The sequence below is a fragment of the Nycticebus coucang genome, chromosome 16 (genome assembly GCF_027406575.1).
Source record: "Nycticebus coucang isolate mNycCou1 chromosome 16, mNycCou1.pri, whole genome shotgun sequence".
In the NCBI taxonomy this organism is placed as follows: Eukaryota; Metazoa; Chordata; class Mammalia; order Primates; family Lorisidae; genus Nycticebus; species Nycticebus coucang.
This window is the reverse complement of record NC_069795.1, coordinates 60,149,531-61,302,822: the sequence shown is the minus strand read 5'-3', so window position 1 is coordinate 61,302,822 and position 1,153,292 is coordinate 60,149,531. Positions and strand designations below refer to the sequence as shown.

General features: G+C 38.7%; 12 protein-coding genes, 1 non-coding gene and 3 pseudogenes across 45 annotated transcripts; 7 read left to right on the top strand and 9 right to left on the bottom strand.

The window, feature by feature from the left end:
* Positions 1-49,948: 49,948 nt before the first annotated feature.
* SLC9C1 (solute carrier family 9 member C1) lies at positions 49,949-164,566 on the top strand. Its single transcript, XM_053564629.1, has 25 exons — positions 49,949-50,108; positions 51,275-51,375; positions 53,390-53,518; positions 54,912-55,077; positions 59,304-59,432; positions 64,585-64,746; positions 69,987-70,086; positions 74,275-74,418; positions 75,706-75,880; positions 89,588-89,669; positions 90,957-91,123; positions 92,919-93,044; positions 104,473-104,570; positions 108,733-108,852; positions 116,331-116,526; positions 122,278-122,463; positions 124,323-124,472; positions 125,418-125,469; positions 126,651-126,799; positions 129,025-129,150; positions 130,263-130,361; positions 130,903-131,073; positions 159,892-160,023; positions 160,439-160,624; positions 164,411-164,566. The coding sequence occupies exons 1-25, from the start codon at positions 49,949-49,951 to the stop codon at positions 164,564-164,566; spliced, it is 3,462 nt and encodes a 1,153-aa protein (XP_053420604.1).
* LOC128567736 (uncharacterized) lies at positions 86,383-88,092 on the top strand. The gene is given in 2 exon segments (XM_053565199.1): positions 86,383-86,749; positions 86,751-88,092. Coding segments are annotated over 2 exon segments (1,401 nt in total). The 5' UTR covers positions 86,383-86,441; the 3' UTR covers positions 87,844-88,092.
* Positions 164,567-205,996: 41,430 nt separating the features above from the next.
* On the top strand, positions 205,997-217,366 carry GCSAM (germinal center associated signaling and motility). Of its 6 annotated transcripts, XM_053565234.1 has the most exons (7): positions 205,997-206,157; positions 208,807-208,881; positions 211,182-211,226; positions 212,221-212,267; positions 213,885-213,913; positions 214,791-215,115; positions 217,013-217,366. In XM_053565234.1, exons 1-6 carry the CDS (start codon positions 206,129-206,131, stop codon positions 215,106-215,108), a joined length of 543 nt encoding a protein of 180 aa, XP_053421209.1. In that variant the 5' UTR covers positions 205,997-206,128; the 3' UTR covers positions 215,109-215,115; positions 217,013-217,366. The 6 variants fall into 6 exon arrangements, with proteins under 6 accessions (XP_053421209.1, XP_053421212.1, XP_053421211.1 ...); XM_053565237.1 differs by having other exon boundaries at positions 208,813-208,881; positions 214,794-217,366; XM_053565236.1 differs by having other exon boundaries at positions 208,813-208,881; positions 214,791-217,366.
* Positions 217,367-219,607: 2,241 nt separating this feature from the next.
* Positions 219,608-255,554, bottom strand: C16H3orf52 (chromosome 16 C3orf52 homolog). Its single transcript, XM_053565701.1, has 6 exons — positions 255,278-255,554; positions 248,710-248,839; positions 239,474-239,601; positions 233,711-233,781; positions 230,358-230,539; positions 219,608-221,563 (listed from the first exon to the last, which is right to left on the bottom strand). Exons 1-6 carry the CDS (start codon positions 255,410-255,412, stop codon positions 221,559-221,561), a joined length of 651 nt encoding a protein of 216 aa, XP_053421676.1. The 5' UTR covers positions 255,413-255,554; the 3' UTR covers positions 219,608-221,558.
* LOC128568030 (caspase recruitment domain-containing protein 6-like) lies at positions 226,297-229,590 on the bottom strand (annotated as a pseudogene).
* Positions 255,555-258,975: 3,421 nt separating the features above from the next.
* On the bottom strand, positions 258,976-295,544 carry TMPRSS7 (transmembrane serine protease 7). 2 transcript variants are annotated; one of them, XM_053565699.1, is made up of 18 exons: positions 295,500-295,544; positions 293,589-293,841; positions 290,368-290,498; positions 288,191-288,258; positions 286,902-287,095; positions 285,845-285,883; positions 284,649-284,877; positions 282,690-282,820; positions 281,628-281,740; positions 276,114-276,220; positions 271,645-271,781; positions 269,936-270,043; positions 267,572-267,682; positions 266,693-266,809; positions 265,035-265,206; positions 263,388-263,656; positions 261,373-261,509; positions 258,976-259,265 (listed from the first exon to the last, which is right to left on the bottom strand). In XM_053565699.1, the coding sequence occupies exons 1-18, from the start codon at positions 295,542-295,544 to the stop codon at positions 259,095-259,097; spliced, it is 2,532 nt and encodes an 843-aa protein (XP_053421674.1). In that variant the 3' UTR covers positions 258,976-259,094. The 2 variants fall into 2 exon arrangements, with proteins under 2 accessions (XP_053421674.1, XP_053421675.1); XM_053565700.1 differs by lacking the exons at positions 285,845-285,883; positions 293,589-293,841; positions 295,500-295,544 and having other exon boundaries at positions 286,902-287,092; positions 290,368-290,460.
* A 32,760-nt stretch (positions 295,545-328,304) lies between these two features.
* TAGLN3 (transgelin 3) lies at positions 328,305-340,286 on the bottom strand. Its single transcript, XM_053565500.1, has 4 exons — positions 339,502-340,286; positions 338,143-338,317; positions 330,210-330,312; positions 328,305-328,785 (listed from the first exon to the last, which is right to left on the bottom strand). Exons 1-4 carry the CDS (start codon positions 339,679-339,681, stop codon positions 328,644-328,646), a joined length of 600 nt encoding a protein of 199 aa, XP_053421475.1. The 5' UTR covers positions 339,682-340,286; the 3' UTR covers positions 328,305-328,643.
* Positions 340,287-345,757: 5,471 nt separating this feature from the next.
* On the bottom strand, positions 345,758-361,605 carry ABHD10 (abhydrolase domain containing 10, depalmitoylase). 2 transcript variants are annotated; one of them, XM_053565849.1, is made up of 5 exons: positions 359,473-361,605; positions 357,172-357,355; positions 351,800-351,911; positions 350,970-351,107; positions 345,758-346,338 (listed from the first exon to the last, which is right to left on the bottom strand). In XM_053565849.1, the coding sequence occupies exons 1-5, from the start codon at positions 359,684-359,686 to the stop codon at positions 346,000-346,002; spliced, it is 987 nt and encodes a 328-aa protein (XP_053421824.1). In that variant the 5' UTR covers positions 359,687-361,605; the 3' UTR covers positions 345,758-345,999. The 2 variants fall into 2 exon arrangements, with proteins under 2 accessions (XP_053421824.1, XP_053421825.1); XM_053565850.1 differs by lacking the exon at positions 357,172-357,355.
* Positions 361,606-362,897: 1,292 nt separating this feature from the next.
* PHLDB2 (pleckstrin homology like domain family B member 2) lies at positions 362,898-597,885 on the bottom strand. 21 transcript variants are annotated; one of them, XM_053565833.1, is made up of 24 exons: positions 597,669-597,885; positions 593,548-593,616; positions 549,392-549,451; positions 504,969-505,071; positions 480,521-480,635; positions 445,372-446,726; positions 423,853-424,236; positions 416,153-416,296; positions 414,961-415,098; positions 404,521-404,649; positions 397,835-397,990; positions 396,685-396,795; positions 392,321-392,410; positions 388,757-388,900; positions 385,504-385,644; positions 384,051-384,150; positions 381,416-381,430; positions 380,394-380,414; positions 376,054-376,258; positions 371,493-371,583; positions 370,324-370,470; positions 368,278-368,497; positions 364,441-364,526; positions 362,898-363,817 (listed from the first exon to the last, which is right to left on the bottom strand). In XM_053565833.1, the coding sequence occupies exons 5-24, from the start codon at positions 480,627-480,629 to the stop codon at positions 363,677-363,679; spliced, it is 3,927 nt and encodes a 1,308-aa protein (XP_053421808.1). In that variant the 5' UTR covers positions 480,630-480,635; positions 504,969-505,071; positions 549,392-549,451; positions 593,548-593,616; positions 597,669-597,885; the 3' UTR covers positions 362,898-363,676. The 21 variants fall into 21 exon arrangements, with proteins under 21 accessions (XP_053421808.1, XP_053421810.1, XP_053421807.1 ...); XM_053565835.1 differs by lacking the exon at positions 549,392-549,451 and adding an exon at positions 489,837-490,060; XM_053565832.1 differs by lacking the exon at positions 549,392-549,451.
* Positions 476,070-476,202, top strand: LOC128568289 (small nucleolar RNA SNORA48). Its single transcript, XR_008375099.1, has one exon. It is a non-coding gene; the product is annotated as a small nucleolar RNA SNORA48 (small nucleolar RNA).
* Positions 597,886-601,470: 3,585 nt separating the features above from the next.
* PLCXD2 (phosphatidylinositol specific phospholipase C X domain containing 2) lies at positions 601,471-662,932 on the bottom strand. 2 transcript variants are annotated; one of them, XR_008374979.1, is made up of 5 exons: positions 662,201-662,879; positions 621,338-621,798; positions 614,664-614,905; positions 606,599-607,559; positions 606,493-606,508 (listed from the first exon to the last, which is right to left on the bottom strand). XR_008374979.1 is itself a non-coding variant. In XM_053565791.1 (4 exons), the coding sequence occupies exons 1-4, from the start codon at positions 662,361-662,363 to the stop codon at positions 607,400-607,402; spliced, it is 1,026 nt and encodes a 341-aa protein (XP_053421766.1). In that variant the 5' UTR covers positions 662,364-662,932; the 3' UTR covers positions 601,471-607,399. The 2 variants fall into 2 exon arrangements, 1 of the variants encoding a protein (XP_053421766.1); XM_053565791.1 differs by having other exon boundaries at positions 601,471-607,559; positions 662,201-662,932.
* Positions 662,933-679,843: 16,911 nt separating this feature from the next.
* On the bottom strand, positions 679,844-795,634 carry CD96 (CD96 molecule). Of its 2 annotated transcripts, none has more exons than XM_053565592.1 (14): positions 795,542-795,634; positions 792,715-793,071; positions 771,119-771,243; positions 759,125-759,332; positions 755,590-755,645; positions 744,621-744,711; positions 741,823-742,011; positions 730,885-730,977; positions 714,282-714,350; positions 713,715-713,786; positions 687,991-688,053; positions 686,559-686,669; positions 682,525-682,645; positions 679,844-680,243 (listed from the first exon to the last, which is right to left on the bottom strand). In XM_053565592.1, exons 1-14 carry the CDS (start codon positions 795,600-795,602, stop codon positions 680,135-680,137), a joined length of 1,725 nt encoding a protein of 574 aa, XP_053421567.1. In that variant the 5' UTR covers positions 795,603-795,634; the 3' UTR covers positions 679,844-680,134. The 2 variants fall into 2 exon arrangements, with proteins under 2 accessions (XP_053421567.1, XP_053421568.1); XM_053565593.1 differs by having other exon boundaries at positions 686,559-686,648.
* Positions 735,479-736,422, top strand: LOC128568062 (exostosin-like 2; annotated as a pseudogene).
* Positions 747,740-797,783, top strand: ZBED2 (zinc finger BED-type containing 2). 4 transcript variants are annotated; one of them, XR_008374964.1, is made up of 5 exons: positions 747,740-747,887; positions 752,993-753,063; positions 757,380-757,452; positions 795,465-795,581; positions 797,495-797,783. XR_008374964.1 is itself a non-coding variant. In XM_053565598.1 (4 exons), exons 1-4 carry the CDS (start codon positions 747,756-747,758, stop codon positions 758,923-758,925), a joined length of 279 nt encoding a protein of 92 aa, XP_053421573.1. In that variant the 5' UTR covers positions 747,740-747,755; the 3' UTR covers positions 758,926-759,062. The 4 variants fall into 4 exon arrangements, 3 of the variants coding, with proteins under 3 accessions (XP_053421573.1, XP_053421572.1, XP_053421571.1); XM_053565598.1 differs by lacking the exons at positions 795,465-795,581; positions 797,495-797,783 and adding an exon at positions 758,923-759,062; XM_053565597.1 differs by lacking the exons at positions 795,465-795,581; positions 797,495-797,783 and adding an exon at positions 758,102-758,869.
* Positions 797,784-994,302: 196,519 nt separating this feature from the next.
* LOC128567820 (60S ribosomal protein L23a-like) lies at positions 994,303-994,829 on the bottom strand. Its single transcript, XM_053565341.1, has one exon. It carries the CDS (start codon positions 994,827-994,829, stop codon positions 994,359-994,361), a length of 471 nt encoding a protein of 156 aa, XP_053421316.1. The 3' UTR covers positions 994,303-994,358.
* Positions 994,830-1,055,904: 61,075 nt separating this feature from the next.
* Positions 1,055,905-1,153,017, top strand: LOC128567445 (60S ribosomal protein L10a-like; annotated as a pseudogene).
* Positions 1,153,018-1,153,292: the final 275 nt, after the last annotated feature.

Here is a 1,153,292-nt window from a genome sequence, read left to right as displayed (position 1 = left end):
TACCCACATTTCCAGAAAGAAAAGAGAGAGAGAGAGAGAGAGAGAGAGAGAGAGAGAGAGAGAGAGAGAGAGAGAGAGAGAGAGAGAGAAAGAAAGAAAGAAAGAAAGAAAGAAAGAAAGAAAGAAAGAAAGAAAGAAAGAAAGAAAGAAAGAAAGAAAGAAAGAAAGAAAGAAAGAAAGAAAGACTGTACATAATCTGTCCACCAAAAACAGTCTTATCTACTTCCCTACCCACACTTCCAGAAAGAAGAGAGAGAGAGAGAGAGAGAGAGAGAGAGAGAGAGAGAGAGAGAGAGAGAGAGAAAGGAAGGAAGGAGTAATGAAAGACTGTATGATAATTTATACCATTTGGTTACAATTATACAAGGTATAAATTGTAACCAAAGTCTGATTTGTGTAGGAGGATAGATATAGCCAGAAGTCAATCAACCATTGTTCCCTAACTTCCTTATTACTGTTTTAATGGCACTATTCTCCCTGATACAAGATCTGTGACTTTCCCCAGTACTTCTGTAGATAATATTGCTACTGTAAAGTTCAAAGACTTGTGCTTTATAGATAACTCTGCTATTGTAAACTGTTAAGACTGATCCTTGAACTATTTTTAAGACTCCAGGGGGAGCTTTTGATGCCAACCATACCTAGGGATAACTACACCTGTGGGAATGGATCCAATGGGCTACAGACCACCTATCCAGGTTATCTTTCATGTGAGAAGAAATCTCCATGACTCATCCCCCACCAATAAACAGATCCAATTGCATAGCCCTTTGCCTGCTAAACTATCTTCATAAACCCTTTCTCCCAAATTTTCTGGGAGATGGAGTTTTTTGAGAAACTACTCCCATCTCCTTGACTGGCACCCTGCTAAATAAAACCTCCTCTGTAAAACCTGCTTCTCAGTATATTGGCCTTCACTGGGTAGTGGGCAAGGGACACAGCTGGATTGTAACAAAATCAGTAGCTATGACCCCTACGCTATGGTTCCAGATAGTAGAAATCTTCCTTTTCTTTCTTCCCTTAAGACAACCTTCTCTCCACCTAAATTCCAGTCTCTACACCCACCTTCTAAGCCTACTACCCAACAGAGAGCTATTTCCTAGATTAATAAGGCAAAACAAACTCAATTCCCAAAGGGAAAGGAAACCAGTGCTATTAATCTATCACCTCACCCTAAATAAGTATTAGGTGCCCATAGCTTTTGAGCCATCAATTATTTTTTTCTGACAACAATAGAATAAAATTACAAATCAATAACAAAAGGAAGTTTGAAAATTTTACCAATGTGTGGAAACTAAAACACTCTAAATCCACGGGGCATGAAGAAATCTCAAGGCAAATAAGGAAATTCAGAGAGATCAACATAAGCCAAAACACAACATACCAAGAGTTATGGGATCAAGTGAAATCAGTACTAACAACATGGGGATACGGCAGGAAAGGATGGTCAAAAGAGCACTGCAATTTTGACTGATCCCAGACTCTAACCAACCTAAACAAGGAAGTGCCAGGAAATTGCCACATGGCACCATCTAAGGATAGATGAATTACTAAGCCTTACAAATTGTTTGTGCTTACCTTTCTGTGACAGTAGTTTATATGACTAACCTTTATGGCCTAACCTGAAGACAATGCTGGTTACTTATGGCTGTTTCACAACAGGGTTTATAAACACACAAAAATGTTACTATTGGGCAAGGGATCACCCACCTACTTTGGAAAGGATCCCTACTCTGTGGAATAGGATCTTTTGTTTGTCTCTGCCTCAATAAAACTTTTCTATAGCCAGTTGGCTTACAACTTTTCTTAGTGAAGCCAAGAGCCCACTTGGTGAGTTCAGGGGGTCTTCATCCCTTTATTGGCACACCTCCTTCATCACTAAAGCTATAAGTTCCTACATTAAAAAGGAATGGGAGACACGGTGGAATGAAGGCTCCAGATTACCCCTCTTCCCACAGTCATACTGGGTAAACATCTAGACACAAACCACTTGGATCTGTCTGATACTTTCTCTCTAATTAACAGACACTTTATCTTAAGCATTCCTTCTCATTTACTCCTGGTCTTTTAACTCTTTCAGCTAATTGTTGGCTAAAGAATCTTTAAACTCATGAATAACCTGTAAGCTCCCACTTTCAGATTTTCCACCTTTTTGAGCCAAACCAATGGATGTTTTTCACATATTGTTTTATGACCTTACCTGTAATGCTTGTCTCTCTAAAATGTATAAAACCAATCTGTAACCCCACCACCTTGAGTCCACTTTCTCAAGGCTTCTTGGTGTGGCTCTGGGTCATGGTCCTAAAATTTGGCTCAAAATAAACCTCCTTAAATTATTTCACAGAGTATGGCTTCTTTTCCACCAATATTACATACTGGATACCTGAGAAAACATCCACATTAAGATGGGGGGTAAGAAAATTGGAGATATACTGGTGCACTAACCCTACCCTTAGCAAAGTGCTTTAAAATCAAGAAGAACCCCCCCCCCAACTCCTATCTTCCTTCTAAATGATAATATGCTTACATCACATATATAGTACCCAACTTTTATAATCTCTGCCAGGGGGGTTGGCTCTTAAATCACTGTGCTTGAGGACATCAAAGGATTTTCCACAAGCACAAAGCAAAAGGGAAGTTTTGAGCTGTGTGAACTTCCGCAGGAGCTGAACCCAGTGAAAGGATAAGGGGGTTTTCCCCTACTCTACCTAGGTGCCTTTAGTGATCAACCCAAAACAAAATGGAGTTACTGCCACCCCCATGAGCCCAGGTACAGTGGTTAAGGTAGGGATTGTGGGGCAAAAGGTGCCCTTTTCCATTGGTTGTTTCACTGAAGATCAACTCATACGGCAGATTAATAAGAGAAAAGTTTATTTCCAAATACCATGCCCGTGGGGCCAACCACAGGAATGATTACCCTAAGCCACAGGGATGGCCAGAGACTTATATAGATGCCTTTTGGAAGCAAAGGAGGAGAATGAGAAAAGTATAGGTGTAGCAAGTGGTTGCTAGTGGGGGTTGTGAGTACAACAGATTGATTTGTAGATTGACCTGAGAGACAGGTATCATACTTCACATGGCCTTGAGGTCAGGTCTATTAGCATGTAATAAGGAAGTCAGCAGCCCCTTTTTGATTCACAAATTACTCAGGTTTTATGTAGACAGAAAGGCCTCCTTCAGTGCTTCCTGATTATGAATGGCCTTTAATTGGAAATATTGTTTACACCAAGGACTCAAATTTGGGGGCAAAATTTCCTTAGCTCCTTCATTAAACAGGAAAACTGGGATGAACCAATGATCTCTAGAGTTTGGGCATCCAAAAGGTCACCCACAGGAGAAAGCATTTGGACTTCATTGCCCATGGCCTTGGGTGTGAGGTGAGATAAAGTTGTCTGGGCGTATACACACCACACCCTTACAGGTGGGATGAAATAGAAGGCTCCTTGTGCTTTTAGATAACCATAACTATGTACAATGATGATTATGTTGTATCTATTTGGCATATTGCCACTTCTGTCCCTGGGTGTACAGTGTACAGGAACTTCCCCTTGTGTGGATGGCAGGTGGCAGGACATAGATTGTGGATTTTCTCCTTGTAGCCTAGCTCCCTGGCTGCCAGAGCTGGATAAGGGGAGCCTCTGTGCTAGTCTCTCACCCACTTGAAGCTGAATAAAGAGTTTGTCATATATACCTTCCAGTGCCTCGTTTGTTCTTGGGTCTGTTCAAAGTGAACCATTTGCCTAACAGAGTATTGGCTTTCTTATACCTGGACACCTCTCATCCTCTACTCCTCCTCTATTCATGACATTAGCTCAGTATAGCTAGTAGCCAAAGCACATGAGCAGCTATTTCTCCAAGGTGAGCATGTGTTCCTGGCTGAACTTGCCATGGAGAGTGGGACTGCCATAACCCCATTGCTTGCTGCCAGCCAGCATTTCCCAGGATCACACCCTAGTGGCTTAGTCAGGCAGACTGGACCCAGTGCCCACAGATGCAAGAGTGATGCAGGGAGATGTAGTGGTTCTGCTCTTGAGTGGTGAAGAACCGCCTGTAGACATATCCAGCATGAGAGTATGGAGGGGTAATGAAAATGGGGATCTGTGGGCTTGTCCTCCAAAAATCCCTGCTGGAGAGCTGCCATACTAGAAAAGATGGTGGCACACAGAGTGAATTACCTGACAACTAAATGAACTCATCTCTCTGAATTAAGCTGAGGAACCTAACTCATTACACTTTATAGAAAAGGGGTAAAGACAGAAGGTCAAAGGTAACCTGAGAGCTTCATTAAATCTGCTAAAACTCCCCTTAGGCAACTCATGACCAACATTGCTCTCCCTGGAATTGATCCTTGGGGTCCCAGAGATAGGCCTTTAGGTCAGGCCAGCATCCCAAGGTCTCCATCTAGAGGCCAGATGAAAAGAATCAATGAAAGAACTTTAAACATGAAAAATCAGAGTGAAAGGACATCCCCAACAGAAAATAATAACTCTATATCAATGGAAACCAACAAAAACAAGACTATTAAAATGACTAATGAAGAATTTCAAATATGTATTATAAAAAAGCTCAGTGAAATACAAGAGAAAACAGAAACTCAACCCAAAGAAACCACAAAACAAATCAGGAAATGAATGAAAATTCACTAAAGAAATCAAATTACAAAAAAAAAAAAAAAAAAAGAAAAGAAAAAGAAAAGTCAACAAGCAGAACTTCTGGAAATGAAGAATTTATTCAAAGAAATACAAAACACAGCAGAAAGCCATAAGAATAGGCTAGATTAGGCAGAAGAAAGACTCTTAGAGGTAGACTTTTGGATTAAAGTCGGTCGAAGAGAAAGGACAGAAAATACGAGGAATGAGCAAAGCCCATAAGAAATAATGGGATTATGTAAAGAGGCCTAACATAAGAATTACAGGCATTCCTGAGAGTAAAGAAGAAAACACACAAGGGCAGGAAAACCTCTTTCAGGGAATACTTAAGGGAAATTTCTCATGGCTTGCTAGAAAGCTGGATATCTAGGTACCAGAAGTCCAATGGTCTCCTGGGAGATTCCTTGCCATGAAACAATCACTAGGACACTTAGTCATTATACTGGCAAAACTTAAAGGGAGAACTCCTACCAACCCATAAGGCAAACACACCAGGTGACTTACAAAGGAAAACCCATCAAACTAACTGCAGACTTCCCAAGCCTGAAGGTACTGGGGCCCCATTCTCAGTCCTCTGAAACAGAATATTGGCCCATCTAGAATTTTGTTTGTATCCTGCAAAAGTAAGTTTCTCACGTGAAGGAGAAATAAGGACTTTCTCAGACAAGCAAATGCTAAGGGAATTTTTAAAATCCATTTTTGTAAGTACTCAGACCTACATTATACACTCATCAGCACGAAGATATCCACCAGTGTAAAATCATCCAAATGTTAAAGTTCAGAGGCCAGACACCACAATGCCTCAAAAAGTAAAACAAAGCAGTAACGTTCTACTCTGTTCTATTTCTGTTCTACTGATGAACAGAAATCCACTCCACTTATCAATTCTTTTAATAAATGTGAATGGCTTGAACTCCCCTCTTAAAAAACATAGCCTGGGTGAATGGATAAAATACACACACAAGTCAAGTATCTGCTGTCTCCCGGAAACACGTTATCCCACAAAGACTCATTCAGACTCAAGGTGAAGGGATGGAAAACAATATTCCATACAAATGGAAACCAAAAGTAAGCTGGTGTGTAGCAATTTTCATGAGAGAGATATCATGGACATCAAGCACCAAAAGACAGAGATGGTCATTACTTTAATATAATGTTAAAGGAAATGATTCAACAAGAAGACATAGCAATCCTAAATATTTATACACCTAATAGTGGGGAATGGTACATTCAATCAAATAGTAGTAGAATATACGTTCTTTTCAAGTCCACATGGAACATTCTCCAGGATAAATATGTTAATGTTTTGTGAGACAGATTGAAATCCTGTCAATTATCTATGCCAACCACAAGAATTAAAATAGAAATCAATAGAAAGAAAAAAATTTAAAAAATCCCAAACATGTGGAAATTAAAAAACATAGTCTTGAACAAGCAATGGGTCAAAAAAGAACTCAAAGGAGAAATCAGAAAAATATGAGAGAAATGAAAATGGAAACACAAAATATCAAAACCTATGGGATGCAGAAAAAGTTCTAAGAGGTAAGTTCATAATGATAAATTACTACATTAATAAAGAAAAAGATCTCAACTAGAGTGGGTGGCACCTGTAGCTCAGTAGGTAGGGTGCAGGCCACATATACTGAAACTGGCAGGTTTGAACCCAGCCAGGTCAGCTAAAACACCAATTACAACTGCAACAACAACAAAAAAATAGCTGGGCATTGTGGCGGGTGCCTGTAGTCCCAGCTACTTGGGCAGCTGAGGCAAGAGAATCTCTTAAGTCCAAGAGTTTGAGGTTGGTGTGAGCTGTGATGCCATGGCACTCTACCAAGGGTGACATAATGAGACTTTGTGTCAAAAAAAAAAAAAAACTAGAAAAAGAAAAACAAAGTCCAAAGTTAACAGAATAAAGAAAAGAATGAAGATTGGTGCATAGGTATATGAAAAAGCGGCTAACAGACAATAGAGACCTAAAAAAATCCTAAGGGTAGTTTTTTCAAAAAGCTATAAACAGGGTGACACTGTGGCTCAAAGGAGTAGGGCGCTGGCCCCATATGCCAGAGGTGGTAGGTTCAAACCCAGCCCCTGCCAAAAACTGCAAAAAAGAAAAATATATACAACTGACAAAACCTTAACTCTAGGCTAACAAAAAAAAATAGAAGACTTAAATAAACTCAAGAATGAAAGAGGATGGAGGTGGAACAAGATGGCAGGTAAGAAGTATTATTCAGCTGAGCTCTCCTAGTATGACTGGGGGGTGGAGGGGAAGAAAACCCAGCCTCCTATCTAGCACAGGGATTTTACCTAGAGTCATAGTTCAGGGAGCATGACAAGGTGATGGAGTGCAGGATATAGTATGAGATCTGGAGCAGTGGAGATCTGACTCATTAGGTAAGTCATGAGGCAGGAATGGCTGGGTCCCCTACAGAGGTCCTGGGACAAGAGGAAACATTTCCACAGCTTTTGGTTTTGTGGGGAAGCCACAGATTTAGCAGAAAACTTAGAAGGGTGAGCGAACTTGAATAGTATACAGCAGCCATATTTGAGTACTGATTGGAGTGGATTTGACATTGGTTTGGTGGCTGGGGATGCAGCCTTACTGGGAAGGTCAGGGCTATGAGAGGGCCACCATTGTGGGAATGTCATGACAAGGTTGTGGGGATGGGCCTTTTATCAGGGACCTAAAACATGGCCATCTTAGTTCTGTCTGCCGGATCAGACCTTTACTCTCTGGACAGGCTGACTGACTCTATCTCAGAACTGTTATCAGGGGGCACTGTGAGATGTGCCTCAGAAGGATTCTGGAGAGCTTTAATATCCCAACCTGGTGGTGTCTGAATACTGATGAAACAATCAGATGATCACATAGGTCAACTAAGTTAGGAATACAAACCATAAATCACTTATGCAATAGCTAAGATATCCCTTCCTTCTTTGGCCTTTCTTCTTTCTGTCCTTTTTCCTCTTCCCTCTTTCTCTTTTATTTAATACAACTGTATTTTTAATTTCCTTTATCTCTTCTTATTTTATTATTACTTTTTTTTCTTCTTTTTTCTTCTTTCACTGAGAGGTGGGTGGCACAGCTTTGGTCTGGCAGGGAGGTTTCAGAAGTAGTCTGGCTCAAGAAGGCCAAGAGATTATGGTTAGGGAGTCCTTCTACCTTTGGCCCTGGGAGGACAGTATTGTCAAGTTCACATGGCAGAATTTTTCTATTTCTTTTTTTATTTTTTTCTTGAGACAGAGCCTCAAGCTGTTGCCCTGGGTAGAGTGCTGTGACATCGTAGCTCACAGCAACCTCCAACTCCTGGGCTCCAGCAATTCTCCTGCCTCTGCCTCCTAAGTAGCTGGGACTACAGGAACCTGCCACAATGCCCAGCTATTTTTTCTTGTTGTTGCAGCCACCATTGTTTGGCAATCCAGGGCTGGATTCGAATCCACCAGCTCAGGTATATGTGGCTGGTTCCTCAGCCCCTTAAGCCACAGGTGCCGAGCCTTTCTATTTCTTTTTCATTTATTTTTTACACTTTTTTGTTTTTTGCTCTTTTCTTTCTCTTCTTAGTTTTGGTAGAGGAAGAGTTTGGCTTTTCTCAGGCTGGTAAGGAGCTCCTAATTTCAAGGAACCTACCTAGTCCAGCCCCTCAAAATCCTTAAATTACAGGCCTGGCTTTAGCCTTATGCTGATTAATATCGTTTCTTTTATCACTCTCATTCTTTCCTCCTGTCCTCCTTCTCTCCTGTTCTTCAATTCTTTTCTTTTATCTCCTTCCCCTTTTTCTTTTCTTTTTCTCGTTCCTTCTTTTTTCTTGTTTCTTTCTTTTCCTCTTATTTCTCCCTGCTTGTTCTTTACCTTTATCTTCCTTTTGGCCTTAGACCAAAAGGCCACTTCAAGACCTAAACTGTGAGATAAGGTAATTTGAAGTAAAGGAGGAAGTGAGAAGGAAAACGAGGACAAGGAGGTGAACAGGAAGAAAAAACACCTGAGGAGGAACCAACAGAAAAATTCAGGCAACATGAAAAATCAAAACAGAATAACTCCCCCAAGGGACCACGAAGCAGCTACTACAGAAGACTCTAGATATAAAGAATTAATGGATTTGACAGAAATGAAATTTAAAATATGGAATGAAAGAGCAGATATCAACAAATGTTAGTAAAGAAATACAAAGAATCATAAAAATCTACTGAACAATTATATGCCAACAAATTATGTAGTATGGGAAAAATGCACAAAGTCTTAGAAACATGCAACCTATCAAAACTGAATTGTGAGGAAATGCAAAGTCTGAACAGACTAATAACAAGCAAGGAGATTGGCTCATTAAAGAAAAGCCCAGGAAAAAAGTGGTAAATTCTAACAATATTAAGATGAATTAATCACAGTTTTTCTCGGTCTCTTTCACAAAATCAAAGGGGAAGAAATCCTTCTAAATTCATTTTATGAGACCATTGGTAAAGAATAAAAGTGTTTTCCTTTTTAGAAAAGTTTGTAGTTCTTTTTAGAAAAAAGAAAACACTTTTCTTTTTTACAAAGGAACACTATAAGAAAAGAAAAGTATACACCAAGATCCCTGATTAACACACAACAAAAACCTCAACAAAATATTAGCAAACAAAATTCAGCAGGATATTAAAAGGATCATGAACTATGATCAATTGTGCTTTAACTCAGAGATGCAATGATAGCTGATTACATGCAAATAACTAAATATGATTACACCATCTTTTTTTATTTTATTTTATTTTATTTTATTTTATTTTATTTTATTTTATTTTATTGTCACCCTGGTAGAGTGCCATGGCGTCACAGTTCACAGCAACCTCAAACTCTTGGGCTTAAGTGATTCTCTTGCCTCAGTCTCCCAAGTGGCTGGGACTACAGGCACCTGCCACAATGCCCAGCTATTTTTTATTGCAGTTGTTATTGTTTAGCTGGCCAGACCAGGTTTGAACCTGCCAGCTTTGGGATTGCACCATCTTTAAAGAATGAAGACCAAAAAGCATGATCATTTCAATAGACAGATGTTAACAAAAAGACATTCAATGAAATTCACTATTTGTTCATGATAAAAACTAAACAAAATAGGTATAGAAGGGATGTTCCTCAACATAATAGAGGCCGTATCTGATAACATCATACTTAATGTTGAAAAGCTGAAAACTTTTCTTCTGTGATCAGGAACAAAACAAAGATGTCCACTCTCATTACTTCTATTCAGTATAGCACTGGAAATTTTAGCCTGAAGAATTAGACTAGAAAAAGAAATAAAAGGCATCCAAATTGGAAAGAAAGAAGTCAAATTGTCTCTGTTGGCAAATTACATGATGCTATATGTAGAAAACTCTCGAGACTTCAACAAAGTCTATTATAACCAATAAACTAATACAATAAATTTGCAGTATATGCAAACAACATTTAAAACTAAGTTCCATTAATATTGCTAAAATGTCCATATTTTCCAAAGCAACCTAAACATTCAACACAATCTCCTTCAAAATTCCAATGCCTTTTTTTTTTTTTTTTGAGACAGGGTCTCACTTTGTCGCCCATGGCTTATAGCAACCTCAAACTCTTAGGCTCAAGAGATTCTCTTGCCTCAGCCTCCTGAGTAGCTGGGATTAGAGGTAACAGTCTGACTACAGTCTGTTGTCAAGCAATCCACTTGCTTGGCCTTCGAGAATGTTAGGATTAAAGGCATGAGTCACCACATCTGGCCTCAAATGACTTTTTTTTACAGAAATAGTAATACTAAAGTTTGTATGGTACCATCAATGACCCTTAATAACCAAAACAAATTTGATCAAAAAGAATAAAGCTGGCATCATCACATTAACTGATTTCAAAATATACTACAAACGTATAGTAATAAAAACAATATGGTCCTGGCATAAAACCAGATACATAGACTTATGGAATAGAACAAAGTCAACACATAAATCCCCACATTTACAGTCAATTTATTTTTGACAAATATGCCATGAACAGGCAAGGGAGAATGGATAGTCTCTTTATCAAAGGTATTGTGAAAACTGTATAACCCCATCCAAAAAAGAATGAAATTGAACCTTCATTTCACACTGTACAGAAAATCAAGTCAAAATTGATTATAGGCTTAAATATAATTCCTGAAACTGTAAAATTCCTAGAATAAAATGGAGAAAAGCCCTATGACATTAGAATAGTTGATGATTCTTTAGATATGAACTCAAAATTAGAGGCAATAAAAACAAGAGTAAAAAATCTTCTGCATAGCAAAGGAAACAATCAACAGAGTGAAGAGACAACCTAAGAATGGTAGAAAGTGTTTGTAAATCATACATTTGCTAAAGGGTTAATATCTGAAATATATAAAGAACTCAAACAACTCAATATCAAGAGTAAAAATAACCAATTTACAAAATGAACAAAGGATCTAAAAAGATAATTCTTAAAAGGATGTAAACAAATAGCCAACAGGTGTATGAAACAGAGCTCAACATGACTAATCACTAGGGAATTGCAAATGAAAATCACAAAGAGATATTGCCACTTAGTCTATTGGAATGGCTATTATCAAAATGATGAAACATGACAAGTGTTGGCAAGGTTATGGAGAAAAAGAAACCGTTATATACCATAGATGATAATGTAAGTTTGAACAGTCATTATAAAAAATAATACAGTATTTCCTTAAAATTAAAAAAAAAATTAAAATTAAAAAATTCTTCAAAATTTCACTTGAAGAAATTGGCCTGGGCTAATATTTTATGAGGAGGGCCTCCTGGGCAATTGAAACAACACCAAAAGTATGTTACTGGGACCTATCAAACTAAAAAGCTGCTGCATAGCCAAGAACACAATAAGTAAAGCAAGCAGACAGCCCTCAGAATGGGAGAAAATATTTGCAGGTTATATCTCTGACAAAGGTTTAATAACCAGAATCCACAGAGAACTCAAACATGTTAGCAAGAAAAGAACAAGTGGAAGATGGTGGCCGAGTAACAGCTTCCTTGCATCTGGGCACCGTGAGTCCAGGGAGATAGGAATCCAGGCATCTCTGGCTGTTGGGATCTGCCTATCATCACCCCTGTGAGGATACAGAGAGTCAGCGAGAGACTTCTGGACCCCAAGAGGAGGACTAAAACAGTGGAAAACCAGCAAATGGTCGCGTGTGTTCAATAGGTCTAAAACCGCCCACAACTGTAAGTTCAGTAGCAGCGAGACTGCAAACCAGAAGGGCCTTACCTGTGAACTGTTTTGGTGTCTTTGGATTTGGCACTCAGGTGAACTGTATTGGGGAGAGCCTGAGTGGGAATGAGGAGAACTTTGGCTGATGTCTAGGGCCCCAGTCTGAGCCGCTGAGCCAGACGGAGCTAATACTGTTTGGTTGTGGGCCACAGGGAGCCATTGTGAGCAATCTGCCCTGGCAAGCTCTGCCCTCAGGGTCGCAGAGCTAGAATTGGGTGGGAGCTGGTAGCCCAGTGACTGAGTAGCCAAAGGGTGGGGTCTGAGCCACCTTGCAGCCCTAACCCTCAGGGGCAGAGTGAGACCGGTTTTGGCACACTGGGTAAGTGGATAGCCACTTCAGCAGTGATTCCAGCCACAAACACTTTCCTGGGAAAGCTTCTGCTCAGCAAGTTTACAAGTTCAAAGTGCCTTTTAAGTGGGCTAAAGAGAGATTTAGGGTGTCTACCTGCTGCAGTTTCAGAAATCAGCAGCCTCCAGTCGTATCAGAACTGTGATTAACATCTCATACCCCAGAAGACCACGTGTTGCCCAGACAATATTCAACAACATAAACATACTGCTTTGTTTTTGGTTGTGTTATTTTTTTTTTTTTTTTGGTTTGTTTGTTTGTTTGTTTATTTGGATGTTGTTGATGTTGTTTTGTTTTTTAATTGCAACCTTTTCCGTAAAGATCTTTCTTCTTTCTCAATTTTTCTAGTTTAATTATAATTTCCAATTGCTGCCTTCTTCAATAACTAGAACTTCATTTTTGCTAGTGTTTCTAACACTATTATTTGGTATTTCACACAATATTTTCCCATAAAGTTTTCTGTTTTCTTGTTTTGGTTTGATTTATAGCATTTTAGTCTTTCCTCTCTACTTGGTGGAGGTGGGGTACTGTGTCTGATCAGGTTAGGAAAAAGCTGCTGACCTCAAGGGAACCACCCAACTGGACACCCCCAGAAGGTGTTTTTTTAAGGTTGTGTCAAAGTACCCTACTATACACCTATATTGCTATGTGTCCCTCTTTCTGTGCCTCTCCTCTTTTTGTCAATATTCCTTTTACCCACCCCCTCTCCTTTCTCTATTTTTTTTTTCTTTTCACTCAGTCCTCCTTTCTTTCATCCCTTTCTGGCTCTTCAACCTTCTCACCCTTCTGGTCCTGTACCAAAAGCACTCATCAAAACCTTAGTCCACAGGCATGAGAACTTAAAGAGCAAGAGGAACTGAAAGGAAAATTAGGGCAAGGAAACAGACAAAAGAAATCACTCATGAGGAAGAATCAGCAGAAAACCCCAGGGAACATGAAGAACCAGTCCAGAACAACTCCGCCAAGGGACCATGAAGTAGCTACTTCACAAGATTCCACCTATAAAGAAATGTTAGGAATGACAAAAAGGAAATTTAGAATACATGTGATAAAAACAATGAAAGAAATGATGGAAACAATGAAGGAAACTGCTAATAAAGTGGAAAATAACCAAAAGGAAATCCAAAAACAGAATCAAATACGAGATGAACGATATGAAAAATATAAAAAGGATATAGCAGAGCTGAAGGAACTCAAGCAGTCAATTAGGGAACTTAAAGATGCAATGGAAAGTATCAGCAACAGGTTAGACCATGCAGAAGAAAGAATTTCAGAGGTAGAAGACAAAGTTCTTGAGATAACTCAGATAGTAAAAGAGGCAGAAAAGAAGAGAGAGAAAGCAGAACGTTCACTGTCAGAATTATGGGACTTTATGAAGCATTGCAACATACGAGTTATAGGAATCCCAGAAGGGGAAGAAGAATGCCCCAGAGGAATGGAAGCCATACTAGAGAATATTATAAAAGAAAATTTCCCAAATATCACCAAAGATTCTGACACACTGCTTTCAGAGGGATACTGGACCCCAGGTCACCTCAACTCTAACCAAGCTTCTCCAAGACACATTGTGATGAACCTGTCCAAATTCAAGACAAAAGAAAAGATTCTGCAAGCTGCCAGGAGTAAGCGTCAGTAGACCTACAGGGGCAAATCCATCAGAGTGACCGCAGACTTCTCTAATGAAACTTTCCAAGCAAGAAGACAATGGTCATCTACCTTTAATAAACTTAAACAGAACAATTTTCAGCCCAGAATTCTGTACCCTGCTAAGCTAAGCTTCAAAATTGACGGAGAAATCAAATCATTTACAGATATGCAAACATGGAGGAAATTCGCCACAACAAGACCAGCTCTACAGGAAATACTTCAACCTGTTCTGCACACTGACCACCACAATGGATCAGCAGCAAAGTAACAACTCAGAAATCAAAGGACAGAACCTAACCTCCACACTGATGCAAAAGATAAAACTAAGCAATGGATTCTCACAAAATAAGATGAATAGAATACTACCACACTTATCAATTATCTCAATAAATGATAATGGCTTGAATTCCCCACTGAAGAGACATAGATTGGCTGACTGGATTAAAAAACACAAGCCATCCATTTGCTGTCTGCAAGAAACACACCCGGCTTCAAAAGACAAATTAAAGCTCCGAGTCAAGGGTTGGAAGACAATTTTTCAGGCAAATGGAATTCAGAAGAGGAGTTGCAATCTTATTTTCAGATTCATGTGGATTTAAAGCAACTAAAGTCAAAAAAGACAAAGATGGTCACTTTATATTGGTCAAGGGAAAAATACAACAAGAAGATGTTTCAATTCTAAATATTTATGTACCCAATTTAAATGCTCCCAGATTCTTGAAACTGACCTTACTCAGTCTGAGCAATATGATATCTGATAATACCATCATAACAGGGGACTATAACACTCCTCTTACAGAGCTGGACAGATCCTCTAAACAGAAATTAAACAAAGATATCAGAGATTTAAATGAGACCCTAGAATAACTGTGCTTGATAGACGCATATAGAACACTCCATCCCAAAGATAAAGAATATACATTCTTCTCATCACCCCATGGAACATTCTCCAAAATTGATCATATCCTGGGACAAAAACCAAATATCAACAGAATCAAAAGAATTGAAATTTTACCTTGTATCTTCTCAGACCATAAGGCACTAAAGGTGGAACTCAACTCTAACAAAAACACTCGACCCCACCCAAAGGCATGGAAATTAAACAATCTTCTGTTGAATAACAGATGGGTGCAGGAAGAAATAAAATCAGAAATCATTAACTTCCTTGAGCATAACAACAATGAAGACACAAGCTACTAAAACCTATGGGATACTGCAAAAGCAGTTTTGAGAGGAAAATTCATCACTTTAGATTCCTACATTCAAAAAACAGAAAGAAAGTGCATCAACAGTCTCACAAGCCATCTTATGGAACTGGAAAAAGAAGAACAACCTAAGCCTAAACTCAGTAGAAGAAAAGAAATATCCAAAATCAAATCAGAGATCAATGAAATTGAAAACAAAAGAAACATTCAGAAAATTAATGAAACAAGGAGTTGGTTTTTTGAAAATATAAATAAAATAGATAAACCATTGGCCAGACTAATGAGGAATAGAAAAGTAAAATCTCTAGTAACCTCAATCAGAAATGATAAAGGGGAAATAACAACTGATCCCACAGATACAAGAGATCATCTCTGAATACTACCAGAAACTCTATGCCCAGAAACTTGACAATGTGAAGGAAACGGATAAATATTTGGAATCAAACCCTCTCCCTAGACTTACCCAGAAAGAAATAGAGCTCCTGAACAGACCAATTTCAAGCACTGAGATCAAAGAAACAATAAAAAAATCTTACAAACAAAAAATGCCCTTGTCCAGAAGGCTTCACACCAGAATTGTATCAAACCTTCAAGGAAGAGCTTATTCCTGTACTGCAGAAATTATTCCAAAAAATTGAGGAAAAAGGAATTTTCCCCAACACATTCTATGAAGGAAACATCACCCTGATACCAAAACCAGGAAAAGACCCAAACAAAAAGGAGAATTTCAGACCAATCTCACTCATGAATACAGATGCAAAAATTCTCAACAAAATCCTAGCCAATAGATTACAGCTTATCATCAAAAAAGTCATTCATCATGATCAAGTAGGCTTAATCCCAGGGATGCAAGGCTGGTTTAACATACGCAAGTCCATAACCATTATCCACCATATTAACAGAGGCAAAAATAAAGATCACATGATTCTCTCAATAGATGCAGAAAAAGCATTTGATAAAATCCAGCATCCTTTTCTAATTAGAATATCCTTTTCTAATTAGGCATAGGTGGCACATTTCTAAAACTGATTGAAGCTATCTATGACAAACCCATAGCTAATATTTTACTGAATGGAGTAAAACTGAAAGCTTTTCCTCTTAGAACTGGAACCAGACAAGGTTGTCCTCTGTCACCGTTACTGTTCAACATAGTGCTGGAAGTTCTAGCCAATACAATTAGGCAAGACAAGGAAATAAAGGGAATCCTAATGGGAGCAGAGGAGGTCAAACTCTCCCTCTTTGCTGACGACATAATCTTATACTTAGAGAACCCCAAAGACTCAACCACAAGACTCCTAGAAGTCATCAAAAAATATAGTAATGTTTCAGGATAGAAAATCAATGTCCACAAGTCAGTAGCCTTTGCATACACCAATAACAGTCAAGATGAGAAGCTAATTAAGGACAAAACTCCCTTTACCATAGTTTCAAAGAAAATGAAATACCTAGGAATATACCTAACGAAGGAGGTGAAGGACCTCTATAAAGAAAATTATCAAATCCTCAGAAAAGAAATAGCAGAGGATTTTTTTTTTTTTTTTTTTTTTTTGTAGAGACAGGGTCTCACTTTATGGCCCTTGGTAGAGTGCCGTGGCATCACACAGCTCACAGCAACCTCCAGCTCCTGGGCTTAAGCGATTCTCTTGCCTCAGCCTCCCGAGTAGCTGGGACTACAGGTGCCCGCCACAGCACCCGGCTATTTTTTTTTGTTGTTGCAGTTTGGCCGGGGCTGGGTTTGAACCCACCACCCTCGGCATATGGGGCCAGCGCCCTACTCACTGAGCCACTGGCGCCGGCCCAATAGCAGAGGATATTAACAAATGGAAGAACATACCATGCTGATGGACGGGAAGAATCAACATTGTTAAAATGTCTATACTTCCCAAAGCAATCTACCTATTCAATGCCATTCCTATCAAAATACCAACATCGTACTTTCAAGATCTGGAGAAAATGATTCTGCGTTTTGTGTGTAGCCGGAAAAAAACTCATATAGCTAAGGCAGTTCTTAGTAACAAATATAAAGCTGGGGGCATCATCATACCAGATTTTAGTCTGTACTACAAAGCCATAGTGCTCAAGACAGCATGGTACTGGCACAAAAACAGAGACATAGACACTTGGGATCAAAATGAAAACCAAGAAATGAAACTAACATCTTACAACCACCTAATCTTCGATAAACCAAACAAGAACATACCTGGGGGGAAAGACTCCCTATTCAATAAATGGTGTTGGGAGAATTGGATGTCTACATGTAAATGACTGAAACTGGACCCACACCTTTCTCCACTCACAAAAATTGATTCAAGATGGATAAAGGACTTAAATTTAAGGCGTGAAACAATAAAAATCCTCAAAGAAAGCATAGGAAAAACACTGGAAGATATTGGCCTGGGGAAAGACTTCATGAAGAAGACTGCCATGGCAATTGCAACAACAACAAAAATAAACAAATGGGACTTCATTAAACTGAAAAGCTTCTGTACAGCTAAGGAGACAATAACCAAAGCAAAGAGACAACCTACACAATGGGAAAGGATATTTGCATATTTTCAATCAGACAATAGCTTGATAACTAGGATCTATAGAGAACTCAAATTAATCCACATGAAAAAGCCAACAATCCCATATATCAATGGGCAAGAGACATGAATAGAACCTTCTCTAAAGATGACTAACAAACACATGAAAAAATGTTCATCATCTCTATATATTAGAGAAATGCAAATCAAAACAACCCTGAGATATCATCTAACCCCAGTGAGAATGGCCCACATCACAAAATCTCAAAACTGCAGATGCTGGCGTGGATGTGGAGAGAAGGGAACACTTTTACACTGCTGGTGGGACTGCAAACTAGTACAACCTTTCTGGAAGGAAGTATGGAGAAACCTCAAAGCACTCAAGCTAGACCTCCCATTTGATCCTGCAATCCCATTACTGGGCATCTACCCAGAAGGAAAAAATCCTTTTATCATAAGGACACTTGTACTAGACTGTTTATTGCAGCTCAATTTACAATCACCAAAATGTGGAAACAGCCTAAATGCCCATCAACCCAGGAATGGATTAACAAGCTGTGGTATATGTGTACCATGGAATACTATTTAGCTATTAAAAAAAATGGAGACTTTACATCCTTCGTATTAACCTGGATGGAAGTGGAAGACATTATTCTTAGTAAAGCATCACAAGAATGGAGAAGCATGAATCCTATGTACTCAATTTTGATATGAGGACAATTAATGACAATTATGGTTATGGGGGGGAAGCAGAAAGAGGGAAGGAGGGAGGGGGGTGGGGCCTTGGTGTGTGTCACACTTTCTGGGGGCAAGACATGATTGCAAGAGGGACTTTACCTAACAATTGCAATCAGTGTAACCTGGCTTATTGTACCCTTAATGAATCCCCAACAATAAAAAAAAAAAACAGAAAGAAAAGAAAAGAACAAGTGATTCCATCTCAAGGTGGGCAAGGACTTGTAGAGAAACTTCTCTGAAGAAGACAGGCACATGGCCTAAAGACATATGAAAAAATGCTCATCATCTTTAATCATCAGAGAAATGCAAATCAAAACTACTTGGAAATATCATCTAACTCCAGTAAGATTAGCCCACATCACAAAATCCCCAAACCAGAGATGTTGGCGTGGATGTGGAGAAAAGGGAACACTTCTACACTGCTGGTAGGAATGAAAACTAATACATTCCTTTTGGAAAGATGTTTGCAGAACACTTAGGGATCTAAAACTAGGTCTGCCATTCGATCCTACAATTCTTCTACTAGGTATATATCCAGAAGACCAAATATCACATTATAACAAAGATATTTGTACCAGAATTTTAAATACAGCCCAATTCATAATTGTTAAGTTATGGAAGAAGCCCAACTGCCCATCAACCCACAAATGGATTAATACATTGTGGTATATGTATACCATGGAATATTTTGCAGCCTTAAAGAAAGATGGAGACTTTACTTCTTTCATGTTTATATGGATGGAGCTGGAACATATTCTTCTTAGAAAAGTATCTCAAGAATGGAAGAAAGAGTATCCAATGTACTCAGCCCTACTATGAAACCAATTTTTAGCTTTCATATGAAAGCTATAACCCAATTATAGCCCAAGAATATGGGGAAAGGGGAGAGGGAAGAGAGGGGATGGGGGAGGATGGGTGGAGGGAGGGAGTTTGTGGGACCACACCTACTGTGCATCTTACAAGGGTACATGTGAAATTTACTAAATATAGAATATAAATGTCTTAACACAATAACTAAGAAAATGCCATGAAGGCTATGTTAACCAGTTTGATGAAAATATTTCAAATGGTATATAAAACATACACATTGTACCCCATAATTGCATTAATGTACACAGTTATGACTTAATAAAAAAATTAAAAATAGAACTACAGAACTGCCACATAATACAGCGATTCCACTTCTGGATATATATATAAAAAATCAGATGGCATCATCTTGGTTTTTGGCATTATGAGTGACTTTCACTTGATGTCTGGAAATTGTAGATATTGTAAAACTCTGGATTTTAGCAGGCCCATTCTCATGCTACTCTGGCAGCAATGTAGGCACCACTTGTTACTAGCAGGTTGAGATGGAAGTTCAAGTTCTGTGCTCACTCTTCATTGACACACAGTCAAGGAAGGGGTATTTTCTTCTTAGTGGTAGATAGGTGTGAAAGTTCAGACCACTAGGTCTCTGCTGATAACTCCCTGTATGGGAAAGAAAAAAGTTCCCTTCCGCATTATTGCTTCCTGCATGGCTTCCACTGATACCATGAGAGGCTTAATAAATCATTATTAGCAATGTAAGCGCATCACTTATGACTCTCCTTAAATACCCATATGTGCATCCACAGGAGGTGGCCTTTTCATAGCTGAATGGTGGTGAAAGCCTTGACTCTCCATTTGGCCTTCTGATACCACTCCAGTAAGGAAGGCAAGGGGAACATTGGTTGAGTGGGTGGGAGTGGAAATCCAGTCTTCCCGTATGGTTTTCAGTGCAGCATAGAACCATAAGGTGCTCCTTCATTGCTTGGTGGGTATAAAAGTCCCAGCTTGGGCTAAGGCTTTTCTGATACAACTCTGGTTGGGTTCTGGCATCCCGTTACAGCCTGGCATGGGTGAAATTCAGGTTTCCTACTCAGCCGTTGCTGCATGTGGGTGTGGGGGATGGGTGAAAATTTTTCTGTGATGTTTGGTTGAAGTAGAGCATTACTGGTAAATGTTTTCTTTCTTGCTAGGCTCATACCTTGGCTAAAGAGAACAGACTTTTCTTGGATCTTTAAAAAATATGTACTCATTGGCATTTCCAGGTCACCAGATTTTCTAATATCCAGGCTGGGGATATATGAGCAAAAAGAAAACCCAAAGAATTCATAACTATCTAATTTTCAAGTTTCAAGGTCCTTATCTGATCTTTATTCTCTTCATTTTTCAGTCTTCTAATCTTTACTTTGTATATAGTGTACAGGGCTTTTAGCTATACATGCTAGCAGGGATGGAGAAAGGTACATTGACTTCATTTTCCTAGAAATGGCAGCCCCACATTAATCTTAATGACTAATCTTAAAAATTAATCAATTTTTAAGACCGAGCAACTAACTTACATGCAATTCACAAATAAGACTATTCAAACAGCCATGAAACACATGAAAAAAAAGGTATTCAGCATTATCATTCATCAGTTTAATGGAAATTAAATTTATAAATACAATAATACCAAACATTCAACTGAATCAGTAAAATTTTAAAAAGATGATTAATACTGAATGTTGGCAAGATTGGTGAGAATTAAAATTGGCACAATCACTCTGGCAGACATTTAAGCGTATCTGTTCTAGCTGTGCTCTTGAGTGCTTGTAGGCCCATGAATCAGCTCTGATGTATGCACCTTAGAGAAATGAATAATATCTGTCCACCAAAAGACATGTACGTAATGTCAGAGAAGCTTTAACTGTGGTAGTCAAAATGAAAAACAACTCAACTGGCCATTAACTGTCAAACGAATAAATAAATTGTGGTCATAGTCATACAATTTAAAGCTATACACCAACAAAAAAAAAAAAAAAAGAAAGAAGAAAACTACTTCTTCGCATAATAATATGAATGAATCTCACAATAGTAATGTGTGAAAGAAGTCAGGCTTATAGAGTATATATTGTGCAGTCCCATTTATAAGAGCAGGCAAAATTATTTAATGATGATAGGAATCAAAATAATTGTTAATCCGGAGAAAGAAATATTGACAGTTGTGGTTTCATGGTGGGCATGGCTATAAATGCAAAAATTAATTAAACCTAATATTTGTACATTTCTATATACTTGTATACAAACATGTATTTTAAGTTATTTTATACACACACACACATACATATCTAAAACAATTTAAAAAACATTTTTAAAGATTTTCTTACATTTCTCTTTGGCAATATATTTAATGGCTCCATACTGGACCTCCTTATAATCCAGAGTCACTTTATTTTTAAAATCTTTATCTCTTTTTAAACTTTTTATTTACTTTCCAGCTTCTTTAAGATACACGATCTACCTGTTGGTCAGGACCAATAATTTTGCCCAATGCTCATTACAAGTGAACTACTTAGAATGTCCAGAGCACATCATAGTATTTGCAAAACCTTGTGTATACATAGCTTGGCTTGTCTGCCAAAATCTCCTAAAATATTATCTCTTTTATACCAATTTCCTATTACACCTCAGAAAAAGTGCATTATTTCCTGGCATAAATAATTAACAAAATTGATTTTATTATTGTACACACTTTACCATTGATAACTATTTGTTTATATACAAAGAAGCTAGTTGAGGAAAGAAATACCTTATTATTTACCCCCATATCCCTCAAGGCTTCCATTTATATAGAAATAATGAAGATAAAGTAATTTTTATTTTTTCCAGAGACCTTCATTTCTTCACTGGACACATACATTCAACCAATGACTGCCTATCTTCATAAGGCTCAATCTTGCTTCCTCTGGAGAGCCTCCTCCAACCATCTCAGCCAGAAGTGATCATGACCTTGCTGCTTCTGAAGGGTTATATGGATTATTTTATTCCATTCTCTTGGCATTTACTTTGCACCAAAATAATTCTGAAGGGATATAAATTAAACAGATTTGGTTTTTAAAAATCAATTATTAAAAAGTTGAAGTAAATGTGTTTTAATATTTATTAAACTTCTAGGGGCAGCGCCTGTGGCTCAGTGGGTAGGGTGCCAGCCCCATATACCGAAGGTGGCGGGTTCAAACCCAGCCCCGGCCAAACTGCAACAACAAAAAAAGTAGCCGGGCATTGTGGCAGGTGCCTGTAGTCCTAGCTACTCGGGAGGCTGAAACAAGAGAATCGCCTAAGCCCAGGAGTTGGAGGTTGCTGTGAGCTTTGATGCCACAGCACTCTACCAAGCTCAATAAAGTGAGACTCTGTTTCTACAAAAAAAAAAAAACAATAAATATTTATTAAACTTCTTAATCATAAAAAGAGGGCTTCACTTAAAAATGAAAGAAGAAATCACAAGCAAAAAGCATCAATAGGTTGAAGTATATAAAAAGTTTAAATTTAATGATGGCAAAATTTTAAAAACTGTAATCAAAATAAAAGACAAATAACAGATGAGAGTATACCAGTCTATCCTCTCATCCATAATTTCTACCTATATCAGTGAATATAACAGAATCAGACCATGACTATACATGTAACCCTTATATCTCCACCTAGATGATTTACTCTAAAACAATCTCAACTTGTATTTCATTATAGTGTGTACATTTCACTTTAAAAACGTTTTCCTGGTTTCCTTTAATGACTCTCCACACACACACAAAAAATTACATTGTTAACTTTGTAAAATAATTTCATTAATGCCTATTGCTTTGTGGCTATTATATAAAGGCTGTTAATGCTTCTCTGCCTGCCAGGAGGATGATTTAATAGTGGTCTTAAGCACTTCTCTTTTTGATGGGTTCCCCTTTCGCTTCCACACTCTTTAACTTCTCTGATTATCTAGATTTTGAAATCATTACAAAATTTTCTCCTGAATCCCAGCAGCAGCGGCAGCAACCAGCCCCATCACTGAGGATTGTAGTTCCCAGTTTGTGGGGAAACTAGGTAATGTGTGAAAAGATTGGTGAAATGTGGACTCCCGAACAGAATTAGGCGGCCAGAGTGGGGTGCCATCTGGTGTGACACCACTGTGGTTAGGCAGGGGGAGAGACACTCAGACAGGAAAGATCCTGGAGAGGAAGAGGGCATTGTTTTGGAATTTGGGAGATGGCGGTTGCCTCAGCACCTTTCCACAGCGAGCCAGGAGCAGCAATTTGAGTCTCACCCGCAGACAGTTGTCCTACACTCTGAACTGCCCCAGGATATCCTGCACTTCACAGGAACTGTTGCAGGGAGAATTTGAGAAACCTGCCTGTGAAGATTTTTTTGAGATTGGTGGAATCAGCAGTTCTGCAGGGTCTAGGCGTCAAGCTGGTAATCAGGAAACACCAAGAACAATTTAAGCCAGGGGACAGGTATAAGCCTGGGAACCACTCATGGCACCACCTGGTGTTCAGAAAGTATATTGCAACATAAATGTATTCCTACTAAAGTCATCCCTATGGCATGTATATAGTGGTATGTTCATATATACATATAAATAATTCTGTTGCTTTTTTTCTCTCTTTGCTCATTCTTTTTGCTTTTTTTCCTTTTTGCTTTTTTATAGGAGTTATTGTTAATTTTTTTTTTTTAAACAGAGCCTCACTATGTTGCCCTGGGTGGAGTGCTGTGATGTCACAGCTCACGGCAACCTCTAACTCTCTTGGGCTGAGCAGTTCTTTTGCCTCAGCCTCCAAGGTGACTGAGGCTTCAGGTGCTCTCCACAGTACCCGACTGTTTTTTGGTTGTAGTTGTCATTGTTATTTGGCAGGCCCTGGGCCAGATTGGGGCCCGCCAGCTCTGGTGTGTGTGGATGGTGCCCTGGCTGCTGGGGTATGGGGGCTGAGCCATCCCCTTCCTCTTATGGTTGCTGCATTGCCTACATCAGGCTATTCGAGTTTTTCTCTGTTTTTGTTTATGATTGTTTGTGCATCTATGTGTTTGTGTGTCAGATTGGTTTGTTTATTTGTTTTGTTTCAATGTGCCTTGTGTTCTTCTAAAACCTCAGGTTGGCTATTTTCTCTAACTCCAATTTTTACATTAAACAAGAGCAAAGGGGAGTGGGGAATGATAGCCAACTGAAGCCAGCTTTTAACAGAAGCTTCCATCCGGAGGGAGACATAATAGCCAGAAAGAAACCAACAAAGCTGAAGGATGGGAGCTGAGAGAAGAGACTGATAATTGCATGTTTTCTCTGTTGAGGCAAGCTCCACCTCCAAGGAAACAAATTTCAGGTACAGAACCCACCCCAAAGAGGACACATGTCCGCCCCCCACCAAGAGAGTTACTTGCTTGCTTGCTGTGAGATCTCTACTCGTGAGTGGTGAACTGACGTGCTCTTCTCTCACCCCATGGGAGGGAGTTGCTGGAAGCTGGGACTCCTTCTCAGAGAGTCCCTGCTGTGAGCTGGGCATTCTTGTCTGGCATGAAGGTTGAACAAATATTTTCCCTGGCACTTTGAACTCTTAGTCCACCCTTCCCCCTGGCCTGGTGGTCTAGAAGCTCTCAGCGTGCAGAGACCATAACGTTCACAGTTCTTTGTTAAGACTTGGCATTGCGTGGTCTGATGTAGCACAGCTATACTGTACCTGTGAATCTGGTAACAATGCAGAGAGGCACAGCAGGGAAGGTGGCTGGCTTGGCTCTGAGAAAAAGCAACTCAGCAGCAGGAGGCGGCTTGGGTCTCCATACGAAGGGTGGAGGCTCAGGAATCTCTGAGGCATGGGAAGCCAAGTGGAGACACCTTCCATCTAGCAGCAGCATTAATAGAGCAATCCCACTGGGGTCAAGTTTTGGAGAGACACCTCCCCAATTCTGTGGACTGCTGGAGGGAGCTAGATCTCACATAGCAGGCAGAGTGGCTGGGGCAGAGGCATGGTCTCTGAGGGCAAAAAACATTTCCTGCTTTCTTAATCTCTGGTTTGGAATGAGCTCAGGAGGAATACTCCCCAGTTTCCATTGAGCACCCAAGATAATCAGACTTCAACTTCACCAGCTGGCTGGTGGAAGAGTGTGGTTGCTTGGCTAATGAGGCATTGACTTCCCTCTGCAGGCCCACACCCCAGGCAAATTTGCTCACTGGAGGGAGCTGGGCCACAGCCCTGTGGGGCTACCAGTGCCTGGATGTGACAGAGGTGCAAGGTGGGGAAGGACACACCAGCCTCCCTGGACTATTTTGCTGGATGGGCCTTTCTGACTCCACAGAGCACTGGAGTGAGTTATACTTAAGCTGCCAGTGGACCCCTGCTGCATAGATGCTGATGACCTTTTGAACTCTCCCACCTTATTGGTGTTTGTGTTGACTGGGACAATTGGTTTGGAACTGTTGATCAGAGCCGATCACCTGGGGGCTCACCAAGGTTGTGCCCTGGTTGTGTTGTTGTGGGAGTGCAGGATTCTGCCCTTACAGTTGTTGCCTGGGGGGTGTGGTGTGGGGAGGGGTGTCTTAGTTGCTTATATATCTCCACAGCTGAGATTTCAGCCCAAAGCCACTGATTCACTAGGATTGGACAGAGACTAGCTGAACACAGGTCAGAGCCATCTAGCCCCAATGGCCCCCACACCAAGAAGGTCCCCAGAGTTGTAGTACTGAATGGGACCTTTGTAAAGCTCTAAGGGAAAAGCTGCAATCACCAGTCCAAGTTCTTTGATAAAGAACTAATTACAATTCCAGGAACCCTCAATTCAAGTTCACCTTTCCAGCTTCTCTAGCCAAACAGTGAAAAATAATCATGAGATGGAATCAGTGGAAAACCTCTGGCAACATGAATAATCAGAGTAGATCAACTCCCCCAAAGAATGACAAAGGAGACACAACAGAAGATCCCATTCATAAACAAATGGCTGAGATGTCGGAAATTGAATTCAGAATTTGGTTTGCAAATAAGATTAACAGAATGGAGGTAAAGAAAGAATTAGAAATTCAAGGAGTAATTCAAAAGTTGTCTCAAGAATTCAACGAATTCAAAGACAAAAATCACCAAAGATTTTGACACATTGAGGCAAGAACTTGCAGCCTTCAAAGATCTGAGAAATACAGTCGAATCTCTCAGTAACAGAATGGAGCAGGCAGAAGAAAGGATCTCTAACATTGAAGACAAAGCTTTTGAACACTCCAAAATGCTCAAAGAGGAAGAGAAGGGGAGAGAAAAAAGAATCATTCCCTTAGAGAATTGTGGGAACACTCCAAAAGAGCAAACATTCACCTCATAGGAATACCTGAAGGAGAAGAGGATGGTCCAAAAGGCACAGATACTCTACTCCAAGAGGTAATTGAGGAGAACTTCCCAAGCATGGCAAGAGATACTGAAATTCAAATAGCAGACAGTTTCAGAACCCCAGCATGACTCAACCCAGATAAAGCACCTTCCAGACACATTGTAATTAACTTCACCAAAGTTAATAGGAAGAAGAAAATCCTGCAAGCAGCCAGATGTAAGAAAATCATAACCTACAAGGGGAAGAATATTAGAATGACTGCTGATCTCTCTGCTGAAACTTTTCAAGTCAGAAGAGAATGGTCATCGACCTTCAATCTTCTAAAACAAAACAACTTCCAGCCCAGGATCATTTATCCAGCTAAATTGAGCTTCATTTATGATGGAGAAGTTAAATACTTAATGACATACACACATTGAAGAAATTTGCTATAACCAAACCAGCTCTTCAGGATATCCTCAGATCCATCCTCCAAAATGACCAGCACAATGCTCTACCACCAAAGTAAACTCACTGAAATTCTTGACCAAAATCAAATATTCACAGTGGTGAAAAGATTAAAAATGTTTGAAAAACTTGATACCAAAAATATTACCAGGCTTATCAATACTCTGAATTAATGTGAATGGCTTAAACTGTCCTCTTAAGAGGCACAGGTTGGCTAACTGGATACAAAAACTCAAGCCAGATATCTGCTGCATACCAGAATCTCATCTTACCTTAAAAGGATACATATAGACTCAGGGTGAACGGATAGACATCTACATTCCAGGCAAATGGAAGTCAGAAAAAAGCAGGGGTGGCAATTTTATTTGCAGATACACTAAGTTTTAAACCAATAAAAGTAAGGAAAGACAAGGATGGTAACTTCATATTTGTTAAGGGAAACACTCAACATGATGAGATGTCAATTATTAACATTTATGCACCCAACCAGAATGCACCTCAATTTATAAGGGAGACCTTAACAGACATGAGCAATTTAATATCTTCCAGCACCATAATAGTTGGAGATTTTAACACCCTTTTGGCAGTGTTGGATAGATCCTCCAAAAAGAAACTAAACAAGAAAATTTTGGACTCAAACATCACCATGCAACAATTGAATTTAATAGACATCTACAGAACATTTCATCCTAACAAAATTGAATACACATTCTTCTCATCAGCCCATGGAACATCCTCCAATATTGATCACCTCTTAGGTTACAAGTCTAACCTCAGCAAATTTAATTCTTTTTTTTTTTTTTAGAGACAGAGTGTCATTTTGTTGCCCTCAGTAGAGTGCAGTGGAGTCACAGCTCACAGCAACCTCCAGCTCTTGGGCTTACGCTCTTCTCTTGCCTCAGTCTCCCAAGTAGCTGGGACTACAGGCACCCACCACAATGCCTGACTATTTTTTTATTGCAGTTTGGCCGGGGCCGGGTTTGAACCCCCCACCCTCAGTATATGGGGCTGGTGCCCTCCTCACTGAGCAACAGGCACCACCCTAACTTCAGCAAATTTAAAACTATAGAAATTATTCCTTGGATTATCACACAATAAAAGTTGAACTCACCAATAACAGTATCTGCAAACTCATACAAAGACTTGGAAACTGAATAACCTTATGCTTAATGATAGCTGGGTTGTAGGTGAGATTAAGAAGGAAATTGCCAAATTTTTGGAACAAAATAATAATGAAGACACAAATTATCAGAACCTGTGGGATACTACAAAGGCAGTCCTAAGAGGGAAATTTATAGCGTTGCAAGCCTTCCTCAAGAAAACGGAAAGAGAGGAAGTCAATAACTTAATGGGACATCCCAAGCAACTGGAAAAGGAAGAACATTCCAACCCCAAACCAGGCAGAATAAAAGAAATAACTAAAATTAGAGCAGAATTAAATGAAATCAAAAACAAAAGAATTATTCAAAAGATCAATTAATCAAAAAGTTGGTTTTTTTGAAAAATTTAACAAAATTGATAAACCTTTGGCCAATCTAACAAAAAAATAGATAAAGTCCCTAATATCATCAAGAAATGACAAAGGTGAAATAACAGACACCTCAGAAACCCAAAGAATCCTTAGTGAATACTACAAAAAACTTTATCAAAATATGAAAATATGAAAGAAATTGACCAATACTTGGAAGCATGCCAATTTCCTAGATTTAATCAGAGAGAATTAGAAATGCTGAACAGACCTATATCAAACACTGAAATAGAATCAACTATACGAAATCTCCAAAAAAGGAAGAGCCTGTGACCAGATGGCTTCACATCAGAATTCTACCAAATCTTTACAGAGAAACTAGTACCTATATTACTTAACCTTTTCCAAAATGTCGAAAAAGAATGAATACTTCCCAACACATTCCATGAAGCAAATGTCACCCTGATCCCCAAACCAGGAAAAGACCCAACAAGAAAAGAAAACTATAGATCAATATCTTTAATGAACATAGATGCAACAATATCCAATAAGATCCTGGCAAACAATCCAGCAAAATGTCAAACTAATTATACACCCATGAGCAAGTTGGTTTTATCCCAGAGTCTCAAGGACAGTTCAATGCATGTAAATCTATACATATAATACATCACATAAACAAAATAAAAGAACAAAGACAATATGATTCTCTCAATAAACACAGAAAACCATCCTTTCATGATCAGAATACTTAAGAAATTATGTATAGAAGGGACTTTTCTTAAACTGACAGAGGCCATCTAGAGCAAACCCACAGCCAATATCATATTGAATAGAGTAAAATTGAAAACATTTCCACTCAGATCAGGAATCAGGCAAGGTTGCCAATTGTCTACACTGCTTTTTAACATTGCAATGGAAGTCTTAGCAATAGCAATTAGGCAAGAGAAGGTGACCATATAGGGTCAGAGGAGATCAAACTTTCATTCTTCACAGATGATATGATTTTATACCTGGAAAACCCTAGAGACTCAATCACAAATCTCTTAGAATTGATCAAGGAATACAGTAGCATCTCAGGATACAAAATCAATACTCGTAAATCAGTAGCTTTTATATATACCAATAATAGTCAAGCCAAAAAAACAGTCAAGTACTCTATTCCCTTTATAGTTGTGCCAAAGAAGATGAATTATTTGGGAATTTACCTAACAAAGGATATGAAAGATCTCTATAATGAGAACTATGAAACTCTAAAAAAAGAAATAGCTGAAGATGTTAACAAATGGAGAAACATACCATGCTCATGGCTAGGAAGGATCAACATTGTTAAAATGTCCATATTACCCAAAGCAATTTACAAATTTAATGCTATCAAAGCACCACCATCATACTTTAAAGATCTGGAAAAAATAATACTTCATTTTATATGGAACCAGAAAAAACTCAAATAGCCAAGACATAACTCAGAAATTAAAAAAAATAAAATCAGGAGGGATCACACTACCACACTTCAAACTATACTATAAATCTATAGTGATCAAAACAGCATGGTATTGGCACAAAAATAGAGAGGAAGATGTATGGAACAGAATTGAGAACCAAGAGATGAACCCAGACACTTATTGTCATTTAATTTTTGATAAGCCCATCAAAAATATCCATTGGGGGTGGGGGTTTCACAGACCCAGCAGGGGCTGGAAATCAGCCCTGTCTGCTGAACATAGTCCACACAAGCAACCACTCTCCTGCTGTAGGTGCCATCAGAGCTGGGGATTCTGCACCCTGTCCCACCAAACACAGCCCAAACCGATGGTCAACACCACTACTGGCTGAGCATAGGAACCTCTGCCAAGGGATACTACCAATCAGCCATCTTTCAAGGTGCTTCCTTTTGACAACTTCTAAGAAAGTACAGTAATAGATCAAGTTTTTCTGTAAAATAGGATGCATAATGCACAGAACTGTGTGTCTTGAAGTAGGAAGCTCGTGTGCTGCACCCGCAGATGATGGGGCGCTCCCAGGAGGGTGAGACTAGAGCAGAGCCGCCAGGTGCCAGACCTGAGGATACTGCCAAGTGCACTACTGAACTTCACTCTTGGATCGACACACTTCTGTCTCTATAACTTCTGAAATTCCTGAGATCTACTGGAAGAAAAACCACTCAACTCCTGTGAAGTGTGGGATATTCTGGGCCAGTTCTGAGAGTAGGACAACTGTCTGCAGGGTAAGAGCTGCGCCGAAAACACGATCAGCATCCGCCCAGACCTCTGAAAGAGCTGTGCCACCTGGACCTTCATAAGAGCTGTGCCGCGACACACGACCCATGACCGGTGCACGCCAGGCCTCCACATGCCCTGACCAGGAACTCTGGGAGCCATGCAACCCTGCATCGTCCCACCAGTACCCTCCCTTCCTCCACACCGGCCCATTCATCTGGCCAGAGACTCTGGTAGCCGTGTGCCCTCTGGAGCCCTGCCTGCTTCTGTGCAGAGCCCTTCTCCTGGCCAGAGACTGCTGGAGCCTTGACCCTCGGCAGCAAAGTCACTGGGTGCCAGGCACTTCCACAACCGTGAGCACCACCTCCCACCCAGTTGCTGGATCCGGGTGTGTCACACTCCAGAGCTGCTCCCACAACCAGAATTCCCCAGCTGGGGCAGCCCCAGAGGAACTACACAGGGTCACTCCCTACAAAGATTCAGCAACAATAGAGTGATCCTGCTGGGGTCTATTCTTGGAGAGACACCTCCACAACTCTGAGGACAGCCAGAGGCAATGCTGAAAAACAATCATGAGGCAAAATCAACAGAAAAACTCTGGCAATATGAATAATCAGAGTAGATCAACTACCCCCAAGGATCAATGGAGCAGACACAGCACAAGATCCCATGAACAAACAAATAGCTGAGATGTCAGAAATAGAATTCGGAATCTGGATAGCAAATAAGATCAAATTAGAATTCCAAGCAGTAACCCAAAAGTTATCTCAAGAATTCAACAAATTCAAACAACAAATGACCAAAGATTTTGACATATTGAAACAAGAAGTTGCAGCCCTCAAAGATCTGAGAAACACAGTAGAATCCTTCAGTAAAAGAATGGAGCAAGCAGAAGAAAGGATTTCTGACATTGAAGACAAAGCTTTTGAGAGCTCCCAAACTCTCAGAGAGGAAGAGAAATGGAGGGCAGAAACAGATCACTCCCTCAGAGAGCTCTGGGATAATTTGAAGAAAACCAATAGGGATCCCTGAAAGTGATGAAGTGGCTTCACAAGGCACAGAGTCTCTTCTCCATGAGATTATGAAAGAGAACTTTCCAGACATGCCAAGAGATTCTGAAATTCAGATAGCAGACAGTTTCAGAACTCCAGCAAAACTCAACCCGAATAAGACACCCCCCAGACACATCATAATCAATTTCACTAAAGTTAATATGAAGGAGAAAATTCTGAAAGCAGCCAGACAAAAAAAATCCATCACCTACAAGGGAAAGAATATTAGAATAACTGCATAACTCTCTGCTGAAACCTTTCAAGCTAGAAGAGGATGGTCATCGACTTTTAATCTCCTAAAACAAAATAACTTTCAACCTAGGATCCTGAACCCAGCTAAACTGAGTTGCATTTATGACAGAGAAATTAAATACTTTAATGAAATTCACATGTTGAAGAAATTTGCCATAACTAAACCAGCTCTCCAAGATATTGTCAGACCTATCCTCCATAAAAACCAGCGTAATCCTCCACCACAAAAGTAAACCCACCCAGAAAATTTTGATCAAATTCCAACTTCCACAGTTGCAAAAAGATTAAAAATGTCCACCGGAATCTTGAAAGGCTTATCAATATTCTCAATTAATGTGAATGGTTTAAATTGTCCTCTAAAGAGACACAGGTTGGCTGACTGGATACAAAAACTCAAGCCAGATATCTGCTGCATACACAAATCAGATCTTACATTAAAAGACAAATATAGACTCAAGGGGAAAGGATGGTCGTCTATACTCCAGGCAAATGGAAAGTAGAAAAAAGCAGGCATTGCATGCCTATTTGCAGATGCAATAGGCTTTAAACCAACTGAAATAAAGAAGGATAAGGATGGACACTTCATACCTGTTAAAGGTAATACTCAATATGATGAGTTTTCAATTATTAATATTTATGCACCCAACCAGAATGCACCTAAATTTATACGAGAAACTCTAACAGACATGAGCTACTTGATTTCCTCCAGTTCCATAAAAGTTGGAGATTTTAACACCCCCTTAGCAATGCTAGATAGATCCTCCAAAAAGAAGCTAAGCAAAGAAATTTTAGAATTATACTTAACCATTCAACATCAGGACTTAACAGAAATCTACAGAACATTTCATCCCAACAAAACTGAATACACATTCTTCTCATCAGCCCACGGAAAACACTCCAAAATTGACCACATCCTAGGCCACAAATCTAACCTCAGCAAATTTTAGAAAATAGAAATTATACCTTGCATCTTCTCAGACCATCATGGAATAAAAGTTGAACTCACTAACAGGAATCTGCATACCCATACAAAAACATGGAAGATAAACAACCTTATGCTGAAGGATAGATGGGTTATAGACGAGATTAAGAAGGAAATCACCAAATTTTTGGAACAAAACAACAATCAAGACACAAATTACCAGAACCTCTGGGATACTGCAAAGGCAGTCCTAAGAGGGAAATTTATAGTACCACAAGCCTCAAGAAAACAGAAAGAGAGGAAATTAATAACTTAATGGGACATCTCAAGCAACTGGAAAAGGAAGAACATTCCAACTCCAAACACAGCAGAAGAAAAGAAATAACCAAAATCAGAGCAGAATTAAATGAAATTGAAAACAAAAGAATACTACAACAGATCAGTAAATCCAAAAGTTGGTTTTTTGAAAAGATCAATAAAATAGATAAACCTTTGGCCAACCTAACCAGGAGAAAAAGAGTAAAATCTCTAATTTCATCAATCACAAATAGTAATGATGAAATAACAACAGACCCCTCAGAAATTTAAAAAAATCCTTAACGGGAATCCCGGAGGGCGGAGCAAGATGGCAGCCGAGCAACAGCTTCCTTGCATCTGGGCACTGTGAGTCTGGGGAGATAGGACTCCAGGCATCTCTGGCTGGTGGGATCTGCCTATCATCACCCCTGAGAGGATACAGGAAATCAGCGAGAGACTTCTGGACCCCAAGAGGAGGACTAAAACAGTGGAAAACCGGCAAGTGGTCGTGTGTGTTCAATCCGTCTAAACCCGCCCACAACTGTAAGTTCAGTAGCAGCAAGACTTCAAACCAGAAAAGCCTTCCTGTGAACTGTTTTGGTGTCTTTGGACATGGCACTCAGCTGAACTGCCTTACGGAGAGCCTGAGCGGGAGTGCGGAGAACTTTGGCCTTTGTCTAGGGCCCGAGTCTGAGCCGCTGAGCCAGACGGAGCTAATAGTGTTTGGCTCTGGGTCACAGGCAGCCATTGTGAGCGATCTGCCCCGGCAAGCTCCGCCCTCTGGGTCGCAGAGCTAGAATTCGGTGGGAGCTGGTAACCCAGTGACCAAGTAGCCTAAGGGCAGGGTCTGAGCCGCCTTTCAGCCCTAACCCTCAGGGGCAGAGGGAGACCAGTTTTGGCACACAGAGTAAGTGGATAGCTACATCAGCAGTGATTCCAGCGACAAGCACTTCCCTGGGAAAGCTTCTGCTCAGCAAGTGAACAAGTTCAAAGTGCCTTTTAAGTGGGCTGAAGAGAGATTTAGGGTGTCTACCTGCTGGGGTTTGAGAAACTAGCAGCCTCCAGTTGTATCAGGACTGTGATTAACATCTCATACCTCAGAAGACCATGTGTTGCCCAGACAATATTCAATAACATATACATACTGCTTTGTTTTTGGTTGTTTTGTTTTTTTTTTTTTTGGTGTTTTTTTTTTGTTTGTTTATTTTCATGTTGTTGATGTTGTTTTGTTTTTTAAGTTCAACCGTTTCCATACAGATCCTTTTTCTTTCTCAATTTTTCTAGTTTAATTATAATTTCCCATTGCTGCCTTTTTCAATAATTAGAACTTCATTTTTATTAGTGTTTCTACCGCTATATTTGGTTTTCCACCCAATTTTATCCCGTAAAGTTTTCTGTTTGCTTGTTTAGGTTTGATTTATAGCATTTTTGTCTTTCCTCTCTACTTGGTGGAGGTGGGGTACTGTGTCTGATCAGATTAGCAAAGAGCTCCTGACCTCAAGGAAACCACCCAACTGGGCACCCCCAGAAGGTGGTTTTTTTTTTAAGGTTGTATCAAAGTACACTACTGTACATCTATATTGCTCTGTCTCCCTCTTTCTGTGCCTCTCTTCCTTTTGTGAATATTCCTTTTACCTACCCCCTCTCATTTCTCTATTGTTCTTTTTTTTTCTTATCACTCGGTCTTCCTTTCTTTCATCCCTTTTTTGCTCTTCAACCTTCTCACGCTTCTGGTCCTGTAACCCTTAGTCCACAGGCACGAGAATTTAAAGAGCAAGAGGAAGTGAAAGGAAAATTAGGGCAAGGAAACAGATAAAAGAAATCACTCATGAGGAAGAATCAGCAGAAAACTCCAGGCAACATGAAGAACCAGTACAGAACAACCCCGCCAAGGGACCATGAGGTAGCTACTGCAGAGGATTCCACCTATAAAGAAATGTTAGGAATGACAGAAAGGGAATTTAGAATACACATGTTGAAAACAATGAAAGAAATAATGGAAACAATGAAGGAAACTGCTAATAAAGTGGAAAATAACCAAAAGGAAATTGAAAAACAGAATCAAATCAGAGATGAACGATATGAAGAATATAAAAAGGATATAGCAGAGCTGAAGGAACTGAAACAGTCAATCAGGGAACTTAAAGATGCAATGGAAAGTATCAGCAACAGTTTAGACCATGCAGAAGAAAGAATTTCAGAGGTAGAAGACAAAGTTCTTGAGATAACACAGATAGTAAAAGAGGCAGAAAAGAAGAGAGAGAAAGCAGAATGTTCCCTGTCAGAATTATGGGACTTTATGAAGCGTTCCAACATACGAGTTATAGGAATTCCAGAAGGGGAAGAATAATGCCCCCAGAGGAATGGAAGCCATACTAGAGAATATTATAAAAGAAAATTTCCCAAATATCACCAAAGATTCTGACATACTGCTTTCAGAGGGATATCGGACCCCAGGTCGCCTGAACTCTAACCAAGCTTCTCCAAAACACATTGTGATGAACCTGTCCAAAGTCAAGACAAAAGAAAAGATTCTGCAAGATACTAGGAGTAAGCGCCAGTTGACCTACGGGGCAAATCCATCAGAGTGACCGCAGACTTCTCTAATGAAACTTTCCAAGCAAGAAGACCATGGTCATCTAACTTTAATCTACTTAAACAGAACAATTTCCATCCCAGAATTCTGTACCCTGCTAAGCTAAGCTTCAAAATTGACGGAGAAATCAAATCATTTACGGATATACAAACAGTGAGGAAATTCGCCACAACAAGACCGGCTCTACAGGAAATACTTCAACCTGTTGTGCACACTGACCACCACAATGGATCAGCAGCAAAGTAAGAACTCAGAAATTAAAGGACAGAACCTAACCTCCACACTGATGCAAAAGATAAAACTAAGCAATGGACTCTCACAAAATAAGACAAATAGAATACTACCACACTTATCAATTATCTCAATAAATGTTAATGGCTTGAATTCCCCACTGAACAGACATAGATTGGTTGACTGGATTAAAAAATACAAGCCATCCATTTGCTGTCTGCAAGAAACACACCTGGCTTCAAAAGACAAATTAAAGCTCCGAGTCAAGGGTTGGAAGACAATTTTTCAGGCAAATGGAATTCAGAAGAAAAGAGGAGTTGCGATCTTATTTTCAGATACATGTGGATTTAAAGCAACTAAAGTCAAAAAAGACAAAGATGGTCACTTTATATTGGTCAAGGGAAAAATACAACAAGAAGACATTTCAATTCTAAATATCTATGCACCCAATTTAAATGCTCCCAGATTCTTGAAACAGACCTTACTCAGTCTGAGCAATATGATATCTGATAATACCATACTAACAGGGGACCTTAACACTCCTCTTACAGAGCTGGACAGATCCTCTAGACAGAAATTAAACAAGGATATAAGAGATTGAAATGAGACCCTAGAACACTGTGCTTGATAGACGCATATAGAACACTCCACCCCAAAGACAAAGAATATACATTCTTCTCATCACCCCATGGAACATTCTCCAAAATTGATCATATCCTGGGACACAAAACAAATATCAACAGAATCAAAAGAATTGAAATTTTACCTTGTATCTTCTCAGACCATAAGGCACTAAAGGTGGAACTCAACTCTAATAAAAATGCTCGACCCCACCCAAAGGCAGGGAAATTAAACAATCTTTTGTTGAATAACAGATGGAAGAAAGGAAGAAATAAAACAGGAAATCATTAACTACCTTGAGCATAACAACAATGAAGACACAAGCTACCAAAACCTGTGGGATACTGCAAAAGCAGTTTTGAGAGGAAAATTCATCGCTTTAGATGCCTACATTCGAAAAACAGAAAGAGAGCACATCAACAATCTCACAAGAGATCTTATGGAATTGGAAAAAGAAGAACAATCTAAGCCTAAACTCAGTAGAAGAAAAGAAATATCCAAAATCAAATCACAGATCAATGAAATTGAAAACAAAAGAATCATTCAGAAAATTAATGAAACAAGGAGTTGGTTTTTTGAAAAAATAAATAAAATAGATAAACCACTGGCCAGACTAACGAGGAATAGAAAAGTAAAATCTCTAGTAAGCTCAATCAGAAATAATAAAGGGGAAATAACAACTGATCCCACAGAGATACAAGAGATTATCTCTGAATACTACCAGAAACTCTATGCCCACAAATTTGACAATGTGAAAGAAATGGATCAATATTTGGAATCACACCCTTTCCCTAGACTCAGCCAGGAAGAAATAGAGCTCCTGAACAGACCAATTTCAAGCACTGAGATCAAAGAAACAATAAAAAATCTTCCAAACAAAAAAATGAGCTAGTCCAGATGGCTTCACTCCAGAATTCTATCAAACCTTCAAGGAAGTGCTTCTTCCTATACTGCAGAAATCATTCCAAAAAATTGAGGAAGAAGGAATCTTCCCCAACACATTCTATGAAGCAAACATCATCCTGATACCAAAACCAGGAAAAGACCCAAACAAAAAGGAGAATTTCAGACTAATCTCACTCATAAATATAGATGCAAAAATTCTCAACAAAATCCTAGCCAATAGATTACAGCTTATCATCAAAAAAGTCATTCATCATGATCAAGTAGGCTTTATCCCAGGGATGCAAGGCCGGTTTAACATATGCAAGTCTACAAACATTATCCACCATATTAACAGAGGCAAAAATAAAGATCACATGATCCTCTCAATAGATGCAGAAAAAGCATTTGATAAAATCCAGCATCCTTTTCTGATTAGAACACTGAAGAGTATAGGCATAGGTGGCACATTTCTAAAACTGATTGAAGCTATCTATGACAAACCCACAGCCAATATTTTACTGAATGGAGTAAAACTGAAAGCTTTTCCTCTTAGAACTGGAACCAGACAAGGTTGTCCTCTGTCACCTTTACTATTCAACATAGTGCTGGAAGTTCGAGCCAATACAATTAGGCAAGACAAGGAAATAAAGGGAATCCAAATGGGAGCAGAGGAGGTCAAACTCTCCCTCTTTGCTGACGACATGATCTTATACTTAGAGAACCCCAAAGACTCAACTCCTAGAAGTCATCAAAAAATACAGTAATGTTTCAGGATATAAAATCAATGTCCACAAGTCAGTAGCCTTTGTGTACACCAATAACAGTCAAGATGAGAAGCTAATTAAGGACACAACTCCCTTTACCATAGTCTCAAAAAAAATGAAATACCTAGGAATATACCTAATGAAGGAGGTGAAGGACCTCTATAAAGAAAACTATGAAATCCTCAGAAAGGAAATAGCAGAGGATATTAACAAATGGAAGAACATACTATGCTCATGGATGGGAAGAATCAACATTGTTAAAATGTCTATACTTCCCAAAGCAATCTACCTATTCAATGCCATTCCTATCAAAATATCAACATCGTACTTTCAAGATTTGGAAAAAACGATTCTGCGTTTTGTATGGAACCAGAAAAAAACCCGTATAGCTAAGGCAGTTCTCTGTAACAAAAATAAAGCTGGCGGCATCAGCATACCAGATTTTAGTCTGTACTACAAAGCCATAGTGCTCAAGACAGCATGGTGCTGGCACAAAAACAGAGACATAGACACTTGGAATCGAATTGAAAACCAAGAAATGAAACTAACATCTTAAAACCACCTAATCTTTGATAAACCAAACAAGAACATACCTTGGGGGAAAGACTCCCTATTCAATAAATGGTGTTGGGAGAACTGGATGTAAAAGACTGAAACTGGACCCACACCTTTCCCCACTCACAAAAATTGATTCAAGATGGATAAAGACTTAAATTTAAGGCATGAAACAATAAAAATCTTCCAAGAAAGCATAGGAAAAACACTGGAAGATATCGGCCTGGGGGAAGACTTCATGAAGAAGACTGCCATGGCAATTGCAACAACAACAAAAATAAACAAATGGACTTCATTAAACTGAAAAGCTTCTGTACAGCTAAGGAGACAATAACCAAAGCAAAGAGACAACCTACACAATGGGAAAGGATATTTGCATATTTTCAATCAGACAATAGCTTGATAACTAGGATCTATAGAGAACTCCAATTAATCCACATGAAAAAAGCCAACAATCCCATATATCAATGGGCAAGAGAAATGAATAGAACTTTCTCTAAAGACGACAGACGAATGGCTAACAAACACATGAAAAAATGTTCATTATCTCTATAAGTAGAGAAATGCAAATCAAAACAACCCTGAGATATCATCTAACCCCAGTGAGAATGGCCCACATCACAAAATCTCAAAACTGCAGATGCTGGCGTGGATGTGGAGAGAAGGGAACACTTTTACACTGCTGGTGGGACTGCAAACTAGTACAACCTTTCTGGAAGGAAGTATGGAGAAACCTCAAAGCACTCAAGCTAGACCTCCCATTTGATCCTGCAATCCCATTACTGGGCATCTACCCAGAAGGAAAAAAATCCTTTTATCATAAGGACACTTGTACTAGACTGTTTATTGCAGCTCAATTTACAATCGCCAAAATGTGGAAACAGCCTAAATGCCCACCAACCCAGGAATGGATTAACAAGCTGTGGTATATGTATACCATGGAATACTATTCAGCCATTAAAAAAAATGGAGACTTTATATCCTTCGTATTAACCTGGATGGAAGTGGAAGACATTATTCTTAGTAAAGCATCACAAGAATGGAGAAGCATGAATCCTATGTACTCAATTTTGATATGAGGACAATTAATGACAATTATGGTTATGAGGGGGAAGCAGAAAGAGGGAAGGAGGGAGCGGGGTGGGGCCTTGGTGTGTGTCACACTTTATGGGGTCAAGACATGATTGCAAGTGGGACTTTACCTAACAATTGCAATCAGTGTAACCTGGCTTATTGTGCCCTCAATAAATCCCCAACAATAAAAAAAAAAAAAAGAAAAAAAGAAAATGCCAGGAAGGCAATGTTAACCAATGTGATGAAAATGTGTCAAACATTATAAAACCAGTGTATGGTGCCCCATGATCACATTAATGTACACAGCTATGATTTAATATTAATAAAAAAAATCCTTAACGAATACTACAAAAAAACTCTACTCTCAGAAATATGAAAATCTGAAAGAAATCGACCAATACCTGGAAGTTAGCCACCTACCAAGACTTAGCCAGAATGAAGTGGAAATGTTGAACAGGCCTATATCAAGTTCTGAAATAGTATCAACTATACAAAATCTCCCTAAAAAGAAAAGCCCAGGACCAGATGGCTTTACATCAGAATTCTACTAAACCTTTAAAGAAGAACTAATACCTATATTACTAAACCTCTTCCAAAAATATAGAAAAAGAAGGAATATTACCCAACACATTCTACGAAGCAAACATCACCTTGATCCCCAAACCAGGGAAAGACCCAACAAGAAAAGAAAATTACAGACCAATATCACTAATGAATACTGATGCAAAAATACTCAGTAAGATCCTAACAAACAGAATCCAACAACACATCAAAAAAATTATACACCATGACCAAGTGGGATTTATCCCAGGGTCTCAAGGCTGGTTCAATATACGTAAATCTATAAATGTAATTCAGCACATAAACAAACTATAAAATAAAGACCATATAATTCTCTCAATTGATGCAGAAAAAGCTTTTGATAATATCCAGCATCCCTTCATGATCAGAACACTTAAGAAAATTGGTACAGAAGGGACATTTCTTAAACTAATAAAGGCCATCTAGAGCAAACCCACAGCCAATATTGTATTGAATGGAGTTAAACTGATATCATTTCCACTTAGATCAGGAACCAGGCAAGGTTGCCCATTGTCTACATTGCTCTTTAACTTTGTAATGGAAGTTTTACCCATTGTAATTAAGGAAGAAAAGGCAATCAAGGGTATCCACCTAGGGTCAGAAGAGGTCAAACTTTCACTCTTCACAGATGATATGATTGTATATCTGGAAAACACTAGGGATTCTACTACAAAACTTTTAGAATTGATGAAGGAATACAGCAATGTCTCAGGCTACAAAATCAACACCTATAAATCTGTAGCCTTTATATGTACTAACAATAACCAAGCCGAAAAAAACAGTCAAAGACTCTATTCCTTTCACAATAGTGCCAAAGAAGATGAAATATTTGGGAGTATACCTAACAAAGGATGTGAAAGATCTCTACAAAGAGAACTATGAAACTTTAAGAAAAGAAATAGCTGAAGATGTTAACAGATGGAAAAACATACCATGCTCATGGCTGGGAAGAATCAACATTGTTAAAATGTCTATACTACCCAAAGCAATATATAATTTTAATGCAATTCCTATTAAAGCTCCATTGTCATATTTTAAATATCTTTAAAAAATAATACTTCGTTTTATATGGAATCAGAAAAAACCTCAAATAGCAAAATATTACTCAGCAATAAAAACACAGCAGGAGGAATTACGCTACCAGACCTGAGACTGTACTATAAATCGATAGTGATCAAAACAACATGGTACTGGCAAAAAAACAGAGAATTAGATGTCTGGAACAGAATAGAGAACCAAAAGATGAATCCAGCTACTTACCGTTATTTGATCTTTGACAAGCCAATTAAAAATATTCAGTGGGGAAAAGATTCCCTATTTAACAAATGGTGCTGGGTGAACTGGCTGGCGACCTGTAAGAGATTGAAACTGGATGCACACCTTTCACCATTAACTAAGATAGACTCTCACTGGATAAAAGATTTAAACTTAAGACATGAAACTATAAAAATACTTGAAGAAAGTGCAGGGAAAACTCTTGAAGAAATCGACCTGGGTGAATATTTTATGAGGAGGACTCAGGCAATGAAGCAGTATCAAAAATACACTACTGGGACCTGATCAAACTAAAAAGCTTCTGCACAGCTTAGAACATAATAAGTAAAGCAAGCAGAAAGCCCTCAGTATGGGAGAAAATATTTGCAGGTTATACCTCTGATAAAGGTCTAATAACCAGAATCCACAGAGAACTTAAACATATTACCAAGAAAAGAACACATGATCCCATCTCAGGGTGGGCAAGGGACTTGAAGAGAAACTTCTCTAAAGAAGACAGATGCATGATCTACAAACACATAAAAAAAAAAGCTCATCATCCTTAATCATCAGAGAAGTGCAAATCAAAACTACTTTGAGATATCGCCTAACCCCAGTAAGAGTAGCCCACATAACAAAATCCCAAAACCAGAGATGTTGGCGTGGATATGGAGGAAAGGGCACACTTCTACACTGCTGGTGGGAATGCACACTAATACCTTCCTTCTGGAAGGATGTTTGGAGAATACTTAGAGACCTAAAAATAGACCTGCCATTCGATCCTATAATTCCTTTACTAGGTTTATACCCAGAAGACCAAAAATCACAATATAACAAAGACATCTGTACCAGAATGTTTATTGCAGCCCAATTCATAATTGCTAAGTCATGAAGCCCAGGTGCCCATCGACCCATGAATGGACTAGCAAATTGTGGTACATGTATATCATGGAATATTATGCAGCCTTAAAGAAAGATGGAGACTTTACCTCTTTCATGTTTACATGGATGGAGCTGGAACATATTCTTCTTAGCAAAGTATCTCAGGAATGGAAGAAAAAGTATCCAATATACTCAGCCCTACTATGAAGCTAAATTATAGCTTTCACATGAAGGCTATAACCCAACTATAGCACAAGACTATGAGGAAAGGGGCAAGGAAGGGGAAGGGAGTGGGGAGGTCAGGATGGAGGGAGGGTAATGGGAGGGGCCACACCTTTGGTGCATCTTGGAATGAGTACAGGCGAAACTCACTAAAGGCAGAATACAAATGTCTATGTACAATAACTAAGAAAATGCCATGAAGGCTACATTGAACAGTTTGATGAGAATATTTCAGATTGCATATGAAACCAGCACATTGTACCCCTTGATTGCACAAATGTACACAGCTATGATTTAACAATAAAAAATAAATAGACAAATAAAAAATAAAACACACACACCAAAAAAGGAAAAGAAAATGCCATAAAGTCTACATTGAACTATTTGATGAGAATATTTCAGATTGTATATGAAACCAGCATAAGGTACCCCTTGATTGCACTAATGTACATAGTTATGATTTAACTATAAAAAAAATTTTTTAAAATATCCATTGGGGAAGGATTCCCTATTTAACAAATGGTGCTGGGAGAATTGGCTGGCAACTTGTAGAAGACTGAAACTGGACCCCCACCACCACCACCACTTTCACCATTAGCTAAAATTGACTCTCACTGGATAAATGATTTAAACTTAAGACATGAAACTATAAAGATTCTTGGAAAGAGTTCAGGAGAAACACTTGAAGAAATTGGCCTGGGAGAATACTTTATGAGGAGGATCCCCCTGGGCAATTGGTGTGATCAAACTAAAAAGCTTCTGCACAGCCAAAACACAGTAAGTAAAGCAAGCAGACAGCCCTCAAATGGGAGAAGATATTTTCAGGTTATGCTTCTGACAAAGGTTTGATAACCAGAATCCACAGAGAACTCAAACTTATTAATAAGAAAAGAAAAGTAATCCCATTTCATTGTGGGCAACAGACTTGAACAGAAGCTTCTTAGAAGAAGTTAGGCACATGGCCTAAAGACACATGAAAAAATGCTCATCTTTGGGTGGCACCTGTGGCTCAGTGAGTAGGGCGCCGGCCCCATATGCCGAGGGTGGCGGGTTCAAACCCAGCCCCAGCCAAATTGCAACCAAAAAATAGCCGGGCGTTGTGGCGGGCGCCTGTAGTCCCAGCTGCTCGGGAGGCTGAGGCAAGAGAATCGCGTAAGCCCAAGAGTTAGAGGTTGCTGTGAGCCGTGTGACGCCACGGCACTCTACCCGAGGGCGGTACAGTGACACTCTGTCTCTACAAAAAAAAAAAAAAAAAAAAATGCTCATCTTTAATCATCAGAGAAATGCAAATCAAAATCACATTGAGATGTCACCTAACTCCAGTAAGACTGACTCACATAACAAAATCCCAAAACTACAGTTGTTGGCATGGATGTGGAGAAAAGGGAACACTTCTGCACTGCTGGTGGGAGTGCAAGCTATTACATGCCTTTTGGAAAGAAGTATGGAGATTACTCAGGGATCTAAAAATAGAACTGCTGTTTGACCCTGCAATTCTTCTACTAGGTGTATATCCAAAAAAGCAAAAATCACTTTATAACAAAGATATTTGCGCCAGATTATTCATAGCAGCTCAATCCATAATAGCCAAGTCATGGAAAAAGCCCAAGTGCACATAGATCCATGAATGGATTAATAAATTGTAGTATATGTATACCATGGAATATTATGCAGCCTTAAAAAAGATGGAGACTTTACCTCCTTTACATTTACATGGAGGGAACTGGAACATATCCTACTTAGTAAAGTATCTCAAGAATGGAAGAAAAAATATGCAATGTACTCAGCACTATTATGAAACCAATTTCATACAATCACTCACACTTTCTTATGAAGAATAGATCACAACTATGGCCCAAGATGAAGGAGGGAGGAGGGGGGTCAGAGGGGAAAGTGGAGGTCAGATTGAGAGAGGGTGAATGGTGGGATCACACCTATGGTGCATAAGGCAAGGGTATATGTCGAATCTATTAGTATAGAGCATAAACATTTTAACACAATAATTAAGTAAAAGAGATGAGATATATTAACCAGTGTAATGTAAGCATTCCTAATTCTATATGAAATCAGCACATTGTACCCCATAAATGCATTAATGTATACATGATCTATGTGTTTATGATTTAATAAAAAATAAAAAAATAAAATTTCCTCCCAAAATATTTTATGAGTAAGAACACACAAATTAGCTCTATAGTAACAATACTATGTAATTTCAACTAAAATATCCTTTACATATTATGTATATTATAAGAAAAAAAAACGAGTACGTCATTATTCCTAAAAATTTCCCCACATATGACCCAGAGGAAAGTCCATCTTGCCTGTCTGACTGGATTTCATTCTCCTACCTACCCAGAATCGTCATTCTTTTTTTTTTTTAATCCAACAACCTGTGTTCTCATGTTTTAAAATCACTGCCACGCTATCTTACCCAGCAAATTCCCTTTTACAAGAATTCTGGAGAAACAGGGTCCATCAGTTCTTTACCAGAAATTCACTGCTCCAAAGCTTTAAAAAAAAAAAAAAAAAGAAAGAAAGAAAGAAAAAGAAGAATACATTTTTTGGAAGGTTTTTTTTTTTTTTTTTTTGTCTCTTGCTTATTTATTTTTTAAAATAACTACATCTTTAAGCCCTCAAATGCCTTGAATGTGCAGAGGTAAAAATGCTGTCTTTCTCAGCCAATAATATCAGGTTTTATAAGCTCAGAACAATGGATGCAGACCAGGGGCGGGGCTTGGAGCAAGCAACTGTCAGTGAGACTGCAGTTGGGCTTTGCTATCCCGAGGTGAGCAAAACACAGCTGGCTTGCGCTTCCCACTTACATACCACAGAAAACTACTTCGGAAGCTCTGGACGGTGAGCTTTCCTCTAGTTTCCCTTTTTAGACGTTGATCTTTCCCATTGATGCTTTCGTTTTCAGCCTTTCCGCCCAAGAGAACAAATATTCCCTCAGTATTTCAGACACAGATTCAGTCACCCCTCTTGGAATTTACATCTTTCTCATGGCAGTCAAGGACTTACCCAAAAATCAACCAGACTTTGAGTTTATACCTTAGCCCCTACCCTTCCTCCATTATGCTTTTCATATCAACTCTTTAGGAAGTACTCACTGGCCTATGTTCCCTTTGTATTAATGAGGCACTGAAAAAATCCAGGAGCAGAGCGCAGTGATGCAAGCAATCTCCTCAAGTGTGTGGAGCTGATCCTGGGTACATTAGGAGAGAAGAGGCCTTAGGAGGACCATAATCTGCTAACCTTCAGTCAGTGAGTAAGATACCTGCTTTGTGTAGTAGGAAAGTTCACTTAGCAGACACTGTAATAAACCATTAAGCATGAGCTTTGCCGCCCTGAATATTACTGGGATCCCACAATGCCCTCTTCAGGATACTTTTGCCTCCTAATTCCTGCAAAATGTAGCAATTAAAAGGAAGAAAGCTTGTTCCCATTTTTAAGGACAGGGTGGATCAGTGTGCCCTTTACTCCATGAGGCAGAAAAGTTTTAAACACTGAGGTTTCACTTTGCCACCCAGGCTGGAGTGCACTGAGTGATCGTAGCTCTCTCCAGCCTTGAATGCCTGTGCTCCAGCCAACCTCCTGCCCCAGCCTCCCCATTGGGTACCTGGGACTACACATGTGTGTCATCATGTCCAGCTAATTTTTAAAAATTGATCTTTAGAGATGAGGGTTTCACCATGTTGCCCAGGCTGATTTTGTATTTCTGGCCTCAAGTCATCCTCCTGCCTCTGTATCCTGATTGTTGAGATTATAGGTCTGAGCCTCCATGTCCAACCCCATGCCAGTTTGAAATGACAGGCATTGATTACCTCTACACACAATGTGAATTGAGATATTGGCTAGTTTATTGATAAATTAATGCAGAGAACCCACGTGTTAAACTAGTGTTTTCCTTAATGAGACTTTGACTCATAAACTTATTCAAAGCCATCAAAAATTAATTTAAGCTGAAGAAGAATTCTTTGCTCATACTTTAAAATACTAAACTGGAGCAATACAAGAATTTTAGAAACAAGAAAAATGCTTATGGGAAAATGTATCCCTACTTATAATGTGGAAAACAAGAGACTCATTAACTATATTATTAAATTCCAAAAGCATGGAGGAATGCGTAACTATGATGTGAAAAACAGTTTTTCTTATTTGCTCAAGCTAGTATGATCTAGATTATTTAGTCTTGGTATAACACTATGCAAGTTAAATGGTGACAGTGAAAATATTTTCCTGAATGGTTTGATGTTAACTAAAAGCAACCATCAGCATCAAAATGGTCTTTCCTAATAGCAGGGACTTCTCCAGCACTGTTTCTAAGCCCCAGTTACTCTAAACCCCAGTGATTTAAATCACTGGGAAGCTTTTAAAATTTCTAATACCCAGACTGCACCCCAGACTAATTACATTAACCTCAGTGGGCAGCAACCAGGCATCAGTATTTTTTAAAACTCACCAAGTGAAGGTGGGTGGGAGGCCACAGTGTATGAAACACCTCTTCGGGGTGGGACACAATTATAAGAGGGACTTTACCTAACAAATGCAATCAGTTAACCTAATGCTTTGTACCCTCAATAAATGCCTTCCTCCACCCCCCCCCAAAAAAAAACTCACTGAGTGATTCCATGTGTAGCAAGGTTGAGAATCTCCGGCTTAAGAGGCATGGCTGAATTCACTCTGCTCTATGATTTGTTTTATTATTGAGATCTCCAGATCTACCTCCAGTTCTTGCTAAGTTAAGGTGAGCTTAGAGGGCAGCGCCTGTGGCTCAAAGGAGTAGGGCGCCCGTCACATAAGCCAGAGGTGGTGGGTTCAAACTCAGCCCTGGCCAAAAACCACAAAAAAAAAAAGGTGAGCTTAGAAACTTTAGAAATGTTTTGAGGAAAAAAACAAACAAACAATACAACCTAAAAGCATCCTCAAACCCAAGAACTGGTTTGATACTCACAGCTGGCCTGATGCTAATGACCAGGATGTGCCATTCTCCTTATGGACATAAACAATTCCACTAAACATCAACATCAGAAAAGGTGGACACTCACAGGGGTGTCCAACTTGTGGCCAGAGGGCCACATGCAGATTATGTGAGGACTTTTTGCTTGTCTGTGGTATCTGATATCATGAAAATTATGCACAGACCATGGACCTTTTTCTTTTCCTTTCTTTGCTCATCAGCAAAAAGTGTGTTACTGTGTGTTTATTTAATGTGTGGCCAAAGACAACTCTTATTCTTCCATTGTGGGATGGAATAAAAAAAGGTTGGACACACTTGAGAGACAAAAAGGTCTCTGTGTAATACATACACTAGTAAACATCAGCACTCTCAGCTACAATGAGTGACTGCTGTTGCTGTTCCCATCACAGCTTGTCTCTGCTCTAGTCTGCTCTCCCTATACGTGAGTTTTGAGATACACAATCAAAGAATTGTCCTCACCTTTTGACAGCTCCCAATCTAGAAAGAACCCTTAGTTCCTTAGACCCTCTCCCAAATTACTCACCCAAAACCCAGATGATAAAATAGGTTCTTCCTAAAAATTTTTTACTGAGAAGCCAATGGTTCCCTATGGTGGTAGTCAGTCTCCCTCGCTGCACAAATAATAAACAAAACTTGTCAGCTGCAGATGTGTTTCTCATGATTTTGGCTGATGGGCATTAAAAACCTTTCTTGCAAAACATGATCAATGATAACTGAAAAGAAGCTGGCTTTGAGTCTGAAAATTCAGATTGTTGCCTTTGAGTTGAGTGGATCACAGTGGTTACTAACGTTGGCTACAAATTAAAATCACCCAAGGAGCAACTCAGACTGAATGAAATTATCATCCCTGGGAACAGGACCCATGTACTAGTATCATTGTAGCTACCCAGGCAAATCCAAAGGTCATAAATACAGGGAAAGAAATTACACAGACAAGGACATTATAGAAATTTGAAACCTGAGGCCAATGGAATTGAAGTAAGTTGTTCAGAGTCTTTGAACCTACCAGCAGAAGCCCATCAAACTGATGCATGGAGGTAGTTTGACCACAGAGTCCACACTTTTACCTTGGTGCTAATGTGATGCAAACTTTCTAAATGTATATTCATCTATTTAATTTTCTCTCTCAAAATACTGTTTTTCTTATCACAAAGAACATTAGAAAACAAATTTATGGACACACACAAACACATACATCAGAAACTGAAAAATAAATTGCCAGATTATGAGAGGAATCATATTTGCTTAGTAAGGCACCCAGATGAAGCTAATAGCAGACACTGGAAAATGTTAAGCTATTATTATTAGAGATAGAACCGTAAGAATTCCCTGCACCAGTTTAAGGTCTTTGGTGTAAACTTCCCTTTCCATGGCTGTGGCTCTTAGAACTATGTTGCTTCAGACTCTTATCAAGGCCCTTGTTGTTCCTGTTCCAAGAAGTAACAATATGGTAGAACATGTAAAAGTTCACAGTTACCAGGGTCCTATCTGCTGAAAACTCCCTAGGCTTATGGGTGTTGCTGGCAGGGCTTCATTTGTTTCCATCTGGGTGGATTTTAACTTTCTTAATGATGTACATTTATAAACCTTAGAGAAAACCTGACGTGTTAGTGTCCCAAATAAGATAAAAGAAGGCTGTGGTTGCATATCACCATAATCTATTTATCTCTGGATAAAACAGTAAGAGGGAGCCAAATATTCCCCCATTCCACTTCACACTTTGGAATAACTGCCAGGACATGTTCCTGGGAGCTCGGATAAGCTCACCAATCCCTCAGTTGTCCATTCCCAGAACTAAGTAACCTGTACCAGCTTGTGGTCCCAGTGATCACATTGGTCAATGTAAATGATAAATGAAGAAATTTTCTTTCACACAGTCGGACAGATGCAGGGTGCATAATAACGGAGTAGTGCTTGGCATCATGAATGAACACAAGGTGACACTGGCTAGTTTCTATCCCTTGGGTTCTACCTTTTAAAGTTCATTTAAATTGAAAGTATCACAGAAAGGAGAGGCAGTCTAATTTTGGCAGACTATAAGATATCACTAGAAATAGTAATTTTTATTGTAAGCAAATTGTTTGAAGGCCACCAAGAAGGCAAATGTTATGTTTCTTTGAACCTGAGTTTTGCAGACAGAAATAGAATTGGATTCAGACGCAGGATGAACAATTTTGTCAAGCATGCCAAGCAGTTTTCTAACCTCACCTTTTATTACAAATCTTCTGATTCGTGGCTGCAATTACTCAGGAGTTTATTTCTGAGTACTCCTGAGAACCTGCCTGAAATGATTCTAATATTGTCTTTGATCTGCACCATCGGAGGTAAGTGTCTCTTTTTTTTTGTTTGTTTGTTTGTTTGTTTGAGCCAGAAGTCTCACTAAATTGCCAAAGATGATCTTGAATGCCAGGACTCAAGTGATCCTCCTGCCTTAGCCTCTTGAGTAGCTGGGATTATAGGTGTGAACCATCATGCTCAGCTAACTCTCTCTTTATCTAAGTTTAGTCTCAGGGAATAGCTTATAAATGTGCCATACAGAATTATGGAAAGAAGCAATAATAGGAAATAAGAAATATTCCACTAAATTTATACCTTTACCCAATATTTTAAGTCAAATGAATCCAGTAATAGTTTGCTTCTGAGAAGAAACCCTCTAACTCTTCATCTCTTTTGAGTTCAAAGTGTTCAGATCTTTGTACTTGATAGGTCAGGGTTAGCTTTAAACTATAGGGATAAATGAAGCAAATAAGCAGAAAATTAAGAGTTGGACTAGTATCCATGGAATCCCATGTTTTTTTTTTCCAAATTATACATTATACCTAGCTCTTTTAAGAAGAAAAGAACACTCTGGAAATAAAAAGAAAGCACAGATTTTTTTGTTTGTTTGTTTTTGTTTTTTCACTTTCTTTGGTCAGATTAGGATTGCATTACAAAGAGATAGAAAAAAATTAAATGGAAGGAAATCCTTTGATATTACTTAGTGCACTTTTGTAACAATGATAAAGTTAAAGTTCAATATTTATTATGGGCTTTTTAATGTGTAACAGGTAACTACCTTTTCTTAATAGATGAATTATAGCTAGCTCGTTATTGCTCTTTAACAAAGAGATTTCCTTAATGGTTATTTATTAACATTTTATTATAGGATTGCTAAAGAAACTAATCTATGATTTAATGTATAGAAAAACTTCTATAAATATTCCAGTAGTAACTCAAGGACCAATGATTGCTAGCAGTATTTACTAAAGGTGTTTTAAAAAATGAGAATGAGTTGTATCATAGGAAAGGTAAAAAAGGAACCCTGTGGATTAATAATTACACTGATCTGAGTTCACATATTTAGGTGTGAAAGAGGGTTTCAGTTACTGGAAAATAGAAAATGGTAAGTGGAATAGTATTTTGTTATCCTTAACATTAAGAAATCAAATCACATTAAAGTTCTATAAATGTGATGTTTCATTGCCTTTCATTAACAACTTATTTTTTGCAGCATTTTTGAACCTGCACTTGAAAGACTTTCCAATTCCTCTCCCTGTGATACTATTTTTAGTTGGATGCAGTCTTGAAATACTAAGTTTTACATCTTTCCAGGTGTGTATAGTGAGTGAGTATTTTGCCCTATATCTGAGAATCATATAAATTGCAAAGACAGCTTTAAAAATTTTTCAAAAATACTCATCTCCTCACTGCTCTGGCAGGTGATAGATGCTTATAGTGTAGATGACATCCATCAGATCAGATGTGTAGAAAAAAAGAGCCAGGCGTGAAAAGACTGAGGTCCAGCTAGGAGGCAGTTTGCAATGAGTACATGTGGAGCTACTGAGCACGTGAATGGCCAGTGAGTTTTATACAGAATTCAGAAGCTTAGACAAGAAATGGGCTAATGAAATAGGAGCTCAGGGAGACTTTGTGCTGCTGGTTCAGGACTCTAGTAGCAAAAAAAAAAAAATGTATATATCTAATATTGAGCCAATCAATTGCCTTCATTGAGAATGTTTTATAAGCTTCCATTAGAATGGGGTCAGTCTCTAAGTGCAGATGTGGTACAGGGACCATACAATGTCTGCTTTAGTAAATAAGAGTGGATATGAGAATATGTCTGAAAATGATTGACTTTCCCTACCAGATTTAGTCAGTGAATAAATATCACTGTCAATAAAAATATCATAGAAAACATATGTTTAATTTATAAGCATATAATTTTGACACAATGCAATTGTAAGTACTTCTATAAACTTCATTATTTGTCAGCAACTCCTTCGGAGAGAGAGAACTTATTGTCAAAAAACTGTGAAGGGGCCTTCAGAGCCTGTAGCTCAGTGGCTAGGGTGCCTGCCACATACACTGGAGCTGGTGGATTCGAATCCAACCTAGGCCTGCCAAACAACAATGACAACTACAACCAAAAAATAGCCGGGCATTGTGATGGGCACATGTAGTCCCAGCTACTTGGGAGGCTGAGGCAAGAGAATCGCTTAAGCCCAAGAGTTGGAGGCTGCTGTGAGCTGTGACGCCACGGGACTCTGGAGGGTGAAATAGATTCTGTCTCAAAAAAAAATTTTTTTTGTGAAGGATCTAAGATTTTCACTCTGCTTTCAAGCTCAAAATCTAGTCTTGGTAAAAAAAGACTTGGGACTCCTGGGACAGAAGCAAGGGACTTCATTAATTACAGCAATAGCAGGCTCCAGATTATGAACATTTTCTTATGCCTGTTTCCAGAACTCCAGTCCCACAGGGAGAAGCAAAGAGTCTGGGGGGAAATCTGCATATATAGTGGGTTGCATTACAGGAGAGGAAACCTGAGTTTAGAGAACCTGCGTCTTTTATAAGCTCATTTGCTCTTCCCTCAAGGGAGACTTTTTATTTATTACCCTGAACAGTAAAGCCAGCCTGCTGTTTGCTCTGGAGGATACTTGCTGTATCTTCCAAGACTGTAGCCATACAATCACTTATGAAAGAAGAGCTGGTAGAAAAGCAGTCACTGTCTCCACTCATGTGGAGAAACACAAGAGACCCACAGACAACTATCTCCCAAATGCAAAGTTACCACCCAATACAGAAGGTACTCAGTGTTTCCTTAATAAATGAATGTTAAATGGATGCGCGTAATAGGATTTACAAATTTCAACTAAGCTTATGGTAAACATTGTTGGTTATTTAGTACACAAGTCCCATTAACTTTCCAGTTCCTCCCTTCTATTTCTCCACACATATCTTTTGTAAAAGCCATGGCTAATTATGTGTAGTTTCTAGAATTTGATTTGATTTACTCCTTTGTGGATTTTGTTCATGACAATCCACATACCTGCAATCTCTTTCTCCCTCACTTATGCCTGAAAATCTGCTACATACTTTTTAGTACCCATGTCAATGAACTTTGTTTGCATATTCTTTTCAAAAAATAAAATAAAATGAGCATAGAGACATGCATTAACTTTTCTCTGTAACTGGTAATAATGATGGAAAACATTAGCACCTATTACACCGTGATGTTATCTTTTACTAATTGTCTTTCTCTGTTGCTAGAGATAGGAGTGCCCAGCATGTATTCTATGTTGATACAGGGATGGATAAATGAGACAATGACCTATTTTTATATTATTAGGTCCAAAGATATGCAGATGCCATACAAGAGATAAGTCCAAAATTATTTTTCGGTATATTTACACCAATAATTTTCTTTAATGTTGCATTTGACATGGATGTATACATACTCCAAAAGTTATTTTTTCAGGTAAGCAGCATTTTTCAGTAATATAATTTACTCATGAAGTGCATGCTATCTCTATTCAAATTTTTAAAAATTTTGCTCCAAAACAGCAAACAAAGAAGACCAAAAAAATAGGGGACCTGGGAATAAAAATTCAGCTTCATATTTTAGTGAATAAACTGTATCTTGGCAATTGTGTAGCATGTTGATGACCCCCCAAAAAAATCCTGGAGGAAAAAAGTAATTCTGAAAATTTGACTGAAAGAACTTTACACCAATAATAATTTTAACTTTGAAAGGAGTTCCATAAAGAGATCCATTATGAAGTACCTTAGCTCTGGCAAAAGGAAATCGTTGAGAAAAGTCATGTTTTAATATACCCACCTCCTAAAACTTTCTGCATTCATATGTAAAAGAACAAAAGCAGAGAAGAAAACTCACAGAGCAGCCACACCCCTAATACACAAACCATAGGGTGTCCCACACTTGCCGTACATAGGGAAAATGGGAAATTGTAGCTAAATGTACTTTTATTTACAAAATGTTTATGGCAAAATTTTACTAAGTGGTGGTCAACATGTGGAGAAGATTTGGTAAACCTTTTTCATAAATATTTTGTAAATAAGGTTTGGCACCCGTAGCACGGTAGTTACGGCGCCAGCCACATACACCAAGGTTGGTGGGTTGGAACCCAACCTGAGCCAGGTAAAACAATAATGACAACTGCAAAAAAAACATAGCCAGGCATTGTGGCAGGCACCTGTAATCCCAGCTACTTGGGAGGCTGAGGCAAAAGAATTGCTTAAGCCCAAGAGTTGGACGTTGCTGTGATCTATGACGCCACGGCACTCTATCCAGGGTGACATAGTGAGACTCTATCTCAAAAAAAAAAAAAATATGTATATATATTATATAAAAGGTACACTTAGCTATAATTTCCCATTTTCCCTATGTATGGCAACTTTCAGGACAACCTGTATAATGACTTTTAAAATCGTGTGACTAGGACTATGTCAGAGAAAGACCTTGAGAAGAAATACTCCAAATATAAGCACAGTGTATATTTCTTTCAAAATAATCAAAACAATTTTGTAACTATAAGGCCATTACCTTAATTGAATTGGAAGCAAAATCCTTAGAATAATTTACACTTACACCAAAAAAATCCTGACACATGGAATTCAGACAAATGACAAAAAAGATGAAATTGAAAAGAACAGAGATATTAAAGTGGTTTGAGATATTTCTGCCGAGCCATCTCCTGCATCTGTTCAAGTGGGTGTGCCAGCTGGAACAGGGCGAGCTAGCTGGCCCCACTCACAGTGGTGATTCTACTTCTCCAATAATCCTAACTATCTGCTTTTAAAATGGAATACAAAAGCGATCTGATTTTTCTATTTGTAAATTTTCTTTGCAGATACTTTTACTTACAATTCCTGGATTTTTTATTAATTATACTTTAATTCTTTGGTATCTGGCATCCGTGAATAAATTACTTTTGAAGCCTGCTCCATGGTTATTATTTTCAGCTATCCTTGTGAGTTCAGATCCCATGCTTACTGCAGCTGCTATAAGAGACCTTGGTAGGTAGATCAAATTTTGTTATTTCTCTTACTTTTAACATCTTTTGTTTGCAGCAGCTTTTCACTATGAAGTGAAGTAATGAGGGTTTGGGGGTTGAGGATTGAGCAGAGATTCTGGAGGGGATGCTTAAGATAGAAGGAAACGCCAATGATGTAGTTACTTAATGAAATGTAGTTAGTCAATGAAATAGAAGAAGAAAAAAATCAGTCAATGAAACCAAAACCTGACTCCTTAGAGAAATTAATAAAATTGAAAAAAATTCTATTTTGATAAGAAAAAAGATAAAAGACTCAAATCACCAGTATCAAGAATGAGAAAGAAAGAAAGAGAGAATGCATCAATATAGAATCTGCACATAGTAAAATAATAATAAAGGAATGTTATTAACAACTTTATGACAATGAATTTAACAATCTAGATGAAATGGACAAATTCCTTGAAACATTCAAATAAATACCAAAGCTCACTCAAGAAGAAACAGATGATCTGAATATTCTTATAACTATTACAGAAAATGAATTTGTGGTTAAAAACCTTCCCACAAAGAAATCTGCAGGCCCAGAAAAAGCATTATATCCAGTTGTGAAATAGGTCAGAAGATTAGTTAGAACCCTTGACCTCATACCTGCTTCTACCTTGAGTCAACAAAACAGTTCTGGGCTATTATAACATTGTGTATACATATGGTGACGTTTCTATTGACCAATATTTCTTTTCCTTTGAAAGCAGTCATTAGGATAATGGCATTTAAAAAATATTTTCTCTTTAGAGTCATTATCATTATTGAGACTGAAAGTCTAAAATAAAACAATAAAATAATTAATCATATAGTTATGTGTATACTATTTTAAGAGAAATAAATCTATATTTTAAAGTAAAATCTTCAATAAATTTAACTTAGAAAAGTGAAGAAGAACCACAAGAGCCTCAAACAACAACAACAAAAAACCAACCTAATTTTTCCCCTTGGTCATTTTTTAATAATAACTAGAAAAATTGCTTTAAAAAACAATATTAATATGGCACATCCATGCATGCAAATAGGATACTCTTAGCTGTAGATTTATATCACATAATTTTCCCTAACTTAAACTTTAGTCATGTTTTAAAACTCCCTTTAAGGAAATTTAATTGTATATAAACTGTAAGTTAAATCTAGATCAGCATAATTAGGTTCCAAATTAATTGTGGTCTATATATGTTTATGTAAGTGAGATAATTATCAATAACTAGAGCTCTCAGTCCTTGTTTCAAAGCATAGATGAAAACATGAAATTAATTATTTTTTAAAATTCAGTGATTTGACCTATATAAATATGTGCATCATAAATTAGATGTCTTTGAGGCAAGACAGAAAACTATGATCGGAGGATACAGTAAATTCATAGACCAAGGTTTTATAACATGATATCTAAATAGAGTAGTAGGCAATGTTCAGATAATCTAGCAAGAGTTAGAAATTACCCGGCTTTCCTATACAATACATTCCTTTCAGTGGCTTTAAAATCAACCTTCATGAATGGACAGCACTTTGATATTACCTACTTCCATCTTCATTTGTCTCTATGATAATGTTCTAAGTTTAGAGAGCAATCAGTTGTCCTTTTCTTCTGCCATAAAATGTACCAGTAGTGGCAAAATTATTATTTTGAGCATCTCTAAGTGATTTTCTATAGTCATATGAGGGAATGCTATTACATAATAAATGTCCTTTTTGTGAGCCAACCACTTTACATATAATCATGCATACGCCCCCATATTCATTTCAATTTTATTTTCACTTTATGGCCAGTTGAAGGAGAAAGAACTATCTGATAGAAGTAGAAATAAAGTAGGGGAGATACATCCAGTCTAAATACATAGATGGAGAAAAGCCAAGCCTTCAAGACAAGGAGATGAAGAGCGTGAAGTGAGACTTTAGGGGAAGGAATTGCCAGCTTCCTTCACCCTAGCCTCGGTTCTTGTCTTCCTCACAACACTCTCACTTTACATCCTCCTTCTTTATGGCTTTGTCAATGCCAACACTTTTTTTTTCTTTTTTTTTTTTGAGACAGAGTCTCACTCTGTTGCCCTCGGTAGAGTGCTGTGAGATCACAGCTCACAGCAACCTCAAACTCCTTTGGGCTTAAGCAATTCTCTTGCCTCAGTCTCCCAAGTAGCTGGGACTACAGGTGCCCACCACAATACCTGGCTATTTTTTTGTTATTGATGTTTAGCTGGCCTGGCTCGGTTTGAACCCACCACCCTTGGTGCTCGTGGTTGGCGCCATAACCACAGTCCTACATGCGCCACCCAGTGCCAATACCTTTCTCCTAAAAAGATTCGAAGGACTCCTATGACACCTGAGAGCTACTTTCATACTTCTCTTAACTTCATAATCTTGTAATCTAGTTTTCCACTGATTTTCTTGCCCACTGTTGTTGAACTTAAATAATCTATTTGGAATATCTTACAGGATTATTCTCATAAATGGCATCTTACCATTACTTTTGGAATTTTCTTTTTCTTTTCACTTTACATCTTTCAAAACTTATTTTTTTCCTTTTTTTATTGTTTGGGGTTCATCGAAAGTATAAAGAATTAGGTTATACTGATTGCATTGGTTAGGTAAAGTCCCCCTTTCAAAAAACTTTTTAAAGTATTTTTTTTTTGGCAGCATTTTTGTTGAATTTCCAAAGGAATATTTTTTAAAAGTATATTTATAAATATGTATAAATGTTCGCATGTATATAAATATACACACACATATATCCGTATACTCATGTGTATATGTATATAGATGTATGTATACACACATGTACGTATCTCCTCAAAACAATATGCCCAGGTCTATCATTGGGAATACATGAGTACAGTCACACTGCTTTGAGCTTTTTTGTTCTTTTGACTCCTTTATTCCCCTGTATCTGTTATTTATTTCTGAATATTCACACTTCATTATAGTTCTATTTTCTAAAATGGAATAATTATAAACAATATCAGTTAGGTTTTTCTGAGTGATAAACAAGTCTAAATGTAATGGTTTAAAATAATAGTTATTTACTATTTCTCATGAGTCTGGCAGTTCTGATGATATCAACTGGATTCTGCTAACCTTGAGTAGAGTCCCTCATGAATCTGTAGTTACCTGGCAGATCATCTGGAGGCTAAGCGATCCAGGATGACCTCAACTGGGAAGATCCACCTTTCCTTTGTGTGTCATTGATATTCCTCCACTGGGGTGGCCAGGGAATGCTGCCATGATGGTGGTAGGGGTTCAAGAGAGAGGAGGCAGAGCTCTTTGTGCTCTCATCCAGTCTTATAACCAAACAGATGAGATCACTGAAAAACACTGCAAAATGTTACAGAAATGGCATGCACCCAAAGAGAAGTGAAGAACAGGACCATGGAAGCAATCAAGCAGGAACAAACCGCCTTGTTTCTTTTCTTCTGTCAGCACACTGATTATAGTTAGGCTGATCACAGTTATAGAGTGTTTGGTCCACAAAAAGGACATTTATTATGTAATAACGTTTCCCTCAGACAGCTTTTAGAAAATCACTTAGAGATGCTCAAAGTTATAATTTTGCTATTACTGGCACTTTTTATGGCAGAAGAAAAGGACAACTGATTACTATCTAAACTTAGACCATTATCATAGAGACAAATGAAGATGGAAGTAGGTAATATCAGAGTGCTGTCCATTCATGAAGGTTGATTTCTAAAGCCATTGAAAGGAACATATTGTATGGGAAAGCCAGATAATTTCTAACTCTTGCTAGATTATCTGAACATTGCCTACTACTCTATTTAGATGTCATGTTATAAAACCTTGGTCTATGAATTTACTGTATCCTCCAATCATAGTTTTCTGTCTTGCCTCAAAGACATCTAATTTATGACATATATATTTGTATATGCCAAATTGCTGAATTTTAGAAAATAATCAATCTCATGCTTTTATCTATACTTTGAAACAAGGACTGAGAACTCTAGTTATTGATAATTATTTCACTTACATAAACATAAACAGGCCACAGTTAATTTGGCACCTACAATTTTTTTACAATTATATTTTCTTAAAAGGAGATTTAAAACATGACTAAAGTTTAAGTAGGTAGGGGGAAATTATGTGATATAAATCTATAGCTAAGAATGTCCTTCTACTTACTAATAAGATGTAATTGCTTGATATTTAGTATATAATGTTTTTAAAAAAATGTATTTTGCCTCTCAATATGTATAGGTCTTTCTAGAAGCCTCACCAGTTTAATTAATGGAGAAAGTCTGATGACCTCTGTGATGTCACTGATTGTGTTTGGGAGTGTTATGGATATTAGTAATAAAACACAAAGCAAGGTGAACCATACATTAGGTAAAGATATTTTTTTCTTAATTTAAAAAACAGAATCTTACATTTTCTGAAAGCTGACATGAATAATTTGTAATATCTCATCATAAGTTATACTTGTAGAAATGCTGTAGTGAGTGTTGCTATAGTGACTTGGCCTTCAAAAAGTACTATCACACATTCCTTATTTAAGGTTAGCTGTAGTTTTCTTGTGAGGTTGGGTTGAAACTCTTCATGAAAATGTATATGGAAACACCATTCCATAGGCCTGGGCTAAGCCAGAATGCTAGACGATCAGGATTAGAGATAATGATTTTTTTTTTAATGTGCTGAAAATAAGCTTAAGAAGATATAAGCCAAGATGTGCACCCATCAGTCGTGAGAGAAGGTAGCTTCTTTTCTCTTTACCCTGGGACTATCTCATGCAGGCAATATAGAAAGCTGTCAACTCTGGCAGGAGGTGTGGGTTATGTGGCCATCTACAGGGCCAGAGAGCAGTGCTTATGAGCAGAAAATTAAAAGGTACATGTGAGCTCTTTCATTTACCACTTTCAAATGGCACTGAGTCTTAAATATTTTTTTCCTTGTATGTGTACATAAAATAAATGAATACTATATGTACATTATAATAATTATTATAAAGTATAAAGCTATGTAGTTATCACTCAGGCAAGAAATTAATGTTGCCAGCACTCCTAGAAGCATCTCATGTGCTCCTCCCTGGTTAAAATTCCATTTCTTGCTCCTAGAAAAGTTGTTCCCAATTTGTAATAGGGGAATGGGGCCCACAAGACCCTTTCAGGGTGTCAATGAAATCGAAATGTTTTCATGACTTATATACAGGGTGTCCATAGACACCTATTTTAAGTTGCACATGAACTTTATGGACACCCTGTATATATTTACTATTTATATTGTGGCACAATTGCACTGGTTGGAGAAAGCAATGATTACAGTCTTGTTGAGAAACTGATGACATGCTGTTCCACTCACTGGCTGTCTCTGTTCTAGGCCTTCTGCAGCATTCTCTTGGTCTCCCCCCACCCTCATTCCCATACAAGAAGAGTGTTTAGGAGGTACCTTCAGACTATATTCTAGTCCACCAAGGCTTAGATATGATGCCAAATGATCCCAAGTGAGATTGTTCTATTACCTCCTCTCCCCAGCAATGAAGAATATCACAAATTATCTTTCTAGCCACTCAAAAGAAGATGCTTTCACTGTAATTGTTCTTCTTGTCCCTGGAGAGTGCTTTATCGTTGAGCAACCAGGAGCCCTGTTTTCCTTTGCTCTTACCTATTCCTACCTTATCCTAAGACTGTGAAGTGAATACTGTTCTTTCCCAGGAAGATCTAGCATACCACCACCCCTCTCACTTTTTCCTCAAAAGAGCTAGTCCAGATGGTGAACAGTTACCCTAGTTGAGTGTAAGAAGTAGTTGTTGTTAGCCTTTGGGACTTGGGAGAAGTGAACTGATGGAGCTCTGTAATCAGTGTTAGTTTCTTCAGGCCATGGAAGCTTGGAACACCTGTGGTGAACCTTGAACCCCAGCGTAGCACAGAAAGGTATATCATCAAGCGTCTGTTTTTTTGTTTGTTTTTGTTTTTTGAGACAGAGTGTCATTCTGTATCCCTGAGCAGAGTGCTATGGCATCGTAGCTCACAGCAAGCTCAAATTCTTGGGCTGCAGCGATCCTTTAGTCTCCACCTCCAAGGAGACTACAGGTTCTGCCACAACCCTCAGCTAGTTTTCCTATGTTTAGTAGAGACAAGGTCTCACTCTTGCTCAGGCTGGTGTCAAACTCTTGAGCTCAGGTGATCCACCTACCTAGGCCTCCCAGAATGCTAGAGTTACTGTGCCCTGCTGTCTTGTAGTATTTCAAATTTGCCATCCGTGAGGTGTGAGAAAGACAAATAATCACACACACAATTCTACCAAAATTCAGGGTAAAAAGGGAAGTGACCCGAAATGGCACACAAAGAGTTTTCACCACAAAACTTCCTGCAGGTATAACCTTCCTAAAGATAACTAAGGTGAGCAAGAAAGGAATATCTGCACTGAGAAGCATCCTAAAAAGTCAAAGGTCACCTTTGGGGGAACAGAAGCACCATCATGCCTGCCAGTCTGAAAGATCCATGTCCAGCGACCAAACCTTGTACAGGATTCTACCAGGCTTCATTTAAGATACTGTGTATTATATATGAACACAGAATTTCAGGAAAACATGTCAGAAATGACAACTCAAATCTAATCAAGAGGACTATCTTGATGCTGGGGGGAGGGGAGTGGAAAAGGTACTGATATGGAAGTTCATTAACTCATTGATTCAATTACTAATATGCACTGTCATAGTTCGTATTCTAGGACCTGGGTGTTCTGCCATAAACACAATAGATGAAGTTGTTTTGCTTTCATAGAGCTTGCCTTGTAATTTTCCTAATAATCAGTGGATGGGACTTTGTTATTTTTTAGGATTCAAAGGCATAAAAACTGTAAGTAATCACTGTTGAAATAATACAACTTCAATAATAGAAACTCTGCTGTAGGAGAAAGAGAACAATGAACTTACCTTCTTAGTCTTTAGGACTTTCTCTGAACTTTTAATAGCTGTGGAAGAAAATTATCCTTTAAGAAATAAAGATGCTTGATAAACTTTACTGCTCCTGAATTTATATTTCATTTATATCAACTGATACAACCATGAATCAATAATTTTCATAGTAATTATTGTTTTTATAACTTCTGTAATTTTTAAATAGTATTACTAAACTTTGATGTTAGCACTTATTTAATAATAGGGAAAAATTTAAGAAGAGTCATTGCCCTCAGATTCTTACCCTTTCCGATTTGATTGCTAAGAGTTTTAAAACAGTATAAAGAATAATGGATTTTCTTTGAGACGTTTTCTGGCTTAACAAATATAGTGAGCTAATCGTGTTACTTGCCAAGAGCTATTTTCCTTTCTTCAAGGAGAAAATAATTTTCAAACTGAGCTCTTTTAACTACAGATTCCTACATGCTTTTTAAAACCAGAGTTGGGCCCCTCCTATGTCTCAGGGGCAGGAGATGGTGCATTCTCAAAATTATTACCACAGCCAGCCCCATGTCTAGAACTCATGTGACTTAGAGGCATGTCTGGTTTCAGCTAGGAAACTTATCGTGGGCTCAGGCTCTCTGTTTTCTGGGGAAGAGCATCATAACATTGCTTTGTGGAAGACAATTAGGGAAAATATCAGCGATGAATAAAAAACTATCTTTTGATGCAGTAATTCCACTTTGGGGACCTAAGGAAGTAATCAGAAAAATACAAAAAAGCTTGTATACAGAAATACACTCTAGCATTGTTTATCAGGAGAAAAATTAGAATAAATGGCTGGCCCAATAATAGGGAAGCAGTAATTTGTCAGGTTAACAGAATGCAGGCGATTAACTCAGATGGGACCTGGAGTTATCCCTTTTTCTGTATTTCCTGTATGTATTATATTTGGTCTAGAGCAGGAGTCCTCAAACTTTTTAAACAGGGGGCCAATTCACTGTCCCTCAGACCATTGGAGGGCCAGACTATAGTTTTAAAAAAAAAAGAACTATGAACAAATTCCTATGCACACTGCACATATCTTATTTTGAAGTAAAAAAACAAAACAGGAACAAATACAATTCACACCGCTTCATTTGGCTCGCGGGCTGCAGTTTGAGGACACCTGGTCTAGAGTATAAGTTCTGTGAGTTTATGAACTTCATACTTCTTGTTCATTCATGTATCTCTAAAATTCACCACGTTTGACATGCAACAGACACCAAATAAATATTTATTAATTAATGGAGAATGAAAGAAGCTTTTAAACCAAACCAAATTTTACAAACTTTATCCAGGAGCACTGGTACATCCCTGTAGCCCCAGTTACCAGGCAGGCTGAAGCAGGAGGCCTGCTTGATCCCAGGAAGTTTAAAACTGTAGTGTTTTATTTTTATTTATTTATTTATTTTTGAGACAGAGTCTCACTTTGTTGCCCTTGGTAGAGTGCCATTGCATCACAGCTCAAGCAACCTCCAGCTTTTGGGCTTAGGTGATTCTCTTGCCTCAGCCTCCTGAGTAGCTGGGATTACTGTAATGTTTTATGTTTTTGCCTATGAATAGCACTGCGGCCTTGGCAAAAAGCAAGAGAAAAAAGCCAAAAAGAAACTCTTCCAACTTAAAAAGAATACTGTACATCTACCTTTATAATATTTTTAATTGACAAATAATAATAATGGTATACATTTATGGGATATAATGTGATGTTTTAATAGAAGAATACCATGTAAAATGACTAAATCAAGTTAATTAACATACCATCACTTCATTAAACTATATTTTTTTATAGTGAGACATTTGAAATTTATTCTGTTAATTGTTCTGAATTATCAAGACATTATTATTGACCACAGTCATTCTACTATGGAATAGATATCAAAGCTTATTTCTCCTGTCTGAAACTTTGTGCCTATTAGCCATCAATTCTCCATTCCCTCCCTCCCCACAGATCAACCTCTTATAATGATCATTCTACTCTTCATTTCTGCAAGTTAACTTTTTCAGATTCTAAATAAGTCAGATCATGCAGTATTATTCTTTGTTTGCCTGGATTATTTCAGTTAGCATAATGTCCCCTAGGTTTGTTAATGTTCTCACAAATCATTATTCATCCCTAATTTATATGGCTGAACAATGTTAAATTGTAGATATATAACCATGTTTTCTTTATCCATCCACTCACTGATGGACCCTTAGGTTGATTCCACATATTAGAAACAAATAACATATCACCTCACATCTGTTTAGAATGGATTTTACTAAATAGATAAAAGATAACAAGTGTTAGTAGGGATACAGATAAGAGGGTACCTTGCTGTTGGGAATGTAAACTAGTAGAGTCATTATTGAAAATGTTATGGAAGCTCCTCAGAAAAACTGAAAATAGAATTACTAGGTAACCAAGTGATCCCACTTTTGGGTATATATCCAAAGGAATTAAAATCAATTATGTCTAAGAGATAGCTGCATTCCTATGTTCACTGCAGCCATGAGCTAATGCTCAAGAAAATGAATAAAAGAAAAATTGACCCAGAGTGTCCTTTAAAATCAAAGGCAAGTGAGTTCTACTAACCATTTCTTATTTACTCTCCTTTCTTGTAGTCTATTCTGTCATACATGGATTTTGGTCATATTTTATGGCAAGTTTCCTGTTTGGAATTCTAAGTGCAAAACTGATCCAATTGTGGATGTCCACGGTGTTTGGTGATGATGTCAATCATATAAGTCTCATCCTTTCAGTTCTGTACCTCACCTTTTATATTTGTAAGTGCAGGGTGTCTTTCTAAAATTAAATGGCATAGAAAATTTCAGAATAAATGTATGGGAAAATAAAAATACATACATGGCCTAAGTCAGTAAAAACACTCAACTGACCTAGAAGGAATATTTTTGTTCAAATACTCTTTCAAAAGAGATAAAATACGAGTACCTACATGACAGAAAACAAGGTACACAGATATAAAACAAATACTATTGTTTTATATAGATGTATAAAGATTACCGGATTGGCTAACTAGTAGAAAGGAGAACTCTTTTCGTAATACTGGTTTGCAGGCCAGGAAGAGAAAGTCATCAACCTGGACCAAAAGTGCCCTATTGAGGAGGGGAAGGACAGGTAGAATTTTATGTCTCACATGACCAGTAGTATACACAGTCAGCAGGTTTGGGAGAAAAGTATGTAGGTGGAGAGCTGAGCACATAGAGATCAGCTAAAAATGTATGTAACATACATCCCATTCTCAGTTTGGGATCGTCTTTTAGCATTCAGATGAGGTGCAATTTGACTTTTTTCCATCAAAATGTTAACTATAGGACCCAAAGACATTGTGTGCAGCTTCTATAAGCTGGCTGAAACTGGCTTAAGGTCTGTAATAGCTTACATAAAACAATGTTTGAAAGTTCAGTTTTCTGTCTAGTTTGTAAATCAGCCTGAAAGCTCCCATTGTTAGCAAGGGGAGTTTAGCAAGGGTATGGTTTTTCTTATAGTCGTAGGAATTTAGAAATTTGCTCTGACAGCCAGCCTTGAACCCTTGCCCTGTATGTAACTTTGTTTCCTTATGCTTAGGGTCCTTAATATTTGAGAAGGAGGCATCTATTTTGGTCTTTTAGATCACACTTTTATAAAGGAAGAATTGACAAGACTGTAATTACAGGAACAGAAATGATGGTGCCTTTCTCAGATAATTTCATGATCGATTGGACAAAAATAATTATGACTACAAAAAGATTTCAGTAATTTATAAGCTTGGTTTATAAGATATATAGAGTTTTACCTCCCTAAACAGAATGCATATCCTTTACATATACCTGTGGATAATTTATAAAAATTAACTAGAATCGAAGAACATTGCAATAAGATTTCAAACATTGTTCAACCATGATCCTATTATATGAAATACTAATTATCAAAAGAGGATTTACATGTAACTACTTATACATTAGATATATTTTTCTTGGTAACTCAGACTAAAATGGAAATCATAAAAGAAGTAATAGATCAATTAAGGCTAAATATTAGAAAGTCTATCAATACTATTAATCCACTTACCTTAGTTTCCTCTTCATGAAATCATAGAAGATATTGGTAACACCCTGACACAGCCTCAGAATCAACCCAGCTCTTTAGCTAGCCCTACAAATAGTTGGATATTAGCATGTGAGCTAATACCTAGTTATCACACCTATACTATGTCTTTTAATTTCATTAAATTAAAATGTACCGTAATTCAAATCAAACAAGGACCAATTTGGGGGGATTTTAAGTATTATAAAAATTATTTTATATACCTGTTAAACTTTAGTGATAAGATAATGGTGCATATTCTCACATCTACTATTAAAAATAAGTTCCGGAAGCTCTGTAGGAGGGGGAAAAAGCAAGAAATTTATGGTTACTTTCAAAGAAAATGGTTACATTGCTTGCAACACTTTTTATATTATATAGAAAAACCAACAGAATTATAGGCAGCACCTGTGGCTCCGCGGGTAGGGCGCCGGGTTCAAACCCAGCGCCGGCCAAACTGCAAAATAGCCGGGCGTTGTGGCGGGCGCCTGTAGTCCCAGCTGCTCGGGAGGCTGAGGCAAGAGAATCGCTTAAGCCCAGGAGTTGGAGGTTGCTGTGAGCTGTGTGACGCCACGGCACTCTACCCGAGGGCGGTACAGTGAGACTCTGTCTCTACGGAAAAAAAAAAAGAAAAACCAACAGAATTAATTAATGAACTGTCAATAAGAAAATAAATTTACCCAAAATAATTGATAGTTTTTATAAACCAGTAGTAACTATATAGAAAATACAATAAAAATTTGATGCTCTTTACACTGGTAAATATAAAATATCAAGTAATTTATAAAATATCAAGTAATAAAATGTAACAAGAAGTTTGGACCTAAACATAGAAAATTACAATAGTTTACTGAGAAGTGTAAAATTTGAATAAATTGAGACCAAAAATAAAAACTTCAAAGCCTTGCAGTGGCTCATGCCTATAATCCTAGCACTTTGGGAGGCTGAGGCAGGTGGATTGTCTGAGCTCACAGGTTCGACACCAGCCTGAGCAAGATGGAGACCTCAATCTCTAAAAATAGCCAGATGTTGTGGTGGGCACCTGTAGTCCCAGCTACTAGGAAGGCTGAGACAAGAGAGTTGCTTGAGCCCAAGAGTTAGAGGTTGCTGTGAGCTATGACGCCATAGCACTCTACCAGGGTGACAAAGTGAGACTTTGTCTCAACAAAACAAAACAAAACAAACAAACTTCTCTTAAGAAATGTTAGAATAACAGGAGTCATTATTTTCATGTCTGAAAAGGGAAAGGCAGAACATGGGGTCTTGAGGGTTTCTAACTAATCACTGAATTAAAGCCAATTGTAATATAAGTAAGATTACAGAATCAAGTTAATTAATTAACAGACAGCGAGGGAACGGTCAATCAGTTCAGGTAGGTACCTCATACACCAGTATCTACATATATGCTTATATTTCTTTTTTTTTTTTTTTTTTTTTAATTTGGCCGGGGCTGGGTTTGAACCTGCCACCTCCGGCATATGGGACCGGCACCCTACCCGCTGAGCCACAGGCGCCGCCCATATGCTTATATTTCTATAAAATTATGTTCTAATGAATATCATTTCTTCTAACATCATTTAATTAGTAAGCATAGTCCCAAGATTAAGGGCTATACCCAAGGGAATAATTTCAAATTTTTAGAGTCAAGATGTCCCAATGGACATTTTAGGAAGAAAACTGCCAAGACCAAATTTCATGACAACAAAATACTGAGTAAATATAAATCTAACCTAATGTAAAAGGACTTTCACTCTGTCCTGAATTACTGTTCATATTATTAGCATCTTCAGGATTGTCATGGTAAATATTTTCCAGACTTCACCATCACCTAACAATTCACAACTAGTCCAGGACTAGGTCCATGAGTCCCTCTTCTTTCCTGATTAAAAAATGACTGATGGGCGGTGCCTGTGGCTCAGTTGGTAAGGTGCCGGCCCCATATACTGAGGGAGGCGGGTTCAAACCCGGCCCCGGCCAAACTGCAATAAAAAATGACTGAAGTGTTTGTTTCTTGCTTTGGTAACTTTTCTAGCCAGGACTAAAATAAACTATATAAAAATCTGTAATCTTTTTTATCTCTAGAAGGGAAAACTCAACACTGTGACATAAGATCAATTTCATTAAATTAAAATTTATCACAACTTAAATCAGAGAATGATAAATATTTTTGGTTTTAAAAGCTTTATAAAAACTAAAAGTTCATCTAGAAAAATTAATATGTGAGAATAGACAGTTTTTCAAAAGTAGAGAACTTTTCCTACCAGCTAAGTATTAAAACTTTTAATAGGCCTACAACAATTAAAATGCAATTGTTGTAACAGGAGTAAAAAGCAAATCAAAGAAACAGAAGGGGAACAGAACTGGTCCACATATGAATGTAATATAATATATAATGAAAGAATATTCACAGTGTTCTTCACTATTAAACAGAAATACTTTAATTTTTTTTTTTTTTTTTGTAGAGACAGAGTCTCACTGTACCGCCCTCGGGTAGAGTGCCGTGGTGTCACACGGCTCACAGCAACCTCTAACTCTTGGGCTTACGCGATTCTCTTGCCTCAGCCTCCCGAGCAGCTGGGACTACAGGCGCCCGCCACAACGCCCGGCTATTTTTTGGTTGCAGTTTGGCCAGGGCTGGGTTTGAACCCGCCACCCTCGGCATATGGGGCTGGCGCCCTACTCACTGAGCCACAGGCGCCGCCCGAAATACTTTAATTTTTGTTTATTAACTAGAACAATGTCTGGTAAACATTAAGGAGAAAAAAGAAAGCTTATTACAGAATTATATTGCTGTATGATTTTATTTTGGTTTTATACATGCATGACTTTCTTTTTATATATGCATATTAGATTTACACAATGGGGTAAATCACTGGGTACTCCACTCATCTCAGAGATCTTGACCTAAGTATCTTAAATTCCCAATTCTATAGATATTCTATGAAAACTCCAAAAGCTTGTACTTTCTAAAATTTCTGGGTTTTCCTTCCTCATGATCTCCCCACCCCTCCCTGAAAACGCTGGTTTCTGGTTTTTAGTAATTTTTACTGAAGATGGGGAAAAGTTAAATTATGCAGTTGATGGTTCTATGAGATCTGACAGCTACCTTTCTTTTCTCACGTTCCCATCTTTCCCACTTAATTTTCAAGACTTGTCTCCAATATAGAAATTCTACTAGCATCCGTTAATGTTTGAAGCTACCTCTTATATCTTTCTCTATTTTCAGAGAGTAGTTTATCAAATTGTTTCTTACAGGCTAATACTGTACTTTGTCTAATAGAAATTCAAGTCAAAATTTTCTTTAAAATTGTACCTAAAGTCTTGGCAGAGGAATTACGAGTGTTATCTTTTTCAAAAAATAGAATCTCTACACAGTACCCACATTATTTTTACTACTTTCATAAGCTCAAAAGAGAAACAACTTTAATAGAGCTACTTTTATGAAAAGTCCAAGAACAGTTGTTTATGCTTTTCAGTCCTCGAAGTAAACGCACCAACACAAAACTACACTGGGGAAGAAGATGCATACTGGGTCTCTGCTGTTCCGACCTCTTAGTCTAATCACAGGATCAAACCATTTCTATCTTCTACTTCTCCCAAGAAGAAGGCACATGTAGTGGGCTAGTCCATAAAGACCTTACCAGCTCATTTCCATTTCATCCTTCCAGAGCCTATCTGAAACAATGAGACCCATAGAAGGTGCTCTAACCTCACTAGGATACATGAAGTCTTGTAAGCTCCATAGTGTTGCCTGTGATCTGAAGCCAAAGCAGTGCAAAAATTTCCATTATAGATTCACTTTCCAGCTGGCAGGGAGTGGGGTAGCCTTTCGTATTAACACACCACACTATCAAGATATCTGACACTTTCATCTCTGATAAAATTCATGCTACTGTTGATGTTAAATTAATACTCCACATTTATTTCCTTTTAAAAATAGGTGAGCTCGTTGGAATGTCTGGGATATTGACCCTGGCCATTATGGGACTTTTGTTAAATTCTGCAAGTTTTAAACCAGGAGTGGAATCTCTTCTTCTTGAGTAAGTGGCTAACATATTTTCACTCTGTTTCATACATTGCAAAACCTCTCAACTAAAAACCCTTCTTGACAATTCTTTTCTATGTGCCTTGAAATACTCTGACTTAGAGCAAAATTTGTAACTTCACCTTGAGTTGATTCTATTTCCCCACTAATTCCTCAACTCTCTGATCATCTGCCAGAGGTGTCCATCTGCAGCCTACAGCTGGGGTTGAACACTTACCTAAGAGTTGTCTTGGGCCACACATTAAATTCACAAACACTAACAAAAGCTGAGGAGCAAAAAAAGTCTATGCATAATTTTCATGATATCCGCCACCACAGGTAAGCATTCATAGCCAGCCGCAGGCTGCAGTTGGATGCCCCTAAATCCTCTACACACTAGTGAGAAGGTGACAAAAAAAATGTAGGAGGTGAGAAATAATATTCTATTGCAATATTTTAAAAAATTGAACTTAATGCAAAAAAGAAATCTGAAGAACAATAGTTAAGGGTGATGAAGAGATACCACGTAAAGCAAATTAAAAGATAATTTAGGGAATTCGAAGAGAATTAACAGTATTATAAAAGAAAGTATGGTCAAACTAAGTGTAAACAAGACTATGAGTGGAAATTTGCAAACTGTGCTTTGCTCAAGTGCACCCAGCTGAGTAGCTGAGGGGTGAGTGTGGTCTGTGTCAACCTAAAAGGAAGGGCATTTTCTGTGGTGTTATAGTACTCAGGTTGGGAACTTGACCTACATCACACAATGGTGACACATGTACAACTCACTGTAAATAGTGATTTTTGTGGTTTGGGAGAATGTTACAGAATACAGAATAAATTTGTAAGCAAAAAGATATAGGATCTTATAAGATTCTGGAACATTTTACATAAAATTTCATGCCAATTATAGCAGAAGTCAATTGTACTTGAAGCCAGACACAGTTAAATGGGCCACGGTGTGGGAAGAATTAAAAATGTTAAGAAGTATTTAATTATATCTATGGGAAGTGATTCTGAAGGTTCCCACAATCTTCGTGCTGTCACTGTAAGCTAGATCTCCCTGGAAGATATTACTTCCCCTATATTCCTTGTAAGTTTTGATACCTTCCTCACCTGCATCTCTGGTACTGCTGAGTCTACAGTGCAAGTAGGTGATCTCCCTGCACCTCAAAGTCATTGTACCATCTGCTACCCTATTGGCTGTGGTTATCTCTAGAATTGAGTAGCACTCTCTACTTTGTGAAGATGTTGGCTTCTGTCTCACTGTGACTCTTTCCAACATTACCCTGTCACCATTCTTAGTGATATAAATATCCATACAGTTGATCCGTTACTCAGCTTTAAGTTTCTGGACCTTCTCTCCTTCTATAAGCATGTCCACCACCCTACTGTAGTCACTCACTTCTATGGTCATACAAATAACCATTTTACATCTCAATTTCAATAATCTTTTCTTTGGAGAGAAAGTCTCAGTTTGTCCCTGTAAGCTGGAGTACAGTGGCAAAATCATAGTTCACTGCAGCCTCTAATTCCTGGGCTTAAATGATTCTCTTGTTTCAGCTTTATGAGTAGCTAGGACTACAGGCAGACAACATCACGCCGCACTAATTTTTAAATTTATTTTGTAGAGATCTTGCTATATTATCCAGGCTGGTCCCAAACTCCTGGCCTCAAGTGATCCTCCTGCCTTGGTGTGCCAGAGTTCTGGGATTACAGACATGAGCCACTGTGACTAACCAATAATCTTACTGCTAAAAATAGGCATGTGCCAACGTCATTTTCCAAGATAGTAGGACTAAGATAACAGTAATAAATCCCTCTATCTCCCACAGCAACCTACATCAGGTCCATTCTACTCTCTGAGAAAGAAGGTGCACCGTCTCCTATCTTTTCACCTTATGTTCTCTAGTACTCCAATTCTAACAATTCTACATCCACAATGAGACTAAAATTCATTGATCCTGTTATCTTTTACTGACTCCCACCCATCTCGTATCCTCAATTCCTCTTGTGGTTAAAACCATTTAATAACTTTTCATTTTTTCAGCTATAAGTGGAAGCTGTTTTAATGGCAAAGTCCCCTGCTGTGTCCCACCTTCTAGCTCTGGTTCCTTTCTACTCTCACCCATACCTGCACTGCTCTAACCACACTGATCACCTTGCTATTTTTCAAATGTCAAGCATGTTCCCCTGTCTGGGTTTGTGCCCTTGTATTTCTGCTTTTGGAATGCACTTCCCCTATATACTGGCAGATCTATCTCATGTCTTTCACCTTTCCATTCATACATCACTTTATTAGAGAGAAATCGTCCAAATAGAAACTACCTCTTTGCCAGCTTATACATTTTTTCATTCCTGGAAAATCGATTTCTCCAAAATGTCCAATCCATTAGGTATCAACTCCTGTAGGCTATTGGCTGTGCAACATTGGAGCAATAAAATGATAAAGATACCTAGGTCTACTAGAATCAAAATCTTTGAGAGTATCGTCCAAGGAGTTATAATTTTTAAAAACTCTCTCCAGTTGATGCTCTGGACAGACAAGGTGGTGGCCCATTGGGACAACTCATAATCAAGTGAAGGAAAGGGATTTTGAAAAAAATTCACAAGTTTTTTTTCTGTGTGTCTGAATTATTGCGCATACACACACACACACACGGGTACATACACACATCTGTTAGATGGGTTTGGAGCTTGGTTATTGGCTCACATTCTCTGTGAATTTGATAGAGACTGATTCCTTAGAGAATCAAACAAAAATGAAATCAGAATCTCCAAAAGATAACTGCACTTTCATGCCTATTGCAGCATTATTCACAATAGCCAACCGAAATATTTATCAGTAACAAATAAGTGTGTGTGTGAGAGAGTGAGAGGTAGAGGTGTATGTGTACATATATATTCATACACATATACACCATACACACACAACTGAATACTATTCAGGCTTTAAAAAGGAAGAAAATCTTGCTATTTGCAACAACATGAATGAACCTAGAGGCCATTCTGTTAAGTGAAGTAAGCCAGACAAAAAGGCAAATATTTCATGACCTCACTTTATATGCGGATCTGAAATAGTCAATTTCATAGAAACACAGACTAGAAGGGTGGTTGTCAGGAGTGGAGGGTGGAGGAATTGCAGAACAAAGTTTTGGAGAGCCAGTGTATACTGTGGTGACTATAGTTAACAATAACTGTCACCGACCCTATGGCCCTGGTCTCGATTGCCGCAGGAAGGAACCAGGCCTGATGCAGATTAGAAGTACAAGCTTGCAGAAGGCGGGCTAACCTTGATTGCAGGATAGCCCCCAGCAACCTCTGCAGTAGCCTTTTATTGAGACAGCACAAGACAGGTGAGGGAAGTATTAGATAATGACTACGTGCCTAAGGATCGCCATGGGCTCCGGTTCGTTCTCCGCAAGGAGCACCTATGGATGAATAGCCCAATGGTCTGCCTCCCAGCTGTAAATCATCTTGCTCAGAGGTCGTCTGGCTTTTGGTGTCCTCTATAAATAATATTGTATTGTACTGTGAACTTGGAATTTGCTAAGACAATGGGTATTATGGGTTATCCTCGCCACCAACACTGTGCAACTATATGAAGTGATAGACATGTTAATTATAGTATTATTTCATGATGTTATGTATATGAAACCATTGCATTTTGTACCTTAAACTTAAATGTACATAATTTCTATTTGTCAATTATCCCCCCAATAAGGGTAGGAGGAAAAAGATTCTTTCACACTTTGTAATCACTAGCTGGATTTTGACAAAGTCTTAATTCTATCTCTGTAAATCAGACTAAAATTTTAACATTCTCTTAAAATATTAATAATTTTATCTCTTCCTAATGAAACAATGACAATCATTATTTTTAAGTTAGAGGTTTGAGTTCTATCAAGTATTATAGCATAGCTACAACGTAAACATTTCTTTCATATACAACAGAAAACGAAAGGCACTTATTTACACATGCTGTAAACTGCCTTAAATTACTTTAGAATTATTGGTTTATTTGCCTAACTGCTCTTTTCTTTCCAGTTAAATTTTAATCCCCTTGAGTGTTGGCAAACAAACACCTTACTCATCATTGTTTTCTTGATAATGAATAGCACAATGCTTCCTTAGATAAGCCTTGCAAAAAATATGTTAAGTTAATTAATTATAATTAACTATATTTAATTTTTTCTGAAAAATGCAGATTCTGGAATTGGCTATCATTTGTTGCTTTTCTTATGGTGTTTACTTTCACTGGACTTCTCATTCCTGCACATACCTATTTATATATAAACTTTTCTGATCTATATTATTCATTAAATATCTACTTTACACTGATTGTTTTAAGGTAAGAATAACATTTATATTTTTCTATTTATGGAAAATTGAATGCCTGAAGATTATTTTTTAAATAATAAAAAACATTTTATACTGTAGATTGAACAATTGAATTAAGTTTCCAAAGAAAGTTTGATTTAATGATTTCCAAGGAATCATTAAAAAATGAATGTTTAGTATGCTTCAATTTTATTTACTTATGTATTTATTTATTTATTTATTTTATTGTTGGGGATTCATTGAGGGTACAATAAACCAGATTACCCTGATTACATAGTATGCTTCAATTTTAATTTAAATTTCAAAGCAATGCAACACTGAAAATTTCTGAAAAGTAGAACAAGTGAAAACATCTTTCATAATCTTAATATACCTAAAGGCAACTACTCTACCATTCGGTATGTTTCATCCAGTTTTTTTTTTTTTCTATGCAATTTCATGAAGTTAAGCACAACCATAAATAAAAATCTTATCCTGTATTTTTGTTAGTATTATATAATAAAAAGTTTTCTATTAATTAAAACTTATGGTTGGCAATAGCTTTTCAAAAAAATCATAAGGAAGCCCTCTTTGTAAATGTATTTTTTGGCTCAAGTGATTTTTGTAGTTCCTTTCTCCACCTTAAGGAGGCAGAAAAGCATGTGTCCATGTGGCTGAAAAGGAGATGACGCAGAATAGGAAAACACACCATCATTAGAATTTCAAAGTTCTTTAATCTCCACCATGGAAATGGCTAACCTTCCACTTCCATTTAGTTGGATGATTGACAACAAGTCAGCTAGTGCCAAGTAAATGGAAATCAGTGCCAAATTATCAGATAAAATTAGGATAAAATGGAGGACTCATATGTGACTGAAAGAAGAAATAGAAAAAACTTGACCAATATTGGGCAGATTCTACAAGGTTTAAATCTGTAAAGAAAAAGAAAGGAATGGCATTTTCTTCTTACTTTTTATTCATTAGAATTATTTTCATTTCTTTTGGGGATCCAGAATTTATCTACAAAACATCTCTAAAGTTTTTTTTTCACCTAAAGAAGCACCACTCCAGGTGATGTGGAATTATCCTACTACTCATCTACTAGAAAGTACCACAGAGAATAATGCCATTCTCTCTGCAAGTCTCTGTGTGAAATGCATTCTGCCTTCCTGTGGTGCCAGGCCAACAGTGTGAAATACATGTCTTATCTGTTTGAGAGTGAGCAATTCCACAAGGAATAGATTAGAATAGAGTAGAAAGAAATAGAAAGAAGTTTCTATGACTAGAATAACTTTCTAAATGTTTTCTTGTCTTTTAGACTTCTAGTCTTTCTACTAATGAGCCCCGTTTTGTCTCGAGTTGGCCATGGGTTCAGCTGGCGCTGGGCATTCATAATGGTCTGGAGTGAAATGAAAGGGACACCTAATATAAACATGGCCCTGCTGCTTGCCTACTCTGACATTTCTCTTGGATCTGAGAGGGAAAAATCTCAGGTAAGGAAAGCTATATTTTCTTATTTTAATAGTTTACAAAACTGTTGCTGTGTACTTAAAATATGTTTTTTAGTGAAGTAGATCAACCCCACTTGAGCTTTAGGAGTGATATAGCTATAATGGCAACTTTGGAGAGGGAGGGAATAATTGGCAACTTTCCTCCTCCCTGTTGTAATTAAAATTTTTAAATTATTTCACTTTTTTAAAAATAGCATTACTATAAATATTAAGGGAATTAAAACTTATAACTTATTTAAAATAGTACCTAATACAAAGTATGCACTCAATAATGTTTTAATTTTTATTTACTCCTAATAATCAATCAAGAAGAGAAGAAACCAACTTAGCATTGGCTCTATTGCTTTCTATAAATATATAGGCCACAGGTAGTGGTGCTATTAGCCAAACATTTTAATTTTCAGATAATGTACTCTAAACAGTACCCCAAACTCTACCTGACATATTGGACCCAACCCTCTCTCTACCATGTCTCTGGGCAAGATAATAAAAAGAAGCTCTGTAAAAATTTCCTGTGCAGGTATCACAGAGCAAGCATGTGACACTTTCATCGTGTGTGTGTGTGTGTGCACATGCTTAACATAAATTCCAAGTGTAAAGGGAATAATGGGAGGTTGATTATCATGTGTCTAATTGAATAATAAATACTCAGTTCAAACATTAAAAAACTAAATTTTCAAACCACTTTTAAAACCAAAATAATCAAATATTGTATGACTTCTTTCTTCTTTTTAGTCTATTCCATGTGCCTAAGTAATCAAGATCATTGTTATCACCACACATCCTGATCAGTATAATGGTTAACCTTGCACATAGATCTGAGTTACTGAAATTTTCATTGTAGTTGCTATGTATTGTGTAGCCATCAGCAAGTTATTTAATTTCCATCTCAGCCTAAGTATCAGTTTCCTCATTCCAAACAGACTTAATAATAGTGCCAATGTTTCACTGGTAAATGTGTAACAGGTAACTTCTGTGTTGAAGGGAAGAAGAAGCCCTAATTTGTAGTTTTTGCCAATTACTGTTGTGTAATCATTTCCACCAAGAGAACTTCAGTCAACTCATGAACGTCCTAAAAATTTAATAATCAGCTCTTGTGAGCTAGTAAGAGCCAGATCTAATATACCACTTTCACCAAGGGTTATAGTGAGAAATAAAAAAATGTACATAAAATGCTCAGCACATTGTTTACCCTATTTTATCATAAATATACAATGAATAAAAGCTTGGCTGGGTATGGTGGCTCTCAACTACAATACTAGCACTTTGGTAAGCCAAAGCAGAAGTATCTCTTGAGGCCAGGAGTTTGAGACCAGAAACATACCAAAACCTTGTCTCCATAAAAAATAGAAAACTCAAGTGGGCCTGGTGGTATGTGCCAATAAGCCCAGCTCCTTGGGAGGCTAAGGCAGGAGGATAGCTTGAACCTAAGCCTGGGAGTTGAGGCTGCAGTGAACTATGCTGACACTACTGCATTCTAGCCTGGCAATAGAGGGAGACTCTATTCAAGAAAAAAAAAAAATACAGCCTATTGTGATGATGATCATAATAACACTATATCATGTAGTCCTGCTTTAAAATAAAAACATAGTACAAAGAAAATTAGTGAAATGTACTCACTAGTAACAACTATTTGAGAAGAAAGTAGCACTCCTTTCTTAACTTAATCTGACTGAACCTTACAGATAATTTATTAATACCTACAGAGAGGCATTACAGTGAAGGGTTAAAAATACTAATGTCAAAGACAATATTGCCTTTTTTAATTCTGTCTCTTACAACTCACCAGTTATGTGATGTGGGGTGGCAGTTCTCCAGTTTTGTTGCATCTATATAATTAGACAATATTAGTATTTACCTTGTGGAATTGTGATGATTAAATCAGGATGGTATATTGTCCTATATGTCTACTATATAAATGTTAGTTAGTCCTTACTACTTTTAAATCACTAAACTTATTTAGTGGTCCTTAACCTAAAATGCACTTTAGATTACTTCATTAACTTTCAGTAAAATACCAGTGTCTGTGGAATTATGGCCCTAGCCAATAATAGACATCACACTTACTTTCCATAGTAAACATCTACAAAAACAGACAAGATATATGAAGCAATTGTTTTGGGATATTATACATGGGACATTGCATGTATAGATTTCTCGAGAGAAAGGAAACACATGAGATGAGTTCACATTCACCCTGACCTTTCTTCAACCATGGCACAGAGAAGTGAATTCCAAACAAAGTTCAGTAATCTCACAGAGTGGAAAAAATAGAGGTCAGAGTTTAGAGCATTTAAATAGCTAAAATTTGTGGGGCAGGGTACCATGGAAAGAATTGTATAGAAAAGTAGCACCAGAAATCTACATGAGGGTCACTTTTAGATCACTAGTCCAATACTAAACGCACAAGCAGAGTTTTTGGAGGAGTATCAGCAGAAAGAGCTTTTAGGGAGCTTTGAGCTGAACAGACAGACTGGAGGCCATAACGTGCTGGCAGACACTAACTAGCCACAGTACATAAATCTCACTGAACAACACATGTTCAGTGAGACCATGTCTGAGAAATAAGAATTATGTATGCCCTACAGAAAAGTTTACTCCAGACCCATTCTAAGAAAGCCTAAAACCGTACCTTGGTAGGATAATGTGATCTGCTAGTAAATTAACTGCCAGACAAAATTCAAAACTCTTTACAAGAGGACAACATGATCAAGACTCTCAACAGTGCAGCATCGATAACACATAGCCTTAAATCAAATATTATTACTATGCATGTAATGGTAAAAAAGTAACCTATTTTTAAGAGAAAAAAATTATTCAATTTAAATAGAAACAGATGTTAAAGCTAAAAGAACTATTAAAATTATGTTCATGAATATAAAGAAATAAATGGACATCAGAAGTGAAGACATGGGATATTTTAGGGAAAAAATTGAAACTATAGGGTGCTGCCTATGGCTCAAAGGAGTAGGGCGCTGGCCCCATATACTGGAGGTGGCAGGTTCAAATCTGGCCCTGGCTGAAAAATGAAAAAAAAAAAAAATTGAAACTATAAAAAAAATTAAAAAATCTAGAACTGAGAAATACAATATCTGAAATGAAAATTTTTATGAGCTTAATGGCAGATTGGAGGGTACAGAAGAAAAAAAATTAAATTCCAAATGAATATGTTCTAAGTTAGAGTGAAAAAATATGTGAAGCAAAAAGTGATAAAACTAAAGGAATAAACAGACAAATTATAATTGGAGACATTAACACTCCTCCCTACGACTCATTCAGCAAAATATAGCACAACTAGACAGAAAATCAGCAAAGATGTGAAAGAACTGAACAACATCATCAGCCACAGGTTCTAATGGACATTTAAGGAAATATATTAATTGATACAGAAAAAGCATTTGAAAAAATTCATTATCCATCTATGACAAAAGCATAGAAATAGAAGAAAACTTCCTATGTTGATAAAAAAAATCTGCAAAAACTCTACAGATAACATCATAGTTAATAATGAGAGACTGCTCTCCCCCTAGACTGGGAGAGATACAAAAATGTCTAATTTCAACATTCACATTGGAATTGCAACGGAAATTCTAGCTAGAACCATAAGGCAAGAAAAGGAAAAATGCATATTAAAAAGTAAGGAAAAAGACTATCTATGTTTACTAATGGCATTATTATTCACAGTGAAAATCCCAAGGATCTTCAAAAAGAAAAGAAAAACAAAATCAGAGGAGATCAAACTTTTGCTCTTCACAGATGATATGATTTTATACCTGGAAAACCCCAGGAACTCAACCACAAAACTCTTAGAAGTGATCAAGGAATACAGTAGCATCTCAGAATACAAAATCAATACTCACAAATCAGTAGCTTTTATATATACCAATAACAGTCAAGCTGAAAAAACAGTCAAGGACTCTATTGCCTTTACAGTTATGCCAAAGAAGATGAAATATTTGGGAATTTACCTAACAAGGATGTGAAAGATCTCTATAAAGAAAATTACGATACTCTGAGAAAAGAAATAGCTGAAGATGTTAACAAATGGAAAAACATGCATGCTCATGGCTAGGAAGAATCAACATTGTTAAAATGTCCATAGTACCGAAAGCAATTTACAAATTTAATACAATCCCTATCAAAGCACCAGTGTCATACTTTAAAGATCTAGAAAAAATAGTACTTCATTTTATATGGAACCAGAAAAAACCTCCAATAGCTAAGACATTACTCAGAAATAAAAACAAACTAGGAGGAATCACACTACCAGACTTCACACTATACTATAAATCTATAGTGATCAAACAGCATGGTATTGGCACAAAAATAGAGAGGTAGATGTGTGGAACAGAATTGAGAACCAAGAGATGAACCCAGACACTTATCATCATTTGATCTTTGATAAGCCCATCAACAATAAAAATTGGGGGAAAGATTCCCTATTTAACAAATGGTGCTGGGAGAATTGGCTGGCGATTTGTAGAAGACTGAAACTGGACCCACACCTTTCACCATTAACAAAAATTGACTCTCACTGGATAAAAGATTTAAACATCAGACATGAAACTATAAAGATTCTTGGAGTGAATGCAGGAGAAACACTGGAAGAAATTGGCCTGGGAGAATACTTAATGAGGAGTATCCCCTGGGCAACTGAAGCAACACCAAAAATACATTACTGGGATGTGATGAAACTAAAAAGCTTCTGCACAGCCAAAACACAGTAGGTAAAGCAAGCAGACTTTATCCTCAGAATGGTGGAGGATATTTGCAGGTTATGCTTCTGACAAAGGTTTGATAACCAGATTCCAGAGAACTCAAATCTATTAATAAGAAAAGAACAAGAAATCCCATTTCATTGTGGGCAAGGGACTTGAACAGAAGCTTTTCTGAAGAAGATAGATGCATGGCCTACAGACACATAAAAAATGCTCATCATCCTTAATCATCAGAGAAATGCCATTCAAAACCACTTTGAGATATCATGTAACTCCAGTAAGATTAGCCCACATCACAAAATCCCAAAACCAGAGATGTTGGCATGGATGTGGAGAAAAGGGAACACTTCTGCACTGCTGGTGGGAATGCAAGCTAATATGTTCCTTTTGGAACGATGTTTGGAGATCATTTAGGGATCTAAAAATAGACCTGCCATACGATCCTGCAATTCCTCTACTAGGTATATATCCAGAAGACCAAAAATTACTTTATAACAAAGGTACTTGCACCAGAATGTTTATTGCAGCCCAATTCACAATTTCTATGTCATGGAAGAAGCCCAAATGCCCATTGACCCATGAATGGTGGTATATGTACACCATGGAATATTATGCAGCCTTTAAAAAAGACGGAAACTTTACTTCTTTTATGTTTACATGGATGGAGTTGGCACATATTCTTCTCAGTGAAGTATCTCAAGAATGGAAGACATAGTATCCAATGTACTCAGCCCTACTATGAAACCAATATATAATAACCCACACTTCCATATGAAAGCTATAACCCAACTACAGCCCAAGATGAATGGGAAAGAGGAGCAAGAGGGAAGGGAAGGGAAAGGGGGGGGGGAGAATGGATGGAGGGATAGTAATTGGTGGGACCACACCTATGGTGCATTTTACAAGGGTACATGTTAAATCTACTAAGTGTAGAATATAAATGTCTTAACACAATAACTAAGAAAATGTGGTGGAAGGCTATGTCAGTTTGACGAAAGTATCTCAAATTGTATATAAAACCAGCACATTGTACCCCATGATTGCATTAATGTACAGAGCTATAATTTAATAAAAAAAAAGTTTAAACTCAAAAAAAGAATGAGACAAAAAGGAGGAGGCTGAGAAAGAGACAGAAACAGATGAAAAGCAAAGAACAATGTCAGTAATACAAAAGGGAATCTGACTACAAATTATACAACTACGGAAACTATGCACTTTATGTCAGGAAATTCAACACTTTAGATGAAATGGTTAAACTCCTCAATAAAAAAGCACAACTTACCCAAATTGACACAAGAAGAAATAGAATATCTGAATATCCCTATGTAAAATAAAATGAATATTTAAACCAAAATGTTCTCACAAAGAGAATCAGAAGATAGCTTGACTAGTAAATTGTACCAAACATATAAGGAATGACTAATAGCAATTCTACACAAATTATTGCATAAAATAGTAAAGGATGAAATACTTCCTTATACATTTTATGTGGCCAGCCCACTCTAAAACCAACACCAGCAAAGACATCCTAAGAAAAATAAACTATTGATAAAGCATGATGTAAAAATGATGTAAAAAAATTTAGCCAATAAATTATAAGTATATATAGAAAGAATAATATATTATGGTCATGTAAGCTTTTATCTAAATATGTAATGTTGGTATAATATTAAATCAATATAGTTCATTACATTACCACAATAAAGGAGAAAAACCCATAAGATTAACAGATGCAAAGCATTTGACAAAATTTAATATACATTCATAAATGAAAAAAAGAGAAACTTTTTGTGAAATAGAGTTTAAAGAAAACTATATTATCTTAATCTGACAAAGAGTATTTATCAAAAAAAAAATAACTTTAAAGTGTAGGTGACACTTAATGATAAAATAGTGAATGTTCCTCTCTTAAGTTTGGGAGAAAGGCAAATATGTCTGCTTTCTACATTCTATAGAACATTATACTCAGTATCCCACCCAGAGTGATAGAGAGAAAAAAGGCAATTAGTTATTTGGTATGTATCAAATAACTACTGGAACTAATAGTGAATTTAGCAAGATCATGAGATGCATAATCCAGTATACAAAACTGGATTGTATTTCTACATACTAACAAGAAGCAGTCAGAAAAGTGAAATAAATAACAGTCATCAGGAACATGGTATTGGAATGAAAATAATGAAATATATATGTATCAGTTATTTATAGCCATAAAACAAATTATCCTAAAATTTAACTGCTTGAAATAAACATTTATCTCTATTTCAGTGGGTCCGCAATTGCGGACCCACTGAAGATTAGTTTGGTACCTCTGATTTAATTGCTCTCATAAAGTTTAAGCATAAATTGGGGGTGCAGCTATCCAAAGGCTCAACTGGGGTTGGAAGACTTACTTCTAAACTTACTTGCATGGTTGTTGACAAAATTTAGTTCTTTGCAGGCACTTGGACTAAGAGCCTTAATTTCTTGTTGGCTTATAGCCAGAAGCCATTCTCTGTCACTTGGGTCTCTCCTTAGGTCAACTCACAATATGGCAGCTGGCTTCTCTCAGAGACAGCAGGCAAGAGAGCTAGACAAAGGTCACAGTCTGTTTACAGCCTAATGTTAGATGTGACTTTCTGTTACTTCTGTATATTCTTCGGTTCATTAGAAGTGAGTCATTAAGTCTAGTCCACACTTAAGATAACTAACTATCAAGAGACACATACCTCTGGCAGCCAGCCAAGAGGCTCCTTTCCAAACCAGACAAGATATATGCACAGAAAAAAAAAAAAAACCATAAGACATTGTTAAGAGAAATTTTTTTTTTTTTGTAGAGACAGAGTCTCACTTTATGGCCCCCGGTAGAGTGCTGTGGCCTCACACAGCTCACAGAAACCTCCAACTCCTGGGCTTAAGCGATTCTCTTGCCTCAGCCTCCCGAGTAGCTGGGACTACAGGCGCCCGCCACAACGCCCGGCTATTTTTTGGTTGCAGTTTGGCTGGGGCTGGGTTTGAACCCACCACCCTCAGTATATGGGGCCGGCGCCTTGTTAAGAGAAATTTTTAAAAGACCTAAATAAATGAAGTTACGGTCATGGACTGGCAGACATAAGAACATTAGGATGTCACTATATTCAATGCAATTCCAATCCCACTAGATTTCTTTTAGAAATATATAAGCCAAATCTAAACGTAATATAGAAATACAAAAAAAAAAAAAACACCCTAACCAGAATAGCCATAACAATTTTGAAATAGAAGAAGAAAGTTGAAGGATTCATGCCACCTTATATCAGCACTTACTGTAAAGGTACAGTAGGTAAGTTTGTAGCATGCTGGTGTAAGGATAAAAATAGATCAATAGACTATAATAAAGAGTTTTAAAAAGACTGACATTTATATGGTGAATTGATTTTTAACAAAAGTACTAAAGGAGTTCAATGGAAGAAAATGTAATTTTTTTTTTTAACAAATGGTGCCTAACAACTGGATATTTATTTAGAGAAACATAAAATAAAATTTCTATTTTTTACCTCACATAATGCAGAAAACTGATTTGAGATGGATCATAGACTTAAAGTTTGGGGAGGAAAATATAAGAGAATACTTTTCTGAGATGAGAATGTAAAGCAGTTTCATAGGACAAAATACTTCAACATTAAAAGCTTTAGCTCATAAAATATTTATAATACATGTATATGACAATTTACTTTTACTGTGAAGGTATCTTTTAAATGTATACAATGTTATAATAAAAGAATAATCCAATTCTTAAAATGTACAAAAGAGTTGAACAGACACTTCAAAAAGAAAAATATATACATCAAGTGCACCCAGATAAAGTAGAATAATTTTGATGTATTTCTTCTTTTTCTATCGTCTATAAGATTTAGCATAATCTGCTTTTTGAAATTATCTTTTACTTTTATTTATAAATATTCGTTGTCTATTTTTTGATACTTAAAAAAATAATAAGTTAACTGATGACTCCATACTGAATCGCAGGTTCAAAGCATTACATAATAGACATACTCTTATTTGACAACGTGAATGTTACTTTCTTTGCATTATTATTATTATTATTGCTTAATATTTTGATGTAGCAATTGTCTGATTCCTTTTCTGAATGTATTTAGGTTTGGTCATTCTTTACAAGGTTTTTGTTTCTAATCCTTAAACATTGTTATTGTTATTAAATTTTAAGTCTTTTTAATTTTGTGAAGGCAAAAAAGAATGGAAACCTAATTAACACATGTATATGTAAAAATTAAAATTAAAAAAGAAAAATATGTACTAAAAGCAGGTTAAAAATACTCAGCGTCATTATTCTAGGGAAATGCAAATTAAAATCACCACATAATATCCAATTTAATTTCCATGAAAGTTTTAGAATCAGAAATTCTTATGTGCAGACATAGACATTGGAACAATAGTTGCCTCTCAGCATAGAGGATTGATAGAAGGGGGCACTAGAGAAATTCTGAAGAATATGAGAATATTCTGCACTCTAACCATAGGTTTAATGGTAATATGGTATCCAGTATCAAAACACTTCAAATCACACATTAGTACACTTCAATATATTCTTTCAATTTCCTAATTACCAATGTTTGAGCTGCCACCCTCATGAATATCCCAATAATCAATAGAGGCATCCTGGGCACCAGTATGACATATTGGGCACCAATATTTTAAAGTTTCCAAAGTGGTTTTTAATTTTTTTTTGTTTTTGAGACAGAGTCCTGCTCTATCACACCAGCTAGAGTCCAATGGTATCATCATACTTCACTGCAACCTCAAACTTCTGGACTCAAGCTATCCTCCTGTTTCAGCCTCCTGAGTAGCTGGGACTAGAGGTGGGCACCACAACAGCTAGTTGATTTTTCTAGTTTTTGTAGAGACAGGGTATGCTCTTGCTCAGATTGGTCTTGAACTCTTGGCCTCAAATGATCCTCTTGCCTTGGTCTCTCAGAGTACTAGGATTACAGTACTCTGTACAGTTCTACACCTGGCCACAAGTCATTCTAATGTGCAACTTTGAGAGTTTTTAGAGTAGTTTCATACTCTGTCTATAATTTCCATCTGTGGCCATAGAACAAAGAACGGGCTAGGGATTTGACAAAATTTTTGGAAACTAGAATTCCATAAATCACCAGAAGTGTGAAATCTCAGAATGAGAAGTGTTGGTCCACTCATTTATGGGGACTGACTTGCAATATAAGTGGAAGAAGAAATCAAGTGGCACTAAAGACATTAATTGCTCCTCATTCCTTACAAAGAAATATGCTGACAAGGCAAAGTTTGAAGTGAAGGAAACGTATCAAGGCCTGTGAGCTGTTCTCTTTTTCCAGACGATGAGAATTATTTAACACAGATGTGTTAATAAAATTGAACTGTGTGGCAAAAATGCATAGGCAGATGTGTGTAGTAGATAAGAATAGACTAAAAAGTATATTTGTAGTCTCAGGACCTAAGAAGTGCAACAATGGAATTTAAGAACAAATATCCTTTTCAAATATCTCTATGAGTATTTCTTTACTTGTCAAACCATGTGTCCTGATTTTAGTTTGGTTTCAAAACATGGATGAAATACACGCAGGAAGATGACAGAATCCCCCACATACTTTCATCATGTCTTATATGGACATCCAAATTCCTACCCTGGAAGCGGTTTTGCGTCTGTCGGCTGGTGGCGTCGGTGCTCACGCAGGGGCGGGTCGCGGTAGCGCCAGGCTGTGCAGGGCGGGAAGAGCAGTCGTGGCCGCGACGGCGGGAGGGACAACAGCGGCGGCGGCGGTGGCGGCGGGGACGGCGCTGGTGCTGTCAGTTAGGCCGTCGGAGCAATGGGAGACCCGGGGCCGGAGATAATAGAATCTGTCCCTCCAGCTGGGCCTGAGGCATCTGAATCAACAACGGATGAAAACGAAGATGACATTCAGTTTGTTAGTGAAGGACCATTAAGACCTGTTCTTGAATACATTGATCTGGTCAGCAGTGATGATGATGAGCCTAGCACCTCTCATAGTGATGAAACTCTGACCTCTTCTGAGGTCAAGGAGGATTTACCTGTAGAATCTTCTTCAGCTACACAGAATGGACAAGATGCCATCCTCTATCTCCAGACACAGGTAGCTGAGATGTCTCGAGTGATGTGATCTGCAGTCCAGGAGCTGTTTTAGATTTCATCATTCTAGGCCAAGTGAGAACTCCTCCGTTCCTTGGGACATCTCCACCTCTAAGGAAGAAAATTTATCCACAGTTGAAGAAGAAACAGATTGCAAATCTCCATCAGCTGATGACAAAGGGCAGCCAGCTGATCCCAGCCAATCTCGTTTCACAGGTCTTTTGAAGAGAATGGAACAAAGAGGTGTCATAAAGAGAGTAACACTACAATCTGAAACAGAATCATGTGAAGGGAAGCCTGAGTGTGTGACCTCTAAAAAACGATTAGTTCCTCCACTGCATCCTCTTCTGAGGATTGCCACCACTGAGGTTTTTAAAGATCCTGCTGATTGCCATCATTCTTCCTTCATGGGACACAGGGTATATCCTGTGGCCAAGGATACATCTCCTTTTCAACCAAATCCACCAGCTGAGGGCCCCATTGTAGAAGCGTTAGAGCACAGCAAAAGAGGAAATACAACATCACCTCTGGATGCTACCTCAAAAGAAATGGAAGTCATGGGTTGTAGGTTTTACCATGCTGCCTCCATTGCAGCTCGGGCTGCTAGCTACATGGCCTATATGACTCAATATCAGCGTAAACTCTGGGAAGACATGGAAGATCTGGTCCATGATCCAGAGTTTGATCGTGGAAAAGCAAGATGTATAACATCTGATGGTATGGATGCAGGCCTTTGGCAGCTTTGTACTACTAGGGACATAATGGACTCTGTAGTTAGAGTTATGGCCATGGCAGTAGACTACAGAAGGCAAGCCTGGCTCCGACTTACATCTCTCACTAAGAAACCCCAGGAGAAGATCTCTCATTTGCCCTTTGATGGTTCTTCCCTTTTTGGACAAGATGTAAAAGCTGTTATTGCAGAAGAAAACAGTATAAAAGAAAATGACTATAAAGATCACAATAAATATTATAACCAGCATCGTTATTTTTATAGTCATGACCAGAAAGCACATTATCATAATAGAGGATACTCCAGAGGGGATTGGTACAAACCTCGAAACCACCCTTATAGATACAGAAAGAAGGGAGAGTCTCCAGAACGCCATGGGTACAAGAATTGATAACCTGTTCAAGTTCAGCAGACTAGTCATCCAAGATCCTAACTATTTACTTGTTCATTCACAAACAGGATCTACAGGTAGGAAGTTACCTCAAAAACTAAATGCATGTCTGGAGTGACCACAGCTGACATTTGAATTCTAGACTTCTGGAATGAAGTATATGAATAATAGAGTTATTCTTTATTGGCCAAGTGGGCGGTGGAGACTTTCTTGTAAGGAAAGTTGGACAAAGGTTTGTTCATTATTTCTGGTCCGAATAAGTCCAGAGGAGGGCACTCAGGAATCTGAATCCTCTTGTGTTTAAAGAAAATTTGTTCCTCAGGAAAATCTCATTGGTAAACTGAGGAGTGACAGCTTATAGATCTAGAAATAACCTACTATTACATCTCTTTACTAAAACCAGAAGTAAATCCTTCATTTTAGGTCATCATTGCTTCCTTGTTTGGGCTTCAGCTTGACAGATCTTCACAAAATGACAAATCTTGAATGTTAATAATCTCTTTACATCAAGATATCAGTTCACAGGAGTTCACAGTACTCTCAAGCTCTGTAAGACTTCATAATTGGCCATGAAGCTTTGTGTCAATTGGACTTCAAATCAAATTTTGCCAAATACTGTTTGCTTCCACTTGGAATGGCTAGATGTCACAGGTCTATTGTGGACACCAGATGGAAAAAAACTTTCCTATGTTTCTGTAGAAATTTTCACAACAGCTATCTTCATCAAGACTCTGATGGGCCACATACCATCACCACTCATAAAGCTACATGTGAGAGAATACTTTATTGTAATCAATCCTAATAGTCTTTGATCTATCAAGCTCTCACCTCAACAAGCTAAGAGACCCAGTAATGGTTGTCTCACGCTATAACCTAGGCCTTTCACCAAGATGGCCTTCTTAAACCCACCTTCTTAAACAGTTGTTTTGAGCTTGATAATACATCACACTCTAAATATAAGAAAGGTATGCACATCAGTACCCTGGAAATAAAGGATGCTGTTCACATCATTCAGGCATGCAAATCTGAAGTAGCAAGAATTCCAAACATGCCTGACAATCTGGTCCCCTTAATTGTCATAAATAGGGTGCCATCATTCTAGATTTTATAGAGAAGTCCTTAAGGTTTAAAGCATATCTGTGGATGTGTTGAAGAGAACAAGCCACAAAGTCTGTTTCTGGATGTCTGTTTCAGTGATGAAATTAATAATTTTTGAAAGGCTGAAATCAAAACTTCTGTGACATGTTCCTGGTTAATTGGTCATTTAATCTAGTCAGACTCTTCACCATAAGAGACGGCTTTGGCTCCCACTTGGTCCCAGTAATAATTTTCCGCCATACTGGAACTGGCAGCAGATACCTCAGTCATACGTCCTACAGTATCTTCTCTTTAATCTCGAGGTAGTGGCTGTGTGGTGTATTAGCACTTAGATCCTCATCTTTATAGCATGACTTTAGGAATGGAGAAAATGTCAATTTGGAGGGGTCTGAATATAACACCTAGTATTTGCTTGGCAGCCAAAAAAATTGTTTTTTAATTGACATAATTCTGTAACTTCTGCCCTTTTTATCTGCTTGATTAAAGTGTTTTAGTACTCTGAAAAAAAAAAAAAAAAAACAAATTCCTCCCCTGCCTTGAGCATCTATTAACATAGTACAAGCTACTTTAATTTATATAAGTGAACATAGACTATATTAAATGGAATTGTCGTGAATATTTAAATTGTATTTTTGTTCAATTCTAGATATTATTTCATGGAGTGTCAGTGTGTTTAATTAACCTGATTGTCAATAGATTTATTTTGCCAATGGCAGTTACTAAACTAGGTAAGCTTTACTAATTTACCACTTTGAGTGAAGAGAAAAATATTCTATATGTGCTAAAGTAGTGATAATAATGGAGAAAGAATCTATATAGATCCAATTCATTGATACCTAATTGAAGAGGAAATTGAATCTCCGTGTAAAGATATATTCGATATTTAGGTCAATAAGCTTGTTTATTTAAAAAGATTATTTATTTACAGTATTCTAGTATAACTAAAGTAATTCTATAAGTTTATACAATTATTTAGAGTATTTTCATTAAGAGCCTATTCTAGGCCAGTCACTATTCTAATTGGTAGTCATGCATTATGAAGACAGACAAAATTTCTGAGTTAATGGATCTTATATTGGAGTGAAGAGAAGCAAACATGCCAGGTAAAATAATGTCGAAAAAGCCATACATGCATCAAAGTAAATAAACCACATACGAAATAAAATAGAGAACACAACAGGTACTAAATTCCTCAGGAAAGTGGAAACTTGGTATGTCCAAAAAAAAAAAAAAAAGATGGTTGGAGGGATTAGAACCTTAGAGAATAATGCAGATAATTCTTCACATGCATTTAAGTAGCTTGTGGAATTATGGAAATCCCACAGGTAAGAGTATGCAGTTCCAAGGTCTGAGAGCAAAAATAGTCCATAGTGTACGTTCCAGTCCAAGTCTGAAGGCAAAAACCAATGTCCCATCTCAAAGACCATCAGGCAGAGAGAACAAATTTTCTCTTGCTCACCCTTTTGTTCTTCTATTCAGGCCTCCAACAGACTGGATAAGGCTCACCCCCTCTGGGGAGGATAATCTGCTTTTCATTTAAATTGCATACACTAAGTACTTTCTAGCTGTCATCTAGAAACACCCTCACAGACACACCCAGAATAATGTTTAACTAAATATCTGGGCACCCTGTGACACTGAAAACTAACGATCATACCCTTTCCTCTGTTTCCTCATATCGCAGACTGGGAAAAAGAACTCACCTTAAAAGGTGGTCAGTACAGACAAAAGACCAAAAGACTGAATAATATATGCAAAATTTAGGGCATATTTTCCAAGCATATAGTAAACACTCAAAAAAATATTAACTATTACTATTATTATATATCTCAGCTTTTGTGAAAAGCAGTGTAAACATACAAAATTTGAATTGTTAGTAATCTTATTATTAAATAATTTATATTGAATCTTTATTTAAAGTTTTAAAAAATACTCAGTGACAGCAAGTTCAGAACAAAAGGAAACTTTATCAAAATTATGGTGTTACTATTTATAAAATATATTTTGTGTCCAAGGTCTTCGTGATGTCACATCAACCAAATATAAATCAGTTTATTATACATTTCAACACTTTCAAGAGCTAACCAAATCTTTAGCCTCCGCACTCAAATTTGATAAAGATCTTGCTAATGCTGATTGGAACATGGTTGAGAAAGCAATTATTCTTCAAAACCCATATGCAGTAAGCAAGTAATCCCTTTTGTTTATTCTTTTAAAATAGACACAGCTGCCATTGGGTGAGTAAAAATTATGCCATAAATACTAATTCACATTTTTTTAATATTTGTAATTGACAGAATTGTATTGACAACTCTTCATTTACCATAATAGTAAGGAGGAGATCTTAAGGAATTTTATGATCACTGTGGGTCAAAGTAGAAGTCACAAACCCTTTGAGAATATAGAAAACATTATGTTTTAAATTCAAAAGAGAGAAGTGTATTGGGCTTGCCCGTAAAAGATGTCGAAAAGAGAATACACCCTATAAAATGGCTAGTTTTTGACCAGATTAAGGGATAGGCAAGGGCCTTTGATTATTCATTTATTTAGAATTCATTATACATACTAAGTACTTTCTGTTATATATACTAAGTACTTTCTAGCTCTAATTTACGATTATTAGCATTTTTAATGTAAGATAGAATTCAAAGTAGTACCGTAAGTTGAGCTGCAGGCAAGATGTCACTTTCTGCTCCTGAGATGTGCTTTAGAATATCTGTGGTCAGACTTACTCATTTAAATATACTCAGCACACCAATCAATCATGTTTTCCATAAGGGGAAATAATAGTTGTCTGCAGATATTCTCGAAGCTGCTGCTGTTTTTCCATGTCCTACATCATGCTCAGTTTTCATTAGAATATTTTTTTGTATCACACCATATAAGGGGCCAACTTCTAGCAGTGCACAATTAAGACAATTAGTCTCTATGAAACAGCATTCTGAAAAATCCACTTCTTATCCATGAACCAGTGCTTGAAACTCCAGGTAAGGATTCAGAACCATACCCTGTGCCTAAAAAAGTACTGCTAGGATTTCTGGATGGGACAAGAACCATGTCAAATCCAAGAATTTCACTGGTAGATCCCAATATCTGATGGTGACCTTTTATTGATCTGTCTACATCAGTATCATCTGGAAAGTTCATGTAAAATATTGATCAAGTTCCTATTTACTACCCTGGAGATTCTATTGCAGGTGATCTGAGCAGGTCTCAGAAATACATATTTTTAATTCACTACCTAGATGATTCTAATACAGAGTCAGTGTTGGGGCCACTGTTTGGGTACTTGATCTACTTCAGAAGGTAGATGACCATCAGACAATCACATTCTCCTTTTTAGGATACAGACATGAGGCATGTTACAGTGTAACAGGTAAAACCCTTGTGTTGGACTCAGGAAGTCTGGGTTTATATCCTGGCTTTGCCACTTAATGAATAGCTTTCTGCTCTTGAGCACATCACTGATTTTCTCTAAGCTTCAGTTTTTCATATCAGTAAATTGTCCATATTCCCGTTTCCTTATCATGTATTCACTTCCTATTCTACCTTAAGTGGTTAGTTGAAAGCAGGGTAGGAACACAGATTGCTGCTCAGTCTTCCTGATTCTGATTCAATCGGTCTAGGGCGGGTTCTGAGAATGTGTATCTCTGGCAATTTCCAGGTGAGGCTGCTGCTACTTTAAGTGCTGCACACTTTAAGATCTGCTGGTTTAAAGTATGCTTATATGTGTGGTAGCATTTTAAACAGTTAATAATATCATGTAAAAATGAAGATATGATATAACCCCTTCCTCCCCACCCTGGCAAGTATTTTACCTTCCAAGCAAATGATGACATTTGAGCAAATAATAAGGATTTGAACATTTTCTATTATTTTTCAAATCAAACTGGCACAGGAATTGTTTGAGGTTTACATTAAACAAGATGTAAATATTTATGTATTGTTTTTTTGTCTTTTATTTGTGTTTTACTTAGTTGAACCAAGAAGAAACAACAGAGCATCAGAAGGTGACATGTCCAAACTGTAACAACGAGATAGATGAGACCCTTAACATTGAAGCCCTGGAGCTTGCCAACAGGCGTCTTTTGTCGGCACAAATAGTACTGTATCATACTTTAAAAAATTATTTGGGGGACCTAAAATTATATTGAAATCTTTCTACCTTGCTAAAGATGTCTTAGTGCAAGAGAAAAAAAGGAAACAAAAAAGAAAATAAAAAAGAAATCCACTTAAATTAGCTCAACTTAAATGTGTTTTATGATGACAAACTGGGAATTTCAAAAATCCCAGTGGGAGGAATTACAACGGGCCTCAACTCTGAGAGGTGTTAAGCACTGAATTCTGTAACACTGCTCACTTCTGGGTCCAAGTCAACTTTTTATAGAAGGATACTGCCAAAATTTCTAATAACTGCATTTAGAGGGTATTATGTTTTTATTAAAATCTTGAGTAAAGATTAGAGAAATTCTGTAGCACAGCAGCCTACAGGACTATGTTAGAAATTACTAATAGGCTAGTTTTCATATTCTGTCCAGGTCAGGATCTTGAACTATTTGGCATGGCTCATCTTCTCTAAATGCTTATGCTGGGCTTTCCTCCCTGTATATGGAGCTGTTGTCCATTTCCCAGCTATTACAACCGTATAGTACTGCAAGCATTCTACTTGCTCAGTCAGACTCAAGAAGCAGAAGGTCTGGAGGGCATGATTCTTCAGCAGGAAGTAGTTTGAGCAGACAAGTTGAGTGCCAAAACCTTTTTTTAAAAACCTAAATAATTTCTTTAAGCAATTGAGGTAGTGCCACGAAGGATAAAACTTTTGTCTTTGTGCTTTGTTCCACCAGGAAATTTTCTGCCTATACTTCACATTAGGTATTACTACCTACAGGGCAGAGATCCACTCTCACATAGCTCAGTTAACACAGGGTGGGGTTTGGGGAGGGATATCCCAGCCAGCTCTTCCATCTCTTCTAAACCTGATGCACCAAGAGCCAAGGTTCTGTGAGGTAGCTGATCCAGTTACCAGGGCATCCCTTGGGAACCACCTATGAACAGCTTCCAAAGGGAAGACAAAGGCAGGCTGTTTGAATATACCAAGCCATCAGGGAAGAAATCTATCAGTCAAAGGAAACAACAGAACAGGATAAAAAAACATCTAGACCAGGATTGTTAAGTAGAAGACCAAGAGTGGAGTAAGGCGAGTCTGGAGAAAACCATGAAAGAATCTGAACAGCCAAATGTGGCTTCTTAAAACTGCAACAATTACTCTCTTGAATTACAAAAGCAGAAAGGGAGATTTTGCAAAACTTTGTGTCAAAAATTTGGTATAACAACCCAAAGTACAAGCAATATGCTATATAATTTAGGAAACACAAATCAGATTTCCATTTTTTTCCTGCAAAAAGTCCCAAAATAAAAAAAAAATTCTATAAGAAAGAAAATAAAAACAAAAGAGAATGTAAACACCATATGGCAGAAATAGCAACCATCAGCTTGTTTACATACATTTTGACCTAGCTCATTGCTCATTTAACTTTTTACATAGTTTTGCTTCTCCATCCAAGTAGAATACTTGCTGGCCAATTTTTTAACAACCCTTCTACCTGGAACTGTGTCACTGGGATCTCCCATTGCCATCACCACAGTCCTATTCTCCACCCCACCCCTAGTACCACTAATACTTGTATGTACCTCCCCCTACACACACACACACACACACTTTCTTAGCCTTAAAAAATGCCAAAGCTTTATGTCATTTTTCTTACTGGTCTCTTTTGGTACATTGTCATTAAATTTTACTTTTTTTTGTTTTTACTAATATTTTCTTACAACATTTTTTTACTAATATTTTATTACATCAATTATAGCCTTTGATATATTTTATCTTCTTGATCACAGCCATTCCAACTAGGGAGAGAAAATATCTCATTATGGATTTAATTTGTATTTACCTGATGATTTGTGATGTTGAGCATTTTTTCATATACTTGTGGCTATTTCTGTGTCTTGTATATGAATTTAGGGTTGAGAAGATATTTTTGTTGTCATTTTTTGTTTTAATTGATGTATAATAATTGTACATGTTTGTGGGGAACAGTGTACTATTTTGATGTACGTATGCACCTGTAATGTCAAATCAGGGTACTAAGCATATTCATCATTTCTATGTTGAGAATATTGAAACTCCTCTTTGTAGCTTAAAAAATACCACAAACTGTTGTTTATTATTGTCATCGCTATAGTGCTTCTCAACACTAGAATTTATTCCTCCTATCCAGCTGTAACGTTGATCTGTTAGCCAACCTCTGCCTGCCCTTCTCAGCCTCTAGTAACTACTATTCTACTCTACTTCTATGAAATCAACTTTTTAGCTCCACATAAGAATGAGAACATGAAGTATGTATTTTTCCATGCTTGATTTATTTCACTTAAAAGAATATCTTACAGGGGCAGCGCCTGTGGCTCAAAGGAGTAGGGTGCTGGTCCCATTTACTGGAGGTGGTGGGTTCAAACCTGGCCCCGGCCAAAAAAACAAAGAAAAGAAAAGAAAAAGAAAAACAAAGAATGTCTTACAGGTTCATATATGTTGTTACATAGGACAGAATTTTGTTCTTTTGTACGGCTCAATTCTATTCTTTTGTGTATATATGCCACATTTTCTTTATCCATTCATCCATTGATGGACACTTAGGTTGATTCCATACCTTTGCTGCTGTGAATTCTGCTGCAATAAACATGGGAGTGCAGATATCTTTTCAATATGCTGACTTCATTTCTTTTGGATATATTTCCAGTAGTGGGATTGCTGGATGATATGGTAGTTGTAATGTAGCTTTTTAAGGAACCTTCATACTTTTCTCTACAATGGCTGCACAATGGCTAATTTGCATTCCCACCAACAGTGGCTGAGTTCCCTTTTCTCTGCACCCTTGCTAGCATTTGATCTTCTTGTAATAGCCATTTCAGCTGGGGAGAGAAAATATCTCATTATGGATTTAATTTGTATGTACCTAATGATTTGTGATGTTGAGCATTTTGTCATATACTTGTAGCTATTTGTATATCTTCTTTTAAGAAATATCTCTTCAGATCCTTTGCTAATTTTTTAATCAAATTATTGTTTTTGCAGTTGAGTAGTTTGAGTTCCTTGTATATTCTGGATATTAATTCTTATCAGATGAATAGTTTGTAAATATTTTCTCCTATTATACAGGCTCTTTACAAATTGCATCTTTACTCTACAGAGGCATTTTTATTTGATATAACCACATTTGTCTATTTTTGCTCTTGCTGCTTTTGTTTTTGTGATCTTACCCATGGTATCTTTGCCCAGATCAATTACCTGAAGTCTTTTCCCTATGTTTTCTTATAATTGTTTCACAGTATTAGGTTTTATATTTAAATCCTATTTGTGGAGGAGGAGAGATGGGATCTAGTTTTATTCTTCTGGATATGGATATCCTTTTTTTCTGGTTTTCCCAGTACCACATATTAAGGGGACTGTCTTCTCCCCAGTAAGTTTCTGGTAACTTTGTTGAAAAGCCATTGGGTATAAATAGGTGAATCTATGTCTGGGTCGCCTATTTCATTGGTCCATGTGTCTGTTTTTATGCTAGTACAATGTTGTGTTAATTACTATAGCTTTGTAGTGTATTTTGAGCTCAAGTAGTACAATGCCTCCAGCTTTGTTCTTTATGCTCAAAATTACTTTGACTATTTAAATCTTTTGGGGCTCCATGCAAACTTTAAGATTATTTTTTCCATTAATAATAGAAATTGGTGAAATAATAAATAAAATACAATAATAGAGATTACATTGAATTTATGGGATGCTTGAAGAATATTGTAATTTATTGTTAAATCATAGCTGTGTACATTAGTACAATCAAGGGGTACAATGTGCTGGTTTCATATACAATCTGAAATATTCTCATCGAACTGTTCAATGTAGCCTTCATGGCATTTTCTTATTTATTGTATGTAGACATTTGTATTCTGCATTTAGTAGGTTTCGCCCGTACGCATTCTAAGATGCACCCTAGGTGTTAACCTCCCCCCTCCTTTTCCCTCCCTTGGCCATTTCCCCATATTTTTGTGCTATAGTTGGGTTATAGCCTTCATATGAAAGCTATAAATTAGCTTCATAGTAGGGCTGAGTACATTGGATACTTTTTCTTCCATTCTTGAGATACTTTGCTAAGAAGAATACATTCCAGCTCCATCCATGTAAACATGAAAGAGTTTCATAAAGTTTCCATCTTTTTTTAAGGCTGCATAATATTCCATGGTATACATGTACCACAATTTGCTAGTCCATTCGTGGGTCGATGGGCACTTGGGCTTCTTCCATAACTTAGCAATTATGAATTGGGCAGCAATAAATATTCTGGTACAGATGTCTTTGTTATGTTCTGGTTTTTGGTCTTCTGGGTATATACCCAGTAAAGGAACTATAGGATTGAATGGCAGGTCTATTTTTAGGTCTCTAAGTATTCTCCAAACATCCTTCCAAAAGGAACATATTAGTGTGCATTCCCACCAGCAGTGTAGAAGTGTGCCCTTTTCTCCACATCCACGCCAACGTCTCTGGTTTTGGGATTTTGTTATGTGGGCTACTCTTACTGGGGTTAGGTGATATCTCAAAGTAGTTTTGATTTGCATTTCTCTGATGATTAAGGATGATGAGCTTTTTTTCATGTGTTTGTAGATCATGCATCTGTCTTCTTTACAGAAATTTCTCTTCAAGTCCTTTGCCCACCCTGAGATGGGATCATGTGTTCTTTTCTTGCTAATATGTTTGAGTTCACTGTGGATTATGGTTATTAAACCTTTATCGGAGGTATAACCTGCAAATATTTTCTCCCATTCTGAGGGCTGTCTGCTTGCTTTACTTACTATGTTCTTGGCTGTGCAGAAGCTCTTTAGTTTGATCAGGTCCCAGTAGTGTATTTTTGATACTGCTTCAATTGCCTGGGGAGTCCTCCTCATAAAATATTCACCCAGGCTGATTCCTTCAAGAGTTTTCCCTGCACTTTCTTCAAGTATTTTCATAGTTTCATGTCTTAAGTTTAAATCCTTTATCCAGTGAGAGTCTATCTTAGTTAACGGTGAAAGGTGTGGATCCAGTTTCAGTCTTCTACAGATTGCCAGCCAGTTCAACCCAGCATCATTTGTTAAATAGGGAATCTTTTCCCCACTGAATGTTTTTAATTGGCTTGTCAAAGATCAAATAATGGTAAGTAGCTGGATTCATCTCTTGGTTCTCTATTCTATTTCAGACATCTTCTCTGTTTTTGTGCCAGTACCATGCTGTTTTGATCACTATTGAGTTATAGTACAGTCTCAGGTCTGGTAGCATAATTTCTCCTGCTTTGTTTTTATTGCTGAGTAATGTTTTGGCTATTCAAGGTTTTTTCTGATTCCATATAAAACAAAGTATTATTTTTTTCAAGATCTTTAAAGTATGACAATGGAGCTTTAATAGGAATTGCATTAAAATTATATATTGCTTTGGGTAGGATAGACATTTTTAACAATGTTGATTCTTCCCAGCCATGAGCATGGTATGTTTTTCAATTTGTTAACATCTTCAGCTATTTCTTTTCTTAAAGTTTCATAGTTCTCTTTATAGCGATCTTTCACGTCCTTTGTTAGATAAACTGCCAAATATTTCATCTTCTTTGGCACTACTGTGAAAGGAATAGAGTCCTTGACTATTTTCTCGGCTTGGTTATTGTTGGCATATATAAAGGCTACAAATTTATGGGTGTTGATTTTGTAGCTTGAGACATTGCTGTATTCCTTGATCACTTCTAAAAATTTTGTAGTAGAATCCCTAGTGTTTTTCAGATATATGATCATGTCATCTGTGAAGAGTGAAAGTTTGATCTCTTCTGACCCTATGTGAATACCCTTGATCACCTTTTCTTCCCTAATTGCAATGGCTAAAACTTCCATTACAATGTTAAAGAGCAATGGAGACAATGGGAAACCTTGCCTGGTTCCTGATCTGAGTGGAAATGATTTCAATTTAACTCCATTCAATACGATTTTGGCTGTGGGTTTGCTGTAGATGGCATCTATCAGTTTAAGAAATGTCCCTTCTATACCAATTTTCTTAAGTGTTCTGATCATGAAGGGATGCTGGATATTGTTAAAAGCTTTATCTGCATCAATTGAGAGAATCATATGGTCTGTAGTTTTTAGTTTGTTTATGTGCTGAATTACATTTATAGATTTACGTATATTGAACCAGCCTTGAGACCCTGGGATAAATCCCACTTGGTCATGGTGTATAATATTTTTGATGTGTTGTTGGATTCTGTTTGTTAGAATCTTATTGAGTATTTTTGCATCAATATTCATTAGTGACATTGGTCTATAATTTTCTTTTCTTGTTGGGTCTTTCCCTGGTTTAGGGAATCAAGGTGATGTTTGCTTCATAGAATGTGTTGGGTAGCATTCCTTCTTTTTCTGTATTTTGGAAGAGGTTTAGTAATATAGGTACTAGTTCTTCTTTAAAGGTTTGGTAGAATTCTGACGTAAAGCCAGATTGATGGTTGTTTTGTTCCCAAAATTTGGTGATTTCCTTCTTAATCTCGTCTATAATCCATCTATCCTTCAGCATAAGGTTATTTAGCCTCCATGTTTTTGTATGGGTATGCAGATTCCTGTTGTTATTGAGTTAAACTTTTATTCCATGATGGTCTGAGAAGATGCAAGGAATAATTTCTATTTTTTAAATTTGCTTTTTGTGGCCTAGGATGGAGTCAATTTTGGAGTATGTTCCGTGGGCTGAAGAGAAGAATGTGTATTCAGTTTTGTTGGGATGAAATGTTCTGTAGATGTCTGTTAAGTCCAGATGTTGAATGATTAATTTTAAATCTAAAATTTCTTTGCTTAGCTTCTTTTTGGAGGATCTATCCAGCACTACTAAAGGGGTGTTAAAATCTCCAACTACTATGGAACTGGAGGAATCAAGTTGCTCAAGTCTGTTAGAGTTTCCCTTATAAATTGAGATGCATTCTGGTTGGGTGCGTAAATATTAATAATTGAAATGTCATCATATTGAGTATTACCTTTAACAAATATGAAGTGTCCATCCTTATCCTTCCTTATTTTGGTTGGTTTAAAGCCTATTGCATCTGCGAATAGAATTGCAACGCCTGCTTTTTTCTGCTTTCCATTTGCCTGGAGTATAGATGACCATCCCTTCATCTTGAGTCTATATTTGTCTTTTAATGTAAGGTGAAATTCTTGTATGCAGAAGATATCTGGCTTGAGTTTTTGTATCCAGTCAGCCAACCTGTGCCTCTTTAGAGGACAATTTAAACCATTCTCATTAATTGAGAATATTGATAAGCCTTTTGAGATTTGATGGACATTTTTAATCCTTTTGTGACTGTGGAAGTTGGAATTTGATCAAAATATTCTGGGTGGGTTTACTTTTTTGGTGGAGGATTATGCTGGTCTTTATGGAGGATAGGTCTGAGAATATCCTGGAGAGCTGGTTTAGTTATGGCAAATTTCTTCAACATGTGAATGTCATTGAAGTATTTAATTTCTCCATCATAAATGAAACTCAGTTTAGCTGGGTACAGGATCCTGGGTGGAAAGTTATTTTGTTTTAGGAGATTAAAAGTCAATGACCGTCCTCTTCTGGCTTGAAAGGTTTCAGCAGAGAGATCTGCAGTTATTCTAATATTCTTACCCTTGTAGGCAATGGTTTTCTTTCATCTGGCTGCTTTCACAATTTTCTCCTTCATATTAACTTTAGTGAAATTGATTATGATGTGTCTTGGGGATGTCTGGAATTCTGAAACTGTCTGCTATCTGAATTTCAGAATCTCTTGGCATGTCTGGAAAGTTCTCTTTCATAATCTCTTGGAGAAGAGACTCTGTGCCTTGTGAAGCCACTTCATCGCTTTCAGGGGTCCCTATAAGACGAATATTGGTTTTCTTCGAATTATCCCGGTGCTCTCTGAGAGAGTGATCTGTTTTTGCCCTCCATTTCTCTTCCTCTTTGACAGTTTGGGAGTGTTCAAAAGCTTTGTCTTCCATGTCAGAAATCCTTTCTTCTGCTTACTCCATTCTGTTACTGAGGGATTCTACTGTGTTTCTCAGATCTTTGAGGGCTGCCACTTCTTGTCTCAATGTGTGAAAATATTTGGTCATTTAGTCTTTGAATTCATTGAATTCTTGAGACATCTTTTGGGTTACTGTTTGGAATTCTAATTCAATCTTATTTGCTATCCAGATTCTGAATTCGATTTCTGACATCTCAGCTATTTGTTTGTGCATGGGATCTTGTGCTGTGTCTGCCCCTTTGTTCCTTGGGGGAGTTGATCTACTCTGATTATTCATATTGCCAGAGTATTTCCATTTATTTCGCCTCATGATTGTTTTTCACCATTGCCTCTGGCCATCCTCAGAATTGGGGAGGTGTCTCTCCAAGATTAGACTCCAGTGGGATCACTCTATTGTTGCTGGATCTTTGTAGGGAGTGACCCTGTCTAGCTCCTATGTGGCTGCCCCAGCCAGGGTGTTCTGGTTGTGGGAACAGCTCCGGAGTGTGGCACACCAGATCCAGCAAAAGGGCAGGGGGTAGTGCACATGGTTCTGGGAGTGTCTGGTGCCCAGTGACTTTGGCACAGAGGGCCCAAGGCTCCAGCAGTCTCTGGCCAAGAGAAGGGCTCCTCACAGAGGCAGGGAGGGCTCCAGAGTGCACGTGGCTACCATAGTCCCTGGCTGGACCAGCGGGCCAGTGTGGAGGCAGAGAGGGTACAGAAGGGAGGATGCGGTGTTGCACGGCTCACAGAGTTTCTGGTCAGGACGTGCGGAGGCCTGATGGACGTGGGTTGTGGGTCACGGCGCTCATACGAAAGTCCCGGCAGGCGCAGCTCTTACTGGGGTCCAGGCAGGTGCCGATCGCAGGTCACGGGTCGCTGCACAGCTCTTCCAAAGGTCCGATGGGTGCCAATCATGGGTCGTGGTGCACCTCTTACAGAGGTCTGGGCAGGCGGAGAATATTGTAATTTTAACCAAATGTATTCCTCAATGCATGAACAAAATATGTCTTGCCATTTTTGGGTATCCATTTATATTCTGTGTTCAGTCTTTTACAGTTTTCATTGTATTTTATTGATTTGCATATGTTGAAGCACCCTTGTATTTCTGGGAAAAATTCTACTTTATCACATTCTATAACGTACTGTTAGATTCAATTTACTAGTTGTGGATTTTTGCATCTACGTTCATCAGAAATATTGTCTATAGCACATCCACCCACCCTCTTTCCCTTCTTCCTTCCTTCCTTTCTGTTTTGTTTCCTTGTCTGCTTTTGGTATCAGGGTAATACTAACCTCATAGAATAAGTTTAGAAGAGGTCCCTCCCTTTTTAATTTTTTTAAATAGTGTGAGAAAAGTTGATACTAGATTCGTTTGTCTGTTTGATCTAGTCTTTTATGGAAACTCTCAATTGTATTTTTCTATTTTATTAATTGAGTTTTTTAGCTCCAGGATTTTGGTTTGGTTTATTTTTATGATTCTGTCACTTTGTTGAATTTTTTATTCATATCATAAATTGCTTTTTCTTTTTTCTTTCTTTCTTTTCTTTTCTTTTTTTTTTTTTTTTATAGACAGAGTCTCACTTTATTGCCCTCGGGAGAGTGCCTTGGCGTCACAGCTCAGAGCAACCTCCAACTCCTGGGCTCAGGCGATTCTCTTGCCTCAGCCTCCTGAGTAGCTGGGACTATAGGTGCCTCCAGAATGCCCAGCTATTTTTTTTTGTTGTTGCAGTTTGGCCAGGGCCTGGTTCGAACCCACCACCCACTGAGCCACAGGTGCTGCCCATGAATTGCTTTTCTGATTACACTGAATTGTCTGTCTGTGTTTTCTTGTATCTCATATTTATTATTTTGAATTATACTTTAGGCAATTCATAAACTTCTGTTTCTTTGGTATCAGTTACTGAAGCATTATTGTGTTTCTTTGGTGGTGACAGGTTACCCTGCTTCTTCATTTTTCTTATATGTTTGCGTTGATACTTGTGTATCTGATGAAAGAGTCACCTATTCTAATTTTATATAGTGGCTTTTAGACATGTCCTATGGTGTCAGTTGGGTAGACAGTGTTGGTTTTGTTTTGGGTGGGTACAGTAGTGTAGTCTCCCACTATAATCATCATCAGTGATACCTGCAAATGCCTAAGTGGCTTAATATAAAGAATTTTATGTGAATGGTCCATCTTCTTGAGCTCCACCCTACTGAGAACAAGGTCCCCTGACTAGTTCTTGCTCCATAGAAGCACAGATCTGGTGGGGAGGTAGCTTAAATTGGATGCTGCTCTTCTGGGTAGGGAACCAGGCTATTCTGTGCTCTGAGGGAAGTCTGCTCAGATGCTACTCCTCTGGAGGCAATGCTGGTCCATGCTCTGGGGTTAAGGAGGAAGCAGGGAGCTGGTCAGCCAGTGGGCCAGTTCATGTGCTGCTCCCATCTAAATTTTATTTGTAAATGTTGAACTATTTTAAATTGTACATGAACTTTATGGACACCCTGTATTTCAATCTTATATTGTTATATAACTATCTGAATGATGTTTGAGGAGGAAAATGCTGTTCTATTAAATTCTTGTCATTATAGAAAAATAGTTCTTTTATCTCACATCCTCAAATTTAGTTGCTATAATTTCCTAGTATCCCCCAAGAACAATACAGTGTTTTAATATATAAAAATGACTGTGCAAAGATAATGTATGCTATAGAACTCAAAAATCTTTGCTCAGATCCTGCATTTTGGTTAAGGGATTTGGTTTATGCAATCATATTCAGCACACTGAGGGCAAGACCAGTGTCAGATAGTGGTTTCCACATTGCCCTGTCACCAGACATAATGCCTGAAGCTTGGTAGGCTCTTGTATATGTATTGGATGAAGGAGTGACTATGTTCTACAAAATAGTAGCAATCCCTTATTATAATAACACTTATAATATTCCTTAAAATTATAAAGTTCCTTATAAGTAATTCTTTTTTTTTTTCTTCAGTCAGTCTTGCTTATAAGTAATTCTTATAAACTTCTTACAAACTGTAAATAGATGAGACAGCAGAGTTTTGTTGTGGAAACATTTGGTAAATGGAAATAAATGAAGATGTAAACTGTGATTTTTTTTTTTTTACTGTAGGATTTCTAAGAACCTTTAATAGTCTAGGATGCATTTAAAAGTTTTGATATGACTATATAGCTTGTCATAATTCCAAGATTTATTTCTAATGGAGTTTCACTTATTTTTGGAAACCTAACTAATATTTAGCAGGATCCCAGTTCTCTTTGGCACCAGTTTGGCTCTACCTAATGCCTGGACCTACTTTCTGCACTAATCTCATAGTCTGGATGCCATAAATGATTCTTTTTATAAAGATACTAGATTATTGAGTATTTTGACTTCTTTCTCACACATTATTTTTCCATAAAGGTGATAATAAATCATCATTGTTGTTCAGACTGTATAATGACTTAAATCAACATTTCTTTCAGGCAAGCTACCGGAGACAATACAGGAATGAGACTCTGTCCCAGGGTGCAGTCCAGGTGTTGGTAGGTGCAGCAGGAAGTTTTGGTGAGAAGAAGGGAGAGTAAGTATATTGTCAAGAGAGGGCTTCTACCCTAAGCCACTGCCTTTAGGAAATTACATAAGTGAGTTTTCTTGCTCTTGTCTCATAACTTGAGTTCATCTAATACTAAGTGTGCAAGCATGCCACACTCAGGCTAGATCATCTATTTTTAGTTTCCCAAATTGGCTGTGCTCCTTCACACCTTGTGTATTTGGACAAGCTGCTCCTTCTGATTGAAACACTCTTTTCTTGCCTTCCCCCCAAAGGTAAGCTGTGGTGACCAATTCCTCCTTTTAGTGTATTTGTATGCCTGAATAGGGGCAAACCTTTCCTTAATCCCTCCAGGCACGTTTTCCTAATGCATAATAAGTAGCAATTCATGCTCTCTAAATTCTTTGCATACACTGTAACCTTGTAGTGATTTTTTTTTTTTTTTATTTCAGTTTAGTACGAAGGTACAGATGATTAGGTCACATTTTTGCATTTGTTCAGTATAATCCAAGTTGTAGTTGTGCCTTTCATCCAGGAGGGGTGCTACATACCCCTACACTGTGCCCATTAGGTGGGAGCACACCCTGTCGTGATTTCTTTAGATGTAGGTTTCCATAGTAAGCAATAAATTCCTCAAAGTTGGTGCTTTGGGGAGTGCCCTAAGATCATCCCTGGTGGAAGAATGAAAGAACCATGGTTAGACAGAAGGAGGAGATAAACTGCAATACAGTTGCAGCACTGTCCCCCAAAGCCCGGACATATCTTCTAGGTCTAGAGCACAGTTCTAGTACCAAGAACACCAAAAATCCTTGTTCAAATTGTCCTAAATTCATTTTCTGAGTCTACTTGGCCGTCTCCTTTTTGTCCATCATCCCATAAGCAAACCCTGGCTTTTTATAAACCCCTAAACCTAAGGGACGTGCTAGCTTTGTGTCCACTTACATATATAAACTTGTGTTACACTGAAGAATAAAGTCGAGTGTGAGAAAGTAAGCAGCCAGAAATGAGGGCATGTTCTCATTGTATTTCAAGTACAGATACTCAGAGTCTAAGAATTTTCCTTTTTTTATTTTTTTATTATTATTTTTTAAATTTCAGATTAATATGCAGGTACAAATGATTAGTTCACATTTCTAAGGTAAAGTTCGAGTTGTAGTTGAACCCTTCACCCAGGGGTTATGCTGTATATCTTCACATTGTGCCCACTAGGTGAGAGCTCACCAATTCCCCTCCGTCCTCCTTCTTTTTTTCTCCTCCACCCCCACCCCACTTGAATTTAATTGTGTTTTTCTCTTGTGTGGATGTGTAGTTATTTTTCTGTTGGTTTCATATTAGTATCGAGTACATTGGATACTTGCTTTTCCATTCTTGTGATACTTACTAGGAAGAATATGCTTCAACCCCATCTAGGCAAGTGTTTTCATTTTAAACCTAGCCATGTAAATCATTATAATGTTATGTGTCCATGTTGTAAATAGGAAGATAAAATTATATCATATTTAAAATGTTGTTTTCTCAATATGTAACATTCAAATATCTCCTTCTATGGTACAAAAATCTCCATGTGTCCTCTTGATCCAGGCTCTTCCAATGCTTACAAAACCTGAGTAAAGTTGAGGGAGTTGAAAGAGGACTGGGCAAGTTGACCAGTATGAAACAATACAATGCATATTATCAAGAAGACAGATATACAATGTGTGGTGAAGTTTTTAAATGAATGACTAAATGACACATGTAACATCACTACATTGTCTGGGAGAGTACAAGCTGAGAGAGAGAGGCCAATATGAAAGCAAAATAACATAAAACAATTCAGCCTACTGCCTTGGTTTTTCCTCCTTAAATCCGCCACAAAGGCAGAGGCAACATAGGCCTATGAAGACCCAGAGCACATGGATACCAAGAGGATGCCAATGGTGGACAGGGAGTCAAAGTTCAAGGACCTTTTTGAGTAGATACTGTAGGCAAATTTTGGAATATTTTTATTTGTAAATGTCAGATAAGCTGCATTATTGAATGTCAACATGTGCAAAGATATATTCCAGGCACTGTGGGGGACATTAAGATCAGCAAACTCTTCCAATCCTAGAGAACTTTCTATTAATTATGTTCATATTCAGTTCTCGCTTCTTTACTGGTTTGCCTTGGGGTTGATTTTGCCAAGGAATTGATTACTCCTATCAGTAGCCCCATATGTTGGGCTGTCCTGTGGCCAGGAAAACATGCCTAAAAAGAGTAAAAGTGGAGGATTTAAACACGAGTACAAGGACGTATGTTGAATGCCTGTGCAATTGCCTAAAAAATAATGCTTTAAATACATAATTTATTTTTGTCAAGTGCTGTGGCAGGTAGTTTTAAACACTTTATATGCATCAACATACTTTTATCTTACAAAATTTTTATGACATAATTGCTCTTATTATGTTAATGATTCAGGTGAGGAAAGTGAAGCACAGAGAGGTTAAAGAATTTACCCAATGTCTTTTGAGTAGTAAATTACAGAGCTAATATTTGAAGCCAAGCTGCCTCACTCTCCAGTTAAAGAGACCGTGTTATTTTCCTAACACAGGTCTAAACAGTGACTGTGTTTATGTAAAATAGGAATTCAAGAGTCTGAGCTACTTAGCAATTTGAGGTGTAAAATATTACACACTTATGATGTCATGATAAAACTATAAAATGCTCCATGTTGTGGATTGAGTGCTTTATTGTTCATTATCTCTGGGGTACTACTTATATCACTTTACTGCAATTATTCTTTGTATATTTTATCCTACCAGTCTCCTGGAGCCTTGAGTTCAGAGATCAGTACTTCTTTATGGTTTATCCCTACCATTTAGCAAGCATAGTAGATGTTTAATACATATTTTTAAAATGATGAATGAATCAAGTCTTACATACATTCAAGATTTTTCATATAGCTATTATGAAAAATTGAATGATTTCAATTACACTAGTGTCCTTGTATCAAAGAAATTACACAAGTTTTAAAGTAAAAATATTATAATCAGTAGGAAGATAATAGCTGACCTCTGAACTTAGATTTCTAATACCTTTCCATTAAGCTGCATTACAAAATAGGGCCTCAGACCCAAGGGCAAAACTCTGCCCTTCTTCTGATGAAGAGAATGAAAATATCTCATTCAGCTAGGATGAATATCTTGTAAAATTGAGGAAATTGGTTAAATAAGACCAAATTATATACACTTATCTGAGCAGTCTCAATAAAAAGCCATCAGAAGTTCATGGACATCTAGGGACACTTGCTTCCAAAATGTCTTTTGGGGCCTTTATGGTCACTAACTTCTCCAACTTCCTATGTTAATTCTTTCGCAGTCATTTAAACCTTCCTAGTTGTCCTGAATGTGAAAGAACTGAGATGGGAATGTGTGTGAGATGGACTGGATGCTTTATATGTAATTTCTCATTTAATTATCTCAATCTGACATAGGTATTTTTTAACTCCTATTTTATAGATGAACAAACAGAATAATGAGGTAATTTGTACACTGGCACACTAGACAATAAGGGATCCAACAAGAAAACCCAGTTATATCTGAATCCCAAAAATTTGAATCATTGTATGCTTTCTCTTCTTGAACCTTAACCTTTCTACTATTTTTTTCTTTTCCTTTTTTTTCTTTTCTTTTCTTTCTTTTTTTTTGTGAGACACAGTCTTACTCTGTTGCCTTGGAGTTGAGTGCCGTGGCATCATCATAGCTCACAGCAACCTCAAACTCTTGGGCTTAACAGAGTCTCATGACTTAGCTTCCTGAGTAGCTGGGACTACAGGTGGGTGCCCCAATGCTTAGCTAATTTTTCTATTTTCAGTAGAGACCAAGTCTTGCTTTTGCTCAGCCTGGTCTCAAATTTCTGAGCTCAAGCAACCCACCCGCCTCAAGCTACCAGAGTGCTAAGATTACAAGTGTGAGCCATCTGGACTTTCCAGTATTTTAAATTATGTATCTCCAAATTTTAATACTTTCTGTGTAATGAGTGAACCCTGCTACCTAACTTCATGATTGTTTATCTACCAGTGTCTATAAGTTCATGACTTGGAACTGTTCCCATGAAAAAGTCTCATTTCTAGTCATCTTTGCATAAAAAATAGTCTTTCTGCTTTCTGGCAATACTGCATTGAACTGTTTTTAAAATGTTTAAAGCATGTTTAAAGATTTCTCTCTTTTATTAGATATGTAAGTCTTGAGACAATAAAGAAATATTCTGAAGGCAAAAAATTGCTTACCATTGTTAGAAAACTACTGCTTGATTGGGTATATAATACTAGAAAAGATAAAGGGATTCCATCAAAGTAAGTGCTTTTGAACCTTATAAGAAATTCAATTATATTCATTGGAAATTCCGTGTTTATTTCTTTTTAAATTGTATCCTATATACTTTGCAAAATATTTTGAAGTAGTTTACAACTAAATTACTTATATACATACAAAAAGTTACTTAAAGAAGAAAGTATAAAGTTCATTGACTTTGTAGCCTGTATCAATATTTTAATCCTTCTTACAGCTGAATAATGTTTCATTATATGGATATAGCACATTCTGTGTACCACTTCATCAATTGACAGGTGTTTGGGTTATGGCCACATTTTGGCTATTGTGAATAGTGCTGTTATGAATATTCATGTACAAGTATTTGTTTGAATATCTGCTTCTCATTCTTTTGAGTATACGCCGAGGCGAAAAAATTGCTGAGTCATGTGGTAATTCTATATTTGATTTCCTGAAGAACCACCAAATTGTTTCCCACTACTGCTAGACAATTTTGATATAAGAAAGTATGAGCCCTTCAACTTTTTTTTTCTTTTTCAGTGTTGTTCTAGCTATTTGAGATTTCAAAATTTCATATGAATTTTTGGATTATCTTATCTATTTCTATAAAACTGATCATTGAGATTTTCGTAGAAATTGCATGGAAGATTTAAGTATTGTCATCTTAGCCATATTAAACCTTCCAGTCTATAAACATGGAATATCGTTCCATTATTTAAAGCTTTAATTTCTTTCAGTAATGAATCATAGTTTTAAGCATATAAGTCTTAGGTTAAATTTAATCCCAAGTATTTTGTTCTTTTCCTGCTATTTTAATTAGAATTTTTAAATTCTAATTTTATTTTCAGATCATTCATGCCTAGTGTGTAGAAATGTAACTGATTTTTATGTATCAAACTTATATCCTAAAACTTGGCTGATTTTGAGTGGTGATGCTAGATGTTTTTTGTGGACTCTTTAAGATTTTCTGTATATAGGGTCATGTCATCTACAAATAGAGATACTTTACTTCTTCCTTTGCAATTTGGGCTCCTATTACTTCTTTTCTTAAATTCAGTGGGAAGAAATATAGACTCTCAATAGGAATATCAAAGAATGTTTTAGTTATCTTCAATCTTCCATATTCAAATAGCCAAAGTATATTTTTATAATTCCTTAAAAATCTTCAGTGCTGACTTAAGCTACAAATTTTCTGAGTACTGATTTCTGTTGATGTAAGAAAGGGAAATTTGAAAAACTATTACTGACAACAAGTGTCCTTTAGGATATCTTTAGAATATCATCATCCCAAAGTAAATAGAAGTCCAGATTCTGAACTCAGATGATTGGTTTAGAATCACAAGCTCCATTATTTATTAGCTGAAAGATCGTTTTAGGCTTCTGTTTCTTCTTTTGAAAAATAGGTATAGTAATATCTACATCATATTCTGTAAACTAACTCATTTATGTAAAATGGCAAAATAACTGACAAGTAGTCAGTACTAATATATGCTAATTAGGTTCTCCTTTTCCTACTTCATAGAATTGTCAAGATTACATAAACAGTACAGAAGCACTTAGTTCAGGGACGAGCACTAGGTTAACATTTAGCAAATGTTAGTATTTATTATTTAGTGCTGATTAGTGATCCACTTAAAAGTAAGTACCCTAGACAATAGATGAAGTCATTGTCAAAGATCAATGAACATGTAAGGAAACAAACAGGAATGCAAATCAGTAGAAACAATAACAGATGTATATCTTTAAGACTTCATTTATTAGAATTATTTAGAATCAACCATAAGGACTACTGAAATGTTAAAGTTAATAAATGATGGAATCACAAACATGGCAAGTTCAATCACCAGAAGATATTGAATATAAAAATGGAAAAATATATTTAATTACTGAAATTAAAAAGTCAACTTAAATATTCAAATTAAATAACAAAATAGATATAGTATATAATTTTGTAGGATGCAGCCAGAGCTCTGCAAATGAAAATCAATGCATCGCATTGACAAGACTCCTATATTGTCAACACGCAAAAGATTGAGATCATGAGGCCTAAAATGGAAACACTAGGGTAGATAAACCTGAAGGTCTTGAACTCTCGGATTCTCATGAACACTCTGGTCTGGCAGAAGCAACCCCATGCTCCCTACTAGAGGATAGTGGCCTCCTATCACCATCAGATGCTGCAAAGACATCACAAAATGAAACTTGTCCTTTTTCTCAAGATTAGTTGTTATCACCTTGATTGTTTCCAGAGAAATTACCTATGCAGGGCTCAACATAGCTGGAGAGGGAAATGTAGAGCTGTTTTGGTGTTAAAGTGCAGTGCTGTGCCAGATATGGTTTGGTGCCGGAAAAAATCAAGAAAAACAGTTTGGAGAGGTGGTGTCACCGTGAAGTTAACAAGGCCAGTGGTTCCTGTCTCACAGAGGCACGGCCTGAGGTCTTGCAGGCCCCTAGCATTGTGATTACATGATCGTACTTCTCTGTATTCATAATTTTATCTTATTTTTCTCAAATAGGATCCCAAATTGTAAAAGCTTCTAGCTTATTTCACAAATCTATGCCTGAGACTGGTAGAAAATGATCTAGTACTTAACTCAATCTTTAATCAGGAATTGATTAATCATATCATTGGTTTTAACAATAATAATGCATTATTACACTGCTTGATAGTGAAAAATATAAATTCAGTGGCAGGTACCTGTAGTCCCAGCTACTCTGGAAGCTGAGGCAGGAGGAACACTTGAGCCCAGGAGTTTGAGGTTGCTGTGAGCTATGTGTATCAAAAAAAAAAAAAAAAAGAATTCAATTTTTTTGTTAGAAGTTCTAGATCTTGTGCTCTCCTGCAGCTGCAGTTCTGCAGACCGGAGGTTGGATTCTGCATCCCTGTAGTGATGTTTCCATAATATTTGGTGTATTGCCAAGGATAACAAAAATGAATAAATCTTTGGAATGTCCTCTTCATGGAATGCACATTGCCAATCCATTTAGAAATAGTTCTGCTGGCAAAGATAAAATTTCAGAGTCTTCTACATAAGCAAAGGAAATGAATACATCTTGGGGTTCATCTGGTTAAGCCCTTTGCCACTGCCACCTGAACCTTGCTACTTTTAAGTTGTTTATGTTATACTGCAGTCTGTCGGGAATGTATCCAGCCATTGTTAATATAATGAAAATGTTTTGGGAGCTCTCAGGGTAATCTCTGGAATGTGCATGTCACTGTGCTCTTCACAGGAGCACCAAAAGCCCTTAAGTGAACTTCCATATTTTGTAACCATGGCATTAAAAATGACTGTGGCGAGCAAGACAAGGAAATAAAGGGAACCCAAATGGGAGCAGAGGAGGTCAAACTCTCCCTTTTTGCTGATGACATGATCTTATACTTAGAGAACCCGGAAGACTCAACCACAAGACTCCTAGAAGTCATCAAAAAATACAGTAATGTTTCAGGATATAAAATCAATGTCCACAAGTCAGTAGCCTTTGTGTACACCAATAACGGTCAAGATGAGAAGCTAATTAAGGACACAACTCCCTTCACCATAGCTTCAAAGAAAATGAAATACCTAGAAATATACCTAATGAAGGAGGTGAAGGACCTCTATAAAGAAAATTATGAAATCCTCAGAAAGGAAATAGCAGAGGACATTAACAAATGGAAAAACATACCATGCTCATGGATGGGAAGAATCAACATTGTTAAAATGTCTATACTTCCCAAAGCAATCTACCTATTCAATGCCATTCCTATCAAAATACCAACATCGTACTTTCAAGATTTGGAAAAAATGATTCTGCGTTTTGTACGGAACCAGAAAAAACCCCGTATAGCTAAAGCAGTTCTTAGTACATCAGCATACCAGAATTTAGTCTGTACTACAAAGCCATAGTGGTCAAGACAGCATGGTACTGGCACAAAAATAGAGACATAGACACTTGGAATCGAATTGACAACCAAGAAATCAAACTAACATCTTACAACCACCTAATCTTCAATAAACCAAACAAGAACATACCTTGGGGGAAAGACTCCCTATTCAATAAATGGTGTTGGGAGAACTGGATATCTACATGTAGGAGACTGAAATTGGACCCACACTTTTCCCCACTCACAAAAATTGATTAGAGATGGATAAAGGACTTAAATTTAAGGCATGAAACAATAAAAATCCTCCAAGAAAACATAGGAAAAACACTGGAAGATATTGGCCTGGGGAAAGACTTCATGAAGAAGACTGCCATGGCAATTGCAACAACAACAAAAATAAACAAATGGGACTTCATTAAACTGAAAAGCTTCTGTACAGCTAAGGAGACAACAACAAAAGCAAAGAGACAACCTACACAATGGGAAAGGATATTTGCATATTTTCAATCAGACAAAAGCTTGATAACTAGGATCTATAGAGAACTCCAATTAATCCACATGAAAAAAGCCAACAATCCCATATATCAATGGGCAAGAGACATGAATAGAACTTTCTCTAAAGATGACAGATGAATGGCTAACAAACACATGAAAAAATGTTCATCATCTCTATATATTAGAGAAATGCAACTCAAAACAACCCTGAGATATCATCTAACCCCAGTCAGAATGGCCCACATCACAAAATCTCAAAACTGCAGATGCTGGCGTGGATGTGGAGAGAAGGGAACACTTTTACACAGCTGGTGGGACTGCAAACTAGTACAACCTTTCTGGAAGGAAGTATGGAGAAACCTCAAAGCACTCAACCTAGATCTCCCATTTGATCCTGCAATCCCATTACTGGGCATCTACCCAGAAGGGAAAAAATCCTCTTATCATAAGGACACTTGTACTAGACTGTTTATTGCAGCTCAATTTACAATCGCCAAAATGTGGAAACAGCCTAAATGCCCACCAACCCAGGAATGGATTAACAAGCTGTGGTATATGTATACCAAGGAATACTATTCAGCCATTAAAAAAAATGGAGACTTTACATCCTTCGTATTAACCTGGATGGAAGTGGAAGACATTATTCTTGGTAAAGCATCACAAGAATGGAGAAGCATGAGTCCTATGTACTCAATTTTGATATGAGGACAATTAATGAAAATTAAGGGTATGGGTGGGGGAGGAAAAGCAGAAAGAGGGACAGAGGGAGGGGGTGGGGCTTTGGTGTGTGTCACACTTTATGGGGGCAAGACATGATTGCAAGAGGGACTTTGCCTAACAATTGCAATCAGTGTAACCTGGCTTATTGTACCCTCAGTGAATCCCCAACAATAAAAAAAAAATGACTGTGGCTCAGTGGGTAGGGCCCTGGCCCCATATACAGAGGGTTGTGGGTTCAAACCCGGCCCTGGCTAAACTGTAACAAAAAAATAGCTGGTCATTGTGGCGGGCACCTGTAGTCCCAGCTACTTGGGAGGCTGAGGCTAGAGAATCACCTAAGCCCAGGAATTGGAGGTTGCTGTGAACTGTGATGCCATGCATTCTACTGAGGGCGACATAGTGAGACTCTGTCTCAAAAAAGAAAAAAAAAAAAATTGCCTTATGCTTGGATGTTCCTCCACGGAAACTATTCAAATGGCTCCTAAGGCTTTGAGGGATGATGCAGTGAGTGTGGCGCATATGAAAGTGTGACACGAATGTTTCTGTTGAGTGTGATTCATGTTCTGGAAGGCCTGCACAAGCAGAATACCTGGGAATGGTGAGCGTGTCCTTGCTGCAATCAAGGAAGTTCAGCGACTGACAGCGCCAGAACTGGAAACTGAACTGGGAGTTCCAAAAACTACTGTCTGACATTTTGACTCAAGTTCTTGGTGTGAAACGTGTTGTGGCAAAATGTGTTCTGTGCCTTCTGCTACCAGAGGACGAGCATTGCTCTGTATTTGCTAAGGGCAGTGCATCACACGGCTAACCATGAACTGGATTCTCTGAAGGTTGTAACTGGGGAAGAATCATATTTATGGCTGTGATTATAAAGAAAGGCCCAGTCATCCCAGTGGAAGTTGCCTGGTTCTCTGTGTCCCAAGAAGGGGTGGCAAAGTCACAGCAAGATCAAGACCGTGTTATGAACCCTATTTTTGTGATTGGGAGGTGTTGTCCATCACTAGCATGCTCCTCCAGGGCAGACATTTGATAAGGAGTACTACCTCTTTGTTCTTCCTAGATTGGGAGAAGCAGTATGAGGAAAATGGCACATCTCCAGGCAACTAGTGAATGGCAGCTTCATCACTACGATGACCAGCGCAAGCACCAAGTCTTGGGCAGAGTTTTGGTGATAGATCAAATCACCCAGGGACTCAGTCCCTCTACAGTCCAGATTGAATGCTCTCTGACTTCTAGCTTTTCCCCAAACTGAAATCATCTTTGAAAGGGAAGAGATTTCAAACCATCACGAAATACAATGAGACAGTTGATGTTAATTCGAACACAAGAATTTGCAGACTGTTTTGAGCAGTGGAAGAATCTCTGGGAGAACTGTGTGATCTCCCAGCATGCCTACTTTGAAGTGGGCTGAGGGGTCCTTGTCCTAGGTACAATGTTTCTTTTATCATTTTCAATAAGTGCCTCCATTTTCCATAAGAAAATAAAAAATAGAATTACAAATTTAAAAAGTAAATCATCTCATCTATATTCCACTCTCTAGACTACTTAGAATAGAAAATATTTTTCAAAGCATATACCTTAATTTAATTTTTTTTTTTTTTTTTTTGAGACAGAGCCTCAAGCTGTCGTCCTGGTTAGAGTACCATGGCATCATAGCTCACAGCAACCTCAAACTCCTGGGCTTAAGCAAGTCTCCTGTGTCTGCCTCCCAAGTAGCTGGGACTACAGGCGCCCACCACAACGCCCGGCTATTTTTTGGTTGTTTGGCGGGCTCGGGCTGGATTCAAACCCGCCAGCTCAGGTGTATGTGGCTGGCGCCTTAGCCGCTTGAGCCACAGGCGCCGAGCCAATTTAAATTTTTTGATAAAATTTGGATCTATATGTTCCACTGCCACATATGTCTTGAAAAGGGAACATACTCATAATACATTGTTAAAAGGAAAAAGAAGCAAGTTACAGAAAAATAGTATAATTTAATTTCTTCTATGTTTATAGATAATGATCTTATAAACATAAAAAAGCTAGAACAATATTTAAATTGTTAATGGTAGCCATCCCTGAGCATTAGAATTACTGGGAGATGAGATTCTTTTTATTCTTTAAATATTTCCAGTTTGAATTATTCCTTCCACCAGACGTATTTCTTTAAAAGTAAGAGAAAAAGTGGATGAGAAGTAAGGAAATAGAAAGAAAGAGGGGAAACTGGACTCAAGACGTTTAGCAGAGGAAGACATTAAAAGGACAGTGTCTGGAGCAGAATACCAGCAAGTGTTAGCTAGTGGTGACTGCTTTTAGAATTAAGCTCTGAGGCTGTTATTAATAGCCTGAATATATATGAAGCATATATGAAGAACTTAGTATTTATGAAGATCATTTGGTGTAATTCTTTTGTCAGGTAAAACTGTCTTTTTTGTTTTACAGGCATTTCCTTTTTCGTGTATGCCACAAAATAGTATTTACAGATGAATTTGAATATGCTGGATACCTTATAATACTAATGAACACATTTCCTGTTGTAATCTCTTGGATACCCAACTTAAATGAAATCTATGAGGATGAATTAATAGATGCAAACTACTCTTTCCTTACATTTTATATTCTAGAGAGCATACTTAAGGTAGTCAAAAATTTGCATGTGTGAATGTGTTATATGTCTAACAAGGAGATTTCTGAACCTCATTTTTCAACATTAGCTACAGAGAGTTTTCTAAAGGAGTGTAGGAAATTTTCCTTTATTTCTCAAAACAACCTTTAATTATCAAAGGTGATTATTTAGGGTGAGTGAATAGAAAATATGCATACTCTAAGCATTGATTTTGTATTTTTAAAAATAAATTTTAAAATGGTGTGTGTTAAAGAAACACAGTGAGTTCCAAAGGGATTGACAATGGTCATAAACTGAGCAAGGCAGTGAGTATGTGAATATTTGTTTCTGTTGTTTTTATACTAAATATATAAATAGATGGGTAACTTTCTTGATATTCTCTTATACTTGAAATCATTCACAATTTACTTTTTAAATATAAAAATGTTAAATGATGGTGTTGTATGCCTATAAACTGATGGTATTATAGTGTTGTATCAGTTAACGAGAGGCAATATAAATTTTTTATCAGGAACATATAAATAGAGGAATTATATGTTATACATGCACAAAAAGACAAACCTCAGGTCTTTACTGGAAAACTTAAGTGCTACTCCTGAGCCACGTTATTGGGAAAAATTTCATTCAAATCCAATCATATTGTATGTAATAAATTCAAAGCTAGTTGAAAAGATGACAGAAGGTTTCATAGAACTAAAAGAAACTAAAGCAATTAGGATCAGAGTTAGTGATAACATAAGGGTGAAAGTGACGAGTTCCCTAAAATCATTTAACATGCACTGTAGTGGAAAGAGCACTGAGCTGGGATTCAGTAAATTTTGGCTCTAGTTTTGGTCTGGGATTCAATAGATTTTGGCCCTGGTTTTGGTCTGGGATTCAGCAGATTTTGGCCCTGGTTTTGGTCTTCTCTGACTAGCTGTAAGCTATTGACTTCGGTTACTGAACTTTTCCCAACCTCAACTTCCTGGGCTGGGTTGACCTAAATCAGAAGTCCCCAACCTTTTTGGCACCAGGGACTTGTTTGATGGAAAACAGTTTTTCTCCCGGGTTTTGTAGGGGTGTGTGGCAGGGTATGGGGGGTAGATTCTCCCAAGGAGAATGCACAACCTAAATCCCTCACATAGACAGTTTACAGTGGGGTTCACTGTATCTTTAGGAGAATCTAATTTTGCCGCTGCTCTGACAGGAGGTGGAACTCAGGCGGTGATGCCACTGTGGGGGACTGTCTGTAAATACAGATGAAGCTTCATTCCTCACCAGCTGCTCACCAGCTGCTCATCTCCTGCTTTGCAACTATTTCCTAATAGGCCACAGACAGGTATAGGTTTGCAGCCCAGGGATTAGGGAATGGCAGACAGATTGAGCTCCTCCTAGATCTTATAATAAATCTCCCTGTTATTCTTCATACTTTGCCAAGGTTAGGCTGCTCCCATAGCCACAGTGGGCTTCATAGAATCAGGGTCACTTAAGACACCAGAACTAGTGACAAAAATACTACTGCACTTTATAGCTGAGAAGACACTCCTAAGTTACAATCCTGTTGTCTCAACCTCCTACTTAAAGTTTCCCCTTACTGCCCAATATTTAACCTCACCTTTACTGATCATTTCCTTTACTCTCTTTCCTGTTTAGTTTAATTCTACCATTTTTATCTTGCCTTTTTAAGCCTCCATTATGTTAATAACAATAATAATAATTTTTTTGCCTACAAGATACCAGTTATTTTCAAATCCTTAAATTAACCTTGCTATCTTGGTTGCAACAGATCAGGAGCTGAGTGTCTCATATGTCACTTGTCTAATGTCAGATACATAGTAGCTAAGGAATAGTAGAGTTGGGATACAATCCGGCAAAGTTCATCTTCTTTCTAACACAAGTTGTTGCCTTAAATTCCCTTCCCTGTATTTTCGAACTTTTTCCAAAACGCCCCTCTCTCTAATGTTAGAGAAATGGGCCTTTTGAAACTTTATCAGGGGAATGTTGATCACTCTTCTGCATCTGAGATCCAGAGGGTGGTATTACCTGAGCTTCCAACCATTCTTTGACAGTCTTGCATTAAATAAATCCCTCCTCTGTTGAAGCCTACACTGTCCTTTTATACTGGACTTTCCCTTTCCTGTGGCCATATTCTTGTGCCCTCCAGATAATTCCTTCTGTTTTGAAATACTTGGTCTCTAGATAAAGTCTTATTCTTTAAAGCAGTTCTTTCAAGTTTCTAAGGTAATAATCCAACTAATTCTCTGTTTCAATAAGAAGAAAATGAAACATCCAGAGAGGCTAAATGATGACTTGAGCAGGACTTCACAAGGCCAGGATCTTATCCTTTGCTTCCGAGATTCAGATATTGAATTATCTCAGCATGGCCAAATGCAGCAGGCTTAAAAGAAATGACTCTCTATAACTAAACATACAGGTATCTGTTTACAAACAAGCATAGCAATTTCTTAATTTATAATGGATCATACTCTACCCGTTGGACATGACTACGCCTGTCTCCTATACTTTCTTAGAAACAGAGTGAAGTGAAAGTAAGGGCATCAGGCTAAGTAAGAGAGGACAAATTAATCAAAATTACAGATCAGTATCTTTGGTACAATAGAGAAATACACAGAATACTATGGGAATAAACGGAAGGAGTTTCTCACACAAAATAGTAGGGTCAGAGAAGGAATGTTTTCAATGGACAGAGATGCTTGGGCTAAATTTTAAATAATGTATAGGAATCAAAGAAGAAAATGAGTATATGAGTGCATAGCCCAAAGGATAATAAGAAAAAGAGAAAACTTAGAATCAAAACTGTGGCATACATGTATGTAAGGAATAGCATTTCCAATACAGAGCTCCAGGGCTGGCTTGGTCAGGATGAAGACTGAAGAGATAGATGTTAAACTAGTCTGAAGGATATAGAAAATGAGGCAAGAGACTTAGACGTCAATTAAACGATAAAGGACTTCAAAGACCTGCTGTCTTCTCTACTTTTCTGTTATCGACTATTATTCATAATCTAATGACTCCCATATTTTATCCAAAGCCTCAGATCATGTAGATAACTGCTGACGGGATCCCTCACTAAATACTGTACAAACATCCCAAGCAGCATATTCAAAAGAAATCTGTTTTCCAAACCTATTCTTCCTTCAGAATTCCACTGGAAACCCAATTCCCAAGCTGGAATTCACAGTCATCTTTGAAGCCTCCCATTCTCAGAGCTATAGCAAGTCTTCAAGAAATATTTTCTGAAATAAAGGACTAACAGAATGAACCATAAAAAAATAGCAGGTGTTTTGAATATTTTCTCCCCTGGAATAAATGCTTCAATATTTCAGTCATTGCACTCCAAACTAATGTTATAATTACCAGTATGAGAATATATTTTCATTTACCACATCTATATTCAAATAATTATATTTAAAAAGAAAGATGTTATGATATCAAACCACTATATCAGGTCACACTTGTGTATTATTTAAAAATTACTTGTACCAGTATTATAAGTTTACCAGCTCAACTGCTAGGTAATAGTTAAGTGAGGTAAAACACGTGGGTACAGATATAGAAATTTTTCACATATATTTCACTTTAACTTTCAAAAATGAGCCCCTTCCATAATATTCTTATTATACTAGAAATTGCATTTTTAACTGGAAACACACCTCAACTATATTCAGTTGGCATTCAGCTGGCCTTGGACAGAACTGTCAGAAAAAATTTCCACTACAGATTCAAGGCAATGAAATCTTCATTTCCAGAACTCAGATTAAGTTATAACATGAGTACCTTCAAATTAATATAGTCAACTCAAGAAAAGAGGACTATGTGTTCTAATCTGGTCTTATGCCCAGTAGTAGTGGATTTGTAAATGTTTCAGTTTTCCTATTTTCTTTGAATTACTTCTAAAAAGTCACCTTTTAAAAGTATTCATCCAAAAAAAAATGTCTGAATCAACAAATACTCTAGTTGGCTCTCTAGATTTGTGAAGGAAAAAACTTTCAAAGCTACGTAAGAAACTTTAATAAAAATGAGAGAAGCAATTTCTCATCGTGCAACTATCTTATTTAAAAGACTGCCATTCATGGATGTGGAGAAAAGGGAACACTTCTACACTGCTGGTGGGAATGCAAATTAATACATTCTTTTTGGAAAGATGTTTGGAGAACACTTAGAGATCTAAAAATAGATCTGCCATTCGATCCTATAATTCCTATATATACCCAGAAGACCAAAAATCACATTATAACCAAGATATTTGTACCAGAATGTTTATTGCAGCCCAATTCATAATTGCTAAGTCATGGAAAAAGCCCAAGTGCCCATTGATCCACAAATGGATTAATAAATTGTGGTATATGTACACTATGGAATATTATGCACCCTTAAAGAAAGATGGAGACTTTACCTCTTTCATGTTTACATGGATGGAGCTGGAACATATTCTTTTTAGTAAAGTATCTCAAGAATGGAAGAAAAAGTATCCAATGTACTCAGCCTGACTATGAAACTAATTTATGGCTTTCACATGAAAGCTATAACCCAGTTGTAACCTAAGAATAGGGGAAAGGGAAGAGGGAGGGTAGGGAGGGGGGAGGATGGGCAGAGGGAGGGTGATTGGTGGGATTACACCTGTGGTGCATCTTACAAGGGTACATGTGAAACTTAGTAAATGTAGAATATAAATGTCTTAACACAATAACTAAGAAAATGCCAGGAAGGCTATGTTAACCAGTGTGATGAAAAATGTGTCAAACGGTCTATAAAATCAGTATATGGTGCCTCGTGATTACATTAATGTACATAGCTATGATTTAATAATAAAAAAATAAAATAAAAGACTGCCATTATTCGGCCTATTGAAAAGCATTCTAATAAGCTATTTTTGCTCTAGTGTAGAAACACATGATTATGGAGTAAAACATACAGAAGTAGCTTCTGAAATGTGTTTATGTGCATGTACATGTGTTGATAAAGTGTTAGCTCTACAAATATGTTTACAGAGATAAAGAAAAAGATTGATACAATCACCAAGGTCATTTTGATGGAATGGTTACTTTTACAAAAGTTTTTAAAAAGTTAAAAATGAGTTTTATTATGCCAATTAAGTTTTAACAATCTCTAGAATATAAAGTTATAAAATCCCAGAATGAAACTACAGAAGTGAAGTTAGTGAAGAATCCACCTTTTAATAAATAAATCTTTAGATCTTGCTTTAATAAAAACCTTGCCCACATGCATCACAACAAACATAATCTAATTTTTTTCTTTTTTACTCAGAATCACCATTTTGGATAGCAATCGTAATACAAAAAAAATGGAACACAACACAGAAGAATATTGTGATATTTAGGCGTATTTGCTTTAAATTAAAAGACCCTGTGACACTATGTTTTTGTTTCAATTTCCTGCTTTTCCATTACTGCTATCTTTTAGAGTGTCATTATATAAATTTGTTTCTTTTTGTCTACAACTGAGCTTTATACCTAATCCTAAATCAGCAGTCCTTTGAGTGTTTCTTTACTACAAGATAGAATTGATGAACTTTTTTTGTTTGTTTGATTTTGGTTTCCTGGTAGTATTTCATACATGTAGAGTCTTAATATAAATGAGAGAAAAATGGTAGTATTTCATACATGTAGAGTCTTAATATAAATGAGAGAAAAAGCAAATTGGTAATCCTTAAGTTATGGTGGAAAATGTAAAAACCAAAAATATAATACAACATCACAAAATATAAAAAGTATAATAATTAATTTCTTTTTAAATCAACAGATGGCAGCAACAAGGAAGGAATATTTTTCACATACCTGGAACATATTTGAATTAGCAATTACATTAATTGGCATTGTAGATGTAATACTTACTGACACAAAGGTCATTAAGTATAATTTTGATATGGTTCAAGCAGTGGTCTTTATAAAAATTGTTCGACTTCTTCGTTTACTACGTATATTGAAGGTAAAAGACAAATCATGCAATTTCAAATTCCTGCGTATTTTTATGAAATGTAGACTAAAATTAGTTTCCTAATTTTATGGCTACCACATCATGTTGCACTAATATTTATGTTTCAAATTCTAGCTACCGTAGACAAGAATTTTGTAATATTATATGATGAATATCCAATTATATTAGAAATTCATTTAGCACATGAAGTATAGAAATACTTTTCACAGCCTTTTCTTTGAATAGAGAGCACATGAGAAATTCTACACTAATGTATACCAGGGAAGTACAAGTTAACCCCAAAGTAATGTTTATTTCTGTAGGTACCTAGGGAATAAAAGATGAAAATCAACAAAACAAAAAACCATGCAAACCATTCATAGGGACAAAACAAATAGCATACATTCATACAAATTAAGGGAAAAAATACACATTTCATATTATGTTCAGTTCACCCTATTATATAATCATGATATCAAAAATGACCTTTATCTAATATATGTTTCTATAACAAGTATGATGGGCATATTTTTCATATGATTCTTTTAGTGACATAAAACTCATTCCATCACAAGGCATGTAAGTATATAAATAAATACAGAGGATATTCTCTCTCTTCACCCAACTGCATCTTCTACCTTTTTCTCTATACATACAAAAATAAGGCGCACACACACACACACAAGCACTGCGGTAGATACAAAGCTAAATAAAACAAAGTTCATCTACAGATAAAGCTAACAGAATCTTTACATTTAGATCTTTCTTACATACATTTAAATATAATTTTGCTACTGAGAGGTATAAATCAACCAGGTATAAAAGTATATAAATAGTAGCTCCTTTATTTTTTAGTATTCTAGGGAACTGTAAGTAATGCTAGAGTGCAATTTGACCTGCAGAAGGTCATCTCACGTAGTGTAATGACTGATTAATTCTTGACAGGGAGATAGAGACAGCCTACCAATTAATTTAGATGAAGAAACTGATGAACTACCTAAGAAAAGTTTGTTTATGTAATCTTGAAACTCTGAACCCTTATCTTATGTCAAACGGTTGGCTCTTCAACTATGAAGACACATTTGATATAAGCTCTATCCCCAGGGGGCTTATTGTACAAGAAAAATGACAAATAATCTACATATTCTAATGTTATATGGTAGTGTAAGTACAAAACAGGAATATGTACAGAATGCTGGTTGGATAGAAAAGATTTCCTTTGTTAGGTGATACTTGGACTGAACCCCAAAGCTGAGTATAATCTCTTTGGGGATTAATGGCTCGTGGTTGGCGGGTAGAGTACGAAGGTTGTGCAATATAGATAGGAAACAAAGGGAACAGCAAATGACTAAAGCTAGGGGACTGCGCAGTGGTAACAAATAACCCATAGACTTCAATCCTTTACAAAGAACCAAGGAGACGGAGAAGAGAAGTTAATTTGGGGTTCTAACAAGCAGTATGGCTGTGGTGGATTCTTACCTATGGAACCATCTAATAAGAAATTTAGTAGGAGATTTGGCATATAAAAATGACAGTACTTTATATAGGTATTTTGTGACCTAAGCCCAAAAAATGTATCACATTTTTTCGAGAAATTTAGCTAGTTGAAAATAGCATCAAATTCTTTATAAGTAAAGAATAAAGTTTTAAACTTCATAAAGGTGCCCAGTATTATTAGTCATAGAGAAATAGCTATTGTCACAAAGTTATAAAGACATCATAAATAAAAGAAGTAAGAACATTGACAGGTTACAGTATTTACCATTGAGGGCAGTTACCTACTATTATATATGTTGGTTAAAGTAATCAGCATATAATTAAATAGTATTTGTACAGTTTATATGAAATTGTATTCCCGTTTTGTTTTTCAGCTCATTACACCAAAGTTGCTGCAAATAATAGATAAAAAGATGTGTCATCAGCTGTCCTTTAGGTATGCCATACTAAAAGGATATGTCCAAGGTGAATCAGATGTAATGACTATAATTGATCAGATTGCAAGTTCTAAACAGGCTAAACAGGTGAGGAAAACCTTAAATAATAAGGAAAGAGTTCAGTCCCCCTGCCGCTCACTTGCCCTCACCCATCGTGTTCTCTATTTATGTAGATATGATATTTGATTTCTGCTTTGCTAATTTGTATAATAACTTTAACTAGTCTACATTTAAATTACTCAAATACTTCTTCACTAAAATGTCTGTGCCATATCATCAAGTTGCAAGGCTCTTGGAAGACACCTTTCTGTCTTTGTGGGAACTATCAGGAAACCAATGTGCAATGATTTCCCAATGCAAGCTCCATGATCTGTCAGGCTACAGATGCTTTCCATGGGAAATATTTGAAGGTGAGAAGTGACAGCAGTATTGAGCACAGAGAGCTTCCTCATAATGCCCCAAAACTCCCTCTTTCTCTTTCCATCCTTGTTTTCCCCACAGTATACAGGAATGGAAATAAAAGCAACTAATTTGGCAAATACAAAGAAGAAAACAATAATCCAGAGGGAAACCTATACTCATTGCTTCATTATGCAGATGAGGAAAAAGAGAACTTAAATGATTCTGCCCAAAATCACATAGCTAGTAAACACTAAATGCTAGGTCCAAAATTCTAGGTGTTTTTTTTTTTCAATATTGAGACAAATTAATACAATATGTGCCCATAAGCCATCCTCATGTACCAATTTTGAGGCTCTCATAAAGTTGAAAGTACCTACCATGCCTGCTTTTTTCAGAATCAATAATATCCTAAAGTAAAATGTCTCGAAATCTGCCTAATGCTACTTGTTATCTTCATCACCCAGTCCTACTGAAAAAAAGAGTGCTGCAGCACAAAATTCAATTCCAATTGCTGGAAAGCCCTTCATTTCTTTAAATTTATTAATTTAGGTTAAAAATCCTTCAGTTGCAAATGACATCTTATAAAAGTCTGTTTTTCCAATGAAGAGTAACATTTCTTTTGGTCCTTAGATGTTATTAAAGCGGGTAACAAAGAATATAGAACATGCTATGAAAGAGCTAGGTAAGTGGCTGCCATCCTAAATATTTACCATGACCTTCTCTTATGATCACTACTTCAGAAAGGCAATGTTTTTTTTTTATAACTAGAGCTAATTTTTAGAGAAAACCTACTCAGTAATAATGATGAAAGGAATAACTTGAACAATGAATGTGATCTTATTTTCATCAGATGGAAAAATACAATATTTCTTATCCACACTTGTTCTCTCTGCCTTATACAACAATGAACGTTATTTCTGTTTATATGAATTAGCACGCCATGATCATGCATGTCATTATAGCCTTTATGAATTATTTCTTCCAAACCAGAAATACATTACCTTCTTGAGTGACACAAAGAAAGAAGTTATTTTTTACCTTCACTTGCCACAGAACTGCCATTTAAAGAGTTAGGTCTTGGCAATGAGTTGAAATCAAAAGAGAGTCTATTAGATCTGCTGGGAGGCCCAATGGCCAAACACGCCAACAACCTATTCTCTGAGTCATGCCAAGTCGTATTCCTGGTGCAGGACAAATTATGCAAGTAGAACAGACAGACCCCCTTAGTATAATGTTGATGTGTGAGGAGGAATAAAGGGTTTTGTACCGGATGGTGGGCTGCAAAAGGATATGGCAAGCATGGAAATGAGGTCAGGCTTGAGAGATCTTCAAATGGCAGATAGTTACCAAGCCAGATAAGAGGTCATGATTAAGGAGAAGCCCAAATGTAAAATCTAAGTGGATGAAATTTTCACAGGCATCAGGAATCCAGATGAGACAGGCAGAAGAGCATAGATGTGTGAGTCATCTCATCTAGATGCATTGGCAAGGTGAATGGACAATGACCCAGGATGAATGAGAGAAATAAATCATAAGCCATATCTAAGCACAGTCTGTACTTAAAAATCCTAATTCAAACAGAATTTGAAAGTAGGTCATGCACTCCAGGAAGCCTCCCACTCTCTACACAAGTATGACTGTTAATCCTAGGATATGGACTTAGCAGAAGTGTAAGTACTGCCGAGATAAGGGCAGGCAGAACTCTGGCACTACTAGGGAATAACTGATTGCAATGGCCCCTCCAGGAAGAGATATATTTCCCTGTGAGAAGGGGGGTACTCTTAGAGTTTTTAGATCAGAATATTGGCTTAAACATTTAAAACATTGTTCTTATTCCACCTAAAAATATTTTATGATTTTCAGGCTACTTAGAATATGATCACCCAGAAATCACTGTCACTATGAAAACAAAGGAAGAGAGTAATGTCATGCTAAATATGGCTAAAGAAATTATTAAGGTTTTCAGGTCAAAAGGAATTATTTATAAAATCGAAGGTACTGAAATTAATAAGGTAAGAGAGGATATTGTTAAAGCAAATATATTGACTTGATGTATAGTCATTCACATTCTTCAAGCCTACTTTTGACTCTTTCCATTTTGACCATTCCTAAGATATGAAAATCTCTCTTAAAATAATTATCAAAATACAAGCACCCATCATAGACAGTTTCCTTCCTGCAGTCCCAATGGTCAACTTCTTTTTTGATTTTTGCTACAATGAGGGACAACCTTTTTCTCTTATTTGCTCCCAAACCAAGCATTTGATGAATCTATTCTTTATCCTACATTATAGTGGGAATTACACTATGTTCTTGAGAATTATCTGTAACCCCGAAATAATGTTTTCTATATAAACCATAACTTACGAGAACATGCAATGGGATAAGGTTAGGATTGACTACATTTCCTTTTTATAAGTTATATAAATGATACCATTATATGTAAAAAGATAGAAAGGGATGCTAACCTATTCTGGAAGTACAAACTTAACATCAAAGGTGGAAATAAAAAATAATAAAGCTGTAAATAGATATACAAAACTTCTGAGTATAATAGTAGTGAACTGAATCGGGTAGTATTATCAAATGTGTAATATACTTTGTTTAAGTAGGTTTTATCTCCCAAAATAGCTAGGTGACTCACATAGAGATGAAAAAACCCACCTGATAAAATTCAGCCCTCATTCAGAATGTTCAAAACAACCTTGGAAAACTAATAAGAGAAGGAATGGCCTTAAAGTCAGCAGTAAACAACTATGTTAGCAAAATATATAATGAGTGCCCTTCCAACTAGTGAACACTCTGCTGGAGGTCTTAGCCAGTCAACAAAGAAAGATTGAAAAGAGGAAACAATTCCTAAGGAATTAACCTAAAAACAGTAGGACTAATAAAAGAATTTGATAAGGTATTCTGAAATAAAATCAATATACAACATTTTTCCCCAATAAAAAGTGTAGAAAGATAGTCTACTCACAATTGCAATTTAAAACTCTGAATTGTTAAGTAGAACCTAACAAAAGGTAGGTAACACTCATGTGGCAAGAACTAAAAAATTCTGCTGAATATGTGTGCTGCAAGGGGTTGACAAACATTTTCCATAAAAGGTAACAAATATTTTATATTATATGGGCCAAATGCCCCCTGCTACCATTATTAAATTATGCCATTGAAGTACCTAGACAACATACAATTAAATAGACATGGTTATGATCCAAAAATAATTTTACAAAAGCAGGTATCAAGCCGGTGTTGGCCCACAGGTAATAGTTGCAACTTGCGCCCTAGAGAATCAACTGTATAAATCTCAAAAACATAATATTGAGCAAAGGAAACCAAATAGAAACAAGGTTTTTTTATGCAGATAAAGCTATAAATCAGAAAAAGATAAACTATGATAAGAGAAGAATCATGGTTATCTTTGGTTAGAAGTAATTATTAGAAGAGACCTTAAGGAAAGACTCTGTGGTAGCAAATGTCTTATTTCTTGTTTCTAGAAACATTTGTAAAAAAATGTGTAAAACATTTTTTTAATTTTTTAAAAAAATTTAAAAAAAATTTTGTGTGTGGGGGTTAATGTGAGGGTACAACCAAGTCAAAATATTTGATTTTGTTAGGCAGAGTCCCTCTTGTGGTTATGTTCTACACTCAAAAGGTGTGCTAAACACCCACACCATGTACCCATTCAGTGGGAACATCCCCCACAACTTGAATTGAAATGAGTTTGTATCCTTGGTGAGCATACATTAAATTGCTTACTGGCTTCATATTAGTATTGAGTACATTGTATAATTGCTTTTCCATTCTTGTGATACTTTACTAAGAAGAATGTGTTTCAACTCCATCCAAGATGTGAAGTCACTAAAGATGTTTACACTTTGTGAATAATCTTTGAGGGAATGTTTATGATTTGTACACTTTTTTGCTCCAATAAAAAGGTTTACTTTTAAAAATTAAATCTAAGACTTCAAAATAATGATCACCCACAGATACAAGAAAATGCTATAAGGCAGCTGTTCTCAACCTGTGGGTCACGACCCCTTTGTAACAATGAAAAATACATCGCAGCATTAGGAAGGTTGAGAACCACTGCCAGGGAAAGGGCTTGGAGGTTTTCATAGTCTATAGAACAAAAATCTCAGGAGATCAAGAATAGGGAACAGTACAAAAACATAGTTGTTTTAAATGTTCTTCAAACAGCAGGTTGGTTCATCTTCTTTCTTAAATTTTGTGGTTTTAGTTAATCATGGCCAAAAAAAGACAAGTGCTTGATTTTCAACCTTTTATCAAGCCTCTTACTGTTGAAGAAGCTCTATATCATATTCCATGGCTAGATAAAGATCCAGACCATATAGATTTCATTCAGGTAGTATTTTTATTTCCTAGTAACTAACAATCATTTTTAAAATAAGGATTTAACTGTGATACTATCTAGTTTAAAATTTTCTAAATGTTCCTTATTGCTTACGGGATAAAATCAAAACCCTTGTAAATGATATGAGAAATCCTTCCCCAGTCTGTCTTTTGCATACCTCTCAAGCTTCACCTTCTGTTTCCCATTTGCCACATACTCCCTATGCTGTATTTGTACTGAACTATTTATGATGTCCCATATGCTTTACACTGTTTTCTAATTCCTTCATCTCTGTGTGTTATTTACTTTTCTTGAAATGCCCTTTCTTTTAATCTTATTACTCTGCTTATTACTCCTCTGGAAACATCCCCACCAGAGGCACTCAGAAAAGTGGGCATTGCAATCAAATGCCCCACCAGAAGACAATCACCTTGTGGTCCATCCTGAGTTTGGAGGACCAATGTTGCCACCATTGCATCCAGTATATGATATCTTCAGTATTGTGTTAGGTATATCCTATTACAATTATATGCACATCTCTCTCTCTCTCTCCTATTGTAATTTTTAGCTTGTCCATCTTTTCATACCCATGCCCTAGAATATGCGTGTGGAATGAACAAATAAGTGAATCTAAATCTAACTTGTTCTAACAATATTCTTCTTCTGTATCTATTTTTTTACCAAAAGAATAAATATATTTTCACCTGCTTAAGATATTTTGAATAAATGAATTCTTTATTTACTTTATCAACTATTTAGACTAGAGCATGAGGCTATATAAGACATTTATGTTACATTAGCCTACATCTGCTGTCATTACTTTTCATCCAGATGAAATATTTTCATCTTCTCATTACATTCATATTCCCAGATTATTTCTCTTCTAATCCATATATAAATACCTAAAATTACATGTATCCATGAATATAGATATCCATCTTCCTTTCTTTGCAGTCTGTAATTCCTATTTTCTCTTACAATTTTATTACTAACATGATGTCTCAGATCATATTGAATGAAATTTACTTTAAAAATGTAAAACTCTTTTCAAAATGTAAACTTTAATGCTACCTACCATTATTAAAATATTATTTATAGCTTATGTATTTGGTGATATTTTTTAGGAAAGAGCCAGGGTTGTAACATATGATTGTGGAAATGATATATTTAAAGAAGGTGATGAGCCCAAAGGAATTTATATAATTATATCAGGCATGGTGAAGGTAAGACAGAGTTATTAATAAATGCACTTATGAACATTAGCTTTTAAAAACTTTATAAAGCTGAAAAATTATAGCTTTTAAAAACTGTGTAGTTCCTTTTTTTAATGACTACAGCTGCCAACTAAATGACAATTTCCATGTCCAAACAATGGAAAACATTGCCATTACCAAACATTACCTTTTAAGCCATACTTTCTTATAGATAACAAGAAACCACCAAAAGAGTCACCTTTTAATATGAAAAATTGCAAATTGTTATTCACCTTATGTTTATATTAGTTGCATATTTTACCATTCTACAATGGGTGTAGGTTGGCTGAGTAGAAGGAATCAGAAAGATCGAAGTATGTAAAAATTCTTTGTGTCTAAATCATTGCTAATTTAATAAATTTATTGAAAAGGAATGAGCAATAAGTATTCTCAGGGTATATGTATAAATTAAAGTTGTCTAAAGCAAGGTGCAAAGACTCATAAATCAGATAATTTCAGTAACACAAGTTAACTGGCATGTGTATTTTTCTCCTTCTTTGTTTCTGAACAGCTTAAACGATCAAAGCCAGGTTTCGGGAATGAGCAAGTACCAGAGTCAGAGGAGAAAGATTATTCGATAATTTACACAGAGTATGTACTCAATGGAGAAATAATAGGAGAGATAAACTGCTTAACTAATGAACCTATGAAATATTCTGCCCTCTGCAAAACTGTAGTGGAGGTCAGTATACACTACCTATGAGTTACTATTGTATCCTGTTAAGTATTTAATATCAAATTTGTATTTAGTACAAAGGAACAAAACTTGCTCACCTAGTGTACTGTCCTGGCAGAATGGGTTGTGAAAGTTAACCTACCGTAATGAAAGGGGGATTTAACCAGAAAAACTGTTACATGAGCTCTTTCATAGACAAACTGGGAAAGATATGTTAACTATCAATACCACAATTTGAAGTATGAGGGAGAGAAAAATATCAGAGCTGGAACATATCAATAGAAAGTTGAACAAAATGGATGGGTTTTCCTGGACAACACTTTGGACATAATCTTCAAAGTATCAGCAGTTCCCAGTGGCGTACATTGGATCCAAAAAGAATAATGGTCGCAAACAGTTGAACCCCATAAATATGTAAAAAAATCCATAAGTTGATAATGAAACGAAATTTTGTTTATTTCCAGTAAGGTAGCTAGGATATCATTTCATTATTCTGAAAATGGGTTTTTTTGAGGGAAAGAATTAAACACTTGTCTTGTCTTTCCTATATGAACCCTTTTAAAGTAACAACAGCAACAACAACAACAAAAAAAGATTTTGAAAAATTCTGCTGTAGAGAATTCCAGCTAACAAATGCAAAAATAGAGAATCAGAAAATCACCATTTTTTTCACCTCTAGTAAAATAATGTGTTTAGGCAAGAACTACCAACCAATGCCAAAACCATGAAATGGAATGCTAGTAGGATACTTTATAATGAAGGGAATACCACCCAAGACACTGATCAACCTTAGCAGCAGGTTCAAATCCAGCCTGGGCCTGCCGAACAACAATGACAACTACAGTCACAAAATAGACAGGTGTTGTGGAGGGCACCTGTAGTCCCAGCTACTTGGGAGACTGAGGCAAGAGAATCACTTAAGCCCAAGAGTTTGAGGTTGTTGTGAGCGGGGACACCAGAGCACTCTACCGAGGGCAACATAATAAGACTGTGACTCAAAAAAAAAAAAAAATATGGTAAGAAGAGAAACAAATTAATTGAAACCAGTAAAGACTAATTTGCAAAATTTAGAAAGTGAGTGATTCTAAGGAACAAATAATATGATTTCTTCAATAAATCATTACCATAAAAAGAGTGTGGAAGGAGAAGAGAAGCAAGCAAAGGAAAATTATTTAAAATGGACTTGAGAGATACAGTAACCAAATATAATTGTTCTACTTGAAGAAACCAGAGATCTATTTGGGACAATTTAGGAAATTTTAACATACAGACTATTAGGTGATATTTTAATTTGTGTTAGATAATTACATGTTATGTCTTTAAAATGTCTCTATAATTCAGTGATGTATATTAAAATATTTTAAAGTTCAATTATATAATACCTAATATTTGCATAAAAATACTCTAGATTTCTGCTTCAGGAAGCCTCCAAATATTCAGTAATTTATATGCCTTTAAGCCACATTGTGGAGGAGAATTCCTTTTTTTAAAAATTTAATTCTTTACTAAATCATAACTGTACACATTTATGGGGTACAATGTAATGATTTGATATACAATGTGGAATGCTTAAATCAAATTGATTAACATAACTGTCACCTCACTTTTTATAAATTGAGGAGCTTTCAAGTATGGTGCATAAATGTTAATTATTACAATTTCTTCATATTGATTTTTGCCCTTGACAAATTATGTAGTGTCCATCCTTTTCTTTCCTTATGTTTGCTGGTTTAAATATAATTATATCTACAAATAAGATTGCAACCCCTGATTTTTTCTGATCTCCATTGCCTATATTACAGATGTTCATCTTCACTTTGAGTCTTTTTTTATCCTTTGAGGTAAGAAGAGTCTCTTGCAGGCAACAGATACCTGGCCTGAGTTTTTGTACATAGTCAGCCAGCCTGTGCCTCTTTTTTTTTTTTTTTTAATTGGGGATTCATTGAGGGTACAAAGAACCAGGTTACATTGATTGCTTTTGTTAGATAAGGACCCTCCTATAGTTGTGTCCCCAAAAGGTGTACCACACTCCTTGATCTCCCACCCCCTCCCTCCTTCCCTTTCTTTTTTTTTTTTTTTTTTATTGTTGGGGATTCATTGAGGGTACAATAAGCCAGGTTACACTGATTGCAATTGTTAGGTAAAGTCCCTCTTGCAATCATGTCTTGCCCCCATAAAGTGTGACATACACCAAGGCCCCACCCACCTCCCTCCTTCCCTCTTTCTGTTTCCCCCCCCATAACCATAATTGTCATTAATTGTCCTCATATCAAAATTGAGTACATAGGATTCATGCTTCTCCATTCTTGTGATGCTTTACTAAGAATAATATCTTCCACGTCCATCCAGGTTAATACGAAGGATGTAAAGTCTCCATTTTTTTTAATGGCTGAATAGTATTCCATGGTATACATATACCACAGCTTGTTAATCCATTCCTGGGTTGGTGGGCATTTAGGCTGTTTCCACATTTTGGCAACTGTAAATTGAGCTGCAATAAACAGTCTAGTACAAGTGTCCTTATGATAAAAGGATTTCTTTCCTTCTGGGTAGATGCCCAGTAATGGGATTGCAGGATCAAATGGGAGGTCTAGCTTGAGTGCTTTGAGGATTCTCCATACTTCCTTCCAGAAAGGTTGTACTAGCTTGCAGTCCCACCAGCAGTGTAAAAGTGTTCCCTTCTCTCCACATCCACGCCAGCATCTGCAGTTTTGAGATTTTGTGATGTGGGCCATTCTCACTGGGGTTAGATGATATCTCAGGGTTGTTTTGATTTGCATTTCTCTAATATATAGAGATGATGAACATTTTTTCATGTGTTTGTTAGCCATTCGTCTGTCGTCTTTAGAGAAAGTTCTATTCATGTCTCTTGCCCATTGATATAAGGGATTGTTGGCTTTTTTCATGTGGATTAATTTGAGTTCTCTATAGATCCTAGTTATCAAGCTTTTGTCTGATTGAAAATATGCAAATATCCTTTCCCATTGTGTAGGTTGTCTCTTTGCTTTGGTTATTATTGTCTCCTTAGCTGTACAGAAGCTTTTCAGTTTAATGAAGTCCCATTTGTTTATTTTTGTTGTTGTTGCAATTGCCATGGCAGTCTTCTTCATGAAGTCTTTCCCCAGGCCAATATCTTCCACTGTTTTTCCTATGCTTTCTTGGAGGGTTTTTATTGTTTCATGCCTTAAGTTTAAGTCCTTTATCCATCTTGAATCAATTTTTGTGAGTGAGGAAAGGTGTGGGTCCAGTTTCAGTCTTTTACATGTAGACATCCAGTTCTCCCAACACCATTTATTGAATAGGGAGTCTTTCCCCCAAGGTATGTTCTTGTTTCGTTTATCAAAGATTAGGTGGTTGTAAGATGTTAGTTTCATTTCTTGGTTTTCCATTCGATTCCAAGTGTCTATGTCTCTGTTTTTGTGCCAGTACCATGCTGTCTTGAGCACTATGGCTTTGTAGTACAGACTAAAATCTGGTATGCTGATGCCCCCAGCTTTATTTTTATTACAGAGAACTGCCTTAGCTATACGGGGTTTTTTCCAGTTCCATACAAAACGCAGAATCATTTTTTCCAAATCTTGAAAGTATGATGTTGATATTTTGATAGGAATGGCATTGAATAGGTAGATTGCTTTGGGAAGTATGGACATTTTAACAATGTTGATTCTTCCCATCCATGAGCATGGTATGTTCTTCCATTTGTTAATATCCTCTGCTATTTCCTTTCTGAGGATTTCATAGTTTTCTTTATACAGGTCTTTCACCTCCTTCGTTAGGTATATTCCTAGGTATTTGATTTTCTTTGAGACTATGGTGAAGGGAGTTGTGTCCTTAATTAGCTTCTCATCTTGACTGTTATTGGTGTACACAAAGGCTACTGACTTGTGGACATTGATTTTATATCCTGAAACATTACTGTATTTTTTGATGACTTCTAGGAGTCTTGTGGTTGAGTCTTTGGGGTTCTCTAAGTATAAGATCATGTCGTCAGCAAAGAGGGAGAGTTTGACCTCCTCTGCTCCCATTTGGATTCCCTTTATTTCCTTGTCTTGCCTAATTGTATTGGCTAGAACTTCGAGCACTATGTTGAATAGTAAAGGTGACAGAGGACAACCTTGTCTGGTTCCAGTTCTAAGAGGAAAAGCTTTCAGTTTTACTCCATTCAGTAAAATATTGGCTGTGGGTTTGTCATAGATAGCTTCAATCAGTTTTAGAAATGTGCCACCTATGCCTATACTCTTCAGAGTTCTAATTAGAAAAGGATGCTGGATTTTATCAAATGCTTTTTCTGCATCTATTGAGAGGATCATGTGATCTTTATTTTTGCCTCTGTTAATATGGTGGATAACGTTTATAGACTTGCGTATGTTAAACCAGCCTTGCATCCCTGGGATGAAGCCTACTTGATCATGATGAATGACTTTTTTGATGATAAGCTGTAATCCTCCTTCCCTTTCTTAAGGGATGTTTTGGCCATCTTGTTTTTCAAAGATCCAGTGTATATTTTTCATCCTTTCACCATTGTAGAAGTTAATTTCTGTTTGATAAATGCTGGGTGAGTTTACTTTGTGGTAGACCTTTGTGCTGGTCATTATGGAAAGTGGGTCTGAGTATTTCCTGCAGAGCTGGTTTAGTTATGGCAAATTTCCTCAACATGTGGATGCCAGTAAAATATTTGATTTCTCCATCACAAACAAAATTCAGTTTAGATGAATACAAGACCCTGGGCTGAAAGTTGTTTTGCTTTAGAAGGTTGGGCATCCTCTTCTGGATTGAAAAGTTTTAGCTGACAGATCTGCGGTCATCCTAACATTTTTCCCTTTGTGGGGAATGCTTTTCTTTGGTCTAGATGCTTGCAGGGTTTTCTTTTTCATATTAACTTTGGCAAAGTTAATTACAATGTGTCTGGGAGATGCTTTATTTGGGTTGAGTCATGCTAGGATTCTGAAACTATCTACTATCTGAATGTCTGTATCTCCTTCAATGCTTGGGAAATTCTCCTACATAATATTTTGGAGCAAAGGATCTGTGCTTTTAGGACCATCACCTTCTCCTTCAGGAATCCCTAAAATTTGGAAAATTCCATCCCTATAATTCAGATGTTTGATCTTTTGGAATGATCCCACAACTCTCTCAGGGAATGTTCTGTTCCTGTTTTCCATTTTTTCTGCCTATTTGAATGCTTGGGATCATTCAAATGCCTTGTCTTCAATTTCTGAGGTCCTTTCTTTTGCCTGCTCAACTCTATTGCTGAGGGACTAATTTTGAAACTACTCAAATAACTTTTTCACTTCCTTGAGCTCTGCATATCTTTTTTCATTATGTCCATTTCCTTGGTGACTTTGTCCTTGAATTCATTAATTTCTTGAGACAGCTTTTGAACTACTGTTTGTATTTCTATTTCCATCTTTTTCTCTATTCTATTAATCTTATTTGGCATCCATATTCTGAATTCTATTCCTCACAATTCAGCTATTTGTCTATGAATGGCATCTTCTGTTGTATCTTCTTTGTCATTCTTTTTTTTTTTTGCAGTTTTTTTGGTCGGGGCCGGGTTTGAACCCACCACCTCCGGTATATGGGGCTGGTGCCCTACTCCTTGAGCCACAGGCACTGCCCACTTCTTTGTCATTCTTTGAGGGCATCTGTGAAAACTCTGCAACTAACATTATACCTAGTGGTGATAAACTAAAATCCTAAGATTTGGAGCAAGGAAAAGATGCTTGCCTTATACTCCCATTCAGTATTACAATGGAATTCCCAATTAGTGTGATAAGGCAAGATAAAAGAAACCAACTGACATAAAAATTATAAAGAAAGCACTAAAATTATACCTGCAGGTGACATATCTGCATTTTCTTAATGCTCAAGAATCTACCAAAAATAGAATTTATAATGAACTTAGCAAAGTGGCAAGATACAAGTCTAAATTCTAAAAATTAATTGTACTTTTATATACTAGTAACAAACAGTTGAAAATGAAAATTAAAAAAAATTATAACAAATACAAAAACACAAAATGGACAGGAATAAAGTTAATGAAAGACATACAATGCCACTACAATGAAAACTATAAAATATTTTCTAGAGAACTTAAGGAAAATTTAAATAAATAGAGAAGTTTACCTTCTTTGCAGAATGGAAGCCATATTATTAAGATGTCCATCTGTTCCAAATTGATCCATAGGTTTAATGCAATTTCTATCAACATTTTAGAAGACTCTTTCTTTTGTACACATTTACAAATTGCTTGTAACATTTAAAGGAAATGCAGAGAACCTATAATACACAACACAAATTTGATAAAGAATTGTTAGATCATTTGTGCAATTTGATTTAAAAAATGTATCCATTGTAATTATAGTGCACCAGCTTTAGTGTATGATATATAAATCAATGGAATAAGAAATAGAATACAGAAATAGATCCACTCTTACATAGTCAATTGATTTTTGATAAAGGCTCCAATTATTTCAATAAAAATATAATAATATTTTCAACAAACGATCCTGGAAACACTGAATATTCATTTGGAATCAATGAACCTTGATCCCCATAAACCTGCAAAAAATTAATTTGAAATGATCATCAACCTAAACATAAAAGACAGATATAAATTCTAAAGAAAATATAGGCGGCCTTGAGATATGCAAAGATTTGAATGCGAGTATTTAAAAAATGTACTAACCATCAAAGGAAATATTGATGTCACCAAAATTATAATTGTCTGCTCTTTGGAAGACACCATGAAAAATTTGAAAAAGAAAAGCAAGGCTGGGGGAGTTTTTCAAAATACCTTTATCCAAAAAATGACTTGATAAAGGAATCTATAAAATCTCAAAAATAGGAAACAAACTTTTGAAATAAAAATTGAGAAAAGGATTTGGACAGACACTTCACAAAGAACATATAAATGATTAATAAGTACGTGAAAATGTTCAATATCATTACGTCAGAAAAATACAAATTAAACCCACAATGATATGTCTTACTACATACCAACTACATTGCCTAAAAATAAAAATACTGAATACTAAGTAGTGGCAATGATTTAGGGCAATTGAAATTCTCATACATGGCTGATGAGAGTGTAAAACATCAGAACCACTTCTGATAATAGTTTGACAGTTTCTTGCAAGGTTAAGTACACATTTATTATACTATCCAGCAATCACATATAAACACTTACCCTACACCCACCAAAAAAAGCCAATGTACAGAAAACCCATATGTGAATATTCATAGCAGCTTTCTTCTTAGTAAGCAATAGTCTGTTAATTCTTAACATAAGCGTTTTATTATTGTCTAAAAAGTTTACTCCTCTCAATATACTTTTAGAAGCACATCATTATTTTAAAAGGTAAATTATTTTTTTTTATTCTTAAATCATAGCTTTGTACATTAGTGCAATCAAGGGGTACAATGTGCTGTTTTCAAATACAATCTGAAATATTCTCATCAAACTATTCAACATAGCCTTCATTGCATTTTCTTAGATATTGTATGTAGACATTTGTATCCTGCATTTAGTAGGTTTCACCTGTACCCATTCTAACATGCACTATAGGTGTGCCCCACCTATTACCCACCCTCCACCCTAACCTTCCCCCACCTTTCCCCTCCCTTGGCCCTTTCCCCCCATTCTTGTGCTATAGTTGGGTTATACCCTTCATATGAAAGCTATAAATTAGCTTCATAGTAGGGCTGAGTACATTGGATACTTTTTCTTCCATTCTTGAGATACTTTGCTAAGAAGAATATGTTCCAGCTCTGTCCATGTAAACATGAAAGATGTAAAGTCTCCATCATTCTTTAAGGCTGCATAATATTCCATGATATACATGTACCACAATTTGCTAGTCCATTCGTGGGTCAATGGGCACTTGAGCTTCTTCCATGACTTAGCAATTATGAATTGGGCTACAATAAACATTCTGGTACAGATGTCTTTGTTATATTGTGATTTTTGGTCTTCTGGGTATATACCTAGTAAAGGAATTATAGGATCAAATGGCAGGTCTATTTTTACATCTCCAAGTATTCTCCAAACATCCTTCCAAAAGGAACGTATTAGTGTGCATTCCCACCATCAGTGTAGAAGTATGCCCTTTTCTCCACATCCACACCAACATCTCTGGTTTTGAAATTTTGTTATGTGGGCTACTCTTAGTGGGGTTAGGTGATATCTCAAAGTAGTTTTGATTTGCATTTCTCTGATGATTAAGGATGATGAGCTGTTTTTCATGTGTTTGTAGATCATGCATCTGTCTTCTTTAGAGAAGTTTCTCTTCAAGTCCTTTGCCCACCCTGAGATAGGATCACTTGTTCTTTTCTTGCTAATACATTTGAGTTCTCTGTGGATGATGGTTATTAAACCTTTATCGGAGGTATAACCTGCAAATATCTTCTCCCATTCCGAGGGCTGTCTGCTTGCTTTACTTACTATGTTCTTGGCTGTGCAGAAGCTTTTTAGTTTGATCAGGTCCCAGTAATGTATTTGTGATACTGTTTCAGTTGCCTGGGGAGTCCTCCTCATAAAATATTCACCCAGGCCAACTCCTTCAAGAGTTTTCCCTGCACTTTCTTCAAGTATTTTTTATAGTTTTATGTCTTAAGTTTAAATCTTTTATCCAGTGAGAGTCTATTTTAGTTAATGGCGAAAGGTGTGGGTCCAGTTTCAGACTTTTACAGGTCGCCAGCCAGTTCACCCAGCACCATTTGTTAAATAGGGAATCATTTCCCCATTGAATGTTTTTAATTGGCTTGTTAAAGATCAAATAACGGCAAGTAGCTGGATTCATCTCTTGGTTCTCTATTCTGTTCCAGACATCAAATTCTCTGTTTTTGTACCAGTACCATGCTTTGATCACTATCAAAGGTCTGGTAGCCTGATTCCTCCTGCTTTGTTTTTTGTTTTTTGGTTTTTTTTTTTTTTTTTTTGAAGAGACACAGTGTCACTTTACTGCCCTCAGTAGAGTGCCGTGGTGTCACACGGCTCACAGCAACCTCCAGCTCTTGGGCTTATGCAATTCTCTTGCCTCAACCTCCCAAGCAGCTGGAACTACAGGCGCCCGCCACAACACCCGGCTATTTTTTTTTTTTCTATTCTTGGGGATTCATTGAGGGTACAATAAGCCAGGTTACACTGATTGCAATTGTTAGGTAAAGTCCCTCTTGCAATCATGTCTTGCCCCCCATAAAGTGTGACACACACCAAGGCCCCACCCCCTCCCTCCGTCCCTCTTTCTGCTTTCCCCCCCATAAACTTAATTGTCATTAATTGTCCTCATATCAAAATTGAGTACATAGGATTCATGCTTCTCCAGTCTTGTGATGCTTTACTAAGAATAATGTCTTCCACTTCCATCCAAGTTAATACAAAGGATGTAAAGTCTCCATTTTTTTTAATGGCTGAATAGTATTCCATGGTATAAATATACCACAGCTTGTTAATCCATTCCTGGGTTGGTGGGCATTTAGGCTATTTCCACATTTTGGCGATTGTAAATTGAGCTGCAATAAACAGTCTAGTACAAGTGTCCTTATGATAAAAGGATTTTTTTCGTTCTGGGTAGATGCCCAGTAATGGGATTGCAGGATCAAATGGGAGGTCTAGGTTGAGTGCTTTGAGGTTTCTCCATACTTCCTTCCAAAAAGGTTGTACTAGTTTGCAGTCCCACCAGCAGTGTAAAAGTGTTCCCTTCTCTCCACATCCATGTCAGCACCTGCAGTTTTGAGATTTTGAGATGTGGGCCATTCTCACGGGGGTTAGATGAAATCTCAGGGTTGTTTTGATTTGCATTTCTCTAATATATAGAGATGATGAACATTTTTTCATGTGTTTGTTAGCCATTCATCTGTCATCTTTAGAGAAAGTTCTATTCATGTCTCTTGCCCATTGATATATGGGATTGTTGGCTTTTTTCATGTGGATTAATTGGAGTTCTCTATAGATCCTAGTTATCAAGCTTTTGTCTGATTGAAAATATGCAAATATCCTTTCCCATTGTGTAGGTTGTCTCTTTGCTTTGGTTATTGTCTCCTTAGCTGTACAGAAGCTTTTCAGTTTAATGAAGTCCCATTTGTTTATTTTTGTTGTTGTCGCAATTGCCATGGCAGTCCTCTTCATGAAGTCTTTCCCCAGGCCAATATCTTCCACTGTTTTCCCTATGCTTTCCTGGAGGATTTTTATTGTTTCATGCCTTAAATTTAAGTCCTTTATCCATCTTGAATCAATTTTTGTGAGTGGGGAAAGGTGTGGGTCCAGTTTCAGTCTTTTACATGTAGACATCCAGTTCTCCCAACACCATTTATTGAATAGGGAGTCTTTCACCCAAGGTATGTTCTTGTTTGGTTTATCAAACACTAGGTGGTTGTAAGATGTTAGTTTGATTTCTTGGTTTTCAATTCGATTCCAAGTGTCTATGTCTCTGGGTTTGTGCCAGTACCATGCTGTCTTGACCACTATGGCTTTGTAGTACAGACTAAAATCTGGTATGCTGATGCCCCCAGCTTTATTTTTATTACTAAGAACTGCCTTAGCTATACGGGGTTTTTTCCGGTTCCATACAAAACGCAGAATCATTTTTTCCAAATCTTGAAAGTACGATGTTGGTAGTTTGATAGGAATGGCATTGAATAGGTAGATTGCTTTAGGAAGTATAGACGTTTTAACAATGTTGATTCTTCCCATCCATGAGCATGGTATGTTCTTCCATTTGTTAATATCCTCTGCTATTTCCTTTCTGAGGATTTCATAGTTTTCTTTACAGAGGTCCTTCACCTCCTTCGTTAGGTATGTTCCTAGGTATTTCATTTTCTTTAAGACTATGATGAAGGGAGTTGTGTCTTAATTAGCTTATCATCTTGACTGTTATTGGTGTATACAAAGGCTACTGACTTGTGGACATTGATTTTCTATCCTGAAACATTACTGTATTTTTTGATGACTTCTAGGAGTCTTGTGGTTGAGTCTTTGGGGTTCTGTAAGTATAAGATCCTGTCGTCAGCAAAGAGGGAGAGTTTGACCTCCTCTGCTCCCATTTGGATTCCCTTTATTTCCTTGTCTTGCCTAATTGTACTGGCTAGAACTTCCAGCACTACGTTGAATAGTAAAGGTGACAGAGGACAACCTTGTCTGGTTCCAGTTCTAAGAGGAAAAGATTTGAGTTTTACTCCATTCAGTAAAATATTGGCGGTGGGTTTGTCATAGATAGTTTCAATCAGTTTTAGAAATGTGCTACCTATGCCTATACTCTTCAGTGTTCTAATTAGAAAAGGATGCTGGATTTTATCAAATGATTTTTCTGCATCTATTGAGAAGATCATGTGATCTTTATTTTTGCCTCTGTTAATATGGTGAATAACGTTTATGGACTTGTGTATGTTAAACCAGCATTGCATCCCTGGGATGAAGCCTACTTGATCATGATGAATGACTTTTTTGATGATAAGCTGTAATCTATTGGCTAGGATCTTGTTGAGGATTTTTGCATCTATATTCATGAGTGAGATTGGTCTGAAATTCTCCTTTTTGTTTGGGTCTTTTCCTGGTTTTGGTATCAGGGTGATGTTTGCTTCATAGAATGTGTTGGGGAAGATTCCTTCTTCCTCAATTTTTTGGAATAATTTCTGCAGTACAGGAATAAGCTCTTCCTTGAAGGTTTGATAGAATTCTGCTGTGAAGCCATCTGGACCAAGGCATTGTTTGGTTGGAAGATTTTTTATTGTTTCTTTGATCTCAGTGCTTGAAATTGGTCTGTTCAGGAGCTCTATTTCTTCCTGGCTGAGTCTAGGGAGAGGGTGTGATTCCAAATATTGATCCATTTCCTTCACATTGTCAAATTTCTGGGCATAGTGTTTCTGGTAGTATTCAGAGATGATCTCTTGCATCTCTGTGGGATCAGTTGTCATTTCCCCTTTATCATTTCTGATTGAGGTTACTAGAGATTTTAATTTTCTATTTCTCGTTAGTCTGGCCAATGGTTTATCTACTTTATATATTTTTTCAAAAAACCAACTCCTTGTTTCATTAATTTTCTGAATGATTCTTTTGTTTTCAATTTCATTGATCTCTGATTTGATTTTGGAGATTTCTTTTCTTCTACTGTTTAGGCTTAGATTGTTCTTCTTTTTCCAATTCCATAAGATCTCTTGTGAGATTGTTGATGTGCTCTCTTTCTGTTTTTCAAATGTAGGCATCTAAAGCGATGAATTTTCCTCTCAAAACTGCTTTTGCAGTATCCCACAGGTTTTGGTAGCTTGTGTCTTCATTGTTGTTATGGTCAAGGAAGTTAATGATTTCCTGTTTTATTTCTTCCTGCACCCATCTGTTATTCAACAGAAGATTGTTTAATTTCCATGCCTTTGGGTGGGGTCGAGCATTTTTGTTAGAGTTGAGTTCCACCTTTAGTGCCTTATGGTCTGAGAAGATACAAGGTAATATTTCAATTCTTTTGATTCTGTTGATATTTGTTTTGTGAACCAGGATATGATCAATTTTGGAGAATGTTCCATGGGGTGATGAGTAGAATGTATATACTTTATCTTTGGGGTGGCATGTTCTATATGCGTCTAACAAGCACAGTTGTTCTAGGGTCTCATTTAAATCTCTTATATCTTTGTTTAATTTCTGTTTAGAGGATCTGTCCAGCTCTGTAAGAGGAGTGTTAAACTCCCCTGTTATTATGGTATTATCAGATATCATATTACTCAGACTGAGTAAGGTCTGTTTGAAGAATCTGGGAGCATTTAAATTGGGTGCATAAATATTTAGAATTGAAACGTCTTCTTCTTGTATTTTTCCCTTGACCAATATAAAGTGACCATGTTTGTCTTTTTTGACTTTAGTTGCTTTAAATCCACATGTATCTGAAAATAAGATTGCAACTCCTCTTTTCTTCTGAATTCCATTTGCCTGAAAAATTGTCTTCCAACCCTTGACTCGGAGCTTTAATTTGTCTTTTGAAGCCAGGTGTGTTTCTTGCAGACAGCAAATAGATGGCTTGTGTTTTTTTAATCCAGTCAGCCAATCTATGTCTCTTCAGTGGGGAATTCAAGCCATTAACATTTATTGAGATAATTGATAAATTTGGTAGTATTCTGTTTGTCTTATTTGGTGAGAGTCCATTGCTTAGTTTTATCTTTTGCATCAGTATGGAGGTTAGGTTCTGTCCTTTAATTTCTGAGTTCCTACTTTGATGCTGATCCATTGTGGTGGTCAGTGTGCAGAACAGGTTGAAGTATTTCCTGTAGAGCTGGTCTTGTTCTGGCGAATTTCCTCACTGTTTGTATATCCGTAAATGATTTGATTTCTCTGTCAATTTTGAAGCTTAGCTTAGCAGGGTACAGAATTCTGGGCTGGAAATTGTTCTGTTTAAGTAGATTAAAGTTAGATGACCATTGTCTTCTTGCTTGGAAAGTTTCATTAGAGAAGTCTGCGGTCACTGTGATGGATTTGCCCCTGTAGGTCAACTGGCGCTTACTCCTCGCAGCTTGCAGAATCTTTTCTTTTGTCTTGACTTTGGACAGGTTCATCATAATGTGTCTTGGAGAAGCTCGGTTAGAGTTGAGGTGACCTGGTTTCCGATGTCCCTCTGAAAGCAGTTGTCAGAGTCTTTGGTGATATTTGGGAAATTTTCTTTTCGAATATTCTCTAGTATGGCTTTCATTCCTCTAGGGCATTCTTCTTCCCCTCTTGAATTCCTATAACTCGTATGTTGGAACGCTTCATAAAGTCCCATAATTCTGACAGTGAACGTTCTGCTTTCTCTCTCTTCTTTTCTGCCTCTTTTACTATCTGTGTTATCTCATGAACTTTGTCTTCTACCTCTGAAATTCTTTCTTCTGCATGGTCTAACCTGTTGCTGATACTTTCCATTGCATCTTTTAAGTTCCCTAATTGATTGTTTCAGTTCCTTCAGCTCTGCGATATCCTTTTTATATTCTTCATATCGTTCATCTCTGATTTGATTCTGTTTTTGGATTTCCTTTTGGTTATTTTCCACTTTATTAGCAGTTTCCTTCATTGTTTCCATCATTTCTTTCATTGCATTCAACATGTGTATTCTACATTCCCTTTCTGTCATTCCTAACATTTCTTCATAAGTGGAATCAGCTGCAGTATCTATCTCATGGTCCCTTGGTGGGTTGTTCTGGACTGGTTTTTCACGTTGCCTGGAGTTTTCTGCTGATTCTTCCTCATGAGTGGTTTCTTTTATCTGTTTCCTTGCCCTAATTTTCCTTTCACTTCCTCTTGCTCTTTAAGTTCTCATGCCTGTGGACTAAGGGTTACAGGACCAGAGGGGAGAGAACGTTGAAGAGCAAAAAAGGGATGAAAGAAAGGAGGACCGAGTGATAAGAAAAAAAAAGAAAAATAGAGAAAGGAGAGGGGGTGGGTAAAAGGAATATTGACAAAAAGAAGAGAGGCACAGAAAGAGGGAGACAGAGCAATATAGGTGTACAGTAGGATACTTTGACTCAACCTTAAAAAAAAAACCACCTTCTGGGGGCGCCCAGTTGGGTGGTTCCTTTGATGTCAGCAACTCTTTGCTAACCTGATCAAACACAGTACCCCACCTCCACCAAGTAGAAAGGAAAGACAAAAATGCTATAAATCAAACCAAAACAAGCAAACAGAAAACTTTACTGGTAAAATTGGGTGAAAAACCAAATAATAGCAGTAGAAAAACTAGCAAAAATGAAATTCCAATTATTGAAAAAGACAGCAATGCGAAATTATAATTAAACTAGAAAAATTGAGAAAGAAAAAGGATCTGTGTGGAAAAGGTTGAACTTATAAAACAAAACAATATCAACAACATCAAAGTAAACAGGAAAAAAACAACCAAACCAAAAAAAAAAAAAAAAAAACACAACCAAAAACAAAGCAGTATGTATATGTTATTGAATATTGTCTGGGCAACACGTGGTTCTGGGGTATGAGATGTTAATCACAGTTCTGATACGACTGGAGGGTGCTGATTTCTCAAACCCCAGCAGGTAGACATGCTAAATCTCTCTTCAGCCCACTTAAAAGGCACTTTGAACTTGCTCACTTGCTGAGCAGAAGCTTTCCCAGGAAAGTGCTTGTCGCTGGAATCACTGCTGAAGTGGCTATCCACTTACACTGTGTGCCAAAACTGGTCTCACTCTGCCCCTGAGGGTTAGGGCTGCAAGGCGGCTCAGACCCCGCCCTTAGGGTACTTGGTCGCTGGGTTACCAGCTCCCACCCAATTGTAGCTCTGTGACCCTGAGGGCGGAGCTTGCCGGGGCAGATCACTCACAATGGCTCTCTGTGACCCACCGCCAAACACCATTAGCTCCGTCTGGCTTAGCAGCTCAGACTGGGGCCCTAGACAACGGCCAAAGTTCTCCGCATTCCCGCTCAGGCTCTCCCCAAGGCAGTTCAACTGAGTACCAAGTCCAAAGACACCAAAACAGTTCACAGATAAGGCCTTTCTGGTTTGCAGTCTCACTGCTACTGAACTTACAGTTGTGGGCGGGTTTAGACGGATTGAACACATGCGACCACTTGCCGGTTTTCCACTGTTTTAGTCCTCCTCTTGGGGTCCAGAAGTCTCTCGCTGACTCCCTGTATCCGCGCAGGGGTGATGATAGGCAGATCCCACCAGCCAGAGATGCCTGGAGTTCTATCTCCCCAGAGTCACGGTGCCCAGATGGAAGAAAGCTGTTACTCGGCTGCCATCTTGCTCCACCTCAGCCCGGCTATTTTTTTGTTGCAGTTCGGATGGGGCTGGGTTTGAACCCAGCACCCTAAGTATATGGCGCTGGCACCCTACTCACTGAGCCAAAGTGGCCGCCCCTTCCTGCTTTGTTTTTATTTCTGAGTAATGTTTTGGCTATTCAAGGTTTTTTCTGATTCCATATAAAACGAAGTATTATTTTTTTCAATATCTTTAAAATATGACAATGAAGCTTTAATAGGAATTGCATTAAAATTTTATATTGCTTTGGGTAGTATAGACATTTTAACAATGTTGATTCTTTCCAGCCATGAGCATAGTATGTTTTTCCATCTGTTAACATCTTCAGCTATTTCTTTTCTTAATGTATCATAGTTCTCTTTATAGAGATCTTTCACGTCCTTTGTTAGATAAACTCCCAAATATTTCATCTTCTTTGGCATTGCAGTGAAAGGAATAGAGTCCTGGACTGTTTTTTCAGCTTGGCTATTGTTGGTATATATAAAGGATACAGATTTATGGATATTGATTTTGTAGCCTGAGACATTGCTGTATTCCTTGATCACTTCTAAAGGTTTTAGTATTAGAATCCCTAGTGTTTTCTAGATATACAATCATATTATCTGCAAAGAGTGAAAGTTTGATCTCTTCTGACCCTATGTGGATACCCTTGATCACCTTTTCTTCCCTAATTACAATGGCTAAAACTTCTATTACAATGTCAAAGAGCAATGGAGACAATGGGCAACCTTGCCTGGTTCCTGATCTAAGTGGAAATGATATCAGTTTAACTCCATTCAATACGATATTGGCTGTGGGTTTGCAGTAGATGGCCTCTATTACTTTAAGAAATGTCCCTTCTATACCAATTTTCTTAAGTGTTCTGATCATGAAGGGATGCTGGATATTATCAAAAGCTTTTTCTGCATCAATTGAGAGAATCATATGGTCTTTATTTTTTAATTTGTTTTTGTGCTGAATTACATTTATAGATTTATGTATATTGAACCAGCCTTTGAGACCCTGGGATAAATCCCACTTGGTCATGGTGCATAATTTTTTTGATGTGTTGTTGGATTCTGTTTATTAGGATCTTATTGAGTATTTTTGCATCAATATTCATTAGTGATATTGGTCTATAATTTTCTTTTCTTGCTGGGTCTTTCCCTGATTTAGGGATCAAGGTGATGTTTGCTTTGCAGAATGTGTTGTAGTATTCCTTCTTTTTCTATATTTTGGAAGAGGTTTAGTAATATAGGTACTAGTTCCTCTTTAAAGGTTTGGTAGAATTCTGACATAAAGCCATCTGGTCCTGGGATTTTCTTTTTAGGGAGATTTTGTATAGTTGATGCTATTTCAGAACTTGATATAGTCCTGTTCAACATCCCCAGTTCATTCTGGCTAAGTCTTGGTAGGTGGCGTAATTCCAAATATTGGTCGATTTCTTTCAGATTTTCATATTTCTGACAGTAAAGTGTATTGTAATATTCATTAAGGATTTTTTGAATTTCTGAGGGGTCTGTTGTTATTTCATCGTTACCATTTCTGATTGATGAAATTAGAGATTTTACTCTTTTTTTCCTGGTTAGGTTGGCCAAAGGTTTATCTATTTTATTGATCTTTTCAAAAAACCAACTTTTGGATTTATTGATCTGTTGTATAATTCTTTTGTTTTCAATTTCATTTAATTCTGCTCTGATTTTGGTTATTTCTTTTCTTCTGCTAGGCTGGGGTTGGAGTGTTCTTCCGTCTCCGGTTGCTTGAGATGTCCCTTTAAGTTATCAACTTTCTCTCTTTCCGTTTTCTTGAGGAAGGCTTGCAGTGCTATAAATTTCCCTCTTAGGACTGCCTTTGCAGTATCCCAGAGGTTCTGATAATTCATGTCTTCATTGTTGTTTTGTTTCAAAAATTTGGCGATTTCCTTCTTAATCTCATCTATAATCCATCTATCCTTCAGCATAAGGTTATTTAGCTTCCATGTTTTTGTAGGAGTATGCAGATTCCTGTTGTTATTGACTTCACCTTTTATTCTATGATGGTCTGAGAAGATGCAAGGAATAATTTTTTTTTTTTAATTTGCTGAGGTTAGATTTGTGGCCTAGGATGTGTTCAATTTTGAAGTATGTTCCATGGGCTGATGAGAAGAGTGTGTATTCAGTTTTGTTGGGATGAAATGTTCTGTAGATGTTTGTTAAGTCCAGATGTTGAATGGTTACATTTAAATCTAAGATTTCTTTGGTTAGCTTCTTTTTGGAGGATCTATCCAGCACTGCTAAAGGGGTGTTAAAATCTCCAACTACTATGGACCTGGAGGAAATCAAGATGCTCATGTCTGTCAGAGTTTCTCTTATAAATTGAGGTGCATTCTGGTTGGGTGCATAAATATTAATAATTGAAATCTCCTCATATTTATTATTACCTTTAACAAATATGAAGTGTCCATCCTTATCCTTCCTTGTTTTGGTTGGTTTAAAGCCTATTGCGTCTGCGAATAGGATTGCAACACTTGCTTTTTTCTGCTTTCCATTTGCCTGGAGTATAGATGACCATCCCTTCACCTTGAGTCTATATTTGTCTTTTAATGTAAGATGAGATTCTTGTATGCAGCAGATATCTGGCTTGAGTTTTTGTATCCAGTCATTCAACCTGTGCTCTTTAGAGAACAATTTAAACCATTTACATTAATTGAGAATATTGATAAGCCTTTCGAGAGCCTGGTGGACATTTTTAATCATTTGTGACTGTGGAAGTTGGAATTTGATCAACATTTTCTGGGTGCGTTTACTTTTTTGGTGTAGGACTATGCTGGTCTTTGTAGAAGATAGGTCTGAGAATATCCTGGAGAGCTAGTTTAGTTATGGCAAATTTCTTCAACATGTGAATGTCATTGATGTATTTAATTTCTTTGTCATAAATGAAACTCAATTTAGCTGAGTACAGGATGCTGGGTTGAAAGTTATTTTGTTTTAGGAGATTAAAAGTCTATGACCATCCTCTTCTAGCTTGGAAGGTTTCAGCAGAGAGATTTGCAGTTATTCTAATATTCTTCCCCTTTTAGGTAATGGTTTTCTTTCATCTGGCTGCTTTCAGAATTTTCTCCTTCATATTAAACTTTAGTGAAATTGATTATGATGTGTCTTGGGGATGTCTTATTTGGGTTGAGTCATGCTGGAGTTCTGAAACTGTCTGCTATCTGAATTTCAGAATCTCATGGCATATCTGGAAAGTTCTCTTTCATAATATCATGGAGAAGAGACTCTGTGCCTTGTGAAGGCACTTCATTGCTTTCGGGGATCCCTATAAGATGAATACTGGTTTTCTTCAAATTGTCCCAGAGCTCTATGAGAGAGTGATCTGTTTTTAACCTCCATTTCTCTTCCTCTTTGAGAGTTTGGGAGCGTTTCAAAGCTTTGTCTTCGATGTCAGAAATCCTTTCTTCTGTTTGTTCCATTCTCTTACTGAGGGAGTCTACTGTATTTCTCAGATCTTTGAGGGCTGCAACTTCTTGTCTCACTGTGTTAAAATCTTTGGTCATTTGGTCTTTGAATTCATTGAATTCTTGGGACATCTTTTGGGTTACTGCTTGGAATTCTAATTCAATCTTATTTGCTATCCAGATTCTGAATTCGATTTCTGACATCTCAGCTATTTGTTTGTGCATGGGATCTTGTGCTGTGTCTTCCCCCTTGTTCGTTGGGGGAGTTGATCTACTCTGATTATTCATATTGCCAGGGTATTTCCATTTATTTCACCTCATGATTGTTTTTCGATTTTGCATCTGGCCATCCTGAGAGTCGGAGAGGAGTCTCTCCAAGATTAGACCCCAGCAGGATCACTCTATTGTTGCTGGATCTTTGTAGGGAGTGACCCTGTGTAGCTCCTCTGGGGCTGCTCCAGGCAGGGAGTTCTAGTTGTGGGAGCAGCTCTGGAGTGTGACACACTTCAATCCAGCAACAGGGCAGTGGGCTGTGCACCCAGTTCTGAGAGGGCCTGGAGCCCAGTGACTTTTGCACAGAGGGCCCAAGGCTCCAACAGTCTCTGGCCAGGAGAAGGGCTCTGGGAAGAGGCAGGGATGGCTCTGGAGCACATGCAGCTACCAGACTCCCTTGCCAGATGATCGGACCAGTGTGGAGGCAAGGGAGGGTACAGGAGGAAGGACACAGGGTTGCGGGGCTCCTGGAGTCTCTGGTCAGGGTGTGCAGAGGCCCAGCAGGTGTGGGTCATGGGCCATGACACTGCTGGTATGGAAGTTCAGACAGGCATGGGTCGCGAGGGGCAGCTCTTACTGGGGTCCAGGCAGGTGCCGATAATGTCATGGGTTGCGGCACAGCTCTTCCAGAGGTCAGGGCGGGTGCACATGTCAGTCATGGGTCATGCCACAGCTCTTACGGAGGTCCTGGCAAGCGCCAATCATGTGTCACAGCGCAGGTCTTATGGAGGTCCAATGAGCTCTGATCTTGTGTTGTGGTGCACCTCTTATGGAGGTCCAGGCTGGCTCCAGTCACGTTTCCAAAAGTATAACATTCTGTAGCAAAGCATTAAGGAAGCTGAGGACAGGAGGCAGAGCAAGATGGCGGCTGAGGAACAGCTTCCTTGCATCTGGGCACCATGAGTCTGGGGAGATAGGACTCCAGGCATCTCTGGCTGGTGGGATCTGCCAATCATCGCCCCTGTGAGTATACAGGGAGTCAGCGAGAGACTTCTGGACCCCAAGAGGAGGACTAAAACAGTGGAAAAATGGCAAGTGGTCATGTGTGTTCAATCCTTCTAAACCCGCCCGCAACTATAAGTTCAGTTGCAGCGAGACTGCAAACCAGAAAGGCCTTACCTGTGAACTGTTTTGGTGTCTTTGGACTTCACACTCAATTGAACTGCCTTGAGGAGAGCCTGAGTGGGAGTGTGGAGAACTTTGCCCTTTGTCTAGGGCCCCAGTCTGAGCCGCTGAGCCAGACGGAGCTTATAGTATTTGGCTGTGAGTCACAAGGAGCCATTGTGAGTGATCTGCCCCGGCAAGCTCCGCCCTCAGGGTCGCAGAGCTAGAATTGGGTGGGAGCTGGCAACCCAGCGACCAAGTAGCCTAAGGGCGGGGTCTGAGTCACCTTGCAGCCCTAACCCTCAGAGGCAGAGTGAGACAGGTTTTGGCACACAGTGTAAGTGGATAGCCACTTCAGCAGTGATTCCAGCGACAAGCACGTTCCTGGGAAAGCTTCTGCTCAGCAAGTTTACAAATTCAAAGTGCCTTTTAAGTGAGCTGAAGAGAGATTTAGCATGTCTACCTGCTGAGGTTTGAGAAATCAGCAGCCTCCAGTCGTATCAGAACTGTGATTAACATCTCATACCCCAGAACCACGTGTTGCCCAGACAATATTCAATAACATATATATATTGCTTGGTTTTTGGTTGCTTTTTTTTGTTTTTGTTTTTTGGTTTGGTTTGGTAGTTTTTTTTTTTGTTTGTTTGTTTGTTTTGATGTTTATGATGTTGTCTTGTTTTTAATTTCAACCTTTTCCATACAGATCCTTTTTCTTTCTCAATTTTTCTAGTTTAATTATAATTTCCCATTGCTGCCTTTTTCAATTACTAGAACTTCATTTTTGCTAGTGTTTCTACTCCTATTATTTGGTTTTTCACCCAATTTTATCCCATAGAGTTTTCTGTTTACTTGCTTTGGTTTGATTTATAGCATTTTTGTCTTTCCTTTCTACTTGGTGGAGGTGGGGTACTGTGTCTGATCAGGTTAGCAAAGAGCTGCTGACCTCAAGGGAACCACCCAACTGGGCACCCCTAGAAGGTGGGGATTTTTTAAGGTTGTGACAAAGTACCCTACTGTACAACTATATTGCTCTGTCTCCCTCTTTCTGTGCCTCTCTTCTTTTTGTCAATATTCCTTTAACCCACCCCATCTCCTTTCTCTATTTTTCTTTTTTTTTCTTATCACTCGGTCCTCCTTTCTTTCATCCCTTTTTTGCTCTTCAACCTTCTCACCCTTCTGGTCCTGTAACTCTTAGTCCACAGGCACGAGAATTTAAAGAGCAAGAGGAAGTGAAAGGAAAATTAGGGCAAGGAAACAGATAAAAGAAACCACTCATGAGGAAGAACCAGCAGAAAACTCCAGGCAACGTGAAGAACCAGTCCAGAACAACCCCGCCAAGGGACCATGAGGTATATACTGAAGAGGATTCCACCTATAAAGAAATGTTAGGAATGACAGAAAGGGAATTTAGAATACACATGTTGAAAACAATGAAAGAAACGATGGAAACAATGAAGGAAACTGCTAATAATGTGGAAAATAACCAAAAGGAAATCCAAAAACAGAATCAAATCAGAGATGAACGATATGAAGAATATAAAAAGGATATAGCAGAGCTGAAGGAACTGAAACAGTCAATTAGGAAACTTAAAGATGCAATGGAAAGTATCAGCAACAGGTTAGACCATGCAGAAGAAAGAATTTCAGAGGTAGAAGACAAAGTTCTTGAGATAACTCAGATAGTAAAAGAAAAGGAAAAGAAGAGAGAGAAAGCAGAACCTTCACTGTCAGAATTATGGGACTTTATGAAGCGTTTCAATATACGAGTTATAGGAATTCCAGAAGGGGAAGAAGAATGCCCCAGAGGAATGGAAGCCATACTAGAGAATATTCGAAAAGAAAATTTCCCAAATATCACCAAAGATTCTCACAACCTGCTTTCAGAGGGCTATCGGACCCCAGGTCACCTCAACTCTAACCGAGCTTCTCCAAGACACATTATGATGAACCTGCCCAAAGTCAAGACAAAAGAAAAGATTCTGCAAGCTGCCAGGAGTAAGTGCCAGTTGACCTACAGGGGCAAATCCATCAGAGTGACCGAAGACTTCTCTAATGAAACTTTCCAAGTAAGAAGACAATGGTCATCTACCTTTAATCTACTTAAACAGAACAATTTTCAGCCCAGAATTCTGTACTCTGCTAAGCTAAGCTTCAAAATTGACGGAGAAATCAAATCATTTACGGAAATACAAACATTGAGGAAATTCGCCACAACAAGACCAGCTCTACAGGAAATACTTCAACCTGTTCTGCACATTGACCCCCACAATGGATCAGCAGCAAAGTAAGAACTCAGAAATTAAAGGACGGAACCTATCCTCCACACTGATGCAAAAGATAAAACTAAGCCATGGACTCTCATAAAATAAGACGAATAGAATACTACCACACTTATCAATTATCTCAATAAATGTTAATGGCTTAAATTCCCCACTGAAGAGACATAGATTGGCTGACTGGATTAAAAAACACAAGCCATCCATTTGCTGTCTGCAAGAAACACACCTGGCTTCAAAAGACAAATTAAAGCTCCGAGTCAAGGGTTGGAAGACAATTTTTCAGGCAAATGGAATTCAGAAGAAAAGAGGAGTTGCAATCTTATTTTCAGATACATGTGGATTTAAAGCAACTAAAGTCAAAAAAGACAAAGATGGTCACTTTATATTGGTCAAGGGAAAACTACAACAAGAAGACATTTCAATTCCAAATATTTATGCACCCAATTTAAATGCTCCCAGATTCTTCAAACAGACCTTACTCAGTCTGAGTAATATGATATCTGATAATACCATAATAACAGGGGAGTTTAACACTCCTCTTACAGAGCTGGACAGATCCTCTAAACAGAAATTAAACAAAGATATAAGAGATTTAAATGAGACCCTAGAACAACTGTGCTTGATAGACGCATATAGAACACTCCATCCCAAAGATAAAGAATATACATTCTACTCATCACCCCATGGAACATTCTCCAAAATTGATCATATCCTGGGACACAAAACAAATATCAACAGAATCAAAAGAATTGAAATTTTACCTTGTATCTTCTCAGACCATAATGCACTAAAAGTGGAACTCACTCTAACAAAAATGCTCGACCCCACCCAAAGGCATGGAAATTGCACAATCTTCTGTTGAATAACAGATGGGTGCAGGAAGAAATAAAACAGGAAATCATTAACTTCCTTGAGCATAACAACAATGAAGACACAAGCTACCAAAACCTGTGGGATACTGCAAAAGCAGTTTTGAGAGGAAAATTCATCGCTTTAGATGCCTACATTCGAAAAACAGAAAGAGAGCACATCAACAATCTCACAAGAGATCTTATGGAATTGGAAAAAGAAGAACAATCTAAGCCTAAACTCAGTAGAAGAAAAGAAATCTCCAAAATCAAGTCAGAGATTAATGAAATTGAAAACAAAAGAATCATTCAGAAAATTAATGAAACAAGGAGTTGGTTTTTTGAAAAAATAAATAAAATTGATAAACCATTGGCCAGACTAATGAGGAATAGAAAAGTAAAATCTCTAGTAACCTCAATCAGAAATGATAAAGGGGAAATAACAACTGATCCACAGAGATACAAGAGATCATCTCTGAATACGACCAGAAACTATATGCCCAGAAATTTGACAATGTGAAGGAAATGGATCAATATTTGGAATCACACCCTCTCCCTAGACTCAGCCAGGAAGAAATAGAGCTCCTGAACAGACCAATTTCAAGCACTGAGATCAAAGAAACAATAAAGAATCTTCCAACCAAAAAATGCCCTGGTCCAGATGGCTTCACTCCAGAATTCTATCAAACCTTCAAGGAAGAGCTTATTCCTGTACTGCAGAAATTCTTCCAAAAAATTGAGGAAGAAGGAATCTTCCCCAACACATTCTATGAAGCAAACATCACCCTGATACCAAAACCAGGAAAAGACCCAAACAAAAAGGAGAATTTCAGACCAATCTCACTCATGAACATAGACGCAAAAATTCTCAACAAAATCCTAGCCAATGGATTACAGCTTATCATCAAAAAAGTCATTCATCATGATCAAGTAGGCTTCATCCCAGGGATGCAAGGCTGGTTTAACATACGCAAGTCCATAAACGTTATTCACCATATTAACAGAGGCAAAAATAAAGATCACATGATCCTCTCAATAGATGCAGAAAAAGCATTTGATAAAATCCAGCATCCTTTTCTAATTAGAACACTGAAGAGTATAGGCATAGGTGGTACATTTCTAAAACTGATTGAAGCTGTCTATGACAAACCCACAGCCAATATTTTACTGAATGGAGTAAAACTCAAAGCTTTTCCTCTTAGAACTGGAACCAGACAAGGTTGTCCTCTGTCACCTTTACTATTCAACGTAGTGCTGGATGTTCTAGCCAATACAATAGGCAAGACAAGGAAATAAAGGGAATCCAAATGGGAGCAGAGGAGGTCAAACTCTCCCTCTTTGCTGACGACATAATCTTATACTTACAGAACCCTAAAGACTCAACCACAAGACTCCTAGAAGTCATCAAAAAGTACAGTAATGTTTCAGGACAGAAAAATCAATGTCCACAAGTCAGTAGCCTTTGTATACACCAATGACAGTCAAGATGAGAAGCTAATTAAGGACACAACTCCCTTCACCATAGTTTCAAAGAAAATGAAATACCTAGGAATATACCTAATGAAGGAGGTGAAGGACCTCTATAAAGAAAACTATGAAATCCTCAGAAAGGAAATAGCAGAGGATATTAACAAATGGAAGAACATACCATGCTCATGGATGGGAAGAATCAACATTGTTAAAATGTCTACACTTCCCAAAGCAATCTACCTATTCAATGCCATTCCTATCAAAATACCAACATCGTACTTTCAAGATTTGGAAAAAATGATTCTTCATTTTGTATGGAACTGGAAAAAAACCCGTATAGCTAAGGCAGTTCTTATTAATAAAAATAAAGCTGGGGGCATCAGCATACCAGATTTTAGTCTGTACTACAAAGCCATAGTGCTCAAGACAGCATGGTACTGGCACAAACCCAGAGACATAGACACTTGGAATCGAATTGAAAACCAAGAAATCAAACTAACATCTTACAACCACCTAGTGTTTGATAAACCAAACAAGAACATACCTTGGGTGAAAGACTCCCTATTCAATAAATGGTGTTGGGAGAACTGGATGTCTACATGTAAAAGACTGAAACTGGACCCACACCTTTCCCCACTCACAAAAATTGATTCAGTATGGATAAAGGACTTAAATTTAAGGCATGAAACAATAAAAATCCTCCAAGAAAGCATTGGAAAAACACTGGAAGATATTGGCCTGGGGAAAGACTTCATGAAGAAGACTGCCATGGCAATTGCAACAACAACAAAAATAAACAAATGGGACTTCATTAAACTGAAAAGCTTCTGTACAGCTAAGGAGACAATAACCAAAGCAAAGAGACAACCTACACAATGGGAAAGGATATTTGCATATTTTCAATCAGACAAAAGCTTGATAACTAGGATCTATAGAGAACTCCAATTAATCCACATGAAAAAAGCCAACAATCCCATATATCAATGGGCAAGAGACATGAATAGAACTTTCTCTAAAGATGACAGACGAATGGCTAACAAACACATGAAAAAATGTTCATCATCTCTATATATTAGAGAAATGCAAATCAAAACAACCCTGAGATATCATCTAACCCCAGTGAGAATGGCCCACATCACAAAATCTCAAAACTGCAGATGCTGGCGTGGATGTGGAGAGAAGGGAACACTTTTACACTGCTGGTGGGACTGCAAACTAGTACAACCTTTCTGGAAGGAAGTATGGAGAAACTTCAAAGCACTCAAGCTAGACCTCCCATTTGATCCTGCAATCCCATTACTGGGCATCTACCCAGAAGGAAAAAATCCTTTTATCATAAGGACACTTGTACTAGACTGTTTATTGCAGCTCAATTTACAATCGCCAAAATGTGGAAACAGCCTAAATGCACATCAACCCAGGAATGGATTAACAAGCTGTGGTATATGCGTAACATGGAATACTATTCAGCCATTAAAAAAATGGAGACTTTACATCCTTCGTATTAACCTGGATGGAAGTGGAAGACATTATTCTTAGTAAAGCATCACAAGAATGGAGAAGCATGAGTCCTATGTACTCAATTTTGATATGAGGACAATTAATGACAATTATGGTTATGGGAGGGGGAAGCAGAAAGAGGGACGGAGGGAGGGTGGTGGGGCCTTGGTATGTGTCACACTTTATGGGGGCAAGACATGATTGCAAGAGGGACTTTACCTAACAATTGCAATCAGTGTAACCTGGCTTATTGTACCCTCAATGAATCCCCAACAATAAAAAAAAAAAAAAAAAAGGAAGCTGAGTACAACATCCAGGAGTTGTACCATTCTCCTGGTAAGCATGGTCACCCTCAGGAAGACAGCAGGCTGGCAGGAGGCACCTCCAGTCCAAGGCATATAGAGCCCAGGTGTCTGCCACAGGGCACGCTGGGAGCCAAGGTAAAATATTTTTTAGTAGTTTGTTGTCTATTTTTTCAGAATCTGTAACATAATAATAATATATCTGCAATCATCATCTGAGAAGGGTTTAATTTCCAAATTTCTAAAATATTTAAGAAATTCAAACTACTCAATAGCAAGCAAAGAAATAATACAGTTTAAAAATGACAAAACACCTGAATAGACATTTCTCAAAAGAAGAAAAACAAATGGCCAACAGGTATATAAAAAAAAGTTTGACTTCACTAATCATTAGAAAAATGTAAAATTAAAACTACAATGAGGTGTCAGTTTACACTCGTTAGAATGTTTGTTTTGAGACGGAGTCTCACTTTGTTGCCCTTGGTAGACTGCTCTGGCATCATAGCTCACAGCAACTTCAAACTCTTGGGCTGAAGTGATTCTTTTGCCTCAGCCTCCCGAGTAGATGGAACTACAGGCACTCGCTGCAATTCCTGGTTAATTTTAGAGACAAAATCTTGCTCTTGTTCAGGCTGGTCTCGAACTCATGAGATCAGGCAATCCACTCACCTCAGACTCCCAGAGTTCTATGATTATGGGCATGAGCTACTGCTTCCGGACCTATAAGAATGTTTTTTTATCAAAAAGACACAAGATAACAAGCATCAGCAAGGATGAGGAGAAAAGATAAGACTATTGGCAGAAAAGTAAATTTGTACTGCCATTATGAAAAATGGTATGGAGGTTTCTCAAAATATTTGAACTAGAACTATGGTTTTATCCAACAATCCCAGTTCTGGGCATCTTTCCAAAGGAAATGAAATCAGTATGTTGAAAAGGTATCTGCACTCCCATGTTCTTTGCAGCATTATTTACAAGCCAAGATATGAAATCTACATTAAGAGTTCATTAAATGGATGAATGGATAACGAAAATGTGGTGTATGTACACAATAGAATACTATTCAATGTTAAAAACAGAAGGAAATCCTGTCATTTGCAATGCAATGCCACAGCAAGAATGAACTTGAAGGACATTAAGCCCAGTGAAATAAGCCATAGAAAGAAAATAGAGGAAGATCTCACTTGCATATGGAAATCTAAAAATGTCATTCTCATAGAGAATAGAAAGATAGTTACCAGAGACTGGAGGTGAGGGCAAGAGAGTGAGAGAGATGGAGAAAGGAGAAATGTTGATCAAAGGGTACAACATTTCAGTTAGATTGAATAAATAAGTTTTAGTGATTCGTTGCACTGCATAGTAACCACAGTTGTTAATAATATATTTTGATATATGTGTATTTCAAAATTGCTAAAAGAATAGATTTTAATGTTCTTATCACAACAAAATTGATAGGTTGGTGAGGTGATGGATACGTTAATTAGCTTAACTGACTCTTTCTACAAAGTATACATATATCAAATCTTCACATTGTACCCTATAAACATACGTAATAATTATTAGTCAATTTAAAAAGATATAAGTATTTGGGTAATGAACATGTTAATGAGTTTGATTGAATCTTTCCACAATGTGTATATCCACATTAAAATATTACACTACACCTCATAAGTATATATAATTTTTTAAAAGAAATAATGAAGAACCTCTCATTGGATTATATGTCCTTTTAAAATTTAGTATATGACAAGATCATAAAAATATTTAGTGATAGACATTTTATTGTTTCCAGGCCATAACATGAATCTTACATGATTAAATTCTTAGCTTTAATGTTATATGTAAACAAGACAACCCTATACTTTATGCACAGAATAAAATATCAAATTTATATTCTTCTTTTCCCAGACATGTTTTATTCCTAAAGATCACTTATATGAAGCTTTTGAGCGTTTCTGTCCTATCATTGAACATAAAATGTGGCTAAAACTTGGACTTTGTATTACTGCCAGAAAAATCAGGCAACACTTGTCTTACGAGGTAATAGCTCTCTGTATAAACTTTTCTTTCTCTCTGAATAGAACTGCATAAAAATATTATTAGAAAATGACTATTGGGCGGCGCCTGTGGCTCAGTGAGTAGGGCGCCGGCCCCATATGCCGAGGGTGGCGGGTTCAAACCCAGCCCCGGCCAAACTGCAACAAAAAAAAAAAAAATAGCTGGGCGTTGTGGTGGGCGCCTGTAGTCCCAGCTACTCCGGAGGCTGAGGCAAGAGAATCGCTTAAGCCCAGGAGTTGGAAGTTGCTGTGAGCCGTGTGACGCCACGGCACTCTACCAAGGGCGGTACAGTGAGACTCTGTCTCTACAAAAAAAAAAAATTAGAAAATGACTATTTATGACTTTAAATTCAACTTTATAAAGAAATAATAGACTATGCAATGGTATTTTGTTATAGGACTGGAACTACAAGATGCAACTGAAGCTCTCTAATGTTTTTGTAAGAGATATACCAAAGGGCACCAAAACTAGTATCTATGATGAAACTGTAACCTATGTTATCCTTATACATGGAGCTGTAGAAGATTGTCAATTACGAAAAATTTATAAGGCACCCTTCTTAATTCCTATAACGTGCCATCAGGTAAAGAAATATTGATTCCTGTCTTCAGGTCAATATGCTATATATCCAACAGTGTGTTAACAACAAAAGAAATTATCACTATCATCTTAAGCTTTCCACCTTTCAATCCTCCTCCTTTCTTTTTTTTTTATTAAATCATAGCTGTGTACATTGATAATTCATGGGGCATCATTCACTAGCTTCACAGACCGTTTACCAAGTTTCACATATACCCTTGTAAGATGCACCGCTGGTGTAATCCCACCAATCCCCTTCCCTCTACCCACCTCCCCCCTCCCTCCTCTCCCTTTCCCCCTTCCCCCTATTCTTAGGTTGTAACTGGGTTATAGCTTTCATGTGAAAACCCTAAATTAGTTTCATAGTAGGGCTGAGTACATTGGGTACTTTTTCTTCCATTCTTGAGATACTTTACTAAGAAGAATATGTTCCAGCTCCATCCATGTAAACATGAAAGAGGTAAAGTCTCCATCTTTCTTTAAGGCTGCATAATATTTCATGGTGTACATATACCACAATTTATTAATCCATTCGTGGATCAATGGGCACTTGGGCTTCTTCCATGACTTAGCAATTATGAATTGGGCTGCAATAAACATTCTGGTACAAATATCTTTGTTATGATGTGATTTTTGGTCTTCTGGGTATATGCCCAGTAGAGGGATTACAGGTCAATCCTCCCCCTTTCTTGATCACTTTTGTAAAAACTCATCCATTTCCACACCATACACATTTCACCAACCTCACTGATTGCTTTGGCCCTCAGTACCCTAAGCACAATCTATTCCCATACAATGACTTTGAAGCAGGCCAATTTATACATTTTTTTTTTTGCCAGTTATACATAGTAAAAGAGAACCTATTAATTTATTTTACACATTGCAGAAGGGCTGTACTCTAGAAAGGTCCTGCCAGACCCATGACGAATTGAGTAACATAGTGTTTCCACAGTTGCTTTAAAAGTTAATGTAAAAGTGGAGATATTTCCATACTGTTAATTAAATTCCCCTACAAATCAAAAGGAGAACCAGCACTATGTAAATAAGAAGAAAGACTGTATATATGTATGTGTGTGTGAGTGTTATGGGTGTGCATTTGCATGAGTTTTGGGCGAGAATAAGAGAGACACATAGAAAAAAAAAATCAGGCTCGGTGCCAGTAGCACAGTAGTTACAGTGCCAGCCACATACACCGGAGCTGGTGAGTTTGAACCCAGCCTGGGCCAACTAAACAACTGCAATGGAAAAACAGCTGGGCATTGTGGTGGACACCTGTAATCCCAGCTACTTGGGAGGCTGAGGCAAGAGAATCGTTTGAGCCCAAGAGTTTGAGGTTGTTCTTAGCTGTGATGCCATGGCACTCTCTCTACTGAGAGCAACATGGTGAGACTGTGTCTCAAAAAAAAAAAAAGCATCAAGAGACATGTCAAATATAGCTATGGAAAATAAATTGGAAAGAGACCAAGAGTCGATTAAATTAGGTTTAAATGTTTTTATATATTTTAAGCAATTAATATATGATGGAAACAATGCTAGATGCTGAAGTGATAAAGACAAATGAGATTTACAAGTTACCCTCAAGAGATCTCTCAACCAAGTGGAAAGAAATGGATATATATGCACACACACACATATATACATATATAAATTCTATTAATTTATTTGGCTTTTGATCAACAATTTTTTTACAGTTTTTAAATTTTCATATTAATATGAGTATACAAATGTTTAGGTTAAATTATTGTCATTTCTGAGGTAAAGTTCAAGTTGTAGTTGAGCTCTTCACCCAGGGGGCATGCTGAAAACCCTCAATGTTGTGCACATTAGGTGAGAATCTGATAATAACCCTCCATTCTCTCCTTTCCCCCCCTCTCTTCTTCCCTCCCCCTGCTAGACTATATATACTTGTGGTTTTATTTCTTGTGGGCATGTAGGTGTTTATATATTAGTTTCGTAATAGAATTGAGTACATTGGATACTTGTTTCTCCATTCTTCTGGTACTTTATTAAGAAGAATGTGTTTCAACTCCATCCAGGTAAATACAAAAGATGTAAAGTTTCTATCTTTTCTTATGGTTGAATAGTACTCCGTGGTGTACATATACCAGAGTCTGTTGATCCATTCATGGGTTGCTGAACACTTGAATGGCTTCCATATCTTGGCAATTGTGAATTGAGCTGTGATGAACATTCTAGCGCAAATGTCCTTGTGGTAAAATGGTATTTTTTCTTCTGGGTATATACCAAGTAATGAAATTACAGGGTCAAATGAAACGTCAACTTTTAGTTCTTTGAGAATTCTCCACACTTCTTTCCATACAAGTTGTATTAGTTTGCAATCCCACCAGCAGTGCAAAAATGTTTCCTTCTCTCCATATCCATGCCACCATCCCCAGTTTCAAGATTTTGTGATATGGGCTATTCTCACTGGAGTCAGGCGATAATCTAAGAGTGACTCTGATTTGCATTTTGATGATTAGGGATGATGAGATTTTTTCCTGTTGATACAGAAGGGCTACAGAAATTTCTCTTGAAGTCTCTTGCTCACTTATAAATGGGGTCGTTTGCTCTTGTCCTGTTGATTAATTGAGTTCACTGGAGATTCTAGTGATAGGCCCTTTGTCAAATGCATAGCATGCAAATATCTTCTTCCATTCTGCCTATTTGCTTTCGTTGTTGCACCCTTAGTCGTGCAGAAGCTTTTTAACTTGACCTGTCCCATTGATATATTTTTGGTGTTGCGCAATTGCCAAGGGGCAATTATGTATTCTTCATAAAATCATTCCCCAAGTCAATTTGTCAAGAGTTTTTTTCACATTTTCTTCTAGGATTTTTATTCTTTTGTCTTAAGTTTAAATCTTTTATCCAGTGAGAGTCAATTTTTGTCAGCAATGAGAGGTATTGACTGTTCAATTTCAGTCTTCTACAAGAGGCTAACCAATTATCACAGCACCATTTATTAAATAGGGATTACTTTCCCCAGTGCATAGTTTTGTTTGGTTTATCAAAGATCAGATGATGTATGTGGCTGTGTTCATCTCTAGGTTCCATAGATCTACAGCTATGTAAATACATTAATGAAATGTTGACTGCTATGTTGAAAGACTTAAGAGGTAGATATGGGACACAAGGAAAAATTGAGGTGGGCTTGGGAAGGAACCCAAGGTGAAAAATGGTCACAAGAAAATTTTCTAAGTGGACATTATCAGCACTGGGAAGATGACCTATGAAAAGAAGTAAAACATTTTTAACTGCGGAGTTCTTGACCTCTGTTTTGAACATATAATAGAGCTTTGATGTAGGTTCTGGTTGAGAATTCAACCAAGCAAGAGTTTCTCAAGGCAGATTGAAGCCTGCCCAACTTTGTCTATACCTATGGACATAGGGTCCTGCTTATTGTGGATATGGGTACAAATGTGATTCAAAGCATAGCAAAAACAATACAAAATGGAATGATTTCTGGAAATCCATTGTTTCTTAAACTTTATTCCATATAGAAAAATTCCCTGGGTGTTTTTAAAGGACCACTGATAATTAATTCAATCATCTCATTTGGGGTAGAGATAACGAAATATTTAAAAATTAATGAAAGTATATGGAATATTGACTTCCACAAAACCAATGTATCCAAGTATTTTAAAATATCTATCTTATTCATGTTGACTTATTGATATTTTCGATTTTTTCCCAGATGGTTACAGAGGGCTTGAAATATTAGCTAGCTTACCAGAGAAAATTTTAATCATATGATATCTTCTCAGAAATTAACTTGCATTCTGTCAACTTTTAGATACAAGGCACTGAAAATTTCACGAAAGTAATGATTGTTCAAACTGCAGTTAACATGGAAAAATTCAGATGGAGTGCTAGAAAGTATACACGTGCATCTGAAATTCATCATTCACCAAGATCAAGAAGTGAGTTGGATTCCTTTGAGCAATTGTGAGAATTTACTTTCCTTTCATAAAATAACCCTGCATGTATTTGGAAACTGTTGTATTGAGGAATCCTTTTAATTCCCATATTTGATATTTAATGTATGAAACCATACTGATGATATTGAAATTATGCTTTAAAATTATTATATATTTCATTTATAAGAATAAGCATGCATAATTATCAAAACGATATGAAAAAAGATTAATGAGGAAATGAATAGCTCTTCTCTCAAATTAAAATATTTTATACAACAGCAATAATTAAAAAGTGTACTTATCTAAATAGTAGACATAAATCACTAGAACTAGATAGACAGCCTTGAAATAAAGCCTATTCTTCATACAAATTTTACATAATAGAAATTTAATCATAATATAAATGATTACTTAATAGCTACTAGCAAGCCGTTGATTTAAATTTGGAAAGTAAATTTGAAATATGTTTAAAAATTGAATGGTAAAGAATTAAATTATAAAATAAATAACAATAATAGAGTTTAATATTTGTCATTTCGCTAAAGGGGAAATAATGTCTAAATTTAGAAATATAAAAGTTAATTTTAAAGTGCCGAGTATCAATAAAAATATTACCAATCAATAGACAAGCAAGGGGCAATTCACAGACAAAAACTTACATTGGGCCAGGCATAGTGGCCCATGTACATAATCCTAGGAGTTCAAGACCATCTAGAGCAAGAACAAGACCACATATCTGCAAAAAATAGAAAAAATTAGCCAGATGTGGTGATATACACCTCTAGTCCCACCTACTCAGGAGGCTGAGGCAGAAGGATGGCTTGAGCATAGGAGTTGGGGGTTGCAATGTCCTATCCCAGACAACAGAGCAAGACTATGTCTCAAAAGAAAACAAACAATAACAAAAGCCTTAAATTGAAAAAAAAAAAAACATGAAAAACACTGTTAATAAAGGAGTAAAATTGTTGGTATATATATATATAGTGAGTTTTTATTTTTATTTTTATTTTTTTAGCATCATTTTTTTTTTTTTATTGTTGGGGATTCATTGAGGGTACAATAAGCCAGGTTACACTGATTGCAATTGTTAGGTAAAGTCCCTCTTGCAATCATGTCTTGCCCCCATAAAGTGTGACACACATGAGTTTTTAAAGAATTTTAATACCTATTGATCAAAAAAAAGTAGTGAATCTAATATATATTCTTACATTGTTGACACCAGTATAATTTAATAAAGTAAATTTGTCAAGAAATTTCAAAAGCCACAAACGTGTATATCCTTTGATTAAATAATATATATCTAAACAGTTATCCTAAAGGTATAAAACAAACAAAAAGTGAATATGATAATTGAGCATAATTTATAAAAAAAAAATCAGAAGTAATCAAAATGGATAATGACAAATGGTTAAATAAACATGTCAGTCAACACAATTGAATATTGTATAAGCATTCAAAATTAGTTTTTCATAAGTTCCAAAGACTAATCACATATGATAAGTAAAAATACCAATGATGTAATAGTATGTTGCTAATTTTAAATAAATTTTATCTTTATTATGCCACAATTATATAATTTTGAAACTATATGTATACAAACACTGTCATTGCATGGGTAGCCACCAAGTTTAAGGTTAAACATTGGTAGGTTCTACTTCAAGATCATTGATTGCCGGAGAAATCTGTGTCCCCACAAATATCTGCCCCCACTGAGAATGCCCCGCCATCCCTGGTAGCAAGTCCAGTTGCAGCATGTCAGCATTGGGGAGCCCAGCCCCTACAGATTTAAACAGCCACTGCCATTATTGATGATCAGCATCAGTCACTGAGCCAGGAAAGGGAATCTGGGCCCTTTTGTGCACTGCAAGGACAGAGACAGCTGTTGCTGCTAAAGGATGGGAGGATATGAGTGAACTGTGTACCCCTGCCTTCCTCCACTAAGAGGGCCCTTCCTAGTGAAAGGCCTAAAGTATAATTGTTCTGCCCCTGGGTTAATATTCCATCTGCAGCTGCAGATAGGTAGCACTAGGTAATCTCTAGAATTCTGAATCCTGGGTGCCCAATACTGCATTCTGCAAACCTCACTAATGCATGTCTCTGCTAATCTTACTGAGAGGGGCCTGCTTTCCTCCGTAACAGGCCCATAGCAAATCCACCATACCCCTCCTTGAGCATTCTGCAGGCAACTAGGGTATCAGCCCACCTCACCCTATCACAGAAAGCCTCTGAGCACAGAAGGGCTGATCTGGTCCCTTGGGAATTATCTAACTTAGTTCACTACTACTGGCACTTAAACACTCCCCATAGGTTCTGAGTTAAGGCTGACTCAAATTGGCAGCAACATCACAGTGGGTACCCATGGGAACATTCCAAAAGGCTAGGCCCCTCACTTTTTTTACAGAAGGCAGCAGATTTCCTAGAAAGGAGATTTCCTTGAGTTCCTGCCTTAGTTCCTAGAAGGCATTTTTGGGTCCATCTAGGGACAGAAGCCAATCCTGGCAGGATTCACCACCTGCTGATTGAAGAGCCCTGGGGCTTTAAATAAACATCAGAAGTAGCCAGGCAATAGTCACCATTGATTTCAAGTGAGACTGGGCTGGCTTCAAGTGTGACCTAGTGTTTGTGTCCACAAGGGAGTACCCACATGACTGCTCTCCCAACTTTAACAGCTCAGCACAGAGAATGAGGTAAGAGAGTGGGAAACATTTCCTAGTAAGTCAGGGAATTCTCCCATATCTTACCCAAGTCTACCAACATGGTGCTTTCAAGATCTGTAAGAGTCACAGCATTCCTGGTCTTAGGGTACCACCAGTGCTGATATGGCTGCAGTGACTAACGACATACATTAGAACACTCAATTCCCTTTGAAAACTTGGAAAACCTTCTCAAGAAGGATGGGTTCAAACAAGTTCAGACTATGATGATTAAGATAAATATCTAACTTTTCAATACCTAAAAACTAACACCCACCTATAAACATTAAGAACACACAGAAAAACATGACCTCACCGAATGAGTTAAATAAGGTACCATTGACCGACCCTGAAGCAATGGAGATATGTGAGCTTTCAGACAAATAATTCAAAATAGACATCCTGAAGAAGCTCTAGGAACTTCTAGACACCACAGAGAAGGAATTCAGAAGCCTATCAGAGAAACCAAACAAAGGGATCAAAATAATTTTAAAAAGCAGAAATTTTGAGTGTAAGAATTTAGAACAAACTGAGAAATGCATCAGAGTCTCTCAACAGCAGAACTGATGAAATGGAAAAATTAGTGAGCTTGAAGGCAAGCTATTGAAAATATACAGTCAAAAAAGAAAAAAGAATAAGAAAAATGAAGCATGCCTATAGGATCTAGAAAAGGGAAAATCTAAGAACCATTGGACTTAAATAGGAGGTAGAGAAATGAATTGAAATAGAAAGTTTTTTGGAGGGTGGAGCAAGATGGCAGCCGAGTAACAGCTTCCTTGCATCTGGGCACCGTGAGTCTGGGGATATAGGACTCCAGGCATCTCTGGCTGGTGGGATCTGCCTATCATCACCCCTGAGAGGATACAGGGAGTCAGCGAGAGACTTCTGGACCCCAAGAGGAGGACTAAAACAGTGCAAAACCGGCAAGTGGTCGCGTGTGTTCAATCCGCCTAAACCCGCCCGCAACTGTAAGTTCAGTAGCAGCGAGACTGCAAACCAGAAAGGCCTTACCTGTGAACTGTTTTGGTGTCTTTGGACTTGGCACTCAGCTGAACTGCCTTGGGGAGAGCCTGAGCGGGAGAGCGGAGAACTTTGGCCTTTGTCTAGGGCCCCAGTCTGAGCCGCTGAGCCAGACGGAGCTAATAGAGTTTAGCTCTGGGTCACAGGCAGACATTGTGAGCGATCTGCCCTGGCAAGCTCCGCCCTCAGGGTCGCAGAGCTGGAATTGGGTGGGAGCTGGTAACCCAGCGACCAAGTAGCCTAAGGGCGGGGTCTGAGCTGCCTTGCAGCCCTAACCCTCGGGGGCAGAGGGAGACCAGTTTTGACACACAGGGTAAGTGGATGGCCACTTCAGCAGTGATTCCAGCAACAAGCACTTCCCTGAGAAAGCTTCTGCTCAGTAAGTGAACAAGTTCAAAGTGCCTTTCAAGTGGGCTGAAGAGAGATTTAGGGTGTCTACCTGCTGGGGTTCGAGAAACTAGCAGCCTCCAGTCGTATCAGAACTGTGATTAACATCTCATACCCCAGAAGACCACGTGTTGCCCAGACAATATTCAATTCCATATACACAATGCTTTGTTTTTGGTTGCGTGTATGTTTTTTTTTTGTTTGTTTGTTTGGTTTTTTTTTTGGTTTGGTTGTTTTTTTTGTTTATTTTGACGTTCTAGATTGTTGTTTTGTTTTTTAAGTTCAACCTTTTCCATACACATCCTTTTTCTTTCTCAATTTTTCTAGTTTAATTATAATTTCCCATTGCTGCCTATTTCAATAATCAGAACTTCATTTTTGTTAGTGTTTCTACCACTATTATTTGGTTTTTCCAGCCAATTTTATCCCGTAAAGTTTTCTGTTTGCTTGTTTTGGTTTGATTTATAGCATTTTTGTCTTTCCTCTCTACTTGGTGGAGGTGGGGTACTGTGTCTGATCAGGTTAGCAAAGAGCTGCTGACCTCAAGGGAACCACCCCACTGGGCACCCCCAGAAGGTGTTTTTTTTTTTTAAGGTTGTATCAAAGTACCCTACTGTACACCTATATTGCTCTGTCTCCCTCTTTCTGTGCCTCTCTTCTTTTTGTCAATATTCCTTTCACCCAACCACTCTCCTTTCTCTATTTTTCTTTTTTTCATTTTTTTTTTTCTTATCACTTGGTCCTCATTTCTTTCATCACTTTTTTGCTCTTAAACCTTCTCACCCTTCTGGTCCTGTAACCCTTAGTCCACAGGCACAAGAACTTAAAGAGCAAGAGGAAGTGAAAGGAAAATTAGGGCAAGTAAACAGATAAAAGAAATCACCCATGAGGAAGAATCAGCAGAAAACTCCAGGCAACATGAAGAACCAGTCCAGAACTACCCCGCCAAGGGACCATGAGGTAGCTACTGCAGAGGATTCCACCTATACAGAAATGTTAGGAATGACAGAAAGGGAATTTAGACTACACATGTTGAAAACAATGAAGGAAATGATGGAAACAATGAAGGAAACTGTTAATAAAGTGGAAAATAACCAAAAGGAAATTCAAAAACAGAATCAAATAAGAGATGAACGATATGAAGAATATAAAAAGGATATAGCAGAGCTGAAGGAAATGAAACAGTCAATCAGGGAACTTAAAGATGCAATGGAAAGTATCAGCAACAGGTTAGACCATGCAGAAGAAAGAATTTCAGAGGTAGAAGACAAAGTTTTTGAGATAACTCAGATAGTAAAAGAGGCAGAAAAGAAGAGAGAGAAAGCAGAACGTTCACTGTCAGAATTATGGGACTTTATGAAGCGTTCCAACATACGAGTTATAGGAATTCCAGAAGGGGAAGAAGAATGCCCCAGAGGAATGGAAGCCATACTAGAGAATATTATAAAAGAAAATTTCCCAAATATCACCAAAGATTCTGACACACTGCTTTCAGAGGGATATCGGACCCCAGGTCGCCTCAACTCTAACCGAGCTTCTCCAAGACACATTGTGATGAACCTGTCCAAAGTCAAGACCAAAGAAAAGATTCTGCAAGCTGCCAGGAGTAAGCGCCAGTTGACCTACAGGGGCAAATCCATCAGATTGACCGAAGACTTCTCTAATGAAACTTTCCAAGTAAGAAGACAATGGTCATCTACCTTTAATCTACTTAAACAGAACAATTTTCAGCCCAGAATTCTGTACCCTGCTAAGCTAAGCTTCAAAATTGACGGAGAAATCAAATCATTTACGGATATACAAACATTGAGGAAATTCGCCACAACAAGACCAGCTCTACAGGAAATACTTCAACCTGTTCTGCACACTGACCACCACAATGGATCAGCAGCAAAGTAAGAACTCAGAAATTAAAGGACAGAACCTAACCTCCACACTGATGCAAAAGATAAAACTAAGCAATGGACTCTCACAAAGTAAGATGAATAGAATACTACCACACTTGTCAATTATCTCAATAAATGTTAATGGCTTGAATTCCCCACTGAAGAGACATAGATTGGTTGACTGGATTAAAAAACACAAGCCATCCATTTGCTGTCTGCAAGAAACACACCTGGCTTCAAAAGACAAATTAAAGCTCCGAGTCAAGGGTTGGAAGACAATTTTTCAGGCAAATGGAATTCAGAAGAAAAGAGGAGTTGCAATCTTATTTTCAGACACATGTGGATTTAAAGCAACTAAAGTCAAAAAAGACAAAGATGGTCACTTTATATTGGTCAAGGGAAAAATACAACAAGAAGACATTTCAATTCTAAATATCTATGCACCCAATTTAAATGCTCCCAGATTCTTGAAGCAGACCTTACTCAGTCTGAGCAATATGATATCTGATAATACCATCATAACAGGGGACTTTAACACTCCTCTTACAGAGCTGGACAGATCCTCTAAACAGAAATTAAACAAGGATATAAGAGACTTAAATGAGACTCTAGAACAACTGTGCTTGATAGACGCATATAGAACACTCCATCCCAAAGATAAAGAATATACATTCTTCTCATCACCCCATGGAACATTCTCCAAAATTGATCATATCCTGGGACACAAAACAAATATCAACAGAATCAAAAGAATTGAAATTTTACCTTGTATCTTCTCAGACCATAAGGCACTAAAGGTGGAACTCAACTCTAACAAAAATGCTCGACCCCACCCAAAGGCATGGAAACTAAACAATCTTCTGTTGAATAACAGATGGGTGAAGGAAGAAATAAAACAGGAAATCATTAACTTCCTTGAGCATAACAACAATGAAGACACAAGCTACCAAAACCTGTGGGATACTGCAAAAGCAGTTTTGAGAGGAAAATTCATCGCTTTAGATGCCTACATTCGAAAAACTGAAAGAGAGCACATCAACAATCTCACAAGAGATCTTATGGAATTGGAAAAAGAAGAACAATCTAAGCCTAAACTCAGTAGAAGAAAAGAAATATCCAAAATCAAATCAGAGATCAATGAAATTGAAAACAAAAGAATCATTCAGAAAATTAATGAAACAAGGAGTTGGTTTTTTGAAAAAATAAATAAAATAGATAAACCATTGGCCAGACTAACGAGGAATAGAAAAGTAAAATCTCTAGTAACCTCAATCAGAAATGATAAAGGGGAAATAACAACTGATCCCACAGAGATACAAGAGATCATCTCTGAATACTACCAGAAACTCTATGCCCAGAAATTTGACAATGTGAAGGAAATGGATCAATATTTGGAATCACACCCTCTCGCTAGACTCAGCCAGGAAGAAATAGAGCTCCTGAACAGACCAATTTCAAGCACTGAGATCAAAGAAACAATAAAAAAGCTTCCAACCAAAAAATGCCCTGGTCCAGATGGCTTCACTCCAGAATTCTATCAAACCTTCAAGGAAGAGCTTATTCCTGTACTGCAGAAATTATTCCAAAAAATTGAGGAAGAAGGAATCTTCCCCAACACATTCTATGAAGCAAACATCACCCTGATACCAAAAACAGGAAAAGACCCAAACAAAAAGGAGAATTTCAGACCAATCTCACTCATGAACATAGACGCAAAAATTCTCAACAAAATCCTAGCCAATAGATTACAGCTTATCATCAAAAAAGTCATTCATCATGATCAAGTAGGCTTCATCCCAGGCATGCAAGGCTGGTTTAACATACGCAAGTCTATAAACGTTATCCACCATATTAACAGAGGCAAAAATAAAGATCACATGATCCTCTCAATAGATGCAGAAAAAGCATTTGATAAAATCCAGCATCCTTTTCTAATTAGAACACTGAAGAGTATAGGCATAGGTGGCACATTTCTAAAACTGATTGAAGCTATCTATGACAAACCCACAGCCAATATTTTACTGAATGGAGTAAAACTGAAAGCTTTTCCTCTTAGAACTGGAACCAGACAAGGTTGTCCTCTGTCACCTTTACTATTCAACATAGTGCTGGAAGTTCTAGCCAATACAATTAGGCAAGACAAGGAAATAAAGGGAATCCAAATGGGAGCAGAGGAGGTCAAACTCTCCCTCTTTGCTGACGACATGATCTTATACTTAGAGAACCCCAAAGACTCAACCACAAGACTCGTAGAAGTCATCAAAAAATACAGTAATGTTTCAGGATATAAAATCAATGTCCACAAGTCAGTAGCCTTTGTGTACACCAATAACAGTCAAGATGAGAAGCTAATTAAGGACACAACTCCCTTCACCATAGTCTCAAAGAAAATGAAATACCTAGGAATATACCTAACGAAGGAGGTGAAGGACCTGTATAAAGAAAACTATGAAATCCTCAGAAAGGAAATAGCAGAGGATATTAACAAATGGAAGAACATACCATGCTCATGGATGGGAAGAATCAACATTGTTAAAATGTCCATACTTCCCAAAGCAATCTACCTATTCAATGCCATTCCTATCAAAATACCAACATCATACTTTCAAGATTTGGAAAAAATGATTCTGCGTTTTGTATGGAACTGGAAAAAACCCCGTATAGCTAAGGCAGTTCTCTGTAATAAAAATAAAGCTGGGGGCATCAGCATACCAGATTTTAGTCTATACTACAAAGCCATAGTGCTCAAGACAGCATGGTACTGGCACAAAAACAGAGACATAGACACTTGGAATCGAATGGAAAACCAAGAAATGAAACTAACATCTTACAACCACCTAATCTTTGATAAACCTAACAAGAACATACCTTGGGGGAAAGACTCCCTATTCAATAAATGGTGTTGGGAGAACTGGATGTCTACATGTAAAAGACTGAAACTGGACCCACACCTTTCCCCACTCACAAAAATTGATTCAAGATGGATAAAGGACTTAAACTTAAGGCATGAAACAATAAAAATCCTCCAAGAAAGCATAGGAAAAACACTGGAAGATATTGGCCTGGGGAAAGACTTCATGAAGAAGACTGCCATGGCAATTGCAACAACAACAAAAATAAACAAATGGGACTTCATTAAACTGAAAAGCTTCTGTACAGCTAAGGAGACAATAACCAAAGCAAAGAGACAACCTACACAATGGGAAAGGATATTTGCATATTTTCAATCAGACAAAAGCTTGATAACTAGGATCTATAGAGAACTCAAATTAATCCACATGAAAAAAGCCAACAATCCCTTATATCAATGGGCAAGAGACATGAATAGAACTTTCTCTAGAGACGACAGACAAATGGCTAACAAACACATGAAAAAATGTTCATCATCTCTATATATTAGAGAAATGCAAATCAAAACAACCCTGAGATATCATCTAACCCCAGTGAGAATGGCCCACATCACAAAATCTCAAAACTGCAGATGCTGGCGTGGATGTGGAGAGAAGGGAACACTTTTACACTGCTGGTGGGACTGCAAACTAGTACAACCTTTCTGGAAGGAAGTATGGAGAATCCTCAAAGCACTCAAGCTAGACCTCCCATTTGATCCTGCAATCCCATTACTGGGCATCTACCCAGAAGGAAAGAAATCCTTTTATCATAAGGACACTTGTACTAGACTGTTTATTGCAGCTCAATTTACAGTTGCCAAAATGTGGAAACAGCCTAAATGCCCACCAACCCAGGAATGGATTAACAAGCTGTGGTATATGTATACCATGGAATACTATTCAGCCATTAAAAAAAATGGAGACTTTACATCCTTCGTATTAACCTGGATGGACGTGGAAGATATTATTCTTAATAAAGCATCACAAGAATGGAGAAGCATGAATCCTATGTACTCAATTTTGATATGAGGACAATTAATGACAATTATGGTTATGGGGGGGGAAACAGAAAGAGGGAAGGAGGGAGGTGGGTGGGGCCTTGGTGTGTGTCACACTTTATGGGGGCAAGACATGATTGCAAGAGGGACTTTACCTAACAATTGCAATCAGTGTAACCTGGCTTATTGTACCCTCAATGAATCCCCAACAATAAAAAAAATAAATAAATAAATAAAAATAAATAAAAAAAAAAAAAAAAAGAAAGTTTTTTGAAGAAATCATATCAGAGAACGTTCCAAACCTATACAAAGACATCAGTATTTAGACACAAGAAGTTTATAGAACACCAAGTAGATTTAACCAAAACAAGACTACCTCAAGGCATTTAATAATCAAGTTCACAAAGTTCACAAATAAATGAAAGTTCCTAAGGGAAGAAAGTAAAAAGAAAATAATACAATATTAAGGAGCTCCAATATATCTGGCAGCAGACTTCTCGATGGAAAACTTACAGGCCAGGCGATAGGGCATGACATATTCAAAGTACTAAAGGAAAAATTCTTAACCACAGAATATCATATTATGCAAAAATATCCTTCAAACATGAAAGAGAAATACTTTCCCAGGCAAACAAAAGCTGATTTTATAACACCAAACCTGTCCTGTAAGAAATACTAAAAGGAGTTATTTGATCTAAAAGAAAAGGACTCTAATAAACAATAAGAAATCATCTAAAGGTATATGACTCACTGGTAACATTTAGTACACAAATACAAAATACTCTATTGCTGTAATTACAGTGCATGAACCACTTATATCTTGAGTATGAAGACTAAAAGATAAACCTACCAAAAATAACTACAACTTTTTGAAAGATAGAATTAAAAGATATGGTGTAAACAATAAAAAGTTAAAAAAAAATGAGGAGGATGGCATTAAAGAGTAGGTTTCTGCTAGGTTTCTCTTTGCTTACTTATTTATTTATAAGCAGAATTGTCATGTGTTTAAAATAATTGGTTATAAAATGTTTTTTCCAAGTCTCATGGTACCTGAAATAAAAAATCTACACAGGTACACAAAAAATAAAAATCAAGAAATTAAAATGCACTCAGAGAAAAATTGCTTTTTAATAAAGGAAGAAAGGAAGGAAGAAAAACAAGAGAGGACCACAAAACAACCAGAAATAAAATAAAATAATACCGTGACAGTATTAAGTCCTTACCTATCAATAATAACACAGAATGTGTATAGGAAACTCTTCAATCAAAAATGGCTGAATGCATAAAAAAAACAAAAATCCACCAGAAGTTAACTGGAAGAAACACACATAGATTGCAAATAAACTGATGGAAAAAGATATGCCATGTAAATGGAAACCCATAAAGAAGAGTAGTAGCTATACTTCTATCAAATAAAATAGATTTCAAGACTAAAACTATAAAAAAACACAAAATCATTATACAATAATGAAGGAGTCAAAAGGATATAACAATTCTAAATATATATGCACCCAACTTTGGAGCATCTACAATTATAAAGCACACATTATTGACACTAAAGAGATTAACCCGAATACAGTAATAACTGGAGCTGGAGCCTCAACACTCCATTTTCACCATTGGACAAAAAATCAATAAAGAACCATTAGCCTTAAGCTACACTGTAGACCAAATGGTCCTAATACAGATTTATGAAATGTTTCATTCAACGGATGCAGAATTTATGTTCTTCTCCTCAGCACAAGGTTAGATTATATGATAGCCCAGAAAATAAGCCTTAAGAAATTAAAAATATTTAAAATCATACTATTTTCTCTGACCACAACAGAATAAAACTATAAATCAGTAGCAAGCAGAACATGGAAATTGCACAATATGGGATACAGTAATAAAAGGAAAGTTTACGGCAATAAGTGTCTACTTCCAAAATGTAGAAAAGCTTTAAAGAAACAACCTGATGGTGCATCTCAAAGAGCTAGAAAAACAAAAGCAATTTAAACTCCCAAATTAGTAGAAGTAATAAATACATAAAATTTAAACCTCCAAAATACAAAACATTGACAAAATAAAGAGTTTTGTTGAAAAGATAAAATTGACATACCTTTAGTAAAACTAAGAAAAAAATGAGAATATCCAAATAAATAAAATCAGAGATGGAAAAGAAAATATAATGATATCATAGAAATACAAGAAATACAAATCATCATAGACAACTATGAGCAACCATAAACCAATAAATTGAAAAATGTAGAAGAAATGGGTAAATTCTTGCTAAATACAACTTACGAAGATTGAGCCATGAAGTAATAGAAAATTTGAACAGAACAATAGTGAATAATGAGATTGAAAGAGTAATAAGTTTTCATTAAATAAAAGTCCAAGACCTGATGGATTTACTAAGGAATTCTAACAAACATTTTAATAAAAACTAACCCTAGTTCTATTCAAACTATTTCAAAACACCAAGGAGGAAGAAATACTTCCAAACTCATTCTACAAGGCCAGCATCATCATGTTATCAAAACCAGACAAGGACACGACAACAAAAGAAAACCTTTAGTTCTTTAAGGACCTGATGAACTTCTTTCTATAAAGGCTATACTAGTTTGCAGTTCCACAAATAGTGCCAGGAATATTCTCTTCTCTCTACATCCATGACAGCATTTGTTTGTTTGGGGATCTTATGATATGGTCATTCTCACTGAGGTTAGGTCATATCTCAAAATGGTTTTGATTTCATTTCTCTAATAGAGATGATGAGCATTTTTTCATAAGTTTGTTGGTGTTTAGTCTGTCCTCATGAGAAAAGATTCTGTTCATGTCTCTTGTCCAGATTTTAATGCAGTTGTTTGCTTTTTTGTTGTTGATTTGCTTGAGTTCTTTGTAGATTCTACTTGTTAGCCCTTCAAATTTGTATCATGCAAATATTTTCTTCTATTCTGCAAGTTGCCTCTTTGCTTTGTTGATTGTGTTCTTAGCTATTCAGAAACTTTTTAACTTGATTGGGTCCCATTTATTTATTTTTGTTGTTGCTGTGATTGTGTTTGGGTTGTTTTTCATAAATTATTCCCAAGACCTAAGTTGTTAAGTCTTTCCTTCACTTTCTTACTGATTTATTATAGTTTTGTGTCCATTGTGAACTCACTTTTTAAGTGGCTAACCAGTTCTGCTTGTGCCATTTTTTAAGTAAGAATTATTTTCCCAAATGTGTGTTTTTGTTTGCTTTATCAAAGATAAGATGGTGCTATGGGACTAGTTTCATCTCTAGGTTCTCTGTTCTATTTCACAGATCTATGCCTCTGTTTTTATGATAATACCAACCTGCTTTTATCACATAATTTGAAGTCTGATAATGTGATGCCTCCAGATTTGTTTTTATTTCATACAATTGTGTTGGCTATTTGTGGGGTTTTTTTTCTGGTTCCATGAAGAATGTAGAACTATTTTTTGAAGATTTTCAAGGTATCACATTGGTATTTTAGTGGGGATAGTATTAAATCTGTAGATTACTTTGTGTAATATAGACATCTTAACAATTTTAAGTCTTCTTAGCCATGAGTATGGTATATTCTTCCATCTGTTAATATCCTCTGCTATTTCTCTTCTCAGTGTTTTGTGGTTTTATCTGTAGGATCCTTCAATCCTTTAAGTAAATTAGAAAGTATTTCATTTTCTTTGGTGCTATTGTGAAAGGCATTGTATCTTGATTTGGTTCTCACCTTGCCTGTTGTTGGCATATGTGAAGGCTACTGCTTTGTGAACATTGATGTTATATCCCCAGATATTGCTATATTTATTAATCTCTTCCCAGAGTTTCGTGGTTGAGTCTTTGAGAATTTCTAAGTATAAAATGATATTGTCAACAAAGAATGATAGTTCAACCTCCTCTTCCCCCTTGATTTCCTTCTCTTACCTGATTCCATTGGCTGGGAATTCTACCACTATGATGAATAGTAGTGGTGACAGTGGAAATTCTTGTCTGATTCCAGTTCTAAGAAGAAATGCTTTCAGTTTTTCTTCATTCAGTATGATATTGGCTGTGGGTTGTCATAGATGACTTCTATTAGTTTAAGAAATGTCCCATATATGCCTTTTTCCTTAAGTGTTCTTATCAAAAAAGGATACTGAATTTTATCAAAAGTTTTTTCTGCATCTATTGAGAGGATCATATAGTCTTTGATTTTACTTCTGTTTATATGGTGAGTTACAATTATGGTTTTATGTATGTTGAACAAGTCCTGAATCCCTGGGATGAAGCCCACCTGGTCAGATTGTATTATTTTTTTGATGTATAGCTGAATTTTATTTGCTAGGATTTTATTGAATATTTTTGAGTTAATAATCATTAATGATACTGATCTCTAATTTTCTTTTTTTGTTGCCTCTTTTCTTGTTTTGATATCAGGGTGATATTTGCTTTGTAGAAGGAGCAGCAGAGGTTTCCTTTGTTCTCAATGTTTTGGAATAGGTTCTGCAATATAAAAATATACCTTCTATTTTATCCTGCAATCCTATTATGAGATATCTACCCAAAAGATAAAAAGTCCTATTATCATAAGGACATATGCACTTGAATGTTCATAGCAACCCACTTTATAATTGCAAAGATGTGGAAACAACCTAAGTGTCCTTCAACATATGAATGGATTAGTAGACTGTGGTATATGTGGTATATGATGGAATACTATTCAGCCTTAAAAAGATGGAGATTTTGTATCTTTCATTACAACATGGATGGATTTGGAGAACACCCTCTTGAGTAAAGTATCACAAGAATGAAAAGACAGGTGAGGCGGAGCATGATGGCGGATGGGACAGACGTGTAGCCAACCTCTTCCAAGTCATCAGGTGAGAGGAAAGGGGGTCTAGACCTTTTCCCCGCATGGATTATTGGTGTGGACAGACAGCTGGAGATGTACAGAGAATTGGTGGATTGCTGTATATGAAGTGTAATTTAAAACCATGGACTCTGTTGTAGAGATTTTCCCTGTTTGGCCATGCTGGCCGGCAGGACTCTCCCTCATGGAGGACAGCAGCTTGCAATTCCTGGCAAAACTCAACTGATGAAAATTTATTCCTGAGCAGAGTTTGGCACCTGAAAGGGGAGCATCTCAGAATCACAAGGAACTAAGTAGCCCTATGGAAAATTGAAGGGAAGGGATACCGCCTGTGAAACAGACATTTTGAATTCTCCGAAATGGCAGGCACCTTCCCCCAAAACAACAGGAGTGATTAAATAGACCGGACCATTCCTGGTGGGGAATATTGGTGTGGGCTGGTAGTTCAGGCTGCGTGGTGAACTGGCGGGTGGCTGGACTCAAAACTCCAGAGCCACAAAAACTGAGTATAAGGTTTCCATGCGCTGCAGCCATGGCGGCAGCGAGACCCGGCGTCACCCATGGGACCTGGCAGCAGCGTCGGGAGCCAGCAGCAACCGTGGTAGCTGGCAGCAGCGAGACCCGGCTGCCAGCACCCTCCACCACAGCCGATTGCAGTTGCCAGTTTGCAGGAGAACACAGGAGCAGAGTAGAAAGATTTGTGAAGCATGGACTCCTGCACTGAGTTGGGAGGTTGGATAGGAGTGTTGTCTGGAACAGAGCAGCTGAGGTTGCACAACAATTAGGTAAAAACAATTTTACAGAACTCCAAAATGGCAATTGGCAAGGTAGGGTGGTTACCTTGGTAACAGTATAAACAGAGAATCAGGTATAAGCCTGGGAATGACTCACAGCACCATCTAGTGTTCAGAAAGCATATTACATTATAAATATATCCCTACAAAAGTTGATCCCTACATCATACATATTGATGTATATTTCTACACATATACAAGAATAATATTTTTGTGGTTGGTGCCTTTTTTTTTCTTTTCTCGTCATTTTCTTGGAGGAACTATTGTTAATTTTTATTATTTATATATATATATTTTTTCTTTTTATTTTTTCTTTCTTCTTTTTTAACTTTTTTATGAAGACCACTTTTTATTTTTCCCTTCTGTCTTTCTCTTCTTCCCTTCTCATGGTTTCTGAGAGTGCTGACATCAGATTTCTAGAGGGGTTTTTGTTTGTTTCTTCGTTTTGTTTGTAAGTTTTTTACTTTTTTTCTCAATTATTGTATGATTAACATTATTTTTATGGTAGTTGTTTTGTTGTTGTTGTTGTCTGTATGTCTATTCATTTCTGAGTGTTTGTGCATCTGTGGGCTTGTGTGTCTGGTAGCCTTTTTATCTGTTTATTTGCTCATTTGGTCTCAATGAGTTTGGTGTTTCGACCTGCAATTCTGAGCTCCCAGCGCTCCCCTCCACTCTCACTCTGAGGTCTAGAGACCTGTCCCTCAGGAGTCCAGATTCTTGGGTGATTTCTCGAGGGGTGTGGACAGGACCTGGACTGCAGCTGGTCAGTGCTGACTCTGCAGCACGGGAGTGAGGTGACAACAGTTGGCTGAGAGGGAACCACAATGGAGTGATAGTGCCCTGAGGTACAGAGCATCAGCCATTTTTGGCAACAATAGGGCCCACCACCGGATATTCCGAAGCCACAACCCCTGTCTCTGTGGGCAACCAGAGGAGGCCAAGCATCTTCTCAGATGACAACCACCGCGGAACAGATCTGGGACTGAAACACAGGCCCCCTGAGACTTCAACCCAGAGTAATTGTTTCACTAGGGTTGAACAGAAACCAGCTGAAAACAAGACAGAACCACTTAGCCCCACCACACCAAATAGGTCCCCAGTTTCTCAGGTCATATAGCACTGTAAGGGTCCTCAACATAGCTCCAGGGGAAAAGTCAAATGGTGTAAAATAATCATGGGGCGGAATCAGCGGAAAAACTCTGGTAACATGAATAACCAGAATAGATCAACCCCACCGAGGAAAGATATGTCAGGTGTAACTGAAGATCCCATTCATAAACAGCTGGCCAAAATGTCAGAAATCGAATTTAGAATTTGGATTGCAAACAAGATTAATGGAATGGAGGAAAATTTGGAATTAGAAATTTGAAGAGCAATTCAAAAGTCAGAACTAGAAATTCGAGCAGAAATTCAAAAGTTGTCTCAACAATTTAATGAATTTAAAGACAAAACCATCAAAGATTCTGATGCACTGAAGCAAGAATTTGCAGCCCTCAAAGATCTGAAAAATACAGTAGAATCCTTCAGTAACAGAGTGGAGCAAGCAGAAGAAAGGATTTCTGACATTGAAGATAAAGCTTTTGAACACTCCCAAATCTCAAAGAGGAAGACAAATGGAGAGCGAAAACAGATCATTCTCTCAGAGATCTGGGATAAATCGAAGAAGGCTAATATCCACCTCATTGGAATCCCTGAAAATGATGAAGTGGCCTCTCAAGGCACAGAGGCCCTTCTCCATGAAATTATGAAAGAGAATTTTCCAGACATGCCAAGAGATTCTGAAATTCAGATAGCAGACAATTTCAGAACCCCAGCATGACTCAATCCAAATAAGACATCACCCAGGCATATGATAATTAACTTCACTAGTGTTAATATGAAGGAGAAAACTCTGAAAACAGCAATATGTAACAAATCCATTACCTACAAAGAGGAGAATATTAGAATGACTGCAGAACTCTCTGCTGAAACTTTTCAAGCCAGAAGAGGATGGTCATCAAATTTTAATCTCCGAAAACAAAACAACTTTCAACCCTGGATCCTATATCCAGCTAAACTGAGTTTCATGAATGATGGAGAAATTAAACACTTTAATGACATTCATATGTTGAAGAAATTTGCCATAACCAAACTAGCTCTTCAGGATATTCTCAGACCTATCCTCCATAATGACCAGCCCAATCCTCTACCACAAAAATAAACTCACTTGGAAAATTTTGATGGTGAAAGGATTAAAAATGTCCACTGGACTTTAGAAAAACTCGATACCCAAAATTTTACCAGACTTATCAATATTCTCCATTAATGTGAATGGCTTAAACTGTCCTCTAAAGAGGCACAGATTAGCTGAATGGATACAAAAACTTAGGCCAGATATTTGCTGCATATAAGAGTCACATATTACCTTAAAAGATAAATACAGACCCAGGGTGAAAGGATGGTCGTCCATATTTCAGACAAATGGTAGCCAGAAAAAAGCAGGTGTTCCAATTCTATTTGCAGACACAATAGGCTTTAAACCAACAAAAGTAAGGAAGGATAAGAATGGTCACTTCATATTTGTTAAGGGTAATACTCAATATGATGAGATTTCAATTATGAATATTTATGCACCCAACCAGAATGCACCTCAGTTTATAAGAGAAACTCTTAACAGACATGAGCAACTTGATTTCCTCCAGCTCCATAATAGTTGGAGATTTCAACACTCCTTTGGCAGTGTTGGATCAATCCTCCAACAAGAAGCTGAGCAAATAAATCTTAGATTTAAACCTAACCATTCAACATTTGGATTTAGCAGACATCTACAGAACATTTCATCACAACAAAACTGAATACACATACTTCTCTTCAGCCCACAGAACATACTCCAAAATTGATCACATCTTAGGTCACAAGTCTAACCTCAGTAAATTTAAAGGAATAGAAATTATTCCTTGCATCCTCTTGGAACAGCATGGAATAAAAGTTGAACTCAGTAACAACAGGAACCTGCATACTCATACAAAAACATGGAAGTTAAATAACCTTATGCTGAATATAGCTGGGTCAGAGATGAGATCAAGAAGGAAATTGCCAAATTTTTGGAACAAAACAACAATGAAGACATGAATTATCAGAACCTCTGAGATACTGCAAAGGCAGTCCTAAGAGGGAAATTTATACCACTGCAAGGCTTCCTCAAGAGAATGGAAAGAGCAGAAGTTAACAACTTAATGGGACATCTCAAGCAACTGGAAAAGGAAGAACATTCTAACCCCAAACCCAGTAGAAAAAAAGAAATAACCAAAATTAGAGCAGAATTAAATGAAATTGAACACAAAAGAATTATACAACAGCTCAATAAATCAAAAAGTTGATTTTTTGAAAAGGTCAATAAAATAGAAAAACCTTTGGCTAACATAACCAGGAAAAAAAGAGTAAAATCTCTAATTTCATCAATAAGAAACAACAACAATGAAATAACAACAGACTCCTCAGAAATTAAAAAAATCCTTGATGAATATTACAAGAAACTTTAGTCTCAGAAATATGAAAATCTGAAGGAAAAAGACCAATACTTGGAAGCATGTCACCTTCCAAGACTTAGCCAGAATGAAGTGGAAATGTTGAACAGGCCAATATCAAGTTCTGAAATAGCATCAACCATACAAAATCTCCCTGAAAAGAAAAGCCCGGGACCAGGTGGCTTCACATCAGAATTCTACCAAACCTTTAAAGAGGAACTAGTTCCTATATTACTCAACCTGTTCCAAAATGTAGAAAAAGAAGGAAGACTACCCAACACGTTTTATGAAGCAAACATCACCCTGATCCCCAAACCAGGAAAAGACCCAACAAGAAAAGAAAATTATAGACCTATATCACTAATGAATATAGATGCAAAAATATTCAACAAGATCCTAACAAACAGAATCCAGCAACACATCAAACAAATTATACATCATGACCAAGTCGGTTTTATTATAAGGTCTCAAGGCTGGTTTAATATACATAAATCTATAAGTATAATTCAGCACATAAACAAATTAAAAAACAAAGACCATATGATTCTCTCAATTGATGCAGATTTTGACAATATCCAGCATCCCTTCATGATCAGAACACTTAAGAAAATTGGTATAGAAGGGACATTTCTTGAACTGATAGAGGCCATCTACAGCAAACCCACAGCCAATATCGTATTGAATGGAGTTAAATTGAAATCATTTCCACTCAGATCAGGAACCAGACAAGGCTGCCCATTGTCTCCACTGCTCTTTAACATTGTAATGGAAGTTTTAGCCATAGCAATTAGGGAAGAAAAGGTGATCAAGGGTATCCATATAGGGTCAAAAGAGATTAAGCTTTCACTCTTCGTAGATGATATGATTGCATATCTGGAAAATACCAGGAATTCTGCTACAAAACTTTTAGAAGTGATAAAGGAATACAGCAGCCTCTCAGGTTACAAAATTAACACTCATATATTGGTAGCCTTTATATATACCAACAATAGTCAAGCTGAAAAAACAGTTATGGACTCTATTCCATTCACAGTAGTGCCAAAGAAGATGAGATATTTGGGAGTTTATCTAACAAAGGATGTGACGGATCTCTATAAAGAGAACTATGAAACTCTAAGAAAAGAAATAGCTGAAAACATGGTCAAAATACCAAACTCATTGAGAACAAATGAGGAAATAAACAGATAAAAAGGCTACCAGACACACAAGCCCACAGTTGCACAAACAGTGAGAAACTTGCCCAGGCAATATTCGACAAGATATATATACTGCTTCATTTTTGTTTTTCCTTGTTGCTGTTGTTGTTGTTTTGTTTTGTTTTTTAATTTCAACCTTTTCCCTATAGATTTTTCTTTACTTTGTTTTCTTTCTTTTCCTTTCCCATTTTTCTAGTTTAAATATAATTTCCCATTGTTGCCCTTTTTAATAATTAGAACTCCATTTTTACTAGTGTTTCTACCCCTGTTATTTGGTTTTTCCCCTAATTTTATCCTGTAAAGTTTTCTGTTTGCTTGTTTTGGTTTGATTTACAGCATTTTTGTCTTTCCTCTCTACTTGGTGGAGGTGGGATACAGTGTTCGAACAGGCTAGCTAAGAGCTGCTGACCTGAAGGGAACCACCCAACCTGGCACACCCAGAGGTTGGGGTTTTTTTAAGATTGAGTCAAAGTACCCTACTGTACACCTATATTCCTCAGTCTCCCTCTCTTCTTTTGTCAATATTCCCTTTTACCCGCCCCCTCTCCTTTCTCTTTTTTCTTTTCTTTCTTTCTTTCTTTCTTTCTTTCTTTCTTTCTTTCTTTCTTTCTTTCTTTCTTTCTTTCTTTCTTTCTTTCTTTCTCTTTCTTTCTTTCTTTCTTTCTTTCTTTCTTCCTTCCTTCCTTCCTTCCTTCCTTCCTTCCTTCCTTCCTTTCTTCCTTTCTTCTTCTTTCTTTCTTTCTTTCTTTCTTTCTTTCTTTCTTTCTTTCTTTCTTTCTTTCTTTCTTTCTTTCTTTATCCCTTCTTGCTCTTCAACCTTCTTATCCTTCTGGTCCTGTACTAAAAGGACTCATGGAAACCCTAGTCGAGAGGCACGGCAACTTAAAGATCAAGAGGAAGTGAAAGGAAAATTAGGGCAAGGAAACAGATAAAAGAAATCACTCATGAGGAAGAATCATCACCCTGTGGAACATTCTCCAAAATTGATAATATTCTAGGACACAAAACAAACCTCAACAGAATCAAAAGAATTGAAAGTTTACTTTGTATCTTCTCAGACCACAAGGCACTAACAAAAATGTTCAACCCCACACAAAAGCATGGAAATTAAACAACCTTCTATTGAATGACAGTTGGGTGCAGGAAGAAATAAAACAGAAAATCATTAACTTCCTTGAGCATAACAACAATGATGATATAAGCTACCAAAACCTGTGGGATACTGCAAAAGCAGTTTGGGGAGGAAAATTTATCGCTTTAGATGCCTACATTTTAAAAACAGAAAGAGAGCACATCAACAAACTTACAAGCCATCTTATGGAATTGGAAAAAGAAGAACGATCTAAGCCTAAACCCAGTAGAAGAAAAGAAATATCCAAAATTAAAGCAGAGATCAATGAAATTGAAAACAAAAGAATCATTCAGAAAATTAATGAAAGGAGGAATTGTTTTTTTAAATAAAATAGATAAAGCTTTGGCCAGACCAGCTAGAAATAGAAAAGCAAAATCTCTAGTAACCTCAATCAGAAATGAAAAAGGAGAAGTAACAACTGATGCCATAGAGATACAAGAGATCATCTCTGAATGCTACTAGAAACTATGCCCAGAAATTTGACAATGTGAAGAAAATGGATCAATATTTGGAATTATACCCTCTCTCTAGACTTAGCCAGGAAGAAATAGAGCTCCTGAACAGACCAATTTCAAGCACTGAGATTAAAGAAACAATAAAAAAGCTTCCAAAAAAACATGCCCTGGTCCAGATGGCTTCACTCCAGAATTCTATCAAACCTTCAAGGAAGAGCTTATTCCTGTACTGTAGAAATATTTCCAAAAAATTGAGGGGGAAGGAATCTTCCCCAACATGTTCTATCAAGCAAACATCATCCTGATACCAAAACCAGGAAAAGACCCAACTAAAAAGGAGAATTTCAAACCAATTTCACTCATGAATATAGATGCAAAAAATACCTAGGAATATACCTATAAAGAAAATTATGAAATCCTCAGAAAGGAAATAGCAGAGGATACTAACAAATGGAAGAACATACCATGCTCATGGATGGGAAGAATCAACATTGTTAAAATGTCTATACTTCCCAAAGCAATCTACCAATTCAATGCTATCCCTATAAAAATACCAACATCATACTTTCAAGATTTGGGAAAGAACAATTCTGCATTTTTTATGAAACCAGAAAAAACCCCTGTATAGCTAAGACAGTTCTTAGCAATGAAAGAAAAGGTGAGGGCATCAGCATACCAGATTTTAGCTGTACTACAAGGCCATAGTGGTCAAGACAGCATAGTACTGGCACAAAAATAGAGACATAGACATTTGGAATAAAAAAGAAAACTAGGAAATGAAACCAATATCTTGCAACCACCTAATCTTTGATAAACCACACAAGAACATACCATGGGGGAAAGACTCCCTATTCAATAAATGGTGTTGGGAGAACTGGATGTCCACATGTAAAAGACTGAAACTGAACTCACATCTGTCTCCACTCACAAAAATTGATTCAAGATGGATAAAGGACTTAAATTTAAGGCATGAAACAATAAAAATCCTCAAAGAAAGCATAGGAAAAAACACTGGAAAATATTGGCCTGCGGAAAGACTTCATGAAGAAGACTGCCATGGCAATTGCAACAACAAAAATAAACAAATGGGACTTCATTAAACTGAAAAGCTTCTGTACAGCTAAGGAGACAACAACCAAAGCAAATAGATAATCTACACAATGGGAAAGGATATTTGCATATTTTGAATGAGACAAAACCTTGATAACTAGGATCTACAGAGAATTCAAATTTATCCACATGAAAAAAGCCAACAATCCCATATATCAATGGACAAGAGACATGAATTGAACCTTCTCTAAAGATGACAGACGAATGGCTAACAAACATATGAAAAAATGTTTATCATCCCTATCCATTAGAGAAATTCAAATCAAAACCACCCTGAGATATCATCTAACCTCAGTGAGAATGGCCCACATCACAAAATCTCAAAACTGCAGATGCTAGCATGGATGTGGAGAGAAGGGAACACTTTTACACTGCTGGTGGGACTGCAAACTAGGACAACCTTTCTGGAAGGAAGTATGGAGAAACCTCAAAGCACTCAACCTAGACCTCCCATTTGATCCTGCAATCCCATTACTGGGCATCTACCCAGAAGGAAAAAAATCCTTTTATCATAAAGATACTTTCACTAGACTGTTTATTACAGCTCAATTTACAATCGCCAAAATGTGGAAACAGCCTAAATGCCCACCAACCCAGGAATGGATTAACAAGCTGTGGTATATGTATACCATGGAATACTATTCAGCCATTTAAAAAAATGGACACTTTACAGCCTTTGTATTAACCTGGATGGAAGTGGAAGCCATTATTCTTAGTAAAGCATCACAAGAATGGAGAAGCATGAATCCTATGTACTCAATTTTGATATGAGGACAATTAATGACAATTAAGGACATTGTCCTTAATTGGGGGTGGGGGAAGTGCAGAGCAGAGGAGAAAGAATGAGGGAGGGGTGGGGAAAGGAAGAGCAGAGAGACGAAAGGAGAGATGCCGGTGGGGCCTTGGTGTGTGCAGCACCTTTGCGGGGCAAGACACAATTGCAAGAGGGATTTTGCCTAACAAATGCAATCAGTGTAACCTGGTTTCTTGTACCTCAATGAATCCCCAACAACAACAACAACAAAAAGATAAAATGAGAAAAAAAAAAAAGATGTTTGAAGTGATGAATATACTGATTACCCTGATTAGATTACATATTATATACAGATAGAAAAATATCATATGTACCTCCAAAAATATGTACAACTATCTTTATGAATAAAAATAGTTAAAAGGGCCAAAATATAAAATAAAATAAAACCTTGATTCTCTGTTTCAAATTAAAAAAAAGAAAAACATATATAGGGAATGGCATCAGGCCCTTTGCTACCTGCCCTTCACCAGCTATTTTCTCTTCTCACTCTCTAAAACCTGGGTGTACCAAACTACTAAATGTTTACTTGATGTGGGAGATCCGGTGGTTTCTCAGCCTCTACACATCCTCTTCCTTCTGTCTGGAACTCTCTAAACATCTACTTCCCCACATTCCTCTTTCTATGAAACTAACTCCTTACCCTTTAAGTCTTAGCTTTTTCTCCATAGTGCTATCATTGATACATCCCAAATCCATAAAACTGCACTACCTGAGTCTCCTGTGTGCTCCCATAGCCCAGTATGCACACAGTTTTATTTTTGCCATGTTATATTTCTTTGTTTGCATATTTATTGGTTGGTCTATTTGCTCCACTAACTAAAAAGTTGAGGAAGGCATGGATCCTGACTTCATTGCTTATGTATCTTCGTTGCTTACCAATGTGCCTGGCATTCTCAATACATATTAATATAAAAGTATTTGGGGATATAGGGACCATAGATGATTTGATTCTGTACCTTCCAAACTTTCTGTACATCTGTTATATAACCTTTGTAATAAAATAGCTTTAATCTTTTTTTTAAAAGTGATTCTTCTTCCCTCCAATTAAGATTACTACCAATTTCATATCACAGATCCTCAGTGTGAGTGATTTGAACTTGATCTAATTTAACGATTGGACTAATTGAAAGTTACTTGTTTCAGCAATTGAATTAACACATTCATTTCTTTGTCTTTCTTTTTCTTTTTTTTTTAACCAGCTGCAAGTAAAATGTCAAAAGACCCTGGGGAAGAAGAAAAAGAAAAATATACTAAAGAGGTATATTTAAAGCCTATTTTAAAATTTTATTTGTGTAATAGAGAGTCTGAAATTTATGGAAACCACCAATGTTTTTCTCTTTTTCTGAAAAGGTTCATCGGCTAATCATTTTGTAGGCCTTAGTATAAAAAGTGTCTCTTGGTACTGGGTATAGTGGAAATTATATATTTTTAAGTTAAATATTAGAGAAATGACAAAGGAAAAGAAACTTTAAGAATTATGAAAATACCTGTCTTGAATTACATTAGCAACCAGGCTCTATTTCTATCTGGGCTAAAACTTGTACTGTTCGGAGGACTTCTAGTACTACCTTGGTTGGGCATCTGGAATCTTCCAGCCTCATAGCAATTTGCCTCTGTGTTCACAATGCTTGGCACAAAGCAGAATAAATGCTCTAATATAATCTATTCTGACCTAATTAAGTAATTCAGGAGTTTCTCCAAAGTATTGATCAATTTCATGGTTAAATGTAAACCTGGATAGGTTACTTTGAATATTGTTGAACCTTCAAAAATCCTAGACCAACTTTGCAATAGGTTGCCAAGTTATGAAGCACTATAGCGCACTGGAATTAAAACTCAGCAGAGAGAAATACAGTGAAAATACCTCACTACATCTATATCAGCCTACCCTGTGTCTGGAACTTAGGGGGCTTCAGATGGGGCAGAGAATTCGTTTTTAATTTTAGTCTTTGCCAACTTGGTTATATTACTCTAGGAGAGGCTGATTATACCACGCAGAATCTGAGAAATGTCTGCTAAGAATACACAACTATAGCTAAGGCAGTTCTTAGTAATAAAAATGAAGCTGGGGGCATCAGCATACCAGATTTTAGTCTGTACTTCAAAGCCATAGTGGCAAGACAGCATGGTACTGGCACAAAAATAGAGACATAGACACTTGGAATCGAATTGAAAACCAAGAAATGAAACTAACATCCTACAACCACCTAATCTTTGACAAACCAAACAAGAACATACCTTGGGGGAAAGACTCCCTATTCAATAAATGGTGTTGGGAGAACTGGATGTCTACATGTAAAAGAATGAAACCGGACCCACACCTTTCCCCACTTACAAAAATTGATTCAAGATGAATAAAGGACTTAAATTTAAGGCATGAAACAATAAAAATCCTCAAAGAAAGCATAGGAAAAAACACTGGAAGATATTGGCCTGGGGAAAGACTTCATGGAGAAAACTGCCATGGCAATTGCAACAACAACAAAAATAAACAAATGGAACTTAAATAAACTGAAAACCTTCTGTACAGCTAAGGAGACAACAACCAAAGCAAAGAGACAACCTACACAATGGGAAAGGATATTTGCATATTTTCAATCAGACAAAAGCTTGATAACTAGGATCTATAGAGAACTCCAATTAATCCACATGAAAAAAGCCAACAATCCCATATATCAATGGGCAAGAGACATGAATAGAACCTTCTCTAAAGATGACAGATGAATGGCTAACAAACACATGAAAAAATGCTCATCATCTCTATATATTAGAGAAATGCAAATCAAAACAACCCTGAGATATCATCTAACCCCAGTGAGAATGGCCCACATCACAAAATCTCAAAACTGCAGATGCTGGCGTGGATGTGGAGAGAAGGGAACACTTTTACACTGCTGGTGGGACTGCAAACTAGTACAACCTTTCTGGAAGGAAGTATGGAGAAACCTCAAAGCACTCAAGCTAGACCTCCCATTTGATCCTGCAATCCCATTACTGGGCATCTACCCAGAAGGAAAAAAATCCTTTTATCATAAGGACACTTGTACTAGACTGTTTATTGAAGCTCAATTTACAATCACCAAAATGTGGAAACAGCCTAAATGCCCACCAACCCAGGAATGGATTAACAAGCTGTGGTATATGTATACCATGGAATACTATTCAGCCATTAAGGAAAATGGAGACTTTACATCCTTCGTATTAACCTGAATGGAAGTGGAACACATTATTCTTAGTAAAGCATCACAAGAATGGAGAAGCATGAATCCTATGTACTCAATTTTGATATGAGGACAATTAATGACAATTAAGGTTATCGGGGGGGGGGAAGCAGAAAGAGGGACGGAGGGAGGTGGGTGAGGCCTTGGTGTGTGTCACACTTTCTGGGGGCAAGACATGATTGCAAGAGGGACTTTACCTAACAATTGCAATCAGTGTAACCTGGCTTATTGTACCCTCAATGAATCGCCAACAATAAAGAAAAAAAAAATAAAAAGAATACACAACCGGAAAACTGTGTATTGTTTTAAAAAAGTTTTACATCAATTAAGTCTATTTGCTTTATTAGTACCAGATATAAACTTCTAAGAATACTCATGCCTTCTCCTTCTAACTCTCCTCACAAGAGTATATTAAAAGAAAGGTGATCACAGGCTCTGTGGGGAAGTGGAGGGTGTTTCTCCCATGTCCAACCAAGTGTCCTGGCCTTCAAGAGGACAATACTCTTCTTTAATACCTGAGTTCCCAGTCCACATGAAAGCAGGAAGTACTAAAGAAACTTCTTGGAGAAGCTTTACTGCTTGTTGTCTGCAATTTCTGCAGAATAGCATAATGTTTCTGGCATGAGACTCTGGATTTGACTCTGAGGGCAAGTTTCTTAACCCGCATAAGTGCTACTTTTCGCATCTATAAAAGAGGACTAATAGCAAAACTGTCTCTGCAGAGATCAAAGAAATGGTGAGTACACTGCATAGTGCTTGATATGTAACAAGCAGCCCCCATATAATACACAGGCACCATTGTTCTCTTCTTACCCCTTCTAAAGATTGTGAATGTCTTCTCCACACTTCTTTCGCTCTTGCCATATTAATTCTCTAAAAAACATGAGCTTACGTATTCTAATGCACCTAAACACAGTGCTTGATATGTAACAAGCAGCCCCCATATAATACACAGGCACCATTGTTCTCTTCTTACCCCTTCTAAAGATTGTGAATGGCTTCTCCACACTTCTTTCGCTCTTGCCATATTAATTCTCTAAAAAACATGAGCTTACGTATTCTAATGCACCTAAACACAGCCGTTCCTGAGCACTAGGGAATAACAAAGAGAAATTACAATTGAAAAATAAAAGATGAAGAGGACAGATAAGGTAAAATATTAGATGACTTCGAGAGCCCACTGACTAGGCCAACTTTTTCCTTAGTCCTGCCACCTGTCTAGCTGGTAAGATTCAGCTTATATTTGTAAGAGTTGAGGGAGGAGCCAGGTATATTAATGTTCTTCCTGTACCTGTTCTCAAAGAGCTGATTTTCCATCAGTTAAAAAAATATGATGGCTTGATGGTTGTTAGTAAAGCAGCAGAAGTGTTAAAGTAGGAGCCTGCTGAATGGCAGAAACATCAGCTAGCAAGATACAAAGAGAAAGTCATCAAATTGCATTATTTAGTAGATGTTTTTCTCCGATATTAGCTTCTAGCTGTATTTCTGGGTCAGCTCCCTTCCCACTACTCCTAAATTCTTTACTCACCACAACCACCCCGGTACTGGGGTGAAAAGCCCCCATCAAAGGCCTGCCCACATTAAGCAACTCCTTGCAAAGTGTTTTGGTCCCCAGGATGGAGCACACAGTGCTGCCACCGCCAGGAGTCCCAGTCCTTCCTCATGCTCTGTAGACTAGATTCTACCAGCCCTGCTTTATAAATCTGACCCTAATTAACAGTCACCGAATGTGACTCTTGTCTCCTATCTCAATTTCTAGACTCAGGAGCCTGCTGAATCACTCAATCGTTAACAAGCATCTAAAGAATCCTCCAGAATAAATCTGAAGGAAAGTCTGGTAAGCTGCCTCAGTTTCGTCAATGTGATCAGGAGCCCGCCTGTCCCTGGAGATACAGACAGAAGCCAGAGTTCATTTGCCCTTCATGTGACAGTGTAAATTACAGTTCTTTCCACTAGCCCGTTGATTCTTTGAACAACAGTGTTTCTAAATTCTGATTTGGAAAATTAACTTTAAAAATAAGATTCCTTTATCTAGATTTCCAAGCACTTTATAATCTCCTGGCTTCCTCTTTCAATTCTGCTACTTAATCTCATATGCAGTATCTCAGTTCAGTGGGTTATTTTTCAGGCTACTGTGTAACTGCTGAAAGATAGAAAAGATAGTATGTTATGACTGCGTTATGACCTCAGTTCTCTGGTGTTTATGTTAAGAAGACAAAATCCACCAGGAAGCAATTAAATAACAATATAAGGTACATTATGGATAGTTGCCAGCTATAGTTAAAGAAATTCAAAAGAGGGCGGCTCAAAGAAGTAGGGCACCAGCCCCATATGCCGGAGGTGGAGGGTTCAAACCCAGCCCCAGACAAAAACTGCAGAAAAAAAATAAAAAAGAAAGAAAGAAATTCAAAAGAGAAACAGATGACTTTGGAGAGTGAACAAAGTCTTTATGGAGAAAGGAAGAAAATATTCAGAATAAAGGATAGAAGAGAGCAAGACCTTTGGAGAACAATGAGTAAAATAATATACAGTTGTTTAAAATGTATCCATGGGGGAAATATTTGTGTGTGTGTGCTCTTTAAATGACTTTACGTTCATAAATCACATTGCTGAGTTAAAAAATAAGAACCATCAGCTAACTATGTTTATCTCCATTTTAAAAATGTAACTCATGCGTGCTATCTCCTATAACAAGGATGTTTAACAATAGATTTAAAGGCTAACAATACTCTATGGAAAAGAAATTGGTGTTGCAATAAGATCAATATCTTTACCTTGGAAAAATGATTAGGAGAAAACTATAATTGCAGAAGACAAACTTAAGAACAACTAATCTAAGATGATCCCTAACAATGGAGAAAATAAGATAATGCAAAATTCAACAACAATGAATTAACATTTGCTTCTTTAATACAATTTTTATTCAGTGGCAGCATCTATTTCCTTAGAAATAGATACAAATCAAGTCACACAGATATTCTCTTATTTTGTTGGTGGTACATGAATAAAAGCAATTTGTAACAGAAGTCGTAAGAATGCTCATGCCCTTTGACTCAGAGGTTCTGTGTCTGGGAACAAACCAGAAGAAGTGATCCTTAAAGTAAACGTATGAATAAGGCATCCAGGGCATGACTACTTCTGTGGTGAAAACAAGAGGCCCAGTGTTCACCCATGACCGTATATAATTTTACTACAGATCATCCATGCAAGGAAATACACCACCATTAAAAAGGCTGGTTGTGTGGTCCAACGTAAAATGTGAAGAAAAAGGCTAAATATGCAACATAGGATATGCACACCTTTTTAGCATGAAAAAATTCTAATTCTAGAAAAGATAAATCCAAATGATCAAATTAGGCATTAGAAGGGGGAAAGTAGGGGTGGCTTTGCTCACTTCTCTCATTTACATGATTCTGTTGCTCTTATAATGAGAAACATGATTATAAAACTATTAAGCATTACTAAAATGCAAGTTATTTGAAAGTTTTCTTTTCTTCCTGTCACCCTTTACATTCTGCGGTACTGGTGTTCTGGAAGGGAGTGGTAACAGCGTGACCTGACGCTCAGTGGGTGATAAAGGCTTAAGGGAATGTTCCTCACAATGAAAAAGCCTCCTCCCAATAGTCCATAAGCTGCCCCTGTCCAGTTCAGCAGGCTCCAGTGACTTCTCAGACTCCGAATCCCGGTTTAAATTGTGCTGCAGCCACTTTATGAATAACACACGATTCACACTCACAGGCTCAGCGTCTTTCCTTGACCACACAATGTTTCTCTGAGTAAAACCAACCCTCTAGTGTAGTGGTTCTCAACCTGTGGGTCACAACTCACAGGAACTGTGTTAAAGGCTCGCAGCATTAGGAAGGTTGAGAACCACCACTCTAGTACATTCCGTTCTGGGTTGTAAGTCAATGCTGAAAGATTCCAAAGCTCTCTACATTTGTTTTTTTCATTTATATTTCTGTTAGGAAGGATTGACCAGAATGATCTGAACACACACTGATGCTGCTGTTTTGAGAGTCCTTCCTGCTATTGAAACACACTTCTCTACGTCAAGAGATAGCAACTTCAAGTTTGATCCTGTGCAGATGACTTTGGTGTCAAGGAGAAAAGAAGTCTGGACCTTGCAACAAACTAGTTCAAAATATATATTTTTGCTAAATTTCTTTCATTTAAAATCTCTGTTATTTTAAATATACAAAGCATCTCAGAAAATCTTAGAGCCTAAAAGTAAGCTTATGCCACTCAGTTCCCATCTTGCTCTTAGAGATGATTCATTTATGAAAAATAAAATGCATTAAAATGTAGTTTAAATGTTGCTGTTGATCCAAGTATTGACTTTTTTTTTTTTACTCATTGTACTTTATATATCTTGAAAGCTCTCAGAGAGTGTAACAGTGAAAAATGGAAACTGATTCGGATTGAACCGTATAACTCAGCCCTAAATGAAATTTCCAGTAACTATTTTGTTCATGATTATATTCGCAACAATAAACACAATGTCTGGCTTACAACTTTAGAAAATAGGCTGCGCCTGTGGCTCAGTCGGTAAGGCGCTGGCCCCGTATACCGAGGGTGGAGGGTTCAAATCCGGCCCCGGCCAAACTGCAACCAAAAATAGCCGGGCGTTGTGGTGGGCGCCTGTAGTCCCAGCTACTCGGGAGGCTTAGGCAAGAGAATCGCTTAAGCCCAGGAGTTGGAGGTTGCTGTGAGCTGTGTGAGGCCATGGCACTCTACCAAGGGCCATAAAGTGAGATTCTGTCTCTACAAAAAAAAAAAAAAAGAAGAAGAAGAAAGAAAATAGACCTAAAAGTTAAGGGTTAGTGTGTGCAATCTGTATGCCAGTTGTGAAGTCATTTAATCTTTGTAACAACTATGTAAGGTAGGTATTGTTGTTGCCAATTTACAAATGAGTAATCTGAAAGAGTGACTTTGAATAATTGGCAGAAAATCTTACAGCTAGTAAAAAGCAGAATAGAAATTTAAAAACAAGTATTATACTGTATACTCCCCTAGTATGGTGAGACTTCAAGAGCAAGTTTCTACTCATTACTTTGGGAAATACGAATGCTATGCTAGACAACCACCAGTGTATGGCACATTTCAGGTGCCTAAGAGTGAAGACTTCAATCACAAAGGTGTCCTTGTGGACAGGACAACTTGGTTTGTTCCTATTGGGAAAGTCTAATCAAACTACCACCTCTTTTCTCCAACGATAACCTCAATTAGTCTTTTTTCCTGTGATAATTACATGACAGGTGTTGCAGTGTTTGAGGGATCCTATTAATGATCATTTCTCCTCTTCCAACTGCTGAACTAAATTAAGATGAAAATTAAGATGAAGGATTAAGGCAAGCAGAGATCTAAACACATACAAACTCACCATTGTTACTGGGTGAGTTGACATAAGAGAATATGGTGGCCTTCTTTTCCCTAGAATTGGAAAGACTGACTGCTGTAGGCATTCATCATTAAGGTTTTAATGCATAGCTGAGAATAATAGAAAGTATGAGATTTTAAGAGTAAATTCATTCCTGAAAAAATATTAGGATGAAGGGGTTTCACAGAGAGTGACCAGGTTCTCCTTCCAAGTTCATCAACCAGATAAGCCACTGTACCTCAATAGAATGAATGAAGAGAAGAGATGGAGTCAGGCTAGGACTGTAAAGGCCATGGAGAGCTCAGCCCTCAATCCAGAGCAAGTTTCTGAAGAGCTGTTGCTTAGGCAGAAATAGTTTAGTACACATTATACGCTATTCTGAGTGCTTTGTCCTCATTCTCTCATGCAGTCATCAAAGATAGTAATGGAGCTTACAGTGTGCAGATGAAGCTGCTCAGGATATTTCACCCCAAAATAGCCCCTGGGTATAATGAGTGTTTTAAATTAAAAGCCCTTAGGGCTCTCAGAGATCAACAAGCCTTGGGAGAGGCTTTTCTTCTTTCTTCATAAAAGACCAGACCCACCAAAAAGAACAGCTGACTTCTATTCCCCTCCCTGTTATCTCAATAAATTACAGGACAGAAGATCAAGAATGCAATGAGATCTGACCCAAACAATTTTACATATAATACCTGTCTCTTAGATTAATTCAATTTCCAAATAGAATTATTTATAAGTCAATCTATTTCCCCTTATTTATTCATTCCCCAAGGGTCTAGTCATCCTCCCTGGTAACCATTTATTGCCACTCAACAGAATTACCTATACCCATCTCCCCAAGTCCTCTAAAAGAAAGGTATGTAAAACTTCTGGACCCCACTGGGATATTGGGTTATCACTCTGTGATTCTCCTTATGTACATAAATAAATCCCTTTCCCTTATTAATCTGCCTTATTGTGAGTTGATGGTTTAGTGAACCTTCCAGGGCAAAAGGGAGACTTCCCCTTACCCTGACACAGATAAATTTTGCTATTTATCAAATGTGCCATTTTGATGTCACTGGGATTCAAATCCTCCAAACATGTTTAGTATACTGTAAAATGCTCTTTAGGTTGTCCAGATTTTATTTTGGAAATTTAAGCATTGGAGAAGTACTGTAAACACTCCACAATATTAGTGACTGTCAGAGTCTGACTAGGTTTACTGGATTGTAAACATCTCCATGTGGGGAAGACCCTACACTAGACATTAAAGTACAAAATAATCATAATGTGTATACCCAGCTTCATGGGCAGAACGGGGGGGCTTGTGTGCCCAGAGCTCAGCTTTTACCCAAAAGTTTGTAATATACATACTCTGCCCCAGGAAGGCACTTAGAGCTCATTCCATTCAACTCTTTAGAGGAAACCCACTTATTTGTTTAAAATGCCCAGAACATTCTCTGCTTTTAAATTTTTACATAAAAGAGTTTTCTTGATCCTCTTGATCAAGGGTTAAGAATTTTCTTGACCCTCAAATATTTTGATGAATTCTTTAACTTTAAACCTGGTTTGTACTTTTTTCCTGCAGATATTTAACTTGCCTTCTATATTCTATAGTAGTTATACTAATGAGAAATAGGAAACTTTGTGAGAGAAGAAACTTCCTCAGAGTGATTCATTCACAAGAAGATGCTGTTCTGCCCTCCTGCGGGTTACAACTATTAGAATATTCTGAATGAACTGGACAAGTTCTCGTGTTGTCTCCAGAGACTTCCCTCTATCATTGCTTCCAGCAAGTCAGTGCAACTATCTAATAAAATCTCTTTACCAGAAAGTAAAAGCCTAGCCCCAGAGCTCACCAGAGAGTTATAGAAACTCCTGTTCAAAACCAAATACTCCTTAAATGAGTAATTGCTTAATGAGTACTTAATAGTTATAATTTTCAAATACAAAACCCAATGACATTAGATATGACCCCTAATTAGCTCATATTCTATTCCATGAAGTATGTAAATAGAAAATTCAGGAAGACCCCTAAATATTATCCCATGATGTAACTTTTACCCTTTTCTAGAAGGAAGAAGAATAAGAAGTCTTAACTAAGCTATTAAACTCCTGGCTCTATTAGAAGTCTTAATAAACCAGTTGTTTTCCTATTGTAAAGTGCTCCAGAAGGATTCTCCTTGTGCATGGTTCTCCCAGTTCCCTTACCTCATTTTACAAAAAGAAAAAGTGACACTAGGCCTAGAACGATCCCATCCAGGCCTTTGAAACTGAAGGAGCAACTTAGAATCACTTTTATATCTCAAAGGTCTCTAATCTTCCTTAGCTGCTGAGTTTGAAAACCACCTAAGAAGTGGTAAGTGGTAACACTCCAAACATGCAAATACACTGCACCTGACTGCCACATTTGAGTGATATAGACAAGTTCCAATGTCATGCTTGGCTTTCAACAAGTACTTATTAAATAAAACAATGAATATACAGATGAAGTCAGTACCCTATTTGAATGTACGTCCTAGTTCTGTCGCTTACCACTGGGCTCCTCTTGAGCAAGTCATTGAGACTGCTGTCCTCATTTACAACAAAGAGGGAATGGTATTTATCTTGTAGAATTCTTACATGGATAAATGAGAGATTGTATTTATCTACATCATTTAGCAGAGCACTTGAATTATTAAAAATCGCTCAACAAATGACTATTTTGATTATATTATCCCATGCTCTTAGAAGTATAACAAAATAGTCGTTGCATTGGTCACTAATTCTCCGAAGTAATGCCAAAGGGTAGGAAAGTAAATTTAAAGATGTCAACCCAAATTTCATCTAATTTCTTTTTTTTTTTTTTTTTGGCCGGGGCTGGGTTTGAACCCACCACCTCCGGCATAAGGGACCGGTGCCCTACTCCTTGAGCCACAGGCGCGGCCCAATTTCATCTAATTTCACCATAATCTGCTTATAAATGTCCTGGCTTTTATTTCCAATTCATACCCTATAGTTTTTTTGTATGCCTTAAGCACTGTGTTTGATAAACACTGAGCAAAAGAGAGAGCCCATGATTCCAATGTGTTGTTTGGGCTTCTTTATGTGGGTGTGTGTTGCTGTACTTTCATTTGTGGAGAGAATTATTTATAGTCCAGAGTCGGTTTCACAGTAATAGATGTGTATATTATAAATGTCCTTTCTTTCCCGTTACCTTACCAATTATAAGAAATTGTCATGAATGGGGTAGCTCGACACATCCATAGCTCAGCTTCTCCATCTAGTGGCCAACGTAAAACTAAAGATCAAAATTTAGGGAGTAATGCCCAATCTTTTCTTAAATTACAATAGACAAATTGATTTTCTTTCTTTTTTTTGTGGTTTTTGGCTAGGGCTGGATTTGAACCCACCACCTCTGGCATATGGGACCGGCACCCTACTCCTTGAGCCACAGGCACCACCTGACAAATTGATTTTCAACTCTCACCTTGCAATGTTGAATCTCTGAACTCAAAGACGCCTTGAGGCAACATTGGCACCCCTGGGGGCAGCGTCCAAGCTGAGTCTGCTCAAGCTGCCCCACCCAGGGTCTGGGATATCTTAATTCATACTGGTGAGGAGTAAACAATAGCCCTACTCACTGGCTAAGCACCTTCCTTTATTTTTTTCTCTCTTCTACAATGCTGAGACACTCTAGCCTCCTGCTACTGGCCTTTAGATAGTACAAAAGGTGCTGAGCCCACAGACCAGGAGGGACTTCCCTGCTTCATCTGAGTCACTAACAAGGGGATTTTTCTGAATTTTAGTTATTCTCAAAATGAGAAAGTTTGCCACCCTTGAGCATCTTTTCATGTATTTGCCATCTGAATAGTTATCTTTACTAGAGTCAATACCCAAGGAATTAATGAAAAGTTTACTGGAGCTACTGTGAGGGAAATGAACAAAATTTCCTGCCTTTCCAGAAAAGCTCTCTACAACAGAAGAAGAGCAAAAAAGCACTTTTATTTTTGAAAAAAACATTAAACCAGAATGTAAGGTGCATCGCAGGCAATTCCCCAAAGAGATTACAAAGGCAGAAAGAAATCTTGCCCTTTTGTATAACCAACCAGATATAATTTGTTATACACATTTTCCTCAAGATAAACAAAGACTAGTCTTCAAGTAACAGTTGGTGGCAGCACCATTCATCACATATAGTTCATCCAAAATTGTTTTAGTGGTGTGTTTGCACCTTGTCTTTATTTTTAACTTTTAATTAAATCAAATTAATATGAGGATACAATTTTTAGGTTACATTGTTCTCACTTCCAGTTAAAGTTCTATATGTAGAAGAGCCCCTCACCCAGGGGCGTGTTATACACCCTCACAATGTGCACATTATACCCGCCTTATACCCTCCGTCCTTCTGTCAAACATCCTCCTCCCACCCCCAAACTGCACTATATTAGTGTTTTGTTGTTCTTATGAGCATGCAATTATTTATATATTGATTTCATATTAGCATGGAGTACATTGGATATTTATTTTTCCATTCTTGCGATACTTTACTAAGAAGAATGTATTTCGACTCTACCCAGGTAAATGTAAAAGGTGAAAAGTATCCATCTTTTTTAATGGCTGAATAATATTCTACATACATCATAAATATATACCACAGTTTGTTGATCCATTCATAGGTTGAGGGACACTTAGGTTGTTTCCACAACTTCGCAATTATGAATTGACCCACAATAAACATTCAAGTGCAAATGTCTTTGTGGTAAAATGATTTTTGTTCTTCTGGGTAGATACCTAGTAATGGGATTGCAGGGTCAAATGGAAAGTCTACTTTTAGATCTTTGAGGACTCTCTATACTTCTCTCCAAAAAGGCTGTCATAGTTCGTAATCCCACTAACAGTGTAGAAGTGTTCCCTTCTCTCCACATCTACACCAGCATCTGGTGTTCTGGGACTTTTTGATGTGGGCTAATTTTGTTGGGGTTAGGCGATATCTTAGACTAGGTTTGATTTGCATTTCTCTGATGATTAAAGATAAGCATTTTTTCATGTGTTTGTCAGTCTTTCATCTGTCATCTGTTTCTGTTCAAATCTCTTGCCCACTCATAGAGAGGGTTGTCCGCACTTTTCTTGTTTAATTTGAGTTCTCTGTAGATTCTAGTTATCAGGCTTTTGTCAGATTCATAACATGCAAAAATCTTCTCCCATTCTAAAGGCTGTCTGTTTGCTTTGTTTGTGGTACCCTTAGCTGTGCAAAAGCTTTTTTAGCTTGATCGAATCCCAGTTATTTGTTTTTGGTGTTGCTGCAATTACTAGGGGGGTATTCCTCATAAAGTTTTTTCCCAGGCCAATAGTTATTTGCCTTTAAAAGAAAAAATAAATTTCTCCTTTATTAAGCACTAGCTTCCTTAATGATTACATTTCAGGAAATATTCTTTCCTTGCATATTTTGCCCTTACAAAGATTTACATACATTTCAAAGAGGGAGAGAGAGAACTTAAATGTTTTCTAAAGTAAATTCTTTAAGTAAAAGGAGGGAGGAGGTATCTTCCTTTATTTTCAAAAATAATAATTATTAGGCCAGGCCTTAGAGTATTAAAATATTACTACACATAAATAATAATATATCGTATTTCCTTGCATCAAGTTTTCCTAGATTGGTAGTAGAAAAAGGCCTCCTTTTTCTGATAGGCCTTTTTCACTCAGAATGTTTTTCTGGGAAGTATTCCAGAATGCAATCCCTAGGCAAGGATTGGTCACTGCTCTACCATTTTAAATAAAGAATTCCTGGTAATCCCTCCCAGAGGCAGACTGAAATCTGTAGAGCAACTATAAAGACAAATATAGTTTGGGATGGACTAATGCTCTGCAGCCAGTACCCCAGTTACGCTAAAACTGTTTCATCTGAGCCCACTGCCCATCCTGCTTCTGTGTGTTTTGGGTGTGATTTGTTAAGGAGACAGCTAAAAACCCTGCCCTGCTAGGGGAAAAGGACAAGGGCAGGGTCCCCATGCCCCAACCTCACCTTAATCCTACCTGTGATTGCTCACACTTGGGGTGAAGGGACCACCCTACCAGTCTACAAGTCACAACTTACCATGCCAGCTGCTAAAAAATGTAGAAAACTGTCTAGACCCTGGGCCTGGCACAGGGCACAATAGAGTCTTGCAGGTGGCTTAAAATAGCTATAAAGCTAATTATCATGTCATTAGCTTGAATCTACACTGTGGTCCACATCCCGGCAGTGGGCTCTAAGAGGCTCATGGGAGGTCTGCATGTGCAGTAGGACTCTGGTTCCAAGGTGACCTTTGAATCACCGCTATAAAACAAAACTGAAGGCCATAATCCGTGACACTGCCTCTTTACCTCTTTGCCCTTTTGTTGCAAAAAGAGAGGCCCTTTTGATGTCTATGGTGAATGTATCTTGCTTTATAAACCTTCTTCCTCTGTAAACCTATCTTTCTCTTCCTCAGTAGGCTTTGTTTCGTGTTTGCCTTACTTTGGAGTATCTGGTCATTCTTTAGCTAAGAGCAGACCCAAGAAACAACGATGCAGACAGCTGCCTGAAACCCTGACATGTTAGGACACAGGTGGCTGTTTTGGAAACTGACATGACCTCTATATTATTAAGGATAAGCAGTAAAGTATTTCACACTTTGTTTTATTTTATTTCAAGAACTCTATGAGGGTATACCTGTGTCCACTTTGCTACCATTGAATCCTCAGTGCCCAACACGTAGAGGTGCTCGACATGTGAGGGCTGTCTGGGAGGTGTCCAGCCATTATTAGTAGTATTCCTTCCTTGAAGGAATACAATTGAGATTAAATTTACATATAGTAAAATGTACCCTCATCACTGTAAGTTCTTTGGATTATGAGACGTGCATACAGTCATGTAGCCATCACAATCAAGACAAAGATCGAAATCAAAAGTATTTTCTCTTGTTCTTTAAATGTCAGCACTCCCCCTCACCCCTTGTTCCTAGCAAAAACTACTAATGTGTTTTCAGTTCCTATGGTTTAACCTTGTTCTGAATGTCATAAAAGATAGGCTTAAATTCTAGTTTCTTCCACTTGGTGCGATGCATTTGAGATTGATCCCAACTGTCTCATGTATTAGTACTTCATTCCTTTTAATTATTGGGCATTATCTTATCACATGGATGTAATGATCTCTGAACACCCTCTAAATTGATATGCAACCAATAATATGGACTACAAAAATTACAGTAGATCCATGGTTATGAGTTTGACCTTGAGCTTTAGAACCAAACTAATCCAGATTAAATTCCTGGCTGCAATGACCTGTGTGACCTTCAGCCCCTTAATGAAGCCCTTGGAATATCAGTATATCAGTTTTTTTAAACTGTAGAGTGGGGGGAAATGGTCACTGCTTACTGTTTGTCTAAAATGAAACATTACAAATGAATCAATTTATATAATGTCTCATGTACCAATAGTGATTAAGTAGACACTTCATATTTTTAATCATTTCACCACACTAAACATAAAATCATTGTAAATGTAAAATTGTAGCAAAAGTAAATTAAATTTATCTTTTAGATACTTGACTTGAGGATAAAGAAAGCAAACATATTGATTTGTGAAATCAAAGGGAAATGTCTCAGGAAATGTACTTGGTGGATAGTTGAAAATATTTAGACAATATGGGTGGCACCTGTGGCTCAGTGGGTAGGGCGACCGCCCCATACATCAAGGTGGCAGGTTCGAACCTGGCCCCGGGTCAAACTGCAACAAAAAAGTAGCCAGGCATTCTGTAGTCCCACCTACTTGGGAGGCTGAGGCAAGAGAATGGCCTAAGCCCAGGAGTTGGAGGTTGCTGTGAGCTGTGACACCATGGCACTCTATCGAGGGTGATAAAGTGAGACTCTGTCTCAAAAAAAAGAAAAGAAAATATTTAGATAATAGAGAGGTCTAATATAGTTTCTCTCTATGGCTCAGGAACTATTCCCAGACTACACAAAGTAAATAAACTTCATTGCAGTTTGTACCAAATCACTTTAGGAAATAAAATGAGAAGCAACTTAAGGGTCTAGAACCACTTTAGAGGTCATTTTTACTCAAAATCCCCCATGTTTTTTACTCCATATATTCTCAAATTTGCATATAACGTGAGTTAGCAATGTATAAATTTTAATGCTAAAAGAACTATTTCTGAAAAACACGATGTAAAAGTATAGGGGTTTCCATTTATCAGTATTGATAATTGTGTTTTCATACTTCTTTGCGATTATTTTTTAAATAATCCAGAAAAAGTGAAAGAATCATAAAAATACAGCCTGGGAAATCACTGTCAACAGGTGCATACCAAAGGTGGGAAGGGAGGTTTCAGAGATCATTATAGTTTGTTTTACCATTTACTGGTGGAGATCATTTAGGCTATTTCCAAGATTTTTTGGCAAGGGGTCAATTTTAAGTAAAGCGGGTATGAAAATGTGCACACATGATTTTAGAGGACTTAAATTTCACTTGGGTAAATGCCTAAGAGCAAAATTGCTGGGATGTACTGTAAGTCCATGTCTAACTTTGAAACAAAAAACCTGCCCTTTCAGTTTCAAAAAAAGCTGCATCACTTTGCATTCTCATCCCCGACAGATTTCCAGTTGTTCTGCATCCCTTCCCAGGACTTGACACTGTCAGCTTTTCATTTTTGCTTTTGTTTGCAACGTTAGCCATTGTAGTGAGTGTATAAATGTGTTGCGTTGTGGTTTAATGACTATAATGTGGAGCATCTTTTCCCGTATTTGCCATCCATATTGTTTCTTTGGTAAAGTGTTCATTCAAATATTTTGCCCATTTTGTTTTTGGGTGTTTGTTTACTCTTAAATGAATTTTGAGAGGTTTTTATATTATATTTTCTACTAGTCTGCGGCTTGACTCTTTAACCTTTTCTTTTGTTTGTTTTTTTAAACAAAGTTTCCCCCTGACTAATTATTTAATAAATGTTAAGTATATGTAATGGAAAAACTCCCACATCCCACCTGCCCTTGCAGACCTGGGGTTCTGGGGAAGTTCAAAGCTTTCATTGACCTACAGCTTCTGGTTACGGCCAACAGTCTGATACATTTCGGCTCTGATATTTAAGGATGTTCTGCATGTGTGTGCCTGTAAGTCCCCTCCCCCAGACCTCTTCCTTCCCTCTGCAGAGATACCCTTCTCCTTTCAACTCTCTCTGTACAGGTGGCCAGAGCCACACAGCCAGCAGTTAAGTCAGGTCTGCCCTGTCAGAGCACAAGGCACGCCAGAAGGAAGTGGTAACGGGACAGAGAGGAAGGCGCTGAGCGGACTAAAAGGATGGGAAACTCTCTGCTGAGGGAGAACAGGTGAGTCCAGATTCCCTGCAGGGGAACAAGGGAGTTGGGATGGGATAATGCAGCCAGAAGGAGAAAAAGAGGCTGCTTTGGGGAATGAAGGAATTAAGTTATGAAAAGCATTCAGTGCCTACTATGCTAGAAACCACTTTAAATTTCTTGTAGGTTTTGCCTTCTCCCCAGAAACACAGAGAATAGCTGGTGGAGAACTGCTGAAAGGTGGAAAAACTTTACCAAGGGAGGTTTATAAAATAGGCAATCACCAAAGAAGTGCAACAACTTTCTGAGGTCCGGAAAGGGATGCTCTCCTGAGCTCTTCATGCTCCACTTGGAAGTCAAAAATGATATCACCACCCTTTCAGTCATTATTTTAAGGTAAAAACAGTGTCCCCATCAGGCTTCATTTGGTGTGCACTCCCTGCAAGTGGAGAAGCAGAGGTCATTTCAATAGGTAGAGAATTGGGCTGAAGTTTTCATGACTTCAGCTTCCTCATTTTAGTTGCGATAATAATACAATGCCTACTACAGAGTAGTGTAGATTCTAGTGTGTCTGGTGCTAGCATAGTGCCTGATACACAGTAGGATTCAATGATCAGATAATTTCTTTTATTTTATAATTATCTTTATTAACATCAAAGCAACCATTGTACAAATTAATAACACCTAAAACAAGGATATAAAGTAAGGCTATCTAGGGACAGTGAGTTGCCCAGGGAAGTCTTTATAGGATTATGTTTGGAGTTCCGGCTCTCAGTTCATGCGGCTGGAGAGTGGAACACAGGAAAAGGAGGTGACCCACTTTTGACCGCTTACCAAAAGGAGGCTTGGTGAGGCTATGGAAAGCCTCAAGTCCCTTCCTGAGAACCGTGTTATCTGAGATTTCTTCCCCCTGGGTCTCCAAAGCCCTTTGTTGATCCTCTATTCTAGCATTTTTCTATAAGAGCATAAATCACTATTTTTATATCTATTTGTGAACTCCTCAAATGTAGAAATTATTTCTCATTCGTCTTTGAATTCCTGGTTCCTGGCATTGTCTGGGGCATATAACGGCTCTTAATTAGTGTTTTTAGTGTTAGATCAATAAAAGAGATAGATACCCTGAAACAAACAAAATATAGAAATGATGTAAATAGTGATTAATGTCACATATGGACATTTGTGTCTTAGAACTGATATGAGTATGAAGGATTATGGCATTAATATGTACTCATTGTAAAAAAAATGAAAAATAAATAAAGCATAAACATAAAATAATAAAATGGTAATTGCATTTATAATTACAGATAACATCAAATTCAATTTTAATTGTTATATTCTTTGGTCATTTGTATTTCTTCATCTGTGAAGACCTAGTAATGTCTTTTGCTCATTTTTGTTTTAGATTTTGGTCTATTTTGTTTTAGTGATAGTAAAATCTTTTTTTACTTAGGAGAAATTGGTCCTTTTTCATAAATATTGCAAAAAAATATTTTTCAAGGCATATATTCTGACTTTTTATGGGTCTATGTTTATTATATTTTAAAGATAATGGAATTAAATCTAAAAAGCTTTTTAGTTTCTGCAGTTATATTATACCAAAATTCTTTCCCCCATTCGAGATAAGACAAATCCACACATACAATTTGTGGGGATTTAATTGTTTTATATTTGATGACACACATTTAATGTACAATGTCACATATAATATTTTTTTCCTAATAGTTGATAAATTGGTCCAGCATCTTTATTTCAGTGCTAATTAAAAATGTCTCCTTTAATATATTAAAAAGTCTCATATAGATTGGGATCTGACTTTTCAACTTCACCCATACTACCCAGTTATCATGCAATCGGCACACTCCCCACCACCAAATTTGTTACAAGATCTGGAGAAATTTCCCAAGCCTAGAACAGCAACTACCCCTCATGAGAGCAGCTTAGAGTCTCAGAGGAAGGAATCTGCCAGAACAAACCCAGCCTGGCCTCCTACTGGCTGTGGATTCTCAGATAAATTGCCTAACATTTTTTGCTTCAGTTTTCTCATTGGAAAAAAAAAGGACTGTGATATCTACCATAGGGGTTGATTCTAAAATGAAGCAAAATATAATGTATAAAATGACTACGATATAGAAAGTAGTGTTTAAGTGTTTGTTTTTTTATCATCTTACTCCCAGCTCCCAGAAAATGAAAAGTTAAATATGTAGAAATCCAACACAAGCAATGAACCAATTTATTTTCTTTAATCTTCCCCCCCCCCTTTTCCCCATGTTCTCTGTACCTGTGCTTTCCGTAAAAGATGGCCATTTACATGAGACAAGGCCAGCCCCTTCCTCATTGCTTGTATAGAGTTCTTAGAACTACATCAAACAGCTAATGATAGCTAAGGAGACCAGGGCTTGCTCTAGACAGATATTCTCACAGTCATGATGAGAATTCCTGGACATTTGGTGTCAGGTGGTTTAGGGTTAATTGTACATACAGTTGTCGGAGAAAATCAGTGGGCTGTTCTGTGGCAGTGGCGATAAGGTCGGATTGAAGGTAGGATGTGGCATACCCTTGAGGAGGGATTATTAACAAGTGTGAGGGAGAAGCTGATAACAGAAGTAAGGAAAGTTGGAAAAATTACGAAAAGAAATGAGAATCCTGGAGAAGAAATATTTAGCCCATTTCTGATGTGTTAAGTTTTAGGTGGCAGCAAGACCCTCAAGAGATGCCTCGGGATCTGAGACTTCAAACCCCCAAGCAGAGAACATCCAGGTGGGAGAAAACTCAACAGACTCCTCCTAGCCTTTGCCAGGGAGAATGAAGTGTATCAGGTCCTGGGCTTCACATCCGTGCCATGGAGGGCCCCTCCTAGACCCAGCATCAGTTGTAATGGTAGCAAGTGTGAAGACAGGATGAAGATGAAACGGCTTTGAAACTTTACATGGGAGATGCGCTACTTTGCTAGGAGCCTCATGGAATCCCTAGCGACAGAAAACAGACCCTGTTAGTCCTTGATAAGCCCTGTTATAAAATAAGGAGTTTTATTCTTGCTGCCTCTTTGTTTGCCAATCTGAAATACCTCAGTGCTCAAACTCCATCCTAATTATTTGAAGCTCTGATTTTTATATTTCTGAAGTGACCACATCCTCAATGTCATAACTGTTGTTGCAAGGTTTGTGGAGAGACGGGATGATTATCGTGATGCTATCCAATCAAGATGGCCCCATCAATCCTTTCTCACCAGCTCTTTTGAGTCCCTGACACTAAGAATTTTCAGGAAGAGAATCACTAAAATATAGACCTGGCATCCCAGGGTCCAAGAATCCCAAAGGGTGGCAATGCCTGTGGAGTTATCTAGACTTTTCAAATGGTTTTCAGAGGATATTTGGGAAAAGTTGCAACTAAAAAACAACCACTGTTGTTATATTTTTAACACTAAGACCCATGTTAGGCATTGGAGACCCAGCAGCTATGTCCCAACACCCAATAATGGGGTGCATTACTGTGCATATGTTAAAGCATGCATCCAAATGATGAAATAGACCAGAAGAACCGTGGGCATTATACCTAGGAAGGGATTGGGTAGACCAGGAAGTGGAGGAGGCTCTGTGAATGAGACAGAAACCTGGAATTATTGGTATGTAGCTTAAGGTTATAGAGATTGTCTGGCCTGCTTCATGGAAGTTGACTGAACCCATCTCAGACCCAAAATGTCCATATTATAAATGGAAGAAAAAGTTGAGTAAAGGAAAAAGCCAGTTTACAAATAGCTATTGTCTATATTTAATTTTATCTCTTCCTTACAACTCCATGAGTTGAACAGTATAGTGGCCTCATTTTTTAGATTAGGAAACTATGCCTCAAGGAATTCAGAGATATTGATCTATTAACTCAAAACCACCCTTTCCTTTCATCTCATTCTAGTATCTCCTCAGTGAATCTGTTTCCTTGACATTGGTGGGATTTGGTAGTTTCCCTATGTTTCTTTAGTAACAAAGCAAGAGATGTAAGCAAATGGTTTAAAGAGCCCTGAAGGTAAAAGGCCTGAGGAAGAGGAAGAGCTGCAGTGGGGCCCTTGGCCCCAAAGGCTTTGATGATACCAAGCCTAAAGGCTGGTAGAATACTCAGCAAAGCTGCTGACTCTGCCAAGATCACCATGCAGTCAGCCTCTCCTCCACTGCCCCTTCTGGAAGAAATCCATGGGAAAGCTCACCAGGACAGACATTTTTGCATGGTGTTTTGCAAATGTTTTTACGTAATTGTTACATGTACCTTGTTTTCCTGGAGATAAAGGGCTTTCACATTCAAACATGTAGGTCGTTGACTGTGCCTTAAACTTAGAAAATATAATTTCAATATAGCATAAATTTGAGGAAATTCAGAGTGCAGTGAAATCTTATACAGGTATTTCCTAACTCATACCTGAAAAAAATAATTTCTTCCTTTTCTTTTCCTTTTTCTTTTTGAGATAAAGAGTCTTTCTCTCCTGTCTAGGCTAGCATGCAGCAGTGTCATCATACCTCACTGCAACCTCAGACTCCTGAGCTCAAGAGATCCTCCCCCTCAGCCTTTAGAGTAGATGGGACTGCAGGTGAATGCCATGATAGCCAGATAATTTTTTTTTTTTTTTACTTTTTATAGAGACAGGGGTCTCACTATATTGCCCAGGCAGGTCTCAGACTTGTGGCCTCTGGTGATCCTCCTGCCTCAACTTCCCCAAGTGCTCATTACAGATGCGAACCACTGTGATAAGCTGAAAAAAAAAAAAAAGATTTCTAAAATGTCCACATACTTGCTCCCTGCACCTTGATTTGCTGGAGATGTCTCTATGTGTTCTTCATCACACATAAATCCCTGTAATGAGTATAAGAAAATCTTTTCCCTTTGCTGAGAATACAATAGGAAGTTTTTTCCCTGATTAGGAATCAATAGTGTCATCTTCATCCTAGAAGGACAAAGGTCGTCTACCATGAGAGATATGTCCAGGTCACCTAGGATTAATATTTGCTTGGAAAAAAAAAAGCTACAGAAGCCATTCTTGTGATTTGCATCATTTCTTTTGGGTATTTTAGGTGCTTGGATTGCCACATCGCTGACGGGTGTTTCTGCCTACCATGGTGAGTGGAGAGCTGATTTTAGGTGTTATTTCCCCAAGTGTGGTTTCAATGTGGTATTTACTGCAAGTTACCTGTGAACTCCCTGCTGTCAGAGGCCATAGCAAAAGCCTGTCACTAGCCCATACACAATCAGAGTTGATGGGGGAAGCCATCCTTCAAGTTTGATGAAACAGGAACAGTACCTCACGCAGGGTTGAGGGTTGGGGCGGTGTCCTCTCCTCAAACAGAAATGAGGCAAGGATGAAACTGACAACTAACATAGAGAAAGAATCCTTTTTTATATTGCAAACCCCAGAGTCCCCATGGACAGAAGTACACATTTCTGCCTCTTGCCCAGGGAATTTACAGTCAGCGTCATCATATAATATACAATCCAAACTAGGATATCTTTGAGAATGAAAAGGTTGCTAAAAATAGTTAATGGTCACTAAGTGAATGGTAATAACATTAAGCAGACTGAACAAACAGGACATTTGGTCATCTTCCTTACAGTAGGTGTTGTCCTTGTTTCATACGATGGAAAATTGCATTTTCTAGGAGGTCTTTAATACTGTGTGGTCTGTGGAATTAGTGTGCTTGTTTGTTTGTTCATTTGTTTGTTTTTGGAGATCACAGATTAGAATCAGATTAGAAATAACCCTGGCTCCTTCACTGTTACGATACAAAAGAAGTTGATTCTTTGTTAGAAAATAATTCTCCAAAGTAAGTAACCTGTAATACCGCCATAGTTTTCTATATATAAATCAATTCTCTATCCAATTTAGAAAAGAGGGAGGGGAGAAGAGAGAGATGAGAGAGGCACAAAGGAATGTATTTCTGTTTGGCTTCATCATTCAGTTTTTCTTTTTTACCTAATTCCTTTTTGCTCAAGGAGGTATTATAAAAGTTGCATAACTTTAACAAATCAAAGAGTTAGAAAATAAATTTATAAGTTTATATAGTTTCCTTTGAGAGTTTCTGAATATTAAAATCACCAATTTCTCTTCTTTTGCAGGAAAAAAATACGCATTTTTAAAGAAAGACAAGATTCCAAGAAGGAAAGTAAGTCATCACTTTTTTATGATTTTCACTTTTGGTAGACTTACATTTCCAAACTACCTCTTCTCTATGCTCCCAAGTCCTTTGGGCATATTTCTAGTATGGTCAAAATATTTCCATATTTTGCTTCAATTTGTCCAGTTGCATATTCTCCCTAATAGACTGTGAGCTCACTCAAGCAGGGGCTGTCTCATTCATCTCCATATTCCTCAATTACTGCGTGAGGTCTGAAGGTTGAAGGCGTTAATGGGAGACAGTTAACGCAAGAGGTGGAGGCAAAGGCATCATACAGAGAGCACAGGGGAGTTGAGGGGTCCTGTGGCCAAGTTAAAGATTGCATCCTCTTCTTGAGAGCACAGGAGATTCTGAAGGGCTTTATGCAGGGGGCAGGTATGACCAGATTTGCATGAAAGAGATCTCTTCAGCTGCTCTGTGGAGAACAAATTATAACAAAGAATAAATGCCAGAAAGCCACTTAGGAGCTTGGTGCAATGGTCTATGGGGACAGAAGAGTGTTGAAGTTAAGCAGAGCACATTCAAAGAGAGGGTGTTAAAGGGTATTGCAAGAGAAAAAATAAGAAAACAGGACTGAGGAAAGGGCATTGGATTTTTGAAGAAGAAAAGCAGAGTTTTGACTTTGCCTTCATGACTTCAATGCTGAATTTTGAAAACTAGCCCTGTCAGGTGTGTAAATGACAAATACAGACCTACCACCCCAGCCATGTCACTCTGGGAAATGGTGGGTCCCAGGGAACCCCAATCTCTGTCAGAGCAAAATGTAGTAGAAATAAGACCAGATGTTAAAACTCACAGACCCTTTTCCTGTGATGATAATCAGCAAAGTCCTAGATGGCCACAGGCATTTACGGAGATGTGGGGATCTGGGAAGTCACTACTGGAGGAATGTCAGTCCCCACACCATACAGCACCTGTACTGCCGGCTTCCATGTGAGGGCACGGGTTTCCTCCTTGCACTGGCGTCTTCACAAGGAGGTAGCTGGTGTGTCCACTTCCCTCTTTGCTGAATGGCCAATGCCTGTTCATTTTAAGTAAGTTAACTTTTGAAAAATTGCCCTGTTCATGTTTGTATCTGCCAGCAGGTACAGGAATGGTAGTGTTCAGCCTAAGAGTTTTCTCTTCTGCAAAGCCTCCCTTGAATGTAGCCCCTACATCACCACCATCCCCTGTCACTCACTGTAGAAACAACAGCCTCCTCTCTGCATTCTAGGTCTCTCGCGACCCCTTGTCTGTCTCCTTTGCTAGCCTGTGAGCCCCTTGAGGACAGGGACTGTTTTCTGATTCTTATTTGTCTCCCCAGTATCTGGTACAGAGTCAGCATGCAGTGAATTTTGTGTAAAGAAGGATGGGGTGGAGGGAAGTAGGAAAGATTTCCTATCCAAAGGCCGAGCGAATGTGTCTCCCTCATCTCACCTCTCAGACTAAGCACAGCTCTGCTGTTCCTTGTCCCTTTTCAGGGATGGGCCACAGGTCATAATAACTCGATAAGGCCTACCCTAGCTGTGCCCCACTTCTCTGATTGCTTATAATCCTCTCCTCTCTCCCTCTCCCCTCAAATCTCCCAATAGCCTGAAACTCATTGAGTGTATTTTCTCTCTGCAGGCAAAGGAATGTCATCTGCCCCCATCCAGGTAATAAGAACAGTTCAAAGACATTTTCTGGGATGATGATAGAAGTGCAGACCCCCTACCCCAGGAAAAGGTGGCCTCCTGGACTTTTTCTGACCCCTCTATGAAAGAAACACTTTGGATGCCAGTACTTGTGAGACTAGGAAGCACACGCAGGGCCTGGGGTCAATGCAGCAGCCACATCTGTTGCACAATTATTGAAAGAAACTGACATTTACTGCCCACTTAGTTTATGACAGGCAACCTGCTGAGTGGTTTACGAGCCTTACCTTGTGTAACTGTCACAACCACCTCATAAGGTCGATGTTATTATTCCCTACGCCCACCATTTTACAGATGAGATGAGAAAACTAAGAGATTTAGCGATATTCCCCAAATCCAGACAGAAGACAAGATGGCAGAGCCAGGATTCAAAACTAAGTCTCACTTCAAAATCCACACTCTGTCTCCTGCACTTTACTGCTTTGCTTTTCATCTCCTGAGATTCTGTCATGAGTGAACCTTCCCTTGAGTTGTTTACCCGTTTACTAATGCAAATATCTCTGGACTGGGTGGTAAAATATCATACCCAAACACATGAAGGTGTCATCAAATTGTTCCCTTTTATAAAAGAATGGGCTGCCCCCAGAGCCCTGAGACTTTGCAAATTGTGCAGGTGGCCAGGGGCCGCTCTGGGACAGGAGGCAGAGGATACACCTGGGTAGGTGGTATACTCTGGGTGACTGGGGCACGCTGGCTGCCTGGCCTAGTGATTGGAGTGGGGGCAGGCATTTAGAAAAAATGGCTGAGAGCTGGAGAGGAGATGGTCATAGAAAACAAACTTGACCTAGGGTCAGGTCAGCATTGCCACTGAACTTGATGATGGCTGTCCTTTGACCAGCAGGACAGCTCGGACCAGACCTACATAGAGGAGCTATGCTACACCCTCATCAATCACAGTGTCCTTCCAAGACGGCCATCTGGGAACTCTGCTGAGGGCTACTATGAGAATGTTTCCTGCAAGGCCGAGAGTCCCAGAGAGTCCTCCAGAGGAACTGAGACTGAGTATTCACTTCTCCATGTGCAGTCCACCCCGAGACACCCACCTTCCCCAGAAGATGTGTATGAACTTCTCATGCCTCCCAGCATCTCCTCTCACTCTCTGCAGCAGCCACGTCTGCCTGTGGCCCCTCCTGAGAGTCGGTTTTCTCATTTATAATGCAGAGGTTAGAAGAGCATTTGTTTAACATCAGCAAATAAAAGCTGGCCGTGAGGGGCACTCTGGCTGAAACAAATGTGGGGTGCAAGGATCCCGCAGCTCACCTCCTACAACCACCCCTTACCCACAGAGCATGGTTTGCAAACCACAGGACTTCTCAGATCCTGTTCAAAAGCCAACATCCAAAGATCAATCAGTTACCCTAAAGACCACGATTTGAGAAAGGAGTGATCATCTTTGGTTCTAAGTGGTTCTGGGTAGGAGGTGAGAGGGGCTCCCTGGTTCTCCTACAGCTGTGCATACCACAAAGGGTTGTGCTTTTCTGCAGGGATCTTCTTCTAAAGTGTCTCCATGATTTTTCTCTTAAGTCCCAAGGAAGCTTTACTATTTATGTCATTATACTGTTATTGTATTCAGCAGGGAGTTCACTCACCATAGCAACCTTCCACTCAGCCCCACTCCCAGTGGAAGCCTATTGACCCTCCTCTCAGTCCGCATGTCTGGGCCATGTCCTCCACACAGTGTCCTTCAACTTGTGGGCCCATGTGGCCTCATTGGTTATGTGAGTTGAATCAGGAGTTCCAGGCCAGATTTTTATATAATTTTAACCTATAAGATTTTGTTTTTAACTTTGTATTTCTCCCTTGAAGTCTTAATAAGACAATCACAGCTTCAGAGAAAGATAGAGTAGAAAGACCCTGGGAGATTACTTAATCCCAATACCCTTTTTCTGGCTCAAAGAGGATAATTTGCCCAATGATACATTAAAGTTAGTGGCAAAACTTCATTAAGAGCCTCATTTTCTCCAAGCTTCCAATCAGTGTTCCTACAATATACTACATAGAAGACCCTCTACCATATTGTAAATGTATATATTCAGCAATGTATTGTATGAAATATGAATAAAATGTCCACACTCAAACATTCTCCAATGAACCCTACTGGATGACCTGGTTATTTACTTGGCCTCACCTTTTTAATGTTCCTAGAATTATGTCCATTCTCTAAACTAGGGTTCAGCAAACTATGGCATAGAGGGAAAATCTGGCCCACCACATGTTTTTGTAAATAAAGTTATTTTGGAACATAGCCACACTCATCTGTTTACACACCATCCATGGTTGCTCAACCATGGGAGAATTGAGTCATTGTGATATAGACCACAGGTTCCACAAAGCCAAAAAGCCAAAAATATTTCTACATGGGCCCTTTCTGGAAAAAGGTTTGCAGACTGCTGTAAGTGACCATAGTCTGAGACAAACTCAATGGAAATTTACTTGGTTATTGAGGTATAAAAACAGGTACTAATGTAAAAAATAATAAGCTGCAAATTGGATGAGTGAGAGCAAGACTGTTTCGCAAATTCATCTATTTCTATATTCACACCTGTGTTCTCGACTTGCTGTTTTACTTAACTCACAGCCACTGGCCTAGGTTTAGGGATGTTAAAATTGTAAGGGCTTTGTTGAGACAAGCAGTAGTTTACTGTCTTGTTCTCAAAGATAACCAAAACCAAGTAACTTTGCCATTGAAAATGTGCTAAGTGCCAAATGAGGATAAATCCAGTCACTTTACCTTGAGTGTGTCACAGGTTTGCTCGGACTTCAGCCAGTCAATGGTCTTCAGTTAGAGAGCCAAACCCACCTTGCTATCTTATCCTCTGCCACTTTCCACTTCTTTCAGCAAAAATTTTTTCCATGGACCCCTAACTTTGATCGTTGGCCAGGATTCACAAAGGTTCAAAAGGAAGCATAGCAGTGACTACAGTGCAAGACTTCACTGGGCTTAGGGGAGACAGTGTGGGCCCCAGAGACAGAATCAGCCATTCAAGTCCCAGTTCTATCTCTTCTTCCCTCTGGGACTGTGAACATGTTATTTACTCAGCTTTTTTATTCCATAAACAGGAGGATTACATCTAATGTATGCAAAAAATCTATCACAGACCCTGAATAGTCGATATTAAAGAGGAGAGAGAAACAAAAATCTTCTATGATGTATGGAGGAAAACATGCTTATCCATTTAGTGAGCCAAGGTCACCCAGCAGTCCTATACTGAGGCAGAAACGCCCAATCAATGGGTTTACGGTGGACTTATTTCATAGGGATACTGGACCATTGCACAGGTTGATTGGTTGGCATATTCTTGATGCAATAAACTATATTTGTTTGAACCTTATTCTGTGAAAGTATTACCTATTCCAAACAGTATATAACTTCCATCCGGAACATATTAAGCATAAATATTTAACCAAAGAAAGTTGTTCTTATAATAAAATTAGAGGGATTATGAAAGGGAATTGCTTTTGAGCTGAGCTACTTTGGAATATTTCAAAATACCCACTATAAGGTACACATATATTTGTCAATCAAAAAGAATATCAATAAAAAATAAGGGAAAAGATTCTATGAGACAACTTAATGAATTTAATGTGTAAAAATCTCAAATTTTTCTAGTAAATTTTAATGTAAAGAAATCCACTATGTCAGTGTATAATGCTGATCTTGTTTCCATAGATTTCAGGAATTCTGATGAAATCCGTGCATCCTCTTTGCAGAAAATGTAAATTCACACACACACACACACACGTGCACCACAGATTTGTATACAATTTGAAAGGATCATGGATGCACCCTCTCGGTATAAGAAATCCTTTTCTTGATAGACAAAGTGAAGCTGAGCATCTAAATTAGTCTTACAAATCACAATTATAACCAGAACATCCCCCTCCCCACTGCTTGTCTTGAAACTGTATATAGCCAAACTTCAGACGCATAATTTATGCAGCAACGGCAGTTTGTGGTTTCCGTTTTACGTGCATACTGGCAACTATAAATATTCCCTCATTCTGTGAATAAATTATCATTTAAAACAGAAGAGAAAAATAGGAAGAGGGCAGAGACAGGGCAGGAAAATCTACTGTTGACAACAAGTTCAAATGTTTTTAGGACAAACTTGGGTGAGAAGTGCTTCAGATATTCTGAGATAGAAGGTCATAGGCAGAACAGAAAAAAGGCTCACTAGGACTCCATGGGGTTCTGTAGTGAAAAGGAGATTCTGTTTACATTTATCTGACTCAGTTATTTTCTAGGCTGCCCTACATGTTCTCCAGCTCAGAAAGCCACTTGATTGGAGTGTGCTGGGCTCTGCCAACTGTGCAATAGATCAGTGTAAATCCTCCCCGCCTTCTCACAGAGGGTTCTTTCATAAGGCTTGGTGAAGCATTTAGAGCCCATTATCATTAGAAAAAGTCTTCTGCCGTCTGCTGGCCATCCCTCTCCATTCGTCCTTCCCCCCAAACACCTGTGCTCCTCATGAACTTTCAAATGCCAACCACGCCTGGACTGCATGACCCTGGGGCTCCTACCAGGGCAGGAGGCCATTCAGCACGTGTGGTGATGGACTTGGCCCCCAACAAACTATGCAACTCTGGCCTGGTCCCTCCAGCTCAGGCCTTGGTTTCCCACCTATAAAATGAGAGGGCTTCCTGAGGCTAAGTCTATGATGTCTACTCCTATAGGACACATTGAAGGATGTCTGTGGATAAAGCTGCCAGCAACGTAACAATCGTGTCAATTAACCTGTTTCAAAGCAACGAAACACTCATGGGAGAGAAGGGAGGAGTTTGAGAAATTTCTCCCATTTGTCTTAGCATTGACTAGACTCTGAACAGGATAGACATTGATGTCCAGAATTCACATCTAAAAGCAAAAGGATAGGCAGAACATGGTGGTTCATGCCGATAATCATAGCACTCTGGGGACTGAGGTGCGGGTATGGCTTAAGGACTGGAATTCAAGATCAGCCTGAGCAACATAGCAAGACCCCATTTCTACAAAAATACAAAAATTAGGCAGGGACGGTGGTGTGCACCTGTAGTCCCAGCTACTCAGGAGGCTGAGGCAGAAGGATCACTTGAGCCCAGGAGCTAGAGGCTGCAGTGAGCTTTGACCTCCACACTCCAGCCCAGCAAACACAAATGTAAAGGAAGGCAGATCTGCTTATTCAAATCCCGCCAGTGCTTCAGGGATCAGTTGGAATCCTATTTTCTATGTAAAACCTTCTCCCATTAAAATATATTGACCACTCTTTTCTCTGACCACCCACACCCCTACAGTTTGTCTTTATTGTTTTTAATACCTGGGTATTGTCTTCCTGCTATTTCCTGGTTCATCTGGGAAGCCTTGACTCTCTAATAACACCAGCAGCTTCTTTTCTTATTGTCATCATCTTCTCCATTAGTATCCCATACGTGCTTCCATAAAACACACCACTTAAAAATCTACAGAACTGAATTAAATTGAGAGGCAAAAGACAGACACATGGCTAGAATTTTGCCGAGACAGGAGTGGGTTCGTCTAATTTGGCTGTCTCTACCCACAACGAAGTGACTTCCAGAAAACAGCAATTTTTCTTCTCAAATCCTTTAATTATTTCACAGATATTTGTTGAAACCTTACTACGCACAAAGCATTATGCTTATCATTTAAGATATGTGATGACCAATAAGTTTCTCTCCCATAGCAGAACAGTGTATATATGTCAGGGCCATTGTTTTTTTTCAAACACCTCACAATGCTTTAATTATAAAGGTCAGTTCTTTCCACCCTACTCGGGCAAAAAAGCCAAACCTATGAAAAGTCCTCTTTATGACACACGAGTGGTCAAAACCCAAGCTGACGTACTTGCATCTTGGTGCTTTCTAAAGCAGAAGGGAAAAACAAAACTAAATCCTGTCTCCAAACTCAACGCAGGAGGCCCTTCTGTCCAGCCCCAGAGAGGGCTCTCAGAGGAAGAGGTGGGGAATGGAAGGCCTCGCCCTGCTCTCTCGGGGACAGAGTGGAGAACCCAGTCTGCCCCAGGCCTACCCAGCCAGATCTTCTTCTCTCAGAAGATCAAGCCACCTCAGGGAAATGAAAAAACTCTCTCCCAACACCACTTACCACACGAAAAGGCCAGCCCAAAGCACAGCCCTGGAGAGTCGACACCTTTTGAGACAAATGAGAATGCAACGATGCAGACGCAAAAATAATTTATTGTGCTTAGTTTAAATCCCTCTCCATTGAAATTTTTCATTATTTTCTAAAAAGTAAAAACACTAAGGCTCACATATGGCATGTAAAAAATAAAGAGGAAGAAGGAAAATCCACTAATGTCACCGGTTTAAGGAACTATCTTACAATGAGACAATAAGCTAGAGCACATGTACCTTCTAGTTAAATAAGAAAGTAAATTCACTTTATCCGGAGCCCTGTGTCATAAAGAGCATAAGTCAAATCCAGCCTGTGGATGGGCCTCCAGCCACAGATGATTTACCAGTAACAATGGCATTAAAGATCTCTTTACTGTATGACCACAAAACTCTTTCTCTCCATAAATTCCCAGCAAAGCAATTTTCCCAACAAAACAAATACTCTGTTCCCTGGTGATGGGAAATTCTATATTCACAGATGACCTGTACAGTCATTAACGTTCTCCAAGCAAACTCTCAAATGGTCTTGCACTAAGCTTCCAACAGTTTATCTCCAAAGGAAGGTGGTTCTTTTGGTGGTATTACAATCATCTGTATTAACATACACAATCAATACCTGGGAACACTGGGCAGTAAAGAGTTAGTGTGTAATATCCACAGCAGATGTGAAACAGTCCTCACGACTCTCTGCTGGAAGTTTACAAAAATATAAATGGGGTGACTATCAAAATGATAGTAATGTAGTCAAAACTCAAAGGGACTCCAAAACAGGTTTTCAGGAGTCCCAGGAATAATGAGGAGATACAAAATAATTAAGAAACATACATCTTCTTTCTGTAGCTATATACATATACACACATATAGCTATGTCACAGTTACATTAGGCCGATGTGCCTACAGCTGGTTTGCTGAGATATCCAGGCGTCTCAGACAGGTCACGGCAGCAGACACATAGCTACGCCACTCAGGTCCTATAAAGTGCTTGCCCTTTCTCTGCAACCTGTCTAGAGGTAGAGCCACCATAATGGTGGGAGGGAGGAGGGGATTTCAGTGACTAACTGGCTCAGTCTTCCTCACTTGGCTGCCTGCCTCTCCCTGCTCCAACAGCACATGCTAAGGGGACCTGCCTAAGAAGAGGTAGTGCACCACCCCTGTCCTAAAAAAAAAGTGTCTACGCGTGGGTGGAAGTAGCTGGTGCTTCCAGAATAGCAGCGACCTCATGTGCTATGGCAAGCTCGCTGACCTCTATCAAGACTGGAACCAGTGGGGTGTAGTGCTCAGGAGCGGTTTCACTTAATATTGAGTCAGACTTTGTGACTGTGCAGAATGGGGAAAGAAATGTCCAGTCTCCACCCCTCTGGTCATTGCCGGGTACTTCTATATGGATCCATAGGATTTTGTCAGCAAAACAGAATGAATTCTCTTCATCTCCCAAACTCAGCGAAGCACTGCTCTCAGACACAGACCAACCTCCACAACTTCATTCTGAAAAGAAAACACAGGTGGGCAAAAGTTGCTGATTTTTAAAATCATGATTATTTTTAATTTTTATGTTCTTATTTGATTTTGTTTGAATAAGTCTTATATAAAGTTAGAATGTTCGTAAATTCCTAACAGAGAAAGTTTACTCTTCAGTACACACACACACACCCTCTAAATACTTTTCAAAGGCCAAATATTTATCATGTGTTATAAATATTCATGGTAAACATTTTGGCTGGGGCCAGGTTTGTACCCGCCACCTCCGGAATATGGGGCCGGCACCCTACTCCTTGAGCCATAGGCACCGCCCCATGGTAAACATTTTGATGTGGCTTTTGGATCCTGAAAACATTTTGACATTCAGTCCCTTTTCATAATCTAACCATAAAAATACCTCAGAAGTTTTGTTTTTTAAAATCTATACAATATCCCATGAGAGATTCTGAGGCAGGAAATGGCGCAGAGCCAGCTGATGGCAGAGGTGCCCAGGCAACACCCTCACTCGGTGACACTTTGCAGAGTGAGCCCCGTCTCTTCCGCAGGCTTCTCAGCCTTGGCACGACTGATATCTGGAGCTGTATAATTCTTGATTATAGACAGCTGGGCTGTGCACTCTGTGGGGAGTCTGCAGTGGGTAGAGGAGTCCCTGGCTTATAGTCACTAGATGCCACTCTCTCACATACACGTTCAGGTGTGACAACTAAAAAGGTCTCCATATATTGCCAAATACCCCCGGGAGAACTAGTGCTCCACAGTTCAACCTTCCATGGATTCCTGGAGAATCCCTCAACTACAGAAATGTTTCTCCTGGTACCATAAGGAGCTTTGCCAAGCACAGAACACACACGCTGCTGGGTGGGGCACCCCCAGCCTGATGATTTCAAAATTTTTCTTTTTTAAGCACCAAAGGAGTCAAGAAAAGCTTCATCTTTCTCTGCTTCACCCTTTTTAATAAAAGGATTTGTTCTGTTCTGTAAAATTTGGTATCAGTAAAAAAAAAAAAAAAAAAAAATTTGGTATCAGTTCAAATGCCACATGTAAGGACCTAGAAAGCTGCAAGTGGCTGTAAGGCCTCATTTTCTCCAGCCCTAGCTGGAGCTTTTTCCTCTTCCCTCACACAGAAATCCTGTTTTTGTTTTTCTCCCTTTCCCTCCAGGCTACTAGCTGACTCCTTCCCATGTAAGGAAACAGTGCTAAGGAACTAATCTGTGTCGGAAATACCTCCTGCGGCTGCTTACTCTTTGACAGCAGTAAAACGACTTCCCCAGGCCGCGCCCATCCACAAGGTGAAAATGACCAAAGACAAGGAAGGAGGTGGGGCAAGGAGTTTTAAAAATTCCTTTCTTAAGTACATACGAAACTAACTTTTTATTTTTATAACAAATTAAAATATGCCTGCAGCCAGGTAAAAATAATTACTATATTTCCAAATTAGAGAACGAGAAGTGTACACACACAAAACCACTCAGGAATCCAAATTATTATCTAATTTAGGGTTCTGCCTCTAAAGGGGAATCCTCGGAATCTTGGAAATCATTTGTACAATTTTGTGTAGGGAGGAGGGGTGTGTGCACTTAATTTTCTGGAGGGAAGAAACATAGCTGTCTTTGAATCTCTAAGAGACATACAGATCAAACAATGTTAAGAATCTTTCCTCTTAGGTGAGTAAGAAAATTATCCACCAAGCCCACACTCACGTGAACATGGAAAATGGTCGGAAACCCACTTGGCCTGGCTCAGTCTCTCCCTGACACTGCTCTTCCCTCTCCTTAGTTGGCCTCTAGGCTCATCCTTCCTTTTGCTTCCCCGCCATGGATTTCTCTTCTTTCCTTGCCTCCCTACTGGTCACTGTCTACCCTTCCATGCGAGAGGGGGCCGAAACTCAAATTCCTGAAAATATAAAATGGCTCAAATACAATAGACCTCTATAAGGTGATCACCCAAGGGACTGTAACAAACCTGTCAACCTATGGAGATGGTCAACATAAGGAACCAGGCCTACTATACTGATACTATGAAAATTAGGTCAACTTACAGAGCTGGTGGTCACCGTAGGAGTTTGGTCAACCACAGCAGTTTCAACATACTGCATGTTCATGCTCTGGGAAGTGGGATGTGGGTCACAGAAAGGCCCCCAGAAGAAATATCTGAGAGAAAGAGGACAGTCTGCAGAAGAGCAGGGACTGCATGGGTCACAGGGTGCTCAGGGACCGGCATCCCCAGTGTGATACAGCCCCAGGCCCTGAGGAAATTGCTCTGAGGCCATCTGGCGGAGCTCGGGTCTTCTCAGAGACCTCCTCCGGTCTCACAAGCAGAGCTCTCTATCCTGCTCTGCATGGACTTCTCAGCCTCATAACCCTCTTAAACTCTTCCTCACCTTCCTTGCCTCCTTGTAGAAGGAGCTAGCGCTGCCATTTTATGGAGGGGGCCTCAGAAAAACAAGACCAGTCACACCACAGCAGAAACTTCCACCAGCCTTACACACCTCAGTGCACAGTTGGGGACTGGAGGCTTGCGGTTTTTCCCTTTCTTTTTAAAATTTCTGTAACTGGGGTATAATCTCTTCACCCCACACACATGGCTGTCTCCCTGGCCCACAGACACACTATACTGATTGAGAATGCTCTGTGAGGAAACCGTTCACTTATGAGAATTTTCTAGTGAGCTAAAATTTGTCCTTCTGAATGTCATTCCTTTTATCCATTTGGGAAAAGAAAGCTTTAATAAGTGCTGCCCATAACTCTCTGTCTTCTTAGGCTGAGATTACTTTTGCTTCCGTCATCAAGAAATGTCATAACAGACCACTCCAGTACCTAGTGATGTGTGGAAAGCGTTTCTCATGGACCGTGGATGAGAAAACAGCCATGATTGTTGGCATCATGAGCTAAAGAAGAGCCAACGGGCCTCCAAATGAGGAATCCGGAGTGAGAAATGAGAGGAGATCATGGGCAGAAGCCAAAGCTCCTGTCCAGATGCAATGGAAGAATGTTTCTAAGATGTGAAGCTATTTTGCCTTCCAACCTTACTTTTTGTCAGGTTTTATGCAAAGGGTTAAAAATTCTCAGACTCTAAGGCCAGGTGTAGTGGCTCGTGCCTGTAATCCTAGCACTTTGTGAGGCTGAGACAGAAGGATTGCATGAGGCTAGAGTTCAAGACCCCATCTCTACAAAAACTAGAAAAATGAATAAGGCATGGTGGCAGGTGCCTACAGCCCCAACTACTCAGGAGGCTAAGGCAGGAGAATTGCTTGATCCCAGGAGTGTGAGATTGCAGTGAGCTACAATGATGCCACTGCACCCTAGCCCGATCAAAAAAAAAAAAAATAAATAAATAAAAAGTTCTCAGAATCTGACAAGTAGGATGTTGGCCATGTTAATTAAATAACATGTTAATTTTCTTATTCTGTTATCCAGTTTAAATGTACATGAGTAAATTTATTTTAATTTTCTTTTTTTGAAATATTCAACATTGATTGTTTAATATATAAACAAGTGAAAGATACCTATTGTAACATAACAATGTTGTCAATGATTATTTCTTTTCAAAGATCAGTTCTCATTCATTCCTTTGTCAATATGGGTTTTGGGGTTTTTTTGTTTTTTTTTTTTAGTGTTCATAAAGGCATTTTTTAAACACGGATTTCCTACTTGGGAGCTATTTTAGCGTTTTTAGTTAATATTAATTTTTTTTTATTGTTGGGGATTCATTGAGAGTACAATATATTAATTTTATTAAAGTTACACATTCAAAAACTGGGGCTTTTATGTTCAATTTACAAATCCTAGATTTATTCTTAATCTAGTGGATTTTAGCACCTACTTTTAAAGTGGCCTTTTATTCATATTTAGTGTAATTTGCTTAATGTTTCTAACAAGAAGGATTTACCCAAGTGTTTAAAACACTATGAATCTAATAAAATTATAAATTCTGCGAATCTTAACATTCTCTGAAACATTTTGTTGGTTTTTATAAACTTTGTAAATTTATCTTAATCTTTCCAACTTAAAAAATTGCAACTCTAAATAAAAATGCAATGTTACATTTTTAATTGGAATCACAAGGATAATATATCAGATCCTCTAATAAGCCAAAATTTTAAACTATTATGTTACAAACATTTAAAATGGGAAACAGATTATTCCTAAGGTTAATCCAAAGTAATTTTATTGGCTGTTAGTTCATTATTTCTATCTGTAATAGAAATAAATTCTTTAATAAATTCTCTCTTTCATGTGAGAGAATTTATCATGTGATAAACCAACAAATTAGGGCTATTATCACAAACAAGTTGATTTAATCACCCCAAATAAGCAGGGTTATCTGCTCAGTGGCTAATACTGAATTAGAAAGTTTGATCAAGCCACCTCTGGAGCAGCTAACATCTAGGGCAATTTTGCTTGCACCACAGAAGCAAGAAAAATGGTCACTTTGCAATTAATGACTCTATTATTCTCCAAGTAGAATTGTCTCACGGATCTCCATTCCTTGAAGGCAAATTATACATTACCTAATACTCAAGGTTGGATTCTTAATTATTTTCATATTTTTCCTCTTGGTTAGGGATAAAACTCGTACAGATATTTTAATGATACCCATTTAGGCTGTGCATATCTTTTTGTGTTTATCATGTTAATGACAGTAGTCTTTTACCTTCATGGCAACTCCTCTTCAGGTTACTATATGATAAGGATGGCCTGGATGAAAAATACGCTTTACCTATCTCTGGAACAAACTCTTTAATGCTTTGCTCCCCTTTTGGGCCCCACTTTTGGGTGATATGCTTTGGCCTGGGAAGGATTGGTCCGGGATGAATTAGGTTGAGAGGGTCTGGGCTGAGAAGGCTTGGATTGAGTAGATCTGGATGAAGAAGGTTTAGCTTGGGAGGGTTGGGGCTGAGGGGCTTTTGTCAGAGAGGGTTTACATTGAGAGGGCTCAGGGTGGGAGGGTTTAGAGTGGAAGGGTTTGGCTTGGGATGGCTTGGATTGATTGGATTTGAACTGAGCACTCTTGGACATGGGATGGGTCCCTGTTTGGGAAGCTGGGTTTGAAGGTCTACCCTGTGTCTTTTCCTGGACTCCTTGCTGAGAAGCAGGTCCTACCAGTTTTTTAATAGCTCCTGCTGGTTGAAAGGATTAAGGGTGAGGATCTTCCATATGGGATGTTGCTCTCATAAATTTTCCAGGTGTTTTGGGGAGCTGTGCTCCTCGGATGCAGGCTTGCCTTGGCTGTGGCCTCCCTACTACTCCTGTGGGCTGTGAACCCAGGGAATGGGAGTGACCTCCCTGGGAAACCCCAGACCTTTTAAGAGTTCCCATTGCTTGTGATCTCTCAGGACAGGCATGCACATGCTGAAAAATGGGTCTTGGTCGTCTCCCAAATATTCTATTCAAAGGGTGTCCCTGAGCAGGTCTTGTAAATTTCATAAATCTTGCACCTGAATAGAACCTCTGGGGTCAAAAAGATGGAATACCAAAACTTCTGCCTTGGCTCTGGGGCCTTACATTCTGAAAGGGCAAAGGACAGAACCACCTAAACCTCTGCTCTGACCCAAAGCCCATGAACCAGGGGGCTTTGAAGCTCTGGTAGCGGCCAAGAGCTTTCCAGATGAGGCCTGAATACTGGAGTATGATGGAAATTCTGAAGGTTCCAGCCAACCTCACAACTAACCCCAGGCTCTCTTATAGGCATCTGAACGTGGCTTCTAGATGAGCTTCCTGGCTGATTATGTCTTTGTTGTCCCTCCCCATCAGCTATTCCAGCCATGTTATCATTAGGGAAAACGTCAACTCCTTGAGTGTGCTCAAAGTCTTGATCTACCTGAATCCACAGCTCCCTGGCCAGGGAAGCCATGTCCTCCATGGACACATATCTGAGTGAGGAGGAAGACATAACTTCCTGGAGGGCAGCTAGGAGGCCTTCCATATTCTTTCTGGCATCCTCAGTTTCCTCCCTCTCCCAAATAAGTAACTGTGGTGGCTTCAATTTTAGGATCCTCTGGAAAATCTGAGTCTCTTCACTTTTGCTAGCTTGGGAACTAAGGATGAAGTAGCATCTTGTAATGGCAGCTTCTTCTAAAAATACTAGCAAGTCCCATTCCTTCTCACCTAAGCAGCTGGTAAAAAAATCACAGTTGAAGAAACTTCCATCAAAAAACCAAACTGGGTCCAAAAGCTTTCTAGGTCTCCACAAAGGTTGGTTATAGCAATAGGCTTTTGGAAAACGCTAGGGTTTTCCTTTAAATCATCACTATCAGGAAAACACCACGTTATCTCAACCAGGCCATCAGAGATTTGCCAGGGAAGCACCAGAGCAGGTGAATCTTGATGAAGAAAGATTCTATGAGATTTCTGTTGGGCAGGGCTGAACAGTCTGTTGAGGATTCTAGACTTAGAGAAGCTACAGTGTCCTAAACACACAAAAGAGATGACAGGCATCTTCATGCAGGTCAGAAACTTCTCTGTATCCTCTATGGGTTCTCCAGAAGACCGTGTTGATGGCTTTTTCACAACATCCTTCATGGCCCCCAGCATTAAAATGCTTTTGGTGTTTTCTGCATCTGGCAGTAGCAAGGGATGAGCAAACTGGCACTGATACATGTTTGACATGATTTCCTGTTGGAAAGTGCTGTCTGAACATAGCGTGGAGGCACAAAGGACATCGACAGGATTGATGTATTGTGTGTCTTGAATTTACAAATTCTCCGATCCAGTCAGCAATTCCCCTTTGTTATCTTCATCCAGAACCTTGTGCCTGAGAATTGGGTCTTTAGCTGTCACATCCAGGGCTTGAACTTTCATCAGGAAATTCCAGACTAAGTCTCCTGGAGTCTCAGGCATCCACTCACATCCTTTTTCTAAAGAGAATTTTTTAACACAATCTGGAAGAAGCTTTCTGCTTCTATCCATGTTCAAACATGACAGGACGTCTTTAAACACCTTTCTTCTTTCTTCCATACTTTTCTCTTCCTCCTCCACCTCCTCCTCCAATGAAATGCCTGTTTCCAAGTCTTCATAATTCTCTTCTTCATCAGAGAACCCTGTGGTTTCTGAATAGTCAGAGTCTTCTTCACCCTCGTATACAATGTATTCTGGGGCATTCATAATCCTCCTCTTCCACAGTGGTTTCTGTTTCTTCAGAGTAGGTAACAGATTCTAGATAGTCATCTCCTAAGTATAAAGAGTCATCTGGCTCCTCATATCTCTGTCCATCCCTTAAATATGTAATAGTTGCTGGAACTTCTTTTTTTTTTTTTGTAGAGACAGAGTCTCACTTTATCACCCTCGGTAGAGTGCCATGGCATCACACAGCTCACAGCAACCTCCAACTCCTGGGCTGAAGCGATTCTCTTGCCTCAGCCTCCCAAATAGCTGGGACTACAGGCGCTCACCACAACGCCCAGCTATTTTTTGGTTTGCAGTTCAGCCAGGGCCGGGTTTGAACCCACCACCCTCAGTATATGGGGCCGGCGCCTTCCGACTGAGCCACAGGCGCCACCCTGGAACTTCGTATTCAATATTCTCAAATGAATAGGGCAGTGCGTCTGTTGGTGTGTCACATCCCTACTCCTTCTCCAGGGAGGACAAAGAAGTTTCCCTAAAGTTTTCCAAAGCCAAGTGCTCTTTCTCTTTGAAAGACACTGTGATTTCAGGATTCTCAGGCTGTTTCTTCTCAGAAGAAAAAGCACCTTCTGAATTCTTGCTTACCCCAATAGATTGAGGAGGTGGGACATTCTCGTGTTTTAACATTTCATGCCTTAAGCCCCAAATGGAAGTTGACTCTGGAAAAGTACTAAATAACCACTTGAAAAAATGCTGACAGGTCACCTCTCCTTTTCTTTGTATCAAAATTATCAACTTCTGACTTTTCTTCAGGGGGTCTGTAACATGTTCCAGAGTCTCAAATTCTTCTTCAGAAATCAGCCTCCAAGAGGTTAAAGTGTCTAATACAGAATCAGGATCTTGTTGGAGGATTTCAAGCAACGTTTTTTGTTCTCTTTCTATGATCTCTGAGGGAACACTCTTGGCAGCCATAGTTTCTGTTTCCTCAGACCAGGAAATGGATTATGAAACCATCCTTATAAGTAAATAAGAAGAGTAAAAAAAAAAAAAAAAACACCCTCCAGTTTACTTTGTCAGAAAAACCCTCAGCAATTCTATTTGGTCAAGATTATTATTTTTTATTTCAAATTAATATGAGGGTACAAATTTTTAGGTTACCAAGTAAGTTATCACTTCCAAGGTAAACTTCAAGTTGTAGAAGAGTCCTCCCCGAAAGGCAAATTTTCTATAGAAAAAAATTATTTTTTTTTATGCCTATTAATTTCTTAATGGATTCAGTGGCCTTCAATAGAAAAGCAAGAAGAGTCCCCATATGGAGATACTCTTTCAACAACTTAGCTAGACCCTTTATTTAAAATTCCCCAATACTCACCTCTCTTGTGAAACCACAGTGTTATCATAAAGGTTGCTAATGATGTTATAAAGCAGAACACGGGGCTTAGAAGGTAGGTGAACTGAAACAAGGAAACATTTACCAATCTTCATCTTTGTAGTTCAATTATCTTTTCCATGACTTTTTTTTCTAACTACAGCATCTTCTTACAGAGGGCAGGAACTAGGTATCCTCCACAGAGTGTGGGACAGAAGCAACACAGGCTGAGTGATGAGTCCATGGATGAATGATTTGACACCATACCCAGTCACCAAAGTTGTCAAACCAAAGCCAATCATCTCTCTCCAATCTGGTCCACTCATTCATTCACCCTCACAACTCTGATTTCTGTACCTGCTCTACTTACCATACAGCAAAAGGGATGATGGATCGAGCCCCAGACTCTCACAACCAGGGATGTTCTGATCATGGAAATCTTGTAGCAAAATGCCCAGCACCAACTCCTCACTCATCATATACTTCATAAAATTTTCATTATCCGATGGGACCCCGAATTGCAGGTGGTAGATCACTGTGGAATTTTCACCACTAAAAGGCAAACCACAGACATTAAAACAGAAACAGAATCACATTCCAACTCAAAAAATCAGTAACATTTTTTTAGTGCTGCGTGTTCTTCCGGTACAAAACAGCAAAAGGCATTCCATCCTAGCAGAATGTGCTGTCCTAGAAGAATCCTCTTCAGAGGTCTGTTACAAAAGGTTGAGGCGCTCCAGACCTCTTCCTTCCATCTAATGATTGCCTAGGAATCCACTGGGAGATGCTGTCTAGGGAGAGGCACCACCCAGCTATGGCCAAGGACGACAACAGGGCTGACAAATTGTCCCAACGGCATCCTTTATCCTCGGGGGGTGTCCGACCTATAGCCTATGGGCCTCAAGTGGATTTGTTGAGACCTGTTTTGCTTATCTGTGGTGTCAGATATCACAAAAGTTATGCTCAGATCTTTTCTTTGCTCATCAGCTTTCATTAGTATTTGTGTATTTAATGTGTGGCCCAGGACAACTCTTCTTCTTCCAATGTGTGGAAAAAAAAAAAAAAGTCAAGCCCAGGAAGCCTGCCCTTTTCATGCTTTCCCTTCTCCATGTTCTTAACGCTGCCCCCATGACTCCCTGCCAGAGCTATTGAGTTTAACCAGCTCTTTATTCAACCTGTAAAAATGTTTAAGGAAGGCCCCAAAGCTCCCTCCCATTGTCTGGGTCCAGAACTTCTGAACTCTCATAGAGACTGCTGTGTCCATGCAAAGAATCATACTTCCCCTGTGTGTCCCTAAAGTGAGAAACTTTTCTGTCCCATTTCCTGTTCCAGAGACTCCTAAGACAGGAGGACCAAGCTTTTTAACTCTCAGTAATGGGATCTCGGGAAAAGAAGTTTCATCTTCCTAGAACATATTTTTCCCATTTTCAAAATAAAAACAAACATAGAGCTATCCTCAGTTAATTAGTAGCTTATGCTCTTCTTTAAATGCTATTTCAACCCTTGTAATTTTCACAGTTATTCTATTACTTTTATTCAAGGTAGTCTAGATTAAAATAACTAACAGGAGATCACATCCCAGATCATAGCCCCAGTGAAGTTTCACAGGTGCCTGAATGAGGCCGCTGCTCTTGCTAAGAACAGGCAGAGCTCCCTCTTGTGGCCAGAGATCGCATAGGCCAATACTCTTGCGTCTTAGAAGGCGGCTGACAATTCAGTTTATAAACTCTATGGCCAAGTAGTGTGACAAAGCCTGTGGATCAAATGAACAATACAGTCAGGCCTCCACAGAAACTCACAATTTCAAGGCTGCCACTATAGGCAGGCTGGACAATGCATTTTCAAATTCCAATTGAGCTACCCTAGTTTGCACGTATCATTACTTATTCTCGGAGCTCTGCCCTCTAATTATGGCTAAGGAGGGTTAAAACCAGGACAAGCAGCTACCCTGCATTCCAATGGGCAAGGATGTGGCCTGGCTAATAGAAAGGGCCTGAGGCTGATGTTCAGAAGACCAAGTCAGAAAACAAATTAGAAGCTGTAGCCCACTGTGGCCTGGCTAGTCTGTTCACTGCTAGACTTTTCAGGGCAGCAGTGAACCCTGTGGCCTTCACTCCAGCTGCCCATCACTGGAGTGAGTCCAGCAGCCTGGAACAAAGGGAACTGTTTCAGTCTCCTCTTGGACCAGTCCAGGACTGAGATCAGGATGCCCCTGGTGACACAAGCACATATGCCAGGGCTGTGGCTGTCTCCTACCAGTACGGCATCCTTTAGGAAGCAATAGCTATTGTTACTCGATTCACCATGGTAGAAACATTTTAGAAATCCTAGCACAGACCACCCAGCACTCTAAACAAAACAAGAATATTTTCCAGAGAGAATTTCTTTACCCAAAATACGAAAGTTCCTGGGTTTTTTTAAAAACAACTTTTAAAAATAGATTCTCTAACATTAAGTGTTGGCCAGGTTTCTAGCCATGTTTTTCTGATGGGTTTTTCCCCATATCCACCTCTACCCCTATTATACAATCCCAGCTCCTCTGGACCCATACCATAGGTCTGGACCTGGGAAAGGCCACAGAGGCTTTTACGGCCCTTCCTCTTTCAACTCCACCTCCAGTCTTTGAATTGCAAGTTGAGGCAAGGACATGAAGGAAGATGTGTTGGGTCTGATTATCATTTCTCCCTCCTCATGGTTTGTGATTAAAATGAGCAATGTCAAAGATGTCATGATCAGGTAACATGGATGCAGGGGGCCTATAAAAATGGAGGATAGAGGCAGCCAGCCACCCTACGTGCCTGAAGACCGCAGGTCCATTTGGTCCCGCCCCATGGTGCTACTCCGTGCTTTCCACGCTTCCCCTCCCAGGTTTGCTAAGATTATCGTTTGAGAGGGGAATCTTAATAGAATAATCTTTTTGGTGGTCACATTTCAGGGACATCTTAGGAAGAGTGGGTAATAAAGCTTTCATATAAATCAGTTCCAATAGTCCTAACCATACAAAAGGATAATAAACTGACTCCTCCACTAACACCCTGATGTCTACAGTCCAAGAATATTAAAGATCAGAAGGAAATTTTAAACATAAAAAACACATATATGTGTACACACTATGCATGTATAGCACATATGGTAAATACATGTACAGAAGAAATCACACCAAACTGTTGACAGCTGGTAACTTTTGTGGCAGGGAATGGAATTAGCTAATGGTGCCGGTGGGGGAGAAGCAAGGAAGCTGAAGGTAGACTATTCCTGTAGGATGTATCTTTATGTTTTTAATGTTAAGCACAGAGAATATACCCCTAGATTATTTGTGTTCCTCAAAAGCAAAAGCCAGGACATAGATTACATCATTTATATCACAGCGTTATCTGAGATCTATTTCTCTTTCTACCCGTAGCTTATCTGAGCATCCAAAATTAAACAGGAATGGTTCACCAGGAACTGGCTTTTCCTCTCCACTCTGTAGCTTTGGTTGAATCATATAATTAATCTGTGCTTCCTTTTTCTCATTTGTAAACTAAGAAAGTTGAGCCAGGTGATTTCCAAAGACACTCGCTCCCAATGTCTTTGAAAGAATCACACTCTGTGATTCTAAGATTGGTTCCCTTCATGCTCTGAGGCTCAGGGAAACCCTCCCCAGGTAAATGGTGATGGGGTGGGTGTGGGGGAGGATCTCCCCCCAGAGAAAGACCAAAGTGGAATGCTCCACAGTCTTACCTGAAGTCCACTATTTCAACAGAAGTGAAATAACGCCTCAGAGCCGGAGATGTACTGTACACATCTGTGAGCTAAAACAAACAAACCACCACACACATGACTGACATCATATTGCACATCACCTGAGAAAGCAGAGATCCTCCTAGACAGAGATTCCACTCCCGCCAGGAATTTACTTACCTAGAAGCTCTGAACCAAAAATAGGAAGGTTTGAGACTATTATAAGCCTAAAGTCAACTTAATGCTAATTCAAAAGACCCATGTTGATCAGGACAAAATGATTTGGCTGGGAATTTTCAACTTCTCCTGTAAGTCACACTAATACCTGTGGCCTTTGTGGTGTGAAGTGGCAAGGGAGACACCAGCACAGACCACCCAGCACCTGGGCCACTAAGGGCCCAAGGCTCCTTTCTTCCTTCTCCAGGATGAAAAGCCATGCTGAACCACAGGCCAGCACTTCCCCTGGATGAAGGAACAACATGGGGAATTGCAAAGATATGGAGGTTTTATTTCATGCATGAACTACTGCAAACATCCTAAAAAAAAGACGCCTATGTTCCCATTGCCTATGCTTCATGCTTTCACATTTTGCTATGTTGAGTTCAGTCATTTTCAAGAAATGAAATAAAGCTAAAGTGACTCCTATGCACACTGTTCAGTTTGACCTCCCCGATCCCTCGTGCTAGCTGTCACCCTGAAACCAGCACGCAACCTTTCCTTGCATAATATTATAAATTACTATTTCCTTATGTAGTCACATAATTTAATTTGCATTTTAATTCAAGTAAAAGTTACCATATTTCGCATAATCTTCTATGTCTTTTTTTTTTCTCAAAGTTACATTTGAGATTTACCCGTAAGGCATATCAGGATGCAGGGTATCCATCTAACTCCTGTGCAGACTCCATTTGATGGTTAGACAGACTTCCCCATCCCCCACCAGTGAGCATGTGCGCTGTGTCCAATTTTCCCCTAACACTTATGCCAAAGTGGTCATCTGTCAATATCTTTGGACATCTCTTCTTATACATGTAAGAGTTGTGGTACATCTTACAAGGGTACATGTGAAATTTACTAAATGTAGAATATAAATGTCTTAACAAAATAACTAAGAAAATGCCATGAAGGCTAAGTTAACCAGTTTGATGAAAATATTTCAAATTGTATATAAAACCAGCACACTATATCCCATGATTGCATTAATGTACACAGCTTTGATTTAATATGAAAAAAAGTTTCCAGGAAATGGAAGTGCTGGGCCCAAGGGGCAGGTACATTTCCAACTTAACAAAATTGTTCTCCCTTTTCCTCTCCTCTTGGAAATGGATACATATTTAATTTCCCATGTTCTTGCCAGCATTTGGGGTGACCAGACTTAAATTTTCGCCAGTCTGAGGAGTGTAAAATAGTGTAAGTCTCAAGAACATGTGGCTGGATGTGTTTCTACTGCATTTCTTTTAAATTTGTTTTAAGGTTGTACACGTTGATTTTTAGCAGACTGGTTCTAGCATAAAAAAAGAGGATGGCCCTGGGATCTGGTTATACTTCCCAGCATGGACCCAGCTCTGAGGCTGGATGACCATGGCCAGGCATCTGAGAGCACAGCCAGACCTATCCCTGGCCAGCCCAAAGTCTCAGCCCTGATACTGTTCTGGAATCTCCCCAGCATCCAATGGCTCCCTGGTGCTTAGCTAAGCATGCCCAGCGACTGCCTTTATGGTTTTGTTAGTGCCCCATTACTTTGCCCCACACAAACAGCGGGGCATACAAAGAACAGCAGAGCCCTCCCTGTAAGGAGCTCATTTGTCTCCCCCTCAATTCCAAATGGAATCTCAAGGAGGGTGCCCTTCCACAACACGCTGCCACTTAATTCAACAGATGCCACTCAACCTCTCAAAGGCATAGTGGAAATAATTAGAGCATCTGCTATTTTTGCTCCTCTAATCTTGTCATTATTTTTGTGATCTTCTAAAGAACTCAATAAAACAGGCATTAATATAACCCCCCTTTCTGCTGGTAACGAAAACAGCACTCCATTCCAAGAGGTCAAGAAACCTATGTAAGATCACTCTGCTAATAAATGGCGAAGCTAAAATTCAATCCTAGTATGATAGACACTAAAATCCAGCTTATTCCCATTACCAGACTCTCCATCAGATCCCTAGGGCCTCAACTGAATCCAAACTTCACAGAACAAATCCCTTTTATTAAAAAGATACATTTTGTAAAATGTAGATCAGTCAAAAGGCCACACTCAAGAATCCAAAAGACCACAGATTCCCCACCCCTTAGGAACAAAAGGTTGCCCGGAGGCCAGTAGTCATTTAGAAAACTCAAGAACTAGAAAAACAGCTTTTATAGAGCTGCTCAGAATGACAGGGAGGAGGCTGGAGGTGATACAGGGGATTATTTTTAAGCACTTAAAAAAATTGTAACAAGTAACAATAATGCCTCCCTCTTCCTTTTGGATTGAGCTTCCTATGTCTGCTCTTCCTTCCAATCTTCTGTTCCCCCCCCCTCCCTTCTTTCCTTTACTGATCTTTAGGGCCTAGCACTGTGCTTTGCACATAGTAGGCTCTCAATAAAGTTTTTAAGGTATGGAATGGAAGACGAGATCACTTTTAATGATCTAAGATTCTTTCTGGTGGCCTGGCCCCCTGCTGTATCTAGGACACATTTGCATTTGGAAGCTGTTAGTTGCACTGTCCACTTTGGGCCCACAGGAGTGAAACAGGGGCTCCTCACCCCTTGCTCTAGTGTCACCTTCACTGTGCCTAAAAGACTGGGTGCAAACTGAGCAAGGAGCCCAGGTAGCCGTAGCAGAGTGTGACGCAGTGGCTGATGAGAAACCAGCTTCCAGAAGTTTGGGGCTGTTGTTCACTCCTAAACCAGGCACAAGGCACAGTGACGTACCATGTAAGCAGAGTAATGGCTTCAGAGAAGAAAACTCTGGCCGAGATATGGCAGGGGCTATGAAAACTGTTTAGAAAAGCAGGAGAAAGGGCATAAGGTTCCAATACTGTGACATACTAAAACTATACACAATTCAGCCTCCGCCTGAGGTCCTGGCACAGAACAGAGCTCCTAAAACCCTTGTTTCCTGAGTGATAGGAGTGCTGGGTGTTATCTTGTATTCTAACATTTGGCGTTTGATTTCAGCTCTTGACGTAGAGCTGCTCTTAAATCCTGTGGAATTCACTGAGTGGCAGGGGTGTCTTTTGTTCTAAGGAGGTGACTCTTGGTGTTTCCTGGATGGGAGATGGTCACCAGAAAGATCAAGCCGTGAGTAGCAGCTTGGAACTTTCAGCCCCCGCCATTGGGAGGGGACAGGACAGAGAATGAGTTAATAATCCTTCACATCTACAGGATGAAACCTCCGTAAAAAATCTCTAGAAGGCAGTCTGGAGAGCTTCCGGGTGAGCTGCTGACCGCCGTCTATGTGCTGGGAAGGGGGTGCACCTGGAGAGGCATGGACGCTCCCAGTCCTTCTGACATGCTGCCCTTTCACCTCTCACCTGGCTGCTCCTCTGTGTCTTCTGTGACGTTCTTTATAATAAACCAGTAAGGGGAGTGTTTCCCTAGGTTCCATAAGGGACCATTCTCGCAAGCCGTCAAACCCAGGGAGGCAGTTGTGGAAACCTCCAGTGAATAGCTGGTTGGTCAGAAGCACAGATGACAACCCAGACGTGTGATCAGTGTCTCAAGTGAGGCTGCGGTGTGGGGCTGAGCCCTTAGTCTGTGGGGTCTGCACTACTCTGGGTGGATGACGTCAGAGATAAACTGGATCACAAGACAGCTAGCTGGTGTCAGAAAACTGGCTGGTGTGGGAGATAAAACCCACACATTTGGTCACAGAAAGGTTTAACACCGAGGGTGAGTATAGACAAAAGCAGCTTTTCCTATACAAATATACACTCCCATTTACCATCTGTATCCAGAAACTTCTGGAAGTTGTTTGGAAGAAAGGAGTTGTTAACCTGACAGTAAGACTATAAATTAAGTTGCTAACATTTGTTCCTGAGCATTATTTGTTTGGGAAATGAGGGACGGGAGTCTTGTACCTCCTTGTGCCTTACTTTTATCATCTGTTCATCCGGTAATTCTCAAAAACAAAGAAGTCTTTCAAATTTCTTTGTGCGCAATCTTATTTGAACCTGTGAGGTATACAGAAAAAGCATTGTGATTGTCACTTATCAGAGAGGGAACTGGCTCAGAGCCATCTGACCTGTGTACTTGCCCCAGGCGTCACTCTCAGGCCCTTGTCAATGCACAGTGAAGAGATAAAACCACCTGGAGAATTTGCTCATGTCTAGCTCTGTGCAAAAGATATGGATCTAAGGTGAAAAATCAACGTCCATTTCCCTTTGGCACAGAGAGTCTGTAACTGGTGACACGTGGATGCTGACTCATTTCATCTTTGCTCAGCAACTGCAAAACCTCTCCGTTAAAAAAGCCACCAAGAGGAAAGTGGCAAGAAGCTTCTTACTCAGCAACTTGCTCTGGGAAGTGGGTGGAAGGAAAGGAGAAAAGGGAACTGCAGGTAAGATATAAATAAGGAAAGGAGAAAGAGACGCTTGGAGTAATCGTCACAGGATACAAATTCCTGTGATGAAGGGAGCAATCAAATCTCCTGCCTCTGGGCACCTGGCAACTGATCTAACATGACTGGAGTGGACTCGCCTCCCTCAGTAGCTTTTCTTAGGAATCAAATGGAAGCCAGATGAGGAGGGCTCACTCATTAAAACTCGCCACCCCAGAGCAGTCCGATGGATGGCTGGTTGCTCTTGCTCAGATTTTCTCATAAAAGAACCTCCTGGGTCTGGCAGTGAACCACGCTGCCATTGACAGGATGACCAGGTCGACCCAACCACCCTCCTGCTCTGGCTGCAGAGCCCCTGTATGGCACAGGGGACTCACTCTCCTGCATTCCCCATTCCACAAATGATCATCCATCTGCCTGGTCACCCAACCAGAAGCCTGGAGACAGGCTCTCCCTCACCAGTCACTGAGTCCTGTTGAGTGAGAATACCTCTTAAATCTCACTGGAGCCCTTAATCTGAACCTGATGCTGCCTCGGTTCAAGTTTCCCTCATTTCTCACCTGCACCTTCTAACTAGTCTCTTCCTCCAGTCTTTTTCCACCATCACCCAGAAAGGCTAACATGAAAACCCGACCATGTCAATCTGCTGATTAAAACCTTTCAGGGACTAACCAAAGAGTGAGAGAACCACACAACATACCAAGGCCACCGCACACTACTCTGCAGATCCCCGATGCCCCAGGCTCTTTTATCCAGAAAATACCTCTGAAAATTGCCTCCAACCCCACCTCAGATGCCCCCTGACTAAAACACTCCTATATATTTCAGTAACCAAAACACCACATTCTTTTGTAACTACCTATATAATTACTGCCTGTGCTTGGCGTGTGAGCCTACGGAGGACACAGCCTATGTGGCCCTGACACTTGGCATGTTGTCTAGAATGTCGTAGACACCCTCCATGAATAATGTAGGTTAAATCAATGTAAAGACCAGAGTGAGTAAACAGAACACCGTCCTCTAAGATGTACACAGCCAGAGGCCAGGGCTCTCCCCTCTGGCTTTGCACTACAGAAAAGGTTTCCAACCATCATTTTCTATTAAAATCCAGATAAAGAATCTGAGATCAAAGCCACTTACTCTATAGCTCTATGCCAATTATTCTAGCAAAACTCATGTGCTACTGTTAAGAACTCAGTAAACTATGTGTTAGACATAGTTACCCTCTTAGTGAGCAGGTGAGGCAACTCCTCTTCAGTAACACACTCCTCTGGAATCTTTAGCATGACCAAGAATGTTTTGTTTGATGATAACTCAAGTATTTCATTTTCATCTTCATCGACATAAGTTACTGAAGAGAGCAAGGGGAGATAAAAGTAAAACAACAGTAAATACCTACATAAAGTAATAAATTATTTCACTGACTGCTATGTTTAAACATGACAATGAACGCTTATCAAGGACAAAAGCTGGGCACAGTAAGCAAGTATAAGCAGAAATGCTTTCTCTGCTTAAGTAAAACAGGGGCTGTCAAAAAAAAAGGCAGGGTCTTGTCTCCATTATCATGAAAGTTTTGTTGGTTTGATGCTGAATGACTCTCAGATTCCACTGAATACAAATTGGGGAAAGGTTGGAAAGAGTGAAGAACATGAACTTCATTGTTAAAGTGAACCTGCAGCTTAGCTGAGTTCACGGGTGTCAAGGCAGGTGTTGGGAGAAGATACTTGGGATCAACCAGGAGTAGGAGGGATGGGGAGCGAACAAGCAATTTCTTTGCATCACCTTCCAGTTCTGTGCTATCAAAGACTATGAAGAGAAAGTGACTTCATCACGGAACAGAGGAGGGATTTGAAAATGAGCAAGTGAGCCCTCACCTTGAAGTCACCCCAGGAAGGCAGGGAATGGGCATGAAATCAGAGCTCCATCTCCCACAGCAGAGGCATGTTGACGCATTCTGTTTGCAGAAGGGAAGCCAAACTGCATCCAAAGCCTCCGGGCACCCAGGAATCCGGTTTCTGAGACAATGAATTCTGTGTTCTAATGACTGCTAGCTAATTGATTTTTAAGTAGTTAGAGTGAAAGGAAAACCCACACAAAGCTGGGAGCCAGAAGCCAGAAGCTGGCACCGGTGTGCTAATTATGATCCCTGGCTCCACGCAGGAGACCACCTCGCTGGTCCTGGGAAAGGCTGGCTGGGAACAGGCAGGTAGTCATGTTACCAGAGACTTTCCTCTCAAATCCCATGCTTTCAGAGTAACAAACGTAACCAGCCTCTTTCACTGGACTTTGAAAAGGCCACAGTGAAATAAAGTCAGCATTTGTGATGGAAGGGCAGGAAAAACATAGTAAGAATCCTGGTACTACTCCCTGAGGATAGGTGGACGTGTGAAGCATTAGGGGTAGGACTGCACAGGGAGGAGTTGAGACAGCAGGCCTGAGACTGCTAGCATTAGAAAGGCCTGCTCAAGGTTGGCCCCTGCTAGCATCTGGGAACCTGGACTGGGGAAGGTTCCCACCATTCCCTGACAAGAGTGACTCACTGTGCCTCAACTGTTTGTACAAACATCTTCTTCCCTTCTCAGAGTGTGGATTTTGGGTATAGCTAGGAAGAGGCTGTGTAAATGACCAACCATGGGCACTGAATCTCTAATGAGATCACAGTAGACATGTGTTATCACAGCTAATTGCTCAAGGAATTAAATGTGCCTTGTGCAATGGCAGTGGGGGAGGATTCTTAAGAGTTTGCTCCAAGTTGCCTCTGGATTCTGCTGTCATCAGTCCTTTTATGTAAGGTGTCATTTTGCTATAATAAATCATAGTCTTCAGTACAGCAAGATGTGGAGTCCTGTAAGGCCACCTAGCAAGTCATTGAATCCAAAAGCCATCCTGGGGACCCCAAACACAGGGAATTATCCCTGCATCCTGATTTTCTGTAAGTCATTACATTTGTTTGCCTGTTAATAAAAGTCATGTCCTCATAGCAGAAAACTTGCAGAGCACAGAAAATTGAAGCAAAGAAAAATATACTAATAAACCTTTAATCAAGAGGTCCCCCCATATTTTATATTCTATATCTGCAGTCTTAATGAGTAGATAACTTACATCCTGCCTTTTGTTGCTTGTTGCCATCGTTGCTTATTTGTCTTGATTTTTTTGTTGCTGTTAACTTATCAAAAGCTATTCTCGATGTGCTTGAAATTCTTTTCAAAGATTATTTTAATGGCTTGATAATATTCATAATAGATTCACTTATTTTCTTAAATATTACATTTAGCATTTTCAGCTTTTCACTGCTATAAATAATGTTGCAATGGATATCATTGAGCTCTACCCCTACCACGTAGATCTCCATAGTAGGTATCAATGCCTCTGAAAGGACTAGCTAATGCCAAAGTATAACACAGGATTCAAATAACTGCTCAACCGGAGGTGCTGAGAAGAGATTCCAAGTTTGAAAGAAGCTCTCCAATAACAGCTCCAATGTGCCACCAAAAAAATGAATATGTACTAAGACCTAGATAAATAGTTGTGTTTGTCATAATAATAACAATAGCAGCAGGCTTACCCAGTCAGGAGAGTTTTTATGTCACTATTAAGACAATCTGAGCAGCATTTCCCATGTAGAGAAAATGTGTTTTTCTTTCCTTTCTTTTCTTTTTCCTTTTCTTCTTTTCTTTTCTTTTTTTTTTTTTTTTGAGACAGAGTCCCACTTTGTCACCTCAGTAGACTGTCATGACGTCATAGCTCACAGCAACCTCAAAATCCTGAGCTCAAGCAATCCTCTTGTCTCAACCTCCCAAATAGTTGGGACCCCTGGAGCCCACCATGACACACAGCTATTTTCAGAAATAGGGTCTATCTCTTGTTTGGGCTGGTCTCAAACTTCTCAGCTCAGGCAATCCACCTGCCTCAGCCTCCCAGATTGCTAGGATTAGAGGCATGAGCCAGCATGCCTGGCCAAAAATGTGTTTTTTCCAAAAAAATTTACAAAAACATATACAGTATGCTGAAGGAAAATGAAAACAACTCTTTAGGTAGAATATAAGACATGGAGCTGGAGAGGGAGTCCTTAAATGCCAGATACTTTCAGGAGGTAAAGGAAAGAGTGAAGTATGTTCCATGAAGAAAGTAGAGGTCGGCATTTGTTGGGAGATCAATCCAGTGGTCGCAGATGGTATGACATGGAACCCAGAGAGAAAGAAGGCAGAGAGATCACAGGCACAAGATTGAGACAGACTGATTTTGACTAACAGCAGTGGGAACAGGAGGGAAAAAAATGAATGGAAAAGTTCAGAATAGTGGAAACAGAACTTGCTTTAAAGCTAGCCAGACTCGGTTTGAACCCTTGTCTGGATATTTATAAGTCAGGTGATTTTGAGCAAGTCACTTAAATCTCTGAAGCTGTTTCTTCAACTGAAGTATCAATACCCACACTGCAGGTGATAGTAAAGAAGAGAACCAACACCCAGAAAGTATCCAGCATGGTGTCTTATAGTAAGTGGGAAAGTTGCTGTCAAAAACCATAGTAAGAAATGACTGGCAAGAGTTGGTCTTATGTAGACAAGGGAGAAAAGAAATCAAAAATGGTTCTAAGATATCAAGGTTGGGTAATAGAAAAAATAATAGCTACAATGTTAAGCATTATGTGCAAACACTCTGCCATGCACTCACCTGATGTAATCCTTAAATCAACCCAGTGAGTTAAGTATTATTGTGTGTGTTTTAAAATAAAGACATGGAGGCTTAGAAAAAATGCTTCATTTGTTCAGGTCAATGAGCTAGAGCAAATCAAGGTAAAGGTTCATTTAGACTCAGATTCAGAAATCATTTATACTTTGCAAATGTGAAAACAGGCCCAGAGGGTTGAAAAATTTGCCTGAAGTTAGACAAATAGATAGTAGGAGAACTGAAATAGACCTGGTCTCCTATACATAGTGAATGAATTAGGGAAAGAGTGAGCAAATTGGGAAAGGGACGTGCTATGTTCTGAATGTTTGTGCGCCTCCTCCCCAAAAAATTAGTATGTTGAAACCCAATCACTAATGTGATGGTTCCAGGAGGTGGGGTATTTGGAAGTGTGCAGCCCTCACTCCTAAAAGCCCCAGAGGCATCAAAGTGCTGTCCTTCTCCTTTCACCACATGAGGACACAGGTGGAAGGTGACACCTATGAACAAGTACCTGGGCCCTCTCAAGACACCAACTCCGTAGACACCTACGAGCAATAAATGTTTGTGGTTTTTATGCCACCCAGATTATGGTATTTTGTTATATCAGGCTGAGTAGATTAAGACAGGATGCAAATGAAGAGCAGTTTCATACGGATAATGATTGAAATGATAGTTATTTCTAAAGATTAAAGCTCGGGAAACTTGTACAGACCAACATCTAGGAATCACCTCTAGAGGGCGTGGCTGCTCCCTTGGCAGTGAATGTGCTCTCTGGGGCAAAGAATGAAGACTGTGAAAAGTAAGAAAGCTGAAGACAATGAGTTAAATATGTACCCACAAGGCAGAGGCCGAAAGCAAAAACAGCAACAGATTAACCTAGATGGAGTTGAAGAACATTCTACTTAGTAAAGTATCACAAAATGGAAAAGCAAGTATCCAACGTACTCAATTCTAATGTCAAACCAGTAGACAAACAAATACACACTCACACAAGAGAAAAACATAATTAAACTCAAGTCAGGGGGTGAGTGAGGAGGATGGAGGGAGGAGGGGGAGGAGGGAGAGGGATTGGTGTGCTCTCAACTAACAGGCAAAATGTGGAGGTATACGCTCACCTACAACTTGGACTTCACCTAACAATGCAATCAATGTAACCTAATCGCTGGTATTCTCATATTATTAGGAAATTTAAAAATATAAAAAGCAAGATATCTAAAGTCCAGCAGTTCTGTAGACTCAGAAAGGTGCAGTGCAGTTGTCAGTACTGAGGGCTGCAAACATAGGGCAGGAGATGGCAGAAGGGCAAGATTTCACTAACAGGTAATTGCCAGTAACCATAACAACAACAATTTGTGGCCAGTGGATAGAAAAGGTTTAGGAGTAATCTGGAGGCAAGACCCAAATGTAGATCTTTCTTTCTGGAAGTCTGCCAGTGAAAGAAGAGAGAGAAAAAAAAATCTAAAAGAAGTAGGAGGAATCCTAATGGAAGAGAGATGATGCTAACGCATTTGAAGAGTTGAGAAGGACCTGAGAGTTCTTCAGATCAGAAGAAGCTGCAGGGTTTTCTATGGGGAGCACAATTTAGGAGTCCGTCTTGGAAAGCTGAGAAAACATCTGAGATGAGAAGGAAAGACAAAAAAGTGAAAATGCAAGGAAATTTCAAGGAACTGGATCTAGAGTGGCTATTTTGTTCCTGCCCACAAGCAGCTTGGTAGCTTCCAGCTTATTAATGCTATCCGCCCAGGATTTCCCATGAGTCACCCTCCACCAGGGAGTGTTCCCCTGTGAAAACTGTCCTCTGCCAGGATCAAGTGACATCCTAAGAGGCAGCTCTTATTCACAAATGAAAGGCAAAACAAATCCATTCAATACAGCGCCACTGAGGAAGTCCCTGCTTACCTCTCAGTACAGCAGCCCTCCTACTGAAGAGAGGTCCTATAAATTATAAAAGGGTCCAGGAATCTGGGAAATGCACTGCTGGGCAATATCACATAAGAGTCCCCAGAGTGTCACAACTTTAAGTCATATTTCAAACCATTCACCTACTTCTCACTCTTTGGGTTTTGGAACATTTTTAAACAGAATATTTTACCCAAACCAAAGAAGAGTTTCATCTGCAAAGTGTTACGCAGGTCTCTCTCCTCGCTGCGTGGAGTGAATTAGTGAAGAAAGGAGAACACATCAGGGTTCACAACTGGTTCTCCAAATTATTTAGAAAGAAAACGATTTTGAGAAAAAGAGGAAGGCTTTTTTTTTTTTCCTTACCCTTCACACCAAGGAATTTAGGTTCCTTAAGGAGCAGAAGAAAATCCATTAATACCTTTTTCCTAAAGAGCTGGGACAAAACCAGGCCTCCAGACAGCAGGACTCCCTGGGCGCTGGACATAAAATTGGACATTTAAAAAATATTTCGCTGTTGGGTGTGAGTCTAATGGAGTGCCGGCCTCTACACACAAAAGCCCCTACCAATGTGGAAAGTTGAACCATGATCCTGAACTTGCCATTACCTCAAAGGCATAATAACAAAGGCAGAGTAGTGGGAAAGCCTGCCCCAGGTACAGAGAATAAGGAGAGTGCAACCTAGGAAGTCAGCAAAAATAATAAAGCCCATCACAGGTCAGTCTGTTTCACTATCACCGTACGCTGGTAATTCTTAACAATGTCAAAATATACCTCCCGGTCAGGCATGGTAACTCACACCTGCACTCCTAGCCCTCTGGAAGGCAGGTGGATTGCCTGAGCTCATGACTTCGAGACCAGCCTAAGCAATAGGGAGACCCTGTCTCTAAAAAATAGTTGAGCATTATGGTGGGTGCCTGTTGTCCCAGCTACTTGGGAGGCTGAGGCAAGAGAATCACTCGAGCCCAAGAGTTTAAGGTTGCTATAAGCTGATGTCGTGGCACTGTACTCTGGGTGACAAAGTGAGACTCTTCTCAAAAAAAAAAAAAAAATTACTTCCCCACTGGGCACTCTGCCTTGGGGACTCTGCGGTTTTTTGTTTGTTTGTTTGTTTGTTTGTTAGTGACAGAGTCTCGTTATGTTGCCCTAGGTAGAAATGCCATGGCATCACAGCTCACAGCAACCTCAAACTCTTGAGCTCAAGTGATCCTCCTGCCTCAGTCTCCTGAGTAACTGGGACTACAGGTACCCACCACAATGCCCAGCTAATTTTTCTACTTTTTAGAAGAGGTGGGGTATCACTCTTGCTCAGGCTGGTCGCAAACTGCTGAGCTCAAGCAATACACCCGCCTCAGCCTTCCAGAGTGGTAGGATTACAGGGATGAGCCACCACGCCCAGCTGAAACTGTTGTCCCCTCCTGAATTAACTTCCCTTTCTGTTTTGAGATGCATTTACTGTCCAGTTTTGTGTCCACCCCAATTACACTAGTTTCTCCTCCAAGGCTCAGTACAGAGGCTACAGCCTTGAGACAGGAGACTGAGGAATTTAGAGGAGGGAAAGCAGGCAGCAAATAGCAAATGCAGTTCCCAAGGAACTTAGTCTCACAATGAATCCAGATAGCCACAGAAATAGCCCTTGACTCTCCCAGCAGCCCTTTCCAAGATAACAACATTTTTCACATAGTACCTGAAGGTTCTACAAATATTTGACTCATATCAACAGGCTTGGTAGGCAGTAGCTTACTATTTCAGATTGTCCTCCCAAAAGTGCCTACAGGTCTGCTCTGCCCCACCCGTTTTGACTTAATACATCTCCCTACCCCCACATCTACCATGATTTTCCCTGAAGGCCCAAACACCCAAGGGCTGAGATGCCAAGTAAAATAAAAGTATTTCCTTAATTAATAAAAAAAGTTTGAAAAATTTGTCTTCCAGCATTAATATATGTCAAAACACAAATTTATAATCACATTAAAAATGAAGTTTGCACTACTAAGTGTTAAAAAAATGCTTTCTTGAATATTACCCTATAGCCCCCACATATCCAGAAAAACTGTTGATAGAAATGGAATGCCTTCCTCTGCAGATAGCTCTTTATGAGTTGAAAAGGTCAGATGAATGTTTAAGAATGAAAGACAGATCCTGAATATTAAACCATCTAAGTCTGTTGCATCACCCTTTGTGATAGGCCCCGGATACCACAAACAAATCAGTCAACTTTCAGGAGAGCCCCAACTACCTGTGATAGGACAAGAGCATGAACCTCAACCTCGGTTTCAACATCCACATGCTGGAGTTGGTGAGAAGAGGAAGCATGACTGCTCACACCAAAACTAGGGTCCCTTGACCCACAGAGAAACTCCCAAGCTGGAGGCTAGTTGATGCCATCCAAGTTTTTCTATTTCTCAGGGACTACAAATACCTAACCCAGAAGATTAAGGCACTGGGAGAAGGAGAGACAGGAGGTGAACAGAACACGTACTTCCTGAGGAAAATTCCTAAGACTCCCTCTGGAGAGACTCAAGAGATCCCCCTCCTGATCCTCATTCTATGACTGAGTTTGTCCCTGACAGCCTCACGGAGGCTAGACAGAGCTCAGGAGTAACCTAGCTCCAAATAAGCTCTCTACCAATACTCCCAGATACAAATAAAAACAAATGTAAGCTTTCTATTTTGAAACTGAAATGATTGCTCCCTGGAGGGTGCTGTATTTATCCATTTTAGAAACTTAAAAAATACTGATAATCATTAAAAATTGCTAACTACCTAAAAGGCGTTAAAATGATGTAGAAGGCTACATCATACAATCATTAGACAAAAATGATATTCACAAAGAATTTTTAATGACTTGGCAAAATAATATCAATATAACATTAAAGATGTTTAGGTAGACCACAGACTATAAAAAGTCTGATCTCAAATTATTTTTAAAATATAAGAAAAAAGCTAGAAGAAAATATAACAAGAGATTTGTATTCTGAAAGGTTTTATATATAACTGAACATGTATTTTTTCAAATTAAAAATAAACAACAAAATGGGATAATATATGCAAAATAGATAGTATGTAGTTAGTGTCATGTAAGTTTTTTTATACAACATAAAACACAAATGTAAAACAGTTATTTCTAAAGTTGAAATAATGGCAGCTTATAGGTAAATCCTTCTATACAGTCCTTTTTTTAAAATTAAATCATAGCTGTGTACATTAATGCAATCATGGGCTACAATGTGGTGGTTTTATATACAATTTGAAATATTTTCATTGAACTGGTTAACACAGCCTTCATGGCATTTTCTTAGTTATTGTGTTAAGACATTTATATTCTACATTTAGTAAGTTTCACATGTACCCTTGTAAGATGCACCGTAGGTGTGGTCCCGCCAATTGCCCTCCCTCCACCCATCCTCCCGCCCCCCCCTTTCCCTTTCCCCATATTCTTGAGCTATAATATACAGTTCTTTTTTAAACTCTTGTGCATACATTACTGATTACTTTAAGATAATATACCAGATATTATCCTAGATGAAGTACAATAATTGTTTTTACTAAACAAAGAAGAAAATGAATTTCAAATAAGTAAATATTGAGATGTAATAAAATAGAAATTAGTGTTTAAGTAAGTTAAAAATGTTAAAAGTTCTTCCAGATCCACTGAGTAAATCATAAAGTAAAATAGTACATACCTTTTCTGGATCTTATGAAACAAACAAAATACAATAAGTACAAAAAGCAAATCATATATATCTTCCTCCTATACAACATATTCCAAGCCAGTTTTAAATGAATGTTCTAAATAATGAAACAGCAGTGAATGTATCTTCCACCTCAAGTCAAAGCTTTAAGCAAGTTCTTAGTATTTGTCAACTTCATCCCATTTAAGTCCTCTTACCTTCACTGAGGCATAAGCCTATGATGATCACTATAATAAGAACTATAAAAATGAAGGTGATGACCATCCACAGTTTACACTTTCCAAACACATTCTTATTACAGGAGCTCCAGGGGCTTTCCTTGTTAGCCTAGAAGGCAGAGGAAGATTGTAAGGCAGTCATCTGGGTTCCACAGACATTTCTAGATACCTATAAGAGGCCAACAAGACAGACACAAAGGCCACAGGATCCTGACCTCAGGTGGCTACACCCTACTGCACTGAGTTGACAAAAAGATACATGGGGGCAGAATGGAAGCTGGGGGCTCTGAGGTGGGAACAATAGGTGGGATTTTGAAAGATGGATTGTAGAAGGCATTCCAAACTCAGGAAAGAGCATCATGGTGTTGATGCCTAATGAACTGGCCAACAGACTAGCCTAATGATCATAATGTGGGTGTCACAGGCAAGTAAGGAAAGTTGAGATTAGAGAAGGAAAAAGGTTGGAGGATTTAGATTGCTCCAGAACAGTTTGGACTTAATCCGGTGCACACTTACGACCTACTGAAGGTTTCGGAACATAAGAGAAGAGTTGAAAATTATGAGAAAAATGATGTGTAATTTGGATTGGACACACCAAGAAATAGCTACAAGGCTACTGCCACGGCCCAGTTCTGTGTAAAAAAGGCCCAAGAACAGAAATGAAGGAACAGATGCAAAAGACAGTAGGAAATAAATACACTGCAAAGGGTGGAGTGAGGCAGAGAGAGGGGTTGAAAAAAATAATTACAACTGCTATGGTTTACTGAGTACCAACATCATTTTACTTAATCCCAACAACCCTTGAACGTATGCATTAGCCCATTTCAAAGACACAGCTCAGGGAGGGGAGATTAGCCAGGACTAATCCCTGCTGTGTGTCACTGCAAAACTCTGGAACTCTCCCTTTTGTCCACAGCCTCCCGGCACCACTGTGTGGAGCTCCCCGTTATGAGTGTGCCAGGAGGAGCCCCATGCTCAGGGCTTGCACCTGCCCCTAAATCCTGGCACTCTAATTCTACTTCCCCTCCACATAGGAATTATCTACACGGAGACCACGGGAAATAATGGAATATGTTGGTAGGGGTACAGGTGTCTTTGTATCTGGCATACCTCGATTCCAAGCTGAGTTATATACCACTTAAAGGCAGGGTGACTTTATGCAAGACTCACGGGCTCCAATGTCCTCACTTTTAAAATATATAAACACTAAATCTAGCTCTAGGGCTGTTGCAAAAACTAGACATAATGGACACAAAGCATCTTGTAAACAAAGAACAGGGGCTCAACTCAGGGGAGCAATCACTCCTCAGTGTCCACAAAGCTGCTGCAGGCACTTGAGGAGACAAGTCTGAACTGTCACATGACTTTGGTCACTTTCTCTCCCATTCCTATTTTGCTGGTGGCCATCAGAAAGAAAACTGTTAGTACACATTTGGGATACTTGCCTATCCGCATGTTAGAACTTGGGGAGGATTGAAACTGACATATACCGAGGCCCCACCTTACCTTGTGAACCACATCATATAGAGGAAGTGGGTACAAACCCTGGCTTGTAATTTCAACCCCACGAAGTGAATCAATTACTTACCAGGATTAAGACTTCTAGTCTGAAGCCTCCCACATTTTAGGAGCCAGGTCAAACTCCCCCTTTTCTGTAAGCCCCTCTCCCCCACGCTCAGTGAGAGCTCCCAGTTCATGGGCTGTCCATATCACTCAGCTCATCTGCTGCTGCTGACTGCCCTGCCTGGTTTCATGTTCAAATACAAACAGAGACTGGCCTTATCTTCCCAGGTAAATTGAAACCACATATAGGGAGGGGTGGTTCTTAAATTTCCTTGTTCTATATTCCACACTTTTTCCTCCTGCAGGTAATAGACATTTAATGTGTGTTGCTCAGTTGTAGAAGTCCCCCAAAATTTTTAAGAATGTACTCCAAGAAATCCTGGATGAAGGGCCAAACACTGGAGCTCCTAACTGCACTATACAAGGGCCCATCCTGCCATTTGAAGGGAGCAGTGAGGGCCCTGAGAGTTGGGTTTGAAGGGAGCAGTGAAGGGCCTGAGAGTTGGGAGTACAGGCATAGGGCCACCTCATGCCCCTAGGCAAAGACTGTACTACTGTTCCAAAGTCACCAATGCCAAGGGCTCAATAATCCACATGGGAAAGAGAAGTCCCAGGACAAGGAACCTTTAACTTCTCAGGGACAGAGACATAAGCCCCCACTCGCACTGATCAAAAGACACCTTGCTGTTTTCAATTTTTATACAAAAGGCAGCAGGGACCATAAAGATTAGCATAAAAGGAAATGGTCTGGAATCTCCAATGAGCCACAGAATGATTGGCAGTGCACCTCTTTGACCTCTTATGCCTTCACTCATGCTGTTACTTTGAGATCACTAATTAGAATTCTAGAGGTTTAAATTACTGTGTGACTTCCTGGAGGAACTTGGCTGAATTACACAGCCCTCATCTCCATGCCTCTTCCCACCCAGCCCAAAGCTGCCATCCTACAGACCAGTGCCTTTCACTGACCTGCTCTCAGCCCTAAGAGCAAGGCTGCTGGCCACTATCCTTTGAATAATTGTTCTTCACAGACTTTTAAGTCATAATAAAATGGTCTTTCATCCACTTCCAACTGAATAGAGTGTAGAGTACTTCTCACTGTCTTCACATTAGAATCAAATGAGAAATTAGTACCTTTCAGAGGTGCTCCCAAGAGACCCCGACGTGACCTGAGGGTGAAGAATCTCCTACAGTAGGTGGGTGCTACCTGTGCTATCCCAGCTTCCTTTCAGCACTGGACCATGAGGGCACACTTCCTCCTTCACTGGCTTCTTCATTCTCTCTTGCCAAATTCTAGGTCACGTGGGAAGACTACAGACAGGTCCTTCTACAAGGTGCCTTCCAGAGATATTTGGAAATTGAACATCCTATGATTGCATTATATGGCTCAAGAATCATCATGGCTTTCCTCTGAACATTCCCCCAGATGTTCACATCTCTCTTCTGATAAAAGTCTAAATATATCACACAGGATCCTGTAACAGTGGCAAGATGATCTCCCATTTAAGTACTAACCAGGCCAAACCCTGCTTAGCTTCCAAGATAGATAGGACCAAAAAGCTTTTCTTCTCTTTAGCTCAATCAAGAGCAGATATTATTCAGAACAGGGAAAATTTTCTTAGCACATAGATAAATCTGTTCTTTGTAACCGTCACTGTGGGATTTAACCCACCTGTTGCTTGATCCAAAGAGCCAGTTGATTCTTGTCCTAGACTGAACAATATATAGCAATGAGCTAATTTTTAGCTAGCCCATTCAAATAAGTCTCACCTGCCTCAAGACTAGCAATTTACTGGTATATTATTATTTTATGATGCTGCCATCACTTAATATGTCTCCAGGACTTCTGTTTGAAAACTGGGTCAAAGCCATAAAGAAAACCATTTCAGAAAACCAGAAATTATCATCATCATCCATAATTTCTTTTTCACTTTTGACCCAATGATATTGCCATGTTTACAGGATGACAGGCGAAGTAGAGTTCAGTGGTTTACATTCCTTTCTCCTATCCCCAGACTCAGATCAAGAAAAGAAAAGCAGTTCTTTCTACTGCCTTTGTTCACTCCTCTCGCCCAACTCTTCCAAATAGGAAAACACCCACGACATGAGATGTCTTCTTCCCATTGATCCCAGTCCCTCCTCCTCACCCATCCACCCATCCACCTGCAACTCCCACGTCATTCCAGATGGGACACTCAGCTTCTATTTCACTTAAATTACCTAATTATATATTACCTAATGTATAGAAATTAGTAATATATAATTTATAATTCAGGCAACCACAAATAAATGAACACAAATTATATGATGTATTTAAATTATCTGTTGATAGATAAAATAGATCAATAGAGACAACATAGGCTTGAGACCTAAAACCCGGAGTTTAAGCTTCAGAGGCACCACTGAATGAACCTGAGCATTTTAATAACTCCTGAGCCTCAGTTTCTTTATTTAGTTCCTCTGACAAATCAGAATACTGACACATTCCTTGTAAGTTTTTGGTGATACTCAAACATATTTATGTATCACAAGTATTTTTACATGACAGAAAACATAATGAAAACACATGGACTTACACTATTGGAAATCTTCACACATAGTTTAAGGAGACCTACATACAAAATTCTTAAGCATTTGAATCTGGCGTTTGTACTACCCAGTATTTTTAACGATCCTACTGAGGATTCAATTCTGACCTTTTTTCTCTTGCCCAGATTCCTTTATAAAAGGTCTAGTGATCAAACAATACAAACAATAAAATCTCATTAAATGAGTTTTTCTTAACCTAGTATAAGGTGGTTTATTTTCTGAACAGATTGCAGCACACAACAGATAGAAAACTCCCTACGGTAAATCAAGCATTCTAGCATTCCTTTCTACCAATTCCGGGTCTTTAGAGAAAGCTCAATTCTTTCAACCAACTGTCAACTAAAGAATCCCTAAAACTCACCCATGACTTGAAACTCCTTCTTTAGGAAGTCTCGACTTTTCAGGCCAAACCAATGTATACCTCCTATATATTGATTTATGGTTTTACCTGTAATTCCTGTCTCCATGAATGTCTAAAACCAAACTGTAACCCAACAGCCTCTGGAGACCATTGTGCACACATTTGGCTCAGAATAAACCTCTTTGAATTATTTTGTAGAGTTTGAGTTTTCCATACATTAATCAACTTTCCAAATTGAAATATACTTCACCTTATGCTATAGAACCAAAAAGAATGATTAACACATTAGGTGATGTTTTCTTCTCCTTTTTGAAACTTTTCCTGTTTAAGCATTTTGAATATGCCCTCCCAGTGCTCATGGAGCCCTTCACTGACACTCCTGTCACTGACCACAGCTTTCCTCCATGGTGACCTACATGGCTAATGTACAAGGAATTCTAGGATATCTGTGTATACTGAACAAGGAAGTCAGTAGAACATGAAAGAACCATCTCTACAGGACAGGTGTTAAACAATTATAAAATCCTCATTCCCTGCATGGACTTGACAGGGTTTCTTTGGGTTCTGTGCTTCAACCATTTTCAAGAAGGTATTTCCAGGCCTCAGAGAAACCCAGTCAGGCACATCACACTATCCCCATGGCCAGCCTCGCCCCTGGGATACACTTTTTAATGCAAAGCTGTGACCAGATCTCTGGATTCAGTCCCAAACCATGAAGTCTTTGGGTATGGATCTATCTAACGTGAGTCAAGTATTCTCAATTCCCATCCCTGTACGTTGCTCTCAAGTATCCACACAGCAAGTCCACAGTCACCACCACTTGCACTTGAGATCAAACTATCTTTGTTCAAACTCCCTTCTTCCGTGGTGTTCATGTTTCATCAAAGACAAGGTACCAAATTACTCTTCAGAGGACCTAAAACACACACTTTATAATATTTCTAGAAATCAACACGGAGCAAAAACAATGCTTTCAACATTTGAATTTACTGCTTATCCCTAAAAGTTACCAGTTAGTTGGGCAGCCAAAAAGTTGAGGGTGAAGGATTAAATTCTAGAAAGATCAGGTTGGAACTTTAGATACTGTGTCTGAGACACAGTGGTCTCAAGAGGCTGTTGGGTTACTTTAGATATAGTATGTCTGTACAGACATATGTTAGATATACATACATACGTACTAAATTTCCAACCTTATGTATGTGGGTAATTCTGTGTGCACAGTACACCTCAAGCCAGTCTTAGAGGTTAATCAGAAGGTAGATGACCTGGAATTCAAAGCTCTGATGTTTTACAAGCATTTGGTATGAGTGAATAATGTTCAATCAGAGAAGAGCTCAGCCTAAACACCATCAGGGACCTCCTTGGGAGTAAGAGGAGGCAAAAACAGAGGTGGCCGCATAGATAGTCCAGTCCTTTGGGCCAAGAACTTTGAAAGTATTTCCCTTCAACTGAGCAGGGCCTGTTCCCATCCCACCCCCGGCCACCCCCAGCCCCTCTTGTTCTTGCTGCTCTCTCTCCTCTCCCCTATCTCTTCCGGCAGAGAGAAGATGGGAAGGGTTTGTCTGGGGGATGGTAAGCCAGGATGGGGAAAAGGGAGGAGAAGGATGGTGGGTAGTGGGGGCTGGGGAGGGGGGAAGAGGAGCGGAAGCGGCAAGGCAGGGAAGGTAAGAGGGAGGCGTAAGAGTTTCTAAAGGAAAGGAAACTCAGTCTAACATTCTCCTTCTCTCTACTTGAAAAAGGAAAGACTGAATAGAAAGTGACATAATGTAAAGACGCCTCTAAGTCTGGGATTTTCTCTCTGAAGAGGGGAGCCGTCACACCTCATCACCAGAATTCCCGAAGCGCCACAGGGTCTGAGGGGTCGGAGGAGCCCTGGGGCTTGGGCGCGGGCAGGGGCGCGGCGTTTGACCCAAAGCCATCCCCTTCCCTCCGCTCCGCTCCATCCACAATTTTCCAGCACGCGCCACCCTCGCTTGGCTACTCCGTGCGCCCCGCCCCAGGCCTGACTGGAAACCCGAAACTGGCGGACCTTACCTGGGCTGGGCAGGGCCCGTCGGCCGCAGGGATGACCTGGACCGCTCCATTGAGAGGAGCCCCCTCTTCTGGCTGCCCTTCGAGCACGAAGAGCTCCAGGTCGTCTCCCGCCGGCGCGGGGCTGGCCCCTTCCATGAGCCGGCGGAGGAGCAGGAGCGGCTGGGCTGGGAGCTAGACGCAAGCACCTGCGGGTGCAGAGTCCGCGGCCGCCTCGCCGGCCGGCACCACACCCACCAGGCGGGGCGCGCCGTAGACCTCGGGCGGCGGGAGGGCGGGGAGGAGCCAGGCCGGCGAACGGCGGCTCCGGCAGAGCCACCGAGGCTGTGTGCTGCCGTGGGCTCCCGAGCCGGGGAGGGTTGTTTTTCTGGTTTGTTCAGGGCGCTGCCTCTCCCTGTTGTGCAGATGCGAAGCATCTCAGCGTGGGGCGGCGGTAAGGAAAGGGTGGGCCGGGCAGCTCGGTCCCGCGGCAGTCAGTCTGCTTTCTACCCCGAGGAGCTGCTGATTACCGCGGCTTGCTAGCAAAAACTGCCTAGCAAAGTTTTTCCACTGAATCAACAAATAACCAGGAAACATCTACTGCGTGCCAGGCATGTGCTAGGTTCTGGGTATATAAAGATGAATAATAAACGCTCACACTTCCTCTTACACGTCCAGAGTCAGGCACAGGGACAGTGCTGGGTGGTGTACGGAGACAGCTGGTTCCAGATCCAGAGCACTGGCTTTGCTTTGTAACTAATACCCCACCGCCAATCCTCAGCACTCAGCACTAACCCTGGATTCCACGTGTTTTCTTGCGGTATTGATATTGCTTGCTGTCCTGGCCTGTTTTCCTAATCACTGGCACTGGCTGGTATCTCCCAGCATTACCTGAACTCCTTAAACTAATGTGCGACACGCTCCTGTTTCTGCTGACTGCAAAGTTCTTTATCTCCAGACAGCTGATCTGGAATGCTCATGAGAGTCCCAACCACCACCTGAGGACATTTTTCATCCTGTCAGTTTGACCCCAAACTGAGAATTCAGAACCAATTAGAAAGAAGTGTTTCCCCCGGAGGTACAACCTGGTTTGGTTAAATAATTTTTGATGAAAATTAAACATTTGTGAAGGAGAAACCAAACTCTACCTAGATGTGCTTTTGCAATTGCTTCAGAATTTACTTCTCTATCTCTAAGGGTAGCTTTTTTTTTTATTTTTATTTTTTTATTTTTTTTGTAGAGACAGAGTCTCACTTTATGGCCCTCGGTAGAGTGCCGTGGCCTCACACAGCTCACAGCAACCTCCAACTCCTGGGCTTAAGCGATTCTCTTGCCTCAGCCTCCCAAGTAGCTGGGACTACAGGCGCCCGCCACAACGCCCGGCTATTTTTTGGTTGCAGTTTGGCCGGGGCCGGGTTTGAACCCGCCACCCTCGGTATATGGGGCCGGCGCCTTACCGACTGAGCCACAGGCGCCGCCCTCTAAGGGTAGCTTTTTAAAGTATACTGTTGTCTTATGAATAGTTAGTTAAGTTTAATTAAGTTTAAATTAAGTCTTTAAGTAAGTTTAAATTTAATATTGGCTTGATTGCTTTAGGCTGTTTAAAGAGTCAAATTTAAATATATTTGAAAATTAAAACATGCTTCTTGTCAAGGTTTGCTAACCAATGTCAAATTTTCAATTTTGCTTTTTGGTATTGGTATTGCTCTTCTTTCTTCGTGTCCTTTAGGAGAAAATAACTGCCCCAATGGTTATCATATAAACCAAAAAATAAAGTAACATCATCAAAGTGATATTATCAGTGTACTAAAGCATCTCATTGCCTTGAAATAGATCTGTGCCTCTGGAAAAGACAGCAGTTGGTACCGGTATGGTGTCAGATGGAAAGCAGTACTGTGAACCTCATCAATAGGCTGGTCAGACGGATGGACCAGAAAACAATTGGGAAATAGTTTGTTGGCTTGTGATGCAGTTTGCAAGGCAACGTGAAAGAGGTACTGAGTCCTTACAAATCCTACCCAATAATGTAGCAAGCAAAATGTTCCTGCCTTGGTTTATGGAGGCTCTTCCACTCAGCAAACAAAATCAGTGTTGAGATTTATCTCAACTCACATCTTCGTAAGAATGAAGTGGATATTCCCACATTACTCAGGTTGTACGGGCATCTTCAAATGAAATATCCAAGTTACGTTGATGTTTCTCAACCTTTTCCCCACTGCAGCACAGCTGAAGAACATGGTACACTCACATTAGTGTCAGCGTGGGGCTACTGTGATACACATATACTATGGTTTCAAGCCACCACCCCCTTCCAGACAAATCTGACAGATCAGGCTAGCCCTCTGTGAAAGTAATGGCTCATAACATTACTTTAGGTTCCTTCTATCTCTGATCACCTGATTGAGATCACAGAGTTATGCAAAGGTTTTTGTGTATTTTGTGAATAGCATTTCTACGTCTTAGAAATGATCATTAGGTAAAAAGTATAATTCACCTCGTGCATAGGTCACAGCCATAGCAGGCAAAATTAACCTAGTTTATAAGAACCACCAGCCTAATTTGCTCTTTATACAGTGAATTCCATGCCTTAGTCCCTCCTGTGAATTAAGTGGTGCATGTGACCCTCTAAATTGTACTATCCTGAAACCTTAGGGACATGGGCTGAGAGACATCATTAAGATGTTTAATTCTCAATCTGAGGGAAATGGTCTTTTAGCAAAACAAAATATGTTCTGTATACTAGAAAATATTCTTTGTCTCAGGAAAAATCAGACCCAAATTTCAGTCTTTTCATCTGGTGGAGGGGATGACACTTTTTGCTCTCTCTCCTTTTGCTGTTACATTAAATTTTTCTGAGGTTCTATACATTACTCTGGACTTTGTTCCAGAAAAAACAAATAATATCATTTTTCCTTGCTGTTTTCATAGGTTTTGCTCCTGTTAATGAAAAGATTATTCTGAGATTAAATATAAAATACTCTAAATCAAGGCAAAATAAATCAAGAACTAGGATGTATTGAGAGTGTGCTATATGTTTACAACTATGCAAGGTATTGTAAATCCTTGAACATAAAACAAAGTCTTGGCCGTTGGGAGTTTATAACAGAACCAAAAACGAAACGATAATAACACTTCTGAAAAACGTCCCTTTCACTACAATCATATAAAAATTCTCTTGCCTTTTCACTGCTAACTCAATTTCAAATGTCTGCTTTCAATCCAACTACCATGCTGCTTCATTCTACCATTTAGTAATTGTTGGTAACTGTCAGTTTTGTTGGCTGGTTGATTGATTTCTCTGTATACAGCACTACCGTGCACCATTATGATATGTGTAGACAAAATTGGATTGAAAAGCAACGATATAGGTACTTCCTCTGTCCACAGATGAGTTTTGCTTTATTTGCAGTTGTGAAGGAGATATTTTTATGTATTTATTATCCCTAGAATGCTAAAGGTCAAGTATGGATTTTAGTAGAACTTTTTTTTTATGTCAATAGGTCAAATTTGCCTAAATCCTTATAAGCATCAGCACTTTAAACAACAACATAAAATAAGGACTTTTCTCATATTTCTTATTTTATTTTAGAGGCTTGGTTCATGACATTAATTTAGGTTTCTTCTATCTTGGATCAATGACCTCTCGACACCTACAAATAAATATATCCATATCTTTGAGGCAATTCTTATGGAATATACATTAATCTCTCTATCTTTCAATAAATACCAAATGTGTATTATCTGACATTTCCAGTTAAATAATTAGGTAACTTACTTCATTGCATTGTTTATAAAGAATCTATTTTTAGCAAATCACAGTTTAAAAAAACAGGTGGTATAATTACAGAAGAGAAGGGACATATTTGTGAATCCAGGGAACAAAGTTTGACACCCTTGTGTAAACACCAGGAAAATTTGGTCTTCCACATCCATGGCCCCAGCTAACAATGCCAGTCAAAATCCATTTTCCATCACTTTTTCTTCGACAAGATAAAGGTCCACCCGAATCTCCCTACACAGAAAGATAATGTAAATATGAAGTACATTTGTCCCATGATCAATTTAATCATAAATGTTGTCTATTGGACTGCGTTCAAAAGTCCCATTCTGACATGTTTTTTATTTATTTATTTATTTTTATTATTAAATCATAGCTGTGTACATTAATGCAATCATGGGGCACCATACACTGCTTTTATAGACCGTTTGACATATTTTCATCACCCTGGTTAATATAGCCTTCTTGGCATTTTCTTAGTTATTGTGTTAAGACATTTACATTCTACATTTACTAAGTTTCACATGTACCCTTGTAAGATGCACCATAGGTGTGATCCCACCAATCACCCTCCCTCCACCCATCCTCCCCCCTCCCCTCTCCTCCCTTGGCTAATCTCTATGCAGTTTGAGAAGTGTCAAGAAATAATGTGAAACTTCTAATGTCATTTTAGAATTATTCTTTTTATAATCACAAATCTGAATTCAAGAAACTTGATTCTTTAGGCAAAAGATAACATTAGAAGATTCTTGCAGAAGAAAACAACTCTTAAATAGCCCTCAATAAAGAATAACCTTCAGTGGTGGCAGCGGTGCTATTAGTCGTGCTAGTACGGCTAACAGTAAGGGCTAATGCTGATTTAGTGTTAGATATGTCCTCAGTGCTGTTGGGGTGATTTAATCCTTACAACCACCTTACGAGGCATAATTTATCTTAGAAAGTTGACGTCTATCTCTGGGCTGTGTGACTTCAGTGGGTGACTCAAGGTCCCCAGGGAGAAAAGGAAAGGAGACCCTGTTTTGTTAGCCTGGCTCAAGGAAGCAACCCTAACGACCACTGGCCAGCAGCTGCTACAGACAAATCAGCCTCACTTGAGAGTCCCTTCTGATATCTCAACTTCACAAAGTGAAGGCTCAAATAATTCAAAGTTTAAACATAATTTCTATAGCTTCAATTCTTTAAATTATAATGTCTGGTTTTATTTTCTTAGTTTGGAGTGTAGGCAAAGTTGCAACTTACTCAATAACAAACATAGGAAAGCCGTCCAGATTTGTCCTTGTTTCCCACTTGCATAATTTTACAACTCATTAGGTAAATTCTGACTAGCATGTAAACAGGAGTCTTTTATGTAATTGCTACCATACCAACTCTAGTAACATTAAATCTAATTTAATGCATAGATCCTAATGGCCATGTGGAGCAAGGCTATGTAACCAATGAGCTGCGAGAAGCACGCAGAACATAGTAGCTACAGCATGAGAAGGCAAGGGTTCAAATCCCAGCTCAAACCTTTACAGTTTCTACTTGTAAGACCTTGGTTAATTTACTAACCCTCTCTGTGTCCAGTTTTCTTTTTTGTAAAACGAAGATAAAAGAATAATTTGAATGAATTTACCTAAAAGACCTACCACAATGTTTGCCACAAAATTAGGAGGTCACATGATGGATCAAATGAGTTTTATGGCATCGTGGCTAAGATGTGACAACAGCTCCGTCATCCTCCTCATTCTCTAAACCATCTGTTTACCCTTTGGCAATCATGTATTCCTATTCTCCATAGATAAGATTCTCAGGCTTAGAGAACTGTCCCCCAAAAGGTGACTGCCAACTTTACCACTGTCAGGGAACCTACCGGGAGGCCTGCATACACATACAGTCTACCACCTCTTCCATTCCACTTCCCCGCCGCCCCCACCCCCAGCCTGTGCTTCAAAGAGTAAGTAAATCAAACCCTTGTGCTTTCACAAGTTAAATGGTTGCTCCTAAGGAAATAGGTAACAACCCTGAAACATGGTGGACTTGTGTGTTTCTTTGTATTGCTTTGCTTTCTACTTTGGGGGTATAAGAAAGCAATGGCAGAATGAGAATGGAGGATGAATGCTGACCTCATTCTCTAAAATTTAGATAAAAATACCTCAGGGCTAGAAAACTGAATTCTATAGAACCAGTTCTTTGAACACTTCTCCTTGATCTTAGGCAACTGGATTGTAATTGGTATGAGAAACTCAGATGAGTTAGGGGAATACCTGCCCTAGTTACTTCCCTGTGTTACTCAGATTAAATGGCAAAGCATTGATGGAAAGCACAGGTTGTTGGGCGAGAGAAAGGAATGAGGACTTACCTTGCAGGCATCTCTCTTGCCTGATACTATGCCTGCACACAGCATCCGTGAAGTGATGATCCCATAGGTGGACACGCACAGGGTTTGATCGATGAGCTCCACCTCTGCTTGCTGCAGGACAGGGGAGCCTTTATTATCTGGAAAGGGCATCAGAAGGAGAAATACCGATAGTGTTAACATTCAGTCAGGGCTTCTTTTGAACAATTAACTCGCATTATCTCCTTTTATTCTCATAATAATTCTTTGAGGCAAATTCTACTATTATCCCCATTTTGCTGATGAACAAGTAGAGGCTTAGATTAAAATCTTGCCCAGGCACAGTGGATTGCACCTATAATCTCAGCACTCTGGGAGGCCCAGGCAGGTGAATTGCTCGAGTTGAGTTCAAGACCAGCCTGAGCAAGAGCAAAGTTTCTAAAAAAATTAGCCAGTCATTGTGACCAGTGTCTATAGTTGCAGCTCTCGGGAGGCTGAAGCAAGAAAATAGCTTGAGCCCAGGAGTTTGAGGTTGCTGTGAGCTGTGATGCCATGGCACTCTCCTGAGAGAGTGTGACAAAATAAGACTCCATCTCAAAAAAAGAAAGAAAGAAAAATCTAGCCCAATGGCACATAGTTAGCAAGTGACACCAGAATTCAAACCCACAGAATGACTCAATCACTTTAGCCTTGTCCTTCTGTCCTCTGGGAGGAGCCTGTCACACTCCTCACCATGTCCTTCTTGCTTTTTGCAGGGTGGTGAGTCAGCACCCTACAGCAATAGCTTCTACAGATATTTGCCACTCAGGAGGCTTCTTAAATGGAACCACATAACTGATATATGGGAGTCTCCAAGAAACCATAAAAACTTACCAGTTTGGATTATAGACTTTCACTTTCTTCCCAACATGCCTGTCTGAGATGATTCAGAAAAATAAACACACAAACACGCACACATTCATGCTTATAAAGAAAACCCCTCTGATGAGTTGGCTGGGTAGACACTTTCCTCTTGTGATTATCTGACAATTTAATTAAGGCCCTGAGCACAGCAACCTATTAAGGTTATAAGTGTTCAGACGGTAAGCTGCCTTCCCTCACTGGGACCCTGAGACCTCAGCGGGCCCAAACTGGAGATGAGTGCTATTACTTCAACAGCTAAATGACAGCAGCAAGCATTCACCCACAGTGCATCTCTAGAGAATAGCAAAGAGAGGCCACAGGTTAAGGTACATGAGTTACAGACACTGTATCTGTCCTAAACCCTTGAAAAGGACTGCAGAGGCATCTGAGGTGACTGGAAGAGCAAGAATAAATATTAGCACTAACCCTTGGGAAGATGTTGGCAAAACTTTGGATTTGTCCCCTCACTGTATATTCAGAATCATCCATGAATCCTGGACTGTGGAAAACCTTGGCAGGACAGATGTTGGGGTTCCCTACTATCCAGCCTATTGTGCATATTGAAAAAGATGTTCCCTCTGGGTGGAGAAATTGCTAAAAGGCATCCCCTTTGGGTGGACCAATTCTAGGCTAGTATAACCCTCAGGCCTGAATTTGTAGTCTAGGGAAGTAAGGGGAGCCTAGAATTCACTGCCTCTCCTATCCTGAGGCCAGCTGCCCTGGTGCAGGATGTACATACATGATCATACAGACAGTTGTCTATGAGCTGACACAGTGGGAGTGCATATGTGTGCCCTCTCTTTCATAAAAAAGAATCACCTTGGATAAAAGGGATAAATATAGTTTAAAATAAGGAGAAAAATTGTTCCTCTATAAGGGCAAACCTAGCAAATCCTTCAGAGTTGGAAAAAGGCCTGTATCATCTAGTTGGTCCTGCCTGGCTCATACATCCTCCTGGAGCAGCTACAGAGCATCGTCAAGCAGGAATAATAATACACTTGTCCAATCCAACCTTTCAGAACTGTCAGGAGGCCTGAAGAGATGACATACACAAACTCTGTCCAGGGAGCACTACGTCAACACAAGTTGGCATCGTCTGCGGTTAAGGGCGTAACTATTCGTTCCTGCACACACACCTGCTTCGTGCCTTTGCCCCCAGCCAGTGACCCAGCACTTCTCCCCACTGCGCACTTTCTGGCCGGCAGGAGGGATGCATATTGGCTGAATGAGCTGTTTCAGGGCCTCAGGCCAGGCAACACTGAGCTGCAGCAGAGCAATGTCATAGTCAAAGGTCTGACTGTTATAGTACTCGTGGACCACAATTCTTCTCACTGAGGAGACAAACTTGGCATTTCCCTGCACATGCATCCCGAGGTGGGCAGTCCATGGGGTGGGGTCTGACAGCCTGGTAGAAAAGGAATGAAGCAAAAAATTGGTAGCTTAAAGAATCACATGAGTTTTGGAAGCAAACACTCTAGTGAGAGTCGAAGGCCTGGCTTTCAATGCCTAGTCACAGCCACGGGCTCTGTTTAGAGATGTGGCAAGAAGCACAATTCTGAGCCTCCTGTCTCCTTAGTAAAAACAGAGATGAAATAGACTTTGATGGGGTGGTGAGGTGTAGCTATGTTCCAGAAAACTCCCTCAACAATATCCAAAGAAAATGCTTGAAAATGTTCTTGCTGTTGGTATTTCATGAACCACACCTAGGTTAAGAATGTTGGTAACCAGAATTAGTTACATTCTTTCTATTCATGTTGAAAATGTCATTTGATGGAGGCAGACAGGGCTAGGAAGGTGAGGATCTGGGGACCCTACTACTACTACTTGGTTTGAATACCAGGACAGATTAGAAATCAAAGTGTTACAAGAAAAAATTAATGAAACTCCTTGAGAACAACTAGAAGCTTTAAAGATCACTGCTCTAACTGCTCAAGTGTGACAATTCACAGGGCACCAATACACCCTCCCCTGTCAGAATCCTAATCTTGAACTTATGGCCTTGCTCAAGTCAGTCCTGCAGTCTCCATGTGAGGCTTCCATTTCCACTAGCATAGCAGGGGGGCTGAAGAGAATGTGGAAGCGCATGGAGTATTTTCTCTCATCTCCTTGGCTGATGTCTCACTAGTGGCACTGGAGACCCAAAAGGAATATTAAGGTTAACATATTATTCTTCATGGCATAAAAGAATAGTGATCAAACAGATGTGAGGCTATTTTATCAACTGATATAAATCATATAACTTCCAGAAGAAGCAAATACCAAAATTGTATAACTTTTATATACAATTTATATAAAATTTGTATAACTTTGTTGAAATACTACATTTGAAAAAATTCAGGAGAAATGAACAACATCTTTTACCTATGATCTAGTAGTCCCACATAGGCTTAAATTTCAAGTGAGTTTATTTTCTAAGCTTTCTTTGCACTCTTAGCTGGACGAGCATCCATCCCATTGGTAAAGACAGAAGAGCCCCTCCACAGCCGGTCCTAAAGAACCCCACCAGGATCTGTCTCCTAATTTAAAAAGGGCTCCCCATACTCCAGTTGTTTCCCAATGCCTGTTCTTCTCTGTATTCTCTGCGCATTCTCATAGGTTTGCTCCCTCTGACTTGACAGCTCTGTCTTATTTTTCTCTTAAAAGCCTATTCATTCTTACTATTTCCTTGGTGGTTTTTTTTCCCCTTACGTACATAATACCTAAAAAAAAGTTTGGCCAATTGACTTGATTGAACATCTCCAACAGGGAGATGCCTATTGAGAGTGAGGATTGGGATGTCCTACCTGTTTCCATGGAAACAATGGGCTGCAGAAAGAAGCCACTCCCTGGAGATGACCGAGGCTCCGCAGTAGGCAGATCCAACAAAGTGGAGGCTGACTTGCCACGGCCAAGCCCCCTCCAGGGTGTCTATGCCCCCTACGATGCGGTGGAGGCTAGAGGAACCCCTGCTGCAACCTTTAGTAGGGGAAAGCACGCATGATTTGAAGGCAGACGTGGAAGAAAAACTGGAAATTATGAATGGATTAATAAACTGTGGTGGTATATTATACCACGTAATACTATTCAGCCATAAAAAGATAAAGACTTTGCATCTTTTGTATTTACCTGGATGGAGTTGAAACACATTCTTCTTAGTACAGTATCACAAGAATGGAAATGCAAGTATCCAGTGTACTCAATACTAATATGAAACCAATAGAAAAACAACTACACACCCGTAAGAGAGAAAAATACAAGTATATTCAACTGGGGGCAGGAGGGAGAGAAACTGGTGACCTCTCACCTGAGAGGCACATTGTGAAGGTGTTCAGCACACCCCCTAGATGAAGGGCTCAACTACAACTTGAACTTTACCTTAGAAACACAAACAATGTAACCTAATCATTTGCACCCTCATATTAATCTGAATTTTTTTTTAAATTAAATTACAAAATAAAATAAAATAAGAAAAACTGGAAATTAAGTCAGGTTTTGTGCTGGCTGGGAACAGACTCATCATGTAAGCAGTCTGAAATTTTCCACTTATCTACAAGAGAAAGAATATGCGTGTCCATCTGAAACCAGGCCCTATAGACCACCTTCTCCTTCCCGAAGCGCCCCACTACAGAGCCTCTTCAAACAATAATCATGTGAGAGGAGGACGAGACTTGTAGTAACAGCGGGAATGATATAAACAGCAGCCTGTGGAATTAGTTGTTAGGTAGAGAGGAAACTCTATGTTCCATATATAACAGAATTGAGACGCTCTTTGAAGTTACGCTGATGTAAAAGAAAGAATTTGGGAGAGATTTTGTAAGTCTGAGACAAATAAAAACCTACTAAGAAAAACTAGTTATCAGAACAATTTTTTTCTGCAGTTTTTGGCCAGGGCTGGGTTTGAACCCGCCACCTCCAGCATATGGGGCCAGTGCCCTACTCCTTTGAGCCACAGGCACCACCCTATCAGAACAATTATTTTGAGTGTAAATAGCATTGGGAAAGAGGTCTGATTAACATGTTGCCACATGGCCAGTTAGAGGCCGTGTGACTCATAAGAATATTTGGCATATTAGTTATTGGTATTGGGACTTAGCTAAAGAAAGAACTGGCACTAGATACTGTTCGTAACATAAGGCATTGTTAAAAAGTCATCCACTGTGTTTGAACATCTATTTCTTTTCTCATGAGCTTTTTATTTAAGAGCTCCCTTGACCAGATTTATTAGCAAGTGAATGTTCCATTATAAAAATCTAGTGCATTGATGCTGTTATCAAGAAGATAAAATCCACTGGTGTAGAGTTTTTATTCCTGAGAAACAATTTCAGACTCATGCAACAGTGTTTACTATTCTCCCTTGAGCCTGTGGCAACCTCTGCCAGGGGAATTACACTAAGAAAGGAAGGAAAATGAAAAAACAGATAACACTGAACACAGGAATCAGAAGGAATGAATTTCTACTCACTGCAGCCTTCTTCATCACTTCCGTCTGGGCAATCCACTGTCCCATCACATTTTGCATTTTGTTTCCTAAAGCAAACATCATTGCCACACTTAAAAGTTCTATTGCTGCATGGAATACCTAAAATGAACAAAAGAAGGAATAGCTTTTCCTAGCCAGAGACAGAACTGGGTGAACGACAGAGAACCCTGCAAAGGATGATTTAACCACAGGAGTGGCTTTGATGCTCTGGGGAAAATGGCAGGGAGAAATGAAGCACCCACAGTGAACTGTTCCCTCGCTCAAACAGAACCATTTGAAGGCAGACAGGCACACGTGTTGAGAACAAATCCAAGCAGCTGAGCTGCAAAGGAGCTGGCCATGTCAGTGGCTTCAGGCTGTGGCCTTTTTGCTATCACCCTATCTTATTATCCGAAAAAGTTTGTGAGCAAAAATCACTTCGCACTCAGTCTTTTATTTGTGAATGATAGCACATTTGTTCACAACCAGTGGGACGTTTGTGTTTCTGTAGGGGTGAGAAAAGAACATGTCCATCACAATATCTGGCGAATTTCTTTATATCAGGTCCTGATGTATTGTATCCTACCATCTTGAGCAGCCTTAAAAGCACGTAAGCAATGAAAATCTTACAATGTCAGTATACACATTTGAACACACACACATACACACACACATACTTCATCCCATTTAGAATGACCAACTTTACCAATTTGTCTGGGATTAAAGGGGTTCCCAAGACAAGGGACTTTATGTATTAAAACTGTGAAGTTCCAGGAAGACTGGGACAAGTTGATTGATTGCCCCAACCCAGAAAAGGTGTTTTGATTCTGATGTAAAAGAATTTTATAGGAAGAACAGCAGAGTGCAGAGGAGCCTTCCTACTTTGAGTGCAGTTCTGCTCATCCCGGCCATTCTCGCAGTCCCTGAAGCCATCGCAAACCACAGAGCCATGCTGTCTGAAGGAGCTAGCGTTGCAGGCACGCTTTGGGCTCACTGGAATGAGAAAAGAAAGCCCATGAGCCTGAGAAAATAGCTGGGTTCTCTGATGATCAGAAGAGCCTGTTAAAGGTACAAATCATCCAGTTGACTTAAATAAAATAAAAGGCATATTCCTCGAAACTGGCATTTCCACTAGGAAAAGCAGATGTTTAAACTTTGGGGTAGTTCCTACCACTGGAGTTTGTCAGATATGATTTTTGCTTCTGTATAAATGTGTTAAATTCTAGTGGCTTATTTAATTACAATTAAATGTATTGTAAGTAATTCATTTTAAAGAAAATAAAAATAATAAGCTGTTATCTAAACCAAACTCATCAACCTTCCGAAACAAAGTGGGAGTCTCCTGAAACTGAGGATTTTGTCTTATTCATTTATGTACCTCAAGTCCCTGACCAAAATAGTAGATTATCAGTAAAGGCTTGTTGTATGAATTAACGAATGTGAGCTCTCAGAGGACAACAGACTTGTGGTTTGTGTGTAAAGAAAACTCTCTTTCTCTCTTTTTTTAAGAAGTAGATTTTATTTATTTTTTATTTATTTGTTGTTGTTATTGCAGTTTGGGGCCAGGGCCGAGTTTGAACCCACCACCTCTGGTATATGGGGCCAGCACCCTACTCCTTGAGCCAGAGGCACTGCCCAGAAAACTCTCTTAAAACTATTTTATCCTGAGAGATCCATTCCCTAAATTAGGACATACCAGTGTACACCTATCATGTTATTCTTCTCTGGACTATTTTCATGAATTGCCTTTAGATGAATGACAAGCATGGTATGCTAGTAACCACATTTAGAAGGTATGATTCCTTAGACATTTTGGACATTTCTGGGTTTGTGAAAAGTTATTAGTCTGTTGTCAACTCCTGTTTTGACCATGGTATCTGTTGTTAGGAGCAGAAGGTAGGAAAACTGGTGCCCTGGAATAGTTCATTAAACCCCTGAACATGCTTAGGTGACTCCCAAAGAATAGCTCAAAAAAAAACGACATGAGAAATGATTATAAAAAAATAGTTCTTATTCTAAAATAATACTAATTATTTTTGTTTGGAGCATCATAGCAGAGAATAATAATGTAAAAAAACAAAACTTCAGTCACTATATAATGGTCAGTATTTATTTTCTTAACAAATAGAAAATTCTATAGATGTAAATGGTCAATGAACCATAAGTTACAGGGGGACTTTTTGTTTTGTCTAGTCAATAAAAAAAAAGAAGGTACGGAGTCACAGGTTATTTTTCATGAGTATTTTTTTTTTACCATTAGTATGTTAACTGTTACTGTATGTTTATTGTAATATTTCTTCAAAGATATGGAAAAGATTAAAAAGTATCACCATTGTACTAGTGCTTGAATTAAATAAATACTCTGGACCTTTAGGAGAAAATATTGCCAGCAGTGTCACATGGTCCAGTGATTTGTCCTTCCCATATGGCTCCTAGAAACTGGAGAGAGATTCAGGAAGGTGGCTCAGATAGTTATGAAAAACCAAGGCAGAGATTTTCTACTCAAAGTCATTGCCGACGTGATGCCAGGCAAACCGTACAGGGTTATTTTCTGAGCAACAAAACTTTCTCTTTTATGTATTTACAGACAACAGTGGTGCTCCATAAATCAGCATACTGAAAGAGTTTATTTCTGAGCTTCTCTTTAGATGGAGGATAAGTGCTTTCAAAGACAATTATTGTGCTGAAGATTGGGGTAGATGAAGTTATTGGCCACAGGTCTGCACTCCCTGTGGCAGAATATGTACCCCACCCTTGCCAAGGCCCTAAGGTGAGCAAAATAAATGTCCCTGTCCATTGATTTTGCTGTGCAGCTTGCTTCGACCCGTGGAACGTGACACAGCTGGTGTGCCAGTTCCTAACACAGGCCCTAGGTAAGAGGAGTCACCTGGTTGCACTCACCCCTCCTTTAATTCTGCTGCTGCCTTGCCTAGCTCACTGGCTCAGTGAGGGGAGGAACCATGAAGGGGAGACCTAATCCCAACCTGAGATGACCAAGCCCAACAGGACCCAGTACTTGAAGCAGAGCCACCCATATTAGCACAGCCTACCTCAGCCATATCCCAGACAACCCACGGATGCATGATCCAGGATAAATGACTGTTGTAAGCCCCTGGGTTCTGGAGGCAGTGGATTAGGAGGTGATAGATGACAACTACAAAACCCAAGGAAGCACGTCAGCGGCGGCAATGGCCCTGAGAAGTTACTTATTCATAAGAACGTCATATGAAAAACTCAAATACCCACCACAGAAAAGTTCATCGCTCTCATCAAAGCAGTCATTTACGCCGTCACAGCGCAGGGCCTGAGGGACACACAAACCGGAGGAGCATCTGAAAGATCCAACAGGGCAGGCTACAGGCAATACAAAATAGAAAACCTTGGGTGGGCCCCTGAAAATCGCCAGACCACACTAGCAAAGAAATACAAAGTGTCAAGCGGAAGCCAGTGGAAAGGGTAGCAGTAGTGATACAGCAGTTCTCAACTTGTGGGTTGTAACCCACAGGAACTGTATTAAAGGGTCGTGGCATTAGGAAGATTGAGAACCACTGGATGACATCAAATCATGGCTGCTGGAATTGAAAGACAAAAATGCAGAAATAAGAAGAGGTAGTCCACCAGAAGCTCCAAGTGGACCTGCACCCAGGTCTTGTGCACTAGAGAACTTTCTCTAGCTTCACAGCCTTGACTCAGCTGGATGGCTTTATCACACACCTGAGGAATGTGAAAGTGGCAAGGTCCTGAAGAGAGTCCAACATTCCTAATGTGGAGTCATTAGACTCTCCCTGGAATTGTAAATGGATTTCTGGCATCTGAGTGCTCTGTGATCACATGCGTTATTCTGTATATCTTTAATTACATTTGTGAGTGGTTTCTGTCCCAGAAAAAATTGGTAACCACTGATCTTATCGCCTTGAACCTAGAGAGATTAGTGACTGGCCTAACAATCCCAGACTCCTGGCTAATACCTCCCTGCCCATCGTTCTTTCCACTTTAGCCAAGGTGCTCAACAGTGATCCATTCTCCTCCTGATCTTGAATCACTAATCTCGAGATTATTGATTGCTAAATAGTAGAGAAATCCTTTCTCTCTTTAGGCAAAAACAGTGCTGGAGAATGCAGTCAGGTCAAACTCTCATACGGTAGAATAGATGAGGCTCTGGAAAATAGGCAGGGTTCAGAAGAAAGTTAAAAATAAGATGGCTTACTTCCTTACCTGTGACTGCTGGAAACAAATATTCTGAAATTCGGGGTTAATATTCTGAATCCAGAAGAAGATGTTTTGGGGACTGGCAAAGAAGGACATGGTCTGAAGGAGCTCAAGTCATGTCCTCATGAATTCCTCAGTGGATAACCTTTACTTTGGTCATTTTAAAGTGGGTCGAGGATTTCCTGAGCAGGTCACTATCTACCTGTCCAGCTCTAACGACTTTCCTTAAACATTAGCTTTTCTGCTAGTCACTTCCTAGCCATTCTTCCAGCAGTTTTCCCTGTGAGCTTCTAGTTCAACATTCTGGGGCTGATATTTGAACTCTCTCCACCAACCAACTTACCCTATTCAGCACAGGCCACAGTGAGTCATAACTGTTGACCTCAGATCCACTGTAGGTGGGCATCATACTCACAGAGAATTATGGCAAGACCACAGCACACCAAAAAATGGGGCTCATCTTATATTTTAGGAATGATAAGAGAAATTATTTTTCAACTATAAATAAGTCATAGAAAAAAGTTATATTATTTCTCCTATAACTTAAAATGGAAAAAGGAATATGTAATTTTATACATTTGTTATCTTTATTTATTGTATATGCATGCACTATGTAAATTTATTATAAAATATATATAAATAAATAGCACAAATAAAACAGTGTTCACTTGTTAAATCTTCAAAGTTTAGAGTTTGAAAGGATTAGCCTCCATTTAACCATTTACTAAGATTTTTCTAAGGCTTACGTTGACTGATGTTGTAACTGCCATATTCTACCAAAAGTGGCTTGTCTGAAAGCCTTGAACTGCACTGGAGCTGAACGTGAACCAGAGGGCTGGGCACTCGGAAAATGGTCTGGTGATCCATGTAGGAACCGCAGTACCTGAGAAGACAAGAGTGTGAGAGGACATGCAGCTTGATATTATGTCAACTGCATTCCTATGGACAGTGAGCTCACTAAGAGTTTGTTCATTTGGGTTTCGTAGGCAGAGATGCTCCTGGTAGAACTAATGGTATTCTGTATGTGACTGTGATCAAGCAACTTTCGCCCCCTCAATTTTCTACTCTGCTAGATAGAACAGTAATAGTACTATCAACCTGTTGCTTGTCTCACCATCACTTACGAGCAGAAGAAACATGTATCAGATTCTCCCAATCCTCTCTCCTTTTCCAGTGTAAAAACTGTGTAACCCAGCTTGAACAACATAACAAGACCCTGTTTCTATAAAAAAGTAAAAAATTATCAGGGCGGGCAGTGCCTGTGGCTCAAGGAGTAGGGTGCCGGTCCCATATGCCGGAGGTGGCGGGTTCAAACCCAGCTCCGGCCCAAAAAAAAAAAAAAAATTATCAGGGCATCGTGGTGCCTGCCTGTAATCCCAGGTACTTGGGAGGCTGAGACCGGAAGGATTCCTTGAGCTTGGGAATTTGAGATCACAGTGCGCTAGGATTACACCACTGTTTCCACCCTGGGCAACAGAGTGTCATCCCCTCTCAAAAAACAGCAGAACCTATTTGACAACAAGAACTGCCTGCTTTTGTTCACAAACGTCTTTATGGACTCAAATCTATATCCATGAGCTTAGGTTGAAAATATGTAAGGAATTCCAGCAACTTTTAAAGCAAAAGAACATTTTTTCAAATTACATTGAAATCCGATGTGTACTTCAGGATTTGTCCTCGGAAAAGTCCAAAGAATTAATGTCTATCTATAATATTTTCCTATTTCAATTTTTTTCTTACCTCTCATTACTTAGTGTGCTCCAGGTTCCTAGTGCCCTTTTGAAAAAATATCACTCCTGTTACTCGTGTTAGTAATTATTACTATAAGGTTGGATGCAGAGGCTCACACCTATAATCCTAGCACAGGCCAAGGCAGGTAGATTGCTTCAGCCCATGAGTTTGAGAGCAGCCTGAACAAGAGAGAAACCCCATCTCTAAAAATAGCCAGGTATTGTAGCGGGTTCCTGTAGTCCTATCTACTTTGGAGGCTGAGGCAAGAGAATCACTTAGTTAGAGGTTGCTGTGAACTACTACGTTACAGCACTCTACTGAGGGCAACAAAGTGAGACTCTGTCTCAAAAAAAAAAAAGAAAGAAATTATTTCTACATTAGTACCATGGTTTGTAGAGCATGGAATATTATTATATTACAGGCCCTATGATAAGTTAGGCCACTGCTCTGTGTAGGCAAGGCTCTTCCCATGGTGAAATATGTAGGGTTTTGTTTTTCTAATTTTTTCTCAAACATAGATCTCACTATGTTGTCCAGGCTTGTCTCAAACTCTGAGACACTCTCCCCTAGGCCTCCCAAAGCACTAAGAATATAAGTGTGAGCCACTGCACTCAGCCCAAACCTACAAGGTCTTGATGGGAAGTAGAGCACAGATACAACATGTCAGGGTGACATTCACCATTGGAACCTGTTAACGCCAATCACTCTAAGCTCCTGAAGCACTTGAGAACCATCATGTTCCATGGATCAGGCGGGGGCATCTGGGAATACAGATAATCTATGATTTTAAGGCTTGGAGGAGAAAAATATTCATGTGTTATTCCGGAAGAGTCTTTCATAATTGGCTGACATTCAGGAACTGAGGAGCTAGAATCCAAGCAAGAGATAGCAGCTGTAAGTGGCTGCCTGGCCAAGCAGGAGCAGGGTGTGAGAGGGACCTGCTGAATTTCTGGAGCCAGAGTTTACTCTAGGTGGTTATCTTAAGCTAAGAATCCTGTGCTCTGAAAACATGATGGTTATGTTATCTCATGATATATTATGATTTTCTTTGTGTTCACCATAAACATTTTGTGGAGTTCTCTTGCATTTTAAGAGAGAATCAAGAGGAAAGAGATCTTAGCTTTCATGCTTGAGCTGGAGTTTAGATGGGGAGAGAATGCAACAAGACATGATGAGGGCTTATAGAGGGAACATTTAAAAAGTGAGAGATTGGAGAGATAGCAGGAGCCGACACAGACAAAAAGACTCCCAGGCACCAATTGGAAGAGAAAGTGGCTTTATTCACCAGCCGGGAGATTTGGCAGACTAGCATCCCAAAAACCAAGCCCACTTACTCAATTTCTGGCCTTCCTATTATACACTTTCAGGGGCTGGATGCACGTGAAAATGCTTCAGGGAAGCATGCTTCAGGGAAGGTCAGGCTGGCACATGCGCTTGGTGCATGGCCGCCCAGCCTCAGAGACAACAGAAGGCCAAGGAAGTTACAAGGTTACTACGTGGGTTCAACATGCATCCTCTGAAGGGCGTGTAGGTAACAAGAACATCGGCTGCAGTAGGGGTTGTAATTAGAGCTTCGTACTTATCACAGACTGCCTGGCTAATGAATGCCTACACGGAGTGCCGGGACAGAGTCTAGTTCTGCTTCACTCCCTTGCCACATAGACACTCAGTGCGAGGCCATTTATATGTACAGACATACTACAAGTAAGGAAACAGATATAAAGAAGAGAAGTAACTTTTTAAAGTTAAAATAGCAAGTAAGTAGAACCACTATCTGGACACCTGTTGGCCTGAATCTAAACTCTAGCGTACCAAAGGCCTTCCCCTCAGGAGCTTTGTAGGAAGGCCATCTATTTCTTCCGTGGTCATATACAACTTTCCTGCTGCCCTGAGCATGTGCACCCCTTCTCCAGACACTCAGAACTTCTAATGAGGAGACCATTAGTCTTCCTTCAGTCAGCATTACTTTTTCCTCCCTCCCTATTGCAGTCCCAATTCCCTTAGGCTAACCTCTCAATTAGCTCAATTAGAGTCTTTCCTTTTTAGATGAAAAAGCTTGATAATGGGAAGGACTGGCATTTTAAATCCTGAGGGTGCAACCAGCATCTGATAGGATTTCAGTCAGACCACAAGACTACTTGAAAAAATTGGCCCTTCAGGGAAAATATTTGGGTCAGGGAGCTTTCCTGGTATGAATTGGGTGGAGACCCTACTTTCACTTGGGGATTAAAGTAATACCTCGTTTCCAAAGCACACCTCTGTCACAGACTTACATTTTCAGAAGAGATTTATAAAGGTAGGTTTTCTGGATCTTTGTTTTAATTAAATACCAAAATCCAATATTGTTTAAACCTTAGAGCACATTCTATGATATTTATTCATTCAATGTTATTTTGATAATAATTTTATTATGCATATTAATAATAGCTAATTTAGGGATGTATAACTACATTATTTCATTGAGCACTTACCAAATAAACAAACCCTTTATTAAGTAGGAAATATTACCTCATTTCATAGACTGAACATCAAAGAAGTTAAATAATTTGTCCTAGTTAATATAGCTACTAAATGACAAGGCTGGAATTTGAACACAGCTCTTAGGATTCCAACATAATACACCCTCAATTCAATTTTACTCCCCAAAGTAGTATAATCTTAACATTTGAATAATGGGGCCAAAAACGCCTTTAAATCTGATTGGGCCTATTCCAATGAAGAGAGGATCAATTATTATTTTGCAAGTAGACTATAACTGAAAGAAGTTTGCTCAGGAAAAGCCCTTAGAAAGGGAAGATTTCACATACAGAATAACAATGAGCAAAGAAGTAGCAGGTAAATCCTTTAGCCTAACAGGATTCTTCTCTGAAAGGAGACTGAGAAGTTATTCTATTTGCTTCAAGACAGAGCATTCCACGTCTTTGAATACCTATTCAATACCTAGTACAGCTTTAGAAGCAAATAAACAACAACCAAAGGACAAATTAAGACTGAGAGTGAGGACCTCCTGGGTTGATTCAGGAAGTGCATACACTAGATTTCTCCGGGTTTCGTTCTGATCAACTTCAGCCCATTTCCCCATGTCAGGGATTAAGCCAAGCCAATCAGGACTGTCTTGAGGCCTCACAAAAATGGCAAATGGTCTCTACTTTTGTACCAGCAGAACCCCAACTTATTATTCCCCCTTCCCCCAGCTCTAAAATTTGATAATGTTATCTGTGATGTCACAGATACTATACTTTGGTGAAGTATAGAAAATACGCACTGGTAGGCCACAACATAGCACGGTAGAAGGGGGCAGGAGTCCTAAGACGTGGGGTTGAATCCTGCCTCAGTCTTTCATTGAGTGGTCTTCAGCAAATCACTTAACTCCTATATCCCTCCGTTTCCCTATCCATAAATGGCAAAGTGCAACCTTTTAGGGGACAAAGACCCTGTGGCTGTGAACCTTTTGTCAGATTCCTCACGTAGGGAAATCACTTACATGTGCTCATTAATCTCCCACCATCCATGCTCACAGCCTTTCTCGCTCTTCTTGGTTATTGAATAGTTATGGAATTTCAGTGCTATGCCAAGAGTTGATAGGGGAGTCTGTGAAAAGCAAATATTAAGTTTTAAAAAACGCTTCGATCAAAATGCATGTTTCAAGCTAAGACTTTCTCCTTGAGCACTCATTCCCTTGGCTTGTTTTAAGAGTATTCTACTCCTGGTGCCCTGTGGCCCTTGGTGGAGTAAGCCCGTTCCCTTGAGCAAAGCTGGCCAACAGAGAGAGCTTAACAGAGAAGCCAGCAGCAGGTACTCAGGGAGTAGCTGCTGGGCCCCAGGCAAAGCTGGGTGATGGACTGCACATCCTGGGTTTCAGTTTCTTTAGATGAACTTAACTTTGAAAACACCCACTGGTTAATGAGCAAGCATTTTCCTCTTTTGATGTAAATAATGACGCGGTTCATTTAAATCATCATTCAGATTCTTGAGATAAAGGAGAAGTGAATCAGCATCCTCTTCATGTTAAACCTGGGTATTTCTGAAGGCTGTTGTGAGTCACCCCCAGGTGTTGTCAGAAGCAGTCAAACAAGAAAGAGCTTCCTATGTATTTGACCAAACACGCACATGCACGTGCACCTGCATGCACACACATACACACAATGCAAGTGATCTCTTCATTGCATTATGTGATACGCAGTATATTCTGTCCAATATGTTAGAGTTTTCATTTTGATCTTCACTTTGACCCAAGAAATATTTAAAAGAGGGTTTTTATATTGAGAGAGTTGAATTTTGGTTCACCCATTTTCAAGTTTTCTAATTCTATCTTAGTTGAATAAAAATTATTGGTTGCACTTGCTTTTAAGTCTTGGAATTTATTGACAATTTCTTTGTGATTAAATTTATGAAATCTCCATAGTCATTTGAGAAAAAAAGGCATATTCTCTGCATTTATATGCTACCAAAGTCATTTGCATGGCTTAATATCCTACCTAGCCTTATTTATTGTACCCTACTGTCTCAATCATGAGGCAGAAGAATGGAATTAAAATCTCTTATTTGAGGCACAGTGGCTCATGGCTGTAATTCTAGCACTCTGGGAGGCTGAGGTGTGTGGATCCCTTGAGCTCAGGAGTTCAAAATCAGCCTAAGAGCAAGACCCCATCTCTACTAAAAACAGAAAAAAAATAGTTGGGAGTGGTGGCAGGCATCTATAGTCCCAACTACTTGGGAAGCTGAGGCAGGAGGATCACTTAAACCTTAGCTGTGAGCTGGGCTGACATCATAGCACTCTAGCTGGGGCAACAGAGTGAGACTCTGTCATAAATAAATAAATAAAATCTCTTATTTGACTACTAGGAAGGCTGAGGCAAGAGGATTACTTGAGTTCAGGAGTTCAAGGCCCACCTGGGAAACATAGAGTCCTATCTCAAAAAACAAACAAACAAAAACTTTTTATTTGAATATTGCCCACTTCTTTATATTGCTTATAACTTTTGATTTTTGAATATTAAGTAAGTATTAATGCTGTGTCCTAACTAGATCTTGTAGACCACCCTCTTTGTCACTATAGATGGCCATTCTCCTTTCACTTCCTGGTCAGCTGTGGCCCTGCTGTGGCCCTGCTTTCTGTTTTGCCTGGTATTGGGTTGTGAACTCTGCTTCCTTGTTGTTTATCCTGGCCACGGAGGATGCTGCTCATTCTCATTGTTCAGCTTTATTATTTTTTTTTTTTTTTGTAGAGACAGAGTCTCACTTTATGGCCCTCGGTAGAGGGTGGCCTCACACAGCTCACAGCAACCTCCAACTGCTGGGCTTAAGCAATTCTCTTGCCTCAGCCTCCCGAGTAGCTGGGACTACAGGCGCCCGCCACAACGCCCAGCTGTTTTTTGGTTACAGTTTGGCTGGGGCCAGGTTTGAACCCGCCACCCTCTGTATATGGGGCCGGCGCCTTACCGACTGAGCCACAGGCGCCGCCCTGTTCAGCTTTATTGAGTCACTTTCTAGTTCACTTTTATCTTTTGAAAATACCTTAAAGCTAAGTTTTAGGGATGCATTTTACCCACTGGCTTGTATTGCTCTGACACACATTTGGTCAAGGGGAACTACTTGTATTAACCTGCTTGACAAATAGAGTGATGAGGTGAAGTTTCACAATGTATTGCAAGCTATTTAGACAAAGGACCAAAAAAAAATAAGCATCGTACTTTCTTATATGTTCTATAGTCTCAGTTTCTGTTCCCCACCCTCTACCTTTGTGGTGAGAACTTTAACCAAGTAAAGGGAGGACTCCTCCTCACCTGCACCTGTAATATTTAAATATTTCTCTAGTCAGTGATGGCAACAGGATGCACAACAGACTTTATCTTTCAGTCACCTGTAATTTGCCTAAACTTGTGTACACACAACAGAGGAACCCACCTCAGATAAGCCCTGGAAGTTTCTGTGGCAAAGATGCTTGCATATGTCCCTCACAGAAGCAGGGACAGAGGGGCTCCCTTCTGGAGACTCATCTCTGTTTCTTAAGTAATATAAGGAGGGACCTGTGTGGCCCCTAGAACCCCCTGCTAATGTCTGCTGGACTCAAATTGTGTGGTGCTGGACTGATGACAGCTGTGATCATTCAAAGCACCGATCCATTTTCTTTTTCTAAGATTCTATAATAAAATGTATTAGAATACAAAATGAAGGAAAGGAGAGGGAGGTAAATGCTCAACTAAGTGCTTAAACAAAGGGAAGCTGAACATCTTTAGACCCAGAAAGGGAGGGAGCAAGAATTTAGGTATGTGAGGCCATGATTCCTTCTGATCCTACCTGGGTCACTGTTTCATTTGAATAATCTCTGGCGAATGATTTTACTCATCTCTGTTTCTTTGTCTATAAAAGGCAACAAGAATATCTCTTCTACATCAGAGGTGTATTTTGAAGGAAAAATAAAAATACAATGCCCAAAAGACTAACGTGCTAAACAAATGTGGACAGCATATTATAAGCTTAACACTCTGTTTTGGTTTTACATATTTATTACTTCTCCTATAAACTCCATGAGAACAAAGACTTCATCTTGCTACAAGGTGTCCCCATAAGGAGCCTGACATGTATCAGACTGTCAATAAGCACTTGTTGGTGGGCCAGAGAGCTTGGGAGAAGAATCAGACTGACTTTAAGCTGAAGCAGGAGTTAATCCTTCTCAGAGAAATAAGACCTTAAAACTCAGCTGAAAGTGAGTTTGCAAAGGGGGGATGATTGTCCTTCGGTAAATGGGACAGGACACTAAGAAGGGTTGAAGAGGACAGAAACCAACTTTTGTATGAAAAACTTTATCGTGACCTGAGTCAATATTTTTGTTCCTTAAGTCATCTCTTCACTATTTTTAATAAATTCAAAGCTATTTTACAGGTAAAAAGAAATTAGTATTTTTTACTCTGATTTCCATTCCAGTATACATGCTGTCATACTGCTAGAGACGGCTGTTTGAAGCCTTCTGATAAAGGAACAGCTTGATCTAAGCTCCAACTGAGGAGGACAGTTGGACACCACCAATTTGTCCCTGGGGTTTTCTGTCTCCCCTTCCTCCTTCCTCACGCCCCAGTGGGATGCCCTTGTCCTAATAAACCCTTCTTTTCCTTCAGCATTTCTAACCCTTGACCCCTAGCAAAACAGAAAATGATCCAACATTCTCATTTACACCCAACTTAAAGTAACAACAATGTTTAAGGATTTTCATTTTAAGTGTATGAGTTATTATGGAATCAAAATTTATTTGATCTCAAAGGAATTTCAAACATTTCAGAGAGCTGTTGAGAATGGCACCTTTCTTGTTGGGCTATTATACTAACCCAAGAAGATACATTGGCTTTTTGGAGAGATTGGAGGAAGAAAGATTTGATGTTTGTTCCTTCCCTAGCCTCTCCTTTCACCTTCTCTTTCCTCTTCCCTTCCCCAACTCTAGACTTGCTAGTCATCCCAGGCTCTTGAGCCTTGAGAATCTAGCAGTGAACAGGAGTCTAGAACTTTTATCTTTTAATTCTTTTGGAAATGTGGTAAAGATTTAAAAAAATAATTTAATGGTACATGCCATCAGAAAGTTGACACCAAGTACAGATTTGGGTACTGAAATCATTTTAACAGTTCGCTGTAATGACTATGCACAAATAATCACGTATGCATCCAGCCCCTCCTGCCTCAGGGTCCTTGCCTCAGGCTCCCTTTGCCTACCATGTTCTTATCCTGTATCCAGGTTAGTTCCTTCATCTCTCAGGTTTCTCTGCAACTGTCCCCTTGTCACTGTGACTCTCCTTGACCATCCTGTTTAAGATAATAAACCCCTGACTTGCCACCCTTCACACACCCCTACCTCCCACTCAAGCTATAGAGTTTTCTTCTTTGTTGTATTTTTCTCCATGGCATTATATCACTATGTGTCATATTACCTATATTTATCTCCTGTCTTCTCCTGCTGGAAGACAAGCTCCATAAAAGCAAAGCTTTTTTTTTTCCTATAATTTCATGGATTCTCAGTATCTAGACCAGTGCCTGAACGCCTGGCCCATATTAATCATTCAATAACATATTGAATAAGAGCAAACGACACACCACAGGACTCTTACATCTAATTGCTGTGCCATGAAATAATGATTTTATAAGTATATGCTAAATGAACAAAGTGACACTTTGCCCTATCTCTATATGATACTGTAGTTAGAGAAACAAAAATAGTTTACAGTCTAATATTTAAAAAAAATGCCCTATGTAGCACCAAGAAGATATATACATATTCCATATAAATTTGCACTTTGTTTACACAACTGAAATATGTACAGTTGTTCCTCAGTATCGACAGGAGATTGATTCCAGGATCCCCACGGACACCAAAACCTGAGGATGCTCAAGTCCCTGATATAAAATGGTATACTATTGTTTTTGCATATAACCTACACACATCCTCTCATATACTTTAAGTCAACTCTAGATCACCTATTATACCTAAAACAATGTAAATGCTATGTAAATATTTGTTATGATTTATTGGGTTTTATTTGTATTATTTTTGTTGTGGCTTTTCTTAAAAAAAGTCTTTGATCCATGATTGGTTGAATTGCAGACGTAAAACCTGTGGATACAGAGGGCTGACTGTGCTGCCTAATCCGATTTACTATTTCTTTGTTATTCCTATTATAATACTAATGATTAAGAATCAATAAATGTGCTCTGTCAAAGTAATTTTTTGATCCTCTTATAATGACTTTGCATTTTTTACTACAAACAAATAACATATACTGAAAAAATAAACCCCAGACTGCTAAAAGCAGTTTATTTGTGGTCAGAAGGTTGAAATAACGAGAAAATTTTATCTTCTTTCTAGATAACATATTTCAATAATGTTTAAATTTTGTAAAATTAAGTAATATCCATTCTTCAATTTAAAAAATAAAAGTAATGAATTAAGAACAAAATGCTACTAAAAATAGTACATTAATATTTTTCCAAGATACTGTTAAAATTAGGCTACCTGAAATTTCCAGGTACACTTGCATTTTGGAGGATAGTAACTTGGGTAATATGGACTTGAAATTTTCCCTTCAAAGCCAGTGGTTTCTTTGACCAATATTGTGTTTTCACACTCTGAAAAAGATACCCAGTAATACACAATGATTTACAGCTATAAGACTATGGAAAAATATACATTTCTTTAATTATAAATGTATACTTCCTTGAACAAGAAGCTTTAACATTTTTTGAACTTTGTTTTATTTTTTAAAAAAGGAAGATGGCTGGGCACAGTGGCTCACCCCCATAATCCTATCACTCTGGGAGGCGAAGCCAGGAGGATCCCTTAAGCTCTGGAATTCAAGACTAGCCTCAGCCAGAGTGAGACCCTGTCTCTAGTAAAAATAGAAAAATTACCCAGGTATTATAGCAGGCACCTGTAGTCCCAGCTACTCAGATGGCAGAGGCAGGAAGATCACTTGAGCCCAAGAGTTTGAGGTTGCTATGAGCTAGGCTGAGGCAACTAAGTGAGACACTGTCTCTAAATTAATTAATTGTTTAGCTAGTTAATTAATTAATTGAATTGAAAGAGCACCCAACAGATATGCAAGCTAAAATACTTGTTCTCAAATTACGTATTTGTTTTCAATTCATATACTTTGGCTGCAGATCTCTAAGACGTTACTGCTTTCTCAGAAAACAGTTCTGAACTCAGAGACAACAGCATTAGCTGAACAGCAGCTCCTCTCAGGGGTCTGAGTTTCATGTCACAGATCACCTCCTCCAATCTCTCCATTGTAATAATTCCAACCTCTTTCCCTTGTTCCCCCAGCCCTGCATGTGTTATACCCATGATATCTCACAGTTCTTCTCTTGTCCCAGTTGCTTTTGAGATAATTAACGCTAACAATTCTTCATTAAATTCACTTGGTTAAAATGATTAACTTGATCTCTTTCTTCTTCACTGGACCCCGATTCAGCATCCTCTTCTAATACAACTAGTATTAGCCTCCAGAAAGGTAAGTCTAGAGTGTCATAACGAATATTTCTAAAGGTGACTCCTATCTAATTGAAGACGACTTACTTTGTTCTGGAATAACCTCAAAATATGCCCGGATTCCTGAGAGCTTCCGTATACGAGGAGACTTCAATGTCACCAACATGAGATTATTTGTAGAAACAAATGATATTAATGTTCTTGTGGGTTCACAAATTCTGAAAGCAGATAACCAAAGTACATGAATAATAGGTTATTTGAGCAATGGACCTCCATTCAACACAAATTCCACACATTTCTTGGGCCATCCATTCAGTGCTTGTGAATCAGTCTCTGCCAGCTGTGTCTTCATCACTTGGTGACCACAGGGCGCTATAGATGGAGCAGAGCTGAAAAAGGTACAGAAATTTTTGTCCAGTAACTACTACCAAAAATTCTCTGGATGGATGTCCCTGGACCATTTTTGAGCACAAACAAGATGTAAAGACAGTGCATTTGATGGCTAAGGTCATGAGCCCTAATGAAAACTTGATTCAAAACTCAGTTGTGACCAGGTCCAGTGGTCAGACCTATAATCCCAGCACTTTGGGAAGCCAAGGCAAGAGGATCACTTGAAGTCAGGAGTTTGAGACCAGCCTGAGCAAGAGCAAGATTCCCCATCTCTACAAAAAGTAGAAAAAAATTAGTTTGGTGTGGTGGCATGTACCTGTAGTTTCAGCTACTTGGGAGGCTGAGGTAGGAGGATTGTTGAACCCAGGAGTTTGAGGTTGCAGTGAGCTATGATCATGCTACTTTGCCCTAGCCTGGGTGACAGAGCAAGACCCTGTTTCAAAATAAAGAGCAAGGAAAAAACTCAGCTACCTCACTTCACTGGGTGAAAGATACTGGGCTTAAATATTTGTAAATGCCAGTTTCCCTTCTCTGAAATTGTGGTGATAATAATAGTACACTCCTCAGAGCACTGTGGTGAGGATTAAATGAGGTAATAACCAAATATGTCTGGAAGGATGAAAAGAAACTGGTAATGACCGAGTAACAGGAGTCAGTGGCAAACTTATTATTCACTGCATCCTTACGTGGCGTTTAAATGTTTAATATGCACATTCATTGCCAACATATAAACACCTCATACGCTCATAAAATGCTCTTACATACGCATGTAGACAGTGTTAAGAATAATTTATGTACATTTTAGCACAGTAACAAATAGTAACTTCTTAAACTTTAACTCATTTATATGTTGTCTAATATTAAGCACCCATAAGCAGATGTCTGCTGTTAAGTAAAAAAATTAAGGTATCTGTAAAATATGTGTGTGTAATTAAATATACACAAATGAAAGGAGTTATGCTAAAATATGACAAAACTTTGCTCTGGATAATGAGATTGTGAGTTGATATTTGTTTCTCTGATTGACCTCATTTTCCACAATGAATATGTGTAAGAAAAACATTTAATTGTTTACTAATGCTATGCAATCCTCATAGAATTCTTACAATCTATTGAAATGGTAGAATTCATTGTGATTATAACAAATGTAAAATTACACAGAATACCTATTATATTTCAGGTATATTAGCTGAAATTCTTGCTATAATGACTTTGAGAGTCTTGTTTACTACTAGTAAAAACCAGGCGTTGAGTTTGGTGGGCTCTGACAAGGATACTAACATATAAGGCATACTAAATGGGGCACAGGTGTCAGTCTTTGATCCCATGAGTGCACATAAAGACGGTTTTTTTTTTTTTTAATCCAAGGGAAATATATACCATAAAACAGAGGCGTTGTAAAAAAAAAAAAAAAATCTTTTTGGCTTGGTGCCCATAGCACAGTGTTTATAGCACCAGCCACATACATTGAGAGTGGTGCGTTTGAACTCGGCCTGGGCCAGCTAAAACAACTGCAACAACAAAAAAATAAATAAATAAAAATCTTTGGCACCGGCCCCCTATGCCGGAGGTGGCGGGTTCAAGCCCAGCCCTGGCTAAAAACTGCAAAAAAAAAAAAAATCTTTTCACCCACCAACAAGAGTGCCTGTGTAGTACCTGTATAAGATGCTGCTTCTCATGGGCAAGAGGGAGTCATAAATTGTCAGGGAGTCGGTGACACAGTTGTCAGCTTCGATTTGGATGGACTCAATTGAGAGACGAATGAGATAGCCCACGATGGCCACCAGCTTGAAGTGACACATCAGCCTTCCTGAGGTTGCAGAAATCTCCAGAGGGTAGTGGAAGGTCAGATGATCTGCATAGATGTACTGAGAACAACCTTTGTCTGTGGAGACAGCATTTTTTTTTTCTTTTCCTTTTCTTTGTTTATTTTTTAGGAATGACTTTTATTGAAATCGTTATAGAAAAGTAAAGAGGAAAAAAGGTCCCGTGGAGAACGTCTGCCACCTTTGCTAACCTGGAGTTCACTGCACTCTCTTCTGGCAACAGCCCTAGGTTTTACTTTGAGAAACTATTCCTAGCTTGCCTATATAGTTTGGTTGGGGTTAACCCCACTCCTAGTCTCAGATTGGGACATATAACCCAACGTCGAAAAAGTTGGTGCAGGAGTGGGCATGTTGTCAGAAAAGCCAGACAATGAGAGTCAGCCCCAGGACTTCCTCCAGAAGAGTCAGGAAATACATGAGGGTGGTTTCTACCATGGTTGAAACACTGATAAATTATAAGTTTGGATCTTCCAGAAGCCATTTTATGGGAGTCATCCCCAGGACTTCTTCCAGAACAGTCAGGAAATACATAGGGGTGATTTCTACCATGGTTGAAACACTGATAAATTATAAGTTTGGATCTGCCGGCAGCCATTTTATGAGAGTCAGCCCAGCACTTCTTCCAGAATAGTCAAGAAATATGTGAGGGTGGTACATGGTTGAAAAACTGATAAATTGTAGTTTGGAATTATAAGTTTGGATCTGCCAGCAGCCATTTTATGCCACTACAATAGAAGAAACACTTGATAATGAAGCTTTAACAGAAGGAGGCAGAGCTGAAGAGTTCTGATGATATTTTATTTTAGAACCTGGACCCAACCATGCCTAAAGCTAGCACACTCTACATATGCCCCAGTTACATGAGCCATTCAAGTTGCTTTTATACTTAAGCCAGTTTGACTATATTCCTATCACTTGCTACTAAAAGAGCACTAACAAACACTATCATCAAAAAAGGGAAATTATAATCAAAAATGATACTAATGTGCATGTAGGGAGGTTGTGGAACCATATGACGGAATTTACCAGATCCTATGGTTGAAGAGTAATCCGACCGAAGTCCAGCTGCATTGAAAAACACACAGAAAAAGACACTGTTAATACCATAATTTTATTCTGTTAGAATTTTACTTAGTAAAACTTATTTTTAGTTATTTAAAACCAATCGAACACATCTGAGATTTGCTTTAAAATAATCTAGTGAAGGTGGAGGAGGTTGTTCAGGTATTTAGATATCACGTAGGGCAGCCTGTGAGTTGACAATTGTTTCTTACACCATTCTCTTTACTTTTGTGTACTTGAAATCACAGGTAAACTTTCAAGCATTTTCTAAAGTTAAAAAAGCAATTAGACAAATATGATAATAGTTAATCCTCTATCTGAAATAGTACATGTGGTACAAAATATTCCATGAGTTTTTTTATTCATTTAACAAATATTTATCTGTCACCCAACATACGCCTAGTGTGCAAGTCTTCGTATGTATATTATAGACAATTTCTATCCTATCTATGTAATACATAATATGTACTTATAAAATATATACATACATAGTTTAATATACATAGTTTAAATAAGAAAAGAAAGCTGCATAAATTTTGAGTTACACAATAATCAAACCATTTCACTGTGAAGACAATGAAATTTGCATTTTGATGGGGCTACTGAGCAACCCATTTTGGAGCACTGGGCAACACTACATTATAGGTGTAGTTCTGTCTGGACAAGGAAAGAGATAAAATGAACCTTAGCAAAAGTCTTCCTTCTCCAGGACTTTATTCTTTGGGAACTTAGTTTGAAGATGCATGAGCTGAATAAATGGACACTTTGGTAAGTTCAATTGCATATGTATTTTGTTCCCAAATCTATGGTTCTATCACTGTATTTAACATTTTGCATTTTCCTTTACTTACACACCTCCACTGTCTTCAGCTAATTCTATGCTATTATGATATTTGTTTGGTTGCTTTTTTAACACGGGGATTAGGGGAGAGAGTACTTCCTTACAAGGCTGACTGCAAGAATGACAAGTATCAGGAGTGCTGCAGGAAGGAACTCTACAGGACAATCACGCAGCAATCACCATTTAGTACCACAGAGTCCATGTCCACAGCCAGACCCTGCAAGTTCCCCACAGAGGTCCGGTTTATGATGCTTGTCTGGATGGAGTCCTTCAAGATGGCTGCCACACAGTCCTCACAGAAGATGTGGCCCTTGGCATGTGGCATGACAAACACAATCCAAAAGTGGACAAGGAGACCACCTTTGTTGTTGCTGCTATAATGAAAAAGAGAGATGTTCAGTGATACCTCTTAGAAAGCAGACCTCTTAGATAGACCCAACTGACAAATTCAAGGTAAGGCCAGTGAGCACATCCTGCAACTGATATGCTCCCTTCTTTGAGTAATTATTGACTTCCCCTATCATGGAGACCAGAAAGGGAAAGCATCATGTTACATGTATTCTGATCATTGTGTTGGATTTAAATTTAGAACTAATACTGTAGAGTTGCAGCTCCATGGAGAATATACTGCTTCTACAGCTATTGATCAGTAGTCCCTGCTATTAAAAATAAGTTATAACATTTGATACCTTACCATGTCCAGGCATTGTTCTAAATCTGCTTTAGCTCATTTGAATCCAATAAATAAGGTCTTATTATTATTCAGTTTTTAAAGATGGAGTAGTTGAGACCAAATATAACTCAAAATCACACAGCTAGTAAGCAGCAGACCCAGGAATCAAGCCCAATTTGGTTTTCAGTCTGATCCCAGAGACTTGACTTCCTAAATGCATAAATAGACCATGATCACGAAAGAAATATAAAATAGTTTTCTGTAGCAAATAACCTAGGACATGGGAGGTTAAGAAAAGTAATCAAGTGGCTTTAGTGCAAGACTTAGTCATGCCTTAATGTGCCGAAGCAAATTATGCATTTCTGAAGATACATTAGAGGTGAGGGAAAGTGGAATATAGTACATGGTGAACAATTTTTTCTAAAAATTATTTGACCATGAATTTTTTTCTCAGATATCTAGTAACCAGTTTTTCACTAGACATTGAGATATAGTGGCCCCTGCTTTATTTTTGTCTCCACCCTCCACCCAGTATGATAGCCACCTCCATGAGCATTTTGCCCAATGGCACTGAAATGGGACAGCTATGGGGAGAAAGCAGAATTGGCAGATAAAGAGCAAGAACACAAAGTAACAGCAAGGCAAAAGATAATGTCACCAGTTGTGCTAACGGGCTATTAACCCACTACTACCCCCCAAAAAGTTACTCGACAATGGAGGAATCTCACCCCTTCACAGCCTTAAGTGGAATTTATAGCGTGAACACAGAACTCCCCCCAAAAGGTACATACATTACCTGACATCTGCAACCACAGACTGTTTATAAAATTTGGAGAAGGCAGATGTTGTATAAACCAGGTTGACCTAAAAAAGAATTGAAGTGTCTTAGTCTTTCAAACGTGTCTTCCTTTCAAAGTGTCTTGCATATTGTAGGTCAAAGTTCTGACAAGAGAAGAGCAGGTCTAAACTAAAGCCCTTAACTCTAACTGTAGACATTATTTCTTGAATTCAAATAAATTCTTACTTCCTGAACCAATTCTTAGATTACTTACTTTCATTCTATCTGTGAAAAATGTTACCCTCTTGCACTGATTGCTCTCTTTAAAGACTCTAAACACTTCTGTGTTCTGCCCGTGACAAAGGGTAATTTTCTCTACAGTTATTTAAGCATATTTAAGCATATTTAAACTAACTTATTTAAGCATATTTTCATAGTACAGCATTTGACTCAACCCCTTCTCTATCAGTCCTGGGGTGCTGTTTACAGCCTTACCGACATACTCTCATATTAGCCACTAGGGGGCGAATGGTACCCACAGCCAGGTCCTCCAGCGCCCTTCAGAACTCAGTCTTCTAGTCATGACTCAGCCAAGGGCAGCAGGCTCTGGCCTTGAAGGCCGTAGGTTCCCTATGGCTCCGGAGAGGTATTTCAGTTTACTTGCCCTCATTTAGCGTGTCGAAAGCCAAATTCACTCTGTTCACCAAAGTTGTCTTCCCCTCCCTACATAATTGGAAAACCACTTACTTAATTGTCCAGGATTTTAAAAAGAAAACAACAAAAAAGAGAAAACAAAAACTTAGAAATTATAAAATAAGGTGGAAAAACATGAGGAGTTTAAATTCACTATGCAACACAGAACACGTTGCCTAAAACTGCTGAGTAAGAGGGTTACTAACGTACCTTGTACAAAAAAGGCCTTCAATAAAAGCCACTCTAACCACCATGACTTCAACTGCTGGCCTTCTCCCTCACAATCCTTCCTCTTTACACACAGCCACTTACTGTATCAAGGTCACCACTGTATTTCCATAGTGGAAATAAAATTAGCAGAAACTTTCTAGTTGGCAATATGTGCCAGGAGCCATAAATCGATATTTTTCTATTTGGACAAGTAATTATACTTTTTAGGAAATAACCTAAGGGAGTAATTTGAGATACACTCAATTCATGTGGCAGTTTTGCTGTTGCATTATTTATATTAATAGTAGCAAAAATTAGGAATAGCTTAAACATCCAATAAAAAGGGATTTGTTAACTTTGAGGGTATTCAGACTTATTTTTTTAAGAATATTTACTTCCATATAAATATGCATTATCATGTTAAGAGGGGAAAAATTAGATCGTAAAACTGAATATCTACTAATACTCTAGTATTGCACTAGACCTATGCAGTGTAGCATAAAAAGGAGCTTTATCTCTGGTGATAGCATCAAAGAAGATTTTAATGACTTTTAAAATAAATTTATAATTTTACTAATTTTTACAATAAATATTTATTAGTTCTATAATGACAAACTTTTTCTTTCTTTCTTTTTTTTTTTTTTTGACAGAGTCTTACTTTGTCACCCTGGGTAGAGTGCTGTTGGTCATAGCTCACCACAACCTCAAACCCTTGGGCTTAAGTGATCCTCTTGCCTCAGCTTCCCAAATAGCTGGGACTATAGGTGCCTGCCACGATGCCCGGCTAGTTTTTCTAGTTTTAGTAGAGATGGGGTTTCGAACTCCTGAGCTCAAGCAATACACCTGCCTTGGCTTCTCAGCATGCTAGGATTATAGGTATGAGCCACTACACTGGGCAAGAAAGTTATTTTTTAAAGTAAAGAGATTGCCAGGGCATCAAAGTTGAAATAAATGTGTATGATCACAAAATTAACCAGTATGAATGTAACTTTGAAACTGGAGGGCCTTTGAGAAAAACAAAAAGATCATTTGTTCCAATTTCTTTATTTTACAGATGAGAAAAACCGAAGCTGAGCAAGCCATTTCTTTTTATGTCAGGTGGGGGGCGGGGGAGAAACTCCATCTTACAGCCATGATTTCCACATTTCCCTCTGACAGCTTGTGTCATCCAGCCTGCCTTCTACTTCCCCACGCTGTGCTCATCAGTGACTCTGTCGTCCCTCCCCACCCACTCACCCCCTCTCAACTCCACCCTCCTCAGACTTTCAGCCAGGCTTTGCCCATTCCCTCACCACTTGCTGCACAGTCCGTGCCACTGAAAGAAATTCCCGGGACTCTTTTTGTCGATATTCAGGCAGAAACTCAATGTTGGTGATACGAAACATCCCAGCAAAGTAAAAAGCATCTTTGCTTTCTGTCTTAACTGTAAAATAGGAGAGAAGGTGATTAGGAGGCTTTCCCATCTGTGTGGCGGCACAGCACTGTCTGAGCTATGTCAGGCCCATTACTCTCCTAAAATGATCTTAGTTTAGGCAGCTAGCGATACATACCTAACTGGCTTATAGCCCATGAAGCTCTGAATATTGTTGACAACATCTCTTCCGTCAGCAGCAAATAATTACATCTCTTAGAACGCTCTGTTCCTTCTACCTCCTCTGGTGAGTATTTAAGAGCAAGGTTAGGAGGCGCATTTCTTTCCTATGGCACATAACCCACTGTCTCTCTTTTTGAGCTCTTTGAGGGAAGGAACAGTAACTTATTTTTTTTCTTCAGCCCCTACTGCAGTCAGTGCCTGGCTTAGCTTTGTAGCTCAATAAATGTTTGAGGGAAGGGAGGAAGAGAGGGAGGAAGTGGAGAGAGAGAGAGATGGAGAGAGAAATATTCCCTTTTTGCACAAGGCCCAGCACAAATGCTAAATAAGTGATATTCCCTTTTGTCATCCAGCCAAGGTCACCTTAGCTTCCAGCAGTGTAGTGAGGCTGTGGGGAAGAAAGGGTAGCCCAGGGTAAGGGGCAGGAGATCACCTGGTCTTACTAACCCTCCCATATAAAATGACCTTTGTTTTTGCTTTTGTTCTTTTGATTTTACTGGGGAAGAGCTTCCTGGGTTTTGTTGTTATTGTCATTGTTGTTGCAGACTCTAAAATTCGAGTGACAGCTATGACTCCTCTTTAGACACTCATTCTTTCGCACATCAGGAAGTACTCAGGATTAAGAAACAATAATGGGAGATCAATTCAGGCTTAAATTAGCTTACATTTACCTAACCCTTCAGTTCAGCCAATTGTGCAAGACCCTCCACAGTGTCCCTGATTAGTTGGCAGCCTCATTTCTCAAGGCCACCCTCTGTATCCAAATTTCATGTATCAAAACTCACCTGTTTCCTGTTCAACAATTATTAAATGTTCATAGCAATTTCTCTTTGTTCATACCAGTCTCTCCCCCACGAAATGCCTTTCTCTGATTCTTACACAGCCTACAAACTACTTCTGCACAAGGAAGTTCTAAAATTTTATACAAAAATTGAAGAGCAATGCAAATGTTTCAGCCAAGATACAGCAGAAAAATGATGGAAAATAAGTTAGTTTGTTCTGGTCTGGGAGTGGTGTGTGTTTGTGTTAATTGCCCATGGACTTGATTTCCCCCACAGTCTGTAAGCAACTTGAGGACAGAGATTATATCTTGCTTATCACTCTGTGCCCCATGCCTCTCACAGCACCTAACGCAAAGTGGGCATGCTCAATATGTGTCAAATAAATATTCAGGACCAGTTCATGAAGCGTGCTCTGCACTCTATCCCTGATCAAAAGAGAATCACTTAAGCAAAGAAATCAACTCATGCTCTCTCTCCAGCACTGAACTGTGATGCCTTCTAAAATCGAATAACCATCTCTGAGCTTTTTGAAGGTAGGAGATGCATCTTGGCATGCCTGATATCCTACCAAGAAAACAGTAGCTGATCAATTCGTATGTATATAAGTGACCTGAACTTTTTAAGATAAGATTCTTAATTCTTTCACTATAACTCATTTCTTCCAATCAGATTTTAATATCCTTGAGGATATATTTAGGGAAACTATTTCTCTATTCACAATACTTTCAACATCAAATGTGTAAGGTTTTTCTTTTCTTTCTTTCTTTTCTTTTTTTTTTTTTTTTTTTGTCCCTCACACCAAGAAATTTTTTCTGTCCTCTGCAGTACAACTGGGTGTCCAGTGATTCAACTCAGTTCTGACCTTACTTAACCCCAAGAGTGTCCCTTACTTCAGATGCCAGTCAGAAGTTGTGAATCTCGAGGCTACCCACACTGCTATCCAGCTTGGTTATAAACTGGGAGTTCCCATGACCTCCTCAGGTTCAATAATTTGCTATAATGGCTCACAGAACTCATGGAAACACTTCACTGACTGTTACAGGTTTATTATAAAAGGATACAAATGAACAGCCAGATGAGGAGGCACAGAGGGCAAGATCTAGAAGTGTTCCTGGCTTGGAGCTCTGGCCCTGTGGAGTTGGGGCAGCCCGGGCAGCCCGCCCTCCCAGCAATTGGATATTCTTCCCAACTTGGAAGCTTCCTGAGCCCTGTCAGTTAGGGGTGTTATAGAGGTTCCATTATGTAGGCATGACTGATTAAGTCACTGGCTATGGTTGATTGAGCTTAGTCTTCAGCCCCCTCCTGAAAGCTACAGCCCTTCAGTCACAGGGTTTGTTCCTTAGGCTATCTAGGGGATTTTACCTACCAGCCAGTTCATTAACATACAAAAATACACTCTTAGAAGCATTAGGACCCAGAGCTTAAGATCAAATATTAACAAAAAAGAATCATAACAAAAGATGCTTTTTATTTCCCCTATCACTCAGAAGTTACAATGTTAGAAGCTCTGTGTCAGAAATGAGAAGCAGGTATCAAATGTATAATTCATATTATGTCACAGGACATGTATTTTTTACAAATGTATTATAATATAACATGTACAGGATGAGAACTCCAATACAAATCAACAAATGCATGACTAAGTACTCTATAAGAAAGGGGTGAGTTATGACACCTGTCTAAAAGGACGGATCAGATCGACAAAAACATAATAACAGGGGAGAGAAAGACGCATGTATAAAATGGAGTTCAGGAAGCTAGAAATTTAAGGTTGCCTAGAGACAGGTGGTGGGTGGAATGAGGAAATGAAACAGCTTAACACTTTTTTTTAAGCTGTTACATTTCTGAATCAAAGTCTTCCCGAGCATCTTCCTCAGCTCTTCCCATCCTGCCCCCATCTCCTCTTTCTACTTTCCTATGGAAAGAGGGTGGTGGTGGTAAAAGAAGAAATGGAAAAGCTAATCCTTGTTTTTCTCTCTCCTTAAAAAACATCAAGACCAGTTTTAGAAACAGTATATGCATCTCAGAAAGAGGAAAATCCCATCAGAAACACCTAGGGGCAGGTCTGGCCTGCATTGCTGGTGCTGGACTCCCACCCACCACAAGCCCTCACCCCAAAGGAGCACAGATTTTAACTTACTGATATAGAGCCACAGAAGTGTCCAGGCTATGACTGCTACGATTAATAGAAATACTGTGAAGAGAATGATTTTATTTTGGACATTCCAGAAGGGAGCTTTCTTCTTGGATTGCTTCTTGGATTTGGGTTTGGCTTTGCCAAGGGGTTTTCGTGGTGGTCTCCCTGGCAACGGTGGTCGTCTCCCTGGTAATGGTGGTCGTCTGCCTGGCAACTTCCCTTGGGCACTGACCACCTGAACTGAGATATTGGATATCTTTTAAAAAATGAAGAAGAAGAAATATATTATCCATTAGAAGTAGTGTAGAGTTTAAATGGTACTACCTAGTCTGGGATATCCTTGATATTGAAAAGACTAAATGAATTAAATTTTGTATGTAAGATTAATAAGTTGGTTTGCATCAAATTTTGCAATTAAGGTGAGAAAAACTAGACAATACTGTATATGAACCCTTGTGAAATTGTTCCTATACCCTGTCCTCAACTCTTTGACGCTGCTGAACAGAAGGTTCAGAAGGTCTAAATGTCATGGAATAGAGTATCTGGGAGTCAGGAGGTTAAGGTTAAGATTTTGTGTGGGTAGATTCATGTGTATACACAGCTCTCTGTGTATGTTTCAAATGTTTGTGTTACATTGCTTTTCTCCCACAATCCATTCTTTCTGGGCTGAAGTAGGATTACAAACAAGAATACAAAAGAGCTCCCTACAGAACTGAACTGCATTTCAAATCTTTGGTTTCATGACTGGCAGGTAGGAAGAAAAAGTTAAGGTGTTGCAATGATTTGTGTAGGGTTGAAGGCTAAGAATCAAATGTGCTTGTTTTACAGTTGCTAGCCACTGAACAGAGACGTGACTCAGTTTCTCAGTCATAAGTGAAAGAATAATTTAAAAAGATATCAAAGAACAAAATAGAAGCCTCAGTGGAGTAAAAAATGTTTGGTTTCGGTGTGTCGATGTGCAATGTGTTATGTGTAGGAGGAAAAAGATACATTATTTAACTGTTTTCCTCTTGCTCTTTTATTTTCCCCTCCACCCTCTGCCATTCGATGCTGTGAATCCTTTAATAATGTATGTGAGAGTTTAGCTTCTTTGAAGGAGAGATTTATACATGTCAGGGTAACTAAACTCCAGTGATGAAATAACTTTTAACCACACATTCTTTTAAAGGCAGCAATATAGAATACCAGTTCCAGAGAAATAGTCTCTTTTGTGTGGTCCTTAAGAGTACTTTCATTCTCTCTCCATCTCCCTCTCTCTTCCCATCAAAATTCATGTCTTCCGGTCTTTAATCCTACCAATTACTGGGGTAATATGTGGCCAAGTACACTCTGAATTATTCATAGCTCCCTCATTCTTTTTGCCAAACACCCTTGTCAGCCCCTGGAGTGAAATATCGCTTGTATCCTTACTGGTGATCTAGACCAGACTTCTTTTAATGTGGTGGCTTGCAGGAGTGAGGATGGTGTTTCTAAAGAGAAAAACATTCCATTGTAGAAGGAGTGGAGTCCACTACGGTCTCAAGCTACTTTCAAGTACTCCCTCCGAAGACGTAAAGGAGAGAAACAGGCAGAAACACCAGTATGTGCAGAACTGACAAAGACAAAGAAGAATCTTTAAGTGCAGGAACACATTATAGGCAGTCTCAGTTAGCACTGATTAAATTTTAAAATGGAATTTGTGTAGAGATCAGTACAATTTCCCTGGAGTTTTAGAAAAACAGCTACGAATCAATTGCCAAGTACAGCACTTTAAAACAAGCTCATATTTGTAAAATCCATTAAGTACCATCGGAAGAGAAACTATTTCATTATTATTCCCTTTATTTTTATAAAGTCGCACAATCTCCTTTTACTAACAGGGTCAACAGTAAAGGGAAATCAAATAGGAAAGAGGGTTTCTCACACTGTACTTACTTTCAGTTCAGGTCTGGAAGAAGTGTCACCATTTTCTTTGTCCATTATTAAGTGGATGGTCATCCAGGGGGTGTCCCACAGCCCGTTTTTACCCCCTTACATGCTCTCTTGTGAAGAATTGAGAGAACGGTCACTGGATTCAAGCTAGCTCTCAGAGCAGTGGAATCAATTTACCTTCACCAGGTCCAGTTCAGAAACTGAAGCTGCCTCATTACTGTATTGTGACTGTTAAAGGGACCTAGCACTCAACTTTGTATCCCCAATGAAAGTTTTCTTAATGTAACTCTATTATGAGTCAGCATACAAAATGCAATCAAACAACGCCAAAATATTTTACAAGTCACTATAATTTTTGCCTGCATCTACTAAAGAATATGAAGAGGTCTAATGAATAGCCCTCAGTACCACATCTTTAAAAATCTTGGCACCCATTCTTCTTGCTTAATATTTCTTACATACTCCAGAAGATTCACTTGCTAGTCCTGCTCTCAACTCTGCAGCCACACTCTCAGGAAACCCCTACTCAAGAGGGTTCTTTCCGTTTATTTCCCCCTACTCCTGGAGTCAGTCCTCAGTACACCCAGGGCCCTTTCTGATATAATCCCCATTCCAATTCTCTCTTTCTTCCCAATGCCAGTCTGAATTAGATCCAAGGGTAGTAGGTATATTCCTGAGGGGGCAGTGTCAGAATTTTTCTTAGCAGACTGGGAAAAAAGGGTGGGTATCCCTGGAACATCATCACCCTGTGTACACTGACCATCAATGGAAAGCCCTTTAAAGCAGAAATAGTACTCTGCTAATCCAGACACAAGTTCAAGGACTGTACATAGAGAAGCTAGTCAGAAACTGCCTGCTAAAAGTGATGGGGAAAGATTTGTTGAGTTGCCTTATACTTGAAATTTAATCTAACTTGGAAAAAAGAGACAAAAATGACAAAAAAAAAAAGTCATTTTGTACAAATTCACTTACAAGGTTTTGCTATGTATTAGTGACATTGATGAAATGACTAATAATGTTTTAAGCTTTGTAATTATAAGAGGAGGAAATTTAAAAATAGAGTTTTTTTTTATGGCTCATGCTTTCTGTATTACCTTCCTACTTATTTCCAGTAGGAAATACAGGTATTTCACCAATATAAGTAAAATAAATGTACTTAGTAGCAGCCACTGACAAAGACTCCTTCCTTGACCAAAGTTTAGTGACGCTCCTCTGAGCTCTTTTTTTTTTTTAAATTTCAGCATATTTTTATTATATCTAATAAATTCTATCCCAACTTAAAGAAAAATAAGAATTCTCCATACTTCTTTCCAAAAAGGATATATCAGTTTGCAGTCCTACCGGTAGTGTGGAAGTGTTCCTTTCTTTCTACATCCACACCAGCATCTGCAGTTTTGGAATTGGCTAATCTTACTGGAGTTAGGTGATATCTCAAAGTGGTTTTTGATTTGCATTTCTCTGATGATTGAAGATGATGAGCATTTTTTCATGTGTTTGTAGGCCATGTGCCTGTCATCTTCAGAGAAGTTTCTGTTCAAGTCTCTTGCCCACAAAGAAATGGGGTTATTTGTTCTTTTGTTATTGATTAGTTTGAATTCTCTGTGGATTCTAGTTATCAGACCTTTGTTGGAAACATAACCTACAAAAATCTTCTCCCATTCTGAAGGCTGTCTGTTTGCTTTACTTACAGTGCCCTTAGCTGTGCAGAAGCTTTTTTTTTTTTTTTTTTTATTGTTGGGGATTCATTGAGGGTACAATAAGCCAGGTTACACTGATTGCAATTGTTAGGTCAAGTCCCTCTTTTTATCTAAACCTTGTTCATAGGCTCTGCCCTTGGACCCTCTCCTTGTCCCCATTGTAGCCAGAATTTTGTTATATCAGCTCAGTAGAAATCCTGCATCCTTGATATCTGTTCACCCTTGACTTTTTTTTCACTCAAGGGTGACCTTGAAATACCCTTGATACATGGTCAAGTTTTTTATACCCTACACTTGATGTATAAGTCCTTGGCTGACCTTCAGCAAGGATCCTGATCCTTAACCTTAGTAATTGTCGTTTCACTGACCCCTTCATTCTGCTCATTGGCCTCAAACCCCCGTTGTCCTTCCTGTATTTGGAGTTGAGATCAGATTCACATTGAAGTCTCTTTTCCCTGCTGCAATAGTACTGAATAAAATCTGTTTTTGCAGCATTCCAGTAGTGCTCTACCCTCTTTCTATGTGACACCAAGAAGGGAAAGTGTACCAAATTGAAAAATAATCATAAAACCAGCTGAAAGCTGCTTTATTATTATCATGCCAGCCATTCTCAACAATATCAGTGATTAAAAATGCTGCTCCTTGAACATCGTTGATTGGTATAACTTCCAAAAAATGACTCTCACTACAAATAAGTTTTAATAAAGTACATGTACGGGAGGTGCCTGTGGCTCAAGGAGTAGGGCGCTGGTCCCATATGCCGGAGGTGGCGGGTTCAAACCCAGCCCTGGCCAAAAATAAATAAATAAATAAATAAATAAATAAATAAATAAATAAAGTATGTGTACACTCCAGGTGAGCACATTCTTCTTACTCCTCTCTTAATAAATATGGGTGCCATATAGAAATTAATTTTTGAGAACTCCCATTGTGTAGTTGGTCTCAAACATAGAAGAATCTGTGACACATGTTGATTTCAGGAGTAAATTTCTAATGGTCTGGAATCATTTGAGCTTACTTAGGGCAGAGTCTTCATTTCCAACAATCCCTGTATGACTGTATATTTCTGCATTTAAACAGAAGATCTGAAGCAAGTAATAGCAGCACAATGATTATACAGATAAAAAAACAGAACTTCAATTATTTTTTTGGGGGGGGACCACTGACTTAATTTATATTTAAAATTTAAAATAGTCATACAATGCATGAACTGCCAGGTGTAATCTTTTATATGTAAAATTTTGTATGCAGTATTTATTTGAGTTTTAATTTTACTAACATAATAATATTTTAAAAGTATTTTCAATGTGTTGTTTATTATTGTATTATTATTATTCATTTTGTTTCATGATTTTTACTGAAAATAATTTTTTTGTATAGAGGAAGAGATGTTGAGAAATGAGTCACTCTAGGGAAATGCAACCCCTGAGATACCCGGCAGCTTCTGTTGGATCAGAGACATGAGCGACCTACCAGTGTCATCAGCATGCACAGTCCCCTAACAGTGGATCCACTGGTCACACTAACTGATCCTCAGCCTGTGCCCCAAGCATCTGCCAATCTTTCGTATGGTGCAAGTTATGTGGGGCTTCATCCACGGCTTCAAGCAGCCAAGAATCTCACAGCTAACTTTCTTGCACAAGTAGTATGTGATCTTCCAGCTGATGTATCCACTAGTATTTATTATGGTTGAGCCAGTAGTGGAAGTGGAGTTGTCCAGAAGATCTTGATAAGCACAGGATGGAATATGTACTACAAGAATATGAAAAAAGTCCGTGAAAACTCTTGTCATGCATACCGTCAGAGGACTTCCATGGGCAAATCCTCAGTGTTCCATGTCAGCTAACTCAGATCAGAAAGGAACTACAATTCTTTACAGTCACTTATATCAGCAATTCAAGATGATATTGAGGAAACTAAAAAACAAATAGATTTGCCAGAACATTGGAATATCAAATAGATATTTTCTTCCAGCTTCATTCCTAAAAACAAAATAATGGCTTGCTGCTGATTTAAAAATCATTTACCATTCACTGTTCTCTAGTATTTTGCTGTTTGCAACTATGCAGTTTTACCCTGATTATATTTTTAAAATCAACCATTTTCCCACAGTGGTGAATTAGTTTAAACAGTACAGTGTAGTTATTATATTGTGCTTCAGCTATTAAACCCAACCTATCACCTCACTAAAAACATTTACTTAAAAGTCAAGATTTTTCGGGCGGTGCCTGTGGCTCAGTCGGTAAGGGGCCGGTCCCATATACCGAGGGTGGTGGGTTCAAACCCGGCCCCAGCCAAACTGCAAAACCAAAAAATAGCTGGGCGTTATGGCGGGCACCTGTAGTCCCAGCTACTTGGGAGGCTGAGGCAAGAGAATCGCTTAAGCCCAGGAGTTGGAGGTTGCTGTCAGCTGTGTGAGGCCACAGCACTCTACCGAGGGCCATAAAGTAAAACTCGGTCTCTACAAAAAAAAAAAAAAAGTCAAGATTTTTCCTTTTATCATAAGGACACTTGTAGTAGACTGTTTATTGCAGCTCAATTTACAATCACCAAAATGTGGAAACAGCCTAAATGCCCACCAACCCAGGAATGGATTAACAAGCTGTGGTATATGTATACCATGGAATACTATTCAGCTATTAAAAAAATGGAGACTTTACATCCTTCGTATTAACCTGGATGGAAGTAGAAGACATTATTCTTAGTAAAGCATCTCAAGAATAGAGAAGCATGAATCCTATATACTCAATTTTGATATGAGGACACTTAATGACAATTAAGGTTATGGGGGGGGAGGAAAAGCAGAAAGAGGGATGGAGGGCGGGGGGTGGGGCCTTGGTATGTGTCACACTTTATGGGTGCAAGACATGATTGCAAGAGGGACTTTACCTAACAATTGCAATCAGTGTAACCTGGCTTATTGTACCCTCAAGAATCCCCAACAATAAAAAAAAAAAAAAAAAAAAAAAGAAAAAAAAAAATAGAAGAGATTTTAAATTCAAAAAAAAAAAAGTCAAGATTTTTTTTTATGTAATATGTTCATCAAAAATGTACCACTAGAAAGATATTGAGGGGGTGGAGCAAGACAGCAGACAGGAAGGAACATTCAGCTGAGCTTTCTGAGAATGACTGGGAAAAAGACAGAACCCAGACATACATGGCACAGGGACCTCAAAGCTCATGGAGCATAGTGAACAGGTGGTAAGCTGAATACAGCAAATGATCTTGAGAGGCTGAAATGTGATGAATTAGGCAAGTGATTGTGACTAGCTGAGATTGACTGCCCTCCCCACCCACCCCCAGTGTATCCCCAGAGATCCAGGAGCAGAGGAAGCCTTTCTGGAATATTTGGTTGTGGGGGGAAGTTGCCTATTGAGCAGAAAGCTTGGAAGAGTGGGCAAATTCAAACAGTATACAGGAACCAGATTTGAATGATGTTGTAGTAAATTTGCCATAGGTTTGGTGGTTGGAGAGGCAGCCATACTGAGAAGCCATTGGTGTCCAGGGAGCTGCCATTTGGGGAAGATCATGAGAAGGTCTTAGCAGGGGCCTAGAGCATGGCTATCTTAATTCCTTCTGCCAGGATCAGAACTTCACTCTTGGGACATGCTGAGGGACTCCCTCACCCCATAGGAACAGAGCCAGGGAGGACTGTGAAACCTGCCCCTAAAGGATTCTTGAAGATGGTGGCCGAGTAACAGCTTCCTTGCATCTGGGCACCGTGAGTCCGGGGAGATAGGACTCCAGGCATCTCTGGCTGATGGGATCTTCCTATCATCACCCTTGTGAGGATACAGAGAGTCAGCGAGAGACTTCTGGACCCCAAGAGGAGGACTAAAATAGTGGAAAACTGGCAAGTGGTCGCGTGTGTTCAATCGGTCTAAACCACCCGCAACTGTAACTTCAGTAGCAGCGAGACTGCAAACCAGAAAGGCCTTACCTGTGAACTGTTTTCGTGTCTTTGCACTTGGCGCTCAGTAGAACTGCCTTGGGGAGAGCATGAGCAGGAATGCGGAGAACTTTGGCTGTTGTCTAGGGCCCTAGTCTGAGCCGCTGAGCCAGACGGAGCTAATAGTGTTTGGCTGTGGGCCACAGGGAGCCATTGTGAGCAATCTGCCCCGGCAAGCTCTGCCCTCAGGGTCGCAGAGCTAGAATCGGGTGGGAGCTGGTAACCCAGCGACCAAGTAGCCTAAGGGTGGGGTCTGAGCTGCCTTGCAGCCCTAACCCTCAGGGGCAGAGTGAGACTGGTTTTGGCACACTGGGTAAGTGGATAGCCACTTCAGCAGTGATTCCAGCAACAAGCACTTTCCTGGGAAAGCTTCTGCTCAGCAAGTTTACAAGTTCAAAGTGCCTTTTAAGTGGGCTGAAGAGAGTTTTAGGGTGTCTACCTGCTGGGGTTTGAGAAATCAGCAGCCTCCAGTCGTATCAGAACTGTGATTAACATCTCATACCCCAGAAGACCACATGTTTCCCAGACAATATTCAACAACATATACATACAGCTTTGCTTTTGGTTGTGTGGTTTTTTTTTTTTTTTTTTTGGTTTGGTTGTTTTTTTGTTTATTTTGATGTTGTTGATGTTGTTTTGTTTTTTAATTTCAATCTTTTCTGTATACATCTTTTTTCTTTCTCAATTTTTCTACTTTAATTATAATTTCCCATTGCTGCCTTTTTTAATAACCAGAACCTCATTTTTGCTAGTGTTTCTACTGCTATTATTTGGTTTTTCACCCAATATTATCCCGTAACGTTTTCTGTTTGCTTGTTTTGGTTTGATTTATACCATTTTTGTCTTTCCTCTCTACTTGGTGGAGGTGGGATACTATGTCTGATCAGGTTAGCAAAGAGCTGCTGACCTCAAGGGACACGCCCAACTGGACACCCCCAGAAGGTGGTTTTTTTTTTAAGGTTGTGTCAAAGTACCATACTGCACACCTATATTGCTCTGTCTCCCTCTTTATGTGCCTCTATTCTTTTTGTCAATATTCATTTTACCCACCCCCTCTCCTTTCTCTGTTTTTTTTTCTTTTCACTCGGTCCTCCTTTCTTTCATCCCTTTCTTGCTCTTCAACCTTCTCCCCTTCTGGTCCTGTACAAAAAGGACTCATTGAACCCTTAGTCCACAGGCACAAGAAATTAAAGAGCAAGAGGAAGTGAAAGGAAAATTAGGGCAAGGAAACAGATAAAAGAAATCACTCATGAGGAAGAATCAGCAGAAAACCCCAGGCAACATGAAGAACCAGTCCAGAACAACCCCCCCAAGGGACCATGAGGTAGCTACTGCAGAGGATTCCACCTATAAACAAATGTTAGGAATGACAGAAAGGGAATTTAGAATACACATGATGAAAACAATGAAAGAAATGATGGAAACAATGAAGGAAACTGCCATTAAAGTGGAAAATAACCAAAAGAAAATCCAAAAACAGAATCAAATAAGAGATGAACGATATGAAGAATATAAACAGGATATAGCAGAGCTGAAGGAACTCAAACAGTCAATTAGGGAACTTAAAGATGCAATGGAAAGTATCAGCAACAGGTTAGACCATGCAGAAGAAAGAATTTCAGAGGTAGAAGACAAAGTTCTTGAGATAACTCAGATTATAAAAGAGGCAGAAAAGAACAGAGAGAAAGGGAGGCGGAGCAAGATGGCAGCCGAGTAACAGCTTCCTTGCATCTGGGCACCGTAAATCTGGGGAGATAGGAATCCAGGCATCTCTGGCTGGTGGGAACTGCCTAGCATCACTCCTATGAGGATACAGGGAGTCAGCGAGAGACTTCTGGACCCCATGAGGAGGACTAAAACAGTGGAAAACCGGCAAGTGGTCGCGAGTGTTCAATCCGTCTAAACCCGCCCACACCTGTAAGTTCAGTAGCAGCGAGACTGCAAACCAGAAAGGCCTTACCTGTGAACTGTTTTGATGTCCTTGGACTTGGCACTGAGTTGAACTGCCCTGGGGAAGGCCTGAGCGGGAGTGCGGAGAACTTTGGCCGTTGTCTAGGGCTCCAGTCTGAGCCGCTGAGCCAGACGGAGCTAATAGTGTTTGGCGGTGGGTCACACGGAACCATTGCCAGTGATCTGCCCCGGCAAGCTCCGCCCTCAGGGTCGCAGAGCTAGAAACGGGTGGGAGCTTGTAACCCAGCAACCAAGTAGCCTAAGGGTGGGGTCTGAGCCGCCTTGCAGCCCTAAGCCTCAGGGGCAGAGTGAGACCGGTTTTGGCACACTGGGTAAGTGGATAGCCACTTCAGCAGTGATTCCAGCGAGAAAGCTGGGAAAGCTTCTGCTCAGCAAGTTTACAAGTTCAAAGTGCCTTTTAAGTGGGCTGAAGAGAGATTTAGGGAGTCTACCAGTTGGGGTTTGAGAAATCAGCAGCCCCCAGTCGTGTCAGAACTGTGACTAACATCTCATACCCCAGAAGACCACGTGTTGCCCAGACAATATTCAATAACATATACAAACTGCATTGTTTTTGGTTGTGTATTTTTTTCTCTTTTTTTGTTTGTTTGGTTTTTTTTTTGTTTGTTTATTTTGACGTTGTTGATGTTCTTTTGTTTTTAATTTCAATCTTTTACATACAGATCCCTTTTTCTTTCTCAAATTTTCTAGTTCAATTATAATTTCCCATTGCTGCCTTTTTTAATAACTACAACTTCATTTTTGCTAGTGTTTCTACCCCTATCATTTGGTTTTTCACCCAACTGTATCCCCGTAAAGTTTTCTGTTTGCTTGTTTTGGTTTGATTTATAGCATTTTTGTCTTTCCTCTCTACTTGGTGAAGGTGGGGTACTGTGTCTGATCAGGTTAGCAAAGAGCTGCTGACCTCAAGGGAACCACCCAACTGGGCACCCCCAGAAGGTGGGGTTTTTTAAGGTTCTGTCAAAGTACCCTACTGTACACCTATATTGCCCTGTCTCCCTCTTTCTGTACCTCTCTTCTTTTTGTCAGTATTCCTTATACCCACCCCCTCTCCTTTCTCTATCTTTCTTTTTTTTCTTATCACTCGGTCCTCCTTTCTTTCATCCCTTTTTTGCTCCTCAACCTTCTCACCCTTCTGGTCCTGTAACCCTTAGTCCACAGGCACAAGAACTTAAAGAGCAAGAGGAAGTGAAAGGAAAATTAGGGCAAGGAAACAGATAAAAGAAATCACTCATGAGGAAGAATCAGCAGAAAACTCCAGGCAACATGAAGAACCAGTACAGAACAAACCCGCCAAGGGACCATGAGGTAGCTACTGCAGAGGATTCCATCTATACAGAAATGTTAGGAATGACAGAAAGGGAATTTAGAATACACATGTTGAAAACAATGAAAGAAATGATGGAAACAATGAAGGAAACTGCTAATAAAGTGGAAAATAAACAAAAGGAAATCCAAAAACAGAATCAAATCAGAGAAGAACAATATAAAGAATATAAAAAGGATATAGCAGAGCTGAAGGAAATGAAACAGTCAATCAGGGAACTTAAAGATGCAATGGAAAGTATCAGCAACAGGTTAGACCATGCAGAAGAAAGAATTTCAGAGGTAGAAGACAAAGTTTTTGAGATAACTCAGATAGTAAAAGCAGAAAAGAAGAGAGAGAAAGCAGAATGTTCACTGTCAGAATTATGGGACTTTATGAAGCATTCCAACATAGGAGTTATAGGAATTCCAGAAGGGGAAGAAGAATGCCCCAGAGGAATGGAAGCCATACTAGAGAATATTATAAAAGAAAATTTCCCAAACATCACCAAAGCTTCTGACACACTGCTTTCAGAGGGATATTGGACCCCAGGTCACCTCAACTCTAACCGAGCTTATCCAAGACACATTGTGATGAACCTGTCCAAAGTCAAGACAAAAGAAAAGATTCTGCAAGCTGCCAGGAATAAGCGCCAGTTGACCTACAGGGGCAAATCCATCAGAGTGACCGCAGACTTCTCTAATGAAACTTTCCAAGCAAGAAGACAATGGTCATCTAACTTTAATCTACTTAAACAGAACAATTTCCAGCCCAGAATTCTGTACCCTGATAAGCTAAGCTTAAAAATTGACGGAGAAATCAAATCATTTACGGATATACAAACATTGAGGAAATTCGCCACAACAAGACCAGCTCTACAGGAAATACTTCAACCTGTTCTGCACACTGACCACCACAATGGATCAGCAGCAAAGTATGAACTCAGAAATCAAAGGACAGAACCTAACCTCCACACTGATGCAAAAGATAAAACTAAGCAATGGACTCTCACCAAATAAGACGAATAGAATACTACCACACTTATCAATTATCTCAGTAAATGTTAATGGCTTGAATTCCCCACTGAAGAGACATAGATTGGCTGACTGGATTAAAAAACACAAGCCATCCATTTGCTGTCTACAAGAAACACACCTGGCTTCAAAAGACAAATTAAAGCTCCGAGTCAAGGGTTGGAAGACAATTTTTCAGGCAAATGGAATTCAGAAGAAAAGAGGAATTGCAATCATATTTTCAGATACATGTGGATTTAAAGCAACTAAATTCAAAAAAGACAAAGATGGTCACTTTATATTGGTCAAGGGAAAACTACAACAAGAAGACATTTCAATTCTAAATATTTATGCACCCAATTTAAATGCTCCCAGATTCTTGAAGCAGACCTTACTCAGTCTGAGTAATATGATATCTGATAATACCATAATAACAGGGGACTTTAACACACCTCTTACAGAGCTGGACAGATCCTCTAAACAGAAATTAAACAAAGATATAAGAGATTTAAATGAGACCCTAGAACAACTATGCTTGATAGACGCATATAGAACAATCCATCCCAAAGACAAAGAATATACATTCTTCTCATCACCCCATGGAACATTCTCCAAAATTGATCATATCCTGGGACACAAAACAAATATCAACAGAATCAAAAGAATTGAAATTTTACCTTGTATCTTCTCAGACCATAAGGCACTAAAGGTGGAACTCAACTCTAAAAAAATGCTCGACCCCACCCAAAGGCATGGAAATTAAACAATCTTCTGTTGAATAACAGATGGGTGCAGGAAGAAATAAAACAGGAAATCATTAACTTCCTTGAGCATAACAACAATGAAGACACAAGCTACCAAAACCTGTGGGATAGTGCAAAAGCAGTTTTGAGAGGAAAATTCATCGCTTTAGATGCCTACATTCGAAAAACAGAAAGAGAACACATCAACAATCTCACAAGAGATCTTATGGAATTGGAAAAAGAAGAACAATCTAAGCCTAAACTCAGTAGAAGAAAAGAAATATCCAAAATCAAATCAGAGATCAATGAAATTGAAAACAAAAGAATCATTCAGAAAATTAATGAAACAAGGAGTTGGTTTTTTGAAAAAATAAATAAAATAGATAAACCACTGGCCAGACTAACTATAAATAGAAAAGTAAAATCTCTACTAACCTCAATTAGAAACGATAAAGGGGAAATAACAACTGATCCCACAGAGATACAAGAGATCATCTCTGAATACTACCAGAAACTCTATGCCCAGAAATTTGACAATGTGAAGGAAATGGATCAATATTTGGAATCACACCCTCTCACTAGACTCAGAGAGGAAGAAATAGACCTCCTGAACAGACCAATTTCAAGCACTGAGATCAAAGAAACAATAAAAAAGCTTCCAACTAAAAAATGCCCTGGTCCAGATGGCTTCACACCAGAATTCTATCAAACCTTCAAGGAAGAGCTTATTCCTGTACTGCAGAAATTATTCCAAAAAACTGAGGAAGAAGGAATCTTCCCCAACACATTCTATGAAGCAAACATCACCCTGATACCAAAACCAGGAAAAGACCCAAACAAAAAGGAGAATTTCAGACCAATCTCACTCATGAATATAGATGGAAAAATTCTCAACAAAATCCTAGCCAATAGATTACAGCTTATCATCAAAAAAGTCATTCATCATGATCAAGTAGGTTTCATGCCAGGGATGCAAGGCTGGTTTAACATACGCAAGTCCATAAACGTTATCCACCATATTAACAGAGGCAAAAATAAAGATCACATGATCCTCTCAATAGATGCAGAAAAAGCATTTGATAAAATCAAGCATCCTTTTCCAATTAGAACACTGAAGAGTATAGGCATAGGTGGCACATTTCTAAAACTGATTGAAGCTATCTATGACAAACCCACAGCCAATATTTTACTGAATGGAGTAAAACTGAAAGCTTTTCCACTTAGAACTGGAACCAGACAAGGTTGTCCTCTGTCACCTTTACTATTCAACATAGTGCTGGAAGTTCTAGCCAATACAATTAGGCAAGACAAGGAAATAAAGGGAATCCAAATGGGAGCAGAGGAGGTCAAACTCTCCCTCTTTGCTGACGACATGATCTTATACTTAGAGAACCCCAAAGACTCAACCACAAGACTCCTAGAAGTCATCAAAAAATACAGTAATGTTTCAGGATATAAAATCAATGTCCACAAGTCAGTAGCCTTTGTATACACCAATAACAGTCAAGATGAGAAGCTAATTAAGGACACAACTCCCTTCACCATAGTTTCAAAGAAAATGAAATACCTAGGAATATACCTTACGAAGGAGGTGTAGGACCTCTATAAAGAAAACTATGAACTCCTCAGAAAGGAAATAGCAGAGGATATTAACAAATGGAAGAACATACCATGCTCAGGGATGGGAAGAATCAACAATGTTAAAATGTCTATACTTCCCAAAGCAATCTACCTATTCAATGCCATTCCTATCAAAGTACCTACATCGTACTTTCAAGATTTGGAAAAAACAATTCTGCGTTTTGTATGGAACCAGAAAAAACCCTGCATAGCTAAGGCAGTTCTTAGTAACAAAAATAAAGCTGGGGGCATCAGCATACCAGATTTTAGTCTGTACTACAAAGCCATAGTGCTCAAGGCAGCATGGTACTGGCACAAAAACAGAGACATAGACACTTGGAATCGAATTGAACACCAAGAAATGAAACTAACATCTTACAACTACCTAATCTTTGATAAACCAAACAAGAACTTACCTTGGGGGAAAGACTCCCTATTCAATAAATGGTGTTGGGAGAACTGGATGTCTACATGTAAAAGACTGAAACTGGACCCACACATTTCCCCACTCACAAAAATTGACTCAAGATGGATAAAGGACTTACATTTAAGGCATGAAACAATAAAAATCCTCAAAGAAAGCATAGGAAAAACACTGGAAGATATTGGCCTGGGGGAAGACTTCATGAAGAAGACCGCCATGGCAATTGCAACAACAACAAAAAATAAACAAATGGGACTTCATTAAACTGAAAAGCTTCTGTACAGCTAAGGAGACAATAACCAAAGCAAAGAGACAACCCACACAATGGGAAAGGATATTTGCATATTTTCAATCAGACAAAAGCTTGATAACCAGGATCTATACAGAACTCAAATTAATCCACATGAAAAAAGCCAACAATCCCTTATATCAATGGGCAAGAGACATGAATAGAACTTTCTCTAAAGATGACAGACAAATGGCTAACAAACACATGAAAAAATGTTCATCATCTCTATATATTAGAGAAATGCAAATCAAAACATCCCTGAGATATCATCTAACCCCAGTGAAAATGGCCCACATCACAAAATCTCAAAACTGCAGATGCTGGCGTGGATGTGGAGAGAAGGGAACACTTTTACACTGCTGGTGGGACTGCAAACTAGTAAAACCCTTATGGAAGGAAGTATGGAGAAACCTCAAAGCACTCAACCTAGACCTCCCATTTGATCCTGCAATCCCATTACTGGGCATCTACCCAGAAGGAAAAAAATCCTTTTATCATAAGGATACTTGTACTAGACTGTTTATTGCAGCTCAATTTACAATCGCCAAAATGTGGAAGGAGCCGAAATGCCCACCAACCCAGGAATGGATTAACAAGCTGTGGTATATGTGTACCATGGAATACTATTTAGCTATTAAAAAAAATGGAGACTTTACATCCTTCGTATTAACCTGGATGGAAGTGGAAGACATTATTCTTAGTAAAGCATCACAAGAATGGAGAAGCATGAATCCTATGTACTCAATCTTGATATGAGGACAATTAATGACAATTAAGGTTATGGGGGGGGAAGCAGAAAGAGGGATGGGGAGGGGGTGGGGCCTTAGTGTGTGTCACACTTTATGGGGGCAAGACATGATTGCAAGAGGGACTTTACCTAACAATTGTAATCAGTGTAACTGGCTTATTGTACCCTCAATGAATCCCCAACAATAAAAAAAAAAAAAAAAAAAAGAAGAGAGAGAAAGCAGAACGTTGACTGTCAAAACTATGGGACGTTATGAAGCGTTCCAACATACGAGTTATAGGAATTCCAGAAGGGGAAGAAGAATGCCCCGGAGGAATGCAAGCCATACTAGAGAATATTATAAAAGAAAATTTCCCAAATATCACCAAAGATTCTGACACACTGCTTTCACATAACAGACCCCAGGTTGCCCCAACTCTAACCGAGCTTCTCCAAGACACATTGTGATGAACCTGTCCAAAGTCAAGACAAAAGAAAAGATTCTGCAAGCTGCCAAGAGTAAGGACCAGTTAACCTACAGGGGCCAATCCATCAGAGTGACCGCAGACTTCTCTAGCGAAACATTCCAAGCAAGGAGACAATGGTCATCTAACTTTAATCTACTTAAACAGAACAATTTCCAGCCCAGAATTCTGTACCCTGATAAGCTAAGCTTAAAAATTGACGGAGAAATCAAATCATTTACGGATATACAAACATTGAGGAAATTCGCCACAACAAGACCAGCTCTACAGGAAATGCTTCAACCTGTTCTGCACACTGACCACCACAATGGATCAGCAGCAAAGTAAGAACTCAGAAATCAAAGGACAGAACCTAACCTCCACACTGATGCAAAAGATAAAACTAAGCAATGGACCCTCACAAAATAAGATGAATAGAATACTACCACACTTATCAATTATCTCAATAAATGTTAATGGCTTGAATTCCCCACTGAAGAGACATAGATTGGCTGACTGGATTAAAAAACACAAGCCATCCATTTGCTGCCTGCAAGAAACACACCTGGCTTCAAAAGACAAATTAAAGCTCCGAGTCAAGGGCGGCGCCTGTGGCTCAAGGAGTAGGGCGCCGGTCCCATATGCTGGAGGTGGTGGGTTCAAGCCCAGCCCTGGCCAAAAAAAAAAAAAAAAAAGTAAAAAAAAAAACCTCCGAGTCAAGGGTTGGAAGACAATTTTTCAGGCAAATGGAATTCAGAAGAAAAGAGGAGTTGCAATCTTATTTTCAGATTCATGTGTATTTAAAGCAACTAAAGTCAAAAAAGACAAAGATGGTCACTTTATATTGGTCAAGGGAAAAATACAACAAGAAGATGTTTCAATTCTAAATATTTATGCACCCAATTTAAATGCTCCCAGATTCTTGAAACTGACCTTACTCAGTCTGAGCAATATGATATCTGATAATACCATCATAACAGGGGACTTTAACACTCCTCTTACAGAGCTGGACAGATCCTCTAAACAGAAATTAAACAAAGATATAAGAGATTTAAATGAGACCCTAGAACAACTGTGCTTGATAGAACACTCCATCCCAAAGATAAACAATATACATTCTTCTCATCACCCCATGGAACATTCTCCAAAATTGATCATATCCTGGGACACAAAACAAATATCAACAGAATCAAAAGAATTGAAATTTTACCTTGTATCTTCTCAGACCATAAGGGACTAAAGGTGGAACTCAACTCTAACAAAAACGCTCAACCCCACACAAAGGCATGGAAATTAAACAATTTTCTGTTGAAGAACAGATGGGTGCAGGAAGAAATAAAGCAGGAAATGGGGGCGGCACCTGTGGCTCAGTCAGTAAGGCGCCGGCCCCACATACCGAGGGTGGCGGGTTCAAACCCGGCTCCGGCTGAACTGCAACCAAATTAGCTGGGCATGGTGGTGGGCTCCTGTCGTCCCAGCTACTCGGGAGGCTGAGGCAAGAGAATCGCTTAAGCCTAGGAGTTGGAAGTTGCTGTGAGCTGTGTGATGCCATGGCACTCTACCCGAAGGGCATAAAGTGACACTCTGTCTCTACAAAAAAATAAAATAAAATAAAAAAATAAAGCAGGAAATCATTATCTTCCTTGAGCATAACAACAATGAAGACACAAGCTACCAAAACCTGTGGGATAGTGCAAAAGCAGTTTTAAGAGGTAAATTCATCGCTTTAGATGCCTACATTCAAAAAACAGAAAGAGAGCGCATTAACAATCTCACAAGCCATCTTATGGAATTGGAAAAAGAAGAACAATCTAAGCCTAAACTCAGTAGAAGAAAAGAAATGTCCAAAATCAAATCAGAGATCAATGAAATTGAAAACAAGAGAATCATTCAGAAAATTAATGAAACAAGGAGTTGGTTTTTTGAAAAAATAAATAAAATAGATAAATCATTGGCCAGACTAACGAGAAATAGAAAAGTAAAATCTCTAGTAACCTCAATCAGAAATGATAAAGGGGAAATAACAACTGATCCCACAGAGATACAAGAGATCATCTCTGAATACCACCAGAAACTCTATGCCCAAAAATTTGACAATGTGAAGGAAATGGATCAATATTTGGAATCACACCCTCTCCTAGACTTACCCAGGAAGAAATAGAGCTCCTAAACAGACCAATTTCAAGCACCGAGATCAAAGAAACAATAAAAAAGCTTCCAACCAAAAAATGCCCTGGTCCAGATGGCTTCACACCAGAATTCTATCAAACCTTCAAGGAAGAGCTTATTCCTGTACTGCAGAAATTCTTCCAAAAAATTGAGGAAGAAGGAATCTTCCCCAACACATTCTATGGAGCAAACATCACCCTGATACCAAAACCAGGAAAAGACCCAAACAAAAAGGAGAATTTCAGACCAATCGCACTCATAAATATAGATGCAAAAATTCTCAACAAAATCCTAGCCAATAGATTACAGCTTATCATCAAAAAAGTCATTCATCATGATCAAGTAGGCTTCATACTAGGGATGCAAGTCTGGTTTAACATACGCAAGTCCATAAACGTTATCCACCATATTAACAGAGGCAAAAATAAAGATCACATGATCCTCTCAATAGATGCAGAAAAAGCATTTGATAAAATCCAGCATCCTTTTCTAATTAGAACACTGAAGAGTATAGGCATAGGTGGCACATTTCTAAAACTGATTGAAGCTATCTATGACAAACCCACAGCCAATATTTTACTGAATGGAGTAAAACTGAAAGCTTTCCTCTTAGAACTGGAACCAGACAAGGTTGTCCTCTGTCACCTTTACTATTCAACGTAGTGCTGGAAGTTCTAGCCAATACAATTAGGCAAGACAAGGAAATAAAGGGAATCCAAATGGGAGCAGAGGAGGTCAAACTCTCCCTCTTTGCTGACGACATGATCTTATACTTAGAGAACCCCAAAGACTCAACCACAAGACTCCTAGAAGTCATCAAAAAATACAGTAATGTTTCAGGATATAAAATCAATGTCCACAAGTCAGTAGCCTTTGTATACACCAATAAAGTCAAGATGAGAAGCTAATTAAGGACACAACTCTCTTCACCATAGTTTCAAAGAAAATGAAATACCTAGGAGTATACCTAACAAAGGAGGTGAAGGACCTCTATAAAGAAAATTATGAAATCCTCAGAAAGGAAATAGCAGAGGTTATTAACAAATTGAAGAACATACCATGCTCATGGATGGGAAGAATCAACATTGTTAAAATGTCTACACTTCCCAAAGCAATCTACCTATTCAATGCCATTCCTATCAAAATATCAACATCGTACTTTCAAGATTTGGAGAAAATGATTCTGCGTTTTGTATGGAACCGGAAAAAAACCCATATAGATAAGGCAGTTCTTAGTAATAAAAATAAAGCTGGGGGCATCAGCGTACCAGATTTTAGTCTGTGCTACAAAGCCATAGTGCTCAAGACAGCATGGTACTTGCACAAAAACAGAGACATAGACACTTGGAATTGAATTGAAAACCAAGAAATGAAACTAACATCTTACAACCACCTAATCTTCGATAAACCAAACAGAACATACCTTGGGGGAAAGACTCCCTATTCAATAAATGGTGTTGGGAGAACTGGATGTCTACATGTAAAAGACTGAAACTGGACCCACATCTTTCCCCACTCACAAAAATTGATTCAAGATAGATAAAGGACTTAAATTTAAAGCATGAAACAATAAAAATCCTCAAAGAAAGCATAGGAAAAACACTGGAAGATATTGGCCTGGGGAAAGACTTCATGAAGAAAACTGCCATGGTAATTGCAACAACAACGAAAATAAACAAATGGGACTTCATTAAACTGAAAGGCTTCTGTACAGCTAAGGAGACAATAACCAAAGCAAACAGACAACCTACACAATGGGAAAGGATATTTGCATATTTTCAATCAGACAAAAGCTTGATAACTAGGATCTGTAGAGTACTCAAATTAATCCACATGAAAAAAGCCATAATCTTTTTCCACTGTTTTAGTCCTCCTCTGGGGGTCCAGAAGTCTCTGGCTGACTCCCTGTATCCTCACAGGGGTGATGATAGGCAGATACCACCAGCCAGAGATGCCTGGGGTCCTATCTCCCCCGACTCATGGTGCCCAGATGCAAGGAAGCTGTTACTCGGCCGCCATCTGGCTCTGCCTCTCGCTTTTTAATTTCTTTCTAAAAATATTTGAAACATAATTTTTTATATTAGAAATCCTATACTTGAAAAAAAACATATTTATCAAAGGCTTTATGACATAAAGTTAAAAACAAACATGGAACATGTAAAAACATTTCTGTGTTTTGTCTAAATAACTTGCTACCAATTATTTTTTCTTTATCCTTATAGAAGTCCTTTCCTATTAGTGTCTCCTTTCATTTCTGTTAAAATGCCATTACTTTTGAAAATCAGATAATGTGTTGTTTAGGGATTAGTTAATTGTGCCAACATTTTTCAAAGTTTTATATGATTTAAATATTAAAAGAAATTATAGTAGTACTATTTTGATTAGTTTGAATGTTTTCAGGTCTTGAAATGAATCTTGAACTGATACAAAAAAAGAGGAAATAATCCATTCTAAATGGGCAGATATAAGATAAACCAAGAATAACAAAATGTTAATGATGGAATCTCGGTGTGTGTATATGTATTTACACTAAAAAGTTATTTTTCACTGTATGTTTGAAATTTTTATTGACCAAATGTTGCGTGAACCGAGACGCGAACGAGCAGCAGCTTTGCTGTAGGTGTAAACTCGCTCCTGTAATTATTAAGTCAAGAAACAGACTATACACCGTAGGATGGCATATAGCAAAGTTCTTTATTCCAAGTTTAAGTTTTATACTCTTCCAGTCACGTACACACCTAATCCATTATCTATTAGCTGAATTTTAACATGAAAGGAAATATTTATCATATCAATGTAACCACTTGTGTAGTAAATCTCTTCCTCTAAACAGTGACTAGTTTTCCAAGCAGGGCACAAAGACAAAAACAGCTATAGGGGAACAGAGTTAATAGAAGAATATCTTCAAGCATTCACTCAGTTTACTCAGTATGAAGTAAGGACTGTGACCTTCCTTCAGGGCAGAGCACCTATAGACCTCTGACAATATGTTGTTAACATATGTCAACCCTCTGGCCCGTATCTCTGAGGAAGGGCGGCATGCCCTTGGATCTCAGGCTTCACGGGGTGTACTGCGTCAGAGAAAAGGCCTAAGGAATTTTTACAATTCCAAAAAAGCCTAACTCTGTGAGTAACCCCGGGGGGTCCAAGCGTCTTAAGCCTCTGGAAGAAAAGCATGTCATTTTAAACTCACACTGAATTTACTTTGTGTGCTTGATGTAGGATAAGTTTATTTCTAAATATTATCCTACACCAAATGTTGGTGGGGGGAATGATCATCTCTGGGAGTCAAATACACTAGATAAGCCACTGGGTTTGAAAGTTGATGGCAATTAAAACTAGGGTATAAGCTAGACAAGCTTGTAAGAAGCTTGGTGAATGTGCATGGATTGGTCTTCTTGTTGCTTTTACTGGTATGGGCATTCTGGTATAAAGTCTCTTTAATCCCAGAACATACAGTCAAAGACCATCATAGTTGTCACATATATGTCGTGGTTTCCTATCATAAGCAGCTTGAAAAACAGGAGAGGAATTTCCCAGGAGCAAAGGCCTTCGTGCTGAGGTAAGCTGGCTCAGTGTCTGTGAGCTGGCCAGGGAGCAGATGGTGTGCAATGACCTGTATCAAAGGAGCAATATCTGTCCACTTTTAGCAGTGATCAGTGGAAGCACATACATAACTAACACCTGAATTCAACACACGGAAACACTGTGAATGTTTCACCCTTCTATGCCAGTGCTGAGACCAGTGCATCATGAAGACCTAGAGATAAGTCCAAGTTATCCATCTGATATGAACAAGGTTTTCCTAACATAGAAGCCACTTGGCAGTGGGAGGTGACGCCTTCATCTTTGCTTAATCAAAGGAAAAGCTAGCTGTTCAGCACCTGCTATGTGCATTTCTGCTACTTAGAGCCCACTTCTCTCTGTTATGATAGACAGCCACATGCAAAGTTTCCATCTGATCACTGCTCTCCACCGAGCTCTCTGCAGAGAAGGAGTAAATCCTGAGGAATCCCAAGGCTGCACAGATTGCTGGGCAGGCAGCCAGCCATTTAACACTGTCATGCTTAGGGCCCTATAATAAACTAGCATGACAGTGATCCTGGCTTCCGTTTCCCTGCTGACTCACAGGAGCACGATCCTAATCTTTTGGGTCTCAGCATATGGATCATTTTAAAAAGTGACATTGCAGCATGGACTGTTATAATATCCCCTTAACTCACTTTCCTCCTCTAGGATCTCCCCTCATACTAAACTGACTAATGAGCACATCGCTGCTAAATAAATCTTCCTAAAAAGACTCTGACATCATTATTTCCATCCTTGACAAATAGCAGCCTTTCTGCTCAGTCCCCCTACCCTGGCATTCAAGGTTTTTCTCAGTAAGGTAGCAGACTGCCTTCCTGACTGTGACCTCCTGGCACATACACTTACCCTGCATTGTCAAATTATACATTTTCGATCTTCAATCTTTAGTCCTCCATGTATCCATTCGTTCATTTACTCAACATTTATTAATGCCTACTACGTGACAGATGTGAAATATTTTTTTTAAATGAACAAAAACATTTCACTGCCCTTAGAAAGCTCTCAATGGAGGGGGAAGACATGAACACAGCTGATTAAAATATTATGCAATAAATACTACCACAGAGATGTAAACAAATGCCCTAGAACTAAAGAGGAAGCTGATATTAACAGTCCTCTCCTAGAATCTCACACCATTCAAATCCTCACCAACTTCTCACCCTGCTTATAGCTTTCCTGCATGCTTTTGCACCCCAGCCTGCAACACTCTCTTTTTCCTCCTTACTGCAAACCTTATGGTACAAAGTAATTCTTGAGACTCTAAAAAACATTAGGATAACTCACCAAGCACTGCTTCGTAGCATCTCTCACATTCTCTTCTTGGTTGTTTAGCTTGTCCTGTGTATATCCTAACCTCAACTAGACTCGAAGCTCTTTGAAGACAAGCTCCCTGTATTATCCCATTCAGTGTATCAAGAATAGCCTTGGACAGGGGTCCTGGAGTGATATAGCCCCTTTCAGGGATTAGTTGGGTCTGGGATTTGGTTTTATCTAATTTATAAGCTAACAGGTTAGTTTGTTACTATTTCATAAATCATAGCTGGAAACGTGATATCCATGGCCCAGCAAGCAGCATGAGTATCGATGGGTTCCCATTTGCACCTAAGTCTCCTGGTCCAGATGGGCGCCTCACATGCAGTGGGTATACATCACATTTGAAGAATGCCACTACTTTTACAGCAAACAATAAGTAAACCTCCTCATTGTCTGAGATGGAGATATCACCTCCTCCTTAAGGTTAATATCAGGAGATACTACACTGAAAAGCAGCCAAGATGGAGAGCACTCAGGTCCTCCAATTCTTGGCATATACCATGTTATTAGTTTCCATGGGCTGCCACAAACTGGGGGGATTTAAAACAGCAGAATTTTATTGTCTCACTGTTCTTGAGGCTAGAAGTCCAACAAGGTGTTGGCAGGAGCACAGGGCCCTGAAACCTGTGAGGTAGAATCTTTCCTTCCATCTTCCTAGCTCCTGGTGGTTGCCAGCAGTCCACGGTGCTCCCTGGCCTGCAGCTGCAGCACTCAGTCTCTGCCTCCATCACCACCCGCGTTTTCCCCTTGCAGGGCTCTGTGTCTTTTCTCTAATAAGGACGGCAGCCGTGTTGGATTAGGGACCACCTTACTCTAGCATGATATCATCTATACCAATTATATTTGGAAAGACTTCCATAGCAAAATAAGGACTTCAACATATCTTTTGTGGGAGACTAATTAAATCCATAACACCCAGGAAGGCCTTGTAGGGATCTGATAGACTGACAGACCCTTGAAGGATTGTCTCCCTCAACAGAATAAACTTGCTTCTAATAGGTTGCACTGAAAAAAATCCTAGACCCTGGTCATATTCTGGGATAGCTGCAGGTGGTACTTTTACGATTTTACCCACCTGTTACCCTGAAACCCCACCTATTCTTCTGACTCTCCTTGTGTGGAGGGGAGGAGGGAGGATGGCACAGTATGACTCAGCCATAGGCTGGGAGGATCCATTACTACATCATATACAGTCAGCCACATGAATCCCAAGGGGCGAATGCTCGGACAAGATTGTCCTGTTATTAAACTAGACTAGTAATAGGGAAATGAGGTAGAGATAGACAGCTAATGTGTCGTTTCTTTCTGGTTGAATGGGCCAATTAAAAAGATCTCTTTTCCCTTTTGAATTGCCTGGTGTAAGTGCTCAACGCAGTGTAAAAAAATGGCTGGGCTGGGGGGATGCTTGGGTGAGCTAGTCCAGAAGCCATTCTACTTCACATACCTACCTAGACAAGCCCTAAGAGGCCTAGATTGGCCCAAGGTGGAAAACAGCACTCTCACAGAAAGTTGTCATGGTACTGAGCCAGCATAGCATCTGGCTCACGGCAGGAGCTGAAACTGTTTTATGTTTGATGAAGGAATGAATCTGCTGTACTAAAAAATATTGACTTTGGAAATTATGCAAAGGTCACAAGATTAGAAAGGGATATATTTTTTAAAAGCAACTTTAAAAATCAGATTAATCAGAATGTCAGGATAAGATTGGGAAATGGTAGAACCATGGAAAATGAGAACAATTATGATAGAAACAAATAATTCAAAATGAACTTGGCAGCAAAAGGTATGGAGAAAAAATGAGGAATAAAAATAAGCAAAGGAAAAACAGGAACAGGAACAATGAAATAATTTAAAATGTGTGTGGTTTAAATTGGCCTAGAGATCATCTCATTTCTTAGCAGTTAACAGTCAATTCCTGCCCTGCCCAGCAGAGCTTCTCCACCAAATTCATCTCAGTTATTTGTTCAGTGTTCCTGGATTCTCTGATGTTTAGCACCTTGGTATACCAGCTCTTCCATAGACTAAGCGCAGAGTGTGGAATCTGAAATAACACTACTCAATTGTTTGCTCCCCCCAGTAAGAGGCACCAATGGCCTTGATATAATTCAATAGGGGCAAACAAGAGAAATGCCTAAGTATACGTTCTGGTAATTTCTATCAAAAGCTCAAGTGCTTGGCAGCATAACTAAAATCCAAATAAAAATAATAGTGATGTAATAAAATAGAAATCCTATCCTACCCCCACCAAACAATTATTTCAGAATTGAATTAGACCTTTCCTATTAAAAATGGTTTTGGCTTTTCAACATTTCCTATGCTAATGAGAAGTTATATAGTGCTAGAGAATTTGTGTTTGGTTTTTTTTTTCCAGTTTGCAACCATAGGTTCAGTTTTGTTCTAGCCAACATATACAATGTCTGTGTGTGGTTTGTGGAACATTAGCTACTAAATTTTTTTTTTTTTTTTTTTTAATTTCCACTGACCTCTCTATTTGATTGGGTTTACTGCAGGGCATCTGAGGTAGGTCTTTTTTTTTGCCAGAGGGTCTGTCACAATGTTACTAATCTCATTTGAGAATTCTAAAATATGGATGGTTAAGTGCCTGGGTCTACAAACAGAATTCAGGATCCTCCAGTGGAATTTTACAGCTTCTCCAGTGGGCTAAGTGCATCTGACTTCCTGAGGGTGTGTGCTAGCATCTTCTCACTTTCTCTTCAAGCATAAAGGTCATATGAGTGGATGTCTCTGCTAAGTCAATTTAGTCCAACGGAGCAGAAAGAGTTTTATCTTAAATGGTATTTTTGCACTTCTTTCATAAGTTAAATTTTACTAGAACTCCTTGATAGCATCTGTCCACAGTTAGTTACCTAGGCTGCCAAATTCCCTGATCAGAGATACAGGCTCTTCAGACTCACCAATAAAATGCCTTGGTGTTTTAGCAAACTAGTGGAGGATGGAATCTGTCCACAGGGCTCGGATCAGATTGTGAGAGCTGTTGTTCTCCACAGTAATTCAAAATTATGAGGCATGACAGTACAAGTAGGGGGCTTTGCTTTTTGACTCTTCTCATGATTAACCTACATTAGCCGAGAGAGTTCTTTATAATACTCTGACTTTACTTTATAACATATACTTTATAATACTCTCAGGGTATCATGGAGCCCAACATAGAGCAAGTGCCCTGTAAATCTTGGCTGATATATTAATTAAACATTAATTAGTAACATCTATGGATTGCTATGAATACAACATTGCCAGAGATGTAGTTTTACCATCCTTATTCCTTTCACTACAGAGGGCATTTGTTCTCAATATTAAATTTTGTGCCCCAGGGGAGTGCCTCACTCATCTTTACCCTAATTCTGGGCCTAATTAAAAGGTTTCAAAGAAAAAATATTGCATAACATCTGCATAGCTTTGTGAGAATAATTCCAATCAAGAATCTTATGTTAAACTTTCAAGTGGGCCAGGCCTGGTAGTTCATGCCTATAATCCTAGCACTCTAGGAGGCCAAGGCGGAAGGATCCCTTGAGCTCATTAGTTCAAGATCAGTCTGAGCAGGAGTAAGACCCTGTCTTTACTAAAAATAGAAAAAAATAGCTGGGTGTTGTGTCAGGCACCTGTAGTCTCAGCTACTCAGGACACTGTGGCAGGAGGATCACTTGAACCCAGGAACCTAAGGTTACTGTGAATTAGGCTGATGCCATGGCAATCTGGCCTGGCCATAGAATAAGACCCTGTCTTAAAAAACAAACAAAAGAAATTAACCAAACAAAAATACTTTCAAATATATTAATAAAGCTAGCTACCTTGAATATTGGTTATTTGTAAACACAAAGGTGCTCTGAACTCAGGAAAAAATAAAACACATTTTTTGAGCTAGGTCCAGAGTACACATACCTGTGCTTTCCTGAATTGCAGATAGGCGAGCTCTTCACTGTGCATTCCTAAGGGGAGAGATGAAACGCTAATTGCCTGTGTACCCCCCAGAGCCCACACTGTGTCTAGATGTAGAAGGCACCATTCCATAGTGGCTTTGACATCGTAGTGTTTAGATAGAGTTCAAATCTCAGTTTTCCTCTTACTGGGTGTGGGACTTTGGACAATCCTTTAACCTCTCTAATCCCCACTTCCCTTATCTGGAAACCAGTATACACGTAAGGAGAGTACTTATGTTTAATGTTATAAGCCTTAAAGGGAATGGATTATATAGAGTTCCTGACATTTAGTATGTGCTAAATAAATATCTATTACAGTTTGAACATACGTGTCCCTCTAAAATTCAGATGGTGAAACTTAAAGCCCAAGATGATGATATTAAGAGGTGCGATCTTTGGGAAGTGATTAAGCCATAAGGGTTCTCCTCATGAATGAGTTAATGCCCTTATAAAAGAAGCTGCAGAAAGCTGCCGAGAACTTCCATTTCTTCTTCCTCATGAGGACATAGTGTCAGATCATCCCCTCTGTAGGACACAGCAGCAAGGTGCCATCCTGGACACAGAGAACAAGACTTTGCCAGACACCACATCTGCTGCTGCCTTGCTCTTGGACTTTCTAGCCTCCAGAACTATGAGAAATAAACTTCTATTATTTATAAGATACCCAATCTATGGCATTTGTTATAGCAGCACAAATGGGCTAAGACAATATTCCTTCAGTGAAGTTCCCATGGGTCATTATTTTTCTTTTTAATTTGTTCTGAAATGGGATTTTTGTTCAGGCAGAGTTTTTCCTTTTGCAATCTATATGAGCTAAGCTCATCCCATCGTAAGACTGATGTAATGCTTTCCCAAATAATTATTGATCCAAAGATGTGGAACCAAATGGATCTTTAACTTTATCTCACAGAAGGCCATTCAATATCTGTTTCAATAAAATAAAGGTCAATAGGACAGTATTTGTGCTAAAATCATCTGAACCATAGTGAGATTTATCCTTGCCCTTCAAGATAGCTTTACCTTCTCAGCTCAGGGCTATAAAAGCCAACATATTTATTTTGAGAATATATTATAGGCTCACAGCCACATCAGATCTTTGATTTTTCTCAATGATGAATCAATTAATCATGTTTCACTTTAGCTTTTTTTACATAAGACATTTGAGGTGAATTCTGGAAACAATCATTTCTGTTCTAGTGCCATAATTTTCAATAATTTTTACAAGCTGACCTGTCTTTGGCAACCCTGTTTACTTCATAAAGTCATTAACAAGCATGAATTACTGAAAATTTTAATATGCTCTGCGGAAGAAATGAAAAATGCTGTGATTTATGGCAAGGTACCCCACCACACATCTGCAGCTGCCCGGGAAGGGCACCAAGTCCCACTCATGTCCTAATATGCAGATGGTGTCCTTCAAAATATCACATTAAAAAGATGATAATGTGAATGAGTGTTTAGGGAAAAAGCCACATACATATACTTTGCAGATGACTATAAATTGGTGGGTAGTGTGGATGGTAATTTGACAATATCAATAAAAAATGGTTATTTAGCATCTAGGAAATTATCCTAAGGCAATTATTGCAAAATCTTACAGCATTAATTTAATGACAAAATTCAACAATAAAGGATTAATGAAATAAAAGATGATACATCCATCCAATGGATTTTCAATGAAAAATTGTTTAGTCATTTTCTTGTAGAAGAGCTTGTCTGTAGAAATGACTAGCTTCCAATTCTGATCTTGTTGAACACTCCCATGAATCACATCCTCCTATTTCCTAAGAAGATATTTTCCCTCTTTTACAAAGCTTTAACAGTGGACAGATTATAGCTAAGAGAAAATAATTTACTACAAATGGATCATAAAGATGTACATATTCTAAACATGTAATGCTGATTAAATATGCATTTTAATATGCTAGGATAAAATGCACTAACTGTAGAGAGTGGTCAGTGGTTATCCTGGATGATGGAATTAAAGAGGTTTTTCACATTCCCTGAATTGTTTGAATATTTTATGAAGTTTTATCAAGGGAAAATGTCTATTTTGAAATTTTGAAAAGGAAAAACTATCCTGCTGGCCCATTGCACAAACACCTTGAAGATAGAGTGATAATAAATAAATTAAGCATGCTAAATATTAATTAAGATCTGTGTTATTAATGAAGCAGTAGCAAGGTAATAAAGCAGGTACAAACTAATATCTGGAATCACTGTGTCTTTCCAAGGAGCATTGACTCAGAGACCATAATTATGGATTATCTCACAGCTGCTCATCACAACACAAGGCAATTTTGACTCAGTCATATGTGGAAGAAAGGAGTAATATTTTAAAAGATGCAATTATCTTTCTTTTGTTTGTTGGGTCCACATGTTGGCAAAGAATTGTTATGATGTAAAATTCCCATTGCTCCAATTTATAGCACATTAACATTACATGGAGAAAAATTGGGCACCAGAGGCCCAGAAGATGCCTACTCAATTTGCCCCATACCCAGTGGCTTTAAGGGCACAGACAGTATAATGTTAAGGAGATTAAGGGTTGGCTATTTTCTTCCAAATTCTGAGTAATGGTTATTCGGAATTTATTCTCCTTCAATTCCCCCACCTGCAGTTAGAAAAAATGCATGGCCTGCTAAGTAGGTCTGTAATTTAAGAAAGAAAAAAGGTTATGCTAAAAAAAAAGTACGTTATATTTTGAATTCAACCAACCTATTAGATTCTTTTTATGCAGCTAAAATGTGTAAATAAACTGTTAAGAATTGGCAACCACCACTTGAAGTGATTTTTTTTCTGTTTTTTTCTTTTTCTTTTTTTTTTTTATTGTTGGGGATTCATTGAGGGTACAATAAGCCGGGTTACACTGATTGCATTTGTTAGGCGAAGTCCCTCTTGCAATCGTGTCTTGCCCCCAAAAGGTGTGGCACACACCAAGGCCCCACCCCCTCCCTCCTTCCCTTCCCCACCCCTCCCTCCTCCTTTCTCTCTCTGCTCGCCCCATCCCCCTCCCCCACCATGACCATAACTGTCACTAATTGTCCTCATACCAAAATTGAGGACTTTGGACTTGAAGTGATTTTTAAACAATGCTTAGGTGCAGAGACACTTACCTTCCTCATGGTCTTCAGCTTGTTCATTATATGCAGAGCTGAAGGGCATGACCATGTGAAGCCATGACCAAGCCCATGTGAAGGATGATCTGGGATCTAGGCCATTGAAGAAGTCAATCCTGGTCTGTTTAAATTTGGAAAACTTGCCTTCGAATTGTCCAAGGGAGCTAGGGTTACACAGTACTCACAAGAATGATGTGCTCATTTCTGCCAATTATGCTGCCATAATTCAACATTTTATCTTTGTACTTTATAATTCCCATAGCAGTGAAAGGTTCATAGACAGCAGAATTACTTCAATTTCAATAACTGATTAAATTATAAGTTTTGCTAATTTGAGGATATGGCAATTAAACTTACTATCAACAATAGTGCTGCAATCTACTATGCCATTAAAGCGTTCTGTAAATTGTAGCTAAATGGCAGAATGCTTGCAATACAAAACAAGACATTATGAAAAGTGCATTTTTTGTTTCCACTGCTATAAGCCTCAGCTACAATGACAGTTGTTGGTAGGAATGATGATGTGAAAAGTAGAGAACTCAGGCCTAATTTAATTGTATTTCTGTCTTTGGCTTATCAAAGAACAGAAATGGGGCATGCTTTCCTACTGCAGCCTGATGCAACCCTACAAATATCACTGACCATTAGCAAACCTTTGTTTCTGATCCAGAGTTAGACACATTATCCACTACACAACTGGTCTTGCTGTTATAGTCTGCAAGCCTTGATTTTGGCCCATGGGTTGAGGCAGTTAATGTGTGGATCTGCAGTGGACCTATACCCATCACCGTGGAAAGTTTTGTACATTCCACACCAACCTGGCCTCCAGCTAAGCCTTTGACAGAATTTGACCTTCAAAAAAATATTTGAAAACAAACAACTTTTTCTCCTTCATTTAAGGTCTTGACATTGAACCGTCCTTTCCAGAGGTCCAGGATGGAATAATAGCACATAAATGGCTTTTGCTAATTCCCAGGCACAGGAGTCACAGAAATTTTCATTCCCTGTGTTCTATGCCGATGCTTACCCAGAAAGGATTTGTGTTGACATCCAAGCACCTTCCTCATTGTTTTAACTGTATCTGGTCCAGGCAGGCTGAGCAAGTTGTAAAGCAATCGTGATTACACAAAGCAGAAGTTCCTGAGTCCAATCCCTTTCACTGAACATGCCCTGGGTATCCTACGCAGGATACCCTTTAGAACAGTGGTTCTCAACCTTCCTAATGCCTCAACCCTTTAATACAGTTCCTCATGTTGTGGTGACCCCCAACCATAAAATTATTTTTGTTACTACTTCATAACTGTAATTTTGCTACTGTTGTGAATCGTAATGCAAATATCTGATATGTGGGATGTATTTAGGTGACCCCTGTGAAACAGTCATTCGATCCCCAAAGGGTTCATGATCCACAGGTTGAGAACTGCTTTTTTAGAAGGTCCAGGTCAACATTGTTCTCATTTGGCCCTTAAACTTACAATTGGTGGCACACAAAACCCATCAGATATATTCCATTTACTCATCTGGACTATAAAGTTCATTCATCAAGAAGCACATCATATATTTCCTTGTATCTTATAGCTTATCACACAATTCCTTAAACACATTAGGGACTCAATAAATTCTTGTTGACTGATTTATTGACAGACCTGGTTTTCTGCCTGTCATTTTCGTACCTTCAGTATATAGATAGATTTTATAAATTACCAGGACAATTTTTGAAAAAATAAATCAACAGGACTATTTTTTATTGATAATGACTTACAATTAGTGAGAGAAAATTAACACAAAGTCTGGGTAATGGTAAAGGAATCAGTACTGCTCTTGAAGTCCAGAAAACTGGACTTAAATCTTTCTCTACAAATTAATTAGCTAAATGATGTTGGATAGGTCAGTTCACCAGAGGTTTCTTTTATTACCATAGATAAAATTCAGGGCTTGGAATGGGCAATCTCTCTGACTTAAGAAGAGAAAAAAGGCAAAGGATAGAACACAGGTTTTTATTCTCACTTTTCATATCAAATTGTTTCGTCCTGGTAATATACTTTTCTTACCTGGGTACTTAATCCAATGTCAATCTGATTCTTTTTCCTTATCTGTTACATGCTTTTACTCTTTACGAGCTTTGAGAGTTTCCTATTTATTTTTAATGTCCATACATTTTACTATAATGTTTCCCACTCAGGATTCTTATCATGTACTTTTTTGCACCTTATGAGTCTTTTAAAATTGAGTTCTTATGCCTTTTATTTTATATTTTTATTGTGGAAAAGTCTCAAAACTACTTCTTCAAATTTTTCCTTCACTACCTTGATTTTTTTTCTGTCCTTCTGTAATTCTAATTAGATGATTGTTGACTCATATTGCTTATATTTCTTTGTATTTACCATCTATTGGTGCATATTGTTTTTACAGAGTGCCTTGCCTTGATACTCCAATTTACTAATTGAAGTATCTTCTTTTTGTGTTCCTTATCTCTAGTTGATTTTGTTTTCCAATAGTTTCCTTTAACATTTTTAGTGTATTTGTTAGGCTAATTTTAAGTGATTATTCTATCTAGTTATAATGACAATGTTTATACTTTTCAGGGATCTTTCTTGAGTTGTTGCCTGTGAGCTCCCATTTCCCTGAAGTCATTTACTACCTTGACTGCAAATGCAAAGTGAGGAAAAAGAAAAGCAAAATCTCAGACTCAAGTTTGCATCACTCCTGGCAACTTTCAAGAGCTGAAAATATATTGTGGAATTATACACTGGGCACTCTCATTCTTTGTTATCTCCTACTCTACCCCTCAGCATTCAAAGTAAACCTCTGCCCCCTAGGGCCTCAAGTTGTCAAGAGCCTCATTTCTAGGTTGCAGTTTCAGACAGGGCTAGAGGGATGGGATCATGTGGGGCAGAGGAAGTGCCCAGGTGCTGGAAGCCTGCCAGTGTTCCAGTGCCTCACTGGAGGGGGCTCTAGCACTGCCCTAGATTTGGCAGGCTGCTTCCTGCTCACTTTGAGATGACTTTGCTGTCTTCCTGCCCTTCAGTGTCACTGGCACAGCCAGGGCAATGTGGGAGACAGGACAAGCCACAGCCTGAAAGTTCTCTAACCTTTCTTTCCCCTTCCTCTTGGAAACTATTTCCCAGGCTTGACTCCCAGTTCCAAGCAGAAGCCTAACCACCTTCCATCTCTCCAGGAATTTCCTCCCAGTTTTATTTCTCTTTTTAGGACCCATTACCTTCCTTTCTTACTTTCATGGCAACTCCAAGTCTGACTTAAGGAAGGAATTCAGCGGCCACGTTTGGGTGACATCTTTCCAGAAACAAACAATTCACTAGTAGCTTTCAAAATGTCACTAGGACCATTGAAAAGACATATTAATCAGTTTAGGGGTGCCATGGGCCGATTTTCTTTCCTCTTTTATTTTTACATTAAAAGTCTTTTTTAAATGTTATGTTTGAATGCTAATATGTAAATAGACAATATCAGAGCTGGTATGGTTGTAGCAGGAGTGAGAACCTAGGGACCTAGGGTTCTGCCTCTTCAGCAGCCCTGGGCCCATGGAGGTCCCACAGAAACTGCTGGGGAAGCCTAGAACTGCAGAGAGCAATCTGAACAATGACCATGCAAATGTGTAAAGTGTAGCAATGTCTGTAGTTTCATTTATTGTGCCTTTTCTTGTTAATTAATGTTTTATTATATGGATAAAATATCTTATTTCTTTTCTAACTAGACGTATTACTTTTTCCCTTATTTCTACTGGTAGGAAAGAATAAGATATATTAGTAGTCCCCAGGCTTATTTTTGTTCTTAATGTTTTCTATCCATGAGATAAAAAATCTTAAAAACCTATCTATCTTAGGTAGATGTCAATCTCAGGCCATATTCAAAAGTTTTAAGGCTTTAGATCCTTTATATGATTTTAGGAGAGAAAGCTTCATTGCCCATAGCTCTGGAATGAAGAAAAATACTGTATAAACCTCAGCATCAGACCTAGGGTCTGGCTTGCAGGAGGATTAATGCAGATATTCTACCATCTATCCACCCATCCATTCATCCAAAACATCCATCCACCCATGCATTCAACCAAACTATCCATCCACCCATCCATCTACTCATCAGCTACTTCCTGGGAACCTATACAAGAGTGCCTGAAGAAATGGTGCTTCCTCTTGCTCATTCCTATGCCTTTGACAAGTTTGCCATGATAAGCACAAAGTACATACTTAAAACATTTGGTCTCAAAGACCTTGTTCTTGAACTCATAGCTTTAGGCTCTCAGAATGGGCAAAACTATTTCTAGAATTTCTACTGCAATGTCAAGATAAATATAATACTGTATTTCTACTGCAATGTCAAGATAAATATAATCTTGTAAGTTTACCTATGTTTCTCACAGCTACAACTTAGGCTTCATTTCATCTTTCTGGCCTTTGAATGAAAGATAAATCAGCCTAGCCTGCAAAGTTCCTAAGACAAAGAATGAACTTTACACTTTAAGACACAAGACTAATCTGTTTATTAGGTGCATTCTATAAGTTGGGGTAGAGGAAGGTTGTTTGGCAAATAAATAAATAAATAAATAATCAAACAAATGGAAATTTTAGGGCTAAAGGAGCTCAGGAGGAGAAAAGCGGAGTCTTTGCATAGTTCTAAATGAACACAAGGTGGCAGCGTAGGCAACGTGGATTCTCAGCAGAAATGCAGCACTTGCAAAAACTGGGGACAGGAGGCTTTGAGAAAGAGAAGGTCAGTAGGTGACTAACTATTTCTTTTTCATAGAGACCATGGTGTGGAACACCTGTCCTGTCTTCCAGGAGTGGGATGCGGTGTCTTACATGATCTGCCTGGGCGTCCCATACCCAGTCATGCCTGCCTGGGAGGCACCCTTGTTGCTACCCATCTGCAGGCCTATCACGTTCTGTCCCTGGCGAAGCTGCTCCTCCGAAAATCCTCTCCGGTTCTGCTGGGCTTTCCTGAATGGGGGAGTGAAATGGAATGATGTTACTATGACAGTTTTCCAACCCTTCTGAAGATAAGCAATTAAGCTCTACTGGGGGTCGCCAAATAGACCAGCAGGTTCTACCTTGAGCCACAGCCCTACCATGATGCATCAACTCTCTATCCTTCTAGGAGCCCAGATGTTTACTTGTATTTCCGGCAAAGAGAACATATCAGTGGCTCTCTCTCTGGGGAACGCACTCTCAACTTTCCTTCTTTCCTCCTTTCTCCACTCTCCCTTCTTCCCCCACCACTTTAGGCCATCTCAGCCAGCTTCCTTATCACTTTTTCTCTTACAGTTACCTCAAGCCCTTGTGAGGTAAAAATAAAACAAAATCAACACTTCTTACAAAGCACACCATCAATCCCATTCAACCCTTCCCTGTATAGGGCCCAGGATTAATGTTCCATTTCAGAGCTGAGGGGTCTAGGAGTTAATGAGGGAACATTGCCTAGCCTAGATTAGAAGTCAGCAAAGAGCCATATAGAAAATAATTTTAGTTTTGCAGCCACATAGAACACAGTAGGTCACCAATAATGTTGGGATTAAAACCAGGGTTTCACCTGGCCTATATCTAGGAGGTTTTTAGACCAAATTCATTTAAAATGACACAAGCTGGTACCTTTTTGTAACTATCAAGGAAAAGAAAGGGGGATTAGGAAAAATGAATATTTAATTACCTGTTATAAGGCGCTCTTTTCTCTTCATCTTCCACTAAGCTATGCAGTTTAAACTTCCTGCCTCCCTCCCATACCATGCAAAAAAGAAATCACTTTAGGAAAAGGCCCTTTTTTGAGATAATCATAAAATTTATCATCCAGATCAGGACACTTTTGAGAGTGAAAGAGGATGCTATTCATAAACATACTGGGAAAATGGGTATTAGCCAGTACTGTGCCAGGCAACAGAACACATTTACTCTTCATTAAGTGCAGAGAAAGAGAGAGAGAGAAGAAGGAGGAGGAGGAGAAGAAAGGAGAGAAGAAAGCTAGGTAGGCAGGATTAGGGCCGCTTGAGTCAGAAGAAAACCAAGCTCAGACTTCAAGCCAACTGTTAGGCCATCCAGTCCTACTGAACCTTAGAAGAAACAGAACTTGGGCAGAGAAGGAGGATCCAGGGACCCAGTAGGAAAGGCCCAACCATTTCTGCCCTGGGTGGAATGTTGGCCTCAAGTGCAGGGTCAGCCTTGCCTTGGTTTGGGGGACTCAGTTGTGGGCCGAGGAATGCTTACTCCTAAGGCAGCGTATTAAAGGGTCGCGGCATTAGGAAGGTCAAGAACCTCTGTCCTAAGGGCTTTGTATATAAATAGTCTCTTTGTATATAAATAGCTCCAGGACTTCAAACCCTTCCTGTAATTAAAATCATCCTCTGGTCCAGGGGGAAGGACAAGGATTTTACCTGTGAAACCAGGATGGCTCTCCCCGATAGCAACCATCATCCTTGGTGACTGCAACACTGCCTAAAGCCATCAGGGTCCTCTGCACGGCTGCCATGTCCTTCCCTAGAAGCCAAAGAAGAGATTAAAGCCAAGCGTGTGTCAGAGGCAAGGAATTCTGGGAGGCCATGGCTGGACACCCAGGAGGGAAATTTGGATGGAAGGCTGGGGTGACCACATTCAATGTGGAGGTGCTATCAAACACTTCCCAAAGTAGCCCTAAGACAACCATCCCCAAACTTCTCAGAAAGTAACAAAAGATAACCTGGTTAATTTTTCTTTATGTGGTATGGTACATACCAGAGATACTCAGCTTCTAATCTACTCATAGCTGTGTATGAATAAAATATTCCAGGATAGAGGTAAGTCCCTGCCCTAAGTAGAGGACCTGGCCTTGGTGAGGCCTATCATCTGTGGGAAGCGGAGGTCGTGTGAGTGGGCTGGCACGATAGTCTGCAGAAGAGGACTTTCCTTAGAACTGAAAAGAGAAAAGGAAGCTTGAGAGAAGTTGGTGGGGTGGAATAATCTTGTGCCAAATCCCAGGTGGCTTCTCTTTTTTACTTTATCTGGGTTAAAAGGGTCTAGAATCATCCATGTGCATAACGTTTCCTATTCACTTGGCTCTTTGGGCCAGGGGCCTGGCAAAGGAAGAACAGCAAATCAGCACAGAAAGCACTCAGCGTGACACAAGTGACAGGCCCCTTTATTTTGTGCTGCTTGAAAGGAGCTAAATGGAGACAATAAATTAACCAGCTTATATGCAAAGAGACAGCAGAGCAAGGGGGAGAGAGAGGCCTGGAGTGACCACTGCACAGTGGGATGGGGGGCATTGTTACCTGAGAAACCCAGGGACCCTTAGTTCATGGAGAGGCACTTGGGCCCTGCAAGTCACTCCGCCCCTCCCAACCTTTTTTCTGTCCTCCCTTCCCGTTGTCCTGGACTGAGAAGGATGCCACAGGGAGGGTAGCGGGCAATGTCGAGCCAGATCAAAGGCATCCCAGTGTAGATTATAAAAGTTTAAAGGAACAGGGTTAAAAAGGAAGACAACATTCAGCCTGACAGGGAGCTGTGGAAGTTAAGAGCAAATATGAAAGGTTCTCTCTAGACCTGGTGAACCATCTGCAGTTTCTCTGACCCCGCTGCTGCAGCTCCATCACGGGGGAATACAGAATTACAGGGGAAAGGCAGATGGAAAGCGAGAATGGAGGAAGAACTGTAATCAAATAAACAATTAAGGCCCTCAGAGGAAGTCCAGTCCCAGATAGCCAATTATTCAAGAAAAAGAGAGAGGGCGTGAGCAGATTCCCCTTCTCTCACCTTTTCGCTCCCACCCAGCTCTGCGTTAACCACAGGGTGACTGCCTGGATCTGGAGGCCCTGGGGGAGTGGTCAATGGATACAGGGATGAAATGTCGTCAGTGAGGAATCCCCCAGACTCAAGGAACAGCTGGGGTGTTGAAGAATAGAGTATGTGGGCAGCAGATGGAAGGGGAGGGGACAAGGAATACTAAGAATTGAAAGAGGAAACACAGACATGGTTGTTAGAAGGGCTCCTGTCTTCCACAGATGAAAGTATCTCTGTAATTGTCACTGTTTAAAGGATTCCTTTTTAAAAAACAGAAATGTAGTAATTATACTCTGAAGGCTCATTCTGGAAAGAGAGAGGGAGAAGGTTTTCTCTTAAGCAGCGAGTCAAGAAAAAGAACCTAGAGCAGTGATTAAGCACAGAAAGGCTCAGGTCAGGGTGTATTCCTCAGCTCTACTCTGTACAAAGAGCACAGAGGAAGTCTGTTTCTTGTGGTTGGAAAGAACTGGTCTGATAGGTCCAGGATCCAGGGAAATGTGGAACCTGACACCCAGCAATTCAGCCACAGATACTACCTGGGAGCACTGAATGGGTGCAGAAGCAAGCTTTGTCACACCATAGAGCCAGCCTGCATTGCGCATATAAAGCTAATGCATATACATGGTACTGCCACCCAAACCCAGAAAGGACAGAGAAAACTAAGTTGCAGCAAGGGTAAGATATCCAGAGACCTGGAACTCTCATATCAATACAACCCTCCCCTCATTCCAGGAGAGTGGCAAAGGATGTGACTGCATAATTGAGGCAGAAGGCACTAGGGAAGGGAGCATGATTTGATAGGAACAAATTGGAAATCTTTTCCTTAGGACAGGTCCTAAAGCAAGAGATTTAATATAAATTATAGTTTAGACACTTTATTATATGTACTCTCAACCCCATAGAATTGAGATTGTTCCTCTCCATGCCTGCATGCAAAACCTCATTCAAGGAAGCTAATTAACATGTCTTGAGCCATCTAACTAGCTCAGGCCTGTCTTAATGCAAAATCCATGAAGAGTCCACTGAGCCACACTGCCATCTCTATGGGACCTTCCTGGAGGCTGGCTGGGGAAACATGTTCCTTGGCAGGAGCCAGGGCTTGGGCCTGATCTGAAGGAGTGGCAGTGGCTGCTTCATTGCCAGACCAGAGGGGATATACTGGGTGAATAAACCTGGGGCACAGGTTTAGGTTCCCATAGGCTCAAGGGCACCAACTCCAAATGGCCACATATCTTTGAGTGTTTTAGCTGGAATAATGTTTCTATATCTTCACTCAAATAAGATTAAAGCAAAGAGAAGCAGTTGGGGCTTCCCCATCAGTGTGCTGACAAAGTCAATTAATATCAAGATTCTAAATAATGCTGTGACCAGAACTCTATTATGTAACCAGTTCTTGCCTAGTTATCTTCCTAACAGAGGAAGCATGTCCGACATGCTTCCTAACAGAGGTTCCTTGTGAAGAACTCTAGTACTCTTGGGTAGATGACATAAGCAGAGAGCCTTTCCCCAGCCTTCCCTCTCAGGCTTTGCCAGGTCAGAAGCCAAGATCAAGTCCTGTCTGGTGGCAGGGGCATACAGGAGGAACTTGGGTTCAATATTTAAATGCATGAAGGAGCAGTGAGGTGAGTGCACCAGGTATAGTATAACAACAGCTAAACTGCTTGTATGTGTATCACAACCAAGTACAACACTTGCCTAGTGATGGAGTTTTTGAAATTGTGCAAGTATAAAAAACTGGCCATACATAGCCTGCTCCACAGCAGGGTTTCCAAAGCTTCTAGGATGATTTATGGGAGTTGAGTGTAGGACACCTCTTTTAAAATATGCATTTGGAGGGCATTCTCCCAAGAGACTGATTCAGCAAGTCCTGGGATTCTATATTTTTAACAATCTCCCTAAGTGATTTAGATCCTCAGACAAGTTAGAGAAACATGGGTTTCACCAGGTGACTTCCAAACAAAACAAACCGTCAGGATTACCTGAAACTCTTAAATATTCAGATTCTGGGCCAGTCTCTTGAGATGGTTCTAATATAGCCAGACAAATAGGCAAGCACTGCTCTTTGGTTTTCAATTTTTAAAAAATCCCAATGTCTGGCATGTGGTAAGTAATAAGGCTAAATAATATTTTTTTGTTAAGCAATAATTCCTACCTTTGGAGATACCTTCTACAAAGTAAAAAAAGTTAAGCTAATAGTTAAAAGGGCTCTGATCCAAGCTGAGAGTCAGCCTGAGAGTCCTGCAGCCTGGAATTGCTTTTCTCCCTGAAAGCCACTCATGGACCCTCGGGGCTGGTCAGCTTGAAAACCACTGCTCCAAGCTCTTCTTCTAAGAAAATGAAGAAGAATGTGATCCCCAAAGAAGGATTGACTAGGTGTTGGGAATTTTCTAGATGCAGGCATAGCAGAATTGAGACTGAGTCCCGGTGGGGATCTAAGAATGGACTGTTGACCACAGGAAGGAACGTGAAAGAGGAAGAGCTCAGTTTACACAAGCAGCTCAGAACTGCAATCGGACTACTTGGCCTCTTCTAACCCTTTCACATGAGAGGAAGCTAATATTAGACTTAAAGTTTTTTTAAAAAAGCTAGTGTAATCTGAAAATCGTACACACTGTAGGATCCCAACTTCACAACATTTTGAAAAAGACAAAACTATAAAGTAAAAAGATCAGTGGTTGCCAGGGGTTGAGAGTGGGGAGGATTTTTAGAGCAGTGAAACTACTCTGTAGGATACTATAATGACGGACACATGTCACACATTTGTTCAGACTCACAGAATGTACAACAATGGGTGAACCCTCACGTAAAGGATGGACTTTGGGTGATAATGATGTGCCGATGCAGTGCAGCTGTAACACATGTACCCCTCTGGTACAGCGTGTTACAATGGGGGAGGCTCTGCAAGTGTGGGGTCAGAGGACAGAGGGAAATCTCTGTACCTTCCCCTCAATTTTGCTGTGAATCTAAAACTGCTCAAAAAAGAAAAATAGTCTTAAAGAAAGAGGGGAATCGGTGGCATGTTAGCTCTCTCTGTCTTACCTGGCAAGTGAGAAATATCAGAGGGGAGGTTGGGTGTGCTATGTGGGTTTTAACAATTTTTATTGCTTTCCTTTCCAGCAGGGATCACAAAATAAAAGTCTACACAGCAGTGGTTCTCAGACTGGGGTCCCAGAACAGCAGAAGTGGCATGGCCTGTGAATTGATAAGAAATACGCCTGTGGCTCAGTCAGTAAGGCACCGGCCCCATATACCGAGGGTGGCGGGTTCAAACCCGGCCCCGGCTGAACTGCAACCAAAAAATAGCCGGGCGTTGTGGCAGGCGCCTGTAGTCCCAGCTACTCGGGAGGCTGAGGCAGGAGAATCACTTAAGCCCAGGAGTTGGAGGTTGCTGTGAGCTGCGTAAGGCCACAGCACTCTACCCAGGGCCATAAAAGTGAGACTCTGTCTCTACAAAAAAAAAAAAAAAAAAAAAAAAAAGAAATACATATTCTTGGGCTCCACTTCAGATTTAATGCCTCGGAAACTCTGGGTTCAGGGCTCAGCAATCTGTGTTTTAAGACTACCCGGTAATTCTGATGTGTGCGGAACTTGAAAGCCACAGCTGGAGGAAAAACCCACCAAATACAACCATCAGCAGCCACTTAGAGTAAATGAAGGCTGCTCTGATAGAGCCGCAGGCACCTTACAGCATCCTAAAATAACTCTCAAATTGGGTGAAATGTTTCTTAGCTCTTGCTGTTGAGGAATGACACATATAGTGACGTCCTCCCAGGGAATATATTTGCACTCCAGGCATCCTACCCCAAATGCAAACAGCACCTCCCTAACTCCAAGTCATCAGGAGAAGAGGACAGGCCTGGGCAAACCATGTGTCCAGCATCCTCATTAATGGGCTTACTGAGACGAGCAGTCAGATTGATTGATCTTTCAGCCTTGCCTACTCTAACATTCTAGAATTCTACATACTTAATACCTGTCAAGTGGGTTACATGATTCAAAACAGTCAGTTGCTGATGGCTTATTAGGAGGGGAAAAGAAGCCAACATTTACTAGGTGCCTAGGAGCTAGACACTGCATTAGCCCTTTTACACATTACATCCCTACTAGACTCCCACAAGGAGGCATTAAAACTGATTACCAAGAAGGGAAGAAGGGTTCTGAGAAGCTAAGCATCTTAAATGAGCCCACACGGCTCGTGTGTAGCTAAAGAAAGGTTTCTACCCATCTACCTGACTCCAAAACTCATGCTCTTCTCACCATACCAGAGTCTTCTGTGTCTGGAATTGGGAATGCAACATATTATAGGGAAAGATATCAAGAGGATAATGACCACAAAGTTGAAAATAAAGTGACCCCTAAAGCTGGCCCCCTCAGAGAGTGGCTGATGGGGTGAAGACTCCACAGCTGGCAGGAAAGGCACAGGCCATCCGGGCAACCTGTCACCTCCTGTGTGTGGCATCAAGTCCATTTGTCCCAAGAGAAATTTTGTACCTTTCCAGCCTTGCTCCTTCATCTCTCATTTTCTGTTAATTGTAGAAAGGACAAGCCATGATAATAAATTCCACATTGCCGACATTTATTTTATTTATTAGAGCCAGGCACTATGCTAAACACGAACCAACTATTTCATTTACTCTCCATATCAACCCTGAGAAAAGGTACTATTATCCCCATTTTATAGCTGAGAAAATTGAGGCTTAGAGAAGTTAATTGATAGGTGGTGTAACATAGTTTTGAAACAGGCAGTAGAACTTCTGACTCAGGAACTGGTCACCCCAGTTTCCCTTAGGGGGAACTTTGGCAGCTTTTTCTATAATGTCCCTGTGTTTAAGTTGTTTTCTTGGGGTTCCTTTTTGCAGCCCTGAATCTCATATTCTGTTTGCCCATAAGTCCATTCCAAACATTTAACCTAAAAGACTTTTAAGAACAGTAGGTACAAAAAAAAAAAAAAAGAATAGTAGGTACATCTGGAACCCCAACCTGTAGGAATAATTGAAGCCCAGACGAGAAGGCACCAGCTTTGCTGGTCTGTAGCATAAAGACAGCATAAGGGACACTGGGCAGCTCTGGGCCAGCAGAGCTGGGAGAAGATGCTGAGCAGGGAGATGAGGACTGAGAGTTGCTGGGCCTAAAACACCTGTAAAGGAGGAAGATAAGCCCCTAGGCAAGGAGGCCTGGAGCACAGCCACCACAACCACGGGGCAGGGCAGCTGGAATTAACGTGAGTAAGCTAACATGGGACAGCACTGAAGCCACAGTCAGGATGGAGAGTAGTGGAGAGAATGTGGGACCAAGTCAGCAAATGGCTTGTCCAATAGCTGTGAGCACAAACACACAGACTCTCACCTGCACGCAAACCCACAAACACACACCAATCCTGCCCTATTCCAGCTGACTCATCCAAAACACCTAGCCTCCTTGGCCAGTCCATGCTGTGGTACCACCAGCTCGCCCCTTCCCGTCACCATTTCTCTGCACGAGCACCCCACACTTCCAGCTCCTGATCTACTCTATGGTAACCAGCTCTGGCCTGAGCTTCAGACAGTGATCCTGGGGAATATCAAGTGTCCTCTTCAACTAAAAGGAGGCTCCCTGGACCCCAGTCCTCAGCTGCCATCGTAGAAGGGGTCACCAGGCCCCAAAGCCTTTAGAGGCGACTTGGAAACTCCTAAACATCTGCTTCCCTGTTGACAGCTCTCCTGCTCATCCCCACCTATGGCCAACTCCCTATACATCTTCCTGCTACCTGTCAGGCCCAGCACGGTAGGAGTGGGCCTTCTTCCTTGTTTTCTTTAAAGCCCCAGCCTTCCACCCAGGGGATGGGCTCTCAGTGTCTGTCTCGTTCCCTTTTCCAGGAGCATCATCCTACCCTGGAGCTGACCTGTCCTCTGTCCTTCTCAGGCTACTGTTACTCCATTCACATCATTTTGCCCTAGTAATGGTGAATATTAGATCTGTCCAGAAATGTGATTTGATGTTTATGCCTTTGTAAGATTCCCTCACCAAGTCAATTCACAAATGTGAAAGAAAAAAAAAATTGTTAGTCACGTTCTCGAAGCTGAACACGTATCTGGAAGATATAGCACTCAAGCTCCCAGATCGTTGTTTAATAAAAGGTTAGTGAGCTATTTATTTCTCCAATTGACTGACAAAATAGCACCAGACAGCGTTCTCTATAAGCCTTGCTGCAGGTGAGTCAGAAGCACACTCACCCCCTGCCTGCCTTCTCCTCCAGTAGCTATGATTTGTTACAGGAGGGGTAGCAGGAATAAAAGGCATCCCTAGAACCATTTTAGCTTCCTCTCAGTTGAAGCTTCTGTTTACATTAGTTTGCTGTGGTCCCTGTTGTATCCTCAGGGTGTGCCTTCCCTTAGAAGAGAACATGTTAACAGAACATCACAAAGAAGGAGGCTAACGGTGACCCCAGGATGACAGCTGCAGACATCCTCCACACAGGGCACAGGGAAGAACACTGGGAGCTGTTTTCCCCAAGAGCTGGGGCAGAGTGGAGGGGGAAAGGAGAACAGTCCTAAAGGCAGGAGAGCTGTTTACCTTCCCAGAGATCCACTGTCTGGAAAATATCAGTGGTCCTGACGCCATAGATCTCCGCAGCTTTCAGGAACTGGGAGATTTGCTCCATCTGCTTAAAAGCCATCTTTGTCTCTGAGATCTTGGGAATGGGCTCCTGTCCTGGTGGGTATAAACTGTTTATCAGCTTGCACAGGACCTGCAGGGGGTGAGGGGTACAGAATCAATATTTCCCTTTGTATGTACAGGTCACGAATGAGAAGAGAATCCTGCCCTAAACAGGCACAGGTCACAGGGTTTGGGCAGAAGCATGTTAAGGGTCAGGAAGGCATGGGCCCAGGACTGTGTGGCCAGGCGCTCATACTGAACCCCAAAGGTCAAGACAATCACATTCCCAGGGGATTCTCTCTGTGCTCCTGGCCACAGAGAGTCCTGCAGCCTGGGAGCCCCACTCCTTCCTCAGTCCTCCCTTCCTTTCTCTGGGTGAAGGAAAGAATGTTTACAGACAGGGAATGATGCAAGGTGTTGAGGAATGATTCTAGACTTTTCATGGAGGAATGAGTTAGTGGGGGCAGGTGGGAAGGAGAGCTTAAATGATAGAGCCTAATATTATGTTTTTTATCAAAAGGAGATCAGAATGAGACTTCAATAGTGTGCTATATATTATTGGGATACTGACGGGTTAATAAACGATGTGTAAAGGAAGTGAACTAGGCACCCTTTTTCCAGACACTTAGAACCCAGGTCCTGGGCAACCTGGCAGCAGTGTGGGATGGCAGTTATATAACAGTAAATCACGGGCTGTGGGAAGAGACAGGCTTGTTTGAATCAGCAGAGCTTGAGGATCAGTGGTCCTCAAACATTTGAACACGCAGGGACATCTGGTCCAAACGCAGTTATCAAATAAGGATTCCCTTGAGTTTCATGAGAACTCGTCTACTCAACAGACATTGAGCATCTCCAGGGTGCTAGGCTCTGAGAAGAACAGGAAGGTCCCCCCCTTTGTTTTACCGGGTAACCAGCCCCTTCCCCTGGGGAAAGAAATGGCCCAGAAGAGCTGCTTCTCCAAGAAGACTGTGGACAGACATCACAAGGAAATACTTATCGCTATTCTCACTGGAAAAATCAAAAGGGCCTAGAATTAGCAGACAACTCAAAAGGAAGCTACGATGCTTGGATGGGTGGAGATCCTCTCACTAGCTAGGGAACTGAGCAGGGAGTCCAAATCTTCCAACCACGAAGAGATAAAGGCATTCCCATCCCCTCCTGGTGAGACGCAGAGCTTGGCAAAAGCAGCTCCTCCAGCAACCTCACCATAAAAGCAAGGGCGCTGGGGGTGTCCCTGCCCACCACCCCAGCCACCGCGATCGCCGCAAGCCTTACCGTCCCGTCCATTAACCATTTCTGAAAATGGGCCTTGCCGGGGGGCGGGTGCTCTATGTCCTCAGCGCACTGCAGGACAATCCAGTCCACCAGCTTGTTCTCCAGGTCCGCATCGTACTTCTGCTCGATCTTCTCCTGCACCTCTCGGCTTAAGCCGTAGCTCGGGCCCCTGTTAGCCATCTCTGGGCGGAAGAGAGGACACGCGAGGCATCCACACAATAGCGGCAGCAGCAGCCCGGGGCTCCCTGCACGCGGGGCTGTGATGTGGCTGAGCGGCCCGGCCCCGCAGCAGCAAAGCGGGCAGAAAGCCGGGCGTGGTTTAAACCGAAGAGCCAAGGAAGCCAATGGGGTTTCACCTACAAATGGGAAAGAAACGCGCAGCCACGCACCAGCGACTCCAGAATAAAGCGCCGGCCGGTCCCGCCGGCTGGAACCCCCCTCTCGGTCCCGCCTATCAATGAGCCGAGAGGATGTGCACTGACTCACGATCCAGCCCGAACCCCCAGGCACCAAGGAGGGCGGGTGCTGGTCCTTTCCTCCTCCTCTCAGTGGCTCTTTCCAACGGTAGGGACCTGAGAGGCGACAGAGCAGGTAATTCACGGGCAGGAGGAAAGCTACCCTGGCGCCCAGAGTCAGCTGCTACGTGGGCCTGCACCAGTGCACACGAATTTGAGTCTCTCCCGGCTGGGGAGAGCCAAACCAAAGCCGTTGCTAAGAGCCCTCCAAAAAACCCTGCCTCCCTCCTGCCGGGAGCTGCTTTTTCAGCTGCACAATTCTTTCCCTCGGGGAGACAGCCGGGTTGTATACAAGGGCAGCAGCAGCTGCCCAAAGGGACGCAGGCCTGGGAGGGGGAGGGTCTCTTCTGAAAGCCGTCCATCTGTCAGGAGGAGCCACACCACTCCCCCCTGCCCTGAGGTACAACTGGGAGCTGCTGTGGTTGGTTTGTTCAGATGCCAGCCCAGCTTCATCTACAAACTTCCTTTCTGGTGGGAAAGGATTGTACCTCAGTTTGACTTATTAGAGGGCTATACCTTTTTAATGCTGTTTTAAACCAAAAGACATCAAGAAGCAAATTTTGTAAATTAAACAAAATCAACATGCTCAGAACTCTTAGATTTTGGTAAGACTGTAAAGATATTATGTGTTTATTTCAATTAAGGATCAGAAAACACAACTGGCACACTCTGGGTGGTAACTGACCACTTGGCATTAGCAAACAAGATCTCAGGAGAAATCATTAAATCTAAGTTGGCCTGAAATTTTTCTAACAGAAAAGGGGCTTGGATGTTTGTACCCCTAGAGTGGAAGCCACTTGGGGGTAAAGACTGAGTCTCTCGTTGGTGTTCTGTACTTTTCATAAGAAAAACACCCAAATACTTGTTTTTTGGTTAGTTTCTTCATTCAACAGATATTTATTAAGTGCTTAACAATGCCAAATACTGGACCAGAGAGAAATAAAATGTAACTCTTGCCTCTAGAACAGATTGATAAATTGACTCAAGGGCATTAGATATAGCAATTCTAGTACATGAGATGGTGATTTTTGTCCCTATGGGAAATAGATTAGAAGCTATGTGGGAAATGACTCTTCAAATAATACTTGTATTGAAAAAAAATCTCCTCCCAGCTGGGGCCTAGGCTAATGAAAATTTAATTACTTAGGAGATACGCGGGTGGTTTGCCTGAGAAAAGACTTTAATGGTCAGTAGTTGAAGGCCTAGGAGAGACAACTCTGTGAAAGAGAGAACCAGAACCTTTTAGGAGAGCTGTAGGTTTAGAGACAAATTAAGGGCTACTGAGACTTATTCCTTCCCAGCTTCATATTCAAAGACATTATGGTGGTAGTTTGAATTCAGCCATGACAGGAGAATTTATGCCATGAATACTGGCAAATGTTACAAATCGGGGCTTCCCCCTACCCACCAAAAGCCAGTTGTAAACATTTACTACCCTTGCACGGACTTGTGTATCACACAGAATTGTTTGAGCTTTCTCATGGGGAAAGAGAATCATCGATCTGATGTGGTGAAGGAAAAGGAGATGGTCAGAATGACTCACAAGTTTGGCATGTGAAAAAAAAAATCATTACTTCTATAATACATAGAAGTAATGATTGCAGGACTTATTGTAAGAAGACTCAAAGGTATAAAGACTCTATATTGTATAAAGACTCAAAGGGGAAAAGATAATAAGGTTTGGATTCATTGTATTTGGGAGACCAATGATAACACCTTAGTTTATTAGGCAGTTGGTTTTATGGGTCTGGAGTTCAAAGGAGAAATCAAAGGAGAAATCCACATGGTTAGGAATGTACTTGAATCGTCTGCATGAGGTGGTAGTTAAAACCATGAATATGGGTGATGTTGCTCGAGATGACTAAGTAAATAGAATGAGAAGCCTGCCAGAACCAGAACTCAAGGGAGTAACCTTTGCCTTTCTGGTCCTGGCAGGCTTCAGGTAATTAACAGGTAATTAACATTACCAGGTGGGCAAAGAGGTGAAGTCAAGGAAGGAGTTGATGTAGTATTGTCAGAGACGATATAAATGATGTCAAAACAAAGCCCATGACCTTAATGGATTTTGGGAGAGGGAAGCTGGCAAATACACTGAGAATTTCAAAACGGTGAAGTAAGTTCTATCAAAAAGGCACCGACAGGGTGCTGCTGTTCATGAGACAGCACAGAGGACCCAGCAACAAACTTCCTGGGAAAAAAGACATGGGGGTGAGTCAGGAAAGGCTTCACAGAGAAACCGAAATTTTGAGCTGCTTTTTCAGCAAAGGATGAAAGCCCAGGAAAAGGGGAAGACAAAATAGTAAGGGATATTTTCCCCAAAAGATACATTTGATTTTAAAAATTACCTGCACTTTTCTAGCATATTCTCTAAATCTACCAAAGCATTACATTTTTTCATCAAACCAAGTTACACATACTGCACAATTGTTTCTAAACTAAGTTACTTGAGGTCTGTATTTAAAGGGGAATCTTAAAAAGGTATATTTGAATTCCACCCACCTTCTCCTGTCGTCTAGAAAATAAGAGTTCTTCGGTTTTCTTCTTAACTGTTCCAAATGTAATGAACATTTGACATATTCACTTTGAGGGCTGTCCTGGGAATAGTTTTGTGACAAGTAATATTCTCTCAGCTCTCTCCATGTTTTATAAAGCTCAGCCTTGCCCAGAGCTCTGCTCTTCTCCACACACACCTTTCCACTAGCTGCTTGGAGAATGCGATACCATTTAGATTTGTGTCTGGAAATGCCTCTAATTTCAACAAATGCAGCAAAAGCAAAATATATTAATGCAGCCTCCCTTAGCCTTCCTTTCCATTGGTTATTTACCTCACCCCTTTATGTTGTACATGCTAAGATTGTTCAGAGGGGTCATGTCACTGTTAAAATAATGTAGGAGTTCCCGAGGATGAGGCACTCAGGGGCTGCTGGCTATTCAAGCATTTTCCATGTCACTGAATATAGAGCAGGGAGTGGTTTCAGGAAAAAAAAAACACAATAAAAAATTTAAAAAGAGCCTTGGGGAAAAATAGAAAAAACACTGAACTGCACTACAATACATTAAACCTCATGGATTCAAACTCAGTGGGAATTTGGGAGTTAATCTTTGGAAGGCTAGATTAAAATTTTAAAACAGCTTTTCCGATCTTTATTATTTTTTTAACTGTCGAACATTTGAAACACCACAACAAAACATTCCGATTTGGAATCTTGAGGGTGAAGTAAAATCCAGTTTGGCCTTAGAAGCCCTACCCACTTCCTGGCTGCTGCTTTCCTTGCTATTCCACCAGGGATTATGTCCATCAATCTCTCACTGGACAGTGCTCTGTGTATATAATTTTTTAAAAAGTAAAAAGGTAGTACCTCCTACGTCATTGTTCTAAATGTGCTTATTTAATCCTTATACCTTATTATCTGAGTTTATATCATTGTACAAATGAGGAAACTGAGGCTAAGGAAAATTAAATTGCTCAAAGTCACAGAGCAAGTTGGTAAATGATGAGCCAGGATTCAAACCCATGTTCCAGTTTCTGCCCTTAATTGTTATACTACACTGCCTTTACATGTTATGAATTTCTCATCACATTTGTTATATTTTATATTTAACCTCAGGAAATTCTCATAGGCAGGGGCCATTCCTCTTCATCTTCCTAACAAGCCTCGTGTCAAGCGACATCTGGGCAAAATAGGTCCTTGAATAGCTTGCGTTGTCTTCTTTCAACCCACTGCAGCACCAGGCACTACGGCACACAGATGACCATTTTGATTTGTGAGTGATCTTTGCCCAGTATAAAAAGTAACTCAAGGAACTCAAGGATTGTAGTTTAATTGCAATAGGACATTTAGCAGTTTTGTACCTTTCTCAGAGGCTTCCAACACCATCCTCAGGTGGGAAGATATGCCAGGAGGACTTTGTGGGAGTTGTTATGTAGGCTATGACTTATTATAATAAAAGAATACAAAGCAAAATTAGCAAAGGAAAAAGGCACACGGGGTGAAGCTTACTGAAAGTAAGCTTCCAAGCATCCTCCCCCAGCGGAGGGAGCCACAGGATGGCCTTAATTATCCCAGCAATGAGTTGTAACAGCACACATGAAATGTTGCTTGTTAGAGACCGAGTGCCTAGGGTTTTTACTGGGAGCTGGTCACATAAGCAGACAGCCTGGCACATAACAAAATTCCAGACTCGGAAAAAGAAAGCAGGTTTTTGGCACAAACCATACTGTTTGAACAGTTTAGGCTTAGGAGCTAATTGTTATCAATTCTCAGAATAGTGGAAACCCTCTAAAATCCAAAATCCAAGACATCAGCCAATGGCCAACCTTCTAAAGCAGGTCTAAGTAGGCAGGGCTGCTACACTTTTTCTGCAATTTCATCCCAAAATGTTTTCTTCAATACTTAAAAATACTGTTTGGTTGGGTTTTTTTTTTTTTTTTTGAGACAGAGCCTCAAGCTGTCACCCTGGGTAGAGTGCTGTGACATCACAGCTCACAGCAACCTCCAACTCCTGGGCTCAAGCGATTCTCCTGTCTCTGCTTCCCAAGTAGCTGGGACTACAGGCGCCCCCCTCAACGCCTGGCTATTTTTTGGTTGCAGCCGTCATTGTTTGGCAGGCCCAGACTGGATTCCAACCCTCCAGCTCAGGTGTATGTGGCTGGCGCCTTAGCCGCTTGAGCCACAGGCTTGGTTCCTTTGAACCAGGTTCACATCTGCTGGTTTCCTCATTAATGCTCACTTTATATACATACATATTGTATGTCATATGTTGTCAACAAAAATTCTACTTTGACAGACATAACCTAAGCAGGTTAAAGTCCAGCCAAAATTAATACCTAAAAAAACACCATCTCAATAATATTAAGGCCGATTATTGCACAAGCTCATTTTAGTTAAAAAAAAAAAACCTTGTACTCGCATTTAATATTTTCTTACTAACTCTCTACACCTTAGAAAGTCCTCTGATTTAGGTGGCAACCAATTGCTTAGTTGTACTTAGGACAGTATTAATTTTAAAAAGTTTCTCCATGTAGGCAGTAATATAAAGATTAATTTATATTAATTAAATTAAATATTAAATTAAATATTAATATAAAGATTAATTTCCTCTTTAGTTTCACCCATCAGAATATAAAAATGCTATTTCATTAAGATGAAATTCCCCATTTAAATATATGACATATGTGCCAAAAATATATCACTGTACAAGGTTTTTAGCCTTTCGGCACCCGTAGCACAGTGGTTAGGGCGCCAGCCACATGCACCGAGGGTGGTGGGTTCGAACCTGGGCCAGCTAAATGACGACAGTTGCAACAAAAAATAGCTGGGCGTTGTGGCAGGCACCTGTAGTCTCAGCTACTTGGGAGGCTGAGGCAAGAGAATTGCTTGAGCCAAAGAGTTGGAGGTTCTGTGAGCTGTGACACCACAGCACTCTACTGCGGGCAATAGGGTGAGACTGTCTCCAACAAATAAAAAAAAAAAAAAAAAAAAAAAAGTTTTGAGCCTTTAAAAAAGTAAAACCTTAAAATATAAAGTAATATCCTTAGTCTTTGAACTTTATTATGCTTCAGACATTTCTCCAATCATTTCAATATTTCTATAAGTATTTTCCTGCGTTTTAAAATCACAAGTAATTTTATAAATTTCCATCTATAACAAAAATTCAAGTTTTATTAATAATTCTAAGTAGAAGAGAATGCAAGTAAGAGCTGGCACAGCTAACATAAGCATAAGAAAGGTAAATAGCTCTTGAATAAAAAAATAGTAAATATTTTAATGAAAAAAGATCAAGGATTGAAGGAAAGAGAAAATTTTCAAATAGCAGCTGGTACTTTCATTACAATTTATACTACTTGTGTAAATACGTCATTAAATAAATACTCATATTTACAAAATAGAAAAGGGACCTAAACTATTAGGGTCTTTGATCTGTTATCCCTCTTCTAATCTGGACACATTAGTTTATGTACCAACTAAAAATGTGATACTAGTTAACTAGTTGAAAGCTTATCAATTAAGTCATCAATAGTATAAACAATAAGTTGAATGTCCGCTTTTTCTTTCATTCGGTGATCACTGTGTTTTCGGAGGATGACATCTACATCTTTGCTAACCACCCGGTCGGCAACCTGCATGGACGTATGCCAAGGCACGATGTCATCCTTCATGCCATGGAGCAATCTTACAGGGCAGTTCACAGGAATCGGGCTATGTAGCAAGCAGTGGTGTTCAGCTTCTTTAAGGAAACTGTACCGAATGTTATAAACTCCTTCTTCATGGTATTTTGATGGCATAGCCCACACGCCTTTCATCTCCACTTCCTTTTTTAGCTATTGAAAAAATTTAGGAAAAGTATTTAGGATTTTACGCCAATATTGACACATGTAATTGTTTCAAATAATCTAAGCAGTCCTTGAATAAGAGGATAAAGTGTAATGATAATTAACAATAATTAAATACATGCGAGGTACTGTGACAGTACTGTGTACATATTATCCCATAAGATCCAATAATATTGTTATATTAATTATGTGTTATTATTCCATTTTTATAAAAGAGAAATAAATATCATGTTCGAAATTTAGGGCTAGTTAACTATTATGGCTAGCATTCAAATTTATTTAACTTTATTACACATCTTAAATCAAATGTTGCTTCACCAACTGAAAAAGAAAATGAAGGGAGAAAAAAGTATAATAATGTCTTAGAATCAATTCTAGGTTATCATTCATATTTATATAAAACCAAATATTAGAATAAAAATTGTTTAGATTTCTAAATCATAAAACTAAAAGTATACATAAGAGAACTGGCTAAAATGAATATGAGATAAGGGAGAAAGGGGTAGAATCGAGCACAGAACTAAAAATTAAAAATAAGAGTGATTACTGTGCTGCAATCTTATACATGCTCAAGCAATTTTAGGCTGAATATTAAAAAATGTATAGTTTTTCCTGCCAGAGTTGCAGGAATGAGAAAAAGATCCTTTTTTTTGGGGGGGGGGGGGGTTGACAAATCTTCCACATACTTCCTGCAAAGTGAAAAATAATATCATTTCTACATTTATTCCCTTAAAATAAAACATTATATATCCTTTTATTGAGAATTTGTACTTTTTTAGTTACAATTTGTATTAATTTGTCTTTTTTTTTTGAGACAGAGTCTCACTTTGTCACCCTCTGTAAAGTGCTGTAGTGTCATAGCTCACAGCAACCTGTAACATTTGGGCTTAAGTGATTCTCTTTCCTCAGCCTCCCTAGTAGCTTGGACTACGGGCACCCGCCACAATACTCAGCTAGTTTTAGAGATGGGGGTCTCACTCTGGCCCAAGCTGGTCTCGAACCTGTGAGCTCAGGCAATCCACCTGCCTCGGCCTCCCATAGTGCTGGGATTACAGGTGAGCCACCACGCCCGGCCTTGTCTTAATTTTTCTAATTAAAAATTAGAATGTTTTATAATAAGTAATACATACTCATTATAAAAAACATAATAAGAAAAGCATATAAAGAAATAAATTATCCATATTACCACCTCATGGGTATAATAACCATTAACATTCTGGTTTATTTCCTTCCAGTATTGCTCTATGATGTTTGGTTTTATAAAAATATATACATGTATTTTTTGTAAAATACATATCTATTATACATTAATATAGTTTCCTTTGCTGCTTTATTTAGTACATGTATTTCTGAGCTTTTAAAAATTCTAAAAATTTTAAAGGTTTTAAATGCTACCTAATAGTTCATTATAATCAATTTAAGATCATTAGCTTAATCATTCACATGAGATACTTCCACGAACTTTTTTGAGCACAAAAGTTTTTTTATATATACTAAATTCTTTGGAAAGATTACCAGAATTTGAATTAAAAAAAAAAAAATCAAGCTGTGAACAGTTTTGGCTTTTACAATCATGTAATATGAAGAGTATTTCTGACTAGAAAAAAAAACATCTTACCAAAAATTCTTTTAAAGGAAAGTGACATATAACATATTTGAAGCTTAATGTTTCAATAAAAATACTATGATTTCCCCACATTTAAAATTGTTAATTTACTGCAAATATAAAAGGGAAAATAAGAATTAAAAAAATAAAATATCTGAAAGTTATACTTTTAGGTATCTGTCCCCAAGTGATTGAAAATTAATGAAATTCTAAAAAACCATAAAATGTATAAATCTATATTAATATCTTGGGGTTCTCTGTATTAAAATATGTGACCAAACAGTTAAAGCAAAAATGATAGTCATTTATCCTCAAGCTACTCAGAACTGTTCCTGAATTTGTATGTATTTCAGTAACTAGACCTTTTTTTATTGGTTGTTAGCTGAAGTGGAAGCTATGCTAATCACTGAGACACTGAATTAATAATAGTTCATTTTAAGCATCCCTGGCATTAACTAGCTCTGTTACCTGCCATTGAATTGAAGAACCAAGTTAGCTTTATAAAACATTTTATGTCTCAAAACCTCAAAAATTTCAGAAATAGAAAAAACAGCATTACTCATAATATGCGGTGTATAAACCATTCTATGCCAAGAAGAACCTGCACCAAAGTAATGTGGTTCAGAAGCTTAGATTCCAAATAGCTGTGCACCATTAGGCCCTCTAGTGTCCACAGGAGATAATAATGAGTTAAAAGGGAGGTCAAGTTCCTAGATAATTAGAAATGCTGAGTTTAACATTCTAAGCTTACAGAAGATGGTAACAATCTCCACTTCCCGTGATAGTGTTAAGGCTAGCTGTTTGTATGAAGAAGAGATAGTGGTCCTGTTCTTTCCTTATACTCGGTTTTAAATTGGCAGTGGCTTAACATATTTCTGTTAACTGCTTATCTGATTAAGGATTAGCAAAAATATGCCCTGATTTGCAGTCTATAAATCTTCTCAGTTACTTAGGGAGTATCTACCTTATCCTCACTCCGAGTGATGTGAATACACACATGAAAAAATAAATGTGCCTAGATTTTGTCATTTACTAGAAGCCAAAAATTATAATCAAAAAACCAAAAACAAAAAACCAACTCCCATTTAAACTGCCATGTCCTTGAGGTAATTTCCTACCTTGAGCAGCACTGTATTATTGAGTTAAGAGGATGAAGCCAGGGGTCCAAATTTTGATACACAAAAAGGCATCAAGAAAAGCCCGAGGATACTGAGCAATTATGTATGAGAAAGGACCAAGACAGTGAAAAAATTCAGAAATAGGACCAGTTTTGTAATTTCAAAATAATTTTGAAAATAATGAGGAATCCGTCTACCCAGACAATGCTATTTCTTATAGAGCTGAGAATAACAACATGAACTAATAATGAACTTAAAACAGATGATATACGGAATAGGTGTTAATGCATAACTTGAGGCAAAAGTCAGTAACATTCTACTATTCAACTATTTACAGTTTATTTTCCTTTTTAAACTTTTTTTGCTTCCTCCTTATTCTTTTCTTCCATTCTCTAGAGCAGTGGTTCTCAAACTTTATAGGGAGCTTATTCAAACACGATTGCTGGGCTGTAGCCCCAGTTTCTGATTAAGGGTAAAGTTCATTGTTTCCATTTCTAACAAGCTCTTAAGTCACTGGTTCTCAACCTTCCTAATGCCGCGCCCCTTTAATACAGTTCTTCATGTTGTGGTGACCCCAACCATAAAATTATTTTTGTTGCTACTTCATAATTGTAATTTTTCTACTGTTATGAATCATAATGTAAATATATGATATGCAGAATGGTCTTAGGCGACCCCTGTGAAAGGGTCGTTCAACTCCAAAAGGGGTCATGTCCCACAGGTTGGGAACCACTGTCTTAAGTGGTGCTGATGCTGCTGGCCTAGGGACCATTATTTTGTGAACTATTATTCTAGACTGTTTTTCTTTTCTTAATTTCTGTGTCTCAGATCTGCCAGGATCTTAGCCTCACAGGTGAAATTTAGACTCCTAAGGGAAAAAAGCCCAAAGAGACCTCAATAAACTGCAAAACATATAAAACATGCAAAAATAAACAGCTATTATTATTACTTTATCCTTATAGAATACTAAGTTGCTTATATGTTTAATAAACTAATTATCTTCTAAGTTACTTTAGAAACCTCGTTTCCACCACAATTTGCTGAAAAATATGCTAATAACAAAAAGCATTTTCTTTAAAAAAATAAATAAATGAGAATTAGGAGTAGAAAAAGAAGGGCAACTAAGTATGTTAAGCCAGGAATGGCAAACTACGTCTGTGTGCTAACTCTGATTGACTGATAATGTCTGCCTAGAAAGCACTGCTGAGAGGATCTGAGGCTACTTTCAGGCAAAAAAATATGGTCAGGCCTTCATATCTGTGGGTTTCACATCCGCAAATTCAATGAACCATAGACCAAAAATATTTGAGAAAAAAAAATTGACCATGTACAGAATTTGTTCCTTGTCATCACTCCCGAAACAATAGTTACAATTATTTATATAGCACTGATATTGAATTAAGTATTATAAGGTAATCTAGAGATGATTTAAATTATAGAGAAGGTTATACTCAAATACTATGCCATTTTATGTCAGGGACTTGAGCATCAGTGGATTTTGGTATCTGAAGGAGGTCCTGGAACAGGTCCCCCCTGCGTATACTGAGGAACAACTGTAATTGCACAACTGATTAGCCTAGTTTAACATGGTCAGAAGAATACAGTAACATCTTCCATATGGCAGAAAGTTAAGAAAAAGAGGTACAAAAAGAGATCACAACATATTATCCAAATAAGTAAATGTGAATTAAAAAAATGCTAAAAAAGGAAATTTCAAAGTGTGATTTCAAAGGAAAAGGAAATCTTAAACAAGAGGCCAAACAGTTAAAGGTGGGAAAGATATTGTGTACAAAAGGGCAGCTAAGACAAGAAATGGAGAAATATTCAGAGAAAGAGGAAATGGAAAAAAGATAGAAGATATATATGCTGTGATTGCAAAGCAACCCGTAACTTACCTCAACAGAAAGCTGATTAAACTGTGTCACTAAGCCATCTGCAGCTGTAGCTACACCAATAAGAGCCATGACCTTTTCTGGACGTGCAACTGCAGCATGAAGCATAAGCCATCCACCAAGGCTACTTCCAACTAGTATCTAAAAATAAAAATAGGTATAGTTTTAAAGACGATTTCCTATTTCTTATCTACAAAGGGAGTAGTTTAATAGAAATGTATGTACTTTTAAAAAATATGTAGCTCTCAGACTTTAAATATTTGGCACAAGTAGAATTCACTCATGACTAACTTTTGTTAAAGTATTAAGTCTATAATGCAGAATAAATTATGAATATAAAACAAAATTTGTACAGTAAAAAGCAAAATGCTACCTATATTTTATTAGAAAGTAAAAATAATAGAATTATTTATTTATTTTGAGACAGAGTCTCACTCTGTTGCCCCAGGCTAGAGTGCCGTGGCAGCATAACTAACAGCAACCTCAAACTCTTAGGCTCCAGAGAACCTCTTGGCTCAGCCTTCCCAGTAGCTGGCACTACAGGTGTATACCACCACATCCAGCTAAATTTTCTAGTTTTTAATAGAGACAGAGACTCACTGCTGCTCAAGCTGGTCTCAGATGCCTGAGCTCAAGCAATCCACCCACCTCAGCCCCCACAGTGCCAGGATTATAGGCGTAAGCCACTGTGCCTGGCCAATAGAACAATTTTAAATCAAATATCAAACTTGATTGTCAAACATTTAAATAATCAAATAAATTTTCATACCTAAGGAAACAGCTTAAATATCACAAGGTTATAGTCAATAATCATATTTAACAAAAACAGTTACCTGTGGTCCCTCAGCTAAATCATCAATTATAGAAAGAACATCTTTTCTCCATTTTCCCACTGTGCTTTCTTCTAAGTTACCATTTGAACTTCCAACTCCTGAATAATCAAATCTGGAACAAAAAAAGAGAAAGGTAGCACATTCCTCATTATTGCAATGCTAGTAAAACAGCACAGTCAATATATATTTTAGTAAATCCTATTATCTTGAACTTTACATATCTCCTCTTTGCACTTCTTCACCCCCTCCACTGCTACCACCCTACTCCAAGTCATTGTCATCTCGACTGAACTAATAAAAATTCACTTAATAAGTCTCTCCATCACCATTTTTCACCTTCACTACCTAGTCTCCACATAGGCAGACAGAGTGATCCTTTTAAAATAAAAACATGTCTTGCACAAACCCTCCACAGGCTTTCCATAATCCTTAATTAAATCCAAAGTCCTTCCAATGCTTTCGTGCCTGACTACTTAATCTCAATTTTCTACATTCTTCCCTGCCAACTGTATCCTCACCTTTCTTCTTGAAGTTAAAGGAATATACCACCCACATTCCTGTCTCATCGGTTTTTCCCGCTACATGAAATAGTCTACCTTCAGATATACATCAACATTGCTCTCGCCCCCTCATTTCATAAAGGCCTTTGGCTCAAATGTTACATGCACAGAAAAGGCTTCCCTGAGTTTTCAATCATTAAAATTGTACTTCTTGGCCAGGCATGGGCTCATGCCTGTAATACATAGGCTCACTCTGGGAGGCCCAGACAGGCGGATTGCTTGAGCTCATGAGTTCGAGACCAGCCTGAGCAAGAGCGAGACCTTGTCTCTAAAAATAGCTGGGCATTGTGGCGGGTGCCTGTAGTCCAGCTATTTGGGAGGCTGAGACAAGAGGATCACTTGAGCCCAAGAGTTTGAGGTTTCTGTGAGCTATGATGCTATAGCACTCTGTTGGGGGTGACAAAGTGAGACTCTGTCTCAAAAAAATAAAAAACTGTGTTTCTTTCGTCATTCTCTATTTCCTTCCTTACGTTATTTTTTTCATAGCACTGACATATAAAATACTGGATTATCTGTTGTGGTCTGTCTCCCACATCAAGTGAAAGCTCCACAGGGGCACAAACTTGGTTTTGTTCAATACTTTCCCAGTACCTAGATCAGTTCCTTCCAAATGGTAGGTACTTAGCATATATTTACAGAATTAATGGAAGGGAAGGAGACTAGAATCAAATTCATCATCACTAACCCACCCACTTCTCCTTCCAAATTCCTAATTATCTAGAGGTCTAAGTCTGATCTGTGAATTTTACTCCTCCTTAAAGGTCCTAATATACTAAAACATGAAGTATATACCATGCGTATATATTACCCTAAACCCTTGTCATACTGAACTATCCTCAATTCCCAAGTAAGCCCTTTCATAACTTTGAGCTTTCCTGCATGCTGTTCCATCACCTAGCATGGCCTCCATTATCACTCAAACTCCTGATCATTCTTTAAGTCACAACAACTCTTTTAGAACTATGCTTGACATATGCCCATTTTAGTACCTCTTTCTTTTGTATATACTCAACGCTCTTCAACAAGTGCAATCATGTTTTAAATACATGTTGGTCTCCCTCTGACTAGAATGTCAGTTCATTAAGGGCAGACTATATTATTCAAGTTTATTTTTCCAGTGAACAGAACACTGTCTTCCCTCTATCATCATCATTCAATCTCATTTCTTCTTATGTTCATCTTCTTTGCACTTTGGAAAAGACCAGTATCTTGGTGCAGGTTTTTGTTATCATAAAACTAGACTATACCAGTTGCCTCCCATAACTCTATAATATGACTCTCCTCTCCAAATGGATCCATTTTATACCTGTCAGGTTTTTTTCCTAAACATTATATTGATATGGCATTACCTTTAATAGCTCTCTGTCACATACAATATAAAACTTTAGTGCTTTGACTTGTTTCCGTAGATCATTATATTGTAATCATCTCAGACCAACCCTTTCTTACTTCATCAGAAGAAACTACTGCTTTAGCCAAATTGATTAATTTGCTATTTCTAAAATAGGCTCTATGTTTTCTGATCTGTTTTATACCTCATACTATTGTTTTCTTCATCTGGAATACCTTTTCCCACCACAGCTCACAGCAACCTCCAGCTCTTCCTCCCAAGTAGCTGGGACTACAGGAGCCTGCCACAACACCTGGCTATTTTTTGTTGCAGTTTGGCCAGGGCTGGGTTTGAACCCACCACCCTGGGTATATGGGGCCGGCACCCTACTCACTGAGCCACAGGTGCCACCCTCCACCACCTTTTTTTTTTTTTTTTTTACTAATATCCTCTCTCACAGCCTATTCCAAATGAAACTTGTAAAGGAAATGCTTCCCAGAAAGGATGAAAAAAAAAATCTCTCCCTTATGAAACTTACATAGGATTTACTTTAATGTGTCACAAGTGACTTATTACATCCTGGTCTCTAAGACTGTGTATATGAGATGGTTCATTCCTGTGAGAATGTAAAATCCTGATGTGTGTGTGTAGGGTAGGATACCACCAGCTTATTTTTGTCTGTGTATTCTTCACAGTGGCTAGGCATGGAAGCCTCACACCCTGAGAATAACAGTTACCAAATAAATAGAACTGGAAGATAAAAGTAGAAAGAAATACTAATTCAAATATTAAAGATTCCTTGTTTTTCTGATTCTTAAAATCAGGCAAAAACTAATAAATCCCTGAGTTTTTAAGGGATATGTACGAATATATATATATATATACACACACACACAATATATATAGCATACTCATATTCCTGTAGAGATAAGGGATTTATAAGTGAGGGAAGGAAGAAGAAATTAAATTTTTCTTTAGCTCTGAAGTGAAATGATCTTAGATCTGTGGGAAACAGAACAAGCCAGCTGCTGTGGTCTAAATCAATTGTTTCTCCCTCAATCCAGAGTATGAAGAAGATGGGGTTGGGTGTGGGACCAGTTAATTCTCCTTTTCCCCGCTTCTTGGGAAAGAACTGCTACAACTTTTATAGTGAGATGACTTCCAAATACATGGTAAGAATGAAAAATAAATGTAGAGCTCTGTCATGAAGGAAAATATAAATACTTAGTGATACCAACAGGTTACATACAAGGAAAAAAATATAGCTCACTTCTGCTCAACCCTGATCCACGGACAAAAATACTTCAAACACATCCAGCATCTTAAGACTTTTATAAACAGTAACACATCTCTGTCCTAGTAGCTTCAATGTTCCAGGTCCTAGTCCCACATTGAAAATTCCATTAGAAATAATTATGAGAGAATACTAGTCTTATAACCACGTGTCACATTCCTGAGATGTAACTTAATCTTATCTCAGACATGGTGGCAGGACCTTAACAAACCATTTTCATATATGTATATGTACTATTTCTTGTATAATAAATTATATAATCGTTCAAAATTTAAATTTTACAGTAAAAAAACACAAAAATTGAGAAATTGGAGAATATGAAAATAGAAAATAAACTCTTATAATAAACTAAAATGCAATCAATAGTTAATAGTGACTATGTTGCAATGAACTTTGATAAATGCAAATAAGGAATTTATGACATTAAAAAATTGTAGCAAAGTGATATACTTTATAAAAGGTATACTTATTAGCATCCAAAACGTAGAAGGCCCAGAGAGATAGGAAATAATTATATCTCTCACAGTCTCAAGTGAAATTAAAGAACCAATAAAACTGTAATTTCTTGATTCAAATTCTTTCAAGGGCATAAGAGAAAAACAATAGCCATACTTCTGCTCAGGGTAGACACCCTCCCTGGATAGCACTTTCCTTCTATTCAAATCCCAACTATTCTTCATCATTGTTCCTTTATACAGTCTTTTCTGTTCACTTCAATGTTATTTTCTTTCTCTCACCTTATGCAATTAAGTATAATGCTCTTTTGAAATTTAATCACATTCTGCTGTCATCTGCTTAATTTCTTGTATGTATTTTATCTAGGTTCTTCCACCCTGACTGTAAGATCCTTAAAGGTATAAGTACAATACTTTATAATTCTTTGTATATTATGCAGCACATAGCATAGTGCTAGAGTGTCTATTTACAAAAAAAAAAAAACAACACTAGAATCTTCAGAATAACATTTAAGTCATTACAAATTTTCAGAGTTCTGAGCATGAAAATAGAACAATTCAGTTAATTTCATAAAAGAAATAAGACGCGATCCATGATATAATTTCTGCTAATCCCTTCAACAGATTATCTAAAATTTATATATAGCTGTACTTTCTAGAATTATTGAATGTTAGTGAAACTACTCTTCTAAAAATTTAGACAAATAGACTTTTAGGCTGTTAAGAGCTAGAAAAGTACTCAAAGTATCTTTAGTCCAATCTCTCTCTCTCTTTTTTTTTTTTTTGTCACCCTAGGTAGAATGCTGTGGCGTCACAGCTTACAACCTCAAACGATAGCTGGGACTACAGGCTCCTGCCATAGTACCTGGCTATTTTCAGAGATAAGATCTTGCTCTGGCTCAGGCTGGTCTTGAACTTCTGAGCTCAGGCAATTCACCCACCTTGGCCTCCCAGAGTATTAGGATTACAGGTGTGAGCCACCCCGCCTGGCCACCTTATTTATTTTTTGATGGCAAAACTAGGTTCAGTGTTTATTAACCAACTTATCACAGATATTGGTAGAATCCCTATTTCTTAAATTCCAGGCCAATATTCTTTCCACTACATCCTACCATCTCTTCTGGAAAATTAGACACTACATAAATGACTTCAAGGTAAGCAAACCTAATAATAATGACAATGTAAACACATGATTTTACTAAAATAACTGTCAGTATGAAAAACTAGGAATTATAAAATCAAGCTTTAGTTAAATACCATCTATCCCTATATATGCTTATACATACTCAGACTACCAGAATTAGGGGAAAGATAAAACTCAAGCAGAAACAAATCATACAATACTAATTTTACAATGCTTTTAAATACATATTACTTTTAAATACATATTTTAGAACAGTAGTTAAACACAGCCTTAAGTTCCTAATAGAAAACCATAATAAAATTAAAAGAGATCACAAGAAAGCCAACTAGTACATTGTTTGTTGTCAGACAGATTATTGCATCTAAGTAGTTTATTTACCGCTGGTTTCCTTAAGATGTCCTTTCCGGCCAGCACTGTCAGTGCCACAAAGACCTTTATAAAAGGTCTTCTAAAGGCTGCCATTACAATGAAACAAAATAAATTGATCTATAAAAATACTGGCATTTACTTCAGTTGATTAGGGCAGAAGTAATTCTCCATTGCCATGCTAAATGGTAGCAATATTTTCTCTGAAATGTTTTGTTCCTACCTTATATAGGCGTGACCTAGAGATTTGCAAAACTCCTCAATCGCCAAAGCCTTTGTACCATTCATATTAGAAAGATAGCCAGGGATGAAGATTACTCCTGGACTTTTGCCTTTTAGCTTCTTATAAGCCAGGCTTGGAAGGTCTGGTCGATTAAGTAAAGAGAATGACGTCTTTTGTCTGCAAGCTGAACAAAGTACACAAAACATAAAGTACGGTTTGCAAATTCAGTTTTTAGAAAGCCACATATATTTTCAATCTTAACTTTTGTAACTCATTCATGTTAAACACCATTTTCATTTAATAGGAAAAACATAAACAGACTCAAAGTCTTAAATTAATGTCTGTGCATGAGATCTCTAGTTTTAAAATGGTGTCCAATCAGTACCTTCTTCAAAGTCCAAATCTTGATTCTTCCAAAATACACAATGAATTAGAAATTCCAAAGCAACAAAAATATGACTCATCAAAAAACATTTTTCCTGTGTTGCTGTATTGTCTATCCTAAACATGATCGGTCAACATTCAGATTGACTTACATTAGTTTTGCCTCTCTTGAGGGATTTTTGTCTTTTTTGTTTAAAGTTTGAAGAGTTTCACATGCTCCCTGTGGGGAGGATGAGAGGGAGAAACTGCCCTTGATAAACTGTTTGCAAGAGGAAGGTGCCATGCCTCTCATTTCCACCCACAAAATCATGGGCCATGGTTAACAGCTTCATCGTAATTTTTATCAGCTGAGGTGAGTTCAAGGCGTAGTTTCATTACAATGACCTTGAATTACCTTTAATAGCATCATTTGTGGAAAATTTCTCACAGGATTCTGCAATCTGTGTTTTATTTGTTAGTTTGGCTTTCTGTAAATGGTATACACAGATCTTAGCATAACAGTACAACTGTAACAGTACAACGAAGAACTTACTCCATTTCTTTATCAAATTTTCTCCTTACTATAAAATCAATATTTGCTCTTAAGACATTTTTAAAAAGCAAAGTCATTTTTAATCTTTCCTCCTCCCTACAAAGACATTAGGTTTATGTACTTCCTTATAGTCTTTATCTGAACTTTAATAGAATCTCTTTATTAAATGAAGCCTTCCCTCCACTATCTTGTGGCTGATGGAAACTAAGTCTCTTCGCTGTTTGTTGCTAAAGTTTTCCCCAGTTTTTAATAAAACTTAATTGAAGGCCTTAAGCTTATTTGAAAGTTTCAAAATAGAGAAAAATCTGCTAAAATTCAGACTTTTGGTAGAGGCCAGTTATGTTGGTTTACAGACTGTATCAGCAAAAAATGTTCATTTCCCATTTTCTTAGCAGAACACTCAAAAACTCCTTTCTATCCCCTTCAGGGGATAGATATTATGTCCCAACCAGTGATTTTCCCGAGGTAATTACAATTTAGTAATGTTAGTGAGTTGTAAGTGGACAGATTCTTAACAAAATAATCATAAATCATCTTTGCATCATAAAGATGAGCTCAAAGCCTGGTGCAAAAATGCTTACTGAATGTTTGCTAAACAGACAAAAGCCTATTATTCTCTGGTTAATGAACTGACATACTTGGCTAGGCGTACTTACATACAATACACCTTTTCGTTGTGTACAATTAAATGTAAGTTAAACTGATTATGTAAGTTTAAAAATTTAACTCAAAACAGAGAATCTCTGCCATGATATTAATTACCATTCCTCGTGGCAAGGGTGTGAACACCACACAAAGCCAAAAAAAAACCCTGTAATTCCGAGACAGACTAGTGTACAATGGAAAGGTTCTCTGATTTTTTGGTCCAAATTCTAGTTTCCTTTGCACGGTACCGATTACGGTTCTTTTACTGAGTAGGAGCCCCAACACAATACTGGAAATTAGGCTTGACAAGGGCGTCTACACTTTTAAAAAGAGCATGCCTCCTCTATTTTAAGTTCCCTCAGGTCAAGAAAGGGTGGCCTAAAGAGTTTGAGTTACAATCTCTAAACCCCAGAAGCAACTAATAATCAAAGGCATGAAACGCACATCTTCATCCTTCCTAGTGCTAGTGTTTAATGCAGGAAAACAGGCAGAGAGCAGGAGCTCCGTAAACTGCAGACCACCGAACGCCAGGAAGGCCCGGGCTGCCCCGAATGCCCTCGGGCCGCAGCCCAGCTTTCTCCGCAGCCTCCACCAGGGCTGTACAAAGCGCCTAGAACCGGGGTGATAATGCAGGGGCGTTTTTGAAGGGGGCGCCAAAAACGCACTGTACAGGTCCAGGAACTGACGCAACTCGAGGCGTTCGAAAGAACGCACGCTATTCCCGCCTTTCGGGCACTGACCTGGGAGCCATCGTGGCGCCCGCTGGGGCATCCGTGCAAGTAACGCGCTGAGGCCACGGTGGGGGCCGAAGAAGACGGCTGCCCAGCCCCAGCTCCGACCAGGTACCCAAGCCCCCACAGCGGCCAAGCCCACACCCGCCATCTTCCCAGCTGGCCCGCACCCCACAGGCTCCGACGGAGACCTGCGCTCCGCGTAGGAGGCCGGGCTGCGCATGCGCCGTCGGCTGCGGGGCGGAACTCGCTAAGAGCATCTTACGCCTGTCACTCCGCCAAGGGCGACGTGCGCAGATCGTCGTTGCGCTTGTCCTCGCGGTTCGGCCGCCGGTTTTGTTCTTAGGCGGTTTTGCCTGTGACAGTTTGTAATGTTAATTTTGAGTGTGGTTGGGAAGCTGCCTGCCTTTTCAGTGAGCTGATAGACATTCCAGGGCTGAAGCTCGGGGGAGCCTCGCTTCCTCGGCTGAGAATCTCATCCCGCAGCCGGGAGGGAGCGGAAGCCTGAGACGCGAGGCTCGGCTGCATCACAAATCCCTCCCGCCTCGTGACAGCTTTACCCCGTACCGGAAAAGCTTCTAGAATCCGACCTTAATCTGGCTGTATAAATACCTGCGTACAATCTGATGTTCGCCGCTCTCTCGCCGCTTTTCAATTCGTTGATTTTGTTGTTTCTGTATATGCCTGACCAGTGGATTACTGAGTTATACTGACCCCCGCCTCATGCTATCCGGTAGATAAATGATCTCAAAGGACGAATAAAATTGAAAGGATTAAATATAATTTAGGAGAATATGTATAGTTCGGGGATAGAAGGAACTTTCTAACAGTCAAGATTTCAAACCACAAAGTCCTAAAGGATATTTGTGTATGAACTTAAAACTTTTTTAAATAGCACAAAAACACGTGAAGTCTAATAACCTAGAAAAAGAGATTTTGCAGCAGATACGTCAATACTATTCAGCCTACTCCTAGAAATTCAGTAATACGTTAATTCCAATAAAATTGGCCAATGGCTATGAATAGACAGCTCATGTAAGCAAACATGATATATCCAATTTCACTAATTGACAAATGGGAATCAAAAACACCCCATTTATTAAATTGGCAAAAATTAAACACAGCAAGTATTGGCAAGAATGCTGAGAACTGGCATTTACGTGTGACGGGGGGGGGGCAGCGAATGTTAAACTGTGTTACCAAGTTACCCCGCCACCTCTATTACAATTTAAAAGTATGCATCATGTCCAATGCCTTTGACTCACTGGCCTCAGTTTGTAACTAGTTCATAAGAATGCACATTATCTACTGCAGCCCTGTTTTTAGAGGGAAAGAGAAAAAAACTGGAATGGCCCACGATAAACAGTTTAATAAATGGTACTACAAAGGTTTCTAGACTTCAGCTCTGACATCTGTTAAACTGATTTCCTGGGGGCCTCAAGCATCAACCAGTAAGGACTTAACTAGTTTTTTCCTACTTAAAAGTTGCTGTAGCTGGTATAATACTTTGAGTAAATCACTTTACTATCCTGGTTATAAACTCTGGAGCAGTGATTGGTGCCAGAGTTAGTGAAGTTTGTTTATAGCGAATGCAGCATATCTTTGGAATCTTGATAATTTGTACTGTTGGAACACGGTGAAAAAGACTGAATAATCTCTTTCTTGAGAGGTAATGACTCTCAAATAGGAAGGATGTATAGTAAGCATAGCCACTTGATTTCAGGATATGTTCCGTATATTGCCAGTTCTCTGTTAGTCTTGTTTTAGACTCCAAGGGACTGGAGTCATCTCACTATTCCTTATATCTTAACAACCTTTCTCTGTATAGATTTGGATAATTGCAAGTCTCCTTAATCATTTTTTCTCCTTTTCTCCTGCTTTATTTTTGGAAGTCATCTTGCATTTAATATGCAGCAAAATGAAAATTCTGACTCATCCTTATAGTGGGAAAAGCATTGCACAAAAAAGCAGGGAAGTCCATGGATTGTTTTCTTTATTCACCCTTATCAGCCTAACAAATTAGGAAAAAATGTGGTTAATGGCAAGGGCAGATGTTTTTAAGTGTAGCCTGAAGGAGACAAATTTGTTTTCACTGTGGGTACCTACTGCTAATGTTGCCTTTTTTAACATACAAAAAAGTACCAGGACAATATCCTTGACGGTAGTTTTTCTGTGAGAAATCTACTTTAGGTCAAGAAGACAAATGAGGTCCTCACCAAGTAAAGCTTCACATTACATTTACATGATTTTTCCCCACAAGATCAAAAGGTAAGTAAACCCAGTGCTTGCAATCTCTAGTAGTAACTGTATCTGTGTAAAGAGACAATAAAATGTCAGTTTTTTTCAGGGTTCATCTCATTTTGTAAGCAGTAAGAATATGACCAGTAATTCTAATTACTTCAGTTTCTAGATGACAAATCACAATTTTAGCACACAGCAAACTTCATATATTGTACATTATACAATTCTCTTTTGCTAATTAATTCATTTTCCATCATGTTACTGATAAGTAGCTTCCAAAGGAAAGAAAAGTCTATTTTTAATGTTGAAGTCAGCTCAACATTTTAATCCAAAACTCAACATATTTAACATACATATTTTAAAGGTTTACTACATCATGCAAGTTGATTAGAATACTTTTACAATCCTATGAAGACAGTACAGTACAGAAAAGTTGTCTTTATATTAACCAACAGAATTTTAGCAATTGTATTTCACTCTCTCTGATCATTACAGGGTTTAAGGGTGACCTGCAAAATCAGATTGTAAAAATGTCTTCGACACTCATGATTTTTGTCCTTCAATGTTCAAGTAAAATCTTGTGTCATCCAGTTGTAAAATCTTATTATTGGCAACATGTACACATGTATACAAACTGTACATTACAAATTAAAAACAAATTGTACCCAGTGAGGCCTGACAAAATTTTATAGAAAGATACTTTTAATCTAGTCATTTCACTAGGTACTAGTAAGTCCTATCATTTTCTACTTCTATTCATTTGCCATGTCTTAGAAGAGAGTACATTCATACTTACAAACATGCAGAACATCTTAAACTAGAATAAATGGCACTTGAAAAACCATAGTAAAAAAGACTTGCCTGAAGTCCTTGCATTCAACAAAAATTAACTTAATTCAGAAGAACAAAGGCTAATTGTAAAAAATATATAATGAAATAGTACATCACAGAGAATGTTAATTTCAATCTCATTTGCCTTTTTATGGAACTACACCATTTTTGTAAATAAGTATTTTTTGGTCTGTTCTTTGGTGAAAACAGAGATCTGATTTCATAGTCAAGTCATGTGAGGGTTCAGTTAGCAGGGGTATTCTACAACAAAGAGAAATCAGACAATCTAAAAGAAGTCAGCTACTAGATGGCTTTATTCTCTGCACCAGGAATGGAGAAATCTTCAGTGAAACAAGCTCCTCACACTGAACATTCTCTTTATTTAAAATTGTCCAATGTGATAGAATGCCTGTTGTCGAAGATGGCTTTTTTCTAAAACACACAGCTTTCTGCATTTTCTTCTTTTCTAGAAAAAGTGGTTTACTTTATATGCCATTAGTAACACTACAAAGTCAATTTCCTGGGCATTTGATGGCATTAAATTCCATTTTGAAATACAGGGTAACACAAAATGGAGTTCAGCAATTGCCATTACTACCATTAAACAGAAGTCATGTCAAGTCTTTGGCTTTGGTGCAGTACTTAAAAATTAAAGCACAACTTCTCATAAAACATATTCCCCTCCAAGCCCTTCTTTGCTTACATTTATAAAATAACCATCAGCAAAATACTACTTTAAAAAAAAAAGCCAGTTGATTATCAATAATGTCAACGTCAATGATTTGGGTGCTAAAATGCCTTATTTCCAAGTATATACAGACATTTTGTAAACTGTTTATTTCACCAAAATCAACAATTGGTGAAAAATAGTTTATAAGAAATGTTCCTGTAAGCGATACTATTTATTAAAATAGTGTTTTCTCATGGGAACTTAAATTCTTTTGCTTCTTATTATCAAACTCTGTATTAATACCCCTTCATTTGTTTTTACAAATGACTTCTTGTCAATATGAAAAGAGTCCTGAATGTACACAGTTCAAGGGATGGGTCTGTTGGGTGTTCCCATCTGGGATTGAATATGGCTTCTTTCTTGTAAGAGGTTATTGCAGTCTGCCCTGAAGTAGACTGTTGCCCCAGTTCACTACAACAAGAAGTGAGTGTAACCTTCTGCCCCAGTAACTATAACATCCATCCAGATCCGCATGGCTTCGGGTGATGGGGCCACCATATAATAGATTCTGTCATGCGTCTTGACGCTAAAGGTGAGTAATGGATTAGGACTCTAAAATTCAAAAAAGAAAACGTATGAAAAACAAACATCTTAAAATAGAATATTAAATAATACAGACATATGTGAAGGCTTCATCCTCTTTAAAAGCTCCAGTATATAAAATTCATGCATTACTTTTACTCTGCTTTAGTCCGCACATCTGACCCTGATGCCTTTCTCAGGACTGGACAACGTTTTGCCCTTTCTGTACAAGAAATTTCACCAGAGCTCACCAATTCTTATAGCAGTTAGTTTGTAAAGCTCTAGCACGGTAGCTAGCTGACAGCAGGAACTTAATAGACAGTAGCTATTATTCACAGCCCTTCTAAGATCTTGCTCATAATCCCCCTCGTATCTGCAGTCATAATCCCCACTCCTTTCTAGAACTCTGACAAAGTCACTTTGCAGTATCTTCAACACCAATATGTACAGAGTATTTCCTTGCTTTTCCATGTCTTTTTTCCTTAAAAAGACATTCTACTTACTTTTACTATTTTTCCAGCACCATTCTGACCATATCTGTTATGTCAGAACAACAAATCGAAATTATTTAGAGTCCAAAAATAAAAAAATATATATTGTTCCCAACTCATTTATGCATTCAAATTGTAGGAAGCTACAAAACTGATGTTTACCTTATTAGCATTCTTGAGGTGATCATAATATACTTCTTCAATGGCTTGAAAGTATATTATTCCTTTTAATTTAGTTTCATGCTTATCTGTAAAGATAGATGAGTATTAAAATAAATACTTCATCCCTACTGATAAATAGAAGTGATAATTGCATTATAATTGTCATTAAAATATTTATATAGTACTTAAGATTAATTCAGATAATCTGAGTTAGTGCATTAGTCCCTTTCTATATTGGAAAAAAAAAAAAAAAACCATGAAATTACCAGTCTTAAACCAAAGGGACTAAATGACTTTGCCCAGGGCTCTTTAGCAAATTAGCAGTCAAAAAATATCCCAGAACTACTGACTGGTTAGCACACAGAACACTAATGACACCGAGACAAATTATTTCCCCAAAGTCTCCAAGACTGTCTGTGTAATGTAAATATTAATATGCAGCTCTGTTGAAATATTTTAAAATAATTTAAAATATTTTACTTATAGTTCTTATCAGATTTCTTGCTCGCTATGATTTTTTTCCCCCATTTTCAACAGAGCTTCATTCCAATGATGTACTGTCTTTTCAATGCAATATTTTCTAAGCTGTTTCCAAAGATTTCCTCAGGTTTACCATAGAAACAAAACAAAACAACCAATCAAAACACTAATCAAACAAATAGCACCAATCTCTAATCTAATATGTTCTTCAAAAGATTTTGTAAGTGAAACTTTGCAAGGATCATAATGCATGTGAGCATATTTTAAAAGTATGGGTGAAGATGCAGGAAAAGAGGCTCTATCACACCAATAAGACAAATCCTTTTGGAAGCCATTTGGTAAAACAATGAAAAATGTAAAAAATCCTTTTACTCAGCAATTCCCCTTCTAAAACTTTATTGTATAAGATCTACTTATACATATGCAAATATACACAGATTTGTGTTTATTGTGGTACAAGGTTGAGCTTTTTAATAGGGGACTGACTCAATTACAGACCAGCCACACAATGGAGTCACCACAGCTACTAACAATAGAGGTATATCTCAAAAAGTAGATGCTTATATATAAAAAAAAAAAAAAAATCTTGAAATACTATTACAGTAGAACTTCTATAAATTGACCACCCTAAGGGACTGTTAACAAACTGGTCAACATGAGGAGGTGGTCTCCATAAGGAACTAGGCCTCTGTGCTGATACATATGCCGCATTCCAGTCTATGAAAATTAGGTCAACTTAAGGAGGTGGTCAATGTAGGTAGATGGTCAACTATGGTGGTTCTACTGTATATGAAATAGGGTATGAATAGAGTGAAGAATTTGGTCCCAATTATATAAAAGACAAAAAAAATACATAAGCATACTGACTGAACCACATATAAAAATGAATAGAGAAAATCTGAAAAGATATTTCAGGCTTAATAGAGGGAGGTCAGAGCTTCGGTGATAGGAACAAGATTTACTTTCATTATACAGAGTTTTATTGTATTCTGAATTTTTTACTAAGTGAATATCTCTTTTTTCCCAATAAGAACAACAAAAAGCTAGTTTAAAAAATAACAGCCCTGAAAGGTTCAGCTGAAAACCCACTTGATTGCATTTAATCCAGCATTTCCCTAATTTATTTGACCTGGACTATATTTTTATGTGTTTCTTTTTGGTTTTCCTTGGGAAATTCTGTTTAGTGAGTTTCAGCCAGTTTCTGTGAAAGAGAAAGTCAATGTATCTGTATCTCTCAAACGTTTGCTGGAAAGGATGTTGCAGGAATCCATGAGAATACAGTAACGCTTGGTTTCTGACAACAGAAGGAAAATAAAATCTGGAGAGCAAAACAAATATTATGAGTGTTTCAAATAGGCAGAATAAAACTTTTCTTTGAATGGCACTGTATAAGACAAAGAACTCTGAAAATATATAAGCCTTACAACCATATTGTGAATTAAAAGAATCCATAGTGCTACTGTAAATTGATGAGAAATGCTATCCATTCTGTCTCTCTCAATAGTATCATTCCATCAATTTACAGACATATTTTCTGTGCCTCAATGGAGACTCTCCTAAAATTCCCAGTTAAAATACAAGCGGCCCAGGATAGAAGTCAGCATCGTGAACGACATAGCCCCAGCTTCACCTTCTGGGGCAGTCACACTGCAGGTGCTTCACAGGGCCATTTACCTCACCGACAAGCTGAGGGTCAAGTCCAGCCTGAAGTGGATTCTGGACGACTGCCTGGGGTTGATCTATTCCTGTTGGTGTCTGGGAAATGGAGGGCGGGCAGGAGCAGAAGGACCTGATGTGTGACTGTACACAGAGCCAAATGGGCAGCATTTGGCCAACTAGTTCTCACTACTCAGATCTATGTAAATATTAAAAAGCTGAATGAAATATAATTTTTGTATTTTTTTGGTATTAGGGTTCTTGGGTAACCTTTCATGTATGAAAGAGGTTTTGCTATTAAAAAATTTAAAAACCAATCTCCCAAAGTTTCAATTTGGAAAAACATATTTACGTGGGTCAGAAGCTTAGCAGGTAGGTTTAGAGAAGCTGGCCAGGGTGCCCAGCCACTCATGTGGCTGATGGGTGAGAGAATAAAGTAAAGCTTCCAGAAAAAAGGAGCACAGAAGAATGAAGCTATTTTGTCTGAAGTTCTTTTAAAAATTTATTTTTAGGAAATTCCAGTGAGGTTTTCTGTAGAGACTAGCATACCACAAAGTTTTGTGTATACCTTCTGAAGACACCAAATTGTATTTCTTCTTATTAAATTGGTGTGTTTCCTTTTTTATTCATACTAATTAAAAAAAGCTGCTGTGGATTTTTGGAAAGCCCAAGGTCTGAAAGCCCTAGAGAGACAAAGCAAGGGACCTGGGATGGTAGGCTGTTTGCTTTAGACTACTGACTTTAGCTGTCGCTGGAGCCCCACTAAAGGGGCCCCTCCATGAAAGGCAGACATCCCCCTTCTTGCTCCCCGCAATCCTGGTTCCAAAGCCGGCCTTGCCTTTCTTCCACAGGTTTCTCACACCTTCCTCGTGGACATAACCTGACCTCATAACTGGACTGTTAATTACAATTAGTACATTGATTACATTTTATAATAATTCCTGATGATGTTAATGAATACTGACAGTCACCCAAGGCAATGTTTCCTCCTAAGATCTGGGACCACACCACTCTTTTCTAGTCACTGAAAAGACAGCAGAGCTGCACTTATGCAAATAATGGATCTATTTAATATAGGTCCAAAAATAAACAACAGGCTTCTTAATAAGCACGCCAGCAACACTAATATTCTTGTACTTATATAAGATTCAATAGTGTATGTTTCTTAAAATTTAGCATTTAAGAATCCAAAATTATTTTGGTTACTTGATACTGATACATTAATTTCCTGATAAGCTTTATTTTCTGCACTTAAAAGACTATTTTAGTTTACAAATTATAGTTGAATGAGTATCAGCTAGGGCTGCCTAACTGTGTGTGATTTAAATAGGACATCTGATGATCAATCAATCCATCAATCACAAAAACCCTTTTCTCTGGCCTTGTGGTTTAAAAGACAATATCCTGATCTAAAAACAAATTCCATTTAATATTGGGATTTGAGTTTATTTCAGAATAGACTAGACTAATTCATACTTTTAAAAGAAACATATAATATTTATTATTTCTAGAATGAATATTCATATATATAAATTCATATGTAGTCTAAATATATGATAATGTACATCTACAAAGCTACTGTTACACTCTTTATTTCCATTGTTTATCAACCTACCTATTTATACTGAACTTCAATTTCCTTTCTCCTTAACAGAGGGTTCCTGATTAGAGTATATCACTTAAATTTTTTTATTCACTCACCTGCATAATAAGAGAATGTTCGCTTGTTCCTATCGAAAACAAACCAACGTTTTTTCCAAGTTTTAATTTTTCCACCCATTTTGATAAGGAATCCTCGGCAGGTCTTCTCCGTGATTGATACATGATAACAAGTATCAATATTGTGGCCTGCAGTTTCCACATGGCTCCGCAAATCAAAATCTTCCTTCCGGACAGGCAAATAGCGTGTCAAAGGCCGAGCCTGGAGAAGGGCAAACCCCATTTCATCAATAGCTAATTATTTGGTTTGTTTTAGGTCACAGTTATTTAGAAGCAGGAATTAACTATAAAGCCTAAGGTTTAAAATGCCTATCTGATTATAAAAGCTAAGATGAACAAAGTACTTATCACTTGAAGTCTAAAACTATTTAGTATTTTGAGAAGGACACAACTATATGTGTATGGGTTGGGAGTGGATAAACTCAGTCCAATATATTCAATTCCTTAAGATGGGCAGATGAGAAAGTGGAAAAATGTCATTTATCTTAGCTTAAAAGAGGGAAAGGAAACGACGTTGTCCAGGCTGCACTCTGTGGATCTCAGCAAACACAGGGAAAGGAAGCATGACGTTGTCCAGGCTGCACTCTGTGGATGAGGCCTCCTCCACTGTAAAGTTTGCAGAATTTGTCCCTGCCACAGTCTACAACTGTTCTCCTTAAGTAATCTCAGACATGACATGATTGACTGAATGCTGTTCAGTACGTACACCCCCTGGAAGACCACATAAAGCTGATATTGGCTTGTATACACTCTGATAGAAATTGAAGGCAGAGATACATGTTTTGACAAATGAAGCTAAAATAGGAGGTGAAATCAAAGCTGGACCTAATGTTATTATTGTCCAAAAACAGATACCAGAGAGATGTATTTAGATATCTTTTATGTTATTAATACCCAGGGGAAGAGTAAATCTAATTTCAAAAGCATATATCACCATAGGTGATTATTTCTAAAATTGTGTTTTATTTTATCTTGTTAAATAACTCCATCCCTTTGCCTTGGAGAAATGCGTTACTTAGATACTTGGAGGCAAAACTTATAATCAGTATTAAAATAGAATTGTGCTTTTTGGTTTGGCTTTGGATATTAAAAGGCATAGAAGATCTCTGCTGCAAATCAGTATTTGGCAGAGGTTGGGCATAATGAAATAGAATGAACAAGTTTTATTGTCTATTTTTCCTTCAATATTTAACTTTTGATTGTGGCTCTTTGACTATAGACAGAGGCTTAATGATACCTCAAAGCACACAAAGTCTTAAAGATGTCACCAACTGCTGTGGTATTAAACTGCCAGAAGCTATAAAGAATAAGGGAAATTATACCCTTTGCCTTTGAGTCTAGTAAACCTCAATAAAACTGATTTGAGCTTTAAATTGCATGGTACTTAATAAAACTTTATTTTAGTTCTTCAGAAAACATACATTATGTAAGTGGCTATCATGACATGAACAGAGATTCAAACTCTATGATGACCAAGATAAGGAGCTAAACAAAATGACTTGTTTCTCCTAACATTTTTTTGAGCTCAAGAACCTTGTGCACAAGTGTTGAGGACAGGTGTAGCCAAGGAGACATATGTGGCAATATGATGGTTAGAAAAAAATAAAAAATCTACCACCACCACCAAGACACTGGGATGGCAAAAACCCTGTTCTGGAATGTTTGCTTCTAAAAATGGCTTAATAGACCCTCTACCCTTCTTCAACCAAAGGTTTTAGTTTGGGTGTTGTACGTCTTTTCAGCAACAAATCCAGCTACATTTTTTTGGAGCTGCTCAAAAAATATTACCCCTTTAAAATGTACTCCAAAGAATAGGCAAAAGAAAAGAATAAAGAACCTCCCTCAGAAAAATGTTCCACGAATGACTGGAGAAAAGTGTCATTTGGTTGGTAGTTTCCTAAGGATTTTGAAATAAACTCATATTTTATGCATACGAATGCACACCATTATTAACACAAAATGGTTGTCTTCTACAGAATTACCACCAGGGGGCCACCTACTCTTATCCATTCAGATCGACAGACCAACCTGAGCTCTTTGTTTCTCCCTTATTTTTACTTCCTTTTCTATTAACTTCTGCCTCTGGCTTGTTTCTTCCTGCAATCGTTTTTCCAGGATTTCTCGGCGTCGTTTTTCTTCTTCCAGGGCTCTTTTTTTGGCTTCCATTTCCCGTTCCTAAATATCGCATATAACAATGATTATTTTAAGGCACAATGGTTATTCTTGAATGGCTCCAATTAATACAGAAAAGAAGACTCTCACTAAACAATTCATGGTTTGTAGTCTAGAGTCTCTTGAAACCCTGACTAAAGCAACCCATAATCATCTCTGGTACAGCTTTTAAAATCATAATATGCAGAAATGCAACCACTGAGTTTAACTAAAAAATTAATTTTTTGTCCTCAGTGAAAATATTCCATTGCTTCATTTCGATGTCTACAACTCAACTGTCCCATTTCTTTAAAAAACCTCAGAAACTTTGACCTGACACTAGTCATGAGATTTAGCCTTTCTTTGACTGCCGTCTTCTGACTGCAGGCCATGGGTCCTTACAATTCCTGTTGTTGCTTGTAGCTTCCTGGCTGAAGGTTGCAGAGGAAGCACATGAGGAAGTTAGAAAGGAAAGGAGGTGCCTTTCAGTCAAGGCAGGATGCAAAGGCATTTGGGGGGATTCCTAAGGAAGTTCCGATTCTAGCTTGAACTACAGTCACAATAACATGGGATTGTAAATATTACAATAGTGCAGTTAGCACAGGCTAGGAAGGAGAAAAAAGTGCATAACGACATGACATTCCTCCTTTGTTCCTTGGCAGGAACACCACACAGCCATCAAAGAAGAAATACAATTGAAAGCATTCATTTTAGTCTATGTCAATATATATATATTTTTCAAGTTGTGAAAAATTGTAGTGCAGTCATGAGCCATGGAAATCATCTCTCTAAGCAGTGGTTCTCAACCTTCTTAATGCCGCCATGTATTTTCATTGTTACAAAGGGTTTGCAACCCACAGGTTGAGAACTGCTGCAAGACCTTTGCTTTTCAGATAAAACAAGGATGCTGAGAAAAGTTAAGTGATTATACCCCAAGATCACCCTGCTTACTAAGGCTCATTGAGGAGGAACATTGCCTGATGGCAAGTACAGGGCTCCCCACACTGGCATGTAACAGACCTCCAGCATGCAGATATTAAGCTTACCCTGGATTCAAGTAGTCTTGTCTTTTCTGCATGAGCCTGCTTCAAAAGTCTCTCCATTTCTTCTATTCTGGCAATATTTGAAGTGCTGGCACTGGATCAAACACAAAAGCCTTTTAAGAATATTTGTTCATACCTAACAATTGCAATCAGTGTAACCTGGCTTATTGTACCTTCAATGAATCCCCAACAATAAAAAAAAAACAGAATATTTGTTCAGGTTGATAAGTCTCTTTAATATGCGTACATGCACGTGCACACACACAGCATGAAGGGGATTGCACGACAAAATCCAAGCATATACAATTTAAAGGATGTTACTTTATCAGTCATTGGTCTGAAGAGGCAAATCAATTCAACTTTGAAAATTGCAGGTGACCCTGACACCTCGGTTTAGGAGCCAAAATATAGGTAAGCAAAATAACGCCAACATAAACTGCCTTACTCACAAATAAACCAAAACCCAAATATTACAAAGTGTCACTTCTAAGTGTTTCTTCCAAAATCTAAAAACAACTGACTGTGGGAGTCCTTCCCATTAGTTTAATGATTTAGAGATATTAGACCAACAAAACCATCACCAAAGTTCTATATAAATGACACCGAACATTTGAAGTCACTTTATTTGGTTGGGGAATAAGTATTTACCAACTGCTTTTTGTTGTGACTGTATACATCTGGACATTTTATTTCCTAAATGATCCAAGTTAAGAAATGACCTTTCTGGGCGGTGCCTGTGGCTTAGTCGGTAAGGCGCTGGCCCCATATACCGAGGGTGGCGGGTTCAAACCCGGCCCCGGCCAAACTGCAACCAAAAAATAGCCGGGCGTTGTGGCGGGCGCCTGTAGTCCCAGCTACTCGGGAGGCTGAGGCAAGAGAATCGCTTAAGCCCAGGAGTTGGAGGTTGCTGTGAGCCGTGTGAGGCCACGGCACTCTACCGAGGGCCATAAAGTGAGACTCTGTCTCTACAAAAAAAAAAAAAAAAAAAAAATGACCTTTCTATAGGTGCAATGGTGGTCTGTTTTGTAAGTAATGCTCACCCACCATACCAAAGAGGAAAACGTACAAAGGGAGTCAAGGGTGCAAGAAGAAATGATGGGAAAGACATCACAGGAGTGAAGGAAAAGACTAAAGGGAGCACAAGTTGCCAGAACAGTTAGGAAAACTAGAAGCGGAAGAGAAGAATGTGGAAATGTTTACTGCAAAGCTGAAGTGTTTATTTTTCACTTGCTTACATTTTGACTACTCTGAAAAAGAAGGACTGTGGCCTGGGTCAAAATTTATTTACTATGATGTTTCAGCCATGAGAGCCAACGTTGTTTCTTATGCAGGTGTGTAGTCATTTAAATACCAACCTTTTTTTTTTTCTTTTTGAGACAGAGTCTCACTCTGTCACCCTGGGTAGAGTGCAGTGGCATCATCACAGCTCACAGCAACCTCAAACTCTTGGCCTCAAGCAATCCTCTTGCCTTAGCCTCCCAAGTAGCTGGGACTACAGGTGCCTGTCACAATGCAGTTACCCAGTTACCCTGTTTTATTTCACTTAAAATAAAAGTGTCTTATTTTAAGGTGTGCTCCCAAAGATGTACTAGGTCTTATTTTCAGGAGATGTCTTATCTTTCCTGTAAGTAGGTCTTATTTTCGGAGGATGTCTTATTTTCGGGGAAACAGGGTAGTTTTTCTATTTTTAGTAGAGACAGGGGTCTCACTGTTGCTCAGGCTGGTCTCGAACTCCTGAGCTCAAGCAATCCACCTGTCTCAGCCTCTCTGAGTGTTAAGATTATAGGTGTGAGCCGCCACACCCCCCAATGCCTATCTTCTTTATCAGACTCTTAAGGACAGACAGGCTTTCATATATATGGGATTCATGTGTGTTAAGACATATTCAAATAAAAATCAATTCATGAAAAATCTATTAAAATTAAATAGAGCTCTATTGGTTATAGCTAATTATTAACATAGTATCCTCAAATTACATTTTTGATAAAATTTAAACCTGAAATAGTTCAAACCTATGGCTAACAGTTTTACTAAAGAGATAAATGACCACAGTATCAGGGCTTACATACAGTTTATCTTAAAATCAGTACTGCCAGCCCCAGTACAAAACATATCTATGGAAGAGAGCAATACTTAGGAATACTGGATCCTTACAAGCTTAGCAACTAGGCTGTACTTTCCAGGGTTACCTTGGGCCACATTTTAGCCAGGTGCTTTCTCCTGTGAAAGAGAATAACATGGCCATACCTTCTCCTTATTTCAATTAGCTGTCATGGGAACTACAAAAGGGTAAGTTTTGTTCTTTGCAGCTAGCAAGAGCTCAAGAAAAAAAAATCTTTAATTTTTGTGGAGGAACTCTTATTTCCCATGCATTGAGAATACCTGATTTCATGGACAGGAAAAGGAGAAACTTCACTGGCCCAACTCAGAAAGACAAAGACAAGAACATAGGCCGTGTGACAGCATAAAATTGTATTCTTATTCTCTGGTGTTGTTTGTGACATCAGATATATACATCTTATATCTCCAATTAATTTGGAAGTAATTTGAATTTCACTAAGTTTCACGTCTTAAAACTCATTAGTTAAGAAAAACTATCAATAGCATAACCCCCATTTATCCCTTTTTTTCATATAGTCGATGTTTATTTAGATTTCATTGCTTTATCATTTTCTTGGCTTACTTGTCTTCCCAGCTTTACTGAGTATACATATACTTGACAAATAAAAATGGTATATATTTACCATGTACAACATGTGTTGACATATGTGTACGTTGTACAATGATTACCACAATCAAGATAATTAACACATCCATTACCTCACACAGTTACCACTTGTGTATGTGAGCATTGTGGTGAGACACATTTACCCCTTAATTCTTTCTACAATAACATTATTGATCATTTCCCACAGTTGCTTCGCGTAGCACTGGCCCTATGGTGCTAAGCAGTCACAGATAACCAATCCCCATGGTCAGAAATTTCTGACTAATAGTATTTATTTCATTGTGCTATCAGCTCTCTGTATGTCAAAAAACTGAAGCCAAAGCAGAAAATGCCTATAAAAGATCAAGTGTAATAAAGGAGAGAAAAAACCAGGAATTTCTCTTCTGTGCCACCATTTACCTAAAAAAAATCATGAGACTCTAAGATATGCTTTTAGTTATTATTATGATGGAACATAATGTGATGAACAGTAGCATAGCAGTTAATAAGGATCTGATGTTTGGAATGTGTATTGTGACAAAGCGTCCTTAATTGGCAATTTCTTGAAGATTGGTAGAAGAAAGAATAAAGGACTAAAGAATTTGCTTTGCTTAAGATTTCTTTAAATTATGCATTAAAATACCCCAAATTATATGTCTATTAAAGAGGTAATTCTGTGCTGCAACTCTAGTGGTATAAACTTGGTCTCATGGTTTATTATGTCACAAAAAGCCATTTGTAGAATTATAAAATTACTCAGAGTTGTGGGTACATGTGCCCTTCACTTTTTGATAATATATCATTTTTGTGACTACTGGAAAGTAACATGAGTCAGATGTTTCTGCTTTGTCAGCATCATTATTTACACTGTAAACAAACATAATTCTCAGAAACTAGGACTTTGGGTCTTAGAAAACAGAGAGTCAATTCTGCATAAAATCTCCATTCTGCTAAAATTATTGAATCAGCTTACAGAATAGTAACATGAATACCATCTGCATCGGTACTTATTGTTACTATTGCCATTACTAATTGACTAAGCCCTGACTTTGTGCTCATTCATTGAAAAGGCATAAATATTGACAATTGATCATCCTCTTAGTCAATAAGCTGTGAGATGTATCAGGAGAAGAACATATAAGGAATTGGGCTGGATCTAGATGCCAGCTTCAGGGGTCTGACTTTATTAATAGGTAATGGGGCATCATCAAAGCTTTGAAAGAGGAGACATATTATGGCCAAAATTATATTTTAAATATGCCCTTGGCTCTAATTCCCTTTACTTGCCTCAAGGTAGGAATAGAAATGTGAATTATTAAATCCTTCAAAAAATTTTAATATGGGGTGGCGCCTGTGGCTTAAAGGGGTAGGGTACCAGCCCCATATGCTGGAGGTGGTGGGTTCAAACCCAGCCCAGGCCAAAAACTGGAAAAAAAAAAATATTTAATATGCTGAATAACAAAAGCCTTCCTTTTAATAAAACATGAGTAAGAACTCCTTCAAAGTTCTGACTCTGTTGAAAATTATTTATTTATTTAATCAAAAGCAATGTGAATGAATCTTACAGTCAACCAACAGAAGCAAATCAATTTTGACGCGCAGAACAAATGAGAGTTCAAGTGGAAAGAAACAGGGTAAAGGAAGGAAATGGACTATATCATGTCTGACTGTCCAAGTCATATAAGATACATAGAAACTAATTTCAAAGGTCATCACGATACCCAATCTTCTTCTGAGACTTTTATGTCTCAAAAATTTGGGTTTATGCATGTACACAGTTCCAAATTAATGGCTTTATTTTTTGGAACCAGCAGGCTCTTTTTCAAACCAGAAAACTTACCCATAAATAAATCCTACCTAGAGATATTGTCAGGTGAGCAAGCAGAGATGCTGGTCTCCATGCTGTCAGAGCTGTCTAGGCTCAAAGTATCAAAGGCCTGGTCCTTGTAGCTGTGATCTGGGTAATGGAAACTGTTCAAATAGACATTTGATTCAGATGCTGTGCGGTTGTAAAATTCAGATTTCTGCCTTTGTCCTTCACTCATCTGTTGGTGATTATAACCTAAAGAAAGAGCCATAAATATGTTAATACTCCTCACTTTTCAGTCTTAGAACCTTGTAAGTCTACAGACTCAAGCTGTCAGCCAGAAACATCTGCATATAAAACTCGGTCCTTGGTCAAATTTGTTTTAAAGCCAAGAAGATCAAAGAAACATCATGCTGAGAGCAAGCAAGAGTTTCAAAGAAGTGGTTTTCTGAGTGATCTTGTCAGTGGAAGCACTTGGCACCTTCCTATGCCATCCCTACATCTTAGCACACCTGAGAATAATACATTAACACACACACAAACACAAAAGAAACAGGCCCTGAAGCTTACAGCTGCGTCCAAGTAAAGTTGACTCCTAGTGACAAGCAACACCAGTGTTCTAGGGCAGTGACTTCTCAATCTGGTCACAAAACAGCAGGTGACTCTCTCATGTGTAGGATTTGAGAAACTTGTATCTCACACCACCACTAATGCTTTTGCTCTGGTTCGGATCAAATTATGCATTTTGTCTCATTCTCTCTCTCTTTTTTTTTTCCAGTTTTTTCTTATCTGCTGAACTTATTTTAAACATTCAGGGTCAAACAATCCTACCAGTGATTATACGCCTGATTATTTACTTATAGCTCTCTTTTCTTTTCTTTTCTCATCTGAACAATCAGCCTTCAGCTAGCTGGTGATAACCTCATCTGCAAACGCAGCCATCAGCAGGACCAAAAGCACCATAACTAAGAGGTTTCCTCCTCACCCTGGTGCTGGTCGGCTGGCACATTAGGCTGCTGGTATGTACCTTGTGTTATTGCTATGAGCTTGCTCTTTGATAGCTGATTTGGAGTATCACAAATAAATTTTTCTTCTTTTCGATTCCCTATTTATCATATACTCAAGAAGCAGTCATCATACTGATAAACAAATTCCATAATTCATTAAAAAACATTTCTCTAATCTGTACTATAGTTTGTAATCTCTTTCTCCTTAGTAAGAGAAATGTCTACCTGAATAGTTTCCATTACCCAAAGAGCTATTACCAGAGCTATTAGGAGTTTGCAACTGGGCCATGTGAATTTCTCCTCTTTTCTTGTGCTCTACCTACTTTTCAATGAAGCTTTTAATTATGAATGAAATGGTCAAAAAGTAGACAAGAAGGCCAAAGAAGGGAAGTATTTCTAACCAGCTTCCTTACCTATGGATTAAACATTTCCATTTAAGAACAGAAGACACATCCGTATGTTTTGACAAAGCACTATATGCCCAAAGTGTTTGTAAAATGATTTTAGTTTCATTTAGAGTTTTCATGCTGTAAGTATTTAGTTTTAGATCTCTAAGTGAAAATACATTACAGTAGAACCTCCATAGTTGACCACCTCCCTACATTAACCATCTCCTAAGTTGACCTAATTTTCATAGACTGGACATGCACCACATGTGCTGAGATCTAGTTCCTTATGTTGACCACCTCTATATGTTGACTAGTTTGTTATAGTCCCTTGGGTGGTCAATTTACAGAAGTTCTATTGTATTTCAGATTAAGGCATTTCCGGAAAAATAAGTTTTCTTAACATAATCTGCCATTATAAATTGTAAATACATATTTTTTTAAAGCCACATTATCACTTAGAGCTAAGAAAAGATGCAAAACATAAAAACACACTATGACTTGCCAGAATATTATTAATTGCAATGATTAATGTATTAATCATTAAATGAAGCTAGTGCATTCATATGTGCAAGTCTTTTTTTAAGAAAGATAAAAATAATTCATTACTCAAATCTTTACCTTTAATACTTGAACTTTTAGAATTACCAATTGCTCCTTTTAAGTGGTTTCCAATTATTCATTATGAAAGGGACAAAAAAAAAAAACACCAGAAATTATTTGCAAAGGTCACACATGTATATTCTCTTATGATTTCAAAAAAGTCTTGTGGCATAGAAAACTTTCCCACTGGCACAGACTACATGGAAGACCTTTCCTTATTTTAGCATGAAAACCAAATCCTTACAACGCAGCTATGTAATTTAAAACATACAAAAATTAGCTCCCTGGCAATGACGTGTGCCACAACCTCTTCCTCTCCTTGAGTTTTTCATGTTGAGGAAAAACCAAACTTTACAAGTTAACTAACACCCTCTCAGCAAAACAGAAAAGAGGGTGAGCATATTTCTCTTTTCAAAGCAACTGTATGCCTTGCTCCTCTGATTTTCTGCGTTTTGTTTTTGTTTCTGTTTTCAAAAATAAGAAACAGAGTAAGAAAAGAAACTTATGACCTTCAAGTGAGGGAGACAGTAAACTCACTCTAACTTCTCAGATGGCCAGGCAGGGACAGCTGCCTCGCAATGTGTACTGTGCTAGGGAGAGTAAACAACCAACTCACTGTGGAGGTTTGACACTATGCCTGAAAGAATCTTCCAGTCCTTCTGGTGGTGGGATAAACACTTTACATTTTCATGGCAGCTTAAATGAAAAAAGCCTGAAGCTAATGAACACATCTTTCCCCAAACCGGATCTTCATTTTCCATGGGCCCAAAGTGAGTGGGAGTGTTCACCTTGCAGAGCTGCTCACTTCTGCCAACTGGCAAGACTTCACTGATCACAATGAACCCAACTGTCACCCTGCTGAACAAATCCAAAGAAAATAAGTTACCCCTGCAATGATAAATAAGGGCATGGGCCTCTCTCCTGTGGCCATGGAACCGTACCAGTGTAATTCCAAAGAGCTGGTTCTGGGACTCAGGCTCTGGCCTGGCCCTCCAAAGGCACAGGTACTTTCGATAGAGGAAACACCCACAGAAGATCAAGGTGCTGATGGAGGATGACTTAGTAGGAGGCCCAAGAAAAATTCCTTGCACAGAGAATGAGCACCAGAGTAGCTGTAAACTGGTCTCAGCCTCCGATCAGGAAAGGAGACACAGACATCCTGTTCACCATAATTTATCTCAGATTTCTTTTCTTTCTTTTTTTTTCCCTTTCCTTTCCTTCCTTCCTGACAGAGTCTCACTTTCCATACTAGAATGGGAATATCAGCCTAACTTACAGCAACCTCAAACTCTTGATCTCAAGCAATCCTTCTGCCTCAGCCTTCCAAGTAGCTGGGACTACAGGCTCCCACCACAACACTGGCTAATTTTTCCATTTTTAGTAGGGGTAGGATCTTGCTTTTGCTCAGGCTAGTCTTGAACTCCTGAGTCAAGGGATCCTCTTGCCTTGGCCTTCCAGAGTGCTAGGATTATAGAAGTAAGCCATTGTGATGGGCTTTACCACAATTTATTTTTATCATTATTTATTTAGCATGTGGATGTCATGAAATTAAGAGTCATTGAGTTAATTCATTTTTTCATCTATAAGTTCCAACTATTTTAGTGGCTACATAAAGAAGTAGAATGCATCTATTGGGGGGGGGGGCAAAGAAACCAGATTGGGAAAAATGAGACTTTCTCAACCCTGAGACTATTTGGGTTTTGGTTTTGTATTTTAATTATGCAGCAAGAATAACATTCAGTAGTGGGAAAAGCACTAAAAAAGGAAAAATGATTTTGAGAATGCCATAAATCCTTTCTATCCAGATGGAAATAACTGAAGGGGCAGTTAAGGTTTATAAAGCAACACCTGATAATACCTAAGCCTTGTCACCAATCATTGCACATATCAGAAAACAAAAGCAAATCAGGTTTCTTCACTGTCTGGAAAGGCCCAAACACCAGATGAGCAAGGCCCATTTATTATTCCAGTCGAACCTCTATAGCTGACCACCTCCCTACCTTGGCTACCTCCTTAAGTTGACTTAATTTTCATAGACTGGGTACTATGGTCTAATTAGGCCACATGTACTAAAGGATAATTCCTTATATTGACCACCTTTCTACATTGACCAATTTGCTACAGTCCCCTGGGTGTTCATCTTATAGAGGTCCTACTATATTTTTAATGCTGATCTCCATAGACTCTGGCTAAGTCTATGAATTCTCTATGAATTCTGGAAAGTCCCTAGTAAGTTAACGATTGTGGGATATGCATAATCTTGTCATTAAATCCCCAATGTGTGTTATGGACCTTTAAATGATTATCTAGGTCTCAATATAGAAGATGAGATGACTTAAAATTATAACCTAGGTTTAACCAGTACTTCTGACAGTTCGGCCTATCATAGCTCACCTGCTGAGGAATTCATTCTTCCTAATGACAGTCCACAGCCGGAAGAAGGTGGTACAGGACAAGTCAGGAATGAAGGAGGAGAGTAACGGAGAAAAGGAAAAAAAATACAAGATCAAAAAGGATGACAAGGGGACAGAAAAAATATACAACACTTGAGACATGCAATCACTGATGGTGTTAGTAACAATACCAGATTAACAAGGTATGATGCTCACATTTTCAGATTAAATCTAAGTTTACAGAGGAAAACTCAAGAAGTTAAAAAAAATATGATACATGCATAATTAGTAAAAAAAAAAAAATCTGCTACAGGAAAAAGAAGAATCATTCACACATATTTGTCAACCAGAAAATAGGAAGGATAAAAAACAGATTCTGTCTATAAAACAATTCTTTTTCCAAACAGACAGTAGCAAATTGTTTTTAAAAGCTCAGGTTTGTAAAAGGCCATTCAATTATTTGAAGCACAGTCCATCAAACTATAACAAGTTCTCTAACATCCTACTCTCTACCACCTAGCCACAGTGTATTCTTCTTATTCAAGCCATTTAAACTGTTCTTATCAACTAGACCTAATGGAATAAGTAATAGGAGCTTCCTAAATCCTTCCTTCCTCCCACCGTAGCCTGCTTTATTTATAACTGGCCTCAATAAGGGAGAAACACCATGTTTTACACTTAGCTCATATACATCACAAAGCCCACTCTTCTCTTTATATAGCTCCTGAGTCTTACAAAACAATGCTTCCCTGGTGCTCATGTGTCCCGCAAGGTCTGACCTTGTCACAAAAAGCCCAAACAAAGAGGGTTATGCAGCTGCTTGTGAATGAACAGCAGCTGCAACAGGCATTGTGATTCTTGCAAATGTGTACCAATTTTTCTCTATTGTGCAGAGAGAACAATCAGTAGACTAAAAATCCACGACTGTACTGTTTTAAGTCTGATCATTTCTTAAAGATGACTTGACAATGACCTTTCAATATTTGCTGGAAACAAAAACACCACACAAGGAGGTTGTCATACCTTTCTTGGACTTTCCTGCATTTAACAGAAAACAAAAGGACAAAGATTTCATTCACTCTAGAGCTTACAAAGGAATAGGTCACAAGTTGTTCAAAAGCCAAAAACCATCGCAACTTCAGGAGTTGAGTTTCTTAGGTCTCTCCTTTAAACTGCTCCCAGAGTTCTTTGTTCCCATGACTCCCATTGTCATTTCTATTAAAACAGTGCTGATTGAGTAAGGCTCATACTTACACCATCATCCTTGATGTATCCATTAGGAATAGCAGCAAAAAAATGGTGTATTTAAGTTAATTGTGTAAGTTTAAAAAATTATAAAGCCTACTACATAAATTTGAGTTAATGTGTTAAGTACGCTTTTTTCATAAACCATAGAAATTTATTTCTATTTGCTATTTTAATGGCGCCAACAAGTGCTAGTGAAACAATTCTAAATGAAATTATGATCCAGCCCTCCTGGCCTTCGTGGACAATCTATAGGGGCTGTGTAGAAAATCCTGCCAAGTTTGCAGTCTGCTGTGGCTCTAAGAACCATAGTTCTCAACTACTCCTCAAAGAGCTCCCCTCACATGACACATCTCTTTGAATCAACACATGTATGGTGGTTCTCTATTTACTCAAAAGCTGCCTCTTCAGTGTCACATAAAACTCTTTGAGAGGTTCACCGTAGCAGAGAAAGACTGAAGTTGAAGTCTTCTTAGGTGTGTCAAAAGCAAGTCAGTGAAGAAAAGATAAATCAAAGACAAAAGATTTTGCAGAAGGCACATCTATAACGTGGCCTAAGGTTCAGTTTTCCTCTATGAAATTAGCATAGGTATTCCCATTAGTTGGGAGGAAACACATTAGAATAAAAATAATTAAACCCTCCTTCAGTTTCACCACATTCTCACAAGAATCCTCTTACACAATAATGTTCACAGATCTTGCTTTTTACAAATCTAACCTTTTAGTACAGGGTCTAGTTTTTCTTACTCTTTATTTTAAGAAGTACTTTCAACATAGGGTATAATAATTTGTGATCCCACCCTCTTTCCCAAAAGCTCTCCCTTCCTCTGAACCACTGTAATCCATGAAGCACATGAGTAAGCTGCATGCTCTTTCTTGGTGTTGTGGCCAAGCCAAGCGATGATGTCTTAAGCCAGTGGGAAAATACATTTGAAAAGTCTGTCAGTATTACAAAAAAATACTATAAGAGAAAATGGACTTCACCTACAAGCTAATGGTGATAAATGAGAGCCAAAAATAGAAAGACTGTTTTTTCTTTATTGTTTATAAATATTAAAAGGTATTTTAGCTTACTAAGAAATTACAGCAAATAAAATAGAGATGTTCAATCAAATGTACTTGATTCAAATATTATCAGTGTAAGCCTCTTACATATTGTAAATCTCATATGAACATCACAGCTATTAACTCTTAAATCCCTTCTAGTAAGGATCTGAAAACTTTATTCAGGGGATATATATCACATATATGCACATGATACACATCATGTGTATACATATATCTAAACCAATATATGTATATATGTGTGTATATATAATTATATATACGTATATATTATTTTTCCCCTGATGAGGAATCAGTGATTATCCCCTACCACCACTAGCAGAAAGGCCAAGCAATCAGAATTGAATTCCAACCTACTTAGCGGGCAGTGTTTCAATCCCATCAATGCATGAGTGTACTTGGAGGCCTACAGCCTGCCATCCCATTGGTATTTCCATTTATATCCTGGGTATATTGCCACATTGCACTTATCACATTTTATTGAAATCATCTGTTAAAACTCTTTCTTCCTCACTAGACTATAAACACTTCAAAGGTAAGGCTCATGGCCTTCATTTGCATTCTTGGTATGTAGCACCATGCCTGCTCCAGAGTTAGGGCCAGTAGGAATGGTTGATCTAAACTACTGTGTTAACTAACACAAGAAATCTAATCCTCTCATCAAGAAGCTTACCTTTGGAACTTTATAGTAATTTCTTCTAGCCTCGCAAAGACAATTTGAGAACAACATTTTAAATGCAAAATATTACAAAGAAAAAATGCCAGGTGTCAAAGTCTACCTGAAACCTAAAAAAACACATAGTATAACAGCTCAAATCTATGTTAAAAGGCCCATGAGACTTCTGCTCTGGGCCACTAATGCTATATTTACCATGTCAGCTCAAGGATTCTTTAGTACAAGTTTCTTTCAACCTACTGGCTCAGCCATGACCCAAGTCAGTGATCTTGGCTAAGTGCCCTGGATCTTGATGGTCTCTCTCTTTTTTTGTAATTAATCAAATGGGAAGGTTTGTAATTCTCTGGGCCTTTCTGGTTTGAAAATTCTATTGAATCTATAAATTACAACATGTACATTTAAAATGTACTAATTACATGCACAAATAGGGAAATCACTCCCATAACTTTTATTACAATAAGGATATATATGTATAGATATATATAGTATGTGTGTGTGTGTGTGCGCGCGCGCGCATGTATCCCTCTCTCTCCCCAAAGGGGCTACATTAACAGTAAAATTTAGGACTTTGGTTGATCCCCCTCTAACCAATCACACCTATTCTAATTCCTGCCCCCTGAGGAAGTCAATACTTAACAAAAGACCATGAGATTTGATTTGAAAGGCACGTACCTCTGAGCATCCTCCGAGACTCGGAGTCTTTGGTCATAGTTGCCAGTGAGTGAGGAAGCACACTGCCGCAGCTGTTGCTCTGTCCTAGGGGCAGGTGAGCCTGTGGGAACCAGGAGGGAATACTTTAGGCAAACTGCAGGCCAAATGGCACTTTAGAACATGGCCACATCCGTATTTCTAAAGCTCCTATCTAACTACCCTGTTTCCCCGAAAATAAGACATCCTCCGAAAATAAGACCTACTTACAGGAAAGATAAGGCATCCCCTGAAAATAAGACCTAGCGCATCTTTGGGAGCACACCTTAAAATAAGACACTGTCTTATTTTCGGGAAAACAGGGTACAAAGCGCAGGGGAGGTAGGTCTTTGCACTCCATTTATTGATACTAAATGGTAAATGCCAGTCACCGTCACTCCCAAGCTCCACAGCAGTTTCAACATCACAGTGCTTCCTTCAACAGCAGCAATTCTAGAAGTGAAGACAGTTGGGGAAGACACTGTCCAAAATGATCTCAGAGAATGACTGAAAGTTCTTCGTGCATAATGAGCAGAAGGCAGATGCCGGGTTAAGAATACATGCACACCATGCAAAAGGATGGGGAACATCTATGCTTGTTACAGATGCATCAATTTCCACCTACTCCCAGTTATCTACTAGGCTGAAAACTGGAGAAACCTATTGAAACCCTAGTGGGTTTAGCATTCTTTTAAACAGCAAAGTCCTTCATGTGAATGAAATATACTTGAAACACCAATGTATAAAATACATTAAAACAAAATTACTTTGATTAAGGGCAGAAAAGGGCTCAAAAGTCTGTTGCATTCAAAATCCCCTTCTCACGGGCCTCTTCCATTTTCTGCAATGACCTTTCAGGCACATCAGTAGCATGTGAGGGAGGGCTCAGGCATCTAACTACCTAGATTCACGTTCCAGCTCTACTATGTTCCGACTGAGGGCTCTTGCATTGTCACTCGGTTTCATTACCCCTCAGTTTATCCATACATCCAATTGGGATAATAATTAGTACCTCTATTCCATAGTGTGGCTGGGTTTTAAAATGAGCCAATCCACATAAAAAGCTAAGTCCAGTGTCAGGCACATAGAAATGACTGATAAATATTTCTTCCCAGTCATTCCTGGGACCCCGAGCCCATATCCCGCCTGATTTCCAGGTCTGGGATGCAGCCACAGGAGTCCATCGTGTCAGTGAATGGCACCACCACCTGTGCTCAGTGGCAGAAAAGGCTCCGGACCATGTTCTTCGGCCCCAGAGCATACAATTCCCAGTGTCCTCTGAATAGGATAGAAAATGAGATTTAGTTATGACGTCTGCCTAACAAGCAAATTTAACAGTTTATGTAGCATGTTTTTCTTTGAGGCCTTTGCGTGTTGGTCACTTTAATGATAAGAAGACTCACGGAATGTGAAGCCCGTGGTTCCTCCCGTGTCCTACCTTTGGGGCGGTGCTTCTCCCCATAGTAGCACTGCTGAAATGTGGGGAGATGGAAGGTGTGGTTTTCTTTCGAGGCAAAGTGTCACTCAGATAGAGGCCTTCTTTATGTTGTTTTTTCCTTTCTTCCAGACTTCTAAAGTGCTTTAAATGCAAATGTAAAGCAAAATAGCAAAACTTGACTAATCGAAACAGGTCACTGAAGAAATGAAGAATTAATGCATTTACAAAGAAGCTTTGGAATTTTAACCCAATATCAAAAGGAAAAATTATTCAACTTATTATACTGTGTTTACTAACGAATATGAGCTAGCATTTGATTGGATATTAGACACTAGAAGAATTTGTTATTGAACCTAGAAAAATTTGAGATCCACCTTTCACTTCTTTAGTGCCTGCTGCGTTGGGGCCTCAGGAAAACTTACAAATTATTACGATGGGTGCCATGTAGGTGGCAGAACAGTCAGTAGGCAAAGCAAGTAAGCAGTTTCTCCCCTTGTCTGTCTGGACAGTTTTGTGTGATGCTACAGCTCCCAGTATGACAAGTAAAAGAAGGAGGAGAAGGGAGAAGATGAAGAGAAAGAACAAGTAACAGGGAAATTGAAAGTTGCAATAATACTCCAGTCATACAAATATACTCCAAATCCACATAAAGTTTCCATATAAGGCATCTTCCTAGGTTACTTTATTTAAAAAGATCTCGGCCAAGGAGCCTTTACTGTAATCCTTCACATTTGAAAATCCTCTGCTTGACTATTTCATTTTTATGACAGATTTCTAAGGCAAGATTTTTTAACAATTGAAACTTAGTCAAGTTTTTCTTGGCCTTCCCCCAAATATGTCTTTACTAGTCAAGTGATTTCTTAAAGGGTCTTTGAGTTTGATCATTTTAATACTAAGGTGAGGCTTTTGTAATACATAAAAATGAATGCCAGTCTGAGTTATTAAATGTATAAACAGTCCTCTAACATGCCAATCATGAAAAATATCTGCCCTTTTAACTTTAAAATTATTTGTTTATACCAGCTAATATTTATTAAGAACTTTCTATGTGCTTGGTATAATGGTTTATATACATTATCTCATTAAATTCCTATATTAATGTTGTAAGGTGGGCACTATTATTATCCCTATATTACAGGTGAAGAATCTAGGGTGCGGGGAGGTTAAGTGAAGGTCACATTGCTAGAAAGTGGCAGGGCTAGAATTCACAGCCAGGTCACCCACACTATGATAAGAACACTTTGTAGTCTGGCTGACTAATGCTGCTTTTAGATAGAAAAGTGACACCAGGACACTCAATCTTGCTCCCACTGTGACCAAATGTTATAAATTCTGAAATTCAAAACTTGACAATATTCTATAATGCCAGCTTAATAAAACAGAAAAGAAATCCCACTGAAAACATAAGATATTTGGCAGAAAATAGCAGGTTTGAAAACTGATGGTTTTGCTGCTAGCAATGTCTTTAACCCTGACTGAAGTTGTTGAAGCATTAAACATAACATCACTTAGGTGATCCATATTTCACCAATTCCCTTTTATATCAGCCCAGGTAGCAGTAACCTGATAGTCATGGGGAGATATAGTTAATAAAAGGTTACAGATATTAAAGATACCTTCAAGAAACTTGAAGGCTGACCGTAAGGATGGCCAACACTGGGGGTCTAGTGACCATGACTCTTTAGGATCTTTTTGGTCAAATTCCTATAGGAATTATAGTTGAAAGGGAGTCTTGAAACAGGTTTCTTTTTTTTTTTCCTACTACCTCAGTAGTAATGTAAATTAAGTGCCTAAAGGTAGAGTGACATTTATAATAATAAATTATTTATTTAAAAATCTGGCCAATAAACAGTGGACCCAACGCACTACTTGAGGTTGAGCCTTGGACAAGCTACTTAACGACACAGTGCCTCAGTTCCATAAAATTCAATATGAAGGTAATTCTTATTTCACAGGAGTGTTAGAAGGATGAAAAGAGTTATCTGTAAAAAAATGTTTAGCAAAGTTAAACGGAGCATGTTGTCTATTACCAGGGTTTCAATAATGTACAATAAAAACATTTTTGTGTTGACCTCATAATTTTTGATGCTGCAGATTTTATGGCAATACTTATGAGTATTTTGAGAAATAGCTGAGATACGCTGCAATATTTTGGTTGAATGAGAACTGAAGCATGAGGAGTGAAACTCACTCACACGTATTGAAAGCCAGGGGAGGACAACAAAGGACTCAACATTTTGTAATAATCCTGACCCCTGAGAACATACTAAATGTCCTTTTGAAAAAAAACAAACGAAGGAGTATGCAACTTGCTTTTTTAGAAAAATGCCTTTGGAAAAGTAGAAGATTCCACATGAATAACTTTGTTGTTGAGATAAAATCCCCCAACTCTACACACAGCTTCCTAATTACCTGTTGGTCTTGCTGCTGCGGCTGCCTTCTGTGTTTCTTAGCCGGCAGAGGAGGAGGTGTGTCATTTAAAGGGAAAGGATCGAAAGATGCAGCCATGACTTCAGGCCATGGGTCTGACGTAGGTTGAGTGACAGGATGAGGAGAAAGGGTGGAAGGAAACATAAATCCAGAACAGACAGGTGATCTTTGCTTTATAGGAGAAAGAAAAGGTACACACATGTCCACATGAAATGAAAGAATAAGACAAAGAAGTGAAATTGATAGTCTGATGGTTCTGTTTTATTCTATTTTAATGAAGACATCACACATATGGGCCTCATCTTTCAACTTAGCCTCTCATTGAAATCCCACACTGCAAGCAACTTGGATCACTGGAAGGTATTCTAGTTTGCTATTACTGACCCCACCTCAGAATGATTTAAAAAGGCATTAACGTTTACATATATCCATATTGCAAAACAAAATGAAAAACAGAATTAAACTGAAAAGGCGATTCAAACTAACAATTTTACAAAGGCTTTTTAATTTCTAAGAAATGTAGATTAGACTACTAAGACTTAAAGAGTTTATTTCTTTAAACTTCCTTCTGATGTAGGTAGTACCACTATGTACCACAGATTTCCTGGTTACTAGAATTTTATCTGGTAGAGCAATACTTCCCCCAAACAGACCAGTCCTAAACTGGTACATTCCATAAACTCAGCATCACTCTGGCCCTCTGGTCAAACAGGTACATTATATTTGTCTCACACACCCTCATGTTCCTCATTTTCCGTTAACCGTGAGTGAATTTCTGACCTGAGGAAAAGCAGTGAATGAATGAAATGGCATGCCTACACACCTCTTTACTTTGTGGCTGGCTCACCAGCACAGCTGTGGCAGGCTCAGTGGCAACAGCATCAGCAGCAGCAGGGAACTGAGTGGAAGGGGATAGATTCGTGGAATTGCCACATGGCTCATTAATTTCATTTACACTGAGATAGCCCTAAAAGGAGGAATTCAGAAGTTAAACACAAAGAGAGCAAAAGCTGAGGCATGCGAGAGTATTAATGTACCCAGTACAATGGAGTTAGCTTAGAGCGGCACAGCCAGACATCCGTGGTATTATCAAATGTTTCATTAAGGGAATAATCAGCAATTAAAATGGATTTATGATGCTTAATCTTGAAAAAATGGCATTCCAAACATGAAGCATAATTTTTCAGATGAAATCAAGATAACCATATATTGTAAATAACTCAGCACTTTCAATTTTTTAAAAATCCAGAATTATCAGCATTCATTCTGTTTATGAAGTGATACTGTCACTCCACACACATTTAAAATAATTGCACGCCAAGAAAATCTGAGATATAAAATTGATAGCACAATCATTCACTCACTCCCAAATTCAAGAGCCTTTTCCACAAATCTTCATTCTTAGATTTTTTTCCTCCCTGTTCTTTTGTTTCCTGATGAATTAAAGTGTGAGGAAAAGTGAGCTAAAAGCTACTGGATTTCAGTCTAAAATATCTATGAAACAAGAATTTATTTGTAATGGAATCAAGCTTGTAGGCATCTCAACCATCTGATCTTTCTCTAGCAAGACCAATGCATGCATCCTCTCTCTCACACACACAGAGTCCTAAGGTACAGTTGCAACTGGAGTATGGTTTAATTCAAGCCAGTTCCTCCAACTCCCAACTCTACCCCAGGAAAGAGAATTTCTAATTACTTGTAAATTCAATAATTCAGTTCTGGCTTCAGTTTAGAGAAAATGCCCATAAATAAAAATATCTGAGATGCAAACACCCTAAATTTATTTTTGTGGAAAAGGCATTTGTAAATTATCAAGGCAAGTCATCATACAGACTCATTATGATTTTCAGGACACCAGTGAAAAGGTATAAAATAACATCTCTGTTTTAAAAGTGAAACTTAAGTTAAATTTGACATGTAGATTATTCTATGACCCCATCAGTCCTTTCAAAAAGTGAGTATAGGAAGGGCAAGATATTGTGATGCTGCTGCTGAAGCAAAATTTTCAAGCTGCAAACCAAAGTTCCTACTGATATCTTAAAATCACAACAAAGTGGAAAAATCCAGGCGTAACTGTTTCTCAATTGACTTTATGAAGTCTTGCATTTCATAAAGGGGCACAGATATTTTGTAAAGTTTTCTAAGGTTAAACTAAAGAAAGGAAGTAGTGAACTAGGTTGTCACACTTAATTTTATCTATGGTAACGAATCAGAAAAACCACAAAAAATTGAGCAAAAAACTATTCTTTTGCTTGGTAGTAGACTTGGTAGTAGCCTGGTAGTAGACTGCTTCAAAGCCAAGATTTGAGTTCTTATATGTCATAGATCCCACAACTTAATTAACTGCTTCAAAAATGTGGGCTGTTTCTCAAAAGCGGGAGTGCTTTATAGTAGTTAGGTTATAAGTTAATCACTCCTCAAAAGAATAGAATCAAAAAGAAGGGAGAGAGAAAGAGAGAAGAGAAAAAAAATGTGAAAAAACATCATGGGAGAAAAAACACCCCCAAGTCTGCTTGGTACCTGAAAGAGAATACACAGCTACTCAACAAGCACAAAGTTGCAGATACACAAAATAGTCAAAAAGCCAGATGTGCGTGGGATGCCACCAAGTCTGGAGGCAAAAAAGACCAACTCATTAATAGAAAAGGAAAAAATTCATTCTTCTATTAGGAGTTGAAAAGAGCTTGGAGCCCACCTAATCATTTGGATGCCACAAGTTCTTCAAACCCAGCATGACCAGAGTCAACTATTGACAGATAGTCAACTATCTGTCTTACTATTCTCTCCTCAGTCTGCCCTATCTCAGTAAAAGGTACTCACCACCCACCTCACTCTTCAAATTAGAATAATGGTATAGGATTCTTGACCTCTCCCTTTATTTACTTCATCCCCACATACAATCTACAGGGTGTCCCAAAAGTTGCCACTAAGGCCACCCTACAGAGGGAAACTGGAAAAATTTTACAAAATATTTGCACAATATTCTCTACATGTTGGCCACCTCTTTGTGAAATTTCATAATGAGTATTTGGTAAATAAGGGTACATTTAGCTACAGTGTCTCATTTTCCCTATGTATAGCCACTTTAGGTGCAACTTTTGGAATACCCTGCATTAGCAAAAACTGTCAACTCTACCTCCAAAGTATACCCTAATACAGCTCATTCCCTCTGCCTCTCTGCCATTACTCTATAATTTAAGCCACCAGCACGTCTAGCCTACACTACGCAATTATGGCCAGACAAGTTTCCCTGCATCTCTCTTTATACCTTATGATCCAATATTCACCCAGCAGCCCAATGTGATCTTTCACAAATTGTCTATCAAAGAATGTCAGCTCCCTGTTTAAAACCACTTGCCCTCCCATCACAAACAAAATAGACCACATTTCTTTACCATTCCCACACACAAGACCCATCTTGCTGACACTATCTTAAGCCACTACACTCCATTTACAACCTTCCAGTTCCATGTTCTGAATAATGGAGAGAAACTATGAAACTGAATAATCTAATAAAGTCCAAGGTACATAGTCACACTTACTATTGTGATGAGCATTTTACTTCAAATACACATAACAAAAATATTTTCTATATTCCTAACTCTACTGTCTTTTTATTAGCCACTTACAAATAAAAGGGTTTTGGGGTTTTGTTTTGTTTTTTTTTTTGGTTATGTAACTATTAATGTCTTGGAAGCAAGGTTTTTCCTTAGCTTTTTAGGAAACAAAATTAAATATGAAGAAAACTATTTTTCTTGTGAGTCAGGGTTATAATTTTCCAAAGTAAAGTTAAAATAGTCTCCTAGTGTTGCAGTGTAGTCCCTTAAGATAAGGGTAGTGATGGGAATGTGGGAAATGTTGATATTTGGAAATGGTATGTATAGTTTAATGTAAATAGGAGTTTCCAATTTAGGAAAAATTACAACAGAAGCAACATTGAGGGTAATAGGAAAAAGAAAGAAACTAGAGTATCTGCTCAAATGTTTGAGGGGCATATTCATGTTCTATCATACTCAGGAGAAAGAGAAAAGTAAGAGAGAAAGAAAGGAGACTGAAGGAAGGAGAGAGAATTTAAGTTTCATCTTGGACTGGATCCTAAATTTTCTGAAACTTCAAGTTGACCCACAGTATGTCACTGCCCAGCAAAGTGGACAAGCACACACGAGTGCACACACAAACACACACACACGTGTGTGTTAGACACAAAGATAATCCCTGAAATCCTCAAAACATCAATAATGAAAGGAGGAAAACCATCATCAAAGCATCAAATGTTTTCATAAGTCATTTGACTTCATGTTTTTACTATTCAGTTAAACACATAAAACTAGGATATGTCTTCTGATTTCTAGGGTGATGTGAGTGGATGTGTAAAATTACAGCTTACCTCTTTTAGGGTATTGGGGTTAACAGGAAACCCTTTCCCCCCAGAGAGGCTGGAGTATTTCTTTTCCAAATTACAAAGATTCTCCTTTTCCTGAAGGAACACAAAATCCATTAAGCTTCACGTCAACCTTGAGTACAACCAAGGAACACAGGTATTTTGCTATAAGGACAAAAATTCAGAACCTCACCTGCTTCATCCATTTCGAGCCCTTCTTCCTCACACCTGGTCAAAACTTCAAATATACAAATAAACATCTGGCCTTCTGCTAGCTGATATGACGCATGAGTTGTTTTTAAACATCTTTAGCTATATACCTCTTCATTCATAATAAATTTTAAAGAGTGACACAACGGTTTTTTTTTTTTGTTGTTGTTTGTTTTTGTAGAGACAGAGTCTCACTTTATGGCCCTCGGTAGAGTGCCGTGGCCTCACACAGCTCACAGCAACCTCCAACTCCTGGGCTCAAGTGATTCTCTTGCCTCAGCCTCCCGAGTAGCTGGGACTATAGGCGCCCGCCACAATGCTCAGCTATTTTTTGGTTGCAGTTTGGCCAGGACTGGGTTTGAACCCGCCACCCTCGGTATATGGGGCTGGCGCCCCACCGATTGAGCCACCCGCGCCGCCAGATACAACGTTTTTTTTTAAAAAAAAAGAGTGAGTTGCTCTGGTTGAAACCTTAAAGGAAGAAGGAGCCCTCAGAGTCCTTCTCAGCCTTTATCTTTTGTATATTTTCTAAAGTCTTTTTCTTTCTTTTTTTTCCACAGTTTCACTTTGTCACACTGGGTATGGTGCTGTAGCATCATAGCTCACAGCAACCTCAAACTCTTGGACTCAAGCCATCCTCTTGCCTCAGTCTCCAGAGTAGCTAGACTATAGGCACCTACCACGAGGCCTGGCTTAAAAGTCTTTTTTCAATCCTTCTAAGTAACATATAATTATGTGCCTTCTTATGATGTAATATCAAAATCCAGTGATATATTTTCTTTTGGAAACTGTGCAGTGGTAGCTTTTATGTTTGGGTCTATGATCTATCTTGAATTAATTCAGTGTTAAGCAACTTTTAGGAAAAATTTTTATGGGTCACATGTTTTATTTATTGTGGTATGATTTACATGCAGTGAAACAAATAGATCTTAAGTATATAATCTTAAGAATTTTAACAAGTAGAACAATATCCCAACCAAAAGCATTTCTGTCGCCCCAAGCATTTCCTCATATCCTCTACCTGTCAATCTCCACCCTCTGGGCAAGCACTATTCTTATTTCTATGGCCTTCCATTAGTTTTGCCTGTTCTTGAGCTTTATATGAATAGAATCATACAATACAAACTCTCTAGTGCTTGCCTGCCTTCACTTTATGATGTTACATACTTAAGTAATTCACTCTTTTCTTTTATTTTTGAGGAGTATTGCATTACATAAATGCACCTGACAATTTGCTTATCCATGTTCCTATTGACGGATATTTAGTTGGTTTCTAGATTTTTGGCTATTACAAAAAAAGCTACTTTAAACAATCATTTCTAGAAATGGAGTTGCTGGGTTGTAGGGTGGGTGCACACTTAACACTCTATGTTACACACACATCAACAATGCATGGCAATTCTAGCTGCTTCATGTCCTCATCAACATTTGAAATTTTACTTTTTGACTTTGGTCATTTTAGTTAGCATGAGATGGAATCACATTGCTGTTTTAATTTATATTTCCTTTGTGATGAATGGTGAGTATTTTTACGTGTGATTGGTCCTACATATATCTTTTTTTAAAAAAATTTATTAATGTTTAGGTATTGAGTTGTAGTCATTATAAACATATTCTGGATACAAATCCTTTGTCATTTCCTTCTAGAAATCTTTTCTTCCCAAAGCCATGAAGGTTTACTTGCACTTTCCACTGGAAGTTTTCTTCTCATTTTTGTATTTAGGTCTATGCTCCATCTTGCATTAATCTATACATACGGTATGAGGATGCTGAGGTCTATTTTTTCCATGTTTACGCAGTTGTTCCAGAACCATGTGTTGGAAAGACTTTCCTCTCCCTACTGAATTTCTTTAGTGTCTTTGTCAAAAATTAATAGCCAGTATCATTATATGAGACTATTTCTGGACTCTGGGCTCAGTTCTGTTGATCTATATGTCTCCCGTTTGCCAGCACCACACTGTCTTAAAAATTATAGCTTTATAGTAAACCTTGAAATTAGTACAAATCCTCCAATTTTGTTGTTCTTGTTTCAAGTTGTTTTGGCTGCTCTATGCACTTTACATTTTCAAATACATACAGATGATTACTGTTATATGTAGTAGTTATGTTCTATAATATTGCCACAAACACAGAATTTGTGAATACTGAATCATTGCTCCTAAAACAAATATAAAGTTGGATTCCCGTGAGCCTCTGGTTTTCATCAACTGATTACAGAACTTTATGTGGGTTTCTGTTTGAAGACACCTTTTTTTTTGGCTGGGGTTTGAACCCACCACCTCCAGCATATGGGACCGGCGCCCTACTCCTTGAGCCACAGGCGCTGCCCAGAAGACACCTTTTTTAACACATATCGTTGATTTGTTAAAACTAAACAGCCAGCCAGCGGCACTGTAACTCATGCCTGAATGAAGTTTATCTAACACCCCACTTGCTCCATAAGGCACATCACAGCTTTTTTGCTTTGGGGAACATTTTAATAGTACTTTAGCACTTTACTTGGGAGGTATTTTTAAACAGCAAAATCGCCAACAAAAAGCACAAAAAATATGAAAATATGGCAGTGAAAACCATCCACAAAAAGGATATATGTTTATAGTCTAAGAGATGAGACAAGAAGGCAGAGTGCTGTCCTGTTCAGCCTCAGATGGGAATGCACATGCTGGACAACTCAAAAAGTTCCCCCCTCTGAGCATTTCTGTGAATGCACAGCCTACAGAAGTGCCATGAGTATTGATTCTGGGGTCAGAAATACATTTTAGTGAGTAGGCAAAAAGGCAACTATGGCATTCTTGAATAATGAGAATCAACTGTAAATTTTCATCATCATCTTGTCACTGTCTACAAAAAAAGAGGTCTGTTGGGATTAATTGGGATTAAAATGTATCTATAAATCAATTCAAGAAAATAAAAAGCATAATACTTATGCACCACAATTTTTACAAGAAAATTATATTTTGTATACATATTAATGAAGAAATGTTACACTGTGATTGTGCTTGCCTCAAAAGCATCTGTCATTAAATTTTCTTTTGCTAAAACTTGAAAAACCACTTAAATATTATAGTCTACACTATCTAATTAAGTTGTGCCTTTGAATATCATGTGAAAAGGATAAAACAGCAACATGGAGGCTAACGGCAGCAGGGTTTATTCCCATGGCAGGCAGGGGACAGGGACCAGAGAAACAGCACCTTTCAGAGATTTCCAGGTGCTAAAAAGGCAGGAAGAAGGAAGCTGCCAGGGATCGGTGTGGACTGTAGAGGCACCTCAAGTGGACTCACAATTCCTATTTCATCTCTCTTCTTAACTTAAAAATAGCTAAAAAAGGAATACCCATTTTTACTAATTGGGGCCATGGTACAGCCCCATCCTTTCTTTAATCCTGCCTTCTGGATTAGTCTTTTTTTCACTCCATTCTGGGTCCGGCATATGTTTTTGTGATCCCAAGTGTGACATTTCTCAGGCAGTCGGCTAAATGCAGGACTTAGAGCTGAAACTAGCACCCTAAACTTTCACATCTGGTGTCTTATTCCTGAAGTTACTCCAGGGACCATGTCAGAAAGTTAGGCTATGACTTGCTTTTTACTGTCTTTGGGCAAAGGAATCCCTTGGCAGGGAGCCACCTCAGGTGATGAGGCAGATGAAGACACAGTCCTCTTGGTGAGGACAATCTTGCCAATCCTCTAACCATACAACCTAGAGTGTCTACTTACTGGATTGAGTCAAACTATCCCATATGACATTTGCTAAGAAGGCCTACAGATAATTTCAGTTCACAACATCAGAGCAGCTGAGTCAAAATATTTGACAGTAGCACACGGTATGAACAGAATTTTCCTTAAGCCTACCCTAAATTGGTAATAAAATATATTTTAACTATTCAATGGAAAATATAACTTTTTTTTTTTAAAAAAAGAAGAAGATCAAGAAAAGAATAAAATACAGATTTTCCATAGTTTAGACTTCTTCAATGTAGAAAAAGCATGAAGAGAACATTCTTGCTGTTTTCTGAATTGCATTTAATTATTCAGAGTTTTCAGGTCATTTATGTGGCGAGTTAAGGAAAAAACTATACAAAAGTCTTCTTCAAAATTAGAACTTCTCCAAAATTAGAACCTATGTTTTATTGCAGCCAGTGCTAAAAAGAAAATACTTACTCTTTGTAACATCAGTATTAAATTATTCTTTTCCTTCACAAAATGATCTTGTTCTCTCTGAGCCTGCTGAACAATATGATTGGCTTGCTTTTTCAATGCAGAAATTTTTTCCTGGAGGAAAAGAGATGATCATAGGAAGATATACATTAGACATTTCAAGGTTTGCCAGTCCGTCCTGAAGAAAGGAAAAAACCAGAATACTAATGACCACATTTTAGTTGATGGTGGGCAATAATTATAACTTAGAGACTGTGCATCATTTTCTTTGACCTACCAAGCTCAGCACTTTCTTTACTTAAGGTCAATATCATTCAAGTTTTAAAATCTGTTTTGAAGCAGCCGGAAACACAGGAAATCTTGTTTTTGACTATCAGCGAATTTTTAAAATCATCTTGAGAGATGCCTCATGAAAAAAAACAATGGAATTTCTTATTTAAACTGAGAGTTTGAGATGTCACCTTGTCTGTCTTTCCTTCCTCAATTTTATCAGTTTAATACAAAGCCCCAGGATGTTGAGTCTAAATTCAGGAACAAGAGCTTACTCCTGAGCAGCACATCTCAGGGCTCAGGGTTGGGTGGAGTCCGTAGTAATCCGCAGGGCTACTTCTAATGGTAATAAGCTGTCAGTTTTGAGAACTACTGAGTAACGAAAACAGAAAACTCTAAAATAGACTTTGTTCATGGAATTATTCTAAACCTAGTTACTATGACTGCAAAAGGAAGTGATTTAAAATGAATATCTGAATTCCTGATGTTGTATGCCTTGGTTTTCACATAAATGAAAAAAAAATGGTATTCATATAAATGCATTATGTAATAATGACTACATCTCAATTTATGTAGTTCAGAACACCACTTGCCACATATATGGCAGCCTCTGGGTTATGAATGAGATAGGTTCTATAAGTTTGTTCCTAAGTTGAATTTGTACATAAGTTGGAACAGGAACATTTTTCATAAGTGTGAGTCATGTTTGTAACTTAGGGACTGCCTATGTACAGCAGGCTCCATAATCTGCCAAAATTGATATTCAGATCCAAAGATATGTAGACAGACAGATACATACCATACCTATATGAATGATCATTACTATCTCATAGAGAGATGCATATTTTGATTTTCCACATTGCCCAACACCTGGCCAAAGTACCTTTCTAGCAACAATGTTCCGCTGATACTCAGCCACTTCACGCAGGAGCTGTTGGGTCAAGTTCTCCTTCTCCTCATCCAGACGGCTCTCGTGTTCAAGCTGCTGGAACTCCAGGTCTTCAAAGTGTTTGCTTTCAACATCCAATAGGTCAGCATCCTTCAGAGAAAAGGAATGAACACAAGACACACCAGGATGGCTACAGCCTTCTTAATGCGAAGGAACAAGTATTAAAAGTCCAGGAGTTGCTTTCCAGTTACAACAATAGAGTGAGACTATGACCATCCTCTCTTTGGAGTTAAACCCCAGTGCAATAACTTGTCAGATAAGAACTGAAGAGAGTGTAGTGGGGTGGGCAGCATTTATTTTACCATTAGTTTTAGACTCCTCTGTAGATGCAAGAATTCTAGCTTTAAACCACCTAGAGGGTTTTCAGATGGATACCGAAATATAAAAAGAATTCTGTAAATAACCTAAACATAATCTACAGCCCAAGGTGTGACATGGTGTCTTTGGAAAAATTTTCTTTCCCACAATTTTGCATATGAAATGAGATTTTAATACAGAAATTGAAGCAGTAAAAAACTGGCATCTGTACAGACTAGAGGTATCTAAGAAGGACACATGTATTCCAGATGGCACACAACACAGTCCACTGGGATGTGAGGAGAAAATATTAAACCTGCTTTACGCTTGATTGTAGATTTTTCTTTTCTTTCTTTTCTTCTCCATAAGTGTTTTCCCGTATATATACAGGTAGACTATGTACATAATTTTAAATGTATATATTTGGGCATGCATGCAATATACAGAAGAACCTCTGTAAGATGACTACCCAAGGAACTATAACAAACTGATCAACAGAGAGGTGGTCAACATAAGGAACTAGGCCTACTGTACTGCTACACACAAGTAGGGCATGTCCGGTCTATGAAATTCAGGTCAACTTAAGGAGGTGGTCAATGTAGGGGGTGGTCAATCATGGAGGTTCTACTATATATATTGTATTTATAATAATATGACTTACATATAATATATAGAGGGCATGCATGCTCAAATAATTTAATTGAAGGGATAAGCAATCAAAAACATTTGGGTATGGATTCTGGGTGATGATGATGTGTCAATGTAGGTTTAGCATTGTAACAAACATATCACTTTAGGGGGATGTTAAAAATGGGGGGGAAGAGGCTGTGCATGTGTGGGGTCAGAAGGAACATGGGCATCTCTTTATCTTCTGCTCAACTTTGCTATGAATCTAAAACTGCTCTAAAAAATAAGATCTATTACAAAAATTGGAGATTAAGGTTTTTAACCCAGCCTTCTGTGAACCCATCACAATTATATAATGTGTCTTTTTACTGGAAAGCCAAGATTACATCAGGCATTAAGGGTGACTCAAAAGGTTAAGCACCACTACTCTAAGAATAATCTTGAAGACATTTAAGGAAGATCAGAAATTGTGAAAATCAGATGGCCTGGAAAGACATTCTCCAACCTAGGAGAGACTTGAAGACAGAAATATATTCTTGCATCTACATGCACATTGTTTAGATAATTCTCCAATCTACTTTTAAAAACACACCCTCTTAACTTTGAAGCCTTTGAAACAATTATATTAAAAAATATAATTTACAGCTCAATTTACAATCGCCAAAATGTGGAAACAGCCTAAATGCCCACCAACCCAGGAATGGAATAACAAGTTGTGGTATATGTATACCAGGGAATACTATTCTGCTATTAAAAACAAATGGAGACTTTACGTCCTTCGTATTAACCTGGATGGAAGTGAAAGACATTATTCTTAGTAAAGCATCACAAGAATGGAGAAGCATGAATCCTATGTACTCAATTTTGATATGAGGACAATTAATGACAATTAAGGTTATGGGGGGGAGGAAAAGCAGAAAGAGGGATGGAGGGAGGGGGGTGGGGCCTTGGTGTGTGTTACACTTTATAGGGGCAAGACATGATTACAAGAGGGACTTTGCCTAACAATTGCAATCCGTGTAACCTGGCTTATTGTACCCTCAATGAATCCCCAACAATAAAAAAAAAAAAAATCCTCTAATACACAATAGCAATATTTTCTCCAAGTATGTGTCCTTCAGGAGACCTGTCCCTTGTCACCATTGTTTGAATAAATCTTGAAATTGACTATTAAAAAAAATATATATATATAATTTACAAATAATTTATGGCCAAAAGAGAGAGGCAGTTCGGCTATGTGTCTCACAGCTCTTCATAGCTAAAATAGCCAGGGCATTATTTAAATTGTTCAATCAAATCATTAAAGAGACCTGGATAAATAATTATATGATACATTATCTCTATATCACTATTTAGCCCCACTCCAATTCCGGTTTTTATATAAATGATAAAGTAAGCTTTTTGATAAAATAGAATGTATTTGTACCCTCTGCAATGAATTTTATTCTAGGGATGATTCATAGAAGGGCTATTAGCTACCATGTAATTATAACTGCTACAGCAATAAGACTATCACGTCCACACAGACTGTGTACTCTCAAAGCTTAAGAGCATGAAAAACACAACTTGAAAACCATATTTACCATTTAGCATTTCTTTATACATTTTGTTTGGCCAAAAAAGAATATAGTCTCAATTTTAAGTTTTTGGCTGATATTTACCAATCATTTCCAGTTTATAATTTCTAAAGGAATTAATGAATTAAAAGAACTAAAAGATAACTCAAGAGCTATGTCTATGTCTTAAAACAATATCTGCAGGGCTTTTTGGTGTTTTCTTTTTCTTTATTTTTTTTGAGACAGAGTGCCATGGACTCAGCTTACCTCAAAGCAACCTCAAACTCCCGGGTTCAAGCGATCCTCCTACCTCAGCCTCTCAAGTAGCTGGGCACCCACCATGATGCCTGGCTAATATTTCTGTTTTCAATAGAGACTGGGTCTCACTCTTATTCAGGGTGGTCTCAAACTCCTGAGCTCAAGTGATCCTCCTGCCTTGGCCTCCTAGAGTGCTAGGATGACAGGCATGAGCCAACATGCCCAGCCAATATCTGCAGTTGGAAATTACACATCAGCTATATATTTATTCATATTGCCACACACACTCAAGTTTTTAAGGTTTTCTAATTAAGCTTGTTTTGTGGCCAAAGATTACTGAGATGTAATCAGTAGACCCTTTTTGGCTTACAAGTACTCTTCATTCAAAGTGGGCATGTGGCTCACAGTACATATACTCACTGTGCTCCTCAGCTGCTTACCTCACATCTGGTTAATATGAAACATGTGCTATTTTAAGCCTACATGAAAGTCAGAGAGTCACTAATTTATTTGTAGTGAATATTTAAACCACTCCATGAAAACAACAGCACACTAGGTAGGAAAGTTAGAAATTTAGCTAAGCTCAGCACTCAGACTATGTTGATATAATCATCTAATTGAGTTATCTAAACCATTAAATTGTGTGTATATAAACTTACACTCTGAAAGAAAAACTATTTGGGAGGAAATTAAAACTTTTCAAAGATTTTAGATAAGAATAAGAATTCAGAGGATTGAATTTGGGGGCAGGAGTAGTTTAATTGAGCTCTGAATAATATATCCAGGAAGCCCAAGTCAACTTCATTATTAGTTGAATGAAAATTTTAACTACGTTTCTACTAGTTGGAAAGCTCTAAGTCCAGGCATGAAAGGAAATAATGCAGCTTCACTATAGAAAATTCTATACAATTCCTCTTTTCTTTCCAATAAGACAATTGAGAATTTATAGAGCAGAAGGTTCCATGCAGTTCTTATGTTTTCTGTTCCTAATGGAGAGACAGAAAGAAGACAGCAAACGTGGCATGGCCAGGAGGAACAGTGGTAATCACAGCTCAAAAGCAACTCTAGAAGCAAGAAATGGGGCCCAGGGTTTGCTACTTTTCACCATTTTATGCTCTGTAGAATATGGAATACATAAAAATAGAAATCACCTAGTTCAACCTCTTCATTTTATACATGAGGATACTGAGGCCCACAGAGGTTAAATAACTTGTCTCAGACTAATGGATAAACACATTGTAGAGTCAGTGATAGAAAAGGGGTATTTAGATATGGACGAAATGTTTTTTAAAAATCAAGAGGCCAAACTCAAATGTTTTCTTGAGTAAATGTCAAAAGCACAAGAAAACTGTCCTGGCCAGGTATCTGTCTCCTGCTCTTTAATGGTGGACTCTCATCTGGCAAATTAAAGTCAGCTTTGTTTTCCAAAATATTTGTATCCTCGGGACTGGGCCACGAAACCAACATCAGATGAAAACTAGGTTCTGACACTCACACAATGATTTAGATGTAAGAAGCCCAGCTGAAAGTTCATAATGCTCAAAATCATTCTACGGTCTCAGCTTACCTATTTGAGACAACATGCAGTTTAAGAAAATAATTTCCTCCTATTTATTTATTTATTTATTTTGTAGAGACAGAGTTTCACTTTATTGCCCTCGGTAGAGTGCCGTGGCGTCACACAGCTCACAGCAACCTCCAACTCCTGGGCTTAGGCGATTCTCCTGCCTCAGCCTCCCGAGTAGCTGGGACTACAGGCGCCCGCCACAAGCCCGGCTATTTTTTTGTTGCAGTTTGGCCGGGGCTGGGTTTGAACCCACCACCCTCCGTATATGGGGCCGGCACCCTGCTCACTGAGCCACAGGCACCGCCCTCCTCCTATTTATTTTTTATTTTACTTGCCACTTGATGAAGTTAGTTGCCATAAAATCAACATCATCAAGTCTAAACATTGGAGGGAAACTTTGTAATGAAGTGGTGTTTTGGTGTCTCAATTCTAAAGGGAAACGAGTTGTGATCAACAGGGAGTTGCTAGAATGAATGGACTTCTCGTGAAGTAAGTGAACGTCTTACTGATGAAGCCAAGGCACTGGTGAAGATTTATAGTGGTCTTCATCCCTAGAAAATAGAATCAGCAGACTTCTTAACATCAGGTGAACAGGAGCTACCACAAGCCAGTTATCTCTCCTGAGGAAAGGGGTTTTATGATAAGAATTTTACACTATGCTTGGACAGGAAAGGGAAGGAGTCTCTGCTTTCATTTAATGGAACAGACTGTCTACATCATTTCCTGTCTTCTTTTGTAGTCAAAATCCTTAGGACACATACATTTTTATGAGTTTTCTTAAAGAACTTGAGTCCATCTTAACCAACAGATCCTACTGGTTAATAAAATCTACCAATTTTTATTTGAGGCAATGTTTATAAAGAGAATCAACAATAAATGGATAACTAGCATAAGGGAAGAACAAAATACACAACCAGGCTGCCAACTGTAAATAAAGAGTTATGACGATCGTGTAAAATCTTTAGCAATAAGGATAGTTAACAAAGGGAAATACAAAGATCCGTTTCCCCATCTCTTCTATGAACCGCATAAACATAAATCACAAATTGAAATAATTTTAAATGCTAGTTTTTCTTCCACTCATTTCTTAATCACAAAATTTTCAGAGAACTGTGACTGAAAGATGGGAAGATTCAGCTTTCCACAATAAAGTAGAAAAAAGGGATGAAATATTATTAAAACTTTCTTTGACCCTACACTCTAAGAAAGAAATACTAAAACTGTCATACTGCAGTTCAACTTGTCTACTTTGGATATTCTGTATTAAGATGCCATACATTTAACTGTTATTTTTCATTGTCTGGTGATGCTCTCAGTGGCATCAAATATTTTTGTATTGTAGGGCATCTTAAACATTTTTAAGAGTGTGCCAATCTAATTGATCTTTCAACTTCCCATTCCCAAGAAGGTACAGACAGAATAAATGAATGGAGCTAGCCTTTCCTACTCAGGTAGAATCATAAATTACTGCTCACTTAGGACAAATGACTACTCTGTGACTCCTTTTGAGGTCCAAGACCATCAGTGACTGCTTCCCCAGGATCACAGTTTATTTGAGGAGCTGCTTAGAGGAAACAACCCAGTTGTCAAGAGGCTCTGAAATATTCACTGGCTGCTGGGCCAGTTGTGTGTGACACCATCCACATAGAAAGTCTCGCTTTCAGAAGAGAACCCGTTTGTGTTAAACCCCACCAACATTAAGGATCAGAAAACAATCTGATAAAGTTTAACTAGAAGGTCTACGCTATGTTGAGGCTTGTATGAGAAGTCACTGAGGGCATTAGCAATGCCCTGCATTTGAGTCTTGGTATTTAATTGTTGTGATGGTGCTAATGAGTTCAATATCATTAAGGAACAGGAAGAAAAAGAAAAGAAAACAATGGCTGGTGATGGAGAGGAATCAGAGAAAAGGATAATTTTTGGTCAAGAGTATAAAATAAAGCTAAAGTTGAAAAAAATCATGCAAGGGCAAATAGGACTCATGACACAGCAGGAAATGCAGGGGAAGATGTCAGTTGACTTAAATGCCACAATCGTGGTGTCTGTTAGGAATAGCTCGCTTTTGTTACTAAAAAATGACTCCAGAAATGATTTTGCATTATAAATTAGCAAAGGATTCTAATAAGCAATTCTTAACTGATTAGCATGAATAATATATACTTTCAGCATGCATGTTTCTATTTTAAAAGTATCTAATCACTAGAATTTATGCAAATTTATGCTATATGAAGTAGTAAATCATAGGTAAGTGGAACTTAATTGGTAAAAAGAAAAGAAAAAGAAAAAGAACTGGTGCATTCCTGTTTGCTACTGACCCTCTTCAGTTGTTGTTGTAACTGTTCCCTCATGGACTCAGGACAATTGTCCAGCTGGGTCTTCTGCTCGGAGTAAAGCTCCTGGAGCCTCTCTAGTTTTTCCCTTTCAGCATCAAGCTTTACCTTCTCCTGAGGTTCAGAAATCAGAAAATAGAAGAATAGAAATTACCTTCACACACAAGCAAGTGCTAGCCATCATTTCCCACGGATAACACAAACGCACACACAAATTCTAGACATTGTACGAATGTAGAAACATATCTGGTTAGTGCTAGGATAACAGGGTCTAAGCAGAAATTAAGACAAGGGGGCCCAGTTTGAGCAGCTCAAAACATGGTCCACTTCACTGGGCATTGGCAATGACTGCCCTCCTCCCCTCCCTCCTTCCTGCCACCATATCACAAAAGCAGGGGAAGCAACGGCAATATTGAGTATTGGTCAACAGCCAAAAAAGAACAAAAGAAATGCCAACCAAATTCATAATCTTACCAAGAGAACCAGACAAAGGCATTTACCTCAAGTACTGTCATAGTCCAATTGGCTCCACTGGCTAAGTAAGTTTCGGTAATAGTGAAATTTTGTTCTCAGGTCAGAGGGGACTCCAGGCACACTCCTTGATAGCCTGGGCATCTCAAACAGTTCTAAGCTATTTGGAAAACTTCAGAGCTTAAGCAATTAGAAAATGTTATTCCAGGGAGAACATCTGCGGGGCAGAGCGAGCTGGGAAAAATGCATGGCTGACAAAGCCGCAAGGGGGTTGCTTCGGGCAGTTCCTATACACCAAAATGCGACAGTGACGGGAGGTACAGACATCCCTGAAATGACAGACATAAAAGTCCATTGAAACACAGACTGTGGAAAGAAAGGAAAGGATGCTCTGGAGTCAGAGAGGAGAAGACAAAGAAGATAATACTAAATCCTTCCCAAGTCGCACATGCCAAAGTGACCCTGGGCATTCTTCAGGATGTAACAGGCACACACTCTAATGTGCTGATTCCATGGCCTTGCCATACCACCTCTTAAATCAAGAAACACATTTGAGACATGATTCTTTTTTTTTTCTAACATTCTCAGCCTAAATAAAAGTACTTTATGAAGCACTTCAACAATTTGACCCCGAGTAAGTAAAATGACCACCACCACTTTCCTTTCTTATGTTCTCTCTGTGCGAGCAGGCAGAGATAAGACTAGCTTCTATGCATACCACAGAAGAAGTTTTTTAAAGGACAAAGCTCTGAAATAGTCCTATGAAATTATCCTTACTATAATTATTTTATTTAAATGGCCACGATTTCCTTTGTAAATGTATATATGTAAATATATTTATACATATATATAAAGATGTTATTATTTAAATCTAAAACTATAGGACATCAATACCCAAGTTCATTTGAGTTTCCATTTTTTCTTAAATTTTAAAATGTAGTTTTAAACTACAAAGTTTTCTTAAAATAATTAAATCGAAAGACATAAACCTACAATTCCTACTTCCACCTATAATGATTCTACAACAACTATAACAGCCTACAAAGTAAGTTTCTTTAATCTTTAACTTAGGCACATCCATTATGCAAGAATTAGAGAAAGCAATGGTATTGTTAATAGAAAAAAGGATTCACACGTGTTAATCCATAATAAAACTGAATATACTCGTACTGGTTTGGATTTAGTCTTTAGTTTTCAGAATACTTTTTTTTTTTTTTAATTTAAAAAACCAGCAATACCTTGTCTTTTAGCCAAGAAATGTGTTCTTTGTGGGGGTCAAAGACTGCACTGTTAACAAAGCAAAATAATATTATCCCAAGAGAGTTCTAGTCTAACTATTATATCATCAGACTTTGTAGCCACTTTTGTTCTAAACCAGAAAGTCTTAAAAATATACTTCTTGTTATAATTAAATATCACATGTGTAGAGTCCTTACATTTAATGCTGTGTTTGACAGAAAATATTGACACAATATCTAATAAATATAAAAAGCCATTGGCTTAAAATACAGGTCTCAGATCTGAAGAAATAACCAAACTCTTCCTCTGATGATCTCGATTTTTTTTATTGTTAATAATACACTCAAATAGAGAACTAATAAAAAATACCTTATGTTTACATAGTGCCTTCCTTCTGAGGAGCTCAAAACGTTTCACAATTCCATACAAGGGGGCAGTGAGAAGAATTATGCAAGCAGGCACCATTAGGACTTTCTGCAGCAACTCTGTGTTTATCAGTAACGTTGTGATCAGTACCTGGGTCTCCCGGCAAAAGCTCAATGGGGCCGAAGTTAGGGCCAAGGAAGTAAAGGGAAAACATGAAAGACGGACTGGTGGCAGGTGGGCCTGGCCATATATCACAGAAGTGATGTCACTCCTGTGAGAGCCAGAAGTAGTCCAGCTTTGAGCCAGAAAGAAATTAATATTCCTCTCTTCTATTTATTGTTCAGGAAGTTTTCAAAGAAAAATTCGCTTTAGGCAAGCAGTTAATTAGAGCTGAAAGTATCACCTTCTATAGTGAAGGTAAAATAGATGGACAAATAACACAGCAGGTGAAGGTCCAGGGATTTCAAGGATTCTTGCTTTTTACATGTAAAGATTAAAATTGGGTGTTATTCCCATCCTCCAGATTTACGCTGGCAAACTCACCTCTTCTGACTACCGTAGGAGGGGTGATACTTTTCAAATATCCAATTGGCAGAGACTATGACTTTTTTTAAAAAATTCATAAATCTGTATTTTCAGGAAATAAAATGCATTTATAATAAATTTAACAGATTTATTTTGTTGAAAAACTAAGAGTACAAGGAATTGGAACACTCCAGGAAAATCTCCAGAGGCATTTATAAAACCAGAAGCCAAATGAGATTTTCAGAGAGACAATTGCTTCCGTCAGCACTGTTCACACTTTGATTTGTCTTTTCTAGATGCACTTGCAAAATCCAGCTGGGTCACAAATTGTTTGTCAGATTCTGCAATGACTGATGTTCCTACAGTTCCATACTCATATATGGCCAAAGGTGAGTTATTCATAGAAAAATTAAGGTAGAAATCAGGGCATAAAGTTGGGCCGCTATTTGCTCCCATAGTGAGCTGATTGCTCATTCATTCGATACAGATGAAAAGCGGGCTAGGGAAGAGGAAAGTGCAAACTTGATCACTGTCGTCATGTAGTGCATTAGAATAACCTGGGTGAGCTTTTAAATACAACACTTCCCAGGTCCCAATTCAGCCACAAATCCAGGGGCATAAGCCCCAGTAACAAGCATTTTGAAAGCCTCTCTAAGTTTTCTGCTATTCAGCCAGGTTAAGAACTACAGACTTAGCCATCCAGGATTATGTGAGAGTAAAAGGCAATTAAGTACAATTGATTTTCCTAATGAAGATACAGGACATTAATACAGGATCCACCAAAAAATGTTCTTAAAATACTTCTTAGTAAAAGTGCCTCTCTTACAAATAATGTCCCAACTGTAAAATTTTTACATTCAAATTAAATGCCTCAAGTAAATCAAACAAAACTATGATATATGTGAATAGCCAACATTCATTTCAAAAGGGATGATGCATTTCAAGTTCAGATGCAAAATGCCTATCTTCTCATCATACAAATAATCAAGAGCATTTACATATAATTTGAACTTGTACACAGGTTACCAATAATCTTGAACGATTTTAAAAATTCATAGCATATTATAGGACTACTTCTTTTATAGACCTGGTGGTTAGAACACTGTAATTTAAGTTTTCTCTCTTCTAAGTTGTATTCTGGACAGAAGAAACTGACATTTAACTTGCTGGCTCTATTTGAATTTCTATATTACATAGACAATTCTTGAATACTAATGAAAAAATCATTTTACCATATCTAAATGTACAATACTGAACAGACATATAGATAGTTCAAGGTTTTCCTTAAAAGATGCCTAATTTATTAGCTTGTAGGTCTGCCAGATAAACAGAGGACAGCCAGTTAACCTTCAGTTTCAGAAAAACAACAAACAATTTTTTAATATAAGACTCAAATACTGCATGGGACATAATTACACTTAAAAAATTATTCTTCCTGGCTACAAAATGTCACAATATATCTGTGTTAACATACAAAATAAATGTCCTAAAAAGGATGGTTTGAGCTTTAGGATGACAATCTGAAATTCAAATGTAACTGACCTTCCTTTAGATTTTTAGTTGCTAAATCTGGCAACCCTATGAGCTTAATAAAGGATGTTCTAGAAAGTAAAGATCCTTAGTGTGTGTCACACTTTATGGGGGCAAGACATGATTGCAAGAGGGACTTTACCTAACAATTGCAATCAGTGTAACTGGCTTATTGTACCCTCAACGAATCCCCAACAATAAAAAAAAAAAAAAAAAAAAAGAAAGTAAAGATCCATTTTTACAATTTCCAAACTGTTTAACACAGAACCCAGAACATTCCATTCTAGGCACTTGGATTACATTTCGTAAAGCAGTGGGTAAGGTCTGGAACTGATGCGGTGATGTGTTGAAGTTCACAATCCCTAAGCCATCATTTTATACACCCTGGGACTCCCTCTCTTTCCAGTTCCCAAACCCTGAGGTGTTGTTTGGTAGCTAGGCATTTTGATAGGTTCATAGATTAGGCAACGATTTTAGACCCATAAACATTTATGTGAAATTCTTTTTTCTTTTAACAGCTTTCCTGAACTATAATTGCTAATATAAAAAGAACTGTATATGTTTAAATGTTCATTTTGATGGGTGTGGATGTCTGCATACATCCATGATACTATTTAAGCCCAGAAATGTTTCCAATTTTAACGTATTCTGAATTTAATAGAGGTAACAGAGATAATATAACATATATTATATGGCATTTCCAGCAATGTCTGGGGCAATACTGTCTAATCAAACATGCTACACTTATGAATATTCAAGTTCAAAAAAGGACTTTCTTTCCCCCCACAAAACTTTTCAGATTTTGGAATTGCAGGAGAAAGATTATGGACCTGTGTCAACAAATGGTGATTGTTAAGAACCCATTCTTTGCCTCTAATGAGGAACATACTTATGTTTCTTTCTTAGAATTTTTGGGGGGAGGTCTTTGACATTTTAATTACAGAAATGATGGATGTTTATTGTAAAAAAAAAAAATTAGAAAATCAGAACACTAAGAACTTACATAATCAAACAACCACCAGAAAAAATAACCTCTATCTGGAATCCTATTGATTTAAATCCCCAAATCCCACTACATAGTTCCACTTCCTCTAACCAGGGAGCTAACTTTGAAATGTAAGAAAGAGGCACGGGAAGGGCTGGTCTCCTCTGAACACTGACTGTGACTTGGCAAATGCTCTGCACTCAGGAGGCATTAACACTTTGACCGAAGAATTTTGGGCCAGGCTCACTGTCTTCCCCTGGATCTGAAGGAAGGATGGGGAGGAAGTAACAGTACTTGTCAAGATAATAATGGGAGAAAAGGGTTAACCATTTAATATGTGATCACATAAGCTTACTGTAGAAAAATTAGGAAGTCAGGTAATCTAGATTTCACTCAGGAACATGTGGAATGACACAAAGTGATTTAAGCTTCAGTTCAAACCTTTTAAGCACAGTGTGCTTAAGTGTTTTTAACTGTGCAAGCTAAGATGGCTACAATATGTCATATATCTGTATGAATACACAAAATAATTGTCTGTAAAAGGATGGTTTGAGCTTTAGGATAACCATCTGGATAATGGAAAGATTCTTCAACAAGACTACAGGATCAGAACCTTTCCTTCACCACTTTACTTAATTTTGGTACAAATGACCTGATTTTTGTATGCCAGGAAGCACAGATGATAAATAATCCAAAAATACAGTTGAAAAACTATATTTAATTTTGAATCTTTAATGTGGTTAGAAGTAAGGACAAAAAGAAAATATGCACGTACACATCCACATTCTCTCAATCAGGCATGGTCTTGGAGTGGAGATGGGGAGTGAGAGGGAATGGAAGCCAGTGCCATAGCCAGGCCTGTGCCAAACTGGATTTCACCAAGCCTCTCCTTTCACTGGCTGCAAGAAAATATAATGGTCTCTTTGCTCACTGCTTCGCCAAATGAATATCCCCTCTGGTTTACCTTCAAATAAGCATCTAGCTCACAGTGACGTGGAAACAGGCTTATGGATGGATGTTCTCAACGTGGTTCCCCTAAGGGTAGGAAAAGCCCAGCCCAGGGAAACTTCTATAAAACTGTTTAATATATTATAATAAAAGAAATTATCTATATTTTGTGTATGTAATTATGTATATAGTGTATATATTTTCTATGGTAACATATACTAAATGGTAATCACGGATCTCGTATGCTAATTTATATTAAATATGTAAAATAAAATGATAGTTCCACAATTGGCTAAGAGAAGTAATATCAAAGACCTGGTACTAATATTCCAGATCCCAGAAAACAATGTCAATAATTTCATATCAATATTAGAATTTCAAAGTGTTATTAAACCCTCTCCTGTGGCTCTTGTCTCCAAAAGTCTAGGGCCAGGCTTACAGGATGTACTATCGACATCTGAATGGGAGCTTGCCCAACAGGGATATCTTTTCAGGTTTTGCTTTTCTCATTCCACAGTTTATATCTGACCACAGCAACAGGTGTATGGAAAAGGAAACGTGATCCAAAAGGCAAAAGCCACTTCCTCCTTCTGTCTTACGCGCTGGCTTGACTGGCAGTGTGATTTTAGGCCCAGTGGCATGTGCACTTGGGCAGTTGGGCCCAGCTGTCCTGAAACTTGGCTGCGTGTACCTCTTTAGCAGGTGCTTGGCTCAGTGTTCCACTAAGGCCGAGCCTGGAGTGGCTGTTAGCAGGAGAATCCAAGGACAATATTCCCAAAGCACACTAGCAGTACTTTGGCACCTACTATGGGTTGGATACACAATGGATCACAGTGCCTGCCTCTAGTTCACACGCTAGAGAGGAAAATAAATATCTAGGAAGCCCCAAACAAATATAAATTATAAATGCGAGATGTAAAGGACTAAAAGAACAACAGGGAAACCCTAATCAACAGGAAAGGTCTGGGAGGGCTTTTCTGAACAGCTGGCACTCAACTCAAGCCCTAAAAGACAGAACCAGCAAAACACAAAATATGGACAAGGGAATTCCAAGCAGGGGAAACAGTATCTGCCAAGGACAGCATGGGGGCATGGATCTTTTAATAAATAGGAAGGAAGGCCACCGTGAGAGTGCTGTGAAGAATGGGAGGACAGTGAGGGATCCCAGAAAGGAATTTAGACTTACAAAAATGCCGTGGGACACAACCAGAGCGATGTAGTTTTAATTTTTTTTAATTACATTGAATGCAGTGGAAGAGAATGAATAGAAAGGAAGCAAGTGGAAATGGAACTAAAGAAGAGATTTTGATAGTTTAGAAGAGAATGCAGAGATGTTGAAGTCATGGAGAAATAATTTGGTAATCAATCAGGTGTGGGGATGAGGGATAAGGAAGTGTCGAGATCAATTTCCAGGTTTCTGCTTAAACATATAGGAGATGCAATTTACTGGGTTAGGGAAGCTGGAGGATTGGGGGCAGGGGCGGTGGTGGAAGGCAAGTATAAGAATAAGATCTAGTATTCAGTTATGGGTGTGTTCAGTTGGAAATACCTGTGAAATATCTGAGTGAAGACGTCAGGTAGGCTCCGGGATATAAGTCAGAGTTCAGAAAAGGGCTGTGGGCTGGAGACAAACCTGTAATAGTCACCAGCATGTACAAGGTATTTAAAGTCATGGCTACAAAATAATGTGAGGATACAAGAGAACTGGCTTCAGATGAGAGGAAAAGAATCAAAGAGATATAAGGAACAGAGGGAAAACCAGAAGAGTGTGGTGCATGGAGACAGCCACAAGGGGAGGAGGGAGAAAGTGCGAAGGCAATGAGTTGTATCAAATGCTGCTCAGAAGGATAGAAAAGCCCCGGTGAGCTGGGCAGCAACTGTAACGGGAGCAAATGTGATGGAGCAGGGCAGGTCTAAGCCAACTGGAATAGGAAGAACGGTTAACCAAGAAATGAGGAAGAAGAGACACGCGTGCCTAGAAAATTGGAAAGTTTAGCTGTGATAAAGAGAAGAGTGAAGAGGTAGTAGCTTATGCTAAAATAAGAAAGTAGTAGTTTGTTTTTAAATAATAATGTGGGCTGCTGGCAGTATGGGCCCCGTAAAGAGGGAGAAATTGACAGGGGGAAGACAGTGCATGCAGGAAGATTGAAGACATTCAGAAGGTGGGATGGGATGACACGCTGAGCACATTCAAAGGGACTGGTCTTTGGGGAGCAGAAAGAACGCTTAGTCGTGTGAGGACAGGGTGCTTCTAATTTCTCAGCGGAGCAGGAGGTGACAGCATCTCTGACCCAGAGGGAGGAAAGTGGGCCAGATGGTTGAAAAGAGTGAAGGTATAAAAGAGCTGTGTCATAAAAGAGTAGGACAAGTTTATATTTGAGAAACACAATAATGCTTCCAAGCAGAGTCAAGTCACAATTTGACTTCAGTTGTTAAAAATACGCAGGTACATCATCTTGCCCAGTGTTCATTCCACTTCCCTCACCCTATTCTGGAGTTCCTCACCCAAAGCCAGTGTCTGACTGTTTTTTTATAAAAAGTGATGACAGATGATAATTCCACCTTCCAAGACCCAACTAATCCCCTGACAGCTGCATGGGCCGGTCCTATGCTGTAAGCCCCTCCAGTCCCCTCTCCTGTGCATAACTTCTGTCAAGCCACCAAAACAATAATAGGAAGGATGCAGATGGTTTCTGTGCCTGGCTCTGCCCATGTTCCTGGAGATCTGCTTCTGCCTTAGGTCCACAGAATACAACACAGCTTTCCCTGGAGAGTGACATCTAGCAGTGGCTCAATATGTTTCATTTTTGCACAGAATCTGATGCTATGAGAGATAGACAGATAGGATATGCAGTCCAAGCCATGTGTGAGCCACACAAAAATAAATAACTTCATGAGTGAGGAAAGCAGAAGGGCTTACAGGGAACATGATACCCCATTCCTGTGTCCCACAAGTTTTCCAATAACATGAAATAGTAATAAAATTACTATAGGATCACTTCACTTAATTAGTACTTACTTAACAGTAAAATACTCCTAAGTACCCAAACAAGACGTGTAATGTCTCCAACTACGGCTTCCTGTGTCAGTGCAGAATCTGTGACAAGCATATACCACTAGCTGAATGCTCCTCACTGCAGATGTAGTAAATTCTTTGACTGGTTTTTTTGAACTTCAAAAGAAAAATATACCCATGACTCAAATAGGTTCTTTACTATTTAAAAGTCTAGAGGTAGAATGAGCCTATGTAACACTTAAGATGAAAAAGCTGTGCCGTTTGATTTTAACATGGAGGCAGCCAAAAAAAATCAATGTGTAGCTTTTAATCTGACTTCCACTTCTGACATTATCATTTTGAGCTCATTCTCTGGCACCAAGATCAAATGCCCTTATTTATAGGTCTCACACAAATAAAAGCCTAAAAAGGAAGTCACATTCAGCAGAAATTCTTTCCACACATTATCCCTAGAACTTACCCAAACTAAAATTTTTTCTTTTCCTCGGCTTAGTGGAGAACATGATAAGTAGGGAAAAATACGTTCAAACGTATTAGCTTTTTTTCTCCCCCTAAGTCATAATTTAAATTTTAGTTTTAGGCTTAATTCAATGCAAGTTAGGATAGAAGAAAAATGCATAATATTTCCTGGAAGGAAAAAAAAACCCACATAAACAGACAAATCAAAAATCCAACTAACACCCTGAATTCTAAAATGTACAAGTAATTTTTTAATACTCTCCCTGGTAGATATTACCTAACATTCAGGTTGTGGCCTAAGCGGAACTGTGTTTCACAGATAGTTTTACTTGGCAGCGTGTGAGGACCCTTCAGAAACTTTAGCACACTTTTCAAAGAGCAGAGCACTTGCATTTGAAGATAGCAGCAAGGCAAGGCAGGTGAGACGAATGGTTTCCATTCATCTTTTTAATAAACAGAAAAATGACAAGAAACAAGGCAATCCTATTTAAATATGCTTAAGCCATCCCTACAGGGCACCAGTGGGAAGGGAGTTCAGCATACTAAAAACATTCTTTAAAAAGCAGTGGAATCAGAAGAACAGAAAGGCCAATGGAAAACAAAACAAAACAACTCACTCATCTCAAGTAGGATGAGGTGCTATGAATACCAGCTTGTAAATTAAATGGGCTCTGCTTTCTCAGCACCAACTGCCCTGTACCTGGCAGTTCTCAGCTGGTGACAATGTATACAATCTTCAGACTTTTCTCTAGTGCCACTATTTCCAGGAACATAACATACAAATCTAAAGCCACGGTAATTCCATGTAACATTTAAATTCAATCAACTGGGACCACCACCTACCACTTTGCCCCTAAAAATCGCATTCAAATATAATTTTCTTTACCTTGGTCTTTTCACCAACAATGTTCTTTTCCAGTTCTGCTATTTTCCGGTTTAGATGATCCAAAATCTCCTTCTCCTTCATAAGTTCAGTTGTTTCAGATTTCTGTTCTCCGTCCAAAAGAGCACATTCCATATCCAACTAAGGGCACAAAACAAAGCTCAGAGACATTCTCGACTGCCCACTTTAGAGATGCATTTGTAACAGCTACAAATTTCCCAAAGTACTACTGTATCAGCCAGAGTATGGGGCCTGGAGAACACGCAGGCCGCCCATGTGAGAGTCAGGATCCCTGTGTAAGAAAGCTAGCATATATTTGCAAAAAGAAAAAATTGCCAATAAAAACCTATTTATCATGTAACTTTCTACTATATCCCCTTGTCTGCTTACTTTTCAAGAATATTCTGCCTGTTTTCTTAGGTCCAGGCTCAAGCACAAACCAATTCAGGAGCAGCACGTCTTTCTATCTCTGTCCCTAGAGCATGAGAAGTGAAAGTTACCCCTGTGCAGCCAGTGAGTTCTACATTCCTAACGATGGCAGCAGGAGGGGCTTCAGGGTCTGCGCGCAAGACAGCAGGTGAGCCCCTTACCGGACTATCTGCACCATCTGTGAAGACAGATGTACAAATCTCCCCTAGACAGAATTATGGGCCCCTTCTTTGTCCTCAGCAATAATATAAAAATTGCCACTTTCTTCTGTTACAATTATAAAATATGTGTTTGTCTGGCTTGCAAACCTCTAGAAAGCTGAGTCTATGTTTGATTCATGTGTGGAGTCCCCCAGGGTGCCAACATGATATGCAACGGTAGGCATGCTCAGAAAACGTTTGCTAGATTTGGGCTTGAACACCTAAATACAAAGCTGACAGATCCCATGGCAGGTCAGAAAGCGCACACTAGTGAAAACAGCATCTGGCTATGCATAAAATACATTCAAGATAGCTCAATGTGTTTATCTCATCTGGTTTTAGAAAAAGAAAGGAAAAAGAATGTTCGAAAGGGGGATTTTACTGTACATGTGGAACCACTGGACAAATGTCTGCTCATGTTGACTTCCACGTATTTGACCTCCAAATCCTATGTAGCATTATTAATGGGCTTTTGAGCATTTAAATGCCTCAAAGGTAGCATTATTTTTCAGCTAAAAGAAATAAAGAAAAAAGGGACAGGGTAAAAGTGAACTCGTGGTTTATACCTCTCTGGAAGACTCATCCATCTGGTCATTTATATCTTTGATTTTTTGTTCAAGTTCCTCAAGGTTGTTGAGAATTACTATCCGGGTATCTTCCATTGCAGCCATCTCCTGAGCCCTCTGTTCTTCACTTATACCCTCGGGGGTCTGCAATTAATCAGAAATGGGTTATTCACACTTCAATTCTAGAATTTCTAAACTTGACTTATAAACCAGCCTCAAGTCTAGTGTTTCCCAGTCTCCATTTAGGGCAAGGGAATCTGTGGCCTTGGGGCTACATGTGGCCTTCTGGACCCTTAAGTGTGGGCTTTTGATGAATCCAAATTTTATCATACAAATCCATTTACTAAGGGGATTTGTTTGGTAAAGTTTGGATTTGGTTGAGGGGCTGCACTTGGGGATCTTGAAGGCCACGTGTGGCTTTGATTCCACAGGTTCCCGACAAGATCATGTCATCCTCAGCAGTTAGGTTCTTCAGTAAGCTCATATAAACCAACTTCAATTCACAAATTCATATCTTTTTGGAGCTAAAAGAATTAAGATGTTATGCAGATAAGGAAGCTGTGGCATTTAGAGATTGAAGTGACTTCTCCATGGTTAAAGGGAAAGTTCAGCACAGCAGAGAACTAGAACTGAAATGGGACTTCCGACATCTTCCTTGGTAATCTCCTGGGCATGCTGCTACCTTCCTTACAAGCCCCATGTTCTCTTCTATCTCCCACATGAGAACATCTACGAAAGTCTCTTTAATCTCCAGCCATACTACTGGGTCCCACTGCTAAAGTCATCTGCAAATAAGCACTCAGGTCTGTTTCCTTCCTGGCACACGGGGGAAAAGCAAGAGCACATCTCTTTGGAGCCCCACAGAATGATGTAAAACCAGACACTCAATAGTAAGTTAATTGACAATTCCCTTTTTGTGTGAGTGCACTATTTATTGTCTTTGTTCTATGGACCTTCCTCCTATAAAATGTTTAAGACACTACCTAAAATAGGACACTGGCCACCATTCATAAAACTATTTCATGGAAAAACTGAGTTCCTTGGCAAGGAATGAGAAAGTCAAGAAACAAATTGAGAGAGGGTTGCTTACACTCCTGAACAGAGTTGATGGCACATGCCCAGGGAAGGAAAGAACATTGTAGGTCATACACACAGCCGAATGTGATTGTCTATTGTTCAAGAAGAGAAGGTAGAAAATTGAAAATAGCCTCTTCTTGCAGAATTTCTGGTTAGTTATTTTGGTATCACCCGTTAGAGTCTTTCTGAAAGGCAGGGGATGCCAGTATGGCTATATTATTTATTTAATTTTTATCTCCCTTTGGAAAAGAAGTGATCTTTTGGGTCAGTAAGTCAATAATTGTACAATTTCACAATTAAAAATTAAAAACAGCCAACCAGTTGAGTAATTAGTGACAATTACTCATTAATTGTTGAAAATAATGTTCAAATTAACACCTCCAAATTTAAAATTTAGTATACCTCACTAGGTTCATTTAATATGTTTAACAATCCTCATAATAACTTTAAGAAGATATTGAATGTGATATATTCTGTATTCTTTATTCATATTCTTTCTTTCTTTCTTTATTTTTAAAAATTTTTTAGAGACAGAGTCTCGGTTTATTGCCCTTGTTAGAGTGCTGTGGCATCACAGCAACCTCCAACTCCTGGGCTTAGGTGATTCTCTTGCCCCAGCCTCCCTAATAGCTGGGACTATAGGTGCTCACCACAACATTTGGCTATTTTTTGTTGCATTTTGGCCAGAGCCGGGTTTGAACCCGCATCCTCAGTGTATGGGGCCAGTGCCCTACCCACTGAGCCACAGGCACTGCCCTCTTGCTTTATTTATTTATTAAAAGAAGTCATGACATGTTCACATAGTCTTTATTCTATAGCCTATTGGGCAGCTGCTTAATGAGATTGCTACTTAATTGGGAATTTAGCATCTCAAACTGGTTAGAACAAGGTACACAGGTCTTCCAAGCTCTGACATTTACTTTTTTCATTGTCATCTTAAATCCGATATCTTATCAACTAATGAAACAACTGCTAACCTTTTTAATCACAGACATTAAAGCTCATTGTCTAAATACTTAGGTGCCTCTTTTAGGCTGTGGGGAATGCCTGTGACACTGAATGGCATTCCAGAATCACCAAGAAGTAATCCTAGCAGGAAAGCCTCACGAAGGCCAGTATCCTGTTGGGTCAAGATAACATATTAGGTTTCTACACCCAAAGTGGTTTAAAAATATCTCCCTCACAGGTGGAAGCAAAGCATTAAAAACAAAACAACTGAACAACCTGCGTAACTGTGAGCAATAGGGAGTGAAAATTCTTAATAGAGGGAATTAAAAGTTTCAGTGTAAGTCAAGTTTTTAGAAAGTTTATCACAATATGCATATTTAATATAGACAACTTAAGAGGTGGTTTATAGAAATAAACGCCATCTAAGAAATGTTAGTACTTTAAAAAGAGTTATTTGTAAGAAGCAAAATCTTCCATTCTAAAATGGAATGTGTTGTGATAGAACGGAGAGAGGATATTGTAATCTCATTTATCGACCAAATAAACAAAAACGATAGCGAGCCATGATGTAGTAGTCACTAAATAGGAGAAATTTGCAACATATACCCTTTATTTTAATATCTCTGGGATTTTTTTTTATAGTAATGCAAAGGAATCCACTTTCAGGGTAACATGTTTTAATAAGCACTTTACACACCTATATGCATCCTCTACTATGCCATCTTTGAGGTGACCCCCACAGAAGACAGGAGAGAGGTGTTAAAATATGTCTGTCTTCAAAAAGTTATCAATGAAAAGCTCATTCCTTGGCACCTCTCATCCTCCTGTCTGCACTCTAGCTAAGCCGCTGTGTGGTAACCCAGGTGTTTGATGTTACCACATGGCTCCTGGTGTTTCCTGCCTCTATCCCTTACAACACCTCTTAGTGGTGCCCTGAGTTTTGGAGTTCTTCTATTCTCCCAAGAACATATCTGAGCAATTAACATGATCTGCCACAATCTGCTTGTTTACAAACCAATAGCTTTTCACAGCCCTCTCTAGTAGAGAACTCATTTCCCAAAAGACACTCTTTAGAGAGAGCGCACAGCTCAACATTGTTAACAAAAGATCGGCAGATCTTCATAAAGGAAGAAATGTGAAAAACTTTTTTTTTTTTATTAAATCATAGCTGTGTACACTGATATATTCATGGGGCATCATTCACTAGCTTCACAGACCATTTACCAAGTTTCACATATACCCTTGTAAGATGCACCGCTGGTGTAATCCCACCAATCCCCTTCCCTCTACCCACCTCCCCCCTCCCTCCCCTCCATTTCCCCCTTCCCCCTATTCTTAGGTTGTAACTCAGTTATAGCTTTCATGTGAAAACCCTAAATTAGTTTCATAGTAGGGCTGAGTACATTGGGTACTTTTTCTTCCATTCTTGAGATACTTTACTAAGAAGAATATGTTCCAGCTCCATCCATGTAAACATGAAAGAGGTAAAGTCTCCATCTTTCTTTAAGAAATGTGAAAAACTTTAAGATCAAAAGGAAGCCAAGGACTTCTAAAGAAGCACAATGGCTGATGACAATAGGTAAAATTTTCAAATGAGGGGCAATTTATTTTTTATTTTTTTTATTTTTGCAGTTTTGGGCCAGGGCTGGGTTTGAACCCACCACCTCCGGCATATGGGGCCGGCGCCCTACTCCTTGAGCCATAGGTCCCACCCTGCCTGAACAATTTTAACTGTTGATTGCTCCTGGCCTCCTTCTCCTTCCCATCCTAGTTTCTACCAAGTACAACTCTCTGGCCATAGAGATGGATGTTTTATTCGGAATTACTCTGTACTGAGAATTAGTAAGGTAAACATAGTCATCAGAACAAAGACAGGATTGATGTCCAAAATGTATTTAATAATCCAGAGTCCTGATGTACAACAGGAGAACTCAGCAGATATTTAAGGACTTCTGACCAGAAACATTTATTGTAAAAGTTTTGTTGCTGCCAAACAAGTAAAAAATAAAACAAAAACAAAAACAAAAAAATCCCTCCAAAACATGCAACATAAAAACTCCCTGACATATGCTGACTTTTCTTTTTTCTTTTTTCTTTCTTTTTTTGGATTTTTAAAAAATTAAATCAAATTAATATGAGGGTACAATTTTTAGGTGACATTGTTCTCATTTCCAGAGTAAAGTTCCACTTCCAGGGTAAAGCTCCTGTCCTCCTCTTACAGCAAAAGATTAACTAAAAAATCTCACAGTTGAACTTAAGGGCAAGAGTTAATTAATAAATTAATCTTACTTATTCCTAAATAAATAAATCTACCTTGTGATTATGGAACCTGAGTTTTCCTCCTATTTTTGGTGTTCTAATTCTAGTCCTAATTCAAATTTATATCTTTTATTATAAGCTCCTTCAAATCCTTGTTATAAAGATATGTGGGGACTGGGCAGGGTGGCTTATGTCTATAATCCTTGCAGTCTGGGAAGCTGAGGTAGGAAGATCCCTTGAGCTCAGAATTTGGAGACCAGCCTAACTAAAAGTGAGACTCTGTTTCTACTAAAAATAGAAAAAATAGCCAGGCATGGTCGTATACACCTGTAGTCCCAGTTACTCAGGAGGCTGAGGCTGAGGCAGGGAGATCTCTTGAGCCCAGGAGTTTGAGGCTGCAGCGATATCATCAGTCACCACGCTCTAGCCAGGCAACAAAGCAAGACTCTCTCAAAAAAAGAAAAAGAAGGAGGGGTGATGCCTGTGGCTCAAAGGAGTAGGGTGCCAGCCCCATATGCCAGAGGTGGCAGATTCAAGCCCAGCCCTGGCCAAAAACTGAAAAAATAAAATAAAAAATAAAAAAAAAGGAGAAGAGAAAAAAAAGAAGGGAAGGAAGAGAGGGAAGGGGACAAGAGAAAAAAGGAGGGGGATTTTTTATTTTAATTCTTGTAGAAAAAAAATTCTTATGTTAAAAGGCAGGAGAATCCTATGAGCTTAGAGTTCCAGATCAGTCTGAACAAGAGTAAGACCTCATCTCTACCGCTGGGCACTGTAGCGGGCACCTATAGTCCCAGATACTCAGGAGGCTGAGGAAGGAGATCATTTGAACACAAGAATTTGAGGTTGCTGTGAGCTAGGCTAATGCTATGGCACTCTAGCCTGGGTAATACAGTGAGACTGTATCTCAAACAAACAAACAAAACACTAAGAGATTTTCCTCAAACTCCGTTTAAGAAATCCTCACATTCGGAAGACATTTTGTAAACCAATGTACAACTAGAAGACTAAGTAATACATAATTATGACTTAAAATAAATCTTAATGTCCTCTACGTCCTCCAAATGTCATAAAGTCAAAGAAAAGATGATTCATCATAAAAGGCTAATATTCTTACCACAAACAGCTCTTCCTGTTAGCAAAAAACAAGACAAATAAAATAATTACAAATGAGCGAAGAACATGAATAAGTGTGTCAAAATCACAAATTAACAACTAAAAATATGAAAAGATACCCAACTTCATGCATAATTAAAGAAAAGCAAGTAAAAGACCCACCAATTTCACAAATTAGAAAATTCCGATAATGTGAAACCTTGGCAAGCATCTGGAGAAAACTCCAGGCAACATGAAGAACCAGTCCAGAACAACCCCGCCAAGGGACCATGAGGTAGCTACTGCAGAGGATTCCACCTATACAGAAATGTTAGGAATGACAGAAAGGGAATTTAGAATGCACATGTTGAAAACAATGAAAGAAATGATGGAAACAATGAAGGAAACTGCTAATAAAGTGGAAAATAACCAAAAGGAAATCCAAAAACAGAATCAAATCAGAGATGAACGATATGAAGAATACAAAAAGGATATAGCAGACCTGAAGGAACTGAAACAGTCAATTAGGGAACTTAAAGATGCAATGGAAAGTATCAGCAACAGGTTAGACCATGCAGAAGAAAGAATTTCAGAGGTAGAAGACAAAGTTTTTGAGATAACTCAGATAGTAAAAGAGGCAGAAAAGAAGAGAGAGAAAGCAGAACATTCACTGTCAGAATTATGGGACTTTATGAAGCGTTCCAACATACGAGTTATAGGAATTCCAGAAGGGGAAGAAGAATGCCCCAGAGGAATGGAAGCCATACTAGAGCACATTATACAAGAAAATTTCCCAAATATCACCAAAGATTCTGACACACTGCTTTCAGAGGGCTATCGGACCCCAGGTCGCCTCAACTCTAACCGAGCTTCTCCAAGACACATTGTGATGAACCTGTCCAAAGTCAAGACAAAAGAAAAGATTCTGCAAGCTGCCAGGAGTAAGCACCAGTTGACCTACAGGGGCAAATCCATCAGAGTGACCGCAGACTTCTCTAATGAAACTTTCCAAGCAAGAAGACAATGGTCATCTACCTTTAATCTACTCAAACAGAACAATTTCCAGCCCAGAATTCTGTACCCTGCTAAGCTAAGCTTCAAAATTGATGGAGAAATCAAATCATTTACGGATATACAAACATTGAGGAAATTCGCCACAACAAGACCAGCGCTACAGGAAATACTTCAACCTGTTCTGCACACTGACCACCACAATGGATCAGCAGCAAAGTAAGAACTCAGAAATCAAAGGACAGAACCAAACCTCCACAGTGATGCAAAAGATAAAACTAAGCAATGGACTCTCACAAAATAAGACGAAAAGAATACTACCACACTTATCAATTATCTCAATAAATGTTAATGGCTTGAATTCCCCACTGAAGAGACATAGATTGGTTGACTGGATTAAAAAACACAAGCCATCCATTTGCTGTCTGCAAGAAACACACCTGGCTTCAAAAGACAAATTAAAGCTCCGAGTCAAGGGTTGGAAGACAATTTTTCAGGCAAATGGAATTCAGAAGAAAAGAGGAGTTGCGATCTTATTTTCAGATACATGTGGATTTAAAGCAACTAAAGTCAAAAAAGACAAAGATGGTCACTTTATATTGGTCAAGGGAAAAATACAACAAGAAGACATTTCAATTCTAAATATCTATGCACCCAATTTAAATGCTCCCAGATTCGAGAATGTGACTTGGAACTATTAATTAAAATGAATACGAACTCTCTGAGCACTGATCTTGCAGATGGAGTTGCAGAATGGTGCAAATGTATATAATCCTGGAGTATTTGTTAGCATAAGAGTTCATTAACAAAAAAACGGAAACTATTTAAATGGTACTTCCAAACAAAAGATGCCACTCAGCCATTACAAAGAATGCAGCAGAGGTTGTGTGTGCTAACATGCAAAGATGCCCAGGACACTGAGTGCGGGGAAGGCAAGCGCAGGCACCAGTGGGCCCATGCTACCGCAGATGGCTGTACATGCACAGAAAATACGAGGAAGGCAGGTAAGGCACCTGCAACACGTTTGACACCTGTTTATCTCTCAGGTACACAATGGAAGGGGGCAGCGAGAACAGAAAGTTTTCTTTCTTTGTAGTCTACTCTTCTGTGCTGCTACATTCATCACAAGGCAAATTTGTTACTCCCACAGTAATCACCCTAATTTGTTCCACCTTTTTCAGCTACCGGCCTCTTAAATTGAAGCTTCACTGAAAACGTTCTGGAAAATTAGCATGATTTAGTTTCCAGGCTAAAGCACGTGCAGAGCCCGGGGGCCCTGAACGAGCTTAGTCTCTAAGCTCAATTGGCATTACCTTAGGTAGGATGCTTAGATAAGAGGACTCGCTGGAAGCTTTCAGGAAGGCAGAGGACGGTGTGGGGGGAATCCTGGTGAGCTCACTGAGCAGTTCGTCACTCCTGATGCTCCTGGGGGCAAGGAAGCTGGCACCGCTCTGACTGAGGCTCCCGAAGCCTGCAGAGTCTGCATCGTGGAGGAAGCCCTTCTGGTGGCACCTGTACCTTGTGTCAGGGCTCACCAGGGCTTCTTCAAACACGGACTCCTCGTCAGACAGCTGCAGCTTCTCAAGCTCCTTGTTGATTTTCTGCACATCTGCCACCGTGGTGCCAGTGGACAAGTGGCTGTCAGGCTTTGTGTACTCAGCACACAAACTGAGGATGGTCTCTAGCCGCTGTCTCTCCTACAACACAGAGAGAAAGGGAAAGTGAGTTTGTGAAAATGGATAACTCCCAACAAAAAGACTGAGAAGGCTAGGGGTACTGGTGATTTTATTCCACACATAAGCCCACAGATGCTTGGCTGGGGATGGTTTTCCATCATCTTTTATGGAGGCATTTAAAAATCCAGATGAAACAGGGATTAATGATGCTTGATTTTCCTCCCAAACTCAGTTCTCACTTTCACTCTTTCCCCTTTATCCCAGGCCTGACCCCAGCACATATCAGCACTCAGGGAGCATTTTCTTGCTTCATCAATTCTCCAAACACTTCAAAGTTGTTTCTTCAGCCTCCATCTTGAATCTGTTCTCCTCCTCATCCTCTACTTATCTACCTTCAACAATATCTTGCTCTTTCATCTCTACAGACTTAACATTTGAGCTTGAAATGAATTATCTAACTTCCTGTAGAAATATTATTCTACTGTTAAACACACAAAAAGAAAAAAGCTCTCTGAAGAATCTTTTCATTTAAAAGGGCTAAGTCTTCTTTTTTTTATTTTGAAATGCTTCAAAATTTTCTGAACTTTTTTTTTTTTTTTTTTGCAGTTTTTGGCTGGGGCTGGGTTTGAACCCACCACCTCCAGCATATGGGGCCGGTGCCCTACTCCTTTGAGCCACAGGTGCCATCCCAAAATTTTCTGAAGTTTTATATGCCTGAAAACCATGGAAAGGTCTTCTTCACTAATTTCTTCTATGAGTAATTAAAATCACAAAAATGTAGGTGTGGTTCACTAAAATGAAGATCATTTCACATCAAGTCCACTTAGATGTCCATATAGTTCAAATTATGAGCTCATTAAAACTTTGATTCGTTTAACTAGAAAATAAACTCTGGGAGGCCAAGATGGGTGGAATTGCCTGAGCTCACAGGTTCTAGACCAGCCTGAGCCACAGTGAGACCTTGTCTCTAAAAATAGCCTGGCTTTGTGGCGGGTGCCTGTAGTCTCAGTTTCTCGGGAGGTTGAGGCAAGAGAATCACTTGAGCCCAAGAGTTTGAGGTTGCTGTGAGCTATGATGCCACAGCACCTTACCAAAGGCAACAAAGTGGGACTCTGACTTCAAAAAAAGAAAAAAAGATATTAACTAGAAAATAAAATATTAGTTCATTTGTTTTTCTTTTTAAAATCAATATCTAGGCCATTGAAGTCTGTAATAGTATCACTAATTAATATCTCACCAGATTCTCCAGGCAACAAAGGTAGATATTCATGATATCTAACTTCAAGTAAATTAATTACATATTTGTGAGCGACAGAATATAACTGACAAAATGCTTCTCCTAAGCCTATACAGCATCACTGAAGGTAGAGGATCACTGAAGGTAGGGAACCTCATCGTCTTTACCCTTCACGTTAATTCTAATGCCAAGGTGAAAAAGAATTAAAAACAAAAACCATCTGTCATGATTACATTTACTGTATTGAGAAGAGATGTCAAAAGCCCTCCATAGAAAAAGACTTTCCAAACTGCTGATCAGTAACAAAATAGAAAATATTAACCAGACCGAGCTGCTGTTTTCATTCCAATTGCAGTTAATTTGTAAACACAAAATTCAGAAGACAGTGAACTCTTTATTAGCTGAAGTAACAAGTAGAAAAGTCAAATAGGAACAGACGAACACAACTCCTTGGGTTCTATTCAATTCATTACTTAAAGGACAAGTTATTTAAGGAGTACCTGACTTATAACTGCCTTCTAAAGTAACCCCTCCCAATAAAAGAGCAAGAGCTTGATCAAAAGGACTTTTAAACTACTTGCTATAAGCTCGCACCTCTCTTTCACTTCCTGAACGTCTGGACTCCAGCTGCAGCTCTGTCCTCATGGCCTCTTCCCAGGGCAGGCGCTCATGACTGCACACCCTCATCCCAGGCTCTTCTGCACCCTGTCTGCCCAGGGGCCCTGGTGCTTTTTATCTCTGCAGCTGCCACCAGCTGCCAAGCCCTACCCTCTTCATCTTTGTGGGGAGGGAGTAGGGGGACACATCCTTCACTGCCTTATTTTAAACCATCTAGACCTAGTCTACATAGGACTCTGCAAAAACAACCTGTGAACATGTGTGAAGAGAAGGGCAGAGACAAGATATTAAATTGTACTCCTCAACAGCATCTATGGAGATTAGAGGACAATCTCAAAAAAAACCAAAAAATAGCTTCTTTTCTGCCATTGAGGTAGTTAAAGTAAAGCAGTCTTTACTAATCTTTGCAGATCATAATTTGTACAAGTTTGCCTTGACACTAATTTATTTGGAGTATCTAAAAGTTGTCAATTTCCGATTACCAGGGCTCTAATGAACAGCGCAATCTTCAAAAGCATGAAAGGTATATACTTCTGCCTGGCCTGGAATACCTAGCAAAATTCCTCCCACATCTCCTTCTCAAAATAGTTTTCTTTTGCTGCCAATGGTATTGCTTAATTCCAGAGGGAATAAATGATCCCATCCTTGAGATGAATGCTATTTCAGAGAGTGAAACACAGTATTCAAAGGCTTGTGCACAGGAAATTTGGTCTGCTGGTATGTGTGTCTCTCTATTCTTATCACCCCATTCACAGCCAATCCATCCGAGCTTGAATCACACACATGCAGCGCTGCTGCCTACAAATTTTAAAGAAATTCTGGCTGCACCGAAATACACTGGCCCCATAAAAGCTGCCCAAAGACAAATAAACTGGTATCACGAAGTGTGTCAGTAGAAAATCTGCAAGGCATTTCAGAAATCACCACAAGAAGCCTTTTAAGGAAAACTCTGAACGGAAATTACTCTCAGAAGATAATTCTCCCTTCATCTCTCTTCATTTTGGAATCTTTTTCCCGTCCATTCATCACACCAATATCCTCCCTCCTGTGTGACCAAAATCCAGGATGACTCTTCCAGATCAAATCTCTGAAAATCAAAGTGGGCACTATTAATAAGAAGGTTGGAACATCAAGTACAAACTGGGATTGGTCCTGGCAAACTGAGATGTCTGGCCCCCTACTGAAAACTTATTTATCTTTTTTTTGTGTGTGTGAAGCTTCACTTAGCAATCTGCTAAGTCAGGAAGTGGCTCTGTTGGAGATTTCTAAATCCTACCTACCTTTGCAGACCAGCCATCTATTATAAATTCTCTTGGATGGCCACCAGTGCAGAGTCTAACTATCTAAATGCACCAAAATATTGGTGCTAAGAATTTAGAAAGCAGGTCCCTTTGAATCAGATTATTCTAAAAACATTTTAAAATACTTCTCCCTTCCCATTTTTCATTTTCTATGTCCCACATGTATTAAAGGAAGCTATGAAGGGGACTCAGGAACTTAGAAAATGTACCTGATGAAAATGGTGTGCAATTTTTTTCCTTTAGAAGTTAAAGGGAAAAACAAAGAGTGGTAGGATAATGGTATTTTTTGACCCCAGAGCTTTCTTCCATCTTCAGAGGAATGTGTCTGGTATTGCCCACACAGCTTCACAGCCCTCAGGAGCAGGAGACCATCCATCTCCTAAACCCACACAATCCCTTTGTATCCAACAGCAGCTTAGACTACAGGACTCTCTATATACTGCCTGAATACAGATATTCTGCAGAAAACCAACTGCTGACACTCAAACACAGGTGAGATCTGTGTTAAAATCCTTTTGTTAAATAAACACAGTGGGCCATTTATTTTTTAAAACAAAAGGCTCGGGGGAGTCTGTGGCTCAGTGAGTAGGGCGCCGACCCCCTATACCGGGTGGTGGTGGGTTCAAACCCGGCCCTGGCTGAACTGCAACAACAACAAAAAATAGCTGGGCATTGTGGTGGGTGCCTGTGGTCCCAGCTTCTCAGGAGGTTGACACAAGAGAATCACCTAAGCTTAGGAGTCGGAGGTTGCTGTGAGTTGTGATGCCATGGCACTCTGACGAAGGTGAGAAAGTGAGACTCGTCTCTAGTAAAATAAATAAATAAATAAAATGAAATAAAAGGCTCAATATTTATTTATTTATTTTATTTATTTTTAGAGAGACAGTCTCACTTGGTTGCCCTTTAGAGTGCTGTTGCGTCACAGCTCACAGCAACCTCCAGCTCTTGAGCATATGCAATTCTCTTGCCTCAGCCTCCTGAGTAGCTGGGACTACAGGTGCCTGCCACAACACCCAGCTAAGGGCCCAAATATGATTTTCTTGTCGGGAGGACCGATTGTGACTGGTGAGTACAACTTTACTTCTCTTGTTCTATAATTGTACAGTTTCAATGTCTTTATAATCTCCAGTTCAATAAAGATCTATTAAGTTATTCGTTGTCCAGTTAGGCGCTATGGCTATATAGATGAAAACAAAAGGTATTTCTACTCTCAAATCTTTAACAAGAGGCACAAACAGGTGATCAGTGATAACTGAGCTTAATAGAAAAATTATGGATTCAGAGGCAGCGCCTGTGGCTCAAGGAGTAGGGTGCTGGCCCCATATACCAGGGGTGGCGGGTTTAAGCCCAGCCCCTGCCAAAACTGCAAAAAAAAAAAAAAAAAAAATTGAGAAAAATTATGGATTCAGACATGAGGAAGCGGTATACCAAAATTATAGAAAAGCAAATCTGAGTTGCATCATCAAGGATAAATGTGAGTCTGTCTGGTGTGGCCTCAAGGCTACATGTGCCTTCAAGATCCCCAAGTGCGGCTCCTCAACCAATCGCAACTTCACAAAACAAGTCCCTTTATTAAAAGGATTTATTCTGTAAAATGTGGATTCCATCAGGGAGCCAGAAGGCCACATGTGGCCCCAAAGCTGCAGGTTCCCCACCCCTTGGGATGGTGGGGCGGGGGGCATTTCTGGAAGGGCACCACTGATGCAAAGGCATAAAACCGTGGAATGTCATGGTATGCTTAGAGATCAGCAACTTGTATGTGGCTACAGAAATGGGGGGGAATGAGGTATAATTTTTTTTTTTTTGCAGTTTTTTTTGGCCAGGGCTGGGTTTGAACCCGCCACCTCTGGCATATGAGGCCAGCGCCCTACTCCTTTGAGCCACAGGCACCACCCACAATGAGCCAACATTTTTTCTCTTTGTATCAGGACTAGAGGGATCCCAATAGCCCCCAAAATACTTTTGAACAAATTTACCAGGAGCACCTGCGAGAGTCAGGAACCCTGGTCTAAAAGTGAATGACAGAATGTGGAGAGGTGGGGCTGACAGCAAGTACTCAGAATTTCCAGGATTCCATGTACAAATCCTGATATCTCAGTTAGGTAGGAGAACCAGGAGCGAAGACAGAAACAATGGCTCAAAGTCTCTTATGTGTGTCTATTTGTTTGAGAGATGAATCTTTTAGGGTAGTAAGTGGGGCTATTATGATCAGTTTGCCCCCTTCTGGGCACAGGGTAAGATGGCTCCCTCCTCTCTTCCCCACCCGCACTAGACATGTCCTCAGATTTCTGAGAAATGATATGTGTCACTTCTGCATGAATGGACAGTGCCTGGCTCATCGCATGCTTGCTGTGCTGTGACACAGTGATGCCCCAGGTGGTGCTGCAGCCCCATCTGCCTGGGCCCTGAGCCAGGAAACAAGGAGTAGAGGTCTCTTTCAACCCACACTAGCCATGGAATATAAAGCAGAAAGAGACCTATGTCTTTTTGAGCCTCTGACTTCTCTATTTTCATCTAGTTTGTCCTCCTCTCTCCAAGGTACCATAGTGGTAAGAGCATGACCCTGGAGCTCAACTGCTTAGGTTTAGATCTTGGTTCTGTAGCTCCTGTGTGACCCTGCGCAAGTTACTTAGCTTTTGTGTCCAGTTTGAAACAGGGGATTAAGAGTATCTATCTTATTGAGTTGTCATGAAAATTTACACATACATATGATGTATGTGCATATACAGATGTGTTGCTTATTGATGGGGATGTGTTCTGAGAACTGTGTCATTAAGTGATTTGATTGTGCTAGAGTGCATTTACCTAAACCCAGATGGCATAGCCTTCTCCACATCCAGCCTGTATGGTACAGCCTATTACTGCTAGGCTACACACCTAGACAGCATGTTACTGTACCATGGGCCACTGGAACACAACAGTAAGTATTTGTGTATGCAAACATGGAAAAGGTACAGCTAAAAACTGGTATTACAATCTCACATGACCACTGTTGTAAATGCATCTGCACCACACATTGCTGTTTCGGCTGACAGTGGAGAATATTTTATATACTATATGCTGTAGAGTCTAAAGGGGTGCCAGGCATGTCATAGATGCTCAGTGTTTGTCAATCGCAATTAAGATAGATTCCACCAGAAGTTCAAAGTGGAATAGATTACTGTCTTGTGGGCCCTGGGGAGGCACCTCTAATACTGATTAACAAGCAACCTAAAAACCAAACTCAGTTGTCTTCAGGGAAAGGAAATACAGGAAAAAATGTGTTATTAACCAAATGTCTCCCTGAAAAAAAATCCACACTTCTACAGGACTCCTTTGGCAGTCTGGAAAGAGAGAGATTTCCCCTAAGGCCCCAAATTCTCTGCCCCGTGGTCCACCTGTCTCTGCCTTTGGCAATAGAGCCCTGCCAAGTTGCCACAGTAGGCTGGGTAGGAAAGCATCTTGTCATTTGGTCCCTCTATCCCAATACAGGGCAATACATATATCCTCCAGCACATTAAGTCCAGTAGAGCAGCTTCTAGAAAGAACTACTGTCCAAAGAATCCATTCTTGTACTCCGTGCACACACTTCACCCTTAACACAAAACCCAGGCTTCTACTCACATCACCCCTGCCTCCACCTTCAATTTCAGAAGGCATGAGTGTCCCTATCCTATCAAGTGCATGCAGCATTCAAATACCTGAGCGGCTTGTCACATCCTGCCCTTATTCATACTCAGACAAAGAAATTCAGTTCTTTTAATCTCATCTCATAAATCAATGCCTTACACACCTGATTATTTTCAAAATTTACCATTACTCACCCATATGTCAGCAACTCCTTCAAACCCACTTGCCTCTGCTATTAATATATTTCTGGCAATTGCCCTGTTGTACAAGGCGTGTGTACTTTAAAAATAGATACAAATATAAAACATGTCTATAATATACTTCATTATTAATACATGTAGTAAATGTAATTAATATATTTGATAACATATAATTCTATAGATCAATAATACTCATATATGATGCAGTAATATTTATTTTTGTTTTCATTTACATCAAATATGCTCTAAAGTAATGTAATATGACTTAATTAATCTGTTAACTTTTTAGCCAAGAATGTCTTCTCAACTTGCTTTTTCCACCTCTGCATTTTGTTAGGCAAACTCAAGTTAATCTTCAACCACAATTACCATTTAACTATATCCTAGTCCTTTTCCTGATGGCTTTTGTGTCATTTTGCCATTGAAAACAAACCAGTAGATGTAGGATATAAAATGTTTTACTTTTAAAAAATATTAAGGTTGGAAGCAAACATTCTTAAAATACTAAAAGATATCATTTGAAAGAAACTTCCATTAAGAATGACTCCTTATTAATGTACACAGCTATGATTTAATAAAAATAAAAAAAAGAAGAAAAATAAATAAATAAATAAATTAAAAAAGAATGACTCCTTAACATTGTAAAGAGAAAAAATACATTTCTCTCTATTGAATGAAAAGCACTGGTTCTAAAGAAAGGAAATTCATGTGATCAATATAATCATAATTTCCACATAGCATCTGAGAAACATGGGTAATGTTCCAGAAGAAAATCTACAAGTTGCCTATACCCCCTCTGTTAAACAAATTACACTACTACTCCACATCATTAACGAAAACACAGCAAAATCTAATGGTGTTGTCATCTGTTTATGTTTTCACTTTAGTTTAACCAAGTTCCAAAGGATATTATTTTTTCTGAAAGACCACAGTGTACAAGAAACTATCCATTAAAATAGTTTTAACATTTTATATAATATTTTACTTTGTTGAATAAAAGTTCAAAAGAAACAAAAGACAAACTAAGTCTTCACATTTGAAAAAACACTCTATTCTTTAAAAAACAAGGATTCTTTTTTAATGCATAAAGAATTTACTAGGGTAAAAAAAGTAGTAAAGTCTACATGTAAAAAAAGGAGGGTAAACTATTACATATCAATTGCAAATGTTATAATGCAGCTATGAGACATATCACATGGAATATACTATGTGCTAAAATTTAAAAAGCATGCTACAAAGTTTTATGTATATAAATGTAAAATAAACAATGGCATGTACTCTCTCTAAATTTAAGAATAATGTTGAGAAAGTAACTATAGGTATATCTCATTTTATTGCACTTTGCTTTACTGCGTTTCATAGATTATTAAATTTTACAAATTGAAGGCTCAAGACAAGCTTGCAATGAGCAAGTCCATCAATACCATTTTTCCAATAACATATGCTCATTTCACATCACTATGTCACATTTTGGTAATTCTTGCAACATTTCAAACTTTTTCAATATTATTATATCTGTTGTGGTGATTTGTGATCAGTGACCATTCATATTACCATTCTAATTATTTTCAGCACCACAAACTATTTCTATAAAAGATGGCAAACTTAATCGATAAATGTTGTGCGTGTTCTCACTGCTCTGCTAACACCATTTCCTGTCTCTCTCCCTCTCTTGAAAGCTATCTATTCCCTGAGACTCAACAATATTGAGATTTGGCCAATTAATAACACTACATCGGCCTCTAAATGTTTAAATGAAAGGAAGAGTTGCATGTTTCATGCTTTTAACCAAAAGCTAGAATAATTTAGCTTAGTGAGGAAGGCATGTTGAAAGTTGAGACAGGCCAAGAGCTAGACATTTTTTGTGCCAAGGAAACAAGCTATATGTATTTAGCTTTAGTGGGTACACTAAAATATATATATATAGAAAGAAGTTATTGGCTCAGTGCAGTGGCTTACACCTGTAATCCTAGCACTTTGGGAGACCAAGGAGAGAGGATGGCTTGAGGCCAGGAGTTGGGGACCAGCTTGAGCAATATAGCAAAACCCTGTCTCTACCGAAAAAAGGAAAAAAACAAAAATTAGCAAGGCATTGTGGCATGTGCTTGTAGTCCAAGCTACTCAGAAGGCTGAGATAGGAGAATTACTTGAGCCCAAGAATTTGAGGCTGTAGACAGCTATAATGATACCTCTGCACTCTAGCCCTGGCAACAAAGCAAGACACTGTCAAAAGAAAAGAAAGAAGGAAGGAAGGAAGAGAGGGAGGGAGGAAGGGGAAAAAGAGAGAGAGGGGGAGAGGGAGAAAGAAAGAGAAAGAAAGAAGGGAAAGAAGGAGGGAGGGAGAGAGGAAAGAAAGAAAGAAAGGGAGAGAGAAAATGAAAGAAGGAAAGGGTTCTTAAAGGAAATTTAGAAGTGCTACTCTGGTGAACATATGAATAAGAAAGTAAAACAACTTTATTACAGATATGAAGAAAGTTTAGTAGTATAGACAAAGGGTCAGACCAGCCACAACATTCCCTTAAGCTAAAGTCTAATCCAGAGTAAGGCCCTACACCAGAGCAAACTCTCTTCAATTCTATGAAGGCTAAAAGGGATGAGGAAGCTGCTAAAGATAAGTTTGAAGTTAGCAGAAGTTGGCTCATGAGAAGAAATCATCTTCATAACATAAAAGTGAAGCAACAAGTTCTGATGAAGAAGCTATAGCAAGTTATCAGTAAGACATAGCAAAGGTAACTGATGAAAGTGGGTACACTAAACAACAGATGTTCAATGTAGATAAAACAGCCTTCTATTGGAAGATGCTACCTAGGACTTTCCCAGACGATAAGGAGAAGTCAATGCCTGTCTTCAAAGAACAGGCTAAATCTTGTTAGGGACTAATGTAGCCGATGACTTTAAGTTGAAGTCAATGCTCCCAGGACTCTTAAGAATGATCCTAAATCTACCTGTCCTCTGTAAGTAGAACAACAAAGCAGGATGAGAACACAACTGTTTATAGCATGGTTTAATGAGTATTTTAATCCCACTGTTGAGATCTACTGCTCAGGAAAAAATATTTCTTTCAAAATATTATTGCTCATTGACAATGCATCTGGTCATCCAAGAACTCTGATGGAGATATACAAAGAGATTAATGCTCTTTCCATGCCTGCTAACACTATATCTATTCCGCAGCTTTCAAGTTTTATTACTTAAAAAGTATATTTTATAAGGATGTACCTGCTATAGATAATGATTTCTTTGATGAATCTGGGTAAAATAAGTTGAAAATCTCAGAAATATTAACCAGTCAATATGACATTAAGGATATTTTTAATTCATAAGACATCAAAATATCAGTGTTAACAGGAATTCGAAAGAAGTTGATTCCAAGCCCTATGGATGACTTCAGGGGACTCAAGACTTCAGTGAAGGAAGTAAATGCAGATATGGTGGAAACAGCAAGAGAACCAGAATTAGAAGTGACTATTAAGATGTAAGTGAATTACTGCAATCTCATGACAAAAAGTTTAATGATTAGGAGTTGCAGAACCTATTCCTATTGAAGACACTGTGAGCATTGTTGAAACAACAATTAACAACTTAGAACTGTTATACAAACCTAGTTGATAAAGCAGTGACATGGTTTGAAAGGACTGACTCCCATTTTGAAAGAAGTCTACTCTGGGTAAAAGGCTATTAAACAGCATTGCATGCTACAGAGAAATTTTTCATGAAAGGAAGAGTCAACAAGGCAAACTTCATTTTTATCTTATTTTAAGTAATTGCCACACTCTGGGAGACCAAGGTGGGTGGATTGCTTGAGCTCAGGAGTTTGAGACCAGCCTGAGCAATAGCAAGACCCTGTCTCTAAAAACACCAGGCATTATGGCAGGTGCCTGTAGTCCCAGATACTTGGGAGGCTGAAACAAGACAATCACTTGAGTCCAAGAGTTTGAGATTTCTGTGAGCTGTGACACCACCGCACTCTTCGGAAGGCAACAAAGTGAGACTCTATCTCAAAAAAGAAAAGAAAAGAAAATTGCCAGCCTTCAGCAACCATCACCCTGATCAGCAGCCGTTAATACAGAGGCAAGATTCTCCACCAACAAAATGTGGGTGAATCAGATGACCTTTAGCAATTTTTTTTAACCAATGAAGTATTTTTAATTAAAGTATTTACCTTTTTTAGACATATTAATAATTCTATTACACAGTTAATAGAGTATAGTGTAAGCATAATTTTTTTATATACTAGAAAACCACAACATCTGTGTGACTCACTTTATTGGGATATTCGCTTTCCTGCAGTGGGCTGGAATCAAACCACCAATGTCTCCAAGATATGTCTACATATTTTCCTTTCTCTCAAGGACAACCTGTAAAATTGTAATTTCTATTTCACATGATTTAGGCCTTGGTCTTTATGATTTGGTGGGGAAAAAAAAGACCTTTCAAAGCTCGAGCTCTGTTATTTGATAATCAGAATGAAAGACTAATAAATGTATGAGAAATGTTAAATGCATTCCTTTTCATTCTACTTGGCATTTTCTTAAAATTCTGTCTTTTCTTAAAATACAAATTATAATCCCAGAGCTGAAATACGGTTTGCCAATTTTGAATAAAAAGCATCAATTTATCCAAACCAAAAGTTTTCAACAGAGCATGCCCCACAGAAAGATTCTTCCCTGCAGTCACTGTTCTCAACTTTAAAGAATTAATCACACTGACTTTGGCTTCTGGGAAGATAGAGTAGATACACTTTTCCCTATTCTTCCCCTAATTATGTCTGTTAATGAGAACCCTGTACGTCATACAGAAGACAAGCAGAAGACTCTGCAAGGTAAAAGGAAGGCGGACAAGCTAGGGACTCAGAAACCCAAGAAACACAAAGAATTGTGATCCCTGGCATTTCCTTTTGCCTCAGAGCCCAGTCTCAGATCTGAAAAAGGAGAAGAGACGGCCCAGCAAGGGCCCAGCTCAACCCCCAGACAACTGTGTTGAATGACAAAAGCCAAACACACAGGTTATATACCATGATTATATTTATGTCACTTTCTTGAAATCACAAAATTAAAGAAATGGAGAAGTGGTCCACAGGTTAAGAAGGAAGGAAGTGGGCGTGTCTATAAATGAACACCCTGAGGGATCCTTATGAAATCAGGACTATTCTGTATCTTGACTATAGATAATGCACTATAGTTTCGCCTGATGTTACCATTGGAGGAAATTGAGTAAAAAGAACCCTCGCTGTGAATTATTTCTTATAATTTCATGTGAATCTCCAATGATTTCAAAATCAAATATTTAATTTTTTAAATGCCTTTTAGTAGGTCTTACCCTGCACCTTGAGGTGGCTAAAACAAAAATTTTCCATTGAGAAAGTGATGACTGTGTTTCTATTGTAATATTTGTTTGGGATTTAAAAAAAAAAAAATTTAAACTTTAAAAATATTCGCCACAGCAAATATTCCCATAACATTTTCTAGAACTGGGGAAGAGAAATTCACATTAGAAGAATTAAGCAGCTCGGTCACTACGCTTATCAGAGGATGAGAAATTTTTGATGAAAGGTAGCTCAATAAATGTGAGCTTTTAACTTACATATACTAGGTAATCTGATAACAAATATGGGGACTTCTTTTACGATTAAGAATCAGTAGTCCTCCCTTCTATACTTCTGCTCCCATATGCCTATTGATATCAATTTATTTTTAATTTTTATTTAGTTTGTACATTTTTCTATATATTTTATTTATGAACTTTATTTCCTATTTAAAAACAAATACTCATGTATTGATTTATAATTTTTATAAAGAATGAGACTTCTTCCATAACTGATATGGTGACATGCAGGACCTCTTTTTAGTCTATATGTCACCAGTTAGCCCGAGAATGCCGAACTATGCTAAGATTCACCACAAACATCCCTCAAACTCTGAGAAGAATTTTTAAATGCGTGGCACCATCAAGAGGCAGTAGCTTGTACTGCCACTCTAACAAGAACCTAAGGTTTGCTCTCAAGTACAGAGGAGCCTACTTTTAATAGTAATTGTCATAAACTACTGTAATATAGAATTACATTAAGACTTAGTTCTGTGTTTCCCCAATGCGAAGTTAATAGATAATTGCTTAATGGTAGTTTTTTCCGTTCCACTCCTTATCTGCCACCTCTCTTTCCAATTAAAGAAGAAAAGAAATGTGACAACATTTTTTACTCTCAGTTAACTGAGGACAACCAGCAGTTCTAATTTGCTGATGATTAATTTATTCAATATTAATGGCATTAATGAAAATGCCAGCTATTTTCAGAGAGAAAGTCCTTTCTTCTCTAATGATCCAAGGTGATCTAATGACAGGGAATATTCTTCCTTATATTACCCAGTAGTTACAAATTTATTCTAACTTTATTTAGAAGGAAAGGAATGCTATTTACCTAGAGAATGAACGGCTTGTTTAGGCAGTAGACAGAATCATCAATTCGATGATGGCCAATTATTCTGTGCTGTCCAATTATTATACTTAATTGCACCAGGCTTTTATAGCTTTTATTAGCATAAAAAAATTTAAAATTACATACATGGCTCACATTATATTTCTGAGCTAGATCCTGTAAATCACCTAAGCAGGGCAAGAAAGTAAAAGAAATCAGAGGATTGACAGGCTGTTTTTTAAACATTAGGTTTAAGAAAAGGATCCACAGTAACAATTCAGTTTAAGACTTAAGCTGAAACTGAAGATTAAATAAATTAACGTAATAATGGTCATTCTGACTCAAAATACAGGAAGAGAGTCATCATTTTAAATACCCCTTTAATAAGTCTGAGCCACGGAGTTTATTTGATTAGCAAACAAACTTCTCATGCCATCTGCAGTTTAACTGGCTTCTTTCCACTAGTGCAACCTTATTTTAAAAAGTAAAACTATAGCCAGGATGTAACAAGCGGAAGGGCCACATCAGAAAGGAGATTCCATTCCGTTCAGGCCAAACTAGAGGACAAAGAAGTTTTCAATACCTAAGACATTATTTTTGTTCCCAAGGAAGGTTAATGCTATGACTAAGCAACAATAAGCATTCTCTGAACATTGTCCATTCTGCTGCACAAACATAGAATACTGTCAAACGTACAATATGGCTCTGCACAGCCAAAAGGTCTAAATGAGCAAGTTGTTTTGTTTTCTTTTTAGGGTCAGGAGTCACTAGAAAGAGGAGATAGCAAGAAGCAAAACACCTTTATAAGTGGAGTTAAGTTTCACCTGAAAATGCTCACTAGTCTTGGGTTCCTAAGTAAATTTTTTTTTTGGGCAGCGCCTGTGGCTCAGTCGGTAAGGCGCTGGCCCCATATACTGAGGGTGGCGGGTTCAAACCCGGCCCCGGCCAAACTGCAACCAAAAAATAGCCGGGCGTTGTGGCGGGCGCCTGTAGTCCCAGCTACTCGGGAAGCTATATAGCCGGGCGTTGTGGCGGGTGCCTGTAGTCCCAGCTACTCGGGAAGCTGAGGCAAGAGAATCGCTTAAGCCCAGGAGTCGGAGGTTGCTGTGAGCTGTGTGAGGCCATGGCACTCTACCGAGGGCCATAAAGTGAGACTCTGTCTCTACAAAAAAAAAAAAAAAAATTTTCTTTTTGATACAGAGTCTCACTCAGTGGCCCTTGTGTTGAGTGCTATGACGTCATAGTTCACAGCAACCTCAAACTCTTGGGCTTAAGCGATTCTCTTGCCTCAGCCTCCCCAGTAGGTGGGACTACCCACCACAACATTTGGCTATTTTTTAGAGACAGGGTCTCTCACTCATGCTCAGGCTGGTCTTGAACTCCTGAATGTTGCATGACCGGAGACGCAAAAGAACAGCAGCTTTGCTGTGGGTATAAACTCGCTCCTGCAATTATTAAGTCAAGAAACAGACTACACAGTATGGGATGGCATCTCACACTGAGTTCACTCTGTGTGCTTGATGTAGGATATGTTTATTTCTAAATATTATCCTACACCTGAACTCTAGCAATCTGCCCACCTCAGCCTCCCAGAGTGGTGGGATTCCAGGCATGAGCCACTGCACCCCAGACTTCCTAAATAATATTTCTTAATTACAAAATTAAACAATACCAACCTGTTTACTCTCTGGTCATTAAAATAGTATCTGCATCTGACCACCTTTGGAAAAGTGGAGAACACATATATTTATTTTATAAAATATCAAAATGGCTTAAATGAATATGCTCAATTATATCTGTATTTAATTTTAGAAACATTAGATCTATGGTCTGTCAACAGTATACATGCAAGACTCTGGGACCTACAGCCTCGGTTTTTGTATGACTAGAGAGAGCATCAATTCTTGGAACAAATGCTACAAATTTTTCAAAGTAAAGAAAAATAACTCATTTTAACTTTTTTATTTTTAATTGAAAGTTGGAGGAAAGTTTCCCCTTTTTGTGGAAGCAAAAATAATGCATTTATGCTGAAATATTCTCATTCTGTTGTATACAGCTTCAATGTTACCTGAAACAAAATGTATGTTGGTTGTAGGGGAGCCAGGGGTGCAACCTACAGCTACAGAATAAGGAAAGCCATAATGAATGTCACAATGGGTGCTGAAAATATTCAATTACTCTTTTCAAAAACATGTATACAATGCTTCCTGTCCTGTAGACATCTGGCTAGGAGGTGAATATATAGCAGTGAGCAAAACGGGCATGGTCCCAGCATCTTGCAAATTAAAATTCTTTCATTATAAAGTGCTTTCATGGGAACTATAGGAAAAAAACACCTTCCCAACAGTAGAGGATTTGCTGACCCCAGACATTTCTCTTCCTCACACAACCACTATGGAAATACTGAAACTCATCTTGAAAGAAAGCCAATCTTATCTTTAGGGAGTCCATATTGGTAGAGTGTGTAAAAAATCCCAAAACCTTACTTCATGGTGCTTCACGAGAGCTGGCATCACATCACAATATATTTGAGAAATAAGTAAGTCTCGAGTGTGCCCCTAAATAATTCTAAATGGCGACAATGCTGTTTACCAAGGCACTGCAGATGACTGTCATCAGCCAGAAAGAAAATACTGGATTCGAACAATGTAATTTGTGGGAATCCATTGGTTCTCCACAATATAACACAGATGTTTTTGGCACCAAAACAAAATGAATGCTCTTAACAGAAGTAGGATTTCCTTTAAGTTTTTTATTTTCCCTTTTTTCTTCTTAAGATGACCACTACTGACCTGGACCTTAAAATGCCCAGAGGGACATCACTAGCTCAGGATTTTGGGGAGGTGTGCAAGTGTCAAATGAGGTGAATAAAAGCACATCCTGTCTACTTTTTAATGATTTCTCTACCATTTAGAACATCTAATTTGTCAAATAATTAGTATCTCAGCCCTCTAGAGATATCTTATCCATTAATGTACCCTATTTGGAATTCAGTGTAAAGGGAGAGAGTTAAAATGACCCCTAACCAGCCCTGATGGATTGCACAAGGTCTATTAACCAAAATGCACACACTTCATGTGCACGGGACCCTCTCTAGACCTTCCTTGCACTTAGTAACTCTTAATTTAGGATATTTTAAATACCTAAAGACTTGGTATCTAGTTTCTAAAATCATAAAAAAGAAAGAACAGGTTGGCATAACAACAAAAGCGTGAATTGGCAGCTGAGAGTAAGAAAGAAGGAAGAAAAATTATATAAAAAAACCTTAAATATCTCAAATAGTACAGCAGCTGGAGGCTATTAGACTCAAAGTGGATTGTTTTACCTCATCATCGGTCCTTGGAGGTTCACGATTATGGTTCAATCTTTAATCTTCAATAAAATTACCTTGAGTTGTAAAATAAAGATTGAACAAGTAAAAAAAATCCAGATGGAATACGGGGGTTATTATAGCTGAGCTAAAAATACTACAGATATTATGCTTAGTGAACCAGACTTACCCCACTTTGTTTCCTCATTAATGAGTTAAATAGATCTTTGGCATCTGGTCATTCTTTATTTATATAAGAGTTGTGTTTACCTTTAGAAAATTATGCTTTGACAGTTTCGAGTTCCCAGTGAAATGTTCAAGTGACTCACCGGGTAGAGCTGATTAAACTGTACCACCCCTGAAGTATGCCTGATGGCCTGGGGACACGGGCACATCTGCGCTCCTAGAGTAAAGCCCAATTGGCAGTAGTGCTTTACCTTCAGTGGTTCACCATTCTCTGCATTTTTCGTTTTACTGACTCCGTGCTTTTGGTTTTGCTTTTGACCTCTGACCAAATTGGATTGGGGTTTCAGTTTGCACAAACAACTGACAGCTATCCCCATTGGTGACAGCAGGGACTAGAACCTGGTTTTCAGTCTGACCACTGGGTGCTCTGTCACGCAGCAATGAAATCTAGCCTTGGTCAGGTGAGAGACGACAAAGAATGTGATTGTTGTGTTTGTTGTTTGTAATTAGTTTGTTTTTCTATTTATGCATTCAGATCAGGAAAATATTTTGTGACCAATGGAAAGGCAGTCAGTCTTTGGAGATCTGCAGGAGTTAGATTTTGTGTTCCAGTGTTTATCTCTGCTGCATAGTTGAAGCTGTAGGACTTGGGCTACAAGTTCTTTGTCTCTGAGAAAAAAAATTCATTGTCTATAGGTGAAATATTTTTCTGCTTCCTGAAGATAATAAATTAATATAAAGGAGTTCTGCTGTTCTGATTGGTTCATGGAGACTAACAAGTATTTAATCAATCTAACATTCCCCAAATACCAAAATAAGGTGAAATTCTAATGCTTTAAATGTGTCCTCCTTTTAAGAAAAAGATCTTTCTCCTCAAAACTATTGACTCAGAAGCATTTCCCCCAAATTTACATAATTAAAGGGAATCCTTACACATATCAGATTGTTTTGATAATCTGGTTTAAAAAACAACTATATATCTTTTCCTTGTTTTATCAGTGCATCATATAATACAAGTGTGATTTCAATTTTTAAAAGAGTTGGATTTGTTTTCTAATAAAGAGACTAGTTTATCTGAACTTCTTCAGTGTCTTACATTATTTTGCTGAGAATATAAGCTAAGACACTTCATTAAGATTGAGACAAATATAAAATTTATGCTCAACTAAACTGAAATATAATTGTGACAACCCTTTTTATACCAAGAGTAGTTATGTTCTGCAATATGTATAGTTGAACACAATTTCCAAAGAAATTAAAATAAAATAAAATGTAATGTATGACAAGCACCCTGTTAATATGAAATTAAAATGCAGTAATCTCTACTAATGACAGCAATCTTGGAAAAATTAGCCTAAGCTTTCAAAAGATAGTAAAAGTTATTCTTCTACACAATCTGCTCAGAACAGAGTTTGCTATTTCACAAGAGGAATTTTTTGTGCTTTATGCTATTTAAGTTCCTGCATATTTAAAATAAAAGGGTTCCCCATTTTGAATGATTTAAGATTTCTTATTTATCATAAAATAATCTATTGTCACTTTATTAATTGTCAAACTACAAACATTCACTGTTCCCCAGTATCTACAATCCCATATTATTCGATCAGCCTTCTCTGATTCATATTTGATTCATCTGCCTCCTCAAGATCAGACAGACCCCAAATTCAGAAAAAAAAATCATTTTCCAAGATACCTTATACTTAAACTATCTCTAAGTTTTCCCAGAAGACCTCTGGGTAATTACAAAGATTTGTTCATTAACCTTACAAAAAGAAAGACACTAGAAATAATTACACTTGCTTATTACAGCTCTTAGTTTTAAGTAGCCCAACCCATCAAAAATTCTGTAAGAAAACTTGTCAAATCTCATGAGAAGCTGGGGCTTCCTTACGATCATTTTCTACAGGTAAGATATTATTACAAATAATGTTCAAAGATTGCGTGTTTTACAGAAAGGCCCCAAATATTTCAATGTCCTTACTCTCTGTAAGATGTTCTTAACCTCAGGGGAAATACTGCTTAAATAAGATTAATGTCTTATACCCTAATAAAGGATTTTACCTCTCCATCCTGCCGATAAGTGTTTACCATAGCACTTACTCTTACTATACCTTTACCAAGAGGTCTCTACCTTTCTTTTGTATTTGCCTACAGACTACAACATGCCTTTACCAAAGAAAGACAGCTTCAGAGGCTGTGGATAGGACTTTACCAGGTACTCTTAAGCCCTGATACTTCAAAGAATAGACTTTCAGATAAAGGCTTCTGAGCTGACACTGCATAGACAGGAATGAGACCATACTAGCCAGCTATCTCAGAATCTGTCATCCATTGAGACTCTGTTTCATGACTAAAAGTTCAAAAAACAATTAAAATTACGAATATGTTTTCCCTTTGACTGGGATGTAATCAGACAGACTATACCAAGGCCAAGCCTAGTGTGTTGCATTTTATATACCCCCATCAGATGTGACAAGCCCAGTCTTACGGGTAGTAAAGGTCACTTCCTGGATTGCCAAGAAGTTTAGCAGTTTTAGATAGTCAGGAGGACAGGGAATTCGCCAGTACTTAACACTAAAGATGGAACCCAGACAAGGTCAATTTCTTGAGTTCCCCATTGTCCTTGGAATAAAAGAGTAAAAAGGAGCGTGCATTTAAAGAAAGGTTTCTCCAGTGATGGAAGCCATTGAAAATGCTCTCCTAGAGTCCTTAAGAAATTATCTATTTAGAAGTTAATTCTCTGGCCTTGTTAATAATACTCACCCAGCACAATATAGCACTGCATTTGCTGTTCACATACACAAAAGCTTTTATATACTAATTTAAAGTTCTTCTGAATTTATATCAATGAATCAAGCCAAAACACAATGCCATTTTGTGACCATGAGTAATCTCTTCATAGACTATTTATGTTAACAAAGGGGAATCTCATACTGACATACCATAGAACTGACCCATCCAAGGAATATTTAATTGCATATTTGTTTTCATTCACTATTATTGGTCAGGACATTTGAAAGCTCTGAAAGAATAGACATCAACTTATCAAAAATTATGAGTGATACAAATTATTCTTGCTCTAAAATACCAAACATTTTCAGTCCTACAAAGATGCAAATGGTTTCTGTCCATCATAATCCAAAGGTTATAGTTTTTTGTCCTATAGGGCATTAACTAGTTTTGTATGTGATTCAAAAATCTTATTCTGCCATACTTTTTTTTTTTTTTTTAGTAAATAAAATATTTTTTATAATCTTATACTTTTGTAAACCAGGTTTGCCATCTGCGGCTTTTCACATTAAGGAAATCACTAATCAATCATTAATAAATCAAAATAATCTCTGACATATTCATTGTAAAAGAAAAAATTCTGTGCTTAGAAGAAAATGAAAAAATGCAATTGTTTGGTCTCATTCACGAATGGGACTCCCAAGGGATGTCTCTTACTGCCCTATTTTCCCACAATAAGCATAAATTCATTTTAAATGGAGAAAGACAATAAACTTTGGGAATTGTGGAGGAAAGGTTGAGCACCATGGAAAGCCTTCAACGTTCTAGGCAATTTGGTATTTAGACAAATTTGCTATCTAATTCCCACTAGTCATGATTTCACTGACTACTTCTATCACAACCATACAGATGCAAATTTAATGATATAAATAATACAAGTCACCATTTCCTCATAGTCTTAAAAGAAAAATGTGGGGCGGCGCCTGTGGCTCAGTCGGTAAGGCGCTGGCCCCATATACCGAGGGTGGCGGGTTCAAACCTGGCCCGGCCAAACTGCAACCAAAAAATAGCCGGGCGTTGTGGCGGGCGCCTGTAGTCCCAGCTACTCGGGAGGCTGAGGCAAGAGAATCGCTTAAGCCCAGGAGTTGGAGGTTACTGTGAGCTGTGTGAGGCCACGGCACTCTACCAAGAGCCATAAAGTGAGACTCTGTCTCTACAAAAAAAAAAAAAAAAAAAAAAGAAAAATGTGTAAGACTTGTAAGAAATTCAGTAAAATTCACAACTACATTTGTGAGCCTTCTCAAGAATTTATAATGTGAGAACTCTAGTTAAATTCCTGCAGGCCTCCAAAATACCTACATGTGCCTAACAATAGTGATCTAGGAAGAGCTGATCTAGGAAGAGGAGGAATAGCAGAAGAGTATCTAGGAAGGAAGAGTAGTGGCTGGTACACATGGAAAGCTTATGCCCCTACATTATCCTTGGAGTCTATCTCCAAGGCTGCCCTGTGGGTTCTGGTCAATGAAACAGTGGGGTCAACAGATGAAAATTACCAATCGCTCCATCTCCTGCTCCCTGAGTCTTTCCTCCCTCTGCCGCCGGTGATAATCCATCAGGTCATCACGTCCTGAAATGGAGCTAATGCTGCTCTTCCGCTCCCGCAGGACAGGCTGAGGGGTTCCTGAGGCCTGTCTGAGGCTGTCCAAATCAGCCTCATCAAACTCCACAGATCCGCAAGAGAAGTTCCTTCTGGCTGCAAATACTCTGTCTGGCTCTCCAGGAAGAAATGAATGACTTTGACTTGTCCCCGAGCCTGAGTATGAAGCCCTGTCAAAGTCATCAGAAGCACAAGAGGAGGTGGAAGCCAGAAGCATCTTTCGAGCCACTCGAGGACTGGCAGGGACACTGACGGTGGAACTTACATAAGGATTGCCTTCAGATGCAGAGGATTTATAGGGTAAAGCCCCTGAGCTTAAAGAAGAAAAATTAAGGTAATTGTCATTGTCTATTACGCTATGAGGTAGATCCTTTTCCCCAAGTTTTGTTCTTTTGGAATTGCCCAGAGAGTTTCTTGGAGGCAAGCTGAGAGGTGTCAGCTGGTTCTCTGTGGCTTTGTACAACCTGGGAAGCGATCGGCTGTAGGCTCCCATGTGACTCAGGCTGCTGCCTGAATACTTCCTAGTTCTTATGCTCATGTTTTCAGGTGTTAGCTCTTTGTGTCTAGTTAACCTGGGCTGAAGTGTCAGGTTGTCCTGAATGTTCATTTTCCTGGCTTGCTTTGGGCTTGAAGGCATACTTGCTGCTCCTGATCTGCTGACAGGAGAGGAGCTAGCATCACTCGGAGAACCTCCATTCCACATGGTCAGGAGTGAGCCAGATGCCTTTCGACCTTCCAGGCCTCCGAGAAAGTAGACATTGTCATGTGATTTATTCCTTGAGTTGTATTTGGAATAGGGAGGCTTCTCTGAGAGCCTCAAGGCCCTTTCACCATCCCGGCCAGAATAGTGATCAAAGTCCACTCTCCCAAGGGGGTATCCACTGAGGGAGGGTGCAGTGCTGAGTAAAGGAGTGGGAGGTTTCATGGAAATAGTTTTGTCAGTTCCATCACAAGAGAATTGCTTGCTTCCCTGGATTTTGGCCAAGGAGGGGCTATTTCTGACACTGGTTCCCAAAGGAGAAGGACTTCTCTTAGCAGGCACAGGTTGTGAGAGGGTTAAATAGGAGCCAGAATAATCTCCATTGGCTTTAAATCTAAGACTGGAAGAATATTTCTTCGGGCTTAGGCTCTCCATCATGTTTTGAGAATCGTTCTCAAGAGAAGACACCCCGATGTCTTCCTCTAAGCTACCATTTTGTAAATCCAGCTGCTTTAGTGTGTGGCTATGCTCTGCCATGATCTCGCTGGAATCTGTAAAGAAATAAAAGAAACAGTTTTACTTTAAAAGATTTTAAAAGAACAGCACCTTGTCAGGCCTGCCTCTGGGCAAATAACCCTGCCGTCTAACCTAGTGTAACTAACAAACACAACCTCTATTTTACTCTTAAATCTATTAAAACTGTACTTCAAGTTGAAAAAGGATAAAGACCACTGATCTGGAAAGTTTACTGTACAAAAGCCAAATTAATCAAGAGGATAGCAGTGATATTTGAAAGAAACAAATCCCCAACCAAGTCCAGGTGCAAAATTAGGCTAGAGAAAAAGACAATTTCCCTTTAGTGTTTGACCCCTTGGAAGACCATCTCCTTCCTGAGTGCCTAGCAAATGTCCAAAGGGTCAATGCAATAGACCTTTTACCTCTATTAGAATCATTAACTGTTAGGAAATAAATTCCTAGGGAAATAAAATTCACATTTTGGCAAACAAGAAATTTTGTTAGACTCTGATCACTAACATGAGAGTTGGAAGCTGGTTCTTTTTTTTTTTTTTTTTTGGTTGAATTTTTTTTTTTTTCCTTTGCAGGAAGATTTTTTTTTTTTTTTTATTAAATCATAGCTGTGTACATTGATATGATCATGGGGCATTATTCACTAGCTTCACAGACCGTTTGACACACTTTCATCACACTGGTTAACATAGCCTTCCTGGCATTCTCTCAGTTACTGTGCCAAGTATCTCAAGAATGGAAGAAAAAAGTACCCAATGTACTCAGTCCTACTAGGAAACTAATTTAGGGTTTTCATATGAAAGCTATAACCCAGTTACACCAGCGGTGCATCTTACAAGGGTATATGTGAAACTTGGTAAATGTGGAAGCTGGTTCTTTAAATGAGGGGTCTGGGAATTACCTTCTCAATAAGGAGACTTAAGGCTTCTGCACTCATCAGGAAGAGGCTGCTAATGACAGAAGAAAAGGTGTTGCCCAATTTATTGCCATGTGGTCAGGATGGTGAATTTAAAAATATGAAACTGTTGTATCCTTAAAATTTCCTGGTACACAAATATCATCCTTTATATTAAACCCTCTTCTCTAGCAGAAACACCCTTCTCCCTGTTGTGTACCAATCAGAACACACCACTTCTTCAAGGTACAGATTAGAATTCTATCTTCCACCATTAAAATTTTTAAGAAAATATATAGACCCATAAGAACGTGCTTTGGACCCCAGTTTGAACAAATTAACCCAAGAAATTAAAGTTTTGGGCTATGTCTTTGAATTAATTATAAACTATCACAGCAAACAAGAAGTCTTTTATTTCTAAGTAATAAGAAGATTTTCCTTAGATTATAAGCAAAGAGAAAACACAACTTAAACAATCTCATTGAACTCATGCACCACTAAAACTATCCTCAAACCCTGAGGCACCTTAGACACTAATTATTACATCTCTGGTCTCAATATGAACAGTATCATCTATGATTTGTAATCAGTTACATAATGTAGTTGTCTCTGTAACTAGTCCACGAGTTTAAGGAAGAGGGTTATGCCTAGTACTTCTACGTTATCTCCATCCACCCCCCCAAGACTCCCACTGTACCATAGGTAAGAAACTCAATGAACGTACGTTTTTAATTTTCATCACACTCTTCCTCACTCCCTCCCAGCCACAGATAAGGGGCATTAATCAGCCTGTTCAGCCCCACAGACTCTCTGGGCAAATTCAGGCAGACTCACAAAGAACTGCTTTCTGCTAGGGTCAAGAAACAGCCTGGCTGGGCGGCGCCTGTAGCTCAGTGAGTAGGGCGCCGGCCCCATATGCCGAGGGTGGTGGGTTCAAACCCAGCCCCAGCCAAACTGCAACAACAAAAAAATAGCCGGGCGTTGTGGCGGGCGCCTGTAGTCCCAGCTGCTCGGGAGGCTGAGGCAAGAGAATCACATAAGCCCAAGAGCTAGAGGTTGCTGTGAGCCGTGTGAGGCCACGGCACTCTACCGAGGGCAGGCAGTAAAGTGAGACTCTGTCTCTACAAAAAAAAAAAAAAAAGAAACAGCCTGGCTGCTTACATTCTTGTGATGGGTTAAGTACACAACCTTCTATAAAGGTGCAGCATCCTCCAAAATACTCTACTGTGGTTGGGTTTCTTACCATTTAACCCAAAGCCCTGCCTAGATGGATACAAGCATAATTTATTTTTTTAAGTATACCTCAAAGAAAATTGAGGTTCTCCATTCCCCCAGCTGGGGTCTGGTCCTGCCATCTAGCTCTTGCCAAGTCTTTCATCCCTCAAGGACAGTATCCTCTCTGCCACCAAGACAAATGTCTCCCTTAGCATGTCTACTGCTGCTAAATCTGACCTTGAAAGCAAGGCTAGTGTGGTATGAGCCATAGCTCATTAGGCCCCCTTGGAGGACTGGAACTGAAATGACTCCTAATCTCAGCCCCTTCTATTCCATACTAACTTCATCTCTGTTTAGTTTGCCATATTGAAATTCCAGCAAGAGAATTAAGACAAAATAAGGATAAAATAAGGAAATAGATGGATCCTAAAGATGTTACAGTGTTATTTATTATAATGGGAAAGACACCACAAATGCTTCAAAATAAGGGAAAAAATTGAATAAGCTATACACATCATATGCGAAATTATTACATAACCATTTAAAATTATATTTGGAAGTACATTTTGTAGCATAAAAAGTACATTCATATAATTTTAAGTAAACTTTTTTTTTTTTTTTTTGAGACATAGTCTCACTCAGTTGCCCTGGGTAGAGTGCCATGGCGTCATAGCTCACAGCAAGCTCAAACTCTGGGCTCAAGTGATTCTCTTCTTTTTTTGTTTTGTTGTTTTTTGTTTTTAGAGACAGGGTCTCACTCTTGTTCAGGCTGGCCTTGAACTCCTGAGCTTAGGAAATCCACCTCCCTCGGCCTCCCAGAGTGCTAGGATTATAGGCGTGAGCCACCACACCCTCCCTTTTAAGTACATTTTAAAATGAGTGCAGTTTTTTTATGTAGAATCCTTGCTCATGCACACGGATTATACACACACAGGTAGATTTGGGTATATGATGCACACAGTGAGTGCAGTTTTATTATACTGTTTACCCTTGAACAACGTGGGTTTGAGCTATATGAGTCCACTCCCATAAAAACTTTTTTAAATAAATGTACTGAAAATTTTTTGGTAATTTGTGACAATTTGAAAAAAATTCACAAGCTGGGTGGCCTAGAAATATCAAAAAAATCAACAAAAAATTAAGTATGTCATGAATATATAAAATATATATAGATGCTAGTCTATTTTATCATTTACTACCATAAAAATATACACTGATCTATTATAAAAAGCTAAAATATATCAAAATTTACACATTCACAGACTATACATGAAGCTATTCACAGTACAGAAAAATGTAAACAAACATAAAGATGTAGTGTTAAATTATAATTGCATAAAATTAACTGTATTACTGTAATAATTTCATAGCCACCTCCTGTTGCTATTAAGGTGAGCTCAAGTATTGCAAGTATCTACTTAAAACACAGTGAAGATAATCATCTCCATGTGAACAGTTTGTCTCTCCAGCAAATTGCCTATTACAGTGAAAAGTGATCCCTTAATAGCTCTCACATGTATTTTCATCATGTTTAGTGCAATAACGTAGCCTTAACGTTAGTGCCATAATAACTAGCCAATAACATAGTGCAATAATAGCCTTGAACATACAATGGGATCCACACCAAGTGCCCTTAGAGATGCTGGAAGTGGTTTCAAGAAACAGAGAAAATCCTACCAGAAAAAGTTGAGTTACTTAATATGTACTGTGGATTGAGCCTGCATCTTCCAGTGCCCACCATTTCAAGATAAACAAATCCAGCATAAAGACTACTGTAAGAAAGAAAAAGGAAATGTGTGAAGTTATCACTGCACATGCTAGCAGGCATGAAAACTTCACATTTTTTGTGAAATGCCTGTTTATTATTTTTTTTAATTATTATTTTTTTATTGTTGGGGATTCATTGAGGGTACAATAAGCCAGGTTACACTGTTTGCATTTGTTAGGTAAAGTCCCTCTTGCAATCATGTCTTGCCCCCAGAAGGTGTGGCACACAGCAAGGCCTGCCTGTTTAATCTCATATTGAACATGCAGCTTTTAAGTGGGTTCTAAGTATGATTCTACATTTATCAGATTTGAGAAAAGAAGAAGTCCTTATATGAATACTTAAAGCAAAAAGATGTGAAGGATAGCAAGCTGAAGACATTCATGCCAGGAAAGGATGGTTTGATAATTTCAGGAAGAGGTTGGCCTAAAAAAAAGGTCAAGATAACAGGAGAAGCAGCTTGTGCTGACCAAGAAGCAGCAGATGGGTTCCCAGAAGCCATTAAGAAAATGACTGAGGACAAAGGATATCTGCTTGGACAAATGCAGGCAAAATGTCCTATTTTAGAAAAAAAAATGCCACAAAGGACATTGATTAGTAAGGAAAAGTGAAGTGATCACTAGGATTTAAGGCAGGAAGGGAGAATCTAACTCTACTGTCTTGTGCAAATGCAATGTTTATTAAAAAGATAATCAGGATTGTCTTTGTCCATAAAGTTGCTAAACTGCAAGACTTGAAGGGAAAAGATAAACACCAGCTGCCAGTCTTCTGGTTATAAAACAAGAAGGCTTGGACAACAAGAAAGTTTTTCTGGTTGGTTCCATCAGTGTGTTGTCCTTGAGTCAGTAAGTACCTTGCCAGTAAGGGACTTCCTTTCAAAGTTCTTTTGATATCATACAATGCCCTTGGCCACCCAGAACCCCACGAGTTCAACACCAAAGACAAATGGTCTACTTGTCGCCAAACACAATGTCTCTAATTTATCCTCTGGATCGGGGGACATAAGGACCTTTAAGACGCATTACCCATAGTACTCTCTGGAAAGGCATGTCAATGCTATAGCAGAGAACTCCAATAGAGGAGACATCATGAGGGGTTGGAGGATCATCCGATTGACAATACCATCATCATTTTAAAAAAAGTGAAAACCATCAAACCTAGAATAATACATCCCTGCTGGAGAAAACCGTGTCCAGATGTTGTGCATGATTTTACAGTATTTATACAGCGCCAATCAAGGAAATCATAAGATTGTGGATATGGTTTAAAAAGGGAGGGAGGGGAGGTGAAGGGTAAAGGGTTTCAAGATATGCATCTTAGAGAAATTTAAGAGCTGGTAGAGACCACTCCAGAGAAATGAACAGAGGATGACTTGATGGAGATGAGTGATTCTGAACCAGCCCCAGACAAAGAGGAAGATGACACAGAAGATCAGGGCCATGAAACAAACTGACACCAGACAACCTGGCAGAAGGTTTCAGTCATTCAACACTTGATTTTTTCTTTCCTTTTTTTTTTTTTTTTGAGATAGTCTCACTATGTTGTCCACAGTAGAGTGCCATGGTGTCACAGCAACCTCAGACTCTTGGGCTTAAGCGAGTCTGTTGCCTCAGCCTTCCATGTAGCTGGAACTATGGGGTCCACCACAACGCCCAGCTATTTTTTTTATTGCAGTGTCACTGTTGTTTAGCTGGTCTGGGCTGGGTTCGAACTTACCACCCTGGGTGTGTGTGGCCGGCGCCATAACCACTGTGCTATAGGCGCCGAGCCTGCTTTTGATTTCTTGTACAACAAGAAATCATCTATGACATGGACACTGAAACTGAAGCAAACAGTGGCAGAAGGACTGGTACCATATAGAAACATTTGTAGTGAAATGAAAAGCAAAAAAGTCAGACAGAAATTACAATGCATTTCCATGAAGTCAGACCTAGTGTGCCTGCCTCTCCTACCTCCCATTCGTTACACCCCCTCCACCTGGCCACCCTGGAGATGGCGATACTAACCCTTCCTCCTCCTGGTCTTTCTCAGCCCATGCAGTGTGAGGAAGAAAAGAATGGAGACAGTATAATGATCCACTTCCACTTAATGAATGGTAAATACATTCTCTTCTTTGATTTTCTAATAACATTTTCTTTTTTCTAACTTATTTTATTGTAAGAATACAGTACATAATACATATAATATACAACACATGTTGACTGACTGTTTATGTCATGAGTAGAGCTTCCAGTTAACAGGAGGCAATCAGTACTTTTTGGCAAATCAAAAGTTGGAGATTTTCCACTAAGTGGGGAAAGGGGATGAGGTTCTTAACCCTTTCAGGGGTCCTCATACTTTTCAAACAGGGGGCCAGTTCACTGTCCCTCAGACTGTTGGAGGGCTGGACTATAGTTTAAAAAAAAAAAAACCTATGAACAAATTCCTATGCACACTACACATATCTTATTTTGAAGAGAAAAAACAAAACGGAAACAAATACAATCACACCGCCTCATGTGGCCCGCGGGCTGTAGTTTGAGGACCCCTGCTACTTGTTCAAGGTTCAACTGTGCATGCAGGTTCTCAAGCCAACATCATGGGAGTAGTAATTGATCTCCTCTATCAGTAGCCCTCCTTCCCCATTTTATCCATCAGCAAATCCTATCAACATTGTCCTTAAAGCATTCTGAATCTGATCACTTCTTAGCACTTCCACAGGCGCCTCTTTAGTACAAGCCGCATCTTTCCTTGACTCCTCCATGTGTCTATCTCACATCTAACAAAAACAGAAGAAATCACACTCCAAAAGAACAAGGAGGAGGAGGAGAAGTTAATCTTCATTAAGTGTCTACCAGACTCTGAGCTAGGAATTAGAAGATACATTGTAAAAGAAACCATTTCCTGCCTGTGCAGTTCATAATCTAAAGGGAAAAACATACCTATGAACAAGTAATGGTTATCCACATCTTAATTAAGGGAGGCTGACTGACAGATTGGTAAAGAATCATAGAATGGGGCTAACTCAGTGAGAGTGGCAGTCCTAGGAGGTGAAAGGAAAAGAAATAGCAAAGAAGCCCAGTGAAGGAAAGGGAAACTGTGTTATCCAATGACAGCATAAAGCCACATCCACATCTGAAACTTTGTGAGTTCAGAGATATGAACAAAATCCCACATCCATCCGAGGTCAAACCACTGGTACGTCACCAAACATCCTGCCTCTGATATAATTTTTAAAAATTGTATAGGAAAAAACAAGTTATTTTTGTTTTATAGATTTTAATAATGTAGAGTTGTAACTTTCCGGGATGAGCCATTTCTCTTTCATAATTATTTATCTAAGTCCTTTTCCATCTCCACCAACCCAGTCATACGATAGGCCCTCCTGGGTCCAAGCCACAAGCCTCTCCTAATAGCAGTTTAACCTGAACAAAAATCCTTCAAATATTTAGGGTATTTTAGGCAGAGATTTAAAAAAAAGTCTATGAGACCTTAGAATAGACAAGAAAAGAATTAATGCCATTAGTAGGAAAGACTTCGGTTGAAGGTAATATATACAAAACGGGAAATAGAAAAGGTGTTCTCCTGGCATGCAGACACAGCAATCCAAAAAGCAGGCCAGTGTAGATGTCATTGCACAAAAGTTAGAAGCTAAGCACCAAGCCCAAACTCTGTATTTTAAATATTTATTTCAGCAGTACAGCTTAACACCTCATGCCAAAATGGATGCTTAAAAGTTTAACTTTTGAGTCAGCTGCATAAGATACTGATGTTATTTTAAATAAGATGTATTAATATATTTGAACTTGTTTGCAGGTTGCAAATGTTACTTAACCCCCTGAATGCAGTACAGTAGAACCTCTGTAAGTTAACTACCCAAGACACTGTAATAAACTGGTCAACATAAGGAAATTCCATTGAGTATGTCTGGTGCCTGGCTGGTCTATGCAAATCAGGTCAACTTAAGGAGGCAGTCAATGTAGCGAGGTGGTCAACTATGGAGGTTCTACCCTCCATCCCCTCGTTTGTGGGGCTATAATTTAGAGTATTAAACTACTATAGGTTCCCTACTATCCCACAGGGTTTCCCCACTCTCTCGCCCTCCATCCGCCCCACATGCACTCTTTTTAAAAATCAAAAAAGTGTAATTACTGAGGCAGACTGGGTGGCCAAACAAAATATAACACAAATATTCCAGAGAAATATTAGCTGAAAGTAGATCAGCTTTAGGATCTCTGGGAAAGAAACAAGCAGGACATTTGCAAATAATAAACCACATCTGAGAAACAGTCATGCAATACTTCTGGCCCATACATATTTGTAGAGGACGTTACACATGATTCAGATGGAAGGATAGCCCAGAGAAAATTTAAAGGGACATCCCAATTTTTCAGTTTAATCTTATTGGGCCTAGTGAGGATGTGTAAAAGGTTGTACATTTAAAGATTCAGCATCTGGTACAAATATGGAATTCGCTCATTTTTCCAAAGCTCAGTTTACCCGCCATAGCTGAATGTCCATTTGGTCTCAGTGTGACATCTCTTAATCCCACATATCAATTCAATTTAAAAGGCAGAGAATCAGACAGATTCTCAACAGCCGACGATACCTTTCTCCCAGCCTGCTTCCAGAATGCCCTTTTCACTTTCGATGTCCCTGGGCACAGTCCTAGAAATGGGAAGTCCGTAAGAAATATAAGCCAGTAACCAGTAATGTACACTGAATGAGGAATAGGGTAGGGGCAACGAGAGAGAAGAGAAGCAGGTGGGTAAAAAACACAGAGAAAGAGTTGGGGTTTATTTCCCCAGGCAGTGAGGGAGTGGGGGGAGGCACGTGATTGCAGTCAGAATGAATCAGAAACCCCACGGCAAGGCAGTCAGGCTGGGGGCAGGTGAAGGAGAGCGTGGCAAGAGGCACAGGGATGTGGGGAAGAGAGGTGTGTGCTAACACGTGTAAGGGAGGAGGGAGGCACAGAAGAGCCAAGGTTTACAGCCTGTCTTCTGGATCAGCTTTGATGTGTTTATTTTGAGTTTCCTGCATATTTTATGTAAACAAAAAAAGGGGTCTCAATGAATTTGTAAGATCCCTGCATTATGTTACTGTGGAGGGAAAATGGTTCCGTGGGCTTTAATGGCTACCTGCATTGTTACACACATGTCCTTCCGCAGAGGGGCCTGGAGAAGGGAGGGACGCAGCATCTGCTGCCCATCTGAGAGAAAAGACAACCCCGGGAAGTCTAAACAGGAAAGCAGTTAATGTGTGTTGAAACGTCTGTGTTTACTTTCCAATCCATAAATTTAATCCCCACAGTGCTCTTGTTATTTTATCACCTGAAATGCGTATCATCTCACTGTCAATCAGAAAACTCCAGAAGTCATGAAGAGATCTCCAAAAGGTACCACAGAAACTCACAGTACTTTTTCTCTAGAGAAAAGAATTACTTGAAAAGCCAATCTCAGGGATTATTTTTATAAGTTTCTTGGGAGATTCTTTTCTCTTTGGTTCAATTCTGGTATTTGTTTTAAAGTGTAATTCTCTGGCTCCCTTTAGACCAGGTGACGCCACAACGCAGCTGATCCCGCTGGAATTATAAATCACCAACAGTGAAGGTACGACACAGCTGCAGGGATCTTGGTTTCAAAACAATGAAAACACACCAGAGAAACAAAATTTTAAAATCAAAGGAATAAACTCAACAAAACGTTTGTGGTGCTGTGCTGTACTATGTTAGAGAAGAGGGGCTTAAAAGTTCAGGTAACTTATACCAAGTGTGTCTGACGGATTCCTAAATTATACAGCATGTTGCTGTTGCTTGTCATTTTATTTATTTTATTTTTTTATTAAGTCATTTGTACATAGATCATAAATACGTTTATGCCATTATGGGATTCGATGTGTTTATTATTTGAACAAATTGGAGTACTTACATCCTACTAATCAACACAGCTTTCACCTCATTTACCCAATTACAGCGTTAAGACATTTGTGTTCTACACCTGATAGATCCAACTTGTACTTGCAATGTGCTCCATAGGTGTGGTCCCCCTACTAACCCTCCATCGACCCACCCCCCTCCTTTTTCCATCCCCCTCCCTCCTTCATCCTGGCTATAGTTGTGTTTCATTTTTCATATGCAAGTGTGAGTGATTATAAATTGGTTTCACAGTAGTACTGAGTACATTGGATATTTTTTTTTCCATTCCTGACATACTTTACTAAGAAGAATATTTTTCAGCTCCAGTGGCGCAATTGGGTAGCACGGGGTACTCATATGTTGCTTGTCATTTTGCATTGATACTGGTTAGCCCCACCTGATATAACAGGAATTAACCAAAGGGGGACTGCAAGAGCAAGTGATAGAAAAGTAGGAATCATCTAATATTCCTGGGAAAATGGAAGGGATTTAGATTTTACGGAAGAAAATCCAGGAAAGATAATTTCAAAAATCATAGTGTAGGTCCAAATTTCCACTCTGGAATAATGTTTAAATCTACCCCCAGGCTCTGCAAGGGTTCTTGAAGCAGAGATGCTGACTCCTGGTGCACATTTTGTGGCAGAGAGGGGTTGACGCCTGGTGTTCAAAGCTCTCTCAGCACACTGGTGGTCCACTGGCCCATCTCCTTCAGCACTGATGTTTACAATACGACAATGTTATGAATAAAGCATGTGCTCAGGAAATGTAATTGAATTCAGACAGCAGCTTAGAGCAGTCCCTCAGAAGCAGAGCCATTCTTTACAGGAATTCTGTGGGGGTGGCTCTGTGGTGACCAATGGGAGCAGATGGGGCCTGAGGGGACACTTTTAGAGAACTAAAAAAGAAACACTGAGAAATCTATTTGAACCCCAAATAGATGAAATCTATTTGAACCGCATTGTTCTCCCCATGGAGAACAATGGACACGAAAACGTCCCTCTTTCTCCACTAATCCCAACCAACATCAAAACATGGGGAACAGGGGGTTAATTAGAAGCTTCAGGAACAGCCACTTCCTTTTCTAGCAATATTCTCATTTCGCAAATCCAAAAGCAGCCTATTTCCCCAGTCCTGTCCTTCAAACACCATCCTTGATTAATCTCTTAGTCTTCTCAGCTGCCCCTCTGCAAACAGATCCTCCTACTTCACAAACATTTCCTTTCATCCCTAAATCTTCCTCAGCCTCCACCATCTCTGCAAACAAGCCTCACCTCTCCACCTACCCCACACCCATCTGCAAACATCCCCATCCCTGCAAATACCCACCCCATCCTCTCTCCTCCCAATATCCCCCCCACAGTTTTTACAAACATCCCTAACCCCTTCCCAATGTCCCAACAGTTATTTCCATAGAACTTCCTCTTCTCCCACTCACTTATCCCACTTCCTAATCTCCCTCCCTTTAAATTCTTTCTCCACACTCAAGATTTCATATCCCAGTGCAGGGAGGAAAAGCCTTTGTTTGTTAGTAGACACAGTACTCGTATTGTTCTTTTTGCAAATAAACATAGCAGCAGATGGATTCCAACTCCTCTTTCTTGCACCATGTTCTCTGTCATCCAAAGATCTGCTTGTTTGAACGAAATAATTATTGCCCTCTCGATATAAGTAGATAGGTTGATAATCTCTAAGGAGGATGTTTCATCTCTTAAAAATATCCAAAAAAATTGGTTCCAGGGGAAGAAATGTATTTTAATGGCAGAATAAAGAGGCCCATTTTATTCTTGTAGATTGAGCCTATTATAATGGCTATAAATCCTAACGTGTGTAGACACACACATACACACACACACACACACACACACACTGTCCACATGCCCACAGCAGCCTAAAATACACAGAAGTTTTTGTGACTTCCAGAGGGGGCTCTTCAAGAGCCAGAAATAAGAAATGTTCTCAGAATTCACTGGGTGTGGAGCATGACACACAGCAGGGCTGGTAAGAAAAGTCAGGGCCACTGAGAACTTGAATGTGGATGTGATCTGCTAGGACACTGATTACACAGTTTCCTTCTTGGTTTTCTTTTGTTTTCTCTTTTGAATTTTTACTTTATCATAGTATTTTTTTGAGATATTCTGAAAGTATCCCGAAGAAGTAAAGAAGATTATTAAGGAAAGAACAAAAGATTCAAATGATGCCACCAGAGAAGAAAGGAGCCCTGAGCGGGTGGAGAGTGATCTGGGAAATGAGAACATTGAATGCAGATGGGAGAAGTGGGGACAGAAAGTCAAAAGGAGTTGCAGCTTCTTCTTGTCACAACAATGGAGTCTAACCTCAGGCTTCTATCATCCCTAGCTATATATATATGGAAGTCTAAGCTCTGTTAAAAAAGCAACTCCAGATGGCTTCTAACGGTTCCTAAAAGTAATCACAATTAAAAGCAATAACATACTGCAAATGAGGATCTCAATCTCCTGTGATCAGACACTGCTTTTAAATCATTGAGATTCATTTATATTAGAATTCTAAAGGATCTCAGAAGACTCTCAGTGAAGATGGCAAATTATCAATTATAATAAATTTAAAAAATTTTTGTGCTAGTCTCTTCAATACAACCAACTTATAGAAACTTTAAAATAGTCTCAGACTACCCAAGGAATTTGGAGGTGTGTTTCCTGTAATAGCTCTTCAGCCAGTGGGGAGTGCTGGAAGGGAGGAAAGAAAGCAGAGACAGCTTAGAAAAAGTTTGGGTAATAAAAGTTGCAAAATTCATGACTTTTACCCAAATCACTAAGATGTGACTTTTGTTCATCGGACACACATTTTCATTTATGCTATTATTAAAGCAGTTATTGCAATATTTCAAGAAGAGGCAATATTAATTCAGTAAGTTTTGATTGATGTATAATGATAAATTAAGTTCAACACAGTTCAAATTAAAAGTCTGCTGTCTGATTACAGAAATGCAAGGGGCAGAAAAATAGGTGTTTTTTTGTTTGTTTTGTTGTTGAGACAGAGTCTTAGTCACTCTGGGGTTGCTCATAGCAACTTCAAACTCTTGGACTCAAGCAATACTCTTGCCTCAGCCTCCCCAGTAGCTGGGACTAAAGGTGCCCACCACAACGCCTGGATATTTTAGAGACAGGTTGAGCAAGAATGAGCTCAAGTGATCCACCTGCCTCAGCCTCCAAGAGTGTTAGGATTACAGGCAGGAACCACCGTGCCCAGTAGAAAAACAGGTTTAAAAACACCACAGTTTTAGAATTACTTAATTCTAAAACATGGCAAAGTTTACAGAAAAAAAGGACATACCAGTATCTTCAACAAGGGGGAATAAAACCAAGAGGAAAAGGGAATTATTCTAGATTAAAGAGATTCAAGAGACATACCAATTAAGTGCAACTCGTGGACATGGTTTGGGATCCTATTCTGAATGATTTTTTTTAAATATATGAGACAATTTATCCCTGACTGGAAAATAGATGATACTGCTGGGTTTTGTAAGGTGTAATAACGATATAGTTATATTTTTTAAAAATCCTAACCTCTAGAGATATATTGTAAATTATTTATGGATGAAATACTATGGTATTTGGAGTATGCTTTATAATGATCTATATTTTCGAGGGAAATGTGTGTAGAGGACTGCAAGAGCCAGACGACCTCTGAACAAGATGATTTGCAGCTGGGGGACAGACCCTAGGGCGATTCGTCCGCAGGTGCTCCTTGCTGAGAAAGAGCCCAGCCCATGGTGATCATTATCTAATACTCCCCTCACCTGTCTTATGCTGTCTCAATAAAAGATTACTGCAGAGGTTGCTCTGGGCTATCCTGCAAGCAATGTTAGCCCGCCTCCTGCAAGCTTGTACTTCTTTTTTTTTTTTTTTTTTTGTTGGAGAGACAGAGTCTCACTTTATGGCCCTCGGTAGAGTGCCGTGGCCTCACACAGCTCACAGAAATCTCCAACTCCTAGGCTTAAGCAATTCTCTTGCCTCAGCCTCCCGAGTAGCTGGGACTACAGGCGCCCACCACAACGCCCGGCTATTTTTTGGTTGCAGTTTGGCCGGGGCCAGGGCCGGGTTTGAACCTGCCACCCTCGGTATATGGGGCCGGTACCTTACCGACTGAGCCACAGGCACCACCCAGCAAGCTTGTACTTCTAATCTGTGTCATGCCTGATTCCTTTCTGTAGCAGGCAATCGAGTCCAGGGCCACTAGGGGCTGCGACCAATGTGGTCTACAGATGAAATAAAATTAGCATATGTATATAACTACTGACCTGGGTGTTAATGGGCCTTCACTGTATTATTCTTTTGGTGTATGTTTTAAATTTTATGTGCATTTAAAATTCACCATAAGACATTCTTGAAGAAAAAGTATGCATTCTGCATGTAAAAATAAATAAAAACATCTATACTCATTTAAAAATTATAGTGACTCATATACAAAGAAAAATGGAATCATATCAGGGGTTCCTAGCTGATTTTTTTTAAAGTATGAAATACCAACTTTCTATCATACTGAATTAAGTTGTCTCAAAGCTAATAATACTTTAAGTACCTGAGAGAAATCTGAAAACAAATGCACTGTCAAGAGTGTAAGTAAGCAGGCCATTATATTCAGCATACATGTAAGAATGCTAGGTGGGGGTACCTGTTGTTTCTAAAGAAATAAAAACCATTTCTTTAATTAGTTGAGATATAAAAGTATTCACAAAAACTGACAAACTGAACTTGGTGGCTTATACCTGTAATCCCAGCAATTTGGAAAGCTGAGGCAGGACGTTCACTTGAGGCAGGTCAACATAGCTAGACCTAGTCTCTGAAAAAGAAAAATAAAATAGGAAAAAAATTTGAAGCCATGGCAGCATATGCCTGTAGTCCCAGCTACTTAGGAGACTGAGCAGGAGGATCTCTTGGGCATAGGAGGATCTCATAGGCGGAGTTAGACGGTGCAGGGAGCTATGATCAAGTCACTGTACTGGGTGCAGGGTGACAGAGTGAGACTCTATCTCTTTAAAAAAAAAAAAAAAAAAGCTGCCAAACCCTCCATATCCTAAAGAATTTCAGCCTCAAAAAAATGTTAAAATACACACACACACACACACACACACACACGCACGCACTCCTTACACTTGTATGCAGAGAAAGAGATTGACATACTTTGTCCATTTTTAAATTGTTACTGCTTCTCTGAATGTAGTTAGAGATTTGTATTTTAAGTGTTCTTCATAGAATCCTAAAATGGTTTTAGTGTAAAATATGAATTTCTACATTTTTTCCAAATAAGCCCAATATTTCATATTCCTGACCATTGGTACAATGTACTCCCGGGTTTAGGTGATTCTGACCAAGTTCCCTGTTAACCCAGAAGGGTCCTCCTCTATGATGCATCACCCCACTGAAAACAAAGCCAGAGAAGTGGAGAGACACAGAATAACTAACTTGGAGGTTGTGATGACCTAATGTGCACGGTATTTTGGATCCTCTTCTGAAGCAGAGGAATATTCCAAGAGAAAATACCCTTTGATCTTTTGAATGTAAAGCTAATTTTGAGCAAGAAAAATATTAACCCCAGGATCACAGGGAGATAAGGATGCTTGCTCTTGACCCTGAAACCACCTCTATGGAGAACTTGAATTGGAAGTTGAACAGGGTCCATGGGAGCAAAACACTCTGGTCTTTTCACTATTCTGTCCATTCTACACTACTGATAGAAATATACTCCCACAAGAGTAATATGATTTTCCCAAAGTAACATTCCCCAGACCCAAATACTTTCTACAATCCTCATTCTCTTACCCAATACTTATGAACTAGCAATACTCAGAGCACAAGTAGGTTCGGGAGAAATAACACAAGCACAAGTTGTCTTCCTTAGTCATAATTTTTAACTCAAACATTGTGTGGATGGGTGGGTGGGTTTTTAAAATAATAATGATGATAATATCATTTCTTCATTACTTAAAAGTTGATGATATAAAGTGGGTGTTATAAGACAACTTTTGTCTTCTTTACTACCACATTCTGACCACATATTGCTTGAAAGGAGAGGGAAAAGAACTTGAACCAGTAACATCAATAAACAACTGACTAAGTTTAATTTAATTTTAATCAATGCTGTTTTTATAACGCTGACCAAAAGACCTAATAAAGGAAATGGTTACATTGGGATGTTATTTTTATTGTAATGGCCAATCTAGTACAAAGAACCCTGGGCAGGCTGCCAGGGACATGAGTCAGGAGACCAGTCCTCATCCTGGTTCTGCCAACTACCTAACAGAAGTGAGTTCTGGAGCAAGTCACTTTGCCTGTCTTCACCTTGTTTAGCACAAGTTTTCCCGTAAAAATGGAGAGGGGAAATAAATTAGATGTCCTTTCTGCTCTGACTTTCTGGATGCCCACAAATACTGATTAAATAATAGGACTGCCCATTATACAATGCAGGAAATGGAAAAAACCACAGAACAGAAACATTTTAGTGATAAGGTGACAGCTACCTAATTGGGAAAAGATTTCACCAGCACTGTTACTGCCCATGACATTCCAAAGACATGGTAAATTGTTTCTGCATAACATGCTGGGAAAAAAGCCCGGACAGTGTTATGTTAATGCAACATAGTATCAGTATTTGATTCAGCATGATGAATAAGATTTTGTCTGCATTCCCATGGCTTGCAATTTCCTTAATAAACCTTAAAATATTTTTTTGAAAACCTACTTCTGCAATGATGTAAGCAGTGTGGCAGCCAAACATCACTTCCCAGTCCCCTCCGAATTATCTCTTGGCTGCGAAACACTATTCAGACTGGGTGTGCACTGGTCTAAGGAATGCAGGAGCTGTGTTTCCTCTGCTTTTACCTGCCCTTGGTTTAGCAGCACAGTGGTCAAGAAACAAATCCTGGAAAATTCTTCTAACCTTTAGCTTTTTTGCTATTTCATAGGTTAATTCATAAGAATACTGCAGTCTAGGGGAGTCACATGCAATGTATGAACAAAGCATATCTAAGAAGATAATTTGACATCAACTTCCACTGAACTCCACAGGTAGCAGCAGGTCTGTGGAAAGGCTGATCTGGCTTAATGGACCAATACTAAATACTGGCAACACATTTTTTCTTGCTCTTAATTTGTAAAGCAAGGAAAAGCAATTCATCTAATGAAATTGATCAATATGCAATAAACAAATATCTCTTGTAAAAAGCCTCTCAAAAACTTCTCAATATAACTTATCCTGTTACTTTATATCTTATTCATCCGTTTTCTTTGTATAGTAAATACAAAGGTTTCTTGCACCTCAATAAAATGATTTCTACACTTGGCTTTCTCTTATCAACCACTAGCTGCTACAGATAACAATCTTGCCTTTTAAGCTGATACAACACAAATCTTGTTTTCAACAATGTCTAAGAAAAATCTCTTAATATCATGAAAACAATCGTGTACAAATTATCCCATGGAAGATTTAAATTCCCAGATGATACAGAGACCAAGTTCTACTTTACTACATATTTATTTTGAAGGGATTTGAATATCTGAGCTACCCTTTTTGGTTTCATTTATTCATCCCTTTCAAAAGGAAAGCCACATTAATGAATTCCCAATAAATATTTCAAGTCAACAGGTATTTTTTTTTATTTATTTAATAATTATGTGTCCTCTCCCATCATCTGAAAAAAGAAAAGTAGCAAGAATGGCCAGATGAGCACCTGCAGGGGGCAGACTGCTTTAAAAAGCTATCAGTTTTTTGTCATTTCTAAATATACAATTCTCTACTTGGCTTTCAAGCATACCCACTGGCTAGCTGTCAAAATGATAAGAAACTACCTCAGCACTATGCAGAGCTCTTACCTCTTCCAGGAAAGGCATACTGAAAACCTTCCTATATTGCCAGAACCTCCCAGACACCAGGATTAGATAAAATAACTAGCATTGACAGGACCAGTTGGCACAAGGAGCTAGAATCCATAATCATGGGCCTAATGGTTAACTATAGTAATGTAAATTTGAGATTACATGCATTTGTAAGAGATATGGCCATATGTGCACAACTTTCCTGATAATCAAAAACTCACTGAGATAACTCCTTTCTAAAATATAAACAGAACCACTCAAAAATACCATGCTTTTAAAGCTCTCCTGGGAAATTAACAATAGCTTTATATCACCATCATTTTCTTTCCCATTAGATAACACAGACGGAATGGTGGAGACTGTGGAGTGCTCAAGAAAGTGCAATGGGACAGGACTCAGGAGATTTAGCTTTCAGGTTCTACCACTGTCTTGCCTCAGTGCAAGGGTTGGGGCCAACGGATTCAGGTAAGAGGATTTCTAAGGTTCCTTTTAGCCCAGAATTATTTCGTCTTACCTGCTTAAAGAGTAGTCAAGCTTGATTGTCTTCATATTCCTACTCCTCCCTCTATGCAACTGAATTTATCTCAGACATTCACTCTAGCTTATAAATTTCTGCTATAATTTTCACTGTATAAGCTCATTTCTTTATGTGCCAGATGTCTTATTTTCTTCCATACTCTGGAAGCCTCTCTCATTCTCCCCCTGTCCGAGACAACCCTACCCATTCATGGACTCTACTCTCTTAACTGATGAAGCAGGGAGGGACAGAAGTCATCAACTGGTTCTGTTTTGTACCTGCATTCAAAAGCAGCATCTGCTACGTCTGGGGAACCATCTGTTGTCCACTTTGTCATGGAAAGGATGGTGTGGGCATCAGTAGAGTGTCACAGGTTACACAAGGGAATTATCCCTCTCTTGGTGCTAAGGCACCCAGCCGTGTACTCCACGGTCACCATGGCTAATGCCACCCCTCCCCTATCAGAGCATTTATTTATTTTTTCACAGGGAATGGTGTTTCTAAACTCCCACAAAGGGTAGTTCTAGCGTTTTGTTTTGGGACTTTTTAAATTCCTATTTGCCTGAACATCTGTATTTTAATTCATTAATCCTGGGTTGTACTTAGAACTATGTCTGCCCCTGAGTCACCTGAGACCTCACCAGTCTCTAATCCCTGGGCATTTCGGTTTTTACATCTATAAAATGAAAGGGATAAATTTAGTGATCTCTGAGGCTCCCCTGTGCTCCAAAATCCTGTGATTTTTTAAGTCCACTGTCAATGATCCCAAGTTCCTTGGCCTCTGTGGTATATTAAGACTCTTTATGCCAAGGGCAAAAGAATCTGCTGCAGACAAAAAGGCTTCTATGACAAGGTATCTGTGTTGAGCAAGAACACAGTTAAAGTTTCTTGAGGACCCAGATTAGATTAAGATCCCCAATCTTGTTAACATATGCCCCTGAAATAATACTGTAGTGCAGGGTTTGGGTAACTGTTTGAGGGTCCTGTGCACTGTAGAATGTTTAACAGCACTGAAGGCAGACTCTACCCACTGGGTGCCAGCAGTACTCTCTAAGCCCAGTCTTGACTACCAAAAATACAATATCCCTAGTGGATGATGTCCTTCCTCCTATTGAGAATAATTGCTCATTTAATGCATATCAGGGCTTTAAAATAAAGCACCTCACTTAGAAGATGTTTTTTGTGTCAAATAGGTGATGTTTTCACAATTATCAATTAAACTGCACCGAGACTGAACAGACTTATAAAGCACAGGTATTCCAGTGGGAAGACATACAAAACCACCGTCTATTGAAGTCATCCTTAACATGTAAAGCCATAACCTCAACTACTCTTTAATAAAAAGTATTTAAAAGAAATCACATTTTCATAGTCACTTCTGCATTGTATTCTATTATCAACCCTTGTTTATAGACCTCAAAATAGAGCTTTGAAGAAAATAGCAAAAAGCAGAGGTTGGTTTCCCTTTGGCTTTTTTCATTTTCTCTCTCTCTCACCCACACACACCCCAAAATAAATAAAATGTTTCTGGAAAGATTACTGGAGTTCTGGCTTTGGTCAGGGTTCTTTAAGATAGGAGTAAGCAACTCTTAGCCCAATTTCCCAAGCATGTTTTCCTCCCCCACTTCAAACAGGGATCCAGGATACATCCCCCCAATCCCCAGAAAATCACAGCACCAAAAAGAATAGCAGCTAGCAGCTGCCAGCTGCATGAAACAGACGGAGGCCTGCAAATTGCCTGAAATGATGACTGCTCTTAACCAAACATCTCATTTTTCCATTTGCGAGAGAAGCTGGGATTTGCAAACCTCTGGGTCTCAGGAGGTGAAGGCTATACTAGTCAACTAAGAGCACAAAGTCAACTCCTTCTTGCTATTAGAGGAATCGCCAGTTATAAAAGGTTTGGAGACTTTACAGAGTTTCTTAAGTACATATAATGTTTGAATTTCCACGTTAAATGTATAAGGTAAAAAAAAAAAACCCTCTTAAAAATAAGTCAAGGATATGAAAAGGGAATCATGAATAGACACAACTGTTACTTTTCAAAGAACCTTAGCTCTGTATTCAAACAAATATTTACACATTGGAGGGCAATGGCACAATGCATATACCACTCTGTTAAAATAGTGGGCAACTATAAAGATTGATTTACCTTGAATCCGACTACCCTGTTGCTATCCTACCAAGAACCAAGAATTCAAGTGCTTGCAGGGCAAAAGTTTATCTTCTGAAATTGTGAAACTCATTTAGCTCTCTCCCAGCTAAACCATAATCTTAGAATCCCAGAGATACAGCTCAAACGCCTGAGTTAAACCAAATTAGAAAGCTCAAAGTACACATCCAATACTTGAAAATCTACATCTGTAACTTACACATTCATATAAAGAAGGGAAATGTGGCTGACAAATGTTTATACTAAAAGGACTCCATATGTGTACGCCTCAACTCCAGCTGCGCCTGTGACTAGCTGTGCATTCTACAACTCGAGAGCTACTCCAGAACTGCAGGGGACTTCTAGGGAAGAGGGCAGGGTCAGCCCGGAGGATTTCCAGCCCCGGGCTAGTCTACCAACATAAAAGGCTGCGGGCGCCCTCCTCTCATCTACACCAGAAAGGTAAATGAGGAACTACGGGAAGCAGGTTCCACTTCCCAAGCTCTTTCAAACAGGAAACCCCAAGCCTGGGAGGGACAGCCTGTCAGCCTTTTAATTTCCTGGTGGTGGCGGGAGTTAGCCGGGTCCTTGGGCTTTAATAAGTGATGACTGCTAGGGCTGAGTTATGAAGTGCAGCGTTTGAGCTGCGTCTATTTAGTGCAGGGCGCCGGAGAGACAAAGGGTCAAAACTCGTCCCAAGGTTTCTAGCTACTATCTCTAGTGGGGAGACAGCCATATCAAAAACTTTTAGGGGGTCCGAGGCCAAACAGCAATCGGAGGCACTGAGGAATTCGAACTCGGGAGCTTCGCTCTTGAAACAAAGTGGAACTACAAGTCCAGTTAGCCAGATATTGGGGGCAAAGAGGATCTCCTCTGAACCGCCGCCCCAACTTTATCTTTCCCAAGGATCCATCCTGAGGATGTCGATACCTCTCTCTACGCATTCCAGAGTTGTTGGTAAAAGTTGCCCCCAATTTCCCCCAATCCTGTCTATTTCCTACAGTCTGCCTAGAAGCATCGCCCGTACTCAAACACGCCCTGTCCAGGACCTCCTCAACCGGAGATCTAACCAGCCCTCCACAGTCACGCGCAACGGAACTCGGGGCCCCCTAAGGTTGCACAGCCTGGGCACCACCGACCCCAGCCCAGGCTTTTGTCCTTATACCCTGCGAGAGAAGCAAAGAAACTGCGCCCCCGGCGCCCACTCACCGTTGCATCTTTCCTCCGAGTCTCCGCTCCCCGCTGGCCTGGACGGCCTCTGCCTGGCCCTGGTCCCCGCCCGCGCTTTCTCCCTCCCTCCTGCTCGGGCCCCGGCCCCGCCGCGGGCAGCAGCCGCAGCCCAGAGCCCGCCGGCCACTCCGCACTCCCAAGAGCAGTCAACGCGCCCCTCCTCCGCCGGGGCAGCCGCTGCCTCCTCTCCGCCCCCAACCCTCGGCTGCGCAACCGGCGGCAACCAACTCTGCGGAGGGGGACGCGGCGCCCCCCCAGGATCTATGCGGGCGATCGGGGCAGCACCGCCCCCTCCTCCTGGCCGACGGCCGCCAGGTCCTCACCTGGACCTCGGCGCTGCCCCGTCCTGGCAGCGGGAGAGGAAAGGCGCCCTCGGTTATCCACGCCACACCGTGCAGTCCCCCTCGAGCCACGGTGGTGGGCTCCGCGCAGCTGGGTCCTGCACCCCGGATCCTCTCCTTAACCAGCGCAGCGGGCAGAGGGAGTTAGAGCTATGAAGTTAGTGACCCACCCGGCTCCCGGGCAATTTGTAGTTGGGCATTTTATTGTTGCTGCAGGGGCCTCTTCGCCCCATCACCGGCGCCAGCTTCTCAAAGCCGCATTCACAGCAAAGCCGTAGAGACTTCTGTGGCAGGCTTTTTTTATGAACTGGAAGAAGGGCGGGAGGATATACGTCCTCGGGTGATGATTTCCTCTATGGGACAACAAAGTTTCTACTGGAAACTACAAGTGAGCGCACCTCCTCCTGACAGGTCGCCCCTGGGCAAGTTTACCTGATGCGTCACAAGAACCAGTTTTTATAATCCTTGGAGAACGCCCTCAGCAAAGGGCTGGGGTCAGGACGGTTTTAAACTCATTTATTCGGATTTCCTATTGCCCTCTCTCTTGAAAAGTTTTATATTTTCCAACTTATTTTTCTGAGCTGCTGTAACCTGCGAGAACAATGCTGATGTAAGGATGTGAACGAACTCCAGCCGACGCCTTCTTAGAAGGCGAAGAAATGACTCAGCGTGGCCCGAAGTCCATCTCGGCACGTGGGAACGTGAACCTCTGCCAAGGTCTGGGCAAGGCAGTGGGGTTACACCGATGAAGGACATCGGCCCTCGAGGACCTCACCACAGCAAGGACTAGCACGGAGAAGTGCAAACTATTTAACTTACTGAGGCTTTAAGCAAGTTGTTTTAGCTCCCAGCGACAATTTTTTCTTCTGTGGTGTGGTTGTAAGGGTACCAGTGCTGCACAGCAGTTAATAAACTTCTGGATGATATATGCAAGGTACCTGGCACCATGACTAGAACTTAGTAGTCACTTATCAAATAGCTTATTTAACCCACTTTTCATGTGGGCAAGTAAAAGTCTAACGTTTAATTTTAATTTTTATTTTTTGGAGACAGGGGCTCTCTGTATCATCCAGACTAGAATGCAGTTGCATCATCACACCTCACTCACTGCAATCTCAAACTCCTGGGATCAAGTGATCCTCCAGCCTCAGCCTCCCAAGTAGCTGGAACTACAGGGGCCTGTCATCATACCTGGCTAATTTTTCTATTTTTTGTAAGGGTCTTGCTCTTGGTCAGATCCATCTCAAACTCTGTACCTACCTCAAGCAATCCTCCTGCCTCGGTCCCTCAACTGCTAGGATTATAGGTGTGCTGACTTCTAAATTCAGGAAGAGAGAGGCTCATCTACAGAACACTTTGGGTTTTATAGAAGTAGTTGTTTTCTGTCTTAGGTTTTTGATCCACAGAAACATACACTGATCAATCCAACAGTTAAGTGCTCCAGCAACTCTCTTTTCTCCCCCATATCATCATCATCAATTTCTCCCTCTTATTGGGCCATCCTCATCAACATAAAATCATGTTATTTCTCTTATCTTAAAAAGCAAAAACCTCTCTTCCCCTACTTCCCCCTCCAGCCACTTGCCCTTTTATCTGCCCAGCTACAGCAAAACTCCTTTGTTAAGAGAAGGATTTATTAAGACAAACTCTCTCTCCTCTCTTCCCATTTACTTGCACCAGGCTTGGTTTCTCCCTTGCCCCTAGAACTGTTCTTACTGAGATCAAACTATGAAATTGAAAGATTGTTCTCAACTTACTTGAATTATCAGCAGCTATTATCAGTTTGTTGCCTTCTCCTCCTAGAAACACTTTAATTTGACTTCCATAACACAACATTTTCATAGTTTTCCTCTTAGGCCTCTGGTTGCTCCTTCTAAGTCTCCTTTGCTGTTTCCTTCTTTCCTCCCAGCCTCTGAACATTGGAGTGGCCAGAGTTCCCACTCCAGTCCTTCTGTCTTCTCTATCTGCACTCGCCGTCTTGGTGATCTCATCCTGTCTCATGGGATTAAATACCAGCTATGTGCTGGCGACTCCCAAATCTTACCTCCAGCCTCAACTTCTTTCCTGAACTCCATGCTACCTAGCAACTGCCCACTTGCATCCCTGCCGAGCTTTTCACACATTTTCAACACTAAAATGCTGAAATTCCCCCAACCACCATTTCCCAACTGAAGTCTTCCCTGTATCAAGGTTAAAACGTTAGTGTAATCCTAAATTTTCTGTATCTCTCCATTTCAAATCTTATCCATCAGGAAATCCTTTCAGCTCTGTTTTCAAAATAAATTATGGAATTCATCTACTTAACCACTTCTGTTACTTACTACCTAGATCTAATCCCATGATGTCTTGAGTTTTATTACCCTTGCCTTACTTCTTCTTTTGCCCCTGTGAAGGATCTTCTTAATGCGGCACCAGAGTGATCCCTTTTAAACATGTAAGCAGCTCATATCACTTCTCTGCTCAAAATCCTGTAGTGGTCCCAATCTCAGTTAGAGCAAAAGCCCGAAGTCCATATAGTGGCCCAGAAGGACAATAAATATATGAGCTATTGGTCTCTGACCTCATCTCCTGCTTTTCTTACATTACTGGCTTTACCCCACTGCTAAGGTCTCAATATGCTTAGACGAGGTTCCTGGACAAGCATGCTTCCCTGTCAGAGCCTTTGTGTCCCCTGTCCTCTTTGCCTGGAATCCCCTTGTCCCAAGCATCTGCACGGCTTGCTCCCTCACTTCCCTCAGACACCACTGCAGTGCCACCGTGTTGCCCAGCTCTCCCCTGACCACCCTCCTTAAGGGTTGAAATGCATTTTCCCTACTGGTAAACTTTAGTTCTTATGGGCAGAATCACCACTTTCTATCATATTATAAAATACAGTTTTGTATTGTGTCTTTTGTCTGTCCTCATCAGAATGTAGATTCAGTCAGAAATGATTGCAAAGCATTATGGCGGCAGACTTTTCCTTGCCTGGAGCAACTTGACTATATAGACATCTCAGAGACAGTTAATCTTTCCTAATAATGTCCGAGGAGCATGTATACAAAATGCAACATATCTAGAATGGCCATAATTAGGTACCAATATTCATGTCTAAAACAATAAAATGGCCAATATTTGTTGAGAGTAACAATCACTATATGCTTCAGGCATTCTTCCAAATAAGTGACAGTATTAATTATTTTAGCAACCCTATGAAATATGTGCTATTACTACTCCCATTTTATAAGTGAAAAAATGAGGCATAGAGAAGTCAATGGTACCCCAGCTAGTAAGTTGGCAAAGGCAGAATTTTGGCCCAGGCAACGTGGTTCTAGAGTTTATGCTCTTAAATGCTACCCTCCACCTCTTCTGTAAATATGAATGGTATCAGGGGACATTTCTGTATAATAGATAATTCCTAATTACTAGACAAAGAGTAATCCTCACTAGGCTCCCTAACTGCCTTGTTTTATCTGTTGACATCTCCGTCCCTCACTATATCCAAGCTCCTAGAAGACCATGGGGGTCATTTTATTCATGTTTATGTGAACCATATGCCCAGATTTGATACGTGGAAGGGGTCAAAATGTTTTCATTTAATGTGGCTTCTTAAAGTATCAGAACCCAGATACAAGCTTCTCACTCCCGATGAGTTAGTGTGATTTCAACAGCTTTCAAAATGCCATAGCAACCCGAAGGTAGTAGAGACCACCCTCAAGATAAAAGTGTTAAATTAAAGGATATATGTGGACTCCAACATATTAAAATATGTAAAAGCCAGTCAATATATAACAACTGTCATTATTATTATGACATTTTAAAATGATGATGATGATTTTTAAAGAAAAAGAAAGAAAAGGAAGGAAGGAAGGAAGGAAGGGAGGGAGGGAGGGAGGGAGGGAAGGAAGGAAGCTCTACTTTTTTCATTTCCTAGGTTCTTTAAAATTAAATCCATCCATCCCTCTCTCTGCCATTCCCCATCATCCACTAGAGATACCATGTTGTAAACTATACAGATCTTCCTTCTCTGTTCACCTCTCTAGGATTGATAGCAGTCCCTGATCTGTGCAGGTGGCATGATCATAGCTCAGTGTAGCCTCAAACCCTGAACCTCAAGCAATCCTCCCACCTTAACCTCCCTGATATCTGGGACTACAGGTTCAGGCTAGTATGACTGACTTAATTTTAATTTTTATTTTTTGTAAAGATGGGGGATTAGCTATGTTGCCCAGGCTGGTTTTGAACTCAGGGCTTCAAGTAATCCCTCTAACCCGATCTTTTCTGTTCATTTACTCTCTTTGGTGGGGAAAGGTGAAGTATTAAATACATTGATATTATGAATTATTTTTGAGTTATTCTATTCGGAATTGTTTTTGTTATTGTTCCTTTTTATTAGCAAAGACTGGTTGGACTTGACTAACTTTTTTTTTTTTCAGTTTTTGGCTGGGGCTGGGTTTGAACCCGCCACCTCCATTATATGGGGCTGGAGCCCTAATCCTTTGAGCCACAGGCACCACTCTAACTTTTTAAGTCCTAAACCTGAGTAACTGTTTCTTTCTCTGCTCCAATAGCCTAACTAATCTTTGCAGCTATTAACTCAGTCCATTCTCATCCTAGCCCAATTCCTGGAACAACTGTTGGTCCTGAAGTTCTATTTAAAGAAACAAGAAGTTTTTACATGGATGCAGTGGCAAGATCACTGATTTTGGAGTCAGGCAGACCTGGGTTTTAAACTCTGACTTAAGCCTTATTACTAGTCAACTAATTTGAGTGTATTATTTACCCTCATTGAGAAACAAACTTTTATTCTGAAATATTGCATACTTTATAAAATAATGTGATAATGCAGGTACAATTCTTTGCACAAAGGATAGAGAGCACAAAGAGAACACTCAAAAGAGTCATTTGCGACCACACTCACCCTTCTGCAGAACTGTTGTTACTGACAGTAAGTAACCTTTGCACACTCTTCTATATAAATTGAGTTCTGCATCATACAGTTTTTTAAGAATGCAGTACTTGGATAAACTCTACATGAATGTAGTTCCATTTCTTAGAAAAGCTACTTTCATCTATTTTCACACTGGATTTGCAACAGTTGTTAAGGAAAGCTATGTAAATCAATGTTTCCCTTTGTATCCTTGTTGCTAGGAAGCTCAGAGTCAAGCTTGCTATTAAATTATTCTATAATAGTTAAAAAGATTTTGCTTCTTCCTCCTTTTTTAGACATCATTGATGGGTCTGTATTTCAACAGCCTTATTACATTTTACTCCGTGTTCTCTAATGTATATTAAAGTATATGAAGTATAAATAACATGTTAGTTATTCAAATTAACACCAGAACATCAACCACGATTAAAGTGGCACAAAAAAGGCAAATACTTCAATTTTGTCTCCTCAATAAGTTTAGATATTGTCACATGTGCTGCTTTATGTTTAATCTATTACAAGATTAGTTCTCTAATTATAAGAAAAATCTAAATCCATTTGGAGTATGAGGTTAATTTCTCCATCAAATGTTATTTTCCTCTTTCTGTAACCTGGCTTATTGTACCCTCAATGAATCCCCAACAATAAAAAAAAAAAAATGTTATTTTCCTGCCCTACCCCCAATCTGTGAGCTTGTGTTGCACTCAGGCAGGAAAAGGATACCGTGTGTGTCCCCTTAGATTAACCTATCTGACTCACTTTTCTAATCACTCGAGGACCCTGAATTGGTCTACTTTGCCTGCAAAGTGGGAAAAAACTCTCTTCTCTGCTTATCAGAGAAAAAAAATAGCACTCCAACAGCAGTACTCTTTGATATTGAAGGAAATTCAGTTTCTTTTCTCTCTGTTGGCCTTTATTTTTCATTTCATCAACCTTTGCCATCCTTCCAGTTATCTCATACCTTGATTTCAAATTTGTCCTTAGTATTATATATTGACTGTCCTCATTAGAGTGTAAGTTTGATGCAGAAATGTGTTTCTGTTCTCTCCAATGCTGTATTCCTAGTATGCCTAGAATGGTGTCTGGCATGTAGCTGGTACTCGAGAGTCAGTGACAACTCAAAGCCTTATGGGAGTGAACTTTCCCTTGCCTGGAACAATGCCAGCATATTACACACACACACACACACACACACGTATAATATGTGTATAAAACACATATAATGTGTATATATAATACAAATATTATATATCATATATTATCTGCAAGGTTTATTGCACATCACATGTAATATAACTATTGAGCCACCTTGGGCAGGGACAGATAGATGTCAAAATTAGTGTGTCAGCTATGTGCAGACTTCAGTACGCTTGAGGATTCCAACCACTCTGAGCAAAGGCCAGCATTCAGAACATGAGAGATGTTAAAACCAAGGCAAATTTACTAAGCACCTACTCTGTTTCACACAGTATGCCTAGAGGTTTGGAAGATAGAGCTAAAATAAGATGTTATGATATGTCTGTATATAAGGAGTTTACTACCTAGCATAGAACTGTAATGTGATAATGCAACGTGATCTATACTGCAAAAGCAACGGTACAAATGAGTTTGGATTAAGGTATGTCTGTGCCCAATGAGAACACAACACATGTGAACTTCATGTTGAAAAAACATGGGCCTTCTGGGCAAAAGAAATAGCTAGAGCAGTGCAGGAGGAAGTAGAGCCAAGAATGTTTGGGAAATGGTGAGTAATAGGCCTGCCTGAGCTGGGGAGGGAGGAGTCGGTGATAAGACCTAGGGAGCTAGGGCCAGGTTTGAGGAAAGAGGGAGCTTTGAATTTTAGGTTTCACATCTAATACCATTTTAATTATGTCATTTCCTTACTCTAAACCTGCACTGGCTCCTCATAGCCTGACAAATACAGGAAGAGCCAGTGGCTGAGTAGCAAGTGGGACTTGATTATACAGGGCTAGGATGAAAAAGAAAGATGGGCTCCAGCCACAAAACTGAAAGAAAGACTCCTGGCCCAGGGCACTGGGGAGGGCGGAGGCAGAGGGGACAAAATGGGAGTGAAGCAAAACTTTTAGCAGCGTCTGTTCCACAGAGTCTGCTCTGGGCAGTTGCTGAGGCAAGGAATCCCTCATTCCCATCCCCACCTCCCAACGCTGAGCCTTCCTCCAGGCCTGCCCCTGCCTTTGTGAGATCCTGTGGCATGGGGGTCCCTCTGGCTGGAGAAGAAAACCCTCTCCTGGTAGTATTCAGACCCCAGAGGGTGAAAGGGACCTCCTTCAACCTTGAAACCTATGCGCTCAGCCTCTAAGGTACCAAGAACTCCTCCTCCATGGAGAACCAAGGCAGCTCCGGTTTTTCTCCCCTGAGTTAGTGGTTCTAAACCTTTTTGTTATCAAGGCCCTTTTTGTTTTTGTTGTTGTTGTCTACGCATCCTATTGCCCTCTGCACACTGTCTGCCTAATTGTACCAATGGAGTAACCATTCATGTTTCCTTTTCAAATTAACAAAGACATCTGTGACTGAGTATGCAATAATACTAATGTCCTAGCACAGGGGAAAAACACTCCCCACCCTGATATAAGTGGTGTTTTCTTGTCCTAGTAGAGTGGCAGCTGGCTGGTGGTCCCATCTCATATCAGCCAGAGTCAAAGCAACCCCCTATTTATGACTGCTTGACTTTGGGTCTGTGCCCATGCCTGGTTCATACCTTGAACATGGAGAAAAACAAAAAAACAAAAAGAAAAAAGGAAGGTCAGGGGACAGGCGCAGTGTTGTTCACCAATAATCCCAGAACTTCAGGAGGCAAAGGCAAGAGGATTACTTGAGCCCAGGAGTTCGAGACCAGCCTGGGCAACATGGTGAGATACTGTTTGTTAAAATAAAAGTGCCTGTGTCTGTAGTCACAGCTCCTCTAGAGGAGGATAGTTTGAGTCTAAGAATTCAAGGCTGCAATGAGCTGTAATTTTGCCAAGGCACTCCAGCCTGAGTGACAGAGCAAGACCTGTAGACCTTGTCTCTAAAAAATAAAAATAGAAAGATTCCAGTAAAGCCCTACTGATTCTCTCTCCTATATTAAAGAAAACATGAGCCCCAAATCAAGGCTGCCCAACTGACCAGTCAATAGGGCCCCCGGTTAAGATACTGAGTCTCTCTGTCCACTCCTGACTACCATCATCTTTTTGATATTATCATAACTCTGTACTCACAGATCCTAAAATTCTCACAGGAATAAGCAAGTTTGCATCCACTAAAGTACAGAAAACAAATTTTAAGAAAGAAAGCAGTATGAATAAGTATGTTTGTATGTTGGGTCATTTTTGGACTAGAAATTCGGTGACAATATTCCAATTAGCTAGCTCTGTTCCCAGGGGCTGAGGGATACTTACTTGACCGTTTTTTAATGCTCTCTTTATGAGTATACTTTCATGGTTTCTCTCAAGAGAATTAAAAAGAAAACTAATAAAAAGTTTATTATATAGCACTTAGCTCTAACTAGAGATTTAGTGTTAGTGCTTCATAAGTTTAAATGATTATTTGAAGCATTTCCTTCTGATGGTGATGGTCATGTTGTGACTAGTGCAGTTCTTTTTGACTCATTTGAATTTCTCGCAATCCTCAAGAACCAGGAATTTCCACAAGTTATAAATATGCCTAAAGAAGATGATCAAAATTCGCTTGCTGTGTTTTTTAAAGTTGGAACCAAAAGAAGTTCTATTAATCTCCAGAGGTTAATCGTTAAAGTATTAGCATTTTATATACAAAGCTGTCATAAGAACTCTAGAAGTTTAAAATGTGTATGTGGATATGCTGCACATTCAATGTCAATATTAAAGTTGGTCTTATGAAAGGCCTAGCAACCCAACAATGCACAATTGTTAAGTTTCATCTATAGTTGTATGTTGCTTAATGACAGGGGTAAGTTCTGAGCATCATTAAGTGATTTTTATCATTGTGTAAACCTCATAGTGTGTACTTACACGCACCTGTGTGGTATAGACCTAGGCCGATAGTATAGCCTATTGCTCTTAGGCTACAAGCGTGCACAGCCTGCTACTGTACTGCAGACAATTATAGCAGAGTGGTAAGTATTTGTGTATCTAAACATAAAAAAAGGAAGGTAAAGTGCTACAATGCCATGACTACAATATCCCCAAGTGATAAGAATTGTTCAGCTCCATTATTATTGTACAGGATCACCACTGTACGTGCCGTCCATCACTGACGGAAATATTGCTACGCGCTGCATGATTGCATTGAAATAAATTTACTAGTCACAAAGCAAACATAAATACGGTATGTTTGAAGAGTGTGTTTTCCTCCTTCTACCCTAGGCCTGCAGGCAGAACTTTCCGGTGCTCTTTCTGTCTCCTCTCCCAGAGAAGGTCTGAGGATCTCTCAGCAACTGCTGTGTTATTGAGGTGGGGTGGGGGAGTCATCTAATCGCTTCCCACTTCTCTAACTTCTCTGGTGTGTTGAACATCGATGAGCAATATAATCAAAACAATCGCTGATGTGATTTATTGTTTTCCCGTAGCAAAAGCTAATATCCAAGTGGAAAGTCTTTACAGGCGATTTTGAAAAATCCATATTGGTGGAGCATATTATCCTTAATGGATAATTCGCTGGTAATTAGTTCTCAAAAAAAGTTTTACCTCTCTTGGGCCATTGATATTTCATGTTAGATTCTCAATGACTTTGTAAATAGTTGAATGTTTTGATCCTATGGGAAATAGCAGTTCCTTGTTTTCCATCCTAACTGTCATAATCCTCAGTACAACAAAGAAGGAGCAGCCTCCTTGCCTTTTCTTTCTCATGACAACGAGGGCCCCATTTGCTGTCTATGCAGGACCACGATATATCTTGGTCTATAAGCCTGTATCTTGCTCTTACTCTGTAATCCTATCTTTCCTCTTTCTCAATAAACTTTGTTTCACGCTTGTCTTACTTCAAGGTGCCTGATCATTTTTCAACCTAGAACACTCCAAGAAGCAAAGATCCCGGCAGCTGCCTTGAAACCCAACATCTTAGATATCCGAGAAGCAGCTGCTACCCCTCTAAGTTGTATATAGTTAATAAACCTTCCTTTTCTTGCTGAAAGAAAGGACGAGGATTGAGGGAAACACAAGAGGGAATGTGGGATCACATCCTATATACCTGCATGGTGGTATCTGTTGGGCACAGCAGACCCAACGTGTTCAGATCATTAACACCTTCCCCCATGTGCACCCCTCAGCCCACCATCTTTTTTGCATTCTATAATTGAGTAAAGGGCACTCTCTTATATACAGTCATCCAGCTCCCCAGGACAGAAACTTCTTCAGTCCCTCATTCTTCCTTAGCTCCTGTTACCAACCCGTGGCCACATCGTATCAATTTTACCTCTTTAATATTTGTCAGTAATACTCTTCTCCCCATCCCCTTTGCCTTCTCTTAGCATTTTCAACTCTGACTTCTTGAGGGCCAGGGACAAGCCCGGTGGTCAAGGAGAGATGGGACCTCACTAGTCCTGGGACTGAAGAGACATGGGTGTGTGTTAAGCAAGGCTTGCCCAAGCAATGGAAGCTGAAGAGCCTAGAGTAAACTCTAAGAACCAGATTTTGTAGAGAGGATCCAGAAGTGTCAAATTCAAAGTCCTGTGCTTTTGGCCATGGAGGGATAGACTATGGGGCAGTTACTGGGTAATTCTCAGTATTTGAAGCTTGGCAAGATGTGATGGCTAGATGGGACAGGAGTAGGCAGACACTGGAATTATAATAAGCTCCTAAGTCAAGCCTCAGTAGTACCGATTACAAATTTGAATTATTTCATTAGCCTTCTCTGCCATCTCCCTATGAAATTCTAAGCTTTGTGAGGGCAGAGAGCCTTCTACTTTGTTTGCTATTGTATCCTCAATACCTCCCAGTATTTCATATGCGACTGATACTGTATCTACTGAATAATCACATGAATTGGGCTTTATTGCTAAAAGTCTAATCAAATCACTTCAATGCTTAGAATTCTTCAGTAACGTCTCAGAAACTTTAGGATAAAATAAACCGGGAATCCTTGGGTTAGTATCAAAACAAACAAACCAAAAAAGTCATCTGTTTAGGTTATTTTACCACATAGTAGCTAACATTTCCTCCTTCCTATTCCAGCAAGGAAGGAGTGTTGCAATCATAATTTACTATTTTCAGAAATTCACGTGTCCACATTTGTTTACTGCTTCCCTCAAAACCACGGTCCACCCAGAAATAGTCAGTTTCAAAATCATCCTCTCCAGAAAGCTTTCCTCAAGTTCATGCCTTGTTTGGTTGAGTGCCAGTTTTTCACATCATTGTATTTCAGTTTCTCTCTTTTATCTTCCATGTCTGCTCAAGATACATACTCCCTACAGATGTCAAACTTGCCAGCCTCCACAACAGAGCAATGGAGTAAGACAGGAGAGCGAGAGAGAGACCAGACCACAAGGGAACACTAAGGAGAGGGACTGAAACCAGATATCCAAGCATAGCCCTGAGCCCCCTCGATAATTGATCATCTGAGGCATAATAAAAAATGAGGGAAATATACATATTATAAAAATATAAATAATATATTTTTTCCTTTCAAGTATCAGGGGAACCCTTTGCTAAGATTTCAACCATCACCACAAATCCTGTGAATTATGAATAGTTGAATTGGAGCCTCCTTGGTAGAGTTAGCTATTCTAATAGAGCCTAAAACCTCCATGTTGGTCTCTGTGTCCCTCACATCCCTTTTGGTGTGGGCTTGGATTCCTGAATGACTGCTGAGTCACTGGAAAACACCTCCCCCCGTCAGCTGCTATCAGTCCACATCTGGGCTAAATAAAACTTAGCATGTCTGCGGCAAGGTAAGAAACAGTGAGTTAGCACGTGACCAAAGCTCTGGATAGGATTGCCAGCCTCAGTACTTTCTGGACTCCCAGTTTTATACTGAAAAATGCCAGCTCATTCTCAATCACTATGATGGACCAAATATTTGTAAATATATACTGAAAACCTCTGATAATGAGGCGTACACTGAAAGAGATCTCACCAAAGTGTCGCACATCACCATCACCATTGTCCTTGGGCTCCTCTCTCTGGGCATTATCCTCCTCCATCGGGATCTCCTGCTGAATCTCTGAGGAGCAACTGGGATCCATGTCAGCCTGTACTCAGCAAGAAAGAGAGATACTGTGACTGGGAAGTTGAAAGCTGAACTGACCTCTGAAAACTAAAGGTCAACAGAACTTTGTCTGTTGGGCATAACTGCTGCTGACGTTGAAAAACAGACACCCCAGATAACCCTGTTATTCTATTGCTAGCTGCCCTGTAGAATGAGAAAACTTAAACATCACGGGCACCAAAAAAAAAAGAAAAAAAATGCACACTCTTGGATAGAACAGTTACAGAATTTTTAAAAAGCAGATTTTAGCAAGCAAGTAATGGGCAATGCTTAGACCAAAAGAGGGGCCAATTTCTTAGCATAGTTAATTCTCCTTGGGTTTATTGCTGCTTCTTTTCTTTTCTTTCTTTCCTCCTTTTTTCCATTTTGACACAGAGTCTTGTTCTGTGTAAAAGGCAATGGTGTCCTCACAACTTAATGCAACTTCAAACTTCTGGGCTTACATAATCCTCCTGGCTCGGTCTCCCAAATAGCTGGGATTACAAGTGCACATCACCATGCCTGGCTGATTTTTCTACTTTTTTGTAGAGACAAAACAAACAATCCTGATCAAATAATCCTCCAGCCTTAGCCTCCTAAAGTGCTAGAATTACAGGTGTGAGCCACCGGACCAGCCTTTTGCTGCTTACTTTCTATACCATGCCAGCCACCCTCTTAGGTATGTTGTCTTATTATTTCTTCCAGTTTTTACAAAAATCTCATATTATAGGGAAGGAAACCACAATCATTGTTCTCAAGAGTTCTGCAAGATACTCTTGACTTTAAGTTGGACCTCCCACAGGTCACTTACATCCAGTATTCTTTGCAGGCTCAGAGATACTCCAGAAGATGACATGATCCCCTTGTCATGTAAGTAAGGGCTCCCATTTGTCATGCACCTACTATGTCAAATATTTTCTCAGCTGATTCTCACAATGCTCTAAGACTAAGCATTATCATTTTTTATTTCACTAATGAGATGCCAGAGGCTAAGGAGGAATAAAAGAGTTGTCAAAAGTCACATAACCAGGAATGCATGTTACTTCATAAGGTGACAATTCTCATCTTCTATTTGAATGATAAAAAAGTATCAGGTTTTGTTTAAATTGCTCTTGATGTATTATAGAGGACAAATTTTAATGGGTAGCAAAAGTGGAGGTAGAAAAGACAAGTTGGAAGTCTTACATTAAATTAAAAAAAGAAGTCTATACATCAGTTCAGGGAGAGATGCTAAATAACTAAATAAGGACATTTGTTCAAGAAGGTGATGTGCAGTGTGATACAGATGGGGAGGTAAAACCCATGAGGCTAAGATGATTTATTGACCCTGGGAAGTGTCATCTTGGCATAGCCGAGAGTCTAGTGTGATTTGGGTAAGTGGTGGATGATTGTGGAGGATAAAACAACCCCATCTTGGGTGTTTATCTGACATTTTGACTTCTGATTAACCCCTGTTTTGAGATTGCCTCTAAGATTAATCTACTGTTACTATAAATCTTGTCCTTAGATTAAAAAATAAAAAAAAAACTAGACCAAAATTCTGCTCATAGGAAGATTCACATAGCATTTTTCCCCTTTCCCTAGAGGTCAACTTCAATTGTCCTACACTTTTCTTGCCTATGGTATATATGCCCTGGGTCTGGAGGGTAATGGTACAGGGATCCACCATCTTTTTTCATTATGGCCCAGAAAATTCAAGACATAGCTTCTGTTCTTTTTTTTTTTTTTTTTTTTGAGACAGAGTCTCAAGCTGTCACCCTGGGTAGAGTACTGTGGCGTTACAGCTCACAGCAACCTCCACCTATTAGGCTTATGTGATTCTCTTGCCTCAGCCTCCCAAGTAGCTGGGATTACAGGCACCTGCCACAATGCCCAGCAATTTTTTGTAGTTGTCATTATTGTTTGGTGGACCAGGCTGGATTTGAATCCGCCAGCTGCAGTACATGTGGATGGTGCCTTAGCCACTTAAACTATAGGCACCGAGCCACAGCTTCTGTTCTTAAGTCCCTACTAAATGTTTCTTTCTGAGAAACTGGAATATCAGCCTCTTTCTTCAGCCTTTCAGCTTTCTCAGCCCATGGGGACAGGTTTGCAAAGACCTGCTCTGTGCAATGATGGTGCCATTATCTGAAGATGGAAATACAAGAAGTGAAGCAGATATGGAGTGGGGAAGGGAGTTTAGTACTGGACGTGTCGTGTTGAAATATATCTGCAGAACATCCAAGTGAAGTTCTAGGTAGAGACTATGCCTATAGATGTATATTTGGAGGATGCAGATCATGAGAAGTTTTGCTTTTTCTCAAAATGGGAGAAAGAAAGCTATGCTGGTTCATGGGCTGAAGGAAATGTTAAAGATCTAGAAAGAGGGGGATTAAGTGATGGAACAATGTCCTGGGAGAGAGAAGATGGGGACAAGAACTGAGTTAGTGTGTTAATCTTGACCAGAAGTGCTCCTCCTCCCAAGACAATGGACAGAGGAGAGAGGTGAGAATAGATGCCCATGTAGGTCTATAGCTGTGTGGCAGAAAGGGTCAAGAGTAGAGGATCTTTACATGATGAGTGCCTCACTTTCATCAGTGAAGTACAAGGCCAAGTCTCCCATTGAAAGTCTCCCATGATGAATATTATTGTAGGAAATAAATGCTGAAATATGGACTTCCATAAGTTATGTTAAAAAGCTTTAAAAACTTTTGTGCTGCAAATAATACTATCAAGAAAGTGAAAAGATAATTTACAGAAAAGAAGAAAATATTTGCAAATTATATATCTAGTACGTAACACATCTGGAACATATTTTTTTTAACTCTTAAAACCCAAAATGTTGAACATGATCTGAATGGTCTGAATAGACATTTCTTCAGCAAAGATATTCAAATGGCCAATAAGCACATGGAAAGATTCTGAACAGCATTAGCCATTAGAAAAACGCACACTAATTCCACAATATGGTACCATTTCACATTCACTAGGATAGATAAAATGAAAAAGATGGGTAATAACGAGTGTTGGAGAGGATGGGGAGAAAATGGAACACTCATAGGGTATTTGTGGAAATATAAAAATGCCACTTTAGGTAACAGTTCCTTGAAAGGTTAAAAATACAGCTTCTATAAGACCCAGAAATTCCACCCTTGGGTATATATATACTCAAAAGAAATGAAAACATATGTTCTTATATGAAAATTTTAAAAAATGTTCATAGCATCATTATTCATAATATCAGAAAAGTTGAAACAATTCAGATGTCTTTTAACAGGTGAATGGATAAGTAAAGTATGGTTTATTATTGTGAGGACTACTACTCGGCTATAAAAAGGAATGAAGTATGGACGTAATGCTCCAATGTGGATAAACCTTGAAAACATGCAAAATAAAAGAAGCTAGTCTCAAAAGATCACATATTGCATGGTTCCATTTGTATGAAATGTCCAGAACAGGTAAACTTCCAGAGATACAAAGTAGATGAGTAGTTGCCTAAGTTGGATATGGGGGGGAGATAGGGAGTGACTGCATAGGTATGTAGTTTGGGGCTGAGAAAAATGTTTAAAATTTGGTGATGGGTGACTTTGAATATATTAAAAAAACCACTGAACTGTAAACTATTGTATGGTATATAAATTATGTCATAATAAAACTGTTTTTAAAAAAGAAGCTCCACAGGATTTTTAGGAAAGCGAAAACACTCTGTATAATTCTATAATGGTGGATAGGTGTGATACATATCAGTACATATTTGTCTAGACTCATAGAATGTAGAATGTACAAGAATGAACCCTCAAGTTAAACTATGGAGTTTGCATGATCATGATCTGTCAGCGCAGATTCGTCAGTTGTAACAAATACACCAATCTGGGGGGATGTTAAGGTACAGGCTTTGCATGTGGACAGGGGATAAAAGAGAAATCTCAGTACCTTCGTCTCAATTTTGCTATGAATCTAAAACTGCTCTAAAAAATTATTCTTAAAAGAAGCAAATAGAAGCTTGCGGTCCAAGGAAAGAATTATTGACAAGAAGCAAGAGGTGAACTTGCTAAAGACCAGATAAGAATAACAGCCATTTTATTGAGCACTTACATGCCAGGCAGTGTGCTAAGTGTTTTATTGACATTACCTCTTTTTATCCTCACCACAAATCCATACATTAGGTAATTTCCCCTCATTTTATATAAAATACAATTAAGACTCAGAAAACATAAAGAACTTGTCCCAGATCAACAGGAAGAGACAAAGACAAAATGCAGACCTAGATCTGTGTCAGCCTGTTCCTTAATACCTGCACCCTGTGGTTTCCATAAATCTTTGCAAGCCACGGCTCAGAGTAGTATATGCATTTAGTATAGGCTCTAAGGACATACCTGTTTAATTTTGTTTAATCCAGCATTTCCCAAATTTATGTGATTCAAGCATACACATTTTTTTTGACACAATACATGTAAATATAGTGGAGACTAAATATAGTGAGACTAAATATAGTCTCAAAGAATGCAGACTTTGTGAATGTGTGATATAAAAAATACTATTCTCCAAGTCACACCCCCTTTATTGACAGATCAGCAACTATTTAATATTAGGCAACTCAGTAATAATGTAACTGCAGACTTTCATAAGGAATTTTATACAAGGTTGTATAAGGCCTTCATGCCCAATTTTATTTTCTATTTCTATGTTCATTGCTAAACTTCAGATATTTTTTAAAAACTTAATAATAGTTATGATAACCAGTGTGCATTGATTTTTGTTTTATATTTTATGTCAGTCTGTATACTAAGTACTTCACAGGCCTTATACCACTTAACACACAGCCCTCTGAACTACATTTTATTGTTATAACAATGTTATAACAGGATGCTGAGGTACAGTGATATTAAGTAACTAAACTTAAGAAAACATGGGCGGCGCCTGTGGCTCAGTCGGTAAGGCGCCGGCCCCATATACCAAGGGTGACGGGTTCAAACCCAGCCCCGGCCAAACTGCAACAAAAAAATAGCCAGGCGTTGTGGTGGGCGCCTGTAGTCCCAGCTACTCGGGAGGCTGAGGCAAGAGAATCGCTTAAGCCCAGTAGTTGGAGGTTGCTGTGAGCTGTGTGAGGCCATGGCACTCTACCGAGGGCCATAAAGTGAAACTCTGTCTCTACAAAAAAAAAAAAAAAAAGAAAGAAAACACATGGTGGGCAGCTCCTGTGGCTCAGTGAGTATGGCACCAGCCCCATATACCAAGGGTGGCGGCTTCAAGTCCGGACCCAGCCAAACTGCAACAAAAAGTAGCCAGGCATTGTAGCGGGTGCCTATGGTCCTAGCTACTCCGGAGGCTGAGGCAAGAGGATTGCCTAAGCCCAAGAGCTGGAGGTTGCTATGAGCTGTGACACCATAGCACTCTACCGAGGGGTGACAAAGTAAAACTCTGTCTCTAAAAAAAACCAGAAAAGAAAACATATAGTAAGTGGTGAAGCAGGTATTATAGACATTAAATCCAGGTGCTCAGACTCAAAGCCTATAGTTAGTGTCATTGCATCATTCCACCTGAATAACATAGATTCACTGACAGCCTCATCCACAGCCAAAACTTATCTTGTTCCCTGACTTGGCTATTATGAATTGAGCTGCAATGAACAATCTGGTGCAAATATCTTTATTGCCAAATTGTGGTATACCCATACCATGGAAATCTATGTAGCAGTAAAAAAAATGGAGACTTTACCTTTTTTATATTTACATGGATGGAACCGGAAAATATTCTTCTTAGTAAAGTATCTCAGGAATGGAAAAAAAATATCCAATGTACTCAGTACTACTGTGAAACCAATTTATAATAACTCACATTTGCATATGAAAAATGAAACACAATTTTAGCCTAAGATGAAGGAGGGAAGGGGAGGGCAAGGGATGGGGAGGGGGTGGGAGGAATAGTTGGGGATAGTAGAGGGACCACAACTATGGAGCACATTGCAAATACAAGTTGGATCTATCATGTGTAGAGCACAAATGTCCTAATGTTATAACTGGGTAAATGAGGTGAAAGCTATATTAATTAGTATGATGTAAACACTCCAATTTGTACAAATAATCAACGCACTGAAATTGGCATAAATGTATTTATGATCTATGTGCAAAAGACTTAATAAAAAAAAACAAACTTGTCTTGTTCAAGGCCTCCTATGCCCTGCCCCTAATTCTTTTTTTTTTTTTATTGTTAAATCATAGCTGTGTATATTAGTGCAATCAAGGAGTACAATGTGCTGGTTTCATATATAATCTGAAATATTCTCATCAAACTGTTCAACGTAGCCTTCACAGAATTTTCTTAGTTATTGTATGTAGACATTTGTATTCTGCCTTTAATAAGTTTAGTCTGTACCCATTCTAAGATGCACAGTAGCTGTAGCCCCACCCATTACCCTCCCTCCACCTTAACCTCCCCACTCCTTTTCCCTTCCTTGGCCCTTTCCTCAAAGTCTTGTGCTATAGCTGGGTTATAGCCTTCATGTGAAAGCTATAATTTAGCTTCATACTAGGGCTGAGTACATTGGATACTTTTTCTTCCATTCTTGAGATACTTTGCTAAGAAGAATATGTTCCAGCTCCATCCATGTAAACATGAAAGAGGTAAAGTCTCCATCTTTCTTTAAGGCTGCATAATATTCCATAGTATACATGTACCACAATTTGCTAGTCCATTCGTGGGTCGATGGGCACTTGGGCTTCTTCCATGACTTAGCAATTATGAATTGCCTGCCCCTAATTCTTGCTCTCTCTTTTGAGCTGCAGATCCACATCACTAACTGTCCCTCAGACATCTCAGTGGGAAGCTAAAACTGGAATTTCACCGCAGAATCTCTTCTCCCATCCAAGCTAATCCCTCATTTTATGTTCCTCCTTTTCAGTCATTTGTGAATTTCTTCACAGGACACATTATTGGAGTATTTACTGTGTGTTGGGCATTGTGCTTTGCTGGGGAGGTAGAGGTGAACAGGACTCCTGTTCTTACTCCTGACTTCCGTCTGCCTCATGGCTTCAGCAAACACATGCCCTCTCTCTTCTTTCTCCATAATGTCCTACCAGGTTAATCACTAGCAGCTGGTCTAGTCTCTAAATTGTTCTAAATTAAGCTACAGAATTGTGCCAGATTATCTTCCTATGACAGATCCCTGGCACACCTGTAGATGCTGTGGCAAATTATGTCCCAATGACAGCCCCACTATCTCACTGTCTCTTCCTTCATGAGCTGGGGATCCCTCTCTCCCCTTGCCCCTGGTCAGGTCTGTAAATGCAGTGAAAATGATGCTAAGTGCTTTCCAAGGCTAAGCTCTAAAAGGCCAAAACAGCTTTCGTCTGGCCCTTTTGAGATGAATAAAGGCTGTGGGGAGTCACTGGGGGTAGTTGTTCCTGGTGACAGCTCCTACTGAGGACCCAGATGACAGCCAGAACTCCTCTCCAGACAAGTGAGTGTGCGAGATTTCAGAGGATTTCCAGTTCTAGCCTTCAAGTGTTCCCACAGATGTTCCCTCTGAGTCTTACCTGAAGTGTAGATTCATGAGCGGAATAAACATTGTCATCGTTTTAAGGCACCAAGTTTTAGGGTGTCTGTTACGTTACACTGGAAAACAAGAATATCTACTTTTGTTTGGATCAGCTATTGCCAGGGTCAAGGGCACTGGGCACAAAGCACAGCTACCTGGAAGGAGCTAAGGCTGGGCAGGCCTATTATTAAATGCTGCTATGTGCCATTCTTTGTGCATTTTCAATCCTCTTAAGACAGCACTTTATAAAGTACTTTGCAGGTAGTGTATGCTGAATAAATATTTACTGGGTTGAACTGAAATATGGTGTGATAATAAGAAATTGCATTTAACAGTCAGATGTACTATAGTTTGAACCACAGCTTTAGATGCTATGACTATGTGGTGGAAAATAAGTTTTCTCACCAATCCATAAGTTTCCTCTCTTTGAAATTGACATGAGGATTAAAATGTTAAAGCATACGAAGATGTCTAAGAAACTTAGAATCACAGTAGATCAATCATTCTCTCTCTTCTTCTCCTAAATTTTTAAATAGGAGAAATGAGGATAAAGTAAGAAGGATTGCAGCCTGATTGTGAAGGATCTTGAATGCACAATTAAGGTTCACTTTTAGTCAGTAGGGGTTCGTGGAAGATTATAGAGGTCTGAGATGCATAAAACAAGTTTTGAGAAGAATATGGCAGTAATGTTTAGCATAAGGGGCTGATATGTATTTTAAAATAATCCTAGGAAGCTAAGGTCAGTGTCCATGTATTTTGAGTCTAAATAGGATCTAAAAAATGTAACTACATGAGTGTCATGTCAGAGTAAATGGCAGATGAAACTACAAAGAAAGTTTCCATCATAGACCTTGATTAACTGGGCTGGAGTCTACAAAGGAAAAGGTTACAATAAAGGAAAAGAAGTCAAAATTTGCCCCAATAATTTGGCAGCATTTCTTAAAGGTTGTTTACATAGGGTACCCTACGATGCAGCAATCTCAATTCTAAAAGTCTGTCTTCTAAAGCCATGAGAGCAAAAGTTCTTAAAATTATATGAATATGCTCAAAGTATATACAGCGGCAGCGTTTGTGATGGCACCACGTTTGAAGAATGAAATATCCTCAGCAAGGTAATGATTAAGTGGACTACTATAAGTTAATAAAAGGGAACAATATGAGAATGAGGTAAATCTATATAAACTGACCTTAATTATAAGTTCTAAAAGAAAAGAGCAAGTTGTCAACGTGCGTGTGTGTATAAATGTCATCTGATTTTCACGAAAATCAGAAAAATTCCTAAGTGTCAGAAAGGAACAAGAGTAAAATTAATGATGTTTTCCCCAGGAACTGGAGATAGAATTGTGTGGAAGTGGATTGGCCTTACAGTATTTACTTTGATTAATTGGAATAATTATACCCATTGATCTTTTTTAAATAAAAATATAAGAACATATTAAATCTGTAAATTTTATAACATTACAAGTAATCAGTGCCATTAACAGGAGTAAAGTCTGAAAAAGATTGTTGGCTTCAGGAAGATTAGATATAGATTAATGTGTATTTGGTATAAAGCAGTGCTGGGCCAAAGCCTTAGAATGCCATTAGGGCTGTGGCCACTCTGGGCAGCAGCCCAGGGTGTGCCTGAGCAGCCTTTCTAGCTTATGGCCCTCGTAGACAAGAGAAGTGGCCAAGCACGGTGGCACATACCTGTCATCCTAGCTCTCTGGGAGGCCAAGGCAGGTGGATTGCTTGAGCTCAGATATTCAAGACCACCCTGAACAAGAGCGAGACCCCCATCTCTATTAAACATAGAAAAAAACTAGCTGGGCAGGGTGGCACACGACTGTAGTCCCAGTTACGCAGAAGGCTGAGGCAAGAGGATTGCTTGAGTCCAGGAGTTTGAAGTTGCTGTGAGCTATGACACCACAGCACTACAGAAAGAGAGAGAGGGAGAGAGATGGTCAATATAGAGAGAGCTTGGAGCTAAGCTGGCAAGACCAAAGGCAAGACTTTTGAGCCAATGCCATGGTAAACAGCATCACAGACCTACGTGCTAGGATTCTCTCTGATACAGCCTTGTTCACCGTAAAAGCTAGCTTATGCCTTCTATCTGATTCACCTATAATTAATCCTTTCAACCTAGTATATGAGTTGGTAAGTAGTACAACATCCTACTTGTGAAACTAATCTTCACTAATTCATCCCCACCTTGAACTTATTTATATTTTTAACCTGGGATATGTCTATGTCTGCATCCATACTGATATTTATATCTGTATACCTGTATCACCTATGCATGTGTCTAGACACATGGATATTGGTAGATATACATAGATATCCCTGTCTGCCTGTTCTTATATGAAACAATCAGCATTTATTCAAATTTGGCCTTGAACAATACTGTGTATTAGGACATATTGAATATAAGGTAAGCGTATAATAAAAATGGATCCTACATAGGGCATCATAGTGGTATGTTATAAAGCCACCGTTTTATTACAGATTACTGATTGCTTCACCAGTGAGTTTACATTGATGGCTCTAAGAACATTTTCGCACAAGGGCCCCTTCTAGCTTATTGACCCTCCAAATGTGCCACTGGACAACCCCTTTTCTCTTTGTGGATTCAAAATGTCTTGAACAAAACACTCCATTTTTTTTTTTTTGAGACAGAGTCTTACTTTGTTGCCCTCGGTAGAGTGCCCATGGCGTTGCAGCTCATAGCAACCTCAAACTCTTGGGCTTAAGCAATTCTCTTGGCTCAGCCTCCCAAGTAGCTGGGACTACGGGCACCTACCAGAATACCAGCTATTTTTTTATTGTAGTTGCCACTGTTGTTTGGCAGGCCTGGGCTGGATTCGAATCTGCCTGCTCCGGTGTATGTGGCTAGTGCTCCAGCCGCTGAGCTACAGTTGCTGAGCCAACACTGGAGTGTTTTATTAAAAAAATAATATCTCAAAGGCCCAATGATGATTTTTTTTAATACATAAAAGTCTCTTTGTAACTCCTTTTAAATATGCAATATACATTGAATTTGGTAAGTATAAATAATAAATTAAAAAAGGCATATACTAAGTGATTTGCAGAAGTCTGCAATATTTGTGATTATGCTATCTATAATTTCCTTTTATTTAGATTCTGATTTGTATAGTGACTTTTTGAAAAATTTTCATGCTTTTTTTTTTTTTTGAAGTCTACAAAATAAGACATATTAGTATAATCAGTTGCCTAAGATCTTATCCCCCCTTCGTGCTGACAACACTATGCCCACCCTCCGGGATGTGGTGCCTCTTTTGGCCATTTTCTTTATTCATAACATTTAGATACAAAATATTTATGTATACTCATGAAGCTGTATAGATTCTTTATTACTCCTATCAATCTGTATTTACCTCATAATTTTATAAAAAAAGTAGCCTTTAAGATAAAGAATTTTAGATTGTTTTAACTTTGTTGTCTTTTTTCAAACAAAATCTCAGCCTCATTTTTCCTGCTTGTCATCCAATATACGCTGCCGAGCTATTGCAAAGAGAAAATGGAAACGCTTTTAGAAATTACTTCATGCTCATGCTTCTAATCTACTAGAGGCCTGGAAGTGGGAGGAAGGTGAAAAGCTGTTTTTCTGGCAATCAGGAACAAGGCAGAGAATGTGGAAGCCTGCTCCAAATCGTAGTAGGTTTATAGACATCATTAAGTATAGCTGGTGGGGGGATTGGGGAGGGACACAAAGTAACATATTTCTTAATAATGGTTTGGTTAAAAAGTTGAAGTTGGAAGTAGAATCTACATCTGAATATTTTAGAAATTAGAATCACATCTAATTCTTGCTTTTTAAAAATAGTTCTTTGAGTTTGGTGATGAGATATAAGGTGATAATGAGATTAAAAAAAAAAGAGCATGAGTTTAGGATCTACTGAATCTACTGGAATAATATGAGTAGCCTTCCAGAATCTAGTTACGTTTCATAAAAAGATAGAATTCTTGGAAGTACCGTATGTCAGCATTTCTTTAAAAAAAACAAAGAATAATGGAAGATTCAGGATTTCAAGATAGGAGAATTTAGAAAGCCTGATTGCCCTCATTTAGGGAGGAGAAACAAGCTATCCACTAGCTGAGTTGTTTTTCAGTTATACTGATGGATTTGAATAATAGGCCCAAACCCTGTCACCCAGTTCTCTTCTTACCAGTTGCAGGCCTATGGGGGATGAGGCAATCAGGGAGAGAAGTGGGAAGATAAATGGCCCTCCAGTGATTTTCACGACCTTTTATCATTGCTCTCTTGGCTCTAATTAATGCTGATAATAACAGAAGGGAAGTGTCTAAAACTCTGGGTGAACAGTCACTTAACTACTCAGAAAAACATCTGGAGATTTAAAAAAAAACAACATTGTAAATATTTGTCTCTGTTCCTTTTATTCTCGTAAGTGACCATGTTCTTTTTCCTCTAACTGATGCTGACTGCCACTGCATTGTAAATGCTGGAGGACCACTGTGAAGTCTTCGTATTTACAGTCTACAGTGCATGGCTCTTGGCATTCAATAAATATTTGCTAGATTTCATAAAGTAAATTGAGTTAAACAGAAGGCATAGTCTTTAGAAGCCAAAATAATTTTAAGGTCTTGATAAGTAGCTTATCTAAGTACATCATTCAACCCATGTTCATAGATTAACTGAGCAGGGGGAATTAGAGAGGGCAGGTAAAAACAAGTTTCCATTAGTAGATATATAATTTGGGAACATCTTTGTGATCCAGCTTCCCTGTCACCTGTGGGAGATATCACCAGCACCTGAATCAATTCGTGCATGTGAGGAAACTGGGGATGGGGAAGGGCAACTTCCTTTGGCTCTAGGTTTATGAGAGAGTTGGACTGCAGTTGTGGGGCACTTCTTGGCCTTTGTCCCCTGGGTGCTTCACTGTGTCCCAGAGGAGAAAGGGCAACTCTCCCGTCAGCTCACACTTGTGAAATAAACTGGCTCCGTGCAGTTGGGAGCCAGCTGAGTTCAGGAGCCACAGCTGCTCACCTCCTCTGTGCTCTGGTTTACAGAGGCAGCCCCTTCTGGGGAGCGTTTCTGTGGCTGGTGGGTAAGTCTACCCATACCGAAATGCAGCTTTAGAAGTCCTCTTTTGTCCTGAGCCTAAGCTATGCCCTCCTTTGTCGGCTTTATAGTTATGAAGATGACATTTCTGTCTCCTTCTGCCAGACTTGCCCGTCTATCTTGTCATTGTTTTCAAACTTGATTGGGAAACAAATGCTATTTTTTGGCCCCCTCAAGTCCTATAAAGGGCACTCTAGTCCATCAACTCTACACATGTATTATACCTTGCATCTGGTTATCTGATAGCTATTCACTCATTTATTCATTCAGAAATATTTGTTGTGCCAAGCACTATGGTAAGTCCTGGGGCTCTGCTCATGGCGTAGTGTGTTTACGATGCAGTTGAACAAGTGGGTAAGCTCGTAGCTTCCCAGGAAGAAAGTCTGAGGTAAGTTTCTCAGTTTTGTGCCTTTTCTTACCTGAGTCATAACTGAGTAGAATTTGGTGTCCAGAAGGTGGTCAGATGTGACAAGAGCTGAAGTGGCAGAGGTAGGCAGGGGCTCAGTTCTGAAAGTCTGTCCTGCACTAAAGGCCTTAGACTTTGTTTGGAAGGTACAGACGACTAACTTTTGAAAAGATTAGAGGAATGACATGGTCAGGCTTCTGTCTGAACTAAGTCATCTTGATAGTTTACAGCAGTGATTTGAGCAGAACAAGCCTAGAGAGACAGATTTTCAGATTGCTCTAGGTGAAAGATTCTAAGAATGGTGATTTAGTAGCACTTCTTATTTTTGTTTTTCTTTTTTTTTTGTCTTCAAAATCTCAACATTACATAGGAAGAGCAGTAAAAGAGAAATCACCACCTCTGGTCATGATGATGGTGATGACAATGACAAAGATGATGATTAAAAAATAAATAAATAAATCATGATGCAACGTTGACATTTATTGACATCTTGCTAGCACCTGACGCTAGACCAAAACGGTTTTGTGCACTAGCTCATTCCACACTCACTAAAAATGCGTGAGGCAGATGGCATTAACCTTTTTCATTTTGTGTATGAAAAGACTAAGGCATATAGGGTTAAAAAATGTGCCCAAGGTGTACGGCTATTAAGCAGCAGATCTGGGACTCAAAGTCAAGCCTACCTGACTTCCACTTCTAATAATTCTGTGCTTTATAAACATTCGTGGCACTTTCCAAGGCACCTAGTTACACAAAATCTCACTAGAGCTTTAACAGAATCCTAGTATCAACTTTAAATTCACTTCAAATAGAGTTACCTATTCTCATTTAGTAGAATCATATGCTCAAAAATAGTGATGCCTTTCATTGCAGCAGCCAAATATCTTCACTTGCCCCCAAACAGATGAAGAGAATGAATTTTCATGTTAACTTTAAATAAATAAGTAAATATCCTTCCAAATACAATTTAAGTATAATAGGAGAAGTCATTTCTTATTTATCTTTTGCTATGGATTATTCATTCATTATTCAAGAACTGCTAAGCTCTGTTGTGTTATGCTCTATTCCTTTTAAGAGTGTGGAGGGTAATAAAAACTTGTTGAAGTTTGCTTTGTAATGCAGAGCCTAGATCAGTGCCACATGGAAATTCCTCCATGCCTGCTTTCTGAACATATAACGCAGAGAGAGGACAAAAGACACACATTGTACAAGTGTGAGCACCAAATTGAAATCATTGTACTGTCTTAAATTTGCTGCTTTTAGTTTTTGGAAATGTTCATATTAGTTTTTTAAATCTATATTAATAAGATAAAGTCAATCATATCATTTTAAATTCACTCAGCATATGTAAGATAGATGTCTATTTATTTAGAATTGCAAGTGCTTTAACATTAGGTTTAGTATTACTCATTCCAAATTTCCCAGTTTTGAATAAAAAGTCAAAAGTACTATAATAAAAAAGTTGTCTTTCTCAATGAATGGACTTGGGCTTCTTACAGGTAAGGGGATTAATTATGAATGGTGACTTCAAACTAATACTATTCAGCCACTAAAAAAAGATGGAGACTTTACATCCTTTGTATTAACCTGGATGGAGATGGAACACATTATTCTTAGTAAAGCATCACAAGAATGGAGAATCAAGAATCCTATGTACTCAATTCTGATATGAGGACAATTAAGGTCCTAGTACATGGTGGGGGGTGGGTGAAGGGGAGAGCTGAGAAAGAGAAGGGGGGAGCCGGTAGGGGGTCGAGGGGTGTGGACCACCTTTTAGGGGAGGGACACAATTATAAGAGGGCCCTTATCTAACAAAAGCAATTAATGTAAACTGCTTCTGTGTACCCTCAATGAACCCCCAACAATAAAAAAATTAAAAAATAAAAATAAATTATGGATATGCAGTCTTGTTCTTTGTAGGCTGCTCCTAGAGGTAGAGGGAGGTAGGACCTTCTCTCAGAGGGCTGTGGATCTGCTGGTCAACCTCTCCCTGTGCCCCCACTCTACCACTTCATGACCACACCTCCCAAGGCAGAATCGACAAAGGAATGTGGGGTGGAAGAGTTCCTGCATTGCTACCTTGTCCATGGAGCAAAATTATGGCATTACTGTGGGACTTTAAGGATGTCCTTTTGGTCTAACTGTTATCATGCTTTCCTCTATACAGAATTCTATCGATTTGATAGAAAATGTAGGGTCCAATTCTTGGTTTAGTTGCCAGAATTCCTCATTGTTTAGGAAAAAGAGGAAAAAAGTGGCATTCATGTTTAGGTTTACCCCTATGCCTCAGAAAACTATGCTTTCCAGATGTAAAGAGTGAGTGAAATTCCCAGTGGCCAGGTTTATCCTTCTGAATAATTAGATAATTCCAGTAGATACCATATTGAAAGAGTTTTACTAAATTTATATATTTTTGAGGCCTTGTTTAAAAGACTATTAATTGAAACAAGTGTTTAATCTTATAGTGTATTGCTATTAATAATAATTAATGTATTAAGTAGAAATGATAAAAATGAATGAACTTAAAGATAATTCTAATTGTATTCCAGAAAACTTTTTCTTAAATTAAAATTCTTAAAACAACCACAGAGCAGCTAATTAATTTTATTTTAATCTTCCTTTTCTTTTCTAGCTCTTTTATATACTAAGGATTTAAGTGAGCTAAAAATTGATAGCATTCAAGTGCAAACCCTTCGTAATAATGAAGCACTCGTGGGGTTATTTAGAAGAAGTGTTATTTGTGTATTCTTTCCAAGGAGACTCTTAACTCTACTCCAAGTATGGTCCATGTGATTTTTCTCACTACATCTGCCTTTATTAAGAGTTTAAAAAGATAAGAATAGTTTCTTCTTTTCTGTTTTTGATTGTTTGTTTGTTTGTTTTAGAGACAGGATTTCATTCTGTTGTGCATGGTGGAGTGTAGTGGTGTGATCATAGCTCACTGCAACCTCTAATTCCATAGGCTCAAGTGATCCTTCCTCCTAAGCCGCCTGAGTAGCTAAGGCTACAGGCTGATGCTACCACATCCAGATACTTTTTTTTTTAATTTTTTGTACAGGTAGGATCTCACTATTTTGCCCAGACTGGTCTCAAACTCTTGGGCTCAAGGGATCCTCCCACCCCTGCTTCTGAAAGTGCTAGGATTACAGAGAAGAGCCATTGTGCCCAGCTGAGAATCTTTCAAAACTAACATTTTACTAAAGATCTTTCAAATCTTTCAAAACTAACATCTCTCTAACTGTTGGAGACTTTACATCTGTTGGTGATGTGAGAATATTCTTCTATCGCTGATGTAGAAATGTACTGACAAAGTTAAGAAGCCGGATCCAGCTTGTCAGAGAAAATCTCAGCCTTTTGTGTGCTTGGTCAGCTGCCCAACAGTGATTGGTCTTGTGGCAATTACCTAGCGTGTCTCTCAGCTCGTTTCTGCTCCAGGCTGCCAGAGGGAAGTGGACAGACCAGCAAGTGGGTTGGAAGACCAGAGGATACTTGTATGGCTAAGAATTTCTCCACTTCTCAAGGCAAGGAGAGAGGATGGTTATAAGTTATCTGCAGATAGGGAAGTGACAGAACAACAGTCCTGTGACTGACAGCCCTACTCACAAGTGTTCTTTGTATCAGAACTTTTTGCTCACTGTGGAAGGATCATCTTGACCACATGTGATGATCCTTCAGTGTACATGAAACTTGGAACTATAAAGACAATGAAATGGTTAGTACCTAGCTGCTGGTACCCAAAATAGAAATGGTTAGCAACTAGATTGTGGCACCCGAAATAGAATGTTTGAGTCGTCAGCAAAGCAAGAGACTCAAAATACAGAATTGTTTTTGGTTTGTTTTGTTTTTGGAGAGAGAGAATTCTTTTCTTTTCTTTTTTTTTTCCTTTACCATACTAAGAGATAGGCCTGGTGGATTTGATTATAGAGTTTTAGAAAAAGGGTGTCTTAATCGGATAAGAAAAAGAAAGCCAGGAAAGCTTGATCTTTTGGGTCTTGCTGGATTACAGGAAGAAGAGGGAGACAAATGTATAGAAAACAGCCATCGGCCATATGCCCTGACCGCCAGAGGCTACGAGATTAAGGCAGGGCTGGACCGAGCAGAACTCAGAGGGTTCGCCCTGCTCCTTATTTGGGATACTGAAAGGAGGTCCCCTCAGAGGACCTTGGAGGTTCCCACTCCATCCTACGATGGTATATTAGTTTCCTGGGACTGCCAAAACAAAGCAGTGCAAACTGGGTGGCTTTCAATTCTAGAGGCTGAAAGTCTAAAATCAAGATGTTGGCAGGGCCATCTTCCTTCTGAAACTTGTAAGTGAGAAGCCTTCTCTGCCTTTTCATAGCTTTTTTTTTTTTGATGGTTTGCTGGCAATCCTTGGTGTTCCTTGGCTTGCTGCTGAATCAGTTCAATCTCTGCCTCTGTCCTCACATGGCATTCTCCCCTGGTGTGCTGGGTCTGCGTCTTTTCTCCTCTTTTTATAAGGATATCAGTCATATTGGATTAAAGACCCACTCCACTCTTGCATGAGCTCATCTTAATTACAATCCAGCTTGTCAGAGAAACGGCCCTATTTCCAAATAAGGTCATAGTCTGAGGAACTGGGGATTAGAACTCCGACATATTTGGGGGAGGACGCAAGTCAACCTATAGCAGGTGATCACAAGAAAGGCGGAACAGTGGGGATGAGACAGAGACAGGCGTGGAATTTAGCACTTTTTCCAAGTGGCACAGACAGATTCAGAAGTTGCCACTTGCCCCAGGATAAGGGGTAAAATTTGGTTAAAATTGATAGGGACAGGCCAGGCACAATGGCTCATCCCTATAATTCTAGTGCCCTGAGAGGCTGAGACAGGTGGATTGCTTGAGCTCAAGAGTTCGAGACCAGCTTGAGCAAGATCTCAACTGAAGAGGCTGAGGCAAGAGAATAGCTCAAGCCTAAGAGTTTGAGTTTGCTGTTAGCTATGACACCACAGCACTCTATCCAGGGCAACAGAGTCAGACTCTGTCTCAAAAAAAATAAAAATGACAATTGGTAGGGGCAGAGGTTTTGGATGTGGAGGTTCCAGAACCAAACACCTGACTGGTGAACCATGTGGGAAGAACAGTGAGATCTCAGGTGGGCTCCACCATTCCACTGAGTACTGAGGTGGGATTGCATTATTAGGTAAACTCCTGGGCCCAGATGTGCTGAGAAAAAATAGACTATCAATTATGAGTTCCAACAGCTGCAATCTTCCTGTAGCAGCAAATGCCAACAGAATTATCAGACCAGAAGCCATCCAGATCAGCCACCCAGAAAGCATTCTATAAACTAGACCTTACCAGGGCGCCTTTCTTCTGCTACCTTGAGGTACATGTTTACACTGAGACCACCTTTCTGTTTCCTTTCCCACTGCCCCCCTCAGATACCATCTTGGAGAATAACAGGAGAAGACAATGGGTTGCTGAAGGATTGAGCATTTGTGTGAATAGTCCAAGATGAGAATACGTTACCTAAAGAAATGAATAAGACTCCGGGATTGAACTGAGTCTCCATCCACTCCACACCTTCTCACATATATTTGTGTGTGTATGCCCGCACGTGTGCACAGTCCCCTACGTGCACACACACACACACACTGCTATGCAGAGGCAAGGGGTCTGGTGAGGATCAAGCCAGTCACAGAGCAAAGAAGAAGATGCATTTTTTCTTTACATTCCTCGATGACATATGAACTCAGCATACATTGTTTTGTTATGCAATGACCAGGTTATTTGAAGGATCTAAAGATATTATTGCATCCTGATTGTGATTTTACATTTATCTCCAGTTTAAGGTTGCTATGAATTTGTCTATGCACAGATGTGAATAATAGATCTTAACTAGGTTTATGAAAGTCTGGCCAGCAGTTCAGTCGGTGTGGAAACCTAAGGGCTGGAGAGAGGAACTTCATGCAGACTCTACTCCACAGCATGACAGGCTATTCTAAGGGAACTCTTGAGATTGGTGACTAGGAGAATTATTTGCCTTGAGTTTTCATCACCTACAGATATGTGATTCCCTGACCCTCTTGCCTCAGCCTCAGCCACAATTCAATCCTAAATACCTTTTTGGCACGCACTGTGATAAGATGCAACTTCACCTGAAACTTCTGAGTTGAGCTAATTGAAATGAGATATTATACAGAATTCTCTAGAAATGATAGAATAAACATTTTCTCAGGCATACTAGCCTGGGGTACAAATGGGGTGCAAATAAAGAATGCATAATCCGAATCCCAGCTCTCATCAGGGAAACTATAGGAATTGCAGCTTCTTTAAATCAAGAACCTTGGCTCAAAGTTGAAGGGATAAGCAGGATATTCCAGCTCCACCTGCCTGCTGATCCCTGAGGCCTCCTGGCTGGTGGCCTAACTCTAGCCATCACTCTGGTTGAGCACCACAGCATCACCTGTGACCCCACGTCCACTACTAGCCCTGCTGCTGCTCCTCTGTCTGGCACAGACGTCAGCTCTGAGGTTTCTCCCAGAGAAGTCGCTTAGTGTCATGGAGGCCTTTCCTTATATTATCACTGCATAAATCCATTACTTAACTGGATATGTTATAATTATGTGTATGTTTGCTTTCTCTAGGCCTAAATAGAGAGTTCCTTAAAAGCAGGGACTGTGTCTTTCACATCCTAATTTATGGTGCTCTATCTCATATGCAGGATGTGATCAATAAATGAAGGAAAGAAAAGTTCGATGACTTTTGATGTTGGTCCAAAGGAAGGAATGTGGACCATGGAAGGAAGATAGGAATAAGGAAAGAGCTCAGATCACCAGCTTAATCCCTCGGAAGTCAGCCTTCCTCTTCTGCAAGTTGCCAAAATTTCCCAGAGCTCCTAGGAAAGATTCTCTGCTCCGACTTTTGTCTTTCACATTGGATTTTCACTGCAATAGGATAAATTCTCATCTTAGAGGATGAAGTGAGAAAATTCCAAAAATTTTAGGTGGTCTGATGACTATTAAGAAGATTATCGATTCTGGGAGTTGCGGCTGGTTTATATGTTCAGTGAAAGTTCCTAAGTTTCCTCGACACTCCTGGAATGGAGAGAATTCTAAGAAGTATCTCTTCGATGCCTGCCTTTCACTTTTTACAAGGAAAACAGCTGTTTGAATCTTGGCAGAACAAGTTTCTTTCTCTCTCTGTGTGTGTGTGTGTGTGTGTGTAGGGAGAGAGAGAGATTTTTTTTCTAGTAAAAAATTTTCTAATAAAAAATTGCAACAGAAATGGAGAATATGTAAGAAACTAATACCTAAATTTACTACCAAAAGTTCTTGGCCTGCTTCTATTTATGGGGCTTGACATATCACCCAAATTTGCCAAATGTAGGATATCCTGACAGCTGAAATTCAAATGTTTCCTGTGGAAATACGGTCATGCCTGGTGAAGCTGCTGCCCCATGGAGGTTATATATCTTTTCAAAACTAAATATTTGTGCCTGCCAGCCACCTGGAACAGAGATAAAACCTGAAGTATCTGACCATTAGAAAGGCTGCTGGGCCTCCTCTAGGTTACTGATATTTTCCTAGGTAGAATAATAAGAAGAACTTGTTTAAATACAAATTTTAAAAATATAATAGTACTTGGCAAAAATTGCCTTCTTTTCTGTAGCATTACCTACTATTGTACTAAAGAAGAAATTAGTGTAATGATTAATTTTGTATGTTAACTTAGCTACACCATAGTACCCAGAAAATAGGTCAGACACTAGCTGGATGTGGCGGTGAAGGTATTTTTTTAAAGATGAGATTAACTAAATGAACTGACTTTGAATGAAGCAGATTACCTCCATAACATGGGTGGGCCTCAGACAATCATTTGGAAGCCTTAGGAGAAAAAAGACTGACCTCCTCATACAAAGAGAAAATGGTGGCAGCAGGACTGTCCTTGGACTCAAGCTGCAACATCAGTTATTCCTTGGAACTCCGTACTGTTGACCTTCCCTGAAGGTTTTGAATTTGCTGGCCTATATAATCATGTGAGCCAATTCCTTAAAATAAATCTTTACCTCTCCGTCTCTGGCTCTCTCAGTTCTGTCTGTCATCCAGTTGGTTCTGTTTCTCTGGAGAACCCTGACTAATGCATTGCATATTCTCCCCAGAGTGGCCTTGGAACCATGGAAGAGCAGATCTCTTGGGCTCCATACAGCAGTGTCTTGAGTCTTAGAGAAACCATGAGATTGGTCTGGTCAGAAAAGGCATGTAAAATTCATCCACATGGAGGGGCATATCCTCCTTTGTATCTTATCTTGGGAGAATTGCTGAAAGCAGACCAGACTCTTCTCAGACTTACATCGAATGCTCAGAATCATTGGGGACCTTTACATGGGATCCATGTAAGACTTAAAAGGAGTCTCCACGGAAGAACTTCAGAGACTTCTAGAACTAAACTCTGGTTCTGAAATTGGATTCTCTCAACTATGCAGCACATTTTGGCTGTTGACATCTGAAGGTAGAACTTTGCTTGGCTCTGGAATTTGTTTAGTGGGTGGCGCCTGTGGCTCAAAGGGGTAGGACACTGGAATTTGTTTAGTAATACTGCTATTTTAATTCTGAGGTGTGTTAATATCCTGACAACCTCCGTGGATTGCCTAAGCTCACAGTTTCGAGACCAGCCTGAGCAAGTGCAAGACCCTGTCTCTTAAAAAAAAAAAAGAAAAAATAGCAGTATGGCTGGCATCTGTAGTCCCAGTTTCTTAGGAAGCTGAGACAAGAGAATCACTGAGACGAGAGCATCACCCCAAAAGTTTGAGGTTGCTATGAGTTCTGACACCAGGGCACTATACTGAGGGTGACAAAGTGATACTCTGTCTCAATAAATAAATAAATGAAAAGAAAAATACAAGAAAAATTATAGTAACACTATTATACTTGAGCTGAGGGTTCCCTGTCTTGAGTCCCACACTTTAGATAACCTCATTCAGATCATGCCCCTCTGATCCTGCCTTCCTGAAGTTACCTTCCTCTTCCCTCCCCCTCTTCACCACAAACTGGGGACTCCAAGTCTTGGAATTTCATGCTCAACTTTTCTGTTTAGAACCTGTGAAGATTTGTACTCCCAAAGGTAAATGCACCCAGATCTGTTTGTCAGTGATGAAATTGAACTTATAGATGTGAACCAGTGTGAAATGGATCTGGGATGGAAAAGAGGAGAGTAGGACTTTAGACCGAGCCAGGGCTGGTCTGCATCACTATGTTTTATATCGGAATGTCAATGGGTCTGAGAATTTTAAATATGAATTTTTTTTTTTTTTTTTTTTTTTGTAGAGACAGAGTCTCACATACCACCCTCAGGTAGAGTGCCGTGGCATCACACAGCTCACAGCAACCTCTAACTCTTGGGTTTACGCGATTCTCTTGCCTCAGCCTCCCGAGCAGCTGGGACTACAGGCGCCCGCCACAACGCCCGGCTATTTTTTTGTTGCAATTTGGCCGGGGCTGGGTTTGAACCCGCCACCCTCGGCATATGGGGCCGGCGCCCTACTCACTGAGCCACAGGTGCCGCCTTTAAATATGAATTTTATTTCCCAGGTGGTTATAAAGGTATTTTTATCAAGATTGGAAGACAAACATATTTCTTTAACCATTTTAAACTTTATTTTTAACTAAATATTTAGACATAGAATATGTAGTCATTCATTTGTACTTTAGACCATCTGTGTCAATCATTACAACAGTGATGGAATTTGTTACTTGAATAAAGGTTAAGAGTAGCTAACCACTAAGTCCCTTGCCAATGCTGTGATTCTATATGTGGTAGCCAGAGGCGGAAGAATTTGGTCAGATTCTTTCTAGAGAGCTCAAGAAAAACAAAGAGGAAACAACCTCAAGCCACTAGGGCAAGGATGGTTTGACCTTAGTCCAAGTTTCCTTTTGGTTATGCTTTCTACTTGGACACAGTTTTTCTTCAAAGCTTCATTATCATTAATGCCTTAATGGTAAGATATTTCATACCATGCCAGATGCAGTTGCTAAATGAGGATTGGCCAAACTTGCTTGATTTTTAAGTCAATAGTTTATTTGATGAACATGAATGTATCCAAAGAATTAAACTCTTAGACCCCATTGGTATTTTGCTATTTGGGGGGTAAACAGATAAAATCAGAATAAGTCATCCTACGAGACTGAGGTATCCTCTGAAGATAAACAAACAACGTTGGGATTGAGAAAATACTGGGTTTGTTTTTTGAGAGGAAGTATAGTATATTCATAGAGAATGTACTAATGATATTTCTAGGACACCAACATTTTTTGGGGACACATTTTAACCAGCTTCTCTAAATTCTTCATTGCATAAATTCTCCCCAAAAGCAAAAGTTTAAAAAAAGCCTAGAAATTGAAATGAAGATCTCCTATATCCAATGTCCCGTAGGTGAAACAATCAGTCAAGTAGGATGTCTCTGGCTCTACCGTACATTGAAAATGCTGATGGGTCTTCCCTTTCAGATAATTAGACATGACAAAGACTAAGTAGCATTGACTTCAGATAGTTTATCTACCATGGCTTTTCATGAATTCTGCTATAAAAAAAAAAACTGATTAGAAGTCTGCATCTCAGAATTTAGGGAGATTTATCATTGTGAACTAGGATGGTCTATTGACCTAATTTTGTCTCCCCCTTCCCAATTCATATGTTGAGGTTCTAATCCCTACTTGGAAATGGGGCCTTTGGGAGATAATCATGTTTAGATGATGCCATGAGGGTGAGTCCTCACAATGAAGAGAGACACCAGGGAGTTTGCACTCTCTTTGTCTCTCTGTCTGTGAAAACATAACGAGAAGGCTGTCATCTACAAGCAAAAAAAAGAGAGCCCTCACTAGATCCTGACCAGGCTGACACTCTGGTCTTAAACTTTTAGCCTTCAGAACGGTGAGAAAATAAATTTCTGCTGTGTAAGTCACCCAGTCTGTGACATTTTGTTATGATAACCTAAATTGACTGACAGATAGACATGAAAATTTTAAGGTTCATTGGAAGTGAAAAGCAATGGTAACTCTGTAATCAACCAATCTTGAGGAAAGGAGGCATCTAGTTAGTGACTAAGATTCAAGGTGTATAGTGATTATTATGGCATGGCATGGAGCTGGTAGCAGCTGAGGATTACGCCAATCTGGACTGTTGTCAACCTTGTAGATAATAACATAAGAGAGCTACATCTTTGGGGCCCTCATATTGGGTTTCACTCTTATGCTAGCAGCGTTACAACTAGCAAAGGCATTACTACAAAGAGCTATTGCACTTCATAAAGACCCATCTTCAACAGTTATGGTATATGACATTGAGGCACTATATTTTTAAAACATAAAATGTTTACCTTGGAAGGTGGATGCAGGACTAGCTCTTTTGACTCATTTGAGATAAAGTCAATCTCTAGAGTTCTTGGACAATAGGTTCAGTAAGAGACTCAAGAGTTGATCCTGGTGGAAGAAACAAGATTCAGCACTAAAAGTCCGTTTTGTGAAAGAAGGTCAAGTAAGGAACAAAAGAAAAACAAAATTATGTGACTGTATTTTGTGAAAATATTTATACTGAGTTTAGAAAGTAGGTTGTACCATTTATTCAATAGGTAGCCTCTAAGGGGATCTCATTTTTCTTATTTCAAACAAAGGTCATCATATCTCTATTTCCAAGGCTACAACATTTCTCTGATTCTTCACTATCTAGAAACATACACACAGTTAATATTTTATTCTTTTCAAGGAAGACTGGCTTCTCAAAACCTATTCCTATGAGTCAGCTTATATTTAACAGAAACTACCACCTTGTATCAAAGTATTTTTCACAAGAGAACAATCTCAGGGATGAATGTTAAGGTAGAAAAATGCAAAAAAAATAAATAGAATTAAGGCACCATACCTTATCAAAGAAGAAATAAAGGCCTAACAGTATGCAGATTTTCCTCTGTGTTATACTTATTAACTTAAATAATGTATTACCAGCCTTTTTTTTTTTCTTACAAGAGACATATTACTGTTACAATGAACAAAATTCACCATCCTTTCTACTCATTTTCAATCAGTGCCCATAGCTCAGCCAGCTGAGTTGCGTTATTATTGGTGTATTTATAAAATCCAAGAGCGGCTGTGGTCCCCAGAGGTCCAGACATTCTGAGCTTGTTCTCATGTGCTGGACTATTGCACCTGGGAAACATGATCCTAAATACAATTGGCTATGAGATACGAGTTTGGAAAGGTACAACAGAAATGCTAGAAAATATGGGAAGAGAATTTTGGTGAAGAGACTGAAATTGTTCAGCTTTAATTCAAAGAGTAAAGAATAAAAAGGTGGAAGTGTGAAGGGTTTAAATGTGGAATCCTTAGAAAGTGACCTTTCTAATGATTCCTTTCCATTACTAAGGGATGCTGAAGAGCAATGGGGATGCTAATTCCTACTGCTCTCCCTTGTACCTGTAAGGCAGCTGGTGTGGAATCTCATTTGCCTATCCAGGAAATGTTAAATGACTTGCTCCTCTAATGCATAAAACAATGTAAGATAAATTGCTGTGGTTTGGGCATTCATTCCCGGCTGCATCGATGGCGACAGCAGTGGCTGGGGCGGCTTTCCGGCCAGCGGTGGCAGTTAAGAGGCACCAGCAGTAGTGCGGGGACCCAGTCCAATCTGAGCTGCGTTACCTACCTCACTCTTCCTTTCCCACTACCTCGATGGCTCCCTCCCTGTGTAGCTCGCTGTGCTACTCCGGCCACAGGCGCATGTGATGTGGTGCTCCTGCTGCTGTCCCCGCCACAGCTGACTGATGAACTGGGGGTGCCGCCCACACACGGGACTGAACGGCTGCTGGCTACCATGCCTCTGAGGGACCCATGATCTGCACCCTCCCACCTCCAGAAGAGCTGCGTAGGGACCTGTGATTGGCACCCTCCTGGACTTCCGGAATTGCTGCACTGGGACTGTGATCGGCACCCTCTCAGACCCCAATAAGAGCTGCGCCAGGACCCTCCCGGACCTCCGAAGAGCTGCGAGCCTCTTCACACTCTGACCAGGAACTCCAGGAGCCATGCAGCCCCGCAACCTCCCTCCTGTACCCTCCCTGCCTCCACAAGGCCCACTCGTCTAGCCAGGGAATCTGGTAGCCTCGTGCCCTCCAGAGCCCTCCCTGCCTCTGCCCAAAGCCATTCTCCTGGCCAGAGACTGCTGGAGCCTTGGGCCCTCTGTGCCCAAAGTCACTGGGTGCCAGGCACTCCCAGAACCATGTGGACAACCCCACAAACTGTTTTTGGATCCTGGTGTGTCACACTCTGGAGCTGCTCCCACAACCAGAACTCCCTGGCTGGGGCAGCCCAGAAGAGCTACACAGGGCAACTCCCTACAAAGATCCAGCAAGAATAGAGTGATCCCCCGGGTCTAATCTTGGAGAGACACCACCCCAACACTGGGGATGGCCAGAGGCAACAGTGAAAAACAATCATGAGACAAAATCAAAGGAAATACTCTGGAAATATGAATAATCAGAGTAGATCAACTCCCCCAAGGATCAATGGGGCAGACACAGCACAAGCACCCATGCACAAGATGGAATGTGAGAAATTGAATTCAGAATCTCGATAGCAAATAACATCGAATTAGAATTCCAAGCAGTAACCCAAAAGATATCTCAAGAATTCAACGAATTCAAAGACCAAATGACCAAAGATTTTGACACATTGAGACAAGAAGTTGCAGCCCTCAAAGATCTGAGAAACACAGTAGAATTCCTCAGTAACAGAATGGAGCAAGTAGAAGAAAGGATTTCTGACATTGAAGACAAAGCTTTAGAATGCTCCCAAACTCTCAAAGAGGAAGAGAAATGGAGGGCAAAAACAGAGCACTCTCTCAGAGTGATAATTTGAAGAAAACCAATATTCATCTTACAGGGATCCCCAAAAGCGACCAAGTGGCTTCACAAGGCACAGAGTCTCTTCTCCATGAGATTATGAAGGAGAACTTTCCAGACATGCCAAGAGATTCTGAAATTCAGATAGCAGACAGTTTCAGAACTCCAGCACGACTCAACCCAAATAAGACATCCCCTAGACACATCATAATCAATTTCACTAAAGTTAATATGAAGGAGAAAATACTGAAAGCTGCCAGACGAAAGAAAACCATCACCTACAAGAGCAAGAATATTAGAATAACTGCAGATCTCTCTGCTGAAACCTTTCAAGCTAGAAGAGGATGGTCATTGACTTTTAATCTCCTAAAACAAAATAATTTTCAACCCAGGATCCAGTACCCAGCTAAAGTGAGTTTCATTTATGATGGAGAAATTAAATACTTTAATGACATTCACATGTTGAAGAAATTTGCCACAACTAAACAAGCTCTCCAGGATATTCTCAGACCTATCCTCCATAAAGACCAGCATAATCCTCCACCAGAAAAGTAAACCCACCCAGAAAATTTTGAACAAATTCCAACTTCCACAGTTGCAAAAGGATTAAAAATGTCCACTGGACCCTCGAAAGGCTTATCAATGTTCTCAATTAATGTGAATGGTTTAAATTGTCCTTGAAAGAGGCATAGGTTGGCTGACTGGATACAAAAACTCAAGCCAGATATCTGTTGCATACAAGAATTGCATCTTACATTAAAAGATAAATATAGACTCAAGGTGAAGGGATGGTCATCTATACTCCAGGCAAATGGAAAGCAGAAAAAAGCAGGTGCTGTAATCCTATTCACAGATGCAATAGGTTTTAAACCAACCAAAATAAGGAAGGATAAGGATGGACACTTCATATTTGTTAAAGGTTATACTCAATAAGATGAGATTTCAATTATTAATATTTATGTACCCAACCAGAACGCACCTCATTTTATAAAAGAAACTCTAACAGACATGAGCAACTTGATTTTCTCCAGTCTCATAGTAGTTGGAGATTTTAACACCCCTTTAGCAGTCCTGGATAGATCCTCCAAAAAGAAGCTAAGCAGGGGGTGGCGCCTGTGGCTCAACGGAGTAGGGCACCAGCCCCATAAGCTGGAGGTGGCAGGTTCAAACCCATCCCCAGCCAAAAACTGCAAAAAAAAAAAAAAAAAAAAAAAAGAAGCTAAGCAAAGAAATCTTAGATTTAAACTTAACCATTCAACATTTGGACTTAACAGACATCTACAGAACATTTCATCCCAACAAAACTGAATACACATTCTTCTCATCAGCCCATGGAACATACTTGAAAATCGACCACATCCTAGGCCACAAATCTAACCTTAGCAAATTTAAAAAAAAATAGAGACTATCCCTTGCATCTTCTGAGAGCATCAGGGAATGAAAGTTGAACTCAATAACAGCAAGAATCTGCATACCCATACAAGAACATGGAAGCCAAATAACCTTAGGCTGAAGGATAGATGGGTGGTAGATGAGATTAAGAAGGAAATCACCAAATTTTTGGAACAAAATAACAATCAAGACACGAATTATCAGAACCTCTGGGATACTGCAAAGGCAGTCCTAAGAGGGAAATTTATAGCACTGCAAGCCTTTCTCAAGAAAATGGAAGGAGAGGAAGTTAATAACTTAATGGGACATCTCAAGCAACTGGAGAAGGAAGAACACTCCAACCCCAGCCCAGCAGAATAAAAGAAATAACCAAAATCAGAGCAGAATTAAATGAAATTGAAAACAAAAGAATTATACAACAGATCAATAAATCCAAAAGTTGGTTTTTTGAAAAGGGCAATAAAATAGATAAACCTTTGGCCAACCTAACCAGGAAAAAAAGAGTAAAATCTCTAATTTCATCAATCAGAAATGGTAATGATGAAATAACAACAGACCCCTCAGAAATTCAAAAAATCCTTAATGAATACTACAAGAAACTCTACTCTCACAAATATGAAAATCTGAAAGAAATCAACCAATACCTGGAAGCACGCCCCCTACCAAGACTTAGCCCGAACGAAGTGGAAATGTTGAACAGGCCTATATCAAGTTCTGAAATAGCATCAACTATACAAAATCTCCCTAAAAAGAAAAGCACAGGACCAGATGGCTTTATGTTAGAATTCTACCAAACATTTAAAGAAGAACTAGTACCTATACTACTAAACCTCTTCCAAAATATAGAGAAAGAAGGAATATTACCCAGCACATTCTACAAAGCAAACATCACCTTGATCCCCAAACCAGGGAAAGACCCAACAAGAAAAGAAAATTATAGACCAATATCACTAATGAATATAGATGCTAAAATACTCAATAAGATCCTAACAAACAGAATCCAACAACACATCAAAAAAATTATACACCATGACCAAGTTGGATTTATCCTAGGGTCTCAGGGCTGGTTCAATATACATAAATCTATAAATGTAATTCAACACATAAACAAACTTAAAAATAAAGACCATATGATTCTCTCAATTGATGCAGAAAAAGCTTTTGATAATATCCAGCATCCCTTCATGATCAGAACACTTAAGAAAATTGGTATAGAAGGGACATTTCTTAAAGTAATAGAGGCCATCTACTGCAAACCCACAGCCAATATCGTATTGAATGGAGTTAAATTGAAATCATTTCCACTTAGATCAGGAACCAGGCAAGGTTGCCCATTGTCTCCATTGCTCTTTAATATTGTAATGGAAGTTTTAGCCATTGCAATTAGGGAAGAAAAGGCGATCAAGGGTATCCACATAGGGTCAGAAGAGATCAAACTGTCGCTCTTCGCAGATGATATGATTGTATATCTGGAAAACACTAGGGATTCTACTACAAAACTTTTAGAAGTGATCAAGGAATATAGCAATGTCTCAGGCTACAAAATCAACACCCATAAATCTGTAGCCTTTATATATACCAGCAATAACCAAGCTGAACAAATAGTCAAGGACTCTATTCCTTTCACAGTAGTGCCAAAGAAGATGAAATATTTGGGAGTATACCTAACAAAGGACGGGATAGATCTCTACAAAGAGAACTATGAAACTCTAAGGAAAGAAATAGCTGAAGATGTTAACAGATGGAAAAACATACCACGCTCATGGCTGGGAAGAATCAACATTGTTAAAATGTCCATACTGCCCAATGCAATATATAATTTTAATGCAATTCCTATTAAAGCTCCATTGTCATACTTTAAAGATCTTGAAAAAATAATACTTCGTTTTATATGGAATCAGAAAAAACCTCGAATAGCCAAAACATTACTGAGCAATAAAAACAAAGCAGGAGGAATCACGCTACCAGACTTGAGAGTGTACTATAAATCCATAGTGATCAAAACAGCATGGTACTGGCACAAAAGCAGAGAAGTAGATGTCTGGAACTGGCTGGTGATCTGTAAAAGGCTGAAACTGGACCCACACCTTTCACCATTAACTAAGATAGACTCTCACTGGATAAAAGATTTAAACTTAAGACATGAAACTATAAAAATACTTGAAGAAAGTGCAGGGAAAACTCTTGAAGGAATCGACCTGGGTGAATATTTTATGAGGAGGACTCCCCAGGCAATTGAAGCAGTATCAAAAATACACTACTGGGACCTGATCAAACTAAAAAGCTTCTGCACAGCCAAGTACATAGTGAGTAAAGCAAGCAGATAGCTCTCAGAATTGGAGAAAATATTTGCAGGTTATACCTCTGATAAAGGTTTAATAATCAGAATCCACAGAGAACTCAAACGTATTAGCAAGAAAAGAACAAGTGATCCCATCTCAGGGTGGGCAAGGGACTTGAAGAGAAACTTCTCTAACGAAGACAGATGCACGATCTACAGACACATGAAAAAAATCTCATCATCCTTAATCATCAGAGAAATGCAAATCAAAACTACTTTGAGATATCACCTAACCCCAGTAAGAGTAGCCCAGATCACAAAATCCCAAAACCAGAGATGTTGGCATGGATGCAGAGGAAAGGGCACACTTCTACACAGCTGGTGGGAATGCACACTAATATGTTCCTTTTGGACAGATGTTTGGAGAATACTTAGATATCTAAAAATAGACTTGCCATTCGATCCTGTAATTCCTTTACTAGGTATATACCCAGAAGACCAAAAGTCACAATATAACGAAGACATCTGTACCAGAATGTTTATTGGTGCCCAATTCATAATTGCTAAGTCATGGAAGAAGCCCAAGTGCCCATGTACCCACGAATGGACTAGCAAAATGTGGTACATGTATACCATGGAATATTATGCACCCTTAAAGAATATCGGAGACTTTACCTCTTTCATGCTTACATGGATGGAGCTGGAACGTATTCTTCTTAGCAAAGTATCTCAAGAATGGAAGAAAAAGTATCCAATGTACTCAGCCCTACTATGAAGCTAATTTATAGTTTTCATATGAAGGCTGTAACACAACTATAGCACAAGAATATGGGGAAAGGGCCAAGGGAGAGGAAGGGAGGGGGGAAGTCAGTGTGGAGGGAGGGTAATGGGTGGGGCTACAGCTATGGTGCATCTTAGTATGGGTACAGACGAAACCTACTAAATGTAGAATACAAATGTCTATATACAATAACTAAGAAAATGCCATGAAGGCTGTGTTGAACAGTTTGATGAGAATATTTCAGATTGTATATGAAACCGGCACATTGTACCCCTTGATTACACAAATGTACACAGCTATGATTTAACAATTAAAAAAAAAAGTAAATGGACTCTTAAGTGGAGTTTAGGGGCTCTTATTGATTAATAGAGAGAATGTACAATTTATGATCTTATTCATTGAATTTTTTTTCTTCTTGTCCATGGCTTTCTTTTGAACAGTTGAAATTACAGTAAAAATAACCTTTAATTTAAAAAAAAGAAAAGATGCTGTGGTTTGGATATGGTTTGTTTATCCCAGCCAAAGCTCGTATAGAAATTTGGTCCCCAGTGTGGTAATATTGTGGAGTGGGGCCTGCTGGGAAGTGTTTGGGTTAGTGGTAGATCCCTCTTGAATGAGTTGGTGCTATTTTTGGTAGGGAGTTTTTGCTCTTGTGAGACTGGATTAGTTCTCCCAGGAATGGATTATGCATAGTGTCTGCAAGAGGGTTTTTATGCACCTTGGATATCCCTTGGACTTCCCCTCTTCACCGTGTTCCCTCTTCTGCTTTCCAGCCTGAGGACTTCATGAAATGCAAATACCCAATCTCAAATTTTCAGCCACTAGAATCATGAACCAAATAAACCTCTTTTCTTTACGATTTACTCAGTTTCAGATAGTCTGTTAAAAGTAACCCTAATGAACTAAATGAACTCAGACATCAATGTGCGAAACTCACCGTCATGGGGTACAATAAGAAAATCTGTTTTCTAATCTTACTCTTAGAATTCCTCTCACCTACTCGTGATTTTTTTAATCCACTAAACAGATTTCCCAAATCTTTATTCATTCATTTGCACCATTCATGATTTTTGCCATCTATTACCTGAACTATCATTTTTAATAATCAATTCACTTTTTCATTTTTAAATGAATAAAAGGAGATTTTATATCACAACTACAAAACAAATAGAAGAAAACAATAGAAGTAAACACATAGAAAGTCATGCCATTCATCCCATTTTAGTTGAATCTTGTTGCTTGAGGAAGAGTTGAAACCTACTCTCCATCAAAAAAGGGTGACAGGAAGAATGTCAGGGATGTGCTAAAAGACACAGAAAAACACTGGTAGCACAGCTCTAAGACTTACTCTGATGCAATCAGAAAGATAGAGATTTGAAAAAGTTCTCACTTTGTGACTCGTTGTTATTTAATGCCATGTGGTGTACCACTTAAAAGCCTATCTCCCACTGTCAACAGGAAGTATTTTACCCTTCAGCAATCATTGATGTGAGCTTAGTACCTATTATCTTGTAGAATCGATCATTTAATATGTGAACTCATCAGGAATTACTGTGGTTAGACTTAGCTAGGTACCAATTTTTGCTCTAGATCCTTCAAATGAAAAACAAGTTTAAAGTTGATCTAGTGGGGTGTGTTTCAGGCCCTGGGGAAGGAGGCACATACCATCTAGTAGGGCTTGAAAGGTGTTGAAAACAGAATCGCGTAAGCCCAAGAGCAGAATCCTGTTCTGAAAGGCCCAAGAAACTTTCTCAGCTCACAGAAATGCTGCCCTCTGGATTAAGGCCTAAGTATCCCCTTTGGAGCTTGTTAAAATGTGAATTCCTAACTCCACTCTCACAGAGTCTGATATGGAAGGTCTGGAGTTAGGCACCTGGTAATGCTAATGTCAGAGGCAGAAGAATGACAGCTTGAGAGGCCCAGAAGAAAGGAAAAGTAGGTTCCGATTTGTAAATTGATAGCAGGAGGAGGTCAGATGATAGAGGCTGAGCTGGTGCTCTGAGGTTAGGTCAAAAAGAAAAACTGACAGGTGGATTCCTAAGACATACTTTGGCCCTGGCTTTTAAGTGAGCTTCAAAAGCTTTCTCCTACTAGAGTGAGAAACGAGAAAGGGAAGTTTCTCCAGGGACTTAAATGCCAACACATAATAATGTATAAGGTTCTAGAACTCAGAAAATGTTCAGAATAAAGCAGTAAGTTATATTTCACATAGATCTGAAGGAAAACACATTTTATATTGATATTTGGACTACAAGAATTAATGGGTAGTAAAAGGATTATCACCTGATGCAAAGTATTTGATTTTCTTAATTTTTATTGTAAATTTATTTTAATAATGACAGCATTTGTGTTTGAGCTTAATATATGAGCTTAGTACCTATTATGAGCTTCAATATATGAGCTTCATATATTTGAGCCTCAGATTCTTCCTGAAGGGTAAATGCTATAATCCTTATTTTACAGGTAAATAAACTGAGATTTAGAGAGGTTAAATTACACAGCTGCCTTTCTTTATAATTATATTATAAAATGTTTTCTTAGTGATTAGAGTTCATATTTCAGTAGCTATTTAAGTAAATAGTTCTATTTTTAATATAAAAAGAATAATTGGGCAGGGAAGGCCAGCTAAACATCCTCTCATCTCAGTTATATGAGCTACATGCCTTTAAAATTACGAGGATGTGGCTCAATAATTCCACCCATGGGGTAGATGTGTATTAAAAGTTGACCTTCCATTCGATCCCTCAACCCCATTACTGGGTATCTACGAAGAAGAACAAAAATCATTTACTACAAGGACATTTGCATCAAAATATTTATTTCAGCTCAATTCATAATTGCCAAGTTGTGGAAGCAACTCAAATGCCCATCAACCCACGAATGGATACATGTATACCATGGAATACTATTCAGCCATAAAAAAGACAGAGACCTTACAGCTTTTATGTTTACCTGGATGAAATTGGAACACATTCTTCTTAGTAAACTATCTCAAGAATGGAAAAATAAATATCCAATGTATTCCATACTAATATGAAACCAATATATAAATAATTACATGCCCACATGAACAATAAAACACAAATATTGTCTAGCAAGAGGGCAGGGTGAGGAAGAAGATGCGGGTAGTGGGTAGGGTGATTGGTGGGAGGAAGGAGGGCTTTTGGCAGTATCTCACCTAATACCAGGGTCCTCAGCATGCCCCCTGGACGAGAGGCTCTTTTACAACTTGAACTTTATCTTTGAAGTGAGAACAATGTAAGGTAAAAATTTGTACCCTCATATTAATTTGAAATAAAAATAAATGAAAAGTTATCAATAAAAAGCAAATAGGAAAAGATTTCTAAAAGCACACATGTTGATGAGATAATCTTATGAACAAAGAGAGCAGACATCTGAGTGCTGTAAAATTCTGTTTAGCAACAGCATCTCTGAAATTTAGGTCAGTGTCCCCAGTTCCCAAGCCAGTTATGGAAAGACTAACTCTTGTTAGTGTCCCCTTTGGACCTATGAACTGATGGTTGCTTCCCTCATCCACATATTCTCTGTCATGCTCAGCTCTATGGGTGTGAGCTGCAGCTCTGGTTTGATGCTCTTATGACCAGTCCATGCCCAGAGTAGCCAGGCCAATTTGCTTCCTAGGTGAACATGCATGAGTCATGGCAATGTACTGCTGTCATTAATTCTTTTCCTAGTTCATTCATTTGTTGACTGCTGCCTACAGACCAGATCAGATCAGATGGTGAGGATATCAGGGTGCACTCCGTTCCTTTTCTTAGGGAGTTTAGTGTTCAATACAGAATAATAAAAGATATTTAAAATATTGCCATGGCACCTGTAGCTCAGTGAGCAGGGCTCCAGCCATATATACCAAAGCTGGCAGGTTCGAGCCCTTTGGGGCCCACCAAACAACAATGACAACTGCAACCAAAAAATATCTGGGCATTATGGTGGGCGCCTGTAGTCCCAGCTACTTAGGAGGCTGAGGCAAGAGAATCACTTGAGCCCAAATGTTTGAGGTTGCTTTGAGCTGTGATGCCACAGCACTCTACTGAGGAAAACATAGTGAGACTCTGTCTCCAAAAAAAAAAAAAAATATATATATATATATAATATAAATATTAAATTGTAAACATCCGATAGTAATAGTGCTACTGGAACAATGAAAGGGTAGCTATGAGAATGTACAACAAAGGCATAAGTCGAATGGGTGGGGAGTTTAAGAGCTAAAAGATGAATAAAAGTTAGCCAGGCCAGAGGAAAGTTTGCAGGAGAATATTCCTTGAAGACAACAGTGTGGGCACAGTGTATGTGAGGGATGCATAGAGTACAAACCCATCTACTGTCAGAATTTCAATTACCACCAATATGCTGACAAGTTTCAAAAACCTACTTCTAGCTGATTCGTCTCTCACTGCGTTTACATGTTGAAAGATTTTGTGGAAGTTTTGCTTATACATTCATCTTTCTCTAAAATAGGAGTAGAGATAGGATACTAGGTAATTGTAAGTTGGGGCTTGGTGGGGAGCATCTGGATGGAGAAGTAAGTGGCAAAGACTTTTATTTCATTTTGCCCCAGTCAACCTTGTTGAGTGGGATTTCATAGCAGGTGTTCCACCACAGATTTCATTTCCTGAACTAGCTATTCTAATCCCTTAAGCATCTCCTCTGTCTTAGCATTCAATTCATATTCATAAAGATCGCAGACTTTGGTATACATCTTCTGTTTATGCTTTTTCCTTCCCCCCTGCTTTACATACAACTTAGCCATATATGGCTTAACTAAGGGAGTTAGTCTCATTTTAAGGTTTTCCATCTCTGCTTCTCTTTGGCTCAGTTTTCATCTTCTCTCCTGGTGCTGGTGTATTTAGATGACCTTCCCTATTTTAGCAAGTTCTCAGGTTTTTCTCTTTTCATGTAGAAATGATCAGGCTGTCTCTTCTTAACTGATGTTCTTGGCTTTCAGATAGAGACTGAGATATGAGCAAAGTCTTGTACTACCTTTGCCCCCCTGATTCCTTGGGCCAGGAATGAACATATGTTGGTCAGAACTCTAACTTTTTTATCATTTTGGCTAGTGCCTCTGTCTTGAAGAATTTTAAAAACATTTCTTTTGTTCATATTTTCACATCACTTCTAATATTGTTTAATTGGTTGAGGCTGTACTACTTAAAAAATTTTTTTTTACTTTTTTACTTTTTTTTTAAATATATATAAAAAAAATCACCCAATGCAAAGAAATGCAAAATATACCATGAAGCTGTTGATACTTGTCTGAAAGTAACTGACATCATTGGCTAAATTAGTCATGATGCTAACTTACCTCCAAAGGTTTATTGAGCACATCAGAAATTTCTTTTGACATAAAGAAAAAAACCAATGAAATATAAACTGTTTTAAGGAAAATAATATTATAAATGAAAAACTAATATCCTTTTGTCACACTGCTATTTAATCACATCTGCATTGAAATACAGACTGTGATCTAGAGGTCTGTTACCTGTTGTAGTAGGAAATTAATAACTTTTAGAAAGGCAATAAAGATAATTTATCATTTAAATCTAACTTTTTCCTTGCTGCTATAACAAAACTTGCTTTATTCTTTTGTGATCTAGTGTTATTTTGTGCCATGTCCTTTGTCCTTCAAGAACTCAAATCAGATTCTGACTTGGTGGTATGTCCCACCTTTGATATTACACCGATTTGGGCTATGTCCTCACAGCTGGGCTATAGTTGGGTATGTTTGAAGCAGACTTAGATTCACTTCAGAGGATGGCACACTGTGGAAGTTGAATTAAGATCACCCTTGGAGCAAATATGGCACACTTTGAACAAAATACACAAAAATAGAGGTTTAAGTGGGTCAAGAGTAGAGCAAATGCATATCTTGGGTTGTCTGAGACAGACCTGGTTTGATGGACCTTTTCACTCACAAAAGCACTCCCTGTTTTGATGGTAAAATTATGTATTCATCCTAATTAGGTGAATTAAATATTACACACAACGAATCATAAGCATCAGAATGTATTACACGACGTCTTTACTAGGACAAGAGCTAGTGGCAAAGAAGAGAAAGTCTGAGCCAGGTTGGCGCCTCAAATATGCTTTGTAGTTTTTCCAATTATAGTTTGTAGCAATTTGGGGCTAACTTTCCTCCTTTCTTTCCTTTAGCATTCTTTACACTTCTTTATGTAATTTTCCATTTTGTGTACCACTCTACATTTTAGTATTTTAATCACAACATTTATATTCTGATAGAAATGAAAATTTATCATAAAAACACAAAGCCTAATAGGTTTGCTTGAACCTTAAACCCTGAGTTTCTTTCCTCTCATTTAGTTATTTTATATGTTGAGGATGTCTGAGACAGACCTAATTAAAGACCCAAAAGGGAAGAAATGCAAATATATTAAAAATACATTTTCTCCTCTTTAAAAACAATTCCTGAGCCTCCAAAATGCCAAAGAAAGTATCACACATTTATGTATTCATTTATTTATTTTAACCGACAAAAAATACATAGTGTAAAACATCAAGATTTGAAATATGTGTACATTGGGGGATAGCTTAATCAACCTAATTAATGTATGCATTATCTCACATACTCTTTTTTTTTTTTTGTGGTGAAAACAAAATCTACTCTCTTAGGGATTTCTGAAACTTGTTTCTCCTAATTGAAATTTTATAAAGACTTTTATCACCATGTCCCCAATCTCTTATATACTTTAAAATATTTGAATGGAAAATTTCCATTCAGCTGGAGTCATTTCACTTAAACCTATGTCAAACCACTATTGTATATTAAAATACTTTGCTAGATTTGCAAGATGATTGAAGACTTGGTTTCTCCTTTAGGGTCACTCATGGTCTGAGGAGGGATACTTACTGGAGAAGCCTCCTGCCCATCTCTGAATGTCTCCCCCATGCCTTCTTTCTGGGGCCACATACCTCCACCCTGCACTTTGGCCGTGAAGACCTGATTGTTCTTTCTCTAATCTCTCTAAGTATTTGGAACAAGAGTTAAAAAGAAACAGAGAACGTAAAAAATTAATTCATCTGGCTCCAAGTTATATCCATTAACTTTTTCTGCAGAAAGTCAAAAGAAAATGGTATTTGAGGAAACGTCTATCTGAATAAAATCAGGTAGCAAGTGACTGTCCTAAGGTGACCCACACAGACTGAGACAACTCATTTAAGACTGTGGACAGCCTTGTAGAGTAGAAGAAAGCAACAGAGAATTTCCTAATGAGGTCACAATTCCTGCTTCCTTCACTGACTCCTTCCAAAGTTGACCAGTTCCCTAGTCCTTCCACTGGATTATTGAATAAACAGGGGTTTCATTAGAAATGATATATTTATGCTTACCCATTCCCCTGGCAGAACACTGTTCTACAAAGCACTAGTTTTTGTGTTTAACCATTCATGAAGACACAATACAGCATCTCTGCCTTCAAGAAACTGTCTTAAGCTTCATTCGTATCTACTGAAAACAAATAATGATCACAGAAAGAAGCTCTGGACATGCAGGTGATGTTTAAATCACAGAGAATATCCTATAAGAGAATACAATGTGTGTATTGAAAAAAATTCCACCTATCTGAAACAATCAGTGAGTAACCTTGGAAATGGAATTAGAGATAAGAGGCAACAGTGAAAGCCTCATTTTTTTGTTTTTGTTATTTTAAAAATCTGAATACTGGAATTTAGGTTCTGAGATTTCACAAATAGAGTTGGTATCAGGGCCAAAAGAAAGAGGGCAGAAGATGTTGAAGAATATTCCAAGCAGTTTTATCTCACTCTGGGTCATTGTTTTGAACATACTTAACATGGAAAATTACCTACCAGCTTATACAAGATGAAGGTTGCAAAAATAAATAATGCTTAGACATCATTATTTTCTTTCTCTCCTGGGCTTTATTACAGTGGCATGGTCCAGTGTACTTAGAGTGAGAAAAAGATGTTTGTTTTTAGTAATTCTGTTGCAGCTTATTCAGGAATGTGGGCCTAATATGATGCTTTGCTTGGATGAAACTTAGAAACATAGAATTGTAAAATCTGAAAGGCAGAAGAACTTTAGAAATCATTTAGTTCAATGTTTATCAGAATGTGTGTATGTGTAGGGAGGAATGTTGATTGCCCGTATCATAATCAATAGGGTCCCAGTAAATAATGAAATGATCTTACCACAGAACAACTGAATCAAATTTTTTGGGGGGGCTATGGTTCTGAAAACCTGCAATTTAAATAAACTTCAGACTCACTGGCCTAATCTACACTTTCATTCACTGATGAGAAAACTGGGCTATTTTTTTCCCCAAGGCTAATTGGTAGCAAAATATGCATGATATCAGAGTTTTTCTGACCCTAGGCCAATACATCTTTTTTTTTTCATGATTTCATGAAGAGACCTGGATTCTTCTATAACAATGATCACTTCCTTTTTTGTGCAAACAGCAAGTCCTGAAAGATTCCCTGATGAGGTGAAGCTTCTGGTTTTGCAGGTACTTGATTTCATCAGTAAGATGCTAACTGGAGTACATACATTCTTATGAGAGGCTTTAACTGGCCAGACCAGTTGCTCAACTCCCTCAAGAAATACCCTGATGACTCAGTATGAAACACACTCTAGATGAGTCTCTTCTTGCAGCCAGAGCCATATTTGGCTCCCCTTTGTTCCAGGGTAACCTCAAGGTACAGCTGCTTTTTGAAATTCTCATGTATTGAGGGCAAAGATGTTTCCCTGGGACTTTCATGGTTCTTGTGCTTGAGCCATTTACTCAGATTGGCAGCTCCTTGAAATCTCCTATTGTCTCTTCTCAGAGCAGGGTCATTGCAGATGCAACTGTTCACCTCAACACAGGCCGAACGCATTGTCCAACCTTACCATCTGGCATATTCTCCATATTATATACTAAATCTCTTGGGAAATTTATTTTGGACGAAGGGTTCCAGCATCAAAAATAGGGTATTTGTAAGATAGATTTAAAGAATGTGTTTCTCTGAAGGATAGAACTGATTTCCACATTTGGGGATATTCTGTGTGGGTAGCCATAACATCCCTGTGGACTGTATTGTGTTCCCCCAAAATTCATATGTTGATGCCCTGACCTCCAATATAACTGTATGTTGAGAGAACTTTATGAAGTAATTAAAGTTAAAGGAAGTCATAATCTGATAGGATTGGTGGTTTTATAGAAGAAGAGAGAGAGCTCTTCTCCACTTACATGCATCAAGGAAAGACCAAGTGAGGACATGACAAAATGGGTGTCGTTTGCAAGCCAGGAGCAGGGCTCACTAGATACTGATACTCATGCTGGCACCCTGAGCTTGGCCTTTCTGGATTTCCAGAGCAGTAAGAAATAAACTTCTGTTGTTTAAGGCATCCAGTTTATAGCATGTGGTATGGCAGCCTGAACAGAGTAGGACAGCCTTGAACTATATATAGGCCTGTTTTCAGAAATGTACATGAAAACACACAGTAATATGGCCCCAGATATGCTCCTTCCTGGAAACACAGTTCCCATCTCAGATACTCTCAAGTTTGGGTTACTGTGTATGACCTCTACTTGGGAATTTTTTTTTTTATTTTTTCCAGACAGTGTTATTCTGGGCAAAGTGCTGTCGTGTCATAGCTCACAGCAACCTCAAACTCTTAGGCTCTAATAATCCTCTTGCCTTAGCCTTCTAAGTAGCTAGACTATAGGCATTCACTACTATGCTCAGCTCGTTTTTCTATTTTTAGTACAGATGGGGTCTTGCTCTTGCTTGGGCTGGTCTTGAACTCCTAAGCTCAGGCAATCCACTCGCCTCAACCTCCCAGAGTGCTAGGACCATAGGTGTGAGCCACTGCACCCCACCTCTGCTAGAGGACTCTTTAATTTGGCTTTTCAGCTCCTAGCTCCTTTCAGATAGTTCCATGGTGGTGTGACAGTGATGTCCCACTGGCATTTCCTTGGAATTGTCAGCAATGGCATGATGCACTGAACCTGACTTATTATATTCCCTCAGTTTTAACCCTGTTACCCAATTTTTAAGTGGATAATGCTGTACTGTTCACTATACGCACAGTGTTGTGCAACAGAGGTCTAGGACGTATTCCTCTTGCATAATTGGAATTTTATGCTGTATTATATTCTTGAGGCATTATCTAATCTCTTAGCTTAGAACACTTGATTACTTCATGACTATTGTCCTAAAATCTCTGCAAGTGACCAGACAAACAAACTTAAAGTGATTCTTACTTCAGATAAGTTATTTCATTGACCCATATTTCTTCAAACCTCAGCACCATAAAAAAGCAGAGCTTCTTTGGGACTGGTAGCTCTGCCAGACTGTGCCTTAGAAATGAAGAACAGGAACATTTTAGAATTGAAGGGTTGATAAAGTAAAGTTGTTGTTAAAGAAAGAGAATCCATCTTAAAAAATGAGCGCGTTAGTGAGAATGTGGGTGTTGGTGGAGAAAAGAGGAGGAAATCAGGTTTGTGTGGCCGGAAAGTGGCCCATTGCTGGACTGCAGAGAGACTCTCCAGATGACTGCCATGCCACGAAACCACAGGCTTGGAGACAGCATTCTCCTAGAGGAAAGGGTTGAGCATAAGGTCACCCAAAGGCAGGAGAAAATATTTATTTTACTATTTAGAGTTGTTTTCCTTTCTTTAAACAAACTCTCCTTCAATTCCACAGCCAGAATTTTCTTCTGATTGATGTAGCTGTATTTGTGATGAGTGGCTGCATTAGTGATTTTTGCGAGTGGCCACAGCATTGCACAAAGGTTCATAATCATTTCACCAGGTAATGATTAACGCCATATTGTAATTTTACAGTACCATATTTGGCCAATTGGTTAATCAATTGACTAAGGTTATGTCAGCATCTTTTTGGGAAGAATAATAGTTTATTAACATAACCACGCTTTGATTACAATGGTCAGTTCCTTCTAAGAAGTATAAATAGCCAGGTGTGGTGGCTCATGCCTATAATCCTAGCACTCTGAGAGGCCAAGACAGGTAAATAGCTTGAGCTCAGGAGTTTGAGACAAGCCTGAGCAAGAGCAAGACCCCGTCTCTAATAAAAATGGAAACACTAAAGGGATGTAATGGCCTGTAGTCCCAGCTACTTGGGAGGCTAAGGCAAGAGGATTGCTTTAGCCCAGGAGTTTGAGGTTACTATGAGCTATGACACCGGGGCACTCTACCCAGGGTGAGCCATTTCATTTCTTGGTAAAGGTAATTTAAGTATACCACTCAAAGACCAAATATATCATATATGCTTTTGTACTAATGATTTTAACAGAGATCTGAACCCTTATTTTAGGAGATGTTTAGTAATAGTAAAAGAGTTGTAAGTGATGTTAAACAAAGAATTTGGTCACTATTATGTTATTCATGAGAATTACCACCTTTGGATCATAGTGACTAGAAAATACCTTAGGAGTTATAAAACAAAATCCATTTATTCTACAAATTAAATATTTGGACACCAAAGAGGGTAGGAGACTCGTCCAGGCCTTCTGAGTCTTCAGAGCTTCTAAAGAGTCTTCAGAGCTTCTAAATTAGACTAATAGTCTATGCAGATTTTATCTTTTTGAAGTAGCTATTCTTTGGATGTGCACTTATTGCTTAAGAATATAGGTTTAGTTTCGGCACCTGTAGCTCAGCAGCTAGGGTGCCAGCCACATACACTGGAGCTGCTGGTTCAAATAGGCCTGCCAAAAAACAATGACAACTACAACCAAAAAATAGCTGGGCATTGTGATGGGCACCTGTAGTCCCAGCTACTTGGAAAGCTAATGCAAGAGAACAGCTTAAGTCCAAAAGTTGGAGGTTGCTGTGAGCTGTGACGCCATAGCACTCTACCGAGAGCGACATACTGAGACTCTCTTTCTCAAAAAAAAAAAAAAAAAATTAGAGGGAAAAGTGGCAGCATAGGTGGTGGAGGTGAAAGGCAACCTCCTTCTGAGCAGAAACATCTAATGTCATTCATGCAAAGTCCTTAAGCCTATGCTTAATTATACAAACATTTGATGCAATTTAGAAAAATGAGAAAGTGTCATCTGTGAATGGAAGTGTGGGTTTGGACAGGCAGGCTCCACAGTTGCCCCTTCCTAAGGTGTCAGAATGGCATACTCAAAAGATAGTTTAGTCCACAATTTTGAACTCATTCCCTAACCCAGGGAATCAAATTGTTGATTCAGCCATGAATTATATATTAATATTGCCAGGGGAAATTTTAAAATCTCCAGTGTCCAGGCACCTCCTTTGACCAATGAAGTCAAAATTTCTGGGCTGGGGTCCAGGCATTGGTAATTTTTAATACTCCCCAGGTGACTATAATGTGTAGGACTGAAAACTATTGAGATCAGGCAAAAAAATACATTTAGCAAATCATTGTTCATTTATCTGGCTCTATCTTTGATCTATGGAATTCATTCTTCTTAAAAAACTTAACTAAGTCAAAGTTTAAAACCTAACCTTCAATTACCAACATTTATTAATTTCCTGTGTCTTATGCCCTTTGTCTCAAGATGCAACATGCTTTAAGTGATTTTCAGTCAGCAATGATTATTACTTGTTAAATTCCTAATATTTGCCTGTCCCTGTGTTATGCCCTTTGTATAATTAATTTATTGCTGGCAACAAAGCTATGCATTATATATTATTACCCTCATTTTACATAAGCGAGATTTGACCCTCAGAGAAGTTGAGGTTACCTGTACTATACAGCTACAGATAGGAGTCCCCTAAACCAGTTTTTCTATGCTTTGGCATACCGAACCCTGTGAATAGCACGGTGTCATGGCTGAGTGCTCAACTGAGAATTAGCAAATGTGTGCCTTTCCCTTGATCTGCTACTGACATTTTGAGTTTCTTCATCTTAAAACAAAAAGAAGAAAAATTAAAAAAAAAAAAGAACACAAAAAAGAAGCCAGTTACAATTCACTACGTTTTGTGTTAGATAAAATTTCTAGAAGAGACAAAACTGTCATTACAGAGAATGGTTCAGTTGTTGCCTGGGGTTGGAAGTGTTGGGGAGGATTGACTGCTGATGAGGCATGATGGAATTCTTTGAAGTGATGAGTATGTTCTAAACTGGATTGAGGAGATGGCTGCATAACATCACAAAAAGTCCAATAACCATACACTTTTTTCAATGGGAGACTTTTATAGTATGTAAATAAGTAATCCTGTTAAAAATGGTAGTGGGACTTGCACTGTTAGATGACTGCAGTTATGATTCTATAAATACTATTTACAGTATTTGCATAGTATGTACTTTTCATTGTTGCATTTTTAACACCATTTTGACCTACTTTTTTGAGAGCTTGTTTGGAGGTTCTAGCAGGGGAGCGCAGCTACTCGTATACCCTTGACCGAAGAACGGTCCTCCTCTATCAGGGAAGGTCGTCCTCTTTGACTGAGCGTGCAGCTTCGGGAGGGATGCACATGGAGTGGTGAGGGAGGAAGGGGACACCTGCCTCGCCAGCCAGATCAGACGAATCAACCCTGGTGCTCAATGGGGTGACAGATGTCACAGCCAGATCGCCCTCACATCCCATTTTGACCTACTTTTTTAAGTACCCATGTTAAGTATATAGTTGATAACTCTTGAAAAATGTCTACATCTATGTAACCACCACCCAATCAAGATATAAAGCATTTTTACCACCCCCAAAGGTTTCTGTGTCCTTCCCAGCTAACTTATCCACCATCTCTGGCCCCAGGCACCACAGACCTGCTTTCTGTGACTATAGATTAGATTTTTCTTTACTGGAGTTCTATAAAAGTATGAACAGAAAATATGTACTTTTTTGCATGTTGGTTACTTCACTAACCTTATGGATTTTAATATTGATCTATGTTTTTGCATTTAACAGTAATTCATTCTTTTATTATTGAGTAGGGTTAATTGCATGAGTATATTACAGTTTGTTCTTAGCTTTCATTAATACAGCTGCTATAAACATTTATGTACAAGTTGTTGGGGTCCCGTCTTGGGAGCAGGGTCCACTAAGACCTATGGAAATTGGCGGTGACCTACTTAAGAAATATAGAGCTAGAAATGAGGGTAAAAAAAAAAGACATGAGACATAGAGTAGAATTAAAAGTGGGAGCTCAGAGGTCCATTGCCCATTTGTGGGCTTCTGGCAATGGCCCAGAGTGTTTGCTTCACTCTGATTTTATTGAAGTCTATTTGCCCAGAGGGTAAGATGAGGGATGGAACAAAGATGCTAGGAGTTTCTCTGATTGAGCATATTAGTTCCTATTGTTACTATTATTGACCTTAATGTGAAATCTGAACCTTGTTTTGAGAGAGCTTCCTGCTTGAGATCACACACACAGATTTCCAGGGAGGTGTTAAACTCTGCTAGTTCTCTGTGGAGTAAAATGCCTACAGGGTTAATCTCCTCTGAGGAATTGGTGGAAAGGAGGCATTTTCCTCCCATCACCACCACAGACAATCTTCCTCTGCAATAAGGGATGTAAGCTCTTCTGCTCATATCTCAGGACTTGAGCTACTCCCTTGGTCTCTGCCCCAGGCAAATGCAAATCTCCACAGTGGGTATCTGCTTTGCTTGTTTAATGGGCAGAAAATGCCCTAGAGAATGTTGCCTTTTCGTAGGACATTGTCATAGCCTCTTCTATGACCATTATTTTCCTCAGAGTGTTCACAGACCCAGCAGGGTGTTTGTAAGCTGTATCCCCAATAGGCTAGAATTTCAGAAAAGGCAAGAAGCTTGCTAGCAATGGCTAGCTTAAATGTAAACTAGCTGGCTATTCTTTGTTCTGACTCACCCAGCTTACATTTTAGTTTTCCTCTTTTTCTGGAAGTGCTTTCCTTTACCAAGAATGGGATCTTCGGTCCACATTCTCCCAGTGCAAGTCTTTGTGGAGATATATTTCATTTCTCTTGGGTAAATACCTACACCTAGAAATAGATTTGCTGGGTAACATGGTATGTGTATATTTAACTTGTGAAGAAATGCCAAACTATTTTCCAAAGTGGTTGTACCATTTTACATTCTTGTCAGCAGTGTATAAAGTTCTAATTTCTCCACGTCCTCCTCAACATCTATGATTGTTCTATTACTTTTTTTAAATATTAAAAACTTTTTATTTCACCAAAAATCAATATTTTTCTACCATTATATCAACTTGATTTCTCAATGAAATCTATTACATAACTGAGATTTTCTCAAAATAATAACAGGAAATATGGCCTACACTTTAGAAGCTCTGTGTGCAAATTAATTTGTACTGTTTGTCTTCAGAGTTATTTAAAAATTCAAATAAATACCACAAGTCAGCAAAGTTTTTCCATAAAAAATTCAATTTTGTGTACTAAGGTGAAGGTAGCATTAGTTATAATTTTAAGTGAGAAAGAAAAGTTTAATTGGGAAAAATATGGGCATCCACATAGAATAGAATAGAAACCAATTAGTTAATTAACTGGGGACTAGTTTTTGGAGGGTTAGCCCTATTTCCTGTGTACTTGTGCTGTAGGCAGTATGTCATGTGATTCCAAGTAGGGGACAACACATCAGGGGGCTGAGGCCTAGTGTTGTCATTTAATTTCTTGCCTCTTATAATTCTTTCTTTATTTCAGTATCCATTGACCTGGACATTGGTGGCTAACCACAGGAGATAAAGAAGTTGTTAAAATCTGGTTAACACTTTCATATCTCTAATAGTTATGAGACAATGGCAAGAAGAATTTGTTCTGAAGTAGAATTCAATGATGTTTTCTTCTACATGCTTTACAAAAAGCCTTCTCACAAACTCTTATAACACTTTTTTTTAATAGCATAGACCAGTGAGGACAATATTACCCATAGGGAGTGAAAATTGATTTGAGGAGGTATAAAAAAAATTTACTCTTTTTGTGCATAAAGTTCAGATATACATGCAATTTGTGATAATTAAGTTTACAAACTCATCCTAGAAAAAGTGCTACATACCTCATTGCTGAAGATCACTATGGTCACCTTCGAAGTACTTCCCTTGGGAAGCTATTCACAGATGCCAGTGCCTAATCTACTCTTCAAAGCAATTTTGGAATACTTTTTCTGGAATGACCGTCAGAAGTTGTTATAGTACCAGGCATGACAATTAAGTTCATGAGCTTGCCACCATCTACTATGTCAGCAGCATTATACAAATGACTGAGTGAGGTTTCATAACCTTGGTGTATCAGTGTCTCAGGGCTATGTTCATGTGGATGTGTGGCATTGTCTTGCAGAGTGGCATTCATTATTGTTGTTGATTGTTTTTATGTGCTGTAGGATGACAGATCTGATGGCCATTTCAGAAAAAGAATTCCAAAATTGATTTGAAATATAGACTAGGTGCTGGTGTTGGTGCATATCTTCTCAAGGGTAGTACTTTGAAGGTGTCCATAGTGATATTCAGCAATGAGGTATGTAGCACTTTTTCTTGGATGAGTTCATGAACTTAATTGTACATAAACAGGTATAACAGTATGTATATGTTGTTAAATTTTATAGAGGTGACAGCAATGAGAAAAAATGCCCTGAAAGGCTCTTTAGTGGTGTGATAATGAAAAAAAGGTTTAGAAACTGAAATGGACAGAAGATAGGAAGGGCCATGTAAAGAGTTAAGGGACCTAATCAATTTACATATTGTATGACTTTGGTCTGTGAGGGATCCCTCAGCATTTCCCCACTCACAAGATACGGTTTGGCCTGAAGTTATTAGCTTTGGAACTGAAAGAAAGAAGCCTATGATTTGTTAAAAAATGTTTGCAAAGTGAAAATTTATCTTTCTTTATCTCACCTTCATTTAAAGCAATGTTTGCCAAAAAGATACTATCTCCACTTTTCATAGATGAAGAACTAAGGCACAATAAGTTTAACACTTTCAATTCTACAAAGAATATACAGTAGGGTTTCTGCATGTAATAAATAAGATCTGAATTTGTTTGATTTTAAACCTCTGAATCCCCCACCCCTGGATATGGTAACCACTGATTATTGGATGATGAGATGGTGTCCCATTCAATTTCCCAAGTTCACTGAAAATTGACTCAAGTGTTGAGTCAGGAATTGATGTGTTTTCACAGTTCAAATTCCAGGAATGACTAACTGGTGGGGGTGGTGGAGTGGGGCTGTCACTGAGATATCCCAGGAGTTCTGCAGGGACAGGGAGGGGTTTGTCCCTCAGAAAGGCACAGCCAGACTGGAGCTTGCTGGAATCCAAGAGATTTGGCTAGAACAGAACCCATCTCAGGATTGCAGAGAACCTTCTAGCTGCAACCTTACATTCCATTCCATATTAGTCAGTGAGGGAGAGGCACTCCAGTCCTCACCATAAGTTTGCAGAACCACATAGCTAGCTGCCTGCGTTCTTTGCTTCACAGCATAAAGCTGGACCTGTAGTTCTCTGTGTTCTTCCATACTCCACTCCCAAGTGACACGTGCCAATTTTCTGCTTTCAAAATTAGAGCAGTGGCCATCTGGACTGTGAGCACAAAGACCACATTTCTGATTTTTCTTTTGTACCTAGAATTTAGTATATATTTTTTTCTTTAAAAAATCCCTATGCACATTTAAAGTTAAATATTTGATCTCTTTGGTACTACCCAATATTTCAGATCTGCTTTATTTCATATTTCTGCTTTTTCTTTCCTTCTCTAGTGACAGACTGCCATTTTAACTATGATTAATTATCTATCCTTTGGGAGCAGGACCTTTAACTTTTCCTGGCAGGACAAAAAACATGTGTATATATCACCTACTTCTTATCCTCCATCCCAGCCTCTTGGCAAAATATTAAGTACAAGCAGGAAGAGAGGACAATAAACTAGGAGTTAGTAAGTGGAGGCTTTATGTTATGATCATTTTCTTTTGATTTAAAAAAGAGGGAATGCATTATGCTTGCCTTACTCTGCTGTAACAAATGAACTCATGTTATACATTAGAGAAACTTTAGAATAGTTTACATATTACCTACCCACAAGCAAGGACAAGCTGTGATTGTTATTTTACCATTAGTGTAAGTGATAGACTTTATGTCTGTCCTGAAGGGCAAATACCAAGCATTTCACAAGAGGTTACAGGTCATGTTGCTCCATGCTAGGATGAAAATAAATTAGATTATAAATTGGTTTCACAGTAGTACTGAGTACATTGGATACTTTTTTCCCCCATTCCTGAGATACTTTACTCTGAAGAATATTTTCCAGCTCCAGTTGGATCTATCATGTGTAGAACACAAATGTCCTAATGCTATAATTGGGTAAATGAGGTGAAAGCTATGTTGATTAGTATAATGTAAGCACTCCAATTTGTACAAAGAATCAACACATTGAAAATGGTATAAATGTATTTATGATCTATGTACTAAAGACTTAATAAAAAAGAAGAAAAGAAAAGAAATTAGACTTGAGAAAATAGGAAATAAATATTTTAAGTAAACACGGAATATTGCTAAGGCATAATAGGGAGTATTATAGTAGTATATGCTAGTATTTTAGACTCTCAAGAAGGACCTGAGGCAGCATCTAGGACAACAGAGACAAAACAGGGAACTTCTTAGAAAGTCTGTTTCTTTGTTCTCACTCCCTTTCACATTATACTTTGTCCCTTTCAGGCCAAGGCCTCCAGAGTCAGAGTGCAGCTACTGGCGGGTTTATGCTTCGCTCTGACTGTTTTTTTTCGTATGTAAGTACAGTGCTCTTTGGAAACTTAGAGAGAGCTATTGGTGCTCTATGATTTTTCTGAGCAGAAACAACTGGGAAAATTTATAATGAGGAGCACAAAATTTTGAAGTTAAGTTCAGAATCACACCTAATCAGTAAATTGACTTTTAGCAAATCTCTCAATCTTTGTTTCATCATTGTTTTATATTTAAAAAATTGAGATATAGGGTGGCGCCTGTGGCTCAAAGGGGTAGAACGCCGGCCCCATATGCCAGAGGTGGTGGGTTCAAACCCAGCCCCGGCATAAAAAAAAAAAAAAAATTGAGATATAGTTCATGTACCATAAAGTCCACACTTTCTAAAGTACACAGATTCAGTGGTTTTTAGTATTTTCACAAAGTATTTTCATAGCCATGACCCAGTGTTCAGAAGGGCCTGGGCTTCTGAACACCCAACTGTGATTATCTTAAAATTCTTAGTAATTTTTGAACAAAGGGAACTGCATTTTATTTTGCACAGTGCTGTGTATTTTATGAAGCTTGCTCCAGAGGGAGTAAATATTTGTTAAGGATCTGCTCTGTAATGACCACTTACTGTAACCCCGTGGCTCATGTTTTTTAACAAGCAATGCTTATTGATTTTTAAAAGGAGGAGGTTTCACTTAATATACTTAAAAACTCTACTATGTCTAAAATTCTCTGATTGTAGGTTGTGCAAAACATTCTATAAAGGCAGTGTGCTTTTACCAGCTGATTCCTTTTTTCGTAATTTATCTTAATTATTGTGTCTTCGTGAAAATCTTCCTTGATCCTTTCCCCAGCCAAATTCAGTAACTTTCCTTCTCTGTTCCCATATGCCTCTGTGTTATCAGAACTTTTTTTTTTAAACTGGGTTTTGTAGCGTAAAACAAGTTTCCATCTCTCCTACTGCATTTTATGCCCCTTAAAATCAGTTACTGTGTCTTAATCAACTCGTAACTTGCAAAATGCTTCTTAAAACAAGCAGGATTCGAGCCCAAAAGAAATGAACATGTAGATTTGTCAGGGCATGATGTTATTAGAAATGGGAAAAGCTAAGGCAAACACATAGCTCATGACCGAGTCACTGGGATATAGAAACTAAAGACAATGAGAAAAGAAGTTAGGACATTTTCTTCCAATAACGTTAATTTCATAGCAAGATAGTATTAAAATGATTTGTGCATAATAGTATAGAGTCAAATAAACAAAATATAATACCTGTCTACAATTTTAAAGTAACCAAAAAGCACAGAAGATACATAATGGGGTATAAAAAATTCTTCTTACCTTAGTCTCCAGTCTCTAATTTATAAAGATACATCCAGTAAGAGTTTCTTGAGTATTCTTGCAGAAATATTTTATGAATAGTCTATGTGCGCAATCTTGCTTCTACATGAATAGAATTCTATTTATACATAGTTCTGTTCCTTTCTGTTTAGCAATATTTCTTAGATGTTGTCCCATGTTGGCACTATAGATCCCATTCTGGATTTTCAGGAGTGTATAGTATTCCATTACACGGGTTGAACACAGTTAAATAAACTAATCCTTTCTGATGAGTATTTATGATGTTATCTATTTATCCAAAGGATAAATTCCTAGCGATGAAACATTGGAATTCTCTATGGTTTGATTTTAAGGAAAAACTAATTTAGTGTCCAGCGTAATGACTTTGAGACAACTTCATGTTTGTTTTGTATTATATACCCTCTGTGCCTTTTAGTTACTTAAAAATCATGGACAGGCATTGCATTTTATTTATTTGATTCCTATACTATTATGAATATATCATTTTAATACTATAGTGCTACTAAGTTAAAGTTATTAGGAAAATGTCCTGTTTTTATCATTATTTCATTCTTGTCCTCCACCTGCTTTTAGAATTTTTTTTCAATGTGTGTGACATTTTTTTCAGAGACATTCTTCAATTTCAAAAAATAATATATAGAAAGTCAGTCTGTTCAAAGACCAACTGAAGCTTTCTGCTACACCAGTATAAAGAATTAAAGTAAGATTTCATTTTCTTCTCTAGTATTTTTTTCCAGCAGTAAATTCGGAGACTACTATTACCCCTATATTTATAGAAGTCCACTTTTAAGCTGTGCTCCCTCCACAGTAGAGCCAATAGGGGTAAATTTTGGCCATGTGGGTTTCTCCTACCATAACAGAAGACCAGCTCCTTAAGGCCTGTCTCCACTTTAGTGCACTTTCTTGCTCCTCAGGAGGCCCAGTCAACCCTCCTTTGCATAGTAAGAATTCAGTATATGTTTTGAAATTGATGGTTGTATTGGGAACATAAAAAGTACCAGATCCTAGAATTGTTCCTTTAATAGAAAAGAAAAAAATTTTAAATAAATGCTTTAATAATATTACTGCAGAGTTGTGGCCCAGATAAATTTTATGCAATCTTTCTTGATTACAGAAAGCAGTAAGAAGAAAAAGTGCATTCAAGCAACCTTAGAACATGCAAAGATTTTTATGCAAAGAATAATTTTATTTTTAAATATTTAAAGGTTTCATTTCCTTGCTTTCTTTAGAATGATGGTAACAATTAACTTTTTAAACATCTTTTAAAATATTAGAACACTCCCAGCTATAGAATGTTCCCTGCTTTTTTATTTAAATAGAAAATTTGGGAGTTAATTATTACCACCCAAATTTTTAAAGCTCACTTTGTTTTCTATTCCTTTTTAAGTGTGTAATCAAAGCTGAATGGTTTGGGAAAAATCACTTCATTTCTCCTAGCCTTGGTTCCATCATCTGTAAAGTTAAGAAGATCTTGAATGTCAGTTCCAGTTCTAAAACAGTATGACACCAACGGAGGGGTAATGAGGGAGAGGAGTGTATGGAGGTAGCTTGCAAACTTATTTACAAGGGTATCCCAAGCATCAAGAAATGCCACATATAAAATGAATTTAAAAAGACACAGATGGTAGCAAAAATAGAACCAAGACATTTTTGCTTTTGTCTGTCTTATTGAATCTTTACACATGGATTGAATTCCTTTCAAGTATGACAGTCTACAATAATATGAAACAGGAATGCTATGGCAATGTCTGGGCCTCTAGTTACCCTGCGTCTGAGATGAGATTGGGAAAGGGTTGGGGTGTTCAGTAATCCATAATGATTACACTGTGTATGTGTGTGTGTGTGTGTGCTTATCTGCCTAAAGATAACATAAAACATTCCAAGATCCACATCATTCTCTTTTGTTTGTTAATTTCTTGAGTGTCTACCATTTGTTAGCTATTAGTAACATGTTGTCAGTGGGGTAGACATTGAATAAATAATTGAATCAACACATAGATAATGACAAATTGTGATATTGCTTAGAAGGATGATGAATGAGAAACTAAAACAGAGTTATTCCTTTAGATTATGGAGTCAGTGAAAGCCTTGTCTGAGGAAGTAACATTTAACTAAGGCATGAGGTATGAGCTGGAAGTGGGCAGGAAAAGATTTCAGGTTAGAGAAAAGGTTAGAAAAAAGAAAGGGGGAGTTTAAAAACTAACAATCTGGCTGTGTCAAGAACCTAGCTGGGAGAACTGGTTAGTCACATGTAAAAGACAGAAACTGGACTCACACCTCTCATCACTTACAAAAATTGACTCATACTGGATAAAAGATTTAAATCTAAGACATGAAATGATAAAAACTCTAGAATAAAGTTTAAAAATATATAATAAAGTATAAAAAATAATGTCAAAACTCTTGACATTATTGGTCTGGGAAAACATTTTATGAAGAAGACTCCATTGGCAATTGCAGCAACACCAAAAAATAAATAAATGAGACATGCTCAAACTAAAAAGTTTCTTCATAGCCAAAGGCACAACAATGAAAGCAAAACACCTTCAGAATGGGAGAAGACATTTGCATGTTACAAATCTGACAAAGGCCAAATAACCAAAGTCAAAGTAGTCAAAAACAAAAGAGCAAACAACTTCATTTATCACTGACCAACAGACATGAACAGAATCTTCTCCCCAGACAGACAAATGGCCAATAAACACATGAAAAAATGTCCATTGTCTCCAATTATCAGATAAATGCAAATCAAAACCCACTTAATATATAGCCTAACCCCAGCAAGAATAGTCCACATCTCAAAGTCCCAAGATGGGCAGGGAGAGAAGGGAATACTTAATAAACTGCTAGTGGGATTGCTTAACTAATACAGCCCTTTTGGAAAGAAGTATGGAGAATCCTCAAAGAGCTAAAAGTAGACCTTCTATTTGATCCCACAAGCCCATTATCAGGTATCTACCCAGAAGAAAAAAAAATCATTTTCCCATTACACTACCTTCATTCATAATCACCAAGGTGTGGAAACAATCCAAGTGCCCATCTACTCACAGTGGAAAAACTATAGTATATTTATACCATGGACTATGATTCATTCATAAAGAAAGAGAGTTTTCATCTTTTGTATTTACCTGGATTAGGAGAATATTCCCCTAAGCAAAGTATGACAAAAATGGAAAAGCAAGCATCCAATGTACTTAATATTAATATAAAGCTAGTAGATGAACTGCTGCCCACAAAAGAAAAAAACATAATTAAATTCAAGTGGAGGGGGTGCAGAGAGGGAGGGTTTGATAAGCTCTCACCTAACGGGTATACAGCACACTTCCTGGATGAAGGGCTCAACTACAACCGGGACTTCACCTAACGAACAATGTAACCTAATCACTTGTGCCCATATATTAATCTGAAATAAGAAAAGAACCTAGAGAAGAGTAATAGGGAATAAGGCTGTAAGGCTGTAAGCCTGGTAGACCTTGGTAAGGATTTTAAATGTTACTATTTCATATCTTACTAATTAAAGATGTAACAAATCCAGATTTTTGTTTAAAAAATCTCCCACTATCTGTTCTGTGGAGAAGCTGTTAGATATAAGTAAGTATGGACTCAGAAAGTTTTTTGAAGGAGATAGTATAACAATAACCTATTTCAGGATGATGGTGGCTTGACCTAGGTGACAGCAAAGAAGCTGGAGAGAAACAAATACATTTTGAACATATTTTGAGGGTAGATAAGCAGGATATTGTCTTAACAACTCTGGAATTTTTAAAAATTGTTTGTTTTTAGATTTAGCTTACTTAGTCTTCACTGCTCTAGAAAACTCTGCAAATATGGAAAGGTATCTTTCTATTTCACCCTCCCCCTAGAGGAAACAGGCCTTTGCTTATGACAACCAGGTAAACTGAGGCATTCTGAAGGATTATTCAAAAGGAGGTGGTGTTCTGGGTTTGCAGGAGGCAGCATGGGTGGAAAAGAGAGTGGGATTTCAAGAGTTGAAAATGTATGGAAGTGGGTGGTTTTATCAAATGCTTGTTGACTTTCAAATAAATGTGATAGGGATGTAGTTCTGCTCCATGCAGCTTATTGGAGATGGTGAGATGTTTGATGAAAGTACCATTGTGGAGACTTGTGTGGAAACTCTTAATGGAAGATCCCTAAATCCAGCTGACCACAGAAAGAATAGGGGAACTACATTCAAATGGACCACAGGGTTTGGCCAACATATGCCTCAATGATAAACTGAAATTTTTGTTAAAGTATATCCTCTCCTCAACCGTCTCCACTCTCATATCATCTGTTTTTTTTTTGGGGGGGGGTAAGGAGCTCTTAAGCTTAAGTAAATTTCATTACTGAGATGAAATTTCTCATGACTAAAAGGTAGAGACCTAAGCATACCTTTCTGATTTTTAAAAATAAAGATATGTCTTAAAGATGAAGTCTCATTCTGTTGCCCAGGCTAGAGTGCAGAAGTGAGTCATAGCTCACTGTAACCTTGAACTCCTGGGCTTAATTTAGCCTCATTCTTCAACCTTCCAAAGTGCTAGGATGACAGGTATGAGCATTGGTGCCCAGCAAGCTACACTTATTTATATACCTGATGATTATGATACTTTAAAGAAAAGCCAGACACTAGTTATTACTATTCATAAGATAGTGATGGAGGACTTACAGTTTTTAGATCATTTTGAAAATAAATTTTAAGAAAATTTCAATGGAGTAAGCATGGAAAGAGCTGGAGAGTATGTGGTCCTCTTCACATCTAGAATCCATCAAAGTCAATGGTGGCAGAGGTATTCCAGATGGTTGTGCCCCTCACCCAAACACTGGAGCCCTCGCTTTGCATCTTGTCTTCAACACCAGACTAAAGTGGGCAGGCCTCGGGCAAAGATGAAAATGATAAAGTTTGACCAAATGCCTTGCCATTGATGAATCAAGGCAGAAGTTTCACAGCCCAGGTACACATCATAGCCCAGGTAAATCTAATCCAATCACTTTAGCTTTACAGAATGACTTAGGATACAGTGAAATAGACACTTTTTCATTTTGTTGAGAATATGAATTATTTAACCTTTCTTGGGTGCAGGTCTAGTATTATCTATAAAAAAACTTCACATGTTCATATCCTTCCTTCTTCTCATGGGATTTCTGGTGCACAAAAATGAATTAATAATCATCTTGGCTCAATACACATAAATGCCCTGCATTTGTTTGTTTATTAGCTTGCTTGCTTATTTGTTTCTGATAAATCCTTAGAATGGACCACTAAAAACAAATGCTCAGATATAGATGATAACTGACATCAAACCATCAGTTCTCTGCATTTCATCCCTCTTCCTCCCTCTTATCTGAGGCAACCCATATCTCACATTCATCACCCAATGTGTTCCCTTTCATATCAGAGAGTAAGCACATATGACCAATAAAAATATGAAATGATTCTTTTATAAATGGAGGAGAAATTAAATATTTCCTAGACAAGTAAAAAACTGGGAGAATTCATCATCATTAGACCAATCTTACAAAATATTCTGAAGAAAGCCCTGTATATGGAAGCAAAAAGATAATAATCACCATCATGAAAAAAATGCAAGAGTATAAAACTTATTGGTGGAGCAGACACACAAAAGAAAAAAGAAAAGGCCTAAACCTTATAACTATAGAAAATCACCAAACCACAGTTATAAACAATAAGGGAAGAAGAATGGAACAGAGCTTATACAAAACAACCAGAAAATAATTAACAAAACGACAAGAATATGTTCTCATACATCAACAGTAACCTTGAATGTAAATGGATTAATATTTTCATTGAAAGATACAGGCTAGATAAATGAATTTTAAAAATGACTCCACAACTATATTCTGCCTACAAGAACTCACTTCAATTGTAAAGACACACATAGATTGAAAGTGAAGGGATGGAAAGATTCCTTGCAAATGGAAACTGAAAGTGAGTATAGTAGCTATACTTAATACCAGATAAAACAGATTTTAAGTTAAAAAGTGTAAGAAGACCATTTGAAATATTTTCATCACACACACAGCTATGACTTAATAATAAAAAAAGCCAAAAAAAAAATACTCTATCTCAAAAGAAAACAAAAAGTGTAAAGAGATCAAGAAGGTTATTATATAATGCGTAAGGAATAAATTCAGCAAGAGGATATAATAATTATAAATATATATGCACCCAGTATTGGCATAAAAATAGACACACAGACATCTGGAGCACACAGATGTATAAGCAGATATTATTAGATCCAACAGGAAAGAGAGATTCCAATTCAGTAATACTTGGGAATTTCAACACCCCACTTTCAGCATTGTACAAATCATCTAGACAGAAAATCAACAAAGAAATAACGAATCTAAACTTCACCACAGAGCAAATGAACATAACAGACATTTATAGAACATTTCCATGCAACAGCTGCAAAATATATACATGGAACGTTGTCTAGCATAGACCACATTAGGCCATAGAACAAATTTAAAAGAAGTTAAGTTATGTTCAGTATCTTTTCTTACCGCAATGGAAGTAAAACTAGAAATTGATAAACAGAGAAACTTTCACAACTATGTAAATACATAGAAATTAAACAACATGCTCCTGAACAACCAATGGGTAAATGAGGAAATGAGGAAGAAAATTTTAAAGAGTTCTTGAAACAAAAGAAAATAGAAATACCAGATACCAAAAGCAGTATTAAGAGGAAAATTTGTAACAATAAACGGCTACATCAAAAAAATAGAAAATTTCAAATAAACCTAATTATTCATCTCAAATTACTAGAATATTAAGTATATACCAAACTTCAAATTAGTAAAAGGAAAGAAAGAATAAAGACAGGAGCAGGAATAAGCAAAATTGAGACTCAAAAATATTTAAAAAATCAATGAAATGAAGGCCAAGCATGTGATCCTAGCACTCTGGGACGCTGAGGCAGGCAGATTGCTTCAGCTCAGGAGTTTGAGACCAGCTTCAGCAAGAACAAGATCCTGTCTCTACTAAAAATAGAAAATTAGCAGGTCATTGTGCTGGGCACCTGTACTCCCAGCTACCTGGGAGACTGAGGTTGGAGGATCACTTGGACCTAGGAGTTTGAGGTTGCCATGAGCTAGGCTGACCCTATGGCACTCTAGCCTGAGCAATAGAGTGAGACTGCCTCAAAAAAAAAAGAGAGAGAAAGAAATGAAATGTTGATTTTGCAAAAATGACAAAATCAACAAACTATTACCTAATCAAAGAAAAAAGAGAGAAGACCCAAATAAATAAAATCAGAAACAAAAAAGATAACATTATAACTAATACCACAGAAATACAAAGGATATGAGAGACTATTATGAGAACTATATACCAACAAATTGGAAAATCTGGAGTAAATGAGTAAATTTCTGGACACATACAACCTACCAGGATTGAACCAGGAAGAAGTAGAAAACTAAACAGACAAAAAAGTGCATAATAGCCTTGGATTACTAATAAAAAGTCCCCCATCAAAGAAAAGCCCACGTCCTACTTGATTGCTGACCTGTACCAAACACTTAAAGAAAACTGCACAGTAGATTTTCTCAGACTTTTCCAGGAAATTAAAGAAGAGATAATTTTTCCATGCTTATTCTATAAGTCTAGCATTTTCCTGATTTGAAAACCCGATAAAAACACAACAAAAAGAGAAAAATAGGCCAATAGCCCTGGAAAATATAGATGCAAAAAATTTTAAAAGGTGAAATAATATTTAACGTCAGAAGAGATCAAGAAATGTAAATTTTGATTATAATGAGAAAGTATTTCCTTAACAGAGAGGAACTCTTTCTTACAATGTCAATTGTCAGAGAGGCTGTAGAGCCACAGCATGAATTACACATTATCGAGGAAGATTGAGTTGGTGCAACAACTTTGGAAAAGAGATTCGCGTTATCTCTTAAAGCTAAGTATTCATCTACTCCGTGAGTAGGATGCCTAGACACTGCCTAAACCAAGATACTTTTGAGAATAAAAAGGGGTACTACCAGGGTGAATCTCTTATTCTGAAACTGGCCTTGGAAAACAGTCATCATCATCATTTATCTGAGACCCAGAAAGTCTATTCCTAGGAGGCAAACCATTGCCCTGGCTCAACAGAAGTCCTGTACCCAATGTTCATAGCAGTCCTATTCACGTGAACAAAATACTGCACAAGCTTTTCACCATGCAAATATCATATCGAGGAATTTGTTGTAAAGAAAGTATATTAGCTAAGAACAGTTACCTGAAATGCTAGTCATCACACTATTTTTATCATCCAGAAAATCTGGAAACTATCTAAATGTTGACAGTTCAGGTTTGGTTAAATAATTGTGACACATTTATAAAATGGATTACTGGAAGTTAGTTAAGATGATATTACAAAAAAAGTTTTGGAAATACTCATAGAATATTAGGAGAAAAGCAATTACATAGCAGTAGGCTCACCATGACACCATTTTTATAAAGTCAATATATACATTCAAGACAGACTAGGAACATATACTTTATATTATTAGTATTAGATATTAGTGGTTTTCTGGAAAATGTTTAATTTTAAAAATTTGCTTTTTCATATGAATTTATTTTTCTACAATAATCATTCATTGTTGTGTAAGTAAAAAGAAGCAAAACAAGTGAAAAATACATCCTGTTACACCAGAGTGCTGTTTGGGCTGAAGGCTGTTCTGTTCGCGTTGTCCTCATTATATGTCATTTTGTGTTCAAAGTATCTTAAATAGGTAGTTTCCCTTACACTATGCTCACCTCACCAGACAAAACTTTCTAGGCATCTGTGAAAGGTTATCTCCTTTGGTCAAAACACTGCTCACAGTCATAGTCTGGCTCCTGAGTTGCAATCACTCAGCAACCTACTGAGAGAATCCTAATACCTTAAGTGCTGTGAAGAGAGTGTGAAGAGACTACTAATTATGTGGATGGAAACTTCTCAAAGGCAACTACAGAGTATCCCAAAGGTCACCCTTAAAGTTGGCATATGTAGGGAAAATAAAGAGGTGGCCAACACACAGAGAATATTCTTTAAATATTTTGTAAATTTTTATAGTGCATACTTTGTAAATAAAGGTATACTTTTCTACAACTTTACATTTTCCCTATGTATAGCAACTTTATGGGAGACCTTTGGGATGTACTGTACTAAACTTTTCAAGGACTTTGGAATCTGATTCCTTATCAGAAACGTTTACCCAAGGGGTTTGAATAAATCTGGTACAGTGGTCAGAAAGGGTGCATAATGAGTCTGCCTGGGGTCAAAGGGCAACAGAGTGAGCCCCTACACTGCTACAGTGGCAGGAGTCCCCTTGGCCGCCTGTAAATGTAAATAGTCTTTATTTCTGATAGGGAAAGCTGGGTATTCAGGGCTATGCTCTGAGGTTTTCAGAGTTATGAAAACAGGGGTATGGCCTGTTTCTGATCAGGAATGAATGCTAGGAGGCTAGGCTCCCACCTCCTGGTAGCTAACCAGTTGAACACCTCTGAGATGCTGATCAAATCTAGGGGCAATTTGGATTCCCCTGTCCCAAGCCAGGCTTTCCAAGCTCATGGAGACACTACAGCATCTGCTGTGCTGTTAGAACTCTTCTAAAGTTCTGAGGGGGGGTTTGACTGAAGATCAGAAACTTCAGAATAAGGTGGCAACAAGAATGAAAGAAGTCACTATTTCTGATATTTTTCAGTACCTCAGTTTTTAATTATTCAACTGGCTAAAGACAAAGGCCAAACAAAAATGTTCAGGGCATATAGCCCCAGGTATAGCAGCTTGGCCAATCCTGATACTGTAGTAACACCATCAGTCACTCCTTTTGGGCAAGATACTATAGGAACTAAACACACAATGGGTATTATCTCATGTGATTCTTACCAACCCTATGGGGTAAGTTATTACCCTTTACCATTTTACAAATGAAAAAACTTCAGCTCAGAAAAGTTAAATAACTTTCTTAGGTTCACAAAATTAGCAACGAAATTTGGACTCAGGACTTTCTAAATTCTAAGTCTGCACTCTCATTGACCCAAGCTCAAGTCTATTCCTTCCCATGTATATATGTAGAACATTTAATTCTTTCTTCTTCTTTTTTTAAATGAAAATGTACTGATAGAAAATTTATTTTCTTATAGCCTCTAAAATAATACAGACTGGAAGATAACCTGCCAATTGTGTAACCAACTGTGAGTGATGCTTCTTTAATTGTTGGTTAAACAAATGACCACCTAGTTTCTATAGAGAGCATATTATTACACCCTCACAGAAAATGGGCTAATAAACGAGTTCTATTGAAGTCTACAATCTTTTCTTCAAAGGAATTCCCAATTTGATGCCAGGAAACTGATATAGGCATAATTTGTTGTTCAGCAAAATGCTCTTTGGTTGACCAGGAGTGAGAAACATTGTTTTGTCCATTGCCTTGTTCAGAAACATTCAGTGATGATTAGAAAAGTAAAATTTAGTCTCCAAAAGAGTCACAAAGGCATTTGATGGTAAACCTGAATTCCTTTCTCATCAATTTGATTCCAATAAAAAGAAGAACTTGGCATAGTGGCATTGGCATAATGTCATTTCTCTATCTACAATCCTGCAATGCCTTCCCCCTGTCAACAAGGGAAGAAAGTGAAGCTATTCCTTCATTGAACATAGTAACACTTATATATGGCTGCTGGATGCCTTACTGTAGGCTGTCCTTTTAATCCTTAAAGCATCCTTGTGTGGTAGATTTAGCCATTCCAATTTTACTCACTCAGACTCCTTTCAGAGGAAGAATAAACGGTACATAGATAAAAGAAGTTAATAAGAAAAGAATCAAAGGATCTTTAGAAGGGTCTTCTTTTCCTTTAGAGAGTGCCCAATTAATGTCATTTAAAATAATTTTGACACATACTTTTCTTCCTAGACTTTCCACCTTTAGAGGATGAAGAACTTGGCATTAAATAGCAGGACTGACATCCATGAGTTCCAAGTTTGACTTCTGATCTTGATTAAATCTATGGCTAAGTCACTCTCAGTTTTTGGTCAGAGAGGGGTAACCATGCAGATCTTCCCCCATGGCATTTGCAACAGACATAGTGATGTTTATGTAAATTATCACTTCGAAATGACTACTTAAAAAGAAAGTAGCAGAATGGGTCTTTCCACTTGCTAGTTCTTACACCCAAGTTCCTTTCTTTTGTCTTTGAAGTACATTTAGTGCTGAGAAATCCTACCAATTTTCTTCCTGGAAACTAGCGACCCACTTGGGTCAGGAAGCAATCATCTTGGTGGTCAGAAGCCTACTTGTCACCAGCAGTCTTGACCCATTTCCCATTGGTGCTTTCATTCAAACCCTTGCCAAGTTAGAGAATTTCTTACCATTTGTTTTTAATATATATAAAGAAAATTATTCATAAAGGTTTATTTTGGGGCCCCCAAATCAATATTAGTTTAAAAACTAGAGAGAACATTTGATGTATTTTCAATGTGGTGCTCTCTTTTAGAGAAATATTTAATTGGGCTAGATTCACCTCCAAATTGTCTGGGTTGGTGTCAGTAGCTTGACCCGGGGGTGATCCTTTTTTCTTGGCTGTGGCTGTAGAATGCCTCCCATTTCTCACATATTTTCTTTGAGATAAGGTAGACCAGAAGGAAAAAGGGCAGGTCCAGAAGCAGAGTCCCAGAGAACAAAGAAGGGAGAGTCTCAAGTTAGCCCAAGCCACCAGGTCTGGAAACAGATAGAAGTAAAGTGAACACTCCTATTTTAGCTGGAAAGTGTTCTAATCTGTGGCATGTGTTATGCCACAGTCACACACCATGGAAAGTCAGGAAAAGAGTCTGTGGATTACTCTAAGATCTCTCATTTCAAGCATCTGAAACACAAGTTCATAAAAGTATCCAAAGAGAAAGAAGAATCTCTCACTTATAAAGGCCAGTTGATTTATATTTAACTGCCCTCTAAAGAAATTCTGATCACACAGCATGCAACACAGAGATAATAAATACTTCCAAATGGTGAATTATTAAACTTTTAAACACAGAAAACACATAGATCTTTAGTAACTTGATGTCATCAGACACAAATTGTAAACTGGAGTCTCTTGGGTTATGTACTTAAAGGTTGTCAGTCTGTCTCTGATACTACAGAAGTTAAAGACCTCCAACATGATTACCATGTAGCATAATTGTTGGTCTACTAGGCTGTCATCCTATTAAACGGTGAGATCTTCATCTTAATCTCCCTTGAATCTCTGGTACCTTCTTTAGTGCCTAATTCAAAACAATTTCTTAAATTTTTTTTGATGAATGATGAATGTGAACTTTGGATTTAACTTCTAGTTTTTGCTTCTGGAGGCTCTCAGTAAGATAAGTCAACCAGGGTTTATTAGAATAGGCATATGAGTTTCTGTTTGAAAACCTGATTGTATAGTTTATTCTACCTATTTATTAAACTTAAAATTATAGTATCTTGGGCTTCAGGGAACTCTTAGGTCATTCATAATGATATTTTAGTTCAACTCTTTCATTTTAGTGTGACAAACTATAGCCCAGACAAGATAGGTCATCTACCTAAGGTTCTAGAGCTTATTTCTTGGTGGTAGAACCTGAGATAGCACACCAATTCCCTCCCCTGTACTGAGGCTCTGTCTTATTCTCCCACTTTAAGCCTTTCTTAGATTTTACGTATGGAAGTCAAATAATCCAGAATCATAGAATCATATTTAGGAAGAGGCCTTATATCCCAACCCAGACAATGATATCTTTTGCAAATTTCCTGATAAAATGACATTCAGTCATTGAGTTCTTCCGGAAAAGGGATATCAATACAGTCAGCTCTTTGGGGATTCAACCAACCGCAGATGAAAAATATTTGGAAAAAAATTGCATCTATACTATGTATATACTTTTTCCCCTTGTTCTTAATTTTTTTTTTTTTTAAGACAGAGTGTCACTATGTCACCTTCGGTAGAGTGCCTTGGCACCACAGCTCACAGCAACCTCAAACTTTTGGGCTTAAGCAATTCTCTTGCTTCAGCCTCCCAAGTAGCTAGGGCTACAGGCCCTGCCACAATGCCTGGCTATTTTTTTGTTGCAGTTGTCATTGCTGTTTAGCTGGCTGGGCCAGGTTTGAATCCGCCAACCTTGGTATATGTGGCTGGCACCCTACCCACTGAGCTACCGATACCACCCTTTGTCCTTAATTTTTAAACAACACAGTATAATAACCATTAACATAGCATTTACATTGTATTAGGTATTATAAGTTGTCTAGAGATGATTAAAAGTATACAAGAAGATGTTCATAGTTTATATATAAATACTACACCATTCTATATCAGGGACTTGAGCATCTGTGGTCCTATAACAAATCTCCAAGGGATGGAAATTTCTTTTTTTTTATTGAAATGAAATAGGCATTGCTGTATATTTTAATTTAAAAAAGTTGAAAATTGCATTAATTTATTTAATTCATGAATGCTTTTTTGATAAGTTTAAGGTCAGTTAAAAACAGTCAAATTTTTTTGAGAGGGGAGAAAAGATTCCCATTGTACCTAATATTCATAAATATATTCTGGCTGGATTCAACATGTATGTGTAAAATACTACAAGTACTAGAGGGAAATGTTATGTTTGAAATGTCAATTTTATTTGGAGATTTGAGAAGATATTCCAAGCATAAGCTCCAAAGACATGTCACATGGGAGAGATTCCTATATTTTGCTAACCAAAATTTAAAGCTGTAATATGGAAAAATAATAATTAATATTAAAAGTAAATTGAAAACTGAGAAATATGTTTGCAAAATATGTGATGGGGTCAAAAAACTTAATATCTCAAGAAACCTTGCAAATCAACTAAAATAGGCTAATATCAGTAGAATAGTGGAAAAAGAATATGTATAGTGAGTCATAGATCAAGAAACAATATGGCCCATAAACATGTGATGAAATATTCAAACAAATAGGATAAGTATATCAAAGGTGCTGGCAAAATTAAACTGGTAAAAACAAAAATAATAACTAATATCCTGTACCACCTAGTACCTGGAAAAACAGATTCTCTCACAAACAGCTAGTTGGGTTATAGACTTGTATTACTTATTTAGGATAATTTGGAACTATACATATTATAAAAGTTTAAGAAAGCAATAAACTTTGTTCCCAAGATATTGCTTTCCTAATTTATTCTAAGAGAAATATTAAAGATATGTACAAAGAATGTCACTGTTTTCACAACATAAAATAGGGTAAAAATAGGGGATTGTTTGGTTAATGTGTGACATGTTCAAATGATGTATCATCATTTTTACTCAATTATAAAACTGGTATTGTAGAAATACATTTGCTTCACAGTATAACGCAGTGAACCGGTATGTTACCAAATAGATGATTTTTTAAATAGCTCTTGTAAATAGTATACGTATGTACTAAAAAGCTGGGAATTAACATGCCACCAACACATTTCTTTTTTATCTCTATGTTCAGAAATACTAATTTTATCGTTCAAAGTAGGTTAGATTATGCTGCAGTAAGAAATAATCCCCAAATCCCAGTGACTTACTATGGTTAAAAATATTAGCTCTTAGGGCAGTGCCTGTGGCTCGGTGGGTAGGGCACTGGCCCCATATACTGAAGGGTGGTGGGTTCAAACTCGGACCTGGCCAAACTGCAACAAAAAATAGCTGGGTGTTGTGGTGAGTGCCTGTATTCCCATCTACTTGGAAGGCTGAGGCAAGAGAATCACTTAAGCCCAGGAGTTGGAGGTTGCTTTGAGCTGTGTGACACCACAGCACTCTACCAAGGGTGATAAAGTGAGACTCTGTCTCTATTAAAAAAATAAATAAATAGAATAAAAAATATATATATATATATAAAATATTAGCTCTTAGTCAGGCTATTTACCAACACAGTTTATGAGAGGGGGGCCTGCTCTTCAGACCCACTCAGACACACAAAGAGATGGAGGCTTCATAAGTTTCCGTGACTACTGGGGTAGGAAAAAAAGATGGAGAAACTTGTACACACTGAGTTAAACTTCTGGTATTTTGTTGTCACAAAAGAAAACTTCTGGTATTTTGTTGTCAAAGAAAGTCACAAGACCATGTCTCACTTTAAAGGGAGCAAGGAAGTACAATCTTACAATGAGCTCAGAAGAACTGCAATTTTTGCAGACAGCCCTAATGCCTATCACACTGAAAGTATTATTTTCTTCTATTTGTTTGTTTGTACTTTTTGATTTTTCTACATCCACATATATTTTACTTGATTAATAAAATTTACTGTTCAGGCATATGTCCTTAATCATGAGTTTGCAGAATGTTGGCTATTGGATATATTGCCTGATAAAATATTACTCAATCTTGCTCTTGATCCTATTAACCAACATATTTTCCCTCCCAGTTTGTGGCTTTTGGCAGTTTTGAAAAATGTCATCTTAATCATTACCAATTTGACACCAGGTGGGGTGAGCCTCCTGTCATGTCAGAGAAACTGTTCTTTCCAAAGGATATTGACCCACTAAACAATTGCCTTTGATATGCTTGATCTGAACCCATTCAGCTACCTGTGTTTTCTTTGTATTTTATTTTATTTTATTTTTCTTTCTTTCTTTCTTTTTTTTTTTCTTGAGATAGAGTCTTGTCCCCGGGGGTTGAGTGCTGTGGTGTCATAGCTGATAACAACCTCTAACTCTTGGGCTTAAGTGATTCTCTTGCCTCAGCCTCCTGAGTAGCTGGGACTAAAGGCACCCACCACAACACCCGGCTAGATTTTCTATTTTTAGTAGAGATGGGGTCTCGTTCTGGCTTAGATTGGTCTCAAACTTCTGAGCTCAGGCAATCAACCTGCTATGGCCTCTCAGTGTTCTAGGATTACAGGTATGAGCCACCACACCTGGTCTGTGTTTTGATATAGTCCTAAGTTTCCAGTTCTTAATGATAACAAATTATTATTTTTGGAGACAGAGTCTCCCTTGGTAGAATGCTGTGGCATCACAGCTCACAGCAAGCTCAACCTCTTGGGCTTAAGCGATTCTCTTGCCTCAGCCTCCCGAGTAGCTGGGACTACTGGCGCCTGCCACAACACCCAGCTATGTTTTATTGCAGTTGTCATCATTGCTTTAGCAGGCCTGGGCAGGGTTCGAACCTGCCAGCCTTGGCGTGTGTGGCTGACGCCTTAACCACTGTGCTACGGGCACGGAGTCAACAAATTTTATTAAGAGCCTTACTGAAATTGAATTTCTCTTTGGTGTTCCTTGGATGTAGTGTCTTAAGTTTGGCATAATTTGATCTTTTTTTTTTTTTTTGGCCGGGGCTAGGTTTGAACCCGCCACCTTCGGCATATGGGACCGGCGCCCTACTCCTTGAGCCACAGGCGCCGCTCCATAATTTGATCTTTAAAAAACTCCTTTGTAATAAAGGCAAGCTTTTCTGGTCCAAATGTTCACAAATTGGCCATTTAATATTCATTCTAGAATCTTGCTAGTTATCAACAGCAAGATTTATCTATCTCTAAATCAGAAGGTCACTTGTCTGTCTCTGGAGTGCTAGTACATTTATAGTTATTCATGTTTCTCTTCTTGGGTGTTCACTGATTGATCTGCAAGTTTGCTTTTTTTTTTTTTTTTTAAATAATCTGCACTTGGAAACTTGAACATGCTTAAAGGTGATATTTTCTCCCTACCTCCTGTTTATATTTCTGTTTTATCTCTAGTAGTCCTGATTTAATTCTTTGATTTTAAAGAACTTGTCACTACAAAGAAAAATAGAGATTCCAAAGCAAAGTGGGCATTTTAGGTGTAAATTACCAGTTGAGGCTGCCCATTTCAGAAAGATGTATTATAAACAAAGGTAATCAAGTGTTGGCTCGTCTATTGCCCAATAGATGATTTACAAATATCCATTGAGGGCTCCAGAGATCTCCCTCTGAACAGTAAGGATTTTCCCATGACCCTGGTGCTGAAGTCACAGCCCTCAGAACTCCTGCAAGCACAGTTTCTAGAAATAGACATGCAAAGGAAGATTTCTCAAAATTCTGAAGCACAGAGAGCTTTGGGATTTTAAAAAGTGCTGTCCTGAAATAACAACTGGGGACAGAGAGAGGAAGGGAAAGTAGATAAGAACTAAGAAGAAAAACAAAAACTGGAAGTAAAACAAATTATACATGACATAAGGTTAGTATGTAAGATTAATTCATATAGAGATGATCCTTAAAAAGAAGATACTATATATAAAAAGATTTCAAAACTTCTTTTCTCTCTGAATAGCCTGAAAATAAAATTACAAAATCAAAGCTTTATTTATCACTTCATATGCTCTGAACACTTGTTCAAAATGCTAAGAAAAGTAAAGAGGCTTGGTGCCTTCATGGAATTTACTGTGAGCAGAAAGACAGACAATTCCTAAGCAGGGGCAGAAGTGGGATAAGTACCCTGTTGGGGTCAGTGCTTGGTACTACAGAAAGAAGCTCGAACAGGAGGCTTACCTGGTTTAATGGGGAATGAAGAGAGCCAGGGAAGGCTTTCCGGCATACGTGATGTTTACACTGAAAGCAAAAAGATAGACAAGAATTTGCCAAGCTAAAGAGCAGAGTAAAGGAATGTTATAGACTAATGTAATAATGAGACAAAACTTCAACAAATCGATTCACTGTAAAAGCTCAAGCTTGAGCTCTTGAGTGTAAGGAGTGGCCAACATTTGGGGGAACTCATAGAAAATACAGAACATCTCTCTTTTTTCCACCCTCACTAAATTTTGTAACTGACGATACTAAGCTATGAGGCTAGCTCCAGAGTTGACATAGTTTCCAGAAACCTAGAGTTCTTTTCAAGACAGGCTATTTAACTCAGAATTGGAGGTTCTGTATGGAGATGACTAAAAATAATTTTCAGTGAAAATTCGAATATTGGCTACCAATTGTAAAAGCAGTTATTGCCCATCACCACATTCTACAAGTATTTTTTGTGATTTAGATGCAAATAATGAAGTTTAGCTTCACAGTTGATGTTCTTTTTTTATATCCCATTTCTGTATCTTGATCTTGGCCTTGGATTGACCTATTCCTGAGACACTATATAAAATTTTTAACTGAGGAAGACATTATTTCTTTCCTTGCTAGATAAAATTCAAAATAGGCAGGTTACACCATGGCCCTTTGACAGAGGTAGTTTTGTGGCTAGAATTAATTCTGCCTCAGTCTGTAGCTCCCATCTCAGACTTTGAAGAGGACTGTATTTCATCTGCACTAAAGGGAGTGTTGTAACCACTAGATAAAAGTCTTGCAAAGTTCTCTGGATTATTTTTTAGATAACAAAACACCCCTTTCCCTAAACTGTACTTCCTGTGTTTAATAATTTGAGAGTTGAGAGTACTGCGAGAATGAAATGCTTATCTGCATAGCAGAGGCAGAAGAAAATTATTGCTATGAAATGGAATCATTTTTAGAAAACTAATGATCATTTATACCTTCTATGTGAGCCCGATATTTTTGTTAAATCCACAAAGGAGAGATGCAACTGGAACTTGAAAAAAACATTTAGAAAGTAGAAGAAAAGAATGCTAGAGGAATAAGCTCTTGTGATAAAGCCATTATAATTGGAGAGATGTTGATGAAAACTCCTAAATAAGGTTTGCTGTTGGTATTGGGGCATAATATAACTACTCCAAACCTTCCTGGCAATCCTAACTCAGGAGGGCTCTTGGTACAGAATTTGATACATAACTTGGGAAAAAAGAAGAGGGACAGAAAAGGATGAGAGACATGGATTAGAGTTGTTGGAAAGGAGTTTTCTTGAGAGCTTAAAAATAGGTTTAGGCAGGGGTTCTCAAACTTTTTAAATAGGGGGCCAGTTCACTTTCCCTCAGACTGTTGGAGGGCCAGACTATAGTTAAAAAAAAAAATCTATGAACAAATTTCTATGCACACTGCACATATCTTATTTTGAAGTAAAAAAACAAAACGGGAACAAATACAATCACACTGCTGCATGTGGCCCGTGGGCTGTAGTTTGAGGACCCCTGGATAAGGCAAGTAGGTGGAGACAAGGAGATTTTAAGGAGGTATTCACCGTGATCAATAGATTCCCTTCATAGTTCTTCAGAAATAAGCAAAGAAGTTTATTATTCTTTAAATTTTTAAAAGCAGTTATATTTTTCTGGATTGTGAAATCACTCTATGACTGGCCCATAATGATTTCAGCTTGAATCATAAAAGCTGAAACATAACTTCAGAGCAAATTCCATACATTTTGATGTTGAGGGAGATAAGACAAAAAAAGATTCTAAGTAACTACACAAATATAAGGATAGTGCTTTAGTCATCATCCCATGATTAGATGATGATCATTCACTAATTGATCAAACCATTATTAATCACTGACTGTATATACAGCACTATGCTTGACCTAGGTGGGAAACCAAGATTCAATGTGTTGTAGAGAAATAACAAATCTCCTTGTGAAGACACACAGATAATTCTTGACAAAACACCCAGTTAATATACCAATGTATAAAAACACCTGTAAAGACTGCTATGTGATCCCGTCTTTCCTTCTGATGCTGTTGACGCATGTGGATCCATCCACCTGGCCTTCAGATTGCAAGTCTGCCATGGCCCATCATAATTTTACCTGAAAAATCTATAAGATGAGAGTTCTAGGCGATGTTGAGTTAGAACTCTGACTTTGCTTTTCCATTAGCATAAAACTCTTTATCATGATTGTGAGATGTGTCTTGTTCTGTTTTCTGCTGCTATAACAGAATACCAGACTGAGTAATTTATAAAGAAAAGCAATCAATTTTGGCTCATGGTTCTGCAGGCTGGAAAGTCCAAGAATGTGGCAGTGGCATCTACTGAGGGTCTTCTTGGCATGTTACTTCATGGTAGAAGGGCAAGTAAGCATGAGAGACAGACTGAAAATTGTGCTAAACTCATTCCTCATCCTTTTTCAGGAGGCCACCCCTGCAATAAGATAACTAACCCATTCTTGCAATAATGGTGCCTCACTCATGACCTCTTAAAGGGCCAGCCTCTCAATACTATTACACGTAACTTAAATTTCAGTGCCAGTTTTGGAGTGGGGATAGTCAAACCACAACAGATGTTATTCTTTAGCTTTTTAAATAATGAAAATAATGAAAGCAATATTTGAGAGCTTATTGTGACAAATATCTGACTTATAAATACACTTTTGGTGTACATTTTGTGAATAGACACACTTTTGGAGTCCCTGACTCTGCTCTACCTGTAGAATCTGAAGAAGGGATGGGGTGATAAGTAGCCAAGTTTTGGGTAGCATGACCCAGTCCTTCATTGGCCACAGCTGGCTGTACTGGCTACCCAAAATATTCCTAGCAGGGGTCCTCAAACTGCAGCCCACGGGCTACATGAGGCAGTGTGCTTGTATTTGTTCCCGTTTTGTTTTTTTACTTCACAATAAGATATGTGCAGTGTGCATAGGAATTTGTTCATAGTTTGTTTTTTTTTTTTTTTAAACTACAGTCCGGCCTTCCAGCAGTCTGAGGGACAGTGAATTGGCCTCCTGTTTAAAAAGTTTGAGGATGTATGGTCAGAGGCCTGTGTAGCTAAAGCAAAAAGAAGATCTAGGTGAGAGTCCTTAAGAATACAAATTTGGGTGGCGCCTGTGGCTCAGCGAGTAGGGCGCCTGCCCCATATGCCGAAGGTGGCGGGTTCAAACCCAGCCCTGGTCAAACTGCAACAAAAAAAAAAAATAGCCGGGCGCCTGTAGTCCCAGCTGCTCAGAGGCTGAGGCAAGAGAATCGCGGAAGCCCAAGAGCTGGAGGTTGCTGTGAGCTGTGTGACGCCCCGGCACTCTACCAAGGGCAGTAAAGTGAGACTCTGTCTCTACCAAAAAAAAAAAAAAAAAAAAGAATACAAATTTGGGGAACCCAAAGGGTTATAGATAAGTGATCAGTGAAAAGTGAAGCAGAATAGCAGATTAGAGAACAGTGATTCTTAAGTGTGGTTGGTCCCTGGGCCAGCATGAGCAACACCTAGGAACTCGTTACTGCTTACTCTGACTTACTGAATCAGAGAACTCTGAGGGTGGGTCCCAGGAATCTGAGTTTCACATACCCTCCAGGCGATTCTGATGCTGCTAAAATTTGGTGAACTATTAATTCCAAAGAGGCTGCATGAATGGCCTAATGGACCACACAGAAGCTGAAGTGAGACATTAAGGAACTCCCTATGAGCAAAGGAAATCATAGGCAGAAGAGAATGAACAGCAGAAACACATTTCACATGAAAGCATGAGTTGCCTTCCAATTTCACTAAAACCATGCTCAGCTGTGTTGTTCTAGGAAGGGCAATTATAACTCTGAGGCGCGGTTGGACACTACATATTTTATGCAATCCTTAGCACAGCCAAATGAGGCAGATCTGTAATAGTATCTATACACATATTAGTTTGCTAGAGCTCCTGAAACAAAATACCACAAACTGGAGGGCTTAAACAACAGAACTTTTTGTCTCACAGTCCTGGAGGATGGAAGTCTGAAGTCAAGGCATTGGCAAGGTTGGTTTCTTCGGAGGGCTGTGAGGGAAGCATCTGCCCCAAGCTTCTCTCCTTGGCTTGTAGATAATCATCTTCATGCTCACGTGCTGTTCTCCCTGTATGCAAGCCTGTGTCCACATTTCCCCATTTTACAATGACATAATTCATAGTGGATCGGGCCCACTTAAATGACCTCATTTTAAATGCGGTTACCTTTGTAAAATCCCGACTTACAAGCAAGGTCAGATCTCAAGATCCTGGGGTTTAGGACTTCATATACACATGGGGGGGGGGGCATAATTAAATCCATAACAGTATCCCAAACTTCAAAATGAGAGAAGTAGGTCCCCCAAGGCAGTAGATCGATGGTATGATGAGACGCAAACCCAGACCTGCCCGCAAGATTCTGTGAACTCTAACGCTTATAAACTACATCTGCTGAGGTCTGTTAAGTGGTCTGGATTTGCAAGAAGTCAGTCTACTTAGCAAGAAAGAGGGAAGGCAATGATGATGAAGAATATGTACCATCTGTACTGGGGTAAAACTTAACGTTTCACCTCAAATTAACTGAAGGATTTAGCACTGATGGGTTTTGCCCACTAGAATAGTGCCTCATAAATCTTTGAAGAGGAATCACATGAAATTCAGTTCATATACTAGGACTGCTAATTTTTTGCTATTGTAATAAATAAATGGCATCAAACAATAAGTTGATAATATGATGCATGGGGGAGGGTTACCACAAGCTGGTATCTTGGAAGAATGAAGTGTGGCCCGTAACTGAAGGAAATCACATGAAGATGAGCAGAGAATGAAAGAGTTATTTCAGAATCTGGAACCAAAGCCACTTTAGTCTTGCTGTTCTTCTAGATATTCAGATTTGAGTGAGAACTGGTCTGATTTAAGATGCTATACTCTATGATTCTTTGTTAGAAAATGAGAGCAGAAGAAAATACCATAAATTCTGAGCCTAAATTTTAGAGCTGGTTATTAACTTCAAATAATATTCTGTATATTTTAGATTGTCTTATGAGGAAAAAGAAAGTAGGAAAAGGAAAAAAAGAAGAGAAATACATAATCCTTATTTAGCAAATCATAATGGCATAATGTTTCAATTTCAATAATTAATTCCTATTACTGTTGCATAGTTGAGGCAAACATCTTATTGGTAAAGAAACCCTTTTGACATTTTGATAGAAAACAACTTGTTTTGCCTGGCTCATGAGAAGATGCCCTAGTGCTCAATTAACTTCTAGAAAAAAATCACTTTCTTTATAGAGGACTCATTTTCTTAGAACGTCCTGTGGCAAAGGAAGCTGCCTTCTCATTGAAGCCCTTGTGTCTGAGTTTCCCGTGTCCTTGTCCATGACTGGCACTCACATTACCTTTTTGGCCTCTTTGTTTATGATCTTTGGTGGGCTTTTTTCCTTTGGCTCCTTAAACAATTTTCTTGGTTTGACCATAAGCTCCTTTAAGATAAGAATTGATCTTCTATTTCTGTGTCCATATACTTTCATGACTTCAGCCTAAGCATCTTCAGACAGAATGTGTTTCTATCTTCTCTACCTGAGGAAGGTTGGGAAGGAGTAAGCATAATGACTCCTATTGACTTTAGGACCAATTGCTGGGTCTAAAGGAAATCCGCATTACTAAACTACCTGATGACTAAGAGAAGGCTAAGGTACAACTTCAATTGTGAAGTGTAACTCCCTTGTACTCTTACTCAGGCCTAGAATCTTTGAGTTCTACATCTAGGTGTATGAATCATTACAAATCTCATCTTTTACATTTTCCCATTGGCCATGATACAATGCAGTGATTAGTATTTGGGCAGGAAAAGATTTGCCCTCAGGAAGCTGGACTTTCCAGGACGTTGAAGGAAGTCTCCAATTGGATTAATTTAGAATGTGACGCATAATTGTAGGAAGGCATAATTTATTCAGAGAGTAAATTAATATTTGATTTATAAAGTAGATATCAAAGCCATAAATCATAAATATGCTGAAATAGTTTACAGAAACAGAAAGGGAATTTCTTATGTTGAAATAACACCCCATGCACAGTCCTAAAGGAAACTATTTTGCTTTTCTGTTTTCTTTCTTTTTCTATTCCCTTTCCTCCCCATTAGTCCTACTCAATTGACAAAGAGAGATTTAGAATGGTACCCAAGGAGAGTTTATATAATAAAGGGGATTCTTTCCCCATCCACATATACTCCAACTCTATAGGCAATTCCCCTAAAGGCCAGTGTTTAAATTTGACCTATTCTTCAAGAGTGCCTCCCAGATGGCAGTATCAGTGGTTCTCATTCTAGGCATGTATAAGCATTTGTGTACTGTCACACTGTGCTAAAGAACCTCTTGCCTTTGGCATTGCTGTGAGGGTCTTGATATATCTGAAAAAGAGCTAAATATATTCCAAAGCTTGCACCAGCAGCTCTGAGACTACTTCAGGGCTAGTTTTATAGCAAAGCAATGAGGCATACTAAGGCTTATTGGAGAAATGAGAGCACATTTCCATCAACTCAGTGCAGATTCTGGGCTTTCACTAATTTGGCAATAAGCTCTTCATATAAATAGGTCCCCGGGTATGCAATTGTAGGAAAATGTAAAAAATCTGCTAATTTATTTATGAGAGTAAGGCATGTCTGAAAAATCATTTTCTGAGTCAAATGTTAAGCCAAAATTTTATTATCTCCAGTTTTTTAGTTACATTTCTTGATTATTTAACCTCCAGAATAAACCTTTTTATTTAACCTCCAGAATAAACCAAAATCTATGCACTTAAATATTATGACATTTCAAAAATGAGCAATTAAAAGAAGGGCTGGGAAAGGCTGCCAAAAGTCTGAATGAACTATCATCTCATTATTTCCAAACCCCTCTCTGAACCCTTTCTGCTTGCAGAGTACTTTGGCTAACTCAAATTCAGCATCGTAATTGCCCCCACCCACATACTCTGTGTCCTTCCACTCTTATTTTAATTTATTTATTTTTAATATTTATTACATATTTATTTTTAGAAAGGGTCTTGCTCTGTCACCCAGGCTGGAGTGCGGTGGTACCATCATAGATCATACTCCCAGACTCAAGTGATGCTCCCACCTCAGCCTTCCAAAGTGCTGGGATTACAGGTGTGGCTACTGTATCCAGCCCTTTTCTTCTTAACTCACTAGTCTTTCTAAAATATCATCTCCATGCTCTTCCATGGCTACTCACTGTTACTCTACACAGGCGTCCTCAAACTTTTTAAACAGGGGGCCAATTCACTGTCCCTCAGACCATTGGAGGGCCGGACTATAGTTTAAAAAAAAACAAAACTATGAACAAATTCCTATGCATACTGCACATATCTTATTTTGAAGTAAAAAAACAAAATGGGAACAAATACAATCACACTGCCTCATGTGGCCCATGGGCCACAGTTTGAGGACCCCTGCAACAAGGACAAACATCTCAACTGAATAGATAAGAGCTGGGTTCTTGAGATTGTTTTCTAAGGGTTTTCCAACCATACTAACCAAAATGTAGACCAAATCACCTCCCTTTGATCTCTCTGCTCCTAGGTTTCATCTAGAAACAATGATGACAATGTAAAAATTATGGTGTCTACTAATAAGGTTGTTGGCAGCATGATATATCTATAAAGTCATGAGTGCAGTGCCTTCAATCCTGTCAGTGCCAAATAATTGTTAGATTGATAACTAACATAACATAGTTAACATAATTGTTAACTATGATTAATATCATTGTTATTAGGAATTCAGTTGATAAAGCCATCGTCTTTTCTTTAGATCACATGTAACACTATTAAATATAAAACTTAATTTGGTTCCCTGGTTTCTCCAATTCATTCCTCTGGCACATCCCCCACATGAAAAGCAAGTGGAATCTGATCCATCCCGCGTATTTTCACATTTTCCGGCCATTGTGTTTGGTTTCTCAGCAGCGCAGAGGGATGCTGAACTGGGGAATGAAACCACACCCAAGCTATGGAGTTGATAAAAGGGTTGGATTATGAAAATATTTCTCTTAGGGCTAGGTTTGGCTAAACCTTCTGTTTAAATTGAAAACACCACAGATTTCGGGCCTAGTAAATTAACAGTGTTCTTTGAAATCAAAAGAAGTTACCATGACAAAGAATGTGCCAGAGTTAGGATGCACACGTGACTGAAGTTATTTCAAGTCATTTTTACTTCAGCATTTTTCAAAACATGAAAACAGAAAAAAAAAAGAAAAAAACATGAAAACCATCCCAAGCCCTAGCCCACCCTTTCCCAGGCCCCTGCGTGTCTTACAGTCCTAGTCCTGGCCCCTCTTCCCTCAGTGCATCTAAAGCAAAATGTGCCAGGCCATGTGGTGCTCACATCCCCGGCATTTTCCTCTCTGAATTCCATCAATTTCCAGGAGGTAGAGGGCTCCTTAGCATCATGACTTATGATGACTTTTTTTTTTCTGATTTTATTTCTTAAGCTACTAAATTCTCCCTGAAGAGTCACTAGTTGAAGGGTAACTCTGAAGAAAAAGTTTGGAAAAACACCTGCCTTGAAGTGCCTCTATTTCCGCAGCACATCCACCACCAAGATGCCTCCTACTGCCTTACCTGAGAGATGTCCTTATCTACAGCTCCCCAGAGCACTCAGCTGGGGTGGAGGGATGAGGCCTTAATATCAGAGGCATTTGGCGGTGCCTGCCACTTACACCAAAGCTGGTGGGTTCGAACCCAGCCTGGGCCACTAAACAATGACAACTGCAACAAAAAATAGCCAGGCATTGTGGCAGCGCCTGTAGTCCCAGTTACTTGGGAGGCTGAAGCAAGAGAATCGCTTAAGCCCAAGAGTTTGAGGTTGCTGTGAGCTGTGGTGCCAGAGCACTCTACCAAGGGTGACATAGTGAGATTCTGTCTCCAAAAAATAAATAAATAAATAAATAGGTAAATAAATAAAATAACAACGGTGCTCTCTGGGCCACTGGCTTTCTCTTCCCTGCAGTCCCTATGCATGTGGAACAGTAAAATGCATAGGGCTGCGTCTCATAATGCCACAGACAGATGTTTGCAGAGCTTGGCTCTCTAGAGAGTTGCCTTAGTATTGCACATGTGCATAAACTGAATACCATTTGCAAATTTCTCTCTAATTGGGCCAGTTTGGCTCCTTCTGACACCTGTCAGTGTAACTTTCCCAGTGGGTGGTGGGAAGAGAGGGAATAAACAAGTTTCCAACTTGGAGGTGATGGGGCAGCATTTGAGAAAAAACTACTCTTTTAAGATATTAGGAATACAGATAAAATTCCAACCAGACCTGACCTCACATTAAACCTGTGTCATAAATCTCAGTGGGAATTAGCATAAACTCTTTGCTTGCCAAGTTCTTGTTGGGTAAAGCTGCTATGTTTTTATTTAATCACCAGAAGTTTATTCACCTACTCACTACAGATGCTTTCCCAGGCAAGGAATAGATTAAGACAGAAAAATACTAAGCTGTTGTCTCTGTCTGAATGAGACATTCGGATAAATAGATCTCAATAACCCAAAGGCAAGGATGTGTATGAAGTGCGGGAGAGAGCATGAAGTGGTGGGAATACACTCTGCCAGAGATATCAGGAGTTGGGGAGACTCTATCTGAAATTTTTCTCTAAAGCTGGGGTGACATTGCATGTGGCAGTTTGAACTTTCAACAAAAAAGAATGAGGGTGGCACCTGTGGCTCAGTGAGTAGAGTGCCGGCCCCATACATGGAGGGTGGCGGGTTCAAACCTGGCCCCGGCCAAACTGCAAACAAAAAATAGCCAGGTGTTGTGGCGAGCACCTATAGTCCCAGCTACTCGGGAGGCTGAGGCAAGAGAATCACCTAAGCCCAGGAGTTGGAGGTTACTGTGAGCTGTGAAACCACAGCACTCTACCGAGAGCAACAAAGTAAGACTGTCTCAAAAAAAGAAAGAAAGAAAAGAAAGAAAGAAAAGAAAGAAAGAAAGAAAGAAAGAAAGAAAGAAAGAAAGAAAGAAAGAAAGAAAGAAAGAAAGAAAGAAAGAAAGAAAGAAAGAAAGATGATGTGACAAATCACTGATTTTACTGGTCCTCAAGGGATCCCCCCAAGTTCAGTTTGGGATCCATGTTCACATGAATCTTGGCTGTCCTCATATTCATTTGAGCATTGCAATGGCCCTCGTATTTAATGTGTATTGAAAGTACCTGGGAAACTTCTTATAAATGAGATTCATGAGTACCCACTCTAAGGACTTCTGATTATTATGTTGGTTTGGACCACAGCCTGGGAAACCTTGTTAATTTTTATGAACAAGCTTTTTAGGTGATTCTGCTAAAGTGGTTCCCAGGCTGCACTTTGAGTACTGCGGCTAGAGTGCTGAAATGGTTGCCTCTTTCAGTAAGAACTGGTCTCAGACCTTCACAAGTTCAATACTTAGCACATAAAAATAGTTACCTACCTGTTTGTCGAGGTGTTTGCGTCTGTGCTTAAGCCCAGGAAAGATATGCCGGGAATCAGAAGTGTCTGATTGGCATGAGTAAGAGTGGATAGGCAGGGACGTCTTGGCCTCAACAAAGAATTCTCACCTCTCTGTGGAACCCAAACTACATTCCTCATGAACTCCCACCCCTCTTCATGGGTTTGTGGGGCCTGTGAAGAAAGTATGCAGGGAGAGGCTCAGGAGGTGTTTACTTTATGAAATGCTGTCTTGTGCTGAGGCCAGTGGACACCCAGACAGACAGATACACTCTCGAGGTGCAGGTAAGCCCTTAAACAAAGAAAGCAACCCTTCGTGTTCCTTTGTGGGAAATTTTAGTTGTGAATTTGAACCAGGAAAAGTGTTAACAGAAACCCTGAGAAGAGTTTAGCCTGGGCTGGCTCCCTGGTACAAACGTCTCTACAGGAAGAATGTCATTCTCAGTGTCTAGCAAGGCAGGGCTAATTTAGGCCTTTCTGAGTGGAGAGACCAGACAGCAGACAGAGCTTTAAAAACCAGCTTTGTGGTGAACCCAAACAGAAACCTGGGGCCTTAGTCATTTATGTGGCTTTCTTTCATCGATTTACCGCTCTTCTTCTCTTTCTCCTTCTTACTCCTTTCCTTATCTCTACCCCCACTTACATTTTTTTCCATTAATTACAAATATATATATTTATTTTTAAAATAAATCAGAAATACAAAATTAAGTCCTTTTGATAGTACAACTTGTAGAAATTTTCCCGTACTGCGTTGGATAAGACTTTCCCGTAAATAAAACCTCCTTTGGAAAAATAATAAGAAAAAGATCATCAATTTTTAATTATTCTAAGTATTTTATTTGTTCTTGGTAGCATGAATGGATAAAAGTCCATAGTTCAGGTAAGAGAAATAATAATTTCTCATAATGACTGCAGCAAGCCATTTCAGTAGAGCATTTATCTTTTTGAGGGGATGGTGATGAAGGGTCTTCAAAGTGAAAAAGTCATTTGTCAAAATTAAAAAAAAAATTTTAAATCTAAAAGAAAAAATTGAGCTTTATAAAAAATGACTTAATTATTATGTCTGAAGGAGGTGACACCAAAGTAAGCATGTGAGGGATGACTCTTTTTAAATTGGAAGATGCATTCCAAGAAGAAACATCTGCTTTTGATTATGGGGTGAATTGTGCCCCCTTAATAGATGCTGAAGTCCTCACCCGCAGTGCCTGTGAATATGACCTTATTTGGGAACAGGGTCTTTGCAGATGATCAAGTTAAAACTAAGTCACACGGGTGGACCTAAATCCAAAATAACAGTGTCCTTATAAGGTGGAAAAAATTGGACCCAGAGACATATATGCACATAGGGAGAATGGCCCAGTAGGGGGAAGGCAGTGGTGGCTGATGCATCTATAAGCCGAGGAAAGCCAAAGTGTACAGCAAACCACCACAGCCACTGAGAGAGGCACGGGACACATTCTCCCAAACAGCCTTCCGCGGGACCAATACTGTGGAGATCTCGATCTTGAACCTCTCTCCCTCAAAACTGGGAGACAATACATTTCTTTTGTGTAAGCCACCAAGTTTGTGGTGCTTTGTTACAGCATCCCTAGGAAACAACTGCTTTTTTTAGTACAGCATTCTCTTCCGAAAACTCCGTGATGGCTGAGATTCCAGCCTCATCGAAACGGGATGAGCCGTACCACAACGGCCTCAAAGAAAGGGGCAGCAGCCTCACAGTGGTGGGAGAAGGTCCTGGGCACCATGAGGCTGTTGGGTGTCCTGTCCTTCCTCACCCACTAAAACTGCCTCAGCAGCCTGTCTGCTTGGCTCCCACTCACCAGCTTTGCATCAAGCAGTGTTTTGTTGGGTGTCACTCTTCTCTGGAGGTGGTTAAGATCTTTGACCACCTTTCTGGGATTAGGGTTTTTATCCTTGCCTCCCTTTGGTCATCTTCCAAGAGGAGTCTTATAGTATATCCTGGCAAGATCTGGGTTGAGAAGTAAGATTTATGTAATATTGGAAAAGTCATTTTGTGTGTCTGAAGATTTTCCATTCGTGAAATCAGTGCAGTGATACCAGTTCTCTCACAGCATTCCTGTAATAGCATAAGCTAAAGTGCTTTGTACACTACCCAGCATTTTCCCAAGTGTGTTTCTATACCTTATAACTTGGTGTACGTGTGTGTGATCATACTATCTTACATAAGAGAATCATTTCTGGGAAAAAAATAACATGAAAATAACAGATTCCCAGAGGACAGCCACATGACATTTACATTAAAATTAATGACAAGTAAATTAAAAGCCAAACTGAAACTGCAAAGTCTTACTAACTGGTAATTTTTAAGGAAAGGAGAATGCACACACATACCTATCAGGAAAACAGAAAAATAATGAGCTTTTCTCTAAAGATCTTATTACTTGCTTAGGGATAATAAATGTTTCCCCAGGCAAATTTTTTACATCCCAAGAGATCCTGGTGTCTGCAAAAATACGCCGATGATGTAATGAGAACGCTTTCCAGAGGAAGCACCTTTTATCGAGGGAAATGTGGGCCTCTGGATGTAACCAATGGCTTTCAGCTGTGTGGCTTTGGCCTGTCTTTCTCATTACCTTGGTTTTCCACTAATGAATTGAAGCTCCTTCTCTTCCTCTAAAATACTTTACAGGGATATTACAGAAAGTGAAGTACATTTTGTAAAAATTATACGCAAAGCTAAAAAATAAACTAACTAAAATTCAAGAGTAGATTCTCTGGATTAATTGAGCTATATCATCTTAAATAGCTAAGATACTTGTGGCAATCACCGCACAGATATATCCAACCCAGCAGGGTTCTTAATCGCTGCCTGTTTAAACCAGATGCAGTTCATCAATTTGCATCCGTCTGCCCAGATTCTTACTGAACAGAGTGGCTAAAGATCATACTGCTTAGAGAGAGAACAAAACGTAGAAGGAAACTTTCTAAAGCTACAGGTTGTAGACAATATTGCATATCCAGAGAGGTAAGAATGTAGGTTATTTTGTTTTTTTTACACTAGTGTAGTTTTTGACTTAGGAAACCTTGGAGATAAGGAAATCTGATTCTCTAACCTTCTTCTGTCCTGAGGCTGAACATTCTTAAACAAACTACCAGCACTTCCATCCTATACTTTATGGTTTAGGAACAGAATGATGAAGCTCCACAAACACTTGATATGAGCTACAAAAATAGTCAGATTAGGGAAAGACAGATGATGAATATTTGGTTAGCAGGCATTTGTGAGATTAAAGAGTTTGTCTTGACAGTCTCTGGAATGGTAGCATATGGGGACAGGATGGTGTCTAACACAGGTGCTGAGCAAGAATCTGGGCTCCCTCCCAGACCATCATTACCTAATAATTTGGACTGGCTTTCCTGTTTGCCTCATAGTCTTAGTGCTTGGTAAGGGAACTCAGGGGCAACAAATTTTTCTCTTTTTCACAGGCCAAGCCTCATCCAAATACATAAGGTTTCACATGACAAAACTGAGGTCACTTGTATATTAAGCACAACTCCAGCCCACAGGATAACTGGTACATACTGCTCTTTGATCATAAATTAAAGTCCTGTTAAATGTGGCTCTTTACTGACAATTTCCATCTGGCAACACTCAAAGCCACGTGTCTGAACACAGGTCAGAGGTGAAAGGGAGGCAGCAGTCCACTAAAGGCATTGTTTTCATTGGCCTATAATTAAAGACTTAAGAAATGGCTCACTGGCAGCCAGAGGGCTACTTAGGCACTTGTGACTCTCTTCCCCAGGCAAGGCTGAGAGAGGGAGTGGGTTCAATGCTATGTTGAAGCATTCCAGACATGAATCCAAGCATTGTCTCTGAGGACCTCTGCACGTAGGCCCAGCTAGACAACACAAAAGAAGCTGGCAAGGCAGAGAAAGCTCTAAGAATGTGAGAGAATTGGGGTGATGAGATTGCATAGGAAGACATTTAAATCCCAGGAAGTCATATGGACCTTTATTCAGCACAGGTCCAATGACACTGCCGTGGCAGTGACTCAAATATCTGTGGCAGGATCAGAGAGTGTAGGTGAGGGACTGACTGGGTGGCTGATGGGTACACATACAAGTCTCCAGAGCTCCCTCAAACTCCCTGAATTCTCATAGCACATCATCTCTGTTATCATTCATGGGTTGGGGTTTGGCCTGCAGATAGGAACAAAAGGTCCTTTATAGGCACCACAGCTCCCAGCAGTTGTCCTCTATAAACCCTTTATGACATTAGTCTGCTGTTTGCAAAGAATAATATCCCTACTTCAATTTTATTTTTATTTTTTAATAATAATTAAAAAATCCCTACTTCAATGTGAAAAACATTTGTTACAAATATAGATAATTAGCCCAGCCATCGAATGAACAGGATTTTTTGTTTAAATTCCTTAATTCTCCTCTGCACACACCGCCACTTCCTAAGTCTGGTTCCTATAGAAATTCTATTTCTTCCTGCAGCCCAGTTTTTCTCAAAGTCACCTAAAAGTACATTAGACAGTTTGCCTGGATATCACTCAGGCTAGTAGCAAAAGTAGAACAAAAATAGCTTCTCAAGGCTCTTGCTAATAAGGGAAAGTGCTCCCATTTGCATTCTATTCTTGCCTTTTCTTTTCTTCTCAACGATCCCAGTCAGGATCAATTATTTCTCTTTCTGATTCTCCTTTTTCAAGTCTGTCTATCAAATCTTAAGCTTTATCACATTCTACCTGCTCTTACCAATTTTTACCTGCTTCCCTTATAGAAATCATTTGTCCTGTCTTCTGATTGGGTAGAGTTTAAATTAGGTTGTATATTAGGCTTGATTTTAAAAATCAAGTCTAAGTGAGTACAAACTATAACATATCTGTAGATAAATTTTTTTTTTAAATCATGGCATTTCAGAGAACAGCATCTCCAGCAATGCATATTTCCCATTGCCGCGGGGCTCTGGCAATCTCTGATGAGAATGAGATCAATGGCAATTATAATTACCATTTCTTGAGCTTTCACTATGTGCCAGGCATAGTTTTAAGTACTTTGTATGATTATTTCATTTAATTGTAATGAAATAAATGAAGAAGTAATGATTATCACCCTCATTTGCAGATGATGAAAATACTTTTTTGTGTGTGCTTTCCAAAGCTAGAAAGTGATTTGGACCCCGGATTATAGAAATGTTTAGAAAACTTCTGCTCATGGTAAAAATGCCTGCTTTCAATTCTGAATTATATTGCCTGATATTTGATTTGCCAGTCTGGTGCAAAAAATCTACAAGAGGCATACTTAGTGGAATGTCAAAGAATGACAGATGTTTACAGCTGTCTTTTCCCTGACATGAGGGGCTCAGCTCAGGAGATTGTGAGGAGTCAAAGCTGAACGCAGCTTCCCTCTGCTTGTCTGCAGCCAAATCCTTCTGTGCATCAAGTCCTGGAGAAAAGAACATTTGTATAGACCTGGCTAAAGTTCCTTTACCTTTCTGTACACAGGATCCCATCCATTATAGGTAACTGCATTGTCCTCTATCTGATCAGAAGAACCAGACAAAGGAGCTCTGGGGCCAGCTGTCATAGTGAAGTGACTTTCCTAATTAATGCAATACATGGGTCATTATGAAAGTTTTGTGATACATGAAAATCAAGAAATGTAAAATCCACATGGATGGAAATAAATGAAATGCCACTGGCGACAGCAATAAGCCCAGCAAGTTGAAACTTGCACAGGTGAATCAGAAAGGACGCTGTTACTTACGTTTCTTGGAAGGGAAATAATGGGCCACAGCACAGTCTGTCTCAAAACTTCGTGTGACCCACGTCCATATGAAGAGACTCCCTTGTTTTAGTACTCCTTTTAAAGTGTTAACTCTTAACAGATATCTGTGGCCTATAGTCCCTAGTACCTGATAAAAGCCCAGTAAAGCTTTATCAACCTAGAATGACTCATTCTCATTTATTTCACATCAGAAAAATAATGCATTTGTTCAGGCTAGAACATTCCACATTCAGTGAACACTTTTACAGCAGGTATTAAATTGGAGTCTTCAGAGGGTCTTCAAACCTTCTGAAACTACATACAAGACTTTTGTATGTACATGTGGGAATTTTGCTGAGGGTCCTTAGCTTTCATCAGTTTCTTGAGAAGGTTCTTGAACAAAATTATTAAAGAACCACTGCTTCACGGTTTCCAAAGTAGTTATGCTTCATTATGTTGTTTGATATACAACAGTGAGGTAAGAAAGACATTACAACACATTTTAATTGATGAAAGAAGATAACATGGAAGTGAGAAAGATGACAGAGATAGTAAATAAAAAATGCTGGTGTTTTGACTCCAAGCTTCTGTTCTTCCCACTTGCAGTATGTGTGTTATGGATACACGTGTGTTTAGTGTGTGTGTGTGTGTGTGTGTGTAGAGGAAGAAATGGCAGCAGTGAAATGATAATGTAAATTCCACATTACAGATTAGAGGTTTGTTTTTCCCTCAGGTTTCAAAAAGTGGGACTCCCCACTCCCTCAGCTTCCATTCTCAGGGAGCTGCTGGATTTGAGCTAGTTCTAGTCTTCACGTCAAACCCTGCCGCCTCTGTGGATTGTCTAACCCTGCAGAGTAGTTTAAGAACAGGGAAGAGGATGCAGCATCATTTTCTTTTGCATCTTAGCTTCTCTATGCACGTAATGGGCTAAAAATAGCACTCGCTCTGACTGAACGCGTTTCACTTTCCTTTTTAAGGCAGCTGAAAACCTAAGGGATTTCTGGATCCATCTCCTTTCCTAGACGCTTAGTACTGCCTGACATCTGAGACTCATTTTGTCATCCAAAAACTGAGTGCCTTAGGACAAGCTATTTTGCAGATGGCTTTTAGCTATAAAGTGCTCTTTCTATGACACTATTGTGTAAAAAGCCAATGGGGTCGCAGGAAAGGAAAGTATATAAGCAAAAATAGCAGCACTTGGCTTGCATTCCTAGAGTCAAAACTGCTTTCCCTGTTCTCCTTCCATTGGTGTTTGGGGTTATCCATTTGTTTCTCACCACACCTTGAGTGCTGATGTTAGTACCTTCTCTCACCTCTTCAGAAAATGCCTTAGTCAGAACCAAGGAGTGTCAAACACATGCACTGTGGAGTGAGCCAAGGGTCAGGGTGCTTCAAGTTTGCCAGCTAAGAATAAGGAGTTGAACTTCAAAACTCCCTGGAAGCCAAGACTCAGCCTTTCCCCTCCATTGACAAGAGGGAAATTGGAACTGCACTGGCATGTTCCACCAGGTCACTGGAGAGGGTGGGCCTGATGGCCTGTCTTTCAATTCTCGGAATCTGTGATTCTGCAGTTCCTCTTCCTGATGACATCATGGTGGGATTAGCATGTTTTCACTCAGCAAGTATCAATTAATGCTTGGCAGACAGAATCTGACTCATGAGAAAGATGGGAGGTTAGATCCAAGCTGGAGAAATTGGACATTGTTTCCTGTGCTCTAAGATCAGCTATTCTGTCGCACAACTCCAGGGGGCATCCTATTGTGTCTTCTGAAAAAGGCACCCCTTGGAGCCCAGCTTTGATAGGATATGATAGTAACAGTGTTCCCTGGAACTGGGTGATACTGCTGCCCTGCCTATGACACATCAAGTACCTTCATTTTATCACACAAAAGTTCATGTTCTCTGTAAACTGAAATGTGATGGTCAGTTAGGTACTTTCATCAGTTTCCTTAGGAAATCTGGCAAAATCCTATATCAACATGCAAATTCTGGGGCAAGAATGTATTTGATTAAAGAAGGTTAGTTTAGAGGTAGGGACTATGGGCAATTTATAAATCCATCGACAAAATAGGTTTTTAACACAAGAGTCAGAAAAATATACTGTACACTCTATCCTTTAAAAAGGTATTTTTTTGGTAAGAGTTTCAGATGTTGAAATTATCTTAGTCGTATCAATCTGGGTGGCTGTAAAGTGCTTTCAGGAGTTAATGGATTTCTTTGTTCATGTGACCAGTTTGCCTCATAATAACTACCATTTCTGGGCTGCCAAACAACAGTCAAGTGCTTCGCAAACATTACATCATTAGATCCTCCCAGCAACCCTATGAGGTAGATGTTATTATCCCTATTTTATAAACAAAAAACCTGATTTCAAAGAGGTTCGAAACCTACCCAAGCTCAAGTCTGACTCCAAATTTATGTTGTTACCAGAACGAAGTGTTTCCTTTCTATTTGACATTATATTTTCTTTAGCAAATGTAGCCATAACTGCTTGTCTTAGTCTGTTTGGGCTGCGGTAACAAAATATCATAGACTGGGTAGTTTATAAACAACCGAATAATTTACTCTTCTCAGTTCTGGAGGCCGAGAAATCTAAGATTCAGGCACTGGCAGATGCAGCATCTGGCCGGGGTCTGTTTCCTGGTTCACAGATGGCGCCTCCTCCCCATCTCCTCACAAAGTGGGAGGGGTCAGCTAGCTCTCCGGGGTCACTTCTATAAGGGCACTAATCATAATCATGAAGGCTTGAAGAAGCACTACCTCCTCCTTTAATCCTGGGGAGTGTGGCCAGGTTCTTGGGAGGGCTCTCCAGGAGGTCTGGATCAGATCAGACTTAGAGGCCTGGGATTAGAATGATGATAATGGTAGTGGTAGTGGTAGTAGCAATGAGTAATAGTAGTAGTAATAATAGCAACACTTGTGGAGCTTACTAGGTGTCAGGAACTGTCCTAAGCACTTTATAATTCATTAAATAACTTATTCCTTGTAAAATCTCACAATGTATGGTTGATGATGTGCCCCATTTATAGATGAGGAAACTAAGAGATGAAGAAGTTGACAAACTTGCCCAAGGGAGTGCTGAAGATCAAGGTCACCCAGGTAGAAAGCAGCAAAGCTGGGAATCAAAGTCAATGGATTGAGCCCTATGACTGAACAGTGCATCTTACTCTTAGGGTCTAGCTTGTCACAGAAATAAATCACTCAGGGAAAACCCACCGTACCATTTAGAGTGGTCCAAGGCCACATACATAGAGTGTGCAAAGAGTTGGCGTTCTAGGAGAGAAGAATGCTAGTGAGTCCTTGATTTCCACTGCCAGATTGCCTAATGCACAGAATTTTCAACAGGATCACAAAGCCAAGGGCAGCTGTAGCTTCCTGCCTTTCCTGGGGCTGCGTGTGGGAGTGCTGAAGACCACGCAAGGCTCCTGGAGGGCACATGAAAAGAGGATGGGCACTAAGAGCCACATTTCCTGCATCGAACGGCCAGCTACTTTTATCTTTCCATTTTTCCTCTCACTTCCTAGTCATTGCTCTCCTTTTTCAAAAAAGTAAAATTAATTCTTTGGAATTCATAGGGACCAGAGGGTTTTCAATCTGTCATGTTTATGAATCTGCTGAGAATCTGGGAAATGAGTTTTCTTTTTTGCACATAAAGTCATATTTTACCCCAAACCAAAAAAAGAAAAGATCATTTGAGAGTCTGTGGGGATCAGAGATGGGTATTGTGTTACAGAAATTTTCCATTTCAGACACAAACTACATGCAGCAGTATGTGGGCCAAAAAAAAGGCTGAGAGAGACTGCAGGAGGGCTTGAAGAAATACTACCTCCTCCTTTAATCCTGGGGAGTGTGGCCAGGTTCTTGGGAGGGCTCTCCAGGAGGTCTGGATCAGATCAGATTTAGAGGCCTGGGATTAGAATGATGATAATGGTGGCATCACAGGGCATAACTTCAGAAAGCTCCATAGGATGCCCATGGGCAAGGTACTTAACCCCTCACTGCCTCAGGTTCCTATCCAAGAATGGAATAAACACCTCAAAATTTGTTGACAGCCGTAAAGATGTTACACATATTGGCTATATAATAACAGTATAGTAATGCTAGTTTTCATATTGTTGCTAATTATTAAATAATAGTTATTCTTAGCACTTACTGAGGCCTCACTATGCACTAGCTATTGTATTAAAGCTTTCTAAACATTATCTCATTCATTCCTCACAACAACCCAATGAGATCAATTGTAATATTTTTCCGATTTTATAGTGAGCATACTGCATTTTAGGAAATTAAATGACTGAATTGAACAAGTTCATCACCTTAGGAGGTAAACTTGGATCTGGGATCTAAATCTGATCTGGCACCACTAACAGCCTGAGGAGAGGACAGCCTGGGCCCACACTGGTCTGGACTTCTGCTGACTTGGTGGATAGGATGCTGGGGTCAGGGCAGGCAGGCAGGCATGGATCCCTGTTGGATAAATTGTGTTCCTCTAACCTCTCATCATATCTTTTAGGAGGACCCTTTTCAGGTTAACATAGAAACATCTATTTTTAAGAGACACTGGGCTGGTTTTCCAGGTAATGAAACTGGTCTTGGTGTCTCTGACTTAATTCTGAAACTGGTATTGCCTAAAGCAATACCTCTTATATACTCTGGTATCCCGGACCAGCGTTACCTGGGAACCTGTTAGAAATTCTGTAGCCTCCTCTACATTTACTGAGTTGGAAATTCTGGGTGTGGGGCTCAGAGATCCTTATTGTAACAAGCCCTTGAGGTGATGCTGAGGCAGCTAAATGTTCAAGACCACTTGGGCCTCGGGGATAGATAAAGGAGAGAGTTAAATCAGGAATAGAGGTCTAACTATGATTCTTAACAGCTGCTAGTGACTCATTCTCCCTAGTCATTCCTTTCTGAGTTTCTGTCCTTTTTAGGATGAACGATTTGCTCGAGTCCTATCTTGTGTGATACATTTCATCAACAGTATCAGCTCCTTTCTGAATCGAGGGAGTGCATGAGGAGATTTTGAGCTTTATACACTCCCATGTCTATCCCTAACCCACCTCTGTTTTGGGAACCACTTGTTCATTTCCTAGAGTGGCTGATTAGCTTCAAGTTGATGCCAGAAAGCGGAGTGGGGTGGGGGTGGGGGGGTGGGATTTTTTTTTTTTTTACTGAAAAAAAATTTTTATTTATTTATTTTTATTTTTATTTACTTTTTTTTATTGTTGGGGATTCATTGAGGGTACAATAAGTCAGGTTACACTGATTGCAATTGTTAGGCAAAGTCCCTCTTGCAATCATGTCTTGCCCCCATAAAGTGTGACACACACCAAGGCCCCACCCCCCTCCCTCCATCCCTCTTTTTGCTTTTGGGGGGGCGGGATTTTAAAACTGTAGTTTAAGGTTGAATGGGATAGTCACAAATCTGAGATTAGCATCCAAATACACTTGGTTTTAAAGGTTCCAGGCAGTGCTATGAACCGGCCAAGAAGCATCCCAGGCTCCTCTCCCCAACTTTCCACCTACAATTTATCACCAAGGGTTGAACAAATAAAACTGAAAATGGAGAAAATTACTGCTTCAGTTTTTTAATCTAAGCTCTGACTCAAATCTTGTTTCTCAGCCTCAGTGGCACATGGCTTTCAGTGGGAAAACTAAAATTATATGCCCATCACAGACATCAAAATACACACGTACACACAACAGAAAGTTTTCTGCTTTCTAGTTGGTTCTCCAGCCATTGATGTAAGATGAGCTGTGCAGTTCTAACACAAATCTGCCTTTTAATAACCATGTAAACATAGCTTTCAATAAAAATCACTGCAACCTTGCTAGTTTGTTACAAAAGCCTACCTTGTTATATGAGAGGCTGCTTTTCTTAATAATTGAAAAACAGAGGGGAATATTATTTGGCTTTCCCAGAAAATGGAAACTATGGTTATTGATATGACCCGAATTCAGTGTCTTTGTAGTATGGTATTTTCTTTTATCTCAGTAAAGATTCACTGACATTAAATTCTGGTTTGGGGTGGGGGGGGGGTCTCTAGATTTCATTTTACAGCTCCAAATAAGGTAAACTAGGAACTTAAAAAATATAAATGTGGTTTCTGCTGACAGAAACTTTTTGAGTTTCAAAAGAGTTTTGTTCAGCACTTTTTGTTGCTATCTGGTCTTATTTTAATTCACTGCAGACACATGGAAAGAATGTAACTCATAAGCATGGGTTAGAAATATGCAAATGAAGGCAATATGTATTATGTGCAAAAGTCAGAACTAGTACAAGTGGAGACTGCCTGGTAATATCTTTCCGGAGATGGTTTTGCAAAATTGTTGTGGCTACAACCTGAATTTAATAAGAAAAGAATGAAGAAACCAGGACTCCATGTGGCCGTCCTTATTTAACAGACGCATTAAGTTCTTTCCCCAAAGACCTTTGTCCTAAAAATTGCATATTGTTGCTGTTATGAACCAACAATATGCTCTGGTAGTCATTCAATTATAGTCTATTGGTTAACAATAGAAATTTTTATGAGAGATAAACCAAAGTCACAAAGTTGACTTAATCTCTTATAAGCTGTGTGCCCTTCCACAGGTTGCTTAGCCTCCCTGAGGAGAAAAATTCCCCACTCATAGAATTGCATGAAGACTAATATGGATGAAGCTTGATGCTGGCATTTAGTAGGTGTTATCATTTTTTATTATTATTAAACTCAATTGGTGAAAACAGTAAATTTATGCGCTGAGCACAAACTCCTCACTGCATAAAAAATACACACACGGGAGAGTTTATGAATATGATATATTCAGACCAATGCTATGGTATGAAGGTTTGTGTCCCCCCAAATTCATATATTAAAATCTAACCTAATCACCAATATGATAGTATTAGTAGAAGGGAGCCTTCGGGAGGAAATTAGGTCATGAGGGTGGAACTCTTATGAATAGGCTTGGTGCCCTAAAAAAAGAGAAGTTGGAGAGCGAGCTCACCTATGGAAGAAGGTGCCATCTATAAAGCAGAAAGCGGGCCCTCGGTAGGCACCAAATCTGCTGGCATCTTTATTGTGAACTTTCCAGCCTCTGAGAAATAACTTTCTTTTGTTCATAAGCTAACTTGCTTTTAACGTTTTGTTACAGAAACCTGAATGGACTGAGATACATGACCATTCAGAAATATCTATGGAGAGTGACGTATCTAGAACTCACACACATACATCACATGCATCACACACGCCACACTCACACACACACGCACACACACACACACATGTTACATTATTAATCAGCTCTGAAGAGAAGCATTATTTTTTCCTTTCTTTCCTTCCTTAAAACATCACAGTGAAATCTACTGACTTATTCCTGGCATCCTGGGTGACACTTATCTGGACCCCACACTAGTAGGACCCATTAGCCTCTGTTGCCTCTGTCCAAAGGTCTGGTAGATTCGAAAAACACTTTCATGGTTTTATCATGGTTGTCAATTCACGCCTTCTATGGACTCAATCCTATGAAAAATATCAAGCATTGATTCTTCAAGCTATACTAATAGCAAAAATAATGCATTTTGTAACACTTAGTTAGAAAATAATTTAACAAAAACTTCTACTGAAGTCTTATTTTTGACATTTTAAATATACATCCTCAACGAGTTGAGAAATAACCTATTAATGCCAAAACATTATTTTTATTTCAGTTTTATAAATCAATTTTTTATTAAGCTGCTTCTCAAATTCAATATTAAAATATGGAGAGTCTATGGGTAAAGAAAATGAGATAATTTTAGCATTTATTACAGGATGGGTACAGGCATTTCTATCTTAAAATATGCACATGCATACACAGAAATTCAGAAGTTCCTGCTGACTAGAGGAATGGAGAGAGAGAAGGAGGGGAGAGAGAGAGAGCCAGAGAGAGGAAGGGAGGAAGGACTGATGGATGGAATGGGGGTGGGGGGAGGGAGACAGAGGCATTAAGAACTAGAGCTTTAATGATGGGGGAGGGTGAAGAAACACACTAAGTCCTTGGCTTCATCCTGCCACACTGAGATTATCCCCCATATGGTAGTTTGTGTTTCTGTGGTTTGCTCAGGGCTTGGGCTAGTTTTCAATAATTTTCTTCAAGGTCTCTAAGCCAATTCAAAATTATTTTGTGAACTATTCATTCTATCACATGCTTTAGCAAAATGTACCACAATCTAATAAGCATCTGGATATGTTCTCTGAGATGCAGCTAAGAGGCTTCTTTTCTTCGATTTCAACTTTTTACCCCATTGCTGCAAAATCTCTTTACCTCCTTGGTATTTAAAATGTTTCCCAGGCACTGAGTGTTTTGACTCTACACAATACACAAAACCTTAAAATTCATGGTCTGTGCCTCCAAATAGAGGTTTTACGAAATAAACAGAACATAAGATGGTAACAAGTAATAAATAGGTCATCAAATAGGTGAGGATTATGGCTTATTTTGTTCTTTGCTTGAGTTTTAATTCAGGGCAAGGCATTTCCTGAATGTTCATTATGTGAAAGGCACTGAGCCATAGTTCTTTGGCACTAACCCCTGTGCAAATCTCCCCCACTGCTGGATCCATATGTGATTACACACACACACACACACACACACACACACACACCCCTTGACAAATTTCTCCATCTGTTTTTTTTTTTTTTTCCTTTACCTTTGGTACTTGTTTAATGTTTTATTTGCCGAGGTCACTGGTTGCTGATTGACTTAGAACAGTTTTTTGAAAAAATACAGTTTTGGAGGGCCTTTCCCCGGCATGTATGATTCAACAGAGCTAAGAAAAGGATCGGGGAATTTTATATTTTGAAGGTTTCACATATGAATCTTTTCCACAGATACATTTAGGAAACACTAGAGCAGAAGATGATCTCTCAGGTGATTTCAACTTCAGACAATCTTTATCACTTTTCTTTGAGTTCTTGACTGATAAATTATATCTACTTTCTCCTTTAACCTCTGGCCTGAAATTCCAAAGCAGCTGTCTGTACTACTCAGCGGTTATTTATGGACTAACTTATGGAATTCTTTCAGTGACCCAAACTTTTATTTAAATTATATATATATATATACATTTGAGCCAGAGTCTCACTCTATCACCAGGGGTAGACTGCTGTGGCATCATTATGCTTTATTTAATTTTTTAAACTTTTTAATTGTCCTATTGAGACTTTGGTAGGCTCCTCAAAAGAACAGGGAATGTTTCACATTTCTTTCTCTCTTTCTTCATTTGGCTTTCTGCAATGTTTTTCACTCAAATGAATGAGGTTTTATTTCTAATTTAATTTTCCCTGTAAATATTAATATCTTGCTGTGTGGGTAAAGAATATATTGTTTCATTCCATATACCCAGAGGCATAAGATTTGGGAACCCTGGCTTTATCCTAGCTGGTGCAGCTGTTAGGTACTCATATAACCCCCTAATACTTTGTAAAAACTTAATCGGACAGCTGTCTTGATAATATGCAGTTTCAATGATAGCCTCTGTTGGGGAAAATAATACATTACTATAGTAAGTTTCACAGATTAATAATGGCACTATCTAATGGACAGGAATTCCCAAACTCAGAACCAAGCAGCACACTGAAAAAAAATTCACCTTAACTTTCTACCGTGAGATAGAAGTGTATTCTCTGAATTCAGCAACTGTTGGCATCTTTGTTATATTAATGGCTAAATCAGAATGTTTCGGTGTAGCTGAACAGTTCTTTAAAGTACTTTTTAACAAGGATGCTATTGTTAAAGAAAAACAGCTCTTCCTTTGAGCCATTAAAATTATAGGGGATAAAAATGAAAAAAAAAAAAAAACACCCTTGGCAGCATATTTTTTAATTCAGCTGCGACTTCTCCAGCCTAATCACCAAGAGCCTTCTACAAGGCAATTTTTGTTTATACAGCAGTTTGATCTGGATTCCTGTAAAATTAAACATAGGGTGACAAATTAAATTTAACACCACCACCTCCAGGACATTGTAAATGTAAAGGAGGCTAAAACAAACAGGAGAAATGTTACTGTAACAGAGTAGTGTAAAGTCAGAGCCAATTAGACATAAAACTCTTGCTTCTGAGTATAATTTAGTGCAATGGCAGTTGGTATTAATTATTTTTTATTTATCTACCTACATCGTTCTTCATATACCACTAGAATGGATGTCTTTGTTTCCTTCCAGATTTTTTTTTTTTTTTTTTGCTAAGAATTTACCAGAGTCGTCTATTTGGTTCTTCCTTAAGTGGTTCAGCGGTTTTTGCACTATCATAGTTTAAGATCTGTTTCAAGAATTCGTAAAATAAGCATCTAACATTGTTGGTGGTTAATTGCATTAGCACACTCGGCCTTTTTGACCTTATCTTCAAAAAGGGATGTTTGTTTTTTAATAAAACTCTAATGTTCACAGGTAATCTGAAACTTATGTCCTGATAGAATGTAACAGGAAAGACCTTAGCCTTCTCAATGTTTATGTAGAAGTACAAATAAAAGATGCAAAAAATTTAAATGAGAAGCTCATGTTTAAAGTCTGACTTTGAAGGTAGGAAATATATGTGATGAAATGTCACCAATCCAACATAAATATCCTGATTTGCCAACTGCTGAATTTGACAAGAAAAATGAGATGATGATGAAGAGGAACGTGTGTTGAAGCCTCTGGTAGGGCTTTGAAGGAGCAGGCAGCGAGATGGACTTTCATCATTTTTGCCTGCCCTGCCTTCTTATTTCAGGAACTACTGATAAGGAAGCTGAGCCTGAAGAGTTACTTGTTTCCTTCTCCAATTCCCTGGCAGCTCAGGCCACCAGGTGCATCTGCCTGAGGAGTTGAGTCTTCATGGAGCAACGCAAATGTCCAGGGGACTTTTAGAGATTGTGGTTAGTGCTGCTGTTGGAGGTAGAGCCAGATGTGGCTGGTGAAACCGAGGCTGGTATTTGGGGTGAGACCACCAGTGGCAGCATCCTGAACAGACTTTTCTGTTCAGGAAAAGAACTATTTGACCTTCTTTCAATAAATCAATCCTTCCTTTCTTCCTTCCTCCCTCCCTCCCTCTCTCCCTCCCTCCCTCCCTCTCTCCCTCCCTCCTTCCTTCTCTCCCTCTCTCCCCCTCTCTCTTTCTTTCTTCTTCTTTTTTTGAGACAGAGTCTCACTCTGTCACCCTGGGTAGAATGCCCTGGCATTGTCGTAGCTCAGAGCAACCTCAGACTCCTGGGTTCAAGCTATCCTCTTATCTCAGCCTCCTCAGTAGCTGGGACTACAAACATGTGCCACCATGACCAGCTAGTTTTTTCTATTTTTAGCAGAGACAGGATATCCCTCTTGCTCAGGCTGGTCTTGAACTCCTGAGCTCAGGTGATCCACCCACCTCTGCCACCCAGACTGCTAGGATTGCAGGTATGAACCACTGTGCCTGGCTAATAAATTCATTTTCTGCATACAGCTCTAAAGTCAGTCTGTCGGCAGAACCAAGACTCCTGACTATGACCTCAGAGTTTAATCCCAACTCTTTAGGACCAGAAACTCCAGTGTTTCCATGTCCCTGAAGGATTTCAGGCTTTAGGAGCTTGGCTACTGCCCCTCACAAGAAGGTGCAGTTAGGGTCATTGGTGTTATTTGTTTAACCTCTTTCACACTCCAAGTAAGATTTGAGATGACTTACACTGAGAGACGCAACCCAAGAGGATAAAAATGTAAGACAAAAAAAAAAAATGGGAGGAATTAAAAAGTATTGAAGCACAAGTCAGATTGCTAGATACAAGGGCTGTCTGGAAAGTGTCAGCCATTATTGACACTCTTTTTCATACATGGCTGGATACTTTCTGAAAGCCCTTGTCTGTTTCTTTATAATGAGACATGGAACTTGAGACAAACAAGAACACAAGGTTTAATGCATCTCACATTCCCTTCTCTGAAGGAGAAGCTTCCTAGCCGACACAGGCAGAGGCTTCTAGGGTAGGGAAGAAAGAATGATGAATACTTGGTCTAAACAAAAGAAACTGGGTCAGCTTCAGGGGTGGGCCACGAAATAGCAGTCCCTGGGCTCCTCTGCCCTGGTATTGCTGCAGCCAGCGAGTTTCTGCCTTTGGTTCTGCAGTGTCTTTTAAGTTCTTTCTTTTACAATCTAAATATATTTGGAAGAAATAAAACATTATGGTATATATTTCTTTAGCAAATTGTTTCCCTAATTTCAGTTATTCTTATGCTACTCTCAAATGTGCCATATTCACCCACTAATTATTTTTATACTGCTTTTTAATGCCCAAATACCTCTAATATTTTTGTACTAAATACTATATGCATGTTCATAAATGTGGGAACTTGCTATGCTACAGATTTTTAGTACTCATGGAAGTAAAGCTGCTGAAAGTTTTTCAGATAAACTTATCCATTTAAAATATGGTTTGAAGTCTTTACTACCAGAAAATGTCTGTATTTTGCTCTAACACTTGATTTATAGTTTGGCTGGGTATAGAATTCTAGGTTGAAATCATGTTCCCTTGTAACTTTGAAGGCATTTCCCAAATATCTTCTAGCATCATAAGGTGACGTTGATGAGAAGTCAGAACTAGTTAATTTGGGTATTTTGTAAATTACTTTTTTTCTCTCTCAATTTACTTAAGTTCTTTTAGTTTTCATTCTATTTTTCATCCTAAAATGTTACAAGGTTGCCTCCTTGCTTATTTGTCTTTTAAATTCATTGTGCTGGACATAAACACTTTTCATACAAAGTTTGTGTCTTTTGAACTCTAATATTCTACTTTTTGATAATTTCTTGCCTTCAATTTTCTGTTGTTTCTGAGATACCTATTAGTTAGATAGGTATCCTAATCTTGGATTTCCAAGATTAGGTCAGACTTTGGAGCCAGTGTCACTCAAAGTTGGTCTGGGAAAAAAAACTTTGTTTGTTCCCGGTAGAAAACACAGTCAGAGGCTCCCAGAGTGGGGTTTGTTATAAGGAATAAGCATTGGAAGTGCTGGACAAGTGAAAGTTCCTTGAACTGTCAGTGATCAGCTCAGTCCACAGCCCCAAGATGTGTGATTCTCTAGATGCTCAGCTTAAAGCGGCTTCAAATTTCACACCCAACGTCTGCCCACGCACCTGCCTCCAATTGCCTGTAGAGAATAATCTGTCCTCTTCTCTTTTCCCAACCACAGATCTGTTTTTAGGCTGAAATCTGGAACCCTGAGCACTGGCCATTCTGGGAAATGTAGCTTTTGCTTCTGAGTCATGCAAAGACATCCTCATTAGTGTTGGAGACGACAAGATGACAGAGACAATCAAGCCCAGGGCCACACTGGCTGTGTGCTCAAACTAATGCCTGACACGTTAGCCACGTGGCCTGGGGAAAATGTCTTCATTTCTTAATGCCTCAATCTCTACAGCTTTAAAGAGGGAATAATACCGTTACCTACTCCATAGGGTTGCTGGGAAGACTGATTAAACTAATACATGTAAACAATGTAAATCAATGCTGCCACATATTCAAGCACTTTTTTTTAAATATATATTCTTTTTTTTACTCTTTTTTCATACATAGTTTAAGTGTGCCATGGAAGTTTAATTATAGGTTCAACTGTGCCCTGACATAAAAATGGTTGAAAATCACTGGTTTACATGCTTAATCTCCAAAAGACAAGTGCTGTGTTCTCCATCCTGCCCCATCTTGTTGCCTCCCGAGGTTTGACAACTCTTAACTCAGAAATGTCCTCAGGGCAGGGCTCAATTTTTGGCTGTCCTCTAAATGAGCAGACCAAAGGGCAATAGCTCCCTCCCCCATGCTCCACGTGGCAGGGCAAAGATGAGCAAGCTTCATTTCAAACTCTACGGACTCAGCTCCTTCTGGTGAAATCAGATCGTGCATTTGTCTTCTTTAGAGAAGTTTCTCTTCAAGTCCTTTGCCCACCCTGAGATGGGATCACTTGTTCTTTTCTTGCTAATATGTTTGAGTTCTCTGTGGATTCTGGTTATTAAACCTTTATTGGAGGTATAACATGCAAATATTTTCTCCCATTCTGAGGGCTGTCTGCTTGCTTTACTTACTATGTTCTTGGCTGTGCAGAAGCTTTTTAGTTTGATCAGATCCTAGTAATGTATTTTTGATACTCCTGGGGGGTCCTCCTCATAAAATATTCACCCAGGCCGATTCCTTCAAGAGATTTCCCTGCACTTTCTTCAAGTATTTTTATAGTTTCATGTCTTAAGTTTAAATCTTTTATCCAGTGAGAGTCTATCTTAGTTAATGGTCAAAGGTGTGGGTCCAGTTTCCGTCTTTTACAGATCGCCAGCCAGTTCACCCAGCACCATTTGTTAAATAGGGAATCTTTTCCCCACTGAATGTTTTTAATTGGCTTGTCAAAGATCAAATAACGGTAAGTAGCTGGATTCATCTCTTGGTTCTCTGTTCTGTTCCAGACATCTACTTCTCTGCTTTTGCACCAGTACCATGCTGTTTTGATCACTATTGATTTATAGTACAGTCTCAGGTCTGGTAGCGTGATTCCTCCTGCTTTGTTTTTATTTCTGAGTAATGTTTTGTCTATACGAAGTTCTGATTCCATATAAAATGAAGTATTATTTTTTTGAGAACTTTAAAATATGACAATGGAGCTTTAATAGGAGTTGCATTAAAATTATATATTGCTTTGGGTAGTATAGACATTTTTAACAATGCTGATTCTTCCCAGCCATGAGCATAGTATGTTTTTCCATTTGTTAACATCTTCAGCTATTTCTTTTTTTAAAGTTTAATAGTTCTCTTTCTAGAGATCTTTCACATCCTTTGTTAGATAAACTCCCAAATATTTCATCTTCTTTGAAACTACTGTGAAAGGAATAGAGTCCTTGACTGTTTTTTTGGCTTGGCCATTGTTGGTACCTATAAAGGCTACAGATTTATGGGTGTTGATTTTGTAGCCTGAGACATTGCTGTATTCCTTGATCACTTCTAAAGGTTTTGTAGTAGAATCCCTAGTGTTTTCCAGATATAGGATCATGTCATCTGTGAAGAGTGAAAGTTTGATCTCTTCTGACCCTATGTGGATACCCTTGATTGTCTTTTCTTTCCTAATTGCATTGGCTAAAACTTTCATTACAATGTTAAAGAGCAGTGGAGACAATGGTCAACCTTGCCTGGTTCCTGATCTAAGTGGAAATGATTTCAATTTAACTCCATTCAATACGATATTGGCTATGGGTTTGCTATAGATGACCTCTATTAGTTTAAGAAATGTCCCTTCTATACCAATTTTGTTAAGTGTTCTGATCATGAAGGGATGCTGGATATTGTCAAAAGCTTTTTCTACAACAATTGAGAGAATCATATGGTCTTCATTTTTTAGTTTGTTTTGAATTACATTTATAGATTTACGTATATTGAACCAGCCTTGAGAGCCTGGGATAAATCCCACTTGGTCATGGTGTATAATTTTTTTGATGTGCAGTTAGACTCTGTTCGTTAGGATCTTATTGAGTATTTTTGCATCAATATTTATTAGTGATATTGGTCTGTAATTTTCTTTTCTTGGGTCTTTCCCTGGTTTAGGGATCAAGGTGATGTTTGCTTCATAGAATGTGTTGGATAGTATTCCTTCTTTTTCTATATTTTGGAAGAGGTTTAGTAATATAGGTATCAGTTCTTCTTTAAAGGTTTGGTAGAATTCTGACGTAAAGCCATCTGGTCCTGGGCTTTTCTTTTTAGGGAGGTTTTGTATAGTTGATGCTATTTCAGAACTTGATATAGGCCTGTTCAACATTTCTACTTCATTCTGGCTAAGTCTTGGTAGGTGGCATACTTCCAAGTATTGGTTGATTTCTTTCAGATTTTCATATTTCTGAGAGTAAAGTTTCTTGCAATATTCATTAAGGACTTTTTGAATTTCTGAGGGATCTGTTGTTACTTCATCTTTACCATTTCTGATTGATGAAATTAGAGATTTTACTCTTTTTTTCCTGTTTAGGTTGGCCAAAGGTTTATTTATTTTGTTGATCTTTTCAAAAAACCAACTTTTGGATTTATTGATCTGTTGTATAATCCTTTTGTTTTCAATTTCATTTAATTCTGCTCTGATTTTGGTTATTTCTTTTCTTCTGCTGGGTTTGGGGTTGGAATGTTCTTCCTTCTCCAGTTGCTTGAGATGTCCCATTAAGTTATTAACTTCCTCTCTTTCCATTTTCTTGAGGAAGGCTTGCAGTGCTAAAATTTCCCTCTGAGGACTGTGTTTGCAGTATCCCAGAGGTTATGCTAATTCATGTCATAATTGTTTTTTTGTTCCAAAAATTTGGTAATTTCCTTCTTAATCTCATCTATAACCCATCTATCCTTCAGCATAAGGTTATTTAGCTTCCATGTTTTTGTATGGGTATACAGATTCCTGTTGTTATTGAGTTCAACTTTTATTCCATGATGGTCTGAGAAGATGCAAGGGATATTTTCTATTTTTTTAAATATGATGAGGTTAGATTAATGGCTTAGGATGTGGTCGATTTTGGAGTATGTTCCATTGGCTGTTGTGAAGAATGTGTATTCAGTTTTGTTGGGATGAAATGTTCTGTAGATGTCTGTTAAGTCTAGATGTTGAATGGTTAAGTTTAAATCTAAAATTTGTTTGCTTAGCTTCTTTTTGGAGGATCTATCCAGCACTGCTAAAGGGGTATTAAAATCTCCAACTTTTATGGAACTGGAGGAAATCAAGTTGCTCATGTCTGTTAGAGTTTCTCTTATAAATTGAGGTACGTTCTGGTGGTGCATAAATATTAATAATTGAAATCTTATCATATTGAGTATAACCTTTAACAAATATAAAGTGTCCATCCTTATCCTTATTTTGGTTGGTTTAAAGCCTATTGCATCTGCGAATAGGATTGCAACGCCTGTTTTTTTCTGCTTTCCATTTGCCTGGAGTATAGATGATCATCCCTTCACCTTGAGTCTATATTTGTCTTTTAATGTAAGATGAGATTCTTGTATACAGCAGATATCTGGCTTGAGTTTTTGTATCCCATCAGCCAACCTGTGCCTCTTTAGAGGACAATTTAAACCATTCAGATTGCATTAATGTTCACAGCTATGATTTAATAATTTAAAAAAATAAAAAAATAAACCATTCACATTAATGGAGAATATTGATAAGCCTTTTGAGAGTCCGGTGGATATTTTTAATCCTTTTGCGACTGTGGAAGTTGGAATTTGATCAAAATTTTCTGGGTGGGTTTACTTTTGTGGTGGAGGATTACGCTGGTCTTTATGGTGGATAGGTCTGAGAATATCCTGGAGAGCTGGTTTAGTTGTGGCAAATTTCTTCAACATGTGAATGTCATTAAAGTAGTTATTTTCTCTATCATAAATGAAGCTCAGTTTAGCTGGGTACAGGATCCTGGGTTGAAAGTTATTTTGTTTTAGGAGATTAAAAGTCGACGACCATCCTCTTCTAGCTTGAAAGGTTTCAGCAGAGAGATCTGCAGTTATTCTAATATTCTTCCCCTTGTAGGTGATGGTTTTCTTTCATCTGGCTGCTTTCAGAATTTTCTCCTTCACATTAACTTTAGTGAAATTGATTATAATGTGTCTGGGGGGATAGCTTATTCAGTTTGAGTCATCCTGGAGTTCTGAAACTGTCTGCTATCTGAATTTCAGAATCTCTTGGCATGTCTGGAAAGTTCTCTTTCATAATCTCATAAAGAAGAGGCTCTGTGCCTTGTAAAGCCATTTCATGGTTTTGGGGATCCCTATGAGAGGAATATTGATTTTTTTTCAAATTATCCCAGAGCTCTCTGAGAGAGTGATCTTTTTTTTGCCCTCCATTTGTCTTCCTCTTTGAGAGTTTGGGAGCATTCGAAAGCTTTGGAGAGTTTGGGAGCATTCAAAAGCTTCAATATCAGAAATCCTTTCTTCTGCTTGCTCCATTCTGTTACTGAGGGATTCTACTGTGTTTCTCAGATCTTTGAGGGCTGCAACTTCTTGTCTCAATGTGTCAAGATGTTTGGTCATTTGGTGTTTGAATTTGTTGAATTCTTGAGATATCTTTTGGGTTACTGCTTGGAATTCTCATTCTATCTTATTTGCTATCCAGATTCTGAATTCAATTTCTGACATCAGTCATTTGTTTGTGCATGGGATCTTGTGCTGTGTCTGCCCCATTGTTCCTTGGGGTGGGGGTGGGGGGTTGATCTACTCTGATTATTCATATTGCCAGTTTTTCTGTTGATTTTGCCTCATGATTGTTTTTCATTGTTGCCTCTGGCCGTCCTCAGTGTTGGGGAGGTGTCTCTCTAAGATTAGACCCCAGCAGGATCCCTCTATTGTTGCTGGATCTTTGTAGGGAGTGACCCTTTGTAGCTCCTCTGGGCCTACCCCAGCCAGGGATTTCTGGTTGTGGGAACAGCTCCGGAGTGTGACACACCGGATTTAGCAACAGGGTAGGGGATAGTGCACACGGTTCTGAGAGTGCCTGGTGCCCAGTGACTTTGCCACAGAGGGTCTAAGGCTCCAGCAGACTCTGGCTAGGAGAAGGGCTCCATGCAGAGACAGGGAGGGCTCCAAAGGGCACGTGGCTACCAGAGTCCCTGGCCAGACCAGCGGCCAGTGTGGAGGCAGGGAGGGTGCAGGAGGCAGGACACAGGGTTTCGGGCTCCCAGAGTTCCTGGTCAGGGCATGCAGAGGCCTGGTGGGCGCAGGTCGCGGGTCACGGCTCAGCTCTTCCTGAGGTCTGGGTGGGCACCGATCGTGAGTCTCGGGTCGCGGCGCAGCTCTTCTGGAGGTTCGGGTGGGCGCTGATCCCAGGTATTCAAACACTTTTAAGTGTATGCTGGCTACTTGAATTTTTATTATTACTGCATAATTATTTTTCCTCACATTTCTACTGATGTCATTTTGCTTTAAATTTCAAAAAGCTTCCTGAACATAATTTTTCAGTATATCAACTTTATATATCATTAATAATTTTAATCACTAAAAGAACTTTGAGATAGGGTCTTACTTTGTCACTCAGGCTGGCCTGCAGTGGTGCCAGCATAGGTGATTGCAGCTTCTAACTCTGGGGCTCAGTCAATCTTCTCATCTCAACCTCCTGAGTGTCTGGGACTACAGGCACCAACCACCACATCCAGCTTTTTAAAAAAACTTTTTGTAGAAGTGGGTCTTTCTTTCTTGCAGAGTCTGGTTCCAAACTCCCAGCCTCATGCCATTCTCTCTCCTTAGCCTCCCAAAGTGGTAGGATTACAGGTGTGAGACACTGCACCCTGCCTCAGATTGCTTTTTTATAGTGTCTTCATTGTTTTAAAGATGCAGTTCTTTTTGTTTGTATTTTGTTCTTCCATCCCATTTGTTTTCTTTCAGCAATTTGTTGATAATCCCCTTCCTCTTTCTTCTCTACTATGAGCTTATCCTTTTTATTTTGTTTAAAAACAAACAAACTTTTTTTGAGACAGAGTCTTATTTTGTCATCCTCAGTAGAGTGCCATGGGGTCATAGCTCACTACAACCTCAAACTCTTGGGCTCAAGTGATCCTATTGCCTCAGCTGAGAATACAGGTGCCCAGCCCAGCTATAAAAAAACTTTTATTTCGGGCGGCGCCTGTGGCTCAGTCGGTAAGGCGCCGGCCCCATATACCGAGGGTGGCGGGTTCAAGCCCAGCCCCGGCCAAACTGCAACCAAAAAATAGCCGGGCGTTGTGGCGGGCGCCTGTAGTCCCAGCTGCTTGGGAGGCTGAGGCAGGAGAATCGCTTAAGCCCAGGAGTTGGAGGTTGCTGTGAGCTGTGTGAGGCCACGGTACTCTACAGAGGGCCATGAAGTGAGACTCTGTCTCTACAAAAAAAAAAACAAAAAACTTTTATTTCAATAAGATCTTGGAAGGATCAAGAGGCAAAGCCATGGAGCTAGTTTGCAATCTTGTACAGAAGACAATGGTGCTATTTTTACCCTAATTTTCCACACTTAGCAGGATTGAATCAACAGGCTTTCTCACTAACAATAATTTACAGTAATCTTTCCTTATTGCATGTCACATGTTATACTAAGATCTTTACATTTGTACTCTCATCTAATTCATCTTAGTCTTGGATGTAGGTATGAGTATTATTCCCATTTTTAAAAAATGAGATGACTGAGGCCAAATGGCTTTCCCAAGGTCACACAGCTAATACCTGGTTGGCTACAGAGTTCAAGCTCTGAGCTACTATTGCTACATGGACCTCGTCATTTTACATGAGTGCACAGTACCTTTGTGTGTGTGCATGTGTTTATATCCAAGCCTTCTCTGATGAACACACAAGCTGCTTTCAAAATTTGCTGTTATAAATAAACCTTACATAAATATTTGTATACTATGAGAAAATTTTTATATACGGCACTTTTATTGTTTCCTAAAATAAGTCTTAGAAGTAGACTTGCTAAATCAAAAGTTACACACATAAAAACTTTTAAAATATGTTGTGACAAACTGTCCTTAAAAAAGAAGTTGTAGTGACTGACACTCCCGCCAGCAGCAATAGGCAGAAGGGCCTTTTTCCCACATTCCCACAATCCTGTTATCACTCAATTTTTACCAATCTCATAAAAAGGAAATGCCACCTTACTGTTTCAATTTTCTTTTATTTTATCATTAAAATGGAAGAATATTTCTTCATGTGATTATAGGCCCTGTGTTTTTCTTCTTTTGTGAGTTGCCAGTTCATTTTCTTCCTGACTTTCTTTGGCATTATTGCCTCTATGGTATGGATCTTTAGGGATGGTGACCTTTTGCCTGTTATTTATTTTCCAAATATACTTTCCTGGGCCACTATTTCTATTTTTATCTTTGTTTATAGCATTTATAAAAGAAGTCTTCAATATTTATGTAGTCAAATGTATCTTAATTAGCTTTTATATATATTTCCCTTTTCAGTGAATGAAACCAACATGACAGTTGGTCCAATTGGAATTTGATTTACGTTCTGACTTTCTAAAGGAATCATGCAACTCAACAATCTGTTGGTCCCACTTCAGGGAACAGGCAAATTGTTTAAGAGGATGATAGTTTTCACTTACACACTAAATATTTACCTACATCAATTTAAGAAGAACTTCCAGCCAATCTGGTTTGTGGGCTACTATGCTTACCCTTCTGACTTATACTATATATATTAGTTAAAATGTGCAGTATTAAGGTCAAACCTAGATTTGGCTTTGACCAAAATGTAGGGATGAGTGCTGAGTTGGCCATCTTTATTCTTCAGTCCTAAGCTTCCTACCTGGTGCCAGCTGCTGACATCAGAAGACTTCATTGCCATTTCTCCAGTTTTATTCTTTGATCATTATTTCTGTTTAAAGTCACTTCAAGAATGAATTAAATTCAATTTGTAACTGAGTAGAGATTAGATTTATAACAAGACCATGTACCAGGCAAAGGTCCTTAGGATATAGGAGAGCATATAAGCTCTGGGCTACAGAGAATGTTTTCAAATTAAGACTTCAGGTCCCAGGGCTGTATATTAGACACAGACTCTGATTCAGGGCAAAGTTCTAGTTCTTCTTGATTCTGCCTTTTAGTTAGAAGGATCTCTCTGGACTTTCTGCTTACCTTCTTTCTCCAGGGATCAAAACTTCCTCACACATGATTACCACACCTTACCACACCTGTCTCTACTCCTGTCATTTTCTCCTTCTTGGGATATTCAAATGAATTCTTTTTTTTTTTTTTTTTGTAGTTTTTGGCTAGGGCCAGGTTTGAACCTGCCACCTCCAGCATATGGGGCCCGTGCTCTACTCCTTTAAGCCACAGGCCCCACCCTCAAATAAATTCTTAAAAAGGAAGCAGCTTTTTATTTAAGATCTGAATTCTTATAAAAGGAAGGATGCAAATCCTAATTTCCTTTTTTAAAAAATAAAGCTTGGACTTAGAGTCCTGTGCTAGTCTTTCTGAGTGTCCATCTGGAACTCTTCTACACTGTATTCAGTTATCACTGCCTTTACAGCCTCACACAGTGCTGTGCTGGCTCCTTTACTAGTTCATCTGCTCTATGAGATGTTGGCTTTCCTTTTGAGCAGAATTGTGACCTACTCATATCTGAATCTATAGCTCTTAACACAGTGTCAAACATGTGTTAGGCACTCTGTAAATGTCTTCTTATTGGATCTATGTTAGAACAATGGAAAATATTTGATTCTAATATGCTTATGATCTTCGCTTAGGGGAAATGGGATTTAATAGTTTGTGATATTATGGTAATGCTTGTGAAGTATAGCAGTATCCCACTTGGAGGCTTATCAGATAGTGGTTAAAAGAGGAAGCATGGTGACCCGCAGCTAATCCCTTCATGGCAACAGCCAAAGATTAAGCAAAACCAGACATAGGCAGAGTGTGTGTCTGAAGAATAGGAGAAAAAAATATACTTGGAGACTCAGCTAAGCATACAGTCTACCCAGATAATGCACAGGCTATTGTATCCATTGATAAGCTAACTTGAATTTCATTGGTTAATGACTTATAATACTACTAAAATAAGATGGATGGTAATGGGATATAAAATGCAGCATGTCAAGGGTTACTTGAAGACATTTAAAGTTCAGTATAATTAACCAACCCTGAGATTCATTTAGAAATCACAAAAGAATTTTTTACATGCCAAAAGTTCTTCTAGGGTATGTTTTCTAAAAATGATCAAAATGTATTGCAGCAGTTTTGGAGAAAGAAATATGCTGTCAGTAGAAGCCAGTGTTTTAAATAGATATTTGCTAATTAATCCCAGAAATTAAAAAGTATTTAGATTTTTGTGTAACCCACACCCAGGAATAGTCCAGACAAAAGATTTTTCTTGTTGCAAATAGAGCTAATGTTCTTCTCATATTAAAATTCTTTCCATGTATCATACACATACACACACACACACACACACACACACACACACACACATACCCCTTGTAAATTATTTTAGTTCCACTTCAATCACAGCAAGACACTTTGGCGCCCCCAAATGCCTGAAGATTGGTAACGTGAAAATCTCTGTTCAAAATGCTCCCTCCCTTTCCACCCAGTGGGCAGTGAAAATTGGGATTATCAGGAGTAGTCCTGAATCTTCTGGAAAGCTTCTAAGGGATAAGCTCCTCCTTATCAAATCCAGTCCAGTGCTGAGACACAGAAGGGAGATGCATGAACTTTGCCCTCCTCAGATATCAGAGGGCTGAGTGAAAGCTACGGGTAGGTACATGAGAGGTCAAATGTCGTCTTCTTTTATTTTTTTGAGACAGAGTCTCACTATGTCACCCTTGGTAGAGTGCTGTGTTGTCACAGTTCACACAGCAACCTCAAACTCCTTGCCTCAGCCTCCCAAGTAGCTGGAACTACAGGTGACCACCACAACACCTGGCTATTTGTTGTTGTTGTAGTTGGCATTGTTGTTTAACAGGCCTGGCCGGGTTCGAACCCTCCAGCCTCAGTGTATGTGGCCGGTGCCCTAACCACTGAGTTACGGGCACCAAGCCCAAATGTCTTCTTTAAAGCAGGAAAACAGAGTTCCATTTTATTGCATGCTCTGTAACCTTTTCTTTTCTTTCCAGAAAGCTGGCAGGGCTAGCAAATCCAGTCCAATAATAGGAATTCAAGAAGCTATGGTGTGCACACTGACTGTAGAACTCACAAAGGGGCCAGCTGGTACTTGGTCATTATCATCAGAGAATGTATGAGATTGTCCCTTGTTTCAGTTATCTTGCCTGCTTTTTTGTTGTTGTAGCTGTTGTTGATTTTTTTTTTAACTTGATGGTAATTCACTGAGGCATTGATATATGTGTTTGAGCTTAGTTTGACATTGATATGATTGTTAGAATCATTATGGCCTACTCTGAGGCTCTGGCCTCATTGAGAGAAAATATGTGATTGAATCATGAGACTATCTTCTTCCTCTCTTGCCTTAATTGAATGTATATGGTGGCCAACTCAAAGATACCTTTTGGTGAATGTTTGTTTAATGGATCCTAAAAAGTGAATGTATGGATCGCTTGAGCTCAAGAGTTCAAGACCAGCCTGAGAAAGAGCAAGACCAAATAGGAAAAATTAGTTGGGCATTGTGAGGGGCACTTGTAGTCCTCCAGCTACTCAGGAGGCTGAGACAAGAGGATCATTCAAACCCAGGAGTTTGAGGTTGCTATGAGCTATGAGGCCACAGCAAACTACCCAGGGCAATAAAGTGTGACTTTGTCTCGAAAGAAAGAAAGGAAGAAGGAAGGGAGGGAGGGAGGAAGGAAGGAAGGAAGGAAGGAGAGAAGAGAAAGAAAGAAAGAAAGAAAGAAAGAAAGAAAGAAAGAAAGAAAGAAAGAAAGAAAGAAAGAAAGAAAGAAAGAAAGAAAGAGAGGTGAGTGTAATCAATGTGGTTGTGAACACTGTCAACTAAAATTATTTGTTGTGTTACCTGTTAACCTAATACTTCTCCCTGAGAGACTACCTAAGAAGTTAAGTTGTGATTAAAAACAGAGTGAAAACTGAGAAGCAGGAGCATCCAGTAAGATTTTTCTTGTATATGACGGAAAGTCACTCGAAGACTCTACTAGGAAACCAGGCAATTATTACTCAATTCATGGCATTACCCCCTTCCCCAGAAAATTATCAGATATCACCTGGTGATGATTATTAATGTTCTTCTCCCACTCTTATATTTAAAAAGGATAAAAACAGGCAGCAAAGTGATGTAGCCTCTAACTGCTATTGAGACATAAGACCACAGATGGCCAATTTCTTTCAGTGCTTTTCTTGCTGGACCAGAGGTTCTTTGCCATCACTTGTGAGCGTGGTTCCTCAGGGCTTCAGAGCAACCTGGGCAGGGGTCTGGGCAGGTAAAGTCACAGACTGTGGGCTATGAAGCTACCACACTTCCTTTACTGCAATGTCAGCCACACCTAGGTTCTTTTGAACAGTACTGCCGGGGCTGTCTTCTCTCATGTACTGTCACAGGGAGTAAGCATTATTCTTCCCTTTTCATATGGAGAAGTACAGCAGAGAGAAATAAAATCTCCCCAGAGGTAAAAAAAAAAAAAAAAAAAATTATTCTTGAAAAGGAACATGTAATCATGCCAGTCATCTTGATGGCCATTAATTTCTCCAGACTTTAAGAGGGAAATGGGCCTCTCTCCAAAGAAAACTGCCCTTTCAGTCCAGAGCCTTGGGGGAAGATCTTTGATGCATTCTCACTTCCTTGATGTGTATTCTCTTTGTTACAAATAGCCTTTCATGAAGCTTACAAGAAGGGACATGAGCACAGATACCCAATTAGCAACAACCTGAGTGAGGAACCCTGGGTGGGGCAGCTGGGCGAGCTAGTGTTTTGTGTAGTGCAGAGGAAGTGTGGATCTGTCCCTCACTCTTCCACTGTTTGCTTAAAGTGTCATCTGCTCCCCTTCCTCCAAACACACACAGTTCCTTCTGACTCACTACCATGTTTCTGTAACCTTGGGCATGGCTCATCACCTTTAAGGGCTTCTGTTTATTCGTAAAGACAGAATAATTGTCCTGAGTGCCTGCTCCCTGGAGCTTGTATTAGTAACACACAGGTGAGGCAAAGCTGAATGCTGGTGCCAGGGTTGCAGACGGACAAGAAAACTTCTATGTGTTTCCCTGTGTTCTCCCAGCCAAGTGTACTCTTTGTGCAGCAAAGATCTCCAGCCCCTCCAATTGATGCCATCTTCAATGTCACATCTCTTGAGCAGTTTTTCATTCCTCCCAGTTTACAGAAGAGATAGGGACAGCTACCCTAGAAAGATTAAAATCATTTCTGCATTTTCCTTAAAGAACTTTTTGATCTCACAGTCTCTCATAGAAAACAGAATATTGGAGCTACAGGAAATATTAAAGACGATAGACTCCCAACCCCTTGACTCCATTTTGAAAATGTGAAAATTGAGGCCCACAGTGCTGATGTGACTTGCACAGATGTTTGATAGGCAGCTGGTAACAGGAGAATGAAACAGAATCCAAATCTGCCATCCACTGGGCCACTCTGTCAGGGGATGGCAGAGAGCAGGTAGACCATCAGTGCACGCCGGGGGCTAACACTTCAGTTCTATCCTTAGTCTTCTTCAGCAATTCCAAACTCTTCTTATTTAAAATCACTTTCTCCACTAATTCTTAGTTCACCTACCAATTTGTTATCACCAACAAATATTTAGTGAATACCCATAATCTTCAGATACTGTGTAATGATGAAAAGTACACATACACACACATACACACACACACATAGAGGACTCTAAGGAGGCTGTGGTTTGGCCCACTTGGTAAATTTAAAACCTTATCTTTGATGAGTGACAAATTATGTAATCCTGTTTTTAAAAAAGTGTCTAACACACTTCAGGGAAGGAGTATACGACTGTTGCTGAACTGAGGTTAGCCCATCAGTAAATGCTTGTGGTCATTCAGGGTAAACATGCAAATGAGTGAGGAACTTAAATGGAATCACCAGCAAGAAGTCACGAAATCGTCACAAGCTCACCAGCAAAGACAACAGTAAGTCAGGACGAGGATACTTCTGGTGGACTATTTTGTGTTTAATTTGTTGAATATCAAGTTACTGATACAACTATATTCTATAACAATACCTCTTATGAAAAAGGAGAATATTCATTTTGCAAAGAGAAGCAATACAAGATGAATTTAGGTAGAGAAGAGTCATGTTCTAGGAAGGCTTGCCATTGGCTCTTGCCTGTCTTCAGGATTCCTAACTGAAATCAGGGGAACATCTCCCTTGAATTGGAGAGGTAAAAACTTATGTTTGAAATCAAGAGAACATCTCCTTTGAATTGGAGGCGTAAGGTACTGGCTGCCCTTGAGTGATGGGCAAGTCTGTCATCTGCTTAGTCGCTGCAATGTCTTTTGGTTGGTCTCTGGGTTTTCTCTCCCTTTGCAGACTGCTCATGTACTAACCACAAGCTGTAAACTGTTTACCTTGAGAGACCTAATGAGATCACCACAAAGTAGGCCCCGTGGATGAAAGCCATCAATCCACGGCAATGCACATGCACTTCAGCCAAATGCACTATATGAGGCTTATCTTAAGACATGAATCCCTTGAAAACATCAGCCCAGCGATGACAAAAAAGAATCTGCCAACTTAGAGTTCTCTGTAGAAAGTATTTTTGATATTGTTTTGGCTTTAGAAAACATAGTGGACTTTGTGGGGGTCACTTCAGTGCACGGTGAAACTGCAAATTCAAACTGAAACGTGTCCTCAAAATACAGAGGTCTTATGTGAAAAAAATTCATTTTCATTTTACTTTCCGGGAACCCTTCCAAGGCAGGGTGATTTGCCAGCTTTTTGTGACCTTCAGTTCCTTTACTGCTCCCATGGGCAACATGACCTTGGAATTGTAGAGAGGAGGAGGATGATTTTCAAGCTGGCATGGGGCAGGGGCAGGGGCAGAAGTTTCATTCTTTCTATTTTCTCATTGCTTCAAACAATGAATTCTTCTGCACCAAGAGCCTTAGACAGAACCTCTGAGATCACAGAAATGAGGACAAAGGTAGAATGGGGATGCACATTATCACTAAAGCAAGGTTGTGGTCAACAAAACTGTCACATGGGATGGAGAGTCAGGCAGCCAGCCAGAGGCAATTCCCAGGAAAGCTTTAGGGATAGGAAAATAATCTCCTCCAGACACAGCACTGATATTGGGCTCCCTGACCCCTCCAAATATCTTAGGACTGAAATAGAATTCACAGGGTACAAGAATTCCTTCTGTTAATTATAGCTGGTTTCTACAGAGTTTGAATCTACACTCATAATAGATCCTCAATTTGTAAAAGGACTAACTTACGTTCCCTACCATTTGGCGACTGACTCAAAGGACATTCATCTGGTTATAGGATTAACACAAGAGGGTTTGTGTTTATCAAGAAACACTGTGGGAGCTGTAGCCCTTACATATGTATACTGTTCTGCAGGCACACAAAAGATTAGAAGATGGTGATTTCTTACCTTTCTCTTAGCAAGAATTCCTTGATAATTTTATTTTGTTCATGGTACATGGGCTTGAAAGATTTTTGCCTTTAAGACAGAATTTATTAAGTAACAGTTAGCATCTTTATTTTTATTATTCTATGAAAATTTAATTAGAATAACAGGATTATCACACTGACCAGGTAGAATTCTAGCTAAAAGCAAGGCAATTGATGCTTGAGTGGATCCCTACAGCCCAAGAAGGGGTGGTGTAGTCATTCGACATTTTTAATTTTGCAAATAGCTGTGGGCCTCATTCTTACCATTTATAGGCCTTAGGAATCCAGAGAAATGCTTGCGTATTAGGGAAAAAAAGAACAAAGAATTTGGAATCCCAAGACCTAAGGGATTTGTTGGCTGAGTGAGACTGAGAAGGGCACTCATCTGTGCTGGGTCTCAGATTCCTCATCAGAAAGGCTATCACCCCCAAATAGTACTTATCTTACAAGGATGTGATGAAGATTAAATAAAACTATTGACATGCTGTACAGTTTTGAAACACTTAGCTTTCTCAAAGACTAAAATTTCACTGCAGAAATAAAGTTTTAAAAAATGTTGGTGTGATAAATAAAATATTTGTTTCTTTCACATTGCATTAAAATCGATCAAGCCCCCCCCACAACAACCAAAGAATTGTTTATAAACCAGGAAATAAGAACAATTCTGAAGCTTTCACACCTTCAGAAAGGAATCAAAAGGCTGACCTACTACTGACCTGTAGGCAATTGTTATCGTGTGTATGTATGTGTGTGTGTGAGCGTGTGCACACGTATGTGTGTATGTGTGTTCTGTGGTTGCTTTCCAAGAGGAAAGAAAAGCCACGGTGGTGTTGAGTTTTATGCTGTACAGGGTTTAGAACACTTCAGGTATTAGATGTTAGTTGAGGTTATTTGTGTCTGTGGAATAGAAAGGTGCAGAGATCTAGCCTAAACATTAACTGGTTTACTTAGGAAATATGTAGGAGCGAGAAGACTCCAGTGACTGGTACCTCTAGAAAAATCCCTTTTGCTCCCTGCCTGTGTTTGCCTTTACCTCCCCTCCAAGAGGCGGGATAGACAGGGAGGGGGGATAGACAAATATTCTAAATAATTTGCAAAGGACTCTTTACATTTGGGCACTTACAACGTGAGCAGTGTAGACACGGTTGAGTATGCGTCCCAGAACAGAATGTTAAAGACATGGGCTTTAGAGTCAGACATGCCTCAACTCAAATTTCACCTCATCTTAGTAGATCTGTGCCATGGGCAATTTGCATAGTTTGGTTATGAAAATTAATTTTTTAAAAAAGTGTAGATAATAAGGCAATAGTTCATTTCTTGCTCATAATAAGTACTTATGAAGGTAAAATATTGCTGTGTGTTTTAGAATCAATTTCTTTCTTTCTCCTGGTGTTTTAGTTAATAGAAATGATAGCATGTGATGCAGCTCATGTGGGGTCAGTTATCTAGGAAGGAGTGGACATGGTGGGTGATGCAATCCCTGTTTGTCATGCCTTTGCTGTTGTACTCTGAAGGTATGTATGAGGTGTGCCAGTAAAACCCTTTGTTTAAACGTGTTTAGCCAGCCACATTTCATGATGGCATTTATTTATCTTGATCACATAAGTGCTCAGGGATTGTGGCTACTTTGGAATTTATTTTAGACAGCAAGTGGAATTCTCAGGGTACTTATAAACAAAAGTGAAGCCAGGGGCAGGGGTGAAAAGGAAGGCCCCTTCCTGCACGTTACTTATTTACCAGCAAGCCATGTGGACCTCAGGCCAACATGGTCTCTTTGGGTTGCCCATGGCTGGAGTCTTGGTATGATGGATATTGATGGTTCTTCTTGCTTGGATTTAGATGAGTGGATATTAGCTGAGGTGAGAGGCAATAGTAATTAAATTCTGGAGTTCCTGGGGAAGGACTGGGATAGGGTCATTTCTTTCTCTGGAATTAGTTCAGGTGTTAGATGTTAGTTGAGTCTATTTGTTTCTATGGAATAGAAAGGTGCAGAGATATAGCCTAAAAATTAACTGGTTTATGTAGGAGCGAGAAGACGCCAGTGACTGGCACCCTTAGAAAAATCCCTTTTGCTCCCTGCTTGTGTTTCCCTTTACCTCTCCTCCAAGAAGGTCTAGTCTAATTGAATGCTGGCCTTTTGCTTGTTGTGGGATCCACCTGGCCTCAGGCCTGGCATATTCAAGGGTTGGTGGAGAACCTCTGACTGTGAAGTCAGCCTTGCTTACCTGGGTGACCTCCCAATTTTGCTTCTCCCTGTGCTCAACTCCATGACCTCATGGAAAAAGCACTGGGTTGGCAACAAGGCAGAGCTGTGTAGAATCCTGTCTCAGACTCTTGACTAATTTGGACCCTTTTAATTGACTTCTGTATTCTAGCCTCCTAACATGTAAAAGCAATAACAATGGCTATTCTACTGTAGTCAGTCTCAAGATAATCTCCCTCTACCTACTCTCCAATATACATGAAATGGAAAGAAAAGCTGGGTATACCCTCAGGGACGTCCAGTGTGCTTAGGCCTTGAGACAGATGCTTCCCATAAGGACAGATCGAATGTGTGTATCTGTCCCTAAGGCAGGCTACAGTGTTGTGGGTGAGTGTGGCCAATGCATTTGAGACTCTTTGCCTTCCTCAAAACCACCTCCATCTACAAACTTGCTCTGGATACCCACCAGACCCACAGTTACCATTTTACAGGACTTAATATTGTCACAGAAATATATCAATTTTCCATAATTCTCCAGAACATTCTTGGTAAGTAGTCAAAGATTTACCCAAAGTCACACATAGGTTTGTGTCCACAATGGCCTCTACTCTTGCATCTAGTTAACCGCCTCAGCTGCTAAAAATTCAGGCCACCAACCTTACCTGAGGACAGTCACTTCAGTTCTATAAATGGTTGACAAAAATAGAGTCAAACATTACCTTGTCCAATATATGGCCCAACCCCTTTGCTAAAGGGAGTTCAGAAAAATGGGGTCTCCATATCACCAGGCTTCTAGTCAATAATCAAGAGAGCCAAAAACTATTGCACAGTCCTGACAAGTGTATGTAGTAATAATATGACAATAGTGCTGGAATTAGAGGAGTTATGGACCTAAAAAATGGATTATGTTCATTAAAAATAACATATTTCCAGAATATATAGACTTGAAAGGGAAAAATTCCAAGGATTTTTTTGTGATTGCTTTGTAACCTTACTTTCCCTCAAGAACCATTTAACCACTTGTTCTATAGCTAGTCTGTCTTTCCCTGCAGACCTCCAATGACAGCCACAGTCTCGGAAGCTGCAGCTCTTGTTTCTGAGGTCAGCTCAGGTATCAGCCTTGTGTATGAATCTTACTCCTATTTCTCTTTTACTGAGCTTAGAGAGACCTTGTGACATTTACTACTCTGGGTAAGATAAAACATTACTTAAAAACTTTCTCTGGTAGAAGACAATATAGACTATAGCTTCAGACAAAGGTTCCTTCTATATTTCCTGTGTCTATTCCATAAAGTTTCAGTCAGGAAAAGGCTGTGGTGGTCTTCTGTGCAAGGTAGGAAACAGCCTTGCCTCAGTAAATGATTGACCTGGCTGCCCAGTCTGATAAGCTTAGGTAAATAGGCTTGATTCTGCTCCAGTAATTTCAGGACTTTTAACTCTCTAGCTTCCAAAGAAGAAAAATGCACTTAACTCCCTCAAATGATAGGCTGACTGCCCTCTGAATGAATAGTGTGTTCTTCAGAATTATATGCACACACTGGTGTATCTTGAAAGTGGAAAAAATTCATACAAGCAAAATTCAGGAACAAAATCATGTTTGTGGAGCCATCACTAATGGAAAAATACATTACCAATATAACTTGTTATAATGAAAGATTTTTTAAAAAAGCCTTCTAAATTTTTGAAATGTGTACAGGAACAACAAGAGAAGATGGAAAAGAAGCAGAGATTGCTTTGCAGAAGATGGACAATGATTGAATTCTCCCGACACACACCGCCACCTACTACCTCGCCTTCAGCAGACCATTGTCAGAGACACTTTGGTTATGAACAAGGCTATGCAGATTTCTTGTTTCGTAATCTTGAGAGAAGGATCCATGAGCAGACAGATCACTTACCTTGATTGCTTTTCAATCCCAGCTCTACTCTCAGCTTCCTTCCTGCCTCAGCTGTTAAGAGTTTACAGCTGTCCCAGTACCTGCTGAAGAGTTTGGGATGCTGGGAAGAAGCATCAACACAGGTTTCTAATTTTCCCCAAGCATGAAAGTGAGGTGTTCCCCTCCATTTCTTTCCTGCTCTCTCTGGTCCCTGCAGACAGTGGTCACTGGCAGCAACGTGCCTGCAGCCAGGTATGTTGACAGATGTGAAGGAGGGAGTTTATACTGGTCTCAGCTGCCTGGTCTAGCCAATCATTACACAGCAGGACAGGCTCCTAGTCCTGCTCAAATCCAACCAGAGAGCAGGGTGACAAAATCAGATAGCAGGACCATAGGGGGCAGAAAGCACAGTCTGATTGCTACTGGTTACCTAGAAAAGTGATTACCTTGTAATTGGATCTGGGAAGTGGATAAGAGGCTCTGAGAATAATTTATACATGGGAGGAGAGTTTTACCCCCTTATATTTTAGCAAACTTGGAAGGGAATTTGGAGATCACATTACCGAATCTGTCATTTAATAATGGACTTTCTTCTTTTGAATTCTTGTATGGTGACACTCATCTGGCAGTTCTTTGAATAAATACATCTCTCAGTGATTGAGAGTGCATTACATGTTGTTGGTGGGAGAAGCTTTTGCAAAAGGCAGCTACTGTCATCTTCTGGATCCCCTTACAATTCATGGAGGCCCTAAAAAGGAGACCCCATGGGCCTGGATTGAGCAATCACCTAGTGAAGATTAAGGCAGGAAAGTGCCCGGGCCAGAAGCAGCCAAGTTCTTAGGTTAAACAAAGAACTTCTTTCAGTGGCCTCCTTTTGCGATAAGAACTTTGCTTTTGGGGCCTTTCTCTATAAGATAAATTTTACTCTTTAGGTGCTTGGCCCCCGTAGATTAAAGCCATCTGCCAGCCTACGGCTTCCTTTAGCATGATGCCACTGGACAGAGGATGATACTTCTGTGTCCCTCTTCCCCACCCATGCTGTCCAAAAACACTGCCCAGCTGTGAAAACACCCTGTTCTGACTAGTGCTTTTGTCCTGCTGGCACTAGTCCAGGCCATCCTGGGTGAGGTTTCAGGCACATGGGCTTTGACCATTGTCCCTCCCTTGCAACCTCCCACTTGCTCTTAGAATGAAAGGTTTCAAGTCTTGAGAATATTATAACAACACTCCTTTGGTCCTAGTGGGCAGATATGCAGAGGGATAAACACAGAGATGTACTGCTGATCAGGAAAATTCCTTTGGAAGAAAACCACAACAAAAATCCAGGATATTCAGGCCATCTTAACCTCAGGGATTCACAGAAAAAGACATCTCTTTCAAAGCTCAAGAAATGGCATCTGGTCTCTGAATTCCATGTTTACCAAGTTTAACCATATATGAGACTGACTCACTCCAAGACTCTGCTTTGCCTAATTTTAAACTGCAGAGAGCATGGACAGAGATTATTAAGCTTGGATTTCTACAGGAGACATGAAGAAAAATTTCTTATGGAAACAAAATGATTTTCAATCTCCAATAGTAGTTTATATATATTTAGGTGGCTAATAAGGAATGTCAGGAGTACCAAACCCACTTTTAGGCCCCCAAATTGAGGTGGAATCAATTGCATTTTTTCAGCCTGAAAAGTATCATATACTTAGGTCATTTCCACAGCTTCTTCACAGTAGACTCTTTAAAAATACCTTAGATAAATTTATTTTGAAAGGAAACTTTATGTCACTATTGAAAACCCAGGACAACTTGCTGTAAAGAAAAGGTACCCACAAAATAAATATAATACAAATGAAATTAAATTTTAGCTAGATACAATGGCCTTTTGGGTTTTGGTTGATAAGTGAGGGGTAGAGAGGTTTCATCACTAAACTGAGACTTTGCTCTTTCCTAATCAGAATTGATAAATCAGTGATATTAATGCTATTTATGAATGTGGCCATCTTCAACGATACATCATCTTGCATACCAGCTGTGGCATGAATTCTACTCTTTGAACAATACATTTTTGGTCCATTAATTCTCCAACTGAGTACACATCAAAATATATATTTGTAGTCACACTTACTGAGATATACCTTAAGATATAAAGACATATAGTCTCCAGGGATCAGGTCCAGAAGTACATACTAATATGAGCACCTCCATATTAGGAAGCTTCCAGAGGTGGGAACCACCAATAGCTAAACCCAAAGGCTATGTCTCTAGCCTTCCTCTAACTCTGTTCTTCTCTTCGCCCAATGACGAACCCCTCACTCACACACCCAAACACAAACCGAATGAACCACCCCGTCTAGGCACCCAGCTGCCTTGATGTTGGACTATAGAGCCCCCGTGAATTTGCCAAAGAGCTTTCACAATCTTTATCAGTGTCCAAATTTATCTGCTTTATCTCTCATTAATTATTTCCTCCTAAGTCATTTACCAATCAACACAAGAGTTTGCATTCAATCATGTTGAAGGGATTGTGATGGGTGCCATTTGGAGGAGGTGGGTGTGAAGTACCTTCTCCTGGTGCGAAGCCTAATAGCTACTATGGAGTATTTACTATGCACCATGCTCCGTGCTAGGATGCTTTCCATACATTTTTTATTTGTTCTTCTGAATATCTCTTCATCTTAGGTATTATTAGCCCTGTATTTTATATATATGTAGAGATGTTAATTTATCTGAGGACACACAGTGAGGTTGCAATGAAGTTGGGACAAAAACTGAGGTTTATGCATTTCTGAAATGCCTATTCTTAGCTTCTGTACTAGTTTATGACCTATTTGCAATAGATAAATTGATCTGTGATTAGATATTAAAGAGTTCATATATAATGTAAGAGCTCCATTGTTATCGAGGCAATATCTCAACCCAAGTAAATGTTCAGAAATGGAGGCAGGCTAGCAGTATCTTTGCAATTGCACTAGGCATGCTAAGTCCAAACATAAGCAAAGCATGGTTGGTCTTAGCCCTCTCTACATCATATGATTTTTATTAAATAACCAAATAGGAACAACTGCAAGTGGTACTTGTTAAAGCCAGTCAGAGGATAGTATGGTAGGTTTACTAAACAAAAACTTAAGTACAAGCAGAAAATTCTGACTATGACTATGTTTTTTAATTTATTAGGGCAACATAAACAGACATATAATTATTCTGAATTACCTGTTCCAACATTTGATGATAGGAAATGAATACTTGCTTTGAATTAATTTGACTTTGCTAAATTTATGCAAAGGACTTTCACCTCAACCCATTATTTTCATAGAGGCTAGAGAAGAATTCACTGAAATCAAGTGGTCTTAGATATTCTTAGATAAAAAGAACTGGAAAATACTGGAATCTTCATTGCAACAGAAACTACAGGTTCACCCTTATTTATTCTTTGCACGCACACAAATACACAATCTCTGTATTGCTGTATTCATGGGCATTCAGTAATCACTCAGATTAATGTGGGCAGAGATGGTGGTCAGGTGAGGATAACATGGATGTCAGTATAGATGTCTGTAAGGCCTATTCTAAGCTTAGTGGAAATAACTGAAGTGCTAAGGATGAAGCTTGGAAAGGGATGTGTGACAAGCCTGTGTACACAGCCTTATCTGTGGATTGCAGGCACGTTTTGCTAATCTCAGTATGTTATAGACTTGCCTGAGAGGGTTTTCACCCAATATTGTGTAACAAGGTATTTTACTGACACTGAGTCTGTAGCTCTTTAACACAAAATGAGAAGTGGACCAAAAACAAAATGTTCATCCAGACAATGGAAAAATGCTCACTGAAGTTTTAGATTTATTATTAGGTTTAAGTCTATTTATGTGCAAATAAAATACAAGAAATCACACCATGTCATTGTATTTATGGAACTGTTTTCACTGATAAAATGAGGTATTCTGGCTTTACAATGTTCTAGGTTGAAGTAAGCAGTTTTATCAAAGGTATAAGACAGAAGACAGAGATAATTGCAATTACTTCCTACAGAGAAAAAAACAAGTGAAATGTGTAGGGACGAGATAATTTAAGCCATAAAATACATTCCACAGTATCAAGCAGCATATATGCAAATTTTAATCCTAACCCCCAAATTGGTATAATTTATTATTATCTTAACTTGGCAAACAACATGCACTGTAGTGTAACGCAAGCAATAGAGGATAAAATGCAATACCTATTACAGCATTTATCAGATTCACATATCATTTGAATTGAACAAGACTTATTTTCACTATGACAATTCCTGTATTTTCTACTTGCTGATCAGTGAGGTTAAGTATTATAGTTGGCATATACGCAACATAAATAATGTATACAATCTGTATTTAATATTTATTAATATCAGGGTATAAATTAGTAAGTATAATAGCAGCAAAGTACCACTATTTCTCAAATATGTTCTAAGGTTTATCATATTGATATTATAGATCCGTGACTGAAGTGTTATTAGCGCTATAAGCTAATAACAAATGTAAAATTGCAAATGTACAAAGCTACCAAAGGCTTATTTGACTTTTCAATGTGCTGTGCTTCTTGTTGGACTGAGAGCTTGTGAGCAAGCCCCTACTATTTGAATTATGTACTGGTCCCAAGTTCTGGGCTCTGATCAGGTGTAGTTCTAATGACTGGGGTGGCGGGAGGACAGAATGATGTATTTGAGAAGAGTAACAAGCAATAACCACTGTAAGAAGAGTGTGCAGGACCTCACCGAGTGCGTGTGCCTTCCCCTGTAATTTTGCTAGCATCCTGTGATTAATAGTAATCAGCAAATATGAAGAAGAGTCAGGAGACTGGAGGAGAAAGTGGTATTCTACGAAGAAGATCAGAAGGAATGACATAGAAAATGGCTCCAGACTATTGATGGCATTTGCCTCCATAAACCATGAAATTGAATTCCCACAAAAGACAAGGGAAATGTTTTCTCTAAACTATTTGGCTTAGAAATGTGTTTGACAGTCCTAAGGACAAGTTTTGTTGAAGATACTACAACACTATATCCACTCAGGATAGAGTTATCTTAGAATATTTTTATAGTGTCTAAGATGATGCTATTTTAAGAATATCAATAGCATTTTCTATCATATTCTTCAGGGTTAGGGCCAGTTCAGAGTTATAGTGCCATTAGCACTATAGTGGAATAGGCTGTATTCTAGGAAGCTGAGGAATACAGTCACTAAGGAGATAGTGGGTCTCTTGGGGGCAGGGAAGAGCTACTCAGTATCATTTGGAATTAAGGGTAAATTTTCAAGCTAACCACTTATTACCTCATCCGTTCACTCCCATGTGTTGCAAAGCAATGTGTGCCTGACAAAGCTACGGGGGTTAATACCAGGGAGCAGTCTGGGGCAGAAGGCCAAGATGTACTGGAGAGTTGGTGCAACTTAAAGGGACTACCAGGTTCTATCCCATACAAAACAAACTTCCTGTCAGTCTGGCTGTCTGATGCTGTCAATTTCTATTTGTTTTACTCTTGGCATAGCAAGATTGTTTGGTATGTAATTGGGAAAGTCTACCTCTCAGGAGGCCATATACATCTTGGAAAATTTCTTTGAACATTACACATTTCATTTTACAGATCACCAAAGGCACCATTCCTGGACAAGTTCTATTACTCTACACTTTAGGGAAATAAACCCAAGTAGCATCCTTCATACACACCACAAGGGGAAGAATGCCACAACCCTGCCTCCCCTGACTATAAGGCATTTAATCTACACACTAGGAACCTTATATTTTGAGGAGCTAGTCAGCCAAGATTTGTAAAACACTCAGCACTAAAGTGGCAGATAGCATCTTCATTACAGAGGAGAGAGAGCAATGGAGCACAGGGTCATTTGCTCAGCTATAGGAGAGGAGCTGCTCCACTGGGCCCCTTCAGCAGCCCACTCTGTTTCCCAGAATTTAACAGAAAAAAAATCTGCAGTCAGACGATAAAGGACATTGCAAAAACTTTAACTGTGGCATAAGCTAAATCTATAAGATGGTCTGATTTCATGTAGACCCTTTGCTTCCAGGAAAAATAAAGAGTTTCATTTCAGCTTTCTAGCTAGATTGGAATATGTGGGTAATGCCTCTTTGGGGAGCACTCTCTGATGACAAGATTCTAAAAGCCAGAGAGAAAATCCTGACACACTACAAAAGTACATTTAATTCCAGAATGTGTATTCCATTGTCTTTTTGGAGTAGAAAATAATTTTTCCCTATTTGAAGAGGAAGTCTTGAAAGAAGAACTGGGATTCTTCAGGTCTATCACTACCTTGAGCTCTTGTGCTTTTCTTTGAGTTGATATAAAATCCTGGGTTTGTTCTGTGCTTCACTGTTCCCAAGAATTCAAGAGTACGCAGTTAGCTCTAAGAAAAATGGCTAAATTGAATTACTATCAAGTCTAATACAAAATATATATAAAAAAATTTTTGGCATGACCCTTTACAGATCAGCCATTAACTTAAAATTTAATCTTTAATAACTTCAATTCCTTATATCAAATCCATCTTGACCTTTCTCTCCAATCCTAAGAATGTCTTCTTACACTCACAAAACTATAGCAGTACCTCTAACAGGTTCAAAGTTCAAGGCTGTAAGCTCTGCTCTAAACTAACTAAAACCTGGGATGGGCCTCTTTGCTACAAAGCCATGGACATGTGTCCGTATCTGAAATGGTCCAGGGGGCCCATGGAAAACTCAGTTACATTTGGAATAAATATGATCACAATTCTGTTAAGCTAAAATCCTCTTTGGCTCAACCAAACAGATTCTTAGCTGATCTTGAAGTTATTCTGGGCATGTGTCAGAGCTTTGTCTTGAAAGGTCCCCAGAACTTGTGAGAATGTGATGAGGATGGGTCACCCTTTTTATTGTTGGCAGTTGCAGAATGAATCATCAACCTAAAGTCTATCTTTCCGCTGTCCCACATGCCTGAGTTCTCTTGTCTGGCCTCAGAATCAAGGAGCAGAAGGCACCCAGCCTTCACAAGATGTTAAGCAACTTTTTCTTGAGAGAGAGAGATTCTGCCAATTCAAGGGTGTTAATTGAGGGAAAATTGTAAATAATCCTCCTCCTACATCCCAGAACTCCAGTGCAGACTTTCACAATGGAACCAAGGTGGGCAACCCGAAGCAGCAGCAGGAGTGGGCACCGGTACTCACCACACAGAGCGGGACCCTGTGCATGCGACCTTGGTACGGTTTCTGCGCGTCTGTGTCATGCTCGGTGACTTTTATCATGCAAACATCGAGGTGCGTGTAAGTGGTACAACCCAAGTGAAGTGCAAACATATATTGAACAACTAAAGGAGAAAAATTGAGTAAACATTTCACAGAACAGTCAGCAGCCCTTGGGTGATACTGGCATCCTGTGTCACTACTTGTCAACACACCTGGCCTTATAGCACCAAGCACCTGGACAAAGCTGAGACTCGAAACAGAGCAGGGTAGGTCGCCTCTCACCTCCTTATATCTTTGCCAAGTCACAAAGGGGTAAAAGAGGGGACATGATCTAGTCCCCAGCAATTGATCGAGAATTAAAAACAAAAACAAAATGAAACAATAACAAAAATAAAATGCTGAGGGCAGCCAGGGGACTTCAGAGCTTGTCACTAGGGTTTAATACCAGAATTGAAGGAAAGTTAAGAGAGTAAGGGACCCACTTTCTTATTCCTATCCAGAGAAGGCCCTACAACATTCAATAGTACTACCCCAGAAGCTTCATTGTAGGAGGGGTTCAGATGCAAGAAAAGGGAAAGTTCAACCATATTTTCCCAGAGTCTTTTGTGTTACAGCTTCCTCAAGCCTCTGGAAGCTAAAAGTCAGGGTTTAAATTACATTACAGAAAGTAAAGGCTGGAAGACCAAGAGTTAGGGTGCGTATGTGCTTTTAGTAGCTCCTCTAGGATACCCCTGTCTGCAGGCAACATGCAAAATCCATCTATGAGCCTCAAAGGATAGGAGTGGGAAACTGCTGGGAAGAATCAGACAATCTATAAATGCAGACATCCGTTCGGGGCTCCATGTTTAAATTTCCTCCTGAAGGATCCCTAAGCTGGCACTTCCTTGGGGATGCTCAGACGGTGCTGAGGAGCATCTGTGTGCACACACACTCATGCCCCGTTTTCTTTCTAGCTCCTTCCTTTTCAACACTCTTCTAGAGGGTCTATCTAAGAGCTAAGAGTTCTTCAGGACCCATTTCATCTTCTGTCCCAGGGAGTGGCTTGGTAGTGGCTCCTCAGTTCCGGACTACATCCATACATATAAACCGTCCCCAGCAGCACTGGGGAGCCAGGGCATCTACAGCAGAGTCAGAGGTCACTCACAGCCCTGAGACGCGTGGTCCTGTTGAGGGGAGGAAGACGGTAAATAGCAGCATCTGTCCTGGGTGGGAAAGTTCAGTAAGCTCCCGTGTGAGTGCTCTTGAGGTAAGAAGCACTGCAGATATTTAATCTACAAATAAATAAATAAATAAGTCAATCAATCAAAACACAAGAGGGCTCTTTATAGATAAGCACCTCTTATCTATTAAAAAAAAAAATTGCGTTTCAAAGCCCTCATGCAGTGGTGATTTGTAGGCTCAAAACAACCTGCAGAAAGGAGAACAATTGAGACAAGGATGGGAAATGTTCCAATACTGGGTATTTCTCACTTGATGACACACAAGTCATCTTAAATGTTCCCGAGGTAGTCTTGTTTTCAAGGAGTGACAGAATGGCTCCAAGCCCACTTGGAGCATCCTCCTTTAATGCCATTGCACCTTCCCATGCATCCCACATCTGCCTCCTGGTAGCCTGGACAAGCTGTCTTCCACTTAGCGTTGTATCCCACAGCACAGACTTGAGTCCTAGGCAGACAACAACAAAATGCAATTCCAAGATCTGGCTTGAAGACTGGGCTCCAAAGAGGACTTTCCCAAAATGATGCAGGTACTTACTTGGTGGCCATTTTGGAAAAAGCTACAAAATTAAATCAAAGAAATCTGGCATGCAACAAACATGCATGTCTATCTCTTGTTGGGCCCCATGCTCAAAAGATCTCCCATCATTGTTCCTTTCACTTATGAGAAAGGGCCGAAAGAAATAGAAAGGAATGAAGGTTTTAAAACTGGGAAACATATTTCTGATACCAAGGGCAGTAAGCACCGTGTATCTGAAAAATGAAGGTGACCAGTTATCAGCACAAGCTATGCAAGAACAGCTTATTCTCTCAGAGAAGAAATGGTGACCTTCACAAATACAAGAGAGAACTAGTGCTTGGCTCCTTCCCTGCTCAGGGCCCCCCAGTTGATGTTAGAGGCACCCCACAGGAAGTCCACACCTGCACCGAGCCATTCTACTGACCAGGAATGCCTTTCTGGGTCAACCTTCTCAATGGCTCAAATGACAACACCCTGAAAGACTATAGGGATCTGGGCAACTTAGGGGACAATGGATACCCCAATGGAACTTGGAGACTATTTCCATGTTCCATTCACTACCAGAAGCCATTGGGAAGTCCTGGCCTTGATCACAAGAAATGGGCTTTCTTCCCTTGGACTTAATTTTTTAAAAAGTCTTATTTGGGAAAAATGCAATAAAAAGCCCTGTAATTTTATCCAAACAGCCCTGTGAGGAAGGAAAAAAAGCCATCCTCCTCTTACTTCACCATCACTGCCAAGGGGCCGTCCTAACGGGAAAGCCTTGAGAACTCTACCCTGGATCAACAAATTCACCATTAAGTTAAATAAAAAATTAAATCAGCATTTAGCCAGAGCTTTGTCCTCCTGTAAGAGGTCGTTCAACTCGATGACAGTCGTGGCAAAGTCCACCAGGTCTACGAAGTCGGACGTGATGATGTTGACACCCATGGCTCCAGGCTTCTGAGTTTTCACCCAGTCCAGGATGGCAGGAAGATTCCTACGCAGAGGAATGTGTTGTGGGAAGAGGAAACAGACAGTAAAGTTTAGAAAGATTCCTCCAGAAATGGAGACCAAACATTTCCATTTATGTAACAAAAGTATGCTAATAGAAGCACAAGCCCCCAGAACTAGGTCTGTTTACCAGTGGTTTCGACCTTCCTCATGCCGCAGTGTATTTTCATTGTTAAAAAGGGGTCACGACCCACATGTTGAGAACCGTTGGTGTAAGCTTTATATCTCCTTCAGGGATGAAATGGTCTCTATTCTATCAGAGAATTATACTTTCTAGGGTTTCATTGCTGAAGGAGAGATTATTTGGTCCAACCACCAAAAGAAATACCACGTCAACAGGATCTTGAAAAATTAAAACCAAGAGCTTCAGTATTGGTGGGGTCTTTAATTTCTTATCATGAACATTTTCAAACATACGACAGCATAGGAGGAATTTGACAGTAAATATATCCACCACCTAGATGCCACCACTAACATTTTACAGTACTTTCTTAGTACTTATGTATCAATCCATCCCTATCCTTTCATCAATTCATCTTAAATGTTTGACATATTCCAACCACAGACATCTAACCTATCTTCTAAGTACTCAGCATGCATATGATTAACTAGGGTTCAAAATTTGTTTTCAGTTTGTTTTTCTTTTGACATAAAGTTCACATTAAACAAAAGGCACAAATCTTAAGGGTATACTTGTTGAGTTTTGACAACTATATATAAATAACCCAAACCCATATCAAGGTATGGAACATTACCAGCACTCTAGAAAGTTCCTGCATGCCCCTTCCCTATCATTTTCTGCCCCAGCCTCCTCCAGGAAAACAACTGATTTTTTTTTTCTATCATGGATTAGATTTGCCTGTTTCAGAACTTCATACATGTATTTGCATGCAAAATGGATTATTTTTTGTGGGCTTTCTTTCACTCAGTACAATGGTTCTGAAGGTCATCCATGGTGTTGCAGTAGTTTTGTTTGTTTTGTTTTTTAATCACTATCAAGTTGTCCACTGTATGAATATAGTGCAGTTTGCCTATCCATTGTCCTGTACCAGCTGTATATACACACAAGCTGTTTCCAGTTTTTTTGATACTATATTTAAGACTATTATGACCATTCTTCCATGAGTCTTTTTGTGGACATTCATTTTCATTTCTCTTGATTAAGTACCAAGGAATGAAATTTTTATATTATAAGTTTGGTTTACATTTAGTTTTATAAGAAACTGCCAGGCCTTTTCCTAAAAAGATTCTTCCATTTTATATTCTCACTAACAAAGTGTGCCAGTTCTATTTGCTTCACTTCCTCCCCCAGATCTGGTGCTATCGGTCTTTCTAATTTTAGCCATTTTAGAGGGTAGGTAGAGATACTTCATAAGGTTTTAATTTGCATTTTTCTGATGACTAATGATGTTGGAAAATTTTTAATGTGCATATTGGTCAATTGTTTATCTTTTTTTGGAAGTCTCTGTTCAATTATTTTACTTTTTTATTTTTATTTTTGGCTCATGAGTTATAGAAGTTTTATTTATATAACTTGGATACAAGTTTTTGGTCAAATATGTTTTAGAAATATTTTCTCCCTGCCTGTGGCCTGTTTATTAATTATATCAGTAACATATTTTGATGAGATGAATTCCTTAATTTTGGCGGAGCTTAATTTACCATTTTTTTCTTTTATGGTTTCTGTGATCTATTACAGAAACTTTTGTCTACTCCCAATTCACAAAGATATTTTCTTATATTTTCTTCTAAAATGGTTTTTGCTTTTATGTTTAGCTCTGAAATCCATCTCAAACTGACTTTTATATGTGGTATAAAATAGAAGTGAAGGTCCACTTTTTCCATATTTTATATAGTTATTCTATCATTATGTGTGGTTTCTTTTCTTTTTTTTTTTTTTACTGTTATTTGCATTTATTTTATGTTGCATCTCTTCCCGTGCCATAAGTTTTTGTTTCTTCAGTTTCTTCTGGGATATCTTTTTCTTCTGTGCTAACTCTTCTTCTGGTTTGGGAACAATCTGTTCCTTTTCAGTCAGGATCATCTCAATGTGGTGGGGGAGCTCATGTATGGGTTAATGCGACCATGAGCTCTGTAAGTTCGGCGACGCATCTTGGGTGCTTTGTTCACTTGGATATGCTCAATGACCAGAGAATCTACATCTAAACCCTTAAGTTCAGCATTACTCTCTGCATTTTTAAGCATATGCAGCAAAAATTCAGCATTCTTTTTGGGCCACCGACCCTGTGTCCAGCCCCACTGTTTGACCTGGGCACACCTACCAACTCCACCATTATAACGTCGGAATGGTACATTGTTTCTTTAAGGTGACATCCTTCAGATACTTGGTGGCTTTTCGTATATGCATACCCTTGATGGCCTGGGCAGTTTCACATGTGTTCTTAAAGTGAACACGAAGATTTGAGCCTCTTGACTTGCATGACTTTGTGGGGTTTTCTGGGTCAAGTGAATAGCGAACCATTTTCACAGATCACCTCAGGCCGCTTAGGGGAAGAGCTATGTGTAGTTTCTTAATAACCCTACTTAATCACTTGTCTTATTTTACGAAATAAAGGCTTCCAATATAACAGCCAGTTGTTTAGTAACGTAATGTGGTAATTTCTGTGTTACTAGTAAGTGTAAAGTACTCTCTCCAGAGAGGAGAGAGCAATAAAGTGTGCTCATAGCTTTCTGTCATGATAAAAACAGTTCACTAAATACTCAATAGGTTGAGACTGCTTTATGGAAAATAGAAACTAGGGTTTGGGAATGGAGATTTTGTAGGAAGGATATGCTCTAGGCCAAAATTGAAAATTAAGTGAAGTTCATTATCTTAACTGATCCTTCCTTTTCTTTTGGTAACATTCTCTTGGGTGCTCATCTTCTCCCTCTTCTCCTGGGAAGATGCCCTCCTTTCTTTCAGCACACATCCTGACGCCTCAGTCTTCTAGACAACCTTTACGGCCTGGGTAGCTCTTTTGTCCTTCTCCTCTTTCTTTTTCTCTTACCATGAGAACTGTCACTGGTCCTGGGTGTCTTCCCTTACTCAGTGGACTCTAGAAGCCATGAGCTAAAACACATCTCACAAATCAATTTCCATTTTTATATTACTACTTGATTATGACTTAATAGGCCACCCTCCCATGGGTACTACCATTTTTAACTGAGATTCTTGAAGATATAATAATGATCTTAACTTATTGAATTTCATTGTCTCAATTTCTCCCTCTATAAAATGGGGGAAAGGGAGGCACCTATGGCTCAAGGAGTAAGGCGCCGGTCCCATATACTGGAGGTGAAGGGTTCAAACCCAGCCCCGGCCAAAAACTGCAAAAAAATAAAAGAAAAAGGAAAGGAAAGAAACAAATAAAATGGGGATAATAGTAGTAATAATAATGATACCTCATACAGACTTTGGGGGAATTAAATAAAATAATACATGTGAAGTGTTTAGAACAGTTGCTAGTCCAGTAAATCTATATAAATATTTGGCACAAGAGAAGGAATCACAAATAGGGGAGTGTTAATGTAAAGATATTTGGGAACTGGGGTTAGAAACCTCCTTAAAGAGGTCGCATCCTGCTGCTTAGGCTACAAAGTGCTGTAGCCTGAGAATGAGGGGCTGCAAATACAGACCTCCCTTAAAGATAGCTGCCCAGGACTGCACAGTGCTCCACACCAAGACAGCCTGCTGCCTTCTAGATTTCTTTTGCAAGTGCCTAGTCAGTGTTTAAGTACGACATCCAGGCGCCATCTGCTGGTCATCATGGGGAAATGAGAACTGGCCACAATTGTGCCAAGTACTGCCAGAGCCAACGGTGGAGCCTTACAGAGAAATGTGGGAGGCATGTGCCTGTGGTCTCCAGTGACAAAGAGGTCGGTGTCAACCTTCCCTGAAGCAAAGTCAGATCACCAGGATTACTTACAAAGAAAGGGAAATGTAGAACCCGCTGTGAAGAAGAGCCACTTTATTTTCTTAACTCCTGGCATTTACCAGGATGAGAGATCTTTGCAAGAGGCTGAACCAGATACTGTAGACAGGCTCTTGAGATGACAGTTCCCTCAAGCTACAAAGCAGCAGGTTAAAAACTTCCCTTTGACCTTGAGGCCCACCTGAGAACAAGGCTGGTCTGCTGTATTTCTAGGTTTCTTTATAAATAGAGATGGCCAAGGTATTTTGTACACGGCACTATGGTAGGCATTTTCAAATTAATAAGACTCTATAATCTCATTAGCTCCACTTAACTGGTATATAAAACCCCCCAAACTCCCACAGTTCAGAGACTTCAGAAAACTTGTTCAAAGCCACCCTGCTGCTAAGGGACTGCATTAGTTTGCTAGGGCTGCCACCTGCAAAATACCATATACTGGGTGGCTGGAATAACAGAAATGTATTCCTAACAGTTCTGGAGGCTGGAAGTCAGGATCAAGATCTGCTGAGAAAACCACCTCTACAAGATCAAGGTGTTGGTGGGCTTGGTTTCTCCTAAGGTTTTCTCTCGTTGGCTTGCAGCCCCCTTCTTACTGTGTCCTCATGGAACTTTTTCCCTGTGCATACAAGTCTCTTGTATCTCTTTGTGTGTTTAAATTTCCTTTTCTTTTAAGGATTCTAATTAGATTGGATTAGGACCCACCTAATGGCCTCATTTTAACTTAATTTCCCCTTTAAAGGCTCTATCCTCAAATAGTCACATTTGGGCCCTTTAAAGGCCCTACCCCAAATAGTCCACTGAAGGTATGGACTTTAACATATGAATTTGGGAGAAGCATAACTCAGCCCATGATAGGGACCCTGTCAATCTTGGGCCTTCTGGTCTCATTCCATGTCCCCGTCTGGAGTTTCACTGATGCCACCTTTCAGCCTCAGGCAAAACTTGCTTTTATTTGATTTTAGTGGGAGTGCTATGAACCTGAGTCTTGGAGAAACCAGCACAGGAATTCAGCCAGGTGGCTGTATGACTTGTGGGGCAATGAACCAAGGTGAATGGGATCTTAGATGCAAAGTTTTCCTAACAGTTGGGGAAGTTAAATCTCTGCTGAGAAAACCACCTGTACATGTGTAAGAAAATATACTTTGTCTTTTTCTTCTTGGTTTGAAGTGATAACCAGTGCGACCCCACCCCCACCGCTCATGGAGCTTATCAGTTAGGACAGGCCCAGAGAAAATGACAGCCACACTCTGCCCTAAACTTTTGGAACAAACTCGAGAGCTGCATTTCCTCCTTGAGGTGATGGGTAGGTCCAGGAATGCATCTGCACCCCTGTGATATTCTTGTGACTAGTTGGGGTGGAGAAATTAAAGTGTCTCTCCATGCTAGGGGACATCTGCTTGCTAACAGTTGGGTAAGGTTCTCCAACATGCCAGGACTCCATGGGTTTGGGCTCATGCCACCATCATTACTAGTAAATTGAGTAAGACTAAAGTTCTAGGAATGTTCAAACATGAAAAGCTTTGTGATGTTGTGGGTTACCAGATGTGACCAGTGGAATCTGACCAGATTCAGGCACTAATACGCAGTATTGAACACCAAAAACGGCAGTGGTCCAGTGATCGCGAGACCAGTGTCTGAGACATTTTGACTCTTATTAGCTCTGTGTGTCTGGGCCACTTAACATCACTGAGTCTAATCTTAAGTGGGGATGATATTGTGCTCTAGACAATGTGCCCTCCTAGCGGCTGCCTAGATTTAAGAATCAAACGAAATCATCTGCAAAAGGGGACTTTAGATTCAGAAAACAGTATACAGATATAACTTATTTTTATTTTTAAATACTCCTCCTGTAATAGTAGAGCTCTGTGCACAGACGAGTGATTTTTAGAGTGTTCACATTGCTTTATAGAAATTTTCATGTTAGTTTTACCCACTGCACTGTGAGTTCCATGAGGGCAGACAGTATATTATTTATCTTGAATCTTTGCATCTAGCTTCTCCTGAGTTCTCAAGGTTTGTTGAATAAATAAATAAATGACATTAATCTACAAGTTTACCAAAATTCTGAGGAAAACGGTATGGATACACAAACATATATAAAAAAATATAGTTTAGAATTCTACATTTCTATCTCTTTCACAGAAATATAATACTAGTTTATAAAATTCTCTTTCCCAACTTCAGGACAATTCAGTCAGGACTTAGTAAAGCCACACAGAAAGAGGCTGCTGGTTCTGCCCATGGTTGCCATTATCAGGAGCTTTTACCAACAAAGAAAAATGCAGGCTCCCTTGATATATAAACTCTGGCTAGGCGAACCTCTCTGAATTCATGTTATTGAAAACCAGAACCAAAACCAAACCAGCACTTATTTTTGGACGACTCTCACTTTTGAATTCTGCTGACTACCTGGAGCTCAGGAACCAAACTGATTATTGTAAACATCTTTTGTGCAAATATATTAGCTTCCTTGGCTTTGATCACAAGGGATACTCTGTTATCCAAAGGTATTTACAATACTTCCTTTATACATTTTCATATACATTTACGTGTATACATAAACACATATATGTGTATGTATACGTGTATATATAAACTGTTCTTTTTCTAAACATCCATCATTCATTGGTGTTCAAGATAAAGAATACCATCTAACACTAAATTACTGGAACTTCTCCTGCCTGATTGATTGCACAGTCAGGCTCAATTCTGTCCTGAGGAAGTATTTGAAGCTGTGGCTTGGTGGGTAACATCCTAAACTGCTTCTTAGGCCTCATGGCCACCATGGGAGCTTTTCAGGAAAGGCTTGAAAAGCCCTCTGTCAACCCCTAGCACCTTGCACAGTGGTCTGTATTTAATGCTTCTTCAGTGAGTACCTGAGCCAACTGCAAATGTGACCATGTGTCAGAGTGAGCAGAAATGGCGTTAGCTCAAAGTGCTTTGCCTTAGAATGTGTAGTTATTGATAAAGTGTGTAGAGATCCTTTGCTAATACAATCCATCTCAAATGAGTATCTTTCTCCAATATGAAGTCTTGTGTTTTTGTTGTTTTCCTAAATTGTCAAACTATGTGGTCTTAAAGCTTTTCATTCAGAACAGAAGGAAGATAAGCTTTTTTAAAACAATGTCTTACACTTGGAAGTGGAAGCAATTTCTTACCTATGAACCAGAGTATTCTTGAGGCCTCCAACCAGGCCTCGGGCGATAGTCTTCACTCTGGGGGTGAGAATTGCCTGGGAGACGTGGAAGGAGCCACGTGGGGCCCGCTCACTCAGAGTGGTCTCCAAGAAGAGGATCAGTTTGTGCACACTTGTGGTATTTGCCCAGGGTGCTGGAATCTTCTTTCCTGGCCACAGGAAGGGGTATTGCTTGTAGAAGGGACAATGATAGAAAATAAGGACCTGAAACATTAAAAGCAGAATAAAAGAAAGCAATTCATGAAAAAGTTGCCTCTTAACTTCTTAGTTTTTCACTGATAGCTGAGAAAACGGCAAACAAATATAATCATATGTGGCGATTCGAGAATTACCATTTCTTTCTTTTTTTTTTGTATTAACTTGGATAGAGTTTGAGAACATTCTTTTTTTTTATTTTTAAATCATAGCTGTGTACGTGAATGCTATCATGGGGCACCATACAAGAATTACCATTTCTTAAGAAAATAATTAAACAATGATTTACCGAGCACTTGCTGTATGTCTGACTCGAAGATAATCTTAACTTTTTTTCTTTTTGTCATGAATACCTTTGAAAGTATGGTAAAATCATGGACCCCCATCTCAGAATTAAATTTTAAATGAATGCATAAAATTACATAGACAGGATTAGAAAGGAAATCAATAATATGGAAATGTATAGATTCCTGTTCATCATCATAATGGGTAATGGATACAGAATAATCCAATCATTCTCTAGTGAGAAAGATCTTGGTTACTATCTTTTTGAAAAAAATATATAGAAACCTAATGATATATGTGTATCAGGGCTGATTTAATCATTTTCCACTGATGATCATTTTGGTGGTTACTTATGTGGGTAAGGAATAGGCTGAGAATGTATGCCCCAATTGTTGTGAGTACTGTGCCATGACCACAAGCTCTATGGCTGTCTCTATGGGTTGTGACAAAGATTCCTCATGGCTGTTCCCAAACTGATTTAAGCACTCTTCCATGTGGTTATGAGGTCTATAATTGCATCTATGTGTTGTGAGCGTAGAGACCAATGTGCGTATAGAGGATATTCCATATAATTAATAAGATGTGCTTAGTATATGCCAAGAAAGCCAACCATGACTGAATGATAAATATGTGATTTATATAAAACATTGCATGAGGCCCAAGCATGGACCAATATTGATGACTGGTCACCATCATTAATAAATCCCAGATGATGAATCATATATGTTTGAAACTGAGAGGTCCAAAACAAAAGAAAATCTCACCTATTGACTCTATTGGAAATGATCCTTAGACAGATGTTAAGCATACGTAAAGTTCATAATCTTAAGTCTTTGTCTTCATGGGTCTCGATTTTATTGTTATAATTGTCTGTATTAAAATTATAAAAAGAATCAATAAGCAAATATAAATAAGGGAAAAATACGGAAATATAGCTATCAATGTATTAAGTTTGTAATAAATTAATGTAGTGCTTCATGATAAATGCAGAAATAAAAATGCTTTGTTGGAGTCTAGTAAGTCCTGCAATTTTGAGTTAGTGATGAACATAGGTGGTATTTTAAGGTAGCTGTAATAACTGAAACATGATTTGGACATATTTATGAAGAAAAAGTAAGAGTCAGTGCGTCACTGCCTGATCTCACAATCAACAGGCATATTAATTTTCAGTGAAATGTTAGTAAAAATTGTTGAACTGAATGTAATTTTCCCATCCAAATTTACAGACTTCTTAAATTCTACCTATAAGTATCCCCTGGGGAATCTTTGGGCTTCAAGAACAGAGCTGTCTTGATAGAGGGCTCTTCAAGCCTTTCCTGAAAAGCTCCCATGGTGGCCATGAGTCCTAAGAAGCAGTTTAAGATGCTACCCACAGTGCCATAGCTTCAAATACTTCCTCACTTGGTTGGCCAGTGAGGTCTAAAAGTTATGTCTCACTTAGCTCCTGGAGTTGAGAAAAAAGGTTGAACTAATTTGTAAGTAAATAGATTTTCAATTCTGCATGCTGACTCTGAATGAAATTGCCCTTCCCAGGAGGGGGAGAGTGCCCCACTTGAGACAGGGAAGACTTTGTAGAGGCACTGGGCCTCCACCGGGGACTGCTCAGGATGGTGGCCATTTTGAAAATAATTAGCAAAGCACATTCACAGCATTAATTAGTTTCTGGGAGGCGGCTTTGGGACAGGGAATTGCTATTTTGATCGTCCCAGTTCAGAATTCTGCTGTGCGGGTCTCTAGAAGGAATATTTTTCCCCCTCTTGGGCACCAGGAATCTCTTCCTGGAGGAATGTCTGGTATGTGTTTATGCTGCCTGGGCCGCAATCCTCACATAGCTGGCCACTGAGCATAACCCTCTGGGCACCAAGAACAGGCACTCTCAATGTCATCTTGTTTTCAGTGTGTGTTTAGCTTGTGACTGAGGTGCCTGACTAACTACTCCTGAAGGCCTGGAGCTGAGGAGAGCCAGGCTGGGTGCTGAACTGGGTAATGGCTGTTCTTGTTGTTTTTAATGGTTTTGAGTAATGTCTGACTGACTGCTAATGATGTCTGTGGTAAACACTTGTGTTAATGAGGTCAATCCCAGGCTCGTCATTGTAAGCAGATTGCCTGAGAGAGCCAGGAGGATTTCCTCCTGGCAGTGTAATTGGCTAGTTGGGAAGGCTGGGGCTGGAGAAGAAAGCCGGTGGGGAGGCAAGAGGCTGTGTGGCCCAGGGACAGCCCCCGTTGGGCCATATCCCATGTGGCTTGGCCCTGGTCCGTGAGTCAGGGAATGAGAGGACAGGGCTGTTCTTCACTGTGCTTGGGAAGAGGTGCACAAAGTGCAAGTAATCCAAATGGGGCTTTATGTCTTCCCTTCAGAGTCTTCCTGAGCATTCTGATTCTGAAGGTTACACAGAGAACTTCTGCTTATACAGAAGCTGAACTTGCAAAACAACTCTGTGTACAAGGACCTAGGTGCATGGACTCTTCCCAGGGCCTGTTTTGATCTCCCTCCCCATCTTGCTCTGCTGTATTTTTCTTTGAAATGCTCTCTCCTCCTACTCAGCAGGTCATGTTCAGTTTTTTACTCAGATTACAAATCTCATTTCCTTTTAGAACTATTCCTTGATGGATCTCTCCTTATTCTGATCATTCCTTTACTGTGGAACTCTGGAAGACAGAATATTCCAGCTTTCAATTGAGTTATTATAAACCCCTTTTTCTCTTATAGTACAGAATATTTGAGACAGTTTTATCTTGTAATTGTCTATCAATTGTTTTGTATGTCCCTAGTATAAGCATTAAGATCCTAAATACTTCCAAAATGTAGCTTTAATCTTTTAACTCATTGTACCCTCAAAACTCATAGCCATTAAAGTACAAATAAATACATACCTGTGAGCTGTGATGTAGTTGCATGTTATGTTAATGAAATTTGACTGAATGGTAGTGCATATCTTGCTATTAAACTGTGGTAATAAAATGCCCAGGGGGGTTTCATGCAAGGCTGCTCATTATATAATGAATATTTAAAGGATCCTGACCCAGCAGGGGGAGATGACTGGTGAGTCTGAGATCTCTTTGTTTAGCTTTTAAGAGGAGATGTGGCAGGGAAAACACAAGGAAGAAAACTGGGATGGAGTGACTTTAGGATTTCAATCGACGACATTTTTTACTTCTGATATGTTATCACAGTCTTTCTTTTATAACTGTAGGAACCTTGGGAACTGGATGACACAATCACAAATCTATGATAGATCACCACCCAGATGCTATAAATTCACTATCCACACTATTTATTATATCTTTTACTCGTGCAGATGTCTAAACAGTTTGGTATGCCAACCCATTCAGAATACTATTTGTGTACCAAGTTATGAAATTATATCTGTACTCAAATTTAACCTTACCTGAATCCCAAAACTCAAAAGCCCTCTTATGGATCGCCATCCATTTCTCCCATTTTGCTCTCCAAGATCCTTTGATAATAGGGGCTCATTAATAAAAATAAAGTGTTTCATTAGCCTAATTATGATACCAGCTGCAAAAATCATGAAGATGTGTAAACAGCACTCAAGAGAATATCAGAAGCTGTAGGAACTTTGGGAAGCCAGGAAGCCTGTGATTGAATCCCGGTTCACTAACGAGGATTTTAAGTTATGGCCAGTTTTCTCTTGGGCAAATTGCTTAATTTCTCTATGCCTCAGTTTCTTCATCTATAAAATGGGGATAATAACAAGATAACTATCTCCTAGAGGTGTTGAGAGGATGAAATAGGTTGTTAAGCCATGTACCTAGCACATTATAAAGTTTTAAATAAATGTTAGTAGTAGTTGTTATTATCAACTGGAAAAAAAAATCTTTCCAAATCAGAACTGAACAGATATAAACTTAGGTTTAGTGGGGAGAGGTATGATAAATATTTGGCAAAATATTACTTAAAGAATTTTAGTGAGAGAAATGACTTAGGTGTACTTTAACAGACACTACGAGTTAACTCAGAGGGAGTCACTTTTAGGGGTGTGCAAAACAACCTGGTACTCCCAGGTACTCAGGCTGAGCCTGGGAGTTATCCTTGAGTCCTCACTTTCATACCCCCAATCTTATCCATTACAATAATCCTGTTAGCTCCACCTTCTGATAAATTCAATATCTAATCACTTGCCAGCAACTGCTGGGTTCCTTACTTCTGGCCACGCCCCTGGCCGTGGTCTCCTCCGCACAACCGGAAGGATCCCATTAAGACCTAAGTCAGGGAAGACTTCCAACTTGGGTCTTCCCCAAGAGCACCACAAGTTCTGGTGATTTTTACTTCTTCTGTATTCTTTTCTGTCTAATAAATCCTGTCTTACCACTGGAACAACAACAACAAAAAAGACCTAAGTCAGGCCACAGCCCCTGTGCTCACAATTCTCTGCACTCAAGTAAAATCCAGTGTCCTTACTGGCCTTCAGTCCTCACACTACCACCTGTCATCTCTCTGGCCTCCTCTTGCTGCTCTACCCTCACCTTTCTCCAGCCCGTGGGCCCTGCTTGTCCTCAAGGATGGCAGGGACGTTCCTGCTTTATGGCCTTTTGCACTGGCTACTTTTCCAACCCATAGAGCCTGCTGCCCTCTAACCACATTTGAGTTTTTCTTTTTTCACAGCTTTATCACTTTCTAGCGTTATATCGCTCATACATATTTTTATATGCATGCGTGCACACACACACACCCCACATCACTATTATCTGTGCTTTGTTACCTTCCATCTGACTAAAAGCCCCATTAGGACAGGGTATCTTATTTTGTTTTATTTACTGATTTACCTCTGGTCCTTAGAAAGCTGCTTGGTACATACTTGGAATTTAATAAATATTTTCTTTTCTTTTTTAAGGTAGAGTCTCACTTTGATGCCCTTGGTAGAGTGCTGTAGTGTCACAGCTCACGGTAACCTCAAACTCTTGGGCTCAAGCAATTCTCTTGCCTCAGCCTCTCACATAGCTGGGACTATAGGTGCCCGCCACAATGCCTGGTTGTTTTTAGAGATGGGGTCTTGCTCTTGTTCAGGCTTGTCTTGAACCTGTGAGCTAGTTCAGCCTCCGAGAGTGCTAGGATTATAAGCGTGAGCCACGGTGCCTGGCCATGAATATTTTCAAGTGAATAATCTTTAACTAATTTTTAATCAAAAGCTCCTTCTTGGGTTTAAAAATATCTGCCTCTGAGATGTGTTGGTTAATTCATCTACTGAACAAGTGAGCAACTTTACGCAAAACGTGTTTGTTTGTTTTCCCAAAGAGAGTCTAAATTGGAGGCTGCCCTTTCTTGTCATCATTGGGGATCAGAATGGAACCCTTCTGAGGCCCACATTCCTTTTCCTGAGTATGTTCTTTGTGGGCTTAGGTTTGGGGGCTCTTCTCAATTTAAGCCGCCCAGGGAAAGCTATCCTAGGTTACAGCCCTTTCAACAGGTTCTTCTTTCCTTCAATCTTTCTCCCTCTATGAGCCAAATTCTACAAAGAAGGCCTTTTAAAATATTAACTCGCCTGAAATGAATCACTTCATATGCCTCTGTCAGCTAATGCTTTTCCTTAATCAGTCAATACCTTTGTAAGACAGAACAGACTATCCCTGGGAGTAAGGAGGAGGGGGAAAATGGACCTTATGGGAGATAGAATGGTAATGACCAACTGGCCCAATTTCACAACTTTTGGGGGGATGGTTTAGGCCAGGCATTCAAAGTTAATTTACATGTCAAGCAAGTCTCTGGACAGGTTTCGGGGGTATCAAACCTTTTTTCTTTTCTGCAGTGTACTGGGAAAATAAGAGTTGTCTTGGTCCACATATTAAATATATAAACACTAAAGAAAGCTGATTAGCAAAAGAAAAGGTCTGTGCACATCTTTTCTCTAAATGCAACACCACAGATAAGCAAAACAGTCCTCAAATCATCTGCAGGCATCCAGGCCACAAGATGGACCCTCCTGCTATAAATATTTGGCAAGTGTTAATGCCAGCCCTTGAAGCTATTCTAGAGCCCAGGAACCAGTTTGTGTATGTTCAGTGCTCCAAATGATCCACAGTGCCCAGCCTAAGAGCCCTGGGTTGGCCTATCTTATAGTTGGTGATACCAAAGTTGGAGAGGGAATTAAGTATTGCCCCTACAAGCCCTTAGAAGCTCATCTCTCCGGCTCCTACCTGGCACTTCTTCTCCCACAGGTTTCGCAGTGTCATACTCTCCACACTGCAGGCTGGACACAGCTTGTTTCCAAAGGCCTCCTGGATCCGCAGAATCAGGCATTTGTGATGGGCCTCATCCATGGCATAGAAGTGGTTAAAATCCAGGAAGATAATCTCTCTCGGGTGCTGCGTAAGAAATGAGTCAATCTCTGTCAGCCCATCCCAGACCTTAATGCCAAAAAGCCCGTGGATGAAATAGATCTCCTGATCCACATCCCCTGGTTTGGAGGACACACGAAGGTCGAAATAGCGGATCCCAGCTTCTAGTTGTTCCCGGAATGTCAGGTTCTGAGTCACAGACCATTTCTTCATTAGCTTTTTTACCAAGGAGATCCTGGCGAGGCGTTTGATAGCTGGAGTTTGGTCAGGCCCCACTGGGGACTTTTCGTCTACCCAGTAGCTGAAGGAATCATGGGAGCCTATACAAAGCAATAAAGATAAGGATAGCAGATGAAGAAAGAGTTGGGAAAAATAAGAATTCATAAGAGAAAAATAAACAACTAAATACATGCAAAAATTGTAAAGGAATTGTAAACTGCAAAAATTTGTAAGCTAGCTAAGAATGAAACACAAATAAAAGTAATATGGTCTTGGGTGGTGCCTGTGGCTCAAAGGAGTAGGGTGCCAGCCCCATATGTCAGAGGTGGCAGGTTCAAACCCAGCCCTGGCCAAAAATTGCAAACAAAAAAAAAAAGTAATATAGTCTTATTAGCAGCTTGTTAAGCCTACGGTAATACTAAAGTTATTATATATTGCCCATGTAAGGTAAATTAATAAATAATCTTTTAGAAAGCTATTCAAAATAGGAGCTTTAAAATACTCATTATCATTTGATCTAATAATTTTACCTTAGGAAAGCTATTCAGAGGAAATAAATTCTTTGAAAAAACAAAGACATGTGGAAAAATGTTCATAATAGAGATAAAATGGAGGCTGTTTCAACGTCCTGGTAGAAGACTACTAAACTGTGGCATATCTACTTAGTCATGCTGCAGTTGAAACAAAGGGTGTGAAAACACTGTGCCTATTTCAGTGATATGGGGATCGGCATGTCAATTTTAGGAAAGGCAGAACTTGAAAACTTGCCTCTTTTTTTATGCTTTTAAAATATAAAAAGCACAAATTAAAAATAATAATTGTACATAATATTTTACTATTGTAAAAATTTGAGTCAGTTGGAATGATTTCTTAACAGACCACATAAACATTTTGATGAGCTCAACTCAGGGTAGTTAATATGTCCCTCTGTTTAAATTCGTAACTTCATAAGCCAAAACTGATACTAAATGGTTCAAATGCACACTCTGCTCTTCTGCCTTAAAAAACAAGCTGGAAGGGTGAACTGTTCTGTAAATGTCTGTTATGTCCATGTGGTCTATAGTGGAGGTTAATTCTGATGTTTCTTTGTTGATTTTCTGTCTAGATGATCTGTCCAGTGCTGACAGGAGGCACTGAAGTCCCAGCTATTACTGTATTGAAGTCTATTGCTCTCTTCAGTTTGAATACTATTTGTCTTCCATATCAGGGGGCTCCAGGGTTGGATGCATATATGTTTATAATTGTTATATTCTCTTATTGAGATGATGACTTTATCATTATATAATGACCATCTTTGGTTTTTTTTTTTTGCTTTAAAGTCTATTTTGTCTGATATAAGTATAGCTACTTCTGCACACTTCTGCTTTCCATCTGCATAAAATATTTTTGTGTGTCTTTATACGTGAAGTGAGTCTCTTGTAGGCAGCAAATAGTTATATCTTTTTTTTCTCCATTCAGTCAGTCTATAGCTTTTAATTGGGGAATTCAAACCTTTACATTTATGGATGTTATTGATAGGTAAGGTCTTACTCCTGTTATTTTGTTGATTGTTTTCTAATTGTTTTGTATATCCCTTGTTCCTTTTTCCCTCTTTTATTGTTTGCCTTTGCCAGAAGAAAATATGGGGGAAATGGTTCAGGACATTGGTTTAGGCAAAGATTTCATGGCTAAGACTTCAAAAACACAGGAAACACAAACAAAAACAGACAAATGGGCCTATCTTACACTGAAGGCTTTTCCATAGCAAAGGAAGCAATCAACAGAGTGAAGAGACAATTTGAAAAATGAGAGAAAATATTTACAAATTATTCATCCAGCAGGGTACTAATGTCCACAATTTACAAGAAACTCAAATTAGTCAACAGCATAAAAAGAAAATCCAATTAAAAAGTGGGCAAAGGAACTGAATATACACTTTTCAAAAGAAGACATACAAATGGCCACAAACATATGAAAAAATATCCAATATCACCAATTATCATGGAAATACAACCCCCAGTTAGAGTTGACTATTATCAAAAAGATAAAAAAATAACAAATGCTTGTGAAAATGTGAAGAAAAGGGAATTATGAAACACGGTTTAGTGGTAACTCCAATTAAGATAGCCATAGCTCAGTGGTTAGGGTGCTGGCCACATGCTCTGGGCCAGGTGGGTTTGAACCTGGCCCAGGCCTGCTAAACAAAAAAGAAAATAGCTGGGTGTTGTGGCAGGCGCCTGTAGTCACAACTAGCTACTAGGAGGCTGAGGCAAGAGAATCACTTATGCCTAAGAGTTTGAGGTTGCTGTGAGCTGTGACACCACAGCACTCTGCCGGGGTGACATAGTGAGACTCTGTCTCAAAAAAAAAAAAGTTTAGTCATTAAGGAAAATAGCCTGAAGGTATCTCAAAAAAACTAAAAATAATAGCTACCTTATAATCCTATAATTGCACTACTGGGTATTTCTCCAAAGGAAGGGAAGTCAGTGTGTCAAAAGGCTGTCTGCACTTTCATGTTTACTGAAGCACTAACTCATAGCAGCAAAAATATGGCATCAGTTTAAACGTCTGTCAACGAGGAATTGATTTAAAAATATGACACACACACACACAATGGAATTCTATTTAGCTATAAAAAAGAATAAAATCTTGTCATTTGAGGCAACATGGATAAGCCTGAAGGATATTATATTAAGGAAAATAAGTTAGGCACAGGAAGCTAAATTCATATGTGAAAGCTAAAAACTTTTTTTAGCATGGGGAGAGGATGGGTAACAGATACAAAATTACAGCTAGACAGGAGAAATGAGTTGTGGGGTTCTACAGCACTGCAGGGTGAATATAGCTAAATAGGATTATTGTATATTTTCGAAGAGCTAAGGGAGAATTTTGAAAGTTAACACAAAGAAAAGATAAATGAGGTGACAGATATGTTAATTACCTAATTTGATTGCTATCAAATGTATCAAAATATCACTCTGTATCCCATAAATATGCATGATTATTATTATGTGTCAACTAAAAATAAAAGGTGAAGAGGAAAAGTTAGATATTCTCCCAGACATCTTGTTATGAAGGTTGTCCTGTTATGAAGAATGGATAACCACGATAGGCACATTTCCAAATACATTGAGGAAATGTTCCAATGGTAACTATTTTTAGGTGAAATCATCTTTAGCAAGTATCTTTCATTTTGTCATTGGTTTCTATCCAGTGTCAGTCATCGTTATATTTATTATCCACTAACTCATGCAGTAGACTAGTCTGGTTGGTGCTGTGACTGGCTCTGAGGTTGGCTTCTCCACAGATGAGGCTGCAGTTTGCAAGCAAAATCAGTAAGGAAAATGTCTTTGTTCTGACACTACTAATTTTGTTCTTACTTCTTGTATTCACACTAGTTTATTGTCACCAGTTTTCCATTATTACTACATTTTAGAGCAGGCATTTCATACGTAATGTAGAATTTTACAAAACTCTTTATGTGGTATTATTTCCATTTTCTTGAAAATCATTCTGTGATGGATTTTTACTAATTTATCTTCTAGAAATAAAGTGAGAAAAAGAAAAAAAGTGACAAATAATGCTTGCAGTGGGAACATTGAAGATATCTCGTAAGCATTAGGAAAAGCCTATTTATTAATCCTTTGCCAAATTGAATTTTGCAAGTGAGAATATTACCAGCATATTTCAGGTAAAAAAATGCCATTACTAAGGGAAATGTGGAGCAAGTCCCGCTGGATGTTCCACATTGGTTGTCTCTGTTAATGAGATTCACTGCATACTTGCCTGATGCTCTGCTTCCTTTGGCTGTACAGAAAAAAACAAATTTGTATACCTCCTCACTGAGAGATTTATTATAAATGCATTCTATATGGATGGTGGACAGCCAGTTTTCTTTTTTTTAATTGTATTAACAGCCCAGCTGTTCAGGATTTAGTGGGTAATACAGTGCAAGGCACATATTGAACTTAATTCTTCCCTGGGCATCAGGGAATAGCTGTTATCCAAGCATGGAAGAGAGACGAATCCCCTCCGGTGTTCTCTCATTGATGCTGAGCCCATTTCATCTCCAGAGGGAGATGTGCTAACAACCTCCAACACTTTTCTCCATGTCTGAGGACTCTGCAGAAATGTGACACCGATGGGACCCCAGGGACCATTCTGAATCCACAGAGACATACGTGGAATGCAGCTCATCCCACAAAGAAGGAGAAAGTGTACACTCCCTGAGAACCCTGAGCTTTTCTTTACCTCTTTGCTCCCTTTTCATTTTCCTGGCCCCACCTTATCCTTCTCATATCCTGCGCCCAGCACCTTCTCTACCTCCTCTTCTCCCCTCCACCTCCTCTTCCCCTTCACCTTCATGGCACAGGACAGAACAAAGGAGAAGATTGCTGGCTGTTTCATAGGGATTGCCAGCGATTGCCCTCTATAGGCCGATACCAGTCAAATCCAGCCATCACTCCCTCATTAACCACTATCAATACTTTTGCCCTTCTACTTAAAGCTTTTGCCTCATATAGAGTGGGTGAAATAACATTCAAGTTCTTAAGTGCATTTAATTATTTCTTTTTGGAAAAACAGGCTGAAAATGTCCACTCTTCTCCCGCATATCCAATATTTATACTATACAATTTGCAAATAGTACTTACAAAAAGAAAATCCTAATATTTTACAATCCAAATTCATTATCAAACTTTCCTCTCTTGTTCTCCACAACTCATGGAAATTATTTTATTCTCTATAAACAGCAATTCTTCCCTTCTGGTCTGGGATGTATGAATAGCATACAAGCACTTCCCCAGAAGATGAGAAAATGACTCTGTACCACTAGTCTTTCTTTGCCTTATTCTCTAGGACAGCTCCCTGGGAACTGGAAGGGATAGCAGTTTGATGCATTTTGGTCTGTCTTATGATAGGGTAGGAAAACAGTTTGGAACAGAACCCTGCTCTGATTGCTGCCACTAAAAGCCTCTTTGCTGTTACTACCTGACTTTACTTAGGCACCTTCACTCACCCCTCTCTAGGGTTCCTTTATCTCTGTCTAAAGTTGACTTAAGTGCCAAGCTTTTGTCTTAAAACAAAGCAAAGCCCTTTTCCTCACATCTTATCCTATAGGCTATTGTCTTCTTTCTTCCTTGCTGTCAAATTCTTGAAAATGTGGGCCAGTCCTGCTGCCTTTGTCTGCTGTGACCTGCTCACTCCTTCCCATCCCAGGTCACCTCCTACCTTTCTGTCCCTACTCTTGATTCTGACAACAGCTTTCTATGCCAATGACTATTCTTGGTGTCTCTGAGGGCTTCTCCTGGAATCTTGCATTCTCTTGTGCTTAGTGGATACTTCTGCATACTTCTAGGTGTTTCCATCCTTCCTCAACCACTCTCCTTCCTTCTTCTTTTCTCTCTCTCTTTTTCTTTTTTGAGACAGCGTCTTCCTTTGTCACTGTGGATAAAGTGCCATGGTGTCATAGCTCACTGCAACCTCAAATGCTTGGGATCAAGAGATTCTCTTGCCTCAGCTTCCTGAGTAGCCGGGACTACAAGCACCCACCACAATGCCTGGCTATTTTTAGAGACGGGGGTGTGGGTTCGTGCTCTGGCTCAGGCTGGTCTTGAACCCCTGAGCTCAGGCAATCCACCCGCCTCCACCTCCCTGAGTGCTGGGATTACAGGCGTGAGCCACGCACCTGGCCTGCCTTTTCTCCCTTTTCCTCCTTGTCTCTCAATTTAAATGTTTTCTGAGGACCTGTTCTCTTCCTTTGCCCGCTGTCAGAGACTTCATTCTCTGCCCCTGTTTACCCCAGCACTCTGATGCAGATGACCTCGAGAGCCTCATTTCTAGCCCAGGCTCTCCCACCTTCCTGCGGTGACCTGCCACCTGCCTGATGGCCTGCTCACACAGCAAATTGCATATTTTCAAGGTCTAGCTACTCCTGCTGGCCTTCTCTCTCCCACAAATTGCCTCTCCTGGATTTCTGCCAATAGCTCATTCATTCAAACTTGAAATCTTAAATCTTGGATTCTACTTAAATTCTTCCTCTTCCTGACCCCTTTCATCCAATAGATACCAGAATTTACATTTGACCTTTGCAACACAACTTTAACCTTCAACTGCCACTCTTCTCATTGATACACTCATTCCTGCCAAATAAGCAGGACCAAACCCCCCTGACTGGGGTCCTTTCACTCCAGCCTCTAATTTATTCATACTCTAAAGGTAGTTTTCTTAAGATATAGTTCTGATTATGACAGTTCCCTCCCACCTCCCTAATCAGGTTCAAATTATTCTAAACACTGGGGTTTAGAACCCTCTTCAATATGGCTCCAACACATTAGTGCAGACGCATCTCTCACCAGGCTCTTGCATGTAGCCTGGCAACTGTTGGTGAGCAGTAACTGTAGGGAGGCAGGCCTCTCCGGACTCTGTTCACTTTCTTTTCCTGATACCTTTTTTCAACTCAAATCAGTCTATATCTTCTGCCCAACATTTACAACTCACAATGAATAAGTTGCTTACTCTGTCTTAGCTTCCTCATCTGTAAAAGGGGCATAATATTACCTAATGTCACAAAATGGTTACAAATAGTGAAATGTATACAAAGTACTCACAACAATGCTGACACTTCGTGAGGAACTATAATTACTATTATTATATATTAGCCATTCTTTATTAGTTGGAAACCAGAGGGTGAAGCGCTGGTTAAATGAAGCTGCTTACCTTAAATACTGAGGATCTGGAGGAATTTCTGCTTTACACCTTATTCATTGTCCCTTTCCATCTCTTTGGCTGACATGCAGATGACAGCTTAGTGTACACTCTGTTGACTGCAGCTACCAGTCTCTTGATCATGGCCTAAGCTTCATCATCGCCCACTTCTAAAACATTAGCATTTAATTTCCTGCATTTTAATCATAAGTCCCTTTATTTCTGCCTCATTGCAAGTCTCTCTCTCCCTTGACTTCTGTATTTCCCCCTAATCTGAGAGGCCAGCATTGGCTTTACTTCATCCTTCAGCTGTATCCAAGGGCATTCGCTTGCCACTTTCATATGATTATCAATTATAATCATCTGAAAGCTGTTGAGGCACATTGCCTGTCTATATGTGCGGAACATGTATATAGCCCAAAATGAGCATTGAGCATGGAAATATTAATATGATATTTCTAACACACATATATGTATATATATATATATTTTTTTTCTTCAGTTTTTGGCCAGGGCCAGAGTTAGAACCCGCCACCTCTAGTACATGGGGCCAGTGCCCTACTCATTGAGCCACAGGCGCCACCTTCTAACATATTTTTTCTTCTTTTTCTGTTTTTTATTAAATCATAGCTGTGTACATTAATGTGATCATGGGGCACCATACACTGGTTTTATAGACTGTTTGACACATTTTCATCACACTGGTTAACATAGCCTTCCTGGCATTTTCTTAGTGATTCTGTTAAGACATTTATATTCTACATTTACTAAGTTTCACACGTACCCTTGTAAGATGCACCGCAGGTGTAATCCTACCAATCACCCTCCCCCCTCTTTCCCCTCCCTCTCCCCGTTCCCCATAGTCTTAGGTTATAACTGGGTTATAGTTTTCATATGAAAGCCATAAAATAGTTTCATAGTCAGGCTGAGTACATTGGATACTTTTTCTTCCATTCCTGAGATACTTTACTAAGAAGAATATGTTCCAGCTCCATCCGTGTACACATGAAAGAGGTAAAGTCTCCATCTTTCTTTAAGGCTGCATAATATTCCATGGTGTACATATACCACAGTTTATTAATCCATTTGTGGATCGATGGGCACTTGGGCTTTTTCCATGACTTAGCAATTATGAATTGGGCTGCAATAAACATTCAGGTACAAGTATGTTTGTTATAATGTGATTTTTGGACTTCTAGGTATATATCTAGTAGAGGAATTATAGGATTGAATGGCAGATCTATTTTTAGATCTCTAAGTGTTCTCCAAACATCTTTCCAAAAGGAATATATTAATTTGCATTCCCACCAGCAGTGCAGAAGTGTTCCCTTTTTCCACATCCATGCCAACATCTCTGGTCTTGGGATTTTGTGATATGGGCTAATGTTACTAGAGTTAGATGATATCTCAAAGTAGTTTTGATTTGCATTTCTCTGATGATTAAGGATGATGAGCATATTTTCATATGTCTGTAGGCCATGTGCCTGTCTTCTTCAGAGAAGTTTCTCTTCAAGTCCCTTGCCCAGCCTGCAATGGGACCACTTGTTCTTTTCTTGCTTATACGTTTGAGTTCTCTGTGGATTCTGGTTATTAAACTTTGTCGGAGATATAACCTGCAAATATCTTCTCCCATTCTGAGGGCTGTTTGCTTGCTTTACTTACTGTGTTCTTGGCTGTGTAGAAGCTTTTTAGTTTGATCAGGTCCCAGTAGTGTCTTTTGGAAGCTGCTTCAATTGCCCAGGGGGTCTTCCTCAAAAAATACTCGCCCAGACCGATTTCTTCAAGGGTTTTCCCTGCACTCTCTTCTAGTATTTTTATAGTTTCATATCTTAATTTTAAATCTTTAATCCAGTGAGAGTCTATCTTAGTTAATGGTGAATGGTGTGGGTCCAGTTTCAGTCTTCTATAGGTTGCAGCCAGTTCATCCAGCACCATTTGTTAAATAGGGAATATTTTCTCCACTGAATATTTTAATTGGCTTGTCAAAGATCAAATAACGGTAAATAGCTGGGTTAATCTCTTGGTTCTCTATTCTGTTCCATACATCTACCTCTCTGTTTTTGTGCCAGTACCATGTGGTTTTGATTACTATCGATTTATAGTACAGTCTGAGGTCTGGTAGCATGATTCCTCCTGCTTTGTTTTTATTTCTGAGTAATGTCTCGGCTATTTGAGGTTTTTTCTGATTCCATATAAAACGAAGTATTATTTTTTCAAGATCTTTAAAGTATGACAGTAGAGGCTTAATAGGGATTGCATTAAAATTGTATATTGCTTTGGGTAGTATGGACATTTTAAAAATGTTGATTCTTCCCAGCCATGAGCATGGTATATTTTTCCATTTGTTAACATTTTCAGCTATTTCTTTTCTTAGAGTTTCATAGTTCTCTTTCTAGAGATCTTTCACATCCTCTGTTAAGCTCCCAAATATTTCATCTTCTTTGGCACTACTGTGAATGGAATAGAGTCCTTCACTGCTTTTTCAGTTTGACTATTATTGGTATATATAAAGGCTACAAATTTATGAATGTTGATTTTGTAACCTGAGATGCTGCTGTATTCCTTGATCACTTCTAAGAGTTTGTAGTAGAATCCCTGGTGTTTTCCAGATATACAATCATATCATCTGTGAAGAGCAAAAGTTTGATCTCTTCTGATCCTATATGAAAACTCTTTATTGCCTTTTCTTCCCTAATTTTGATGGCTAAAACTTCCATTACAATGTTAAAGAGCAGTGGAGACAATGGGCAGCCTTGTCTGGTTTTGATCTGAGTGGAAATGATTTCAATTTAACTCCATTCAATATGATCTTGGCTGTGGGTTTGCTACAAATGGCCTCTATCAGTTTAAGAAATGTCCCTTCTATACCAATTTTCTTAAGTGTTCTGATCATGAAGGGATGCTGGATATTAACAAAAGATTTTTCTGCATCAATTGTGAGAATCATATGGTCTTTGTTTTTTAATTTGTTTATGTGCTGAATTATACTTATAGATTTATGTATATTGAAACAGCCTTGAGACCCTGGGATAAAACAGAGTTGGTCGTGATGTATAATTTGTTTGATGTGTTGCTGGATTCTGTGTGTTAGGATCTTGTTGAATATTTTTGCATCTATATTTATTAGTGATATTGGTCTGTAATTTTCTTTTCCTGTTGGGTCATTTCCTGGTTTGGGGATCAGGGTGATGTTTGCTTCATAGAACGTGTTGGGTAGTCTTCCTTCTTTTTTTAATTTTGGAACAGGTTGAGTAATATAGGTATTAGTTCCTCTTTAAAGGTTTGGTAGAATTCTGACGTGAAGCCATCAGGTCCTGGGCTTTTCTTTTTAGGGAGATTTTGTATGGTTGATGGTATTTCAGAACTTGATATTGGCCTGTTCAACATTTCCACTTGATTCTGGCTAAGTCGTGGAAGGTGATGTGCTTCTAACTATTGGTCAATTTCCTTCAGATTTTCATATTTCTGAGAATAAAGTTTCTTGTAATATTCATTAAGGATTTTTTTAATTTATGAGGAGTCTGTGTTATTTTGTCTTTGTCATTTCTGATTGATGAAAATAGAGATTTTACTCTTTTTTTCCTAGTTAGGTTAGCTAAAGGATTAAAAACCAACTTTTTGATTTATTAATCTGTTGTATAATTCTTTTGTTTTCAATTTCATTTAATTCTGCTCTAATTTTGGTTATTTCTTTTCTTCTACTGTGTTTGGGGTTGGAATGTTTTTCCTTTTCCAGTTGCCTAAGATGTCCCATTAAGTTGTTAACTTCTGCTCTTTCCGTTCTCTTGACGAAGGCTTATAAATTTCCCTCTTAGGACTGCCTTTGTAGTATCTCAGAGGTTCTGATAATTCATGTCTTCATTGTTGTTTTGTTCCAAAAATTTGGCAATTTCCCTCTTAATCTCATCTATGACCCAGCTATCATTCAGCATAAGGTTATTTAACTTCCACGTTTTTGTATGAGTATGCAGATTCCTGTTATTACTGAGTTCAACTTTTACTCCATGGTGGTCCAAGAAGATGCAAGGAATAATTTCTATTCCTTTAAATTTACTGAGGTTAGACTTGTGACCTAAGATGTGATTGATTTTGGAGTATGTTCCATGGGCTGATGAGAAGTATGTGTATTTAGTTTTGTTGGGATGAAATGTTCTGTGGATGTCTGCTAAATCCAAATGTTGGATGGTTAGGTTTAAATCTAAAATTTCTTTGCTCAGCTTCTTATTGGAGGATCGATCCAACACTGCCAAAGGAGTGTTGAAATCTCCGACTATTATGGAGCTGGAGGAGATCAAGTTGCTCATGTCTATTAGAGTTTCTCTTATAAATTGAGGTGCATTCTGGTTGGGTGCATAAATATTAATAATTGTATCTCATCATTTTGAGTATTACCCTTAACAAATATGAAGTGACCATTCTTATCCTTCCTTACTTTTGTTGGTTTAAAGCCTATTGTGTCTGCAAATAGAATTGCAACACCTGCTTTTTTTTTGGCTAACATTTGCCTGAAATATGGATGAGCATCCTTTCACCCTGAGTCTATATATATCTTTTAAGGTAAGATGTGACTCTTGTATGCAGCAAATATCTGGCTTGAGTTTTTGTATCCAGTCAGCTAACCTGTGCCTCTTTAGAGGACAGTTTAAGCCATTTACATTAATGGAGACTATTGATAAGTCTGGTAAAATTTTGTGTATTGAGTTTTTCGAAAGTCCAGTGGACATTTTTAATCCTTTTGCTACTTGGAAGTTGGAGTTTGATCAAAAGTTTCAGAGTGAATTTACTTTTGTGGTAGAGGATTGGGTGGTCATTATGAAGGATAGGTCTGGGAATATCCTGAAGAGCTGGTTTGCTTATGGCAAATTTCTTCAACATATGAATGTCATTAAAGTATTTAATTTCTCCATCATAAATGAAACTCAGTTTCTGGATACTGGATCCAGGGCTGACAGTTATTTTGCTTTAGGAGATTAAAAGTCGATGACCACCCTCTTCTGGCTTGAAAAGTTTCAGCAGAGAGATCTGCAGTCATTTTAATATTCTTCCCTTTGTAGGTAATGGATTTCTTACGTCTGGCTGCTTTCAGAATTTTCTTCTTCATATTACCTTTAGTGAAGTTAATTATGATATGCCTGGGGGATGTCTTATTCAGACTGAGTCATGCTGGGGTTCTGAAACTATCTGCTATCTTAATTTCAGAATCTCTTGGCATGTCTGGAAAATTTTCTTTCATAATTTCACGGAGAAGAGCCTCTGTGCCTTGTGAGGCCACTTCAGCACTTTCAGGGATTCCAATGAGGTGGATATTAGCCTTCTTCGAATTATCACAGAGCTCTCTGAGAGAATGATCCATTTTTGTTCTCCATTTCTCTTCCTCTTTGAGAGTTTGGGAGTGTTCAAAAGCTTTGTCTTCAATGTCAGAAATCCTTTCTTCTGCTTGCTCTACTCTGTTACTGAGGGATTCTACTGCATTTTTCAGATCTTTGAGGGCTGCAAATTCTTGCTTCAGTGTGTAAAAATCTTTGGTGGGTTTGTCTTTAAATTCGTTAAATTCTTGAGACAACTTTTGAATTTCTCCTCCAATTTCTAACTCTGAATCAAGAGTAGGGACAGAAGGGTAGGAGGTGACCTGGGATGGGAAGGAGTGAGCAGGTCACAGCAGACAAAGGCAGCAGGACTGGCCCACATTTGAATTGTTCCTCGAATTTCTAATTCCAAATCTTCCTCCATTCTATTAATCTTGTTTGCAATCCAAATTCTGAATTTGATTTCTGACATCTCGGCCAGCTGTTTATGAATGGAATTTTCAGTTACATCTGCCATATCTTTCCTTGGGGGTTGGGGGGGTTGATCTATTCTGATTATTCATGTTACCAGAGTTTTTCTGCTGATTCCACCCCATGATTATTTTACATCATTTGACTTTTCCCCTGGAGCTTTGTTGAGGACCCGTACAGTGCTATGGCCTGAGAAACTGGGGACTTGCTTGGTGTGGTGGCGCTAAGTGGCTCTGTCTTGTTTTCAGCTGGTCTCTGTCTGACCCTAGTGAAACAGTTACTCTGGGTTGAAGTCTCAGCTGTGGAGAAATACCAGCAATTAAGTCACCCCGCCTCCACAGGTAACAATTGGAAAAGGTAAATCAAACCTTCCTACAACCACACACCCAGGGCACCACTTGGATAGTTCTCGGGTGATTGGCTCAGTTCAAAAGGTCCAAATCAATTGTCTCAGTCAGCATCTATCTCAGGTGGGAGAGTTTAAAAGGTCTCTGGCAACTAGATCACAGGAGTCTGCTGACAACTTAAGTATGACTTGCTCAGGTGCTCCGTGATGTCAGGAGGACCCACCCAGCAAATAGATTAGTCTGGGAAAGTTGATGCCTCCTTCCCCCCCTTGCACCTCTGTCACACCGAGTCACTGATATCCCAGCAGGGCTGTGACCCAGTTGCCTCCAATGAGCAGATACTCCAGGGGTTTACACCTGCCTGAATCACAAGGAAATCTATATCTGCTCGGCCAGGCCACTTCTCTCTGCCTCTATTCAGCAGGGGGAGGTGAGGCCTGATAACCTCGGTGCTTGATGGAGGCTAGGTGGTGTTCACTCATTTCTAGCCCCGCCCCTGATTGATGTTACTGACTGAACAGAACAACTTTGCGGAGTTTGTTTCTGTCCCTGTTAAATTCCCCTGCAGAAGAAAAGCTGTTTTGAGTTCACAGAACCTGTGCCTCAGGCCCTGTCTTTGCTGTTGCAAAGGTTTGTATTCACATCTCGGTTAGCTGTCAGTTCTAGCCTCCTGCACTCCTTTGTCTGTAGGCTGACGATACCCTGAGGTCCGGGTGGATCTTAGGCTAAGTAAAGCAGTCCTGTGGGTCAGCCCCACCCTGGGAGTCAGCCGGCACTATGTGTGCATTTTCTAGTCCCCGTGCTCCACCTAGGCTGGTACCGCCTCAGGCAAACCCTTTACTCATGGGGCCTGTGTTTCTGTCCCAGATCTGTTCCGTGGTGGTTGCCACCTGAGAAGATGCCCGGCCTCCTCCGGTTGCCCAGATAGACAGGGGGTGTAGCTTCGGAATATCTGGGGGTGAACCCTATTGTTGCCAAAAAATGGCTGCTTCTCTGTGCCTCGGGGCACCGCTGCTCCGGCGTGATTTCCTCTTAGCTGACCATCCTCTCACTCTCGTGCCACAGAGTCAGCAGTATACCAGCTGCAGTCCAGGCCCTGTCCACACCCCTTGAGAAATCACCCAAGAATCTGGACTTTTAGGGCACAGGCCTCCAGACCTCAGAGTGAGAGTGGAGGGGAGTGCTGGGAGCTCAGAATTGCAGGTAGAGAATATATACAGTTTTATGCCTGGTAGGAGAATGCCGTGGCACCCTAGTGGGGGAGGTAGGTCCAGTTTTCAGAGGGTCTCTCCCGTGGAGTGGAGTGGGAGGACCTTTGAACTCTGCTCGTTTGTTTGTGGGGCACTCCGAGCCATTCTCATGGGGGAGGGGACTCTCATCTGCTTGGTGATGGATTTTGTACCTTTGGTTTGTATCTTTGTGTCGCAGCTCGCCTCAGTGGGGTTGATGTGCGTTCTTCAACCTTCTCTCTTGGTGCAGCTCAACTCCACCAGGTTACTTGCTAAATTTCTGTCCTTTAACTCTCCTTCTGGACTAGAGCCTCTGTGAAAAGCTGGCTTCAGTCAGCCGTCTTCTCTAACATATTTTTTGAATAACAAATGTTGTTCTCTTCGTAACCAGCATTTTTCATTTTTAGACTAGACACAATATGATTTTAGGAAGTAATTGGCATCAAATATCAAATGATAGTTTTCAGACTTCTCTGAGCAGAGAATTTTGTTGTCATCTCAAAACTATTCCACATATAGCAGGAAATAGGGACATACCAGTCCCTCCTTAATATTTTACTCTCTTAGGACTAATTTTAGGACATAAGACAGATAGGGTTTTATTCCCTCCAGCTTCTAGAAACTTATTTTTCTGCAATCCCTTCATTTTCACAATTACTACTCCTGTCTCTTCCTTTTTCCTTGTACGTACCTATAGTCAACAGGCATTAAAGATGTTTCTTTCCCCACCCACTCCATGTTTACCAAACTCTAGAAGATGTATGTATTAGCACTTTGTGATCTAAAGCAGTAATTCTCAACCTTAGGGGTGTCTCAGAATCACTGGGGTGGGAGGCTTTTGGAAAAACACCAGTTCCTAGCACCCCATCCCACACTCACTGAATCGAATATCTCTGGAGCAGGTTTTGAAAAGCTCTTTAGGTGATTCTATGGGACACTCAGGCCTGATACTTATGGCTATAAGTATAAGATTAAAGTTTCTTCACAAGTTCTCTGACTTCTGAGCATGGCCTTCTCCATTTGGCCTTCTAATACTTTCCAGTCTTCAAATAATAATCTGCTGACTATCCTCCCATATCATGGTAGTTGCTTTATTTACCATTATTTTTGTTCCAGGAATGCCCCTTACCCTTTTGACTAACTGAGTAACCACACCTTGTTTGTGAAGAAGAAATATATTGGGAGGCCTTGCTTTCCTTACCATGCCTGTAGCAGGTGATTAAATAAGGCTACTTAAGGTATTTATTAGGGCCTTTGGGATATGCACTGAGTTACAGAGCTCAGAATAAACTCACTGTGGAAGTGAAATTACAGGGAAGAAAGAAATTTGAGTGGGAAAGTCTAGCAAGATTTTTTTTCAGTTACATTTCTTTGAGAGTTAGAGAATCTAAGAGGGATATGCACTGAGTTACAGAGCTCAGAATAAACTCACTGTGGAAGTGAAATTACAAGGGAAGAAAGAAATTTGAGTGGGAAAGGCTAGCAAGATTTTTTTTTCAGTGTTATATTTCCTTATAGACAGAGTTAGAGAATCTAAGAGGCCAGATATGAAAAAAAAAGGGCTGACCTTGTAAAGATCAGAGACTACCAGTTCGCTTTTTATCTGGAACACAAATTGCTGCTTAATTCTGAGGCTTGTTATTTAGGGATTAGAGATCTGAAGTGAGCACAAAGCAGTTTTTAGTTAAAGCACTTTCATTACCCATTTCTTGCAAATTGGAGTAGTATCCATTTTCTGAACTCAATCAAAACAAATTTAAAGCAAGCTTCTTGGAGACTGGTTTCTAAATAAAACAAAAACAATTCAAACTCCACACTCTGAAATGATACACTGCAATGCAATGGTGTTTCAGATTACAAGGTGAACTCACTTGCCATCACGAAGGGAGGAATGGGACAAGACTTGAGTGATGTATATGAGAAAGGAAAAGAAACTCCCCAATCGGAGAGGTGGGGACCGTGACCCATGTCAAAGAACACCAGTGTTTACTTCCCATAGGTACTGCCCTGCCTTTGGAGAGCCCTTCTTACTTTGAGCCCACTGGGTCCTTCTGGTTGGCTGACTGGCTCCACCTGATCATTGAGTGCACTCACACCATATGTGTCTCTCTCTAAGCACTGATGTCACAAAATTGGTTTTGGGGTGGCAAATTGTTTTTTTTATTTATAAAGCACAGATATATCTGTAGCATTAAATTTTCAAGGGTGGTACAATTAGAAGAAAAATATCTTAAAAAGACTCCTTAGTGGGGGCAAATCTGAGCAAAAAATGGATACTACTGCTCTAGGCTGAGATTCCTGGTTGGTATGGGCTGGACCTAATACCCTGTGCTTCTTTTTATCCTTAATTGGCATCAGTGCCTCTAGCAACTGCTGCCCATCTATCCATAAGGTAACCCAGTACTGGAAGATTTCACTTCTGCTTCATTGTAACTTGACTTTTACCTCCCAGAATACCAATGGGTTGGGAACCATCCAATTCCCTCTTTTCCAGTTATCTTTTATGTATTCTCACTTGCCATCTCCAGGACCATCAAGACATTTCTCTGTCCACTCAGCCTCAAAGGACCCAAATTTGCCCTTTACAAGGTATAAACTTTATAATAGGTGATTCCTGAGACTCAGCTTAGTGAATTATTAAACTCTGAATAAGCTAAAGGAAGTGTTCCCACACTGGATAAGACCATAGAGTCTGCTGCTAGGCTGACTACATTCATAATCTTGACTCTACACTTGCTAGCCCCGTAACTGAAATGCTGTGCCTCACTTTCCTCATCTGTAAAATGGGAATAAAATCAGTACCAACTTTATTGGTTTGCTGTGAAGACTAAATGGGTTAACTCAGGTACACACTTTAGAAAAGTCCCTGGCCAACAGAATGATTTTAAACATATTACTATTATTATTATTTATTAAGAAATTTGTGTCATCTTCTATAAGGACAATGCTATCTAAGAAATAAATCATTCTGGTCTTTAAATAATGCTGTGAAACCTTAGTAAACATTTAGATTTGAGAATATGCCATGGCAGTTAATGTCTAGAGCTGGGAAAAATGAAGTTTAAGTGACATATTATTTTAGGTTATACCCCAAATCAACATCAAAAGGAGTAAGCTCAGACAAAACAATTTACACTTTAGATTTAAATTGGCACTAAAACTAAGAGTATAAATTATCTCTAGTTTGCTCCAATGTCAGTGCCTGAAAATAAATGAATACACTGAATATGTAATTTGGAAGTATAGAAAATTCCAAGAATATTCTTGAACTTTTTATTTTTAACATCATAGAATTAGACATCCTCAAGTGACTTCTACAGAAAAACAAATACAAATCCAATCTCTCATTAAAAATATGTTGAATGGCAGATTTTTGGAGAGTGAAAGCCTATACAACCTATAATGGAAATGTAAAAATACTGTAGTAATGTTCTCTCAACCCATCAAAAAACCCTGTCGGTTATTAGAAATATCACTAAGGCTGGGAATGGTGTCTCATGTCTATAATCCAGCACTCTGGGAAGTGAAGGTGGGAAGAATCCCTTGAGCTCCAGAATTCAAGATCAGCCTGAGCAAGGGCTAGACCCCATCTCTACTAAAAATAGAAAAAATTTGCCAGGCATTGTAGCAGTCACCTGTAATCAATCCCAGTTGCTCAGGAGACTGAGGCAAGAGAATCAGTTGAACCCAGATGTTTGAAGCTGCAGTGAGGTAGGCTGATGCCACTACACTCTAGCCTGGGCAACAGAGTGAAACTCTGTCAAAAAAAAAAAAAAAAAAATAGAGGGAAAGAAAGAAAGGAAGGAAGGAAGAAAAGAAAAATCACTCAAACATCTATAAAGCCATCCACAAAGAATCTTTCCCCAATATATTTTAAACACCTAACACAAGAACCAACAATACTTTCAGAGCTTTTCTTATGCATCAAAAATATTAATACACAGTTCATAGGAACATGAGCATAGCCAAGTTCATGTTAGTTTTTGTCTCTCTATATTTTTTATCACTTTCTATATTTCTTTGCATGAATGGGTTTTTTAGACCTCTTAAATTTGCCTATTTTATTCATTGGCTTTTTTCTTCTTAGGAGAAATTTTCACTCAATAATGTGCTAAGCTGAGAGCACTAATGTGTAGTTCAAGTCTCATGGGAAGCCAGCTGAGCTATGGATGCAACACATTCTCCATCTTTCTCCTGGGTGTACTGACAATTTGAAATGTTTTTGCTAGCTTGCATGTGTGAACTTATTAACATGAAGTTTTTGATTCCGATAATGAATTCCAGGTAATAGAAATCTTATAAGTTGCCAAAGCATGTCTAGACAGCAAGAGTCTAGATAGCAAAGGATATCTGTAGAGCTGTAGAGTGTTTAGAACTTATGTCCTCTCAGTTACCAAGTACTTATGTGCCTATCTGTGTGTATGAGTTGGTGCTAGAACTGGCCTATCTGAAATGAAATCCAGAAAATTCTTATTTGGCAGGAAAAAATACCTTTCATTTATTTGGAAAACTATGTTTAAAAGAATTGAAAAAAAATCTACTGTTTCCTTGAGCTATGCTAGTATCAATAGAGAACATCCAAAAAAAAAAGGAGAGCAAGAAAGAGTGTCTAATAGATATTAATAATCATTCTTCAAAAATTATGTTAAAGACAAATATTATTTTGAGATTATTTTTCAAAGAGTGATCTAAATTCCATGTAAACTCCAAATTTTTATCAGGACTTCATATTATTTGTTATTTCTATCAAAATTAAGATGGTCTGGTCCATTGCAAGCTTGGACTGAAAACACATACTGAATGTGTGCATGCATTTTCTATTAAGAATAGTTAGAATGTTCAAATGGGGTTTGTCTATTTTGTCTCAGTCTGAATTTTAGATCATGTGCAATCAACATATTCTTTCTCCAACTATAGCCTATACCCTGTTAGATGAGGTCTGGGGAATGCAGGCAGCTTGCAAAAAACAAACAAGCAAACAAACAAAAACCAGGTGCAGCCATCTTCCCAGTTACCCACCAGAGCTGATGCTGCATAAAATTACATGGACTGTCAAATTTATTTTTACAAGTTAATATAAAATACATAAACAAAAAAGTGTCCTGGGCAAATTAATAAGATCTTAGCTGCAAAGACTCTTTCCTGTCCAAAAACAACAACAGGAACCACAAAACAATATTCATGGTACCTAAACACAAAAGATCAAAAAACTCTGTTCACACTTTATCTTAATAAAGGATGCTACCAGAAAGTGTCTTGGCAGCAGTAAAGGCTCAACTAGGTCAGAAGACAGTCAGTGCAAACAACAGAACAGAAACCAGCACCATGTTCAAAAAGAGAGAGATAAAAGACATGAGTGTTGAAGCCAAGGAAAGAGAGTAATTTGTTCCCATCTCTTAGGGAGAAGGATAGAACAGACCCGAAATGAAAGGGGATCAGAAGTCGAGGGGCCGAGCAAAACAGTGGCTATTCCTCATTCTGTCAGTCCATATTTCAGAGTTTCAGAGATGACAGCCTGGTACTTAGAAAGCAATTTTAAAGAGCTGGGTTTTTCTAGTATCATAAGGATGGAAAAGCAAATATCCAATGTACTCAATGCTAATATGAAGCCAGGGGACCATCTAATTCACAACCACATAGGAGAAAAACTCATTTCAATTCATGTTGGGGGGAGGAGGAATGAGGGAGGGGGAGAAGGGAGGGGAGCTTGGGGTGCTTCCACTGAATGGGCACAACATTGGAGTGTATGGCATACCACCTTTTGGGTGCAGGACAAATAGGGACTCTACCTAACAAATTCAAGTATCATGACTTGGTTGTTTGTACCCTCACATTAACCTGAAATTAAGAAAAAAAAAATAGTTGAGTTTTTCTGAGAATATACAGTCCCCTGTCATTCAAAGTTTCCATTTCCGAGGTTTCAGTTACTGTAGGTTACCTGCCGTCTAAAAATATTAAGTGGAAAATTCCAGAAATAAACAATTCATAAGCTTTAAATTGCACACCGTTTGGAGCAGCGTGATGAAATTGCACCATCCAGCCTGTTCCTCTGCTTAGCGTATTCACGTTATGGAGGTGACCGGCCTATTCGTCACTTAGAAGCCACCTCAGTCATCAGATGGACTGCCCGGTGTCACAGTGCTTGTGTTGTGGTCTCTCAAACCTGTTTACTTAACAGGGATTCCAAAGTGTAAGAGTAGTGATGCTGGCATATTGCTATAATGGTTCTATTTTATTATTAGTTCTTGTTGCTAATCTCTTATTGTGCCTAACTGACAAACTAAACTTTATCACAGGAGGTATGTATAGGAGAAAACAGTATAATACATATAGGGCTTGGTACTATCCACGGTTTCAGGCATCCACTGGGGGTCTTGGAGCATATCTCCTGTGGATAAGGGGGAATGACTGTAAGATTTTATGCTTTACATATCACTGCAAACAGCACAAGAGAAAGTACCATCATGGTTATAAAGAGAGGGAGAAAAGATATATGTATTAAAGGTAAAGAAATTTACAAATGGCCCAGAAAACTGTCTTTATAGAATTTCTATTAATAAATCTTTCAACAATATTTTTTAGAAAATGAGCTTCAAAATGAGATTTGAGTCCTCAAACACATTATCTCATAAAAGGTGCTTATATTTTAATGCCTTGTAATTTTAAAGAAATTTAAATTTTTTTTCAAATATTCTAAAATGAAGACAGTCAAAACATTTCTACTCAAGATCATTTGATTGAAAACTCTGCATGTTTTTCTGAGGTTGGAAGAAAGCACTCTTAAACTTACACGAAAAACTAAAAACGTATGTCTCAATATGCATTTGGGGCTTATCAGCAAGGCCAAGTTTCTGGAAGAAGAGCCATTTAGGAACTGCTCATTCCCTCAGCATGAATATCCACTCTCAGATTCAGATGAGCACTGACCCAGCTGGACTCCAGATCCCCTGCTGTCCCCTGATCTCCCATGGAGGCCATCACAGCTCACTTGTCTTTTCAACATCTTCCTGACTCCTGACAGCAGCCAGCTCTGTCAGGACTGGGGACTTCCAGATATAGCCTGTTAAAAGGTTCACTAGCATTCGGGCAGTGACCAAGGGAACTAGTCTACAAAGGCTGTTAAAGCCTTGCTGGAATAAATTACAAATTTGGTGCCATTGATGCAGGGTTTTCTCAGTGACTCCTTACCAAATGGGTAAGACCTTGAGAAGAAAACAAAACAAAACAAAACAAACTCTCTTCAATGCATATAGCAAACTCTGTCTTGAATATGAACATGTGATAAGGGAAAAAAATCATTGTTTTATCGCCACTTTCCTCTAAGCATGTGAATCCTGGAAACTGAAGCATCTTCTGTTTGCTAAGGACAACTGAAATACTCATCTCTGGCACTAATAGCTTTTGACAAACTTGAAGCAGTTCTAAGGTGGGGGGGGGTCTTGCTCTTACTCAGGCTGGTTTTGAACCTGTGAACTCAAGTGAATGGGGTATACAAGTTTGGAGACAGATGCTTGGAAGGACTTCATTTGCTCTGCTGAGGAAGGGGAGAGAGGGTGAGAAGCTGAGGAGGCTGAGAATTGAAGGAGAAGGAAGACACGAGGGGCTGCAGGGCTGATGAAGAAACTTGGGAAAGGAGACAAACCTCATGGAGATTTTTCAAAGGTGCAGTACAGTTTAACCTCTATGCTTCTTACTAAATGATTAGTAAATGTTTTGAAAGTGACAGCTGAAAGGTTGCCCTTTTATTAAGCTATCAAAAACACATGCGGGGCCTGTCTCAGCCCAACCCTGGTTTGGGGCCCCATCCCCCCATTGCCTCACCTAGTGCCTGGACCAGAGTCCCCAGGCAGGGGCAGAGCTAGGTGGCAGTGAGGTGATGCCACACAAAAGGGAGAAGAGGGTAGGAAAATACAAGAGGAAGCTTCCCTTTGATTGAGAAGGACTACCCCACTTCCCCCCAAAAAACCCACTATAAATAATTTTTTTCTTGGCATATTAGAATTAAACCCTATGACAAGGGCAAGCAATATAAGTATTGATCTTGCTTATAGGAACACATCAATAAGCAAGAAATATAGATGGGGGGCACTCTAAGGAGAAAATGAGACAAATGCCAGGAACAGAGCGTTTCGCAAATACTTGTGAAGTAACCACAATAGCCAGAAAATGTATTGTTCAGATAATCCACACAAATAGGAGACTTCCACGTATGGGGCAAGGAATATCTCTTCATTAGTCGACTAAAGATTTATGAGCACGAGAGTCCAGCTTAAGCTTCATGCTGCCCAGAATAGCACTGCAAGACGGGAGAATGCAGCAGGTCGCCACTGCTCAGGCTCCGGGGCTGCGACTCTTCCTCCACAACGGTGGATGAGTCTGATGAGGAACTTTCTATAAATAATAAATGCCTCAGCCTCATGTGCTGCATTTTCCTTATTTAAAGGTAACAGATGACCAGAAAGGGTGAGGCTCACAAATTCGTAGAGCTTTTTATCAGCTCTTGCAGAAGGATGAGCTACACAAACCACCCAGTGATTGTTCCATTTAGAGTAAGTATTTAGATAATGAGAGGCCAGACCAGTTTTTCCTTTGCTTTTCCCTGATTATATCACAAAAAGATGGAGGCATGGATGATGTGTTCCTTCCTTTCCCCTCTCCCTCTTTCCCATTTGCACACTGTGGGACTGTTCCCTTAATTCTGCAATAAACTGCTGGAAGATACAAACAGAAAAGCCAGACTCAACACTTCCACTGACATTTAAAGGTCAAGTCTCCTTGTATCATAAATAATGATATCTCTCTCCTACGCAGAGGAAAAGATAGCTTGGAGATTTACTGGGAGGAGACAGGACCTTTGAAAGTTCAATGGGACAAGAGATCTTGATTTAGTGCAATTTTGCTGAACACTTTAGCTGAGATTGCTTGTTTCATAAAGAATTGAAGAAAATTAAAATCAAAGGATGAATTCATCTAGCTATTGTTGTTTACCTCTATTCTTTATCAATTTTAATGTGGTTAGCCTCTCAATAAATAAAGACCTCTGTTATAAAAGAATTGGGTCAATGACAATAGGATTTGGTTTTCAAATATTTTCTTTCTTTTTTTGAGACAGTCTCAAGCTGTCACCCTGGGTAGAGTGCCATGGAGTCACAGCTCACAGCAACCTCCAACTCTTGGGCTTAAGCAATCCTCTTGCCTCAATTTTTCTATCTTTAGTAGAGATGGGGGTGCGGGGTCATGCTCTTGCTCTTGCTCAGGCTGGTCTCCAATCTGTGAACTCAAACAATCCACCCACCTCGGCCTCCCAGAGTGCTAGGAGTACAGACAAGCATGAGCCACCATGCCCGGCCCAATATTTTCTTTCATAGAGGTTTTTTTTTTTTTTTTTCTTTTTTGCCTTCCGGACACTTATTTCCAGGTGTTACCTCAGAAAGAGCTTCCATCTGTGAGAAAGCCATCTGGGGTAAGTCCATTTAAATTTCCCCTTTAGAAGGAGGAAATTATTTTGGAGGAATCATATGTTCAGTACATATTTTTTGTTTTGTTTTTTTAAATTTGCTCTCTTTTTCTTCTGCCCTCAGAGCTCATGGAAACCTTTTCATCCAGGAATTAAAAGCATTCTAAAGACATTCTCTTTACCTCTCTACAGTTTATAGCTCAGCTCCTTCATCACTCAGTTGCTGGTGGTCCCTGGTGGAAGTTCTTATCTGAAGATAACTAAACAATTCCAATTTATTGAGTGCTTATTAAGTACTAAATGCCAAGCAGGGTATCTTACTTACATGATATGGTTTGATCTCTGCCACTATCCTGAAGGGTGCTGATTACATTTTACAGGTGAGGAAAGTGAAGCTCAGAAAGGTTTTACAAGTAGTTCAGGGCTGCAAAGATTGTATGTGGTGGACTGGGGCAGGAATTCAGGTTTGTCAGACTCCAGAAAGATACATCAGGGACGATATTATTGCTTCTGTGTCCTTACTTTAAATCAAATGCATTTCTCATTTACTCCTGATAACATGGTGATCACAGGGTTTGTTTTTAGAGCTAAATGCCTGGTCTTTATCTCAACACAGACAAAGTGATGGTGAGATGAAAGCTATTTTAAATTTTGAAAAGACCTAAATAATTTCTACATAGGGACACAGGAGGGCACTCTAACCTTCTCTCAGTGGAGGAAATATTTTCTTTGCAATTCCACAGCTCACAGCCTTGAATCCCAGGGCTGGTTCTGCCCTGATTACTTATGTGAACCTGGGCTTATGAGTTCATACTTGGAGCTCAGTCTCCCCATTTGCAAATAAAGCAAGATGGGTGAAGTAAGACTTAGGGGTCTCTCCTATTTTAAGAATTGGATAATTTCACATATTAACAGTTTATTAAAGGAATTTATGACCCTATTTACCAAGGACTATTAATCATTGGAAACAAATAACATGTTTCTTTCACATTTACCATGCTTAAACAGAAAACGTGCTTTTAGATTTAACTCATCATGTTTGCAAAAAGAAAATCCTCCCCAAGCCTACGGTGGAGTTTGTTTCTTTTTGGCTTATCTGGGAATTATATGAAATTGCAGGAGACACCCTTTTCCCTCACTTGGATTCATAGGGCCCATCTTCTGTCCCCAGGGGTTGGGTCTGCTCTACATTGACTGAATGCATTGGCTGGTAGGTCACTTCTTACTTAGCATTTGTGTGACAATTCCCTTCACTCCAAAGACTGGTGTTTCATTGCTTTGTGAAATTTATTGTCAGGACTTTGGAAAATAAAAAACCACCTTCATAGTCACCTAGCCCAGGTGTAGTTTTTCACAGGGTAAGGTTATTTTAAGATTCATTTGTAAACTAAAGAATGGCTAAAATACAGGGAAGGTTCTCAGCTAGACCCCTAAAGGATAAGAAGGGATCTTTTTCTCTTTCCTGTAAATGAAGGACTAACCCACGTGCTCTGACAGAGAAAAGAGAAAAAGGAGAGAAAATCCAATAAGCAGCAGTCTAAATTACATGAAATGATAGGTTTAAAGGAAATCTGTACATTACACAGCAGGGAAAGTGAATGAACCCACACCTCACCTTTGAAGCTGAGAACTTACCTGCCTCCTAAAGCCACATGCTGGTCTTTTCCGTACAGAGACGGAAGATTTTTTTTCTCTGACAGAGCCTTGCTGGGTGATTACTACACAGACCACTTAAACCACTGGGCTGCTTTTGTTCTGAGTCAATAAAAAGCCTCCCAGATGTCTGGTCTTGAAAACAAAAAAGTGACTTGTTCAGCCAGAACAGGTCAGCAGGCAGTCCTTCAGACACAACCGTCCTCATGTCCTCATGGGTGCCCACACATTAGAGTCCCCGCAAGGAAGCAAATGGCCTCAGATGAAAAACTACTCTTTATTGTAACCAACAAAAGAAAGTGAAGTCACAGCCCAGCCCTGGGTCAATCTCCAACTCTAGAAATGTCTTTTATTCAAATGCAGTTAAATGAATTTGGTAAGATCTAATTTTTATAATTTTAGTATTATTTTTTTTTTTCTCTTGCAATCTGCCTAACTTTTCTGTGCTTTACTTTTTTCATCTGTAAAATGGGGGTAATAAGAATGGTCCCATCACTGGGTTGTAGTCTTAACTAGGTTAATATAAATGAAGTAGAGCAACATTGGACTTGTGCTACATACGTGTTATATATGTAAGCCAGTCTTCTCATGCATCTATTATTATTATTGTTGTTGTTGTTATTATTATACTTGTTCTTATTTTAAAGCCTTGGAGTACCTTGAGAAAACTTTGTGATGCAGTTATAAGATTTTGTCTTACCCTAGGCATTATTACTTACTTCCTGAATGTCCTAGTTTCTCCTTAACTAGAAATATCTATTCTTCTTTTCTTAAATAATCTGTTCTTTTTGCTTAAATTCTTTGATACCTCAAGGTTCCATGTCTCTCTCCTCCTCCTCTCTCTCCACTTTTGTTGTAATGTGCTGAACCAGGCACTGAATATGAGTGTACAGGTGTGACGAAACAAAATTGTACATAGCAGAGGGGCAGTGAAACAGTCCCAGTGGGGTATACTGTGACCTATCATGGAGATGTGCACAGAGGTCACACCTGAGCTGAACTGTAATTGGCCATACAAAGTGGAGTGGGCGTTGGAAGGAGAGTGTTACGGTAAAGGAAACAGTATCTTCAAAGACTAGAGTCACAAAAGGGTCAGTGTATTTTCTTTCAGGGGCTTCTGTAGGCTCTAAATTGTCACTGGCTTCCTATAGCGTACAGCACAAAGCGTCACGCACTCAGCACAACACTGAAAACCTCTCTCAACCTGACTTAAGTTTATCTTTCCAGACCTTTTCCATTCCTCTCTCCTGTCACTTCTAGGTAGCCATGGCAGCCCTTCTCTGCTGTGGAAGGTGCCCTTGTTTTTCCATCTCTAATTTCCTGCGATTCTTCTCTGACTCTGGAATGCCTTCCTTCTCTTGAAACCTTACCTATCTCACACGGCCCGGCCCAGGTGCCCTCTTCTTCTAAGCAGTTCCTTAGCGCACATCTAGATGCCACCTCTCCCTTTCCAGGTCCCAGCACAGTTTACTTCTTTCTTTACTATGACACTCATTTGATTTTGCTTTTATTGGCTTTATTCTTGTATATTTCCTACAAGATATGCATAAAAAAAAATTTCGTACAGTATCTACCATGACACTAGGTACATGTTAGGTAATTGAAAAGGATAATAGCTATATATAAAAATATTGTGTTTATTTTGTGCTAGGTAATATTCTAATCACATTGCATATGTTACCTTATTTAATTCTTAGGCAACTTTGTTATGCAGTAAGGAATTTAATCTTAACCATTGGCCCCCATGATGTAATCTCTTAAGCCCCTCGAATATTCTGCCTGATAGAAGGATATTTATTTACCGGGGGTCTTGGGGCCACACCAGAAAGTCTAAGTATGAGATTTATGGTGAAGGTTTAACCTCTGAAGGAGCTGGATTCTGACATTGGCTGCTATGTGGAGGCTCAGTAGACTTTGGACAGCAAAGCTCCCATGAGATTCTCTGGTTAGCAACACTTCCTGGTATTGTCACACATCAATATAGGAGAGTCATGCTGTCCATGACTCCAGGAGGAGAAGACAACTGGAAGTGCCACATTTGGAAATTTACTAGACTATGCCCTAGGCACTTCTTTCTTTAGCTGATTTTAATCTATAGCCTTTGTGGTAATAAACAGTAACCACGAGAATAAGAACTTTTGGTAAATTCTGTGAATCCTTCTAGCAAATTATTGAATATTTATATATAGGGGGGAAGGCCTTAGGCCCCCTAAACTTGTAATTGATATTACAGTGGGGGAAGTCTTATGGTTTGTCCTTCCTCATAACTTTGCACTTACAAAGAAGACACTATAATTATCTCCATTTTACAGATGAGCAAACTAAGGGACAGAAAGGCTAAGCTTTTTACTCCAGGTCATGTAACTAGTAACTAGGATTTGATCCTACGTACCTTAACAGCAGAACCCACACTCTCAACTATTGCTCTTATTTAAATAAAAATTAAAGATAGAGAAAGATAAAAAATATTAAGAGCAGACATAACAATGAACACGTGTCCTCAGACATTGAAGATGTTTAGAGAAGCTTTTATAGAAAAACATCTTGTATTACAACTCAGTTTTTAATCTCTACAAATGTTATAATACTTTGGATATGAATAGATGATGATTATGTATGTTAAAATGTCTGAGGCCTGAGCTCAGAACATATTAATTTAGAAAGTTATATGTGGGCCTTATGGTTATTGAATATAGTAAAAGATTTATTTTTTTTTTAACAAACGCAAAATTCTTTTGGTCTTTGGGACCAATCTTATTGTCCCTCCCTGCCTTTCCATTTTAACTATCTGTATGTGACACAGGTCACAGTCATTTGTCTATGAGCTCACCTGACAGAAGCCAACTTAATCTCTCTTGTCTTCTGTGCTTCCATGACATTTAGTTTATACTTGACGAACTTAGGATACTGGATGTTTTTTATCTCTGTGTCTGTCTCTGCCATCAGACTATAAGTCTTTGAGGGCAGGATCATGTCTAATTCATGCCCATATCACCATTCCTATTTTCTGGCATTTAGTAGATGCTAAATACATTTATATAGAAAAATACAAGCACAAATAACTGAATGAACAGATGTTTAGAGAGTTAGTTGCCTAAGGCTTGGTAAGCCGAGGTCTCTTGATCCTTTTCCCAACTTCTCTTTGGCCCATCCATCCTCTTTAAACAAATAGAGTTCTCTGTTTGTACCTTACCACCCCTCGCAACTGTTAAGCCCCCACTCCATTTATTTCCATTTGTCCTTCTAGCTTGAGTCATCCAAGTCAATGAAGAAGAACGTGTGAAAAAAAAAAAAAAAAGAGGACAATGTTAGCTAGAAAGGATGGCTAATGGAGCAACTGTAATAAAATACTGCATTGAAAAATTTAAAAAGAAAAGTCTCAGAGAGTAGATTTCCTGCAACTTATGCTTGCTTAAATTATCTTCTCATAACATCTCCTTGTGGCCTCCAATCTTGTGCAACTGAATTAGGTCTTTGGGAAAAACGCACCATTTGTGAAGAACTTGATTCCATATTAACAAGTGCAGAAAGGTTCAGGCATCTTTAGGATATACAAAATTAGCTAACATGAGTCCAAGATAATAACTTTAAACCTTCTTGCCAACCCAAATGGATAAAATTCATCTGTGAGACCTGATTATTTTCCATGAGGCATGTGGGAGGGTGTTAATAACAACCATCAAACTGCCTGTGAGAGGGCCATGTGGCCAATTTAATTTTTAATCAGTTGCCTATTGAATTCATAATTATTCACAATGCAACAAAGCACCTGTATAAGGCAGAACTCTTGGAAGTACAGGATGTGGAGCAACTTACTCTCTTCTATGTGGTGAGAAGCCCAAGGGCATCCCACTGTCTGAAGACAGATATGTCCTGGGAACCAAAAGAGCTGGTCCTGGTGAATCACCAACTGGCTGAGTAGGTTAGAACTGGAGTAAATCAGAGGTTTTCAGAATGCTTTTCAGACCTGGAATACTTTCAAAAGAAGGGCTTATGTGTAAAAGAAATGCAAAGAGTTTCTCCAGAAAAAGCCACCACCATCTCCACTCCTGGCCCTGAGGTGGCTGGAGGGGCACCTAGGGGGCACCAAACCTCCCCAGGGCTCTGCAGGCAACCAAGGGTATTCCATTGGCCTAGATATTCTCCAAGTCAGAGGGTTTCAATCTCACGTATGGGAGGTATTTTAAAGCATTCCCCAAATGGAAAGGTTTCTATTATCTTTTGATTTGAAAGATATTCTTTTCCTTAGGTGTCCAATAGACCCTAATCCCTATCCCTAATTAAGACACGGTATAGAAAATTCATTAATAAGAAAATTCTTCTTTATTCTGCTAATGTACATCCACCCCTGTCTTTGAACAGATGGCATTATCTTTTGTAAAGTAACCTCTCAGAAGGAGTACTTGGTTATCCCCTGATGAGCTCTCAATCATACCTTTTAGTTTGTAACACAAAAGAAAAAAATGATACTAAGATTTAATGGAGCCTGTAGTCCCAGCTACTGGGGAGGCTGAGGCAAGAGAATCGCTTAAGCCCAGGAGTTGGAGGTTGCTGTGAGCTGTGTGAGGCCACGGCACTCTACTGAGGGCCATAGGATGAGACTCTATCTCTACAAAAAAAAAAAAAAAAAGATTTAATGGAAACCAGATAAATTTTTAGCGTAGGTGAAAAAGTTGTGTTAAATTAAATATTCTACTATAAACATCCCTCGCTTTTATAAAGCCTCTTGGAACAACTTGGGATCGTCGGTGTGTGAAATTAAATGATGTTTGGTGTTTGTAGAAAGGAAACTATAAGTTTCTGTTTTGTGGTTTAGTACACACAGCTAACCCTAACACACCCTGAGCTGCCAATATGTTTGAGGAGACACTTAAATGAGAGAATTCACACAGAATGGGCAGAACGCTGGACACCAGGAGAGCACATAGGGGTAGCCTCTCTGGGACTAGAAATTCAGGACAGATTTCCTAAAAGAAGTTAAATCTTAGTTGAAATATATAAAAAAAATTTTTTTAAAAGGAGGGTATCTTTAACACAAACATTATGATACTAGAGGTAATAGTAGCTGTGGGTGAGGATAGAGGATTGAAGTATATGATTTAGCTCTGAAATCATCTCCACTGGCACTATCCATCATGCCCTTCTCATAATTCTGAAACGTTTCACAGGTACCTCAAACTCAGCATGCCCCAGACTGAGCGCATCTGCGTCTCCCGCTACCCCTGAACCTGCTCCCTCTCCAGCATCTGATTTCTGGGAATGCCATCACCTTCGTTTCCCTTACCAAGCCGGTTGCACTTTCTTTTGAACCTTCCAGTTAATTGCCAAGTCCTGCTGACACTCTGTTCTAAATAGCTCCTGAGTCTGTCCCCTTTCCTTGGTCCATGTGCCCCTCTCCCCTTCAGGGCAGCAGCACCTCACACTTGGATGACCGCAGCAGCAGCCTAACTGGTCCCCTTGAGTATAGTACTTCTTGATTCCAGTACATTTGTGTAGCAGACGGAGTGATCTTTCCCAAACACCAAGTTGACCTTGCAATTTGCCTGCTTAAAATCCTTTCCACTCCTGTTCAGTCCAAGTCATATCACTTTGACATGGCTTATCAGACTTCCAACCAACTGGGCACTTTACCCTCTACCCTCTCCTCCTGGTGACCTATGATACAACTATAAGGAACACTTTTGGTTCATCAATGGGCCATTCCCTCTCTTCCGGATCACCACCCATATTATTTCCTCTCCTAGAACACTGTTGCCTTGTTCCTCTTATCTAATTCCCATGAGTCCCATAGAATTCCCACTTCCTTCAGGAGGCCTCCCTGGATTCCTAGTTTTTGTTAATCTACCTCTGCTATATGGTCCTTCCAGCAGTAACCAATCCCTCCCTAATCATCCTATAGAGCACACTGCACAGCTTGATTAAATGTCCGTTTCTCCAACTACACTGTAAGCTCTTCGAGGTTACAGTCACACACCTATAGTGATCATCACTGAATCACTAGTGCTGGGGAGAGAACCTGACAAGGGAGAAAATCAATACACATGCTGAATAGAGTGAAAGAAACAACGTGCTCCTCACCTCACCCCCGGGGCTCCTAACACTGGGGGGTCATTTAGTTTCACTTTTTTTTTTTTTTGTAGAGACAGAGTTTCACTTTATTGCCCTTGGTAGAGTGCTGTGGCGTCATGTAGCTCACAGCAACCTCCAACTCCTGGGCTTAGGTGATTCTCCTGCCTCAGCCTCCCGAGTAGCTGGGACTACAGGTGCCCGCCACAACGCCCGGCCATTTTTTTGTTGTTGCAGTTTGGCTGGGGCTGGGTTTGAACCCGCCACCTTCGGCATATGGGGCCGGCGCCCTGCTCACTGAGCCACAGGCGCCGCCCCATTTAGTTTCACTTTACTCTGAACCGGTTATCTGAAGAGCTTCCCACCCTTTCCCGCCTGTCTTTCACTGGCTGCTCTTTGCCTTCAGGAAAACGGTCAGTCATGACAATGATACTGGAACTTCTTCCTCAGTCGGTCCTTGGCCCGTGGACCACAGATCCAGTGGTAAGATAGGATTTTTATTATACAGAAAGGAATACAGAAGTAAAAACCACCAGAGCTTCTGGAAGGGGAAAAGAACTGGGGAGTCTCTACATAGGCTCTTTATCTAGGGGTAGTAAGTCTTGAGAATTACCCTTGGCCAGGACTTGGTAGGTGGAAAAACATCTTTTCAAAGTTAATGAATGCAGTAACAAAAGAATGAATGTAGTTAGTCCTCCACTAGGGCAAGGTTATCAGGTCCTTTACAATTTTTGTCTCTAAGAAGAGATTAGGGTGTGTGCTCCCTACTCAAGGTGGAACCACCCAAAACCCATCTCAGGCTGCTTTGTTCATGATCTTGTTAGAGCCCAGAGGGTGTGTCCTGAAAAAGGCAGCCTGTTTGTGCTTGGAAATGGGGATCTGATTTCTGAGCTAACCAGGGCCAGGGGAATGGGTGGGGGGTTCCTGTCCAGCCCTGAGTGGTGGAATCCTTTATCAACAGGGCCTATTAGAATCCAGTTTCTGCCCATTTCCAGCCTTACCTCTACTTTCTTTAAATGAAAACTGTGCTCTGGCCACATCAGACTGCCCAGGTTTCCTCAGGGTTGCCATGACCTCTCACACCTTAGTCCCCTGTGTTGTGACATTCTTCCCTCTACCCAACTGTCTGCGACCCACTCCTCATGACTCAACTCAAGGGTCCCGCTTCCTGAAGCCCAGTCAACCAAGCTTTTCTCCTACCCCTAGTAACAGAATTGAGTAATGGGTTTTTTGAGTGTTACAGTACCCAATGCATTTTCTCTATCCTGTCTGAAGTTTGGGCTTCTTCTAAGATCATTCCTTCATGAAGAACAGGGGAAAGAAGGCTATTCTCTGTAATTACCTCCTCTAATACAGTCCCTGGCACAAAAAGGCACTCAGTAAGTATCTTTTGAATTAGTGATTTTCTTTTAAATGAATACTATTTTTTATATATGCAATGAAAACAAAACAACAGCAAAAAAACAAGCACTAATTATTTTTTAAGTCAAATTAATGCAACATGCTCATATAATTCTTGTGGGGGTCCATATGGGCACCTCCTGCCAGGATGATGACCTGAACTCATACCGGGGAGGACAGACAGGAATGTGGTTTTCACCCTTAATTTTCTGGCACTGGTGGGGAGAGGAGGGCATCTGCTTTCAATTGCACCTTAAAAATACTACTTTCCACATATAAACCTTGAAATCATACATGTTGATAAACTATACATATCAGTCTGACAGGGCCTAGGAATTTTTCAGTTCCACCATTACTGTAGACTACTGTTCTCTAAGACATTTGCATTACAACACATAAATGGGTCCTATTTTTCCCTTTATTTATATCTTGTCAGATTTGTACAGGAAAAAAAAACCTGATAGAGTATTTTCTGAGAAAAATGATACTTTACAGCTGGCTGTTGTAGCGTAATTGAAAAAAAAAAAAAAAAGCACAACCCGTTATTTTCTTAGGAAATTTCAGCTGCTTAGTAGACAATGCACAAAAGATTGTCTACATTTTATAGATGATACAATCTAGACATTCCCCCTTAAAGCAACGAAGACTCCAAGCCCCAACCTCCTTTATCTTGGAGTTACCTCGTGCCCTACTAAGTAGTCCTCCATGTACGGCTTGGTCCTCACCGTGTTCAGCAATATAATCCAAATTCCCATCAATGTTTAACAACAGGAGAGAAGTGGTGGAAGGGCTCCTGCTTAAGCACATGTGTAAACACTGAAATGAATTGAGTCATAGATATCCTCTGCCTAAATCTGGCTCTTGACGTGTGTTCAAATTCTTTTCACACACACAAACACGCCCACCTATTACAACTGTCTATAAATAATCCCTCCTCTGCAGGCCTGGTTTGAAACTCTAATTAGGGTTAGTCAGCATTTGCAAAGTGGTTTGGGATCTTCCCCGAGGCAGAGTTACAGGATGGTTAAGGCACTTCACTAACATTACCTTTCAGTGTGTCTGGGCTCCTAAACACTTCAGAGGCAGGAAAACATTATGGAGGTCGTGACATGTCCTATTTAGTGGAGGTCAGGTTAGGTCAGATCACATGTTGGAAATCAACTCCTCAGCCTCAGAAGCACGTCTGAGAGAGGACTGTGCACGTGAAAGCAACATTCTCCCAGGGTGTGCAGTGGCCAAGATCCTAGTCAGTGGCTATTTACGAGGGGTAAACAATAGCAGGTGGTAGAATTTGGGTCCCCTCTAGGGTGAGGCTAAGGTGGTAGCTAAGCTTCTGTGCATATATGTATGGTGGGTTTGAGCACACATGGGTCAATGCATGCATCCAGAGAGATGATGAAGCTATTCCAAGTTCTAGAGAAATGGTTAAAAAGCATGTGTAAAGATTTGTTCAAAGGCAAGCATTTAAAAATACTCCCACTCTTGACCTGGGAACAAAATGACTGGGTCCGGAGGGCAAGTGCTGAGGAAATGAGGAAAGCATAGCACAGTTAACAATATGGTCTTGTCACAGACAGCTGAGTTTTCCGAAAGGCTTTGGATGTCTGGAGATGAGAAATTTTGACAGCTGAATTTGGGATGTGTGGACAGGATGGAGTAAATGACTAGAGAGAATTTTCTGGCTCTCTTGATCAGCTGCCATCACATTGCATTTAAGACTCCCTTGGTGCTCACATGCCAGCCCTCCAAGTATCCTTCCCTTCCCTTTTAAACTCTCTTAAGGTGGGGACCATTCAAGTTACCCTAATCTGATCAGACAGAGAAGACTGAGTCACATGGCTTAATTGGACAGGAAGTGCCTTTAGATTGTGAATTACCTGAGGGTATGAGCCATATCTTACACCTTGTTTTTGTTGTCCATTCCAGGCATAGGCTTTCAATAAATGTATGTTGTGATTGATTTTAAAAATGCTACATAATAACTTTATTATTATTATGTGCCAGAAAGCTTGCCATATGAATTATTTATTTAATTGTGATACTAAGCAAATGAGGTAGCCCCATGATTATCTGTGTTAAAGACCCTGAGACACAGAGAAGTTAAGCAACTTGCCCAAGGTCACACAGTTTGTGAAGGCATAGTCAGAATCTAAATCCAGGCAGTCTGGCTCTAGTATTCATACTCTTAGTCAATCCATGAGCCTTCTTTTTAGATTTCTGTGATTCTAGAATTCTTTGTGGCCTTTGTGTGATTTGAGGAAAGGGGTTCCCTTAGGACAGGGGTTAAGAAAACGAGTCTTATTACCAGAGAAACCTTCTAATGGGAACACCAAAGTCATAGCCTTCTTTTTATTTTTCACCATGGCTACCTAGAGGGAAAAAACAAATGAGAAACAAAACAAAAATAAATAATTCCGGCTTGGGACCCATTGCTCAGTGGTTAGGCAGGGTATGCTAAACTACAATGATAACTATAACAAAAAAAATAGTTGGGCTCTGGGGTGGGCACCTGTAGTCCTAGCTACTTGGGAGGCTGAGGCAAGAGAATCGCTTAAGCCCAAGAGTTTGAGGTCGCTGTGAGCTGTGATACCACAACACTCTTCTGAGGGTGACATAGTTAGACTCTGTCTCAAAAAATAAATAAACAAACAAACAATTTCCATTTAAGAGACCATCTGATTTTTTTTTCCTGATTGAGTCTGCCCTGGTAGGTTCAGCTTGGTCCTTAGATTTCTACAACCCTGCAGGATTTATTCTAGGACCAACTGATGAGCCAACCAAAACTTCTCCTTACACAATTTATTTTGCTTCTTTTGGGGTGGTCCCCAAATCTCTTTAGAGGCACCATACCCACCATACCTCATCTGATTTCCAGGAGCAGGGTCGGGGTAATGACCCCTCTATCCTTCCCTACTAGTGATTGTGCCTTCATGTCACCCAAGTGTGAAGAGAGTGTGGGACCACTGGGAGAAGAGCTATAGAATTTACCAAGCAGTCAAGGGTAAAACTGTATAGGAAAAAAATAGGAGTCCAGAAAGTTACAAAAAATAAAAAGAGAGAAAGAGAGAAGGGAATGATCACCAGCAACATGAGAACCGGGAACTGGAGAGCAGCGAGGAGCACTTGAGAAGGCTGACCCTAGGAAGGTAAGGCTGGAACAGGTCAGGTTAGTGGAGAGGAGGCATAGCAGAGAAGAAATGAGAGCAGGGAGAGGCAGCAGCCTGCAGGAAAGACGAGGAGCTCAAATTCGACAAGGCAGAGGGATGCTGGGTGAAGGACGTGTTCCTAGAAAAGAAGTTGTACCTGAGCTCTGTCTCAGAATTTTCATTTCTAACAGGGCTCAGTGATGAGCCTTAGCTATGGTTTCAGGAATAGTAAGCATTAAAAATCAGAAATAGATTGGAAGATCTTCATATGGCTTCATGTGGCTGCGATCTGTGCAGTTCAGCTCTGGTCACAGTGGAAAATAAGGATGTCCACAGGCCACTTTTCTAGCAAGCTTACTCTGAAATTCCATACATCTTTCTACTAGGATTTAGGATAATGGGAAATAAGTCATATCCTCCATCTGGGAGTTGTTCAGAGACCATGAAAAAGACAATTAAAAAAATAAGAACAACATGTTGAGAAGTGCTGTGATGAAGGTACCATAACAGGGAGACAGGTATAGGAGCGGGCATCCCCTAGCCATTTCCCATGAAACTCCCCATTCATTACCTCAGTTGGTTAATTTCACCTGGAAAGCCCCTGTCCCAGCCCTGACCCCCAAGCCACATCCATTGAAGTCCTGACCATTCTTCAAATCCTAAATCAAGTGCCATTTTTTCAACAAAGTGGTTCCTGATCTTAGAAGCTGGTTTAATCTTTCCATTCTTTATACTTGTATAACACATTATTTATATCTGTGTTTTAATATTTATTCCCATCAGTTCTTTTTAAAAAACTACATATGATTAAGGTGTATATTAATATCTCTCTATATATATTTTAGTGGTATACAGGTATGTATGTACATCACTAAGTAGTAACCTTCTTTGACAGGAGGGTTGATGGCTGCTTCATCTTCGGGTCTCCTACAGGCCTGAGCATGGGTTGACTAAAGTGCTCTTAGGATCTAATGAGGTACAAGTTCATTTAGATCAATTAACCCACAGCCCCTTTTAGGATGCTGAAGTGAAAGCCCCTGCTTCATTCTGGCAATCCTCAGTCCTTTTATGCACATGCTAAAAAATATTTTCTTATTTTGAAGAGGTATAAAAGAAATGGCCTTTAGAGCTAAATGATTCAATCATTCTTTCCATCTCTTTCTACATTTAGACAAAGAACAGGCAACAAAACAAAACAAAACAAAACCCTCAAATTATTTAAGTAATTTTTAATCTGGAAAGGACTCTATATTTCATTTAATCCAGTATCTTAATTACAAGTGAAGAAACTATGTCCCTAGAAATTCAGATACTTCTTCAGTATCACACAGTGAGAATCAACAACAAATTCCATGACCCTTAAGCTCAAGGCTCTTCCTAACAGACCAAATAGTTTACCTTTCATAAAAAAGAAAGAGCATGGATAATAAAAAAGGAATAGCACTAAAACATATAGAGAAAAAGAATTCATTGAAAAGCAATATACATTGCAGAAAAATATTTTCCTACCAGCGCATTTGACCACAGAGAATATCATGCTTTTACTAACATCAGTGAAATGTTTGCAACGGTTTAAAGATTTAATTTAAAAATATGAAATTTGTAGTTTCCAGATCCATTATCTTTTGGACAGCAAATGATTCTATACAGTTTTCAGTGAACACTGTTCTGAGGCTCTTTTCCCAGATATTTCAATATTTTGGGGTGACACTGGTCCTTAGCACATGTTAGTAACAGTTGCAGAAGTAAAATGTGCAGAGACATGGAGACTCTGTTGAGGTGCACATTCACACATGTTCTCTCCCATCACCTTAGGCAAATGCAGCAGGTGCACTCAAATATGACATAGTTCAGTCCATGCCAGTTCTGCTATTATTGCACGATGTCCTGCCTGTCCCATCACCCCACTCCCATCCTGACAGATCTAACCTAGTCTTTCAGACACCCCAGTTGAGTATGTGGGCACACACATACAAACACAGAACAGGTCAGTGCACTATATTCTGATTTAAAACTTACTAGGTTACAATTCTAAATGGGGGAGATGTAGCTATATAGACATATGAGTGTCTATATATAATCCCTCAGATAAAGACTGCAGAGTTTTAACAGGCGGCGCCTGTGGCTCAGTTGGTAAAGCGACGGCCCCATATACCGAGGGTGGCGGGTTCAAACCTGGCCCCGGCCAAACTGCAACCAAAAAATAGCCGGGCGTTGTGGCGATGCCTGTAGTCCCAGCTACTTGGGAGGCTGAGGCAAGAGAATCGCTTAAGCCCAGGAGTTGGAGGTTGCTGTGAGCTGTGTGAGGCCACAGCACTCTACCGAGGGCCATAAAGTGAGACCCTGTCTCTACAAAAAAAAAAAAAAAAAGACTGCCGAGTTTTTAAAATTCCCTCATTCATTGCAAAAGATGAGCTGTTAGAGACCACCCCCACTGCTGTGCACTTCCCAAGACCCCCTGCGGGGCACAGGGACAGCATATGGGTTTTAGTAGCTACACAATACCAGTTCTGCCACTTACTACTTGTGTGATCTTCAGAAATTTCTTAATCTCTTGGAACAATGATTTCCTTATTTCTAAAAGGAGGATGTTAATACTTCATGGAGGTGTTAGGATTTGAGGTATGTATGCCATGGGTGCTGCATAATAGCACTCAGTAAATAATAGCTATTGTGATGACAGTGGCAATAGGAGGGAGGAGGAAGAGGGGAAGAGGGAGGCAGACAGTAGCCCCCACTGCCCAAATGCTTTCTGTATTTCAGTATTTCTCAATAAGGGTTGGCAGAGAACTTGACTGCTAGCCTTTATTTGGCTAGTATCAAGATTGAGGTGGAAGGAAGTGAACTAACTGGGAGTCCAAGAATGGTTAGCACTTAATACATAATTTTCCTGTCTTGAGCTTACATATGCAAACGCTTAATGCCCCTTCCACTCCTGGGAAAAGGGCATTTCATTGTGGTAAATTCAACCTCTTTTGAATAGTCAAGGTAATTTATTTTCCTTTTTGCTTGGCAGTACCAGACTATACAAAGTTGGGTGAACAAATTCCTGTGTCTCCCACTCTGGCTAATCATAGAATTTCCAGCTGTAGCAGCAGGCCATGGCTATTTGCTCCCACCTTCCCACTCCCTTGCCCCAGCAACTCTAGTCACTGTGAGATATGCTATGGATATAGAACAAATACCCAGCTCCTGTCTGGAGTCACCGAGACAGAATTCACAGCCAAGCCACTAGTAGAGCTGTTTGCTATAATTTGGGGTGTGTAAAGTACAAGGAAAGAGGAAGCCCCAACCTACCCTGCACATGACCTAAATGACAGAGCCATTTAGAGCCTGCCTAAGATGCCATTCTATTTGCAAACATATACCTGCCATATCAGTCAACAAAACAATTCCATTAGAGAGCCTGGAGGCAAATGACTAATATCCAAAGTGGCCCGCACATCATTTTGGTGATGACTGTACAAGCGTCAATTAAACATAGAAAAGATCTGTTTTGAAGGATGCCCATCTGGCATTTCCCAACAGGCTGTAATCAATGGCTTTTAAAACCTAAGTTATCATATATACAAAGAAATTTAGCAGCCCTCTCTTTGCTCAAAAGCAACCAGGGCCTCTGAGGACAATGAACCTGGAAGATCTCCAAAAGAAGAGGAGAAGAAAGAAAAGCCTGTATTTAAGGTCAGCACTGCTCTTTCTCATGCATAGAAAGCAAAGATCAGGGTTTGCATGAGGTCATCACTTTAGCCACCAAAAAGACAGACTGGTCCAAGGAATGCTTGGGAGTTTGTCTGATAGTCCAGGGGTGAACTTCAATTGTTATGTTTCCAAGTGAGAGAAGGGATTGGCAGTATTCCATCCCCTGCTCCTAGGAGTGCTTTCCAAATACCAGCATCACAGGACTTTGCTCTGTACAGTAGGCCAAGCTCACTGCCCAAATATCCTTCCCTAGAAACCATCCTTCAGCTACCTTTTGAGTGGAAAGAAGAGAGCATATCCAACAAACTATGTCAAGGTATGAAAACTCCAGCAGTGAGGTTTTAGCATAGTGGCTGGAGCAGAAGCACTGTCAAGATGTTTCAAGGCTTTTCAAGGCTGTGGTTTTGGATCAGTCAGGCAGACACCTGTATATATATATATATATATAGAAAAAGCTTCAAACACCACAACCTCATCACACCTAATGACTGCCTGTGATGAGAGCTTGCACCCTGTTTTTCTGGCTGTTCCAACAACAAAAATATGTGTCTTTATATTCAGTTGTGATTCTGAACCTATTCTCTAATGCTTATTCATTTTTGTTTCTTTCTCCAAATATACAAGGTCAGATAAATGGAATATCTTTTCAGTTTTAATTTTGATTCAGATCTAAAATTGTTAATGGATTTTTACCCATTACCCTTGATCTCTTTTTCTCTTTAAGTGATTCAAGAAATGCCTCATATACATTGGCTTCTTCAATATTAAGAAGGATAATATTCTAAGAATGAGGAAATATAAGCAAAACTAACCAAAAAATCACAAGCAAAAACAGAGGTGCTTCCATTCTCATAAATCCCTTTGTCAATGATGTAGTGTACTTAAATCTCTTTAAAGCAGCTGCTTCAGTGTTAAGTTTTTGGTTTGGAAGTAAAAAGGGGTCACTGACAATTTCTCAGCACAATAGAAAAGCAACCCAACCCATTAACAACACTAAAATGGCAGAATTAAACATAGTGGGAAGAAGTAGGAATAGAAGAATACCTGGGATTGCCAGATTGGAAAGGGGTAGGTTGTGGAGGTGAGGGGGCAGCGAGGCCATCCAGTCGGCATTGCAGACCTCCGATGATGTCTTTGTCCCGCTGGGGTTGGGGGAACAGATGGTCCCCATTCTGAGTTTCCTCCTTGCCTTTCTAAATGCTAGCATCTTTCCTCTCAACAAATTGGCCAGTGTCAGCCCAGTGCTACTCACTCAGTGATCATCACTTCTCAGGCTCTGTAGACATTTCAGAGCCACCTTTGTCGCGACAGATTGTCTAAAACGGTTTTCTGGCTGGGAGACGGGGCAAATTGGTGGTTCCCTATCCCCCAGCACCAGCAGTCCCTACCCTCTCCGGCCCAGCCTGCGCACCACTCCCTTAATCTGCTCAGTCCCTGCTCCGTTAAACTTCTTACGTTCCTCCTGGAGCCCGGGGAAGGTAGGCCCCTAGAGATAAACCTTACAGAAACTGAACGTCCGAGGGGCAGCCACGCCCGGAGCCACTCACACGACAGGTGACCACACAGCATCCAGACTAGCCTGTGGATCTACAGACTATACACATGTGCGCGACAGGGCACACCATCTCTGGCCTGATTTATGCTTCTATTTATGTCCCTGGTCTGGCCGATAGGCTGCGACTCACTCCCTCAGCTTCTCTGCACAGACACCCCCTGCCCTGTGGCTTCCTGAAAGGCGCTCACAAGAGTAACCGGCAGCTCCCGGACTCCGGCAGCCCCGCCCCGCACTGCCGGGCAGATTTGTCGGGCTAGGCGGCCGGCGATTGGCCGCTGGCGAAGCGCGCTGCGATTGGCCGGCGCCCTCTAGGTTGCCCCTCTGTCCGGCTCCCACGCCTCCCCTGCTCTGCAGTCTCTTCCCTGCGTTACTCCTGAGTTCCTGTGTGTGGAAGGACGCGGCGGCTGCCCCTGCGTTCCGGGAAACTTGCGGGCTTCGGCCGCCCGGTCCTCGGATCTCCTTTCCTTCACCCTTTCACACAGCCTGCGCTCAGATGTTCAGCGCAACCACATAGGCTTGGTTCTTTCTTTCTTTCCCCTACACAAGCACGCTCCGTGACAATTACATAGAAAGCGTTGCATTTTCTGTAAACCATAGAAGCAGCAGAAATATGAGCGGTAAAAAAGCTGAGAAAGGTGCTGTGCCCCAGGTTTGGCTGACAACATCAAAAACGGTTTGTGTTTCAAACATTACATAATTAAGATCGACCTACACTCTGCAGTGCAGGAGTTCCTTGCTCTTATTCCCGTCTTACAAAGGAGGAAATGATGATTCTTTATACTCGTATCGCCCTGTTGTTTGGAATCCTCTTTCAAATTCTTCGTCCCGTTTGCTCTTTACAATTCCTCCGCAGGCCAGGAATGGATCGCAGATATGATTTCCTTTAATCCATGAAATGAAGCCTGGCATGTCATGGGATGGCACTATTTGGAAATTCCATTTAGGAATGAAGTCCCTCTAGCCTGGAGACTTGTAGTCACACAAACCCATTTCCTTGTTTGTTTGTTTTTTTGCAGTTTTTGGCCGGAGCCGGGTTTTGAACCCACCACCTCTGGTATATGGGGCCACGGGCTCTGCCCAATGGTACTTTTCCATGGTGGAAAATCATGGGGTTTCTGCCGAGATGAGGCCTTTGCACATTGAAAATCACAGGAATATCATGGGGATCAGGCAAATTAAGAAAAGCACCCTGGCCTTGATGGCCCTGAAGGGTTACAGGCCAGGCAGATCCTCAGCGACTGGGTAGGGCCTTACAGGAAAAGAAAACAGTTCCTGAGCTAAGAGAAGACTGAAGGCTTCTATACAGATGTGTAGGTAAGCTGACAGGTAATCACCAAATGGGTCCATCTCATCTCCTACACCTCACACCACCTTTCTGCGCACATAACTCCTATTGCACGTTAGCCCATTTTAACATCTTATGAAAGTTTCTTGTTCTAGGCTATTCTTAACATTCATTTAAACATTCTTTGCTGCATAATATTGCCAGCCAGTTATTATTTTATTGTTCTTGTTCCTCCCCCACACCCTTTGGGGATATGTGAATAGAGGAGTATCACTTGTCAGTTAATTGAAAGAAGGTGTATAATACTTATCATGTCTCTTCTGCTGCTTAAAGGGCACTTCAGTATAGAGCTGCTTGTCTTCAAGCATACCACAGGATATAGGACTATGTCACTAGGTGTTTAAGTAAACAAAGTTTTTGTTTTTTTATTCACTACTTTAGAAAAATCACTTTGTGAAGGAATATCTTAAGATTTATTTCTGAAGTATCATCTTTCTGGGCTTCCTTCAACTTGTAAAATATATATATTTTTAAATAGCCAAAGATAAAACTTTATGGAAGCTTCCTAAACAAACAAAATGTGTTTTTTAAGTTGTTCTGTGGAATGTTAATTTTAATGCCCCCCCATACCTATTAATGGAAGGAATGAGCATATTACAAAAGGTATGGAACTTCAGAGACTTAGAAGTATCACTGAAAACTTGAGAGTGAGACAAGTGGAACCACTCCAGAATGAGATGTTTGCATCTCTGAGAAGTGGCAGCTTTTTTATTCACAACCATTTGATTTGTTCAAGAAACTGTCCAAAAGGAAGGCAAGTCAGTCCTAAAAAAACTCTTGCATATTAAAGCACAGCATCTAATATAGCACTTGACATATAGACAGTGCCCAATAAATATTTGTTAGGAGGGAAATGCAGTGCTCTGCTGTGCTCTACTCAGTGCCTTAGACCAATACCTTTCCAACTTTAACATGCATGTTAGTCATAACCTTGTAGACTAATTCTGATGAAATTGGTCTGAGATGGGCCAGATACTCTGCATTTCCAACAGGCTTCCAGCCAATGCTTTTGCGGCTTGTTCATACTACACTTGTGAATAGCGGGGCCCTAGAGAACAGGCTCATGTTTGATAGGTAGGAATAGGCATTGCCTTTTCTTTCTTTTCCAAGGTTTTATAATATTTTTATATCACTTTTATAATTAAAAAATAAATTTATACTTTAATAATCTCAGCTAGAAATCTCTGAGAGAATAATTTTGTTATATTATGTAATGGAAACCAAATTATCAGTGGGATTTTTCTGCTATGCTACAGATGTTTAGGAAAAATAATTTTTTTATAAAAATTAATATTTAGAATTTGGATAGTTAATATTTTTATAGTACTTATTATGAAATTTATCAGAAAGAGAGGCGTCAATTCATAGGAAGACTGAAACTTTAAAGCCAGTCAATTTTAGTGACTATTTACAAACAGAGTATTTATCATGTATAAATCATTCTGGTAGGTGGTAGGAATAAAAGAAACGTTAAATGATCCTCAGGCCGTATATAATCCAGTAGGAAAGAGAGTCAAGTATGTGAATTACAAATTGGAATATGAGGCAGAATGAAGGGATGACAGGTACATGTGGGAAACAACGAAGAGGTATGCATTTTGATGGGGGAAGGATGCTTCATTAGAGGAGGTGGCATTCAAGCCAGGTCTTGAATTCTGAGAAAAGTTTCTGCCCATGGAAAATCAGTGGAGGGTTTTTGCATGGGAGAGGCTTATGTAGCTAAGAAAACATAAGCAAAATGATGATAATGAATGGCAGATAGGAGAAATGGAATGCTGGAGTATCATGTGGGGGAAGAGGGAAAATATAACTCATTTGCTCTCATTTAATCCTGAAAAATTTCCAATGATTTGGGTGCTATTACTAGTCTTGTATTTATTTATTTATTTATTTAGAGACAGAGTCTCATTTTGTCACCCTTGGTAGAGTGCTGTGGCATCATAGTTCACAGCAATCTCAACTTCTTGGGCTCAAGCAATTCTCTTGACTACAGGGCGCCCACCACAATACCCGGCTATTTTTAGAGACGAGGTTTTGCTCTGGCTCAGGCTGGTCTCAAACCTGTGAGCTCAGGCAATTTACCCACCTCAGCCTCCCAGAGTGCTAGGATTACAGATGTGAGCCACCACACCCGGCTAGTCTCATTTTACAAAGGACATTGAAGCTAAGAGGCTATATAACCCTGTCCAATATCTCATAGCTAATTAGTGGCACAGTTATGACTCTGAGGCTCTTGATGATTGTGCCGGGGGTTCCCATTATGTGCTCCCTATTATTGTAAACCCTGGAAAATGCTATTTATAACCAAAGAATATTAAAGAGTTTGAATTTTCTTTTTCTCTTGACAAAGTGGGGGGCATTGCAGGCTTTTGAGAAGGGGAATAAAATGACTCACCTTGTACTTTAGCAAGATAACTATGGCAGAATGGAGAATGATTGAGAAATAAGAGTCTTTCAGGTAAATTACTGAAATGAATTAAGCAGAAACAAGCGAGACAGCATGCAAAAGTTCCAGCACACAGACGCTAAATAAGCAGCCTTCCTTGACTCTGGTAGTAACCTTCTCCATCTTCCCTCTGTGCCTCCAAGCATCCATAATTCTAAGGGCCTGAGTAGGCAGCTTGCCTATCTCTAAAATTATTTTTCATCACTTGAAAACTTCATCAAACTGTTCATCCATTTTTATTATGAACAGCCAACCCTATTTTTAGAAATACATGTATAAAATTTGTTTTCTTTTCTGGGTTTTTTTCTCCATTACATGATCAAAGACTCCACTGAATTCCTCAAGAACTAACTACAGCTTTGCCCTCTCCTTGGAGAGGACATTAGATGTTGAAATGTCTATATTTTTGAAATGATTCCTTTTGTTCAGATTCATGTCATAAAGGAATAGTGGAGGGTCCCAGAGCAAGCATCTCAACAGCTTGCCATTTGGATGGGTCTGGCCCAGGATAAGCTTGCCATTTGTACGGGTCTGGGCAGGATAAGCTGGCCCAGATTGTACTTGTTTAAAGGCAGCTAAAACACCTCCCAGGCAGAATATTGATTTAGTGATGTTGGGGCTGGGACTGTGCCTGGTCCCCTGAGCTAAGATCTTGTGCAGGTTTACCACCCAAGCTGTGTGCTAGACGGGAAAAGAGCAGAACCCACATGGAATCTGGAATCAAGTATATGTGTGGTCTAGGGACATTGCCCGGAGGTGAGTTAGTTAATATAATGCTTTAAATTTCACAATGATGTCTCATTCACAAGTTTTGTTTTTGTCTGGGAAGTGGGACGGGTGGGGAAAGGGTAAATTAAGGGGGGATACACAATACCCTGCTTGGTTTTGTGGCCTCCTACCAGCAGAGTTCGCTCTTGATCATTTCCAGACTCCCTTCGTTCAAACCAAAAACTGCGATAGGATCAGAGTAGAAAGAAGCGTCACCAACATAGGTGGGTGCTCCTGATGACAGCAGCAGCAATTCCTCCAGGAAGAGTGACATCATTGCAGCAGCTGGGGACTTCAGGAGCTCCAAGGAAAGACAGACGCTGAGGTGAACCGTCTGGTGAACACATGATACACCCCCCACGTATTCCTGACATCAGAAGGCAGAGTCAGGAGATTGGGACCTGGTTATTTTGTTGATCATGGGTAGAGCTAGAGACCATTGTTTTGTCAGTTATTATGACGCATCCTTGATTACACCCAGATGCTGTGCCCTTGAGACACTGGGTAACAGAGAAGCAGCAGTTTACATAGGACATAGTGATACCAATGATACCTTTAGCCCACTTGGCATTTGTAATGAGACAAAAGTGAATGTTGGTGGTGGCTGCCCATAAGAAAGTTTCTCCAGATTCAGAAGTTCATTGTTCAGGAAGACCTTAAGAACGTCTATGGCTTTTACATTTATTGGACATTATGTTTTTATGCTGTACATTAAAGAAAATTTCCTTTAACAACAACTTACTTAATACTACATTGTAATACTTTGAGAGGAACTACTACCAAGTGTTGATTGTAAAATGTGTTTTAATATTCACTTATTCCTTTTACCACACCATATTTCTGCACCCTCTTTCAATCCTTTGTCCTAATCCCCCTCTAACCCCCCAAAAGGTAACTGAGAGACTATGAAGGCCTCAGAGCTTTTGTTTTCCAGCTAGCTAGCTAGTTAGCTGCAAAATAAAAAAAAAAAAAAAAAAAAGAGAGAGAGAGAGAATTCCTGATTTAAGATGTTATAGAGCCACCTGCTGGTACTCAATGCTCACTTCAGGCACATAGAAAATTACCTTTCAGTTTCAATTACCCTAAAAATGTCTACAGATCAATGACACCAAGAAAAACTGAGAGTTTATGTAAAATGCAGACATCAGGGTTAAAGGCCAACTCCACTGAATCAGATCCTCTGAGGGATGGCATCTTTTTTCTTTCCTTTAAAATAAGCTTTGTGGGGGATTTTTATGTATCAAATGTTTGGGCTCAAGGCTTTGGAATGTCAAAACATTTCTCTTTATTTATTTTCTTTTTTTTATTGTTAAATCATAGCTGTGTACATTAGTGCAATCAAGGAGTACAATGTGCTGGTTTCATATACAATCTGAAATATTCTCATCAAACTGTTCAACGTAGCCTTCATGGCATTTTCTTAATTATTGTATATAGACATTTGTATTCTGCCTTTAGTAAGTTTCGTCTGTACCCATTCTAAGATGCACACTAGCTGTAGCCCCACCCATTATCCTCCCTCCACCTTAACCTCCCCACTCCTTTTCCCTTCCTTGGCCCTTTCCTCAAAGTCTTGTGCTATAGCTGGGTTATAGCCTTCATGTGAAAACTATAATTTAGCTTCATAGTAGGGCTGAGTACATTGGATACTTTTTTTTTCATTCCTGAGATACTTTGCTAAGAAGAATATGTTCCACCTCAATCCACGTAAACATGAAAGAGGTAAAGTCTCCATCTTTCTTTAAGGCTGCATAATATTCCATGGTATACATGTACCACAATTTGCTAGTCCATTCCTGGGTCAATGGGCACTTGGGCTTCTTCCATGACTTAGTGATTATAAATTGGGCTGCAATAAACATTCTGGTACAGATGTCTTTGTTATGTTGTGATTTTTGGTCTTCTGGGTATAAACCTAGTAAAGGAATTAAAGGATCGAATGGCAGGTCTATTTTTAGGTCTCTAAGTATTCTCCAAACATCCTTCCAGAAGGAACATATTAGTGTGCATTCCCACCAGCAGTGTAGAAGTGTGCCCTTTTCTCCACATCCACGCCAACATCTCTGGTTTTGGGATTTTGTTATGTGGGCTACTCTTATTGGGGTTAGGTGATATCTCAAAGTAGTTTTGATTTGCATTTCTCTGATGATTAAGGATGATGAGCTTTTTCATGTGTTTGTAGATTGTGCGTCTGTCTTTTTTAGAGAAGTTTCTCTTCAAGTCCCTTGCCCACCCTGAGATGGGATCACGTGTTCTTTTCTTGCTAAGTCTCTGCAGCTACTCCCCCAACTTACCCGCCTGTCCTGTTTCACTCTTTGTCAACCACTGAAGCTAGTCATGGAGGAAGTCATAGTTTCTTTTAGCATCATCTGCACCCACAGTTTTTTCTTCCTTTGAGTAGAAAAAATAAAAGAGAAAGTAAAGTTTATACCACACATCTTTCTGTTCCAGCCAACTATATAGAAGAATGTTCTAGAATTCAGTTAGGCAATATAGTGATGTAGAGGAGGAATTGAATTCCTAAGATTGGACGTGTCTGAGCCGAACTTGGCACAAGTTAGACAATAACACAGTAGAAGAATCAGAGCACATGATTCTTGAAGATTGAACTATGTGAGTTTTATGTTCTCTCTAACACAGTCTATTTTTTCCCTTTGACAGTTGGGAAAAGATAGCTTTTACCTTTACACAATTAAGCCCTTCCTCCCTCTCTCCTTTTTTTTTTGAGACAGAGTCTCAAGCTGTTGCCCTGGGTAGAGTGCCGTAGCATCACAGCTCACAGTAACCTCCAATTCTTGGGCTTAAGCAATCCTCTTGCCTCAGCCTCCCAAGTAGCTGGGACTACAGGCACCAGCCACAACACCCAGCTATTTTTTGGTTATACTTGTCATTGGTGTTTGGCAGACCTGGCCAGATTAGAACCCACCAGTTCCTGTGTATGTGACTAGCCTCTTAGCCGCTTGAGCTACAGGCACCGAGCTCCCTCTCTTCTTTTTTATCTTCCTTACTCAAATTTTTGACTTTTTTTTTTTGTTGGAACTGGGACTACCCCATATATATGGGGCTGACACTCTAAAATCATGTTGCTACCCACCAAGGCTGAGGTGGTGGTTTTTTGAGTTCTCTAATAAAGCCTTTCTATTAGTTGCACATTTATTCTGTCACAGCTCCTACTTAGGGAGCCCTCAGTAGGAATTCTGAACAGGAATCTGCACCTGCTACTGCCATGCATCAAAGGGCTTGTCCCAGGGGCTGCTGTAAACTGTGAACTGTTTCTACAGATTGTACTAAAGTGCCAAAAAAAAAAAAAAAAAAAAAAAAAAGAAAGAAAGAAAAAGAAAAAAACACAACAACAAAAAAAAAAAAACACTGCCCAAGGGTTTGGAAGAGGAACTAAAGTCTCTTTCTTGAGTGAAGTCTAGAGAAACACAGCTTAGTTTCCTTTGATGTGAAATGGTTTTATGGTGAGAGGATGAGTTTGCCCTGGAGTTTTGAGAAAATCAAAGGGCTGCACTCATTTCCTTCAGAAAAAAATAAAAATTGACTGAAGTTTTGGTGGATCCAGGCCAGGACCCAAGGCAGAGTAAAAACCTAGAAATGAGACAAAAACAGTTAACTTGCAGGATGAATCCTTGTGTGTGTGTGTTTTCCTGAACTTTCAGATTAAACAATAGTAAGAGAAATGAGAAAAAAAACTCCCCCCAAAGAAACAGATTTTTGGATTTTGTCATACTGTATAAAGGCTGCAGTGTTGGAAAGATAGGCTGGTTTTGAGTCAAATTAAGCATCTTTTATTAGGGTCTTGTCTAAGCACTTTTTATTTAACCTTTCTACTCGGAAATAATTTCAAACTTAAAAAATGTTTGCAAAAGTAGAAACTGAAAGCATATGTTCCCTTTACCTAGATTCATCTTTTTTTTTTTTTTTAACAATTTTCTTTCTTTACTTCTTCATCTTTGTCCATCTGTGTATGCATATGCATGACTGTGTGCATTGTGTGTGTGTACATTTATATAAATGTGTGTACATGCATAAACATGCACACACACCCATCTGAGGGTAAGTTACATATATCATGGCCCTCTACTGCTATTTCTCTACTTTTTTTTTCAGTGTATATTTCTTAAGAATAGGAAATTCTCTTACATAGCTACAGTAGCGTTTAAATACTTTTATTTAGTCTTCTGCCCATGTTCCAGTTTTGTCAGCCAATCTAATAACATCTTTTACAGACTTTTCCCCCCTCTAGTACAGGATTCAGTCTAGAGTTAGATATTTCAACCAATTGTCATATACGAGGTATGACAATTAAGTTTGTGAATTCATTCTAGAAAAAGTGTTACATACCTCTTTGCTGAGTATTGCTGTGGTCATCTTTGAAGTGCTCCCCTTGAGAAACTATGCACCAATGCCAGCACCTAGCCACACTTCAAAGCAATCTTGGAACTCTTCTTTTGGAATGACCATTAGAATTGTCATCATATGGCATACAAAAACAGGCAACAACAATACTGAATGCCACTCAGCAAGACATCACCACATCTTGAGACAAATGTAGCTGCAAGACACTGATATACCGAGGTTACAAAACCTTACAGAATTGTTTGTACAGTGCTGCCAAGGTAAGCATGTGGCATAAAGCTGGCAGATTTATGAACTTAATTGTCAGACCTCATATGATGACATTTCTGATGGTCATTTGCCCTTAATCAGATATTTCTCTGAGAAGCTTTGTTCCTTTCAGCAGGAAATCACATTAGAGACCATCGTCTAGATGCTTTATATATTCATTGCTACTAGGATACCTTTGTTCTTGTTCCTTTCAAAAGATTTATCTGGGAGATACAGACAGTGCTACACACAGGTGCTCACACACACACTCATACACACACCATGGTTAACATTATAAATGAGGGCAAAGTGGACCTTATAGGCCTCCAGATGTGATACGTGGGAAAGACACTATCATCTGTGGGTATACACACTCTTACACACATATATTAAGGAAATCATGAGTTCACATTAATATCTCTAATTTGAATCTACTCCTTGCATCCACACTATCCTCCCTTAATCCATGTTTATATGTTCCTTCTTCTTCAGAGAGAACTGGTCTCATGATGACAACAAATTTATAGATTTACTCAGTCTCGTGAAGACATATGATATAGTTTCAAGATTGCTTTGCTCATATCAATATAATTGAAAAAAAAATCTTACTGAAAAGTTTTCCAGATTTACTCACATTTATTCCTTTTCCTTCCACCCCTATGCCTACCCTACATAAGGCTGGGGATATATAGCCACATTTGGTGTTCATAGTTACTTAGATTTTTTTTTCTTTCATTTTTCTCACTCAGTGTGATTATGCTGTTTATTTGAAAACAAATGGTTTCATCTGTTTCACTTTGCTTTCAGTTTTATTTTTTTCCTATTCTTATTTATTTATTTTATTATTTGAATATGTAGGACATTAACATACTTTTTCCGACAAAATTATACAGAAAGGTATACACAGAAATCACCTTTCCTCACATCTCTTCTACCCTGTTCCACCCCAACCCTTATAGATAACCAATTCCCCTGTTTATTTATTTTATTTTATTTATTTATTTATTTGGGACAGAGTCTCACTATGTCACCCTCAGTAGAGTGCTGTGGTGTCATAGTTCACAGCAACCTCAAACTCTTGGGCTTAAGTGATTCTCTTGCCTCAGACTCCCAAGTAGCTGGGACTACAGGCGCCTGCCACAACGTCCAGTTATTTTTTGTTGCAGCTGTCATTGTTGCTTAGCTGGCCCGGGCCGGGTTTGAACCTGCCAGCCTTGGTGTATATGGCCGGCGCCGTAACCACTGTGCTACAGGCACGGAGCCCTTTTGTTTATTTTTCTTTTCTTCTTTTGAGACAGGATCTCACTTTGTCACCTAGGTTAGAGTGCAGTGGTATATAGTGCTGTAGTGGTGCATCACTCACTGTAACATTAAACTCCTAAGCTTAAGTGATCCTCCTACCTTAGCCTCCCAAGTAGCTGGAACTACAGGCATATGCCACCATGCCTAGATAAATTTTAAAATTATATTTTTGTAGAGATGGGGTCTTGCTATGTTGCACCAGCTAGTCTCAAACTCCTGGCCTGAAGCACACTTTTTTTATTCATCTTTACTGTGTTTCTTCTTGTAAAAACAGACACATAAAACATTACATTTTATTTCTTATTTTTTCTTCTTTCATACACAGAGGTAGCATATTAGATGCTCTTTGCACTTTGCCTTTTTTACTTACTAATATCTCCTAGAAATCACTCTGTATCCATTGATAGTGATATTCTTTCTTAATTTTACAGCTGTGTATTACTCTATTTTGTGTATTTATCATAGTTTATTTAACCAATCTCCTATGTTTGCACATATATTTTTCTAATACTTTGCAAATATTGATACCAATAATAACCTTGTGTATATACAGTTTCATATTGTTTATTTTATTTTACTTTGCTTTCTTTTATTTTAGATAGTGTTTCATGCTTTTGCCCTGGGTAGGGTGCTGTGGCATCATATCTCACAGCAACCTCATTCAAACTTTTGGGCTCAAGAAATCCTCTTGCCTCAGCCTCCCAAATAGCCAGGACTATAGGTACCTGCCACAGTGCCTGGCTAGGTTTTCTAATTTTAGTAGACATGGAGTTTCACTCATGTTCAGGCTGGTCTCCACCTGTATGTGTATGTATTTGTATCTACAAATATAGCTATATAGAGAAATATATAGATATGCATGCACATATTTCATATATACATACATACATACATATGTTTTGTATATATATGTGTGTGTGTGTGTCTATGTTAATTGCACATGAACTTTATGGACACCCTGTGTATAGTTTCTCAAAAGTTTTTATTATGAATGGGTATTGAATTTTGACCAAGGTTTTTCAAGCAACTATGGAGATCAATCATATGCTATTCCTCTTTAGTCCTATTTAATGATGAATTCTATTAAGCAATTTTCCTTTTTATTTCTTTTTTTGGCTTTTGTTTTCTTTCTGTTGTTTTTGATTTGTTTTTATTAAGCATTTTTCTATCATTAAATCCTTTTTGCATTCCTGGTGTAATCCCTAGGTAAAGTTTTTAATTCCCATCATTGTGGGAATTAGAGAAGTAGAGATCCTCAGATATCAGGGTCTCTACTTCAATGCCCTTGCTGCTAATGATAGCCTTCTCTCCGAAGCCTTTTAAAAAACATTTTTCACACGCTGTCCACGATATGATACCTTTCTCTTTATTATTTTCTCTTCTTTGCACGTGATTTTATTTTATTTATTTATTTTTTTGTGGTTTCTTTTTTTTGGCTGGGGCTGGGTTCAAACCCACCACCTCCGGCATATGGGACCGGCGCCCTACTCCTTGAGCCACAGATGCCGCCCATGATTTTATTTTTATATGTATCACACTGTACTGTATTTATTTCTTTAATTTGCCCATTGAACTAATATTTACTGAACTTATTTTCCCATTGAAATTTATATTTATTGGAGGCAAGAAGTAGTTCATAGATAATTTTATATCAATTCCTTGAGTGTGGAGTCTACAAACCCTAAAATGGCCACCCAAAAGAGGTATTCAGGAAAAGTGCTGGTTGTACTTTTCTATTAACCAGTCATGAAATTAAAATCAATACCTATTTATAATTATGTTAGATTCAGATCTGTTAGTCATCAAAGCATGTCCCTTTGAATCAGTGCAACAGCTTTAATGCGTAGGAAAAATCCATGTGTGACCAATTACCTATAAGAGTGGAATTATGCTTATTCCAAACTAGTGGTACACAAATGGTTGTACCATACATGGAATGCTCAGATCTCTACTCATCTGTCCATTCATTGTTAACAGATACTTACATTTTGAAGGGAACAAATGCATATCAGGGGTTAACTCCTATGCTGGGTTCTCAGCTTGCCAGGTCTACTATCAAATTTCTCTACAAAATACTTGTAACCATTGTTCTACCCTCTCCCTCCTGCCTTCTCAGCTTTTTTAAGTATTTTTTGGTGATAGCTGAATGGCATAACACTGCAGTCAGTTTTATTTGGTGTTATGTCTTCTTTGGACAGTAAATGGGGAATAGTCTGACAAAACTCAGGGCAAATGTGCACAAGTTTCTGGCACTGAGCAACAGTAGCTGGATGTGCCACACCCTCCATGTTCTCTTCTTTATTATGATATTGAGTTTGTTGCTCTTCCTTTTTAATATCCTTAGTATCTCTCCCTATAATCCCAATCCCAGAGAACCTTTGAGAAAACATGAGGAATCAGAATGAGCAAAACAGGCAAAGCCTGTAACAGAGATTGAAGAGTACAAAGATGCTATCTGGGTAGAAAAATTTAGATTCTATTATTCCTATTCCTATGTTAATTGATACCCAACTAATGTCAAGACTATCATAGATGCACTAGACAGGTTTTAAGAGTAATTCTGAAAGTGTTCCTTAACCCTGACTTTGACTAAGGTCATATTCTTCTGCTCTTTGGTCAACCTTCCTGGATGCCCTGGGGACCCTTTGTTAGCAATCCAGGAAATCCACCAAAGCCCCCATTGCAGGATCTGAGAAATAAACTCTCTTGCTCTCACCATCTCACTATACAACTCTGACTAGAACGATAGCCCATTTCTCCAGTTAATGTCTGTTTTTTTCCCATGGTAGTAACTTTCACTCATTATTTCAGCTGTCTCTGCTGGACACCTATCCTTTAGCTGGTTGGCATAGTCATGATTTTTGTCCTAAACTCAATTAGCCTATGTATTTCAGCCCTTATCTCAGAGAGAATAATGGCTTTATATTTCTGCGATTTGACCTTCAGCGTCAAGCCTAAGACACTCTCCTAAGTCAGGTCACCAAGAGGGCTTTACTTAAGAACCTTTCCCCCTGCTCAGAACCTCAGAGATGGCATCCTTTTCATTATCTCTGGCCTTGGTAAGTTTCTCTAACCTTTCTTTCCAGTTTCTGGTCTTAATTATTCTCTTTTCTTTTTTCATTGTTTTTCACTTTCTAGGCCATCCCATCACCAAGGACACATTATTTCTATTTTTCTTTGCTTTCTGTCACTGAATTTAGAATATACTACCTATGAATTTTTAAAAAAAACAATATTTACTTAAATGCACACAAAATATCCTATATAGCCAAAGAAGATTCCAAAGCATTAAAAGATTGATTATACTCTAGACTGAAAATCAGAGAGCTGGGTCATCATTTGGGTTCTACCATGTGTACTTGTGTGACGTTGGGCAAGTTAATTTCACAGTGCCTTTAACCCCTTAGTTGTAAAGTCATCTCTAATATCTATCCTAGTCAAATGTTCTGTGATTTTAAAGACCTATAAGGCAAAGTTAATTTGATGAAGACAATCATGTCTTATTTAGTTAAAACAAAACTCAGGCCAAACCAAAGGAAAAGTTTTTTTAGTATTAAATTATACATTTATCTCTCAGCTTAGGGACTTGCTTTTGAGCTAAAATATACCTACCTCTGAACCTATGTGTACAGGTTAACTATTGCTACAATTATGCTATGTAACAATCACATAATTTCAGTGGCATACAACAATGTTTAACTTATACACTGATTGACGTAGACCAAGGATCTGCTAATACAGGCTTGGCCTTGCTTGGGTGGTTCTATTCTATCCCATGAATCTTTCATCTTCTTTTTAGCATTAATAAGCTAGCCTGAAAGTGTTCTCATGACAATGGTAGAGAATGAGAGAGTGAGTCAAATCATACAAGCACTCTTCAAGTTTTGGAATAGTTATTGCCATGATATTTCATTGCCCCAAACAGGTCTCATGGTCAAGCCAAAAGTCAAGGTGTGTCCATGGTGCAGGTGGGTGAGGAAGTGAATACCTCTGAATAACAGTGTTATCTAACACATGGTACTTTGGAAATGAGTGATGAAAATGCTAATGTATGAGTTAAATGGAGGTGGTGATGACATGCAGAAACCTTAGGGATTGAAGTCTAGTATTGCGACTTCTCCCATGGGACAGGACTAAATCCACTTCTAGATAAAGGGGTTTTGGTTGAGACAGGCTCAATACATTTTCCTGCACATAATTTAAGGTGCAGGTAAAACTGTCATTTTAGTCAAATGAAAGATGTCAAGCTCACAGCACTATCTAAAAGGCACCTCATCCCCTCTATTTTCAAGGTTTATGAAAAGTTTCTCTGAACCACTGACTGAGCATCCTTCCATGGATAAGCAACTACTCTATTCAAAGGGTAGATAAATTTGCAAATGCTGACCAGAACTTATTTATAATATTAAAAATGTATACCTTGAAGAGGAGTTAATACAAATACATTGTGCAACTCCTGTCATTTGTTAGCTTGAAAAATTACACAACTTACCTTGTACTGTAAAAAGTCTCTTCCTTTACTGAAACAAACTAAACATCTCTAATTCTGCCACTTTTTACTCCAATTCCTCTACTTGTATTTACGTATCCTAATGACACAGTAAAGTAAAACTACAATGCCTTTTACACAAATTACTGCTGATTAAGTTGTATTAAATAAAAACAACAATATACACGAAGGGTGGTTGTAATTGTTAAACAATAAGCATTTGTTATCTTGCAGTGTTTGTGGGTCATTTAGAAAAGACTTAGGTGGGTGGTTTTGGCTCTTGTGAGGTCCCAGTCAAAAGGTCAGCTGAGGTTGCCAGTGATCTGAAGACTTGACCAGGGGCTGCAGGATCCACTTCCAAGCTGGCTTGCATACATGGATGGTGAGCTGATGCTTGTTAGCAGGAAGCTTTAGTTCCTTGACAGGTGGACCTCTAGGTAGAGCTACTTGGGTGTTCTCACATAAAGTGGGCTTCCCCCAGAGCTGGTAATCAAAGAGCGATAAAAGTAGAAGCTACATTGTATATTACAACCCAGTGTGTGTCATTTCCATAGTATCTAATTTGCTACATCAGGGATGGAACTGGCACTCACCCTCAAGATCATGCAAGTGCATAACCCTGAGTGTGAACACCTCCTTAAATTCTTTATCCTAGGTGAATTCCTTATTTCACCCTAATCTTGGGTCTGTGTCACAAAAACTATTTTTATTTATTATTGAGGGGGACACATAAAGGTGTAAATAGCAGGAGGCAAGAATCATTGGGGGTCATTTGCAGATTGGTCCCAGAAGATGTAAGCACCTACCCAAGATTCTGATCTGTAAGAAGGCACTTGCACTGGTCCACCAGTTCCCAACTTTGTCTGAACCATGAATCATCCAATAGTGCTGATGTCTGTGCCTCACTCTGCCGAGATTCTGCTTTAATTGAACTAGAGTGGGACAACCACAATATTTTAAAAAAAGAAAACTCTCCAAGTTATTCTCATGTACAACTGGGGATAAATACACTGCAACTGAACTAAAGGTTCCTTCTGGGAATAAAGTCCACACAGAATTTGCCTATCATTACATCTGTCAGCAACATCTGTTCTTTCCTCCTGGGGGAGGTAGAGCAGGAAGGGTTATGGGGACAACAGGGATCCAAATTTATTCATCCACAAACTGTTGCTGAATACAGAGCATGTCTGGCTGACTAGGTCTCTTCTCTGTCACCTCTACTTTCTGCTTGAGCTGTTATGCAAAAGATTGGTGGGAGCAGGACTAATTGATCAGTGCTAGTCTGATTGGAGGCTTTTTATCTGTTTCAGAAGAGATCAAAACAGGCAGATTGGATGAACAGGAAAGTCCCCAGAAAATAAGAAAACAACTAAAATGAAATGGGTTGGATTGGGGCAGGCTGCCTGTTTTCTTACATAACAGCTCAGTACTAGTAAGATGCTCCCGTGGGCTTGCAAACACAGGCACATAGACAGGCAAAGCTGAGACTCTTATTTAGCTCATATAATTTAGAGGTTGGTAAAGTATACTACTTGGTTTTGGCTAGTTAACTCTCTGATTCCTTCCTCATCTTTATGTACATGGCAGGAGCCTGGGCAGATGGGAGGAGGGGTGAAGGGTGCAAATGTAGTTTTTTTTTGAGACAGAGTCTCAGTTTATCGCTCTCAGTAGAGTGCGTGGCACCACACAGCTCTCAGCAACCTCCAATTCCTGGGCTTAGGTGATTCTCTTGCCTCAGCCTCCCGAGTAGCTGGGACTACAAGGGCCCACCACAATGCCCAGCTATTTTTTGTTGCAATTTGGCCGGGTCCAGATTTGAACTCACCACCTTGGTTATATGGAGCCAGTGCCCTACCCACTGGGCCACAAGGCGCCGCCCACAAATATAGTTCTTATGTAAGATATTCTGTTCTCCTTCGGTGAAAATAAACAACAGAATTTCAGTATGAAGACTAGCCATGCTTCTGTATTAGCTGGAACTCTTGGTAGAACTTTCACATTTTCTGCTTACAGTTTTCTTAGGGAATGCAACCAAGGTCTAAGATTATCATAATTTTGACAAATAGTTAAAAAAGTTGGCACATGATCAAAGGAAGAGGATCTAGTAGAGTCATATGCTCACAACCATAGTTGTCTCATCAATCAGAGAAATGAAGTGAAAAATGAAAGAAGTCTTTATTTTTTTAATGACAGCAGCTTAATGGGCACCACTTACATAAGCAAGAAAACCCCTGCAGATTGCCTTGGGTATGAGCATAATAGATTCTTTTACTCTTGTTTAAATTTCAGGCATATGCAGGCAAAAGAGGGCAAGTTGCTGAGAAGACAAATCATTCACTTGTAACGTCCATGTCAGTTGCAGCAGAGGCTTGGCTGAAGGCAAATTATATTAATAAAGCACAATATCTACTTTCTCAATAGAATTCCAACAGAGTTCTGCTGTGTGGTAAAGTCTTACAGGACTAGAGTGTCTCCATCTCATGACAAGGCAGATCACTTCCCATGGGCTCTTGAATGCAAGTATACTTGATGGGAGGTGGCGGTGGCTTGAAAGGCGGGGGTCTTTCCATGCTAGGAACAAAACATTGTTTTTTCAGTGCTAAGAATGTGAGGGAGTCATATTCTTTCCTTCGTACTCTTTTTATTTGTTTGTTTTTCTTAAATGAAGGACAGATAGGTGAGAAAGAGACAAACCCTCTCAGTTCTTTCAGAATTTTTTGCTGGCTTTCCCCTGTGCTCGTTAGCTCTATTGGTCATTTAATCATATAATTAATGAATTTATATGTGGTACTTTATCATTTGCAAAAAACTTTCATCATAACATCGTTTATTTTATATATAGGAATTGAGTATCATTGTCATCATTATATAGCTAAAACTGAGGTTCAGAGATTTTAAACTTCTTACTTAAGAGAACCAGACTAGTAATTCAAGTCTTTTTTTTGTTTGTTTTGAGACAGAGTCTCACACTGTGAGTGGAGCCCTGTGGCATCCATCATAGCTTACACAACCTCAGACTCTTGAGCTCAAGAGATCTTCTTGCCTCAGCCTCCCAAATAGCAGGGACTAAAGGCACCTACCACAATACCTGGCTAGGTTTTCTATTTTTAGTAGAGATGGGATCTCACTCTTGCTCAGACTGGTGTCTCTCCAACTCCTGAGCTCAAATGATCCACCCGCCTCAGCCTCTGCGAGTGCTAGGATTATAGGTGTGAGCTACACACCCTGCCATAATTCAAGTCTTTTAACCTTGAAAGACTTGAAAGCCTGGTGTTTTCAATGGCAACTACCTCCTAATATGTACATGTAGAAGGGATGTTTCTCTTACATGGATTAAAACATTTCTACAGGTACAAAAATCTTAAAATTCTGGGACTTGAGATTGAATCTTTTCAAGTACTTCCTCTGCTAACCCTATCCCTGGTCTTTACCCACATGCTTGCTAGGTACCATGGGGATAAGGTAGAGGTGGAAAGAAAAGCTCTTCTCAATCCTGAGTACTGGCTGAATATGCCTAAATCCCTTTTGTTTGAATCACTGAACACTGGTAAAGTCATCTTCGTACAAAGCACTATTTTAGGTCAGCACAAGTTATCTCTTTGTCTGAAATGCACTGAGGAGCCAAGTGAGTATAGGATTTAGGTATATAAATACTCCAGATATCTTGATAGCAGGAAACAGAAATAAATCTGTGAGCATCTTTTATGTTCATCACTCAAACACCTCCATGCCCTGGCAATTCATAGCATCTTAATGTGTGTGTGTGTTAGGTTTTTTTTTCATCTCTTTATGACTCAGGCATTTGAATACAGAACAATTAAAAAAATGCAGATTTTTAGATACTTTCTAATTTTAATAAAAAGATATTCAATACCTCTTACCCAATTTTGAAAGCTTTAATGACAACTTGCATAATTCTAAAAAAATTGCACTTTTGATTTTTAGAAAAGTTATATATTTCTCAAAGTCATGTGGTGGCCAAGACGCAATCCTTGGATTAGATCCCAAGATTTCCAACTATTGGTTTAGTGTTTTATTCACCACAAAGCACTCCATGCACATGGTTATAGAGTCTTCCAGGACACTCTGTGAAGGCTCATATGGTACAATGCTCAGTGCTATCTTGGTAGTAAGATATGTGGAAGACGAGCTCCTGTGTATTGGGTATCCTCCAGTTATGACCTTATCCAGGCGGATTCAAAATATCAAGTCAGAAAAGTGAGGCTTAACCTAACATGCCATCTCAGACTGTTGGTTGGAGAAGAGTTTTGGAAAACATTTCAGTAAAACAAAGAAACAAAAAGAGTAACCCCACAAAATCTTACTTTTCTGCTCAGGAGGGAGAAAGGAAAAGGGCAATAAAAGTCCATTGTGATACAAAGCAGCCAGAAATCTCTTAAAATTACCTTTCTCATTCAATTTCACACTTGAGCATGGAGGCCCAGCTGAGCTCAGGTGGTCCAATGATGCATGGAAATGAGAAAATAATGAAGATTAAAAGAAAAAAAATCCATTTTAGGTTTTAGGTGAGGCCAAGCTCAGTTCCCATTTCATGCCCATGGACATGCTCCATCCGATGAGTGTTTCAGCTGGACCAGGCCAATGCAGAAAGGATGAGAAGTCAGGAGCTATGCATTTAACCTGGCTGCATAAGGCTGGAAAAGCTATCTAGCCTCTCTGAGCCTCTGGGAGCTTTATTTTCTCACAGAAATATTTATCAGTACAATAATATATTTATCAGTACAGTTACAGTAATAATATACTAGGTTGAGTTCCATATACTAATTATGTGCTGATAAATATTTTGTAATGAAAACTTATCAGTTTCTACCAATTTCAGTATCATACTCACATTTCTTTTTGGTATTGATACCATTTTCTCACTCCAAGACCAAACAGTACCAGGCAGGGAAAGAGTAAAGCTGCCACAATCACTGGCCAGGACATCCCGTCTTTGGGCTCTTTCACAACACCTGAAAAAGGCATAAAGCGAGATAAACTTTAATGCCAATCTTTGGCATCTGGAAAACAGGATTAATTGAACTATTTCTCCCACCTGTGAAACACAATTTCTTCAAGGGCCAGGGGCATGCTTATTGGCTATCATCATACTCCGGGGTGGTGTCTCTGCCTTCTCACCCCCACAAAAGGCAATAACTTTGAACAATTTATTATGTATCCTACTAGAAATTTTGTATGAATGTATAGGTGCACATGTATATCATGAATATAGATCCCTTTTATTACAATGGGGGCATACTGTACCTGCTATTTTTTTTTTTTTTTTTGTAGAGACAGAGTCTCACCTTATCGCCCTCGGTAGAGTGCCGTGGTGTCACACAGCTCACAGCAACCTCCAAATCCTTGGGCTTACGATTCTCTTGACTCAGCCTCCCAAGCAGCTGGGACTACAGGCGCCCGCCACAATGCCCGGCTATTTTTTTGTTGCAGTTTGGCCGGGGCTGGGTTTGAGCCCACCACCCTCGGCATATGGGGCCGGCGCCCTACCCGCTGAGCCACGGGCGCCGCCCATGTACCTGCTATTATGTCCCTTACTTCTCTTTCTTAAAAAAAATTCTTGCTACACTTTCCAAAGCATGTAGAGATATTTACTTTATTTCATTAAATGACTGCATAATTCAATGGACCTACCACAGTGTATTTAATTGTTCCATGATGTTAGATGTTAAGTCTCTCAGCTTTTTTTTTTTATTAGTTCTCTAACACAGAGTTTATTTTTAGCTTGATATATACTGCATTCAGTGAAAATCAAAACAAAGCATCTCTGGGTTCAACAGAACCAGAATTGTAACTCCATATAATCTTTAATGTAACTACATCGACTTCCCTATAGTTATAAAAAACAGAAGTACACAAAATCATGACTATGAGAACAATATTATCCACATTATTGAAAGTTTGGTTGCTCAAGAAAAACAGATTACTGAAGAAGTTATTTCACTGTGTTTAAGTATTGCCATCTGAAAGTTGACATTCATGGCAAACTGACATTTTATTCATTGCACATCAATGTTAGAACAGTATGAAACCCATTTAGTTGTATGTATCAAAGCAAATGAATTAATCTATATACAAAACAATTTTATTTAAATATACGAGATGCTCCATGAAACAACCACTCAAAAATCATTATTTTTAATCCAGTACAGTGCTATAATTACTGTAATTTTAAAGATTGAGGCTAATTATTTAGTGCACATTTAAATACACACACAACTTTTCAGATAGGAGTTATTTCCAATTTCTGACAGTGAAAACGTTTTAATTTTTATTGCATCAAATAACATTCAAGACATCTATGCTGTCTATCACCTAAATAAGATTCAAGACTTCTATTTCATTTCAAGGTATGCTAATATTTTACCTAATTAGCTTTTTTCTCAAGCTTTTATTATTTCTAACAACCCTCCAGTCAGATTCCTTATATATTATAAATAGATCTTTAGATATTTAGATTACTTAGATCATTTAGGCAAAAAGATTGGTTTTCTTTTGTTCTTTCAACTAGATAGTAAACTGCTTATGGGTAGATACAGGCTTTTTATTGCTTCTATTGCTCAGTTTTTTATTACCCTGTTTTTGAGAAAGCAAAATCTCAAAACAGGAATTCTTTTTTTTTTTTTTTTGAGACAGAGTCTCACTATGTGGCCCTTGGTAGAGTGCAGTGGTGTCACAGTTCACAGCAACCACCAACTCTTGGGCTTAAGTGATTCTCTTGCCTCAGACTCCCAAGTAGCTGGGACTACAGGCGCCCGCCCCAATGCCCGACTATTTTTTTGTTGCAGTTGTTCACCTGGCCTGGGCAGCGTTCGAACCTGCCACCCTCAGTGTATGTGGCTGGTGCCGTAACCTCTGTGCCTCAAAACATGAATTCTAAAGGACTGGATTTAAAATATTAGTTACCAAAACGTTTTTTATTAACTCCAAATAAATGGCCTAAGATTAGCTACAAAATCTTTTCTGTGTTTTAGTAGTTCTTGGACTATATCCATAAGTCATTGTATCTGGGCCCCTTGAGATTTATTACCCCAGCATTTTTAATGACTGAAATAATATAGAATTGGACTAGTCCCTTGGTCCAGTATTTTTAATGACTGAAATAATATAGAATTGGACTAGTCCCTTGGTTATTGGCACATGTTAATTGCTTGCTTCCTGCCCAATATCCCATGTTCTCTCAGCAGTTATTAACAGCTGATGCACTGTTTCTTTGTCAATCAGGAGGAGATGGGTAACTCCTGAATCAAGAGAAGAATCTCCTGAGTTTGCTTTGCAGAAAGAATGAAGGCTCCTGAAAAAGTTGCAACTAGCTGGGCGGTGCCTATGACTCAAAGGAGTAGGGCGCTGGCCCCATATGCAGGAGGTGGTGGGTTCAAATCCAGCCCTGGCCAAAAACTGCAAAAAAAAAAAAAAGTTGCAAATAGCTGCTGAGGCCTAGAAGTCTGGTTACTCAAGGTGTTATCTGAAACCAACAACACAGACTTCCCCCTACCTGTCCTCCACCCTGTGTAACAGCTCACTACTTCAACACTGTGACAAGGCAATCTGAGGGATTTTTTTTCTCCTATCTTTTTGCTTTGGCCAAATTGAACAAAACTTCACCTCCAAGCATCAGTGTAACATTCTGGCTTTAGCTGTGCATCAGGTACATGAACTTGAATTTGGGATTCTACAACAATGTTATCAGCTAGCATTGGTTAACAGAGCTGAATATTTTTCCTTTTCATGGGACACACATCCAAGGCTTCAAGGTCATCTTAACCTCAACCTCGTCAAAGTTGACACTCAGGGTTCCTGGCAAGGGCATGTCCTCCTAAAATACATGATTAAGTGATATATTGTATATACTGATGTCTGGAGAGTTCACAGTAGTTTGAACCTCTGGAGTAGCATGATTTCAAAAGAAACAATTGCACAGATGGTCCACTCAGTCAGGACTGGACAAAGTCCTATTTTAGTCAAGTCAAAATTTACCAGGCTTTACACTGGTAATATAGTGGAATGTAACATTTAACCTCCAAAGCATTAGAGAAATAAAAGAACAAAAGTTTTTAATTAGGTCTTACATCAATGCCTATAAATTACCTTCCAATCAAATACAGAAAATGAAACCATAGCCTTCATTGCTTTTCAGTGGAAAAGCAAAGTTCAAATCTTGATTCATCTCTAAATTACAGAGTTATTTAAGTGATTGATATCTTAAAATATTAGTAGTGCCTCAATTTGCAGCTCTGTTGCCACGATATGTTCAGGATGATGCTCCAGTGATCTGAGGTCTGTACGATCTTTGATATGAAAAAGCAAGTACCCAGGTGGAGAGTTCACTAGCCAAGTGAACACTCCTGGAGTTGATTATGCCTGTGAACCTACAATCACGATCTGCCTTGGGAGAATGCTAACTTCACTGAATCTCTTGTTTTCTTTATAATATAAAATAAGGGGCTATATTTTTCACCGACAAAATTTTATTCATTGAATTACACATGTACCCTTTGTTCCAATGATCTCTTTCTCAGACTATCTTTTCACAGGCCTGAAATGTTCCTTGCTTTTTTAAAAAATTGGCTAATTCTTCTTCAGTTTTCATATTTTAATTCAAATATCAGATCTTCAGAGAGTCTTTTTCTGATTTCCACTTAAAATCAGGTCTTTCTGCTAGATCCTGTAAATATCTTATAGTACTTGTCACAAATAAATTTAATTGTATGATCACTGCTTATTATATATACTATCTGATAGATTGCGATTTTCTGGAAGCCAGTGTTTTCACTATATACCCACCATGCTTAATAAGGTACTCCATAAACATTTGTTGACTAAACAAAATATAAAATACCCCCCAAAAAAATATGGCAAATGACTCACCAGTGATATAAATGTGATTTTTTTTAGTAGATCCATTGGTAGTTGTGGGGACTTCTGAAAATGCTGCCATTGTGCTGGTAAAGACATCATCTAAGGATGCAAAGGAGATATCTGAACTGATTCTAATAGTAATGTCAGATTTCATGTGCTATTAGAAGGAGCTCAAATTAGCTGGTCTGAATATCCCTAGAATACAGTGTGCATAGTTTACTATGCACCAATTTACAGCAAGGCTGGGATCCTGGGATCTGTCTAATAACTACCAAAGAAGTGAAATTTCCTATTGTGTTAAAGATTTTTTAAGAATTTTTCCTATTGTATTGAAGAAAAAAAGAAGGTGCACATTTCCAAACAACAAAACAATATCAGCTAAAGAATCCCCCAAAGAAGGCTGGGCACAATAATCAGGCTCACACCTGTAATCCTAGCACTTTGGGAGACTGAGGTAGGTGGATTGCCTGAGCTCAGGAGTTAAAGACCAGCCTGAGCAAGAGGGAGACTCCCTCTCTAAAAATAGCTGGGAGTTATGGCAGGCGCCTTTAGTCCCAGCTATTTGGGAGACTCAGGCAAGAGAACTGCTTGAGCCCAAGAGTTTGAGGTTGCTGTGAGCTATGATGCCACGCACTTTACTAAGGGTGGCAAAGTGATTCTGTCTCAAAAAAAAAAATAATAATCCTCACAAGACACTTAAGTGGTATGAGAAAATGCCATAAGCTGGGGTCATGGAAATATGAGGCCCTACTCTTATTCTTTTAGGCTATCAGAGGTTCAGCTGATCAAAATGGTGATTATTCTTACCCCAATATTTTGATAAGGTTAATAAAAATTCCCTGTGCCCATAGCACAGTGGTTACGGCGCCAGCCATGTACACTGAGGGTGGCAGGTTCGAACCGACCCAGGCTGGCTAAACAACAATGACAACTGCAACAAAAAATAGCTGGGCGTAATGGCAGGCACCTGTAGTCCCAGCTTCTTGGGAGGCTGAGGTAAAAGAATCACTTAAGCCCAAGAATTGGAGGTTGCTGTGAGCTATGATGCCATGGCACTCTACCAAGGGCAACATAGTGAGACTCTGTCTCAAAAAAAAAATTCCTCTGTAGCATTAGACTAGATAAATACATGTTGACTAACAATGACAATTTTCCAATGGAAAATTGACAGATGAAAAGTATTTTTCATAAATGTTGACTGGCAAAATATGCTATTGTATAGAATTGCTTTTGAAGTAAAATAGAGAAAAATCTAAGACTTAGTCTCTATCTTCTTTAAATGACTCAGAAGAATTTTGTTTCCATTCATGATTTTGGTCATCAAGGTGCATTTTTGAATATCTATCTGAGATTGGCTTCCTATCAGTTCTTATTTTTCCTCCTCTTCTCAAATAAAGAAAAATTCTACTTTCCATATGTATAAACTTTTTCAACTACTCACCATAAAGCATTGAGTCTGTGCCCGAGGGAGATTTACTGTATGCTACAGTGGGTATCCATGAAGCTGATAAAGGAAGATGTCAAAAGCATTAATCTATATAAGACTATTCCATAATCACTTCTTGACTGTTTATATATTAATTATGTGAAAGATATTTGTAAATATTTAATGTAAGGTCATTGAAAAATTCTGCAGTATACACTAGAATATACCCAATATGGTGAGAGTTGAGGTGATGCTGTGTCTCTAGTAGAGATGCTCAATTATAGTCGCCTAGAAGCAGGAAAAGAAATGGAAGAAAAACACCAGGAGAGGTTCCTCCAGACACAGAGAGGAACTTTATTTATGACTTTATTCTCATACCCATCCTCTAGATGAGCCAGAAGAATGGGAGAAAAATGAAAGCCCAAATGTGTTATGGAAGAGGTCTCTAGTCAAGAAAAAGTGCCAAGAAGATTCAAAGACGCAGTAGAAAATTCATGACAAAAGAAAATAATTTGTACTTTTGGGACAGCTGATATTCTTGCTCAACTGGGTAACTGAATCATGTATTTGATAAAAGGCCTGAAACATAATGTAATGTGAAATAACTATAGTAGTAAATGGTTGCAACCATTATAAAGCTATGTATAATAAATCCATTTATTTAAAGTATTAGCATACATGATTTTCCCAGTTAGATGCTTTCTTGTGTGTCAAGACAAAAACAAATAAAACCAAAATAAAATCAATACTCTGTGTGTGTATGTATGAGGTCAGACAATTAAGTTCATGAACTTAGAAGTCCCAGAAAAAGTACCTTTGAAGTACTTCCCCTGGGAAGCTATGCACTGAAGCCAGTGCCTAGTCCAACCTTCAAATCACTTTATCTAGGATGAGTTCATGAACTTAATCATCAGACTCTACCTATATATCCTTTAGCTGCCCTGCCACCTTATTTGTTTTTTCCTAGATGCTAGCTGTTGTTGACAGAGATATGTTATCCAGACATTCAGAAGAGGGGTGAATCAGTTCTTTCTAGGGCTCACTCATGGGACAATTTGTCAGAGCTACTTCCATTGGGGGTCACTTTAGAGGTAAGACTAGTTTTGTACACAGCTATTTTGAGTCTGACTAGGTTAGGGAGATGTTCTTACTTTCAATATAATTCTTCGATCCTGCACATATGATCTTGGCTTTTTTGTTCTAGACAGAATACCAAGGCTCATAGACAATGATAGACTAAGCATTCTTAGTGCCCATTTTTAATAGTTAAGCCTTTAGCCAGAAATTTGATTTACAAATTGCTACTGGGACTAAGCCTGGATTTAGGTAAAATTAGAAAGAAAGCAGCTTGTTATGGATAGCCTTTTGGACTTTTTGTTGTCCAATGTAGTGTCTCCTTTAACTTCTTAACTTTTGGAGAGTGAACTCTTTATTTTGTATCTTTTAAAGTATGTTTGGAAGAAAGAATGGGATAGATTATTTTATGCTAAGGTATAAATGATTGAATAAGTGCTATCCCTTTAAGGAAAATGGGTATTTAAAAAATATTTTTTCCATTTCGTGGTTATTATCAGTGAGTCAGGATAGAACATTTTGTAATGATTAGTGACATGTGGACACCAATAATTTTTTCACTAAATGTAAAGTCCTAGGCTTTGCTGGTCAGTGTTGATTCCCCCCCTCCAAAAAAATAAACAAACATAAAACAGTTTCAGGAGGAGGTGGAGCAAGATGGCGGCCGAGTAACAGCTTCCCTGCAACTGGGCATGGTGAGTCTGGGGAGATAAGACTCTAGGCATCTCTGGCTGGTGGGATCTGCCTATAATCATCCCTTTGAGGATACAGGGAGTCAGCAAGGGACTTCTGGACCCCAAGAGGAGGACAAAAACAGTAGAAAACTGCCAAGTGGTTGCGTGTGTTTGATCGACCAAATCTCGTCGGCAGCTATAAGTATAAGCAGCAGTGAGACTGCAAACTGGAAAGGCCTTACCTGTGAACTGTTCCGGTGTTTTTGGACTTGGCACTCAGTTGAACTGCATTGGGGAGAGCTTGAGCAGGAGTGTGGAGAACTTTGGGCATTGTCTAGGGCCCCAGACTGAGCCACTGAGCTGGACGGAGCTAATAGTGTTCGGCTGTGGGCCGCAGGGAGCCATTGTGAAAGAACTGCCCTGGCAAGCTCTGCCCTCAGGGTTGCAGAGCAAGGTTTGGGCAGGAACTAGTAACCTAGTGACTGAGCAGCCTAAAGGCTGAGACTAAGCTGCCTTACAGCCTTTACTGTCAGGGGCATAGTAAGACAGGTTTTGGCACACTGGAGCCTCGGGCTATTTCCCTGGGTAGAGTGCCCTGGCGTCACAGCTCACAGCAACCTCAAACTCCTGGGCTTAGTGCCATCTGGACCTCCATAAGACCTGCACCACGACCCCCGACCCACGCCCGCTGGGCCTCCGTAAGCCCTGACCAGGAACTGCGGGAACTGCACAATCCTGCGTCCTCCCTCCTGTACCCTCCCTGCCTCCACACCGACCAGCTTATCTGGCCAGAGACTCTGGCAGCCACATGTACTCTGGAGACCTCCCTGCCTCTGCACAAAGCCCTTCTCCTGGCCAGAGACTACTGGAGCCTTGGGTACTCTGTGCCAAAGTCACTGGGTACCAGTCACTCCCAGAATGGTGCACACCACCTGCCACCCTGTTGCTGGATCCAGGTGTGTCACACTCCAGAGCTGGTTCCACAACCAGAACTCCCTGTCTGGGGCAGCCCCACAGGAACTACACAGGGTCACTACCTACAAAGATCCAGAAAAATAGAGTGATCCTGCTGGGGTCTAATCTTGGAGAGACACCTCCCCAAATCTGAGGACAGCCAGAGGCAATGGTAAAAAACAATCATGAGGCGAAATCAACAGAAATACTTTGGCAATATGAATAATCAGAGTAGATCAACTCCCCCAAGGATAAATGGGGCAGACACAGCACAAGATCCCATGCACAAACAAATAGCTGAGATGTCAGAAATCGAATTCAGAATCTGAATAGCAAATAAGATTGAATTAGAATTCCAAGCAGTAACCCAAAAAAATCTCAAGAATTCAACGAATTCAAAGACCAAATGACCAAAGATTTTGACACATTGAGACAGGAAGTTGCAGCCCTGAAAGATGTGAGAAACACAGTACAATCCCTCAGTAACAGAATGGAGCAAGCAGAAGAAAGGATTTCTGACATTGAAGACACAGCTTTCAAATGCTCCCAAACTCTCAAAGAGGAAGAGAAATGGAGGGCAAAAACAGATTACTCTCTCAGAGAGCTCTGGGATAATTAGAAGAAAACTAATATTTGTCTTATAGGGATCCCCGAAAGTGATGAAGTGCCTTCACAAGGCACAGAGTCTCTTCTCCATGAGATTATGAAGGAGAACTTTTCAGACATGCCAAGAGATTCTGAAATTCAGATAGCAGACAGTTTCAGAACTCCAGCTCGACTCAACCCGAATAAGACATCTCCAAGACACATCATAATCAATTTCACTAAAGTTAATGTGAAGGAGAAAATCCTGCAAGCAGCCAAACGAAAGAAAACCATCACCTACAAGGGCAAGAATATTAGAATAACTGCAGATCTCTCTGCTAAAACCTTTCAAACTAGAAGAGGATGGTCATTGACATTTAATCTCCTAAAACAAAATAATTTTCAACCCAGGATCCTGTACCCAGCTAAACTGAGTTTCATTTATGATGGAGAAATAAAACACTTCAATGACATTCACATGTTGAAGAAATTTGCCATAACTAAACCAGCTCTCCAGGATATTCTCAGACCTATCCACCATAAAGACCAGTGTAACCCTCCACCACAAAAGTAAACTCACCCAGAAAATTTTGATCAAATTCCAACTTCCCAGTCGCAAAAGGATTAAAAATGTCCACCGGACCCTCAAAAGGCTTATCAATATTCTCAATCAATGTGAATGGTTTAAATTGTCCTCTAAAGAGGCACAGGTTGGCTGACTGGATACAAAAATTCAAGCCAGATATCTGCTGCATACAAGAATCGCATCTTACATTAAAAGACAAATATAGACTCAAGGTGAAGGGATGGTCTTCTGCAAATGGAAAGCAGAAAAAAGCAAGAGTTGCAATCCTATTCGCAGATGCAATAGGCTTTAAACCAACTGAAATAAGGAAGGATAAGGATGGACACTTCATATTTGTTAAAGATAATACTCAATATGATGAGATTTCAATTAGTAATATTTATGTGCCCAACCAGAACGCACCTCAATTTATAAGAGAAACTCTAACAGACATGATTCCTCCAGTTCCATAGTAGTTGGAGATTTCAACACCCCTCTAGCACTGCTGGATAGATCTTCCAAAAAGAAGCTAAGCAAAGAAATTTTAGATTTAAATTTAACCATTCAACATCTGGACTTAACAGACATCTACAGAACATTTCATCCCAACAAAACTGAACACATATTCTTGTCATCAGCCTATGGAACATACTCCAAAATTGACCACATCCTAGGCCACAAATCCAACCTCAGCAAATTTAAAAAAATATAAATTATTCCTTGCATTTTCTCAGACCATCATGGAATAAAAGTTGAACTCAATAACAACAGGAAGCTGCATACCCATACAAAAACATGGAAGCTAAACAACCTTATGCTGAAGGATAGATGGGTTATAGACGAGATTAAGAAGAAAATCACCAAATTTTTGGAACAAAACAATAATCAAGACATGAATTACTAGAACTTCTGGGATAGTGCAAAGGCAGTTTTAAGAGGAAAATTTATAGCACTGCAAGCCTTCCTCAAGAAAACGGAAAGAGAAGAAGTTAATAACTTAATAGGACATCTCAAGCAAATGGAGAAGGAAGAACACTCCAATCCCAAACCCAGCAGAAGCAAAGAAATAACCAAAATCAGAACAGAATTAAATGAAATTAAAAACAAAAGAATTATACAACAGATCGATAAATCCAAAAGTTGATTTTTTGAAAAGATCAATAAAATAGACAAACCTTTGGCCAACCTAACCAGGAAAAAAAGAGTAAAATCTCTAATTTCATCAACCAGAAATAGTAACGATGAAATAACAACAGACCCCTCAGAAATTCAAAAAATCCTTAACGAATACTACAAAAAACTCTACTCTCACAAATATGAAAATCTGAAAGAAATCGACTAATGCCTGGAAGTACACAACCTACAAAGACTTAGCCAGAATGAAGTGAAAATGTTGAACTTGATATCAAGTTCTCAAATAGCATCAACTATACAAAATCTCCCTAAAAAGAAAAGCCCAGGACCAGATGGCTTTATGTCAGAATTCTACCAAACCTTTAACGAAGAACTGTACCTATAGTACCTATATCAGGCGTCCTTGAACTGCAGCTCGCGGGCCACATGAAGTGGTGTGAATTGTATTTGTTCCCATTTTGTTTTTTACTTCAAAATAAGAAATGTGCAGTGCGCATAGGAATTTGTTCATAGTTTTTTTTTTTTTAAATATAGTCTGGCCCTCCAACGGTCTAGGGACAGTGAATTGGCCCCCTGTTTAAAAAGTTTGAGGATGCCTGACTTATATTATTAAACCTCTTCCAAAATATAGAAAAAGAAGGAATATTACCCAACACATTCTATGAAGCAAACATCACCTTGATCCCCAAACCAGGGAAAGACCCAACAAGAAAAGAAAATTATAGACCAATATCACTAATGAATATTGATGCTAAAATATTCAGTAAGATCCTAACAAACAGAATTCAACAACACATCAAAAAAATTATACACCTTGACCAAGTGGGATTTATCCCAGGGTCTCAAGGCTGGCTCAATATATGTAAATCTATAAATGTAATTCAGCACATAAACAAACTAAAAAATAAGGACCATATGATTCTTTCAATTGATGCAGAAAAAGCTTTTGATAATATCCAGCATCCCTTTATGATCAGAACACTTAAGAAAATTGGTATAGAAGGGACATTTCTTAAAGCAATAGAGGCCATCTACATCAAACCCACAGCCAATAACGTATTGAATGGAGTTAAATTGAAATCATTTCCACTTAGATCAGGAACCAGGCAAGGTTGCCCATTGTCTCCATTGCTCTTTAACATTGTAATGGAAGTTTTAGCCATTGTAATTAGGGAAGAAAAGGCAATCAAGGGTATCCACGTAGGGTCAGAAGAGATCAAACTTTCACTCTTCGCAGATGATATGATCGTATACCTGGAAAACACTAGGGATTCTACTACAAAACTTTTAGAAGTGATCAAGGAATATAGCAATGTCTCAGGCTACAAAATCAACACCCATAATTCTGTAGCCTTTATATATACCAACAATAACCAAGCTGAAAAAACAGTCAAGGACTCTATCCCTTTCACAGTAGTGCCAAAGAAGATGAAATATTTGGGAGTATACCTAACAAAGGATGTGAAAGATCTCTACAATGAGAACTGTGAAACTTCAAGAAAAGAAATAGCTGAAGATGTTAACAAATGGAAAAACATACCATGCTTATGGCTGGGAAGAATCAACATTGTTAAAATGTCTATACTATGCAAAGCAATATATAATTTTAATGCAACTCCTATTAAAGCTCCATTGTCATATTTTAAAGATCTTGAAAAAGTAATACTTCGTTTTATATGGAATCAGAAAAAACCTCAAATAGGCAAAATATTACTCAGCAATAAAAATGTAGCAGGAGGAATCACGCTACCAGACCTGAGACTGTACTATAAATCGATAGTGATCAAAACAGCATGGTACTGGCACAAAAACAGAGAAGTAGATGTCTGGAACAGAATAGAGAACCAAGAGATGAATCCAACTACTTACTGTTATTTGATCTTTGAGGAGCCAATTAAAAACATTCAGTGGGGAAAAGATTCCCTATTTAACAAATGGTGCTGGGTGAACTGGCTGGCAACCTGTAGAAGACTGAAACTGGACCCACACCTTTCACCATTAACTAAGATAGACTCTGACTGGATTAAAGATTTAAACTTAAGACATGAAACTATAAGAATACTTGAAGAAAGTGCAGGGAAAGTTCTTGAAGGAATCGGCCTGGGTGAATATTTTATGAGGAGGACTCCCCAGGCAATTGAAGCAATATCACGAATATACTACTGGGACCTGATCAAACTAAAAAGCTTCTGCACAGCCAAGAACATAGTAAGCAAAGCAAGCAAACAGCCCTCAGAATGGGAGAAAATATCTGCAGGTTATACCTCTGGTAAAGGTCTAATAACCAGAATCCACAGAGAACTCAAATGTATTAGCAAGAAAAGAACACATGATTTTATCTCAGAATGGGCAAGGGACTTAAAGAGAAACTTCTCTAAAGAAGACAGATGCACGATCTACAAACACATGAAAAAAAGCTCATCCTCCTTAATCATCAGAGAAATGCAAATCAAAACTACTTTGAGATATCACCTAACCCCAGTAAGAGTAGCCCACATAACAAAATCCCAAAACCAGAAATGTTGGCATGGATGTGGAGGAAAGGGCACACTTGTACACTGCTGGTGGGAATGCACACGAATACGTTCCTTCTGGAAGGATGTTTGGAGAATACTTAGAGACCTAAAAATAGACCTGCCATTCAATCCTATAATTCCTTTACTAGGTTTATACCCAGAAGACCAAAAATCACATGATAACAAAGACATCTGTACCAGAATGTTTATTGCTGCCTAATTCATAATTGCTAAGTCATGGAAGAAGCCCAAGTGCCCATCCGACCCATGAATGGACTAGCAAATTGTGGTACATGTATACCATGGAATATTATGCAGCCTTAAAGAAAGATGGAGACTTTACCTCTTTAATGTTTACATGGATGGAGCTGGAACATATTCTTCTTAGCAAAGTATCTCAGGAATGGAAGAAAAAGTATCCAATGTACTCAGCCCTACTAGGAAGCTAAATTATAGCTTTCACATGAAGGCTATAACCCAACTATAGCACAAGACTATGAGGAAAGGGCCAAGGAAGGGGAAGGGAGTGGGGAGGTTTGGGTGGAGGGAAGGGTAATGGGTGGGGCCACACCTATGGTTCATCTTAGAATGGGTACAGGTGAAAATTACTAAAGGCAGAATACAAATGTCTACATACAATAACTAAGAAAATGCCATTAAGGCTACGTTGAACAGTTTGATGAGAATATTTCAGATTGTATATGAAACCAGCACATTGTACTCCTTGATTGCACTAATGTACACAGCTATGATTTAACAATAAAAAAAATTAAAAAAAATAAATAAATTTGTGGGGTAAAAAATAAAACAGTTTCAGGAAATGATAATACCATCAGCAAAATTATAAATATGACAATACTTAAAATTATTCAAATTATTCATTTATATGAAACTTCTTCTTAGGTGTCTACAAACTTTCCTAATATAAAAAGACTCCTGAAAATAATATCTGATAAAATTAAACTACAAGGACAACTTTGGAAAAGTAGGGAGTTGGAAAGTTTCTAATTTTGACTTTATGAGTTTAAAATTTTTTTTTAATCTATTAAAAAATGTAGTGGAGAGTTGGGTGAGAAAGTTCATGAAAATGGAACTTCCATAGAATTTCACATGTCTGAAAATACTTAAATATGTAAAGGAAAAACTTTAAGACAAACAATGTATTATAAAACAATGTATTATAAATAAGAGTCAACAAGACAAAGAGATGAAGAGCTTCTTGTATGAATTATTCCCACAGGAAAGAACATCCTGAAGAATGTTTATAGAATCCTTAATAAGACAGAACTGGATACTTCTAATAATTCACCTTTTGATAAAATAATACTTTTCTGAAAGCTTATCCACTCTATAATTTAGATATTTAATTGTCAGAATGTGAAGGTTTGCCTACTCCATCTGCCCTTTTGAAATCTCCTTGGGAATCTCTCAGCAGAATTATGTTTCTATTGTCACTTAATTGATTTAAATATTCTGTGAACTTTAAGGCAATATGTTTGTTAAGTACGTGAGTTAATTCTCCTTTAAATCCTTTGAGCGCCCATTTTCATCACAATCCATGGATGAACACTATTTTGACATCTGGCTGATATACACCAGCTTGATGGATGACTTCCTTTAGTACAGCACTGATATGGACTGAAAGTATGAACACTGGGATACTGCATTATTGGAACTTCTCAAATAAGTTCTTGTATCGTTCTTTGAGCATAATGTGAAATTCTTCCACAGTTTTCTTAAATTTAGCTTTGGGTAAAGCTTGTTCATCAAAGAAACTATGTAAGTTAACATACTATTCCACCATAAAAAGGTTCTTCTTTCCTATGGTAAGAAGGGAATCAACGTCAATAGCATAGTATTTTTTCTTTAGTTGTGATAACTTTTTTGACATCATCTTGTGACTGGTTTCTAATTGCCCTTGACATTATGACACATTAGACATATATTTAGTCTCACACCAAAGTCCATCATTATCTAAAGTTTGGCAGCTCTTTCTTTGATAAACTACAGTTCTTTATGCAAACTAATCTTTTCTGGAATTCTGGTATCATTTTTATACACACAGAAGATTATGATGAGCCATTTATTGGTTATCCAATTTTCTTTAAGGCATTCTGTGTTCTTTTCTTTGATTTTTTCTGAGAACGGCGGCATAGGTGGCAAACAATATCCAGAGATACAAGACCTGGCTACAGAAATCTTAATGATCTTGTTTTCTCATTCTCATTTCATCTTCAAGGTGAAAATGTACTGAGCCAGCACTACCTGAGTCACAAAGATACCTTTGGAAAAGTAGGGAGTTGGAAAAGTTTGTGCCAGCCTCTGTGCACAATCCTGCCATGATCACCTGGTCCACAGACGAAATCCTTATTCTCTTCCCAAATGAGAAAAGAAAATGATATTTGCAAGCTTTGGAAGTATGGAGGTTGTGCCTGGCTGTGGAGAAACCAATGAAGTTCCCAGAAACTGGTACACACCTAGTGTGTTTTACTGTGCTTCACAGTTACTGCATTTTTTACAAATTGAAGATTTGTAGCAACCCTGTGTTAAACAAGTCTGTTGGCTCCATTTTTCCAAGAGCATGTGCTCACTTCATGTCTTTGTATCACATTTTGGTAATTCTTGCAATATTTCAAACTTTTTGATCATTATTACACTGTTTTGGTGATCTGGGCATCAGTGATCTTTGCTGTTACTATTGTAATTGTGTTGGATCACTACAACACGTGTTCATGCAAGGCAGTAAATTAATCAATAGATGTGAGTGTTCTGACTGTCCCACTCACTGGCCTTTCCTCATATTTCTTCTCTCCTCGGGCCTCCCTATTCCCTGAGACATAGAAATATTGAAATTAGGCCGATTAATAACACCTTTCAGTATTTCAAGGGAAAGGAAGTCACATATCTCCCATTTTAAATCAAAAGCTGGAAATGAGTAAGCTTAGTGAAGAAGGCATGTCAAAAGCTGTGACAGGCCAAAAACTAGGGCTTTTGGGCCAAATAGTTAGCTGTTTGAAGGCAAAGGAAATGTTCTTGAAGGAGATTAAAAGTGCCACTCCAGTGAACATGTATGACTAAGAAGACAGTGAAACGGCCTTATTGCTGATATGGAGAAAATTTTAGCAATCTGGATAAACCAGACCAGCCACAACACGCCCTTAAGCCAAAACCTAATCCAAAGCAAAGCTCTAACTCTCTTCAATTCTTTGAAGGCTGAGACAGGGAAGGAAAGTACAGAAGAAAAGTCTAAAGCTAGTAGAGGTTAGTTCATGAGGTGTAAAGACAAAAGTCATCTCCGTAACATAAAAGTGCAAGTTGAAGCAGCTAATGCAGATGGAGAAGCTGTAGCAAGTCATCCAGAAAATCTAGCTGAAAGTGACTAAAACAAATAACAGATTTTTAATGTAGACAAAACAGTCCCCACTGGAAAAAGTTGCCACCCAGGAATTTTATAGATAGTAAGAAGTCAATGCCTAGCTTCAAAGTTTCAAAAGATGGGCAGAATCTCTTGTTAAAGGCTAATGTAGCTGGTTACTTTAAATTGAAGCCAATGCTCATTTACTATTCCAAAACTCCTAGGGCTCTTAAGACTTATGCTGTATCTACTCAGCCTGCTCTCTCTATATGGAAAAACAAGGTCTGAATGACAGCACATCTATTTGTAGCATGGTTACTGAAGATTCTAAGCCCACTGTTGAGAGCAACAGAAAAAGAGCTTTCTTCAAAATATTACTGCCCATTGGCACTGCTTCTGGTCACCCACAAACATTGATACAGATGTTCAAGGAGATTAATATTGTTTTCATGCCTGCTAGCAGAACATCCATTCTGCAGCCCATAGATGAAGGAGTAAATTTGACTCTCAAGTCTTATCATTTAAGAAATGCATTTTGTAAAGCTATAAAGCTGCCATATATAGTGATTCCTCTGATGGATCTGGGCAAAGTAAATTGAAAATCTTCTGGAGAGAATTCACTATTCTAGATGACATTAGGAACATTTGTGGTTCATGGGAGGAGGTCAAAATATCACCATTAACACTCATTTGAAGATATTGATTCTAACTCTCATGAATAACTTTGGGAGGTTCAAGACTTTGTGGAGTGAGTCCTTGCAGATGTGGTAGAAACAGCAAAAGAACTAGAATTAGATGTACTGAATTGCTGCAATCTCATGATAAAACTTGGATGGATGAGAAGTTACTTCTTATGAAGGATGAAAGAAAGTTGTTTCTTGAGATGGGATCTACTTTTACTGAAAATGCTGTGACAACAAAAGACAGAATATTACATAAACTTAGTTGGTAAAACAGTAGTAAGGTTAGAGAGGATTGACTCCAATTTTGAAAGAAGTTTCACTGGTGGGTAAAATGGTATGAAAAAGAGGGCATAGCACAGAAAAATCTTTCATGAAAAGAAGTCAATGGATGAGGCAAAATTCAGTGTTGTCTTATTTTTAAAATTATGCAAAACAATGTATAGATTCAATGCAATTCACATCAAAATACTAATGCTACATTTCATAGATCAGAAAAAATTCTATAATTCATTTGTAACCAAAAAAGAGATTGAGATAGCAACCTCAAACTCCTGGGCTTAGTGCCGCCCAGACCTCCATAAGAGCTGTGCAGCAACCCCCGACCGGTGACCTGCACCCACCAGGCCTCCACATTCCCTGACCAGGAACTGCGGGAGCCACGCAACCCTGCGTCCTCCCTCCTGTGTCCTCCCAGCTTCCACACTAGCCCGTTCATCTGGACAGGGACTCTGGTAGCTGCATGTCCTTTGGAGCCCTCCATGCCTCTGCGAAGAGCTCTTCTCCTGGCCAGAGACTGCTGGAGCCTTGGGCTCTCTGTGCCAAAGTCACTGGGTGCCTGGCACTCCAGAACCGTGCGCACCACCCCCAGCCCTGTTGCTGGATTCGGGTGTGTCAACAAACCAGAGCTGCTTCCACAAGCAGAACTTCCTAGCTAGAGCAGCCCCAGAGGAACTACACAGGGTCACTCCCTACAAAGACCCAGCAACAATAGAGTGATCCTGCTGGGGTCTAATCTTGGAGAGATACCTCCCCAACTCTGAGGACAGCCAGAGGCAAGGTTGAAAAACAATCATGAGGCGAAATAAACAGAAAAACTCTGGCAATATGAATAATCACAGTAGATCAGCTCCCCCAAGGATCAATGGGGCAGAAACAGCACAAGACCCCATGCCCAAACAAATAGCTGAGATGTCAGAAATTGAATTTAGGATCTGGATAGCAAATAAGATCGAATTAGAATTACAAAAGTTATCTCAAGAATTCAATGGATTCAAAGACCAAATGACCAAAGAATTCGACACATTGAGACAAGAAGTTGCATTCCTCAAAGATCTGAGAAACACAGTAGAATCCCTCAGTAACAGAATGGAGCAAGCAGAAGAAAGGATTTCTGACATTGAAGACAAAGCTTTTGAATGCTCCAAACCCTCAAAGAAGAAGAGAAATGGAGAGCAAAAACAGACCACTCTCTCAGAGAACTCTCGGATAATTTGAAGAAAACCAATATTCGTCTTATAGGGATCCCCGAAAGTGATGAAGTGGCTTCACAAGGCACAGAGTCTCTTCTCCATGAGATTATGAAGGAGAACTTTCCAGACATGCCAAGAGATTCTGAAATTCAGATAGCAGACAGTTTCAGAACTCCAGCATGACTCAACTTAAATAAGACATCCCACAGACACATCATAATCAATTTCACTAAAGTTAATGTGAAGGAGAAAATTCTGAAAGCTGCCAGACAAAAGAAAACCATTACCTACAAGGGGAAGAATATCAGAATAACTGCAAATCTCTCTGCTGAAACCTTTCAAGCTAGAAAAGGATGGTCATCGACTTTTAATCTCCTAAAACAAAATAACTTTCAACCCAGGATCCTGTACCCAGCTAAACTGAGCTTCATTTATGACGGAGAAATTAAATACTTCAACGACATTCACATGTTGAAGAAATTTGCCACAACTAAACCAGCTCTCCAGGACATTCTTAGACCTATCCTCCATAAAGACCAGTGTAATTCTCCACCACAAAAGTAAACCCACCCAAAAAATTTTTGATCAAATTCCAACTTCCACAGTTGCAAAAGGATTAAAAATGTCCACCGGTCTCTCGAAAGGCTTATCAATATTCTCAATTAATGTGAATGGTTTAAATTGTCCTCTAAAGAGGCATAGGTTGGCGGACTGGATACAAAAACTCAAGCCAGAAATCTGTTGCATACAAGAATCGCATCTTACATTAAAAGACAGATATAGACTCAAGGTGAAGGGATGGTCATCTATATTCCAGGCAAATGGAAAGCAGAAAAAAGCAGGCGTTGCAATCCTGTTCGCAGACGCAATAGGCTTTAAACCAACCAAAATACTTAAGGATAAGGATGGACACTTCATATCTGTTAAAGGTAATACTCAATATGATGAGATCTCAATTATTAATATTTATGCACCCAACTACAACGCACCTCAATTTATAAGAGAAACTCTAACAGACATGAGCAACTCGATTTCCTCCACTTCCATAGTAGTTGGAGATTTTAACACCCCTTTAGCAGTCCTGGATAGATCCTCCAAAAAGAAGCTAAGCAAAGAAATTTTAGATTTAAACTCAACCATTCGACATCTGGACTTAACAGACAGCTACAGAACATTTCATCCCCAAAAAACTGAATACACATTCTTCTCATCAGCCCACGGAACATACTCCAAAATTGACCACATCCTAGGCCACAAATCTAACCTCAGCAAATTTAAAAAAATAGAAATTATTCCTTGCATTTTCTCAAACCATCATGGAATAAAACTTGAACTAAATAACAACAGGAACCTGCATACCCATACAAAAACATGGAAGCTAAACAACCTTATGCTGAAGCATACATGGGTTATAGACGAGATTAAGAAGGAAATCACCATATTTTTGGAACAAAACAACAATCAAGACATGAATTATCAGAACCTCTGGGATACTGCAAAGGCAGTCCTAAGAGGGAAATTTATAGCATTGCAAGCCTTCCTCAAGAAAAAGGAAAGAGAGGAAGTTAATAACTTAATGAAACATCTCAAGCAACTGGAGAAAGAAGAACACTTCAACCCCAAACGCAGCAGAAGAAAAGAAATAACCCAAATCAGAGCAGAATTAAATGAAATTGAAAACAAAAGAATTATACAACAGACCAATAAATCCAAAAGCTGGTTTTTTGAAAAGATCAGTAAAATAGATAGACCATTGGCCAACCTAACCAGGAAAAAATGAGTAAAATCTCTGATTTCATCAATCAGAAATGGTAATGATGAAATAACAACAGACACCTCAGAAATTCAAAAAATCCTTAACGAATACTATAAGAAACTCTACTCTCACAAATATGAAAATCTGAAAGAAATCGACCAATACCTGGAAGCACGCCACCTATCAAGACTTAGCCAGAACAAAGTGGAAATGTTGAACAGGCCTATATCAAGTTCTGAAATAGCATCAAATATACAAAATCTCCCTAAAAAGAAAAGCCCAGGACCAGATGGCTTTACGTCAGAATTCTACCGAACCTTTAAAGAAGAACTAGTACCTATACTACTAAACCTCTTCCAAAATATAGAAAAAGAAGGAATATTACCCAGCACATTCTACGAAGCAAACATCACCTTGATCCCCAAACCAGGGAAAGACCCAACAAGAAAAGAAAATTATAGACCAATATCACCAATGAATATAGATGCTAAAATACTCAATAAAATTCTAACAAACAGAATCCAACAACACATCAAAAAACTTATACACCATGACCAAGTTGGATTTATCCTAGGGTCTCAGGGCTGGTTCAATATACGTAAATCTATAAATGTAATTCAACATATAAACAAACTTAAAAATAAAGACCATATGATTCTTTCAATTGATGCAGAAAAAGCTTTTGATAATATCCAGCATCCCTTCATGATCAGAACACTTAAGAAAATTGGTATAGAAGGGACATTTCTTAAACTAATAGAGGCCATCTACAGCAAACCCACAGCCAATATCGTATTGAATGTAGTTAAATTGAAATCATTTCCACTCAGATCAGGAACCAGGCAAGGTTGCCCATTGTCTCCATTGCTCTTTAACATTGTAATGGAAGTTTTACTCATTGCAATTAGGGAAGAAAAGGCGATCAAGGGTATCCACATAGGGTCAGAAGAGATCAAACTTTACTCTTCACAGATGATATGATCGTATATCTGGAAAACACTAGGGATTCTACTACAAAACTTTTAGAAGTGATCAAGGATTATAGCAATGTCTCAGGCTACAAAATCAACACCCATAAATATGTAGTCTTTATATATACCAACAATAACCAAACCGAACAAACAGTCAAGGACTCTATTCCTTTCATAGTAGTGCCAAAGAAGATGAAATATTTGGGAGTATACCTAACAAAGGACATGAAAGATCTCTACAAAGAGAACTATGAAACTCTAAGGAAAGAAATAGGTTAACATGTTAACAGATGGAAAAACATACCATGCTCATGACTGGGAAGAATCAACATTGTTAAAATGTCCATACTGCCCAAAGCAATATATAATTTTAATGCAATTCCTATTAATGCTCCATTGTCATACTTTAAAGATCTTGAAAAAATAATACTTCGTTTTATATGGAATCAGAAAAAACCTCAAATAGCCAAAACATTATGGAGCAATAAAAACAAAGCAGGAGGAATCATGCTACCAGACCTGAGACTGTACTATCAATCCATAGTGATCAAAACAGCATGGTACTGGCACAAAAGCAGAGAAGTAGATGTCTGGAACAGAATAGAGAACCAAGAGATGGATCCAGCTACTTACTGTTATTTGATCTTTGACAAGCCAATTAAAAACATTCAGTGGGGAAAAGATTCCCTATTTAACAAATGGTGCTGGGCAAACTGGCTGGCAACCTGTAGAAGATTGAAACTGGACCCACACCTTTCACCATTAACTAAGATAGACTCTGACTGGATTAAAGATTTAAACTTATGACATGAAACTATAAAAGTACTTGAAGAAAGTGCAGGGAAAACTCATGAAGAAATCGGCCTGGGTGAATATTTTATGAGGAGGACTTCCCAGGCAATTGAAGCAGTATCAAAAATACACTACTGGGACCTGATCAAACTAAAAAGCTTCTGCACAGCCAAGAACATAGTAAGTAAAGCAAGCAGACAGCCCTCAGAATGGGAGAAAATATTTGCAGGTTATACCTCCGATAAAGGTCTAATAACCAGAATCCACAGAGAACTCAAACGTATTAACAAGAAAAGAACATGTGACCCCATCTCAGGGTGGGCAAGGGACTTGAAGAGAAACTTCTCTAAAGAAGACCGACGTAAAATCTACAAAGACGTGGAAAAAAGCTCATCATCTTTAATCATCAGAGGAATGGAAATCAAAACTACTCTGAGATATCATGTAACCCCAGTAAGAGTAGCCCACATAACAAAATCCCAAAACCAGAAATGTTGGCATGGATGTGGAGGAAAGGGCACACTTCTACACTGCTGGTGGGAATGCCCACTAATACGTCCCTTCTGGAAGGATGTTTGGAGAATACTTAGAGACCTAAAAATAGACCTGCCATTCGACCCTATAATTCCTTTACTAGGTTTATACCCAGAAGACCAAAAGTCACAATATAACAAAGACATCTGTACCAGAATGTTTATTGCAGCCCAATTCACAATTGCTAAGTCATGGAAGAAGCCCAAGTGCCCATCGACCCACGAATGGACTAGCAAATTGTGGTACATGTATACCATGGAATACTATGCAGCCTTAAAGAAAGATGGAGACTTTACCTCTTTAATGTTTACATGGATGGAGCTGGAACATATTCTTCTTAGCAAAGTATCTCAGGAATGGAAGAAAAAGTATCCAATGTACTCAGCCCTACTAGGAAGCTAAATTATAGCTTTCACATGAAGACTATAACCCAACTATAGCACAAGACTATGGGGAAAGGGCCAAGGAAGGGGAAGGGAGGGGGGAGGTTTTGGTAGAGGGAGGGTAATGGGTGGGGCCACATCTATGGTGCATCTTAGAATGGGTACAGGTGATTGCACTAATGTACACAGCTATGATTTAACAATAAAAAAGAAAAGAAAAAAAATCACAACAGTAACTGTAGAATTCAGCAGCCTGGTCCCAGGCCTCTGTAAGTCCTCCCACTGGAAGAAGAAGACCAGATGTGGGACTTTAGAGAATCTCCTGCTTGGATATGTAGCTTAATGTTTTCAACAAATTTGGGAGGGGGTTGTCCATTATTTCTTCCAATAGTCTTTGTGCATCTTACTTCCGCATCCTTCTTGGCCTCCCATTGCTTATCCCTCCCTACCCTCTGCTGTGTTTGACAATATCCTATGTGTCTCAGAGTTTCTATTTATTTTTCTTTAATTTTTTTTTCCTGTATCTTGGACTGGATGTTCTCAGATAAACTATATTTAAGTTTGCTTATTCATTTTTCTGCCAAATAAACCCTGCTATTAATCCACTCTAGTGAATTTTCCATTTTGGTGTGCCTTATGCAGAAAGTCAAGAGTTGAAAAACACTATAAGCCTACTATAGATCATCTCTTATAAATCTAGTTGAAAACGCACCACAAAAATTTTAGCAAACTAAATTTAACAAATCATTTTTGAAACGACAATACATTATAATCAAGTGAAATTTATATCATTAATGCAAGTTTGACTTAATTTTAAAAAGTCAATGTAAAACATTACATTAATAGATAAAGGATAAAACAATGTGATAATTTTATTGGTGTGGAAGTAGCATTTTAAAAATGCACACACACACAAGAAAAGGGATTGAATAGCCAAAGTAATCTTACGCAAAAAGAATAAAACTGGAGGCATCACATTACCTGACCCAAAATTATATTGCAAGATTATAGTAATAATCAAAACAGGATGGTGCTGGTATAAAAATAGATACACAAATCAATGGAACAGAATAGACAACCTAGAAACAAAGCCACATATTTAAAGCCAACTGATCTTTGACAAATACAACAAAAACATATGTTGGGGGAAAGGACAGCATTTGCAAAAACTGGTTCTTGGATATTTGATTGCCATATGGAAAAGAATGAAATTGGACCCTTATGTGTCATGATATACCCAAACCAACTCAACATGGATAAAAAAAGACTTAAATTTAAAACTCAGAACTATAAAAAGACTAGAAGAAAACCTAGAAGAAACTCTTCTGGACATTGTACTAGAAAAGAATTCATACCTAAGACATCAAAAGCACAGGCTAAAACAAAAATAGACACATGGGACTTAGTTAAAATACTGCTGCAAACTAAAACAAATAATCAACACAGTGAATAGACAATCTTCAGACCGGAGAAAATACAAACTGTTCTATCTGATAGGGGCCTAATATCTGCAACACACAAGGAAATCAACAACAAAGTACCCTCAAATAATCCCATTAAAAGGTGGGCAAAGGACATTTTTCAAAAAAAGGCATACAGATTGCCGATAGGTATATGAAAAGAATGCTTAATATCACTAATTATCAGATAAATGGAAATTAAAACCAAAATAATGTATCATCTTACCCTAATCAGAACAGTTATTAAAAAGACAAAAAATTAACAGATATTGGCTAGGATGTAGAGAAAAGAAAAAATTCTTAAACACTGTTGGTGGGAATGTAAATTAGTTTACTATCTATGAAAAAAAGTTTGGTGATTTCTCAAGGCACTAAAAACAGAACTATTATTTGATTCAGCAATTCTACTACCAAGTATCTACCCAATGGAGAAGAAATCAAAATATCAAAAAGACACCTGTATTCATCTGTTTATTCAGCACTGCTAACAATGGCAAAGATACGGAATCAACCCAATTGTCCATCAGTGGATTAGTGGATAAAGAGAATGTAGCATATATACGGAGTTGAATGCTATACAACCGAAAAATGAAAGCAATAGTGTCTTTTACAGTGGCATAAACACATCTGGGGAGTCATTACCTTAAAATGAAACAAGCCAGACACAGAAAGTCAAATATTACAGGTTCTCACTCCTAAGTGAGTATGAAAAAATGTGTACATACAGATGTAGAGAGTGGATGATAGACAATGGGGATCCAGAAGGGCAAGAAGGTGGGAGGGGTGGATAATGGGAAATTACTTAATGGGTACACTGTATGTTATTTGGGTGATGGGTATCTTTTTTTTATTATTGTTGGGGATTCATTGTAGGTACAAAGAACCAGGTTACATTGATTGCATTTGTTAGGTCAAGTCCCTCTTATAATTGTGTCTGGGTGATGGGTATCTTAAAGTCTACTATGCAATCTATACATGTAACAAAATCACAATTGTACAAAATAAATTCATACAAATAATAAAATTGCCACATCCCCCTCAGCCTTTAGAAATGACCACCTTTATGAGCTGGCTGCCATCAACACTGAAGTGAGACCATCCAGCAGTAAAAAGATAAGAACTCACTGAAAGCTCAGAGGATCATCAGCATTTTTTAGGAATAAATCATTTGTAATGAAGTTGTGTATTTTCTTTAGACACAATGCTATTACACACTTAATAAATTACAGTGTAGTGTAAACATAAGTTTTATATGTGCTGGGAAAACAACAAATTCATGTGATTCACTTTATTGAGATAATTGCTTTATTTGGGGTGGTCTGAAACCAAACCTGCAATATCTTTGAGGTATGCCTATGTTTTTTCTTTTATTATTATTATTTTTTGAAACAGACTCTCAAGCTATTGCCCTAGGTAGAGTGCTGTGGCATCACAGCTCAGAGCAACCTCCTACTCCTGGGCTTAAGTGGTTCTTTTGCCTCAGCCTCCCAAGTAGCTGGGAATACAGGTACCTGCCACAACGCCTGGCTATTTTTTGGTTGTAGTTGTCATTGTTTGGCAGGCCTGGGCTGGATTTGAACCTGTCACCTCTGGTGTATGTGGCTGGCGCCTTAGCTGCTTGAGCCACAGGCACTGAGCCAAGGTATGCCTATATTTTAACAGAAGACAGAATTTTAAAATCAGATGAATACATTTTAATTTGAAATTTCCTTAAAAGATCTAGATCTAGGTAATAGAATGGGAGAACAGTGTTTTAAATATCAAGGAAATAGAATGAGATGTGAGCCAAGACATTTGAAATTTTATAACTTGTGAACAAAAATGGTGAGTTGAGAGAATCAGTATCCCAGCCAAGCAGAGATAGAAGGACTGCAGGGAGTACCATGCAGCCTAAAATAGAAGCAGGGCCCGGCATTACTGCAGGTCCTGGCTTTGCTGTGTTCCTGCCATTGACTCTCAGTCCTTCAACTCTAGCCTCTTAGTCTCTCTCTATGAAAAATACAAGGGGTTTCTATGAAATTTTTAGGCACAGCTATTAAGAGCTTGAGAACTAGTGAGGATCAGGGAAAAGGGGTAAGAAATGTACTTATAAGATTTGGGAAGGGAAAAACAGTATCCAATGTACTCAATATTAATATGAAACTAACGTAGAAACAACTACACACTCACAGGAAAGAAAAACACAAGCATAGTTTACTAAGTAGGAGGGGAGAGGAGGGAAAGAAAAGAGGGGAGGAGGGGGGAGGGCAATTAGTGGGATCTCACCTAATGCACAATGTGAGGGTGTTCAGCAAGCCCCCTGGGTGAAATGCTGAACTACAACTTGAACTGTACCTTAGAAATGAAAATGATGCAACCTAAATATTTGTACCCTCATATTAATATGAAATAAAAAGAAATTGATAAATGCCAAAAAAAAACAACAACAACAAGATTTAGGAAGGGTATAACAATTTTGAAGGTTAAGGAATGCATGAACAAAGAACAGAACAAAGTCTCTTTGTGAGGTCAGTAAGAGGTACTCTGAGGCCCAGGTGTGTGTGCATGCGTGCGCTTGGTGAGCTTGGGCTTGTTGATCTTGGTACTTGGGTGAGTTAGAGGCATAGAGGCCCATGGAGACTTACATCATTTTTCTGCTTGTCTACTTAAACAGAATGACTGGTTTCAGTGTGGTTTTAAGCTCCACTGGACCAGATGTATGGCAAGGGAAACCAGAAAGTAAAAAGTAATTAAGAGTCAATTTTCTGCTCCATGGCCTGATCACCTGAGTGTCAGGATGAAAATGTGTTCCAGGATATCACTAACCTTATACATTCTGAGTATTTAGATGGTCAGATTGAGTAGCCCCTTTCCATAGGGGTATAAATTAAAATATTCATTTCTGTTCTAGATGGTAGGAAACCTGGAAGCTGAACGAGAATTAGATTCCAATATTCTTGAATTCCAGCCTAGACCTCTTCAAGTTGATAAAATGATAACAAAAGAATATATTAAAGCATATTCTTATAAATGTAGGTAAATACAATGTACTCAAAATCTTGTAGTGACATACGAAATATATATGAGCTACATAAAATGCATGCATAAAGCAAATAGCCCATGGAACATATTCGCAAATAGGAAGAGTCCCAGAAACACTGATAATGGGTTTATTTCACCAAAAATCTATCTGTTCTTTCTCTGCCTCTGAACATTTCATTAATCTATTGAAATAAACATACTGAGAGAGAAAAAAAAACCCATTACCAATGCCTGGCATGAATCCTGCCAAATGCATCATCTAATATTGGATGTCACATTACAGTCCAATCCAACGAGCAGAAACATGTTTCAAAAATGGTTTGGGAGTGAGCAATCAATATTAACTTGTTGGATCCTAATGTGTTTTTGTGAAAGATTATAAATAGAGAAACTTATTGCAGAGAATTTTTTTCTCTAAGCTATGGATTGAAAAATGCTGACTAGTTTACAAGCTCTTATTCCTGTGTAAGTAAGAAGGGGCGGTCTACACTACCAGGGCAAAATCAGGTGCTGGGCTTTAGACTTCTAGATTTACAATTTCTAAGGCTACTTTTAGGGTAAGAATGGTAAAGAGATGTCTGAGGATAAATAAAGTTTTCAAATGAAGGACGGAAAATGTGAAGAATTACAATTGTTTATTTCATTATTAAATCTATTAAAAAGAACGAGAGTGTTCTTGTGTAAGTTATAAAGCAAGACTTTTGAGCAATACCCTTGCACTTTCCCTGTTTCTGGACAGAAAGTACCCTGGGTGTCCTCCATGCTTCCTGCTGATACAGAGGATGTCAAGGACTCCCCCCGCCTTTTTTTTAGGTTATTATTAATAACTCTATAAACGCTTTCTCTTTGTCCCATCCTTTGTATCTCCATCAAAAGCAAATGCTGTCCTGAATATTGTATTTATTATTTACTTATATAATTTAAAAATCTGTCACATACATATTATACTAACTCATATGGTGTTTGACTATACTTGTTTTTAAGTTTTATTAAAAACTATCACACCATATGTTGTCACTTGATATTTACTTTCTGGCTCAATGCAATGTTATTATGATTCATTCATGCTGTTATACATGGCTACCATTCCCTCATTTTTTCATTGCTCTATGGCATTATATTATATAAATATACTACAATTTATCTTCCTAACTATGACCATTTAGATTATTTAATGTTTTTGCTATGTAAACAGTATTTCCCCTCAATATTTGCGTACATATCTCCTATATACATATACTAATTTTGTAGGGGGTATATATCTGGGAATAGAATTGTTGGTTTGCAGGTATACAGGTGCTCAGCTTGCCAAAGTGTGGTGGAAAATGATAGTATCAATTTATATTCCGACAAGCACCATAGAAGAAATTATGTTGATTGGACATTGGATAAACCTTATACAACATTTTGCAATACCATGCTTATTAAATTTTGCCAATTGATTACATGTAAAATGGTGTTCTAATTCCAGTCTTCATTTCCATTTCCTGATTATTGGAGAGACTGAGAATTTCCTTAGACGTTTCTAGCTACTTCTGTTTCATGTTTTGTGATGTACCTTTTTTGTTCATTTTCTTTTTGGCTATTGATTTGTAGACATTCTTTATATACTCTTGATATAAAATTTCTATCAATTGTCAATTCTACAGAGTGTGTGCCCCCAAATGTATACACATTTTAAGAAAGGAAAACACCATATTAAAATCTCAATATATACTGATAATCTTTGTTATCTTGTATATTGTACCTTGCATCTTTTGTAATTGCAAAAGTCCAATGAGACCTGAGTATTACAATTTTATGGTGCTTTCCTTTCATAAAATGTGTATACGTTTTTTGGCACCTTCTGAATATTCTTGATCCTTTAAAAACTTACATGGGTGGCAAGCATCTTCTTCAAGATTACAGCTTGTTTTTTGTTTTACTTTCTTTAGGATATCATTTGACAAACACAGGTTTCTTAATTTTATTCTAATTTTTCAATCTTTTTTATGCTTTAGTGACATATGTATGTCTCTTTGTGAAGCCCTTTCCTACTACAAAGCAAGAAGAAATTTACTTTTATCACATGTTTTAATGTTTTTGATATAAAGGTCTTACATTAGATAGAGTTTATTTTTGTGTAATGTGCAAAACAGGGGTACATTTTAATACTTTTTTTCCTGATAAATAGTCTCCATTTCCAGGTCCATTTTCTGAGCATTCCCTTCTTTTCACAGCATCTGCTATGCCTTTGACAGAAACATAAGGTCCATTTATTAGTTGATGTTTCTGTGCCTCTCCCTTGAATGCTGCTTTTTTTATTATTTCTTTTTAAATTTTTTTTTGTAGAGACAGAGTCTCACTTTATGGCCCTCGGTAGAGTGCCATGGCATCACACAGCTCACAGCAACATCCAACTCCCGGGCTTAAGCAATTCTCTTGCCTCAGCCTCCCGAGTAGCTGGGACTACAGGCACCCGCCACAACGCCCAGCTATTTTTTGGTTGCAGTTCAGCCAAGGCCGGGTTTGAACCCACCACCCTCGGTATATGGGGCCGGCGCCTTCCTGACTGAGCCACAGGCACCGCCCATTTTTTTTTAATTTTTAATTTCAGTTTGCTTGTTCATTCTTCTTTGTTTGAAGTACTACTTTTTTGTTCATTTTCTTCTTCCTCTGGCGGTGCTGGCTGTTTTTGATGTTGTTAGTAGAGACAGAGTCTTACTCTGGCTCACTGTTGCTCATACTGGTCTTGAACCTCTGAGCTCAGACCATCCACCTGCCTCGGCCTCCCACAGTGCTGGGACTAGGCGTGAGCCACCACGTCCAGCCTGAATGCTGCTTTTTAAGTTACTTGGTACTTGAGTTAATATATTATTAACATATATATGAAAAGAAATGTGTTAAATCATTGAGTCATGCACTGACTACTGATTAAAGTGTGTCATGAATTAAAGATTATGATTATCCAAGTCTGTGAGCTTGAGGTCCATCAAAAAGATAAAACAAATAATGCTGCAAAGAACAGTATTATACATGTTCTTTTTTCCTCTTTAATGCCTAAAGGTAAGTTCCCAGTAGTGAGTTAACTAAGCTAGTAGAAATACAAGCTTTTCCAAGTGTCTCTTTGGAAAAGCTTTCCAAAAGCACATCCACGTTTGCTTTCCATGGCAAAGAGCCTCGCAGTTATATTCAGTTCTACCCATGTCCTATCCAGCGTCCTCTCTTTTTCCTCTAGCCACCTTCCTTGCCACTTCCCCACCACAATGATCTTTATCTTCTACCACTAAGAGGCAGTATATCTCCTTGTCCATACCTGCGAAAATAGCACCCACGGACCTTGTTAACTAAATTTAAAGTAATAGCAAAGTCGTTTCTGCACCTCACCTGGAGGTCCCTCTTTGTGTTTTTATTAGTGTTATGCATATTTTGACTAGTTTGCTCTTTCCGCAGATATACTCACAACTTGCTCGTTCAGCTTCACTGGTTATATCTTTGTTCAAATGTAACCGTCCTCAGTAAGACCCTTCAAGATCACCCATCTAAAATGGGAACCCACCTTCACTCTTACTTCTTTCTGTCTCCCTCTGCTCCTTTGTTTCCATCACATGACTCACCACCACTGTATGTCTCCCCTTTACCAGAATTTGGAACACAGATCTGTGTTGTTCACAAATATATTTTCAGCACCCACAACTCTGTTTTAAAGATGATAGATGCTTTGTGAGCACTTGTGAATGACTATGAACAAAGTACGTAACTGTTGTTCAACATATAGATTGGATGAATAAATGGGGACCACAGGACTCCAAGGGACCCATGGTTATACTCAACATTTCTTGGCAACTGTCCCACTGGAGGTCCTGGTGTAGTTGAAGGCTTGAGTAGTCACACTGAGATTGCTTGCTGAAAGACAAAATTATTTTTAGAATACAAGTTTTTTAGAAAGCTATAATTTAACTTTGCTTTGATGCACTAAAATTTTAATCTATGTACGTCTAGGGAAATCTGAAACTGAAGATGTGCTTTCCTATGCAGGAACACTAGCTGGCATATTAAGCAAAAGCTCTGTAGTTTATGTTTAGTGACAACTTGTCATTGATTTGTTTTCTTTTTCTGTTCATGTCAACCCACATCACTGAGAGTATTGTGAATTTTAACTTAAATATTACCTTAAAATCCCTTGACAAATAAAAGATGCCATATAATAACAAATCACCAACTCTTATTTTTATTGATCATCATATCAATATATAGTCACCACAGAGTAACTTAAAACCAAAATATCAACATCAAATGAAAAATATGGCCTTTGCCAAAACCTCAGCATTATAGAAGTTGTAGTAAAACTAGTTTGTGCTGCCTCTGTTGACTCCTAGGAGAAGAGCCTGTTGTACTCACGTTGAGTCATGGTGTTTGGCATCGATGTACTCTTGTCTTCAAGGACCAATGAGGATGCAGTTGGATGCCCTATTTTGAAAACAAAATTCCCAAATTATAATAGATACTTACATTTGCATGTTTAACTATGCCACTAGACTTGAGAGGAGCAAATATCATTAGAATTGGAAAGAATCTTAGTCTAATAGCCTTATTTAATAAATGTGAAACTAAATCTAAATTGTGTATGCTTGTGCTTACATAACCAATATTTAACATTGTTTCTTTGCTATTAACCAAATTTTTCTAACTCTAAATGTATTATACTCACGTTTTCCAAATATATTGTTTCAGTGTCTGCTGAGTGTCAGACTCTATTTTACATGCTGGGGATATGGCAATAAACAATGTGGACAAGGTACCTGCTCTCATGACACTTACCTTACAGTGAATTTTTGCAATAGTACATGATATTTTCACACATTAAATATGGTTTGATATTTACTTCAATTGTTGGCTTGAAGAGTCACCTTTATCTTTATAATCCATCATTTTCTTTTCTTTTTTTATTATTAAATCATAGCCGTGTACATTAATGCAATCATGGGGCACCATACACTGGTTTCGTAGATGGTTTGACACATTTTCATCACACTGGTTAACATAGCCTTCCTGGCATTTTCTTAGTGATTCTGTTAAGACATTTATATTCTACACTTACTAAGTTTCACATGTACCCTTATAAAATGCACCGCAGGTGTAATCCCACCAATCACCCTCCCTCTGCCCATCCTTTCCCCTTCCTCCCCTTCCTCTCCCCCTTCCCCATATTCTTAGGTTATAAATGGGTTATAGCTTTCATATGAAAGCCATAAATTATTTTCATAGTAGGGCTGAGTACATTGGATACTTTTTCTTCCATTCTTGAGATACTTTACTAAGAAGAATATGTTCCAGCTCCATCCATGTAAACATGAAAGAGGTAAAATCTCCATCTTTCTTTAAGGCTGCATAATATTCCATGGTGTACATATACCACAATTTATTAATCCATTCGTGGATCGATGGGCACTTGGGCTTTTTCCATGACTTAGTAATTATGAATTGGGCTGCAATAAACATTCTGGTACAAATATCTTTGTTATAATGTGATTTTTGGTCTTCTGGATATATACCTAGTGGAGGAATTGTGGGATCAAATTGCAGGTCTATTTTTAGATCTCTGAGTGTTCTCCAAACATCTTTCCAAAAGGAATGTATTAATTTGCATTCCCACCAGCAGTGTAGAAGTGTTCCCTTTTCTCCACATCCCCGCCAACTTCTCTGATCTTGGGATTTTGTGATATGGGCTAATCTTACTGGAGTTAGGTGATATCTCAAAGTAGTTTTGATTTGCATTTCTCTGATGATTAAGAATGATGAGCATTTTTTCATATGTCTGTAGGCCATGTGTCTGTCTTCTTCAGAGAAGTTTCTCTTCAAGTACCTTGCCCAGCCTATGATGGGATCACTTGTTCTTTTCTTGATTATATGTTTGAGTTCTCTGTGGATTCTGGTTGTTAAACCTTTGTCGGAGACATAACCTGCAAATATCTTTTCCCATTCTGAGGGCTGTCTGCTTGCTTTACTTACTGTGTTCTTGGCTGTGCAGAAGCTTTTTAGTTTGATTAAGTCCCAGTAGTATACTTTTGAAGCTGTTTTAATTGCCCTGGAGGTCCTCATAAAATATTCACCCAGACCGATTTCCTCAAGAGATTTCCCTGCACTTTCTTCTAGTATTTTTATAGTTTCATGTCTTAAGTTTAAATCTTTAATCCAGTGAGAGTCTATCTTAGTTAATGGTGAAAGGTGTGGCTCTAGTTTCAGTCTTCTACAGGTGGCCAACCAGTTCACCCAGCACCATTTGTTAAATAGGGAATCTTTTCCCCACTGAATGTTTTTAATTGGCTTGCCAAAGATCAAATAATGATAAGCAGCTAGGTTAATCTCTTGGTTCTCTATACTGTTCCATACATCTACCTCTCTGTTTTTATGCTGGTACCATGCTGATTTGATCACTATTGATTTATAGTATAGTCTGAGGTCTGGTAGCATGATTCCTCCTGCTTTGTTTGTATGTCTGAGTAATGTCTTGGCTATTGGAGGTTTTTACTGTTTCCATATAAAAGGAAGTATTTTTTTTCAAGATCTTTAAAGTATGACAATGGAGCTTTAATAGGCATTGCATTAAAATTGTATATTGCTTGGGGTAGTATGGACATTTTAACAATGTTGATTCTTCCCAGCCATGAGCATGGTATGTTTTTCCATTTGTTAACATTTTCAGCTATTTCTTTTCTTAGAGTTCATAGTTCTCTTTATAGAGATCTTTCATGTCCTTTGCTAGATAAACTCCGAAATATTTCATCTTTGGCACTACTGTGAATGGAATAGAGTCCTTAACTGTTTTTTCAGTTTGACTATTGTTGGTATATGATTTTGTAACTTGAGATGCTGCTGTATTCCTTGATCACTTGTAAGAGTTTGGTAGTAGAATTCCTAGTGTTTTCCAGATATACAATCATATCATCTGTGAAGAGCGAAAGTTTGATCTCTTCTGACCCTATATGGATATCCTTGATCGCCTTTTCTTCCCTAATTGCAATGGCTAAAACTTTCATTACAATGTTAAAGAGCAGTGGAGATAATGGGCAACCTTGCCTGGTTCCTGATCTGAGTGGAAATTATATTGATTTAACTCCATTCAGTATGATGTTGGCTGTGGGTTTGCTATAGATGGCCTCTATCAGTTTAAGAAATGTCCCTTCTATACCAATTTTCTTAAGTGTTCTGATCATGAAGGGATGTTGGATATTATCAAAAGCTTTTTCTGCATCAAATGAGAGAATCATATGGTCTTTATTTTTTAGTTTGTTTATGTGCTGAATTATACTTATAGATTTACGTATATTGAACCAGCCTTGAGACCCTGGGATAAATCCCACTTGGTCATGATGTATAATTTGTTTAATGTGTTGCTGGATTCTGTTTGTTAAGATCTTGTTGAATATTTTTGCATCTATAGTCATTAATGATATTGGTCTAAAATTTTCTTTTCTTGTTGGGTCTTTTCCTGGTTTGGGGATCAGGGTGATAGTTGCTTCATAGAATGTGTTGGGTAGTCTTCCTTCTTTTTCTATATTTTGGAACAGGTTGAGTAATATAGGTACTAGTTCCTCTTTAAAGGTTTGGTAGAATTCTGACGTGAAGCCATCTGGTCCTGGGCTTTTCTTTTTAGGGAGATTTGTATAGTTGATGCTATTTCAGAACTTGATATACGCCTGTTCAAAATTTCCACTTGATTCTGGCTAAGTCTTGGAAGGTGATGTGCTTCCAAGTATTGGTCAATTTCCTTCAGATTTTCGTATGTCTGAGAATAAATTTTCTTGTAATATTCATTAAGGATTTTTTGAATTTCTGATGAGTCTGTTGTTATTTCATCTTTGTTATTTCTGATTGATGTAATTAGAGATTTTATTCTTTTTTTCCTGGTTAGGTTAGCCAAAGGTTTATCCATTTTATTGACCTTTTCAAAAAACCAACTTTTTGATTTATTGATCTGTTGTATAATCCTTTTGTTTTCAATTTCATTTAATTCTGCTCCAATTTTGGTTATTTCTTTTTTTCTACTGAGTTTGGGGTTGGAATGTTCTTCCTTTTCCAGTTGCTTGAGATGTCCCATTAAGTTGTTAACTTCCTCTCTTTCCGTTCTCTTGAGGAAGGCTTGCAGTGCTATAAATTTCCCTCTTAGGACTGCCTTTGTGGTATCCCAGAAGTTCTGATAATTCGTGTCTTCATTGTCATTTTGTTCCAAAAATTTGGCAATTTCCTTCTTAATTTCATCTATGTCCAGCTATCATTCAGCATAAGGTTACTTAACTTTCATGTTTTTGTATGACTATGCTGATTCCTGTTGTTACTGAGTTCAACTTTTATTCCATGGTGGTCTGAGAAGATGCAAAGAATAATTTCTATTCCTTTAAATTTGCTGAGGTTAGACTTGTGACCTAAGATGTGATTGATTCTGGAGTATGTTCCATGGGCTGATGAGAAGTATGTGTATTCAGTTTTGTTGGGATGAAATGTTGTTCTGTAGATGTCTGTTAAATCCAAATGTTGGATGGTTAGGTTAAATGTACAATTTCTTTGCTCAGCTTCTTATTGGAGGATCTATCCAACATTGCCATAGGAGTGTTGAAATCTCTGACTATTATGGAGCTGGAGGAAATCAAGTTGCTCATGTCTGTTAGAGTTTCTCTTATAAACTGAGGAACATTCTGGTTGGGTGCATAAATATTAATAATTGAAATCTCATTATATTGAGTATTACCCTTAACAAATATGAAGTGACCATTCTTATCCTTCCTTACTTTTGTTGGTTTAAAGCCTATTGTATCTGCAAATAGAATTGCAACACCGCTTTTTTTTTATTTCCATTTGCCTGATATATGGATGACCATCCTTTCACCCTGAGTCTATATTTATCTTTTAAGGTAAGATGATATTCTTGTATGCAGCAAATATCTGGCCTGAGTTTTTGTATCAAGTAAGCCAATCTGTGCCTCTTTAGAGGACAGTTTAAGCCATTCACATTAATGGAGAATATTGATAAGTCTGATAAAATTTTGAGTAACAAGTTTTTCAAATGTCTAGTGGGCATTTTTAATCCTTTCGCCACTGTGGAAGTTGGAGTTCGATCAAAAGTTTCTAAGTGAGTTCACTTTTGTGGTAGAGGAGTGGGCTGGTCATTATGGAGGATAGGTCTGAGAATATCCTAAAGAGCTGGTTTGGTTATGGCAAATTTCTTCAACATGTGAATGTCATTAAAGTATTTAATTTCTCCATCATACATGAAACTCAGTTTAGCTGGATACAGGATCTGGGGTTGAAAGTTGTTTTGTTTTAGGAAATTAAAAGTCGGTGACCACCCTCTTCCAGCTTGAAAGTTTTCAGCAGAGAGATCAGCAGTCATTCTAATGTTCTTCCCTTTGTAGGTTATGGTTTTCTTATGTCTGGCTGCTTTCAGAATTTTCTTCTTCAGATTAACTTTAGTGAAGTTAATTATGATGTGCCTGGGGGATGTCTTATTCGTGTTGAGTCATGCTGGGGTTCTGAAACTGTCTGCTATCTGAATTTCAGAATCTCTTGGCATGTCTGGAAAATTCTCTTTCATAATTTCATGGCCTTTTAAAGCTACTTTATCACTTTCAGGGTTTCCAATGAGGCAGATATTAGCCTTCTTTGAATTATCCCAGAGCTCTCTGAGAGAATGATCTGTTTTTGCTCTCCATTTCTCTTACTCTTTGAGAGTTTGGGAGCATTCAAAAGCTTTGTGTTCAATGTCAGAAATCCTTTCTTCTGCTTGCTCCACTCTGTTACTGAGGGATTCTACTGTATTTTTCAGATCTTTGACGGCTGCAAATTCTTGCTTCAATGTGTCAAAATCTTTGGTGGTTTTGTCTTTAAATTCATTGAATTCTTGAGGCAACTTTTGAATTGCCCCTCGAATTTCTAATTCCAACTTTTGAATTGCTCCTCAAATTTCTAATTCCAAATTTTCCTCCAATCTATTAATCTTGTTTGCAATCCAAATTCTGAATTCAATTTCTGACATCTCAGCCATCTGTTTATGAATGGGATCTTCAGTTACATCTGCCATATCTTTCCTTGGGGGGGTCGATTTACTCTGGCTATTCATGTTACCAGAGTTTTTCTGCTGATTCCGCCCCATGATTATTTTACACCATTTGACTAAATGAGTGGATAAAGAAAAGTTGGGTTTGGGGCTCCAGGAGTAGTGATTAACCAGCCCTTTGCCCAAAAGCTGGGACTTGTGTCTGCACCTTTTCATCTGGAGGTTTGCTGAGGACCCATACAGTGCTATGGCCTGAGAAACTGGGGACCTGCTTGGTGTGGTGGCGCTAAGTGGCTCTGTCTTGTTTTCAGCTGGTCTCTGTCTAACCCTAGTGAAACAGTTACTCTGGGTTTAAGACTCAGCTGTGGAGAAACACCAGCAATTAAGTCACCCCGCGCCCCCCCCCCCAAGGCAATAACTGGAAAAGGGAAATAAAACCTTCCTACAACCACACACCCAGGGTACAACTTGGATAGTCCTCGGGTGATTGGCTCAGTTCAAAAGGTTCAAATCAATTGTCTCAGTCAGCACCTGTCTCAGGTGGGAGAGTTTAAAAGGTCTCTGGCAAGTAGATCACAGGTGTCTGCTGACAACTCAACTCAAATATGACTTGCTCCGGTGTTCCATGAGGTCAATAGGACCCACCCAGCAAATAGATTAGTCTGGGAAGGTTGATCCCTCCTTCCCCACCTTGCACCTCTGTCATACCCAGTCACTGATAACCCCGCAGGGCTGTGACCCAGTTGCCTCCAATGAGCAGATACTCCAGAGAACCAAACAACTTTTTGTTTCTGTCCCTCCTAAATTCCCCTGCAGAAGAGAAGCTGTTTTGAGTTCACAGAACCTGTGCCTCAGGCCCTGTCTGTGCTGCTATCCGGTCTCAGCTGTAGTTTGTATTCACAGCACGGTTACCTGTCAGTTCTAGCCTCATGTCCTCCTTTGTCTAGGCTGATGATCCCCTGAGGACCAGGTGCATCTTAGGCTCAGTAAAGTGGTCCTCTGGGTCAGCCCCACCCTGCGAGTCTGTGGGCACTGTGCATGCGTTTTCTAGTCCCCGCGCTCCACCCAGGCCGGCACTGCCTCAGGCAAACCCTTTACTCATGACGGGGCCTGTGTTTCCATCCCAGATCTGTTCCGCCAGTGGTTGCTACCTGAGAAGATGCCCAGCCTCCTCTGGTTGCCCAGAGAGACAGGAGGTGTGACTCCAGAATATCCAGAGGTGAGCCCTATTGTTGCCAAAAACGGCTGGTGCTCTGTGACCAAGGGCACTGCCACTCCTTTGTGGTTCCCTCTCAGTCAACCGTCCTCTCCTCACTCCTGTGCCACAGAATCAGCACTGACCAGCAGCAGTCTAGGCCCTGTCCACACCTTTCAAGAAAACACCCAAGAATCTGGACTCCTGGGGGACAGGCCTCCAGACCTCAGAGTGAGAGTGGAGGGGAGTGCTGAGAGCTCAGAATTGCATGTAGAGAATATATATAGTTTTAAACAGTTTTATGCCTGGCAGGAGAGTGCCATGGCACCCTAGTAGGGGAAGTAGGTCCAGTTTTTAGAGGGTCTCTCCCATGGAGAGTAATGGGAGGACTTTTGAACTCTGCTCGTTTGTTTATGGGGTACGCCAAGCCATTCTCATGGGGAAGGGGACTCCTGTCTGCTTGGTGATGGATTTTGTACCTTTTGTTTGTATCCTTGGGTTGTAGCTCGCCTCAGCAGGGTTGATGTGCGTTTTCAACCTCTCTTGGTGCAGCTGTAATCCTCCAGGTTACTTGCTAAATTTCTGTCCTTTATCTCTCCTTTTGGATGGGACCCTCTGTGGAAAGCTGGCTTTGGTCAGCCATTTTGTCTCCACCAGCCAATGCTTTTGACGCTCTGTGTTTTATTTTCCATCTGTCACACTGTTGCTAGGTACTACAGCTTTCTGTGTATTATCTCAGTGGGTAAACCATCACCTCATCACGTTTGCTTTATTTTCATGGAATTTCTTTTAACGCTTCATTTTGATGAACAGTACAGAACAGACTCTTCAAATGGAATTTCTTATACATTCAATGGGATGAGATATCAAAGGTTAAGAACCATATTATAAGGCAAGATGAACCTCACTTTGAAAGCAGGGTTCTACCACCTATGAGGAGCATGTTAGATAGTGTGGAGTGGATTTTCCCAGCTCTGGTCTGTCATTAACCTTACAGAGGAATGCAGGGTGGAAGCCTGGGTGGTGATTTCTTTGTAGAGAGTTAACAGTATCCTGTGAGTGTGCCCCCCATGTGGAAAAGGAAGAAGAATCTGCTCCTCACCTCATCCAAGTCAAGCATGGTTTTTAGAGAGCCACTCAGAGCTCTAGTGTCCTGGAGTTCAGGACAAAGGGAACATTGCCTGCCTCAGGTTGAAGAGGCTTCTAGGAGTCCATGGTTGTTTAGGTGCTCTGAATAGGGACTAAAGACACCGCCACCCTATGGAAGAGGAACACATACCCCCAAACAGTCGACAAAGGTGCATATTGTCCCCAGACAAAACAGGATGCCACAAAAAGATGTTCACCCAAGAAGAACATGGAGAGGAGTGAAAGAGTTCCCAAAAGAGCTGATCCCCAGAAGTTCAGAGGCTGCAGGTTTGGAGTAAGCAGGAGAGGGGTATGACCTGAGCAAGGGGGCGGCAGCCACAGGACTTCTAAGAAATCTGCCAAAGTACCTATGAAGTCAAGATGGCAATTTTCACTCTCCTTTTCCAGAGGGCACCGAATTCAGGCTACAGCCAGCTTGTCAGTGTTGGTTTTCCTTAACCAAATTTCCCTCTTCTCCCTGCCTTATGTCCCCAAAGAGGGGCCCAAGCTAGCAAGTAGGAGTCAGGGAGGGGATGGAACCCAGGAGCCACAGACACCTCTGCATCTTCCCCACCCCCCACCTTACACACACACACCAGCCTCTGAAGCTGGGGTAGACCATGCTGTGGGGAGAGGGGAGAAAAGAAGTTTTGGACTGATTAACTTTTGAAAGTTTTCACAGTATGTTTGGCAAGACTTTTTAATTATTGACACAAGTCTGTTCTTGTGGCTGAAAGGGACCAGACGACATTTATTATAAGAAAGTCACCAGAAAAGCCAAGTAATCTGTCTAAAATTTCTTTCTGAGGTCAAGAAGAAATTATTCAATAGAGTTCTTCTGAACAGGGAATGATGGGGAGAAATAAGATTAATTGTTTTGCTAACCTACTCAGTCCAGCTCATTTAATCAACCAAGTACAAAGGTAAAAGTTATTTGTTTAAGGTTGAGCTGCTGTTTGAGTGATGTGGTTAGTCAGACTCAATTATCTAAGACTTTGCCTTATTTCTTTGTAAAACCAAGCCTGAAATTTTTGACTTATTCTCCTTAAACAGCAATATTTTCTCTTGCTCTTCTACTCTATCACCACAGCATCTAACAGCTCTGCAGAAACTCCCTACCTACCTACACTCCTTGACAAATGTGTAATTGCTCTCCATGAATTCACCCGCAGCACATAGAGCCTTTACTAACAGTAGTGACATTAACTGGAGAATTGCACTTAAGAGAATACAGGCCATCAACTACATTTAAACACATTCACATCAGCCTCATCAATCCTCATGGTTAGGAGAAAATGGACACTGACCTTCAGCCCAGCATAAAGGAGACATGTGATCTGGACTCCTAATCTTCACACAAAACTGTTTTCATGTGGGAGGCAGATTGTTTGGGTCATGTGCTGACTGCATTGGTAAGAGGACTGTGCATCTCTGGATTACTCATCCAGAACAGATTTTAGGACTCCCTTAGGGAAGATGAGAGTAAGCAGGACAGGGCCCATCATGCATCATGTGGCAAGTTTGTAGATAATCAATAATGGTGAAATAAACTGAAAAATAGGTCATCAGACAGCTTTTCCCCTGAGGAACCTCACCTAAAAAGGAAAAACTGAATAAACAAATACCCAAAGTAAACCAGTCATCAAGAAGGCTAACCTTGACTTATAGGTGACACAAAAAATGAGAAATTTTTAAACAATCTGTAATGTGTACCTCTGGAGAAAATTGACGAAAAAGATACAATAAGCAGAATTTCCTAGGATTCAGGGGACAGTACTAGAGTTTTGTATGGATTCTGTAGATGCGTATCTACAATAAGAATTATATAATAATAATGTTGAAGGGAAAGGCATAATGAATGAGAGAGAGTCCTTTTCCTTGGTTTATTATTTCCTATTGGGGAAATGTTAGCTTCACTTTCAGAGGCTGCATTTCTCAGGAAAGCACTGGTCTAAAGAAGGGAGAGATTAATGTAGGCATAGCTGTCATGTGTGACCTTTTCATAGGTGCTATACCAGCTTCGCATTAGAAGGGATTTATTCAGTGTCTAAAGATGTTTACTGAGTACCAACCATGTACTGTCAGGGGCAGTAGGACTCAAGATCTGAAGTCTGACTCCCTGGGTCCCAGCCTGGCTCTTCTGTTTTCTGCATGACTTTGGGTAACTTACTTAACCTCTTTGTGCTTCAGTATTTTCATCTGTAAATTGCAGATAATAATAGTACCTAAGTTATTGAGTTGTTGGGAAGGTTAAATGAGATAGTATATTTGCTAATTTAGAATAGTTCAGGCATATTGAAGGCACTCAATAAATATTAATATTTTTGGCTAGTATTATAAGACAATCAAGGCATTTGGTAAAAAATTTTAATTAATTGTTAGGGGAAAACTCAGAAGGCCCATGTATGATAGTCTTCTGCAAACCTTTTTGTTATCTTCCATAGTTAGGCAGGCAGTCCTGGTGAGTTTTCTGTCAAAGTACTCTCCACTTCTACCTATGCCCATTCTAATTCAGACCATCATCAGCGTAAACCACTTTAAATCTGCCTCATTTGCCTTCCTGCTCCCTGCTCTTGCAGCTCCCTTCTCTCTACAGAAGCTATGGTAAGAGTACCACGGCGTCTGTTTTACTCATGTTTTCCCACATACTAAAAAAGCTACGGTGGTTATTTGTTGTTCTAACCACAGCCCATTAACTGAAGCTCGCCTTCATCTTTTTCCATCCCCAAGTCAACCTTGCAGCTCCCTCCACAGCACGCAATGGCAGCACTCCTCCTGCTTGTCTTCTCATATCCGGTACTCATTTTTATTTTACTGCTTTGCTTAAGGCAATAATTTGAAAATCCATCTCCTATTTTTCTTCCACAAGAGTCAATATTTCCTTCCAGGCCCCCTCTGTAGACTTCCTTGATTTCACTCCTCAGTCCTAGCACTCAATAACTTTTCTTATTTTTCAGTGCCCAGATACAGGTGATGAAGACAGGCACCCTTGGACAGCACCTGAGGGGTCCTGCTAGCCCTAGAAGACAGGCAGGAATGACTACCAAAAGGGAGTTACTGTCACAAACAAGTCACCTGCGTCTTCTCACTGCCTTGCAGATTTTCTCTGGGATCCTACTCTTACCTTTAGAATCCAATATTCTGATCCACCACTGATCTTCTGATTGGCTTCCTCCTAATTTCATCTAATGACAGGTCTTCCAGGTTGATCCCCCACCCACTTCTGACATTTGCTTACAAATCATTAGTTTTATTGCATCCCCTAGGGAGCTGTTCCCTTTAGACTGTGCCCCTCTATATCTGATCACCCACTGGCCAGTCAGTTGTGTCCACCTGGGGATTTGAGGATTAGAGTCAGACTGGACCAGGTATTTTACTCCAAGTATTCAGGAGCAAAAAGTGCCAGATGTAAGGACCAGCTAAGGTATTAGAAAGGGCTTAATATCAAAATCAACAGCATTGTGTCTAAGGGTCATGCACAGACATAAAAAATAGGTATCAGGGTCAAAGGGTCTGTGGCCTGGGAGGCAGTGAAATGGGAAGCCAGTCATGGGGGACTGCATACTCCATGCAAGAGGAGCCGTTGCTTGCCACTGTATCCCACACCCCTAAACCCCTGGCCCATTATAGGCACTCAGCATCTATTTGTTGAATGCATGAATGCCTTCAGGAGTCCTCAAACTTTTTAAACAGGGGGCCAGTTCACTGTCCCTCAGACTGTTGGAGGCTGGACTATAGTTTTAAAAAAACTATGAACAAATTCCTATGCACACCGCACATATCTTATTTTGAAGTAAAAAAACAAAACAGGAACAAATACAATCACACTGCCGCATGTGGCAGGTGGGCCGCAGTTTGAGGACCCCTGCATGGTTGTCACAGGCGGGGTTGGCATTTCTGAGGCCCTCAGACTACATAACTAGTAGTCAAGTCATAGCCAGTGACTTGAAAGGCACAGGGCTCTCTTTTCAGGGCAACGGAAGCTCCTGGGTTTGCCCCTCCTGCCCGCCCTGGATTCATCAGTTGCCTTTGACTCTCCTTGTGGGCTTGTCCCGTCTTGCTGCTTGGCTTGTCAGCCCTGTGTCTTTTCCTAGAACAGCGCTGGGAATGCAGCTGGGACTCAGCAAACACAAATTGGTTCTGGTTGAATGGAGTCAGCTCTCCCTGGGCGACTCTTGCAGCATGTTATGAATTATAAAGTTCTCCTCCCCTGGTTAAGGAATATTGCTTTCATGACCTCCTACATTTGTTTAGAAAATATCCTTTCATTGAAGGAAAAAGAATAAGAATGGGATGCTTGCGGCCAGAGGTGCAGCTTAATAATTATGACTGAATGATGAAATTCGTTGGAGGATTTGGAATGAAACCACTGCCTTTGAAGTTGGTTTCCATGACATGCTCCATCTTGCTTCCTTTCTTTAAAGACCACGAACAAGTGAAACCGAGGCAGCAAGTCAGTGTGTGATTTCACAGTTAACTTCCAGTTTGCCAAGACAAAATTGGGATTTTCCAATAGTAATTCAGAGATTATTCAAGGAAAGTTTTATTTCCTTGAATCAGCCATTGATTTAACATGTTTATGTGACATACAAAAATCAGACAAAAAAACTGTTCCAAACATAATCTATAGGTTCAGGGTGTCCCAAAAGTCATTCCTAAAGTCTCTATACATAGGGAAAATGAGAAATTCTAGTGAAATTTACCTTAATTTACAAAATATTCATTACCAAATTCTACAAACAGGTTGCCAATATGTACAGAATATTTTGTAAATATTTTATAAAATTTTGTAATGACTTTAGCTACATTTAGCTACATGTACATTTAGCTACAATTTCCCATTTTTTTCTAGGTATGGAGATGGTAGGGGTGACTTTTGGGACAGCTACATGGTTATCATCTTGACTGAGGACTAGATTCAATTTTGTAAAGTGAGAGATACCTACTGTAATTAAACCTGAGCCTTATTCTGAAGCAGGATATTTTTATCTAGGCACTCTTGGCGTTTTGGACTGGATAATTCTTTGTAGAGAGGGCTGTTCTGGTCTGGTCTGTGTTTTATAACACCTAGCAGCATTCTTGGCCTCTCCCCACTAGATGCCAGTAGCATCCTCCCACCCTCACTGTGACAACCTGAAATGTCTCTTGACATTGCCAAATGTCCTCTGGGGGGCAAAATCGCCTTGGCTGAGAAATACTAATCTAAAACAGACCTCAAATCCATTTTAGGGAGACTTTATTTTAAAAACTTCCCAACTATATCATATTAGTGTTATAGTAGCTTCAGTGGCATTTCACCCCTGTTTTTCAACAAATATGTTTACTCAACTGTGCTTTTCTTCCTTCTTTCCTATATTAAATTGCAAACTTCTTAAGGGCAGCAACTGTGCTTTCTTTTGCTTTGAATTTCTTTTTTTTTTCTTTTACTTTGAATTTTTTTTCACAAAAGTAAGAATGGTGTTTGGGCTGACATAAACTCTTAATATATGTAGATTAATTCCATAAACATTCAACGAGAAGAAATGTATGTCTGCTTTTAACTGGCAGAGTGTAAATGTCATGAGGGCTCCCTCCCCCCAGTTTTGTTCACTAGTATTCTCAGCACCTATAGAGTACCTGATACATAGCATATGCTCCACAAATATTTGGTGAATAAATTAAGTCACATTTAAAAAAATATTTAAGGGGTCACTGCCCTATTTCCTAAAAATTAACATTTAGAGTCCTTTTGCTGAGGTTCAAGTCTCTCTTTCTCTATTTTTTCTTTGTGGCATTTTTATAATAGAAAAATGGACATAAGTGTCCATTAAAATGGTACTGGTTACATAAATTATAGTGGATCCATGCAGTTGTAATAAAAAAAAAGGATAATAAATTATAGTGGATCCATGCAGTTGTAATAATAATAAAAAAAAGGAACGCACTCTAAGTACTGATATGAAAAGACTGGCCAACATTTATCATTAAATAAAAATAGGTAGAAAACAATAAGCATTGTATGCTACCTTTTTTATGACAGATGAGAAAATGGAATATATGTACACCCAATGTACAATATTTGCTTCTATGGAAAGAAAATATCCCTTGAAGATTGTACATTAATCACGGTGGTTGCCAAGGCTCACTTTATTTTCTGTTTTCCAATCTTCATTCCTGCATCTCACACACAAGCCTACCTCTTTGACCTAAGCTTACCTATTGATGTTTTCTCAAGTTCCCGTGACCAACTTTGTCAGTGCACACCTGCTCACTTTGTTTTCTCTGTTTAGAGTATTCTTTTAAGCTCTCCACTGTGTCAAATAAATGTAATACCCATACACACTTTAAAGATCAGGTTATTTCCTCTCTCATAGGCAACATTTCCTGATTTCATCAACCTTTCAGCTTAACATTTTCTGGTCTATCTCTCCCTGGGCATTTTAATTCTATAAGATATGCTACCTGTTAAGCTACTATTCTGAATTATTATTTCTGTATGTATGTCATCTCTTCCAAATAGACTGCTACCTTTTTGAAGGAAGAAACAAATTATTATCTTTTGTTAACACACAGTCTATTAAACGATATCTACATAATGAAAAATGTAATTCTTTTATTCATTCGACTATTCAACTAATAGTTTTTGCCTGCTTATTCTGTGCTAGGTTTGTGGTATGAGGCAAAATAAATATGGTCTCTGTCCTTATGAAGTGTTTAGATCAGTTGGAGAAAAATATGGTATCTAATGAGACAAGAATGAGATGTAGAGTCACACTTTTGTATAAATACTAACTCTATCACTTACAAGGTTTATGATCATTTAAGCTCTCAGTGTCTCCATCTGGAAAATGGGAATGATAATATTTACTCTGTCTACTATTTATAATAAAAAAGATCAAGCTACATTTCATTTTATGTTTAAACACTTCTAAATGACAGTGTTCAAACACTTCTAATCACCATTGGCTTCCGTTTGTCCACAAATTCTTTAATATTCTTCTCCTCAAGATGTGGAGTCTACTTTTCTTCCCCTTAAAGCTGGACCTCATAACTTATTTATAATAGACAAAAAAATGGAAGTGATAGTGTATAATTTTGGAGATTAAGTCAGAAAAAGGTTCCATGGCTATTGTTTTAAGTCACTCTATTTGTTGAATTACTCAGTCTGAGGGAAGCTAGTTGCCAGAGGGCAAGCAGACTATCAAGAGGCCCAGGTAGCAAGGAACTGGGGTCTCCCACGAACATACCTGAGCTGAGAAGCAACTGTGTTAGCTGCATTCAAGCTTTCAGATGACTGAAGCCCCAGCCTACAGCTTGAACATGTCGTAAAAGAACCTGGGTTAGCACCATTCAACTAAGCTGCTTTTGGATTTCTGATCCCCAGAAACCATATGAGACAACATGTTTTATTAGTTGCTAAATTTTGAGGCAAATTTTTGTGCAGCAATGAATAAGTAATACAAAGGGTACTGGAGAGAGATTTAAGGTGTTATTGTTGACTATGCTAATATTTGTTGAATAAAACACACTGTAATCTGCTATAGTTTATGGGGAAATGATGAGCTAACATTGGCAAAAAAAAGAAACTTTGAAACAAAAAAGGAGAAAAGAAAAAGTACAAAACATTAAGAACATGAAGAAACTAGATGGATGTGATGCTTTTGATGGGTGATTTACCAGCATTTCATCCACCTGCTTCATTTTCTGAGGGGTATCAAGCTATGACAGTGACTGCAGGTTACCTATCAAAGGCTAGGGGCTAAAGCAATTGTTCATTCCTACTGACTGCCTTTGTTTTATTCCATTTACAGTTCTCATTTTAAGCTAAAATCATAGTTTTCATTAAACAAGAAATGACAGCCATACTTCTACTTTACATAGAATATAAGCTTTTGGTATTAGAGGAAGTCACCACGGTTCTCTGTTAAACACAAAGCCTACTGACATGGGAATTTGCAATGCATTTGCATCAGTGCCAGCTTCTGAGAGTCACTGCCATTCCTTCGCCATAGGAACCCTCACCCAGGCTGACCTCCATTGTTAAGGATGCCACAAATGGGAGGGCTGAATTCATAGTCTTCACCCATCGACTTTGTCAAAATTAATTTGAACCAGAACAAATTTAAATTTACAATGATCTAACTACCTTTGGCCCACAGAACCACCTAGTACAATCAATTTCTTAAACTCTCTAGTGAGAACATAGTAGTGGAGCAAGACTATCAATTTTTTAAACCTATTTAATAATAAAGATAGAATTTAAATTACTTGATTGAACATTTATTGACCCTGATTTTCCCAGGGCTTCAATAGGAGGACTTCAGAAGTTGTGTTCACTCTTTGAAGTCATGAGAATAGTACTTAAAACATTCAGGAGTTCCTTTATTGGATGGTAAAAATGGTCTGGAATTGATTTCAGTGATGATTGCACAGCTCTGTAAACCTAATAAAGACCACTGGATTGTACGTTTTAAATGGGTGACTTGTCTGATATGTGGATTATACCTCAACAGTTGAAGGAAAAATGGTCATGGCTAAGAAATGGGCATGAATCATGCAAGTTTGCTGACATTTTTTCATTATCAGTCTGTTTGGTTAAAGGATTAACGCAGCTTGTAGGAAGATGAACAATATAAAAACATTCTTACTTGTAGGAGATTCGCTGTTGGCTGGAGAAGGTTGGGCGCCAAGGATAGATTCCGTAATGCTCTGTGGAGGGTCTGTTGGGGGATTTACAGAACCTGAAAAGATCAAACAGATATTTAGAATGAACAAAATATTGTAATAAGAAGATAAAATATTGACTTAGTTCCTAAGCATACTTTCCTCTATTTATTCATCATCTAACAAATCAATACTGAGGATCTGTTATGTGCAAGGCAATGGGATATCACAGTGAGTGAGAAGAATGTGGGTTTGTGCTTAAAGGGCCTGCAGCCCCGCTGAGGAAGCAGGCGGCAGGCATCACGCTGGATGCTCTGACAGTGAAAGTACCAGGTGACTCAGGAATGCAATGAAAGGGCATCAACCAAGGCTGGGAATTCTAGGAAAGTCTGTTGGAGAAAGCGACATTTAACCAAAACCTCATAAAACCATTATAACATTTAATGTCTCAGAGTGTTTGAAAACCATGTAGTTCACAAAATCCATAAACATGCGACCTGTTTTTTTTTTTTCTTTTTTACAGTAAGAATAGAAACAATGATACAACTGTCCAATTGGATATAACATCAGTTAACATAAGATTTATGGTAGTATTCTGCCATTTATAAAATTTCAACTTTTGTCATAACATTTTTTCTTAGCTACAACTTTTCTCTCTGTGTGTGTGGGGGGGATAGAAATAGAAGTTACAACATGGAACATGGCATTTTACCTATATTTTAAATTCATTTCAATTCCTTAACACTCTATGACTGTAGCTTAAAATAGTCCTAATAGAAGTACAAAACAATTTACAAATGTCAGAAAAATCTACTGACTTTGGGAACATGTCAGTTAAGTGTGGTAGATGATTTTGAGGTTAGAGGACTTTGTGATCTTTTTAGACATAACATCACTGGATGGAGTGACACGTATCTGACCTGCTATGTCCACTATTTGGATACTTATTTACAACTTATTTGTTCTCGTCTGTGATTTGCTTTAAGAAACAAGAATATGGTACTGGACAGTGCCTATGGCTCAAAGGAGTAGGGCACCGGCCCCATACACCAGAGGTGGTGGGTTCAAACCTGGCCCTGGCCAAAAAAAGAAAAAAGAATATAGTACTTAAGTTATGTCACTAAACAGCACATAGTGCAGTGGAAGGACTGTGTTAGCCGAAGGTACATGCATTCACGTTGTATTCTCAGGGCTGATAGCGTTGTTGTGGCCATTGGCTATAAGTGGGGCTCGTATTTGGCTCTTGCTATCATAGAAACGCTATCATAGACTGGCTATCATAGAAATGCTTTTGTGCTCATAATCTCTGAAATGGTGGGGAGCAGTTATATGGAAGTGTATGCACTGGTTAATGAGATGACCATCCGCTTTCTCCATGCCTCCCCAAATAAGTTGGAATTGGTTAGCATGACATAGAAGTCTGATCATGCTCTGGCCCTTCACTACACTCTTAACTTCATTTCCTGGCTCTGCCTATCATCTTTTCTATCTCTCAAATCATACGCTCTATCCAATAGGTAATATTTTAACCCCATTTCTGAAACACAATATGATCTCTGCGCCTTCTTGGTCTTTGTTCACAATGTTGTCTGACATTTTCTCACCGTCACACTTCTGTGAATGTACAGTCTCAAGCTTGAGAAAGCCTGGGGAGGGGATCCTGGTGATGTGCACATCCCTGCACGTTCACCTTAATGATGATAGCCTTATCACTCTGTGTCATTGGATATGCCCTTCAAGAGAAGAAATTGTTTAATTTTTCACTGTATTTATGGATTCTCACAAATGAAAGTGGATGAATCAATGCATGCAGATTCATTCTTAACAATGGGAGAAGGAAGACCAACTTTAAGAGCATATCTGACTGAAGGATCATAATTATCATCCTCCAAAGACGACCCTGAATAAGATGGAGCATAGGTCTGGCAAATAAATGCCTAGATATTATTCTCTGCAGATTGACTAAAACAGAGCTGGGCAAAATATGTTCCACAGTCAAATTCTGCCAACTGCCTATGTTTGTGAATAAAGTTTGATTTGGAACACGATTATGTTCCCTCCCCCCACCTTTTTTTTACATATTGTCTAAGACTGCTTTTATGCTACAGTGACAGTTGAATAATTGTCACAGAGATCATAAAATCTGCATAGCCTAAAATGGATTTATTATCTGGCTCTTGAAATATAAAATTTGCTAACTCCTAAAACAGAAGATATTGCTGGGTTATGCTCATTCCCAGATTTCCATATGGGAAATTTTTATTACTCACTGATTGAACATTTATGTTTTAAGATGCTATTCTGCCATGTTTCATCATCAAATGTCTAAGGGGCTCAGCCTCACAGGGCGTCAGGGTGATATTACTGCAAGATTTGCATTTTGAGATGAACTCTTTGTCCTCTGACAAAGATGGTACATAGCTTTCAAAATGAAATCTGAGGTCCAAGAAAGTTCTGTCTGGTTTTAGATTGGACTATAAAGTAGAAACTCTGCATTGGTCAAAACAAAACTCAGGGGGTATAAAAAGGAGTGGTTAAAGCCTAAAAGTGAAAAATGATTTACCAGAACTCAAATTCAGAATTTAGCAGAAATATCTCAGTCAGATTTCAGATCATTGCATTTACCATAATGTTGCAAGAGATCGAGCTGCTGCCCAAATCACTTCACCTGTTTCCAGAGTGTCCACTCTGGAGTAGGCCCAGCAGTGCTCTCAGAACACCCTCATGGGGAACAGCAGCCCAAAGGCAGCAAGATCAACTCTGGGGTTTCCTTAGAGCTTGTTTCAGACTTTATGTCATCCACCTAGAAATGAACCAAAACAAACCCCAGGGCTTGGTAGGTTCTTGCTTCTCCAAATGTGGTCCACAGACCAGTGGAATCTTGTTAGAAATGAAGAGTTGCACCTTGGTTTGTTTGTTTGTTTTGGAGATAGAGATTTTCTCTGTCACCTGGCTAAAGTGCAGTGGCGTCATCATAGCTCAGGGCAGCCTCAGACTCCTGGGCTCAAGGAATCTTTCTGCCTCAGCCTTTGTTTATGGCTGAATAGTATTCCATGGTGTACATTGTTTATTAACCCATTCATGGGTTGATGGGCATTTGGGTTATTTCCACATCTTTGTGATTGTGAATTGAGCTGCAATAAACATTCAAGTGCAAATGTCCTTATGGTAAAATGATTTTTTTGACAGGTTCCATTTATTTATTTATTTATTATTATTATTTTTTGCCACCAATGTTTTTTTTTCTTTTTTCTTTTCACATATACATGTGTTCATTAGGCTTTCACTTTTGCCATTTATTTATTTTTGGACCTAATAATGGGCTGATGGGACCAAATGAAAGGTCTACTTTTAACTCTTTGAGGATTCTCCATACTTATTTCCAAAAACATCATCAGTTTGCAATCCCACCAGGAGTGTAGAAGTGTTCCCTTCTCTCCATGCCCATGCTAGCATGTGCAGCTTTGGGACTTTGTGACGTGGGCTATTCTTGCTGGGGTTAGGTGATATTTCAGGGTGGTTTTGATTTGCATTCCTATAATGATTAGGGTTGCTGAGCATTTTTTCATGTGTTTACTGGCCATTTGTCTATCTTCTTGGAAGAAGGTTCTGTTCATGTCTTTTGCCCTGTGATAAGGGTGGGCGGGGGTGTTTGCTCTTTTCTTGTTGATTAGTTTGAGTTCTCCATAGATTCTGGTTATTAGCCCTTTGTCAGATTCATAATATTTTCTTACATTCTGAAGGCCGTCTGTCTGCTTTAATTGTGCCCTTAGCTGTGCAGAAGCTTTTCAGTTTGACAGGTTCCATTTATTTATTTTTGGTGTTGCTTCAATTGTCAATGGTGTCTTCTTCATAAAATCTTTTTCCAAGATGATATTGTCAAGAGTTTTTCCCACACTCTTCTAGAGTATTTATCATTTTGTGTCTTAGATTTAAATCTTTTATCTAGCTTGAGTCAATTTTTGTAAGTGGTGAAGGGTGTGGGTCCAGTTTTAGTCTTTTTTTTCAGATATAATTTTTATTTATTGATTGATTGATTATTTTATTAATTAATTAATTTTTTCTTTATTACATCATGACTGTGTACATTGATGCATTTATGGGGTGCAGTGTACTGATTTGATATGCAATGTGAAATGTTTGTATCGAACTGATTAACACATCCATCACCTTGCTTACTTATACCTCATGTACATAATGCGGTTTCAGTCTTTTACATGTGACTAACCAGTTCTCCCAGCACCATTTATTAAATAGGGATTCATTTCCCAGTGTATGCTTTTATTTGGTTTATTGAAGATCAGATGGTGATATGACACTGGTTTTATCTCTATGTTTTCTATTCTGTTCCATAGATCTATGTCTCTATTTTTGTGCCAGTATGATGCTGATTTGATCACAATAGATCAAATATACTACAGAGTATAACCTGAAGTCTGGTATCATGATGCCTCCACATTTGTTTTTATTCCTTAGAATTGCATGGGCTATTTGGGATTTTCTCTGGTTCCATAGGAAATAAAGAACTATTTTTTCAAGTTATGAAAAAGAATTATTTTTAAGTTAAACTTTAATACAATGAAGTGTTGCCATATTGCAAACTTTCTGGAGAGTAACAAGGATCTCAGTGCTTCATTTCTCTTTGGTGATCATCCTCATGTTACTACTGGCAGCTGGTACTTTGACCTCTTTACTTCTCAATATCAAGGAAGACAAGATGCTTACGTTACAGAGAAACATGAAATCCCAGGGCAGATCCACCTTGGATTTCTTTACTCTCGTGATGCAGACATACAACAGGACAGCTCTCTTATAGAGACTTTTAAATCATTGTCAGGCAGTACCATAGCAGCACAAAGTGATTGTGTTGTGGAGCAATATTGGGGAGAGAGGACCAGATGACTTATAGAATTCTCTAGGGCTTCACCTTGTTCCTGGGATCTTCAAACAACAGATGGCAAACAGAATGATAAATGAGAAATCAATTCCAAGTCTTCCCTGAGCTGGAAACCAATGTGGTGTGAATGGTAGATGATGACTCACTCCTTAGGGCTCAGAACCTTGTTTTTGCTTTCTTAGTTTGGCAGCAATTTCCTGATCAAATAGTAAGATTTGTTCCTAGAAAGCACATCTCTATTTCACCAGGTGTCTACTGTTACGAAGGTACACCTGGGTTTGGTAAAGGTGACCAGTACTCTGTGGTGCTAATTGGAGCCTCATTCTTCAAGAGCAAATATCTCGAACTCTTCCAGAGGCAATCTTTTCCATTCATGCTTTGACAGATGACACTCAAAACTGTGATTATATTGCTATGAATTTTCTTATTGCCAAGCATATTAGGAAGATTTTAGGGATATTTGTGAAACTTATAAACATAGGTAATTGTTTACCTATGAATAAATGATAGTTATTCTGGAATGTGACATCTAGCTGAGCACTTTCTGCAGAGGTCTTATTGTATAAGTAAGCTCATTAATATCAGCGATAAAGCCTCAAAATACTCCAACATCAATCACAAATGAAAAATGTAAAAGTAAAACAGACAAAAAAATGTGAAAAATGCTTGGTATTTTAGTAGCTTCTCCATACTATGTATTTTTTTAAGCAACATTATGAACTTTTATCTATTCTAGAAATCTCTACGATAGAAAAAAGTGTAATGCATCTAGGATGTAAAATTAACATTAACTTTAAAAACCAAGATGCTTGTCTCATGTAGATAGGCCTTATGAAGAGTTTTCATCCAAGGATATAACTCCTTGGTCATCAATTTTATCATTTCTATGCTGAGACTGCTCTACAATTTCTTTGACTTCTGGCATTTGCCTTAAAGGACCTATAGTAAGCTGTTTCCAGAATCAGAAGCTCAAGACAGATATTTCTCAGCTTTTTCACTAAAGGAAGCGATTGTTTTAACTTGAAGTCTAAAATGCCTCTTTAACAAAAGCTTGTGGCATAGGGGAAAGCCCTGTGAGAAGAGAATAGTCTCTGTCCTACAAGAAAACAAGAGGCAAGTTTGCATCCACCAGTGCTTCCCTGTGGCCCTTCCAACGAACTCTTCCAAGACTACAGCCCAGCATGCTTTCGATGCAGCTGTAGTGCTTTTAGTCTTGTTGGTAAGTCTCATGACAAGGAGGGTTCATTTTAGTAGCTGAAGAATGTCTAGTTTCTGCATGATTTTTGTGAAGAATTACTGCATGGTCCACAAAACAATGCAGCCCATGTTTCTCATACACAGCTTTCATGCACAGAGAGCTTGGTATTTCCTCAAGGAGGATGAGGAGTGCATTTTGTCACTGGATCTGACCTTGAGAATGTACATTAATTCTTGTATTTTACGTATAGTATGTGTTGTTTAAGAAACACATATACAATTACTTCTGAAAGAATGAATAAGTAGGAACTGGTGGAAGTTAAAGCCCTTAGAATCAAAAGATCGTTATTGTTTGGACACAGGTTGTGTCATGACACTAAAAAGTTGTGTGTATTACACAACAAAGCCAAACATTTGCATTTGGAACTTTTTTCTTTCCAAAAAAGATCCAAGGCACTATTCATCATGATGAAATTTAAATGACATAGATATAGGCAAAAATAAGATCTGAGTCAGAGCAGAGCAGTTCTATAGGGAGTCAGCACTAGTTGACTGTTAAAGTAGCCCACTCTCGGTTATGTGAATAAGGGTCTGTGTTATACTCATTGTCTGTGTTTAGTCTTTATTCACTACCAATGGCAAGGAATTTGTAATTAAGCCTCTGTCTACCTCCTTATCTTCCTCCTCCTTTCCCTTCTTTCTCCTTCTTACATAATGCCAGCATATTCTCAAAATTGCAAAACTGTGATAGCATTAAAATAACCATTGCTAATGTTCCAATAATGAGATCTTTGTGTACTTAATTCAGTCTGTGTTGTTTCTTTACTTTGGAGTCTTTTTTAAAATTTCAGACTATTAGGAGGTACACATCTTTTGTTGACATACTTTGTTTCTTATATAGATTGAGTCAAAGCTATATGTGTAAGTGTGCCCTTCACCAAAATAGTGTGCACTATACCCAATAGGTGTGAATTTACCCTTCGTCTCTCTTCCCTACTCTCCTCAGCTAGATTTTCATTGAGATTTATTTTCATATGTGCACTTAAGTGGATTAATTAGTTCCAACTTGGTATTGAGTATGTGTGCTTGTTTCTCTATTCTTGTGATGTTTCATTTAGAAGAATAGTTTCCAGTTCCATCCAGGTTGTTACAAAAGACACTAGATCACCAATTTTTATGGCTAAGTAATATTCCATAGTATGCACATACCACATTGTATTCATCCATTTCTGTATTGTGGGCACTTAGTTGTTTCCATGTCATTGCGATGTGATTTGTGCTGCTTTAAACATTCGTGTACAGGTGTCCTTTTTCTAAAATGACCTTTTTCCCTTTGTGTATATACCCAGCAGTGGGATTGATTCCTGGATCAAATGGAACTACTTTAAGTTCTTTGAGGTATCTCCATACAATTTTCCATAGAGTTTGCACTAGTTTGCAGTCTCACCAGCAGTGTATAAGAGTTCCTTTTTTTCCATATCTATAGCAGCATCTGTTGTTTTGGGACTTTTTAATATGAACCATTCTCACTGGAGTTGGGTGATATGTTAATGCAGTCAGATTACAAAACAAAAACAAAATAATTTGGAACTTCACTAAAAAAGTCAATAATGTAAATTACCTGCGTTGTCTAACTTAGTAGTGCTTTTTTGCACTTAGGGTTCTCCTAGTAGATACATAAAATAAACTTTTACTATAAACAGAAAGAAAGACAGAAGGATAGACAAGAAAGAAAAACAAGAAAGGAAGGAAGAAAGGAAGGAATGAAGGAAGGAAAGAAGGAAGGAAGAGAGAAATGGATTTACTGAATCAGATTTTGCATTTTAACAAGATCCCAGGGCAATTTATATGCATAGCATTGCTCCCTATTGATATACTCAGGAACCCCAGGATCAGTCACAGGCCTACAGGGTTTATTCTTCTGGCACCTTCCACTTCAACATTCAGTGGTGCCCCTGTCCCACTATTGAGATAGGTCCTTGTGCTCCTCTATATATCTCAGGACGCACATGTACACACACACACAAATACACATACACTCACACAACCTATCAGCACTTAACTCTCTCTGATTCTATCCAAAAGGTCTTGAATCTCAACAGTCACAGTTAGAAATCCATTTAATAAACAAATCTCTGTTAAGGCTGACGACAGCCAGAATATTACCCACCCAAAGTGGGTAATATCAACTTTCAGATTAAAACAAAATATCTTAATGTACACAGCAATGATTTAATAAAAAAAGAAAGAAAAAAATAAATTAAAAAAAGATATCCTTAAAAAAAAACAAAAAACAAACCAAGAGATTTTTACCAAAAAAAAAAAACACTTCCCCTTCTCCTCAAAAACTCCACAAACCCTATATCTTTGAATATGCCCCAAATAGACTCAGTAGTGCTACAATTTGAGGCATCCTGACAGGCTACAGGGGCAAGATGTTTTTGGAAAGACCTTTAAAATTTTTTATTTTGTCGTCAATTCTTGAGAATTCAGTAAAATCCCCAGATAGCTGCTTGAAGAGGCCACTAATTCCTCTCACCCTGATGGCTTCCCCTCTCTGAGTTCTCAGGAACTTCAATGACCCAACACTTGAACTTCCTGGGAGACTAAGCATAAGTGGGGAAGGGAGCACCTCAGAGGGTGTTGCCCATAATTTCTCCAACATTATCACCCTCCTGAGGGAATAAAGGGAGCAGAACTCTTCCCTTTCTCTACTTACATCTCTATTCTGCTCAGTAATATTGTCAGAATTTTTCTACTCTAGCACCTACAGATAATAGACTTTTTTTTCTGTATTTTCATTTCAATATCTGGTTAACAATAATATTTTGGCAAGACAATTATGCTCACACCAGGCCTCAGAAATTTACTCCAGAATTTGTAAGAATCCACCAGAAACAGTCCTACCACAGACAGGGAGCATGTTTGGAAGTACATGTTGAAGAACGTGCAGCCAGGGCAGTGCCTGTGGCTCAGTGGGTAGGGCGTTGGTCCCATATACCAAGGGTGGTGGGTTTGAACCCGGCCCTGGCCAAATTGCAACAAAAAATAGCCAGGCATATGTAGCGGGTGCCTGTAAGGAGGGAGGCTGAGGCAAGAGAATCGCCTAAGCCTAGGAGTTGCTGTGAGCTGTGACGCCCCAGCACTCTACCAAGGGCGATAAAGTGAGACTGTCTCTGAAAAAAAAAAGAATGTGTAGCGAATAAGGAGACACATTTCAGAGACTAACTGCATCTTCTAAATCTTTCCCAAGGATTTATGTCAGAATGGAACCAGGACGTACTGTAATTCTGGGAAACTGAAGTCTTCAGGATTTATTGTCATTAATATTTGATTGTAAAATATAGTCATTTGTTAATTAAATATTAACCACCTATTCAGAGCCTAAAATTATGCTTCTCTACAAAATTAGGACTGCAGTGTGTTTTGGGGAATAGTATTCTTCCTATTACTCTAAAAGTATTTTCTGTTCCCCAAATCTGGCACAGTTTTAGCATCAGAATATACTGTTTTTTCAAGCAGACATGGTTCTGCTGCTGATGAGAATAGGAGTCTTTTCTGCAATTTGAGGTTTGGGGATCTTTTAGTTCATGTCCTTGGATTCTGCCAAAACTTCTGGAAAATCAGTGTAAGAACCAGTTACCTTCACATTGATACAAGATTGCAACCCTACTCCTGTCCAGCCTTCTAAGAAAAAGGTGAATGTATTCCTGAGAGAATTAGGCAAGGTTGAGTAAGGCTGTGTTAGTGTAAATCCATCACCATGTCTGAATAATTAATTCAAAGTTCACAGGACGATGTGTCCACACATGTCCATAGACACACAGGTAGGTTGCAGGGATAATGCCACCGTCCCACAATCGGGAGGCACATGCTTCTGAGTAGTAGAGATGGAGTGGTGGTGAGACATACACTCTCCTTTATCCAGGGGTCCCAGTAACAAACGGCTGCATTTGTGAAGGAGTTGAGCAGGACCCAAGATGCAGACAGTGTCCTTGGAACAAAGGAAAACTCTCTCCTTTATAAATTATTCTGTGTTTTCTGAATATATTATGAATGGTAGTACCTCTGAAAATAGGATGGTGGTTAAAGAAGGTAATGGACTTAAAGAGTTGTAATAATGATTTGCAAATATGTTTAAGTTTTGTAAGTTTACTTCTAAATATGCATAGTTGACAGTTGTTATTACAAAATTCTATTTTTATAGGCCTATCAGTTATCACTGTATTTATTGAGACATTTGTTCTTATCTTTTATGAAGTAAAATCTCCATTATTTGATTTGGTTCAGGGTAGCAAATATTCTGATTAGTCAAAAGTTGTAATAATTAGAGTGATCCTATCTATCAATTTTCAAATCGTAAAAGTTTCTATATGCTAGATATTGTATTTTCAACTATGAGTACTCAAATCATTAAGATACAGTCCCTATTTTATGGTATTTATATTGTATACATGGTTTATCAACTCCTAAACATTAAAATTATATAGGCTATATATAAAGAATGTTTTTAATGACTCAGAAAGAATTTTAGGATCCTTTTAATCTTTATTGATCCTTAATATTAGCATTAATTTTTGCTATATAGTAGTAGATTAACAAAAATGCTAGTTCACTAAGAGTTAGGATTAATGGAATTTTTATTTGGAGAAAGTCTTTTTAATAGAGTCCTATTTGTCAAAAATGTTTGATAACTTGAAATGTAATAGTTTTCAATTATATAGACAGTTTTCTGAGATTAAAATATTATAGAGATTAATAATGACATGTTCTGAATTTGTGGCAGTCTTAGCCAACCCTTCTTGACCTTATTCAATTGACAACTTACCCAAGGAAAAAGTGATCTTTTCTGATGAGATGTTCCACATTTTGTTTCCAGGGCCTGGAGACAGAGCCATACACCAAATGGTCAGATTGTTTGACTGGGCTGGATTACTTCTGTGCACTCTTGTTAAAACAGACGTTAGTTCCAACAATCCACCTTTGCCTTTTCTCTCTTCATTAGTAATGTATATTCCTATAAGACAGATAAGAACATGGCTAGTCACCAACAGTTTCTGTATGAGCCAGAGGCATGACATTATCAATTTATGGTGATGTACAGTGCAAGGTGGTCAAAATGCAGCTTCTCTGTAGTGAGGGTCAATTTTAGCAGACCCAGAATTAACCTGAGCTGTTTGCTCTAGCGCTTGGATCAATGGTCAAGGCCTAAAATGTGTTGATTAATAGTATAGCTTTGTTTGTGACCATGGGTTCAGGGGTTAGGGGCAGATTGTCCCAGTTCATCAGCATTGTTTATTGATAACTGTGAGACTGATGACTTGTATCTGGTCTGGGTTAGACCCTAGGAGAGCTCTGCTGTGGAGTCCAGTAATATAACAGAAATATACCTAAATGCCTAGTGAAATATAAAACAACATCAGCAAAGGCTCTGTTTTGGACTTCCAACTTCTGAACTGTTCAGCACACGTATCAGTGGTTCCTGATCTGGCTGTGAGAGGACAAAGGAGCCGAATCTGACTTCTCCCAACTCCCCGCTGTAGGTGTAGCAGATGCCGCATATTTTAATTGTGCTGCTATGTTGTATCCTTTTCCTGAAATAAGCTGTGTATTTACATGTATTGTCATTTTGTGTCCTGTGTGTCTTTCTAGAAATCAAGTTCTGCTGCTGTTGGTACAACTTTCAAATAGCACACATGGCAGCAGAAAATTACGGTAAAACTATCTTTCAGCATAGTTCAGAACTTTCTGGAGTCTCACCGCTTCTTTATGTTTAAGATTATTAATGCTAGTTGTGAAGTTTTTACTTGCCAAAGGAATAGTTAAATGCAGTTTTGTGCTGGTGGAATTCTGACACCATCTGGCCTCTTACTTGGGAAATTGATGGACACATAAAATCTGGGTGCTTTACCTATGCAAAGCTTATCTAACAGAAGAATACATTTATAATAACCTTCAATAGATATTTTTAGGATTATATTCTGCCATTGTTATGGGGAATAGTTTTTAAAGCAAACTCATGATAAAACTAACAGTAGTGGCTCGGTGCCCGTAGCACAGTGGTTACGGTGCTAGGCACATACATTGAGGCTGGCGGGTTTGAATCGAGCCCGGGCCAGCTAAACAACAATGACAACTACAACAAAAAATAGCCAGGTATTATGGCAGGCGCCTGTAGTCCCAGCTACTAGGGAGGCTGAGGCAAGAGAATTGCTTAAGCCCAAGAGTTGGAGGGTGCTGTGAGCTGTGACATCACAGCACTCTACCGAGGGTGACATAGTGAGACTGTCTCAAAAAACCACTGTGCTACGGGCGCCGAGCCACTACTGCTAGTTTTATCATGAGTTTGCTTTAAAAACTATTCCCCATAACAATGACAGAATATAATCCTAAAAATATCTATTGAAGGTTATTATAAATGTATTATTCTGTATTCAAAATGTAGAATATAAATGTCTTTATGCAATAACTAAGAAAATGCCAGGAAGGCTGTTAACCAGTGTGATAAAAATGTGTCAAACTGTTTATAAAACCAGTGTATGGTGCCCCATGATCGCATTAATGTGCACAGCTATGATTCAATAAAAAAATAAAAAAAAAAGAAAACCAACAGTAGTCTCAAAATTCGTCAAGTGACCAATGCAATCATACATCAGTATTTAATTTATCAATTAAAAATAACAATGTAGCTAGAATTGTATGACTCAGTTCCTGCTAAAAATATGTTTGAGGAATGATGACTTGGGAGAAGAAAAATGGTTGCTGTTCAGGCAGGAGATGCTGAGATTAGTCTGGCAGAGGCTATCATGGTTTCTGCCTATGAAAAATAAGGCTTTGTGAATTATCACCGGAGCTTTGCCTCAGTGTGTGTTTCTGTTCTGGGAACTTTTAATCCTCCTGGTGAACATGTTCCTTACTGAGTAGTCAGCTCCTTTATATACACTTTATCTACAGCCCTCCAATCCTCATCCCAAATCCATGCAAAAAAAGTAGAAATATTGATTGACTGATTTAAAGCAGTGGTACTAAGTTAACTTTATATTAGAATAAGAAAGAAATGGAAGAAAAGACAGCTAGGTATATGGGGCCGGCGCGGTGCATCTTAGAACGGGTACAGGCGAAACTTACTAAATGCAGAATACAAATGCCTACATACAGTAACTAAGAAAATGCCATGAAGGCTACGTTGAACAGTTTGATGAGAATATTTCATATTGTATGTGAAACCCGCACATCGTACCCCTTGATTGCACGAATGTACACAGCTATGATTTAACAATAAAAAAAAAAAGAAAAGACAGCTAGGTTACAAGAGCAGAGAATTTCCTAATGCACGTATGTTAAATCAAACTTTTTTTCCCCCTTCATATGTGGTATTTGCTTTTACTAACAGGTTTGACAAAGCCAACTGAATTTCTTTCTTCCTGGGAAATGTTACGTTTCACCCTCTTGGAAGAGCCAGACGAAGTATCAGAAAATGACGACTGGTAAGGAAGATGATATTTTTCTTGGAATGAGAATTATTCTTGAATACCAAGATCAACTCGGGCAATGATAATTTTTAATGTCCTTTGTGAACATTTCTTTCTTTCTGTACCAAACCCATTTCCATCGATTATTTCTTACCTTCATTTTTATCTTGAAGAAATGTTCCATCCATAAACCATGTGAGATTTGCTTTGGGAAATACATTCTTTAGTGAACAGGTAAATGTTCTCTGGGGTAAAGACAGACAGAATAAGAATTATTTGAAAATGCAGAAGAAACTGGTGCCCTTCATCTCTCATCAACATTACATGAAAAAACTGGCTGGAAATTATTTTCTCTACTTTTAAATGAATAACTACAAGGTAGTATCTACCTTGAATATAGGTTGCATTAAAATGTGGTCTGTAAATGAGCTATCTTCTATAGAGATGTTGTAAATTTATGGCTGGAATCCTAGGTCAATTTAAGAATCTAGGACTATACTAACATTGCAAGTCTGGATTCTGGAAAAGAGAAGTCATAACTCTTTAGAGAATAAAATAACACTAAATGGAAACTAAAGGATAGAATGAAGAAGCTATAACAGGCAGAGGTCAGGGAGGAATATGCCATTAGATTAAAAGCTATTAGATTGGAATCTGCATATTGATTCTATTCCCCAAATGATGCAAAGGGTTAGTTATATTTTATTTTAAACAGTTCGTTCTTTGAGGGATGATATTTTCTTCAGCATCTTGGTGAAAATAATCCAATAAGAGTTATTAGATACCCATTACTTTACCTTAGACCCTGCAAAATTATACCACTTAATAATTACTGGGCCTAATATGACTGGCCCTAATTCTTAGTTTCCAAGTATATTTTACAATTGGTAAATATAGTATTTAATTAATAAAGAACAACTAACTGTGTGTGATGCTTTGTGCACTAATCCACAAATTAGTCCCCTCACCCCAGGGCAGAACCTACAGAGCTGAGAAACCAATCTCAAGAAGAGTAAGTAACATTTTTCTGGTTAGTTAGTGGGTGAGGGTTTACAAAGGTACAGCTTAGCATCCCTTACTACATTGCCACAAAAATCCCGTGGAAACAAGGAGAATTTCAGAGGAATCTGTATATCACATCCAAGACCGCAAATGGCAAACATGACAGCTCCCAGTATTTCCACCTGTTCACTGCTGGGTCTTTCCAGATGATGAGCGTGTGTAAGGAATGTGCACCTATGAAATCACGTCATTTTCCCCCTTACAAAAGCAAAAGTAAAACCAAGTCTCCTAAAATACATTCTTATTAAGGAAAGAGAATTTAGTTAATTTAATCCAATAAATGCCAAAGATTGATTTTTATCTCCAGTTGGTCCAGGAAGAGGTATAGAAGTACAAGAGATGAAGTGTTAAAAAAATGGTAAAGGTTTAAATACAATACCATTAACCATTCTCATGATTAATTTCCTCCATCTTCAGTTAACCCACTAAAAGACGATAGTGAAAGGGAGTTTTCATTATTTTCCAAAGACAATTGGCTCACTGAAGAAATCTCTTATCAGCTCCTAGAAACGTTGAAAAGATTTGACTCTTGGAGGAAATCTAGGCTCAGATTTCTGCCGTGATTTAGATTTCAAATATTCTATATTCTCTAGACTCTGTCTTAAAACTCTTTCCAAGGTGTCTAAAACTGAAAAGGTACAGACTAAAGTAGTTCAACCTGAGGTCAAATGACTTTCATAGATTTTGCTGAGTAAGGATAGCTGTCTGTACTTAGGAACTTCTGCTTGGCTTAAATGAACAAGAAGAAAACTATGTTAAATCTGAAAAAATATAAAGTACGAGAGTGTATGTGCACACACATACATGCACTCACAGTCCTCGGCCAAGGTGTCAAAAATCATTCGCTCATTCATTGTGTGGCTGTTGCATTGAGAGACAAGCCAACTAACTGACTTTTCTAATGCATTATCCTAGTAAATATGAATAAGTGAGCAATAGCACAAAGAATTATGCAGTAAATACCAAAAAGTATTTGGAAAGTTCTGCTGGAATACAAAGAAAAGTGAAATGTGGGAATAACTTGGAGAACAGAATTGGATTCTACAGGTGATCTACATTGTAAAGTAGTGGGAAATTCATGAAGACGGATGGCTGGAATGGGCTCATTGGCAGAGGACCTTGAGGCTCTGGACGCGTTGGAATGTTACGTTGGAAGCATAAAGAAAGCAGTGGCCAGGCGGACTATAATGAGATTGGGTAAATCAGAAAAAAGCAGTCCAAACTTGGCTTATTTCCACAAAGGAAACACTGAAATGGTGACCACCTCTAAGTTAACCCGCATTCTCCTTGTGTAAGTTTGAACAGAACCTTTTCCAAAGGGCTTTTTGTTAGAATCATTTTGAAAATATTTAGCTTTTTAGTTTAGAAAGGAAAAGTTTTCAACCATAAGTTTGCTTATTTGTCTAACTCTTTATTCCCATTTAAAATCCTTCCTCCCCTACTTTTTTTTTTCTGCTTGAAATTTAACTTTCAGTCTTTATGTGTTTTCTGCTATACCAAGTCTATCTTTTCTTCTATAATGTAAAGTTTTTTCTTCTATTTATACCTTCGTAAAATGTACCTGTTCCCTTTTGGCATATTTTCCTTCTCACATTTAAATATGTATTAACATATATACACATACATAATGGGTGTAACATACATGTAAATATATATTTTTGCTTGAGTTGCGATTATAACTCTATTTCTGGGAGGAGAAGCCACTAGAATTTCAGCTTTTCCAACTCTAGTTACATAATATATTAATAATAAAAAGCATTCGAAATCTGTTTTCTCAATGTGCCATTGGATTTTAGGGGTTTTCTTTTACTTAATCTTCCCCTTTCTACAAGTTCTTTGGTTTTTCTACTGACTGTATTTGCAACGACCGTTGTTGCCAAACCACAAATCAGGAGTCATGGTCTGACAATTGGACAAAATACCTGAAACCCAGGTGTTCTTCGGGCATATTGTGTAGAGACGAATTTCAACTTTCCCACCCCCCACACTCCCCCTTAAACGTCTTGCTTTGCTTGAGAAGGCAGATGATCTAGTCATTGAGAAACAGAACTAAGACTTGTAGTTGCTTGACTTACTGTTTTGCTGCTTGACTTTGGCCAGGAACATCTGTTTTTTTTTTTTTTTTGGTGGGGAAGAGGTGGAGAAAAGGTTTGCATTTGTGTCTAAGAGTTGCAGAAAAATCTGACTGACAGAGACACACCCTCTTGGAAACAAAGCTCCCCTGGAAATGGGAGGAAACCAGAATTGGAAGTGCCCTCCTCCTGGGGGTAGGAGTCAGCTAACAGTCATCCAGGGTGTGCAGAAATGCATCCACTCAGCACCGGAGAGATCAGAGACAAGTCCAGCGCCTTGCTTGCCTGTAAGTACCCACTTATGGCTGGGGGGACTTTCCTAACTATCAGAGATGAACAAAGCTCTCATTCATTTAAGAAATGAGCCAAGAAAGGAGAGTGAAGTCAGGCTGTTTATAGAAAGCAATATAATTTCCCATTTATTTATCCTTAAAATGGAGTGACTAAGGCAAGTGTTTGGAGTATAGCGTTACTTCCTACTTGAAGGTCCTATTCACTGTTAGCTTTGCAGGTGGCCATACTGGGGAAGGCGAAGTAAGGTGAGCTACTTGCTGAGGACAACCAGGCAACACCATCCCAGCGGTTCCCTCCACCTGCTCTGTGCATGCCAGCAACTCCGACTGACACAGCTGGGCTCGCCGTTTGGATTTCTTAGAATCCCAGCCTCAGAGAGACGCCTTCTAAGGACAAACTGACCTCACATTGGAACTCTTTCATCCAGATCTTGGCAAGCTTTGCTGACTCTGGACTGTTTGTGGCCATAGTTCTCAGGAAGCAGGATTGTCTCCTACACCAACATCTGTCTGTGAGTGCCACTGAGCACCACCCCTGATAGCCCTGAGGAGCCTGAGCCCCGAGGCTGTTCCTCCTGCCTCCTAAGTGCATTTTATAGGTAACAAGAAGCACAGAAACAGTAGAAGCATCTAGGAGAAGAATCAAGAGAAAATCTAAAATTTTCACTATTCAAAAATACCTGTTGTTGGTGGTTGATTTAGGAAACACTGAGTTCATTAAGGAGCTTTGTAATTGTTGGGTCAGGAACACCTTTGCCACGGAATTTGCAGTGTTTTGTCTTTCTGGCCTAGTTGGGGAGGGGCTGGTAGGTAACTGGGGCATGAAGGGAATGCATTCACAGGCCATTTTACTGGCATCTGACTCACCCCTGACTCTCCAGTGAAGCAGAAAGGAGGAACATTACATTCCCCAGGTGCGGCTGGACTTTGACCATTACTGTGAATCTCCAAGAGCCATCACAGTCCTTTCCCAGAAACACATTTAGTCTCGTGGTTTGACTAAGCCTTTTGGCTTAAGTCCAGGCACATCATAGAGCAAGCTGTGAAGAGGAGGCAGGATGAGGCGGGAAGAGGAGGATGAGGAGGGAATCAGGATGAAGGCCAAAGGGGAGTCAGAGATGAAGGAGGAGGAAGAGATGAGTGCTACGGGAGAGCTGGTTGGTCCTTTTGCTAGTGCCATGCCTGCCCCCATGCCCCACAACAAGGGGACCCGATTCTCTGAGGCCTGGGAGTATTTCCACCTTGCCCCTGCTCGTGCAGGGCACCACCCCAACCAATATGCCACCTGCCGCCTGTGTGGCAGGCAGGTGAGCCGTGGCCCTGGGGTCAATGTGGGCACCACGGCCCTGTGGAAACACCTCAAGAGCATGCACAGAGAGGAGCTGGAGAAGAGCGGCCACGGCCAGGTGGGGCTGCGCCCGGACCTCAGGCCCCAGGGCCCCCCACTCCCTGCGGGCATCGAGGGTGACTGGGGCAGGCTCCTGGAGCAGGTGGGCACCCTGGCTTTGTGGGCTAGCCAGCGGGAAAAGGAGGTGCTCAGGAGGGAGAGGGCTGTGGAATGGCGGGAGAGGGCAGTGGAAAGGCGAGAGCGGGCGCTAGAGGAGGTGGAAAGGGCCATCCTGGAGATGAGGTGGAAGGTGAGGGCCGAGAAGGAGGCAAGCCAGCCAGGAGGGGAAGGCCTGTCTGCCATGGCACATCCCTTCCATTTTGTTTAAGTCAGGTTGGGGGATCACACCGGGTTCAGACTCATACCAGAGAGCCATGTTAGTGCCAGCTCCAGTGTCAAGTAGTTTTGTGACATTTTGTTCATATGTGAAAGAGTGCATAATATGAGCTGATCTCAGTAGGTCTGAATGAAGCAAATGCTTATCTAGGGGGTTCCTAGAGCTGTGCTAAGCCTTGGTCAAAGACTTAAAATGTACAGACTAAAGATAAAAGCTATTTTGTCACCATGGGTCTGTGAGTTGCTTTGGGGCAGAATGCATGAGCCTGTCAACACTGTTTAAAAAATAATTGGATTTCTGCCTAGCTCTTGGTTTTGGTGAAGCTGAAATGTTTTGGCAGCTGAACCTGGTTTTGGTGAAGCTGAAATGTTTTGGCAGCTGAACCTGGTCAGGTAGCTGGAATGTGCCCATGTGACCAGCTCACTCTCAGGTCCTGCCACAAGCAGAGCTTGGGCTTCTTGGGACCGAGGTGTTTACACGTGTTACTGCTGGTACCTGGAGACCTGCATGCAAAGCTTGCTCGGTGTGATCCAGCAGTGGAAGGCAAAGAAGCTTGAGCCCAACTACTGTGGACCCTTCCAGTCTTTTTCCTGTTGCACTGTTGTGTCCTCTGCTTGTATTAAAGCCTCTGCATCACTATAATCTGCCTGAGTCCTGTGAGTCTTTTCAACAACCTAGCACTGAAACTAATTAATGTGTAATTAGCACAGAGAAAACGAAAGAGTCTTCAAATCACTTGGTCTAAATATTAAGAATAGAGGATATAAAGATTTACTGGGATTTTAAAATTATAACCTAATTTCATATGAAGGTCTGTTAAGAGAGAAGGACTTAGTGAGGAAGAGATAAAGGAGACTCCAAAAGAAGAAGAAAACAGAGTGATGGGATTAGGAAGTAGAAATAAGGAATAGATGAAGGAAGACTAGATGAGCCACCACACCCAGCAGGAGAGAAGAGGGCTGGAGAAGAAATGTGAAGATGAGGAAGAGAGAGACATTGCTCTAAGAATAATCCACCCAAGAAGCAGAGAAGGGACCATGACTGTCTGGGTGAGTGAAGGACAGAGAATATTTTCTTAGATCCTGAGGTCAATTTTAATGAGCTGAGTTGGTTTTGTTTTTTGCCCACAGACCAGGCACTCATTTGAGCAGTAGGTTTGAGATTTTACTTGTACTTCTGAAATGCTAACTGTGTGACAATCCGTTGTTCTCTGTTTTATTTTTTAAACTGTTCATCTTTAAATGTTCAGAGATACTTTGAAAATAGGGAAGCTAATAGTCCATAGGGAGAGACAAGTTTCCCGGGCTGCTGAAGATACGCCTAAAACATTAACTGAGGAACAGAATAAAATCAAACTGGAAACCATCCTGGCCTTTGGACTGGAGGTGACATTTGTTTTGAAAGATTTCTCTAGTACCTTTCCGGACACCCCCTGCTTTTATTTTTTTAGCTGCATCTGGAGTAGCGATGGGGTTGGGAGAGAGCTATTGAAGGGGAGAGGAGATAAAAATTCTGGTGTCACAGTGGCATCTGGCCTCCTTTGGTTCTCCCCCTGAGGCTCACTCTTACTCCTAGACTTGCAAGGCAGCCCTAACAGGCAGACGTATCTTCCTGTGAGCTAGCTGTTTGTGAAACAAACATAAGTCCAAACACCTGGTTTATGAAGCACCCAGGCTATACTGCAGGCCTGCCATGTCCTTTGTTCTAGAAATATGCCTGATAGTGAAGATTTCAGTTGCCATGTGGTTTCCTCACAGGCTGTAGGACCCCTTGCAGGGCCTCTCCATCTGAGGCACACGCTCAGGGGCTTACCAGTGCAGACAGGGATGGCTGCTGGGCACCACGTGCCTGGACATTTGGGGTCAGAGCCTTTTTGTGCCACAAAAGATGCCAGGAAAGAAAATATCAGGCTATAATGCCTAATCTTTAAAAAAGCAAAACCCAAACCACATATATTTGGAAGGAGATTTAAAAAGCTCCAGGAATCCACAAGGTTCAAACTTTGCAAAATCCAAACCAAGTAAACACAAATAGTTGAATTCTGCAAAAAGCATTCTCCTGCTGAACTCCGAGGCTGACTGCACGGCGGTTTTCAGAGTCTGGTTATCTGTTTTACCTGGTTCTTATTGTTGCAGTATCTCCCTATTTAGGCATCTTAACTCGAAACTGCTTTTGTTTCCTGCTTTTGATAAGTAGATTTCTTTCCCCTAAATTTTGTCAAACATAGCAAAGGTCGGGAGTGACAAAGACGAGACCCATGGAGCAGATGGGGTTAAAGTGACAGAACAAGCACCCAAGAGAGACGGATGTGGCTTGTGGAAAGACTGGCTGGTGTGCACACTGCAGTTTTTATGTGTCCCTCTTGTGCCTTCTTAGGCTGCACCACTGACTGTGGGCTGAGGGACCTTTTGGCTGGACACCTTTTGCTCTAATGCAAAAATCTGCCACATGGAGGGGCCCTGAGATTGTGGTTAAAGCCTCCTTTCCCATCCCAGCTTCAGGAGTGCTGCTGCATGCTATGTTGGAGTCCTGCCCTCGGGAAGGCACAAGAACACAACACCCAGAGGCTCCTTAGACAGCTCTGACATGTCCACACCTGAGAGGCATCATCATTAGAATCATTTTGAGTCTTCTCTATTGTACAGAAAAAAAACTAAATTAGCCACAAACTTTTTAAGTTTAAGTAACACAGGAAGACACAGCTCACAATCCCTCAAGTTTCCAGGACAGCCCCGCTCTGAGGGCTGCTCGTGTAGGAGCATGTAGCACAGAGTGGGCACCCAACACCTGTATGTTGACTTAGTGCCTTTTTTTTTTTTTTTTGGAGGTAGAGTCTCATTTGGTCACCCTTGGTAGAGTGCTGTGACATCTTAGCTCACCGCAACCTCAAACTCTTGGGTTCAAGCAGTTCTCTTGCCTCAGCCTCCCAGGTAGCTGGGACTACAGGCACCCACCAGAGCACATGAATATTTTTTAGAGATGGGGTCTTGCTCTTGCTCAGGTTGGTCTCGAACTCATGAGCTCAGGCAATCCACCCGCCTCAGCCTCCCAAGTGTTGGGATTACAGATGTGAGCCACCACACCCAGCATGACTCAGTGACTTTCTAAGGGAAGAAGGGGCTGGGGAGAGAATGCCATTATCAAACATTTGTGGTGGTTAGATGCTAAGTGATTTGCATACACTTTCTCAATGGAGTCTTGCATTGCCTTTGTGAGATGGGAATCCTTGTCCCCATTCACGGGTGAAGCTGTTAAAGGCTGGAGGTCCTGGGGGTCCAAGTTAATAAGTGACAGAGGAGAATTAAAACCTAGTTCTGTCAGGTTCCACAATCCAGGCTCCATTTTTTTTTTTCACTATCCCACTTTGTCTTTTAGAATCCATCACATGGCAGACTTATGAATATAAGTGTGGAGCAAGGAACGAGTAAAAGGAACATGGATGAATGGTAAGGGGTGGTCAGAGAAAAATACTCCAGAGACTTGCACCACGTGCCACGTATGCCATTATTATGCACAAATATAATTCACCTAAGAATCCTGGAAGTATTTATTATTACCCCAGTTTTATAGGTGAGTCAGTGGAGGCTCATGAAGGTTAACTAGTTGATGAGGACAGGTGACTAGTAAGCAGTCAGATCAGGATTTGACACCAGTCTAACTGACGCTGAAATGTGATGTCCTTTCATCATACTATCCTACCTGGGTATGGGCAGGCTAAATACGCTCCCCAGCTTTGCCCTGTATCAGTGACTCGGGCAGCTGTTTATTCTTTCCTGGCCCCAAATTCCCATCTGTAAAATGCTAGGTGCCCTACTCATTTCAGAGGCTCACTGGGAATGCAGTGAGATAAAACTATGTGTAAGGGGCTCAGCTCCCATGGCACAGTGGTTGAGGCGCCAGCCACATGCGCCGAGGGTGGCAGACTTGAACCCAGCCCAGTCCAGCTAAACAACAATGACAACTGCAACAAAACATAGACAGGCGTCATGGCAGGCGCCTGTAGTCCCAGCTACCTGGGAGGCTGAGGCAAGAGAATTGTTTAAGCCCAAGAGTTGGAGGTTGCTGTGAGCTATGACACCATAGCACTCTACCAATGGTGATATAGTGAGACTCTGTCTCAAAGAGAAACTATGTGAAAGGGCTGTGAAGAGTTAATGAGTTATTAAAATACAGCAGGAATTATAAGAATATTAGAGCAAGGAGTTTCTAATGTTTGGCAGGATCTTGAAAGATCCCAGAACAAGCCACGTCCTGTAGCTGGCTATGTGTAGTTAGAGAGAGATTATTCATTAATTCTCCAGGAAGGAAAGTTCTCTGCTTTTCCTAGTCAGCACTTCAGCAAGGAAAGACAAAGTTCCTGTTTTGGTGGGGACAGAGTCTCAAGCTGTCTCTCTGGGTAGAGTGCTATGGCATCACAGCTCACAGCAACCTCAAACTCTTGGGCTTAAGCAATTCTCTTGCCTCAGCCTCCCAAGTAGCTGGGACTATAGGCACCCACCACAAGGCCTGGCTATTTTTTGGTTGCAGTTGTCATTGTTGCTTAGCAGGCCTGGACTGTGTTCGAACCCGCCACCCTAGGTGTATGTGGTCGGCGCCCTGCTGACTGAGCTACGGGAGCCACCGACAAAGTTTCTTTTTTAAGAAAAATTGGGTTTCTTGGATTAAGTTCGTAATTCTATATCTAGATTGAGTCCAGATATCCTGTAAGTACTGACATTAGAAACAAAAGCACCTACCAAAGCCTGTATCATTAGATTATGTTTTTAATTTAAACTATTGGGATGAATTCCACTAATAAACTTAGAGATTAAATTGTGATGGCATGAAAATGATTAAATCTTTCACCATATACTCAATATTACAGTAGCAGTTATCTGAGAGACTAATGAAACCTGCAAGAAACACAAATTCTTGGAGTGTATGTATGTGTGTGAATATATTGTCATACAAAAGCATCCCCCAAATCTGAGCTATAATTTTTATGCAGCTGTCCCATTAAATGACGGATGAGTTATTTAGTGATCTTGGGGTGAGAAGAAACTAGAATATGAATATAACTTCCTCTCATGCCACGTAACAGGAAATGTTTGAGAATTAAAGAGAACATTTATTTCACATGGGTTTTGAAAAGTTTGAGTGAAGTCATATGACCATAACATAGCTAATTAAAATATATAATAGTAACAGCAACAAAAGCAACAATAATATTTATTAAACACTTAATATATGCCACACACTGTACTAATGACTTTTCTAACAATATTTAATTTAATTCTGCAAGACAACCGTGTATAGATACTATTATCTTCATATAGATGGAGAAACTGACTATAGAGATGTGAAGTAATTTGCCTGAGGTCATGGCCATGAAGAGGAAGGGATGGGAAGTGAGTTTGGATTCCAGTGACTAGAGGCTGGGAACCACCTCCCACAAGAAGTAGAAATTAGAGAGACCTATTTAACTTTCCTCTTTTCTCCTGCCCTTCTTCTTACTGACAAAGAAATAGCCAGGGTTCTGAGGGAGGAGAAGAGGATAAATTGCATCTTGTCACTTTGAAATAAAAACAATGTGAAAGCTGATACTGGAAACAGATTAGAACCAATTAAATGTCAGCTTAGCAAAAGTCTTCTTCTTACACAAGGATTCACACTGCTTTCTGCTCTACTTTTCCCTCACTATCCACCTCAATTTTTATTAAAGAGAAATTTAAACAATTGCAACTATTTTATTTTTTTTCTGGGAAAAATAAGGACTGAGGATGCAGACCAAAGATTCGGAAGGTCCTAAGTCTAAAAGTAAAAATTCCTATTCAGTTTCTAGCATCGACTCAGCTTCCCTACATCTGCCTCAGTAGTTGATTGGCTGAGGACCAAGAAGTAAGGTCTTTGAGAGAACATTCCTGGCAACTATGCAACCTGACACACCTTGGCGTATAATACTACAGATTTTCAAAGGCTTTTATATGACTCACCTCCCTTGAGACGTCCATGGAGTTATTTTCCACAATCATGGGGATTTCTGGCTTAGCTTAAAGGCAAATAAAACATAGTTAGTGGCATTGAATGCCATCCTACCTGGCCACTAGTATGTATGTGTGTGTGTGTGTGTGTGTGTGTGTGTGCACGTGCACGTGTCTGTGAAAAAGATTCATCATTCATCAAATATTATTAAATATCTACCAGGTGCCTGGCAGTATGCTAGATACCCACGAAATAAAGGTAGACTAGTCATATTCACTGTCCTCAAGAAATCTACATTTTCATGAAAAATAGAGATAAATAATCAAGAAGTTATAATATGCTGAGATAACTGGAATGTTTAAGGACATGTAGGATTTGAAGATAGCTTTTAACAATAGCCTCTAACCCACCTTTGTGAGGTAGGTGGAGGCTTTTGCAAGATGTTTAAGTGACTGATACTTGAATGGTGATTGGTGGGGAATTAAGTAAAATTGGGAATGGGTAGGACAAGAGGGCAGGAAGATTGGGGGAGAGAGAAGAAAGGAATGTTCTACATTCCCAAATGCCTAGAAATGAAGTTTCATTTTCAGGTCCCTGAAGGGGACCAGAAATACTTATTTGGTTTCTTGACCTGAGAGAATATTTCAACATTTTTTTTTTTTTTGTCCTGCTGGATTATAAGTGACTCAAAGCCAGAGTATTTTATCTGTCTCTCCATCTTCAGCGTTCAGTCGTGTCAAACATAATGTAGACATTGAATACATGATGTTGAAGTGGCTTCAGGTAAATTCTTGAGCACAGCAGACAGAGCCTTCTATGAATCAGCAGAGAGAGCAGTGAAGCCCCCCATCACAGGTGCCATCAGTGCCTGGGACATGTACTTGGCTTTTACCTCCATGTGCTGAAGACCTCTTCCTAAGCATGACTTTTTGCCTGAAGGGAACTTTGGGCGCACACTCAGGCCACAGGTTGGAAAAATTGGAAGTTCCAGAGAGTTAATGGTGATAACAGGATGGTGAGATAGTGGATAGATACCCCAGCTTCCTTGTCCTTCATTTGGGACATCTCTGATGCATGTTCTACTCTGTTTCCCAGAGTTCCCCAGTGAGATTGGGCTCTAAATCCCCAATGGTAACTGGCTTAACAATGTACATTTTATTACTATATCTTCCTGCCTTTTCTCGACTTGCTTTCCCATTCCTCTTTTGATGTTTCCCAGAATGACTTCTCAAATAAATTCACTTAATTCAAATCCTTGTCTCAAGGAATGAAGAGCTGGATAATGAGACATTGTTTGGGGAGAAGAAATAAGCTGGCATGTAGAAGAGATCTGTGATGCATTTGGGTATTTATTTCAGATTTTTGTGGATTTTCTTTCATATTCTATATGGGGAATCACCAAAGGATGCCAAGTGGGTTCTTATATGTATTGTACCTTTGTGCCAGGCCCACTTTAATAAATACTTGAGCAACACCCACAAAAAGATAGACAACTGGATAAGACTCATAACAAACACAACCTACCAGATCTGCTTACTAAATGGGAAAGTGGGGGAAAATAGAATTCTCTGAACAAGCAGGCAGAGAGTCTTACATCTTTAGGCACCCACTGAAAGGCGTTCAAAGAAGAAAAAGAAATGTAGAGACAGACCAGAGGTAAGATATTTTCATGCAGCCAAGAGTTACAGGACATAGTATAAATGTTGACAAGGCAATTAGATCAAGTTATGGCACAAAAAAATCTTGATCAAATGGGAACACAGCTTGCCTAACTAAAACTGATATTTCTTTCCATGCCCAGGATGGCTGCCTTCATTGTTCTGCCAATAGGCCAGATGAAGCAGTTTCACATTAGTGCTAACAGTCACACCCTGGTAAGTAAATAAATGGCCATGATATCAGTAAAAGTGATGAGGAGTTTGTTTCCAACTCTTCACGGGACACTGCTTAGTCCCCATGAGGAATGTGGTCATCAGGGGTGATTATTACTGATGGGTGGAGAAAAAGATAAAAGGGAGGGAGAGAGAAGGAAGTGGGGGGGAGGACAGGGAGGAAGAGTAAGACCCAGACAGAGAAAAGGAGAAAGCTGTAAGCATGAGATTTCAAACCAAATAAATTTTAGCTGGAGACGCTCCATCCTTACAAACAGCTTTGCATTTTCTTTAAAATACTGAATTGCGTGAACTCCAATAACAATGGAATAAGATTCTAAATAAAAACATAGATTTTTTGCTTTCCCTATTATCCAGAGACCTGAGGAACAATCTAGCAGCCTATGCCCTGAGGTTTTATGAATTTATTTTCTCTTTGTTTCCTTCATTTTCAAAACAATTAATTGCCCATCTACATCATTGCTTTTCTCTTTACCTTCCTCTAAAATTCACTTTTTAAAAAAAACACAAGTCCTTGTCACAAAAAAATGGAAAAACATCCGAAGCCAGGGGCTTCTGTTTATTAGTATTTGCTTGCACCACTGGGCAAAATAGAATTTTCACATTTTTCTTCAAAATTTGTACCCTGCAGAGTCCCTGCACTTTGAAAGAGGTCACAGTGGATTTCAGAGCTCAGCTCCTCACTCCTCCTGAGAACTCAGGGTCAGAGGACCATTCCTGCAGGCTCTTTTGCTGGAAGAGCTGGACCTGGATGGTGTCTCACCCCAGCTGGCCTTATAGGATGGGGAGGGGAGGATGTGTCTGCGGGGTTCCTTGGAGCTATGTTTATCACCTTCCTTTTCTCACTGGCCTTACTCCAGCAAGCAACTAAGACCATTAGGCAACTAAGCAATTAGACTATGGTAGTTATAATTAAAGAGATTTCCAGCATTCTTAGAAAACATTAAAGTTGTAAATAAGACAGTAGTCACCAGAAAATAGACCCATCTGTTATAGTTTGAATGTTCCACCCAAAACTTATGCTAAAACTTAATCCCCAATGTACTGGGGGAGGTTTTCATAAGTGATTGCAGGGATTAATTCATTCATGGATGAATTATGTGGATTAATAATCCATCTATGAATTATGGGTATGTGGATTAATGATTTGTCATGAGAGGGGAACTGGTGGCTTCATAAGAAGAAGAAAGACCTGAGCTAGCATGTTAGGACACTCGGAACCCTCACTATGTGATACCCTATGTCATTTTGGGACTCTTCATAAAAATCCCACCAGCAAGAAAGCTCTCACCATATATGGGCTCTTGACCTTGGACTTTTCTGCCTCCATAACTGTAAGAAATAAATTCCTTTTTTTTCTTCACAAATTACCCAGTTTTAGGTGTTCTGTTATAAGCAACAAAAAATGGATAAATACAGAAAATTATGACTTTCTGTGTGATTTTATTACAGTAACTGAATCATCATTCTTTAGTGTCATTCTACCCATGTCTCCACCCTCAACAAGAGCAAAAAGTGTCAAAGCAAAGAGAACTCCAGAATTGTTACCCCATGTGCGTGCTTTCCAGAAATACAGAGTGTTTCTCCAGGGGAGAGAAAGGCCGAAGATACTGACCAGAGGATGGCAGAGAGTCCACAGAACAAAAATCCTTACCAAAAACCTTGACCCTGGTAGAGCTCTTCAGTATTTTGCCAGGCCTGACTCTGATGTAGCAAAAGAACTTCTGCCCATCATCGAAGATTTGAACTGGAGAGAGGTGGAGTCTGTAGTCTGCACTTAATTTTACTCTGGCTTTAAATAATGTTGAATTGCTGATGAGACGATCTTGGGTGAAAAGTGTTTCTAGAGTTGCATTATTCTCCTGGTAAGAAAAATTGTTACCAGTTATTTAGCACTCAACTGTCAGATTCTAGATTAGATATTTCACATGCATTAATTCTTTTTTTAAATATAAAATAAAGGGGAAGAATGAAGACTTGAAATTAAGAGATATTTTAGTATATTAGTAGAAAAAGTATCATTACACTTGATTTTCAACTTAAAACTATTGTCACTCTCTTTTAACACGTAGAAATCTGCTGCTTTTCTAACTAGACCTTTCTTTTCATTATCTTCCATAAACTGCATATATCTGGGGTAGGATTTCAGGGGTGAAAAGGGGAGCCTAGTAGCAGATCCTAATTCTCATTTAGGAAGTTCTGACATCTTACTACTAAGATGTGCTAAAAAGACTGTACTAGTTGTTTATAAATCTCCACCTAAACTGGATGATTACAGCTATCCCAGGATCTGTTTAGAAAAGGTCTCATTTCAATTCTTCCCAGAGCCTGGACTAGGACTGGGTAAAGGGGCACACAGGACACAACATTTGAGGAGACACTCATTCCTGGGGTCTTGCAAGTAAAGTGTTGGCACCTGAGAGTGAGAACTTCATTACAGTTATTTTTTTTTTGCAGTTTTTGGCCAGGGCCAGGTTTGAACCTACCACCTCTGGTTTATGGGGCCTGTGCCCTACTCCTTTGAGCCATGGGCACCACCTGAACTTCATTACATTTTGTGCCCTGGGCACTGCCTTGCCTCAGCCTGGGCCTGGGCTTGGTCCTATTTCGGTGTTCATGCTGGCTTCACAGGGGTTGCATCAAGAGTAGGCTGTAAATATGAATCTGAATTTTGGAGCTAAGAGCTTATTTGAAACACTTAGTTCCTCTATTCCAGTTATTTTCAAGTGGTGTGCCATGGCACACTGGTGTGCTGGAAGAAGATCTTAGGTGTGCCACAAAAAATGTTAAAGATCATTAATTAAATTATTTTTGAAAGAAATTCGAAGCACACTAAGTATATCCTTTTTGTTAACTCTCTCTCTCTCTCTTTTTCTTGATCAACATAGTTTAAGTGTACTTCGGAAATTTCGCTATAGGTTCAAGTCTTCCGTGAGATAAAATAAGGCTGAAAAACACTGCTCTGTTCCATACCCATCTTTGAGTCTGGGAAGAAAAGCCGCTATTATCCTTTCCCACTCATCATTTCCTTGGATAAGCTCCCAGAGGGTGTCACAGCTTGGTCAGTGTCAGTAGATGTGCTCACTTAAGGGCCCCATGAGGAACTTGAAGGGGAAAAGGTAGAGGGAGGGTTGGGTCCTCGGACCCCATTAGTGTAACTCAGAATTTTAATTGAGCTGCTTTGAAAACACTCTATGCACACACTCCTTCTCCAGATACTCTAATGCAAATTAGTCTTGGGTAAGGCCCACGGTGGGCATTTCTTTTAAAGGTTATCAGGGGAGCCAGGGCTGAGAACCACTGGCCTAATTTGAAACAACATTATGAATCATCGTGTACAGGGGTCAGGGAAATCGAGGGAACTAAAATGGAGCAGGGTGAACAGGAATACATTTAATGGGGGGAAAAAGTCATAAAATAATGAAAACAAAGATCTATGACATGGAATTTTTAATTTTAAAAATTAGAAAAATTCAGAGTGAGAAAAATGGTAGCCAAATGAATGAGTGAATTCAAGTGTGGGCAGAAATACTGGAAATTTGAAGGCGGACTTTTTAGTGTAATTATGTACATAATTTCAGAATAAAATTAATGGAAAGCTTTATGTAAGACGCAGTCCTTTAGCAGAATGTGGCTAGGATAGGTATCAGCCTTACATACAGACAGCACTGCAGGATGCAAAGAATCACACCTGCTCAATAAAGTCCTACCCGGCAGCAATGTACATAGGATTACACCAGGGGTGCATCTTACAAGGGTATATGTGAAACTTGGTAAATGGTCTGTAAAGCTAGTGAATGATGCCCCATGATCATATCAATGTACACAGCTATGATTTAATAAAAAAAAGAAGGATCTAGGTCTGTGCTGCAGTCTTCCTAATGGGGAAGAGTACTAGAAAAACACAGGGAGAAAGATTGTATTTTCAGATACAACACCCCTCAGGGGTCCCCAGTGGAGCCCTAAGTCTTAGATGGTGACAGCAGAAGACTGAGGAAGGCATGTGGCTCCGGCCCTGGTCTGGCAGTCAATAATTAAGGAAACAGGCGCCCCCTGCAGGTCCCTTAGCACAGTAAAGTATATTTGACAGCCTCTTGCATTATGCATGGAGACTGTTTTTGTAAGGATTTGGGAGTTTAAAATAAGTCTTGGTCATCTGATATACAACTTGATATCTGAAATATTTCCATGTGTCACACTGTGTGTGTGTGTGTGTGTGTGTGTGTGTGTGTGTGTTTGAGACAGGTTCTCTCTCTGTCATTCTGGGTAGAGTACTATGCTGTCATAGCTCATGGCAACCTCAAACTCTTGGGCTCAAGAGATTCTCTTGGCTTAGCCTCCAGAGCAGCTGGGACTACAGCCACCCACCAGCACGCCTGGTTAGTTTTTTCTATTTTTAGTAGCGACAAGGTCTCACTCTTGTTCAGGGTGCTTGCAAACTCCTAAACTCAAGCAATCTACCCACCTGGGCCTCTCAGACTGCAAGGATTACAGACATGAGCCACCTTGCCTGCCTGTTACTTTGTTTTTGGAATAAGGCAGTCACAGGCTAAAGTTAGAAACTGATGAGAAAAACCACTTTTTTCTTTATTATGTAGCAGGGTGTGACTGGTCAAGGTGTTTTAATTGATAGAGAAAAGATAAAAGAACCTCCCAACTTATTCGAAGATTTTTTTTTTCTGGGCAGTTGAATTTTGCAATGGGAGAAATTTGTTCCTTCACTGAGAAATATGGGATTCAGTTACCAAGAGTGTCTGTTATCTATGGGATAGGGAGATCCTAAGAGATTCTAGAGCCCCATTTATAAAGGGGACATGGCAAGAACCTGCATGTGAGTGGCTGTCTTCATGTAGCAAATGGGAAGAGAGGTGGGCAAAACCACCACAGGCAAGCAGTGGGACACCTAGGGCTGGGAGAGGGAGGAATCATACTAATATTATGCTATGACCACTGTTAACAGTTTATAGTCTTATTAGTCATAGATGAAATTTATTTAACACCTATTATATTCTGGGCATTCTGAGAAGTTCCTTCAAGTCTTAACCTTATTTACTCCTTACAACAATCTGGAATAAATTGAGCTTAAATAATTTGCTCAAAGGTTGCACAAAGTGAGAAAGTATTAAGTCACAGGATCAAACAACAAAGATGTCCACAACAAGGGACAAATAAGCCTCAAAGACAACATGTACTAATAAAAAATAAACCATAGAAATATTTAAAAACTTTCTGGAGTATCTGGAATGACAAATTTAAAAGAAATGCAAGAAAACCAGAAATCTTTATACACAGTACATTATAGATTGCAGAAGTATGAGCAACTTGTTGATTGAAAGGAGGCTTTTATGATATATTGGCCAACTTTGGTGAGGTTGTGTTGTGGAACAAAGCTCAAAGCTCAACTTCTACCTGACCATAATGATCTTAGGTAGCTTGGTCTGCAGGGAGCAGGCTCGTAGGGGTTCTTGTACAGAGCTTTTATTTCTACCTGGTTTTCCTTTCTTTTCCTGTTATTCAAAGAAAAAATATCGCCAATCTTTAACAATATTAATACACATTTCTAAAACTTTATGGAGTCACACCTTGGTAGACACTTACCTTTTAATGAGAAGTGTAAATTTAAGTCACTAAGGTATATGATACACTATTCTAGTCCTGGTGCTTCATAGGTGTTCATTAATACAAGCTCACTATCCTCCAGTCCCATCTTTGATCAACCTGCTATTTCGTAAGTGTTCACTGTAATTGAGAAATTATAGAGAGTCATTGCTATGGTTTGAACATTTTTTGTTTTATACAGTCTCACTATATTGCCCTTGGTAAAGTGCCATAGCATCACAGCTCACAGCAACCTCAAACTCTTGGGCGTAAGTGATTCTCTTGCCTCAGCCTCCCAAGTAACTGGGACTACAGGCACCTGCCACAGTACCTGGCTATTTTTTTGTTGCAGTTGTCATTGTTGTTTAGCAGGCCTGGGCAGGTTTTGAACCTGCCAACCTTGGTGTATGTGGCTGGCGCCATAATCACTGCGCTAAGGGCGTGGAGCCTGGTTTGAATGTTTTTTATCCCTTTCAAAACTCATGTTGAAAGTTAATCACCAGTGCAAGAGTATTGGGAAGTGGTCAGGTTAAGAGGGCTCTGCCCTCATAGATGGATTAATGCCACTATAAAAAGGGCTTGTGGATGTGGCTTCTCTCTCTTCTGCTCTTCTGTTGTATGGGGACAAAATGTTCTTCCTCTCCAGAGGATGTAGCGTTTAAGGTACCATCTTGGAAGCAGAGAGACCAGGCTGGTGCCTTGATTTTAGACTTTCCAGATTGTGAGAGAATAAATGTCTGTTCTCTGTAAATTAGGTATTTAGTTATATACTTACACAATGGACTGAGACAGTCATAAAGCCATGAATTGTGCAATCTGTTCTCCTGCCACTGTCAACCTTTATACTACCTTGGGGGACACGATGGCCATGAAGCCCAGGAGCCAGAGGCTGATTAGAAAATACTGTTCTCTGAACAATATAAAGACATCAAAGTCTCAAAACAATCAACAGTCTGCCTTTATTTAAAATTTTGACTTTTTTCCATCATGAATTTTCCCTAACTTTTGATTTTTTAATATTATATTAAAATATTTATCTGGATTACTGATATTTTTGTGCTTCCTTAATTTTGCTCTCAAGTTTGAGGGTCTTACTCAATTCATCCCAACCCTACCTCTTAGGTCACACTGCTAGTGGTAGAGCCAGGACTGGAAAACAATTTCCTTTCACTGGTCACACTGTTAATGACTTTTCTATTTACAGCCTCACAAAAATAGCAGAAGGGACAGTCTTTGCCTTTTCTGCTCACAGACTACTTGAGGAGAATAATGAATTCACAAGAAAAACAAATATAGAAAATAATGTATAATTAAATTACATACAAGAGTCTGATAAATAGTTAACATGATGAGAGATGAGTAGGATTACACAGAATAATGACAAACTGCTATTATATGCCCTTTAAACATCTTAAAATTCAAAAATAATTTGTTGAGGCTTGTTTGCTTTTGCCCAGAATTTTTAATCCAGAAGAGGCACCTTGATACTACAGGCTGAGTATCTCTTATCCGTAAGGCCAGAGTATTATATATTTTGGATTTTTCAAATTTTGAAATATTTGCATTATCCTTACTGGTTGAGCAGCCTAAATCTGAAAACCCCAAATCTGAAATGCTCCGAGGAGCATGTTAGCTTTCAAAAAATTTCAGATTTTGGAGCATTTCAAATTTTAGATTTTCAGATTGGGGATGCTCAATCGATTTGATTTAGGAATGATGCTATCTCATTTCCATGCTGGCCCGAACTCCTTATAGCCAGCTCCATGCCAGAGTTGGCTGCACTGACCACAGCAGGTGCTGAATGCACAGAGCTCATTCGATAGCTGCTGTTAACTGTATCGATTGCTATTTCTTTATTTCCAGACATTTCCTGTCTTCACATTTCTCCCATATATTTTCCATCCAGTCAGAGATGTCAGAGCAAGCTGCTTGCAAAGCTCCTCACGTACATTTTCTAAAGCACCAGAACAATATTTTTCCAATCGTTGCTGTTAGTTGTCGACACTTTGTAGTTTGGCTAGCGCTTCATTTTTGATTAAAGACAATTAGGATCAGCTGCCATCAGATAAGAGGTTACAGTTTTGTTTTCTGAATATCAACGCAACTCATAGCATACGTATGGAAAGTTAACACTGTGTATAGTGCCTTTTAATTGTAAAATAACATAAATATTAAAGAATAGCATATTGAAGATGCATTTATAATAAAAATATTAAATATAAACATCTAGAATTTAGTTTTAGTTATGTACTCTTGTCAGTAATATTGAACTGTTTGAATTAGAAATATTCTAGTCCTCCTCTTCATGATTTTCAATTGGATTTCTTTATTTACACTGACTTTGGAAAGAAATATTTCCCATCTGTACTAACTTGTAGTTACAGGTTCTAGAGTCTTCTACTATTATTATTTTTTATTAAATAATAACTGTATATTGACGCATTTATGGGGCTCAGGGTACTGCTTCGATATACAATGTGAAATGCTTACATTGAACTAAGTAACACATCTATCACAATTATACTCATTTCTTAATAGTTTTAAAATGTACCATTGCATCAGGCACATTAGGTAAGGTCTCCCCAAACACCCTCCCTCCTCCCCTGTCCCCTCCTTTCTCTCTCCTCTTCCCTTCTACTTTCTAGACTATAGTTATGTTTTGCCATTCATATGAGTGTGTAGCTGATTACTGATATATTGATTTCATAGTAGTATTGAGTACATTGGATACCTCCCCCCCCAATTCTTGAGATACTTTACTAAGAAGAATATGTTCCAGCTCTGTCCAGGTAAACATAAAAGATGTGAAGTCTTCATCTTTATTTTTGGCTATATAGTATTCCATGGCATACATATACCACAATTTGTTAGTCCATTCATGGGTTGATGGACCCATTTATGTTTCAGTGTCTTGTCTATTATGAATTGGGCTACAATAAACATTCTGGTGCAAATGTCTTTGTTGTAAAATAATTTTTCATCATCTGGGTAGGGGAATTGCAGAATCAAACAGTAGCTCTACTTTTAGTTCCTTGGGTGTTCTCCAAACTTCTTTTCAAAAAGGTTGTATTAGCTTGCATTGTAGCAGTGCAGCAGTGTAGACATGTTCCCTTCTCTTGGCATCCATGCCAACATCTGTAGTTTTGGGATTTTGTGATGTGGGCTAATCTTATGGGAGTTAGATGACATCTCAAAGTAGTTTTGATTTGCATTTCTCTGATGATTATGGATGATGAGCATTTTTTCATGTGTTTGCAGGCCATGTGCCTGTCTTCATCAGAGAAGTTTCTGTTCAAGTCTCTTGCCCACATAGAAATGGGGTATTTATTATTTTCTTATTGATTAGTTTGAGTTCTCTGTAGATTCTAGTTATCAGACCTTTGTCGGAAGTATAACCTGTAAAAATCTTCTCCCGTTCTGAAGGTTGTCTGTTTGCTTTACTGACTGTGCTCTTGACTGTGCAAAAGCTTTTTAGTTTGATAAGATCTCAGTAATTTATTTTTGGTGTTGCTTCAATTGCCTGGGGGTTCTTCCTCATGAAATATTCTCCCAGGCCAATTTCTTTAAGTGCTTTCCCTGCACTCTCTTCTAGTATTTTTATAATTTCATGTCCTAAGTTTAAATCTTTTATCCAGTGAGAATCAATTTTTGTTAATGGTGAAAGGTGGGGGTCCAGTTTCAGTGGACATGAAAGATCTCTATAAAGAAAACTATGAAACCCTGAGAAGAGAAATAGCTGAAGATGTTAACAAATGGAAAAACATACCATGCTCATGGCTGGGAGGAATCAACATTATTAAAATGTCCATACTACCCAAAGCAATCTACAGATTTAATGCAATCCCTATTAAAGCACCATTGTCATACTTCAAAGAACTTGAAAAAATAGTACTTCATTTTATATGGAATGAGAAAAAAACCTCGAATAGTAAATGCATTGCTCAGAAATAAGAACAAATCAGGAGGTATCATGTTATCAGACTTCAGGCTGTACTATAAATCTATAGTGATCAAAACAGCATGGTACTGGCACAAGAACAGAGCGGTAGATCTATGGAACAGAATAGAGAACCAAGAGATGAACCCAGCTACTTATCATCTTTTGATCTTTGAAAAACCTATTCAGTGGGGGAAAGACTCCCTAACAAATGGTGTTGGGTGAACTGGCTACTGACATGTAGAAGACTGAAACTAGACCACCATCTAGAGTCTTAATGTAGTATATATCTATCTTTTGCCAACCAACTGTTCTTTAATTATACAGGTCAAATATAACCTTTCAAAGGTCCACCTGGTTAGAATCAAACTATTTCTGACCATGCTTCCATTTTTTACATATTTATTAAAGGCATATGACATGGTAGAAAATATGTATCCCTACAGGACTTAGCACCCAAAGCAGATTCACATATGTTTATTGGATTGAATTGACGTTTATACTATGGGAAATCAGGATGATAGTTTGGTATGAAAACAGAATATTAGAGTGCATTTATATGCTTCCAGAATAAGTCTGCAGAATTTCCCTGATGATTGTATACTCATGTACCAGTACATAAAATAGGAAAACTATCACTTTATCTATCAACTGCTTTCCATCTAAACATTTATATTCTGTTTTATGATTTTTATAAATAACCTCACCATTCACATAGACCCTTTGTTCCTATTAAAGGGTTAACTCTTTTTGCTTAATTAGTTGCCCTACAGTCTATAGGAGGGTTAGATTCACTGTCTACTCGCACCAGATGCTTGTCTACCTTTCTGTAGTAACAATCCTGAAATGAACCTCCCCAAATGCAAAGGATCTGTCCCACCAACACAAGTAATACAGCCTTAGCTTGGGATCAGGAACGTATAGCAAATAGGTTTATCTTATGAGACTGAGAATCCCAATAATAACTTTTCCTTTGAGGGTCCTAACTGATTTAATTAGATTTTATAAAATTTCACATACAGGGAGATATGATTTTTGTTTTCCATTGATCTTGATAATTTTAGTTGGTATTGTTTCTAGGATTTCATGAAGCACTGGGGCAGACAGCTTCTGTAGCTTACTGGAGTTACCAAATCCAATATTACAAATTTCTGTCCTTCTGAACTCATCTTCATCATCTCTACTTTTTAACCTCTTTCTAAAAGCTACATTATATGATGTTTGTAAGAACTGGCTTACAATTATGATTATTGTTAATTTAACAAGGGATTAAAGATTAAAATAAGGATTGGAGAGAATATTTATATACTCTACAGAAAAAGACATTAAAGTATTTCATATCAGACTCGCCAAATCCCACTGCCATCAACAGTGTGGGGCCGGAATGTAAATCAGAGGAGCAAATAGATTTTGACATTTAAAAAGGGAATGCACAGTAGGAATTTAATCAACACATTTGCCAACACAATGTTCCTTTTGAAGAGAGTTTTCTTTCAAAAGTATTCCTCAGGTTGTCCATATTGTGATGTATTCTATAAAGCGGGAGCGTGGCTTGATGTCCTAGCGGATGTTTAGGACTCACCCTCTCATTCTGTGACCTTACTGCAATCTATCTGGCTCTCATTTATCCAAAATGTCCCAGCAGGATCCACCGATATGCCTACAGAGAGCCTTCTTGGCTTCTTTGAAAGATAAGGGTGCCTTATCCAGTTGGCTGGTCTTTGATCCTTAATGTGCTGACACTCACTCATCAATCAAAGGGCATTACTTTAGTGACCATCAATTTAATATGAAGACAATGAGGAAAGGAAATAGATAGAAACAAATTCATTAGATTATTTATTAAGTATTTAAAGGTTCCTATGCTCTAGGCTCTATATTACATGCTACAGAATTTTGAAGTGAATGGTGCAGTTTTTGCCCTGGAGAAACTCAAAGTTACATAAAAAACACAGACTAACTGAAGGTTTTACATTTGCTTGGGAAAACAGATGACACACTCATGAGTTAAGAATGTGACAGATTAATTTACTGGACACCAAAAATCTCTACAGTAAAGCTTTATCAAGCCAATTACTATTGATAGTAAATTTGTGGTAATAAGGATAGGGACATTTGGCTCTATTAGTGAAAAATTTTAGTAATGTAAGCAAGATATAAACAATGCACTTTCATTACCACAATGTTTAATACAGTATGTTTCTGCTCTTCTGAGATCACCTTCACTTTTTAACCTTTTTCTAAGAACTATATTGCATCATGTCGGTTAAGAACAAATGACTTATACTATTGATAGGCATAGTGCCCAGGAAGCTTTATACGTTAGAAAACAAATCCTATAATACAAAGGGGAAAATATGATTTGTGACAGATGACAAAGAGTCATTGTAGATTTCAGAACAGTTTGGGAAATTTGTTTCAGAATATTTAGAATATATTTTTCTTTTTATTTTACTGACTATCCAGAAAATATCTAGACAGTGAAGAATTATCAGTAGATTATATTTTAAGGTCTTAGAGTTAGTTATTTTGGATTTGGCATGCCCCCAGAAAAATATTTTTATGCATAGACTCTAGTTTTTAAGACAGCCCACAAAAACTTAGGTAACTGGTAATGTGAATTATCAATCATGTGAATCGTGGTATTTTCCAAATTGTGTCAGCTGTTACATTCATGGGTATCTATAAGTTTTGTATAAATTTTAAAATCTGTGTTTACATTTTGATGACAACTTAAAAAATTGATATATAGTAATCATATTCTAGATCACTTAAATAAATTCCCTGTTATGTGATTATTGAAATCATGTTCATGATTATATTTATATTTCATTATTCTCCTTTTATCATTCAACTTGATGGATTTAGAAGTTTACTATACATATTGGTTAATAGCCAGCTGCACACAATTCTTTCATATTTCTTATGATGCTCATGTTGATTTTATTTACTTATTATGAGAAATCTGTGATAATTCCCATTTGAAAGTGACATTAAATCACTAGATTTTTCATTTTTATGGTTAAATTTATATTTAGAGAAAGAAAATAACACAGTCTGGGCAAATAATGCTGCAGACTAATGAAAAATAACAAAGGCAGGGCAGCGCCTGTGGCTCAACAGAGTAGGGTGCCGGCCCCATATGCCAGAGGTGGTGGGTTCAAACCCAGCCCTGGCCAAAAACTGAAAAAAAAAAAAAAAAAATTACAAAGGCAGGTAAATGATTCAGTCGCATTAAGGGACAGGCAAAATTAAATCATAGATCTGAATAGATGAAGTTGGCAATATTTCAAACAGAGAAAAATAGTAGGAGAATTTAGTCATCACAGGGGGTATGGAAAGCAACTAAATAGTTGACTAACCATAACTATCTGTGAAATTTAAAAAATTGATAATTTAAAAATATTCCTGTTATATTTAAGGTTGCCCTGTAATTTATTCAATCAGAATAATTAGACCAGTATTTGTTTTTGCCCTACGTATTATTTTTAAAATTGGAAAATTTCTCAAAAATTCAGATTTCTGGCTCCCTCTGGCCAAGTTTGAAGGCCTGGCAAAGATGACCATGCACCCCCTGTGGTTTTAATGGAGGTGAGTGTGGCTATTTCTTACACAAGTCCTGATTTTCTGTACATTTTCTGCTTATATTTTAGAAGCATTAGTGTTTATGTTTCCTGAATCTAAAGCAATGTTATATATTTCCTAGGAAGACATAATAAGGGTTTTGGGGGAAAAAAAGCTTATTTTTGCATATGGTGTTTCTAAAACAAATATTTATGATTAGGGATTTCTGCTGTATTTGGCTCCTCCCCAGGGCATCATCATGCTTTATTCTCTCTGCAGTCACAGTTTGGTATATGGATAGAAACAGAAATTAAACTTTGGAAGCTGATTTTTAAATTAACTCACTGCATTCCTAGACCCGAGGCTGGCCTGGTTAGCAGGAACAGGAGAGCATCCTTTCCTTCCTTTCCAATCCCTCTCCCAACCCCTGGCATGATGCCTGGCTCTCTCATCAAGTATGCATCCTTCCCCATTATTCCTTGTTATTCATTTTACTTCATTAATATTTAAAGATCACTGCAGTTATTCACTGAAAAAGGCAACACTTACCACCAACCATGCAAAGGTGAACTCAGATGAAATTTCTGAGGAGATATTTTGAAAGCATGGCATTTCCAGGGTCTGATTTATCTCTATTTCTATTGTATGGTTGCCTCCCCATTCTTCCTGTATACCTACAGCAAAACATAAGGTAGAAAATGCATGGATCTTTGGTTTATAAACTGCTCTTCATAGGAGAGACAAGAACAGTTTTAGTACACAGATGCATTTATCCTCAGGGTAACTTATAAAGCAAGAGGCAAAACCCCACTATAATCTTCTTTGTTTAAAAGGCTAAACTGAGCTACTGAGGAGCATAGAGAGTTGCTTACCACTAAAAATTATAGGAAACCTACTATAACAAATCTAACTCATCATTTACCAACTCATATTGGTGCTTTAATCTTTAGATTACATTTGCTCGCTCAGATAGAATAGAAAACTTTATAACCAAGCCTTTGTCCTTTTGCAAATATTACTTTAGTAGGGTGGTGCTCATAGCTCAGTGGGTAGGGCCAGCGCCTACTAAAGTAGGGTGAGCCACATACACCCAGGCAGGTGGGTTCAAAGCCAGGCCGGGCCTGCTAGACAGCAATGACAACTGCAACAACAAAAAAAATAGCCAGGCGTTGTGGTGGGCGCCTGTAGTCTTAGCTACTCAGGAAGCTGAGGCAAGAGAATCGCTTAAACCCAAGAGTTAGAGGTTGCTGTGAGCTGTGATGCCATAGCACTCTACCAATGGTGACATAATGAGACTCTGCTCAAAAAAAAAAAAGAGAAAAAAAAGAAAATATTACTTTAATAGACTTTATTTTTAGAGCAGTTTTAGGTTCACAGAAACTTGAGCAGAAAGCACAGAGAATTCCCAGTGTATCCCTTACCCTTACCCACCCACAGACTCCCCACGATCAACATCCCACACTATAGTGGAACATTTGTTACAGTTGATGAACCAACTTTGACACATCATTATCCTCAACCCATAGTTTACACTGGGGCTGACTCTTAGTGTTGTACATTCTGTGGGTCTGAACAAATGTATAATGACATGTACTCACCGTTATGGTATCAGAATAGCTTCACTGTCCTAAATATCCTCTGTGTTCTGCCCATTCATCCCTTCCTCCCCATTAGCCCCTAGAAAACACTGATCTTTTTACTGTCTTCAGTAAACAATCCTCCAACTAAGAAATAACACAGAAAAAAGATATGAAAAAAGAAACACTGCGTAAGCATTGTTAATTATTATTATTTTTCACTGTAAAGGTAAAATGAGTTAAATATCCATTTTATAGTTCCTCCTTTTGGGAAAGTTATATACCCATACACATACATTTGTGATTAAACTATATTAGCATGAAAGGACAGTTTATAAATGAAAACAACTGTATTATTCTAATATCCTAAAAATCTTACACTCTTTTTTCATATCTATTCAAATCTTGTTTTTATGCATCCATGTTTTCTTGTACTTTGCAATCCTATTTACCAATGAATGCTATGTATATTATTACTTTAAAAGGTTTTCATGATTCTTGAACTATGTGTGGTTGAAATGTTTGGAGGCTTTTTATTATTCCATTAGACAACAGAACCTCTGTAAGTTGACCACCCAAGAGACCGTAACAAACTTATCAACATATGGAGGTGGTCAACACAAGGGATTGGGCCTCTATACAGTGAGCACATGTGGTGCACATTCGGCCTATGGAAATTAGGTCAACGTAAAGAAGTGGTCAACTATGGATGTTCTACGATAAATATACATACATCATCTGCTTAGTCATTTCTAATTATAAAGTCATGCTCTTTCAGTTTGTGTTTTTGCTTTATTTTAAACTATTGTATGACATACAGCAAGGATCATCCTTATGCTACCAGCTTTCTTCTGACTATTCAGGTAATTAAGATAAATTTACAGAAGTGCAGCTAATGGATCATTGAGTATGAACATTTTAATTGCTATCAAGAGTATATATATATATATATTTTAAGAATTTTATATCTAGCTTTTAGATCTTTACTATATTTCAATTTTTCATGAGTATCACCTGTTCTCCTTATTGATAGTTCTTTCTTCCTCTTTTCTCTAATTTAAACCAGATCTGCCCCATCACAGCACATGTCCCTACAGCATTCTCAAATAGTGATTGCTTGTTTTCACATACCCTTAATTCTTCAAACTAAGGAGATAGAATCAGAGCCTTTCTTGCTCTCCATTGTTGCTTTTAAATATTGCTGTAACTCCACAATTTATGAAAAAGAGCCCTGTTCCTTGTGGTTAAAGATATTTAGCATAACAGTACTTTCAACGGGATTTATTTGTATACCACCATTATAAATATTTTGCAACATTTGCCTACCACCAAAACTACTATTACATTTTCTTCTTGAAATTGTGGTAATTGTTTTGCTTATATAAATTTACTTGAAACCTCCTGGTCTAGGCACCAGTATCCGTGATACCTACGAAACCCACTCAATATGTTAATTATATTTAAATGTACATTATCCAAATACATAAGTATTATATTTTTGTAAACTTTATCAGACTCTGTGAAGTTGGAAGTATAAGAGGTATTAGTTTTTGAATATTCCCGAAACTTTCTAGAAAAACATTAGAGTAACTAGGGCAGCAGAACCAAAAACACAAATACAGTGTCTGTAAGAATAGTAAATAGCAATGCATCTCTATTAATATCTGGGGACAAACCACTAGACCACTGTGTTATCACCAACTGTGCAGAAAGAAACAGGAAGATGAACTGGCATTTAGAACTGGAGAACCCTTCCCCCAACAACAGTAATCACTGGAAAGATAGCAGACTAATCTGAGCATAACAGCTGAAAGAGAGAAGAGAGTTTGCAGGCACCAAACCACCAGTGTCTTCAAAGGAAAGAAGAAAAAATTTATCAGTGCTGGAGTAGACAGGGCTTTTCAGAACACATGCAGAACAGAGAAGAAACACCTGGAAGAAGAACTCAAATTAAACAAGACAGGCTCAAGAGAAGAAATAAAAAAAGGAAATGTAGGTAAAAGTTAGAAATAGAAGCAAAGGAAACACACTCTAAAAGTACAATGGCAAATTACTTACCTTGACTATAACAAAAGGGTTGGAGAGACAATGAACACTCTAGAAAAGCTAGTCTGGCTCACCATTCCATACCATGAATAAAAATGCATTTAACTTAAACATAAGTAATAGAAAAGGAATGAGGTAGAACAACCTGTAAAGAAAGATACTATAAGCAAACCCACCCCCCCGCCCCACCAACCAAAATGGAGAACAAAAGAGCATTCCTACACCAATGACATCTTATTAGCAAGACAGGAACACAAAATTAATAAAACTACAGCCTGATAAATGAAGATGAGCCAAAATAAATAAAAAAAATAAACATTTGGAAAGATTGGTACATCAGTCTGTTGGAAAAAAGAAAGCTAACAAAAGATAGGTGGAAAGGGGTAGAAATAATAATGTTTTTAAATCACTCCAGAAATGAAGACAAAACTAGAACAAAACCAAAAATGTAGAAACACAAAAGCTAATTCATTAAAATAAAAAGAAATAGAATGAGGACAATTTTAAAATACATTAATTAATAAATGATTAATTTTAAAACAAAAGAAAATGACAAAAGACATTCAAAGAAAATGATATACGAAATAAAAGTATATGCACAACTCTGGGAGGGCGAGGCAGCTGTATTGCCCGAGCTCACAGGTTTGATACCAGCCTGAGCCAGAGTGAGACCTCATCTCCAAAAACAAACAAACAAAAATAATAGCTGGTCATTTTGGTGAGTGCTTGCAGTCCCAGCTACTTGGGAGGCTGAGGCAAGAGAATTGCTTAAGCCCAAGAGTTTGAGGTTGCTGTGAGCTATGACACCACAGCACTCTACCAAGGGCTACAATGAGACTCTGTCTCAAAAAAAAAAGAAAGCATATGCACAAGGCATGAAAAGCCCAAAAGGAAAAAGTCAAAACAATGAAACTGAACAAATGTGAACTTATAATTAAAAAAAAATTTCTTAAAATAAGAAAATGACTAGAAAATACATACTAAAACATTATCCTGCAAAAAATAGGAAAATAGACCCAGAATGGACAACATTAAGCATATTCTTATGAAAGTATTGAACAAAGTTAACTATGTGGAAAGAAAATTGGATTGTATTTAGCTTTCTAAATGCAATTCTATATCAGAAAATAAGGGAATGGCTGGGTGTGGTGGCTCACACCTGTAATCCTAGCACTCTGGGAGGCTGAGGCGGGTGGATTGCCCTGAGCTCAGAGGTTTTAGAGCAGCCTGAGCAAGAGTGAGACCCCATCTCTACAAAAAAAAAAAAAAAAAGGATCTGGGCATTGTGGCGGGCGCCTGTAGTCCTAGCTACTTGGGAGGCTGAGGCAAGAGAATTGCTTAAGCCCAAGAGCTGGAGGTTGCTGTGAGCTGTGACACCATGGACTCTACTGAGGGCCACAAAGTGAGATTCTGTCTCAATAAAATATAAAAAATAAAATAATGGAGTAACATATATAATATATTCAAGGTGAGAAAATGTAAGCTAAGGATTTTATATTCAGCAAAATTAACCTTTTTCTTTTTTTTTTTGTAGAGACAGAGTCTCACTTTACCGCCCTCAGTAGTGTGCCATGATGTCACAGGACTCACAGCAACCTCCTGCCTCCTGCCTCAGCCTCCCGAGCAGCTGGGACTACAGGCGCCCGTCGCAATGCCCGGCTATTTTTTTGTTGCAGTTTGGCCGGGGCTGGGTTTGAACCCGCCGCCCTCAGTATATAGGGCTGGCGCCCTACTCAGTGAGCCACAGGTGCCACCCAAAATTAACCTTTTGATATAAAGACTACAGAATAAGGTTAGGGTCATGCAAAAACTCAGAAAATACTGCTTTCATGAGCACTTCCTGAGGATTCTTTAATAGAATCCACTTCAGACCAGCAATTATATAAAGACTAGTGGTAAGTATTAATTATGTATTTACCTTTAGCACTAAGAATAAATGATTGCTATAAGGAAGAAAATAGCAATAAATATACAATGTAAGTATCAAAATGTAGGTGGTAGAATTGAGAGGCTTCTTATTATAGAGGCATGTAGAGTCAGTAAACAATGACAAGTATAAAACTGGCAAATGTGTTAAAAACAACAATTTCAGGGCCCTAGAAATCTACCAAAGGTAAACATCAAGTCTCTCAAGCTGTCACCTTGGGTAGAGTGTGATGACATCACAGCTCACAGCAACCTCAAACTCTTGGGCTTAGGTGATTCTCTTGCCTCAGCCCCTCAAGTAGCTGGGACAACAGGTGTCCACCACAATGTCCAGCTATTTTTTTTGGTTGTAGTTGTCATTGTTGTTCGTCAGGCCTGGGCTAGATTCAAACCCACCAACTAGGTGGCTGGCTCCCTAGCTGCTGAGCTATAGGCACTGAGCCTAAGAAGCATTACCTCTTAACAAACCACTAGAGCTTCAGCTCAAACAGCAGGAGTCTTCAGCATTTGTGCACATGGCTCCATCCATTCCCTTCACAAGCCTTATCATTGAGAAATGAAGTTTTAGCATATTGGAAAACAAACAAACAAACAAACAGCTTTTTTTCTCTTTTCCACAAAGAGCAGACTTCAAGTCTAGGGGTGAACACCTTTCATTTTTTCACCCAATAAGGACAAACTTGGTAGAAAAAAACTGAGAAAAAATGAAACTTGGCTTATTTGAGTTTGGATTTCCATTTGGGGTAAGTGGCTGCTGTGGTTTGAATGTTTGTCTCCTCTGAAATCCATCTTGAAATGTGGTTGTTTTGTGGAATTATTAAGAGGTGGAACCTTTAGGAGGTGATGAAGACACAAGGTCACTGCCTTCATGGGTGGGATTAGTGCTGTTGCAAAATGGCAAGTTTATTTCCCTTTGACCTCTTTGCCCTTCTGCCTTAGTCAGATGAGAACATGGTGCTCCTCCCTTCTAAAGCATGCAGCAAGAAGGCCATCACAAGATGTCAGTGCTTTGATCTGGAACTTCCCAACCTCCAGTCCTGTGAGAAATTAAATTTCTGTTCTTTATAAATGCCCTAAGCTATGGTATTGTTAGAGCAGCACGAAATGAACTAGGACAGTGGCAGAACTAATAGACATTCAGCACGAAGATCCTGGAAATTAGAGAGTCATAGAATGGCTGAGATAAGTTCTTCACACATTGTGGCCTGACTGGGAAATTATAAACACAAATTGGGGCGACCTGAGAAAGCCTAACAAAAAGTAAAATCCAAGGGAGCCTGGGAACCTGGTTGTTATTTTGAATGCACTTCCTACCCTCTTCCCCCACAAATCCATGTGTGGAGGATAGAAACCTAAGGAACTTAAAATATTTGAATACCAATGATTTTACCAAAATTTTACTAATTAAAGGGCATTGCCAATGCAGGGGCAATGCCTTGAGATCCAAATTAAAAAATAAGAATTATTATAAAATGCTGAGCAGAGATATCAATAGTCACACACTGCAAAGGAGACAAATTTGGCAATTTAAGTGCAGATAAGTTACCAAAAAAAAAAAAAAATCTAAAAAAAGACAGAATATAGAGTTGCTACATATATATATAAAATATGTACACTATATATATACACAATGTATACACACAATATATCTTTATCTTTATATTTATGCAGATATAAGTATACACATCTAGAAGAGGGTGCCAAAACTACATATACATTTTAAGAGGGAAAGCTATCTATTCATGACTGTTGCATGGTGATGCTAGCATTCATTTGATTAATACCAAATGCTGCCATAATTCAATTCAACCTTGAAAAGTAACACACAGATTATATCTCTTAAAATGTATATACATTTTTGGCACCCCCAGTGTATAATATCACAGTTTTTAACAAAATTATGAGACATCAAGGAAACAGGAAAGTGTGACCCATACTTAGGTAAAAGGCAATTAATTATAACTGACTTTGAGTCAGTTTTAACAGACTTTAAAGCAGGTGCTATAAGTATGTTCAAAGGATTAAAACAAGATATGATGACAATGGCTTAATGAATAGAGAATCTTAGTGAAGTAGGAATGTATAAAATGAGCCAAATGTGCATTCTAAAATTGAAAACTTAGTAATAAAAAAAAAATCACTGGAGATGCTCTACAGCAAATTTGAGGGGCAAGAAGAAAAAATCGATGTATCTTAATATTGTTCAATATAAGTTGTCTAATCTAAAGAACAAGAAGAAAAAGTATTGAAGAAAAATGAACACAGCTTCAGGGCTATTTAGGGCAATATCAACTATACTAACATGTGTGAAACAGGACTCAAAGAAGGAGAGACAAAAGATGGGGAAATAGAACTATTATTTGAAGTTAAAATGGCCCCAAATTTTACATGCAAGGTGTAAGTAACATTAGGTTCACGAACTCACCACCGTATGCTTAATTTGGTGGCACTGTACAAACAGTTCAGTAAGGTTTCATAACCTTGATATATCTGTGTCTCACAGCTGTGTTTGTATTGACGTATGGTGGTGTTTTGCTGAGTCAGTGTTCATTATTTTGTGTTGTTGTGTGATGTAGTGAGTGTGTCAGAGGTTGAATTAGAGCAATGAACAAACATTACATTTCTTGTTAAAGTTAGCAAGAATAAAAGTGAGATCGGGGACATGTTAGTCCCAGTTGATGGAGATAATGCCATGAAGAAAATAACAGTATACAAATGGATTCAATGTGTTTCTGAGGGTGGAAAAAGCATCACTCATGAAGAAGAGAATTCAGAGAGGCCAGTAATGAGCTGTTCTGATGAAAACACTGTGAAAACTCATCAAACTGGTCAAAATCATCAGCTGACTATGAGATGCACAGCAGACCAAGTAAACATTGATACAGAAACAGTTAGGAAAATCTTAACTGAAAATCTTGGTATAAAAAAGGTATGTGTAAAAATGGTCCCAAATGCCCAAAGGAGCTCACCAATGAACAAAAGCAAAGGATAGCTGAAGTTTTCCAAGACCTTTGGAGAGGCAAGACGATGTTTTGGGCTGTGTTATCACCAGCGACGAAACATGCGTGTATCAGTACAACCCTGAAATAAAGTGTCAAACTGCACAATGGAAGTCAGCCAATTCTCCACAACCAAAAGTTTTCATCAGTCCAAATCAAGAGTCAAAATGATATTGTTAGCATTTTTTGGTATCAGAGGGATTGTTAACTATAAATTTATATCAATGGGACAAAGACTTAACCAAATTTATTATTTGGAAGTGATGAAAAGGCTGCATGAAAAAGTTAGATAAAAATGACCTGAAATTTTTTTTTACTTTAAAAAACATATTATTATTATTTTTATTGTTAAATCATAGCTGTGAACATTAGTGCAATCAAGGGGTACAATGTGCTCGTTTCATATACAATCTGAAATATTCTCATCAAACTGTTCAATGTAGCCTTCATGGCATTTTCTTAGTTATTGTATGTAGACATTTGTATTCTGCATTTAGTAAGTTTCACCTGTACCCATTCTAAGATGTACCCTAGGTGTGGCCCCACCCATTTCCCTCCCTCCACCTTAACCTCCCCCCTCCCTTCCCCTCTCTTGGCCTTTCCCCCATATTCTTGTGCTATAATTGGGTTATAGCTTTCGTGTGAAAGCCATAAATTAGCTTCATAGTAGGGCTGAGTACACTGGATAATTTTTCTTCCATTCCTGAGATACTTTGCTAAGAAGAATATGTTCCAGCTCCATCCATGTAAACATGGAAGAGGTAAAGTCTCCATCTTTTTTTAAGGCTGCATAATATTCCATAGTATACATGTACCACAATTTGCTAGTCCACTCGTGGGTCGATGGGCACTTGGGCTTCTTCCATGACTTAGCAATTATGAATTGGGCACCAATAAACATTCTGGTACAGATGTCTTTGTTATATTGTGATTTTTGGTCTTCTGGGTATAAACCTACTAAAGCAATTATAGGATCGAATGGCAGGTCTATTTTTAGGTCTCTAAGTATTCTCCAAACATCCTTCCAGAAGGAACGTATTAGTGTGCATTCCCACCAGCAGTGTAGAAGTGTGCCCTTTTCTCCACATCCATGCCAACATCTCTAGTTTTGGGATTTTGTTATGTGGGCTGCTCTTACTGGGGTGAGGTGATAATTCAAATTAGTTTTGATTTGCATTTCTCTGATGATTAAGGATGATGAGCTTTTTTCCATGTGTTTGTAGATGGTGCATCTGTCTTCTTTAGAGAAGTTTCTCTTCAAGTCCCTTGCCCACCCTGAGATGGGATCACGGGTTCTTTTCTTGCTAATACGTTTGAGTTCTCTGTGGATTCTTGTTATTAGACGTTTATCAGAGGTATAACCTGCAAATATTTTCTCCCATTCTGAGGGCTGTCTGCTTGCTTTACTTACTATGTTCTTGGCTGTGCAGAAACTTTTTAGTTTGATCAGTCCCAGTAGTGTATTCTTGATACTGCTTCAATTGCCTGGGGAGTCCTCCTCATAAAATATTCACCCAGGCCGATTCCTTCAAGAGTTTTCCCTGCACTTTCTTCAAGTATTTTTATAGTTTCATGTCATAAGTTTAAATCTTTATCCAGTGAGAGTCTATCTTAGTTAATGTTGAAAGATGTGGGTCCAGTTTCAGTCATTTACACATTGCCAGCCAGTTCACCCAGCACCATTTGTTAAATAGGGAATCTTTTCCCCACTGAATGTTTTTAATTGGCTGGTCAAAGATCAAATAACAGTAAATAGTTGGATTCATCTCTTGGTTCTCTATTCTATTCCAGACATCTACTTCTCTGTTTTTGTGCCAGTACCATGCTGTTTTGATCATTATCAATTTATAGTACAGTCTCAGTTCTGGTAGCATGATTCCTCCTGCTTTGTTTTTATGGCTGATTAATGTTTTGGCTATTTGAGTTTTTTTCTGATTCCATATAAAATGAAGTATTATTTTTTCAAGATCTTTAAAATATGACAATGGAGCTTTAATAGGAATTGCATTAAAATTATATATTGCTTTGTGTAGTATGGACATTTTAACAATGTTGATTCTTCCCAGTCATGAGCATGTATGTTTTTCCATTTGTTAACATCTTCAGCTATTTCTTTTCTTAAAGTTTCATAGTTCTCTTTATAGAGCTCTTTCACATCCTTTGGTAGATAAACTCCCAAATATTTCATCTTCTTTGGTACTACTGTGAAAGGAATAGAGTCCTTGACTGTTTTTTTCAGCTTGGTTATTGTTGGTATATATAAAGGCTACAGATTTATGGGTGTTGATTTTGTAGCCTGAGACATTGCTTTATTCCTTGATCACTTCTAAACGTTTTGTAGTAGAATCCCTAGTGTTTTTCAGATATATCATCTGCGAAGAGTGAAAGTTAGATCTCTTCTGACCCTATGTGGATACCCTTGATCGCCTTTTCTTCCTTAATTGCAATGGCTAAAAATTCCATTACAATGTCAAAGAGCAATGGAGATAATAGGCAACCTTGCCTGGTTCCTGATCTAAGTGGAAATGATTTCAATTTAACTCCATTCAATACGATGTTGGCTGTGGGTTGGTTGTTGATGGCCTCTATTACTTTAAGAAATGTCCCTTCTATACCAATTTTCTTAAGTGTTCTGATGATGAAGGGATCCTGCATATTGTCAAAAGCTTTTTCTGCATCGAGAGAATCATATGGTCTTTATTTTTTAGTTTGTTTATGTATTGAATTACATTTATAGATTTACGTATATTGAACAAGCCTTGAGACCCTGGTATAAATCCCACTTGGTCATGGTGTATAATTTTTTTGATGTGCTGCTGGATTCTGTTTGTTAGGATCTTATTGAGTATTTTTGCATCAATATTCATTAGTGATATTGGTCTAAAATTTTCTTTTCTTGTTGGGTCTTTCCCTGGTCTGGGGATCAAGGTGATGTTTGCTTCATAGAATGTGTTGGGTAATATTCCTTCTTTTTCTATATTTTGGAAGAGGTTTAGTAATATAGGTGCTAGTTCTTCTTTAAAGTTTTGGTAGAATTCTGACATAAAGCCATCTGTTCTGGGCAGTTGTTTTTAGGGAGATTTTGTATAGTTGATGCTATTTCAGAACTTGATATGGGCCGATTCATAATTGCCACTTTGTTCTGGCTAAGTCTTGGTAGCTGGCGTACTTCCAGGTATTGGTTGATTTCTTTCAGATTTTCGTATTTCTGAGAGTAGAGTTTCTTGTAGTATTCGTTAAGGACTTTTTGAATTTCTGAGGTGTCTCTTGTTATTTCATCATTACTATCTCTGATTGATGTAATTAGAGATTTTACTTTTTTTTTCCTAGTTAGGTTGGCCAAAGGTTTATGTATTTTATTGATCTTTAAAAAAAACCAACTTTTGGATTTATTGATCTGTTGTATAATTCTTTTGTTTTCAACTTCATTTAATTCTGCTCTGATTTTGGTTACTTCTTTTCTTCTGCTGTGTTTGGGGTTGGAATGTTCTTCCTTCTCCAGATGCTTGACATGTCCCATTAAGTTATTAACTTCCTCTCTTTCCATTTTCTTGAGGAAGGATTGCAGTGCTATAAGTTTCCCTCTTAGGACTGCCTTTGCAGTATGTCAGAGGTTCTGATAATTCGTGTCTTCACTGTTGTTTTATTCCAAAAATTTGGTGATTTCCTTCTTAATCTCATCTGTAACCCATCCATCCTTCAGCATAGTGTTGTTTAGCTTCCATGTTTTTGCATGGGTATGCAGATTCCTGTCGTTATTGAGTTCAACTTTTATTCCATGATGGTCTGAGAAGATGCAAGGAATAATTTCTATTTTTTTAAATTTGCTGAGGTTGGATTTGTGTGGTCGATTTTGGAGTATGTTCCGTGGGCTGATGAGAAGAATGTGTGTTCAGTTTTGTTGGGATGAAATGTTCTGTAGATGTCTGTTAAGTCCAGATGTTGAATGGTTAAATTTAAATCTAAAATTTCTTTGCTTAACTTCTTTTTGGAGGATCTATCCAGCACTGCTAGAGGGGTGTTGAAATCTCCAACTACTATGGAACTGGAGGAATCAAGTTGCTCAAGTCTGTTAGAGTTTCTCCTATAAATTGAGTGCGTTCTGGTTGGGTACATAAATATTAATAATTGAAATCTCATCATATTGAGTATTACCTTTAACAAATATGAAGTGTCCATCCTTATCCTTCCTTATTTCGGTTGGTTTAAAGCCTATTGCATCTGTGAATAGGATTGCAATGCCTGCTTTTTTCTGCTTTCCATTTGCCTGGAGTATAGATGACCATCTTTTCACCTTGAGTCTATATTTGTCTTTTAATGTAAGATGCGATTCTTGTATGCAGCAGATTTCTGGCTTGAGCTTTTGTATCCAGTCAGCCAACTTGTGTCTCTTTAGAGGACAATTTAAACCATTCACATTAATTGAGAATATTGATAAGCCTTTTGAGAGTCTGGTGGACATTTTTAATCCTTTTGCAACTGTGGAAGTTGAATTTGATCAAAATTTTCTGGTTGGGTTTACTTTTGTGGTGGAGGATTATGCTGGTCTTTATGGAGGATGGGTCTGAGAATATCCTGGAGAGCTGGTTTAGTTGTGACAAATTTCTTCAACATGTGAATGTCATTGAAGTGTTTAATTTCTCTGTCATAAATGAAACTCAGTTTAGCTGGGTACAGGATCCTGGGTTGAAAGTTATTTTATTTTAGGAGATTAAAAGTTGATGACTATCCTCTTCTAGCTTGAAAGGTTTCATCAGAGAGATCTGCAGTTATTCTAATATTCTTGCCCTTATAGGTGATGGTTTTCTTTCGTCTGGCTGCTTTCAGAATTTTCTCCTTCATATTAACTTTTGTAAAATTCATTATGATGTGTCTGGGGGATATCTTATTTGGGTTGAGTTGTGCTCGATTTCTGAAAATGTCTGCTATCTGAATTTCAGAATCTCTTGGCATGTCTGGAAAGTTCTCCTTCATAATCTCATGGAGAAGAGACTCTGTGCCTTGTGAAGGCACTTCGTCACTTTTGGGGATCCCTATAAGACAAATATTGGTTTTGTTCGAATTATCCCAAAGCTCTCTGAGAGAGTGATCTGTTTTTGCCCTCCATTTCTCTTCCTCTTTGAGAGTTGGGGAGCTTTTGAAAGCTTTGTCTTCAACATCAGAAATCCTTTCTTCTGCTCACTCCATTCTGTTACTGAGGGATTGTACTGTGTTTCTCAGATCTTTGAGGGCTACAACTTCTTGTCTGAATATGTCAAAATCTTTGGTCATTTGGTCTTTGGATTCGTTGAATTCTTGAGATATCTTTTGGGTTACTGTTTGGAATTCTAATTTGATCATATTTGCTATCCAGATTCTGAATTCTATTTCTGACATCTCAGCTATTTGTTTGTGCATGGGATCTTGTGCTGTGTCTGCCCCATTGATCCTTGGGGGAGTTGATCTACTGTGATTATTCATATTGCCAGAGTTTTTCTGTTGATTTCGCCTCATGATTGTTTTTTCACCATTGCCTCTCTGGCTGTCCTCAGAGTTGGGGAGGTGTCTCTCCAAGATTAGACCTCATCAGTATCACTCTATTGTTGCTGGATCTTGTAGGGAGTCACCCTGTGTAGTTCCTCTGGGGCTGCCCCAGCCAGGGAGTTCTGGTTGTGGAAGCAGCTCTGGAGTGTGATACACCTGGATCCAACAACAGGGTGGGGCGTGGTGCACACGGTTCTGGGAGTAGCTGGTGCCCAGTGACTTTGGCACAGAGAACCCAAGGCTTCAGCAGGCTCTGGGCAGGAGAAGGGCTCTGCACAGAGGCAGGGAGGGCTCCAGAGGGCACACGGCCACAGGAGCCAGCGGGTGTAGAGGCAGTGAGGGTACAGGAGGGAGGACACGGTGTTTCACAGCTCCTGCTGTTCCTGGTCAGGTTGCGCGGAGGCCCGGTGGGCATTGGTGGGGGGTCATGGCGCAGCTCTTACTGAGGTCCAGGCAAGTGCTGATAGCAGTCATGGTGCAGCTCTTCTGGAGGTCTGGGCGGGTGCTGATCACGGTCGCAGCAAAGTTCTTACGCAGGCGTTGATTGTGTTTGCAGTGCAGTTCTTATGGAGGTCCAGGTGGTGCACCTCTTACGGAGGTCCCTGCTAGTGCTGATTGCCTGCTCCACAAGCCGCTCTGTGGCCCCATGGGCTCCAGAAGCTGCGGCAACGCTGGCTCCGGCCAAGATATGCTGAGCCCTTGTTGCCTGGGTGGCACCGTGCCGGGAGTGGCAGAAGGAAGAGTTGGAAGAGGCTGGAGGAGGAGGAGGACTCCAGCACTTTGCTTTGGGGAGTTCCACCCTCTTCCTGTGACCTGAAATTTTTGTTAGTAACTCATGGCTCCTTTATCACAACACTGTCTGTGATGGGGAGTTTTAGCCAGCAAACAAATAACTGTATTAGAACACCCTTTCTATTTACCATATCTAGCCTCCAGTGACATTTTTATTTACCCACAGATGAAGGAAATATTGAAAAGAAGATAGTTTGATGACATTCATGACATCAAGGCTAATATGATGACAGCTCTGATGGCCATTCCAGGAAAAGAGTTTCATAATCTCTTTGAAGGGTGGCACTGGTGACAGTGCATAGCTTGCCAAGGGGAATATCTTGAAGGTGCCTGTAGTGATATTCAGCAGTGAGGAATGTAGCACTATTCTAGGACAAGTTTGTGAACTTAATTGTCAGACCATGTAAACTTCTATTTGATTATTAAAAATGCTTTCCACTAATTTACTTCCACACATCCAAGTATCTCAACAAAATCTGAATAGGATAAATAGAAAGAGACACTCACCTAGGAATGTCATAACCAAAAAAGAAAGAGAAAATTATAAAAGTTGTAAAATAGTAATTGAAGTGAGCAAAATTCAAAACAAAACAGCAACAAACAAAAACAATTTATCTCATGCAGTTCATCAATAGAATAATTAATTGATCACTTATAATCAAATAATGGTGATCTGAAGACATGTTCAGAATACAAAAAAATAAAATAAAATAAAGAGAAAGAAGAAAAAACAGGCCCTAAGAATTCTATATTCAGTGAAATTATCATTTAAATATAAAAGTAAAAAAACTGACAGAATTCTTTGCAAGCAGATTTTTTTTCTATGTAAAATAATAAACTAAGACCTCTCGGCTGAAAGGAAATAAAGTCAAATAGTAGCTTCAATTCATGGGATGAAATGAAGAGAAAAGAAAATGATAAATGTAAAATATTACACGTATATATTTTTTCTTCTCTCAACTTCTTTAAGGAACATAAAATTCTTTAAACCATTAATTATATCTCTATACTATTGGTTTTCTTTTATATATTATACATATTTGCAGTTTATTCTATATATTACATATATTGCAATATATTTGACAATAATACTACAAAGGAATTTGGAGGAGATATGTAGCAAGATTTGGAGCAAGTAGGAAGAAAAAAACAGAGAAACAGACACATAAATAGTACTGACAATGGAGTCACATAACGAGGATTTAAAATAACTTTTTTCTTTTCTTTTGGAGACAGAGTCTCACTCTGTCACTGAAGCTAGAGTACCAAGATGTCAGTGCCCCTGCAGATGGCCTCTCCAACGCCTCTCTAAGGTCTCCGCGTCCTCCCCACTGTTTTCTCCACTATATGTATTTGTTCCACTTTAGTCTTTCACAATCACATGTTGGATCTTGTCAACAGACATAATTGTGGGATTTTGTCATATTGACAAAATCACTAATTTAAACCTACATTTATAAACCTATATTTAGTAACCTACATTACTTCTTCCAGTTTTTGTAACTATTCCAATATAACTATTCTCTAACTTCATTGAGTCTTCTAATGAGTTGATCTCTCTACTGTCTTGTCAAATTCATCAGCTTTCTTCCTTCTTGGTTTTAGTATCCAGCTAAGGTTCCATAGTCTAACATTTCAAAACATTCTTCCCACTACCCCAAATCCCATGCCTCTTTCTTCTGGAACTTTAGAAATAATCTAATGCCCAGACTTAAGCAGCCAGGCACTGTTGGATTGTTCTCACTACAATTTCACACTATACTCAGATGGATGTTTGATACTGTGCAAATTGTTCTCACTATAATTTCATACTATACTCAGATGGATATTGTTCTCACTACAATTTCATACTATATTCAGATGGATGTTTGACACTGACCCAAAATCCAAATACGTTTACCTAGTGAATTCCTTGTTCCTCTATGCAGAGCAGCTATTTGAAATCTCAAATCTTTTCCGAAGCCACCTTCTTCTCCCTAGCTGAAGCTGATCTTGGTTCCTATTTTAGAAAAACTAATAGAAGATAGTAACTCCCTCATTATATGCATTCATCCTATTTTCCCTCCTTCCCATTACAATAAAAAATTAAACTGTCCATTTTTCAATTTCAAGATAGTCTTACTATTGTGTCACAGATCTCAGAAACCTTAGTTCTTTATCTTACCTTTCATATTGTGCATTTCTCAATTCTTTTTCAACTGGATCCTGCCTGTTGACGTGGAAACATAGCCAAGGGTCTTGCATTGATCACAACCACAACGAGTGCCACCACCGCAACACCTTCACTGAACACTCACTCAGAGCTTTCTGGTCACTCCTTGTGTCAACCTTTCCATCCCCATTGCCTGGCCTTGTGCTGACTCCTTTTCTTCCCTGCAGTCTGACTTCCCTTACACAATGCCACCAAACGGCTCCTCTGAGGTGATCCAAACTTCCATGTTCCAAAATACAATCCAATACCTGTTATTGTCTCAAAAACTTCAGAATTGGTGGCTGTTTCTTTTATGCAATATCATCTCATCCATTTCTGTGCCTGGTTCAGCCCTGATTTACTCCTGCATCTCAGTTACTCTGTGATATCCCTCAAAGTCTACCTTTCTCCACCCATCACCACGGACATTCTTCAAGTGTCACATTACTTTTCTCACTTTATTTCCCCCTCCTAGATGGTTTGTTTTAGTCCCAGAACTTCAGTTAGTCAGATGACTAACCAATTTGTATCTTCACTTTAAACCTCTTTTTTAGATCAGGAATTGCATATCCAGCTGTTTGCCTAACATCTTCGCGCCTATTTCAACAGGTAGAAAATCAAACTCAAAATAGTCTCTGTACAGTCGGGTGTTCTCTAACACCTGATAAAGTCACACTCTTGTTTTTATTCTGCACATCAGAAACTAAAACATCATCCTTGACACTGCTTTTTATTTCTCCCTTCACTGTGTAATCCATCCTAAAACTTGTGGGAGTGAATCTTCTAAATATTCTTCTGAACTGAGCACTCTTCATCATCTACTCCACCTCACTCTACTTACTGGCACCAGCATCTCACCTAGATTTCTGCCGTTATTCCTAACTAACCTGTGCTCTCTGCCCCTCTTCAATTCATTCTTTACATTTGGGCCACAAAGATGCATTTTTGAAATGCAAAACAAAAAATCAAACAAAACAACGTTTCTACTCGTTTTCACAGCTCTGAGGATAAAGACAAAACTACCTGAAGGGACCAATCTCTCTGGCCTCATCTTCAACTGCCTCCCCTTCTCAATCCCTTTGCTCTTGCCATAATGCCTTTTAAAACTCCCCACAGTTTCTGTAACTTCCTTTCACCACAGAGCCTTTGCATGTCCTGCTTTTTGTAAAGATCTGTGTTCTCTGCCTGTACTCCAGGTGAAGCAGCACTTCCCCAGGAATTATTTTTGTGAGTTTTCTATTATACACTCTCATACACTGTCCATGTCCTCACTGCAAGCACACTTCTTCTCACTGGAAATTTCATATTGGTGTGTTTACTGGATTAAAGTTCGCCTCCTCCAATTGGACTTCATGATTCATGAAGGCAGAGTCACGCCTGTATGTGCACTGCTGTATTTCAGGTACTCAGCATTCAGTTTCAATGACTAGACCAGATAATAGCAAATTTTAGACTGAGTTTATGAACATGTTATCCCTAAAGGTTATCTTGATACTATTACTACCATTTCTATGAACAATACTTCTTTTCTGACCATTGCCACTACTCTTACTGTTTTCCAATAATAACATTAATAGTTCCCTAAGACTTTTGTCGCAATCTGGTAAACTAAAGCCATGTTGTACTCTTGTAACTGATCCTAAAAACTACAACATTTTAAGTGCATCAAAAATCTTAGAAGCATTAGGGGAGCCATTAGCACTCCTAATTATGAAACATAGGTTATAATAGTGCAAGGCTTAAGTCAGACAATAGCATGTTTTAGGATAACTGAAAATGAAACCCTATCAGGTGACATCGAAAAATAAGTAATCACAAAACTGCTTATTTTATTTCCACTCTCATCCACAGACCCAGAGTACTGAGACACACACAGGGACAAAATATTGTAAAAAGAGAGCGGAATTCCCTCTCAGCCAGGCCCTCTGGGAACATGGGGACAGGATTTAGACACACACTGTATTTTAAGGCATCAAGGGAAGATGACTTATGTGACAAGAGGAAGGAAACAGAAAGAGGTGATCAACCCAATCACCTCTAGTCTCTCAGCGTTTTCAAATGTAGATTTTTAGACACCACTTCAATTTGCACTTGTTTATGTATTCCATAAGTGTTTGCACTTCAGGTATGCTTTGCTTACCTGAATAGCTTGTAAACTTGAAAATCACACAGGGCATGAGAAGGAAATGGTGCAAGCAAGAGAAGAATAAGCAAGAGCTTAAAGAATAAAAGAGAAAAAGAAGATGTGTCATTGGGGGCGCACGTGACCCAGCTCTTGGGTGACAACTGCCTTCTCCTTAGCTCCATGCCAACCTTACATTTTTGGTCACTCTGTGGCGAAGGATTTTCCCCCCTTCTGTTTTTCTCTTTTCTGTTTTACTCCATTTGTATCCAAATACAAAATAACAGAATCATTTCCCTAACACGGAGGCCACCACTTTTCCTCTGATCCAACCGATGGCCACAAAGATATCATCAGAAGATTGGGACTTCTCCAAACACAAAATAGATGCGACTTCTGCCTTTCCAGTGATTCGCAATTTTTAGTAGGTACAAGTTTAGCTCCTTTGCTTTTCTTTACTTTAAGAAAGACACTTTCCTCAAAGGCAACGCCTTTCTCCTTCCTGTATAATATGCTTTTATTTATTGCTGTCTTTATTTTGAGTCATCATATATTCTATTTCCTAGCAATCCATGTTGCCAGTTCTCAATGGAGACATTGAAACATTAGGTCCTCAGTTAGGCAACAGTATAGTTTACTGGTTTAGGCCAAAGATGCAAAAATGTGTCTGAAGCCAAAGTCAATGTGTACTTGTGCTTATGTTCCACTGGGTTTCAAAATTAAGCCAATATAAAAAGAGAAGAAGGGCAGTGTCTGTAGCTCGGTGGGTAGGTTGCCGGCCACATACACCCAGGCTGGTGAATTTGAATCCAGCCTGGGCCAGCTAAACAACAATGACAACTGCAAAAAAAAAAATAAATAAATAAAAAAAATAGCTGGGTGTTGTGGTGAGCACCTGTAGTTCCAGCTACTTGGGAGGCTGAGACAATAGAATCACTTAAGCCTAAGAATTTGAGGTTGCTGTGAGCTGTGATGCCATCGTTCTCTACTGAGGGCAACATAATGAGACTCTGTCTCGAAAAATAAATAAATAAATAAAATAAAGTGAAATTAAAAAAAATAAAGAGAGAACGAGGGATTTTTTAAAATAAAAATCAGAAATAGAATTCACCCCGTATAATTATTACTACTCCTAATGGAAAATTACTACTTGCCAAACTCTGACCCTGTGGTAGAAATTGTATGAAATGCTTTATACAGATTATCTCATGTAATCATTGGAACAGTGATACACACGAAGGAAGTACTGTAGTTATCCACATTTGTTATGTAAGAAAACAAAAAGTTAGAGATTGAAATAATTTGGCAAGAATGGAATATATAATAAACAACTGAGCCAGTGTTCAAATACAGAAATATGTGAGCTAAACATTGTTGCATATAGGTCTTTCAAACTCACTCCACTCCCAATGGAACTGAAGTTTGTTTGCTTGTTTGTTTTCGCCTGAAAAATAGCGAGAGAATAGGGCATTGTAAGATAGTAATTGATGATCTTGATCCATAGTGGGCTGCTCCATTGTCATAGTCTTAGAGCAGGTAAGATACAAGAAATGGGGGGCAGTGCCTGTGGCTCAAGGAGTAGGGTGCTTGCTCCATATACTGGAGGTGGCAGGTTCAAACCCAGCCCCGGCCAAAAAAAAAAAAAAAGATATAAGGAATGGAGATGAGAACAACTGCTTGTTCTGGGTAGCTCCATGCATCTTTCAGCATGGCCTTTATGAATTAATTGTTGTTGTTGTTGTTTTTTAATATTACCAGGCCTTTTTGCCCCCAAGCTAAAAACAGTCCATTTCCAGTGCATTTTGGATTTGTGGGCTTTCATTTTCCTTCTTTTCCATTAACAGAAATAGAAATCATTTACTTTAAGACCAGGTAGTTTAGGACACTTGTCATCATTTTTCAAATGGGCTCAGAGAATTTACATGACAGTCCACAAGTCAAATTGATTCCTAGCTAGAAGGTAGCTGGAACTTAAACTGAGTATCCCTGCCTCCAAATGCAGGCCTCTGACGTAGGCATGGTGTGAATGCTACTTGCCCACAGTCTCCTTGTCTCTCTTACCTTCCCTGAACTAAAAACAGCATCTCCAAAGCCACTTTCATGAATTCACCCACAAACCTCCCTCTGGTTCTCTCTCAGTAAAGGACACCACCATTCAGGGATGTGTGCCAGACACCGTACATAGCCTTCAATTTTTCTGTCACCTTCACTTTAATGCCCTTGTCTTATAAAGTACTCTGTAACCATGTTGTGCCTGTTTTATGCACAATGCATAAACTTTATCATTCTCTTTCTTTATCTACTGAAACCACCACCCTCTCTCCTCTGAACTACTAGCCGCTCTCCTAACTTGATTCTACCTTCTCCTTCATGTCCTCCTTCACCCTGTTCTCATACAAAAGCCAGTATGATTGCTTCACGGCACAAATATAATCAGGTCACAAATGCATGCCATACTTTTGTTAGGAATGCTTCAAAGTCTTCCCATGTTTTTGAGAAAAAAATAGAAACCTTTACCATGGCTATAAGGTCCTTACCTGCCTCCTCCCTTAATCTCTGCAGTATAGTCCCACTGTCACTTTCCCAGTTCCCTAAACACTACAAAGCTCTTCATGCGAGCTATTTCTTCTCTCTGGATCATTCGTAACCCCACCCCACCCCTTCCCCACCTCCTAAATTGTGTTCACGTCTATTGACCCTTTGGACTTTAGCTAGGTGTTACCTGGCCTCTATCATATACTCTTGCATAAGCTGTTGTAGTCACCACTATTACTCTTGTGATATTATGTTTATTTGTGGAATTATTTGATCAATTTTGTCTCTCTTACCAGATAATACCTCTTTTTTGGTGAACTTTCATATGTTTGGTAGCACCATACCTAGCACACCATTGTTTTATGATGCATATTTGTTAAGTGAATGAGAGCTGATGCACTTCCTCCACTCTACCCCCTCTAAGTTATGCTTACCATGTGTCTGAAGGAGAAGATTGTAGATTTTATTCTGAATGCCACGCGGATACAGAGTAAAGCTACACTCGTACTTTCCACTGAGTGAGGAAGACATATTTCTCAAACGCAGAGTCCATTTTGTTACATTCTCAGGAGTTTCTGTGAAAGCCACCAGGGATTCACAGGGATGTCCGTGGGCACAGTAGAAACCGTGTTGGGGATGATAGAGGGCAATCAGGTCCACCTTACTGGTGACCTTGGACCATTGCATCTGCACCAAGAAGCCCATCTTCTGTGTTTGGCAGGTCAGATCGACATCGGAGCCAGGTAGGGCATAAATGTCTTCTCCTGCATTGAATGTTTCTTTCCATACTCCTGAAAGGGAGAGACATGAGACATCAGTGTACATATTCACATGGAGTGCTCTAAACAAGAAAGTCTGGTCACTTCAGTGAGGTGAGGAAGCAACTGAGGAAATCTCTCCTTGGCTTCCTTAGAAATGGAAGTGAGCTTGTACATAATTCAGGTGGAGAAGCATGAGACTCAATATAAATGAGGAGGCATTTACTAAGGGAAACTGGAGATAATCATTGACTTCTGAATATTTATATCTTGGTTGGTCTTTCCAAAAAATAATTTAAGTTTTCTGATTACCTGTGAATGAAATTAAGTCTATTTAAAAATTAAAACACACTAGCAAACAGTACAACAATCATTCTTACATTTAATATAATTGGCATTTGGGGGTTATAAATCAGCTGCTACATATAACACAAGGTGATGCTTTTTAAAGGTGCAAAAATAGCTAATGTACATAGTAGTTTCATTTAAAAATACATATTTACAAGAGACTTTTATACATGTTACCTCGTTCAATCTTTCTCATGTACTGTAAGAGTCACATTGTTAACCCTATTTATAAAGGGGGAAACTGAGGCATGGTGATATGAAGTGATTTGCTCAAAGTCACACCTCCAATAAAAGACCACGAATTTAGTTGCCTGGAGCCTGTAGTCTTTTTATAGCTTTCTTTTTTTTTTTTTTTTCCATTTTGAACATATAATTTTTTAGACTTTTATAAAGTTTTAAATTATGTTTGATAATCCTATTTCATGACATTGAAATGCTCGATAATATTCAGTTGATTAAGAAGTATACAAACATTATACTGTCATGCCAATTAAAATGTTAAAAGGAGACCAAAACTTAGGCTAAAAAAAATCCATTGTGATGGAAATATGTATGGTTTTTAAAACATTTCCTTAGCTTAAAAATTTTTTTTGACAGTTAATATTTCTAATTTTTAATTTATTTTTTATTTTAAGAATATTACAGGGTGCACACATTTTGATTATATAGTTTGCATTTGTACATTTTAAATCTATGTTACAAGTATGCCCTTCCCCAGAATATGTGGATGTGTGAGTTTACCCTACACCTCCTTGTCCTTTCCTGCTGCTAGATTTACCTGTCCCTCTCCCCACCAACTGGATTGATTTCTGTCTAGTTTTACTTCCAGAGGTGCATGTAAGTGTTGGTCAATTAGTTTCAATTTGGTATTGAGTATGTGTCTAACTTTCTTAACCTCCAAATTGCATTCCAGATTCAGTCTTGTTGAGTAGAGTAACAAAACTGACATTCAGTATGCGGACTGAAAGAAATTTCAACTCTTTTCCTCAGGTAGTTAGATTTCCTGAGGAAAAGAGGGAAGAGAAACCCTCGGGTAGAGATTCCACTCGGTTTTATCTCTAATCAATGCTCTGAAATATTAGACATAAAGAAAGGAAGATTCTCTCTGCCATCGGCAATCTGACCAAGTGGTACTGGGCACTTAAAATATGTTAAGCATTGAGCTTTTGACATGCTTTCAATAGTGCTGGCCGGATCTTTAGAATTAACGTGGAATACTGTTACAGGAATGATATATTATTGTGACAAGTACTGCTGAAGTTCACAAAGGGAAAAGATAAAAAGATGACAAGCAGCTGAGAAGAAACAAGGCTCTCAAACGTACTTGACAAATGGGAATTATTACACTTGTGCAAAAGGTTGGGTAGGCAGAGGTTAGTACATTTTAATGCAACTTCCTGTGAGCTATTGTTTGCCTGATAATATGGCTCTGATCCTATCTGGAGTTATATTCCAAAGTATCTCTGGTTTAGAAATTCTCCTGGAAATTTTTGTAGCTATACCTGAAAGCGCAGTTTATTCTTAATACACGCAGGCTCACTGTAATACTCATACGCCATGGGATACAGAACTAATCTTTCTTATTTCTATTTTTAAATAGATCCATTAGGATCTTGTCCCCACTGTCATAAGGTTTCTACTTTATCCCCCAGATTTGTACCTGCATGGGCCTTATTAAAATTCAACATGTGTTTAACTCCCAAGACCTCAGAATTTGGAGGAGAGATGCTTGTTATGTCAAAAAGGAAAAGGATACTTGAGAGAAGAAAAAAAAGTTGAGCAAGATCTCTGAGCACTGATGGCTTTGTGATTCTTTTTAGTTTTCTGGAGTTGTTCTGACTATCATTTGGAGAGCATTTCATTTCCAAGAAACACAATTTCCCAATTACTCTAGGGAGCTCATTAGTTAGGAAATGGGTGAAAATGCCTCAGACCAGCGGCACAAACCACCCATTCTCTTCTCGATTTTAGTGTTCCTTAGTAATCATTTCTAGACTCTAATATCTCTCCAATAACTGCCACTTAAATACAGGACTGAAAACCTCAGTAACGATTTGTCCTTTGGTGATCTATTTCAGCAGCGGCAGTCACAGGCATTTTAAATGAATAGATGACGGTGGCCCATTTGACAAGAAAGGACAACTGGAAGTCTTACCCCTGACAAAATGGATCTGGATGATGGAATAAACAGCACAGTATGTCCATTTTTTCTCCATCGTCTCCTGAAGATCTTACACCAGCATTTCCATAATGATCACTGAAGTCAATTAATGTCTTCAAGCCAACTCCACGTACCCTCTTCATGCTAAAAAAAAAAAAAACAAAAAAACAAAAAACCCAAATCTACCACACATCTAGGTCTGTTTATCGCTTGGCAAGCCCCCAGGAAATGAAACGTAGACAGGAAAGTAATGTGGTTTAGGGCTAAGTATAACCTTCAACAGAACAATGTTGAAACTGTTCTTTGAAACCCTGGGTATCACCTTCTTTAAAAGTCTTTTCAGTATCCAAAGATTCTCTGGTTCAGGATCCCTGTGTCAGTCAAGCTGCTTCTAAAATCTGAACACAGGAAATCATGCAGAGCAATTCACAAAGTGCTTTTTATACATTTCCTTTCAAGAGCACAAAGTCATTTAACAAATGTGAGCATGGTGTCTTTCATAATAGTTTTTCTGTTCAATCTTAAGATATGTTTTCTTTCCAGAATTGCTCCAGGGTGAAAGAACAAAGAATTACCATCTTTAATTTTAATAAAATCTGAACAGTAACAGGGAGTAGAGTCAGCTATCAAACTGAATTTTATCGTCTCTCTTCTTGCAGGGAAATACACATTTCCTGAGAGTAAAGAAGTGAGAGCTCCTTTTTCTACCCCTAGTCTGTGATAAGCTAGAGGCCTAATAGGGAAGTTTCCCACCATGCTGGCTGGAGGCCATTTCTGTTGATAGCAGGAGTTTATCTGTGCCTACCAAAATCTATGTACAAGGCAGTAACAATCAGACCCCCAAACAGAGAATTTCCCACCTCAATGACCTATCAGGCCTATTAAATCTGCCCTATTACTTCCATTTACAGAGAACTGCTACTGAGTTTTAGGAAGTAATTTCTTTAATTTCTTGGTAAAAATGTCTAATTATTCATGGAAGGACATGATGACTTTTCCTTGTTATGACTCTGTGATAAAATTGTATTAGTTTTCCAGTTTGGGATAAAATAGGCTATCTTCATCCTTCAACATTAAGAAAACAAGCTTTAGACAGTATACATACACTACGGTATAAATTTAATGGACGAAGAATAACAATGAAAACATTTATGTGTCTCCATATAACTATATGAATGATTGAATGAGTGGTAAAATATTCTGTGTCCTTAATCTCATTACTAGAATATAAGCACCAACCCAGCAAGACTGAAGACAAATAAAAACTCTGAATAATGCCAGGTATGGTAGCTCACGCATGTAATCATGGCACTTTGGGAGGCTGAGGCGGGTGGATTGCTTGAGATCAGCCTGAGCAAGAGGGAGACCCAGTCTCTACTGAAAATGGAAAAATTAGGCAGGTACAGGGGTGCATGCCTATAGTCTCAGCTGCTTGGGAGGCTGAGGCAAGACACAGCACCTATCCATGGTGACAAAGTGAGACTCTGTCTCAAAAACCAAACCAAAACAAACAAAAAACACAGCAACTATGCATGAATAACATTTCCGAGTGGTAATTCCTTTGAGGTTAGGTGGAGAAAATTTTGGACAGGTTGTCATAACGTATATGCTGATTTCTCTCCGACATAAAACATAGGGAATCACTTTTGCCAGTCAGATTAGAATTTAAACAGAAGAGAAATTTCCATGTGACAAAACAAAAGCTATTGTCTTGTGAGATGTCCAGGCTCCCTGCTGTACCACTGCAAATACTTGCCATGACAAATGTCATACTTATTCATTAATCCTCAGCTAACCATTTTTTCTGCAAAGAGCAGAAGATGAGCTCCTTATTTCCTCATTCAGAGCTCCTTATCCCTCTGCCCCCCTGATTCTTGCCAATTTCCCCACAAATTTCAGATCACTGGAGATGTTGGGTTATGTGTTGCTGACAGTGATTTTCCACAGAGGACGGAGGAGCTCAAAGTCCTTGCAGAAGGGCAGGAGAAGACAGAACTGTTCTGGATCCCGTCACCTCTTCCGTTGTCTCTGGAAATTCCAGTGAATCAAATTGATGGAGCATAACAGCAAAAATAGGCCAGGAGAGGTTCTATGATGATCTTAACATGCATGTTGGTATCCCTATTAAATTGGGATACATTATAAGCCTGGAGAAGGGATTCCATTACTTCATTCCATTTTTCATCTGAAGAGGATTTTACCTAAATATAAACAAACAGAAATTCAAATTTATTAAATTAGCTATGAAAAATACCGCTTTTAGAGTATTTAGAAATCTCTTACCTCCTATTTCATTAAAGTGAGGCAATTCTTAAAAACAAACAAACAAAAAAAAACCCTCCGACTTAGAAAAAAGAAAATTGTCATTTACTTTCCAGAGCTATAGACTCACTTTGATAGACTCCTTGGCTCTTATTGGGATGGACTACCCATCAGTGGCTGCTCAGCAAATCTGCACTGTCTGGGTATTATTCAGGGCCTGATCCATTGTTCTTATATCTAGAAACTTCTGAGGTCTAAAGCTATCATATTTGACTAATTTTCCTTTGGGACTCATCCAGATGCTGAGAAAGAAAAATTTCAGATGCTCACAGACTATTAACTGAACACCCACACATCTGGTGTCCCGCAGCTGCAAGACCCAGACAACAGCTTCTCTATGGCTGTCTGCATACAGCAGGTGGCAGCATCACCACACAGACCAATTCCCATAGCAGGCAAAGGGAATTGCCCTCACCACTTTTCATTCCTGGCAATATTTTCTAAAGGCCCTTTCAGCATAGGGATAGGTATTCTCTATACTTAAAAATAACTCCTTTATGAAAGTCATGTCAATCTTTTTCTATTATCCTCCCTACTCACCAAACCCCTATTGCACAGTGTTTCTTTTGCCTTAGATTATAGCCTGTTGCACATAGAAAACAGAAACAATGTTTCACACACAGAAAGAAATTCTTGAACTTCTTGAACTTCAGAAGCAAATTCAATTATTTACAAAGGGAAGCAGGAACACACATTTCTGCTAGAGGCAAGCTGTGATTGCATGTTTTGGACAAACTTTTTAAATGCTCTACAAATACTTCTACTCAATGAGAAGAGGACATTTTCAGAAATAGGAAGTTGAGCAAAAGGTAAACTTACTTTTGTGGTTTTCATAGTGGTTAACTCAAATATTACTGCCCTGTGTTAGATTTTATTTTTCAACTACTTACATAAAATATAAAAATGTGAAGTGTTATACTTCAGCATGTTTTCTAAAATGATTAGAAAATATGATGCTTAATGTTTCAATTAATTAAAAAATATTTATTGAGCGTCAACTCTTAAGAGATTACTGAAGATATATAGTTTTAGATAATTTTAAAAAACAGAAGATACAACATGGCCTTTGATCTTAAGGCACTTACCATTTCACTGTGGGAAGGCAACTATGTGCACTGAAAAAGCCAAGTGGTGTTAAAACATAGCCTGATTTAATGGGAGAGATGTCTTAGGAACTAAGTGGGCCAGAAACATCTGAAATGTGGAATCTGAGTTTGGCCTTATATAATAGAAGTTAGCCTGGTAGAAAACACAAGGTAAGTCATTCCAGGCAGAGGAAACAGGAGAGCCAATAGTTTGGAGTTTTGAAGTTCAAGGATGATTTAGTGTCTGGGCTGTTCTAGTGGAGTAGATGCTATATTAAGGGCCATTTCTATCTTTTGTGTTTTAAAGTTACATAGAACCATATATCTTCAGTAATTTCATAAGAGTTGATACTCAATAAAAAAAAAAGCTGTCCAAAAGGTGAGCTTAAATTATGCAGAAATTGAGTTCTAGACTGAGGAGTGTGGGTTTTTCCTTCTTGTCAGAGAGAGTTGCTGTAGAAACTTCAACATGTGAGTAACATACTTTAAAAATATTTTAAAAATATGAATTGGGTGAACATATGTAAGTTGAACGGAATAAAAGTAGAAAATGGAAGCAAAAGACCTATTAAGAGTTTTATGTTTTGTAAGGCTGAAAGTCTGCTGATTGGCAGTGGTTATGGCAAAGCATGGTGATAGCAAGGACATTTACAGAGGAGGTAAGGTATGGTGTCTAATTTGGCATGGAATTGAAATCACCTCTAAAGTTTCATGTCTCAGAAGGACAGAAAGAAAAATCTCTACCAGAGTTGGATTCCTACTGGAAGACCCACCTTGACTCACAAACAATTGTCAAAGGATCAATGGATGTTGAATGAAAATGAAAGATAACTTATCATGGTACAGCTAGCAGCCCTACCTTTGTGGTAGTAGTTCTGTCTTTTGGTTTTCAATCAAATTTTATGAGTTTTATGAATTACTATGTAATAAAAAAGAAAGAATTTCATGAGACTATGAGCACAACCATCTGTTTTATCACCACCATTTCCACCATCCTCAATTCCATTTGTAAAAGAATAATTTTATTTTAATACATTTTCAGTTACTTCAATGTCTGCTCATTGCATAAAAACATTTTCAAAGGATAACAAAGAAAATAAAAATCAGCTGGAATTCTAACCACTCAAACCAAACTGAGACTTATATGTTGTGTATTTTTCTAGATTTCTGCATAAACATATACATGAAGAGAATGGATTTTTACTATATTCACACTGAAATAAACTTTTCTTCTTTCTAAAATATTATAGACATATATACATATTATGACATAAAGATCCATTTCTTCCTTTTAAAATAGTTGCATAATATTTTACTGAATAGTATACAGAAAAATAATTTTAAGTAAGAATAATATAATATAAAAATAATATTTTACTTTATGTAATAGAATTGTAAATTTAGTTGAATAATTGTAGTTAGTAACTTTTGGATGTTTCTTTTTCATGGCTTACTGAAACTAGGAGAGAGAGATAAAGACAGCGATTGGGAACCAGGGTGGGGGAGGAAGAGGGAGGCTTCGTAGTTGATTTTGATTCAACTATAGCCCTGGGAATCTAATGTTGACTCAATAATTTAATGTCAATTTTTTCAGAAATAGATTGGAAAAAGCTAGTAATATTTCTAGTGTTATGTCAACATAGCTAGAATTGAAAGAACTATTTTAAATTCTACATTCTAGTTGGTTTCAAAGCATTGATATTTATTTCAATGGAGAAAGAAAGAACACTCTGAAATGCTGAGAAGTTTTGCAAATGATTTTCAAGTTTAAAAATAGATAGTCGGGAGCAAAATCACATACTGTGGTCCTTTGGTAGTCTGCAACAATAATATTCTTAACCTCATTGCATTTTCATAACTATAACATAGAGATAGTGTGTTTCTATACTTGGTGAAAACAATAGGCTAGGTAAAGTCAACCAAGGGCTGGATCTAACCTTTCATTTGTAAATCTCCCACCCCTTATTTTCTACAATTGTTTTCTTTTAAGTGGAGTCTTGAGTTTGAGAACAAGAGTGAAAGCAAGACATCTGTCACAAGCGCAAAAGAGAGAGAGCGAACAGGCTTTTGTGTGTGTTGCTCTGAGTCACCGGGTAGCTCAATGCATCCTCAGCTAAGTTATACATAGGGTACAGGAGATAGTGTTTTAGCATTTCCTGCATAACTGAGAGCTAAATGAAAATTCTTTTCTTGGGATATGAAAGCTTATAATTATTAGGAGATATTAGTAGGATGGAAAATTAGTTTTGTTGATGATTTTCTTTTAACAATATAGTGTTTCACATTCTGGTTCAATGAAAACCTAGTAATGAACATTATTTTACTTTAGGATTGAGGATCTTATAGAGACCAGAGACATTGTTCTGAATCTCAGTTCCCAGGGTGTACCATGAGAATATAGAAGATAGCTGTGTATGAAAACATGGTAACCTCCTCCAGCAAAGAAGTCTAACATTTTAAAGTTTGCTTCTGTGAAAGAGTCACAATCAGAGTCATGAGCATACTTGGGGACAGAGTTTGTCTATTTCCTGCCTGGACCTATAGAATATTGGAGTTGGAAGGAACTATATTGGTCACGTAGGAGAGACAGAGCCCTTCATTTTACAGGCCAAGAAACTGAGACCAGAAGAGGGAAGTCTTGTCCAAGATCAAAGGACGTTTTCTTTCATTATTATTATTGGTTCAGGTTCATTGAGGGTATAAAGAATTAGGTTTCACTGTTTGCATTTGTAAGGTAAAGTCCCTCTTATAGTTTTGTTCTCCCCCACCCCCCTTTTTTTTGGAGACAGAGTCTCACTCTGTGTTCTGGGGTTGAGTGCCATGCCTCAAACTCTTGGGTTCGAGTGATCCTCTTGCCTGATCCTCCCAAGTAGTTGGGACTACAGGCACCCACCACAATGCCTGGCTAGTTTTTTTATGTTTAGTAGAGACAAAGTCTTGCTTAGGCTGGTCTTGAACTCCTGAGCTCAAGCAATCCTCCCCTCCTGTCCTCCCAGAGTGCTAGGATTACAGATGTGAGCCACCGTGCCTAGCTCAAAGGGTTATGCTGAGTCTTATTTTATGCCATCAAGCAATTCATAGAGCTTTGTAACTTATTCTATAACTGAAACAAAGTATTCTTTAAATTAAAATGTAAATTGTTCCTAATCTTGACCAAAAAATAGTCTAGAAAGAATATTCTCTTTATTCCCATGACATTTCTCCCAGCTAAACTGCACCTATATGTCACAGAGGAAAAAAATAGGGATGTATATGTACTTAGCTATGTATTTTTATGTACATGCACAATAAATATGTATGTATAAATACAACCATATACATACAGAGGGGGTCCAAAAATGTATACACATTTTAGGAAATGTTATCTTTGTATTACTTTTCAAAGTTGAATTCAAGGTACCAGTACTGGTCAAGTGTACCTGGATATACCATGCACATCTATTTATCTGCAATTTATGCACTTGTGGGGAACTGTAAATTCTACTTCCAACCAGATTTCTTAAAATGTGTATACTTTTTTGGTACCTTCTGTATATATGTTTGAGAAGCTTCTATTATATATTTGTACTCTTGTTTGCTTTTAAATTTAATTTCTTGGAGTGCTTCTGAAAAACCCTAGTTTCTGAGTGAAACTAGGAATGCTATTTTTTAATTAAAAGTTAGCCTCATTTCAGTGTTACAAAATTCAGCACCAGTTTTATTTTAGTTTTATTGTTCTTTAGGCATTGATTATGTTTTTCTCCCTTTGGTTTTGCTCAGAAAAGGCACTAGAGGTCTTCTATTTACATTTCCAACAATTCTCTTTCTCTTTTTAGCTGTTCCTCTATTCCCAATACACACAAGTGGTGGCTTAATGGGGAAGCTTCTCTAATTACCCAGGACCTAGTAGAAAAGGCCACATTTCTAGGAGTGCTAGACAAAGGGAGAAAGAAATGAACAGAAAACAAGGTGTGTGAAGAATCCTCTTAGCCAAGCTGAAGAGCCTCACAGCTTTTTTTTTTTTCTAAAACAAAATTATACCTCATTGTAGAAAGTTAGCAAACTACTTGGTATTAGGAGTATTTGTTTCAGTAACCTTAGCCTTAGTTACAGAGCCACAGAACCTTAGGAAAATCAACTCCTTTATTTTATAGGTGAGGAATCTTGTGCCCAATGAATAGAAATTTTGGTTGATTCTGAAGTCAGAGTTATTTGTACTAAAAATTTAAATTCAGTTGTTTGGTGCTATCTTCAATCTCCCTCCTCCCTCCCCCCATAAAGAAACAAAGACTAATCAGATTATGAGTGTTGTCATTTACACGACCATGAGTAAAGGACCACAAAACCAGGCTGAAATGCAGATGTTGGCTGTTAACCAGGTTCACTGCCCAGCAGAGTGATTTACTGACGCACATAATTCAAATGTGTCACCTGGTGAAATAAAATGTCACAGAATGACGCATCAGAGACCCTGAAAGTTGCTTGTGAAAGATGCAAACCTCAAACGTCAACTCCGTAAATGTCCAAGCTCCTCTTGTCATACTTCTCCAGGGCATATGGTGCTTGACCAGAGCTTCTGGCTGGGCATGCCCTGCCAGCCCCACTACCCCTCCTCTCTCTCAGACCCCATGCTCCCTCACTCACCATATCCCTGCCCCGCTTTCCTTTCTTCCCCTCAGTTTCTCCATGTTCATCCAACTCCAGGGCTGTTGCATTTGGAATACCCTTCCACAGACTACATACATGACTGGATTCCTTCCTTCTGGGGTTGTTCAAATGTCCTCACCTCAGAAATTCTTTCTGAACCCCAAGACTGTCTAAAGGGGCCCTGCCACGTGTCTCTGTCTATCAGCAGCTGTATTTCCTTCATAGCACTTCTCATTCTGAGAAGTTAGGTTGCTTATTTCCTTCCTGAGTATTGTCACTTGCCAGTAGAATGCAGGCTTGGGAAGGATAGGGGCTGGTGTATCAATCATTTCTTTTACTTCACCAGTCTCTTAACTCACTGTGAAAGACAGGAAAAAAATCAAAGTGTTTTTCCCAGTGTCTTGCATAGTCATTTAATACTTCACTCCTGACACCAGATGTCTGGGTTTTTTTTCCTTTCCGCACACATCAAGCAATTTTTCAATCCTTTAGCAGACACCAACTAGGTGTCCTATAATTTAATTCAATTCTGACACTTATCTACCTGGATATAATGTCAGATCCCACAGATTAAGGGCTTAGTCCCCAAAGATTACAGTTTCAACTTCAGATGCCAGTTTCAAGTCCTAGGCTGTGATCTGTGGTTCTAATCAACTGGCTATAAATTGAGGTTTTCATGACCCTCTCCTCAGGTTTGATTAATTTGCTAGGGTGGCACACAGAACTCAGGGAATCACTTTATGTTTATCCATTTATTACAAAGGATGTTAGAAATGATGTGGATGAGCAACCAGATGGAAAATATGTGTAGGGCCAGGCTGTGGGCAACTTCGTGGAACCTTCATGCCCTCTCTGGGTGGACCACCCTCTAGGCACTTCTACCTGTTCCCAAACACAGTTCTTTTAGCTTTTGTGGAGGCTTCATAACATAGGCAGGATTGATTAAATTTGGGACTATTGGTGATCAACTCAACCTTCAGCCTCTCTTCCCTCTCTAGAGGTCAGGGGGTGGGGCTGAAAGTTCCAACCTCTGATAACTTGGTTGGTGCCTGACAACCACCCCCACCCCCACATCTTGAGGCTATCCAGGAGCTTCAGGTTATCAGTCTCATTAGTTTACAAAAAGACACTTATCACTTAAGAGATCCCAAGGGTTTGGGGAGCTGTGTGTCAGGAACCATGGGCAGAAACAACATCCAGAAGGAGCCACATTGTATTTCTTACTATATCACCTTTTCACTCCAGCTGTGTGAAAGCACTTGGCTATTCCCCTATACAGCCTGAAAGCACATCTCCTCAGTTGCCCTAAATATTTCTCACTTTTTGACCTAAGGGTCTCTGTCCCCACAGCAAGGAGGCCTCATTTCACACATTCATCCATACACATGCGTGATCTTGGAAGTGCAGGGAGTTAACACCCCACGGAGCAACCCTTGACCAATGGGGAACAGTAACTAGGGGATAAATCTTCCTTCTTCTATTGCTCAGGTGAGAATTAAAGTACCATATTCTATATGGCCCCTAATAGGGGGCCCAGGGAAACCTAGCACAGTTGATCACAGTGTAAGCTGCTTGAAAATGTACCCTTGGATTGACTTTTCCTCCACGCCATGTCCCTCTTTTCAGCACCACTTCTCCCCAGAGAATTATATTACAAAGTAGCTGTAGGCAGGACCTTATTTTAGGCTGAGATTCAAGGGGGAATACATGCTACGGCCGTCTACTTACTCACTGCTACTTCCTCAGCCCCCAGAAGGGTATTGGGCACATATATGTTCCCATCCATAGGAACATATTGTCCCATCCATTGGGCACATATTGTTCCCATCCATAGGAACAAAATATCACATTCATTTCATAAGGTCCACAGAATCGAAATAAGCTAATTAAAGAATCCTAGAAATAAGACGCATCCTTCATTCTGCTGAGCTTCTCAGCAAATAATGGGCTCCACCCACCTGTCAGGCACTATGATTGATCTACAGAGGAGATAAAGAAAGAATCTCTCCTCTCCTTTAATGTCATTTCAGTTTCATCAAGAAGAGGAATGTCCATTGTACATCTGAGCTGTTCTAGGAGCCCAAAGGATCTATTACCAATTATCTCCCTTAAGTCTCCTGTGGAGTATATAAAACTAAGAAAATTAGCAGCACATAAAAAAAAAACCAGACAATATGCCCCCTGACTAACTGAATACAAATTTTAAGACATTTCATGGCTGACTTTCCCAGTACTCAAATCAACTGTAGAAAATAAAGAAATTCTTATTACATGAGCCATAGACTTCAATAGCAGGAGGTCAGATAAATAGAAATAAGGATGACAAACCTACCTCTACCAATGACAAGATTCTTTTCTCTAAAAGCCAGAGAGTTAAGGGATATAATGTTTTAACTGTGAAAAATGAATTTTATAAAATCTGGGTCTCTTATGTATGGGCACATTATATTAAAAAGTCTCATGAAAGTCCCAATGTAGCTTTTGCTGTCACTAGTGGCTTAGCATTTATTCGTGTTATTGCTCCCTGGGAGGTGAATTGCTTTACAATTGGCAGGCCAGCCTAGTCTCAGAAGAAAACAGAAGTAACTCTCAAAAGGGATAATTGAACAGAATTTAACACAGTGTTTATTTATAACGATGTAGTGAGGTTTAGGGGTAACAATAGGAATGCCATAGCTCTCAGTGGCTTACAGCACTGGGAAGCCCTAGGACTGAGGGGCAGTGGAGATGAGCACCAGAGAGGATATCTGTAGGGAGACAGCTTCCCAACGGGAATGATGCCTACAAGTACAGCCATGCCTTGGGAACCCCTCAGGTAGGGACCTGCAGACGTAAATATCTCCACCTAATTCTCCTTCTTACTATGAGGTTTAAAGATACAATTTTTTCTTTATGTAATACTAAATGTTGTAAGATATTATATTAGTTTTCTAGGGCTGCTGTCACAAATTTTGAAAAACTTGCTCAAAATAATAGAAATTCATTTTCTCACAATTATGGATGCAAAAAGCCCAAAGCCAAGGTGTGGGCAGGGCTGTGCTGTCTCCCAAGGGTCAGGAGACAATCCATTGCTTGGCTCTGACAGCTTCTAGAGGCTGTCAGCACCACTCCAGCTTCTGTCTCGGTCTGCGTATGCCTTTTCCCACATCCCTGTATCATCTCCTCTTCTGTTTCTTATAAAGACATTGGAGGCCAGGTGTGGTGGCTCACACCTGTAACCCTAGCAATCTGAGAGACCGGGGCAGGAGGATTGCTTAAGGGACAAGAGTTTAAGATTAGCCTGAGCAAGACTGAGACTTTGTCTCTACTAAAAATTAAAAAATTAGCCTGTTTTCATGATGGGCACTTGTAGTCCCAGCTACTAGGGAAGCTGACAAAGAAAGATCGCTTGAGCCTAGGAGTTAGTTTGAGGTTGCCAAGAGCTAGGATGACTGCACAGCACTCTAGCCTAGGCAACAGAGTGAGACTCTATCTCAAAAAAAGAATAAAAAAGACATTAGTCATTGGATTTACGGCCCATTCTGTTAATCTGAGATGATTTCATGTTGAGATTCTTAATTATAGCTGCAAATCATATCACATTTGCAGGTACTTTTTGCATATATCCTTTGAGGGGCCACCACTCAACCCATTAAAGATATCATGAAGCAAAATAATTTCAGAAAACCAAACATGCTATTGACAGTAAGAAAACTAGAGCCTTGTAGTGGATGCTGTGGTGTGTTGACCAATTTTTTTCTTCAGGACTGCAGCACTCACTCATTTTCCCTCCTGCTGGAGTGTTGCCCACTAATGGCCATGGCTGAGTCATTCTTTTTCTTTTTTTAAAACTCACCTGAACCAGATGCTTTTATTTTATTTTATTTTTTTGCAGTTTTTGGCCGGGGCTGGGTTTGAACCTGCCTCCTCTGGTATGGGGGGCCAGCGCCTTACTCCTTGAGCCAAAGGTGCTGCCCTGGGTCATTCTTTAAGAATTTTTTTCTCTATAGGAGGCTGCCTCCCCAAGTGTAAGTTTCCTCTTTGGGAATAGCAATGCGTAGATAATGAAGGGGGAGGCACAGATGACTAGACTGGACGAGCTGGAAGGGTCACATCCCAGCTCCAGAGCTCCTTTGTGGGATGAACTGAAGCCTCTGTTGCAGCTTTATCATTAGCCGGCTTCTCCTTCTGCCCCCTTTTGTATCCCTCACTTCCTAGTCAGTGTTGCTCTCAAGAGCACTTGTCAATGAACCTCCTACAGGCAAACTTCACCAAAGTGTCTATTTGCCAGGAATTCTGACATAAGACATGCCTTGATGTAGGATAAACCATAAATATTCTTGAGTAGCTCAGAGGGAGTCTTCCCAAGAGGCTGGGAGAGCAATTTGGGTCATCAAAATAGATGGTAAATGAGAAAGAAGTAATTATTCTACATTGTGTGGTATCTTTGCCCTTTTATTGCCCTTATGATTAGAAACCTGAGTCAAGAAGTTAAATACAAAAATGAGAAAGGGGAAACATTTTTCAAAATAGAAATGATATTTTCCAAAAATTGGACAGAAGGCTAAGTGGATGGCTAGTGGATATTGAGTATTAGTAAGAGAAATTAAGTCTTATCATATTATAAAAGATCAGAAGGTGTATTTTTGAAAGGAAAATGAAAGTAAAAGGTCCTGGATATTGAAGACAGAGCATGAGAAAAAAATTTAAGTATGGATAAAGACAAAGGAAAATAGACATAAGGAACTAATGAGTCCATAACCAGCTCGGGATGGAAGTTTCCCTCAGTGTCGAGTATTCCCTTATGACAGTGGAGACACGTCGGGTGGAGCCTTCCTTCCTCCTCACAGGTCTGCACCAATATAGCTAAACTTTCAAAGGTCTGATTTTTTAGTACTGATTGCTGAAGAGGGGAGCGCAAGCAGCATCTGGCCTGGCCTCGATACTTCTTGTCTACACTCCATGTAAAGTAGTTGGTAGAGGTCCCTCAGAAATCTTTCCAGCAGGACTTGTTTGCCATGTTAGAATCTGAAACTATTTATGAAAATCACACACTCAACCTGTACATAGATATAAAGAAAAGTACCTGTATTCAATTGGGCTGTTCAGCATAGACTGGGGTAATCCCATGAAGAACGTGGCTCCATAGTAAGTCACACTGGCTTCAGTTCTTGGCTCTGCCACTTTCTAGCTGTGGCCTTAAACAAAAAATGCTTAACCAGTCTGAGCCACTGTGTCCTGCCATCTGTAAAATGGGTGTGTGTGAAGATTGATGACATATAAAATGCCTGGCAACAAAGTCAGCCAGTTGGAACACTAGTTATTACCAACACAAAGCACACACTGTTCTTTCTTTCTTTCTCTCTCTTTCTTTCTTTCTTTCTTTCTTTCTTTCTTTCTTTCTTTCTTTCTTTCTTTCTTTCTTTCTTTCTTTCTTTCTTTCTTTCTTTCTTTCTTTCTTTCTTTCTTTCTTTTTATTAAACCATAGCTGTGTACATTAGTATGATCGTGGAGCACCATACACTTGGTTCATAGATCATTTGACACATTTTCATCACATTAGTTAACATAGCTTTTGTAGCATTTTCTTAGTTATTTTGCTAAGACCTTTACATTCCACATTTACTAGGATTCACACATACCCTTGTAATATGCACTGCAGGTGTAATCCCATTAATCCTCCTCCTTCCCCCTCCCTCTCCCCCCTCCCCTCCCTTCCCCTTTCTCCCTATTCTTAGGTTGTAACTGGGTTATAGCTTTCATGTGAAGGTCCTACCTACATTAGTTTCATAATAAGGGTGAGTACATTGGGTACTTTTTCTTCCATTCTTGAGACACTTTACTAAGAAGAATATGTTCCAGCTCCATCCATGTAAACATGAAAGAGGTAAAGTCTCCATCTTTCTTTAAGGCTGCATAATATTCCATGGTGTACGTATACCACAATTTATTAATCCATTCGTGGATCGATGGGCATTTGGGCTTTTTCCATGACTTAGCAATTATGAATAGGGCTGCAATAAATATTCTGATACAAATATCTTTGTTATGGGCACACACTGTTCTTTATTTGTTTTTTCCTAATGATACATAGTAACAATAACTTTTTGCCAAAACGTTAGTTTACTTTTATTGCCTGATTCTTTCCTTGATGAAAAAAATTTGAATTAATTTTTCTCTGCTCATGTCAACTCTACAGATTCAAGAGAGCTGAAGAAAAGTGATCTGTGTTCTGTCAGTGCCATCTGTCATTAACTCAAGTTCCCAGCTCCATTTTGGATCCTAACACAGACAGAGATATACGGAGCAAAAAGTAGTCAAAAAGCAATTTTCAGACAAGGATTTGAGCTCAAAGTAAGAACAATTTAGGAAATCACTTTTTGCCCTAAGAGAAATGGAAAATGGGGAAAATGTGAGAGAACATTACAATGTCATCTTTCTAAGCAATATTGTATACAGGCAGGATTAGGAGCTTAGGGGCTGGGGTGCAACAAACTTTAATTTAAAATTTGGAATTCACCCAGCTGTGAGTTAAATGACCTTTGTAGAATGACTTAATTTCTTTGAGCATCAGTTTTCTTACATATAAAATGAGGCAATGACAGTACCAGTCCACCAAGGTTGTTGTGAAAAACCAATGAGATCACATATGTGAAAGCACTTGGTACAGGATCTAGCCTATGGGATAGTTAACAAAGCCACAGTCATGATAATAAAAGTAAGAAGCAGACAGTGAGTTGAGGCAAGGAAGGTGGTTTCTAGATATAGGTCTTTCCCAAGTCAGTGACATTGGACAGACAAGTCATTTACCTTTTGTGAGCTTGCATTTCCTCATTAGTAAAATAGTAAGCTGCCAAAGATTACATAAATGAAAATAACCTTCTAGTTCATTGATTCAAGACAGGTTTAATGGTCATGACTAAATGATTTGGCCTGCTATTAAGTTATAAAATATAAGATTTCCATGATATATACAGAAAATAATTGGCCATGTAAAACAGAAAATTACAGTAAATCATAAGGGTAAATATCTTAGTTTTGGCAGATGTATCCTGTAATCCCTTAATGCTTTTTTTCTCCCTGACTAAGGAGGCTTTTTCAATGATCCTTAAAAAATCAATGCTGCAGTAAATTAATCATAGCCTGCTGTTGGGATTGGATTAATGGGGAGAGCTTGCTAGGGCTTACATAAAAGCCTAAAATAAACAGCCACCCAGTATACAGATCAACAGGTTTGGGCATGGACATTTACTAAATCCATCTGCTTTAAAAAAAAAAACCTGCTAAACTGGAAGAAGCTGAGAGTTTGGATTCTCTATCCTTTTGCCTCCTTAGCAATTCTGTTCAAACAACATTTAAGTTTTACTGAAACTGTCAAACCCATGGAAGTTGTAGGTAAGTTACCCAAAACACCTACACAAATTGATTTGGGATGGTGTTGGTGCTAGATTCTTTAATGTAGATCAGATAAATGTATATATTTTCATCAGATTCATTTGCGAATTTAAATTAGCCTGAGATCATTCAATAATTAAAACTTTTATGCTAAGCCATAGGAAGTCTTTTAAGCTTCTACTGTGATAAAAAATTGGGTAAAGCTAAGAAACTCAGTCTCCACTAATTTACATGATTCAAAATGGCATAATATTTCAGGACATGATGAATCAATATGAACTCAGAGGTTACCATAATACTCTTATTTATCATGTTTCCCTTTCCTTACAAAGCAGGTGCAAAATGGGAATAAAGCAAAATGGATCTATTCTTATTAGATTGGGCTCACAATCTCACAACGTGTTTAGATATTGGATTTCCTGCCAGCTTCCTATATTGTCCACTTATTGCTTTCAAGGGAGCCAGAAATGGCCTGGTCTAACAATGTGTCTGTGACATGAGGCATCTTAAATAGATGGTACAATTTCCCTGGGCTCTGCTGCTTATGGAGTCCCCTAAGCAAGTTAGTGTTTATGTATTGGTGATGTTTGGGGGCTCAATGGGGACCAGACAGAAATGATCCTTGTCTAGAATAATGATATTATCAAAGAAAGTGGAAACAAGAAGATAAATATTCTTACGGATGACATTTACTCAGGGACACTATTGTCTATCTGAGTGAGGAGTGTATTCTTTTGGTTGAAAAGGACTCAAGGATTCTTTCTGCACTGATTTTCTCTCTCACATCCTCTTAAGTTGGTGCCGAGTATACCTGCCTCTGACATTTCCCTTAATACACAATTGTGAGATATTCCTCTTACCCACATCAAAAATAACATACACTACCAAAATCCACCTGTTGTAGACTTGGTCTTTTAATATTTTCTGACATAAATTTGGTATGTCTGACTCAAAGCTTCAGTGTGATAAAGCAATAAAGTACCCTGTTCTGTTTGAATTATACTTGAGCCTTGGTCTGGCCATTCTTCTAAACAATGTAAATTTGATGATGGGTCCTGAAGTTTGCTGATAGATTGAAGACCAAGAATATTTTATGTTAATTCAAATCAAAGAGATATTATCTGAGATGGGTGCTAAAAAAATAATAGACAATCTTAAATCAGAGTTAGTAATGCTTGGAGTTAGTAATGCTTCATTAAAACTAAAGTTCCCGGGGCTAGAAGGTGTGGGTGGGTGGGTGGGTGAGGAGAGGTGAGGGGTCATCACATCATTTAACCAGAAGATTCCTTCATCCTCCAGTCACTCCATCTAGGACTGCTTGACTTGCTGGCACTAGCACCTAACTGTGTCCTCTACCCTGTGGTGTCTGGAAAGGACCCCCTGCCTGCTACACACTGCTGCCCTGGATAACGCCAACATATAGGGGGAAAATGGACTTCCTTAGCGGGGGAATGTACATGTGTACATGCTTTCTTGAGTGGAGTGAGGAGAAAAATGTAGTTCCTTCAGCCTCAAATCTGTAAACTAAAGACCACAGGCCTTGCTCTGAGAGTCTAGGGAGTGAGAGATGCTCCTTAGAGGGAGCAAGGTGCCACCCAATAGCCTGGTTTGTGCTGTTTTTCCCATGTTATATCTTATGAATGTTTGACATTGAAGTAAAGAAATGATTGTGAATTCTGTCTAGTCTCTGACCCAGGATCATGCCAGTGCTTACTGAAGACCAATAACTGATAAGAGGAAAATAGCCTGCTTAGACCTCATTAGTTCTCCACATCCAAACACATGGTGCCAGCCCTCAGTTGTCTGTCTGTCTCTGGATGGCTGCCAATCTCATCTCAGGAGGTCTTTCTTTTCTTTTAAGAGACCAAAAATCAATCACTTAATTCTTGGTGAGGTTAAGGTGGAAGATTAGAACGGATTACAGTTGATTATAAACACAATCCCTTCTGCCATGCTTCCTGGGGTCCGACAAAAGCCAGTCAGATGCCTCATTAGAACAATTACTGGCATAAGCCAGTGATACAGTATCTACTTCATCTATTGACCAGACCTGAGTCTATATTGAGAATAAATTAGAGAAATTAAGAGAAAAAAACAGGAAACAAAACACCTTAAGGAATTCAGACCCCAGATTGAATGGACCCTGCTCGCAACCAATCTCTATCTTTCTATCAATCTTTGTGTGTGTGTGTTTTATTTAGACCAAGACTAGAGAGAACCATGAACTTCCAGAATTAGCCAGTCTAGAAGTTAATATTAAATTCATATTTTCTGAACTAAAAGAAATGAAAATGATGGTGGTGCTGGGAGGTGAAAGGAAATGGAACATTAAATAAATGATAGAATGCTGTAAACCAAGTAGACAGCTGAGGTGAGAAAATCCTACCGGGGCCTCCTTCACACCAGGTGGAAATGCTTGGCCTAGGGGTGGCGATATACACATTGGCCAGATTAGATTCTGTAAAAAGAATTTCTATTAAGTCAAAGGAATGGCTAAGTGGGTCATAGATGTGTTTAAATGTTTGTCAAGTGCTACGTGTGAACAGGGGTTTGACAACTGAAAATTCCTACTGCGTGACTTGAGAATCCTTTCTGCTGTTTCTTGATCTTTTATGATTGTTAACTGAGCCAATAATATCTTTATATTAACTCTTCTTACCATTTTAAGTCTTTATAATGATGCTTCACTTTTTAAGAATGTTTAATAAAATAAGAGTGAATTATGGTTGAAATTAATGTATTGTCAAAATTGGTGTCTTAATCATGTAGAAAGTCAGAAAATGCAAAGAAAGCCATGACAGCCTGTGCTACTACAATCCAATGTCCTAGCAAATATTTAAAAATTTGTATTGGCACGGATGGTATTCATTCCTTTTCTGTTGGTACAATGGGTTCTGCTCTGTTTGCCTTAGAATTTTAAACTTGGGTTTTTGCTGGCATTTAGATGATTAAAAACACAGCTTCACTTTTTTCATAATAATTAGTTGTGCTTTATTTTTACTTTTCCTCTTTAAGAAAGAAAAGTTAGTGAGATCAGAAGAGGGATGAGGACATTTATTTCATATCTCACTCCCTCAGAGAACTAAGGTAAGTGTTATGGGGGCCCCTGAAAGAAGGTATAAAATGAATGGCAAACAGCAATGTTTTTGTGAATTGTTGTCCATGGTCATTCTCCACTGAGGTGGACCAGCCAATAAATTTACAAAGGGCCTCTCTCACCCAAAGGATTATAACTGAATTTGAACTGTCAAAACACTGGATTTAGAATCACAAAACTTGAATTTGAGCCCTGGCTCTATCAGTTACTAGTTCTGTGAACTTAGGCAAGTTATTTCACCCTCTGCATCTGCTACGGTGTGTGAAATGATAATTTTCCCGGGTCTTCTTAACTCTAACAGGAATTTCCCAGGGTGTTTTAGAGGAATTAAATGAATTCACCATAAAAGAAACTCCTAACACAATGCCTGGCACACTGTAGACATTAAATAAATACTAGGATATTTCCTTTTTTTCATTCTTATCAACGGCTTTTGAAAAATTATTTCTGAGAGACACTTTTCTAACCAAATAAAGCACAGGCAGAAACATCTCTGTAAATTGTTTTATAATAGCTTCCAAAGCATTATCAATCATGGACTCTCCCGATGAAATGAAATTTGACCTAGAATCTTCTAGTCCGGTTCCCTCATTTTATAGACAGGAAATTGACTCAGAAAGGCTAAGTGAGACATCCAAGGTTATACAGATATGTGTTGGCACACTCAGGCCCAGGTGTCTCTCTTCAATCCTGCACCTTCTTCCTTTACCTGCAGGTACAGCTGCTGCTGTGCCAAATGATGCGTGGCCAGGGTGCCTGAGATGCCTGCAGGTGCTGGGGAGCTTGTGAGGTTTTGGTCAGTTCATTTGTGTGAGCAAGTGCCCAAACCTGCCATGTACTCAAATCATAACAGAAAAAGGAGTGCATGCTCTGACCCACAAATAAACACTTCCAGAGCTAACCTTGAAGCTGACCTAGATCTGGCCTCATACACTTATCTCCACGGCCTCATTGGTCATGGAGATGTGGTCTGATTGACTGTGTCCTCAATAGCTCTGCCCAACAGTGGCAAAGGAGAGTCTAGACATGACGGATGGGATCAAAATAGACTTGAGAGACTTCTAAGTTTGGCACACACCACCTTTCACAGATGAATCTTTCAAAGCAGCGACAGGCATGCGGCACACTACAGGAACACTCACCCAGCCCATGTGGGCTGTAGGGGATTTCAACTGAGGTCATTTGGAGCAGTGGTTCCTAATGGCCAGCCTGAAGGCTCGTGCTGGGCGGCTGCACATCTGCGGAGTCCTCTAGCGGCAAAGCTTTAACAATAGAAACCCCCAGCTCTTTCCCCAGCGGTTCTCCCTCAGTCAACCTATGGGGAGGCTTGAGTATCTCTGTTTTTCAAAAGTACTTCAACACTTAGACATACAGCCATGACACTAACTCAGGGTGGGAGAGGTTGGAGGAACACAAGGGAAGGGTACAAATGGCAGGGGCAAGGGCTTCTGAACAAGAGCCTCCGCTCGTGGCACAGATGTGATGGTGGGAAAGAGATGGTTGGGTGCTCTGCCCCCATCCTGCTTTCCCAGAAGCTACTCCTCCTTCCTCCATCAAACATAATTGCCCAGCCTCTTCTCTATTTAGCGTTTCTACTTAGCATTTCACCCTGCCTGGCAGGAGTCCCCACTGTCTCCTTTACTGTAACTGAGCCGCTTGAGTTGAGAACAGAGACCGGCATATTCTTCAGTGACCCCTGTACCTACAGCGGGGCCTGGATCATGGTAGGAACACAAGACACATTGAAAACATAAATTGAATACAGTCTCCTTAACATCAGGAAGAGGCATCATTCTGTGTGGCTTTAAGAGAGAAGGACATGCTTAGGGACAAATTCATGGTACTGAGAACGCAGGTTTCATTTTTCAGGAAACTAGTAGACTTAGTCGTTGAACTTCATTCATGAGACAGGTCCTAATGTGATGAGCAATATAAACACTCACAGTGTCACCTCAGGAGATGAGCCTTGTGGCCTCTGGACCTTCCGAAGCTCTCAGAGCAATTCAGCCAGTGGCTGTTAAACAAACACAGATGCTGATCTGGAAAGCAAAATGAGGTTAAAAGCTGGTGAGCCTACAAATCTATAATAAATCAGCCCCTGAATTTGCTGGGATACTTTGGGAAGCACATAATCTTCTGAAGCAGATACATCTTCAGCTGCTCTGCATTAATTTTTGGATTTGTAAAACTGGTGTGTTCGAATGAGAAAACAATGCAAGTGTCAGCTTACACTGGCATCCAGAAAACGCTAGTGCATAAGCAAGAGTTCTTCTCCATGAACCAGGAGATGATTTTGCTGTTCATTAAAAACTAGGATAGTAAAAACTAGGTTCCTGTTGAACTTAAACTACTTCTTGGTTTTAGCTCAGGCAAAACTGGACAATTCTCAGATGTGGATCTACATACACACCAGAAGTTTACAGAACTAAGAGTGGTCTTAGGGAGAACTCATCTTGGGGAAGAGAAAGACTTGGTAGTGAAGGCTCAGCTTTGCGATGCAGTGGGAATTCTGCATACATCTTGGTGCATCTCCTTCGTATTTGTTCCCTGAGATAGTCCTATGAACTCATGTCTTGGCCTATGCAGTGGGTAGAAATAGAGTGGGGATAGGGTGGATGCAGTACACAACCGCTGAAATACCCACACAGTACGGGTAATGCAAAGCTGCACCTGGTCCAGGCTTCTTTACCTCTCTAGCATCATGTGAGTAGAGAAATTTAGTCCAAGGTTACTCTGAAGGAAAACCTGCTGTCCTCTCTAAGTTCTTGTGCATCTCCACATTGCCAGAAATTTGACTCTTATATCCCCAATAGAATTCTTTCATCTTCATAGCATTGTACTGGTCAGTCCTCTTGGTCCATCAGCTCCCCTCTTTTCAGCACAGAAATTCACAATATGCACTTGATGTGGCATTTCTTTCTATCACAAGCCTCCCCCACCCCTGGGATATGATTCCTTTTCCTTGACCACTTTACTCAAAAGAATACATCCACTAAGATTTTGCTCAGAGAGGAGGGAGGCGAAGAAGAGTAAGTGGGGTATAAAATGAAGGAAAAAAATTGTGAACACCTATATCTCAATAATTTTATTTCATCACAGATTTTTTTTTTCAATAAAAACTCTGTAGAGTAGTGGTTCTCAACCTTCCTAATGCCGTGATGTATTTTCATTGTTACAAAGGGGTCGCGACCCACAGGTTGAGAACCGCTGATATAGAGCATGGGATCAAAACAGTCCTTTCTTGATCACTAAAGAGAAGAATAAAAGATGAAGGGGAAGGATCTTTAGTTTTCCACAGAGCCCCATGTAGCTCTACACAGGGTTCCTTGAGGGTTACTGTGCAAAAACAGCCTCAGTGCAGGTGATGGTAGCCAGAGTAAGGCATGTGTGCATTGAGACGACAGTGGCATATTGTGGCAGAAGCATCTGATGATACTCTTTGAAGGAAGTGGTACCAAGGAGAAGCAGTGGGATTGCTCAGTGGCAGGCTCAGTGTCCTGTGGAAGTGATGGCAATATTCATGAAAGCAGTTGCACCCAGTGAGAGAGAGAATCACCGTGGGCTCCGCTAGCTGATGAAAAGCACCTTCGCATGGTCCACATCTCTAAGTCAGTCTGGGACAAAAGTGTATGAAAAGGTCACCTTCCCTGTGGTCACTAAAGGAACTGAAGCACATATGAGATACTTCATAGGAGCTGAGGGATTGCTGTTGGAGGCTGGTGATGGTATAAAGCAGATGGCAAAGCACTTCATTAACATCACTTTGTTTCCCTTGTTTTATTTTAATTTTTTGAAGAATAACACAAATCCAGGAGTAGAGATGTATGGCTTAAAGATTCAAAGATAATTTATAACAAATAGACATTAGGGTGTAATCCAGTCTGATATACTGATATCCAGTTTTCATAGCAAAATCTAGGCAGGGAGTCTCTCTTTTAAGTTATTTGTGGAAGTCTCTAGAAATCTTTAATGAGAAATCCTGTATTATATGTGTGTCTACTACCTGGTTCAGTATTCTCTTAAATGTAGGATCTGGAATACAGGCCTTCCGTGTAGTTCCTTAAATGAATTCTTCTGTACCCTTCAGACTTTGAGCACCTGGGAATTAGATGGATTTATTATAGTATTTGTCTGTAAGAACTATATAATCAAGAATAGATTTTAGTATCAGCCTATATTTCCTTGGTTAAAGATGAGATGATGAACAGATGGATGCTTTTTAATATTCTACAGGATCTTTAAAGTATCCATTAACATTTTGGAGTTAGCCATTGGAAAGATGTTTCCTCAGTCTTTATTCTGTAAGTATCATTGCCATGATAGAATAAGGAAGAACATTGGATTAGAAATCGATAGATCTATACCAGCAGACCACCATGTTCTGTCAGATATGTCTCTTCTCCCCAATTCAACCTTTTCATCCATATAATTGGAAAATTGGATTAGATTAAATTTCTATTAGCTGCAAATTTTTATGATTCTGCTTATCTTCTGTTGTTCTTAATAGGATAGAGCAATGTTTATTCAACTTTTTAAATCAGTGGTATTCTAATCCCTATGACATATGGATTAATCTTAACATATAATGCAAATAGAAAGAAATTCTGTGAATAAAGGGTGGGTGCGAGAGGGGTTTTATAGTTTTTTGGTTCTCTCTTCAACTCTTCTGCTAGCCTCTTGGACTTAATTTATAAACCATTGTGCTAGGAAAGTGGGCACAGAAGTACCTGAAACTAGGTGCATTTTTTTTTTATTAAATCATAGCTGTGTACATTGGTATGATCATGGGGCACCATACACTTGGTTCATAGACCTAGGTGCATTTGAAGTGATAAAGAGCCAGATATTACAAGCAGCCCAAGATTGGGGTGTCAACAGTTCCGTTTCATTCAATAATCAACTAAGGAGGGTCGTCAGAGTTTCAGAGACATAATACTCTATAGGAGATCCTCCCAGAGCACCACTTTCCTTTCTCTATGATTTCAAGACAAAATTCTGTGAATATTTTATGTCAACTTTTCACTCCTTGAAAAAGAAAAGACACAAAGAGGGGAGTATCCCTGGAGGAGTTTTGGGCAGAACAACTTAAATCAGACTCAGGTAAAGAAAAATGCATTTAAAATTTTGTCAAGTAACATGATACAGTGACACATCAGTAGCAAGTGCCTGTGGCCACATTTTAAAATGATTCTTGGAATTTATCCCCATTGCCCTCTCTTCTCCCTTTCGAAACAAATGGCAGATAAGGTTGACTGAGAAATGTCTCTATGCTTTTCCTATTCTTCTTCCATCCAATTCAGAAGTGAAAATAATGTTGATGCTCTATTTTGGTCACCTTTTGTTTGAATCCTAACTGCAATCCATCATGTCCTTTAAAAATACCAGCAATTCCTTTTGACCTAGTAGAAGACAGTGAGTTTCAAATTGACTCACCAACGGGGTAAGTGATAGACTATGCTACTTTTCAGCTATTGTAGGTAAAGCTTGTTCTTGACATAACTCTGATGGATGGTAGTAAAACATACAATAAACAAAAGGAAAAAGGAGAAATGAGAATCACCTACATCTGCACAAGAGCATGGTATGTCAGAGGACCTTTTCTATGAAAGCTCAAGGCTATACCTGACTGCATCACTAGGGAATCTTCAGGAAAAGTTGTATTAATGATCATTGAAAGCAAAATATGAAGAATTAAAAAAAAAACTTTTCCAGAATAATGTATTTTCCTACAAATTAGACTTACCATCCCTTTATTCCTCATCTAACCTTAATTTATCTCTTCTCATATCAAAGTATGTTTAAATAGAGTAAAAGTGTACTAATTTTAATGTTAGGTATAATTTTCTCCTCAATGAAAAAAGCTAAAGATTTCTCTGCATAATATTTCACAATTTTTTTTTGTTTATTCATCCAAACATAAGAATTCATGCGGGTTCTTTGTAGTAAGCACTATTAAGTGCTACAGAGGAAAAAATTGAGTAATACTTGATTCCTTCCCTAAAGAAACTCATGGTATAATTTTACCACATCAAAATCACAGCTTAGGTATAGATAAAGAAGTCTCTTAACTGAATGCAAGATTAGCTGGGTGTTGTGGCAGGCACCTGTAGTTCCAGCTACTTGGGAGGCTGAGGCAAGAGAATTGCTTAAGCCCATGAGTTGGAGGTTGCTGCTGTGACCCACGACACTCTACTTAGGGAAATACAGTGAGACTCTGTTTAAAAAATAAATAAATAAATAAACTGAAGGCAAGAATAGGAAGCTAAAAGTAAAACCACGATAGGTTGAAATTTGATAGTAGCAGTACAGGGAAAGAAAGGTCAGCTAATTCTTAGTTTTCTATTACCACCCAGCAACTTATCATCATAGCCTCTCATTCTCTCCTATCTCATCTAAGTTGGAGATGTAATGCTCTTATACCAAGCCATAGCTTCCTCTCCAATACTAATGGCAGACATGAACAGCAATTTGAGTGGAAGTGCCTTCCTGAACCTTCCTTTTTTGACCTAATGGTAAATAAGGTCTAAACATGGAATTTGAAAGAATAATTCTGGAAAGAAAATAGCACTTTTAATTTCCTTACAAATCTTTTCCCCATCCCACTTTACAGATGATAATGTACTGAGGATTATTTTTTTATGGCTGATTTAATTCTGTCAACATCACTGTGAGGAAGACATTGTTGATACTGAGATTCAGACTACTGGGTAATTTACCAAAGGAAGGAGTGGTGGCAGACGTGTATTGAATGGGTGCCGATTATAACAGAGCCTCTAAAATATGGTTTGGTAATAATGATGTGTGTGTTCAGTTCTGTTCCACCCTTAAGTTATTTCTTCAAGAAAAGATTTCAGTAATACGGGGAGATATTATAGAATATATTATCTTAATCTATACTACAAATTATTAGTTGTATAGAATGAATGTTCAAGTTGATCAAGAATGAATGAAAGGGTTGGATAAGGAATGGAATGGCATTAAGTAGTTGAAGAATCGTTGGAATTCACCTATTTAAAGAACATACAGGTTAGAAGTCATGGATCAACTATGTCAGCCCTCCTGGAGGGGATTGCAGAGACTCTTCTTCTATTTAAGGAAGTTCAGATGCATCAACTATTTATCACAGTCATGTTCATCTGCTATGGACTGAATGTGTCCCGCAAATCCATGTGTTAGAAACTTGACTCTCAGTGTGATGATGTTGCGAATTGGGTCTTTTGGAAAGTGTTTAGGTCATGAATGGCTGAAGTGGATTTGCTTTCTCTTGCCCTTTCACCTGCTGTCACATGAGGATGCATCAAGAAAGCCTTCACCAGTTGCCAGTGTCTTGATCTGGGGCTTTCCAGCCTCCAGACCTGTAAGAGAATTAATTTTTGTGCTTTATAAATTACTCAGTTTGTGGTATTTTGTTAAAGCAGCACAAAAAGGAAAAAGACATATGCCATAGAATCCATGCTAGCATCTAAATGAAGTTAGCTTTTCAATGCCAAAGCAAACAAATAGCAGAAACACCTTGAAATAACATTATACTGCTTCACCAGTAGGGCGGGAACCTTGTAGACTCAAGCATTCCTAGTTTCTCCGTCCTATCCTTTATTAACACTGTTGTCACTCATTTCTCTTATACATAATCTATACTCACCAGTAAGTTGTTGCTATTATTATTTTGAACTATTATCCATTATATCAATTAAGATGAAGAGAAAGAAAAGATTGTTTTAGCTTCTCTAATGCTCTTCCTTCTCTGTGTGTGTGCCTGTGATTGTTTCAAATAAATTTTTGCCAGTTTGTCATTTGCTTTTTTATTTTGCTTATGCTGTTTTAATTATAATTTTATGTCTTTGCATTTAAAGATGCTTTGTCAGCAGAGAGAGGGAAGGAGGGAGGGGGGTGGGGCCTTGGAGTGTGCCACACCTTCTGGGGGCAAGACACGATTGTAAGAGGGACTTTACCTAACAAATACAATCAGTGTAACCCGGCTTCTTGTACCCTCAATGAATCCCTGACAACAACAACAACAACAACAAAAGATGCTTTATCTTCTTGTATCTAGATTTTGAATTGTATTTTAAAAGTCTTTAACCACGTCCAAAGTAAAAATGAATGCATCAATGTTCAATGCTACATATGTGAATGGTTGTATTTTTATATTTAGAGATGTGATCCATTTGGGATTTTTGCTGTTGTGCGATTTGAGGTGTAGAATCCCAATTTTTATCTTTTCTAAGATGACAGTTCAGTAGTTGTCTTAATAGAATTTATTAAGTAGTCCATATTAAACTGAGTGACTTGAGAAGCCACCTATTCATATACAAAGCTTCCAGATGTGCTGGTGTTTTTTCCTGCACTTTGTGTTTTTCTGTTAGCATGCCTAATCATATTGAGTACCATTTCTTTTAATTACAGAGGACACAAAGTCCTATATACTTATGTTTACAGTAGCTTTATTTGTAATATAGGTACTATGTTATTTCAAGGTGTTTCTGCTATTTGTTTGGGCATTGAAAAGCTAACTTCATTTAGATGCTAGCATTGGACAATATTTTGATTTCTGGTAGGGCTAGTCCTGTCTTATTGTTTTGGTTCATGTTCTCCTAACTGTTCCTCCTATGGGTTTTCTTTTTTTTTTTTGCATATAAACTTTAAAATTAAATTGTCTAGCTTCAGAAAACAACTCACTATTTTATTGATACCAGATTAAATTTATAAGTAACATTTTTATGATGTTAAAACATCTTGTTAAAGAACAAGAAGTGTTTTTCCATGTGTTCGAATCAATTTTGTGTCCTTTCAGGTTTACCTTTCATAGTTTTTGCTTATCTCTTTTTCATAACTTTATGGAGTATACATGGAATACAATAAACTACACAAATTTAAAATGCCATTAGTCCTTTTTATAATTTATCCATCCTTGCTTCCTGGTTCTCAGAAAACATCAATCTACTTTCTGTTATTATAGTTTACTTTACATTTTCTAGAATTTACATGAATAAAATCCTATAATATGTACTCCTTTTTGGAAGTGAAAGAGCCTAGCGTATTTCACATAATTTTGAGATTCACTCATACTATTGTATCTTATCAATAGTTTGTTTAATTTTATTACTTGGTAGCATCTTGTATACCGCACTTTGTTTACTCAGTCACCTGCTGATTGACATATGAGTTGTTTTCTGTTATTCACTATTACAAATAAAGGTACCGTAAACATAAATATAAAGGACTTTGTGTGGACAAATTTTCATATTTTTTTTTCTTGAGTCAGTGCCTAGGACTGGAATGACTTGACCTTGTGGTAAGTGTGTGTTTACCTTTTTCATAAATTGCTGAACTATTTTCTAAAGTGGTTTTTACTATTTTACATTTTCATCAGCAAAATGAGACTTCTTTTTTCTTCCTACTCTCATTAATCTTGGTACGGTCAGTTTTGTTAATTTCAGTCATTTAAATGTGTAAACCATACCAAATAATTTGGACATCTCCAAAATTAAAACTTCTGCTCTTTAAAAATCTTAATCTAGGGGAAAATAAAGGCAAGCCATGATATGGGAAGGATATATTTACAGTACATACACTATGTATCAGACAAAGGACTTTGGTCCAGAATACGTAAAGAACTTACACAACTTAATAGTAAGACAGACAGCCCTCCCACTGCTACCACCTATAGGCAAAAGGGTTGAATGGACGCTTTATAAATGAAGATACAACAAAAGCAGATAAGTACGTAAAAAGAAGGGCATCCTTAGTCATTATGGAAATGCAAATCAAAACCACAAGATTTCCCCCCCAAAGACATTTACCCCCTAAACAGATAACCAGTTGGTTGAAGACTACATTATGAAAGGACTTTTATTTCCCTATTGGGTTATCTTGGCACCATTTTAATAAATCAAGAGATAATACTTATATGAAGCTGTTTTTGCACCTTTTTCTTCTACTTATCTTTATTTCTAGACTTATACCAGTACCTAACAGTCATTGTAGTAAATTTTGAAATTGGATAGTACAAAACTTTGTTCTTTTATTAAATATTGCTTTAGTTACTCTATGTCCTCTATATCCATTATATTTGCAAATAAATATTAGAAACAATCTGTCAATTTCTGCAAATAAGAAAAAAAGTCTGCCGGAACTTTGATTGGGATTGCATACAAATCAACTTCAGAATAAGTTGTAAATTTAAAAATATTGAGTTTTATGACTCCTGAGCATGGTATATCTATCTGTTTCTTTAGGACTGCTTTGATTTCATCAATATCTTACATCTTCTCAGCATAGATGGTCTTTTATAGATCTACTTCTGCAAATTCTAATTTTTTTCTGCTGTTTTAATATGATAATTTAAATTTTATTTTCCACTTATTTCTTCCTAGATTATAGGCAAACATATAATTTTGCATACTAACTTTGTACCATATGATTATGCTAAGAAAATTTATTAGTTTTTGTAGATTTTTAAAAGATTTTATGGGCATTGTAACATAATCATACCATCTGTGAATAGAGACTTTTTTTTATGACATTTTTGCTTTTTTTTTCTTTCTTTATTTACTTCAGTGACTAGGCTTCCAGTACAATGCTTAGCAAAAGGTAAAAGCAATCATTTTTTTCTTGTTTTTAATATCAGGGGAGATAATTTTTATTTAACATTAAGTATAATGTTAGATTTCAGCTTTTTGTAGATTCCTTTTATTGATTTGAGAAGATTTCTAAAATTTCTAGTTTTCTGGATTTTAAAAAAAATCATGAATAGGATTTCCCTGATTAGAGATATTGAGCATTTTTTATGTTTATTGGCCATTAGTCTATCTTCTTTTGAAAAGCTTCTGTTCATGTCTTTGACCACATTTTTATGTTTTTTTAAAATTTTTTTCTTGTTAATTTGCTTGAGTTCTTTATAGATTCTGTTTATCAATCCTTTATTGAATAAAAATTGAATAGCATAAAAATATTTCTCACATTCTGTAGGTTGTGCACTATCTTGATTATTTCCTTACCTGTACAGAAGCTTTTCAATTTAATCAAGTCCAATTTGTTTACTTTTGGTGCTATGGTGTCTTTGAGATTGTCTTCATAAATTCTTCACTTAGGCCAATATCTGTAAGAGTTTTTCTAACATGTCCTTTTAGAATTCTTATAGTTTCACGTCTAAGTTTTAAGTGAGTTATCCATTGTGAATTTATTTTTGTGAGTGGTGAAAAGTGTAGATGTTGTTTCAGTCTTTTACATGTGGAAGACGTTTACCAATTTCCCCAGCTTTGTTTATTGAATAGAAATTATTTTCTCATTTTATGTTTTTGTCTGCTTTGTTAAAGATCAGGTAGTAGTATGAGGAAAGTTTTATATATGGGTTCTCTGTTTTGCTCTATAGGTCTATGTCTCTCTTTTGGGCCAGTACCATACTGTTTTGGTTATTATGCTTTGTAGTATACCTTGAAGTCTGGTAAAGTGATATTTCCCAATTTTCTCTTATTGCCTCTGGTTGCTTTGGCTGTTTAGGATCTTCTTTAGTTCTATATGAAGTGTTGAACTATTTTTTCTAGATTTGTGAAAGATGATATTGGAATTTTAATGGAGATTGCATTGAATCTGCATTTAATGGAGATTGCATTACTTTGGATAGTATAAACATTTTAACAGTGTTAATTCTGCTGATCCATGAGCATGATATATTCTTCCATCTTTTTATGTCCCCTGCACTTTTCTTCCTCAGTGTTTTATAGTTTCATCTGTAGAGAACTTTCAACTCCTTAGTAAAATATATTCCTAGATATTTTATTTTATTTCTTGGTATTGTAAAAGGTATTGAGACTTTTATTTGGTTCTCAGCTTGACTTTTATTGGCATATATAAATGCTACTGATTTGTATACATTGATTTTGTAACATGAGACTTTTTTGAATTTTCTTTTAACAATTCAAGGAGTCTCCTGGCAGAATCTCTGGTGTTTTCTAAATATAAGATCTTATCATTAGCAAAAAGTGATAGTTTGACCTCTTCTTTCCCCATTTGTATATCCTTGATTTCCTCTTGTCTGATTGCTGCAGCTAAATCTTTGAGAACTACTGAATAGAAGTGGTGATATTAATAAACCTGTCTGGCTCCAGGTCTAAGTAGGAATACTTTCAATTTTTCTCTGTTCAGTAAGATGTTGGCTATGGGTTTGTCATACATCGTTTTTACTATTTGAGGCATGTTTCATCTATGCCTATTTTATTAAGAGTTCTTATCATAAAAGGATGGTAAGTTTTGTCAAATGCTTTCTCTGCATCTATTGAGATGACTGTATAGTCCCTGTTTTTGCTTCTGTTTATAGGGTGAATCACATCTGTAGATTTGTGTATTCTGAATTATCCTTGCATCCCTAAGATAAAGCACACTTGGTCATGATAGATAATTATTTTAATGTGTTGCTAAATTCAGCTTGCCAGGATTTTATGAGAATTTGTGCATCTATATTCATGAGGGATAATGGTATGTGTTTTCTTTTTTTGTCATTTTTATTACTAGCTTTGAAATTAAGGTGATAATGACTTTGTGGTATGAGTTGGGTATGATTCCTTACTTTTCAATATTATGAAATAATTTCTGCAATATAGGTACTAGTTCTTTGTAGGTCTGGTAAAATTTGGGTGTGAAATCATCTGGACTGGGACTTTTTTTGTTGGAAGAATTTTTATTGCTACTTTAATTTTGATACTAGATATTAGTCTGTTCAGGATTTCTATTTTCTCCTGATTGAGCTTAGGGAGGATGGGTGATTTCCCCCAAATTTGTCCATTCCCTCCACTTCTTCAAGTTAATGAGGATAGATATTTTTATGGTATTCAGAGATGTCACCTAACTCTAGTGAGAATAGAAATTATCAGAAAGTTCCAAAACAACAGATGCTGACATAGATAAGCAGAGAATGGAGCCCTTATACAGTGCTGATAGACTGTAAACTCATGCAACTTCTATGGAAGATAGTAGGAAGACAACTTAAAGAACTAAAAATTGACCTACACTTGATCCAGCAATACACTATTAGGTATTTATCCAAAGGAAAAAAAAGAACTTGAATGTTTATTGTAGCACAATTCATAATTGCAAAGATATAGAATCAACCCAAATGCCCACCAATACATGAGTGGATCAATACAATCTGGTATATGCACACTAGGCAGAAAAAAACGGTGAACTAATACCTTTTGTAAAAAATTGGATGGATCTAGAGACCATTCTTCTAAATGAGGTATTGCAAGAATGGAGAAATGAACACCATATGTACTCACTACTAAACTGGAATTAATTGATTGACACCTATGTACACCTATGTAAGGTAGTAAAACTTGATGGTAACCAAGCTGGTAGTGGGAGATGAGCACACTTATAACCTTAACTCCAACTGCAGAAAAACAAATCACGTACACCAAAATGACTTTATCCCCATAATGCATTCTGACATTTAAAAGAATAAATTATAATAATTCCTCTTAAAAATTAAAGTATCTGTTGTATTTTTAGTATTTGTGGAAAGTAGATAGCAATGTGAATTTGTTTTGATGAAAGAGGTTTTCATGAGAAACTGTCTACTCCTTCCAAGGTTCATCTTGTATAAAACTGCCTCTTTTCTCTTTAAAAAAAAAAAAAATTATGAATTGCTGGGCATGGTGGCTCATGCCTGTAATCCCAGCACTTGGAAGGCCAAAAAATGAGGATTGCCTGAGCTCACAGGTTCGAAATGAGCTCACAGGTTTGAAACTAGAGTGAGACCCTGTCTCTAAAAAATAGCCGGGCATTGTGGCAGATGCCTGTAGTCCCAGCTACTTGGGAGGCTGAGACAAGAGAACCACTTAAGCCTAAGAGTTTGAGGTTGTTGTGAGCTGTGACTCCACGGCCCTCTACCAAGGGCAACAAAGTAAGGCTCTGTCTCAACAACAACAAAAAATTATGAATAGGTTTCTTCAACTTTGTCAACCACTCTCTGAATCTACTAAAATAACTATTTTTGTGTTCTAGTGATATTGTGAATTACATTGACTAATTTTCTTAATATTAAAATAACCTTGTATTTCTGTGATAAACTCAATTTGGTCATAATGCATCATCTCCTTAATATATTGTTGAGGCCAATTTAATATTTTGTCAACAATAATATTTTGTTGTTGCTTCTGTATCCATTTATATTCATAAAATATATTCGAATTTATTTTATTCAAATTTGTAATTTTCTTCTTTTTTCATTTCTTATCTCTCTCTCTTCCTCCCTACTTTCCTTTTCTTTCTTTCTTTTGTTCTTTCTTTCTTCTTTCTTTCATGGCTTTGGGAGGTTTTGGCAAGTGTTAGGTAATGCTAAATTCATAAAATATGTTGGAGAGAATATTACTTTATTAGGGTTGCCATAAGAAAGTATTACAAAATCGGGTGGCTTAAACTATAGAAATGCATTATCTCACAGTTCTAGAATTTCAGCCTTAAGACGTTGGTAGAATTGGTTCCCTCTGAAGTCTGTTCCTTCTGAAATCTGATTTATGCCTCTGTCCTAGATTATGGTAGTTTGTTGGCAATTTGTTATTCCTTGGCTTGTAGAAACATTACCCCAATTTCCTCAATCATTCTCTCTGTGGACACATCTATCTCTAAATTTTCCCTTTTTATAAGGGCACCAATTAGATTGGATTAGAGCCACACTAATGACCTCATTTTACCTTGATTACATCTAGGTACCCTTATCTCCTATCTACCCTTATCTCCAAATAGGGTAACCTATCTCCAAATAGGGTTACCTCCTGAGGTATTGGGGGATGGGAGTTCAACATATGAATGGGAGAGGACACAAATTAACTCATAACATTAGGGTGATTCCACCTTCTTTATGAAAAACCTATGTAAAATTAATGTTATTTCTTCCTTGATTGAAAAGATTCATCAGTAAAATTATTTGGGTCTAGGCTATTCATTTTGGGAAGGTTTTTGGTAAATGTAATTTTTTCATTACATATAGAACTATTTAGGTTTTATTTTTCTTCACGTGCCAATTTGGGGAAGATCTATTCTTTTTTTTTTTTTTTTTTTTTTTTAAAGTGTACAATTTAATGTTTCTTTTTTGTTATATTCACAGAGTTGCTTACCATCCCCACAATCCATTTTAAAACATTTTCATCACTTTAAAAAGAAACCCCATTAGAGCCACTCCCTATTTCTCACAGCTTCCTGGCCCCTGGGCAACCCCTGAGTTACTTTCTGTCTCCACGGATTTACCTATTCTGGATCTTTCACATAAAAATGGAATCATGTAATATGGGATTTTTCGTGACTGGCTTTTTTCACTGATCATAATGTTTTAAAGTATGATGCATGTTATCACATGTATGGAGATTTCATTCCTTTTCATTGTCAAATAATATTCTTTTGTATGGATTTACCACATTTTGTTCCCTATCCGTCAGTTGGTAGACATTCAGATTGTTTCTTCTTTTAGACCAGCGGTTCTCAACCTGTGGGTTGTGACCCCTTTTTTTTTTTTTCTTTTTTGATATTTTTATTTTATTTTTATTTTTATTTTTTTTAATTTTTTTATTAAATCATAACTGTATACAATGATATGATTATGGGGCATCATACACTCACTTCATAAACCATTTGACACATTTTTATCACAGTGGTTAACATAGCCTTTCCGGCGTTATCTCAGTTACTGTGCCAAAACATTTATATTCTACATTTACCAAGTTTCGCAAATACCCCTGTAATATGCACCACAGGTGTGATCCCACCGACTCCCCTCCCTCTACCCACCCCCCCCTTTCCCACTTCCCCCTGTTGTTAAGTTGTAGCTGGGTTATAGCTTTCATGTGAGAGTCCCAAATTAGTTTCATAGTAGGGCTGTGTACATTGGGTATTTTTTCTTCCATTCTTGGGATACTTTACTAAGAAGAATATGTTCCAGCTCCATCCATGTAAACATGAAAGAGGTAAAGTCTCCATCTTTCTTTAAGGCTGCATAGTATTCCATGGTATACATATACCACAATTTATTAATCCATTCGTGGATCGATGGGCACTTCGGCTTTTTCCATGACTTAGCAATTATGAATTGGGCTGCAATAAACATTCTGGTACAAATATCTTTGTTATGTTGTGATTTTTGGTCTTCTGGGTATATGCCCAGCAGAGGAATTACAGGATTGAATGGCAGATCTATTTTTAGATCTCTGAGTGTTCTCCATATATCTTTCCAAAAGGAATGTATTAATTTGCATTCCCACCAGCAGTGCAGAAGTGTTCCCTTTTCTCCGCATCCACGCCAACATCTCTGGTCTAGAGATTTTCTGATATAGGCTAGTCTCATTGGAGTTAGATGATATCTCAAAGTAGTTTTGATTTGCATTTCTCTGATGATTAAAGATGATGAGCATTTTTTCATATGTCTGAAGGCCGTGCGCCTATCTTCTTCAGAGAAGTTTCTCTTCAAATCCCTTGCCCAGCCTGCGATGGGATCCCTTGTTTTTTTCTTGCTGATGCGTTTGAGTTCTCTGTGGATTCTGGTTATTAAACCTTTGTCAGAGTTATACCCTGCAAATATCTTCTCCCATTCTGAGGGCTGTCTGCTTGCTCTGCTTACTGTGTTCTTAGCTGTGCAGAAGCTTTTTAGTTTGATCAAGTCCCAGTAGTGTATTTTTGAAGCTGCTTCAATTGCCCGGGGGGTTCTCCTCATGAAATACTCACCCAGACCAATTTCTTCAAGGGTTTTCCCTGCATTCTCCTCTAGTATTTTTATAGTTTCATGTCTTAAGTTTAAATGTTTAATCCAATGAGAGTCTATCTTAGTTAATGGTGAAAGGTGTGGGTCCAATTTCAGTCTTCTGCAGGTTGCCAGCCAGTTCACCCAGCACCATTTGTTAAATAGGGAATCTTTTCCCCACTGAATGTTTTTAATTGGCTTGTCAAAAATCAAATAGCGGTAAGTAGCTGGATTCATCTCTTGGTTCTCTATTCTATTCCAGATATCTACTTCTCTGTTTTTGTGCCAATACCATGCTGTTTTGATCACTATCGATTTGTAGTAAAGTCTGAGGTCTGGTAGTGTGATTCCTCCTGTTTTGTTTTGATTTCTGAGTAATGTCTTGGCTATTCGAGGTTTTTTCTGATTCCATATAAAACGAAGTAATGTTTTTTCAAGATCTTTAAAATATGACAGTGGAGCTTTAATAGGGAGTGCGTTGAAATTATATATTGCTTTGGGTAGTATGGACATTTTGATAATGTTGATTCTTCCTAGCCATGAGCATGGTATGTTTTTCCATTTGTTAACATTTTCAGCTATTTCTTTTCTTAGAGTTTCATAGTTCTCTTTATAGAGATCTTTCACGTCTTTTGTTAGGTAAATTCCCAAATATTTCATCTTCTTTGGCACTACTGTGAATGGGATAGAGTCCTTAACTGCTTTTTCAGTTTGACTGTTGTTGGTGTATATAAAGGCTACCGATTTATGAATGTTGATTTTGTAACCTGAGACGCTGCTGTATTCCTTGATCACTTCTAGGAGTTTTGTAGTAGAGTCCCTAGTGTTTTCCAGATACACAATCATATCATCTGCGAAGAGCGAGAGTTTGATCTCTTCTGACCCTATATGGATACCCTTGATCGCCTTTTCTTCCCTAATTGCGGTGGCTAAAACTTCCATTACAATGTTGAAAAGCAATGGAGACAATGGGCAGCCTTGTCTGGTTCCTGATCTGAGTGGAAATGATTCCAATTTAACTCCATTCAATATGATATTGGCTGTGGGTTTGCTGTAGATAGCCTCTATCAGTTTAAGAAAAGTCCCTTCTAGACCAATTTTCTTGAGTGTTCTGATCATGAAGGGATGCTGGATATTATCAAAAGCTTTTTCTGCATCAATTGAGAGAATCATATGGTCTTTGTTTTTTAATTTGTTTATGTGCTGAATTACATTTATAGATTTACGTATATTGAACCAGCCTTGAGACCCTGGGATAAAACCAACTTGGTCATGATGTATAATTTGTTTGATGTGTTGCTGGATTCTGTTTGTTAGGATCTTGTTGAATATTTTTGCATCTATATTCATTAGTGATATTGGTCTATAATTTTCTTTTCTTGTTGGGTCTTTTCCTGGTTTGGGGATCAGGGTGATATTTGCTTCATAGAACGTGTTGGGTAGTCTTCCTTCTTTTTCTACATTTTGGAACAGGTTGAGTAATATAGGTACTAATTCCTCTTTAAAGGTTTGGTAGAATTCTGACGTGAAACCATCTGGTCCCGGGCTTTTCTTTTTAGGGAGGTTTTGTATAGTTGATGCTATTTCTGAACTTGATATGGGTCTGTTCAACATTTCCACTTGATTCTGGTTAAGTCTTGGAAGGTGGCGTGCTTCCAAGTATCGGTCTATTTCCTTCAGATTTTCATATTTCTGAGAATAAAGTTTCTTGTAATATTCATTAAGGATTTTTTGGATTTCTGATGAGTCTGTGGTTATTTCGTCTTTGTTGTTTCTGATTGATGATATTAGAGATTTTACTCTTTTTTTCCTGATTAGGTTGGCCAGAGGTTTATCTATTTTATTGACCTTTTCAAAAAACCAGCTTTTTGATTTATTGATCTGTTGTATTATTCTTTTGTTTTCAATTTCATTTAATTCTGCTCTAATTTTGGTTATTTCTTTTCTTCTACTGGGTTTGGGGATGGAATGTTCTTCCTTTTCCAGTTGCGTGAGATGTCCCATTAAGTTGTTAACTTCCTCTCTTTCCGTTCTCTTGAGGAAGGCTTGCAGTGCTATAAATTTCCCTCTTAGAACTGGCTTTGCAGTGTCCCAGAGGTTCTGATAGCTTGTGTCTTCATTGTCATTTTGTTCCAAAAAATTGGTGATTTCTTTCTTAATCTCATCTCTGACCCAGCTATCATTCAGCATAAGGTTATTTAACTTCCATGTTTTTGTATGGGTATGCAGATTCCTGTTGTTACTCAATTCAAGTTTTATTCCATGATGGTCCGAGAAGATGCATGGAATAATTTCTATTCCTTTAAATTTACTGAGGTTAGACTTGTGACCTAAAATGTGATCAATTTTGGAGTAAGTTCCGTGGGCTGATGAGAAGTATGTGTATTCAGTTTTGTTGGGATGAAATGTTCTGTAGATGTCTGCTAAATCTAAATATTGGATGGTTAGGTTTAAATCTAAGATTTCTTTGCTCAGCTTCTTTCTGGAGGATCGATCCAACACTGCCAAGGGAGTGTTGAAATCTCCAACGATTATGGAGCTGGAGGAAATCAAGTTACTCATGTCTGTTAGAGTTTCTCTTATAAATTGAGGTGCATTCTGGTTGGGTGCATAGATATTAATAATTGAGATCTCGTCATATTGAGTATTACCCTTAACAAATATGAAGTGACCATTCTTGTCCTTCCTTACTTTTGATGGTTTAAAGCCTACTGTATCTGCAAATAAAATTGCAACACCTGCTTTTTTCTGATTACCATTTGCCTGAAATATGGATGACCATCCTTTCACCCTGAGTCTGTATTTGTCTTTTAAGTTGAGATGTGACTCTTGTATGCAACAAATATCTGGCTTAAGTTTTTGTATCCAGTCAGCTAACCTATGCCTCTTTAGAGGACAGTTTAAGCCATTCACATTGATGGAGAGTAAGGATAAGTCTGGTGGAATTTTGGGTATCGAGTTTTTCAAAGGTCCAGTGGACATTTTTAATCCTTTCGCCAGTGTGGAAGTTGGAGTTTGATCCGAAGTTTCTGATTGAGTTTACTTTTGTGGTATAGGATTGGGTTGGTCATTGTGGAGGATAGGTCTGAGAACATCCTGAAGAGCTGGTTTACTTATGGCAAATTTTTTCAACATATGAATGTCATTGAAGTATTTAATTTCTCCATCATAGATGAAACTCAGTTTAGCTGGATACAAGATCCTGGGTTGAAAGTTTTTTTGCTTTAGGAGATTAAAAGTTGATGACCAGCCTCTTCTTGCTTGAAAAGTTTCAGCAGAGAGATCTGCAGTTATTCTAATGTTCTTACCTTTGTACGTTATAGTTTTCTTTCGCCGGGCTGCTTTGAGAATCTTCTCTTTCATGTTAACTTTAGTGAAGCTAATTATGATATGTCTGGGAGATGGCTTATTGGGGTTGAATCGTGCTGGGGTTCTGAAGCTGTCTGCTATCTGAATTTCAGATTCTCTAGGCATGTCTGGAAAATTTTCTTTCATAATTTCATGTAGAAGGGCCTCTGTGCCCTTGGCTGCCACTTCATCAGTCTCCGAAATTCCTATAACTCTTATGTTATTTTTTTTCGAATTATCTGAGAGCTCTCTGAGTGAGTGATCCGTTTTTGCTCTCCATTTCTCTTCCTCTTTGAGAGATTGGGAGCCTTCGAAGACTTTATCTTCAATGTCAGAAATCCTTTCTTCTGCTTGCTCCATTCTGTTACTGAGGGATTCTACTGTATTTTTCATATCTTTGAGGGCTGTAAGTTCTTGTTTCAGTGTGTCTAAGTCTTTGGTGGTTTTGTCTTTAAATTCGTTAAATTCTTGAGACAGTTTTTGAATTTCTCCTCGAATTCCTAATTCAATTTTATTAATCTTGTCTGCAAACCAAATTCTGAATTCGACTTCTGACATCTCAGCCAGTTGTTTATGAATGGGATCTTCAATCACATCTGCCGTATCTTTTCTTGGGGGGGTTGATCTATTCTGGTTATTCATGTTACCAGAGTTTTTCCGCTGATTCCGCCCCATGGTTTACTCCCTTTGGTTTTTCCCCTGGGGTTTTATCGAGGGCCCGTACAGTGTTGTGGCCTGAGAAACTGGGGCCCTGTCTGGTGTGGTGGAGCAAAGTGGTTCTGTCTTGTTTTCAGCTGGTTTCTGTTCGATCCTATTGCAACTTCTACTCTGGCTTGAAGTCTCAGCTGTGTGGAAAAATCAGCAATTAAGTCACCCCGCCTGCCCACCTCTGGCCCCAGTTGGAAAAGGAGAATCAAACCTTCCTACAATCGCACACCCAGGGCACCACCTGAAAAGTCCTCAGTCTATTAGCCCAGTTCAAAAGGTCCGAATCAACTGTCTCAATCGGCACTTGTCTCGGGTGGAAGGGTTCAAGAGGTCTCTGGGAACTGGATCACAGGGGCCTGGTGACTCCTCTGAGACAGCTCACCCCAATGCAGCGTGGAGTCAGGAGGAGCCACCCTGCAAACAGAGCAGTCTGGGAAGGTTGACGTCTCCTTCCCCACTTTGCCCCTCCATCGGACCCAGTCACTGGTATCTCTGCAGATGGCTAACCCAGTTGCCTGCAGTGAACAGACACTCCAGGGGTTTGCACCTGCCTGAATCGCGAGGAAGTCTGCCAGGCCCCCGCAGACTGCCGCTATCTAGCAGGAGGAGATGGGGCCTGACATCTTTGAGTGTTTGATGCAGGTGATGGGAAGGAGGTGTTCACTCAGACTTAGCCCCGTCCCTGATGGATGCTGCTAACAGAACAGAACAGAACAGACAACTTTGTGAGGTTCTGTCTCTGTTCCTGTCGTCGCCTACAGGAGACGGGCTGTTTTGAGTTCAAACGTCTTTGCTGCTGGAGAATTGCGTCTGAACACCTCTCTGGGTCGGCCCCGCCCTGGAGGCTTCCGGGTTTGTGAGCCGTGTCACCGGTGGCCTCCTCTGGTTGCCCAGGGAGACAGGGGGTGTGGCCTCAGAATATCCAGAAGTGAGCGTTCTGCCGTTAAAGAAAAAACGGCTGTTGATCTACCTCCAGGGAACTGCTGCTCTGGTGTGGGCACTCAGGCGACCCTTTTCTCCTCTGTCCCGCGCCCCAGAGTCAGCATTGAGCGGCCGCAGTTTGTGCTGGGTCCACACCCCTTAAGAGATCCCCCAAGAATCAGAACTCTTGGGGGATGGGCCCCCAGACCCGGATTGGGAGTGGGGCGGGGGGAAGCTAGAGTTTCATTCAGTTTCACGCAATACTACGGTCCGGGGAGGGCTCCTGCACTGCACCGCAGGGAAGTGCCGCCAAGGCTTGATTTCCCCTCAGCAGAGTGCCCTCTCCTCGCTCACGTGTCCCAGAGTCAGCGCTGACCTGACGCAGCTCAGGCATTGTGCACTCCCCTCGAGAAATCACCCAAGGAGCCGAACTCCTGGGGGATAGGCCCTCAGACCCCGAGTGAGAGTAGGGGTTCTCAGCTCTCAGCGGGGAGGCCAGAGTCTGATTCAGTCTTGGGCCCCGTATGCCTGGGGAGGGTTGCTGTACTGCACCGCAGGGAAGTGCCGCGAGGCGTGACTCCCCCTCAGCCCGGTGCCCTCTCCTCACTCGCGCGCCTCAGAGTCAATGCTGACCAGTCGCAACTCGGGGACTGTCCGCTCCCCTTGGGAAATCACCCAAGGATCCGAAGTCCTGGGGGACAGGCCTCCAGACCTCAGTGGGCGGGAGGGGAGCGCCGGGGATTCAGGGTTGCCGGCAAAGGATTCCCAAAGTTTTATTCAGCCCTATGTCCGGCAGGAGAACGCCACGGCACCCCAGTAGGGGAGGTAGGTCCAGTTTTTAGAAGGTCTCTCCCGTGGAGTGTAGTGGGAGGGGCTTTAATTTCTGCCCGCTTGTTCAATTGTGGGGCTCCAGAGCCGGTCTCATGGGGGAGGGGGACTCCCGTCCGCTTGGTGGTGGATTTTGTACCTTTTGTTTGCGTCCTTGTGATCACAACTTGCCTCAGCGGTGTTGATGTGCGTTCTTCAGCCTTCTCTCTTGGTGAGGCTCAAGTCCACCAGGATACTTACTAAATTCCTGTCCCTTAACTCTCCTTCTGGACGGGAGCCTTTGTTGAAAGCTGGCTTCAGTCTGCCATCTTGTCTCCCCTCCGGAAGATCTATTCTTAAGAACATTTGTTGATTTTATGTTATGGTCCTTTCAATGACTGAAAAATCTGTAATGACAACCTTTTTAAAATTCCTTATAATGATTTTTTGTATGTTCTTTCTTTTGTTCCTGACCAATCTAAGTTTGTAAATTTTGTGGATCTAGTTCAGGGATCAGCAATTTGTTTTCTATAAAGGGCCAAATGCTAAATAACATAGACTTTGTGGGCTTTATGGTCTGTATTACTACTCCAGTCTGCCATTGTCAAATGAAAGAAACTGCAGACAATATGTATACAAATGCATGTCACAGTGTCCCAAGAAAATTTTCTTTACCAAAATCAGGAGTGGACTACCCCCTGGGTTAGCTATCATAATAAAATACAAAAATCAACAGACGTTAACATTGTTGTTGAGTAATGGAAACGATTATATATTGGAATGAAATGTGAAGTGTTATAGCCACTTTGGAAAACAGTCTAGCAGTTTCCTAAAATATTAAACATAAATTTACCATATAATCCAAGAACTTTTCTCTTATATCTATAACAAATGGAAGTCAAAACATATGGCCACAGACAGATTTACATATGAATGTTCATAGAAGTATTATCCATAATATCTCTAGAGGGTAAACAATCTAACTGGATGAACAGAATGTGGTATATGCATATATTTACCAACTAAAAATTAATAAAAGTTGACACATGTTATAACATGGATGGATATTGAAAATATCAAGCCAAGTGAATAAAGTTAGTCACAAAAGACCAAATATTATGATTCCATTCATATGAAGTATAAAGAATAGGAAAATATAGAAAGACAGAAATTATACCAATGGTTTTCCTACAGCTGGGAGTGGGAATGGGGATTAAATATAAATGGGCATGAGAAATTTTATCTGGTGAAAAAAAATTATTCTAAAACAATTATGTTGAAGATTATACAACTCAATGAATTTATCAAACATTTAATTACCCATTTAAATGGATGGATTTTATAGCATGTAAATTATACAATAATAAAATTGTTGTTATTCTATGAAACAATTCAACAGCCATCCATTCTCTACAGGAAAACAGAAACCAAAACAAAGAAAAATTAGGCATCAAGCAAAGTCTGTCTTATGAAAAGTTTTTTTCTGGTCCTTGAACTACTCAGAGAATTGACTCTTGGGTATAGAGTAGAACCTCTGTAAGTTGACCATGCATGGGACTGTAACAAACTGGTTAACACATGGAGGTGGTCAACACAGGAAACTAGGCCTACTGTGCTGATACGTACATGTGGTGGTGCATGTCTGGCCTAAGAAAATTAGGTCAACTTAAGCAGGTGGTCAGTATAGGGAGGTGGTCAACTATGGAAGTTCTACTGTAACTTTCTCTATTGTGTCTCTGTTTTCCAAATCACTGATTTCTTCTTTTTTCTTTATTTCCTCTTTTTAAAATTGTGTTCACTTTGATCTTCTTCTAGTCTTTTAAGGTGAAACCTCAGGTTGTTGACTTAGATGTTTCTTCTTTTCTAAGTATTTAAAGCTATATATTTTTATAGCACTCTTTTAACTGTATCTCACAAATTTTCAGTCATTCAGTTGAAATATTTCTAATTTCTCTTGTGGTTTTTTTTTTTGATCCATGAGTTATTCAGAAGTTTGTTGTTCAAGTTCTAGGTATTTGATCTTTTCTACTTATTCTTCTTGGCTCCTATGTAATTCTACTGTGTTCAGAAAATACTCTGAATGATTTCAATTCTTTCAAATTTATTGACACTTGTTTTATGGAACAGCATATATTTTATTTTAATGAAGATATCACAGGCACCAAACAGAGGATGTATTTTGCATTCTATAAATATCAATTGCATCAAGGTGGTTGATAGTGTTTGAATGTTTCTTCTTTTTGTCTAATTGTGCTACAATTGCTGAGAGGGGGAGTTAAAATCTCCTACTGTGGCTGTATCTTTTTGTATAATATTTACAATAATTGCTTTAGGTATCAAAATATTACCTGAACTTATAGATTCTACCTAGAGTTAATATTGGACTACTCCAAATATATATAAATCTTACAGCTACATATGTTCCTCCTGTCATTGACCTTTATATTATAGTAATCTCATGTTTACATCTTCAGTTCTGAAAACCTAACCAGACAATAGTGTAATTATTGATTTCAGTAGAATTACATATTTTAGAGAACCCAAAGGGAGAAATAATGCTTTATATTTAACCAATATTTGCCATTTATCTTATTCTTTATTCCTGAAGATCTAAATTTATCTCTGCTATTATTTCTTTTCCACCTAAAGAACTTCCTTTAGTATTTCTTATAAAAAGTAGTTGGCTACTGATGAACTCTTTTAGTTTTCCTACATCTTAGAATATGATTGTTTTGAAGATTATTTTCACTAGATACAGACTTCTGAGTTAACAATTCCTTTCCTTGATTACTCTAAAGATACTACCGCACTGTTTTCTAGCCTCCCTAGAAATTGTATTGAGAAATTTATGGTCATTAAAATCAACATTTCCATATATTTAATGCATCATTTTGGAGCTGCCTTCAAACAATTTTATGTCTTTCTTTTTTCAGCAATTGGATTATGATATTTCTAGGTATACCGTTTTTCCTCATGTTGTCTTATATCCTGTTTGGGGTTCAATGAGATTTTTGAACATGTAAATTTATGTCTTTTGCCATATTTGGGACTTTTCAGCAATTATTTTTCCTCCACACTATTTCTTTTTCTCTGACACTTAAGTAATGTGTGGTTTAGACTCTTGATATTGTCCTATAGGTCACTATGGTTGTGTTCATTAGCTTTCAATATTTACTCTCTTTCTTGGTCGTATTTGAAAGTTTCTATTGGTATATCTTTCACTGGCTCATGTCATGTCATTTTCATGATTTAATCAAAGTATTTTGGTAATTTTTTAAATTTCAGAAATTGTATTTTTAAGTCTAATGTTTCTATTCCATTCGATCTCATAGATTCTATGTCATCTTACTTCTATCTTATTCATTAATTGCGACTTCCATATTTTCCCATCCCTTTCAAATGTATTTTCTGTTACCTTCATTATGGAGTATAAATATAACAGCTGCTTTAAAATCTTTATCTTTTAATTTTTAATTGTTTTTACTATAAAATGAATTTTCTTATTCATTATATGATTATATCATCTAACTGGGTTAGTTTTCCTAAGTATACAAATACAGTATATCTTAGTTTTCTTTTATTGAAAGAATATTTTTTCTTGAATTATGACTTAATAATTAGTTCTCTTGTTTTTTTTTTTTTGTTTTGTTTTGTTTTGTAGAGATAGAGTCTCACTGTACCGCCCTCGGTAGAGTGCCGTGGCGTTACATGGCTCACAGCAACCTCTAACTCTTGGGCTTACGCGATTCTCTTGCCTCAGCCTCCCGAGTAGCTGGGACTACAGGCGCCCGCCACAACGCCCGGCTATTTTTTTGTTGCAGTTTGGCCGGGGCTGGGTTTGAACCCGCCACCCTCGGCATATGGGGCCAGCGCCCTACTCACTGAGCCACAGGCGCCGCCCTAGTTCTCTTGTTTTACTGTTTAATTTTTCTTTTAGAAACTTAACTATACATATGTCTAATCTTCATTCTCTGATGCATTTCACCTTTTTTTCATTTTTTCAGATTTCAAAATCCATATTTCTAATTATCTTTACAGTTTCAGAGAAATCTGTTTTCACTTGAGAACTTTGAAATTATTATACCTATATAGGATGATTTTGCCTTTTTATTCAATTTTTCTACTAGAGTTTATTCATTTTTCGTATGACTTTATCAGTTTTAATTCTGCTTTTCTAATTTAACCTTTCTTTTTTCTTTCGGCAAAATGTCTACTTAAAAACATTTAATTCAAGGTGGAGAGTTGTGTAATAGATTGTTCTGAGAGCCCTCAGCTAAACTGGGGTTCCACTACCAGAGTGAGTAGCAGCCCCACTCTACCTGGAAATGAAAGAAAACTAAATGTTGTTCATTTAGCTTTTTAATTTAATTAAGTCCCAGTCATTTATATTTTTGTGTTGCTATATTTCCCTTGGGGTCTTCTTTATGAATCCTTTGTCTCAGCCAGTATCTACAAGAGTTTTTCCAACATGCTCTTCTAGGATTCTTATAGTTTCCTGCTCAGATTTAAGTCTTTTATTCAAAGTAAATTAATTTTTGTGAATGGTGGGAGATGCAGATCCTATCCTGCCAGTCTTTTTACATTTGGCTATCCAGTTTTCCTAGTACTAGTGTATGTTTTTATCTGTTTTGTCAAAAATCATATGAGAATATGAGGATAATTTCATCTCTGGTTTTTTTGTTCTGATCCGTAGGCCTATCTCTGTTTTTGTGCCAGTACCATGTTGTTTTGGTAACTGGCCTTGTAGTATAGCTTGAAGTCTAGTAAAGTTATGTCTCCCTTGTTGATCTTACTATGTAAATTTTCAGTGTCTTTTCTGGTTCCATACAAATGTAGAACTATTTTTTTCTAAATCTGCAAGAAATGGCATTGGTATTTTAATGGGAATTGCACTGAATCCGTAAATCACTTTGGGTAGTGTAGCCATTTCAACAATGTTGATTCTGCTGATCCATTAGCATGGTATATTTTTTCCACTTGTTTATATCTTCTGCAATTTCTTTCCTCAGTGTTTCATAATTCTCCCTATAAAGAACTTAAGTGAATCAGCAAGAAACAACCAAACAATGCCATTAAAAAGTGGGAAAAAGACATAACAGCAACTTTTCAAATGAAGATACACTAATTGCCAACAAACTAATGAAAAAATGCTTAATGTATCTACTCATTAGGGAAATACAAATCAAATTCACAATGAGATGTCACCTACCTCCAATTAGAATAGCGCATATTAAAAAGTCTCAAAGTAACAGATGCTGGAGTGGATGTGGAAAGGAATTTTTTTTTTTTAATGCCTGTGGGTTGTAATTATTTTTATTTTATTTTTTATGAAATCATAGATGTGTACATTAATGCAATCATGGAGTACCATGTGCTGGTTTTATATACAATTTGAAATATTTTCATCACACTGGTTAACATAGCCTTTCTTGCTTTTTCTTAGTTACTGTATTAAAACATTTATATTTTACATTTACTAAGTTTCACATGTACCCTGTTGTGGGACTTCAAACTTCTATGGAAAATTGTGTGGCTATACTTCAAAAAGCTTAAAGTAGACCTACCATTTAATCTAGCAATCCCACTGCTGGGTATATATCCCGGGGGGAAAAAGTCATTTTTATAAAAAGGACATCTGCACTCGAATGTTTATAGCAGCACAATTCACAATCCCAAAGACATGGAAACAACCCAAGTGCCCACAATTCATGAATGGATTAATACAATGGTATATGTATTACTATGGAGTACTACTCACTCATTAAAAAAATAGCCATCAGGCAGCACCTGTGGCTCAAGGAGTGGGGTGCTGGCCCCATGTGCCAATGGTGGTGGGTTCAAACCCAGCCCCAGCCAAAAAACTGAAAACAAAACAAACAAAAAAAATAGCCATCTAGTATCTTTCTACCTTGATTGACCTGGAGACCATTTTTAGTAAGTGAAACATCACAAGAATGGAGAAACAAACACATGTACTCGTCAGCAAGTTGGAATTAATCCATTAACAAGGCACATATGGAAGTAAAACTCAATGAAAATCAAGCTGGGGGAAGACGGAGGCAATAGACAAATTCACACCCATTGGGTAAAGTGCACACTATTGGGGTAAAGGACATACTTATAACTTTAACTCAATCTTCAGAAAAACCAAAACACATGTACCCCCTAATATTCTGAGATAAAAAAATACCAAAACCAATAAAAATATGAGGAAACTACATATTCATTATTGAAAAACAAAAGAAGTATAAGGTCTGCCCTATTCTTTTCTTTTGTAAATAACTTGCTCTTTTATTTTTGTTTTATTGCCTGGGGATTAAGCATATTTTTATTTTAAAATTTTAGTAGGTTTTCCTTTTATTCTGTCTTAGTAAGCATTGTAAGCAACATTGAAGTTATGATTTCCTTAGAGCTTTAGTAGAATTCTCTTGTGATACGATGTGAGGACTAGTGCATTTTTTCTAATTAGCTATGTGTAACATCTTTATTTCCTCTCTGATAATAGATCTGTTTAGATTTTCTCTTATTTGGGTCTGTTGGGTATTCCTGATTTCCTAGAAAAATGACCCATTTTTCTCTTAAAGTTGATAAAAGCATTCATGTAGTTATCCTATCATTTTGTAAATTTGTCCTTTTTCTTATTTTTCTTTACTTAGTAACCTATAAATTTATCTACCTTTCATTATGGCTATTTTTATTATCAGAGAATCAGGTCTTGAATTTATTAGTTCTACCAAATTCTGATTTTGAGCTCGTTAATTCCTATTCATTTACTTAGTGTTAGTTTTTTTTTTTTTTTGACAATCGTATTTTCTAATATATTAATTAGATTCTTAATTTCTACATTATCTGGGCTTGCAAGCTCTATATTATATTTTATACCATTATACTTTTATTTGCTTTAGGTTATTATTTGTAGCTAAATGAATTGAATGCTCTTTGCCTGGTTTATTGTTGTACTTACACCTTGCGGCTGAAGTTTTCTTTGTGTCTTCAAATGTTTTCAAGACAAGCTCAAGGGAATTTAGATTTAGCATGTTCCAAACTATGTGTAATTTGTCTTTATATCTTACTAACAGATATGATCCCTGTTTATAGAAACTTTTTAGAGTTAAGGTTGCTTTGTAAAGGTATGAAATGAATCTTATTTTTTTCCCACAACAAATGACTAGCTTTAAATACAAAGTTATCTTTTCTTACTACTGAAAATATAATTTGAAAACCATATATTTCTTTTTTTTTTAATTTTTTTATTAAATCATAACTGTATACAATGATATGATTATGGGGCATCATACACTCACTTCATAAACCATTTGACACATTTTTATCACAGTGGTTAACATAGCCTTTCCGGCGTTATCTCAGTTACTGTGCCAAAACATTTATATTCTACATTTACCAAGTTTCGCAAATACCCCTGTAATACGCACCACAGGTGTGATCCCACCGATTCCCCTCCCTCTACCCACCCCCCCCTTTCCCACTTCCCCCTATTGTTAAGTTGTAGCTGGGTTATAGCTTTCATGTGAGAGTCCCAAATTAGTTTCATAGTAGGGCTGTGTACATTGGATATTTTTTCTTCCATTCTTGGGATACTTTACTAAGAAGAATATGTTCCAGCTCCATCCATGTAAACATGAAAGAGGTAAAGTCTCCATCTTTCTTTAAGGCTGCATAGTATTCCATGGTATACATATACCACAATTTATTAATCCATTCGTGGATCGATGGGCACTTCGGCTTTTTCCATGACTTAGAAATTATGAATTGGGCTGCAATAAACATTCTGGTACAAATATCTTTGTTATGTTGTGATTTTTGGTCTTCTGGGTATATGCCCAGCAGAGGAATTACAGGATTGAATGGCAGATCTATTTTTAGATCTCTGAGTGTTCTCCATATATCTTTCCAAAAGGAATGTATTAATTTGCATTCCCACCAGCAGTGCAGAAGTGTTCCCTTTTCTCCGCATCCACGCCAACATCTCTGGTCTTGAGATTTTGTGATATAGGCTAGTCTCATTGGAGTTAGATGATATCTCAAAGTAGTTTTGATTTGCATTTCTCTGATGATTAAAGATGATGAGCATTTTTTCATATGTCTGAAGGCCATGCGCCTGTCTTCTTCACAGAAGTTTCTCTTCAAATCCCTTGCCCAGCCTGCGATGGGATCCCTTGTTTTTTTCTTGCTGATGCGTTTGAGTTCTCTGTGGATTCTGGTTATTAAACCTTTGTCAGAGTTATACCCTGCAAATATCTTCTCCCATTCTGAGGGCTGTCTGCTTGCTCTGCTTACTGTGTTCTTAGCTGTGCAGAAGCTTTTTAGTTTGATCAAGTCCCAGTAGTGTATTTTTGAAGCTGCTTCAATTGCCCGGGGGGTTCTCCTCATGAAATACTCACCCAGACCAATTTCTTCAAGGGTTTTCCCTGCATTCTCCTCTAGTATTTTTATAGTTTCATGTCTTAAGTTTAAATGTTTAATCCCATGAGAGTCTATCTTAGTTAATGGTGAAAGGTGTGGGTCCAATTTCAGTCTTCTGCAGGTTGCCAGCCAGTTCACCCAGCACCATTTGTTAAATAGGGAATCTTTTCCCCACTGAATGTTTTTAATTGGCTTGTCAAAAATCAAATAGCGGTAAGTAGCTGGATTCATCTCTTGGTTCTCTATTCTATTCCAGATATCTACTTCTCTGTTTTTGTGCCAATACCATGCTGTTTTGATCACTATCGATTTGTAGTAAAGTCTGAGGTCTGGTAGTGTGATTCCTCCTGTTTTGTTTTGATTTCTGAGTAATGTCTTGGCTATTCGAGGTTTTTTCTGATTCCATATAAAACGAAGTAATGTTTTTTCAAGATCTTTAAAATATGACAGTGGAGCTTTAATAGGGAGTGCGTTGAAATTATATATTGCTTTGGGTAGTATGGACATTTTGATAATGTTGATTCTTCCTAGCCATGAGCATGGTATGTTTTTCCATTTGTTAACATTTTCAGCTATTTCTTTTCTTAGAGTTTCATAGTTCTCTTTATAGAGATCTTTCACGTCTTTTGTTAGGTAAATTCCCAAATATTTCATCTTCTTTGGCACTACTGTGAATGGGATAGAGTCCTTAACTGCTTTTTCAGTTTGACTGTTGTTGGTGTATATAAAGGCTACCGATTTATGAATGTTGATTTTGTAACCTGAGACGCTGCTGTATTCCTTGATCACTTCTAGGAGTTTTGTAGTAGAGTCCCTAGTGTTTTCCAGATACACAATCATATCATCTGCGAAGAGCGAGAGTTTGATCTCTTCTGACCCTATATGGATACCCTTGATCGCCTTTTCTTCCCTAATTGCGGTGGCTAAAACTTCCATTACAATGTTGAAAAGCAATGGAGACAATGGGCAGCCTTGTCTGGTTCCTGATCTGAGTGGAAATGATTCCAATTTAACTCCGTTCAATATGATATTGGCTGTGGGTTTGCTGTAGATAGCCTCTATCAGTTTAAGAAAAGTCCCTTCTAGACCAATTTTCTTGAGTGTTCTGATCATGAAGGGATGCTGGATATTATCAAAAGCTTTTTCTGCATCAATTGAGAGAATCATATGGTCTTTGTTTTTTAATTTGTTTATGTGCTGAATTACATTTATAGATTTACGTATATTGAACCAGCCTTGAGACCCTGGGATAAAACCAACTTGGTCATGATGTATAATTTGTTTGATGTGTTGCTGGATTCTGTTTGTTAGGATCTTGTTGAATATTTTTGCATCTATATTCATTAGTGATATTGGTCTATAATTTTCTTTTCTTGTTGGGTCTTTTCCTGGTTTGGGGATCAGGGTGATATTTGCTTCATAGAACGTGTTGGGTAGTCTTCCTTCTTTTTCTACATTTTGGAACAGGTTGAGTAATATAGGTACTAATTCCTCTTTAAAGGTTTGGTAGAATTCTGACGTGAAACCATCTGGTCCCGGGCTTTTCTTTTTAGGGAGGTTTTGTATAGTTGATGCTATTTCGGAACTTGATATGGGTCTGTTCAACATTTCCACTTGATTCTGGTTAAGTCTTTGAAGGTGGTGTGCTTCCAAGTATCGGTCTATTTCCTTCAGATTTTCATATTTCAGAGAATAAAGTTTCTTGTAATATTCATTAAGGATTTTTTGGATTTCTGATGAGTCTGTGGTTATTTCGTCTTTGTTGTTTCTGATTGATGATATTAGAGATTTTACTCTTTTTTTCCTGATTAGGTTGGCCAGAGGTTTATCTATTTTATTGACCTTTTCAAAAAACCAGCTTTTTGATTTATTGATCTGTTGTATTATTCTTTTGTTTTCAATTTCATTTAATTCTGCTCTAATTTTGGTTATTTCTTTTCTTCTGCTGGGTTTGGGGTTGGAATGTTCTTCCTTTTCCAGTTGTGTGAGATGTCCCATTAAGTTGTTAACTTCCTCTCTTTCCGTTCTCTTGAGGAAGGCTTGCAGTGCTATAAATTTCCCTCTTAGAACTGGCTTTGCAGTGTCCCAGAGGTTCTGATAGCTTGTGTCTTCATTGTCATTTTGTTCCAAAAAATTGGTGATTTCTTTCTTAATCTCATCTCTGACCCAGCTATCATTCAGCATAAGGTTATTTAACTTCCATGTTTTTGTATGGGTATGCAGATTCCTGTTGTTACTCAATTCAAGTTTTATTCCATGATGGTCCGAGAAGATGCATGGAATAATTTCTATTCCTTTAAATTTACTGAGGTTAGACTTGTGACCTAAAATGTGATCAATTTTGGAGTAAGTTCCGTGGGCTGATGAGAAGTATGTGTATTCAGTTTTGTTGGGATGAAATGTTCTGTAGATGTCTGCTAAATCTAAATATTGGATGGTTAGGTTTAAATCTAAGATTTCTTTGCTCAGCTTCTTTCTGGAGGATCGATCCAACACTGCCAAGGGAGTGTTGAAATCTCCAACGATTATGGAGCTGGAGGAAATCAAGTTACTCATGTCTGTTAGAGTTTCTCTTATAAATTGAGGTGCATTCTGGTTGGGTGCATAGATATTAATAATTGAGATCTCGTCATATTGAGTATTACCCTTAACAAATATGAAGTGACCATTCTTGTCCTTCCTTACTTTTGATGGTTTAAAGCCTACTGTATCTGCAAATAAAATTGCAACACCTGCTTTTTTCTGATTACCATTTGCCTGAAATATGGATGACCATCCTTTCACCCTGAGTCTGTATTTGTCTTTTAAGTTGAGATGTGACTCTTGTATGCAACAAATATCTGGCTTAAGTTTTTGTATCCAGTCAGCTAACCTATGCCTCTTTAGAGGACAGTTTAAGCCATTCACATTGATGGAGAGTAAGGATAAGTCTGGTGGAATTTTGGGTATCGAGTTTTTCAAAGGTCCAGTGGACATTTTTAATCCTTTCGCCAGTGTGGAAGTTGGAGTTTGATCCGAAGTTTCTGAGTGAGTTTACTTTTGTGGTATAGGATTGGGTTGGTCATTGTGGAGGATAGGTCTGAGAACATCCTGAAGAGCTGGTTTACTTATGGCAAATTTTTTCAACATATGAATGTCATTGAAGTATTTAATTTCTCCATCATAGATGAAACTCAGTTTAGCTGGATACAAGATCCTGGGTTGAAAGTTTTTTTGCTTTAGGAGATTAAAAGTTGATGACCAGCCTCTTCTTGCTTGAAAAGTTTCAGCAGAGAGATCTGCAGTTATTCTAATATTCTTACCTTTGTACGTTATAGTTTTCTTTCGCCGGGCTGCTTTGAGAATCTTCTCTTTCATGTTAACTTTAGTGAAGCTAATTATGATATGTCTGGGAGATGTCTTATTGGGGTTGAATCGTGCTGGGGTTCTGAAGCTGTCTGCTATCTGAATTTCAGATTCTCTAGGCATGTCTGGAAAATTTTCTTTCATAATTTCATGTAGAAGGGCCTCTGTGCCCTTGGCTGCCACTTCATCAGTCTCCGAAATTCCTATAACCCTTATGTTATTTTTTTTCGAATTATCTGAGAGCTCTCTGAGTGAGTGATCCGTTTTTGCTCTCCATTTCTCTTCCTCTTTGAGAGATTGGGAGCGTTCGAAGACTTTATCTTCAATGTCAGAAATCCTTTCTTCTGCTTGCTCCATTCTGTTACTGAGGGATTCTACTGTATTTTTCATATCTTTGAGGGCTGTAAGTTCTTGTTTCAGTGTGTCTAAGACTTTGGTGGTTTTGTCTTTAAATTCGTTAAATTCTTGAGACAGTTTTTGAATTTCTCCTCGAATTCCTAATTCAATTTTATTAATCTTGTCTGCAAACCAAATTCTGAATTCGACTTCTGACATCTCAGCCAGTTGTTTATGAATGGGATCTTCAATCACATCTGCCGTATCTTTTCTTGGGGGGGTTGATCTATTCTGGTTATTCATGTTACCAGAGTTTTTCCGCTGATTCCGCCCCATGGTTTACTCCCTTTGGTTTTTCCCCTGGGGTTTTATCGAGGGCCCGTACAGTGTTGTGGCCTGAGAAACTGGGGCCCTGTCTGGTGTGGTGGAGCAAAGTGGTTCTGTCTTGTTTTCAGCTGGTTTCTGTTCGATCCTATTGCAACTTCTACTCTGGCTTGAAGTCTCAGCTGTGTGGAAAAATCAGCAATTAAGTCACCCCGCCTGCCCACCTCTGGCCCCAGTTGGAAAAGGAGAATCAAACCTTCCTACAATCGCACACCCAGGGCACCACCTGAAAAGTCCTCAGTCTATTAGCCCAGTTCAAAAGGTCCGAATCAACTGTCTCAATCGGCACTTGTCTCGGGTGGAAGGGTTCAAGAGGTCTCTGGGAACTGGATCACAGGGGCCTGGTGACTCCTCTGAGACAGCTCACCCCAGTGCAGCGTGGAGTCAGGAGGAGCCACCCCGCAAACAGAGCAGTCTGGGAAGGTTGACGTCTCCTTCCCCACTTTGCCCCTCCGTCGGACCCAGTCACTGGTATCTCTGCAGATGGCTAACCCAGTTGCCTGCAGTGAACAGACACTCCAGGGGTTTGCACCTGCCTGAATCGCAAGGAAGTCTGCCAGGCCCCCGCAGACTGCCGCTATCTAGCAGGAGGAGATGGGGCCTGACATCTTTGAGTGTTTGATGCAGGTGATGGGAAGGAGGTGTTCACTCAGGCTTAGCCCCGTCCCTGATGGATGCTGCTAACAGAACAGAACAGAACAGACAACTTTGTGAGGTTCTGTCTCTGTTCCTGTCGTCGCCTACAGGAGACGGGCTGTTTTGAGTTCAAACGTCTTTGCTGCTGGAGAATTGCGTCTGAACACCTCTCTGGGTCGGCCCCGCCCTGGAGGCTTCTGGGTTTGTGAGCCGTGTCACCGGTGGCCTCCTCTGGTTGCCCAGGGAGACAGGAGGTGTGGCCTCAGAATATCCAGAAGTGAGCGTTCTGCCGTTAAAGAGAAAACGGCTGTTGATCTACCTCCAGGGAACTGCTGCTCTGGTGTGGGCACTCAGGCGACCCTTTTCTCCTCTGTCCCGCGCCCCAGAGTCAGCACTGAGCGGCCGCAGTTTGTGCTGGGTCCACACCCCTTAAGAGATCCCCCAAGAATCAGAACTCTTGGGGGATGGACCCCCAGGCCCGGATTGGGAGTGGGGCTGGGGGAAGCTAGAGTTTCATTCAGTTTCACGCAATACTACGGTCCGGGGAGGGCTCCTGCACTGCACCGCAGGGAAGTGCCGCCAAGGCTTGATTTCCCCTCAGCGGAGTGCCCTCTCCTCGCTCACGTGTCCCAGAGTCAGCGCTGACCTGATGCAGCTCAGGCACTGTGCACTCCCCTCGAGAAATCACCCAAGGAGCCGAACTCCTGGGGGATAGGCCCTCAGACCCCGAGTGAGAGTAGGGGCTCTCAGCTCTCAGCGGGGAGGCCAGAGTCTGATTCAGTCTTGGGCCCCCTATGCCCGTGGAGGGTTGGTGCACTGCACCGCAGGGAAGTGCCGCGAGGCGTGACTCCCCCTCAGCCCGGTGCCCTCTCCTCACTCGGCGCGCCTCAGAGTCAATGCTGACCAGTCGCAACTCGGGGACTGTCCATTCCCTTGAGAAATCACCCAAGGATCCGAAGTCCTGGGGGACAGGCCTCCAGACCTCAGTGGGCGGGAGGGGAGCGCCGGGGATTCAGGGTTGCCGGCAAAGGATTCCCAAAGTTTTATTCAGCCCTATGTCCGGCAGGAGAACGCCACGGCACCCCAGTAGGGGAGGTAGGTCCAGTTTTTAGAAGGTCTCTCCCGTGGAGTATAGTGGGAGGGGCTTTAATTTCTGCCCGCTTGTTCAATTGTGGGGCTCCAGAGCCGGTCTCATGGGGGACGGGGACTCCCGTCCGCTTGGTGGTGGATTTTGTACCTTTTGTTTGCATCCTTGTGATCACAACTTGCCTCAGCGGTGTTGATGTGCGTTCTTCAGCCTTCTCTCTTGGTGAGGCTCAAGTCCACCAGGATACTTACTAAATTCCTGTCCCTTAACTCTCCTTCTGGACGGGAGCCTTTGTTGAAAGCTGGCTTCAGTCCGCCATCTTGTCTCCCCTCCAAAACCATATATTTCTTAATGTTGATTAGTATATAAACATTTTTTTCTCATGACACAGTCAAGGACAGTACATAGTAAGTGTCCTTACTGTTGTATCTATAGATTAAAGATTAAAAAGATATTTTTGATAAAATTACAAGTATCTTTGATATTTTCTATCTTATTATTTCAGATCTCTTTTGGGGGGTGGGGGTGGGAGACATAAATTATACATATGGTGGATTTCCTTTGTCTTTTTTACTTATAGATAATATTCTAATACTTTCCATTTTATTGTTTTTATTTTATTTTTCTCCTTTTCCTGAAGACTATCACTTGTATCCTCTACTGTGTTTCTAGGAATTTCTAATTTCTGCTTCAAATGTATCCTTTATCTCCAATATGGTTTTAATTGGTGTTTGTTTACTCTGTACCTAACTGAATACCCAAATTCTGTCTGCTTTTATTGCCTTATCATATCCTCCCTCTTATTTTAGAGGAAAAATCTTTGAAGACAATTAACATTCCAATTATTAATTTTTATAGTGATATGCTTGGCCATATTATTTGCTACATTAGAAATTTTTAGAATGAGTATATTTTATCTGCCAGTTCTTTCTATATTACTTTCCTTTGTAGTACTTTTCCAATGGTTTTGTGTTAGATCTTTGATTAATATTTAAATGAAATGTTATATATAATTAATATTTGAATGAAGTTAGTCCTTCCTAGACTTGCTATTCACTTTAAAGCTTCCTGTAGTTTAAGGATAACCACTATGCTTTGAGTTTATGGCTATTCTCCTCACAACCCAGGTATGTCTGTGTGTGTGTGTGTGTGTGAGAGAGAGAGAGGGAGAGAGTGTGTGTGTGTGTGTGACTTTTTTGCTTTCACTTTTTCTAACCCACTTAATCAACCTGGCAGTGTGGCTCATAATATGCAAAGATTTTCATTCCTTGCTTTATTGGCAAACATCTGCCAGCAAATTTGGTTTCTGTATGCTGTTTCTTACTTATCCTTAATTTTCCTGTTGCTTGAGATATTGGGGAAAAATGAGTCCAGAGCAGTGATTGCTACCAGGCAATATCCTCAGTCACGATAATTCAAAGCAGAGTTCATTAGATGGGCATACCAATTACTTCAGCGATCTGTGCTCTGACAGGTTTATGGCTGAGACTGACATTTATAGATATGAACATATGTTCTACATATCTTCCATAATGCGATTAGACCTTAATTCAGTAGCTCTTTCTAAGAAATTTTGGTTAGTATGGTTACCTCCTGGTTTTGTTGAAAATAGAGATAGTAAAAAAAGAAAAAAAGAAAGAAAATAAAGATAATATTGTTGTTCCTTATTTCTTTGAGTTTTGTGTGATATCTAAGGGTGGAAAGGAGAAACTATAATCTTTTATTTCCATTTTGAACTGAAGTACTTATCTTTTACAATATTTAGAGGATTTAAAGCAATAGAAAAATAAATTAAGAGCAAATTAAAATAAAATTTTATTGGTTTATTATAGAAAATCATATTAAAAGTTTTTCCTTGTGAGTCTTCACAATGCTCTTTTTATTGCTGTATTTTATGGGCTTAATGTTGGTCTTTTTTATTCCTGTTGACAGGAAATGTCCATTAACTCTAGAATTGGATATCATGAAGGATTGTTGGTATGTTCTAGGTCTCCACTACTATCTCCTAGAGGTCTAAGAAATAATTCTTCTCCTCCTTTTTCTTCATCTTCTCCTCTTCATCCTTCTACTTCTCCCCCTTCTTGTTCCTGTTCCCTTTCCCCTTTTCCTTCTTCTGGAATAAAGTAGACCAACCATGGCTCACTGCAATGTTGAACTCCTGAGCTCAAGTAATCACATTGCTTCAGTCAGTTGGGACTATGGGCATGCACCACCATGCATTTTTGAAATTTTTTGTAGAGATGGGGGTCTTGCTATGTTGCTTATGCTAATATTGAACTCCTGGCCTCAAGTCATCTTCTCACCTGGGCCTTCCAAAGCACTTTGGGAGAACTGGATGTCTACATGTAAAAGACTGAAACTGGACCCACACCTTTCCCCACTTACAAAAATTGATTCAAGATGGATAAAGGACTTAAACTTAAGGCATGAAACAATAAAAATCCTCCAAGAAAGCATAGGAAAAACACTGGAAGATATTGGCCTGGGGAAAGACTTCATGAAGAAGACTGCCATGGCAATTGCAACAACAACAAAAATAAACAAATGGGACTTCATTAAACTGAAAAGCTTCTGTACAGCTAAGGAGACAATAACCAAAGCAAAGAGACAACCTACACAATGGGAAAGGATATTTGCATATTTTCAATCAGACAAAAGCTTGATAACTAGGATCTATAGAGAACTCAAATTAATCCACATGAAAAAAGCCAACAATCCCATATATCAATGGGCAAGAGACATGAATAGAACCTTCTCTAAAGATGACAGATGAATGGCTAACAAACACATGAAAAAATGTTCATCATCTCTATATATTAGAGAAATGCAAATCAAAACAACCCTGAGATATCATCTAACCCCAGTGAGAATGGCCCACATCACAAAATCTCAAAACTGCAGATGCTGGCGTGGATGTGGAGAGAAGGGAACACTTTTACACTGCTGGTGGGACTGCAAACTAGTACAACCTTTCTGGAAGGAAGTATGGAGAAACCTCAAAGCACTCAAGCTAGACCTCCCATTTGATCCTGCAATCCCATTACTGGGCATCTACCCAGAAGGAAAGAAATCCTTTTATCATAAGGACACTTGTACTAGACTGTTTATTGCAGCTCAATTTACAATTGCCAAAATGTGGAAACAGCCTAAATGCCCACCAACCCAGGAATGGATTAACAAGCTGTGGTATATGTACACCATGGAATACTCTTCAGCTATTAAAAAAAATGGAGACTTTACATCCTTCGTATTCCACGAATATCTTAATAGGAATTTGGGAGAGCTATAAGAAACATTCCAAACTTCCACTGTATTAACTTTTATATCCACACAATGAAACTACTCCGGAAGTGGCTTGAGAGCAGGGCCTCATGTGTCATCTGCAGGGCTCTTTATTAAGTGCCCAATAAGCATGGTTTGGCTTAGATCTGAATAAAGTCAAAATTAAGCTGCTGTAGGTTTGTACTTTAATATATTAAAAATGTTAAATTATGAACTTCATATTAGCCTAGCTCTAGATACTGTGAGTTCATAAAAGTGTTAAAACTAACATGTAAAAAATATATCTATTCTTCAGATTTTTATTAACTTACACAAATCTAGCTGTAGTTGAAATTTCCAATTTTTAAAAGAAAATCTGACTTGCAAATAAATGGGATTTAGACTTAGAACCTGTGCTTGTTAACTACAAATAGTTTCCTTTAGTTCAATGTACCAAATTGCTCACAATACATAGTAAAACATTCAGTTTGGCATAACACTAAATAACCATTTAACTACAAAATTTCCACTGGTGTCAAGAGACATACAGAGGTTCATGGAGCCCAAATCACATAGTTTATACTATAACTTTACTTTACTTTGCAACTTATCAGTATTTCAGTACTTAATTTACTTCATATCATTATTTATCTATTGTCTAATGATAATTAGTATTATCAGATCTAGTTTTCTCTTTTAGTTGACATGCAATAATTGCACACATTTAAGCGATACAGAGTGATATTTCAAGACATGTAGGGTAATTAGCATATCCATCATCTCAAATGTTTATCATTTCTTTGTATTGTGAACATTGAAAATCCCTTGTTTTGTAGAATTGCTGGTAAATATAGTTAACTATACTTTATCTTATTAGCAGCATTTTATTTATTTATTTTTATTGTTTAGGATTCATTAAGGATACAAAGAATTAGGTTACACTTATTGCATTTGTTAGACAACATCTCTCTTATAATTGTGTCCCACACCCAAGAGGTGTGCCATACACTGTGACCCTCATCTGCTTCCCTCGTCCCCCTCCCCATTTGCTGATTCCCCCATCCCTCCCACTTGTGTTAGCTCATCTATTGCTTTCATATTAGAATAGAGCACATTGGATTTTGCTTCTCCAATTTTGTGATGCTTTACTAAGAAGAATGTGTTCCACCTCCATCCAGTTTAATACAAAAGATGTAAAGTCTCCATCTTTTTAGTGGCTGAATAGTATTCCGTGGTATACATATACCACAGCTTGTTAATCCATTCCTGGGTTGGTGGGCATTTAGGCTGTTTCCACATTTTGGCGATTGTAAATTGAGCTGCAATAAAGAGTCTAGTGCAAATGTCTTTATGATAAAAGGATTTTTTTTTTCTTATGGGTAGATGTCTAGTAATGGAACTGCAGGATGAAACAGGAAGTCTAATTTGAATTCTTTGAGGATTCTCCATACTTCTTTTAAAAAAGGTTGCAGTAGTTTGCAGTCCCACCAACAATGTAAAAGTGTTTTACTTCACATCCACACCAGCATCTGCAGCTTTGAGACTTTGTGATGTGGGCCATTCTCACTGGGGTTAGGTAATACCTCAGGGTTGTTTTGATTGGCATTTCTCTGATGATTAGGGACAATGAGCTCATGTTTGTTAGCCATTTGTCTGTCTTCTTTAGAGAAGGTTCTATTCATCCCTGTTCCCAATAATATATGGAATTGTTAGGTCTTTTTTGTTGATTAATTTGAGTTTTCTATAGATCCTAGTTATCAAGTTTTTGTCCAATTCATAATATGCAAATATCTTTTCCCATTTGGAAGGTTTTCTGTTTGCTTTGGTTGTTGTTTCCTTAGCTATACAAAAGCTTTTCAGCTTAATTAAGTCCCATTTGTTTATTTATGTTGCTATTGCAATTGTCATAGAAGTCTTTTTTATGAAATTGTACCACAGGCTGATATCTTAAAGTGATTTCCCCACATTTTCTCTAAGAATTTTTACTGTTTAATGCCTTAGATTTAAATCTTTTATCCATCTTGAATCATTTCTTTTTAAGTGGTGAGAGATGTGGGTCCACTTTCAGTTTTTTACAAGTGGTCATCCAATTCTCCAGCACCATTTATTGAATGGGGAGTCTTTTCCCAGGTATATGTTCTTGTTTGATTTATCAAAGATGAGGTGGCTGTTAAGAGGTGAATTTCATATCGTGGTTTTCTATTTGGTTCCAAATGTCAATGTATGTATTTTTGCACCAATACTCTGCTGTTTTGATAACCATGGCCTTATAGTATAGCCAAAAGTCTGCTAGGGTGACATCCCTGGCTTTGTTTTCATTACTAAGAATTGCCTTGGCTATATAGGGTTACTTCTGGTTCCATACAAAATGAAGAATTATTTTTTCCAAATCTTGAAAGTATGATGATGGTATTTTAATGTGGATTGCATTGAATCTGTAGATATCTTTGGGTAGTATAGACATTTTCACAATATTGATTCTTTCTAGCCATGAGCATGGTATGTTCTTTCATTTGTTCATATCTTCTACTATTTCTTTTCTTAGGGTTTCATAATTTTCTTTGTAGAGGTCCTTCACCTCTTTTGTTATGTATATTCCAGGTATTTCATTTTTTTGGAAGCTACTGTGAAGGGAATTGTGTCCTTGATTAGCTTCTCATCTTGGATGTTATTGGAATATACAAAGGCTACTGATTTGTGGACATTGATTTTATATCCTGAGACATTGCTGTATTTGTTGATCACTTCCAGAAGTCTTGTGGTTGAGTCTTTGGGGTTCTCTAAGTATAAGATCATATCGTCAGCAAAGAGGAAGAGCTTGACTCCCTCTCTGCCAATTTGAATGCCCTTTATTTCCTTCTTTTGCCTGATTGTATTGGCTAGAATTTCCAGCATTATGTTGAATAGTAGTGGTGATAGAGGAAAACCTTGTGTGGTTCCAGTTCTAAGGGGAAAAGCTTTCAGTTTTACTCCATTCAGTATATTAGCTGTGGGTTTATTATAGATGGCTCCAATCAGATTAAGACATATGCCATCTAGGCCTAAATTTTTAAGTTTTCTAATTAGAAAATGATGCTGAATTTTGTCAAATGCTTTTTCTGCATCTGTTGAGAGGATCATATGGTCTTTCTTTTTGCTTCTGTTGATATGGTGAATTACGCTTATGGACTTAGGTGTGTTAAACCAGCCTTGCATCTCTGGGATGAGACCTACCCTGTTTCCCCAAAAATAAGACAGTGTTTTATTTTAAGGTGTGCTCCCAAAGATGTGCTAGGTCTTATTTTCAGGGGACATCTTATTTTTCCTGTAAGTAGGTCTTATTTTTGGAGGATGTCTTATTTTCGAGGATGTCTTAATTGTGATGAACATTTTTTTAATGTGTACCTATAATCTATTGGCTAGGATTTTAATGAGAATTTTTGTATCTACATTTATTGGTGAAATTGCTCTGAAATTCTCCTTTTTAGTTGGTTCTTTTCCTGGTTTTGGTATCAGGGTGATAGTTGCTTCATAGAACGTGTTAGGGAAGATTCTTTCCTTCTCAATTTTTTGGAATAATTTCTGCAGTATAGAAATAAGCTTTTCTTTGAAGGTTTGATAGAATTCTGATGTGAATCCATCTGGACCAGGGCTTTTTTGTTGTTGTTGTTGGGATTTTTTTTATTATTTCTTCTCAGTTCCTGAAATCAATCTGTTCAAGAAATCTCTTTCTTCTTGATTAAGTCTAGGGAGAGGGTGTGATTTCAGGTATTGATCCATTTCCTCCACATTGTCAAATTTCTCGGCATATAGTTTCTTGTAGTACTCAAAGATGATCTCAAGTATCTCTATAGCATCTGTTATCTCCTCTTTATTGTTTCTGATTGAGGTTATTAGAGATTTTACTTTTCTGTTTCTAGTTAACCTGGCCAAAGGTTTATCAATTTTATTTATTAAAAAAACAAATTTTAATTTTGTTAATTTTCTGAATGATTCTATTGTTGTCAATTTCATTAATCTCTGATTTAATTTTGGTTATTTCTTTTCTTCTGCTGGGTTTGGAATTAGATTGTTCTTCTTTTTCCAATTCCATAAGATGGTTCATCAGTTTATGTGATCTCTTACTGTTTTTTGAATATAGGCATCTAATGTGATCAATTTCCCTTAAGTCTTAAAGACTACTTTTGCTGTATCCCATAGGTTTTGGTAACCTATGTCTTCATTGTTCTTATGTTTGAAGAATTTAACGATTTCCATTTTTACCTCTTCCTGAACCCTCCTATCATTCAGTATAAGTTGTTTAATTTCCAAGTCTTTGTATGGGGATGAACATTTTTGTTAGAGTTGAGTTACAGCTTTATTGCCATGTGGTCTGAGAAGATACAATGTATAATTTCTATTCTTTTAATTTTGCTGAAGTTTGATTTATATCCTAGCATGTAGTCAATTTTGGAGTACGTACTATGGGCTGATGAGATAAATATATATTCCTTAGCTTTGGGATGGTGTGTATATGTCCATTAATCCCATTTGTTCTAGGGTCACATTTATATTCTTTGTTTCTTTGTTTAGTTTCTGTTTAGAGGATCTATCCAGTTCTGTCAGGGGTGTTAAAGGCTCTGATACCACTGTTACGGTATTATGGGTTATTGCTAAGACCTTCATAAATCTGGGAGCATTTAAGTGGAGTGCATAAATATTTAAAATTGAACTTTCTTCCTGTGATATTTTTCCTTTCACCATTATAAAATGTCCATCTTTGTCTTTCTTAACTTTAATGGCTTTAAATCTGCTTGTATAAGAAAATAAGATTGCAACTCCTCCTTTCTTCTGATTTCCATTTGCTTGAAATATTGTTTTCCATCTTTTAACCCTGAGTCTTATTTTGTCCTTCAAGACTAGGTGTGTTTCTTGGAGACAGAATATGGATAGCTTGTGGGTTTTTTTTTTAAAGGTTTTTTTTTTATTATTAAGTCATAACTGTGTACATTAATGCGATCATTGGGCACTATACACTGGTTTTATAGACCGTTTGACACATTTTCATCACACTGGTTAACATAGCCTTCCTGGCATTTTCTTAGTTATTGTGTTAAGACATTTATATTCTACATTTACTAAGTTTCACATGTACCCTTGTAAAATGCACCACAGGTATAAACCCACCAATCACTCTAACTCCACCCATCCTCCCCCTCCCTCCCCTCCCTCTCCTCTTTCCCCCTATTCTTAGGTTATAACTGGGTTATAGCTTTCATGTGAAAGCCATAAATTAGTTTCATAGTAGGCCTGAGTACATTGGATACTTTTTTTTCCATTCTTGAGATACTTTACTAAGAAGAATATGTTCCAGCCCCATCCGTGTACACATGAAAGAGGTAAAGCCTCCATATTTATTTAAGGCTGCATAATATTCCATGGTGTACATATACCACAATTTATTAATCCATTCGTGGATTGATGGGCACTTGGGCTTTTTCCATGACTTAGCAATTGTGAATTGGGCTGCAGTAAACATTCTGGTACAAATATCTTTGTTATGATGTGATTTTTGGTCTTCTGGGTATATACCTAGTAGATGAATTGTAGGATTGAATGGCAGATCTATTTTTAGATCTCTAAGTGTTCTTCAAACATCTTTCCAAAAGGAATGTATTAGTTTACATTCCCATGCTTGTGGGGTTTTTTTATCCAATCAGCCAGCCTGTGCCTCTTCAGTGGTGAAGACATTTGTTGAGAGAGTTGGTAAGTGTGGTGCAGTTCTATTCATCTTATTTTGTGAAAGTCACTTGTGTAGTTTTATCTTTTGCTCCATTGTGGAAGCTAAGTTTTGACCTTTAGCTTCTGGATGTTTGCTTTGTTGGTGGTTCATTGTGGTAGTCACTGTTGAGAATAAGTCTAAGTATTTCCTGTACAGCTGGTTTTATTGTGGCAAATTTTCTCAGTGCTTGTATATTTGCAAAAGATTTGACTTCTCTATCAATTTTGAAGCTTAGTTTAGTAGGATACAGAATTTTGAGCTGAAAATTATTTTGTTTAAGCGTGTTGATGGTGGATAAGCATGCTCTTCTGTCTTGGAAGGTTTTAGTTGAAAAGTCTGCTGTCATCCTAATGGCTTTGCCTCTGTAGGTCAGTTGGCACTTACTCCTGGCTACATTCAGAATTTTTTCTTTCGTTTTCACTTTGGATGGGTTCATTACAATATGCCTTGGAGAGACTTTGTTTGAGTTGAGGTGACCCAGGGTTAAATATCCATCTGAAAAGAGTGTGTCAGGCTCTTTAGTAAAATTTGGAAAGTTTTCACTTATGATATTTTCCAGTAGGGTTTCCATTCCTTTGGGATAATCTTCTTCCCCTTCAGAAATTCCTATTATTTTTATATTTGAACACTTCTTGTATTCTCATAGTTCTCTAAGCAGCCATTCTGCTTTGTCTCTCTTCTTTTCTGCCTCTTTAACTCACTGGGTTAACTTGAAAACCTTATCCTCTACCTCTGAGGATTTTATTCTTCATGGTCTAACCTATTTTTGATACTTTGTACTGGATGGTTACATTCCCTGATTGTCTTCCTCATTTCCTCAAGCCCTACCATATCCTCTCTATATTCTACATATCTCTCATCCAACTTTTGGTTCTGCCTTTTCATTTTCTCATCCATTCCTTTTATTGTCTTTATCATTCATATCTTAAATTCCCTTTCTGTCAGCTCCATTAATTCTCCATAGGTGGACTCTTCTGCAGTATCTGCCTCATGGTGTCTTGGGGACATTCTTGTGTTGTGGTTTTTCATGTTGCCTGAGTTTTCCTGTTGGTTCTTCTTCATGTGTTCTTTTTCTTCTTATTCTCCTCCTTATCCTTTTTTCTTCTCACTGCCTTTTTTGTTTCAAACAGAAGTTCTTGCTGTTGATAACAGTACGTTGCATTGTGTCATCAGGACACCAGTTGGAATTGTGGGGTTTTTAGGAGACAGAGAGCACAGCCAGCAATCTCTATGGTCCTTATTCCAAACACAGTTGCCTTTGGTGATCACCTGATTGTTTCCTCAGCATCCAGACACTGCTGGGTTGGGATCTTAAAGCTCACAAAAATCCTTCAGGGGAAGTTCCCACAGTGCCCCCTGACTCCCATTCCTGTGGGGTGCAGGAGTCCCTCAGCCTATCCCATGAGTGGAGTTCTGATCCAAGCAGGTAGAATTAAGATAGTCATGCTTTAGGCCCCTGCTATGAACTTCTCATGACCTTCGTACAATGGCAGTCCCATGGCTGCTGAGACCTTCTCAGTTTGGCTGCCTCTCCATCCACTAAACCTATGGCAAATCCATTCCATCCTGCAGTCAAATCTGGTTGCTATATACTGTTTGAGTCTACCCACTCTTCTAAGCTTTCCATACAATGCGCAGTTTCCCCCAACAACTGAAAACTCTGGAAAGGCTTCCTGCCATCCTGGACCTCTGTGGGGGACCAGCCAACCCCAGCTGGTCACGATCACTTGTCTAATTCATTATATTTCCACCATTCTGGATTATACGCTGTATCCAGCTCACCACCTCCTCGCTGTGCTCCCTGAGCTATGACTCTGGGTAAGGTCCTCATGCTAGGTATAGAAGGCTGGTTCTCTCTTTTTCCCCAGTTGTTCTAGGAAAGCTCAGCTAAATGATCCTTCTGGTCCCCTCTTGCTCTGCCCGCCTCGCCAAATTTCTATTTGCAGAGTGAAAACTGAATATTTTGCAGAGACTGAGGGCCTTAAATTAAAGTGGAGCAGTGTTAGGTAATTAGTTGGGAAAGGCTCTTCTGGGAAGGAATACATGGCAGGGTCCCCCATAAGGTGTATTTTAGATCATCACACACATTTTATAATACCATAAAGATGCCATGACTATAGAACTAGAACATATATAGCACACCTGCCTTAAGGTAAAGTCTGTATAGTTTTTTCCTTTTACAATGACTACTTCTCACAAAGGAATGCTGTAAGGTCCAGTTTACTAGGTGTATGCTTTCATGGATAGATTATGGAATTAGAGTTATAGGACCTGAATTTGAGGTTATAGGACCTGAATTTGAGTTATAGGACCTGAATTTGAGTTTCAAGCTCTTCCGTTTATAAGCTGTATAACTTTGGATATACTGTTTACTCTCTCTCTTTCTCTTTCTTATGTTCCAAAGATTATAAAAATGAGAAAATGTATTTAAATAAGTTTTGTAAACAATAAATATGCTATAAAGCAATAAACTGTGTTGGTTGTGTATAGCCGTCTTTTGGGTAGATGGTTTCCACCTATGCCCAGAGCCATGTTAATTGGTCAGTTACTGGGAGCACTAAAATATCACATAAAATGTAAAAAAAGAGAAACAGCTTATTTTTCAGACCTCCTGGACACGAAGAAATGGGGAGTGGATCTACCTGTGTTTGGACCAGTATTTTTGATAAGCCAATTCATGTGGCAGGGTAGACTCTCCAAGGATATGCTCAAATATCAACAATTGTACCTTTCCAAGGAGAATGGAATAAGGCACCAAGAGGAGAATAGAATCTGGGCTGTCACTGACTTGCTCTTTCCCTTTCCATCCTTCACATGCTTGACCCATTGTTACAAAAAAAAATGCTGATCTAGGATTTAGAAAAATATCCATCATCTTAAGGGTTACTACATCAACAGTCTGTCTGGGATGAGCACGTGATGTGATCTGGTCATCATCACAACAGTGCTTATTGTATAGTGACACAGAAGTGAAGTCAAGGAGAGCCAGATTTTTTAGGTGCTAAGCTCTGAAACAACCCAATCTCCTGGCATTACTTGGTCTAATTTAGATTTGTGTGGTTCAGAGACCAAACTCTGTCCTTCAGGTTTCTTATAAAGTTAGAGCCTTGAAACACCCAGTGGTGGCTTCCTGCTTTATTCAGTGATAATGAAGTTTTTCATAGCCTTTCTGTGCTAGGGTCAACTGTCTATGTTTGTGGGCCTGGACAACTCCTAGAATTATCCATCTTCTCTCTTTCTGGGATGTTGATGGGATGCTGATTATTTGGCTTTATGGGTCAGTCCTGGGACCTGGTACGAAGTGCAGACCACCTTAGATGCCACTGCTTAGGTCTTAGGATTGTTATTTTATTATTGTAATACAAGAGGTGATTTATAAAAGCTGACAATATTATTTTAGTTTTCCTGAAAGTTGTTTTGATTCTCCAGACCTCAGAGCAAACCATTTTTAGAACAGAAACTATTTGTTTATATGGTTAGACTTTGAGGATGATTTATTATATATTCATCTGAGAAAACTGCAACTCAGGCAATTTAGGACTTTTAACTTTTTTTTAAACCTCTGACAGCAATGGGATATGTTTCCAGACAAAAGCAATGTCATTTGATGAATAATCCACTTGCTATTTATCTTTCTGCTTTTGAGAGACAATGCTAAGTCAGCCAAGGACATCTCCAAAAGTGTACTATTATTAATAGAAATTAAATGGTATACCACACAGAATATTTTTTCTTCAATTATATTCTCAAATGAGATGGAAAATGGTTCAATAACCCTGGAGCTGTTATCTGATTTAAGATATTTTTCTGCATATAATTTAATTTAATCTTGGTCTTGTATAAAATTTGCAAATTTCCAAGAAGACTAAAATATAGATGCTGGTATTAATTTGCTTGATGTAAAATGATCCTTTCAGCCTTGATTATGGTTTGAAAAGCCCCTCAGGACCTCAAATTGTTTTTGCTCATAATTTTCAGGCTGTTGGGGGCCTATAGGTTGCACACAGAGGGGTGAAAACATTACTTGTAATATAAACTATATAAATGTGATTTCATCATGCTCTTGCTTAAAATCATTTTAAAGTTCATTTTAGTCTTCAAGACAAAATCCAGGTTTCTTAATGTGCCATATACATCCACCATGACCAGACCATTTATTAATTTTTAAATAATTTTATTAACCATCATTTTCCAATTTCCCCTCCAAGACATGCATATATACATATGCACACAACACATGCACACACACACCCCTCAAGAATATTTTGTTCTTTTGTCACATTTCTGTACTTTGCCATGCTGCTTTTTCGGCCCAAAATGGCCTTTTCTCCTTTATCTGGATAGCTGGTTTATGGATCTTAAAGACTCAGCTCTAATACCATTTTCCAAGTCTTTTCCTTCTCTGTGCTTCCTTATTACTTTGTTCACATCTCTACCATAACACTCATCATCCTGCTTATAATTGTGGACTGACTCATCTATCTCCTCCACCTAAACCGTGAGCGCCTTATTTTCTTTTTTCTTTTTTTTCTTTTTTATTGATGGGGATTCATTGTGGGTACAATAAGCCAGGTTACACTGATTGCAATTGTTAGGTAAAGTCCCTCTTGCAATCATGTCTTGCCCCCATAAAGTGTGACAGACACCAAGGCCCCACCCCCCTCCTTCCTTCCCTCTTTCTGTTTCCCCCCCCATAACCATAATTGTCATTAATTGTCCTCATATCAAAATTGAGTACATAGGATTCATGCTTCTCCATTCTTGTGATGCTTTACTAAGAATAATGTCTTCCACGTCCATCCAGGTTAATACGAAGGATGTAAAGTCTCCATTTTTTTTAATGGCTGAATAGTATACCACAGCTTGTTAATCCATTCCTGGGTTGGTGGGCATTTAGGCTGTTTCCACATTTTGGCAATTGTAAATTGAGCTGCAATAAACAGTCTAGTGCAAGTGTCCTTATGATAAAGGATTTTTTTCCTTCTGGGTAGATGCCCAGTAATGGGATTGCAGGATCAAATGGGAGGTCTAGCTTGAGTGCTTTGAGGTTTCTCCATACTTCCTTCCAGAAAGGTTGTACAGTCCCACCAGCAGTGTAAAAGTGTTCCCTTCTCTCCACATCCACGCCAGCATCTGCAGTTTTGAGATTTTGTGATGTGGGCCATTCTCACTGGGGTTAGATGATATCTCAGGGTTGTTTTGATTTGCATTTCTCTAATATATAGAGATGATGAACATTTTTTCATGTGTTTGTTAGCCATTCATCTGTCATCTTTAGAGAAGGTTCTATTCATGTCTCTTGCCCATTGATATATGGGATTGTTGGCTTTTTTCATGTGGATTAATTTGAGTTCTCTATAGATCCTAGTTATCAAGCTTTTGTCTGATTGAAAATATGCAAATATCCTTTCCCATTGTGTAGGTTGTCTCTTTGCTTTGGTTATTGTCTCCTTAGCTGTACAGAAGCTTTTCAGTTTAATGAAGTCCCATTTGTTTATTTTTGTTGTTGTTGCAATTGCCATGGCAGTCTTCTTCATGAAGTCTTTCCCCAGGCCAATATCTTCCAGTGTTTTTCCTATGCTTTCTTGGAGGATTTTTATTGTTTCATGCCTTAAGTTTAAGTCCTTTATCCATCTTGAATCAATTTTTGTGAGTGGGGAAAGGTGTGGGTCCAGTTTCAGTCTTTTACATGTAGACATCCAGTTCTCCCAACACCATTTATTGAATAGGGAGTCTTTCCCCCAAGGTATGTTCTTGTTTGGTTTATCAAAGATTAGGTGGTTGTAAAATATTAGTTTCATTTCTTGGTTTTCAATTCGATTCCAAGTGTCTATGTCTCTGTTTTTGTGCCAGTACCATGCTGTCTCGAGCACTATGGCTTTGTAGTACAGACTGAAATCTGGTATGCTGATGCCCCCAGCTTTATTTTTGTTACAGAGAACTGCCTTAGCTATACGGGGTTTTTTCCGGTTCCATACAAAACGCAGAATCATTTTTTCCAAATCTTGAAAGTACGATGTTGGTATTTTGATAGGAATGGCATTGAATAGGTAGATTGCTTTGGGAAGTATAGACATTTTAACAATGTTGATTCTTCCCATCCATGAGCACGGTATGTTCTTCCATTTGTTAATATCCTCTGCTATTTCCTTTCTGAGGAGTTCATAGTTTTCTTTATAGAGGTCCTTCACCTCCTTCGTTAGGTATATTCCTAGGTATTTCATTTTCTTTGAAACTATGGTGAAGGGAGTTGTGTCCTTAATTAGCTTCTCATCTTGACTGTTATTGGTGTATACAAAGGCTACTGACTTGTGGACATTGATTTTATATCCTGAAACATTACTGTATTTTTTGATGACTTCTAGGAGTCTTGTGGTTGAGTCTTTGGGGTTCTCTAAGTATAAGATCATGTCGTCAGCAAAGAGGGAGAGTTTGACCTCCTCTGTTCCCATTTGGATTCCCTTTATTTCCTTGTCTTGCCTAATTGTATTGGCTAGAACTTCCAGCACTATGTTGAATAGTAAAGGTGACAGAGGACAACCTTGTCTGGTTCCAGTTCTAAGAGGAAAAGCTTTCAGTTTTACTCCATTCAGTAAAATATTGGCTGTGGGTTTGTCATAGATAGCTTCAATCAGTTTTAGAAATGTGCCACCTATGCCTGTACTCTTCAGTGTTCTAATTAGAAAAGGATGCTGGATTTTATCAAATGCTTTTTCTGCATCTATTGAGAGGATCATGTGATCTTTATTTTTGCCTCTGTCAATATGGTGGATAACATTTATCGACTTGCGTATATTAAACCAGCCTTGCATCCCTGGGATGAAGCCTACTTGATCATGATGAATGACTTTTTTGATGATAAGCTGTAATCTATTGGCTAGGAATTTGTTGAGAATTTTTGCGTCTATATTCATGAGTGAGATTGGTCTGAAATTCTCCTTTTTGTTTGGGTCTTTTCCTGGTTTTGGTATCAGGGTGATGTTTGCTTCATAGAATGTGTTGGGGAAGATTCCTTCTTCCTCAATTTTTTGGAATAATTTCTGCAGTACAGGAATAAGCTCTTCCTTGAAGGTTTGATAGAATTTGGGTGTGAAGCCATCTGGACCAGGGCATTTTTTGATTGGAAGATTTTTTATTGTTTCTTTGATCTCAGTGCTTGAAATTGGTCTGTTCAGGAGCTCTATTTCTTCCTGGCTGAGTCTAGGGAGAGGGTGTGATTCCAAATATTGATCCATTTCTTTCACATTGTCAAATTGCTGGGCATAGAGTTTCTGGTAGTATTCAGAGATGATCTCTTGTATCTCTGTGGGATCAGTTGTTATTTCCCCTTTATCATTTCTGATTGAGGTTACTAGAGATTTTACTTTTCTATTCCTCGTTAGTCTGGCCAATGGTTTATCTATTTTATTTATTTTTTCAAAAAACCAACTCCTTGTTTCATTAATTTTCTGAATGATTCTTTTGTTTTCAATGTCATTGATCTCTGATTTGATTTTGGATATTTCTTTTCTTCTACTGAGTTTAGGCTTAGATTGTTCTTCTTTTTCGAATTCTATAAGATCTCTTGTGAGATTGTTGATGTGCTCTCTTTCTGTGTTTCGAATGTAGGCATCTAAAGCGATGAATTTTCCTCTCAAAACTGCTTTTGCAGTATCCCACAGGTTTTGGTAGCTTGTGTCTTCATTGTTGTTATGCTCAAGGAAGTTAACAATTTCCTGTTTTATTTCTTCCTGCACCCATCTGTTGTTCAACAGAAGATTGTTTAATTTCCATGCCTTTGGGTGGGGTCGAGCATTTTTGTTAGAGTTGAGTTCCACCTTTAGTGCCTTATGGTCTGAGAAGATACAAGGTAAAATTTCAATTCTTTTGATTCTGTTGATATTTGTTTTGTGTCCCAGGATATGATCAATTTTGGAGAATGTTCCATGGGGTGATGAGAAGAATGTATACTGTTTATCTTTGGGATGGAGTGTTCTATATGCGTCTATCAAGCACAGTTGTACTAGGGTCTCATTTAAATCCCTTATATCCTTGTTTAATTTCTGTTTAGAGGATCTGTCCAGCTCTTGAAGAGGAGTGTTAAGGTCCCCTGTTATTATGGTATTATCAGATATCATATTGCTCAGACTGAGCAAGGTCTGTTTCAAGAATCTGGGAGCATTTAAATTGGGTGCATAAATATTTAGAATTGAAATGCCTTCTTGTTGTATTTTTCCCTTGACCAATATAAAGTGACTGTCTTTGTCTTTTTTGACTTTAGTTGCTTTAAATCCACATGTATCTGAAAATAAGATTGCAACTCCTCTTTTCTTCTGAATTCCATTTGCCTGAAAAATTGTCTTCCAACCCTTGACTCAGAGCTTTAATTTGTCTTTTGAAGCCAGGTGTGTTTCTTGCAGACAGCAAATGGATGGCTTGTGTTTTTTAATCCAGTCAACCAATCTATATCTCTTCAGTGGGGAATTCAAGCCATTAACATTTATTGAGATAATTGATAAGTGTGGTAGTATTCTATTCGTCTTATTTTGTGAGAGTCCATTGCTTAGTTTTATCTTTTGCATCAGTGTGGAGGTTAGGTTCTGTCCTTTAATTTCTGAGTTCTTACTTTGCTGCTGATCCATTGTGGTGGTCAGTGTGCAGAACAGGTTGAAGTATTTCCTGTAGAGCTGGTCTTGTTGTGGCGAATTTCCTCAATGTTTGTATGTCCGTAAATGATTTGATTTCTCCGTCAATTTTGAAGCTTAGCTTAGCAGGGTACAGAATTCTGGGCTGGAAATTGTTCTGTTTAAGTAGATTAAAGGTAGATGACCATTGTCTTTTTGCCTGGAAAGTTTCATTAGAGAAGTCTGCGGTCACTCTGATGGATTTGCCCCGTAGGTCAACTGGTGCTTACTCCTGGCAGCTTGCATAATCTTTTCTTTTGTCTTGACTTTGGACAGGTTCATCACAATGTGTCTTGGAGAAGCTCGGTTAGAGTTGAGGCGACCTGGGGTCCGATAGCCCTCTGAAAGCAGTGTGTCAGAATCTTTGGTGATATTTGGGAAATTTTCTTTTATAATATTCTCTAGTACGGCTTCCATTCCTCTGGGGCATTCTTCTTCCCCTTCTGGGATTCCTATAACTCGTATGTTGGAACGCTTCATAAAGTCCCATAATTCTGACAGGGAACGTTCTGCTTTCTCTCTCTTCTTTTCTGCCTCTTTTACTATCTGAGTTATCTCAAAAACTTTATCTTCTACCTCTGAAATTCTTTGTTCTGCATGGTCTAACCTGTTGCTGATACTTTTCCATTGCATCTTTAAGTTCCCTAATTGACTGTTTCAGTTCCTTCAGCTCTGCTATATCCTTTTTATATTCTTCATATCGTTCATCTCTTATTTGATTCTGTTTTTGAATTTCCTTTTGGTTATTTTCCACTTTATTAGCAGTTTCCTTCATTGTTTCCATCATTTCTTTCATTGTTTGGAACATGTGTATTCTAAATTCCCTTTCTGTCATTCCTAACATTTGTTTATAGGTGGAATCCTCTGCAGTAGCTACCTCATGGTCCCTTGGCAGGGTTGTTCTGGACTGGTTCTTCATGTTGCCTGGAGTTTTCTGCTGATTCTTCCTCATGAGTGATTTCTTTTATCTGTTTCCTTGCCCTAATTTTCCTTTCACTTCCTCTTGCTCTTTAAGTTCTCATGCCTGTGGACTAAGGGTTACAGGACCAGAAGGGTGAGAAGGTTGAAGAGCAAGAAAGGGATGAAAGAAAGGAGGACCGAGTGATAAGAAAAAAAAAGAAAAATAGAGAAAGGAGAGGGGGTGGGTAAAAGGAATATTGACAAAAAGAAGAGAGGCACAGAAAGAGGGAGACAGAGCAATATAGGTATACAGTAGGGTACTTTGATACAACCTTAAAAAAAAAAATACACCTTCTGGGGGTGCCCAGTTGGGTGGTTCCCTTGAGGTCAGCAGCTCTTTGCTAACCTGATCAGACACAGTACCCCACCTCCACCAAGTAGAGAGGAAAGGCAAAAATGATATAAATCAAACCAAAACAAGCAAACAGAAAACTTTATGAGATAAAATTGTCTGGAAAAACCAAATAATAGTGGTAGAAACACTAACAAAAATGAAGTTCTAATTATTGAAATAGGCAGCAATGGGAAATTATAATTAAACTAGAAAAATTGAGAAAGAAAAAGGATCTGTATGGAAAAGGTTGAACTTAAAAAACAAAACAACAATCCACAACATCAAAATAAACAAAAAAACAACCGAACCAAAAAAAAAAAAAACAAAAAACAAAAAAACACACAACCAAAAACAAAGCAGTATGTATATGTTATTGAATATTGTCTGGGCAACACGTGGTCTTCTGGGGTATGAGATGTTAATCACAGTTCTGATACGACTGGAGGCTGCTAGTTTCTCAAACCCCAGCAGGTAGACACCCTAAATCTTTCTTCAGCCCACTTAAAAGGCTCTTTGAACTTGTTCACTTGCTGAGCAGTAGCTTTCCCAGGGAAGTGCTTGTCGCTGGAATCACTGCTGAAGTGGCTATCCACTTACCCTGTGTGCCAAAACTGGTCTCCCTCTGCCCCCAAGGGTTAGGGCTGCAAGGCAGCTCAGACCCCGCCCTTAGGCTACTTGGTCACTGGGTTACCAGCTGCCACCCAATTCTAGCTCTGTGACCCTGAGGGCGGAGCTTGCCGGGGCAGATCGCTCACAATGGCTGCCTGTGACCCAGAGCCAAACACTTTTAGCTCCGTCTGGCTCAGCGGCTCAGACTGGGGCCCTAGACAAAGGCCAAAGTTCTCTGCACTCCCGCTCAGGCTCTCCCCAAGGCAGTTCAGCTGAGTGCCAAGTCCAAAGACACCAAAACAGTTCACAGGTAAGGCCTTTCTGGTTTGCAGTCTCGCTGCTACTGAACTTACAGTTGCGGGCGGGTTTAGAGGTATTGAACACACATGACCACTTGCCGATTTTCCACTGTTTTAGTCCTCCTCTTGGGGTCCAGAAGTCTCTCGCTGACTCCCTGTATCCTCTCAGGGGTGATGATAGGCAGATCCCACCAGCCAGAGATGCCTGGAGTCCTATCTCTCCAGACTCACGGTGCCCAGATGCAAGGAAGCTGTTACTCGGCTGCCATCTTGTTCTGCCTCCCTGTGAGCTCCTTATTAATATACAGCATTGAATTTTCTGCTGTATCCTGAGATCTAATGTAGTATTCAGGCTGTGGGATTGTGGGAGGCATTTGATGGGAGAATGAATAAATGATGCAAATGATCCACGAACAATGACTGAGTAAAATCAGTAGATAGTCTCCAATCCTCTGACCTATAGAAGGCATCAGCATGGGAAAGGTACTGAAATCAGAGATTGTAGCCATTTTAGGTAGGGCACATTAAGTTCAGAAGACCATAGATTTTCTTTTAAAAGCACTGCAGTAGTTCTTGACTTTCCAAACATGACACTTTCTAATAAAGAGGATGCACAGTCATTTCCCTGCCCTAGGACTTGATCACTCTCTGCAGTTGGACAGAAGTCAATTCAGAGTGGTAATAGAGCAGAGTAAAGTTTCAGGGAAAACGTTGACTTCATTCTAATAATAATTAGATTGATTTTGGTCAAAGTCAGTAGACAGATAAACATTTATGTTGAAAAGTAGCATGTCATGATAAAGACTCCCAAACATTAGTTGAGAGAACATAGATCTAGGGCAGCAACTAAATTGGACAGTAATCTCTCTCTTTGGAGTGCTGGAGAAATTTGTGGTTCTATAAAGGTGTAAATTTGTACAAAGAACTGTAAGCATGTACACAAAGGAGAAAAAATAATTTGAACTGAACTTACTCCTAGGGAAGATGAAAGAGATTCTCTAATTTTATGTGTTTTTTTTTTTTTTTTTTGGCCTTGTGAAAATAAAATTTAAACTTGTACACCTACTCACAGCTTATAATCCCCACATTACATGGAATACATGTAACAGATACTTGGCCATGATCATGACCTGACTTATGATTGGGTAGGATGTTTAAATTTGAGACAAGAGAAAGATCCTTTTACCACAAAGCTTGAAATTTCCATCACTAAATATTAAGTCATTTTATTTAAAATGGCATTCTTCTAGAAATTTTCCATTGAAATATTAGCTCCTCTAAAAAGAATATCACAATTACTCATGATGAATTCTAAACCTTTAAATGAATCAGTATAACATAGCCTAAGAGAGAAACAAAGGAGATGAAGCAATAGAAAGTTTCTTTTTGATTTATAAAGTAGGAGAGGTAAGCCCACCATACTGGATGTTGTCCTAGGAAGACAAGCCTCATGAGGAAGGTCCATCACAGGAGACTGCACAGCACAAGGGAGGTGGTCACCTGGGAAACTGGAAGGAAGGCAAATTAGAGTAAGCACCAGACAAAAGAAGATGGGAAGATGCTGAAATCAAATATGTTCAGTCTCGTTAGCATTATAAAGTTCTTAATATAAAATTTAACTTCTAAAAGTACCTAACATAAAAAGAAATAGAAATAAAAAATAAACTCAATGTATCTTTTATACTGTGGAGACAATACAAATCTAGGTTTTAGGCCAAACTGAAGATTTTCAGAGTGTTTGACAATAGCTAATTTATAAAACTACCATGGGGGATCTATTCTGGGCATCACATTTAGGCTTCATTAATGGGATCTCTATACCATGCTCTCATCTTGTTCTATGCCAAACATGCTAAAAGCCAGGGTTCTAAGGACCAAGGTTTTAACTATTGTCATGATGGCAATGCATCCTACATATCTAGTGACTTGGTCTTCATTTTTACGAACGGATTTCAGAGAATTTACTAGAATTCAAGGTATACTTATAATTTTACTATAACTCTATCTGGATCTTTGCTTTACTTTTACCAAGCTAAAACAACTCAGCCCATAGCACTGTCTCTAAAACTGAAAAATAAATAAGCAGGAAGCTGCTTCAGTCTTGAAATCCTTAGAGGAGAAACAAAGAAACAATTAATTCACATTGAATGGCATTTGCTATTGAGTGATGCCTGATAAGTGGGAATTAAAAAGAAGGATGGTTAATTGCTAGCCTATTGATGATTGGAGACAATCTGAATTTGAGTTCTGACTTGATCATTTATGAGGTATGTGATCTTGGTCAATGAACTTTCTCTCAGCTTCAATTTCCTTTTTAGAAATTCCTCAATTTCTAAAAATATGAGCCCAGTTAGAATACTGACCAATCATAGAAGTATCAGGGCTTATTTCCAACCTACAGGAGGGGTTAAGGAGATAATTTTCTGGGAAGAGAAGCATGAAAAGCATAAAGAGCTAAAGGAGTGACCTGACGGTTTTAGACGACTTGGTGTTTCTATGTTGCTTTGAGCATGCTATAGGTTTCCAAAAGCACAGGCAGATCAGAAAATAGTAGTCAGAGTCAAGGGTTAGAGACACCAAGTCAGGCCTTAACTTCAGAGGAACCAGGATTAGGATCATGTGGAAATGGGTGACAGCTGGTGACAAAGTGCAAAGGACCATGATTTGTCATAGATCCGCTAAGCCAATAAAAATACATTAATTTACAGGATGATGGTGAACATAGGCTATAAAAAGTCATGTAATTTGAAGCATTTAAAAAACCTAGCAGATATTACTATTTTTATCTTATGGTTCAGTAAAGATGAAACAACTACAAAAAAAAAAAAGTTTGTCAAGATAACCCCATCAGGGAGCGACTCAACAGCTGTCCTCCCTTTTAACGTGGCATTCACAGAAAATTTGCCTTTGTGTCTTCTTGTGTGTCTGACCCTCTATCAGACTCAAGGCTTTCACCTTCTGCTTTGATCTTTGGGTGCTTTTAGTGAATCTTCCAATTCCCAACTGTAAAGGCTAATGCAATAGCAGGACTTCAGGCAGTTTTCATTAAGAAATCTCTCAACTCTTGCTACCTAAAGTTGAAAAATGTATTTCTGAAGGGGACACATTTTTTTTTCCTAGTCTCCTGTTTTTTTGTGTGCTTTGCTTGGTGGGCTGATGCTCTTATATTCCATTACCATTAATTCAATTGTTAGAGAATTTGCTTTCAATTTTTTGCCCTCTGGATACAATATACATTTAAAATGGGTTGTCTTTAACAAGTTGCTTGCTTTCCTTTTGCTGATAAATTCTCTGAATTTTTCCTTGCCTGTTTGATGCTATTATTCCTTTTCAACAGCTTTTCATTTTTTCAAGCATTACTGGTAATGTTACTGTCTAGTGATTATTTTTTTCTACCAACAGGAAGAGATTTAACTGACAACCATAAAGAAACTGCTGTACTAAAGATCCTTCTTTAATGCATTAATTCAAAAGACCAATTTGTCATTTTTTTCTTATACAACAATCTCTGTCCTCATTGGTTCTTATTTCTTTCCTATCATTCTTCAGCGCTGTATGTTTTCTTGGGCAGGCAGGTTATGCTGCCTTTTTCTGAGAGTAGCAATCAAACATTCAGTCTGTTCCATTAATGTTCCCCAGTTCAGAAACACAAAGTAGAATGTTCATCTCAACTTCATTTTCAAGAGCAGTTATTACTCTATGCATCACAGTCACAGGGGCCTGTCAAGATTGCCAACCAAATGCATCTGCTCTGTATGGAATGTTAAATTCAGAACTCAGCGATAGATACAACCTAGTAAGATAAAGACAGCCTTGGATTAGAAGTAAGGAAATCTGAGTCCTAATTTCTTTTCCTCACCACAATGGCTTTTTCATCTGTTTACCTTTCTACTCCAGTAAATCTTAAATCTTCTACTTGCAACATTATCACTTTTGGTTAATTGATCTCTAAGGCTCCTGTTAGCTTTAGAACATATTTTCACAACTTATTTTCTTCCTCTTCAGATATAGCTTGTTAGCAGAAAAGGAACAGTGATTGGCAAGTTTCAACATAGTAGATATTTAAGCTGAGGCTTGAAGGATGAGTATAGCATTGCCAGGTCAATGAAGGAAGAATGGTTTTCTAAGTAGAGAAAATAATGGGTGCCAAATTACAGAGAGGTAACATAGAATGGAGTATTTGAACGAAGTGTTCAAATAGCTAGTTTTGGACTCAAGGGAACTCAAATGCAGAATGATAGTTCCTGGGCTAGTGAGTTTTGTGCTATTACATCACACCACTAACAGACATGGCATTTTATAGTTTAAGAAATGACATTGAATCACATCTATATGAAGGATTACAAAGACCAATGGGGGAAGTGGGTTCTCTCAGATCTCAAAGAGAAAGAATTTCGTAATGGAAATCTAGTTCCAAGGCTAGCACTATTTTCTCCAGTATGGACTTACAAACTTCCATCTGATCTGGAAGCCAGACCAGTGAATGGTTTTTAAAGCTTGAGTAGGATACAGAATTGGGGAGATATTTGCCCTTAATATGGCTGTTTATGGTACTGCTAGAATGAAATATGGTATAGTTGCTAGACATAGAGGCAAAAACTAAATATGAAGCCCTAAGAAGGCAAACTCCAGGATGGAAGGTTGACTGCATTGTCTGGGGATAATAGGAATAATGATGCCCTCTACACAGAAATTTCATGGTGATCAAATTGAATAAGTCAGTAATAGAATTTTTTTTTTTTTTTGTAGAGACAGAGTCTCACTTTACCACCCATGGTAGAGTGCCATGACGTCACAGGACTCACAGCAACCTTCAGCTCTTGGGCTTCCGCGATTCTCCTGCCTCAGCCTCCTGAGCAGCTGGAACTACAGGAGCCCGCCACAACGCCCGGCTATTTTTTTGTTGCAGTTCGGCCGGGGCTGGGTTTGAACCTGCCACCCTCGGTATATGGGGCCTGCGCCCTACTCACTGAGCCACAGGTGCCACCCAAGGATAGAGTTAATTGATGTTGTCTCATCCAAGATACTGAAACGTGAACCCTGAAGGCCTTATGTGAGACCTCATTGGCTTCTGGTATAATGGAATTGGTCACATGTTCCTCAAGCCCAGAAGTTGTTTTGCTCACCTCCTACCCAGAGCCCCAGGGGATCTTCTGGAGAGTACCACTTCATCCTTTTACACTTGCCTGGGATTCAGGCCCCACTCCACCCTCTCAGTGTTTGTGATTATAGTACATTGAGATTTACATGGTGCTACAATGACACCATGACCTTGAACCAGAAGTTCCCCCATACTCCTACCTTGCTCAGAGTCTCAAGCATAGTTTCATTAACTATAATCAGAAAGTACTAGGTTGGGAGTCAGAATACCTGGACTTTTTTTTCATATTCTTATTTTGTTTCATTTTTTAATTAACACATAATAATTTCACATATTTACGGAATATATAGTGATGTTTGATACATATCATCTATAGTGATAGGATTTGAGTAGTTAATATATCCATCATCTCAAGTATTTACTACTTTTTCTGCTGGGAATGTTCAATAATCTCCTTTTATCTATTTGAAACTATACAAAGGGTGACAAAAAAAAACAAAACAAAACAAAACCTGTATACACATTTTAAGAGATGTTATCTATGTATTAGTTTTTGAAGTTGAATCAAAGGTACCATTACTGGTTAAAGTATAGCTAGACATACTACACACATCCATTTTAACTACAATTATGCCCTTTTTGGGAATGATTTCATTTCCAAGAAGATATCTTAAAATGTGTATACACTGTTTTGGTGCCCCAATATATTATTGTTAACAATAGTCATCCTATAGTGGTATAGAATACTAGAACTTATTCCCCCTATCTAGCTGTAATGTTACATTATTTAACAAATCTCTTTCTATACCTTCTTTACTCCTTACCCCTGGCCCTTCCCAGCCTTTAGTATTCTTCACTGTATTTTTACTTCTAGAAGGTTAATATTTTTTTTTTAGCTTCGACAAATGAGTGATAACATCCAACGTTTTCTGTTCCTGACTTACTCCTCTGAAGTTCTACCATACTACCTGGGCATCTTGAGCAAGTAACCTAATCTGTCTCTACTGAGTTTCTTATCTGAGAAAAGAGATGACTGAACTGACTGAACTGAACTTGCAAGGTCTTCCTCAACTCCAGCAGCATGAAATCTTGCCAGCACTTAAAAATGTGAACTCTATCAAAGTTGCCAAAAAAGTTCAACACATCATCTTGGGCATAGAACTTTACTAGAAAGAAAATGACAAAGGGAGAAATAATACTCACAATGCTCCAAAGTCATTCTTTTAGCCAACAAGATGTTGCTCTCAACAACCCTGACTTTGGATTAAAAGGTCATCAAAGGGCTTAAGTAGCCACTTGTGTGTACCTCGATAGTTGGAGAACTGAGAATTATATTATTCCCCTGCTTACAAGGCACCTTGAGAGGCACATCTTCATTGGACATCTACTGTGTGAAGGTGCACAAGACAGGTTTTCTCTTTACGTGTTCATGCTTAACAAATACATACTTTTTAGAACACGTGCTATAACTTTGCAGACATCTCTAGAGGGAAAAAATCTTCTATTTCTACTCTAAGTAACATATGGTCAAATGTGTGAAATAATAACTAGAGAAATTAGTTTACACATTTCTGATAAGGGAAATTTAACCTAGTCTGTGTATAACAATTGTGTTGTATTGTTATACATACATGAAGTTTTGCCAACCCTTCCCTGTGCTGATGTGATTTTAAGGAGAGTCTTCCAAAGGTACATTCACCTTGTAGAATTTAATTCTCATTGTTCTATGAAGTTAATGTTGTCATTGTGCAGAGCAGTTACCAGTAAAACTGTAAAAAGATTTTAAAATTACGGTCTTTTTTGAAATATTTAATATAGGTTTGATTATCAAAAGCTTGCATAAATGAAGAGTTATTGATGTTCAATGTTTAAAGACAACATTATTGTTGTAGCAGAAGAGTCTACTTGCAATATTTCAACTTTAGTGAAAAAGTGGAGAAACAACCTTCTTGAAAAAGAAGGTTAATGGGATGTGTTAATAATTTTTTTTTGTCAGTTCCAAAAATAGATTCTCCCCAAATCACATCTTCTTAGGTTCAATAATGCTCTTGAGATAGGAAGATGCACAAACAACATTATATGTATTTTGTTTTATTCTCTTTCTCAGAGGGAAAGGCGTAGCCTACAGCATGAGTGAATATAGCCAGACATTAGGAGAAATATCATGATGGTTAACAATGATAAGCTCTGAAAGACGTTGCAGAGAAAAGAGTTCAATTAACTTTTTGTGAAGGCTCTAAAAGCAGGGGAGAGCTGGGACAGGTTAGTAACTGTCAACCTTGTTTCATCATTGGTATAATAAAATGGGGGAATCTCTGAGCCTCCTTGTAACTGTCACGGTAAGTGTGTCTTTGGCTGAAGTTGGTGCTTTTGGAATGGGGGAATTTAGGTAGCTCCTGGCTACTCCTGAGATTTCTGCCACCTGTTCTGTGTGCAGTATCTCTCCTTGGGTTCCGCACCTAATTAGTAAAACCAGAAACAATAGTAGAAACTGTGACTTTTTAATATCCTCACATTTAGGTCATTTTTAATTTTCAGTTCTTCAATGCAGGTGCCACCATCCCACTGACATCCTGTTATATTTGTGTGTCATCCAACATCTCTGACTAAATGCACTTTATGGAAGTCTTCTGGTTAAGAGAGGGCTGTTTTTCCTTGAAGTCCTCAGATGATTTGGATGTGTGACAATGACATGGCAATTCACCCTTGCTTGCTGCTCTAGTGCTACAATTAGTGACAGCACTTAGGTATTTGAAATGACACCCAGAAGCTCTCCCTAAGTCAGTATCTGAGAAAAAAATGCTAACAGTATAGCCTCTGGTGATATTATCTTGATTATTATTGGTACCTCCCTTTCATCCTCTCCCTAGTTTGCTTGTTTCCATGGAGCAAAAGACATTGTGAATGATAAAGTAGAATGGAAACTTGACCAGTGTGGCCCATTCAGACTGCACAGGAAATGAGGTATTCAGAGAATCCTTTCAATAATGCAAAAGTAGAAATGTTGAAACAAAGGTTTTGATAAATTAGATTTATAAGGCCAGACTGGCTTTCCATATTCAAGCATAAGCATGAATTAGTTCCTTCCCCTAACATATTTTTACTGTTATTTATGTCAGTTTACATCTACTGGTAATATATGGCCCATTAAAACTAAAAAACTTGACAGTAAAGCTACTGTTTTTTTACCATTACCAAAGCAACTTATCATTAAAGAGAACATATTATAGCCTTAAATCAGATAAACATTGTATCATGGAGACAATAGGGTTATTAAGAAAAGAATTTTTTCTTAAGTTTTCATTATTAGGGTGTTGTACTGTGAGATATTTTGATGTGGGAGTTAGAGAAGCAAATTCAATTTATCTAGGAAAGTTTCAGTAATACTTTAAATTTAAAAAATGGATTAAACAAAGGAACACTTCAGGAAAAATGTGATCTAAATACACCACTATAGTCTTTCTTTTTCCACCTTGACAATCTACTTTCTGTCATTTTTGTATTCATAAAAACAGAGGAGTGGCAATAAATTGTTGCTTTTCCTGGTTGTGCCTGGATTACATGTAGCATATTTTACACATACCTATTTTCCTCCTGATCACAGCAAAAGGTTATAATTCTATCAGCAGAGTGATTCCCAGAACATATGGCTCATGGGGGAAAATAGCCTGTATTTAGCTCTGGCCAGCTGTCCAGAGCTCAACAATGTTAGTAACATATTTCAGGGCAGATAAACTCGAGAATATATTTAGAAAGTGCAAGCTAAGAAATCTATATTAATCTCCTCCATTAGATTCAAATACGTAAATTGCCTATTGTGCTATTTCTTAGAGCAAAGCTTAATTAAATCATTCCTGGTCATCAAAGATCTGATGGAACAAGAATCAAATTAGACACTTCAGACTTGGAATAGATGGCATTCTTCTGGTTAAAATCATAATAAGCTTTCTGGATAACCGGTAAGTTCTTCAATTGCATGTCTAACATGATTTCTGGTGCAGTCAAAGATAAAAAAGCAATAGAAGATTCATATACAAAAAAGAGATTACCTGCAAATTTGCACTAGCTTTTAGACATTTAAGTGAAAACAAATTTCATTTCAAGATTCAGAGTTTATGAATTAAAAGTTAGTAAATTAAAAGAACTCCCTGAAGTTGTTGTGGCTGATTTGAAAACTGGGGCAGAGAAAATATAAGATGAGCTTCAAGCATCTTTTACTGCCAAAGGGAAAAAAAGTACTTTTCAAAAAAGGAAAGAAAGAACAAAAGAAAAAAGAAAAGGGAAAAAGATGGTGTTGAAAAAGACACAAGGGCCAACCTGATAGAACTCCCAGTAGTCAAAGCTGGAGAAATTGAAACAACAAAATAAATAACTACAGCACTGGATAAAAACTCAATGAATTAAACAAATACCATGACTCCATACTAATATAAATAAAAGACTGAACAAGAAATAAATGGAGGAGGAGGCACAAATTTTCCTTACACAAGAATTTCTAGAGGAAGTAAGTAAAGCTTAACAGCCCTCCCATTGAGTGGGCAGGAGTTAATGAATCACTTCCAAAGAATAGAGTGTGAAAAAAGGGAAATGATAACTTTAAAGAAACATGATATGACCCATCTTACTTAAGTGATCAAGGTTAAAATCAAGTGATGTATCACAAGAATGGGAAAATAAACACCACATGTACTCAATACTAAATTGAAACTAATCAATCAACACTTATGTACATATAGGAAGTAAAACTCAGTGGAAATCAAGCAGGTGGGAGGGGGGAGAGAGGGATGGGTAAATTCATATCTAATGTGTACAATACACACTGTATGGGCAAAAGGCACAATTTCAACTCAGATGGCACAAAAGGAGTATATGTAACCAAAACATTTGTACCCCTGTAATGTTCTGCAATAAATTTTTAAAAAATCACCAGTGATAAACCATATTGATAATGTGTACCCAAGAAGACATGATACAACATAAAGGGCACTTCATGTTTCTAATATCTTTCCCCCAAACCCATAACCTCAGTCTAATCACGAAATAACATCAGACAATCCCAAATTGAAGGATATTCCACCACATATCTTACCAGTGCTTTGCAAACTTTCAACACATGCAAAACAAGGGGAGACTAAGAAACTGTCGCAGACTGGAGGAGACTGAGATGACATGATGACTAAGTGCAGGGCAGTGTCCTGGAGCAGATCCTCCACGGAAGATGTTAGAGGGGAATCTGAGGAAAGACAAATAATATCTGTGGGTTAGTTAATAATGTAGCAAGCTTAATTTCTTAGTTTTGTCAAAGATACCATGGTTAGGTAAGAAGTTAACATTAGGAGAAGCTGGATGAAATTATGGCATTGAGTTTAAATTTAAAAAAGTATTTAAACTCAGGTTTTAAGTCTGAGCATATTCAGAATAAAGCCAAACCCCATTTAAGGGGGGCAAAGTAAATCCAAGATCACTTTGTAAGGAGAACACTGCTCTCTCCAGAGGTACTCCTTCTGACCAACTTCTGAGAGAGATGGGGTGACTATCTATTAACGCATCTGTCCTTGCTGAAGTACCCTGTTTATAAAAGGGTATTTGTGCTTCTACTACCTTAATCACAAAAGCATGTGTATGTTTTAACTAATCTTATCAGATTATTGCATTCTCAAAGTTTGCCAGGAAGGATAAAATAGCAAATTTATCATTGCTTATTCATTAGGAGTTCAAATAAAAGAAATAATATTTATGGAGGATTACTTGAAAGATAATGAAGCGTATACATTTTTCTAGACACTGGAAACTCCAGGTCTTACTGAGCCAGGTCATTAGATCTGTCTGATGCATTGCGGACATCATGTTAACCTTCCAGGCAATTGCTATTGGTCTGGGCTGAGAGATTCATAAAGCACTCCATGAAAGTCATCACTGTGCTTTCTAGAAGAATGCTGTTGGAGTTACAATTTCTCACATAATGCAATGTAATTCAGGTGTAGGGTATTTATCAAGTATCAACAACAGGATTAAGTGGTGCCTCTCTGGAGAAGTAGATGGGAGTTTTTAACCATATGCAACCATTGGATTTTGAAATTGGTGTGTTTTCCTTTTTGCACTGCAGGCCAAAAAAAACCCTCATAATTAAATATGTGGTGAGTACCTTATATATACTATATATACTAATAAGTATATATAACTATATAATATCCTAATAAGTATATATAGTATATATTAGTCTCTATATAATTATATATACTAATAAGTACATATAACTTTAGACCATGTATTCCAAACACCAATATCTCTTTGACCCTATTTTAAATTATTCCTCCTATCGTTTAACCTTTGTATGTATTATTTACACCATATTGCTAAGATTTTTACTGCTGAGAAATTTTGAGAATGCCTATAGACATATTTTTTGAAAAAATTAAAGGTTTTTGTATTACTCAGATAATCATTATTAACATATTTCAGTATGAGTATAGATACAGCTAGATTTATCATGCTGTATTTTATTACCTTTTTTATTAGGTTGTTTTAAGCCTTATTTTGGAGGGAGAAGGATATAACATAGGGTATAAATAAATACATTGAAATAACATTAAATAAATGCATTTAAGTCCTCAGTTTTGTTTTATCTGGGTTAGATCTTATCCTTTTGCAGGTGGACAAATTTTATGTCTGTTTTCGTAAGTGCATTGAGAATTTTAACCTTTATGAATATACTATAATTATGAATTTATCTTTAACATTGAACATATAGAACACATTTTTCCTAATGCACTATGATTGATCAATCAATCCATAATTTCTTAATAAATACACATGTAGAACATAAGCATTCTATTTCTTTTGTTCTTAATTGGAACTTGGAACAAATACATTTTTTCCTTCTTAACAGAAGAGCAATCTTCATTGGGTAACTCTTGAAGTAAAAGCTTAATTCAATGGCCTCTGCAGAGTTTTGCTAGTATCTCTAGTAGGAACTTAACCAAAGGAGATATTAGAAGTAATAATAATAATATGTAAGGCAGATAATAATAATAGTAATAAAAACGATACCTATGTGTTTTAAAAATAGTGAAGAGGAAAACATGGAAGAGAAGAAAGAAATAGATGAGTTGTGTAAATAATTAGTTTTGGAGAAATCATGGTCTTAATCCTTTTTTAGTATGGTATTGTTAAAGAAGACCAAAGAGAAGAAGGATATTTTTTAAAAAAGAAGAAAATGGTTAGAGACAAGCTGAACAATTTTAATGAAGAAGAATTATGAAGAAGAAAAATATCTCACTCAAAAAGGATGTTAAAGGGGGCCTTCTAAGACCATAGAAAATGCTTGCTTTATAGTTAAGAACTGTTAGAACTAAAAGGGCATCTTTAAAGTACATCTATTTTAATCTCCTCTCACCCCTCTCTCTCCTCCATCCCACTTTTCTCCCTACCTCTGTCTTTCTATCCCCCTCTCCTTAAATGAGGGACTTGAGATCCAAAATGTCAACAAGGCAAAATCCTCCCTAAGGCTTATAGCTCTGGGGCAGAGCTAAGGTTAACAACCCAGTTCTCTTGATTTCTAGTTCAATTTTCCTTTTACATCAGTGGGTGGAGATAAAAAATACAGCAATACCAAAATAAAGTATATTCAAACATAAATCATGGTTAACTAAACTCCTACTGCTTAGATTGGGTGGCCTCAAAACCAGATGTTTTGTGTATGTTGAAATTGGGAGCACACACTGGCTGGGCATCGTGGCTCATTCCTGTAATCCTAGCACTCTGAGAGACCGAGGTGGGTGCTTGCGTGAGCTCATGAGTTGGAGATCAGCCTGAGCAAAAGCGAGACCCCCGTCTTTATTAAAAATAGAAAAATTGAAGCAGGAGAATCACTTGAGCCGGAGTTGGAGGTTGCTGTGAGCTATGATGCCACAGCACTCTACCCAGGGCAACAGCTTGAGACTATGTCTCAAAATGAAAATTGGGAGTACACAGTTAAAGGTTTTATCAATGACATTGATTTCCCTCCAGCTAATTTGTTCATAATTAGTGCTAAATAAATATAATTTATACTAACCTATTGGGTTATTGTTAAATTTCTACCCAGGCTTGATTCTTTGATCAGTCAGCTGCCTCCAGTTTCTACCCACTCCCATACCCATCATCACCCCAGATCACCCATGCCCTGGAAAACAGCCAGAGACAGTCACACACTGAGTGAACTTCATTCTCTAGCCACCCGCCTTTGATAGATTCAGACAGTTGCTCCCAATTAATGTTCGGAAAATTTTTCCCCTAATTAATTCTCTGGAAAATTCACAGTATCGTTTTTGTTGTGCTTTTCTTCTATTTTCATGTCTAGTTCTACTTCCTGAACTGATAACCTCATATATCATTTCACTGAGAAGCTTGAGGCCATTTTCCTCATGTACCTACTTTGAGCACATTTCTGTATATTTCTACAAGCTCACCCTCTTTCCTAGATTAACTACATCTGCTTCCTAGCTTGTTTCCCCCTCTCCATTTACAAACCTCCCGCTTTCCACCCTCTTTAGATTTCTTTCTGTCAATAATCCCTTGTATCTGGTTTGCTCAAAATATTTCTTTAGTAACCCTCACTCTCTCTTTTATTGTCAAAAATGTTCGGATCTATACTCTCTTGAGGAAATGGTCCTTGAGCCTGTAATTTATCTGGTCTTTAGCCCTTGGAAAATGCACTCACTCTCAATATTTGATTTATGACTATTGTTTAATTCCTGTACAGACCTGCATCACCAGCCTGTACCTTTCTCCTGAGCCACAACCAGCCAAATTGGATTCAGTTCTATCCAAGACCATTCCACTTTAGTTCAGTTTAAGAAATTTTGATATTGATTACCACTCATTTGTTACCACTTTTCATTTTTCTATTTCTGACTTGTTAGACCTTGATTGTGTTTTCTTTGGTTCTCTGACCTTCTTTTATATTTACAGGTATTCCCGTCGGGATCTCCATGGGTCTCTTTGCTTTAATCACAACCTATCATGGGTCACATTGGCATTTTAATAAAAGATACCATTCTTCTTGTTCTGCTTTGGCACCACATGTCAGGTATATAACCGCCTCTGCTCATGGAATTAATGAACTCATTTCCTGCTCAGGCTCTCCCTAAGCAACTGGTGATTGGGAAACTGCCTGGCCAGGCCCTTATATCTCACATCCCAGGGATTACAAGATTCTTGTGTAAAGAATCTTTACACAAGATTCCTAGCCAGTGTATTCTGCACAAAAATGCAAGATTGAGCTTCCAAAAAAATTTCTTATTTGCATTATCCCTCTCCCCCAAATTCTTCACTATCTCTCCATAATGTATTCTATACAGTAAATTCCAAGTCCCTCACACTAGAATTCAAGGTTTCCAACTCAAGCCCACACCTCTAAACTTCTCACGTCTCTCATAACATAAATCTTCTTCAGCCAGATTCGTCTACTCAGACATAAACATGCATTTCCACAGCAGCACTTTTGCTTATGCCATTAATCAAAAAACTCCATCCTATCTACATCTTAACCATCCAATGCCAAAAATAATAATAATAATAATACATTTTTACATAAAATTTCACATTCGTTGCTGCTTAAAAATCTTGAATTACCCAGGGCAGAATAGACTATTCCCTAGTTTGATGAAGAATTTGATTTTTAATCAATATTATCACACTTTAATGATAAAATTCAAAATTACTTCTATTAAAATTCAGAATAAGATAAGGATGCTGGCTATTGCCAATACTATTTAATGTGCTTGAAATTTCTATATTAAGAGAAATTTTAATGTAGAAAATTTCTTTCCAAAGTTTTCTTTTGGAAAGATAAAGACAAAGATATCTTAATTTGCAGATTATATGATTGTTGACTGCTCAGGTAACCCAAGAGAATCAAAAATAAAAAGCTAATAAGAGAGCTCTATACGTTTGTTGTGTATAAAATACATATTCCCAAATCAAGTTTCCCATATACTTCCAATGACAGGCTGAAAAAAAGTAACAAAAAAACAAAAAATTGCAATAAAATATTTAAATATTGTATTTGTATATAATAAAAAATAAATTTAGGAAGAAATATGCAGAATTTTTATGAATGAGTCTGTAAAATTTTAATGTGTATCGTATCTACTACTCAATGCAACTCAATTCTGTCACCTCCAAAAAACTTTCCAAAATCATCATCAAAACATTTGCTGTCATCTGAATTCTTTTCATTTTTGTTGTGGGTAATAGTTAATTATTCCTAATCACATAATTCTTGACTTTTAGACCATGAGATTCTCAAAGATTGTGATTTTTGTATAGTGGCTATCATGTAACTTTGATCACCTTAATCACTTTAACTTCTACTTTCTAATCTGTAAAATAGGAATTATGTGAGTATACACATTAGCAGGTTCCTATGTAGATTAAATGTGTAGTTAATAATGATAATGTTAGAAATTTAATTTATACTAACATTCAATCATTATACAAAATAATTTATTAATTTAAATTATTATTAAATTAAATGCACAAAAGTCCCTAGTAGTATGCAACTTGGCACATAATAAGCCTTCAGTAACTCTTGGTACAAGGTTATACAGAGTTAGCCAAGGTGTTGATGAATGTCAAGGATGAATGATCCCTTTAACTCTAGGGATGGCAGTAAGGGAAGGGACCCAGAAAAAACACAGCAACTGTAACTCAGAACTAAAGAAAGTCAGAAACTAGAAGTAAAACAAGATCTGGGAATCAGGAGAACACATAAAAATAGTCTGAGTTACTTTAAGGTACATTTGTGGAGAAAGAGTGGAGCTGATGGACCCTTCAGAGATCAGAAACTGCAGTTATAGAACATCCTTCATGTGTTTTTGAAAGAACATTATACTCATGCCTGTAGGAAGATGAATGTATTCAGGGAGGTGATAGACTGGACTTGCTAATTTTCTAAGAATCAATCCTACAGAAAGATTAAAGTTAGCAGCTCTCAAATCAATGGGAAGATGATTATGGGGGAGCAGTCAAAATCTGTACAATTAAAATGTCACACCCATACCCACAGTAACATACTTTGCACAGTAAACATCCTTTGAATAACCCACCGGCATTTTCACAGTCATTGAGATCACCTAGAGTGATCTTGATTTAAAATATTATTAAGCAGTTTCTTACTATTAAATGCTTCAAAAGCCAAGTTCCAATTAAGACGATATTTACTCCATATGAGCTACAAAAATATCAAAGGATGTTCTGTGTAAGGCTTATGCTAGCTAGTTTTACTGCAAGAGAAATTTAATTTTTTAAATTATATATTTTATATATAAATATATATTTTATTAAATTATATATGAGTTATATTATATATAATTTAAAATAATTTAAAAAAATAAAATTTTAAATTATATAATAATTTTTTAAATTAAATTATTATATATATCTTGCTTCAAAAAGAATACAAGGCAGAAGAAATCCATATTCTTATTCTAATCCTGGGAAATGTCATCAAATCCCATTGTGAGAAAAGAACCTTCATATAATTTACATTAGGTCAACATTTTTATATTTCTAAGTATGTTATAATCCTAGTAATTTTTCAGATACGTTTGTACTATTATGTTAACAAAGCTCTTTTTAAAGTTAGCATACACTATAATGGTGACTGTCTAGACATGATCAAGTTAGAAGGTTCAAGGGAACTTTTACAAAGTTTACAATATAATCTGCCAATCTTCTTTCTCATTCTGCCTTTCTATTGTGTATATATAAAGGTCTTTTTTTCTGTTGGACTAATCTAATATCATTTTTAAAATGTGTCAAATGTAAACCAAAAAGACCATTTATCACATTGTTAAATTCATCTGAGATTTGTTCCATATGACTACTTTAAATGAACAACTTTAATCTTTTCCACAGATAATCATAAGCACAGCTATCATTAAGAATCCTAGAAGAGGGGGTGGAGACAAGATGGCTGACTGAAGCCAGCTTTCCACAGAGGCTCCCATCCAGAAGGAGAGTTAAAGGACAAAAATTTAGCAAGTAACCTGGTGGATTTGAGCTGCACTAAGAGAGAAGGTTGAAGAATGCACATCAACCCCGCTGAGGTGAGCTGCAACCACAAGGATACAAACAAAAGATACAAAATCCATCACCAAGCAACGGGAGTCCCCTCTCCCATGAAAACGGCTCGGAGTGCCCCACAAACAAATGGGCAGAGTTCAAAGTTCCTACCACTACGCTCCATGGGAGAGACCCTCTAAAAACTGGACCTACCTCCCCTACTAGGGTGCCATGGCATTCTCCTGCCAGGCATAAAACTGTATAAATCTGTATATATTCTCTACCTGCAACTCTGAGCTCCCAGCACTCCCCTCCACTCTCACTCTGAGGTCTGGAGGCCTGTTCCCCAGGAGTTCAGATTCTTGGGTGATTCCTCGAGGGGTATGAACACTGCAGCTGGTCAGTGCTGACTCTGGGGCACAGGAGCAAGGAGAGGATGGTCGGCTGAGAGGGAACCACACCAGAGCAGCAGTTCCCCGAGGCACAGAGCAGCAGCCATCTTTTAGCAGCAATACAGCCAGGCTTAAAACTGTGTAAAACCATATATATTCTCTACCTGCAACTCTGAGCTCCCAGCACGCCCCTCCACTCTCAGTCTGAGGTCTGGGGGCCTGTCCCCCAGGAGTTCAGATTCTTGGGTGATTTATTGAGGGATGTGGACAGTGCCTAAACTGCACCTGGTCAGCGCTGAGTCTGGGGTGTGGGAGAGAGGAGAGGATGGTCAGCTGAGAGGGAACCACACCAGAGCAGCAGTTCCCTGAGGCATGGAGCAGCAGCCATCTTTTAGCAGCAATACGGCCAGGCATAAAACTGTATAAAATGGTATATATTCTCTATCTGCAACTCTGAGCTCCCAGCACTCCTCTCCACTCACACTCTGAGATCTGGAAGCCTGTCCCCCAGGAGTCCAGATTATTGGGTGAATTCTCGAGGGGTGTGGACAGTGCATAAACTGCAGCTGGTCAGTGCTGACTCTGGGGCGTGGGAGCAAGGAGAGGACAGTCAGCTGAGAGGGAAGCACACCAGAGCAGCAGTTCCCTAAGGCTCAGAGCAGCAGCTGTCTTTTAGCAGCAATACAGCTGAATCCTGGATATTCTGAAACCACACCCCCTGTCTCCCTGGGCAACCAGAGGAGGCTGGCAACCACCCCTGAGTAAAGGATTTGCCTGAGGCGGTACCCACTTACAGACCCTAAAAGTTCCCAGGGCGGGGCTGATCCAGAGGACCACTTTACTGAGCTTAAGACACACCTGGCCCTCAGGGATCGTCAGCCTATAGACAAAGGAAGGCAGCAGGATAGAACTGACAGGTAACCAAATACAAACCTGCAGGAGCAAAGACAGGGTTTTGGAACTCAAAATAGCTTCTCTTCTGCAGGGGAATTTAGCAGGAACAGAAACAAAATCCTGTAAAGTTATTCTGTTCTGTTCTGTCAGTAACATCAATCAGGGATGGGGCTGGACCTGGGTGAACACCTCCCAACCTTCATCAAGTGCCCGAGGCTGTCAGGCCTCACCTCCTCCTGCTAGATAGAGGCAGAGCACAGAGGCCTGGCAGATTGCCTTGTGATTCAGGCAGGTGCAAACCCCTGGAGTATTAGTTCACTATAGGCAACTGGGTCATTCAACTGCAGGTCTAGTGGTGACTGGGTGTGACAGTGGTGCAAGGTGGGGAAGGAGGCATCAACCTTCCCATACTGATCTATTTGCTGGGTGTCTCCTCCTGACTCCACACAGCACTGGAGCAAGCCATATCAGAGTAGTCACCTGACCCCTGTGATCCAGTCTCCAAAGACCTCTTACTCTCCCACCTGAGACAGGTGCTGACTTAGACAATTGATTTGGACCTTTTGAACTGAGCCAATTGCCTGAGGACTATTCAGGTGGTGCCCTGGGTGTGTGGTTTAGGAAAGTTTGATTTTCCTTTTCCAATTATTGAGTGTGGTGGGCGGGGTGACTTAATTGCTAATTTTTCTCCACAGCTGAGACTTTAACCCAGAGTAACTGTTTCAATGGGGTCAAACAGAAACCAGCTGAAAACAAGACAGAACCACTTAGCCCCACCACAATAAACAGGGGCCAGTTTCTCAGGCCACAGCACTGTATGGGTCCTCGACAAAGCTCCAGGGGAAAAAATCAAAGGAAGTAAAACAATCATGGGGCAGAATCGGCAGAAAAACTCTGGTAACATGAATAACCAGAATAGATCAATCCCCCCAAGGAAAGATATGGCAAATGTAATTAAAGATCCCATTCATAAACAACTGGCTGAGATGTCAGAAATAGAATTCTGAATTTGGATTGCAAACAAGATTAATAAAGTGGAGGAAAATTAGGAATTAGAACTTCGAGCAGCAATTCAAAAGTCGGAATTAGGAATTTGAGGAGAAATTCAAAAGTTGTCTCAAGAATTTAACAAATTTAAGGACAAAACCACCAAAAATTTAGACACACTGAAGCAAGAATTTGCAGCCCTCAAAGATCTGAAAAATACAGTAGAATCCCTCAGTAACAGAGTGGAGCAAGAAGAAGAAAGGATTTCTGACATTAAAGACAAAGCCTTCGAACACTCCCAAACTCTCAAAGAGGAAGAGAAATGGAGAGCAAAAGCGGATCATTCTCTCAAAGAGCTCTGGGATAATTCGAAGAAGGCTAACATCCGACTCATTGGAATCCCTGAAACCGATGAAGTGGCCTCACTAGACACAGAGGCCCTTCTCCATGAAATTATGAAAGATAATTTTCCAGACATGACTAGAGATTCTGAAATTCAGATAGCAGACAGCTTCAGAACCCCAGCACGACTCAACCCCAATAAGACATCCCCCAGGCATATCATAATTAACTTCACTAAAGTTAATATGAAGGAGAAAATTCTCAAAGCAGCCAGACATAAGAAAGCCATTACCTACAAAGGGAATAATATTAGAATGACTGTAGATCTCTCTGCTGAAACTTTTCAAGCCAGAAGAGGATGGTCATCGACTTTTAACCTCCTAAAGCAAAATAACTTTCAACCCCGGATCCTGTACCCAGCTAAACTGAGTTTCATTTGTGATGGAGAAATTAAACACTGTAATGCCATTCATATGTTGAAGAAATTTGCCATAACCAAACCAGCTCTTCAGGATATGCTCAGACCTATCCTCCATAATGACCAACCCAATCCTATATCACAAAAGTAAACTCACTCAGAAACCTTTGATCAAACTCTAACTTCCACACTGGCGAAAGGATTAAAAATGTCCACTGGACATTTGAAAAACTCGATACCCAAAATTTTACCAGACTTATCAATATTCTCCATTAATGTGAATGGCTTAAACTGTCCTCTAAAGAGGCATAGGTTAGCTGACTGGATACAAAAACTCAGGCCAGATATTTTGTGCATACAAGAGTCACATCTTACCTTAAAAGACAAATACAGACTCAGGGTGAAAGGATGGTCATCCATATTTCAGGAAAATGGTAATCAGAAAAAAGCAGGTGTTGCAATTCTATTTGCAGATACAAAAGGCTTTAAACCAACAAAAGTAAGGAAGGATAAGAATGGTCACTTCATATTTGTTAAGGATAGTACTCAATATGATGAGATTTCAATTATTAATATCTATGCACCAACCAGAATGCACCTCAATTCATAAGAGAAACTCTAACAGACATGAGCAACTTGATTTCCTCCCACTCCATAATGGTCGGAGATTTCAACACTCCTTTGGCAGTGTTGGATCGATCCTCCAAATTTTAGATTTTAACCTAACCATCCAACATTTGGATTTAGCAGACATCTACAGAACATTTCGTACCAACAAAACTGAATACATATACTTCTCATCAGCCCACTGTGACTTACTCCAAAATCAATCACATCTTAGGTCACAAGTCTAACCTCAGTAAATTTAAAGGAATAGAAATTATTCCTTGCATCTTCTTGGACCACCATGAAATAAAAGTTGAGCTGAGTAACAACAGGAATCTGAATACTCATACAAAAACATGGAAGTTAAATAACCTTATGCTGAATGAAAGCTGGGTCAGAGATAAGATTAAGAAAGAAATTGCCAAATTTTTGGAACAAAACGATATTGAAGACATGAATTACCACAACCTCTGGGATACCGCAAAGGCAGTCCTTAGAGAGAAATTTATAGCCCTAAAGGCCTTCCTCAAGAGAACGGAAAGAGAGGAAGTTAACAACTTAATGGGACATCTCAAGCAACTGGAAAAGGAAGAACTTTCCAACCCCAAACCCAGTAGAAGAAAAGAAATAACCAAAATTACAGCAGAATTAAATGAAATTGAAAACAAAAGAATAATACAACAGATCAATAAATCAAAAAGCTAGTTTTTTGAAAAGGTCAATAAAATAGATAAACCTTTGGCCAACCTAATCAGGAAAAAAAGAGTAAAATCTGTAATCTCATCAATCAGAAACGACGAAGACAAAATAACAAAAGACTCCTCAGAAATTCTAAAAAATCCTTAATGAACATTTCAAGAAACTTTACTCTCGGAAATATGAAAATCTGAAGGAAATTGACCAATACTTGGAAGCACATCACCTCCTGAGACGTAGCCAGAATCAAGTGGAAATGTTGAACAGGCCCATATTAAGTTCTGAAATAGCATCAACCATACAAAACCTCCCTAAAAAGAAAAGCCCGGGACCAGATGGTTTCACGTCAGAATTCAACCAAACTTTTAAAGAAGAATTAGTACCTATATTACTCAACCTGTTCCAAAAGGTAGAAAAAGAAGGAAGACTACCCAACACGTTCTATGAAGCAAACATACCCTGATCCCCAAACCAGGAAAAGACCCAATAAGAAAAGAAAATTTTAGACCAATATCACTAATGAATATAGATGCAAAAATATTCAACAAGATCCTAACAAACAGAATCCAGCAACACAACAAACAAATTATACATCATGACCAAGTCGGTTTTATCCCAGGGTCTCAAGGCTGGTTCAATATATGTAAATCTATAAGTATAATTCAGCACATAAACAAATTAAAAAAAAAAGACCATATGATTCTCTCAATTGATGCAGAAAAAGCTTTTGATAATATTCAGCATCCCTTCATGATCAGAACACTTAAGAAAATTGGTATAGAAGGGACATTTCTTAAACTGATATAGGCCATCTATAGCAAACCCACAGCCATTATTATATTGAATGGAGTTAAATTGGAATCATTTCCACTCATATCAGGAACCAGACAAGGCTGCCCATTGTCTCCATTGCTCTTTAACATTATAACGGAAGTTTTAGCCACCGCATTTAGGGAAGAAAAGGCAATCAAGGGTATCCATATAGGGTCAGTAGAGATCAAACATTTGCTCTTTGCAGATGATATGATTGTATATCTGGAAAACACTAGGGATTCTACTACAAAACTCTTAGAAGTGATCAAGGAATACAGCAGCATCTCAGGTTACAAAATCAACATTCATAAATTGGTAGCTTTTATATATACCAACAATAGTCAAGTTGAAAAAACAGTTAAGGACTCTATCCCATTCACAGTAGTGCCAAAGAGGATGAAATATTTGGGAGTTTATCTAACAAAGGACATGAAAGATCTCTATAAAGAGAACTATGAAACTCTAAGAAAAGAAATAGCTGAAAATGTTAACAAATGGAAAAACATAACATGCTCATGACTAGGAAGAATCAACATCGTTAAAATGTCCATACTACCCAGAGCAATATATAATTTTAACACAATCCCTATTAAAGCTCCACTGTCATACTTTAAAGATCTTGAAAAAACAATACTTTGTTTTATATGGAATCAGAAAAAACCTCGAATAACCAAGACATTACTCAGAAATAAAAACAAAGCAGGAGGATTCACACTACCAGACCTGAGACTGTACTATAAATTGATAATGATCAAAACAGCATGGTACTGGCACAAAAACAGAGAAGTAGATGTCTGGAACAGAATAGAGAACCAAGAGATGAATCCAGCTACTTACCGCTATTTGATCTCTGACAAGCCAATTAAAAACATTCAGTGGGGAAGATTCCCTATTTAACAAATGGTGCTGGGTTGCAACCTGTAGAAGACTGAAACTTGACCCACACCTTTCTGGTAAACTCTCACTGGATAAAAGATTTAAACTTAAGACATGAAACTATAAAAATACTAGAAGAGAGTGCAGGGAAAACCCTTGAAGAAATCGGTCTGGGCAAGTATTTTATGAGGAAGATCCCCTGGGCAATTGAAGCAGCTTCAAAAATACACTATTGGGACCTGATCAAACTAAAAACCTTCTGCACAGCCAAGAACACAGTAAGTAAAGCAAGCAAAAGAGCCCTCAGAATGGGAGAAGATATTTGTTGGTTATGTCTCTGACAAAGGTTTAATAACCAGAATCCACAGAGAACTCAAACGTATAAGCTAGAAAAGAACAAGTGATCCCATTGCAGGCTGGGAAGGGATTTGAAGAGAAATTTCTCTGAAGAAGACAGGCGTGCAGCCTACAGACATATGAAAAAATGCTCACCATCTTTAATCATCAGAGAAATGCAAATCAAAACTACTTTGAGATATCATCTAACTCCAGCCTATATTACAAAATCCCAAGATATATCATCTAACACTAGCCTATATCACAAAATCCCAAGACCAGAGATGTTGGTGTGGATGTGGAGAAAAGGGAACACTTCTGCACTGCTGGTGGGAATGCAAATTAATACATTCCTTTTGGAAAGATGTATGGAGAATACTTAGACATCTAAAAATAGATCTGCCATTCAATCCTATAATTCCTCTACTAGGCATACACCCAGAAGACCAAAAATCACATCACAACAAAGATATTTGTACCAGAATGTTTATTGCAGCGCTATTCATAATTGCTAAGTCATGGAAAAAGCCCAAGTGCCCATAGATCCACGAATGAATTAATAAATGTGGTATATGTACACCATGGAATATTATGCAGCCTTAAAGAAAGATGGAGACTTTACCTCTTTCATGTTTATATGGATGGAGCTGGAACATATTCTTCTTAGTAAAGTATTCCAAGAATGGAAGAAAAAGTATCCAATGTACTCAGCCCTACTATGAAACCAATTTATGGCTTTCACATGAAAGCTATAACCCAGTTACAACCTAAGAATAGGAGAAAGGGGGAAAGGGAGGGGAGGGAGGTGGGTAGAGGTAGGGGGATTGGTGGGACTACACCTGTGGTGCATCTTACGATGGTATATTTGAAACTTAGTAAATGTGGAATGTAAATGTCTTAGCACAATAATTAAGAAAATGCCAGGAAGGCTATGTTAACCAGTGTGATGAAAATGTGTCAAATGGTCTATGAAACTAGTGTATGGTGCCTCATGATCACATTAATGTACACAGCTATGATTTAATAAAAAAAAAAAAAAGAAATCCTAGAAGAATTCAATAGATCACAAAGAAGTGTTGTAATGAGCTACAGTGAAGGTATTTTTGGTATGGAAAATAGAGGATAAGCCAACTGGCTAAAAAGTTGAGGTAAGACTCCTGAGGGTTATGGCAATAATTATGCATAAGAGATTTATAAAAATGCAATATGGAGAGATAAGATAAAAGAATTTTAAAGTTAAGTAAAATTGTAAATGCCAATTCAAAAAAAACACTAAAGTGATGTCATGGTAGCATTCAGTAGGGACAGTGGCTTTTTCTGCTTAAGCCCTGTGTGAAAATCCCACACCCTTCATGTAGCTGTGTTACCTGCATCAGTTATTTATGCCCCAAACCTCATTTCCCTACTTGCACATTGTCTGAGTGTGATCTTTAACTTTTGAGTTTTTTTGAGAATTAAATGAGATTATGTACAAAAACCTTAGTAAATTTTACTAATTTACTAATTTTACTAATTTACTAAGTAACGTCATGAAAATAATATAAACCCTATTCAATGTGTGTGTGTGTTCCAATGCCATAAGATGGCAAGTTTATCAAGCGAATTGACTAAGCTGTGGGTTTCATGAATGTGGAACCATGTCTGTCTTTTTCGCTTGGGGGTTAGCCCAATACCTAGTACTCTGTATTTTCTGAGTGGAAAAAAAAAGAATGAGTGAATTGCTACCAATAACTGTACATAGGTATACAAGAGAAAGCAGAGTTTTAGAACAAAAACGTAGAAGGAAACTGGGTTACACTCATGTTTATACACCTCCTTTATTGGCTCATCCCTTTTACCATAGGGAAAAGGGCCTTTTCTATAACCACAGGAATTCAAGGAAAGCAGAGACGAAGATCTGTATCCACTATTGTGTAAACACTGCCTTTCAGCTAATAGATATTTCCAATGAAGCTTAAACAAAGTGCCATGAATCGTAGCCTTGCCATTGAACAGTACTGCCACTCAGAGCAAACTCAAGTCACCCTCTGATCCTTAGTAACCTCAGGCTCTCAAAGATAATCATGTAAATTGAAATAATGCTTATCAAAAAGGATCTAAAAGCAGACTGATTGTACTACACACCCATTGAAGAACTGATCACACATCTTTGAAGATTTATGGGATTTCTCTATAGGAAAAGATTAGTCAACAAGAAAGACAAAAGAAACATGGTGGTATTACCCAGCTCACAAATGCCTCTCCCCCTACTCTCCTTGCCTAGGACAAGAGCTTACAGTCACTTAGAGTCACACATGGACTGCTTTATACCATACCCTGTAGGAAAGTGAAAGAAAAATGAATTTTTTAAGTAAGGTTTCAAAGTTCTTATGTAATGAAGACAAACGCAAGTAAAAAATATATGAGCCCTGTATAAAAACTAAGGAGTGTGTGGTTAAAAGCACCGACTTTAGAATCAGATCTGTCAGGGTTCCCATCTGGGCTTCATTACTTACTAACAAAGTGACCATTTTACAGTAAACTAAACTATCTATGTATGCCTCAGTTCCCATGGAGTGACGGCATCTCGTAGGGTGACTTAAGTTCTTGATGCAACAATACATGCCATCTATTTGGTGAGAGTATTCATTAATGATAGTGATGATTTTTATGCTGAGGGAAATGATCTCAGTCTTGGAAATAGAAGCACTCTTTCTCCTGCTTCAAAATCAATTAATGATAATTTTGTCTTTGCTTAACTTTTCAAATGCCTGAACACTGAGAGTTGAATTGTTGCTAATTGGGAGAATAGATGAACCAGAGAGCAGAGAGACACAGAGGGGCCATTACTGGGGTGGGAGGGGGCTCTGTTTTCATTTTCTGATTAAGCATTGTCTGAAAGTGAGGGCTTGGTTCAGCATTTACCAACTGTCAGTGTGCACATGGAATTAGACAGCCAGGGTTCCAGTGCCTCCCTGCCACTTACCAGCCTGGGCAAGTTCTTTACCTCTTCAAGCCTCAGTGTCCACACCTATAAGATGAAAATGGTGATATCCCCTAACACGGAATCACTGGGTGTTTAAAAGAAATTAGGGCGCAAAATGCTTAGCATAAATGCCTGACAGATCTAACCATTCAATAAGATTTAGGTAATAATAATAATGACAATAATAAGTAGATCACTTTAAATTTGAATCTAAAATTTTAATGTCACTGAAGAATTCCTTATAAGGGCTTAAAACAGTGAATTCAAACTGAAATGAATTATTATTGGCACTGCATATTTCACAACTAGAGTTAAAAGTGATACTGTAATAATTTAGGCAAAGGTTTTCACTACAGGATAGACAATAAGCTCGATTTGCTGTGTGATTCCCCCATAATTCTCCATATTTTTCTCAAACTCTAACTAGATTTTTTTCCTCCTGATTTTTTATGATGAGACATTTGTCAAATATTTTATACTTAACCAAGTGTCATCACATCATATACCTTTTATCTCCAAATAACTTCATATTCCAGTCCGGAATGAAATCCCTGGGAAGTCCCGAATGTCTAGCGATGTTACATATAGCAGCAAGATGCAGTGGAAGCATAAACCTTAAGCTTCAATTAACAGTAAGTGACCATTCACTGAGTGCCTTCTACATGTCAGGTACTATGCTGAGCTCTTTTCAGCTTATTTAAATTTTCTTGATAACCCTGAAAAGTGAATACTGTTATGCTAATATTGGGAAAGCTGACCTTTACATGTGAGAGACAGTTGGCTTAAGATCACAGAGTTAAGAAATGGCAGAATCAGAGTTGGACTCTAAGTCCATCTGACTTCAAAGCCTGTCCTTTCCTCTCTAAGCCTCACTGCCTCTCCCCAGGAAACTGGGCACCCACCCAAGCCCAGTAGGCAAGAGCAGGCCCCAGGCAGCACCATGGAACCCAAGCCCCATCAGAGGATGGTGCCAAGGCAATTGAAGGGCTCCCTGCCCCAGACAGGATTGGCAGAGGCACCAGCCAGCCTGGTCTGCAGGTGAAATTCACAGAAAACTCAGCTTCGGCCAGCTGGCAAGACAAAATTGGGCTGACAGAGAGAGGTTTACAATTAACCTGTTGGGTCCAGCAGCTTTTAAATGTTTTTAATGCTCACAATTTTGTTTTGTTTTGCAGTTAACGATGATACTTTTTTCTCCAAATGCACTCTTATGTGCTACCTCTTTCTAAATGAATACATAATTAAAATCTCAGCTGTTCTGATGTGAGATAAAAGAATAGAGGACTAAGACCTATAGGCCCTTTGCTGGCTTCTGGCGGGTGGCTCCAACAATGTATGTCGCTGAGGAGTAAATTGAAAATTACCACATTACATATCAGTTCTCAAGGTGAGCTCAAGAATCAAATAAACCATCTGCACAATGCAGATTCCTGTTTCCAGTCCACATGTGCTATTTGGGGGAGTTAGTAGCCAAAGGCTTTCATTTTTTTCCATGTTCCAAGTAATTCACAGGCTTTAAACACACACACACACACACACACACACACACACACACACACACACACACACACTGATGAGGTGGGAGGACTATTTGAGCCCAGAAGTTCAAGCTGCTGAGCTATGACCATATGACAGAGTGAGACCCCATCTTTAAAGAATAAAAAAATAGTTTCAGAACCCAAGGGGTTCCATCCCTCAGGTTATTTTTATTTTTCAGTAAAGCCCATGCTTGGTAGCAACTTCTTCCTGCTGAGGTGACTTGCTTCCCGTTCCTTACCCTAAGATGACCGACAATGATGCCATCCACCCACAACTTCTTTTTTGCATATGTGAGTGATGGCCTTCTTCCAGCAGCTACTAAAAATGCTAAAAAGTACAAGCATGCAGAAATTGTCACAATATAGGGTAAGGGAAAAATTATTTTTGAAAAATCCAACATTCATTTCTTTCTTCCTCTAATTCTAATTCTCATGGAATATTTCATAGGAATAAAAAATTTCAAGCTTTGTACTTCCAGACTCAGCTAGGAACCATTTATTAGACTTTCTAGGGGTGGAATTCAGGAATCTGCATCTGTATTGGCTCCCCAGGTGATGTGCAGCCACACTAAAACTAGAGAAGCAGCAGGCTAAGACATTTTTGCTCAAAGCATGGTTTGCAGAGCAACAACGTGTCACCCCTTCGGAGTGAACTGGAAATGCAGAATCTTGAGCCCCAGCCTGGACCTGCTGAATCAGAATCTATATTTTAGCAGGTGGTTTCTGGGCACATTAAAGTTTAAGAAGTCCTGGTGTAGAAGAAGCCAGGCAGACTCCTCAGGCAGCAGTTGGAAGGTGGAGACGAGGGGAAACTGGCAGCACATTCTCCTGGCAAGCCTGGTGTGATCAGCTTCAGGTGAGGACTGCGGTGAACCCTGCCTTTCAACAGCGAGGAGGGCATTTACATTGCTTCAGATTTATCTAGTCTCTTGTCCCATTGTGGCCTGGTGAGGGTACAGGTTCAGAACAATTCTTTCTTTGGCCATTTGAACAAGAATGTTAACAGTTGCTATTAATTTAAAACCATCTATTCGTTGTCTGTGTTCCGGGCAGTGCAAGGAAGCCACTGTCCCTGCGGGCCCTCTGGGCCTCACCCCTTCCCATATTAGCCAGCCTGGCTCTGTTGTACCCTCACCCATTTATGCCTTCTCTTCCTGCTCCTAGTGCTCATTTGAATCCACATAACCAGTCTGATGTCCCACTTGGGTGATCCCTAATTAGCTGGAGTCAGCTGTGTCACATTCCACAGTGCTCTTAAGGACAGCAGGTTGATGTACTACAACAGAATTTCTCTTCTCTTTGTGTCAGGATTTGCTCAACGGTCGTCTGCTGGTAGACCTGCCCATATGCTCAGGGAAAGGGTGGGGGTGTCCTCAATGCTTATGCCATTGAGCTGGTGTCCTCAATGCTTATGCCAGTGATCCTCCCATCCCTTAGGAAGGCAACTTCTGGCACCTGCATTGCTTGGAGTTAACAGGAAAGGTAGATTCCCTGATATCCCATGGAATTTTGACTCTTTTCACTATAAGGATGGTTAGTGAAATAATATAGTGAATAATAATAATATAGTGAAATAATAGAAAAACTATTAAATCATAATTTTTCAGTAACGACTAAAACCAATCTCTGCCTGCTTGCTTTCTTTTTCTTGCTAGTAGTCCCCACCCCTCTTGGATTTCTATCTTTATAAGCCATGGAGCCCAGAAGACCCAAAGGAAATGTCAGTTCTTTCTCTTTATGTTTTACCAGCTCCTTTACCTTTTATTTATTTTTTTTTATAAATTTGTTTTTATCAAATAATAACTGGGTACATTGATGCATTTATGGGGTTCAATGTACTAATTTGATACACAATGTGAAATGCTTACACCAAACTGATTAACACATCCATCACAATTATATTCTTTTCTTTTCTTTTTTCATTTTCTTTAATTAATTAATTTTAATTAAATCATAGCTGTGTACAATAATGCAATCATGAGGTACAATGTGCTGATTCCATATACAGTCTGAAATATTTTCACCGAACTGGTTAACATAGCCTTCATGGCATTTTCTTAATTACTGTGTTCAAACCCTTATACTCTACACTTAGTAATTTGAAATGTATGTTTACCTGGATGGAGCTGGAACATATTCTTCTTAGCAAAGTATCTCAAGAATGGAAAAAAAATATATATCCTTTACCTTTTAGAGTTTGTTTCAGTGGCCTCAAGTGATTCCTTAGGAGGAGCAATGGCTATGAAAGTCAGGCTTTGAGATTGGAAACACCTGGAGATATGTCACTCTTCAACTTTGCTGGAGGAAAAGGGACACAACATTTGCATTCACAAGACCTTATGAATTTGGCTGCAGTTACCTTTGAAGGAGCTAAGGAAATTTCACCCCAAAATATGAGTCCCTGGTATAAAGAATACTTGGAACTGAAGGTCATTCAGGGTTAAGCAACACTGGAGGAAGCTTTCCCTCTATCTCCATAAACTGGACACATCAGCTGACCAAAGGGAATTGATTTCCAACTAACTGACTCCCATTCCCTCTTCCTGTACCTCAAAATATTTTAGAAATGCGGGTCTTCAATGTAGGTAGACAAGCACTAATCATTTGGGTCATTAACAACTGTCTTCCAGGTTACTCTCCAAGGCAGTCTATTTCTCCCCCATTTCTCCCTCCCCAGCAACTCTTTATCCCCTATACTCCTCAATTTCCTTGCTCCCTTCTAAAAGACCTGTATAAAGATATCTGAACTCCTTTAGAAAATTGGGTTATCACTCTGTGATTGCTCCCTGTGTGCATAGTAAATAAACCTTTCTCTAATGAATCTGCCTTAATTGTGAGTTGATCTTTCAGTGAACTTTCAGGGAAAGGCCGACTTTCCCTCACCCCAACACCTTTTAGTCCCCTCTTAAATTTAGCACCCAATTGACCTCAACTGAAGACATTCTTTCCTTTCTTTCTTTGAAATGCCATACCATCTCCCTGATTTCTTCTCTCTCTCTTTCCCTACTCTCTTTCTCTCACTCACTCCCTCTCTCTTTAAGATAAAAGAAACTTTTACTTTTAGATCCTAATATTGGCCTAGAGAACTTATTTTCCTGTGCAGAGCACCTAATAAGCTTTCTGACCCTATCACAGAGGTTTCCTCACCCCATAGTCCTCACACTGATCACCTACTCAGTCAGGTAGAAAAGCTTCTGTCCTCCTCCAGCTATATGCATCCTTTCACGGAGGTGGGGTGCAGGTGTCTTTGTGCCATTTAACTAATTTTCACAGCCAGCTCATGGTACTGTGACTTCTCCCCAGGAGTTCCTCCAAAGACCTCTTCCTCATGGCACGTTGAAACCCTCAAGTCAGGTCAGACTGAAGCAGTGAGTGGAGTTTCTGCCTTTTCAGGTATTGTTGCTGTTGCTGCTTCCAGGTAGAATTTGGAGCACACTATGAGACTGTAATTGGCTCCAAAAATGAATTTCAATTATCCCTATATGTTTTTTTGTAATCCTCTCTCTTAGCTAACTACTTGACCTTTTGAGTTATTTCCCAGAAATGATGGATTTTCTGTAAGAGGTTGGAGTTGAGGTCTTGAAGGCCCCAGGCAGATTTCCTTAAGCCAAGGCTCACTATCCTCCTTTACTTGCCCCAAGACATGTGGCCCCCTCCTTAAAAAGCCACTAGTTAGAGACATAAATTCGAGGCAGTTTCTCTCATTCCCTGACAAGACAAAATGTATGTGGTATTAAAAATTCCTTTCCCCTGTAAATCCTCCTTGTCTCAATAATTGGATCTTAGTTTAATGAACGACTAGATTTAGACCACCCCCACCCCACACCCCATGGGTTCAACAACTCAACTCTAAGACTCTTACACATTTTTCCCCCATGTTTACCCTACATCTCTAATTAGTGCCACAGAAGAGCTGTGAGAAATTCCCCCAATGTGCAAAAATTTGATGATTTCCCTCACTCTCTTCTTAGTCATTTTCTAAGAATATCCAAAAATTCTGGATGATCCCTCTCCAGGCTAACAGAGAACTGCCTGACTGCACTTGGAGAAGTCTAAACTGGCTTGCTTTTATCATAGATTCAAACCATTTTTTGTAAATACCTATAGTTCTGACTTCATAAAAAGTCACTAAATTTCTAGGAGGCTGTAAATACAAACCTTCCTACCTGGAGGCTGGAGGCTATCCAAGGTGCCCTTGTGTAGTCTTTTCTAGCACTAAGACCTATGAATCTCTATACCCTCTCCTTTTGCCTAATTTCACCCCCTTTCATGCGAAGTCCCCCTTGTTGTTAGAGTAGTAAGGGCACTGCAACTCTTTTAATGGGAGTTGCAGTTTTAATGGGAGGTAGTTCCTATTAGGGTGGAAATGCTCAGTTGGTACTCCACACAGGATGAGAAAAGGATTTCCCTGGGCCAAGATTAAGATATAAAAGTATAAGTTTAGCTTATCTTAGAAAAAGAGAGAGTAAGAAAGGGAATGAGAGAGGGAAAGAGAGTAAGGAGAGAGACAGAAAAGAGAGCAGGGAGATGGTATGGCAGAAAGAAAGGAAGGAGGGGAGGGAGGGAGGGAGGAGCAGCTTGAAAGAAAGAAAAGGAAAGGAAAGGAAAAGAAAGCCATCAGTTGAGGTAAAGCGGCCAGCTGAATTTAAGTGGGGAGTGGAGTGAAAATGTAATTGCGGCTGAATTCATGAGATCCTGTGAATGTGCACAATATGTCCATTTTTTTCCTCTGGCAAGGTTGAAGACATTTTTTCAGGTGTTACCAATCCTAAGGCCTGTTGTTCATATTCTCATTGTTCATGCAGTGCTTTTCAGAAACAAATCCTAAAAGGCAGTTTAGTTAATAGGTCTAGTAGTAAAAAAGAAAATTTACGTTTCCTTTTGGGTAGAGCTGCTAGCCTTAGAAAGAGAGAGGGCAGAGAGAGAGAGACTGATTTCAGCCCTCGCTGAAAAACCATTAGTTAATAATTTTTCGATTATTACACCATAAAGAACTACCATCTTTACAGTTTCTCCTCATTTTAGAAAATTTGTCGTATGGGGTTTGGTGGGTGGGATTTTTACCCTTTTTCAATGAAAGAGATTCCTGTTTCTCACTGCATGTGTATTCTACTTCCTGTCCTCTCACTTTTAAAGCCTGGCTCTTCTAAATCCATCCCCTAAAACTTGACTTTATTCTCTTTTTATACTTTTATCCATTTATGCAATTCTTTCTTTCAACAAATATTCACAGAATGCCTTCATATGCCAGGCACTCTGCTAGGTAGTACAGATTCAAAGGTGGCTAACCTCATAGCCACCTCTAGCCTAACCTAGAGCTATAGGTTTCTATTTATAATGCAAAATCACAGACTGGAATAAGGACCCTTATTCCCTCAGTAAGAATGGAAGAGACAGAGCCTGTTACAAAAGAATCTGGCTGTGCCCATCTAAATGATGTCAAACTCCATCAGGAAAGTAGAACTCTCAGAGATTTATTGGCACAATCGGACAAGCTGGACAAAGCTCCTTATCAAAATTTTGTCTGAAGTCCCTTGTAGTCTGTCACATCTTGGAGCACTCTCCAAACAGAATAATTAATTAGTGCTTGGTGAAGACAGGTGAATTCAGGTGGTAGGAAGCATCCAACATCTTCCCAGCCCTTATGCAGGCCTATTAATTTATTGTATTGTCATTGTATCAAGTTTTGTCTGACAGCTGCCAAGATTCAATGAACTATAGGAACAAAGCAACATGACAGATAGCTTAGAAGCACTAAAAAGGAAAGTCCCAAGATAGAAAGTCTCCTACACATACAATCCTATACCACCCCTCATTTCAGATGGCCTAAGCAGGCCTCAATGTCATATTCATTTGATTGTAGCTCAGGTTTAGAACACATTATAAAAAGAAGCTTTTCCAAGTAAAGTTCCCTTTTGTCTTTTAGTAAAGATGATAAAAGCAAGGAAACTTGTTAGAGGGTGATCATACAAATGACAAGGGCCCAAACTAGATCAGAAGGACAAGAATTGAACAGGGGCAGCTGCTCATTGCTCCTTCCCATTGATGCATTTGACCTGGTGATTGTGTACTCATCATGTCTGTTTCAATTATTAAGTCCTAAGGCAGCAGCTCTCAACCTGTGAGTTGCAACCTCTTTGTAACAATGAAAATACATCTCAACATTAGGAAGGTTGAGAACCACTGTAAAGCCTAACTCAAGTTTACTATTAATATTTCAGAATGGTAATTAACTTACTGGCCTGTGTATTAGAAAAGTCTAGGAGTGGGTCTGTTACAATCAAAGGCTGACATTAGCAAGACCCAGTTTCTCATTTTCTTCTCTCCTTCCTCATCTCTACCATTTTTTGTATTGGCTTCACTCAGAGACAGGCTTTATCCATAGAGTGAGCTCCAGAAGAGCCAGACTTAGATCTTCTAATTCTAAAGAGAATTTTTCTTTTCAAAAATTCCAGAAAACTCCTGGGGAAGTGTTTTCATTGGTTCAGTGAATCATGTATTCATCCCTAAACCAACCATAGTAGACAAGGCTTTAACCAGGTTTGTTTAGGTTATACCATTTCTGTTTGAGCCTGAGATTGGTGCCAGACCCATTATACTTACTCCATGGTGAAGAGTGATGTGGAGAGACATTCAAAAGAAATGCCAGAAAGCCATTAACAGAATAGAGAATAGAGCTAAATAAGCAAACACAGCACATGCCTCTACCAGGTGCTAATAGGAGGGCTTACAAATGGAGAGGGTTTTACACATAAGAACAGGAGGGTTTTCCAAATGGCTAAAACAGAATCAGGTTACTTATCAGAAAAAAAAAAGTTATTTGCAAAATATATGACTTAGGATAAGATAGTCCAAGTTTTAACAGGAAAAGTTCTAAAAGAAATATTAGAAAAGAATAATGACGTTATTCTTAAGTGGAGGACAAATGTAATAACCCCATTAGGTTTTTCCTATTCTCATTTTACAATGACTCACACTCAGAAGACACTCAATAAATATTTTTATTTGATTCCTGGGATTTGATACTCAGTGTGAAAATTAATCTTCATATAATTGTAAGAGAACTAATTAAGGCAGCAGAGTTACTGCTAAGATGCCTAATCAATAAAACCTGCAGGTGTCCTTTCAATGAGAGCAGAAAATTAATGAATTCACATTTTCCCCTCCATTTACTGTGCCAACATAAAATTTCTCCCAGCTTTGAATAGCTTTATTTTGTTTTTATAGAAATAAAAATAACACAGACATTTTGAGGTTTTACCAGGACTTCATCCCATAGGCTCAAATCTAAAACCATCCCAGAAACACACTTTCTGTCAGAACTAGATAACATCAACAAATCACCCAGTCATGTTTTCTCCTCCACAAATTAATTAGCCTAACCATACATACAAAATCAACTGGCCCAACTCACTGTATTTTATTGCATTTCACAGCATCTATAGGTACAAATAAATTTTTATTGAATTAAGAGATGAGACAATAAAGGCTGAAAAATTCAAACGAGGCATTCCAATGGCCAGGACTATTCCGTCATTTAAAGATAAATTCCTGAGGTGTATTATGATAGAAAAGTAAAAAGAACAATTGGGGCTAATGAGTTTGGGGTTAAAATATCATAATCTCTATTACTTTGAAGAAATTGTTTAATGTCTCTGAGTTTCAAATCCCTATCAGAAAAATAGGGGTAACAGTACCTTCCTTGAGGAATTATGTTATTATTTGAAGACATGCTATATACAAAGTGACTAAATAGAGTACACCTTTAAAAACAGTTGCCACAGTTTACATTTTTCAACTCTTCATAATGTTGACCATAAACATTTTCAGTGTCACCAAAATTATTCCTGAATCTAGATATTGCATATATTATACACTAGGTAAAGAATGTTTTTTAGTATTTCTTGGTATACAGTAAAAAGGAACTTGATTAAATGAAAGTCTTAATTGGCAAATAGAATTATTTTAGCCTTTGATGACTTCTAATCATTTTTTAAAAGTATACATTATGTATGTATATACAGACAGTCCTCCATATCCAAGAGTTTTACATCCATGGATTCAATCAATTGCAGATCAAAGAGATTACTAATTAAATTGCATCTATACTGAACATGTATAGATTTTTTTTCTCACCATTACTCTCTACAAAATACAAAACTATTTGTGTAGAATTTACATTATATTAGTTATTATAAGTAATATAAAGAAGATTTAAAATATATGAGAGGGCCAAGTGCAATGGCACATGCCTATAATCACTGTATTTTGGGATTCCAGTGTGAGAGGCTAGCAAGCTGGAAACCAGACTTGGCAATACAGTGAGACTCGTCTCTAAAAAAAAATAAAAACATTAGCCAGATGTGGTGGCATGCCCCTGTAGTTCTGAACCCAGGAGTTTGAGTTTACAGTGAGCTGTGATCATACCATTGCATTCCAGCTTGGGCAACAAAATGAGACCCTATCTCTAGAATAAATAAATACTAAATAAATTAATTAAGTTTGCAGAGATGTGTACATAGGTTATATTCAAATACTACACACTCTTTTATCAGGGCCTTGAACGTATGTGAATTTTGGTACCTGAGGAAGTTTCTAGAACCAATCACTCACAGACACCAGTGGACAAATTTAACTTCAATTACATACCAGAACTCAACAATTTTATTCTTCCCATATTTTTTTTTTGTGTGTGTGTGTCACAGTTTTCTTTTTTTATATTGTGTGCTCCTCAACAAAATATTGTCAATTTATTTACTTTTAATGCTTTTGTCTTTTAACTTTTATAGTAGGGTTAAATTGATTTATGCACTCCCATTGCAGTATTAGAGTGTTCTGAATTTGACATTACCATTGAATTTTATACTTTTGTATGTTTTAATGTTACTACTTAGCATCTTTTTATTTCAGCCTAAAGGACTAAGTGGCTAGTGGTGATAAAATCCTTTAGCTTTTGTTTTCCTAGAAAAGTCTTTAACTCACCTTGATTTCTGGAAAAGCCTTATCAAATAAAGTATTCTTGATTGGCAGTGGTTTGTTTGTTTGTTTGTTTGTTTCAGCACTTTGAACATATCATCATATCTTCTCCTGACCTGAAAGGTTTTTGCTGAGAAATCTTCTGATAGTCTTTAATCATTTTTAATTTCAGAATAGTAGAGGGTATACATGTTTTGTTTATATACTTTTTTTTTGTACAGATTGAATCAAAGATATAGGATGCCCTTCACCCAGGTAGTGTACACTGTATCCAATAGCTGTTAATTTACCCATACCTCCCTCCCTCCTTCACCCCAGCTTGAATTTCTTTGAAATTTTCTTCCACATGTGCATTTAAGTACTGACTAATTAGTTCCAATTTGATATTGAAAACAAGTATTTGTTTCTCAATTATTGTAAAATGATGCAAAAGCTGAAGTTCAGAGTCCAGATGCCAGATTCCAGATGGCACTAGATATAAAACAAAGCAATAAGGGTCTACCCAAAAGAATGAACAGAAACCCACCGCATGCTTCTATACTTCTAATAAATGTGAGTGGCTTGAATGTCCCACTAACGAGACATATATTGGTTGAATGGATAAGAAAACACAAACCAATTATCTTCTATCTACAGGAAATACATCTAACCCTCATGAGAACCCACATCTAACCATCATTTAGAACCCACAAGGTGAAAGGTTGGAAAATAATATTCCATGCAAATGAAAACTAAAAGAAAACTAGTGTAGCCATTTTTATAACAGACAACATAGACTTGAAATCAAGAACGTAAAGAAGGACAAAGATGATCACTATATAATGGTGAAGGGAACAATCCAACAAAAAGACTTAACAATAATAAACATTTATGCACCCAACACAAGAGCAGATTTTTAAAGCAAACTTTAAAAATGCACCCAGATTCTTAAAGCAAACTTTGCTCAAAGTAAACAGAATGATAAACAGCATCATCATAATTGCTGGGGACTTGAACATCCCACTGACAGAACTGGACAGATCCTCAAGACAGAAAATAAACACATAAACAGTGGATATAAACAGAACTCTAGAACAAATGGTCCTAACAGACATTTACAGAACATTCTACCCATAAATGATTGAATATATGTTTGTCTCATCAGCAGATGGAAAATTCTGTAAGATTAATCACATCCTAGGCCACAAAACATGCCTCAACAAATATAAAAAATAGGAATTATACCTTGTATCGTCTCAGACTACAGTGGAATAAAACTAGAAATCAATTCCAACACAAACATTCATCCTTACACAAAGTCATGAAAACTGAACAATCAAATGCTGAATAATTGTTGAATTGATGAAGAGATAAAGATGGAAATCAAAAGGTTCTTTTAACAAATGAAACGAGGACACAAGTTAGCAAAAGCTGTCCTGAGAGGAAAACTCATAGCCTTAAACACTCACATCAAAAAGACAGAAAGATCATAAATCAACAATCTAGTGAATCAGCTCAAGGAACAGGAAAAGGAAGAGCAAACTGATCCAAAAGATAGCAGAAAAAAAGAAATAACCAAGATCATAGCAGAACTAAGTGAAATTTTGATATCTTTAGAGCTTCCTTTGTATGTGATGAATTGCTTTTCTTTCGCTGTCTTTAAAATTTTCTGTCTTTGATTTTTGATAATTTAATTATAAGGTGTCTCAGTGAATTCCTCCTTGAGTTATACTTGTTTAGGGAACCTCTGAGCTTCATGAATTAGAATGTCCATATGTCTCCCAAGATTTGAGAGGTTTTCAGCCATTATTTCTTGAAATAAGCTTTCTGTTCCTTTTGTTTTGTTCTCAAGGGACTCTTACAGTGTTTTACTTAGTATTCTCATAAGAACTGTAGTTTTTTTTACTCTTTAAATTCTTTTTGTGTGTGTGTTAGAGATAGGATAATTTCAAAAGACCTCTCTTCAAGTTTGTGAATTCTTTATTTTTCATTTTTTCATGCTTGAATCTGTTGTTATAGTTTTCTATTGCATTTTTCATTGTATTCATTGCATTCTTCAGGTCCAGTTCTTTTCATTTTCTATCTTTTTTCTTGTCTGTTTCTTTTATTGATGCTGGCACATTTAAGGGAGCAGTTACTTCTTTCAGACTTTACAGACTGTCTTAAGTGGGAAGAGATATTCATTTTTGAGTAGATGCAAGGGCACTGGTTGAATGAGTATGGTGGCTTCAGCTCAAGGTAGGACACAGTGGCTTAATTTCCATGCAGCTCTATCATCTGGGGTCATAATCTGTGAATACATCCTGAGCCTTCAGTGTCTAGGCTATGAGTATCAGTGTGGGTAGCACTGGTAGGAGAGTTGTTGGGGACCTCAAAGGAAATAGCTGCATTTTCTCCTTTTCCTCCTTTGGGGATAATTTCTAGCTAAGGGGATCTCTCTTGGCACCAGGTATAGGGTGTAGGCATGCAGGCAGCCACATCAAACCAGTGTTTGGCACTCAGAGCAGCTGCATTTCTAGGGATCTGGATTCAGTGGAACATGGAATTCCTGTGGTACATAGGTTCTGAAGAGGAGGCAAAATTTCTTATAGCTAGTGTGTGGTGCCAGCATTTAAAGTACAGTACAGCCACAGTTCCACCCTATGGGGCAGCATAGCATAGTTTAGACTCAGGTATGGAGAATACAGCAGACTGTAGAGGTGGCTTCATCTGCTAAGATGGCCCAGCACCACAGTGGCTCAAACCCCAGAGGTGGTGCACAGCACAGTGGCAATCCTAGCCCCTAGAATGGCATGACATCATGATGGTCTGGGTCCTAGGGAGCAAAATACAGTGGCAGTATCTTTTTCAGGAGAAGCAAAATAGTATGGACTCTGGTCACCTCCATTAACTAGGTTCATTGCTGGTGAAGTCTATGGGTCTTTGTTAGTAAAGATGGCTGGTGTGTCAAAGATGGTAATAAGGACTGCCAGAGTCTTTTCCTTTTGAGAGAAAGTATCTCAGAGGAGATTTTTCTTGGCACTGAGTTTCTCTGGACTGGAGAATGTGGTGACACAGGTAAAATGTTAATACTCTTTTCTGTGCAGCCATACTTTGGTTTTGTGCCTCACAAGGTTTCTGCTCCTTCTTTGTTAAACTCTGGAGCACTCCCAGAGCTATTTTCATTGGCATGTAGTTGTATATGTGTTATATTTTTTGTTTGTTAGGGTGAGAGGAAATGAATGTTAGAACTTCTTACTCAGCATCTTGTTGATGTCAGTCCAGATAATCTGATCTTGGGCACCACCTAAGAATTTAATTTATAGTCCAGTAAGGAAAATTTGTGATTTCAAACCTTCTGAGTGTTTTCTGAGATTCCAAAGGTAACCTATTCTGTTAAAGCAGAACACATGAGTAGATATTTTGGTTATTAAAAGCAAGTCACAGCACTTATCTTAGAATGCAGACTCTGAGATAAAGTAATCAATAAAGGGAAGTTTTCACTTTTCCTTTGATATTCTGAATTTGGAACTTGGAGATATTCCAGGTCTCAGAGAAATGATGGGATGGAAAAGGGGCTAATGGTGGAGAAAGTAGGATCTGGTCACACAGATGAAGCCATGTAAAGAAGAGTAGTAACCTGGCAGATTCTCCTATAGTTTATACTATCATACTCCATCCACACATCCCCTTTTAAGAATCAGAGATTTATTCTCCCAGATAGTAAGAGGCTGCTGATATAAAAGAGTCAGGGGTAGCCCTCTTTGAAGATAGCCTATAGTGAAGAGAACACCTCCTCTAATGGCAGGCCCCTTTTTTGGAGCTATTTACCAAGTAAATTCTCTTTCCCCTGGCATAGCAGTACAAAATTCTGTCCTTCACTCCACCCCAATTCAGATCATTTTGAAGGACCATCTCAGCTTTTGGATTCTCCATGGAGTATCTAAAGCCTTTGTTGAGATTGTACTATAGCCCACCTTTTTCCTCTGTCTAATCCTACTTCATTGCTTTCTCTTCTCCAGACTGTGATCACAAGAGCTCTCCCATCTTGCACACTGATCTTTGCTTCACATTTTACTTCCTGGAACTCCATGTACAACACCTCTCTGTGGTGGGATTGGATGTACAAGATAAAGAATAATGATATCTGTATTTGAGTTTAAATAACCTATGTTTAAGGCTGTGTTTTTAATTTTATTCCCAATTTTACAGAGAAAGAATATCACAAAAGCTTTGTGATAGTCTCTAGCCTTGAAGAGCAAAGAACTGGAGTATTTCCCCCTATTTGGGCCTAAAAGATATAACTATTCCTGTCCCAGTGGTGGCCTGAGACTTGGATTAGAAAGAGGAATTTAGAGAAAAAAGGTGACAGACCATTGACCACTGGTAGAACATAAGCGCCATCTCACATTGCCCTCCTGGGGGAAATCACTAAACCACCCAATGTTAAATGGGATGGAGAGTTGAATGACACTATGTAGTTACTGAAGAAAATGGTGGCTTTAGGGGACTAGAGATAACTTCCTTTGTAAACGAATGTAAGTCTATACCAAGTTGATTGTCTAGCTATTCTTATAGGTGTATACACCTATACATTGTGTTTATACATATACAACCTCAGGACATTATATGAATGTTCTTCATGGTAAAAACCTTCAAAATTGGGAATCCATCTACAAAAAATACTTACATAGTTGAGAAATACAAGTACCATTTTTCTTCTGTATCACTGAAAAAAAAAAATAATTCCTAACATGCAGATTTAGTGCAATAAAGCCTTCCAGGGTAAAGTTGCTTCTTCCTTACACTCTCCCTTTACCATTCTCCCAAAAAGTTGTTTTCAGATTTAAGATGTTTGAAAACTTAGGTCCAGAGAATCCCTAGGCCTAATTATTTTTCTTATCAGACTTTTTTTGTTAATGAAACTTGTAGACTGATTTTTCTGGAACTGTGTCTACCATTAGTTCCATCTTGGATCCTTACAAAAAGTGAAAACTAGTACTAATATCAAGAATTTCAATCAATGGGTATAGTGACATGTTCTAAGATCTATTTATAAGGTTAATTTATAACTTAATTTGTTCATTTTTGTCTTCTCAGTGCTGGCAAAAATATAAACTCTAGTTGGTATACAATATTTCTACCTTTGTTACCTGAATAAACTCTGGGCCCTCACCTGGTAAATGTCTGCATGGATTCACAGAGTTGGCTTTGGGTATTGGAGACTAATGAAAGTGTTTTCTGTAAATTTTCTTGTAAAATTTAGCTCAGGAGGTTTGCACAGTGTGCCACACAGAAATGTTCTCTGTAGTTAATTTTTTTTATTTCATACAATCTCAGTTATTGCTAAAAATTCCTCCCATTCTTTTCTGTTCATCTTCAGTGTCTATCCCTGAGCTAATGGGTTCAGGTCAAAATTTCTACAGTTGGGACACCTATGGCCACCCACATCCTGTTATTTGTTTAGCCCCACTGCTTCCTGCCATCCTTCAATACCTTACTTGCTGTTACCCTCAGACTGCATGAGGCTATAAGCCGAGAGCAGTGGAGACTGATAGGAAAAAGCCTCACTATTGTCCAATGTAACCTTGAGGTGGATAACCCTAACACAAAGCCTATTTCATTGCAAAGACGTGTCTTTTCTTTGCACTACCACAAGTTCTTTTATTCAATAGAATCTCTTCTAGCTTGAGTTACATTACCAAAGGTCCATTTCAACTAACCTAGCTAAATACATGCCAAGCGTGGAAGAAAAAATCACCCTCCAACAGAAAGAGAACATGCTTTAAAGGATTTTAGATAAAAGATTTATGAATTCTCTCATACAATTTATAACATAGTTTCAATGGGAAAAATGCAACCACAGTTCAAAACAATTGATTTACACACAAACTTTTGAAATTTAAGCCTGTAAAATGCCTGTAGCTCTAACTGAATCTTTATCCTTGCTCTGAAAAACTGTACCCTTGACTAGATTCTGTTGATGAAAGAGGTAAAATGTTTAGGCAGGGGAAACTGCAGAGTTCTATCAGTGAAATGAAAGGAGAGATACAGCGAATAATAAGGCAAACTTTACAAAAGCAGTAAATATGTTTAGTTGAGTGATATAGATCTCGCAGTGCTAGAGACCCATTCCATAAATCAAGTCAGAAATTGAACTGGTTTTTTTAGTACAAATAAATCATGGGTTGAAGGGTTAATATTCAAGCCTTAATAACTGAAAGACCCTTATTTTTTTAAATACTATGTAAGTAGAAAAATGCTATTCTAGTTCAGTTTTTATGTTCTTGCTCTTGTTAAATTGGTAGATAGACAGGCGGACAAATAAATAGCAGCATACATAGATTACATCTGGCTTCCTTGAGACAGCTGTGCTTTAACTCTTCTCCAGGCAGTTCTCAGCACTTTGCTGTAACTCACTCTCAAGTCCCCCCCCACCCCAGAAAAACTCTTACAAATCCAGTTTTGTGAACCCAAAGCCTGATACATAAATTTTTACAGAAGCTTTTGTAAAAAGTTGAGGGCAGTATTGCTGCACACATCCCATAGTTAAATGGGACACCAATTCTTTTTGACCAATTAGATCCCCTTTTCTACTTTCCCTCTGTAACCTGACAGCTCTTTGTCAGTCTCTTTAACTTTCTCCTCCAACTATATACAACATTGCCAGCCCCATATTGCTCCCATATGCTTCACTCCTCATACCAGCACTATAACCACTGCATTGCATTTCCATCCAAGTTGAGAAATACATACTCTTAGGTGTCTTCAAATTGCAATGTTATGTATTACTTTGCTTAGCAAAATAAAAGACCACCCTTACATGGAATCTATTTGCCATATAAGGCATGGTGCATTATAAATAATATTTCTTGTTAAAATTTAAGTAAAACTAGACTAGAACACAATTATTCTGGCCAGGCAAGGTAGTTTAAGATAGACACAGTTTAAGATGGGATGCTCCTGCTATTGGGGCACAAAAGATCTTAGAAATAACCTGCCTGGCACTGCCCTCCAATTGCACCAGGAAGAGAAAAATTACTAGAATTCTTTTAAAGTCTTAGTGTGAACAGCTTAATGATCCAAATTCTAAGACAAATGCTAATATTATAAAGCACACACAGATAAGGGTTATTAAGCCCTATTTTGATTAAAAAAATAATCTCAGCAAAAGATGACCTTCTATTTTAACCTCTTGGTTATGTTAAGGATATAAAAATGTGACCATTAAGCTGCTTCAAATTGAGAGATTGTACACATATTGTGACCAAATGATAATCATCACAACCTCATCTACATTTCAAAAACCATCTCAATATTCCAGCAGTTCTTCAGATTGCACAGATTGATCTTCCACATATATGTTTGTTCCTGCTTTTCTTTTTCCTGTATTTTCACTTAAAATTAGGAAAATAGAGTTTATGTCACCATAGGGATCTAATTTTGCTACCAATTTTGACTTACATCAAGGCAAGTGGTGCATTTGAAATGCCTAGGGGCATACGTGGGTTTATGTTTGAGGTAAATAACCCTTGTTGATAAAATTACTTCCCCTTTTGGGTTTCAGAAGAGATTCAGCAAATTTAGGCCTCAGAGAAGAAGGGCACCCAGTGCTTAAGACTTAGTTGGGCCTCCAGTATCTTTAAGCCTAAACTGGAAGTTATATTTTTTTCCTCCCCCGGCATTCATGGGGCCTCCAGCCCAGAATGGAAAAAGGGAAATAGTTAGTAAAATACTACTAAACAGAAGTTAAAAAGTGAATTTTGATTCTCCTTCCTTTTAATAAAGACTGGGCTAGTCAAGTATTGGGCCTTATGTTAATAAATACTTCCCAAGAGAAATGGTTTGCCTCCAACTATGAAATTGATTGATGTTCTTAAAGTCCTGGAAAAACCTTTTCTAGAATTTTATTTGGGGATGAGGGGAGATATTCAGATGGGGGACTTTTCAAAGAAAACATCTTTCTTGATTTTCTTGTCAAAGTATGGGGTAGTCAGAACACGTAACAAGGAATTATAAGTAAACGTGTGATCTGTCCGTTCCATTACACAGTACGTATGTGTTTAGGAAAAGGGGTGCAGATTCTGCAAAAGAATCTAAGACAATCTGAAAAGTGTTGACTCAAATCTACTTTGTGCTCCAAGACACAGCAGCATTAGAGCTATATCCTCCATATGGAGTGGATGACTCTCCTTCCTCCTTTTCCTTCACAATGTCTGAAACTATAGAAACAGATATTCATTTAGGAGCCTGGTAAAATACTGTGTGCTTCATAAAAGTGAACATAAAACATTAAAATTTCAGGTCATGAAAGTTTTTCTGTGAAGGAGAGCTATGCTAATATGGTACATGTGGACAGTTTTCTTGTGATTTTCCATGGTGCAAATGTGATAAAACAAAAAATTTCTTAAAGTGTAGAGGTCACAATTTTCTCTCAACTCCCTGCAACCCTTACCCACTGTACCATTTCTTCCACATTCTCTCCAAAGAAAATCATGTGATGTTGACTTTCCAGCCTCCATCCCTCTTCCCTGAACTCTCAAATGGAGAAAGAACAAAAGCCACAAGTAATCCAAGGAAAAGATGAACCGTACCACAACAGGCACTGTAGGGAATGGTAAAAGGATGTGTCGGGGCATTTTCTGAATGGACACAGTGACAAGAGAGACCTCATGGGAGAAGATGGCTGGGATAGAATACTACTAAAAAAGTTCTAGGCAATGGGAGAGGAAGATTTCTGTGAAGTGTGGGTGCTAGAGACAAGACTTTAAGAATTGTCACAGAGCATCTATATGAAACCCCTCTAAATGTTTTCAAGAGATATGAACAAATATTGAGATTTATTTGGGAACTGCTGGCTTCTTTAAATGCAATACAGCTCCGTCTATTCATGTTAAATTTGGGTTGATAATCATAACCCAGAGATAAAACAAGAACACTATATACGTGTATAAGTTTCTCTTTCTCTTAAGTTGCTAAAGTTTCATGAGAGTAAGTTAAGTATCTTGGTTTAAACTGGGTGGTGCAGGTATAAATAAAATGCAGAGTCATGCACATTGACACAATAGTTTAGAGCCATTTTCTGTCATATGTTAAAATTGCAAATTTTTCTTTTTCATTAAGACTTCAAATGGTTCACGTTTCTTTTTATTAGCAGAAAATTTGCTGGAGAAAAACAAGTTTACGAGATCATGTAAATGGATTAAAACTGACTGATTGAAAGAGTCATGTAAAGAGAGACACACAGAAATGTATAATTATGCTCACTCTTCTAAGCATTGGGTGAGGATCAATAAGTAACAAGCCCTTCTCCCCATCCCAGACTAGAAACATGTAGAGAAGGAACAGGAATTTGGTATTTAGAGTTCTTTTTAAATGCCATTTTTATCGCTTATGAAGTTTTTTGGGAGATGCAGTTCAGTGTCAGGACCTCTAGGACTTGCAAACACTTTCTTTTCTCTTACTCCTAGTCCAGTCCAGGCACCCAAAAGGAAAAGTCGTTCTAGAGACAAGATGCACTTACCCCAAATTTCTGCTTCACTTTGGAAATGAGAGAGGAGGGGAGATGGACTCCCCATTACACAGAGATCTTAATATGTTATCATTCCCCAATTGAGAAACGTGACTCCATTTCACTTGCTGACCAGACACCTCACTCTACCTTCTTGGGGAGGAGTGACTTAGGAGTAGAGGAAGATGCCAAATGTATTTCTCCAGGGAGTTCTCATTACCTGGATTCCAGAAGGCTGTATGTGTGAAAGTGCATTTTTCCATAGCATTCAGAATTAAATTTTTCTTATTTTTTACCAGAACACCTACTGGCCCTTTCTTTTCTTTTCGGGTAATATAATAGGGTCAGAAAATTTAAATTCAATGGACCATTGGTAAGGGAATATATAATATGAGGGAAAGGAAAAAGAGGACTTTTTATTAATTAAAATATTAAAATTTGGGTACTTGCATGTTTTTATTTTTAAATTTCAGTTTAAGATGAGGGTACAAATGTTTAGGTTACTTTGTTTTCATTTCTAAGGTACAGTTCAAGTTGTAGTTGAGTACTTCACCCAAGGGGTATGCTGAACACCCTTATATTGTACATATTAGTTGAGATACTAGCACATTTTTAAATAAAATAAAGGATTTGAATTTTTTTTTATTAAATCACAGCCGTGTACATTGATATGATCATGGGGCATCATTCACTAGCTTCACAGACTGTTTGACATACTTTCATCACACTGGTTAACATAGCCTTCCTGGCATTCTCTCAGTTACTGTGCCAAGATACTTCAAGGTTAAAGGCTGGGGAGGCTATGGTCTCAAGGCCACATATGACCCAAGTGCAGCCCCTCAACTGAATCCAAACTTTACAGAACAAATTTTAAATCCCAAATCGCTTCAGGATTTGTTCTGTAAAATTTGAATTTAGTCCAAAGACCTCACTCAAGGATCCTGAAGGGCATATGTGGCCCCAAGACAGCAAGTTCCCCACTCCCTTGAGACAGGTGTGCGGAATCTGCATTTAATGGTGCCTTTGTGCAATTCAAAGGCACATGGCAGATAGACAATTGACTTCTGGCCATAGGACAGCATGAACCAAACCACAACTTTATGTGACCTATAGTCACAGGACAAAATTGGCCTTATTACTCCTGAAGAGCTAAATTCTGTTTCTCTTATATCAGGTAACAAATCTTATTTATAAATCATGATTGGAAAATATAAAACATGAATTAAGATATAAGGCAAGCTACCCCGTTTCCCCGAAAATAAGACATCCTCCAAAAATAAGACCTACTTACAGGAAAGATAAGACATCCCCTGAAAATAAGACCTAGCGCATCTTTGGGAGCACACCTAAAAATAAGACATCATTCACTAGTTTCACAGACCGTTTGACATACTTTCATCACACTGGTTAACATAGCCAGGAAACAGGGAAAACAGGGTATGTACTTTTATAGTAAAGCAAGAGAAAATAAAGATATGGCAACAGGAGTTTAGGTTTGCTACAAAGTTGTTCTGATCCCAGCTTACACTTGAACAATATTTTTCACTCACATAGACAAAATGTTTACAAATCTGCAAGGCTCTGGTTTATGCACATATGATTTTAATTAAGTTTCAGGACTACTTAGCTAATAGTCATCAGTTTGTGCAGATTGGCTGAAGTGCTGCACATTCCACCAGGAAATCCTTTAACTAGATTAGAAACCCCTGGGTCTACACATTGAAAATGATTTTCCAGAAAGAATCTACAGTAATTAGTGATTAGCAGGGTTTCTGGACCAACTATTTCACAGTCTGAGATAGTTAATCCATAATGCATTAATTGTATTAGACTGTGGAGGTAAGAAGTAAAAAGTCTTCTAAGTGGGAAAATTACTGAGCTATTCTAGTTCATTGCAAAAAATGGTGTCAATGATTAACTGTCTCTAAAGCATAACACAGAAAAAATGAACTCCTATGTCTGAGTCAATGAATCATGGATAAATACCATTGACTGTGAATTTTCACAAAACAGGTGCGTGGATCTTTTTGATGTATTTAGAAGAGTTTGAGATTTATGATTATCTTGAAAATAAATTTGTAAAGGATAAAAATACAAAGAAAAGACCTATAACATTTTCTATGTATTAGATTATCTGTCAGTTACCAGAGACCTAAAGAACTCTTCCAGATTTTAATTTGCCATGCGAAGTATCACATCACGTACCCCTGAATTTCTGTCCTTTTTAAAACTCTGGGATCCTAGAAAGAAATGTTAATGCAATACATTCTAGTATCCTGACACTGATTACACATTATCCCAACTGCTATAATACTTTTCAGTTTTTAGTAACAGAATCTTAGAGATTATCAGTATATATTCTATATTATGTAAGGATATTTAATCAGTCTTACTAATATTTGCCCCTTTCACAGAAGTAAATGTAGTTACACATATATTCAGAGGATATTTGCTCAGTAGATATTCCTAGAATTGAGTCATCTAATCCAGTGTCAGCTGAGTAAATGGGTACATCCCACTAATGACCTCTTTTCCAAAGTACATAATACCTTTGTCCCATCCACAAAGACAGTCAATACCACTTCTCTCTCTGCTATTGAAAAATCTCTAAATTTTAGGAAAATCGCTGAAATTTTTCTCAGATCTGCTGAAGAAGATAAAGATCTCTAAAGGTATGTTAAGGGTCCATCGACCAGCAGATGTTTATGAGGAAACTACCCAAAGACAAAGAAAGAGCTACTCAAAAGGATGAGTGTTAGTAATCCTCCAAGGTCATACTGAACTGGGATTGACTTATGGTCCCAGTCAGAGTAGAAAACTTCATTATTCATGGGGCATTTGGAGAGAGTATAGAGAGGGTATTGCCTTAGTAGTAGGGCAAAATTAGCTTTGGACTAAATATTTCCCAAGTTCCATCTAACAAAATTTAAAAGGAAGCTTTTATAAAATTGATTTGTGCCCTAGAACCTTAATGATGTTCTAGCAAAAGCTTAAGACTATTCACAGAAACACAAAAATACCTGGTATCACCCTTCATCCCCTCCTCTTGGGGAAGGGGAGACCAGACAGAGAAGGAGGGAGTGGGTGAGGGCAAGGAAAAGAAGAAGAAGAAGAAAAAGACAAGAAAAGAAAATAGTGACTAATTATCACATAAATTGGATTTAATTTTGACCAAAGTATATTACTTAAACACTAATTTTTTTTTTTTTTTTTTTTTTTTAGCCGGGGCTGGGTTTGAACCCACCACCTCCAGCATATGGGACCGGCGCCCTACTCCTTGAGCCACAGGGGCCGCCCTAAACACTAATTTTTAATTCAACTTGTTAATATGTTGTTTGGGATATGCCATCCTCATTTATCAGTGAAATGTGTTTGTAATTTCCCCTTTATAATAATATATTCTCTCCAATTTTAATATCAGGTATACCCAGATCAAGTAGAATGATTTTGAAGTATTTCTTCTTTTTCTATTGTCTATAAGATTTGGCATGATCTTTTTTTTGAAATTATCTTTTACTTTTATTTATAAATATTAGTTGTCTATTTTTTGAGACTTAAAAAATTAATAATAATAAGTTAACTGATGACTCCATACTGAATCTCAGAGTCAGAGCATTTTATAATAGACATACTCTTATTTGACAATGTGAATGTTACTTTCTTTGCATTATTATTATTATTGCTTAATATTTCAATGCAGCAATTCTCTGATTTCTTTTCTGAATGTATTTACGTTCGTTCATTCTTTATGAGGCTTTTGTTTCTAGTCCTTATCTTAAACATTGTTACTGTCATTAGAATGTAAGCCTCTTTAATTTTGTGAAGGCAAAAAATGGAAACCTAATAAATACATGTATCCATAAGAATAAAAAAAAATTTAAAAAAATCTGGTATCCCAAAATCATAATGACCGGTATCCCATAGAAAATTATCAGGCTACTAAAGAAACAGAAAAATTAACTCACAATGAAGGAAAAAAAATCAATCAATAGAAATAGATCAATTGATGTAGATGGGATATTTGTCCCTCACAAATCTCATGTTGAAGTTTGATACCCAAGGTTGGAGGCAGGACCTGGGGGGAGGCATTTGGGTCATGGGGGCAACTTCCTCATGAATGGCTTGCTGCCGGGCTACTGAAAAGAGCCTTGTACCTCTCTCTCCCTCTCTCCCTCTTTCTTTCTCAGATTAAGTGGCTTTTTCTCCTTCTAATGTTGCACATCAGACTCTAGATTCTTGGCCTTTGGACTCTAGCACTTGTACCAGCAGCCTCCCAAGGGCTCTCAAGCCTTTGGCCCCAGATTGGGGGGCATGCTGTTAGCTTCCCTGGTTTGGGGCTTTGGACTTGACTGAGCTATGCTAGTGGTTTTTCTTATCCCCACCTTCTTGTTGGCGGCCTATTGTAACTTCACATTTGTAATTCTGTGACATAATTTTGTGTAATAATTCTGACAGGTATCCTATTAATTGCATAACTGTGGAGAACCCTGACTATTCTAAGAATAGACATAGATGGTAGAATTAGAGAACAAGGCATTGAAATAGTTACTAACATTATATTCCATACATTTAAGAAAGTAAAGATTGAACATGTCAAGTAGTGACATGAATGACACAAAAGAGACCTAAATTTAAAAACCTAGAGATGAAAAATACACTTGGTTGAGTTAACAGCAGAAAAATCTCTGAGGATAAAACAGTGAACTTGAAGAAATATTAAATACAGATGAACAGGGATGAGAATGACAGCAGGCTCTTTACTAGCAATGATGGATGCTAGGGAAAAAAAGGGATGACTTTAAAGTCCTGAAAGAAAGAAAACCCTATAATTCTATAATCAGTAAAATTAACTTTATAAAGAAAGATAAAATAAATATATTTTCAGACATTCTAACACTGAAACATTTCAGTGTAATTTAAGAAAGTTAAAAAGAAGTCCTTCTCAGTAGAAGGAGAATATTACTGGAAGAAAATCTAAATACCCACAATGGAATGGAAAACACTAGAGATGGTAAATAAATGTGTTCTTATAGAGAGATGTTTTTATTTTTAAATATCTTTAATAATTCACTGAAACAAAAACTATAACCATGTATTGTGGGCTTTAGATATATGCAGAATTAAAATGTTAAAAAGCAAAAGCGCAAAGGCTAGGAATAGGAAATAAGTGCTTACCATGCTAAGGTTCCTATACCATACACAATGTGGGACTATATTACTTGAAGGCAGACTACAGTAAGTTGACGATAAGGTCTGTAAACCCTAAATCAACCACTCTAATGACACAACTAAAAGGTAATAATCAAACAAAAGAGATAAAATGGAATAATAAAACAAATGCCCAAATTCAATAGAAGGCAGAAAAAGACAGCAAAGAAAATAATTAACTGATGGTACAAATAGAAAATAAGCAGCAAGATGGTACATTTCATTCTAACCATATAATAAATCACATTAAATGTAAATCAAATAAGTGCCACAAGTAAAAGGCACCAGTGGTCAGACTTGATCAAAAAGCAAGACTGAACTGTGTCCTTCCTACATAAATGTTCACCTTATATATAAAGACACAGTAGGTTAAATGTGAACAAATAGAAAAAAAAGAAACCATGTAAATACTAATCAAAAGAATGCTGAAATGGATATATATATATATCCATATATATATTTTTTTTTGAGACAGAGTTTCACTTATTAACCCTCGGTAGAGTGCCATGGTGTCACAGCTCACAGCAACCTCCAAATCCTTGTGCTTAGGTGTCTCTTGCCTCAGCCTCCCGAGTAGCTGGAATTACAGGTGTCCGCCACGACGCATGGCTATTTTTTTTTTTTTTTTTCAGTTTGGCCGGGGCCAGGTTTGAACCCACCACCCTTGGTATATGGGGCCAGCGCCCTACTCACTGAGCCACAGGCACCTCTGAATGCATCAACAAAGTTCATAAACTTCTAGTCAGCCTGATAAAAAAAGAAAGAAGACAAAAATAATCAATATCAAGAATGAAAGAGATAATATAAATAGCATTATATAGATATTAAAAAGTTAGGAGAATGAAAATTTATGCTTATACATTTGAAAGTTATTAATAAATGAAATTCTGTGAGTGACACAAATTACCAAAGCTCATTTAAGAAAAAATAAATAATCCAAATAGCTCTATATCTACTAAAGTAATCAAATTTGAAATTAAAAATCCTATTATAAAGAAAACTCAACTCTAGGTTTAGATAACTTTACTAATGAATTTTACCAAATGTTTAAGACAAAAACAATATTAATTATATGCATATTCTTCCAGAAAGTCAGAGATGAGGGAATAATTCCTACACTTATTTTATGAGGTCAGCATTATCCTTATATCAAAATTAGACAAAGATATTACCAAAAAAGAAAGCTATATTCCTCATATACACATGTCAAAATCCTTTATGTAATTTTAGTTAATTGAATTCATCAATCTATACAAATATAATACATCATAAATAAGCTTTATTCTAGGAAGGCAGAAATCAAAATTCAATCAATGTAATTAACCATGTTAACAGACTAAAAAGGAAATACATATGCTACTCTCAATATGCACAGAAAAAGCACTTGATAAAATAATACTCTGCTCTTATTAACAATTCTATCAACTAGGAATAGAAGAAAAATCCCTCAAACTGATAAAATGCATCAAAGGGAAACCTATAGTAAAGAGCATATTTAATAGTTGAAAGACTGTATGCTTTCCATTTAAGATCAAAATGAAAAGTGTCTTCTCTCACCACTTCCATCCAACATTGTATTAAAGGTTCTATTCAGTGCAAAATGAGAAATAGTAAGCATACAGATTGAAAGAGAGGTGAGAAAAGTATCTTCATTTAGAGATAACATAATAATATGTATAGAAAATTCTAACATTACTTCCTATTTCTGAAATGCTAATACCCTATCTTGTCTACCTAGATTCTACCCTTTTCTATACCTAGCTCAAATATTAATTTATTCCCATTTGGGCTTATTTTTCCCTTTGAAGAACCCATTTAGTACTTGTTAATAGTAAGTCTTCTACTAGACAGAGAAAAATATCATGACATGAGCCTACATTTAGCTGTATGTATGTCTCATCTTCTCTGTTACGCCATTAAGTCCTTGAGAGCCAGGAAGCCACTTTGCTCTTCCTTTTACATATCACAGAAATGAGTCTAGTGCCTAGACAACAGAAAGGCTCAGGGAATACTCAATGTTATGACCATAAAGGTAACCATATTATAGGCCACCTATTTCTAAGTGAGTTTTCTGCAAGTTCTTCCATTCTTACTCACAAAGCTTTCTTACTTTACTTAGATGACATATTCAAACTTCAGTTTCAGCTAATTCACCATGTCCTCTACTAACTTTAAAATGGCTTGAACACATTTATATTGTTGTAATATAAGTCATATATAATTTTATATTATTATAATTGTAATTTTTCTATTGAAGAGATTTTACATTGTCAGATATATCTGATAGTTCTGACAGAGAAGACAAGGAGAAAAATAAAAAGATCTAAAGCTCTTGGATATTTTGCCTGTAAGAAGCAAATTCTAGGAAGTATTTCTGAACTGCTTAGGTGACCTCAGCTACTTGACAACACTGGCCAAAGAGCAACACTGGCTGTTTACTTCCTGCTAAAAATTGATAAATAGGAAATCGTGGTTGTGCTCAGCTTCGCTCCACTCAGGTTCTCAGGCACTGAGCTGCTGTGGTCCGTGGTGTTTCTTAACCTCCTTCTGCAAGGGAAACCTCATGCTCATGTACAATTCTTGTTCAGGTAGCCGACACAGTATTTTATAAGTGGTACAATTCTTACCCCTTCTGGTATCCCAGTCATTATAGCAAAATTTCCTTTCTTGAATGTGACAATCTACAGTAATGTTCTATTTGGAGATTTAGGGAAAGTGGGCATCACTTCCTTGACCCTAATTCAAGGAAGAAATGCATCATCAATGCCCACCATCTAATTTTATTTAGTATGTATCAAATGCTTCTTAAACAACGTGATTTTTAAATGCTTGCAGTAATTTGACCTGTCTTCTGATTATCTTCATGAGGGTCTAGATACAACTAGGTTCGGTCCCAATTCCTCCACTGTACAGCTGGATATTTCTAGGGAGCATCCTTTCATGGTGTCCCTCCTCAGCAGAGTTTTCACACAGATCTTAGAATGAGTAAAGAGATCCTAAGGACTATGCCTGGGATGGAAACTTAACAGGTCATACAGAAGAGACAGAGTTGTATAGTGGAAGGACAGCTTAACTGGAGGTGAGGAGACTTGAGTTCCATTCTGGCTTTGGGCTTTGGTTGGTCCTCTTATAGCCTAAGTTCTTTATCCCTAGTGCATCTTCTCATACTTGTTGCACAGCACCTGCCAGATTCTCAGGCCCTGCAGAGGTGTGGGTGAGGGCTTCCAAACCGATTGCTTGCATTCAAATCTAACACCATCTCCCACAGATAAATTACCCTTTGCAGACCTCACTCCTTGCCTGTGCAGTGAGGGAGCAGGGTTATGCAGTCTAAGGCTCTTTCTAGCTCCAACTAAAAGACACAGAGAAAAAGTGGGGGTTAAATAAGTGAAAGCTCCAGATCCAGCCCTGCCTAGATTTACATCCATTATACTTGCTTCCTCATCTATATAGTGGGAATTATATTAGGTGGGTAGGAGAAGAATCAGAGCTCTCTAGACCACTTGTTGAAAATTTGTGGTGTCACACGCCTACTCTCTATGTATTTAACAAAAATTTCTGTGTTCAAGACCCACCTCCATTAGTTCCCTCTTCCTCCTCTCTATTCTAAGCCTTCCAGTATCCTCAGTTCACTCAAAAGTGCTCAATTCCATTTTCAATCTCTCACCAGCATCTGTTTTTCCCCTGACATAGTTTCTTTATCTGGCACTTTCTGCTTATTTCTATTGTAATAATAATCATGATGATGATGATGATAATGTCCGGGCCTGGTAATCTGATATGTGGGAGTATTCTGAAATAAAGTACTTGCCCTCCAAGAATTTCCTTCAGGGATTACTATCAAAACTATGAAATATAAAGAAGATTTGAATCCAAGATATTAAAAGGTACATTTCTGGGGTGGTACCTGTGGCTCAAAGGAGTAGGGCGCCGACCCCATATGCTGGAGGTGGCGGGTTCAAACCCAGCCCTGGTCAAAAAAAAAAATAAGGCACATTTCTACCCAACTTTATATTTTGTTTTGCTTTTCACTTTAAGGCTTATCCAATTTTTTTAAAAAATTCATAGCTGTGTACATTAATGCAATCATGGGGTATAATGTGCTGGTTTTATATATAATTTGAAATGTTTTCATCTAACTGGTTAACATAGCCTTAACAGCATTTTCTTAGTTATTGTGTTAAGACATTTATATTCTACACCTAGTAAATTTCACAATTTTTAAAAATGCCTTCACTAAATAGTATTACATAAATAGAAAACAAAATGAGAGGGCTAAAAAAAAAAGTCTGTATTTTTTCAAAAGATAAGGATCAGGAGCAATATCATCAAAATGGCTCAGTAGAAGCCCCTAGCACATATCCCCCTTAAAGACAGCCAGAGCAATGCATAAACAACTATATTTCTAATGAAAATATCTGAGGGCTAACACCAGAGTGCACCAAGGAAGTAACAGAAACCCTGGTGAGCACAGAAACTCAGGATGGTGACATAGAGAATAGAAGGAGATTCTGGGCCTCCACCACCCCATCCCTGAACTAGAATTATCTGGGAACCAGGAGGAACTTCTCCCTGCAGTGAGGTGGTAAGAAAGAGGATGCCAGAAATCTTTATCAACACCTTGGCCACCTATAGACCTCACCACTGGGGTCCCCTGCAGTCTTCATGGACTTTCATCCCAGCTGAGGAAGATACCTAGAATCAAAATAGCTATGTTCCCAAAAAAGAAAGAGCTGAAAATGTGCCCCATCCAATGTGGCCCACGTGGCTACCGCACTGCACCACCTTGGAACTATAGCTGGAGTGTGTCTTGTTTCTCAGGTGAGTAGCTGTGGCTTCCCTTCGTCCTTGAGGCTAAACCACTGCCAATCTATCCCAACCTAGCGGCTCAGATCTTCAAGCCAAGCAGCAGGCAGCTATTATACCCTTCCCTGTGGGACAAGACAGAAATACAGCCACTCCACTGATCCCTATCTATACCCTCTTGGGCCAGAGCTGAAGATGTACTGTGCCTCCTGGGAAAACAATATGTTGGCTATTCAAAACAGTTATACCCCCCTAGTGCCTAAATTGAAGTAGTGTCCTGCATCTCAGGAAATAGTAGTACTTCAACCACACTGGGCAGTCATGCACTACATACCTAAGCTGAAGTGCTGCCCTATATCCCAGAAAAAACGGTGCTTCAGCTGCCCAAAATAGTCATGCCCCACAAGCCTGAGTTGAAACAACACATCACCCTCTGAACCAGGCGTCCTCAAACTGCAGCCTGCTGGCCACATGAAGCGGTGTGATTGTATTTGTTCCCGTTTTGTTTTTTTACTTCAAAATAAGGTATGTGCAGTGTGCATAGGAATTTGTTCATAGTTGTTTTTTTTTTTTTTTTTTTGTAAACTATAGTCTGGCCATCCAATGGTCTGAGGGACAGTGAATTGGCCCCTTGTTTAAAAAGTTTGAGGACGCCTGCTCTAAAGAATAAGGGCCAGGGATGGATGTTGGCATTTGCTCAAACCACCATGTGTAATACAGCTTGAAGCTGGTGTATCCCTCGTGGTGTGTTGGACCTAGGGGAAATTTTGTTGATCCAGTATTAGTGCTGGAGGCTCAGGGGTGGGATCTTGGGGTCTAAGGGCATCACTGGAATATTGGGGTGGTATCTTAGTCCTGGAAGGATCTCTGGAGCCACAGATGCAGAGCCTTGAACTCTAGCGTGAGAGCTTCAGAGCCAGAACTGAGTCCTGTAGAGTGTTAGTAGTGGAGGTTCAGTGGTGGGATCTTGGGGTCTAAGGGCATCACTGAGGTAGGACCATGCAGGTGGTGGGGCTTTTCTGCCAGCTTGGGAACCATAGATATTAAGTTGCATGGTTGGGGGGTAAGCTCCATTGGCCTAAGGACTATGAAGTTCTCCCCTGCCCAGCTCCTGCTGAGGCAATTTTCCAAAGCATCCTAGATATAGTGCCTGAGGCATCTCCTTTGCTCAGCTCCTACCATACTGGAGGGAAAGGATATGAGGCTTCCAGTTGCAGGGTATGCCTCAGGGGAGCATCCACTCTGGTCACTCGCCAGGACATTGTGGTAACATGAAGGCTATTGCTGCAAAACTGAGTCCCATGCATACCTGGAACTGTGCACCTGAATGCTCAAGACTGCATCATGTGTAGAACCCTAAGATCAGAAGCCATTACATTTTTACTATGCCTGTTTCCTGGGACAATGAGTGCATAGACTTTAGGCAGCTTTCTAGTCAGTCCAGACAGAGGTCTGTGGTGGTAAAGTGAGCCCTCTAATCATTTGGCTACAATGCCTGTGGGGTGAGTGTAACACCCCAGAACTCTCTCCACTTCCCCAGGTGTAGATGCTTCTCCACATTCTCATTGATATTTTCAAATGATTCATCCCATTACCTTATTCTTAATTTTGAGTGCTCTGTATCATTTCTCCGGGGTTTCACAATGTTCTGTTTGAGAAAATTTATCCATGGTTTGGCATTACCTATAATTTAGGATCCTTTCCTTGACAGTAGAGTTCTCATGGGCTGCTTTTTGTCAGCAATTTTCTTCTAACCAAGTCCATACAATTTATAGCTCACACCTCTTATAACACAATAGCTCAAGAGGGAACACAAAACAATAAGTTATCATTCAGCTAAACAGAATAACATCTCACACATCAGTACTAACGCTCAACATGAACAGTCTGAATGCCTCATTTAAGTCATAGACTGGCTGAATAGAGGAAGATACACAACCCAAGAATCTGCTGTCTCCAGGAAACACATTTAATTCACAAAGATGGGATGGGGGAAAAATATTTCATGCATGTGAAAATCAAAAGCAAACAGGTATAGACATTCTTTTATCAGATATAATAGACTTTAACGATGCTGAAAAAAGACAAATAAGTTATTATGTAATGGTAAAAGGAGAAATTCAACAAGAAGATGTAAATATCCTAAATGTTTATGCATCAAACATGGGAGCTCCCAGTTTCATAAGGAAATACTTTGCTATCTCAGCAAGGAAATAAATAGTAGCATCTTAATAGTCAGAGACTTCTGACAGGATTGCACAGGTCATTGAAGAAGAAAATGAAGAAAGAAGCACTAGACTTCAACAGGACTCAGTAACAAATAGACCTAACTGACACTTATAGAACATTCTACCCCAAAACTATTGAATATACATTTTTCTCATCAACAAATGGGAGATTTCCCAAGATTGATTAACTCTTCAGCAAATTTATGAAAATCATGTACATTCTCTGACCTCAGTGAAATAAAACTAGAAATCAATTACAAGAGAAACACTCAAATGTACATAAAGTCATGAAAATTAAACAACCTGATTCTGAATGATCCAGCAGTCAATGATGAAATTAAGATAAAAATCAAAATATTCCTCAAACCAAATGACAAAGGGGGATAAAAGCTTTCAAAATTCATGAAATGTAGTAAAAGTAGCCCTCATGAGAAAGTTTATAGCCTTAAATGCCTACATCAAAAAGACAGAAAGACACATTTACAAGTAATGTCACATAGAAAAGAACTAGAGAAAGAACAAACCAAAACAAGCAAAAGAAAAAAAAAATAAATAAAAAGCTGAGCAAAATGAAATGTAAATTTAAAAAACACAATCAATGAAACAAAAATTTGATTCTTGGAAAAGATAAACAATTTTGGGGGGCCACTAGCCAGATTAACCTGAAATAGAAGGGAAATAACACAAATGAGCTCAGCCAGAAATGAAAAAGAAGCTGTTACAACTAATAATGCAGACATACAAAATACCATCTGTGAATACCTTGAAAACCTCTATGCAAAAAAAACTAGGAAACCTATAGGAAATGAATATACTCTTGGAAACACATAATCTCCTAAGGCTGAATCAGGAAGAAATAGAAACCCTAAACAACCACTAATGAGCAATGAGATTGATGCAATAATACAGACTTTCCCAACAAAAACAATAACACCAACCCCATCCAACCATACAGATTCACGATTGAATTTTATCAGATCTTCAGAGAACTCATACCTATCCTACAGAAATTATCCTAGAATATCAAGAAAGAGGGAATCCTCCCTAACTAAGAAACTAGTATCATGCTGATACAAAAGACAGGGAAGGACACAACGAAAAAAGTACAGACAAATATCCCTTATGAATACAGATGCAAAAATCCTCAAAAAAGTACAAGCAAAACATATTTAATAGCACATCAAAAAACACAATCCACCATGATCAAGTGAGTTTCATCCAGGGATGCAAGAATTGTTTTACATACACAAATCAATATACCCAATCCATTACTAACAGAAGGAAAAACAAAAGCCACATCACCACTTCAACAGATGAAGAAAAAGCATTCAATAAAATCCATCACTCTTTAATTATAAAAACCCTCAAAAAACTAGGCATATAAGGAACATAACTCAAAATTATAAAAGCAATATATGCCAAACCCACAGCCAATATTGTACTATATAGGGAAAAGTTGAAAGCATTCCCTTTAAGGACTGGAACAATACGAGGGTACCCAATGTAACCACTTTTATAGGATTGGAAGTCCTAGCCAAAGAAATCAGGAAAGAAAATAAAATAAAGGGCATCCATGGTAGGTACAGTTGCTGATGCCTATAATATTAGCATTCTGGAAGCCCCAAGAGGGTGAATCACTTGAGCTCAGGAGTTCAAGACCAGCCTAAGAAAGAGTGAAACCCCAACTCTACTAAAAACAAAAAAAGTAGCCAGCTGTTGTGGCATGTGCCTGTAGCCCTAGCTACTTGAGAGGCTTAGGCAAGAGGATCATTTGAGTGCAGGAGTTTGAGATTGCTGTGAGCTATGATGCCATGAGTGATACTCCATCTCTGAAAATAGCTGGGTATTGTGGTAGATGCCTGTAGTCCCAGCTAATTGAAAGGCTGAGGCAAGAGGATCACTTGAGCCAAAGATTTTGAGGTTGCTGTGAGCTATGATGCCACAGCACCCTACTGAAGGTGACAAAGTGAGACTCTGTCTCAAAAACAAACAAAAAAATAAGGAAAGAGGAGGGGAAGGAGACAAGATGGCTGACTGAAGCCAGCTTTCCACTGGCTTTAACTCCAGAAGGAGAGTTAAAGGACAAAAATTCAGCAAGTAACCTGGTGGATTTGAGCTACACTAAGAGAGAAGGTTGAAGAATGCACATCAACCTCGCTGAGGCAAGCTGCGACCCCAAGGATACAAACAAAAGGTACAAAATCTATCATCAAGTGGTCGGGAGTCTGCTCCCCCATGAGAATGGCTCGGAGTGCCCCACAATCAGGCAGAGTTCAAAGATCCTCCCACTACACTCCACGGGAGAGACCCTCTAAAAACTGGACCTACCTCCCCTACTAGGGTGCCATGGCATCCTCCTGCCAGGCATAAAACTGTGTAAAACTGTATACAGTCTCTACCTGGAATTCTGAGCTCCCAGCACTCCCCTCCACTCACACTGAGGTCTGGAGGCCAGTCCCCCAGGAGTTCAGAGTCTTGGGTAATTTCTCGAGGGGTGTGCACGGTGCCTGGACTGCAGCTAGTTGGCACCAACTCCAGGGCACAGGAGTGAGGAGAGGACAGTCGGCTGAGAGGGGACCACACCAGAGCAGCAATTCCCTGAGGCACAGTGCGACAGCCGTCTTTTGGTGACAATACAGCCAGGCATAAAACTTTGTAAAACTGTGTGTATTCTCTGCCCACAAACCTGGGCTCCCAGCGCTCCCCTCCGCTCTCGCTCCAAGGTCTGGAGGCCTGTCCCCCAGGAGTCCAGACTCAGGGGCGATTGCTCGAGGGGTGTAGACAGTGCCGGGGGTGAAGCCGGTCAGTGCAGACTCTGGGGTGCAGGAGCGGAAAGAGGACGGTTGGCCGGAAGGGAGCTGCACGGGAGCAGCGGTTCCCTGAGGCATAAAACAGGAGCCTTCCTTTGCTAGCAATACGGCTCACTACCGAATATTCTGAAGCCACACCCCGTCTCCCTGGGCAACCAGAGACTGTGAGTATAGGATTTGCCTGAGGCAACACCAACTTGCAAACCGGGGAAACTCCCAGGGCGGGGCTGATCCAGAGGTCCGCTCTAATGAACCTAAGACACACCTGGCCCTCAGGGGATCGTCAGCCTATAGACAATACAAGAGCAAAGACAAGCTGATTTGGAACTCAATTCAGCTTCTCTTCTGCAGGGGAACTGCAAAGTTGTTTTATTCTGTTCTGTCAGTGACATTAATCAAGGGGCGAGACTGGACCTGAGTGTAAACCCCTCAACCTTCATCAAGTGCCCAAGGTTGTCAGGCCTCACCTCCTCCTGCTAGAGAGAGGCAGAGCGCAGTGGACTGGCAGACTTCCTTGTGATTCAGGCACGTGCAAACTCCTGGAGTACCAGTTCACTACAGGCAACTGGGTCAGGCAACTGCAGGGCTATCAGTGACTGGGTGTGACAGTGATGTAAGGTGGAGAAGGAGGCATCAACCTTCTCAGACTGATCTATTGGCTGGGTGAATCCTCCTGACTCCACGCAGCACTGGAGCAAGCCACACCAGAGTAGTCACCAGACACCTGTGATCCAGTTCCCGGAGACCTGTTAAACTCTCTCACCCGAGACAGGTGCAGACTCAGACAATTGATTTGGACATTTTGAACTGAACCAATCACCTGAGGACAAATCAGGCGGTGCCCTGGGTGCATGGTGGTAGGAAGGTTTGAATTTCCTTTTCCAATTGTTTGCCAGTGGGGGCAGGGTGACTTAATTGCTGATATTTCTCCACAGCTGAGACTTCAACCCAGAGTATCTGTTTCACTACGGTGGAATAGAAAGCAGCTGAAAACAAGACAGAATCACTTAGCCCCATCAAACCAGACAGGGCCCTAGTTTCTCAGGCCACAACACTGTACAGGCCCCTGACAAAGCCCCAGGGGAAAAAATCAAAGGGAGAAAAACAACCATGGGGCAGAATCAGCAGAAAAACTCTGGTAACATGAATAACCAGAATAGATCAACCCACCCCAAGGAAAGATATGGCAGATGTAACTGACGATCCCATTCATAAACAACTGGCTGAGCTGTCAGAAATCGAATTCAGAATTTGGATTGCAGACAAGATTAATAAAGTGGAATTAGGAATTCGAGGAGAAATTCAAAAGTTGTCTCAAGAATTTAACGAATTTAAAGACAAAACCACCAAAGACTTAGACACACCGAAGCAAGAATTTGCAGCCCTCAAAGATATGAAAAATACAGTAGAATCCCTCAGCAACAGAATGGAGCAAGCAGAAGAAAGGATTTCTGACACTGAAGATAAAGCCTTTGAACGTTCCCAAACTCTCAAAGAGGAAGAGAAATGGAGAGCAAAAATGGATCATTCTCTCCGAGAGCTCTGGGATAATTCGAAGAAGGCAAATATCCGAATCATTGGAGTTCCAGAAACAGATGAAGTGGCCTCACTGGGCAGAGAGGCCTTTCTGCATGAAATTATGAAAGAGAATTTTCCAGACATGACTAGAGATTCTGAAATTCAGATAGCAGACAGTTTCAGAACCCCAGCATGAATCAACCCCAATAAGACATCCCCAAGGCATATCATAATTAACTTCACTAAAGTTAATATGAAGGAGAAAATTCTCAAAGCTCCCAGGAGAATGAAAACCATTACCTTCAAAGGGAAGAATATTGGAATGACTGCAGATCTCTCTGCTGAAACTTTTCAAGCCAGAAGAGAGTGGTCTTTGACTTTTAATCTCCTAAAGTAAAATAACTTTCAACCCCGGATCTTGTATTCAGCTAAACTGAGTTTCATTTGTGATGGAAAAATTAAATACTTTAATGACATTCAGATGTTGAAGAAATTTGCCATAACCAAACCAGCTCTTCAGGATATTCTCAGACCTATCCTCCATAATGACCAACCCAATCCTATATCACAAAAGTAAACTCACTCAGAAACTTCGGATCAAACTCCAATTTCCACACTGGCGAAAGGATTAAAAATGTCCACTAGACTTTTGAAAAACTCGATACCCCAAATTTCACCAGACTTATCAATATTCTCCATTAATGTGAATGGCTTAAACTGTCTTCTAAAGAGGCATAGGTTAGCTGATTGGATACAAAAACTCAGGCCAGATATTTTTGCATACAAGAGTCACATCTTAACTTAAAAGACAAATACAGACTCAGGGTGAAAGGATGGTCATCCACATTACAGGCAAATGGTAATCAGAAAAAAGCAGGTGTTGCAATTTTATTTGCAGATACAATAGGCTTTAAACCAACAAAAGTAAGGAAGGACAAGAATGGTCACTTCATATTTGTTAAGGGTAATACTCAATATGATGAGATTTCAATTATTAATATCTATGCACCCAACCAGAATGCACCTCAGTTTATAAGAGAAACTCTAACAGACATGAGCAACTTGATTTCCTCCCACTCCATAATAGTCGGAGATTTCAACACTCCTTTGGTAGTGTTGGATTGATCCTACAACAAGCTGAGCAAAGAAATCTTAGATTTAAACCTAACCATCCAACATTTGGATTTAGCAGACATCTACAGAACATTTCATCCCAACAAAACTGAATACACATACTTCTCATCAGCCCATGGAACTTACTCCAAAATCGATCACAGCTTAGGTCACAAGTCTAACCTCAGTAAATTTAAAGGAATAGAAATTATTCCATGTATCTTCTTGGACCACCATGGAATAAAACTTGAGCTGAGTAACAACAGAAATCTGCATACTCATACAAAAACATGGAAGTTAAATAACCTTATGCTGAATGATAGCTGGGTCAGAGATGAGATTAAGAAAGAAATTGCCAATTTTTTAAAACAAAATGACAATGAAGACACAAACTATCAGAATCTCTGGGACACCGCAAAGGCAGTTCTAAGAGGGAAATTTATAGCACTGCAAGCCTGCCTCAAGAAACGGAAAAGGAGGAAGTTAACAACTTAATGGGACATCTCAAGCAACTAGAAAAGGAAGAACATTCCAACCCTAAACCCAGTAGAAGAAAAGAAATAACCAAAATTAGAGCATAATTAAATGAACTTGAAAACGAATTATACAACAGATCAATAAATCAAAAAGTTGGTTTTTTGAAAAGGTCAATAAAATAGATAAACCTTTGGCCAACCTAATCAGGAAAAAAAGAGTAAAATCTCTAATCTCATCAATCAGAAACGACAAAGACGAAATAACAACAGACTCCTCAGAAATCCAAAAAATCCTTAATGAATATTACAAGAAACTTTATTCTCAGAAATATGAAAATCTGAAGGAAATTGACTGATACTTGGAAGCACATCATGTACCAAGACTTAGCCAGAATCAAGTGGAAATGTTGAACAGGCCCATATCAAGTTCTGAAATAGCATCAACCATACAATACCTCCCATACAAAAAGAAAAGCCCGGGACCAGATGGTTTCACGTCAGAATTCTACCAAACCTTTAAAGAGGAACTAGTACCTATATTACTCAACCTGTTTCAAAAGGAAGAAAAAGAAGGAAGACTACCCAACATGTTCTATGAAGCAAACATCACCCTGATCCCCAACAGGAAAAGACCCAACAAGAAAAGAAAATTATAGACCGATATCACTAATGAACATAGATGCAAAAATATTCAACAAATCCTAACAAACAGAATCCAGCAACACATCAAATTATACATCATGATCAAGTCGGTTTTATCCCAGAGTCTCAAGACTGGTTCAATATACGTAAATCTATAAATGTAATTCAGCACATAAACAAATTAAAAAAACAAAGACCATATGATTCTCTCAATCGATGCAGAAAAAGCTTTTGATAATATCCAGCATCCCTTCATGATCAGAACACTTAAGAAAATCGGTTTAGAAGGGACATTTCTTAAACTGATAGAGACCATCTACAGCAAACCCACAGCCAATATCATATTGAATGGAGTGAAATTGGAATCATTTCCACTCATATCAGGAACCAGACAAGGCTGCCCATTGTCTCCATTGCTTTTTAACATTGTAATGGAATGTTACAATGTTACAATTAGGGAAGAAAAGGTGATCAAGGGTATCCATATAGGGTCAGAAGAGATTAAACTTTGGCTCTTCGCAGATGATATGATTGTATATCTGGAAAACACTAGGGACTCTACTACAGAACTCTTAGAAGTGATCAAGGAATACAGCAGCGTCGCAGGTTACAAAATCAACATTCATAAATTGGTAGCCTTTATATATACCAACAATAGTCAAGTTGAAAAAACAGTTAAGGACTCTATCCCATTCACAGTAGTGCCAAAGAAAATGAAATATTTGGGAGTTTATCTAACAGAGGACGTGAAAGATCTCTATAAAGAGAACTATGAAACTCTAAGAAAAGAAATAGCTGAAAATGTTAACAAATGGAAAAACATACCATGCTCATGGCTGGGAAGAATCAACATTGTTAAAATGTCCATACTACCCAAAGCAATATATAATTTCAATGCAATCCCTATTAAAGCTCCACTGTCATACTTTAAAGATCTTGAAAAAACAATTCTTCTTTTTATATGGAATCAGAAAAAACCTCGAATAGCCAAGACATTAATCAGAAATAAAAATGAAGCAGGAGGAATTACACTACCAGACCTAAGACTGTACTACAAATCGATAGTGATCAAAACAGCATGGTATTGGCACAAAAACAGAGATGTAGATGTCTCGAACAGAATAGAGAACCAAGAGATGAATCCAGCTACTTACCGTTATTTAATCTTTGACAAGCCAATTAAAAATATTCAGTGGGGAAAAGATTCCCTATTTAACAAATGGTGTTGGGTGAACTGGCTGGCAACCTGCAGAAGAGTGAAACTGGACCCACACCTTTCACCATTAACTAAGATAGACTCTCACTGGATTAAAGATTTAAACTTAAGACATGAAACTATAAAAATACTAGAGGAGAGTGCAGGGAAAACCCTTGAAGAAATCGGTCTGGGCGAGTATTTTATGAGGAGGACCCCTTGGGCAATTGAAGCAGCTTCAAAAATACACTACTGGGACTTGATCAAACTAAAAAGCTTCTGCACAGCCAAGAACACAGTAAGTAAAGCAAGCAAACAGCCCTCAGAATGGGAGAAGATATTTGCAGGTTATGTCTCCGACAAAGGTTTAATAACCAGAATCCACAGAGAACTCAAATGCATTAGCAAGAAAAGAACGAGGGATCCCATTGCAGGTTGGGCAAGGGATTTGAAGAGAAACTTCTCTGAAGAAGACAGGCACGCAGCCTTCAGACATATGAAAAAATGCTCATCATCTTTAATCATCAGAGAAATGTAAATCAAAACTACTTTGAGATATCATCTAACTCCAGTGAGACTAGCCTATATCACAAAATCCCAAGACCAGAGATGTTGATGTGGATGTGGAGAAAAGGGAACACTTTTGCACTGCTGGTGGGAATGCAAATTAATACATTCCTTTTGTAAAGAGATATAGAGAACACTTAGAAATCTAAAAATAGATCGGCCATTGAATCCTGTAATCCCTCTACTGGGCATATACCCAGAAGACCAAAAATCACATCATAACAAAGATATTTGTACCAGAATGTTTATTGCAGCCCTATTCATAATTGCTAAGTCATGGAAAAAGCCCAAGTGCCCATCGATCCACGAATGGATTAATAAATTGTGGTATATGTACACCATGGAATATTATGCAGCCTTAAAGAAAGATGGAGACTTTACCTCTTTCATGTTTACATGGATGGAGCTCGAACATATTCTTCTTAGTAAAGTATCTCAAGAATAGAAAAAAAAGTACCCAATGTACTCAGCCCTACTATGAAACTAATTTCGGGTTTTCACATGAAAGCTATAACACAGTTACAACCTAAGAATAGGGGGAAGGGGGAAAGGGAGGGGAGGGTGGGGGGAGGTCGGTGGAGGGAAGGGGATTGGTGGGATTATACCAGCGGTGCATCTTACAAGGGTATATATGAAACTTGGTAAATGTGGAATGTAAGTCTTTTGGCACAGTAACTGAGAGAATGCCAGGAAGGCTATGTTAACCAGTGTGATGAAAGTGTGTCAAATGGTCTGTGAAGCTAGTGAATGATGTCCCATGATCATATCAATGTACGGAGCTATGATTTAAGAAAAGAAAAAATAAATAAAAAAAAATAAAACTGACTGAATAAAAGGAAATCATGGTACAGGAAAAAAAAATCAGGAAAGAGGAGATCAAATTATTCTTGCTTGCTGATGATATGATGTATCTAGAAAACCCATAAGACTGTATAAATAAACTCCTGGAATTGATAAATAAATTCAGCAAAGTTTATAAAGCCAATGTATACAAATCAGTAGCATTTCTGTGTACTAATAACAGTCAAACAGAGAATCAAATTAAGTTCTCAGTATCATTCACAATAGCTACAAAGAAAATAAAATAACTAGGAATATACTTAATAAAGAAGGTTATAACACTCTATAAAGAGAACTACAAAATGCTTATGAAAGAAATTGCAGATGACACAAAGAAATGGAAAAACATACTAGGCTCACAGATTGATGAGATGAACATCACTAAAAAGTCCATACTTCCCAAAATGATTTATAGATTCAATGCACTCCCCATCAAAATTCCAGCATCGTATTTTATAGATCTATAAAAAATAATTCTAAGTTCTATTTGGAATCAAATATGATCCCAAATAGCCAAAGCAATCTTAAGCAAATAGATCAAATCTGGAGACATCATATTACCTGAATTCAAACTATACCACAATGCTATCATAAACAAAACCACATGGTATGGGTATAAAGGTACAGACATAGAGCAATGGAACAGAGTATAGAACCCAGAAAGGAAACATCTACCTACATCCAATTGATCTTTAACACAGCAGACATAATAGAAGAAAAGATGTCCTAATCAATAAATGTTGCTGGGAAAACTGGATAACTGTATGCAGATGAATGAAACAAAACATCCACAAAAATTATTCAAAAATGGAGTAATGACATAAATGTAAGGCATGAAAGCATAACAATTCTAGAAGAAAATATAGGAAAAACTTTTTTAGACACCAGCCTAGGAAAAGATTTTATGATTAAGACCCCAAAGACAAATACAGCACTAACAAAAATAAACAAATGGGACTTAATTGAATTCAAAAGCTTCTGTACAAAAAAGGAAGTAATCAACAGAGTAAATAAACAACCTATAGAAAGAAAGAATATACCCATAAACTATATATCCAACAAAAGACTGATGTCCAGAATCTACAAAGAACTCCCACAAATCAGAAAGAAAAAAAAATGATCCTATTAAAAAGTAGACAAATTACACAAATAAAAGTTTTTTTTTTAAGAAGATATATATAAGAAAAAAATGCTCAATATCACTAATCATCAGGGAAATGCAAATTAAAAATACAGTGAAATGCCATCTTATCACTATCGGGATGGCCATTATTAAAAACAAAAACATCAGATGTTGGTGTGGATGCAGAGAGAAATGAATGCTTATGCACTGTTTGTAGGATTTCAAGTTAGTACAACCTCTGTGGAAAACGGATGGAGGTTCCTCAAAGAGATAAATGTAGGACCTACATTTGACCCAGAAATCCCACTGTTGGGCATCTATTCAAGGGAAATGAAGTCATTTAATCAAAAAGACACTTGCACTTGAATGTTTATTGCAGCACAATTCACAACTGCAAAGATGTGGAATTAACTTAAGTGCCTTTTATTTCATGAGTGAAGAGAGAAAATGTGATTTATATTAAACATGGAATATTACTTAACCATAAAAGGAATGAAATAATGTAGTTTGCATCAATGTGGAGTTAACTGGAGACAATTTTCGTAAGTGAGATATCTCAGGAATGAAAAACCAAATACTGTATGCTCTCAGCATTAGTTCCTCCTAAGCAGGAGCTAATAAATGGATACACTCGGTCATAAAGTGATGGTGAGAACATACGGTGTTTTTCATCCTGTTTTAACAACAGGTAAGTTTCTATCCCAACCCTATTCTCCTGCTGTCCTCCCTGGTTGATTTCTCCATTTCTCAAAACTTATCTATTGGGTATGATGAACACTATTTTGATGATGGGCGCATCAAAGCCCTGACTTAAGTATTATATAAGATATCAATGTAACAAAAACACATATAACCCTTCAATTAATATTTTCAAGTTAAAGAAGGATGAAAAAAACATTGAATTTGAAGGTATAAGACATGAGCAGAAATTTGTTGTGATTATTATCAGTTGGGTTTGGTGCTATCCACGGTTTCAGTCATTCACTTGGTGTCTTGGAACATATCCCCCCATGGATGAGAGGGGACTACCATATAAATAAATCTTAACTTTCAATAATAAAAAATATAACAACAAAATCAAGAATTTATTCAAATAAATACTGCATCCAAATAGTATGTGGTTGGCAAGTAAGCACGTGAACAGATGTTCAACATCATTAGCTTTTAGGGGTGTGAAAATTAAAGTGATTGTGGACTATGAAGGATCTGAGATCTTAACTTACTTGCATGCTAACAATGTAGCTTGTTACTGTTTCATGGATCCTGGAAGAAGCTTAAAATTGGGTTAGAGAAAGTATTTTATTCCTTAAGTCACCAAGAACATCACATTTGCTCAGTTTCCCTTTCCTGCAAGTCCCACAAGACAGTGATGAGAAAATCTGGAAAATTGTTCATGCAATTTGTCTGAGTCAAAACTGAGTAACTATTATCTTTGGAAATTGAATCTATTTCACTGGACAGTAAGTATAACCAAGCAGGAGAAGTCTTCTCTGTTTTCCAAGGTTGTTTGCTACACAAACACCCTTAAATATATAATATATGATAAAAGGGCAGCCAGAGCCTCTGTTCATAAGATGTTTGGAAATGTGAGAGTTAAGTGGAGAATTTACTTCAGAAAACAAAACAAAACAAAAATGAGGTACTGTTATGGCTGAATTGTGTTTTCCCCAGTACCAAATTTATAGGTGTAAGCCATTAACACACACCTCAATCAGAGACCTCAGTCACATACCTCAGAATGTGATTGGATTTGGATATAGTGCCTTTAAAGAGTTGATTTAGATTTAAAGAGGCCCTTTGTGGAGGTTTTAATCCAGTCCACTGGTGTCCTCATAAGAAGAGGAGATTAAGACACAAAGACAGCAAGAGGGATAACTGTATGGAGTGGCAGAGAGAAGGTGGCTTCAGAGGAAATCCAAGGAAAGGGGCGTCAGAGGAAACAAACTTGCCAGCCCTTGATCTCGAACTGCTGGCTCCTAGAACTGTGAAAAAATAAGCCTCTGCATACAAACTACCCAGTCTGTAGGATTTTGTTCTCAAGGTTGTAGCAAACTAATACAGCTATGATTGCAAACCTACTACAATAGCTAACATTAAGAAATACAATCTGCAGGGTATTCGTACACCATGGAATATTATGCAGCTGTAAAGAAAGATGGAGACTATACCTCCTTCATGTTTACATGGATGGAGCTGGAAAATATTCTTCTTAGCAAGGTATCCCAAGAATGGAAGAAAAAGTACCCAATGTACTTAGCCTTAATATGAAACTAATTTATAGCTTTCATATGAAGGCTATAACCCAATCTCAGTACAAGAATATGGGGAAGGGGGCAAGGGAGGGAAAGGGAGGGGGAGGAAGGGTAGAGGGAGGGTGATTGGTGGGTCCACACCTTGGGTGCATCTTGTAAGGATGCAGGTGAAGTTTACAAAGTGTAGAATATAAGGGTTTGAACACAATAATTAAGAAAATGCCATGAAGGCTATGTTAACCAGTTCAGTGAAAATATTTCAGACTGTATATGATATGGAACCAGCACATTGTACCTCATGATTGCATTATTGTACACAGCTATGATTTAATAAAAAAGGAAAAAAAAAGGTAACGCAGTCTGGAGTTGAACTGGCTGCTGGTGAATAACAGAATGAGTTAGAACCGGTGGACTGAAGAATAAAATGAAGAGTCAGCCAGGAAAGAAAGATAGAAAGAATTGTCAGGTGATTTTTAGGGCTATACTGAGGCTAGTGAAGAATAATTTGGGAGCCATTGGTATGTTGAATAATTTTTGTTAAAATAAATGTTATGTTATGAAATTCTTGACTGACTGTAAAACTCTCATTTTTTCTGTGCTTCCTAAATCCCCTTGTAGATCAGTTGAACATGAATTATGTCATACTAACAAATGAGTCAGGAATGGAATGCTAGTTTATTTCATCCAAAGTATGTCAGGGATCACCTGCCAAAAAGGGGGCTTTCATGATAGAATGTTCTCTGAAATGACCACTAAAAATCAGTATAAAGGATTACCAGGTGATTTGAGCCATCAATACTCAATAGCCCAGAGTAAATGCATATTTCGGTGATCTAAGGCAAAAGGTTATCAAAGTTAGTATGACAGAGGGGTGAGGTACAGAATCTCAGGATAGAGTTAACTCTATACTCTGAGTATAGAGTTAAAATAGGAACTACAGAGTTCAGGCATACAGTGAATTAGAAGCGACTAGAGACACAAGGGAACAGAACTAATGTGGGGAAGACACAAAGGAAGGGAAAGGGAGAAGGGACAGGAAAAGCAGAGAAAACCAAGTATTCATCATATGTTTATTCTGATTTGGGTATCATTATTGTTGTTTTACAAGCAAAACAAATGGAGGTATAGAGGTTGGGAAATTTCTGTGCCTAAAGACTTAGGCCTAAAGATAAGTGGCAAGGTATGGCTGCCCAACTAACAGAATGAGGAATGATAAAGGCTTGCACCCTATACGTGTGACCATAGATAGCACAGGTGAGAAGATGTCAAGTCAGAATACTGGAGTGGAAGAAAGGAAGTGGGAGAGAGAGAGAAAGAGAGAGAGCTGTTTGAGGAAGATTTATTCCTCACATCTCCTGTCTCAAACCAGACAAAATGATATATGTCAAGATTCTTTGGTTTTTTTGTTTTTGTTTTTGGATTAACAACAGAAAATGCCTTCTCATATTTCTAGAAGGTAGAAATCCAAGACCGTATTCTGGCAGGACTGGGTTCCTGATGAGGGCTCTCTTCCTGGCTTGCAGATGGCTGCCTTCTCATTGTATCTATACATGACAGAAAGCTAGCTAGCTTTAGGTCTCAACCTATGAATTTCTGGGAAAACAATTCTGCCCGTACTGCTCTCCCCTACTGTTCCTCCTAAATTCGTGTCTCTATCACATGGAAAACACATTCATTTTATCCCAACAGCCCCAAAAGTCAACTCATTCCAGCATCAACTATAACATCCCAAATCCAAACTCTCATCTAAATATCATCTAAATCAGGTACGAGTTAGACTTGAGTTGTGAAGTAAAATTCTTTTTCCAACATGAACCAGTAAAACCAGACAAGTTATATATGCCCCAAACACAGTGCATATCCTCATCTTATTTTAGGAAAATAAAAATAAATAGCCTAAGGATAGTAATGTTAGGTTGTGTTTTGAGAAGTTTTCTCTTTTAATACATTTGTAGCATACAAGTCTTATGTATCATTCTGTTCGTTGGAAAAAAAAAAAAAAGAAGAAACATAAATGTAAATAGTGCAAACACAGTGTATTTTTTCAGTCCATTTACTACTTTGATTTGTTTTAAGAAACTCATTTGCTCTTGGATACTGACCTCTGATCTTGACCACAGCCATGATTTAACTCTGCAGAGAGAAATACTGACTATGAGATATCAGTCAATTATGTGGAGAGACCTCTTGCTTGGTATCAAGTAAAGAAAAATTACCAAGCTGTCTGACCAAGCTGCTGCTCCACGCATCCTGCAGAATAGAGAAAGACGTCTTCATCTTCATTTAACTCTGTGGGCAGAGAGGGTGTATTCCATGTGCTTTTGAGCATGTGAGATAACAACAAAGACTCTGTGCAATACTTCTTTAAAGATCTCCTGGATCTTTCAAAGGCCCCATTGTTACTAGGTTCCTGAAATGGAGCTGTCATAAAACTAAAGACATTTAAGAAAAAAATGAAAACACTATGACTCACACTGTCTGTGCTGCTTAAGTGACTCAAATTTCACAGTCTATTTGTGCTAACAAAAAAAATCCCTGAAAATCCATTTGCATAACATGCACCCACAAGTCTTTAAATAGAGAAAAACTGTCTAATAGTTGCTATACATAGACACCTTATTGTTTAATTATTTAGACGAGTGCTATTTAATTACAGTTCAAATGGGTCATCTTCTACAAGTTCAATTTTTAAGACAGAAAAGGACTTTGAGTTTAATGAGGCCCAAAAATAAAATTTATTCAATTTTCCTGATAAGTGTCTTGTCCAATTAGCTGAGTACATGAAGCTGACACAAGGAGAATAGCAGTTGCTGTCACATACTTTGGTTTTTAAATAATATTTAAATGCCCACTGTGTGTCAGGTAATTTATATATGCTATCTCATTTTGTAATCACAATAGTCTTATGGAGTAGGGATTATAATCATCACCATTCTACTGAGGAGAAAGCTGAAATCCAGGGGATCTAAGTAGCTGTTCACATGGTAAGAGGTAGAACTAGGATTTGTGTCTATACCTGAAGACAGCCCATATTAAAATTCAGACATGAATTGGGCATATCTCCTGCATTGCTTACCTCTCTTTTAATAATAATATTCAATATTAACAATGAACAATTATGAGATACTCCATATTTTAAGAATTGAATATAAAGTATTTAATTTTTGCAATGACTCTGATATGGATGTTTCATTTGACAAGTGGGGAAACTGAGACAAAGAGTTCCCCTAGTAATCTGTGATGAAGCTGGATCTGAATTCAAGTATGACTTGTTCATCTTAATTGCTATTCTACCTTTTTAGTTTCAACTTGACCGTTATTGAGTCCATCCATGTAGATGTGGCTCCCCTGGGTCTTTTCAGAGTAAACCAGAGACTGAGATATTTTAAAAGTTCTCTTGGTCAGCTTTTTTGGACTCTGGCTTAGCATAGCCCAGAGAGAAGGTTATACCTTCTTAAGAATACAGCTTCTTGATACACTGTGTTAATTTGTTGAGGCTATGATGACAACTTACCAAAACCCTGGGTAGATTATAAACCATTCAGAGTTCTGGAGGTGGGGAAGTCCAAAATCAAGGCTCTAACAGATTCGATGACTGGTGAGGGCTCTCTCTCTCATAGATATTACCTTCTCACTATGAACTCACATAGAGGAAAAGGAACAATGCAGCTCTCTGGGCCCTGTTCCATAAAGGCACTAATCCCACTCAAGAAAGTCCTCCTCCAATAATCTAATCACTTTCCAAAAACCCCACCGAATATTATCACATCAATGATTAGGTTTTCAACATATGAATTTTCTAGAGAAACAAATACTTAGATCATAGCGTATAATATACTCCCCAGCTGCCTCTTGTTCCTACCCTGTAATCATGACCCCACTAATACTTTATAAGGTATTCTAACATGGCCTACTTAGACTAATGTAAAAATCACTACTGTAGACCATGAGCTCTGAAAATTCACTTGTAGTTGTACAAAAATGACTTAATACACATATAGTGTTCAGTGCAAGGTTTGAAATATATTATAGCAAGTGCACAATAAATATTAGATATTTTTATTTCATAGCATAGCCTGCCTACAATGGATAGTTGCCAAAGAGAACACAAATAAGGACAAAGTTACTAATGCCATTGCCAGAACTCTTGCCTGTAACTCAATGGTGTGTTCCACGTTCTGTGACATACAATTAATAAGTAATCAGTTTCTACAGATAGGGTGAGTGTGTGTGCATGTGGGTATGTGCTCAATCACTACTCTTCCTTTGAGATTCTTTCAGTCTAAATGACTTTGCTTTACAATCTCACTTCCTTGATTCACCCAACATAGCCTTTTCTATTTTTTCCTATTTATTCTAGTTTTTCATTATAAACCACCCCCAATGTAGATTCTAAAGTAAGAGGAGACTGATAACAACCCAAGAGTAATCATAATGCTGCTTCTCAGCAATATTGTTTGCCATACTGAGCTAATGTAGGAGTTTCTGATAGCTTTGTGGGTGAGAGCAAACGTACGTAGCTGTTCTTCCTACCTAATGTAGTTGTCTGAAATATTTTGCTCAGGGTGAATGTATGGAGTCACCCTACAGAAAAATTTCCGTGATTCATGACTACAGTAGATAATTTCTTTCATCAGGATACAAGTTAGATCCATTTCTGCTATGTGGCTACACACAGAAGAATCAGGTATGTCATATATTATTACCCTATGATGGATTTTAGGGAATTTCCTTTTGGAAGACAAGTTTCCTTTTGAAATCAACACAGATTTTCTATTGAATCCTGGTCTGTAACTCCTGATAAAGAAACCACAAGGCAATCATAGTCTTCATAGTCATTATTATTTATTCTCGTTTTGTGTTCAGTTAAGGTTTTATATGTATTTTCATCATTAATCCTCAAAGAATCTATAGATTGATTACCTACATATTGCTTTTCTAGGGCATACTGAGTCAAATATTTTATCCAAGAGGTGATTGGAAGACTATCTTCCCCAAAATAGAAGGAAATAAACATATGAGGTAGGACAATTAAGTTCATGAACTTATTCTAGAAAAAGTGCTACTTCATTGCTATACCACTACGGTCATCTGCAAAGTACTCCCCTTGGGAACCTAGGCACTAGGTGTCAATGCTTAGTCTACACTTCAAAGCACTTTTTCTTTTCTCTCTGTTTTTTTTTTTTTCTTTTTTTGAGATAGAGTCTCACTATGTGACCCTTGGTAGAGTGCCATGGCAGTCACAGTTCACAGCAACCTCAAACTCTTGGGTTTAAGCAATTCTCTTGCCTCAGCATCCCAAGTACCTGGGACTACAGATGCCCACCACAATGCCCAGCTACAAAGCACTTTTTCTGAGAGGAGTTCACAAACTTAATACTCAGACCTTGTACAATGACAGCTCTGCTTGCCATTCCTGAAAAATAGTTGCTTTGAAAGGTGGACTAACCACTGGTGTTGGTGCATAGCTTCCCAAGGAGAGTACTTTGAAGGTGACTGTAGTGGTATTCAGCAATGAGGTATATGGCACTTTATTCTAGGATGAGTTCACAGACTTAATTGGCAGACCTTCTATGTCAATCTGTTCCAGAACTTAATCTCTCATTTGAAGAGAAGGACCTTTAAGTGGTCAGCTGCTAAAACACAACTGAATATAGTTGTGAGAACTGCTGAGATCTGAGCTTCACTGGGCTCCAAGAAAAATGAAGAAAACAATGATGATACAATAATATCTAGAGGATACCGGCATGGCCATTAACACAAGGTGACTAAAAATAGTGCCTTTCTGGTCCTTATTTACTGTACCATAAAGGTGATGAAGTCAGTCTTAATTTTCAGTGCTATCATCAATATACAAGGCAGCCCAACGTGGAGATGATCACAGAATATAAGGGAATGTGGCAAGAACTAGCAGAAGTCAGGTTAGTGGCAGTCATAGTTCCTGGTCACTGGGATATTGAAAGAACCACAATCAGGGACCAGAGACAGGGTCCATCCTTCTACCATCAAATACACCACCAGTGATGGTAGTAGAACTAAGCAGACCTCCCAGGACAGTCTGGGCTTCTTGGCAGGGCTCTGGACCCGCAGAACTTCAGGGCACAAACTCACATAAAGAGACTGGTCCAATAGACAGTGGCATATCCCATGTATACCTGATTCTTGTTGTACTGAAAGTGGGTGCAGCAAAGCCAAAGCAAATTACACCAGTTGTAGTTTGAACCTACTAATTACAATACATCTCAGACTTTCTTGTGGATATTATTTGCCTGATGATCTTGATAAAATTCAGATTCTATAGTATAACCTGAAGTTTGGTAACATGATGCCTCCAGGTTTATTTCTAAAAATTGTGTTGGTTAGTCATAGTTTTTCCTGGTTATGTGTGAAAGGAAGTACTATTTTTTCAAGTTCTTCAAAGTATGAGATTGGTGCTTTGATGAGGCTTGCATTAAATATATAGATCACTTTGAGTCACATGGACATTTTAATGATGTTTATTATACTACAAGTCTATAGTAATCAAAACAGCATGATACTGGCACAAAAATAGAGATAGAGGTATGGAATAGAATAGAGAACTTAGAGATGAACCCAGGAACATATCGCCATTTGATGTTTGATAAACAAAACAAAAGCATGGGGGAAAGAATTCCTATTCAATAAATGGTGCTGAGAGAACTGGCTATCCACATGTAGAAGACTAAAATGGGGCCCACACCTCTCACCACTGACAAAAAATGACTCTCGCTAGATAAAGGATTTAAATTTTAGATGTGAAACAATAAAATTCTAGAAAAGAGTGTGAGGAAAATGCTTCACAATATTGGTCTGGGAAAAGTTTTATGAGGAAGACCCCCCTGGAAATTGTAGCAACACAAAAAAAATAAATAACTGGGATTTGATCAAGCTAAAAAGCTTCTGCACAGCTAAGAATACCACAACTAAAACAAACAGAAAGCCTTTGGAATAAAAGAAGATCTTTGCATGTCATGAATCTGACAAAAGGTTGATAACTAGAATCTACAGAGAACTCAGATTAATCAGCAAGAAAAGAACAAACAACCCCATTTATAAGTGGGCAAGAGACTTGAACAGAAACTTCTCTAAAGATGACAGGTGAATGCTCAACTGAAAAAAATCCTCATTGTCCGTAATCATCAGAGAAATGCAAATCAAAACCCCTCAGAGATATCACTTAACCCCAGTGAGATTAGCCCACATCACAAAGTCCCAAAGCTGCAGAGGCTGGCATGGATGTGGAGAGAAGGGAACATGAACAATTTTAGACTGCTAACATCTATGGAAAGAAGTATGGAGGATTCTTAAAGAACCTTCCTTTTGATTCTATAATTCCATTACTAGGCATCTACTCAGAAGAAAAAAATCATTTTAGCACAAAGACATTTATACCAGAATGTTTATTTTAGCTCAATTCACAATTGCCAAGTCATGGAAACAACCCAAGTGTCCTGAATCAACCCATGAATGGATTAACAAACTTTGCATATGTATACCATGGAGTACTACTCCTCCATAAGAAAAGATGGAGACTTTACATCTGTTATGTTTACCTGGATAGAGCTGAAATACATTCTTCCTAGTAAAGTATCTCAAGAATGGAGAAAAAAATCCAACATACTCAATATTAATATAAAATCAACATATAGACAACTACATGCCTACATGAATGATGAAACACAAATATAGTCTAGCAAGGGAGAGGGGAAAGGAGGATGGAAGGAGTGGGGGAGGACAGGGACATTTGCCTGGATCTCACCTAACATGCACAATGTGAGGGTGTTCAGCACACCCCTGGGAGAAGGGTTCAGCTACAACTTGAACCTTATCTTATAATTGAAAACAATGTAACCTAAAAATTTATACCCTCATATCAATTTGAAATTAAAACATTTTTAAAAATACAGATTTTGGTTTTGGGGAGATGTGAAGCTGGGGCATATCTAACAAGCTCCCAGTTGATGGTGATACTGCTGAGCTGAGGACCATGTATTTTACAACATGGTGCTGCCTGCCTTTTGGGGGGTTCACCAAGGAAGGAGGGTAAGGTCTAGGAGAGGGAAAGCTAAAAGCAAACTGAAAAAATTAGTGCCTGGAATTCTGAGAGTCTAGGGAACACAAGAAGTGATTATTGTTAATGACTGTGCTGTCACTGGCAGTTAGGGGTTGACAGAGTCCCAGGAGGTGAGGCTCAGGACTATGGGGTCTCAGTGCCCTAGTATAAGCATTCTCTGATCCCATTGGGCAATAATGGTGTCAAGAAAAGGGGACAACAGAAGCTTGCTCTTTTGGAACTCCATGACCAACAGATTTGGTCTGAGGTGATGATTTCTCTACTGTGACAGAAGCAAGGACAAAAGCCAAGTATTAGCAGCACCTTTTCTGACAAGCCAGTCTCTGTCCTGTTCCTATCTCAGAGATGACATTTCCCCTTTCCTGGTGGTCTAGCCAAGTGCATGGTTGGAGGTAGATTGTGTTCTTTTATCATAGGAGCTATCTTAAGCTCAGAAAAGAGGAAAAATCCTCCCATCCATGAAAAACTAGTGACCTATCTCATTGTTGCAGGAGAAAACTGAGCTCAGAATGATGAAAAATAACTTCAATGATATTCTTTTTCTCGCCCCTGAAAAATATCAGTTTCCTCTGCCTGTCAGCCAACTAACTGTCCACTTTCTGACGAACACTTCAGAAGACCCCAGTACAAATCTCCTACTAACCTAACAAGTAAAATAATAACCTAAGAATCAGCACAAGTTAGAAAGAGAAACAAATTAAAATTTATGTTATGAAACTGGGCACAACTCAAGTGGTTTTATTGTAGCCAATATGAGTTCCAAGAAAACTCAGAGTTCTGACATCACAGAAAGTCTCATTGTAGTCCTGACTGAATATTAGAAGTCATTAGCCTTGGAAACTAGATGTTTGTAACTCCTAGAAATTGTGCAGTCTGATATTATGCACCAGGAATCTTTGTATTCCCATCCACTGGGGAGGATATTCACAAGAACAATCTATACACTTCCCATGTCAGTTTATAGCATGCTTCATCTCCTACTATCTCTAAAGATGACAGCTTGATTATAATGTAATTATCTTTTGTCATGAAGCTAGTGCATAATTTTATTTCCAGATGGGTTTATGTTGCTTATATTTAAACTCATTACTGGAAAAGCAGTCATGGAGCAAAATATAAATAAATAACCTAAAGGCAGACCATCATAAATTCCTTTAAAGAGGAGCGTTTTATAAGTTGAGGGCTGCAGGGCAAGCGCTGCAGTCTATCTATGTCATGCATACCCCACTGTTTGAAAGATAAATATCTCTGTCTTAAGAGGACAGAGGCGGTTCTGAGTCAGTGGAGATGTTTCTATGGAAATGAAAAAAATATGCAAATTCTGTTCCAGAGCATGAGAGTCTTCCTGCAACAGATAATTTGACTTGGGGAGGTCACATTACGTGGATAAGCTAGTGTCAAGGCCCATTGGGAAAAGCGCGGCTAAGACACCATGTTATGTAAATGAAAGAAAAAAAATAATCATATTCATCCTGCAAATAATATTCTCCATGCTCGTGGAGGAAGGGTTTATTTTCTGCAGAATCTCCTTTGGTACGGGAAGTCCTATTGATTACCATTTTTGCTGAAAGAGATGGTAGCTGTTTAAATTTTAATCTCAGAAATATTCTGCAGTTCTGTTTATCAAATGGTAACATTGTGAGATTCTTGAGTTAGGTGGTTTCTGTCCAATCATATGGCCTTCAAAGGGCACTTGACAAAGCTGATGCAGTCATTTGTCAGACAACTCTTAAGTCCCGCGTGTCAGGCACTGTAATGGACACAATGCAATGAGGTTATTGGAAAGATTTATGCAGGATACAGTGAGAACCCTGATGAGAAAACATTTTAACTTGGGAAACCACATCGTGGTGCTGGTGACCTTTGACTGGACTCCTGAAGGAATTAGCTGTATGGATTAGCATGTGGCCACTGCTGGCTCTGGAAGGAACAAGAGGGACATACCAGGAGAGGTGATACTTGGTGCACATGTGTGTAAATGTTTGCCTGTCTATGGATGGTTCCTCTGACTGTGTTAGATTCACTTTTTGTTTTGCTTTGTTTTTAAAATAAACTATGATGCAGTCGATTTCAGTTATCAGGAGAATTAGAGACCAATTTATTGTTATTCCATTCCCTTGTAGTCTTGACTTTTTACATTCACATATTAACACTTTGGTCCCAGCCTTCTGCTCGGGGTGCTTCTTCCTCTTTTATATTATGGTAGAGATGTGTACTCAAACCTTTATGAAAAGTAGTTACAACATTTTCTCAAAACCAGTCATATGCTTTAAGGGAGAAAGTAAGTCGTTGACCCTTGGTATAACTAAGGACAGGCATGGTGGTGACACTAACCCTAAATCTCTCATCTCACTGTAGATAGGTAGGAGGAACAGTCAGGTCTGTCTTTCTGTCCTCTAATCATAACATTAAACACAAGTTTTCATAGTATTTGTATAAAAGCTACTTGTATGATAGAAATATAACGAATATTACAAATTGTTTGCCACAGTGCAATGAAATATATATTTTTGAAATCTTGATGGGACTTATTTAAGTCATATTTTTGTTATTTTGTTCCTCTAAATATTTAGAAAAATAATTAATTTTATAGTGTTAATGAGGCTATTCAACCTGTGAGGGGAAATTGACCCAGGGTGTCTTGAGACAGGTACCATCTTCCTCTTGTGACAGTACAATGTGTCTGGAGGCCAGTATACATGGAGCTCTGATTTATAAAATTATAAAAATATACATTGAACAGTATCTGTGAATAAAGGCTAGGCTACATGAGAATCTGTTAAGCTATAGAAGAGATCAATCTACCCTATTTTTCTGATTAGAGAAGACAATAAATACATTGACATAAATGCTAATAATAACTAGTGTGTGCCTCCCCTAAACCAACCTACAGGATTATGTTGTGTAGACCATAATTTGTCTGTGTAGATATGGATTATTGTATCACATAAGAAAAGTATTATGTAGAAGTTTCAGTAAAACAGAGTGTAAAATGAATCTTTCTATAGTAATTGAGCCATCTGTTCAGCTCACTGTTATTCTGAGTGGTAGGGGACTCATAGAAACTCCTTTTCATACTTCAAGTTCTGAACAATAAATCTAATGTAATTGGAGGACTCCACGGAGCAGAGCATAGGCCTTTGAGATTTTTTTTAGTAGAAGAAAAGTGAAGAGTGTAAAGTAGAAGAAAAGATTAAGTTTCTACTGAAATCTAAATGAATTTTGGGTGGCTATGCCAAAATGCTCTGAGATCATCTAGGATTAAATGACATCTTGGAAGCCAGGCACACAGAAGACACTATAGATACAGGCTGTTCATTGAGCCATAGCTGATCAAAAACCTAATGTAGTGGGTGGTGCCTGTGGCTCAAAGGGGTAGGGCGCAGGCCCCATATGCCGGAGGTGGCGGGTTCAAACCCAACCACAGCCAAAAATGGCAAAACAAACAAACAAACAAACAAAAAATCTAATGTAGAAACCTGAGTAGAAATTACCAAAAGAATTAAAAAATTTACCTTACAGGCTTAGAAAAGTAGAACTCATATTAATAGTATACAACTTTTAATTCTATACATGAAGAATTGTTACTAGAGAGGTGATAATAGATTATAATTGTGATTATAATTGCATTCAACTACTTGGTATAATTTTATTTACAGACTCCGAATTATGTAAAGATACTGGAAGTTATTCAATACAACATCAGAAGTGTCTGTTTTTGTTCATCAATAAATTGTATTATATTTGTAACTCTCTGATTTCTAGCTGCCACTGCACAAGGGTGATCTTTTTTTTGTAGTTCATCCCTGAAGTTTTATTTATTACAGGTTCTTAAAAATGTCCTATAGAACACTGGAAAAAAAATTAGTTACCTTAATATTCTTGATAGGCATTTGATTTATGGATTCAAATTTGTAAATCCTGGGATTATCATTCTTAGACCCAGTAAACTCAGATGGATTGGGACTAGATACTTTGATACACTGAAAGGGATAAATTTGATCTCAAACAACATAAAAAAAAGTACAGACATACATCAGAGATATTATGAGTTTAGTTCCAGACCACTTTAATAAAGTGAATATCACATTAAATGGATTCACATAGTAAATCAAGTTATGCAAACATTTTGGTTATCCAGTGAATATAAAAGTTATGTTTATACCATATAATAGTTTATTAGGTGTGTAATAACATTTTGTCTAAAAAGCAATCTATATACTTTAATTAAATATACTTTATTACCTATAAAATGTTAATGATAATCTGAGCATTTAGCAAGCTGTAATCTTTCTGCTGGTGGAGAGTCTTGCCTCAATGTTGATGGCTGATGACTGATAAGGGTAGTGATTGCTGAAGGTTGGGGTGACAAGTTTTGAAAATCAGACAATAGAGTCTGCCACATGAATTCAATCATCCTTTCCTGAAAGATTTCTTTATAGCATGCAATGGCCTTTGATAGTATTTTACCCACAGTAGAACTTCTTTCAAAATTGAAGATGATTCTCTCAAACTTTGCTGCTACTCTATCAACTAAATTTATGCAATATTCTAAATCTTTTGTTGTAATTTTAGCAATGTTAACAGCATTTTCACTGAGACTAGATTTCTTCTCAATAAGCCCTTTCATTGCTCATTCATAGGAAGTAGCTTCTCATGTGTTCAAGTTTTATCATAAAATTGCAGCAATTCAGTCATCTCTTCAGGACACACTTCTAGTTCTCATATTTCCTTCACATCTTCAATTCATCCTCCACTGATGTCTTGAACTTTTCAAAGGCATCCATGGGAGTCAGAATCAACCTCTCTAAACTCATGTTCATGTTGCTATTTTTACTTCTTCCCATGAACCACGAATGTTCTTAGTGGCATCTAGAGTGGTGAATCCTTTCTAGATTGTTTCCAATGTACTTTACCCAGAACCATCTGAGGAATCACTGTCTATGACAGGTATAGCCTTATCAAATGTATTTCTTAAATTATAAGTCTTGAAAGTAAGCACTCCTTCATACATGGGCTGCAGAGTGGATGGTATGTTAGCAGGTATGAAAACAAAATTAATCTCCTGTACATTTCCTTCAAAGCACTTAAATGACCAGGTGCATTGTCAATGATTAGTAATATTTTGAAAGAAATCTTTTTATTTCGAATAGTAGGTCTCAACAGTGGGCTTAAATGTTCAGTAAACCATGATGTAAATGCATGTGCTATTATCCAGGCTTTGTCATTCTATTTATAGAGCGCAGGCAGAATAGATTTAGTATAATTCTTAGGGGCCCTAGATTTTTGGAATGGTAAATGAGCATTGGCTTTGACTTAAGGTCACCAGCTGCATTAGTCCCTCACAGGAGAGTTTGCCTATACTTTGAAGCTTTGAAGCCAGGCATTAACTTTACTTCTCTAACTATGTCTTCCAATGTAAAGCAGTTTTGTCTACAGATTGAAATCCGGAGTCTCATTAGCAGAAAAACACGGACTTGCTCTTTTCTTTGCTTTGCTCATTCTCTCACATTCCACATCAGAGTGCATTACTGCCACACCACAACAGCCCAGTGCAAAAACTGTAGAACCTGAGTTATGAACATAGCATTTTGATACTACATTTTTTAAATACTCAGATATATTACACGAATAAACCTTTTCCAGCCAGGCCCCAACAAGCTGCTTAAGGCTGAACTTGTTATGGTGTAGTATTTTTTCTTTACTGTGACGTCCTATATACTTCATGCTGATGAAAGGGACCATACTGACATATTTCTAACAGGATTAGTGTCATAGTCCATTTTGCACTGACATAACAGAATACCACAGACTGGGTAATGTATAATGACCATGAATTTATTTCTCACAGTTCTAGAGGCTAGGGAGCCCAGGATTGAGGTGCTAGCATTTGGCGAGGGCCCGCTTGCTGCATCATAATGTGGCTGAAGGGATCACTGGATAGAAGGGCAGAAAGAGAAAGGATGAAGGTGGAGGGGAGAGAAAAAGAGAGAACAAGAGGGAGTAAACCCACTCCCACAATAATGAACCCCTCCCAGGATACTGACATTAGCTCCTCATGAACTAAACACCTCCTATAGGTCCCATCTCTCACTACTACATCCGTACCACAATGGCATTCAACATGAACTTTGGAGGGGACAAACATTCAACCACAGCAGTTAGTATGACAAGTTATCTCTCATCAGAGTGCATTTAATTGAGGCCTATTCAGTTACACCAATTCCTTTTTGAAAGAAACAGGAAAATTAATAAATTTATTGATCTTTCAATTGTTCAAAATTGCTTTGGTACAATTAAAAAAATAAATGGGAGGAGAAAGTGAATATAAACCTGCTTTCTCCTTATTAATTTATAACTATGCTCTTCTTTCTGGAAGGCCAGACCCACACATCCAAAACCCTCAGCATACGTCCACTGTAGGTGTTTCAACTTAACACACCTAAATCTAAATTTATTGCATATAATCCATAATCAGTTTCTTTCCCCATATAGTATCTACCTCACTAACTTGCACAACCACATAGCCAATTACCTGAGCCATAAACCTAGATAGAATGCTTGTCTTCTCCCTTTCCCTTGACCCTCCCATTCAGTTGATCATCAATTTCTATGAATTCCACCTCATAAATAATTCTCCAATATGTCTTCTCTCTCCCCCTCCACAGCTTCTTCTTTAGTTTCAACTCTCAGGTTTTTCCCCTGTGTTATTGTAGCAGCTTTCTAATTGCTCCCAGTCTCATCTTTTTCTTCTCTATTCTCCACATTACAAATTGAGATGCCTCAGTGGTTTTTCTGTATTAGAAAACAATCTAGTCACTCAATTATTTGACCAATACCTACTGAATGTGTGCATTGAGCCAAACGCTGTCCTAGGACATGGTGAGTGAAAATTAATACATTCTGCTTTTTATAGGCTATGGTCTCTTGGGGCAGGGATGAAGGGTCGAGACAATTACCATTGATTCTGTGAAAAATTAGATAGTATGATGAAAAAGATATAATGTTCAGAAAGTATACAGCAGAAGAGCCTGACTTAGTCTGGAGAATGAGAGAGTAAAGTGAGAAAAGAGGAGGAACCCAGGACTGAGGTTTGGGAAAGTTCAACATTTTATAGTTGAGTAGAGGAGTTGAACTCATAAGGAAGCTTATATTATAGTCAGAGAAGCACCTCCTAGTACCACAGAGGCTTAGGAAAGAGAGGATTTCAAGAAGGAGAATGCTCTTCTGTGTCAAACTCTTCTTATTGGTTAAATAAGACAAGATCCAGAGAATACATCCTAGATACAGTAGAGTTTTCAGCAACCTTAGAAAGAGCTGATTGGGTGAACAAATGAAGGGAAGGCACAGACAGGATAGAATTAAATAGAGTAGGATCTAGGACAAAGGGAGTGGTGGAACTGAAGCTTTCAAGGACTTGGAAAGTCCTGGCTTCTAGATTCCTCTTTAGATTTTTCTTATATCATTTCCCTACCTACTGTATGCTCCCTCCCTGCCAAATGAAGTTTTTATTGTCACAAATGACTTGCAATTTGCTGAAGGTTCCACAGTCTTCCTTGTGCCAGGACCATGGGATATGCTATTCTCTCTGCTGAAGGGCCTCCAACTTCCTATCACTTGGAAAGTTCCTTTTTCTCACTCAAGAGTCAGGTCAAGTGTCACTGCTTCAGGAAGCCCTTTCTGATAGGGCTTCCCACCCCATTCTCACACTACCAACATCACCTCCACAAGACCATTTTTTATTCTGGCAGTTCGTGCATAATATCCTATGTGTATCCCCAAGGTTATCTTTATAAAAGACTCAACTTTGAATCTGCTTATCTTTTTTTTCACAAAATTGTAAGTTGCAAGATAGGAGAGGCTCCACATTATATTTATGTATGCAGAATATGTTTGAAGAATGAATGAATGATCACTTCAACCTGCTGTCTCTGATGTGAGAAGCTTTGTCCACAGTATGGCTAAGTTCTAATGGTGAGGGTAGCCCTGAGTGTAACAGTCGTTTCTGCCTAAAATATTGACACTCTGGGGACACAATGGCCCTGCACAGGTTCAGAGAAAAGGTTCTTGAACCTAAAAAATATAGAATTAATCTCAGCTCTTAATCTCTGAGTCTCAGTTTCTTCATCCATAAAGTGAAAATAATTCTAATACTTACCTTACATTGCTTTAGGAGTATAAAATTAGAAAAATCCATTTATAACACTTGCAAAGTTCTTGATTAGTAAATAAAAGAGCAAATGGTTGATAAATGTTAGATCTTATTTATACCACTTATATTAGTTTTCTATGGCTTCCACAACAAACTACTATAAACTTACTGGAGAAAAACAGTACAAATTTGTTTTCTGACAACTTTGGAGGCCAGAAGTCTAAAATGGATTTCACTGGGTTAACATCAGGTTTTGGTAGGTTGCACACTCTCTGGAGGATCTTGGTGAGAATCTCTTTCCTTATCATTTCCAGCTTCTTCTGACTTGTTGCATGTCTAGGATTGTAGCTTCTTCCACCACTGTCAAAGCCAGTGGCACAGCATCCCTCATTCTCTGCATCCCTCTGCTTTTTCTCATGGCCTTCTCTCGTCTATGTCTAATCTCCCTTTGTCTCCCAACTGCTTATTGACAAAGGGTCCACCTGAGTAAACCAGAATAATCTCCCAATCTCAAGATCATTAACTTCATGACATCTGCAAAGTCTCTTTTGTCACATAAAGTTAGATTCATGGTTCTAGAAATTAGGATTTGGATATTATGGGGAGCTATTTTTTCAAACTACCATACCACTATTACATGGCATTATTGTTGTAATTGATGGGGAGGTATAGATAATTATTAGTAATATACAAAATAAATACCCAAAGTGTATGCTATCTCTGAAAAATGCATAGTGCTTAGAATCTATTACAACAGATTAAGAAATCTTTATTGCTTATAGTCATATACCAAAGAGGGGGACAGGTTGTTTTCACCTGTCACTGAAGTCCCCCCATTGGTTTGCATTTAAGTTTCTACCTTGATGAAAACAAGGACTATAGAATTCCAGCTTCCTCTCACTTTACTCATAAGTGAAAGAATACATTGTGTTTTCTGAGAAATAAGATGAGTCAGATTTGTTTTCTGAACATCCATGGAAATGCCCAGGAAGGTCAGGGGATAGTAGCTCAGCCTACAGAAATTAGCAGCCATTTATTAGCTCTTTATTCTTTATTTGACATGGTCAGACAGATTGCACCCTCTCTCTTTTGCAAAATCACAGCAAGGTCTATCTGTGCCTGAAATTACCAATAAAGAAAAATTTGGGAACATTAGTTTTCTTTCAGACCTACATATCTTTCTTTACACTTGTCATTGTGCTCTATTGAACAAAACAGAAAAGATTTGCCGTTGTGGTAGGGATCTTTGCCAGATCTCTAAGTTATGCATTTGCTTGCAAATTTAGCTGTTTGTTCTCCATCCAACACGCTTTTCTTGATAGAGGGACAGTTGGACTGGGAAAGAATTGTCAAACATAACAAAAATGAATAAGAAAAATCATAACTGCAAAACATTTTGGCAATTCTATTTCCTCTAAGAACAGATTACCAAAGTGGATCACATGTAAAGATTCCACTTTTTTCCTTTTTTTTTTTCTTATAGTTCAATGAAAATCAATCAAATGAAAATGGGAGGGAAATGTTACAGCTCTGAATCTCAAAATAAGTCTGGATAGTTTCTTTTATCATGGTGTGCAGATTATACTTTATACAAATTATAAACTCCAAAACTGTGGGTATTGACATGTGAGAGAATCATATGTAGCAAAGCCAATGGAGTGTGTGTATGTGTGTGTAACAGGGACAGGGGAGTGGGAAAGAGTGAAAGAGAGAGAGACAGAAATAAGGAAAGGGAGATGGGAGGAGAAATTATTAAAAAGAAAATTCCTTTTAAAAACTGTTTTCTTCCCAACTGATTTAGTGAATACTATAATTGTGATTAAAGTAGCAACCAAAGAAGGAAATCAGAATCAGCTTTCAAAGTGTTTTGCTCCCAGTATAGGCAACTCGGGTATGGCAGACTGTTAATATAACTTAACATGAAAACAATGCTCTTTTATGAGACTGTCAAACACAAACAAGTCTGGTTATCTTCATTATGTGGGAAGCAAAACACTGAGTGAAGAATTTAGTATCTGGTTCACATGAAGTTGAATTAGGATGGAGCCTGCCTCTTGAGTTCCAAAATGAAATCAGATCAATCTAGAGCAGCACATGACATTTGTCCTGGTTCTTTGCCTCACACTCTCTCCCAACATGGTAGAGGGGGCAAGTTCAGAGTAAGGTCTGGGGATGGAGGGAGAATTTACCCAACTGGGTGTAACAAGATGAGAGTAAATGAAAAGGACACTTCACTCCACATTGTTAAACCTTTGTATTTTACTTGTGAAGACTACCATGCTTCGCTATATGCTGATTTCGGAGAAAAAGGAACTGCGGAGAAGGAGCTTTACAGGCTTAGAAACCGTGGGGAAGGAGCTTTACAGGCAAAAGTAACATGAAGCACAATTAACAAACAATAGCATCATTTTCTTCCTCTATAGCTTAGCCACCTAATATTCCAAGGCTTGGGGATGGTGGCACCCAAGGAAGATAAGTGCTATCCCCCTTCACCAGGCTCCTAAACAACCGACACTCCGAGCTGTGGAGTGCCTGCCTTCCCTCTCCAGGCTGGGCATTTATGTCTATGCTGATTGTAAGGTGGAATGTTCAAGTACTTCTTAAAAGGTCACTAAATAAGAGAAATGAGTGCCAATTCTCTCACTTGCGTGATACTGAAGGTTCCACAAAACTGCCCCCAAATAATGACCACATTATCGTGTCTAAGTGTCTTATGAAATTATTAAATTCAACTACAATTACTACGGCTAATAAAATGCTAGTCCAGAGCACAATAGCACAGTAATTGGCTGGCAGGATGATTAAACAGCAGGCTGCTATAATTATTCCACTCTATCTTCAAAGATGGAGTCGAAGCTCTATCAAATCAATCAATTAATGAAGAAGAGCACTGGGGGGAGAAAAGAATCAATGAAAAACAAGTTTCCACAACAAGGCAATAAATCAATACCAAATAATCATGCTGCATCATTTTGCAAAAAAAAAAAAAAAAAAAAGTGGGATGATGCCACAAAGCAAAGGTTTTGTTGTATATTATGCCAGCCTAAGCTAGAGAAGGATATAATCTTTGACAGCCTTTGTGAAGTCTAAATAAATAACCAGGACTCAATATTTTTAAGACGAGTGTCATACCAAAACATCTCCTTTGTCAATAAGTCTCAAGACCTTCTTTCTTTCTTCTGGCAAACACTCAAACAACCTTGAATAATGGTCTTCAAGAACACCCTAGAAAAACATAAGAGCATTTAGGGGTTCTCTGTATGGTATTTTGCTATTTGCAGAGCATTTTTGCTGGATTTTCTGAGGTCTTTCTCAACAAGTGTCAAGTGAGGTGATAGCAGATTTTTTTTTTTGTTTTTATTCTTGGGGATTCATTGAGGGTACAAGAAACCAGGTTACACTGATTGCATTTGTTAGGTAAAGTCCCTCTTATAATTAAAAAAGTCCCTCTTGCTATCCCCCAAGATAGCAGATATTTTTAATTCATCTGTTTTACACAGAGGCAGGCATATTGAAGCTCAGGGAAGTGACTTTTCCAAGGCCACATGGGTAGTAACTAGAGCTACTATGCTTTTCTACCTTCATCACGCTATACTTTCTGAGTAACTGCATTATTAATGTTCAGAGGAGAGAATTTAAGGAAACTCCCCAAATTCCCTCCCCTTGAAGGTAATAGCTGCAAAAAACTGAGGTTACAATGGAGAGATGGTGAACCGTCACAGGGAGGGCTAGATGCAGGTATCAGGCAGAGGCTCACCCTTCAGTATCACAATGATCTTAAAGTAACATCCCTTGAAGTTTCTCCAGATGTCACTATAGCCTCAAGGCCCAGCCTGCTGTAGGCCTCTGCTTCTCAGATTGCCCCAAAAGTGATCTTGACAGCATCTTTGAGCTGCTCCTGCTGTAGTGATATTAACAACATCTACTTATACCAATGATGGAACACTTAGAGAGTGTGCTAGTCTCTGTGTTAAGTGTATTACATACGTTGCTTCAAGTTAATTCCCCAAACTATACCTACAAATGAATACTGTCACTTAGTTTTTATGAATTTTTTAAAAACTTATGCTCAGAAAAGTTAAGTTGTACCAAGTCACAAAGCAAGTAAGTAGTGAAGTCAAACCTCACACTCAAGTTGTTGATTCTGCTCTACCCTGCTTCTCACTTGGTGCTTTTGGTTATAAATCATTTAATTAGTTATGTATAATCTAAAGAACATTAACATTTCTCATTGGTCTCACCTTCTAAACATTTTCAAAAAGTATTCATTTTGATTTTTGTTTTCAAGCAAACTCAGAATTATTATGTACAAAAAAGGTTAATCAAAATTACTCTCATGTAATGGATAAAGTCAGCACGTAATTTTTCTCTAAAATCGCCATTATTAACTGATGGCAGAAAGGTGATGTGTCACAGGTACCCAAGACCACAGCCAGATTCAGTGATCTGGTAGGACTCAGAGGACTCAGCATATAGTCGTACTCATGGCTCTGATTTATTACACGGAAAGGATACAAAAATCAGCCAGGGGAAAATGTGAATGGGGTGAAGTCCAGAGGAAACCAGGTGCAAGCTTCCAAAAGTCCCCTCCCAGGGGAGTGATATTGGGCGCACTTAATTCCTCTTGCAACAAATGCTGATAACCCGTGTGAAATGTCCCCTCCTGGGAAGCTCATTAGAGATCGAATACTCAAAGTTTTAATTGGATTCTGGCCACTTAGCTCCTTCTACTAAACACATACCAAAATTCCAGATGTCTAAGAGGCACAGAGGCATTCAACATAAACCATGTTATTTGCACAGTTTAAGCACAAGGAGGCTTTCTTACCAGGAAATGATTGGACTCTTCTCAAAACCTGTTTCCAGACTCCAGCCAAAGACCAATCTTGTAAGCAGGACATTCAATGGAAAGCATGCTAATGTTAGCATTTTTCTACATAGGTGAAGTTTGTCATATCTTTTCATTTGATTTATTTCCTCTGTCTTCTTTACCTTCCTTCCTTCCCTCTTTGTTGTTATACAACTGGAAATCAAGACTTTTGCAACTCATTTTAGCTAATGCATTAGGGCCAGTGAGTAAAGCATTTCTATCTTCATCTCTTCCATCAGAAAATCTCCTCATGATTCTTCTGAGAATCAAGCTCTCTGGGATATCAACCTCAAGGCTTCACTCTTATCAGTAGTTTCTATGCTTTGATGAATCCTGTTTTAAATCTTCTAACTTAGACATCCCTGTGAGTGGGAAGAACTAATTGTGTCTGCCCTCGATGATTCACAGGACTCACTGTTCACTCCACATGGAGGAATTTCCCAGGAACACAGCACTGTTGGTGGAAGGAGTCCAGATGTACATATTCTCTTGAAAAACCATCAGGCCCTTCTAAGGCCATAGGCAGAAGCTCTAGGTGCAGCTCGGGATTAGCCTTTTTAAAAATACATTCAAAGAAGGCAAGAAGCATTGCCTCCAGGGAAGAGCAGATAATAGGAAGGGGAAATACAAACCGGAGGACAAAAAAGAGAGAAAGCAGTTTAAAGAAAGAAAACAGAGCCAAAAGGCAGCCTCAAGATACAGAGAACCCAGGTCAGAGAAGACTGAGCATAAATGGTGATCAAATCAATGTAACGAGAGAGAGAGAGAGAGACAGACACAGAGACAGAGACAGAGACAGAGACTGACTCTTTATGGAGAATATACTTTGTGGAGACATTGAAAAAAATAAAACATTAGTTCGTGCCTCTGTCTTCATTAAATATTTCACACATGCAACCAGTTTGATTACACTGGGCAGGGGAAATACATGATTATTTAAGAGGGTAGCTCCATATAAACCTGTTAACCACACAACACAGATAGTAACCTATTGTTTACCTGTTGTTCAAATCAAAATACATTTTGATTTAACATCAATTCCATTTGATTTGTGTATATCTACTCTTATGAGTACTGAAAACAAATCATAGGGCTTTTGCTTGAGGGTTTATTTTTGTTTATTTGCTTTAAAGAGAACAATTTGCTACTTAAACTGTGAAAAACAGTAGCCTTACTTTCAAAACCTCTTCCTAAATTTTTCCTTTCCTTCCCAGGATCTGTTCCTCACCCCCAACTACAGTCCACCCTCTTTATTCCCCTTCTCCTTCCCTTGACTCCAAGCTCCCACAGACCCTAGTGATGTTTGTTGCTTCCTACCGTCCAGCAACATTCCCTGTTCCTAAATCCTTGAAATACAAGCCCTAATAATTAAGTTTGTGAACTCATCCTAGAAAAAATGCTACATGCCTCATTGCTGAATATCTTTATGGTCACCTTTAAAGTACTACACTTGGGCATCTGGTGACCATAGCTTCTTGGCCATCTGGTGACCATAGTGCTTTCAGCAAAGAGAAATGTAGCACTTTTTTCTAGGACGAATTTGTAAACAGTTGTCAGGCCTCATATGACAATAGCTCTGATGGTCATTCCAGAAAAAGAGCTCCAAAATTGCTTTGAAGGGTGGACCAGGTATTGGCATTGGTGCACAGCTTCTTAAGGGAGTAGTACGTCAAGGTCAACATAGAGATATTCAACGATGAAGTATGTAGCAGTTTTTGTAAGGTGAGTTCGCAAAGTTAACTGTTTGACCTTGTAAATGTCATCTCTTCATTAGCTGTTGGATCATAGGTCCTTGCTAGAAATACTTTGTTCTAAACGTGGTCAGGAGCCTCCATGGAATTAGGCAAATGCCCACTCAGCTATGTTGGATGACTTACTGTGCCCTTAAAAAATTGTTACGAAACCACGTTTAAAGATTTAAAGACGATCATGTTATGTTACCTGCTTAAAGAGTGTTCAGAGACAAAGCCTGGGAGCCAAGAGGGGGGCCGAAAGGAGCTAAAAGCTGCTGATTCAGTTCACAGGGGACAGAAAGAATTTTTAAACAACTTGCATGCAAAATAAAAATCATCTCATGGAGAAACTTAAAAAGCTAGAGTCTAACTGGCTTTTAGAGCACGAAGCAGCTAGACTCTCTCCTGATCCTCGGTAGTGAACTTACTGAACACAATGCTACTTTTTAGAGTGGTTTTAACCCACAAGAAAGAAAGGCAGAAATAAAGAAGGGAAGAGCCAGGATTTTGATGTCTGTCCACAAAGGGAAATAGATCTGCCTCATTCTGATAAGGAAGTGTCTAAATGAAGACAGCTGCCGGGGCTTTTCAAACTCAGAGACACTTTTAGCCCAGAAAGGGCCGAAGCCAGCCAATAAGTAGAAAAAGCAGGGCAAGTCAAGGCAATGTGTTCTTCACTCCTCCCTTGCTCGGCGGCTTTGTTTCCCCCTGAGTCTCTGGAGAAAAGTGGAGAATCAGATTGCATCTCAAAATCAGGTAACAAGTGACATAAACTATTAATACCATCACTTATATAAGTACCTACAGACTCCTATTAGAAAATTTGTTTACTAAGGCTAGGCACAGTGGCTCATGCCTGTAATCCTAGCACTCTGGGAGGTCAAGACCGGTGTATTTCCTGAGCTCAGGAGTTTGAGACCAGTCTGAGTCAGAGCCAGATCAAGACCTTCTCTCAAAAAATAACCAGGCGTTGTGGTGGACGCTTGTAGTCCAGCCATTTGGGAGGCTGAGGGAGGAGGATCTTTAAGCCCAAGAGTTTGAGGTTACTGTGAGCTGTGACACCATGGCACTCTACCAAGGGTGACATAGTGAGACTCTGTCTCAAAAAAAAAAAAGGAAAGAAAATTTGTTTACTAAACGTTGAAGATTTATATAATTCATAACTATTCTAAAGCGACAAAATTTAAGATGGCCATGTGTAGTTATCTGTGTTCTCAGAACTGACAAAGTTAATGTAGTTAATTATCAGAATCATGGCATGTTTTAACAGAGATTCCTAGGCTTACTTCCATGTACTCTTCTCCAGTAAATCACAGATATCTGTGTTTTTAAAAATCTAAGCTATTAACTTTCATACTCAGTCAGGTTTGGAATTCTGTAAATATCACTTCCAGTTTTCCAATCTATCAGAATTGCAAATACAGTTTATAATAGAGCTTCTGAAATTAATATACATGTCAATCACCCAGGAATCTTGTAAAATAGAGATTCCGGTTAGTGTCTTTGCGGACATGTAATAGAGGAAGAAATTCTGCATTTCTAGAAGGTGTTTAGGGGATTTAGATGTTGCTGGTCCTTAACTACACTTCGAGGGTAGCTGCAAGAGACTAACCCCTAATCCTCATTGAACACACTGAATGTTTGCTGTTCACTGAATGTTAGATGTTCCTTCTACACTAATAACTGTGTCATTTGGAACTTTTGGCCCCCAAAGTTACCAAGTAGGAGGTGAAAGGGACGGAGGGGGCTCTGTGGCCTTTAAATGCCACCATCTGGAAGTAATGCATGGTATTTGCCAACATTAGGCACGTGGGACGTAGGCTCAATCTAATTGCAAGAGAGGCTGGGAAACGCAGATGCACGCAGACATGTGGTGAGTGTTAGTGGTGCCTGCCACACGGATCTACAGCTGAATCTGAATAGTTTACACATTTTATTGCCTATTGGATAAATGCCTGGTTTTATCTTTATGGGCTAATTTTATTTTAATCTAAACTACACTATTCAACCAAAATAAAATCATGCCCTCTTTGATCCCCTTGACTCCATAGGGTGATTATCTTGTCAAATATCAGAAACATCATGATAATATGGTCCATTGTTGCATTGTACATAAAATTATATTATGTTGAATTATAGCATCTGCATCTGATGACACACTTTTATATAAAATAAAAAACACTAAAAAGAGAAAACTCCTGGGCTTTTTAGAAGACCTGACAATCCAGAGAGCAGGTAAGTGGGATCATCCTTTATCTCACTGCATCCTCCTGCTTCTATCTCTGTAGACAACCGACACTCAGAACGTTCTTTCTCGCTTTCCTGCTTTAGGTCAATAATTTGGCTTTGTTGAATCTCAGTATCTTCATGTGTAAAATGAGGATTTAAAAAACTGTGCCTCATGGAGTTGTCATAATGAAAAATAGTCGATGAATATTCTTCTATTAGAAACAGATTTTAAAGAAAGTTAAAAAGAATTAAAATAAGAAAAAGGGTAGATTTGAGCATATTTTGCTAGCTGCTCTGAATTTTATTAAGCCTTGGTTTCTTTTTTTTTTTTTTTTTTGGTTTTATTTTTTATTTATTTATTTATTTTTTTATTAAATCATAGCTGTGTACATTGATATGATCATGGGGCATCATTCACTAGCTTTACAGACCGTTTACCAAGTTTCACATATACCCTTGTAAGATGCACCACTGGTGTACTCCCACCAATCCCCTTCCCTCATGAGCCAAAGTTTTTTAAGTATGAACATTATAAATACAGAAAATGTTGAGAAGTTTGTGAATTCTTCTACTTGGAGATATGTGGAGGCAGGAAGATCCTCACTGCTGAGTGGGAAATCAGTTTTTTTATTTTTTTTTATTTTTTTTTTTTTATTTTTTTATTTTTTTTTTTCAAGTTTTTTTTTTTTTTTTTTTTTTTTTTTTTTTATTGTTGGGGATTCATTGAGGGTACAATAAGCCAGGTTACACTGATTGCAATTGTTAGGTAAAGTCCCTCTTGCAATCATGTCTTGCCCCCATAAAGTGTGACACACACCAAGGCCCCACCCACCTCCCTCCATCCCTCTTTCTGTTCCCCCCCCATAACCATAATTGTCATTAATTGTCCTCATATCAAAATTGAGTACATAGGATTCATGCTTCTCCATTCTTGTGATGCTTTACTAAGAATAATATCTTCCACGTCCATCCAGGTTAATACGAAGGATGTAAAGTCTCCATTTTTTTTAATGGCTGAATAGTATTCCATGGTATACATATACCACAGCTTGTTAATCCATTCCTGGGTTGGTGGGCATTTAGGCTGTTTCCACATTTTGGCGACTGTAAATTGAGCTGCAATAAACAGTCTAGTACAAGTGTCCTTATGATAAAAGGATTTCTTTCCTTCTGGGTAGATGCCCAGTAATGGGATTGCAGGATCAAATGGGAGGTCTAGCTTGAGTGCTTTGAGGATTCTCCATACTTCCTTCCAGAAAGGTTGTACTAGTTTGCAGTCCCACCAGCAGTGTAAAAGTGTTCCCTTCTCTCCACATCCACGCCAGCATCTGCAGTTTTGAGATTTTGTGATGTGGGCCATTCTCACTGGGGTTAGATGATATCTCAGGGTTGTTTTGATTTGCATTTCTCTAATATATAGAGATGATGAACATTTTTTCATGTGTTTGTTAGCCATTCGTCTGTCGTCTTTAGAGAAAGTTCTATTCATGTCTCTTGCCCATTGATATAAGGGATTGTTGGCTTTTTTCATGTGGATTAATTTGAGTTCTCTATAGATCCTAGTTATCAAGCTTTTGTCTGATTGAAAATATGCAAATATCCTTTCCCATTGTGTAGGTTGTCTCTTTGCTTTGGTTATTGTCTCCTTAGCTGTACAGAAGCTTTTCAGTTTAATGAAGTCCCATTTGTTTATTTTTGTTGTTGTTGCAATTGCCATGGCAGTCTTCTTCATGAAGTCTTCCCCCAGGCCAATATCTTCCAGTGTTTTTCCTATGCTTTCTTGGAGGGTTTTTATTGTTTCATGCCTTAAGTTTAAGTCCTTTATCCATCTTGAATCAATTTTTGTGAGTGGGGAAAGGTGTGGGTCCAGTTTCAGTCTTTTACATGTAGACATCCAGTTCTCCCAACACCATTTATTGAATAAGGAGTCTTTCCCCCAAGGTATGTTCTTGTTTGGTTTATCAAAGATTAGGTGGTTGTAAGATGTTAGTTTCATTTCTTGGTTTTCCATTCGATTCCAAGTGTCTATGTCTCTGTTTTTGTGCCAGTACCATGCTGTCTTGAGCACTATGGCTTTGTAGTACAGACTAAAATCTGGTATGCTGATGCCCCCAGCTTTATTTTTATTACAGAGAACTGCCTTAGCTATACGGGGTTTTTTCCACTTCCATACAAAACGCAGAATCATTTTTTCCAAATCTTGAAAGTATGATGTTGGTATTTTGATAGGAATGGCATTGAATAGGTAGATTGCTTTGGGAAGTATGGACATTTTAACAATGTTGATTCTTCCCATCCATGAGCATGGTATGTTCTTCCATTTGTTAATATCCTCTGCTATTTCCTTTCTGAGGATTTCATAGTTTTCTTTATACAGGTCCTTCACCTCCTTCGTTAGGTATATTCCTAGGTATTTCATTTTCTTTGAGACTATGGTGAAGGGAGTTGTGTCCTTAATTAGCTTCTCATCTTGACTGTTATTGGTGTACACAAAGGCTACTGACTTGTGGACATTGATTTTATATCCTGAAACATGACTGTATTTTTTGATGACTTCTAGGAGTCTTGTGGTTGAGTCTTTGGGGTTCTCTAAGTATAAGATCATGTCGTCAGCAAAGAGGGAGAGTTTGACCTCCTCTGCTCCCATTTGGATTCCCTTTATTTCCTTGTCTTGCCTAATTGTATTGGCTAGAACTTCCAGCACTATGTTGAATAGTAAAGGTGACAGAGGACAACCTTGTCTGGTTCCAGTTCTAAGAGGAAAAGCTTTCAGTTTTATTCCATTCAGTAAAATATTGGCTGTGGGTTTGTCATAGATAGCTTCAATCAGTTTTAGAAATGTGCCACCTATGCCTAAACTCTTCAGAGTTCTAATTAGAAAAGGATGCTGGATTTTATCAAATGCTTTTTCTGCATCTATTGAGAGGATCATGTGATCTTTATTTTTGCCTCTGTTAATATGGTGGATAACGTTTATAGACTTGCGTATGTTAAACCAGCCTTGCATCCCTGGGATGAAGCCTACTTGATCATGATGAATGACTTTTTTGATGATAAGCTGTAATCTATTGGCTAGGATTTTGTTGAGAATTTTTGCGTCTATGTTCATGAGTGAGATTGGTCTGAAATTCTCCTTTTTGTTTGGGTCTTTTCCTGGTTTTGGTATCAGGGTGATGTTTGCTTCATAGAATGTGTTGGGGAAGATTCCTTCTTCCTCAATTTTTTGGAATAATTTCTGCAGTACAGGAATAAGCTCTTCCTTGAAGGTTTGATAGAATTCTGGGGTGAAGCCATCTGGACCAGGGCATTTTTTGGTTGGAAGCTTTTTTATTGTTTCTTTGATCTCAGTGCTTGAAATTGGTCTGTTCAGGAGCTCTATTTCTTCCTGGCTGAGTCTAGGGAGAGGGTGTGATTCCAAATATTGATCCATTTCTTTCACATTGTCAAATTTCTGGGCATAGAGTTTCTGGTAGTATTCAGAGATGATCTCTTGTATCTCTGTGGGATCAGTTGTTATTTCCCCTTTATCATTTCTGATTGAGGTTACTAGAGATTTTACTTTTCTATTCCTCGTTAGTCTGGCCAATGGTTTATCTATTTTATTTATTTTTTCAAAAAACCAACTTCTTGTTTCATTAATTTTCTGAATTATTCTTTTGTTTTCAATTTCATTGATCTCTGATTTGATTTTGGATATTTCTTTTCTTCTACTGAGTTTAGGCTTAGATTGTTCTTCTTTTTCCAATTCCATTAGATCTCTTGTGAGATTGTTGATGTGCTCTCTTTCAGTTTTTCGAATGTAGGCATCTAAAGCGATGAATTTTCCTCTCAAAACTGCTTTTGCAGTATCCCACAGGTTTTGGTAGCTTGTGTCTTCATTGTTGTTATGCTCAAGGAAGTTAATGATTTCCTGTTTTATTTCTTCCTGCACCCATCTGTTATTCAACAGAAGATTGTTTAGTTTCCATGCCTTTGGGTGGGGTCGAGCATTTTTGTTAGAGTTGAGTTCCACCTTTAGTGCCTTATGGTCTGAAAAGATACAAGGTAAAATTTCAATTCTTTTGATTCTGTTGATATTTGTTTTGTGTCCCAGGATATGATCAATTTTGGAGAATGTTCCATGGGGTGATGAGAAGAATGTATATTCTTTATCTTTGGGGTGGAGTGTTCTATATGCGTCTATCAAGCACAGTTGTTCTAGAGTCTCATTTAAGTCTCTTATATCCTTGTTTAATTTCTGTTTAGAGGATCTGTCCAGCTCTGTAAGAGGAGTGTTAAAGTCCCCTGTTATGATGGTATTATCAGATATCATATTGCTCAGACTGAGTAAGGTCTGCTTCAAGAATCTGGGAGCATTTAAATTGGGTGCATAAATATTTAGAATTGAAATGTCTTCTTGTTGTATTTTTCCCTTGACCAATATAAAGTGACCATCTTTGTCTTTTTTGACTTTAGTTGCTTTAAATCCACATGTGTCTGAAAATAAGATTGCAACTCCTCTTTTCTTCTGAATTCCATTTGCCTGAAAAATTGTCTTCCAACCCTTGACTCGGAGCTTTAATTTGTCTTTTGAAGCCAGGTGTGTTTCTTGCAGACAGCAAATGGATGGCTTGTGTTTTTTAATCCAGTCAACCAATCTATGTCTCTTCAGTGGGGAATTCAAGCCATTAACATTTATTGAGATAATTGACAAGTGTGGTAGTATTCTATTCATCTTATTTTGTGAGAGTCCATTGCTTAGTTTTGTCTTTTGCATCAGTGTGGAGGTTAGGTTCTGTCCTTTAATTTCTGAGTTCTTACTTTGCTGCTGATCCATTGTGGTGGTCAGTGTGCAGAACAGGTTGAAGTATTTCCTGTAGAGCTGGTCTTGTTGTGGCGAATTTCCTCAATGTTTGTATATCCATAAATGATTTGATTTCTCCGTCAATTTTGAAGCTTAGCTTAGCAGGGTACAGAATTCTGGGCTGAAAATTGTTCTGTTTAAGTAGATTAAAGGTAGATGACCATTGTCTTCTTGCTTGGAAGGTTTCATTAGAGAAGTCTGCGGTCAATCTGATGGATTTGCCCCTGTAGGTCAACTGGCGCTTACTCCTGGCGGCTTGCAGAATCTTTTCTTTGGTCTTGACTTTGGACAGGTTCATCACAATGTGTCTTGGAGAAGCTCGGTTAGAGTTGAGGCGACCTGGGGTCCGATATCCCTCTGAAAGCAGTGTGTCAGACTCTTTGGTGATATTTGGGAAATTTTCTTTTATAATATTCTCTAGTATGGCTTCCATTCCTCTGGGGCATTCTTCTTCCCCTTCTGGAATTCCTATAACTCGTATGTTGGAACGCTTCATAAAGTCCCATAATTCTGACAGTGAACGTTCTGCTTTCTCTCTCTTCTTTTCTGCCTCTTTTACTATCTGAGTTATCTCAAAAACTTTGTCTTCTACCTCTGAAATTCTTTCTTCTGCATGGTCTAACCTGTTGCTGATACTTTCCATTGCATCTTTAAGTTCCCTGATTGACTGTTTCATTTCCTTCAGCTCTGCTATATCCTTTTTATATTCTTCATATCGTTCATCTCTTATTTGATTCTGTTTTTGAATTTCCTTTTGGTTATTTTCCACTTTATTAACAGTTTCCTTCATTGTTTCCATCATTTCCTTCATTGTTTTCAACATGTGTATTCTAAATTCCCTTTCTGTCATTCCTAACATTTCTGTATAGGTGGAATCCTCTGCAGTAGCTACCTCATGGTCCCTTGGCGGGGTAGTTCTGGACTGGTTCTTCATGTTGCCTGGAGTTTTCTGCTGATTCTTCCTCATGGGTGATTTCTTTTATCTGTTTACTTGCCCTAATTTTCCTTTCAATTCCTCTTGCTCTTTAAGTTCTTGTGCCTGTGGACTAAGGGTTACAGGACCAGAAGGGTGAGAAGGTTTAAGAGCAAAAAAGCAATGAAAGAAATGAGGACCGAGTGATAAGAAAAAAAAAAAAAAATGAAAAAAAAGAAAAATAGAGAAAGGAGAGTGGTTGGGTGAAAGGAATATTGACAAAAAGAAGAGAGGCACAGAAAGAGGGAGACAGAGCAATATAGGTGTACAGTAGGGTACTTTGATACAACCTTAAAAAAAAAAAACACCTTCTGGGGGTGCCAAGTGGGGTGCTTCCCTTGAGGTCAGCAGCTCTTTGCTAACCTGATCAGACACAGTACCCCACCTCCACCAAGTAGAGAGGAAAGACAAAAATGCTATAAATCAAACCAAAACAAGCAAACAGAAAACTTTACGGGATAAAATTGGCTGGAAAAACCCAAATAATAGTGGTAGAAACACTAACAAAAATGAAGTTCTGATTATTGAAATAGGCAGCAATGGGAAATTATAATTAAACTAGAAAAATTGAGAAAGAAAAAGGATCTGTATCGAAAAGGTTGAACTTAAAAAACAAAACAACAATCTAGAACGTCAAAATAAACAAAAAAAAACAACCAAACCAAAAAAAAAAAACCAAACAAACAAACAAAAAAAAAAACACACACGCAACCAAAAACAAAGCAGTATGTATATGGAATTGAATATTGTCTGGGCAACACGTGGTCTTCTGGGGTATGAGATGTTAATCACAGTTCTGATACGACTGGAGGCTGCTAGTTTCTCGAACCCCAGCAGGTAGACACCCTAAATCTCTCTTCAGCCCACTTAAAAGGCACTTTGAACTTGTTCACTTACTGAGCAGAAGCTTTCTCAGGGAAGTGCTTGTTGCTGGAATCACTGCTGAAGTGGCTATCCACTTACCCTGTGTGTCAAAACTGGTCTCCCTCTGCCCCCGAGGGTTAGGGCTGCAAGGCGGCTCAGACCCCGCCCTTAGGCTACTTGGTCGCTGGGTTACCAGCTCCCACCCAATTCCAGCTCTGCGACCCTGAGGGCGGAGCTTGCCAGGGCAGATCGCTCACAATGTCTGCCTGTGACCCTGAGCCAAACTCTATTAGCTCCGTCTGGCTCAGCGGCTCAGACTGGGGCCCTAGACAAAGGCCAAAGTTCTCCGCACTCCCGCTCAGGCTCTCCCCAAGGCAGTTCAGCTGAGTGCCAAGTCCAAAGACACCAAAACAGTTCACAGGTAAGGTCTTTCTGGTTTGCAGTCTCGCTGCTACTGAACTTACAGTTGCGGGCGGGTTTAGGCGGATTGAACACACGCGACCACTTGCCGGTTTTCCACTGTTTTAGTCCTCCTCTTGGGGTCCAGAAGTCTCTCGCTGACTCCCTGTATCCTCTCAGGGGTGATGATAGGCAGATCCCACCAGCCAGAGATGCCTGGAGTCCTATATCCCCAGACTCACGGTGCCCAGATGCAAGGAAGCTGTTACTCGGCTGCCATCTTGCTCCTCCCCCTCCGGGAAATCAGTTTTAATGGAAAAGAAATCTCCCAGTAGTATGATTCTAAGATAAACACATTACTTAAGTCACACATGTTCCCACTTTTGTCCTCCAAAGCTTGAGATTCTTCTCATGCAAGCTTAAGTGCCTGTCCTTTTTTCTTCAAAGCTTACAATAATGGCTCTGCAGAAAATTGATTCTCACTATGTATTTAATTGATTATAATGAGTCATGTTATTTTGAATGAACACTTTGATTTCTTTATGACAGAGGATTTTAACTTTGGGGAGGTACAGAACACTTTGTAAAAATAAAGAAAATAAAACAACTATCAATCTCTCTTCCCTGGAAAAATTCACATCGTCTCTCTATATAATTTTACATATATAATTTCATGAGGCTCACGGACCCCAGTGCTATGTGTAAATTCCTCACACCATAGTGAGACCTTTGTCAACTTTCTAAAATTTATGAATAAACGCTACTGACATGCAGGAAATACATTTCCTACAGAATGAAGCAAGCAATCCTACAAATGCATATGGGATGACCAGGAAGTCCAGGAATATCCCATGATAATAGGCTGCCTCTTACACTTTCCCCAAATTTCTAGTCCCCAAAACATTTTCTCCAAATGGGTAGATTTTCTGTTTCCATCACCTCTTCTGTGAAGCCTTCCTGGCCTATTACCAAGTAAAGTGGACATTTTCCCCATTGTACATCTCCTATTAGAAAGTCAGCACTTTGGGGCAATGGTTTCTTCATTTCTATAATACATCCTCAGCATCTGGTCCAGCAGATCGTACATAGAGACCCTTGAGTAAGTATTTATTTAGCTGTGCTGAATGAGAAGCCACACAGATCTTTTCTGAGCTTTCATGTGTTATCGCAGTCCATCAGAGGCACAGTAAGCAGAACATTTCTGGCAGACCAGCTTCCCAGGCCCTTTCCTTCCAGAGCATGCCTGGATCAGCATGGGACAAATGCTGTCAGTGCCTCTGACAAAGTGGTTGACTAGAAGATATGCTAAATTTAAAAGAGATTCTTTAAATCTATATTAAAATTGGTGTGAGCAGGTACTGGCACAAAAACAGAGAAGTAGATGTCTGGAACAGAATAGAGAACCAAGAGATGAATCCAGCTACTTACCATTATTTGATCTTTGACAGGCCAATTAAAAACATTCAGTGGGGGAAAAGATTCCCTATTTAACAAATGGTGCTGGGTGAACTGGCTGGCAACCTGCAGAAGACTGAAACTGGACACACACCTTTCACCATTAACTAAGATAGACTCTCACTGGATCAAAGATTTAAACTTAAGACATGAAACTATAAAAATACTAGAGGAGAGTGCAGGGAAAACCCTTGAAGAAATCGGTCTGGGCAAGTATTTTATGAGGAGGATCCCCTGGGCAATTGAAGCAGCTTCAAAAATACACTACTGGGACGTGATCAAACTAAAAAGCTTCTGCACAGCCAAGAACACAATAAGTAAAGTAAGCAAACAGCCCTCAGAATGGGAGAAGATATTTTCAGGTTATGTCTTCAACAAAGGTTTAATAACCAGAATTCATAGAGAACTCAAACGTATAAGTAAGAAAAGAACAAGTGATCCCATTGCAGGCTGGGCAAGGGATTTGAAGATAAACTTCTCTGAAGAAGACAGGCGCACATCCAACAGACACATGAAAAAATGTTCATCAGGAGGTGGAGCAAGATGGCAGCCGAGTAACAGCTTCCTTGCATCTGGGCACCGTGAGTCTGGGGAGATAGGACTCCAGGCATCTCTGGCTGGTGGGATCTGCCTATCATCACCCCTGAGAGGATACAGGGAGTCAGCGAGAGACTTCTGGACCCCAAGAGGAGGACTAAAACAGTGGAAAACCGGCAAGTGGTCGCGTGTGTTCAATCCGTCTAAACCCGCCCGCAACTGTAAGTTCAGTAGCAGCGAGACTGCAAACCAGAAAGGCCTTACCTGTGAACTGTTTTGGTGTCTTTGGACTTGGCACTCAGCTGAACTGCCTTGGGGAGAGCCTGAGTGGGAGTGCGGAGAACTTTGGCCTTTGTCTAGGGCCCCAGTCTGAGCCGCTGAGCCAGACGAAGCTAATAGTGTTTGGCTCTGGGTCACAGGCAGACATTGTGAGCGATCTGCCCTGGCAAGCTTCGCCCTCAGGGTCGCAGAGCTGGAATTGGGTGGGAACTGGTAACCCAGCCACCAAGTAACCTAAGGGTGGGGTCTGAGCCGCCTTGCAGCCCTAACCCTCGGGGGCAGAGGGAGACCAGTTTTGACACACAGGGTAAGTGGATAGCCACTTCAGCAGTGATTCCAGCGACAAGCACTTCCCTGAGAAAGCTTCTGCTCAGTAAGTGAACAAGTTAAAAGTGCCTTTGAAGTGGGCTGAAGAGAGATTTAGGGTGTCTACCTGCTGGGGTTTGAGAAACTAGCAGCCTCCAGTCGTATCAGAACTGTGATTAACATCTCATACCCCAGAAGACCACGTGTTGCCCAGACAATATTCAATAACATATACATACTGCTTTGTTTTTGGTTGTGCTTTTTTTTTTTGGTTTGGTTGGTTTTTTTTGTTTATTTTGATGTGGATTGTTGTTTTGTTTTTTAAGTTCAACCTTTTCCATACAGATCCTTTTTCTTTCTCAATTTTTTTAGTTTAATTATAATTTCCCATTGCTGCCTATTTCAATAATTAGAACTTCATTTTTGTTAGTGTTTCTACCGCTATTATTTGGTTTTTCCAGCCAATTTTATCCCATAAAGTTTTCTGTTTGCTTGTTTTGGTTTTATTTATAGCATTTTTGTCTTTCCTCTCTACTTGGTGTATGTGGGGTACTGTGTCTGATCAGGTTAGCAAAGAGCTGCTGACCTCAAGGGAACCACCCAACTGGGCACCCCCAGAAGGTGGTTTGTTTTTTTAAGGTTGTATCAAAGTACCTGACTGTACACCTATATTGTTCTGTCTCCCTCTTTCTGTGCCTCTCTTCTTTTTGTCAATATTCCCTTTACCCACCCCCTCTCCTTTCTCTATTTTTCTTTTTTTTTCCTTATCACTCGGTCCTCCTTTCTTTCATCGCTTTTTTGCTCTTAAACCTTCTCACCCTTCTGGTCCTGTAACCCTTAGTCCACAGGCATGAGAACTTAAAGAGCAAGAGGAAGTGAAAGGAAAATTAGGGCAAGGAAACAGATAAAAGAAATCACCCATGAGGAAGACTCAGAAGAAAACACCAGGCAACATGAAGAACCAGTCCAGAACAACCCCACCAAGGGACCATGAGCTAGTTACTGCAGAGGATTCCACCTATACAGAAATGTTAGGAATGACAGAAAGGGAATTTAGAATACACATGTTGAAAACAATGAAAGAAATGATGGAAACAATGAAGGAAACTGCTAATAAAGTGGAAATTAACCAAAAGGAAATCCAAAAACAGAATCAAATCAGAGATGAACGATACGAAGAATATAAAAAGGATATAGCAGAGCTGAAGGAAATGAAACAGTCAATCAGGGAACTTACAGATGCAATGAAAAGTATCAGCAACAGGTTAGACCATGCAGAAGAAAGAATTTCGGAGGTAGAAGACAAAGTTTTTGAGATAACTCAGAGAGTAAAAGAGGCAGAAAAGAAGAGAGACAAAGCAGAACGTTCGCTGTCAGAATTATGGGACTTTATGAAGCGTTCCAACATACGAGTTATAGGAATTCCAGAAGGGGAAGAAGAATGCCCCAGAGGAATGGAAGCCATACTAGAGAATATTATAAAAGAAAATTTCCCAAATACCACCAAAGATTCTGACACACTGCTTTCAGAGGGCTATGGGACCCCAGGTCGCCTCAACTCTAACCGAGCTTCTCCAAGACACATTGTGATGAACCTGTCCAAAGTCAAGGCAAAAGAAAAGATTCTGCAAGCTGCCAGGAGTAAGCGCCAGTTGACCTACAGGGGCAAATCCATCAGAGTGACCGCAGACTTCTCTAATGAAACTTTCCAAGCAAGAAGACAATGGTCATCTACCTTTAATCTACTTAAACAGAACAATTTCCAGCCCAGAATTCTGTACCCTGCTAAGCTAAGCTTCAAAATTGATGGAGAAATCAAATCATTTACGGATATACAAACATTGAGGAAATTCGCCACAACAAGACCAGCTCTACAGGAAATACTTCAACCTGTTCTGCACACTGACCACCACAATGGATCAGCAGCAAAGTAAGAACTCAGAAATTAAAGGACAGAACCTAACCTCCACACTGATGCAAAAGATAAAACTAAGCAATGGACTCTCACAAAATAAGATGAATAGAATACTACCACACTTATCAATTATCTCAATAAATGTTAATGTTAATGAATTCCCCACTGAAGAGACATAGATTGGTTGACTGGATTAAAAAACACAAGTCATCCATTTGCTGTCTGCAAGAAACACACCTGGCTTCAAAAGACAAATTAAAGCTCCGAGTCAAGGGTTGGAAGACAATTTTTCAGGCAAATGGAATTCAGAAGAAAAGAGGAGTTGCAATCTTATTTTCAGATACATGTGGATTTAAAGCAACTAAAGTCAAAAAAGACAAAGATGGTCACTTTATATTGGTCAAGGGAAAAATACAACAAGAAGACATTTCAATTCTAAATATCTATGCACCCAATTTAAATGCTCCCAGATTCTTGAAACAGACCTTACTCAGTCAGAGAAATATGATATCCGATAATACCATAATAACAGGGGACCTTAACACTCCTCTTACAGAGCTGGACAGATCCTCTAAACAGAAATTAAACAAGGATATAAGAGACTTAAATGAGACCCTAGAACAACTGTGCCTGATAGACGCATATAGAACACTCCATCCCAAAGATAAAGAATATACATTCTTCTCATCACCTCATGGAACATTCTCCAAAAGTGATCATATCCTGGGACACAAAAGAATTATCAACAGAATCAAAAGAATTGAAATTTTACCTTGTATCTTCTCAGACCATAAGGCACTAAAGGTGGAACTCAACTCTAACAAAAATGCTGAACCCCACCCAAAGGCATGGAAACTGAATAATCTTCTGTTGAATAACAGATGGGTGAAGGAAGAAATAAAACAGGAAATCGTTAACTTCCTTGAGCATAACAACAATGAAGACACAAGCTACCAAAACCTGTGGGATACTGCAAAAGCAGTTTTGAGAGGAAAATTCATCGCTTTAGATGCCTACATTCGAAAAACAGAAAGAGAGCACATCAACAATCTCACAAGAGATCTTATGGAACTGGAAAAAGAAGAACAATCTAAGCCTAAACTCAGTAGAAGAAAAGAAATATCCAAAATCAAATCAGAGATCAATGAAATTGAAAACAAAAGAATCATTCAGAAAAATAATGAAACAAGGAGTTGGTTTTTTGAAAAAATAAATAAAATAGATAAACCATTGGCCAGACTAACGAGGAATAGAAAAGTAAAATCTCTAGTAACCTCAATCAGAAATGATAAAGGGGAAATAACAACTGATCCCACAGAGATACAAGAGATCATCTCTGAATACTACCAGAAACTCTATGGCCAGAAATTTGACAATGTGAAAGAAATGGATCAATATTTGGAATCACACCCTCTCCCTAGACTCAGCCAGGAAGAAATAGAGCTCCTGAACAGACCAATTTCAAGCACTGAGATCAAAGAAACAATAAAAAAGCTTCCAACCAAAAAATGCCCTGGTCCAGATGGCTTCACTCCAGAATTCTATCAAACCTTCAAGGAAGAGCTTATTCCTGTGCTGCAGAAATTATTCCAAAAAATTGAGGAAGAAGGAATCATCCCCAGCACATTCTATGAAGCAAACATCACCCTGATACCAAAACCAGGAAAAGACCCAAACAAAAAGGAGAATTTCAGACCAATCTCACTCATGAACATAGACGCAAAAATTCTCAACAAAATCCTAGCCAATAGATTACAGCTTATCATAAAAAAGTCATTCATCATGATCAAGTAGGCTTCATCCCAGGGATGCAAGGCTGGTTTAACATACGCAAGTCTATAAACGTTATCCACCATATTAACAGAGGCAAAAATAAAGATCACATGATCCTCTCAATAGATGCAGAAAAGGCATTTGATAAAATCCAGCATCCTTTTCTAATTAGAACACTGAAGAGTATAGGCATAGGTGGCACATTTCTAAAACTGATTGAAGCTATCTATGACAAACCCACAGCCAATTTTTTACTGAATGGAGTAAAACTGAAAGCTTTTCCTCTTAGAACTGGAACCAGACAAGGTTGTCCTCTGTCACCTTTACTATTCAACATAGTGTTGGAATTTCTAGCCAATACAATTAGGCAAGACAAGGAAATAAAGGGAATCCAAATGGGAGCAGAGGAGGTCAAACTCTCCCTCTTTGCTGACGACATGATCTTATACTTAGAGAACCCCAAAGACTCAACCACAAGACTCCTAGAAGTCATCAAAAAATACAGTAAGGTTTCAGGATATAAAATCAATGTCCACAAGTCAGTAGCCTTTGTGTACACCAATAACAGTCAAGATGAGAAGCTAATTAAGGACACAACTCCCTTCACCATAGTCTCAAAGAAAATGAAATACCTAGGAGTATACCTAAGGAAGGAGGTGAAGGACCTCTATAAAGAAAACTATGAAATCCTCAGAAAGGAAATAGCAGAGGATATTAACAAATGGAAGAACATACCATGCTCATGGATGGGAAGAATCAACATTGTTAAAATTTCTATACTTCCCAAAGCAATCTACCTATTCAATGCCATTCCTATCAAAATACCAACATCGTACTTTCAAGATTTGGAAAAAATGATTCTGCGTTTTGTATGGAACCGGAAAAAAATCGTATAGCTAAGGCAGTTCTCTGTAACAAAAATAAAGCTGGGGGCATCAGCATACCAGATTTTAGTCTGTACTACAAAGCCATAGTGCTCAAGAGAGCATGGTACTGGCACAAAAACAGAGACATAGACACTTGGAATTGAATTGAAAACTAAGAAATGAAACTAACATTTTACAACCACCTAATCTTTGATAAACCAAACAAGGACATACCTTGGGGGAAAGACTCCCTATTCAATAAATGGTGTTGGGAGAACTGGATGTCTACATGTAAAAGACTGAAACTGGACCCACACCTTTCCCCACTCACAAAAATTGATTCAAGATGGATAAAGGACTTAAACTTAAGGCATGAAACAATAAAAATCCTCCAAGAAAGCATAGGAAAAACACTGAAAGATATTGGCCTAGGGAAAGTCTTCATGAAGAAGACTGCCATGGCAATTGCAACAACAACAAAAATAAACAAATGGGACTTCATTAAACTGAAAAGCTTCTGTACAGCTAAGGAGACAATAACGAAAGCAAAGAGACAACCTACACAATGGGAAAGGATATTTGCATATTTTCAATCAGACAAAAGCTTGATAACTAGGATCTATAGAGAACTCAAATTAATCCACATGAAAAAAGCCAACAATCCCTTATATCAATGGGCAAGAGACATGAGTAGAACTTTCTCTAAAGACGACAGACGAATGGCTAACAAACACATGAAAAAATGTTCATCATCCCTATATATTAGAGAAATGCAAATCAAAACAACCCTGAGCTATCATCTAACCGCAGTGAGAATGGCCCACATCACAAAATCTCAAAACTGCAGATGCTGGCGTGGATGTGGAGAGAAAGAAACACTTTTACACTGCTGGTGGGACTGCAAACTAGTACAACCTTTCTGGAAGGAAGTATGGAGAAACCTCAAAGCACTCAAGCTAGACCTCCCATTTGATCCTGCAATCCCATTACTGGGCATCTACCCAGAAGGAAAAAAATCCTTTTATCATAAGGACACTTGTACTAGACTGTTTATTGCAGCTCAATTTACAATCGCCAAAATGTGGAAACAGCCTAAATGCCCACCAACCCAGGAATGGATTAACAAGCTGTGGTATATGTATACCATGGAATACTATTCAGCCATTAAAAAAATGGAGACTTTACATCCTTCATATTAACCTGGATGGACGTGGAAGACATTATTCTTAGTAAAGCATCACAAGAATGGAGAAGCATGAATCCTATGTACTCAATTTTTATATGAGGACAATTAATGACAATTATGGTTATGGGGGGGAACAGAAAGAGGGAAGGAGGGAGGTGGGTGGGGCCTTGGTGTGTGTCACATTTTATGGGGGAAGACATGATTGCAAGAGGGAATTTAGCTAACAATTGCAATCAGTGTAACCTGGCTTATTGTACCCTCAATGAATCCCCAACAATAAAAAAAAAAAAAAAATAGAAAAAAAAAAAGAGTAAAGGAGGGGAAAGGAAACCAAGGCAGGCAGAAGTCAACTGGAAGAGAAAAGAGGATGTAGAAGGGCTGAGGTTTGGAACACAGGGCCTGGAAAACTGAAAATGGAAGCAGAATAAAGGAATAGAATGTTTAAAGTGATGAAACCAAGTACTGAGAGAAATAAAATCTGAAATCGGAAAAAAAATATGTGTGATTTATAACAAATAACAAGAGAGTGATTCCAGAGCATCCTGGCCTTGCTCTGATTGTATCGAAGAGAGAGCTGGTGCCCACGGGGCTCCAGGTGGCCTTGATGTCTGTAAAACAAGGATGGCAGCTGTAAATTCTGAAATGCTGGAAAATAACATAGACGTAGGAGGAATCCAAGAGTGAGTTTGATCTACTATTGGCCAGTAGAGTTAAATGTATTCCCTCCATTAAAGCGCTCTGCACCATCAGCTGGCTTTCAGATTCCATGAGACTGTTAGGGTTCCAGCTCTGCTTGGGATTCTCAGACTTTCTCATGTTGGGACCACAGCCTTACAAGTGTTGTTAGTGTAGAGAAATCAGTGATGTTGAAACTCAGTCATTCGTAGGAAAAATTCCCAAGGGAGCAGTAACATAAAATGATGAAAATGCCAAAAATATGAAAAATAAAGATGATTGTTACAAGAAAAAAAAAAAAAAAGAAAAAATGTTCATCATCCTTAATCATCAGAGAAATGCAAGTCAAAACTACTTTGAGATATCATCTAACTCCAGTAAGATTAGCCCGTATCACAAAATCCCAAGACCAGAGATGTTGGAGTGGATGTGGAGAAAAGGGAACACTTCTACACCGCTGCTGGGAATGCAAATTAATATATTTCTTTTGGAAAGATGTTTGGAGAACACTTAGAGATCTAAAAATAGATCTGCCATTCAATCCTATAATTCCTCTACTAGGTATATACCCAGAAGACCAAAAATCACATTATAACAAATATATTTGTACCAGAATGTTTATTGCAGCCCAATTCATAATTGCTAAGTCATGGAAAAAGCCCAAGTGCCCATCGATCCACGAATGGATTAATAAATTGTGGTATATGTACACCATGGAATATTATGAAGCCTTAAAGAAAGATGGAGACTTTACCTCTTTCATGTTTACATGGATGGAGCTGGAACATATTCTTCTTAGTAAAGTATCTCAAAAATGGAAGAAAAAGTATCCAATGTACTCAGCCCTACTATGAAATTAATTTATGGCTTTCACATGAAAGCTATAATCCAGTTATAACCTAAGAATAGGGGAAAGGGGGAAATGGAGAGGAGGGAAGGGGGAGGTGGGCAGAGGGAGGGCGATTGCTGGGATTATGCCTGCAGTGCATCTTACAAGGGTATATGTGAAACTTAGTAAATGTAGAATGTAAATGTCTTAACACAATAACTAAGAAAATGCCAGGAAGGCTATATTAACCATTGTGATGAAAATGTGTCAAACAGTCTAGAAAACCAGTGTATGGTGCCCCATGATCGCATTAATGTACACAGCTATGATTTAATAAAAAAAAATATTGGAGTGAGCAGATAGAAATGAGCAGCATTATTCAGAGAGTCACCCCAGCTATGCGACTGAGATCCTATGGCTAAGGTTCTTCATTATCTCAAAAGCTTAGAATAAAGTTTCATTTGGCAGGGAAGTGCTGCTGCTGGTTTCAGGAGGACAATGATTAGGAATCAGAAAGGGAAACAGATTGTTGGATTTGAAAGCACATAACCAGAAAAATATAAAACACTCAGTTAAATTTGCATTTCACATAACACGACAAATAACTTTTTAGTCAAAGTACATCCCAAATATTGCAAGGAACATACCTATACAGACCTCTTATATCTATACAAAAAAATTTGTTATTTACCTCAAATTAAAATTTCATGGTCACTCTCCTCTATTTTTATTTGCATAATCTAGCAACTCTAATTTGGGAGCCCAAAACTCTTCCCCTTAAAAAAAAGCCACATAGCACCAACATTTTCAGACCTTTCTTATGAGAACCATTTTTGAACAACTGTGATTTGCATGTTCATTTACCATGTTCCAAAGACATTACCTTTACCTATAAGCAACTGTGTTTTCCTGATGGCCACCTGAGACACATCTTTTACATTTGTGGTCATTGCATTTATAAAACCTATAAGAAACATAGGTTCTTGGCAATTCTGTTTTTCTCTTTTTTCCCTACTGGGCAGTTTATAAGGATAAGAGGCTGGTGCCACATATTCTGGGCTGTCGGTATCTGAGCTTTCCTCCTTGCTAGCATGTGCTGTGAGGAGATGCCAGCTGTCATCCTGTGGTGTCAGCATGTGGGGCTATCCCTTTGGGAGGAGCAGAAATTCCCTCCCAGAGAGCTGAAAAGGCCCCAGAGGTCAGCAAAGGCCAACACCTGTTGGGTTTTGATACTGTTCCAAAGTGAAGTCAAAAGGCCTTGCCTTGCTATTTATATTGGGAAAGGACAAAGGGTCTTAAAATCTTGAGACAGCTGATCAAGCTAGAGCACAGATACGTCTTGGAGAAAGAGAACAGATGCAGCTTCTGGATGAACTATGTATAGGACCAGCCTGGGAGTTCTCCTCTATCATTTTGATGGATGCAGAGCACCAGCACATGTGTCAACTCTCCACGGGTCGCTGCAAGGATGTCTTTCTGTTTCTTTGGTTTCCATATGAACCAAACATTCTGGGTTTATTTTGCCCTGGTGCATTGAACAACATGCCATTTTAGTGGTATCCCATTCTAAATTTGAATCTTGCTAGATTGTTATCACTTTTGCTGACAATGGTGGTGGTCTTAACAGTGTATTGGGCAAATAAACAAAGGTCAAAAGCACATGAGGTATTATGACCTAAATCATAATATTTTAATAAAATAATTGTCCATGTGTTTAGTTTTAATATCTGTTTCCCTCCCAGATATGATTAATAACACATTAAGGCCAATGTATCCAATAGAATGCCTAGGGGAAGTTATAGACTTGGAAAATAACTAGAAACTTTTCATTCTTGAGAATCCTCAGAACATAAAGTAAGGATCACATCTGCTTCAAAGTAGAATCTGGCACCAGTAGGATCAAGGGTCATCCTTCACAAGGCACTACTGCAAGCTAAATTGTACACAAAGCCTTAAAACATATGTAAGAACAACTGATATTTCCCCAAAGGAGAATGCACATTATAGCCCTTTGTAAATGGCTTTTCAGCCTCATTCCCAACTATTCTCGGCATAAGTCTGACATTGTTACATATCTTTGCACCAAACTCCTTGCCATCCACACTAACCACCAGCATGAATGAATGTTTTCCCCATATTTTCCACTTGACAAACTTACTTCTTCCTTAGGACACAACCAAATATCACTTCTATTGCCTACGGCCCTTGGGTCTACCTATAGAAGCTCTGACCCTAACATAGACTGATATTCAGAGAAAGGCATTACTTAGTCAAGCCTGAGGCAGTATGAGTGAGTGGAAGACCAAAATGGTCGGAAGATTAACCTAAGGTCGAGACTGGGAAGATAACTCACAACCAGGTCAAATAGCAAAGCAAGAGCAGAATAAGTTGTAAGAGCATAAACTGAGAGCTTGAATGAGTTTTGAAGGGTGAATTATTCAAGTCTGAAATTGTAAATCAGTCTTGATATGTCCTTTTTATATGTCATGTACAGCATAGAGCCAAATTGAAATGGTGAAGTCTTCCTCAACTGATGACAATTGTTATTATTTTACATGTTAATTTTGTCTTCACTCTGAGTTATCACTTCTAGATACAGAGTTCTTATCTTTTCTATATTCTTAAAATATCTGCCACAATACCATATTCTTACAATATCTACCATGAAGTAAGTGTTCAGTGTTTATTGATCAATTCATTACCAATGAACCTGCAACTTCTTCAAAGGGAAAATGTAGATGTCTGACTTGTCCTTTAGGTACAGTTTTTACCTCTTACCGTAGTGATGACTAACCTCCAACAATGCTATATGCTTGGCCAGTGATATTTTATAGACTGTCATTATAGACTGCTCAAATATGTTTTGTTACCAATGACAGTAGAATCAAGTATCTACCTTTTATTCTGTATAAGACCTACATGTATGAGAAGCCAATCCCAAGGAAGTTTGGAACACAAACTAAAAAGAACTCTGATTCCTGCTTTAACATGTATAACAGGATGAAAACAGATTTATTGGAAGATTGAAGAAATTGTTGATGGGGTAAATATGTCAAAGAGGTATGTTAGAGACTAAGACAGGAGAAGCTGAAAATTGAAAAACAACAACAAAAACAGATTCTATAGGTTTACTCTAGTGGGAGAAAAAAGGAGATTAAATTGTGAGCTATAGGAAATTAATAGTGTCTTATTGCCTCCATGAACAATGGTTTGTTCTTCCCATGGTTCTGCCCTAATTTACCACTTATTTCCTAAAGGCTGAAGACAGAAAAATTCCAAGTTCAGTGGTATCAGTTTTGCTTTTGGTGTCTTACAACTTAGGGGCTTGCTACACAAGGTTTGTCCCAAAGGCTAGTAGCATCTGAATCACCTGGGCGTTTGTTAAGGATGCAACACCTCAGGTCCTGCCCCAGATACTAAGGAGAATTTGTGTTTTAATAAGATCCCCAGGCAATTCATACACACTTATTAAAATTTGGGAATCTCTGGCCTGAGGTAAGCAACACAGAATCAGCCTTCAGGAGAATACCCACTAAAATATTTTAAAATCACTTCAGAAAATAATTGCTCATTCATTCTCGTTGACACATGAATTCTGGCTTGAATCCTCTGTCATTATGTCCTTCCCAACAAGGCATCCCCCTTCCTTTGCATGGTTCGTTTAGTCATTGAGATGATCAACTGTCCATTTTTTTTTTTCATTCCTCATTTGCCAACCATCTTGGTTAGCAAGAATGGCTTCTGCCCCACTGCCCACTATCTAATTTATCACTACATGCTACCTCAGAGGCTTTCCCCTTTGGTTCTGCAGTGTGTTCTTACATTATAGTAGAGGAGGACTATTTGGATTTTCCATAGCAACATTATTAAGATTTCCCTTATATATTTTCATTTGGAGATAAAAAGATAAGGGTATAACTTTTGACCTAATCTACTCTAACCAGTACCTGAACAGTAAATAACTCTTTTAAGGGACAGTGCTCCAGGATACTGACTTCTAGGGGATGTATCAGGTAGGATTTCTGCCTTATGCCTTCTAGGTGGGTTTTCCAGCAGAAGATATAGACATACACTAATGGATGAGAAGAGAAAAAAGTCTGGGTTTATGTTTCTGCCTCCCACTAGATATTCCCCTTGCCCTGTAGGCCTAAGGGTGGTAACAGCTCTTTACTGTTGTTAATACCTGTTTCACCTTCCACTGTAGAGTACTTTGATCCTACCCACACCTTTGCAAATAGTGTCATCACTAAAGTCTCTTTGATTTCTTCTGAGTTTCCTTTTTGCATAGATCCTCACTGATTTAGTCACCGTATTTTCTCTGCTCCAGCTTAGTCTAAGGAAGCACAATGAAGCACACTTGTAGGTTTCTGTTACTTTTAATTAGCTCATTTTTCACTTTACGCCTCTCTGCCCTGTTCTGCAGAAGACCAGTCTCACAGCTGTAAGTCTTTAATTTTAATAACAGTGTACAAATCACCTGAGAGATCTTATTACAATGAAGATTCTAACTTAGAGGTCACAAGTGAGGCCTGAACTCCTTGATCTTTAAAAAGTTATCAAGTGCTATCAATGCTACCCTATTTCCCCCAAAATAAGACAGTGTCTTATATTAAGGTTTGCTCCCAAAGATGCGCTAGGTCTTATTTTCAAGGGACATCTTATCTTTCCTGTCAGTAGGTCTTATTTTCGGAGGATGTCTTATTTTCAGGGAAACAGGGTAGGGGTCCACAAACCACACACACTCTGGACTCTAATCCTAACACTGATGACCACAAATTATGAAGGAGAGCAATGATTCTCCAAGTGGTTAGTTCTTGACCAACAGCAGCAACATCAACTGTTAGCAATGCAAGTTCTGGGTCCCCAGGACAGACCTACTGAAATCAGCAGCTCTGGGGTAAGGCTCAGTGAGCTATGCTTTAATAAGCCCTCCCAAGTCTGAACCACTGAAACAGAAAACAGTGCATTTGCAATAACTGCCTTTCAGTTATCATTGTTTGAGAGAGTAGCCATGTAATTTAGGAAGTAGGCATTGGCTACATTGAAAGAATTTTAAATTTTTGTGATTGTCATATACAGCACTAGGAAGGAAAAGAAAATTTTCAATCAATGTGTTTTGAAGACAATAAATTCCCTCAAGAGTTCAGTTCTATTTAATATTTATAATATACAAGTCTATGCTAGGTGCTATAAGTGATACAAAGGTCAGCTACCAATGTATGTCTTAAGTAACTTAGGGTCTCATGGAGAAAAAAGTCGAGCATAGGCTGAAACTATTGCACAGTTACTCTCTAGGATTAAAACTATAAAATCAACACATAAGGAATTATTAAAAGTCTGTAAAAAGGCAGTTTGGAGATAGAATGTTGCCTGGATTTGAAGCAAGGTGAACAAGTATCAAGTGATTCTTGAATAAAGGGTGCCACAGAGATAAACACTATTGAGCTCTGTTTTCTGGTTTAGCCCTGCTGTGAAGCTACTTTTGATGAGAGCACCTTTTATACCAAGCTTTTGAATCACAGCATTGCTCTGATTACATGCCCACAGAGCAAATTTCTGGCTTTTGCTGTTTCACTTGGTACATACCCAGAGGAGGACCATGTGCTGGTATGACCAGTCCATTAGAAACTTGACCTCATTGTAAGTTAAAAAAAAAATGGTATTTGGGGCGCATATTCATACTCCTGTGAATTTAGGAATAGGGGACCAAGTCTGATTGGCTATGGAACACTGATAAGATAAAATTTTGGAATAGTGAGGCTAGAATCACAATGAATTTTCAACCATAATGTTACATGCACAGTTTCTTTGTGGATAACCAACCAGTCTCTACAAGTAATATCCAGTTCAACATATAGCCCCTTTAAACCTTTGAAAACCACACAAATAATTATATGACATGGCCATGGGAGTTGCTTTAAAAGTGTATTTCCTAAAAGATAAATATTCAAAGGAAGACTTCAACACATAAGATTGGGGTGGATAGTCAATATTCAGGAAGATAAATTTTGCTTAGAAAATGGGTAGAATTTTTTTATTAAAATATAATTCACATACCAAAAAATCAACTCCTTTAAACAGGTAATATTTATGATTTTTAATATACAAAATTATGCAATCATCACCACCATATAACTGCAAACATTTAGACTCCCAAATTAATCTACAATGCTAAGACCTTTAAGTGGGTAAAGAATAGTCTTTTTAACAAATAAGGATAATTGGACAGCCATGTGCAAAAGATTGAAGATAAACTTCTACCTAATACAATATACAAAAATGAGTCAAAATGGATCAAAGATATTAATACAAGAGCTATAACTATAAAACTCTGAGAAGAAAACATAGGGGTAAATCTCTGTGACAGATTTGGCAACAGATTGTTAGGACGCCAAAAGTGTAAGTGACAAGAAAGGATAAATTGGATTTCATCAAAATTAAAAAGTTTGGTGTTTCAAAAGACACTATTATGAAAATAGAGAAGGCACAGAATGGAAGAAAATACTTTCATATCATATATCTGATAAAGAACTTGTACCCAGAGTATATAAAGAACAGTCAATAACTCAATAATAAAATGATGAAGAATTCAATTAAGAAATGTGCAAATGATCTAAATAGATTTATCTCCAAAGAAGATTCACAAATGGCCAATAAGTGCATGAAAAGATGTTCACATCTTTAGTCATTAGAAAAATGCAGGGCGGCACCTGTGGCTCAGTCAGTAAGGCACCGGCCCCATATACTGAGGGTGGCGGGTTCAAACCCGGCCCTGGCCAAACTGCAACCAAAAAATAGCTGGGCGTTGTGGCAGGCGTCTGTAGTCCCAGCTACTGGGGAGGTTGAGGCAAGAGAATCGCTTAGGCCATGGCACTCTATGGAGGGCCATAAAGTGAGACTCTGTCTCTACAAAAAAAAAAAAAAGAAAAATGCAAATCAAAACCTCAATGAAATACCACTTTCCAGCTACTAGGATGACTATATTAAAACAATAGACAATAACAATAGTTTGTGAGGATGTAGAGAAACTGAAACCCTCTTACCCTGCTTGTGGGAGTGTAAAATGCTGCAGCTACTTTGGAGAACAATATGGCATTCCCTCAGAAAGTTAAACATAGAGTTATCATATGACTCAGCAATTCATTTCAAGACAATCTCAATTGAATAAGACAACATGTTCACACAAAATCTTACACAAATGCTCACAGCAGAATTATTCATAATAGTTCAGAGATGTAATAACCCAAGTGTTCTTTAGCTAATTAATAGATAAACAAAATATGTTACTCAGCCATAAAAACAATGAAATATGGACACATGATGTAAGAGTATACTAAGGGAAAGAATTCAATTACAAAGACTAGATAGTATATGATTTTGTTTGCATGAAATGTGCAGAATATGCAAATTTAGAGATATAAGAAGTAGATTAGCAGGGGCTGGGTGATGAAGATTCTAGAGGGTAATATCTAGAGGGTATGGGGTTTCTTTCTGAGGTTAAGAAAAATATTCTAAAAGTGATTGTGGTCCTACCTAACAGGTCCAATGTACAGGCATATGGCACTCTTCCTGGGTGAAGGACTCAGCCAGAACATGGACTTTATCTTACAAATACAAACAATGTAACCTAATTGTATGTACACTGATATTAATCCCAAATAAAAGTAAAATAAAATAGATTGTGGTGATGGTTGCTCAAATCTGTGAACATATTAAAAGCCATTGAATTGTCTGCTTTCAACAAGTGAATTTTTTGATATGAGAAACTAAGTTCTTGGCACTGTTGAAACCACTGGAACATGCCTTGCTGACCACAAAGCTCTCAGTGATGAGAACTAGATAAATCTCCTTCATGATTACATCAGTTTGAGTTGAGATCTGGACAGCTTGCGACTTGGATTCATACCCAACACATAACGTGACAGTGGGTCACCAGGGACAACTGAGAGAAGACAGCAGATTGAAGGCAGGGAAGCCACAGAAGCTATCACCATGGTTGAGAGGATGGCAGGCAGAGAAAGGAGAAGACAGCATGGATGTTGGATCCAGAAATTAAATTGAATTCTGATGGAATATAGGATGCAGTAGAAAAGGAAAAATTGGAAATATCTAACGAGACAAATCTTAGTGAATTGGAAATCTACTGAACTCTGAGCCCCAGATGGCAAGGACAGTATTGCTGCATTAGGCATTAGCTGTTGTAATACCTCCAAAGCAACATTTGCTTTCAACAATCTCCTAGTTCTTACTCACATTGTATGTAGATTGTGAGTCAGCTGCAGCTCATTCCAGAACATCGGCTGAAGGGGTTGGCCTTCTCTGGAAATACTACTCTCAGGCAAGAAGCCAGAAGTGAGAGCTATGGCCAAATTTGCAATGCTTTCGAAAGATTTTGTTTTTTATGGTACACATCAGATCTCATTCCTATGTCTAAAACATGTCACGTAGCCAACCAAACCAACAGTCAATGAAGCAGAACAGTATTGTCTTCCACACAGAAGCCACATAATAAATCACACAGCAATGAGCAGGGATGTATGACCTTGTAAGGAGAAAGAAGGAGTGAATAATGGCTAACGATAATATTATTTTCCTCAATTGCCTTCCCAGGCCTGTCCTATGCCAGGTATATTGTGGATACACAATGAATACTTATTATCATTTGAAAGAAATAATTTATAAATGAACAACCATATGCATTAATAAATTGAAAAAGAATCTTTTGTGAAGATGGGAAAGAAAGAGAAGAAAAATGTGTTTACATTGATTTTTAAGAACTAAGTGAGAAAAGGATGGAGATGGTCCAACCACGTAAAGTCAGAGAGAGAATGAGAGTTAAGAGTGAAATAGAGACATGAGAGTTAAGCTGTGAAGTGAGGTCACAAAGGGAGAGTGTGTGTCGCTGGAAGAGAAATAGGTTATTAGAGCTAAGCAAGAAACAGGTGCCCGGAAAGATCGGTCAGAATGTGGTCAGAGACCAGAAACAATGCAATTTCAAGGGTTTTGAAAAGATAAGCTGGTTGACACTGTCAAGGATATCTTTATAATTATTAAACAATGCTGCTCCCAAAACTCCAAATAAGAGTTACGTCACCTTTTTTTTTTTTTACAGAGGCCTATTTAAAATAGGAAAAGAAGTTCATTGAAGGCTACATGTATCAAAAACTTAAATACCTTTAATGAAGGGTGAATAAAAAATAGTCTGAAGGAGAGAAAAATAGATTCAAGTCACCTGAATTAAAAATGAAGCCCAAGCAGCAGAGTACCTATCTTACATATATAGCAAATATTTAACAACAAACTGTAATTCCATAATATAGACAATTAAGAGGAAAGAAGTAAAAGTAACGGGAATAAGAGAGAAAATGCAAAGAGATGCAGATGGGGGAAAAGTGAAGTAAAAACAAGATAAAATTATAAACAGCTAAACAGTCTCACCCTAGTGATTCTTAACCCTGGCTACACATTAGAATCACCTGGAGAGATTTTAAAAATACTGATGCCTGGGCTCCATGCTTAGAGATTATACACTAATAGGCCTAGAGTGAGACCTGATATATTCTTTTTTTTCTTAAACTCCCAGGTGGTTCTAATGTGCAGCTTGGATGGAGAACCACTGTCTGAGATGTACAGAGGAGAGAGATGGAGAGATAATGTGTGTCCATCTCACCATCCACTTGGACTGTAGGCTTCGAGAAATCTGGAGGATGCAAATTATCTGTCTAACAAGGCCTAGTTCTTCTGCTTTTAACTTTCAGATAGTGAGAGTGATGAAAAGAATAGGAGTTTCGGAGTCAATGCCTGAAGACTGAGTTATCTTTCTAACTCTAAGGACTCAAGCAAATTACTTAGTATCCCTGGGTCTGTTTCTGTATCTGAAAAATGAAAAAGTTTAGACAAGTTAATTTCTAAAGTCACTACCAGCACTCTGATTTGAAGAGTCTTAGACAGGCAAGGGTAGGGAGGCTTGGGAAAATTGACTCTTTTCCAGGCCTATGCTGAAGGATCCATTGCACTTAGATATACTTCTGTAATATACATTGTTGAGGAAAAGCAGAAAGAGGTTGGGGATAGAAAGTCAGTAAAGTGTGAAAGAAAAAGCTCTTTGAAATTCAGTGTATATTGAGTGTTTTATGCTAGGGTTTATTTGTTTGTTTATTTATTTATTTTTATTTATTTATTTATTTATTTATTTTGTAGAGACAGAGTCTCACTTTATGGCCCTCGGTAGAGTGCCGTGGCATCACACAGCTCACAGCAACCTCCAGCTCCTGGGCTTAAGTGATTCTCTTGCCTCAGCCTCCCAAGTAGCTGGGACTACAGGCGCCCGCCACAACGCCCAGCTATTTTTTGGTTGCAGTTCAGCCGGGGCCGGGTTTGAACCCGCCACCCTCGGTATATGGGGCCGGTGCCTTACCGACTGAGCCACAGGCACCGCCCTATTTATTTATTTTTTTTATGGTGAAAAGTTATATATTTAGAACTGGCCAGCTGGACTTGGTTTAGATGATCCCAATTTTGTTGGCAACATCCAAAGCATCATAATCAGGAGCCAGTCGAACATATGCCTTCTTCTCACCATCAGGCCTGATCAGGGTGTTGACCTTGGCCACGTCAATGTCATAAAGCTTCTTCACAGCCTGTTTGATCTGGTGCTTGTTAGCTTTGACATCCACAATGAACACAAGTGTGTTGTTGTCTTCTATCTTCTTCATGGCAGACTCCGTGGTCAGGGGGAACTTGATGATGGCATAGTGGTCAAGCTTGTTTCTCCTGGGGGCGCTCTTCCGAGGATATTTGGGCTGCCTCCAGAGTCTCAGAGTCTTTGGCCGCTGGAAGGTGGGTGATGTACGGATCTTCTTTTTTTTGTGGCTGTGGATGCCTTTTAGCACTGCCTTCTTGGCCTTCAATGCCTTTGCTTTGGCTTCCACTTTGGGAGGGGCAGGAGCTTCCTTCTTCGCTTTCAGCGCCATCTTCGCTAGGGTTTTTTTAAAAAATGAATATTAGAGAGTGGTTACTATTTCATTTTTCATGATTTGGGCCTCTAAATTATTTTTGTGACTCTGCTTTTCCCATTATCTACTTTGAGGATTGGACAAACTTAGAGCAAGGTAGCAAGGCTTATATTGAAAATGGATGAGAATAAGAACTATTTGGCTGTTGAAAAGCAAAGAGGGTCCTAAGAGAGCTTCAGATTCTAAATCCTATTTGCACTTCTAGATGCAGACAGGGAGGGAAAGGCAAGAAGGGGAACATGAGGACAGAAATAGGGTAAGGATGGGACCCACTCACCGGGCCCCAGCCCCATTATACCCCTGCTATGTACAGGTGACAGTTGCCAGTCCACTCTTGCCAAGGGAAAGAAAGGCCAGCAGTTCACCTATAGGCTGGAGGTCACACTGACTCTTTACTGAAGCTGGGGTAGTTGGCCTCATTGCAGATACTCAAGGCCCAGAAGGCTCTGGGAGAATTAAACCCTTTTCATTATGATCTTCCTCTGTGAGCTCCCTGCCCCAGAGCCAGTTGGTATGTTTTTAAGGGAAGGGTATGTTTTAAGGGAAGAAGATCCATGCATTATGGGAATGCTTATCCCAATGGATTTGACTTATCTCTCACTCCCTTTCAAAAAAAAAAATCCAATTTAGGCTAGGCACCATGGCTTACACCTACAATCCTAGCACTTGGGGATTGTTGAGATTAGGAGTTCAGGATCAACTCTGAGCAAGAGCGAGATCCTGTCTTTCAAAAAAATCCAATTTATAGTAGCACCCTATTGTGGGAAATAATGTGAATGAAAGAGGATACAATTAAAATATCACTTCTTGCTTTTCCAGGCAGGATTAGTTATTTCTTATCTATGCTCCCCAGTTTCTATAACAATAACTACATGTCATCAGATGTGAGACACAGCAGTGTGCTAAGTGTTTTACATGTACTTAATGCTTACAGAGCCCTAGGCTGTAAGAATTATTATTTTTCCATTTTTCAGATATGAAACTTAGGCTGAAAGAGATCAATCCACGTGATCAAGATTGCTCAGCTCATAAGTGGCAGAACCGAAATACAAACACGGAAAGATTAACTGCAGATTTTCAATCATTGCAAATACTGCCTCTCTCAAGCATGTCTCCTTTAATGTAATCCAAATTTCTGATTATGAAAGTCATGCGTGGCCATTGTAGAGAATCTGTATATAGTAAGGGAAGTATTAAAGTGCTAACCCTCCATAATCTTCACTGCCACCCACATGGGACCCCGATTAATGTTTTGATGTTTTTTCGTAGTATTTTTAACATTTTTATTAAAACTTACTTCACGTGATATAGTATTTCAACTTTTCTCACATCACTGAATTCTTCATGAATGTAATTTTAACTGACTTAACAGTTCAGCATCATTTACTTAAATAATCCCTTCTCACTGCACATTGAGGTTTCTTTTCTTCAGCTGTTATCAATACTAAGATGAGCATCTTACAATAAATCTTTGTTCCCACTTCTGATCATTTCCTGAGGCTACATAGCAAGTGGCCTGCCTATTCAAAATCTCTTCTCTGGGAACCAGCTGCTCCACCCACAGGTGACTCCTGTATTTATATTTAAGCTGTGGAATTCCTCCTGTCTGACCATAGCTAATTGATTTAGGATTGTATGACAGACCCAAACTAGTCTATTTATTTTTGGAACTTGGAATTTTAAGCTGAGGGACATGGAGACTGAGTGTTATATCTAGACAGCTCACCTTACTGGCAGCATTTTAGAGGAAAGACCATGCTGCTCACAAGATGGTCAAATCTGCATTAGTGCCTGCTCTTTCCAAGCCTGGATTTTCAATTATTTCTTGTGTGTCCCAGATTCACCAGCATCTTTTCAATAAATACCCTTGTTTAGAAACACCACGTCTGGTTGGTCTCAGCAACTTTAAAATAAAAGAAACTTAATAAGAAATACAGTAATATTTCTTAAAGAGGTATTCCTTTCTTAAAGTCAATACAAGGCCATTCATGTATATCACCAAATTATCCCCCAGGAATTTTTTTAGTTTGCATTCCCATCAGTAAATACATGGGAAAATCCTATTATTTTTAAATTTTTTGCCAAATTTGAAGGCAGATCTCATTTTTTACATTTCAATTTCTTTAATTACCAATAATATTTAGCATTTGTAATATGCTTATTAGCCAGTTATATTTTGTCAATCTCTGTGCCTATCCTTTTTTAATTTATCTATTGTGGTCTGAGAGTTTCTATTATGGATCTGCATAAGATCTTTGCATACTGAAAATGTTACCCTTGATTAGGGCACTTCTTACAAATTGCTGTAATTACATAATTATTCATCTACCAGTGCTCTCTCCACCACTGCTTTTCCCATATCTGAAGCTTCTTCTAGATTGTACTGGACACATTCCTTGTATTAGGATGAGCTAGTATATGCTGCAATAACAAATAGTCCAGTGTCTCACACACAAAAGGAATATCTTTGTTAAGTTTTGTCAGGGGTGGAAGAATCCTGCTCATTTTGAGTGTTCAGTGGCCCAGGTTGGTGGAAGATGCTTCCACGGTCACTGTAGCAAGTCAGGCAGTTGGGTGGCTTGGGCAGTCCCTCCGTCAGGAAATAATACACATCCCCTTCTGTTCATATTTCTTTGTCCAAAGCAAGCCATGTGGCCACAAGAAACATCAAGAGGCAGGTCTGTTCAATCCTACCTCATGCCTTGCAAGAGGCGAGAACCAGAATATACATGAAGCTCCAGTGGCTACCATGCACTGTACATTCTTACCATGTCTCATAGTTTCACCCACTGGAAAGCCCTACCTCTGATTCAAATTACACCAACACTTCAAAGACCATGCCTTTTCTGAAGTCTTTTCTTATCTCTTCCAGATTGAATTGACCTCACCTTCCCCTAAGTCACCTTAGAATCTTAACTTAAAGGAGTCATTTCTTACTATCTTATGTAATAGTCACTTATATACATTTTTCTTCCCTTTCACTTGGACTGTGATCCTCTTAAGGGAGAGCTCTGTATCTATATATGTTCAGGTAACATCAGCAAGCTTAGGCCTTGCCTGATATATTAGGTTCACAATAAATATTGCTTGAATGAAAAAATGTTGCTTGAGTGTAAAATGTGACATTTATAATGATTTTTGACATTCAACATTTCTTGCATTGTGTTAAGATTTACTTGTAACTCATTAATTGTGTTAATTATTTTTACATTTTAAACATGTTAAAACCACCATGTTTCTCAACTTTACCAATGTCTCTCAGTTAAGTAATGAAGAAAACTGGTAGATGTAAAGTACATGACAAAACTATAAAACTCTTCCTTTTCGGGTGTGCAGGCTGATAATCAGATTCTGAGCACTTTTCAGAGAAGATTCTTATCAATAAGTAAGTCACCAATGTGGTCTTAAGTTTTCCATGGTTGAAACTGTTGCTGTTCTTACTTACTTTTGAATATGAATAACTATTCTTTTACCTTTATCTTTTCCCATTTATATAGATTTCCTTTACATAACCCCGTATAAGGTTTATATATTTTTATTTAGTCATTTTTATAACACTTCTGAACTCTAATTTGGGGCAAGAAATTAATTTGTATGTATGTGTATATATATATATATATATATATACACACATACAGATACACATATTTATATGTGTAATATATGTATGCATGTATAGGATTCATAGACATAATGTATATAAAATATATTTATATATACACACGTAATACATATATGTAATGTGTGCATACATGTATAAAATGTATTTGTAATATATACATAATATATTTACATGTACATATATGCATGTATATACATAGATACATATCTGTTTGTGTATATATACATGTTTAAAATATGTATGTAATGTATAAATACCTATGAGGTCTGACAAGTTCATGAACTTGCCACCATGTGCTTATATTGGCAGAACTGTACAAACAACACAGTAAGGTTTTATAACCTTGGTATATCAGTGTCTCCCAGTTGTGTTCATGTCAACATGTGGCAGTGTCTTACTAAGTGGTGCTCATTATTGTTGTTGCTGCATGTTTTTGTCACTGTGAGAATGTCAGAGCTTGAATTACAGCAATTAACAAACATTAAATTTCTTTATAAACTTGGCAAGAGTGGAAGTGAGATCAGCGACATGTTAGTTTAAGTTTATGGAGATAATGCCAAGAAGAAAATGACAATGTACAAATGGATTAAATATTTTTCTGAGAGGAGAGAAAACATCACTGATGAAGAGAGGTCAGGGAGGCCAGTAATGAGCAGAACTGATAAAAACATTGCAAAAATTTATCAAATTGTGAATCAAAATTGTCAGCTGACTATGAGAAGCATAGCAGACTATGTAAACATAAATAAAGAGGAGAATCTTAACTGAAAGTCTTGGCTAACAACTCAGGACTCTTGCATCATGACAATGCACAAGCTCACATGGCACTGTCTATGAGGGAGTTTTTAGCCAGTAAACAAATAACTGTATTGAAACACCCTCCCTTCTCACCTAATCTGACCCCTAGACTTTTTTCTTTACCTGAAGATAAAAGATACATTGGAAAAAAAGACATTTTCATGATATTCAGGACATTAAGGGTAATACAATGAGAGCTTTGATAGCTATTCCAGAAAAACAGTTCCAAAATTGCTTTGAAGAGTGGATTAGGCATAGTGTCAGTTCATTGCTTCCCAAAGGGGATACTTTAAAGGTGACCATAATGATATTCAGCAACGAGGTATGTAGCACTTTTTCTAGAAGGAGTTTGTGAACCTAATTGTTAGACCTTATACATATAGGTGAATATATGTGTATATGTACACACAGTACACACACACAGGTACACACATACACAGATACCCATATACAGTGGAACTTCTGTAAGTTGACCACACAAAGAAATATAACAAACTGGCCAACATACAGAGGTGGTCAACATAAGGACCTAGGCTTACTGTACTGATATGTACATGTGGCATGACTGATCTATGGAATTTAAGTCAACTTAAGGAGGTGGTCAACTATGGAGGTTCTATTGTATGGAGGTTTTGCATTTAGTGTTCTTGCAAATCTTTGCACACCAATAGAGCCTCATCATTTACTCAAATATCAGCTTCTCAACTTCTTTCTCTGACCACGCAGCCATGGGAGCTTTTGACTATCCCACCACACTCCCACCCTGTATTTTATTCATTGTTCTTTTTACATCTTATTACTTGAAATTTTCTTATTTATGTGCCTATTTTATTTGATTTTTTATTGTTATTCTTAGCACATGGTGGATCTCTTCCTATTGAAATGCACAGTCTTAAAGACAGGGATTTTATTTTTTAACTACTCTACTGACAATATGCAAACATTGCCTGGCACAGAGTATGTGGTAAAATAAACATATTTCAGATCAATGAGTGAATGAAGATGTTTTCTTGGGTGACTGGGTAGATCGTACTGCCATTCACATGTAAAGAAAGTGCAAAGGCAGGAGTAATTTCAAAGAATGAAAAGTACGCCTTTGAACACATTGAGTTTGAGGTTTCTGTGTGATATTCAGATGAAGATGTCAAGTAGGAATTTGGACACATAGATATGAAGCAGAGGTCAGGGGACAGATGCTTACAGGTGACAGCTGCAATCATAGAAATGGCTAAGATTCCTGGGTAGGTATAGCATAAGAACACTTAAGGACAGCTGTTGGCATCCCAGATCTTCCTCTCTCTGATGTCTGCTCACCCCAGCAGCCTCAGTAGACAGGGATCCCAGAAACTTCCCCTCTTGACAGTGCAAATGGCCTTGCCTCTTTAATCTCATTGGCTTCCCTATCATCAAAGGCAGCTCAGGAGAGCTGGCCCCACATAGTCTATTCATCCCAGTCTGTTAGGTGTGTGTTTGTTCCTGATGTTACAGATGTAGGAGAATCAATACATCCCTTGGGGCCTTATAGAAGCAGACAGCAGACCCCACTTGCTTACCCAAACACTTGCTCTTCAGCTCTTCTGGCAGATTTCCCAGGAAGAAAAGACAGGGGATGCGCAGAGTGTTTTATCGGCAGTGCACAGCAGCAGCCAGCTGTCTCCCTAATGATTATTTGTATTCATACAGAGATTGTTCAACAAAGGAATTGGAGCTCAGAAGGAACTTCTCCTTAGTAATACACACCACAGTCGTGCAAAGTGCTTTTGTAATTTATTATATCTCAGCCCCTGGGGCTGTTAAAATCATAACATGAATTTCAAAGTCTCTAAGAATAAATAAATGTTGAATCCTGCTCTATAGTTAAGGACCCTTGAGTCATGATGCCCTGGCTGGTGACTCTCTAAGATTAATTCGGACGCTAAAAATCACATTCATTCCTCTGGAATTCTCATTCCAGAACTCTTCCTAAGTGCTAGCAATAGTTTCCTAAAACACTTATTCTGCTTTCTAAAGGTTTTATTGGCCTCAGCCCATGGACCAATATAATACTATTCAAGTGTTATCCAACAAGATGAAACACTGTCAAGACTAATGTCCAAAACTAGTTTCAAACTAAACAAGCTCCTATACTCTATCCATTTCACACTGAATGCCAAGTTTAGACATTAGGTATCATCCATTCATAAAATATTTAAATTTCCTTCTACAATGCTACCACACAGCATTCATCTGTTTCTGCCTGGACACCCAGACATGGGAAATTCATTTTGGAGTAGATCGTCAGGACATCCTCCCACATGCTGGGCTGCAAACCACCACTCTGTATTTTTCCTTTATTGGCTTCAGTCCTACACTGTGGAAACACCCTGAATCAGTCTGAAAATGTTCTTCCACAGTAATCACTGCAGATTTGGGGAGAGAATTATCCACCCACAAGTCTTTTTCTTCCTAATGTTACATAAATCCTCTGGATTCCTTTAGCGTGTCCACACACATTTCTAGTCTGTTGGCTTCTGCTGTTCAGTCTGGGGCCCCAAACAGCCCACTCCTTGCAGAGTAGAGTCCTGTTAGTGCTGCCCTGAATCTCATTAGCCTTTTTGGCAGTCATAGCACACTTGATTCAAACTGAGCCTACAACTCGCCACAACAGGATGTTCAAGTGTTTAACAACCTGCTGTTAAATGATGCTGCCTTTATGCAGTTCTTAGGCAGCTAATCCTGATCCCAAGTGTAGGGCTTTGCATTTACATCTCTAAACTTTCATCTCACTGGATTAGACTCATATTTTCATTTTGCCATTTGATCTTCTCACCCAACTCATTAACAACAATTATAAACAGGACAGGGTCAAAGATAAAAACCGGTGGCAAGGGCAGTAGATTAACACTGATCCATTAAATAATCATTTGGTCTTATTCAATCAGTTACTGTATCAGCCTCCCCGTGCCTGTGCTGGCCCCTGGCAGGGCATCTTGCCTTACAGGGAGCACAGAATACCTTGCCAAACACCTGGCTGAAACCCAGACTCACTCCATTCACAGTTATCTGCAAATAGTCATTGAGTAATTTCATCAAGTTTGCCACTGTTTAACAGCTCAAAAAGTACACAAAATATGTAATTCAAAATGATGGATGGTAACTTGGCCTTTTGGATGAGATCCAGGCAGCCTTGAACATGTTCTGTGTTAGTAAACCTGTCCTCGGGTGTCACTTCAGGTTTCCAGCAGAACTCATTCTGATCTCTGCCTCTGGGTTCTGCATTTCACCTTTAAGTCAGCCTCAGATACCTGAGAGCTAATAGATGTTCCTCAGTTTTCTTTGAAACATTTCTTTCTCAGCTGAAGAAAAGATAGCCGGGAGTTTTAACACTTTTCAAGGGGCAGGAGGGTGAAGGATCAGATAGCTGTAGCGACTGCTCAGAAAGCAACCTTGCCACCTCACATCACAGGTATTGCTCTTGACTGCCCTCCTCAATTTCTGGAAAAGAGGCATATTATTCTACAGGTCATCCAAGGAAAGTTTCCACTTACCCTCTGATGTAGACTAATGGTTTACATAGCCCTTTAACTTCTTGGTTAAAGAAGTCAAGACACCTACCTCCTTTGCCTCTGCAAAATGTCCAAAGAGAAGCCCAGGTTTCCTTCCTCCAAACTATCGTCTTTAAACAGGTATTAAAATATTTCACCTAAGAGGTGGTTCCCCACAGGATATTCCATTGCTCAGACCCAATCAGGACTTCTCTGAGGCATAAGAGGTCACCAGCAGACTTTACAACATTAGAATTATAAGGTATCCCAGAAATTCCTTGCTCTCTCCTCATTTTACAGATGAGAAAACCCAGAGATGTTGAGTGAGCTGCCAAAGGTCACAAAGCTAGCAAAACACAGGCAGAATGAGAATTTGGTTCTTCTGACTCAGCAGCCCACTGTTACAAAGAGGTGGAGCGAGAGAAAGGAGGAGGCAATGGTGCACTCTGACCACACAAGGAATCCCAAAGTCGTCATGGCTAGTGTATCATTTCCATGCCTGCCACACACAGAGCAGGCGGGCATCTCTGGCACTCTCACTCTGGTCAGGGACCAACTGGGGGTAATGGCCATGCATGTCCCTGTCCCATCCTTCCTAATTCACTGGTGACTAAACATCACTCCCTGTTGGCTCAGCATGGGCCCTTGTATGGCAGGTTTCTTACAAATACAGCCATTTCCCTCTTTCTTTCTGAGTTTGCACCTAGCAAAGCGCCCTGGGTTTGTAGCTTGGCTCTGAGAGTGTTAGCTGCATACACACTGACGCCTCTTTACTTTGTATTCTCACATAAAGAGAACCCTAAACCTCAGAAGTTTGTTTTATTTTTTCGAAAACAGGCCAGCACCACAAAGAACCTTTTATTCTTTTTTGGGAAATGGGAAAGTTGGCTCTAATTATTTAGCCATCGGAGAATTCACAGGCTTATGTAACAGATAAGAGCAGAACAAGGAGCCATTTAGTAACTCATGCAGATAAAGGAGGGAGTGCCCTCCTGCCTGACTCCAGGAGGAAACACCAGACAAAACTCCCCTAGTCCCTATGCTCTTGCAGCCTGAGGATCCCCAAAGCCTTTTGTAATCAACCGGAAGGTACTAACTTAAAATTTGGACAGACACGCCAACACAGTCTCCTTGAACAGTAATCCCCAAACCAGACCAGTCATCAGAGTCATCTTGGGTGCTTTTAATTATTTTCATTTATTTATTTATTTATTTATTTTGAGACAGAGTCTTACTGTGTCACCCTCAGTAGAGCGCTATGGCGTCACAGCTCACAGCAACCTCAAATTCTTGGGCTTTAGCAATTCTCTTGCCTCAGCCTCCCAAGTAGCCGGGACTACAGGCACCTGCCACAATGCCCGGCTATGTTTTGGCTGTAGTTGTCATTGCTGTTTGGCAGGCCCAGCCTGGGCTCCAACTCGCCACCTTCAGTGTATGTGGCTGGCGCCTTAGCCACTGAGCTACAGGCACCAGTGCTTTTAATTAAATCTAATCTTCAGAAGTAGATCCCAGCCTAAGTATTTACCACAAAGTACATAACTTGATTCTTATGTAGTCAGCTTAAAATCATCTTCTAGGGATGATGGGCTACAATGTTTTTATGTTAGTTTCTTTAGAATCTCATATCTAGGGCAGAGGGAGGGTGACTGGTGGGATTACACCTGCAGTGCATCTTACAAGGGTACATGTGAAACTTAGTAAATGTAGAATATAAATGTCTTAACACAATAACTAAGAAAATGCCAGGAAGGCTACGTTAACCAGTGTGATGAAAATGTGTTAAATGGTCTATAAAACCAGTGCATGGTGCCCCATGATCGCATTAATCTACACAGCTATGATTTAATAATAATAAATAAAAGGAATCTCACATCTAACACTAGGTAAGTACCTATAAGAGTGAGGAGAAAGTAGTGACTTTTATGTAAACCATCGAGGCTTGAAGGAAACGGGGAGGGGTCTGTGTGCTCAGAGGGTGCTCCACGGAGGAGCTCTAGAAGGAACTACTATTAAAGTCAGATCTCCTGTAGAGGACCAAGCCAACATATCTATTTCTTCAGAATAAGACTTAAATCATTGTGGAATACTGAAAACATGACACTGTATCTTGCATTTAGTGACCTTCCAAGATTCATTGATTTTATTCAAGACCAAATAGAGAGATGGGGGGAGATCAATCTGTTATCTCAAAGGCACTTACTTGTGTCTGTGAAGAGACACTCCTGGAAACAGGCTACCTCTGTCTCATGTTCTTTGAAGTGCTACAGCTCATGGCATCTCAGCTCCTGAGGAAAGAAACAGTGCTGGGTAGATGTTTCCTCCTTTTCTTGGCCACATAAATAGACTACACTGTCCACCTTGCTTTGTAGTTCATCATGGCCTTTGATGAGTTCTGGCCAATGGAATGTAGACGGTATGATTCATTTCCAGGCAGTCTTAGACCTGATACAGGAAATCCATCAGTGAACTCAAGACAGAGGCATTAGAGGGGAGCAAAGTGGGCTCTGGGGTGCCCTTCCCCACTCCTGCTGCTAATTACAATTTCATGATGAAGAAATGAATTTCTAATGTGTTAGCTACTGATATTTTAGGGGTTTTGCTCCTAGGAGTTAACCTCCTTTGTCTAATACAGAAATTAGAACAGAAAGTGGAATGATGACTTAGTGAAAGCCCAAGATATATGCCATTGTTTTAGTTGTGAGATAGCAGACAATAAGATAATAAAAACAGAAAACTAGAGAGTTAGAGAGCCTTGCTATTCTCTGGCCAAATTCATTGTGTAACTGTCATCTGCATTAATTCAAGAAAGAAAGAAAAAATATGCCTCAGAGCCTAAAGCTACAAGAAAAGGGTTAGAGAGAGGTAGGGCGAAAATGTGTGGATTCCTCTTAAATAGGAGCTCAGATAAGAAACAAGTGTTTTTCATACAGAAATTGAAAGGAATGAAGAAAGTCCAAAAATCAAGAGTCTTCCAAGTTTGGAAGAACCAACTGCTTCTGGACTTCAGATCATAAGAGATAAGACTGGAAAATGTTCTGAGCTACAAAGACCCACTAAGACTTCTTGCTTAACCACAGTGGCTTGACCTCATAGCAGAGATAAGAATAAGGGAGCTACCAAGGCATTCAAGTCTATATCAGTGAGCCTCATGCTAGCTGTCAGGAATCCAAGAGAGAGAAACACACAGAGATAAAAAAAAAAATTGGGCTTGAGAATTATATCTAGGAAAGAACTTGAATGTGATTACTAGTGCATGGTACTGATTAGAAGCAAGTAGATCAGAAGCCTATGGAGTCTTTGAGGAAGTTATATTGTTGAACTAATCACAAGTTTGTTATGACAAGGCTTCTGTTTATTTAAGGTTTAAACTTGCTTGAGGAGGAAGCAGGCTGTGAAAGCTGTAAACCTCCCAAGGAGGTCATACAGGTCATACTCCTTTTGCCCATTTCAGACATGGCTATGAGTAAAACGGATAAAGAAGAAACTCCCACTGGGTGGTCAGGGGCCACAAAGAACGAGGGACAGGGGAGCTTCTCCCAGGGCACAGACTCCAGGTCTGCCTAAGTAACTGCTCCATTGCCAGGGAAGGCCCTTCAAAGTATGTGGCCACGGGGAGTTCAGCAGTTCAGTGAACCTGTGGAGCCTATGTGTCTCTCATCCTTTACCATATTGCTTGAGCATTGCCTGGTGGGGGTGCAGTGGAAGATTGAAGATGGGGAAGGAATAACTTATTTTTTCACTTTGGAAGTCAGCAGAGTCACCAAATCCAGAGCCTGGACTTTATGCTGAATGCAGCAATGGATTGGGTTTCAGAATTGTCTCCCTTCTAGAGAGAAAGGAGGGTTTCTATATATGGGAGGAAGACTCAAATTAATATTTAGTGACCAGAAGGGTAAACTGTGGAATGGACTATAACTATAGTTACAAACCTGTTTTTCTATGGTGCACTCAACTAAACTGTTCTTCCAATCTCTTTCACATGTAGTCAATCAAGCTGAAATGATTAGAAAGATGTAAGTCAGAGCACACTTCTGACCATATTTCTTTCTGTGTATATATGTGTGTGTGTGTATATATACGTATATATGTATATATGTATATGTAATGTATACACACACATACACACACATATACGTATATATACACACACATATGTACACAGAAAGAAATATGGTCAGAAGTGTGCTCACCTCTGAGCCTGGCCCATAAATAGTCCAAATGTGCCAAACTCATCCTATTTCCTCATTCACCAGCTGTAGGCTGAAGATTCAATACAGGAATCTGGGAACAACAAGGAAGAAGCCTAGGACCCTACATGTATAAGGCCCATGCTTGCCCCGCTATCTACCATTAATTATACTTGGTATGAATCTCAGTGAGGCCACTGAGATCTGGGAGTGGTTTCCTCGAGCTACAAGGCTTCCTTTACTAATACTGTGGGCAGGGTGCCAACTACCTATACTTGGATCATCTTTAATTGAAGGAGAACCCTGACAGCTCATTAGCTCTTGGAAACATGGACTTCTAAAATAAAAAAACTATCATGTCTTTTCTTCCTGTGTATCAAACACTGAATGACAGGACAGAAAGCAACCTATCACAAAATAAAAGTGGCCCAATTTTTAATCTAGGGTTTACCACAGATTCGCTGCTCGCTCTTGGATAAGCCATTTAATTGCTGTAACTAGTAACCTTATAGAGTCGATGTGAAGAGGCAATGCAGAAACGGAGAGTGCTCAGCAAAATTCTTGGCACCTCACATGTGCTCAATAAGTGTTAGTTTCCTTTCTCTTTCCTACAATAAAAATTAACAGTTATTGAGCTCTCACTGTGTGCAAGGTACTCTAAGTGCTCTGTGTGTGTGTGTGTGTGTGTGCAATTGCACAACAACCTCATGCTGTTGGTTCTACTGTTAACCAAATTTGACTGCCGTTGAAAGTCAGGCATGGGGAGATTAGGGAGTGTTCAAAGGCACACATCCTCAGTAAATGGACTGAAATGCCAGGGTGTGACTCCACAGCCCACCTTCCCATTGCCTGTCCTACAATGCTTCCCATAGTCAGAGGACTTGGGATAAGAGAGTATTTCTCACAGGGAGTCTGGTAACATGTCTCCTACGCTGATTTCTCTGACTCACTTGGGTTTTGCCTTATTTCTTTTCTGTTCCCTCCCCTTAACACTCACCCAACAGCTCCTCACTGGTGGAACTACATAGAAAAAGCAAGTGCAGCTGCTTGTCTGGTCCGGCCTGCTGTGTGGGTTGAGGGGAAGTTAAACAGAAGCAGGTTACTGAGATCTCCCCTTTCTCCTTTATGACATTTGCTGAAGTGGCCTCCCTGCCATGCTCGACAGAAACGTACTTAGGGGGAACAGTAATAGTTTCCAGGCGTCCTTTTGCGTGATCTAGGATCAGTGAGTCAGGATTCCAAGTATAAACCATTTACTCAACATTGAGCATGGAAATTTAAAGTTCTCATCAATGGTTATTCTTTGGCAAATCTCCAAATGGAATACACCTCCTGGAGTGTGAAGTACCCACAAAAGGAGGAGACTCATCTGGAAGCTGAAAGTTTGCCCTGAGCCTTCCACCTGGTCAATGGCAGGGAGCCCACATGTCTAATTGGCAGGTTTTCATATGTCAATTGACTTAGGAGAAATGCGTCTTCTCCTCTCTCAGTGTGTTCATTCTCTCCGGAATGGTAATCTTACTGTGGGTGCCACCATCAACACCAAAGGAAGGCTTAGTAAGTCTTGACCTCTGGTATTTTATTTTCTATTTTGGTTTTCACATCTTTTCCTGATCCCAAATCATCTTTCAGCTAAACACTTATGCTTAGTATAAAAGTCAGTAGCTGCAAAGGCAGAGCTTAGGTGAAAGTAAGAGGTCCAATTAAGTTGATAGTTTAGCTTTCACAATAGATTGTAGAACTCTCCTCTCTCCACACACACACACACACATCTCATATTTCACATCCATCCTGCCTCCTACGTTGATTTTCAATTCTTAAGTGATCCAATTAAAATTTTCAAATGACTTAAAATATGCCTAAGTCTTTGCCTTAAGAAAGTTCTTAAAAGTAGTTGTAGCACATGGAGATTATTAAATTTGTATGTGCATTTTGTAGATGAGTGCTTCATTTGCCATGTTCACCTGTGCCTTTTAGAAGCAAATGAAAGAGCAGGAGTTTGTTCTGTCTGCTCCTGTCCAGTTGCAAGTTAGTCTTTTGGAGGAAATTTGTCCCATTTTGTTCTTTTGTTCTTTAAAGGAAAGTGGGAGAACCACCTTACCTGCCCAGAGGAGAGGTCACCTGTGTATAGATGGAATCAGCTTCGATGCCTCTCAATCCTTGTTGTTAACACAGAAAAGTACTTTGTAAAATACTGTGTGGCTTTTGGGAAAGGTCATGATTGAATCATTGCCCCTGTTGAAATGACAGTAAGATATCAGAATGATAACCAGTGAGACAATCTTTAAGAGGAAACTCCTGACCTAAGGGTTAGCAAAATAGTGTGTTTTTGAGAGCAGACAGTGAATAAGAGAACTCAGTTGACACAATTGTAAAGCAGCCCCCGTCGCTGCTGTAAGGGATTTCTGACTTGTAGTCCCACAAAGTGGATGATTCATCATTCCTAATCACACTACTACTACTACTCCTGCAGTCCCTAGGAATACAAAAATGTGGTCACCTTTTACTGTCCCTTCAGATCTCTTTTGAATAGGGCCTTACAGAAACCCATCTGGCCCTCCTTTAAATAGAAAATAAACATCCACTCTTTGCCCTCACACACTCTGGGAGCACAGGATAATCCTAAGTGACCACCTTCCCTTCAGCTCATTCGTCATGATCTAGACTGTCCATCTGATTTGTGACTTTGCAGATAGGAGTCAGACACAAGTCCACACATCCTTCCACTGCAGGGGATATATCAATATTCCAGTCATCCTCTTGAAGCTTTTTTTGTTTTTTGTTTTTTTTTTTTTTTTGGTCTAAAGAAAAGAAGAAGAGAAAGGATAAGCCTCTCCCCTACTCTCCTCCTTGGCAGAGCCAGGAGACTCACTACTCTTTTAAAAGAAATCCTATCCACAAGTCCTACTACTATTCCTCAACAACCTAAAACTTTACCCATTACTGTGGCAGAGGGGTTTCAAATTGTGTTTCTCAAATTAATTTTCAAATTTTGCAACTTGGTCCAGAACCTCACCTTGGAATGTCATACCCATTATATTTTGGTACTTCCAATTTAACACCCTAATATATTTATTATTGAAATCTGGGACCCTACCAGATCACATGACAAAACAAACAAAAGACGCTCATCATCTTGCTTCCCACACAATATTCCTTGTCTTTTTTTTTTTTTTAACCTAGAAAATATATATATATATATATATTTTTTTTTTAATAAAATGGGGTTATACCATACATGTTATTTGTGAAGGGTTTTCTTTTTTCTTTTAATATATTTTGAAAAACTTTCTAAGTCAACTAATACAGGGTGGCCATAAAGCTCATGCACAATTTAAAATAGTGTGCAATTTTAAATTGCTCGCGAACTTTATAGACACCCTGTATCTCACTACATATTTTTAAATGGCCGTTCTAGATATCATCTTAGGACTTACAACTCTTGATTCAACGGATCATTTACTGTTAAGGCACTTAGGTTGTTTTCAATGATTTCACTACATAAAAATCACTCTCATGAACATCTTTATGAACACATTTTCTTGTGTTTGTAATAAAATATAGAATAAATATAAACAATATTAATATAATAATACTTACAAACATAAAATACAAATAATATAAATATAGAATAAATAATACAATTAAATATATAACAAATAGTAAAAATGAAAAGTAAAATATAAGTCCCACCATTCCAGAGTCATATTTCAAGCTACAATCAGTAATCACGAATTTCACGTTCATGGGAATTAAGGATCTACAAATAGACTTCAACTGAATGTCTATGGGAAAAGGCGAAAGCCCAGAAAGCGGATTCCAGAATATTGAAAGAAAATTTTATTCATTTTTTTTCCCAAAATTCAGCTCTTATTCTCATCCTCTACCTAAGAAAGTCACCCATACTATTAATTCTACTTATAAATATTTCTTGAATCTAGCCTCTTCTCTCTATCTCCCCTATCAATTCATGCCCTCACCATTTTTCACCTAAAATGCTATTATCACCTCCATGCCCTCCCTTACCCTTCATCCACCCTGACACAAGAATGGGCTTCCTTAAACCACATATATTCTTTTATTACTTCTCCGACTGAAGTTCTGCACTGGCTTCAGGTGGCTACAGGGTAAGTGCAAATGCTCCTCACACCAGCTCAAGCCCTTCTCCGTGTCACCCATCCTCTCCTGTGTTTCCAGTCTTCCTGCCTGACCCTCTCACAGATCCACCTTGAACTTGATGCTTCAGCCATGCTCATTTCTCCTACTCCCCAGAGGGATACACTGTACTCTTTCTAGCGGTTTCTATGCAGATGCTCTTTCCTTTGTCAGGAGTGTCCTGACCTTGCTCCTTGCCTTTCATTTAGGCCCTACTCTTCCTTCTTTCTTCTCTCTACACATCTAGGTGGAATCCATCACCCGCTTTTCCAGCAGTTCACAGTCCAGGTCAATTAGTCCTCTCTTGCCTGTATCACAATGTACTGGTTTTTATCAGTCTATGTACTCATCTGTCTCATTAGATTGCAAGCAGCTCGAGGGCAGGGATTTGGTCTTTCCTGTACCTAGATGTGTGGTATCAGATGTGTGAGATATGCTCAATGAGTTAGAATTGTCATTTAGATATGTCTGTAATGTAAACAAAGTACTCTGAATTCATCTAAAACATAATATAGACATAAGTCTTCCTTTCTTCCTACCTTTTGTCACTAAAAAAGTAAAACTAAGGAAGTCTTAGCTTCCATTCTGAACAAAGGAGCATCTGACTCAGGAGGCTAAAAATACCCCCAGTCTCTGATTTACTGGACAACAGGAGTTCCAACTTCGCGCCAATAGGGTACATTATAGAAAAGCCACAGATTGCCAGGTAATAACTGAGTTCTAAAGATTTAAAAATGTTTCCCCTCTCACTGTTCTGGTTGTGTACAATGACAACATGCATGATGTGTCTAAAATACAAGCCTAGACAAGCATTTCTGGGTGCATGGAATAGTGCTCCAACTCAAGTAAACATCATTTTTATAGCATGCACTAAAAGATGGATTTAAATTAGAATAAAAAAGACAGAAAACAGCATGTGAAACACTTCATTACCTTTTACATTTTTATGAAGCCTAGGGTAGAGGCGAGTATTAAAATAACAAGATTGAAAAGTGGCTGGTGAAAAGGTCTTTAGTGCTTCTCGGCTGACATTTTTACAGGGCTTATTAATGCGAAAACCCTGCGGCTTTCATGGTGCACATGCAGAAACTGGATCTCTAAAGCATAAACAGACAGGAAGGGAAATCCACCCTATTTGAGATGTTTAGTAGAAGGGGTGAAAGGAGGCTGTAACTTTTACTCCTTCAATATCCCCTCATCCACCTTCCATCACCTTCTTCCCAAAAGTCAGGCTGAAAAATGTGGTTTCGGTCCTTATGCCAAGCTCTGCTGGCTGCCAGGTTGGAGTTACATGATGATAGTCATTAGCTTCTCAGGGGACAGAAGGAGGCAATCAACCTGATCTTCTGGTATTTGGACAGTGTGCGAGAAATCCCCTATACAGAGGACAATAAGTTCTCCTCCTTTTCAAAGCCAGTGGGAACCAAGAGTCTCTGCTCTCTGAGGGAATTCTGCCCAGTACCTGGAAATAACATGGAAAGGATTGTTTTCTGTCGTTATTCAAACTGGCTCCATATTCTAGACCCCTGTTCCCTGCCCCATCTCAGCATCCTGTTAAATTATGTGGTATACTCATCACCTTACTGTGCACACTGGGAGCCACACTCCATTCTGCCTCCCAAATCCTTGGACCTCCGGGCAAGCAGAGATTGAACTGGAAATGTCAAATGTCTTTTTGTTAAATGCCTCTTAAACACTCCCTGGGACTTCTGCCCTGTTGTTTATTTTATGCAACTATTAAAATTTCTCTCCTCTCCTCTGTCCTCCCAATTTATTCTAACTCCACCTTCTTTGAGCATTTGAACCTCTCATGATGCCAACATATAACAGGCCTTGGAGACCCCCCCAGCAAGATCACAAGCCCTTCCTATCACCATCTGCACCAACCCAGACTAAGCCTTCACATGAGGGAGGGGAGGGAGGGGGAAGGATGAGCAGAGGGAGGGTGATTGGTGGGACCACACCTATTGTGCATCTTACAAGGGTACATGTGAAACTTAGTAAATGTAGAATATAAATGTCTTAACACAATAACTAAGAAAATGCCAGGAAGGCTATGTTAACCAGTGTGATGAACATGTGTCAAATAGTCTATAAAACCAGTATATGGTGCCCCATGATCGCATTGATGTACACAGCTGTGATTTAATTAAAAAAAAAAAAAAGGAGAGAGAGAGTGATGCAGAAAGAACTAGGTAGAGGCAATCCCTATATTCAGGGGAGAAAATAACATTTCAAAATAGTTAAAATTCCAGCTGATACTTCACAGGCCCAAGTTAAGAATATGTCAATCCTTTTGAAAGTCTTTATCATGGTCTTATAACTGAAACTCACTTTTCATGCCTGTGCCTTTTTAAAGTACTCCCGAGTCTTTGTTGCTCAGTAAATCAAACATCACTGTGGCTAAAATCATCCTGATCTTTCCCTTGTGTCCCTTACTACATTTACAGAGCCAAAGAACCATAGTGCTTAATGGTAATCTGGAGATCATTTCATAAAAAGTCCCCTGCAGTCATTCCTACCATTTTAGAGAGGAGAACTGAGGCCAAAATAAGAGATTTGTCTACATGAGAAGGGGAAGCTTTTGCTTTTATACCCTGTGACTACTAAGTCACTGCTCTGTTTTTTTGCCATCCTCTGGGAAATGATACTCAGCTTACCAAAGATCACTTCACCATGCTCTCCTGTGGTTATAGAAACTGGTTGCCCATCAAAGGACTTTGTACTTAGCAATCATCAATAAATAAATGACACTCCTAATGTCATATGTTTCCTGAATAGAAAGGGCCCAAGACAATGTTTTGTTTTTTGTTTTCCTTTTCCTGATCAAGAAATGATATTGATGCTGAACTGTTAACAACAGGGCAGGGGTACCTTCTAGTCTGGGGCTGCAGTCAAATCCGGAGAGTCTTCAGAGACAGAGGGGCTGAATGTAACATAAAATAACCGATGTTTATACAATCAGAAATATTCTCATCAGATTGTATATGAAACCAGCACATTGTACCCCTTGATTGCACTAATGTACACAGCTATGATTTAAAATAAAGGTAAAAATAAATAAAAAAATAAAATGTCAAAGTTGTAATAATACTAAAAATAAATAAATAATAAACAAATAACAAATAAATAAATAAAGTTACACATAAAAAAAATAACTGATGTTTAGCAACACAATGAAACTGGATCATACAAATTAATTTTCTCTTTTCACCCCCAAGTAGTCATTCTGTAAGAATATATAATTTATTATAACACAGCCATTTCATAAACTATGTTCAGACTTCTCTATGGAAATTGCTATCAAAGACAGTGTAACATTCCTTTCAATGTCATCAGTGTCCATAGATGCTTTTTCTTCACAGTTGATTTGGTTATCAGAAATAGCCAAAGTCACTCTCAGCTAATTGGAAAGAACAAAGCAGGTAAAGTTTTATTTTTGTTTAAAAAAATTTTATACGGATAATGACACCAGTTTTCTGAGTTGCTATGAAGGTGTTTCCAAAATCATTATCCGAGAAATAATTTAAGGTCTGGTAAATATCTTTGGGATAAGAATATAATCTTCCCAGGTGATTAAATCGGGGTCAACATCCATTCCTTAAATAAGCTTTGGTATTGTGGTTCAAAGACCAGCTGTAAGCATGACACATACTTCCAATGAAATGCATGCTGTTATTTACACGGATCTTTGAAAATTAAACTTTATAACTTAGAAAATTCTTTTGTTATAATGTTAAACAAAAAATCAAGGTATAAATTACATGTGAAGGATTGTCACAATTACATAGATTGTGACAAATACATAGGTTACTTGGTGTTTATACCAAGTCAACATGTGAAGGCTTAGTCTAGGTTGGTGTAGGTGGTAATAGGAAGGGGTAGTAATTTTGGTGTTCTCCAAGGCCTGTTATATGTTGGCATTATGCGGGGTTCAAATGCTCAGGAAGGGTGGAGTTAGAATAAATTGGGAGGACAGAGGTGAGGAGAGAAATTGTAATAGTCATATAGAATAAACAACAGGGCAGAAGTCCCAAGGAGTGTTGAAGAGGCATTTAACAAAAATAAAGACAATTGACATTTCTAGTCCAATCTCTGGAAATAGAAGCTGAAATCCTAAAAGTAACAGTCTTTGTGCAATAGAACAGCCTGTGATTATATGTCTACTTCTTAGTACTTAATAAATGTTTTTCTGATGACCATCATAAAACATGTATATAATGGGAAAGGATGATTTTATCTTTTAAAATAAATTACATGCAAGCATTTTGTTATATATTGCTTATACCCGTATTGACTCAGACTTTGATTACTTCCCACATTTTACTTCATTTGTAACATAAAGTAGTTGGATGGTTACTGTCACTCTGAAAGCTTTGAAAAAGACCAATATGTAGCAACCATAGATCCTGAAGATTGTAATGCTATGAAAGTCACAGAACAATAAAATAGTCTCATTTGGGCGGCTCAAAGGAGTAGGGCGCTGGTCTCACATGCCGGAGGTGGTGGGTTCAAACCCAGCCCTGGCCAAAAATTGCCAAAAAAAAAAAAGTACAGTATCATTTGGTCCTATTAAAAGAATATTTCATTTACTTGAATACCTTACACTGTTAATTAGACTAAATGTTTCAACCACATACTCATTTGAGATCGAAGTAGCCATGTGTTGATTAAAAAGCTTGAACATAACCTCACAGAAACAGAGCTGAATTTCACCTAAAGAAAGACCAGTGAGCTCCAGCTGAATAGCTAGTTGGCATGCCACTCCATTTATGTCCTCAGCAGTCATTTATCAAGTGCCAAAAAGCACCAGGTACCAAGCAATTGTATGAGCATCTATATTTTACATAATTATACTTTCCATGTTTACAAAATATGCTGATTTGTTACCATATTTGATTTTCACACAAATCTATATCCACATTACTGCTATTATTGGAGTTCATTACAAAGAATTAAGAATAGTCTTAAGGCCAGCTTGTTAACACCTTGAGGGCTGAGAACTTGTTTTATTTGTTTGAGGGCAGGGAACTTGCTTTATTCATCTTAATAAAATCAGTAGGTTTGCCAAGCTAAATTCCCACTGTGCAGGACCACACCTACAGTGCATCTTACAAGGGTACATGTAAGATGTACTAAATGTAGAATATAAATGTCTTTTAACACAATAACTAAGAAAATGCCAGGAAGGCTATGTTAACCAGTGTGGTGAAAATATGTTAAATGGTATATAAAACCAGTGTATGATGCCCCATGTTTGCATTAATGTACACAGCTATGATTTAATAATAATAATAAAAAAGAAGCAGGGCTTTGGGACTTGCTCATGGTCATAAAGCCAATGACTTGGGCCAGTGGCCTCTCTCATGATCATTTAGAAAATGAGCGGCTCCAGACAACCAATGTCAGTGTCTTTTCTTTTCTAAAACCTGCACATCTACCCCTATAGGATCTTTTAGCTGTGGCTAACAAAAAATTGTTTAAATATTCAAGTTTCTAAATACCCAGAAGAGATAAAGGTGATAATTAAGAGATGGATTTCTTATGAAAATACTTTACATTAAACTTAGCATATAAACAACTAAGATTGATTAAATACATTTACAGCTAGGCAATTAAAAACAAAAGGTACTATCAGAATGTAAAGGATAAGTAACCAGCAAATTGAGTTTATCCTCACTGGGAAAGGTAAGACCTTGAGCTGTGACCTAATAGACGTTCTGAAAATCCTAAAAGAAATCAATAGAGGCTGAGAGAAATAAATCTTCCATGTAGGTGAAGTGCTAACAAAATTGTCCAGAGACCATCATCTAAGAATAAGGAATGAGAACTCAAAGGACTCAGGACAGCATAATAAACACAAAATGCAGGCTCCCTGGATTCAATCAGGTATCAGCCCTTTCTTCCCTAACATCACACCTAAAACCAAGCTCCCTATCTAGTATTGTGGTAGTTAATGCTCACAACCAGATATCTAGGGAGAATATATATGTGGTTGTATAAATACTTCTATTATAAGGTTTACTGATATAAAGGGCATATATCACAAAATTCACAAATAATGTATGCATTATTCATTATAGTAAATTCTATGTAGTCAATTAATTCTCATAGAATGCTTTTGCTGATTTTTGCCATTTTTTTGTGTCCATAACCAAAATATGGTTGCAATCCAATGAACCTAGTTCAGACTCATTGAGGTCACTGAATGGAGAGTTAGAAAGAGAAGTACAGTTGCACACCACTACACAGTATTTCTGGTATACAGATGCAATGGATGTAAATTACCACAAAAGCATATATAACAGCGATATGTAGCAAAATGAGAAAGTAATGAGTTTTCAGTATGCATTGCTTTTGCGCCTAATGATTCATTTAAGTTTGTACAATTTAATTTTCAATAATGGCTCTGTTTAGCAGCTGGCTTGCAAAATTCTTGTGGATTTAAAAATCAGTTCTCATGAGCTGGCATGAGATGGCCCCAGCATATCACCATCCTTCCTTACCCCTAACGTTGTAGAACCCTTTACCCTGATACATGTTTCTAAATGGCTTTTGTCACCACCCAGTATTAAGCTAAATGAGGGCCCGCATTTCATCTGTCTTCATCACTAGAGCCATGGTGTCTGGCACGTGGAATGAGGAGGGCAGGTGCAGTCTGAATAGGCATCGAGAGCTGAGACCAAACAATTCATGCTACCTTATTGTGGGCTGGGTGAGCAAATACTGAAATGGAGAGTAGAGTGAAGGAGTTCATGAGGAAGTCTTCTTACTATCCACACCTGTAGAGGAAGGGCAAGGAAGATGTGCTGGTGTGACAGTCCTAGCCAAGACCTCAGTGCATACCACGGGGCTCCTTTGCTCAGGTCGCCCATCACGGTTGCCCTGCTTTGGGCAGAATGTGATCCTTTTTATGCTTACATTAATCATTAGCTATGAGCTGCCTCCAAAGGGCATTGACATTGGTTGAGACAATTCCTTTCATCTGAGGCAATCCTGAAAGGAAGTTGATAGCTAAGGAGTATCTGCCAGCAGCTGGGGGAACACATCCCATGCAGGATTAGGTTCAGGCAGGGTGCCAGTGCCAGCAGGAAATTGAAGTGCAATTAGAGAATGAGGAGTAAAGCCGGTCACAGAAATCACAGGCAGGGAGCACATCTGGGGGAGACGGAGAAAGACTGCCACTTGGAACGCATTCAAGCCCCCAGGACCTGCTCCAGGATCACTGGCCAGGTGTTAGGAAGCAACAGTAGAAGGAGAGAAGGCACCCACTGCCTGCCTCTCTACCTTACCTCCGTACACTCCATAAACCCTCACAGAGGCCCCAGTCCACTGGCATCTACCCAAAAGTCTTCCAAAGAGCAAGCCATTTAGAAGTATTTACTAAATACACATGAAGTGTCAGATCCTGTGCTATATTCTAGAAATAAAAGGGTGAAAGATATAGACATAGCCCTTGCCCTAAGGGAGCTTATGTCCCCTGTTGTGGCTCTTACCCACACATTAAAATCACCTGCAGAGCTACCTTAAAATGCTATAGATCTTGATATAATTGCCATCAAAGGCAGCTTTCATATTTTCTAATTCATTTTTAGGTATAGTCAGGGTTGAAGATCACTAATTTTTTTTTTAGGTCTTTTTAAAATTAAATCATAAACGAAATAGCTGAAGATGTTAACAAATGGACAAACATACCATGCTCATGGCTGGGAAGAATCAACATTGTTAAAATGTTCATATTATCCAAAACAATATACAAATTTAATGTAATCCCTTTCAAAGCACCACTGTCATACTTTAAAGATCTGAAAAAAAAAAAAAATAGTACTTCATTTTACATGGAACCAGAAAAAAATCTTGAATAGCCAATACTCAGCAATATAAACAAATCAGAAGGAATCACGCTACCAGATTTCAATCTATACTATAAATCTATAGTGATCAAAACAGCATGATACTGGCACAAAAATAGAGAGGTAGATGTATGGAACAGAATTGAGAACCAAGAGATGAACCCAGACACTAATCGTTACTTGATCTTTGATAAGCCTATCAAAAATATAAACTGGGGGAAAGATTCCCTATTTAACAAATGGTGCTGGGAGAACTGGCTGGCAACTTGTAGAAGACTGAAACTGGACACACACCTTTCATCAGGCGTCCTCAAACTTTTTAAACAGGGGGCCAATTCACTGTCCCTCAGACCGTTGGAGGGCCAGACCACACCTGCTGGGGGCAAGACATGATTGCAAGAGGTACTTTACCTAACAAATGCAACCAGTGTAACCTGGCTTATTGTACCCTCAATGAATCCCCAACAATAAAAAAATAAAAATAAAAAAACTATGAACAAATTCCTGTGCACACTGCACATATCTTATTTTGAAGTAAAAAAAACAAAACAGGAACAAATACAATCATACGGCCTCATGTGCCCCGCGGGCCGCAGTTTGAGGACCCCTGCCATTCACCATTAACAAAAATTGACTCTCAGGATAAAAGATTTAAACTTAAGAGATAAAACTATAAATATTCTTGGAGAGAGTGCAGGAGAAACACTTGAAGAAATTGTCCTGGGAGAATACTTTATGAGGAGGACCCCCAGGCAATTGAGGATCACTACTTTAAGCCATTAAATGAAAAGATAGTAAACAGGGGCACACAGTCAATGCTCTGAAGTTCAAACTAACAACCTGTGCACCCTGTACACAAATAAAAAATCTAAACATTGTCCTGATGCCAAAATATGATTTCACTTATCCTCTGTACCCCATTTTGAGCCAACATTTATGGCTAAATTAAGTCATGAACACTGTGTCTCTGGAATGGATGCTAAATTTCTTGATGATCAGGTGGGCTTACCAGCTATATCCCATGTTGTGTTTGATGGCATATCTAAAAGTTCTTTGGACACATCAGTAGACATCAGGGCAACCCAAACTGATCTAAATCGCTCCTGCTGAAAACTGGCAGCACCTTAGGCTTTGGCTCCTGATGTTGTCAACAATGTCAGCCTTTCTCTCTCAATTCCTAATTCTGGTGCCTGGACACAGCATTTAATCAGTGTTTCAATTATCATTCAAATGTTTGCAAATCACATTCAATAAGATCAGGCAGATGAATTTTAGGGCAAGTGGTTGTATCATCAATAATTTCCCCAGAGATAGCGTATGTGAAGGTTAACAATTCAAGTGGAGGGCCTTAAAAAGCTGTAAATACTTTTTCAGCTGCAGAAATCAGCACTGTGAGCAAGTGACTAGCTCCTTTGATCTTAATGATCTGAGATGTTTTCATGCACCACAGAAGCTGGTTGGCTCCTAACTACAGTTACCAAGGGCACAGAGGTCATCTCATTCTAAACAATCTTTTGTCTTGGCTAAATTGTAATTACCCCGTACACAATTAGCCCTTGGCTCAGTAGAACAGTTTTATGGCCTGGAATGTTTTCTTTTTTTTAATCATGCAAATAATAACATTTGAGTGGAATATGTTTTAGAGTAGAGAAGGCAGCTTTATATCACTATCAAAAATGAAAGAGAAATGGGGGACACCTATGATCAGATTGACCTATCTACTTCTGTACTACAAGGGTGATAACATTGCCTGAGTTCAAAAGAAATGTAGAGAAGAAAGAGAGGAGGAACGAAAAAGAAAACGAGTGGCATACCTGCACACAGCACTTGCTCAGGATGGAAACAACTATAAATGCTACACACATTAACTGAGCTCCTGTCAAGATCTCAACCAGTGTTAAGGGAGGACAGCTGGATTTTCGGTGAATTCTGAGTTTCCCTACTTACAGACCTGAGTAGACTTTTAGTTTGTTTTCAACTTAGGTTAAGTATGGAAAAGGCAATGTGTAATAACCCACTTCAAAATGAGGCAAAAGATTTCAGAAAGCTGAAGATCCAGAACTGAGGCTGATGACCTGGAAATCTCTGGAAATGGAATCCCTTCTGTTTTTGCTCAGCTTCAGGCTTTTCTTCTGAACACCCAAATATGAAAGAGTAGAAAGAAACCACATAATGTGTTTCAACCTCCTCATGAGTCATTTTTCCAAAATTAGGATTTCCCCTTTCATTTTCCAGAGATATCGGGATCCAGTATCTTAGAAATCTTTCCAGGATTCTTCTAGGACTTAACTACTCTGCTATTGTTGCTAGATTCCCCTCTTTCCCCCAGTAGAGGGAAGTTTCCTCTTTAAGGTCGACTTTTCCCAAGGCCAAGAGGCACATATCCCTCTTTTGTTTTGAGTCACCTCTTTGTACTCCATTCTTCAGAAGACAGTGTTGGATAGGATCTTGAAGTTGAAAGTAACCTTAATCATCAAGTCCAGATTCCTTATTTTATAGACCACTGAGCTCAAAATCTTGATTGTATCTTCTAAGGCACAACACTGGATGAGCAGTGACTCCAGGTTCTAGTTCTAGAGTTCCACATGCAGGGTTCAATCCAACACCTGTTAGTGGTGGTGCCCTGGGCAAGTTCCTTAACCTCCCTAAGCCTCACTTCCGTATCTGCTAACACAGAAATAAGAATTTCTTTTGGAAATGTGATAAGGCTCAAATAAGATAATGTATAAAAAAGCACTTTGCCTGGGGCCTAACATAGTGAGTACTTGATGAACAGCGACTGTTATAGCAGAGACGGAACCCAGACCAAAACCAAAGATTGACTTTCTTTTTTTTTTTGTAGAGACAGAGTCTTACTTTATGGCCCTCTATAGAGTGCCGTGGCCTCACACAGCTCACAGCAACCTCCAACTCCTGGGCTTAAGCGATTCTCTTGCCTCAGCCTCCCGAGTAGCTGGGACTACAGGCGCCCCTACAACGCCCGGCTATTTTTTGGTTGCAGTTTGGCTGGGGCTGGGTTTGAACCCGCCACCCTCGGTATATGGGGCCGGCGCCTTACTGACTGAGCCACAGGCGCCGCCAGGGCAAAGATTGACTTTCACACCAAAGCTCATTCCTTTTTGTGACACTGAATAACTTTTCAGTTAGAATTATACAATCACAATTCTAGACCTTCTTGCTCTTAAGAAGACAGACGTTTTCTTCTTTCTGTATTTGAAGGTAGAAGCCAAACACCCTTGAAGAAATGAGCGTTCTTTTAAGGTGTCTCTTTCAAACTGCCTCGGCAAAGGCAAAGTGAAGTGTGGTGCCAAGTTGGTGCAGATTTCCCAATTTTCTGTCTATTTTTTTCCCGAACTACACAGTAAGCTACCGTTTTTACCTCTGCCCCCAATAGCATCTATTTCATAAATTAATTATGTTCTCTTAAAAGGTAGCTGGCACCTACGGCAAAGAAAAGTACTACCACATCAAGTGGGAAGTCCTCCTTCTGGAAAACGATATTGCCGTTCCAAAAGGTTATTTTGGGAATCATTCATTTAGAAAATGCAACACCATTTTCATAATAAAGAAGACAAAACAAAACACTACACCACTAACCCTGATTAGTTGTCAGAAATAGCTCCTGAAGGGTATCGAGCATGAAAAGCAGTTAAGGGGGAACATTTTCAATTTTCGACCCCGAAAATGAGTTTTCTTCATCAGACCTGTGTTGCTGTAAGGAACAGTGACTGCGCTGCCACCTCTGACTCGCCGCTCAGCAGGGTGGTGGGAAGGCAGTTCACAGACCATCAGCCGGCTCAGCTGTCACACAGGCTTCCAGGGAGACTGGTTGTGTTACCGTTGAAAATGTCAAGGGAGCCTGCTCACACCCCTGTCGATGAGCAGATAACAAACACACAGTGTTCTGACAAAAACTCTACTCTCAACTCCGTTGATTCAGAAGGAAAAAGAAACAACATAAAATGCAAACCAAACCTTTGAGACCCTTATGTCTTGGAAATCTGCCTCGTTCTCTCCTGAACGAGCTTTAAATTCTATCTTTAGGAGTTAAATGGGAACTGAGGAAACTTCAAAAGCCACGTTGAATCTCTGTGCTCTTTTCTGCCTTGGGTTTCTCTGCCCCGTCCCCTCCTGCAGTTGTTTAGCACGTTTTGCTTACCTTCCTCTTGCAGATCTGTGAAGTCTGTTCCTCTCACATCCACCACTGCTGTCCCAGGCACAATTCTTCAACATGCATGCCTCAGTTATTGTAACCGTCTCTTAGTTGGTCTGTGTAGTAGCATCACATTACCCAATCCATACTGCATTGTGCTGCAGTATTAATCTTCCCTAAGTCATAATTTTCATCATATCACTGGCCTGTTTGCCAATGCACCATGGCTCTGTTCGTGTCTCTTGCCCAATAGAAGAGAAGGGCACTAATGTCCTTCCATCGTTCCATTTCATCACACTTTCATCTTGCTATGTCTTGCATTTGCTTCCTTCTTTCTTACCTTTAGGCATTTGTAACTGTTTTCTGATAAAAAATTAACCTTTTCTCTTTTTGCTTCCAAACGACACTTTTTTTACTTCTAGAGGCTGCTTTAGTGGGAAACTTAACACCAACCACTTCAGTTTTCACCACTTCACCTTTTCCTTGTCTACTTTTCAGGAATTTGTTCTTCTCTAAAATTTTCTCCAGCATTGTGATATTTTACTAAGAAGGATGTGTTCCAACTCCAGCCAGGTTAATATGAAAGATGTAAAGTCTCCATCTTTTTTAATAGCTGAATAGTATTCCATGGTATACATACACCACAGCTTGTTAATCCACTCCTGGGTTGGTGGGCATTTAGGCTGTTTCCCCATTTTGGCGATTATAAATTGAGCTGCAATGAACAGTCTAGTGCAAATGTCCTTATGATAAAATGTTTTTTTTTTTTTTTCATCTGGGTAGATGCCTAGTAGTGGGATTGCGAGCACAAATGGAAGATCTAATTTGATTCTTTGAGGATTCCCCATAGTTCTTTCCAAAGAGGCTATTTTAGTTTGCAGTCCCACCAACAGTGTAAACGTGTTCCCCTCTCTCCATATCCATGCCATATCTGCAGCTTTGGGACTTTCTGATGTGGGCTGTTCTCACTGGGGTTAGGTGATATCTCAGGGTGGTTTTGATTTGTATTTCTCTGATGATCATGGACATAAGCATTTTTTCAAATGTTTGTTACCCATTCATCTGTCTTCTTCAGAGAAGATTCTGTTCGTGTCTCTTGCCCCATAGAAGAGATTGGATGCCCGATAGAAGTGATAGATGAGATTGTCTCACAAGAATGGAGAATCAAGAATCCAATAAACTCAATTATAAAATGAAGCCAGTAGATGATCTAATACACATCCAGGGGTGGAGGGTGGAGGGATAGGGAAGCAGGGAGAGGGGAGGAGGGAGGGAGATGGGAGTGTTCCCACTTAATAGACACAGTGTTATGATTAACAATGTCCCTCTGGGGGCGGGACACAATTATAAGTGAGACTTTACCTAACAAATGCAAACATTGTAACCTAATTCTTTGTACCCTCAATTAACCTGAAACAATAAAAAAAGCTATTAGAGTTATAACTGAGGCAGCACAGAACTGAGAGACTACTTTTGCTTTTCTTCAGCATTGCTGGCTTTCTCACAATAAAGCTAGTTGGACCTAAAAAAATAACAATAAAAAATAATAAAATATAAAAAATCATTACCTACCCACCCCCAAATAAATAAAAGTTTCTGATTTCTTTCCCTGTCTAACTATTGGTGACTCTATCTCTGCTTCCCCTCCAGAATGCATGGGTTCTCTAGATATTTCCTTCCCCCCTATAACTTTATTTCCCCCAGAGCAATCAATCTTCTAAATTAGCATGAAAAACACACTTGAATGGTATACTGAGAAAAGCACAGGATATTCAGTCCAAAGAAGGTTCTGATTTTAGCAATATTTTGAAGCATATAGGACTCTGAAAAGTTCTCTCTCTCTCTCTCTATATATATATATACACACACATATATATGCTACTGTTCATTAATCCACTCATGTATTGATGGGCACTTGGATTGTTTCATGCTGTTTTTTAATAAAGGATGATTAATGGTAGGTTCCCCCTGCCCAATATGCGTCATAAATGCTACTCTTTATATAGAGCACACTTTTAGGGCTTAATTTTCAATTTTGTTTAAAATAGATTCTGAGGGCACTTTAGCCCCTCACTAAAGTCTCAGCACTGGCATTTCATCTACTCAGAATTCAACTACTATAATAAAATCAGAAGATTCTGGTATGCTTGAGTACTTGCCACTAGTAAACACTGGAATCAGCCAGGATTCCTACTAAAACTTGTACGCAACAAGACCTCATTGAATTCGATATCTATTTGACCTTCAAATAGGTCTGCCACATTCAGACATCAAGCCATGCTAGAGGGTGTGATGGCTCCTAAGAGAGGCCTCCCTGAGAACTCTTTAAGAACCCCTGCAAAGGGCAGTGCCTGTGGCTCAATGGGTAAGGCACCAGCCCCATATACCAAAGGTGCTGGGTTCAAACCTGGCCCCAGCCAAACTGCAACAAAAAAATAGCTAGGCATTGTGGCAGGCGCCTGTAGTCCCAGCTCCTTGGGAGGCTGAGGCAAGAGAATCTCCTGGGCCCAGGAGTTGGAGGTTGCTGATGCCATGGCACTCTACAGAAGGCGATAAAGTGAGACTGTCTCTACAAACAACAACAACAACAACAAAAAAAAACCCTGCATATATACATTGTCTTTCAAATTCCCCTATTTAATTGTCTTCAAGCCACTCCACATTACTCAAACACTGTTTATTCATACAGCCATCTTTTGTCTCCTACTCCAGAATGGAGGCTTCATGGTAAAGGAACCCTGTCTTTTGTCACACATGTGTATTACTATTTGTATAGACAGCCTATGTACCCTAGGACCTAGAAGAGTGCCTGGCCCACAGACAAATTAATATTTGACTGATTAAAGATATCTTGCCTGAAAATATGAATGTGGACAAATGTAACCTTTTTAAGACAAGTTAGAAATGATATATATATAGTCTTTGTAAGTCATAACCTCTGGTTTTACTTTCAAATCTTACTAAGAATTCAGGATGGCTATGGGACACTAGGTACCATATTTCATTTATTTTCAACACTGAAAACTGAAAACTCAGAAAGAAGGCTTTTTTAAATAAGTTTTCACATTTAATTGCTCTTGAAGAACAAATTCAATTCAGTCAGGATGTATTCCCTCCAGTAGCGTACTTGGAAAAATGACAAATACGTGGCCATTCCTAGGATCATGTGAAAACACCAACAAACTTACAAATGGCACCCAGCTCTCCCATGACCATGTGGTAAGCTCCTTCTCTCAAGAAGGCCAGCATTCACCAGAGTGCACCTCCAGAGATAGTATCCTTGTTGGAATTAAACTGGTCTAACTCTTGGAGCTTATTCCTCTGTCTGGAAAAATAAAGATGAGTATCTATTTATCTGTTTATTACACAGGTGAATTTATTCTAGTTAGTATCTACCCCCAAATGAATGGCTTAAAAAATAACCATTTTGTCATGTGCATGAATTGATAAGCACAATAGCGGCCTGCACAACAGAGATGGCTCATCTCTGCTCCATGCCGGCTGGCGTATCATCTGAGATGACTTGAAGACTGGGGTGATAATTCTGGGGCCAAGATCTCCTGAGACTTCTTCACATTCATGTCTGATGCCTGGACTGTCAACCAGAATACTAGCACTAGTCAGCCCAGGGTCACTCGACTTCCTCACAGCACGGTGGCCCGAGGATAGTCAGGCCATGGTCGTTCAAGCTTCAAATTAGGGCAACCAAGGCAGAGATGCCTCACTTTGATGAGCCCACCTCAGTGGTTGCACAGCACCATCACCACTACATTCTATAGGTAAAAAAATAAAAAGTCCTTCCATGCTCAGGAGAAGGGACGTAGACCTTAGTTCTCAATGGGAGAAGTGTCCAAGACTTTATAGCCAATTTTTAGAACTGCTAATGTATATTCTTGTCTAAAATTCACTCTTCTCTCAACAAAGCTTAGGGTACCTAGCATTAAGGTTAAAAAACAAAACAAGAAACCTGTATCACTTACTACCTACATAAGTTTGGGTCGTCTTGTGTTACTTCATCTACCTGATAAAGGGGACTTGATGACCTCTGAGTTCCTTCATTCCAGCTTTGTCTTTCCATGATTCCATTGTTAAAGTGCGCTGAATAGTGTCCACCTGGACCCTCAGAATGTGACTTTACTGAAGTAACTTATCCCTGTGGAGCAGGTGCGGAGTGAGTTTTTTAACTCAAAGATCCTTTCTTTTAGATGTAGCTAGTTAAGGATACCAAGATTAAATAATCTACTAGATGTGCCTAGTTAAGGATACCAAGATTAAGTAAATCTTAGATTTAGAATGGGCTTTAAATGCGGTTACCCAGGTTCAAAACTCACTCTCTACCTGCTCCACGGTGATAAATTACTTTATGAACACAACAGTTAGAAGTTAAAAGAGACATAAGGTGAGTATATTCATTACCCAAAATCTTAGTGCACCTGAGTCGCCTTTTAAATGCTTTGTTGCTATTGTTTACCTTGGGCATGAGCAGAACGTGAAGCTGGTGAAGAAGTCCTGGTGTGTGGAAGAACAGATGTGCTCTGATTCGGGCTCTAGAGGAGGGATAGAGAGAGGAGAGGAAAATGCATAAGCTGTGCCCCTGCAGATAGCCACCCCCGAGAAGAGAAACAGCACCGCATAGCACAACTGCAAGGTCAAGGGGCAACTACCTGTCAAGACATGGAAAACAGAAAAGGTAGATTAACTAGAAAAAGGAAGTGAAATAAATTTAAGCATTTTTTTTTTAATTAAAAGACTTAGAAGCTGGAGGAACAAGAAATAAAAAGAAATAAACATAATCAGGTCATAAATAATCTAAGTCATAAGTAAGTCCTAAGACTGCAAGTGATTCAATAGCACATTATTGACTTCTTAAGACTTTGCATGCTGCTGAAGGCTGTCTGTTTCTTTGTGGCTGGAAGGATGCTTTTATTTCTTTCTCCTGAATTTCACATGGCTTTCCTCCTATTGCCATACTGCTGAGTCCAGAAATGTGGAGCATTCTCACAGAACTCCCCCTCCTTTCTCTCACTTCTCATTTAAATTTCTTTTTTTTTTTTGTAGAGACAGAGTCTCACTTTATCGCCCTCGGTAGAGTGCCATGACATCACCTGGCTCATAGCAACCTCCAGCTTTTGGGCTTATGCGAGTCTCTTGTCTCAGCCTCCCAAGCAGCTGGGACTACAGGCACCTGCTACAATGCCTGGCTATTTTTTGGTTGCAGTTTGGCTGAGGCCGGGTTTGAACCCACTAACCTTGGTATATGGGGCCAGCACCCTACTCACTGAGCCACAGGCACCACCCCTCATTTAAATTTCTAATTCCCCAAAGCTTAGAGAAAGACAGAGAGATGCCTCAAGACAAACTGAACTGAGAAAGTCAAAGTGCATAGAAATGAGGGGTTCAATTACAGCCCATGCAGTCTCCTTATCTGGGTGACAAACATATAATTTGAGTTCCTGCCCTCGTTTTACTTTGAAAGTGATTAGAAGACTTTAATATATTTTGAAAGAAAGCAACTTCTCCATCATATTTTGCATAGATCACATGCGAAGCTTGCCTGCAAGGAGAAATTTTATTTCAAAGGAAGATTCGAAAGTACCTTTTTTTATAGTTATCAAAGCTGATGCAAAAGGTGCAGCTAAACAGATACTTAAAATACAGAACTTTGCACCACTCAAAGGGTACTTTTTTCATTTGTGCAAATAACTTTTGGATATATCATAGAAAAAAGAACATATGTAATAAAGATTAATTTTTACTTTACAAGGCAGAAGCTCACAGGGGAACAGCAAATGAGCACAGCTGATTATCTTGGGGCTTCAACTGAACACCAGCAAATGGGCTGGCAAGCCCAGCAGGCAGGTTGGTGTCTACTGAGGCACTGCTCAGAGCCCTTCTGCAAGTTGCAGAAACTAAGCCTCTTTGTTCCTGTATTGTGGCTTGGTTGACTTTGCACAGGTCGAAGCAATGATCTGTATAATTGCAAACCCTCCCTTATTACCAGAGCCTGTCATTCAGAAAGTGATGTCTGGGCTCCAAGCCAGATTTTGGTTTCACCTTAGTTTTCAGGATACTCCATATTGATTAAAGGAAATATATTATGGTTTATAAAGGAAAGAGAGGGGGAGCAGGCCATGAGAAGGAGAAAGAAAAGGAGAAAAGGCAGGAGCAAGAGAGCTGGGGAGAGGAAAGGACAGGGAGGGAAAGAAAATGAAAACTTGGTGGGGGGGTTAGTTAGGCAAGAAGTTATAATCACGTTAATGACTAGCATTTGTGTGTTTGTCGGTTTGGAGAAAGTACCCGTGTTTGTTTGGAGAAAAGCACTAGGAGGAGGTACAGCTGGTTTCCTTCTAATCAAGGCTCCACTTCCCTTAGGGTTTCCCACCAAAACTCGTGTCCAGCTCCCCGACTTGGGAGGAGACTCTACCTCATTTCAAATGAATCACCCCGGGAAAGTGTGGAACACTGGCTCTGATGCTGACCCTGGTGAACACCCAGGGGGTTTGGGGGAAAGGCTTTCAGGGGAGTCTAGTCACCCACCTGATAGGCTCTTCTGAAATCTGTGAATAAGTGAAAGAAAAACACTCCTGCATGGAGGAGAGCTGAGCATGTTGCTGTGTTCAAAATACGTGGTGAATAAACTGAGTTTCAAGAAAGGAAAATATATTCTCTGTACAACAAAAATACATCATTTAAAAATCATTAAGATGAAGCAAAATGTTGAAATTAGCTTTTATTCAATAATTTGATTTTTTTTTTTTTTATCCTCTGAAATTTCATCATAAAGCCAGATCTCCAAACCCAGTTTTCTCCTGGGCCAGACTTACATAGGAAAACTTCTCCTGGATCATCATGGATCTTTTGACGATTTCATGACTTTGGGTGGTTTTTAAAAATCTCAAATCAAAGAACAAAGTTGTGATTCAGAAAAAAATATAAAATACAAAAATAAAAAATAGCAGCAAGAAGGAAAATGGCATGAAAAGAATATTGGTGTCTTGATATGCCATGCTATGCCTGTTCTTGTGAATAATTATTACCCTTATTCTTGAGATTTGCACTCAAAGAACAATTTTCGTCTTAAATTTTGCATCATCCATTGTTGAAGCTGCAAAGTTAGTACATAGAAAACATGGTAGTGGAGAAAGGTGCAATCTAACCTTGGTGGAGGAAGGGGACATAAGAATGTGGTGGGATGTAATCACAACTCCATTAATTCATTTTGTGGTACTCATTTCTTTTTAGAAATATTTGTAAATTATAAAAACATCTGGAAAATTGGGGGTGGGAAGGCCTCTCATTTCCAGAAGCTCAGATCTTCTTAGAGGCTGCTGTCATCTTTTCCTTTGAAAAATAATAATCCGTATGCCTCTTAATTTATTTTAGTCCCAGGATGATAGTTGTTCTACAGTGGATGGCAGGAAAAATCAGATGATCAATACTGATTAGTCAAAAGTAATAGAGAATTTTCTCACCGACACAGGAGGAGAGAAGAAATGATAACCATTGCCATTCTCACTGGCAGGTGGACAACTCAAGTCACGTCAAACCAAAATCCATTACAGTTTGCCTTGTTACCTAGGAAGAGAGCAACAGTGCACCCTCACAAGCTCTCAACCCTTGAAAGGACAAAATTTCCTCTCTGTATCCTTCTCTGAACCCCCACGGTGGCCAGGTGCATGCCTTGAATCCCTGAATAGCTATAATTTTGTCTTCAACAGCTTCTTCCCATTCTCAAGATGCATTCACACTCATGTATTAGGCCATTTGATGTGCTAACCATTTTGCTCTCTCTAGGTAAAGAAAGTCTCAGAAATAATAAATGATTTGCCTAGCAAGGAGGTAGTCTGACTCAGGAGTCTAAATTTCTTCATATTATACCCCTGGATGACCTAGACCCACCAGGCTGCTCTGAAAATAGCATTTTGAGCTGGACAATGTAATAAATGATGATCTTTCATCTAGAAAAGACAGGTTGGAATTAGAGCTGTGGTGTGTCTCCTGGCCCTGGGTAATAAAACTAAACAAAGAATTGTGAGGTTGTAAATTGTTAACAGCAGAATAATTCTCTGCTTATTGAAAAAGACTTGGTGTCCTTGCTTTTAAATTGATGGAGTGAGAGAAGGGGATATGACAAGTCGCCTGGTCTCACAAATGAAGTTAATCAGTGCATATTTTAGTGGAAGAGATTTCTTTTAAGCTTTTGACAATATATTAGTGTATTTTTTTACATTCTGCCTCTGTAATTAAATGTACTGTAATTATGCAGTTATATTTGATAAATGGGGAAGAAAAAAGTTACAAATTTCTATGTTCAATTCCTATGACACATAAAAATTAGATAATAATAGCTTTCTATAAGAGCCGACTCCTCATTAAAACTTCTTCCTGCTCACCCCAACAAACCTTCCCCATTATTTTTTTCCTCCCCATCCACCTGAAACCACTGCTTCACCTTATTTCACCTCTATTGTTGCAAACTGAAATCTGCCTTTCATCAATATGTCAGTCAACAAACCTATGCCAATGTTTGTTGAGAATATACTCGTTTCCAAGATGCTCAGGCACCAGCAGTATGACAGTGATCAAGGCATTGATAGCAGTCCTTTCCTACCATGAGTATGCAGGAAAATGTATATGTTTTGTATAGAGTCACTATTATTGTTGACATTTGTGTAGGATTTTTTGTTTATTTGGCTTTAGTTTTGGGTTGTTTATTTTTTTATTTTTTTATTAAATCATAGCTGTGTACATTGATATAATCATGGGGCATCATTCACTAGCTTCACAGACCGTTTACCAAGTTTTGGGTTGTTTATTTTTTTTAATTCACCTTGGGATGGCTACAGGGGTCCTCAACTATGGCCCGCGGGCCACATGTGGTGGTGTGATTGTATTTGTGCCCGTTTTGTTTTTTTACTTCAAAATAAGATATGTGCAGTGTGCATAGGAATTTGTTCATAGTTTGTTATTTTTTTTAAACTATAGTCCGGCCCTCCAATGGTCTGAGGGACAGTGAACTGGCCCCTTATTTAAAAAGTTTGAGGACCCCTGCAGGGTCAACAAAAGAGGATCTGTCCAAGGTGCTGCCATCCATCCACAGTTTTCCTTCCTTCACCCACAAGGGACACAAGTCAATGCTTAAAGTTTAAAACCTGGCGAGCTAAGGTGCCAGCCACATACACTTGAGCTGGCGGGTTCAAATCCAGCCTGGGCCCATCAAACAATAATGACGGCTACAACCAAAAAATAGCCGGGCATTGTGGCAGGCGCCTGTAGTCCCAGCTACTTGGGAGGCAGAAGCAGGAGAATCACTTGAGCCCAGGAGTTTGAGGTTGCTGTGAGCTGTGATTACACAGCACTCCACCCAGGGTGACAGCTTGAGGCTCTGTCTCAAAAAAATAAGAAAATAAAAAAAATTTCAAAACCTGGCAAGATTAAACATTTGTCAATACTAATCACAAGTACATAAATAAGCAGATTATGTGGAGTAAAAAATCTCTAACTGCAGTAAAGTAGGTATTTACTTAGTTGGCAACTTCAGCCTTTTTGGCAGGGCTGACAGATTGCATTTCAAAGTTTTTATTCTGTCAGTAGATATTTTTCTGGGTGGTTAATAAATACATTGGTCAATAGACGTAGGGATTATTAGAGATTTTTCTTCCAAACTTGGATTTTATTGCTGGCACTTCAATACAGCATATTTAACCAAGCATGAGAGGGCGGAGTTAGGTCAGACTTACAGAAACACTTGTATTGCAAACATCAAGGCCTCTAGGAAATTTCTTATTAGACAGCTGATTGGACAATCTATGTTGCCCAGATGCTGTCTTCTTCATTCTTCTACTTTTATTAAATTTTGTTTCTAAAATAAATTTTAGCGTGGTGTATGACACACTTTTTGTGGGTAGGACACAATTATAAGAGGGACTGTACCTAACAAATGCAATCAGTGTAACCTAATTCTTTGTACCCTCAATGAATCTCAAACAATAAAAATAAAATAAAATAAATGTTATATGATTTAAATACATATACCTAAAATTAAAGTAATAATTTAAGGAAGAAATAATAACTTTATCCACATTCAGATAAGATCATTACTACAATTAAATGCTTACTTTAGCTCTAAGCTTCCTAGTGAGCAAGGAAAAAGTTAAACACAATATTATATAATTATACTAAAAGGAAACTCACAATTTTACCTGGGGAGACATTTTCATGGTATCAAATTCCTGGATGATGGCTTTCCGTTTTACATTACATATGAAATAGTAAGGAATAGAGTAGACACAATGAAAAACAGCAATTTTGTAGCAGCTATTAAAATATTCTTCAAATAGTGCTTCCTTATAACAAAATTTAATTAAACTCCTGTAATAGAATAAAGTTAAAGTTTGTCCTGAAGGTAGCTTTGTGAGAAGTTAAGATAGCTGTCCTAGTAGATAGCATCCTGGTATCCTTATTTTGTATAAGAGTAGAGTTTAAGGAACCTAAAAAAATGAATAAATACCATTTAGCCTATTTTTTAAGCCATAATTTGTCAGCTATACTTTGGGTAGATGCTTTACAGGGGCCATTTAAGACCAAGCTTTTTTAAACACATCTAAAATGCTGATTTCTGTGCTGTCAATTGATAACAGTGTTGAGGTTTTGATGTGGACGTGAAGTGGAGTTTTGCTGAGTAAAACATAAGTGGCATTCCCTAACGTTCATTACAGGATTTTAACCTTGACATTGCCTGCTCATCTGGTACCACAATCAGAATGACCTGCCTGTTCAAGAGAGTGATTTAGCTTACCCACTACACCGGACACTATTAAGAAAAAAAATCAGAATTTTAGTTTTTAGAAGTATGTGTGTTAAGCATTAAGTCTTCATCAATAATTCATTTGTTTTTGAAAGACCTAAGCTCTAAGATATAGTCAGGGAATTGCAATCTTAAAATCGGAAGGTATGCCTTTAATATTGAAGTATGACTGAACATCTCCAGTGACAGGCAACTTACGGTGGAATGAGACAGCCTGTCAGACTTCTAAAGCACTCTAATGGAAGAATGTCCTATATAATGTTCTGTAACATTTACTTCTGCCTAACTTCTAGCTATAATCCCTCTTTTTGCCCTATGTCACATGCAGAATATGCATAATAAATAGAAAACACATTTCAAACCATGGCTACACTGAAATTTTCATTATGCCATGGGTCAAAATGTGTCTTTGCCCATAGTGACATATAGTGTACACATATCATTTCAATGCAGAGAGCTCACAACAGTACAATTGGCTTTCTGTATGCAGCAGTTTTTATCTGTGGATTCAAGCAAATGAGGACTGAAAATATAAAAAAAAAATTAAAAGGACTGGTTAGAATATGAATGAATATCCCAACCAAAGGCTACCAGTCCTTGATCTGTGGGCTCTGGCTTAAAGGCAGCTCGTCTAGTAAGACTCTATTACGATTTCAAGCTAAAATACAAAATATGCTGGTAGTCAGTGTGAATGGTAGAATGGAAGATCTTTAAGATTAGGAGAAGTCTTGAAAATCCAGAAGACCACTAGGAAGCTGATGGAGTAAGATAAATGAACGTTTTAAAGAGGGGAACAGAGACTATGTGCAGAGGAAGACTGAGCTTGTAGAACACCAGGTCCTGACTAATGGAAAAAGAAGCTTCAATGTCTAGTGACTTTTTGTTTCCACAAGGCCTCATTCCAGGGGTTCCAGCCCATGGATCCCTAGGCAAAATCCGGATTCTAAAACATTTTCTCTCCTTTATTTGATATGCTGAACCAACTGGGTCTCTGCTTCTTAAAAATGGGATAGCATTGCTTGAAGAGGAAGGAAATATGTACATCCTAAGTTCATAGAAGGAGAATTTAAACTACAGAATGAGATTTAACGTAATTTAAATTAGCCACATATAACATTAGCAATTGAAATCCTCCCATCTAGGTTGTATTTTATGTGTGCTAATTTCATGACACACACATTTTTTTTTTTTTTTTTGAGACACAGCCTCACTCTGTTGCCCAAGGCTAAAGTAATATGATACAATAGCTCACAGCAACCTCTTGCCTCAGCCTCTGGAGTAGCTGGGACTTCAGCTGCCCATCACAATGCCTGGCTAGTTTTTCTATTTTTAGTAGAGATGGGGTCTCACTCTTGTTTAGGCTGGTCTCGAATTCCTGAGCTTAAGCAATCCACTTGCCTCAGCCTCCCAGAGTGCTGAGATTATAGGTGTGAGCTAATGCACCAGCCTGTTTCATTTACTTTTATATACACAAAAGGAAGATAGCTGATTTTTTTTTTTTTTTTTTTTTGAGACTCACTTTGTCACCCTTGGTAGAGTGTCATGAGTCACAGCTCACAGCAACCTCACACTCTTGGGCTTAAGCAATTCTCTTGCCTCAGCCTCCCAATAGCTGGGACTACAGGCACCCGCCACAATGCCTGGCTATTGTTAGAGATGAGGTCTCAGTCTGGCTCAGGCTCATCTCAAACCTGTGAGCTCAGGCATTCACCCACCTCGGCCTTCCAAAGATAACTGATTAAAAGACATTAACCATGGGGCAGCACCTGTGGCTCAATGGAGTAGGGCACTGGCCCCATATGCCGGAGGTGGTGGGTTCAAACCCAGCCCCGGCCAAAAACTGTGAGAAAAAAATAAAAAAAAAAGACATTAACCATGGTCCCAGTCAGCTTTTGTGGCTTGGAGTTTAAGTATATATAGAATTAAGAGGACCTGGTGCCATAGCTCATCACCAGGGATTTGATGTTGTTTCATGGTACAGTGCTGGTCCAACATGCTAACTTTTAGTTCTCATAAGTAGGGGCTCAGACTGACCTGACAAGGCCCCACTTCAGTGCAGATCATAGATTTTTGAAAACCTATCTGGGCACTCCTCTTGACACACTTCTCATCATTGAGCGTCTTACAGTTCGAGAAAGATAGACTGCATCTGATTGAGGAAGAGTGAGGGCAAACAAGGGACTCAATAGGTCGTGATGGCTCTGAGGGAAGATATGAATAACATTTAAGAGCTGCCAGCCTGGAACATGAGTCCTAGTATTTTCCAAAAAGGAGTTAGTACTTCACAGCGCACGATTTTACACCAAGGAGCATGTATTAATTTCCAACTGCTTTCCCATTCTCTTACAGACTTCCAATGAGTTCTTTACACATGTTGTGTGGTTCTGGGCACCAGTTATTTTGAAATATTCCTAGGGACTCATTTGTAATACTTGTAATATTTCTTTTGGGGTGTTCATAAAAGAGTATTCATCACTGAAGCTTCAAGGCAATCATGCATGCAATAAAAACACCAGAAAGAAAACAGTTAACCCACAAAATTTCCTATTTTCTCCATGCTGAAGAAAGGTTTTCTATTGAGAATTTGAGTGTGAAACCAGAAGGGAGAGGAGAATGACAATGACTTCTTAGTTAAAGTCATTTCTGGCAGACACAGGAAAAAATGGCAGAAAGTACACTCAGTAACAGCAATGCAAAAAGGCGGAAGGAAATGAATCACAGAAATAATGTCTGTTCAGAATCTGGAAATTAAAATAACTGCTCTGAATAGAACAGATATGATTCCAACTGAACAATGAGCTGAAATCCTGGAAGCTTTCAAAAATAAATAAAAGGTAATCACAGTAAAGAACAAAGATAGGGGCACCTTCTCATTTGCATAAGTGGACAGAATTCCACAGTCACTTACTTATTAAAATGGATTGTTAACCAGACTGCAAGGAGCAAAATGAAATGGATCATAAAGTTGCTCATTTTAATGCTACATTCTCCCAATGAAAATGTATTTTTAAATTAAGATACAATATGCAAGATGAAATCTCAACATTTGAATGATCACAGAGCTGAGAGAGATTTCGAATTAGGCAACAATCTTTTGTTTGGGGCATCATAAGTTTTCTCTCAGTGACCCATAATTATAATTCAAGGGCTTTCCAGGAGACTCCTTCGTATCTCTCCCTCATGAAAAGTCCCTGACTCTGTGTAAATGTGCTTGCCTTTGCCAGGTGACTGTAGCTCTGCCTCATTGCTGCAAAGTGATGTATTTAGCAGCTGAGTACTCATTGAGGCATACAGAGATAACCCCTGTCTTCAGAGAGTTTTCATACCACTGAATTAGTTATCTATTGATGCTTAACAAACTACTCTAAAACTTGGTAACTTAAGACAACAAATTTATGATTCTACAATTTGGACGGACTGATCAATTCCTCAGCTGATCTTGCTGAGGATCACGCAAGAGCCTTGACTAGGGTAGATGGTTCAAAATGACTTAGTTAACTACATTTGTCAACTGAAGTACCCTGCAGTACCCTCTTTCACATAGCCTTTCCATGTTTCCTACATGGAGGCAGCAAGCTTTATTAAACCTTCACTTGCATCATATCTGATGATGCTCCATTGACCAGTTGCACAAGTCACATGGCCAAACCCAGAGTTAATATGGGAGAGAACCCAAACAGAAATATGGTATCCCAGAAATCACCATTCACTCAGTGTGTTAATGATAACCCAATCTACCAAAAATTTCACTTAAGGTTGAGTTTAGATGAAGTATAAACTTCTCAGCCTGGCATTCATAGTACTTTATGTTTTAGTGCCACATCACCTTCCTTTTGATGTCCCACTAAGTCCCGTAGAAATGTTATAATGGTAAAAACAATACCATGCTTCAATTTGAAGACACATTTATGTGTTATATCCAGAATTCTGTACTTTTTGTTGTTCTTGTTCCTACATTGCACTCTTATGGCTTCCACTGTCTCTACCTAGCTCCTTCCACTTACCAAGAACTCTGACCATCCTTCAGGGCCCGAGTTGTAAGTCACCCTCCATGAACATTCCCATTATTGCCCAATAAATGGGTATTTATCCATTCTCTGAATTTAGTATTAAGAGGGCACAGTGTAATGAAAATGACCCATGATTGGGAATCAGATATATTTAGTTTCAAACCCTAATTCTTCCAATTATTTGCTATGTGATCATGGCCACACTACTTCAGGTTCCTTAGCTATAAAAATTGGTAAAATAAGACCTATCCCATTGTGTTATTGTGAGGAGCTTAAGAGAGAGAACATGGCAAAGCATCTAGTAGATTAAGTAGCATGTGATAGTCCTATGGCTCTATCTAGTATTAGGAGAAAGACTCATCACATTTACAACACTGAGGTTTTGGTTTCTATCCTCTTATTTTGTGAATAAGTATCTCTATTGTAGAATGTGAATCTTTAAAGATTATAGAAATCAGTGGTTTCCCCCATATTATTGCCTACAGTGTTTTTCTATCACTCCATGATCTAGTGTTTGTTCAATATTAGTTGAGGCAAAAAAGAAGAAAAAGGAGAGAGGGAAGAAATTCAGTGCTTCTATTTATGAAGAAGTTTATAATCACTGGTTGGCAATTAGGAGGTTGTTGGAACTGCTAAGTTGCTAAGGCATACTAAGTGTCACTATAGGCAAACATTCTTTTAAATCAGCGCTTCTCAACCTATAGGTTGCAACCCACAGGAACTATATTAAAGGCTCACAGCATTAGGAAGGTTGAGAACCACTGTAGTTTTTATGTTTCTATTTGATAAGCAATAGTGTCATGGACTTATAGACCTAAAATGTGTGCTGAAAAACTGTCTAGCCAAAATTCTCCCTTGAAACAGAATTACATCCAATTCAAGACAAAGGTGAAGCCTGCTTGGCACTGGAGGAAGAGCAGCTTCTTCTGGGAGGAAGAATGGCAAGCTCAAGCTTAGATAGACTCACATTGCTAAGATATTATTAGGAAGATATGAATCATGGACACGTTATCTCTAGCAAGCCATTATTAAATCATTCATTTTTTCCCAATCACAGCAATTTGTCTACCAGCCTGGTTTGCAGCAGTTCTAAAAGGTCCCAGGTCAGATAATGGGAGACAAAGAAGCTAACAGGCAGGGAAGCAGACCAATGTGATTTGAGTTAGAGGAAGGATAGGTTGGATAAATGGGTCTAAAAACTGCCAACAGAAGAAAGTTGGCAAAACAAAATTTCAATTTCTATGTACACTTATAAGTAACTGGAAATCATAAAGTAGAGAGTAAAAAGACAGTTACTAGGGGCTGGGAAGAGTAAGTGGGTGGGAAAGAGGATGAAGAGAGGTAGGTTAACAGTACAAGCACACAGTTAGGTAAAAGGTATAGGTTCAATTGTTTGACAAAATAAAATGGGTATAGTTAACAACAATATACTGTATATTTCAAAAGAGCTAAAAGAGAGAATTTGAATTGTTTATAATATATAAAAGTGATTAAACAGTGACGAACACTTCAAATACTTTGACTTGATATTACACATTTTGTGCATGTAAAAAGTCACATTTACCATATAAATGTGTAAAATATTATGTATCATTTTAAAAAGTTTTCATAAAAGCAATATTATTTTCAACAACATGGATGAACCTGGAGAACATTATGTGGAGTGAAATACGCTAGGTACAGAAAGGCTGAATGATCTCATTTATATATGAAATCTAAAAATGTCAAACTCAGTGAATAATATGGTGATTACCAGAAACTTGGGATTGGAGAGTAGTTGGTCAAATAACACAAAATTTTAGTTAGAAAGAAGGAATAAATTCAAGAGTTCTATTATATATCATGGTGCTTATAGCTAATACTAATATATTGCATACTAGAAAATTGATGAGAGTAAATTTTAAGTGTTCTTACTACATACACACAAAAAATGTGAGGTAATATGTATGTTAAATAACTTGATTTCGCCATTCCACAAGGAAACAACTTGATTTAGCCATTCCAAAACATCATGATATATACCACAGTCTATACTCCTTTATGTTTTAATTAAATGAAAAAAATAAATACATATTCTGTCTTACTATTGACAAATTCTGTCTGACTATTAACAAATAAAGTGTTGTGGTGTTGATTTCTTTGAGTTTATTCTAGTTGAAATTTGTTGAGGTACTTAAATTTGTATGCCCCTTTCCTATACTCAAATTTCTTAAATTTTGGGCTATTATTTTTTCAGTTAGGTTCTCTGCTCCTTTCTTCTCTCTTCTCTTTCTGCAATTGCCATAATGTGCATTGGTCTGTTTAATGGTGTCCCATAATTCCTCATGTTCTTTTCACCTTTCTCCTATTTTTCTTTTTTCTCCTCTACCTCAACTTCAAATGATGTCTTTAAGTTTACTGACTTTTACTGATTTTTTCTTTTGCTTGATCAAGTCTCCTCTTAAATGCCTCTAGTGAATTTTTCAATTCAATTATTGTATTCTTCAGTTCTAAAATTTCTACTTGGTTCCTTTTTTATACTTTAATATCTCTGTTGATATTCTCATTTTGTTCATGGATCATCTTCCCGATTTGAGTTAGTAGTCTTTCTGTGTTATCTTTTTGCTTGCTCATTAAGCATTTTTAAAATAGTTACTTTGATTTCTTTGTCAGATAATTCATATATCTCCATTTTGGGGGGATAAGATTTTGAAGATCTAGTTTGCATCTTTCAGTGGGACTATATTTCCTTTTTTTTTTTTTTTATGTCTTGTAATCTCTTAAAATTTAAGTATTTGGAAAAGACCCATATCTCCTAGTCATTCTGCCTAACTTGATTCAGGAAAGACCTGTACCAATTAGTCAAGCTAGAGATTCTGAGGCCCTTTGAAACCTTTACTTGGGATGTGTCTTCTCTGGGTTTGTGCACATATATTCCCAGCTAAAAAGTTTGCCCCTGCTTCTTTTCAAGGACTTCATTCATAATCTCTTGCTGTCCTTGATGTTTTTTCATAGTGATGCTGCCTCTTCAATGCTGAAAAAAAGTTTCTTTGTTCACTTTGCCTTTAGCAGTCCTCAGGCATCTAAAACCATTCTCCTTAGTACTCTGTGTCAGGTGAACTAGAAATCAGTACTTGTTGGCAGTTCCCCCAAAACTCAGAACATTGAATGCACATTAAAAGCTTCCCTTTTCCTGCTAAGGGAGAATCTGTGAGTGGAGAGTTTTCTCCTAATCAGACCACAGTTGTGCCAACCAGGGAGAGGGACTATGGTAAGTAAATGCAACATTTTTTTTTAACTGTTTTGAGTCACTTCTCCATTTGTACCCACCTGGGATCTATAACCTATTAAATGATTCCTAGATTTCTCACAAAGGGTATTAGGTCCATATACTGGTGTTAAGTCAGTGTCTCTGTGGAGTATAGGGGTTTCCTATCACCATTTTGGTCATCTCGTAGATCTCTTAGGCTTTGTCCACATTAAGTCCTCACACACGCCCACAGAAGACAGTGCAGGCACTTTTCCCTTCTTCTCCTTTTAATTGCTACCTCCAGCCTTTTGCCCAAATGATTTTTGCAAAGGCAAAAGAGCAACTCAATGGAGTTTTTGATAAATGTTCCTATAGCAATTGCACATCTTTAGGCAATTAAAAAAAAAAAAGCACCTTTCCCTAAACCTTGCACCTTATTTAAAATTTACTAAGAATAAATCATAGATCTAAATGTAAAATATAAAACTATAAAACTTTTAGGAAAAAATGGGAAAAAAACCGTTAAGATCCGGGCCTAGTCAAAGAGTTCTTAGATTTTATCCCAAAAGCACAAATAATTGATAAGTTGGACCTTATAAAAATTATAACAATAAACTTTTACTTTGCAAAAGACTTACAAATAAAATTTTAAAAAGCTACATATTGGGAGAAAATATTTGCAAATTACATATCCAATAAAAGGTTGGTATTTAGAACAGTGATTTTCAACTGGTGTGCCATGAAGATTTTTAAAGATCATTAATTAAATTATTTTCAAAAGAAGTTAAAAGCATAGTAAATATATTCTTTTTTATTACTTTTTTTGATAAACATAATTTAAATGTTCCGTGGAAGTTTAACTATAGGTTCAAGTGTGCTGTGAGATAAAAAAGGTTGTAAAGCACTGATCTAAAACACATAATATAAAGAATACTCAGCACTCAACAGTAAAAACAAACAATCCAATTTAAAAATGGGTAAAAGACATTAAGAGACATTTCACTGAAGATGTACATATGACAAAAAAGCACACAGAAGATGTTGAACATCATTATAAACATGCAAATTTAAACCTCAATGAGAATGAGATGTCACTAGATATCTATTAGAAGTGATAAAATAAAAAATAGTAGAAAATGCTAGTAAGGATGCAGAGAAATTAGACCACTCATACATTTTTTGTGGGAGTTTAAAATGATAAGGACAGTCAGCGGGAAGTTTCTTATAAAACTAAACATACAATTACCGAACGGTACAGTAATTGCACTCTTAGCCATTTATCTCAGAGGAAGAAAAACTTGTTCACACAAAAACTTTTACATAAATGTTTATGAAAGCTTTATTTTTAATAGACATAAGCTGGAAAAAACCCCTAAATATCCTTAAATGAGTGAATAATTAAAGGAACTGTGATGTCAATATCATAGAATATTACTCAACAATAAAAAAATGGACTATCGACACTCACAACGATCTGGATGAATCCTTAGAGAATTATGAGTTTTAAAAAGTCATTCCCCAAAGGTTATGTGCTGCATGATTAAATTTTTATATAATGTTCTTGAAATGACAAAATTAATAAATGTGTAACAGGTTAGTGGTTGCCAGTGGTTAGGAGGTTAGGAATGAGTGTGGCTATAAGTGGGTAGCAGGAGGGATGCTTATGATGGAACTGTTTTGTGTCTTGATTTACATTGATATATATTATAGTACAATATCCTAGTTGTGATATTGTACTATAATTTTAAAGCTATTATTATTGGGAAAACTGTAAAAAGTACACAGTGTCCTTCTATATTATTTCTTAACAATTGCCTATGGCTCTACTATTTCAAAATAAAAAGTTTAATTTAAAAAAATCACAAGGGAGGCAAGTGTAATAGTTGAGAGTCACTATAGACTGAATGAATGTGTGTGTCCCTCCAAAATTCACATGTTGAAACCTAATCCCCAGTGTGATAGTACTTGATAGACTTTGAGAGGTGAATAGTTCATGAGGTCAGAACCTTCATGGATGGGATTAGTGCCTTTATGAAAAAGAACCTAAAGAGATCCTCTGTTTTACTCACCATATGAAGACACAGTGATAAGATGGCCATGTATGAAACAGGAAGTGGGCTCTCACCAGACATGGAATCCACCACTGTCATGATTTTGGATTTTTCAGCCTCTGGGACTGTGAGAAATACATTTCTGTTGTTCAGAAGCCATCATCAGGCTATGATATTTTGTTACAGCAGCCCAAATGGACTAAGACAAGAGTAGAGCATTTTCAGATGGACAAGTTTCTCATCCAAATTCTATCATTAATAGCTGTTTGTTTAACTTTGGGCAATATCTTAGCACCTTATCTGTCAAGTGGTATTAATTAATAGCATATACCTCATAAGTGTATGGCAAGGACTTAATGAATTAAGGTATAGAAAGCCTTATCCCAGAGCCAGTCACATGATAACCACTCCACAGAACACTAGTCCTAATTATTATTGCAGATTTCCTCTCTCTCTCAATATGGTCCATAGTCAGTGAACATCATTTCAGGTTCACAGGAGAAATAACATCAAGATAGGAAAATTGGAAGACTTAATATTACATGAAATCTGTGCAAAGATTTAATGTAGAATATCTGGGCTGCATAACTTATAATGAGAAACAAATGTGTTTATAATTAAACTAAGCAATTTTATGAAGTAGAAACAAAATCACTGGCCAGGTTTATGTACCTTTTATTTCATGAAAACAAAGATCCAATCAAACAGTCTGACTGGAAGCCTGGATGAACATTAAACAGAAATACAAAAGTGATAAAGATAATTCTTTGCTAGTTTCCCCAATTGCTAATGATAATAAACAAAATCAATTAAAGCATTTCTAAGATGACCTTTTTTCTTCCTTAGAAAGAAATTTCTAGGCGGAGCAAGATGGCGGCTGAGTAACAGCTTCCTTGCATCTGGGCACCGTGACTCTGGGGAGATAGGACTCCAGGCATCTCTGCCTGGTGGGATCTGCCTATCATCACCCCTGCGAGGATACAGGGAGTCAGCGAGAGACTTCTGGACCCCAAGAGGAGGACTAAAACAGTGGAAAAACGGCAAGTGGAGGCGTGTGTTCAATCCGTCTAAACCAGCCTGCAACTGTAAGTTCAGTAGCAGCGAGACTGCAAACCAGGAAAGGCCTTACCTATGAACTGCTTTGGTGTCTTTGGACTTGGCACTCAGTTGAACTGCCTTGGGGAGAGCCTGAGCGGGAGTGAGGAGAACTTTGGCCATTGTCTAGGGCCCCAGTCTGAGCCACTGAGCCAGACAGAGCTAATAGTGTTTGGCTGTGGGTCACAGGGAGCCATTGTGAGCGATCTGCCCCAGCAAGCTCTGCCCTCAGGGTCGCAGAGCTAGAATTGGGTGGGAGCTGGTAACCCAGCGACCAAGTAGCCTAAGGGTGGGGTCTAAGCCGCCTTGCAGCCCTAACCCTCAGGGGCAGAGTGAGACCAGTTTTGGCACACTGGGTAAGTGGATAGCAACTTCAGCAGTGCTTCCAGCGACAAGCACTTTCCTGGGAAAGCTTCTGCTCAGCAAGTTTACAAGTTCAAAGTGCCTTTGAAGTGGGCTGAAGAGAGATTTAGGGTGTTTACCTGCTGGGGTTTGAGAAATCAGCAGCCTCCAGTCGTATCAGAACTGTGATTAACATCTCATACCCGAGAAGACCACGTGTTGCCCAGACAATATTCAATAACATATACATACTGCTTTGTTTTTGGTTGTGTTTTTTTTTTTTTTTTTTTTGGTTTGGTTCTTTTTTTAGTTTATTTTGATGTTGTTGATGTTGTTTTGTTTTCTAAGTTCAACCTTTTCCATACAGATCCTTTTTCTTTCTCAATTTTTCTAGTTTAATTATAATTTCCCATTGCTGCCTTTTTCAATAATTAGAACTTCATTTTTGCTAGTGTTTCTACTGCTATTATTTGGTTTTCCACCCAATTTTATCCGGTAAAGTTTTCTGTTTGCTTGTTTTGGTTTGATTGATAGCATTTTTGTCTTTCCTCTCTACTTGGTGGAGGTGGGGTACTGTGTCTGATCAGGTTAGCAAAGAGCTGCTGACCTCAAGGGAACCACCCAACTGGGCACCACCAGAAGGTGGGTTTTTTTTTTAAGGTTGTGTCAAAGTACCCTACTGTACACCTATATTGCTCTGTCTCCCTCTGTCTGTGCCACTCTTCTTTTTGTCAATATTCCATTTACCCACCCCCTCTACTTTCTCTATTTTTCTTTGTTTTTATTATCACTCGGTCCTCCTTTCTTTCATCCCTTTTTTGCTCTTCAACCTTCTCACCCTTCTGGTCCTGTAACCCTTAGTCCACAGGCACGAGAACTTAAAGAGCAAGAGGAAGTGAAAGGAAAATTAGGGCAAGGAAACAGATAAAAGAAATCACTCATGAGGAAGAATCAGCAGAAAACTCCAGCCAACATGAAGAACCAGCCAGAACAACCCCGCCAAGGGACCATGAGGTAGCTACTGCAGAGGATTCCACCTATAAAGAAATGTTAGGAATGACAGAAAGGGAATTTAGAATACATATGTTGAAAACAATGAAAGAAATGATGGAAACAATGAAGGAAACTGCTAATAAAGTGGAAAATAACCAAAAGGAAATCAAAAAACAGAATCAAATCAGAGATGAACGATATGAAGAATATAAAAAGGATATAGCAGAGCTGAAGGAAATGAAACAGTCAATTAGGGAACTTAAAGATGCAATGGAAAGTATCAGCAATAGGTTAGACCATGCAGAAGAAAGAATTTCAGAGGTAGAAGACAAAGTTTTTGAGATAACTCAGATAGTAAAGGAGGCAGAAAAGAAGAGAGAGAAAGCAGAACGTTCCCTGTCAGAATTATGGGACTTTATGAAGCGTTCCAACATACGAGTTATAGGAATTCCAGAAGGGGAAGAAGAATGCCCCAGAGGAATGGAAGCCATACTAGAGAATATTATAAAAGAAAATTTCCCAAATATCACCAAAGATTCTGACACACTGCTTTCAGAGGGCTATCAGACCCCAGTTCGCCTCAACTCTAACTGAGCTTCTCCAAGACACATTGTGATGAACCTGTCCAAAGTCAAGACAAAAGAAAAGATTCTGCAAGCTGCCAGGAGTAATCTCCAGTTGACCTACAGGAACAAATCCATCAGAGTGACTGCAGACTTCTCTAATGAAACTTTCCAAGCAAGAAGACAAAGGTCATCTACCTTTAATCTACTTAAACAGAACAATTTCCAGCCCAGAATTCTGTACCCTGCTAAGCTAAGCTTAAAAATTCATGGAGAAATCAAATCATTTATGGATATACAAACATTGAGGAAATTCGCCACAACAAGACCAGCTCTACAGGAAATACTTCAACCTGTTCTGCACACTGACCACAACAATGGATCAGCAGCAAAGTAAGAACTCAGAAATTAAAGGACAGAACCTAACCTCCACACTGATGCAAAAGATAAAACTAAGCAATGGACTCTCACCAAATAAGACGAATAGAATACTACCACACTTATCAATTATCTCCATAAATGTTAATGGCTTGAATTCCCCACTGAAGAGACATAGATTGGCTGACTGGATTAAAAAACACAAGCCATCCATTTGCTGTCTGCAAGAAACACACCTGGCTTCAAAAGACAAATTAAAGCTCCGAGTCAAGGGTTGGAAGACAATTTTTCAGGCAAATGGAATTCAGAAGAATAGAGGAGTTGCAATCTTATTTTCAGATACATGTGGATTTAAAGCAACTAAAGTCAAAAAAGACAAAGATGGTCACTTTATATTGGTCAAGGGAAAAATACAACAAGAAGACGTTTCAATTCTAAATATTTATGCACCCAATTTAAATGCTCCCAGATTCTTGAAACAGACCTTACTCAGTCTGAACAATATGATATCTGATAATACCATATTAACAGGGAACCTTAACACTCCTCTTACAGAGCTGGACAGATCCTCTAAACAGAAATTAAACAAGGATATAAGAGATTTAAATGAGACCCTAGAACAACTGTGCTTGATAGACGCATATAGAACACTCTATCCCAAAGATAAAGAATATACATTCTTCTCATCACCCCATGGAACATTCTCCAAAATTGATCATATCCTGGGACACAAAACAAATATCAACAGAATCAAAAGAATTGAAATTTTACCTTGTATCTTCTCAGACCATAAGGCACTAAAGGTGGAACTCAACTCTAACAAAAATGCTCGACCCCACCCAAAGGCATGGAAATTAAACAATCTTCTGTTGAATAACAGATGGGTGCAGGAAGAAATAAAACACGAAATCATTAACTTCCTTGAGCATAACAACAATGAAGACACAAGCTACCAGAACCTGTGGGATACTGCAAAAGCAGTTTTGAGAGGAAAATTCATCGCTTTAGATGCCTACATTCGAAAAACAGAAAGAGAGCTCATCAACAATCTCACAAGAGATTTTATGGAATTGGAAAAAGAAGAACAATCTAAGCCTAAACTCAGTAGAAGAAAAGAAATATCCAAAATCAAATCAGAGATCAATGAAATTGAAAACAAAAGAATCATTCAGAAAAATAATGAAACAAGGAGTTGGTTTTTTGAAAAAATAAATAAAATAGATAAACCATTGGCCAGACTAACAAGGAATAGAAATGTAAAATCTCTAGTAACCTCAATCAGAAATGATAAAGGGGAAATAACAACTGATCCCACAGAGATACAAGAGATCATCTCTGAATACTACCAGAAACTCTATGCCCAGAAATTTGACAATGTGAAGGACATGGATCAATATTTGGAATCACACCCTCTCCCTAGACTCAGCCAGGAAGAAATAGAGCTCCTGAACAGACCAATTTCAAGCACTGAGATCAAAGAAACAATAAAAAGTCTTCCAACCAAAAAATGCCCTGGTCCAGATGGCTTCACTCCAGAATTCTATCAAACCTTCAAGGAAGAGCGTATTCCTGTACTGCAGAAATTATTCCAAAAAATTGAGGAAGAAATAATCTTCCCCAACACATTCTATGAAGCAAACATCACCCTGATACCAAAACCAGGAAAAGACCCAAACAAAAAGGAGAATTTCAGACCAATCTCACTCATGAATATAGATGCATAAATTGTCAACAAAATCCTAGCCAATAGATTACAGCTTATCATCAAAAAAGTCATTCATCATGATCAAGTAGGCTTCATCCCAGGGATGCAAGGCTGGTTTAACATATGCAAGTCTATAAACGTTATCCACCATATTAACAGATGCAAAAATAAAGATCACATGATCCTCTCAATAGATGCAGAAAAAGCATTTGATAAAATCCAGCATCCTTTTCTAATTAGAACACTGAAGCGTATAGGCATAGGTGGCACATTTCTAAAACTGATTGAAGCTATCTATGACAAACCCACAGCTAATATTTTACTGAATGGAGTAAAACTGAAAGCTTTTCCTCTTAGAACTGGAACCAGACAAGGTTGTCCTCTGTCACCTTTACTATTCAACGTAGTGCTGGAAGTTCTAGCCAATAAATTAGGCAAGACAAGGAAATAAAGGGAATCCAAATGGGAGCAGAGGAGGTCAAACTCTCCCTCTTTGCTGACGACATGATCTTATACTTAGAGAACCCCAAAGACTCAACCACAAGACTCCTAGAAGTCATCAAAAAATACAGTAATGTTTCACGATATAAAATCAATGTCCACAAGTCAGTAGCCTTTGTGTACACCAATAACAGTCAAGATGAGAGGCTAATTAAGGACACAACTCCCTTCACCATAGTTTCAAAGAAAATGAAATACCTAGGAATATACCTAACAAAGGAGGTGAAGGACCTCTATAAAGAAAACTATGAAATCCTCAGAAAGGAAATAGCAGAGGATACTAACAAATGGAAGAACATACCATGCTCATGGACGGGAAGAATCAACATTGTTAAAATGTCTATACTCCCCAAAGTAATCTACCTATTCAATGCCATTCCTATCAAAATACCAACATCGTACTTTCAAGATTTGGAAAAAATGATTCTGTGTTTTGTATGGAAATGGAAAAAACCCCGTATAGCTAAGGCAGTTCTGTGTAACAAAAATAAAGCTGGGGGCATCAGCATACCAGATTTTAGTCTGTACTACAAAGCCATAGTGCTCAAGACAGCATGGTACTGGCACAAAAACAGAGACATAGACACTTGGAATCGAATTGAAAACCAAGAAATGAAACTAACATTTTACAACCACCTAATCTTTGATAAACCAAACAAGAACATACCTTGGGGGAAAGACTCCCTATTCAATAAATGGTGTTGGGAGAACTGGATATCTACATGTAAAAGACTGAAACTGGATCCACACCTTTCCCCACTCACAAAAATTGATTCAAGATGGATAAAGGACTTAAATTTAAGGTATGAAACAATAAAAATCCTCCAAGAAAGCACAGGAAAAACACTGGGAGATATTGGCCTGGGGAAAGACTTCATGAAGAAGACTGCCATGGCAATTGCAACAACAACAAAAATAAACAAATGGGACTTCATTAAACTCAAAAGCTTCTGTATAGCTAAGGAGACAATAACCAAAGCAAAGAGACAACCTACACAATGGGAAAGGATATTTGCATATTTTCAATCAGACAAAAGCTTGATAACTAGGATCTATAGAGAACTCAAATTAATCCACATGAAAAAAGCCAACAGTCCCATATATCAATGGGCAAGAGACATGAATAGAACTTTCTCTAAAGATGACAGATGAATGGCTAACAAACACATGAAAAAATGTTCATCATCTCTATATATTAGAGAAATGCAAATCAAAACAACCCTGAGATATCATCTAACCGCAGTGAGAATGGCCCACATCACAAAATCTCAAAACTGCAGATGCTGGCGTGGATGTGGAGAGAAGGGAACACTTTGACACTGCTGGTGGGACTGCAAACTAGTACAACCTTTCTGGAAGGAAGTATGGAGAAACCTCAAAGCACTCAAGCTAGACCTCCCATTGGATCCTGCAATCCCATTACTGGGCATCTACCCAGAAGGAAAGAAATCCTTTTATCATAAGGACACTTGTACTAGACTGTTTATTGCAGCTCAATTTACAATCGCCAAAATGTGGAAACAGCCTAAATGCCCACCAACCCAGGAATGGATTAACAAGCTGTGGTATGTGTATACCATGGAATACTATTCAGCTATTAAAAAAAATGGAGACTTTACATCCTTCGTATTAACCTGGATGGAAGTGGAAGACATTATTCTTAGTAAAGCATCACAAGAATGGAGAAGCATGAATCCTATGTACTCAATTTTGATATGAGGACAATTAATGACAATTATGGTTATGCGGGGGGGAAACAGAAAGAGGGAAGGAGGGAGGTGGGTGGGGCCTTGGTGTGTGTCACACTTTATGGGGGCAAGACATGATTGCAAGAGGGACTTTACCTAACAATTGCAATCAGTGTAACCTGGCTTATTGTACCCTCAATGAATCCCCAACAATAAAAAAGAAAAAGAAAGAAAGAAATTTCTGAGATATTCACGCTTATGTGAATTGAATTCCCCAGGTTTTTGTGCCATCTTCATTTGAGGAGGATTCTTTTTAAAACCAGGGGAGAGTGGAAGGGCATGTAGAAAAGTGAAGAGAGATAATACAGGCATCTGAAGACTCTTGAAAACAATGCAAATTTGTTTTAGCAATCGTTTTTATCTCTTTCCCTACCTATCAGCTAAGCGTTCAAGCAGATGGACTGACTGATCAGCATTTTGCAGTTATTCTGCCCTGATCATCCACTGATAAAAACAGGAAAAGAAAAACACCGAGTCAGGATAAAATTTAAGTGATCTGTAGCATCTAGGATATCTTGACAGCCTTTGTACTTTGAACCGTCATGGATTCAAGAGTTTATAAAACACAAGTTAAACTATGGTAAAAGAATAAAACATCCCTGCACAACATGAAGAACATGATTCTCTCTCTTTTTTTTTATTCTATCCACTGACAGGAGATCCTTTCCAGATCTATAGGTTTATTCTCATAATTTTTTAAAGTGAACAATCTCTACTATAGCCTTAAACTAAAGTCCCTGAATAATGAAATTAAACTGAAAGATTTATTTTTAACCAAGTTTCAGCCACAAAAATTTCAGAATGCTAGTTAGTGGTAGAGTCTTTTTGCATGAGAGAAGGAATGTGGTAGCTGTGGAGCAAGAAGAATATGGGTCTAAGCCAAGGTGCTGCTCATTATTTTTTCATTATACCTTCATTTTGTATTATTTTTTTCTTAATTGAGTAGAAGCAACATACCACTGTAGAATGTATTCTTATATAGGACAAAGCACAAATAACACACATGAAATAGCACAGAGTCAGAAAACTGTGATCCTTTTATAAGTTTCTCATTGGTGTTCATCATGGTGTTTATGGATGATTGTTACAATAATGGGTTTCAATATATTGCATCTCCCTGTGACCTTATCTCTTTACAATGTGACTTGACACTCCTCCCATGGGGAGGTAAATTCTATTTCTCTATCATTTGAAGCTGGGATGACCTTGTGACTGGCTTGGACCAATAGAATGTGGTGAAGTGATTGTATGTGACTTCCAAGGCTGAGCCTGAAAATGCTTTGCAGCATCGGCTGTGACTTTCTTGGAACACCTTCACTGTCACATAAAGAAGCCTGATGTACTCTAGTGGAAGATGAGAAGCCATTTGGAAACAGAGGCCCAGCCAGGAGCCAATATCAACCACCATCAGACACATGACTGAGATCACCTAGAACCTGCCAGCCCCCAGCTGATCAATGAACTGTCTGAGAGTACTCCAATGAGCTCAGACAACACTAGTGGAGTAAAAGAAATTCTCAATTGAGTTCAGCCCAGATTTCCAACCTACAGAACTGTGAGCAAATACAGAGTTATAGTTTTAAGGCACTAATTTCTGATATTTTATTGTTTTCCCCAGCAATAGATAACTGACCACTAAGTAAAAGAACCATGGTAAACTTTTGATAACAAATAAAAGGGAGGCACATAAAATCTGTCACCCCATCTCTTACTTTTATTACATCTAATTTTCTTTTCTTCATCATTTCTTGCCTTGATATTTTTGCAACTTTTTAAAAAGCACCCTTATTGGGCTAAGATGATTGTATGCTAATTTGAGCAGCCATGGCCTACAAGAAAAGACTAAAATTCCCTTTCTGATGTCCTCAAAGACTTGGATTTCATTCATACATATTTTGTTCTTTCCTTAGACCTGCAAAAAATAAACTGATTTTTTTCAAAAAGTGATTATTCTTCTCTTTCCCACATACAGGAATCCTGGTGATTCCTTAGACAGTTCTTGTAAAACAAGCTATCTTTTTCTCTCCAGGTCATCCAATGGGTTCACCTCTATAGGCTCTGGAACTAGTGTTCTGCAACCTTTGACATTCCTGACCCCTCTCTTTTCTAATTTCTTCGCCGATCTCTCTTGAGTATTCCTCTACCTCCCTATAATCACCTTTGCTACCTTCTTTTCTTCTGGACTTTCAGGTTCCTGGTCCTTGACCCTCTGCTTTTCTCTGTTGCTCTCACTCCTGTGGTGAATTTACCCACTCTTATGGCTTTGTCCTGAGAATTTTCATCTCTATCCAGAGGACAAGCAAGTGTTAACCAACAGCTCTGATATCTGTATATCATTGCTTTTCAATAAATACCTGTGAGCTGCTTTTTCATGTGGAAAATGAAATGTATGCATTGACTGTGATACTCAGCATTATGTTTGACAAAATTGAAAACCACTTGAAATCTCTTAAGGGGTCCTGATATCAAGAGACTTCCCACTGGACTGTAAAAGTTTATGCATGAAATTCTAGTCAAAATATGTCCCATCTTCAATAAGGAAAGCCAAAAATCGGGAAACTACAACTCTTACTGCGAACCCAATGGCTCCAGATGAATAAAAGATTCAACTATTAAATACTCATATATAACTACTGCTTAAATAACTTCATGTTATTCTTGCTTAAGCATTCAAGGATGCTTCTGACAATTCCAAATATGAATTCACATGTAGCTCTGGGCTTCAAAGAATGAAATAAAACAATAATTTTAATTTTGGAAGTCCTTGGAGTGAAAACAACGGAGATGTAGCCTTTCTCTGGCTGTTGTGTCTTCCAATCCCTGCAGGACAATTAAATTCTTTCAAATCTCCAGCAAGGGCTAGTAGGTTAATTAAAATGTGTGATTTTTTTAAAATGGAGAAAAACTAAACTGAGGATAATATATAGTGCATAGACTCTACCAGCTGCCTTGGAATCAACATTTAATTAACCAGCAGTGAGGCACAGCACCTCACTGATTTTTTTTTTCTTCTCTTTCTGCACAGACATCATGGGTACAAGTACTAAGGTCTCAGTAGCTGATGATTGCAAAGATAATGAGTGCAATGGCTCTCCATTCTCCAAGCCCAGCCTATTCTTTCCCCTTAGACAGGGACCTTGTTTTTGGTGCCTTTATCATACTGCCCTAATACTTCCTACCATAAATAGTAGGTCCTCTGCTCACTGACCCTCTTCCAAAACCCCACAGAGAATTTTTTTCTGGAACCTCCTTTCTCCCTTCCACATACAGCTTACCCATGTATTTTCTGCTTTTCGTAATGGCAGCTACTTGATTAATTAGCTAATGGTCTGTTAATGTGCTAATCCTCTCTGGAAACCCCTGCATTTTAACTAGAGGACCTGGAGAACTAGATAGTCCATCGATGGAATTGTGGTAGTCAGCCTCAAAAGGGCCCCATTGATCCTTCCTTTCTGGCATTCAAACTTTTGTCAGGGTTGGTCTGGGTGACCAATCATATATGACAGAAGTTACAGTGTGATGCTCAGGATTAGGTTATTTTTTAAAAACTTCATCTTAATCTTTCTCTCTCATTACCTGCTTACCTGCTCTGGAGAAAATCATACTGTGGATAGTCTATGGAAGGTCTCCTTGGTAAAGAACTGAGGAGTCATGTGAATGATCTTGAAAGTGGTTCCTTTAGCCCCAGTTAAGCCTCCAGAGATTGCAGACTTGCTCGATTCCTTGTCTGCAGCTTCATGAGAGATGAAGAGATCATGAGATCCCAGTCTAGAACCAGCCGGATAAGTCATCCCAGATAACTCACCCACAGAAACTACAAAATAAACATAGTGTCGTTTTAAACCTCTAAGATTTGAGATAATTTGTTGTTCAGTAATAGATGATGAATACAGAAAGTTTGGGTCTTTCCCACATGATGGAGCCATTTAGCATCACATGAACGTGACTTGCTAAGGTAGTAGAGTGAGCTGGGTGACTCTCAAAAAAAGAGAAAGAGAACAGCAGACAAGGAAAAGTACCACATGGTGTGTGGGGATGAATAGGAAAGTGTTGCTGGATGGACTATGCTAGGACTAGAGAAGGGAAGGGGCAGTTAATTGTGTAGAAGTCCAGGATTTGTTCCCTTGTTAGGGTAGCCGTCAACGTCTGCTCTTTCCTACCCTTCTTATTCTCATCAAGCCTCAGCCACTCCTAGGGTACAGACAGACTATATGTCATTTTCCATCTCTTTAAGATTGTCTATCTCGTATCTTCTGTGTCAAGGTATGTATCTCCTTTATTTCTCTAAAGATTTCCTTAAGGGGCTAACAAGACTACAAATAACACATGTGGTACCTTTGAATGTGGTCAAGTCCACAGTTGGTTTCCTGGTATTTGTGACTGGGAAGCTATATGGTACAGTTGGGAAAGCATATTTGGACACCAGATGCTTCTGGGTTTAAATGTAGCCTCTGCGGTTAATAGCAGTGTCAGGTGGGTAGCAGTGTCAGTTCCTCCAAGCCTTGGTTTACTTATCTGCATAATGGGAGTAATAGCGAGCTCATTAGCTTATTAAGTTCATTGAATGGGATAATATACATATATCTCCAAACATAGTTCCTGGGATCCAGAAAATGCTCACAAAATACTAGTGTTCTTTCTATTCTCTCATCTGAATCATTCAAAGCAACTTTAATAACTCATAGACATTTAGGAAGACCTTTAAGTTTCATTTTGTGATTAAAGAGAGAGGAGAGGTATATTATTATCCTTTTAGATGTGCAATAATCTGCCAAGAAAGAGGAAATTATTTGTATGCCCTAATTTTTGTGTTATTTGTATTCAACCACCAGATGGTACTTAAAATATACAGGATTCAAATAAATCTATAAAAGTTATCTAAAGCACAGAAGAAGCATAGTTGGATTTTAACCATTACTTATAGAATAAGAATCATCTCTAGGAAGAAGACCTGGAGGTGAAAGGCACCTTAAAGTATATCCAGGCTAAATGAAAATCACATATGAAAATATCAACTTGACCACCTTTTAGAGACAGATTGGTAATTACTGCCTGGACTCAAATTTTAGCTCTGTCCCTAATTAGCTGTGTAACCAAGGAAAACAAACTATCTGAGCCTCAGTTTCCTTATCTCTAGAATGGAAATAATTATTAATATAATGCTTGACTTAAGGATTGTTGTGAGGATTAAGAGTGTGTGTGTGTGTGTGTGTGTAAAATCCATATTCCAATGCCTGGCAATGGCTGTCTATAAGGTTCCTTTATCATTTTCAAATGTCCCTTGAACTTTAGTTTGAAACTGTAGAGACAGGGAATTCAATGGCCTACAAGACAGGCCTTCCAGCATTGGACAGTTCTAGTTCCATCCTCTCAGAAGGAGTGAAGGTAGGCTATACTTTTTCCAGCAAGGCAGTCCTCCTGATATTCACAGGCAGCTAGAACTCTTTCTGTCCCATGCTTCCTGTTGCAAAGGGTTTCTAGATTCTCCATTCCCTGGCTGCCTCCCTCTAACTGCTCCCTGTTGTCAATTACCATTCTGGAATGTGTCCTGCAGAATCAATGCAGTGCTCTAGATGTAGGTCAGTAAAATGGGGCTAGGGTTTCCACCGACAAGAAATGATGCCATACCTTTACCAACACAGTATCTCATTGTCTTTTTTGGATTTTTGTTGTTGTTGTTGTTCATCATTTTCTTTGTATGTAACAAAATCAAGCATATTTGCTACTAAACGTAGGTCTTTGTCTCTTGAGTTTTACCTTATTTGTTTGATTTCAGCCTTCTGTATATTCTCTCCTCTTAGCAACACAATGAATTCTATTTTCCCCACTTTTCTGTTAGTTCAAAGCAACAAATCAGACAAGAAGCTTTCATACAAGCCATGTGGCAAGAATTATTTTCTTAAATTGTTGAAAATAAGAGAGGACACTGCTCCATCTCAGTGAGCTGAAGGTGTTGGGCATCTTTTGGACCCAACCTATCCATGTGGGATGTGGCCTGGAGAAAAGGCATTGACCTATAGTAGAATAAATAGTAAATAACTGAATGAATGAATTGCTAGGGAGATAGCAGGAAGAGAAAATATACAGATTAACATTCACACAAAGGTTGAAAGAACCAATATCAGATGCTTCCTGAGAAATGTTTCCTCACTTCCTGAGGAAAGTGAATATATACCTGAACAGGGTAGCAAAAAGTTATGCAAACAAGATAACTGAAAAGATTCAAAAGAAACTGCAGTTATTTCCTAATTCACTTGTCTCTACTAATGCAAGCAAGACTTTTCCCCTAGAAACCTCCGAGGAAAAAGGCTTTTTAAAAATCTCATAATAGATATAGACTTTCAGGCCTTCCATATACACAGATAACCATGAGATATAAAATATAGAGTTTTTTTCCCTTGAAGATTTTGAGACTCTGTCTCAAGGAAAAAAGAATTGGATTCAGTCAAAAAGCTATATTTAAGGCCCTTAAAGCCACAGCTTCCCCACTCCTGGGTGACAGAGAATTATAGAAACTAAAATCTCAGTGAAGGAAACAACAACAAAAGTGGTAAGAAAATAGGGCTTACAGTAGAAATGTGTGAGATATACCAATACCGAGGCACTAATTGAATTTAAGGATCTTACTGATGAAGAAAAGAGCAGGGAAGAAGAGACAGAGTGTTGCTGAAAGTCCACACTTAGATCATTAGAGGATCCAGTGGAAGGTCACCAGAATCCTGGGAAGAGACTACGAATGATGCTGTCACACCAGCCAAAGCAAGAGGGCCTGTCTGCATGATCTGCTGAATGAATGGTTCCGATCTCCACTACTCCCCATAGCCATACTTTCACCATGGCAGGTATTCCCTGCCCCCAGATTGTGGATTTATCCATGTGACTTGCTTTGGCCAATGGATGTGGGAAGAAGTGACTGTGCCAGCTCCTTGCCTAGGCCATAGCAGGCTTTAATACTTCCACTTAACTTCTTGTGTCACTGCTATTTCCATGAGAAGAACATGCCCCACCTTGCTTGCTGATACTGAGAGGAGGATGAAAAAAATGTGAAGAGCCTTCCTAGCTTATCTTAGCATAGCAAAGCCACCGCAGCAGTCATAGCCTGAAGCAAGAGCCACTAGCTACTATATCAACGGAATCCCAAAGAACTTATAAAAGGAGTGATCAGTAATATATGATTGCTATTTTATGTCACTGAGTTTGGGGTTGGTTTGCTATCCAGTCACAATAAGCATGAGAATAACTGACTTTGGCAAATATTACAGAAATAATATGCAGAAAAGGCTACTGAATTTGGAAACAAGGTAGTCAATAGAGAGCTTTAAGAATAAATGATGATGTTTCAGGAAAGAAACAAGTGCAAAAACTAGGTCTCAAGGAATTAATCACAGTAGAAAGACCTACAGAATGAAGTTGTAAGAAGCAATAACAGTTGAAAAGCCTTGATGTTAAAATAAACATCATATTAAAGTAAACATAAAATAAACAAAATAGCTAACATTATATTCCAATGGAAGTGTCTTAACCAGGGAAGGAGTGGGCTGTGGGGAAAGGCCCAGGGAGGCTGATGACAGCCTAGGAGGAGGGGTCCCCAGAAATCAGATGGAATGGGATACAAGATAAAATAAGTGACTTCTACAATCACCAAGAGGATAGAGGGTTGAAACTGGAATCAGGGCAGAGTCAACAGGCCTTCTTTCATGAAGGAATTCTTTTTCAGTGAACTCCTTGGATAACGTGTGGATCATCGATTATGAAAGTGTAAAAGACTATCATTTGCTTGTCTTTGAAATTTCTGTTTTCCTTACATTGACTAGGACTCTAAAGTGTCAAATTTCTAGTCAAGATATATATCCAAAGGTTATATATAATACAGTTGTGTGATGAGAAAAGGAAATTGACAATCCACATAAAATTCAAGTCCATAGCTTTGACTATTTTAGGATATTTCTAAGTGATCAATCACGATGCCAGATGGGGGAGTGAAAGATCAAGGGAGCCACCATGCAGGGAAAGAAGTACATTGTGCTGGTGTGCTGGAAGAGAGGCAGGATGCACTGACGCTGTTTGCTGTTACTGAGCAGCCCTGAACTGATTGGGGCAGCACTGCCTTACTGTTATTAGTACCCAGAAGTTCAATCCCCTTATTGGATTAACTCAGAGTTTCCAGCCAAAAATATATGGAGGTGTCTCTGGAAACCCTTTAAGATGATATAATAGCACTGTGAAAATGCCTGTAGGCAATTTATAAATGAGGCTTGCTGTTATTGAATACTGGTTTGTTGTGATGTGCCTCAAACTAGTTGAGACAATGATATCAGCGCCCTCTGAGCAAAATGGAATGGGAGCCATCTTCCTAAGATCTATTCTCAGCAGGCAGGGCTGCTGCTCACTCACCAGGGAGACAGTGAGCTCCATGCCATCATCAGGAGCCCTTCCGCCTCATTTCTTCTCTAATGGCAAATCAGGACAATATTTACTCTGCCTGGTCTGGCCCCAGGGGGACCAGGGTTTATTTCCAGAGAACCGTCAGGTGAGAGGAGCATCCTTGTTTGGGAACAGGAGAGAGCAGGAGGATGGAAGGAGGCATGGGTTAGGTTTCACAGGAAAACTTAAGGAAATACCCTGTTTCCCTGAAAATAAGACATCCTCCGAAAATAAGACCTACTTACTGGAAAGATAAGACATCCCCTGAAAATAAGGCCTAGCACATTTTGGGGAGCACACCTTAAAATAAGACACTGTCTTATTTTCCGGGAAACAGGGTACAAACACACCCTGCATTGGAGGAGTTAAGAATCCCGCAGTCCAGCGTGTTCCTGAACAGTCATTTCCAGAGGCACATTTGGAAGTATTACCGCGGGCACTGAAGAAGAATGGAGGTGGGCCTAATGACCTTCGCTGGAGTAGTTCCAGGTCCCCTGAGTTAATATTTTAAAATTCACTATTGCAATGTGTCAGATGGCCGAGGACTGGCAGGAATAAACTATACCAGTCATAAAATTAGAGAAGTTCCCTAATCAAGGAATAAACAAAGGACATGGTTTGTGAAAATCTGAACCAATCCACCCTTCTATGTGTTCCTCAGTACCGCAGGGTTGAGAAGTTCGGAAACCACCATTCCCAAATTCCCTTGCCAGAGGGCCCAATGGGATTTGGCCAATGAGAAGCACTGGTTTAAGATACAGTAGATAGAAGAGCCTATTTTCCCCAAATGGGCAGCTGTAGATTGGTGTGAGTATCAGTAGATGCTGAATGTGGTGGGGATTTTACCTGAGGCTTTCAGGCATCCTCCTGAGAGCACCCACTCCTCACAGGAGTCAGCCAAGATTGCTGGGGATGATTCTGAGCAGTGTGTTCTTCTGGGTTTCCTGAAAGCAACTTTGCTCACCTTTGCTCTCCTAGCCTCCCAACAAAAAATTTCAATTGTGCTAGACTACGATTCCTTTAATTAAACTTCTTCCTACTTCAAATATCTGACAGAGTTTCTATTTTGTGAGGCAAACCTTGACTGATAAACTGTCACAGCAAACCTTGACAGGCAATCTACATGCTTCTGATCTGTTTACAAATATTGGGATATCCTGGTTCTTGATGTAAACTAAGTACTAGTAAGCCATATACTCATCTGGGTGGAAAAAGCACAGTTCTTTCCCAGGAATTCATGAGCAACATGCCTTCAACCATACAAAGAACATTGGTAGAACACCTCTGACTGCCAGTGCTAAGTAGTATTAGGAACTTCTGGAAAGGTGAAAAAAAGAAAGATTATAAACAAGTAAAAATATGATGTATCAGATGGTTATGAGTGCTGTCATTAAAAGGAGGGGCAAAGAGGACAGAGGGTTGTGTGTGGGGGGTTAATATATGGCAGCAGGGAAAAGCCTCATTGGTTAAGTAGTGATATTTGAGCATAAATATGAAAGAAATGAGATTGTCATAGAGCTATCTGGAAGAAGAGTTTTCTCCCCGTGTGAGTCTTGGAGACAGGAACATTCTTAGTCTGAATAAGGGAACAATACACCTGGTGCAGAGTGAGCAATGGGGAGAAGAGAAAGAGATTGGGTCAGAAAAGTGAAGGGTCCATTTGCACAATTCGTATATGCCTGGGGAAGGATTGGGGCTTTTACTCTGAGTGAGAGGGAAACCATTTTACCACATGTTTAAAGCATGCATTGTTTTCATATTAAGGAGAAAACAAATGCACTTTTATTTTTAAAAAGTAGAATTTGATCATTGTAAATTGAGCTGTAAATGTGAAACAGCCTAAATGCCCACCAACCCAGGAATGGATTAACAAGCTGTAGTATATGTATATCATGGAATATTATTCAGCCACAACAAAAGATAGAGACTTTACATCCTTTGTATAAACCTGGATGGATGTAGAACACATTATTCTTAGTAAAGCATCACAAGAATGGAGACATAAGAATCCTATGTACTCAATTCTGATATGAAGACAATTAAGTCCTAGTACACAGTGGGGGGTAGGGGTGGGGTGAGCTGAGAAAGGGAAGGAGGGAGGTGATGGAGGGTCAAGGGGTGTGGTACACCTTTTGGGGGTGGGACACAGATATAAGAGGGTCCTTATTTAACAAAAGCAATCAATGTCACCTGGTTCTGTGTACCCTCAATCAATCTCCAACAATAAAAAAAAGAAAAATAGAATTTGAGAAGATACAGACCCAGCACCCCATCCTTCAAAATCACACCGCACAATGCTTTCCCCAGGGGTCAACTGCTCCTCAGACCAACCAGTTTCTTGGCTTTTGTTTGAAAACTGCAGTTTTTGCCATCCTAACAATATGCCTTCTAAAGTGATTATAAAGGAATTCCCCATCTAACTGTTTTCATAATTTTTTTGCAAATTGTAAAATAAAGGCTGAGTTCCCCAGATGGGCTGTAAGATAATGTTGGATTTAAGGAGAGGCAGGAGGCTAAAAAATAATAATAACTTAACACTAAGAGAGAGATGCATGTGATTTGGCTGGGAGGACTTCCCTGGGAAGAATGCCCACTTGATATCCGTGCTTCTTATCTGAGGGAGCTCCAGCACAGCAGGCACCAGGAAGGTTTTTCATAGCTGCGCTCTACATTCCACTGTACTAAAGAAGACACCACAATAAAGAGGCACTCTCCCCTCAGAGCAGCTCACTTCCCTTCTTAAGGACTACACACAAATACTATGCCCAGCTTGTCCAAGCTCAGAGACTCAAGATACACCTCTGGAAGCAAGCACCTGAAAGCCAAATGGGATTGCAAGAAAATGATAAAAAGAGGGGAGGGGAAGAGAGAAGGGAAGAAAAAAAGAGAAAGTGGACTGTCCTAGGTAATCCTCAGAGGCTGTTGTGAGGGCACAGGGAGAATCCCTCCGCAAAACACTGGGGAAAAGGGGAGAGCTGCGTTAACTGAGCTTAGCCAGAAGTAACACCAAGAGGAATTCCAGTGTGGCTTTTGAAACGTTTTTAACTTAAAGGATAAGAGAGGTTATTAGAGCTATTTGTCATTTGGTTTAATCAAAACTTTCCCCCTATAAGATCACTGGCACATCTAGAAATAACATGTAGCCATTAAAAATCAAAAGCCACCCAGTTTTATGTAGACATACTTAAAATATTGATTGTACAGGCAGAATTCAGAGGGCTGTGAACATACAGATAACTGAAGTTTTATAAAATACTCCTGGATGACCATGCCAAGACCCTCCAGCCCCACTACACACATACACAATGCACACAGTACTCACACACACACACAAAGCCCCCCACACTCACACACAAATACAATGCTCATCACCATTCACCATTTGTCACATATTTATGTGTCACATATATGTTACATATTTACACATCAATACAGACAATCTTGTTCCTCTCATCTACTTCAATGCTGGACATGTGTTGAATGGGAGTGTTAAACCATAGGTTCACTATTTTGCCTTAGTTATTCTGCTCATGGCATGTGTATTTATTAATCAGGGCTCTCCAGAAAGACAGAATCAGCAGGATGGATGGATGGTAGATGACAGATAGTAGAGATAGATAGATAGATAGATGAGAGGGGATTTATCAGCAGAGTTCACCCCATAGATTAAGGAGGCTGAGAAGTCCCAGCATAGGCCTGCAAGTTGAGACCCAGGGAGGGTGTACTGTGGCTCAGTCCAAGTCCAAAACTCTTAGAATCAGGAAAGTGGATGGTGTAACTCACAGTCTGAGGTCAAAGGCCTGAGAACCTGGAGGCCATTACTACAAGTCCCAGAGTCCAAATACCAAAGAACTTGAAATTCTGATGTCCGAAGGCCAGGGAAAGAAAGATGACTCAGCTCCAGGAGAAAGAGGGTAAATTCACCTTTCCTCTGCCTTTTTGCTTGGTCCAAATGATGATGCCCAACAACATTGCAAGAACATCTTCCCCTCTAAGTCCACCAATTCAGATGCCTGTCTCCTCTGGAAATGCCCTCACTGGCACATCCAGAAATAATGCTTTACCAGCTGTCTAGGCGTCACTCCAGTCAAGTTGACACTTAAAATGAACCATCCCAGCATGACTGAAAAGCATTGAATGCTCCCTGCCCAAAACAGCACATCTCAATTTCAGCTGGTCACACTTCAAGTGCTTAGTAGCCACCTGTGACTAGTGGCTTCGATCTTGCTCTTCTTCCCAAAGTTGCTATGTATATGAAGCATTATAATTTACGTGAAAATATTCTACAAGCTTTGAACTGCTGTTACATGCATGGTACTAACAAAGTCAATAATCACTTGAACCTATCATGTTGACACACCTTACATGGGGCACTATTTCCCCACCACATTGCTCCATATTGGTGAGCTGTGAAATGGGACACACACAATCCCACTTGCAAGTACATTTGTGGCCTCATAGGAAGAGCACAGGTTGCCTAGGTTTGCGTTCTTGACCACATCCCAGCTTTACGACTTTGGGAAAATCCTGCTTCACTTTTTCAGTTTACTTATCTGTATATAGAAAAAGAGTATCTCTTCCACATACACTACAAAGTTGCTGTGGATATAATGAATATAATATTGAACAAGTAAAAATTGTAAATCATTCCTGTATTTGTTAAACTTGGCATTCCCTCATATAATTCTTGATAGGGTACTAAGAGTATGAATAATTATAGGAATTTCAAAATTTTAAATATATTTCTTATTCATTACCTCCTCCAACCCAGAACTCTTATTTTTTTATTAATATTAAATCATAGCTGTGTATATTAATGCAATCATGGGGTACCATACATTGGTTTTTATAAACAGTTTGACACATTTTCATCACACTGGTTAATATAGACTTCCTGGCATTTTCTTAGTTATTGTGTTAAGACATTTATATTCTACATTTACTAAGTTTCACATATACCCTTGTAAGATGCACCTCAGGTGTAGTTCCACCAATCATCCTCCCTCTACCCATCCTCCCCCTTCCCTCTCCTCCCTCTCCCCATTCCCCATATTCTTAGGTTATAACTGGGTTACAGCTTTCATATGAAAGCCAAAAATTAATTTCATAGTTTCTTCCATTCTTGTAATGGAAAAAAAAGTATCCAATGTACTCAGAACTCTTATTTTAAAAGTTGGGTCTTCTGGGCTGCGATCTCAGATGTGATGCCTACAAATGCACCCTGTGCTGGAAAATGCACCCCTGGAGAGATTGTTCTTATAAGGGGGCTCGGGGTGGGTGGCCAAGGCAAACTCAGATTAAAGCAGGGGTTGGTGTCAGAAAGAGCCAGCTGAGAGTGCTGGGACTGCTGCTTGCTCTCTGTTATTTTCTTTCTGAACCCCAATTTCTCCATCTGTGGACTAAGCTACTGCCTATAATTGTGAGGCTTACAGGAGAGAATACAGTAAACACCTAGCACTGAACTGACCCCTAGTCCACCGCATTCATCTGTAAACGTTTCTATTGTCATCTCAACATTCCGGATGCCTGACGCATCATGCTGGGAGAGGAAGGAGGTTTTGCTTCCAGAGTGACCTGGTCATTTACTGAGTTTGGGATTTCGTGTGTGTGTGTGTGTAGGCTCTGGGTGGGTTTATTTAGATGGGGACAGGCCCTCCATTGGCACTCAGCTTTGTAACTTCTAGCCATTTAGTCACATCCTGATAGACACATTCATTATTTCCAAAGAACTAGAGAAGCAGCTCACAAGACAGAGGTCTCCTTCCAGTCTGGCCAGTTCCCAGGGGACCGTCCCTCACAGTGTTTGGCTTCTCAGGAGGACTTTTCTGCCTGGGCAACTTGGGCAGATTGAGCCCTGCCTCACAAGTTTTCTGGTCCAACATGCATTCTGGGTGGTTATGATAGCAACGGTCATACATAATTCTGGCTGGATATTTGTATGAAGTGCTGTTTGTTATCCCAACAGATCTCAGGTTATTTTCTAAAGATCCGCTACTGTGAGCAGCCTGGTGTTGTGATATTGTCCCAGAGCTGGGCAGTGAAGGTGCTGGAGGGAACTGCATGGGGCCAGAACAGTGGCAACCAGCAGGTGCATATAATCGCAACAAACTGTGCCTTGGGTGATAGGAAGTTGGGTGATCTACCATCCCAGTTTGCTGAGGATGTGAGAACTTCCCAAATGTTAGTGTGCATAGAAGTAACCTGAGGACCTTGATAAAATGCAGATTCTGACTTAGGAGGCCTGAGGTGGGGCCTGAGACTCTTCATGGCTCACAAGCTCCCATGGGGTCCATACTCTGAATAGCACTCGGTTACTGGACCTCCACCAGGCTTTGGAAAGACCAAGGCTAGCCTGGCTGCACCTCTTCCTAGGTGTTATCCGCACTCTTCTCATTTTCTCTGCTCCACTGTCCAAGTTACTCATGACCTGGCTACTCATAACTATTTAGGCTACTCATGATTCTGTGTTTCTTTCCCCGATGCACAGTCTCCTTAGCCTCCCTATTAATACATGCTCCTGCTTAATAGAGTAGGGCATGATATTGTTCAACAAATGCAAGCCTCCTCCTCCCACTTCCCACACTTCTATCAGCAGTGATTCAGAGTAAAGATTGTTAAAACTCCTACTTTCTTCAACCTTGCCCACTTTACATACTCTCAGCCTAAAATTAGGTGACTTAAGGCTGAGTGCACCTAAGAACTTTGAGCCACAAATGTCCCCTTCCTAATGCAGTGCAGTGTGTGCTAGTTGTAGGTTTTCCCAGCTTGCTGGGCAGAATTCTAATATGTCTCCCAAGATTCCTGCCCTCTGATGTATACACAACTTCTTCCATAATTCAATTCAACACTAATCTAGGTACCGCTGTGAAGGGATTTTGCAGATGTAATTAATTTTCTTAATCAATTTACTCTAAGACAAGGAGATACATGTAATCCTTAGTGGGCCTGACCTAATCATATGAGCCTTTAAGAGGAACTGGGTTCTTCCCAGCAAAAAAGATTGGAACTGTGAGAGGGACCTGATGTAAGGAAGATTCTCTGTTCTTGGCCTTGAAGGTGGAGGGTACCATGTGGGGAGGAACTATGGGGAATCTGGCTGAGTGGCCCCTGGCTGATGGCTGACAAGGAAATAAGTATCAGGCCTCTAGGAGCAAGAAGCTGAATTTGGCCAACCATCTGAATGAACTTGGAGGCAGACTGTGAGCCCATAACCTCCAGGTAAGAGCCTAGACCAGACAAACCCTTGATTTGGGCTGATAAGACCCTGAGAGGAGGAGAGCATTCACTTAAGCCGTGGGTAGGCCGTGCCCTATAGAAACTGTAGGAGACAAACGGGCACTCTTTTAACCAGCAAATTTGTGGTGATTTATTATGCAGCAGTGGAAAACTAATGCACTAATTCACCCACCCAGCTTATCAAAACAGGAGAACAAATGACCTTCAACCCATTTGGCTGGACTGTCTCTTGTATGGTTTTTCCCAGGAATCAAAGCACACACGGTTAGCCAAAGTATGAGTGAACTGACATGCACACAGCATCTGGAGGAAATGCCATTAACATGGGAGACCACAGTATAATAAGACCTTTGCTTCCTCTCTGATCTCACTTTTTATCATTGTTCCCCTATCATAGCCATATCGGCCTCCTTGATTTTCCTCGCATACTTCAAGCTCATATCTGACTCATGCTGATCCCTTTCCCAGGATCACTCCTCCTCCAGATCCTGCCTGAGTCCCTTCCTCATGTTCTGTGGGTCTCTGTTCACATGTCTCATAATCATGCCTCATGTCTATGGTATACATTATTTCTCACACATATGAACAGGCCTTTCTTAACCACACTACTTAAAATAGCCATCCCCCCAGCCCTTCCCCATTGCTAGGTCTGAATGTGTCACCCTAAAAATTCACATGTTGAAACTCAATCCCCAATGTGATAATATTAAGCCATGGGGTCTTTAGGGGTGATTTTCATGAAGGTAGAACTCTTGTGGGTAGAATTAGTGACCTAATACGAAAGGTGTAAGGGAGTTGTTCACCTCTTTTTCCTTCCCCTTCTTGTATGTGAGGAAGCAGCAAGAAGGTTCCACGGTAAAAATAGAGGTCGTCTGCTCAGTGCCTGTAGCATAGGGCTTACAGTACCAGCCACATACACTGAGGATGGCGGGTTTGAACCCAGTCCTGGCCAGCTAAACAATTACAACACAAAAAATAGCCGGGCATTGTGGTGGGCGCCTATAGTCCCAGCTACTTGGGAGGCTAAGGCAAAAGAATCACTTCAGTCCAAGAGTTAGAGGTTGCTGTGAGTTGTGATGCCACGGCACTCTACCAAGGGTGACACAATGAGACTCTGCCTCAAAAAAATAATAATAAAATAAAAATTAAAAAAAAGAGAAGTAAACAGAGGCCTTTACCAGACACCAGATCTGCTGGTGCCTTGCTCTGGGACTCCCAAACCTCTACAACTGTGAAAAATAAATTCTTATTATTTGTAAATCACCAGTCTATGGTATTTTGTTATAGCAGCCTGAACTAAGATAGAAATTGGTACTGAGAAGTTGGGTGTTGCCATAATAAATACCTAAAAATATGGAAGCAGTTTGGAACTGGATAATGGGTAGAGGCTGGAAGAGTTTGGAGGTATATGTCAGAAAAGGCCACTATTGTTATAAAGGTAGCATTAGGGGTGATTCTGGGGAGGAATCCACAAGAGCTACAGAGAGAATTGATCTTCTTAGAGATTACTTAATTGGTCACAATCAGAATGCTAGTAGAAATATGGGTGGTAAAGACAATTTTGAGGAAGTCTCAATTGGAAACAAGGAATAAGGTATTAGAAACTGGATTAAAGGCTGTTCTTACTATACAGTGGCAAAGAAATAGGCTGAATTGTGTCCTCTTCCTAATGTGATATGGAAAGCAGACTTATAAGTGATGTACTAGGATATTCATCAGAAGAAATCTCTAAGCAAAGTGTTCAGGATGCTACATGGCTTCTCCTGACTGCTTATGGTAAAATGTGAAAAGAGAGAAATTAATCTATGACTAAATTTATAATCAACAGGTAAGCAGAACTTAAAAAGATTTGGAAAATTTCAGCCTGGCCAAGTTGTAAAGAATTAAGAAGGCATGTTTGAGAAAGAATACATTTGATAGGGAGATTAGTACAGATAGAAAGAAGCCAGATGCTTTACGTCAGGATAAAGGATAAATGACCCCAGAGGAATTCATCTGGGGTCATTCATCTGGGGTCATTCTTCACAGCAGCTCCATGTGTTACCAGCCCAGAAAGCCAGGGTCTTATGGGCATAAGGTTTGAAAAGAGGGGCCAAGGCCACCCACAGAACCTTGAGGCCCATTGTCCAGGACCACATCTTGTTTTTGTTCCATACCTTCAGGTAAAGAGATCCTTGGTCACCCAAGCTGTGAGTCACCAAGCCCAGGTTTAGCTTGGATTCCTCCCCAGACAGTAGAAACAGTAAACTTTGGTGCCAATTCTGCCCGTATGTATAGAGCTGGTGAGGTATGACTATCTCCACCTAGATTTCAAAGGATACATCAGTGAGCCTTGGGGCCTAGGCAGAGACCTGCTACCAGGGCAGGGCTACTGCCGAGAGCTCCCTCTAGGGCGGGCGTCCTTAAACTTTTTAAACAGGGGGCCAATTCACTGTCCCTCAGACTGCTGGAGGGCTGGACTATGGTTAAAAAAAAAAACAAAAAAAAAACAACTATGAACAAATTCCTATGCACACTGCACATATCTTATTTTGAAGTAAAAAACAAAACGGGAACAAATACAATTCACACCACTTTGTGTGGCCTGCGGGCCGCAGTTTGAGGATGCCTGCTCTAGGGCAAGGGTTCTCAACCTGTGGGTTGCTACCCCTTTGTAACAATGAAAATACATCTTGCATATCAGATATTTACATTACGATTCATAACAGTAGCAAAATTATAGTTATGAAGTAGCAACAAAAAAATTTTATGTTGAGGGTCACCACAAGATGAGGAACTGTATTAAAGGGTCGCAGCATTAGAAGGCATTAGGAAGGTTGGGAACCACTGCTCTAGGGCAATGTTTAGTGGAGCCACAGGGCAGGGCTGCTTCTGAGAGCCCAGATCTATGTAGCTACCGGCCAGCAACCCCAACCTGGAGTCACAGGCACCAGATTCTAACCGTGGAGAGGTGTATTGTAAGCTGTGGCCAGCAAAGTCATGGGGGTAGGGCTGCCCAGTCTTTGGGGGTCTAACACCCACTTCAGTGTTGTCTAGAACATAGGTCATAGACTCAAAGAAGGAATTCTCAAGCCCTGTTGGGTTTTGAATTTGGTTGGGAAGCACTATTCCTTTCTTGTTCCCTATTTCTCCCTTTTGGAATGGAAATGTTTCTCCTATGCCTGCCCCACAACTGTATTCTAGAAGCACATAACTTGTTTGATTTTCCATGCTCACAGCTGGAGAGGAACTTTATGTTAGGATGAATCATACCTTGAGTTTCACCCATATTTAGGTGAGACTTGGGACTTTGAAATTGATATTAGAGTGAGTTGAGACTTTGGGGTCTAATGGAATGTAATAAATGTATTTTGTATGTGAGGAGGACATGATGGATTTGGGGGGAACAGGGGTAGAGTGCTGTCAGTGGGGACTGGCCAGGTCTCTGTCCCAGCTTATCTATTGTCTGGAGACGCTATCTTGCTTGGGAACAATTACTCTTTGGTGCCTGAGGGCTATTCGCCTTAGCAGAAGGGAGAGAGAAAGAGAGAAACACAGTCTTTGAGCCAGAGAACCAGTCTTAATACCAGAGCAAAGCTGAGCAGTCTTAGAGAGACACCAGGCAGACGCCCTGAGAGCAGAAGTGAAAGAGTCAGAGTGAGCCAGTCCGTGAAAGAACAGCATGCAGGCTCCTCAACTCACCTCTCCTGCGGCTACTTATAGACGTAATCCCATGGCTACGCACACCACAGGTGTAGAGACTGCCAAGCACTGACGTTCTCGTCTCGTGAGCTCTGTGTTAAGGATCACCGAATCCCTTCCCCATGCCCTTATCACCAAGGTGTTATATTACGGAGTTGTTACAGGTGTTTATTATAATTGCAGAGTGTTCTGAGCTTAGCTCTCACTTCTCCTTCCCATAAAACTATATGGTCTGCTACAGGGTGCTATGGTTTAAATGTTTGTGCCCCCTCCAGAATTCATGTTGAAACTTAATTCCCAAGGCAACAGTGGTATGAGGCGTGGACTTTAGGAAGTGATTGGCCACGAGGGATTCTCCCTCATAAATCTATTTATTAGTACCTTATAAAAGGGCTAGTGGGAACTAGCTCGGCCTTTTGCTCTCCTACCCTTCTGCCATGTGAGGACACAGCAATCATCCCCTCCAGAGGATGCAGCAATAAGGCACGCTCCGGGAAGCAGAAAGCGATGCTCAGCAGACGTCAGGTCTGCCGGCTCCTCGACCACAGACCAGTAGCCTCCAGAACTGTGAGAAATAAATTTCTGTTATGTATAAGCTACATAGTCTAAGGCATTTTGTTACAGCAGCGCAGACTGATACACCCACCAGCACCTCCCCACATCGGTACAAACTCCCCATCCCTTTTCATCGTGTCTCCCAAGCAGTTATTGACATTTAATATATCTTATTTATCTGTTTACGTTTTGCTTGCCTCCCTCTCCTAAGCATAAACTCTAGGTGGGTAGGTATTTTGTCCCTTTGTTCACTGCTCTGGCTCCAGTACCTAATAGAAGATCTGACACATAGAGTGCTCTTAATAAATATTAATAAATAGATGAATATTATAAATTAATATTTTAAAACCTTTTATGTAAGAAGATAATTACAGTTACCCATATTGATGCACACATTCACCATAAAAAGAATGTATTCTGGATTGTAATCCCTTTATAAATTACCTCAGTAAATAATACTATGACTTGTGCTTAAATACTTAGAAATGCCTAAGTGTCTATAAAGTTTCGCAGCGTACATGGACACACATATACACACACAGAGCTTAATAAGGAGTACAAATAACAGGCACTGCAAATATATTTCTTTTGTCAAGGAGTGAATTCTTTGAGAACCTTACACTGCAGCACAGCACCCACCACCTTGGCAGAGTGGCAGTGTCTGGAAAGGAAAAGTGGTTCTGGTGGCCACGTCTGTTCAGATATCTACCTGACCAACTCAGTTTAACTTGGATGAATCAAATCTCTGTGGAAAGCAGAAAGACAGAGAAGAGTTATTTGTGTCTAAAAGGTTGCTTGACTCTTTCACAATGACCTTAATTTAGTGCTAACGGCTTAATTTCCAGGTGGCATGTTCTCGCCCCTTAAATAGCACTTAGTGTAATTGATGCCGGGTTAATCACTGCACCAGCCAAGAGAAGTGTCCACGGGGCAGGAACCACATGCTGTTTTACCTGTGCTTAAAGAGGAGAATATCACACATCTCTGTAGAAACACTGCTGCAGACAAATAATGCTGAGTCTCCAATGAGATCTTTGAGAAAAAAAGCAAGAAGCACAAAATAGAAAAGAGATAAAATTCATGTCTAAGAATCAAGATAATGATCAAGATGATCTTTTTCCTCTTTACATTTTTAAGTAGTTTCCAAAATTATCACAATAGATATGCATTATTTTATAAATTTTGACAATGTGATGTCACATAAAAATGTATTATATGAAAAGTATTTCCAGTTTTATTTGGGCCCATAAAGTACTATAGAGAAACACGCTAAAATGCCAACAGTGCATAGTTCTAACCAGTGGGGTTATAGTTAAATTGTATACCATTCCCCTTTGCTTTTCATTATTTTCAAAATTTGAGATAAGTATGTGCTACCTTTGTAACTTAAAAATAGTTTTCTAAAAATTATTACCATATTCTATTTATATATAATTTTGTTTATGTGCTTGGGTTTACTTTTATCAGGTTATATCTCTTATTCCTGGCATCATACAAGAGGGAGAAAGTTTTTATTTGGGAGAAGTAAAGGAATGTTCCCCTTACAGTGTAGCAGCTTTTAATCCAAAAAATTCAAAGGACCCTTTCTATCCCGCCTTCTCCTGTGATTTCCCATCGCTAGCTGAGACAGGGCACGCCTGGAGCTCTGCACCCCGGGCTCACATTTGTTTGCATCCAGGGCTGAAGTGGGCATTGGAGAATAAGTAGCACCATCCTCCTTCAGAATGGAGGTAACCAAGTTCCAGAGAGAAGACGGGATTTGCTCAAAGGCATACTGTGTTGGTGATGTTATAGCATTGCCATTTCTCAAACCTCTTTATGGACTTTTGTCTCTTCCATTTTCTATCTTCTTTAAACTCAAAATTGAATTTTAAAAAATGTCCAAACCCAGTGTCTTGTATATCGTAGGTTCTCAGTTAGTAAATAATGAATGAACAGGTAAATTAGCTAAAATATTTTTGATCAATGTTTACTATTTTACCTGGCAAAAAAGAGACTTCGGAAATAAATATGAATTCCTTTTTCTTATCTTAATAAGGCAAAGGGAAAGCAGAGACAAAGCTACCTTTAAAGTAGAAAGTCTGACACTGCCTGCAGCACACGTCTCCCCTAGAGAGAATCAAAATGCCTCAGATAACATAAAAGCTTGTGAGGACCACAACACCGTCTTCTGGGTTACGGGACCCAAAGAACTTGGAGGACATGTGAAAGTGTCTCTGTCTTTTCCTGGTGAGTAATAAGGGAGCTCCTGTAAGGGACTGAGTAAAGTTCCTCCAGAACCAATAATGGGAAATTCCTCCACTTACTGCATAAGTGGCCCACACATGACAAACTTCAGGTAACAAAGGGAGGTTGGAATGTACGATGGAAGCGGCAAAAAGAAGGAAACATTTAGCGTTAAGTAGGGCCACTTTGAGAAGAGAAAATTTCCAGGACTTGGTGAGGATTCCTAATAGCAATGCACAGGCGTCTAATGACAGCTCTACATGAAAGCAAGCTCTGCTTTTCTTCTATTCTTCTTCTATGATGTTCAAACCAACTAACTAGCTTGGCCTACTCTGAGTGGCACAGTCCTTTCATACAACTTGGTAAGCCACACCACTCACAGAATATGGGAACTGCCAGGGCTGACAGAAATTTTTTCATTATTCCCATTTCCAGGGACTTCAATGCCAGGTTTCATATTTTTCCATCTAGAGATGCCTTTTCTGAAGATTCCAATTTGTCTTTTTGTTTGTTTGTTTTATTAAATCATAGCTGTGCACATTAATGCAGTCATGAGGCACCATACACTGGTTTATATATAATTTGAAATGTTTTCATCACACTGGTTAACATAGCCTTCCTGGCATTTTCTTAGTTGTTGTGTTAAGATATTTATATTCTATATTTAGTAAGTTTCACATGTACCCTTGTAAGATGCACCATAGGTGTGGTCCCACCAATTACCCTCCCTCCGCCCATCCTCCCCCATCGCCTCTCCCTCCCTTTTTCTTTGACCCAGGTAAACAGAGTAACCTTGGTGTATCAGGCTCCCTTTTTTAAAGCATTTTCTCTCCTAATTCTGAGATTCAGGGCTTGAATTTTTTTACGTGATGAACAATGGAAAGATCACTGAAGAATATTGTGCCATGACTGTCCCATGTATCATCAGGTTGGTGCATTGGGGCAATAATGTGTATCTAGTTCTCCTAGATCTTCAATTTACTCAGCTGCCTCTGCTATAGCAGGAAGTGGGGGGAGGGTTCCTCTTCTCAAGATGGTTGGATTTCTTCTCATTTAATACAATTATTAACTAGACCTATTTATTTAAAAGATGAGTTTTTGGACATCCAGGCTGAAGGAAAATCTGTCATGAGCTTTTTCACTTTTAGAAAAGGGCCTTACACACAGAAATGGCTTAATATGCATTCATTAGATAAATAATATGTGGAAGGCAGAATACTGGCCCCACAAATATGTCCAATCCCTAGAACCTGTGAAAATATGGCGTTATGTGGCAGGAGGGACTTTGTGGATGTGATTGAGTTAAGTATCTTGCCATGAGGAAATTATCCTGTATTTTCTGAGTGAGTTCAATGTAATCCCAAGGGCTCTCCCAGGTGAAAAATGGGGTTGAGAAGGTCATAGTAAGAGAAAGTCTGAAGATGCTGCCCAGCTGGCTTTGAAGATGGAGGAAGGACCACAAGCGTGGGTATGCAGACAGTTTTTAGAAGTTGAAAAAGGCAAGGAAATAGATTCTCCCCTAACACCTCCATGACAAAAGCAGCCCTGCTGATGCATTAATTTTAGCCCAGTGGGACTCATTTTAGACTTCTGACCTAACAACTGTAAGATACTGTTGTGTTGTTAAACCACCAAGTTTGTGGTAATTTGTTATAGCAGCAATTGGAAGCGACCATATAAGCCAATTGAAAAATGTTCGAAAATTACCCATTTATTGCTCACTCTTTTCTTTAAAGAGATGATTAATAGATGGAAAAAGCAACCCTGGAGACTTCTAATATGGACTCTTCCAACCAAACCACGCCACAGTGACCCACAAGAATGAGCACAAAGTACCATGGCCACCCTCACTTTGGCCAATGTGCATTTCACAGAGCTGTGTGCAATTGAAACAATCAGTTCTAAATTATAGAGCTTTTTGCGCTGAAAATCGGCTCTCTGGCCTCCTTTTTACTCCAGATTATAACAAATTCAAATACCTCAGTAGCACATGAAACAAAGACATTGCCTAATGTGTAATTTGGGAGGGAATTTAATGATACATCTGTCTGTTTTGACAAAGCACAGCCTTGAAGTATCTATTTAAAATAAAATCAGCAGATTGGCAGCGATTAAAAATGAAAGGCTATAAAAAGTTTAGAGGGGAAAGCATTAAAGTCTAATAGCTCTTGGTTTATGTGCCAGCACTATAGTAAATATTTCTAGCACTAAATTTCTCTCCTGAAATCTCAGCATTAGCTAGTGCAGAAAAATACCACCATTGAACATACACACAAAAATCCATCTTTTATGAAGATTAGACAGTGGGTCCATCTGGGATCAAGTAAGACTGAGTATGCCTAATATTTTAAAATATTTTACTGGACATTGCTAAGCATTATCTCCCAAACCAGTAAGTTAGGAACAATATGCTATTACTTTGTATAAAGTGCCTTGAAATCTTTCTGTTACTACACTAATGTTATTTTGCCTGAACAATTTATTAAGGAATTTAGAAAGTTTGTACATTTAGAATCTTCTAAATGATCTTTTAGAAATATACTATGTAGGTATATAATGCATTTATATCTTTTCTCAAAAGCTTTAGAATAGGTTATATGCAATGATAAGAGATAGCTACTACAAAATGAACTTATAGGTAAAGTTAGTTGTAAGACTGCAAAAATTTCTAGTGACTCAGTGACGCTTGTTAAGAACTTTAGGGATAAAAGTTATCGCCTCAGACCTAGCACTTACCTGTCAGCTTCTGAGACCTGGATTGCATCCCAGTAACATACCTCAGTTCCCTCCTGAGATTAGTTTTTCTCTGCTCTCTAGTTCCAATCCTCAGGTCCTCTGCTTCCCCTCCTCAACTTAGCTTTTTGAAATTATTATAGAATTGTATGAGTCTAGTCCTTCTACATCTATTATCTGATGTCCACCTACTAATATAAATTTTCTTGCATGAGTTTCTTATGCTATGGTGAGGGCTTACAGTCAGAAATTCTTCAAAAACTACTACTGGCCACTTCCAACTAATTTTATACCTTTGTAAAACTAATTAACTGTGTAAATGGCTAGAGATGATTTGGAGTATGGCGTAGAAATTTGCAATGGTGGATCATTAGCATCTCTGTTGTTTTAACTACTTCCTTAGAAAATAGTTGTCTAAGTCTTCCCAAGAAGAAAATAGAAGTGAAAGAAAAATTGATAAAGGAAATAGTGTTTAATTCATTTATTCAATCAGTATTTGTTGTATATCTACATATATCTACATACAAAGTTCTTAACATTTGTATATTTGTTGCATATCCACATATCATTTCTTGTGCTAAGTGTTGGAAATAGGGAGTAAGATGGAAATGACTGTGGTTCTTTATCATGGGGTTAAAATAACTTCTAGGGCTCCAGCCATCACGTATGCATTCCAGGCACTGGATATAGGAAGGGCACCAGGATATTCCGCCCCTCCCTTTAAGGCAGGAGTTGTCTATACTATATCACTTAAATCCCACTGACTAAAACTTATCACATCATCACACTGACCAGCAAGGGAGCTAGGGAAAATAGATTTCTAGCTTTGCCATCCATGCCCAGCTCAAAATTAGTATTCTTATTTCTAGAGAAGAAGTAGCAATGGATCTTGGAAGTTAACTAGCGTTCTCTGCCACAGTATCTTCATTTCCTTTGTATTCACGAACATACAGCCTCATAGCAAGCACAGAAAATACTCTATTTAGCAAGTATGACTATTAAGTGTGACAATGGAGCTTCGTATAAAGTGCCACATAAATGTAAAGCATTATTGAAGATAAAAATCTATTAGCTGTTAATTTGGAGAACTGGCACCTTCGACACTCAGAATCTGAAAGGTATATAGGAAAGGATCAAGATCAATCACATTATATTACATATTGACCTCTTCTAATTAACCATTATTTTATTTCATATTTATTTGGTTGCTAATTTTTGAAGAATTACTTTTATTAACACATTGCTTTTCTTTTAAAAATATTTAATATTGTTCTTATATAGATTTCTTTCTAGAATGCCCTGCATATTCTTATTTATTAAAATGACTCAGATACAAAGGTATTCATTCATTCGGCACATGTCTACGGAATGCCTATTGTGTGACAGGCACTGTTCTAGGTCTCACAAGACAGAGCATTCAGTATTTTTAAAAATGCTGTGATGGTTAATTTTAGATGCCAGTTTGACTGTATTTAGAAATACCTAGAGTGGGCCACTTCAGGGGGAGTAACAAACATTAGATGTTACGGGTGAGAGAATAGATTTTGGAGACTGAAGTCATTCAAAAACTCAATGTACATATGCAGGTGATTTATTTGAGTTTTGCTATATAGCTGTAAGTTGTATAGCAGGTTTGATTAGTTAAGTTTCATATGTCTCTAGCATTAGTGTACTAGAGCTAGCTCATTCTGGCTCACCAAATCTGCACTCCATAGCATCAAAAGCTAGCATAAAATTGGCCATTGTTGGAGTACTCATATTATAGAAATTGGCCCTTTTGCCCCCTTCCAAAGAACCAGTTGTTAAACATTCACCAACATACCATTGCTCTTACATCAATTTATGCCAGATAGGCGAGGCAAGAAACACCTGCCTGGAGAAAGGCAATACAGAGCAGTAATTTAATTAAACAATTCTAATCAAAGAAATAATATAATATCTTGTTATTTCTATGATGATTAAACATATTCATAAATAAAGTATCAAGGTTATTTTGGAAACAACATACGGTAATCATACATTTAGTTTTCTGTATCTACAGTCAGTTTAGTGAAAATGGTTCTAGGATTTACAGAAATTATGATAGCATTACTTCTAAACAGAAAGTTGGTAAGTTTAGAAACAATTGCATATCTTATTGATTCATATTGCTTTTTACCTATTTGACGTTAATCATTCAAAGGCTATTTCCTGATTGTTATTTTTTGTTCTAGAATCTGTAAGGAAAACACCAGAGGAGAATAATAATCCTAACACTCAGGGAGTTTTCAATGTAGTTGAAATGAGGCTTTAAAATGAGAAATAATTAAGTATTATAAGGCTACAAATGTGAATGAATGAGTCAAATATTATGAGGGCTGAGAGAGAGGTAAGCGTAGATAAAAATGAGGAAAGAAGACTTCTCTGAGAACCTGAATTGAGATAGGTTATCAAATATGTGTAGATTTTCATTTTAAATTATAAAAACAACACATTGCTAGTGGAAATGTGACGAAGTGTAACCACTCCGGAAAGGAAGATGAAGCTTCTTCCAGAACCAATTAGGTACTTACCATAAAACTTAGCAATTGTACTCTTGGGCATTTATCACAGAGAAATAAAAATTTATGTTCACCCCAAAATCTGTACACAATTGTTCACAGCAGCTTTATTCATAATAACCCAAAGCTGGAAACAAGCGATAGTTTGTTTAAATATACCAGGGGCTACAACTTAGATCTCAAGAGAATTATGCTGAGTTTAAAAAGCCAAGCTCAAAAGATTACATGTTGTATGATTCCATTTACATAGAATACACGAAACAACAACAATTAGAGAGGTGGCGAACAGATTAGTGGGTATCAGGGTTAAAGATTGGGAAGGGGAGAGAAGTGACTGCAGCTATAAAAGGGTAGCCTGAGGAATCCTTAGGAGGAACTATTTGGTATTTGATTGTGGTGGTCACAGTAACCATGCATGTGATAAAATTGTATTGAACTAAATACATACACACACATGCACACACACACAAATGACTGCAAGTGAAACTGATGAAATCTTAATAGTGCATGAATTGTACCATGTCAATTTCTTGTCTGTGACCTTGGACCATAGTTTTAGAAGACATTATTACAACTGGGCGAAACTGGAGGAAGGATATGCAGAGAACCCTCTGTACTGTCTCTTCCAATTTCATGTGAATCTATAATTAAAACAAAATGTTTATTTTAAAAAACACCATAATAACAAATAGAAAAAGTTATTTCCATAATGCCATTACACTATTACCAAAAAATGGCCATTCTTTTTATTCATGTGGGTAGTATTTGGATAAACACAAAAACTAGATTGGGATTTACTAAAATATTTCAAATAATAATGTTTTACTCTTATAAGACAAAAAAGTCAGTCTTATTTATTCTTTATAAATATGATATATAAGAAAAAATACTATACAACTATATATTAATTATACATTACTGACTGGGTTTTATGTCTTATTGGTCCTATTCCTCATTTGGTTAAGTATGTCATCCTACTAACATCATTCTTGGCTCTCTTGAGGAGAATAACTTTAAGATTCACCGGCTGAACTGCAAACCAAAAAATAGCTGGGCGTTGTGGCGGGCGCCTGTAGTCCCAGCTACTCGGGAGGCTGAGGCAAGAGAATCGCTTAAGCCCAGAAGTTGGAGGTTGCTGTGAGCTGTGTGATGCCATGGCACTCTACCGAGGGTGATAAAGTGAGACTCTGTCTCTACAAAAAAAAAAAAAAGATTCAGAGCTAAAACATCAGATTAATAAGAGCAGAGTGCTATACAAATCGAGTGCTTTTCTCCCTATCTCCTCTTAATTTTTTAAGATACAGTGACTATCAGTAGTTCTGTAGCAAAGGTAGCAGAGTGAATTCCAAAGCATTGGCCTACTGTTATATTGGAATGTAAAATTTCAGGCTCCAAATGACAGTGAAGTTTTTTTTTTTAATTTTATTTTGTCTGATAAGGTACAAAGTCATGCATTAATCTGTCTCTTTTTATGTAAATTAAAATCCTGGGGTTTGGATTTTTACATACAATACCCTCAGACATACATATATATCTAAAGCATTTGCATGTTTTATGTTCTTCTTATCAATGAATATACAAAATCATGTAGAACTTACTGATAAAACCAAGCTATAAATATGACATTTGAATGCTTTCTCTTGTGTAGCCCCAGGTAACATTCAAAAGCCACAATTTAATTTTAGGCCTTGAGTGAAAGCTTTATGATCGTGTTATCCAAACAAACACATGTTGCTGTGAAATACCAGCCTGACCAGACCATCTGTTTATCTGGGCAATTTCATTTAGTACACAGATCTGATGAATAAATCAGCTGCTTTTTGGAATACTAGGGGCCCGTGGAAAAGGCCAAAGCCTAATTCAGCTTCTGCTCATCATTGGCCAAGTGAGAAACTCTAATCAGAATGAGTGGCAAATGGCTGATTGGAAGCAGCAGGCACAGGTCTCTATTTCTGAAATCTCTCCAGAATATCGCTCAAGTTAAAGTGGACATACAATCATGTGTGTGTCTCTGATGCTTGCATGACTCAGCAAGGTTTATGTTAAGAATGTCATTTACACTGTTTAATTATGCAGGTGTTTTTTATACTGTTGCTTTTGAAGCAAAGGTGTTTTAAGATACTGGGTCAAAATAAAGTAATTAGTGTTAAGTGACCATTATTGTGTTGTTCAATAAAAATTTCACATGGTAAATTTAATGATTTTTTAAAATTTAATAATATTAGGGAGTGCACATTTTTTGCTTACATGCTCTGTTTTTATACAAATTGGGTCAAAGTTATACAGATAAATATGCCCTTTGCTTAGATAGTTTATACTGTACCCAACAGCTATGAATTTGTCCATTGCCTCCTCCCCATTCCTTAGCTTGATTTTCATGAAATTACTTCTACATGTGCAATTAAGTGGTGGTTGATTAGTTCCAATTTGTTACTGAGTACATACACTTGTTTCTCTATTCTTGTGATGTTTCACCACTTAGAAGAATGGTTTCCAGGTCTCTCCCGGTTGTCTAGAAAGATACCAGATTACCATTTGCTTTGTTATAGCTAAGTAGCACTCCATGGTATGCATATACCACCTTTAATTCATTCATTCATGTATTGGTGGGCACTTGGGTTGTTTCCACGTCTTTAAGATTATCAACTGTACTGCTATAAACATTCGAGCCCAGGTGTCCTATGAATATATACTTTTAAAACTAAAAATAGGTAAAGCAAAATAAATTTAGATATTATTTTCCTGTAATTCTTAGTGCAGAATAGTGGGCAGAATACAAATTTGAGATCAAGCAGACACATGTTCAAATGTCCATCCTCTTTCTTGACTAGCTGTGCGACCTTGGGCAAGTTACTTCATCTCTGTGAACTTCACCTCTTGGAATCAGTTTCCTCATTTGTGCAACATAGTATCTACCCCTCAGGTATGCTATTATTATCCATGCTTTACAGATGAGGAGACTGTTGAATAGAGATATTAAATTGTCCAAGAGTATTGAACTAGAAAGTGAAAGAGTTGTTATTCAGTTTGGCAGTCCTGCTTGAGGATCTGTGTTCTTACTACACACACACACACACACACACACACACACCTTGAACTGAATGGGAGTTCTTGTGTAATGTTTCCACTCCTACCAAAAAAAATCTCAATAAAGGACTAGAACTAGCATTTATTGAGTATCTACTGTGTGCCAGTTGTTGGGAAAACACTCGGAAATACTGGGTATGTAACAAACACTGGAAAAGTATTAGCTCTCACTATTATTATTCTTATTATTATGTGTTGTTTAAAAGTGTATGTTTCATGGCCTGTATCTATCACCAGTTATTTTGAAACACCTTATTTTATTTTGTTTCCTATATATCATTTAATACAATTATTTTTCAACTGAGTTATAGTAAAGCCCGAGTAATTCCAGCTCTCTCTTTTCCTGCTTTATCAAGTCTTACTGGGTGATTGTGCTTCAAATGAGGGAATCAATAACCTTAGAGTCTCTTATGAAGTAGAGCAGGCGCTAAGATTTCACTGACTGTCTCAAAAAAGGTATTTTTTTCTTTTTCTTTTTTTTTTTTTTTCTGGCCAATCTACCCTCAAGGCTTAATTCTCTATAGTTCCTTCCTGCATTCAAATTCAGTGGGGAAATTCTTTTCCACTGTTGAAGATGATTAGGGAAAGTTTATCCAAATCTCCATGGGCAACAAATGACAAAAATGGAGCTAAGATATTCTTCCTCCTTCTTCTTCCTTAATAGTGACTCTATTAATAAACTATCACAATAGATTAAAAAAAAAGACACTTCATCTTGGCTTTCCGTTTTATTAAACAATAGTATATTTAATGGTATTAAAGCAAAATTTCTAGAACCTAGCATGGCAGCAATGTTCTCTTTTGCAGAGAGCAAAGTGGCACTGCTGTTCTCCAATAGTTGAGTGAAGTTTACCTTTGGGGGCATAGATTTGCACCAGTGTTTTTTATTTTATTTTTTTAGAGACAGAGTCTCACTTTATCACCCTTGGTAGAGTGCTATGACATCACAGCTCACAGCAACCTCCAACTCCTGGGTTTAGGCGATTCTCTCGCTTCAGCCTCCCCAGGGGCTGGGACCACAGGCGCCCACTACAACGCCCAGCTATTTTTTTTGTTGCAGTTTGGCCAGGGCTGGGTTTGAACCCATCACCATCGGTATATGGGGCCGGGCCCTGCTCACTGAGCCACAGGCGCAGCCCATTTGCACCTGTCTAGAACACTCATGCGCTCTGCCTCTATTTGGATGCCTCAGGCTAGGAATGTGGGATTTTTCCATAGCCACAGCATGAGGTACAGCTGCCAGCCTATACCATCATCAAGCTCTTGAGTTAGGGCAGACAACTCTGTGCTTTACAGATGAGCTCAAAAACACGATAAGCCAAAGGGGACTGGGCAAGGGCTCATTTCATTTTAGTTGGGATAAGAACACATCTTTACACTATTTTATAAAGTAAGGGGATCAAGATAAGACACTATCTTTAAAAGAACACCCTAAGATGTTTCTCATTCTTCCGAAAGAAAAATCCCTGCATTCTCATCCTAATTCAGATCCTGAGTCACATCACAATATCCATGATGCATTTGAACCCTCCTGGAATTTAGAAGAGAACAGCTCATGTTTCAAAGGCCGAGATGTTACAGATAAAGCTGACTTTAAACAGAAAAGATGGTACTTACCCATCCGGTGAGGTTTGAGAGGTTGTGGACAGACCCCTGAATCCCTGCCTTCCTGCTTACTCCCTCTTCTGAATTGATAGCTCAGATATTTGCTGCAAGTAATTTGTAATTTGAGATAAAACATTTCTGTCTTTAGTTGACCTTTGAAGAAATTTCATTACCACCGATAAATAGGAGAGGACAGATATATATTTTTCAATGGTCATCAAATATATAGAGTGTTTTAAAAGCTTAGAAGTGAAAATACTAAAGCTTTTCTAGGCGTAAGCCTGGAGATGGCTGAAAGCTGCCAGCCCCTTAGTCCACAGGTGCAAAAGTAATTGCGCACAAAGTTCCCAGGGAACAAGAGCATCAGAAGGCAGATCTGCTTTCAGGGTGAGGTTGGAGTGATCCAGTCGGCTGTGAGGGAATCCCAGGGAAAGCCCCCCTGATTCTCCAGGGCTTTCTCAGGACAGTCAGAAACAGTGACCATAAGAACCACATGTGGTGGGATAGCTTAATTTTATGCATTTTTCCTCAACTGAAACATTTTACTAAATATAACTAAATATCTAATTTTTATATTGAAAAGATTTTTCCAAGACAAATTTGGGAAAATGTATCTTTATCCCTCATGTTCTGGTTTGAACTTAGAAAAATATAACCTTTACAGTAAGGAATGTGTAAGTCAGAGCTGGGTAACTCGGCACCAAGGGAAGAGAATGCTGCTGAGTTGGGGCTGAGGCGAGCACAGAAGTCCTGGGACCAGAGGAAGCCTCAGGCAACTAGAACCCTGGGAACGAGAGGCAAGGCGTTCCAAAAGCCCACCTGCAAGGCCTTCCAGCTGTAGCAGGTCAGCTACTCCCGGGAGGACAGGAGTTTCCTAGAGTAGTGTTTTACCCTGCAGCTGTGCTGTGGCTCCAGACACCAAAACCACATCGGGCCCAGCCCAGGAAGGCGTCTGAGGTTTGCCCCTTCCTTACATGAGTGACTTATTCTTCCATCCGTCTATTCATTCTCCTCCTCACACAAAGACTATGGGGAAAGTTTCTCCAGAACTTTACTCAAAGAAAGCTTGTTTCAGAGAAAATAAAATAATTTTGAAATACTCAAAGACACCCTTTGTTGTTGAAGTTCAACATTCACTGCCAATCATCCTGTATGGATAGATCTTGAGTTTATTTGCACTTCCTTTAGTGAGAGGCTCCCACATTTTCTTACCTGGGAGGGTCCAACACATTTGGCCTAACCTGTATGTCTTCTCTGGAACTCCGGAAAGAATCATGAGGACACGATGGCCAAAGTTAGCTAATTACTCAGTGTAAGCTCAAGCATTTTTGTTGCATGGGGTTCATGTCAACAGAGGCCGTTTCATACCATTATGATTGTTGTGCTTGAATATGAGAAATAAGAATTATACACATAAGCTAAAAAGCTGAAAGGGTGTACTTTCTCAAGCAATGTAATGGGAAAACTCACCGGGAGATGGACATTACTATTCTATTTGAATATCTCTCCTGTTACCAGCTGCTGGAGGCAATCCATGCCTCAATAGCTCCTGCTGCTAAAAGATGTTTACATTGAACTCAACATCTACTTACCTGAGTGTTTTCAATACTATTTTTGAGACTATCAAAGTAATACATGTTTATTATAGAAAATGTGGGAAAACACAGAAACATAAAAATAAAAATCTAACCCTATAAAGAAATGCTGTTAACATTGTCATATATTTACTCAACCTTATTTATACCATACACATATAACTGAATGACAGGAAAAAGTATTTTGAATCTTCCTGTTTTCATTTAATAATAATATTTTCCCATGCTTTGAAATATATATTCTTTGAAAACATCTCAAAGAATGTTCCATAGTATAAATGTATCATCATATATTAACTTTTCTCTATTGATGAGTTTTTAATTATTTCTCAATATTTTCTATTTTAAATAATAATTTAATAAACATTTTGGTTCATGAATCTTTGTTTTACTAGTTCCCCAACGTATATTACTAAATGGGCAATTATTAAGTCAGAAACTATGGGATTTCTTCCTAAAAGATGTATTAGTTTATATTCCTAGAAGTAGCACATGAGAGTATTATTTTTAATCTCCTTTTAGATAATTTAAAAATTCTTTATTACTACAAGTAGTAAAAAATAGCTGTTTAATTGTTGAAATCCTTGTAGTTTTAATTCACTTTTCTAGGGCAAAGGAAGTATTGTGTGTATGGAATATTTTCTTCACACTTCCTATAGTAGGTCTACCTGTAAGGTCTCCCTTAACTATCACAGGCAGAACCATTTGACGGTAACCATGATATTCTCATGCAGAATTACAGGAGAAACTCGTCAGCCTCTGAGGACGTGCTTTGCAGATCAGCACATCAGAGTACTGGACCAGAAGCAAGGCCCCAGTCAGAACTCCTGCTTTAGCGGGAAGACTTTGGACACTGGGGAAAGAGGAGCTGTAAGATAGAAAGGAGTCTTAAAGGATGTGGAAGATATTGGGACAGATGTATTACATTCCTAGAAGCAGCACTGTCTAATAGCTTGCCTTCCTGAGGATATTCCTACTGGGAGGAAAGCCTACAGAGGGTGCTAGAGGGCCAGAAATCATTAAATATTCATACAGCAGTGGGTGTCGGAGTGAGACACTTATGAGAAATGGAATAGGTCAGACCTACCCATCTGGTGAGGCAACCTCTTGCCAAGCAGTGGACAGTGGAAAGATGTAAGGCAGAGTGTGCCATCTGGAGGGTAAAGTAGTGACTCTTACCCATGCAGAAAGCACTCGGCATGGAGCAGTTCCTTGAATGATCCCTGGTAGGTATGTTTGTCTGATAAGGTGTGGAAAGCTAACACATTTTCTGCCTCAATGTGAGATGAGATCAGGGTGTTTCAACGTGCAGCCCCCAGGCCCTTGGCTATGGTTCAGAGGAAAGGGCAGCAAGGGGAAGGAGGACCTTGGATGATCTGAGAGTCTGGATAAGTTAACAGGTCAGGCTTCTGGGCCAAACGAGGTCAGTTAGAGTTCACATGCAGGGCATGGACTGGCTGAGGATACCCTCAATACCTATGATACTGACTCCACACATTCTTCCTCTAAGACTGAGATGGCGCCCAGAGCCTTCCCCTATGGCTGAAGGTTGAGGCCTCAGCGGTGGGGACTGGCAGAATGGAGTAGCAGGGAGCCAGGAATGCCATCGGAAAAAACTAGGAAGCTGCTTTCAAGGATACTCCACGTGAAACTCATAATATTGCATTTTCACTATTCAAGCTCATAAAGAACTATAAACTTCAAATGATAAAATGCAAGAAATTTATGGGTGAGGGGGACAATGTATTAACTATGTACATTAATGCATTTATGGGTATAGTGTGCTGATTTGATATACAATGTGGGAAGCTTACATAAAACTTGTTAACATAACCATCACCTCTCTTACCTATTTGTTCTGGTAAGACATTCATACTCTACTCTTAATAGTTTTGAAATATACCCCTGCATTATCCACATTAGGTGAAGTCCCACTAAATAACCTCCCATCTCCCGACCTTCCCTCTCCCTGCCCCCTTAATTCATCTTTAAGAAGGAGCCAGGAATGCCATCAGAAAAATGTAGGATTTGCAGAAATGTCCACAGCCGGTAAGGAAAACATGGAGCCTGTATAAATATGCAGCTCAGCTGGTTTTGATAAGATTCATCTTTGGAAGTGATGCCTACAAATAATCCACCCAAGGCAGGGAAGGGATGGGCCGAGAGGGAAGGAGGCAGGAGGAAGGGGGCCGGAATGAGGGAAGGCAGCCAGCCTTTTGGCACCTACATGAATGTCATACAGTGTGCTAGAGAAGAGAAGTATGGCATGAGCTCGATGAGATGCTCATTACCCCCTAGGAAGTAGGCATCAAGAGCCACCATTCTAGAAAATACTCACTAGGATGGTAGTTAGGAGTATGGGTGAGGGGAGTTGTAGGTGGTGATTACCAATATCGTGTTTTCCATGTGTCTTTAACATGTTCAAGACAGTTTGCCAGATGACTGAGAGAAAGCTAACTTAGTTTTGAAGAGAATATGGTCGGTTTTGTTCAGTCCAACAGATATTTGCCAAACACAAATTATACGCTTCATCTGTGCTGATGGGGTGGGGGATAAAGGATGCAAAACTTAATTGTGTCAAGTCCCTCACTTTGTGCAGCTTATGAACTCATGGAAGCACCAAACAATAAAATTAGAAAATAGGCCAAGTGTGGTGGTTCATGCCTGGGATCCAGCACTTTGGGAGGTCAAGGCAGGACGATTGCTTGGGGCCAGGACTTTTTTTTTTTCCTAAAACATTAAGGGGTTACACGTTTTAGGTTACATGGGTCTTTTTTTGTAATGCTGGAGTCCTGGCTATAGATGCGCCTATCACCAGAATAGTGTGCATAGTACCAGTTAGGTTGGTTTATTCCCCTCAGCTCCCCAGTTGCTCTCCACTGTTTTACTTCTCCCTGTTTCATTCTTCTGCATGGTGTTATCCAATTTTTCCAGCACCATATTTTGAATAGGGCTTCTTTTCCTCAGTATATGTTGTCTGCCTTATCAAAGATCAGTTTGTTGTAGGCAGATGTTTTTATATCTGCATTCTCTATTCTGTTCCATTGTTCTATATCTTTATTTTTGTACCATTAATATGCTGTTTTGTTACTATAGTCTTGTAGTATAGTTCAAGTCCGGTAATGTGATGCCTCTGGTTTGGTTCTTTTTGCTTAAGATTGCTTTGGCTATTCAGGCCATTTTCTTGTTTCAAACAAAGCATTGAATTATATTTTTCTAGATTTGTGAAGTATAACTTTGGTAACTTGATGGGGATTGTGTTGAATTTGTAAATCACTTTGGGTAGTATGATATTTTAGTAGTGGTCAATCTGTCTATCCATAAGCATCGTATGTTTTTCTATTTCTTTGTATCCTCTGAAATTTCTTTCCTCAGAGTTTTATAGTTGTCCTTGTAGAGATCCTTCACGTCCTCGATTAAGTATATTTCTAGGTATTTAATTTTCTTTGTAGCTATTCTGAATGGTATCATGCCTTTGATTTGACTCTGAGCTTGACTGTTATTCATATAGAAAAGCTACTGCTGAATGTGCATTGATTTTATGTCCCAAGACTTGGCTGAATTTACTTATCAACTCCAGGAGACTCTTTGTGGAATCTTGCATTTTTTCTAGATACAAGATCACATCATCAGTGAAGAGTGATAGTTTGATCTCCTCTTTCCCAATTTGGATACCCTTCTCTTGCCAGATTGCCCTGGCTAGGACTTCCAGCATTATGTTGAATAGGCATCCTTGTCTTATTCTAGCACTTAGGGAAAATGCTTTCAACTTGTCCCCATTCAGTATGATGTTTGCTGTGGGATTGTCACATATGGCTTTTATAATTCTGAGATATGTTCTTTCTATGCCTAATTTTCTGAGGGTTTTTGTAATGAAACGTTGCTGGATTTTGTCAAATGCTTTTTCTGAATCTAGTGAGATGGTCACATGATCTTTGTTTTTTCTTTTGTTTATGTAGTTAATCACATTTATTGATTTATGTGTGCTGAATCATCCTTGCATCCCTGGGATAAAGTCCACTTGGTCCTAGTGGATTATTTTGATGTGCTGTTGAATTCAGTTTGCTAGTATTTTATTATTTCCCCATCTACAGTCACAGGCAATATTGGTCTGTCATTTTCTTTTTTTGTTGTGTCCTTTCCTGCCTTTGGTATCAAGGTGATACTGGCTTTGTAGAATGAGTTGGGGAGGATTCTTTCCTTCTCAATATTATGGAATAATTTTTGTATTATAGTTGCTGGATCTTCTTTGTATGTCTGATAGAATTCAGCTGTGACTCTATGTAGTCCAGGTGGTTTTGTTGTTGTTGTTGTTGTTTGGGGAGTTTTTTAAATTAATATTACTGATTCAATCTCACTGATCATTCATTAATGGTCTGTTTAGGATTTCTATTCCTTTCATGATTACATCATGGGAGATTGAATGTTTCAAGGAACTTATCCATTTGCTTTACATTCTCTAGTTTATGCACATAGAGATTTATGTAGCATTCGTAAATGATCTTTTGTATTTCTCTGGAATCAGTTGTAATGTTACATTTTTAATGTCTTTTTTTTGTTTTTGTTTTTGAGACAGAGTCTCAAGCTGTCGCCCTGGGTAAAAGTGCTGTGGCATTCACAACAACCTCAAACTCTTGGGCTTAAGTGACTTTCTTGCCTCAGCCTCCCAAGTAGCTGGGACTATAGGTGCCCACCACAATGCCTGGCTATTTTTTTTGTTGCAGTTGTCATTGTTGTTTTTGCTGGCCCAGGCCAGATTTGAACCTGCCAGCCTGGGTGTATGTGGCCAGTACCCTACCCGCTGAGCTACGGGCACTGCCACTTTTTAAATTTCTGATTGACCTTAGTTGGGTTCTTTCTCTTCTGTTTCTGATTAATCTAGCAAAAGATCTGTCAATTTTGATTATCCTTTCTAAGAATCAACTTTTTGTTTCATTAATTGTATTTTTTTATTCTGAAATTTATTTAGTTCTGCTTTGATCTTCATTTTTTCTTTTCTTCTTCTGACTTTAGGTTTGGTTTGTTCTTCCTTTTATAGTTCCTTAAGATGTGACATTAGGTTTCAATTTTTGATCTTTTTATTGTAGGCATTTGGGCTATTAGTTTTCCTCTGAGGAGTGCTTTTGCTGTCTACTCAGTTTTGATACCCTGTTTCCCTTTGTTGTTCAAATCAAATAGTTTTTATATTCCACCTTAATTTCTTTCTTGATCCAGTCAATAACTGTTCAGCAGCAGATTGTTTAATTTCTATGATTTGGTGTAGGATTGAGTGTTTCTCTTGTGATTTCTTTCAGATTTTATTCTGCTATGATCTGAGAAAGATACATGGTATTATTTGAATTTTTCATATTTTAAATTGTTGAGACATGCCTTGTGGGCTAAGATAAGATCTGTCTTTGACAATGCTGCTGAAAAGAATGTGTCTTCTATAATACTTGGGTCAAATATTCTATAAATGTCTGTTATATCCATTTGATTTAATTGTCTTTAAGTACCTGATTTCTTTATTTGCTGGCTATTTATCAAGCTCTGACAATGGGCTGTTGAGATCTCTAGCAATTATAGTGATACTATTTATTTGTTTAGTTCTAGTAATATTTGTTTTTTATGTATCTGGGAGCTCTTGTATTGGGCGATGTATGTTTAGGATTATTACATCTTCTTGTTGGATAGCTCCCTTTACCTTTTTATAATGACTTTCTTTGTCTTTCTTTGCTTTTGTTAGCTTAAAGTCAGTTTTATCTGATATGAGAATGGCTATACCAGCTCTCTTTTGATTACCATTTTCCTGGAATATTTTTTTTTTTATCCTTTCACATTGAGTTTGTGTGCATCCTTGTGATTTAGATGTGTTTCCTAGAGACAGAAGATACTTGGGTTATCTCTTTTCTTTTTTTTCTTTTATTTATTTTTGTTTATTTATTTTTTATTAAATCATAGCTGTGTACATTGATATAATCATGGGGCATCATTCACTAGCTTCACAGACCATTTACCAAGTTTCATATATACCCTTGTAAGATGCACCGCTGGTGTAATCCCACCAATCCCCTTCCCTCTACCTGCAGCCCAGTCATGGGTTATCTTTTTTCATCCAGCCAGCCTATGACGTTTGAGAGGAGCATTCAGTATGTTCATGTTGACTGATAGCATTGATATGTGGGATATTGGTGTGTTCATTCTGACAGTCCCTATTGTTTTGTTTTACCTTTTGTTCTATTTGATAGAACTTGTGAATTTTGGTTATTTTTTAATTGTATTTACAGTGGTGGGTATCTGTTGTGCTGATTTGGGTATAGTATTTCTAAACAGTATAGAAATACTTGTCTGATTATTTCATATAGGACAATTCTGGTCATAAAAGGATTTAATTTTTCTGTCTATTTTAAAATTTATGTTTTGCAGAATACAAAATTCTAAGTTGGCAGTTGTTCAGTTTAAGTCAATTGAAGATGAGGCCCTAATCTTCTGCCTTGTAAGGTTTTCACTGAAAAGTCTTCAGTTAGCTTGATGGGTTTTCCTTTGTAGGTTATATGATGGCTTCATCTTGCTTGTAGAAGTTTGTCCTTCATTTTGACCTTGAGGCCAGGGCTTTGAAACCAGCCTGTACAACATAGTAAGACCCCATCTTTACCAGAAAAAGAATAGGCAAAATAGTGTAACACAAACTGTCAGAAGGTGATATGCAGGTTCTTAGGGTCAATCCAGAGAATGGAGGTGCTTACATGGACATTTGACATTATAGGAGACATGGAGAATGTGTAACTTGAAATAGGCTTTTTAGGATGGACGTATCTAGGCAAAAGGAGAGAGTGTGAGCTTTCCTTGCAGAGGTTAGAATAACATGTCATGTGAATGGCAATAGAGAGAATAAATAAGCTGACTGGTATAGAGAGTTCATGCTTAGAAGTGGGAGGAGATAATGGAGATAGGAAGAATGCCAAGCTGCAAAAGGTTAGAGTACTAGAAAGAGGAACAAAATATTATTTAGCCATTCAGGAGTTATTTTGGTTTTCTTGAGTAAGGGAAGAGTGGTTTTTTAGAAAGACAGGTTCAACCCTAAAGAAGACAGAAAGGACTACAGCATGGACTGTTAGGAGAGTATGCCTTCAAAATAAACGCAACACTTTTCCTGCCCACTGTGATCTAAGCTACCACATCTAGCAGCTAAGTACTCAGCCTCGTCTCTTAACTGAACTCCCTGCTGCTTTTTTGTCTTGTGTTTTGGTCAGTTTCACCATAGCAGCCGAATGATCTTGGTAAAGCAAAAGCAAATTATGTCACTTCTCTGTGGAGAACCCTATAATGGCTTCCAACTCACTCCAGGAGAAGCCCAAATTCATACACTGTCCCACAAAGCAGTACTCCATCCGGCTCCCAGCTTCCATTCTTTCTCATATCTCATCTTCTATCTTTACCCTCCCTCATTGCTATTCCCCCATGAATGCCACAGTTTCTGCCACAGGACCTTTGCACTTGCTGTCTCTCTGCTTAGATAATTTCCCCCCAAAATGTGTAGTCCTTTGTATACCCTTTCATGTTTCTACTTAAATATCATCTTCTCAGTGAAGCCTTTCCTAGAACCTCCTATCTAAAATTATAAATTCTATGCCCCTGACATGCTCCTTCCCGTCTTAGTTTTCCATTCGAAGGTATTACTCTTTAACACACATTTTTAAAAAATTAAACTGCTTTTTGTCTCTCTGCTCTACTGTGCCCATGAGGCAGAGAGTTTTGTTCAGCACATAAAATAGAACTTCACAAGCACTCTGTTGTATGTTTTGAATAGATGAATGAATGAATGAATGAATGAACAAATATCACAAAAAGTTAAGAGGGCTGAGGATGCAAAGTGGATGAGAGCTCCAAGAATGGAGGAAGGGGGATAACTATGAAGAAGCCTCATAAAGATGCCATGCATTGAATGACCGCAGGAAGAATTAAGAAAACACATGTCCCTGCATACAAGCTCCACCATTACTCAACATATCTGAAACTTGGTCTGATAAACCACATTTTTATGAAAGGGAATTATCTTTGAATTGTGACAAACACCTAAATGAGAACCATAAGTGAGTAAATCTAATGAAGTTTTGAAACATGTACTTTCCCTTCTAGCTTCTTTTTTTTTTTTTTTTTTTTGTAGAGACAGAGTCTCACTTTATGGCCCTCGGCAGAGTGCCGTGGCCTCACACAGCTCACAGCAACCTCCAACTCCTGGGCTTAAGCGATTCTCTTGCCTCAGCCTCCCAAGTAGCTGGGACCACAGGCGCCCGCCACAATGCCCGGCTATTTTTTGGTTGCAGTTCGGCCGGGGCCGGGCTTGAACCCGCCACCCCTGGTATATGGGGGGGGGGGTTACCGACTGAGCCACAGGCGCCGGAGCCTTCCCTTCTATCTTGAATGTCTGTTTGAATCGACTGCAAAAGGATCTGTTTAATACTGGTCAGAATTCTAAAATCAAAATTAGCATGTTCTATTCACTCTAAGAACTCATTTTAAATATGGCATTTTGAGGTTTCTTATGACAAATATTATAATCCAGTGTCCTACAATTAGAAATGTGAATCTCCTAAATGTGACAATTGAAAATAAGGGGGGAAAAAAAGCATGAGGTGAGTGACGTAAGGGAAAGGAAAATGTGAGAGAAAAAAATAAATGAGGGATAAACCCAAGAATGGGGAGGGGGTAAATTTGTTCCTGAGGTGCTGTTATAAATAAAACTCTTATGGGACTAGAAGTGAGGTTAGATTGATCCAAGAAAAAGTAAGTGGGCTAGGGGTGGGGGAAGGCGGGGCCTGTTCATGCTCTGAGGCTGACAAGAGGTGAGCTGGAAGGAAGTTTTGCATAAAATGCTTAATAGACTCAACATTATCTGGCCATATGTGATTCAGATGGCCTGAAGACAGAAGGTAGGTGTGGAAGAACTGGGAGGCCCAGAGGACCTACCAATTAAGGGAGGGGAAGTGTTGGAGGAACCAACACAATGGAATAAAGCAGGTTTGAATCGGTCTGTACTTACTCTACCATTCTTCTGCTTACCTTTTCTATTTCAGGGCTGTGTTAAGAGTCCTGAGGTCCTACCCAACACCAAGGTGGTGGCGGTAGCTAGTGATTAGAAATTATTGCTCAGACACTTGCTATGTATGCTCGCCGTCTCTTCACTGCGCAGCTTCTTAGCCAGGCTTAGGACACAGGTAACCTCTCCCTCTGAGGCTCTGCTATACACACAGGGAAACACAAGACAGCATGCTTGTCTGTCTTTCCTGTGGGACTGTCTATCCTTGCACATTTTTTTTAGTTTGAAAGAAACTGCTTTCTCTTCAAACTCTATTTTTAGAACAATAGCTTTAAGCTTCTGGGAAAAAATCTTGAAAGGAAGAGAACGAACATCCCCCAAGACAAGGAAACACAAAGAATTAACACCCTCCTTGAATGGGAAAATGAAAAGAATATAGGGAGAAAACATGTTAATAATTTAAATGTCATTTTATCATTCACAGAACCTTTTGGGCCTATAAGCACATTAAGAGCAGCCCATCAGAATGAAAGTAACTCCAGATTCTCTTCTGGTATGGTAGACATGGAAATACACTGCTCGTAGAAAGACGTCCTACCCCAGCTTTTAGCCTCCAGGGTTGCCCATGCTTAAGAGGTGCTGCTTACCCAAGGACATGCCCTTCCCAGGGAAGCTCCCATCCCCTGACCGAGGGAAGCAGGTATATAAAGCCCAGCCATTTCACTTCCATGGGGGACAACTTGGACGGGCCATCCATCATCCAGAACTTATTGTTTGGTCATGAATAATCCTACAGAGCAGCTAGTAAAATGGGATTTTGGAGCTGAATCATCAGCCACCTGACAGGCAATGAGGACCCAACTAATTATGAATGGAACATGGGCATCTCCTGGCCCAGTGGGTGGTGAAATGGAATGAGATAGCCACAGATGAGAATGCACTAAGCAGGTGGAATTTACCTGGCGTTTGAAAACTGAGGGGGAAATAGTAACTATAAAGACAACGAGATTATAAGAGTTTTGCTGAGGGCCATTAATATCTTAAAGATAATAAAAAGCTATAGGCAATTAATTAGCAAGTGAGAGGCAAATATGAAAGTCAGAGGGTTTCTCTGGTTGTTTTATAGAGGCTTACCATATCCTCCATCAGGAAAGAGGAAAAGAGCTGGAGACTAAGCCCAGGACTAAATATAGTGCTGATATCCTAAGACAATTAAATACCTAACCATGCAGACCTGCTGTCCCAACCTGACTGAGGAACAGTGGGACCCTGACATTTAGGATGGGAACATCTGGGAAGATGAAAATTTTAAATCCCCAGAATCCCAGAGTGATCAACTTTCTTGATTTTCCTCTATTTGGCTGGGGGTTTCCTATGCTAAAACCAGGGTAGTCCTGGGCAAATCAGGGCTAGTGTCTACCCTATAACTCTTCCGAATTCTCTGAGCCTGCAGATGTGGCCTACCATCTTAGCACTTCCCTCTTGCCTGAAAGCAGTGCACTCTCTCCCTCAAGATAGCACGTGCTCCCCTCAGAATCTCCCCAACCTCTCCTCCTGGCTAGTAGGCTTATAAGCAGGATTGAGTCATAATTTGCCCAGGACATGCTGGGCCAGATAAGGGAAAAAAGGCACTCTACTCCAAAGAAGCTGCAAGTCCTAGCCAATATGTACTGGCAGATGCCAAGGCAGTACCTGTGGGACTGGATTCTGAAGATGCTTGACCAAGAGGAGTTGGAACATAAGAGTGGATAAGGGAGAGCTTATTGATTTGGGAGCATTCTCCAGATACAGGATTTACACCTTGGCAAGGCCCCCAGGAGCTAGTGTCACCTTGCTGCTAGGATGGCTCCTAGAAGCATGGAAAAAGTAATGACCCATACTAAGTGGAGTTGAAATGCCAGAATTTCCTTGGCAGAAGGAGGAAGAATAGATTAACAGGCTCAAGGAAGTGGACATGCTAGACTGGATATTATATGTATATTATGTGAGGCTCCCAAACCCACCTAAGGAGTGTTCCACAGAAAGGCCAGAGGATAGACCATTAACCAAAGGCACAAGGAATACATAGGTGAGAAGGGCTCCAGCGTCACTAAAATGTTCAGCAATGATGAAAGGATCTCAAATGGTGATAATGGTAGTGACAACAGGACCCCAAAGTAACATAGGCCAGGTGTAGCTACCCAAAGCAAGCCAGGTGTATCCATTTGCCCTGGCGAGCCAAGGGGGTCTGCCCTGTAGTATGAGATGATTACAGTGGTCCTTGGAGCAGGAGCATCAGTTTCACCTGTGAATGTTTTAGAAATGCAAATTCTCAGGACCTTCCCCAGACCTACTGACTCAGAAACTCTGGGGATGGGATCCAGCAATCTGTGGTTTAACAAGCTTTCCAGGTGATTCTAAAGCAAGCTAGTTTGAGACCCCCTGAATTAACAGAATACGACCTCTCAAGGATTAAAGAAGTAGACAAAAGGAGCCATTCTCATTTTATACCATCAGAAGAAACATGGGGTGGCTAATAACGGTGGCGATAAATAAAAAGTCAACATATGTTATCCAGTTTCTGGACTTGAGACAGTTTTCAGGCCCATAATTGACTGAATCACTCTAGCAAGTATTCATGGTAAGAATTCCCATAGTTCTTGTCTGAAGAAACATATGGGCAATCGTATAATGCAGAAACCAGATATTTCAAGGACTGTTAGGTTCAACTTGACATTAATAATTGGAGTCTTTAAGTGTTCCTATGCCCTTCATTCATTACAGTGGACACATATGGAGAATAGGTAATTAATGGAGTCCTGTAGACTACGTGATGGTTATTTGCCCAGTCAAAGGTGTTGCTGTTCTGATAGCTGGCACAACATCCAGACTGGGTCCTCAACCAATGGGTTGAGGGTGTTCATGGTGAGGTAGAATAAGTAGAAATTCCTAAAACTGCCTCCTACTGAGCCCAATAGTAAGTATAAAATAACACTGCCTAAGAGAGATAGCAGATATTGTGCCACAGCTAATAATTTAAATGATAATGTTCCCTATCATACTTCCCTATCTAATTCACCAGTCTGGGCCTTGAAGAAACAAGATGGACCCAGGAAGATACGAGTAGATGCTTAGAAACACAATCAAGTAATATCTCCAATGACAGCTATTGTGCCAAATGGGTCATCTTCACTGGAGCAGACTAATAAGACTTTAACTTTGTGGTATATGTGGTTGTTGATTTGGCAAACATGTTGTTTTCTATTCTGATCTAAAAATATCAGAAAAAGTTACTTTATGTGGAATGGCAACAACATATATTTATACTTTTGACACAGGATTATATTAACTCCCTGTTCTCTGACATAATATGGTCAAAGCAGATGTGGACTCACTGGACATTCCATGGAATGTCTCACTGACCCACTACATTAATAGTGGGATGACCCTACTGATCTAGATGAGCAAGAAATGGCTAGTAGGCTGGAGACTTTAGCAAGACACATGCACTCCAGGGGGTGGGAGATAAAAATCTATAAACATTCTAAGGGCCCGACATGTCACTAGAATGTTTAGGAATATGGTGACCAGAGACAGCTGGAATATTTCCTCTAGAGTGAAAAATAAATATTTTATCTTGCATCTTCCACCATGAAAAAGTCTATATTAGCAAAGCCAGGTAGACCTCTTCAGGTTCTGAAGGCAGCATATTTTACACTTGGAAATAACTGCATTAAGCAGCTGTGGAGAGTGGGATCCTCTGTAGCCAGAAAGAATAGGACAGTGTTTTCTGTAGGCCAACTGCAGAAGAAAACAAGATTGCCTGAGAACACATATCAATGCCACATTCCCATAGGCCCTGCCTTCACACAACCCCACAAAATAGTGATGCTCTGAATTAGAGTATTGACCTTGGGTATTGAACTCAGCATGTTGACACCCAGTATGACACACATAGGCATTCTTACAGGGATAATGAGACTGACTTTGGAAAGCAGAACTATGCTAGAAAATCAGCAAGTCTGGCTGAATCACAGCAGGACACACCTGTGCTAGAATGTCCTTTGCATTTTATAAAAGGCTGTGCTTTTCCTTTAACCACTAAAAGAATAGAGTTTGCAGAGAACTCACACATTATATTGAAGTCCCTTTACCCTGCATATTCCCACTTGAGAAATCTCAGATTTGGGGAATCAGCAATTGAGAGTTCTCTTTTAATCATCAGTATGTCTCCTGATTGGCAATTAATAGTTCTACCTCTTCTTCACTGAGCAAGGTAACATAACCACTTCTGACCAATAAAGCTGCTCCATTCTTTGCTTTGATTTGACAAACATAGGTCAAAAACATCAATCCCTCACATAACTGTGGGCTTTACTATCAGTAGGAAGGGAAGTGTTTAGAAAAGGTAGGGGGAGCCCTGGGACATTATGGACAAGAAGCCTCGCTTATTCTTAAATATGGCATATGAATACCAATTTGAAAATACAGAGTGTCTATAAAGTTCGTGTGCAACTTAAAATACTGTGAAACTTAAAACTGCAAACAAACTTTATTGACACCCTATATATTAGACCAGAATTTCAAAGGGCTATTTAAAGTCTGAGATATAAATTGCTTATTTTCTGGACGATTCACCGCCTAATTTCTCTAGAGTTTTCTTGCAGCAATTTCAGAGGGTGTGGAAGGAATTTTTTCCACCTTGCTATGTGTTGTTTTTGTGGAAATAGAAATTTAAAGTTAAGGTTTTTCTTGGAAACTCTGGAAAGTAAATATCTGATCACATATTGCATATCTAACCACTGAGACACATCTTCCTCAGCCTTTTTGACTCTCACTTTTGCACAAACCATTCGTATATGTGGACTATGTCTGTTTTTGTGTACATGGCCACATCACATCTTTTCAATGCCCAACTGAAATACATTTTCCAGGAAGTTTTCTGGATAGATCAGAACATGTTTCCATTGGATGCTTTGCCTTTTATTTCAATACACTTTTTTTTTTTTTTGCATTTTTGGGAATGTGCATTGATCTCATGAAAATGTAGCTATGTTTCTAGAGAATGAAGGTTGGAAAAAAAGAAAGAGGCTTTTTGGGAGTCCAATAATAAAATACGAAAAGGCAAGTATTTTCCCTCTCACTGGATGCTCATAGGAGTGGAGAGGACCAACAGTAGCCTTAAAGATATTAGCTACATTTACTGATTGTTGTAAGTCATGCATTCAGAAATGGTTTACACCAGTCATGTGTTAGAGTCAGGTTGCAAGTTCTGACTGTGCACATCACTTTCTGACTGTAGGTTGAGTGGTGTCATGTTGGTAAGTTAAAATTTGCCATGGTGGAAGTAGGTTCACCAAAGAAATCAGCAAATGATGCAAGACGATTTTTTTTTAATCTATCAAGCTGATTTGTTAGCACTCTACCACTTGTATTCTTTCAAATTTTCTACATCATATTCTCCTCTACATTTTTCAACATATAGAATGTATTTTAAATGCCTGTTTTAATATATTTGTTTACTAAGTCTATCCTGTAGGTCAGAGTTTGGCTAGCTATGGATTGAATCCAGTCTACAGCCTGTTTTTATATAGCTCATAAGCTTAGAATGACTTTATCTTCTTAAAGAGTTGTAGAAAATAAAGATCATTATTGTCCTTACCCTAAAAAAAAGAGAGATAAAAATAATTTAAAAATATGAGATTTTTTTCTATTAAAAATAACAACAATGAAATACCATTTCACACTTCTTAGGATGGCTATAATTAAAAACCAGGACAAGTATTGGTGAAGATGTGAAATTAGAACCCTCATACACTGTTGGTGGCAATATAAATAGTGCAGCAGCTTTGAAAGAGTTTAGTAGTTCCTCAAAAGGTTAAAACACAGATTCATCACATGATCCAGTAATTCTATTGCTAGGTATATATGTATGAGAAATAAAACATGTTTTCACACAAAAACTTGCACGCAAATGTTCACAGCAGCATTAATCATAATAATTCATAAGTATATCCAAACATTGCAAACAACCCAAATGTCTACCAACTGATGAATGGGTAAAATGTAGTGTGAAGAAAATATGCCTATTTTCTTACTATCCATACAATGGAAAATAAAGAAGTGATACATACAATATGGATGAACATTGAAAACATTATGCAAAGTAAAAGAACGCCACACAGAACTATATAGCATGTGATTCCACTTATATGACATCCACAGAGAAAGAAAAAAAGACATGGTTGCCAGGGACTTGAGGGAGCGGGGGACAGGCAGTGACTGCTAATGTGCACCAGTTTCCTTCTTTGGAGTGATGACATATTTTAAAATTGATTGTGGTGACTGTTGCACAACTCTGTGACTATAGTAAAAGCCACTGAATTTAACACCATAAAAGAGTAAATTCTATGGTATCTCAGAAAGATACTGTTTAAAAAAGAGTGGTTCCTAGACTTTGGAATTTTGTTAGACCAGTAAAGCATCTCTCCCGAGAAAAAACCAAAGTTCAGGCATCTACTATAGACATCAACTTTTTGAGGGGAGGGATAAATAAGAAAATTTAATGACTATTTTACACCAATATAATTTCATGAAAGAAAGAATACTTTAACCCCTATGGATTGATCAGGAATGAAGAGTGCTTCTTCGGTTTCACTAAAGAAGTATTAAGTCATCTTCATAACTACAATATGTAATTTATCATGTTTAGAAAACATTTCCAATATTGCTTGAAGTATAAAGCATTTCTGTTACTATGTTTTAAATCTTATTAATAAAAAGATTCAAGTATAGAAACCTATAGTTGCCATAAAAGAAGTTATTTAAATTTAAATATTACAGTGATATTATTAGGTTACTTACTTTTATATGTATTTTAGTAACAAATTTATTAGTAATAATATAAATGAAAAATCTTAGTTGATAAAAACTTTATTTAAACATATAGTTCAAAACTGCAAAAATAAAAGACAATTTCTGGTAACTTAAAAATAAAGAATATCTAAAACCAACAACATTAACATCTACTATTTATAATACAATCTCAAATTCAAAGCTAATCTTTGTATTTCTGTATGTAGTATTTTGCAACATTTGAGCTAGCATCTCCCACCCCAACCCAACTACAGTGTTATGTAATTCTTTCAGTTTTAACACTTAAAAATACAACTTGGGTATTTTCTGACAGAATATATACTATTGATCACTTCCTATACACCAAAATTAAAATAGTTAATATGTCTAGAAACTAATTTTCACTACAAACAAAAAAGAGCAGGTTAATAAAACATAACTTTTGAAAACAGGTGAATTAGTATTCTGAATTGATCTAGAACGTATTTCTACTTTAAGACTTTCCAGGTTATCCACTACACATTTATATAGCACAGGGCATTTGCAAAATGCTTTTCACCATTTTCAGTACTCACATCTGAAACAGGCAAATTACCTTTAGTTTACTCAAGAAAAACGAGGCACACCGTGAGACTGTGCCAGGGCCAGAGTGAGACCTCATTACCTTCTGACTTCTTCTAGGAAGAGCCAGAATGTTTCTTTGTGAAGGATGTTAATTTGTTTAACAAAAGGAATAAAAGTATGTGGGATTTGTTGTGGAAGAATTAGTTTTAGCTCAATAAGCAAAAGGATTGAGGTTCAGAGCATAGATTTCAGTGTGAAAAGGGTTAATGAGGAGAAAGTTAAAACCAGATTAAAGTCTCTTTTCAGACAGAGATAACTTTTCAGAAATAAAAATAGCAAAACAAGAACAGGAAGAAAAAATAGCTATAGGGTTACTCAGTTCTAAGCCTGTTATAAAATCACTTTAAAAGAAGGATCTCTCTTGAAAACAACCCTTCAACATCTTATTTTCCCCCTCATAAAACCCCTGTGAGGTAGAGAGCACTAACATACAGGCATGAAACTAAGAAATAAGGAAGTTAAGAAGTTAAGACCATATGGAGATGAACTGGTTGGAGCAGATGTTATGTCTTAAAGCCCTGCTTAGAAATAGAAACAGAAGGTAGAGAATAAACAGGAACTTTTATAGATGGACAAGTGGAATCATCCAAGGGTCCAGCAGCAACACCAGCTACTTAACATTTTTTTTTTTTTTTTTTTTTACCAAGGATTTGTAATTTCAAGTACACAATGAAACCTAAAATAACAAAACACTTGTCTGGGTATTGAAATGCTCTGCTAAAGGAAACTAATGTATTAGGACAAACTGCTGCTACCTCAAGTAAAATATAATGGGTACCGAGTCTTCAATAAAGCTTGAAACAGAATATGCTAGGGTCGATTAAAAAATACTGGTTATTATTGGAAAGGGTATTGAAAACCAAAAAAATGGTGCCCATTCATTTGGAAAATCATGTGTAACTCTAGGATTCATAGATCCACTATGAGTTATTAAGGGAAATTAACTTTTGGAGGAGGCACATAAGATATCTCTTCATGGCTGTCAGACCCATCTGTAGTAGGACAGGCGACGGTTCTAAACCAGTGTAACAAATCCGATGTTCTGGATTCCCAGGAGGCCTTCCCTCAAGGTTTCCTCTAATTGACTTTCACAGTTAAACTCCATGTCGTGACAATCAGTATAATTAGGTTAAGTTATGGTAACAAAGATCCTGCTGTGCCATAAGGCACCTGATTATAGAAACTTTAAATGGTAATGCTGGGAAAAGCCACAAGAGGGCAACTGTTTGGTCTCCCACCTGCAGATGTAGAAGAGTGAAATATTTCAGAAAGCTGGCTTTTGCTTACTGAACATTGTTTTGGATGGCAATAATAATCTAATGATAATTTTAAGTCAAAGAGTATGTTTCCTTAGGTCCACCTGACATGCCTCCTGTAATAACTCGTGTGCTAGCAGAAACTATAAACACTACAGCTACAGAATGGGAGCATTTAAGAGGACAGAAGCCTGCCTATTTTCAATTCATGGAAATATTGCTGTTTTCCAAAACATATATGGCAATAATATTTGCAACCATTGTTCTTCTGAAACTCAGAAATTTAACCCTAAACCTCATAGCCTGAGGATACAGAATGTAATTAATACTTTTTGATGTAGAAAGGTATACCATTTGGTATCTGCCACAGCGTTAGCCCTCAAACACTGGGAGATTAAGCAATGGAATGAATTTATTCATAACCAATGGAATAGAGAATGTTTGTATTTGTCAATGGTAGTTTCCTTTCTCCCTGAGATTCAGAGGGAAATTCTACTATGTATTAATACATTATTATCAATGTTGCATGGATGCATTAAAACACCAATAAAAAGGTGCTTAGAGTCTACTAAATTTTTGATGTTCTCTTTTATTGTAGTTTGCTTCAAACTTCTATCAACAAACTGAAATTTGAGAATAATCTACTAATGGAAATATTGTAGGAATAAACCTAATATTGTACATATTTAGGCTGATAAGGTAAATGTGGCCTCTCTCCTTCTGTCTCTAGACTTTCTGCAGATATATTAATTAATATGTGCCTGTGTTAGTGAGCTGCTTATAGGTGTTGGATTCTCTTGTACATGTGAATTACAAAATGTTTTTTGAGCTGCAAATTTTAAGTACACATCTCCCTCTCTTACACACACACACACAAATACTCTAAGAAAGAAAAAGCTTTCACTAAGAATGAATGCCAGTACAACTCTATTCAGCAGGTTGTTGACTAGTAAAGATCTCTACTAGTGTGAGGGTGTGATAACCTGAGAAATCCTTAACAAATTCTGTGATATTTGATTTAATATCTTTAAATTATTTTGGTGTACATTAGTCAGTCTGGGTGTATATACAATATATACCCTGGGGGTGGTGGATTAATATCTGAAGCATCCTAACTAGGAATATCCTGTCCAGGGGGTATTAGCTAGCATTTGAAAAAAACTTTGATTACTTCAGAGGCTTCTACCACAAAGCTTTATTTGCAGCTCAGCACCAGACACTTTTAAAAGTGAGTATTTTCAATGGTCAAATTCCTAGTGTTAAAGATATGTGGATTGGCCCAAATATGGTAGGGCAATACTCATCTTTTCCATGAGTATATATAAGAATCTAGCAAGCCCAACAGACCTAGGATTGCCTAATTCATCCTGTTAGAAGTCAAACCAAGAATTGAGTTGCTCGACCAAATCTGTTGGAATATTGCTGGATTTACTTCTAATAACTTTTCTTGGTAGAACAATGTTGGGGTACCTGCTGCTTATAAACATGCATGCTACAGAAGCAGCAAGTGGTCTGAGGTGTGACTTCGGTGTAGAGTACCACCTGGTGAGGGTGAGTGCTTATAGCACCCACACTTCTCTACTACTGAAGACTACCAAAACAACCAACAGTTTTGAGTGCCCAACTGATAGATTTCTTTAATGGAGGAAATCAAATACTTTTATAGGTGTAAGAATTTAACCCAGTCATAGGGTGGAGTTGCATAAACTTGCAAACAACACTTTCTAGGTTAACAGGGATTAAAGTCCTTGGTCCTCCTACTGGGTCTGTGAGCGGCCCAAGAATGAAGGGAATGGCAAGCACAGGAAGCCACAGGTGAGGACCCTGACATTTCTATTTCATCCCTTACTCTTTTTCTCTGGCTTTCTACCAAAGCCAGCTTTCTTTCTAGCTGTCCACTATATGAGTGTTACCACACCTGGGAGTACAATAAAGGCAAAACAGACAGAGCAAGAAGCATATGAAAGAACCAGTTGAGGAAGGGATGGTAGACAGAAGTTTGTGCCCACTAACAGTGAACCAAGTGGGATGGAATGGTTTTCATTTTTAGTTTGTTATATAGCTATGGTTAATCTAATGAATATGAGAGGCTATCATTCTCAGCCTTTGAATAACGTCAAGACTAAGTAAACAATTAGTTACTTAGTGCACTTGCTTTCATCTTAATAAACACTTCTAGGGTTTTATTCCATGCACCCTCTTCTATCTCTCCTTTCAAAAAAATCAAGAAAACTGTATTCTCTAATAGCATTCTTATTAGTAGCAATTTGTAAAACAAGGGCAACCACTGGTTATAGCAACATGCACTTTCAATTCTAGCTAAAGCTTAAAAGGCCAAGATTCAGATAACAAACTTTCCATGTGACAAATATTTATTTTATTAAAAAAAAACATGTCACAGTTTTACTTGGTTAATACTCAAATTTTCATGTTGCCTCTTGGTTCTCCCTCTCTAGGTACACCACAGTAACCTACACTAGCAAGGGCGCTGGAAATTTAGGTTCAATACGCAACAATAATAGAGACACAGGCATCTGTCAGGTTGAAGAGAACTCCCGGCTCCCCAATTTGCCATCCATTATTATCTCGTTTAGCTCTCACCACAATTCTTGAGAGGCTGGCAGGGAAAGTAACATAATCTCTGCTTTATGAATTGGGATAAGTAACTTGCCGACATTTCCATGGCTAGAAAGGGGTGAAGCTGAGAACAGAATCTCTTCTTCTGATTCTTGGTATAACATTTTATCCTTTATACTCCAGAGAATAAGAGACTTGAAGGCAGACTTCACTGTATATTCAGAATAGCACCAGGAGACTAGTATAGGGAAAGCAAAATAGTGAATTTGAGACTACTATGAAAGAGGTCATAAGAAAATGATTCTCAATAGACGGATAAAAAAAACTGTTCTTTCATTATGAGTAAACAAAAACCCATAGAAAATTAAATTAACGAGGGGACCAGTTAGTTTACAGTATACTTCTTTAGCATCTATTATGTGCATGTTACAGGGAAGTCTAGCACAGGTAAGAATGTTATGTTGTTGCCCCAAAGAGCATGGCCTTCTTTAAATTTAGAACATACAAGGCCAGTGATGGGGGAATCCTCTTGGAAGAGATAATAAAACACCACCATTTAGGATTCTTATCCCCCTAAGTCAGGCCAATGCTAGGAGGTGCAGAAGCTTCAGTTTCGTGTAGTGTGTGAAGAAACTGTTGATCTGCTACTGCAGCAACAATGCACATTCCTGGAGTTGGGGCTGCCTACAAAATAGGGAGTAAAGGCTGTGTGTTTGAGGTGAGTATGCACTCCTGAAATACAAAGCTCCAACAGTAAGTGGATGAGAAATCTGGGTATTTATTTCTATTCCAATGTGTTTTAGTAAACAAGTTATAGGAATAGTATGTAATATCAGTAGTGGATTAAAACCTAAACCTCACTCACTGACCTTTAAGAGTCTAACTTCTAAATTTAAATGGCATAGTCCAATCGTCGAGGCTCCAGATTTAGAGATCAGCAGGGTAATTTTGGATGGTATCTTTCGGTTGAGGGGGCTGGTTGATCAAATGCTTTTAAAGCTCCTTTCTACTTAGCTCAGTTTTGAGAGAGAACAGATGGAAGGCACCAGGATAAGCTATTATAGAGTTTATGTGACCCATGTAAAGGGCCAATAGCCATAAAATCAGTTTGTTAAAGAAATATCACAGCTGACAGAAAGGCAAAGAGAATATTGAAGTATCTGGTTGCCAAAGAGTGTCTACATCCTGAAATTTCTCTTTCATTACTATATGGAATGTTGAAAGGTAGACCACAGGTTCTTCATGGTAAGGAGGGTGCTAAAGTAAGCCAAACGCTCCCAAGACCCAGTCCTAACAAATTCTCTTCTGGAGTAAATGAGACATTTCTGCTTTCCTGGTCCATGGTGGGCTTTTGTGAAGCTAATTCAACAAACTTCCCAGCAGGAGCCTGTAAACCATCTTCACCATTTTTTAAAGCTTTCTGAAGGAGCTGATGTACCATTTTATTGCCTGCATAACATCTAATATTTATTAAACACTTCCCTATCAAGGAGAGATCTGATCCCAGTCATTTTCTTATTAGAAAACAACTGCCACAGTTCTTTTTCATTATGCTAACTAAGTGATTCCATTCTAATTCATAAAGTTGAATATCTTCTTTGCTACAAAGGGCAGTAAACTCTAATTCAGAGGTAGCACAGTGATACAGCAATGAGGGTTGCTGGAATTTATCTTTTGATCCTATGTAGCTATAGGCTTAACATTGCTAATTACCTAGCTAAAAAATTGAGTTGAAATTTAAGTATCCTTTCTCCCAGAACTGTTGGTCATGCAGGTAATGACTGCTATAGAATAGCCTAGATAATGTGTCTGACAAAGCACAGTGACTAAAAAAGGGAAACAAATGCATAAAGAAAAATAGGGCCAGCACAACATAAATTACAAAGTATCTTTGGTATCTTATTAAATCTGTGTTAATATTCTTTCTCCTTTCCCATTGAAGTTTACTTATTTTAATGCTTATTACATTTTTCTTAATATATGACAAGTTTGTAGTGTTTTTTATACCTTTGACACACCTCTAATATTCCAGAACACACAGTAAAATGCTCTCCTTAACATGTGAGGGTGAGTGACAGACATTCGGATCTGTAACTGTCCTCCCCCTTCTCTGCACACGCCACTAAAATTACTATCATCAGTCTCAGTGATGGAAAATTGGCACAGGGACATGAGAAAGCACAAGACGGACACTTTTAGGCACTAAGTGTTGCAGGATATCCTGATAGATAAGGCACTATATTCTTTGCTTTTTAGCATCTCTTTACTCCCCTCTTTACCACCAGGTAAAGTAGGGGAAGGGGGATAAAGAACATCAGTGCCTTTTTTTTTTTTTTTTTCAAGTTTTCAATTTATTCACCTAGCTTTTAAGAGCAGGAGTTATTTCACGGTGATTTCCCAGCAGGCTTTTTGAGGTAGGTAAAACATGGATGATAAGTAGTCAGAAGAATGCAAGAGTGGCTAAAGCCTGTATAGATGGGATTAGTTGGAAAGAAATATCACAAGTGAAAGCTGAGCTTACTTTGTGTAATACTAGAGAAAAGAGAGACAAGGCTAAAGGCTGTGTACCATTTAGATAGGCTTTTTAGAATTTAATAGGTGGGAAACAGGCTAATCTGGTATGTAAGGAACAGGACTGTGGGAATGATGACAGAGTGAAAGAAGAACCTGTGTTACACAGGTCAAGAGTAGGGGAACAACAGCAAGAAATAAACACCCCGTAGGGCCCTAGTGATGAAGAAGGAGCATCTATCACAGTAACACAAGGCTCTGAAAGTAGCCAAAAGCCCTGAAGGTTTTAACTGCCTTTTTCTGTTGTTTCTTTTGGATAAAGAGCAAATTTTCCCTCTTTCCTCAGGCCTCTGTTTGTACACAGGTATCGTAATTATATTAAGTATGTCAGGGAAATGCAAATCCCAGCTAAATAGTTAGTGAAATGGATTTTCAACTCATTTTTCTGCCTGTTTGAATTACAGATGAACAGGCCAGCCTGCCTGAGACCCAACAAGCTTAATAGTATCATCTGGGGACTTTCTTTCTGGAGAATCACTGCAGTCATCACAGGCAGATGCTGTACTTTTAAATGAATATGCCATTGTAGGCCAAATGTTAGTAGTTAAACACTATCGTCACAGGAACACACAAAGCTATAGTCAACTTCACAAACACAGCTGGTTGTTAAGAAACCCTTCATGAAGAAAAGAAATTTTCTCCTGGCTTTAAGTCATTCATCAACACTTCCAACACACTTAGACTAGGAATGTTTCATGTGAGAGAGAATAAAATACCTACTGGCCTCAGTTTCTCTCCGCAACAAACATTTCTAGAATACCCATTGGAAAAAGGGAAAAATCACACATAATGTTCTCGTGGGTTGATGTAGACTCTCTCGGGGTTCTTGTTCTGATGAGGTTTGCCGGGGCTCCGGTCTTGGTAGCACATCTGATTATAAAGGGGGTACATCTGTTGAATCCCATCTTCCCCTACTGGATTCTCATCTTCATAGTCAAATCTCCTGCTATTTAGTCCATTCTAAAAATTCAAACATTGCTTACATTAGTAGAGCAGCTGTTGACATTTTTCCAGCACTTTGGTATAAACAGGCAAGAATAGAATTCATTACAGTCTGTGTCCCTGACTCATTACTTCACAAGCTAAGGCAAAGGTCAACAACCCATCATTTTTCAGTCATTTTTTGCTTACAGTACCTGAATAAGACTAATGGCAGCTCCTAAATACAAAACTGTGACTAATGGGCCCTGTGATCAGTTTCAGGTTTTGAAATTTAGAGTTGGTATCAGTTAAGGTAAACTGGAGAAGGACAGGCTTGTAAATCCCAGGAGACTCTCAAGCAAGGCTCTAGCCTAGAATGACTATATGAGGGATAAAAATAATTTAATCAAACAAACAAAACAAAACTAAACCTCAACATTCAGCATTGGGGAACTGGGGAAAGTATATAGTAAAAGGAACTGGCATTTGACCATATGCCTGACAAAACAGAAAATAAGAAACTCTGCCAAAAATATCCTCTTGTCTTGACCTTTCTTTCTGACTTGACCTTGGGCCACAGCTGAAATTTATAAAATGAAATCCCCATGATGTTCTCTGGTGTCTTTTGTACAGACCCCTCTGCCTGGTTATTGGTTTCACAAAACTCGATTACTTCAGAGAGTAAACAAGCTCAATGACTTTACCAAGTGATAGTACAGATACTCAAATAAGGGAGAGATGAAAAAAATCAACATTTATGAATATTAAATAATATTTTAATAAGCCACCAGCTCTACCAGCACCACCTGTTACTTACAGAGTGCTGAAGACTGCCAACATCTCTTTCTTTGAACTGAGTCTGCAAAGGCAAATGTTCGGTCTGGAAGACACAAAAAGATATGCACTTTAAAGCACCAACCACATGGTGAACATATCAAACACCACCACTAAGACTCCTACTTTTAAATGAGCCAATTACACCTTAGTCAATGTCTACTAACTAAGCAAAATGTTCCACATAAGGAGAGGAAAAGCAATTATATTTCTTGAAAGTCTGTGTCTGTCTGTCTTTCTCTTTCTTCCTCTACTGGTTCCTGACCTTTGGACCAAAGAAAAGAAAGAACATCTGCTACAGAAGCTCTTGTGCAAACTTGTTTACATCTTACATGAGGGAGAGCTCACAGGGGGCCTCCTGCCTTTTTCAGCGGAAGAGTCTGGCATCTTGGATCAGGTCAAAGTGGTTGACGTGGTAATGAGGTATTACTTTTTGTCTTTATGTGTAGATGACATATACATGGTCATCTTTGTCTTCCTGCCCATCACTCCTCCATCCCTATTTCCACTCTCACCTCACACAATTATAAAGGCGCTTTATCATTTTCATATCTCAACCTAAAAAGAAATTGTCTTTGTTTCCTCTGGATTACACACACACACTGAAGTTTCAGATCTTAGTTCAAACGTCACCTCTTTCAAGAAGCCTTGTACAACACCCTCAAGCAGAGAAAGCCACTCTCTTCCCTATGCTCTCACTGCATTTATTATCAAAATTATATTTATTTGCTTGTCTCCTTTACTCGATTGAGAGTGCTGGTTGGAGTAGTGTACAAACATTATCTCATCTAACCCTTATAAATAATTCTGCAAAACCGTTATCTTTATTATAGATGACTGAAACTAAGCCTCAGAATAGTTAAGTAAGATGCCTCCAGCTAGTAAGTGGTAGAACTGAGATTCAAATATGGTTTTGTTGAATTCCAAATTCTATACTTTTCTATTCCTGCTTCTAGCTCACTGCCTGCAGAATAGATGCTCAATAAACATAACAGAATGCCCTGAATATCCCAATGTGTAGGCATATTGATCAACATGCTCTACATTTCACTGCCTTGTTCATGCCTTCCTTTTGGTCTGGAAGGTTTGCCCCTTAACTTCTGGCAGTTCAAGTACCTGACTAAAGTCATTCTTTTTTTCCATACAGACTTTCCACATTCCCTGTCAAAGTTAATCTCTTTCAGTTTTCCTATTGTTCTTGTTTGTAACTCTGTGAGAGCACACATCACGGTTTGTCTTGTTTGACATTCTCAACTCTAGTATATAGTAAGCCATTCTTGACCCTTACTAATGGTCTGCATCTGTTTTCCCATCCCTAATGTGATAGTACTTTAAAAGCACCTTTGGGAGGTGAATAGATTATAAGAGTGAAGCCCTTTATAAGAGGCTGAAAAGACCAGAGTTCTCCATTTTCTCTATGTGAGGTTATAGTGAGAAGACAGTCATCCAGCAGGAAAAAGTCCCTCACCGGACACCAAATCTGCTGGCACCTTGATCTTGGACTTCTCAGCCTCCAGAAATGACTGAAATAAATTTATATTGTTTATAAGCTACCCAAGTTTTTGGTATTTTGTTGTAACAGACTAAACAGACTAAGACAGTCACCTTCCCCCAGCCTCTATACCTAGCCTGGGCTCTGACATAGTAAGAAGTCAATAGTTAATTAGTGAAGTTATTGTAATGTGAATGGAATCATCGGTTCTTGATAGTCTACATCAAATTTACCCATATTATAAACTATGTGACAAATTCATCCCCCCTGTCATATTCCGTATTATGCTAGGGTGCTTTCTGTGTGGTTAGTTGATATTAATGGTTCATTAATAAAAGTAAAAGTCCAAGGCAGAGCCAGTCATGGATGTGTGGTCAGTCACATAGGGCCCTTGCAGTTTAATGATCTGCCATCTAAGATTTCTTAAGTGGTCTAATGAGACAAAGGATCATGCTTCAGGGACTTTTAGTCTCAGCTTATAAGCATCCTGCCTCCTGCTGTCTCTGTCTAGTGGTTCTTTGCCACTATTTCCCTGTCTTGCTGTCCCCAGGTACCACCTGGTCTCTGCGTCTCTGCCCTCCCTCCAGTGATTATTGCTGCCCTCTGCCCAGACAGGGGCCTAAGCACTGGTTCAGAAATTCATGACCCACCAGCATTGTGGTGCTGGAGGCCATGTCTCAGTGACGATGAGCTTCTCCCCCACCTCTAATCTAGGTACCTAATATTACCATCTTGACATTCTTAATATTTAAACAAGGGATACTACATTTTCCTTCTACAATGGTCCTGGTCCAAGAAAAACAGACTTGGGAAAAAATACTTTAAATTAAAATTAGCATGTTGTCTTTTGGTTTTTGTAAATTACTCCCCTTCCATTAATACAAATAATTGAGAAGTGGTTTTATATCACTCACTGCCATATCTACTTTGACAAGACTGAGTTTAATTAGAAGCTTCTCTGTAGAGAGAATCAGTGTGGATTTTCTGAGTTAAAGAAATTAAAGAACTAATGTATTCTTTTTGAAGAAGTATCTGGATGTCTTAAGAAAATCTCTAGGGCGGCGCCTGTGGCTCAGTGAGTAGGGCGCCGGCCCCATATGCTGAGGGTGGTGGGTTCAAACCCAGCCCCGGCCAAACTGCAACAAAAAAATAGCCGGGTGTTGTGGTGGGCGCCTGTAGTCCCAGCTGCTCGGGAGGCTGAGGCAAGAGAATCGCGTAAGCCCAAGAGTTAGAGGTTGCTGTGAGCCGTGTGATGCCACAGCACTCTAGCCGAGGGCGGTACAGTGAGACTCTGTCTCTACAAAAAAAAAAAAAAGAAAATCTCTAGAAAGAAATTGTAGAGTACACACAAAAAAGGGGAAGATATTCCATGTGCATAGATTTGAAGAATCAATATGTTAAAAATGTCCATATTTTCGAAAGCAATCTATAGATTCAATGCAATCTGCATCAAAATACCCATGACATTCTGCACAGAAAAAAAAAAAAGATAATCCTAGAATTTATATCAGTGTTTTTCATCATGGCACACTTGAGCTTACAGTTAAACTTCCATGGCACACCCAAATTATGTTGATCCAAAAAAAAAAAAAAAAAAAGTAAAAGTAAGAAAAAAAAAAGAATATACTTACTGTGATTTGAACTGCTTTAAAAAATAATTCTGGGGGCAAGACATGATCGCAAGAGGGACTTTACCTAACAAATGCAATCAGTGTAACCTGGCTTATTGTACCCTCAATGAATCCCCAACAATGAAAATAAATAAATAAAAATCATTTAATTAATGATCTTTAAAAAAATTCATAGCACACCTAAGATCCTCTTACACCATATCAGTGTGCCTTGGGTTGAAAATCATAGATTTATATGGAACCACAAAAGACCCTGAATAGCCAAAGTCATCTGGAGCAAAAGAACAAAATGTATGAATCATTTTGCCTGGGGTATATTAGAAAGGTGTAGCAACCAAAACTGCATGGTATTAGTGTAAAATCAGACACATGGACCAACAGAATAGAACAGAAAACCCAGAAATAAATCCACACACCTATAGTGAATTTATCTTTGACAAAGGTGTCAAAAATATACAGTAGGGAAAGGGCAGTCTACAATAACTAGTGCTGGGAAAATGTGATATCCATATGCAGGAGAAATAAACTATATCCTTATCTCTTGCCATATACAAAAATTAAATCAAAATGAATTAGAGACTTAAATCTAAGACCTGAAACTATAAAACTATTAAAAGAAAACACTGGGGAAATGATTTAGGACAATGATCTAGGCAAGAATTTCTTTATTAATATCCCCAAAGCACAGGCAACCAAAGAAAAATTGGACAAATGGGATCACATCAAGCCAAAAAGTTTCTGCAAAGCAAAAGAAACAATCAACGATGTGAAGAGATGACCCACAGAATGGGGGAAAATATTTGCAAACTACCTATCTGACAAGGGATTAATAAATAAAATATTATATAAAGAGCTCCAACAACTCAATAGAAAAAATAGAATAATCTTATTAAAAATGGGCAAAAGATCTTAATAGACATATTTCAAAAAGAAAAAGAAAAAGAAATAAATAGGCTTGGTGCCTGTAGCTCAGTGGTTAAGGTACCAGTCACATGCATGGGGGCTGGTGGGTTCGAACGCAGCCCAAGCCTGCTAAATAACAACGACAACAATAACAACAAAAATAGTGGTCAGTTGTTGTGGCAGGTGCCTGTAGTTCCAGCTACTTGGGAAGCTGAGGCAAGAGAATCGCTTATGCCCAAGAGTTGGAGGTTGCTATGAGCAGTGATACCATGGCAGTCTACTGAGGGTGACATAGTGAGACTGTCTCAAAAATAAATAAATAAATAAATAAATTAATTAATTAAAAAAAGTACACATCTGAAAAATGTGCAGCATATTAGTCATAAGAGAAATGCAAATAAAAGTACAATGAGATATCATCTCACCCCAGTTAAAAGGGTTTTTTCGAAAAGACCATAAAGAATGCCAGCAAAGGGGTGGCACCTGTGGGGCACTGGCCCCATATACCGAAGGTGGAGGGTTCAAACTCAGCACCGGCCAAAAACTGCAAAAATTGCAAAAAAAAAAAAAAAAAAAAAGGATGCCAGCAAGGATGTGGAGAAAGGGGAACCCTTGTAAATGTTAGTGGAAATGTGAATTACTGCAACCACTATTAAGAACAGTATAGAGCTTCCAAAAAAAACTAAAACTGTATATAAACAGATTTTTCTCCAAAGAAGACAGATGAACGGCCAAAAAATACATGAAAAAAATGCTCTTTGTCCCTAATCATCAGAAAATGCAAATCAAAACCACCTTGAGATTTCACCTAACCCCAGTGAGAACAGTCCATATCAAAGTCCCAAAGCTGTGGATACTGGCGTGGATGCGGATAGAAGGGAACACTTTTATACTGTTGGTGGGACTGAAAACTAATAGCCTCTATGCAGAATCCTCAAAGATCTAAAAGTAGACCTTCTATTTGATCTCTCAATCCCATTACTAAGTATCTATCTATAAAGAAGAAAAAAGGCATTTTACCATAAGGACATTAATACTATGCTCATCAACCCATGAACAGATTTATAAACTATGGTGTATGTACACCATGGAATACTATTTAGCCATAAAAAGATAGATACTCTATGTCTTTTGTATTAGCCTGGATGGAAATGAAGAACATTCTCATTAATAAAGTATCACAAGAATGGAAAAACAAGTATGCAATGTACCCAACACCACTATGAAATCAGGAGATGAACAACTACATGCCCACACAAGAGAAAAACACAATTATATTGAAGTGGGGGGTGTGGCAGGGGTCCTCGAACTATGGCCTGTGGGCCACATGTGGCAGTGTGATTATATTTGTTCCCATTTTGTTTTTCTTTTTACTTCAAAATAAGATATGTGCAGTATGCATAGGAATGTTCATAGTTTTTTTTTTTTTTTTTTAAACTATAGTCCGGCCCTCCAATGGTCTGAGGGACAGTGAACTGGCCCCCTGTTTAAAAAGTTTGAGGACCCCTGGTAGAGGGATGAGAGGGGGAAAATTGGTGTGCTCTCACCTAACTGGCAAAATGTAAGGGTATACAGCACACCTCCTGGGTGAAGGGCTCAACTACAGCTTGGACTTTACCTAATTAATGCAAAAAATGTTACTTAATCATTTGTACCCTCAAACAAAAAAAGAAAAACTGAAACTTTTAACTACCAAATGCCCCAGCAAGCATATCTATATATACTAGATATATATCCAAAAGAAAAGAAATCAGTATATTGAGAAGGTATCCACACTCCCATGTTTAGTGCAGCACTATTCATAATAGGCAAGATTTGGAATCAATCTAAGTGTCCATCAGCAGATGAATGGATAAAGAAACTGTAGTACATATACACAATGGAATATTATATAGCTATAAAAGAGAATGAATGAAATCATATCATTTACAAGAACATGGGGCAGTGCCTGTGGCTCAGTGGGCAGGTGCTGGCCCCATATACTGAGGGTGGCGGGTTCAAACCTGGCCCTGGCCAAACTGCAACAAAAAAAATAGCCGGGCATTGTGGCGGGTGCTGTAGTCCCAGCTACTTGGGAGGCTGAGGCAAAGGAATCACCTAAGCCCAGGAGTTGGAGGTTGCTGTGAGCTGTGTGATAACATGGCCATGGGTGATAAAGTGAAACTCTGTCTCTACAATTGGAACTGGAGAACATCATGTGAAGTGAATTAAGTCAAGCACAGAAAGACAAATCTCACATGTTCTCACTCATATGTAGGAGCTAAATATTAAAACAGTTCATCTCTCAGAGACAGAGTAAAATGATGATCAGAGGCTGTGTAGGATAGTGGTGAGGCGGGATAAAGTGGGGATGTTTAATGGGTGCTAAAATATACTTAGATTATTTGATAGCACAAAAAAGTAACTACAGCTAATGGTAAATTATGTCCCTATAAACACAACTATTATGTGTTTTAAAAATTAAAAAAGAAACCCTCTTATTTACAAACTCATTCTTTACCATTTCAAGTATCTCTGGTGTTATAATAATAAAACCTGAACATATTTGTGTTGATTTTTAGAACAATTCAGTAAAAGCCATCATAACTCACTACCTCTTTTTATCAGCAGCAAGGAACCTCTGACAAAGATATGACACAGTTTGTACATACTATTTTCCTTACATCCAATAGTGACTTAATTTCTACATCTGACACTTTTGCAGAAGGGAAGACAACTTCAGTGGCAATCTAAGCAACCTCAGCTTCAAAGAAGGAATAGACAGTATCTATCAAATGGAGGGCAACCAATCAAATGGAGGGCAACCAAAGATTTCTGGTGGTTATTTTCTATTCCTTACCTAATAGTCCAATCATGTAAAAAAGTGAAAAGAAAATGGAAAAGAAATCTTGAATATGACCGTCTCTAATAGCAATAAAAGGTGCCCATGAACATGGCCCTTGTCTACTCCTCCTCATTGGCAGCAGTGTGGGGAAACAGAGATGGGGAGTGTTCAGGGGGATACAGTCAAAGCTGAAAGAGAGAGAATACAGTGTTTACAGCATCAAGAGTTTAAGGGAAGAGTTGGCTGGCAGAGGTGCTTTTCTGTGTATTTACCATAAATACCATAAAATTCCAAACAGAAAATTTAACATAGCCAGAAAATAAATTATCACTCACACTTTCCTGAACACTTTATATAAGACTTGCATTTGTTCAACATCACCAAAAAACATAGTAACAACTTTTTAAGTCTCTGGAAGCCAATAATGCAGGGTCATAAGTAACAATACAACCAGTAGAAAGTTAACAGTATTACAGAGCAGCAGAGGCAATCCATCTGCTTATTTTGTTTCAATACAAACAGAATTCAAAGAACCACAGCTTTACAAGTAATAATAACATCACTGTCTTTTTCTCATGGTAGGAGAAATAAAATTAGCCAGAAGTGGTACATTTGACAATAAAGGACAAGAAGACACAGTCCCAGATCTAAGAGGAAAAAATGGTGCCTGGACCCTACAAACAATCTTCATATGCACTTGACTGAAGTGAATGGGTAAGTTGCTCTTCTCTGTTCCTTATTCTAAATCCTAATTATAAAATCACTACACCTTCCCGTGAGTCCATGAATTTTATGATACAATATTTATTTATCTGTTTGTTTGTTTATATATATATTTTAGACAAGGTCTCATTCTGTTGCCCTGGCCACAGTGCTGTGGAGTCATCATGGTTCACAGCAACCTCAATCCTCTGGGTTAAAATGATCTTCCTGCTTTGACCTCCTGAGTAGGTAGGACTATACGCAAGTGCCACTATGCCCAACTAATTTTTTCTACTTTTTGTAGAGGTGGGGGACTCCCTCTTGCTTAAGCTGATCTTGAACTCCTAACCCCAAGCAAGCCGCCTGCCTTGGGCTCCCAGAGTGCCAGGATAATAGGCATGAGTCACTGCACCTTGTGTAATATAATATTTAATCAAATCGTTTATGTAAACAAAGACCCCACACACTCTAGTAAAGGCCCTGCATAAGGGAACTGGGGCTATATTAAGCATTATATATCTGTTTTCTTCATTTTGTGGGCCATCTAACCTCTGACAAGATTTTGTATCATCGACTTAACAGTCATTACTTCACCATCTGTAACCCCCCTGAAACGTGACATATACTAATTTTTCTTTTTTACTTAATAAAATTCAATTTTTAGCAGTTTTAGATCCAGAGAAAAGTTGAGTGGAAAGTACAAAGAGTTCCCATATACTCCCTGGGCCCTTCACACACACAAGCCCCTAGCTAGGAACAACCTGCACCACAGTGGTGCATTTGTTACAGCTGACGAACCTTCAGACACATCATCACCTAAATTAAGTCCAAAGTTTACATTAGAGTTCACTGTGGTGGTGTGCCTAATTTGGTTTTAAAAACCAAATAATGACATGGATCCACCATTATAGAATCATACAAGATAGTTTCACTGCCCTGAAAATCCCCTGTGCCCCACCTATTCATCCCTCCTCTTCCAACCAATCCCTGAGACCTACTCATTTTTTTTACTGTTTCCATAGTTTTTTGCCTTTTCCAGAGTGTCATATAATTAGAATCAGTCATATAATTAAACAACTTTGAGATTGTCTTCTTTCACTTAGTGATATGCACTGCAAGGGCCCCATATCTTTTCATGGCTTGGTAGCTAGTATCCTTTTAGGGATGAATAATATTCCATTATCTGGATGTACCATAGTTTATTCATCCTTTCACCTACTGAAGAGTATCTCGGTTACTTCCAATTTGGGGCTATTATGAATAGAGCAGCTATAAACATCCATGTGTGGGTTTTGTGTGGACATAAATTTTCCACTCACTTGGGCAAACACTAAGGAGTGTTATTGCTGGATCGTATGGTAAGCATATGCTTAGTTTTGTAAGAAACTGCCAATGTCTCCCAAAGTGTCTGTACATTTTGCATTCCTACCAGTAATGAGTAAGAGTCCCAGCTGCTCCACATCATTGCTGTTTTTTAAAAAAATTAACATAATACCTTGAATATGTCTGAGAAGCATCTTATACAAGATGTATAATATCTTACATGTTTGGTGCATAATATGTATGGAACAAACCTATAAAACTTTAACTAATGGAGACATAGCATGTATTATTCTATTGTTTTGTATCTATTCCCAGAAAGCCTAGGCTTCTCCAAATCACATTTCGATTTTCCTATTTACATGTACTATATTGCAGCAACTTTTATTCTTATCTTCCTGATTTACTGAAGTTATGTGGACTTTTAATTCTTAGTTTCCAAGATGCTAAGAACATCAGTTTTCGGTTTTTGTTACATTAACATTTTACCTTCTCTGAACCAACAAATAAATCACAACTTCCTCTTTTATGTCTTATATTTTATTCGGTTTCCATATAGAAAAATGTAAAAATCCCATAAGCATTGCTTTCAGAGTTGTCAAATGACGACAGAACTATGATTTCAAGCCACTATTGTCATGGGGCCTACAACAACCCTAAACACTGCTTGCTCTGGCAGTGGAAAATCTTCAAACTCGAGTTCCATTTGGAACTGTTACCCCTGCTGCCAAATCTAAGTCTCTCTGGTCTTCTGCCTTCTTTCATAATTTCATCTCCCCAAATCTCTGTACTTCCTTCCTGAGAACCATACTTCCTTTTCACCCCAATTCTTTCATGGTGATTTATAAACCTTATTAACATTGTTCTTTTTTTAAACACACTCTCCTACCTTCTCAAACTTTTCCTTCCAATTGCTAGCACCACTTAACATCTGCCCTTGTCAGGCTTTTCTTTTTTTTTTTTTTATTGTTGGGGATTCATTGAGGGTACAAAAAGCCAGGTTACACTGATTGCAATTGTTAGGTAAAGTCCCTCTTGCAATCATGTCTTTCTTAGAACTCGTCCTAGCCACCTAAGTTCTCTACAGCCTCACACCTCGTGTGTAACTGATCTGTCCTTCACTGCTGCTTTCCCAATTCAAGCATTTGCCAAGCTGTCCCATACCATCCTTGGGTCACTTCCCATTGCCTTTTATGGACTACGAGCATGACTGCATATTTTAATGTGCACTATTTTTATGAAAAGAGAAAAGATTATATGAATAATGATTATGTTACTTAATGTATTGATTTGATTCCACTGGAATTCTTACCTGGTTTCTCAGAAAAATGCAAGAATTACTATACACTGCCCTTTTAAGCCTGTCAAGAATTTTTGACCCCTTGCTAATACAAAGTCCTGTATTACTCTTTTCTTTTTTACTTCACTTCTATTTGTGCTTCCATTATTCTCCCAGTTCTACTGGTGACCAAGGGAATTGTCTCTCTTCTAACTCCACTGGTGACCAAGGGAACTGTCTTCTCTTCAAACTCTAAACAGAGTTGTTTTGGGAATTACTGAGATAATTTTCTCTGAGCTCAGTCCTTGTTCCATGGCCTTCACTATTCTTCTTCTTCTTCAGGTCTATTGTCCATGTAGGTCATTAAGAAAGTTTGAGATATAAAAAAATCAAGAAATGTAAAATCTGCAGGATAGAAAAAACATGAAGCCTCCCAGCAACACCAATAAGCTGAGCAAGTTGAAACTTGCACAGATGAATCAGAGATGATGCCATCCACTGTGTTTCTTGTTTTTGGCTGGGGCTGGGTTTGAACCCGCCACCTCTGGTATATGGGGCTGGCACCCTACCACTGTGTTTCTTAGAAGTGAAAAAGTAGACCAGCCCTAGGTACAAGGTGCTCTGTGTCTGTTGTAATTCTTTCTTCTGACTCTCCCTCTACAAGGTCTCTTCCTCATACAGACAAGAGACAGGTTTTACTTCTACTTCCAGTCACAATGCAGAACTAACACAAGACATCCCCTCCTGTCATAAACTACTAGAAAATTGTACAAAATGTAAGAATCAACAGTTTTCAGACTTGGACAACTGTGGTACACAGGACTGGGATCCCAAAGAATGAAAACACGCACACACACACACACACACACACACATACACACAGAGGCTATCCTCTAGTAGCCTTGACTTTGGGTTGGCATACAGAGAGAAACATTAAAGAAGAGCATAAAGACTTGCTACGGTGAGGAGTCAGTTCAGCATTTGGGCAAGTTGAGGTGGCTGAAAACTGTGGCATAGATATGAAAGAAAAGGGAGATTCATTCTGGAAAAAGCTCCAGAAATCTGCATGAAAATACCGGTGTCCCATGATTGCAAGAGGGACTTTACCTAACAATTGCAATCAGTGTAACCTGGCTTATTGTACCCTCAATGAATCCCCAACAATAATAAAAAAAAAAAAAAAAGAAAGAAAATACCGGTGCCCGAATACCACCAGGCTGGGAATACACAGAGCAAAGAATAACTCCTGGAGAAATAAACATTGCTAGGGAGCTGTTATCTGAACAAGTATCAGAGCTTGATTAGAGCTGAGTGACACTTAAATTCCAACCAAAGTAGAAAATCCTCAGTAACATGGGAGATGTTCAGTAGAGAGTGATTAGTTAAAAATGCATATGCTAGGCGGCGCCTGTGGCTCAGTGAGTAGGGCGCCGGCCCCATATGCCGAGGGTGGCGGGTTCAAACCCAGCCCCGGCCAAACTGCAACAAAAAAATAGCCGGGCATTGTGGCGGGCGCCTGTAATCCCAGCTGCTCGGGAGGCTGAGGCAAGAGAAATCGTGTAAGCCCAAGAGTTAGAGGTTGCTGTGAGCCGTGTGACGTCACGGCACTCTACCCGAGGATGGTACAGTGAGGCTCTATCTCTACAAAAAAAAAAAAAAAAGCATATGCTAAACACTAGGTAAATCGCTGGAACATGGTAATCTAGGTAAATCGCCCTGACCAGGAATACCAGGAGCTGTGCAACCCCGCATCCTCCCGCCTGTACCCTCCCTGCCTCCACACCGGCCTGCTCGTCTGGCCAGGGACTCGGGTAGCCGCGTGGCCTTTGGAGCCCTCCCTGCCTCTGTGCAGAGCCCTTCTCTTGGCCAGAGACTGCTAGAGTCTTGGGCCTTCTGTGACAAAGTCACCAGATGCCAGGCACTCCAGAACCATGTGCACAACCCCCTGCCCTGTTACTGGATCCAGGTGTGTCACACTCTGGAGCTACTCCCACAACCAGAACTCCTGGCTAGGGCAGCCCCAGAGGAGCTACACAGGGTCACTCCCTACAAAGATCCAGCAACAACAGAGTGATTCCGCTGGGGTCTAATCTTGGAGAGACACCATCCCAACTCTGAGGATGGCCAGAGGCAACGGTGAAAAACAACCATGAAGCAAAATCAACAGAAAAACTCTGGCAATATGAATAATCAGAGTAGATCAACTCCCCCAAGGATCAATGGGGCAGACACAGCACACGATCCCATGCATAAATAGCTGAGATGTCAGAAATCAAATTTAGAATCTGGATAGCAAATAAGATCGAATGAGAATTCCAAGTAGTAACCCAAAAGATGTCTCAAGAATTCAACGAATTCAAAGACCAAATGACCAAAGATTTTCAGATTGAGAGAAGAAGTTGCAGCCCTCAAAGATCTGAGAAACACAGTAGAATCCCTCAGTAACAGAATGGAGCAAGCAGAAGAAAGGATTTCTGACATCGAAGACAAAGCTTTCGAACGCTCCCAAACTCTCAAAAAGGAAGAGAAATGGAGAGCAAAAATGGATCATTCTCTCAGAGAGCTCTGTGATAATTCGAAGAAAACCAATATTCATCTTACATGGATCCCTGAAAGTGATGAAGTGGTGTCACAAGGCACAGAGTCTCTTCTCCATGAGATTATGAAAGAGAATTTTCCAGACATGCCAAGAGATTCTGAAATTCAGATAGCAGACAGTTTCAGAACTCCAGCACTGACTCCCCCAGACACATAATAGTCACTTTCACTAAAATTAATATGAAGGAGAAAATTCTGAAAGCAGCAAGTCAAAAGAAAACCATTACCTACAAGGGGAAGAATATTAGAACAACTGCAGATCTCTCTGCTGGAACCTTTCAAGCTAGAAGAGGATGGGCATCGATTTTTAATCTCCTAAAACAAAGTAACTTTCAACCCAGGATCCTACTATACCCAGCTAAACTGAGTTTCATTTATGATGCAGAAATTAAATATTTTAATGACATTCACATGTTGCAGAAATTTGCCATAACTAAAAGAGCTCTCCAGGATATTCTCAGACCTATCCTCCATAAAGACCAGTGTAATCCTCCAACACAAAGTAAACCCACCCAGAAAATTTTGATCAAATTCCAACTTCCACAGTCGCAAAAGGATTAAAAATGTCCGCTGGACTCTTGAAAGGCTTATCAATATTTTCAATTAATGTGAATGCTTTAAATTGTCCTCTAAAGAGGCAAAGGTGGGCTGACTGGATACAAAAACTCAAGCCAGATATCTGCTGCATACAAGAATTGCACCTTACATTAAAAGACAAATATAGACTCAAGGTGAAGGGATGGTCAACTATACTCCAGGCAAATGAAAAGCAGAAAAAAGCAGTCATTGCAATCCTATTCGCAGATGCAATAGGCTTTAACCAAACAAAATAAGGAAGGATAAGGATGGACACTTCATATTTGTTAAAGGTGATACTCAATATAAGATTACAATTATTAATATTTATGCACCCAACCAGAATGCACCTCAATTTATAAGAGAAACTCTAACAGACATGAGCAACTCGATTTCCTCCAGTTCCATAGTAGTTGCAGATTTTAACACCCCTTTAGCAGTGCTGGATAGATCCTCCAAAAAGAAGCTAAGCAAAGAAATTTTAGATTTAAACTTAACCACTCAACATCTGGACATAACAGATATCTACAGAACATTTCATCCCAACAAAACTGAATATACATTCTTCTCATCAGCCCACGGAACATACTCCAAAATCGACCACATCCTAGGCCACAAATCTGACCTCAGTAAATTTAAAAAGATAGAAATTAATCCTTGCATCTTCTCAGACCATCATGGAATAAAAGTTGAATTCAAAAACAACAGGGATCTGCATACCCATACAAAAACATGGAAGCTAAATAACCTTATGCTGAAGGATAGATGGGTTATAGATGAGATTAAGAAGGGAATCACCAAATTTTTGGAACAAAACAACAATGAAGACATGAATTATCAGAACCTCTGGGATACTGCAAAGGCAGTCCTAGGAGGGAAATTTATAGCACTGCAAGCCTTCCTCAAGAAAACGGAAAGAGAGGTAGTTAATAAATTAATGGGACATCTCAAGCAACTGGAGAAGGAAGAACACTCCAACCCCAAACCCAGCAGAAGAAAAGAAATAAGCAAAATCAGAGCAGAATTAAATGAAATTAAAAATTAAAGAATTATACAACAGATCAATAAATCCAAAAGTTGGTTTTTTGAACAGATCAATAAAATAGATAAACCTTTGGCCAAACTAACCAGGAAAAAAAGAGTGAAATCTAATTTCATCAATCAGAAATGGTAAAGATGAAATAACAACAGACCCCGTAGAAATTCAAAAAGTCCTTAATGAATATTACAAGAAACTTTACTCTCAAAAATATGAAAATTTGAAAGAAACTGACCAATACTTGGAAGTATGCCACCTACCAAGACTTAGCCAGAACGAAGTGGAAATGTTGAGCAGGCCTATATCAAGTTCTGAAATAGCATCAACTATACAAAATCTCCCTAAAAAGAAAAGCCCAGGACCAGAAGGCTTCACGTCAGAATTCTACCAAACCTTTAAGGAAGAACTAGTACCTATATTACTAAACCTCTTCCAAAATATAGAAAAAGAAGGAATACTACCCAACACATTCTATAAAGCAAACATCACCTTGATCCCCAAACTAGGGAAAGACCCAACAAGAAAAGAAAATTATAGACCAATATCACTAATGAATATAGATGCTAAAATACTCAATAAGATCCTAACAAACAGAATCCAACAACACATCAAAAAAATTATACACCATGACCAAGTGGGATTTATCCCAGGGTCTCAAGGCTGGTTCAATATACGTAAATCTATAAATGTGATTCAGCACATAAACAAACTAAAAAATAAAGACCATATGATTCTCTCAATTGATGCAGAAAAAGCTTTTGAAAATATCCAGCATGTCTTCATGATCAGAACACGTAAGAAAATTGGTATAGAAGGAACATTTCTTAAACTGGGATAGAGGCCATCTACAGCAAACCCACAGGCAATATCATATTGAATGTAGTTAAATTGAAATCATTTCCACTTGGATCAGGAACCAGACAAGGCTGCCCATTGTCTCCACTGCTCTTTAACATTGTAAAGGAAGTTTTAGCCACGGCAATTAGGGAAGAAAAGGTGATCAAGGGTATCCATATAGTGTCAGAAGAGATCAAACGTTCGCTCTTCGCAGATGATGTCATTGTATATCTGGAAAACACCAGGGATTCTACTACAAAACTCTTAGAAGTCATCAAGGAATACAGCAGCATCTCAGATTACAAAAAAATCGGTAGCCTTTATATATACCAACAATAATCAAGCTGAAAAAACAGTCAAGGACTCTATTCCTTTCACAGTAGTGCCAAAGAACTTGAAATATTTGGGAGTTTATCTAACAAAGGACGTGAAAGATCTCTATAAAGAGAACTATGAAACTTTAAGAAAAGAAATAGCTGAAGATGTTAACAAATGCACAAACATACCATGCTCATGGCTGGGAAGAATCAACATTGTTAAAATGTCTATACTACCCAAAGCAATATAAAGTTTTAATGCAATTCCTATGAAAGCTCCATTGTTATATTTTAAAGATCTTGAAAAAATAATACTTCATTTTATATGGAATCAGAAAAAACCTCAAATAGCCAAAATATTCCTCAGAAATAAAAACAAAGCAGGAGGATTCACACTACCAGACCTGAGACTGTACTATAAATTGATAGTGATCAAAACAGCATGGTACTGGCACAAAAACAGAGAAGTAGATGTCTGGAACAGAACAGAGAACCAAGAGATGGATCCAGCTACTTACCGTTATTTGATCTTTGAGAAGCCAATTAAAAACATTCAATGGGGAAAAGATTCTCTGTTTAACAAATGGTGCTGGGTGAACTGGCTGGCAATCTGTAAAAGACTGAAACTGGACCCACACATTTCACCATTAACTAAGATAGACTCTCACTGGATAAAAGATTTAAACTTATGACATGAAACTATAAAATACTTGAAGAAAGTGCAAGGAAAACTCTTGAAGGAATCGGCCTGGTTGAATATTTTACAAGGAGGACTCTCCAGGCAATTGAAGCAGTATCAAAAATACATTATTGGGACCTGATCAAACTTAAAAGCTTCTGCACAGCCAAGAACATAGCAAGTAAAGGAAGCAGACAGCCCTCAGAATGGGAGAAAATATTTGCAGGGTATACTTCCAATAAAGGTTTAATAACAGAATCTACGTAGAACTCAAATGTATTAGCAAGAAAAGAACAGATCCCATCTCAGGGTGGGCAAAGGACTTGAAGAGAAGCTTCTCTAAAGAAGACAGACCCACGATCTACAAACACATGAAAAAAAGCTCATAATCCTTAATCATCAGAGAAATGCAAATCAAAACTACTTTGAGATATCACCTAACCCCAGTAAGAGTAGCCCACATAACAAAATCCCAAAACCAGAGATGTTGGCGTGGATGTGGAGAAAATGGCACACTTCTAGACTGCTGGTGGGAATGCATACTAATACATGCCTTTTGGGAGGATGTTTGGAGAATACTTAGAGATCTAAAAATAGACCTGCTATTCAATCCTATAATCTTTTACTAGATATATACCCAGAAGACCAAAAATCACAATATAACAAAGACATGTGTACCAGAATGTTTACTGCAGCCCATTTCATAATTGCTAAGTCATGGAAGAAGCCCAAATGGCCATCGACCCACGAATGGATCTGCAAATTGTGGTACATGTATACCATGGAATATTATGCAGTCTTAAAGAAAGATGGAGACTTTACCTCTTTCATGTTTACATGGATGGAGCTGGAACATATTCTTCTTAGCAAAGTATCTCAAGAATGGAAGAAAAGGTATCCAATGTACTCAGCCCTACTATGAAGCTAATTTATAGCTTTCATATAAAGGCTATAACCCAACTATAGCACAAGAATATGGGGAAAGGGCCAAGGGAGGGGAAGGGAGGGAGGAGGTTAGGGTGGAGGGAGGGTAATGGATGGGGCCACACCTACCGTGCATCTTAGAATGGGCACAGGTGACACCTACTAAATGCAGAATACAAATGTCTACATACAATAACTAAGAAAATGTCATGAAGGCTACGTTGAACAGTTTAATGAAAATATTTCAGATTGTATATGAAACCAGCACATTGTACCCCTTGATTGCACTAATGTACACAGCTATGATTTAACAATAAAAAAAGGAAATTGGAAGTAATAAATGCAACTATCCAAAAAGTTTAATTCTAAAAGAAAAAAAAAAGAATAAAATACTAAACTGCTAAAAGAAAAAGAGAATAGATTAAACATAGCAATTAAAGGCAAGGATTTTAAGACTGAATAACAAAGCAATACATAACTACATGCAATCTACATGAAATACACTGTACATAGGTTAAAAACAAAAGGGTGAAAAAACACATATCATGAAAATACAAATTATATGGAAAAAAATGCTTGAGAACTGGTGTATACTAAGATCAAAGTGACATCAGGACAAATAAAATTACCAGAAATAAAGGAGGATCTTCCATAAAGATAAAAGGATCTGGTTATCAAGAAGACATACAATCCTAAATGCATGTGTACCCAATAAGAGAGCTACAGAAATACATGAATGACTGAGAGAACTGAAAAGAGAAATACACATTCACAAATATATTTAGAAATAATTTACCAATTATTTATTCTTTTACCAATAGAAATATAAAAGGAAAAACAGTATGTATTTACAAGACTTGAATATCAACCAATTTGACCTACTTGACATCTACAGAATACTACATTCAACAAAAGCAGAATAAACATTAGGTTCAGTGAACATCGAACAGTCAGTAAGATAGATCATAAAACAAGTCTTAATATATTTAAAAGGATGGAAATCCTGCTGATATATTTTCTAGCCATAAAAGAGTTAATGAGAAATCAATACCATAAAAATTTACAATTTTCAAAGTATTTGAAAATTAAGTAACATAATTCTAAATAACTCATTGAGCAAAGAAAAAATAATAGGGAAGATGGAAAATATTTTGCATTGAATAATGAAATCTTAATATATTTTGCATGATTTCAAACAAGGAAGTACTTAAAGAAAAATTTATATTTTATTAAATACCTATTAGAAATTAAGAAAGGTCTCAAATTAATGACTTAAGTTTCCTCAAGAAACTGAAAAAAGAAGAGCAAGTTAAATCCAAAGGAATTAATAAAATTAACTAATTAGAAAAATAATAAAGAGTGAGAAATTAATATATAAACAGTGGACAAACAATGGAGAGAATTAATGAACCTAAAAGCTGGGTCTTTGAAAAGTTTCCTAAAATTGGAAAATCCCTAGCAAGAGAAACAGAGAAAACACAAACCAATATTTAAGTGAAAAAGGCAACATTACTGTTGATCCCATATAAATCTAAAGGATAAAAAAGAAATGTGTTAAAGGCTCAGTGCTTTTATCACAGCGGTTAAGACGCCAGCCACATGCACCAAGGCTGGCGGGTTCAAGCCTGGCCCAGGCCAGCTAAACAATGACACCTGCAACAACAAAATAGCTGGGCTTTGTGGTGAGCGCCTATAGTCCCAGCTACTTGGGAGGTTGAAGCAAGACAATCGCCTAAGCCCAAGAGTTGGAGGATGTTGTGAGCTGTGATGCCACTGCACTCTACTGAGGGTGACATCTTGAGACTGTCTCAAAAAACAAACAAACAAACAAACAAACAAAAAATCAGAAAGAAATGTTAGGAACAATTTGATCCCAATTAATTTTGAGAACCTAAATGAAATGGACAAATGTCTTAAAAGACAGAGTTAAATCCTTTTCTTAAAGGAACTCCAGATCAGATGGCATCACTTGTAAGTTCTATTGTACATACAAAGAAGGAATAATACTATTTATAATTTTTTTCAACAAATGGAGGGGAAGATAACACTCTGCAATTTCTTTTATGAGATTACCATCATCTGGATACCAAAATTAAACAAGGAAACTACAAAGAAAAAAAATTCAAGATATTTATTTAGAAGCCCCTAAAACTTTAACCAAAATGGCTCTCAAGAATTGAATAAAAGAGGAAGGTGTATTTATAAAATGGAATACTACTCAGCAATAATAGGAAACTTATTCATGCAATAACATGAATGGACCTCAAAAACATTACACCGAGTAAAAGAAACTTTACACAGAGCACATTGATTCCATTTATGTGAGGTTCTTTCAAAATGGCATAACTGTAGTTATAGCTTGTATATATGACACAAGTCCCATCCGTGGTTGCCTAAAGTAGAGGTGTGTCAGGGGATGATGGTAGTAGTGATAGTGGAGAGTATGTATGAGAAATTTTTCAGGTGATGGAAATGTTCTTGATGGGGGCAGTGGTTACATCAGTGTATACTTAAGGCAAAACTTATCAAACTATACATTTAAAATTATGGCATTTATTATGCAAATTGCACCTCTGTAAAGTTGAGTTTGTTTTTTTATTAAGTCATATTACATAGATCATGAATACATTTATGTCTTTATGGGATTCAATGTGTTGATTATTTGTACAAATTGGAGTGCTTACATCCTACTAATTAACATAGCTTTCACCTCATTTACTTAATTGCAGTGTTAAGACATTTGTGTTCAATACGTAAAGTTGAGTTTTTAAAAAACTATAACTTGCCATTGTATCATAGTTACTCCATTTTGGAAGAACATGAGTGGGAAGATTAAGTAAAATGAGAAGTCAATGACAATGGAATCTGCTATAATAAAAGTACATGGTAAATTCTCAATAAATACAACAGATTGCTCTGGATGCAGAAATTTCTCTGCTAAAGAATCCAACTACTTATTTGTGTTCTGATGACTGAGTTCTTAATCTACAGAGATGATTTTTCCACACTAAAGGAGCCAACATATAAAGAACTGGCTACCATGCATGATTTACTACAAAGTACAGTTTCTTTAAGGCATATAGGATATTATATTCATAGCTATTAAGTACCTCTTTAAAAGAATTTGTAAAATATTATTAAAACTGTGAACCAAAGATCAATTTTCCTTCCACTTTTTTTTTTAATAGCTAAGAAAGGTGACCATGTTCCAGGATCAACAACTACAAAGAGTGTATTCTAATCAAGCATAATTTACAACATTAATTAGGTAGCTGTTTAATGAAATACATAATTGTTACTGTTCTCCATGATACTTACATAGGGGTAAGCTATTCACAAGAATATCTCTTATTATTACAGTACACACGTAGCAGTCACAGATGGAACATTTCTGGTTTTGAGCACTCATTGAGTTTCAAATGTTTATGATGATACGTAGTAATTTGCTCTTTTGTTGAGATATAAACTGAAATCAAGACCTGAGAAGTTTCTGTGACAGGTTTAATCATTTAGCTAGTTAATGAGCTTAGGGACCACTTAATATCTATCTCTCAATTTGTCTTTCATTCTTAAATCTGATTAAATATGAGCTTTATAAAAGATAGGGGTATTTAGGAATGTAGGATTTCTCAAAAGTCTATGAAGTACGTGTATTCTCTGTGAATGTCAAAGATGTTGCTATATTATTAACTTCTTTTAACCTTGAAAATTTTCCTTGTTATATTTAGTTAATTTTTAGTTAATTCTTAGTTCTCTATTATCTGTAATCAACTGGGTTCAAGGTAGATTTCTTGTAATTATGTAAGTTAAATTTGTAAAGTCTGTCTGGATCTTATTCCCAAGACTCATTTGCTTACAGCTCCTCTTTCCCAGTGTTTTCTGTCCATGCGTGTCATCCAGTAAATCCTCCCTGTGAACCGCCTAGGAGAGCAGCACGGATTTCTTCGAGTTCACATGGACTATCACTGAGTAGGTGGTCAACAAACACCTAGCGAGGCACAACTGATGCACACAATCTGCCTGACTCCCACTTTTGTAATTAGTCTTGCAAAATGACCCCCTCCTATGTTATTTTTTGCTTCCTTGGACTTGACTAGTGAACCCTAATAACCAGACTTAACTAGCCTCTCCACAGAATTTCCCAGCAACTCACTATTCATCATCAACAGCTGACTCTTGAATCAGACCACCTGAAGACCCTATGATTTCACACTATGCCACCTAAAGTCCACAACTCACTATAAAAGCCCTTGTGTTAGTTGGTCAGGAAGATGCATTTGAGACTATTAGGCATCTTTCATGTTAAAATTACTCTCTTCCTTGGCAATCCTAGTTGTCTCAATAAATGGTTCCTTGTGCTGTGAGTGATGAAACCTAGCTGGACTCCTTTTTGGGGTTTGGTAACTCTTTTAGTTAGGGGGTCCCCAAAGATGTGTTAGGTATTAGATTATATTGGGGAACCTGTGCCAGTCACACCAGAAACCTTGAAATCTGAATACCTATGAAGAACAGGGCAGAGATAGGTTAAAATGGTTCAAGAGAAGAGAGTGAACACCATGAAAGCAAGTTCTAGATTCTTAGGACTCAAGAGTCATGTACAGATTGACTGAAGGAGAGGGTCTCAGGCAAAAGGTTCTTAGGTAAAAGTACAATTATAACTTGTAAGGACTGATGAAAGATTCCTCCTTTACCCCCTGCCTGATGCATTAGCTGATAATCCCTTTAAAATTTTTTTATTATACAATTTCAGACTAAAGTCTTCAATTTCAAATGTCTCAGACATTTAACATATCAACATGACTGTATTTTCCTGAAAGCATAATTATAGCCAAGTTTTTTATAACCACTTTTTTTTAATATGATAGGCATTGTTCAAGATAATTTGGAGATATTATAGTCTTACACTATGCCTTTGAGGCAATAATACTATCATTGTCCCATACTTCAGGTGAGAGAGTTGAAGGTTAGAGTGCTCCAGTGATCGAGCAATGTTCTGAAGTCCACAGAGCTGAGATTCGAATTCATGTTTATGTAATTCCAAAGTCTTTGTCTTAAACCATCCTCTAAAACTGCTGGTCTTAGCAATCTCTTCATAACTGAAGGCAGGAGACTGAAAAGTGGGAAGTCAATGGACATTCTGAGAAAGGAAGTGGCATAAAACTGAGGGGAAAAATTGGCGATGCTCAGAACTGACTGGCTTTGCCACCTGCTCTAATTTACATTCATCTGTACCAGTCAATTAGAAGCTGTGGACTAAGTTACGTTACTTTCTTCTTGGGCTTCAATTAAAGGAAAACAAAGGCTTTTTGCAAACAGTTGTGAGAAAGAGAGTTTCCCATCTGCCCTACGACAGGACTGAACAGACAGTGGTCATTTGCCGTGGGATAGTTCTATAAAAAATTTATTCAGAGGGCATTTGCCCTCTCTTTTTGATTGTTTGTACCTTATAGAGATTTAATTAGTACAGTACCTTAAAATGCAATGTCAAGTCCTCTATAGTATCAAAAATGGGAAAGGGGCCCTTAAGAAATGCTTAGAGAAAAAGTTCTCATGGAAAACTTTTCAAACACAGACTTAAATCATGAGGTTTATTTGCAAGATAGAATAATATTGAATATTTTTTCCCACAGGGTAGCCCTGAATTTTTTTTGAAGTTACCACAGAATTATAACAGCTTAGTTGCTGTTGAAAATTCTCTTATCCGAGAGGAAGGCAGCATCCCTTCTTATCATTGGTAAATAAATTTAATTATGTCCACAGAGAATACATTCTAGATTTTAATTTTTCAAAGTGAAATTTGATTTGACACATTTTAATGAAATTTCTTACCTTGGTTTATGGTCTTGCCTAATCCTTATATTAAAATACACACGAAAGTGATATTTTACCAAAACTGTAGTATGTATACAAAGCAACACATCTAATTAAAGCAGACAGGTAATAAGGGTGATAGAAAATTATTTGCAGGTAAACTAGACACCTGCATAAAATCTAAGATACACCCAATCATAAATCCTACTCATTTCCAGGGCACAAATTAAATAATTATATATTCATATGCACTATTTTCCCTAGCTAATGAATACCTACACATTTTGACATCAGAATGCTATGCTCTCACTGCTACAATGGGCATTCTGCTCTTCAGCCCCCACCCTAATGCTGTCTTGCCTGATTACCCACTCATAACACTTTCTCACCTAATTTTTCCACAAGGTAAACATTTAATTCAGAGGTTTGGCTGTTAATACGATTTCATCCACACATTCAAACATCCTCAACAATGTTAACTGCCTTTCCTTTATCAAGCACAGTTTTGCACTCCAAGCCATAAAGTTCAGAAATATTACCCACCATCACATTATTACATACTACCCCATGAAAAGATGTGTTCTCAGAGATAACATGCCAAAAAAACAAAATCATCCAATTGCCAGCTTAGATGTGTAATAAATTCTTACACAGTAAAATACATAAAATAAGAACCAAATCTAATTCCTCTCTAGAGATCATTAATATGGTCCTTTCCAAATTTTGTTTTTAATCTAGTATCTAAGTTCCTTCTTGCTTTCATGTCTTTTGGAGCTATACTTACAATAAATATCAATTAGATATTTGTTTAAAAACTTTTTTTAAAAGGTGAGGATATATTAATGTGTACTTCCTTATAAATGCTACCCTATTTCATATATTAACTTAGTTCTTGTTTCAGAAACTCCATTTTCATATCTTTTTCAAAAATAACTAAGTAATTTCAAAGCGATCTGCTGACCCTTAACTCACAGCACTGGGAAAAAAAAAAACACTCTGTTAAGAATACCTACGTGATTAATAAATTATACTGCTCTTTGAAAAAAAAAAAACCAAAAATAAAAAACAAGAAAAGATCTCTTAAAACCTTCAATACTGAACATTAGATTCTAAAACACTAGGCAATATACTAAATGCATAATATCACTTTCCTTACTAATAATCTACTTTTCCTATTAAGTGTGTACTAGAAAGGTAGAAGATGAAATATGGAAAGGACTCTATAAATTTGCAGGATTATCCCTTGAATATATTTAGTTAATAATTACATGTATTTTTCTTGGGAATCTTAAACTTAATGAATGGTATTTTTTTTTTTTTTTTTACATTTTTCTGGTAGGAAAAAAGAAAATATAAGTAACATGAAGTTTCTCTTTCTGGAGGCAGATAACCTAGTCATGGTAAAGAAGATGAAAGAGAAACAACCTGCTAATATTAACTTTCAGGGAACACCAATTTTGTAAATATAAAACCCAAAAAGGCAGTTTTGTTTCAATTAGAGACATATTCATAATCCCAATTTGGCATTTTCCACACAGAGGCACTAAAGTCGTAAATGATCCACATAAAGGTACTTTGAGGGGTACTCTGGTTTACAAGTTAAGCACAACCAAAGCATCACTGACTGGAATGAAGGTTTTTAACACCAGTGGTTTTCAATGGGAAAGTGAAGCAGATGATAGAAAACGTGGAAAAGCTTTCTAGTGGATGTATGTTGCTTTGCTAATGAGTCAAGGATTTTTCTTATGTGTTCAACTCACCCTGCAGTGTCAGCATTTAATTGTTACATAGGGACACTATCTTATTATATACTACTCCATGAGGCAAAAAACAAACAGAGTTTGGGTATTTTCTATTAGTCTCTAATACATGCTAAGAGCTACAAATAATCAGTCATCTACTTAGTGTGGGATTGGTAAACACCAATGCAAGATGACGTTTCTTGACTTGATAGTAAAAGGAGTCAGTCATTCTTACAACATGCACATTTCCATTATTTAAAACAGAGACCTAAATATGTACTTTTGGAAAAACAGGAGAGGAAATAGGTAAAAACTTTAAAGTATCAACTAAACAAATATTTAAATGAACATCAAACATTTACTTATTATTTTAGGTTAACATAAATTACTATTCCCTGAACAAAATGGACTGGCCCTAACGTGTGGGTGACCCAGCCTAGAATTGGTCATACAGAGGGAGGCCTTCTGGAGAACCATCAGAGGGTCACTGAAGCAGAAGCAGCCCTTTCCTCAGACCCATTCGGTTAGCTCAGACACAGTATTAATGAGAAGTGTCAACATGTTTAGCATATCTTTTTTTTTTTTTTTTTTGATTTTTTGGTCTTTTCTTTTTTTATTTATTTATTTATTTATTTATTTATTTTTTATTGTTGGGGATTCATTGAGGGTACAATAAGCCAGTTACACTGATTGCAATTGTTAGGTAAAGTCCCTCTTGCAATCATGTCTTGCCCCCATAAAGTGTGACACACACTAAGGCGCCACCCTCCTCCCTCCATCCCTCTTTCTGCTTCCCCCCCATAACCTTAATTGTCATTAATTGTCCTCATATCAAGATTGAGTACATAGGATTCATGCTTCTCCATTTTTGTGATGCTTTACTAAGAATAATGTCTTCCACTTCCATCCAGGTTAATACAAAGGATGTAAAGTCTCCATTTTTTTTAATGGCTGAATAGTATTCCATGGTATACATATACCACAGCTTGTTAATCCATTCCTGGGTTGGTGGGCATTTAGGCTGTTTCCACATTTTGGCGATTGTAAATTGAGCTGCAATAAACAGTCTAGTACAAGTGTCCTTATGATAAAAGGATTTTTTTTCTTCTGGGTAGATGCCCAGTAATGGGATTGCAGGATCGAATGGGAGATCTAGGTTGAGTGCTTTGAGGTTTCTCCATACTTCCTTCCAGAAAGGTTGTACTAGTTTGCAGTCCCACCAGCAGTGTCAAAGTGTTCCCTCTCTCCACATCCACGCCAGCATCTGCAGTTTTGAGATTTTGTGATGTGGGCCATTCTCACTGGGGTTAGATGATATCTCAGGGTTGTTTTGATTTGCATTTCTCTAATATATAGAGATGATGAACATTTTTTCATGTGTTTGTTAGCCATTCGTCTGTCGTCTTTAGAGAAAGTTCTATTCATGTCTCTTGCCCATTGATATAAGGGATTGTTGGCTTTTTTCATGTGGATTAATTTGAGTTCTCTATAGATCCTGGTTATCAAGCTTTTGTCTGATTGAAAATATGCAAATATCCTTTCCCATTGTGTAGGTTGTCTCTTTGCTTTGGTTATTGTGTCCTTAGCTGTACAGAAGCTTTTCAGTTTAATGAAGTCCCATTTGTTTATTTTTGTTGTTGTTGCAATTGCCATGGCAGTCTTCTTCATGAAGTCTTCCCCCAGGCCAATATCTTCCAGTGTTTTTCCTATGCTTTCTTTGAGGATTTTTATTGTTTCATGCCTTAAATTTAAGTCCTTTATCCATCTTGAATCAATTTTTGTGAGTGGGGAAAGGTGTGGGTCCAGTTTCAGTCTTTTACATGTAGACATCCAGTTCTCCCAACACCATTTATTGAATAGGGAGTATTTCCCCCAAGGTAAGTTCTTGTTTGGTTTATCAAAGATTAGGTGGTTGTAAGATGTTAGTTTCATTTCTTGGTGTTCAATTCAATTCCAAGTGTCTATGTCTCTGTTTTTGTGCCAGTACCATGCTGTCTTGACCACTATGGCTTTGTAGTACAGACTAAAATCTGATATGCTGATGCCCCCAGCTTTATTTTTGTTACAAAGAACTGCCTTAGCTATATGGGGTTTTTTTCGGTTCCATACAAAACGCAGAATCATTTTTTCCAAATCTTGAAAGTACGATGTAGGTACTTTGATAGGAATGGCATTGAATAGGTAGATTGCTTTGGGAAGTATAGACATTTTAACAATGTTGATTCTTCCCATCCATGAGCATGGTATGTTCTTCCATTTGTTAATATCCTCTGCTATTTCCTTTCTGAGGATTTCATAAGTTTTCTTTATAGAGGTCCTTCACCTCCTTTGTTAGGTATATTCCTAGGTATTTCATTTTCTTTGAAACTATGGTAAAGGGAGTTGTGTCCTTAATTAGCTTCTCATCTTGACTGTTATTGGTGTATACAAAGGCTACTGACTTGTGGACATTGATTTTATATCCTGAAACATTACTGTATTTTTTGATGACTTCTAGGAGTCTTGTGGTTGAGACTTTGGGGTTCTCTAAGTATAAGATCATGTTGTCAGCAAAGAGGGAGAGTTTGACCTCCTCTGCTCCCATTTGGATTCCCTTTATTTCCTTGTCTTGCCTAATTGTATTGGCTAGAACTTCCAGCACTATGTTGAATAGTAAAGGTGACAGAGGACAACCTTGTCTGGTTCCAGTTCTAAGAGGAAAAGCTTTCAGTTTTACTCCATTCAGTAAAATATTGGCTGTGGGTTTGTCATAGATAGCTTCAATCAGTTTTAGAAATGTACCACCTATGCCTATACTCTTCAGTGTTCTAATTAGAAAAGGATGCTGGATTTTATCAAATGCTTTTTCTGCATCTATTGAGAGGATCATATGATCTTTATTTTTGCCTCTGTTAATATGGTGGATAACGTTTATGGACTTGCGTATGTTAAACCAGCCTTGCATCCCTGGGATGAAGCCTACTTGATCATGATGAATGACTTTTTTGATGATAAGCTGTAATCTATTGGCTAGGATTTTGTTGAGAATTTTTGCATCTATATTCATGAGTGAGATTGGTCTGAAATTCTCCTTTTTGTTTGGGTCTTTTCCTGGTTTTGGTATCAGGGTGATGTTTGCTTCATAGAATGTGTTGGGGAAGATTCCTTCTTCCTCAGTTTTTTGGAATAATTTGTGCAGTACAGGAATAAGCTCTTCCTTGAAGGTTTGATAGAATTCTGGAGTGAAGCCATCTGGACCAGGGCATTTTTTAGTTGGAAGCTTTTTTATTGTTTCTTTGATCTCAGTGCTTGAAATTGTTCTGTTCAAGAGGTCTATTTCTTCCTGGCTAAGTCTAGGGAGAGGGTGTGATTCCAAATATTGATCCATTTCCTTCACATTGTCAAATTTCTGGGCATAGAGTTTCTGGTAGTATTCAGAGATGATCTCTTGTATCTCTGTGGGATCAGTTGTTATTTCCCCTTTATCGTTTCTGATTGAGGTTATTAGAGATTTTACTTTTCTATTTCTAGTTAGTCTGGCCAATGGTTTATCTATTTTATTTATTTTTTCAAAAAACCAACTTCTTGTTTCATTAATTTTCTGAATTATTCTTTTGTTTTCAATTTCATTGATCTCTGATTTGATTTTGGATATTTCTTTCCTTCTACTGAGTATAGGCTTAGATTTTTCTTCTTTTTCCAATTCTGTAAGATCCCTTGTGAGATTGTTGATGTGCTCTCTTTCTGTTTTTCAAATGTAGGCATCTAAAGCGATGAGTTTTCCTCTCAAAACTGCTTTTGCAATATCCCACAGGTTTTGGTAGCTTGTGTCTTCATTGTTGTTATGCTCAAGGAAGTTAATGATTTCCTGTTTTATTTCTTCCTGCACCCATCTGTTATTCAACAGAAGATTGTTTAATTTCCATGCCTTTGGGTGGGGTCGAGCATTTTTGTTAGAGTTGAGTTCCACCTTTAGTGCCTTATGGTCTGAGAAGATACAAGGTAAAATTTCAATTCTTTTGATTCTGTTGATATTTGTTTTGTGTCCCAGGATATGATCAATTTTGGAGAATGTTCCATGGGGTGATGAGAAGAATGTATATTCTTTATCTTTGGGGTGGAGTGTTCTATATGCGTCTATCAAGCATAGTTGTTCTAGGGTCTCATTTAAATCTCTTACATCTTTGCTTAATTTCTGTTTAGAGGATCTGTCCAGCTCTGTAAGAGGTGTGTTAAAGTCCCCTGTTATGATGGTATGATCAGATATCATATTGCTCAGACTGAGTAAGGTCTGCTTCAAGAATCTGGGAGCATTTAAATTGGGTGCATAGATATTGAGAATTGAAATGTCTTCTTGTTGTAGTTTTCCCTTGACCAATATAAAGTGACCATCTTTGTCTTTTTTGACTTTAGTTGCTTTAAATCCACATGTATCTGAAAATAAGATTGCAACTCCTCTTTTCTTCTGAATTCCATTTGCCTGAAAAATTGTCTTCCAACCCTTGACTCGGAGCTTTAATTTGTCTTTTGAAGCCAGGTGTGTTTCTTGCAGACAGCAAATGGATGGCTTGTGTTTTTTAATCCAGTCAGCCAATCTATGTCTCTTCTTTGGGGAATTCAAGCCATTAACATTTATTGAGATAATTGATAGGTGTGGTAGTATTCTATTCGTCTTATTTTGTGAGAGTCCATTGCTTAGTTTTATCTTTTGCATCAGTGTGGAGGTTAGGTTCTGTCCTATAATTTCTGAGTTATTACTTTGCTGCTGATCCATTGTGGTGGTCAGTGTGCAGAACAGGTTGAAGTATTTCCTGTAGAGCTGGTCTTGTTGTGGCGAATTTCCTCAATGTTTGTATATCCGTAAATGATTTGATTTCTCCGTCAATTTTGTAGCTTAGCTTAGCAGGGTACAGAATTCTGGGCTGAAAATTGTTCTGTTTAAGTAGATTAAAGGTAGATGACCATTGTCTTCTTGCTTGGAAAGTTTCATTAGAGAAGTCTGTGGTAACTCTGATGGATTTGCCCCTGTAGGTCAACTGGCACTTACTCCTGGCAGCTTGCAGAATCTTTTCTTTTGTCTTGACTTTGGACAGGTTCATCACAATGTGTCTTGGAGAAGCTCGGTTAGAGTTGAGGCGACCCGGGGTCCGATATCCCTCTGAAAGCAGTGTGTCAGAATCTTTGGTGATGTTTGGGAAATTTTCTTTTATAATATTCTCTAGTATGGCTTCCATTCCTCTGGGGCATTCTTCTTCCCGTTCTGGAATTCCTATAACTCGTATGTTGGAACGCTTCATAAAGTCCCATAATTCTGACAGTGAACGTTCTGCTTTCTCTCTCTTCTTTTCTGCCTCTTTTACTGTCTGAGTTATCTCAAGAACTTTGTCTTCTACCTCTGAAATTCTTTCTTCTGCATGGTCTAACCTGTTGCTGATACTTTCCATTGCATCTTTAAGTTCCCTAATTGACTGTTTGAGTTCCTTCAGTTCTGCTATATCCTTTTTATATTCTTCATATCGTTCATCTCTTATTTGATTCTGTTTTTGGATTTCCTTTTGGTTATTTTCCACTTTATTAGCAATTTCCTTCATTGTTTCCATCATTTCTTTCATTGTTTTCAACATGTGTATTCAAAATTCCCTTTCTGTCATTTCTAACATTTCTATACTGGTGGAATCTTCTGCAGTAGCTACCTCATGGTCCCTTGGTGGGGTTGTTCTGGACTGGTTCTTCATGTTGCCTGGAGTTTTCTGCTGATTCTTCCTCATGAGTGATTTCTTTTATCTGTTTCCTTGCCCTAATTTTCCTTTCACTTCCTCTTGCTCTTTAAGTTCTTGTGCCTGTGGACTAAGGGTTACAGGACCAGAAGGGTGAGAAGGTTGAAGAGCAAAAAAAGGGGATGAAAGAAAGGAGGACCGAGTGATAAGAAAAAAAGAAAGATAGAGAAAGGAGAGGGGGTGGGTATAAGGAATATTGACAAAAAGAAGAGAGGCACAGAAAGAGGGAGACAGGGCAATATAGGTGTACAGTAGGGTACTTTGACACAACCTTAAAAAACCCCACCTTCTGGGGGTGCCCAGTTGCGTGGTTCCCTTGAGGTCAGCAGCTCTTTGCTAACCTGATCAGACACAGTACCCCACCTCCACCAAGTAGAGAGGAAAGACAAAAATGCTATAAATCAAACCAAAACAAGCAAACAGAAAACTTTACGGGGATAAAATTGGGTCAAAAACCAAATGATATCGGTAGAAACACTAGCAAAAATGAAGTTGAAGTTATTAAAAAAGGCAGCAATGGGAAATTATAATTAAACTAGGAAAATTCAGAAAGAAAAAGGGATCTGTGTGGAAAAGATTGAAATTAAAAAAACAAAAGAACATCAGCAACGTCAAAATAAACAAACAAAATAAAACAACCAAAGAAAAAAAAAAGAAAAAAAATACACAACCAAAAATAAAGCAGTTTGTATATGTTATTGAATATTGTCTGGGCAACACGTGGTCTTCTGGGGTATGAGATGTTAGTCACAGTTCTGATACGACTGGAGGCTGCTGATTTCTCAAACCCCAGCAGGTAGACACCCTAAATCTCTCTTCAGCCTACTTAAAAGGCACTTTGAACTTGTAAACTTGCTGAGCAGAAGCTTTCCCAGCTTTCTCGCTGGAATTGCTGTTGAAGTGGCTATCCACTTACCCAGTGTGCCAAAACCGGTCTCACTCTGCCCCTGAGGGTTAGGGCTGCAAGGCGGCTCAGACCCCACCCTTAGGCTACTTGGTTGCTGGGTTACCAGCTCCCACCCGTTTCTAGCTCTGCGACCCTGAGGGCGGAGCTTGCCGGGGCAGATCACTGACAATGGATCCGTGTGACCCACTGCCAAACACTATTAGCTCCGTCTGGCTCAGTGGCTCAGACTGGGGCCCTAGACAACGGCCAAAGTTCTCCGCTTTCCCGCTCAGGCCTTCCCCAAGGCAGTTCAACTCAGTGCCAAGTCCAAGGACATCAAAACAGTTCACAGGTAAGGCCTTTCTGGTTTGCAGTCTCGCTGCTACTGAACTTACAGTTGTGGGCGGGTTTAGACGGATTGAACACACGCGACCACTTGCCGGTTTTCCACTGTTTTAGTCCTCCTCTTGGGGTCCAGAAGTCTCTCGCTGACTCCCTGTATCCTCATAGGAGTGATGATAGGCAGTTCCCACCAGCCAGAGATGCCTGGAGTCCTATCTCCCCAGACTCACGGTGCCCAGATGCAAGGAAGCTGTTACTCGGCTGCCATCTTGCTCCGCCTCGCATGTTTAGCATATCTAACTTAAGATCTGACGGGAATTTTGGTTCTGTGTCTATGATAACTGGGCTCTACAGAGGTGACCAGATGGGAAGTTATTAAGAGTCAATCCTCTGAAATAACCTCAACCTTAGTAACAGTCTATTGATGGGATATAAAAGAATTTATGGGCCACTTCCCTCAAGGAATTTATAAGCTTTTATGTGGCTTGTCTTTCAAACAGCTAAAGAACAAAACAAGGCAGTTTGAATGGAAGTGGGAAGACTGTCTTAAGCTTTTACTTCTCCTTATCTCCTATGGTATCCAGCACACTGCAGGTATATAACCTACCTGCTGATCTGTTATTACTATATGCCCAAATCACTTTCGGTCCACAATCTTTCTTTTTTTTTTTTTTTTTGTAGAGACAGGGTCTCACTGTACCACCCTTGGATAGAGTGCCGTGGCGTCACACGGCTCACAGCAACCTCCGACTCTTGGGCTTAATGTGATTCTCTTGCCTCAGCCTCCCGAGCAGCTGGGACTACAGGTGCCCGCCACAGTGCCCGGCTATTTTTTTGTTGCAGTTTGGCCGGGGCTGGGTTTGAACCCGCCACCCACGGCATATGGGGCCGGCGCCCTACTCACTGAGCCACAGGCGCCTCCCTGGTCCACAATCTTTCATTTGAAACTCTTAGGAACAAATGCCTTTTGGAATTCAAAACTTTTTGGATTTTTAGAAAAGTGATATGTATTTATTCTATATACATATCACTCATAAAGCACCTCCAGCAGGATTTAGTACAGAATCCATAAATAAGCACATTAACTATCTCTACAGTGACAAATATTCATATTAAATGAGAAAACTAACAATTATAAATAACACTGTGAGAATGAGGAGTTCAGTTCAGATTTGGATGCAAAATGGGAAAGTTAGGAAAAACCTGACTTGATAGTAAAAGTTGAGAAAAACTTTCTGAAATTATAGATGACAGACTGAAGACCTATAATACAGAACACAGAAATGACAGGAGTTCAAAGGCCAGAGCAATCAACACAAGCTATAAAGTGGTAAAGATATTAGTGAGGACCTCAGATTTTATTAGTTGGGTGGGAAGAATCAATCACACCGGGAGTACTGAGCTAGGTATGGTGGGGTCTAGATCACTTGGGGCCAGTCTGAGAGCCCAAGCCTCCAGAGCCACCCAGATCCTAGATGAGATCAACACAGTGAGAATAAGATGTGAGAAACATCAACCTGTGGTGGTGATGGTGGTGGTGATGATGATGTGAATAGCTAAATTCTCAGAAGCCTGGATAATCCAGGAGTTTCTACTAACAGTTTGGAGGCAAAGAAGAAAAAAAAGAGATAAAGCAGAAGATGCCAATAGAGGTATGCACAAAATAAAAGAGGAAACAAGAATGTAGGCTATATACTTTATTAAAGGTTTGGAGGGCAAAAGGGCATACTTGTGAAAAGGATAGCAGTGTAAATAATAAAGCAGATTATTGCTGGATATTAAGTCTAAGAGTGAGAAGCATTATATTCCATCTAGGAGAACAGAACATGGATTTTTCAGAAGATCAATGAAAGAAGAAAGGAATACCAGTTCAATCAAAGGAAGGATATATTATAGAGAAGGAATGACTGGTCTTGAAGAGAGAACAAAGATGTAAAATCCCTGGGTAGTAAGTGAGCAGCTCACGTTACAGATAATGAACCAACTGTTGAGGTTCAAGGCCGTGAGGAGGAAAGTGTGCGTATAGGACTGCCATGAACTGAAACAGATGGGTAAGACTTTATGTGCCCCTGGAGAAGACTGATTGAAAAGATCATGTATTATTACAAGTAAAAGATCCAAAAATATGAAATCTGCTCATGTCCTGAGAAAAAGATGTAAGAAAATGGGAAGAGCTAACTATTATCACATGGAGGAAAAGAGTGTTGCTTGTGTGAAGATGAGGAGAAACTGTAGGTTCAGAAATAGACTTTCCTTGTTCATAGAGATAAAGCACTTGTATTCAAGAGTGGTGCGCACTTGGAAGAGTCGTCATGCTTTCCTCACAGACCCAGAATGGGTAACACATCAAAGAGAATGAGCACCATCTGTGTGTTAAAGAGAAAGACATAAATGTTTGCTTTTGATTGTAGCCTGGTTTTTAAAAGAATGTGCCATTTGTATCTTAGTTGCTTGGAGGAGAGGGAGGAAAGATTATACATAGATTCAAAAGCTACACAAATCTCATCACTTTTCTTCCAAAGCAGCTTAGAGTTCTTTGCTACAATTCATTTTTAGCTCAAAAGATTTGAGGAACACTGAACAGTATAGGGGAGAACACAAAGGTTCTCTGAATAACTTATGCAGAATTTCACAAATATGTCTAGGTGTTCTACAATGTTCACAGAAAAATGAGGTCTCTGACCAATATACATGGTAAACATCAAATTAAGGAAACAGGCCAACAGAAAAAATATCCACCTGATAATAATCTGTGGGGTGGAGAATTCTGTAATGAGTATTATGGCACCAGTAAGGATGAAAGTTTAACTGCTTGGCACATTCAATAATTCAATGTAAAGACACACTTTATTTTTCTCCTTCTAAAATTATTTTTCAACACTCTACCATCTCATAGGTAGTATGAAGAAATACAAGCTTTAAAAAAATGAGCACATAAGAAAGTTGGGTATTCTAAATTTATTTTCCATGAAATAGAATCCAAGTTAATTTGGACTCTTTAAATGTGTAAAAGTAAATGGAAAGGATCTTATTTTTACTTCTATCCTTCCTCATCCAAAATTTAAACATGTTTATGACACTTCCTAACTAAACATCTTTTAGGATTCTGCAATGAAGTGACAAAGGCCCAGAACAACAGATGATGTGTGGGTGTACAGGTGTGTGTAAGTGTGTGTGTGCAGCTAGAGGTTGGGAGAGACATGGTGACAGGTGCTACAGTAAGGAAGTTAGAAAGAAGAAAGTTCATAAAAAGCAGCCGCTACTACACATGCAAGCGGAAAAGACAAGCACTAAGGTTAAAGTAGATTAAAAATCTACTTTAGAACTCATGGAGAAGTCTTAAAATATGGCAAGTGTCCATAAGAGAAAGGAGGTGTACAATACAAAGTTCTCAATTTATTTATTTTAAATTATCATTTTAGTTGAATCGCATTCAATTCAAAATAAGAAGAGAAGATGTAGAATATTTAAATTACTGTCAGCAAAAATGCCTCAATGTTCCCTTATTTTATAAAATGTTGAAAAAAATCTTCAAGTACTTGGCTACAAGTCTATCTACACAAGAGATTTTAAAAGTGCAAGTTGGATGACTGAAGTAAGTTGTTCTGAGAAAGTATGTGTGCTTTACATTATAGCTTTACTTTTCTTTAACTTACCAGGAGATGACCTATATGGCTTTCAACTGTTTCAAATTTAAGAGGTACATTTTTTTATGAGGTTCCACCCATATGTGCAGTAGGGACTTATGTATCTCCTTATAATATCTTACAAATGTCAATATGCAATGGTCTGTGGAGTCCTATCCTATAGAAATGCAAAGGCAGGGTGGCGCCTGTGGCTCAGTGAGTAGGGCAGCGGCCCCATATACCGAGGGTGGTGGGTTTGAACCTGACCCCGTCCAAACTGCAACAAAAACAACAACATAAAAAGCTAGGTGTTGTGGCAGGCGCCTGTAGTCCCAGCTACTCAGGAAGCTGAGGCAAGAGAATCACCTAAGCCCAAGAGCTGGCGGTTGCTGTAAGCTGTGATGCCACAGCACTCTACCGAAGGCGACAAAGAGACTCTGTCTATTAAAAATAAAAAGAAATGCAAAGGCACCTCATGTGTTGAGGAAGCATGTTGTACTACACTGCAACACCTGAGCATCTTCTGGATGTAAGAGGCTATGGGATAACATGGCTACTCAAGTCTAAGACTGTCCTCAACAAATGATGAATCAGAAGTAGCAAATTCCCTCAGCTCTTTCATCTGAGGAATTCTAAAATGTTAGCATAAATAGGCTCCCAGGAATCATCCAGAAATCATCCATGTCCTCCTTTCACATGAGGAAAAAAAGGTCCAGGGAGGTGAAAACATTTCCCTAAGGGTTCACTCATGACAGAGCTGAGACACAACTCCAAATTCATGCTCTTTGACTCCCAGCCAAGTGATCTTGCCTGTACTTGAACTGCAGTGTGGTCACTTAAAGTAGACTACAGGAGTTCTCATCTCACCTCTCACAACTAGTGATACTAATGAAGAGATTTTACTCTCTGAGCTCAGTTTGCTCATCTAAAAGGTGAGGTTAATAATAGCACGTACCTCACAAGGCTGTTATGAGGATTACATGAAGTAATATGTACAAAGCACTTACATAGAATGATCCCTTACATTCAAAAACTGCTAAATAAATGTAAGTGAATTTTGTTAAGTTGATTTAGCTAGAATTTCCCCTTACCCCTCATTTCCTTTTAATAAGTTTCCATCTATTGACCCTTACCCTGATCTCTGGCTATAAATTCCCACTTGCCTACACTGTATTCTGAATTGGATCCAACCTTTCCACCCCACTGCAAGACCCCATTACAGTGATCTCTACACCTACCTCAATGGTGTTGAATAGTCTGCCTTTCCATACTTTCACAAAAATGTCATTGAATAATTTATTTCTTTCCAACCCTCAAAGTCCCAGGAAGGGGAAGGGAGGGGGGAGGTTTTGGTGGAGGGAGGATAATGGGTGGGGCCACATCTATGGTGCATCTTAGAATGGGTACAGGCGATTGCACTAATGTACACAGCTATGATTTAACAATAAAAAAAATAAATACAAAAAAAAAAAAAGAAAGAAAGGAGAAATCAGTAATCCCTACTTGAGAGGGTGACTGTAAGGATTAAATGAGATAGTTCATGTAAAGTGCTTACAACAGTGCCTGGCATATAAGTAGTGCTCAATAAATAATAGATATTCTTCACAATACAGTAGTTCAATAAAAGCTTTTAACTTTTAATTTCCAGCCTACTTCCACCCTATCTTCACTGATGTCTCCCTCTGCCTTTCATTTTTCTTCACCCCCATGCCTAAAAAAAAATAACAGAGCAGGGGATTTATGCTTCAACATTAAATATGGGGAGGACAAAAATTTAAAGAGGATTTCATTTAATATATAAGTCGCCAAATTTATTCAGTGTATCAGAATGTTATCAGTGGATAAGAGCTCACACTTTGGATAGAGAAAAAAGGAGCACATGAGAACACTTTCAACAATGAGCATATTATTTAGTAGTACATCAATAATGTGATTAAATGTAGAGTTAGCTAACAAAGGAACTACTAGGCATGTTTTCCTCTCATATGCTGGTAGTGTACATTAGTATAAAGTATAAGTTAATTAGCAATAATCATTCATATTAAAATCAATGTCCCCATGAACTTTCACTTGTAAGGGATTCATCTGATAGACATGCTCTCATATGTATGAAAATTTGTATTTACAATTTAATCTTTGCAGCTGAATGTAAAACTTTAAATGCCCTAAGTCATAGTTCAAGATTCTAGATAACTTTCCAGTAGTTTGGAAAGATCAAATAGAATGTATCTGTTTCTAAGTGTTTTAATAGACAAGTGGTATCTTCACATTAGAGCTGGGAAGTTAAGTAAATGGAATAATCATCAACTTTAAAATAGGATCTGATAACTGCCCTTATAATCTATTAATTTTCTATGATAGTACTTTTATTCATCCTTAAGCATAATTTTCTAGAGGAAAAATTTTTTTCCAATATTGCAATATCATGCGTAATGCAAAATTTTGATTTTAAAACGTTAAGCAACTTGAATATCCAACTGTACTTTCTTATTCTTACAACTTTTCAATAGTCCTGATTGGCCAGGATAAACTGCATTTATCTCAAGGATTTTCTTCTTTCAAAATAAAGAAAAAAATGTACTTGCTTTCTTTCCCCTAATTATAATTCTATTAGAAAAATTGCATAGCCCCTTGACAAGGTAAAATAAATAGTATAAAATTAAGAGCTAAAAAGTACTTATAAATCTTAATTATATATCCATTCATCCATCTATCAATTTATCAAATGTCTAACATATTCCAGACATATGCAAGAAGCCAGCAGTAAAGGATTCAAGTAACAAAGGTATGCTCCTATCTTCAATTGTGATTAGCTTAAAACACAAAGTTATTTTGTTAGTATTTCAACTTTCTTTTGCCTCTAATCTGCAGCTTCTCCAAATTACCCCCATAGCACCTTGTGAGTTATCCTCCCAACATACAAGTTAAATCACATCAATGCCCCTCTTAATCATCTTTGATTAATCTGTTCAATATTGGGGAGCCAACCATTTGCCAGATAGTTTTGTAGGTGCTGAAGATGGAATAGTGCTAACAAAAATCCCCGTCATAATAGAATTTGTATTCTAATAGAACAGAAAAACAAACAATGTATGTGTATGGTATGTTAGACAGTAATAGGTAGTGGAGAAGGGGAACAGGAAGTCCATGTCCTTATGTGTGCAGCCACTTGCCCGGGGGATGAACATGTCCGGCCCCTTTCCAGCCTCCCTGTGTCTGTGCACTTACTTGCTCTTCCTTAGAACGTTTCCTTTTTCTTCTCTGCCTATTGGAATTCTTTCTACTTTAAATACCTACCGTGAAGCCTTCTAAGATTCACATATAGAATTAATGCTCCATCCTCTGGACCACGACAGCTCTCAGTACATCTAGGATGTTACTTTTCTGTTGTTGTTTATCCAAAGTAACTACAGTTGGGTATCCCTAATTTGAAAATCTAAATATGCCCTCAAATCTGAATCACTTTGAACTCTAACATGATGCTCAAAGAAGATGCTCACTGGAATGTTTTGAATTTTGGATTTTCAGATTAGAAATGTTCAACTGTTAAGCACAATATAAATATTCTAAAATTGTAAAAAAAAAAAAAATTGAAAGCCAAAACAATCTGGTCCCAAGCATTTCAGATAAGGAATAGTCAACCTAACACAGAAGCTGGCACATTATACACAATAAATTGCCTGAGATTAAAATGTCCTAATCTTGTTGCTAAGAAAATCTGTGGCCTACCCTGAAGCAGGAGTGTGTATGAAGTTTATACGGAAGGAGACACAAACATTATAAGCAAAGGAGACTACTCACTTTCAAAGATTCTCATCCCCAGTTATTAATCTCTAGCACACTCTTTTGTTATTTCATATAATTCACAGACTTATTTTTAAAATACTTCATCTATGTAATTTCCTGCTTTGTACCCAGTCTTTACACTCAATATAGAATAACTGGCCTTTTGTTATGTGTTCTTAATAACAACAAAAATAAAGAACAGGTCAGTTTGTAAAAGGAACTGGCTTCGTCCTTCTATATATAGCTAGCATAAGCGCTTTTACTAGAGAAGAATTGCTAGCATCTTGTTGCAGTTCTCTATATTAGAGGCAACTGTATGCTGTTGTAGATAGTAATGTTCTTAAAATGGGGGGGAAGTTAGAGATTCTGCTTTCTGAAGTCCTTTCCAGCTGGAAACTGATTCCACTACCCCTTTTTAAATAGCATCAACTAGTGTTAGTCTTTATTCTTGTAAAAATATATTCCAGATATACAGTTATCTTCATAAATACCTTTTGAGTCATTACAGAAATTCATTTCTAACGGACTTTGAATTCTACACTTTGTAAAAATCTGAATGTGGTTACAGAATCCAAAATTACTCAGCTCAAATGGGTAAATTATCCATCTGTGCAATTGATTCAGTCATTTAGAGGTATAAATCTATCTCTACATATCAAATATTATAAACATTATTTATATAGTAATTCCTACATTGTATGTATTCACCTATAGTGTATGTAGGTGCATGTGAAAAGATTACTAAGGCCTGCTACATAACCAATGAGAATGAACTATTTCTACCAAATGAATATCATTTTCCCCGAGACTATCAAAGGTAGTATTTACCTGAATCTAAGAATCCATCCCCATGTTGGATCCAAGATGTTTCTTAGGACAGACCTTAATCTAGATAGATTGGGTCTCAGAGCATCTCAAATTAGATAAACATCAAATAGGCACAGAAAACAGGAAGAAAAGAAAGTAATTTCTTGTTATCTGATTTCTTAGTTTTATCTCCAACTCAGGAAATAACTCTTACAGTCCTATCCTAGTCAGATGAGAGACTTCTAAAGATTCAACATAGAAAACAGGTAGATTAATAGTTCTGAGTTTGGTTTGGAAATTCAATTTCCTTGCTGCTCATTTTCTTTTTTTTTTAACCATTTTTTTTTTTTTTTTTATTGTTGGGGATTCATTGAGGGTACAATAAGCCAGGTTACATTGATTGCAATTGTTAGGCAAAGTCCCTCTTGCAATCATGTCTTGCCCCCATAAAGTGTGACACACACCAAGGCCCCACCCCCCTCCCTTCGTCCCTCCTCTTTCTGCTTTTCCTCCCCCCCGCATAACTTTGTCATTAATTGTCCTCATATCAAAATTGAGTACATAGGATTCATGCTTCTCCATTCTTGTGATGCTTTACTAAGAATAATGTCTTCCACTTCCATCCAGGTTAATACAAAGGATGTAAAGTCTCCATTTTTTTTTAATAGCTGAATAGTATTCCATGGTATACATATACCACAGCTTGTTAATCCATTCCTGGGTTGGTGGGCATTTAGGCTGTTTCCACATTTTGGTGATTGTAAATTGAGCTTCAATAAACAGTCTAGTACAAGTGTCCTTAGGATAAAAGGATTTCTTTCCTTCTGGGTAGATGCCCAGTAATGGGATTGCAGGATCAAATGGGAGGTCTAGCTTGAGTGCTTTGAAGCTTCTCCATACTTCCTTCCAGAAAGGTTGTACTAGTTTGCAGTCCCACCAGCAGTGTCAAAGTGTTCCCTTCTCTCCACATCCACGCCAGCATCTGCAGTTTTGAGATTTTGTGATGTGGGCCATTCTCACTGGGGTTAGATGATATCTCAGGGTTGTTTTGATTTGCATTTCTCTAATATATAGACATGATGAACATTTTTTCATGTGTTTGTTAGCCATTTGTCTGTCATCTTTAGAGAAGGTTCTATTCATGTCTCTTGCCCATTGATATATAGGATTGTTGGCTTTTTTCATGTGGATTAATTTGAGTTCTCTATAGATCCTAGTTATCAAGCTTTTGTCTGATTGAAAATATGCAAATATCCTTTCCCATTGTGTAGGTTGTCTCTTTGCTTTGGTTATTGTCTCCTTAGCTGTACAGAAGCTTTTCAGTTTAATGAAGTCCCATTTGTTTATTTTTGTTGTTGTTGCAATTGCCATGGCAGTCTTCTTCATGAAGTCTTTCCCCAGGCCAATATCTTCCAGTGTTTTTCCTATGCTTTCTTGGAGGATTTTTATTGTTTCATGCCTTAAATTTAAGTCCTTTATCCATCTTGAATCAATTTTTGTGAGTGGGGAAAGTTGTGGGTCCAGTTTCAGTCTTTTACATGTAGACATCCAGTTCTCACAACACCATTTATTGAATAGGGAGTCTTTCCCCCAAAGTATGTTCTTGTTTGGTTTATCGAAGATTAGGTGGTTGTAAGATGTTAGTTTCATTTCTTGGTTTTCAATTCGATTCCAAGTGTCTATGTCTCTGTTTTTGTGCCAGTATCATGCTGTCTTGAGCACTATGGCTTTGTAGTACAGACTAAAATCTGGTATGCTGATGCCCCCAGCTTTATTTTTGTTACAGAGAACTGCCTTAGCTATACGGGGTTTTTTCCGGTTCCATACAAAACGCAGAATCATTTTCTCCAAATCTTGAAAGTACGATGTTGGTATTTTGATAGGAATGGCATTGAATAGGTAGATTGCTTTGGGAAGTATAGACATTTTAACAATGTTGACTCTTCCCATCCATGAGCATGGTATGTTCTTCCATTTGTTAATATCCTCTGCTATTTCCTTTCTGAGGATTTCATAATTTTCTTTATAGAGGTCCTTCACCTCCTTTGTTAGGTATATTCCTAGGTATTTCATTTTCTTTGAGACTATGGTGAAGGGAGTTGTGTTCTTAATTAGTTTCTCATCCTGTTATTGGTGTATACAAAGGCTACTGACTTGTGGACATTGATTTTATATCCTGAAACATTACTGCTCATTTTCTTTGTAGATCATGTTTTAAGAAAGTGGACAGGGACCAGAAAAGGAGCAAGGAGGACATACAATGCTTACTGATATGTGTGGCTTCCTTTTTTCTGGGCACTTTGGTTATCTTTTCCCACCCCTCCTTGAAGTATGTGACTTGCTGTAGCCAATCAGATGGGAGCAGAAGAGATGTGCACTTAAAAATATTAAGTATTCAAAATTTCTGGGGCTCAGTTCTCCAGCCTGTCCTTGGTCTGTCCCAGTGACTGTGGAAGCATGCAGTTAACATGGAACTCCAACTCTGAATTGGCAAATGGGAGGAGAGCTGACCTGGAGCATTGCCAAGATCTGCAGCAAACCTTGATTAGGTAGCAATAAATTGTTGTCTTTTTTTTTTTTGCTCCTGAAATTTGGGGGGTTGCTGGTTCCTGCACTATAAGTAAGGCTGTCTTGTTGATGCAAAAGGCACCTACATTTTGTCACACTTAGTAGCTTTAGAAGGGTAAGTTCTTGGAGGATTAGCTCAGACAATTGGTTTCTGAATTACTAATGGATTCAATTATGTTTATTTTTTACTCCCCTTTATTATAAATAGCTAAGAACTAGCTATAGTAACATAGATGAAAATAAGACCACTTAAATGTTTTATGTTTATTTTAAAAATCTTATGTGAAGAAAACATAAATAAAATGTATTTTTACTATATATTTACATATGATATGTAATTACATGTATGTGCATATGTGCACATAATTTGTTTCAGAAGAAGTTTTAAAATTATTTTAGTCCACACAAACAAATTTGGCTCCAACTCAGATCAGGCAATTTCCCAAATAATATTTTGAAATAGAGTATCTTAATCACTACTGTTAATACTTCACTATTCTATAACTACAGTTTCCCATCGTGTAACTAACAAGTTTGTGTGGTAGTGATGTTCATTCAAAGTAGCCAAGTTGCTTATCTGTGAAGGCTTTTTAATTTCACCAAGTGTGAAGTTAGCCCTCTGGGAAAATCTGAACTTAAATTAAAGACTTCCTCTGGGAGGCACCTGTGGCTCAAAGGAGTAGGGTGCCGGCCCCATATGCCGGAGGTGGCAGGTTCAAGCCCAGCCCTGGCCAAAAACTGCAAAAAAAAAAAAGACTTCCTCTGCTCTCTGCCAATGGCTAGTCAATTCTTCATCATAAACAGGAAGTGTGGACAGTTTCAATCTCCTTACATTTCCTTCAAAGATTCTGTCCATTTCTACATTAATTTAGTTCTTTTCAGGAAGCTATTTTGAAGAAATCCATCTCATTCTTTAAGCAGTAAAAATTACTATTTACCCATTAAGTGAGTAACTTCTTTTGATTGAAGAACTTTATTAGCAAAGAACCATAAAGTAGACAGTAAAATGAATGCTTTGGAAGAATTCTCCTCATTCTGATTAAAGTTAAGCCTGTGTGGGGTGTGCTGATCGGGAGCCAGTGCAAGTGTGGGAGGTTTTTGGTAAGTGGAGCTGCAGATCAGCTTGACAAACTATGATGCTCAGAAGGATAAACGCTTCTCTGGCACCAACAGGCTTAAGTCCACCCCCCACCCCAAGTTCTCTGTGCGTATCCTGGCAGACCAGCAGCACTGTGACAAGGCCAAGGCTGTGGACATAACCCACACATACACTGAGGTGCTAAAGGAACTCAACAAAAATAAGAAGCTGGTCAAGAACCTGGCCAAGAAGTCTGATGTCTTTTTGGCCTTACAGTCTCTTATCAAGTAGATCCCATGAATCCTTTGGCCCAGGACTAAATAAGGCTGGCAAGTTTCCCTCACTGCTGACACACAATGAAAACATGGTGGCAAAGTTGATGAGGTGGAGTCTACAGTCAAGTTCCAGAGTGTTTCTGTGGCCATAGGCCATGTGAAGATGACTGATGATGAGCTGGTGTACAGCATTTTCCTGGTTGTTAACTTCATGGTGTCACTCCTCAAGAACTGGTAGAATGTCTGGGTTTTGTACATTAAGAGTGCCACAAGCAAGCCCCAGCGCCCAATTAAGGCATATTCTGATAAATCCTAATGTTGCCAAAATAAAAAAGTAATCTTTGCTTTCAGTCTCTCAGTCACCAGATGTTGTGACTCTCCCATATAATGCAGTATGATACAAATATAATATAAATGGGTTGTAAAGTGATATTACAAGCCTTACAAAGATTTACTTACCTATATTTCTAATTACCTTGCCTTTTAGATTTATATTTTCTTCAAAATGCTCTACATAGAAGAGAACACATAGAGGAAATATTGTATTTTCAAAAATAGCTACAGCATTCCCAGTCACACAGGCCTTTCCAA

Excerpts from the sequence above, each read along its gene's own strand:
- GCSAM (XM_053565234.1), top strand. The coding sequence starts at position 206,129 with ATGGGAAACTCTCTGCTGAGGGAGAACAG. Across the intron at positions 206,158-208,806 it reads TCTCTGCTGAGGGAGAACAG|TTTTAGGTGGCAGCAAGACC; the intron begins GTGAGTCCAGAT and ends TGATGTGTTAAG. Across the intron at positions 212,268-213,884 it reads ACAAGATTCCAAGAAGGAAA|GCAAAGGAATGTCATCTGCC; the intron begins GTAAGTCATCAC and ends TTCTCTCTGCAG.
- ABHD10 (XM_053565849.1), bottom strand. The coding sequence starts at position 359,686 with ATGCGCAGCCCGGCCTCCTACGCGGAGCGCAGGTCTCCGTCGGAGCCT. Across the intron at positions 357,356-359,472 it reads GGCGCCACGATGGCTCCCAG|CTTGCAGACAAAAGACGTCA; the intron begins GTCAGTGCCCGA and ends TACTTTGTTCAG. Across the intron at positions 351,108-351,799 it reads ATTTAGCTGAGGGACCACAG|ATACTAGTTGGAAGTAGCCT; the intron begins GTAACTGTTTTT and ends TTTTATTTTTAG.
- C16H3orf52 (XM_053565701.1), bottom strand. The coding sequence starts at position 255,412 with ATGGAAGGGGCCAGCCCCGCGCCGGCGGGAGACGACCTGGAGCTCTTC. Across the intron at positions 239,602-248,709 it reads AGGCTTATGCCTCAGTGAAG|TAACTTATGTCGATGAAGAT; the intron begins GTAAGAGGACTT and ends TGCTCTCTTCAG. Across the intron at positions 230,540-233,710 it reads GTTGAAATAGTGGACTTCAG|TGGTGAAAATTCCACAGTGA; the intron begins GTAAGACTGTGG and ends TTTGCCTTTTAG.
- LOC128567820 (XM_053565341.1), bottom strand. The coding sequence starts at position 994,829 with ATGGCGCTGAAAGCGAAGAAGGAAGCTCCTGCCCCTCCCAAAGTGGAA.
- PLCXD2 (XM_053565791.1), bottom strand. The coding sequence starts at position 662,363 with ATGCTAGCATTTAGAAAGGCAAGGAGGAAACTCAGAATGGGGACCATC. Across the intron at positions 621,799-662,200 it reads TTCCAATCTGGCAATCCCAG|GCTCCCATGATTCCTTCAGC; the intron begins GTATTCTTCTAT and ends TGCTTTGTATAG. Across the intron at positions 607,560-614,663 it reads AAGAATACTCTGGTTCATAG|GAATCTTCCTGCCATCCTGG; the intron begins GTAAGAAATTGC and ends TCCTCTGCGTAG.
- PHLDB2 (XM_053565833.1), bottom strand. The coding sequence starts at position 480,629 with ATGGATCCCAGTTGCTCCTCAGAGATTCAGCAGGAGATCCCGATGGAG. Across the intron at positions 371,584-376,053 it reads TCACCTGACAATATCTCTAG|TGCCAGCACTTCAAATATTG; the intron begins GTAGGATTTATT and ends TGTTTGATCCAG. Across the intron at positions 368,498-370,323 it reads GGGAGAAACAAAGAGCTCAG|GCTCGGCCTTTGACACGCTA; the intron begins GTTGGTCTGTCG and ends GCCCTTCTCCAG.
- ZBED2 (XM_053565596.1), top strand. The coding sequence starts at position 748,952 with ATGAGGCGGGAAGAGGAGGATGAGGAGGGAATCAGGATGAAGGCCAAA.
- SLC9C1 (XM_053564629.1), top strand. The coding sequence starts at position 49,949 with ATGAACAATTTTGTCAAGCATGCCAAGCAGTTTTCTAACCTCACCTTT. Across the intron at positions 75,881-89,587 it reads CTGAGAGGGAAAAATCTCAG|ATATTATTTCATGGAGTGTC; the intron begins GTAAGGAAAGCT and ends GTTCAATTCTAG. Across the intron at positions 160,625-164,410 it reads TTCCTATAACGTGCCATCAG|ATACAAGGCACTGAAAATTT; the intron begins GTAAAGAAATAT and ends GTCAACTTTTAG.
- CD96 (XM_053565592.1), bottom strand. The coding sequence starts at position 795,602 with ATGGAGAAAAAATGGACATACTGTGCTGTTTATTCCATCATCCAGATC. Across the intron at positions 793,072-795,541 it reads CCAGATCCATTTTGTCAGGG|GAGTATGGAAAGAAACATTC; the intron begins GTAAGACTTCCA and ends TCTCCCTTTCAG. Across the intron at positions 744,712-755,589 it reads CCATGGACGTCTCAAGGGAG|AGAACATTTACCTGTTCACT; the intron begins GTGAGTCATATA and ends TCTTTACCCCAG.
- TMPRSS7 (XM_053565699.1), bottom strand. The coding sequence starts at position 295,544 with ATGGACAAAGAAAATGGTGACACTTCTTCCAGACCTGAACTGAAA. Across the intron at positions 287,096-288,190 it reads TCTGTGGTTGCAGATGTCAG|CAGCAACAACAAAGGTGGTC; the intron begins GTAATGTATGTA and ends TTTTCATTATAG. Across the intron at positions 266,810-267,571 it reads TGAGCAGAACTGCACTCAAA|GTATTCCATGCAGCAATAGA; the intron begins GTAGGAAGGCTC and ends TGTTCATTTTAG.
- TAGLN3 (XM_053565500.1), bottom strand. The coding sequence starts at position 339,681 with ATGGCTAACAGGGGCCCGAGCTACGGCTTAAGCCGAGAGGTGCAGGAG. Across the intron at positions 338,318-339,501 it reads AATGGTTAATGGACGGGACG|GTCCTGTGCAAGCTGATAAA; the intron begins GTAAGGCTTGCG and ends CACCCCCTGCAG. Across the intron at positions 328,786-330,209 it reads GAGCCATCCTGGTTTCACAG|GAAAGCCCAGCAGAACCGGA; the intron begins GTAAAATCCTTG and ends TCCCCCATTCAG.